Consider the following 1,153,433-nt stretch of genomic DNA (forward strand, 5'->3'; position numbering starts at 1 on the left):
TCTGGCTGGACAGTGAAGCTGTCCTCGCCTTCTTCTGAGGAGCAAGATTTGTTGTTCTTTGATGACATTGATACTAGATGAGCAATCACTACACCTAGGCACGTTATTATTAATTTATCCTTGAACTGTGTAGGGGTTATGAGGTGCACAAAGAAGGGGGTTTTCTAGTTCTTATACATATGTTTGTTTTTTCACAGATAACTTTGAATTGTGAAAACGGTTTTGAATGGTTTTACATGCGACCCATCTTGAGAACTACACCACAGTCCCCTGAGGCACTTGGATTTATCTTTATCACCCTTGGGTGGATTACGGGAGTATATATCTTCTCCTTGTCTGCCTTATTAGCATTAATGGGTATTTATTTGTCTTTCTCTGGTATCTTACAGTGTGGAAAACTCCAATTGTTGCAAGAGACAGTAGCCCTGAGGTTTGTTCTGAGCATACCAAGGGTTTCTCATTGCGGATCCCCTGAACTGCAAGTGACTGTATTACATCAGTCTTGAGGAATGATCGCTATATTTGGAAATAAGAACAGAAACTTGTCAAGCAACGGCCATTGGTAATTGCAAAGGCATATGTAACATGTATTGGTACTATATTGAGTCATAATAACTCTGAGATTTGACATTAAACTGTCGGCTATGTTAAGCTACCCAGGTTTTGCATATACCAGCCTGCTCTTCCCTTGATTAGATCGAGAGTCACTTTTGCTTTTTCTCGTACATCTTGATTGTATGCGCTTTCATATATTACTTAGTTTGTGTCTCTGTGATTATTTATTCTTGTTTTTTGATGTATTATGCCATTCTTGGTTTTTAATATTTATTGATTAAATGAAAGCATTTTTGTATTTTCTTACTTATGGTATTTGCCATTTTTGTTGGTATTTGTACACATTTTGCAAGTAACGAGAATGGGGTATAGCCACCTGCTGGGTGCGCTCTGATTCGCTGGTGTGGCTATGGTGTGCTGCATGACTGGTATGATGAGGTTACACCCTAAATCTCATATGTAGTAACAGTAGAATCAAATACACTTATAACTCGCACTCACCCATAGTGATTGAGTTATTGCCAAAAATTAGTTATGATCAGATAATTCCAACACTTAGAATGTATTAAGATGCAGATTAAATGGTCCTTTATAGCCAGCCAACATGTGTTTCGACACAGAGGGCCTCATTCCAAGTGAGGCGGTAAGGGGTTCTTGGTAAGGGGTTCTTGGCCGTTAACCCCGTACCGCCTCATTACGATGTCCCCTCGCAGGACCCGCTCAGGACGTCTGGTCAGACTGAACGTCCTTTGCGGGTCCCGCGAGGGCACCAGCATGCTAACAGCGGGCCCGTCATTAACGGGCCCGTTGTTAGCATGCTCCCCATTCCCATTGAGCCCTATGGGGGCTCAAATGGGAATGGGGATTGTCCGGGTCCGGGTTCCCTGAATGGGGAAATACCGGGCCCTCCAAAGTCGGAATGGCCCGGTATTTCCCCATTCAGGGACCACGGACCCGGACCCGAGTTTGGAGGCAGCCATGCCCTTTGTAAGGGCATGGCTGCCTCCAAACTCATAATGAGGCCCAGAGTCTTTATCAAGGTTGTTGTAAAGGTGTATTCCAAACAAAAAATGTTTTAACATTGGAAATAATAACAATGTCAGCCATAATGGTCACAATCCCAAAGTTGAGGGAAATTATACATACCGTTAACAGGTTTTGATGCAGGGATAACAGAAATAATGGAGGGGAAAGAGAAAAGTTTCGAACAATAAAGCAAGGTCAGCACGGATACATAATGCTGTGATACAATATTACTAAACAGAATTAGGTAATGTGAATAAAATAGGGGAATCATGATTTTGCCTTGTTGCAATTTAGCTATCTGTTGCTCAATGAGCACCCAAAATGTTGTCATGACTATTGGAGAAAAACTCCCCCCAAAACTGACCATGCAGTGTTGTCCCTTAGGCACAAACTGTCGGAATCCCCAACAGACCTATTAAGTCTGTGTGAATGCCATTGCCGTGAATGCAAAATTGCCACTAGTATGTGTGTGCAAGTTGTGAATCGGCTCAGTTGTGCTATCTTGATAAATACACTGAGAATCGCGCAGTGCAGATTGTGAATAGACTCCATTATAGTAAGTTAATACATTAATAAATACTCTGAAACTCACCTATGATAGGGCGAGAAGTATTATCTGTCATGTAAGAGTTAGAATATATGATTGTATATTATAATACTCTGTCACCAATTGCAAAAATGCAAACCATAAAGATAAGGATTGGCACTCACCTGTGTGCTGTCTATTACAAAGGGGGTGTTTGTCTTGTTTGTGGTGCTTGCATTGTGTAACAAAGATTGTGCCCCAGATCACAGGTATGTGTAGAGTTTCATTGTTGTGTTGAATTAGCTGATTCATATTGAATAATCTCACTGAATAATCTCACTGGTTGTTTTCTGAGTCAGACAGATACAGGTGAATTGAGAATTGTATATAGTTTGAAGTGAGAAATATAATTCAGATACATCGTTTATTTGTTCATTGATTATTAATTGTTTGTTATTATCATTTGTGATCAAACATATGGTCGGAACATTTCCAAACATATGGTAATCAGTACAGAAACAGCCTTGGCTCATAGCACTGTGCAGATATTTTCTGCAAGACTAATGGGTGACACAGGATCTTGGGTTAGGAAAGACAAAATGAAGAAAAGAGTGTAGAAAGCAGGAAAAAACATATGGAAAGTACAGGGTTCGTTAGACTAGTCCTTACAGAAAATGTGCATGACTTCTACTAGTAAAGAAGAGAGACATGCTTTTGATACTTGCAGCTGATCTCTTCGTTCACCTCCTGCTGGTGTCAAATGCCAGAAAGACAGAGATTGTCCTCATCGGGATCACAGCTCCCGCCTTCCCTCTTTCGCTCTGGCCGGCCTCCTTTGGCCCTGCGTCTCCACCTACCAATGAGGCAAAAAACCTGACGGTCATTTCGACTCCACTCTCTCCTTCTCGTCTCACATCACAAACATCTCTAGAAATTCCCACTACCAAATGCACCTTCTCAGAGGTATTCTACCTTTTTTCACCTTCCCCCAGAGGCTCACATCTCCAAAGCCCTGGTCCTCTTTAGGCCAGACTACTGCAACAGCCTCTTTCTCAACCTGCCCTCTTCTACCCTCCGTCCTCTTCAACTCATCCAGACCAGAACCGCAAGACTTTTCCTTGGCCTCAAACCCAGGGACTGCATCTCTGCAGTTCTGAAATCCCTTCACTGGCTCCCTGTGGCTGCAAGGATTAAGTTCAAGACCCTTTGTACACAAGGCTTTCTGGGGCCTGGGCCCACTCTATCTGCAACGCTCCCTCCCTCCCCAAATAGTGCCGTTCTCAAGCCCTCTGCTCGTATTCCTCCAACTCTCTGTGGGTGAGCCGCTTCTCCAAGCAGAGACTTGGGGGGAGATCATTATCCTCTGCAGGTGCCTCCCTCTGGATCAGCCTCCCTGCCTCTCTCCGTCTTGAGCCAGTTCTCCTTAAATTCCAGAAACTCCTCAAGACTTTGCCTTCTCTCTCCCCTCCCTTGCTAACCTCCTCTTCTGCTCTCTCACTCTCTCCCCTCTACTTCTGCTCAGTTTCTCTGACTGGCTGCCTGGTGTACCACAGAACCGCACAGGTCCCAGGTTTTCCTCACCAGTCTCCCGCACTTGCCCCCGGGCCTTGCACTTGCCTCAGCACTACTGCACTTCGGTTATGACCCATGAGAGTGGGATCTCTCTGCATTTAACCCATGTTCTGACGGGACTGGGTGCACTTGTAGAGGAGCAGCTGCATGCCTCTGCAGGAAACCCTGCCCCTGCCTCCTATATGTTGGAGACCTGAGATCTTGCCGTGTTTGACACTAGCAGTTGTGCCGATACTGCAGCGTGTGTTTGAAAGAAGATACCCATGGAGACAACCGTATCAAATGTATCTCCGAAGCGATGAAAAAGAGCAAAGGAAGGCGCTAGTGATGACACAGAAGAAATATACGATGTCCCGAGATACTGGCTGAAGAGAATGTATGGATCCTACAGAAACTAATGGCGTAGTAAAGAACCAAGTGACCTCTTAAATACTATAAAAAGATGATTACACGTGCACAAAGTACTGCAGAGAATCAACCGTTCAATAATTGTGCAGGCTCTGACACGCAAGTAGACTAAGTCATCATAGAAGCTGCCTATACGAATTGAATAGAATACAGGCTAAGTCGCCATTGTATAGAAGCTGGACATCGGTATCATGAATTTAGTAAGCCAGGACTGATGAAGACGAAAGGGAAAACAATGTTGCAGCAAGAATAAGCAGAATCGTGGAGCTGGATGGCGAGGTTGTCTGGCCTGGAGTCAAGACTGAAGCAGCCAAGGTCAGCTATCTATTCTGGAAAGGAGCCAACATGCAAATAATGAATAATCTCTTGTCAAGGTGCAAATAAAGAACACCAAGAGAGCCATGTTTAATTCATTTAAGACATTTAAAACCTGAAAAATTGACCAAATCGTGGTCTACTGTCACTTGAGCCAAAGATGAAAATAGAGTTCGACCTCGGAGTCCCAGAACACGATAGTGAGAGCTCACACTCCCATGTATTCTGAAGACAAGGATACTTTTGCAAGGCCAAGTTCTTCATGGCAGAAGGCAGGGACGATGAGAGATGTTGGGCTAATGGGGTGGGGAGGTAGAGTTATGCTCCACATCCTTGCACCTGGGTCTGGGCTTACGTGCTGCTAAGTGAACCGAATGTTCCAGACATGGCACAAGCATGCCAACCAATTGTAGTGGTCAATATAACAAAGGACCTTATAGTTTGAAAACCAATGAGAAACCGTGTATCTAATGTTTCTGAAGATTACATGTTTTAGATGAAGGCATTATTGTCCACCTGACAGTGGGCAGCCAATCACAATCCCATTTTCTATAGATAATATACTTGGATGTTCCACTTAAGCCAATCCCGATCTCTAGTAGGATTTCTTCATTATTTGCCACGTAGTATGATGTCACCTCTGACGTATTTTGTAATATAAAAGAAATGATTTGTGTGAAGATCGCTGAGAGAAATCGAGCGCACATCCGTTGATGTTCGTTGTAACTCCCTGTTTTAGATAATTGTTATTAAAACAGTACTTTGCCATCTTCCTGAGTTGGTTTGGTTATTTGGACTCAGAGTTATTCTGTGTGATCTGATCCATTAGATGCATGTTCCTAAAAAGCCCTAAACTCACGTGGTAGCAGAGGATGGTTCAAAAGATCCAAACTAGTTCAGCTCACACTTGTCCCTATTGCCCCACCTCGCACTTCCTTTTCTGTTCACCTGAATAATCTCATTGTGCCATGCCTAGTAAGATCATTTATCTAGTCTTCCCTATGTCTTCCCCCATGCATGGTTGCGCTTTGAGATACTTGTGTATAAGCGCATAATAAATAAACAATCAATCGAAACAAACTAGCTGAAAAGAAGATTGATTTGAATGCATATTAAAAAACTATTCAAAATATATCAGGAGAGTTCACAAATATTCCACAAGTCAACGATTAGAGAGAAAAATTAATAAAACAATTGTAGGAGGTTCTGAATAGCAATCAGGAATCATTGCAAAAGGCAAAACAGTTTATTTCAGGCAATGCAAGATTAACTGAAACTCTGCAAGGAAGCCAAACATTGTTAGAAGATGAGTTTTATTGTATTAAAGATGTTCACTTTTAGTGTTCCGGAGAGATGACAAATTAAAGGGTAAACTATATGATCACAGCATCTGCAACAATGCTTTATTAAACAACATTACAACTCTAAAAACCCAACTCAAAGAAAGGCGAGGAATAACTATGCATCTCATCATAAAAGAGGTGAATATGCTAACTGAGTTTGATGTACTACAACAAACTTTTAAAACAAACAGCAAAGAAGCCAGCATGCCCAAGCAAGGGAAACAATCATCCAAGTCAAACACCAATTTACCCCTACAGTTCATACACACACTGGCACAAGGAAATCAGAGTATGGTGTCTACACAAAAAGTAGTGAAAATGATTAAAGAAAATGTGACACTCAATAGACACATTTTAAAATTTAATTAAGGGTTCTACTGACGGAGTTACTCAAAAAGGACAATGGAGCAATCTGTGAAGCAAATACAGTGAATGAAATACAGGCTTCCTTACAACAGGAGTGACAAAATAAATAAGAATGACTGACCCCTAGAGCTAATACATGCAAGTCTAGACAGGCTAGTGCGATTGAATTTTGGGAACAACTATTAAAATGTATTCAACAGATGGTTATTGAAAGTGTTAATAATGCCAGGATAAGACAAGAAACAAAAGAAAACAGGTTTGATTCTGAATTAGTATTTAAACCAAGTTCCGTGAAAGAGGAGAGGTTATCCCATATTCCCAGCACACTATCCATACTTCTTAGACATGTTCTGAATAATATTAGGGGTTTTGGTACACCTGGTAACAGCCAACACATTGGAGGTACCAGCTATACCATTTCCCTTTCCCAAACATACCCAGAGAGAGAAGAAGAGTTTAATTCTCTGTCAGGCATGAAGGAATATCTAGACCTTCGGGTTAAAGGGGACAGCCTTCTTACAGTGTCATGAATAGACATGAAGGGAAATGAGAGTGCTCACACACAGTTACTCAGTGAAGTGGAAACTGATTTGTGGGAACAAGCGCTACAACATCCTATGCAACCAAGATGCCATTAGCCCATATTAATCTTGAGAAATAAGGAATATAATCCAGAAAAGTATTTTAAAAAAAAACCTTACAGCGCATGAGACCATCAAGGAATCTGGAAGTCCTAGTTAGAATTCCCACGGATTCTAGGTCCACAAGCCAGAAGAGCCATGAAGAAAAGAGAAGACCCCATTATCCTGTGCACAGGGAGAGGAATTCATGTAGTAACTTTGACTCTAATGGGGGAAATTGGACCATGTGAGAAGACATAAAGAAAGGAAACCACAATCTCATTTTGTGAATGATCCAATCAAATAGATCAAGGCAATAAGAAGCTTTAGGTTTCCTTATCATAATAATGCAAAGTATTCTGTTTGGGAGCATTTAGAATTGCATAAATAGTTGATGGCATCATTGAAATTGAAAAAGAACCAAAACAATACTGAATATGTATATTTTACTTTTTTAGTTTAGTGTTTTCTAGTTATTGGGCTGGGGGATAAAAATCACTATAGAAGGTCCTCTTAGAAAGCAGCCATTTGAACATTCTTATCAACTCATAGAAACCCCAAGTATCCTGCCAGGCAGCATATAATCTAGTGTGTACATCAAATCAATCTAGTAGGGAATTTGCTCAAGAACGAGAGTGTACATTTGCCTAAATATCTTGACATGTCAACAATGACAGTTAGAATATAAAACTACTTTCATCCATGCCCTTCCAAATATGTAGTGACTCTGTTAGTCTGCACTTTTGATGACTGTAGATCTTTGGAGGGGATCATTAATAAAGCTACAAGAATCGCGTGTGGTACAGAATCCATCAGTTCCAAAACACAAAGAAAATAATTCCAAGCAGACACCCACATCATCCTCTTCTATTTGACAAAGAGATGGGGTTGAGAAGACCTACTCCTCTGTTGTTAAAGATACAAATAGACAGAGAAAACCTTCTGTTGAAAGCCAAAAGACCAGTCCTCCACTTCACATGCAATATATTGATCCATTGAAAATAGAGACTTACATTAATCACTAGTAATTATGCTCTAGGTTTCTCTTGTGCTAGCGGTATTCTCTCCCACCAGAGAGAGATAATCAGAACCCTGGAACTAGTTTGAATGTGAAGCAGAACTAATATTTCTTGCTGGAACGAAACCAACCCCCTACTCCTATTGCTAAAATACAAAGACAACCTTTGTCCTACTTCTTCTAGTTTCCAGTATAATAGAGGTGAGTACCAGGGTAAGTGGAGGCCAAGCAATGCATGCAACAACAGTTAACAGAACTATCAGAAATACACCTCAGAAGAGACAATTATGCTCCAAAAGAGGAATAGGGGTACAAGCAAAGACCATCCCCCAAAAAAGAGGCCAGGGAAAGGATTTCTCATTTGGAGTAACAGATCCAAACTGAATCAATGGTTCAGGGTATGCAATGAGAGGAGGACACTATTACAAATATAAATATATAACAAGAAGAGGAAAAGGGAGGTATGGAAGAAAAGATACCAAGCCTTGAAGGAAGCTTATTTGACACCCTACAAGAAAACCCCTGAGTTTAGCGACCAGTAGTGACATCTCTTTTCCCTTAATTTAAAACAAAATCAAAGAAAGAAGGTGGATGTCACATTGATAATCACATTTGAGAAAGATGAGAAACCACTTTAGACAAAACTGGGATTTTTTCTTTCAAAGATAGACTGCCACCTCTAAGACAACAACAGATCAGAAATAATGTGATTAACCAGAAAGCCCCGATACAAGGGAACCAAAATGAATAACATAAAATGGATTTGCTCAAGAGACTAAAAAATGACGCAGTTCCTTCATCTCATAATTCTAAATACTGCAATCCAAACTGAAGCAGTAACCCAGGGCATTAGGAAAGGGGTGTCCTTGATTTTGAATATATCATTATTCCTTCAGAATCTTTGACCATTCCACCTAAGCTTGATCTTGAGGAAGATGCCCACATGTTGGCTGCTCTAAGTCAAGTTCATGAAACCACAGGCATACGCGAGATAAAAAATGTCCACTAATGTGCTCTTCCTCTGTAAATTGGAAGTGAAAGATAAGAGGTTTTTCACACATATCGAAGTTCCTCGACTATGTGATTTTGATCATGTGTGCAGGAACTCAGATGACCTTGACCTCCTTAGAAGTGCTTGACACTTTTAACCAAGACCAAGGAAGAGGTAAAAATCATTATATTTCTCCAAACCCCAGAATGACACAATTTTGATACAAAGCTAATTCCAACAGATGGAGTTAACAAACTATAAATCAAAATAGGCCGACTCACTCAAACATTCGGTAATAGTCGTGGCTACTCAGGACACACCTTTCCTACTGGGGAACATTTACTTTGAAGGCTTTAACCTATCCATGAACCATATCCTCTGTACCCAAACCCACCACCTGATCAAATTAAAAAGGAGTCCAATTTATGTCAGTGTTAACATTACTTGACACTTGATTGTGCGATATTCAGACTGACTGGAAATTCATTTAAGAAATACTCAGGTCCCTAACAGTACCATAACATCAGGGAAGGAACAAGTGGTTAGTGAAGAGACTTCAACAGAACCATGAAAAATAAATATTCCACCAAATAATTAGTGGTTCTCCACTTTGGCTGTAAATGCATTGAACCTTTATCCACAGTGAAATTCTAGTAAGATTCAGGATCAACCAATGGATAATTCAGGAAACAAAATAAGCAGTTTAACAACCATACAGAGGAATGGGGAGATGGTATGCGATTCTCTCATATTCAAATTAATGGAGCTAAAGATCCAATTTTCTCAAAAGACTCTTTGAGTCAGGAATGAAGTCTTATCAGTGAGAAAATGATAGGCAATTACAAAATCACCTGTCATGATGGGCTGCCTCCCGCGGTGGTCAAGCATTGGCTTACTATACTACCAATATGATCAGAAGCACTACCAACATGGCCGTCACCCACTCTAAATGTAGTAGTCCCTCGTTTGTATCAATGATCTTGGGAACGCTGTGTCACCGTTGAGCGCCCGGCTCCGAAGTATCCAGCTTCCTAAAAAGAATCATAGAGACAGGAGCCCTTGCGTCTCAATGCCACTGTGATTCCCTAGCTCAGCGCTTCCTTTCTCTCTGCTCCGCCCGCTCTCTCCTTGTGTTTGCCTTACCTGCCTTCTCGTTCTCCAGCATGTTTCTCCCATTCGTTCTCTCTTACCTGGATTCCCTGTCATTCTGTTGCTACCATAGGAGCTCTCTCTCCGCTGCTATCTCTGACCTGGATTCCCAGCCATACTGTTGCTATCGTGGAACTCACTCAACGACTCTATCTCACCCGGAATCTACACCACTCAGCTACTGCCGGAGATATTTCACCTGTTATGCCTTGGCAATCGACCAAGTTTTTCCTCTGTAGGTTTTTTTTCCTCTTTTCTAAGGTTCGCTCCGGGTTGCACCTCGCCGGACGGTGTGGTGTCCCGAGAGAATCGCCCTTTTCTGCAGGACTCCTGTTTGCGGCAAAAATATCGACCAGGTCCATCTGGGAAACCATCATCAAAACCACAGGTGAGCCTTAACCCTCACATTACCCTTGATACTGTGAGTTTTAAACACCTAATTACTAATTGGAATCATTTGTACAATCCTGTAACCCTTTAATTCATCCAGAACCATTGAGAATCCAAGTCTAGGAATAGTAAAACCCAATGAACAATTGAGAGTCTGTGCAGACCTATGGACAACAAATAAGAGGGTTCCCATGTCAAGGTGGCCACTCCCTTACATTGATTAGGGATTTGTACAGATCCAAGGTTCTAAAGTACACTCTACTCTTGACTTTACAAATGGAAATTGGACAGTTTTATAAATCTATTAACACCATAATAAGTCAGTGTTTACCTTTTTGTAGCATCAGTATGCATGGGTTTATACGCCCTTTGGATACATAGGAATTTAGTTTCAAGTATCCACAAATATTAGGAGATCCCATTTTGTCACGTATAGTCATTTACATTTGAATTTATATACATAGGGTGATTCTGCAAATTGGAATGACAGCATTAGTGAGGCATGTATTGTCAAATACCTAGTCTCTTTGTTGCTGGTTCCAAGGGTGAGAAGGGTCTCTCCTCCATCTGCTCTGGTGATCCAATGCTCCTATTAGAAGGTGCATGCAATGCAGCGATAAACCCCAGCCTCCTCTCCCGGAGATAGAATGGGAAAAGGTATCTGGACGCCGACTCCCTGTGCCATGGGGCAGCTTCCCTGGATTTTATGTGACTTAGGGACAGTGCAAAGCACTGACTGGGGAAGCCAGATGATAGAATAAACAGGTGAATGGATGGTCACCTCTGCAGAAAGGTTGTGTAGGTGGCAACAGCAACCAAAGGGAATACAGCCCTAGCACTAAGAATGAGGATGTCTGCAAAAATACACAACTGATGGCAAGGCCCAAGAGCAAGGCAGAGAGCTAGACAGACAGAAGGTGAAACACAGACAAGGCAGCCACAGAAAAGGGTCATAGAACAATGGCAGGTATCAGGGAGACAGGCAGAATGGAGCAACCAGGACCTGAGAGCTGACAGAACAGGCCGACCAGGATGCAGGTAGTACCGGACATATGGAGTGCTTTAAGATGTGACAGTCAGTGGGAGCAGTGTGTTTAAATAGATTGGTGATCCGAGAGCCGCGGCAACAGGATTAGATGCTGTTGCCATAACTACACGCAACGCTCTCGAAGCCGCATGTGCGCGGCATCAGGACACTGATCTCCTGTACATGCTCTGTGTTCCCAACATTGCAGTGAGCATGGGAAGCTACCTGAGAGTGCGTTGTGACCGGGTCTGAGCGTGCGTTGACAATCTGCGTTGCTGCTATGTCTGCCAGGTCCCCTCCATTGAAGACGCCAGCGTGGATACAATCGCCATGAAAGTACCCCCGAACTGCAGTGTGCGCATGACATGGATTCAATATATTCCTACATAAGGCCATGCTTAACCTTGATGGAAGAGGGGGGTTGGATTGTGTGGATGATCTATTGATAAAAAGTAAAACTGTCAATGAACACCTGGTGGCGATCCACCACATGCTGAAACAATTAAGGAATGCAGGTTCCAAATTATCGCTCCAGTAACCACAATGGTGAAGAACCAAAGTAAACTTTTTGAGCCATGAAATCATAGCTGTGAGTTTTAACACTCACAAAAGGAAAGAGTCTAGATTTAATGAAGTTGAAGAATCAGACAAATATGTAGATGCCCAGTAAAAAATCTATTGTTGCTGTCAAAGGGAAGCTGTGTTTCACTTTGACAGTTCAAGCCAGCTCAGGGGTGCTACCTCAGCTGCAACAAGTCATCTGATGAGGTGCTCCTGGACTGGCGCTGCTCATCCATGATGGGAAAGGGCTCTGGTGGGTTGGTGACCCCTTGCCCATTATAAATGAGCCACCATTGCAAGGATCAGTCCTCTGATCTCTGATCTTCACCCTCTATAACCCTCTTATCCCACTGGCTGCACTACTGGACACACTCCCAGAAGATAATGGAGCAGCGAGGAGTGATTGAACTGGACAACATGCGGGTAGAACAGGTGGGAGTAGGCACAGAGCTTGTTGGGATACACAAAATATGCAAAATCACCTGACCAAGGAAATTGAACAGGCTGCACCCAGAAGGCTCCAGGGTGCAAGGTAGTGCGAGCAGGTTCTGGTGAGTTCATAAGGGAATATACATGTACACAATTCAGTGCTCAGTGAGGGACCAAAAGTGTGCAAACTGGCAATCTCAACCATTTCATCAAAATCTGCAGAACCATGGGTGAGTTGATCAGGGCCTACGCTTTGATGCTGCCGTGGTTGAGGTGCATGTGCCTCATCATATGGATGTGGTGCAGGTGGCATTTTAAACTTCAGACAAAAGAAGAAGGTGTTTTACCTCAGCAGTCCGACGCACCAGACCATGGATGAAATGATGGCCAAGATGAAAGGTGAAACTGCAAGTATTGGACATCACCTGCCTCATTGACAGAGAGGAGTCAGTAAAAATGTGCAGTTAAAATCATTAGGAAAATCATAGGACCAATATTTTAGGGATTATCTTCCATAAAATGATTGATACTGGTGTTATGCTAATTTCTTGTAAGGTGTCTCACATTATTCCTGTTTTTAAGTCAGGACGTCAGAGCTTACCAGAGAAGTATAGGCTCCTTGCTCTTACCCACGTGTCCAGTAAGATCTTTTGTACAATTGTCCTCCGTGAAATAATGAAACAGCAACCATATCCTTGATAGGGCCCAAACTGGCTTTCGCAAAGGGTGTTCTACCAAGGATAATATCTTTATAGTCAATACTTTCATTGAACAGGCCAAGGGTAAGAATAGGCTGCCTCTTTTCATGTTATTTGTTGATTTCCCATTAGCTTTTGATTCAGTTGAGCACGAGAGGTTGTGGGCGAAACTTGAGCTGCTTGGTATGCCATTTTATCTCCTGTATGTCTGTAAAATGATATATGACGAAAGTAAGGCTAGGATACGTATAGATAATGAGGGTGGTTTGTCTGAGCGTGTTGCTATTGCTAAAGGGGTCAGACAGGGTTGTACATTGGCACCTACACTCTACAATCTATTTAAGGCGAATTTTGGTAGAATATTTAAAGCTAAAATGAATGCCTTCCCTAGAATGGGCTCACATAAAATCGTCTGGATATGCTATGCTGATGACATCGTTATCTTCGATAATACATATAGCGGCATTTGCAATAGCGCTAGTGCTGTATGTGATTATGCTAATGCCAATGGCCTTACTATCCCTCTACTAACCCTCACATTACCCTTGATACTATGAGTTTTAAACACCTAATTAACCAAATACTATCAAGTGTAGCTTGAAGATCACAAATTGAACCATATCAATACATCATGATTGATGGGCCATCCAGTTGCTTTTTCTGAGTTTTATTCCAGTAATTTTACATCAATTAGCAATTAATTTGGATATTATCAACAACAAATTCTGGTCCAGAATTGAGGGAAATTCAATGGATGGATTTCAGCAAAAACAGCATTTTGGTCCACTCATTTGTATTCTTATGCTGCTGATGTCCAAGTAAAAGAAGAAGTTGCTATTTGTGGAAATACACACAAATATAATTTGCCTATGAAGATCAGAATAGGATAAACCTTGATTACTGAAGTGTGTTTATTAACCTAAATAATTCTCTTTAGCAACAACAGGGACTCTCCCTGCTTTCAACTCTATTAGTACATTTCAAAGTGGACATCATTCTGATTTTAGTTGACAATAATGACCCCCAAAGTTTTCTATTGTATCACAATGCCTCCATTGGAATGTCAGTCGATTTTAAATCGTTTTCAATTAATCTAAAAAATCAAATTATTGGTCAGACATCTGAATACTGTACTGTCCATACTTATGGTATCAGACCTAAAACTCTCAATAGTCAACAATGGAAGAATGTCTTGGTGTAAAACCTGTGCCCTTACATTGTAGAGGACATTACTTGTGACACTTTGGAAGATGAAATAGTGTTCCAAGTTACCAGCAACTACCTTAATACTAAGGTATCATCCATCCAAGTAATCACCATAAACAGAGATCTCTCCAACCAACTCGGAGATACTTCAGAAATTGCTACTCCAGAAGTATTCCCAGGCTTCCTTCAGATGGTCTAAGGACAGACCAATCTGGCTTTGGAATCATTTGTACAGTACTTTAACCCTTTAATTCATCCAGTACCATTGATAATCCAAGTCTAGGAATAGTAAAACCCAATGAACAATTGAGAGTCTGTGCAGACCTATGGACAACCAATAAGAGGGTTCCCATGTCAAGGTGGCCACTCTCTTACATTGATCAGGGATTTGTACAGATCCATGGTTCTAAAGTACACTCTACTCTTGACTTGACAAATGCAAATTGGATAGTTTTAGAAATCTATTAACACCATAATAAGTTAGTGTTTACCTTTTTGTAGCATCAGTATGCATGGATTTATACGCCCTTTGGATACATAGGAATTTAGTTTCAAGTATCCACAAATATTAGAAGATCCCATTTTGTCAAGTATAGTCATTTACATTTGAATTTATTTATATAGGGTGATTCTGCCAATTGGAATGACAGCATTAGTGAGGCATCTATTGTCAAAAACATAGTCTCTTTTTTGCTGGTTCCAAGGGTGAGAAGGGTCTCTCCTCCATCTGTTCTGGTGAACCAGTGCTCCTATTAGAAGGTGCATTCAATGCAGCGATAAACCCCAGCCTCCTCTCCCTGAGATAGAATGGGAAAAGATATCTGGAAGCCGACTCCCTGTGCCATGGGACAGCTTCCCTGGATTTTATGTGGCGTAGGGACAGTGCAAAGCACTTACTGGGGAAGCCAGATGATAGAATAAACAGGTGAATGGATGATCACCTCTGCAGAAAGGTTGTGTAGGTGGCAACAGCAACCAAAGGGAATACAGCAGTAGCACTGAGAATGAGGATGTCTGCAAAAATACACAACTGATGGCAAGGCCCAAAAGCAAGGCAGAGAGCTAGACAGACAGAAGGTGAAAAACAGACAAGGCAGCCACAGGAAAGGGTCATAGAACAATGGCAGGTATCAGGGAGACAGGCATAAAGGAGCAACCAGGACCGGAGAGCTGGCAGAACAGGCTGACCAGGATGCAGGTAGTACCGGACATATGGAGTGCTTTAAGATGTGACAGTCAGTGGGAGCAGTGTGTTTAAATAGATTGGTGATCTGAGAGCCGCGGCAATGCGGTTAGACGCTGTTGCCATAACTACACGCAACGCTCTCGAAGCCGCATATGCGCGGCATCCGGACACTGATCTCCTGTACATGCTCTTTGTTCCCAACATTGCAGTGAGCATGGGAAGCTACCTGAGTGTGCGTTGTGACCGGGTCTGAGCGTGTGTTGACAATCGGCATTGCTGCTATGTCTGCCAGGTCCCCTCCATTGAAGACGCCAGCGTGAATACAATCGCCACGAAAGTACCCCCGAGCTGCAGTGTGCGCATGACATGGATTCAATATATTCCTACATAAGGCCATGCCTCACCTTGAAGGAAGAGGGGGCTTGGCCTGTGTGGATGATCTATTGATAAAAAGTAAAACTGTTAATGAACACCTGGTGGCGATCTACCACATGCTGAAACATTTAAGGAATGCAGGTTCCAAATTATCACTCCAGTAACCACAATGGTGAAGAACCAAAGTAAACTTTTTGAGCCATGAAATCAAAGCTGTGAGTTTTAACACTCACAAAAAGAAAGATTCTAGATATAATGAAGTTGAAGAATCAGACAAATATGTAGATGCTCAGTAAAAAATGTATTGTTGCTGTCAAAGGGAAGCTGTGTTTCACTTTGACAGTTCAAGCCAGCTCAGCGGTACTACCTTAGTTGCAACAAGCATCTGAGGAGGTGCTCCTGGACTGGCGCTGCTCATCCATGATGGGAAAGGGCTCTGGTGGGTTAGCGACCCCTTACCCATTATAAATGAGCCTCCATTGCAAGGATCAGTCCTCTGATCTCTGATCTTCACCCTCTATAACCCTCTTATCCCACTGGCTGCACTACTGGACACACTCCCAGAAGATAATGGTGCAGGGAGGAGTGATTGAACTGGACAACATGCGGGTAGAACAGGTGGGAGTAGGCACAGAGCTTGTTGGGATACACAAAATATGCAAAATCACCTCACCAGGGAAATTGAACAGGCTGCACCCAGAAGGCTCCATGGTGCAAGGTAGTGCGAGCAGGTTCTGGTGAGTTCGTAAGGGAGTATACATGTACACAATTCAGTGCTCAGTGAGGGGCCAAAAGTGTGCAAACTGGCAATCTCAACCATTTCATCGAAATCTGCAGAACCATGGGTGACTTGATCAGGGCCTACGCTTTGATGCTGCTGTGGTTGAGGTGCATGTGCCTCATCATATGGATGTGGTGCAGGTGGCATTTTAAACTTCAGAAAAAGAAGAAGGTGGTTTACCTCAGCAGTCCGACGCACCAGACCATGGATGAAATGATGGCCAGGATGAAAGGTGAAACTGCAAGTATTGGACATCACCTGCCTCATTGACAGAGAGGAGTCAGTAAAAATGTTCAGATAAAATCATTAGGAAAATCATAGGACCAATATTTTGGGGATTATTTTCCAGAAACCTATTGATACTGGTGTTCTGCCAATTTCTTGGAAGATGTCTCACATTATTCCTGTTTTTAAGTCGGGACGTCGGACCTTACCAGAGAACTATAGGCTCCTTGCTCTTACCGACGTGTCCAGTAAGATCTTTTGTACAATTGTCCTCCGTGAAATAATGAAACAGCAACCATATGCTTGATAGGGCCCAAACTGGCTTTCGCAAAGAGTGTTCTACCAAGGATAATATCTTTATATTCAATACTTTCATTGAACAGGCCAAGGGTAAGAATAGGCTGCCTCTTTACATGTTATTTGTTGATTTCTCATCAGCTTTTGATTCAGCTGAGCATGAGAGGTTGTGGGCGAAACTAGAGCTGCTTGGTATGCCATTTTATCTCCTGTATGTCTGTAAAATTATATATGACGAAAGTAAGGCTAGGATACGTATAGATAATGAGGGTGCTCTGTCTGAGCCTGTTGCTATTGCTAAAGGAGTCAGACAGGGTTGTACATTGGCACATACACTCTACAATCTATTTAAGGCGGATTGTGGTGGAATATTTAAAGCTAAAATGAATGCCTTCCCTAGAATGGGCTCACATAAAATCGTCTGGATATGCTATGCTGATGACATCGTTATCTTCGATAATACATATAGCGGCATTTGCAAAAGCGCTAGTGCTGTATGTGATTATGCTAATGCCAATGGCCTTACTATGAACCTTAACAAAACTCAGTTCATGGCTGTGGGTCAGAATAGCTGTAAAAAGTCTGGAATTCCTTGCTCATTGGGTGTGATCAGGAAAGTTTATTCCTATAAATATCTGGGTCATGAGCTCTGCGGTGACAGAGGTACTATTAACAAACTGGTACAACAGAAAAAAAGAGCTAAAGTTATAGCCACACTCACAGCAGTTATGTCCTTCTCAAAAAAACAGCAGGATATAGCTTGCTTGGAATTATTAATATATACAAACAAAAGCTTGTGGCCATATTTCTGTATGCTTTGGAGACATCATTTACTGGCTCGTCTGATTGGGCTTACGTTACTGAAGTTATCATATGGCGTAGTTTGCTTGGCCTTAACAACTATACCCCTGTACAGGCGGTCCGCCTGGAAGTGGGGCTTATTTCCCTGGCCACTCAAATTGACCATAACAGGGCCAAACTCTATGTGAAAATTAAATTTGCATATCCTGGAACCCTTCTTTACATTCTTAGGGAAGGTTTAGAGGAGGGTAAAATGGAGGCTGTTAATACATTTAAAGAACTAAATCTGCAACTATTTGAAAAAAATCTGTTGGACACCTAGGGAACATGGTGAAGGTGTGGTGTTAAAATCTCTGAAAGATGTCTTTGAAAAGTGGGACAGGGTGACTAGTCACGATAAGGTCTCTTCCATGAGTTCTTTACATACCTTTGCAATGATGCCCTTTAGTTATAAAGAACCTCAAAGATATCTCTTACTCATGCCATCACAGACCAATCGTAGAATCTTCATGCATATTAGACTTAACCGTCTTAATGTCCTGGGGGTTCGTGGAACGTGGATGGGTCTACCCATTGAAAAAAGAATTTTCAGACTCTGTGCAGTCAATGACAAGGCGGAAACTATAAGACATGTTCTCACCTGTTGCTATTCAATGAGATCTACCTATGATAAATACTTTGCTAAACTTGATTGGGAATATAATGATATTGAAAGTGAAAACTTCTGGTTGCGCTGTCTCTCTGTGAGGAGTAACTATCTGATTTTTGCCATCACTCAGATCTGGAAAGTGGCAAAAGAATGTCTATGTAAATTTGAAGATGAGGTGAAATTGCTTATGGGCCTTGAGAATGTAACCCTGTTTTTGGCACTGATGTGTAAGGTGTCTACCTTCTTTGTTGTCCTACTGTATATATTACTTCATGTTTGGGTTTACTTCTGCTTCTTTCTTTTCATTTTCTTTTCTATTGTATTAACTGTCTCGATGAATTTAATGTATATGTTAATTTTGCTGTTTTGTAATTATGTTTTCACTTTGTGAAAAGTTCTTTTGAACTATAACACAATAAAAAAATATATATATTTTCTACAATGGTTCTTGCTGCAATAGACTCATGCCAAACTCTATGCTCCTGGAAGAGCCATCCCATTGAGTCTGGAGAGGGCAATCCAAACAAACATTTTTCCTTGGCCAATCTGCATCCCGGTCACTTTCAAAGTCACATCAGTCTGCTGTTATACGCTATTGAGCTAAAGAAACTGCTGGAGTGCAGGCACTGATACATTATGGGTATCGCGCATACTATCACAAATTAAGCATTGAAAAGACTGTGCAGCATGTTGCCATTCAGCCCAGACAGAAACTATTTGTACTCCATCCAAAGGTGGGTGGAGCAAAAATTGAAGACTCTGTCAATATTTGGAGAAAGCATATCCTCAACTGTGGTGACTCTTGATATACACCTTCCCGAAACAGGTGCTGTGAAGGTGCTGTGAAGGGGTTAGCTATGAGGTGAGCTCTGAGGGAAAAGGAGGCAACATAGAGCATCACGGCAGGGAAGGGGTGCGTGGATGACTGCAGACGAATGTGCCACGAATCAGGAAGAACAACCTGTGGCTAATGTCCTTAGCGCCGACACTCTCAGTGGGGAAACGTCTTCATCTGCTGCTCACACACACACCGGCTTGCCCCCATTCCTTAACCGCTACCCTCCTTCCTTGGAGCCCAACCCCCCACAGCCCAAATGAGAGGCATGACCAGTTGACTGAGTGGGAGAAAAATTGCTGCAGCAAACTTTATTGCATACATTAAGTCAGGAGTTAACTTACAGGTGTTCCGTTTCGTCGCTACCCTCAGGATTCTGCACTGAGGAATAGCATCCTAACCCCCCCCCTTCCTGTCCTCGTGGACCCGTTGCGGGCCCCATCCCTCCTTATCCGTCCCTTTCTACCCTATGCCCATTTTTATTTTTATTTTATTTTTATTTTCATGTTTGCTTTGGCTCCTTTTTTAGAATGCGTCTCCGTTTTTCTTTTCTTTTCCGTTTCATCATCACTTGTTTGCATTGGCTCCTTTCTTAGGCTGCGTCCACTTATCTTTCCCCCGTCATGCTTCCCTTCTCCCCTGAATTCCCTCTTCTTCCCCACTTCCCCTTTTCCCTTGGTGGTCTCTCTATTCCTTGCCAAATTTTCCAACCCCCTAAGATCTTCCCTTAGCCTGTCATGCCAGGAATTCTCCCCCCCTTCCGTCAAAACCCGGGGCTGCCCTAGCTCCCACCGCCTTAGCTGTCCCATCCTCCTCAGGCCCCTCCTTCCCCTTCGCGCCCTCCTGTTCTAACAAGCCCCATCCAAAGCTACCTTCACCCCGGAGCACAAAGGCCTTCCTTCCCCATCATCCTCGCCTTACCTGTCGCTTAAAAGGGGTCCACCCCAACTCTCCCCCTGCTCCTCCGACCCATAGTACCAGGCGGTTCCCCTCCCCCCAACTTTCCCAACCTACTTGCCGGAGCCCCGTTTACTCTAAATCCTTTCATTCCCCCCCCCCCCATTGTTGTCTTCATTGTTCCTCTCCATTTGTTTCTTTTCTATCGATACACTTCCAATTTTCCCCCACCCACGTTTTGAGTTGGAAGGTCCTCCAAGCCCCCTAACCCTCCCCTTTAACATGGGCCTTCCCTGAGTCTAATACTCCTGGGAACCATTCATAATAAACTGATGGCTGGGGTCCAGGTGCTCACCAAACATGACCTCAATCCTGCCTCAAGGTATATCACAATGCTTTCATTGCATGGTGGGTTCAACAGATATAAGTACCTCCGAATTAGGGAACCCTTCTCCGTTGAGGTTTTTCATGATAGTTTATGAGTAACCTTGCCAGGTCTAGCAAAGTACTAAACATCAGTGATGACAGTCTAATATTCTTCCAAGCAGCCATGGTTCATCTTTAATGACTGTGGTTGGTCCTGTAATGCTTGAAAGAGAATACATTGATATTGCAATGAAGAAAGTGTCCAGAAACAGATAAAAGTGGCAACGGAATCAGGTTGACAGCCTTGCAAGAGACACAGGGTGAAATGAGAAAGGCATGTTAACCTATTATAGAAGATTCATTTAAAATCTGCAAACTTTGATTGATATGCTAAGGGATCTTACCAATGCTGATGTGCATGGTCCCTGAACGGACACTAATAGAGGATCTAGGGTTTTAGAGATGAGTCCACTTTAAAAATAAACATAGATTGTTTTGACTTGGGGTGACATATGGACTGGTGGGGTATGCCAGACCGTGAGGTCTAAGAAAGTCCCCCTTCAAGAAAAGAACCATTATACATAATTCCCAGTAGCGTTTGTCATCTGTCCCCTAACAGTAACCCAATATAGACATTCATCTGTAGAGATGAAAGCCATACCAATGCAGTGGGTTTAAAGAATGCATTGTAATGCATTCTTTTGAGATTAAGAACCACAAACAAGTTCTGACAGTAAAAGGCACAGTGACATTGCCTCTGCCTGAATATAGAAATGAATGCTACAGATTTTGAATAAGAGATCTGGTTGAAGTATTGACACAAGCTCATAGTTTGTCCAGCGTGGCAGACCCATCTACATGGGAGGCATTTGTCAAGCCCAGCACTGGTTTCCTCATGCTTTGGCTTCTTCCACTGGGTCTTCCCTTCCAACTAGTGCCTCATTAACCACCACTGTAGGGTCAGAGATGGTCAGGAAGGCGGTGCTCATTTCATGTTCACCTTAAAGAGGCCTCTCTGGGCTATCTATAAGATGCCAGCAGTTAAAACCAACCCTGCCATCTTTCTATATTTTCCACACCAGAAAGGGGTATGTGAACTCGGTCTGGTCCATCCACAGAAGGTTCCTAGCCTGGTGTCTCATTGTCCAAGATCTTGTCCTTACTTTGCTTCACTGACCAAAATGTAGTATGCCATGTGTGTGTGTGTGTGTGTGTTTTTACAACTTTTGCAAGCTCTCAATATTCAAATATGATCACTTCTCAGACCACCATCAGAGCCATTGCCAACCCTGCTAGTACTGATCTGAGGACTCACTAGATCATCTAATGAGTAAAGACGGTCTCTGCAAATGGTAACAATGAACAGCATTTACTGGGAATTCCTCTTTCATTTGAAAAATTGAAATCTACAATCTCTATCATGAATGGGATTCATTGTGTTAGTGAAGGGTAGGCACATGATGATCCATTCATTGCAATATGTGTTTAGACCTGGACATTTAAAAGCATTGCATACCTATTATTGCTCAATCTTTGTCCATCACAGAAAGAATCTACAGGAGCATATAGCAGGGGTGGGTATTAGTAAGCCTGCTATGTTCAGTATTTGAAAGAGATAAAAGGCCACATCCAAAATAACAAACTAAACAAGAAGGTGTCAAGCAAAGAATGACTGGTCACTCAGCTTCACTAAAGGTCTATACACATCTCAATGATGCAAGTGCAGAAAAAAACACCCTGAAGCTGGGACAATGAGAATGAACTTGAAACTCATACTGAAAAAGATAAACTTAAGATACTGCCTTGCAATACAGAAACTGGAGACACTCAAGACCAAGGTGAAACATTTAGAAAAACACATAGATGTCATCTCGCACCGCATTAGTCATGTCCTGCAGGCTGAAGAGCAGGAAGGTACAAGATAGTGGCATAACCGTCGGGCAGGCACCTCACTTAAATGATAAAGTGGCTGCACCTTTGATGGTTCTCCTGCTTCACTTTCCCTGCACCTGATATTACACTGCTGATGGAAGGTGGAATATGGGCCTACAATATTGTGGCTGACATTCCAATTCTTGCATAGCCACATACAATACTTGCAGAACATGAGCTCTAGGAGAAAGTTGCTTCCCACTTGTCCATCACCAGTCGTTTGCGCAGCATGATTTTCTTTCAGCCATGCACAATTGTGTTTTCTCATGCTACACAGACCTTCCCAGATAATTTCCAGCTGCCTATATGCCAATCACTACCAAATTGGTCAACCCGTAGGTGGGTGCACTTGGTGCTGTGATGAATCGTGCAGAGTCATCACTGATCCCCAGCCTAAGGTCTCTTCCCTTGTGGCCAGGGGAAGGCAGGCACTACCTGATCCTGACCCTCTGGGTGGGATTCTGAGGGTGGATCACGTGGGAGCAGATGACTGCAAGGGGAGAGTGGTGACTACATAAGGAGAGAAGCAATATTCTTCTATTTATGGTGAAGAAGATCCATTAATTCCAGGGTTTTGATGGCTTGTTGTTATTAATCAAAACCATCTGATTCTAGGAACAGAAGAAACACTGTCTAAACAAAAAACCCATTCAGTCTTCAAGTAGATATGGTGAAAGTAAAACATGTGACACATCTGATGTTTATGGTAATTGTAATGTTGGTGCAACTGTTCAAGCACGTGATGTAAAATTCATTAAAACCTATTTGGACTCAAAGTTCCAGAAATCCTCAAGTACTTTGATGAGGAAGAGGGACGGGGAGTTCATGTGGAAGAAATGTGACATTGAAAAAAATGTGGTGTCTAGTCACAAAGCTAATCAGCTGCGTGGTACCTTTGAATGCCCAAGTTACCTGCAGCTGATGAGTCAGAGACAAGGACAGAAACAAGAACGTGAACGTGGATGGACAGAGAAGGCAGGTTGCAGAGTGTGTGGCGCAGGAAGCGTGGTTGGTGGAAGAAGAAATCCCATGAAGGACTGTGGGGAGAGAAGCATGCCAGAAGTCAACTAGCAGTATTTGGGGTGTTCGGAGAGAGGCTCCGGTCAAGAAGAAGCAGAGAGTATGCAGCAGTTCCATGTGTGGAGACGTGGTCCAGAAGCGCAGCTCTGGTCTTGGCAGTGAAGGCTGGAAGAACTGACGCGAAAACCCAGCAGAACTCTTCCACTGAAGGGGAGCCAGCCCCTCGTGAGTATCTCTCAACCGCAGCACGAAGAGCCGGTGAGTCACCCTTATAGTGAAGCGGGCCGCGGGACGTACGAGTATGCTGATAAGCATATGAAAAGTAGTTTTGAGTACCAACATGATAGAACTTAATGGAAAAGGAGAATGAGGAGCAATTGTCCTGACATGATATGCCAGTTGGGGGAAACTTGGCTCCAGCATTGCCTAAGCCAGGAGACATTGCCAAAAGAATGAAAGGGACAACTATGGTATAATTCTCCTGACTTAAAGAGGTCACTTAGGAGACACTTAGAACAAGCATTGCCAAAAGTCAAGAGAGATTGTTAAAAGGAAAAGCCTGAACAAACCCTCAGATATTGGATGACGGTTTGGGGGAAATTGGTGCAAGTAACTGTTAAGGAGAAGTGAATGTGCAGAGAAGCCTTATAAGGATATCAGGTAGGGAAATCTTTTTGTACAAGGATACCTGTCAGGAGAGTAAACCAGGATATAAAAAGTGTACAGTTGATGGGTTTCATGGCAGGAGAATGTACCGGGAAAGTTAATTTGAATTGGTATGTTGAAAAGAGATTTGTTCATCTTAAATTCTTGTTTCCTTTGAACATTTTGTCAACCAGAAACCTTCAAAGACACGCCTTTCACCATATTTGAACCTCTATTCTGAAAAAGGCATTTGTTTTAGCATCCTAAATCATATATGAACGCAATCGCAATTGAGACTCCTAGATAGTGTGAGAGAGGCCTATGTTTCACAAATTGGCATATATGAACACACTCACAATTGAGACTCCTAGATAGTGGGAGAGAGGCCTATGTTTCAAAAAATTAAAGTTCTAAACACAACTAGATTTGAGACTCGTAGATCGTGTGAGAGAGCCCTATGTTTCACAAATTGGCATATATGAACACACTCACATTTGAGACTCCTAGATAGTGGGAGAGAGGCCTATGTTTACGAAATGTCAGATATGAACACAGTCGCAACTGAGACTCCTAGATCGTGAGAGAGGCCTATGTTTACAAAATGGCATATATGAACACACTCCCAATTGAGACTACTAGATAGTGGGAGAGAGGCCCATGTTTACAAAATGGCATATATGAACACACTCGCAATTGAGAATCCTAGATCGTGTGAGAGAGGCGTAGGCTTCACAATACGATTGGTTATTAATATTTAGCTTTCGCAGTGGATTTCCTAGTGCCAGTGATGGGTGTGAGTGTTTGGTGAGATTCTTTCTGGAGGAAGTGTAGTATGGTGAGATGAATAGGTGAATGCCAGGGTGGTTATAGGTACCAGTGTGGATGTTTGGGAATAGGTCCTACCTTATCCGTTGGTGCTAGTTGATGGCAGTCTGTTCCTCGTTTGATGCATCTGGGTGTCTACTTCTTGTTCGTGGGTGGAATTATGCCATTGCAACCACCTCTTTAAATGCAGTTGCAGCCGGGCAGTGTTAGCTGCTGTCAGCGGAAGCGGTAGGAGTTTGGCACTGCTCCCTGGGATTCAGGTGGTAGCCCTGCTGGTCCTTTCTCTTGAGTTCATTGTGGAGGATTGAAGCTATGTGATGGGGCACAGTGGGAGTAGCAGATGAAGTTGGCCAGAATGGAGACAGGCAGCCCATATATGGATTTAAAAACCAGAAGAGGGAATAGTGTTACATGGAAAGACACCTTGCATGAAGGAAATTAACTGTAGTGGGGACCTCGAGGGTTATGGAAGGTGGGTTGAAAAGTTCAGTTGTTGAGAGCAGCAAAGGAACAGTGGATAAGTTCAAAGAAGAGGTTGGTGAAGTCGTCTTGTCCGCTCAGGACTAGAGGGGTGATCAAGATTTTAATGGCATGATAGATAAGATGGGGACTGAATTTGTGGTTTTTCAGGAGGTCAAATGTGGCAGCCGAAGCAGTGATGGTATTAAAGAATTTGAGTTTTTGGTCAAGGTCAAAGATGACACCTCCCAACCCCTGTGATTGTGAGCTTTATGGATTGGGAGGAGGAAATCAGATGGGAAGGATGTAGGACAATTCTGTGATTGGCATCAAAACCACATCAATGCATGGTTTAAGTCCACTAACTTTATGTAGCATGCACAAGGCCAGATTTCTCCTTTCCTCACAGTTATTGCCAAAACCAAATACTAGGTACCTCCAAGCAGAGCAGTGTCCCATATCAAGTTCAACACTTAGATGGTTCTGTGGTGCAGTTCAGTATCTTGGGCAGGTAATTCTTGGGCCATGACATGGAGGCTGATGATATTCGGAGTGGTGGACATTCTTTCCCAGGTACTGACCTGAATGAACCAGAACTATGTTAACCAAATCCTGCCAAATCTGAAGCAGAAATCTCCAAATCATGGATTCTCCATGCCTATCCCAATTCAATGCCATAAAAGAAAATGCCTTTCTCCATCTTTGCCTTGCCTTTCTCAATGAATTGCAACATGCTGCTCATCCTTTCATTATTTAGGCTTTAGGTTTAACAGTAGAATGACTTGGGTTGGATCACATTGCAAAGCAAATTTTGAAAATGCAGAAAAGAGCACGCAGAATTTTAGATTTGCAAGGATTTTGAAACATGATTAGGTCAAGCATATGTTAATGATTTACATGGGCAAATTGCTCCCAGCGGGTTGCTATGGATGTGCGATCTGGGGCTATATCAGTTTGGAATGCCTTCAAAAAGTGGAGAACTGTTTTCTGAAATGGCTATTAATGGTGCCTCCTGTCACTGAAACCTACTCAGCTCGCATTGGAACTGCAACTACAGGTTTGAATGATACTATCATTTTGAGACCAATTCAAGCATGGCAGACTCTATGGACTGGTCAACATGGGACTTTAACAATGTACTTGACAAGTGATAACATTTCCCTGGATGGCTTTCAAGTTGGATGATTTTCGCATATAAAGCTCACTTTGAATACATGATCTATGGATTCCTATTTTGGGAAACCTAATGGTATTGGGAATACCTCTAAAAGGGAGCTTAAAACGAGGCCGTGAGAGAAGATGCCGGCTTTTAAAAACGGAAATGAGATTGTACATTCCGTTAGCACTTGTAGATGGCCCAGCAGCCTATCTTTTGCATGTTCCTGTAAATGAGCACTGATTCTTTCTTACCAGATCTGGACTTAATATTTTACCAGTTAGGGCAATTGCATACAAATGGATTAAAGATCCCATTGAGGATACAAATACATTTTGCTTTTGTGGGGAGATGGAGACCCCGATTCATCTGGTGTTATTTTGCCTTTTTATATATAATAAGGAAAACCCTTCCAATGAGGATTCTTAGAAGCAGCGTCTTGAGGCATCACTTACCAGCAGTGATGTTCCTGCTATCCTCACCAAATGTGTTGGTCAATTTTACCTTGGTGAGTTTTTTTAAAGAAAGCATGGACAAGGAGAGTATTTTTGTGTGGGGTGGGGGTGGGCTGAGTTACATGCATAACTTTATTATTTTATAATGTATATTATTTGTGTGGTCTTATACTGGTTATGATGTAGTTATTAGTTTTATGATTAGATTAGCTGTTGCACGTGACTTCGCTTGTGTGAATTTGGGGATTTGGTACAATTGTTTTTAAAAGACACATGCATTTTTTGTTCAACCTGTACGAAATATAAAATTTACAGGTTGATGTCTTAACGTAATAAGTAATGTTTATTGCCGACATTAGTCGGGGCATATTGGCTACAAACAAAGATAGTTGTTCCATTGATGTGCGTCCAGAATGTTTTCACGATGTAACTACAAACAGACAATGAGACAGACAAAAAAATGAAAATTACTTATTTGGCATCTGCAACTCAAAAAAAATATTTGAGTATTTCTTTGTAAACTACATTAGTGGTTCTCCCTTCAGGTGCTAGGATTACCAGGTGAGCTCACTGTGGAACAGACCATGTAAAAATGCCCATGCGAGAAGCAGTCTTCCCTTAGGTCATTCCCCGCTACCTTTAAAGACTGCCCCTGAGATTTGTTCACGGTCATTGCGAAACAAACCTTTAAGGGGAACTGAAGTCTTTTGAACTCAAACGGATATTCAGCAGGCATAAGAGGTATTTGAGGTATGAACACAGACTCCCTTGGTCAGAACCGGTAAGCACTGTAGCATCAATCGCATTTCTGTGGAGAGCTTTTACTCACAATCTGGTGCCATTACAGAGTTTGGGTGGGTTGAGGTTCCGCAATAATATCACAGGTGCTCCCACTTTGAGAAGAACGGGGTAGTGGACTGCATCATCACTTTGAACCACTGAGTTTGCAGATTTCTAATGCATTTGGAATACTCTGAAAGGATTAATAAGTATCTTATTGATTACAGCAGCCATATTCACCCCCCTTTTCAACCTCCCTTAACTGGATTTTTGGAAAATGGTAAACACATCTTTCTCTATTTTTGAAAATGAATCTAAATGCCAATTTTCACATCTGTAACATCTTCGTTTTTTGAGATATATGTATCCTCAGTAATCCTCATAAAAAAATTAACCACCCCTTTTCACTCCCTTTGGGACGGAATTCCAAAAATCCTTCCTTAGTGGGTGCCTATGTAATGAAAACAATGTACCTTCCAAATTTCATGCTTCTAGATTAAACGGTTTGAGCTGGGCGTATATGAGTCAGTCAGTCTTTTTAACCCCTTATAGGTGGCATTTCTAAAAGCCCTTCCTTAGTGGGAGCGTACATCATGAAAACAATGTACCTTCCAAATGCCATGTTCCTAGGTTAAATGGTTTGAGCTGGGCGTATATGAGTCAGTCAGTCAGGACTTCATCTTTCATATATATATAGATTCAGATGCTTTTGATTGATGTTGTGTATCTTTTATGGATATGATAATCCGAAATGTAAACATGAATTACATTACAACCTGGTGAAGGAAGGTACAGTTAAGCCTTCATTATTGCAAAGCCATCTACACAGTTCTACCATTGAAGTCTACGATAACATTTCAAATAGCCCAAAACCATGCCACATGGCTAATTTTAGGCATGGACAGAATTTACTATATTCCCATGCTTTGAATACTTTGCACTGGTTCCAGACAATAGAAAGAGCAGGCTTCACACCTCTAAACCTTGTACATAAAAAGGTTTATCTGGTGGAGTGCAGAGTGCAAAGAGAGTCCCTTTGGGCCTGGCCATGAGGAAAACCTTTTACATTGTTTGCTGATGTGCCCTATAGTGCATGATCTCACATGGCAACTGCTCAGAAAGCATTTTATAAATAAAGGAATTAGGGAGACTTAACAATGAGCATATTCAGGAAATTTAATGATGTTAATTTTTCATCAGATGTTTGCATGTTTGTAAGAGCAGGTTCTAAAAGGTTAGGTAGACCTTTTAAAAATCTTTTTATTGGTATTTTAAATGAGTTTTTTTTAGGTTGCAACACTGTCATACTGTCTTTGTGGTTTTATGCTATAATATGAATTGTGAATGGCTAACGCTGCATGCAAAATCTGTTCTTCTTCTGAAAAAATAGGCTATAAGTTAAAAGAAAATAATATAAGTATAATAAACATGTAACACAACTCACATTTGCTGGCACTTAGTTCCATAATCCAGAACATAGAGTATACAAACAGATGCAAAATCCAGGCAATTAGTTTAAAGCAAAATAATATATAAATACAAAACACATGTCACAGGAGTAAAATTTATGATTTACTAAATGCATTAAAAGTAACAACAGTGAGGTGGCTACAATCCTGGAACCCAATTGATTTTGAGGTCGCCCAGTTGGCAAGACTAACACCACTTTCAAATCCTGGTCCCCAGTTTATCACATGTGCGCCAGGTAGGCTTTTAACACTGTGGGAACCACTGTTACATAGAGCGCTGGGCGTCTGAATGTCTGTGTGCTTGAAAGGATGCCCCCCTCACATCACACATGTGGCAAGAGCCAGCACATGACTCTTCAGAGCCACCAAAATATGGCCAACACCATTCCTAGAGAGAAGAGAGAAAAAGGTGTCAGAAAGCAGCCTTTGTAGTTGGCATGAACCTCAGTTGCACAGAATAGGATGCACATTGATGTATTGAATTTTTTGTATGATAATTGTGAGACTTAGATCTCAAAGCATTACATATATGTAGTATGTGTAAAATGTGCACATGAATGCTCTATATGAATTACATGCACAACACTGCTTTGCTCACATTGTTAGTATAACTGTGCCTTGATAAAGCCCAGCTAAGGGCGAAACATTTGCACGTGCCTCGAGAGGTAGTATGTTGGCACCTTCTAGAAATAAAATGTTGTAAACAGTTTTCATCTATTTTGGTACAGAGCCAATAAAATATATTTTCAAAAACCTCAGTTTTAAGAATGATTGCTTTAAAATAAAAAGGCTAGGCCCAAGCAGCCTAACACTCCCACGCTAGATCTTGAGGGCTCCAAGCGATTCCATGTAAAGAGTGAAGATCACAAGGGAGAGGATGGTTGCTTATGGGACTCCAGAGGAGATGGGTAGGGTTGGTGATCTGGAGGGATCCATTTGTACAAATTGCTGGTGATCCCCATGCAACAACATAGATTGTCGGTGAGTATCTGGTTGTTTGCAGTGTCAAATGGTGCTGAGAGGTAAGGGAGAACCAGGAGGCAAGGATGGCCATCATCAAGCATTTTAAGGGCATTTTTGATCACCTTGATGTGTTTCTGTGCTGCATCTGGGTCTAAAGCCAGATTGGAAGGTCTGAAGGAGGTTGTTGGCTTTTATGTGTTGGAGGAGTTGTGTAGCTTCTGCTTTCTCAAGGATCTTACCTAGGGAGGGAATATGGGTGATGGGGTGATACTTGCTGAGGTCGTCAGGGTGCAGTGTCAGTTTCTTGTGAAGCGGGAGGATTTGTCCGGTCTTTGGGGTCAAGGGGAAGGTGCATTTAGTTAGGGAGCTGTTGATGACTGTCAGGTAAGGGTGGAGTGCTTCAGCTGGAAGTGTCTTGAGTACAGAGGCAGGGAGGAAGTCGTCCGCATTGGATGAATCCATGGATGTCATTCCTTCTCCCCTCTTCATTTGGCCAGGGGCGGTGCAGCCACAGTCCAATAATCTTCTTGGGGTGTGTGAGAAACTCATGTTGACAATAAGTAAGACCGACACAAGTGATCACAGTTCAAGGGTGTTTATTGAACAATTAATTCTGTATGCAGAGTGGAAAAATGCCTATTTGAAACCTAAATCTAAGATGGGAGCAAGTGTTGACCATCAAATGAAAAATAAGGCAGTCCTAGTGGTGATGGGTCATAATAAGAAGGGCCTATACTAATAAACCTATTGCCAACTTCACAACTAGTACAAACAAGGGTGTGGGATATTTTTCAAGAAAAAGAAAGAAGTGTTCTCTAATAATATGTCAGGATGCGATAGCCTGGATCTCCCTTCCCCACATTTTGACCACAGGGTAAGATGGGAGCTTGGAGCTTAGTACAGTCTTGGGCTTTCCAGCATGAGACGACAGTTCCAATTGCCGTTCTCAGGACAGTCGATAGCCAAGTCTCATTTTCTGTGAAAGTCTCTTGCCTTCGAGGCCTGATGTGGTCAAATAACAAAAACAAAAGTTCCTTTAACAAATGAAGGTTTGTTTCCAATATTTGCCGGGTGATGGGTTCACCCCTGGGTCCCACTCTTCTGGGCACTGACCCTTCTTGACTTCCTATTCACTTTACTCTCAAGTGTTACGGGATTCACTTCCCTTACTTTCTCTCCATGCAGGATTCACTTCCCTTGCTTTCTCTCAATGTGGGATTCAAATCCCTTGCTTTCTCTCAATGTGGGATTCACTTCCCTTGCTTTCAAAGTGCTTATAGATCAAAGTCTTTCAATTTTACATGGATTTTGCTCGACCCTCTGTATGACCACTTTGACCTATTTTGCTGGCCCTCCCTTGGCCTTCTGGTACTTGTAGTTTCTCTTATATGGGGCTCAACCAGAGTCTCTTGAATTAGCATCAACGTGGTACCGGTTTCCCTTTGCAGCTGGTCTCACCTTCCACCTTTTTACTATTCACTCAAACTTCGCTAAACTTGGTTCAAACTTCTCACTTTGATCTTCTTATTCAACATGGCCCGGTTCTTATCGATTCTCCCCTCCCCTCGACTCACCGGCTGTGATGAACCACTTGGCTGTTGCCTCTCTGGAGACAAGACCGGTACTACGGGCTTTGGAGCTTCCCTCACTACTGCTTATCGGCATATGTTTGCCCTGTGTACCGCTGACATCTGTTGCAGGACACATGTGCTATTGTTCGTGGTCCTAGGCTCTCTTCCACAAAGGCTTTGCAGGTCTGGGATGAAAAGGGCAAGGTCAGTTCTCTCCTCGCCACCCTCTCGATTACTGCCGCCTTTCTCCTTCTCATGAACTACCACGTGTTAGCCGTCTCGTCGTGTTGTCTGCCGTGCTCGTTTTGCTCATACTGTGGTATAAGGGTATACTGCGTCCCACCTGTCAGTGTCCCACTCCCACTCCCCAAGGACCCCTCATCCCGGTGATCCTCCCTCACTGGTCCACCCCCAGGAACTGGATCCAGTAGCAATGACAGTGTCCTGGCCACCTGGCAGACAGATCCCTGGGGACTATCTAGTGAGACACCTTCAGGTTTCTCATAGGTGGAACACAGTGGGAGGATCACATGGGGAAGGACATCCATCAAGTGATGAGGGATGACATAGAGGGGAGAACGCAGTATGTAGATACCCATTTTCAAACTCACATACATTACACACCCAACTTGATAACGTAGTGCTTACGTCCTCTGTGTTATGCTGCGGTGTAGACTACACGAATGTCACACCATGTATTGAGTCAAAGAAGAACAAGAGCTACCCATATGAACATCAAAGTAAAACTACTGGAATGAAGAAGAAGCACGGACGAATGATGAATGCTGCACAAGAATTATAAATGCTGCGCAAGCACTAACCGCACGGTCTAGTCAATATGAATAATTGAGAATGCTTAACAATATAAAGATAGAGGAAGGACTTGACATGAGTTCAAGCCCGCCCAGGAGGAACCACAGTCACAAGCGGTGTGCTAGGATGATAAGAAAGCAGGTGGTGCAGGACACCGAGAAGGAAGCGAGGAGGAGAGAAACCGGCCCTAAGGAGAGAGACCGCTCTCTGAGCAAGAAAGCAGACACTCACAGTGTGCCGGAGGATGGAGAGATGCAAGGAAGCAAAGCCGTGTCCCTGAAGCCTCACTTACATCCGCTGGTCCATGAAGGAACCCCAGAGGATGGCGAGCACAGACCAACCCCCACAGCAGACTGCTTGCATCGCAAGAGACCCACAGCCATCTCTGACCAAGAAACAAGGTATGCTGGCTATTGGGTAGATGCAGGGGTCCTGAGAAGTAGAAGCAGAAGTTGCCGGAAGGGGAGAGACCCTGAATACAAGGTCAGGGACCCTTGTGGACAAAGAAGATGTCCAGGAAATTGGGAGACAGAAGAAAAGCAAGGCCCATATGAAGATTGCATTCAAACCAATCTTCCTAGTCACAGTTCCTGACAGGGTAGTGTACGAGGTTATTGGCTGTAAGAATCATAAAACCAAGAGCATTGAAACGAATTCTGAGGAGGGCGAGTTGAGCAATGATACTTGCACCCATATTAATCTTCACAAACACAGTATCTGGCATGTTACTGCACCGGATTGACTGTGAGAATAGAAGAAGAAAGGAGAAGGGACACATACCCTCCTTGAACTGTGTCATTAAAAAAGGGACAAGAAGAGGGAAGAGGAATCAAGGGAAAGCGTAACAAAGCCCCATGACTTTATCACCCACAAAGAGGAAGGAAACCCTCTCTTGGCAACACCAGGAGCTGACAGCCTACATGGCCAAGGTTGTTTTTGGAGTTCTTTTGCACCTTTTGAGAACTTTTGTGTTTTGAGCTACAGTAGAACAGTTGAACTGTTAAGAAAAAGAAGAACACCCCCCTGCACTTTAGTTTGAGTTATTAGTGTGAGGGCTAGAGACAGGGTTTTGATATGCCGGTGGATTTATTTGCTTTTGGACGTCCTGGCTGACCCATTAGAACATTTTGTTCATGAAGTGAAGCATTTCCCCAACCCTTCTTAAATGTAATAAAAGTTTATAACATTCAAAATGTGACCCTTGTGTCGGTCTCTTTCTTCTACACCCTTACAGAATATGATGTGGCCTTGAGAGATGCTAGAATGGCAATAAGGTCTTCCATAGTGAGTGTCTTGAAAGTTGTCTAGGTGGTTGTGGTTTTGCGAGATGGGATGTGTAGTGTGCTGTTAGTTGGAGAGTTGGTGTCTATGGCGGATCATGCTGATCTTATTGATGAAGAAGGAGTTGATGGCAGTGGCCTTCCTGATGGAGTGAACAATTGGTGGATTGGGCAGAGGGTTAATGCAGTGCTTGATGGTTTTGAAAAGGGCTCTACTTTCATTGTTGGCCTTGGCTATGGTGTTTTGTTCATAGTTGTCCTTGATAGTCATGAACAGTCATCTCTGTGTAGCACATAGTTCCTTGAGCAGGGCCAGGTCAGATGAACTGCAGGATTTTTACCAAGACTTCTCTTGTTTTCCGATGGTTAGTTTGTTTAAGTTGTGTTTGTGACTGTACCAGCTTGTGGAAAGTTGAGGCTTGAGGATGCATTGTTTCACTGGGGCATGGCGGTTGATGTTTGTTGTGAAGGTGGTGTTCAGTTCTTGGAGGAGCGAGTCACAGTCCTGGTTAGCTAGAGGTAAATCAGCCCGTATGAAGTGGAGTTTGGTGAGGTCTTCCGTGAGAGGCTCCACTGGGAAGTTCTTGAATGATCGGAAGGCTTGTTTGAAGGGTTTCCATTGGGTGTTCCTGACTGGTGTGGTAAACTAATTTGAAAGGGGATTGCCAGATGGTCTGAACAGTTGAGCTGGATTGGCGAGCTGCGATGGAGGGTGGACAGGGCAGTGATGATGAGATTGAGGATATTACCTTTCCTGTGAGCTGGGTGTTTTGTGTGCTGCATGAGGGTTGGAGTGTTGAGTAGGCAGTGGAGATCTTCTTTCATTGACTTGGTTGCTGTGTTGCCAGGGATGTTGAAGTTGCAAAGGAAGATGTTGGCATGTGGGAGAGACATGGTGGTGAAGTCCTTGAAGTCTTCGATGAAGGAGGTGTTGGACTTGTGTTGTTTGTAGATGAGGTGAAAAGTGACACTGTCTGTTGGCAAGAGCAGGAAGTGGCACGAAAGACTTCGAAAGATCCAATTGTGGCTATGTCCAGTTGGGTGCATGGCCATGATGCCTTGTGAATGATGGTGAGGCCTCCGCCAACTGTGTATTGACTGTCTCGTTGTAGAATTTTGTACCCGATTAGGAGGAGGACATCTATGATGTAGGTGGAGGCGGATATCATCCAGGTCTCAGTAATGACGATGACATCTAGGTCAAGAGTGGGGATGAGGTCGCCAATGCCAGCTGCATGGTTCATTGCTGAGCAGACATTGGCAAGCATCAGTCTTCTTGTAGTTGTGGATGATGGAGTGCTGATGGGTCTATGGTGATGCGAGTGAGATTTCTGTGATGCTCTGAGGAATTCGACTATCCGCACATGGAGTGTGCTCTCGCCTGGGCTTTTTAGACTTTTTGTAATGAAATCAAATGATGGGAGATCAACCTCCAGAAAATGTGTGGGGCTAATCCGCACACATTTTCCTATGCTCGCCACACGACAAACACATAGTCACGTGTACTCTGGGTGGACATAGCCTGCAGGCACAGTTCTCTTGTCATGTTCGGCTGGAATGTGACAGCCACGGTTACGTGACAATGGCTTCTACGTCAAGTATGTGGATGAGGTTGCCAATGCCAGCTGCATAGGTGCATCAAAGCCTCTGAAGAAGGGGGAAGGCAAAACCTTCCTGCTGCCATGGCCAGCCTCATTAACTGGCAAAGGCTCCACGGATCTGCCCTATTCTTTGTCCACCCAGCTGGTGGCAAGGCATACTGATGAGAAGTTAATTGAAGCAGGCCTGCAAGTGGCCTGGTCGCAGGACTGACAAAGGACAGGATAACCAACACCCTTTTTGAAATGCATCTGTGTCAACCTGAAATCAGCTCCCGCCTCTTAGTTTCAAGGGCAGTGAAATGTCATGTCTGGGACAACTGTTTATAATGGTCATCCCCAGAGGGGGAACCCATTCAGGGAGGTACGAGTATGCGGTTTTGCGGCAACCAAAAGTCTGGTCTGACCGGCCCTTCAAGGGAGACCTGCCGCTTTTAGGAACCACAGAGAGCTCAATCAACCAGAGAGACACTTTGATCCACAACAGACAGGAAGATGGGTGGAACTTAGAATTACATGTTTTCACCCCTTTACCTTTCCTGTTGCAAAGCATTCTGGTGCATGACCTCGTGCATAACATAAGATTGTTGATGGGGACCCCAGATTGGTTCCTTAAGGTAGGCTTAGCCTACACCAATCATTGGGTCCCAGTTGGCTTTAAAAGAGGATCGAGCCCCTCTTTTGGCAGATCATCTGAAGACTTTGCAAGGAGTAACAAGAAGAGCTAATTTGGAACCTGGCTGAAGGTACAGTCTAGCTTACAGCTTCCGCCATTGAAGGAAGGCCAGAATTTTCAAAAGGGAAGCATCATCCCTACCCTAAACATCTCCCAGGGAACAGAGGGAGATACTGAACTCAGAGGACCCATCCAGCAGCTCCAGAACTGCTACCCAGCCAGCACAGAGCATGCCCTGCAAGGTTGTGCCAGCAAGCTTCCTAGGTGGGCAGAGCCAAAGAGTCTCTGAACAAAGGACAAGGCCATTTCCTGCAAACACTCTCCTCAGCTTTGGGCCGTCCGCCTTAAAGGGCGACACAAGCCCAGCGAGAAAGCTAGGAGGAGTGCCATGACAAGCATCAACCAGCGTCCATCTGTTAAAGACATTTTTGAGGCAGACAAGCCTGTGAACAGTGACCGGCCACACCACTGACTTTTGTCATGCTGGTGTCACTAAAGCAGTCCAAGACGCCTCGACCAGCGTTCCAGATCCTCCAACCAGCACAGAGACAATGGGCCTCATTACGAGTTTGGAAGTAGCCATGCTGTTTTTAGCGGCATGGCTACCCCCAAACAGGGGTCCGGGTCCCCCAAAAGGGGACTTACCGGGCCATTCTGACCTTGGAAGGCCCGGTAATTCCCTTTCGCGGGACCCGGACACGGTACGTCCCCATTCCCATAGGGCTCAATGGGAATGGGGAGGATGCTAACAACGGGCTCGTTAATGACAGGGCCGTTGTTAGCATCCTGTACTGCTAGTGGGTCCCGCTCTGCACGTCTGGTCTGGCCAGGCGTACAGAGCATGATCCGCTGCAGAACTCGTAATGTGGCGGCCTGGAATGAACGGTGCTGGTCCCTTACCGGCACCGTTCATTCCGTGGCCGCCAGCCTCGTAATGAGGCCCAATGATTCTTGACCCTGAGCCACCATGTAGGCCAGCCTGAAGCTATCCATCCAGCCACGCCTGCCCAACTGATTGCCGCCTGATAGATGCAGCTGTCTCCCGTCTTGAACTCTGTTGTAGGAGCTGCAAGCGTCCAGTAACCGACTCGACCCTGTTGAGCATCAAGAACATCTCACGCATCAGGTACATTGTGGGTCTGTTCCCCTGGTCCTTCTGCGAAGGACCCTAGTGACATTTATGATCCCACAACCCTCCTGTCCGTATCCAGAGTGCATCCCTTTCCTTCGTGAAACTGTCTGTCCTCTATGTTCCTTTACAGGGTGGGTTGCATTGTTTAGTGTGCTAGAACTGTCTGTTGTAATAATAATAAAGTAGATATTTGTATACCCCCTTGACTGTACAGTCCCTTTTATCATTGGGTAATAATGGTATTTTCACTGTGTTGCAACTAACCAACGATCCACGACCTTGCAGAGATAAACCTGCCATTCCTTCCACGTTACCAAAATTGGACAAGGATGTTTATAATTTACTTGTGTTTCCAATCTGTTCAGATCCCTTCTGGTGTAATAGAGGTGTGGGACTGATTACTCGTTTAGAAATCGATTTTCATCCCTGGACCACTGGTGCCCCGGAAGTTGATTCGTCACATTGGTGGCATGCAGTTGGATCAGTTGGAGCCTTGCGCAGAGCTTAGTCACCCAATAATAAAAGTACTTATGTAGGCAACGTTTAGTCACTGCTAGGTATTAAGTAATAGTCAGGGATCTTGGCATGGAGACTGTAAAAGGCATGACCAAGGATGTCCTGCGCACCCTATGTCAAGAGAGGGGACTTCCCCACAGCACGAGGGTTAATAAACCTGAGTTGCTGACCAGCCTCCAAGCTAGGGTTGAAGCAAGGGTGGTTGGGGGGGAAGACCCCAGGTGATGGGCTTGGCCCTGTGTACCCGAACGAACAAGACCTTCCAGAGGGGGGAAATGACAAGGATGACCGCATGAGCAGTGTTTCTCGCCAATTATCCCACCGGGGGGAAAGTGTGGTTTCTCAACAATCAAGAGTGTTAGTGAGGACAGGCGTTAGTGTGACATCCTGCTGGTCCCAGGCCTCAGCACAGTCTCTAAGTGGCTCAGTAATTGTTCCGGTTGCTATTGCGGTAGCAGCTAGAAAGCTCCTGCTCGAGGAGAGGAGACTAGCGCTAGAGCAAAAGAAACAGAGGAATAAGATCACCATAAAGGTGCGCAAAATGGCGCGTGAAGAGAAGAAGGAGGCCAACAGATGCACCTATAGCGAAAGCAGCAGTAGTGGCTCAAACCAGAGTGCCCGGGGTAAGCCCTGGTAACACATCCCCAAAGATGCAGGCTTGTGAAGTGGGGAAGGATATTTTTGACTGGTTTGAAGCGCTCAACATGGCTTTCCAGGTACAGGAAGTAGATGAAGTACTGTGTGGTGCAGCCCTAATGTGTCATTTACCGACACCAGGGACTGATGCAATTCTTCATTTAACTCCTGAGGAAAGGCCTGTTTATGGGTGCTTGAAGGCAGCCCTCCTTAGGAAGTTCTGTAACAGCCCAGAAGAGTATCTCAAGAGCTTCAGAGAGCTCAGAAAGAAAAATGGGCAGGCATTTGAAGCGTTCACACACTTGTTGTTGAATTATCTGCATGGTTGGGTGACTGGTAAAAATGTTGACACATTTAAAGGGATGTACAATTTGATTGTGCGTGATCATGGGCCTCATTACACGGAAGGCGGTGGGCCATGGCGCTATTAGCGCCATGGCTCATGGCGGTAAAATACCGGCACCGCCTTGGCGGAAAGGGGATTTACCGCCCCATTCCAAGGTTGGAGGGGCGGTAAATCCCCCTTCCGCCATTGCCCTTCCCCATTCCCATTTCTGCCCCATAGGGCTCTATGGGAATGGGGAAGGCGCTAATTACAGCACTGCAATTTTGCGGTGCCGTAATTAGCTCTGAGGTCCCTTAGCGGGTTGGTTTTTAACGCCTGCAAAAAGCAGGCGTTAAAGCACCAACCCGCTAAGGGACCTCGTAGTAAGGCAGTAATGGTTAACGGTCACCGTTACCATTAACGGTGGCCGTTAACCATTACCGCCTTCCGTGTAATGAGGCCCCATGTATTGAAAATTTGTGAGGTTGACCTACACCAGCATGTTGTGGACAAGACTATCAAAGACCCTACAGAGTTCGCAAAAGCCGCCAACAGGTTTTGTGAGTACTCAGGTCCAGAAAAAGGCTCAGGTGAACACACCCGACTGGAAGAGAAATCGGCAGACAAAAAAGTAAAGAAGGATGGGAAGGACAAAGGTCCAACCCAATCCTATTCGAAGTCAGGTCCCCAAAAGAACAAAGGGAAATCCCAAAACTCTAGTTCATTCGTACACACTGCAAAAAAGAGTGCAGCACCCCTAACACTGGGACACCTGAGTTCTCACCACCCAAAGGTTGTTTTGTGTGTGAGAAGCTGGGCCATAGGAAAGGGGATCCTACTTGTAAGGGCTTACCCAAGCAAGCCATAGGGAATTTTGGACTCATGGAAGAGGCCATCATTAGTGTGGGCCACTTAGAGGAGGACTTCCCACTAGGACAGGGAGTGGCCAAATGTGGATTGGTTACACTGAGTGGGAACAGTACCAGGTCTCCAGAAGAGATCCCAGTTCCAAATAATACTGAACTCTATTTAGAACATGTGTATATCAATGACACAAAACTCCTGTGGTGCGAGACACCGCAGCTAGCATCACTGCTGTCACCCAGCAGTGGGTACAGCCAGGCCAGTATATTGATGGGCCAGATTGTAGCATCAGTGGGTTTGACAGAAAAAGTAAGTGCCCCTTGGTGAAAGTAGAGTTCAGCTGGTGAGGTGAAACGACCCAATGCCATGTAGCAGTGAAAGTCTCCATCCCTGTCCCACCTCTGTTGGGTAATGATAGTCCTGATCCCGAAACAGTTGCAGCGGATACCCGATCAAGGGCCAAAGAGATTGCCAGATTGAACACTCTCAGAGCCTTAGGGCCTGGAGTGCTTTCAGAGGGCTTTTTGGAAGGACCGGCATGTCCGGTAGCCCCTAGTCCAGTTCCACAGACTGCTGAGTCACCTACTCCTCTGGGAAAGGGGCCAGTAGCCACTGAGGATCCTACTTTGGTAGCAGGGGACTCAGTGACTTCAGAGTTGCCTGGCACAGCACAGGAACCTGAGGAGGAGGACCAGGTTAGCAAAGATCTGAAGGGTCTGCCCAAGCTGGATGACTTCGCATCGGCTGGGGCCCCAGATCAACCTGACTTCTTCACAGCCCAGAAAGAGTGTCCTACTCTGGTGGGTCTGTGGAAGCAGGCAGAGGAGCAGGCTAAGGGCGAGGCACCTGGCTTGTTCAAAGTGTACTGGGAGGATGGACTCCTGTACCGTTTGCCAAATGACTCTGGGATCGAGGGCACCAAGAGGTTGGTGATTCCCCAATGCCACAGAAAGTTCCTTTTGGATTTGGCTCACCAAATTCCTTTAGCGGGTCACTTGGGAGTGACTAAGATATCAGACTGGTTGTCTGCACACTTTTACTGGCCGCAGTTTGGCATAAAGGTTAAGGAATTTTCCCGGTCCTGCCCGACTTATCAAGCTTCTAGCAAGTCAGGTGGTGCCACAAAGGCCCCCTTAATTTCACTACCCTTGGTTGGGTGGCCTTTCGAGAGAATAGGCATGGAGATTGTGGGTCCTTTGGATCCAAACACCAGCTCAGGGAACAGATACATCTTGGTAGTGGTAGACCACGACACAAGATACCCTGTGCCTGTCCCTCTGAGGAGCATCAAAAGATGGAAAGATTGTGGAGTCACCTATAGGTTCTCTACGTACTTCTATCCACAAACAAATGCACTTGTTGAGCGGTTCAACAAGACACTGAAAGGCATGATAGGTGGCTTGGAAGAACACCTGAGCAGAAAATAGGATATTCTCCTGCCATGCCTTCTGTTCGCCTACAGGGAGGTGCCACAGAACGGAGAAGGGTTTAGCCCCTTTGAGCTTCTGTTTGGATACCCGGTACAAAGTCCCCTCAGTTTAGTGAAAAAGGTATAGGAAAGCAAAACCTCATCCCCTACACGTGATGTGGTGCACTATGTACTCGGCCTTTGGTCTGGAATGGCAAAGTACATAGAACAGTCGACAAAGAACCTAAAGGCCAGTCAGGAGCTGATGAAGCACTGGCACGACCAGAAGACCACTGTCACAGTCTATTCTCCAGGCCAGTGGGTGTGGATTATGGAGCCTGACAAACCCAGCACCCTTCAAGACAAGTGGACTGGGCCTTACTGTCTGCTGGAATAAGTCAGTGAGGTGAATTATCTCATTGACATGAAAGGACCTAAACAGATGTGCAGGGTCTTTCACATCATCCGGCTAAAGCCCCATTATAGCCGGGATGACTTGGTCATGGCATTAGTGACAGACGGAGAGACTGAGGAGGAGACTGATCCCCTGCCAGACCTCCTGCACACTGAAGCCACAGATGGGTTGGTTGGCGGTGTCGACCTTGCAACTGACCTGTCGACACAGCCACTGAAAGACTGTTGCATTTACTGGGACAGTTTGCGTGTATGTTATTGCTGACCCCAGGTTGTGCCGATTGGTGCACCCATGATGTAGACACTGGAGACAGTAAGCCGGCGAAGAGTAGGATTCACTGGAAGTCCGATAAGGTCAGGGACACCATCAAGGAGGAATTTTCCAAGATGTTGTCCCTTGGAGTGATAGAGCCATCCAACAGCCCTGGGTAGCCCAGTGGTACTGATCCCTAAAAAGACCAGTGGTGGGAACAATGAAGTTCAATTTTGTGTAGACTACAGTGGGCTCAATTCTGTCATAAGGACGGATGCTCACCCCATTACTCAGGCAGATGAGCTCATTGTCAAACTCGGCGCTGCTAAGTACATGAGTACCTTTGGCCTCACGGTAGGGTATTGGCAGGTCAGCTTGACAGATGAAGCGAAAGGGCGGTCAGCATTCTCAACCCGGGAAGGACAATATCAGTTCACTGTGATGCCCTTTGGATTGAAGAATGCCCCTGCCACTTTTCAGCGGATGGTTAACCAGATTTTGCCAGTTTTGGAAAACATCAGTGTTGCCTATTTAGACAACATTGCTGTCTTCAGCCACACCTGGGAGGATCACTTATCCCACCTGAAACAAGTGCTTCAGGCGCTGCAGAATGTCTTACCTAGGCCAACTGGTTGGTGGAGGTAAGAAACAACCTCTCAAAGAAAAGGTAGAGGCTAAAGAATTGGCACATCCCCACCACACAAACACATGTGAGAGCCTTTCTAGGTCTCACTGGGTACTACCGGTCATTCGTCAGGGGTATGGGACCATTGCCATGCCCCTGAATGATGAAACACTTGTGTATGGGCGCAATATAAATAAAATATCATATCACAACTACCAAGTAGATGCCGAAGAAGGTAACTTGGACCCTGCCTGTCAATCCTCCTTTCAGGATTTAAAGGATGGATTGTGCTGGGCCCCAGTTCTGAAAGTGCCAGACTATGGTCAGGTGTCGCCTGTGCTTTTGGTATTGGAGCAGTGTTAGAGCAACCAGTCACCTACATTAGCAGGCGGTTGACAAAAAGGGAAAGGAACTGGGCTGTCATAGAAAAAGAGGCATACACAGTCGTGTGGGCCATAAAGCAGCTGAAACCCTACATCTTTGGGTCTCACTTTACAATCCAGACATAGCACCAGCCTTTGCGATAGTTAATGGCTATGCAAGGGGAGAACCCTAAGATTTTGCGTTGGGCCATATTCCTACAGGGATTAGATATGGACATTTAGCACAAGCCAGGCTCCCAACATGGAAATGCTGATGGCCTAAACCGGTACTTTCACCTCATCATCAGATGAATCAGACCCTCACTAGGGTGGTGCTTCATATGTTAAGGCTGGGGGGCATGTGAGGAATTCGACCATCTGCACGGGGAGTGTTCGCTCGCATGTTTTTTTTTTAAATTTTGTAATGAAATCGAATGATGGGAGATCAACCTCCGGAAAATGTGTGGGGCTAATCCGCACACATTTTCCTATGCTCGCCGCATGACAAACACATAGACACGTATATTCTGGGTGGACACAGCCTACAGGCGCAGTCCACTTGTCATGATCAGCTGGAATGTGACAGCCACATGCACATCAAGGCATCTCAAGAAGGCGGAAGGCAAAACCTTCCTCCTGCCATGGTCAGGACTGCGAGAGGCTGTAACGCTCACCTGGTATCCACGGGGACGTCACTCAGCCTGTTCTGACCTCTTACGACCTCAAACCCTTCCCTGGAGGCTATTTGACTGGAGACTGGGCCTTGTTTTCTTGGATAGTGTGCTCTACGTCCTGCCTTCAGAGCAGGGGTGCGTTGATTGATGCGGGCTCATTGCTGCCTAGTTACTTCACTGGCAAGAGTCCGACAGGTAAGTATAATGAGTCTTTTGAACAGTTCTCTAACTTCGTTGCTTTCCTTCCTTAGATGATGGCCGGCGTCCGGGGATGGCGGCGTGCTGCTCAGATGAGTAGCACTGAAGGTGAGTGAGAGCACGATGTGCGATGCATCCCTTTCGTATTTGCATTGAACTGAGTTCTTTTTCTGTGTCTTTTAGGTGCTGTGACGTTTTCAGCGTGGATGCCGGTTATGAAGAACAAATGCGGTGGGTAAGCGCGGTATGCGGCGCCTCTAGATGTTTCCATGCTAACCTGGAGTGTCTTTTCCCTCTTGCAGATGGATGAGAAGTTCCGGAGAGAGAGTTCCTCCAGAGTGGCTGGGATTCAGGTAAGCATTTGACGCTCGTACAGTATTTAAAAATAAGTGAAGATTTGCAGAATGCCTACTAATGCCTTTTTTCTGTTGTTTTCCCTTTTCCTTAGGAAGCGGCATGCCGGGATGGGAATGACACCGCCGAAGATGCCCGCAGAACAGAAGGAGCGATGACTGATGGGCAGAAGCGCCGCAAGGTAAGGCTGTTCCTAACGGTATTCTTGTTCTTGCAGGAGCTGAGCGCAGAAGAAAGATGCAGGCCTACTGGAGACCAATCCGAACACGGTGAGTCTCACGCTGCAGGTGCAGAAAACGCAAAGCATGTTTCTCAGCCTGGGTGTGGCTTAAATAGTCTCTGGGTATCCCAGGTGCCTCGGGGCTGAACCACACCCAAAAGACTAGACCGCACATGCAGTTCGGGGAACCGAAATATGTGGGGGCATCCATCTTGTCCCCATCAATGAACTACAAGTCCAATCCCCAATGTTTTCCTATGGGAGTGAGTGAGTCTGGTGCCACAAGCGCCAAGTCTGACTCCAAGTGGGTCTTTGGATGGATGGAGAGGCCCTTGAGGGCCATGTAGGTGATCATGGCCTGGCTCCAGCCTGACATCATGGAGGGCTGGGGACATGAGGGGCAGGAATCATGACAGAGGCCTGGTCGCAGGACTGACAAAGGACATGATACAGAACACCCTTTTTGAAATGCATCTGTGTCAACCTGAAGTCAGCTCCTGCCTCTTAGTTTCAAGGGCAGTGAAATGTCACGTGTGGAACAACTGTTTACATTCGTCATCCCCACAGGGGACCCCATTCAGGAAGGTAGGAGTATGTAGTTTGGCGGTGACCATAAGTCTGTTCTGACCACTGCTTCAAGGAAGGCCTGTAGCTTTAATCAGGAACCGCAGAGAGCTCAATTAACCCGGGAGACACTTTGATCCACAACAGACAGGAAGATGGATGGAACTTAGTAGTACATGTTTTCACCCCTTTACCTTTCCTGTTGCAAAGCACTCTGGTGACTGACCTCACGCATAACAGGAGATTTCTGGTGGGGACCCCAGATTGGTTCCTTAAGGTAGACAAAGCCTACACCAATCACCGGGGCCCATTTGGCATTAAAAGTTAATCGAGCCCCTTTTTGGGAGATCATCTGAAGACTTTGTAAGGAGTAACACATTTGGACCCTGGCTGAAGGTACAGTCTCCCTTACAGCTTCCACCAGTGAAGGAAGGCCAGGTTTTCCAAAAGGGAAGCAAGGTCCCTCCCCTAAACATCTCCCAGGGAACAGAGGGAGATACCCAGATGCTCTAGAACCCATACACAAACAGCACACTGCATGCCCTGCTAGGTTCTGCCAGCAGGATTCCTAGGTGGGAGTCTCTGAACAAAGGACAAGGCTGTTGCCTGCAAACACTCTCCTCAGCTTTGGGCCGTCTGCCTTAAAGGACGGCACAAGCCCAGCGAAGAAGCTAGGAGGAGTGCCACAACAAGCATCAACCAGCATCCATCTATTAAGGACATTTTCAAGGCAATCAAGCCTTCAAACCGCGACCGGCTGCACCACTGACTGTTGTCACGCTACAGTCAATAAAGACATCCGAGACACCTCGACCAGCATTCCAGATCTGCCAACCAGCACAGAGACAATGATTCTTGACACTGAGCCGCTGTGTAGGCCAACCTGCAGCCGTCCATCCAGCCTTGCTTGCCGAACTGCCTGCCGTCTGATACCCGCAGCTGTCTACCATATTGAACTCTGTTGCCGGAACTGCAAACGTCCTGGAACCGACTCAACCATGTTGAGCATCAATAACATCCCAAGCACCAGGTACATTGTGGTTCTTTCCCCCTGGTCCTTCTCCAAAGGCCCCTAGTGATATTGTAGACCCCTTGCTCCCTTGCTGCGTAAACCAAAAAACCTTGAACAGTTATGACTGATTGCTTTACCGACTACCCTCCTGTTAGTATCCAGAGTGCATCCCTTTCCTTCATGAAACTGTCTTTCCTCTGTGTTCCTTTACAGGGTGGGTTGTATTTTGTAGTATGCTAGAACTGTCTGGTGTAATAATAATAAAGTACATATGTTTATTCCACCTTGACTGGACAGTCCCTTTTATAATTGGGTAATAATTGGATTTTAGTTGTGTTGGCACTAACCAACGATCTATGATCTTGTGGAGATAAGCCTGCTGTTCCGTCCACGTTACCAAAATTGGACAAGGATGTTTATAATTCAATTATGTTTCCAATCTGTTCACATCCCTTCTGTTGTACTAGAGGTGGGGGGCTGATTGATGGGTTAGAAACTGATATTCATCCCTGGACCACTGGTGCCGCGGAATTTGATTAATCACATATGTCTCCATGATGTTGCTGGTGAGTCCTATGGTTGGTGGTTGGTGGTGAGTGGTGATGGTAGGGATAGGCTGCTGGGAAAGAGGGGTGAAACACATATTTGAGGGAGTTTGCCTGATGTTAGAGGAGTTGTGTATCTGGTCCTGGGGCATCCAGGTCCAAACAGGAATTTCCCCTTTTTTCATCTGCCCTTCACTTCGGACACCCATGCGAGAGATGCCCTTGATCTAAGAGTTAATAAAGGAAAGCAAGGTGCAGGGTGAATTGGGTGGGTGAGGCTTAGGGCACGTGACCAGCAGCCTCCTCAATGCTATCTGCCTGGAGTCCTTCATTAGATGGCTGGAAGGCATGAAAACAGGTGCTGGGCGAAGCAACTGAGTGGCAGGGACTGGTCACATGACTGGCAGCCTCTTCAATGCTGTCTGCCTGGAGCTGGTCTGGAGTCCTTAAGCAGCTGGTTGGACGCTGCTCCCCTCCCTCTTGCGCTGGCCCTCATCCTACCCATGTGCTATCCCCCTTGCGCTTTACCTCCTCCCCTTGCGCTGTTCCTCCTCCAACCTTGCGCTGTCTCTCCTCCTCCCTTGTGCTATCCCTCCTTCCCCCCTTGTGCTGTACTTCATTCCCCCCTTGGGCTGTTCCTCCTTCCCCACTTGTGTGGTCCCTCCTTCTCTGCTTGTGCTGTCCCTCCTTCCCCCTTGTGCTGTCTATAATGAGCAGTACCAGTCAAGATAGTCAGAAGAATTCATTTATTGTAGGTATACAGTTGACTGCAGTAACATCCTTCTCCATCAGCTCTCATATGTAACATTCCAGCTCTCCTTCAAAAGATACCATTCTACAATGGATTGTCACTAGATGTAGTCTATTGCACATGGCAGGATACTTAACTCCTGGGCATAACATGTTTGATTATATAACACGCCTCCTTTCCTTTACACCTGCAGGTAAGCACCTCACATAGAGTAATGAAAGAAGAACAAAATGAAGTGAATGAAAGACCGCAAAAATATTACAACTAAGAACACACCACTCAAGAAGGATACAGAACATAACAGGCACAGACATAGTCAGCGCCTAAGCAAGCATCCTACATTGAGTGTCATTAATAGAAAACTACATAAGCTACTGAAACCTCACCACTCTCTCCTTGTTCCAGACATCACCTCCTATCACCCTAAAAGCATTGCCATAGTCCCTCTCAACTGTTTCAGAGGCAGAAAGTCTGTGTTCTTGCATCCAAACTTCATATCATACCTCATCTTGGACGCTTGATCACTTTTCACAATCCTCTCATCAATTGGACCAAGGTATGTCACCACCATCTTTGAGCGATTTAGACAACCAGGAGTCAACAAAGTGTTGGGATTTCGACCCCTCACCATCTTAAACAGTGACATCCCAGTAGTAGAACGGGATGTCACTCTGTACTGAAACACTCGCCACAATAACGCATTGCGCCAATCCTGATTATTCATTATAGACATCCTGATTCCATCCAACAGTGCGCGATTGAACCTGTCCACACACCTGTTGCTCTGGGCATGATATAAGGTAGTTCTCTTATGCACAATACCCGCATCTCTCAACCACAACTGAAACTCTCTAGAAACAAACTGTGGACCATTATCACTGAGAATCCTGGAGGGAAAACCCTCTCTCCAAAACACATACTCTAGGTACTTAATAATGCTGTTTGATGTGGCAACCCTCACAACTCCCACCTCCTGCTATTTGAACAAAGATCCATAACCACTATTACATAGGTGTCATGTGATCCAGCTACATTCAGTAGATCAAGCAAATCTATTGCAACATTGTTCCATGGAACTCTAGGAACCTGTGGAGCAACCATGGGAGGAACTCTGGTATCCAAACTGTTGTCACTCTCTTTGCATTCACCACACTCCCTAACACGCACTTCAATGTATTCATCCACCTCTGGCCACTAAGAGTCCATTCGTAGCACAGACTTAGTCCTGGATGTGCCCATGTGACTTTGATGTCCCAACTGGACAACCACATCTCGCATACCTTCCAGCACTAACAACCTCTGACCTCTGAACACCAGATCCCCCTCCACACTCATTTCATCTTATTCTCTTTCATCTTCTACTCTCGCAAGTGCAGGGTGGCCGAGAGGAAATGGTGTGCTTCAGGTACATCCTCTGACAAACTGGCCTGCAGACTGCTGCAAAGGCAATATCGGCTCTCTGTCCTAACCAAGAAGAGAGCTCATGTCCAAGCTTGCGTCTCGGCAGCATCTAACAACTCGGCTGAACTCTTTAGAATCTGCAAGGAACTGGACAATCCTGCCGCAGTCTCAACCTCTCCTGTCCCTTCCCAGGCCCTCTGCACGGCACTGGCTTCTCACTTCATCTCAAAAACTCAGGACATCCTGTCCTCACTCTCCTCCTATCCCCTCCCTCCCCCTTCTCCATGCTCTTCCTCTGGCCTTTCTGCAACCACCTCTCCTCCCTCCTTCTCTGCCTTTCCCCCGTTCTCCACAGACGAGGTCTCTAGACAAGTCTGATCTATGAAAGTCTCATCGAAATAGGTTTACCCCCGTTCCTCTAAAACTATAAAGGACACATTGACTCCCTGGCTCCTGCCCTGGCTGATTTCTGCAATTACTCCTTCGCCACTGGAGTCTTCCCATCCCCCCTGAAGCACTCCCTTGTGCACCCTCTTCTTAAGAAACCCTCTGCCGACCCCTCCTGCCCAGCTAACTATCGCCCAGTCTCCATCACTCCCTTCTTGGGCAAGCTCCTGGAGAAACTGGCCATCTCCCAGCTTAATCTCCACACTGAATCTGTTGGTTGTCTTCATGATCATCAGTCTGGCTTCAGAGCTGACAGAAGCACGGAAACAGCTCTCCTGAACATCCGTGAAGACCTGCTCTCCAACCTTGACTCTAACACCCTCTGTGTCCTCACCCTGCTTGATCTCTCTTCTGCCTTTGACACTGCCAACAATGCCATCCTGCTCAAACGTCTCTGTGATAACCTGGTTATCACTGGTCAGGCTCTAGCGTGGCTTACTTCTTTCCTCTCCGACCAACCCTCCCAGGTCCAATTTGGGTCCTTCCGCTCTGCTATCGTTTTCTCTACCTGTCGTGTCCGCAGGGTCTAACCTCTATCCCTGGCTGTTCAGCCAATACCTGGCACTCCTTGCCCACCAACTTGCCGCTCTCTGCCCCAACTTTCAGTGCTATGCGGATGACACCCAGCTCATTTTCAGGCTACCCTCGGCCTCCCCCTCTCTTTCCCTCATCTCTGACTGTCTGTTTGCTATTCAGGAGTGGTGTGCCACCAATGACCTCTGCCTTAATGCCAGTAAGACTGAGATTCTCCTAATCGACACACCCGTTCCTTCCTTTCCTGTAGCTCTCTGGCCTCTCTTGGTCCTCTTCCTGCTCCCACCTGCATGCTAAAAACCTCTGAGTCATCTTCGACTCCACACTCTCCTTCTCTCCTCACATCTCTGACGTCTCTAATAAGTCACACTACCAGCTGCACCTCCTCAGAGGTATACTTCCTTTCCTCTCCTTCCCCCAGAAGCTTGCTGTCTCCAGAGCACTGGTTCGCTCTAGGCTGGACTAGTGCAACAGCCTCTTTCTAAATCTGCCTACTTCTACGCTCCGCCCTCTGCAACTCATCCAGAACAGGACTGCAAGACTTGTCCTTGGCCTGTACTCCAGAGATCATATCTCTCCAGGACTGAAATCTCTGCTCTGGCTCCCAGTGGCTGCGAGGATTAACTTCAAAACCCTCTGCATCATCCACAAGGCCTTCTGGGGCCTCAATATCTTCAACACTCTCTTCCTAAATATCTTCTTTCTCAAGCTCTTCGCTCATCCGCCTCCAACTCCCTCAGGGTCAGTCGTTTCTCCAAGCAACGAGTTAGTGGTAGATCTCATTCTTCAGCTGGTGCCTCCCTCTGGAACAGCCTCCCTGCCTCCCTTAAACTTGAGGAGAACCATCTCTGGTTCCGGAAGCACCTCAAAACCTTTCTATTTGCTTCTGCTTTTTCTCCTCCTCTCCTCTGTTGACCCCCTGGCTGTAACCGGAACTGCACTGGCTACCTGGACACCCTCTGATCTTGGACCCAGGTCCCTCCACCGCCAGTGTCACACCTGCACTGCCCACCTGGCAACCCCCACAGGTGGGGTCTGTTTCTGTATCTCTACAGTCCCCCTTCCAGCCCTTGACACCTGATGTCTGCACTTACTATGCACGTACCCTTGCACTTGCCACTTGCTGTCCGTTACTTTACTTAATGTTATTATCTATTCCCATGTACTGCACTGTCCCTGTCCCCTTCCCACGTACTTGCGCGATCTGAATGACACCTGGCCTAGTAGGATCGTTGTCCATCCTCCCTTTGTTTCCCCTCCCTTGCCTCGTCGCGCCTTGAAGCACTTGTGTATAGGCGTGTTATAAATGACATGTCATATCATATCATATCATACTCTTCTGTATTTCCTGATCTCATTGCTAATTGCTTGGTCCCCTTCTTTCCATTTACCTCATATTTTCTGCTTGACCTCTTGATAGACTGCATCCTCAGCACAAGCCTTCATCCACTCATCCTCCTCGAGGCACTCCTCAACAGAAATCCTTAATCCCATCATCCTTCCCACCATCAACATCCTCTTCCTCTCCCAACACCAGGTTTCTTGATAAGGAACCAGCTACAACATTCACCTTCCCCAACATATGCTCCACGACAAAATCCAAACTCTACAGTTTGGTGATCAACTTAGCAATTCTTCTCGAAATACCATCCAAACCCTTTTTTTGAAAATAGCAACCAGAGGTTTGTGATCTGTGTGAACAACAAATAGCCTGCCACAAAGATGCATCCTGGAGGCAAAAGCTATGGTGCTCACTCTCCCAGCATCATCCAGTGTGAGGACAGCCCCAGACCAAATTCAAATGCATCTGTGTATACAATGGTCCTCAATTCTTCCCCAAACCCACTCAAAACCGATGCACTAACAATTTCCTTCTTCACCCCAATAAATTACACTTGACATGCCACTGACCACTCAAACTTCACCCCTTTACTGGTCAATCTCTTCAATGGAACCATTTTACTTGACAACGCCTTGATGAATTTGGCACAGTACTCTATAAGCCCCAGAAACGAACTACCTCTGCCTTGTTCCTGGGAGCAAACATTTCAGATATGGCCTTGACTGCATTATACTTAGGCCTTGCTCCCTTGCAGATAAGTTATAGCCCATATAGCCAACCTGTATTTCCCGAATTTGCATTTTTCCAACATTAGAGTCAAACCTGCCTCCCCTAACTTTTGCCAACACCGTCCTCAGCCTGACATCATGTTCCTCTATATCACCTACCCACAACAAAATGTCATCCTGATAGAATTTGACACCCTGAACCGGCATTATACGGCAAAGCCCACGTCATTGAATTTTGTACAATGTATTTTAGAACATTGCATCGAAAATATAGCCAGGGGTTGGGTTGGGGTATTAATTAAGGTGGGAGATAAGGTGGGGCTGTGGGCAGAGACTTATGGGAGGGCAAAAGGGGCACTTGCCCAGGGCCCCCACCTTGGAGGTGGCCCCACAGGGCTGCCTTATCTGAAGAAGTAAGATTTCATTGTTCACTAGTCTTAAATTACACACATCAGGATATTTTATGGGGTGCTGCTGAGGCTCTAATCCCATTCCCTTCCTTTTTTTACAAGTACATTCTGCCTTGATCAATTCATCATGTATTGCTTTCTGCATTCACTGTGGTATACATAGTTTGTGTGGTCCTTACAGCACAACTCTGTAGCATTCTTTCCTTCCTGTGTGAATTATGTTGATCATGTGCAATAGGCAACAGTGAAATGCATATTGATAAATAGAGTGCCACAATGGTTCAGAAGTTAGCTCAGCGTGTGAAGCACCCATTGCCCGTGTTCATATGAAAAATTAGAATATCACATTCCATCAAGGCTGGCTGAGCTTTTCCTATGTCTGAAGTTTATAAACCTGCCGGCATATGTACTTGGTTTTCCAGAACAACATCTGCTATTATCAGCAATGTACCTGCACCAGATAGGGGTTGCTGTAGAAACTAACATATCATCCATATGGTGAAGGTCTAGACATTGGTTTGTTCAGATGGTGTGTTGTAAAACCTAGGCAATCGCTTCCAACGATGGCATAAACTGTTAGTCCAAAAGGTGAATAAGTATCCAAATTCAAGATTATGGAACAACAGCGTTCATGTTTGTATCCTGGATTTGCCAGCAGACGATACTGTGATCCTGGTCAAACATCTAATATATCTTACATTACTGTGCTGTCTTCTGTGAGGTTTGCCTTCTTGCATGCTGCTGGTATCATTTAGCCCATTACTTGATCTTTCTTCTTATTCCTTTGACTCCTCCAGAGTCATCATTAATGTCTACCTAAATGGCACTGTAATGATGCAAGGCCCTCAGGACAATCCTTGTCTCTTTGATAGGGAGTTCCCTCCCCTCATCATCTTCCTCTCATCTCCAGCTGTCCCCTATTGCCCCCCTTCGCTACATTGCCCTTTTCTCCTTCCTCCTCTGCCCCATCTCATGCACCCTCCACACCTCTGCAGGGTGTACCTCTGATTTGTACCCCTCCCCGGAAAGTCTTCAAGGCTGGCAACCTTCTTCATCTTGCCACCCTCAATCCTTGCTCTGCTGACAAACACTCCTATGACATCTGCCACCTCCTTGAAGAACTTGACCTTGATGTCCTTGGTTTTACCGAGACATAGTTCACGGCCTGCTCTGTCACAAGCTTTGACACTCTTCTCCCTGACGGCTACAAGATCCTCTCCGCCCCCAGATCCACCTGGCCCAGAGGGGTTGTAGCCCTGATCTTCCGTGAGTGGATGCCTGCCTCTATCATCCCGACTCAGACTTACTCATATTTTGAATGCCTCGTCTGTGGGCTCTGTCTCTCCCCTAGCCATTCCCTTACTGTTGCTACTCTCTACCGGCCCCCGGGTCAAGTCACCTCTTTTCTCTCTGAGTGGGCAGACTTCTCCTCCGCCCTTCTGGCCTCTACCTCTCAACTCCTCCTCCTTGGTGACCCCAACATCCATCTTGATTCTCCCTGTTCCTCATCTGCTCCATTTTGCGACCTCTGTGATTCCCTCTCCCTCTCTATCCTCCCCTCCGGTCCTACTCACTCTGCTTGCCACACACTTGATGTCTTGATCTCCTCTGGCCTCCCCCTATCTACTCACCTCACCACTCCTCTCTCCTGGAGTGATCACTGCCTCCTCTCATCTTCCCATCTCCTCCCCTCAAGCCAAGCCTACCCCAAGACTGCCACCCACCTTCTCGCACATCCGGCCCATGAAGCTTGTGTCAGTCGAGGCTTTCGCTGTCACCTTCTCACCCCTCCCTTCACTCCAGGCTGACTCACACCCTGACACAGCCCTGTCTCTGCTCTACTCCTGTATCTCTTCTACTCTTGATGCAATTGCCCCTGTCATGAGGATCCGTTTGAAGCCCAAAGTCAAGTGCAATTCTTGGTATGACTCTGACCTAGCTACACTCAAACGTAAGTGCAGAGCGGCCGAGAGGAAATGGAGGGCCTCTTGCTCATCCTCTGACAAACTGGCTTGCCGCCTGCTCCAAAGGCAATACCGACTCTCTAAACGCACAAAGAAGCGAGTCCACATTCAAGCCTTTGTCTCTGCGGCATCTAACAACTCAGCCGAACTCTTTAAAATCTGCAAGGAGCTGGCCAACCCTGCTGCAGTATCCACCCCTCCTCTCGCCTCTCAGGCTCTATGTAACAACCTTGCCTCACACTTTATCTCTAAAACCCAGAACATCTTGTCCCCACTCCCCTCCTCTCCCGCTCCTCTTCCCTCTCCTTCGCTGCTTCTTGACCCACTCTCAGCTAACCCCCCTCCCTCTTTCTCCGCCTTTCCTCTTTTCTCCCCTGATGAGGTCGTTAGACAAGTCCGATCTTTGAAAACCTCATCAAAAAAGGTCCATCCCTGTTCCTCTAGACCATTAAGGACCACATTGATAACCTCGCTCCGGCCCTTGCCGATTTCTGCAACTTCTCCTTTGCCTCGGGTTCTTTCCCCTCCCCTCTGAAGTACTCTTTTGTGCATCCTCTCCTCAAGAAACCCACAGCGGATCCTTCCTGTCCGGCTAACTATCGCCCAATTTCCATTATTCACTTTTTGGGTAAGCTCCTGGAAAACCTTGCCATCTCCCAGTTTAACCTCCATTCTGACTCTGTTGCCTCTCTCCATGACCACCAATCCAGCTTCAGAGCTGCCAGAAGCACAGAAACTGCTCTCCTGAAAATCTGTGAAGACCTGCTCTCCAACCTTAACTCTAACAGTCCCTCTGTCCTCATCCTACTTGATCTCTCCTGTGCTTTCGACACGGTCAATCATACCACCCTGCTCAATCGTCTCCGTGACAACCTGGGTATCACCGATCAGGCTCTGGCCTGGCTGACCTCTTTTCTCTCTGATCGACCCTCCCAGGTACAACTTGGGTCCTTCCTATCTTCTATCTCCCTCTCTACCTGTGGTGTTCCCCAGGGGTCTAACCTCTCGCCGTGGCTATTCAACCAATACCTCACAACTCTCGCCTACTGCATTTCCATTTTCTGCTCAAATTTACAGTGCTATGCTGACGACACCCAACTCATTTTCAGGCTCTCTTCAGCCACCTCCTCTCCCTGCCTCATCTCTGACTGTCTAATCGCCATTCAAAATTGGTGTGCCGGCAATGATCTTCGTTTAAATGCCAACAAGACTGAGATCCTCCTCATTGGTATACCCTCTCCATCCTTTCCCCCTCACTCTCTTGCCGGCCTCCTTTGGCCTCCCTCCTGCCCCTGCCTGCAAAGCTAAGAACCTCAGGTCATCTTTGACTCCACACTTTCCTTCTCCGCACACATCTCTGACGTCTCTAAAAAGTCAAACTTCTTGATACACCTCCTTAGAGGTACTCTTCCTTTCCTTTCCTTCCCTCAGAAGCTCACTGTCTACCAAGCTCTGATTCTCTCTAGGTTGCACTACTGTAACAGCCTTTTTTTAAATCTACCTGCCTCCACTCTCCGTCCTTTACAACTAATCCAGAATAGGACTGCGAGACTTGATCTTGACCTCAAGCCCTGGGATCGTATCTCTCCAGCTCTGAAATCCCTTCATTGGCTCCCAGTGGATGCAAGAATTAAATTCAAAACCCTTTACATTGTCCACAAGGCTTTCTGATGCCTGGTTCCAAAATACCTTCAACTATCCCTCCGTAAATACCTCCCCTCTCGAGCCCTTCGCTCCTCTACCTCTAACTCCCTCAGGGTCAGTCGCTGGGGGTAGATCTCTGTCTTTGGCTGGGGCCTCCCTTTGGAACTGTGTCCCTGTTACCTTGAAACTTGAGGAGAACCATATTTGGTTCCGGAAGCTCCACAAGACCTTCCTCTTTGCCTCTGCCTTTGCCCCTCTTCTCCCCTGTTGATCTGCTTTCTCTCTCGGCACTGTTGGACCTGGTCAACCTCTGTTTTTTGGTCCCAGTTACCTGGTCACCCTGCCACCCTCCTGCACTGCCTCCTGGCCACCCCTCGCACTGGGGCCTGTATCTGTACCCATACAGTCCCCCCCACTCTTCTTCTACACTTATCAGATACACCCTATCTGATTAACTTTGCACTTTGACACTCACAGGCTGCACTACCACTTTTTTTTATTACCTTATTTATTTATTTACTTATTATTGATCTTGTTCTCTCCTATGCTCTGCACTTTCCAATTTCTCCCTCCCTCCCATGCACTTTTCCCTTCCCCATGCACTTGCACGTTCTCAATGTCACTAGGCCTAGTAAGATCATTGTTTTTGTTTTCTCCCCTGTTCTCCTCCCTTTACCTGGTCGCGCTCTGAAACACCTGTGTACGAGCGCGATATAAATAAAATATCATAACATATCATGTAGGCCATTTGGGTGGAAGGGCTAGAAGACAGAGGAGAGTGGACCAGATGTGGCAGGCCTCAGGCAAGCATATTGTAAGGTCTGCTTGTTTGACACAAGAAACTGTTTGGTTTTTGGTAAAAGTGAAAGGTTTTTATGCACGTTTATAAATGAAAATGTCACAAGCCATTGTTTTAGAAGTATTTAAAGCTTTAAAATACAAAAGACAAACCAAGATAAAATGTGTCAAATCACATCGATTGGTATGCTGATACTTATATACTTCCCTTGATGATGGAGAGAATGAAGCTAGAATCATTTCCCATTTTGCACAACACCCTTCTATAATATTTTGTTTAAAAATGGTCATGTTTGGTAATGTTGTTGGTCTTCATATGCTACTTGTTTATCATTCTGATTAGAGCAAGAATGAAGAGGGTAAGGTGATTTAAATGGAGTAAATGTGCTTATTATGCTGCAAGACAGCATATCAACCTATAGGTTTTGAGTTTGACGGGTGCGGGGCGGGAGGCGCGACCAGTATTATTGATCCCTTAATTCCTTTGGTTTGTTGGAGGGGGGCCCCCAAAGATGTCCGTGCCCAGGGCCCCAAAAGTGCTTAAGATGGCCCTTGCTGTGGCCGATATCCCTGCATTCAGTTTAGATGAAATGTGTACAAATTAGAAGAAAAAGACATTCAATGTTGTGGGTTGTGCAGTGATTTCTTTGATGTAACCACATAGATTCCCCTGAGCTACACTCAACAGATTCTGCATGACCTTCTGAAATACACTGGCCACCGAGACCAACCCAACCGGCATCCGAACACACTTCAAAATGCCAACATGCACAATGAAAGCAATAATATCATATGAATCAGGGTGTAAATGAGTTTGTTTATAGGCTGATCTCAGATCAAGAGGAGAATATAACTTGGAGTCTGTAAACTCTTTCATTATTTCATCAATGTTAGGTAGGGGGAACTTCTCTGTTACAATATTCTTATTGACCTACTTCAAGTCAATTCAAAGTCTGACAGCTCCAATACTTTTCCTGACAACAACTACAGGACTAACCCACTCTGATCCATCCGTAGGCTCAATGACACTGTCTTTGACCACCCTTTCCAATTCCTCATCTGCTTCCCTCCTAAGGCACAGGGGAACTGCCTCACTTTCGCCACTGTGGGAACTGCCCCTCGTTTCAATTTTATCTTATGAATGAACTTATTGTGAGAACCTACCTTTGCCTCAAATACACTGGGAATCCACCTAGTGACTTCACAATCCTCCGACACTTGAACCTCAGAAATATTTGGCACTCATTCCGTATGCACTTGATCTGCAGCATTAGGATCTAACTTTATTCCCAATTCTGCCTGACAACTCCATGACAACAAGTTGCCCCCAATATTAGTCACAAACACTCGACTCACCATCTTGTTCCCTCTGAAAATTAGTTCAGCTTTCATTTGACCTATTATCACAATGGTGCTATCTCGATAAGCATTGGCTGTCACTCTTGCCTCTTGAAACATGCAATGTTCTAGCTTGGACTCCCACAACCCTTTACTTATTAAGGTGTAGTCCGCTCCACTGTCAATTAACATTTCAATTCCTATTCCACTGACGCCCATCACAGACCTCTGTTTCTTAATTTCCATCCCACTTACCGCATTCACAACCTGCACAATCTCACGGCCATTACACACAACATTTGAGTCAGCGTCTTCTCAAAACACATTTTCATTAACATTGCCTGAGCGAGCCCCAGTCAATCTGTGACCTCTCCTCCCACATAATCTAAACTCCACAAATACAGCGGCACATTGCTTGTACATCACTAAATGTTGAGTGCTGTCGCATCTGTAATATATGCTGACTGGTCAGTCAACCTACTGATCTGCAATCCCTTGTTTCCAATGGAAACCTCTCCCCCTTCCTTTGTCCTTTATTCCAACTTCTGGATCCTTGTCCTTCTATCTCACTTCAGTAACCTTTTTGCCCACACCTTTTTGTGGAGCCAGCCTTCAATCTGTGCCCTCCATTGGCTTGGCCATGCTTTCCTTCAGTCTTATCCGCCTCCTTGTTCAACTCCTTAATCTACAATGCAGTATGCTCCAGTTTATTGGCTATTTCTATGGCGCGATCCAAGTTTGGATCCTTCTCCTTCCAAAGTTCCTCCCGCACTTTATCATCAGCACATTTTATCATTAGCTGATCCCTGGGGTGTTCCACTTGGCAATGACCAAACTGACACTTGATTGCCAAACCCCTAAGCACCATCATACATTCTTCAATAGTCTCACCCTTCATCTGATCTTTTGTGGCAAATCGATACCTGGTCAAGATTTTGTTCTCTGCTTATCTAGTTTGGTCAAGCCGATCTCAAATGCATTCCTAATGGTACGATCCTCTGGTTGTGTTACCTCAGGTAACCTTTTAAATATTTCCTGGCCCCTTGCCCAAAACAATTATAAAGTAAGGTGTTTTTTCACTCCACCGAATAGTTTGGCCCATGCACAACCAACACACATTTGAGGAAGTCCTCCTTCCAATCCCTACACCTGACAACAGGTTCAGCCGGTTGGGGAAGGAACAGAACAGGGCCTGATATGTTCGCCATACCCCACGCCATGCTCTCTCCAAAGTAAGGCCTGGAATCTCGTGCACACCGACGCGCGACTGTGGCACAAGGATATCCTGGCCTCCACCTACAGGAACAACCAAGACCCTCTCACCACAGGCACAATCTATCAAATACCAGCACTGTGTTCCAAAACTGCCGAAATCAAGGCACCACTGCTACCAATACAGGGATAGCCGGCAATAGACGCCGCCCACAAAGCCCCGCTCTTCTCCAGCTGATCCATCTTAACCCGCAGCATGGATCCTTCCTTCCACTGCCTTCACTCCAGTCTGCGCAGTGGGCTTGCCGCCAGTATAATGAAGTGTACCACAGTATAATGAAGTGTACCAGTCGAGATATTAAGAAGAACTCGTTTATTGTAAGAATACAGTTGACTGCCGTAACATCCTTCTCCATCACCATATGTAACTGCCTTTGCCCGACATTACAGCTCTCCTTCAACAGATACCATTCTACAATGGGTTGTCACGAGATGTGGTCTACTGCACATGCCAGCATACTTAACTACTGGGCATAACATATCTGAACATGTAACACTGTCCCTCCTTCCCCCGTGTGCTGTCCCTCCTTCCCCAATAGTGCTGTCACTCCTTCCCCCTTGCTCTGTCACCCTCAGCCCTTGCACTGTCGCACCTCCCACTTGCACTGTCATTCCTCCCCTCCTGTGTTGTTGCTCCTCCCCCTTGCGAAGTCCTCCACACACCTTGCACTGTCCCTCATCCTCCCTTGTACTGTCCCTCCTCCCTCGTGCTGTCTCTCCTCCGCACTCCTTGCGCTGTAGCTCCTTCCCCTTGCGCTATTGCTCCTTTCCCCCTTGAGCTGTCGCTCCTTCCCCTTTGCGCTGTTGCAACTCCCCCTTCTATTGTTGCTCTTCCACACTAGCGCTGTTGCTCCTCCACCATAGCGCTGTCGATCTTCCCCCTCTGGCACTGTTGCTCCACCCACCTTTTGCCCTGTTACGTCTTCCCGTTTATGCGCTGTCACTCCTTCCTTACAATATTGTGTATACTGTTGCTGGCCTACCTTTCAACTGTTGATTTTTTTTAAATTGTTTCTCGTGTTGCCATTTATTTCTTCTTCCTCCCCCCACAGATCTCCCCCCCCCCCACCAGCCCCCCGCACTGGCCTTCATTCCCTCCCATGCTGTCATGTCTTCCTCTCTGTGCTGTCATTCCTCATTCCTTCCTTCTATGCTAAATGCAAAATGAAATAAGCAACTACAAATGCCAAGACTATTGGCTTTGCCAATGCTTGTTTAGTTTCAGAGGTGCCTGCTTTTTTCCAAGCGGATGTTTCCAGTATATTGTTTCTGGTTCAGCGATACAGGACTGGCTTTATAAGCAGCACTGTTGTCTGTACCACTTTACAGTGTCATGTTTCACATGACGCCACAAATTGTTAGAAATTATAGTCAGGCATACTTTTACTAATAATAGTAATTGCTTATGACAGAATAAATATGCACATGTAATTGCCAAGACTTGTATCTTAGACCATTTTTTGTGCATTAGTCTTATGAGTTATAAAGACGTATGTTTTCTTTTTTGTCTAATGACAACTGTGTAGGTGCATTCTAATGTAAATAATACACAGAAGGGGGAGTTACCCTGAGTTCTACTGGCATGCACATGACAACGTCGTTGATTATTAGTAATGTTGTCAGATGCCCAAGACTTCACTTTCTGTGGTGCATACAACCTTATCCGCTCTCTCTGAAGAGGATGCTATTCCAAACACTACTCTCTGCTGCAATTCCTACCACGGGCCATGACGTGCCTTCGGACCGCCCATGGGGTGGAGTTAAGGTACTAGCAAGCAGGATATGGTTAACACCATGTCAATTCAGCATGTAACGGCTCGTCATAGGGCTGATGCGTCGGATATAGTTCAGCCCGTGAGGACGTGCTCTTAAAGATGCACCGATGCAGTGGGTGAGAAAGTAATTGTGAAACACATGCAGCACACCCTGTGCTCAGCTCACAGCCAGAGATGTCAAGAACTGTGCCTTCTACATGCGGAAATGCATTTCATCAGGTGCCACTGACTCACCTGCTGGGAAGTCCACTGATGATAGTGAAAAGCTAGGGGTGGGGAACCTCTCGGATACACTCTTTGAAAAAAAATGAATTGTGATTTGGTTTAATAAAAATAAAAAATAAACGTTTACACATTTCCTTTTCCTCATATATTACACTTGTTTCTTTCAAAATCTCTTTATCTACGTTTAGTTACAATCTAGTTCCCAGCTTCATCCTTGAGAGGCGCCTAAAATAGATAAACTCTCACTCAATAAGGAATCCTTAAGCAAATGGGGCTACAAGAACATGAAGACGATATTCTGTAGCTCATATGGTAGATGCATGTTTACTTGATGCAGCTCACATGAGCAGGGGTGATGATCAACTGCAGTACTGGTTTAGTGAGTGGTGCACCTGGCCAGCAGCATGTGTGAGGGTTGCCACAGAATTCAGGGCAACGTACAGAACGGGTGATTCTTGAGTGCTTCCAGGGCTATTGTAAACAACTACATGAAAAGCCTCACAGTGCCCCATGTTGAACAGTTAACATTCATTAAAATGAACCATGCTACATAAAGCAAGATGGCAAGACACCTAGCCATAGTCATTACCAATAGCCATAGTCAAAGCACCCGGTCTGGAATTATGACCAGCCACACGTGACTTGCAAGCGGGAGAATTCTTTGAGTTCTCCCTGCTGCCTAAAAGCCACCAATATGGGTTGTATTGGGGTTCTGCCTGCTACCCGAGACCCACGAACATGAGCATTGTATGAGGTCTCCTGGCTACCTGAGACCCACCAGCATGGGAACATTTCAAGCTCTCCCTACTACTTCAGAGCGGCCAAGAGCGAGAGAGTACAGGAGACATTCTTCCCAGGGTCTCCCTGGTGATAATAGGAGAAGGGTAGGACATGAACTAGGGAGAGAGAACAGACAACAGGGTAACAAGGAGGAGTTTCTACAAGGATGCACCATGTGTAAACAGTAGCGTTCTGGGAGATAGGAACAGGGGAGTGCAAGAAGGTAGTGGGAAATTGTGGAAGCCCCTTCCATGTCGAAGGAGATTGAGTTTACAGGCTGAAAAGATTGGTGATGAATTTGATGCCAAGGGATAGGGGGTTCAAGTTGTGGGAGGTACAGAAGGATGTGCAAATGATGAAGAGATTAAGGATGGCTCTCGATCATACGGTATGACGAGGAGAATAGAGCGGAGCTAGAAGAAGCCAGCTACTTCGAGGGGAAAGGAATCTCCATGAATTTGCAGATTCTTCAGAGCTGGTTCTTGCGTGTTTCACCATAGGACTGCTGTCATTCCATCTCCCCTTATTTATTTATTTATTGGGGTATTTTGGGGTTATAGGGACTGAATACAACACAAGGTGTCCAATCTAGGGACACTCCCGTCCCCTGCACACCTTAATGCTGAGAAATCAGCCAATGTTATTAATGCAGATTGATAATTTCCATGTTTCTTTTCCACAACATATTAAACACACACAACTACATTAAAGTACTTAAAACATCTTTGTTCTGTAATGTTCACAGGGAGGCCAAGAATGTTCAACGCGTTTCGGGGATGATTTCCCCTTCTTCAGGAGCACAAGACACTATAAAAAAAGAGCATCAATAAAACCACAGTCATACATGGATGTTACAAGACTCACATGTATCTGATTATATCATATTTAATCGAATTAGTCTCCTGTGAATAATATCACCTTCACCTGTGTCAGCATGCCAGGGGGTGTACAAATTAGGTCAAATGGTATACTGCGAATGAGCCTCAATGTATCTTGAATCCATAGCTCTCAACTCACACGCTTTTGGCGGGTGTCACCCGTCTCGTAAAAGGCTGGCTCACCCGCCAAGCCTCCTGCACGCCCATTCATTCCATTGGGCGTCTCACCCACCAAAAACTAAATCGGGTGATTTCACCCGCCTTTGCAGCACAAATGGTTGAGAGCTATGTGAATCATTGGCAATTCGCCATTACTGTCATTAAGGAACAACAAGGGGTCATAGTATGTGGAATTTCAGGATTGGATTGGTTCACCCAAACTGGTGGGGCGAGAAGTAGTAATTACAGCACCTACCTGGCCTCAAAAACGTCTTCCAATCTGTAGTCAAGTCAGATAGCAAGGTTCTAGGAGTCACAAACAGCAAGGTAAGTTCACGCTCGTATATTCACTTAACTCGCATCAAACTAGTACAATAAAGGGACATTCTCACCTCAACCTTCCAATACCGAAAATATTGTACTCCAGCACTCCACCACTGTCCTTCTTAGACAAGAGGATCCTAAATGTATCAGTGCCTCAGTATGTACCGCAGACAGGGTGTTTCTAGAAAAACGGAGACTGCTGTAATATAGGGTTGTGCGACTCATTGCAGCATCTCTCACACTCTACCGTGTCAGTACAAGCGTAATATTAATATTACTATTAATATTAGCCAACTACCCCGTGTTATTTCACCACTTATTTCCACTATTCCATTCCACCGGGCATTCCACTGTCACCGTTTGCGTTCGGAAACTGCAATCCAGAGGCCAGATTGCCAGGCTAGATAGTCACATGACCGGGGATCACGTGGGGGGGCTGTCACGTGAAACAATGAATCAACTTTACAATGTACTCGATTGCGCTCCTATAGCCAGAGTAGACGCCATCTTTAGAGGGACATGACCTCTCTCTCCTCTGTTATGAGAAGAAGTCATGTATATAGAGACTTGCTATTCCTACAAAGTCTGCTAGCGGAGGGTGCAAAATCACTGAAAGCCGCAAATTAACGTGTCCCTATATCTTCTATCCAGGGGGATAAGGGAAACAAGATATGAACATAAATCACGTCTCACACGTTCTATTCACAGTATATACCGTACATTATGTATTTCAGGGTGGACTCCCTGTCATCAGAAGTCATTGTGGCGGGGGTGAATATCACCCCCCCTTTTTTTGTTCTGTCAAAACCCCAACCTCCAATATATGATCGCAATTTATATACTATTATGTTATGTTATTTGGCATTTATATAGCGCTCTATTTATCATTGGTATGACCTCAAAGCGCTAGTAGGTTAAACGCCCTTGGGGACCGTAGTCCAGGTCAGTTGAGAGAGGAAGGTGTAGTAGGGTACATGGGTGCACCAATTATGTGTACAGCTGATGTGATTGCCTGATGGTAGCTGCATCTAGCATTAGGTGTGGTGGTTATGATATCAGTTGAATGTGTTCAGTGTGGGGGTGGACATCCAGACTGGTTCTGGCTGCGTTAGGCCTGAGGGACGCTTCACTGAGCAGTTTGGCTGGTTTGTCATGGGATATAGCTGTGCTTTATTGAGTGATGAGGTGTCCATAAATGTAATAAATAAATAGTGTTTGTATGTGAGAACATAGGTCGAATTGATCGAGGGGTGTAGCTGCACTCTGTGTGATGGTGTAGAGCAGAGAGTAAGCATAGTGGTATGTGGAGGAAGTGTTTGAGTGGAGTTATGATCTAAGGAGATCGATATTCCGGATTTCCGGCGTGATTCGCTTGTAATGAGTCAATAGGTGTATACAGTGGCGACATTGCTCGGGATCACATTGAGCAATTAGTCATCGGTCACTAGGTTTAGTCGCTTCAGAATGATCATGGTTGGTATTACGGAAAGAGCCACGTCTTTAGAGCTTTGTGGAACATCATATAGTCTTGGGTGTGTTGAATATGAGGGGGAAGCGAGTGCCACATGGTTGGGGCCAAGGTTGAGAAGGCGGACCCTCAAATCCTGACAGAGTTAGTGGCTGGAATTATTAGGAGGGCCATGCTTGATCTTATGGTGAGAGTTGGGAGGTATGGTTTTATCTTCTCTTGTAGGTGTAATGGGCCAGCCTTGTGCACTGCTCAGTGAGTGATGCATAGGGTCTTGAAGGTGGCCCTTCGTCCAACAGGGAGCCAGTGGAGGGTTCGGAGAGCTGGAGAGATATGGTCTCTAGGACCCAGGGCAAGGAGCAGTTCTGCGGCAGCGTTTTTGGCTCTTTGGAGTTTGTGGAGTTGGTATGCCGGGGCTCCTAGGTATAGGGAGTTAGCATAGTCTCGAAAACACAATATACATCACTGCAGCAAGCCTTTTCGGGAAGGAGAGGTAGGAAAAGATGCGTCTGAGAAGTTTGAGGTGGTAGTGATAGCATTTTGACACGTTGTTGATCTGACAGGAGAGGGTTAGGCCTCAGTCCATAGTGCAGCCTAGGTTTTTTACTGTGTCGGAGGGGAGGATAAGGGGGGGTCGTAATCCCCAGATGTTTCCGTGGAGCCAGGCATTGGAAAAATTCAGGAGTCCGGCGTCAACCTGCCGATTTTCTGGCACAGGTACCACCGGACTCGTAATGAAACCCAATGTCTCGAAGGCAGGCTTCCAATACATTCCAAAAATGTTGTTTGCCACAATTTAGGAGGTGAAAGTCGACTATTCATTTATGAAAATGAATTCTGAACCCATTCGTCATGTAGAATTGACCAAGCCTTACTGTATTCCTAATACACGTAGCATAACTGTACATATAAAGTAGATTACATCATCCCATCTAGTCAACGACCCCAAGAGTACTAACGCCCATGATCTAGCCAACACCTTATCCGACTTGGGTCACACCCACATTATTCATGAGCCCACTCATATTAAAGGTAGAACACTGGATTGGCTCACTCACCTCAATTGCTCTATTGAGCTCCTATCCAATGATCCATGCATCTGGTCGGATCATCATAAAATAACCTTTTCTATCAAAGCCAACACACACCATCCGGCTCCCATCATCGCCCCAGCCACAGCATGAGAAATAAGAAAGACATTACACCTGACAAACTCCTACTGATATTACTCCCCATCCTGAACAATATTGACTCAGACGCTGACCCCACAGTTTTAGTGGACATCTACAATCAGGCAATTCTGAAAGCACTGAACACCATCGCCCCCCTAAAATTGCGGAAACCTAAACCACAGCGCCACCTTAATACTTGGTTCTCGCCGCAGCTAAGAGAACTACGCAAAACTAAGAGAACTGCAGAGGCACACTGGAAAAAGTGCCCTTCAGCAACCAATAAGAATGAGCTAACCCTAGCATCCACTAGTTACAAAGAAGCCATCCTTCTTGCTAAAAAAAGACACCTATAACAAAAGGATTACGCAAGTGGAATCCAACACAAAAGAACTTTTCAAGATTCTAAAAGAATTAGAATCCCCTATTGCCCCTATTGACAAATGTGTTACTGACGCACTATTGTGTAGTAACATTCAGAAGGCCTTATTAGATAAAATAGCTTGCCTACAATCTAAAATCAATGCGAAAAAATCCCTGCTACTAGCTGACCCTGACTACAAACAACTACCTAACAAATCACCTACCTTTAAGTCAACTTGTAAGCCATTCAGTTTCTCACCCCTCTCAATTTGGGAAGTAGAAAACATCATTAGGAAACTTAAACCATCAAACTGCCAAGGTGATGCCTGCCCTGCCCCGATCATCAAAGCAGCAGCACACGATCTGGCACCATTCATTACCAACCTCATCAATGCCTCCTTCAAATCCAGAGAAGTGCCTGATAACCTAAAAGACGCGTGGGTCATTCCACTACTCCAAAAAACTACTCTTGACCCAGCCAACCCGTCTAACTACAGGCCGATAACAACCGTACCTTTCTTATTAAAAATACTGGACTGAGCAGCCTATCTACAAATACAGGCCTACCTAGAATCGAACAATCTCCTGGGACTAAGGCAATCCGGCTTCTGACCCAGACACGGCACGGAAACTGCATTAATAGATCTCACTACCCAGACCCAAATCCTAAAAGACAATGGCAAACTTGCACTCCTATTACTGCTTGACCTGTCAGCAGCTTTTGATTTGGTTAACCACCAAACACTTTGTCACCACTTGAAAACTGCAGCACACTTTTCAGACGCAGCCACTGCCTGGATCAGTTCCTTCTTGGCGAACAGAACCATGAGGGTCTTCTCTCCCACTGATTCAGCTGAACCCTCACCAGTACCTTGTGGAGTCCCGCAAGGCTCTTGTGTGTCCCAGACGCTTTATAATGTATTCACAAAGCCCCTCTTTGATATCCTTGACTATCTGGGTGTCACGTATACTAATTATGCGGATGACACACAGATACTCATTCCTATTTCGGGTAACTATGAAACAGACAGCAATACCCTCAATGAAATATACTCAGTAATACAAGCATGGATGGCGCATCATGGACTTTGTCTCAATGATGAAAAAACTGAGCTGATCATCCTTGGCACTCACGCCAAACTAAAAAATCTTAACTCCGCTTTCAAATCTTTCACTATAGATGGTAATCTCATCTCCGTTTCAAACAACACTAAAACCCTTGGTATCTACATTGATGCCACCTTATCCTTTTCCAAACAAACTAATGCAGTAGCATCATCAGCCGCCTACACTTGCAAATTGATCACTGCATGTAGGCCGTTCATCTCCTCACCCAATTGCATTACTCTTGCTAGAGCACTAGTCCTGTCCGAAATAGACTATTGTAATGCCCTTTACTTAGGCACTAGCCACAAAAATGTCAACAAACTGCAAGTAATTCAAAATAATGCCATCAGGGCTGCCCTCAACATCCCTAAAAAGTTGCATATTTCTGAGACTAGGCGCAATATACACTGGCTCCCAGTAGAGGACAGAATATCCCTGAAAACTCTGGCCCTCACACACAAAGCCAGGGCTAACCTTGCACCAGCCTACCTCACCAACCAACTTACACCTCATACATCATCAAGACCACTTAGAGCAGCTTAAGTTAACACTATGTCCATACCGAGATTCAAACTCCATAACTCGGGTGGAGCCAGCTTCCCCGTACAAGCTTCGAAACTATGAAACACACTCCCCGCGCTCCTTAGGTCAGAACCCTCATTTAACCTATTCAAACGCAACACGAAGCGTTGGCTTCACAACATGGACTCTACGACAGCCTAACCTTCCAGATCCCAGAACGACTGACTGCCGATGTTACATTTTGTAATTAATGTATTTATTTCAGACTGTGTATGTATGTATCTGTAATACTAAATATGTACCTATCTGTAACCATAACGTAACCCTTGTTTACTGCACTCAAATGTAACTGTAACCAGATCTAAATTACGCGCCCGTATGCCCCCGGGCCTGGCTGCGCTTTATAAATAAAATAAATACAAATACAAATACATCAATTCAATGTCCCTATACCCCATGGCATGTTGACCTAAAGTTACACACACACACTTATCACACTCATGCTACCTAACTTATACCCAATCACACATGTGCCTAATTCCCAGATGTACAGTATTCTTCCATTATCAAATAGTTAAACCAGCCTGTATGTACATACTACTCCATCATGTATGTACAGATATCGGAACTGAAGGGACTGAAGTAATCCTCTAGAGCAGAGATATTCAAACGTTTTCATACCAAGCACCCCCCACCCCCTGCTCCTCGTGTAAAAATATTGTTTCTGGGCCCCCCACACAGGATGTCCATGGGGGCCAAGGCTCTTTAAAATATAATCAGATTGTCGACTGCTTATATTCTCTATTAAAAGCAGTCAACGTAATCCTTTTTTATATTACAGTTATCTTAATCCCTTTTTAAAGAGTCTCGAGCCCCCCTGGACATCCTTCGGGCCCCCTTAGTGGGGCTAGCCCCCCAGCCCCCAGTTTGACACTACTGCTCTTGAGTATATTAGAATGTATTGCTCTCCAGCTCCCCCCAGCTGACTTCCACCCACCGACTCAGGCAATGTGTCCTTGAATACCAAAACAGGTGATGATGCTGACATCTCTTGTATGTATGCAGAGCGAACCTTTTCCATCCCAGGTATCCAGGGAGCCAACCAAACCAATGACTAATATGGCAGATTCCACTGGCCGTGGTGGGGCCTCTTTGTCACACCACTGTGCTTTATGTCGTCATGTGGAACAACCTGCACATCCATACATTCTGGCAAATGCTTTCCCATACTACTGGACCAGTATACCATGGAGGCAGGGGTGGTGATGGTAAGTGGGTAGAATACCTCAGTTTATGCCACCACCAAATCTGAATTGTCTTACCTCGCCACAATTTCTTATTGCCAAGCTTGCATTCAAATAAGCCATCCTCTGACTGTGCATTAGGCTCAGGCATAGGGAAGGACTCCCACACTTAGGGGATGCATATTGAAGGAAGTGTTTTCAATACGGTTTTGTTTGTCACATTCTATGGTTTGTCTTGCCCCTCCACAGGATGGGATACTCCTGCATCAGCTTGGTCCGCTACCCCGAGATCCATGACCTCCTCTGGCTCCAACTCCTACTCCTGCCCCTCATGCTACTGCCCCCTATCTGTATACTGCTCCTCAGCTACCTCCAGCCTGTGCCACAGCCTCCTGCCCCTGTTCCACTTCCTCATGTTCCTCTTCCTTCTACTTCTATCTCCTCCTGTGGAATTCCTTCCTCATTTTCCAGCCGCTGCCCATCATCTTCTTGTGTTCCATCTCCTCCTACTCTATACCCACATTCTCATGTTTCACCTCCTCATGCTCCATCTGCTGCCCCACATATTCTTTCTCCTATTTCTCCTGCCACACATACAAGTCTTCTCATTCCCGCGCCTGCTGCGGCCCATCTCTGCCTCCTACTATTCTACATCCTGCTGACCCTCTATCTCTGCATCATTTTCCACCTCCTGTTACTGTCTCCTCATGAGCCTCCTTCTGCATCTCCATCCCCTCTTTTTCTTATCCGACATTCACCACCTCCCATATCACGCGAGGCGCCATGGTTGTATGATCATGTTCTGTGCCTCCATCCTTTCTACCTCCCACCTTCCTTTCATGGCAGTTTTCCACCTTCACCCTCCAAGGCTTAGACCCTATGTCTCCAGATGAGGTGTCAGCCTCAACTGCAACAGGCTGTGATGCATGCACCCCAACATCTACCACCTGCCCCAGATCCATGGTAGCAGTTGCAGGGGTGCTGGGGGAATGTTTTCAAAAAAGGTCCTACAATGGGGTTAACATACAGGTTCTCTTTTTTCTTTTTCTAGCGTGGGGTCAGGAAAAGGGAATGAAGCAAAATGAAAACAACCACAAATGGCTCTACAAATGTTATCACAATGGGTTACTTTTTTTCTTTCTTTTTTTGCGGTGGTGTTAGACCCCCTCATGGGGTCTCTTCAGGCCCATTCAATAACCACACAGGAGCCATTGTGTGCTTCCAACCTTCCCTTTATTCCTCCATGTCGTTACTGACTTCCCTCTTCCCTTGCCCCTCCCTTTCCTCCCGCTTCCCGCTCCCTCCCATAGTCTTGAGCTCCCCTCTTAAAGGGGCTCTGTCCTTTTTCCCTTACAACACCTTCCGCTTGCTTAACATGAGACTTCCCGGGTCACATTTGCTCGATGAGCCGTTGGGGTCTCTTTGTGGTTCGATGGGGCCTGCTTGGTTGCTCGTGGGTCTCCTCTGCACTCTCTCGTTGCAGCGTTTCATGAGTCTCCTCTCTCTCTTTTTCCTCCATCTCGATCACCTCCCTTTTCGTTGGTTCGTGCTCTTCAAAGTATAACTCGTGGAGGAGGGAGTCATTTGGCGTCATTTTGCCGTGGTTCCTTGTCGTACTTGTCACTTGTTCTTTGTCCCTTGTCGCTGGGATGGGATCTGCGCTGTTCGTCTGTCCTTTGGCTTTGATTGTCTCTCCAGCATCTTGCTCGGGCACATGGTCCTTCTTGTGAGTTACTTTGAATAACCTATAGTGGAAGCTGATGAGTGCGTGCTGTAGTGCTGTCCGGTTACTGAGACGGCTGTGTCCTCTGGCAGGACTCGGTATCATGCGGATGGTGTCCGGCACTCTGCGTTCTCCTTGGCTTGGGTCACGTTGTGACCGTCCTTTAGGCTGCTGTCTGTGCCGTCCTCCATTGAACGGCATGGTCTTGGGGTCTGTCTAGGGGGCATTCTTCCGCCCTTGTCTGGTACTGTTGCCTTGTACTGACGTTTTCTGTGACTTCCATTCCCGCCCCGTACGATATTTCAAAGGGTACTGGGCGGTTGTGAAGTTCATGGTCCTCTAGCAGGACGGGTGGCGTTTGTGTGCCAAGTGTCGGTCCGTCCCCTTTGTGGTGGGCTATCTCAGGGTAGAGGGGGCGTGCATGCCTGAGACCTCTGGGTGGGCTGGTGTTCATGTCCTTGATGTCTTTCCTGATGTCTAACCGTGCTCTAGGTGTACTCTGGTGTCTTGCCTGGGGTGTGGGTCGGCATGCCGAGCTTGTGGGTGGTCCTGTCTGCACATTCTCTGAAGGTGGCCTTCCTGGCCACAGCGCCAGCATGTTTGTCCAAAGGCTGGGTATGGTTGTCTGTGGGTGTGTTTCCACCCTCGCCCGTGGCATTGCTCTTTGCTCGGGCTTTCTTGCCAGTGTCTTCTCAGTTTCCTCCTTCTCCAGGGTCGAGTGGGCTCAGGGTATTGCCGTTGCTCTTCCGTGAGGGCCGCGATGGAGTCGCGTTCACCTTTCCTGTCAATGGCGGCTGCCTGTGCGTCAACTCTCTCGTATGTTTTTGCCATATTGAGTATTTTCACTAGGGGTAGGGGCTTTATGAGAAGGTGTTTTCTGAACGTTGACGAGGTGCACCCTTCTATGATCCTTAGTCTTATAGCATCTTCATCATTGAAGTTGTCGAAGTTGCAGTCTCCTATCCTCTGCTGGAGAAGTATGACGAACTCTCCAATCGATTCATGTGGGCGCTGCCTGGGTTGGTTGAATGCAAGGCATTCGTAGTCTTTGTTGGATCTTACTATGAGTTTGTCGTTGATTGCATCGAGGAGACGTTGGTACGTGGTTTTGTCTGTAGCTGGGATTGTCTTGATGATGTCCTTTACCCCTTTTCCTACCAAGTTCCTAAATATGCTGAGTTTGTTTGACGGGTCTTTGTTTCCAATTGCACCTAGAAAGTCCTCAAATTCTTTGACCCATTCCTCCCATCTCGTTCCTTGGTCATGGTGCGGGATCAAGGCGAATGGGTTGTGCCTTCTCATGGCGGTGGCATATGACGTGTGTCCCAAGTCTGCTAGGGCTTGCGCACCTGCGTCGGCCTCTGCTTGCACTAGGTCAGTCATGGTGGCCGGTGTTTAGTTTGGATATGGAGTCGCTGTGCACTTGCGTGCGGTCTTTGGCGGCAGATCGCTGTGTTTTGGTCCTTTGGTTTGTATGGGTGGTGTTGCTTTTACTTTCGCTGTCGCCGGTCCTGTCTGGTATGGGTCTTCTCTGCTGCTGATACACATGAGTTTGGGCAGCTTTCCATGTCTGTCTTCTCTTTATGTCCTGTGGTGGTGTTGGCGCGGCTGGGCGCGAGTGCCACTGCGTCCTTGTGCCTCAGTAAGTGAAGTTGGGTGATGGGTGGTCACCTTTAATTTTCCATTAGTGCGTCGCCCTTATTCACTACCGCTACCTCCGCATTACGTTTGCGTTGGTCGGGGCAGCCGGGGTGATAGCAGGGTGCTGGCTCTGGTTGTGGTGGCTGGGCTTTGGGGTCTGCCGCATCCGGAGCCGGCGTGATGGCGCCGCTGTGTATGCTGTAGCTGCTTAGGTGTCACGTGGGCACCGGTTTTAGCTGTCTCCTGAGGCACTGTGGTCACTTGTTTCGTGTGCCAGAATACGTCCGTTCCTTATAGGTAACTTCTACCTGCTGGTTTGGTAGGGTAGGGGTCATCCGTTGTATCTTTATTATTTTAGTTTCAATGTCACTCGTAGGAGACACGGGGTTCCCCTTATTTGTTTTAGCTTTATTACTATTTTCTGAATGTCACTTGTGGGAGACACGGGGTTTCCCTTATCTGCGGCTCGTTTCCATCCCGACTCCCGGCAGAACACCTTACTTGATGGGGGTGTGTCCCTCACGGTCCGTTGACTCCTCTTCTCCTGCTGCCGATGGTGGAACGGAGCGGTCGAACAGCTGGTTGTGCGGCACTGCCGCGGGTGCTGCAGGCGCGGTCTTCTCCTCTTCTTGTGCGGTGGCTCCGCAGCCGCTGGTCCTTCCTTCTGGAGGCACACGGGCCTCCTGTTCACTGTCGGGCGCATGGGCTCGCAGCAGGGTGCAGAGACCCACCTTTGCTGCCGGGCTCGCAGTCCCTCCTCCGTTGCTGGGCTCACGGGCCCGCTATTGGCACTGGGCGCACAGGCCCGCTGTAGGGCGCGCTGGCCCGCCAGTAATTGCTGGGCGCGCTGGCCCACCGTCATTCCTGGGCACACGGGCTCTCTTCCGGGCACACGGGCCCACCGCTCTAGTAGGGCACATGGGCCCGTTGACACTTGGCACGCGGGCCCGCCACAGGGCACACAGGCCCCAGGATGCTGCTGGGCGCAGAGGCCCTCCGCTTCTTCCACTGCTGGGCGTACGGGCCCTACTTCACTTTGGGCACACGGGCCCCAAAAACTGCTGGGCACTCGGCCTCACCTTCACTGTGGGCGCACAGGCCCTCGATCACTGCGGGCACTCGGGCCCCTGGGTGCTGCTGGGTACACGGTCTTCTGCCGGGTCGGGTCCGCCGCACCCTCCTTTTTACTGGGCACCTTCATGCTGCTGGGCTCACCTCTGCCATGGCACTGCTAGGGCTCGTTTCCCTTCGTCGCCAGTTGTTAGACCCCGTCATGGGGTATCTTCAGGCCCATTCAATAACTACACAGGAGCCACTGTGTGCTTTCAACCTTCCCTTTATTCCTCCATGTCGTTACTGACTTCCCTCCTCCATTGCCCCTCCCTTTTCCTCCCGCTTCCCGCTCCCTCCCATAGTCTTGAGCTCCCCTCTTAAAGGGGCTCTGTCCTTTTTCCCTTAAAACAGGTGGTCGGATGAAAAATAAGGGAAGGGAATTAAAATGAACAAAACAGAATTAAGGGTTTCACAAAGTGTTTGTTTTTTCCCTTTTTTTAATCTTTTCGGGTGAAAGGCATAAAGAGAAGGGAAAGGTACTACGAAACACTCAATTACAAATTGGGGTGAGATACAAAACAAGCATAATACAAACTAAAAAGACACTAACAGAGAATGATTTGTGACAAGGACACAAAACAAATGTTCTCCCTGGCTGCAGCACAATGCCTTTCGCTCTGTTAGAGTGTGGATCAGCCGTATTCCTCCCTTTAACAGTCAATCACAACCCACAGATAACCCGGAAGTGAGCTGAGCCTTTTATTGGGCCAACAAACCTCCCCAGAAATGTTGGGGCTGGGATTGACCTGCCAAAGCTCGCTGGGATTTTCGTATGTTTTGAACGGCCCATCAAAGGAGTCCTGATCACCAAACCTTTTCAACGATTTTAAGCATGATTTTGGACTGCTAGAGAATCCTCTGGGAGCTCACAGGACAGCTGAACCCCAAAAGGTGTTGGGTGTGATTACCTTTCCTTCCACAAAACAATAAGCTGCGAAAGAGGCCTCTGCACGTTTTTCAGTTCTGACCCTTCCAAACAATTGATGAGCCACCCCTGCAATATGTGTCTTAGAACAGTCTCTCTGCCTGCCCCTTTCCAAGCTTCTTGACCAATGTCCTGTCAGTCACTCACAAGAGTACGGGATGGGACTGGAGCATATTTCTCTGCATTGCATCCTCCGCTGCCCTCGAGTTCAGGTCCCCCGGACTGATGGTCGTATGGTGATACAGGCAGCATGTGCCAGCCTGGTCACAGTTTGTCATATAATGCCTTACCAACAAGACATCCACCTTGAACAGCTATTTTGGGGGTAATGGCGGAGGAAACACGGCCCTGCTGATGAATGCTACCACCAGCAATCTATGCACAGAGGGCAGAGGTGCTTGGGCAGCATCGGAGGAAGGGGAGACTGAGGGCTGCTTGCACCAGTATGTACAGCAACAAGAAGGCGTGCCCTCCTGCGAGCAACCTGCAGACACTCATTGCCGTCCCCACCACTGGAAGGTGCTGCGGAAGGGGGGTCACTGGAACCTGAAATGTGCATTATGGTACTGGTCTGGCCATGCTTCTAAATCATGTGCTTGTTACGCATTGCTGTGGTTCCCAAGGCAAAACCCTTCCTTTGTATACTTAACTGGCGTCTTACATAGCTTGCATAGCACAATGCCTTTCGCCCCCTTCACGATCTGCACCCTCCAGCAAGCTAAAGTAGTCCCAGGCCCATGAGGTAGGTATTGTGAGGGGTTGCAATGTTCCCAGGCCTAGCTTAAAGTTGACAAGGGACCCTTCTGCCTTCCTCCCCCCTCTGTAAGGGCAGGCCTAGTTGAAGCAGCCTCAGTCTCTTCCTCTCACAAGAACCACTTCTAGCAGGCTAAATCTGTCCACCTTCTGCTCTATTGTCTAGCGCATCATCACCACCTGCACCGTCTCCTCATCTGTCTCCATGCTGTCCCACACCTCTGTCTCCTCCACCTTCTGCTCTATTGTCTAGCTAGCGCATCACCACCATATGCACCGCCTCCTCATCTGTCTCCATGCTGTCCCACACCTCTGTCTCATCCACCTGCTGCTCTATTGTCTAGCGCATCACCACCATCTGCACCGCCTCCTCATCTGTCTCCATGCTGTCCCACACCTCTGTCTCATCCACCTTCTGCTCTATTGTCTAGCGCATCACCACCATCTGCACCGCCTCCTCATCTGTCTACATGCTGTCCCACACCTCTGCCGCACACTAGGCCTGCTGAGTTACCAGAAAATTCTCTCCAACTCCAAGGCCAGAAACGTTTGCAGTATATCTGCACCTGCAATGCTCTCCTCCTACATTAAGACAGCTAAGGCCTCCCCGTTCTCCCCAGACACCTCGCCAGCTACTCCCACCACATTTAGCACAAGACCTTCTTTCTGCCCCCCTTCCCTCTGATGGTTATGATTCCACCATCTCCACCTCCTCCTATGGCAGTGGCAAACCCTCATTTGTTGACCCTGACTCCATTCCCCTCCTTGGGCCATCCTCAATGACTCCCCCACCTCCGAGACCACCCGCTGTGGCCAGCCCCACATCTACAATAGGCACGCACTTCTCCGTCAGCGCATGACAGTGGCAATCAATAACCTCATCCTCTGAGAAGAGAATCTCTTACGCCTTCACCACCTATCCCTCAAAGTGTGGTCCCCAGCCCATCTTCATGATTCCTATGCCCTTCTAAGAAAGGGCTGACACTGGACAAAAACAACAACGTTTTGGTAGGATAGCTCAGCGGCAACGTGCTCGGCTTGGTAGGAAGACGACATGGAGCAACACAGGTTCGATCACCGGGTCTGCGCTTAGAAAACCTCTGGGTATTAAGCACGTTAGAAATAACCTACCATTTAATTTCATGGAGGAAAGTAATCGACCAATACAAACAAATAAATTCACATGAGACTCAGCAACATAATGGAAAGGGTTTTCAGGAATTCAAAGGAAGGTGACAAAAGCACAGGAAGGATTTTCTTCTTCAAAAACAATTGCAAGCCTGTACACACCTGTGAGCATCACACTCAAGTAACACCTATCTGGATACAGTGTTCACAGTGACATACTCCTGGACGAGGGAGGCAGATACGAATTCCACATTTTGCCACATATCAGGAAAAACCTTAAGGAAAAAATGAATATAACACAAGACAAAAAATACGATCCCCCATAAGAACATCGGCACAGTTGGATGTGATTACATCGGCACAGTTGGATGTGATTACTGTCAGGGCGTGCACACAGCCACACACAAACCATGGAAACAAGCGCACCATGATGTCTGATCCCTTGAACACGCCACAAGGAAACTCACACCCCTCTTTGTTGTAACAACATTGAGTCTCCATTGTAGCACCATTCCAAGCTACCTACTGGATGCCCAGATTGTTTCAATCAATAACTCAATACCCAAAGAAAGTTCCTAACTCAATTTGGATGTTAATGTTAAAGGACATTTGTACCGCGCACTATCACCACCGTAGTGGTCCCTTGGCGCTCTGGCGGCTCTGAAAGAGGAGGGGAGGTTGAGTTAGTGGGAGGAAGCAGGAAAAGTGCAAGAGAGCAGTGATGTGCTGTTGGCCGCCTCAGCCCGGTGGGTCCGTTGGCTGGGCCTGGGGTGTTTGCGGCCGGTAGTCGTCGTGTACTGTTGTGAAAGGCTATGTGTGTTTTTGTTTTGTTGTTGCAATGTAGTGAAGTTTGTGCGGTTTGTTGTGCTGTAGGTTTTGGTTGTGTTTGGTTTGTAATTTGAGAGGTGTATGCAGAAAGGGAAATTGTTAGTAGTGTTGGTTAGTTTGCGTCTCTATCCTGAGTTGAAGCGCTCGGCTTGCGTAGTCTCCCCTGTTGCGGCTCTGTCCTGATCTGGGTCTGACTGGCATACAGGTTCCATACTCCTCTAGTTCCCGCGTTTAACATGCTCTCTCATGGCTCCCCTTATCCTCCATTTAGACTCTAGTGGCCAGTGCATCTGCTAATGACAACCTCTCCGGTAGTGGGTCGATTGCCAATGTCTCGATAATTCCACACCAACGTGGTACCTGGCGGTAGTTAAGTTACGGGGCGGGCAAGAGTGTTGGTGGGATTGTCTGGGCTAGTTGACTCAGTTTCCGTGCGTGCCGCCTGTGTTTCTGTCTATCCGATGTCACCCGTCCAGCTGCCGTGGGCTTTACTCTAGGTGGATGTGGAAGCATAAGGCCCAGTTTCTGAAATTGGTAACCTGCTCATTTCCCTGAATCAGGAAATTCATCAAAGTGCGCTCTTTGTTTTATTGAATTAATTTTTTTGTCCGGATCTATTTATGCTGATGATCAAAACAACAATGTCTTCATATATATCTGCAATTCAAAAATAAGTAATAAACTCAGTCACATTTAATGACTTGGTGCGGCTAAATAATACTCTATAATACATATAAAACAGTAATGAGATTAATGAAAATCACAATAATATTTGTAATAATTATGATGCCAAGGAGCAGATTAAGCATTCCAGCATTAATTGCCAATAGGTATCGACTCATTTCATCCAATACATTTTCTGTGACCCCCTTTTGATGAAATCTAGGGGTCCAATTCTTGCATTTTTTTTGGGTGCAAAGAATGACATGCGTAAGCAGATCTCCTTCACTTGCATCCAAAAAGTTTCACTCAGATGTTGATCCCCTTTGGACAAATGAGGTGACATTTCTTCACATTTTGGAGTGCGTCTCAAACTCACAATTGGGATGCACTTGAAAATGTGCAGAAAAGGAACACATTTCTCTCCATCTGTTTGGAACAGGCACAGGGGATGTGCAATGCACGGACTCGACATTTCCGATCCTGTAATGCATTTATTTTAGGCGGCGTAGTGATATGATATGGCATTTATAACGCGCCAATACACAAGTGTTACAAGGCGCAACGAGGCAGGGAAGGGGGAACAGAGGGAGGACAGAGACATCTATTTTACTAGGCTAAGTGAGATTGAGATTGTGCAGGGGAGGGGGAGGGGAAAAGTGCCAGGGGAAAAGGGGGGGGGCACTGCTGTACATGAGATCAAAACAATAACAAGAAGTGCGGCCAGCAGGTGGCAGGTGCAAGGGTAAGTTCAGACAGCAGGTGTCCAAAAGTGTAGGTAGGGGGACTGTAGGGTTACAGATACAGCTCCAAGTGCAAGGGATGCCAGGAGGCAGTGCGGGTGTGCAACTGGGTGGGCAGGGACCTGGGCCCAAAATCAGAGGGTAGCGAGGTAACCAGTGCAGTATCAGTGGTGGTATGAAACACTGCTGTCACCTTTCCATTTGTATCCTCCAAACAGGGATGGACCCTTGACTGTGAAATGCGCTCCCAGCAGCCGCCAGTGTGTTGGGTGCCTGTCATAGGGTAGTCTGGAACAAACTCTGACCTGATGTATGCAAAGGAGCTGGCAAGCGCATCTCTAGCGCAGCTGCACAGCACTCAAGACATGCGCAGGCCGCCGTTGTGAATAAAGTGATCCGGCAGAAGTAAAAATAAAAGTGCCTCCCCAGGCATTTTACTGCGCCTATGGGCCGACACAAATTAATTCAGTACATCCTCTCAGCTTACTAGCACGTTGTGAAACCTTTCTTTGTAGAATCCAATGCATAAAAATAAAAAAACTGTTTAAAAATAGATTTTTGGATACAGTAAATGTACTCAAACAGGGAAAACTATAAGCTGTTGATGAAAGCAAAATACTTGCTAAGTGCCGAGAGCAATGGAAATCTGCAGAGCATTTTATAACTTTGCTTAATTCTGAAGACGGCCTCAAAAAAAGAGGCCGCTCTTATTTATGAACCACTGTTCGAAGCTTTGATAGGAACAGCCTTATAAAATAGATTTGTCAAGGGCTAGTGCTCCCACAGCGCGATGGCGCACATACTGAGCTGCTGGGCACTTTACCAGATGATGGACTCCAAATCATAGGAAAGTTTCACCGGAGCAGTTGCAGTATTCGCCCATTGATTGTTTACATTCAAATCTGACAGTCTGAAAATATCCTTCTCGTTAGTCGGACATGAGACAATGGGCCTCATTCCACGTTGTGCAGTAAAAATCGCAATTTACCGGCATGGCGCTATTAACGTGTCCGCCTTCGCAAGAGGCCGCTAATAGCGTACAATTACGAGTACGCGGACACGAGCATAGCGCCATGCCGATAATGACCCTACCGCCATGCCGCTAAAGACCCCAAAAAGACCCTTAGCGGCACCGATGAAAGCACTGATAGCACTTCCGACCTCCCACAACATGCAAATAGCGGTCACCGCTAATAACGGCCATCGCAATTAGCAGTCACCGTTAAATAGCGGAACCGGAAATACCGTCATCGCACATGAACGGAAAGGAGCATGGCGGCCATCTTTAAAAACACAATCCATTGCCATCCTCTGCCCCCTGCACCTGTTTTGAGTACTTCGCTATTGGAAAGCCACAAGGACACCCTCGCCATGCCTAAGGCTATTAAAAAAACAACCGACCGCCAGCGCAAGGAGAAGTTTACCGCCGAGGAGCTAACAATGCTCACAGAGAACCTTGCAGCGAATGCCGACGTGGTATTTGCGAGCGGCATGCGTCGGGAGACCCTTATCCGCAAGAAGGCAATCTGGGTAGAGGTTGCCCTGAAAGTGAGTGCAGTGGGCACCACCACCCGCATTATCCGGGAGTGCAGAAAGCGGTGGGATGATCTCCGCCTCTGGGTCAGAAGCATCCTGTCTGCGAACCACAACATAGCCACAGCAGGTGGATCTGATTCGCCGATAAAATTAAAGGAGTGGGAAGAGACCTGCGCCAACATGATTGGAGTAGAATCGATTAAGGGAGTTGGGACCATGGAGCATGGTGTTGCAACTACATCAGATGGAGGTGAGTGTACACATGAAAGAATGCACTGTGAATGTTCAGGTCCCCCCAAATGTGTGCCCATAATCACCTCATGGATGTGCAAACATCCATACCTGCATACAACCCTGGCCATGTCAGTGTCAATCCCAAACACACACACATGCACATATCACCAGAGACAAGTGCCACACACAACCATGCATGTATGAGCCACTCAACTGACACATCACCTGCATCCCTACCAATGAAGTCCAAATGCTCACAACAGCATGATTGACGTATTCTGCATGAGGTACATAGAACCGTTACCAATGCCACCCCCCTTTGTCCCCTACAGGCTCACATACAGACAGTGAAGATCCTGGCACTGAAACTCAGGCACCCCCTGCCACGAAAAAACCAAGGCCACAGGACACAGGGGACACCCCCACGACATCAAGGAAGCAAAGGGAGAAGAGTCCCCATGCAGAGTGCCAAACATCGGCGGAGCGCCACTGCTAACATACAACTGTTCACACCAGCAACAACTGCCCCACCTTCTGAAGTGAACCCCCCACCACAGATTCCAGCCACGGAGGGCCCACCCTCTGCTGCAACAAGTTCCACAGGAGAGGCGGCAGCCACAGCGCCGCTCTCAGATGTGGAGGACCCAATGGAGTTCCCCATGGAAATTCACACCCCAACCCCCCCAGGAAGCCCAGAGGCAACTCCACAGGAAACACCAGTGGCCAGTCTGGCGAGGACAACATGGGAGGGTTCAGTAGCCCACTGGTGGCTTCACCAGATGTCCTGATAGCAGAGGAAGGTGCAGCAGCCACACCACCACAACGCCACAGTGCCCTTGACCTGGCCAGCATCAAGCAGCGCCAAGAGGACATAACTGTGCTGGTTGGGCAGCATGTGGAGGAGGCTGCCCATCGCAGGGGGGAGATAACGGAGACTGCCAGGCACTCAAGGGAGGCGATTGAGGCCTGTACCAACAGGCTGTGTGGGGAGATTGGCCAACTCAGGCAGGTCCTCACGCGGATAGTGGACGCGATGGACCGCCAGTTCCCACCACCACCACCCGGACAGACAGCCACATCATCATCCGCTAGTTCATGGCAGACAAGCCCCCTCCGCCGCTCCACGCGCACCACCAGGCGCACGTCAAGCCAGCCTCCTAATGCTAGTGGTGGCAATGGGGAATAGGGACTGCAGGGTGAACCTTCCACGCGTGCATCTGGACAACTACATTGTGCCAGACACATAAGGGACTGTTGTGGGGGGAGAGGGGAAGGGTGTTTCGGTACTGTTGTGGGGGGAGAGGGGAAGGGTGTTTCGGGACTGTTGTGGGGGGAGGGGGGAAGGGTGTTTCGGGACTGTTGTGGGGGAGGGGGATGGGTGTTTCGGGACTGTTGTTGGGGGAGGGTGGAAGGGTGTTTCGGGACTGTTGTGGGGGGAGGGGAGAAGGGTGTTCCAGGACTGTTGTGGGGGGAGGGGGGAAGGGTGGTGGGATGGTTGAGGACATGCACTTATACATCTTTAAATTTCTTAATACACTGGTGATTAATCAAAACACAGGCTTGGACTTCTTCATTGTGTATGTGTGCTTTATTGGTGACAGGGTCCATTGTGCGCTTCAACACAGACACCAGTGCATTTCTACCCATATCCATCGTACAGAGTGAAACCATGTTACTCAGAAAATTTGGTTGATCAGATGCTGTCTCACATCACGTCCCTCTTGGCCATCGCCCCTTGCATGACCTGAATCCCCGTCACCTCCGTCCTCATCACCATCATCATCCTCATCAGGTGGTTGCAGTTGAACTTCAGGGGGCAGTGGCACATTCCGTCTGATACACATATTGTGCAGCATGACACATGCCATGGTGATCTTGGCCACCTTCTCATGGCCGTACAGGGGAGCGCCACCTGACCTGCTTATGCACCTAAACCGTGTCTTATGTGTATATGTGTTCCCTTAACAAATCCCTCCCCATTATAGCTTTTATTATTTGCCATGTAGGATGACATCATAGGTGACGCACATTGAGGTATAATGTCTGTGTATAATAACTGAGAGTGAGTAAGCTGCAACTTGTTATGCTTGCCAGATTTCCCTACTTTGAGCTGACTGTTAGGGAGAATTCTCAAAAATGTGCCAGTTCCCTCTACCTTAGATACCTCCAGCAACTTTGCTGGATTTTGAGGACTTGATTTTTTGCTTTACTTGGAGAGAGTGAGACCCTTGTTGCCACTCTCTCATGTATTTTACTGTGATTTTTAACTCTGTGTTTCTTTTGGTTGTGGAGTCTGACAAACTCCATAGGCATCATCATTTACATTGTGTCACACAGCACCTTCAGTGCAGTGACACAGGGAAGTCTTCCAGATTTCCCCAAGGCTTAAATACCTTCTCTTGGATAAACTACTGTTTCCCAGTGCAGTAAAGTGAAATTGACTTTACTTACCTTTTAACTTTCTAGACACAGCACACACTATCTTACCATGAGGTGCTGGAGTGGTTACTTAGTATCCCCTGTGTCTAGCTACTCATGTAACAATGTTATGTTACCCTTTCCTCACTGAATGGCTGGTGGCAGTGGTTTACTTTTTACTACCATTATGGGATTTCACCGCGAGCTGCATTCCCAGCCACGGTAAAGCACCCATGGGTGCCATTTCTGTCAAAATGGCCCTGGTCTTCTTTTTTCACCATTTCTTTGTGGACAGGTCCTTCTTGAGATTTACTCTGCGCGCCAAACCAGGTTTGGTCCCTTTGTTTGTTTTGTCTTTGGTGGGATTCACATGTGAAGCCTGCCTCTGGCTCCAGGGTGTCTGAGGTGGGCAGGAAGTGAGGGAGGTGCCCGAAACCCCCTGTACTTAGTCTCCTAGGAGACCCAAATACACTCTATAGTGATTGGCCGGCTGACTGTCCGGCAAGCACAGCCACCCTGCTGGCTGACTGACAGCTAGGCTGGAATGAATGGGAGAGAACTGAATAAAGGGTGAGGCTTTTGGCTTGGAAGGCAGAGTCGATCACTGGACGAAGGAACCAAAGAAGATCTTGAAGAGGACACCTGCTGCAACTCCTGGACCCTTGGTTTACCCGGAGAAGCCCTGCTGCTGTGAAGACACGCCAAGTTTGCATTGACAAACAGAGAAACCCTGGAAGGACGACTTCTCCCCTTGGGTTGCTGGGACCAATCAACTCCAAAGTAAGCCACCTAGACATTCTCTTGGAGCTGGTTGCATTTTCACAGAGTTGCTGCTGGAAACCAAAATGCCACGGAGAGGAACACCAGATTGTGTGCATTGCTTTTAAGTTGGCCAAGAGCTCCAGGAAGATCTTCCAGACTCCCACGAAGCAGGACTGACTGAGCCTGAGCCCCCTCAACAGAGTGCGGGACCCCAGAAGCAAGGAAAGCCCATCTATCTCAACAGCCAGGAACTGCATTGTTGCTATTTGTGGTAGACGCGAGGAGCTGAAACACCGAACATCCACTTGTCTGAAGATTTCCAGTTGCAAGCGTTGACCGTCCCATTGCAGTGCAGGAGTCCCCCGACGTCCTCCTTCTTGTCCCCATGACTGAGGCCCAGGAACAGCGAGATCTGCATAGCTGCTCAGGAACAGTCATCTGCTGCAATTTCTCTTCCATTCAAAGGTACTGTAAAAGTCTGAGAGAACTTACCTCTTGGTGTAGAGTTGCTTGCATCTTCTACGATTCACAAGTCTAACGGCTTGTGGCCCTACATTGATTATTCTATTCTTACATTTTTGGATGTGTTAGGCAAGCTATATGCCGCCCAACTACAAAAACAACTAACAAAGTGGACAACAACAAGTGGGCACTTTGACCGCCGGCAGTCAGGCTTCGTGAAAGGGGTAGGTTGCGGCTTAAATCTGATGATCCTTAATATGTTAAAAATGGAAGCAATCAGAACTGACAAGCGAGTCTACTTGGCCTTCATTGACTTGTCGAAAGCATTCGACAGCATTGACAGAGAGCTGCTTTGGACAAAATGAACACCTGGGGCTGCCGTGATAGTCTCCTGATGGCAATAAAAGAATTGCATACTAATACGGAAATCAGAGTGAGACTGGACCAATATGGCACACTATCTGAAACCTTTCGCAGAGTAAAACAAGGCTGCCCATTGGCTTCCATGATATTCAATCTTTTTATATCAGACATCGGCGAGCACTATGTAGCAGCCAAGTTTTTCCCTGCAAAGATAAATGGAAATTAAGTAAATTGGATCCTTTATGCAGACGATCTGGTGTTGTTGGATCTGACACCCATAGGACTTCAGCGCAAATTAAACATATTACAACAATACATGAACCAAAATGGGTTATGCGTTAACACAAGAAAATTGGAAATATTAGTCCTACAAAATCACAACAGACTAGAGATGGGTGCAAGAACAAAACATTCATCTGGAAAATGGGAAATGAAACCATTGATCAAGTAATGCAAATTACATACTTAGGCATGTGCGTTAGTGCCAATATTAACGATTCACCCAAGCATGTCTCCTGAACAAAAAATTTGGCAAATTTTCCATCATACCAGTATGGAATTTTTACAAACAAAAAGCCGTACCTGCGTTAATTCATGGAGCAGAAACTGCGTTTGGCTGCTCTGCTGATCTTTGGGCCTCTCTTGAGCATTTGTTTTGGACAAAAGTCTTGTGGTTACCAAAAGGTGTCCCAACTGCGTCCATAAGGTATGAGATGGGATTTATTTCAATCAACGCTAGAATAATGTGGAACATGCTGAATGAATTTCATGAGATGACCTCTACACAAATTGCACCGCAGTATGCAATCTTGAAAGATCCAGCAAATGATAATAGTGAGAGCGTACTAACAACATGGGCTCAACGAGCGGAAAAAATATTACCTGATATAAGTTCTGACAATTTCACATTGCAAACCAATCCCAACAAAGTGAAAACTACCTTATGGACCCAAGATTGGATTGACACCGGGGATACCCGGCGCAAACAAAGAGGAATGAATATGGTTCCGAATGAGGCAAAAAAGTATAATACGACTCAAGCAAATCTGGAGTAATTTCCTGGGAGATCTCGCAGGCTGATATTCATGAAATTGCGCCTAAATCAAATACCAACTAGAGAAAATCGGAATCATTGGAAGACAAACGACCCAGAACTTCTAACATTTCGTCTATGCGATCGAATGCCCAAGACATTAAAACAGCTGACATTAACATGCCCAGGACTGACACAAGAAAAAAACTTGCACTTGGGGGAGTTCTTTCGAGCAAGATCTGTACTGGATTCTGAGGATTGCTGGCGCATACTCTTCAATGATCAGGATCGGAAAATGACAATTGAATTGACTTTTTTTTTAGAAGAGCTTGTAAATAAGCTGGAAAAAGTGAAAGCATCATTCAAAACTTAAGCATCTGAATTTTCACTTATGTACTATAGCGAGAAATATCAGTGAAGAAGAGGAAAAAGCTTTTCTTTATGTTCCATTATGTACTTGTGATGGTCTGTCTTATTTTTTTTCTTATGTATTTTATCATGTTTAATTGCTTTTCTTTTTGCTCTCTTCAAGTGAATTAATGTCTATGTTCTATTTTTATGTTTATGTACCTTTTGTTTAAAGGTTTGTAACAAACCAATAAAAAAAATGATTATTCTTTCTCTTCAAAGTCTTATAAAACATTGTACAAAGACTTTTCTTACTTATCTGCAAAGCGGTTTTTCAGCACATATAGACTTTTGCCCATTGACTTTGGTTTAGCCTGTTCCACTAAATGACTCTTATTGGGGGATGTGAAAGTATGTGCCTGCTTAAGAATATTTGAGGTCTCTTGTATGTTCCAATAATCTTTTCCTTTTGACTTACTCTTAAATGATTCTAAATGCTAACAGTGATACATTAATGTCAACAGCACCCTAGCTATTGAGGTCACCTGTAGGTGTAGGTCCTGCTGTATGCCATCCCAAATGGGTATTTGCTGATTTAGAAACTAAGAGAGTGTATTGGTATGAAGTATATTTGTGTGGTGTTTTACAGTGCTCCCTTCTGAAGAAGGCTTACATTAACTGACTGGTAAATAAATAAATAATTATTTTATCAAGAAACCCTTTGTGTGTTTGCTTGAATACTTGTCACTGTGAACCTCTGTGTAACTCCCCTACAGCTCACATTGACCCTTATTGAGATAAGCTTGGCTACTTGTCCACACTACCAACCTGTGTAGTACAGACTTATACCAAAGGTTGGGTTGCTATTGCCAGGAGGTCAGGGTTGTTGTAGTGCACCCAAAGGGTACTGCTCTGGGGTACATTTACCCACCCAGCAGAATTCCCCTCCATCACCAATCTGCACTTCAGCAGTTACCAGCAAAATGTCTGCACTGGCTCTGCAGAGCACAATTCCCTTGCATTAAAACTGCGTTTTGCATCTACAAAAATGATGGCTGCACTGTCTTTGCCAAGCACCTATTGGGCAAGATGGAACAGGGAACGCACAGAGAAAGGCTGCCAGTGTGTTCCTTATGTGCACCCAAGAAAATAAATTGAAAAGCAGACATGCTTGTCTGCTGCTAGCTCAAAATTTCCCATTGAAAAAGGAAATATATTAAATTTAAAATGACTGCGCCCGGAAGCTCTTGTCCACCATTTTCAACAGTAGACAGTTTTGTTCAGTGAGACCCAGCTATGTCCATCCATATTCAGGTTGTGCTTCAGGAAGAGGGGGCATTTCTCACTGAATGACATGCTGTGCCAGGCAAGATCTGTGAAATAACAAAGAAACTTCACTCTCAGCCGTACGGACAAACGCTTGACTTTTGCAACAAAATATCATAGCGAAACTCTTTAAAAGAAGCCCTATATCTCTGTTCTTATGTCAGTTTCAGTGGACCTTTGCCTTGAACATATTTCTGTGTATGAGAAATTGACTAGGGCTACAAATAATGTTTAGAATCTAGATGTAAGAGAAAACCACATTGGGAGTGACAGCAAAAGGAAGATTCACCACATGTAAAAATGGTTGTGCTTTTTACAAACAAGGAAATGTCTGTTTGAAACTAAATTGTGGAAGTAAGGCACTGTCTTTGGACAGAATGTGATGGGGTTTTGGTTTAAAACATATGTAGGATATTTAAGTCCCACAGTTTGCTTTCTGGTTCAGAAATAAATAAATACATAAATAAATAAGTGTGCTGAAGCCACAGAACAGGTCTTCCTGGCCTGGCTTCAAAGGACATTTGCTTCCTCAGAACAAGACCTGCCTCCACCCAAGGGGACCAGCATCTGGAAACCATGAATAGACCAAGGGGGAGAATGTAACACGCTTGTCAGACTTTCTGGCATTCTGCAGAAAAGAGACAAACAATCTCCAGGACACTTAAGTGCGACTTTGTGAACAGCACCGCCCCTCAACTTCAACTGGGGAGCCTCAAAGCAAAATCCGGAGCAACCGTGGAAGTTATGCCCTTATTTGGGAGACAATGCTGGCCATTTGAAGCAAAAGCCTGTTTTGAATGAATAAACTCTAAGGGCCTCATTACGAGTTTGGAGGCAGCCATGCCCTTAGTAAGGGCATGGATGCCTCCAAACTCGGGTCTGCATTCCCTGAATGGGGAAATACCGGGCCATTCCAACCTTGGAGGGCCCGGTATTTCCCCATTTCAGGGAATCCGGGCCATCCCCATTCCCATTTGAGCCCTCATAGGGCTCAATGGGAATGGGGAGCATGCTAACAAGGGGCCAATTAATGACGGGCCCGTTGTAAGCATGCTGGCCCCCTCGCGCAACCCACTAAGGACGTCTGGTAAAACCAGAAGTGCAGAGCGGGTCACGCAAGGGGATCTCGTAATAGGGCGGTATTGGGTTAATGGCTCCGGCACCTTTACTGGCGCCGTTAACCCCTTACCGCCCACCTCGTATCAAGGCCCTAAGACTTTATTTCTGCGACCGTACAACGCAGTAATGCGAAAGTTTAAAACATTAAAACAAGATATTGTGGCTTTCCCTAGCATGTATGGGACGCAAACGGTAAAATAATGTCATTCATGGGAAAAGTGTTCATAGGATAACTTCAAAATTTAATGCAAACATGCTCTGTGATAATAGGTACACCTGTATAAAATTGCAGAATTGTAAATGGAATATTTCCCACCGAAAAGCATGAAAGATTATTAGAGGGACGAAACAATGTCGTACAGTCCTGGGAGTTGGACTGTCATGCTCTATATGAAATATATCATTTGTCTATGTGATTTGCAAGAGTGCCACAACTGTTAAAGTTTGCAATTCAGGTCAGAACTGATTGTTGGCAAATGTAACTGTGGGATGGCTATGTACCTCGTAAAAACACACCCCATAAAGCGGAGTTCCCTCCTTCTTTCCAGTCTGCTTCTAGGAATAAGGTAACATACATAGGCTGACCTATCCAGTTGTTAGAGGCATGTCCAGCCTAAGCCTGTCCCAACAATAAATCCTGTGATGTCACCTGCCTTATAAAAGGGGGAAGCTCACAGAGGCAGGACACACTCTTCTGAATTTTCCAGCTCCTGCGTATCCAGACATTCCATATTCATCCTGCCAGACTCCAGATTCCTGATTCCACTGCCAGGTCAAAGCATAGCTGACCCTATCCAGGCAGGACCATTGATCCAGAAAAAGAAACCCCCCTGAAAATCCCAATAACCCAGGGAGAAAGGGGGAGAAGCGGTGGTACCCTTTTTGAGAGTATCCTGTGACCAGACCAGCTTCTTGCCCCACTACCTACATGCCAGCTGTACCCTGCAGTGACCAGACAGGCCCTGCTATTTCCTTCTAGGAGATCCCCGACACTGTGACCAGTGACCAGCTATTGCCTTGGTGTCCAGAATCCCCGTAGGCTGTCCCAAATCCCAAACTCAAGTGCTAATGTGAGTATCAAACCATCCCATAGCAACATATATCATACCCCATTTTGATAACTTGGGCCTCATTATAAGTCAGGCGATAAGGGGATAACGGCGCCGGTAAAGGTGCCAGCGCCGTCAACCCTATACCGCCTGATTACGATGTCCCCTCACAGGACCCGCTCTGCATATCTGGTTTTACCAGACGTGCAGAGCGGGTCCCGCGAGGGGAAGAGGGAGCAAACAACGGACCGCTCGTAATCGGCCCGTTGTTTGCTCCCTCTCCCATTCCCATTCAGCCCTATGGGGGCTGAAATGGGAATGGGGATGGTCCGGGCCCGGGTTCCTGAAGGGAGGAATTACCGAGCCCTCCGAACTCTGAATGGCCCGGTAATTCCCCATTCTGGGAACCCAGAACCGGACCCGATTTTGGCAGCAGCCATGCCGCCAATGCTACCGCCAAAGTCGTAATGATGGCCCTTGTCTTTGTTCCACTCCCTAAATAATCCCATCAATACTCTGATAACTTGTTTCAAACTGTCAAAATTCTGTGTGCATCCTGTCCTTGATTTCCAAGTGTTAGCGCCACTCTTCCACTCATTTCCGTCATTTTTAAGTCCTTAGTAATATTTTGATTAAATAAATTAATACTCCATAAAAAGAGGCACACTGCGTGAAGGGTTAGAACTGAAGCATACTTTTCTATTCACGGGTGGCGTTCCTCTTTTCTAGCCACTAAATCTAGTTTAAGTGAAACTTGTCCTTTCCTTTCCAAACCGATTTTCTCTGTTAACTGCTTTTATTTTTAAAACAGAATTTACTTTCCCCTTGAGAATCTCATATTGTCATTAAGTTAGAGTCACTCTTTCACTTGCATGTTATCCCTGTGATGTGCATCTGTCATCCACCATAAAAACTGCGTTCCAATTCTGTCAATTTCACCCGTTTTTCAAACCATTTTGACATTTAAACCTGTGAAAGAAAAAAGTGAAATTTCTATGCATGTGATTTTGGCTGCACTGTGTTGTCACTTCAAAGTTGATTTTGAACTGTATGCCCTTTGTTGGTACCTTGCCTTGTAGTTGCTAGTGTTCTTACATCTCTGATACTGTTATAACTCATATTTACCTAATTTATTCAAATGCACCTGTAAATTAATTATTTACCAATTCCGAGTGCTATTTATACAATTGCAAAGGTTTTTGAATCCAATTTTGCCTCTCATTTCGTGGGGGAATGTCAGACTTTAATACTGTTTGCTGCCTAGTGTACCTAACTCCTTGTGGTTCCTTTCTATGCTCTCAAAATTAGATTAATAGGGGATTGAGGGAGCATTGCAAGGGGAAATCTTAACTCAGGTGCTAGCTACCCAAACAGTAAAATTGCTCCCATTAATTTGTGCTTTGGGTATGTTATAGTAAAAGGTCAAATTAAGTGTATTCTATCATTTTACAGTGTCATTATCACCCCATTGGAGATTGCTGCCCAATATTAAATGTGTGTGATTTTCTTTGAATTTAAAATAAATAAATATGGCCTGGTTCATGGTCCATTGTGAACTGGGGTATTTGTAAAAGGGGGTGTGAGACGGGTTGGGTGTCAGCTCAATCCGAATTCTAGGAAATAAAGAAAAAGTATTTTAATTGTGCGCTACCTCCGAGGCTAAGGGCAAGAGTCCTGGCCTCGTATGTGACGCCCGATTGGATTCCTTAACAGATTGGAGGCAGGAATTGTGTATTCACCCGTGGCAGCTTAACACAGCAGGCTAACCTTCAATGTAGTGATACTTTGTGTGGCCAGAAAGCTGTGTTACGCTGTAAAAAGCACCTCCCAAAACATAGACCCTAAGTTCCAAACCTGTGTATAAAATTAAAGCAAAATCAACCCCAAACTAGACAAAAACTTACCCTTATATAAATAAATTAATAAAGAAACAACCTTTTCCAAAATGACCACAGTAGAGATAAATATGGCCAGGGAGCACCTTCTGCACAAAGTATTTGTCAGAGGGGAATGGCAGCAGCAAGATGAGGCAGTCTGGCTAGAAGAGATTATGCAACAGGTCACTACCATGGACATGGATACATGGCAGGAGGGTGCCCTATTACATCAAGCTTTAAGCGAGTTGTACATGACTGCAAAAATTAAAGATGCGCAGATTAAAATTGTCAGAATCACAGCCTACATGTATCTCCATATGAGAGTGATGCAGGCAAAACATGAAGAAAACAGAACCCTTCCGCAAAACCAACCGGAACGCTTAACTCAAATCCAGACTGAGCTAAAATTGGCAGAAGAAAAATTGCAAAAGAGCCAAGATTCTGGGGTTGGATTGGAAAATTGCATTAAACAGCTAAAATAGGACTACAACAACAGGATAAATCTGACCAGGGGGCCCAATTATGTGCATTAAAAGTAGAGTGTCAGGAAAAGGCAGAAGCTGAATCAACAAATAAAATATAACAGGGCCTGTTCAGAGCAGATAATCATTTTACAAAAATAGGTTGACAAATTGGAAGAGGAGAGTAATGAATTAATAAGTAGAGAGCTACACCTCCGGACAGACTTTGATCAAGAACGCCAGAAACTAAATACTATCAAGCAACAAACGGATGACCTGGCTGAACAGAGGGGCACCCTAAATCAGGAGAAAGATGCCCTATATCAGGAAGTGTGCAACCTAATAACAGAACTACAGAAAAGAGAGTTAGGACTCCAGAAACTAAATGAACTAAAAGTAGAATACGAAAAGTTATTGGAGCTGCCAGACAAGTAGAAGGTACTCTGGAAGAGAACACCCAAACTAAAAATGCCCAAACTCAAGTGGTGAATCTCGTGCAACAAAAATTGTCTCAGTGTTATAGAAACCATACAGGCAGCACAAAAAGACAATGAGGCCCTCTGTGAGGAGAACAATAGACAACACAAGAAGGTGGCAGCTAAAGAGCAAGTAATAGAAGCCAGTCAGGCCTTGATAGCCAAGCAAAAGGCTCAGATCTTTTCCTACTATCAAGAGGTAGGGGCTGAGAAGGAGAAACTACCCTAGGTTGGAGAAAGAGTATGCCGGATAAATCCAAACTTAAGGGCGTCCCTGTATGGATTAAAAAATATCATTGCTGATGTCTCTGACCAAAAAGGCTTATATGAGGAGAAAGTCAGGGAATTAGACATACAGAAGCACTATCTCCAAAGGGACAATTTGGTTAAAATTGCAGGAAAACAGCATGAAATGAGGCCCCAAAAGAGCATTCTGAAGACCTCCACCCAATCAGGGCAGTGGGGGGGGGGGCAACCCTGGAAGCAGGGAGGAGTCAGAAGAATATTCTCCTGTTTGCCACAGGGTAGAAGAAACTAGGCCCCACCATTCTGCGAGCCCCTCACAAGCTTGCAGAATCAGGGGGTGCTTAGAAGATCATGAGGGGACCTCCAACAGTAGCGGCTCGAAGTCTGAGGGTGAGTGGACTCATGTAACGCGGCAAAAGAAGGCAAATAAACAGAGGAGAGTTATGGTGAAAGACCCCATAAGGCAGATCAAGACCATTAGGAATTTCATAACACTGTACCACAAAAACGCAAAATATTCTGTCTGTAAGCATCTGGAGCTTTATGAACAAATGATGGACACATTTCACCTTACGGATAGCCAGAACTGCATAGATTATGCCAAATGCGTGTTCTCTCCAGAATACTCCAACTTCTTTGCTGGACTGGAAGACCAAAACCATTCAAGATGGTCCACATGCAAGGCGGCCATCTTGAAACACTTTTCCGCCAGGTCCACATACAAGGCGGCCATCTTGAAACACTTTTCCGCCCACAGAAACCCCCAGGAGGTTCGCAAAGCGGCCTACAATTTGCAATGCAGAGAAGATCAGGCCCCGAGAGAATTTGTGAAGGAGCTAAAACGCGCCTTTGCACAAACTACCAGGAGAGTGCACACGGATAGTAGAGAGTTTATAACTATCTATTTTCATGCACACCCAAAATACATAATGACCCAGTTGGCGAGGGATTTTCATGATAAAAGCACTCTGAACTGGGTAATAGAGCAGGCTACCCAGATCTATGAGGTCCAAAAACCTGCAGAAAATAAAAACCAACCAACACCCCTGCTGCTGCTAAGGTGGCGGAGGCGAAGGTTGCCCCCATTTTGGACCTAGAAATGGGGGCTTCTAAAAATGCACCTACCCAAAACCAGCAAAATCAGAGGCAAAGAAGGCCTTCTAATCAATCTGCAACAGGAGGCAGTCAGGGAGGTAACCCCACCAATGGACCCCTAACTCTCCAGATTACATAAGTCACAGATATAAGGGCAGCCAACCTATCTTGGGGTATGCATGGACTCCCCCAGCCCAAGGGGGATCCAACCAGGTAAGTACTGCCCCAGGAAACTCCCCACCTAACTTCCCTCAGGAGGGCAGTATTCCCCCAAATCCAGGGTTAAGTTTCTTTCCCTGGTATCTACCAAACCCCAACCTGCAGGACAACCCTCCTTTCTTCCCCTGCTTTGAGGAGCCCAGACTACCCAATCCGAGAGAGGGGAGGCCAAGGGTGGAGGGTTACCAAAATCCCCAATAGCCAGGGTACTCCGGGAGAAGGGATAGTTACCCTTCCCGTGAACCACCTAGGTATGAACAGAGACCCCCGTACCAGCCGGAACGGGTGTATCAACTGGAGCAAATGGTCCAGAGCCTCACACAGGATCTGAGTCGCATGTTGAGGGCTCAGCAGAACCCTCAGATGAACATGGCGGCTCAGAACCCCCCCAAACCAAGGGTCTGGCACCCCAGAACAATGACGGGGAGAGAACCCAGACAACTCATCGGATCTAGAGGAGGCGGCACGGCAGGAAGGGGGTGTAAAGCCCTAGAGGAAGCTTCCTTCCTTGCCTGTGAAAAGCCCCTGGACACCCCTGAACCGGAACTAAAATCTCCTGCCCCAGAAAATCTGCAACCCAGGGAAAAGAGGGTGGGTAGGAGAATTGAAGACATCAAAAGGGCCCATTTTGTGGAGGAAGTTAGTGTCCTCCAGTTTGAAGGGGAAGAACCCTTAGAGGATTCTGTGAAGAGAATCTTCTCCTTCAGGGGTGGGTGAATTCCTCCCAAAGAAAAATGGGTCCCAAGAGATCTGAATGAAGACTGGGTGGGTGTGGGGACTGAGTCAGATTCACCCATCCCTGAACCCCAACAGTGTCATCCTGAGGAAAGTATATTAATGGAGGGATCCTCCCCACCAGCTGGTTCTAGTGACTGCCTCCAGGTAAGAGTGGGCAGCACAGAGCTATGGGAAAAGGGGGATTCCGAAATCCCATCTATTTCAGAATGCAACATTGTCATTACAGATACCCAGACTCCGCCACAGAAAATTGTCCAAAACTCCACTGTGTTGGAGTCCAAAATAAAGAAATCGACCACCCAACTTGGCCAAAATGCCCATTACCTTTGCCCACTTGAGGAGAAGGAGTGGAGATTTTATGCCCCCGTTCAAGTGCAACAGCAATGCGCATTTTCAGCACTGGTGGACACTGTATCCCAAGCCACTCTTCTGTCAAAAAGGTCCTTTGAGCAGCTAAATTCAGGAGGGGGGGAGAAACACCAGATCCCTCTCACCAATCTTCCTGGACAACTCCAGAACTTCAACGGGAATGGAATTCCTGTCGAGGGGACGGCACATCTGGAAATAAAAATTGGGCGGCATAAGGTGAAAACCCTGGTCATAGTCTTGACTCCAGACGGAACTCCCTAACTATTAGGGAATGATATTCTTCGCAGGTTGTCTCCCCTTATAGATTGTGTGAACAAGGTCCTCTGGACTCAGACTAACCGGCCAATGAAATTAAAACAGGGTGAGTCTCAACCATGTTAGTTTAAATGACACATGCCACATGGTTGAACAAATGTCTGATCATATTGAGTTTCATTTCCAAAATAATCAAACATCTGATGTTACAGTAAGTGCTGTAGGATAACAAACTCGTGATGGGAACTCCTCTCCATTCCTGAAAATCAACCTTCCTTCCAGTTTCAAGTGGCATTCTACACTGGAAGGAAATGGTTTGAAATGTTATGCCAATTCACAATCTGAAAATCCTAATTTTACAGTCAAAAGTGATGAAAAACCAGCTCAAAGTTTAACTGACATTCAGAAAATTAGGGAACAGCTGTTCCTCCCAATTCAGTTAAATGATGGGAAGGAGTCTGTTCTCACCAGAGTGTGTGTGAACAACAGAAAGAGCTTCATCAGCGAAGCCATGTTCAGAAAGCTCCCAAAAGATCCAGTCATTCCCACATTTAAATTGGTTGATAAGTGGGAAATGGGCCTGGAAATTCCCAATTCCAAACATCTCCTGCATAGCAGGTGTAAGCTCAGATTTTTCTATAGGTGATAAAAGCATAGATCATAATTGTTGGGTAATGGGATATTTCACTGCTGCATTCTATTTAGGCAGTGACATTCTCAATCGGTTTGCAATTCGTTTGGAGCTGATAAATTACAAGGCCTGGTCCAGACTAGGGGGCAATCCAATGGGCTTTGATGACTCTGAGAAATCATTTTGGTCAGCCCAATTGCTGCCGTATGCAGTTGAAATTCAAATTGGAGAGGAGGTCACCATCCCAGGATGGACTCGACAATTCCCACTTCAATTAAAAATTAAAAGAGGACAGAAATTACAAACTCCTGACGCATATGTACATCTCAATGCCTGTCTCCAAAAGCAGGGGTTGGGGCTAAACCCAACACCATTAGTCAATGTAGAACACAACAGCATTCCAATATTGCTGGATAACAGCGACCCTAGGAGTATCATTCTGGGAACAGGCACCATTATTGTAATGGCGGTTGATGACCAACATTTTTCCATGGATCTAGGAAATTAACTGATAGGACCAATCCCCAATGACTGCTTTGACAATGACAGTGACCATGACATACCACCAGACATGATCTTCATCCCGCAAAGGAGGAATTTCCTGGTGTACTCTTCCTGCCCTTACGGAGAGGAAGAGGTGACCTGCACATCAGGCAGGATGAGGGGATCTTTCAGGTCCACAATGACTGCCTCTCCTACCTAAAACCCTCTGTCCAGGTCAGTGCTCTAACCAGAGACCTCTCCAGCCAGCTGGAGGAGGCCGCTGAGATAACGAAACCCAAAGTCTTTCCAGACTTCAGGCAAATGGTTGAAGAGCGGGTCAACCTCGCTGATTCCTGTGAAACTGAGGAGCAAAAGCCAAAGTTGAAACAGGTGTTCTTAGATTTTCAAAATCTCTTTGATGTGGACTTGTACGACTGTGGTTGCACCGAGATCCATAGAACAACTATTCGTATGGACCCCTGAATGACTCCTGTGTTTGTGAAGCAATATCGCTTGCCTCTCGCATCTATGGAGTCCCTGACAGAAATCATCAAAAACCTTGAGTCCCGTGGGATAATTCGTCCAGTCCACAGAACCTTTAATAATCCGTTGCTGGGGATTTTAAAACCAAAAGGCCAATGGAGACTTTGCACAGACCTTAGGGAGCTGAACAAACGGGTCCACATGTCCTGATGGCCTCTTCTCTGCATTGACCAAGGGCTGGCCCAGATCCAGGGGTCCAAGGTATACACTGCTATTGACCTGACAAATGGATACTGGACCGTGCCCGTCAGTAGGGAGGACCAATACAAGCTGGCCTTTACCTTCGGGGGGCAGCAGTACACATGGACCCGGACTCCCTTTGGTTACATAAACTCTGGCTACAAATTTCAACATCTTCTTACATATGGCCATGCCCGACTTGGGTGAAAGGGGTAACCTGGCCTATGTGGAGGATGTCTTGATAAAACCCTCAACTGTGGAGGAACACATAGCGGAAATCCGTTATGATCTGACCCAGTTCAGGGTTGCCGGAGCAAAACTGTCCTTCCAGAAGGCACAGTGGTGCAGGGCCCGTGTCAACTTCTTGGGACATGAACTAACTCCTGAGGGTCTCTGTCCGCAGGAGAAGAAAGTGGAAGCATTCCTAAAACTAAAAGACCCCACAACTCTACGTGTGCTAAGAAGCCTCCTTAGATTGACTAATTAGAGTAGGAAGTTCATTGAGGATTACGCCGAGGTCACAAGACCCCTCATCCATCTGTTAAAGGAGGGGGTCAAGTGGGAGTGGGGTCCAGAACAAACTGAGGCAGTAAAGCAACACAAAAGAATCCTCTCGCAAGCGCTTTGCTTAGCTTACCCTGTCAAAAACAAGGAGTTCTTCTTGGAGACAGGGTTCTCGAATACATGCTTGACAGCAATATTATATCAAAAGCATGACAAGGTCAATAAAGTAATCTCCTATGCAAGCAAGACTTTATCCTCTGTGGAGGAAAAATTGAACGATTGTGAGAAGGCACTCCTGGCGACAGTGCAGGCATTGAAAAATTATCGCCAGTTCATCCAGTGGGAACACATCATAGTGGAGACTCCACACCTGCCTTTGCAATACCTCCAAAGCGACAGAATCCGGGTCGGAAATGTGAGTAATTCCAGAATTACTTCCTGCATTCTGTCCATGCAAGACTTTCCTGTGGAGGTCGGATATAGCCAAAACAAGAAGAGTCACCTCGCGCAAGGCATGACTGACTTGCATGATTGTGCCAGAGAAAACTGTCTTGAGGACGAAAGTCTTAAAACCCAGGGCAACATGGAGGCGTCCCTGAATTCCCTTCACAAAGTCTATGAAGAAGACAAGTGCCAGGGGATGCCCACAGTTTATGTGGACGGGTACTCCTACCATGTTGACATCAATGGGGAAAAGGAACTGGTGGTGGCGTTGGGAATGCCTGGGTGAAGGATGCCCCAGAACCCTCCGCTGGGTATAAAATCGGACCCCGCAATAGTCAGGTGGCAGAGTTGATGGCAGTTCATCAGGCCATCCTCACTGCCGTCCAACACCAACTCCACAAATTGGTCATAATCACTGATTCAGATTATGTCCTAGAGGGGTTAGTGGAGCACCTGGTTAATTGGATAACCAGAGGCATGCTTTGTGCTAATAATAAGCCACTCAAACATGGCAAGCTAATACACAATATTGATGATTTGGTCACCTCTAATGGGATGACCATCCATTGGAAGAAGATTAAGGGTCACTCCAGAATAGAGGGGCCAGACAAAACTGGAAATGACCTAGCTGATCAGCTGGCCAAAACCAGAGCCATCCAGGGGGATCTCCTTGAGATCGAGTCCCTGTTGGGGGAAATCCAAGTCACTGCTGTCACTAGGTCCCAGACAAATGTTCACAATGAACTCTCAACTGCCCAATGGAGTAAGGAGACCCCAGATGCTGATTTAATTATGGCACAAAAAGTGGAACCGATTATTGGGAAATTCTATCAACACATTGAGGACCCTGAGAACTTTCCTCTGACGGATACCGATTGCATTGGGAAAGAGGACCTCAGGGTGTTGATGAAGTGCCCCAAAATGTTCGGAATCCAAGACGGTTTGTTGGTAAGGAAATCCATCTCTGGTTGTAACCAGTGGGTGGTACCTACCTCATTCGGTAGCCTGATGCTAAGTCACGCCCATGACGCGGCCACAGCCGGTCATCAGGGGTTTCATGCTACTCTAGAAATCTTGCAGTAGGTTGCATACTGGCCACACATGGGCAGGACCTCAACCAATATTTGAAGGGGTGTCTTGTGTGTGCACAATTTCAGCCAAGTTCACTCACACACTGAGCTCCCCTCCAGAAGAGGGGGATGACACTGCCTTGGTCAGATTTACAAGTAGATTTCATCAGGCCCATGATTCGCTCCTCTAGGGGGAACAAGTACATGTTAACAGTAACATGCTTGTTTACCAAATGGGTGGAATGTCTCCCGGCCCCAAATTGCAAGGCAGAAACAGCAGCTGCCCTGATGATCAACTACATCTTCTCGCGTTTTGGCCTACCCCAAAGGATTGAGTCAGACCGAGGTAGTCACTTCCCAGCAAAGTGATGACAAAGATGTGGGAGATGCTTGGGGTAAAAGGGAAACTTCACATCGCATACCACTTGTCCTCTAGTGGGGGAGTTGAGAGGTACAACAAAACAATTGTGAGCATTCTAAAAACGTTTGTGGCAGATTTTGGGCCAAGTTGGGACATCTGATTACTGCTTGTCCTGATGGCCATCAGATCTACACCGTCTACTGCGACCAAGATGTCTCCATTTTAGTTCATGACTGGACAAAGGATGGTGCTACCTCAGCATCTACTCTATAGAACACAAGAGCAGACACTGATAAACGCCTCCACAACACATGAGTATGTTGAGAATCTAAGAAAACACATTCAACATGCTTTTGCGTACGCTCAGCTGAATCTGGAAAAATCAGCAGTGGGAATGAAGACTCAATATGAATTCAAAACAACCATAAAGGAGCACCAAGTAGGAGACAGGGTCTACTTGTACAATTTTCAAAGGAACCAGAACAAGGAGCGGACATTTCTCCCTAGCTGGTGCGGTCCTTTCGAAATTGTAGATAAAATTTCACCTGTCGCCTAAAGAATCCGCATCCCCAAAGGAGAGTTGGCAGAAGAGAAATGGGTCCATATTAATCAGTTAAAGAGTTGTCACCCCAGACACACTTTGCAGCTGATTGAGGAGCCAAGAGAAAGTCAAATAGAGGAGACATCTGGAGAATGAGAACATGACAAAGAAGAACCAGAAGGGAACAGGTAGGTTCATAGGTATATCTATCTAACAGGGAGTATTTTTGTTCATTGTCAGTGCAAAAGGGTATCACCAAAAACCCTAGTAAAAATATCAATAGTTATCTGTGTCTTGTAAGGAATTATTTGTTGTTACTGTCAGAGTGCTTGAATGACTGTAAGGTATATGTGTCCCACTGCTGTCAACCTTCCGGGAAGACAGTCAGTGGGAAAATGTTGTAACCTGTCTTATTTATTCACTAGGTTAGCACTGACTCTGCTCCTTCATAGACCAAGGAGGACTTCCCCGGGGACCTGGAAAGGAAAGACCGAAGTAAAATCTGTGGGTGTCGCTCCAAACTCCAAGGAAAGACCAAAGAAATATCTGTTGGTGTTGCCCCACACTCCAACGAAAGACAACAGGAGGATCGTGGTGTACCGCTCCCAGATGGAAGAAGGACTCCTCGGGCGAGAATTTGTGGGGTACATTTACCCACCCAGCAGAATTCCCCTCCATCACTAATCTGCGCTTCAGCAGTTACCAGCAAAATGGCTGCGCTGGCTCTGCAGAGCACCGTTCCCTTGCATCAAAACTGCATTTTGCAGCTATAGAAATGAGGGCTGCACTGTATTTGCCAAACACCTATTGGGCAAGATGGAACTGGGAACACAGCAAGAAAGGCTGCCAGTGTGTTCCTTATTTGCACCCAAGAAAAGAATTGAAAACCACACTGCTCTAATGTGAGCTAAAAATTTCCCATTGAAAAGGAAATATTTTACATTTAAAATTACTGCACCCGGATGCTCTTGTCCACCGTTTTCAACAGTACACAGTTTTGTTCAGTGAGACCCAGCTATGTCCATCCATATTCAGGTTGTGTTTCTGGAAGAGGGCGCATTTCTCACTGAATGACAGGCTGCGCCAGGGAAGATCTGTGAAATAACAAAGAAACTTCACTCTCAGCGAAACTGAAAAATGATTGACTTTTGCAACAAAATATCATAGCAAAACTCTTTCAAAGAAGCCCTATATCTCTGTACTTATGTCAGTTGTATCTTTGAGTAGCAGCCTGATGTACCCTGTTTTGAAGGATTGTGGCACTTTCCCTGTCGAGATTGAAAGATTGAGGACATTCCTGTGGTATTCCATGGGAGTTCCTTGTTTGAGGATTGAATTTTATATGTCCGGGGGCAGGGATCCTGTTTTGTTGCTTTGATTTACCAGTTTGACGAAAGTCTCCACTTATATTTCGGGGAAGCTTTGTAGTTTGTTCCAGCTTTCCACATAAGGAGAGGTGGGTGCCGTAGTCTGATCGCATGGTCTGTTTTGAATGGTTTGTTGGATGGTAACGATTTTGTTTTTGAAGTGGTCTGCTAGGTCATTGCACAGTTTCATTGATGGTATTGGCATGTTGTTGCAGTCAGGTGGATTTTGTATTTCATTTATGATTTTGAAGAGTTCTTTTGGAGTATTTGGTGCTTTTAAGATTCGGTTGTCGTAGTATTTCAGTTTTTGAGTTTTGTATTTCCTTTTTGTATGAGCGGATATGTTGTAGAAATTTCAATTTATTTTGTAAGCGGATTCAATTCAACACTACAGCTAAGTCAATGCCTAGTCTGGGATGCTGAGGGAAACCCTTATTGATATATTTTTATGTCCAGTTCGTTTACTCTGGATGACAACCCTTATCTAGCACCCCTCTCTGAGAATCCCCCTGACCCCACTGAGCCAAGAAGTAGGTTTGTTTTGCAAATTAAAAGGTTTATTTGAAAATTAAACAATATATATCTATCACACTTTTATAGTAAATTAATATTTGATAGCACACTTGTGAAGATGATAGTGATCAACAATGCATAATGTTACAGTGGTACACTCTTTTTGATGGCTTAGAAGTGATATAGAGAGGATAAAGTAGCTGAGAATGCTTCGATGGCTTCAAGGACAATGCAATGATGAATGAAAATGCAGTACAGAAAATAAACTTGATATGACTTCAAGAAAAGACAATGTAATCACTTTTCTTTGACAATTCACCCCTCCTCCCCTATGCAAGGTAAAGAGTTGGGAGGAAATCACACAGTTCTCAGGAATGCAATCAAATATAATTCAGTTCCCCCCTAGCAAGCTTAGAGGAAAACAGGTAGGAGTTTTAAACACAGGCAAAATCCTTTTAAATGTGGTGGCAATGAAGTGAAAAATATACTCAAATTGCTTTTAATTCCCTATAGGAGGTTCAGGGTGAGTGAGAGATGCTTAAATTAATTCAGCATCACTTTAGCAATGCTCTATGAATGATTGTCAGGTTGCACACGAATTTCAGCAAGGAGAGCAAGGACAAATATTTTTACACGTGGCTGAAATTAAGCAAAATGTCAAATCGCAGCAAATTTAGCCACGTGTGTTGAGCGCAATTACAGAGGCACTATAAGGAGTAGGAAGTCGGTTCTAGGCTCGTTGGAAAGCTTAGAATCTTAGCTTTAAGATGACAGTTAAAACTTGCTCCGGAGATACGGCCGATTTAGTAAAGGTAGTTTTTCGGATTTGAAATTTTAAAGCTCAGAATGACAGATGACAGTTTTCAGTTTTAAAAATGACAGAATGACACGATTTTAGGAGGCAGTTCTAATAGGCTAAAATAGTTTGGATTAGATTATTTTAAACTAAGAGATTGGTTTTGGCACAGTGCTAGCTGGGTACACACACTAGATTTTGGACAGGAATGCGACTCCGTCACCGATCGGGTCAGGATTGGCTGGACTTCTGCTAGCGGTTCTTCACAGCGATCTGGTCTCTGGGTCTCCGGTTCTGTTATCGGTTCTGCTAGCGGTTCCAGATACAGCGGTCTCAGGTTCTGTGGGTCTGGATCAAGTGGATTCTTAGCAAGCAGCAAACCGCACAGCCCGGCGGTTGAATAGTTTGCAAATGATTTTTGAGGCCTGCTGAAGAGAACTCAGCATGTGGGTTAGCCTCTCTGCTACAAGTTCTGAAGTAAAGTTCTGGATTTGAAGTCTGGAGTCTCCCGGCAAAGCGTCCCGCAAGAAAGTGGAAAGTGAATGTCTCTACCTGGGTTTCAATGTTCCTTTTATGTGTTTTGAAAATGGGTGTGTGCCTGGGCCTAGCTAAGCCTGCCCCTCTCACTTATCATTGGCCAAGCTTTGCTCTCTCCCATGATTGGGGGAACTGGGTTGTGAGTCAGAGTGATGAGGTAGGTTTATGCTCAGAGAATCCTCCGCTTGTAAAATTGCACACAAATCTGTTTCTGATCCAAATACATATTTATCTATGTACCATTTTTCTAATATTATAGGTCCAGTTAACATATTTTCTGTAGCACCAAACCATCCGATCCCTGTCTTTGTACGATGTTGTGTCCACTTATGACAGAATTCTCCCCTTTTCATCCAGATAACGACCTCTAAACCTTTCCAGATTTTACACAAATGTGCACCAGGGATATGGGTTTCAGATGATAAAGTGTCAGATTTTTAACATACATACATTTGGAGTAACAACCTTTTTTCCGCTACTATCCCCAAGAACATACCACAGGGTCCTAACACCTCTTAAAATGTACACAGAAAAATCACAAGAATGATGATGTTATTTATATAATTTTTACAAGTCCACACTCTGAATTATCCATCTTTTTAAAATCATGCTCTGGCCCCAAAGGGGTGTGGTTTTCCAAAGCACATGGTGGAATTTCTGGTTTATCCACTTCCCCCATGCTCAGCTTGCTCTCACAGGCACTGCCCCTCCCAGTTTCTCCCAAGAGGAAGCCATTTTACGACCCCCCCCAATATAACATTTGCCTGAGCCAGGGACAGTGCTTTGTTTAGTTTCCTGTAGTCCCCAGGTGCCACTCCCCTAATTCAATCAGAGAGGTGTCATCTCCTTTTGGCAGGGGCAGCAGGATGCAGCCAGGCCTGGGAACACAGCTGCTGAATTCCCTCTCCTGTCGGGGGTAGTTGCCGGGCAGAATTCACTCTCTTCAAGCCAGGCTTCAGCTAAATGTCACTTTAGTTCCCAGTTTTTCTTCATTCAAATCAAACTCACAATTTTTGCACATGCAGCTAGAATGCTGATTCTAAGTTCAAAACTATGACATTTAACAGTTGCAACTTATGTTACACTCAAAAGTAGATCACCCATTCATTTTAAACATTTTGATTTTAGTGGCTTTCTGTCCATTTAACTTAAGCTGCTGACATCCACAGCTCAGCCAGTTTTGTTATAAACATTGTTTTGGGCTCTTCATCTTTCCAGATTTTGTATGCACACAAGAATACATTCTGCCAAATGTCTGCTGGTGTTCATTGAGATTTTTGAATATCTTGTGATGTTTAAAAAAGGCATTTTGAGCTTGCATTCACGGAAACCAAGGTGATTTTAAAGCGCTTTTTTTAGCCAACCGGCACTGCTGTTTTTCCTTTGGCACACATTTCACTCATGGCACTCCTGGCCCATCCTGCTTGCACTGGTGGGTGGCAGGTCAGGGGACCACTTTGCTGTGCGCAAAACTGCACGGTTCTCTAGGATTCTGGCGCAAATGTGGGCTTTTCCGCCCTCTTGGATTTCCTAAGCCCACAGCACCAAATGTTGCAGCATAATAGTCCAAACGTGGGTCAGGACACCCAACAAACCCCCCTGCCCGACTGCACTTTGATTTCGAATCGAGATAGAGTCGGGTGCAAAGGATGTTTTGATCCACGCGCTGGGATGTCCGCATCATCTTCTTCCAATCCCGCTCAGCATCTTTTCCTCCATCCGGTTGGATCGATCGGTTCTCCTTGCCTGTCCAGATGGGAATATTGGGCGGTACCCCAGGCCCCTCGGATCTTTGCTCCCGGTCTCCGGGTCGTTCTCCTTGGTCAGTCTCCGTGGTTTCATCTCTCCTAGGATGATAAAGCAAAAGCGGCAATACCTATTCGTAGACATTTCTCCACCACTATTAATGGTGTGGCGAACACATACATTTTATACATCCGGTTACATTTTTCAGTCGTGTTTTAAAAACAAGATATAACAGGAAACCAGAATCATGATATTTTAGAGACTATCTGTGGGATATTTTAGGGTTGGAACTGAATTATTCTGGGGCGGCCCCCTCTGGGATTCCAGAGGATTCCTCCAGTTGTTGCAGAGTGTGCCTGGGATGGCAACACTTTAGCTGATTAATATGGACCCACTTGTCTTCCCCTTCCGCCAGACTACCTTTGGGGATGCGGATCTTATACGCTACTGGGGAGACCTTGTCTATCATTTCAAACGGTCCCTTCCATGTAGGCAAAACAAACATTTTCGCTGTTTGGCCTGGTTCCTTTGGAAATTGTATAGATAGACCCAGTCACCCACAGTATATTCCTTCCTGGTGTTCTTCAGGTCGTAGTGGGTTTTCATGCTATCAGCTGATCTTTCTAGATTCCGCTGAGCATAGGCAAAAGCATGCTGAAGGTGTTTCCTTAAATTCTCCACATACTCATGAGTTGTGGAGGCATTTATCAGTGTCTGCTCTTGGGTCCTGTAGAGCAAATGTTGGGGAAGCACCATCTTGCGTCCGGTCATCAACTCAAATGGTGACATTTTAGTTGCAGATGAAGGGGTAGATCTGATGGCCATTAGGACCAGAGGTAATCGGATATCCCAACTTGGCCCAGAATCTACCAAAATCTTTTTTAATATGCTCACAATGGTTTGGTTGTATCTCTCTACTGCTCCAGAAGAAGCTGGCCAGTAAGCAATATGTAGCTTCCTTTTGACCCCCAGTATCTCCCACATCTTTGTCATTACCTCGCTGGTGAAATGGCTACCTCTGTCTGACTCAATCCTTTGAGGTAGACCAAAACGGGAAAAGATGTGGTTAATCATCAGGGCAGCTGCTGTTTCTGCCTTGCAGTTTGGGGCCGGGAGACATTCCACCCACTTGGTAAACAAGCATGTAACGGTCAACATGTACTTGTTTCCTCTAGACGAGCGAATTACAAGGCCTACAAAGTCGATTTGCAAATCTGACCATGGCGGTGTCATCCCCCTTTTTGGAGAGGCGCACGGTTTGTGAGGGATGATGGCTGAAATTGTGCACACACAAGATACCCCTTCAAGTATTGGTCGAGGTCCTGACCCATGTGTGGCCAGTATGCAACCTCTCTTAAGATTTCCAGTGTTGTGTGAAACCCCCTCGCATCATGGACGTGACTTAACATCAGGCTTCGGAATGAGGTAGGGACCACCCACTGATCATCGCCAGCTTGGGATTTCCTTACCAACAAACCGTCTTGGATTTGGAACCTTTTTGGACATTTCATCAACACTCTTAGGTCCTCTTTCCCAATGTAATCGGTATCCGTCAGGGGAAAGTTCTCCGGGTCTTCAATGTGTTGGTAAAACTTACCAATTATTGGATCCCCCTTTTGAGCCGTAATTAAATCAGCATCAGGGGTCTCCTTACTCCATTGTGCAGTTGAAAGATCATTGTGAGCATTTGTCTGGGACCTAGTGATAGCAGTGACCTGGATTTCCCCCAGCAGGGACTCTATTTCTATTAGATCCCCTTGGATGGCCCCGGTTTTGGCCAGCTGATCAGCTAAGTAATTTCCAGTTTTGTCTGGTCCCTCTACTTTGGAATGACCCTTGATCTTTTTCCAGTAGATGGTCATTCCATTCGATGTGACCAGATCATCAATATTTTGGATTAACTTCCCATGTTACATAGCATGCCTCTGGTTTTCCAGTTAATCAGGTGCTCCACGAACCCGTTCCGTACATAATCCGAATCTGTGATTATGACCAGTTCGTGGAGTTTATGTTGGACAGCAGTGAGGATGGCTTGATGCACAACCATCAATTCTGCCACCTGACTACTTCGGGGACCAATTTTGTATCCAGCGGAGGGCTCTGGGGACTCATTCACGCATGCATTCCCTACGCCGGCCACCAGTTAGTTTTCCCCGTTGTTGTCAACATGGTAAGAGCATCCATCCACATAGACAGTGGGCATTCCCTCACACTTGTCTTCTTCAAAGACTTTGTGGGGGGAATTAAGGTATGCCTCCATGTTGTCCTTGATTTTTAGACTTTCGTCCTCGAGACAGTTTTCTCTGGCACAATCATGCAAGTCAGCCAGGACTTCCGCGAGGGGACGCCTCTTGTTTTGGCCATATCTGACCTCCACAGGAAAACCTTGCATTCACAGAATCCAGGAAGCAATTCGGGAATTACTAACATTTCCGGGCCGGATTCTGTCACTTTGGAGATATTGCAGAGGCTGGTGTGGAGTCTCCACTATGATGTGTTCCCCCTGGATGAACGGGCGGTAATTCTTCAATGCCCACACCGTTGCCAGGAGTGCCTTCTCACAATCGTTGAATTTTTCCTCCACAGAGGATAAAGTTTTGCTCGCATAGGAGATTACTTTATTTACCTTGTCATTCTTTTGTTATAATACTGCCGTCAAGCACGTATTAGAGAACACTGTCTCCAGGAAGAACTCCTTGTTTCTGACAGGGTAAGCTAGGCAAGGCGCTTGTGAGAGGCTTCTCTTGAGTTGTCTTACTGCCTCGGATTGGTTTGGACCCCATTCCCACTTGACCCCCCACTTCAAGAGATGAATCAGGGGTCTGGTGATCTCTGCTTAGCCCTCAATGAACTTTATGCTCTAATTAGTCAGTCCAAGGAGGCTCCTTAGTTCCCGCAGAGTTGTGGGATCCTTCAGTTTCTGAAGTGCTTCCACTTTCTTTTCCTGTGGACAGAGACCCTGAGGAGTAATCTCATGCCCCAAGAAATTAACACGGGTTCTACATCACTGTGCTTTCTGAAAGGAAGGTTTTGCTCCGGCGGCCCTCATCTGCGTCAGAACGTAACGGATCTCCGCTATGTGTTCTTCCACAGATTAATTTTTGATGAGGACATCACCTACATAAGCCAGGTTACCCCTCGCACCCAGGTCGGGCATGGCCTTATGTAGGAAAATGTTGAATTCATTGCCGGAGTTGAGGTATCCGAAGGGAGTCCGGGTCCATGTGTACTGCTGTGCCCCAAAGGTAAAAGCCAGTTTGTATTGGTCCTCCCTAGTGACAGGCACGGTCCAGTATCCATTGGTCAGGTCTATTGCAGTGAATACCTGTGACCCCTGGATCTGGGCCAGCCCTTGGTCAATGTAGGGCAGAGGCCATCAGGAAGTATGGACCCATTTGTTGAGCTCCCTAAGGTCGGCACAGAGTCTACACTGGCCGTTTGGCTTCAATATTCCCAGCCACGGATTATTGAAGGTGCTGTGGACTGGACGGATTATTCCCCGGGACTCAAGGTTCTTAATTATTTCAGTAAGGGACTCCATGGATGCGAGAGGCAAGCGATATTGCTTCACAAACACTGGAGTCATTCCAGGGTCCGTGGGAATTGTTGTTGTGTGGATGTTGGTGCGGCCACAGTCATATGAGTCTACCGCAAAGAGATCTTGGAAATCCAAGAAAACTTGTTTCAACTTTTGCTTCTGTTCCAGAGTCACACAGGCATCAGCTAGGTTGACTCTCTCTTCCACCATCTGCCTGAAGCCTGGAAAGACTTCTGGTTTGGCTATCTCAGCGGCCTCCTCCAGCTGGGTGGAGACGTCCCTGGTCAGAGTGCTGATTTGGTCTGGAGGCTTCAGGTGGGAAAGGCAGCCCTCATGGACCTGGAAAATCACCTCATCCCTCCTGAAGTCACAAGTCACATCTTCCTTACCATAAGGGCAAGAAGTGTACACCAGGAAGTTCCCCCCATGCCGGGTAAAAATCCTATCTGGTGTTGTATTGTCATCACTGTCACTGTCAAAACAGTCCTTGGGGATTTGTCCTAACAGTTCATTTCCTAAATCAATGGAGAAATGTTGGTCATCAACCGCCATTCCAATGATGGTGCCTGCGGCTAGAGTAATACTCTGTAAGTCACTGTTATCCACCTCTATTGGAATGGTGTCATGTTCTATGTTGACTAATGGTGTTGGGTTTACCCCTAACCCTTGTTGTTGGAGAGAAGCATTTAGATGAATATACGCATCAGGGTTTTTCAATTTTTGTCCTCTTTTAACTTTCACTTCCAGGGAGAATTGTCGGGTCCTTTCTGGGATGGTGACTTCCTCTTTAATCTGAATTTCAACTGCATAATGTAGCAATTGAGCTGACCTAAATGCTTTTTCTGAATCATCAAAGCCCATGGGATTATCCGCTAATTGGGACCAAGCTTTGAAGTTTATTAGGTCCAAATTAATGGCAAAGCGATTGAGAATGTCACTGCCTAAGTAAAAGGCGGCAGTGACGTCTCGCACGACACAACAATTATGGACTATGCTCTTGTTGCCAATGGAGATTTTGAGCATACACCTGCTTGGCAGGAGATGTTTGGAATTGGGTGCTTCCAGGTCCATTTCCCATTTGTCTTTCAGTTTGAATGTGGGAATGGCTGGATCTTTTGGGAGTTGGCGGAACATGGCTTGGCTGATGAAGCTCTTACCGTTGTTCACACACACTCGGGAGAGAACAGAGTCCTTCCCATCATTTAACTAAACAGGGATGAACAACTGCTCTCCAATTTGCTGAATATCAACCAGGCTCTGAGCTGATTTCACATCTTTCTGGACTATAGGAGTGGGAATGTCTGATTGTGAATTGGTAAAGAATTTCAGAGTGTTTCATTCCAGTGTGGAATACCACCTTAAACTGGAAGGAAGGTTAGTTTTCAGAAATATAGAGGACCCCCCATCACCAGTCTGTTGTCCTACTGCTATTACTGTCAAGTCTGGAATTTGGTTGTTCTGGAAGTGAAATTCTACTTGGTCAGATTTTTGTTCAACCATGTGGCAGGTGCCATTTAAACTAACATGGTTGACACTCTGTTTTAATTTTATTGGTCGGCTAGTCTGGGTCCAGAAGACCTTGTTTACGCAATCTATTAGGGGTGACAACCTTCTCAGGAGGTCATTCCCTAGTAAACAAGGGGTGCCCTCTGGAGTCACTACTATGACCGGGTGTTTCACCTTGTGTCACCCAATTTTGATGTCCAAATCTGCAGTCCCCTCGACAGGAATTTCCTTTCCGTCAAAGTTCTGCAGTTGTCCAGAAAGAGAGGTGAGAGGAATACGGTAATTCTACCCCTTCCTGCATTTAGTTCATCAAAGGCCCTTTTGGACAGAAGGGTAGCTTGGGATCCAGTGTCCACCAGCACCAAAATTGTACCCTTCCCCTGTACTTTTACCGGGGCATAGTATTTTCCCTCCTTCTCCTCAAGGGGGCACAGATAATGCACATTTTTGGACAACTGGTGGGCTAATTGTCTGGTTTTGGACATTGCTAGCGAAAAGATTTGGGCAGAATTCTATGGCGAGCCTGGGGAATCTGAAAGAAAAAGTTGGCAACTGGAAATGGTTTCGGGTTCTGGGTCGCCCCCCCTTTTTGGAGGCAGTCATCAGGATGGGTTTGACCCATGGGATTTTGGTATTGTTGGTTCTGGGATAGAATGATGGGTGGCGACAGCTCAATCCCCACATCTACCCAGTCTGTTGATTCGGTTTTAGGTTCCCCTGGTACCGGTTCTGGGCCGCCCCTGCCTTTTGGGAGGCAGTCACCAGGATGAGTTTGAACCAGGGGTTTTTGGTTTTGTTGGTTCTGGGATAGGATGATGGGCGGCGACAGCTCAATCCTTGGGACCCATTTTTCCTTGGGAGGAGTTCCCCCAGCTCTGAAGGAGAAGATCCTTTCCCCAGGATCCTCTGAGGATCCCTCTCCCTCAAATTGGAAGACCTGTCCCTCCTCCACAAAATGTGTCTGTTTGGGTACTTTGTTTCTCCTACCTCCCGCCTGCTCCTTGGGAGGCAGGCTTTCAGGGGCAGGAGATTTTGTTTCCGGTTCCTGGTTTTCCAGGGGCTGTTTACAAGTAGGGAAGGAAGCGTCCTCCAAGGCTTTACACCCCTCTTCCCCTTGTGCCTCCTCCCTGGGAACCAGTGGGTTATCGGGGTGCTGCCCCCGTCATTGTTCTGGAGCACCAGGTCCAGTGTTTGGGGCATTCTGCAGTGGCATGCTCATCTGAGGGTTCTGTTGAGCCCTCAGTATGTGACCCAGATCCCGTGCCATATTTTGGACCTGGCGCTCAAGTTGGGATACCTGCTCAGGCTGATATGGGGTCCGGTTTTCTCCCCTGGGCTGCTCCCGGGTAGGGTAGCTATCCCTTCTCTGGTAATACCCTGGGTTGGGAAGATTTGGGTACCCCTCCAGCCTCGGCCTCCCCTCTCCCGGATTAAGTTGTCTGGGCTCAGGGAATTGGGGAAAGAAGGATGGATGGTTTTGGGGTTGGAAATTGGGTGGATACCTGGGAAAAAAGTTCTGCCCAGTGTTTGGGGAATTTCTGCCCTCCAGTGGGAAGTTTGGAGGGAAGTTCTCTGGGTTAGGTGCTTGACTGGACCCCCCCCTTGGGCTGGAGGAGTCCACACATAACCCAGGATGGGTTGGTTTCCCTTGTAGCGGGGACTTACATAATCAGGGGAGCGAGGGACCCCATTTTTGGGACTACCTCCTTGACTCCCTGTCTGTGACTGGCCCGAGGGCCTTCTGGTGTTAGAGTTATTCTGCGCAGGCAGGTTTTTAGGCCCCCTCATCTCCAAATCTAAAACGGGGGCAACCTTTACCTCCGCCACCTTGGCAGCAGCAGGGGTGCTGTGGGTTTTGGGGTTTTTCTGCGCATTACTTTCATTTTCTATGGGCTTCTGCACCTCATAGATCCGGGTGGCTTGCTCAATGAACCAGTCTAAAGATCTTTTCTCGTGAAAATCTCTCACGAGCTGGGTCATTATGTACTTGGGAAGAGCATGGAAAATGTGTTGATGAATTCTCTGCTGTCCGTGCACACCCTTCTGGTGGTCTGCGCAAAGGCACGCTTCAATTCTTGCACAAATTCTTGTGGGGCCTGATCCTCCCCACATTGCAAATTGTAGGCTGCCTTGCGAGCCTCTTGGGGATTCCTATGTACAGAAACATGTTTCAAGATGGCCGCACTATATGTGGACCATCTTGAATGGTTTTGGTCCTCCAGCCCCGCAAAGAAACTGGAGTATTCAGGGGAGAATGTCCATTTGACGTACTGGATGCAGCTACTGCTGTCCTTCAAATGGAAAGTCTCCATCATTTGCTCATAGAGCTCCAAGTGTTCCCAAACAGAATACTTGGCGTTCTTATGATATGGCGTGATGACACTCCTGATTGCCTTAATCTGTTTTAAGGGGTCCTTAAGCAAGGCCCTTTTCACCTTATTGGCCTTTTTGGTTCGGGCAACCGTGGTCCATTCATCCTCTGATTCAGAAGCACTGCTCCCAGAGGTGCCCGTCTGATCTTCCAGGATTTACTGGATTCTGCGAGCCTGGGAATAGCTGGCAGAATGTGGGGACCTGGTCTCCTCTGTCCGGTGACGCTCAGAGGAGTCTTCAGATCCCTCCTTGCTACCAGGATTTGATGGGTACCCCCCCATTGACCTAACTGGGCAGAGGTTTTTAGGATACCCTTAGGGGGCCTAATTTCCTGGGGTTCCCCACTAAATTGCAATGTACTTAGGTGCCCATACCCGGGTGCCCGCCCATCCTTTCCTGGGTGGTACTGGCCTATGAGCCCCATACTTTTGGCTGGATAGTAATCTGCCATTCCTGTGGCCCTGTGCTCATGCGCGTCAGGGCACATGGGGATGGCAGAGTCCAGGGACTGAGAGAGATGAAGGCCTCTGGTACTAGGGCTTCTGAGGTTATGCTCAGGTGTTTCCCTTTCCCAGCAAACTTCATCTCTGTCAGCCCCTGCTCCTTGTTGCAATGCAAGAGCCTGCGCTTTCAGTTCCTCAGTTAAGGCCTTACTAGACTCTATCAGTCTCTCCTACATGGCTACCTGTTGCTGGAGCTTATCATTGCGCTGACAGAGAGCCTCATTTTCTCTCTGTGCCTCCTGATTGGTCCTGGAGTACTGGGCCAGTCTCTGCTGCAGGAGGGTTACCTCCTGAGTCTCATCCCTACTGGCCTGCTCCTTTCTTGCCAGAGCCTCCTCCACCCTCCTGGTGTGATCTAGCAAGCCCTGATGCTCTTTTTGGAGGTCACCCAGCCCCTGGAGGGCCAAGTGATTTTCTTCAATTTTTCTTTTTAAATGGCAGACTTCCTGGCCTAAGGTATCCCTTTCCTGACCAAGAGCCTGCATCTGTGATGCCAGGTCGTCCCTCTGCCTTTGAAAGGCACCAGCTTTCTGGCGTTCTTCATCAAACTCTGCCTGGGTATCCAGGTCTTTCAAAATAAATTTATTGCTTTCCTCTTTCTCTCTGTCTAGTTGGATTTGCAGGGTGGCTACCTGCTCTGTGCATGCCCTGTTGAAATTGATCTGTTGCTCCAGCTTTTTCGGGCGCTGCTGTAAAGAGTCCAAACTGTCTTGGTGCTCCTTCTGCAAAGCCAGAATTCTGGTATCCTGGTCTGTCTTTTCCTGGTGCAGTATATCCATGTCCTCTTTTATTTTAATGATATACTGCCTACTATCATTTTCTGACTCCTGGCTCCTCTGCAGCCTCTGCTCAGAAGAGACCAGGTCAGATTGGGCCTTCTCTAATGCCAACAATTGCCTACTTGCCAGATCTTGGCCTTCAGCACATTTGTCCTGCATGGCTCCCATATATAGATACAAATATGCCGCTATCCTAACCATCATGTCGTGTTCATCTTTAGCTTTAGGAGCCATGTATAGTTCGCTCAGGGCCACATGTAAGGGACCCTGAACTCTCCAGATATATAACCCAGTTGCAGTGACCTGTTATGTGATTGCCTGCAACCACGCATCCTGGCCCTGCTCAGTCCATTCACCTTTCACAAATAGCTTATGTAAGAAGTGCTCTCTGGCTATTTTGATGTCTACCAGTGTCGTCATTCCGGAATTTGAGTTCCTTCCTGACTTACAGAAGTTTGTATTTTATTTTGCAAAACAGACCGTTTCCTTAGAGCGTTCCTTTGAGGAGTGCTTTCACAGTGTAAAACAGCGTGGTGATCTAACCGGATATGTATATCCGGTCAGTTGGCACACTGTATTAAGCTGCACAAGTGGTAAATCTAATCCAGAATCCCCGGCTACGAGCCCCCACTACAACACTACAGCTAAGTCAATGCCTAGTCTGGGATGCTGAGGGAAACCCTTATTGATATATTTTTATGTCCAGTTTGTTTACTCTGGATGACAACCCTTATATAACACCCCTCTCTTAGAATCCCCCTGACCCCACTGAGCCAAGAAGTAGGTTTGTTTTGCAAATTAAAAGGTTTATTTGAAAATTAAACAATATATATCTATCATACTTTTATAGTAAATTAATATTTATTTAATAGCACACTTGTGAAGATGATAGTGATCAACAATGGATAATGTTACAGTGGTGCACTCTTTTTGATGGCTTAGAAGTGATAAAGAGAGGATAAAGTAGCTGAGAATGCTTTTATGGCTTCAAGGACAATGCAATGATGAATGAAAATGCAGTACAGAAAATAAACTTGATATGACTTCAACAAAAGACAATGTAATCACTTTTCTTTGACAATTCACCCCCCCCCCTATGCAAGGTAAAGAGATGGGAGGAAAGCACACAGTTCTCAGGAATGCAATCAAATATAATTCAGTTCCCCCCTAGCAAGCTTAGAGGAAAACAGGTAGGAGTTTTAAACACAGGCAAAATCCTTTTAAATGTGGTGGCAATGAAGTGAAAAATATACTCAAATTGCTTTTAATTCCCTATAGGAGGTTCAGGGTGAGTGAGAGATACTTAAATTAATTCAGGATCACTTTAGCAATGCTCTATGTCAGGTTGCACACGAATTTCAGCATGGAAAGCAAGGACAAATATTTTTACATGTGGCTGAAATTAAGCAAAATGTCAAATCGCGGCAAATTTAGTCGCGTGCGTCGAGCGCAATAACGGAGGCACTATAAGGAGTAGGAAGTCTAGGATTGTTGGAAAGCTTAGAATCTTAGCTTTAAGATGACAGTTAAAACTCGCTCCTAGCACAAACGGTTCTGGAGATACGGCCGATTTAGTAAAGGTAGTTTTTCGGATTTGAAATTTTAAAGCTCAGAATAACAGATGACAGTTTTCAGTTTTAAAAATGACAGAATGACACGATTTTAGGAGGCAGTTCTAATAGGCTAAAATAGTTTGGATTAGATTATTTTAAACTAAGAGATTGGTTTTGGCACAGTGCTAGCTGGGTACTCACACTAGATTTTGGACAGGAATGCGACTTCGTCACTGATCGGGTCAGGATTGGCTGGACTTCTGCTAACGGTTCTTCACAGCGATCTGGTCTCTGGGTATCCGGTTCTGTTATCGGTTCTGCTAGCGGTTCCGGATACAGCGGTCTCTGGTTCTGCGGGTCTGGATCAAGTGGATTCTTAGCAAGCAGCAAACCGCACAGCCCGGCGGTTGAATAGTTTGAAATGATTTTTGAGGCCTGGTGAAGAGAACTCAGCTTGTGGGTTAGCCTCTCTGCTACAAGTTCTGAAGTAAAGTTCTGGATTTGAAGTCTGGAGTCTCCCGGCAAAGCGTCCCGCAAGAAAGTGGAAAGTGAATGTCTCTACCTGGGTTTCAATGTTTCTTTTATGTGTTTTGAAAATGGGTGTGTGCCTGGGCCTAGCTAAGCCTGCCCCTCTCACTTATCATTGGCCAAGCTTTCCTCTCTCCCTTGATTGGGGGAACTGGGTTGTGAGTCAGAGTGGTGAGGTAGGTTTATGGTCAGAGGATCCTCCCCTTGTCAAATTGCACACAAATCTATTTCTGATCCAAATACATATTTATCTATGTACCATTTTTCTAATATTATAGGTCCAGTTAACATATTTTCTGTAGCACCAAACCATCCGATCCCTGTCTTTGTATGATGTTGTGTCCATTCATGACAGAATTCTCCCCTTTTCATCCAGATAACGACCTCTAAACCTTTCCAGATTTTACACAAATGTGCACCAGGGATATGGGTTTCAGATGATAAAGTGTCAGATTTTTAACATACATACATTTGGAGTAACAACCTTTTTTCCACTACTATCCCAAAGAACATACCACAGGGTCCTAACACCTCTTAAAATGTGCACAGAAAAATCACAAGAATGATGATGTTATTTATATAATTTTTACAAGTCCTCACTCTGAATTATCCATCTTTTTAAAATCATGCTCTGGCCCCAAAGGGGTGTGGTTTTCCAAAGCACATGGTGGAATTTCTGGTTTATCCACTTCCCCCAAGCTCAGCTTGCTCTCACAGGCACTGCCCCTCCCAGGTTCTCCCAAGAGGAAGCCATTTTACGACCCCCCCAATATAACATTTGCCTGAGCCAGGGACAGGGCTTTGTTTAGTTTCCTGTAGTCCCCAGGTGCCACTCCCCTAATTCAATCAGAGAGGTGTCATCTCCTTTTGGCAGGGGCAGTAGGATGCAGCCAGGCCTGGGAACACAGCTGCTGAATTCCCTCTCCTGTCGGGGGTAGTTGCCAGGCAGAATTCACTCTCTTCAAGCCAGGCTTCAGCTAAATGTCACTTTAGTTCTCAGTTTTTCTTCATTCAAATCAAACTCACAATTTTTGCACATTCAGCTAGAATGCTGATTCTAAGTTCAAAACTATGACATTTAACAGTTACAACCTATGTTACACTCAAAAGTAGGTCACTCATTTATTTTAAACATTTCGATTTTAGTGGCTTTCTGTCCATTTAACTTAAGCTGCTGACATCCACAGCTCAGCCAGTTTTGTTATAAACATTGTTTTGAGCTCGTCATCTTTCCAGATTTTGTATGCACACAAGAATACATTCTGCCAAATGTCTGCTGGTGTTCATTGAGATTTTTGAATATCTTGTGATGTTTAAAATAGGCATTGTGAGCTTGCATTCAGGGAAACAAAGGTGATTTTAAAGCGTTTTTTTTAGCCAACCGGCGCTGCTGTTTTTCCTTTGGCACACATTTCACTCATGGCACTTCTGGCCCATCATGCTTGCACTGGTGGGTGGCAGGTCAGGGGACCACTTTGCTGTGCGCAAAACTGCACGGTTCTCCAGGATTCTGGCGCAAATGTGGGCTTTTCCGCCCTCTTGGATTTCCTAAGCCCACAGCACCAAATGTTGCAGCATAACAGTCCAAACGTGGGTCAGGACACCCAACAATTTCCAGCGTTGTCTTTGATCCTCCATTCTAGTTCTAGTTTTAGGTTTTTTCTTTTCATGGCGCTGAATAGTGGATTGAACCATTTTGCCATTGCTCTTTTATGTGAAGGAGTGAAGGGTTTTCCTTCAGCGATTTTGTCGATCGTTGTTATGATCCAGTTGAGGAGTAGAGCTATTTTTTTGTCCAGATCAGCTTCTTCCATAATTGTTGCTTGTGGTTTGCTGAGTTCCAGAAGTTCAGTTAAGCTGGAGTTTTTGATGGTTCTCCAATTTCTTTTCATGGTGATCAGTGGTTTGTCTTGTTGCTTCTTTATTTGTGTGGTTAGTGTGATTACAAAGGGAATGATGAGGTGGTTGCTCCAGAGTATTTGAATTGGGGGTTCCACGGTAATTAATTTTTTATAGGCGAAGATCGCTTCAAGTGTATGCCCTGCTGAGTGGGTTGCTCCTTTGATTAGTTGTTGGAGATTCATTGCTGCTAATTGGCTGGTTTTTGTGTGGTTGTGATTTCTTCATCAAGCCAGATGTTGAAATCTCCGAGGACGATTAGATGATTATGTTTGATGGCTAGGATAGCGATTGCTTCCGTAAAGGCGTATACGAAGGTTGCATCGTAATTTGGCGATCCGTGTATTAGTATGAATTTCAGGTTTGTTTTTGGGTTTACTGATAGACGTAGGGTTAAGGATTCACATTTATCGCTGTTTAATGGTTCTTCCAATTTGATAGCCAGGTGTTCCTTGTGGATGATTGCCAGTCCCCCACCTCTTTTGGCTTTTCTGTTTGCTTGAACGCTTTTGAAGTTTTCAGGCAGGCAGTTGTTGAGGTTGATCTTGTAATTGTTGTCTAGCCATGTTTCAGTTACAAATAGCATGTCGATACCTCTGTCACACAGGAGGTCTTATATTTTGGTCCCATGTTTGGACATTGACCTTGCGTTAATTAGATTGCAGTGGATCTTTTTGGTGTGGTTTTGTTTATTGGTTGTTCCTTGTTTTGGTTCGTCGTTGTTCAATCGGGGTGCTTCTGTATTGACGTTGATTGGATGAAGATCAGCGAAGGCTGCTTCTTCATTGAAGTGGTCTGCTAAATTGAAAGCTTGGCTGTTCAATCATGGTGCTTCTCTAGTGATGCCGATTGGTTGAAGCTCAGTGAAGGCTTCTTCATCATTGAATCAGTCTATTAGGTAAATGGCTGGGTTGTTGATTACTAGAGCTTTGTCGTCTTGTGTGGTATGTTGTGGTTATCGATAGTGCCCCTCTGTTCTTGTGAAGTATGGGGTGAGGAGTTGGGAATCTTCACACTCTCTTCTTGGGTACTCCTGTCTTTTTTCTGGCTGTTTCTGGGAATTCTTTGCTCATCTCGAGATGCCAGTGTCGCTGAGGTATTGAGACTATGTGGTTGTCGTGAGGTATGTTGTAAGATATAAGGATTTTTCTCTTACGATGTTTGTTCTGATGATAGCAGTGTCTGGCGGGGTGTTTTCTGCATTTGAGGCCAATTCTACTAGGGGCAGTTGGATTTGTGTATTTCTGTCCATTGTTGCATGATCCTGCTCTCTTTCTCGGTGTCCATTTCTGCGTCGCGACATTTTGGTTCTCGTCGTAGAGTTAACAGGGCAAGTGGCCATCTGTAATGTCTTGTGCTGGGATAGTCTTGGTGTTTCCTCTAATTTTGATATGCTTGGGTGCTTTCGGGTGCCGTCTGTCCTTCCATCGGTGGGTTAGCTGTTTTTCCTACAGGTGCACTGTCCGAGGGGTGTTGGGGGAGTACTGGGTATTTGGTGGTCGGGTGGTCTAGGACTCAATTAAGGTAGGTATCGATGGGTTTCTCTGAGGTTTGGGTGACAGGTTGGTGGCACCTAGGTTTCACCAGTGTTATAATAGAGAATGGCACGCAGTACTTAATGCCTCAATAAGGGACCTAAGTGGCGAGAGCGAGGATGTGTTTCAAACGGTCACAGGTAGTAGTTGGAATAGCTAGCTTTGAGGCCCCTTGATAATTGGAGGAAGGTCTAGGTTTCAGAAGGTGGCAGGCAGTAGTAGTATAATACCCAGAGCTGAGGCAACCAGAGAGCGGGAGGAGGCCTAGGTTTCAGGGAGTGGTAGGCAGTAGCAAATACCCAGATCTGCTGCAACCAGACAGCAGGGCGAGGTCTAGGCTTCAGATAGTGGCAGGCAGTATTTGAGTCATCTATGATTAGGTTAATATGATTAAATTCCTAGGGTTTGACGCAGGCCAATATTCAAAGTACTATCACAGTGTGGACCCTTGTAGATGTGAATCAAGTTAATCTCAACAAATTCAGTGGTGTGCGACATAGGCTAGCAATCACAATACTATACAGTGTGGAGCGGGCTAGCAATCACAATACTAACACATTGTGGGCCAGTCTAGCAATAAAAGTGCTAGCACAGTGTGGATCCTTCTAGATGTCAATCAAGTTAATTTCAACAAATTCACTGGTGTGCGACGCAGACTAGCAATCACAATACTATCACAGTGTGGAGCAGGCTAGCAATCACAATACTATAACAGTGTGGGGCAGGCTTGCAGTAACAGTGCTATCACAGTGTAGACCCTTCTAGATGTGAGTGAAGTTTATCTCAACAAATTCACTGGTGTGCGATGCAGGCTAGCAATCACAATACTATCACAGTGTGGAGCAGGCTAGCAAACACAATATGATCACAGTGTGGAGTGGGCTAGCAGTCACAGTGCTAGCACAGTGTGGACCCTTCCAAATGTGAATCAAGTTAATCTCAACAAATTCACTGGTGTGCGACACATGCTAGCACTCACAGTATTTTCACAGTGTGGAACAGGCTAGCAATCACAATACTATAACAATTTGGGGCAGGCTTGCAGTCACAGTGCTATCACAGTGTGGACCCTTCTAGATGTGAGTCAAGTTCATCTCAACAAATGTAACGCTCACCTGGTATCCACGGGGACGTCACTCAGCCTGTTCTGACCTCTTACAACCTCGAACCCTTCCCTGGAGTCTACTCGACTGGAGACTGGGCCTTGTTTTCTTGGAAAATGTGCTCTCCGTCCTGCTTTCAGCGCAGGGGTGCATTGATTGATGTGGGCTCGTTGCTGCCTAGTTACTTCACTGGCAAGAGTCCAACAGGTAAGTATAATGAGTCTTTTGAACAGTTCTCTAACTTCGTTCCTTTCCTTCCTTAGATGATGCCCGGCGTACGGGGTGTTGGGTGTCCTGACCCACGCTTGGACTATTATGCTGCAACATTTGGTGCTGTGGGCTTAGGAAATCCAAGAGGGCGGAAAAGCCCACATTTACGCCAGAATCCTGGAGAACCGTGCAGTTTTGTGCACAGCAAAATGGCCCCCTGACCTGCCACCCACCAGTGCAAAGAAAGATGGTTCTGTTCAAAACCCATTTTTATTAATGTCAAAAATTGCTAAGATCATGGGCCCGGAACCACCAAACAAAAATCCAACTATGGTTGAGTGTTTTACTTTACTCTACTACAGATCCACATCAATGCCATGTCAAGCAAGGATCATATACTATCAAGTAAAATCCTTTCCTTTTGAAATGTATTAATTCAAGACAGCTGTCAAAAATAGGTGCAGTACCAGCATTGGACACAGACCGGCGCTGGCGCTCTATAAATCCTGACAGGAGAGCTGTCTTGCAGAACTGTGCAGTGAACAGAAGGGGGTCTTATGTAATTAAAAGTTCAAAAGACATGCCTTTCCTGAGAACTCTTAACACCCCAGAGACCCACACCAGGAGGCAGGATATCACATGGCCCTGTTAATTGAGAGGGAGGGGTTTCTCCTCCAGCCTGCAGGACCCAACACAATAGTCTCTTTCAATTGAATGGGATATGCTGATTTGGTTGTGGACTGTAAACAGAGCTCTGCCTGGAAGGAGAGACATGTGATCGCTGACTCACCCAGTTCCTAGGGGCGGGCCAGACACTTTTTGTGAATTGAATTGAAGGCAAATATATGTTTTATACAAACACTGATAACTAATTGTAACCAGATGACAGGAATGTCCAATTTGGAGATCCTTAAAATGGAATATGTACCGACAATTTGAGTCTAAACTCAATTCCGTACGATGTTCTGGGACCGAACCCCGCAATTTATTAATGTTGCAGAAACTGGGTTTAAGCTAGAGACGTGGAAATTTACTGGAATATGTGTAGAGAGACAGGGTACCTCTGTGTACATTTGGGTAAAAGTCCAATATTGGGAAACCAACCAAAAAGCGCAAAATGTTGTCATTTCTTAATCCAAGCTCATAGAAACATCAGAGTTGGAACAGAAACTACCTTATGTGATATATGATGTGTATATGTAATGTCAACCACTTGTGTTTCTGGGAAATGTGTTTAGTTATGAAAATGATTTTCTAAGGTAAAAGCAAAGGGGAGTGTTCATTCTGTATGCCATAAAGATGACTCACTCTGACTCACTGCTCCCTTCTCAAATCAGGTCAAAGAGAAATCCTTGACCTATCAAATCGTGAGTGGGTTGGGCAAAGAAAGTTAGCATCCACACCCATTTTCAAAAGACATAAAAAGAGCCACTGGAAGCCAGACAGGGACATTCACTTTCCACTTTCTTGCGGGTCGCTTTGCCGGGAGACTCCAGATTTCAAATCCATCAATCTCCAGAGACCAGAACTTTGAATCCAGACTCTAGAACTTGTAGCAGAGAGGCCTGAATCCACAAGCTGAATCCTTTTTCAGCAGTCCTCAAAATCATTTGCAAATTATTCAAACAGCCGGCCTGAGCTGTCGGATTCTGGCCTAGAACCCTGAGCCAGAAACACCCAGAAAGCAGAGCTGTATCCAGAACCGCAGACCAGACCCAGACCAGATCACTGTGAGCAGAACCAGAGAACTAGTACCAGAAACCACCCAGAAGTCCAGTCCAACCTGTTGACCAGATCCGTGACGAGGCCCATTCCTTCCAAAATTAGGAGTGAGTACCCAGCTAGAACTGTGCAAAACCACTCTCTTAGCTTAAGTTAATCTGATTCAAAACATTTGAACCTGTCCAGAACTGCATCATAGAATCGTGTGTCCCTTCTCCGATCTTAAGCGTGTAAAAGTGTCATTTTGCCATTTTGAATCATAATTTCATTTCTGAAAAACAACCTTCACGAAATCGTCCGTATCTCTTGAACCGTTAGAAGCGAGATTTAACTTTCATTATAAAGCTAAGATTCTAGGCTTTCCAACGAACCCAGAACCGACTTCCTATTCATTATACTTTTTCCGTGATCATGCTCGACGCACTTGGAAAAAGTGCCGCGATTTGCGATTTGGCTCAAATTTCTTCACGTGTCAAAATAGCAGCTTCTTGCTTTCCTTTGCTGAAATTCGAAATTCGTTTGCAACCTGACAATCATTCATAGAGCATTGCTAAAGTGATCCTGAACAAATTTGAAATAGCTATCACCCACCCTGAATCTCTTATAGGGAATTAAAACAATTTTTAGCATATTTTTCCCTTCTTTGCTTACCACCTTTAAAGTACTTTGCCTGTGTTTAAAATCATCCCTGTTTCTCTAAGTTTGCTAGGGGGGAACTGAATTCGTATTGTACATTTGATTGCATTCCTGAGAACTGTGTGCTTTACTTCCATCTCATTATATTGCATAAAGGGGGGGAGTGAATTGCCACAAGGGAAAAAGTGAACATATTAGCTTTTGTTGAACCCATATCAGTTTATTCCTGTGCTGCATTCTTTTCCATCACTGCATTCATTGAAATCATAAAAGTATTCTCAGCTACCTGGTTCTTTCCGTACCAACTCCTTAGTAATAAAATATGTGTGCTAGTATAACATTATCCATTGCTGATCGACATTATACTCATAAGTGTGATATCAAATATTAATTTATTATAAAGTGTGATATATATCTATTGTTTAATTTTTCAAATAAACCTTTTCAATCTGCAAAACAAACCTACTTCTTGGCTCAGTGGGGTCAGGGGGATTCTAAGAGAGGGGCGTTCTACAAGGGTTCATCATCCAGATTATAACTTGTCATAAAAATATATAAATAAGGGCTTCCCTTGAGCAATCCCAGACCAAGCATTGACTTAGTGGGAATGCTTGATTGGTGTCATTAACACAGTGGGGGCTCGTACCCAGGGATTCTGGATTAGATCTATCACTTGTGCAGATTAATACAGTGTGCTAACTGACAGAATATATAAATTCTGTTGGATCACCACACCGTGTTATACTGTAAAAACACCCCTCAAAGGAACGCTCTAAGGAAACGGTCTGTTTTGCAAAATAAAATACAAACTTCTGTAAGTCAGGAAGGAAATCAAGTTCCAGAATGACGACCTTGGTAGATATCAAAATAGCCAGAGAACACCTCTTACATAAGCTATTTGTGAGAGGTGAGTGGGCTCATCAGGACCAGGCAGTCTGGTTGCAGGCAATCGCACCCCAGATCACTGAAACAGGGTCAGATATATGGAGAGATCAGGGTCCCTTACATGTGGCCCTGAGTGAACTATATATGGCCCCTAAGGCCAAGGATGAGCACAACAAGATTGACAGGGTAGCGGCATATTTATATTTACATATGGGAGCCATACCGGACAAATGTGCTGAAGGCCAAGATCAGGCAAATAGGCAACTGATGGCATTAGAGAAGGCCCAATCTGACCTGGTCTCTTCTGAGCAGAGGCTGCAGAGGAGCCAGGAGTCAGAAAATGATAGTAGGCAGTATATTAGTAAAATAAAGGAGCATATGGATATCCTGCAACAGGAAAAGGCTGACCAGGATACCAGATTTCTGGCCTTGCCGAAGGAGTACCAAGAAGGTTTGGACTCCCTACTGCAGAGCCAGAAAAAGCTGGAGCAACAACTAGACTTTAACAGGGCATGCACAGAGCAGGTAGCCACCCTGCAAATCCGACTAGACAGAGAGAAAGAGGAAAGCAATACAATGATTTTGAAAGACCTGGATACCCAGGCAGAGTTTGATCAAGAACGCCGGAAAGCTGGTGCCTTTCAAAGGCAGAGGGACGACCTGGTGGCACAAATGCAGGCTCTTAGTCAGGAAAGGGACACCTTAGGCCAGGAAGTCTGCCACTTAAGAAGGAAAATGGAAGAAAATCACCTGGTCCTCCAGGGACTGAGTGACCTCCAATAAGAGCATCAGAACTTGTTAGAGCACACCAGGAGGGTGGAAGATGCTCTGGCAAGAAAGGGGCAGGCCAGTAGGGATGGGACTCAGGAGGTAACCCTCCTGCAGCAAAGACTGGCCCAGTATTCCAGGACCAACCAGGAGGCACAGAGAGAGGATGAGGCTCTCTGTCAGCACAATGATAGGCTCCAGCAACAGGTAGCCATGCAGGAGAGACTGATAAAGTCTAGTAAGGCCTTAACTGAGGAACTGAAAGCGCAGGCTCTTGCATTGCAACAGGGAGCAGGGGTTGATAGAGATGAAGTTCGCTGGGAAAGGGAAACACCTGAGCATAACCTCAGGAGCTCTAGTACCAGAGGCCTTCATCTCTCCCAGTCCTTGGACTCTGCCACCCCCATGTCCCCTGGCGCACATGAGCACAGGGCCACAGGGAGGGCAGATTACTATCCAGCCAAAAGTATGGTGTTCATAGGCCAGTACCTACCAGGAATGGATGGGCGGGCATCCGGGTATGGGCACCTAAGCACAGTGCAATTTAGTGGGGAACCCCAGGAAAGTAGACCCACTAAGGGCATCCTAAAAACCTCTGCCCAGTTAGGTCAGTGGGGGGGGTACCCATCAAATCCTAGCAGCAAGAAGGGATCTGAAGACTCCTCTGAGTGGCCCAGGACACAGGAGACCAGGTCCCCACATTCTGCCAGCTATTCCCAGGCTCGCAGAATCCGGGAGAGCCTGGAAGACCAGACGGGCACCTTTGGGAGCAGTGCTTCTGAGTCAGAGGAGGAATGGACCAGGGTTACCCGAACCAAAAAGGCCAATAAGGCAAAAAGGGCCTTGCTTAAGGACCCCTTAAAGCAGATCAAGGCAATCAGGAGTGTCATCACGCCTTATCACAAGAATGCCAAGTATTCTGTTTGGGAACACTTGGAGCTCTATGAGCAAATGATGGAGACTTTCCATTTGAAGGACAGCAGTAGCTGCATTCAGTATGTCAAATGGACATTCTCCTTAGAATACTCCAGTTTCTTTGCGGGGATGGAGAACCAAAACCATTCAAGATGGTCCACATATAGGGCGGCCATCTTGAAACATTTTTCTGTTCACCGGAATCCCCAAGAGGCTCGCAAGGCAGCCTACAATTTACAATGTGGGGAGGATCAGGCCCCACAAGAATGTGTGCAAGAATTGAAGCGTGCCTTTGCGCAGACCACCAGAAGGGTGCCCACGGACAGCAGAGAATTCATCAACACATTTTTCCATGCTCTCCCCAAATACATAATGACCCAACTCGTGAGCGATTTTCATGAGAAAAGATCTTTAGACTGGGTCATTGAGCAAGCCACCCGCATCTATGAGGTGAAGAAACCGGTGGAAAATAAGAATCAGCCCAAAAACCCCAAAACCAACAGCACCCCTGCTGCTGCCAAGGTGGCAGAGGTAAAGGTTGCCCCCGTTTTAGATTTGGAGATGGAGGGACCTAAAAACCTGCCTGCACCAAATAATTCACAGCCTAGAAGGCCCTCGGGCCAGTCACAGACAGGGAGTCAAGGAGGTAGTCCCACAAATGGGGTCCCCCGCTCCCCTGACTATGTAAGTCCCCGCTATAAGGGAAACAGTCCAATCCTGGGTTATGTGTGGACTCCTCCGGCCCAAGGGGGGGGATCCAACCAAGCGCCCAACCCAGGGAACTTCCCTCCACACTTCCCCCAGGAGGGCAGAAATTCACCAAAACCTGGGCAGAACTTGTTCCCCAGGTATCCACCCAACCTCCAGCCCCAAAATCATCCATCCTTCTTTCCCCACTTCCCTGAGCCCAGACAACCTAATCCGGGAGAGGGGAGGCCAAGGGTGGAGGGGTACCCAAATCTTCCCAACCCTGGGCACTACCAGAGAAGGGATAGCTACCCTTCCCGGGATCAGCCCAGGGGAGAAAACAGAACCCCGTATCAGCCTGAGCAGGTTTCCCAACTTGAGCGCCAGGTCCAAAATATGGCACGGGATCTGGGTCACATACTGAGGGCTCAACAGAACCCTCAGATGAGCATGCCACCGCAGAATGCCCCAAACTCTGGGCCTGGTGCTCCAGAACAATGACGGGGGCAGCACCCCGATAACCCACCGGTTCCCAGGGAGGAGGCACAAGGGGAAGGGGGGTGTAAAGCCTTGGAGGAAGCTTCCTTCCCAACTTGTAAACAGCCCCTGGAAAACCAGGAACCGGGAACAAAATCTCCTACCCCTGAAGGTCTGCCACCCAAGGAGCAAAGAGGAGGTAGGAGAAACAAAGGACCCAAACAGACCCATTTTGTGGAGGAGGTACAGGTCTTCCAATTTGAGGGAGAGAGATCCTCAGAGGATCCTGGGAAAAGGATCTTCTCCTTCAGAGATGGAGGAACTCCTCCCAAGGAAAAATGGGTCCCAAGGGATTCCAACCCAGACTAGGTAGATGTGGGGATTGAGCTGTCACCGCCCATCATTCTATCCCAGAACCAACAATACCGAAAACCCCTGGTTCAAACACATCCTGGTGACTGCCTCCAAAAAGGGGGGGGCGGCCCGGAACCGGAACCAGGGGAACCCAAAACCGCATCCATAGACTGGGTAGATTTGGGGATTGAGCTGTCGCCGCCCATCATTCTATCCCAGAACCAACAATACCAAAATCCCATGGGTCAAACCCATCCTGATGACTGCCTCCAAAAAGCGGGGGGTGGCCCAGAACCGGAACCAGGGGAACATAAAACCATTTCAAGTTGCCAACTTTTTCTTGCAGATTCCCATGACTCTCCACAGAATTCTGCCCAAATCTCTTCTCTCCCCATTTCCAAAACCAGAAAGTTAGCCCACCAGTTGTCCAAAAATGTGCATTATCTGTGCCCCCTTGAGGAGAGGAGGGAAGATATTATACCCCGGTACAAGTACAGGGGCAGGGTACAATGTTGGCACTGGTGGACACTGGATCCCAAGCTACCCTTCTGTCCAGAAGGGCCTTTGATGAACTAAATGCAGGAAGGGGGGAGAAATACCAGATTCCTCTCACCTCTCTTCCTGGACAACTGCAGAACTTTGAGGGGAAGGAAATTCCCGTCGAGGGGAGTGCAGATTTGGACGTCAAAATTGGGTGACACAAGGTGAAACACCCGGTCATAGTAGTGACTCCAGAGGTCACCCCTTGTTTACTAGGGAATGACCTCCTAAGAAGGTTGTCACCCCTAATAGATTGCGTAAACAAGGTCCTCTGCACCCAGAATAGCCGACCAATAAAATTAAAACAGAGTGTCAACCATGTTAATTTAAACGGCACCTGCCACATGGTTGAACAAAAATCGGACCAAGTAGAATTTCACTTCCAGAACAACCAAATTCCAGACGTGACAGTAATAGCAGTAGGACAACAGACTGGTGATGGGGGGTCCTCTCTATTTCTGAAAATCAACCTTCCTTCCAGTTTAAGGTGGTATTCCACACTGGAAGGAAACACTCTGAAATTCTTTACTAATCCACAATCAGACATTCCCACTCCGATAGTCCAGAAAGATGTGAAATCAGCTCAGAGCCTGGCTGATGTTCAGCAAATTGGAGAGCAGTTGTTCATCCCTGTTCAGTTAAATGATGAGAAGGACTCTGTTCTCGCCCGAGTGTGTGTGAACAACGGTAAGAGCTTCATCAGCGAAGCCATGTTCCGCCAACTCCCAAAAGATCCAGCCATTCCCACATTCAAACTGATAGACAAATGGGAAATGGATCTGGAAACACCCAATTCCAAACATCTCCTGCCAAGCAGGTGTATGCTCAAAATCTCCATTGGCAACAAGAGCATAGTCCATAATTGTTGGATCGTGCGAGACGTCACTGCCGCCTTTTACTTAGGCAGTGATATTCTCAATCGCTTTGCCATTAGTTTGGACCTAATAAACTTCAAAGCTTGGTCCCGATTAGCGGATAATCCCATGGGCTTTGATGATCCAGAAAAAGCCTTTAGGTCAGCTCAATAGCTACCTTATGCAGTTAAAATTCAGATTAAAGAGGAAGTCACCATCCCAGAAAGGACCCGACAATTCTCCCTGGGAGTGAAAGTCAAAAGAGGACAAAAATTGAAAAACCCTGATGCTAATATTCATCTAAATGCTTTCCTGCAACAGCAAGGGTTACCGGTAAACCCAACACCATTAGTCAACATAGAACATGACACCATTCCAATAGAGGTGGATAACAGCGACTTAAAGAGTATTACTCTAGCCGCAGGCACCATTATTGGAATGGCGGTTGATGACCGACATTTCTCCATTGATTTAGGAAATGAACTGTTAGGACCAATCCCCAAGGACTGTTTTGACAGTGACAGTGAAGACAATACAACACCAGACAGGATCTTTACCCGGCATGGGGGGAACTTCCTGGTGTACACTTCCTGCCCTTATGGTAAGGAAGATGTGACTTGTGACTTCAGGAGGGATGAAGTGATTTTCCAGGTCCATGAGGGCTGCCTTTCCCACCTGAAGCCACCAGTCCAAATCAGCACTCTGACCAGGGACTTCTCCACCCAGCTGGAGGAGGCCGCTGAGATAGCAAAACCAGAAGTCTTTCCAGGCTTCAGGCAGATGGTGGAAGAGAGAGTCAACCTAGCTGATGCCTGCGTGACTCTGGAACAGAAGCAAAAGTTGAAACAAGTTTTCTTGGATTTCCAAGGTCTCTTTGCGGTAGACTCATATGACTGTGGTCGCACCGACATCCACACAACAACAATTCCCACGGACCCTGGCATGACTCCAGTGTTTGTGAAGCAATATTGTTTGCCCCTCGCATCCATGGAGTCCCTTACTGAAATAATTAAGAACCTTGAGTCCCGGGGAATAATCCGTCCAGTCCACAGCACCTTCAATAATCCGGTGCTGGGAATATTGAAGCCAAACGGCCAGTGGAGACTCTGCGCCGACCTTAGGGAGCTCAACAAACGGGTCCATACTTCCCGATGGCCTCTGCACTACATTGACCAAGGGCTGGCCCAGATTCAGGGGTCACAGGTATTCACCGCAATAGACCTGACCAATGGGTACTGGACTGTGCCTGTCAGTAGGGAGGACCAATACAAGCTGGCTTTTACCTTTGGGGGTCAGCAGTACACATGGACCCAAACTACCTTTGGATACCTCAACTCCGGCAATGAATTCAACATTTTCCTACATAAGGCCATGCCCGACCTGGGTGCGAGGGGTAACCTGGCTTATGTAGATGATGTCCTCATCAAAAGTTCATCTGTGGAGGAACATATAGAGGAGATATGTTTTGTTCTGACACAGCTGAGGGCCGCCAGAGCCAAACTTTACTTTCAGAAAGCACAGTGGTGTAGAACCCGTGTTAATTTCTTGGGGCATGAGATTACTCCTCAGGGTCTCTGTCCCCAGGAAAAGAAAGTGGAAGCACTTCAGAAACTGAAAGATCCCACAACTCTGCGGGAATTAAGGAGCCTCCTTGGACTGACTAATTACAGCAAAAAGTTCATTGAGTGCTACGCAGAGATCACTAGACCCCTGATTCATCTTTTGAAGGGGGGGGTCAAGTGGGAATGGGGTCCAGAACAATCCGAGGCAGGAAGACAACTCAAAAGAAGCCTCTCACAAGCGCCTTGCCTAGCTTACCCTGTCAGAAACAAGGAGTTCTTCCTGGAGACAGGGTCCTCTAATACGTGCTTAATGGCAGTATTATACTAAAAGCATGACAAGGTCAATAAAGTAATCTCCTATGCGAGCAAAACTTTATCCTATGTGAGGAAAAATTCAACGATTGTGAGAAGGCACTCCTGGTAACGGTGTGGGCATTGAAGAATTACTGCCCATTCATCCAGGGGGAACACATCATAGTGGAGACTCCACACCAGCCTCTGCAATACCTCCAAAGTGACAGAGTCCGGGCCGGAAATGTGAGTAATTCCCAAATTACTTCCTGGATTCTGTCAATGCAAGGCTTTCCTGTGGAGGTCAGATATGGCCAAAACAAGAAGAGTCCCCTTGCGCAAGGTCTGGCTGACTTGCATGATTGTGCCAGAGAAAACTGTCTCGAGGACGAAAGTCTAAAAATCAAGGACAACATGGAGGCATACCTTAATTCCCCACACAAAGTCTTTGAAGAAGACAAGTGTGAGGGAATGCTCACTGTCTATGTGGATGGATGCTCTTACCATGTTGACAACAACGGGGAAAAAGAACTGGTGGCCGGCGTAGGGAATGCATGGGTAAACGAGTCCCCAGAACCCTCTGCTGGGTACAAAATTGGTCCCCGAAGTAGTCAGGTGGCAGAATTGATGGCTGTGTATCAAGCCATCCTCACTGCTGTCCAACATCAACTCCACAAACTGGTCATAATCACAGATTCAGATTATGTACGGAACGGGTTCGTGGAGCACCTGGTTAATTGGAAAACCAGAGGCATGCTATGTGCTAACAACAAACCTTTGAAACATGGGAAGTTGATCCAAAACATTGATGATCTGGTCACCTTGAATGGGATGACCATTTATTGGAAGAAGATCAAGGGTCATTCCAAAGTAGAGGGACCAGACAAAACTGGAAATGACTTAGCTGATCAGCTGGCCAAAACCGAGGCCATCCAAGGGGATATAATAGAAATAGAGTCCCTGTTGGGGGAAATCCAGGTCACTGCTATCACTAGGTCCCAGGCAAATGCTCACAACGATCTTTCAACTGCACAATGGAGTAAGGAGACCCCTGATGCTGATTTAATTACGGCTCAGAAGGGGGATCCAATAATTGGTAAGTTTTACCAACACATTGAGGACCCTGAGAACTTTCCCCTGACGGATACCGACTACGTTGGGAAAGAGGACCTAAGAGTGTTGATGAAATGTCCAAAAATGTTTCGAATCCAAGAAGGTTTGTTGGTAAGGAAATCCCAAGCTGGCCATGATCAGTGGGTGGTCCCTACCTCATTCCGAAGCCTGATGTTAAGTCATGCCCATGATGCGGCCACCACAGGTCATAGGGGGTTTCATACAACACTTGAGATCTTAAGAGAGGTTGCATACTGGCCACACATGGGGCAGGACCTCGACCAATACTTGAAGGGGTGTCTGGTGTGTGCACAGTTTCAGCCATCATCCCTCACACACCGTGCGCCTCTCCAAAAGAGGGGGATGACACTGCCATGGTCAGATTTGCAAATCGACTTCGTAGGCCCTGTGATTCACTCGTCTAGAGGAAACAAGTACATGTTGACGGTCACATGCTTGTTTACCAAGTGGGTGGAATGTCTCCCAGCCCCAAACTGCAAGGCAGAAACAGCAGCTGCCCTGATGATTAACCACATCTTTTCCCTTTTGGTCTACCTCAAAGGATTGAGTCAGACAGAGGTAGCCATTTCACCAGCGAGGTAATGACAAAGATGTGGGAGATACTGGGGGTCAAAAGGAAGCTACATATTGCTTACTGGCCAGCCTCTTCTGGTGCAGTGGAGAGATACAACAGAACCATTGTGAGCATATTAAAAAAGTTTGTGGCAGATTCTGGGCCAAGTTGGGATATCTGATTACCTCTGGTCCTAATGGCCAACAGATCTAGCCCTTCATCTGCAACTAAAATGTCACCATTTGAGCTGATGACTAGACGCAAGATGGTGCTTCCCCAGCATTTGCTCTGCAGGACCCAAGAGCAGACATTGATAAATGCCTCCACAACTCATGAGTATGTGGAGAATTTAAGGAAACACCTTCAACATGCTTTTGCCTATGCTCTGCGGAATCTAGAAAGATCAGCTGATAGCATGAAGACCCATTACGATTTGAAAACTTCCAGGAAAGTATATAATGTGGGAGACCGGGTCTATCTATACAATTTCCAAAGAAACCAGGCCAAACAGCGAACATTTTTGCCTACATGGAAGTGACCTTTTGAAATTATGGAGAAGATCTCCCCAGTAGCTTATAAGATCCGCATCCCCAAAGGTAGTCTGGTGAAAGGGGAAGACAAGTGGGTACATATAAATCAGCTAAAGTGTTGCCATCCCAGGCACACTCTGCAGCAACTGGAGGAATCCTCTGGAATCCCAGAGGGTTCCGCTCCAGAGTAATTCAGTTCCAACCTTAAAATATCCCGCATATAGTCTCTAAAATATCATGATTCTGGTATGAAAATGTTTCCTGTTATATCTTGTTTTTTAAAATAAGACTGCAAAATGTATCCGGATGTATAAAATGTATATGTTCACCAGACCATTAATGGTGGAGAAATGTCTAGGAATGTGTATTGCCGCTTTGCTTTATCATCCTAGGAGAGATGAAACCATGGAGACTAACCAAGGAGAACGACCGAGGGACCGGGAGCAAAGATCCGAGGGGCCTGGGGTACCGCCCAATATCCCATCAGACAGGCGAGGAGAACCGATCGATCCAACCGGATGGAGGAAAAGATGCTGAACTGGGCCATCTGCGGAATTGGAACAAGATGATGCGGACATACCAGTGCGTGGATCAAAACATCCTTTGCACCCGACTCCCCCTCGACTCGAAATTAAAGTCGGGCGGGGGGGCTTGTTGGGTGTCCTGACCCACGTTTGGACTATTATGCTGCAACATTTGGTGCTGTGGGCTTAGGAAATCCAAGAGGGCGGAAAAGCCCACATTTGCGCCAGAATCCTGGAGAACCGTGCAGTTTTGCGCACAGCAAAATGGTCCCCTGACCTGCCACCCACCAGTGCAAAGAAAGATGGTTCTGTTCAAAACCCGTTTTTATTAATGTCAAAAATTGCTAAGATCATGGGCCCGGAACCAGCATACAAAAATCCAACTATGGTTGAGTGTTTTACTTTACTACAGACCCACATCAATGCCATGTCAAGCAAGGATCATATACTATCAAGTAAAATCCTTTCCTTTTGAAATGTATTAATTCAAGACAGCTGTCAAAAATAGGTGCAGTACCGGCATTGGACACAGACCGGCGCTGGCGCTCTATAAATCCTGACAGGAGAGCTGTCTTGCAGAACTGTGCAGTGAACAGAAGGGGGTCTTATGTAATTAAAGTTCAAAAGACATGCCTTTCCTGAGAACTCTTAACACCCCAGAGACCCACACCAGGAGGCAGGATATCACATGGCCCTGTTAATTGAGAGGGAGGAGTTTCTCCTCCAGCCTGCAGGACCCAACACAATAGTCTCTTTCAATTGAATGGGATATGCTGATTTGGTTGTGGACTGTAAACAGAGCTCTGCCTGGAAGGAGAGACATGTGATCCCTGACTCACCCAGTTCCTATGGGCGGGCCAGACACTTTTTGTGAATTGAATTGAAGGCAAATATATGTTTTATAAAATCTCTGATAACTAATTGTAACCAGATGACAGGAATGTCCAATTTGGAGATCCTTAAAATGGAAAATGTACCTACAATTTGAGTCTAAACTCAATTCCGTATGATGTTCTGGGACCGAACCCCGCAATGTATTCATGTTGCAGACACTGGGTTTAAGCTAGAGACATGGAAATTTACTGGAATATGTGTAGAGAGACAGGCTACCTCTGTGTAAATTTGGGTAAAAGTCCAATATTGAAAAACCAACCAAAAAGCGCAAAATGTTGTCATTTCTTAATCCAAGCACTTAGAAACATCAGAGTTGGAACAGAAACTACCTTATGTGATATATGATATGTATATGTAATGTCAACCACTTGTGTATCTGGGAAATGTGTTTAGTTATGAAAATGAGTTTCTAAGGTAAAAGCAGAGGGGAGTGTTCTTTCTGTATGCCATAAAGATGACTCACTCTGACTCACTGCTCCCTTCTCAAATCAGGTCAAAGAGAAATCCTTGACCTATCAAATCGTGAGTGGGTTGGGCAAAGAAAGTTAGCATCCACGCCCATTTTCAAAAGACATAAAAAGAGCCACTGGAAGCCAGACAGGGACCTTCACTTTCCACTTTCTTGCGGGACGCTTTGCCGGGAGACTCCAGACTTCAAATCCATCATAATCATCTCCAGAGACCAGAACTTTGAATCCAGACTCCAGAACTTGTAGTCGAGAGGCCTGAATCCACAAGCTGAATCCTTTTTCAGCAGGCCTCAAAATCATTTGCAAATTATTCAAACAGCCGGGCCGAGCTGTCGGATTCTGGCCTAGAACCCTGAACCAGAAACACAGAGAAAGCAGAGCTGTATCCAGAACCGCAGACTGGACCCAGACCAGATCGCTGTGAGCAGAATCAGAGAACCAGTACCAGAAACCGCCCAGAAGTCCAGTCGAACCTGTTGACCAGATCCGTGACGAGGCCCATTCCTTCCAAAATTAGGAGTGAGTACCCAGCTAGAACTGTGCAAAACCAATCTCTTAGCTTAAGTTAATCTGATTCAAAACATTTGAACCTGTCCAGAACTGCATCATAGAATCGTGTGTCCCTTCTCCGATCTTAAGCCTGTAAAAGTGTCATTTTGCCATTTTGAATCATAATTTCATTTCTGAAAAACTACCTTCACGAAATCGTCCGTATCTGTTGAACCGTTTGTGCTAGAAGCGAGATTTAACTTTCATTATAAAGCCAAGATCCTAGGCTTTCCACCAAACCCAGAACCGACTTCCTATTCATAATACTTTTTCCAAAATCGCGCTCGGTGCACTCGGAAAAATGACACGATTTGCGATTTGGCTCAAATTTCTTCACGTGTCAAAATAGCAGCTTCTTGCTTTCCTTTGCTGAAATTCGTTTGCAACCTGACAATCATTCATAGAACACTGCTAAAGTGATCCTGAACAAATTTGAAGTAGCTATCACCCACCCTGAATCTCTTATATGGAATTCAAATCATTTTTAGCATATTTTTCCCTTCTTTGCATACCACCTTTAAAGTACTTTGCCTGTGTTTAAAATCATCCCTGTTTCTCTAGGTTTGCTAGGGGGGCACTGAATTCGTATTGTACATTTGATTGTATTCCTGAGAACTGTGTGCTTTACTTCCATCTCATTATATTGCATAAAGGGGGGGAGTGAATTGCCACAAGGGGAAAAGTGAACATATTAGCTTTTGTTGAACCCATATCAGTTTATTCCTGTGCTGCATTCTTTTCCATCACTGCATTCATTGAAATCATAAAAGTATTCTCAGCTACCTTGTTCTTTCCGTACCAACTCCTAAGTAATAAAATAAGTGTGCTAGTATAACATTATCCATTGTTGATCGACATTATACTCATAAGTGTGATATCAAATATTAATTTATTATAAAGTGTGATATATATCTATTGTTTAATTTTTCAAATAAACCTTTTCAATTTGCAAAACAAACCTACTTCTTGGCTCAGTGGGGTCAGGGGGATTCTAAGAGAGGGACGTTATTCAAGGGTTCATCATCCAGATTATAACTTGTCATAAAAATATATAAATAAGGGCTTCCCTTGAGCAATCCCAGACCAAGCATTGACTAAGTGGGAATGCTTGATTGGAGTCATTAACAGGGGATGGCAACGTGCTGCTGAGATGAGTAGCGCTGAAGGTGAGTGAGAGCGCGATGCGCGATGTGACCCTTTCGTATTTGTATTGAACTGAGTTCTTTTTCTGTGTCTTTTAGGTGCCGCTACGTTTTCCGCGTGGATTTGGTTATGATGAAGAAATGCAGTGAATGAGCACGGTGTGCAGTGCCTCTAGATGTTTCCACGCTAACTTGGAGTGTCTTTTCCCTCTTTCAGATGGATGAGAAGTTCCGGAGACAGAGTTCCCCCAGAGCGGCTGGGATTCAGGTAAGCATGTGAAGCTCGTACAGTCTTTAAAAATAAGCGAAGATTTGCTGAATGCTTACTAATGCATTTCTTCTCTTCTTTTCCCTTTTCCTTACGAAGCGGCGTGCCGGGATGGGAATGACACTGCTGAAGATGCCCGCAGGACAGAAGAAGCGATGAATGATGGGCAGAAGCGCTGCAAGGTAAGGCTGTTCCTAACGGTGTTCTTGTTCTTGCAGGAGCTGAGCGCAGAAGAAAGGTGCAGGCCTACTGGAGACCAATCCGAACACGGTGAGTGTCACGCTGCAGGTGCAGAAAACACAAAGCATGTTTCTCAGCCTGGGCGTGGCTTAAATAGTCTCTGGGTATCCCAGGTGTCTCTGGGCTGAACCACACCCAAAAGACTAGACTGCACATGCAGTTCTGGGAACCGAAATTTGTGGGGCATCCATCTTGTCCCCATCAATGCACTACAAGTCCAATCCCCAATGTTATCCTATGGCAGTGAGTGAGTCTGGTGCCACAAGCGCCAAGTCTGACTCCAAGTGGGTCTTTGGAGGGATGGAGAGGCCCTTGAGGGCCATGCAGGTGATCGGGGCCTGGCTCCAGCCTGACATCTTGGAGGGCTGGGGACATGAGGGGCAGGAATCATGACAACAAATTCACTGGTGTGCGACGCAGGCTCGCAATTACAACACTATCACAGTGTGGAGCAGGCGAGCAAAGACAATATTATCACAGTGTGGGGCGGGCTAGGAGTCACAGTGCTAGTACAGTGTGGGCCCTTCTAGGTGTGAATCAAGTCAATCTCAACAAATTCTCTGGTGCGCGAGGCAGGCTAGCAATCAGAATATTATCACAGTGTGGAGCAGGCTAGCAATTAAAATACTATTAGAGTGTGGAGCAGGCTAACAATACAATAATCTCACAGTGTGGAGCAGGCTAGCAATTACGATACTATCACAGTGTGGAGCAGGCCAGCAATTACAATGCTATCTCAGTGTGGAGCAGGCAAGCAATCACTATACTAACACAGTGTGGAGCAGGCTAGCCCTCACAGTGCTAGTACAGTCTGGGCCCTTCTAGGTGTGAATCAAGTCAATCTCAACAAATTCTCTGGTGTGCGACGCAGGCTAGCAATCACAATACTAACACAGTGTGGAGTAGACTAGCAGTTACAATACTATCACAGTGTGGGGCGGGCTAGCAATCACAATACTATAACAGTGTGGGGCAGGTTTGCAGTCACAGTGCTATCACAGTTTGGACCCTTCTAGATGTGAGTCAAGTTTATCTCAACAAATTCACTGGTGTGCCATGCAGGCTAGCAATCACAATACTATCACAGTGTGGAGCAGGCTAGTAAACACAATATTATCACAGTGTGGGGTGGGCTAGCAGTCACAGTGCTAGCACAGTATGTACCCTTCTAGATGTGAATAAAGTCTCAACAAATTCACTGGTGTGTGCCGCATGCTAGCACGCACAATATTATCACAGTGTGGAGCAGGCTAGCAATCACAATACTATAACAGTGTGGGGCAGGCTTGCAATCACAGTGCTATCACCGTGTGGACCCTTCTAGATTTGAGTCAAGTTTATCTCAACAAATTTACTGGTGTGCAACTCAGGCTAGCAATTACAATACTATCACAGTGGGAGCAGGCTAGGAAACAATAATAAGACAGTGTGGGGTGGGCTAGCAGTCACAGTGCTAGTACAGTGTGGGCCCTTCTAGATGTGAATCAAGTCAATCTCAACACATTTTCTGGTGTGCGAGGCAGGCTAGCAATCACAATATTCTCACAGTGTGGAGCAGGCTAGCAATTACGATACTATCACAGTGTGGAGCAGGCCAGCACTTACAATGCTATCACAGTGTGGAGTACACTAGCAGTCACAATACTATCACAGTGTGGAACAAGCTAGCAATTAAAATGCTATCTCAGTGTGGAGCAGGCTAGCAATCACAATACTAAGACAGTGTGGAGTAGGCTGGCAGTTACAATATTATCACAGTCTGGAAAAGGCTAGCAATTACAATGCTATCTCAGTGTGGAGCAGGCTAGCCCTCAAAGTGCTAGTACAGTGTGGCCCATTCTAGGTGTGAATCAAGTCACTCTCAACAAATTCTCGGGTGTGAGAGGCAGGCTCGCAATCACAATACTAACACAGTGTGGAGTAGGCTAGCAGTTAAAATACTATCACAGTATGGAACAGGCTAGAAATTGCAATGCTATCTCAGTGTGGAGCAGGTTAGCCCTCACAGTGCTAGTACAGTGTGGGCCCTTCTAGATGTGAGTCAAGTCACACTCAACAAATTCTGTGGTGTGTGACGCAGGAGAGCAATCACAATATTATCATACTGTGGAACAGACCAGCAATTACAATGCTACCGCAGTCTGGAGCAGGCTAGCAATCACAATACTAACACAATGTGGAGCAGGCTAGTAGTTACAATACTATCACAGTGTGGAACAGGCTAGCGATTACAATGCTATCTCAGTGTGGAGCAAGCTAGCCCTCACGGTGCTAGTACAGTGTGGGCCCTTCTAGATGTGAATCAAGTCAATCTCAACAAATTCTCTGGTGTGCGACACAGGCGAGCAATCACAATATTATCATAGTGTGGAGCAGGCTAGAAATCACAATACTAACACAGTGTGGAGCAGGCTAGCAATCACAATACTAACACAGTGTGGGGTAGGCTAGCAGTCACAGTGCTAGCACAGTGTGGAATCTTGTAGATGTGAAGCAAGTTAATCTCAACAAATTCACTGGTGTGCGACGCAGGCTAGCAATCACAATACTAACACAGAGTGGAGCAGGCTAGCAGATATAATACTATCACAGTGTGGAACAAGCTAGCAATTACAATGCTATCTCAGTGTGGAGCAGGCTAGCAATCACAATACTAACACAGTGTGGAGTAGGCTAGCAGTTAAAATACTATCACAGTGTGGAACAGGCTAGCAATCACAATATGTTCACAGTGTGGAGCAGGTTAGTGATCACAGTACTATCACAGTGTAGGTTATTTTGCTAAGTGGTAGGGTTTCCATGGTAGAGTAATTGCTCTATCCTTCACCCTGACCACTCCAACCTTGGTTTTAGCTGCTGGTTGACGGCTGGCCACTGGCTTCCCCTGCTGACACCTCCAGACACAATGTGGAGCCACCTCAGTTGGAGCCGCTCTTTGCCTCCAGGCCATTATCCACAAGGGCTGCACGGGCAGAGGGCTGCCCTAGGAAGGTCGGTTAAGACCAACAAGGCAACCAATCAGGGGACGGAGGAGGACTGGGAGACTGGATGTGGCAGAGGGATCGGAGGAAACGAGGGTGCCTGAACAGGGCTGGGGGCTAGGAAGAGCGGTCAAAGGGGGTTAAACAATGCCAAGGAGGATCCTTTGGAAGATGTATTTACCCAGCTCACCAGAGGTAAAGGTGGTGAATGGGGGGCTCACACGGCCTGTAGGCCGAGGACTACGATGGTTAGGCAACCAATCAGGGGATGGTGCAGGGCTTGGAGGCGGAATGTGGAAAAGGGATCGGAGGAAACGAAGGTGCCTGAATGGGGCTGGGGGTTCAGAAGAGTGGCAAAAGGGGGTTAAAGAAGGCCCAGGAGGGTCCTTTGATGGACGTACTTACCCAGCACACCAGAGCTAAAGGCAGTGAATGGCAGTGAATGGGGGGCTCACTTGGGCTGTAGGCCGAGGACTACGATGGTTAGGCAACCAATCAGGGGATGGGGAGGGCTGGGAGGCGGGATGCAGAAGTGGGATTGGAGGAAACGAGGGTGCCTGAACGGAGTGGGGGCTCGTAAGAACGGCAAAATGGGGTTAAACAAGGCCCAGGAAGGTCCTTTGGTGGATGTACTTACCCAGATCACCAGAGCTAACATTAACATTAATTAAATATATACATATAACTACACATATATATACATTGATATGCAATATATATACTACATAACACAATATGTCACAATTGGGTGACTGCTGCAGTCAGTCACCCTCTTCACAGTACCTTCAGGGTCTCTACTGGTAGGTGGCTGTCAGCCTACTTGGCTTTCAGCCTTGGCTGGGTGGTTGCCTGTCCCTTGATGTCTATGATGCTGCCTGGTCCCCCGGTCTTTTTTCTTCATGGGTCCTAGCCCCACTTCTGTTATTTCATTTGGCTGGCCCTGTCCACCACATGGGGCCACCCGCACTCATCGCGTAGTATGCACTCTTCATTGTTACTGAGCAGGTCCCTCTGTGAGTGGGTGTTCCGCCCGTTGCCTGTTACAAATCTTCTGGGTGGGGCCGTTTGATCAGAGGCCCAGCCGCTCTCTTCATATTCTAATGGGTGGGTGGCGTTGACTGCGGGGCTCATTTACGCTCACTGCCATACCATTGTACTTCTTAAACTCAGCAAGGCGGCCGGGGACTTTCATTCACCCATGCTGCCCAACAGAGCAGCCCAAGACTTGCTCCATATTCCTCTTCACCTGGGCTTGTCGCTGAGGCCAGCCTGGGACTTGTATTCACCACTACACCCTCCTGAGTGGAGAGAACTTTGACGCTCTTCACTTCCTGGGCTGCATCTGACATACGCAGCCTAGGAGGAGTGAACTGCCCTCCACAGATGGACCAGGCTAGGCTATTCATTTTTCGGCCGGGCGGCACCCTTGATGCTTCCTGGACCGGTCCACTCTGGCTGCCAGGTCGGGCAGACACCTGCCCCAGCCTTGGTGTGGCTGACCTGCACCTCCAATCAGCAGCACTCGCTGAGGGGCTCCCCCGCTTGCCACCTCGCGTCATTGTCTTATGTAGGCCATGAGAGCCTGCTCGAGGCAGCGCCCCCTCTCCCTGGGTAAGTCTCCCTCCCTTTCTTCTCTCCTTTCTTCAACTGTTATTTCACAGCTGTCGTTCTTTTTCAAAAACCTACTGGATTAATTTTTTCTCCCCTGCCCAGCCCATTCATGGGCAGGGGAGTTCTGTCCCATTGTTCTTCTCTTCTCTGTTCTCTTCTCTCCACATTCCATCCAGCCCCATGGTGGCTGTATTGTTTAGTCCAAATCACACACATACACATACATACATAAAGAAACAGATTACACATGAAATAAAATGCTTTTATGACCTTGTTTTCTGTGTCTTAATTTCTAGTTGTTCCATTAGGGGACACACATGTAGCCCCTATATGTTATCCAATATTTATACTGCTCCCATCACCACCATAATGGTCTTACAGATCCTGGCCCTGTCCGAATGATGGCATATTGTGATCCTGCCACGATGTCGCCAGGCCTTTGAAGGGAAATTGATGTTTGGGGAGGAGGTGATAGGAAAAGGAAATTAGATGATTGAATGATCATAAGCAGAGAGGAGAAACAATTGGGATGAGTGGGAGGGGATATGGTTGGCGAAGTAGGGAGGCATGTTCCTCAAATGTGATAAGTAATTGGTAAGTATGAGTGTAGGACTAATGAGAGCACAGCTCGATTAACAGTAGAGTTTTATTGTGACAGCATCATCTAGAACCAATGAAGAACGGTACTAGATTTCGTTGGTTGGTGAGTGGTTGCGTGATGGAATTGAGAGGTGCTGAAGCAGGCCCTAGTTGTGTGGAGATTTTCACCAGATTCATTTGTCCGAAATATTCCCTATATCAAGGGAGGGGATTATGCTTGCCAAGACAACTGACAGGAGTGTCAGTGCCAAGAGTTGACGTGTATTGAAGTACACTTAGGAAGAACATGTGGTAAGTGTTAGGGGATGGGAAGAGAAGACATGATGAACTTGTGTTATGATTGAACTTAATAAAGCAATATTCATAACAAAATAGTTCAAGAGACCAGCTATTCGGTATTCAGTGATAATAACGAATTTACAATGACAAATTACTTTTTTAGTGACTAAAAAATAACAAAAAAAATCAAATTCTTGGTTAAAAGTATATATGGGGGAAGGGGTAATGTTGAATGTTCGCCAGTAGCATTCAGATATCTAAATGCGCAGCATTAATGAACCTGGAGGCAATAAGACTCAGAGCCACAATATGTAACTGTTAATGATTTACTAATAAAGCACGAACTGGCGCCCAGCGGGTAGTGCCGCCCACAATCAACATGTGGGTTGTAGCCCACACACATGAGGATAGAAATGGGATGTTACACGTGAGTTGCAGCCCACGACTGTAAAAATAGAAACAGGACATTACATCTCCCCCTTCCTTAACACAAAACTTGAGTCCCTTTAGTTAATTTCCCCTATCCACCTGGAGGGTTTGCGTACCACTCTTCATGATGGGCTGCGAGCAGGGGGAGCGCCACTTGCAGGGCATTCACTGGAACTGTCATCAGCGTCTCTGTCTTCTTCTCTGTACTCAGAGTCCAGGTCAGAGGAGTCCCCTTCATAAGTGAAGTGGATTCTCTCCTGGGTTGTGTCGCCTTTGAAGCTTCGAAAGAATGATGAGTTCTGTGTGATAGTACCTTGGGGGCTTGCAGCAGTTATCAAGGACCCTTGTATGTGTGTCACAGTCATTGGTTGAGGCTTGAAAGCCGGGACGTCTTTGGCATTTTATGATTGTCGTACCAGTACTTGATCCCCTATCTGGATGTTGCATGGTTTTGCCTTTCTTCGTAGGTCAGCATATTCCTTCATCTTGCTTTGCTCTCCGTGTCCTTTGTCCGTGCCATGTCGACATAAGTGTCAACGAGAGTGCCATTTGGGTTGTGTGGCAGTGTGGTTTTTACTACTCTGCCAAACATTAAAGCTGTGGTACAAACTCTGGTTGAGCAGTGTGCCGTGTTTCTGTAGTCTCTTAGAAGAGTGCATATGGCCTGCATGAAAGAACCATTGGTAATGAAGCCGACTTGGAGGGTTTGTTTGTGGTTCCCCATGAATCTCTCCACCATTCCATTGGCCTGTGGCCACAGAGGCGTAATCTTGCGGTGTTGAAATCCAAGATGTTCCGCAAACATGGCAAAGTCATGTCCACTGAAAGGTGGACCGTTATCTGATTTTACTATGGTTGGAATTCCGTAGTCAGCTAATGTCTTGTCTAGGGCCAGTATGACAGCCTGGGCGTTGGTGGAGTGAATAAGATGCACCTCTGGGAATTTGGACATTTCGTCGACAATTGCAAACACATATTTGCTGTAGCCAGTGGGCCAAACATGTTGACCGCCACTTCGTACCATACCTTTGCTGGCATTGATGACATCTTGAGCGGCAGTGGGAAAGTGCGCGGGGCAACCACCTCACATGCGATGCATTTGCCTAGTAGCTGTTATACTTTCTCGTCCATCTGGGGAAACCTATTTTGGTTCTGAGTTGTCATTTCGTCTACACAACTCCCCTATGTCCCGCGTGTGCTAGTGCAAGCATTTGCTCTTGCAGATCTGCCGAGATGACGATTCTGTTTTCTTTCAACAAGGGCCCTTCCGGAGACATGGATAGGGTGTGTCTGATTAGTTTGAATGTGTGAAAGTGTCTTTCTTCCTCTGGTGACATGGGTTGTCCTTGATTGTCCTTAGTATGCCATTGACCTGATCACAGACATTCCTGTATTGAGAGGAATAGGTGATCCTTCCTCAGGGCTTCTGCTAATTGGGCTCTTGTGATTGATTTGGGGAGTGCGTTGGTTATTAAGTAACATATGAATTGGCTCGCTTTGATGGAGGGACGCTCATCGTGAGCTGGAACCGTGTGTCTAGACCAGAAGTCTGCCAGATTGTTGTCTTTTCCTGGGTGCTGTACGATTTTGAAGGAGTATTCTTGCAGGCTGAGTCCCCATCTCGCGATGCGCATTGGCATTTTGGCTGTTGGTTTGCCATAAATTGTGGTGAGGGCCTGGTGGTCGGTGATAATGGTGAATGGGTGTCCATAGAGAAACAAATGCTAGTGCTCACACGCCCATACGACCGCTAGGCTTTCCTTCTCCGGTTGTGAGTATGCGCACTCGATTGCTGAGAGGCTGTGGCTTGCGTATGCTACGATGCACCTCGGGGAGGTAGGAGAGGCTCCAGGCCGTGTTTGTGATAATATTGCCCCTAATACGACGTGGCTGGCGTTCACTGTCAGTTCTGTGTTTAGGTCTGGGTCGTAGCATGCCATGCAGGAGGCTAACGCGATGCGTTTCTTGATTTCCTGGAATGCTTCTTACATTCCTGGGACCAGTAGAATTCTTGATTTTTTCCCATGAGTCATCGAAGGGGTGTGCTCACTGATGCGAAGTCTTGGATGTATCGATTACAGTAGCTCACCATTCCCAGGAGTGATCATATTGTGGACACTGAGGTGGGAATGGGAGCCTCTACCAATGCTTGCACCTTTTCGGGGTCAGGCTGTAGACAACTGCTTGAGAGTATGTGTCCAAACATGTTTTAAGTTGACTTACTGAGTTCGCATTTGTCGGGGTTGAGTGTGAGATGAGCATCCTCCAGGGCCATGCACACTCTCCTTAAGGTGTCGACGTGTATTTCTCACGTGGTGCCAAAGATCAGGATGTCATCACTACAATTCAAACAATTTGGAATATGCTTGATGACCTGGTGAATTTCATCTTGAAATATTTCAGCTGCTGATGATACACCGAAACTAAGCCTTTTGTGCCTGAAAAGTCCTAGGTGTGTAGAAAATGTGGTGATGTATCTGGAGGACGGGTGTAGCTCAAGCTGGTGATATCCTTTATTTAGGTCTAATTGTCATGATGCCTACCTCTAAGGAGCCAGGCCGGGCCCAGCAACCCCAGAGGCAGACATCATTTTCCCCAGGGAAGTCTCAGCGGGCCCAAGTCGGGGCCCTTTGGACTCAGTCCTGGCGCCTTAGGCGCCAGGCTCATAGCGGACCCCAGTCCTGGCGCCTTAGGCGCCAGGCTCATAGAAGAGGATATGTGTTTAAGTGCTTGGGTGCACACTTACCTGATGCAGACCTTGCTGCTTCATCCAGGCCCTCTTGAGGCCTGAATGGGACTACTTTACCTGTAGGACTACTTCACCACCCGGGTGTGGTCGGGGAAGGATACATACCTGATTGGTGGAAGGATACATACCAGGAACTTCTTCCAAGGCTATTTAAACCCCACCCGAACAGCCACACGTGCTTCGCGTTGTTCTGCACCTAGCAGCTGGACGCTCACCGTGTCAGCTCCTGCATCCTGACTTCAGCCACGCCTGCCAGCACCCTGGGACACCTGCAAGGGGAGAAAGGAAGAGAATAGGAGAAGAAAAGCCCTTACCTGCTAAATCTGCATCCCGGAGTCATTTCTCCAACGGCCCTGAAAAGGAAGACATCATTTTAAAGGCATTCCGTTTCGATCGCTGCAGCGCTGCATTTTACTCACCTTGGCAAGGCGCTTCCATCTTCAGCAGCGATCTTCCGGATTCAGCTACGCCCCGGCGCCTAGAGGAAAAAAGACAAGAACAAAGGTGAGAGGGAGAAAAGGAATAAGGAAAGCTCAGTTTCCTTTTAAGTCTTACCTGTTGGATTATTCCCACTGCATTTCGGGTCCTGCCGCTTCCTGGCATCTCCGGACCCCGGCCCCTATGGGGAAAAAAGACAAAGACATTGAATGAGCGAATGCAAAGACATTACCTGAGCGCTCATCCAGAACTGTTTCACTTCGGGTCGGCGCCATATCTCCGGCACTCCGAACCCCGGCCCCTAAGGGGAAAAAGACATAAGCATTAGCGCTTGCTGCAATTAGACAACGAACATTATTATTAAGCTTGAACTTTTGAACAGAACTTTTACAGCGCCTTACCTGAACAGTCAAGCTTACCTGAACTCCCATCAATCCTCAATCCAGTGAAGTAACTGGGTTTCAACGCGCCCCTGCATCAGAAGCAGGATGGAGAGCTCATCCTTCCAAACCCTAAGGTGAGGCTTCACGGGGAATCGTGGAGGAGGTATCGTGGAGGGTTGGAAGGGAGTGGGAGGCTTGAGCATTGTTCCAAAGTTGGTAATACTCCCTTTTCACGCACAGGAGGGTATCCAACGAGCCAGGGAAGCCAGAATAGAGGGGCCCTTCCTGTCCATCTTCAGAGTTCTGCGCCTTCGACGCCGCGCCTCCGTGGGAACCAGGTGAGAGTTACACTAATTTTGAAAATACTTTCACACCATGAAATAGGTGCATCATGTGCGTCATCCGGGGGTGCGAGATGACGTTCCCTTTCTATGGCCACATTGGGGGCTCTCATGTCCACACATATTCGTATGCTAGCATTGTTCTCCTTTTTGGGCATGGCCACGATGGGGGACACCCATGGGGTGGGCCCTGGTGCGGATTCAATTATGTCTTGTTCTAACAGCGACTGGATTTCATTTTCTACATGTCTTTGAATATTGAGGGGAATGCCCCTGTAATGTTAAGTGACCAGTGGTATTTGTGTATTTACGTGTAATTTTATCTGTTTGTCCTTGAGCTTCCCTAGTCCTTTAAACAGTGATGGAAACATTTTCTGTATCATGTCCTTAGGGTTGGTTATGTATGCAGACATGATCTGGTACCATTATGTGTACAAGCCCCTCTGAATGGCTGACCGGAAAATCAGTATGCTGCCTCCTGGTACTTCTCCTTTTATGACGTATATTTTAACTTTCAAACATTTGTCGTTGTATTGGCATGTGGCTGTGAACATGCCTCGGCATTTATGGGGCGTGTTCAACCCATACGGGTAGATTTGCGTCGGCTTCGCTCAATTCTTTCTTGCTTGTTAGGGACTTATAGGTGTCCTCGCTGATCACATTTACCATGGCTCCGGTGCTGATCAGAAATTCACGGCTCAGTCCATTTAGCTGTAGTAGTAATGTTGGGCTGTATTCTGTGGCAATGCTGTTCTCTATGGCATGTACGTATCCTCTCTTTCTCTCTCTGCTGGATGAGGAAGAGTGTGAGTCTTGTCGACGTCGTGGAGATTCCTCCAAGTATCTGACTTTTTGTCTCTGGGCCCTTCGTTGTGAATCCCGCCTGCTCTTGTAACGACTGTAGTGATCTCTTTTTTTCTTCGCGCCATCTGTCTCTGTGCGATGATTCACGTGGGCCACTGTGGGAGCTGGAGTTTCACGCCCCGTGATGGTCATCCTGTCTCCTGGATTCTCTGCTTATTTACACTGATTGAAAGAACCTGATATTTCTGCAGACTGACTGGAAATGATTCTCGCCTCTGCATTTTCGCAATGGTGTCCTATGGCTGGACACGGGCCGACGTGTGGAAACTTGTACCCGCGTATATAGCATTTCTTTTCTTCCGCTGAAGTTTCTGGTGTGCGAATGGGCAACACGGTGGCTGAGGATGCACACTGAGTAATTTTAATGTTGCCAAGTGATTCAGTCTGTAGTGATAAAGCAGAGTCTGCTCTCACCAACTGGAGAATTTCTTCCAGGGTCCTGCTCTTATGCAGCATTTTTTTGCAGTATTCAGGAGACTCACAGCCTGCTATTGCCTGTGACTTGAGTGCTTCTTCTGTGGAATATATGTAGAAGTCACAATATTTGGCTCGTTTTCGTAATCTCATCACAAAATTGTCCATGTTTTCCCCTTTATCTTGGGTGATAGTGTGAAAAATATGTCTCTCGTAATCTACATTCCTCAATGGTGCAAAGTAAGTGTTCAATGAATCAATCCCCCCTTGAAATGTGCCGCTATTATTTTCAGGCACTTTGAACACAATGGGCCTCATTATACGTTGTGCGGTAAAAATCGCAATTTACCGGCATGGCGCTATTAACGTGTCCGCCTTCGCAAGAGGCCGCTAATAGCGTACAATTACGAGTACGCAGACACGACCATAGCGCCATGCCGGTAATGACCCTACCGCCATGCCGCTAAAGACCCCAAAAATACCCTTAGCGGCACCGATGAAAGCGCTGATAGCACTTCCGACCTCCCGCAACATGCAAATAGCGGTCACCGCTAATAACGGCCATCGCAATTAGCGGTCACCATTAAATAGCGGAACCGGAAATAGCGTCATCGCGCAGGAACGGGAAGGAACACGGCGGCCATCTTTAAAAACACAATCCATTGCCATCCTCTGTCCCCTGGACCTGTTTTGAGTACTTCGCTATTGGAAAGCCACAAGGACACCCTCGCCATGCCTAAGGCTATTAAAAAAACAACCGACCGCCAGCGCAAGGAGAAGTTTACCACCGAGGAGCTAACAATGCTCACAGAGACCCTTGCAGTGAATGCCGATGTGGTATTTGCGAGCGACATGCGTCGGGAGACCCTTATCCGCAAGAAGGCAATCTGGGCAGAGGTTGCCCTGAAAGTGAGTGCAGTGGGCACCATCACCCGCACTGTCCGGGTGTGCAGAAAGCGGTGGATTGATCTCCGCCTCCGGGTCAGAATCATCCTGTCTGCGAACCACAACATAGCCACAGCAGGTGGATCTGATTTGCCGATAAAATTAAAGGAGTGGGAAGAGACCTGCGCCAACATGATTGGAGTAGAATCGATTGAGGGAGTTGGGACCATGGAGCATGGTGTTGCAACTACACCAGATGGAGGTGAGTGTACACATGAAAGTATGCACTGTGAATGTTCAGGTCCCCCCAAATGTGTGCCCATAATCACCTCATGGATGCGCAAACATCCATACATGCATACAACCCTGGCCATGTCAGTGTCAAACCCAAACACACACACATGCACACATCACCAGAGACAAGTGCCACACACACCCATGCATGTATGAGCCACTCAACTGACACATCACCTGCATCCCTACCAATGAAGTCCAAATGCTCACAACAGCATGATTGACGTATTCTGCATGAAGTACATAGAACCGTTACCAATGCCACCCCCCTGTTTGTCACCGACAGGCTCACATAGAGACAGTGAAGATCCTGGCGCTGCAACTCAGGCACCCCCTGTCACGAAAAAACCAAGGCCACAGGACACAGGGGACACCCCAACGACATCAAGGGGCAAAGGGAGAAGAGTCCCCATGCAGAGTGCCAAACATCGGCGGAGCGCCACTGCTAACATACAACTGTCCACACCAGCAACAACTGCCCCACCTTCTGAAGTGAACCCCCCACCACAGATTCCAGCCACGGAGGGCCCACCCTCTGCTGCAACAAGTTCCACAGGAGAGGCGGCAGCCACAGCGCCGCTCTCAGATGTGGAGGACCCAATGGAGTTCCCCATGGAAATTCACACCCCAACCCCCCCAGGAAGCCCAGAGGCAACTCCACAGGAAACACCAGTGGCCAGTCTGGCGAGGACAACATGGGAGGGTTCAGTAGCCCACTGGTGGCTTCACCAGATGTCCTGATAGCAGAGGAAGGTGCAGCAGCCACACCACCACAACGCCACAGTGCCCTTGACCTGGCCAGCATCAAGCAGCGCCAAGAGGACATAACTGTGCTGGTTGGACAGCATGTGGAGGAGGCTGCCCATCGCAGGGGGGAGATAACGGAGACTGCCAGGCACTCAAGGGAGGCGATTGAGGCCTGTACCAACAGGCTGTGTGGGGAGATTGGCCAACTCAGGCAGGTCCTCACGCGGATAGCGGACGCGATGGACCGGCAGTTCCCACCACCACCACCCGGAGAGACAGCCACATCATCATCCGCTAGTTCATGGCAGACAAGCCCCCTCCGCCGCTCCACGTGCACCACCAGGCGCACGTCAAGCCAGCCTCCTAATGCTAGTGGTGGCAATGGGGAATAGGGACTGCAGGGTGAACCTTCCACGCGTGCATCTGGACAACTACATTGTGCCAGACACATAAGGGACTGTTGTGGGGGGTGGGGGGAAGGGTGTTTCGGGACTGTTGTGGGGGGAGGAGGGAAGGGTGTTTCGGGACTGTTGTGGGGGGAGGGGGGAAGGGTGTTTCAGGACTGTTGTGGGGGGAGGGGGAAGGGTGTTTCGGGACTGTTGTGGGGGGAGGGTGGAAGGGTGTTTCGGGACTGTTGTGGGGGGAGGGGAGAAGGGTGTTCCAGGACTGTTGTGGGGGGAGGGGGGAAGGGTGGTGGGATGGTTGGGGACATGCACTTATACATATTTTAAATTTCTTAATACACTGGTGATCAATCAAAACACAGGCTTGGACTTCTTCATTGTGTATGTGTACTTTATTGGTGACAGGGTCCATTGTGCGCTTCAACACAGACACCAGTGCATTTCTACCCATATCCATCGTGCAGAGTGAAAACATGTTACTCAGAAAATTTGGTTGATCCGATGCTGTCTCACATCACGTCCCTCTTGGCCATCGCCCCTTGCATGACCTGCATCCCAGTCACCTCAGTCCTCATCACCATCATCATCCTCATCAGGTGGTTGCATTTGAATGTCAGGGGGCAGTGGCACATTCCGTCTGATACACATATTGTGCAGCACGACACATGCCATGGTGATCTTGACCACCTTCTCATGGCCGTACAGGAGAGCGCCACCCGACCTGCTTATGCACCTAAACCGTGTCTTCAAAGGGCCAAATGTCTGCTCAATCACGACACGGGTACGGGTAAGTGCACGATTGTAGTCCTCTTCGTGCCGGTTCTGTGGGTTCCGTACAGGGGTAAGGAGCCACCTCTTCAGGGGATAGCCGGCATCGCCTGTATGGGGGGAAGAATGGGGACCTGTTACTGTTCAACTCTGGAGTGGCATGTACATGTCATACAAATCAACTATGCATACTGATTGTGATCCACGACTACCAGCATGCATGCAGACTATCTGTGTGACTGCAATGTGCAAAGGTGTACTTGACCCTGCAAGTGGACATGCCCGAATCATGCCTCCAACAGCAATTGACATGTCCTGGGTGAGGCCAGGTCTTAGGTGTCCCTGAGCCCAGGCATATTTGGTACCACACTGCTAGTGTATTGCCATTCCGACATTGATGTTGCCATGCTGTGTAGCATCACTTCACTGGTGCTGTAGGTGTATAGCTATGGCTATGGGTGATCTCTTTGCATGCATTCAAGGGCACATTCTGTATTAATGTTGTGCTGCACTGATACTGTATTGCCATCTTGACGCCATGTTGCTGAATTGTTTATTATGTGCTGTGGCATAATGTACAATGTGGATGTGGATGGATGTGTAATATTCGTAGACCTGGATTGTTCTCTATGTTGTGTAGCTTATAATTGCATGCGGGTTCCTCTCAAGTACATTGTGGCCTTCCCTGATGGACATTGGCGTACATCTGTATGTCCATTTGTCCTACAGACGACAGGCTACACCCAGTTGGAGTATGTATCTCTCCCCCCCAATCACACCCAGTTGGAGTATGTATCTCTCCCCCCCAATCACACCCAGTTGGAGTATTTATCTCTCCCCCCCAATCACACCCAGTTGGGGTATGTATTCCTCCCCCCCAAATCACACCCAGTTGGAGTATGCATCTCCCCCCCCAATCACACCCAGTTGGAGTATGTATCTCTCCCCCCCAATCACACTGCTATGTGCTTGCCCTGCTACTCACCAAGTAGCCACGAACGTAGTCCGCTTTGTCGCTCCATGTAGCGTGGTATGGTTGAGTTCCGCAGGACCATGGAATCATGGGTTGATCCGGGAAATCGGGCACAACAATGAGTGATTATCTTGTTAGCGTCAAATACCATTTGGACATTGATGGAGTGGAATTGCTTCCTGTTTCGGTAGACTACTTAATTGTGATGTGGGACCACCAATTCCACATGGGTACAGTCGATGGCCCCAATGCAACTTGGGATGCCTGCCAGTGAATAGAAGCCAACTATGGTGTTTGCGATCTCCTGGGCAGTCCGTGGCATGAATATGTGTTCAGGTGCATGCTTCAAGAGGGCATTGAGTACCTGGTTCAGCGTGCGTGAGAATACTGGTTGTGAGATGCCATGCATCTGCTCCACTGTATGCTGGTAGGTGCCTGTGGCCAGGAAGTGGAGCACAGTCACCACCTTGAGTAGAGAGGGGATGGCAGTTCGGATGTCTACGAGGCTGACAATGTCGTCATGTATCATGTCCACAATGCTGGTGATGGTATCCCGGTCCAGACAGTACAGGGTGTGTATCTGCTCAGGGGTTAGGTTAAATGGATAATGTAATGGTAATGGTCAATAAAGTAATCTCCTATGCGAGCAAAACTTTATCCTCTGTGGAGTAAAAATTCAACGATTGTGAGAAGGCACTCCTGGCAACGCTGTGGGCATTGAAGAATTACCGCCCGTTCATCCAGGGGGAACACATCATAGTGGAGACTCCACACCAGCCTCTGCAGTATCTCCAAAGTGACAGAATCCGGCCCGGAAATGTGAGTAATTCCCGAATTGCTTCCTGGATTCTGTGAATGCAAGGTTTTCCTGTGGAGGTCAGATATGGCCAAAACAAGAGGAGTCCCCTCGCGGAAGGCCTGGCTGACTTGCATGATTGTGCCAGAGAAAACTGTCTCGAGGACGAAAGTCTAAAAATCAAGGACAACATGGAGGCATACCTTAATTCCCCCCACAAAGTCTTTGAAGAAGACAAGTGTGAGGGAATGCCCACTGTCTATGTGGATGGATGCTCTTACCATGTTGACAACAACGGGGAAAACTAACTGGTGGCCGGCGTAGGGAATGCATGCGTGAATGAGTCCCCAGAGCCCTCCGCTGGATACAAAATTGGTCCCCGAAGTAGTCAGGTGGCAGAATTGATGGTTGTGCATCAAGCCATCCTCACTGCTGTCCAACATAAACTCCACGAACTGGTCATAATCACAGATTGGGATTATGTACGGAACGGGTTCGTGGAGCACCTGATTAACTGGAAAACCAGAGGCATGCTATGTGCTAATAACAAACCCCTGAAACATGGGAAGTTAATCCAAAATATTGATGATCTGGTCACATCGAATGGGATGACCATCTACTGGAAAAAGATCAAGGGCCATTCCAAAGTAGAGGGACCAGACAAAACTGGAAATGACTTAGCTGAACAGCTGGCCAAAACCGGGGCCATCCAAGGGGATCTAATAGAAACAGAGTCCCTGTTGGGGGAAATCCAGGTCACTGCTATCACTAGGTCCCAGACAAATGCTCACAATGATCTTTCAACTGCACAATGGAGTAAGGAGACCCCTGATGCTGATTTAATTATGGCTCAAAAGGGGGATCCAATAAATGGTAAGTTTTACCAACACATTGAAGACCCGGAGAACTTTCCCCTGACGGATACCTATTACATTGGGAAAGAGGACCTAAGAGTGTTGATGAAATGTCCAAAAAGGTTCCGAATCCAAGACGGTTTGTTGGTAAGGAAATCCCAAGCTGGCCATGATCAGTGGGTGGTCCCTTCCTCATTCCGAAGCCTGATGTTAAGTCACTTCCATGATGCGAGGGGGTTTCACACAACACTGGAAATCTTAAGAGAGGTTGCATACTGGCCACACATGGGTCAGGACCTCGACCAATACTTGAAGGGGTATCTTGTGTGTGCACAATTTCAGCCATCATCCCTCACACACCGTGCGCCTCTCCAAAAAGGGGGATGACACTGCCAAGGTCAGATTTGCAAATCGACTTTGTAGGCTCTGTAATTCGCTCGTCTAGAGGAAACAAGTACATGTTGACCGTTACATGCTTGTTTACCAAGTGGGTGGAATGTCTCCCGGCCCCAAACTGCAAGGCAGAAACAGCAGCTGCCCTGATGATTAACCACATCTTTTCCCGTTTTGGTCTACCTCAAAGGATTGAGTCAGACAGAGGTAGCCATTTCACCAGCGAGGTAATGACAAAGATGTGGGAGATACTGGGGGTCAAAAGGAAGCTACATATTGCTTACTGGCCAGCTTCTTCTGGAGCAGTAGAGAGATACAACCAACCCATTGCGAGCATATTAAAAAAGTTTGTGGTAGACTCTGGGCCAAGTTGGGATATCCGATTACCTCTGGTCCTAATGGCCATCAGATCTACCCCTTTATCTGCAACTAAAATGTCACCATTTGAGTTGATGACCGGACGCAAGATGGTGCTTCCCCAACATTTGCTCTACAGGACCCAAGAGCAGACACTGATAAATGCCTCCACAACTCATGAGTATGTGGAGAATTTAAGGAAACACCTTCAGCATGCTTTTGCCTATGCTCAGCGGAATCTAGAAAGATCAGCTGATAGCATGAAGACCCATTACGATTTGAAAACTTCCAGGAAAGTATATAATGTGGGAGACCGGGTCTATCTATACAATTTCCAAAGAAACCAGGCCAAACAGCGAACATTTTTGCCTACATGGAAGTGACCTTTTGAAATTATAGAGAAGATCTCCCCAGTAGCCTATAAGATCCGCATCCCCAAAGGTAGTCTGGTGAAAGGGGAAGACAAGTGGGTACATATAAATCAGCTAAAGTGTTGCCATCCCAGGCACACTCTGCAGCAACTGGAGGAATCCTCTGGAATCCCAGAGGGTTCCGCTCCAGATTAATTCAGTTCCAACCTTAAAATATCCCGCATATAGTCTCTAAAATATCATGATTCTGGTATGAAAATGTTTCCTGTTATATCTTGTTTTTTAAAATAAGACTGCAAAATGTATCCGGATGTATAAAATGTATATGTTCACCAGACCATTAATGGTGGAAAAATGTCTAGGAATGTGTATTGCCGCTTTGCTTTATCATCCTAGGAGAGATTAAACCATGGAGACTGACCAAGGAGAACGACCGGGGGACCGGGAGCAAAGATCCGAGGGCCTGGGGTACCGCCCAATATTCCCATCAGGACAGGCGAGGAGAACCGATCGATCCAACCGGATGGAGGAAAAGATGCTGAACTGGGCCATCTGCGGAATTGGAACAAGATGATGCGGACATACCAGTGCGTGGATCAAAACATCCTTTGCACCTGACTCCCCCTCGACTCGAAATCAAAGTCGAGCGGGGGGACTTGTTGGGTGTCCTGACCCACGTTTGGACTATTATGCTGCAACATTTGGTGCTGTGGGCTTAGGAAATCCAAGAGGGCGGAAAAGCCCACATTTGCGCCAGAATCCTGGAGAACCGTGCAGTTTTGCGCACAGCAAAATGGTCCCTTGACCTGCCACCCACCAGTGCAAAGAAAGATGGTTCTGTTCAAAACCTGTTTTTATTAATGTCAAAAATTGCTAAGATCATGGGCCCGGAACCAGCATACAAAAATCCAACTATGGTTGAGTGTTTTACTTTACTACAGATCCACATCAATGCCATGTCAAGCAAGGATCATATACTATCAAGTCAAATCCTTTCCTTTTGAAATGTATTAATTCAAGACAGCTGTCAAAAATAGGTGCGGTACCGGTATTGGACACAGACCGGCGCTGGCGCTCTATAAATCCTGACAGGAGAGCTGTCTTGCAGAACTGTGCAGTGAACAGAAGGGGGTCTTATGTAATTAAAAGTTCAAAAGACATGCCTTTCCTGAGAACTCTTAACACCCCAGAGACCCACACCAGGAGGCAGGATATCACATGGCCCTGTTAATTGAGAGGGAGGAGTTTCTCCTCCAGCCTGCAGGACCCAACACAATAGTCTCTTTCAATTGAATGGGATATGCTGATTTGGTTGTGGACTGTAAACAGAGCTCTGCCTGGAAGGAGAGACATGTGATCCCTGACTCACCCAGTTCCTATGGGCGGGCCAGACACTTTTTGTGAATTGAATTGAAGGCAAATATATGTTTTATAAAAACACTGATAACTAATTGTAACCAGATGACAGGAATGTCCAATTTGGAGATCCTTAAAATGGAAAATGTACCTACAATTTGAGTCTAAACTCAATTCCGTATGATGTTCTGGGACCGAACCCCGCAGTTTATTCATGTTGCAGACACTGGGTTTAAGTTAGAGACATGGAAATTTACTGGAATATGTGTAGAGAGACAGGCTACCTCTGTGTAAATTTGGGTAAAAGTCCAATATTGAGAAACCAACCAAAAAGCGCAAAATGTTGTCATTTCTTAATCCAAGCTCTTAGAAACATCAGAGTTGGAACAGAAACTACCTTATGTGATATATGATATGTATATGTAATGTCAACCACTTGTGTATCTGGGAAATGTGTTTAGTTATGAAAATGAGTTTCTAAGGTAAAAGCAGAGGGGAGTGTTCTTTCTGTATGCCATAAAGATGACTCACTCTGACTCACTGCTCCCTTCTCAAATCAGGTCAAAGAGAAATCCTTGATCTATCAAATCGTGAGTGGGTTGGGCAAAGAAAGTTAGCATCCACACCCATTTTCAAAAGACATAAAAAGAGCCACTGGAAGCCAGACAGGGACATTCACTTTCCACTTTCTTGCGGGACGCTTTGCCGGGAGACTCCAGACTTCAAATCCATCAATCTCCAGAGACCAGAACTTTGAATCCAGACTCCAGAACTTGTAGTCGAGAGGCCTGAATCCACAAGCTGAATCCTTTTTCAGCAGGCCTCAAAATCATTTGCAAATTATTCAAACAGCCGGGCTGAGCTGTCGGATTCTGGCCTAGAACCCTGAACCAGAAACACCCAGAGAGCAGAGCTGTATCCAGAACCGCAGACTGGACCCAGACCAGATCGCTGTGAGCAGAACCAGAGAACCAGTACCAGAAACCGCCCAGAAGTCCAGTCGAACCTGTTGACCAGATCCGTGACGAGGCCCATTCCTTCCAAAATTAGGAGTGAGTACCCAGCTAGAACTGTGCAAAACCAATCTCTTAGCTTAAGTTAATCTGATTCAAAACATTTGAACCTGTCCAGAACTGCATCATAGAATCGGGTGTCCCTTCTCCGATCTTAAGCCTGTAAAAGTGTCATTTTGCCATTTTGAATCATAATTTCATTTCTGAAAAACTACCTTCACAAAATCATCCGTATCTGTTGAACCGTTTGTGCTAGAAGCGAGATTTAACTTTCATTATAAAGCTAAGATCCTAGGCTTTCCACCAAACCCAGAACCGACTTCCTATTCATAATACGTTTTCCATAATCGCGCTCGACGCACTCGGAAAAATGCCACGATTTGCGATTTGGCTCAAATTTCTTCACGTGTCAAAATAGCAGCTTCTTGCTTTCCTTTGCTGAAATTCGTTTGCAACCTGACAATCATTCATAGAACATTGCTAAAGTGATCCTGAACAAATTTGAAGTAGCTATCACCCACCCTGAATCTCTTATAGGGAATTAAAATCATTTTTAGCATATTTTTCCCTTCTTTGCATACCACCTTTAAAGTACTTTGCCTGTGTTTAAAATCATCCCTGTTTCTCTAAGTTTGCTAGGGGGGCACTGAATTCGTATTGTACATTTGATTGTATTCCTGAGAACTGTGTGCTTTACTTCCATCTCATTATATTGCATAAAGGGGGGGAGTGAATTGCCACAAGGGGAAAAGTGAACATATTAGCTTTTGTTGAACCCATATCAGTTTATTCCTGTGCTGCATTCTTTTCCATCACTGCATTCATTGAAATCATAAAAGTATTCTCAGCTACCTTGTTCTTTCCGTACCAACTCCTAAGTAATAAAATAAGTGGCTAGTATAACATTATCCATTGTTGATCGACATTATACTCATAAGTGTGATATCAAATATTAATTTATTATAAAGTGTGATATATATCTATTGTTTAATTTTTCAAATAAACCTTTTCAATTTGCAAAACAAACCTACTTCTTGGCTCAGTGGGGTCAGGGGGATTCTAAGAGAGGGACGTTATTCAAGGGTTCATCATCCAGATTATAACTTGTCATAAAAATATATAAATAAGGGCTTCCCTTGAGCAATCCCAGACCAAGCATTGACTTAGTGAGTCATTAACAGGGGATGGCAACGTGCTGCTGAGATGAGTAGCGCTGAAGGTGAGTAAGAGCGTGATGCGCGATGTGACCCTTTCGTATTTGTATTGAACTGAGTTCTTTTTCTGTGTCTTTTAGGTGCCGCAACGTTTTCCGCGTGGATTTGGTTATGAAGAAGAAATGCAGTGAATAAGCACGGTATGCAGTGCCTCTAGATGTTTCCACGCTAACTTGGAGTGTCTTTTCCCTCTTGCAGATGGATGAGAAGTTCCGGAGACAGAGTTCCCCCAGAGCGGCTGGGATTCAGGTAAGCGTGTGAAGCTCGTACAGTCTTTAAAAATAAGCAGAGATTTTCTGAATGCTTACTAATGCATTTCTTCTCTTCTTTTCCCTTTTCCTTACGAAGCGGCATGCCGGGATGGGAATGACACTGCTGAAGATGCCCGCAGAACAGAAGAAGCGATGAATGATGGGCAGAAGCGCTGCAAGGTAAGGCTGTTCCTAACAGTGTTCTTGTTCTTGCAGGAGCTGAGCGCAGAAGAAAGGTGCAGGCCTACTGGAGACCAATCCGAACACGGTGAGTGTCACGCTGCAGGTGCAGAAAACACAAAGCATGTTTCTCAGCCTGGGCGTGGCTTAAATAGTCTCTGGGTATCCCAGGTGTCTCTGGGCTGAACCACACCCAAAAGACTAGACTGCACATGCAGTTCTGGGAACCGAAATATGTGGGGGCATCCATCTTGTCCCCATCAATGCACTACAAGTCCAATCCCCAATGTTATCGTATGGGAGTGAGTGAGTCTGGTGCCACAAGCGCCAAGTCTGACTCCAAGTGGGTCTTTGGAGGGATGGAGAGGCCCTTGAGGACCATGTAGGTGATCGTGGCCTGGCTCCAGCCTGACATCTTGGAGGGCTGGGGACATGAGGGGCAGGATTCATGACAGCACTCCCCCCCCAAGGCCCCTCTCAAGGTGGCTCTTCTGTCTGGTCCTGGTTTGTTTGGATGGTTTTGATGAAATCGTCTAAGCAAGCGAGGTGCATGGATGTACTCACAAGGCTCCCATGTCCTGTCTTGTGGACCATACCCCTTCCAGTCTACTAAGTAGTATAATTTGGATCTGACGTACTTTGAATCCAGGATGTCCTTGACTTCGAATTCTGGCTCCCCGGCGACTACTACTGGCTGCGGTGGCGTTGCTACCCGGGTCCCAGGTTGAACAGGTTTAAGGAGAGACACGTGGAACACAGGATGAATCTGCATGTTTGACGGCAAAGCTAGTCTGACCGCCACAGGATTTATCACGGAGGTGATGGTGAATGGACCCAGGTATCTTGGACGGAAAGTTCGGGTTCCTTTAATGGACATGTGTTTAGATGCCAGCCAGACTTTGTCTCCCACTTGGTAGTTGGGGGCCTTTGCTCGGTGTTGATCAGCAAACCTCTTTTGGCGATTCTTAGCTTGACGTAGGTGTTCAGCTGCCCTTTTAAAGGTTTGAGAAATGGTCGTGTGCAAGGTTTTGACTGCTGGCATTTCCAGGGTTGTAGGAACGTCCAACTCAGAAGTACGTGGGTGCCTGCCATACATGGTATAAAAGGGTATCTGCCCTGTGCTGGTGTGTAGGGAATTATTGTAAGCATATTCAGCTATCCATAATAGGTCGAACCAGCTTCCTTCAGCTTGGTGTAACATGCAACGCAGATACTGCTTGAGCGTCTGATTTGTCCTCTCAGTTTGACCATCCATTTGGGGATGGTGACTGGTGGATAGCCGGATGTCGATCTGGGCCATAGAGCAGCATTTCCTCCAGAAGTTAGATACGAATTGTACCTCGGTCTGAGACTAAAACTGAAGGAAACCCAGGGAGCCATACGATGCCTTCAAGAAATACCTTTGCCAGAGTGGAAGCATTTGTGTGTGAGCGAGGGGCCACTAGTGGTGGGTACGCCCCTCGCCCTTATGCGATGGTAACTTTGGGTTACATTTGCGTAGATGGGACCACCAAGTAGGACACAGGGCACCCATTTTTTGTACCCCCTTTTCGACTCCATCTTGGTAACCGGGACTCGCTGCGATAGTACAAAATGCCTCTCTCCCTTTTGCCCGCCGCAGTAGCTTGGAGCACATGGCCCCCACCCTCGTTCCCATTCCAACTGGAAAACTCTGCAGCTCCATGCTCACGCTGAAGCCGGAGCTGCTTGCAACAAATAATAAATGTAACACATCCCTTTTCCTCTGAGATCACTGTCCTGCATGTGAACCAGCATGAGCCAAGCACATAGCTCGTCCATCTCCACAAAAGTGTCCTTGCCCTCTTACCCTCGCCAGTTGAAACTTATTGCCATCCTAACCCTGTGTCCTTGAAAGGCATTCCTTTTATGTGCCAGACTGCCAACCATGCTATTAAGCCCACCCAACAGACCCCCAACTAACATTAGACCCCTGCTGCAGTATATTGTGCCCAATACTAACAAGTGCCACAAACCTGAGATTCTTGTGAGACTAACCCTATAGTTCAATGACAGTATTATAGTGGTCAATGCCCATAAACCTGTGACCTGTATAACCCAAATGTTGTAGATGATATAAACTCTTGAGTGATTTGTACTATGAGATTTGTACTATGACATGATACACTACTGAGGGTCTTTTGATCAATTATTATTAAGTGCATGCATTACTCAGAGTGTATTTTCTTAGCCTAGCTTAGATAGTGACCACCGTGCTTCACAGCGACCTGACCTTCACCCATCCGGAGCACACATGTCTGACGTCAATCCTCCCGCCAACCAAGCAACCAACCCGGAGGAAGAGATGATGCCCACACCTAAGACACCACCCCGGCAGGGCCGGTGCTATCGCTAGGCAAGGTTAGGTGCTTGCCTATATGGTGAAAATGTTAGAGAAGCAAAATGCTGCGTTAATACCTTTACACTAATTACTGCCTTGCCTGTAGTGATAGTATTGGCCCTGCCCTGTTGTTACACTGTCTGCAAGCTAGTTGCAGCAGCAGAAGACCAGGTGGTGCTGTGAAAGTTGGGTCTTGGGTTCAGGTAAGGGTCATGAGTAGCATGGGCTTGGCAGAGCTGGCACCTGTGCATTAGCACACCACGAAGCACCACACCTGCCCCCTTGATCGATCGCTGATTTGATGGTATGAGTCAGTGAATGCTGCAGTGAACTGTGCAGCCTGGCTGAGCCCCCCGAGCCTGTTAACTTGAATTGAATTCATATTTTATTTATATTGTGCTCATACACAAGTGTTTCAGAGCGCAACAAGCAAAGGGAAGGGAACAGGGGAGAACAACAACCATCTTACTTGGCCCAGTAACATTGAGAACGCGCAAGTACATGGGAGAGGGGGAGGGGAAAAGTGCAAGGAAGGGGGAGAAGTGGAAAGTGCAGAGCAAAAGGAGAATAGAATAAATAATAATAAATAAATAATAAAACCAACAAAAGTGGTAGTGCAGCCAGTAAGTGGAAAGTGCTGAGTTTAAGGCAGCAGACAGGGTAGGTCAGATAAGTGCAGGCAGAAAAAAAGGGGGGGGCTGTATGGGTACAGATACAGACCTCAGTGCAAGGGGTGGCCCGGAGGCAGTGCGAGAGGGTGGCAGGGTGTGCAGGAACTGGGCCCGAGGACGAAGGGTGGCCAGGTGCACGGTGCCAAGAGAGAAACAGATCAGCAGGGGAGAGGGGGGGCGAAGGCAGAAACAAAGAGGAAGGTCTTGAGGTGCTTCCGGAACCAGAGATGGTTCTCCTCAAGTTTTAGGGTAGCAGGGAGGCTATTCCAGAGGGAGGCCCCAGCCGAAGACAGAGATCTACCCCCAGCTTGTTTCTTTAAAAACGACTGACCCCGAGGGAGTTAGAGGTAGAGGAGCGGAGAGCTCAAGAGGGGAGGTATTTGCGGAGGGATAGCTGAAGGTATTATGGACCCAGGCCCCAGAAAGTCTTGTGGACGATGCAGAGGGTTTTGAATTTAATCCTTGCATCCACTGGGAGCCAATGGAGAGATTTCAGAGCTGGAGAGATACGATCCCAGGGCTTGAGGCCAAGGACAAGTCTTGCAGTCCTGTTCTGGATTAGGTGCAGAGAGAGGAAGAGTACAGGCAGGTAGATTTAGAAAGAGGCTGTTACAATAGTCCAACCTAGAGAGAACCAGAGCTTGGGAAATAGTGAGCTTCTGGGCCAAGGAGAGGAAAGGCAGAGTACCTCCGAGGAGGTGCAGTAGAAGTTTGATTTTTTAGAGACATCAGAGATGTGGGAGGAGAAGGAAAGTGAGGAATCAAAGATGAAGCTGAGGTTCTTAGCCTCGCAGGTGGGGGTAGGAGGAGGGCCAAGGGAGGCCAGCCAGAGAGTGAGGGGAAAGGATGGGGAAGGTGTGCCGCTGAGGAGGATCTCTGTCTTGCTGGCATTCAGACAAAGATCATTGGCAGAACACCAATCTTGAATGGCAGTAAGACAATCAGAGATGAGAGAGGGAGAGGAGGAGGCCGGGGGCAGCCTGAAAATGAGTAAAGTGTTGTTAGCATAGCACTGGCAGTTAGAGCAGAAAATGGCAATGCAGTGGGCGGAGTTGCCAGGTATTGGTTGAAATGCCAGGGCGAGAGGTTAGACTCCTGGGGAACACCACAAGTAGAGACGGAGACAGATGATAGGAAGGACCCCAGTATGACCTAGGAGGGTCGATCAGAGAGGAAAATAGGTCAGCCAGGCTAGAGCCTGATCCGTGATACCAAGGTTATCATGGAGACGGTTGAGCAGGATGGAGTGGTTGACCGTGTCAAAGGCAGAAGCGAGATCGGGTAGGCTGAGGAGAGAGGGAATGTTAGAGTCAAGGTTAGAGAGCAGATCTTCACTGATGTTCAGGAGAGCAGTTTCCATGCCTCTGGCAGCCCTGAAACCAGACTGGTGGTCAGGGAGACAGCCAACAGAATCAGAATGAAGGTTAAGCTGGGAGATGAGCAGCTTTTACAGGAGTTTGTCCAGAAATGGGGTAATGGAAATTGGGCAATAGTTAGCCAGAAAGGAAGGATTAGCTGTGGGTTTCTTGAGAAGAGGATGCAGAAGGGAGTGCTTCAGAGGGGAGGGGAAGAATTGGTCCAGACCATCAGACGTGGTGGCCGCCTGCACACCCTGCACTAGCGGAAAGCCTGCAGCAGCTTTTTGCTGTGCAGTGCACCAGGCCAGTGTCCATACCAGGCCACCCGACCCATCCTGGTGGTGGGGGCCCCTGCTGTGCTGTGCCGTGAGAGAGTAACAGTCCGATACAGGTGAGGACCGGCGTGCCGTGCTGACTGCTGGCAACCAACACCATGGTGCATCATGCGTGCGGTGCCCACCAAACCCTCTCTCTGTCTTAGTTAAATGTTATGCCTGTGCCTGGCTGGCAATAACTCAGGCTTCAGGCTCGAACAGTAACAGCCCCTTAGGGGCAGGGGCGGGGGCGGCCTCAAGTCTGCCGCTGCAGCTTACAGCAATATTATTGAAAATAATGGAATCAGTTTTGTAAGCATTTACTGATAATTTATTATTGTTGCTCACCGCATTAGCATAGAATGCATAATCTTTGTGCCCTGATGCAAGTGGGTACCAGTCCTCGATATGACTCTCCCCCTTGTCCCACCATGACACTTGACCCTGCACTCTCAGTTGCACACTGCATGGTCCTCGCCGCCGCAGGCGGACCCTATTCTTGCATGCAGCATGCCGACTTTCCTGTCACTGCCTGGCTGCCCCCTCTGTGCTCTGCTCCTGTGTTCTAGTCCCAGTCGCCTCCGCTCTTCTGTCACTGTCCCATTTCTCTCCTGTTCTCTACTGTCTGTGCATTTCCTTCTTTACTCACACCCTCCCTTACCCTTAGTACTCACTGCATTCCCCTATTTCGTCTTTCTGTCCAAGTGCCTTTGCGGCTTTGCCCTGTCTCTACCTAACACCCTCTGTCCTTCTGCCGTGCTCCGTGGCCCCATCTTCGTGTCCACACTGTGGTTGGGGTGCAATCTCCCTTTCTATAGTTTATATGCCCTTCTGTCTCCACTCTTCATCCCTGTGTCCTTTAGTCCACCCCTCTGTCCGGCCGCTTCCTTCTGCTGCCACTCACTTGCCCCTATGGTCTAGCCACATACTAGCATCACTCTATCCAGGATGTATGTTTGTCCCTCTGTCTGAGCCCCTCATGTTTCCAAAGCCCCCTTTCTGTTTCTCCTGTTTCCTATTCGTGTCCCCCTGTACAGTTCCCACTGTTTTCTTCCCACATCTCACAGCAATGGCCCCTCCTTGACCCGTTGCCCTCTCACCTATTAATGCGATAATCCACTGCCCGGTAAATCTAGTCTCCGCAGCAATGGTGTCCCCTCTGAGTCCTACTGCTGCCTGGCTACAAGGAAGGAGAGAGGTGGCTTAGCAATAAGCAAATCTTAGGGTTACCACGGTCCACAGCAACCCACAAGATCCTGTGCAGTGGGGATGCTGAGAAGATACCCATGTCTACAACTCGCCCATGCCCCACCATGTAAATAGCCTGGCATGCCAGTTTGCTCTTCTTTTCTAGCCCCAGGATTTCAGTCAACTGATACATTCTGGTAAATTTGGTTACAATGTTTTTAAAGAAAAAAATGCAGTCGGGCCCAGGCCGGCCACAATGGTGATGTAGGTGGTGGGCAGAAGGGGCAGTGGTCCTGCAGTCCTGGACTTCATGCAGGCCATGTGATGAGAGAATTTATTTTTTCTTTTGGAAAGCACCACCTATAATCTGAACTATTGCATCTGAGTGGGGAGCAAGGGCGTATGTGGAGGGACACAAAGGTTGTCCGTGTAGTTTACTTATTGCCCCACACATTGACTACCCAAGGCCATGCTAATCCCTATGGCCATCCCAACCCACTTCCTGCCCAAAACGCATCCACTCCTGGGATGTCTTTGAGCTCGCTTTACTTATGTCTTACTATACAACTTTGCGTTTGTAGTGCCTGCCAATGTTTTATCAAAGCAGCCTTCTGAGAGTTATTCACTTAATTTGAGCTGTACATGCACTACTGATATAATAAAAATATCTTACAGGCCTGCCTACAGCCACTCGATTTATAAGCACTATGCTGTCCTTCACTGAAGCAAAGCCAACAGTTTTGACTTGTGTATAGGTATTAGGCATTTGCCGGGCACTGGAGTTATATGCCCAGGTACTTGCACCATTTGCACTTGCTACCATCAATGGCCAGTAAATACCACCACGGCAGTGCCTGGCAAATGCCTTTCCCATGTCAACAAAAAGGCCCAAACCGTTGGCATTGTCAATGCTTGTTTTTTTTTCTTTTGTTTTGGTGGTGTGGTGCCAAATCTGGCAGGGCACCTGGAGCTGCTGTTTTGAGCTGCCCTACATTTGTTTGTTTTCTTTTTATGCATGCTGGCCTCGAAGTAAGCACCTCCTGCAGGGAAATTCACACCTCGTGAACACAAGGCTATGGAGGGTGTGGTTGGTTGGAGGACAGTTGTTTGAGAAAGGTTAGGATCTGGAGTGGAGTGGGGGGGGGTGCCAATCTGACAGTTTGCCTAGGATGACAAAATTCCTTGCACCGGCCCTGCACCCCGGCTGACCAATCCAGGTCCAACGTAGCATCATATGTAAAAGATGTCAATGTACTATATAAATGTGTTGTAACCTTGATGTGGTCAGAGCGCTCTCAGAGGTTTAGATAAACTTTTCCTTGAACACTCGCAGCCTGCTCTTTTGTGCCTTATTCCCTGTCCAGGGAGTGTCTGTTTTATTCATTTTACACGTGTAAGACAGGGATTGCACAAACACATTTGGGAGCCCCTGAAGAGGAATGAAATGTGCCATTTTTGAAAATAGGTCCACGACCAAAAGAATAGTGTTAAACCCTTGACTGGGTGGTAAGTCAGTAATAAAATCGAGGGACAACGTGTGCCAGGGTGCTGTTGGGATTTCCAATGGTTGTAATAGCCCAGCCGGTTTCTGCTTGGATGACTTGTTTTGAGCACACACTCCACAAGATAGGATGAATTGGATAATGTCTTTACACCACGTGGGGCCACCAATAATTTCGTGTTACCTTGGCTAGGGTTTTAGCGATTCCGGGGTGGCCCTCGATCAAGGAATTATGATAACCGGACATGACTTGTTCTCGTAGTTCTTGGTTTGGTAAGAATAAACGATTCCTGAAGTAGGGAAGCTGATCTTTTATCATGTAATGTTCTCTTTGTGCATTCCACGCTTGTAATTGCTCCGGACTCATCAGGTTTTGGATTTCTTCATGTAATTCTTTCTGAGTTATGGTTGCTGTGATTCCTAGGAGCTTGTCACTCGGGATGATTACTATTGGGTCAGGGGTCTGATACCCTTGCTCTTCCACCCCCATACGGGAAAGGGCATCAGCCGTCCCATTTTTCACCCCTGGTCAAAATGTAATCACACAGTCATATTCAGCAAAAAAAAGAGCCCAACGTAGTTGTCGTGAGGATTGGGCCTTTGCCGTTTTTAGGTACTGGAGGTTCCGGTGGTCAGTTATTACAGTGATTGTGTGTCTGGTGCCCAAAAGGTAGTGCCGCCATGCCTTAAAGGCTGACTTAATGGCCAGGAGTTCTTTGTTTGTGATAGCGTAATTGAGTTCAGGGGGTGTGAATTTACACTACCAGAAGGCAACAGGGTGTAACTGGCCCATTTCGGGGTCTTTTTGTGAGAGGACGGCTCCCATAGCCATGCTTGAGGCGTCCGTTTCCACCCAGTATGGGAGATCAGGGCGAGGGTGGCGTAAGATTGGGGCAGATGTGAATTTTGCTTTGAGTTCCTGGAAAGCTTCCTCGGCTTCTGTTGTCCACTGGAACTTTGTGTTGCTTTTCCTTAGCAATGACGTGATGGGATGCACGATTTGCGAAAATCCTGGGATGAACCGGCAGTAGAAGTTTGCAAAACCCAGCATACTTTGAACACCCTTGAATGAATTTGGGGATGGCCAGTTCAGGATAGCATCTACCTTGTGTACATCCATTCGGATTCCATTTGGGCAGAGAATAAAGCCCAGGAATTCCACCTCAGAGACGTGGAATGAGCACTTTTCGAGCTTGGCGTAGAGCTGGTGTTGACAGAGTTTCTCCAATATGGATCGGATGTGTTTAACGTGGTCCTGCTTTGATGCGGAATATACTAGAATATCGTCGATGTACACTAGAGCACAGACATCAATCAATTCCCGTAGGACATCGTTCATGAAGTATTGAAATGCTGCAGGCGCTTTGCAAAGGCCAAAGGGCACCACTTGATATTCGTACAAGCCGTATTTGGTGTGAAAAGCGGTTTTCCATTCGTCCCCCTGTTTTACGCGAACAAGGTGATATGCCCCATCAGGTCTAGTTTTGTGTAGATTTGGGCATCTTTGACTTGATCAAGCAATTCAGGGATCAGTGGCACGGGGTAGCGTTTTTTACGGTAATCTGGTTCAGTGCGCGATAGTCGATGCACGTTCTCAAGTCCCCCTCCTTTTTCGGTACGAAGAATAGAGGACTGGCTGCTGGAGATTTCGAGGGACGGATGAACCCGTTGGACAGGTATTGGTCAAGATAGGCCTTCAGGTGCCGGTTTTCTGGTTCCGTGAGTGCGTAAATTCGCCCACAAGGGATTTGTGCGACGGGTATCAGGTCGATTTGGCAATCGTATGGTCTATGCGGTGGCAGGGTATTAGCCTGTTGTTTCTGAAAGACATCTTGAAAGTCCTGGTATTCACTTGGTAGGGTGCCGATTGCCACAGTCGCAAGCGTGGAGGTTCTGGTGTCTATTGGTTGTTTCTCTTGGCGATGACATGTGTGGGCGCAAGTCTCGGGAAAGGCCAATTCTTTTGCTTGCCAATCGATTCGAGGATTGTGAGCTACCAACCATGGCATTCCCAAAATCAACCAGAACTGTGGTGCCTTAATGAGTTCAAAAATGATAGCTTCTTGGTGTCCATCCTGGCACAGAAGGGTTAAAGCTGCAGTGCATTGGGATACTGGACCAGAAGCTATTTCCGTGCCGTCGACAGTGGTAACAGTGTCGGTGGTTGATTTAGGGCGTAACGGAAGACCCATCTTTGCCGCAAGATCCTGGTCGATGTAATTCCCAACGGCTCCACTGTCAATGTACGCTCTTACTGCGTGCATCCGAGATGGTTGTTGGTGATTGATCAAGACCACAGAGTGCAAAATGGGATGTCTGTAGTTCACTTTCTTCGCTCGACAAGTGGACCCCTACACTTGCCGGGCTGGGGAGTTTTCCGATTCGTTGATGGTATCTTCTTTGTCTGTGGCCCCTACCATCCTCCTCGGTGGCTTCACAGGGCACTCTTTAAGAAAATGACCTGACCTTCCACAGTACAGACATAACTGCTTCTGTCTCCTTTTATCCCTTTCCGCTTTAGTCAAGGGGGATCTGACCCCCCAGATTTGCATTGGTTCTCCTGAACCTTCCGTTGTGCGGGCAATATTGTCCTTTGAACGCACATACATAGGGTGAGGGTCCGGTCTGGTTCGATCTGCTCTTCAGTTCTGCAACCTGTGATCAAGTTGAACAACAAGGTCAATGAATTCTAAGTAATCTTTTGGGGGGTTTACTACTTGTGGGAGAACATCCTTGAGCTCCCCCCGCAACCCCTGATGAAATAACGTGGTTCTCTTCTCCACTGGCCATTCTGCTTCAACTACGAGTCTATTGAAAGTGGCTAAGTATGTTAATAGGTCTTGATTCCCTTGGCGTAGGGACAGAAGTTTGTTGTCTAATGCCTGCCCATGAGTACGACGGGCGAACAACTTTTCCATCTCCTGCTGAAAGCCCCTGAGGTCTTGCAGCAAAGGATCGTCTTGGACCACAAAGGGTACAGACCAGTCCGCGGCGCTACCACTCAGGTAGGATAGCACAAAAGTGACCAGTGATTGGTCATTCGGAAAGGCCCCTGTTCTACAAAGGAAGTGCAGGCGGCACTGGTTAATGAACGTTGTAAAACTCTTGGTATCCCCCGTAAATCGTTTGGGCGGGGCCAAGGGAACTGCCCCAGGAAGGGTTATCTGAACGGGATTGGCGGATGGTGCTGGCATAGAGGGCACGCTTCCCGGCAATGGTGCATGCACTGCTTGTGACTGGAGAAGTTGCCTGCTTAAATCATCAGTGCGTTCTTTGGCTACTATCAATTCTCTTCTCAGGGTGTTGGTCTCGTGCCTGGCTGCACGTACTTCAGAACGTAGCTGCCCCAACATGTGGGCTAACTGGTCGGTTTCTGACGTTTCCATGATGCCCAGGTGGATTTTGATGTGAGGCTTTGTGTTCTGTAACGCTCACCTGGTATCCACGGGGACGTCACTTAGCCTGTTCTGACCTCTTACAACCTCGAACCCTTCCCTGGAGTCTACTCGACTGGAGACTGGGCCTTGTTTTCTTGGAAAGTGTGCTCTCAGTCCTGCTTTCAGCGCAGGGGCGCATTGATTGATGTGGACTCGTTGATGCCTAGTTACTTCACTGGCAAGAGTCTGACAGGTAAGTATAATGAGTCTTTTGAACAGTTCTCTAACTTTGTTCCTTTCCTTCCTTAGATGATGGCCGGCGTCCGGGGATGGCGACGTGCTGCTGAGATGAGTAGCGCTGAAGGTGAGTGAGAGTGCGATGCGGGATGCGACCCTTTCGTATTTGTATTGAACTGAGTTCTTTTTCTGTGTCTTTTAGGTGCCGCGATGTTTTCAGCGTGGATGCCGGTTATGAAGAAGAAATGCAGTGAGTAAACGCGGTATGCGGCGCCTCTAGATGTTTCCACGCTAACCTGGAGTGTTTTTTCCCTCTTGCAGATGGATGAGAAGTTCCGGAGACAGAGTTCCCCCAGAGCGGCTGGGATTCAGGTAAGCATTTGAAGCTGTACAGTCTTTAAAAATAAGCAAAGATTTGCTGAATGCTTACTAATGCCTTTTTTTCTGTTCTTTTCCCTTTCCTTAGGAAGTGGCGTGCCGGGAAGGAAATGACACCGCCGAAGATGTCCGCAGAACAGAAGAAGCGATGAATGATGGGCAGAAGCGCTGCAAGGTAAGGCTGTTCCTAACAGTGTTCTTGTTCTTGCAGGAGCTGAGTGCAGAAGAAAGATGCAGGCCTACTGGAGACCAATCCGAACACGGTGAGTGTCACGCTGCAGGTGCAGAAAACACAAAGCATGTTTCTCAGCCTGGCCGTGCCTTAAATAGTCTCTGGGTATCCCAGGTGTCTCTGGGCTGAACCACACCCAAAAGACTAGACTGCACATGCAGTTCTGGGAACCGAAATTTGTGGGGCATCCATCTTGTCCACATCAATGCACTACAAGTCCAATCCCCAATGTTATCCTATGGCAGTGAGTGAGTCTGGTGCCACAAGCGCCAAGTCTGACTCCAAGTGGGTCTTTGGAGGGATGGAGAGGCCCTTGAGGGCCATGTAGGTGATCAGGGCCTTGCTCCAGCCTGACATCTTGGAGGGCTGGGGACATGAGGGGCAGGAATCATGACAACAAATTCACTGGTGTGCGACGCAGGCTAGCAATTACAATACTATCACAGTGTGGAGCATGCGAGCAAAGACAATATTATCACAGTGTGGGGCGGGCTAGGAGTCACAGTGCTAGTACAGTGTGGGCCCTTCTAGGTGTGAATCAAGTCAATCTCAACAAATTCTCTGGTGCGCGAGGCAGGCTAGCAATCAGAATATTATCACAGTGTGGAGCAGGCTAGCAATTACGATACTATCACAGTGTGGAGCAGGCCAGCAATTACAATGCTATCTCAGTGTGGAGCAGGCAAGCAATCACTATACTAACACAGTGTGGAGCAGGCTAGCCCTCACAGTGATAGTACAGTCTGGGCCCTTCTAGGTGTGAATCAAGTCAATCTCAACAAATTCTCTGGTGTGCGACGCAGGCTAGCAATCACAATACTAACACAGTGTGGAGTAGACTAGCAGTTACAATACTATCACAGTGTGGGGCGGGCTAGAAATCACAATACTATTACAGTGTGGGGCAGGTTTGCAGTCACAGTGCTATCACAGTTTGGACCCTTCTAGATGTGAGTCAAGTTTATCTCAACAAATTCACTGGTGTGCCATGCAATACTATCACAGTGTGGAGCAGGCTAGTAAACACAATATTATCACAGTGTGGGGTGGGCTAGCAGTCACAGTGCTAGCACAGCATGTGCCCTTCTAGATGTGAATAAAGTCTCAACAAATTCACTGGTGTGTGCCGCATGCTAGCACGCACAATATTATCACAGTGTGGAGCAGGCTAGCAATCACAATACTATAACAGTGTGGGGTAGGCTTGCAATCACAGTGCTATCACCGTGTGGACCCTTCTAGATTTGAGTCAAGTTTATCTCAACAAATTTACTGGTGTGCAACTCAGGCTAGCAATTACAATACTATCAAAGTGTGGAGCAGGCTAGGAAACAATAATAAGACAGTGTGGGGTGGGCTAGCAGTCACAGTGCTAGTACAGTGTGGGCCCTTCTAGATGTGAATCAAGTCAATCTCAACACATTTTCTGGTGTGCGAGGCAGGCTAGCAATCACAATATTGTCACAGTGTGGGGCAGGCTAGCAATAAGGATACTATCACAGTATGGAGCAGGCCAGCACTTACAATGCTATCACAGTGTGGAGTACACTAGCAGTCACAATACTATCACAGTGTGGAACAAGCTAGCAATTAAAATGCTATCTCAGTGTGGAGCAGGCTAGCAATCACAATACTAAGACAGTTTGGAGTAGGCTGGCAGTTACAATATTATCACAGTCTGGAAAAGGCTAGCAATTACAATGCTATCTCAGTGTGGAGCAGGCTAGCCCTCAAAGTGCTAGTACAGTGTGGCCCATTCTAGGTGTGAATCAAGTCACTCTCAACAAATTCTCGGGTGTGAGATGCAGGCTCGCAATCACAATACTAACACAGTGTGGAGTAGGCTAGCAGTTAAAATACTATCACAGTATGGAACAGGCTAGAAATTGCAATGCTATCTCAGTGTGGAGCAGGTTAGCCCTCACAGTGCTAGTACAGTGTGGGCCCTTCTAGATGTGAGTCAAGTCACACTCAACAAATTCTGTGGTGTGTGACGCAGGAGAGCAATCACAATATTATCATACTGTGGAACAGACCAGCAATTACAATGCTACCGCAGTCTGGAGCAGGCTAGCAATCACAATACTAACACAGTGTGGAGCAGGCTAGTAGTTACAATACTATCACAGTGTGGAACAGGCTAGCGATTACAATGCTATCTCAGTGTGGAGCAAGCTAGCCCTCACGGTGCTAGTACAGTGTGGGCCCTTCTAGATGTGAATCAAGTCAATCTCAACAAATTCTCTAGTGTGCGACACAGGCGAGCAATCACAATATTATCATAGTGTGGAGCAGGCTAGAAATCACAATACTAACACAGTGTGGAGCAGGCTAGCAATCACAATACTAACACAGTGTGGGGTAGGCTAGCAGTCACAGTGCTAGCAGAGTGTGGAATCTTGTAGATGTGAAGCAAGTTAATCTCAACAAATTCACTGGTGTGCGACGCAGGCTAGCAATCACAATACTAACACAGAGTGGAGCAGGCTAGCACATATAATACTATCACAGTGTGGAACAAGCTAGCAATTACAATGCTATCTCAGTGTGGAGCAGGCTAGCAATCACAATACTAACACAGTGTGGAGTAGGCTAGCAGTTACAATACTATCACAGTGTGGAACAGGCTAGCAATCACAATATTTTCACAGTGTGGAGCAGGCTAGTGATCACAGTACTATCACAGTGTAGGTTATTTTGCTAAGTGGTAGGGTTTCCATGGTAGAGTAATTGCTCTATCCTTCACCCTGACCACTCCAACCTTGGTTTTAGCTGCTGGTTGACGGCTGGCCACTGGCTTCCCCTGCTGACACCTCCAGACACAATGTGGAGCCACCTCAGTTGGAGCCGCTCTTTGCCTCCAGGCCATTATCCACAAGGGCTGCACGGGCAAAGGGCTGCCCTAGGAAGGTCGGTTAAGACCAACGAGGCAACCAATCAGGGGACGGAGGAGGACTGGGAGACTGGATGTGGCAGAGGGATCGGAGGAAACGAGGGTGCCTGAACAGGGCTGGGGGCTAGGAAGAGCGGTCAAAGGGGGTTAAACAATGCCCAGGAGGATCCTTTGGAAGATGTATTTACCCAGCTCACCAGAGGTAAAGGCGATGAATGGGGGGCTCACACGGCCTGTAGGCCGAGGACTACGATGGTTAGGCAACCAATCAGTGGACGGTGCAGGGCTTGGAGGCGGAATGTGGAAAAGGGATTGGAGGAAACAAGGGTGCCTGAATGGGGCTGGGGGTTCAGAAGAGTGGCAAAAGGGGGTTAAAGAAGGCCCAGGAGGGTCCTTTGATGGACGTACTTACCCAGCTCACCAGAGCTAAAGGCAGTGAATGGCAGTGAATGGGGGGCTCACTTGGGCTGTAGGCCGAGGACTACGATGGTTAGGCAACCAATCAGGGGATGGGGAGGGCTGGGAGGCGGGATGCAGAAGTGGGATTGGAGGAAACGAGGGTGCCTGAACGGAGCTGGGGGCTCGTAAGAACGGCAAAAGGGGGTTAAACAAGGCCCAGGAAGGTCCTTTGGTGGATGTACTTACCCAGATCACCAGAGCTAACATCAACATTAATTAAATATATACATATAACTACACATATATATACATTGATATGCAATATATATACTACATGACACAATATGTCACAATTGGGTGACTGCTGCAGTCAGTCACCCTCTTCACAGTACCTTCAGGGTCTCTACTGGTAGGTGGCTGTCAGCCTACTTGGCTTTCAGCCTTGGCTGGGTGGTTGCCTGTCCCCTGATGTCTATGATGCTGCCTGGTCCCCCGGTCTTCTTTCTTCATGGGTCCTAGCCCCACTTCTGTTATTTCATTTGGCTGGCCCTGTCCACCACATGGGGCCACCCGCACTCATCGCGTAGCATGCACTCTTCATTGTTACTGAGCAGGTCCCTCTGTGAGTGGGTGTTCCGCCCGTTGCCTGTTACAAATCTTCTGGGTGGGGCCGTTTGATCAGAGGCCCACCCGCTCTCTTCATATTCTAATGGGTGGGTGGCGTTGACTGCGGGGCTCATTTACGCTCACTGCCATAAGATTGTACTTCTTAAACTCTGCTAGGCGGCCGGGGACTTTCATTCACCCATGCTGCCGAAACAGAGCAGCCCAAGACTTGCTCCATATTCATCTTCAACTGGGCATGTCGCTGAGACCAGCCTGGGGCTTGTATTCACCACTACACCCTCCTGAGTGGAGAGAACTTTGACGCTCTTCACTTCCTGGGCTGCATCTGACATACGCAGCCTAGGAGGACTGAACTGCCCTTCACAGATGGACCAGGCTAGGCTATTCATTTTTCGGCAGGGCGGCACCCTTGATGCTTCCTGGACCGGTCCGCTCTGGCTGCCAGGTCGGGCAGACACCTGCCCCAGCCTTGGTGTGGCTGACCTGCACCTCCAATCAGCAGCACTCGCTGAGGGGCTCCCCCGCTTGCCACCTCGCGTCATTGTCTTATGTAGGCCATGAGAGCCTGCTCGAGGCAGCGCTCCGTCTCGCTAAGTAAGTCTCCCTCCCTTTCTTCTCTCCTTTCTTCAACTGTTATTTCACAGCTGTCTTTCTTTTTCAAAAACCTACTGGATTAATTTTTTCTCCCCTGCCCAGCCCATTCATGGGCAGGGGAGTTCTGTCCCATTGTTCTTCTCTTCTCTGTTCTCTTCTCTCCACATTCCATCCAGCCCCATGGTGGCTGTATTGTTTAGTCCAAATCACACACATACACATACATACATAAAGAAACAGATTACACATGAAAGAAAATGCTTTTATGACCTTGTTTTCTGTGTCTTAATTTCTAGTTGTTCCATTAGGGGACACACATGTAGCCCCTATATGTTATCCAATATTTATACTGCTCCCATCACCACCATAAAGGTCTTACAGATCCTGGCCCTGTCCGAATGATGGCATATTGTGATCCTGCCACGATGTCGCCAGGCCTTTGAAGGGAAATTGATGTTTGGGGAGGAGGTGATAGGAAAAGGAAATTAGATGATTGAATGATCATAAGCAGAGAGGAGAAACAATTGGGATGAGTGGGAGGGGATATGGTTGGCGAAGTAGGGAGGCATGTTCCTCAAATGCGATAAGTAATTGGTAAGTATGAGTGTAGGACTAATGAGAGCACAGCTCGATTAACAGTAGAGTTTTATTGTGACAGCATTATCTAGAACCAATGAAGAACGGTACTAGATTTCGTTGGTTGGTGAGTGGTTGCGTGATGGAATTGAGAGGTGCTGAAGCAGGCCCTAGTTGTGTGGAGATTTTCACCAGATTCATTTGTCCGAAATATTCCCTATATCAAGGGAGGGGATTATGCTTGCCAATACAACTGACAGGAGTGTCAGTGCCAAGAGTTGACGTGTATTGAAGTACACTTAGGAAGAACATGTGGTAAGTGTTAGGGGATGGGAAGAGAAGACATGATGAACTTGTGTTATGATTGAACTTAATAAAGCAATATTCATAACAAAATAGTTCAAGAGACCAGCTATTCGGTATTCAGTGATAATAACGAATTTACAATGACAAATTACTTTTTTAGTGACTAAAAAATAACAAAAAAAATCAAATTCTTGGTTAAAAGTATATATGGGGGAAGGGGTAATGTTGAATGTTCGCCAGTAGCATTCAGATATCTAAATGCGCAGCATTAATGAACCTGGAGGCAATAAGACTCAGAGCCACAATATGTAACTGTTGATGATTTACTAATAAAGCACGAACTGGCGCCCAGCGGGTAGTGCCGCCCACAATCAACATGTGGGTTGTAGCCCACACACATGAGGATAGAAATGGGATGTTACACGTGAGTTGCAGCCCACGACTGTAAAAATAGAAACAGGACATTACATCTCCCACTTCCTTAACACAAAACTTGAGTCCCTTTAGTTAATTTCCCCTATCCACCTGGAGGGTGTGCGTACCACTCTTCATGATGGGCTGCGAGCAGGGGGAGCGCCACTTGCAGGGCATTCACTGGAACTGTCATCAGAGTCTCTGTCTTCTTCTCTGTACTCAGAGTCCAGGTCAGAGGAGTCCCCTTCATAAGTGAAGTGGATTCTCTTCTGGGTTGTGTCGCCTTTGAAGCTTCGAAAGAATGATGAGTTCTGTGTGATAGTACCTTGGGGGCTTGCAGCAGTTATCAAGGACCCTTGTATGTGTGTCACAGTCATTGGTTGAGGCTTGAAAGCCGGGATGTCTTTGGCATTTTATGATTGTCGTACCAGTACTTGATCCCCTATCTGGATGTTGCATGGTTTTGCCTTTCTTCGTAGGTCAGCATATTCCTTCATCTTTGCTTTGCTCTCCTTGTCCTTTGTCCGTGCCATGTCGACATAAGTGTCGACGAGAGTGCCATTTGGGTTGTGTGGCAGTGTGGTATTTCCTACTCTGCCAAACATTAAAGCTGTGGTACAAACTCTGGTTGAGCAGTGTGCCGTGTTTCTGTAGTCTCTTAGAAGAGTGCATATGGCCTGCATGAAAGAACCATTGGTAATGAAGCCGACTTGGAGGGTTTGTTTGTGGTTCCCCATGAATCTCTCCACCATTCAATTGGCCTGTGGCCACAGAGGCGTAATCTTGCGGTGTTGAAATCCAAGATGTTCCGCAAACATGGCAAAGTCATGTCCACTGAAAGGTGGACCGTTATCTGATTTTACTATGGTTGGAATTCCGTAGTCAGCTAATGTCTTGTCTAGGGCCAGTATGACAGCCCGATGAAATAACGTGGTAACAGTATGACAGCCTGGGCGTTGGTGGAGTGAATAAGATGCACCTCTGGGAATTTGGACATTTCGTCGACAATTGCCAACACATATTTTCTGTTAGCCAGTGGGCCAAACATGTCGACCGCCACTTCGTACCATACCTGTGCTGGCATTGATGACATCTTGAGCGGCAGTGGGAAAGTGCGCGGGGCAACCACCTCACATGCGATGCATTTGCCTAGTAGCTGTTATACTTTCTCGTCCATCTGGGGAAACCTATTTTGGTTCTGAGCTGTCATTTCGTCTACACAACTCCCCTATGTCCCGCGTGTGCTAGTGCAAGCACTTGCTCTTGCAGATCTGCCGAGATGACGATTCTGTTTTCTTTCAACAAGAGCCCTTCCGGAGACATGGATAGGGTGTGTCTGATTAGTTTGAATGTGTGAAAGTGTATTTCTTCCTCTGGTGACATGGGTTGTCCTTGATTGTCCTTAGTATGCCACTGACCTGATCACAGACATTCCTGTATTGAAAGGAATAGGTGATCCTTCCTCAGGGCTTCTGCTAATTGGGCTCTTGTAATTGATTTGGGGAGTGCGTTGGTTATTAAGTAACATATGAATTGGCTCGCTTTGATGGACTGACGCTCATCGTGAGCTGGGACCGTGTGTCTAGACCAGAAGTCTGCCAGATTGTTGTCTTTTCCTGGGTGCTGTACGATTTTGAAGGAGTATTCTTGCAGGCTGAGTCCCCATCTCGCGATGCGCAGTGGCATTTTGGCTGTTGGTTTGCCATAAATTGTGGTGAGGGCCTGGTGGTCGGTGATAATGGTGAATGGGTGTCCATAGAGAAACAAATGGTAGTGCTCACACGCCCATACGACCGCTAGGCTTTCCTTCTCCGGTTGTGAGTATGCGCACTCGATTGCTGAGAGGCTGTGGCTTGCATATGCTACGATGCACCTCAGGGAGGTAGGAGAGGCTCCAGCCCGTGTTTGTGATAATATTGCCCCTAATACGACGTGGCTGGCGTTCACTGTCAGTTCTGTGTTTAGGTCTGGGTCGTAGCATGCCATGCAGGAGGCTAACGCGATGCGTTTCTTGATTTCCTGGAATGCTTCTTCACATTCCTGGGACCAGTAGAATTCTTGATTTTTTCCCATGAGTCATCGAAGGGGTGTGCTCACTGATGCGAAGTCTTGGATGTATTGCATACAGTAGCTCACCATTCCCAGGAATGATCATATTGTGGACACTGAGGTGGGAATGGGAGCCTCTACCAATGCTTGCACCTTTTCGGGGTCAGGCTGTAGACCACTGCTTGAGAGTATGTGTCCAAAAATGTTTTAAGTTGACTTACTGAGTTCGCATTTGTCGGGGTTGAGTGTGAGATGAGCATCCTCCAGGGCCATGCACACTCTCCTTAAGGTGTCGTTGTGTATTTCTCACGTGGTGCCAAAGATCAGGATGTCATCACTACAATTCAAACAATTTGGAATATGCTTGATGACCTGGTGAATTTCATTTTGAAATATTTCAGCTGCTGATGATACACCGAAACTAAGCCTTTTGTACCTGAAAAGTCCTAGGTGTGTAGAAAATGTGGTGATGTATCTGGAGGACGGTGTAGCTCAAGCTGGTGATATCCTTCATTTAGGTCTAATTTTGAAAATACTTTCACACCATGAAATAGGTGCATCATGTGCGTCATCCGGGGGTGCGAGATGACGTTCCCTTTCTATGGCCACATTGGGGGCTCTCATGTCCACACATATTCGTATGCTAGCATTGTTCTCCTTTTTGGGCATGGCCACGATGGGGGACACCCATGGGGTGGGCCCTGGTGCGGATTCAATTATGTCTTGTTCTAACAGCGACTGGATTTCATTTTCTACATGTCTTTGAATATTGAGGGGAATGCCCCTGTAATGTTAAGTGACCAGTGGTATTTGTGTATTTACGTGTAATTTTATCTGTTTGTCCTTGAGCTTCCCTAGTCCTTTAAACAGTGATGGAAACATTTTCCGTATCATGTCCTTAGGGTTGGTTATGTATGCAGACATGATCTGGTACCATTATGTGTACAAGCCCCTCTGAATGGCTGACCGGAAAATCCGTATGCTGCCTCCTGGTACTTCTCCTTTTATGACGTATATTTTAACTTTCAAACATTTGTCGTTGTATTGGCATGTGGCTGTGAACATGCCTCGGCATTTATGGGGCGTGTTCAACCCATACGGGTAGATTTGCGTCGGCTTCGCTCAATTCTTTCTTGCTTGTTAGGGACTTATAGGTGTCCTCGCTGATCACATTTACCATGGCTCCGGTGCTGATCAGAAATTCACGGCTCAGTCCATTTAGCTGTAGTAGTAATGTTGGGCTGTATTCTGTGGCATGTACGTATCCTCTCTTTCTGTCTCTGCTGGATGAGGAAGAGTGTGAGTCTCGTCGACGTTGTGGAGATTCCTCCAAGTATCTGACTTTTTGTCTCTGGGCCCTTCGTTGTGAATCCCGCCTGCTCTTGTAACGACTGGAGTGATCTCTTTTTTTCTTCGCGCCATCTGTCTCTGTGCGATGATTCACGTGGGCCACTGTGGGTACTGGAGTTTCACGCCCCGTGATGGTCATCCTGTCTCCTGGATTCTCTGCTTATTTACACTGATTGAAAGAATCTGATATTTCTGCAGACTGACTGGAAATGATTCTCGCCACTGCAATTTCGCAATGGTGTCCTATGGCTGGACACGGGCCGACGTGTGGAAACTTGTACCCGCGTCTATAGCATTTCTTTTCTTCCGCTGAAGTTTCTGGTGTGCGAATGGGCAACACGGTGGCTGAGGATGCACACAGAGTAATTTTAATGTTGCCAAGTGAGTCAGTCTGTAGTGATAAAGCAGAGTCTGCTCTCACCAACTGGAGAATTTCTTCCAGGGTCCTGCTCTTATGCAGCATTTTTTTGCAGTATTCAGGAGACTCACAGCCTGCTATTGCCTGTGACTTGAGTGCTTCTTCTGTGGAATATATGTAGAAGTCACAATATTTGGCTCGTTTTCGTAATCTCATCACAAAATTGTCTATGTTTTCCCCTTTTTCTTGGGTGATAGTGTGAAAAATATGTCTCTCGTAATCTACATTCCTCAATGGTGCAAAGTGTTCAATTAATCAATCCCCCCTTGAAATGTGCCGCTGTTATTTTCAGGCATTTTGAACACAATGGGCCTCATTACACGTTGTGCGGTAAAAATCGCAATTTACCGGCATGGCGCTATTAACGTGTCCGCCTTCGCAAGAGGCCGCTAATAGCGTACAATTACGAGTACGCAGACATGACCATAGAGCCATGCCGGTAATGACCCTACCGCCATGCCGCTAAAGACCCCAAAAATACCCTTAGCGGCACCGATGAAAGCGCTGATAGCACTTCCGACCTCCCGCAACATGCAAATAGCGGTCACCGCTAATAACGGCCATCGCAATTAGCGGTCACCGTTAAATAGCGGAACCGGAAATAGCGTCATCGCACAGGAACGGGAAGGAACACAGCGGCCATCTTTAAAAACACAATCCATTGCCATCCTCTGTCCCCTGGACCTGTTTTGAGTACTTCGCTATTGGAAAGCCACAAGGACACCCTCGCCATGCCTAAGGCTATTAAAAAAACAACCGACCGCCAGCGCAAGGAGAAGTTTACCACCGAGGAGCTAACAATGCTCACAGAGACCCTTGCAGCGAATGCCGATGTGGTATTTGCGAGCGACATGCGTCGGGAGTCCCTTATCCGCAAGAAGGCAATCTGGGCAGAGGTTGCCCTGAAAGTGAGTGCAGTGGGCACCACCACCCGCACTGTCCGGGTGTGCAGAAAGCGGTGGGATGATCTCCGCCTCCGGGTCAGAAGCATCCTGTCTGCGAACCACAACATAGCCACAGCAGGTGGATCTGATTCGCCGATAAAATTAAAGGAGTGGGAAGAGACCTGCGCCAACATGATTGGAGTAGAATCGATTGAGGGAGTTGGGACCATGGAGCATGGTGTTGCAACTACACCAGATGGAGGTGAGTGTACACATGAAAGTATGCACTGTGAATGTTCAGGTCCCCCCAAATGTGTGCCCATAATCACCTCATGGATGCGCAAACATCCATACATGCATACAACCCTGGCCATGTCAGTGTCAAACCCAAACACACACACATGCACACATCACCAGAGACAAGTGCCACACACACCCATGCATGTATGAGCCACTCAACTGACACATCACCTGCATCCCTACCAATGAAGTCCAAATGCTCACAACAGCATGATTGACGTATTCTGCATGAAGTACATAGAACCGTTACCAATGCCATTCCCCTCTTTGTCACCGACAGGCTCACATAGAGACAGTGAAGATCCTGGCACCCCCTGTCACGAAAAAACCAAGGCCACAGGACACAGGGGACACCCCCACGACATCAAGGGGCAAAGGGAGAAGAGTCCCCATGCAGAGTGCCAAACATCGGCGGAGCGCCACTGCTAACATACAACTGTCCACACCAGCAACAACTGCCCCACCTTCTGAAGTGAACCCTCCACCACAGATTCCAGCCACGGAGGGCCCACCCTCTGCTGCAACAAGTTCCACAGGAGAGGCGGCAGCCACAGCGCCGCTCTCAGATGTGGAGGACTCAATGGAGTTCCCCATGGAAATTCACACCCCAACCTCCCCAGGAAGCCCAGAGGCAACTCCACAGGAAACACCTGTGTCCAGTGTCCATGGCCAGTCTGGTGAGGACAACATGGGAGGGTTCAGTAGCCCACCGGTGGCTTCACCAGAATTCCTGGTAGCAGAGGAAGGCGCAGCAGCCACACCACCACAACGCCACAGTGCCCTTGACCTGGCCAGCATCAAGCAGTGCCAAGAGGACATAACGGTGCTGGTTGGGCAGCATGTGGAGGAGGCTGCCCATCTCAGGGGGGAGATAACAGAGACTGCCAGGCACTCAAGGGAGCTGATTGAGGCCTGTACCAACAGGCTGTGTGGGGAGATTGGCCAACTCAGGCAGGTCCTCACGCGGATAGCGGACGCGATGGACCGGCAGTTCCCACCACCACCACCCGGACAGACAGCCACATCATCATCCGCTAGTGTGCGGCAGACAAGCCCCCTCCGCCGCTCCACGTGCACCACCAGGCGCACGTCAAGCCAGCCTCCTAATGCTAGTGGTGGCAATGGGGAATAGGGACTGCAGGGTGAACCTTCCACGCGTGCATCTGGACAACTACATTGTGCCAGACACATAAGGGACTGTTGTGGGGGGTGGGGGGAAGGGTGTTTCGGGACTGTTGTGGGGGGAGGAGCGAAGGGTGTTTCGGGACTGTTGTGGGGGGACGGGGGAAGGGTGTTTCAGGACTGTTGTGGGGGGAGGGGGGAAGGGTGTTTCGGGACTGTTGTGGGGGAGGGGGGAAGGGTGTTTTGGGACTGTTGTGGGGGAAGGGGGAAGGGTGTTCTGGGACTGTTGTGGGGGGAGGGGGAAGGGTGGTGGGATGGTTGGGGACATGCACTTATACATCTTTAAATTCCTTAATACACTGGTGATCAATCAAAACACAGGCTTGGACTTCTTCATTGTGTATGTGTACTTTATTGGAGACAGGGTCCATTGTGCGCTTCAACACAGACACCAGTGCATTTCTACCCATATCCATCGTGCAGAGTGAAAACATGTTACTCAGAAAATTTGGTTGATCCGATGCTGTCTCACATCACGTCCCTCTTGGCCATCGCCCCTTGCATGACCTGCATCCCCGTCACCTCCGCCCTCATCACCATCATCATCCTCATCAGGTGGTTGCATTTGAATGTCAGGGGGCAGTGGTACATTCCGTCTGATACACATATTGTGCAGCATGACACATGCCATGGTGATCTTGACCACCTTCTCATGGCCGTACAGGAGAGCGCCACCCGACCTGCTTATGCACCTAAACCGTGTCTTCAAAGGGCCAAATTTCTGCTCAATCACGACACGGGTACGGGTATGTGAACGATTGTAGTCCTCTTCGTGCCGGTTCTGTGGGTTCCGTACAGGGGTAAGGAGCCACCTCTTCAGGGGATAGCCGGCATCGCCTGTATGGGGGGAAGAATGGGGACCTGTTACTGTTCAACTCTGGAGTGGCATGTACATGTCATACAAATCAACTATGCATACTGATTGTGATCCACGACTACCAGCATGCATGCAGACTATCTGTGTGACTGCAATGTGCAAAGGTGTACTTGACCCTGCAAGTGGACATGCCCGAATCATGCCTCCAACAGCAATTGACATGTCCTGGGTGAGGCCAGGTCTTAGGTGTCCCTGAGCCCAGGCATATTTGGTACCACACTGCTAGTGTACTGCCATTCCGACATTGATGTTGCCATGCTGTGTAGCAACACTTCACTGGTGCTGTAGGTGTGTGGTTCAATGCTATGGCTATGGGTGATCTCTTTGCATGCATTCAAGGGCACATTTCTGTATTAATGTTGTGCTGCACTGATACTGTATTGCCATCTTGACGCCATGTTGCTGAATTGTTTATTATGTGCTGTGGCATAATGTGCAATGTGGATGTGGATGGATGTGTAATATTCGTAGACCTGGATTGTTCTCTATGTTGTGTGGCTTATAATTGCATGCGGGTTCCTCTCAAGTACATTGTGGCCTTCCCTGATGGACATTGGCGTACATCTGTATGTCCATTTGTCCTACGGACGACAGGCTACACCCAGTTGGAGTATGTATCTCTCCCCCCCAATAACACCCAGTTGGAGTATGTATCTCTCCCCCCCAATCACACCCAGTTGGAGTATTTATCTCTCCCCCCCCAATCACACCCAGTTGGGGTATGTATCCCTCCCCCCCAAATCACACTCAGTTGGAGTATGCATTTCTCCCCCCCCAATCACACCCAGTTGGAGTATGTATCTCTCCCCCCCAATCACATTGCCATGTGCTTGCCCTGCTACTCACCAAGTAGCCACGAACGTAGTCCGGCTTGTCGCTCCATGTAGCGTGGTATGGTTGAGTTCCGCAGGACCATGGAATCATGGGTTGATCCGGGAAATCGGGCACAACAATGAGTGATTATCTTGTTAGCGTCACATACCATTTGGACATTGATGGAGTGGAATTGCTTCCTGTTTCGGTAGACTACTTAATTGTGATGTGGGACCACCAATTCCACATGGGTACAGTCGATGGCCCCCAATACAACTTGGGATGCCTGCCAGTGAATAGAAGCCAACTATGGTGTTTGCGATCTCCTGGGCAGTCCGTGGCATGAATATGTGTTCATGTGCATGCTTCAAGAGGGCATCGAGTACCTGGTTCAGCATGCGTGAGGATACTGGTTGTGAGATGCCATGCATCTGCCCCACTGTATGCTGGTAGGTGCCTGTGGCCAGGAAGTGGAGCACAGTCACCACCTTGAGTAGAGAGGGGATGGCAGTTCGGATGTCTACGAGGCTGACAATGTCGTCATGTATCATGTCCACAATGCTGGTGATGGTATCCCGGTCCAGACAGTACAGGGTTTGTATCTGCTCAGGGGTTAGGTTAAATGGACTGGCTCTGATCCTGGGGATTGGTGGCTGCCTCTGTGGTATGAGTAGGTGCCCTGGTGGTGCTTGCAAGCCTGTCTTGCCCTCCTCCTCTTCCTCCTGCGTATCCTCTGTGCTGCCTGTTGTTGTTGGTGCTGCACTGCAATCATGTCCTCCAGCCCATGTAATATTGCTAGTATTGGAACCATCTTGGTGTGGGAAGGGGTGTTTGAAGGGGTGTGGTGTGCTACTTTTGTGCTGCCACAGTGTCCATTGCCTCCACCTGTGCTGATTGTGTCCACCTGTGGCAGATGGAAACACTGCTCAGTTATATTAACGGGTGGTTCGCGATGCCGGTATTAGCGCCATGGCGGTAAGGGGTTTTGGGGGCTTTACCATGCCGCTATTAGCATGTCCGCTTGGCTTGTGATGGTGTGCTATTAGCGGCATCATGTTATTTACGGGATGGAGGGTCGCACGCACGCGGACTAGCCACTATTAGTGGCACCGTACTTAGCGGTGCCGCTAATAGCGGTGAGCCGGGTCGTAATTGGCATGGGGATTTAACGATACCGGTATTCCCTTACCGGTAACGTTAAATCTCTACCGCACACCGTGTAATGAGGCCCAATGTCTCTCACCACCGGGCCAAGCGAATGCATTAGAAACCTCTTAGGCAGCGTTCCTCTCGGACTCCTGACGCATCAATATATATCTGCAGTTCTTTGAGCCATCGGGCCCATCTGGGTGCCAGGTTGCTAGTGTCAGAAATGTTGAAATGCGACATGGCCTGTACTTGTAGTGAGTTAGTGCCACCCTCTTTTCTGGACGCAAAGGTATGGGGCATAGAGCTGGATTGGGGGCTTTGCAGCGTGCTGTCTGTCTCAGAATTCGACATGGTGGCATGGAACCCTTAATTTCTCACCTTAGCAGGTTGCAGCGATGTGCTGTTGATGTTTACTGGTGGCCCGTCTGATTCCAGGAACCAAAAGGGCCTTCTAGCACGTGTTGTCTCTGGGCTCAGTGCTTGTATCCACACAGGGTAGATGACACCATGCAGTTTTCCGTATGGAACGGGCTTTCTCCTTTCATAAGTAGTGAGGCGTTTAACTGTGCCTCTGTGGTGCTCTGGAGCGGATTCCTCCTTGCCATTGTTTGACTATGCGGGTGTGATGAGGTACTCGTGATGAGGCGGGCATTATATGCGTTGCGCGTATGTTTCCATTGCAACATACAGTTTTGTATTTTCTCTGTGACAGTGCAATCAGCCTTTGTTTGTGCAGGCTTTCACACCTTCCCGGGCTCGTAGAGTGGTGTGATATGTGTCTTCCTGGAGCGTGGGCCTGTAGGGCAGTCTGCGTCGTAATGCAGAAACTCAGGGCAGCTGGAGATCTTTCCTTCACTGTGAGCATCACAGGGGTGCGTTGGATTCAAGGCACATCCTCGTCGCCATTGTTGAATGTTCGTCAGTAGCATGCAGAGATCTAAATGCGCAGCATTAATGAACCTGGGGGCAATAAGACTCAGAGCCACAATATGTAACGGTTAACGATTTACTAATAAAGCGCGAATTGGCGGCCGGTGGGTAGCCTCGCCCACAATTAACACGTGGGTTGTAGCCCACAAACATGAGGATAGAAATATGACATTACACATGTGTCGCAGCCCACGACTGTAACAATAGAAACAAGACATTACAGGTAAGGGGTTAAAAATGGGGGGATGGGGTTGGGGTTGGATAATAATGGTAGGGAAACAGGGCTTGGGGGGACCCCCCCAAATTGAAAAGCAAAAGAACTTCGATATTATTTCGTTATTTTTAATTCACTACTTTTTTTTCGTTATTAGCGAATTTGTTGTAAATACAGGGAACCCAGCTATTCAAGCTATAGTCCGAAGCAGAACCTTTATCAGCTCTTGCAGGAGGAACTCCAACACACACTAGATACACAACAGAATCACCCTCCTGATCAAACAGAAAGCAACTGCAGGCAATACGGAGGCTAACATTATTATTTTGAAAAAGGACCTCCATGATGAGAAGGACCGGAGATTGGAAATGGACTTCAAACTGCGGGAGAGAAATATCAGACTGGTTGGAGTGGAGGAAGACCCTGGAACTGAGAACTTGATTTCAGCAGTTACTAGGATTTTTAATGACTGCTTTGGTTTGATATCTATTAAGGAGGAGGATATTGACCATATTTATAGGATTGGTAAGCAGCCGGGCCCTAGACCCAGGCACATCATGGTGGTCTTTGTTCTGGCAAGAAAGAAGGAAGGTTTGCTGCATGCCGCTAGGTCTAAGGGATCTACCTTCTACAAGGGAAAACCTATTTTTGTGTTCCCGGACTACCCTAAAGAAGTCATTGCTGCTAGGAAGAGCTTTAAGGGTGTTAAAGACTTAGCAAAGTCCCTGAAGGTGAAGTCCTTATTGAATAGACATAATTCCATGACTTTGATGATGCCAGAGGGGGAGAGAATTACTTCTGATCCAAAGGAAGCTCTTTCTTGGCTGGAGTCATTACGGGATAAGACTAGTACAATTGCTGATTGAAGTAGCATTGTATTATTGGCCTTCCCCATCCTTCTTTTTTTTGTTCAGTTATGTTTCCCCCCCCCTTTTTTTTTTTTTTTACATTGGATTTCATATGTGAAAATGGCGCCGGGTCCTAGATTCAGTTACAAGTTTAAAATTTGCCTACGATCGTTACTGGAACGCGGCTCTTTCGATTGATTCCTCTCTGGAGACGGCACTTCTGAAGGAAAGGACCTTCAATTTTCAATACGTGATGTACGGCGTTACGTTACATCACGCGCCGCATCACGTGTCATTATTACGGATGGCGGATTGTAGTAGGGGGCGCTGCATTGGGGAGGAGGAAGAACATGCAGTTCGGTTTTCGGCAGTGCTCCCTCCTTCCGTGGCGGTTGTGATGCAGCTCAGCGCATATAGATCGGGGATTTGGGACCAGCTGATTTCGCCGCTTGGAGGTACGTTCTGAAGCTTCTAAAGACAGGCGTGCTGCAGGGCTGGAAGTTTTGCGGACCTGGAGCGGTTGGTTGTGTGATGGCCTTACGGGCTTTTGATGGGAGTTCATCTGACACTATGCGCTGATTGGATTATGGCTCCCAGACACGTGCACCTTGTTGATAGCAATGTCTGCATCCGGAACCTCGATGTGCATACTGTGTTGTAATTTCGACATCTTGGAGTCAACTTTGCACAGCTGCTGGGGGCTTCATGTGCAGCTGCCTTACTGGATTGATCCCGGAGTCGCCATGGAGTAGTCGTCTTCACTACTCCTCTGCTCGCTTTTAAGTATGAGTGGGGGAGTAGAGATGTGCACGTGACGGAGGCACTGTAAGGGGTTTGGTCTCACGAGATGATGGTAGAATTGAAGGAGACAGTACGAAATGGGAGGAGGTCATTTATATTCACTGTACTTTTGATCTATGTTTACTCTCGTGATGGTTATGCATAACGTGCATATGATGTTACAGCAGGACATGGACAGGGGTGGAGATTTACTGCCATTTGTTTTACTCTATTGCTGTTTTCATGTAATTATTTATTTATTTTATTTTGGGGGAGGCCTCTCTCTAGTGATCTATTGATTGTTGCTGGAGTGGTCTGATGGGTGTTGGGTATACTCATTTTGTTCTAGATATGTTTGCTGTTGCATTCCGTATTACCTCACTAGTTACATCAAAGTTAGGGACGCTTTTGAAGTAATTTGGGTTGTATTACGCTGACATGTTATTTGAAGTCTGCATTAGCTCTTTTTAATTTCGGTATTTTCTGGTTTGGGATGTTTCTAAATGATTGGGAGGGGTACTGGGGGTGGCTTGGGGTTTGTTGGTTCTTGTTGACGTTGGATTTATACTTCCGTAGGTGGGGGTGGGGAAGGGTTTTTGAGTTTTACAAGTACAGAATTTTTGATTTGGTTTTTTGTTGTCTTTTTCTTGCTCTTAGAATGACATCTGAGAGGGGTGACCGATTGTCTGTCTCCTCGTGGAATATAAATGGCCTAAATAATCCACTCAAGAGGCAGACGATTTTAAATTGTTTGAAAGATATGCACAGTGATGTTTATTTTCTTCAAGAGACCCACTTATTGCTGGAGGAAGTTAATGTATTGCGCAAAGGGTGGATTGGGGAACTTTTTACCTCATGCTATTCGTCCAGGAGTAGAGGAGTTGCTATTCTGATTCGGAAGGGCTTGCCAATTAAGGTTTTAAACTCTTGTTCTGATAAGGAGGGCCGGGTGGTTGCACTTTTGGTGGAAGTTCAGGGTGTTCAAACAATTCTTTGCAATGTTTACGCTCCGTCGGTGGATGATGGTTCATTCTTTGGAAAAGTGGCTCAAATTTTACAGGATTTTGCTTGCCGGAATATTATTCTGGGGGGTGATTTTAATTTGGTTATTGATAATATCAAGGACCGTAGTGGATCTAATGTTGTATGCAGGCGGGATCCGACATTCTGTTCTTTCAAGTAACTTGTTTCTGAGTTTGCCTTGGAAGACTGTTGGAGATTGCTTCATGCTGATTTGAGAGAATACACGTTTTACTCTAACTCTCATGGCTCACATTCTCGTATAGATATGTTTCTCACGGCTGGTTCAGCAACCTTGAATCTGGCAAGTTGTGAGATTGGCTGTATTGCCGTCACTGACCATGCACCTGTGTTTATGAGTATGGGTTTGCAGTTCGATACTTCCAGATCTTTTTGTTGGAGAATGAACGCCTCAATTCTTCAGGATGAAAAGATAGTGGAAAAAATCAAGTCTGAGGCTGATCATTTTGTTGTAGAAAATAGGACAGGTGGAATCGCTGTTGGGACAGTCTGGGAGGCATTTAAATGTACAATGCGGGGATTGATTCTGGGTTTGTCCAGTAGCAAGAGGAAATGTAAAGAGAGGGAAAGTTTGGATTTGGAACAAAATATTAAGCAGCTTTCAATGGATTTGATCAATGACTCAATGAATCTGGAGAAAAGGAGAAACCTTAGGGAACTGCAGAGGAAGCTGAATGAGACCTGGAAAGCTAGATCTGAAAAAGATTTGTTTAGATTGAAATGTTCTTATTTTGATTATGGTGAAAAGTGTGATCACTGGCTTGCCTATAGATTAAGACAACAGCAATCAGAACCATCTATCACTTCTATCAATAGAGAGAATGGTCAGGTGACTTGTGATCCGAAATTGATTAATGAGACTTTTAAGGAATATTATATGAAACTCTACCAACGTGAGTTGGGTGTCAATGGATTGAATGGTTCCTTTTTTGATGGATTGGAGATACCTAGAGTGAATGATTTGGAGAATGCAATGCTGAGTGAGGCTTTGACTGTGGATGACTTGAAAACTGCGATTGGGAAGTTGAATTCAGGCAAGTCTCCGGGCCCGGATGGTCTGCCTGCTGAATTTTATAAAATCTTGCCTGATTCAGTGGTAGAACCTATGTGGGATATGTTTGTGGAATCCAGGGTGGGAGGTTTACTTCCTGCTTCTACTAGTCAGGCCATTATATCAGTTTTTCTAAAGAAGGGTAAAGATGGTTGTTTGACTTCAAGTTACCGTCCGATCAGTTTGATTAATACTGATAATAAGATCCTTGCAAAACTGTTGGCCCTTCGCTTGCAGAATCTTCTTGTGAAGTTGGTGCACACTGATCAGTCAGGCTTTGTTCATGGCCGAAGGACATCTAGCAATATTAGGAACTTATTGTTGTTGATGACACATGCACAGGATATGGATGATGAAGTTGCGGTGCTTTCCTTGGATGTGGAGAAAGCGTTTGATCGTGTTGATTGGGACTATCTTTTTTCAGTATTGCGTGCCATGAATTTGGGAGAGGAATTTATTTCTTGGATCGCCTTGCTTTATGCTAGCCCGACTGCCGCTGTCAGAACTAATGGGCAATTGTCAGATACTTTTGTGCTACGGAGGGGTACGAGACAGGGATGTCCTTTATCCCCCCTGATATTTGTTTTGGCCATGGAACCATTGGCAATTGCCTTACGGAGTGAAGCGGGGATACAGGGTCTGAGTTTTCATGGTGCTAACCAAAAGTTGTGGTTTTATGCGGATGACCTACTTTTGTTGTTACGGAATTTAACGGTGTCCCTTCCAGCCTTGCTAGATGTTTTGGATAGATTTCATGCAGTGTCTGGATTTAAGGTTAACTGGTCTAAATCTGAGGTGTTGCCAATTTCAGGATATTGTGACAAGAATTTGATTACTGGGATAGGATTTCAATGGTGTGAAAGGAAACTAAAGTACCTGGGTATATGGCTAACCCCACTGGTGGATGAGATGGTTGTGGTAAACATGAACGAGGTTTGTACTGATTTAAAAATGAACATCTTGAGGTGGTCTTTGCTTCATTTGTCTCTATGGGGCAAGGTGAACGCTATCAAAATGAATGCAGCCCCAAAGATTAATTATGTTCTGGGTATGCTTCCGATGAAAATTGGTCAACACTACTGGAAAAAAATTGATGGTTTGTTACAGTCATTCCTATGGGATAATAAGCCGCCTAGGCTTAAATTGTGGAAACTTCAGTTGCCAGTAGAAAAAGGTGGTCTGGGAGTGCCGAACTTCAGGGCATATCATTTAGCCTTTTCAAGTCATTTTATTGTGCCTTTTTTGGTGGATTTGCCTGATCAATGGGTAATTGCAGAGGCTAGTATGTTGGGTCCACTCCCTCCAAGGGCAATTCTCACAGCGACCAACAAGTCATGTAATAAATCACCTTTGACGGTTTTTCTGAGGGAGACGTGGAGACAAGTGCATGAATTGTTAGGCTTGGTTGCTTCAAGGACCATTCACTCATCCATCTGGTTGAATCCATTGATTACTATCGGGGGCAGGTCTTTATTTTGGCCGGATTGGTTTCTAGGCGGTGTGCTCTGGATTGATGATGTTCTGGTGGATGGAGGGTGGATTGGGGAATGTGAGTTTCGAGCAAAGTTTCACATTGATAATTCCAGAATTGAAGACTTCAGGAAATTGAAAAGATGTATCGGTGATGTGGCGGAGGTAGGAAGTTCGATGGTGAATCTCTATCTTATGGAAAGGGAGTCAGGTGGTTGTTCCATTGCTAGCAGGATATATAATTGTATTGTGTCTGCTTATAAGGAAAATTCTGATTTGAGAGATGAATGGGGAAGGAGGTTGGGGTGTGAGATTTCGTCTGAGATGTGGCTGGATATCTGTGCGAATGTTAAACTTTGTGCAATTGATTTGGTGGAACGGTCGAGACAGATAAAGATCCTCAATAGAGTGTTTTGGAGTCCGGAGCGAATGTTTAAGAGGGGGCTGTTGGACTCGGATGAATGCTGGTGTTGTGGGAATGGACAGGGAAGTCTAGAACATCTGTTGTGGGATTGTGTGCGTGTAAGGGGATTTTGGCACGAGGTTTGTGGTGCCTGTCTGCGTGTTTTGGATTTGGATGTTGAATTGGATTTTATGACAATGATTTTGGGAGGTGGAGAATTGCTGGATGATCTCTCTATGTCACGGAAAAAGTTTTTGCTACGGGGAGCTTGTCTGGGCAAAAAGTTGGTCCTCAGGGGCTGGAAGTCACAGAATGCACCTTCTCTTGATGATTGGGTTGAGGGGATGTCTGCCCTTGCATCCATGGAAAGGGTGGTTTACAAGCGGCAAGGGAAGTTGAGGTTGTACGCGAAGGTGTGGGATGACTTTCTGAGTATTTACTGATTCATTGCAAGTTATGTATATATAATATTCTGTTATTCTGTGTATTCTTGCTGAGTTTTTTTTTTGTTCTGATTGTTTGATTGATTATTTATGTAAACTTTATAAATAAATAATAATAAAAAAAAAAAAAAAAAAAGCAACTGCAGGGCGCTTTGCCATGTCATTACGGCTCATTCCGTGTCCAAATGACAACATTTATTAACAGCTTCCTGTAAGGCAGCACACGTTTACTCAATTAATTCAGTCAACCTCACCAGCAAGAGGAGGGTTAAGAATCACCCTCATAGACAAGATTACTTCAACAATGACATTAACCCCCCACCAGTAACCTGATTATGAATCCCACATGCATTATTGTCATGGTTACCTCAAGGATGTTTTACTTGAGCAGGCCGTCGGCTTCTGCTTCTGTACATGGGGCTTAAGGATACAAAGCCGGCCTTTGGCTCAGCAGTGGTCAGACTTTTGAACCTTCCACAGTGTCATGGAAAGCATGGTCATGTTGAAAGCCATGCCCAAGAAAATACAGACTGCAAAGCCCTTCTACTTAGTTCCCTAGGTCCCCAACATTTGAGAGTGGCTGCATGCATGTCAGAAATCCAAATTTGCCAAGTGTAAACAGGTGAAGGCTCTTGCACGTTTACACACATTTTCAAGTTTAGCAACTTAAGTTTTCAGAACACTGTTGTCCAAAGTATCTCACGCAAAAGGTCATTTTTTAAATTCAGGAACGATATACAAGCCTCATATCAGATCATACAATACGAATAAACAGATTCTGTCTATCCCAGGAAAAAGAAAAGTGTGGGAGGGTTTCGTTTTTAGGCACAGTTAACAAGAGTGAAAAGTTCCAAAGGGAACTTGGCCATGATTTGCAGTGCCAAAGAAAGAAACACTTTGAATTACACTGAACTTGGATAAGAGGCTTGTAATTAAAGCCTGCGTCATCCTCCACCAAAAAAGAGAAGCCGCCAGCGAGGCTCAGGCCTGTCTCAGCAGAAGCACAATTACAGAAACATGCCCGCCTGCAGGAAAAGATTCACAGCGTGTCGAGGGTGGCATAAACAAGACTGTGGCTCGAAATTGCCAAGCAACGTCGAAGGAGAAGAACAATCGGCCCACAGAAATGCAGTCACGAGGATCTTCTCTGATACAAGTCTCTGCAGTTTGGCCACGTTTCCTCCCATCAGCCTCTGCCGCCATCTGTGTTGGGATAATCCACACATGTAGGGCCTGATTCATGGAACGTTTTCCTATGGGTTTGCGCCATTATAAAACACTTCCATGAATCAGGCCTTTAGAGTGTCAGCCGTCTGCCACGGTGTATAAAAGCACACTGCGTGCATCAGCACACTTATGCTAGTTGAAAGATACCTTCTTTCCATGGTAGTATTACATAGACCATAGCTCTAAACTCACACGCTTTTGGCGGGTGTCACCCGCCTTGTAAAGGGCTGACTCACCCGCCAAGCCTCCTGCACGCCCATGTATTCCAATGGGCGTCTCACCCGCCAAAAACTAAATCGGGTGGTTTCACCCGCCTTTGCAACACAAATGGTTGAGAGCTATGCATAGACACGTGTACACTATCTGCAAGATGGCGGGAAACTGTGTTTGGCAAATATGGGAGTAGGCATAGGAGGCTAAGAGTGGGTGGCAGCCACTGGGGACGCTGCTCAGAAGCCCTACATTGAATAGTTGACCCCAAACCGTTATAGATGAAAAGGGAACAGCAAGAATGTGGACAAAAACGAAAGTGTTATAAGCTTGTTTGAGGGCCTCATTCACACGGCCCCCCTCCTGATACCTGCGTGTTTTGGTTGCACAATCAGGACCCGAAATGAACGTGAAGTAGATGAATGCGAACTACATAATTATCCTCTGTAAAATACGAGTGAGGCATTCGCAACAAACCTTTACACACTGATCTTCATGACTAGTCTGTATCCTTGGCAACAATAAGAATAGCATCAAATATAAGTGTTATGTTCAGCCACATTTGTCCAATGTACTTCCCTTGGAATGTGTGCGTAGCCGATTGTCCAGATGTCCCGGTTTTTCTGGGACTGTCCCGGAACTGGGCCCTAAGTCCCCCTGTCCACCCTGTCCTGGTATTGGGAAAAGATGGGTGACCACTGGAACAATCCCAACCTGAATGCAGGGAGGGATTACAATTACACAATCGGCAACAGTCCAATTAACAGTTATAAAACAAATAAACATTATAATTAGTAGGGACGTTTGGACACTAGGCTTTGAGTCAGCTTTGCGCTTCACTTGAATATTTCTGGTGGAATGGGGTAAGTTGGCTGCAAAGTCACAGGGTAGGGGAGGTGTTGCTCACACCTCTTAGTAGGATTTGAACGTGTTTCGACCTGGATACCTTGCGCTTGAAAGAATTACTCTTTAGATTCTTGTTTGCAATGGAATGCGTGCATTTTATATGCGTGATTTGGGTGGTCAGGCGACAAGTGTTTCGACCTCTCAAGGCTAAAACGTGGATACTTGCTGCCTGCTGGCGGTTCTGCGTTGGACGTCAGGTTTCACTGTTTGTTCCCGTGGGTATCACCAGCGTTGGGCAATTGTCTGGCCTGTTGGCCCAGCCTGCTCCTCTCGGTGTCCAGGTAAATGACCTGCTGTACCAACTGAAAAAACACTGCTGGAAAACATTGTGCTTATCGATATTCTCCTGCATGTATGCACCAATGCTTACTTATGTCTATACCTACATGGCCACTATCATGGATGTTTGATAGAGACTCAAGCCAGTGGCCCCAGACTTGAAGGGGAAAATACATCAAACTGAATGAATGAAGGCCGAGATGAAGGTGGTAAGACTGTCTGGAATTGTAGGCGGTGATGGTGTCCACGAGCTTCAGGAAGAAACGATGAACTGGTGCATATGGAGTCAGAAGGATGGTGGAATCTGAGGCAACATAATATGCATAGCCACAGTTTCAAGAGAATACTGAGAGTGCGCTCTTACGTTTTTGATTAAATCCACTGAACCTACAGATGCATTATTTCTAGTCAGGGTGAAGTTATGTGGTAACTACCAACAGAGTTTTGATGAAATCAATAAAAAGTATGTATTAGTTCATCTGCCCAGGTGAGATCATCATCAGATACTATTTAACAATGTCATGCAGTAACTCATCTTTAGTAGTTGTCACATTCAAGTCGGCCACAGTTCTGTGAGGGGGCAGGCCCTGCTTCGCTCGGGCCTATAACTATGGGCCCCGGGGCATTACCTGAGTTGGTAATTCCCCCGCCGCTCAGGGCATATTGCTTAATTAATTCCAACCACTTAGACAAACTGGGAGAATTGTCCATCACAGTGAATGCTCAGAGTGATCATTCGACTATTCATTTTGAATCATGAAGGAAAAAGTTTAGATAATTAGGTTGTCATGCAGTGGTGAATTCAGCTGGTAATATGATTACTTGGTCAGCACTTCATTTTACCATGGTTAATATATAATTAACAAAAATGGTTAAATCAAATGGTTAAGAAAATGATAGCCGAAAGGGTAATAGTACCATTGTTTAATAATGCAGTGTGCTTTTTCATTTGGGTTCGAGAAATATTAATAACATTAAATATTTCCCACCAGGATGACTCGGTAAAAGGGTTAGGATTATATTATGATTTGCACATTGCTAATAAGAGAAAATGGTTAAGGGCAAGTTTAAGAGCATTAATAACTCACCAGTTTAATAACTGCCCATTTTATTATAAAGCCAGGTGCAATTATGCAGGATTATAAAAATTGCTTTTTCTATTATAAAATATTTACAATGACTAGGAAATGGCAGAAGATGATGCCTGTTCTTGCAGTAAAATACAACATAAAGTGTCATCAATAAATGAAAAAGAATAAAGAGTTATATCTTCACAGATAAATCCAGTGTATTCGGCGACAAAGAAAATATATCGCAGACCTTGGGATATAAAAGGCATATCCATGTACAGCAGTACTTGTAATGGAAACCAAAGAAAATGGTTGGAATTATGTAATGTGGAGAACACACTTGAAATAATTACAAGATTAAAGTCTTCAAGTGCCACAGACCCAGATGGGCTTTCAAGAGCAGATCTTAAACCAAAACCTGTACACCTGGTGTTATTCCAGAGTCCGGGTGTGACAGTATTTTGGTACCTGTATTTAAAAACGGTGATTGTTTAAATTGAAGGGAATAACTAGTTCATAGTGCTCACAGATGTTAGAATAAAGATATTACAACTATGTTTTTAAAAGATCTGAACATCTGGGCAGAGTGGGAAAAAGTATTATCACTTCTTCAGGCCAGATTCAGGAAAAAAGTGTCAACTAGTTTTAACATAGTAATATAGATATTTTTGGCAAAGCAAGCTAAATTATAGGACCAGAATTAGTTATATGGCAGTTGTATAGCACATAAATCAGAAATTGACCGTATTGATAGTAATCGTATTTGGAATAAACTGATGATTATAGATATTGATCCCAACCTGTTGCAAAGTAATAAAATGTATAATTACACAAGAGTGAAAGTGTGTTATGGATTTACAAGGCATTTGTACCAACTTGGTTGAGACTAAATTGTCAAATGTGTACAATGCATTGTGGATGATTCATGCGTTCCCTCATTAGCGTGGCACAATTTCTCTTAAATTGCTAGGGGCAACGCAGATGATTTAATCCTATTGGACTATACCTATGTAAGGTTTCAATTATCAGTTATTGCAGGATTAGCTTCTGCCATTTAGAGTAAACTTGAGATAAACATACAGAAAAATAAAATCATGAGTTTGACCCTAAACGTGAGGCAGATAGGCAGTTTAGATGGCGACTCAATAAAGCTTGTTCATGGTTATCTATATTTGAGTACCTAGTTATGCAATCAAAGCAATTCTCCCAATTTCTGTGCTAGGTATATTTTTAGGACAAACCCTATATTAGCTGCTATACATTGTGTTAATATGAAATACAGTGGATCCACTTTGAGGCCAGAAAGAGTTTGTAAAGAGAAAATTGCACGCATGGTACTCTATGGTCTGTAAAATGAACTGGCTCAGTTCCATAAATCACCTGAAAAATTGAGTCACTGTTTTGGAAAACGGTGCTGAATCACCCTCAGTGCTGCGCTATGGCTAGAATTCTGTTAGAATTTGGGATGGTCTCTTTGAGAACAATGGCCAAAATTAGAACGGCATGTCATTTCATAAAGCTAGTGCCCGCTAAAAAAGGTGAGCTCCTTTATTGTTTAAGATAATGGTGATCTTCAAGATATCCTAAGAAAGCTTTTATATATAAAACCTTAAATGAGAGATTTCTAGATGAAATAGGTGCCAAATGGAAAGAATAAAGCTGCAGTCTGGGATTGGAATATTGTTTTTTCTAAATTAGGGAAATTGCATTTAGCGAAATAATATCTTTTATTCCCTCTTACGTGCAATACGGCTATCCCATATACTAATATGTTTCCAGATAGATTCTCAAATAGGATATTTATGTCTTTTTATTTTAATGTGTTCAAGATATTGGAAGTGATTGGAATGAGAAAAAAAGATGTTATCAAAGAGTATTTGTCGTTTTTGTAAAGATCAATGTAATCTAGAAAATGTGAAACAGTGGGTCATTGAATGCTAGCATTAATACAGAGAAAAGATAGTTGTTTATAAACTATACTTATAATATAAATGCAATCTCTTCTGGAAAATATTGGGACCGGTGGAAGACTGATATTTTTATCTGTCACAGTTACTACATTTCTATTGGCAATTGTACATGATTGTACATTGATTGTTCAACTAGATCGATTAATTTTGATATTGTACATGTTATAATCAAGTTTGGATTGGCAATTTGAAAGCATGATATACTGATTGTTTAACTGGATTTTTGAATTTTGAAAGGTATGTTTTTGCATTATTGATTAATTATTATGATCATTATGAGTTTTCTATATGATGTTGCATTTATTGCCGCAGACTTTCTTTTGTAAACCAAATTGGACCCTAAAATAAATAAAAAAATTAAAAGGGATTGTCATTACTTGGCAAGTATTGAGTAATGCTTGATTGACAACCATGTGACTCTAAAGGCATACCAAATGTTTTTGGACATGATTGAAAGGGAAGCTGCAGTAGGAACTCTTGAACTTAGTGAGTTGTCCCCAATAACCATTATGCTGACCCTGCAATAGAACAGCACTGGATCAAAAACTGCTGCAAGTATTAGACATCTAATGGGGTCCTGGAGCCATCAGACAGGTGAAGGGTCTTGCAGTTTTGAGTTAGTTTGGGAGGATGTCTTCCTTAAATCCTTATGCTTATAGATGAAAATGCATAGGGAGTATAGGCTTCCTCGGTTCAAGGGTAACACGAGATAACCCTTTTTGACATTTTTGCTGCATGATCTTCTTTTGTGCCTGTCTAGAGAAAAAATATTATTCTTTTCTTCTTTTTCTTATTTGTTACAAGCAGATGAGTGCACTCGTTTTAGTTTTAGAAGGACTGTATACCTAAACCTAAGGAAAATTGTCATAAAATAATAATTCATGATGTTTACATTTGGAGATAGTAGTCTAAGCCTGGGAAATTGTGCACAGTCAATAAAGATAAGGGAATATGCTACGGTGGCCGGGGTAAATTAAAAGTGATATCCATGAATGTCAATGGCATGGGGAACAATGGAAAGAGAAATATATTGATGAAGGCACTAGATACAAGATATGCCTTAATATGTCTTCTCCAAGGGAGCCACATCTCTAGCGGCTTGATGTCTAACTGCTACCTTATGGTTTCCTTCCTCTCAAAGTGTGGCAATATCGGTAAAGAAGAGAGTGGGCATCTAGTTTGTTTTCAAGTGAAGAAAGTGTTATGCCAGGCAGTTGGAGTTTTGCTTTCCTGAAATCTAAGGATGAATAGTTTATGATAGAGCCCTTTTATTGAACGATTTTCAAAGAGCCACTGATTTTGTGCTGGCAATGGCTTTATTTCCTTAACCTTATGTAATAACTGGAGAATTGAATACCACATAAACAGATCTAAATAGTTATGTTACTTCCAAGGGAATTTCAAAGGCACATGTCTGCATGGCTATGGTTAATTTAGGCTGAAATTGTAAGTGGGACTATAGCTTTCACCTGTAACACCGCAGGGATTTATCGCACACCCTAATTAGTGGTAGGTATGGATGCAGTGAATGATTATCCTGTTATTTAGTCTCTATAAATGTAAACTATCAAAATCAGAGATCTTGCTTTTCTTGCTCTCAGACCATGATAGAGCTTGAGATGGAGTGTAGTGAACAGCTGAGAAGGAATAGGTTATGATTCAACCCAATCCTTTTGGAAGAAGAGCATAATGTAAGCGAGGTGGAGAACAGCAGAGTTTTTATTATTAAACACAGGCCCAGCGCCTTTCGGGGTAGTGTGGCATGCATGCAAGGCAAACATAAGAGGCTGCCTAATCTCACTGTATCCAAGAGGATCTAGGGAGAAGGATCTTAAAAAAGCAATGAATAGTTAAGTTATTAAAGCGGCAGGAAGATATTAATAGTTTAGCAGAAGATAGTGAAGAACTGAAAGCCATCCCGTTGAGGAAATTGATCTTGAACAAACAGACATGCATGCACAAAGCTTATGAAGAGATATCTAAACTAGGCAAGATGCTGGCTTTCCAGGCACAGGAAATCAATCTCCCTCCTGATATGGGGTGTTAGGCATCCTATTACTGGTGGGTAAGACACTAAGAAGAATGAAATAGCAAAGGAGTTGCTGGGGTTTTATGTCAATTTAGACAACGAAACTCTGATACCAGTGGTAAGCAAGATTAAAGGTTTTTCACAACAACAAAAAATACAGAGCTCAAGGATCTTCAACAGGTTGATGGCTAGACTGAAGGACTATAGGGCAATTAAGCAGTTACATGGAAGAAAATCATTAGGGCTGGGCTACCTTGGAGCTGAGATTAATAGAAATACATATTTCAAAGATGCCTACGGCTAGGGATGGTCTATGTGTTTAGGGTGGCTAAACACATGTGTTTAGAGCTGTGCTCTAGGGTGGATGTTCCCAGACTCTGAAAGAAGGGTTTAATCTACATGTAATGTGTTTGTGAAATGGCATGTTGAAAATCAGTGAATGGCTCCACATGCTTTGCTTCGTTATTTTCATATTTTGACATGTTAGGCGCCACATCAGAAATAATAAATGTGCTATCTGCAATGAACAGCAATGGATGGGTTTTTGAAAATGTTCCTACATCACTGCAATCTTATATAATTTCACATTTATTGAGAGAGAGGCTCTTATCAAGTGCTGATATATTTTCAGTACGCACTGCCCTTGCCCATTGCTGATTTATAAAAACTCTGATCCCTGTTTCAATGCAGAAATGTAACATTCTGTTTTCACATATTTGGAATGGCATGCTTTAACAATGTATGATATTTTGAATCTAAGTGATCCAGCCACGGCTGAATTCACTGCGGCCGGAACGTTTGCATGAGAAAGGTCCGAACTACCAAACGTGTGCACCTTTCTCATGCGAACACACGTACATACTCACACCCACACACACAACACACCCAGAACACACCCATAACACACACTCCACCCACACCCTCAGCACACCCCCACCCACACCCCAACATAAACATACCCTACTTACCTTCTTCTTCACACTGGTTTCCTGCGGCGCCAGTTCCCTTTCACTTCCGTTATCGGGAACCGGCGCTGCAGGGTCCTTTTCTTTTCTTTTTTTTTTAACGGGGGCTGCAGGCGTTTCCCCCGCCACCCCTGCTCGCTGTACTGTAAAGTATAGTGAGCGGACACCCCCGCAGCCCCTGTTTTTTTTTTTCTTCTTTTTTTCGCAAGTGTGCTGCAGGGGTGTCTCCTGCAACACCCCGCTCACTATACCACACAGTATAGTAAGCGGGGTGTTAAAGGGGACACCCCCGCAGCCCCCATAGTCTTTTTTGTATACTTACCTATAATGCTACCACCAAAGGTTTGAACTTTTGGCGGTTCGAACCTTTGGTGGTAGAATTTTTCTGACTTTTAGTCCATGCAAACATTTGGATGCGGTCCGTTCGACCGCATCCTGATATTATAACAACTGAATTAATTTTACTTATGTGCTCTGATTTTCACATATTTGGATTGTTATAACTAAATAAATGCTTCTTATTGAATGTATTAGCTTTATGTTACAAACCATAGGAAGATTGCATAACATATTTTAGCCACTTTGTGTGAAGTTCTTGAGCCAAATAAACTCTATGATTCGTTCGATGACCGAGAAGTAAGAACAAGAATAATGATGAACACATAAAAGCACCTTCAACAAAGGATCAATATTTTCAAATTTGACAAAGAATAAATAGACTTGCAGTTATCCTGGGAACTTTTCTTCTTTTCTAGATAGGGTCAAGGAACAACAGGAGAGAAGAATCAGAGCCAGAAGAAAAGAAGCCCATTTCTGCTTTCATGATACCTGTTGTAGACACTATACACACACTACTGTTTTTTTTCCTCTTCATATTCCAGTCTTATCCAGCTCTAATAAGACGATATGCAAATATAGTGACGCTTCTTAGTAATCCAAAGAATAATCGTACCATTTTTATAATAATAGTGGCAAGTATTTTACGGTTTTTGATAAGCGTGTGATCCAAAAGGAGACAACAGATTTGCATATTAAAGTAAATACAAAATTGAGGTTTCAAAATTTCAGAAATTCACTAGCATCCAGAATGTCAATAGGTTTTCATGGAGTAATATTGTGATATCATTTTGCATTATGATTTGTGCTTTCCTCCTTATTATGATAGTGTGAGTGGGCCCTAGTTGATGAACACACCTGCGCTAAACTCTAGTTGATCTGTATTGCTGTTATTCTTGGTGCGAGGTCACAGGTGGTTGAGGTGAAGCCCACACCTCTTGGTATGACAAAAAAGGAAGTCCTGGCTACCTTGCAATGGTGTGTTTTGGAAAAAGTGATTTCCATGCTAATTGTGGTTGGTAAAGCATAGGTTTTATTTCAGTGTGAACTCTTGGTCCTAGTGGTGGTCAGACGACATGTGTTTGGACCTTGTGGGCCTTTATCAAGGTTAGCTTACAAAGTAGTGCATTGGCCCTGGTTGGGGTCCCGTTTTGGTTTTGACAGGTTTCTGTATCGTCTACTCTTGTTGCTCTGATGGGTCTGTGTATTATAGTCCCGGCAGCGAATGCTTGTCCGATGTGTTCCGATCAGGGCACATCGGACAAGCATTCGCTGCCGAGACTGTAATACATGAGGTCGAAACACGTGTTGGCTGACCACCACTAGGACCATGAGCCCACACTGAAATAAAACCTATGCTGTATCAACCATAATTATTGTGGAAATCACTTTTTCCAAAACACACCATTGAAAGGTAGCCAGGACTTCCTTTTTTCTCCTTATTATGATGTTTAGAGAGAGAAATAAAAAAGGACAATACAGATTAGGAGGATGTTCATGAAACAACTACTATTGTCCCCACTAGAGGCACAGGCAGCTTTTTCTATAATATAACGAAACATATATGGTCTCGAATTAAAAGGGATGTTGAGAAAAACCATGAAAATCTAAAAACGCATCTTGACAATTCTGCTCATTTAAAGAATAATCTATGGCATCAGCACATGAAAAAGGTGGGGAGAGAATTTCAGATGAAAACTGTTATGTGTGTTCCCTTATACCTTATACTTTGGTAACATCTAAAATATTCATAGCAACAGAAGTATCAGTGAAAAAGACACATTGCATGACGCACTTTGCCTGACAAGAGGACAATTCCAAGGCAGAACAGCATCCATAGTATGTGTGAATAAAAAGACATGTCAAAGAGAAGACAATTATGCACAAGATATAAAGTCAAGAGAAAACCAAGAGATGAAGCACAGAATAATAAAATATGAACAGCCTGGAATGAATGGAGCAGGAATCAAGACAGAAGAAAATAAGAAGGTCCAATGCGAAGACAAGACTGGGGAGGAAAGACAAGAATTCTGGGTAAGAGGCCAACTATGAATTAAAGGATCATCACTCACTCTTGATGGCTGGGTTGATGGATTTGCTGTGTGTAAAACACTAGCATCAACAGGACAATGGGAAGAAGTTGTGATCAACGCAGAGAATGAATGCAAAGACCAATGGCCTAAGACTACACGATTGTTAACATGGGTCGACAATGAGGGGGATCCTTGCAAATACTACCCCTGAAGAATGCGTCCTTATGTTTCTGAAATAATAGCACAAATAAAGTTGGAGAAAATCTGAAGTGCGGCCAAGTATTGGACATCCGAGGCATGAAGGAGGGAACAGCAGTCCTGATGGACCACTATTGGGCATGTGGATCAAGAGCATATATGAAATTGTCAACAAAATGGAGAGGAGTGTGTACATTGGTACAGATAAGTATACCAGCATTGGTAGTACCACAAAGTGACTTGCAGATAACACATTTTCTGAAGATGGGTGCACCCTTGAGGAAGAGAAGATCGTTCAGCAGAAACCGACAATTATATCTCAGCAAATCAATAGAAGCATATCATGATATTCCAAATTAGCATAAGCTGTTCAGCAGAACAGCAGTGATATTTTCAGTTATCGTCAAGCCAGGAATTCAGACTGCAGTGAATGTCAAGTGGTTGCAGATCACCAGATGGGAGCTGTTGAGCTTCTGGCCCTCCAGAACAGGTATGTCCTGGATTTAATCACAGCTATGGAAGGAGGCATGTGCGCCAAGATCGGGCCTTCTTGCTGTACATACCGACTTGCCCATGATGAAGAAAATGGGACCCTGACAGAAGCAATAACGATGTTGTCAACCTTGCACACGAACCTTGCACACGAAGATAGTGGATGAAGTAAATGAGATTGAGGAGGATGATTGGTTTACATCTCTGTTTTCATGGGTTCCAACCTGGCTGGTGAATGCCTTCAAGCTACTTAGAACAATCTTAGTGTTTGTATTGCTAGGATTTTGTCTTAAAAGGATTATATTGGGACAATGCCAGAAGACTGCCAAGAAATCTATTGAAATTACACTAATGATTGCTAATGAAACTGGAGAACAAATGCAGAATGAAGCCAGTACCTTTGAGAATATTAAGAAAAGTACTCTTGCACCTCAAGGAACAAAGTTCTACTACCCCAAGGATCATAAAGAATATGTAGTACGTTGGATATTCTGTCCACCATTAGGAGATTGCTGCCACATGACCAGGAGTGTAGATGAACATTTAATACATAGTTCAAATCCCAAAGAAGCGACAGCTCAAAGAAAAGATGAATGAGGCTGAAGAAGAGAATTTGGTCAAAGATTCGACCACAGGGGGGAATGTAGAGAAGTAGGTGAATGCTTTCTCACTAGTTCCTGGCCCCTCACCACGGACATATTGGAACAGCAGACAAAGGGCTATGGCTGGGACTCCTTGTGTAATCCCACTACCGACCGCATCGAGTGTATGAGAGACGTTATGCACTCAGACAGCCATATAAAATGTACCCTTGCACTGAAAGCATGGAAGGATGCTGCATGGAAGGATCTAAGCACGCACCTATGGACATCGTGTAGCGTTAAGTGAAATCTGATGAGGGCAGAGTGATGTCATAAAGAAGATAAATGAAGCTATGCTGAAACAATATGAAAATACTTAAGAGTGACGATGTAACTGAAGAACCAAGAGAAATATGTACCTAAAGCTAAAGTAATCATGGATATAAAGAAGAATGAAGTAACATCCTAGTTAATAACTGTAAATACACAATAACGCAAGATAGATGAGACATATAGAAGCTTGCTATAGAGGAATATATAATATATAATGTGGCAAGGATGGCCAAGATAGGAAAATGGACACTGGCTCATTTCAAATTCAACCAAGCTACCTCAGACACAGACCAAGGCTGCAGAATCAGGAGACGTTGGAAATACAGCTCATGTGCAAAACAGTGATGAGTCGAGGTTGGCCTAGGATCAAGTATACTATTTAAAGGAATAATTGCAAGGTACAAGGGGAGTTATATGGATAAACTCTGAATGTGAGACATTCCTCTTAGATTAAGGAAGAAGAAAACATTTGCAACAGCCAAACTATTGAACAATTAAAAGGGTATGAAGTCCATGCAAGGTAGAGTGAGCAAGTCTCTAGAGGCCAAGAAGAGCAACAGCACCCCGCATAATTGAATCAAATAGCAGTAAATAAGATGGTAAAATTGATACATTTCACATGTGACTCAGAAGTCAAAGATAAGGGCTATTCATTAGAACCTCTGATGAAGATAGTGTTGGGCTCATGCAGCCTCAAATGTTCCAGGACAGTGAGCAGGCTACACGGTCATCTACAGATGGAAGACTTTGGCTTATGGCCGACCGATGAAGGATGATGGATTTATTGGGAGAACAGGGACTAATCTAATGCAATTCAAAGGACCCAGGTTTCGTTTCGCATAAGTGCTGCTAAAGAGCAGAAAGTCCAAGGTTGGGATAGTATACCAATCAATCAGTGAGTCTAAGGGGCAACCTAACATACAATGTTGTATAGACCAATCTGCTGCTATTTTATCCACTATAATTAGTACTATATGTATTTAGAGGTAGTTGAACGCGTGTCCTACAGATAAGGGGCAGCCAATTGTATATTAATTCTTATATGTTCTATATGTATATATTTTCCCCTAACCAATCCCTTCCTTCAATAGATTTTATGATTTGCCACATAGAATTACATCATAGATGACGGATATTGGGGTATAAGACATCTGTGTAATCAAGTAAGTATGTGAGTGTGCATGCATCAGTCCGATGCCCATCAGTTCTCCCTGCTTTATTATGAGAGTAAAGTAGTACCCGCTTGCTTGTTGACATAGTACATGCTGGTGGAGTTGTCTGTCTGGATCAGAACTGTCTTGCCCTCGATAAGAGAGAGAAAGGCCTTGAGAGCCAACCATATGGCCTTCAATTCCAGCCAATTGAGGTGGGACTCCTGCTGAGTCCAGACTCCATGGATGCTGTGGTTGTCCAGGGTGGCTTCCCAGCCCTCTAGGGAAGAGTCTGTAGTAACTGTGACCTGAGGGGCTGGCTGCCGGGGGGGCTTGCCCTAGCTCAGGTTGAAGTGTGCTGACCACCGGTGGAGGTCTGAGAGGAGAGAGGGAGGAATGTTGACTGGCTCCTCTTGGGAGCCCTCTCCTAATTCCATGAGGCTGCGAAGTGCAGCTGTAATCTTCGCATCCTGAGCGTTGTATGGGGCACGGCCAAAAGGACCGTGCCATAAGCCCCAGTAGATGTAGCTGTAGATCGCTTGATGGCCACCATCTTGTCCTCCGAGGAATAGACTGTCACAGAACTTGTGTGCCAGATGAGGCCCAAGAAGGTCAGGCTCTGTGTGGGATGCAGCTGAGACTTCTTGAGATTGATAGTGAACCCCAGGTCGTGAAGTGTGTTCATCAGTGTGGAGGCAGCATGCTGACACCTTCCGGAGAGGGGGCCCGGATGAGCCAGTCATCCATGTATGGGTAGACGTGGTGGCCCTGGGCCCTGAGGAGAAATGCCACTGCATTCATCAACCTGGTAATACCCTGGGAGCTGTGTTGGGGCCGAATGGTAGCGCCCTGTATTGGAAATGGAAGCCCATGATCCTGAAGCATAGTAAGGAAAGATGCGGCTGCCAAATCGGGACATGTAGGTACGCGTGCTTCAGATCCAGGAAGCACATCCAGTCTTCCCTGTCCAGTGTTTTAGCAATAAGAGCTGGCATAACCATCTTGATTTTTTGCAGAGGGAGGGACAGATTGCAGGTGGAAAGGTCGAACACAACTCTCAGGCCAGCCTGGTTCTTCTTCTGTATGGTGAAAATCCTGGAATAAAAGCCAAAGCATCGCTGGGAGGTTGGGACTTCTTCCACAGCCTGGCTATCGACGAGCGACCAGATCTCTGCCAGCAGAGTTGCTGTCCCAATCTGTGAGGGAGGAGGGAGGAGAGGAAGATACCGGTAGGCGGTACCCCGTGGAGACTACGGAGAGGATCCAGGGGTCTGAACAATTCTGGTACAAAAATTGCACGTGAAAGGCAATGCTGCCTACCCACCCCACCCCCCCCCCCCGGTTTTTCCATCTGAGGCTGTTGCAGAGGATGGGGATTGGAAAGCCCTTTACCCCCCCCTTTTGTTGTTTCCTCCGATGTTGATTCGGAGAACTTTCAGGTTGTCTGGACCTCTGCCCTTGGAAGCCTCGGAACTCACCAAACGCTCGCCCCTGTCAGAGCATAGCTGCGACTGTGTGAGGACTTTTGGCGTGGCCTTCGTAAGACTAGATAAAGACCTTGCGGTTTGCTAACTGTTCCTCCTTTTGTCTAATTCCTCCTCTGTGGTGGAGTGGAAGAGGTCCCTGCCCTTGAAGGGAAGTTCCAATATGCATTTCCTGGACACCGGGATTAAGCTTAGCAGCTGGGGGCCAGGCCGTCCTTCTCATGTCCGTGGCAATGTGGCTGGCCCAAGAGGCCGGGCTGAGGGCAGCAGGGGCCACCCCTACTCGGCCAGGGCAACTACGTCTGTCTGCATCTGGATCCCCATCTTGGTAGGGGGTCTTAGAGAGAGGCCTTCTGCTAAGACCCCCTCCTCAGGCTGCTTTACCTAGGGCTAAGGAAGTCCCAAATACTCTGCCAAACGTGCAAGGCATTCATGGAAGGTCCTAGCTGAAGATGGCGTGTCAGGGTCCTGCTTCTCATCCATATCCACCAGCCTGCGGGGTCCGGAGCTGGTGGAGGAGTGCTGGGCACCGTGGGTTGCGGAGTGGAGACGGGATCCTGTGGCTGCTGCGGAGGCTGTTGTGGAACTGCCTTTACTGTGGGAGGCAGGAAAGCCAAAATCAGAGGAGCCGGCTGGAGCTGCGACGTCCGCAATGGAGACTGCAGTACCGGAGCCACTGGAGGAATGACTATGGGCGCTGGTGGGGTGACCCGAGGGAGCATGTCCCTGATGGCATCCCAGAGGATGGGCCCCATCTGGGGGGATCTCATCAGCCCTAGGAATTTTTCAAAGACCCTGTCCTAGGAGGCCGCGTAGGTGGTTGGAGATATTGATGGGGTGACCACAGACTGCTGGAGCCAGGGCACACACTGCTTGGGGAGCAGGAGGAATCTGCCCTGCGCTGCCGATGGATAAGTTGTAGGCCATGTACCTGGTTGATGCCAGTCCCACCTTGTGACTTGTACCTCCACCCGCTCTGCCAGAGGGGGTATCAGGTGAGCGGCCATTTTGTTTGGTGCAGTGCCATTTTGTCGAGCTGCATGCCACATCCCAAAGTCGAGGTGCCTGGCTCATCAGACCCAGCCCCGTCCAAGACGGTTGGTGTTGGAACATAAGGCCTATCCCGCACCTCAAGCCAGAAATACCGGTAGTGCTGTGTGAAGGCGCCCCCTCGGACATGATGCCGGTAGTAGGGCGTTGCCCCTCGGGAAAAACTCTGGTAAAAGAACCCTGCAGTTTGCAGCACAGGCACCAGGAGGATCCGGAGACCCCTCGGCCGTGAGGCCAGTAGCTGGACTAGCTTCAGTGCATGTGCAGGTGTTAAGCGTTTCGCCCTTGGCGGATCTGCCGGTTATGCTGCGTTTAGGCGGGAGGATCCACTGACCCCTCAGCCTGCCGGCCGTTAGCCTCGATACTCGTCCTGGTATGAGAACCTGAGCAGTTCCTCCCGCGTGGGCGAGTCCCTGAAAGGGAGTCTCCCTTGCGGGGTGCACTGAAAAAGGGTGGCCCTACCTTTGGCCTGGATCGATGATTGACAAAGTCCTTCAGGCCCTTTGGAGGCAATCTCTGGAAGAGCTCCCTCCACCTGGCTAGTCTGTTCTTCAGAGAACTCGAGGAAAGCCCATTGCTTACGGTACAAGTTTGCCAGCTGTGTTCTGGGCCAAGGCAACATAGGCAGAGGGTGTGGGGGTCTAAAGTTGGAAAGAGCCCGTTGCAGGATGGACACCTGCTGAACCCTGTAGAAGTCGGCATGCACCGGGAGGAGTGTGACGACTGAGGACCGAGTACCTGAATGATAAAAAGTCAAAAAGAAAGAAGAGAAGAAGTATCCGCACTTGGAATTACATGGCTGGAGCCACACCCAGGAGTGCTGGTGAATTTGGCCCGTTCCCGTCGACGCGGAAGAGGGGACTGAGGAGTGGCGCCAGTGGGCGAAGTCAGGCGAGTGCATGCTCCCAGGGCTGCACCCCTGCGCGCCTCTAAATTTAAAGGGGAAGAAGATTTTTCTGGTGAAAAAGGTTCCGTCTCCCATCCCTCGCGAGGGTCACCCAGACAGCATGGAGGAAAGGGGACGGGACGTAAGAGTACATTTGTTAGTTCAGTATATAAAACCCTCCAACATTTATTTTTTAAAAAGGTTTTTTTAAGACCCACCAAGTTAATAGATTTTAATTCCCCCACCCCACTTCTGGAATGTTCCAGGTGTCCGCAGACATTCGTACTATCTGTGAACTATGCAGACTGCAAAAGGTCCTGTGATTTTTATTTTTAGTTCTATTTTAACTGTGAAAGGTGACAAGTAAAGGAACCTTTTTTCATGTCTTTATGGCTTTGATATTTTTGAGGGATTTTGTTTTAGACATAGACGATGATTTGGTCATCTACAAGGTGGTCGACGAGACAGAAGTAAAGGATTTGATTGCTGACAAGGTTGATGTGTTCATCGACGAGCTGGTCGATGGATCATTAATGTCATGATGGTCCTCGTCGTAGAAGAGTACCTGGCCCCTCCATGAGCTATCGACGGGGTTGTGGATGAGGGTGGCGTAGACAGAGGAACTGTAGTTCCCAAAATGTCTGAAATCTTGATTGACACAATGGAAAAAAATGTGCTCAATCCTACAGCCCAAACCGCTGGACGGATTTTCACCAAACTTACATGAGGAGCGGCGGCTTGGTCCCAAAAGTGCGCTTTTTCAGTTTTGGTGTAAATCCTTCAAGTAGTTTTTAAATAATGGGCAAAAGGTAGGTACAAAAAAATGTGTGATATCTGGGTCTGGTCCGCAGACTCATTTCCTGATTCAAAGTCCGCGGGCAGCTATGGACTAATCAAAGGGTTGCCAAAGATGCACGCCGATTGGGTGGTCAAAAACCGGAGATGCGTCATCATTTTTGGAACGGTTGCCATATCGGATCTGCGGACAACAGCCATAGTCCGTGGACAGCGCAGTGAGGATAAAGTCTGAAAAACATATTTGGGCTTATTTTGTGGCCAGAAGAGGGCATGGAAAGAGTTGTGAAGTGGAAAAAAGTTGGTAGGGAGCTGTTCTATAGCTGAATAATAGCGTTACAGATGCTGCTGAGTCCAGGGTCATCTTTACTGTTTGTGGACTACATTGGAAGTGGGGCGGTTCAGGGTGAGTCTTGTTATTTGAAAGTGTAGTTTACGTATTTGTTATATGGTTTCATTCTATTTATGGTGGTTGTGGCCAGTGTAGGTAGAAAGCCTGTACTGTGCGACGGTGACCACGGACCCCGCGGTAATCCGCTGACCCACACGTGCCATTCAAATCTTTTAAGGATGCCTGGCATGGTAAGAGGACATTGGGGGACAAGGCAGTCAAGTTTCTTGTGTCTGGATAAGGAGTTGAAGTGTACAGGAGTACAGGGTAGCAAGTGGTTTCTATGTTGTGTGTAGTGGAGTGGCTATGGCTATGGCTAAGAAGAAGCAGAGAGTGTGGATCGTGGGAGATTCTTGGATCCATTCATTGAAGGTCCATGATATGATATTATATGGCATTTATAACGCGCCTATACACAGGTGTTTCAAGGTGCGACGAGGCAACTGAGGGAGAACGGAGGGAAGACAGACAACGATCCTACTAGGCCAGGTGTCATTTAGATCGCGAATATACTGAATCTCGTGGCATCTCTGCTAATATTGAATTGGAAGAACTGGAGGTTTCATGGAATGCAGATTGTGGGTTAAACTGGGCAGCCTTATTACCCTTCTGTGAGAGTATGGCTCACTTTAAATGTCCAGATATTATTATTGTGCATTTTAGCGGCAACAGTATGCGCTATGTGACTGCAGGATCTTTATAGTTTGCCATGAAGTATATGTTGAGAAGCGTAATGGAACTGTTTCCATCTGCAAAGATAATCTTTTCTGAAATCAATCAAAGACAAATATGGAGAGGTCCGAACTTGTTTTGTCCTCAAATGGAAGAAGCTAGACAGCATGTGAATAAAGTTGTATGTGTTTTTTTATATGCTTTAACTGATTTTAATTCCCCCACTCCACTCCTGGAATTTTCCAGGTGTCCACAGACTTTTCATACTGTCCGTGGACTATGCAGACTGCAAAAGGTCCTCTGATTTTAATTTTTAGTTCTATTTTTTAATTGTGAAAGGTGACTCCTAAAGGTGACATCCCATTTGTGATGTCATCTTTGATGTCCTGGGTATTAGTCTTAGCAGTGCACAGTGGTGGCACGAGTTATGGTTGCTTATCCTACCATAACTGGCGAATTTCAGGGGGTTTTCGGTTTTACTTGTAACCATAACGTCTCTTTAACAATGTTTTTTGTTAGTGAATTTTATTGGTTTTTAGTCGATTGCAGTAAATGGAACATTGCTTTAGCATAGTGCTGGCAGTAAAGGTAATATGTTTGCAGTACTGCACCTTCACCATAACGTCCCCTTGAGAGCGTTTTGTCAGTGATAGCATGAACTTGTGGAAAGGCCAAATTTCCCTGTTTATGTATCCATTTGCAGGTAAGCAACGTGGAGGTTTCCTATGCAGATTGCACCTGGCCGGCATATCTGGAATCACAATGCAGGTATCTGTTTAGAATTGCCGTACTGGCCGCATAGCCGCAAGTGCGGAAGTACTTTCAATTGGTTGTGGGAGCGCACGTCAATCCATTGTACAACTATGTCCATTCCTAGGGCATCCTCTGTGTGCTGGTAAGAACGCCCCTGTCGACAGCCCTACGGATTCATACGGTAGGCTACCGCATTTCAAGTACTCCGCACAACTACGTGGGTTCCTCTGCAAACCTACCAATTTGTCCCTGAGGCCCACTTGAAAACAAGTAACAGCAACCTCCAGTGTATGCTGGGCATGCTAAATGTCACAATAGTTTGATTGATGTGCTGCTTGCCTTTCCATGACCTGTGAAACAGACACACTGTGTCTGCACTGAGCACTGTGCCGGAGAGTGTGAAGGGTTTGCTTGCAGGTCGTACAGTTGGAGATAACATTTAACTGCAGGTGTGACAGTTTGTAGTGAGTCTGCAAAATGGCAAAGCTGTTGCGGCTTTGTCACCAACATAGTAGTGCATGTTTGTAAAAGAAGTACGTAAACAGCACATTCTTCGGAGAGCAAACAATATTACTGTTGCTTAAAACAGTCGTGTAGCTGCATGGGTCGCGCTTAAGAATTACCTTCCGACTGCACACATTGAAGCTGCATTTCTCCTTGTTGTAAGAATTCTTCTATTTCATAAATCAGTCATGTTCGTGCATTCTAGTCCTACGGCTAATGGCGTACCATGATGTGTCCGTACCGGATGCGACGAGAACAGCAATGCAAGCATAAGGGACCAGTGGGCAAGGTACTACCCTGCCAAAAATGCAGTAGGGTAATTTCATGTACAGCGTTCTCCACATAGGCTGCGGCCCACAACAGGGACACTCCTGTACAACACCAAAGCATTACAACACCCTTGTAGACCATATGCTGCGCTAAGGACCCTTACCTGCCAAAGGGCATGGTACTGTGCATGTAATGCTATGCGGTACTCTACAGAGGGAAGTTACTTTGAAGTGCTTGGGGATACTCCGCCGGGTGGCATGTCAATGAGTGCCGTCTATTGAAGTGAGGGCCACCCAACATTTTCCTTTCTCTGCACATCCCCTATGGTATCCCTGTAGGTGCTGGCCCTTCCAGACCGGCCCTTGCCTTTTGTTCCTTTGGTGGCATGTGTTATAAGACCAAAATAAACAGAAATGCACTGGAAAAGGAAAAAAGGTAAGTAAACAAAGCTCCTTTCAGAGTTCAACAATGTAAGTGGCAATCAAGGGAGGCAGGGCACTTTGCATTGTATACCCTCCACAGATTGTGCGCTAAATAAAAGGATTCGGGGTATTGTGGAAAACACTGCAGTGGAATCTGGCACAAATGCTTCGCTGTTAAAAGAGATTGTCGAACGTGTGACAGTGTGTTTTCAAGACCTGAAGTGCGCAACACCTACCACAAACATTCTTCCTATACTTCCAAAAAGGGCAGCAATGCAATTTATGTAGGGCGTACAAAATCGGAAATGCAGTAATGTTAAGAGGAATGCTATTTGTGGGGAAAAATCTTTGTGCTGTGAAACGTCAGATTCCCATTTGTAAAGTACGCATTGGCACAAGTTGTAAAAAGGCACAACAATTCACTTCTTCGCAATGTACCGCACGTTCTCAATTTCCTGACCAAATGAAAAATAACGCGCCAACATGGGTGTCTGCGTAGTGCCATAAAATGTATGCAGGAGATCGCAAACAGACGCATGACCTGGCCAAGAGCCTCCTTCAGCGCAAACGGCACTGAAAATCATGTCACATGTTCTGCAATTTCCCCTCCACAATGAAGAACAATAATATGGTTGTGATCGTGCGTCACCAAAGTGTCACACAAACAAACCAAAATCAATCACTTCATTGTAAATAATCCATATGAGTACAAATCCACATGATACAATCCACAATTACCTGCCACTACACATTGTCTTCCATTCACTGTCAATTGATGTATTTACAACTCCCCCACAAAGCATACGCTGTGGCTCGTGCAACACACAGCCATAAACGCACCCTCTGCATTTCGCTCGATAAATAAACTGTGTACCACAGTCTGTGCGTGCCATCCACACCCAGAAACCTTATTACCAATCCTGTGTCCTCCACAGGCCCAATGCTATGGTCGCCATCTGTAAAAGGGGCGTATGTCAAACGTACAACCCTGCCACTGCTGCGATCTCCGCAGACTTTTTGAGCCGTGCACGCGAGGGAGTGGGGGAATAAATTTCAACCAGGGTAAGGGAACTCGTCAGTAGTGGCGGCTCTGAAAAGAGCCTTTTTTTGTTATTTTTGTTAAAGGTGCTTCCTTAGAAACACAATTTCTTGCGATTTTTATAAGTATTTCTCTGTTTTGTACTTGAGCTCACATGCTTACAGTAAGGTCTTCAGTGCAGCCTGAATATTGGAAAACAAAATATGATTGCCACTGGTCGGCAAAGAAATTCCATTAGCATTGAAATGGTGTACATATCGAGAACCAATGTTGTCATTATCACAGGAGAACATGCCAGCAGCACTCAAGAAGTCACACATGCTTCGGTTGATTAGAACCCTTCCGACCTCTGGCTGGTGACAACAATCATTAGAATAGTCCCATAATATTCGTGGTGGGATACATGAGAAAAGCACCTTGGCAGTGGGAAAAATGCGCTTCACTCCTTTCATCAACTTCTTGAGTTGACGGTACACACGGGAACAAGGCATGGAACCCAAATGGAACACTCCATAATGCATGACCACAGCATACACAGTTGCGAAAGTGCCCAATCCTCGACATTCTCAAATGAGACCACCGAAATTGCGCACATCGGCACAGCAACACAAAGCGTCCACTGCTTCCAAGTCGAAATCACAGTGAAAGCCTTTTTCTACAGCATACTGTAACATATCTTCCACAAACTCATCACCGACTAGCAACACAGTGCGTCTGTCCATCTCTGCCCACCACCCTCACTGCAAAGAGTAATAGAACAAAATTTCAAGCAAGGGAGGGGATTGGATCTTCCAGCGTGGCTTTGAAAATATTTTTTTTGTTTGTTTTTTTTGTTATGTGCTTGGGAGTAATTTTTTGTTCTCTTTATAACCATTTCTGTTTGCCTTTCCTCACATTTTTACCAAATTCTTCTCACCGCTTCTTGCACAGTGTAAAAGAAAACAGCATTGCCATTTGCGCTCTAATAAATGCCATTTCTACAAAACCACTGGATATTTTGCGACCTCATGTTCTCATAGTGGGTGGCGAACATCTCAGCAGTCTGCATACATTCGCACATTCTTCTGTTTACAACACACCTTCTGACCTGTCGCTGTGGACAAATTACACCGGCATATTTCCATACTCCTCTTGGTGTTATTCACGATTAGACGACCTTGGCAGTAGGAAAAATCTGCATCACTGCATTGAGCAACCTCTTCAGGTAACGGATTAAATGGCCACGCGACATGTAACCCAAATGTAGACTTCCATAGTGCACCATGACAAAATCAACATTCGTGACAGAGGCCACATATCTGCAAAGGCGAACCAATCTGCCGAAACTGCACTCATACTGACAGCCCAAGAGAGAGTCCACTCCTTCCAACCCGAAATTACCAGCATCGCCACTTTGCACAAAAGACCTGTGTAAATGGCGCACAAAGGTATCACTGACAATAGGCACTGGGCGTCTCTCCTTCTCTACCAACCTCACGACTCAGTAGCGGCCAACAAAGATACCGCCCCTTCCTATCAACCACACCATGAACACCTGATTGCCTAATTCCCACAGTTTCATTTCCATGCCCACCATGCTCATAATGGCAGAATGTGGCACATGCGCTTTCCCGGCTACAGCGATGGCCACGCCCCAGTAAATGAGACAGAATACTTTTTCCCTTTCCACTGGCATTTTTCCACCACTCCCTCATTAGGTGCTGTGAAAGTTTCACACACGCATGCACCAACCACATACAAAAGCTCTGCATTGCACACTAACATTTCTGTACACCAGTCCGTATTTACCCTTCAACACTCTCAATACACGTTGTGTTTACTTCCAAAGCAACTCCACCAGAACCTTCAGCTAAACCATCCACGATTTCAGCATCCACAAAGATCATGAGCGGCACCCAGCACACCTTTGTCCAAGCACACATCACTCTAGGCCTTGCACAGCACTATAGATCCATGCATGCAACCATGTGTGCAGCTAACATTATCCACAAACTTAACATACGCAGCAGCACTTTTACCCAACTCCCCAACACCATAATACAGCCATCCACCAAAACATATCACTGTTAGCAAATCCACACCACAGCTTCCGCCACCCCTACCCCCCGCCATTCACAAACTATTGTGTCACTGCCAACCTACCCACACAATCTTCACAACATAGGGTGTACTACAGCAAATCTGCACATATCATAGTAATCGAGCACAAATAAGATGCACTTCACCCATACCCTCTTCCATTCTCACATTATACAAACACTTCACCCTGTGGCCCCACTGCACGACTTCTCACTGCACCATCTCCAGCCATAAACCAAATACTGTAGCATATTCCAACTATCACCTCAACCATGGAAAGAACAATGCACGCTTTTTTACTCACTTCTGCTTCTGTTGCATGTTCACAATGTGCTCTACAACCATTCTCCAAAGATCACCACCCTTTAACTGATGCAGAGTCAAAAAGGCATTACTGCTGTGGGTGTGCTCAAGCCCTAGGCTCTTGAGTGCATGGCCTACAGCCCAGGGCCTTCAGCCATGCACCCAATAGTCTAGGCCTTCAACACCCCCCCCCACAACGTAATGCCACCATGCATGTCAGCATGTCACCAACTACCACAATCCACATACACACCACTGCCACCAGCACTCCTACCCAACCTGTGCACCACAACGGAGCCATGCACCGGGAAATGCAACAGTTACCATAATCTACAAACAAAGCACTGGGCCTTATTATAAGGGTGGTGGCCACAGTATGAACGGTGCCGGTAAGACACCGGCACCGTTCATACCGGGTCGCCGCATTATGAGTTCTGCTCGCAGGTTCCTGACAGCCCGCCAGGTTTTACCTTTTTTGAGAATTTTTTGATCAGGGTGATTGCTGGGGGCTAAGGGGACATGTACAAGTAGGACAGTGATAATTAACATTTCTAATAACATGATTTTTAACATAATTTAGAAGTTCTTTGAAAGTTATTGAAAGTTATTTGTAAATTAATCCAATTTTGTAGACGAGATCATAATTTGATTGGGAATTGGGATTGTCTTTTTCATTGTTGGGATTCTCCATAATTAATCTGTGGTGTAGTTTCTTCATGTAAAGTGTGTCCTATAAGAAAAGAAGAATTTATTATGCCAATGAGCTCTGTTTAAATTATATTATTTATTTAAATTGAAAGATGCATTGTTTGTCATCAAAGATTTCATCATCGCTCATTTCTTCTTTGGGAAAGTTTTTTTCTAGCGACTCAAGTATGTTTGCCATTTCTGTCAAAATGAAAAAAATTGGGATATCTGTTTACGAGAAACGTTTATATAATGAATGGTTAAGTTGCCCACCTTATAGAAAGAGTACTTTTTGGGCAGCTTATAAATGTGGTGCTGTACGATTGAATGGTCACCAAACATTGCAGATATTTGCATGCTTATTGGATGTTTGAAAACCTGAGGTGCATCATAATTTCTGAAATGGTCGCCATATTGGATGGGCGGATCACAGTCTTTGTTCGCCGACAGTGTGGTGAGGAAAAGAAGTACATATTTGGGGGTTATTTTGGGGAAAAAAAGGCGCCTGGAAAGGGTGGGGGAGCAATATAAGATCTTTTTATAGGTGATTTGTTCTGTCTGCTGACGCCATTGGGATTTGGGAGGGAGGTCTGGGTGAGTCTTGTTATTTGAAGTTGTATTGTACATATATGGTTTAATACTATTGTGGTGGTTGTGGCCAGTGGCCAAATACTTGTGGGCATGGTCATAGGCTGTGTCCCCAAGAATCTGGTCAATGGACACATACACCATAGTAATATGAGTATAGTTATTATAGGTACTATAGGGGGAGTATATTGTATTTGTAAGATGGTGAAATTATATAATTGAAGTGTATATGGTATTTATGATTGTAGTACAATTGAGGATAGTGCTTTGTGATCTTGCCTCAGCCTTTGACACGGTCAACCATTCTATCCTCATTAAACAGCTCAATGATACCTTCGGCATCACAGTCCGGGCACTGGACTGGCTGACCTCTTTCCTCATTAACCACCCTTGCCAGCTGCAACTGGGCCGTTTATCCTCCACCACCTAACTCTCAACCTGCAGCATCCCCCACGGTTTTATCCTATTGCTATGGCTCTTCAATATCTATCATGTCCCTCTGGCTCACCTGATCTTCTTCTGTTCTCATTTCCAGTGTTATGCCGATGACACACAGCTTTCCTTGAAACTTCCCTCTACTACTTTCTCCTCCCCCCGTTTCATCCCTGATTCTCGGACCTCCATCCAAGCATGGTGTGCAGCTAATGATCTCTGTCTCAATGTCAGTAACAGGGAGATCTGTCTTATTGGGACACCTGCTCCCTGTTTCCCTCCTACCCTCTGGTCGCCCTCCTCGCGCCCTTTACCCTCACCATCCTGTGAGGCCAAAAAACCTTGGGGGTCATCTTCGACTCCTCTCTCTCTCTCCTTCACTGCTCATATCTTGGACCTTTTCAAGAAGGCCCACTTTCAGCTTCACCTCCTTACAGGCTTTCTACCTTTCCTCACCAACCTCCAGAAGCTCAACGTCTCCAGAGCCCTAGTCCTCTCTAGGCTGGACTACTGGCCCTATTGAGGTACTCCAGAATAGGGCTGCAAGACTTATCCTTGGCCTCAAGCCCAGGGATTGTATCTCTGCGGACCAAATATCTCTGCACTGGATTCTGGTGGCCACAAGGATGAAATTCTAGATCATCTGCATCATCCACAAGGCTTTCTGGGGCCTGGGACAACATTTCTCAAACTTTCTCTCCCTAATTACTCCCCTGCTAGAGCACTCCACTCCTCTAACTGCAATTCTCTGCTTGTCAAATGCTTATCCAGAAAGCAGGAGGCAGGTCTCTTCCTTCAGCTGGTGCCTCTCTTTGGAACAGCCTCCCTGCTCCTCTCAGACTTGAGCCAGACTTCCTTAAGTTCCAGACGGAAACTTCTCAAAACTTTGCTTTTCTCTCCCTCTTTCCCTTTCCCCCTTCGCTGCAAACTCAACCCACTGCCACAGAGACTGGTGGCCTGGTCTCTCATGAACCTCACAGGTTCCAGGCCCTATACCTAGTCAAAACCAGTACTCCCCGTCAGCATGGCCCTTGCAGGCCCACCGCCTGGCAGCTGTGTACCCCACCCTTGGGACTCCTCCGCCCCAGCACTTAGCCAGTGGCCTCCCACCTTGGCACCCCTTGGCACTTCCTTCCCAGGCTCCCATCAGCACTTGCCCATCGCTACTCCCCCTTCCATTCATGCACTTCTCTCACTGCACAATGCATATGTGCATCTATAGCAGCACAGCGTACAATTTTAAGGGAAATGCAGATGCAAAGATGTCTAGAACATTGTTAAGTTGCACTTGGTTTGTGGACGTTTACTATGTTGATAGGGTTACATGTAGAGTTTTTGGAAGTGTTTGGTGGATGGATGTGACTGTTCGAAAGCAGGCAATAAGGGAGTGTTACACACATAAAAGTAAAAAGCATAGAAGGGCTTTGTGCACGATGGTGTGAACATGACATCCAGGCCTTTTAATGATGCCTGGCCCGCAGATAGTCATGAAGGTCCATGGATTATGGTCCTTATTGTACTAGAGAAAAGTAATTGTGACAGAAAATTGTTTCTGTCCTTATTTCTTTTTCTCTAGTATACAATTGCCCATTACATCCATTAGCATAGTACAAAATGCTAATGGAAATGTTGGAGAATCTTATTAAGTCTAACTATTTTATGAGAAAATGTAAAGTACATGGAATCTATAAGATTATTTTCTTTAGTTCCATTTTTAAATTTGAAAGTTGGCTCCAAAAGGAACCTTTTTTGTGGTGTGTTTAGATTCAGAGTTTTTTTTTTTTTTGCAGGAGACGCCAGGGAGTAAAGTGGGGGAGGGAAATGAGGGAAGGGGCACCAACCCCAGATACAGAGGGGCACGTGGACAGGGGAAGATGTTGGGCATGCCTTAAATCTATGTGGGCCACTTGTTTTTGTTCACTGACATGTCTAGGTCAGTTATTTTTCTTCAATGACAGTAAGAATTGTATAATTGAAAAGGTGCTTTATTATCTAGACGTTAACCTTGTGCTATGTTATTAAGCTACTTTCTTTAGGATATGCCCTCAGCTCATGGTACACATACATGGAGAAATAAGGATGCCTCAAACACAATTCATTTGTATACATGACAATAAACTCTAACCTTATTGTCATTTTCTAGTGATGTTCTTTCTTTCCTCCTTACTGGAGTTTCCCTGTATGTGCCTCAGATTGCTATTCACTCTGGCTCTTCATATGTATTGTTTGTACTAACACATGTGTGTAGTAAGTCTTGTATCGTTAGCTGTGAATTCCAAGTTTTACATTTGTCAAGATTCTGATAGCCTTGCATCATTATTTTACTGACCAATATTACCAGATTAAAAATACTGTACTTATGTGGTGCATGCTGCATCCGTTTCCTATGTGTATGTATTATTAGGTTGTTTTATTAACAATAACACTCCAATATAACATTTTGTTTAAATGAGTACATTTTTAATAGATTAAGTACTTCATGAGAGCACTCCCGATCATCCCTTATATGTTGCTACCAATATTGTAAACACAACCTCTTGTAGAGACTTTTCATCAGCATTAATTTGATATGTGATGTCAGTGATGTCATCAAAGACATTTGTGATGTCATCTTTGATGTCCTGTGTGTTAGTCTTAGCAGTGAATGGTGGTGGCGTGAGTTAAGGTTGCTTAGTTTACCACAACTTGCAAATTTCTGGGGGGTTTCGATCTTACTTGTAACCATAAGGTCCCTTTAACAAATGTTTTCACTGAACTCATAGGTTTTTATTAGTGCAACTTAACCATAAAGTCCCTTTAACAAAGTTTTTTCACCAAATAATAATATTGATCATTTACACAGTGCACACCACATGCTGAATTGTTCCGAGCTCGGTCATTGCTCATGGCAACATCACGTTTGAGCCATAGTACCTTCCTAACAGAACAGTGAAAACAAATTCACTACTACAAGGTTAGCAGCAAGCGGCTTTTCAGGGCCTTGACTGTGTATGGATTCTGCTAGTCCAATTTTACTCAGTACCCTCCATCAACCTAGGGCATTGAACATGCGCTCTACAACGACTACATAGTTGGAGAGTGGGGTGGTGGAGAAGAAACTCGTTTTAGGCATGGAGGCTGCTAACTAAATAGTAAGAATCTGGTACCTTACAGAGATTAGTTTAGTCTCCTTATATCCCACCATCTCGCATATGCCGGCTTCTGCTCCCACTTTTGCCTGATGGGGACATTGGAAAGGGTCCCTTGGGCTCAAGCCCACTAGTAGTTCTGTTTGGTTGTTGACTGTCCCTTCCCAACAGGACAAGTCAATGGGCCTCATTACGAGTATGGAGGTAGCCATGCCCTTAATAAGGAGCGCAAGCCTCGTAATGAGGCCCAATGGGTGTCATTGCTGGCACATATAGGATACAAACTTGTGTTGTGCAGCTGGCACACAGATCGCTGCTGCGGGTGCATCAACCAACTTTACAAATTATATTAAAATTAACTATTTTGTGTCTTTACCTTCTGGACAATAGGTGAAACATAAGGATTGATAGACAAGAAAGCTAATTGAGAGGGAAAGTGGAGTAAAATAAAAAAAAGTAATGCAATGTAAAGAAACTGGATTTTGCATAGCTCGATTTCTTACATGTCGATGGCTCCTTTGCAGTACAGAAAGGATAGATGCAAGGCTTTGATTTAATTGTGACCACTACCGGTACTGTGGGAAGCCATGCCATATCTTTTTAGCTCATCTTCCCCCATTCTGGAAGAGGACACACTAGACTTGATAAGCAAGGCTCCCAGAGAGCAATGCTAGGGGGGTTAGGATTCATAGACTCATTAAAAGCCTAGTCAGTGGTGTGTCAATCCCCACCGTCCCTCCACCGGCCTGGGAGCATGGTATCTCACAGGGCTCGTGCGAGGGTCACATGTTGGTGACCATGTGACTGGAGTATGATAAAGACAAGCCAGGTCCGGCTCGTCAGTTGCTGTAACTGAACCTTGCCGTCCGTGTGTGATTATTGCAGCGTGATGCTGGCGATGCTGCTGCTGCAGGACCCTCCACATGGACCGTGCCCCTGCAGGGCAACATGGTCTGTGATGGCCCCCACCTCATGTCTGTAGAGCCCCTGCTGGGCAACTCTACCTGGTGCTGCTGCATAGCCCCTGCTGGGCAACCCTGCATACAGGTGCCAGTGACCCTTCTGGGAAAAGCCGGCGCTGTCTTTCGTGTTGTCCTGGGTGCCCCCAGTCCATGGGAGACCTGTGTGCCAACAGGCTGGTAGGGTGCCCCCTGTCAACATTTGTCAGCTGGGTGCCCCCAGTATGTTGGCTGGGTACCCCCAGGCATGGTCCTTTGGTGTCACACTTTGTGATGTCTCTTCTCATCACAACAACTGGATTAAAGTGCGTGCCATAAGGTTCAGCTTCCTTCAGTAAATTCAAAACTTGCCCCCCATCCCCTTCCCACCCCGAGTAATCTCACGCTACAACTTCATTTTCCGAGACAGTTTACAGTTTCTGACTACCACCCAAACCGGACACCCTATAGAAAGACATGTCACTACAGTCTGCAAGAAAACAAAGGAAGCACACCCTGCTTTCTCCTGCTCCCACCTTCAGTCTGCAGACCCATGCACCCTTGCTTCAAGCCTGTGTACATTTGCTCGAGAACTTTCTCTGTGCATTTGGCGCCATCTAAAGGCCGGCTGTATAATGCATCGTCTCTTATATATACAAAGAAAAGCACACTGACTGTGCAGCTATATTCCTCCTATGAAACCAAGCTGCTTTGGTAGAAGGTACCCATCTAGTGCAACAGAACTGCATTACCCCTCTACCTTTTTCATTTTGATTATTATTAAAAATACTGAAAAAGCACAAATCTTGCAAAAGAGTTAGCAGAGCGCTGCCAAGGCAGGCCATAAAACAATATCAAATACGGTGCACAATGCAGGCAACATTCCCAAAGTAAATCCATGATACAATTCATTATCGGTTATTTATAAAAAACTACAAAACACTAAAAAGAGAGTACAAAGTTGAAGAAAACAAAAATGATGTCAATTGGCATCACAGGGAGGCTAGGTCAGGGGCAAGAAGCGACATAGATTCCAATCCTAGTCCCCCGCTTGGAAACTGGCCTCCGATATTAAGTGTGCTATAAAAGATGAATTAATTAATTAAATGGTAATATTGTAAGATCCAGTGAAGAAAGACTTCCCGGCGACTCCAAAACGGGAGAAAGCCTGCAAAGGAGTTTGGATGTTTTTAACTGGAAATTTTAAGAAGAACGTTAAATTTGCTGCTCGCAGGTTGGCTCCTCCTCCCTGAAGTTTTAACTTAGCCCAACAAGGTCATGGCTGTAAGGGAATCGCCTTCTCAGCAGAGCATCACAATCTGTGGAAGAAACTGGAGTTCTGAGTTACTTGACCCTGGCTATCTGCAGCCGTCATTTGTGACCCATGTACTCTGACCGCCAAATGGGCTCGTGGTTGAGCGACATCTTCCCTGCCGGGTTCCGGGTCCTTATCAGGACTGTGACCCCCCACTGCAGAAGTGTGCTTTGTTTGCCTCGGGATGGGTTTTCTTGCTCGATCAGCGCATCTCTCTCGCTGCACACGGACGGCCTCGTGGTGCCTGGCGCTCTCCCCTTCACCCTGGGGAGAAATGTACGATGGCATCTACGGAATAGTGTTGGGTGGTTCGATATTCAAGTAAGAATTGAAACAGTGCCCTTTTTCGCGTAGTCCTTGACTATGGACAATTCGGAAAGTTTTGTTTAGGGTGCGCATCAACAATCGGCCTCCCCGTTTGCCCGTGGCCACACTGGGGTCATTTTCCTGTCTCTGATACCTCGTTCTGCTAGGAATTCTTCTAGCCCAGAACAGACAGTTGTGAGGAATCCATACACAGCGAATATCTTTTGCATTGCGGGCACCAGGTCATGTAGTGTCACGGAAGGTACAAACTCTACCTCTGGGTAGCGGGACTACTGTTCCACCATCACGAGGAAGTGAGAGTCATGATGCGTGGAACGGAAGTCCATGTGTACAGACTTCCAGGGTTCTTCGCTCCTTGGCATGCACTGTATGGCTGGTTCCTTGTGTTTCGGTGTGGTTGCTTGGTTGCACCATAAGCAGGCTCCTATGAACTCCTCGACCTTGTTCGAGGGGAGGGAAAATACTTTCAATCGGAGGCAGTTTTTTGTTTACGCTGCTCCATGATGCCCATCGTGTGCTTGCACAATCACCCTTTTCAATTAGAGCTGTGGGCACCACCATGTGGGCACCCCTCAAAAGGAGGCCGTCCTCTGTGAATGTCAACTCGTGTTTTACTTTCCATAGTTGTTCCAATGTTGACTTTGCTTCACCAGTTTTGCTTCCTAGATTTTCTAAAGCAGTTTTCCACTGTCCCGACACTATGGCTTCTTTCAAAAGTTGGAAACAGATGTCACTCATCAACGCTGCCTTCAGCTCATCCACTTCCATGGGCTTGGAGATTATCCCGGCAGTAACCATCTTCACATACTCCTCGGTCTCTGAGATGCTTTCACTTGCAGCCTCACCTTTCTCACTTGGATACCTGGACAGGTAGTCGGCAGCATTATTCGATTCAGGTCAGTATATCAGATTCACCCCATACTCTTACAGCTCTAGCAACTCTTTTTCAATGCGCGGTGGGGGATTTGATGAACCGCCGGTCATGATGGGGAGCAGTGGTTTGTGATCTGTCACAACTTGGACCTGTTTCGCATATATATATATATATATATATATATATATATATATATATATATATATATATATATATATATATATTAAAGTGGTGGCATCCCCAGAGTACTGCCAGGGCCTCTCTCTCTATCTGAGAATACCTCTGATCTGTTGGAGATGGGGCCCGACTGGCGTATGGAAATGTCCTTGGAATTCCATCCTGGCTGGCCTGGCTGAGTACTGCGCTCAGCCCAAATGGGCTGGCATCGACCACAATTTCTGTGTTCTTGCCAGGGAGTCGAAAAAGGCCAAAGTGCAATCATCGGGTAGGGCTGCGTTGATGTCATCAAATGACTTCTGCTCAAGCAGCTTCCATTTCCACGTTGTGGACTGTTTTGTGAGGTTGCCAGGTCCTTAATGAATCTGCCACAATAAGTGACCATTCCTAGGAAACTTCTCACATCGGAGATGGTTTCTGGTGCTTTGGTTTTCCACATGTCCCTTACTTTGGCTGGGTCTGCCGATAGTCCCCCTTCTTGGAAATTGAATCTGAAAAATTCTATCTTCTTCTTGAGGCATTCACATTTTCCATCGTGGAGTGTTACCCCAGGGACTGTATTCTTTCCAGTATGGCTTCTAAGCATTCCAGATGCTCGCCCCCGGACTTCGTGTAGATCAGGATGTCGTCACTCACGTTCAATGTCCCCTCTAGCCCTGTTAGGGCTCCTTGTATGGTGTTCTGAAAAACTTCAGCCACCATTGAGCTACCTAAATTAAGCCTTTTGTATAAGTACAGGCCGACATGAGTTGTGAACGAGGTGATATACCTACAGTCTTGGTGAAGCACCAGTTGATGATATCCAGATCTGAGATCCAGCTTGGAGAAAAAAAAAGTGGAACCTTCAAAGTCAGCCACAATGTCATCCAGTGTCAGTGTTATGTGATACTCCCGTTTTATTGCTTTGTTTGGGAGCCTTATGTCTACACAAATTCTGACACTGTTGGTTGATTTGGCTTCTGGGCTATCACTATCGGGGACACGCACATTGTCGGTCCCTCCATTCTTTCGATGATGTCCAAATCGATGAGGTTCTGGATTTCTTTTTTGTCTCGGTCTCGTAGGTGCAACGGTACGGGCCAATGTTTTAATGCTACTGGTTGGATCATTTTGTCAATATGGAGAAGCACAGATTCTCCAGCCATGCGCCCGATGCTTGTGAACACGTTTTGGAACCTTTTCACTAGTGTGTCCACGTCTTCCAGGAAGACTCTGTATGCAAATTTTATCAGCTTGAGGGCTTCTGGAGCTGTGCACCCTAACAGCATCTGGTTGCCCACTTTGGATACATAGAATCAGGCTTGCATGGACCTGTCTTTGTGCTGCACCTGGGTTATGAATGCTCCTTCTAGAAGCAATAGGTCTTGCTCCCAAATGTGAATATTCGTACTTTAGTCGCTTGAAATGGCGGTGGGCTGTGGAGTCTCCAGTAATGAGCTTCTGCCTTCACGTTTACCGATGCTCCAGTGTCTAGGAGTACGGGGATGATGGGGTTCATGATGGCCACCAAGCACTTGGGCTGGCGTTTACCATTGCCCCCGACGGTCAGTACTGCCATAATGAAAACACATCCTCGTCATCACCCAGTTGCTATTCCTGCCCAACCTCTACTGAGGTGCTGATCGCATTCGGAGGTGACCTGATTTGTGCTGACCCTATTGGTCGCTCCACCCCCAGAACACTATGGCAGGGGTCGCTGCTCTACATACTCAGCAAAGTGGTTCTGATTCTCACACCTGGTGCACGTGGATCCTTTCGCAGTGCACTCTTTCTCGTGAGGGAGGTCGTAACCACATTGCGGGCATGGGCCTGGGGTGGAATTGGCTCACTGTTTTCTCTGTCACCAGGCGCCACTACCGCCCGGTTTCCTTGGCTGGCGTTTGTCCATTGCACATACCTCGTCTAGCTTGACAGACTTCAATGCAGACTCCATTTTGGAGGCTCTGACGTCAACTATTTCGTGAGAGCGCCCTAGCTCAAGAATTCTGGGTAGCATTATTCCAGGCTCCCAGAGGATTTGTCGACGTATCTTGATGGAGTATCACCCTATGATTATCTGCAGTCTACTTCTTCATTCGACCCCACACAGGACGCTGCAAGCTGTCACAGGTGGCTTTGGTACATATCCATGCTTTCTTCACTCTTTTGCAGAGCTGTCCTCATCACAAACTGTTCATAGTCAGTGTTTACTGTTGGTGCAAATTATTCCGACAAACCCTCACTGCGGCACCATATGAATCGTTCGTGGGACGTAAAGTCTTGAATAGTTTATGGACTGCGGGCCTGCTGAGTATATCAGTGCGCATTTTTTAGCCATGTCATCTCGCTTATCTGTGGAGTTGAAGTACATTTCGAGGGGCTTGTGTAAAAGTACCCACTGTGGGCCTATGCTGGCCGGGGCTCCATCAATGTCAAATTCGCCTAGTGGTGTCAAGGAACCCGGCTGGTGAGATGTTCTCCCATGTGTTGGAGGCGCCGCTGCACCATCATCCTCCCCAGGCATCATTCTCCTTTGTTCCAGTCACCCAGAGTTAGCTAGTGTTCGTGACCTCACACACTGGTGGGCACACAAGCACCCCGAAGGAGCCACAACCCTTTCTTTTTCTTTTTTTGTTGTTGTTGCCCAGTGGTGGCTGATACTGAGGGGCGGCCTCTGGAGATACCCTGTGGGGCAGGTGCATGAGCACCCTCGTGGGAGGACCACACCTAATGGGGACCTTGTGAGGGGGAGATGGCAGTCCTATCACTATTGGTGCAGGCAGCAGCCATAATGAAGTGGTGCAGTGCCCAATTTTCTAAGAAATTGAGGCCGGGTGTCTCTGTGAAGTGTCACATCGTGGCAGACAAAGAAATGGCCTGAGGCCCCTTACCGGCGGGCCGTGCTCAGAAAGGGTGCGCCCACGTGGGTGTTTTGACACTGGGCATCCGCTCACAGTTGGTGTTGATGGCGGGGCCATCCCCAGAACAGGCTTGCAGGCATTTGTTGTGTGTGGGTCACCGCGCACCAACAGCGGGGTCGGGCGCGCATAGGCCTCACTACACGCTGCAGCTGCAAGAATAACACAGACAGCGTGTTGTCTGTGCAGGACCCCGCTCAGTAATGCCTTGCAGCGAGCAGGTCATATTTATTGCTGCACACTGTGGCATGCTACATCACAGCGGGCCATCACATGACAACACTGCATATCAAAGTGCGTATGTCACTCAACTTCTGATAACACCTGGCGATATGACTGTGTGTCATCTGTGTACAGGTGGGTGAAGATTTCTCAGATGGCAACACGCTCTCCAAGTGGCTCTGCGTATACACTGAATATCATGGAAGGAAGAATTGACCCCTGGGCGACTTACAAGACACCATCTGAACAGAGAAGGAAGATCACTACCAGACCAGGACAGATCCCCCAGTGAGGAAAAATTAACCAACTGAGTTGCTATCCATGTGCGCTTTTATTGAGTATTAACATAAATTATTGAGAAGATACAGATAGGTGCATCAACTTTTCACCGAAACTAAATTGTAAAAAACATTGTCTTATAAAGTAAATAATTTTATGTAAAAATACAATTAATGTGTACCAATTGTTGCAAAAAACAGATACCACAAATCAAATTCTCAGTGAATATTCAATAAAAAAGAGCTAAACCCTTTTCGAACGTCGTGTTGGATGTCCGTATCCATAATTACACAGTAGAAATTTCTTCTGTGCTTCGTAGCTGCATTGTACCCTACAGTGCAGCATTTTGGGTTGTTTCCACTTCTGTTTTTTTGCCATGCTCTTGACCCCTGGCTCATGTTTCGACTGCGCTTTCTGGATTCCAATTGAGCTTCTAGTGTTTCTTTTGTTTGACTGTCTGGTAGCTTTGATCTTGGATTTCCTTTTGACCTTCCTTTGGATTGTGATTTTGCTTAGACGAACTTGGTTCTATTTTTGTTCTCTGGGAACTGGGCCTTTTCTTTGGGGAACTTTGGATTCGTGTTTAGCTTAGATTCGGGAACTCAACTCCATTTTTGTTTCTAAAGACAAGAGGATCCCTGGACCTGTCTGTTCTGACTGTTCCCTCTAGGCGTCCTCGTGCCATTCAGGGTTAGCCACCTCTCTAGTTTTCTTCAGTGAGTTTTTTCTTTCTGGACAGTTTTTTGCTATTCTTGGGTTCCTGTCCCCACTTCCCATGCTTTACTCTCCAGTTGATATAATTCAGGTAATACGACTAATACAGGGTTTGGGGGGCTTCCTTGTGTTCCTAGTTACCTGATCACCTTTATCTGTGTCTTGCAGCTCTTGTCTGCTCCAATCTTCCTATTAGGAGGGCTAATGGGTTGCCCCCTAAGGGAGTATTGGGAGGGGGGCTCTTTTCACGACTTGTGCAGAAATTCTGCAATACCTTGACAATAGCACTGTTATGGCAGAATTCCATTTTTAGGGCTTCTGATGACGTGTTTTATGGGATCATTAAAATGTTGCTTTTTCCAGTTTGTTTTCTTAGCTTGTTGACCTTATTATTGTGCTCAGAGGGACATCTGCTGATGTCCTCTGACACTGCAACCCCTTTTTATGCGCTGTCCTATGGTAGGCGGTATGGCTCCGAGGACAGGGGCCCTTTTCAGCACTCCATGCGGAGTAGGCAAGCGCCAGCTGAATTTTACTTTTTGCTTCATCTGGAGTGTTTCGATTTTACCATCGATTTTACCATTTACCATCGGTTGCTCGATGTACCAGTATGGTAGCTGTTTGGGTACTAATGTAATTTTAGGACCTACACTTGGTCATTTGGTTTTGGGACATTTCTTTATTTGTGGGAATTATGAGGAAGGCCTAAGCGCAGCCCTGCATCCTCTGTAATGATTTGGACAGGTTTAGATTGGTCCTCTACACAAAATTCCCCAATACCCAAAATGTATGTGTCGATCTGAGTGTTTGGAAGGTTTGTAAGGCTAGTCTGATTGGCTGGCCAATAAAACCTTTGTGTGTCTGCCCGCTGCGTTATTAGCGGGCTGGCATGGGCCAGCCCATGGGTGATAGTATATGCTCTGGGAGACCCTCTGCATTCATTAAGTCTGCTGATTCAACCTTTAATTGCTAGAGGATTTTGCCACTATTTTGTTGTGCTCTAGGTTCTGATTCCAGGTTGGTTATTTTCTGTGTGGCTCTGTAGAGCAGCACCTGCTGTACTCTGCAGGTCTCTATAAATAAACCTCTTACCTGTGAAATTGCTTCTCCAGTTTCTTCACTGGCGACGAGTCAGTCCGTGTAGGCGGGCGGTGGATGGAGCAGACCTGCGGAGGCCTCGTTATGCAAGCAGGTACGTTTGGGGCCTCATTTTCGTGGTGACACTGCTCAGGGTTTGTCTGTGTGCCCCAGAGCCCCTAGGGCATGGAGGCCCACAGTGCCTCGGCTAAGACTTGGAGCAAGGGGTGAGTCGCCCCAGCAGTGCACCCCATCAGAGGACCCCAGTTTGGAGGCCCAAGCGCCAAGTGCCGCATCAGCGGCCCAAGAGGAAAGGACCTTGTGGCATGTGTGGCAGTCCATTGCTTCCTGTAGTTTCCATGGCAATGGGATGCGCCGTGCTGACTCGCATTGTCCTGTGGGTTGTGACTCAAGTTGTGGCTAAGCCAAGAGCTTCTAGGTGATTCAAGTTGTGGCTGAGCCAAGACACTTCAGGCAGAAAGCTGTTTGAAAGGCAGTAGGAAATTTTAGGCTGTGGGTGTTTAGTTGGAAGTTTTTGGTACTGCTCCGGCTCTAATTATGGATTGCTTTCGCAAATTGAAGATTTTTTAGGCAGTTTGAAATGGTGGCTTCTAGGATCCCACTGACCTCCCCACCACCCTTTTTTGGCAGAACCTGGCACTCCTCCCATCAGGTAGGAAAGATGGAGAAGGAAGTTTGATACCTATCTTGTTGCAATGGGAGGTGACAAGTTTGCGCCAGCCAGGAAGCAGGTGGTTTTACTTCACAATCTTGGTGCTAAAGGGCTCAGCGTCTATGACAGACTTCCAGAGTTGCTGGGAGTGGGGTCTGGACAACTTTGCGATAGCCGTTAGGAAGCCTTAGGAGCATTTTGAGCCTAACAAGAATGTGACATTTGAAAGGCATATGTTTTTCCAAAGTACTCACGAACCTCAGGAACCTGTGGAGTTAAATAGCTGTTTTAGCCACACTTGCGAATTTGGACTTCTGACAAATTCTCTGATCAGAGACCAGCTGGTGCAATGCACTAACAGTAGTAGGGGTCAGGAAAAGCTTCTGTCCAAGGATCTTATTTGAGCAAGCCGTTCAGTTGACGAGGAGCATGGAGCAGGCAGCTCGTTACATGAAGAAAATGAAGAAGGAGAAGCTTTGACATGAGGTTTGTGCCATCAAACACAAATAAGCCAATAAAGCCAAGGAAATTAAATGATTCAAGTGTGGGAGTACAAGACATTTTTGGTCCAGTTTGTTCTGCCCGGTTAAGAATGCAAATTTCATTAAATACAAGAGCAAGCAACACTTTGCCCGTGTTTGCAAGGAGAGGGTAATTAATATGGTGGAGCAGGCGGAAACACGACCAACAGCAGAGGGAAGTGCCCAACATGTCTTCGAGATTTCTGCTGTCACTGGGGGTAAGAAAGGAAAGCTGGATAATTTTACCATTGACGGGAAGGTATTAAGCATGAAGGTGGACATCTCCGGGGATGATTGCATCTGGTGAAACATTCACAGGAGTCCTGGGTGGTCACATTCAGGGCATGAAGTAACATGATGTGCAGCTGTGTGGCTATGGAGAGGTTGAGATCGAGCTGTTGGGCAAATTCCAGGTTTCTATTGAGCACAAGGGCAGAACATGTTCTGGCAAAATGTATGTAGCAAAAAAGAGATCCTCACTGCTTGATTGGGATGAGCGGGCAAGCCCCGGAACCTAACGGTAAGGACCAGTAAAGGTCATTCCTAGGGTCGGCTGAATACTATCACAAGTTTGTGTGCAATTTTATGGTGATATCAATGCCTCTAAGACCATTACTCAGGAAAGGGGTAAAATGTGCACCTCCTGATAGTGTCAGAGAAAGGTTGTTGGATATTGCACATCAGGGCCATTTGGGGGAAAATGGAGCCAAGAGAAGGCCATGTCAGAGTTACTGGTGGCTGATGATGGATAGTTTTGTTAAAAGGAAGGTAAGGGATTGCACTGAGTGTGTGGCTAGTGATTAGAGTAAGGTAGTTTCGGGAAACTCTGCTTATTCATGTTAAGGTTCCAGCTCAGCCCTGGCCAAAAGTTGCTGAGGATGTGATGAGTTTGTTTAAAGGTCTGGGGGGTGGTCTCAAATGTGTTTTTGTTATTGTAGACTATCATTCTTAGTGTGTTGAGTGGAAGGCTGTGAGGGATGCTACTACAGTGGAATTGGTTAGGTTTTTTGAAGGTGTGTTTTTTCGCAAAGGATTTTCTATAGAGTTAGTGACTGATAAGGGGGTTCAGTTTTGTTCAGAGATCATGAAGACATTTTGAAAGCAGTACTTGATTGTACATGTGCGCACTGCTCTCTATCATCCCAGAGCCAATGGGTTGGTTGAGCGCATCAATAGGTTTTTGAAGGGAGGTGTCCATTTGGCTTTGAGGTCAGCTTTGCCATGGCAAGTTGTTTTGAAATACAAAGAGAGGTGTTCCTAACAGTAACTGACTCAATATCTATTTGGCAATTTCTTTGTACAAATTTAATTCAACATATATTGGCATCTCATTCAAGAAATTTGAGATTATTAGGTGTACTATCAGTGCCTTGTTTCAATCAAGCATTTTTTATTTTTTATTTGAGCCTAAGTCTCAATAGTAGTCCATACATTTTCGCAGATTTTAAATAGTTCAACAGGGGCTTGCATACCAACAGATTATCAAGAGTGCTAATACAAGTTTCAATTTGAACTGCATTATATACATAGTTCCAATGGTGAAAAACACAAGCTAACACAAAACATCTAAAAATGTATGTGAAATAAATATTGCGAGTTGTCCCCGGCAAATTGATTTGAGGCAAACAGTGTGGGGATTTTGCACTACTCCACATTCCGTGATAAAGTTGTCTCCGTTTGTCTCACTGAAGGGGAGCGAGCCCTGCACCAAATTAGGTCCAGGTAGGGTGGGAATGGCAATTCCCGTTTTGGTGAACCATGAGAAAATATTGAGAGTGGTGGAGGAAGGGCAAGCGCATTATAGGAGTGTGTTTGATGATTGTTATAGAGTAAAGTCCCGAGACTGGATTGTTGGTGATTTGGTGTTGATCAAAATCCCAGGTTGGGTCTCAAGTGTCTCGAAAGCAAGTTTTTGGGTCCCAAGAGGATCACCGCTGTGAGGAATGGTGTGATTCTGGCGGAAGGTGTGGTCGATAAGCAGTTTAGCACCTTATAGAGGCGTGTCTTGTGTTAGTCCGGTTGGTGTTGGTGTTCAGAAGGAACTTGGTCATGGTGTCAGAGTAAGTGAGAGAGTGAAGAAAGTTCCCACTCGATTTAAAGATTTTGTTTGAGATTTTATTTAAGGAAATGCCTTTAACAGTTGGGTGGGTGTTCTTTATCATCAAATGCTTGTGGCCAGGTTAGTTGCTTGGTTGTGCTTTGCAATTGTTCTTCTCTCTATGTTCTGCTTCAGCAATTCCTTCTTCGCTTTGTTTAATCCGTTTTGTTTTTGTTTTCAGTCATATTTGCTTTGTGTTTGAGGGGGAGATATGTTGTGTTCTATGTTCTGGTTCCAGGCTGGTTTATTTCCAAAATGGGTGTTCTGTGTGGGTCAGTTGGCCGCTCTGTAGTGCGGCACCCGCTGTACTCCGCAGGTCTCTAAAAATAAACCTCTTACCTGCAAATGCCTCCTCCAGTTTCTTCACCGTACTGTTAGGACCAGGCTTGGCCCTACTGGATGAACTCTGGGTCCTTTGTCTTTTGCTCTGGTTTCATCTTTTGGCTGCTGGATTTCCTTCCTGGGCTGTTCCTCATAGTCTCCAGGTCCTCCTCACTGGCTGGACCGGAGCTCCCATGCTTGGCCTGCTTCTGTGCCATTGTTGCATATCTTCTCTGTGTTATCCTGCTGGGCTTTGAGGTATGGAGCCTCGAACATCCAGAAGGGGGATGGTGATGTTCTGCTCGCTGACTCGCTGACTGTACAGTTTTGCCTTTCAAGCCATCTGAACCCACTTGGTTGGGTTCTCCATCTTACAGGTAGCTTCCTCATCATGGCTTCTGCTCCTGGCTGACTGGTCATCCTTCTGAGAAGGTGGAGCATTTCCCTTTTGGGTTGTCTGGCTTTTCACTGGTCAGGGGTGCAAGTCCCAGGGTCTGTAAAAACCCAATAGAGACTCAAGGGGTTAATTTAATTACCCGTGAGAGCAACCCCTCTAAACTCCCTCAACAATTAAATTCCAAAATGCTCTCAGGTCTAATTCATCTAAGTGGTGCAGCACTGCCAACCTGCAACTCTGGCTGATCAACTTCATTATTAAACACATGTGCAAAAAGTATATTAATGCTGTGTTATTATTAAGCACGTACAAAAATGTATATTTTATATTTTTACAGTAAATATCAAATTCACAAAATCACAGAAAAGTGCTGTAAAGTTCATATTTGTTTCTTAGAATCCACAGGAGTCAGCTCCCTACATTTCATAAATGCTTGTTCATTCAGTGGAGTCCTGAAGCTAACAATAACATGGAGAAATTAATAACCTGAGAATGCTATTGCTCACATTCATAATTCACGCACACCCTGTCCTACATGTTTCATTCATGTCAACCACATTAACATTAATTTACAAGGAAATTCGTCAGGCGGAAGCAGACTTCTGTTATTTACTATTTTTTGTAATTGAATGTTTTCACTTTTCTGGCTCTAAACTCTTGCCATTCACATTGTCCGTTGCTAATTATATTTTTGTTTCTGCGGTGTGTCCCTCTACTAGGGGATTCTGCCACTTCTGCTTGGCACTTCTTTTGCAGGTGTTCCTAGAAGCAGTGCGCCTCCTAAAATGACAAAACACATGGTTGTTGAATACATGTTGTTCTCTATATTAATATATCTGAGGGATTAGTGTTTTAGCCTGTGTGTTCACTTACATGCCCTTGATGACATGCAGCGTATGTTTGCTCACAAGCACTCTTACTACTGCTGAAACATAAGGTCACTTGCATTTCGTGCAGTTCCTTAAATGCAGAGACTCGAACGTGTCTGCAGAGACAGAAAGAGTAAAAAAATGTCACTTATCAGGACTAGATTTCAAAACATCGACCTACTTTTGTTTCTTGGTCGATGCCTCGCAGTTTCAAATTACCTTAATGCAGCTGTGTGGGTGTTAACCTGTCGTCCCCTTCTTTTTATTTCGTTGTGTGTGGTGAATTATTGCTTAAATGAAACAGCAGGAACAAAGAAAGAAGAAAAAAGAAAACCTACTTGTCAGTCTTGTTATGTATCACTGGCCGGGAGGGCATGCTGATGGAATGTTGATGCATGCATGATAGACTGCTCAGGAGAATGTTGAGAGAGTGTTGTGTGTGAGTGTTATATGAATGTCAGTTGGAGGCCTGAGCTGGTGATGCGAGGATGGCCGGTGGGTCTGTCCCTATAATGTATACCTGTGTCTACCTGATCCTGTGATGTACATAGTGCAAGTAACTGGATATGTACAAATGTACTTATATATAATAAAGCATCCTGGTCTAACCCACATGGTTTTGTACAGGGGGTAGCCCCCTGCCCCTCAAACTGACTGTATAGGAGATAACTTGTCGGGTTGATCAATGACTATAATACTGCGAAAATCCGAAATGTAGTGCCTTTCAGAAAAGCGCTTTACATGCGATCTATTTTGTGGGGCCAGAATGTATTGCACAGTAGAGAATACGTCAAGTTGTATATGTTTATCATAAATTATCAAACAAACTAGATTCGAAACTGAGCAGGTACCAAGTTTTGAGTAAAAATAGGTTGGTCAGGCATTTCGTAATTTGGTCGACCATTTTTGTTAAGACAAGTCAGACAACGCTAAAATGTACACTTGAGCATACAAAATGGTTGATTTGTGTAAAATCATGATGCGGTCAGTGGATCATTTTTTTATAGAAGTTCATGGAGAGTCCATTGGTGTAGAATGAGCTAGGTGGAACCTGTTTAAGCTAGTTGTGAGTGGCAGCTAGGCAACCAACCAGGGATTGAAAAAAGGGTTGTCTTCAAGCACCAAAGCCAATAAGGATGTTTTATATTGATCATTGCATTACCTCACTTTTTAAAATAGTATATAAGGAGCTTCAATCTGAGGGAATTTAGGAGTTGCAGAGTTTTCTTTGGTGTGCTGTATGCTATGTCCTGGTCTGCTGAAAAGAATAAACTGATGTCTCTTGAAAACCAGCCTGAGTGTCCTGATGTGTTGCAGCATGCCTTTCCTGACCCAGGGGTGCCAAGGCCTATAGTGAGAGGGTAATGGGACCTTCTCTTCAAATGGCGAGCCAAGCCAGCAGTCCTGAGATGATCCTCTCAGTACCATGGAGTGAATCCGGAATACAGGTACATGCTATCATCAGGATTGGGGGGGGGAGAGGGGGAGAGAGAGAGGAAGAGAGAGAGAGAGAGAGAGAGAGAGAGAGAGAGAGAGAGAGAGATGGGGGCAAACTGCAGATGCCCACACATCATAGAGAGGGGGCTCCCAGGCATGATGGCATGTGGGGGGGCGGGGGCCTTGGCACCAGTGGGTTGGAGGGGGCTCTTTTTTTGGAAGTCTTCCAAGAAAAAAATATTTGAGTTGTTTTTTGGAAATCTTCCAGAAAAATTATTTCAAGTTATTTTTTAGGGGTCTTTTGGAAAATTATTTCATTATTTTGGGGGACCCCTCTTAGAAAAGTTATTTATTTATTTTTGAAGTATTATTTTTGGTGAGTATTAAGAAAAACGTTTTTTATTTTTGGGTAAATCAAAGTTTTAAGAGAGTAAATATAGTAGCTTAGAAGAAGTAATGGGAGGTTGGGGTAAATTAACTTGAGAATGATGAGCATTGAGTTATTGAGTAATTGACTTGAGGAGAGGGCAAGCAATTAAGAGATATTGTGAGGCCAGTTTCCTGCGTTATAAAGACGTAACAGAAGGAACCGTTTCTAGAGCCCTATTTACGGGTGATGTAGGCGACGAACTTGGTTGAAGACAAGTTTAAAGAGAACGGTTCACATCCCAATTGGGGTATTTTTAGGGGTAGGATGAGTCTTGAAGAGAAGACTGAGATATATGTGGCCGGCCAGTCTGTCATGTTTGTCAAATTGTATTATGTGTTGTGTATTGTACATTTGTTTATGTTGTGGAATTAAGACAATGGGCCTCATTACGAGTCTGGCGGTAACCCAGGTGGTAAAACCGCCTGGTTACCGCCGGACTCGTATTACCATTCCGCCTCCGTGATTCCCAGAATTATCGGGGCATTACAACCCCGGTTTCCTGGGAATCATGGAGGCAGAATGGTGTTAATCCCCATTCCCATTGAGTCCTATCGGACTCAATGGGAATGGGGATCATGGAAACACCGGCAGCATCTCGTAATGCTGCCGGTGTTTCCTCATCCGCCTGCAGGCGGGCGGTGTTAAACCCGCCATGTCAAACCTGGCAGGAACATCACCTCCCACCTGCAGGAGTCGGGATCAGGCGGTCCGGAAACAACGGTGACGGCGGGTTAACGCAACCATTATTTCCGGACCGCCTGATTTGTAATGAGACCCAATATGTTTATTTAGTTGAGGAAAGATTTGCACCAAGCCAGAAATTAAAGTGATCAATTTTGGAGAAAATAGGATGTAAATATGAGCTATGGATGGGAATACACATGTGTGTGTTGTTTAAATTATGGTAAATGCAATAATAGGCAAGATGCAAGATAATTTGAGCAAAAGTCTGAAAAATGAAGTTACTTTGAATCTATTAGAATTTCGCACATCGCTTGTCAGAAACGAAGAGCAGAAAAAGTATGCTTTGGGAGGAAAAAAATGATTTGTGTTTTCCAAATGCGCAGACACTTTAAACCTCTGGAGCAGGAAGATGTTAGGAGTCAAAGGGTTAATCTCTTGTATTTATGTAGTTAACACATTTAGGAACTTAATTAACTTCAGATGACAAAAGAATGCACTAGTTTACCGCAAAACAAAGTCCAGATAAGACTTGACAAAGATATGAAAAAGATATGAAAAATGGCGACTTGAGCTGTTGACTGCATAGTCTGCAGTGGAGTGGGATGTAATTATGCCAATGCATTGTTTTCTTGTTTAAAAATAAAAAGTACAGATAACAAGACAGCAGCACATGAGAATGTTGGAAACTAAATATATTTTCTGAAAAAGAAGAAAACGAAGTACGTAGCTTGGCAGTTGGCCAAGATAGACCGCGCACTACTGAAAGTGGACAGTGTTTGCTTACAGGATTAGGAGGTAACAGCCGACGCAGTTAGGCAAGGTCATTTATGTTCACAGTAAACAGTCTTTTGAGTAAAATGCAATTCAGGCAGTATGCACGGAAAACATGACAATTAATAATGGTGAAACCAACAGATAGGAGGGAAGCCTTTGTCTGTAAACGGAGCAAGTTAACTCCTTAGTGATCAGTATGTTGAAAGAGTTGATGGCTTTAGACTGAGTTGAAGGAGGATTGAATAATTGAAGTTATTGCCTTTAATGTAAGGCTGTTCACAGCAGTAAAGCCATGTGTGGGTTAGGAAAAGCCACATTGAAACATTGTTTTAGAATTATAGAATCTGTTTTCTTAGCCTAAAGAGATTGACAAAGCCATCCTGATGGAATAGTGATGAATGTTTTTTTAGTATTGGACACAGGTTAAGTGTATTAACTTAGTCACTGATTTTATGTGTGGCAGATAGCTGTGCAAACGAGAAAAGAATGAGGCATTTATTATTTTGAATAAAATGGGTTTTTATTGCACATGACTGGGAGTTGGGAATAGAGAAGAAGTGCAATGCAATGATAGCAGGAAGTGAGAATACATGCAAGTTTATACATTTTCACTAAATACGTTTGGAATACAGTAGACAGGTGTCAAGCGAGGGAGCGATTTTCCCAGTGCTGTACATTATGTCTGTAAAATTTGAGGACATTTGGAGACAAAATCGGAAATAATGTGTCCAAAATCACAGGTCTAGCCGAGATTTAAAATGTACCTTTGATTGCAAATTGCGGTAAAAAGCAGACCAATGTGCTAAGTAGATGATATTTGAACTAGGCACAGTAAATAGTTTTGGGAAATGAAAGAAAGAAATGAGGGAAAATTGTATATTGTTTTAAACATTTTTTGAGATACATGACAAAAATAGAATAAGGTTGTATTTAGCTTAAGGAAGCAGTAAGCATTGCAGAAAGTGCTTGCAAGTCGTGCCGACATGGGCAAGGCATTCATGTAGATGCACTGACATAAGATAGAATGTAAACAAATACACACACACTCATGCACACACACACGCACACACACACATGATGTTATGGAAGTATAGGGGACTAGTATACTACATACAATGCATCCTTGCATACATGCACAACATACAGGAGGCTTTTGTTTTTACAGTTACCATGACAGCTGATGTGGAAAATACGAACAGCATATTTAGAGAAAGATAGGAAGAGCAGAAATGTGCGTGTTTCAAATTATTGAGATGTTTTTGTCAAAAATGAAACACGAGAACGGGAACAGTAATTATGTTTTACTACGGTGATAAGCAAAGACTGTTTGAAGAGATATGAAAGCATTTTGGCATCAAGTGGGAGTACCAGTGAGATCACCAAAGAAGGATGCAGTAGTTATCGCACATTCTGGGCAGCCTTGAGGAAAGTCTGTGAAAGTCAAGGCTGGCTAGTGATGAAGAAATATGGGAGCTATAATGACAAAAAAAGATGCAGGAAGGGGATGATCCTCTTAGTCACATTTAGAATTTTCAGGAGGAATGGAGCTTACCAGGGTGGGTTTCAAAGCATGCAGAATGATAGTCAAGGCATGCAGAAGGGGCAATTCAGGAGACCGCCTGTATGCTGGACATGCAGTATGTCAGGGCACCTTGCACGCATGTATAGAAGCCAAGGATTCGTGCAGAGTGGGCGATTCTCAAGAGGGGGACAGCACACACCCTAGTATATAGCTCACAAGTCAAGGAAGGGTTTGCCCAAGATCAGACATTATATCAGATATGCGCGCTGGGAGCGCCACAGGTACAGCATTTTAGGAAAGGTGCAAACGGATTTACTGCAAAGGGCAAGTGCAGCAAGCCCATATATAGACTCAGCAATATGCAAACATGGAATAAATAGTGACACACAGGGGTGAAGGTGTCATTATGAAAGGAAGAAATGCTTTCACAAAACGCAAGGGTATGCATGCACCTACAGTGGGACAGTGGGAAAACCTCACAGTGTTCAGAATTGTTAGTGGCACTAAGCCTCAAGGAGTGCCGAAAATTAATATGGCAAAGAGAGAACAATGTTTGTTCTAGTGGTTGACAGTAGGTTGACAGTAGGACTGTATGTCCATACAGCAAAGACAGAAAAGTGTTGAATGATTATTAGAACAATTGAGGATTTTGTTGAAAACTATAAACACAGTCTTCTTGCCTAATGATGAATTAGTTGTCTCTGGAGGAGAGTGTGTTACGATGAGTTTTTGTTACATTTGCCACAGGCACCTGTCAATGTTTTAAGAAAGGGATTGGATGATAAAAGCCTAAACATGATGATTTTGTTTAGTGAATTAGGGATAGAGTGTTTCACTTTTTGGAATGCACCATTTGAGTGTGGATGAATTTATGATGGTTTGCAGCGCAGGGCAAGAGGCCTTGCAGGGTGTTTTTTGGTGAGACCAAAGGTTTTGGTGTTATAAAATAAGCATAGTGTTGCACATGCCTATGTGGCCTAGTGGAGGAAAGTAGTAAGAATATTTGATTAATTCAGTCTCAGACCACGGATATTTATGAACAAGGAGGGGGGGCAGAGGACCCCCAAAAAATTAAAAAACAGCATTTAGTATAATTTTAGGAAAACTTCGAGGGAGTACCAAAATGTCAGGTGGACTATGGGCCTTTTTGGCATGGGTCCACAAATATGAATTAGGAGAAGATGAAAATAAATAATTTACTTTAAACAGTATAGGGATAAGGAGCTCAGTTTAAACAATTGACGTCATTCGGATTAAAAAAAGGAAGAAATGAATGAATGAATGAAGAAATGATTGGATGAATGAATGAATGAATGAATGAATGAATGAATGAATGAATGAATGAATGAGCATTAACATAATAGGGAGTATAAAATAAGCACAAAAAATCAAAATTTGGAAAAATAAATAGCACCAATGAAGGTTGATGGCCAAATGTTTTATAAAAAAGTTGTGCATTGCAATAAAAAAGAATTATGGGATAAATAAAGGACCAAAAGGATATGGTTGACCGAAATTGAGTTAACCATACAAGGAAAGTTGTGTATAGAGCCAATTCAAGATAACATACACAGGTAAGTAAAATACCATTATTTAAGCGTATGTAATGATGTTGGTTTATTTTATAGATGAAGATCATGGACCTTTCTTGAACATAGGAGGCATGTCTGCATGGCCTTAAATAGGGGAAGAGACAGTATATCACAACACAGGTGTTAGTGAATAGAGAGAGAAAAAAGAGGTGAGTACTGGTTCACACCACAGGGTCACACTGATGATCATTATTATGAGTAAGACGATCCAGATGAGTAACAGAAAAAGAGGCAGCTAAAGACACTGTTGCAATTATGTAGCCATTGTTTCACAAGATAGGTGCAAATAGGTGTAAATAGAGTAGCATGTAGATGCACTCATGGCCACCTCAGACAACGTAGGACATAGAAGACGTCAAATAAAATGCGGGTAACCTTTTTAATTTTTGATAGTTGATAGGATGCCAACAAGGGTAGATTTGGCAAACGTATAAGAAATGTTTACAATAGGCAAACAATGAGGATTCATGATAAAATGGGAAGGCACATAGTAAAAATCGGTGCCATATTGTAGAGAAACAGGGGAAGGCCAGATTAGTGTAGCGCAGAAAAATGTTTATTGTGTCTCAAACATGATGAAAACAAAGCACAGAAAGAAAATGACCACAGTCCTACGCGATCGAAAGGAAGATGGCGAATGAAAGATGAAGCACATGCAGCAAGGCAGATGAAGCACATGCAGCAAAGCAGACAAAGCACATGCAGCAAAGCAGACAAAGCACATGCTGCAAAGCAGAATGAAGCTTTTACAGCAGAGCAGACAAAGACCGTTCAGCTGTGCTGGAAAAAAAACAATAACAGGTTCAAATGTTGTATAGGTCCAAAGAAAATTATTTACATTCGTATGTGCACCAACGAGTCAGGGAAAGCCTATAAGATAAATGGGCTGAAAAAAGCCAGAAACTAGTTTAGTAAAAAAAAAGATTGTTAGCAGCAAGGAGAAAGAATTTAGGTTAGGAAGACATTTGACCCCCTTGCCAGTCCCCAAATTACATTTGCCTCTATTTCGATTTTCTACATAGAACAGGGATCCCTGCCAGCAATGTCCTCTTCTGCTACGGATGTGCCTAGGAGACAGAAGAAGAAGAAGAAGACGTTTAATTTTGTGATATTTGTTTCTATTGTCTGTCTGTTTATTATTTTTTGTCGCCTTGGTCTGAAAGTGTTGACCTTAGGAAAAGAGCAAGTCCTCTAAAGGGACAAATAATGTTTATCAAAAGAAGCCCATAAGACAAATGAGACAGGCAAATGTATTTATTGCCTAGAAATTAGACATAGGTGAATGTGTTAATTAAATACAAACCAGGTCCCAGCAATCAGACAGCATACAGTAAGAAAAAGGGAAATATGTATGAAAAAAAGGGAGAGGATTAGTAGCTTTGGTATATAAAGAACCAAAATAATGATGACGTTTTTTCTAGGAGGTAGGGATGTTCCAAAGGTGATATAATGGAGTTTGTTTAGAAGGCAGGTGGGGGTGACAGAAACACAAGAGTAGATTTTTTAAGGGGTGGGTAAAAAGAAAAAGTATTAATGATATACATACTTATTCTTCAAAGTAAACTCATTCAGATTTCTATTACAGGTGGACCGGAGAGGAGGTGTATTCATTAAGAGATTGACGGCACGAGAACCTATGAGCAAAAGGTATGGACAAGCGACCCAGCCAAAAACGCCCAATCACAGACATTACCATCAAAACTCCCCCATCCTTGTATCCCGGGTTCAAATCCGAGTGTCCCTTTGTGTAATCGTTCTTTGTTAAAAGTGTAAAACCTTCAGTGACAAAAGAGACAATGGACTCCTAGCCTAAAGCATCAAAAAGGCTAGGGAGACTTGCTGCAAGGCAGCCCAAGAAAGGACAAATTCAAATAGACAAAGACAGTCCCTGGATGCCAAACCAAGATGTATCGGGTGGAAGATAAACTAATGAAAGAAGAACGAACATTAAAAATGTGCATGGGGTAGACAATGAAGAAACTAGGCACCGAATGTCGTTATGGGGTGGGTGTAATACAGAAGTGTGCAGTAAAAATCACACGTGATCGAACTTGTGAAAATGAGCTGGTGGGTTTCCTCAAAAATAGATACCAACTTTTGATTCTCATAGTGGCCGTAAATTATCTAATGTGTAATTAGTATAAAAATAAACTGGGTAATGGAGGTGGGACACAGATAAAAGTAAACAAAGGTATTCTTTAGGGACACATACATGTTTAGACTAGTAGAATATAATGTGTTAGTATTGACGTTGTAGAAATGTGTTAGGATACCTCTCAGATTTAAATAAATTGTTTTACAAGAAAAGGGTGATTAGGACAGAGATGTGTAGGTACACTTAAAAATTGAGGAGTGTGGACATGGGTGTAGTAGTATGTATTGAGTAATTGACTAAATAAAATCAAAAGGAGGGGGAGTGTACAGTGGGTAGGCCCCCCTCAAACTGACTGTACAGGAGATAGACCCCGCCCCCTCAAACCAAATGTAGATAACTTGTTGGGTTGATCAATGACTCTTATCAGAAATGTAGTGCCTTTCAGAAAAGCGCTTTCAACGCGATCTATTTTGTGGGGCCAGAATGTTGTGCACAGTAAAGAATATGTCAAGTACTACATGTTTATCATAAATTATCAAACAAACGACATTTGAAACTGAGCAGGTTCCAAGTTTTGAGTAAACATAGGTTGGTCAGGCATTTCGTAATTTGGTCAGCCATTTTTGTTAAAACCAGGCAGGCAACTCTAAAATGGATGCTTGAGCATACAAAATGGTTGATTTGTGTAAAATCATGATGAGGTCAGTGGATAATCTTTTCATAGAAGTTCATGGAGAGTCCACTGGTGTAGAATGAGCTAGGTGGAACATGTAAGACTAGTTCTGAGTGGCAGCTAAGGCAAACAACCAGGGATTGAAAAGGGAGTTGTTTTCAAGCACCAAAGACAATCAGGATGTTTTAAATTGACCATTGCAGTACCTCACTTTTTAAAATAGTATATAAGGAGCTGCAATCTGAGGGAATTTAGGAGTTGCAGAGTTTTCTTTGGTGTGCTGTATGCTGTGTCCTGGTCTGCTGAAAAGAATGAACTGATGTCTCTTGAAAACCAGTATGAGTGTCCTGATGTGTTTCAGCATTCCTTTCATGATCCAGGGGTGCCAAGGCCTATAGTGAGAGGGTGATGGGACCTTCTCTTCAGTTCCACAGCTGGTTTGTGTACTCAAAATTTGAGCCTACCCCATATCTTAACATCGGTGACAAGGAAAAGTAAAGAACTCACACTAAGAATACATCACTTGCTACAAGAGAGACTACAGCAACTAAATGAAGGAAGGAGAGCTGTGGGACGGGGAAGCAGCTGCAGCTAGACCCACTATTCCCGCAGACGCTGCACAGATCCATCCTTTCCCAGCACTTTGTTTGCACCATGGATTCTCTGGGCGGGAGGCCCTCACCAATGTCATTACACCCCAAACCCCCCCCCCCCCAGCAAGGGAGAGCTTACTACAAGAACAAAGACATAAGTACACCGCTCGCCACTCCAGCAATTCAAACGGCGCTAACATTTGCCCAGCACCAGCATGTTATGACAGTGAACGTGCTATCCAGCACAGGTCGAAGTTTTGTCAAGATATGCCCGCTCCCAGCGCGAGAGATGCCTGTTACTGGTGCGGCATTAAAATGAAAGTACTATCTCAGCCTGCACATGTAAACACAAGACTTGCCTTACCCTGCATACAACGATGTGCTCATTGTGTTTAAGCCCCTGTGTCATGTTTCAGCCTGCTGCCAGAGTGCAAGCACCAAAAAGGAAGGGCTACCCTGATGAATGGTAGAGAACGCCAAAAGGGAGGGGCTACCCTGGTTGTTAGCAGTTACTCGGACTGCATTACCGTGAGCCCCCCATTCGCATACACACACTGACACAGAGACGTGATGTTGCTCGGGTGGGCTCCCCAGTGGCTCTGTGGCCACCGGGAACACCCCGTTTATTTATACAGCGCATGCGACAGAGTGAACGTCACCCCGTTGCGTGTGCGCCCTTTAAGGGCCAGCGCCACACTCCTCCTTTTCCATAACAACAAAACTTGAAAAAGGATGGTCTAAACTACCACACATTTAACAGCACACATTAGAGCACCCACACGTCTCCCATTTATTAGCAGCCACCCTGGATCCCCCGATGGCACTTTGCCCAACGGCCTGGACGGAAATTCCGGCCAGCCTTCCCATCTGAGTCTGTCGCATAGTCTGTAAGGCGGGCAGGTTTCCCACGCCCTGTTCTCAGGGGGTACCTCCTGCCAGCCTCTCTGGTCGGTGTCCCTTCGCTTGGCCCCCCACGGACCAGAGAGTCCACTGTGGGGATTTGACCCCCTCCTTCGTCCGGTGCTTCTTCGAGGTCCATGTCCTCCATGGCCTCCGCCCTCGGCTCACCCAGTCTCTTAAAGAAGCTGGCATTCCTAGTCACTGATGTTGTTCCATCGGATGCGGTCACCATGGACCCCTTGACCGCCACCACGTCCAAACGTGAGAGACAATTTGCCCTGTGGGTGACGATTCCGCACCAGCACTTCGTCTCCAGGAGCAATCCTTGGGGGTCTCAGACCTCTTCTGTTGTTTTCCATTTCAGTCCTTGCCCTTTTCTCCTCTTCCACCTGATCATTGTCAATGACAGCCGGCTCTCGCTCCCCCACTTCAGGTATAATGTCTCTCGGGCAATGCTGGAACAGTGCCTCTGCTGGTGCCACACCCATAGAGGAGTGGGGTGTCGTCCGGTATCCTCGCAGGAACACATACAGCGCCCTTTGTAGGCACTCGCCCTTTCCTTGAGCGATCTTAAACACTTTGTTTAGTGTGCGCATCATGCGCTCTGCCTCCCCGTTGGCCCAAGGCCAGAGTGGAGTGACCTTTCTATGATGGATGCCGTAGTCCTTCATGAGGTCTGCGAAGCTCTCTCCTTGGAAGGGCGCCCCATTGTCAGAGCACAGGACAGTGGGTAGGCCGTGGGTGGCGAAGATCTTCTCCAGTGCTATCACCACCTTGTCGAACGCCACCAACTCCACAAACTCGACCTCGGGATACCGAGACCGCTCGTCCACCACTACTAGGAAGTGAGTGCCCCTGGTTGTGGATCCACAGTCAGCATGAACCACTTCCAATGGCCTGGTCCCTCGGGGCATCGTTTCAATGGATGGTTCACGCTGGGCCGGTGAAGCAGCCTGGCACCACACACAAGACGAGACAAACTCCTCCACCCTCCTTTCCAGCTCCGGGAACCACACCTTTTGGCGGAGACGAGCCTTTGTTTTGGGGGCGCCTTGATGACCCTGGTGCGCCAGGGAAATGATTTGCTGAACCTTGGCCTGGGGGACCACAATCCTGTCTCCTATCAGCAGGAGCCCAGACTCCGAGAATGTCAATTCTTCGCGCACCCACCAGAGTTGCTCCAGCGCTACTTTGGCCTCATTTGTTCTTCAGCCCAAAGCTTCCAACACAGTCTTCCAGGCACCTTGCCCCATGGCTGTCTTCAGTATTTCAAAACACTCATCATTTTTAGACGCCTGCTCCAACTCCTCCACCTGCATCGAGTTTGGGGTTGCCGTTTCAATGACAAGCCGAACATGTTCATCTGCTTCCTCTGCTGACGTGGACACCTGGGAGCCCCCTCTCGGATGTCTGGAGAGATAGTCAGCAGCGTTGTTACTTCCCGGATGATAGATCAGCGAAACTCCATACTCGAGTAGCGCGAGCATCCAGCGCTCTATCCTCACTGGTGGCTTCGATGAGGACTCAGCCATGATGGGCAGTAAAGGCTTGTGGTCCGTAACCACAGTCACTGGTCGCTCCAAGATGTACAGGCAAAAATGTCTGCAGCCCCACAGCACCGCCAGGGCCTCTCGCTCGATTTGTGAATACCGTTGCTCGGTGTCGGAGAGCGCCTTGCTGGCGTATGCTATCGGGCAGATTTCCTGATCACTCCCAACTTGGGTGAGGACCGCCCCCAGACCATAGGGGCTGGCATCCACAATGATCTCAGTCTGTAGGCTCAGATCAAAAAACGCCATGGTGTCCTCGGCAGCCAGAGTGCTTTTGATGTCATTGAAGGCTGCCTGCTCAAGCGGCCCCCACTGCCAGACGGTGTCCTTCTTCGTTAGTGCCCTCAATGGCTCCGGGCGGGATGCCAAGTTCCGGATGAAACGGCCACAATACGTGACCATGCCCAGAAAGCTCCTTACATCAGCTACGTTCTCCGGTGGTCTGGCCTCCTTTATGTCCCTCACCTTGCGGGGGTCAGGGGACACACCGTCCGCCTTGAAAACAAATCCGAAAACTCAATGGTCGTTTTGAGAAACTCGCACTTGTCTCTATGCAGCGTGAGTCCCAGTGATCGAAGGCGTCCAAATGTCTTGGCGAGGCACCCCACATGTTCCGCCTCAGACTTGGCATACACCAGGATGTCGTCGCTGATGTTAAGGACTCCATCCCGGTCTGCCAACGCCCCTCTGATGATGTTCTGGAACACCTCCGCCTCCGATGGGACCGCAAAGCTCAGCCTTTTATATCTGCACAACCCCGATGAGTGGTGAATGTCGTTATATAAGGGGACTCGGGGTGCAGGTCCACCTGATGATACCCTGCTATTAGATCCAGCTTAGAGAAAATCCTCGCCCCTTGCAGTTCCGTTATGATGTCATCAATGGTGGGGGTCAGGTGCCACTCCCTCTTTATGGCCTTGTTGGGGAGGCGCATGTCCACCCATATTCTCACCGCATCTGGTTGTTTGGGCTTGCAGGCGATCACAATGGGGGACACCCACGGGGTCGGGCCCCCCACCTTTTCAATGATGCCCAAACTGACAAGGTTGTCCAACTCCTGGTCCACCAGCTCCCTAAGGTGGAATGGCACCCGCCGATGCTTGAGCGCCACTGGCTGGATCGACTCATCTATGTGTAGCCTTACAGGTTCACCCACCATCTGTCCAATTCCTTCAAACAGGGAAGCGTGCTTGCCCAGCAATACCTGTATGTCGTCCAGGTATACCGAGTATGCAAATGTCACAATTCCAAGGGCCTCGGCCGCCGCACAGCACAGCAGTGTGTTGTTGCTTACCAGTGTGATGTAGAACCAAGCTCGGAGTGATGTGTTTCCGTACTTGACTCCTGCCACAAACACACCGTCCAGGGGGATTGGCTGGTCATACCCAAAAGTGAAGATACGTGCCTTCGGCGTCGCCAGAGCCGGAGGGGTCTGCATCGAGTCATAGTGTTGTCTGGCCATCACATTCACGGATGCCCCAGTGTCTACTAACATTGGTATTGAGTCCCTGTTGACCAGCACGTTGCACCTGGGCTGTCTCTTGGAGTGGTTTCTCAGGACGCCAATGCTGAACACAAAAAACACATTTTCTTCATCCTCCTCCTCCTCGTCACCCTCCTGAGGGGCACTGTCCTCACCCTGGTCCACCTGGGTGACATTCGACGACCTCTGGGGGCGGAAGAAACCAGCCCGGACAGGTCCTCTGGGAACCACCTTCAGAGCTGTGGTCCTACACATCCTGGCATAGTGGTCCGCACCCCCACACCGGCCACACTTCACACCCACGGCTGGGCACTCTGCTGGGTGCGGAAGATCGTATCCGCATTTCATGCAGGAGTTATTCCCTGCTGGCACTCTAGGTCCTTGGCCACTTGCGGGGCGTCTAAGCCCACGGCCTCTGCCAACCGCGCAGATGTCATCCGACTTGCTGGGGCGCACTCCGGCCTCTATTCTGGTTGCTCATAGTTTGGACACCTCATGGCATCTGCCAAGTTCTAGGATGCGGGGAAGGGTGATGCCAGGCTCTCGCAGGATTTGGCGCTGCAGTTTGCCAGACACACACCCTTGTATGAGTTGGTTGCGAATCATGGTGTCTGGGTCATTCCACGCACACGGCACCGCCAGTCTGTGCAACCTCCCATAGAAGACATCAAGGGTCTCATCATCCGTTTGATGCGCCGCCCCCTTGAGGAAACGTTCATAATCTGCATTTGCCATGGGCAGAAAATGGTTGCGGAGCGCATCCTTCGCCGCCGCAAAAGACCCATCCGCAGGTTGCATGGATAAGAATATCTCATGTACCGCAGGGCCTGCAGAGTACAGGAGGGTGGCCAACTTACTGTCATCACTAGTCTCCATTGTGGCCCTGAAGCACATCTCGAGTCTGTCCATCCACATCTTCCACCTCGGTCCCAGACTTGATGGCGTGCCTAAGACATCAAACTCAGGCATTGGTTGTAGGGCCCCAGGTGGCTTCAGCAATGGTCTTGGCGGCAGGATGGGTGGTGGCTGTGGTGCAGGAGCAGCCGGTTGTTGAGGGGCAGCCGCAGCCGCTACAGCTTGGCTCAGGGTGGTAAGCGCAGAGGAACCCCAGGGATGTCCAAAGAATGGGGCCGCAACTTACCACCACACACACCAGTGTTCTTCTGCAGAGAATGGTCCTGAAATGCAGCCACAAACAGCTCACAGATACCAATGTTCCTCAGATGCGGGCCAGGCAACGGCAGTTCCACGATGGGTAGATCAGGTGACCAGGCAGATGTGGAGTATCCAAAAATTGAGCAGGGTGGGCCCCAAGGTGTGCAACCAGCAGGCCTTCCTTGGTGCTTCACCCAAGTACTCGGCGAAAAACAGTGAAAATGTCAATAACTCACTATGAAAATGACATGTGCTGCTTCTAGTGGTTATCTGCCACTGGATCGTACAAAAATTAGGCTTGGATGGCTCACTGGCGCTTCATTTCGAAGCCGTGACCTCCCAGGGCCTATTCAACAAAATGGCCACCGACCGTGTGTCTCATACCCCTCTCCGCGGCATGATTTTGCAAAATACACTCACTTCGGATCATCCGCGCATTATGCAAATATCACTGCCTGTCCCGGGGATGGGTCTGATCGTTCGTCGCCTCTGTTAGCAGTTACTCGGACTGCATTACCGTGAGCCCCCCATTCGCATACACACACTGACACAGAGACGTGATGTTGCTCGTGTGGGCTCCCCGGTGGCTCTGCAGCCACCGGGAATGCCCTGTTTATTTATACAGCGCACGCGACAGAGTGAACGTCACCCTGTCGCGTGCGCGCCCTTAAAGGGCCAGTGCCACACTGGTGAATGGTAGAGCGCTTTTGGGTTTGCTGTCCGTGTAACTTTTTCGGCATTGGAAGTTTCGTCCCTCTCAAGAAGATTCCACAGCTCTGTGTCCCGTCACCATAACTACGCAGCAAATGCTTTCAGATGTTAAGGAAAGGGACTAGCTGTGTGCAGTGCCTGCGTATGAAGCTGGCTGCAGATTGTCAATGCGTACGACATGGACTGCTGGTGCGTGCATCTGCATAGTACAGCAATATGAAGAACGATTTTATGAATTTATCAACGGGATCATAATTTCTGTTTGTAACAGATGATCAGGGATTAGCTTTAAATGCCTGCGGATTTGCAAGGACCCCGGAAGGACTAACGATTTAATTGATTTTGCCAAGTGTTCATTGTCAACTGAACGAAAGAGTTCAGTTTGTAATTGCTGCATTTGCTTTACACCGTTTGAGGTGTGTTGGCCCTGATCATGCCAGCACACCTGTGTCAAAGATTACACGGAGTGTTGCAGTGCCAGCCAATCACGCTATGAATTTCTAAAATGGATTAGGTTTTGTTAAAATGAATAAGAGTTTTAAATGAAAATGTTGATATGCATGAATGCTGATGAAAATGCAGATATATATACAATACAAAATGGGTGAGGGGTCATGAAAAGTTCCATCATGAGCTTATTAATGTTAATGGAAATATTGAACGAATGTTTAGATGCATAGCAAAATGCTACTAAAGGTATCAATGTTTACGCCTCTGCTATGAGGTTGTGAGCAGAGATGGCTAGTAAGAAAATAATCAGCAGGATTTAGGAGTTGTATATTGTGGAAATGACCGGATATGTGACTGAAAAGTTATGTGATCATTTATTTTTGAGTTTTGGTCGTTTGTCATGTCAAGGAGGTGTTTTGTGTCATGGCCCACTAACCTTACATGACATTGTTGTCATTGCTTAACCGTGCACCACATTGTTTTGTTGGTGCTTGGTCTGCTCATGAATTCAAGGTTACAGTGATATATTTTTCAAACAGAATACAAATTCCAAGTGGTAGAAAGTAAGGTTGTTAATAGTGAATCCAAGGAAAAGTATTGGAAAATTGTGTAGTAATTGTGCAAAGAGTTGGCTGTGCACAGGCCAGGAAAGATAAATGAGTAAACTGTGCATGAACTGGGAACAAGTTAAAAGATGCATTAAGTATGAAAAGTTAAAATTATCCATAGGGATGGAAAGTGAAATGTTGTAATAGTGCACCGAGCAGGGAAAAGAAGGATAGAACATTGCACATTGAGTAATAGCTGAAAAGCTGAGATATAGCTATATTGTATAAATGTTGGCCAAGGTTTCTACAATAGTTTCTTTTGTTATATTTGTAGTTGGTTCTTGGTGCTACCAGGAGCACCTCATCTGTAATTTCTGATATATGTTGTGTGATGATGGGTGTGTGTGCTGCAATGTGTATGTTTGTGGGTTACGTGTGCATGCATGTGAGTGTGATTACATTAGATGTATGTGGTGTGGGTGAGGATGGATGATGAACATGTAGAGATTGTTTGCTTCCTAGTGGTCATGTTGGACGTGACATAACACCACCTGTTGTGAGAGGTTTGCTTGCACGTGTTGCTTTGCTGCCTCGTTCCACTATTCCGCTTTGGTATGTTTGAGAGCTGTAGTGCATGTATAGTTAGTGATGCGTCAGTGTTTGACATCTGGTGATGTTTGGTGACGGTTGCTTAGACAGAGGTTTGAAGTATTGAATGAGCGTTTTGATTAGTATCTTGGTGGTTGATATTCTGGTGGGACTATTTTTATTGAGTGATAAGTGGGAGCTGATTGAAATTGTTTGTGTCTGGAATATAAGGGTCGAAGTTGGTGGATTACGTACCCCTTCTGTGTTTGTTGTTCCTGTTGTGGAAAACACCTCCTTCCCTGTGTGTTAGCTTGTGGATCTCGGTGGCAATGTTTTGCTTTGGCTCTGCATCGTTGTTTTGCTTTGCACCTGGGTCCGGTGTCTGGCGAGCTGTGTTCCCCCCCTTTTTGTATCCCACCTTTCGGTTTGTAGTTGGTTTCTGGTGGTTACGGGTATTTGCGCCAGAGTGTGGCAGACTCTGTATTCCTGGAGTGGCAGATCCGGATGCAATGTTGTTGGTTGTGTTGAAAAATGCTTTGCAGCTTCTCAATAAGCCGTCTATTACAGTATCACTGTGTGTGGGTTATAATTTGTCCTTCCATGGCCTCTGTTCTCCGCGTTACCTACTTCCCATGGGTGTACCTATCTGCGTCTGGCATTGCTGCACATGGTGAGAGGGGAACAAAAGGTAAAAAGCGGTATTTCAGGATTCTTTCTGATTTGTCTTTATGTGGCGTGGCAGTTTATTACTTTTTTACAAGATCATCGCCTACTAGGTCAGCACAGCTTACCTTTCAAAGGTGCATTCCTGGCATATGGATTCTTGCTGTCTTCTCTTTGGATTCAGCACAGTTATGCGAGTGCTCTTCTGTTTTAATGACGAACCTGCGTCTTGTTCACATATGCTAGTTCTTTCCTCTAAACTGCAACGTTGAATGCAACTCATCGCAGTGTTTTGGGTGGTGAGTTTGGAAATGTGCTTTTCATGTGTTAATTAAATGTCGCTTCTGTTGCTCCAGTCTCTAAGAGTCAAAGTTCTTTACAGGTGGCTGACAATTTATTATTACAGGTTTTCTAAAGACACTCCGTTCATTCTTTTTTCTACACTTTGTGCAAGGAAATGAGTTCCTGTTCTTTTTGCAATAGTCTTCTTTTGTCCAAATTGATATCATTTCCAGTTTTAGGGCCTCATCACGAGTTGGGCGCTAGTCCCACTGCCAAACCCCTTTAGCGCCGAATCACGGTTTTGGCGGAACGGTAAGTCCCCATTCCCCATTGGGCCCATTTGTGAATTTCCCATTCCCCATTGGGCCCAATGGGGGAATGTTCAGTGCTATTACCGTCGGCAGTAACAGTGCCGAAAAGTGTCAAAATCACAGCGGATTTGCCCCAGCTCAGAGCTGGGAGTAAACCTGCTAAGGCTGTGATTTGGCAGACCCTCAAATGCGGCGGTAATATCATTACCACTGCATTTAAGGGTTACTGCCAAATTCATGATGAGGCCCTTCATCTGGTAGCGTACGGTCCACTTGAGCTCTTCTGCTGTGTTACATATTCTATGAAATGGGACACCAGGGGTGCTGCCTGCACTCTATTTCTCATGCAGCTTTTGGTTATTGTCCCCATTATCTTTAATTTTCATTCAGTTTTGCCTATGTATAACTTTTTGCATGGGCACCAAATGCCATAAATTACCATCTTTGAGTTGCAATTTGTGAAACTTTGCTGAACCCATGGTCTCTGAAGTATAATGTCCACCTCCGTGCGCCTGCGTGTATGGGCTTAGCAAGTACACATCGCCCACGGTGTGTGTCCTTTAATTTGTGTTAACTCCCATGGCTCTGTTAAGGTGGGTTGTTCGTCATGTGTAAGACTAATGTCATTCTGTGTCACCTGGTCCTTGAGGTTTTTGCCCCTTTTGAAAGCTATTAAAGGTTTTTTCAGGGGGCATTCCCCTTTTTCCATAATCTTCCAGTGCCTGGTGATTATCTTTTTGATCTGTTTTGACAAATTACTGTATGTGTTAACACATATTAGTCTCTCCTCATCTTTGATTCTCATGTTTTATTGTACTCCAGAAATGATTCTCGGTTGTTGTAACTGGCTCATTTCATTGCTTTAGCAGTGAGTTCTTTGGGGTAACCCCTTGCATGCAGTCTTCCTCTTAGAAGCTGTGCTTCACTTTTAAAGTCTTAGCGGTTGGTTCTATTCCCTTTTAATCTCAGGAACTGGCTGAGAGATAAATTGTCTCTCAGGTGGCGAGGATGGACGTTTGTATAATGCAACAATGCTTTTTAATCAGTGGGTTTGTGGAAGGGCTTGACGAACAGCTGGTTATTTCCCTCATCTACTTTGATGGTGATGAATAGGAAGTTGATTTCAGTTCTGCTTAGGTTGTGTGTACATTTTCAATATCTATCCTGCATATTTATCCACCCAAAAAATTGCACAGCTTCTTCTTTGCTACCCTTCCATTGCACTAGCACATAGTCTATGTACCTACACCACAGCCAAAGATGGTTTTAAAATGGGTTCTGAAGAGGGGAGGTCGAACTACGCCGCCCCGTCCCGGAAGACACTCCACCAAAAGAAGAACCAAAGACAATATGGCCACTGATCGTAAACGCTCACACCAATCCCAACTGTACCCACGATGAACAAGTACCATGAGAAATACCCTCTCAGCTGACCCTACAACCCAGGAGCAGTGCGAACACTTCCCAGAGTGGATGAAGACGCACAAGACGGAACCAGAGACAGTTATATGGACAGAATTGACTAAAGCGCTGAGAAGCTATGCCTCAAGCCGTTAGAGACACCATGACTACCTAGCAGCATCAAACATGAAGTACACTTGCCACCCACACATTCGGGACACCCACACACCCAAATACACGAAGAACACATGCGTACGAGTTAAAGACTGTGACATACACATACTGTCTGCACATTTATTATTTTACCATTAGCTTGTCGCAGCAATGCACAAAACCGCAAAGAAGCAAGAAGACCACTTTTGAATGCTTGCAGATGCTTACATGCAAATAACCCTATAGAATGGCAGGAGCGCTCGAGGGACCTGACCAAGCCATACCTCACTAACCTATGGATACTATGGGAAAGTACATACATTAGAAACCAGACCATGGTTGGGGAAATCATAGTAGGCCACAACCGTCTCAGAAAACCTGAAGCCAATCAGAATGTTGTGCTAGCAGAACCACTGCGTGTGCAATGAGGCCACTGCCAAGGTTGCAATGTTGCAAAGAACATTCTTTTCCCTGAAACTAAGTAACACCGGCGGCAGAGGTGCATTATTCTACACAAAATGCAGAATAATTCAGAGCTCCAGAGCTCACAAACACAGTCTCTGGATATGTGACCAAGCCAAGCTGATACTTGGCCAAGAGTTGGCAGCTGGGAAGAGCAACCGTCTCACGGACCAGACAATGGTTGCAACAATTTTGTTACACTCGAGCTACAGTCATGCAATGGGAAAGGAGCACTCTCACGGCAATGATGGTCTACAAACGATTATACCGCAGACACATAGGGGGTAATTCACAGAATTCAGCGCACAAGTGGCATACGCGTCTGGCACACAGTGTGCGCGTGCGGCAGTCTGCACCAGTCGCGTGCACCAAAATCCATTTCCGCGCACACCGTATTCATGGATTTTAACATCCATAACCAGCCGGGGCGCAGAGTGGCGCAGCGACTCTGCAGCAGCGCCATTTACGCCCCCAACCCCTCCCCGTGCACCATGAACAGCGCACAAATCCCATACATGGCGCACAGGCCAGTGACCAGCATAAAGCCCCCCAACCACGAAAACGTCTGTAAAACTCCCCATGCACCCCTCCGAATACACGTACCCCGCTGCGCGGGGAGAATCACACGTGATAGGCCCTGTGCGAGCGGGGTACGTGTATTTCAGGGGTGCGCTGGAAGTTTTACATTCGATTGGCCTTGTGCGAGTGGGGTACGTGTATTTTGGGGGTGCGCGGGAAGTTTAACACACGATTGGCCCTGTGCGAGTGGGGTACGTCTATTTTGGGGGTGCGCAGGAAGTCTTACACGCGATTGGCCTTGTGCGAGTGGGGTACGTGTATTTCGGGGGTGCGAGGGAAGTTTTACATGCGATTGGCCCTATGCGAGTGGGGCACGTGTATTTCAGGTGCGCCCAGGAAGTTTTACATGTGATTGGCCTTGTGCGAGCAGGGTACGTGTATTTCGGGGGTGCACGGGAAGTTTTACACACGATTGGCCTTGTGCGAGCAGGGTACGTGTATTTCGGGATTGCGCGGGAAGTCTTACACAAGATTGGCCTTGTGCGAATGCGGTACGCGTATTTTGGGGGTGCGCGGGAAGTTTTACACACGATTGGCCTTGTGCGAGCGGGGTACATGTATTTCGGGGGTGCACGGGAAGTCTTAAACGCAACTGGCCTTGTGCAAGCGGGGTACGTGTATTTTGGGGGTGCGCTGGAAGTTTTACATGCGGTTGGCCCTGTGCGAGCAGGGTACGTGTATTTCCGGAGTGCGTGGGAAGTCTTACACTCAATTGGACTTGTGCGAGCTGGGTACGTGTATTTCGGGGGTTCGCAGGAAGTTTCGCACGAGATTGGCCTTGTGCGAGCAGGGTACGTGTATTTTGGGGGTGCGCAAGAAGTTTTATACGCGATTGGCCCTGTGCGAGCGGGGTACGTGTATTTCGGGGGTGCGCGGGAAGTCTTACACATGATTGGCCTTGTGCGATTGGGGTACGTGTATTTTGGGGGTGCGCAGTAAGTTTTACACGCGATTGGCTTTGTGCGAGTGGGGTACGTGTATTTCGGGGGTGCGCGGGAAGTCTTACATGCGATTGGCCTTGTGCGAGTGGGGTACGTGTATTTCGGGGGTGCGCGGGAAGTTTTATACGCGATTGGCCCTATGCGAGCGGGGCACGTGTATTTCGGGGGTGCGCGGAAAGTCTTACACGCGATTGGTATTGTGCGAGCAGGGTACGTGTATTTCGGGGGTGCGCGGTGTAGTGATACACAAAATTGCAAATTTGCCAATCAGGGCCTTAGATGACAGCATTAGCTGCTGAAAGCCAATAGTTTATTCAAAGTATGTGCCAAAAATGCTGACAGTAGTCTGTTGTAGCACTACCATTACGCAGTAGTGAGCTACAAGCAATATGCAAGCCTAGTTGGAGTTGTAGGTCACATTATTAGATAGACAGGCAGAGCGAAGGCCCCAGTTCTGTAGCTAATAGAAATTATTGGAGTGTTTGGAACATTATGGCACCTATATAGCGCTTAGATAGCCAATCTTAAGCGCTATGAACACTAAGCTATGAGTGCATGCCTTTTAGAGCTTGCTCACATAGGCTTAATTCATCTCGACTTCTCTTAGAATATTCTGCCTTTCTAACTGTAGCCCTGCATGGTTTCGTAAACTAATCTTCTTTTCTCTGGGAAGGCACTGATAAGACATACCTGAGCTTTCGCGCAGATGGGCTCCAAGCAGGGAGGGGCACAGGAAAGGAGTACAGTGGAAATTCACAGAGTTGGGGTTTTCCATGAACAAGCCTATATTTTGCACAGGGAAGGTTCTGGAACTGTGCGTCATGGACTGACAGCACGAGATTATAAAAATGCATGCCCACATGACTCAGGTGGGAGATCGATCTGTGGACTTGGTTCGAGCAAAATCGAGTGTCCTCTGAGCGGGGCTGGTTACAACTAGCTTATGAGGCCAGGGTCTCCCAGTGCTGATTGAAGGGGTGTAAGACTGTGTTTCTCTATGTTTCTCTAAGTTCTATGTTTCTCTATATTTTGCATTTCTCTAAGTTTTGTGTTTTGTAATCTTCTCTAACTTGAATCCCAAGATGTTGCTGAAATTCACTGTTTAGAATAAATGCTAAAACTTTTTGAAGGTGTCATTTGTCACTAGCATGAGTTCACTTCTCTGCACAATAGAACCTGTATTTTGGGCTGAGTTGGGAAATTTTTGCTGTCAAGGGCTGGTCCCAAGGAAGGTTTTCCCAATATCAAGACATTTGGTGGCAGCTTGGGGATTTGTGCAGAGCAGTGCCTTGCTGTGAAATGACAAATAGTGTGAGAGAACACAGTGCAGAGTGATTAGTAGGCTGTCGCATTTCCTTGGTGGTCTCACTGCAGCTCTGAGACACAAAAAGACAGCAACGTTTGTGTCGGCTTGCCGTGGCCGATAGCTTGTGTGGTTAAGACTTTCCCCTTTAGTAAATCAGTCGTGGTGGACTTATTGCTTGGGAACGAAGCCAGGGAGCACAAGGCGATAAACAAGCGGGAAATGGCTATGCTTAAAGCGCTCCGATGAATGGTCAAGAAAGATTTATGTTCAATTAGGAAAGAATTTTTATCATGCGGTTTCCCCAGTTTAAAGTTGTAATTTGAAATGCAAAGTGAAATGGAGTTCTCAACTCTATTCTGTCATGAGGGCAGGAAAAATAGTTGCGAGGATTTGACATGCAAATTGTGAATAGATCTAACCATTGTGATTCAGCCCCAGTGTGCTAGCGAGTGGGGGGCTGTAATGTAAGGAGGCGAAGGTTCGCTTTTTAAATGTATGCTTTTGAAGTGTTGACATTCCTGAAGATAACGTGGGAATGAGCGGAGTTTAGGAGAAAGAGCAACATCTGTGTTGTGAGCCTAAAGGGTTTGTTTTTTGGGCAACTGTAAATTCCATGTGCTGGTGGTGCATTCTGTTTAAGGAAACACACTAAAATGGCTACATTGCATTTTAGCTGTGCCATGCTTACAATGGGTGAGAGTCTCACTTAAAAAAGAAAGTGAGTGAATGGCATTTGGATTTTCGATTTTTGTGTATTGATTTGGAATTGCAGAATCAGTTTGCAATGGTTTGGGGGAAAAGACAATTTATATTTTCTAAATTGCCCCTAAATTGCCCCTGGAGTATTTCTGACTGTTCCCACGCTATGCCATGGATTAAAGTACTGTTGCGTTATAAGTGATGTACGTTTTGGAAATAGTGACCTGTTAACTGTGATACATGGTGAAAAATGTTGTTGAGACATTAACAGCCCACAAGCAATATAGAGTGTGGGTTGCTCTTGCAGAAAGAAATCGTGCAGGGAGCTGCACTACACATGGCATGTTTTAAATGCACTGAAATAATTGGTTTTAATTTGGCAATGGTACAACAGAATGAAAAATCTGTGTGTGATAAGACAGCACAAAGATTTAGTGGGTTGCGGGTTCTTTTGAAAGATCGCACATTGCATTGGAGTGAGTTTGTGAAGCCAAACTACAAGGTTACGAGGAAAAAGAAAAATGTATGCCTTTACATGGGACATTGATCAGTTTAAAACAGGCTAAAAGACGCTTTGCTGATTTGCAAAATTACATGGAGTAGAAACCGATGACAAGGAAAAGTGCCCCTTTTGAAAATAAGAGTCTTGCTGTGCAGAACTTGTGCCTTGAAGATAACTTGCACTGTCTTGGGCAAGGTGCGCAAAAGAAAAAAAAACTGTTGGAGGAAGGCAGGAAAGCAGAATGCCGTGCTCCTGTTCAGTAAAATGGTGTTTATAAAATCTGGCAGATATGGGAGCTTTTCTGAGTTGCTGAAGCAGTGCAGGAAACAGTGAATCTGGATGAACTGTCTGAAAGGAGTGCCTTCCATTGAAGCCGCCACAGTTTAAGAGTTATAGGTAAAGAGATAAGCTTGCTGCGTGTGTGTGGCGCTGTCATGTGCACAGGAAAGATAAACAATGACATGCCTGCATTCCATCCCCTGTGAAAGACACCGTCAGTGTGAGCAAAGACTGAGGAGGGGGGTGCAAAGACAGAATGCTGAAACTGAAGGCAATAATTGCTGTGAGTGAGAAAATGAAAAAGAGCGCAATCTACCTTACACATGCTGATGTACGCATGCTTTCTGACACTGGCATGCAATAACAGAGCTGATCAGAAGTAAAGAATTTGCCCAGTATCAACACGGGAAGGAAAATAAATGCTGCATGCAGAATGGCAGACGGGCGCATCGCATCTGAACATTTGGGGAACCTGTGCATCTGTGAATGGGCTAAGAAAAGACAGCCGCCCATTTCAAGAGACATTGCCGTACAATCTGCATCCCCATGCCCAATGTGATGTGAAGTGAAGTGACATTGCCGTGCAAGCTGCATCCCAGTACTCCATGTGATGTGAACTGAAGTAAAGCGCTGTGCACTGGAGAAGAAACCTCTAGGCGCTTTAAGAAGTGAAAATACACAGCTGGCAAAAATGCAAGCTACATTGCCAGGGCTGGAGTAACTGACAAAGACATTATGGTGTTCCAGATGGAAGCAAAACTGACAAAGGTAGCCGTTTTGCAAGAAACAACATGCAGAGCGGGGCTTTGGAGTATAACATGAACAATGCACATTAGCCATGATCCAGAAGCCTCACGGCTTAGTACAATAATGAATGATTTATGATTCAAACAAAAGGAACTGATTCAGACTATCGCTCTAACAGGGGTAGCCCAAGAAATCAGCAGACACCCTTTGGGAAAATGACAAGTGGAAAACCAGAGGCTTGAAAGACACTAGCTGTATGGAGAAAAATAAACAAAGCTGCTTGTGCAACTGCAGGCGGTATTGGACTGAAGGGCTTTACCTTTGAAAAATGGAGTGATGCCAGCAGGGCAACCTAAATCAAGATCATGAAACACTGGAAGCAAGTTGGCGCCTGGCATTCGTGATCGCTTTGGTGACAAAGAAAAGCATTCATCCATTGAGAAGTGCGACCTGGGTACTTATTATATGGCTTTTGTAAAATCACAGATCCGTCTGAAGTACCATTGACCAACTATGATCGCATTCACAAATGAGTTTGTGACTAGGCAGTTACACCCCGTATGGTTGAGTGTAAATAAGCCCCCAGTAACATGCAGAAGGCTGACAAATAATTGTGGTAGCAATGATAAAGTGTGTAGTTACTGGATGAGACTTCTGAAGGTGGGGGTGGTGTTAAGGGAAGGGGTGGATAACGCTGATATTGTAGTTTTGATGACATCCTAACGTGAATAACAATGACATTGTACTTTTGATGAAATCCTAACATTTCTGTTTGTATTTTGCCTAGGCAAAAAACCAAGACAGTTGCGTGCCATGATTGGGGTAGATGTGTGCAATTTGCGGGTGACACTGATCAGTCAAGCAGACACATTCTCAGAGAAAGCGAGTCACTGCGAGATGATATGTGAACTTTGAACCTGTCCTGCACCGCACTCAATGCTGCTAACATGCATGGCGTATGAGGACATTTGTTCTGCAACCTGCGAGAAGTGTCCAACAGAGTAATAACTTTTGCTGAACTGGCACGGTGCAGACTTGGCTAGTTATCAAACATTTGTTGCTGCACATTCAAATGATTCAGTTGCTGGAAATAACCTGGTTGATATGTTTTGCCTTTCTTGTTTGAAGGACTGTGGACAATGGGTTGTGGACTATGGCATCATGCACCACAAACAGCTGTGTGACACAGCACTTGAATGCTAACACATTGAAAAATGTTTTTTAAATGCATTTTTGAGATGAATCTGAAAAAACAAAATGTTTTGCTCTTCCAACTGAATTGCTTTAACCAGAGATATGTTGCCTTTTCTAAAACTACTACGTTGCACGTAGGCAGGAAAATGATTTATGAATTGTTGGGGCAGCAGGATTATGCAAGCAGGAGCGTAATTTATTTTGAGATAAAATAAGTGCGCACACCAAAGTTAGCTGTGCGTAGGTTAAGGTTCTTAATTTGTAGTAATGCTGCCAAGTGTGTGAGTTCTAATTTGAGATGGTAACCTTTGAAACACTGGATACTTTTACAGCCATCCTTAAGGCGGGTAAATGAAACCATGACTGACTTGATATTTGATTTTATGACACATAGTGTGACAAGGTTTTTTGTTAAACCAACCAGTTTCATGTTTTTGTGGGGACAGCTGTCTCCAGCACACTAATGCAAAAAGTCACCTTTTGATTGTAGACATTTGGAATAATTCTTTGGAAAAGCGCTACAAATGAGTATCCACATGGAATTGCTAGCGTACTGGCCTGGCACATTGTCGGGCATCTTTTGTCACTGACTCATATGACTGGTGCTTATGAAATCCTAGGCCCAAATGTTTCAGTGAATGGATCCAACAATTTGTTTGTTTTATGTTTTTTCTGACCAAGAACTGCAGCCAGTGTTCTCGCCAAGATTTTATGGACTATAACATGACTAAATGCATTTCACACAATGGTGTGATGAAACAGCCACTGCCGGATAGTAGTATGGTGTTTGTAGCTAAAACTAATATTGTATATGGTAGGCATCCCAATTGGAGAAGGGTATTCTCCTAGTCACACAAGGTAGAAACTGTGAACATGTTAGATTTTCCAGTAGTAAGGCAACATTTACATTGTAGGCTGGTAATGCACACCTCTATTATTGCAGTGATACACTTAGACATAGATTTATCACGAGGCAATGTTTCCTTAGTACTACCAAGCTGCTACAAATGGAGTCCATTTCTATGGCCCATCACCAGAGTGCGCGTAGCTAGGGAGCTAGATTCATTAATTGCGGGAGCAGCAGGGAGTAACAGGAGCTTTATATGCTTTTGTCATAGAAACTGTGCGCAATAAGCTAGGCACTATGGGTTCTGATGCCAGCTCTGCTATAAAACCTCTGGCCTAGGTGGGCCCATTGATAAGCCCAACACTGCTACAAGTATTGGCCACTACTGCAGATGGCAAAACTTTAGTTATGAAGACATTTTTTCTGCCATAGGGCAGGTCAACAAGACTGCTAAATACACATGATGCATTTTATGGCAAACATTGTTAAATCAGCAGGTGTTGGCTGTTCGCTCCGAGTGGGGGGCGACCACCCTCAACCCACTGGCACACAGAGCTACAGTTACCAGCAAACATATGGATCAAACCGCTTGCTTTTGATTGCATGAATAACACATGCCATGCATTAATGCAAATTAGTAGAATTGTTTTTATTTAGATAACCTGGTGCCCATGGGTTCACATTGCTCATGAAATTAGCTGGTTTTTGGTTGGGTTGCACATACATGGGGGAAGTGTCTAATCACACAGCCCATAGTCACGTTTGAATGCCCTGGGATCAGGGGGAGGGTAGGCCCTTAGAGTGAAAGGCTGCCAGGTTTAGAATTGGTAACCATACATAAATGCAATAGTGCATTGTAGATTAGACTACACCGGATTGCCTTGACATTCTAACTGCATGCTGCTTTTTAACTGACAATCGGTTATACAATAATTATTTAGGTATTTTTGTGTAGGCCAGGTTTTGGCAAGAGTAAATGTCCATGTTCACTTTGTGTAGATATTTTTGTGTAGGCCAGGTTTTGGCAAGGGTATATGTCACCGTTCACTTTGTGTACATTTTTGTTTAGGTAGTGTTTTTACTAACCTTGCATGCCACGCTGACTAACCGCTAGAAGATAGTTAGCTTAAACCTTTTGCAAAGCCCCAAGGTCTTTATCACTGCACTACATACTATGTTGATGGGTATTAGCCAGCATTTTTCGCACACACTTTGAATAGGGGTGGAGTGTAGTGATACACAAAATTGCAAATTTGCCAATCAGGGCTTTAGATGACAGCATTAGCCGCTGAAAGCCAATAGTTTATTCAAAGTATGTGCCAAAAATGCTGACAGTAGTCTGTTGTAGCACTTCCATTACACAGTAGTGAGCTACAAGGAATATGCAGGCCTAGTAGGAGTGGTAGGTCACATTATGCATTGTAGATAGACAGGCACGGCGAAGGCCCCACTTCTGTAGCTAATAGAAATTATTGGAGTGTATGGAAAATTATGGCACCTATATAGCGCTTAGATAGCCAATCTTAAGCGCTATGAACACCAAGCTATGAGTGCATGCCTTTTAGAGCTTGCAGACATAGGCTTAATTCATCACGACTTCTCTTAGAATATTCTGCCTTTCTAACTGTAGCCCTGCATGGTTTCGTAAACTAATCTTCTTTTCTCTGGGAAGGCACTGATAAGACATTCCTGAGCTTTCGCGCAGATGGGCTCCAAGCAGGGAGGGGCACAGGAAAGGAGCACAGTGGAAATTCACAGAGTTGGGTTTTTCCATGAACAAGCCTATATTTTGCACAGGGAAGGTTCTGGAACTGTGCGTCATGGACTGACAGCACGAGATTATAAAAATGCATGCCCACATGACTCAGGTGGGAGATCGATCCTTGTCCACCAAATTAAATCCAAAGGAAACAAGGTACAAATATTGCAACAAGGGTGCATGAGCCCAACAAATGAAATGAAACCAATATACAAAACCCTAGCTAGTTTACAATTATATACAAAAACGTGGGGCATTGTCCAAGCGTCCCAAAAAAAAAAAATATAAGGAAACCTAACACTATCTAACCATATACAATGGCGGCGGGCAAGTCCTGCGACTCACTCTGTGATGTTGTGGTCCAGGGCATCATCGAACTCCATGTCGATGTCCCGGAGGCGGGCCTCTGCCCTGGCCCCGAGGTCTCGCAGGGATGCACTCATGGCCTGTTCCAACTCCCTGCGAGTTGCCTCGAGGCACTCAGCCCGCCTCAACGCCCGACACATGGAGAACTCCGCCCTGACCATGGTGAGCCGCGCCTCTTCCGCCTGCTGCCGCTCCGCATCTATCCGCTGGCCCAACCGCAGCCACACGGAAGACACTCCCATTCCAGGGTTCTCCTGCCCTCTGGCCGATGCCTGCCCCTCTGATGTTGATGGCCCCGAGCCTTCATCGCTCCCACCTAGAGCCTGCTGCTGCTGCTGTCCATGTGCCCTGTCCGATGATGCCTGCACATCCTCCATCTGCTGGTCTCAGTTGTTGGGGTGTCCACCCCTGCTGGACTGCCGACTCCCGACTGTGGCAGGGATGGGATCTCCACCAAGCTGGCTGTGTTGGTCAGGCCAGGTCCACAGGGGGCCCTGGTGGTATTTGGGCTGGAAGACAGCAGGGAGAACGACTGGCGCATAGTCTCCACAGAGGAGGAGAGGTCCACCAGAGTGCGCGACACATGTAGGAACCCACCGACCATGGCCCCTCCCAACAGTGCCATGTTGCCACGCAGCTCTTCGTGATGGCATGCGTGCTCCCCCCAGGAAGCACGCACGTCATCACGAATGTCACACGTGCGCAACGTGACACCAATCAGGACGGAGCCCATACGGTCATTGGACTCCTCGTCTGCAGGTAGTGGAGAGCCAGATGACATGAGCCTCCCCCCTACCTGCAGACGGGCCTAGGACGGGGCATCCGTCCTGGTGCATGGTGGTGCAGTCACAGGGTCAGGGACAGCGACATGCACAGGCCCCTCCGCGGTGACCTGCGCTGCCTCCTGACCCTGGCCCTGGACTGCACCACTTGCCCAAGTGGTACTACCCCCACCAGGCCCCATGTGTGGCTCAGTAGCGGGCTCCTCCTCCTCTGTGGAGACAACCAACCTGGATGTCTCTGCACCGTCTTCTGCCATTTCAAGCCCCTGTGGGGGCTCACCCGGCCCTTCCGCTACAGCCGTAGTGACAGAACCGGCACCAGTCCCCTCGCTCCCGGATGATGGCAATTCATTGGAGGGTGGCTGGGCCTTGCGTTGCTGCCCGGTGGAGGCATCCCCGCCGCTTAGCTCCACATCACCGTCTCTGCCCTCTACTGTACAATAGTCCTCTAGACAGGAAGCAATAAAACATGAGTGGCACTGTCAAATGTCACTTCCATCCTGACCCTCCACAACACATGGGTCAATGCACGCAACACACATGCAGAAACAGGCACGGCGCATGCAATCAACATCAGCATCCATGTACAAAGCCCTCCATGGACATAAATGTTGCCTTTAAACTCACATGCATCATGGCTCATACTGATCCCATGCACAAACATCAACGGAGGGTTATGCATCATGGCTCGTACACCAGAGACACAGTGGATACAACGGTGACCACACTGCATGACGGACATGTGTCATGCATCCATGGCGTTTCAAAGTCACAAACACGCTTCTCAGACACACAGACATGCACACCATACATGTACATGAGAGCAGAACCCATCCCTCACCCCCCCATCCATGTCCGAGAACAGGGACTGGCATGCATTCATGTGTTCATTCCGCATGCAACTCGCCATGTCTCATTGGAACACATGCATCATCCATGTGGTTCATGCATTACTGGTCTCACATGCATTACCATGATGTCCCGGTGCACACACATCCATGCATGGCCTATGTTACACATACAGGCAAGTACTGACTACCAGCACACTGCAACATGCCCTGTTTCACACAGCAATGCATGGCCACTTACTGCTCATCTCCAGATGGGTCTTCCTCCGAAGGATCTGGGTGTGGAGCGCTGGGTTTATGCGTTCCAGGACCCTCATCTGGATGTTACTCAGGTCGACCCGGCACCGATCTGCATCCTCTGCCTCCACGAGGCACCGGGCCTTCTTGAGAGTCCTAGACCTAAAGTCCTCCCAGCGCTTCCTGACGTGCTTGATGTCGCGGGTTGCCACCCCCTCCGCGTTGATGGCAACCACAACGTCCTCCCAGATCCTTTCCCGTCCTTCCTTGTCGGCGTGCGATGGTGTCAAGAGGGCATCATAATGACCCAGGACATGCTCCACCAGGACACCAACTTCCTTCTCACTGAAGCAGGTGGCCCTCTGCCTCTCTTGCTGGGGGTCGCCAGTGGTCTCTGATGGTGTTTGCCCCTACACGGCGACCCCCGAGGCAGGTGTGGGTGGGCAACTGGGTCCTGGGGCTGAGCTGTGGAGCAATGGTATCCCAGTCGGAAGTCTTCTGTTCCAGCAGGGGTAGACACAGCAACTGGACCCCTGTAGATGGCTGATGTGCAGGCACCAAATAGTAGGACACGTGGGCAGCAGCAGATGGCAGGTGGGAGCGTGCTCAGGGCTCTTGGGGGCAGGAAAATGGCCTTTTGGGCAGGAGCGTCGTCTTCCATGTGTTTTCGTGTGGCCAGCTTGATACAGAGTGATTTGGCACGTGAAAAAAGTGCACGTCAGCGTGTAATTCAAGGAAAGGCCCTTAGCGTGTAAGCGCATCTGTGACATAGCGCGCACAGCGTTTCCCTCAACACGGGTGCATAGTGGATTAGCACGTGAAAAAACCACACATCCATGTTTGAATGCGTGTAATTCGAGGAAAGGGCCTAAGCGCGTAAGTGATGTGACGCACGTGGGCGTTTCCCTCAGCACGGGTTAAAGATGAGCAGGGCCAGCAGTTCGCTGTATGTGCCTTTCGTGGAGACCGACATGTGTGTTGCTACTCCGTGTTGTTTTGCGCGCCATCACAACTTCACAGCGGATCAAGGACATAGCCCTTCTTTTGGTGGGGGTATTGGCTACATGTGTTTTTCATCATCGCGATAGTCTGACGGTGAGTCGCGCATGCTATTTTTCCCACTGCGGGTGCCCCTGTGTATCGCGTACCCGTTTTCGAGGTCATAGTAGCCTGCGTGTCCCACGCATATGCGTTTTTCGTGTTCCTGGGTGACACCACGTACTGCGGGAGGTTAATTCCACACACGTAGGCTGCAGGGGTTGCGTGCACGGTTTTACTGCAGTTTTGGGGTGCCTGAGCGTTGCATGACCCGTCACTTCATCACCGGGGTCATATACAGCCTTGCAGGTACAGGGGTGCTGTTAATATCTTGCATCCCACCCCCTTTACCCCAATTGCCCATGACAATTGTAGTGTACACCTCCCATTTGCACTCCTCCATCTGTGCCGGCACTACTTCATCTGTGCCATGGTTGGGAGGCCACGAAAGGTTAGGGGCGCCTCAGCTGGGCGTACTCCTCATGGCGGGCGTGGTCAGGGAAGGTGCCGGGGTGACCAGGGAGTAGGGGGACTCCAGGGTGTCCAGGGTGGCTGCAGAGGGGGGAAGAGGTAGGGGTGTGCCACTTGGGCACGATGTTGTGCCATGTGTTGGTGCAGTCATGCCACCACCCCCTGTGGTTCCGGGAGATGCAGCTTCGGCATCTGGTACTGGCGTCCATGTGACCCGGCAGTCCGTTTCATCGACTGCCACAGGCACAAGGGTAGTCGTATCTGCAGGTGTAGCTGTTGACACCACCACCCAGGCTCAGGGTCTGCCAGCTCAGGCTGCGCTGGCACTTGAAGAGTCCATGGAAGATTTCCAACAGGGCAGGAGGCAAACCGTAGGTGCACGCTTGGCTGCCCTGACCGAGACACATGTCCATGGGGCAGTAATGTCATCTGCTTCCCGGACCAGCCGGATGTTGGCAAGTGCAGGGGCTGATGCAGCCATCAACACCCCGGTTGTGAGTCTACCAACCAGGACAGTCGCGGTCAATGACCCTGCCACAGCAGATGTTGCTGTGCAGGGTCCATTAGCGGGCACCCAGCTGCCACTGACGCAAATCAGGCCTTTGGTCGTCCCTCCACCTGCCACTCCCTTGGCTCAATCCACTGGTGCCACTAGCCATACTGATCAGGGCGGCATTTGCCAGCCAGGGTCTGCGCCACAATCCAAAAGGAGGAAGGTTGCACCTGCAGCACAGGCTTGGACCCCACACACAGCCACGACCTCCTGCATGTCGAGGAAGAAGCCTTTCTGCAAGCAGGAACTGGACTTCCTTGTGGACTACATGTGGGACTGCAGCCTTGACATTCTAGTGGGGTCTAATTGTCAAACTACGGCTGCCCACCGTGATACCCACTGGAAACAAGTTGCGGAACATGTGAGTGCATTCGGCCATGAGGTGCACATGGCGCAAGAGTGCAAAAAGCGTTGGAATGACATCAAACGCAGCGCTAAGGCTAAGTGTGCCTCAAATTACAACATGACTCTGGTGACTGGCAGTCCAGAGAGTGTTGCTGCGTGTTTGTTGAGGACATGTGTGTTTTACTTGTGTGATGTGTTGTGCATGACTGCCACTACATGTCATGTGTACATGGTTCTGATGTGCAAGTAATGCAATGATTCACTGATGCATGGCTGCTCTGCAGGATAGTGGACATGTGGAGCAGACAGGGACTGTCCGCATCACCACTATTGCACCCTACTCACATGCTGGTCAGCAGGATGCCCCTCCGGTCCATGTTCCAGCTCACTGGCCCTTCTGCATGTAGCCTGGGATGACCTTCCTCTCAGCCCTGGGACTATGTCATAGCATGACTGACGTGCATGTGTCCTCTGCCTGCATGCAGGTACTCCACGTAGGCATGCTCCTTTGCCCCTCCACCCCCCCTCTGCATCCGAATTTCACCTTTGCACTGGTCTGCATCAATTTTGCCATAAAGTACTTGCCTGTTCATGCGTCCTGTGTACATGCTAACTTCCACCGGCCAACCTGCCAGACATATGCTGTGGGGTACATCCTTTGTACTTGATGCAGGGTGTCTCACTTGGACTGTGCAGATGTCAGATGCTCCGCAGGGACATGAGTGCCCATTCATGCTCCATGTGCATTCCATGCATGCCCCTATGTGTCCTTGACTGGATGATCATTGTAGTACGTGACCAGGGTGACCTACATTGCATGGCATTTCATCAGCCTTCCAATGGCCACTGTGGCTCAGTCCTGCGTCCCACACATGTTTAGGGTGTGACAGTCTGTGTGGGTCACAGGCCTCAGCCTGTTTCATGCCCAATAACTCTGTCCAACTGGTGTAGTGTCTTCTTCACACGTGGGTGTACTCTTGAGGTTTCATCATGTGTCCTGCTTACTGTCCCATCATCATCTGCTGTGTTGTTACTTGACACAGATGATGCAATTGATGCTAGTCAACACTGTTTGTCAATACACAGGTCTATGGTCATCCTTTTGATACCATGCAAGGCATCCCTGCATTTAAACTTAAGGGGAGGGGTGGTTTGCTTGTAGCCATGCTACCCATTGCATGCACATTGTACGTGATGCCTGAAGTTGACCTTGCACTGCCTTCACATTTTCTGCTACACATCATGAAGTACTTGTACATGTAGATAGTGAGTAACGTACAAATGCGCTGCACTACATCGACCCACTTCTGAGCATCACAACACCCTTCTACATGCCTAATCACAGAAGCAATGTCAAGTTGACCCAGCATGCATGGCAGGTTCTCTTTTATGTGTGACATGTCTGCTTGATGTGTTTGGTGTCTGTGTGATGTCTATGTGTGTGTGTGTTGTGTGCTTCTAACATGTGTAGTGACCTTTTTTCTCTCTACTTTTCAGATGAGGACACAATGGAGCCAGAGGATGGTGTTGTCATGCCAGGCACAGGGTTGTTATCACTACAGCAACCCAGCACAAGTGGGGGTCGTGGGGTGGTAGTCCACGAAAACCCACATGTGTCTTTGGCTGGCAATGAGTCCAGCCCTGATGACCACTCTGACGTCCATGTCAAGTTGGACTCATGTCCCGAATCATGTCCCCCAGTGACCCCCACTCCCCAGCATTGAGGATCAGGGCCTGACTCATTTCCACCAGCACTCCCATCCACCCAGCATTGACGGGCACCTGCCAGCAGGCCCCGATTCATGTCCTCCAGCACCCTGACCGCCCCAGCATTGAGGGTCAGGGCCTTACTCATGTCCCCATAGCACCCCCACCCCCCCAGCATTGATGGGCACCTGCCAGCAGGCCCCGACTCATGTCCCCCAGCACCCCCATCCACCCAGCATTGACAGGCACCTGCCAGCAGGCCCCGACTCGTCCCCCAGCACCCCCACCTCCCCCAGCATTGAGGGTCAGGGCCTGACTCATGTCCCCCAGCACCCCCATCCCTCCAGCATTGATGGGCACCTGGCAGCAGGCCCCGACTCATGTACCCCAGCACCCCCATCCACCCAGCATTGACAGGCACCTGCCAGCAGGCCCCGACTCATCCCCCAGCACCCCCACCCCGCCCAGCATTGAGGGTCAGGGCCTGATTCATGTCCCCCAGCACCCCCACCCCCCAAGCATTGAGGGTCAGGGCCTGACTCATGTCCCCCAGCACCCCCACCCCCCAGCATTGACGGGCACCTGCCAGCAGGCCCTGACTCATGTCCCCCAGCACCCCCACCCCCCAGCATTGAGGGTCAGGGCCTGACTCATGTCCCCCAGCACCCGCACCCCCCAGCATTGACGGGCACCTGCTAGCAGGCCCTGACTCATGTCCCCCAGCACCCCCACCCCCCAGCATTGAGGGTCAGGGCCTGACTCATGTCCCCCAGCACCCACACACCCCCAGCATTGAGGGTCAGGGCCTGACTCATGTCCCCCAGCACCCCCACCCCCCAGCATTGACGGGCAACTGCCAGCAGGCCCCGACTCTGGTCCCCACTTAACATGTCATAAAGATGCACATTCATGGGCTTAATGTGCACCAAAATCCCACTGCACGCCACCCCAGTCTTTAGACACAATCAAGTTTCCCATCCAACCCACACTGAAAGGCCTATTACTTGTCACTAACCAAAAGTCAAATATGCACATCAACACATGTTCGTCACACACACACACTGGCTGCGAGTGATTGTGTAAACCCACATTGTGACATGCAGCAAACCAAAGACCAAATACTACACATGGAAGTAAGAAATCAAAATGTATTGTGCACAAAAATAATAAAAATGATACAAAGCATGTAAATAATCATAAACAAGAAAAAAAGGCATGTCCAAAACCCAAAAAATAATAATGATGACACAATCCAAATGAATCCAAAATAAAGTTTGTCAAAAATCCTTGTCCACCAAATTAAATCCAAAGGAAACAAGGTACAAATATTGCAACAAGGGCCCATGATCCCAACAAATGAAATGAAACCTGTATACAAAACCCTAGCTAGTTTACAATTATATACAAAAACGTGGGGCATTGTCCAAGCGTCCCAAAAAAAAAAATATAAGGAAACCTAACACTATCTAACTATATACAATGGCAGCGGGCAAGTCCTGCGGTTCCCTCTGTGATGTTGTGGTCCAGGGCATCATCGGACTCCATGTCGATGTCCCGGAGGCAGGCCTCTGCCCTGGCTCCGAGGTCTCGCAGGGATGCACTCATGGCCTGTTCCAACTCCCTGCGAGTTGCCTCGAGGCACTCAGCCCACCTCAAAGCCTGATGCATGGAGAACTCCGCCCTGACCATGGTGAGCCGCGCCTCTTCCACCTGCCGCCGCTACGCATCTATCCGCTGGCCAACCACAGCCACACAGAAGACACTCCCATTCCAGGGTTCTCCTGCCCTCTGGCTGATGCCTGCCTCTCTGATGTTGATGGCCCCGAGCCTTCATCTCTCCCACCTAGAGCCTGCTGCAGCTGCTGTCCATGTGCCCTGTCCGATGATGCCTGCACATCCTCCATCTGCTGGTCTCCAGTTCTTGGGGTGTCCACCCCTGCTGGACTGCCGACTCCCGACTGTGGCAGGGATGGGATCTCCACCAAGCTGGCTGTGTTGGTCAGGCCAGGTCCACAGGGGGCCCTGGTGGAATTTGGGCTGGAAGACGGCAGGGAGAACGACTGGCGCATAGTCTCCACAGAGGAGGAGAGATCCACCAGAGTGCGCGACACAGGTAGGAACCCACCGACCATGGCCCCTCCCAACAGTGCCATGTTGCCACACAGCTCTTCGTGATGGCATGCGTGCTCCCCCCAGGAAGCACACACGTCATCACGAATGTCACGCTTGCGCAACGTGACACCAATCAGGACAGAGACCATACGGTCATGGGACTCCTCGTCCGCAGGTAGTGGAGAGCCAGATGACGTGGGCCTCCCACCTACCTGCAGACGGGCCTAGGACGGGGCATACCTGCTGGTGCATGGTGGTGCTGTCACAGGGTCAGGGACAGCGACATGCACAGGCCCCTCCGCGGTGACCTGTGCTACCTCCTGACCCTGGCCCTTGACTGCACCACTTGCCCCGGTGGTACTACCCCCACCAGGCCCCATGTGTGGCTCAGTAGCGGGCTCCTCCTCCTCTGTGGAGACCACCAACCTGGATGTCTCTGCACCGTCTTCTGCCATTGCAAGCCCCTGTGGGGGCTCACCCGGCCCTTCCGCTACAGCCGTAGTGGCAGATCCGGCACCAGTCCCCTTGCTCCCGGATGATGGCAATTCCTTGGAGGGTGGCTGGGCCTTGTGTTGCTGCCCGGTGGAGGCATCCCCGCCGCTTAGCTCCACAGCACCATCTCCGCCCTCTTCTTCACTCGACGCTGCGTAGAGGGAGACATAGAACACAAGCATCAGGGTACTGTACAATAGTCCTCAAGACAGGAAGCAATAAAACATGAGTGGCACTGTCAAATGTCACTTCCATCCTGTCCCTCCACAACACATGGGTCAATGCACGCAACACACATGCAGAAACAGGCACGGCGCATGCAATCAACATCAGCATCCATGTGCAAAGCCCTCCATGGACATAAATGTTGCCTTTAAACTTACATGCATCATGGCTCATACTGATCCCATGCACAAACATCACCGGAGGGTTATGCATCATGGCTCGTACACCACAGACACAGTGGATACAACGGTGACCACACTGCATGAGTGAATCTACACATCGTCACGGACATGTGTCATACATCCATGGCGTTTCAAAGTCACACACATGCTTCTCAGACACACAGACATGCACACCATACATGTACATGAGAGCAGCAGCCATATCTCACCCTGTCTTGATATTGGGCAAATCTTCCTCGGGACCAGCCCTTGGGAGCAAAAATTATCCAATTCAGCCCAAAATACAGGTTCTATTGTGCCGAGCAGTGAACTCATGCTAGTGACAAATGACACCTTCAAAAAGTTTTAGTATTTATTCTAAACAGTGAATTTCAGCAACATTTTGGGATTCAAGTTAGACAAGATTACAAAGCACAAAACTTAGAGAAATGCAAAATATAGAGAAACATAGAACTTAGTGAAACATAGAGAAACACAGTCTTACGCCCCTTCAATCAGCACTAGGAGACCCTGGCCCTCATAAGCTAGCTGTAACAAGCCCTGCTCAGAGGACAGCGCTACAGGGTGCCGACAGAGCCACAGATTCCGGACACTTGATCTTGCTCGAACCAAGTCCACAGATCGATCTCCCACCTGAGTCATGTGGGCATGCATTTTTATAATCTCGTGCTGTCAGTCCATGACGCACAGTTCCAGAACTTTCCCTGTGCAAAATATAGCCTTGCTCATGGAAAAACCAACTCTGTGAATTTCCACTGTGCTCCTTTTCTGTGCCCCTCCCTACTTGGAGACCATCTGCGCGAAAGCTCAGGAATGTCTTATCATTGCCTTCTCAGAGAAAGAGGATTTGTTTACGAAGCCATGCAGGGCTACCGTTAGAAAGGCAGAATATTCCAAGAGAAGCCGAGATGAATTAACCCCATGTGAGCAAGCTCTAAAAGGCATGCACTCATAGCTTAGTGTTCATAGCGCTTAAGATTGGCTATCTAAGCGCTATATATGTGCCATAATGTTCCAAACACTCCAATAATGTCTATTAGCTACAGAGCTGGGGCCTTCGCCCTGCCTGTCTATCTACAATGCATAATGTGACCTACCACCCCTACTAGGCCTGCATATTCCTTGTAGCTCACTACTGCGTAATGGAAGTGCTACAACAGACTACTGTCAGCATTTTTGGCACATACTTTGAATAAACTATTGGCTTTCAGCGGCTAATGCTGTCATCTAAAGCCCTGATTGGCAAATTTGCAATTTTGTGTATCACTACACACCCCCCATCCATGTCCGAGAACAGGGACTGGCATGCATTCATGTGTACATTCCGCATGCAACTCGCCATGTCTCATTGGAACACATGCATCATCCATGTGGTTCACGCATTACTGGTCTCACATGCATTTCCATGATGTCCCGGCGCACACACATCCATACATGGCCTATGTTACACATTCAGGCAAGTACTGACTACCAGCACACTGCAACATGCCCTGTTTCACACAGCAATGCATGGCCACTTACTGCTCATCTCCAGACGGGTCTTCCTCCGAAGGATCTGGGCGTGGAGCGCTGGGCTTATGCGTTCCAGGACCCTCATCTGGATGTTGCTCAGGTCGACCCGGCACCCCTCTGCATCCTCTGCCTCCACGAGGCACCGGGCCTTCTTGAGAGTCCTGGACCTGAAGTCCTCCCAGCGCTTCCGGACGTGCTTGATGTCACGGGTTGCCACCCCCTCCGCGTTGATGGCAACCACAACGTCCTCCCAGATCCTTTCCCGTCCTTCCTTGTCGGCGTGCAATGGTGTCAAGAGAGCATCATAATGCCCCAGGACATGCTCCACCAGGACACCAACTTCCTTCTCACTGAAGCTGGTGGCCCTCTGCCTCTGTTGCTGGGGGTCGCCAGTGGTCTTGGATGGTGTTTGCCCCTACACGGCGACCCCCGAGGCAGGTGTGGGTGGGCAACTGGGTCCTGGGGCTGGGCTGTGGAATGATGGTATCCCAGTCAGGAGTCTTCTGTTCCAGCAGGGGTGGACACAGCAACTGGACCCCTGCAGATGGCTGATGTACAGGCACCAAATAATAGGGCACGTGGGCAGCAGCAGATGGCAGGTGGGAGTGTGCTCAGGGCTCTTGGGGGCAGGAAAATGGCCTTTTGGGCAGGAGCGTCGTCTTCCGTGTGTTTTCGTGTGGCCAGCTTGATACAGAGTGATTTGGCACGTGAAAAAAGTGCACGTCAGCGTGTAATTCAAGGAAAGGCCCTTAGCGCGTAAGCGCATCTGTGACATAGCGCGCACAGTGTTTCCCTCAACACGGGTGCATAGTGGATTAGCACGTGAAAAAAACCACACATCCTTGTGTGAATGCGTGTTATTCAAGGAAAGGGCCTAAGCGAGTAAGTGATGTGACGCACGCGGGCGTTTCCCTCAGCACGGGTTAAAGGTGAGCGGGGCCAGCAGTTCGCTGTACGTGCCTTTCGTGGAGACCGACGTGTGTGTTGCTACTTTGTGTTGTTTTGCACGCCATCACAACTTCACAGCGGATCAAGGACGTAGCCCTTCTTTTGGTGGGGGTATTGGCTACATGTGTTTTTCATCATCGCGCTAGTCTGACGGTGAGTCGCGCATGCTATTTTTCCCACTCGGGTGCCCCTGTGTATCGCGTACCCGTTTTCGAGGTTATAGTAGCTTGCGTGTCCCACTCATACGTGTTTTTCGTGTTCCTGGGTGCCACCATGTTCTGTGGGAGGTTAATTCCACACAAGTTGACCCAGCATGCATGGCAGGTTCTCTTTTGTGTGTGACATGTCTGCTTGATGTGTTTGGTGTCTGTGTGATGTCTATGTGTGTGTGTGTTGTGTGCTTCTAACATGTGTAGTGACCTTTTTTTCTCTCTACTTTTCAGATGAGGACACAATGAAGCCAGAGGATGGTGTTGTCATGCCAGGCACAGGGTTGTTATCACTACAGCAACCCGGCACAAGTGGGGGTCGTGGGGTGGTAGTCCATGAAAACCCACTTGTGCTACATACCATCTTGTCTTTGGCTGGCAATGAGTCCAGCCCTGATGACCACTCTGACGTCCATGTCGAGATGGATGTGCATCAGGTCCATATGTCAGGAGTGAGTGATTCTGATGTGGACACTACTCTGTCCGCGACACCTGCACTGAGGGGTCAGATAGTGGTGGAACCTCCGCCTGTGGTGGATCAGGATGCAGGGTCACCCTCCACACCAGTCGCTGATGTGCCTGGGACATCACGTCAACGGGGGCATGTAGTCGTGCATCCGCGGGCGGTGCCAACCCAATGTGGACACCCGGTCCTTGGGTCCCGCAGCTGTCAAGCCCAGCAATGCGGTGGCCACGCGCAACTGCGGTCTACTGAGTGGGAGTAAGACATGACTGCCAATTCTGAATGCCAGGGGGCAGCAATGGAGAACATCGCTGTGAGCATGGAGCATGTGGCCCAATCCGTGCTTCCCTTTGCTAGGCAGGTGCTTCTCCAGCAGCGGGCGGCATGGTCCACGGCCCGCTCGCTCAGGCTGGGCATGGCGGCCTCAGACAGGGCACGCCAGGCTGAAATGTTGTCTCTGCAATGGAGGCCCTGAGGGCTGAGTATGAGTCCCTCAGATCCACTCTGGGTGTCCTCTTGATGTCCCAGAGGACGCGGTCAGAGGAGAGGTTTGAGCAGCTTGAGCATACCATCCTAGCTGAGCTACGTGCTTGCTGGGAGGTGCATCAGTTGTCAAGTCAGGCCTTGCAGGAAGAACTCTGTATTACATGTGTTACCTTGCAAGAGGAAGCATGCGTATCATGGGAGGTTCTGCATGCAGACCTACGTGTCATCGCCACACAGAATCAGGCTCACCCGTCCGGCAGACTTGATGCCGATGAGGGGCAAGCTGTGGCTAGGCGTGGTCAGGCTCCTGTGCCACGTCCTCCTTTTCAGGAAGAGCCAGACTCTGATGACAAGGTATCTCCCACATAGGTTGGGCTGTGCAGGCGTTGAGCCCATGGAGTTTTTTTTTCCTCAACATCATCGCATGTGGGTGTTGAGCAGCACCCTGTACCTCCCCCCACCTGGGTGCCTCCCCCCCAGGTCGTATGTGGACATTTTTGATTTTTCTTTTAGTTTAGTTAGTTAACTTTCAAGTCCTTTTGATTTCCCAGAGGACGCGGTCAGAGGAGAAGTTTGGGCAGCTTGAGCGTACCATCTCGGCTGAGCTATGTGCTTGCCGGGAGGTGCATCAGTTGTCCAGCCAGGCCTTGCAGGAAGAACTCCGTGTTACAAGTGTTACCTTGCAAGAGGAAGCACGCGTATCACGGAAGGTTCTGCATGCAGACCTACGTGTCATCGCCGCACAGAACCAGGCTCACCCATCCGGCAGACTTGCTGTTGACGAGGGGCAAGCTGCGGCTAGGTGTGGTCAGGCTCCTGTGCCACGTCCTCTTTTTCAGGAAGAGCCAGACTCTGACGACAAGGTATCTCCCACGTAGGTCGGGCTGTGCAGGCTTTGAGTCCATGGAGGTTTTTTTTTCCTCAACATCATCACATGTGGGTGTTGAGCAGCACACTGTACCTCCCCCCTCCTGGGTACCTCCCCTCTGGGTCGTATGTGGCCATTTTAGATTTTTCTTTTAGTTTAGTTAGTTCACTTTCAATTTGATAGTTAGTTTAATTAGGTAATGTAGGTTTTTCATAGTTAGTCTAATTAGTTAATATAGTTTAAAATTGCTTGTCTATTGTGCTTTCATGTGACGGTGTGGTGCTTTGTGGCTTTTGAAAGCATCCACTGTCTGTTCCAGCTGGTCCCTTCAAGCTTGTCTCGTGTATGTGTTTTCAGCTTGGGGTCCTGACTCACATATGCCACTCCTGCTTCCCTTATCCATGGGCTCGCAAGGATGGTTCGGTGTTACAGCCTATTACACAAGGGTTTTGGACTGTCATATCTGTGGCATGTCTGCTGCTGTACTACTTGTGTTAACACCCCTAGTGGGGATGATATGGGTGATATTGACCACAGTTCTTCCTTTGCTAGATGGGTGGTTTAATGAGTCATGTGTACATTAATTGCTATACATTGTGTAGTATGTTTCTTATCTTTACTGTACAAGTGCTTGATGCAATTCATGCTGTAGACAGTGGCTAACACACTTTGCCTGTGAAAGTCGCACTGATGAGTGATTTCTGATGTACGTCTTTGACATGGTCCAGTCATGACATGCCTGAGGAGACACACACAGGGACATTTCAAGCATTAATCATGTGTTTTCTGCCCTTTCTGCAGGGGGATGAGCCTCCAGACCACCTTTCCCAGCAGACATAGCCCATTGGACTTCTGGAAGATGGCCACGTTCAGTGGTGCAGACATGCGCATGTGTGCGCAGGCCCAGGGATTGCACTCATACATCCTAAAGAAGCTGACATGTTTCAAGCAACTCCAGGCAAGGTGAGCAGCACAAGGGGACCACACCGCAGCCAACCTTCCACCAGGCCAGTTGCACATGCATGCTAAGTAGCACCACTGACGGTGATCTTGGACAGATATTGGTGTTGAAGCACACAGTACAGCTAAGATGCGTTGGTGGACTAATGGCTAGTTGATGAGAAAGTTGTCAGGGGCACATGCAGGGGCAGTGGCACATATCCTCCGGTCCACCATGGTCCAGTGAGGCAGTTGTATTAGCCATGTAGCATTCCAAGACAGGGAAAGAAGCAGCTCACAGGGACAGACAGCGAGGGACAGACTTGTGCGCAGTGCATTTCATTTTCAGGTTGAAATCGCCACATGCACTACCAACTTTATTTGGGTTATGCTGGAACACGACTTGTACTGAAGTCGTACCTTGCTAAATGCGTCTGGCTGCTTACCCAGGGAACATTGGATGTGTGAATCTTGACACATTGGTCTTCCATTTGCCACGCACCCACCGGCGCCTGACTTACTGCATTGACTTTGTATGAACCATCACAGGGGGAATCTTACGTATGGGTACGAAGCACCACATCAGATAGTTTGTTTGTAGAGTATTTTGTTACTTTGGGGCTTGCATGGCGGTGTGTGTGTGTGTTATGGGCATGCACAGATTAGTGACTCTGGCTCTCTTTGCAGCATTGAACTGCTCATGTTACCCGACTTGAGAGTGCGCAGGCAGGAGGCCAGCACTCACCCCAGAGATAAGTTTCTCTTTGACTTCCATTTGAATAATTTGGTACTATGTGCATCATGTACAGGTTTGGTCTGATTGTGTATGTGTTAATGTGATTATTATATTTTTGTACGTTCCCTACTTTCCCTTGTCAATCCTACTCCCCTCTCCTGCCCCTCATTCCGGTTATCCAGTATACCAATGCCTGTCCCGACTGCATATCCCTGACCCTCCTTCCCCACCAGGGTCTCAGAGGCCTGTGTGAGTTTGACCTTGCAGGCACCCAGACCACGGTGGGGGTGGTTGGTTCGTGCCACTCCTGCGCCTGTGCACGGGAGCTGTGACAGTACACATCAGTTTGTGGTGCATCATTGTATATTATGTACCAAACACAGTTCACATCCTGTTGTGACATTGTTTTACTGTGCTACCTTGGTTGTGCCATCATTGTGCTAGTACTTGTGCTTTGTGATGTACTGCTACTTCAAGTCATCTACTGGAGACTCTTCTGGTTTAGTTTGCTGCCTGCAGGCTTTTTGCTTGGCTTGTGTGTTTGCCTGCTTTGAGTTCTCTTTGATTTGGTGTTTTTGCAAGTCAAGGTGGCCTCTGAGGGTGCTGGACACTTTTTACATGCAAGGTGGAAGATGGAGACAAAGGGGAAGGGTGATCCTGTGGCCAGGTAGACTTCAAGGATGAAGGCTACATACCCCAGGCGCAGTTGTTCAGTGGGTCATGGTGATATGTGAGGGGGGGGTATTTTGTTGTTGGACAGTTGCCTTGCCCCACAGTGTGATGGGCACCCTGACATTGTAATTGTGGTATCCTATGTACATGATGTATTCTGCTGATCAATGGCTGTTCATGTGTTGTGTTTACCTTTCAGGTGTGAGGGTATCGTTGTCGTTTGACATGCTGGGGTGTACACATGGGCAATGTTCACATGTGATGAGGACACTGATGGTCACTTGATTGCACATGCATGTATTGAGTGCATGTCCCTACTGACACACACACTCGCACTATGATCCACAACATGTACAACCACCCTTCCATGTCCACATGTGCACTCAGTTTGCCTTCTGGGGCCCACTGTGTCCCTGCAGCACATGATCTATGACCATTTGTGGATCCTGTACATGCGTGATTTGTTTTTTTATTTAGTTTGTCGTTTTCATGTGATGCTCAGGGTGTGTGTCAAACACAGTGCCTTGTCACTATGCTGTGTGCTGAGCAGTGTGTTGCAGGAGATGGACACAGCACACGTATTATGCAGTGTTGATTTTGCCGTGCACAATGTGCATGTAAACAGGCATTCATTGTTATGTTCAAGCTATAACTTTTGGTATGCATTTGGGTATGACTTGCTTTGTGTGGGAGGTTGTTGGTCAGTCATTTCATCTGATTCCATGTCAGGCATCATTGTCTGACGCCACTTTGCATTTTTCACATGTCAATGTGTACATTATTGGTACTGTGTTGGTGTTTTGCTATTGCTTGCCATGTCATGTTGTGGTGGCTTTGGGTGACATACCAGTGATTGTCATGGCCTGTTTTGCAGGTCTGTGTGATACACACCTTGCATGTGTACTTTTTGGTCACACAGGATTGGTTAGGTTTGAGTAGCTAGGGATGCACACAATGTGGCACTTCGATGGTAACATTCTCAGGGTGGTATGGTTGTGACAGTTGACTGTCTCTTTGTCATCATCGATTGTCACCTGGTATGTGCCAGGCCTGTGTGCACTCTGCAAGGGTGGGAGTTTAGGTGAAAAATGTGGCCACAAGCTGGGTCCGGGCTGCCTCGACACATGCCCTATCCCCTCCCATGGGCAACGCCTGTGCCTGTGGTTAGGGATGTGGGGGTACCACCATGTCCACCGGTACGCCCTGCTGTGTTGCAACATTGTGCAGGACACATGCTGCCACAATGATCCTGCACACTACTGGGGGTGCATAGAGTAGCTGCCCGCCAGAGCGGTCAAGGGAGCGGAAGCGTGAGTTGAGCACTCCGAATGTGCGCTCCACTATGGCCCTGGTTGCAATATGGGAAGCGTGGTATCTTACCCGGGGTGGTTTGGTGAGGTTCCAGATTGGTTTCATCATGTGGTTGCTCAGAGGGTAGGCACTGTCCCCTGGAGAGGTGATAATGGTTGTGATTATTGGGGTTTGTGTATTTGTCTGTGTGTGACATGCATGCATTTGCACAGGCATTTGTACTCACCTAGGAGCCATGTGTCGCCATGCTGCCCAGCTTCCAGGGCCCAGCTCAGGGCGGACATTCTGTATATGAAACTGTCATGGGTGGAGCATAGGCAGAGGTCATGATTCCCTTGGCATCGCATACCACCTGCACGTTGATGGAATGCCAGTGCTTGCGGTTTTGGTAGATGTGCTCAGAAGCCCTAGGTGGACGTAGGGCCACATGGGTGCAATCTATGGCACAAAGCACTTTGGGGAAGTGTACCACCCTGTAAAAGTCCTGGACAATGGCCTGCCTTTCTGCGGGTGTTCTGGGCATGTATATGTGCCTGCGGACTGAGGGGCGCACAGTCATGATTGCCAACACCTGGTGTAGGCAGTGTGACTGCGTGGCCTGTGAGACCCCCCCCCCACTATGGCAGTAGACCGCTGAAATGACCCAGTGGCCAAAAAATGCAGGATATTGAGCACCTTCTCCAAGGGGCTCAATGCTTGGGAGCAGAGGGTGGGGGATGTAAGGTCATCTCTGACCAGGTCTAGGATGATATGAGGTGGAAACCTATACCTGCTGTAGACCTGGTCGTCAGGCATCCCAAAAAGACTTGTCCGGGGTGAAAAAATGTGGGCCCTGGCTATTCTCCTCCTCCTGCGGTGTCCCACGATCAGTGCTGCGACAAATGGGGCATTCATCATAGCGGTATATACGTGTTTGTTGTTTGTGCGCGCTTTTATACTGTGCACAGGGATGCTTACGCCTGCCTTCCTGTGGCGGACGTGTTGACGCCTGTGCGCGTCTTTTAGCGTGCGTTTGTTTCCCGTATTCAAATCCATGAATACGAGTTGTTCGCGTGCGTGTGGCCGTTCCGTGTATTTCCCTGCAGTACTTCCCCAGTTACGCCTTCTTTTTCACGCATTGTTCCCCATTCCGTGCATTACGCCCCATGTCCCGCCCTCTTTTTGGTGTGTGCATGGACGTTGTGCGCTGTCCATGTGCGTGTCTCGCACGGCGTTCGGGTTGTTGCAATGACATGTGCGCCCGTGTGCGCCACGCACGGATTTGGCACACAACCAGTGGAAGACACGCGCAGCGCCTTCCTTGAATCGCACGCGTGCGCTTGCTTTCTCACGCTTGCGCCACATTGCACCAGCTTGCGCTGGGATTTTCGGCGCACGTTTGTTCCATGAATCGGCCCCAAAGTTGCACATCGCAGACACATAGGTGCACATAGCACCGTGAACAGGTTCATTCCGAGCTGGGAATAGATTTCATTCCAGGCCTGGAGGCTCTCAGCTCGGCCAATCACAATTCATGACCTTAGGGGTGGGTAGCTGGGGCCACCGATCAATCATTAGGTTTTCACACTGTAACAATTAGTAAGTAATAGTTTTCGGGGAAGGTCCAGCATTGACACCTGACATAGCCAGGTCCAATCCAATAACCTCTATCGGGGCTACTATAGGGGAACTACCACTCGTTAACCAATCCAGAGTGGAGTTAGGTTTCTGGAGAAGGGCCCAGGGTGTGACGTACTTGCAACGTGATATTCCATCAAAACTGGCCTGCAAACCAGAGTTCTTGAAGCTGTGCCTGGATGTACCTCTGAGCATCTGGTCCCTGTTTGTTAGCTGTAATAAACCTCAGTTGAACTTGCTACTTGTCTGGACTTGAGTTCCTTTTTGGGATTGGGAAGGAGTTAGGCCTTCTATGAGTTCGATGTCCGCAAACTCCTAGCAATCCGCCCTGCTTCCCTGGGAATTCTCCCTAACAGTTCGTATTGGTGTAGATCTTGTTAACTGCAAAATATTGCATATAAATATTAGCCACAATAGGGGCCAGCATTGCCTCCATGGCGGTGCCGTGTGTCTGGCGGTAGAACACCCTGTTGAACTGAAAATAGTTCTCAGTCAGGGCGTTTTTGTGATTTTGTGGATTTTATATTTACTGTAAAAAATATAAAATATACAACTTTGTATGTGCTTAATATTTTTGTGGTCAGTGTGCTTAATATTAAAGCAGAATAAATATACTTTTTTGAACGTGTTTAATAATCAAGTTAATCAGAAGGGTTTCAGGTTGGCAGTGCTGCGCCACTTAGACCTGAGAGTATTTTGCAAGTCCCAGGGTACCAGATCCCGAATCTCAGCCTGTAAAAGAACCTGTGTCCTTGCCAGCTTGTTTTGCCCTCCCTGAGCCAAGTCCTCTGAATCTAGTACTGTGAGTTACGGTCCCTGGATCCTGGGTTCTTGGGTTATTTGTTGTTTTTTCCCTTAAGGGCTCCATGGGTCCTGGAGTGGTGTTGCAGGACCCCACCACTGTGGTTTGCCAATGGAGTCCATTTGCCTAAATCCTTCGTTGCTTCCTTCTTTCTCTGGTCATCTGGGACTCACACCTGAGACTGGAGCTCTTCAATGGGGTCTCCACTGGCTTTCCCTGGGGATAGAGGCCTTCTTTTCCACAACTGTGGAGGTGAACAGCAGACTTACCTGCACGTTTTCCATAAGCGTCCATGGGTGGACTTTGTCTTATTTAATCCCATGGGGAGCTTTTCTGCAACTCCTGAACTCATACAAAGTGACTTTTAAAGATTCTTAACTGGACACTGAATATGTTTTTGGATCCCCCTTTTTTGCCATGTGTTTTATAGTAAAGATTAGAATGTTAGCTGCTACAACTGACTTATGATGTATTTTTAAATCCTTAAATTACCCCCGCCCCACCCCCTGTCTATGGAAATGTCTTACGTTCCAGTGTATAACTGCTGGTTATGTTGACTCACTTTATTTTCTAGAGTGTAATGTGATCCATGTAGACCTGGTATTGTTAGCCTAAGCTCATTCTGACTTGTGGTGGCCCTCTTGGCCACATTGTGACTTGTTTACCCCTTCTCTCCCTCTAGGGGCTATATATGGTATATGGTCCAGCTATAAGTCTTTTGCTACGTACTGGAGGATATATGAGAAAGTAAATTGTAAAAGAGAAAGTGGAGCAAAATAAAAAAAAAAGTAATGCAATGTGAAGAAACTAGATTTTGCTAGATTTCTTACACTTTGATGACCTCTTTGCACTACAAAGGGATGGGTGCAAGGCTTTGACTTGATCATGACTACTATCGTTGCTTTGGGCTGCCATGCCATATCTTTTGAGCCCGTTCCCCCATTCCGGATGGGAAACACCAGATGAACATCAGACTTGGTCCTGTCACTAATGTATGATATGCAAGGAGCCTGTATGGATATTGTGGTTGTCCATGTATGGTGATTTGTCGGTCCACAAGGGGTGCTGCGGAGTCAGGCGGCTAGGGGCATGCGACTGACTCTGTCCCAGCAACGCCGACTTTCCAGAGGCATGTCCCTGTCGGACAGTCTCCCAATTTCCATACACGCCTGCAAGATTCTAATCCGATTTACCCACAAGACAAATATTTCCAACATTGCAAGGGAAAAAAGAAGGCTACCGCTTTTGTTGCATTTATTTATTTTTATTCATTGTATCGGACTCAGATTTGCATATGACATTTGATATTTAAAGTAATTAAATTAACTAACCAAACAAAAATAAACGGTAAAATAAAATTCACAGAATATTGTATCTACAACCAACGACAGCAACTCGACAAACGCATTGTTTCTTCCAAAATAGGAAAATAAACCAATGAAAATATACAATTATCATTGTCTAACAAAATACTTGTGTAAACATCAACCTAAAGTGTTCAGTCAATGCATGTAAGCTGGGGTCATCTTTGGCCCATGTTAAGTCACATTGTAACAGGTGCATTTGGAAAGAAAAAAAGACTGTGAGCTTTCCAAATTACATCCTTATGAGACATGGTCAAAATATATTTAATGTGTTGAGATGAAGGGTAGGCAGCTAGTCCTGTACGGACTTATTTGAACAAAATTTGAATACCTACATTTGCAGGTGATTTTTGCTTGTTAAATCACTGGGCCTCATTCTTAGTGTGGCAGAGTGGTAAAAAAGTGGCAGTAATTCTTTTACCAGCACTTTTCCCACTGTACCAAACTCCGATTTTGGTCATGGAGCAAAGGATTTACCTACAGCAAAATGCTGAAGGTAAATCCTCCAGTTTTCCACAGAGGAATTACCGCCGACATAAATTCTGCAGAAATCCCCATAGAGTCCTATGGACTCTTTAAAATTGAGATTTAGACCACCTAGCGCCACTAGTAATCCTGTTGTAAAACCACGGAAACCAAGTGGTAATGGTAATTCCATTTGGCGGTAGTTCAGCAGTAATTCTGCCAAACTACCGCCAAACAAGGAATCAGCCCCACTGCGCTGAAGGATGTTCTTCAATTATGTTTAAAGGACAAATGCATCTCAGGAGAGGGACTATGAGCAACAGTATGACTCTCACTCATGCTATGTTCAGACTCGGGGTACAGTTTGCAGCTGCGCTCTTGCTATGAACACAGTAAAAGTACCTTCTGCTGCAGACAAGAAATATAAATAGCATGTGGTAGTCTTTCTTCTATGTTAACATAAACACAGATTAAACTCTGCTAGCTCTATGTAAAACAGATAATAGAAGATAGTCTTTTTTCCTATGTAACCATAGGATTTTACATTATTTAAAAAAAGAGGGAACTTCAGCAGGGTCTCCCATTCTTAATGGTGGGATTTAGGAGTTCCCCGAGGTGACCCACAAATAATTACAGCCCACTTTTAGAAAATACCTTACTGGACTGTTAAGTACTATTCAAAGTGGCTGTGAATACTATAAACAAAGGCGCAACATGCCTAGGGAGAAACTAACTGCAAGTTATGCATGTCTCTTGTAACTTAAATGACAAACAGCATACAGAAAAAAAGCAGACATGCATGTCTATATCCCGGAAAGTTGTCCATCCCTAGTTATGATTGTTATTTTCCCATTTGAGAGCTTCTGTAGGCAGCACCCGAAGGTAATGTGGGGCTAGTGGTTGTCTGAATTTAGAAAGCAATGAAAAGTAAAGATCTGCATCTATCCTTGTGGGAAGCTTCAGCTGTGTCTTGCCAGGAAATATGTCAGCTATATATGGAAAATCTTTCCTTGACAACAGACGGATTTTATTGGATGTAACTATGCAGAGAATTTGAGAGGAGATGCACTTCCACTTTAGAGCAGGTTATGCCACTTGCATACATGCAGGCTTATTTGCTACAGTTACAAAACCAGTATGCATCCATTTAATAAACTGTTCTGGGGGGTTTGTGGGGGCGGGGGGTGCAACAAATACCTTTAAATGCTTTCACAACGGTCCCGGACATTAAATGACTGCAGTATGAAGTATGCAATAAGAGCTGAGAGAAGGCACTCTGCGTGGATAATTACAAGACCATACATGGTTCACAGCTGCTTAGCTGCCCTTACCTTGACTCCCTTCTGTGAACAACATAAAAGTAACAGGATCCATAGAACTGAATCTAGTAACAAGTTCAGTGGAGCTATTGGAAGGGCAGACCACTTAGTAAGATGTGACCACCACTCTTGGGCCTAGCAGTATTTGTTCACAGATATTAGCTGCCAGGATCATAATCTCTAGAACAGAGACCCTCTCTGGATAAAGCACAGCGAGGATACCTGTCTTTTCCAATATCAATGAATATGCAAAGAACTAGACCCATGCCTCTTGATCCCTCTGGTATATCCTGATAACTGGCATGACAATGGACATTCCTATCGTCAGTTGAATCTCTACATGTCCCATTTCATACCAACACCTGATATTCACCAATCCTGCAATCTGAGTTCTTCCATGGTGAGCGATTCAGCTGAAAGGAGTCCATAGCCTCAAAAGGATTACACAGAACATGAGTCAACACTAGATTAAAGTCACACTAGTGCTTAAAATGATGCTAAAATAAATTAATACTATTTTATGTATATAGCTATTTATTTGAAATAAGTATTTATTTATTTAACCTTGGAAAGATGAAGGGGCTATGTTGACACTGTCAGTATGTAAACCTGAAACATACAGACCATGCCTTTCTTAGTGCTGCCTCAGTGATGCCCTTTGACTTGAGTGCAAGTGCCACATTGCTGTTATGTCGTTCTTCATGGGTAGCACATTTTGCATATCTATCAAAGGAAGGAAATATTGGTGGATCAGACCAATCACATATTGATTTACGAAGAAACAGGACCCACTTTCCCGTTGCATCCACAGGCCACTCACTGAAAGGTCCAACGGACCTGCTCCACACGCAACTACTAACAGGTTACATGGAGGGGTATGAAAGAGTTCTGCTACTATGGTCAGTTCCGTGAGTATGAAAGAGTTCTACTACCAGGGTTATTCCCTGGCTATGAAACATCCATCCCTGTGAGACTGAGCAGAACCAGTTTAACACCCTAGGTTTGGACAGGATCCATGTGTGCTTGGTGCCCACTGATCAGTGGGCACCTGTATCCTGGCATTTGGAGCAGAAGAGAAAACATTTGAAAAGACAAGGCCTTCTGGAAGGGGATTCACAGGTAAATTAGAGGGACGTTTTTAGATTATTAAGTGAAACCTGCCTCACCGTTTGTTCACATCATATCATGCCCAGGATAGCCCATATGAACCACAGATGGTGAGACGGAGGGATCGCCACAGCATGTCACAGGCACTGTGAAAAGAAACATGGACCTCATCCTACATGCGGCCCCAGTGAAGTCATCCCGGTGAGAAGAAATGAACTATTTTCTAAAGACCACCACCATGATTGCCACACATAGGACTCCTGTAGCCGGCAGGAGCTTGCAAATCCGAGCCTTGAACTGGAAGTGCTTGTGTCACTCCAGAAAGAGACAACATCCTCAAATGCAAAGTCAGAATGCACACCATGACGAAACAATCAACCTCAGAAAGGGATTGGGGGGCCTGTGCCAGGGGAAAACCAATGATAGGGAGCAGACCGTTGTGTTTTGGGGGGCAAGAATTTCAGTGTAACATCTTCCACCACAAGCTACCATTGCTTCTCTTTTATTGCCTCCTTTCAGAGGCATTTTCATAGCCACGTGAAGGGCTTCCAGGTTGGAAGACAGGCGGGATAGTGACAGGAAATTAATGAACGCGTGATGAGCCTCAGGCCCAAGAGGATATGTGCTACTACCTCACTTGACACGTACGGGGGTCAGTTACATGATCAGCGAATTCACCATGTAATTTTAAAGGCAGTAGAGGATGGAGTAAAGTGCCACCAGACACCAGTGAAGTTGGCTCTGAGTCTGTGATTACAGCAGAGGGGAATAATCAATCGGGCAAGGAGGTAATGGGGTATGTCAGGTTGAACCGGAATAGAAGAGGTGTGCTGTGGAGGCAATCTGCTTCTGAAACAGCACTAATCCTTAGAGAGTATGCTGAAATCTCCTTAAGATAATCACTCATCACCCTTAGCACTAACACCTGTCGCCTAGTGGAAGGTCCACTTCTAAACTTTGAAGAAAAGCCTGACAGATGTTTATGAGCATGAATCACGTGCACCAAATCGTCATTTCCATCGTGTAAGAGCTGAATGACACATATGCTCCTTTCATTCTGGATTACCGGCACACTCTTGTCGCAATGCACCATACAGCATACATACCGGGTTAGATTGCAAAAGCAACCGATGGATCGAGGGAACTCAGAATTTAAACAAAAGACATTCTTGCCACAGGTACCCAAAGCTTTTGTCTCCCTATCAGGGGGCAGTGATTTAAAAGCTCTCAGAATTAAGATGGTATTGGCAGGCTGCGCCAGTACACAGCAAGCGCACCACCAGGTAAAGCTACACCAGGAGCCCTGGTGAAGAGCAAGGTATCTCTCAGGCCAATTAATTCCTCACAGTGGGAAAACCTGCCTGAAGTGCTCGGGGACATTTATTGAAGGTAGAAATCTTCAAGACGACGGGATTCGTGGAAATGAATAGGAGACCATATTTTGAAGAACACGGTCATGCAATACTTTAAACAAGAATTAAATATGTTTGTGCAGTACACATCCATAGTTGTGCATTCTCAAAAACAAAACAGGTTTAAAGTGTAAAAAAAATTAACAAAAGGGCAAGTACACATTCATGACTCAACCCCACACATTTAGGTAATTCAGCTTTCAAAATATACAGTTGCAAGACTAGGAACTATAACCAGTAGAGCACAAAAGAACAACACATAACTTTACATTAAAAAATATTTTACACGTGGAATGAGTCATGTGCCCACCTTCATGGTAAACCCATTGACCCGACCACATCTCTAATCTGAAACACATTTCTGAAATGTAGGAGACAGAGGAGCTCACAAATACTGCATATCTCATTTTAAACAAATGAATGTACTCAATCGGACCCGGCTGGTGATCCGTTATGCTACATGTTCACAACAGGCCGCGACCCATGTCAACAGGAAACAAAAACAACCTTTGTACAATGGCATCTTTTTGGTTATTTGAAGCTGGCACAGTTTGGTGTCCACTTAAACATGTCTCCCAGTCAGGAAGAAGAGGGGCAGGTCTTCTTTGGAGTTAGCGGTCTGGAACTCGTCCCTCAGCCGGAACTGCCACTCATCTTCCAGTTCCAGTCGAACTACAGTCTGACGGAGAGAATTGCGATCCTGGCAGATCACGCACAATGTTGCACCTGTTGGGAAAAACAGCCGTGTCAATCAGGTTACACAAATGGACGAAGATGTGCGGTCACTTTGATTGGCGAACAGATCGCAATGCAATTTCCTAAAGTGCGCATCTCAAATGATTTTGAAACTCTTAAAACAGTGCCACTATGTTTCAACTGGTACATTCATTTGAAAGTTGTAGACAAAGGGCACAGCATAAACACTTATAAACGTAACATTACACAATGTACACAAAATGCTATTTTCTCTAACAAGATAATGGCACTGTAAAGACCAAAACGGTGGTGATTTGCTCAGTACAAACGTTTCCTTAGCAACATAACAAAAGCACCTCTAAAACAAAACCACATATGTGGCGCCATATTACTGATGTACAGGCAAAAGTGATCTAGCGGGTTTACACATGTGTTGTTCAGGCACCTTAATCATAAAACCAAAAGATGCTATTGGACAATCGAAAATTAAAATTAAAGTAATTGGTTTGTCCGCTGCCCAATTTTAGGGCGAAAGAAAAAAGAGCAGATTCGTAATCTTAAGTCTTCACTATGGAAATGGCAGCACTGTCCCACTGATGCTAGTACAGAACTACCAGGTTCAGTGCAATGGGCAGTGATGAGGCAGAGGGTCCGTTTCTGATGTCCCCCTGCATCAAGTGCTGTACATCAAAGCAGTTGCCGCCATTCCAGCACAGACCATTTGCATGATTGTGACTGGCATACAGATTGGCCCAGCTTCAGGATACACCAGTGGTGTGAGACATCACAAAATACCCCCAAGTACTCAGACACATACTCGAAAAGACAAATGAGAGCCTTAGATGAACTGCGCCCCAAAGCCTGCATCACATACACAGAAGGCCATATAGTCTCGTTGTGGAAGCCCATGGAAATCCCTTGAAAAAGAGAGGTATTTGGTATCATTTTTACTGATTGAAATAAAAGGCTCTTCTTCAAGCTGCTCGGAAAAGGCCCATTCTGGGAGTTCATATTGGTGGGCTTCCACATGTTTTAACGTAATCCTGCCTGTGATATTTTCTTAAAGCGTTTGTGACGAATGTCCTTGCCTAGGTACAGCCCAATTCCACATTTGTACTGCTGTTGGCTTGTAATAATATATTTTAAAAAGGGTAAGAACCCTGTTTTTTTACCCGTTTTTTTAATGAACCCCTGTTGCTTGCGTTGATGGGGCTGCTGTCCACAAACACACACACTCCTTCTGTATTTCCACTTTTTTCCAATTTTGTATTTTATTTAAATTCGTACTTGCAAATTTTGATTTTGTGACCAAAGGCCATTTTGTGTGTTTAAGGGAATTCATGCTGATATTTTGTTTTATCTTCCCGTATATTTACTGAACACCCCCTTCACTTTTTGGACATAACAGCGGTTTTGACATACAATCATGGTATGACCAACATGTTATGTCTTTCTATATGATATTCATGTTTTGTTATCGCGATGGCGTTTTGCAAAGAGATATTAGTGGCAAGAACACATTTAAAAAAAATGCTATTTTGGGCAAGAGAACCATTTTGATGGCATTAATCGTAGCCCAAATAGATAACGCCTAAAGTCTTATACATCATCCAGTCCCTTCCATTAAGATTCACCAAGAAGGTTTTGGGTCGAGTAGATAGAGTTTTCAAGATTTTCTGTGGGGTATTGGCAAAAGACCTAAAATACCAAGGTATCTAATGATTCAAAGTGTTCATCATGGAGGGTTTGGTTATCCAGTTCTAGATAATTACTATAAAGGTTTTTTGACAAACAAATCGGCTATTTATTTTTCTACAAATGAGTTGTGGATTCCACTTTGGGCTCGGATTGAAAAATACAAAATGAGACGTTTCTCCTTAAAAGTATGTATTCTTTCGGTAGGGTACCCAAACAAGTCGTGAATTTACAAACGGTATTATCTTCAAGGATGCTGTCACTTCATTGATTTTGAGTAGTGGACAAGGGTTGTACATGTACGGGGCGGCCTCCATCTGGCAGAATCCAGGCTTACAAATTGATAATAGAATGTTGTGTTGGAGGAGTTGGATCAACAGAGGCATATTGTTGCTAGAAGATATTTGGTGTGATGATGGTGGGGGATGCAATCTTTTGAGTACCTACAAAGGAAGTATGGCCTACAAAAGCGGGAACAAAGAAGGTATAATTTCTTAAGAACATTGTTAATTGAAAGACAAAATATGATGATCACTCCTCTGATACAAAGACCCGAGAGATGTAATTTTATTGTGGCCGCTCCCCATAAAGTGTCAAGTTATTTTAAACTCTTTCCGGTGGAGAGTCGTTCAGTCGATTCCTGGGATAACTTGAGACTTGCATGGTCTAATGAGTTAGGAGTACATTTGTCTTTGAAAGAGTGGGAAAACATATGGAGAGTCCTAATAAAAGCAAAAGTGGACCTGAATTTACGCTACATCCAGCAGAGAATTTTAGGACGACTTTATTGGACTCCAGATAGAATGTACAGATTTGGCCTGAGTGATAGTGATAAGTGTTGAGGTTGTTTGAAGGAAAGGGGCACCATGTTACATATGTTGTGGGATATCACAAAGGTGAATGGCTATTGGAATGATGTTCTAGATAGGGTTGACATGGTGTGGAATATTGTTTTTCCAAGAACGCCTTTGGCTGTACTTTTGAAATCCCCAAATTGTGTTCGACATTTGGATTGTGTGACGTTGTGTTGGGTCACTAAAGTTCTTCTAGTGGCCGCCAGACAAATTCTGCGCATCTGGAAAACAAGATAAAAGCCATGCGTTGAAGAATGGCTAGTATATGTGCAGCTCCTTTCGCGTTTTGAGAAGATCAAATTTGGCAAATTGCATAGAGATGAAGCTTATAATGAACAATGGAGTGTTTTTAATGCATTTTATGTTTAATATTTGGCCGGAGTTTGGTTGTTTTATTTCCTTAAGAGTGGGTGAAGGGGGGAAGGGCTGAGGGGGGGGTAGTGTTGTGTTATGTTTTGTGTCTTGTGTTTGTCTGTGTATTATTGGTATCTTTGACAATATTGTATCAAAGTTCTTTTTAACATTCTAAAAATCCTGTGGATATTCTTCTTCTTGTTTATGCAATCTGTTTTTGATTTTATTATAAGTTTCATGCTGATTACCTATACATTATTTTGTTGCATTGAAATGATTTGTTATCATGAAACCATACTTGAAGTATAACTTTGTTGTTATTTAATTGTTCCTTAAAAGTTAAATAAAGAGGTTAAAAAAATGCTATTTATAGCTAGACAATAAAGATAACATGAGTGAGTTTGACCATAAATGTTAAGCTGCGGAGAAACCGAAAATGAGAAATCTACTTTTTGCCTAGAAAAACTGAAATTCAAATGTACCAATGAAATGAAGTTGAGTAGTAAACATGTAGGCCCTCATTACAAGTTTGCAGGTCCGGAGAAAAATGCCAGTAACAACGGTTACCGGCACCTTTTCTGGACTGGTAAACTACAAGTCTACCGGTAGGGGCAGTGAACTACTGGCAGGCCTGACCAGCAGATTTTTCACAGAAGCACTGGCACCGTTTGTTCCCATTCCCTTGCAGTCCTATTGGACTCCATGGTAATGGGAACATACGGGCTCTCCACCGCCCATAATATCCTCGTATTACCGGGATATCGGGTGGCGGAAACGGTAAGGTGAGTCTGCCTGTAACCTGCCGGTACCACTGGCGGTTATGAGGGCCGTAATATCGCTAGGAAATCAACAGGGCTGAAAGAACGAAGTGGATGGATAGCCACTTGAGCTGTTATAAGTGTCGTGGTCACATATAGTTCCAGAAATTGCGGCCAAACCTCTCTGAAGTTCTTCTAATCCTCCTTGAGGCAGAACAAGACTCCCTGTATTTTGGCTTGGTTACACAGTCCCGCCAGCCAATCCTCGGCTTTCTAGTTGTTCAAAATCTACACCTTTGCAAGACTATTGTTAATACCTCAACTAAGCTGTTGTTGATACTGCGTACAATTCTACATAATTGCGTTTACTCGTGGTCCTGCAGGTTTGTCGAGGGCTCATTACGAGTTGGATGAGTTGGCTGGTGAGGTAACAACATGGTGGCATTGACGTATACTAGCACATTACCGCACCGGCCACCTACGAGTGGCCCGGTAAGGTGGTGGATTGACCTCCAGCTAACAGTTGGAGGTCATTACGCCACCTTACAGGCAAATATCGCTGGTATTACAGTCGCCGGTAATACCGGCACCTGTAATGCTAGCAAAGTCCCCAATGGCGTCCAATGGAACTTCATGAAAGGGGGAGTTACACCATCTACCATCACTCGTAATGAAACGGAAATACCACTGTACCAAGTGGCGGTATCTGTAAATTCGTTTGCCTGCATTGTGATAAATTTACCACTGGAATACAGTCAAACTCATAAGTACCCCCAAAGAAATTTCCATTATATTATTATACTCTGGTGCACTTCAAAGATGCAGTGCCATTGTTATTTATTGCTGTTGGTGGAATGCAAAATGGAGCTGGTAACAAAATAAAGGAGAAATAAAACAGCAATCTTAAAACTGCTGGTGCATATTTTCTTTTGCACTTAAGGCAAGGTTTATTTATGGAGAGGCAAGGAATTTAAGTTGTTAGAGCCTAGACATTCCTATGATGGCCGGCAGCCAGCTTGATCGACATAGGGCTATGTTTGCACAGTAAGTCCCACCTGGATAAGTCAAGTGAACTTGGCCCAAGCGGCCTCAAAAAAAGCGAAATGCCTTACCAACTCACCTTTCAAGAAATGAAACTGTTTCAAAAAGCTGGCCACCACAAAGGAGTCACACAAGTGCAAAACAAGTCCGCTAAAAATCAGACCCGAGCAGTTGATGTTTATCGAATGCGGCCGAGAACTCACGTAGCAAACGGCAATCTGAAAACATAATAAGAGAGACAAAGTGAAACCTTTAACTGATGTCTATTACCATGCACTATCACAATCTTGCATCGACATGGACATTCCTTATGATTTTTTTCATTTTTTTTAAAAAACTCTTTACAGATTTTACACTTTCTCACATAAAGAAAACCAAACCAAACAAAATACATAGAATACAACGTAACACAAGGGATAAAACCCTAACGGAAATAAGAGAATATCCTGCCAACCTATGTAACATTTGTTAAAGTATCCAAAACACAGTTTAACAGCAAAAAACATAAGGCAAGCCATTTCCAAACAGACCCTTCCCAAACGTGGATACAAACAAACATATAAAGCAAGAAAACACACCACATACTTACACCCACTCACACACACACTCACACAACCCAACCAGAACCACCACCAATAACCCAAACACTGCACAATACAAAGCAACCACTACAAACCATACAAATTGGTAAAGGGCACCAAAGTTCCTGATTAAAGTCCTCTTGATCCTGCTTACAGAACAATACTAATGCAAAGTTTGAGAAGACCTGTGAATCATTCGACCAACTCTCCACCAGTGGTTTTTCCTGGTTTTCCACACCTTTGGAACCTGCTTCGCCGCCACCACCAACACTTTGTCTATGCACTGCCCATACTGCCCAAGGGCAATTTTTGCCATTTCCTCACATCCTTCATCAACACCCCAATTAATTGGTTCACATTAAACTCAGCAATTGTCTTTAAATCATTAGATAAACCCCAAAATACTTTACATGAGAATCTGACATTCGTTATGTTTAAAGTCACAGAAGAAAGAGTTCAAGCAAATCATTATTTCACAATCACAAATGTCAATATTTCCACATTGAGTGCCAGCTGCAGTAATAAACAAACACGAAATTATTTGGAAATGGCACCCTGCTTGGGGGGCGGACTGGGAGCGCATAGGTTGTATGTTGGGTATTTGCTCCTAATCCGGATCATTTTCGTATTGGCTCTATAACATGCAGAAACAGTCATCAAGAATGATATTTTGCACTAGGCTGGGACACGTGTAATAGACCTCATCGCTATATAGATGCCTGCACATTTCATGTCTAGTCACCATACACATAGCCTAGAGTCACTTCAGATGAAATACCTGTGCTCCTAAGTTAAGGTAACAATCCACCGATAACACTGGATGGCTATAATTCTTCAGCGACAGAGGGAAGAAGCGATGGCTGTTGCACTGGAGATATTTTTCAAGCAGCAGCTGGGCTGGTGCAGCCAAGAATGTATGTTTGCTGTCCGGGGCACAGATGTATTGAGCAGGTGCGATGGGCACTGGGATTTCGGACATCTGAGGGAAAAAGCAAAGGAACATCAGTCAATTTACACATGTACATAAAGAACAAAGTTATTTCACTGTATCGTAAGTAAAGGTAATTTCATCCAATATTGTTACTGAGCGAATGGAATGGACATTTACAGTTAATTAGAGGCAGTCAGGTAGCTCAGTGAGATAATCACGCATCACTTTGATCGATCCCAGAAATGGATGTCATGTAGCAAACTGGTAAAGAGGGGGGCTTCCGAGGTCCAGGAGATGTAGTTACCAATGGAAATGAGTATCCTGGATAGACACCACAACCCATCATAGTGCTCTGATCGAGGTCTAGAGCTACTGGAAAAGGCCTGCATTACTAGAAAGCTGTTCGCCCTCACAAAAGCCCTCTGCACATATGCTGCCTGCTGCATTTCCCTTCGCTCGCACCCATCTGAGCTTCCACTTTAAAAATAAAAAAGGCTTACATTAATGGAACTGTTAGCACGGTGCAAAGTGACTTTGCACTGGTGCAAAGTGACTGTGCACTGCAAAAATAAACATTGCACCGCTCTGTGAATCAGGGTGTTTGTTGGCAGTGCAAAGTCACTTTGCAAAGTGCTTAAAGAACCATGATTTAGGACCAAACACTAAAAACGTGTACTCGCAGGACCCCACAGGCTGATAGAGGCCGCCATGGACATGGAAGAAGAGCTCTGCACGCAGCCTTGTCCTCCCTTATGCCATGGACATGGAAGAATGACTCTGCACGCAGTCCTCCCTTATGCCATGGACATGGAAGAATGACTCTGCACGCAGCCTTGTCCTCCCTTATGCCATGGACATGGAAGAAGAGCTCTGCAAGCAGCCTTGTCCTCCCTTATGCCATGGACATGGAAGAATGACTCTGCACGCAGCCTTGTCCTCCCTTATGCCATGGACATGGAAGAATGACTCTGCACGCAGCCTTCTCCTCCCTTATGCCATGGACATGGAAGAATGACTGTGCACACAGCCTTGTCCTCCCTTATGCCATGGACATGGAAGAATGACTGTGCACGCAGCCTTGTCCTCCCTTATGCCATGGACATGGAAGAAGAGCTCTGCACGCAGCCTTGTCCTCCCTTATGCCATGGACATGGAAGAATGACTCTGCACGCAGCCTTGTCCTCCCTTATGCCATGGACATGGAAGAAGAGCTCTGCACGCAGCCTTGTCCTCCCTTATCATGGTGGCCATCATATGAATAGTTTTGTAGTTCTGTATGTGAAAACATGGGTGTGCACTCACTGTGGCAAGTTTTTTTTTTCCACACAAGTGAATAGCCTCTAGCACCATGGATGTGAGGCAACAATGCCTAGAATGTGTGCTGTGCCCAGGGCTAGCCATCTACTGACTCAGCGTTATTTAAATTGGGTGACAGGTCATTACCACCCATAAGCGCACTGGCGTAACAGGGGCCCCGCAGCCCCCACAGTGCGGGGGGGCCCGCCAGCATATGTTGTGGGGGGGGGGGGGGGGGGGGTGGTATGCTGGATAAAAAAAAAGAAAAATATTTTTTTTCCAAATTTCTTTTTTTTCTTTTTCAATTTACTCTGCATTCATAAAGAAATGATTTCTGTAACATAAATAATTTCTTTATGAAGGCAGTGACTACAAAAAAAATGTTCTTTTTGAAGTCTGAGGGCTCCGCCCCCCCCCCATGGCATGGCTGAGCCTAGGCTGGAGGCCTCCATGTCATGGGGTGGGGGGAGCCCTAGGACTTAAAAAAGAAATCATTTATTTTTGAAGTCACTCTGCCTTCCCAAAGAAATTACTGCCGTTATGGTTCGGTCCTTAACGGAAATAATTTCTTTATGAAGTCAGAGTGACTTCAAAAAGAAACAGTGGGTCTCATTACGGGTTTGGCGGTAACTGTGCCGGTGCTACCGGCAGGTTGCCGCCGGACCCGTAATGATTTACCGGTGCCCGACTTCCCGGGAACGCAGGGAGATTACAAGCCCGTCAGTCCGGGGAGTCAGGCGCCGGCAAATGATAAGTCCCCATTTCCATTGGACTCTATGGGAATGGGGTCCACAGAAGCACCGGCCGGTGCTTCCATGAAAACTATGCGGGTGGGTGTTGTTCCGCCTGGCAGGTCTGGTCTAACCTGCCGGGCGGGATAGCATCCGCCCGCAGAGCTGTAATATGTCAGTCCGGAAACAACGGTGCCGGTAAACTCTAGTTGTAATGAGGCTCAATTTTTTGGGAAGTATTAGGGCTCCCCTCAATCCCATGACGTGTGTGTGTGTGTGTGTGTGTGTGTGTGTGTGTGTGTATATGGTGAAAGTCTGCACAATTAAATGTATAGGTCGCTGCCTGTGTGAGCATATGGTGAAAGGGTGCACACTTAAATGTATGGGTGGGTGCCTGGTAGTGTGTGCCTCTATGGTGAAAGGGTGCACACTTAAATGTACGGGTGGCTGCATGGGTGTGGCTGTATGGTGAAAGGGTGCACATGTAAATGTATGGATAGCTGCTTGGGTGTCCCTGTATGGTGAAAGAATGCACACTTAAATATATGGATTGCTGGGTGTGCGTGTGTGTATATGGTGAATGGTGTGTGTGCTTGCGTTCAGGGGCTCAACAAATCTGCATTTCGGGGGGCTAACCCTTCAAATGTTGGGAGAGGCGCTAACTTCATGGGCGGTGAGGGAGGGGCAAACCTATTTGTTTGGGGCATCTCATTTCTTTACGCATTTTAATGAGACTCTTCTAGTGCAGCTTCAATGTTACAAGCAGTTAACTCTCTCCTTTAAGTTTGAAAGCACCCACTTATGGACTGCTTTGAGAATGAGTGGTCTCCTGTTCCCTCTCTACCCTTCCAATCACTCCCCTGGCATGCAAGTATTAAACCCACATCACGATTTCAATTGCCTAAAAAATGTGGCATTTGAATGCAGGTGCTAACAGTGAAATGCTTTATGTTAGTAATTGCTGGGCTCTTATTAACAGCAAAACCCAGGTGCCATTTAAGATCTGTGCCCTGTTCTGTCTGGCAACTGCTGTGAAGGTCGACCAGGTTGAGTCATCATAGCCCAACATTTCAGGGGGAAGGGGGAGGGAGTGCTGAATCCCAGTCAACTCAATGGTGTTGCACCAATACTTGCGTTTAATGCCTTGATTACTCATTACTCCTAGCCCTATTCTTACTCGTCGCAGTGTGTATGAGACAGCACTTGTGTAAGAGGCAGGGTGCCTTATACACAAGTACTGGGATGAGGTAGAGGTACATGGAGGTAATGCCTGACTTAACTACCTGTAATCAACATTACTCCTAGTCCCACATTTCCTCATCCCAGTACTTACCTATGAGGCAAAGAGCCTCATCCATAAGCTCTGGGACAAGGAAGAGGGACGTGGAGGTAATTCTGAGCACAGAAGCTGAGTTTAGAGGTTGGGGTAGCGTTGGGAGGGAGAAGGGATGTGTGGGAGGTGCTGGCTTGTGCAACAAATCATAAAGGCTGTCCATGTCCAGGCTAATCAGGCATGATATGTGGTGTTAGTAGCTAGAGAGGCATTTTGGTGTAGCCAGTCTAGTCATTCCTCAGTTTGGTATGACATTTTTTTAACTGGGCATTTCTAATAAAGCAGTCCTGCTAAGTGAATTACCTGGCTAGACTGCCATTTGGGTGCTGCCAGTCTAGCCACTTCTTACTGCAGCTTTGTATATTTTTCTGGGCATCTGTGATCAAATGATATGATATAAGTCATTTATAACGCGCCTGTACACAAGTGTTTCTAGGCGCAACAAGAAAAGGGCGGGAAAATAGAGGGAGGACAAGACAAACAGTCTTACTAGGCCTTGTATCATTCAGATCGTGCAAGTGCAAGAATGAGAAGTGCAAGGGGAAAGCGAGGGGGGGAAGTATAAGGGAGAGGAGAGGGAAAAACAGGGCAGCAATGCTCTAAGTAAGTGCAGCGCGGCTCTGGGTAGTGCAAGGAGAACAAGGGACTGTAGGGTTACAGTTACAGTCCCTAAGTTCGTGGTAGGCCCAGAGGCAGTGCAAGGGTGACTGTCAAGAAAGAGTCTGGACTCAGCGAGACTCTGAGGGTAGCCAAGCAAACAGTCGGTACAGCAGACAGGTAGGTCAGGTAGGCCAGCAGGGGAGGGAGAGAGAGAAAGCAGAAGAGAAGAGGAAAGGTTTGAGCTGCTTCCGTAACTTCAGGTGGTCCGGCTCAAGTTTGAGAGGGGCAGGGAGGCTATTCCAGAGGGAGGTGCCTGCAGAGGAGAGAGATCTACCACCCACTCTCTGCCTGGAAAAGTGTTTAACCCTTAGAGAGTTGTAGGTAACAGAGGAAAGGGCTTAAGAAGGAAGATATTTTGGAAGAGAGCGTTGGATGTAGTGTGGGCCCCAGGCCCAGAAAGCCTGTGGACAATGCAAAGGGTCTTGAACTTGATCCTTGCAGCAACTGGGAGCCAGTGGAGAGATTTCAGGGCTGGAGAGATATGATTCCCTGGGCTTGAGTCCTGTTCTGGATTAGTTGCAGAGGGTGGAGAGTAGAGGAAGTCAGATTGAGAAAGAGGCTTTTGCAGTAGTCCAGCCTAGAGAGAACCAAGGCTCTGGAAACAGTGAGCTTCTGGGGGAAAGTGAGAAAGGGAAGAGCACCTTTGAGGAGGAGCAGCTGGTAGTGGGACTTCCTGGGGACGTCCGAGATGTGAGGAGAGAATGAGAGAGTGGAGTCAAAGATGACACCACGGTTGTTTGCCTCACAGAATGTCGAAGGAAGAGGGCTCAAGTCGGGCGGCCATAGTGAGAGAGGGAAAGCAGGGGCAGGAGTCCAAATGAGAAAGATCTCCATCTTACTGACATTAAAGCAGAGATCATTAGAGGCACACCAATCCTGAATCGCAGATAGACAGTCAGGAATGAGCGAGAGAGGAGAGGAGTCTGAGGGGAGCCTGAAGGAAAGCGGATTGTCATCCGTATAACACTGAAAGTTCGAGGCGAAGGTAGAGATCAGGTGGGCCAAAGGGGCCAAGTAGAGGTTGAAAAACCAGGGTGAGAGGATGGAGCAGAGAGAAAGGGACCAAGTTGGACCTGGGAGGGGCTGTCCAAGAGGAAGAAGGGCAGCCACTCAAGGGCCTGATCCGTGATGCCCATGTTCTCATGGAGTCGATTGATCAAGATTGATCAGGATGGCGTGGTTGACCGTGTCGAAAGCAGAGGAAAGATCAAGGAGGTTGAGGACAGAAGGAATGCTGGAATTAAGGTTAGAGAGCAGATCTTCACAGGTGTTCAGGAGAGCAGTTTCCATGACTCTGGCAGCTCTGAAGCCAGACTGAAGGTCATGCAGCACAACCAACAGATTCCGTGTGGAGAGTAAGCTGGGAGATGGACAGCTTTTCCAACAGTTTGCCCAGGAAAGGGGTGATGGAGATTGGGCGATAGATTGCCAGGTAGGCAGGATCGGCAGACAGCTTCTTGAGGAGTGCATGCATAAGGGAGTGCTTAAGGGGAGAGGGGAACGTGCCTGTGGTGAAAGTGTGATTACAGAAATCGGCCAAGGCTGGAGCGAGGGTGTGTGCATTAAAACACATATTTATATCGTTCTGCTTGTGCAGTGTGCAGCATATACCTTCAGCAGCACATTTGTGGGTATTGCACAAGCGTGACGATTTATGGCGGCCCAGAGTGTGACGTGACCAGTGATTTGTTGCTGAGTTGGGGGGGGGGCCCTCAGCATGGCTCGCAGGGGGGCCCCCACATTTTGTGTTACGCCACTGCCATAAGGCCCACCAATCTTAGCATTATCGCTTAATTCCTCTTGGTAAAGAATAATACCTCATCTGATTTAGGGTGGCGGGAGAGCACAACAGCGTGGCCAATGTAGTTATAACAAGTGATTAGAATGAAGAGTTCAAAACTAAATACGGTTTTAAGCAACTTCAGGGCCAAATTGAATAGGTTTTTCAGTGGGACAAAAAAGGAGCACATTTATGTTTGCACCACTTTTGCTGCTTTCATAATAGGGAATGGAGAAACCAGCTGAGCCATTACACATTGCATCCAGATGTTTAAGAATTGAAGCAAAGTGGTGTGCGATATTTGCATCTTAACACCTTAAGAAATGTGGTAGACAGATTTTCTTTCAAACAAAGTTAAATCTCTACTCTTGAAAATTGGCAAAATAGTATTTGAACTCTATTCCTTGTTTAAACTGCTAACAAATTAAAATAAGTTACTTTCTATTTTTTCTTGTCCTTGTACAAAACGTGTAAAATGGTCCCCAAAAATATTTGGAGCAAACCCTATTTCAATGATATCCTGTCAAAAACGTAGAAAAAATGGGCAAAGCCCAATGCTCCATTTTTGCTCTGGTGCAAACAATGTTATGCAATATAGATTGGCTCAAAATAATGTGTGTTGCATTCTTCATTTAAATTGCTTTAAGGGAATATCAAATATTTCATGTACATTTTGCATGCGCTCATTTTGCACAGCCATTAGCATGCAATGCATGGCTGACAGCAAACCGAGACAAACAAGACACCTACATTTTTTCAGTGCTATAAATAAATACTGATTGCAACCAGATCATTTTGCGTCTGTATTCATGAGTAAAAATCAGGAAAAACGGAAAACAGGGAGCTTTAATTATAATAACGTGTGTTTTTTTATGGCGCTACACTTCGGATTCCTCCTGCTTTCAAGTTCTGTGATAACAGGTATTATCTTGTTCCAATATAAATTATCTTAGAAGAACAAAGTGCTGTGCCAGCCCGCCGCAGGATTCTACATTGTGCATTGCAGGCTGCTTCGAGTGTGAGGCGAACATTTAACACCTAAGCAGTCAACCCGGGCATACGTTAATAAACAATTTGAGTTTAAAGGACACATGCACAGAATCATAGCCCCTTTTGTAATTATATCAGTAGTGACTGAAAACACATGTGCTCGCCATGGCAATAAAAACGTTATTGCTATGAAATATCACAGACATCACACTGCAGAGATCACACGCAAGGAAACATACATGTCAGCAGGCTGATCACATCACGGAATCGGCTTAAAACAGTCAAAAAGAACAGCAAAAAAATCTGAAGAATCAAAACATTAGAAAATCCATTTTCTTTGGCCGGAATTCTTAAAGCAGCTATTAGAAAAGGCTGAATTGCCCATGCTGCCGCTTCATCTGGAATTAATTAAAGATATAAAGTAGCTGGGAGCACCGTCTACACCCAGGTGATCTCAGCAAAGGCAACAATGTCAATGAACAAATCTGCGACTATTTGGAGCAAAAAAGAATGAGGTATATCTTTGGTAGAATTTCTATTTTGTGTGTAATTCTTCCCACTTGGTGAGTACCCCGGCTCTTTTTGCTGGACTGTCAGATTTTTGTCTGACTCTCCTGAGTGAGTGGGAACATTTTTCCTCATTCCCTCATTCTTTTTCTGTGACCCTTGGAACCTTTTTTGGTTATTTTTAAAGGAGTCTGCTTTCCTTCATCTTTTTATGGCATCTGTATTTTACTATTGCAGAACGCGGTATCCTGTCAAAATGTCGAAAACATTTGGTCGAATGACAAAAATGTCAAAAAAATTATGTCTAAAAAACAAAATTCGAATGCTTTATTTTTTTATTGACATGTTTTTTCTGGTTCCGCAAGTAAAAAAAAGGGTTAAAACTGAATTTTCTTTTTAAAAAAAGGGGGGTTGGAGGGGAACTCCCCCCATTTCGAACAAAAAACGACATTCGAAAAAAATAAAATGTCGACATTATTTTTTCGACATTTTGACTTTCCACCAAATGTTATTCGAAATAGTGACTGTAAACCGCAGAACGCAGCACCTACTGTGCAGTGTTGCTGGAGAATCCTTGAGCTTCCTTCTGTGCTTTTATTTTATTTTCCTGTGCTAATGCAAGGTTGCCAGGACAGGGCGATATATCTTTTATCCTACCTATACTTTTCTTTTGTGAGATCAGCGGAGCTCATTACAAGTTGGCTCAGTAATAGCATGCCAGTATTAATGTATACTGGCATATTACAGCATCGGCCAACTACGAGTTTGCCAGTGAGTTGGCAGAATGTATTTATTTATTTATTGGTCATTTGTTAGGCGCTTATACAATTAGCAACAACTGTTTCAAAGTGCCCAATGAGCTAAGAGTTGGAGGTCATAGCTCCATCTTACCAGCAAAAATGGCGAGTATTACCGCCACTGGTAATACCGGCACCCATATTAACGGCAAAATCCCCCATGGAGTCCAAAGGGACTCCATGAAATGGGGAGTTACACCGGCTACTGCCACTTGTAATCCGGTGAACATTCTGGTATTCTGGCGGAATTACTGTCAGAATACCAGCAAACTTCTAATGAGCCAGTATCCCTTTTTGTCACTTCTCCTGTAACTTTCTAGTTACAGTGACAAGTCTATCTGAGAGGCTGGTGTGTTCCAAAACGGTGCCTGTCTTCTTTTTTGTCAACTCACAGTGACTGGTCCTTTCTTGAGCCTTCTTCTGCTGACCCGGGTGGGGGAAGTTCCGCTCATTCCTTTGTCTTCGTTGGGCTCCCATTGGGAAGCCTGCCTGAAGGCGCCAGTGTGTCTGAGAGGACAGGAACCTGGGAGGTCACTGAAACTCCTCAGGCCTTTGTCCTCCAGTGTGTCTGCTTGGATCCAGTTCTGATTGGGTGCCTGGCTGTCCACTTGGGACAGCCACCACCCAAGGTTTGAAGGTAGAATGCATGCTGATTGGTTGGGTTACTGCATAAAAAGGCGAGGGTCTTGATGCTGAAGCCAGAGTTGACCACTGGAACATCCATTCTGAAGAAGAAGAAGAAAGAAGAAGGACGCCTTCAGCCACCTCCAGTGACCGCCAAAGCTGCCTATGAGGGACAATTGCTGCTCCATTCCTTTCTTCTGTGCCACTTGGAAGATCTAAACCAGATGACTTCCTCACTTAGACTAATGGCCCTAACCAGTCTTGAGACCAACAACAGTTTGAGCCATCACACGATGAGCTGTGACCTTCCAAGCCTGCAATATCTGAATACCCTGGAACCTCTGGCACTGCTTCTACAAGACCTGTGTTGAGCCTTCACAACTAAGTGCTGTGAAGATCCTCTGCTGGAATCCCTGTGATTGAGTCTGATTGCATGCTCCCACCAAATGTTCTTCCTCCAGCCGCCAAGGCCAGAAACCCAAACCAGAGCTGCTGTTATCTTACCTCAGGGACCCGCCTGAGACATTGTTGTTCTTCATCAAAGAAGTTACTGTCTTACTCCTGGGTACTTACCTAGGCATCGTTTGTGTTGCTGTTCACTCCTCCTGAGCTTCTTGACTCACGTTGAGGTGGATGACCCAACCGTGTTCTCTAGTGTCTAATGACATCTGTTCTAGAGGCAGAAATTCTTCAGGTGGCCTACCTAGTCGCCCTGAACCCGTTGAATCCAATTGTGTTACTCACTTGCTACATCACCTGTGAATTTGAATACTTTGACAGCATCTGCCTTCCTTTGTTCTGCCTCCCACAGGTCATCAGTGGCCCAGTGGCTCCATCTGCTTTTTGAGACTCTCATGCCCCAGATAGGGTTGGCCTTCTAAAGTTTAGGCCTACACAAAGTTGTTTAAACTTACCAGTATTGCTATTTAGTAAATGTTGGTCGATGAATGATTTGCTAACCTAAAGCTACTCTTGATACTTTCCTGCTTCTCATCTAAAGATGAACGGAGAGAACAGATGGAGTGGAGGGAACGGATGGAGTGTAGGGAACGGATGGAATTGACGGAACGGATGGAGCGGATGGAACAGACAGAGCGGATGGAGCAGGTGGAGTGGATGGAACGGATGGAGTGGATGGAACGAATGGAGTGGGTGGAGTGGATAGAGTGGATGGAACGGATAGAGTGAATGGAACGGAGAGAGTGGATGGAACGGATAGAGTAGATGTAATGGATAGAGAAGATGGAACGGATAGAATAGACGGAACGGATGGACTGGATGGAACGGATGGAGTGGATGGAACGGATGGAATGGATGAAGCGCATAGAACGGATGGAGCGCATGGAACGGATGGAGTGCATGGAACAGAGGGAGTGCATGGAACAGAGGGAGTGCATGGAACGGATGGAGTGGATGGAACGGATTGAGTGGATGGAACGGTTGGAGTGGATGGAACGGATGGATCGGATGGAAAGGATGGAGCAGATGGAACGGATGGAACGGATGGAGTGGATGAAATGGATGGAATCGATGAAACAGATGGAGTGCATGGAACGGATGGAGTGGATGGAAGGGATGGAGTGGATGGAACGGATGGAGCGGATGGAGTGGATGGAACGGATAGAGTAGATGGAACGGATAGAGTAAATGGAACGGATAGAGTGAATGGAACGGATAGAATAGATGGAACGGATAGATTAGATGGAAAGGATAGAGTAGACAGAACGGATAGAATAGAACAAAACTGATAGAGTAGACGGAACGGATGGAGTCGATGGAATGGATGGAACCGGATGGAATGGATGAAGCGCATAGAACGAATGGAGCGCATGGAACAGGTGGAGTGCATGGAACAGAGGGAGTGCATGGAACGGAGGGAGTGCATGAAACGGAGGGAGTGCATGAAACGGATGGAGTGGATGGAACGGACCGAGTGGATGGAACGGACCGGGTGGATGGAACGGACCGGGTGGATGGAACGGACGGAGTGGATGGAGTGGTGGGAACCGATGGATTGTAGGGAACCGATGGAGTGGAAGAAACGGATGGAGTGGAAGAAACGGATGGAATGGACGGAACGGATGGAGTGGATGGAACGGATGGAGTAGATGGAACGGATGGAGTGGATGGAACGAATAGAATAGACGGAACGAATGGAGTGGATGAAACAAATGGAATGGATGGAACGGATGGAGTGGACAGAACCGACGGAACGGATGGACCAGATAGAATGGATGGAGCGGATGAAAATGACAAAGCAAGTAAAACACATGGAACAGTTCAAACGAATAAAAGGCTATTACAGATGGAACACACTAAACAGATGGGAAGGATAAAATAGATGAACAGATTGGATGGAGTAGTTTACCTAGATGATGGATCGAAATGTTTGAATGGATGGAAAGACTAGTAAACTAAATGATGAACCAGACGAAATGTATGAACAGACGAAACTGAGTGAACGGACAGAGTGAATAAAACGGATAGAAAAGATGATACAGATGAGCGCTCAATCTCATGCGCCATACTGCAAACCACCATATCACACTACCACGCTTACTCTCTCCTATACACCACCACTCAATTAGAACACAGCGATACTATGACACATTCGGTATTGCTGTTCTCATACTAACACCCACCACATACTCCACATCATCCTGAATAAACACAGCTAGCTGAGCACACACCGCTAGCCTAAGCGTCTCCTCAGGCCTAATGCAGCCAGAAACCAGTCTGGATATCAACCCGCCAGAATGAACACATATTCCTGACCTCCCAACCACCACACCTATCGCTAAGAAGCAGCTATCATGCAAATGCCACACCAGCTGCACACATATCCGGTGCACCCACGCACCTTATGACTCCCTCTCTCTCTCTCTCTCTCTCTCTACTGACTTGAACTACGGTTCCCGAGGGTGTTCAACCTACCAGTGCCTTGAGATCATACCAATGATACATAAGGCGCTATACAAATGCAAAGTAACAAAGTATAACAAAGTAACATAAAGATCTACTATTGAACTGGGTATTGCTACAGCAAATGTCCTACTATATATATGTGTGAAACGTTCCTTACTTAACTGAATTGAATTTTGAGTTTAACATTGCCTCAGTCTTTATAATAAATAATTATATTTTTATATAACTACTGTGTGTAAGTGTTTTCTTGACTATACGTGTACTCAAAGGTATCTGCACTCAACTACAGCCCTCCTCCCCCTACACTAAGCCTGGCTGCTCAACCATAGCTAACAAACCTTTTGGGTAGTTCAGGACAAACCTAAGAGCTGGAACCCTGTATATCTGAGAGTGAGTCTTCTACAGTCCCACCACAGGTGGACTTTAGTAAAACTCCCTAACAAAAGGGCATATATTTCTGCTCCAGTTTTGCCTCCGAGCCAATGTTTTACCACTACGTAACATGCAACTCTCCAGTCACTCAGCCGTCTACTCCCTTTTGTTTATGAATACCATTCAATCACCACAGGGGAAATTCTAATGTGATGCAGTTTACTTTTATTTTCCCTGCGCTTGGAATCTTCCCTCAAGGTGTGTTCTTCTGTCTCTCCCTTCAATCACTTCAGGGAGGAAAAAGAGACCAGAAGACTGCACCAACAACAAAACGTTGTCGAGATGATACAGCGAAGTGGTCCCTACAAGGAGATTCCAAATGCAACTATCCGTCTTAATGCACCTGATGAGTGAGGCATGTGCATTAGTCCAGAAGAACAGGTTTGCTTTTGTATTCAGCGGAAATACAACCCTGATTGACTTCACAATGGACTGCGAAATCTGCTGCTGATAAGTGTAAGCCTAAATGTCTTCAAACAATAGAATCGAAGATTTTTCAATTTCAGCATATGGCTTGTAGCCCCACACTTCCGACTCATAACGACCAAACACTATAGGCGCTGCTAAATACATTTGCTGAATGGCTGTAATTGACTGCCAACATAGTTCTTCAAATGCTATTCTCACCATGTGCTTCGGTCATAGTCATGGCTTGTTTTGTGTAACTTTATAAAGAAAACATCTCCCAAGTACGTAAAATGTTTCACCTTTACAGGTGTAACCCCATCAAGTCTAAAGGGTCAATTAAAGGGTCAATAAAGATGTCTTTTATTTCAATTATTAAAATGGATTTCCAAAATCAGCCCTAGAGGAGGGTTGGGGGGAGATTTTAGGAGGCTACAGTATTATGGTTAACAGGGAAACACTGAGAGTTTAGCCAAAACCAATCAAGGAAAGGTAGCAGAGCAGTAAGGCTTAGGCTCAGGTAGTTTGTGAGAGTGGCCTAGGGCTACAATGCGTCAGCACAGAATAATTCCAATATTTCTAGTTAGAAAGGTAAGTATAAAAGTATACAATTATTTTTTATTTATTTTTTATTTGATTTAGTTGTACAAAAAATTTTTACAGAATGAAAATTACGCTCTTCTGCAAGGAGATTATGTAGAGAGGAAGGAGAAACAAGGAGAGACCCAAATCGGGAAGAAACCTCAAGACGGTGAAGATGTTGAATTTAGAAGGAAAGTAGAGTAGACTAGAATAGAGAGGGGAGAGGAAAAGAGGGCATGGTGAGTGGATGTAATATTGTGGGAGAAAACGAAAAAAGTCAGTCCAATCATCCTTCCGCTATTCCCCGGGCTCAATCTCAGAAGTTCAAGATTTTCCTGTTGATTTTCCATAACACCCCACCACTTTCCCTCATTTCTTTTCCAAACCCAGTTGGTCGAAAAATCCCACCACGGCGATCACCCAACTGGTTTTTTACCCACTCATTAGGTGCGCCCACCAGTCATCCTCACTATAAACGTGGAGGTCTCTGAAGAAGTGGCCTAGCCAGGTGTATCTGATGTTCTTCAAGCCTCAACACTCAACTAGAAGGTGTCTTCTCAACTCCACCTGGGTAGATGGCTGACAAAATCTGCATTTGTTTGATGTTACATTTCCTCTGATTGCTGAGATTTCATTTGTATTAATTAAATTCAGTCTAATACGGAGGAAGGCTTGTCGTGTTCGTTGGTTTGGGCATTTTACTAAGTACGGAAGCACTTCATTCAGTTTTTTTGGGTTCCATGGGAGGTCTGTGAGCAATTTACATTGATTTGCCAACTCACCGGTCTCTATCCAGTCCATATTCAGAAGTTTTACATTAATCTTCGTGGGATTAGTTAACATCTCTCATCTTCTGTACTGCCAATTTTCTCTAGGAGCAGACGATTCCTCAACCTCCAGTGGAGTAGCATCCCGTTGTTTTCAGTCTCCATTTCTTTTCTGATGATTTTCAAGATGGGTTTTGCTGATGGGTCAATAACTTTTCTAAATTACATCAGTGTAATGTGTTCCACCAGGGCTTTCATTGAACTTAAGCTTAATTCTCTTCTTATCACCACTGTGGGGGTAGAGTTGGCCAGATTTAAAACTTCCTGCCAAAAATGCTCTTTACGTTTTGGCCATAAGTTTGAAGGCAATCCCGGCATTGCTTCTACGCCATAAGTTAATGTCGGCACAACTTTGGCTCTGTAGAAATTTACAATAGGGAGTACTGAAAATCTGCCAAACCTTTGGTTTATCATTTTCGATTGGGTGATCAGGGATTTGAGTTTCACAAACAGATGTTCCTGCATCGGGACTTCTACCCGGCTGTTGTTTAATATAATTCCCAAATATTTAAAGTTTGTTACTTTCTCAAGTTGTATTCCCTCTACGGTCAGCTTGATAATTTTTTTGCATTTTCTCCTTTTTCAAACAATATTACTTTTGTTTTTGATTTATTCAGTTCTAGTTTATTTTTTTCCAAATAAACAAGGATATTGTCCAGTTGTCTCTGAAGACCCACTTGCGTCTGATCTATTAAAATAATGTCATTAGCCTAAATCAGTCTCGAAATGTTCTCATTTCCCAAAGATGGGGGAAAGGATCTGATCGAGTTCTGGGTATTCATAAAGTCTGATGTGTACAAAATATAGAGAGCGGACGCCAGGGGGCATCTTCTCTAGATAGATATCCTGCTCTGTTGAGTCTTACCTTTACTGATGTACCTTGGAGGATTCCATCTTGGATTCACAAAGACCCTTTGTGGCAAAAACAGCCATTTTAAGGCAAGCGTCATGGTTTCCCTGAACAAAGAAAGCCACCTAAACAAAACGTCAGAGATTAGTACTTAAAAAGACCCATTAATACCCCAATGGCTACCATAAAGGTACATTGGGCTACTAATGCGGTAAATCGACTTGCACCCCTGGTGAAGCCAAAACGAAATATTAGCTGCCACCAGCCTACCCCCTACAACCAATCTAGGGTGATAAAACCACCCTAAGGCAGAAATAGGGTGCCTGGGAGGCACCCCTGTGACTGGGCACCTTATGGGTTACTGAATACCATATACCTTAAGTATAGAAAAAAGGAATGCAGTGGCAGGGGGACATTAGCAGAAGTCCCTCTGACCACCAAAGTAAATAAAATAAAAAATAAAGAGGTCAAAAGCGAAAAGAGTAAGGGTTCCCATAAAATTAGACTACAGAGCCACAAACATTGAATTCTGCCCTAATAGTATACATCCTGTATACTAAATGGTGTTAAAAGCTTGAGTGTCCACAAATCAATGTTGGTCTTAAATAGGTCCATGCAGATGGCAACAGGACCTGCACTGTTATGCTTAAAGGAAAGTGGAAAAGGATGCACAAAATGAAAAGAAATTGAATGGGCGACATAGAACATCTTTTGATTGGAATGTGTCTGTAAAAGGTACATAACCCAGAGTTAGGATGGATTTCTAGAATCGGTCTGGTGGACAGATTTTAGGAGGACACCCAGTTATAGTAAACAGTGGAACTCTGAGAGGTGAGACAAAACCCAAACAAGGTAGTAATGGAGAGCAGTCAAGAGAGTGTGAGTGGGGTTAGGGGTCCGCATTGAGTCCACATGGTGAAGCACACAATAATTCAATTAGACAGGAATGTATACTAATACAGTATTTATTTATAGACCTTAAACATGCACTGAAAAATGCAAAAAACAGGTGATAATATTGCACAACACTCAATAATAAACCTATATACAGTCACGATAGGTTCTTAAACTGCACACAATGACTTCAATCAGTAAAAGAGGTAAGTAAAGTGATGCAATAAAGATGGGAGCAAGCCACAAGTGATATTCCCTAACTTCAACAGTCCAATCCCTAAGAAGAATAGGGCCTTATGCCCAAAAGCCACAGGAGCCACAATGCTTTTCCCCAGAATGTATCTGTAGCAGGTAGGTTTAACCACACACCCAGACTTTCTGGCACCTCAGATGTGGAGTGGAGCCAGACAGTCCACCCCCCCCCCCCCGCACCCATCTTCCTGGGCCACACACAGACACATAAAGGCATCACTAGCCTCTGAAGGTTGCAGCTTTCCCGGGCAGGTGCATAACCTTAAATGGGATTTCCTGACATGGAAAGGCAGGAAAAAAGCCATAAGACAATATGGCCAAAGAACAAGCAAAGGTTTTGGTGCTTGGCCATTTTAGGACACTAGCCACGTTTAGTAGCCATGTGCGGTACACGCAAATTTGCACACTAGGATTAACACAATAATTGTAAAAATATATTTTCTGCCACCAGCTTGTCTTTAGGCACATATAAAAGTAATCAAAAATAATCTCAAGTGTAAAAGACTAGGGTGATACAAAAGTATCTGCATTGCAGTGCTGTGTGCAGTGTTCATCATTTTCCCATTAGCAAATGAGCAAAAGGCAGGGAAAGTGATGATGAAGGCTTTACTTCCACTCAAAAACAAAGCAAATGATTGGGGGTCCTTAGAAGCTGCGGGGTGGAATATGCCAAAAGAAAAATCTTTCCTAACACCCAGTACGCATGTTGTTAGGAAAGATTTCTCTTCAGGCAACTTTCCCTACATATTCTATGGACCCCCACATTTTGTGCTTTTGTTTTTGAACTTACCTTCAGCTTCACTCCCCTTGCCTTTTGCTCATTTGTCATGTTAACCTTAGTCTTTCACACTTGGTTACTTTTATATGTGCCTAAAGACAAGCTGGTGGCAGCAGACACATTTTTACAATGGTGCATTATTTTTAGTGTGCACATTTTCCTTTCCCACGTCTGGTTACTAAACGTGGCTAGTGCCCTAAAATGGCAGTGGCATGAGATTTCTCACTTGTCCTTTGGCCATATTGTTGTTTGGCCTTCCTCCTGCATTCTCAGGTCAGGAAATCTCTTATATGGTCATGCATTCGCCTGGAAAGCTTCTGCTTTTGTGAGAGTTTGCTGGCCTGGCATCTATTGACCCAGGATGTGGATGGGACCTCCTGGTCCCACTCCATATCCGTGGTGCCAGGCATTCTGGGGGCAAGAGTGAAACCAACAGTGGTAGCTGATTGGACCACTGCTGGCGGTTTGAATGGTGCGGATCCTTAACAATGGTGAGCTTGGACTTGCTTCCAGCCCGGATTTACAATAAGAATACGACTCCTGCAGCTGTTTCTTTAGATTAGCGTTGGAGGCAAGTATCCTATGTAGAAGAGCAGCTGAGTGAAGATCCGTGGACGTCTCCTGAAGAGGCCTGGCATCCCTTCCTCTGTTTTAGCAGGTGAAGCCCTACTGGACTACCTGATCTGCAAAGGACCTCAACGGTGCTTCAACCCTTGGACAGGTAGGACCAACCAGTCTTGACGCCCTCTTGTTAGGAAAGATTTCTCTTTATAGCACTTTTCCTTACATTTCCATGGACCCCAAACCTTTTGCTTTTATTTTTGTGGCACCAGTACAATTATTCCGGCCATAAAATAAAACTGCATGCCACAATGTGAAACAGTAACAAAAATAAGAAACGTACTAGAGAGTCAGATCTCCTTCAAAGTTTTATGCACTGAAAGTTGAGTAACACAGCAATGAAATATTACTGAAGTTAACAGTGCCTGCCTCATAAACCTGACAATATGTTCAATTTGGGTGCATCTGCTGGTAATGCAGCATTGATTATAAGAGCAAAACAATCAAGTGCAGTTTGATGCAATTAGTATTTCTGAATAGCATTTTAATCAGTTGATTATAGCCCTTTCCACAGACCTAACGATGCACAGCATTAAAACATTCCACCAATTGACACAATGTGTCCTTATCCAGGGCTCTGCAGCAGGCCGGCTGCCATCTGATAGCAGATTAGCACCAGTGCAGATTAGCACTGAAGCCAAAGTGCTCATGATAAGACTACGCCGCTCTTCTGGATGATCATGAACCACTGATCGAAGCTTCGGAGCACTCTAACCAGTCAGAAAATATGTTTACGCATACAAATTAAACACATCAGGAGGAAAACAGATCATTATAATTGTCTGTAAAGGCAGGGGTTACAAAATAAAATTGTCCAAAAACGTTCCCAGAACCATATTAAATAAATATTTAGTTTAGGTAATTTCGAACTTTTTTCACTTGTATGAAATAAGGCAAATAAATCACTGTGACAAATGTGTAACTGTTCTTCGCGGTAATTCGATTTCATTTCCGGTTGAAATGAAATCGAATTACCGCGAAGAACAGTCACCCAATTTACTAGGAGTGCACTAAGAGAAGTGGAAGGCGACACTGCGATTACCCTACAATCCTCTAAACTACAGAGAGGGGTGGCAGCGGATGGGGTAGATCTTTGGTGTGCCATCCATAAGAATCTAATTCAATATAGCTCCAACGAGGGAGACTATTCATGTGCCTGACACCAATTGAAGACACATGTGCATGTGATTTAATTCAGTGACCCGGAGGATTGATTTCCGGCATCAACACTACCCCTGACACGATTTTGGTTAGAGAGATATATCACAGAAGACATCACTCTTCCAGTTATATGGGGAACCCTGACAAGTGGTTCCTAGTTCCTGAAGAAGGTCGGATAAATAGCAGACCCAGTGGGGTCCAAGATCGACCGACACATATGTAGATCCAAGAGAGAGGAATTATAACTACTCTGCGAACATCTAAATGTGCATTAAGATACAGAAAAATAATACTGATACGGGCAGGATTTTTTTATGTTCTTTTGTGATGACTTCGGTTTCACTTTTTCTGTGAAAGAGAACAAACATTGTATATTTTGTGTATGAATGAAAGTATGAAAGAAGTGAATATGATGTCAAAGAATTTATGTTGTGTAAATATGTTCTGACTTAAGAACTTGAAAATTATATGTGAAAATAAAAATATATTTTTCTATTGCAAGAACGGTTTTGTAATTGTGAAAGTATTGTCGCTAGCCTCAAGTATATCTAGGTCCATTATTTAGTCCCTACATATCTTACCTGGAGGACCTATGATATTTACAGGTACCCTTATATTTACCCCTAACACTGAACAGAGACTGCTAACAGGCATGACCACATATAGCCATTTCCAACCCTTGAAAAGGACGAAGACAACCCTTACAATGAAGGCAGCCTTTAGCTATAGAAGCCAGAAAGCACCTTTGTACCTTTGTGGTAAACAAAAAGGTGCACAGTAGTGCACCAGTAAAACATATTAAAAGAAAGATCCGGAGATACCAAGAGATTCTGTCGCATGTTAATCAAGGCTACACACAGTCTCCCAGGCTGGATATATCACTGATCCTATTGCTGTAGCAGAGTGGGGGGAAATGCTACTGTTGTGAATGATAGGGACCCTGTGACAGTACATTAAGCTCATCCAAGAACAACCTTTCTGGTGTGAATCTAGAGGAGTCATAACTAAGCTAAAAGCCTCGAGCAGCTCCGGGGCCTGATGGCCTGGCAAATATTAACTTAATGAAAAATCCCGAATTTTGTGCAACTTTATTATTATTAATGCAGCTATTTGTTAACATAACGGGCACCAGCGCTATGCCTGCATCTTGGTAGAAAGCCATAATCAAACGCGTCTATAAAAAAGGCTCTTGTCTTGACACTGGTAATTATGGATTATTGCCTCTTATGATTGTTCTTTTATAACGCGCTTAATACCGGAGAGCTTGGTGATTAACATAAATAAAACCAAATGTATGTGTATTGGCGCTAGAAATAATACTCTCATGACCATTAACATCCTGATGGGATGTATTGAACAAGTGACCTCTTTTACTTACTTGATGCATAAGGTTTCTAGCAACAGAGGATATTAAGATCTGATTGCGTCAAAACGTTGGAAAGCCAACAATGTGATGAGTGTTTTTTAAGAACTTTGCAAGCAATTCTGCAGGATACCATCTCAAAGGCATAGTCCTGCCCTATAAACAGAGCCTTATGGCCATGGTAATGTGTGGTTTAGAAGCAAGCTATGCTAAACATGATATTTGGCAGCAGTAACTGGAGGCCTCCTTATGGAGGCGTGTATTGGGACTTTCCCAAGTTGTACCGGTGGGAGATAGGCATAACTTCTATGCATACCAACGTTCTCATTAGTGGAGGTCTACTGTATATTACATCCATGACCCACCCAGTATGCCATCTACTGTGCCTGTTGGCTAAACCTACAACTGCACTAGCTGTTATTCAGCAGAGTTGTTTAAGAACACAAATGAGGGATATTTCCGAGACACAGGCTGGGTACATGAATGTAGTAGAGGATATTACGTCCCAAAGAAGGAATTTACAGCTAAAGCTAGGGAATGCGACTGGATCACCCCACATCAGCATACAGTCGAATTAGAAAGCTATACAAGATTTGCGAGACTTGAGCACAAGATCCTCAAACCGACTTGACGATTCCCTTTCCTGCAATACCGAAGATGCTTTATGCTTCTGTGAATGGGCAAACTACCAACTCTGGCAGCGTGTGATGCCTGGAAGGGCGTTGTGTTGGTGAATAGGTATTGTAGGCTGTGTAACTCTTAGGAGGAACTTGAAAGTAACTGCGTGTCTTAACAGCATGCTGTGCATTGCTCCCATGGTGCACTGTCACCTTGGGGAAATACGTTCCCACATTGAGCACCTTAGATCTGAGTCATTCTGACTCTGGTGCCTGGCTGGTACCTGGACATCACTGACATTGGGGATCATTACGACCCTGGCAGTAGGGGGTTAACGGGGCCGGTAGAGCTGTCGGCCCCGTTAAACCCCCTACTGCCTCATTACGAGGTCTCCTAGCGGGACCCGCTAAGGACGCCTGGTGAAACCAGGCGTCCTTAGCGGGTCCCGCAAGCAGACCAGGATAGAAACAACCGGCCCGTCATTAACAGGCCCGTTGTTTGCATCCTCCCCATTCCCATTGAGTCCTCTGGGGGCTCGAATGGGAATGGGGATGTACCAGGTCTGGATTCCCTGAATGGGGAAATACCGGGCCCTCCAAGGACGGAATGGCCTGGTATTTCCCCATTCAGGGAACCGGGGCCCGGTACCCGGTACAGGGGTAGCCATGCCGTAAATAGCGGCATGGCTACCTCCATAGTCGTGATGAGGCCCATTGTCTATCATTAAACTCTGGATGAGGATCGAGAGGAAACTAAAAGCCACTGATAAGTTTGGAAAAAGTATGTGTTGCATTGAAACTGTGCTGATATAATGCTGATTAAGCAGCCCTGCTCCATATACGTTAACAGTGATTTCAAACAATTAGTTTTACAGTGTATTATGCACCTCGCACTTATGCACATTGCACTCTTGTACTAGGATTTTGGCACTCAGCACTATTGCACTTCATCATGAACACTACGGCAAAGATTACATTGGCATGTCTACAATTAGGTGTTATCGTGATTTGGCACCCTTATGGAACGATTGGTCGAGAAATTGGAAATATCGTTGTAAATCAAATTATACCAAAACATCGATTGAACTAGGCATGAAGTGTAATCTGAGCTAAGTATAAGTGTGAAATTTTAATACTAACCTTATAATTTGGTATTAACCTTTTAAACTCAATATCGATTTTGTTTTAGGAAGTCCGTACATTATTGGTGGTGCTTAGTTGCAGTGGAGTGTAATGGAAATGTTTTAAACTATAATAATTAAATTTGATCATATGAGTGTAGAAGGTTTACCTTTAAACTATATCACACTAATAAATAAATACAATAAAAAGAAAGATACACTGCAACTAGCCGGTCATGGACACACTGCAAAAAGAGGGATAAATACACTTAACAGACAAAGGAAGGGGCAATGGTTCTCCTAGGAGTAGTAACCTTAAGTGAGGAAGTGGTGCTACACAAAACAGGTAAAATATGGGGCAGTGTCTCCCTGTGCTCAAAGACATAGGGTCTAGACAGTACTTGCGCAGGAAATTAGTTGCAGTGGCAAGTAGGGAAAAAAGAGCAATTCTGTTGCAAAAGAATAGTCAGGAAAAATAAAACAAGCCAGTAGATATAAAGGCAGTCTCAGAGAATGAGGCAAAAGGAAGCAAAATAAATCTTTCCTAAGAAGACTGATTTCCGCCTCTGTTTTGAATGTGGTTGTCATCAACCCCTCACACACCCCGCATCTACAGACCCTCCAGCTACAATAGGCACTTCGCTAACAACCTAAGCTACTCCGTAGCGGCCATCCTGGTCTCCAACCCCTCCCTCACGCTACTGGGAGGCCTCAGCATATGGTTTGATGCCCCAGACAACCCCATGACAGGACCACTCCTGGACAACCTGGAAGCCCTCAATATGGCTCAGCAGGTCACAGGTAACAGGTGCCAAAAACCAGGACATACTCTTGATGCAAATTTTAGCTCCACCAACCTTATCTCCATGGTCCCCCCATGACCTCTCATACGGACGGACAACGCAGCCAGCCCTTTCTTGCTCCTCTACCCATCCATGTTCCAAGCATGGGTAATACCAGACCATCCACCTGTATCCCGCTATGGAACAAGGTCATAGTAACCCCAGACCTGGCCGACTCCCTGCTCTCCTCCCTCCCTAACATACCAGTCGAAAGAGGACTACCTTCTATCAGTCACTTCGACACATGGCTCTCCAGCGTTCTCCTACCTCTCACCCCCTCACAATCAGTCCCAACAAACAAGGCACCTCGCCTAGATGTGTCACCCCCTCCTCAAATCCCTTACAACACCCAACCATTTTCTAGAACGCAGATGGTGGGCTGACCCATCTCCCCAAAACAGAACAGTCAACGCCCATCAGACCCATGTCTACAAAACCACAATCCGGAAGGCCAAAAAATCCTTTTACAGAAACAGACTCTCTAATGCCTGTAATAGTAGCAAAGAACACTACAATATCATCACAGAATTCATACCCCCCCTTTGCAGTCCCCCCTCACACTTGTACCAATCTCTCTAATGTGCCCCTCTCTGACCATTTCTACAACATAGCACTAGAAAGAACCCACATCATTGGCAGGAAACTATTAGCACTCCCACCCACACCACCTACACCCTGCATTTACCATTCTCTTCCTTCTCTCCCATCTCTAAAACCAAATTCCTTAAACTATTGACCAACAGCCATCTGTCCAGATCCCAGAGAGACCCATGTCCTCCTACCCTCCGCAAAGAAATCTTCACCTCAACCTGTGCAGGCAGCATCGCAAGATCCATCCTTAACTCCTTCCTCACCTCAGGCATCTTTCCAGAAGCATTCAAAACATCACACACCGAAACCCTTCCTTAAAAAACCCTCACTTGACCCCCTCCTTCCTGCCAACTACAGACCGATTTCTAACACCCGTTTCTTAGCTAAACTCAGTGACCGAACGGCCTACTCTCAGCTCTGCACTTTCACAGAAGCCAATCACCTTATCGACCGCCGCCAGTCCGGCTTCAGGCTCCTTCATGGAACTGAATCATCCCTAATCTCCATATGGGATGACCTAAAAAACACAGCAGACACACAAGGCTCTGCCACAATCATACTCCTCAACCTCTCAGCAGCCTTCGACACTATGGACTAGCATCCTCATTGACAGCTTAAATGAGAGCTTAAACATTCACTGATCTTTCTGTGGCTCTTTGTCAGGTTATATTTATGCTAAATTTGTCTCACCTGTGAGGCACCCTAGCATTTGTCGTTGGACTTGTGAATTATTTTTCTATGTTCCTGAGTGAGTGGGAACCTTTTTCCCCACTCACTCCTTCTTTTACTCTTTCCATGGAAACCATTTTTGTGACTCTCCATACTTGGTTTTGGGACTCATGCTTGCCTATAACATTTTAGGTGTCTTCATTTTATTATTGCCGCACACATCACTTTCTTTGTACCTTCTTACAGGCCCCCCCTGTCTCTCCTAAGATATGCCTGGCTGCTCTGCCACCTACCAGTACCTTGAGTGGTACAGGCCTATACTAAGAGTTGGAGTTTCTCTATTGCCCAAGGTAAAGTTTTATACAGTCTTACTTAGGTGGTCGTTCGTTATAAAAACTGTCCTAACATTCTTGATGCATCAGTACCCTCCATTCCTACCTGTAGTGTGTCCCCGACCAGCATTACATATCAGGCCCTCGTGTTGGCGATATTTGACTCCCCCATTACAATCTGCTAACGATTTGATAATACTGAATGATCTGTTTAAGCCCATACTAACCGCTCTCCTTCAAGTGACCTAGAGTTTAATTAGAGTATATTCCGAAACGTGCGTGTTTTGAGGCATCCCTGGCTAAGAGGTCCTGTGCTTTCCTAGCAGGAAATTAACAATACCTGATTAACATCAAGCACTTGTTTCCAGAGAGAACCAGTTTCTTCTGTCACAATCATAAGATCAGCCTTCATCTTTTAGAGTAGGAAAGAAAGAGGAGTGTTCATGAAGATTCTGATATGCTTCTGCTTCTGCACTCAAATGGTCACAGTAGCGCAGAGAAAATTACATACAAATACCCCAACATAAAGATACAAAATAATGCACCGTAGGTAAGACGAAATGAATGTTTCCCAGAATATAAAAGTGAGTGGGATTGTAGAGAATTAGCATATACTTTTATGACAGTTACATATAGCAAGTGCCTTGATTATTACCAGTGTATATGGATGTCACATGTATTTGTAGATTTCACAAATTCAACATGTTAAATTGCTAATATACTGCAAACATTCTCACCCGCCGCCTACTGGACGCCCACCAAAGAACAGGGAATAGGCAATTAAGAAAGACAGAAATACAAATACTTAAATGTGCACCTAGTATTGTTCTGAGAGTGCATAACACACCAATGTCACTTGCCTTTGGCTTGATGTGGAAGGACCTGTGCCCTCCTACTGCGATTTGTTTCTTCATTACACTGAACCGGTTCAATCTGCAGATCAAGAGGCCTGAACTGTGAACGCGCAAATTGAAGTCAACGTCATTGCAGGTAAATCTAAAAATGAGAAGAGAAAGTGTGAGTTCTTAATGACAAGGGCCCACCATAAATTATTCTTTCCCCTCACCCTCTCCTCTTTCCTCGGCCAAACAAACCTTCCATTTGTGTAGGTCCCACAGAGGACATAAGTCAGGAGAATTTGTCAGAAACAGATACCCCCATAGCTGCACAGATCCCCACAGTCCACACTCCTTCCTTGCAAGCACATTCCCATAAAACCAGTGGTCGAAGTGTACAAAAAGAAGTAGTGGAGTTATGTTCCCTGCTGGCCTGCACCCACTCCCCACAAACCCCATCACCTCGTCCCCTCCCACACACAGTACACCCCCCCCCCCAAACACTTGCACCTGCTGTTAAGGGAACGTTCAGTGCAGTGCACTGAAAGTGCAAGTTTCAACTTCTTCCTGAACTTTTATTTTAATACGAAAACATTCCGGAACGGTTTCTTTTTAAAATAAAAGTATAGGAGCTGTAAAGGGTAATTTTAAAAAGTACAGGAGCACCGCTCCCAACCGCTCCCGCTCACTTCGACCACTGCATAAAACAGATTTTTCGAATAGCTTACTTTGCAATATTCACTAGCAATTTAGTGATGACAGTGCAGCTAAAACAATGACAAGGCTAAAGCTTTGCACAATCACAGTAGGGTTCAATCTCAATGCACGCTGTGCAGTGCTGCCAATATGAGATTATGACTGCAAAGGAGCACACGTGTGCAGATCAAAGAAACAAAAAGAAGGCTAATGTGGACTTCCCACTACACACTTTTTGTGTAGTCTGTGAGTTTAAAAATTAGTGTAAATTGCCCGGAGTGGATCACTTATCTTTGTATTTATGTGCAAACAAGTCCCCTCTGAGTAATTTTCACCAATTGGAGTGCAGAGTATAAAAGCAAAGTGTAAAGTAACAGTGGAAGCATCTTTACACCTCTCTTTTTTGCACTCTGCAGTGCAAAATTATTAAATGCCCCTGCCATTTACGCATGACAGGCAGCCTTTACAAGGAATTCCTATGGAATCCGTCTGCTTTTTGTTGATTTAAGAAGCAGGTGGATTCTCTAGGAATTGAATGGTTTTACACCAGCATGAAAGTGTCATGCACGTGTAAAACCTAGTCGCATTTGAAGACAGAGGATGAACGGGAGGCATAACTCTTGTTCCGCCCTTGCCCTCTGCCTCCAAAAACAACGTAAATGCCCCAGAGTATGAAAGGAGGCATTGTTAAGATTAATTTCTAAACTATGGCCTAGTGGACAGAGTTTAGGAAGCCACCCCAGTTATAGGGAACAGGGGAAACTTCTGGGAGTTTAGCCAAACCAATCAAGGTAGCACAGTCCCAAGAACACACTGGGAAAATGAATAGAGCAGGTAATGTTATCACACAATACTACTAATATAAACTGCATGTACAGTCACAGTAAATTAGTGTAAAACATACAATTTACACCCCCACGCCCCGAACCCACGCTCAATACCTGAAAGTAAAGTTAAGTATTAGACAATTACAACAGTCCAGAAGGATAGGAACCCTAACTAGAAATGTCCAGCTCAAAAGTTCACAGTTTTCAAGTAGTTTTAGGAGTTGGGGAGAAACTTAGGGAAATGTTCTGTTGGATGCAAAGATTAGTCCAGAAGACTGTCCAAGGAGTTTATGGTGACTTATGGGAATGGCTGAAGACCCCCAAAGCTCCGGATGAAAACACAGAAACAGTGACGCTTCTGGTTAGGTAGCCCAAAATGGAGTTGTTCAGCCCACGGGTTGGCCCAGAGACACTTCTGAAGACTCCAAACTGCAGGACCACGAGAAGATGGTGTGAATGGTTGGTCCCACCAGTCAAAAGGGTGGAAGCACCAGCAAGAGTCTTCTGAGATCAGTAGCCGGACTGGGATCCACTGGTACAGCAGTAAGAAATGGTCGCCAGTCCTCTTCAGAACAGGTACTCGGGTCATCCTTCATCTGCACAGCTACAAAGGATACTTGGCTCCTCTTCAGATCAGTTGGAATGGTGGCAGGACCAAAACTCGGCCCAACCAAAAGAAGATCTTCCCTACACACAAACCCCAATAGTGGTCCAATCAGGGACCACTGAGGGTGAAACACATGCATACACTCCAGACATCCTGAAACCAGTATGTGGATTAGGATTAGCCAGTCCCAACCCACTTCCTGTGTTTCAACACACATGCCCCGCACTAGCCCACAAAAAGCACTGCTTTCCCGGGCAAATGCATGACCAAAAAAGAACATTCCTGGCCTGGCAGGGCAGGAAGAAGGCTGTTAGGAAAGATTCCTCTTTACTTCACCTTTCATTCCATTTCTATGGACCCCCAAACTTTGTGCTTTTATTTTTAAATATGGCTTGTTCTTTTTACAGTACAGTGAAGCCTTAAGCTTCACTACACTGGCATTTGCGCATCTGTTATGGGGAAACTGACACGTCCTTCAGGCTGTCAGTACTGCGAAACTTTGTTTCACATAGTCTAGTTACTTTGTTACTACTTTTAGTAACTTGTTATCACTTGTGGTAATTTTTTTATCATTGTACAATGCATTTTACAATGCAGTACAATGGGGTAAACTTTTTGTTTTGCCCTAGACTAACACCCAGATGATTTTTGGTTACTCTAGGTGTGCTAAATGGATGAGCTGGTGGCAGCAGTGACGTTTTACAATTTTTTGGTGCATTTCGTTATATCCTTACCATTTCTACCGTGTTTACCACGTTTGGCTACTAACTGTGGCTAGTTGTCAAACATGTCCGTGTCACGAGATTTTTCGCTTGTTCTTTGGCCATCTTGTCTTTTAGCCTTCTTCCTGGCCTGAGAAGCCAGGGAAATCCTTATATGGATTTCCAGTACCTGGGAAAGCAGAGTCATTTGGTGGCTACTGGAGGGATATGTGCATTTGGTGCCAGGAAGTGGGCTGGGACTGGCTGGTCAAAATCCACATACTGGTGCCAGTGGGTCTGGGTGAATGAATGAGTGTTGCTGCCAGTGGTCCAGATTGGACCACTGCTGGTGTGTGTGTGGGGGGCAGATCTGTCATTCGCTAGTGGGAGCTGCTGCTCTTAACTTTCCTTTTGAATAAGAAGAGGGCCATTGCACCCACTCTGGAGAGATCCTGGAAGAAACTGAAGGAGCAAGGACTTCTGTCTAGCTACAAGACTTGCAATGAAACCGTGGACCTGTTGGAAGAAGGCTTGGTAACCAACCTCTGCTACTGCCCTGGTAGAACCCTGTCCTGTGGAAGATCTCCAGCAGTCCTGCGAAGGAGCTGTGACCCTTGGAGTGGAGGGAACATCCACTCTCAATGCCAGCGTGGAGTCCTAGGAAGAAGAGCCTTTGGAAGTGCCCCAAGAACGCCCTGTGGCTGCCCAGCTCTGAGTTTGGGCTACCGTGCTGCAGACATCGCCATTCCGAGTTGAAGCCTGGAACTTGAGGGATCCTCAGCGTGTCCTATAAGACTTACCTCTGAGAATTTTCATGGTCCTGCCATCAAGGGGCCCTGAGATAGAAGGGAAGGTCTGACTGCAGCAAGTGAATCCCTTTGCGTCGCCATGCATCGGTGGCCGTCATTCAAAATTGCTTACTTGCGTCCACTGAGAGTCCTTCCACCAGCATCAGACACCGACCGGAGATCTGGTCGAACCTGCAACCCCTGGGGATCAAGGGCTTAGGCTGATGGTGGGAAAAGCAACCTCGGACCTTCTTCAACAGACCTGCCAAGTCTCATGAACAATCAGAGTACAGGGGGTAAGTTATAGCTCCCTAAACCCCCCTTTAAACGTTTGATAACTTTTATAAAATGTTTCTAACACTTTGGCTTTGTCATTGTTTGTTCACACAAGCACTCAGAAAGTTGTGAATACATGTGTTAGCTATTTTAACTCGTCCCCTGACACTTGGAACTGTTCACTGAACCCCAGAGACCATACCTTCATTTTTTCCAGCTTCACAAACTGTGTGGAAGCTTTGCTGAACATTTGGGCACAGGGCACAGACAACTTAGGGTTGGACTTCTGAAGTTAGGGTTTATTCTCTGTGGCCAAATAGTGCTAATACTAATCTGTACCTTTATTTTCAGGGGTTTGATATGTATTTTGCCCTACACCAGTAACTGTATATGTGTATCTAATTTTTAGTATTGTGTGATATTATTACCTGTTAGTAGTCATTTTTAACTGTATTATTTGGTCATATGTAAAGAAATATGTGTATACCTGTTTGCCTAAGTGTGTTCCTCGACTGCGTTGCTGGGTGTGCTCATTGTAGACCCCTTACAAGCTCACCATCTCTTGGGACCTAGCCTAGACCACTCGCCTTGCTACCTTGAACTGGTTTGGCTACAGCTCCACAGAGTTGTCCCTTTCACAATATAGGCTGGCATTCTATACATCTGTCCACCAAGCCAGAGTATAAACAATCAATCCTCACAAAGGCCATAGAACAAAAGGGCCAAAGAACAAGCAAAGAACCTTGTGGAAAGGCCATGTTAGGACACTAGCCACAGTTAGTAGCCCAACGCGGTAAACACGAGAAGGCTAACTAAAAATACAGTAAAATCTGTAAAAATGTAACTGTTGCCAGTAACCAAAAATCCTTTGAGTGTGAGTCTAGGTTGAGACAATATTATCCCCATTGCACTGCATTGGAAGATGCATTTGGGCAACATGGGCAACATGGAAATGTTACCCAAAACAGATAACATGTAAAAAGAAAAAGGGAAACATAGTTTTCCATTACTAACAGTCTGAAGGACTACTTAGTTTCCCCATAACAAGTGAGCAAAATGCCAGTGGAGTGAAGCTGAAGGCTTCACTTCACTATACAAGACATTGGGGTTCATCCAAAGTTTGCTGATATCCTGGCGGTAAATCCGCCAAACATACCTACCGTTATCAGTGCCTGATATCCCAGTATTACTGAGATATTCCAGGTGCCAGCAATGGCGGTCCTTCTCCATTCCATGGAGTCCCATAAGAATCTATGGAGGGGATTGCCGGAATTACTAGTACCGGTGATACTGGTGCTGCTAATACTGACTGTTTTTTTTTTTAACAGTGGGGGCCTGATTTATCTTCAGCTCTTGGCTGGAGGTACATCAGTAAACGCCCACCGGCAAACTTGTACTCTGCCGGTCTGGAAAAGCGCTAGTATATGGAAATACCAGCACTTTTTTCACGGACTGGCACAGTCAGAATGAGGCCCATTGTGCAAAAGCAGAATGTGTGGGGGTCCATACAATAAGGAGAAACAGTTGCTCCAAGGGAAAACTTTCCAAACAGGCATTAAGACAGGCGTAATACCTTTAAGCCATTCTTTCATGCCTTTCTTTACATTCAGAGGACTTAAAAAAAGAGCTCCAATATCAGTGGGTAGTATTACCAACGAGCACAGCCAAATGTTCAATTATGAAAAGGAGAACCCTTCAAATCCACTTCTGTTATGTTGCCATATTTTATCATTTGCTGTAAAGTGCTGAGTAACTGTACCTCGCTGGATAACTCACAAAATTAACTCTCACAAAGCCAGCTCACAGAGGTGAGGTCTATAATGTTGCTGTGTCTTATGGCTGAATGGTTGGATGGACAGCACTGAATGCAGGTGATTCCCTTGATAATCAATAAAAAACATTTTGCTGCCTAAAGTGTTACCAGATCATCTGTGACATAAATCTGCAACGATAGCTTGAGAGGTTTGCAATCCAGCAGACATGTGTGTGCAGTCCGAAGACAACAGGTTTCTGTGACATTGGGTTCCATTCCATTCCCAGGAAGGGGGTGGTACCTGAGAAAGTTGCACAGCAGCTTTCATTTAAAAAATATGCTGGCCACTTACTCAGACACTCTTCCCATCTGGATTTTCCCTTCTGCATGCTCCTCAATCTAACCATCAGTCTTTTTATCTGAGTAATAACACTGAACTTGTATGAGAGGGGAAGGAGGTGGTGTTATGTATGAAATGGAGTTATGGACTCACAGGGCCTCATTACATGGTATGCTATTAGCGCCATGGTTGCCGGCAGTATTTTACTGTGTCCACTTTGGTGGATGGCGGAATTACCACCCTACTCCAAGGTGAGCAGGGGCGGTAATTCCCCATTCACCAAGGCACTTCCCCATTCCCATTTTTGCCCCCATAGGGCTCAATGGGAATGGGGAAGGAGCTAATTACGGTACCGCAAATTGCGGTACCGTAATTAGCACCAAGGTCCCTTTGCAGGCCCGTTCCTTAACGGCTGGTAAAACCAGCCGTTGAGATCGGGTCCCGCAAAGGAACCTTGTAGTAAGGCGGTAAGGGTTTACCGGTACCGGTGCCCTTAACGGTACCGGTAAACCCTTACCGCATTCCGTGTAATGAGGCCCACAGTGTGGTAGACACTGCAGTGAGTAATGTTAGGACAGTTTTTATGAAATCCAAGTAAGGGCTTCATAAAACCCTACCTCTGAGACAGTACATAAGCTCCACTCTTAGTATATGGCTGTACCACCCTAGAATGTTTTCGTAGCATGGAGAGAGCAGCCAGGCGTATCTTAGGAGGGAGAGATGGCTGTAGCTTGGTACAAAGAAATTGTAGCATACATATGGTCCAAAGAAACACTATATCACAGTGTATTGTAAAAATAAAGGGTTTATTTAAATACAAATAGGCCAAGATAAATCTTGGTTAAGTAAGTACTACAACATCATATAAACACAATCATAAAAACCAACTCAATACCTATGGTATGCAAACTAAGGTATTACCTTATTTAGAGGAGCAAGAAGCAAGTCAAGGTGAGTCAAACCTAAGGGTATACAATCATGATAGTAATGCAGTGACACTCAGTTATGAAATCACATAATAAACCAACCCTGTTACAAGTATACTCCTTGCAACATTACTTTTCAGAACTTAGTTCAGAGCTAGTACATCAATTTGCATACTTTTTGGAGGGGCCTCAAGCTACTCAATGATAAGTGTGAACACTACTATGTTTGAATGCACTAACCAAATAAGGGAAAGCAAAAGCCTATTACACTTTAAGAAGAACACAATGTATGTCAAGTTAAGTAATTGACCTGTTGGCACATAACTATCCACTACCTAATAGCTAGTTATACCAAGTTTACTTTTTAGAAGTGTATATTTAAGCAATATGACCCGAGCGTCGGTAATGCCCCCGCCATAACGGTCATATTGCTAGTAGTACCCCGGCCCGCATTATATGTGTGACCGGGGCACTAAAAGCATTTTTTTCTGTCCCGAAAAGCCGCAGCGTTTCGGGACAGAAAAAGAAAAAAAGAAAAACGACCAAGAAAATCGCCGCCGGGAAAGGGAAAACAGGAATCTGTTTTCTCTTTCCATGGCGGCCTTCGGGAGCGTTGGTGCTGGGAACACAAGTGTTCCCAGCACGTCCGCTACCAAAAAAAAAAAAAGCAGAAGATAAGTGGGGTTGGGAGGGCGGGGAAGGGGAAAAAAAAAATAAAAAACTTACCTTGCCAGCGGATGATGGAAGCCTCCAGCTGTGTGGAGGCGCGGAGTCTCCACACTGCTGGGGGCTGCCATCGTCCCCCACCAGGGATGCAGGAGCAAGAAGGTAAGTGGGGTGGGGTGGGGTAGGGAGGAGGGAGGGAATGTAAAAAAAAAGCGTACCCGAGTCCCCAGCGGGGAGCGGAGGCAACCTCTCAGCCGTGGGGAGGTTCGGAGCGGGGATGGCCCCGCTTCAAGCCTCCTCATTGGCTGAGGGGCTGCCACGCCCCCCCCCCCGGCGAGGACAAGGCAGCTGGAGTCCCGGCCGAGAATCGAATGATTCTCGGCCGGGTAAGGACACGGCGAGAGCCAATCAGAATGCGTGTTGCATTCTGCTTGACTCTCGCCGGGTACTAATTTAGTTTCTAAGTTGAGTAAGAACTTTATTGAAACTATTTTAGAATAGCAGCAACGCAATTCAGGGAAGAGCAAACCAGGGTTACAGGTTTAGAGGAGCAGCAGCTAATCAAGGTGAGTAAGACCTGTATACTTTTAAGCGGGGCTAGCAGCAACTCAAAGACAAGTATTAACTTCCAAACTGATTTAGATCTGTATAAAGCAGACCTGGAAAGCAAAACCCTCTATTACACTTTAAGAATGACAAAATGTCATTCAAGGCAGGTAAACCCAATTGGTAAGCTTTTACACTTATTCATTTAAGCAACGAGAACACAGTACCAATACTTATTATTTTTCAGAAGGGGGAACCACCATTCAAAGCAACCTATGTACTTTTTAGAGGCGCAAAATGCAACTCAAAGTTAAGCATAAACTTAATGACACTTTTTAACGTTTTCTTTCACAGAAATACAGTTACCACACTAACTTCTTTAGCAAGTAAGTACTTTTACACTTTGTTAGGTGAGGACTCACCTTTGTACATACTCTTAAATTTCAAGAGTTGATGTCATGCAAGGCATGTCACTGTGTACATAGTTATGTGCATCTTAGGTCAGCCAACATGGCTATGATCAGAAGAACAGTTGTAGATGTTTGTTAGTGAAGGAGAGAGATTGGATTAAGGTGAAGCTACCACCTTAAGTGCGGAAGGGGTCTTCTGTTTACTCAGAGCCCAAATTAGTGGTGAAAGATTTGGGGTCATCGGTACTAGTGAAAGGAGGAGTGGTGTGGAATAAAGAGAGGTGGCGGTTGTCAAGAATGGTGTGGTATGGAAGGGTGATAGGGGGGCCAATGAAGTGTAGTAAAATGTATCCCATTTCATGTTTTTTCTTTCAACACTGTTTTGTGTCACCACTTGTCGATTTTGTTTTGGAAAGAAGGGAGGTGTTAGGTGAGGACTCACCTTTGTACATATTCTTAATTGTCAAGAGCTGATGTCATGCAAGGTATGTCACTGTGTACATAGTTAGCTATGTGAATTTTAGGCCCCTTACTGTACATAGTTATTGGTTGTTCATGGAACCTTCTGTTCTCCTGACTACTGTATCCAGGCACATTTGTTATGGTTCACGCTGTGGAATAGGAATACGGTTGGGGGGGGGGGAGTTCCAGGAGAGTCAGATGACTGCTGGCTTCCTAGCTGGGGGTTGTCTTGCCTGAGACTTAATAAACCTGTTGCCGAAAAGTTACTCATGTGTGTTCACTGAGCCATCCTCAACACACTTGTTACACTTTCAAGACAGACTCTTATAAAGTCCTTCCATAGTCTATAGCATGAGTTTTCGTGGTCTAGATGCCAAGTGTAGGCAGGTCAGAATAGGGTTCTGTCGCAGGGAAGTCAGAGTTCCAAAGGAGATCTTCTTTAACAAGTAGGCATTAACTTCAGAGTTATTTTAAAGTGTTCAGGGACTTCACAGAAGGCTCCCAAATGTGTTCCAGCATTAGGTCTGGGCAAGTGGTATGGGCAAACTCCCAACCACACAAATCACCCTATCAGCCTCTCGGGATGTACTCCAGACTTAAGGTAAGTATTACCCAATCCTGCACAGTACCTTGGGAGAAAAGAAGAGCTTCTGGGTGGATTCCTTCAGGATGCAGCAGCATAGGAACCGGTCCCTGGATTCTTGGTCTGGAGATGAAAGAACTGGGCACTGGATGGGAACTTGCAGCGGCAGTCATCAGAGGATGCTTCCAGCAAAGGACTCTTCATTCATTGTTGCTGCTCTGTGGATTTGGTGCCTTTTTACAGCTGCCAGATGAAGAACGAATATCGCTGGTCGAATACTCTTCAGTCTTTCACTATGGTGAGGGAACTTCAGGGATGCACCAAAGTTTCAGCGAGGTTCGAACTTTGGAAGATCATGTACTGCACTCAGACTTGAGGTCCCACGGTATTGCAGCCCAGCAGGGTTGCAGCACATTGTGGGATGGCATCAAATGCAGGTCTTTTTGAGACTAGTGGGTCTCACCAGCCTCTTGGCAGGAGTCGCTGTTTTCAGGACCCTCGGGTTGATTGGAGGGAAGGATTGCATCAGGCTCTAGTTACACCGCAGGCTCTCCGGTCGCTGGAAATCGCTACAGATGTTTTTTTCTTCATCTTCCTTTCTGCTCCAGTGGTTGGCTTGTCTGCAGCTTCCAGGATTGGAGTACTTATCAGGAATTACACCACAACTTCTGCAAACTCTCCCTGCAGTATACAGAAATGGGTGGTATGGCTGTTCTACCAGGACAGCCAGCCCCCCATTGGGACTTGGTTCCTTTCAGGCCAGGTGAAAGACAATGGACTACAGAGATTTGGACTCCTCCCTCGCTTTCTGCCTTCTCAGACACTCTGGAGCCGTTGGAGGGAATACAACGGATTCCCGACAAAGACAAAACTTAAAACCGAGATCGTTCCCACATAGAATGGCAGGGGAAGACCTCAGCAACAACAAGCAAAGGTGAAAAGGCAAAAAAAGGAGGATCCCACCATTCTAGCAGAAGGGTGGCCGTTCTGTGCATTACTGAGGTTGATTTAATAGCCTGCGAGTAATAAAACTAAAAAGTCACTAAGGTAAAACCACTGCCACCAGTAATTCAAGTAAACTTGTAATTGTAACAAATATGTTACCAGGTAAGTAAGAAAGGGGATACCTTGTATCCGCACCGCACTCTACATAAGGTGGGGTGTGCTGGCTCACTAAAATCAATTTAACAGAGGTGTGAATCCCACTTTACATCTTGGGTACAGTAGTTCACCCAAGAAATAATAAGAGAATTAAAAGGAAAACACTGCATTTAAAATGCTTTGTGCTACCATAGTACATTGCAGTCAGTCCAAAGTTATAGGAAACTATAACTCCAATCACACACTATGGTGATAAGTAAAAAGGGCATCCATAAAAAGAGTAAAAGACTAGGCAAGAGGGGAAAAAGATTCCCACTCACTTAGGGACAAGGTAAAATAATTTCCAGGTCCAAGCAAAAGGTTCTGCGTTTGACACAGGATCAGGAAGATTTATCATAAAGATGAAAATCTGATCTAATAAGTAATATTTCCTTTCGCCTATGGAAAAAGGAAAGGCCTGCCAAAGGCAACTACACAAAGGACTCAGACCTGATGCAAACAACAGAGTAAAAGCCCAGAAACTAACCAACAAGAAAAGGTGGAAAAAGAAGACAGGGGCCATTTTGTGAATATGGTCACCCTGTAGTGCAGCGCTGCAGCTGAGGTATCAGCCTGCAGATACATGACTCTAAGTAGTAAATGATAAACTACTGCAACCAGACATTCAAGTGAGGTAGTGTAACAAAATGTTACATGAGGAATGGGTTAAAGGAATTACTATTAGGTAAGAATTGGTGCAGTCACACTGTGTGAGACTACATAAGACTTATCTGCTTGCTATTAGGTAAACCATATTTTGGTATAGGTCTAGTTGGTAGTATGACTGAGCAGCCAGGTCTATCTCAAGAGGGGTAATTGTGAGCTGTAGAGCTGTTTAAATGAAATTCGTAAATACAAGTAGTCAAGTAACACACTCAAGGTTTCAGTTATAAATAGTTATGTATTTATTTAACATCAGTTTTAATTCTTTAAAAGGGCAAATGATTGTAACAGTCTGAGTACACTTTGAAATTACTTTTCAGAATCAATAAAGCCAGTGAATAATCTTTGGATATGCTCAATACATTTGTCCGAAACACTGAGGTGACTTCAATTACAAGGATAGTGAAAGTCAGAGGTCCAAAAGCAGTGTAGCCATCTACCTGATATTTACCAATAAAGAGACAACACAGAGTGGATGGTGGTATGCCAGATGCAAGCTAACCCATCTTTATTGGAAGTATGCCCAAAGCTGGGGAGACAACAAGATCAACAGCAAGCTCTCTCTCAAATCCTGCTCTGTTTTGAAGAGAAAACACAGCTTATGATGCACTCTGATGTCAGCATAATCACTGAGCTATGAAAACCTATCTCTACTGCTCATTGGTCCTAATTGCTAAAATACATATAGTATCTATATGTCCCACCCTTCTGATTGGGTAACTCTCTATCTAAGGTTCCACCCATAAAATATCCCATAAAAATGTATGACCTCATCATGCTTGAATATTATTGGTAAGCTCTAAATCACTTCTGCAGTGAATAGGACATATGCTTATCGGTTTGAAGTGGGAGAATGGAACAAAAGGCTCCCACCAATCCCCTCACGCCCCTGGCCTAGAGGATCGCGGCCCAGACACCCGCCACGAGAGGAGTTTGCCAATCTACCAGACGACCAAATACCCTGGTACAGGAACATACGGATGTGCCCACCAGCCTGCCCACCAGCCTGCCCTGCCCATGCCGACACCTGCGGCATGGATGAACTCGACTGAACCATTCAACAGTAAATAAACACATCGTTAGAGATGCCATGACGACCTAGCCAATCATGCACACTGGTCACTCCCACACCAATCCACACGAAGAACATATTCAGTGCTATGACATAGGTGATGGACACGCCCACTGACGCGCATCGTTATTATTTTTCACATAGGTTTTCAAAATGCAGAAACGCAAGACGCACAACAAACTCATCTAAAATGCTTGCTGACGCTTCTCCTAAACCATACATTGCAATGAGAAATATAACGAAGACATGATACTGGGGATAAAGCAACATGACACCGTAACTTAAAGCGCCATGCATCAAACATCCCCACCTATGCACCAGGCCCAAGTAGGCCGCAAGCAAGAGCCTCCATGAACATTGAACGAGCAAGAGTACAATTGCTGACCCTGCAGAGTGAGCCCAGCGAGAACAGACAGTCAAGGGCACAATGTTGCAAACTCGCATGCCACAAGCCGAAGCCAAGGTCACACCTGCAAACTAAGCCAGACACACAGTGGAAAATGCAATATTAAATGTGCAGAATTCTGCCTCAACCACGGTCTCTCCTCACGTGACCAAGCCGAACCTGACAGGGTGCCAGACCCAGGAGGAAGGAGGCGCCTGGATCCCACGTTTTTGAGACACAGGCAGCAACTATGAAGCGACCCAATGGACATCTGCGGCGGTGGGAGTAGTCTGCCCTCCAGCATATGAACAAATCCTTGCATTGTCTGCACATACCCATAGTTATACATTGTTGCAAATGACAGGTGCACCGCAAGCTGGGAACAACGATGGTCCCAGACTGGGGGGCTCGCGAGTGGACCAACCAGAACATGGAGCACTTATCACTGATGCCATTAACATTAGCCAATCCTCAGGGGTCTTCATGTAACAATTTTCATGTATCTAATTGAAGGGACAACCCAAGTATACCACCTGACTGACCCTCAACCACTAACAGGGTTAGTATAGCATACGTATAGAGAACGCTACCACTCGAGGAACCAATCCAGAGTGGCGATAGGTTTTTTGCTAACTTTCCCAGGTGACTCGAGTAGCGCGTCATACCGAGGTAAAAAAAGGCCTGCGAGCCCCACGGAGAGAGAGTCAGGACGGACGCGTACGATCCTTGACCCATCCCTGCCGGTTTTTTAATAAACAGCAGAACCACCTTGCTTCTTGCGTGTGCCTCATACTCATTTCTGGGATACGCGGGAGGAGTTGGGGCCTCCCTGCCCGGGGGTCCGCGGACGGCCAGCAGACCCCGGCAGAATTTCCCCCCCGACAAGTTGGAGGCACTGCTGAGATCTGTTTAAGATCTGCTTTTATTTTATTTTTCCGAGTGCTCCCGTTGCGAGGAGGCCCGGCGGCGCGGCCCCCTCTGCCGCTGCCCCCTTTTGAGGACTACAGGACCATCGCAGAACTGCGGGAAGACCAGACAGCGCAATCCGGATATAGGCCTTCGGGAGCCGGTTGAGAAGTATCCCGCCCGCGGTTGGCGAGTGTCCAGACGTGGTCCAGACGAGGGGAGGTAGCGAGCCGCTTGGAGGGGTGCACGCAGTCGAGCGGCCCCGCATCAAGAGAACTTGGTGAGTATGCCACGCCCAACAAGCAATGTGAAATTGTGAGGGAGGGGGGAGGAATAGAATACAGGAGGCGGGAGGTGTTACACAGGTGCGCGGCGAAGGTTTGATAAATTAGTATTGACGGTGAAGTGAATGGTAGCTGGACAAGTGCGAGAGCAGTCTGCTACGTTACGGAAGAGGAGGGGGCGGAGCACGAAAACATCACGTGCGGCCGCTTGTAGAAACTGATTGGCCTAGGTCGCGACAACGTGTAAGGGTGTGTGTGTGCGGTTTCCTACGATTTGGTGATTCTTGATCAATGAGTAGATGAGGATCCCTATTGATCGAGCAGGAAACTCGATAGATAGATGACGTTTCCCTGTAGGCGGTAGCTAGCTGGTTGCCTAATACGGAAGATAATTGGCTGGTTAAGCCCTCCTGTCGAGGGGCGTATCACACGCGAGGCGACGCAGTGTGCGCAGTCCGATTATATTGTTGATTACCTTGTTCCAGGTGTGACAAGAGGACAGCTGTGGGGTTAACGGGGGTGGATTGCAAGCATATTTTGGCCTTTTAAAAACATGAAAAGAATTTACCAGCAGTTTTGGAAGAGATCGGTGACGTCACCGGTAGGGCTTTCATAGGATATCTCGAACGCGAGGCATTTTTCGGAGAGTGGTGGGGAAGAGAATAATGGTAAGGGAATGGAGAAGGAGATAAATGGTAACGAGTAGATCGGGGCAAGGTGAAAAGGGGGGGCGTGGCAGCGCACGGAGAACGCCGGCCACGACAAGTGAAGAAAGAGGAGGAGGGGTAAAACAAAGTGGGACGGCTGTATAAGAACGTCATACAGGGTACGCAGCCGCAGGGGGCTACGTGCGCCTCGGCCGTAGGGGGCCGTAAAGGTGTTCGGTAAAGGAAGAAAAGAAAGAAAAGAATATATAAATGTAAATGCTATATTTTACTATTTTGTTTTAGCGGACAATCGCAAGTTCCCAAAAATTACGGGACTAGGTAAAGATCTGAAATTGTATAGCATACACTATTAGCAAGATAACCACTACTATATAGAGGGAGGATAACATTTGAAGTGCTACTATGTCACATGGGACAGGATCGGGAGGGTGGGGAAACACCCTCACCACCCCGCTGCAGCATATATGTAAAACACTGTCACCCCATAGGGAGAAACTGATCAAATACAGCATAGAATGGACACAGGGGACGGACAACAAAATGACGACAGCATGGCCGCCTAATGGCAGTTTCGATCCATATACCCAACATTCACTATTAACCCATCTGCATAACACATACAAGGGGAAGAATTTGACACACCACGTGGAGGTGTTTAACTTATGGAGGATGTTCCAGGGGTCCCTACCAGGACCAAACGGAATGTTCACTATGGGGGAAACAACGGAAGCGAAGATTAAGGAGGAAGGAGAGAATGGGGAAAAAGAGAGTGAAGGCACACAGAACACGGGGAACGGATAAGAGGGAGGAGAAAAGAGCAACAACTCAAACGAAAAGGAAATAAAAAAGGAACAGAGCGACGATATGCCCCTAGCGAAGGTAGTGAAAACGGAGCGAGGGGGGTTGTATCCTTTAAGAGAACTAGGAGAAATAGTAAGAGAACAATTAAGGGCGGCTGAGGGGTACTCGAACCCCGCATACAGCCCGCCACCATATACAGCTACAGGTGGCCACACGGGAAGGGAGCGGACTAGTACGACGGGATCAGCTCATAGGAAGACGCCCGCAGGGGAGGGGAGGACTGGCGAAGAGCAGATCGCGAAAATAGGACATGATGAGTGGGTAGCTGCGCAGGTACTATTAAAATTACGAGGTTCATTAACAGGAGAAGAGAAGGAGGTAGTAAGGAAAATGGACGAGTATAATACCAGGAAGAGTGAAATGAAAGGGGGAGAGGGGAAAAGAAAGGAGGAAGAGCTGTTACGACAAAAGGAAGAGATTTTGGAGGAACGATTAGCAGAATTAAGGGATGAGCAGAATACACTGATCAAGCAGCTCGAGAGAGAGGAAAGAGAGAGAGCACGGGAAAGGAAAGAAAGTAAGAATGAGTTGGAAAAAATGAGGGAACGAACTGAGGAGCAAAAGAGAGAAGCCGAAAGGGTAAAGGCAGTAGCAGAAAGGGTATCCAGAGCAGCACTGCGTGACAAGAAAAGAGAGGAAGAAGAGAAAGAAAAAGAAATGGAAATATGGAAGAGGAGATTACTATCAGAAACGACAAGGAAATACGAAGAAGGGAGGATGATAGAGGGTATATTAGAGCGGGAAAGAGCGAGATGGGAAAGGAAGAAAGAAGATGAAAGGATATTGAAAAAGATGAGTAGTGAAGTAATGGAGGAATTGAAAAAGAAAAGAGAGGAAATTGGTAGAGAAATAGCGGAGAAAAATGAAGGGGAAAGAGAAGATAGGAGAGGGGAGAGTGAAGTAAGGCGGTATGTACACAGAGACACAGAAGTAGCAACAACATCAGCACAAAGGGGAGCAATTGGTAAAAAAGAAACGGGAGGAACGGATTTAATAGACTTAAAAACAGTAACGATTAGGGGGGAAAAGACAGATTGGGCGTTGCCATTCCTGAATGACTTTTGTAGTGAGGAAGAAGAAGGAACGGAGAAGGAAGGAAGAAATAGTGAAAGGGAAAGCCTAGATAAATTATACATCACCCGGACAAATAGAGAATCACCATGGGCCTGCAGGAGAAAGGAAGAACTGGAGGGAAGTGAGGGGGAAGAGCAAGGAATGGCGGGAAGGCAGACACGTGCAGCTACACCCACATCATCCCGTCCAACATGCTCCACCACCCCACACTCATTACGTGCAACATGCCCACCTAAACTAGCACCCTTCCCCCACGAACTGACACCCTATGCAGGCAGGCTTAGAGACCTCCCTGGACGCAGGCAGGGAGAACGAATACACACGCCCACATTAAATAAAGGAAATGATGAAAGAAGGGGAAGAGATGGAGGAGAAACAGTTACGAGCAGGGGAAATATGGACGCAATTGACGATGTAGAAGACACCGAAGAAGAGGAGGGCTGCACGGACTCGATTTTGTGGAACCCAGGGGGTCAAACAGGACACAACTTAATGCCACTTCTGGAGAGGGGAGGGGTTAGACCACAATACGTCCCTTGGAAGCATGCAGACAAGGAAAATATAAAGTGCAGGCTCCCATCATTAAGTGGAGGTGCGGGAAAATGGATATATGAACCGCAGGACAGAAACTGGCAGTGGGGGATGTAAAGGGCCTTCTAATATCAATATTGGGGGATGCAGCAGATGACATCTGGAAGAGAGCAGGTTTCCCCGGGGTCACAATAACAAACACATCACACGATGGGGCACCATTTGCAAACTGTAGACATGCATTATGGCAAGCGCTGAGGGTACAGTACCCAGACACATCAGACATAGGAGCAATTACCTCACGCAAGATGCGTGAGAACGAAGATCCTGTTGATTATATCCAGGAAATTCAAGAGAAGTGGCGTATGGAAACTAGAGAACAATGGGACAAAACACCAGCAATATTCTATCATATACTAATACAAGGGCTCCCAGAAGCAGTTCAGAAACAACTGAAGAAGGTAGTGGGGATGGAAGCAAAAGCATGGCCAGAAATACAACTGACGATAGTACATCATTGTAGGACATGGCAAGAAAAGATGAAACAAAAGGAAGAGGATAGAAAAGCGGAAGAGGCTAAATTGGTACAGAAAAAATGTACTAAATACACAATGGAAGGTGCACTAATAACTACACCTGCAACAATGACTCAAAACCCCACACAGGATGTGGATGCACAAGATCCCTCCCAAATACAATCATCACAGATTGTAGCACAACACCTGCCAACACCCCAACCATACATGACTAACATGGGAGGAGGATACTCAACGCCAGGAGCCGGATATTATAATTACAACAGGGGAAGAGGGGGAATGATGAGGGGGAGGGGATACGGTTATAACACACAACAGCAAGGGGGAGGATTCAGAAATTTCTACCCCTCCAGGCAACCAGTATACCAGGACAATTCAGGGAGCTTTCCATGGCAGAACAGGGAACCACCGGTATGTTGGATTTGTGGATTACTAGGGCACATGTCACGCACATGTAGAATGAGACCAGGCACACCATTATGGGGAGAACAGGGACAACAAGGACCTACAAGGGAACAGCAGGACACCCAACAACAGCAGGCACTGCAACCGGGAAATGTGCAGCAACAACTAGTAACACAACAACAGCCACAGGCATATTCACTACCACAACAACAGGTAGCAATAACACAACAACGTCAAGTGCAGCAAGTACAGCAACCTGCCCAAATTCAAGACCATAACGTAACCACTACCAATACACAACTACAGCAAACACAACTGGGAAGGGTGACGGTCCTGGGACACAACCCTTACACAGGAAGTGGTCAATCATTATACCCACAATAGGACAGCCCACAGACGGACTTGGTGTGTCCCATCCTGTCGGTAACACCTAATAGTGCGGAGGAACCACGCATAGAGGTAACGATAGGTGACAAAAATTGCCATTACTTGTTGACACCGGGGCGACCCGGTCTTGCATAAGGGAAGGTAAATTTAAGATGTCAGGTGAAGCCATGAACACCCAAGGATTCTATGGGGCTAGGGGGTTGGTTCCCTTTACTGATAACATTCCCTTATCAATAGGGGATTATGACATGTCCGTCCCGCTTTTATATTCTAGGGCCTCACCAGTAAACATACTGGGGAGAGACATAATGAGCAGGTTGAATAAGACGAACTCCTTTACGGAGGACTGCATAATTTGCTCCACTACAGGAATAAACATGCTCACTGCACGACAAATTATGCAAGCATATTGTGGACAGACAGTGATTAGGGCTGAGCCAATAGATGGCGAACTATTCCAGTACGAAACAGACATGGCATTCGCATGAATGCCAGGAATAGAAGGAAAGATCTGGAGGAGGCCAACAGCCTCTTTGTTTAGACCAGAAACACCAGCCAATGAACCAGAAGGAAAGGTGATTTCAGTGAGCATGGAGAGCATTATAGCAACTGCTGATTATATCGCAGTACATGCCCAAGACAGAGAAGGAAGAGCATGGAGGGCAGTGATAGCCCTAGCTGAGGGATGCAGGCTCACCCAGGTGTCAGACGAGGAGCTCTTTTCAGAAGAAAAGGAAGAAGGTGAAATGGTATTTATGATGAGTGTAGAAATATGGCTAAGAGTGACATACAAACAAGTGGCACAGAAAATTGCAATGGCACTTGAAACACCCACATCCACACCAGTTCCCTTCTTTGAGGAGGATATGGCAAAAGTCCCAACATCATTATGGACTACTAGTCCCTATGACGTGGGGTGCATAAAGAGTATAGGGGGAGTAAGAATAAAGTTGAAAAAAGGTGCAATACTCTCTAGAGTGAAGCAATACCCACTATCAAAAGAGGCAGATGAGGGCATATATGAAACAATAACGGCCCTTATAAATAATGGCATATTGGTACCATCATAATCACCATGTAACACAGCTGTATATCCAGTGCGCAAAGCTAAAGGAGGGTCTTGGCGTTTCATCCAGGACCTCAGGCCCTTGAACAACATAGTGGAAGTAGAATACCCCATAGCAGCAAACCCGGCCACAATATTGTGTGGCATTCCAGCAGAGGCATCACGATTTACAGTGATTGACCTCAAAAATGCCTTTTTCTCAATACCCCTGCACCCAGACTCACAAGATCTAACAAGCTTCACGTACAGAAACACAAAATGGAAACACACCATATTGCCACAAGGGTATTGCGAGTCATCCTCAATTTTCAACACAGTAATACAGATGGACTTGGGAAACATTGAAGTGGAAAGCACAGTGTTGCAGTATGTTGACAATATAATAGTTTGCAGCACAAGCGAAAAACAATGCAGAGAGGACTCATTGAAGATGCTGACAATATTGGATGAAAAGGGTTACAAGGTAGACAAAGAGAAGTTACAGTACTGTCAGGAACAGGTACTATACATTGGCCAGCTCATATCCCAATACGGAAGAAAGATTGCACCACAAAGAGCACAGGCCATATCAAAAACGCTGTTGCCACAAACGGTGAGGGAACTGCAGCAGTTCCTGGGACTGTGCAACTACTGTAGAGCATGGGTATTTGATTACAGCTCATACATAGGACCCCTACTTGAGGCATTAAGAGAAGCTAACAAAGGGGAGAACAAATTGGGGTGGACAATGGAAATGAAAGAGGCCTTTGATGAACTGAAAGATGCAATATCAACTGCTCCGGTACTGGCCACCCCAGATTATGAACGACAATTCTTTATATTTTCACATTGCGACTCAGCAGTAATGAAAGCAGTGTTGGCTCAAAAAACAAGCATGGGTTACAAACCAGTAGCATTTTACAGTGGTCACTTGGATCCTGTAATGTTAGGACATTTCCCTTGCGAACAAGGTCTCGCCGCAGCTGCCTTCGTGGTAGAGAAAGCATCATCAATTACAATGGGGTGCCCAACCACACTATTTGTGGAACATGCACTATTTGCAATATTGAACAAGCCTAAGTCCACACTAACCACACAGAGGGCGTCAGGTTATGAGATCATCTTATCTAGACCAGAATTATCAATCGGTAGATGCAGCACAGTTAATCCTGCAAGGTTTACGCAGACTACCGAAATGTACTCATGTACTAGAAAAGTTGAAGAGGACGCGCTAAATGGAGGAGAGCTCTTGTTCATTGATGGGTCATCAACAATAGACCAAAGTGATGGGATAAGGAGAACTGGGGCAGCAGTGGTAAAAATGACAGAGGAATTGGTGTATGTGGCGGTGAAATGCGTACAATTATCACAACATTACTCTGCTCAAGCAGCAGAATTGGTTGCACTGATCTTGGCGTTGAAGGAAAGCTTTGACAAAAGAGTAACTATATATTCTGACAGCGCATATGTCACGTCTACTGTCCACTCAGGATTGTCCAAATGGAGGAGAAGAGGGTTTAGGAGAGCTGACGGCACCCCAGTGCAACATGCTCTCTTATTAGCTGAATTAATTGAAGTAATAAATGACCCCCAAGAATTAGCTTTGGTCAAATGTACTGCACACACTAATGGAGAAGATCATATCTCAAAAGGAAATGCAGCAGCAGAAGCACATGCGAAGTATGCCGCATATTTTGGTGAGATATGGAACCCCCCAGAGTCAGAGAGAGGGAGAGGGAGGGGGATAGCTAAAGAGATGTTGATAAGAGAAGGGTACACCCATCTCCCAGCCACACAGATAATGGAGTTACAAGCGGCTGCACCAATGGCAGAAAAATAGATATGGGTAAAAAGAGGATGTACAATGTCATCAACTGACGCACTATGGAGCCAGGGTAACACTGGAAAGATAGTAATGCCATTGGCACTATTGAACACCGCCCTGAGCCAACTCCACCACCCAGCCCACACAGGCAAGGAAGTTATTGCGGCACAAATTAGGGAAGATTGGTTCTGTCCCGAGTTAAATTCCCATGTGACAAATTTTATCAGCAATAGTCTCACATGTCAACAGTTTACGGCCGGTCACACGCTGAAAGTGATAAAAGGCACTATACCCTGGCCAGAGGGACCCTTCCTGCACATCCATATTGACTATGTTGATATGATCAACATATGTCAAGGAAATAGGTATATGATTGTAGTAGTATGCCCATTCTCCAGGTGGATTGAGGCAGGACCCTGCTCACATCCAGATGCATTTAGAGCCGCTAAATTTCTAGTGAGGGAGGTTTTCCCCAGGTGGGGAGTGTGCGAGGTACTGCGGTCGGATAACGGCCCGCATTTCGCTAATGAAATGTTCCAGCACATCACATCCTTACTGAACATCAAGCATAAATTTGCATGTGCATATCACCGCAGGCCAACGGTTTATGCGAACGCCTGAATGGCCTACTGAAGGAGGCAATTGCAAAGATACAGCAAACGACAAAGAAGAGTTGGTTGTATTGCCTTCCGCTAGCTCTATTTGAGCTGAGGAATAGACCAGGCTCCGACCACCACCTCATGAGGTGGTGACCGGACGACAAATGCGCCTTCCTCTAACGCCAACATCAAGGGCATTCACAGACTATGAAAACACTGCAACTGTTCTTGGTGATGAAATGTACCAATATCAAGGGCATTCACAGACTATGAAAACACTGCAACTGTTCTTGGTGATGAAATGTACCAATATGTGTCTTCTTTGGTTACTAGTGTAGTGTTTGTGTCTCAACAGCTCGAGCGCACGCGGGGCGGGTCTAAGAGTTATCAACAAGAAGAGGCGGACAAAGAATTGGAAAAGGAAAAACTGTGCAAAATTGCTAAAGGTGACCATGTGCTACTCCGCAATTTCAATTGAAAGTGGAACAGCCCACGCTTCACTGGTCCCCACCTGGTAGAGGAGGTATCTACGAGAGCAGTAAAGTTGCAGGATAAGCGTGCTTGGAATCACCTACACGACGTGAAGATCTGCAAACTCCAGACCCGCCCTAGCGTCACCGACAGGGCCATTGGAAGAACAGCGACAGCGTCACTCACGGAGGAAGAGACTTCTACCACAGCTGACGACCTAAGTGTCTCCATACCCTGCCACCCCCCAGATTCCCCAGAGACAACTACTGAAATAGAAACTGGTAACTCCTATACCGCCCACCCCATGGTCACACGATCAAAGAGTAAAGAGACTTCCGCCAGTTGAGCCCAAACTCTCTGCCCATCGACCCCCTACCCACTACAGTAACCACCCAATTGAAGGACATTGTCTTGCACATATACACATGTAAACACTTGAATGTTCTCTTCTTTCTCGCACATGCAGGTACCGCGTATTATTGTATTGCTAAGAAAACAGATAACTAACAAAGTTCATTGCCCAGGAGTAGATGCTACCCTCAGACGATAACTACCCTGAAGCCCTATCACACCAATTTGTCTATCACATAAAAAGGCCAAAGTACCTAAAAAGAGGAAGGGTATGTGTCTACTACACAGCATTTATCTTGGCCACAGAACAATCAATGCCCCATCTTCACCAACACTTGCCTGCCCTAAGAGACAGATCGCTTAGATTGACGTGGGAACAGCTCTTCGCCTGGGCACTGAACGACTACTTGATAGGGAGAGCTTGAAAACAACTAACACTAATAACAAGCCTATTGAGAATTTTCAGGCGGGCAACTTTAGCGTCGCAAGAATAAGCTGCCGGACTGCAGCGAGGTAAGAGCAAAATGCTGGTGAGACTAGCCTCTGTAATAAAAATGATAGGGATTTTGATGATCACTGGGTTTTTGGCTGCCTCTGTATGGCAGAAAAGTTATGCTATCAATATTTTGGCTGTACCCAAACCTAATGTACCCCCACCCAGGGCTGCAACAGGTGTTACGTCAGGTGGTACTAGCAAACCTCCACATAAGGGAAATAGAGTTAAACTTAGCACATACTCAGATAATAAAGGTATTGATAATTACATAACAGATTCAGCACACGTCTCGAACAACATGTGGTACCAACAGATGACCCAAATATGTAAGCAGACAACAGAAGACAGCTGCTACGTCTGCTCATTGATCCCATACGCCATGAGCGCTTCTCGAACATTTGTTGCCACGGAAATAGATGAAAAGACAGCACGATGTATAATATACCTGGCACTGTTCCAAATGAAAGGGAGATTTCAAGGGATGGTGGTGAAACTGGTGTGGAAAACACGAGACACATATCCATACGAAAACAACTTCCTCAAGACTTATTTGAGTTACCACAAGAGCAGTTTGCATGCTGAAGCATTCAGATACATGACAAGTGGTCCTGAAAAGGGAGAAACAAAGAAAGTAACACTACAATACCTACCATGTGACTGGTACGCCACTGAAGTTCCTGGTAAACAAGGATGTTGGGAAAGACCACTGGTAACAATAACAGGGAAGGTGTACATGGACAAAAAATGGGACATAGGAGTGATTGGCAGCAACATGGTAACAAGAGAAAATATTACAACTATTGATGAACACAATAACAGATGTTGGACGATTTGGGGCAAGTACGTACCCATGCTGACATGGATGGAGAAGGATGAAGACCCAATAAGCATACTGCCGCTGTCTGCACCTAAGGTATGCTACCAACATAGAGGAGAAGTGGACGTGGGATACAACACCAACTGTGCAAGCGTGGTAGAGTTACCTGAGGGGGGAGCAGGAACAGCAGTATTAATGGACCATTACTGGGCCTGCGGAAACAAGGCATCCCACACACTGCCCCCTCTATGGAATGGTATATGCACAATGGTACACGTTAATGTACCATCACTAGTGGTGCCCCAGAAACATGTGAACGTGGCGAACTCCCCTTAAATGGATGAAGGAAACAAGAGGAAGAAGAGATCTGTAAAACCTCAGAAGGGGTCAGAGAACGAAAACAACAACAACAACGATGTCCTGAATAGAAAGAAGAGACAAGGAGAACCTCTGACAGGAAATTACCTATGGGGAAGGTCGGAAACAGCACTCACTTCAATCCCACCAGAACACAGACTATTCAGCAGAGCAGCAATGTTCTTCTCGTCAATAATACATCCGGGACTACAAGCTTACGCAAACGCAAAATGGCTCCAGATAACTCGATGGGAGCTAATGATGACAATTAATTCTACAGTAAATGGATTCAACGCAATAAAAGAGGAGCTGCGAGCAGTGAGGATGGTAGCACCACAGAACAGATATGCATTAGATCTCCTAACAGCAATGGAAGCAGGAGTTTGCGCAAAGATAGGACAATCATGCTGCACATTCATTCCTGCTACGATGCTGACAATGGTACACTGACAGAAGCAGTATCACAACTGGCCCAGATGCACTCCAAAATGATGGAAGAAAGTAAAGGAGTGAAGAAGGATGACAGCTGGTTTTCAATGTTATGGTCATGGATGCCATCTTGGCTGTCGGACGGACTGAAGATTATAGTTGGATGCATAATACTGGCTGGAGCTGCACTGATCATACTAAGATTTTGGAAGGCCCGAAGGCACGCACTACAGACAAAATGATCGAAAAGGTTGGTATGCACCCCTTGATGCCGGCAGATGATGGCGAGCACACGGACACAATAATAAAAGAAACTGAAAAACTGCGCAAACAGATCATCACCAACCACCTGGACCCACCATCTGTGAAGCTCGAAAACCCAAGAAACCCAAGGAGCTACATAGGGAAGTGGGTATACTGCACACCTGGAGGAACCTGTGTATACATGTATTGGTCATTTGAAGACCATGTCAACTACTATGGACACTTGGGAGGAGTAACGAAAATATGGAGAGTAAGAGGAGATAAGGAAAAAGATATGTTTGTGGTCAACAAGTCGACCAGAGGGGGGACTGAAGTGGGAGAATGGAACAAAAGGCTCCCACCAATCCCCTCACGCCCCTGGCCTAGAGGATCGCGGCCCAGACACCCGCCACGAGAGGAGTTTTCCTATCTACCAGACGACCAAATACCCTGGTACAGGAACATACGGATGTGCCCACCCGCCTGCCCACCAGCCTGCCCTGCCCATGCCGACACCTGCGGCATGGATGAACTCGACTGAACCATTCAACAGTAAATAAACACATCGTTAGAGATGCCATGACGACCTAGCCAACGGTCAGCACACCCGTGCAATCATGCACACTGGTCACTCCCACACCAATCCACACGAAGAACATATTCAGTGCTATGACATAGGTGACGGACACGCCCACTGACGCGCATTGTTATTATTTTTCACATAGGTTTTCAAAATGCAGAAACGCAAGACGCACAACAAACTCATCTAAAATGCTTGCTGACGCTTCTCCTAACCCATACATTGCAATGAGAAATATAACGAAGACATGATACTGGGGATAAAGCAACATGACACCGTAACTTAAAGCGCCATGCATCAAACATCCCCACCTATGCACCAGGCAATGTGCAGAATTCTGCCTCAACCACGGTCTCTCCTCACGTGACCAAGCCGAACCTGACAGGTTGCCAGACCCAGGAGGAAGGAGGCGCCTGGATCCCACGTTTTTGAGACACAGGCAGCAACTATGAAGCGACCCAATGGACATCTGCGGCGGTGGGAGTAGTCTGCCCTCCAGCATATGAACAAATCCTTGCATTGTCTGCACATACCCATAGTTATACATTGTTGCAAATGACAGGTGCACCGCGAGCTGGGAACAACGATGGTCCCAGACTGGGGGGCTCGCGAGTGGACCAATCAGAACATGGAGCACTTATCACTGACGCCATTAACATTAGCCAATCCTCAGGGGTCTTCATGTAACAATTTCCATGTATCTAATTGAAGGGACAACCCAAGTATACCACCTGACTGACCCTCAACCACTAACAGCGTTCTCTATACGTATGCTATACTAACCCTACCACTCGAGGAACCAATCCAGAGTGGCGATAGGTTTTTTGCTAACTTTCCCAGGTGACTCAAGTAGCGCGTCATACCGAGGTAAAAAAAGGGCCTGCGAGCCCCACGGAGAGAGAGTCAGGACGGACGCGTACGATCCTTGACCCATCCCTGCCGTTTTTTTAATAAACAGCAGAACCACCTTGCTTCTTTCGTGTGCCTCATACTCATTTCTGGGATACGCGGGAGGAGTTGGGGCCTCCCTGCCCGGGGGTCCGCGGACGGCCAGCAGACCCCGGCAGAATTTCCCCCCGACAGGTTAACAAGTGGTCATACTGTGAATTGGCAGCATGATGACATGTGTATGTAGATTGGAGGAGAGGACAAGTGTATCGCCTTTGTTCTTAATTAAATAAAACAGCCCATCTTATCTCTGCCATGATGTTTCTGGGGTTCAAGGATTTTGTTCTTGCCCAAATTCCAGTTGCCCGGCCCTCCTCTGTCTTGCAAAAGTAAACACGCCATCCTGTTCTTGACAAATTATGAACAATTATTATTATGAGTCATGCTGCTTTCACCAAGAATATTGTGTTGCAGGAATGATTTTTTTTTTTAGCTGCATTTGTGTTTCTCTGTCACGCCTAGACGATTGTTGAGACATTAATCTGTCAGTCACTTAGGAGATTTCCTGAGATGCTCTGTTCGTCCCATGGACTTCAAATAGTCTGCAGTGTTGTCGTAACAGATTCACCTTAATGGTTGAATGATCGGTGCCCTGATACTGGTATCTTGTTCTGTTACGTAAACTTGGTGTCCTCTGCTTTTAACATTCCTTTAAGGTAGTTTCCATCCAGCCACTGCAGCCTCTTCCTGAATTAAAATGTATTAGTTTCAAATAGTGTGCATTGCTGGGGGCCCTCTCTCAAAGCTACAGAGCTTCATTCTCTGCTGTGCTTGCTAAGAACGGCAACTGCTTGTCACTTTTTTATCCTCTGCAGGACCCATTTGCTTTTCTATCTACCGATTTCATGGTGCATGCATGTCACATTATTTCCCTTCCGATGGGTAGCAGCAACTTTATCTACCCACAATTGTCTGCCCTACTTGTGTAGTGAGTCCCTGTCTTGTGGACACACCTTCCTGTCACCTAATCTATTCTATTTTAAAACATAATTATGCAAGCTAATGCCTTATTTGTTCCCTACTTGTATAGCAAAAAAATTATTCTTTGTGCCCGCTGCATTTCCAGGAGAATTTAAAGTGCAGTTTCAAATGTGCCCTTTCTTACCTTATAATTTTGTTTCTTCTGAGGAAGGCAGGGAGGCAGAGCTTGAACATGCTCTCTAGTCAATAACTGCCCCACTATAAAAGTATTTGCATTTTTATATCACACCAATATACTTTGTAGATTCTGAATTGCAGAAAGGAAGGGTTAAGGGAAGTAAACACGTTAGAACAGTTTCTCAGAACATGTGAGGACAACTGAATCCTCCAATGAAGTATAGATAAGCCTTTTCCAGCAGTAACAGTGTTTAACAAGCCACAACCTATGGGGGGTTAAGCAATACCAAAGACAATTGATTTAGAAGAGTGCCTTTAGGGAGCCAGGACAGACAAAGGGGGTCATTCCGAGTTTGGTGGTAACTGCCCTTACCGGCATGGAGCAAATAACGTGTCTGTGTAGTCACGAGCCCGCTAATAGAGGGCTATTACGACTTCGCGGGCACAGGCTTTGCACCATGCCTTTAAGGGCATCACTGCCATGCCCGAAAAAGGCCCTTAGCGCCATCATGTAAATCGCAGATTGCACTACCGGCGTAACCCAATGCGGCATTAGCGGCCACCGTTAATATCGGTCACCGCTATTAGCGGTGACTGCTATTAATGGTGGCCGTAAACAAGCGGAACCGGAAGTAGCGTCATCGCATAGGAACGGGAAGGAGCACGGCAGCCACCTTTAAAAACACAATCCATTGCCATCCTCAGCAGCCAGGACCTGTTGGATACTGCTGTTCGTGAAAACCCATCTTCTAACATACCACAATGCCTAAGGCTGTGAAGAAGGGCACCTCCCGCTAGCGCAAGGAGCGCTTCCATGAAGATGAGCTGACCATGCTAGCTGACACCCTGCAAGAACATGCAGAAGTCGTGTTTGCCCAGAGCATGAAGAGGGAGGCCATAATACGACAGAAGGAGATCTGGGCACTTGTGGCGCAGAAAGTAAGCGCGGTTGGTAAAAACCCCCTGCACTATCAAGGAATGCAGGAAACGGTGGGACGACTTGCGGCTGCGAGTCCGCAACATACTCTCTGCCAACAGGAGCCAGGAAATATCAACTGGCGAAGGAGCAAGCTCCCCCATAAAGCTATCCCGATGGGAGGACATCTGTGCTAAGGCATGGAGGGCATAGAAGGTGTCGGAGACATGGACTGTGGCGCCACAACATCGGCGGATGGAGGTGAGTGTCCTAAGAAAACACTGTAATGCAGAGGCTAATGAAAGTCCACCAATATGTCTGTCCAAAGAGTCAAGCCATGGGCCAACACACACACATACCCAGCAAAGTTTTCGGACGCAGGACAGACACACGCAGTTGCCTGCAGCAAGGCAATGCTGTACCTAACACATACCACACAAAGATGTAAATGGCATAACTCACACTGCATGCAGGCCCCAACAAATATGCATGTCACATACCATACGTCTCCCCAAACATGAGTGACCCCGATGTATGCCCGCATTACCCACACATGTAGCAAGCAACGTGATCATCCAAACTCAAATGCCTATTACCCTCGATTGTGTAGATGATCAATTGAACAAATGTATGCATGATGCCTATCAAACCATCACTCATGCCGTCCCTCTCTTCGACCCCCACAGGCTCAGACCATGACAGCGATGCGCAGGACTCCTCCTCACAGCCAACCACACCACGGAAGAGTTCCCGGGATGAGGCCAACAGGACTTCCACCTCAAAGGGCCAACCCAAGGCTCGCCATGCACCACCACGGAAACCACCTCAAGTTGCCATGGCACTGGTGCTGCAAAGGGCTGTCGAGACGGAAGCGCCAACACCTGTCACACTGCCACAGGACACAGCTGAGGCTGCACACTCAGCTGAGTCCAGTTCGGTCGGGGAGGTGGCAGCCACAGCACCCCTGGCTGAGGAGGAGGCACAGGAAGAGGTGTGGGTGCCCATGGAGAACGATTCCTCCGAACTGCCCCGCACATCCAGTCCACTAGCATCCCCCCCAGGTCACATCTTTGGAGTCTGACCACGGCACCACCCCGGAGCAGTCTGGGGGGGAGTTAAATCAAGGGGCCATGAGTCCCATAGTGGAGCGCATTGAAGCCAAACATGAGATGAGACCCAAGCACTGGCCACCACCACAGGTGGACCAGCGGGGCCACAGCGGCATGAGGAGCTGATTGCCCTTGTGCGTCAGTTTGTGGATGACAATGCCCAATCAAGGCTTGAGTGGTGTGAAAACACTGCCTCCCTGGGCAAGATAATAGCTGAAAACACCGCCTCCCTGGGCAAGATATTTGCAGACAATACTAATAGACTGTAAGGAGGTATCCGCCCTGCGGCATGTCCTCGGCCGCATCACTGATTCTATGGAGGCTGAACGTCCAGCACACCAGATGGAGCAGGCGGCCACACCATCGTCCTCCAGCTCAAACCCAGACCAGCCTACTCCGCAGGTCGTCGCGTGCCCTGCGCCGGCCGGACATGCCACCATCAGGTCCGGGGAGTGCCAAAAAGTAGACTGGCCAGCATGATGAAGGCATTAGACACTTGTTGGAACATGTGTGGGGGAGTTGTGGGGAGAGGGGGAGGTGGGTGAGGGTGTGTGGGGGAGTTGACGGGGGTGAGGGTGTGAGGGAAGAGTTGTGGGGGGGACGGGGGAGGGTGTGTGGGGGAGTTGTGGTGGGAGGCAGAGGGGGTGAGGGTGGTGGAGGGTTAGTGCACTTTCGTTTACATTGTAAATTTCAATACACCCGTTGTGTTAAAAGAAAGACTTGAGTGGACATTCATCATTGCGCATGTGTCATTTATTCATATACAGTGCATAGTGTACATGTAGCCCCACACCCAGTGCCCTCTGTCCAACTATCATGTCACCCTCTGCAGCCATGTGTGTCAGTAATATTGTGCAATCACTGACTGACGCACAGCACGTCCCTCCTGTGCATCGGCAAAGCAATGATGTGCAGCCACTTCTTCTTCATCCCCTTCAACATCACCAGGTGGTTGCAGTTCAATGTCAGGGGGCAGGGACACGTTGCATTGGATATACATGTTGTGCAGCATGACACATGCCATGATGATCTTGGCCACCTTCTCATGCCTGTAGAGGAGTGCCCCACCCGACGGGCTAAGGCAGCAAAACCATGCCTTCAACAGGCTAATGGTCTGCTCAATGACCACACGGGTATGGGTGTGGGCTGGATAGTAGTCCTCCTCGTGCCTGTTCTGTGGGTTATCGGACAGGGGTGAGTAGCCACGTCATCAAGGGATAGCCACTGTCACCTGCATGGGAGGCAAAAAAAAGGTATATGTCAGTCAATTCATGATCGCCAGCTGTACTAGTCACACATTCCGGCAGATTATCGTTGGTCACATGCACATGTCCCTGGTTGTATGCATGCCATTTTTAGGCCCTCAATGTGTCCTGTGCCATGGAATAATGGTGTGGGTTGCATCTTCAAGATGATACACGGTGTGCTCTGCCGTCTTGTAGCTCATGCATTGTGTACGCATACCGCTGTGTCTTTGTCCATTTAGTGATGGGTTGTGTTCTGTAGGATTTTCTGATTGTGAGCGTTGGTAGTAGGCTCTGCAATATTAGGCATTCTGTGCTGATTGTTCCCATGACATGCAGCATTCCTGTGGTTGATCCGGGATATCGGGCACAACATTGTGTGATGATCTTGCTGGCGTTGCATACCATCTGCACTTTGATGGAGTGGTATTGCTTGCGGTTGCGGTACACCAGCTCCTTGTCATGCGGGACCACCAACTCCATGTGGGTGCAGTCAAGGGTACCTATACAATTTGGCATGCCTGCCAGTGCATGGAAGCCAACTTTTGTTTCAAAAATGCTCCTGGGGAGTCCGTGTAAGGGATATGTAGTCTGTTGTGTGCTTGAGGAGGGCATCTAGCACTTGCTTCAGAATGCGAGAAAATAAGGGTGGTGATATGCCATGCATGTGCCCCACTGTGTGCTGGTAGGTGCCTGTGGCAAGGAAGTGGAGCACAGACACTACCTTCAGTAGAGCGGGGATGGCGGTACGTATTTCTATGGGGCTGACTATATCGTTGTGTATCATGTCCACGATGTTGGTGATGGTGTCCCGGTCCAGACGGTACAGGGTGTGGATCTGCTCAGGGGTTAGGTTGAAAGGACTGGCTCTGATGCGAGGGATTGGGGGCTGCCTGCGTGGTTACGCTGGCTGCACTGGTGGGGCATGCTGGGCCTTTCTCACCCTCCTTCTCGTGCTGCGTCTCCTCTGTCGTGCCTGCTGTTGTTGTTGTTGCTGGTGTTGCAATGCAAGCATGTCCTCCAGCTCCATTATTGCTACTACTATTGGAATCATCTTGGTGTGGGAAGGGTTATGGTGTGTGGGTGTGCTACTTATGTACTGGCCCAGACTCCATTGCCTCCACCTGTGCTGATAGTGTACACCTGTGGCAGTTGGGAACACTGAGGTGAAAAAGGAGGTCAGCACAGCAGCAGGGCTTCACCAGGAAAATGAAAGTCCAGGAGTTGCAGCGGGTTCTCTTCACGATTTCTTTTTCAGATGTTTCTTCCAGTGGTCGACTTTGCTTGTAGTCTCAAGAACCTAGCCTTTTAAGCAGGTTTCCCCATTCATGCACAGCCTAGGCTGTCAATCACACAGCAGGGGGCTGTCCTTTCAGAGCAGCCAGCCGGCCAATCAGGGCTAGTTTCATTCAGGGACTCCTAGAGACAAAGGACAGGGGACTTTTGGGGGTTTCCCTCACATCCTGTCCTTCCAGACACACTGGAGCCAAGGGTGGGCTTGAGGGTTGAAGCCTGCCAAAGACAAGACAAACAAAGGGTTCAAACCTGTCTCAATGCATAGAGTAAAAGCCAAGAAAGACCTCACAAACAAAAAATGGCAGGAAAAAAAGTCAGGGGCCATTTTGAGAAAATGGTCACCCATGGGTGCTGTGCTGCAGCTGAGGGTTCAGCCTGTGGTAGAAAAGCACAATGGTAGGAAAAAGTAAACCACTGCCACCAGCCATTTAAAGTAGTGAGGGTAACAAAAATTGTTACATGGGAAAGTAGGATAAGGGGCTACTAAGTAACCCCCCAGCACTCCACATAAGATGGGGAGTGCTGGACCTACAAAGAGAAAAGTTAAGTAAAGTCAATTTCACTTTACTATTCTTGGGAACTGTAGCTCACCTGTAGTTCACCCAAGAAAAGGTGTGTAAACCTTAAGGGGAATCCAAAGGATTTCCCAGTGACACTGCACTGAAGGTGCTGTGTGTCACTATACAAAAAGAAGATGCTTATAGAGTTTGTCAGACTCCGACAACAGTGAAAACACAAAAACCCAAATCTGGCAGAAACACATGAGGGAGGGAGGAAAAGGTCCCACTCACTCAGGAGTTAAAATTATAAAAAGTAATGAATCCAGCAAAAGAGCTGGGGTTCTCTAAGGTTGAAGGGAATTAGCACGCAAATGAAAATGTTCCCTAACAATTACTATGAAATAATCCAGCCCCCCACATAGGGTTGTGTGTGCTGAAAACATAAAGTAAAGGTTAGTAAAACAGGAGCCATGTTACTATTCTTGGGAACAGTAGTTCACCCAAGAAAATGTAGTTAAAAATTAAGAGAAGTCCAACTGACTTCTCAGTGGCACTGCACAAAAGGTGCTGTGTGTCACCATGCAACAGAAGATGCCTATGGAGTTTACCCGACTCCATAAAACAGTAAGGATAATAGAAAATGATAGTCAGGAAAAAAAATTAGTGAGAAAAAGGTTCCACTCACTCAGGAGTAAAAATTGAAAAAAGCCCTGATTCCAGAAAAAGAGCTGGGGGTTTCTAAGGTTCAAGGGAAATGGCACAGAAATTAAATATTTCCCCAACAGTGAGTGTGGAAAATGGTTCCCACTCACTTAGAAGAACAGACTAAAAATCCAGTAGTTTAGCAAAAAGTGCTGGGGGACTCACATGTGAAGGAGATTTCACATAAAAATGAAAATCTTCCTAACAGGCAGAGTTGCATATCAGGATCCAAAGCTTTTCGGACTAATTAGCTTTATCAGGGGAATCTCTGTTTGGATTAAATCTTTCTACATAAAACGTTGTGAGAAATTATCTTGAACATGACTGAATCTGACATCATTACGGATTGAATTGTAACTCATACAAGGTGAATGATGCCTTGTGCAGCATGAGAGTCACACGTAGCTGTGAATCTGTGATCATCATGTTTTAACCTCTAGAACGGAAATGTGTGAAGATCAAAATGTGTAAATTGTTTTTTCCCCCTGGTCCATCTGTTGTCTTTCTTCATCCCACAAAGAAGTGAAGTTAAAACTTGAAATGATTGAAGTCAAAACCTGCCCAATTTATTAATTTACTGATATATGGTTCAGTAATTGATGCCTGTACTGCATTCCTATGAAGTAGCATGAGGATTTCTGCTTGCGGAGTCAATGTAGATTCTTGGAGGGAGAGGGGTTGAAAATGAGATGGTGGAAGAGGAAATCTGAAACCATTGCTCACACCACTGATAATGTCCTCCAGTATTTGATGCCTCGACTTCCAGGCAGGCAGATATTGGGAGACTCTGCCATGGGATAGGAAGCTGTCAAACCTTATGTGTGTGAACTAGATTAATGTTTATGCAGATCCCTTTGGTCCGAAGCCCTGGCCTGAATCCTTTGGATGTTGCATCTCACTCTGCTTTCTGAGAAGAAGCTGTGGCAGGCTTCTAGAGCAATGTAATCATGGCTGACAGAGAATTGACGGTCAATGTATTCATATTTTCACCTGTGAGCTTTTGTCTGTGGAGTGGTGGAAGAGCTGTAAGTTGTTAAAAGGTTGGTCACTCGCCTTATCTTGTGCACCTAAAGACAGGCCTGGCAGCGAAAAGACATAGGAACATGCCTTTAGCACAGTGATATTCAAACCTTCTCATACTGAGTCCCCCTCTGCCCCCTTGAGCAAATATATTGTTTCTGTGTCCCCCAAACACCAGGGGATTTCCCCCCCCCAATGGGCGGGGGCACTGGATGCCCAGAGGGGACATGGGCTAATTTTCAATTTCTATCCTGCTAGGTTAAATAGATTGGATTAGAGAAGGAAGAGGCAGACTAACCCTGGGACAAAACAGTAGAAACCACCACCGAGTGGGCGGATTTGAAGACTGAAAGACCTTGATTGAAGGAGCCTTCAACTTTGAACTAGACACCAGTAAAGGGCCTGAATTGTTTGTGGCAGAAGTATGTCTGGCAGAGGTGGAATGCATGACCTCTCTGAATTTGTAATCTTCTGCCAGGACATCTGATTGCACAAGCGGGAGCTCAGGGGTTTGAATATTTAGGTACTCCATGATGCCTATAACCATCTTGTGAAAGACCTTGCTTGGTGTTGGATCTCTTTCTCGTCACCTCCTGTATCGCCCTCCTCGAGCTGCGGGTTCCCTGCTCCATTAGAGAGATGCAGGCATTCCTTCAACACTTCTAAGACAGACACGAAAAGCAGTCCACATTTCTGGTGGAGGGGGGACACGTTAGTAGTAGTGGAGGCTGAACCTGTGGAGGTACCCCGGAAGCATTTGGCTTAGCTATATTGATGATAGCCTTGAAAAAATGTCTGTATTGCAGGTGCTGGTGTGAAGTGTTGAAACTTCATGAAGAGTGCTTCGTCTGCACCAGCCTGGGAGGATGTAGTAGAAAGAATGTATCCCGGTGGTAGAAGGAGTGAGGTCCTCGAAGAGAATGCAGAAGTCTAGAACAAATGGTACAGCATAGATGTTCAAGTTCCTCTGGAGTGAGAAATGTGTGCATTCCCCAGACAAAGGACAGCTGCACTTGTGGCAAGCATCATCTGCTGAATTCAATGCATTTTATTTGTTGCTACTGTCTCCAGATCTACGTGGTCCGACAGCGGCTGATTTGCCCGCGGCCAGAAAGTTTGCATGAGAAAGGTGCGAACCACCAAAGGTTTGCACCTTTCTCATGCGAACACACGTACATACCCACATCCCCACCCACAACACACCCATGACACCCCCCACCCACACCCTCAGCACACACCAACCCACACCGACACCACCAACATAAACAAACCCCACTTACCTTTTTCTTCACGCTGAGTCCCTGCAGTGCCAGTTCCCTTTCACTTCCGTGATCGGGAAACGGCACTGCAGGGTCCTTTTCTTTTTCTTTTACGGGGGCTGCAGGGGTTTCCCCCACAACCCCTGCTCACTATACTGAACAACCCTGCAGCCCCCGTTTTTTTTCTTTTTATTTTCATGGGTGTGTTGCGGGTGACACCCCCAGAGCCCCTGTTTTTTTTTTTTTTCACGGGTGGGCTGCAGGGGTGTACCCCGCAACACTCTATAGTGAGCGGGGTGTTGCGGGGGACACTCCTGCAGCGCCTGCAGTCTTTTATACTTACCTGCAATGCTACCACCAAAGGTTCGAACTTTTGGTGTTCGAATCTTTGGTGGTAGCATTTTTAGACCTTTCTGTACATGCGACTGTTTAGATACGGTCCAAACGTACAATACCTTGTCTCCAGCAGGCGAGTAAGTTTGAAGTTGCAGTTGCAATTGTTAGTTTAATTCTGCAATCGTTTTTTAAAGTAAGATTGGTGCAGATCCTGGTGTTCCTCGGCCTCAGTCGTGGGGACAAGAGGGAGTACTTCTGGGGACTCCTGCACTGCAATGGGACGGTCACTGCTTGTAACCGGCAATCTTCACACAAGTGTTTCAGCTCCTCGTGTCTACCGCAAATAGCAACACTGCGGTTCCTGGCTGTCAAGATGGACTTTCCTTGCATCAGGTGTCCTGCACTCTGTTGAGGGGACTCAGGCTCGGTCAGTCTGCTTCCTGGGAGTCCGGAGGATCTTCCTGGAGCTCTTGGCCAGCTTAAAAGCAACGCACACATCTGGTGTTCCACTCCCTGGCTATTAGGTTCCAGCAGCAACTGCAGTGGAATTTCAACCAGCTCGTCCAGTGGCCGATTCTGCCTTCCAAGCCAAAAAGCCTCACCTTTTATGCCGGTTTCTCCCATTCATTCCAGCCCAGCTGTCAATCACCCAGCAGGGTGTCTGTCCTTGCTGGACAGCCAACCGGCCAATCACCTAAGAATGCATTCCGGTCTCCTAGGAGACTAAGCACAGGGAGTTTCGGGCACCTCACTTGCTTCCTGCCCCTGCCAGACACTGTGGAGTCAGAGGCAGGCTTCACTCATGAATCCCTCCAAAGACAAAACGAACAAAGGGACCAAACCTGGTTTGGCACGCAGAGTACATCTCAAGAAGGACCTTTCCACAAAGAAATGGCGAAAAAAGAAGACCGGGCCATTTTGACAAAAAATGCCACCCTTGGGTGCTTTACTGCAGCTGCGACTGCAGCCCGCTGTAAATGCACACCACAGTAGTTAAAAGTAAACCACTGCCGCCAGCCATTCATCGAGAAAGGGTAACAAAATTGTTACATGAGAAGCTAGACAAAGGGGATACTAAGTAACCCCTTCAGCACCCTATTGTAAGATAGTGTGTGCTGGGTCTAGAAAGTTACAAGAGTAAGTAAAGTCAATTTCACTTCACTGCTCTTGGAAACAGTTGTTTATCCAAGAGAAGGTATTTAAGCCTTGGGCAATCGAAAAGACTTCACTGGGCCACTGCACTGAAGGTGCTGGTTGACACAATGTAAAAAGATGATGCCTATGGAGTTTGTCAGAGTCCACAACCAAAAGAAGCACAGTGTTCAAAATCACATTAAAATACATCAGATAGTGGGAAGAAGGGTCTCACTCTCTCCAGGTTAGAAATTGAAGTCCTCAAAATCCAGCAAAGTTGCTGGGGGACCCTAAGGTAGAGAGGAATTAGCACATTTCTGAGATTTCTCCCTAACAAAGCCCCTGGGATCCTCACGCTGGATGGTGGCTATTTACTCGGAAACAAAAGGAGAGCTGCACAGTCCAGCCCTCCTCCTGTTTCCCCTCCCGTTTCAGAGTACAGAGCCATTGGCAGTAGGCAGCACGTTGATTCAAGGAGCCCGTGGTTAAGCATTGCACCACATGACTCCTTGAATAAAAAGGCTGCCTGCTGGGTGTGAGCTGGGGCAGACTGGTATCACACCTTTGGTGCGCCCAGCCCCTACTTTACTTTAAAAGGAGGGGATGGGCGCATCAAAGGTAATAATGCTAGTGCGCCCAGCCCCTTAGGTGGGGGGTTCTCGATAGTGGCCACACACCCTAACGAGAACCCCCCCTCAATTTCTAATCCCACTTAAAGCACTGGTAACAATACAAATCGGTTCTCTGTCAAGACCACCATAATGCCACTCTGGGGGTGAGCGCGCACTCGACAAATACACCCGTTATGTTATGCACACACATATATATTATATATATATATATATCTCACAGTCGTATCTTCTACCTTGACATGTATCTCCTCTGCCATTCCCTTGCGCTTACCTGTTCTAGAATGTACCAAGGCGGTGAGCCATCAGCCCCTCCCCCGCCGTGCTCCCCTTTATAGTAATCCCTTCCCTCGGCCCCTTATCCTTGACTGCTTCGAAGCAACACTATTAGAGTAGGTGGTTTATAAATTAAGAATAGATAAACAGACGACAGACTGTGAAGGGTGCAGTTGCGCCCAGATCGAGCAATTGGGAGAATAGACTGATATATGTATTATTCGTTCTCTGGGGTTTGATAATACACCACATGTTGAACTGTTTTTGAGTGTTGTAAAACAACATGTCACATGAACAGTTATGCTTGATAAAATGCAGCTGCACATCTTTAATCCGCCTCGTCACGGTAAAATACGCAAACGATCATGCGCACACGCAGGAAACAGTCAATACAGTGGGTGCTGGTGCAGAGTAATGAGCAAAGTTCATATCAGTGACTATAGAAACCTAATCACCTTTTCCAGAGCTTGCCTAACCTTCTATGCTTTAAACCCGTCAGTCACAGGTCTTTAAAGGCAGTTTTTTGTGTAGTGCACTCGGATTGCCGCTGGACTATACACGCTGACATCGCGAGCGAACCTTGTGACATTTGCTGAGAGAAATCCCTACTGTGCCTGACTCACAGAGAGGCCGCGCGCACAGGACACTCTGTGCTGAGCTATAAAAAAGCGCCGCCCGCCGCCGCTGCCGCACCCACCTGTTCTGGTTGTATTGCACGTTCTGGGTCAGGTCCACGTTCAGAAGGATGAAGTCGTGCAGATGGCAGCGGGAGAAGGGCTCCTGGAAGCTGCTGCTCCGTGCTTTACTTGACCATTTGCGCATCCCAATCATGGCGTAGAGGGTAATGTCTGGGACGGCTTCCATGTGCTGTAAAACGTACTTCAATGGCACGTTTCTTTCTGAGCATGGAGGTTCTCTAGAAAAAACGAAAAAAGAGATTGCATTTGAAGAACTATAACCTCACCCCTTAAAGACCACCGTTTTGCAGTGGGGTCTCTGTAAAGAAGTTAGGCCATTAGAGGCAAAGCGCTTCAACGCCATGACATGACTTGAGCTGCTATACAAATGCAATAACATAACAGGAAAGAGGCCGAATAAACAATCATCTCGCTGAACGTACGGTAGGCGCGTAATGTGCGCTTGCTTCAATTCACAAAAAAATGAATATTTGGGCACCATATGGCCAGGTCTGCAGAAGATATATGTGTGTGTGGGGGGGGGGGGGCGAAAGTGGGGGGCTCGCGGGGATTTCAAAATAGTGTTTGGGGCCCCCTTGCCTACAGCTAGAAAAGCCCACCATCACATGTTAACAACATAAATGCACTGATCTGGTGTAGTTTAAGGTGTCAAAATGCAAAATGGCAGAAGAAACATGGTGATATTTTTTGGGGCACAAGCAGTTCAGTTGGAGTTTTCTAGCTGTAGTAGATATGACACGATATATAGCAGAATGGGAGGAATGAATTCTGTGCAACATAGGCAACAGACGTTGGGAGGCAGCTATGTAGTGCACACATTAAAATGGAGGATACATTTCCTAATGCAAATTGCAATGCGTGAGTTCCCGGTTTTTATCATTAAGGCTAAATAACATGGGGCGCCTTAAACTACATTAATCGCCACCTCACAACAAAATGCTGACAGCAGGGTAAAACATGTCTGTGACTATTGAACGCCTTTTGGAGAGGTGTGTCTGGCCAGCGAATGCACGTTTAAAATGGCACAGACTTTAGTTTATGACCACTGCTGATGCACCCTTAGGGAACGTGTGCACATACACATATGTATTTTGATTACACGAGGAACAAGAGTCGAAGTGAGGAAAGTGAAGCTGATGAGACACTAAACATGTAAGACCTAAGAGAAGTATATAGCACACAACACATTTGTATGAGTCCCTCGAGGCAATCTGATCAGAGTCACATAAACAATGCACCGTGGGTATGCTGATTAGCTCAAATGCAAGCCTTTTGCTCCAGAAAATTGTCCTTATTTTGGGACATGGTGTGGCCTATGTGACTTAGCTGACATAGCTTATTCTACATTCAGATTTCAGGTGGGCCTTTTTTTAAGCCTTCATAAACCCACCATAACTTTGTTGGTGTTAGGCCTATAAATACATATGTATATATTTTCCATTGTGCTAGCACATGGCATAGCTAAAATGGTTTGTTTATGGTTGTTTCAGAAAATACGTTTTCTCAACAGCTCTTAAACAGAAAAAATGCCCTCAGTAAAATTACGAGGAAGCCACGAATGTATGGTAAATGTCCGAATTTTTCATGGACAGTTTCATATTTAAAAAAAAAAAAATCTTTGGTTGTGTTTTGAACAGCTTTTAAAATGGGATTCCTCACATGGGAAAATATTTGTGTCATTCAAAACAAACACAATTACTGGCTACAATGCAGTTTTGTGTATTTTTCCCAATTGGAAACACCAACATTTGGTTGCACTGTTCATTCAGAGTTTACACCATACTTGTTCCTGTATTCTGTGGTATTGACATCTATGGTGTTCCACATCACACAGGAATCATCGGCAACCACGATAAAAGGCCAGATGTCTTGTGGTTTCACTCCTAGATCTGCTTGTCGATTGCGTTCTAGCTCCAGGTTGTGGTAAGAAAGCTCTTTGATCAGAAAATGAGCGGCACCTGAAAGAAAATAAATGGGAAAAACATGCTCAAGACACATTTTCTTGAACCTATAAATTCTAAGAGGTGCACAAATACATATATTGTATACATTTCAGTTGTCACTAGCAACTCCATAATTATGGTCAAATGTCTACATTCCAAGAAAATCCCTTTTTGATTTGTTCAGAACTTGTGACATATTGAACCAATGCTCTAGACCCAGGCCTCCAGATAAGGTGCATACTAGGCCTTTGTACGCATGACAATCTTGTAAATAATAACAGCTTTATTATTTTCCTGTGTACATTTACGCACAAGTTTAGAGCAGTGCAAAGGTCAGGTTACTTGACAGAAATGAGAACGCTTCTTTTGATTTTTATCTACATGGATGTAATTGCAAGCCATGGAGAAAAGCCTGTGAAACTGAATTTATTTCTCTGAAGCCTTTCAAAAAAAGTAACTGCACACTGTGATAAAGGGAATGGTTTCTTTCTATTCAGCTTCTGCTGTGTTGTGTGTAGATGCTCATGGAGGAAACAAAAGCACTGTGCAAATTTATTTTGATAGCATTTTAGGATTGTATAATTAATAAGATGGAAAACTAAGTTGGAATTGATAATTAATCTTTTGTAACAAATGTTGCTTTCTTTTACAGTGAAAGCAAGCCGGTATTGCACAGTTGTATTTTTCTGAGTTCATGTTCTGTGTGCATGATCATGCAGAGCCAGATAATTTTCTTATGATTTAATTTACACTCTAATTATAAAAACAGTTTGTAAAATGATGAGTATGCATAGTCTATTTTACATCCATTCAACCTTGCAGTCAATGGGGTACATTACTATAAGTGGTCAGTGGCAGCAGAGTCTTTGCTCAAGAGTGAGTGATTGTCATTAGACCAATCACAGGTGTTATTATCTCTCAAATCTTCAAGACGACAATTAAAACAACCAAAACCTGGCTCTCCAGGAATCTCAAAACAAACAAATGAAAGTTACATTTGCAATTGAAATAGAAACTCAGCAAAACCTGTCCCTGTGATTATCCAGATAGGTATTTAACTTCATGTAGCGCTTCATACATGGTTAGTCCAACATCTTGGCACTGTGATTATTATACCTCAGTTAATACTCAGTTTACCGACCTCTGAAGGATGTTAGCCAATAGGATAGCTCAGCCAGTTGAGTGTGATCTGTGCGTGATCCGTAGGTTTCAGGTTCAAATCCTGGCACAGCCTTTTATCCTTTCGAGGTCGATAATGGAGTGTTGATTGTGATAAATATGTTCTTTATTTATTTATTTATTTATATTTATATAGCGCGCAAGCAGCCCAGGGGCATTGAGGCGCTGCTACTTGTAATAACTTAGTTACATGGTACATATGATAGCGATTGTTGACACATTATGAATAGTACAAGAAATCATACTATTGTTACAAATATTGCATTTGGTCGTATATTACAACATATATGATAAGTATTCGTGCTGATGTGTTGGTCCTTATGTGAAGAGGGTAGTTTTCAGTGTTTTGCGGAAGGTGGTGAGGGAGTCCTCGCCACGGATAGTGGGAGGTAGGGCATTCCAGTGGGTGGGCGCGAGATAGGGGAAGCTGGATCCACCCGCTTTTACTCTTTTTACTAGTGGCACAGAGAGCATGTTGGTGTACGGGGATCTGGTTGGCCTGGTAGTGGAGACAGGGTGGATCCTTTGAGAAAGGTATGCTGGAGCAGTGAAGTGAATGCACTTGTGGGTCAGTGTCAGGGCTTTGAATACGATCCTTTCCTTTATTGGGAGCCAGTGGGCTAGTTTTCTGGCTTCAGAGGTGTGTTCTCTTTTAGCAATGCCTTGGGCTGCCCGGAGAGCATTGTTCTGTATTACTTGTAGTCTCTCTAAGTTTTTGTTGGAGGTTCCTAGAAAGAGTACATTGCAGTAGTCTAGCCTGGAGCTGGTGATGGCTCTGGCTATGTTGGTGCAGTTCTCTTTGGATAGAAAGGGCCTGATTGCGTTGATAGGTTTGGCATGATATGCAGCTGCGGATGCTATTGCGTTGACTTGTCTATCCATGGATAGGCTCGAGTCCAGGTAGACTCCCAGAGTTTTCACAGAATCGGAGACCGGGATTTTAATGGAGTCAATGGTGAAGTGGCTGAATTGGGCATCTAGGTTTTTTAGCGTGTCGGGGGAACCTACCAGGAGGAGTTCCGTCTTGTCAGAGTTGAGGCATAGTCCGTTGTCAGCCATCCAGGCTTGGATGGTGTTGTAGAGGTTGTTGAGGGTCAGGGAGTCGGTGTCATAGTTACCTGTGAGAATGAGGAGGATCTGGGTGTCGTCGGCGTAGTTGGTGTATGAGATGCCCATAGCGTCGAGGATGAGGAAGAGGGGTCGTGTGAAGATGTTGTACAGGGTGGGGGAGAGACAGGAGCCTTGGGTACACCACAAAGTATAATAGTTGGTGATGCGGCGGCTAGGTCAGAGAATACCTGCATCTATGTACAATGCTTTGTCAAAAGCGCTATATAATTTACCATTTGATCATGAGATTAGGTATAGAATGTAGCATGGAGTCCTTGCCCCACTGCACTGGTTTAGGTAGTAATGGCTCCAGGAAATTAGGACTTTCATTAAACATCAAAAGACAATTCTGCTATCGAACCTCAAGATACACACTACAATTCATGTTTGCTTTACTATGTAATTGACTAGGTTTTGTATTTCCAACATTTAAATGTATACAGGAGAGATCAAATGGCCAGACCTTAGAGAAATAATGAAAGGTGTATTCTGTCACAATGCAAAAAGCTGCCGCATGGTAATGATTTCCATACAGTTTTTCAGACACTGGCTGGATGTCACATACATTTTACTCTCTTGCAAATGAGAAAAGTCCTTTTTACTCTCTTGAAATCACATTTACTCTGATAGTTTAAAAGTAGGGAGTAAAATCTTATCTGGAACAGACTAGACCCTTAACAAAAACAAATGACCGGATTGGTTGGTCAAGTTGAACTTGTTGAGGATTGATAGAAAGTATAAACAGAGCAGCAGAGGAAGATAAGGCAACATCCCATTGTAGATTTTGCATTTGGAATTGAAAGAAGCCAATTCCTAGTCTTCATGCCCCAAAATAAGATGGAGGTTTCAGGGAAATGCACTAGGAGAAAGCTATGTTGCCTCATTGCTATATAACCTCTGATGCAGAGAAGAGATAGAACTCTGGCCTTTTAGCTCTTGAAAAAGGATGGGTGTGGGAAAGTTGCTTCAGAGCCTCGCTGCATTTTCAAACTTTGTTCCATGTGTGGTGCATTTTACAAATTAGCAGGCAACACACAATGAAGATTTTACCAAGGCACAAAGAAGAGACATTGCACTGACCTTAAAATATATCAATTCCTTGGAAATGGGCCCTTCCTCCTATGCATTGGTCTATTCTGAGAAACACTAACCCAGAATTGCCCTGAAAAACATTTACTGTTCACTGAGCAAACTTGCAATTACTTTCATTTTTGTCAGGAGAAATCCTAACATAGCAGGATGGCGTTTCTAGGCAGAGAACAATGAGTGCCTGTGGCACGTTTTGGTTGGTTCAATTGGGCCAGGGCATACCTTGTGATCCGAGCTACATGTCACTAGGTAAGGGTTAGAAGAGTTAAGAGACAGAAGCAGGTGAAATGATAAGTGTGACATGTGGCTTCAGTGCAAATCTTGTTGGACCAAAGTGTCTAGTAAGGAGATGCTCAATAGAGTGAGTCTCCTTTAGAACCAACCTCATTATTGTGTGGTGTACGTTCCATCAAAAAAGAGCAATGCGCAGGAACCCAAGAGATGTCCTACATTCCTAAAGGAGATGACATCAGCCCCGAAGTTATATGTCCAATGAAGCGCTGATCTGCCAGGATGCATTTCTGAAGACAGCAGACTTCTTCCATGCCGGGGGCAATCGAGTAGGTCCTCACTGCCAGAGAAGGACTAAAGGAGTGTGACATGCCTGTGTTCTATCCGCTGAGAGTAACATGCATACAAGCCACACTGAAGATACATCCAGAATACACAGCAGGATATGAGACGTGCAGTATATAAAGCGTACACTCAACCTCAACATATAATGAATGTTTTTCATAAAGGTATATCACGCTTAAGTTCATCTTTCTGTTCACACCTTGTTACTCCGCTCCACATTACTTTAATCTATTATATCATAAATATTTATGATTGATATAGATATCTGCCCACACATGAATGATTTTCTTCTTTGGAACTCTTGCATATTTCTTCACGTAGATGGTTGCATGGTGAGAGGGTGTAAGGTTCCACAAGAGGCAGCAAAAAGGGGCTGTAAGACATCTGACCTTAAGGATTCCAGACTGATAAACAAGGCGTGTAATAAATTGCAAAAGATTTGGGAGCAGGAGACCTCCCGATACCCTTTGATGGCTGGACATGTTTTGCTTTCTTTGTGGAAGTAAATGGAATTTTCGCAACCAGGGAAGTGTGAGTAGTCAATCAGGTGGCAGGAACAGCGGGCGAGAATACACATTCTTCGCCTGTTCCAGCCACCCAAGGACCTCCCACGGGTGGTGGCATTTTTTACATTTTGCCCATGTGGGGTGGCAAAAGGGAACCTCTCCCTGTTGCCTCCCCACCCTCGCCAAAACAATCCAAAAAATCTTCCCCACAGCTCCTTCCCTCCCCACTTAGCTTTGTGCTCGGGTCCCGACATTCCTCCCGCTCCTGGTCTCCATAAACATGGAAAAGGGACTTTTCCCTATGGCGGCAGCCATCTTAGATATTTTTTTTACCCTCTGGAGATTGGCGTCGATTGCGCACCAATCTACGGAGGAAAAAAAATAAACAATTCGCACCCGGTTAAACCCGGGTTTGTGAATGGTTTTCACCTCCGCTGTGGATTCATTAGGGCCTACTTGGGCTCGGGGTTGTTAAAGGCCATGTCCGCCCCCCACAGCTGGCTGAAAGCCATGATGAAAGAGGAGTGATACCCATGGGTCTTTTGAGTGACTGGATAACACACATGTATAGGCATGCATACGTCTCTCACCTGCACATGAGCTAGTGTATCATGAGGTGCATGTGGACATATTTTCGCAGAAGTAGTAGTAATGACTCCATCTTTGGAGGAGAAAAAAAACAAATCTACAATGCAGGCAAACATAGCAAAATTACATATTGTCTCATCTGTCATACTCCAAGTGATCAATGTATGGATGGCAGGCTCCCCTATGCGTGTCGGGCCCAGGGACTGCAGATAACCCGGAGCTCTTGCCATGGACATCTAAAAAGACTGACATCTCGTTTTGACTTTCGTCATGTAAGGTCGAACCAGAGGTGCTTATGGACCAAGAATGCTTTTACTTTAGGTGTATGGATGTCCACCATGTCAAAGTCTACTCAGGGGTATTGCACTTCACTTGTGGTGAGGCAGGTGGAGAGCCTGTCAGAATTGTATTAATCAATGTGTACTGAATTACCAGCATGGTGAACTCGTTCTTGGTTAAATGTCAGGTAATTCAGTCAGAAAATGAACAAAACACATTGTATAAATTAAGATGAAAAATCAATTGAAATTCCAGTTCCTTACCTACTCCAGCACTGTTGAACATACTTGGAAGGACCAGCATTATGTGGTTTGGCCAGTATTTTTTATATATTGCCATTTCATACTCTTTGACAACTAAAACGTGCAAGTGGCCAGCTCCGTCCATCGCATGATACAGGTTGAAGAGTCCATGCTCATGCCGACCAGTTGTAGGGGTAAAAATAGGGCTCCTTACATAATCCACATTCTGCTGGGAAAGTAAGAAGAAGGCATTGTTTATACGTTCCAGGTTACCCAAAACAAATCTACAACAAAGCAGACCCAAGAAAAGTTAGAATGTGAAACACAACACCCCGTTCAGAATCTTACCTTTATATTTTAAACAAATCTTTTTTTAGTTCAATTTCACATAGCAGTGTTACAAATGATATGATAGGCTATTTATAACACGCTTAATACCCAGAGTTTTCTAAGCAGGGACGCAGGGATCGAACCTGTGTTGCTCTGCGTCGTCTTGCTTCCAAGGCGAGCACGTTGCCCCTGAGCTATTCTCCCGAGACTTTTAATGAAAGACGTCCATTAAATCCCAGATGCGCCATAGGAACAAGTGCTCATGCTGCTTAGCCGACCAACGTCAGATCGATGTGGTCATCCAGGTCCTATGCCTTGCGTGCCTGATGCAGAGTTGGTTGGATTGGGAATCACTTGCAGTTCACCTAGTTCCCGGGGAAACCCCAACACACCACAGAGGCCATAAAACACAATCAGACTTAATTGCATCGACAAATGAGGTCCTCTAGCTAAAATGATGCCTCTCCTTCGTTCAATCATGCCTGCCACCCTGCATCTCAAATAAAACTCAACCAAAAATATTCTCACTGACATCAACCCACACCCTATGTGTAAATCGGGCTCTCGGAACTGGCAGTATTGGTCTCCCCCACAAACACCCCTTGCCAAATCACCTGTCCTTCAAAAGACAAATTACCAAGAAGACACACACAGCTTGGTGACTGAAAAAACCATAACTACCCTTAACCAACTTCCAAGTGACAATCCAGGCTACCTTACCATCTCAACGGATCATGGGCAACTCCTTACAGACCAGCCTGCCGGAAACCACTTTGTCCCCTGTGAAGTTAGTATTCTACACTTTCGCATTACTGATTTAAGGCAAACAAAAGAAGAACCACAGCATAGAATCCTCATCAGAATTCACAGGCTTCCCTGGTAAGCACACAGTAAGTTCAAAACAAGCTGTATTGCTCAAATGTTAATAGCTTTATGTAGAAACAGATCACCCAATACTCACAATTCTGAAAAAATAAAAGAATTCAAACTTCAGACCCTGCAACAGCTCAGTCCATCCGGCCTACAATTCGAAAAGGGGCTCAAAACCCACCCTTGAGAGAGTATCTTCTGCACCAGTAATGAAGTGATGGACATCTGGCTTCAACGGACACAGTATGTTGTAGTTCAACAAGAGAAGCACCATCTTTAACGAACCCTTCACCACTATGGGCTGACATCCGTCATCACTCACCTATTCCTCCACACAGGTGGAGATATCCTGCTGCACTATACACCAAGCATACTCTTCCCTAGTTTTCACTTAAATACATATTTATAAACATAAAAATAAAATAATTACACATTACTTTATAATGTTTTCAATTCCAGGCATCGATTATCTAAAACTCTCATGACAATCAAATTCAGAAATGTGTTCACAACCGAGCTTTTGCTCAGGACTCAAATTTCTACAGCCCCAAAACATCCACCACACAGACCCATTCCATGGTGACTCCCCATGGTATCCCCTTGAGTCTCATGCGGGACATTCGGCCAATAATCGATAGCCGGCCTTTTCCTTCAAGTCGCCACCTATCCCATAGCAGAGCTTCTTCCAGGTACCCACTTGCTCATTTCCCGAATCCATTTGTCAAATTATTTTTTTCTGTTCCAAAATATCTGGTGTTGGACACCCAGCCACTTAGTATTAAGATCAATGCTATAACTTAACCCATTTGCTTTATTAAAATCAATACTAAAGTACACATTTTAGGGTTAAGTAGATGGGGTGTCTGGGCTTTCTATGCAACTCCTGAACCACCTCTCAAAAAGATTGTCCAGCAATGCAAGGCATTGACTACCAGACTGCAACAGGAAAGGTGTGGCGGAGCACACACCATGCCAAACGTTAATTGTATTGTTTGGGCTATGGGGTGGTTTGAGGCCTGTGGCGGCTGGAAAAGGTCAGAGTGAGTGGGATAGGGAGAGAAGGATGGTAAGAAGTGGGCTTCACAGACAGTTTTGGGCGGGGTGGGGGCGAGGGGACAGGTAGGACAAAATGTGGATAGGGTGGGGGCACATGGTATGATGCACCCAGGAGGTAAAACCCCCATGGTGGAAAAAGCAATTCATTTCCAACCCTCCTAATGCATGTCTGTAAAATGTGCATGAAATCTGCACTTTTGTTCCCACACATGTTTCAACTCGAAGAACGCTCTGGGCAAACCCAATGTGCACACTTTAGAGTGAAGTAGCTTGTGTCTGGTATTGTAAATTGATCAGGCTTACAATGTGTATTAGACACGACTTATTTAACATGCTAGATCTTTCACAAACAGAGCCAGCTGCCTCAATTCCTAGGCATTGTTCCCATTTCACTTTAGTGTTCATGTAATCACGAGAACCCAGTGATGCCTAGGGATGCAAAGGACGGATATTTACTGGTGACATGTTTTCCTTCCCCAAACAAAGGCCACTGTTAAAATGGATTTTTAAAATCAGCCACTGCGGAGAGGATTTGACGAGGCAGCCATATTTTTGGTTAACACCGAAGACACTGAGAGGTTAGAGAAAACCCAATCAAGGTAGGTGGCTGAGCAGTCACGGCTCAGTCTCAGGAAACGTGTCAGAGTGGTCTAGGACTACAGAGAGTCTACACAGGGCAACACCAATAATTCAAGTTAGACAATAAGTATATGAAAATATAAATACTTATTAGGCCTTAATAAAAACAATGAGCATAAAAATCATAGGTAAGTATTGTACTCAAAAAAATATATATCACATATATATACATTCACCTTTGGAGATAATAACAGATACCAGTAGTCAACGCGTAAGTAGTTAAATGCAGGAAAACAGATTAGAGATAATAATTACAACCCAGTTGCCGCGGCATTATGAAGTCTACCACTAAGATGTATGGGGCCTTTTGCCCAAAATTCACAAGCTCCATTATGGTTTCTCCAGGGAAGGTATTTCAAAACTGATGCAGTGGGCTATGGTAGTGATTGAAAAGTTATTTAAAGTAAGTTCAGTATTTACTTCAAAAAGTTATTTAAAGTAAGTTCAGTATTTACTTCAAAAAGGGTAAGGACCCCACTCTATACTGTTCTAAAGGAAAGCCTTAAGACAGGATTCTTGACCCAGGTTCGACAGCCAAAGGCCAGGCTATAGGGAGTTTATGGAAAAGGGCTCTCCACACAATGTTACCCTATGCGAGACGGGCTGGGGATGTAGAAACAGTTATGTTAACTTACTCCCCTGACTCCTATTCTACCGGGTGAGACTGCGGGGCTTCCGGAATTCGCCGGGACTCCAACCCTTTCTCCTTGGTTTAGATGAAGGGAATCCACGGGTTGCGGTTGCAGAGGTAACTTTTCGTATCAGGATCTGGTTGCGGTTCTCACCAGACGGTTCTAGGCAACTTCTTGAAGATCAAGAAAAGATGCAGACCTCAGCAGTGCAGACTCTTCAGGACACGTCACAGGAGTGCAGAAGGATGGTTCCAGCAGAGGTCACCATGGTATGGCGGCGGCAGATGAACTTCCAGCAATCAACACAGAAGCTGCCCCAGCTGTGCTTCCCTTGTCGTGAGAAGGCTGCAATTGCGGGAACAGGTGACTTATGGCATAAGCTGAAGATCCTCAGAGATCCCAAGGCTTGGCTCAGAACAGCGATGGCTGCAGCACTGTAGCCAAAAGGGAGTGGGCAGTCCACTATGTGGCACAGGACACTTCTGAAAGCTTCCAAGGCATGGATCCATGAGCAGGTGTCAAGACTGCTGTTCCTACCAGTCCAAGGGTCGAAGCCCCTATGAGGGTCTTCTGAGATCAGCAGTGTTACAAATTAAAGACTTCCATTAAATCCAAGATGCACAGTAGGAACAGGTGCTCATGCTGCTTAGTCGACCGACGTCAGATCGATGTGGTCATCCAGGTCCTATGCCTTGTGTGCCTCATGCAGAGTTGGCGGATTGGGAATCACTTGCAGTTCACCTAGTACCCCAGGAAATCACAACACACCACAGAGTCCGTGTTAGGCAAGATTGTATGCAGTACCCTTAGGGTGCACTATAACAACCCTGACCAACTGGCAATAGAAACCCAACCTTTGGTATAAGTCTGCACTACACAGGTTGGTAGCATTTGGAGCAGCCAGGCTTATCTCAAGAGGGGTCAATATGAGCTGTAGGGGAGTTACACAGAGATTCACAGTGACAAGTATTCAAATAAACTCTTACAGACCAGGTTTCTTGATAAAACAATTATTAATTAGAATAAGCCTTCTGTTACGCTCACCTGGTAGTCAGTTGGTCGTTGGTGCCCTTCTCGATGGCTCCCTGGTGTGGTTCTCAGTGTCGATGGGATTGTGCCTGGAAATGAAGACTATATTAGGACTGGACGACCAAGATAAGTTTTCCCCCACCTCCCTTGTGTTTTCAGCCCCTCCGGGTTCTCTTCTCACCTGGCTGTCGGAATTGGTGAGCTCTCCGTCCTGCTCTCTGGGAAGGGTCGCGTGGTCTTTTGTGGGCGTCCAGTTACTTCACTGACTGCGGCCCTTGTAGTGTCTTTCAGGTAGGTCTTATTGCGATTGATGGCGTTGTTATTCTTGCATGCTTTTTCTCTGTTCTAAAATGTCTCTTTTTATCTCCCTTAGGTGCGCGGAGTGTCCGCTTGGAGAACTGGGTAGGCTGGTTCTCACCGGTAGATGATGGCGCACAATAGCACTATGATGCGGTAAGGTGGCGCTTTGCGCAGCGCAGCGATGTCTTGTCCTCACTGACCTGTGCTTTCCTCTTTTTTGTAGGTCGCTGTGTGCTCCCAGCGCATATGAAGTTCCGGAGCTATGCCTGTCGAAAATCAGCCAGCCAGGTAAGTCTCTAAGGGCTTTGTGGTTGTAATGTCCCTTTTACCTACTTTAATAATGTCTTTCTCCTTTTTATCAGGTCCTTCGATCCGGGCGGCAAACTCTTCAAACGGAGCTGCCCTGGAGCTGCGAGCAGTGAAGAATGGAGATTACATGTAAGATTCTGCTGCTAATGATGTTCTTTGTTTTCTGCAGGTCTGGAATTCGTCAGGCTTGTGAGAAATCTGGACACAGTGAGCGGCATGTTGCTAGTAGCAAAGTAACGCAAAGCGTGTTGTCTTGTTCGGGTGTGGTTTAAATAGCCACTGCAAAGTAGTCCAGGTAAAGTAGTCCCTAGGCCACCACACCCAAAACACTAGACCGCATAGCTTGGTTCTAGGAATCAAGCTATGTGGATGCCTCCACGTTGGCTGAAAGCCCTAAAAAGTAGTTCCACAAGCCGATGTCTATCTCTGTTTATGAGCCTGGCACCAAAGGCGCCAGGACTGACCCCAAGAGGGCCTGAGAAGTGGATGCCAGGCCTTATAAGCGATCCGAGTCCTGATTCCACCTGGCCAATGGGCTTGCCAGTGGGTATCAGGGCTGAGGGTCATGAAACCTTCTTCAGACGGGAGCAATATAAAACACCACACAAATATACTTAAAGAATACACACTTAGCTATCTAAATCAGCAAATACCCATTTGGGATGACACACAGGCACTACATACACCCTCAATAGCTAAGGTGCTGTTGACATTAATACATCACTGTTGCATTTAGGATATTCTTAGGAGTAGTGTTAAAGAGAAGAGAGTTCAGAATGAAACAAGTATTCACACAGATATTCTCAAGCAGGTAAGTACTTTCAATGTAAACCCCCAATGCAAAGTCAGTTAATCCTTTCCTGGAAGGAAGGCAAAACACATATTCAGCAGAGAGAAGAGTCATTCAGGGAGCCTAGGCCAGCCAATGTTAAGTTAGCAAAAGTCAATGTGAACTGAAGCACTTCTTGCAGGTAAGTAGAAAGTCTTTTCCAATGTTTAAAAAGTCTTGGTAGAATAGAAGAAAATCAAAGTAGGGCCAAAAGCTGATGAGGCTTGTGAAGTAAAGAAGCTACAAGCAATTCTACCCAAGCAACCAAGCAAGTCTCCAACGAGGACAAGTGGCTACACAACAAGAGGTAAGTTCTCTTAGACTGTACAGTACCTTTAGGTTGAAGAAAAAGTGCAGCAGATGACTACTGTTCCTGTAATGCTCTGCAGATCTCACTGTTCCTGGGCCACAGTCTTGGGGACAAGAGGGAGGACTTCTGGGGACTCCCGCACTGCAATGGGACGGTCATCGCTCGCAACCGGCAAACTTCAAGCAAGTGGCTGTCCAGTGTTTCAGCTCCTCGCGTCTACCGCAAATAGCAACACCGCAGTTCCTGGCTGTTGAGATGGGCTTTCCTTGCTTCTGGGATCCCGCACTCTGTTGAGGGGGGGTCAGGCTTGGTCAGTCCTGCTTCCTGGGAATCCAGAGGATCTTCCTGGATTTCTTGGCCAGCTTAAAAACAACTCAAACAAACTGGTGTTCCTCTCCCTGGCTATCCAGTTCCAGCAGCGACTGCATTGGATACTCGACCAGAATCGAGAGGATGTCCAGGTGGCTTACTTTGGAGTTGATTGGTCCCACCAACTCAAAGGGAAAAGTCGTCCTTGCAGGAGCTTCTCTGTCAATACGAATTTGGAGTTTTAGCACAGCAGCAGGACTTCACCGGGCAAACCAACGGTCCAGGATTTGCAGCAGGCGTCCTCTTCAAGTTCTTCTTCGGATTCCTTCGTCCAGTGGTCGACTCTGCCTTCCAAGCCAAAAAGCCTCACCTTTTATGCAGCTTGCTCCCTTTCATTCCAGCCCAGCTGTCAGTCACCCAATAGGATGGCTGTCCTTGCTGGACAGTCAGCCGGCCAATCACCACAGAGTGCATTTGGGTCCTAGAAGACTAAGCACAGGGAGTTTCGGGCATCTCCCTCACTTCCTGCCCCCACCAGACACCCTGGAGCCAGAGGCGGGTTTCACTCGTGAAGCTCGCCAAAGACAAAACGAACAAAGGGACCAAACCTGGTTTGGCGCACAGAGTAAATCTCAACAAGGACCTTTCCACAAAGAAATGGCGAACAAAGAAGACCGGGGCCATTTTGCCAAAAAAGGCACCCAGGGGTGCTTCACCATGGCTGCGAATGCAGCCCGCAGTAAAATCCCATAATGGTAGTAAAAAGTAAACCACTGCCACCAGCCATTCAGTGAGGAAAGGGTAACATAGAATGGTTACATGAGAAGCTAGACAAAGGGGATACTAGGTAACCCCTCCAGCACCCTATTGTAAGATATTGTGTGCTGGGTCTAGAAAGTTACAAATGTAAGTAAAGTCAATTTCACTTTACTACTCTTGGAAACAGTAGTTTATTCAAGAGAAGGTATTTAAACATTAAGAGGAATCTGAAAGACTTCTCTGTGACACTGCACTGAAGGTGCTGTGTGTCACCATACAAAAGATGATGCCTATGGAGTTTGTCCCACTCCAAAACCAAAAGAAGCACAGAGTCCAAATCAGATCAAAATACATGAGAGAGTGAGAAAAAGGTCTCACCCACTCCAGGATAAACAATCAAAGTCCTAAAGTCCAGCAAAAAAGCTGAGGGTCTCTGAGGTAGAAGGGAAATGACACAGAAAGGGGAATTCTCCCTAACACCAACCCCACTAACAAACTCATTCTTCGGCATACACCTCTCAAACTCTAAACTAAACACAACCATACCTCTTCAGCACAGCAAATAAGCTGGTCAAGTGGCACAGCGAGTAAAGCGCTCGCTTTGGGGCCAAACTCAGCCTTTCACCCTTCCAAGGTCGATAAATGAGCACCACACACCGTGGGTAATAATAAGCAGCGCTCAGATACCTGAGGGTTCGTAGCGCTATATAAGTGCCAAATTATTATTAAACCGTATGCACTTCACTACACCGCAACAACGACCACACATAGCATCGCACAACAGCACATGACGGCTACCGACCGAAAATTCACACCTATGCTCAGCAAACGGTGTAAACCGAACTGAAGCTGCCAACAGCACATCACAGCTCTCTTGCTCTTTTCTCCCGTCCAGTCCTACTAACATACCCCCCACCCCACCATACCCTCCTACTGATCCGCTAGAGCGCCAAATGACAACGCAGGTAGTGATAGTGCACTGTATAAAAATCTTTGACATGTCATAACATTCCCAGTATGTGCTAATATTCTTACAGACTGAGGAAGGGGTAATTGTCACTTCAGATAATGACCCATCGAACTTGTTATTATCCCACAATAATAACCACCCTCATTCTATGAGGCTATATTATAAAAGTGTTCATGTGCCCCCTCATCCTAATATGTACATCTTACACACAATCATTTTTAATTCAACAGTTATTTACGCAATTCGTCAGACAATTTCCTTATCTGAAGACTGTGTACATTGTGTGATATATCAGATAACAGCTTTTACGGTTATACAATGAAATAGGGTTGCCCTTAGCATCTATTAGAATGACAAAAGACACACTAATATCTTTAGTATTATTTACTAAAATAGTGGATTTTTATTTAAAGCTTTCTAAGCCGATACTGAAATCAAGAAGAACACAGATCAATCTTGGAAAGGCACAATATGAAGAATGTTTCACAAAGAATGACAACTTGGCCTGGCTGAAGTGCACAGTTTCACGTACCTTGTCTGTGACGAGTGGTAATCGCATGCTTTCCAGCTGGCCGCCAGGTTGATTGAAGACAAAATGGTGTTCCTTTGACTTGGGTATTATAAAATGGAGTTGGATTTCTTCACCGAGCATCGAATAGGAAAATGCAAAAGCATGCAGAGTGGACTCATAAAGCTGGAAATTAAATGCAAGTGGTTCTTAAAGCATAATACTCTTTTCCCATCAGTAACAAGTCAGCACCTTCATGCATTTTGACCTCTGCTGATAAGCGTGCAGACAATGGCTGTATCGATCACTGTGAACAATGTACAGTATAATATGATCAGTATATCATCACAAACCTCCTTCCTTGGTCATCTGGCTCTCCTCGCCGGACTTGCCCCAAATCCTGATGACGTCTTTCTCTCTTGTCAGGCCTTCGAATAATTTAACCGGTTGAAATTTGGATTTTGTTCTCAACGCTCCCTTCCCACATACTAGTAAACCTTCTGTTTATCGCCTAAATCTTCACTCGACTGATGCACTGTACCATCTAATGTCCAATCGTCACCCAAAACCTATAACTTAAGATGCATTGATTTTCCTAATTTGCAGCCTTTCTGACTTTGCTCTGCACTCTGGCAGGCATGTTGATCCTCCATCCGAACCTAACCCAACAGAATACCTTACTAGCATAAAGTACTGGCAAGATGTCTGGAAAAGTGATGGGGTAGGCCATCTCTTTGCTAGACATCTTGAAAAAAAGGTGCCGTGAGGGTGGGCTTGGCGACCTGCTGTAAGAATGTAAAATGGCTCCCGCACCAGGGCTGTGTTCGTTTCCTGCATGCATGGTCTGCTGACCAATCAGCATGCCAGCTCAGGAAAGGGGAAGTGGTCACCCCTGCACAGTGCAATCTTTATGAAGGAGATGCATTAGAAGCATTCTTCAGCAGAACCTATACTAAGACATGAACACTGGTATTTTGATTCACTGACTTCTTCACTAGACATGGATCTGACAGCCACTTATATTCTTGCCCTTCTTATGCAATTAACATTGTGCACAATATATTCATCTCAGTAACACTGAATGCCCTTTATAATGTCATGTGGCATACTGCATGTTTCAGTGTCTTTACAACAGTGATAAGAGTAACGTTGTCTGAGCATTAGTGAGAAGTACATTTATTTAGGTATTACTTTTTGGGTTTTAAAAATAGAGGATTCCCCTCACCTGATTTTTAGCTTATTCTTGGCCACTTACTGTTAGGAAAGTTTCCTCTTGCACCTTTCCTTCCATTTCTATGGAGCCACAAACGTTTTGCTTTTATTTTTGTATCTGACCTGCTCTTTTTACAGTGCAGTGAAACCTTACGCTTCACTACACTGTCTTTTGCTCATCTGTTATGGAGAAACTGGCATGTCCTTCCAGCTGTCAGTACTGGGAAACATTGTTTCCCTTAGTCTAGTTACCTTTAGTAACTTTTTACCACTTCTGGTAGTTTTTATCATTGTACAATGCATCTTACAATGCAGTACAATGGGGTACACCTTTTGTTTTACCCCAGACTAACACTAAGAGGTTTTTTGGTTACTCTAGGTGTGCTAAAATGGACAAGCTGTTAGCAGCAGTGACTTTTTACCATTTTATGTGGATTTCGTTTTAGCCTTACCGCGTTTTGCTACTAACTGTGGCTAGTGGTCAAACATGGCGATGTCACAAGGTTTTTCGCTTGGCCTTTGGCCATCTTGTCTTTTAGCCTTCTTCCTGGCCTGAGAGGCCAGGAAAATCCTTATATGGACTTCCCGTATCCGGGAAAGCAGAGGATTTGTCCTGCGAGGGAGCTGATACCCTTGGAGTGGAGGGAACATCCATTCTCAACATCAGCTGGGAGTCGTACGAAGAGGAGCCTTTGGAAGTGCCCCAGGACTGCCCTGTGGCTGACCAGCTCAGAGTTTGGGCTACCCTGCTGCAGACGTCGCTGTTCCGAGTTGAAGGCTGGAACTTGGGGGATTCTTAGCTTGTGCAACAGGACTTACCACTGAATAATGTTCGTTGTCCTAGCATCAAGGTGACCCGAGATAGGAGGTAAAGTCTGACCGCAGAAAATGAATCCCTTTGCGTTGCCGTGCATTGGTGGCCGTCGTCCGAAACTGCTTACCTTAGTCCAGCCCTGTCCTGAGAGGGGCTCTGCATCAAGTTCTTTTACATGCCTTCAATGGAAGATCTTTCACCAGAAATAGTCCACAATCAGAGAACTGCTTGAACCTGCAAACCCTGGGATTCAAGGGCTGTGGCTGACGGCATGAAGAGCGACCTTGGACCCTGTTCAACCGACCTGCCAAGTCCTGTGAAGAATCAGAGTACGGGGGTGAGTTGTAGTGATACTTACCTGCAGCCCTAACTCTTTTAAAAGTTTTGATCACTTTTAGAAACTGCTGCATTACTTTGGCTTTGCCATTGCTTGTTCACGCAAGCACTCCGAAAGTTGGGAATACATTTATTAGTTAGATTAACTTGTCCCCTAACCATTGGAACTGTTCACTGGACCCCAGAGACCCTACCTTCATTTTTTCCAGCTTCACAAAACTGTATGGAACTTTGCTGAACCTTTGCGGACAAGGCCCCATACATCTTGGGCATGGACCTCTGAAGTTCGGATTTATTCTCTGTGGACCTGTAGTGCTAATACTGATCTGTACCTTCATTTTCAGGGGTTTGAAATATAATAAGTTACTTACTTGTAACTCCGGTTTTCCAGCATTGGTATCTTTCATAGATTCACATGCTGTGAATATCCCCTGCCTTCAGGCTGGGAATCCTCGGTAACAGAGAGCAGTTTAAACTTAAACTGAAACTTTAAGTCACTTTTTTGCTCTATCATAGTCATTTTGGGTCATACTGCTCACAGCCAATAGGAACACCTCACTTAACTCCTCCCCTGTCGGCCAGCTTCAGATTTGGCAGCGCATGTGATTGGCAGTAAGAGCCAAAAGACGAGCCATACGGGGTAAGTGGGAGTGTCGCATGTGAATCTATAAAACATACCAATGCTGGAGAACAGAGTTACAGGTAAGTAACTTGTTCCTTCTCCAGTATTGGATCTTTCATAGATTCACATGCTGTGAATAAATTACAAAGCAGTATCACAACAATACTCATGGGCGGAGGCAAGCTCCCAGCATAACTTACCACTGGAGACTTACCCACCTAACTCAAAAAGGTACTGCTGAACCGACTTGGACGACTCTACACTCTTCTGCAGAATCTCTGTCGACACACTAGAACCTTGTGAACGTATGCACCGATCTCCAGGTGGCTGCACGACAGATGTCAGGCAAGGGAATTCCGGAGAGGTAAGTAGTGGTTGCTGGTAGAGTGAGCTTGGGGTCTGCCGGGAAGCGGCCTGCTGGCTTGCTGATGGCAGAATGAGATGCAGGCAGCAATCCATCTTGCGATAGAGGACTTTCAGAGAGCCTTCCCTGGGCCAGAAGGTCCAAATGAAACAAACAGTTGATCTGTTGTATGGAATGTATTTGAGGGCACGCACCACATCCAGCGTGTCTAGTGTTCGCTCCGCTGGAAATGTTGGTGTACCAAAGAATACAGGCAAAACCACCTGCTGATTTAGATAGAAAGCAGATTGTACCTTTGGCAGAAAGGACGGTTTAGTACGTAGAACAGCTTTGCCCTTGTGAAACGTCAAATAGGGCGGTTTTGCAGAAAACGCCTGTATTTCACCCGCTCGCCTGGCCAAAGTTATGGCCACCAAGAACGCTGTTTTCCAGGAAAGATGTTTAATAGATGCTTGGTGCATGGGCTCAAAAGGCGGCTTCATAAATCTTGCGAGTAGCACATTGAGCTCCCATGATGGCGCTGGACAGGTGCAAAAGACCGGAACAGCGCAAGCAAAAACACCTTACCAGCCGGTAAGACCACAGGGATGGCAACCCAGCAGCGCAGTTCTACCTGGAGATCCCAGCAAGGTGCACCTTAATGGGAGAATGCATTAAACCAGATTGATCCAGGGACAACAGATAGGGCAACAGATCCTCCGGCCAGATGGTCTGAGGTCGCAACTGCTGGTTTCTGCACCATGCTTGAAAACGCTTCCACTTACTCTTGTAGCATTTTAAGGTGGACGGAGCTCCAGCCCTGGCCAGGATCGCCTGGCAATCTCTCGGAAGGGACAGAGCCCCGAACTCTAAGGACACAGGAGACAGACTGTCAGATTGAGAGAGGCCGGGTTGTGGTGCAGTACTGCTTCCAGATTCCTGGACAGGAGCAACTGGTGTGGGTGCAGCTTCATCTATGTTGCTGACAAGAGGGCAAGAGGTTGGAGTACCAAAACTGTCTCGGCCACGCAGGAGACACTAATATCAATTTGCACAGATACAGTCTAAAGGTGTGTACAACTGGAGGCACCTTCCTCCTCTGACCAAATGCCTCTGGTGTGTTGGTCTTGACAGTGGATGTCCCCAGCCCTCCAGTGAAGCATCTGTCATGACGTTGGCATGATGGTCTGGCAACCTGTAGGGGGCGCCCTGCACCAGATGTCCCCTCACTGACTACCAGCGAAGGCTCCACTTGAAAACCTGTGTCAGAGCAATGCAGTCGTCCCAGGACCCTGAGGCTTTTATCCAGCAGGCATCCAGGAATGTCTGCACCAGTCTCATGTGTAACCGGCAGTTGGTGATCAACGGGATGCATGATGACAAGATCCCCAACAGGGATTTGTAATTGCGGACTGTACTTACCTGGGCGCCGTTGAGACAGCGCACCTTGTCTAGAATAACTGCCACCCTTTCGTCCAAGGGTCTGGCGGTGCAGGTTTGGGTGTCGCATCTTGCTCCAAGATAGAGGGCCTGTTGCGATGGAACCAGGCACGACTTTGGGAAGTTGATGGAGAAACACATTTTTTGTAGACACTGGATGGTGCTGGCAGTGTTGGTTTCTGCCAGCGGATAGGAGGGGGCTCTTACCAACTAGTCGTCTAGATATGGCTAGACGTGAATGCCCCTCTGCTGCAAGTGAGCCACCACTGGCGCAAGGCATTTGGTAAATACCTGCGGAGCAGACCACAGGCTGAAAGGAAGGGCCTTGAACTGATAATGTACTCCTGCCACCACAAAGCATAGGTAGCGCCGGTGTGAGAGGCGAATATGGATGTGAAAGTAAGCGTCCTCGAGGTCGAGGGACACCAATAAATATCCTTGTTGCAGCTGGGACAACACCTAATGTAGTGTGACCATGCAGAATGTTTGTGCCTTGAGGAATGTTTTGAGCACCCTCTGATCTTTTATGGGCCTCCAACCCCCTGACTTGCTGTGCAGTGACTTTTTCCTTACCATGAAGTAGCGGGCATAGACTCCTGTGCCCAGCTCATCATTGGGAACCTTCTCCAGTGCACACTTTTGCTGCAGAGTTCGTACTTCTTGAAGCAAGAGGTGTTGCAACTTCTCTGGTTTGTGCGCGAGAGGAATGTCCAGTAGATAGTCCCCAAACTCCAGCGAGTGGCCCTGCTGGAGGAGGGATAGCACCCATTCGTCGGTCATGATGTGTGTCCATTCTTTGACGAACCTTGACAGTCGTCCTCCCACCAGGGTGCTGAAGTGGGAAGACCTGGCCTTGGACTGTTCATGCCTGTTTGCCAGACTGGCCCCTAGATTGGGAGGAGCCACAGCGCCGTTGTGAACCCCTCTAGGACTGGGATCTTTTACTGTACTGGTCCCCTGATGATTATGGGGTCTGGTAAGCAGAGGAAGACTGGTCCGTGGTGCGGTTATCCCACAAAGTCCTGCCATAGCGCCCTTTTCCTGAACAAAAGGACTGGTGCCTTTGCTGTAGTGTGCCCAAGGAGCGAGCAGTTACTATATCCGTTTTTATGGATTGTAAGGCCTCATCCACCTTCTTCCCAAAAAGGGCAGATTAGTCAAAGGGCATATCCAAGTCCCTGGACTGGACATGGGTCGAAAATCTGTGGCCTTGAGCCAACCCTGCCTGCGTAGGACCGCTCCATTACCAAGCTATCGAAAACCAGTAACAGCAATGTCCACAGAGACCATAATGTCATGGTCTGATGCCAACTCGCCTTCATGGAAGATGTCCAAGGCCTCTTGCTTCTTGTCATCCAGCAGGAATTCCAGCAAGCGACCCAACTTGTACCACAGTTCGCGATCGTAACGTGCTAGTATGACCATTGCATTAGCCACCCTGATAGTCGTGGCTGCAGTGGCAATTATCTTCTTACTGAAGGCGTCAAGGTGTTTGCCTTCCTTGTCTGGGGGTACAGAGCTGGACGACACTGGGTTAGCTGACCTCTTTCTGGCAGCCGCAGAGACAACAGAGTCTGGTGTATGTTGAGTGTAGAGGCAGGTGGCAGCGCTCTCTAGGGCTCTGTACTTTTTGTCAAACCGGTCTTCCGCAGTCGGGGGATGTGCTAAGATGATCAGGCCATCCTCCCAGATGTCTTCTAACAGCGGGATAGACATGACAGATTTTTTGTGCTGCTCTCTGTGATGGTACAGCACACTCTCCTTTAGCTGCTCCACCGGCCCAAGGCCGACTATAGTGGCCGTCCTGGACAAGAGCGTGTGGAAGGCCCCTACTTCTTCAGGGGGTGAGTCCCTGAGTGGATTGTCATCTGGTTCCCCCATCAGCAGTGATGAAATAATCAAATTCATCAGTGTGGGTTGAGTGTGTGGGGACCACGTCATCAGGGTCTGTGTCTGTCCCAGTATCCGACAGCCTCTGCGACACTGAAAGGTGCTTACCCCTTCTGGGGGGACATGTGATGTCATCCATTTCCTTGGGAAGCCCGGGGACATCTGTGCAGGGTAGGCTCCACAACCGGGGCTGGTGCGGGCAGCTATTGTTGCAAGTTTGCCACCAGAGTGGTTAAAGTAGATAACATGTCCAGTGATATGTCTCTTTTTGTGGAGGCAGTGATGGCTCTGGTAGAGTGAGGGCTTGAGCTGAAAGCAGAGGGGGTAACGGTGTTAGCCTGATCAGGCTTGCCTCACCCAGCATTAAACTTCTGGAAGGCAATGTCCTGTTTGCTGGCGAAGACGGCTGTGACATGATGACCTCCTCCTCTGCTTCCTCCACCTCTGATTGGGAGAGACTCTGCTCTGACACAATACCACCCGGCAGCAAGGACACCCCAAGGTTAGACAGTGATGCCCGTGGACGGGTCATCAATGCAGACACTGTGCTGGTGTGGGTGTCAGTGACGCCAGTGACAATGGCAGCAATGGTATGGAAGTAACCACTTTTGGCTGTCGACAGGGTCGTTGATGATGTCATTGACGAAGGTATCACAGCCACGGACATAGATGCTGTCGACGAGATCCTCATGGCCATTGACATTTTCCTTGATTACGCAGTAGTCGTGGTTGTGGCTGTGGCTGATGACGGTTTTGTTGATGACGAGGTAGTCGTGGTCATAGGCGATGGCGGCTTTGTTGATGGTTGTGGCGAGGTAGTCATGGCTGTCGACGTCTTTGTTGACAGGGTGCCAATGGACGGTGTTGATGGCCTTGGGGTAGACAACCTGGAGGGAGGCTCGGTCATCGACGATAGTGGCCGTCTTTCACAAGAGCGTGTGGAAGGCCCCTACTTCTTCAGGGGGTGAGTCCCTGAGTGGAATGTCATCTGGTTCCCCCATCAGCAGTGATGAATTCATCAAATTCATCAGTGTGGGTTGAGTGTGTGGGGACCACATCATCAGGGTCTGTGTCTGTCCCAGTATCCGACAGCCTCTGCGACACTGAAAGGTGCTTACCCCTTCTGGGGGGACATGTGATGTCATCCATTTCCTTGGGAAGCCCGGGACATCTGTGCAGGATAGGCTCCACAACAGGGGCTGGTGCGGGCAGCTATTGTTGCAAGTTTGCCACCAGAGTGGTTAAAGTAGATAACATGTCCAGTGACATGTCTCTTTTTGTGGAGGCAGTGATGGCTCTGGTAGAGTGAGGGCTTGAGCTGAATGCAGAGGGGGTAACGGTGGTAGCCTGATCAGGCTTGCCTCACCCAGCATTAAACTTCTGGGAGGCAATGTCCTGTTTGCTGGCGAAGACGGCTGTGACATGATGACCTCCTCCTCTGCTTCCTCCACCTCTGATTGGGAGAGACTCTGCTCTGACACAATACCACCCGGCAGCAGAGCCACCCCAAGGTTAGACAGTGAATTCCGTGGACGGGCCATCAATGCAGACACTGTGCTGGTGTGGGTGTCAGTGACGCCAGTGACAATGGCAGCAATGGTATGGAAGTAACCACTTTTGGCTGTCGACAGGGTCGTCGATGGTGTCATTGACAAAGGTATCACAGCCACAGACATAGATGCTGTCGACGGGATCCTCATGGCCATTAACATTTTCCTTGATTACGCAGTAGTCGTAGTTGTGGCTGATGACGGTTTTGTTGATGACGAGGTAGTCGTGGTCATAGGCGATGGCGGCTTTGTTGATGGTTGTGGCGAGGTAATCATGGCTGTCGACGTCTTCGTTGACAGGGTCCCAATGGACGGCGTTGATGGCCTTGGGGTAGACAACCTGGAGGGAGGCTCGGTCATCGACGATGACAGCCTCATCGCCGATTTCGAAGACGAGACAGTTTTCAACATTGAAGGCGAAGAGTGGCCACCAGATTTCGACATGGACTTACAAGACATCGCCTCCCTGGGGCGATGGAAAGGGCCTTGGCTCTCTTCCTCTGCCGATACCCCTTGAGCATTGACCTTTAGTGAAGACCGGACCTTGTGCAATGATCGGGGCTCATCGTAGGCGGTGTCTTTGTGTCTCCTCTTGCTGATGGCCTGGAATTCACGCGACCTAGACCTCTTACTAGAAGTGGTTCAATGGGCCGTCCTGCCCCACCCTAACAAGGCATGACTCTGTACTGAAGAGGAGTCAGAAGCCCCGCTGGCATCCACTCCGCCATGAGGTAGGCCCAACTGTGCAGATGAAATTTTTTCGAAGATTACCGGTGGTGGGAACGGTCTACGGAGCTAGCACTGTCGCTGCCAACGCCGGTTATTGAGTAGATGTCGAAAAATATATATTTTTCGTGGAAAAGATGTTCAAATATAAGATTATTAGTAAAAATGTTGAAGAAACGATTTTTGAGGACTCCCTATACTAACCTGCGGTAAAACATCTGTAGATGGCTGGCAGGGGAGGAGTTAAGGGAGGTGTTCCTATTAGATGTGAGCAGTATGACCCAAAATGACTATGATAGAGCACAAAAGTGACTGAAAGTTTCAGTTTAAGTTTAAAATGCTCTATGCTACCGAGGATTCCCTGCCTGGCGGCGGGGAATATTCACAGCATGTAAACCTATGAAAGATCCAATGCTGGAGAAGTATTTTGCCCTACCCTAGTGATTGTGTGTATGTATCTTTTTCGTGTTGTGTGATTTTATTACCTGTTTGTAGTCATTTTGTACTGTGTTATTTGGCCATAAGTAAAGACGTATTTTTATGCCTGTTTGTCGAAGTGTGTTCCCTAACTGCTTCACTGTGTGTGCTCACTGTGGACCCCTTACAAGCAGACACCTCTTGAGATTTAACTTAGACCACTCGCCATGCTACCTTGGACTGGTTTGGCTACAGCTCCCAGATTTATCCCTGTCATAATACTAGGCTGACCTTCTATACATCTGTCCACCATGCCAGAGTATAGAAAATCAGTCCTAACAAATTGGTGTACAGCGGTGTGCTGACCCTCTCCACTTAACATTTAGGTGTTTTGTGGGTGAGGATCAGTATTGGGTACCTCAGTGTTGGACACTGGTGGAGTGTATGGATAACTCTTACACAGTACACTGTGATATTTGATTGCCTTGAAGTTGACAGTCACCTACTAGATTTGATAATATTGAAACAATTACTTTCAATTCTTTGTTCTTCAAAAGTGGATCACTTAAAGAAGTTATGTAGTGACAGAGGCCTGACAGTCTCTGGCTCTAAGGCTGAACTAATTGTAAACATTCTTGATTTGGAGAAGAGTAAGGGAGTACCTCCCCTAACTAATGGTACTGATAGCAGAGATGGGGCTGGACCCAGCAACAGTAATGGAGTTGATACCACTGCAGTGACTAATGTTGAGGATGAGGAGGAAGAGGGTGATCCCCTGTGCTATATTTTGTCACAACCTCAGAGGCTGAGGCAATTATTGACTTAAAAAGGGAGAAGCTCAGGCTCAAGGAGAAAAGGCTTGAGTTTAACTTGGCTAGGCTAGACTTTGAAAGAATTGAGAGGCAGAAGGTCATAGATCACAGGTGGTGCTTGTCAAGCTTAAGGCTTCACCAGGTACTTCCAGGGGATCTGGAGATGGTTCTGGGTCCTCTTCAAATCCAATATTCCCAAAATATCTGCTCAATGTGTATGAGGAGAAGAATTATATAATCGATTGGCTTGTAACGTTTGAGTATGCATGTGAAGTGATGCGAAAGGATTGCATGGTTGCTCAGTAGACAGCCACATTCTAGCTGCAGTGCCATTATGGAAATGTCAAAGGCTGAGAGGAAAGATTTTGCAAAACTCAAGAAAACTCTCATCTTAAAGTTTGGGAAGTCTCCTGAGATTTAGAGAGTACAGAAAAAAAGAATCTATGACTTATGTTAGTTTTGTTACAGATTCCTTGAAAAACATGTGCGGCTGGGTAGAGGGATATCAGGTACCCACCTTTGAGGGCATGATTCATTCGGCCATGCTTGAGCATATTTATGCTTCTTGTTCCCCAGAACTTAAGCAGCATGTGGCTGATTCTAAGGAGTTAAATCCTAAGAGGTTGGCCATTGCTGCTGACTTGTGGGTCTCACATAGAGTGTCCGATAAAGAAATGCCTACTTCAGGTAAGGAGAAGGGAAAGAAGCAGAAAGAGAAAGAGGGTGAGGGTACAGATAAACCTTTGTTCAAGAAGATCCACAAACATTTTCATAAGGGGAATTCACACGATTCAGGTCAGGGCAGTGGGACTAGTCCTCCCAAGCATGAGAGTGGCTTCACTAAGCCTCCATATATGTCAAGACCCAGTGGGATTTGTTACACATGTGGAGCAAGTGACAACAAGAAGGTGGACACCCAGGTGTAAGGGTAAGACCTTGGGGCTCCACTCTGCAAGTATGGCCTTCTCTCAGTATAAGGAAGAAGAGATTGCAGAGGTGTCCTTCCCTTTGGATTCTTTCCCCACAGGTGAAGAATCTGAAGTTCGACAAGATTCCTTGGAAACTAGTAGTGCTGGAGCTTCTGCTCCCATCCCAGCCCTGTCTGTTAGGAAAGATTCCTCTTTACTGCACCTTTCCTCCGATTTCTATGGACCTCCGAACATTTGGTTTTTATTTTTGTATCTGACCTGTTCTTTTTACAGTGCAGTGAAGCCTTAAACTTCACTACACTGGCTTTTGCTCATCTGTTATGGGGAAACCCACATGTCCTTCAGGCTGTCAGTACTGGTCAACATTGTTTCCCTTAGTCTTGTTACTTTGTTAGAACTTTTAGTAACTTGTTATCACTTGTGGTAACTTTTCATCATTGTACAATGTATCTTACAATGCAGTACAATGGTGTGCACTGTTTGTTTTGCCCTAGACTAACACTCAGAGAATTGTTGGTTACTCTAGGTGTGCTAAATGGACAAACTGGTGGCAGCAGTTCTTTTAACAATTTTTTTGGTGCATTTCATATAGCCTTACTGCGTTTACCGTGTTTGCCTACTAACTGTGACTAGTGGTCAAACATGGCCATGCCACAAGGTTTTTCGCTTGTCCTTTGGCCATCTTGTCTTTTAGCCTTCTTCCTGGCCTGTGAGGCCAGGAATATCCTTATATGGACTTCCAGTGCTTGTGAAAGCAGAGGCTTTTGGCAGGCTTCTGGAGGGCTCAGTGTGCTTGCTGCCAGGAAGTGTGCTGGGACTGTCTGGTCCCAATCAAAAACTGGTGCCAGTGTGTCCGAGTAGTATGCATGAGTTTTGCGCCAGTGGACATGATTGGACCACTGCTAGGGTGTGTGTTTGTGGGGCAGATCTGTCATTGGCTAGTGGGAGCCGCTGCTTTAACCTGGCTTTTAGGATAAGAGGACCCCTGCACCCACTTGAGAGAGATCCTGGAGCAAACTGAAGGAGCCAAGACTCCTGTTCAGATACAAGACTTGCAAGGAGACCGTGGACCCATCGGAGGAAGGTCATGATCAACTTCTGCTGCTGCCCTGGCAGAGCCCTGTCCTGTGGAAGATCTCTGTCAGTCCTACGAAGAAGCTGTGACCCTTGGAGTGAAGGGAGCATCCATTCTCAACGTCAGCTCAGAGTCCTACGAAGAAGAGCCTATGGAAGTGTCCTAGGACCGCCCTGTGGCTGACCAGCTCTGAGTTTTGGCTACCATACTGCAGATGTCGCTTTTCCAAGGTGAGACCTGGAACTTGGGGGAGCCTCAGCATGTGCAACAAGACTTACTTCTACAATGTCTTGTGTTCCAAGCATGAAGGGGACCCGAAATAGGAGGGAAAGTCTGACCACAGCAAGTGAATCCCTTTGCGTCGCCGTGCATCAGTGGTCCTCGTCTGAAACTGCTAACCTGCGTCCATTCCTGTCCTGAGAGGGGCTCTGCATCAAGTTTCTTTGCATTTCTTTACTCGAAGACCTTGCACCAATAATAGTCCAATACCGGAGAGCTATTTGAAACCGGCAACCCCTGGGAATCAAGGGCTGAGGCTGAAAAATTGACTTTGGACCTTCTTAAATCGACCTGCCAAGTCCTGTGAAGAATAGGATTATGGAGTTGGAAGGGGGGTGTTATAGCGATACTTACCTGCTCCCCTAACTCCCTTTTAAATGTTTGGTAACTTTTAGAAACTTTTAAATTGCTCTGGCTTTGCTATTGCTTTTTGACACAAGCACTCTGAAAGTTGTGAACTCGTTTGTTAGCTAGTTCAACTAGTCCCCTGAAACTTGAAACTGTTCACTGGACCCCAGAGACCCTATCTTAATGTTTTTCTGCTTCACAAAACTATATGGAACTTTGCTGAACTTTTGGGCACAAGACCCCTACATCTTAGGGATGGAGTTCTGAAGGTAGGATGTATTCTCTGTGAACCTGAAGTGCTAATACTAATCTGTACCTTCCTTTTCGGGGGTTTGATATGTATTTTGCCCTACCCTAGTGATTGTGTATGTATCATATATTTTGTGTTGTGTGATATTTTTACCTGTTTGTAGTAATATTGCACTGTGTTATTTGGCCATAGCAAGTATTTTTATAGCTGTTTGTCTGAGTGTGTTCCTTGACTGCTTTACTGTTTATGCTCATTGTGGACCCCTTACAAGCTCACTACCTCTTGAGACTTAGCGTAGACCACTCACCTTGCTACCTTGAACTGGTTTGGCTACAGCTCCCAGAGTTGTCCCTGTCACAATACTAAGTTGGCCTTCTATACATCTGTCCAACAGGCCAGAGTATAAACAACCAGTCCTAACACTTACTATTTTTCAACGTATGCGTTTTCAGAGTATGAACAAAAATGATATCTTAAAATGATGCCTTCACCCTGATGCTAAGACATTCTGATGCTTTAGCATTAACTTAAGGACATGTTACCATATCATATATTCTGCCTGACTCATGTGTCACAGCAACAGCACATCACACAATTATGGGGTTAACACAAATGCCACCTTTAGCGAGTGTCTAGAAGACATGAACAGAATGTTTTGTCCCCCTAATACAAATGATAAAGTGAGCCATCACAGCTAAAGCGGACCCCACCCTCATATTCCTTTTTTTAAAGGGGGGAGGTCTCAGTTCCTGGAGAAAACTGTAAAACGCTCTATGAAAATGCAGTGATGCAGTCACTGCACCTGCCTCCAACTTAACGTAGGAAAAGGCAAGGCTCCAAGTCGTGGATTACCTCAAACCACCAGGCAATACAGTAAAGACAAAATGCATACAATAAATAAATGCAGCTTACCTGGTACTTGGGGTTAAAGCCCATGTACTGGTAGCACTGCTCACAATGGTGGTACGTATTATAGGCTGCATATTTTGATAACCTCATTCTGGTTGTTTGTCGTCTCATGTACATGTCATCCTGTCTTCTGTTCACCAGTTTATCTGTGAACACACTGTCAAGTTAATGTACACCTTGGAAAATGCAATGTTACGGTTCTCCTAAACTCTGTGGTTAAACGAAGAAGCCAATCCCAAACAGAAATGATAATAGTTTACATAATAACTGTGCAAGGAAAGCTAGTAAATTAATCAGCTATCAGCTTTCTAGAACATTCTAATTACCTTTTTCAGAGAGTAGCATCTAATTTTACCAGCATCTAGGATCAGAGTTTTCTCCGAAGTATGTATCACACCCTGATAAATCATGATGGCTCCTCCACGCCCTCGAGCAATTTCTTCCACATTATCTTCTAATGATTTTGGCCAGTGCCTCTTGTCCACGATTTCTCAAATCCAATATACTCTCCCCATACCCCTATGCCTCCCTCCACTTACTTTTTGCTCACCCTCCTAGCCCTACCAATCCACACCTTTGTTAATTCTTCTCCCACTGAATAGGCATCCATCATAAGGACAACCAAACCCTCGAATGGCACTCCTTATCTGATCCTATTTCTCCACCTCTTCAATTTCTCGCTTTCTCTTTCGATGCACCCAGCATCCAGGCTGCTTCAAGGTAGCTCCTGTCTTGCAGGTCCTCAAAATGCCTTCATGGCACGCCAAAACTCCTGATAACTAATGGCCTGTATCTCTCCAAACTCACTATTCTAAAATCCTGGAGGGGTAGGTGGAGATCCTCTTCAGTCTGGTTTATGCAGCCATAACTCTATTGAAACTCTACTGGTACTGTCTTTACCCATGTCTCCAACCTTCTGACCTCTTCTCACCATAGTAAACTGGCCTCTATCCTAATCCTTAAGAACGTGTCTGTTGCATTTGACATTTTGGACCACCTTCCTCTTTGACTGGCTTGCCTCCTATGTTTTTAATTGGTCCTTCCCCCATCTCATGGAACGAAGCTACCTCTGATCTGACCTCTCTTTCAGTTGGTGTTCATGAAGGCCCCAACCTTGGACATCTATTCTATACCCTTTGCACCTCATTCCTCAGAGAACTCATCCCCTCCGTGGGGTTCTCCTATCACCTTTTTGCAGACAATGTTCACATCTTCTTTTCCTTCCCTTCTCTCAATCCTGATCTTTCTGAATGCATATCTGATTTCCTCTCAGCAATCCACGACTAAGTGGCATTTCACTTTCTTATGAGTAACTCCTCAAAGACCAAAGTTGTCTACCTCCTGGCCTCTGTCACCCTCCTCTCATTCTCTCATTTACCTAATTCCCCTCTGAACTGCAACTCCGCTCCTCTAAACCACTTAAGCTTTGGGTTCTTTTGACAGCCATCTCAATTTTCACCACTTCATCACCATTTCCCTAACTGCTGCAAGAAAATGGCCTTGACAACATCAAGAAAAGCAGTCCTTTCTTAGCTTTCCATGCCACCAAACCCCCATACTACTTCGCTAAATGCACCTTTAAAATCGCCCCTACTCTTACCCCACTTCCCAACACCATGCATGCTGATTCACTCTCAATGAAATATTAGTCCCTTTCCAAATTCCTGGTGCTTGTCTTCAAATCCATGTATGAGTTCCCCCTCACTCTATATCTGGCTGAAGGTATCTCTGGCTTCTCTCATCTCCACCATTTATGCTCTGACAACCTCCTTAATCCCACCCTTCCCCAGCCATCCTGTGCACCATCAGACTTTGACTGCATCTCCCGCCTTGCCCCATATCACTGGAACTCACTGACTCCCCACATCAAAACCACAGGTACCACCCTCTCCTTTAAATCTGCCCTATAGTGCCACCTCTTGAGCCCAGAAGGATCAACCTGAATTTCCCTTAAGATCATTCTCTCTCCTTGATTACACTATCCTGTATATATGACCATTCCGGCATGTTCATTACTGTCCCCAAGTACTTATAGTACTGTTGTAAGTGTATCTGGTCCAAACATTTGCTTCCCTCAATAAGTAAATATGATCTATTCAATAAATACCTTGTTCTTAAGTGTGTTCTTAGGTTCTGGCTTTTTTGGTGACCCTTATGCCACTCCATTGATGAATTCTTTACCATAGGGGTGCATCCCCGGCAGTCCAGGGGAGCCACCAATACTCAGCGGCCACAAGATGGGCACAAGTACAATACATGTCTCAGTGTGGTGGCAATCTCAAGAGTCCCTCACCACTTTTGCAAGGCTCACACTACACAGTACAACTAGTTGCTGCTCTCAAGGTTCACTGTATTTAACAACATCTCTATATGTAATAAATTAATTGTCTTTTCATTTCCCTTTTCTTCATCTTCTTTCTATTTAGTTTGGGCTATTAGCTGGCGCTTGCGCTATCTAGTAGCCAAAGCTACTGCATTAGAGTAAAGATAGGGAGAAATAGCATATGAGAAGGGACGCACAGCTTGCAGGTGTTGTTTGGGTGTTTGCCCACCCATTGACTGCCCGTGGCCATTCTAATCCCCATGGCCATTCCCACCCAGTTCCTGCTCCTACCCACACAAACCACCTGACTCATGGGAACTCTTTGGGCTCACTTTAATCAAAGCTTGGCCATCAATCTTTGCACTTGAAGTGCCTGCCAGTGTGTGTTCAAAGCAGTCTTCTGAGAGTTAAGGCCTTATGTGGAGCTTTAAACACACTACTGGTGTAATAAAAATGTATTAACCAGGTTTGCCTTCAGCCACTCCAGTTATAAGCACTATATGTGACCTTCACTGAAGTCCTGTTAAAAACAAACATTGGCAAAGCCAACAGTTTTGGCTTGTGTATAAATATTAGGCATTTGCCCAGCACTGCGATTATCAATGTCCAGTTAATACTACTACGGCAGTGCCTGGCAAGTGCCTTTCCTATGCCTATGCAAAAGCCCAAACTGTTGCCTTTGCCAATGCTTGTTTAGTTATATTTTTCTTTGTTTTGTATCGGACTCACTTAACACTCTATTTACCATGCGATATTTGTTCTCATCTATTTTTAATGCCTACCATGTTTGTATGCGTGTGCTTTGCTCCTTGCTAATAATTGAATGCCCTCACTTGTGCTACTTCATTGTCTCATTTCTAAAAAAAGGCTATGTTTTAAATCTTGGTTAGTAGCACATTGTTTCCTGCTATACACGTTTGATGGTTTTTTATCTATGTACACTAGCAAGTTCCTCCAATGTGCACCGCTACAGGATAGGAGCTCTTGAAGCACAGGCACTGCAATAGGAAAAGTGTGTTATTTATTTTGTGTGCACTCTTTTTTGTAACTTTCAAAAGCTTCGAGGTGTAGGTAGATGTGCTCTTCTGGTTACCCAAAGGCACATAGAGGTAACATCACTTGCTTTCGGTCACATGTGGAGTGTCTGTCGAATTGAGATTAAAAGGCACATCGTTAGGGAACCAAAAGCTGGTGTCAACTACTACACCCACCGGGTGCTTTCCAAAGCAGCTGGCTGTAGGGTGAGCAGCTTGCTAAGTGTACTAACCCACTAATGAATCAAGTCACTGTTCCCTACTAATCTTTGTAAATGTAATCACTGGCTCCCACAACATCCCTGATTCCCACTTACAGGTGAATGTTGCAGGTGATGCCTAAAAATACAGGTCTTTTTCCCATTAGAAGTCTATGAATCAGCAGGTCTACAGTGAAATGTTAAGCCATAGCTTACCGCCACCCTTGCTGTCCAGGAGGCTTGAGCAGATCAGGCTTGCGTCTTCATACTTCGGGTCATGGATAGTGTAGTCGAAGGGCATCTTCTTAAAGGCCTCCCAGTCAGGCCAGACGTCCCCAGGCTGGTGATAACATGCATCGGATTCATCTTTGAGGTCTACAATGTTAGTAAAATTCCATACAATATGTAGACAGCATTTAGTGTATGCATAGCTATTGTCCAAACTGTTCTGAAAATAAAGTGCAGTTACAGCCTTACAAAGCATGCAGGTTGCACAGAAGCTCAGCGCTCGCCTCCATGGAGTGAGTGCAGGTCCTGTTTTTCAGAGGTGAAAATAATTAGCAGACAGTGAGGGCCAGCTATTTAGTTGCATTCTGTAGCATATACATGGAAAATAAAGTCAACACAATGATTGCATCCATCTAATCTATGATGTTTCGCTTCCCTAGGACCATACAAATCTGGCGGCAGTGTCTAATGGAATGGCATTTGGAGTGGGTGGAATGGGGGCTTCTTTCCACTTGGTGCAGTTTAACTGCGTAATAGGAGACCAACATGCCTGCTCTGCTTACCCACTCACCGGGCGACACCCTGGTGAAACATGTTTGCGATGGAATGTCCCATACTTGGTTGCACCCTGTTCCAGGGCAGCCTGAAATATAGTTTGCTTGGTTAAACAAGAGTGGACAGAATGTTTCACCTGCTCACACTGCTGAGAACACTACAGCTGGCCAGGCTGGCTGGACCATTCTAGTTGACCTGACTGGCCACAAGTCCAGTGATTATCCAGGACACGTGAAAGAGTTAAATGCTGGGTGTGTGGGTCATCAATTCTCTTTTCCTTTAGATGGGTGGAGTGGAATGGATGGGAACTCTCCGTCTTATACCTAAGAGCTGAGCGCTTTCTCCACCCCTAACCGTCATATTACAGACATGCATCCTTTTCCCTATCAAATTCTGATCGCCATTACACCCTTTTGCAGAAAAGAATTACACGTAAACAGGTGTCCATTCTAAAAAAAAACAAATAAACTGCAGTAAGTATTAGTGTATTTCCCACATGGCAAGTTAAAATGAATGCCATAAAGATGTGTGACTTTTTGTGTTGAACCTATGTTCATGTGCATGGTAACTACCACTGCAAGCAATTCTATAAAACGATGACTTGCACAATTACAAAATCCACAAACTAAAAGAGGAAGAGAAAGACAGGAATCACAAGCACACACAACATGGGTGTCTAGAAGTGTTCTCTTTCTTTTAGCACTGACAATTTAAGCATGGTGATCTGTGCTCGCAGGTACACTCCCAACTGGTATTCACCAGGGCCACATTAAGTGTCTGGAGAAGTTGACCAAGGGTAAGTCTGCTAAACTGGCTTACTGTTACAACCACTTGCTTATGCATCAAGCCCACTGTGTTAGGAGTGGCAGGAGGGAGGTCTTATAACTGATGATGGAGTCCCGTTGGACTTGATTAGCTTTTTTTCTTTTTTTTAAGTGACCGTGTTTCAACAGCAGGAGAATCTTCAATTTCTCACAAAGAAAATACCTCCAGCCAAGAGTTGTATGTTTTTCTTCAAATGTACCTCAAAAGTTGTAACATGGCAGTGAATTCCCAATAGCAGCAAATACATCATCACAATCACACGCAATAGCTGTAATGAGGCCCTATTGTATTATATTTTTCTGGGAATAGCAACAAGCACATCAAAAAAGAAGGGTTACGAGCCGTTTGCAGTAGAAAATAAGTCAGACCACAGAATCAGGGCACATGCAGAGGCTAAGTCAAATGTCTACAGGGGACTGGTAACTTTTAAACCTGAGGGCTTCGAGGTTAAAGCACAGAATAATGGCTTAATCTAAAGGTAGTCCCATTTGACCTTCTCAGCCAAAGATAAATGTCTCTAAAAAAATGTTCGGCAACGTTTATGCTCAAAAGGTGGCGAACAATCAAAACAATGAACTGACAAACTCTGTGGAACTGCCGGCATGATAATCCCCCCCACCCCCTATATGGTATTTCTCACAAAACGCTAGAATGTTGTTCCAGATTCATATCTTTTCATTATTGCTCTTTTATTTGTCAAATTGTTTCTGTTTATAACTAATGTTTTTGGGGTCTTTTTTTAATTTGTATTTTTTAAAAAGGGGTGGCCAATCCAACGTTACACAGAGTTTTTTCTTCATCACAACTTCCTTACTCCCTTTTACTATTTGCTCTTTTTTTGTTGTATAGTTTTGGTTGCTTTCACGTGTCCCGATTAGTGTCTTTTCAACTTTATGGGCGAATATGTGCCTTGTTGTCTAAGCAGAGTGTAGAACCTGGTCGCTCATTAGGTGAAATATAAGAGGACGGTGAAGGGTTACAAAAGTGCCAAGGAACGAAGGGGGAAGAAATGAATGAGCATCCACAGGTCCTGCTAACATCTTATTTAACATCAATTTGCATTTAGAGGGTTCTTTATCACAAGAATGCACCTATTTCTGCATCCAAGTGCCATGGAACAGAAGGTTACAGGAACTTACTGATATTGATCTCCTCCTCGTCGTAAACATCCACCTCTGTCAATCGAACCAGCATTCTGGACAGGATACTGAGGAACTGCAGGTAGGCGCCAGTCTTTCCTATCTGAAAGGACAGGAATCATAATCTCAATGCAATATGGGACCTCTGGGTTTTTTGCAGGGAATTTCATAAAAGCTGGCAATGACTTAAAGCTTCAGTCATCTTGACAAGCACTACCCAGACAGTTGTACGCAGGTAGGTATTTCCCTAGATCTCCTGAATACCGGCTAACAGAAAGGACAGGTCTCGAAGTAGCCTTGGCTTGTATCTGCACTTAGACGATTTCTCTTCCAGAATTTCTTGCATACTATGAAGTCCCCAATCCTCTGTTTCTCTTGGTTAGTGCTGGTCCTTATTATGTACACCCCCAACCCCTTTTCACCTTGTGAAATAACCAAACTGAGACCATTACATAAACAAAATAAACCCATAGGTCTCTGGATTCTGTCTGCTGTAAGGAGACTAATCCCGGGTGATGGTTGCCTTCTGTTTCATTCCTGTTCCAGGAGACTGTTAGGCAAAGTTTGTATGCAGCACCCTCTGGGAACACTACAAACAACTCTGACTACAGGTATAGGAAACCCAACCTTTGGTATAAGCTTGTACTACACAGTTTTGGTAGCGTGTTGAGCAGCCAGGCTTATCTCAAGAGGGGTCAATGTGAGCTGTAGGGGAGTTAAACAGAGATTCACAGTGGCAAGTAGTCAAATAAACTCTTACACTCAAGGTTTCTTGAATAAACAATTATTAATTTATTTATCAGTAAATTAGAATAAGCCTTCCTCAGAAGCGAGCAATATAACACTAACACACAAATACACTTCAATACTGTACACTCTTAGTTTCTAAATCAGTAAAGACCCTTTTGGGATGGCTCACAGACACAACCTGCACCCTCAGGTGACTTCAATCGCATTGGTGCTGGGGACATTAATATCTTACTGTTTGCATTTAGGGTACTGTTATAGGTTGGTAAAAGGAACAGAGTATTAGAACAAGAGACCACAAATATTCTTAAGCAGGCAAATACTTTTGAATCCCCACAGCAGAGTCATTCAGTATAACAGGGTAGGCCAAAGTCAATGGGCAAAAGTTTTATATAGGATGAAACACTTCTGGTAGGTAAGTAGAAAAGTCTTTGCACAATGTTTTCGAAGTCTTTGAAGAAAAGAATAATCAAATGTAGGGCCACAAGCCATTAGACTTGTGAGTGGTAGAAGATGCAAGCAACTCTACAGCAAGAGATAAGTTCTCTCAGACTTAGTACAGTACCTTTGAATTGAAGAAAAAGTGCAGTAGATGACTTTTGTTCCTGTGTAGCTATGCAGATCACAATTTTCCTGGGCCTCAGTCACGGGGACAAGAGGGAGGACTTATGGGGACTCCTGCACTGCAATGGGACAACCACTGCTCACAACCGGCAATCTTCAAATCAGTGGCTGTTCAGTGTTTCAGCTCCTCGCGTCTACCGCAAATAGCAACACAGCGGTTCCTGGCTGTCGAGGTGGGCTTTCCTTGCTTCTGGGGCCCCGCAATCTGTTGAGGGGGCTCAGGCTCGGTCGGTCCTGCTTCCTGGGAGTCCGGAGGATCTTCCTGGAGCTCTAGGCCAGCTTAAAAGCAACACACACAATCTGGTGTTCCTCTCCCTGGCTATACGGTTTCCAGCATCAACTCTGTGGAAATTCAACCAGCTCCAAGAAGGATGTCCAGGTGACTTACTTTGGAGTTGATTGGTCCCACCAACTCAAGGGGAGAAGTCGTCCTTGCAGGGGCTTCTCTGTCGATACGAATTTGGAGTTTCAGCACAGCAGCAGGGCTTCACCGGGCAAACCAACGGTCCAGGAGTTGCAGCAGGCGTCCTCTTCAAGTTCTTCTTCAGTTCCTTCGTCCAGTGGTTGACTCTGCCTTCCAAGCCAAAAGTCTCGCCTTTTATTCAGTTCTCTCCCATTAATTCCAGCCCAGCTGTCAGTCACCCAGTAGGGTGGCTGTCCTTGGTCAGCCGGCCAATCACTACAGAGTGCATTTGGGTCTCCTAGGAGACTAAGCACAGGGAGTTTCGGGTACCTGCCTCACTTCCTGCCTACCCCAGACATCCTGGAGCCAGAAGCGAGCTTCACTTGTGATTCTTGCCAAAGGCAAAGCGAACAATGGGACCAAACCTGGTTTGGCGCGCAGAGTAAATCTCAAGAAGGACCTTTCCACAAAGAAATGGCTAAAAAGAAGACTGGGGTCATTTTGTAAAAAAATGCACCCTTGGATGCTTTACTGCAGCTGCGAACGCAGCCCGCGGTAAATGCACACCACGGTAGTTAAAACTAAACCACTGCCACCAGCTATTCAGTGAGGAAAGGATAACATAAAAATGTTACATGAGAAGCTAGACAAAGGGGATACTAGGTAACCCCTCCAGCACCCGGTGGTAAGATAGTGTGTGCTGGGTCTAGAAAGTTAAAATTGTAAGTAAAATCAATTTCACTTCACTGCACTGGGAAACAGTACTTTATCCCAGAGAAGGTATTTAAACCTTTGGGAAATCTGAAAGACTTTCCAGTGCCACTGCACTGGAGGTTCTGTGTGACACAATGTAAAAGATGATGCCTATGGAGTTTGTCAGGCTCCATAACCAAAAGAAACACAAAGCTCATAAATTACGTTAAAATACATGAGAGAGTGGGAAAAAAGGGACTCACTCTCTCCAGGTTAAAAAATCAAGTCCTCAAAATCCAGCACAGTTGCTGGGGGTCTCTAAGGTGGAGGGAATTAGCACATTTCTGAGAATTCTCCCTAACAGAGATTACTGGGTAAATTGTGTTTCTCTGTTATTTGCATACAATTTATTAAAGGCGGACGCTTCACTGCCTATCTTGCACACAAATAGGTGAAGGAAAATATGAACACATTAAAATTGTATTAAAAATGAGAAATGTAGAAACTTGCACCGTTCTAGAGAATGAACAAATGCCACAAATACAAGGATGGCGAAAAAGATGGAAACCACTGATCTGGTGCTTATTATGTGCCTGCACGATTACACTCTTTGGGCATCATTCCGAGTGCGGCGGTAAGGGGTTAACGGCGCCGGTAAGGATGCCGGTGCCGTTAACCCCTTACCGCCGCATTCCGAGGTCCTTTCGCGGGAGCAGCTAAAGGACCAGGGAGCTAATAATGGGCCTGTTATTATGGGGACTCGAATGGGAATGGAGATGGCTTCCCTGAATGGGGAAATACCGGGTCCTCCAAGGTTGGAATGACCTGGTAAATCCCCATTCAGGGAACCCGGACCCGGAATGCGGTAAGGGGGTAGCCATGGTGCTAATAGCACCATGGCTACCTCCAAACTCAGAATGAGGCCCTTTGTCTTTCTGCTCTTCACTTTTCACAGTCTATATCACATTAGTACTTCCACTGAGGTAGAAGCCACTATGGTTCCCCCCATTACAGGAACCGCCTCTGATTTGCTTACTACCACTAAAAGGAAAACTCTCATGGTTACCCAGGACTGTTTTGGATTTGCTTCCGTATTACACAACCATTATAGTTGGGAGACTTAAGAGAAATGCAGAGGAAGATAATGTGGGGATAAATACCTATTTAGACAATGCAGCACACTTGGGTAATAACATGTGGTACCAACACATGAAAACGGTGGGATCGAGAACGTCTCAAGAAAGTTGCTACGTCTGCGCTCTCATACCCTATGCCATGAATACAGTGCAAACTTTCATTTCCAGAGAGATTCCAGAACATGATGCCAGGTGTCTCATTCATCTTGCAGCATGTATGACTAGAGGACAATTCCAAGGAAGTTGAGCAAATTTGCGATGGAGATCAAAATGGTTGTTTCCATTTCAGCATGATTATATCAAGACTTCTCAAATGGGAGAGCAAGATGCTTGTGTATCCTGCAGAAAGAAAGGAAGAAGTAGTTATAAAGGACATGAAGAGAATGGAATGCCCTGACATAACAGAGATAGCTGGATCGCCTGGATGTTGGGAATTAACTCAAGTCTTAGGCCCTCATTACAACACCGGCACTAAAGCATGGCGCTATTAACATGTTGTAACGGGTCCGCCATGGTTCAATGGGGAATTACCACCCCATTCCAAGGTTGGCAGGGCGGTAATTCCCCATTGAACCATGGCCCTTCCCCATTCCCATTTTCGCCCCATAGGGCTCTATGGGAATGGGGAAGGCGCTAAGTACGGTACCGCAAATTGCGGTACCGTACTTAGCACCAAGGTCCCTTTGGGGGTCCCTACTTTAACAGCTGGTCTAGACCAGCCGTTCAGGTCGGGTCCCGCAAAGGGACCTCGTAGTCAGGCGCTAAGTGTTTAACGGCGCCGCAGCCTTGTACGCCACCGTTAAACACTTAGCGCCAGGGTCGTAATGAGGCCCTTAGTCTATGGACAAGTGAAATCCAAGAAGGGATGGGAAGGAGGGCTGATGTCCTGTGCAGCTCATCTACTGAAATCAGAATATGTGCAAGAGGTAAAGAGAGTAAACAATGGATGTTTGAAGTCATGGGCTAAGCATGCCAAACTACTGACATGGGTAGAAGATGAATCAGGTTCAGTGGCTGTGATTCCACTGGCAAATGTGACATTATGCTTCCGAAGAGAAGGAAGAAAGCGTGTGGGAGATAACATTGGCTGTAAAACTCCAGTTGATGTTTCCAGAATGGGAGCAGGAACAGCTGTTCTGATGGATCAATATTGGGCTTGTGGGCCTAGGGCCTACATGAAGCTGCCCAAGGATTGGAGAGGAACGTGTTCATTGGTGCTTATCCATGTTCCAGCATTAGTGGTTCCTCGGAGTGACCTGAACATTGGAGAATTTCCAAAAGTAGATGCCCATTTGAGAAAGACAAGAGCGCTTGAGTTTCTCAATCGAACCAGAAGAGAGAATTACTTCTCAGCTAAATCAATAGAAGCATTCAATGACATTCTGTATAACATAGATTGTTCAGTCAAATTGCTTCGATCTTCACAACTTTCTTCATGCCTGGGATCCAGATGATGGCTAATGCCAAATTGTTGCAAATTACCAATGGGAGCTTCTGCAGATAATCAATACTACCATAAAAGGATTGAATGCTATCAAGGAAGAGCTGTGAGCCATAACATTGATGACTCCCCAGAACAGATATGTCCTTGACATGATCATAGCGATGGAAGGAGAAGTTTGCGCCAAAATTGGGCCATCATGTTGCACGTTCAAACCTTCTCATGATGACGAGAATGGGATTTTGACAGAGGCAATAACATTGTTGACAACCCTGCATAATAAGATGAAAGACGAGACAGAGGACATTACAGATGACAGTTGGTTTGCATCCATATTCTAATGGATTCCGCAGTGGATGGCAAACATCTTCACATTTCTTCGAGCACTATTGCTCATGGTGATGTTTGGATTCTGTGTACTCAAGATAATAATTGCCCAATGTAACAGGATAGCAAAGAAGGCGGTAGGAATGAAGATCATGATCGATGTCGAATCAGGGTTTGGACCTAAAAATGGACTGATGAAGATATCAAGAAATACATAAAGGCTAGCAATGTAGCACCTGAAGGAATGAAGTTTCTGTATCTGAAGAATCATAAAAAGTATGTGGGACGATGGGTCTACTGAAATCCGAATGGACAGTGCAGCTATATGACCTGGAGTGTGGATGAATGTGTTAAATCAGCCGGCACCCTGAAGGGGGTGATGAAGATTTGGACTCCAAAGAAACACTTTTACAAAAGGAAATATCAAGATGTGGAGACCGTTGTTGAAGAAGTGGTCGATGAATTGACCAGAGGGGGGAGTGTAGAGGAGCAGCTGAATGGCTCTGCAGGAAGACCCACCCCCTGACCTTCTATATGTTGGAAACCTGAGATTGTGCCATGCTTGACACCTGATTGTGTGTCAATTCCGCAGCGAGTGTTCAAGAGAAGATATTTTCTGAGAAAGCCTTACCAAATGTATCCCCGAAGAGATGACAATCTGAGGGAGGTACTCCCTGAAGGAACATGAGAAAAGGCAAAAGAGGAGCTGGTGACGTCACAAGAAACGAGCGTGATGCACTAAGAAGACTGACTGAAGAAGATGCATGGACCTTATAGAAACTGATGACGAAGTTAAGAATCGAGTAAACTTTCATATGCGAAAAGAAAACTGCATGTGTGTGATGCACTGCAGAAAATGTAAGCTGTTCAATAACTGTACAGATGCAGCAATGCAAGTAGACTAAGTGATCACAGAAGCTGGCTATACGTATTGAATAGACCGCAGGTGAAGCCGCCATTGTATAGAAGCTGGACATCGGTGTCATGAATTTAGTAAACTCGGACCCATGAAGAGGAAAAAGCTGAGAACTGTGTTGCAGCAAGAATTAGCTGAGATTGTGGATATGAGTGGCCAGGCTGTCTGGCCTGGTGCTGAAGGCAGCCGAGACTGGTTATCTAGTCTCTAGAACGAGAGAAGCTGAATCATCCATTGTTAAGGTGCAAAGAAAGAACTCCAAGCATGCCAAGTTTTATTCATTTAACACATTTAAATGCTACAAATTGGTCCAAATGGTGGTCTCCTGTCACGTGAGCTAAGGATGAAAACAGAGTGGAGCATTGAGTTCCAGGACTACGAAAGTGCATGCTCATACTCCCTTATATTCCCAGAGACAAGAATACTCTGCAAGGCCAAGTTCAAAGACAACCTTCATGGCAGAAGGCGTGAGTGATGAGACGGCCGGCTAATTGGGTTAGGGAGGTAAATTCAAGTCCACCTCCTGGCACCTGGGTCTGAGCTCACATGCTGCTAAGTGAACCGAATGTTCCAGACATGGAACAAGCGTGCCAACCGACTGTAGAGGGCTGTATAATGAAGGGCCTTATAGTTTGAGAGCTAATATTATATTGTGTACTTACTGGTGTAGAAGATGACACATTTTAGAGGTAGGCATAAGTTGTCCACCTGACAGTAAATATCCAATCACAACCTTACCCCTTATACCATCACGTGCAGACAGAGGTTCCGGTAAAGGTGGCGGGGTGGCCTTTATAATCAAATCCCATTTGAACGTCAGAGAATTCTCCAACATAGGCCTACCATCAGCGGAACTCCTTTCAGTGAAACTTCCGCTCTCCAACACCCGCACCATCTTATTTCACCTCATCTATCAACCACCAGGTGCTATCTCCTCCTTTGAAGAAGATATCACCCACCTCCTTACACAAAATACCAAACTGGGCTCACAAATCATTCTCCTGGGAGACCTTAATTTAGGTCTTCATGACGCTACCGATTCTAATGCTGCCACACTAGACAACGCCATTACACAACTAGGATTCAAACAGCGCATCAACAAACCTACCCACTCCAAAGGTAGAACGCTGGATTGGCTGGCTGACTTTAACTGCTCCACAACTATTCTTAACAACGCCCCGTGTGCGTGGTCTGTCCACCATTGCATCACCTTCTCTAACAGGACAGACAGACACAGTACCACCCAGTCCGCCCTCGCCCCTCCAACTCTCTCAAGGAACAAATAGAACTTAACACTAGACAACCTTCTACCAGTGCTACAACCGATTACGGATCTTCCTCACAACTCCAACATGGACCCCGCGTCCTTGGTTGACTTGTACAACAACACCATTGAACACGCTCTAAATCAATTTGCACCTTTGAAACTCAGAAAGGCTAAACAGGCTGCCCATGTAAACAAATGGTATACTGCCGAACTAAAAGCTTTGCATAACATCAAAAGAATAATCAAAGACAATTGAAGAAAATCTCCATCTACCTGTCATGATTCCTGCCCTCATGTCCCCAGCCCTCCAAGATGTCAGGCTGGAGCCAGGCCACGATCACCTACATGGCCCTCAAGGGCCTCTCCATCCCTCCAAAGACGCACTTGGAGTCAGACTTGGCGCTTGCGGCACCAGACTAACTCACTCCCATAGGATAACATTGGGGATTGGACTTGTAGTGCTTTGATTGGGACAAGATGGATGCCCCCACATATTTCGGTTCCCAGAACTGCATGTGCAGTCTAGTCTTTTGGGTGTGGTTCAGGAGACACCTGGGATACCCAGAGACTATTTAAGCCATGCCCAGGCTGAGAAACATGCTTTGTGTTTTCTGCACCTGCAGCGTGACACTCACCGTGTTCGGATCGGACTCCAGTAGGCCTGCATCTTTCTTCTGCGCTCAGCTCCTGCCAGAACAAGAACACCGTTAGGAACAGCCTTACCTTGCTGCGCTTCTGCACATCATTCATCGCTTCTTCTGTTCTGCGGGCATCTTCGGCTGTGTCATTCCCATCCCGGCACGCCGCTTCCTAAGGAAAAGGGAAAAGAACAGAAAAAAGGCATTAGTAAGCATTCAGCAAATCTTTGCTTATTTTTTAAAGACTGTACGAGCTTCAAACGCTTACCTGAATCCCAGCCGCTCTGGGGGAACTCTGTCTCCGGAACTTCTCATCCATCTGCAAGAAGGAAAAGACACTCCAGGTTAGCGTGGAAACATCTAGAGGCGCCGCATAACGTGTTTACTCAACGCATTTCTTCTTCATAACCGGCATCCATGCTGGAAACGTTGCGGCACCTAAAAGTCACAGAAAAAGAACTCAGTTCAATACAAATACGAAAGGGTCGCATCGCGCATTGCGCTCTCACTCACCTTCAGCGCTACTCATCTCAGCAGCACGCCGCCATCCCCGGACGCCGGCCATCATCTAAGTAAGGAAAGGAACGAAGTTAGAGAACTGTTCAAAAGACTCATTATACTTACCTGTCGGAGTCTTGTCAGTGAAGTAACTAGGCAGCAACGAGCCCGCATCAATCAACGCACCCCTGCGCTGAAAGCAGGACGGAGAGCCCACTTTCCAAGAAAACAAGGTGAGCTGTGGATCAAAGAGAAGGGTTGGACCCCAGAAAGAAGGGGTTCAAGCACACATAGACAATAGGGAGTTAAACTCTACCAATCCTGTGTTTCAGGCCCACTTTCCAGTCGAGTAGACTCCAGGGAAGGGTTTGAGGTCGTAAGAGGTCAGAACAGGCTGAGTGACGTCCCCATGGATACCAGGTGAGCGTTACACTACCCCCAACAAGGCAGGCTTCGCCTCGGCAGCGGCCACTTACAAATCTGCAATCACCAATACTAAAAGAGAGATCTACAATACCAGGATTCAGAACAGTATATCTGGTACCAAAGAGCTCTTTTCCATCCTAAGAGAACTAGAGTCTCCAGCACCTCCCACAGAGGATTGCACCAAAGACAAAGCATGATGTGCAAACATCCAGAAAGCTTTATCGGATAAATTAGTCTTATTACAAAACAAAATAAGAGTCAAAGAAAAATAGTCTTGACCTCAATACCCACCCACCAAACTTACTTTCTTCACAACAGCCCCCATGTCCATCCTTCCATTCTCCCCAGTATCCAGCGAGGAAGTGACTCAAATTATTTCAGGCCTCAAACCATCAAACTGCCAGGGCGACACCTGCCCTGCTTCGGTCATTAAGGAAGGTGCAAAAGAATTAGCACCTTTTATCTCGACTCTGATTAACTCATCCTTCAAAAACTGCATAGTCCTAATAACCTCAAAGAGGCTTGGGTCATGCCCCTCCTCAAAAAACCCAACCTAGATCCAAATATACCCACAAACTTCAGACCCATAACCACAGTCCCTTTCCTGCTAAAGATAATAGATAGAGTAGCATATCTCCAAATTGAAAAACATTGGGAAGATAACAACCTTCTCGGCCTGCGTCAATCTGGCTTTAGACACAGACACGGAACGGAAACAACCCTTCTGGATCTAAAGATCCAGATGGACAAAGCTTAAGGCAATGGCAAACTGGCCCTCATGCTCCTGCTGGACCTCTCAGCAGCGTTTGACCTTGTGGACCAGCAAATCCTGACTGAACATCTCCCTTCGGCAGCAGCATTCTCACCAAATGGCACCAGTTGGATCCACTCCTTCCTAACTAATTCGAACAACTAGAGTATTTGCGCCCACTGCAGCCGCCGACCCTGTACCCATCCACTGCGGAGTCCCCCAAGGCTCCTGTGTTTCTCCGACACTTTATAATATATTTACTAAGCTCCTCTTTGATCGTCTTGACAACCTGGGTGTCACCTATACAAACTACGCAGATGACACTCGATCACCCTCACTGGTTGCTATGAGAGAGACTCCGGAAAAATGAATGAAATCTACTGCGAAATACAGACCTGGATGGCTACACACAGCCTCTGCTTAAATGACGACAAGACGGAGCTCGTGATCGTCAGCACCCAAGCCCACATTAATAAACTCGACCCCAGATACAATTCCTTTAACATCGATGGTAACAACATCATAGTTGCCAAAGAAGTTAAAACCCTCTGTGTTTACCTAGATTCGATCCTCTCACTTAAAAAACAGGTAAATTCTACAGTTTCAACCACTGCATACACCAATAAACTTGTCAATGCCTGCAAACCTTTTCTATACTCTAATAGTTGCCTCACTCTAGTCAGGGTTTTGATCTTGTTCAAAGTGGACTACTGTGACACCCTATTCCTAGGCTCCTCCAAGCACAAGCTGAATAGATTACAAGTTCTTCAGAACAACGTCCTGCGCTGCACTTTGAACATACCACGTTCTAACCATATCTCATCCACCAGACACGACTTTCAGTGGCTACCAGTGTGTGACAGAATTAAACTTTGCACACTCGTCATTACACATAAATGCTTGGCCAACACAGCACTACAATATCCGTCAGTCAAATTCTCAAGGTTCCAATCCACTAAGCCCACCAGATCTACCTACATGCACTGCCTCAATATACCCAAGTTTAAACTGAAAACGGCAGGGGAGTCGAGTTTCCCAGTGCTTGCTGCCAAATGCTGGAACTCCCTCCCAACAGCTATTAGAGCCGAACCCTCTTTCTGGGCCTTCAGATCTAAAGTAAATGTTTGGCTCTTCGCCTAAATACCTTGATCACTTTGTTTCTAGATCTGTAACTTGTCTGTTTCATTCCTGCTTTGTCGATTACTGCCATTTTTGCCATCTTCACCCTGTCCACATGTAACCTGGTCCTAAGAACTATTGTTATTTACTGTATCAGTAACTGTTTTAATATACTGCTTCTGTAACTGTAACAATTTTGTATATGCTCATGCGCCCAGATACCTCAGTGTTAGGTGTGCTCTATAAATAATAAACTAAATTAAACTACAGAAAGTATACTTAGATGTTCCCCTTGACTGTATCACAACCCTTCATAGGTTTTTCTTATGTGTCCCGTTGAATGGCATCACTTATGACGAATCTTTAGTATATAACTGTGTTTTTATATGAAATACACTGAGAGAACCGAGCAAACGTCTGTTGATGTCTGTTGTAACTCCCAGTTTTAGATAATTGATATTAAAACAGTAAACTTTGCCATCTTCCTGAGTTGGTTCGATTATTTGGTGTTAAGAGTTTTTCTGCATTCCATCCACTGAATGCGTGTTACCCAAAGGGCTCTAAGCTCAGCAGACCATGCTACCAGGTATCCTGAAACCATACCTATGAGAACTGTTACTGCTCAGGCAGTGGCTACGGCCCTCCTTGGTATTTTTACCAGGGTAGGTTGTCCTGAGGAAGTCATCCCTGACAGGGGATCAAATGTTATGTCCCACTACATGCAAACCGTGTGGAAAAACTGTGGAGAGACTTACAAGTTCACAACAGCCTAACATCCCCAAACCCATGGGTTGGTGGAGAGGTTTAACAGAACTATGCAGAGCATTATAGGTGCTTTAGGGGAACCCCTTAGAAGAAAGTGGAACCTACTACTGCCATGCCTTCTCTTTGCTTATAGAGAAGTCCCTCAAGCAGGGGTTGGATTCAGCCCCTTTGAACTTCTTTATGGTAATCCAGTCAGAGGCCCTTTGGCCCTTATCAAGGAAGGGTTGGAGAGTGATCCTTCCCTGCAGCCAGTGAGAGTCCAGCATGGTGGAGTTTACTCCAGACCAGCTTGCTTTGTTTATGGTATCTACAAGGCAGAAGGCCTTACAGGACAAATTGATTAGACCCTTGAAGATTGTGGGTAAACATAGAGAGGTCAGTTATTTAGCGGACTTGAGCAATCCCAAGGAGGCCCTTAGGGTCTATCACACTAACCGTCTGAAGGCTTATGTTTCCAGACAAGAACTAGGAGCTTTGCTTCTAGCCTCTGATCAAGAGCAGCAGGAGAGGGAGCCTCTCCCTTATCTCCTCAGGGGACAACCCTGAGATGAGACAGTTGAAGGAGTATAACTCTCTTCAGATTTGACTCTGCAACAACAAGAGGAGTGCAAGGCTCTGTTGAATCAGTTTGCCTCCTTGTTCTCACTGACACCAGGCTTGACTCCTTGGGGCCAGCAGGATATTCTCACTTGTGACAGTCTCCCTGTCAAAAGCAGCGGTTACAGAATGTCAGATCATGTAAGATCCCACATAAAGGAAGAGGTCAAGAAGATGCTTGATCTTGGGGTTATTGAGCCATCTACAAGTCCATGGGCTTGCCCAGTTGTACTAGTACCAAACGCAGGAACCAAAGATTTGAGATTTGGTGTGGATTATAAAGCTCTTAATGCAGTCACTATGACTGATGCCCATCCTTAACCCAGGACAGATGAGCTGGTGGACAAACTTGGTGGGGGTCTCTAAGGTGAAGGTAATTAGCACATTTTTGAGAATTCTCCCCAACAAGGTCAGGTGGAATGAGGACTACACTAAGGCTTTTGAAGGACTGAAGAAAGCCCTTTGTCAAGCTCCAGTCTTGAGAGCTCCTGACTACAACCAATACTTCATTGTACAAACAGATGCTTCGGATAGGTGCAGTTTTGAGTGAAATGGATGAGAAAGGCAGGGAACAACCTATCTGCTTCATCAGTAGGAAACTGAAGGACTGTGAGACAAGGTGGGCAACTATTGAACGTGAGTGTTTTGCCATTGTGTGGTGTTTGAAGAAGTTTAGGCCATACTTGTATGGTTCTACTTTCATTATTCAGACAGACCACCAGCCCATGATATGGTTAATGTTAAGGTGGTCAATCAGCCTCCAAGGGTTTCATTTCACCATAGAACACAGGTCAGTGTGTAATCACCAAAATGCTGATGTTCTCTCAAGAAAGTATGAACAACTGGATTAGGAGATTCACCCAGGAGTGAATCAAATCCTCCTGTCCCTTAGTCTGGGGGGGGGGAGTGTTAGGGAGAACTCTCATGTCTGTGCTAATTCCCTTCAACCTTAGAGACCCCCAGCTTTTTTGCTGGACTTTAGGACTTTTTTATTTTTACCCTGGAGTGAGTGAGCCTTTTTTCTCACTCTCTCATGTGTTTTGACCTGATTTGGATTATGTGTTTCCTTTGTTTTAGGAGTCTGACAAATTCCATACGCATCTACTTTTTGAATGTTGACACACAGCACCTTCACTGCAGTGTCACAGAGAAATCCTTTAGATTTCTCATAAAGTTTAAATACCTTTTCTTGTGTGAACGACTGTTCCCAAGAATACTAAAGTGGAATTGACTACTTACCTTTTCTCTTTGTATTGTAAGAGGATTCAATTCAACACTACAGCTAAATCAATGCCTACAGCTAAGACAATGCCTAGTTTGGGATACTGAATGGAAACCCTTATTGATATATCTTTATGTCCAGTTCATGAGTTCTGGATGACTACCCCTATATAACACCCCTCTCTTAGAATCCCCCTGACCCCACTGAGCCAAGAAGTAGTTCTGTTTTGCAAGTTTAAAAGGTTTATTTGAGAAATAAAACAAAATATAGATACCACGCTTTTTATTAATAATAATGTTAATCAACAATGGGTAATCTGACACTAGCACACTTCTTTATAATCAATGAGGAGTTAGTATAGGATGGATCAAGTAGCAAAAATACTTTTATGATTTCAAGGGAAAAGCAATGAGGAATAAAATGCAGTACATAAATACTTGAGATGATTTTAGCAAAAGATAAGATAATCACTTTTTCTCTGGCAATTCACCCCCCTCCCCTATGCAATGTAAGAAATGGAAGGAGATGGAAAGAGGAGCACACAGTTCTCAGGAATGCAATCAAAGACAATACGAAATTCAGTTCCCCCCCAGCAAGCTTAGAGGAAACAGGTAGGAGTTTGAAACACAGGCCCAAAATGCTTTTTAAATGTGATGGCAATGGATGGGAAAATGTGCCAACTGATTTTAATTCCCTCTAGAGATGTGGGGTGAGTGGGAGATGCGTGTTGGTATTAGTTTAGGCTCACTTTAGCAATGGTCTATGAGTTATTACCAGGTTGCAAACGGATTTTAACGAAAGAAAGAATGGAGCTGCTATCTTGACAAGTGGAGAAATTGAGCCAAAATTGCAAATCGCAAAAATTTCGTTCCTAGCCCAAACGGTTCCAGAGATACGGACGATTAAATAAAGGTAGATTGACAAGTGACAGCTATGCAGCTGCAGAATTGACAGGTGACAGTTGTGCAGCTTTACAAATGACAGATGACACGATTTCTAGGAGGATGTTCTACTTAGGTTAAAATAGTTTGGATTAGATTATTTTAACTAAGAGATTGGTTCTGCACAGTTCTGCTAGGTACTCACAATATAAATCTGAAATAGGCCTCGCCACGGATCTGGTCAGGTTTTGGACTGGACTCCGGTTCTGGTCTCGGCACTTCACAGTGATCTGGGTCAGCTCTCTGGTTCTGCTCACAGCAGTCTGGGTCACTCTGGATCTCTGGTCTGGTCTGTCCGGATACAGCGGTCTCTGCACGGCTCCTGGATCTCTGCACTGGTCCTGGCAAAAGTTCTTGGCAAGGGATTCAAGCAGCTCGCCCGGCTGTGGAATATTTTGCAAATGATTCTAAGGTTGCTGAGGCCTGCTGAGAAGAGTTCTCAGTTTGTGGGTTTAGGCCCTTGCTTTAAGTTCTGAAGTAAAGTTCTGGTCTGTGGAGATTGATGGATTTGAAGTCTGGATCTCTGGATGTGAAGTCGTCGGTCAGCATGCTCCGCAGCAAATGGAATTGAATCTCTCTACTTGTCCCAGCAGTCTCTTTTTATGTGTTTTGAAAATGGGTGTGTGCCTGGGCCTAGCTAAGCCTGCTCCTCTCTACTTGTCATTGGCCCAATTCTCCCCTCTCCCAGGATTGGGGGAAGGAAATGTGAGTCAGAGTGATGAAGTCTGTTTATGGGTCATAGGATCCTCCCCTGGTCAGTTTGCCCACAAATCTATATTTGATTCAAATACATCCTTCCCAGATATACAATTTGTTGAAATTACATGTGCAGATTATATATTCCTTATGGTCCATGCTTGTCCGCCTCTGATCTTCCGGCGGGCTTGCATTCAAAAATGACAACATTTTGCGCTTTTTAACTGGTTTTGCAATATCGGACATTTACCCAAATTTACACACATGTGCGCAAGGAGTATGGACATTAATTGATGAAGTGTCAGATTTTTAACATGCAGACATTTGGAGTGAGGCCCTATTTTCCGCTAGCAACCCCCCAGAATACACCACAGGGTCCTAACGCCTCTCAAAATGTTCACAGAAAAATCACAAAAATAATGATATTACTTATATAATTCTGACAAGTCCGCACTATGAGTTATCTATCTTTTTAAAATTATGCCCTGGTCAAAAAGGGGTGTGGCTTCCCACATCACAGGGTGGAATAACTGGCTTATCCACTTCCCCCAAGGTCAGCTGCTAGCAGAGGCACTGCCCCTCCCAGTTTCCCCTAAGAGGAAGCCACTTTACGGCCCCCCAATTTCACATTTGCCTGAGTCCAGGACAGGCCTTTGTTCAACTCCCTGTAGTCCCCAGCTGCTCCACCCCTAATCTAATCAGAGAGGTGACAAATCCTTTTGGCAAGGGGAGTGGCTGAGCAGGTTTCAACTCCTGTCGGGGGTAGTTGTCAGGCAGGTTTCATTAAGCCAGGTTTCAGCTAAATGTCATTTTTTGTTCCCAGTTTAAATCACGTACAATTTTTACATATACATTAAATAATGACTTCCTTCAAGTCATTTCAGAATATAGTTTTACATTGTATCCACCTCTTAGCAAGTCTTTCCTTGGTCTGGTTTTGTTTCATTTGTTCAGTTTTACACAAAAGTCTGGTGGTTTTAAAACGCCGGCTTTCTGATAGTGGTGAGTACTGGTAATGCAACCATTTTTGGGATTAAGAAAATGCATTCCTCACAGTTCTGAGTTGCTTTTTTGGCAATCAGCATTGCCATTCCCAATGGTTTCAGGCTACTGTGTGTGTAGCCCAATGGTGGTTTTAGGCAGTGCCCTCCTGTGCTCACAACATAGGCAAAAATGGGTGGCAGCATATTCTTCATGTTTTCCCTGTGCACTCTCTGGGGAGTTCTGGCCATCATGATGTTTTCCATGCCAGTACTGCACAGTTTTATTGTAGGGCTTTGATGCATGGGTAAAAACATCCCACAGTAGTTCCAGCACACCCCATGTTATGTGGTGTGCTCGGGGGGTTACTTAGTAGCCCCTTATCCTACTCATGTGAAATTTGTTATATTACCCTCACTACTTTAAATGGCTTGTAGCAGTGGTTTAATTTTCCTACCATTGTGCTTTTCTACCACAGGTTGAAGTATAGCACCCATTGGTGATCATTTTGTCAAAATGGTCCCGGTCTTCTTTTTTCGCAATTTTCTGTTTGGGAGGTATTTCTTGGGTTTTTCTCTGCGCGCCAAGCAAGGTTTGAGCCCTTTGTTTGTTTTGCCTTTGGCGGGCTTCAGTATTGAAACCCGCCTCTGGGTCCAGTGTGTCTGGAAGGACAGGAAGTGAGGGAGGTTCCCGAAACTCCCCTGTCCTTTTTCTCTAGAAATATCTGAATGCACCCAGCCGTGATTGGCTGGCTGATATTTCAGGACAGCCCTCCTGCTATTTGAGTGACAGCTAGGCTATGCATGCATGGGAGAAACCTGCTTAAAAGGCAGGGGTTTTGGGACTGATGATAGAGTCGACCACTGGGAAGAACAGCCCGACGCAGAAACCGTGTACAAAGCTTGCTGCATCCTCTTGGACATTTGAATGCCCAGTGAAGCCCTACTGCTGTGCTGAAACTCCTTTTACTGATCGACAAGAGAAGCTTCGGAAAGGACGAATTCTTAACTTAGGTTAGTGGGACCAACTAACCCGGAGACAAACTCACTAGGCCATCTTCCCCGACTGGCTGTACTTCTTTCTGCTGCAGGAACCGAGTGCCAGGGGTCAAGAAATCCGTAGTGGAGTGCAATATCTACAATCTGGACAGAAGCTCCAGGAGTCTCCCCAGGACCCTTCAGAAGCAGGACAACCAGAGCTCGAGTTCCCTCACCAGAGTGCAGGACTCAAGGAGCGAAGGATGCCCAACCAGTGTCCAAGATCCGCAGTGGTGCTGTTTACCGAGCGCTGAAACCGCAAAGTGCTGCTGATCTGAAAAGAGCCTGTAGCTGCCGCCGACCTCTGAATTGCTGCTGCAGGAGTCCTCCAGACGTCCCCTCTCTTGTCCCCACGACTGAGGCCCAGGAACCCAGGATCTGCATCACTGCAACCAGACAGAAGCCAGCTGGACCACTCTTCTTCTAACCAAAGGTACTGTTCCGACTTGGGGTACTTACCTCAGTGTCTTTATTTAGCTTTGCTCTTCTCAGTTGAGAGTTGCAGTAGCTACTTTGCTAGAGTTGATTTCAGCTCTACCCTTCCCACGTGTAACAGCTTGTGACCCTACAGTGATTTTTCTTCAACAAATTATAACTTTGTGCAATACTTTGTTATCTAAAAAGTACCTCAGCTCCATAGACTGTGCTCCAATTGACTTTGGCTGTCCTGTCTCCCTGCAGACTCTTCTAATCCCTTTGACTTTGACATTCACTGTCCCTCACAGGTGATAACGTGGTTTGAAACTATTAAAGGTTTTAAAGGTTTTTGTCTATACTTTATTGGATGATTTAAGTGCTTACATGCTCTAAGAACCTGTTTAACCTGTTTCCCTCCCTTATCCTTTCCTTTCTACAAACCTCAGAATCTACAAATGTACTAGTGATATATAAATGGCATTACTGTTCTAGTTAGTGAAGTCACTTCGGGGTGTAGTAAGTGTGTAAAAAACATCTCTAAAGAGTATCTACCAGCTTTGTGTTGATTCCGGAAAAATATAAAAGTATATTTGATTATTTTTAAAGAATGCTTATCTAAAAACGGCTATTAAATAAATAAATAAATAAATAAATATTTACAACTAAAACGTTGAGTGTGTTACTTGGTTACTTGTATTTGGGAATTTCATTGCTACAGCTCTACAGCTACATTTACCCCTCTTGAGATAAGCCTGGCTGCTCAATCACACTACCAACTTGTGTAGTACAGCCCAATACCAAAAGGTGGGTTACCTAATACCAAGAGGACAAGTGTTGTGTAGTCTCCGACAGGGTTACTACATCAATTCTTGCCTAACAGGCAATATTCCCAAAACACATTACTACATATGTATTATTGATCATGCACAAGTCTAGACAGTCTGTTTATATATAAATCTCTCAATTGAATACATGAAGTTAGTATATGTTACATAGCTAGCATATTCTTAGGTTGTGTGGAATATGAGGCTGTGGGCCCATGGAAGTCAAAGTTGGTAAAAGGTCCAATCGAACCAGTAGTATAAATCTTCTAATGACCAATGAGAGGCATTTGATTAAATAACACTGGGGTTTCATGAAGTTGTATTGACAAATCGTATAACCTGGATATCTCCTTAATGTTGCCACATGGGAGAAATTCTGTCCTCAGTGCCATAATTCCAGTTTTCAATCTAGATCCATCTTCAAGAGTCCTGTCTGGATTCCAATCAATCTGTTTGAACAGATCTCGTGTGGACTTTTCCCAAAAAGAGTGGTCGTTTCCACTGGTGGAGTTCTTAAACACCTTACCAAACAGTTTAGAAGAGGGCACTTGGGATCTTTAACATTCTTTAAATACAATGGCCCCTTCTCTACTAATGAGAAGTTTGAATCAAAGGAGAACATTTGAGAAAAAAGACAATCAGGTCAAGGACAATGTTCTCTTGACGTCATTTTGTTAGAATAGTGGTTGGGTCAGTTAGGATTCGTTTTTCGACAGTGGACTTCTTTTTCATTGTATGACTTCCTGACAACAGACGAGCACCTTAGTTATTTACATAGGAAGGGAACACAAACATAGCAATAGGGAAGCAACAAGTTACTTTACCTATAACTGTTGTTCTCCAGCATGGGTCTGGCATGGATTCACAAGCTCATGAATATTCCCTGTCGTCAGGCTGGGAATCCTCGGTAAAAGAAAAATCAGTTTCGGATTCATAAACCCCTCCTCAGGAAGACATCTTAAGATTTGCTAGCATGTAAAGTGGCAGTAGGACCAAGATAAGAGCTGCAGACGGGTAGGCGGGACCCATGCTGGAGAACAACAGTTACAGGTAAGTAGCTTGTTCCTTCTCCAGCATGGGGTCTGGCATGAATTCACATGCTCATGAATAAAGAATACATAGCAGTGCACACATGCACAACCACGGGAGATGGCAAGGCTGGACATAAGCATCTCTTACCTTCTCACCAGGCTCACTTTCAAGTGAACAGGTTTGTGCAGCACTGCTTGGCCGACTCTGGACTCCTCCCTTGAATCCATGTCGACGCAGTAGAATTTCGTTAAGGTGTGCGTCGACCTCCACATAGCAGCCCTGCAGATGTCCAGCAGGGGCACACCAGACAGGAATGCCGTTGTAGCAGCGATCACCGTGGTGGAATGGGCTCTCGGATGGCTAGGCATCGGTCGGTTTGTCAACCGGTGACAGTAGGTGATACAGCCGGAGACCCACCTGGAAATTGAAACCTTGGAAAGGGCCTTCCCATAGTTCACAGGACCAAAGTTCACAAAGAGCCGAGACGTTTTCTGGAAACTCTTCGTGCGGGCCACATAAAACTTCAGCGCTCTAGCCACATCCAGGGAGTGCAAAGTCCTTTCAGCCGGCGACAAAGGCGTCTGAAAAAACACAGGCAACACCAAGGGCTTGTTTAGATGAAAGTCCGATGGCACGTTGGGCATGAAGGAGGTGTGCATCCGCAGAACCACCATCGTCTTGTGGGAAGTCAAGTAAGGTGGTTTACAGGAAAGGGCCTGGATCTCACCCACCCATCGTGCAGAGGTGATGGCCACGAGAAAAGCGGTTTTCCATGACATAAACTTGAGTGGAACAGAATGCATAAGCTCGAACGGGGGTCCCATGAGCCTAGTAATAACCACATTGAGCTCCCACACCAGGGCCAGAGCCTTCACTGGCGGGAACGAACAGAATAGTCCCTTGACGAATTCCTTGACCAATCGGTGCGACCACAAGGAGGCTTGTCCTGAGGATCTGGAGCAGGAGATAGCCCCAGATGAACCTTGATGGAGGCGTGAGCGTACCTGATGGGCCTTGACCTTCAGAGGGTCGATCTTCTGGGAACAGCACCAAATAGCAAATCTCTTCCACTTAAGCCTGTAGCATTTCAAAGTAGACCATGCTCTAGCCTTGGCGAGAACTTCCTTGCAGTCCGCCGGGAGATCGTAGCCAACGAATTCTAGCGCTGCAGGAGCCAGGCCTTCAGGTTCAGAGACCCTGGATCATGGGGAAGAATGGCGCCTCCTTCCCTGGCGTGAAGATCCGCTACCACTGGCAGCAGGACTGGTGGGGACACTGACATGCTGAGAAGGTCTGGGTACCAGATCTGCCTCGGCCACGCTGGTACGACGAGGATCATCCGGCACCATCTGAGTTGACTGATGACTCGAAGTAACAACGGCAAAGGAGGGAACGCATACAGAAAGAGGCCTTCCCAAGGGAATGAGAATTCGTCCCCCATGCTCCCCTGCTGGGAAAACCTGCTGGCAAACCTCTGCCCCATTTGCGGAACAGGTTCTCCACTAGGTCCTGCCAAAGTTCCCACTCGTGGCAAGAGCGAAGCTCCCTACTCAGAGAGTAGGCAACTGTGTTCTTTACTCCTGCCAGATGAAATGGGATGAGGAGCATCCCCTGGGCAACGGCCCAGTGCCATAAATCCTGCGCCGCTTTGGAGAGCGCTGGGGACCTGTGCCCCCCCTGTTTCCTGATGTAAAACATTGTGGTCTGTGAAGACCCGCATCACCTTTCCCTTGAGAGACGGCAGGAACGATTTCAGGGCCCAAAACACGGCCCGCAGCTCCAGAACGTCGATGTGCGATGTCTTCTCCTCCAGCAGCCACGGGCCGCTGGCGTGAAGACTTCCGGTGTGGGATCCCCATCCTGCCAGGGAAGCGTCCATCGTGACCGTCTCCTGGTGTGCTGGGGACTGGAAATCTGCGCCTCCGGTCAGATGCAAGGGCACGTCCCACCACCTTATCGTCCAACTGAACCCCTCATCGAGCACAATCCTGTCCTGGAAGCTTCCAGACACCTGAATCCAACAGGCGTCGAGGAACTCCTGCAGTGGGCGCATCCGCAACCTGCAGAGTCGGATGAGATAAATGCATGACGAGCAGAGACTTGATGGCCTTCAGAGCTAGCAGCTGTTGCACCTTGCCCAGTATGGCCGCTACTCTCTCCTCGGACGGTGATGCCAGGCATGACACTGTGTTGAGTCGAGATCTCAGGAATAGCACGTCCTGCGGTGGAGTCAAACAGGACATTGCATAATTCACTGAGAACCCCAGATCCGTCAATAGGCGGACGGTCCTCGCCTTGTGTTCGACGGCGATGTCTCTTGAACTAGCCCAGATGAGCCAGTCGTCCAAGTACGGGTAGACATGAATACCTTGTAGCCGTAGATGGGCCACCACCAGGGCCAGGCACTTGGTGAAGACTCTGGGCACCAACTTCAGGCTGAAGGGAAGTGCCTTGAATTGGTAATGCTTCCCCTGAATGACGAAGCGCAGAAACGTGCAGTGTCCTTTGTGAATGGGGATGTGGAAATACGCATCCTCCAGATCCAACGACGACAGAAAGTCTTCCTCTTGTAGCTGTTCGAGCACGTGTTGAAAGTCTTCCTCTTGTAGCTGTTCGAGCACGTGTTGAAGAGTGACCATGCAGAACTTCTGGGACTTTATGTATTTGTTTAGTCATCGTAGGTCGAGAATGGGCCTCCAGCCCCTGGTCTTCTTTCGCAAGAGGAAGTACCTTGAATACAGTCCAGAGCCCCGGAGTCGCTTTGGAACTAGCTCTGTCTCCCCTTTCTTTAGCATGGCCCAAACCTCCAACAGCAGCTGAGGGATATGGTTTTCCTGTCGGGCACCAGTGGTATTTGGGGACACTTCCCTTGGAACTCTAAAGTGTGTCTGTGGGCGAGAGCGTCCAGCACCCAACGGTCGGTGGAGATGGTCTTCCAGATGCTGACGAAGTTCGCTAGCCAGCCTACCACCAGGGTGCACAGGTGGGGGCCCGATGTCCCGGCCAGTTCATTCTTGCTTGGAGGTCGACTGGCTGCCTTAGGGTCCCTGGCAACAAAAGCGTTCTCCTCCGAAGGCCTTGGAGCAGCCCCTGTTGGTTTCCTGGGCCGAGGAGGGTTGGCGGTAAGAAGAGGAGCCCCCGACGTAACCCTTCGAAGATCGGGAGACTTGCCTCCTGAGGACTGAGAGGATGGCTGTCGCTGCTGTAGCGTGCCCAGGGCAAGTGCCATCTCCGTGTCCGCCTTGATGGCTTGTAGAGACTCATCCACAACCTTTCCGAAAAGATTGTCTCTGTCAACGGGCATGTCCAAAACCCTTGTCTGGACCTCCTGTCAAAAGCTGGTGGCCTTGAGCCAACCACAGCGGCGAAGGCAAATGCCATTGCCCATCTGGCAGAAACCTGCGTCCGTGATGTCCATGGCCACTGTGATGGCATGGTGCAACGCCAACTCGCCCTCTTGAAGAATCTCCAACGTCTCTGACCTCTTATCGTCGGGGAGGAAGTCCAGCAGAGGTGCAAGCTTGAACCACAGCTCCCGGTCGTAGCGCGCTACGATAGCGAGGGCGTTGGTGGCCTTGATGGTCGTTGCTGCAGAGGAGATAACCCATCTTCCTATTGCATACAATTTATTCCCCCTTCACTGTCCGGAGGGGTGGATGCTGCCAAATGCATAAAGCCTGATGACTGCAGAAATCATCAAATCTGGCGACAGTTGGGCCTGAAAGCAAATAGGCACGGAGTCCGGCACCCTGTACTTCTTCTCTAAGCAGTCCCTCTTCGCTGGGGCCGTAGAAGAGTTCTTCATAAGTACCAGTCCTTCATTCCAAATGTCAGCCAAGAACAGGACTGAAAGGATGGTCTTCCTATTTGCCTCGCAGCGCTGGTATAAGAAGCCCTCCTTCTTCTCCTCTGGTACGGGCTGGAAGAACTCTGATGCTCTGGAGATCATCACATGGAACAAACCTATCTCGTCTGGCGGAGAGGATCTGGGCGGGGGTGACGGGAGGTCCCCCGTCCCGCCGTCGTCGTCCATGCCCGTTGTCGTTGCTGTGTCCGACTCCGTTTTACCTGTGGGTGGCAGCGGAGAAGGAGGCGACAGGTGGCAAGGGGGCAGCAGGTGCCTCTTCCTCTTCTTGGATGGAGGTTCCCAAATCGTCAGCAGAGCGGTCGGCACCTTTAGGTGGTAACTGCAGTGGTTGAAGTGAGCGGGAGCGGTGCTCCTCTACTTTTTTAAATTACCTTTTACAGCTCCTATACTTTTATTTTAAAAAGAAACCGTTCCGGAATGGTTTCGTTTTAAAATAAAAAGTTTAGGAAGAAGTTGAAACTTGCACTTTCAGTGCACTGCACTGAATGTTCCTTTAAACAGCAGGTGCAAGTGTTTGGTGGTGCGTAGTGTGTCTGGGAGGGGACGTGGTGATGGTGTTTGTGGGGAGTGGGTGCAGGCTAGCAAGGAACATAGTTCCACTACTTCTTTTCATGCACTTCGACCACTGGATGGCTGTGGTGTAGGTACCGGCAGCTAGGGCGTAGGCGTAGGGCCAGTGCCCTAGTCGTCCTGAGGTCCTCCGTCTCTCTCCTCGACGATATCAGCATCATCACCATCGTCGCCCTCGTCGTAAGGCGTGACTCTGATGTTTCTCTCATCACCACCCTCCTCCTGGATGGTCTGGAGATAGATGAGTTCCTTCATCTCAGAGGAGATATTCGTGCCATGGAGGACTTCAACACCCCCCACTTCTTCGCGTCCAGAGGGGACGTTCTCAAGGAGATGACCGGCATCTTCTTCTCCGGGGTCTTCTCAATGGGCTGGAATGAAGACTCCCTCCTGGCAAGGAGTGACACTCTTGCCTTCGGAAGGGCACCCTGCAAGTCCGCCCCTGTGACCTTCGAAAAGGGACGCCACCACCACCTCGATGGAAGGAGCCGCCTTCGTCTGGTGCACCTGGGCTTTCACGGTCAGGCCAGGCCCCTTGTCCTGCTTGGCCTTCATGGTCGCCCCAGACACCTTGTCCTGCTTGGCCTTCTGCTTAGGGGCTGGCTCGGAAGCCAGGTCCCCTTTGGCCTTCTCCGCCGAGGGTAGGCCAGACGCCGTACCCTGTTTGGTCTTCTCCTTGGTCCTCCCCTGGGCCACATTGCCCAGGTGATCCGACTTCCTCTTGGATGAAGATCCGGAGCGTTGACTGGAGACCGATGCGCTGGGGATGACAAACGCACCCTGGCCGACGAGGAGCCCGCCGCAACGGCACTCCCGACGGTAGCGGACTCCCGGTGCTTGGGCTTTTGTTGGTCCCCCACGGGAGGGGCGCCCTCAAAGGACTTAGAAGCCTGCTCAGCTTTTCCGGATCCGGGAGAGGCATGCTCCTGGGAACCACCCGGTGCAGAGGCCTTGGCCTGCAGCCACTCCTCTAGCCGTTTACGCCGATCCTTCCACATGCGTTTCGAGAGTTCACTGCAAAACGCACAATCTTCCTCCTTATGCGTTGGGTACAGGCAGTACAGGCACTGGGAATGTTTATCGTCCATGTAAACATTCTGCAAACCACAGTCAGAGCACAGCTTGAACAGGGAAGGGGAATCCTTCTTCTCGTCTGACATGATCCACGCGGTGTAGGCCTGAAGAATCTTCTGGAAGAATCCACGAAGAAACTCAACGAAATCCTCCGTTGAGGGGCACTGAAGAAATCCAAAAAATTATTGATGGAACGCAAGGCTAGATTGACTGAAAAATAGAGCAAAACTCTTCCAAAAAGTGAAAAATGCAGTAAAAGCTTGTGAGCTAAGCACAAGAACTCCCAGAACTTGAACGTGCAGAAAAATCTGAAGATGGCTGCCTGAGGGAGGGGCTTAGGTAGAGGGCAGTCATTGGCTGGGGGCAGTATGACCCAGAGCTCAGTGATTGGTTGTTAGGAGAAAGACAGTTCAGAAATTAAACTGAAATTGATTTTTCTTTTACAGAGGATTCCCAGCCTGACAACGGGAAATATTCATGAGCATGTGAATCCTTGCCAGACCCCATGCTGGAGAATATTAGGCCTTTTTCTTATCATTTAATAAACAAGTGGAACTGTCAATAAAGTGTCGGCAACCTTCTTCTGACTGACCCAGCAAATAACACATATTTTCCTGCAGCCAAACCCAATGGCATTAGAAACTGAAGTTATGTTTTGAGATGCATGATTTCGCACAGCATTGACCTCTACACTGTTGGGTAGGCTTGTGTAGTGTTGCATTTGATCAGCCAAAAGCCAAAAAATCCTGGTAGCAACATAATACAAAGCGTTACAATCTAAACACAAGTGCAAACAGAAATGAGTGTTACAAACAAAAGTTGTTTGAATTAAATACCTGTGAAGGACCACTCAGGAGAAGCCTCCTAGGGTGGAAGGTGTCCATTCGACCATCCCCTATGTTGTTGTAGTCCATGTGGCTTTGTTTGGGAAGCGTCCACTGGCGGTAGTAAAGTGACTGCTCTGTGCAGGTCATCATTTTGCTCAGCAGAGGGCGGAATGAACTCGCCCACATCACAGCGGGATGCGGTAAAAAGGAAGAGGATTTGGGCAGCCCAGTGCTGTCCGTGGAAATAACAATGTCATACACTAGTTTCGGCAGGAAAACCACAGGTGGCTGCTTGGTGGCTTTGGTCATGGAACACTGTGACGTCTGCAGGACAAAGGCCCTGTGTGCTGGCGTCGACGATGAAGAAGAAGGCGACGATGAGGAAGATGAGGAAGTAATGGAAGCAGAAGAGGGTTTTGAGTTTTGTTTTTGGCTGTTGCCATTGTCCGCCTGCTCCCCTGTAACTGAAGGCTGTTTGTTGGCATTCAAAATGACATTTTGTTCTGCTCTGAGTCTTTCGCACGATTTTATAGTGTCTTCGGTGCTGCTAATTACGGCTTGGTGAGGAGATTTTGCTGTTTCTTCTGTTGTTACTGAAATAGACAATTCCCCGCAGAATGCCAAACCTAGACCAAATAAACAGATATATGTTGGTTAACACCTGGCAAACACCTTCATTCTCTCTGTTCAGTATTGAACATTCGGAAAAACCTTGCACCAAAAACATTTTGATGTCTCGTTTATACTGCATCTACCAAGTCTTTTTTAAAAAAAAGATACTGCAGGTGAGGGATGGCCCAGGTTAAGTTCATGCATAAAGTCACAACCTTATGAATCTGCATGAAACAGAAGATTTGGGAGTCGAATTGTCACCCCTAAATGTTGCAACAGATCCCTTTCAGTAACTGAAATTAGACACGCAAAAACCTGCATGTTTCAAGACAGACTTAAACTTTCACTTCAAGGCGGCCTTTACCAAACTCTGCCCCTAAACATGCGTTTATGCATTGATGGACAGAGATGTTAGAGGAGGGGAAGGTTTGAACCACAGGCACGTAAGGCAACTGTTACTCCCTGCACTTTCTGGAGCTGTGAACACAAAAATCAGCTGACACCCAGTTAGCATGCCCCTAACAAGACCAGGGGCCCCAGAACCGGTGCATAATTGCCATGTACTTGACTATGGGCAGCAAATGATTTGCAGGGATCTATAATTTGCATATGTACTGACATCCGCACAGAATTAGTCCGTTATATTCGATGGGGTTCTGGAAAATAACATTAAAAGAAGTTTCCAGGAGCAAAACAAGCAACAATTCCCAATATATGAGTGGTCACTATTATTATATATGGTTTAGGCTTTTTTTGGAGTAGCCGGCAGTGTGAAATGAATCACTGGTAGGACCTTTTCATTTTGGCAGATGAGGCGTAGTGAGATAAAATGATTGGCCCGGGAGCACACGCCTTCGTGAAGTGGAGAAGCCAGGGATCTAAGACCAGTCTGCAACTCCAGGACATCTGAGTTTGAAATATAAAGCAACAAAAATTGTGATCATGTTTTACTAACTGTGAAGTACACTGTTGGTTTTGCAGCAGTTTTTTTTGATGGTGTGTACATATTTGCTCATATTGTCCAAATTAGCAGGTGAGGATTAATTTCATTGTCTGAACAAATGAATCTCCCTTTCAATGTGTTTTTTTATTATAAATAAACAGAAGGGGTGCTATGCACCCAACGAAGGACCTAATACCCCCGGTTTGGCTTTCGGGCCTAAAGAGAAAAGTGTCTATAGTGTTGCATGGTGTGATCGAAGAAGAGCCTATTTACCGGGCAGGTCAACTGTTGAAATGGTCACAGTATTGGTGCAGGACCAGGGAAAACAACCTCTCCAATCTTCAGGCCAGCAACCTCTTGTTAGAAACAATTTTGTTTTGTACCTTACCCTACATAGATTCCTACGGGACACCCAGTATTTTTGCTTATTTTTTAACCCTGTCCTGATTTTTGGAGGCCAGTAAACCTTCTGCTTTATACTAAGACTGTCAGTACTGAGAGACTTTGACACTCTTTCAGAATTCTTGTATTTTTGCAATTGCACACGTGGATTATTTACCACCAAATTCACACCTGTGGGGTAACACTGTGACCTACCTTCTTTTTGCCCCAAATAATGTATTGCCTAGTGGTTTTGTCCAATGTATTTCTATGAGGAACATTTACCCACCTGAAACTCTTCTAAAGTGACTTTGGGGGTATGTACCTTCCCCTGGACATTTTTCCTGCAACCAGTTTGGGCCTGGCGTGATTTAGGCCAAAAGACACATTTACATTTTTTAAGTCATGTCTTCACTTCTGCAAATGTGAATGCCTGATTGCAATGTAACTTTTACAAGTGGCCTGGTGCAATCCAACTAAATGTGCCTTATCTTTTGGTGGTATTTGCCTGTCTTTTAGAAATGCCCCCTGCCCCTTTAGACCCTGCAGCGACTGAAAGATGTATGGTCAGAAATAGTATGTCCTATAATTCTAGAATTACCTCTGCCATTTTTAGTGTTGGCAATTGGAATCCTGTTTCAGTATGGTAACTGTAGGTTCTTTTGTCAGGTTCCTGGGCTCTTCCCAACCCCTATCTCTATATGTATGAGTTTATCACTTGCTTCCATGTGCTCTCTCTCTGACTTTGATGGTCTGGGCCTTGCTACAATCTGCTGAGAAAATGATATGATATGAAGTTCACATAGGTCATTGAGACCTGTCTCTGGCTCTCAAAAAAGCCTGGACTTCTCTCCCTCTTTCATGCTTTCTCACCCTCTCCCGGTCTGTCTCTTATCAATTGTGCTTTCTCTTTCCCTCTGTCTCTATCTCTGCCTGTCTTTCTGCCTGTCTGTCTTTCACTCTCTCTCTATCTCTGTCTCTGTCCCACTCTCTCCATCTCTCTTTATGTCTCTGTCACTGTCTCTCTCTCTCTCTCTCTCTCTCTCTCAGTTATAGTGAACAGGGGAAATCTGAGAGGCTAGCCAAAACCCAATGTTTGTTACTGTCTTAAGTTTGTTGTTAAACGGCACGCAATTATTATATATATGTGCATAAAATGTACTGACGGAAAAGAAGCGATTGATGTATGTATAACTGTTCATATACAAATGACAATAAAAACATTTTAAAATAAATGGGGAAACTGATCAGTCTATAAAACTATCAGTACTGAGTAAATTCTGACTTTGGCAGCAATGCAGTGATAATTCTGCTCAATTACTGCCAAAATGTGTTAATGTGGGTTTACCACAAGCGGTGGTAGGGCTCAGTTAGTCCCCGTTTTTGGAGTCCATAGGACCCCATGAGGTTTTGGTAATTCTGCCGATTTTGGAATTAAAGTGTAGGGTTTACCTCCAGGTGACACCAAGATGTAGGAATCTCAGGTGGGGGTTCCTCTGACTCACCCGATTGGTGGCTGCATTACTACTTCTAGAAACTTGGAAGCACATCATTACCTATTTGTATCCCAATAACTGGACTTAACTATTGTCTTTGTCTTATGCTGACCTAGGGGAGAACTGTTCATATTGACTCAAATCTCTCCTAAACTGCTTGCTCTAAGTCAGTATTGGTCATTTTGTTAGTGAGACTTACAATTTGAAGCACTTTATAATTGTTGAATACATATCAATATTTATTTTTCAGTAAAGACCACGTGGACAATCTTCTACTTGGTCTCCCGTGTGAGTGACCACCCAAGAGTGAATCCTACCTGCTCAGTCACGTCTATGCGTGTGAGGTTGGTCTAACTTGGTGGAAACCCTGCAGGTCCACTACAGGTTGGTCTCTCCATCCCCGACACCAGTGGCGCCTAACAGGAAGGACTGTCATTCTGCATGACCATGGATCAAGGTGACATGGAGTGGAACACGGCACAGGACATCAGCAGGAAGGAAGCGACATTTCACAAAGACATGCTCGATAGAAAAGGAAACGTGTATCTTTACTTGACGCTTTTGAAGACAGTGATGACGATCCTGAATCCTGCGAACGTGACCGCCCTCGCGTAACAGGACTGCGCTTGTCTGAAGTTGAACCTATTGAGAACAACACATTAATGGGTATTTATTTCTCCCCTTGTTACATATGAAAACAATAGCTGGCTGGCACACTATTGCTGGCTGAGCTAGCATCTTCTCTCGGGATAAGCTGCTGATGATGTCATATTATGAGGTTCGGGTCTCTTAACAATGTATACACAGGCAGGAAATGAACGCAACCATGTGAACTAGGAAGAATGTGGTGGCTGGGAAGGTGCATCGAAATAAAGGCATCCGTGACAAATGTAATATTTACAAATAAATAATTATTAAAGATTCAAAAACCACACCCACAACAAACACAATAAGCTGCAGAAACATAACATGAAAATAAAGAAAATGCACCTTCAGTGAAAGATAGCTAACCTACCATGACATTTGATACTCGATCCACAGTAGTTCCAGCTTATGAAAAGTGTGAGGGTTTGGGTGTGGGACATGGGACATGGGAAAGAGCACAGTGGATAAAGGAGGGAGAGAACAATGAAGGGCAGGGAAGATGCATAAGCACCCTAACATGAGAGTATCCAGCATTGCAAGAGTGGGGGAGGAGGGGCGAGCCATGAACAAAGTCCTGCTACTCCCCCCCCCCCAAAATCACCTTGGAAAAGGATTGCTAAACTGACACACAATCGTTCCTGTCCCCCATATGATGACTTGACTCTGTACCCTCTCCCTGCAGCATTCAGTCAAGAGTGGGATATGGTTGTGTGCACCTGCTCGACATCTGGCTCTGCCCATTATTGGGCCTGCAGTGCAGTCCATAGCCTGGAGTGGAACACAGAGCGTGCTCCTGCAGTGCCCCATTGTACTGTACTGGACTGGATGCTCAGAACAAGCACAGTAAGAAAGGAATGGACTGGCTGCCTCAGGCCCAGCTGAAGAAGTAGGGGGCCCATTTCAACATGATGGTTGGGGAACCCCTGCCTAGAGCAAAACCAGTCTGAGGCACCCAGGGGGTGTATACTTAACAATGGTGCCAAAGATAAGGTTAATAGCTGGCAATTATCATGAGACGGCCAGCCAGCAGGGAGCTTAAACACTAGGGAGTCATCACAAGTTGGGTGGAGCGGTAAGAATGTGCCGGTAACACTATTAGCGCCGCATCTTTGAGCTGGAGGTAAATCTGGCCACTTTCCACCCATTTTCAGGACTATTACCGTGGCGCTATTAGCGGCACAGTAACAGCGCCCAAAATACCCCATTGGCTCCAATGGACCGAATGGGGACTTACCGCCCCACTGCAACTCAGGATCCAGCTCCAATTCCTATCTCTGTGCCTCTCTCTCTCAGTTAAAGTGAACAGGGGAACTCTGAGAGGCTAGCCAAAACCCAATCAAAATAGGGTCAGGGGTCCTAAAGGGCCTCATCATATGTTGGGCAGAGGAGTAAAAATGTGGCAGCAATGCGATTACCGCCAAATTACCACTCCCCCCAATCCCGAGTTTGGGTGGAAAGTTGGAGATTTAACTCCAGCTTTGAGCTGGAGCTATATCTGGAAGTAAATCTGGCCACTTTCTGCCCTTTTAATGCATTATTACTGCAGCGCTATTAGCGCCATGGTAACAGAACCCAAAATGCCCCATTTGGTCCAATGATCCAATGGGAATTGGGGCTTACCGCACCCACCGCAACTCGGGATCCGGCGCTAATAATGCTGGACCGAGTTGTGGTAACACTACTTGCGTTGGGCAGTTTCCCCATGGTTCTACTGCCGGAATACCGCCCTACTTGTGATGACTCCCTAAATACCCACTCAACAGCTCTAAACCCTTCTTTTTCAGCAATAGGCTGATGTGGAGGAACCAGTGCTAGAAGGCAATGAGGTGCTAACACTTCTGTATAGCCCGTGGGAAGAGAAAACACAGCTTGTAATGAGATTGCTGCAAAGGGCACACTTGAAGGAAAATAGAGAAATGGATATATTGCTGTGGTACAAGACTGTTGACCAGAAAATGGGAGAAGTTGCTGGGGGGCCCCCTGAGGCCCCTTTCATTTGAAAAGGTTGAAAGGCCCTGACGCCATCCATGGGCTGTCCCCAAATGCAGTCTAGCCAAGTAATAATAGAAATCATACTTGGCTTTAAACCAAGCATGCTATGCGTTATTACTTGGCTAAACTGGCATTTGGGGGCAGTCAGTCTAGCCCTTTCTTACTACGGCATGACTTTTTCATGGCCATGGTTTATCATAGATACCCAGAAAAAAAACGTCACCAGACAGTGCTCCTGTGTGTCCCTCCAGCTCCGGCCCTGAGTGCATTCACTAGTCCAACATCAGAAAGAAGTCAGAGAGTCAGAAATGATCTGACTTCTTTCTGAACTCAGACTAGGGAGTGCGCTCAGGACTGGAGCTGGAGGGGCACACAGGAACACTGTCTGGTGTTCAGTGCATTAAGTGGGATTAGAAATAGAGGGGGGCTATCCTTAGGGTGTGTGGTTTAAGTAGTGGTACTTAGGCCACGCCCCCTAAGGAGAGCCCCCCTCGCCTAAAGTTGGGAGGCCCCGTCTAGCCCCGGCCCACTTAAAGCCCTGCTGGTGTCCGTGCCCCGCATTGTTCCAGGCTGTAGCTGCTGCAGTGGCTTAGAGCAGAGTGGGACACATACACCTGTTTGTCTTGTGGTGTGCTCCTGCTCAGCACAGTCCTCGTCTTGGCAGTGGGACACCTCCCGTTCGGCACCCTCATTGCCAATGAGGGTAGCGAACGGGAGGTGGCCCGCTGCCAGGTCATTTGGGTTGTTGGCTGGGCACAATGATTCATTGTCCTCCTGGCAGCGGGGCACCTTTCCCGTTCAGCACCCTGATGAGAGTGCTGAACGAGAAAGATGTCCCACTGCCATGTGCCCAGCCGCCAGCCCAAATGTGCCAGTCCGGGTAATGAAAGAGCCGCTGGTGGGCAGGCTGCTCCAACTGCCCGTCCCACCCCCACACTCTCTACGTCACTGCATCATAAGCACACTGGGTCCACTATGTGAGGAAGTGACTGTCAATAACTACTGCAGTGCCCACTGAAGTCAATGTCAGCGTGCACATGAGGTCGGGCAAAACATGGTGGAACGCGGACAACAAGATTCGCAAATAGAGCATGAGAGCAGCAGTGGGCCTGAAAAAATAAGCACAGCCACCCATTTTAACATTTAGTTTCACTGGGAAAAAACTGAAACTACGCCAAGTAGGGGGAGGCATAGAGGGAAGCTTACTAAGTTCTCTGAAAAGATCACAGAAAACCGATGGAGGAGAGAAAGGTGGGGGCACGAACGGGGTTATTACAAATGATAGGAACACTTGAACCTAAAAGGTGATAGAAGCCCTGAGAAGCACTTTAACCTAAGAGGTCCCTGAAACTCCATGAAGCACTTGGATTTAAGATGTACTGGGAACCCTACACAGCACTTGAACCTAAGGCCTGCTATGGATCTAGAGGTGCACTTGAGCCTAAAAGATGCTGAGAACCCTAAGAAAGCACTTGAACCAAAGAAGCACTTAGGACCCCGAGAAGCACTTATCCCTTAAACATGTTGAGGAACTGGAGAAGATTTTGAACCTGACAGGTGCTGAGCCCCCTGAGAAGCAGATGAAACCAAGAGGTGCTAAAACAGTGAGAAGAAATTGACTCTGCGTGTTGCTACAGACCATGAGCCGTGCTTGAGCCTGATAGGTTTTGAGAACTCTGGGGAGCCCTTGAATCTAGGATGTGATGCGAGCCATGAGAAGAACGTGAAACTGAAAGTAGCTAACAGTCGTAGGAAAACATTGAATTGCTAGAAACCTTGAATGTCAAATGTCTAACAACAAAGCTCAAGTCAGGATATGTGGCATCTGATGGCAATATTATCAAAGGTTCGGGACCAAGGTAATATTCATGTTGTGCTTTATTTCAAGATGGGTCTGTACAGCAGCAGTCCCACCCTTTCCAGCTTCCGGACCCTGCAATTCCTTCGTTTTCTCTCCTTTTAAATCCATACATTCTTTTCCACCACACTCCACACTCCAATCAGAACCTTCCCGCATTACAACTGCACTGGACAGCCTAAGCGTCTGCACTTTTAACTGGAATATCTAATTATGTACACATCTCCGATCTAATTATGTAACACGTCTCATTTCCTTTACAGAAAACACAATTACCTACTATTTATATGTAACAAATGTATAAAAGACACAGTTACTGGGAGCGCCACAGGAAGGACTAATTGAGGTTGAAAAGGGAGCCAAAAATTGTGATGCAAGAATAGGCTACTTTCTCTAAAGAAAGGGTGAAGAAAGAGAACCCACAATCATTGTGTCGTCAATTTTGAAGAAAGGAAAAAGTAAATGAAATGACGGAATATTGTTAAGCAAACCAACCAACTTTAGAACAGCAAGGGAATCAAATAAAGGAAAAGTCAGACGAGGGGAGGAATGGAGGGATTCACAGTTCTCCTCTAAGATTAAGACATCGGAAAGACAGTGAGAAAATGTTGAATAAGTGAACTAAGAGGTGGAAAATACTTATGTGCAACTTGAATACAGGTATTACAATGTGAATTACTGGCCTCTTTGCGGTGTGTTGACACTACTCCATCACAACAGTCATATGATTACTCATGCTAGCATCCCTGATTTACAAAAGAGTCTATCCTGTAACCAAAGGTGTTTGCTGTCCACTTTCCTCAGCAGTAGGTTAGGGACACCTAAACAATACAGGTATATATATACTTGCGGTAGCACTTTTAAATGAAGACGGCGGCAGTTTTAAATGGTGGCAAAGTGAGTTTAACCAATATTTCACTAATCCCTGACTGGGCGTTTGCAATGAAGGACCAACCGCAGCAAAGCACTATCCCAGTGGGTGACTCCCTGCTTGGCAGAAAGGGCCTAGGATCAGACTGCTTATCCAACACAGGCAATTCCAAGCCTGTGCGATTCCCCTTGGATGGGGGAATGAAGAAAAGGATTACATCCAGTGACAGCCCACATCTGGCCCTGCTAGGATCAAAACCATATCTGCGGCTCCCTTCTGCTTTACGTTGTTGGATATCGGTAGGCAACAACGGTATGACTGCCTTTGTCTACCTACCAAGGGACAGTCCTTGCTCTCTCGTATTCTCCAACTTACCACCATGCTCCTGCATAGCGCCCTTCAAATCCTAAGCCTTCAATTGGGGACTCCATGCACTTTCCAGCATAGTGCACTCATTGTTTCTCTCTCCTCCATCTTTCAACATCAAACAGATCCTCCTCACCTTTCCACGACGACATTCTGGTCATTCCACCTACAACCACCCCCTCTCGTATTCCTCAAAGAGCCTCACCTCATCCCTCCACCTCATCCTGCTCCTCCACAAAAATCACTCCAAGCTCTGGAATACTGATCACTTCACCAACCACTGCCCCACCTTGATATAATGGCTGTCCCTGAAACATCAAACCTCTATATGACACTGGCATTCTTGCAGGCTTTTACATTCTCTCTCACTCTCTCCCTATCAAAAATGTTTTGGTGCCCCTTCTGGCGTTCACCCTCCTACTCTTGAGTATCACTATCCAACTTCTCACTCCAACCCCTCTAACTATCATCATTATCTACCAGGTCCATGGTGCCCTCATCGGCATTTTACAAGATCTTCACCTCTTCCTGGAATCTCTCCATTTGTTCATCCAATCAATGATTGCCCCTCCCTCAACTCTGCTTTTTCTCCACATTATGGGATAACTATGTTGCCAACTTGGGGGCGTGGCTTGGCGGCCATGCGAGAGTGAGCAGACTCCGAGGAGCTCCCGCCAGATCCGACCAGAGATCCTGAGAAAGGCGTATATCAGTAAATAAAAAGACAAACAAACGCGAGGAAAAGGCGTCGGAAGACCCAAGGCACACACGGGAGAAGACCCGAGGAAAAACGGAGACCAGAAGAGTGAAAACGAGAAGGGAAAGAAGCGCGCGGCACCACCGACAAAATGGCGGACGCGCAGCGCTGAAAAAAGGACCCGCGTCCCAAAGCACGAAGAAGGCCGAAGAGCAGGAGCAGAACCGGGCGAGACAGCTGATCGACGTCCAGCGCAGGCAAGACCGAAACACCACCGGAGTGGCAGAAACCCGAGACGCCGACTGCAGGGATAGCCGCGTACCACCGACCCGGAGAAGGTGAAGACGGCACGGCTCGAGAACGGGGAGAGGCCCGCGGACCGGAACTGGAGAACAGCTTTTCCCAGCCGAAGCGGGACGAGCAGCGGCAGCAGGATCCCGGCGGTACAACGGAAGAACCTGAGCGGTGAGGCAGCGGAGGCGAGGGGCGATCCACAGACTGAGCCCCGGAAGAGCGAAGGTGAGAGTTAACGGCGGAGAGCCAACAGAGCGACGTGGGACCCCGAGAGACGAGGCGGCGGAGACCGGGAGCCGACCCGAGGACCGGACCGAGAGAGCCCCCCCTTGACGCAGAAGCGGCGGAGGCCCAGCTGAACAATCGGAGAACCGGAAAACAAGGCAGAACGGATTGAAAGCGGCCCACAGACCGAACCGAGGCAGATTCCCTCACGTTGAAACGGAGGTGAGCAACAGCGGAGCAACGAGGGTCCCCACAACGAGAGGGAACGGAGAGCGAGGGCCGGACCATAGAAGAGCTTCCCCCGACCGACGCAGAAGAGAGCAACAACGACAAATTGGATTGCTGAAGAGGAGTCCTCACCTGCCAGTCCGGAGCGGAACCGAGGGAGACAGCAGATCAACACCCAGCTTAAGCAGGATCGGAACATCACCCGACCGGCAGCGGGAGGAGGCACCGACGGCAGCAACGGGGAAGAAAGCCCGAGACAGCACCACGGAAACGGCGCGACATCAAACGAGGAAGGGGGAAGGCTTCGAGACCCACGGTCAGGAAGCAGCCCACAAATCGGACCGAAGAAGAGCCCTTCCCTGCCGCAGAGGTGACTAGCAGATCCGGAGAGGAGAGGCAGCGACGAGACACAGGAACCGGGCCCAGGAACAAGAAACATACCGCAGGGCGGGTCAGGGAAGCCGAGACCCAGCTCTAAACACCTAAAGAGAGAGGGAAGAGAACACCGAAGAAAGACACGGCAAACGGACAGAAAGGGTAAAGCCTCAGAGAGATATCGCTTAATAACAAGGTAACACACACAGGAAGAGTGGAAGCGAGTGGGGGAACTGAAAAGGGACCCACTGCAGCGCAAACGGAGCCAAACTGAACAGGGCCCAACTACAGGCCAAGAGCAGTGGGCATTAATATGCCAGACAAGTCTAAAAGCGGCAGAGGGAGACAAACAGTCATGGAGACATTCACCCGGAAGAACGACGACCAGCAGCCAGGGGCCGAGGAGAAAGACATGCCGGAGTCATATGCCACGCAGGGAGAGATCAGGCAAGTGGAAAGCAGTATACTGGAAGCCATAGGGGCGTTAAAGACGTCGATAGAAGGAAAGCTAGATGCAGTGATGGTAGATGTGGGACTTCTTAGACAAGACACGAGAAATCTGGCGGAAAGGATGACAACAGTGGAACAACAAGCACAGAGTAACTCAGTGGAAGTGTCCGCCTCGCGAACACAAATGTCGGAAGCACTGGAAAGAATTAATATACTAGAACGCAGAGTGGAAGACGCAGAAGGTAGGGCCCGACGCAATAACGTACGAATAGTGGGGCTGCCAGAAGGAGAGGAAGGAAGGGACCCCACGGACTACATAGAGAACCTCCTGATCCAAGAAGTAGGGGCAGGGACCCTATCCCAGGGCTTCGTAGTAGAAAGGGCACACCGAGCGCTGACTAGAAGACCGCGCCCAGGAGCACCACCAAGACCAATGATAGCAAAAATTATGAACTTTAAGGATAGGGAGAAAATCCTGACTTTCTCGAGAGAAGGAGGGAACATCACAAGGAACGGGGCCAGGATAACAATATATCCAGACTATACGGTACTGGTGCAAAAGCAGAGGGCCCAGTTCTGGCAGACTAAAGAGCGCCTCCGAGCAGCAGGGGTGAAATTCATGCTGCTGTATCCAGCCAAACTAAAAATACTCCATGACGGAAAAACACAGATCTTCGAGACAACGACCGATGCCCAGGAGTGGATGGACCAGCGTGGGATTCCGCAGTCGGCAGAGAGGAACGAGCGAAACAGAAACCACCCCCAGCAAAACAGAGATTAGAACCGAGCACGACAAGCATACTCAACGCTACAGGAGCAAGAACAAGACGGTAGAAATGCCCTACCGGGAAGTAACAAAAAAGAGCAACCGACAACCATCAAGTTGAAAAGCCCATAGTAAAGAGACTTACAATGGGAGCACGAGACTTGGAGAAGGGGAACCGCCAAGACCCACAGAGAAGCCCCAGCAAAAACAATGTTTATAGTGTCAGTTTCAAGACACTACGCCGCGACAGGGAAGGCCGAGGAGGAGAAAGCGGCACCTGGAAAGCGACGGAGCCCGAGCAGAGGAGGGGAGGCTGGGCGTTTGTTGACGTTATCTAGGTTAACAGTTATAACAGTTGGGAAGTTAAGGCAAAGCCCACAAAGAGAGGAGGAGAGCAGAATAAGAAATAACAGTTGTCACACACAAAGAATCAGCAAGGAAAACAAATCCAGGGGACAGCACCCACAAACAAAAAGCTGGCGGGAGGCACGAGGCAAAAAACTCAACTGCCAGAAGAAGGGACACAGATCCCCAGCAGGAACGCATCGTGAGAATGAGACACCGAGCGAGCCCATGGGAATGAGCAGGCCGCAAGCGCTAGTCCCCACAAAGACCAAGATGTCCTAAGAATTGTCACGTGGAATGTCAGGGGGATGAACGCATACGTCAAGAGGCTAAGGATCTATACCTGGCTAAACAAAACAAGGACTCACATTGCACTGTTGCAGGAAACGCACCTGACGGCGGAAAAACAGGCCAAAATAAAGGAAAAATGGGGAGGCCAGATGTATAGTGCGACGTATTCCAACTACGCCAGAGGAGTCATAACCTGGGTCGCCCCGGGCGTCCCATTCCAGCTCATCAACCAGGAGAAAGACACGGAAGGGAGAATCCTGGTAGTCCATGGGATGCTAGAAAACCGGGAGATATGCCTCGTGAACACCTATGCCCCTAATCACGACGCTACAGCCTTCTTCAGAATGCTCCCGCCCCGGCTGGCCCCGTACAGGAATGCAACGATGATTTGGGCAGGTGACCATAATTGCACTCTGGATCCCCGGCTGGACAGGTCGGACGATAAGCACAAGAGAGCGGCGCCGCCAGCGAGAGCACTACAACAGATACTAGACCAGCTCGGACTCGAAGACGTCTGGAGGAAGGTACATGGGGAAGAGAGAGGATACACGCATTACAGTGCCCCACATAGAACATTCACACGGATTGACTACCTGTTCACGGGCAGGGAAACACTGGGAGAATTCACTGAGGCATACATACACGCGCGAACCCTATCTGACCACGCCCCCCAGACGATCACATGGGCGCACACACACAGGAGAGCCCCTATACCAACATGGAGATTGAGGGCAGAGGCATTACTGGACACGGGCTTCCAGGAATACATCCAAAGCGTGATAGAAGACTATTTTGAACATAATGAGGGTAGTGTGGAGAGCACAGGAACGGTCTGGGAAGCCTTTAAAGTGGTAGTCAGAGGAGAGGCGATGGGGAAAATGGGAGGTCTCCGACGAGAAACCCTAGCACAACTAGATAAGATAGAAAGGAAAATCGAGAAGGCAGAGAGACAAGCGGGGGAAGAGGGGGCGGAACAAGGAAACCTCACCACCCTGCGACAACAGTGCGTGGAGACCTGGGAAAGATTGGGACGACTAGATTACGGGAAATACATACAGAAACTACATGCTGAAGGGGATAAGCCTAGCAGACTCCTAGCCTGGCTAACCAAGCAGGAGACTAAGCGGGAGCCAATTAACGAAATTCAGAACAGGGAAGGAGAGGTGATAAGGTCCCAAGAGGGAATAAACAAGGTGTTCTCGCAGTTCTACGAGGACTTATACTCCAGGGTCCAGGAGGCAGAGGAGGGGGACCTGAGGGAAGCCCTCGCGGAAATCAAACTCCCACAATTGACGGAGGAGCAGGCCCAAATATTAGATGCCCCCCTCACCGTAGAGGAACTAACGGAGGTTATTGCCCAGCTCCCGACAGGGAAATCTCCGGGGCCAGATGGGCTCCCGGGGGAATTTTACAAGCAATACAAAAATGATATAGCCCCGAGACTACTAGAAACATTAGAAGAAGCATACGAGAGGGGAAGACTCCCGAGCAGTATGTCGGAATCCATAATAGTCCCGATCCTTAAACCGGGCAAGCCCCCCCTCGAGTGCGGTTCCTATAGACCGATTTCCCTAATAAACCAGGACTCCAAGATCCTGACGGCGGCACTAGCCAACCGCCTGAAAAGAGTGCTACCCACCCTGATCCATACGGATCAGACAGGGTACGTGCCAGAAAGGAACACGTCCTGGAACCTGCGTAGACTCCACTACGTTATAGAAAAGACAAACCAAGAAGGTGGGGAGTGTGCTGTAGCCTCACTGGATGCAATTAAAGCATTCGATTCGGTGGGATGGGACTGGCTCCTGAGAACGCTCACCCACTATGGGATAGGCCAAGGGTTCACAAGATGGATAGAACTACTTTACAAAGACCCGAGAGCGAGAGTCAAGACGGGTAGACAAATCTCTAGGGAATGGGGCATAGAGCGAGGCACAAAGCAGGGATGCCCCCTGTCCCCAATGTTATATATCCTGGCCCTGGAGCCGTTCGCAGTATTCCTAAGAACGGATTATAAAGACACAGGCATAGAGATAGACGGGGAAACACACCAGATATCCATATACGCAGACGATATACTCCTTTACATACAGAACCCACGCACCCACCTGCAAGACCTACTGGAGGCGCTGCGCGCATTCGGTAGGTTATCTGGAATAGTGGTCAACAGGGAAAAATCCGTGCTGTTTCCCCTGGCAGACCTACGAGCAGTGCCGTCAGATCAATTACCACCTCTGGGCATCACGTGGGCCCCGAACACCTTCAAATACCTGGGAGTGGAGATCTATCACGACACCATGGAAACACACGCAGGTAACACACAAATAGCTTTAGACAAAATTGAAAAGGCTATGAAATTTTGGCAGACGCTGCCGTTGGGCATGATAGGCCGGGCGGCACTACTAAAAATGACAGTCCTACCCCGACTCCTATATTACTTCACGAACATCCCATACAACATACCAAAGCCCTTTTTCAAGCGCCTACACACCATAGCGAGAACCTTCCTATGGGGAGGGGGACGAAACAGGGTGGCACTAAGCACACTACAAAGAAGCTATGAGTGGGGAGGCATCAAACTCCCAGATTTTGAGCATTACTATTTGGCAGCACAACTCCAATTTGTGGTGCGATGGCTGGGCGAGGAGACCTCAATAGACGCAATAATTATGGGGCCAGCACTCCGGAAGTATCACCTGAGATAATTACTATGGGTCAATGCCGCCCAAGCAAAAGAACTGCCCAAAATAGCCCAACTAGGCCGAATATTATGGAAAAGAGCCTGGAAGACACAGGGCATACGAGACCCCTGCTCAAGACACATCCCACTGGCGGGGCTGGTGGACACCCGAGTGGCCAGCCTGACCACGTACAGGGCACAATGGGAAGACAAGGGTGTGGCCCAAATTGGGGACCTGTGGCGTGACGGACAGTGGGTTGAATTCCAGACCCTGATGGATGAACAAGATGTACACAGGGGCCAATTCATCCTACACAATAGCCTAGTCCAGACAATAAAGAAGAGGTGGAGCACTATGCCAGAACCCGAGGACACCGAAGGAGAACTAGAGGCATGGTACGATATATCCGAAGGAGGCCATACGGTGTCCAGACTCTATGAGCGAATACTGGGACACACCAACAAAAAGACACTAACGGCACGGACGAAATGGGAAGAGGAACTGCAACAACCCTTCGAAGACGAGGAATGGAACAAAGTCCTCATGTACACAAAAAAGGTGTCCAGAAACGCCAGGTTCAGACAACTGCAGATATACATAGTACATAGAGCATATCTAACCCCCAAGAGAATGTCAAAGATAGGAGAAAGACAATCCCGGAGCTGTCCGCGGTGCGGAGACGAACAGGCCGACATGGTGCACATGTTCTGGTTGTGCCCGCAAATAGCAGACTTCTGGAACACGGTGAGAGAAAAAGCGTCGACAGCAGACATACAGATGCCAGCAAGAACACCAGCAGCATACCTATTGGGCCTGTTCCCAAGAGGGCACCGGCAGATGACGCACGTGGCAAAAATGAAAGATTTAATGACGATACTAGCGAAACGCCGCATAGCGATGGCATGGAACAAGAGTGAAGGCCCTTCGAAGGAAGGATGGTGGGCCGACCTACAAAAATGGGCAATAGCGGAGACGGCAGTCTGGATGAGAGCCACACAAAGGGGAGAGAGCAACAGCGGAGCCAGATTACAAGCATGGAACTCCCTGGTGCAAGACCTGCTTGGCAGCAGAAGCGATGACGATACGACTGACATTAGCGATCCAGGGGACACAGGAAACGACGAAATTGAACCGCCCACGTCAGGAGGCACTACATAACTCACAACGGAGAGAACTAAGGAGAAGGAAGAGAAGAGGTCGTGACCTGCGCAGACTCTGAACAGTGCAACTCCAACTGGGAAAGACCAACAACTACACGTAAAGACAAGACCAAGGGAAATTTCCAAGGAAAGGAGAAAAGCCACTGGGAGACTGGCCCCTCCGCCACGAACTTGACAACGACCGGCGCCGGCCCGAAGCGGCAAAGGACCATGAACATACTGCGGCTGCCTTTGGGGAGAGGGAGGGGGGGAGGGAGGGGGAAAAGACAATGGGAGGGGGACTTTTGTTTTTGGTTCTGTTTGTTCTCTCCCATCCCTTTTATGTTGTAAAACCAATAAAAAGAAGTTAAAAAAAAAAAAAAACTATGTTGCCAACTACATCACCCACATAATGACTCAGATAAAGGCAACGCATTATGCTGCATGATCTCCTATCTTCCCTCTTTCTCTTTGCCACTCCCCACGCTTTCCCTTGCCCACTATCAGACTTTCCATGAAACACACCAGCTTAGCTGGCATCCGAACTTCAGCCTCTTGACTTTTGATGTGCTCCTGCTAATCACTCTGGAGCACAAAGAGTCAAGGAGATGGTACTCCTGACATGCTGCTAACTCACTTCACCCTTTCTCTTCCCCCATATCTTCCCAGCCTGTTTAAGGATGGCTACTATCACACCCACCTTAAAGAAACATATTGTTGATACCACAACCCTGTCAAGTGTTGACCTTTTCCCTTTCTTTCACTATATTCAAATGTTCTCAGACATCTAGTCTTCACACATATCACTGTCCATCTAGCCACCAATGGACTCATGTGCTGCCACCACTTGGGGTTTCACAGAACACCCTCCAGTGAGACAACAGCCCCGTGCCTCTACAGTCACTCCTTTAATAAGCGAGTTAGACAAGGGGGAGCCTTTCCACTCAATAAGAAACTTTGAGGCCACCAGAACTTCTAGCAAGAAGCTTGCACAAGAATATCTGGTCTCTTATCTAATTATTTCCCAGGGAATTGGTGTCCACATTTCTTTAATAGTATGATTCTATGTTTTATCAGAAATCTTAAATCCACCCTGCATGTTTTGTTTGGAAAGTATGTCACGGTCCATAATAGTAGAGATTCACTTTTTGAAAAAGGAACATCTTGGATTATGACAGTAGTGCATTTTCAGTGCCTCCTTGAGACCTGGTAAATTCAGGTTTGTTATCTGGCCTTGGCTATCGCTCTACATTTTGCCAGACTCTTCTTTTGCTACTGTTTGTCACATTTTGATGCAGACAAAAATGTGTGATTCCTAAAACGTTCCTTCATTCTTAAAACTGCCCCATGTCACATTTCAATAGCCTTTTCTCTTTTTCTTCTTCGAGTATATGGATTGGTGGCTTGACTCCAGTAATATTTAGTATTTTCCAATGTTTACATCTGCTGAGTGAGTTATTATCTCTATTCTAGATTTCTATTGTGTTGTTTGCGCCTGTTACTCAGCAGGTCTCCGGGGGTAGGACTAATCCTGCTGACTGCTGCAGTACCCTCCAAAGCTCTGTTGTTCAAAATGTCTCTTGTCAATCTTAACCTGGCTTTTTCCATATTGGAAAAGAGAATTGACAGTGGGGTTCTTTTTCCATTTGAAGCAGATTTGATGTCCCTGGACCTATTAGGATGAGTTCTTTAGTGTGACATGCCTGGTTTGTCAGTCTCATCACTACTTTCAAGTAGAGTGCCAACGCCCAGTGTTAGTATTATCCAAAGTAACGTCAACCATATGAGGCGCCGCCAGGCTTTCCCTTTGTCTAATTTTTAGGAAATGGTGGAGCTCTGTCTGAATAAAAGGCCTTTCACAAAAGGAATCAATGATGGTACCAGGCGTGCGCTGTCCTAAAAGGAACTATAATACCAACCAATAATCATAGGAACAGCTGTACTAATGATACATTTCACATCATAACCATGATGGCTCCTGCTAAGAAGCAGAGCAGGCGTAGGGGGGACACAGGTACACAGGCTGTGAGGGTAAAGACAGAAATAAAAACAAGAAATTGGCAGAATTTCTGAAAATCAAATGAAAACAGCACGGGTGACCTGGGAGAAGTACTTTGGCAATGTTGACCACTGGAGGGTCTACTTTGCTGGAGTTTGCCAAATCCTTTACAAACATTGGTAACCTAAGAAACAGCTAATTAAGTATTGGCTAAATGTACGCGTTAGTCCCTTGCAAGATCCCCTAAACCAAAATTGCCTCTAATTATTTTTCCATTTGCAGCAAGTAAATGCTTGCGTACACACGTTTCTAGGCTTTGCGCAGAAGTCAGGGATGGGAGTTCCTATCTGAGCGTTGAAGTGGAATAGGGAAGGATTAGGAGGGATGTACCATGTAGACTTTTTTTTAATGTGGTAACATTACATGTATATATTTCTAACTACATCGGATAAAAGTAATAGGGCTTGCAAGCAGTTCACAAGGGAAGGTCATGAAATAATTAAATTAATACAAGGTCTATTATTTGTTTTTGCCTTCAGAATCATTGTTGGTTGTTCACTTTCCGGCAGTACATTTTCTGTGGCATAGGAATAGTCATGACCATCATGCAGGCCTTGCAAATTATTAAAAACCGCACTAGACCTGAAGGGCGAGTTCCTTAGTTAACATTCTCGACCTAGGAGAAATGTACTAAACCCACGATGACCGGCAACTAAATATTTACGCAGGCTTTCTGTAAAGTAGTGTGTGACACCATAAGTGTTAGGGAGAATTCTCAAAAATGTGCTAATTGCCTTCACCTTAGAGACCCCCTGCAAATTTGCTGGATTTTGAGGACTTGATTTTTTTTAACTGGAAAGAGTGTGAACCTTTTTTGCCCACTCTTTCATGTATTTTGATGTATGTTTTACTCTTGTGTTCTTTGATTATGGAGTTTTAAGATAACTCCATAGGCATCTTTTCATGTGTGTTACACAGCACCCTCAGTGCAGTGACACAGAGATGTCTTTTTAGACTTCCCAAAGGTTTAAATACCTTCTCTGGGATAAACTACTGTTTCCCAGAGAATGTAAAGTGAAATTGACTTTACTAGTCTTTCCAAATTCCTAGACCCAGCACACACCCTCTTACAATGGAGTGCTGGAGGGGTTCCATAGTATCCCCTGTGTCTAAAAACTCATGTAGCAGTCGAATGCTACCCTTTCCTATTAAAAAGGCTAATGGCAGTGGTTTTACATGAACGACCATGATTATTCCCGACCGCGAACACCAGCAGCTAAAAATCACGGGAGCCATGTTTTTCAAGATGGTGCCTTAAGCCCCTTTGTTTAAACAGGTCCCGGTCTTTTTTCGCCGTTTCTTTTTGGGAAGTTCCTTCTACTGTTTGTCTCTGCACGCCAAACCAGGCTTGGTCCCTTTGTTCCTACGCCTTTGGCGGGCTACAGGACTGAAGTCTGCCCTTGGCGTCTGAGTGTCTGGGGTGGGCAGGAAGTGAGGGAGGTGTCCGAAACTCCCTGTGCTTAGTCTCCTAGGAGACCCAAATGCACTCTGGCGTGATTGGCTGGCTGACTGTCCGGCAAGGACAGCCACCCTGCTGGGTGAGTGACAGCTAGGCTGGAATGAAAGGGGGAAACTGTTTAAAAGGCGAGTCTCGTGGACTGGAAGGCAGAGTCAACCACTGGAACGAAAGAACCGAAGACGAGCTGGAAGAGGACGGCTGCTGCAACTCCTGGACTGTTGGTTTGCCAGGTGAAGCCCTGCTGCAGGTCCGAATTGCCAAGTTCACCTCGACAGAGAAGCCCCTTCAAGGACGACTTCTTCCTTTGAGTTGGTGTGACCAATCAACTCATAAGACACATCGATACCATTCTCAAGGCTGGTTAGGTTTAACCAGGGAGAGGGACACCAGTTTGTGTTCTTGAATCTACAGCTACTGGAACTGAAGTGACTCCATTTTGTTTGCTTTCTTCAACGATCCCGTGCAGTGCAGGAGTCCCCCGACGTCCTCCCTCTTGTCCCCACGACTGAGGCTCAGGAACAGTGAGATCTGCAGGAACTGCCAGGAACCACGACTTCAGCAACATTTGTTTTCTTCATACAAAGGTACTGTGCCAACCCGATTGAGAGAACGCCACTCTCGCGGGGAAAGTTTGTGACACTTTCCCAACTTGCAGGCCTAATCAGCTTGTGACCCCACAAATGATTCTATTTCGCCTAAACTACACCATTGAAGGGGCAATGTTGACAGGTGTAAATGGATCGAATTCACAGCAAACACTGAATATGCCGCAGGTGAATAATCAAAGGCAGTTCGTTCAAAACAATAGTGGATTTACTCCACGGGGAAGAGGATTCAGAGTACGAGGTTGGCAAGGTAATCAAGGGAATTGGCAAAATAATCAGGGAAGCTTTCAGAATAACCAGGGTGGGTTTCGGAATATGCAGGATGGGCAGGTTCGGAGACCACCGCCTATATGTCGGACGTGTGGAATGACAGGGCACTTTGCTCGCATGTGTAGAAGTCAAGGCTTAGTGCAAAATGGCCAGTTTCTGAGAGAGGGGATGTCAAATCCGCCTGCATATTCGCAGCAGAATTGAGATGGATATGCGCAGAATCAAACGATGCAGCAGCAAGCTCCGAGAGTGGAGCAAGGCTTGCAACCACAGCAGGTAGCAGTTAATCCGCCACAAGGAAAGATGCAGCAGTCACTTATGCAGCTTCAGCAAAACACAAGCACAGGATAGTTAATGACTCCTAGAGTAGGGGGTGTCACTGTCGATGGAGGGAATCCTTTTACCGGTAATGGAATGAGTCTGTACCCGCAATAGGACAACTCACTGGGAGACCTGAGGTGTTCAATACTATCTGTGACGCCGAATCTTCACGAGGAACCGAGGGTAGACGTCAGTATAGGGGGCAAAAGTTATTCGTTTTTAGTAGACACGGGTGCAACACGCTCATGTATACAAAAGGGAACATTTTCAATGTCTGGCAATGCCATGAATACTCAGGGATTCACAGGAGCTACAAGCAGAGTTCCTTTAACTAAAGAATTACCAGTCTCTATGGGAGAATGTGACATGAAGGTGCCATTGCTATATTTGAGGCAAACACCTGTTAATATATTGGGATGAGATTTAATGACACAGTTGAATATGACCATTTCATTTACGGATGGAGGCATAGTATGTTCAACGGCAGGAATGCATTATATAAACGTATGTGAAATTATTATGGCTTTTTCAGGACAGATAGCTGCAAGAGCCATGCTGTTAGAACCAGAGGTTTTTCATTATGGAATACGCATTCTGTTGTCATGGCTACCAGGCCTAGTAGGCAGAGCAATGAGAACATCTGATGAATTTCTGTTTAGACCATGAATACCTATGCTTGAAGAGGAGGGACAAGTCTTTCCCTTAAAGCTACAAGCAGCCATAGTGCAAGGAGAAATGGTTTTTCTTGATGGAGATGATGATGAAGGCAGACAATGGTGTGCAGTAATCGCCATTGGGGAGGGTTACAGATTGACTGACGTCACTGATGAAGATCTGTTTGGAAAGCATCAATCTGATGACGAAGTAATATATAACACAGACATCACTTATTGGGTGAGAGCAAAAGTACCAGTTTCATTATGGACCACCGGCCCCTATGACGTAGGCCTACTTAAGGGGGTTGGAGAAGTGAAGATTAAATTGAAACTAGAAGCAATTTTACCTCGAGCAAGACAGTATCCCATGTCTCGAGAGGCAGATGAAGGTATTTTTAAGACTATTTCCGCCATGATGGATCAGGGCATCTTAGATCTTAGTGACGTCAGAGTCACCATGTAATACTGCGGTGTACCCTATCAAAAAATCTAAGGGGGGGCTGTGGTGTTTTACTCAAGATCTTAGGCCGATAAACCTGATTGTAGAGGCTGAGTTCCCTCTAGTTCCTAACCCATCTACAATCTTATGTAATATACCTGTTGAAGCACGATATTTCACTGTGATTGATTTGAAAAATACGTTTTTCTCAATCATGTTGCAATACGTAGATGACATTTTAGTTTGCAGCACCTCACAGGGAGAGTGCAGACGCGATTCTGTTCAGCTGATGATTATACTTGCAGAAAAGGATAGAAAGTTGACAAAGAAAAGTTCCAATATTGTCAACAAGAAGTGCTATACATAGGCCAATTGATTTTGCACGAAGGAAAGAAGGTTACCCCTGAAAGAGCTGAGGTTATTTTGAAAACGGCAAAGCCACACACGATAAAACACATGCAGAGTTTTTTGGGAATATGTAATTACGCCAGGGCATGGGTCTTTCACTACAGCTCATATATAAGACCTTTGTTGCAGGCCTTAAAGAAAGCCCAGGCAATGCAGGAAAAAGACTGAGGAAATGGAAGAAGGGTTTGACGAATTGAAAAAAGCTATTTGCACGGCTCCAGTTTTAGGGATTCCTAATTATACAGAAGAATTTGTTTGGTTCTCACATACAGATGGCACTGTTAGGAAAGCAGTACTCATGCAGAGAACCACGTTGGGGTACAAGCCCCTTGCATATTACAGTGGAATCTTAGACCCAGTAATGAGAGGTCATTTTCTGTTCGAACAAAGTTTAGCAGCCGCCGCATTCGCCATAGAGAAAGCCGCAAGCATGGTGATGGGATATTCCATGACGTTATTAGTTGAGCACGCATTATTTGCTATTTTAGAGAAACCAAAGGGCACATTGACATCTCAAAGGGCTTCTGCCTATGAGGTAGTCATATCGAATCCAGCGATAAAAATCGTCTGATGTAAAATAGTGAATCCTGCCATGTTTATAGCTGAGCCAATGACAGAAGGAGACCCTGAATACGATTGCGCAAACTATGAAGTGTTCTATGATGAAATCCCTAGAATAAAAGAGAACGCACTAGCAGGAGGAGAGATTGTTTTCATTGACGGTTCTTCAAGGATCGAACAAAATGATGGACAGAGATATACAGGTGCGCTGTGATAAAGCACACGGGTAACAGGGAATTTCGGGTGCTTAAACGTACTCGATTGCCGTCTAATTATCAGAACAGGCTGCAGAATTACTGGTGTTGATACCCGCGCTCGAGGATCACGCAGACCAGGAAGTAACAGATTACAGTGACTCCGCCTATGTTACGTTGACGGTGCACGCAGGGTTAGCACGTTGGAAAAGAAGGGGTTACCTCCGAGCGAGCGGCATGCCATACAGCACGCCGTCTTATTGGACAGGCTTATTAAAGCACTACAACTCCCATTAAGCATTGCAGTCATCAAGTGCGCAGCTCAAACTAAAAGGGCAGATTTTATCTCACGTGGAAATCAAGCAGCAGACGGAGAGGCCAAGCGCGTAGCAAATATAAAGAAATTAGGAATGTTGAAACTCCTAATGTAAATGAAAAAATGGTTGTTATGATGATTGTATCTGAAAGTTATAATAACCTGTCAAAAATGCAATTGGTGGTGGTCCAAGAGGAGGCCCCTCAAGAGGAAAAGAATTTGTGGACACGAAGAGGGTGTTCTTTAAACCTCTCTGAAGCATTGTGGCAACAAGACAGCACTGGTAAACCGGTGATGCCTGTAGCCTTATTAAGGGTGGCGCTGGAACAGCTACACCACCCTGCGCACACAAGGGAGAATCTCTCTGCAACTATTGATGAGGATTGGGTTGTATCAAATCTATTAGAGCATGTTGCATTTTTCATGACAAATTGTATAGTTTGTCAAAAATTCACAGCTCGGCAGACACTGCGCACAGTTAGAGGAGTTATTCCGAGACCTAACGGCCCTTTCCAGCATTTGCATATTGACTATGTCAATATGATAGAAGTATGTAATGGATATAGATACGTGATCGTAGTAGTGTGTCCCTTTTCAAGGTGGATTGAAGCAGGTCCCTGTACACACCCAGATTCCACCCGTGCAGCAGCATTCTTAGTGCGGGAAGTATTTTCTAGATGGGGAGTGTGTGAGGTAATAAGGTCAGATAATGGCCCACATTTAGTGAATCAAACATTTGAACAGATCAGCTTGTTGCTTGGTATAAAGCACAAGTTTTCTTGGGCTTATCATCCATAAGGAAATGGGCTCTGTGAGAGGCTCAACGGCCCGCTCAAGGAAAGAATAGCCAAATTGAAGCTTACCTTGAAGAAAGGCTGGTTGCATTGCCTACCATGCTTTAAAGAACCAACCGGGATCTGACCACCATCTCACGCCCCACCAGATAGTGATGGGAGAAGAATGAGGACACCTCCATCCAGAGATAGAAGTGATGCTCAGCCAACTGCAGATTTGCTAGGAATGGAATTGCGTGACTATTTGAACTGGATGACTTCAAGTATCTCTGTCACTTCAGGGCAGTTGCAGAGACAAGGGTGAAGGACAGTACAGAACACAGAAGGAGATGCTTCAACAAGTGAATCTCAAGAATTACGTGTTCTCAAACTTTTCCCCAGAGATGCAGGAAAAAGTCGGACGAACCCCGTTTCAACGGTCCGTTCATCGTGGAAGACATCACGTCGTCTGCTGTCAAAGTGCAGGGCAGGCGTGCTTGGACTTTCTTAGGTGATGTAAAGATCTTTGTTCGAGAAACCCGTCTGCCCACACCCCTACAGGAAGCAAGTACAAGCATCGGGGAAGAATCACAGCACGTGCAGACAAGGTCTATGACGAGGAAGAAGGACGCAGAAGCTGTTGAATAAAATAAAGAACATTTTATTGGACTGTGGCTTGGTTTGGGACACTCTTTTAGCCATCTCTGAAAGGGTTAAGGGAAGCTGATGTGAACACTCTGTGCTGTCATTTCAGAGTGAAAGAAAACTTGTTTGTTCTTAAAGCTACAGGATGTTGTCAAACTTTGGACTGAGGCATGCTTAAGCCGTGATAAGAAGAGAATTATGCCAGATTCTGATCGTGGTTACAGCAATTGGAAAAGGGTGCAGTACCCAGATTCATTTAACACTGAGTTTCTGTTTGGATTTACCTATGGTGTTACCCAGTGATGATCTTTCTCGGCTGGTTCTTACTTATTTCGAGTTGGTGTTGCGCTCTTTCCCTTCGCTGGTTGGGAGAACTAATCGCCTTCCTGCTTTCTTACAAGATCCTAAAAATGGGCGAGTTATAAGAACATTGCTTATAGTTATCACTGAACACATTTTGTAACTGCCTGAGTACAGCGAGGAGAGTATAAATGCCCCTATCAACTGATGCAGCTCATAGACTAGTCAGTGTGCTGTTCTTTAGTATGATTGAGGAATACCCACATCTTGTTGGAAGGCACACTGATGTGCTCACTTTTCTAAGGGATCCTAGAAACACTGCACATTTGAATGTGATCTTGGAAAGCATTATAATCCAAGTGAGCATCTATTCCGAGCGAAATCACATATCGGTGTGAAACTTCCCTTCGAGGGTCAGATCGAGAGGTTGCTGATAAAGACTCTTGTTCATGCTGAAAGAACTTCGACATGTCGTCTGGGTTGAAGCAGATTCGAGGCATCGACTGGAAGTTGATCTATGTCGTTGAGCTCATTTAGACTTACTGAGGTTGTTTTTTCAGACTGGAGAGGCATTTACATTTCGGCTGGTGAAAAACTGGTTCCAGAAATACAGTAAAACAATTTGCTTTGATCATCCAATAAACAGATAGCTGATTGAGGACGAATTGCTGAGTCAACACAGCAGCTTCCAGAGGCAGTTCACAAAGCTGATGTATTAAAGTTTGAGTTTTTCCTTCCTTAGGCAATAAAGATGGCCAGCATAAATAGAAGCATAATCATGCCTAACACAGAGGCATGTGTTTGGCATGATTATGGACGGTGTCCACGAAGTAGATGTTGTAAAGTAACTTACTTGTGTGTCATTTACACTTGCATTGTGTTCATAATCGTACAGCTTTCACTGACTGTACGTACAGCCTTCTACATTGGTGCAAATGAGCTAAGACTCCTGTGCATGCTCCTGAGCAGAAGGAAAATGTAAATGTGGCAACTACTAGGAAGCCCAGACCCTATGTAGTCATTCCTGTCCCAAGAGAAAATGACAAATTGCCAAGCCTGAGATAAGTGCCATTACTAATCATTCATATACAAAGGGCATCGTAGAAATTATTTTTGGACACCAGAGACAGTCTTGGCAAGACAGACAAGACATGGGTTGTTAGAGGGTGGGCCTACACCAGTTATGCATGCAAATACACCTGGTCCTGTATTAAATAACCCACACAGAATCCCCAAAAGACAGTCAAACATGGAGATTCTGCAAGACATTTTTATGCCTAAAAGGTATGTTGAGAGGATGAACCTTACTGAAACTTCTTCTACACAGGGATCACTGATGAATGTTCCTGTAACAAGGCCAGATGGAAGAGGCTATGCCGGTACACTTCATGATATGATTATGGAAGCTCACATGAAAAGAATGAGGCCTAAAAGAAGCACCCAGGAAGATAATTATGAATTGAATGATTACCTGGAGAGCACGGCACACTTGGGAAATAACATATGGTATCAACATATGAAGGAAGTTGGGAAAAGAACTTCAGAGGAGGAATGCTTTGTATGTGCACTCCTGCCATACAGCATGGGGGAGTCAAACATCTTCATAGCTATTGAAATATTGTCCTAACTGTACACTGCATAGTGCATTTAGCATTCTGTAGTACTAGAGGCCAATTCATAGGTCGAACAGCCTCTCTCAAATGGGCAACTGAATGGACAGATCCAGATGAAGATGACTATATTCAAGACATAAAGACAAGGAACAAAGCCCAGACTAGGAATCTTTTGATCAGATATGAGAAGCCTGGAGTAAAAGGAACTGGAATCAGATGAGAAGTGAATAAAAGACTGTAGGTTCCGGAAAAGTCTGCAGAAGACATTTGGAGATGGAAGAACAGAGGCCAGATGTAGATTTGGGGAACTTTCCAATCACCAGATGGCTGGAAAGAAGGTGTATTGATCTGCAGAGACTGGGTAATAATGGGTCACTACCAGCCCACGATTGAACATGCACAAATGTTGTGTAAACCTTTATGGCTGAAACTTGCAAGGCTACTGACATGGGTCGAAGACAGAGTTGGACCCTTGCAGATAGTGCCTTTAGAGAGTGCAAAGCTGTGTTTCAGAAATAATGGGAGAGAACCAGAATTGTGGTCGAATATTTGAAGCACCAAGAATTAACATTGGGACAGCAGTAATTAGGGATCACTATTGGGCTTGTGGATCCAAGACATACATGAAGCTACCCAAAGACTGGAGAGGGATATGCTAATTGGTGAATGTCCATGTTCAAGCATTAGTGATTCCAAAGAGTGCTCTGAGCCTCGACCGTTTTGCAAAAGCAGATGCTCACCTGAGGAAGAAGAGATATGTGGAGCTGATAAAGAGGATGAAGAGAGAGAACTATTTCTCAGACAAATCAATAGAAGCTTTTGACTCTATCCCGTATGAGCACTGACTATTTAGCCAGCCGTCTTTAGTGTTCATGTTGATCTTCATGCCGAAAATCCAGGTTGGAGCAAACACCAAGTGGTTACAGATAACTCATAGTGTTGGTATTGCTTGGATTCTGTGTGATCAAGATAATAATCTCACAGTGCAAGAAGACAGCAAAGAAAGCCATAGGGATGAAGATCATGATCGATGTTGAGCCAGGATGGAAATCCAGAGACCTGACAGATGAAGAAATCAGAGACTTTGTGAAGGCTAGCATTCATGCACCTGAGAGAACGAAGTTCCTCTATCCAAAGACCCATTAGAAGTATGTGGGAAGATGGATCTATTGTGGTTATAGGTCAAAGGCTCGAAAAAAAGGGTTGAATGACAAAAGGGTCGAGTCAATTCGACTGAAAAAAAGGATCAAATGATTTTTTTCTTTTTTTTGGGGGGTCCCCCGCCCCAAATGTCCGTTTTTGGGGTAAAAAAAACCCTTTTAATGCTGCACTAGAGCAAAAAAATATATATATATTTTAAAAATGTTTTCGATCCTTTGGTTTTCGGTCGAATGCACTCGACCCTTTTGCATTCGACCCTTTTGCTTTCGAGTCTTCAACTGGACACCATCTATTGCAGTCCAAGTGGACAATGCATGCTCATGACATGGAGTAAGGTAAGATATGGGTCCCTAAAAAGCTCTTTTTCAGAAGAGGATGCCTGGATGTACAGGATGATGAGAAAGTGGTCGATGAATTGCCCAGATGGGGGAGTGCAGAGGAGGAGTCAAGTACCCGAGCTCCAACTGCCCCACCCATAATACCTGTCTATTGTAACCCAGAGTATGAGACATATACGGAGTAGTTGAACAAAGAGCAGAGTATGGACTCTGTGCAGTACCAGTGAAAGTACCAATACCTAGGAAGATCTGGGAGGCAAGGTACCCATTGAAAAAAACGTACCTGCACACAAGAAAATATGATGGCCATTTGAATGAGATGTGGCAGCAAAAGTGGCAACAGACACTCGATTCATTGGTTGAATGACGGAGAAGGAGACTGGTTGTGCTTGTAATCAAGGGTCCTATAGTTTGTGTACACAATGGGACGTTGTTCATTTAGTGAGGTTCATGGTGGCCATTTTAAGGGGAGGGCTTCGTTGCCTCACCTGATGTTAAGTACCCTATCACTTTCCTTCACTGTTCTATACTGATATGGATCTTATACTTAGATACTCACGTAGAGCCTATCACTTCCCTCAGTAGGTTTTTGTAGTTTTCCACATAGGATGACGTTGGTAATGACTCAGGTCAATAAGTCACTGATGATGATTTTACCTAATATAACCTCAGTTTTTTGTAAGATTTGTTGAGTAAGAGGTTCGAGCGAGTACTGATGTGCGCTGCACTCCCTGTTTTAGATAGTTGATATTAAAACAGATTTCCTTTTGCCAAACTACCTGAGTCGTCTCGATTATTGATGATTGAATAAAATCTGCATCCCCATCCATCTCAAGGGTAATTGCTACTCATTGAAGGGGCTGGGATATCCAGGTCAGGTGCCTTTATAGCAGCTGGGAAAACAGCTTGCGGTAAAGGTGCACCAAATTAGGAAAAAGGTTCATTGCTATGAGCCATTAAAGGTAAGCTTGTCCCTGTAACATAAATGTTACAGTTCAAAGGAGAAAGGGGATACATTGTATCTGCCCAGCACTCCACATAAGGTGGGGTGTGCTGGTTTCACCTAACAAAATGTAAAAGGGATCCAAAGATCCGTTCTACCTTTGGGAACTGTAGTTCTCACAAGGTTAGCCAGAGAAAGTTAAAGGGGAGCCCCAAGGGAAACACTGCAACAATAAAAAGGTATATACCAAAAGTTGTCAAAGAGGATAAAATTAAAAAGACACTATGCAGAGTTTTAAAAATGACACCCATAAAAAGAGGAAAAGATTCTGTGATTGTGGAAAAAGGTTCCCACTCACTGAGGTATAGGGAAACATAATCCACCAGTAAAAGCAAAATGTTCGGGGGTTGACACAGGTCAGGACGATTTATCATTGCTATGAAAATCTTACCTAACAGAGAGGAAGGAGGTCAACCAGTCCAGAGCTAGGTCCTTGATGCCGAGGGTATCACAGAGCCTATTTATAACAGTGGCATGATTGACCATATCAAAGGCAGAAGAAAGATCAAGAAGGATGAGAACGGAAGGAGAGTAGGAATCAAGATTTGAGAGCAAGACTTCACGGGTGTTCAGGAGTGCCGTTTCCGTGCCTCTGGCAGCTCTGAAGCCAGACTGGTGGCCGTGGAGACAACCAACAGATTCAGTGTGTTGGATCAGCTAGGAGATGAGCAGCTTCTCCAAGGGTTTTCCCAGGAAGGGGGTAATGGACGGTGGTAGTTAGCCAGGCAGGAGGGGTCAGCAGAAGGCTTTTTGGGGAGAGGGTGCTGATAGGCAAAGTTTGCATGCAGTACCCTCTGGGACCACTACACACAACTATGACTACAGGTGTAAGCAAAACCAACCTTTGGTATAAGTCTGTACGACACAGTTTTTGGTAGCGAGCTGAGCAGCCAGGCTTATCTCAAGAGGGAATGTGAGCTGTAAGGATGTTTCCCAGAGGTCTACAATCACCACAAGTATTGAAATAGACTCTTATAAGCAAGGTTTCCTGGTAAAACACTTATTAATTTATTACACTGTCAGTTAGAAAACATTAAAAAGGAGGCAATCATTATCACAAAAAAATATACTGCAATACTTCACATTATCTGGTTCTGAGGCATTTAAACTACTTTGAAGGAGGAGCAAAATGGCATTCACAGCATTTGAAGTAGGAGCAAAAAGGCATAAGTTAATAAAACGAATAGTAGAATTATTCTTCAACAGTGCAAATAGTTTGAGTTCACCAGAGCAGTTGTTCCAATGCACTAGGTAGGCCAAAGTCAATGGGCTAGAATCTTGTATAGTAGAAACGGTTCTGGTAGTTAAACGGAAAAGACTTTGCCATGGTTCGCTGGAGTAGTTCATAGAAGAAAGTTTCATAAGTCAGGTCACAAGCTGACTAGGCCTGCAAGTTGCCAAAGTTCCACGCACTTTCGCAGTGAGAGGTAAGTTCTCTCGGACGGGCACTAATGCTTTCACAGTACCTTATTTTGAAGAAAAAGATGCAGCTGAGGACTTCTGTTCCTGGTAATTCCTGAAGATCTTGCTGTTCCTGAGCCTCAGTCATGGGGACAAGATGGAGGACGTTGGGGGACACCTGCACTGCACGGGGACTTGTCACAAAGCTGGCAAACTGTCAAATCTTCCAATTCCGGTAGCTGTCGTCAAGCACACAAACTGGTGTCCTTCTCCCTGGCTATTCGGTTTCCTGCAGCACTCTGAGGAAAATAAAACCAGCTCCGAGAATGGTATCCAGGTGGCTTACGAGTTCATTGGTCCCACCAACTCAAAAGGAAGAAGTCGTCCTTGAAGGGCTTCTCTGTCGAGATGAACTTGGCGATTCGGACCTGCAGCAGGGCTTCACCGGACAAACCAACGGTCCAGGAGTTGCAGCAGCCGTCCTCTTCCAGCTCGTCTTCGGTTCTTTCGTTCCAGTGATCGACTCTGCCTTCCAACCCAAGAGACTCGCCTTTTAAACAGTTTTCTCCCATTCATTCGAGCCTAGCTGCCACTCACCCAGCACAGTGGCTGTCCTTGCCGGACAGTCAGCCAGCCAATCATGCCAGAGTGAACTTGGGTCTCCTAGGAGACTAGGCACAGGGAGTTTCGGGCACCTCCATCACTTCCTGCCCAACCCAGACACTCATGCGCCAGAGGCGGTCTTCAGTCCTGAAGCATGCCAAAGGCGTAGGAACAAAGGGACCAAACCCAGTTTGGCGCGCATAGACAAACTCTAGAAGGACCTTTCCAAAAAGAAATGGTGAAAAAAGAAGACCGGGACCCGTTTAAACAAAGGAGGCTCAGATGCCATCTTGAAAAACGTGGCTCCCGCGATTTTATGCTACCGGTGTTCACGGTCGGGAGAAATCATGGTAGTTTGTTGTAAAACCACTGCCACCAGCCATTTTGAGAGGAAAGGGTAGCATTGGACTGCTACATGAGTTTCTAGACATAGGGGATACAAGGTAACCCCTCCAGCACTCTATTGTAAGATAGGGGGTGCTGGGTCTAGGAATTTAAAAAGACTAGTAAAGTCAATTTAACTTCACTTTCTCTGGGAAACAGTAGTTTATCCCAGAGAAGGTATCTTAACCTTGGGACAGCCTAAAAGGCCTCCCTGTGTCAGTGCACTGAGGGTGCTGTGTAACACACATGAAAATATGATGCCTATGGAGTTGTCTAAAACTCCATAATCAAAGAAGACAAGAGTAAAACACACATCAAAATACATGAGAGTGTGAAAAAAGGCTCACACTCTCTCCAGGTAAAAAAAGTCAAGTTCTGAAAATCCAGCAAAGTTGCTGTGGGTCTCTAAGGTGAAGGGAATTAGCACATTTATGAGAATTATCCCTAACAGGTGCACAAGGGAGTGCTTGAGGGGTGCGAAAAGGAGCCAGTGGCAAAGTAGTGATTGCAGAAATCAGCCATGACTGTAGCAAGGGATGCAATGCTATCCTTGATAGTTCTGCAGGAGCAGGGGAGCACCTGTTTGGAGGAGACTTTCATAGAGACGACTTGTGTAGAGATCTCATCGGGAGGTATCGGCGAGAAATAAGTGAGTTGGAGGGAAGGGGATGGGGGGCAAAGGATGCCTGAGAGCGGGTGAGGAAGAAGGGAGGGGTGCAGAAGAGAATGAGGGCAGAATGGTCTAGGTTTTGGTTATGAAGTGGGAGGACAGTGCAGTGCAGAAGGGCTGGGATGGCAGAGGAGAGGTGGAAACTGCAAAAGGATTGATGAGTTCTTAGCAGATTTTGAACAGTTCAGCCGTGTTGTTAGTGGCCCCGCAGATGCAGGCTTTGGTATAGGCTTTCTTCTTCGAGAGGATGGAGAGTCTTTAAAGCCTTTGAAGCAGGCGGCAGGCCAGTCTGTCAGAGGATGTGCTCGAGGCCTGCCACTTCTGCTCAGCAACTCTGCGCTTGGGTTTCAGAGGCTAGGTCGGAATCATACCAGGTGTTGCGTTTGGAGGCAGGCTTCATGTGGATCCTCATGACAGGGGAAAGGATGTACAGAGTGTTGGAGATGGAGAGGTGAAGGCTATCATGGGCTGTGTCGGTGTGAGAATCAGTTGCCAGAGTGGGAGAGGGAATGAATGTGGCAGCAAAACCGGCAACAGACACTCGATTCATTGGTTGAATGACGGAGAAGGAGACTGGTTGTGCGGGCAGAGGCTGAGATGGGGGACCCAAGAGATCAAGGTAAGTGGACAGGAGGGCTTGGTCAGACTAGGAGAGGGGTGTAGTGTGAGGGTTGGAGATGGGGATGTCTGCTGAGAGGAGAGCATTCAAGGTGTTTCTGGCTGAGTGCATCAGACCAGAGGGAAGAATCATTCAGGAAACAGAGTCACAGAGGCTGCGGAAGAGTTCAGAGGCCGCATCAGGAGAATCAAGGTGAATACTGAAGTCTCAGAGGAAGGAAGCTTGGAGGTGGAGGTGAGGTTGGTCCATTCTGAAAAGAAGATGGATACCAGACAGGGGTCCTGTAGATGGTGGCAAGAGTCAGCGAGAGGACAGGAGAGACACCAAGCCCGCAGACAAGGCATTCGAAGGAAGAATAGGGAATGATAGTAGCAGTGAACCATTCAGCAGGGAAGATCAGGGCCACTCAGACCACCAAACCGGTTAGGCCTGGGCTTAGAGAGGATATGGGCTTCCAAAGTATTGATTGATTTCAAACACCCTAACCACCTTTTGCATTTTCAGAACATATACCCACATTTCACCACAATATGCGAGAAGGCGTCACAGTGGTGCTGTAAGAGAAGGACTGCCTCTAACCATTGCCATGCCAACAAGAGTCTCATCTTTTCAGAGGTTCATTCTCTTTCCAGCCTCGGTTCACAATATAGCCCCAGTTTAGCTCAGTATCATAATAACGCTTTCTTGGGGGATAGAAGTACACGCTTAATCAAGTTGTAAGGACCTGAGAAATTCTAACACTGCAAGAAACTAACAGCCACACACATTGCTTCATGGCCTTGTCTCATTCCAGCAATCTACTTCTCCAATGCTCCTGCTTCCACTCTTCCTGCATATTCCAAATGATGTCCTCACGATTACAACGGATCCTTGTACCACACCCAGTGCGCACATATCTGAGTATAAGAGATTCTGCACTTGTGAAGAGTTGAACAAACATATTAAAGGTACTTTACGTGGCTCCTGCAACAAAAAGCAATAGCACTGTCTAGGGTGCTTATAAAAAGGCATGGTTCGTGAATCTAGGTCCTGAACTGACTGGAGTACGTGAGATGAATGTTAAGAAGGACACAGAGATGGGAATTACAGCCCAGCTTCATACAACATGACAGTGCTTGAAATGAGCAGTCATGTCAGCGGGGGAGATGAGAACCACCGCCAGAGGAACCTGAAAGAGATGCCTGCATCTCTGCATCATCATGAGTGTTCAAGCGACATCTCCGGCACCGCCTCCCCTGTGACCTTCTCAAGACTTTACCTTACTTCACATGCAAGAATAATGATAGCACAAAAGGCGGCAGTACTTTAGCAGCGTTAATACTTTCGTTCCCGTCTTGAGAAGTTCCTGCAATTTGCTCTTTCAAAACATATTTTCTTGCCTCTGCACAGCTTAATGTAAGTATTACTTCGGTTCAAATAGTGAGACACTGAGGAAACACTCACATGTTTACGTTATTTAACTAAACAATACATCTTAATAAGGCCATGAAACTGTATTATGCAGAGTATGTCATTTAAATATAAATAAGACATGCACTTTGAAGCCATTTGGCGCTATGTAGCGCCAGACAAAACATCCACATAAACATATATATTAAAAAAGGGCACGTTGCATTTGTATTATTCAATTTATCAACACAAACATTTTTGGATCCATTCATTGATCAACAGGGAGCATCGTGTACTGAAATGTAGACACGCGCACTTACCCTCAGTGACTAATTCTTCGTCCTCGTTGTCAGTGCTGCTCAGTTTCTCTGGATCACTCTCCAGCACATCGCTTGCAGCCCCCCTATCACTCGGTACGCTGGAGCTAACAAAGTAGGATGCCAAGCCAAGCTCTTGTTCCAAGGTTGTCCTCACTAAAGGGGATGAATTCACCAAACGGAGGTCACAGTACCTTAAAGAGCTGCAAAAGAGCAAATAACCAGTAAGGAAAGAGCATAGTCCCCAACTTTAGCAAACGTGTTAGGGAGAATTCTCAGAAATGTGCTAATTCCTTCCACCTTAGAGACCCCCAGCAACTTTGCTGGATTTTCAGTGCTTGATTTTTTTTTACCTCGAGAGAGCGAGACCCTTTTTCCTACTCTCTCATGTAATTTATTGTGATTTTAGGTTGTGACTCCAATAAGGAATTAGCTCCTCTATTTACGGGTAAGTCCAAGTTCAGTGCCTCAATTACCAAATTTGGACTATTAGAACTGGGCTCCATACCTCTGTCTGTGCTGCGTACTTTCTTTAAGGCAGGCAAGTATAGTAAAAAATAGCCCTACCTTGAGTAGAATTTCACCCAGCTCGTTGGGTAATCAGAAAATATGCTGTAACTCTGGTTGCAGCTGACTGCCGACTGCACTTATCTGCGCTTACACTACGCTTGTGCTCTGTGCAGCGTGCTAGTACTTGTAGTCAGGTCAGGTAGGCGGAACAAACACACGACTGCGAGATGGCAGGATAGCAAGAGGAACAACATTCAACCACAAAAGAAAATATCAGTTTGGCCTCAATTGCCGACTGTACTTGTCCGCACTTACACTGCATGCCGTGCAAGTGCTTGTTGTTAAGTCAGGTAGGCAGAGAAAACACTGGACTGTGAGATGGCAGGACGTCATAAGGAACAACGTTAACCAGAGAGGAAAATAGCAGTTATTATCCATATTCAACTAGCAGCAGATAAGGTATTTTTTCTCCAATAAAGCCAGCTCTTTTGTTGCATGTTTTTAAAAGCTTGCTTTGGACGTTAGCAGATGCTTGGGGGAATGTCCCAGCCTTAAGTTTAGGGCTTGGGGTTATCGGACCAGATCAACAGGCAATGCTTACATTTGTTTTTGTTTCACACACACACACACGTATATGAAAAATATACTTTATATCTTGTTAAAAAGTGAAGTGCTTGGAGCAGGCGGTAGAGGGGCATCACTTATGGGCTCAACCCTGGGTACCCCGACAAGGTCGGGCACAGAGCCTCTACGTTAACCATTTAACACGGTCCTCTCTGGATTCTTGGGACAGTGTGTGCAAATTGAAGGGACCCATTACCTTCCCCTCCCCATTTCACGCTGGGGAAAGTGGGTGAGGGATTTATTTGATGGTTGGATGGGGGAGCAAGAAAGGTGCGAGGCCTATTCTTAAACGGTAAGATCCGGTGATTTGAAGACTGTAAGGTGTCTCTGGGATTAGAGGAAGCAGACCGATTTAGATACTCACAGGCCAGGCATTGGGTTCTGCAGCCATCCAATTTGAAACCAGCAGCCAGACAGCTGTCGTCATTAAAAGTGGTGTTTCAAGCGTCGGCAGACTCCAAAGGGCTCATCTCTAGCCTCTATAAATCAATCAATACTTTATCCACTCCCAATCGCAGATCCTATTGTGATGAACGGGAACGAGAAATGGGCCTCCCATTGACTTTGGATGATTGGGAAAGATTTATAGTGGGGAAATGTCTATGTTATTTAGTTATTTATTTATTTATTTTAGCATTTTTAAAGCGCCCACACAGCCCGCAGGCATCAAGGCACAGTTATAGGAATGTTTTTTTTGCGTAATAGTTTTTTTATCGTTGTCTTAGTTGCGTATTTATAACGCGCTTAAATACTGGTATTACCCAAATTGTTCGTTTACAATTGTTCGAATGAACAATTGACTGAATTTAAAGGGTCACAATTGACCTTTTCACAATTGACCGAAGCGGGTCGCAGTACAGTGACTTGAAAGTACTATTTAGCGACCACCACCCATTTGGATGTGAATAGTGTTCCATCAGCAAAATAAATAAATTAATTTGACATTTTTTCACGGATACCATTGGCATAAAAGAGTGGATTTTAAACTCTACCTATTATGGCTTCCCAGGCCAGCAGAGAGGCAGCAAGGAAAGAACAGGCAACTTCACTGTTCAATGAAACTTTACCAACAGTCAAACAAAAGGATTTACCTAAAATAAATAAAACAAAGGACAATAATGAAATAACTTTGCTGAAAGACCTAGAAAAGTTGCAGAAAAAAGAGATCTCCAAATGGTGGGAAGAGCACTCTTTACAAAATTATCTAGATGTGGGGAGAATACCACGTGGGTTACGTATCCTCACCATACCATCATTTGAGGAACAAGATCCGGTAATGTTGCAGGAATGGGGCGATGCAACTAATCATTGTTCCAAAACATTTTTACAGTTGTTGGTCAAATATGCAGGCAACGATCGAGAGAGAATTTTGCAACAGATTGCAGATTTGGAAGGAAAATTGAAAACAGTTAAAGAAACAGAAGAAGGAAAAAAGCTTCATACAAGCATTGAGACAGGACTACAGTCCTATGAGGAAGAAATAAAATTAAGGAAGCAACAGAAATTCCTAAGGGATAAAGGTGATTATGAGCAAGGTCGAGTCTATACCTTTGCACATAGATTTGATCAAATTCGACAGAAGGCAAAGGAAGTACTAGTGGCCCCTTTGGCTGAAAATACTAATCCTCAAGAATCCGCAGCCTCTACTTCGGAGTCAGACGTGACTGAAGGCGAAGAAGATCAGCCAATCATACGCCGGAATTTTTTTGAGGAAATGAGACTGTTGTGCCAAGATGGACGAACAAAAAACAAAAAAGCCAGAGTGGGGGCCGCAAACACCAAGGGTCGAGGACAAGGTGGAAGAAAAAAACGAGGAGGGGGCAGAGGGGCAACAAATTTAGACAACTCACCGCCATCAAGATCGCTGCGCTCTGGAAAATGACTAGTCAAGTCAGAGATGCCACTAAAAACAACAGATTATCAACCTATCTGATCATGTTCTTACCACAGAAGAGGAACACATTTTGAAACTGGGGCTGAATTTCTGTCCACTTGCCGGTTTTAATTATGTGGAAACTAGGATAGATTTGGACAGATTTATTCGCAAACTACGACTCAAGAGGTTTTTTGACACTTTTATGTATAAGAAGAAACCAAAAGACATTTTGGAGGGAAAGACAGAAATCACAATTGCGGAAATGGATACCCTGATAATTCTAGATGATCTAGAACAGGAGAGTCATGCGGAAAACAGCGAGTTTGATACTAATTTACAAAGACTGGGGATTTGCACAGACTGGCCATCTACTAGTAAGCTCCGATGCAAATCAAAATTTAATCCGTTAAATGCTCAGAATAGCCACATCAAAGCTTTTGCGAATGTAGTCATAGATGAATTAAAAGAAGAGAGAAGAAAAACTCATAGACAACCCAAAAGCAACCTGTCGAAAAAACAAAAGAAAGTATTAACTGAGATTGCTAAGCTAGATAAATATATCATAAAAGCAGCTGATAAGGGTTGTAATATAGTTAACATGAATAAACGAGACTACATCACTGAAGCTTATAAACAATTGAATGATCTGAAATGCTATGAACGACAAAGAATTAATCCCATTAAGCAATTGGAAAATGATGTATGGACTTTCGTAACCAGATGGCAAAAGGCAGATATTCTTGAGGAAGAAATGGCGAAATTCTTATTTTCCAAGAACTCTATAATTCCGACCATCTACTTCCTCCCTAAGATTCATAAGAACCCTCTCAAACCACCTGGCTGACCCATTGTGACATTGTGTGGATCACTCTTGGAGAATATGTCACAATTTATAGACGAGGTTCTTTGTACTTTTGTTACCACACTACCGTCATATATTAGGGACACAACGGATTTCTTGTTGAAAATCGACGAAATTCCCTGGGAACCGACCTATTTGTTGGCAACCATGGATGTCGTGTCTCTTTATACGTCTATAAAACATCAAGACGGGATTTCTGCTTGCCAATACTTCCTCAACACAAGATCATTAAATCATCTACAGCACTCTAAGATGATTTTAGAAATGATCGACATATGCTTGAAGAATAATGTTTTCATTTTCAACAATGAGATTTTCCGCCAAACGCAAGGGACTGCGATGGGCACGACCTTCGCACCATCATATGCGAACTTAATGATGGGATACTGGGAAAAAACTACAGTATGGGCTGAAATCAACGAAAAATATAGCGAAAAAATTGTGTTGTGGCTTCGCTACATCGACAATTTGTTTGTAATTTGGGACGGCTCCGCAGAGCTGTGGTGTGAATTTCTGAAAGTACTTAACATCAACAATGTAAATCTCAAATTTACGGAACAACACAACCGCACATCTATTATATTTCTGGACGTGGAAGTGAAAATTGAGGAGCAAAAAATTGAGCCCTGCCTTTACAGAAAAATCACAGGTGCAAACGTCCCACTACACTCGCACAGTGCCCATCCCAAGACTCTTCTATGGAGTATTCCGTATGGAGAATTTATCCGTATCAGATGGAATTGTAGCAAAATTCAGGACTTTGATCTAGCCAGCAGGGTAACGGCTCATAACTTCCTACAGCAACAGTACCCAAAAAAAGTTATTGAAAGGGCATATCTAAAGGTCCGAGAAATGAACAGACATACAATGTTAACAACATCAAAGAAGGACCTAGCAAAAGAAGAGGAACAAAACACCACCAGACTAATTTTAACATTTGGAAGCCATGCCAGTATCATCAAGCGGATAGTTAATAAGTACTGGAATGTACTAAAAGCTGATAAAGATATAGGCTATCCTGATATCACCTATCGCAAAAGTGCCTCCATCAAAGACCGGTTGGTGAAAAGCTATACGGCTGTGCTGGCTTCTTTAAGTGTACTCGATGCAAGATTTGCAAATATGCAAAGAATTGCAAAAGTTATGAACATCCTATATTGAAACATCCGGTTTTCATTAACAACAGAATCACATGTGAATCGGAACTGGTGGTGTACGCTTTGATGTGCTCATGTCTAAAATGGTACGTGGGAAGCACAAAATGCAAGTTGAAAGTATGTATCTTGCAACATGTGAGAGCCATTGTTAACAAGGACTGTTCTTACCCCATGGCCAAACATTTTTCAGAAATACATAATGCTGACCCGGCTTATCTTACGTTCTTCGGCATACATAAGGTTATTTCTGGTCCCAGAGGCATAGACAATGAGAAAATACTCCCTCAAGAAGAGACTAAATATATTTTAGACTTTGAGAGTAAGACGCCTCTGGGCCAAAACATTGATGAGGAGCTTTACACCTTCCTGGGGACATTACATTGAATAGGATATGAGACTCCAAGTAGCCCACATATATGTGTATAACCTTATATAGTAACTTTATATGTTTGATTTATTGGTGTGTTTCTATTTGTTCCTTTTTTACTTATCACTTTTAATCTTGTATTTTCCTTGGGGTGACTTGAAATTTGATCTAAATCCTGAACTGGTCGTGGAAAGTTATAAACGTGGCTTTTCTTTTTATGACTCATTGATTGCAGTATAGTATTAGAATGAGGGAACTTCGACATATCTGTCAGACTATTTATTGTCTTTTGATTATGAACATAGGCTCGATTAGGGATTGTGACATTCCTTATTTAGAGTTTGCATTAGGTATCTTAGAACACCTTCTTTTCTTTAACCTACCGTGCAACATCACTATGTTGAAGACATGGTTAATACACAATTGATAACATATAAAGAAATTTACCATAGTAAAAGTACTATTAGAGACAGATAACCACTATGTGATATTGCTAGATATTTTTGTGTTTAGCGTTATATTATACAAGAGATAAACTTTTTTAACATATTGAAGTATTTTAGAAAATGTCAAAAAATATGCACTGTGCATTTTATAATATGACATTATTTCTCTTTTCACTGTGAAAGTATTTTTATCACAGGAACGCATTTTTTTGCACACAAGCACTATGCACTTTACACTCTTTTAACAATTACTATGTAACGCGAAACCGTTATCATGTACATACATCCAAATTATGTGGGTGTCAAGTATTTATAAGAACTACCTCGCTTCAGGAATAGTCTTTACAAGATTATATAAGAGCATGTTATCATTGTCCAGGTACTCTTACAGAGAAGAGAAGATTGTACACATTTCGCTGCCTTTTTTCACATACTTGCAAATTCGATAACATTACGTTTTGAAAATGTTGATATGGATGTCTAAGAATTATAATTTTGTTTCCCAATCAACTGTGTTACTATACATATCTGCGTATCCCAAAACATAATACTGCAACGCCATGATTTGTATGCATACCACTAGGGTTTTAAAGTCATGCTTTATTTGAAAAACATAGCTTTGCATTGTCAGCTACACGAACCAACAGCCCAAACCAATATGGCTAACTACTGTTAGCTTTGGCTTAGAAGTCACCTTCTTTTTGTCATTCACTGAGGTGGGTGTGTTTTTTATAAAAATTAACTCCCTGCAGGTGATGAGTGACTGTGAACAAGCCACTAGGGTGTGGTGAAACGCGTCAGGCTGCCGTCAGGCTTGAATATTCCTTTTTTTAAACACTGCAAAATGAAATAAAGGTTGTTTTACACATTACAACCGAAGTCGCAGTGTTTGCTACTGGCTTTCCGTGTATTTTTATATTAATGGAACACTTGTTGTGGAGTGCTGCTCGTTTGGACAGTTTTTTGTGGAGTTTTCTGTGGATGCCGTTCACATTTCAAATATATATATATATATATATATATATATGTATATATATATATATATATATATCGGTTTGGTTATATATATATATATATATATATATATATATATATATATATATATATATATATATATGTGTTGGGTGTTTGGCATTGGGTGGGAGGTTGTGGGGGGTTTCCCCCCACATATATGGTACAATTGGCCTTCACAATTCGGTCAATTGTGAAAAGGTCAATTGTCATTCGAACAGTTGTAAAACGAACAATTCGTATACAACATAAATATCCAGAGGTTTCTAAAATGAATGCCCCCATCTGGCTGAAAACCAATCTAAGATACTTGCTAGATGGTATAAAACCCCCAGCGGCTTCATTATTGTCATCCTAACAACTCTAAAATGTGTTAGAGGGGGTGTGATGGGGAGAGTACTCTGCTGCATGTTCTGTGGGGGGGTGCCCTGCGATACAGGATTTCTGGTTGGAGTTGTGGTCTCAGCTAAAGGATATATTAAAGGTGGATGTACCAGAGGATCCCTAACTGTGCGTCCTGGGCCGTAATGAGTCCCTGATACCATCTCACACTTGTCACGAAATTAAGCTTATGGCCCATCTCTTAATAGCTGCCAATCAGTCCATTCTTCAGCTATGGAGGAGAGGAGAGCCGCACCTCCTACAACGCACCTATGGCTTGACAAAGCTTGGACCATATTGTGCATGGCAAAACGTACGTCTAACCTTAGGGACGCTCAGTTATCTTTCATGGCTGCTTGGACGCCTTTGATGAATCACAAGCAAGATGACTTTAACTCTCTATCATGCCTGAGGCGAGTGAAGGCCTTGAACCTAGAAAAATACCCTAAATTGTATGTTCGATTCATCAACTCCGTATGTCACTTGCATCACTCTGTTTAATTTGACTGTTAACTGGAGTACTCCTGAGGGGAAGGAGTAGAGGAGCAAGGGAAGCAGACATTTTTGCAATGTTGCTATCATTATGTCTTGTTAATCCGGTGGCTAGCCGGACATTGTTAAGAATGTCATAAAAACCAATAAAATATTACCTTTAAAAAAAAGAAAGTGAAGTGTTGATGAAGGTAACCGGTCCATAATCTGGGTCCACAAAGTCTCAAAGGACACAGTTAGCTCATTAAACTGCCTATTAGGGTACACCACAAAGAGAAAGTTCAAAAGTGATTGAGGGTACCACAATGTACAGGTTGTACCCTGGGGGTAATGGAGGATTTCAGCTGTTTCAACCAGGATTCACTCTTTTATAGAAAATAATGAGAGGGAAAGTCTTCAAATTGGGTAACCGGGATGGAAGGCCAGATTTGGTTGTGTTCCCAATAGGAAATATAGGACCCAATGTTAAACAGAGCTGCCACTTAGCCTAGATTACCCCCACAGGAAGTGAGAGGCAGAGCTAACCGATCAACAGTGGCCTAAGCCAGTTTAAACCAATATGGATGCTGCTATGTTGGTTCACGAAGAGACCACATGCTCAGAACTGCCATTATAAAGCCACCTCATGGTTGCCCTAAATAAAGGGAGCCGGGAGCAGGATTTAAAAAATGCAATGGTGCCCCAATGGCTGCCAAAAAAGTATATTGAGCTACCGATACGGCAAAAGAGCTTCAGCCACTGGTGAAACCAAGACTGAAACACAGCTCCCACCAACTTGTTCCCTAAAACCAATGTAGGGTGATGTAATCACCTTAGGGCAAAAACAGGGTGCCTGAGAGGAGCCCCTGTGACCGGGTGAATAAGTGGTGATCCCATACCATATATCTCAAGTAAGGTTAAAAGGTTACAATGGCAGGGGGCCTTCAGCAGAAGAAGAAACAGAATTCGGTGATCCAGAAAAATGTATGGCAAAAAGCTTATCTTAACTCATGCCCTCCCAAGACTATACCTATGGGGTAAATCACTTGCCTATTAGTTAAAGCCCAGTAAAGGAAGAGTAACTTTTGGGAGTCCCTGACTATCTTTGTTGTGGGCCAGTATTTGCAGGCTAAAGGTTCTACATCTACCCTTTGGAGTTGTGTTTCTCTTGTGAGAGGTAGTGGTTCCCAAAGACCCTCAGAGGACTTTTGATCCTCTGAATTTGGGATAGGGTTTACTGCAGAACCATCACAGAAGGGTCTAATGGCCCAGTGGAACTTCTGTACAGGCTTGCTCAGCCTTTTGGGAATACCCCTGTGCCTCCCATGTAGGAGCAGGTGGAATAAAGGTCTTAACCACTAAAGACTTAGGGGATGAACTAGTTCATCGTCTTCTTTTGGACCTGTGGAATTTACTAAACTTAGGGAAGACCTCCCAAGTAAGTTGAAGCGTGGTAGGTGTGGAATTTAACTTCACAACTCTTGGGATGAGAGTGGTGCTTTAAAAGATACATTTCTCTTCCAAGTCATTCCCAAGCAAATCTTTGCTAGGGACATTTTCTTAGATACTAATAGGGAGAATTAACTTCCTATTAGCTATCTGAAGGGAAATGTTTACAGTAGGGAAAGTCTTTAGTGGGCCACTAGATACCTTAGTGGCCTGCAGTGAACTATTCGCTAGGACCTCTGGCCCAAGTAAAGTAACATCAACAACAGTCTAACTAGCTACAGTGTCCCCAGTTCTAGTGGTGTGTTGGTCCCCCTTTATAATGGCATGGACATAATGCTGAGTAATGGGAGGAATCACAACCTGGCACTTACTGCCAACCCCCACTTTAAGAGAACCTGAAAACCTCTCTGGGATGTGCGCTCAAGTGCATATCTTCCAGTTGTAAAAATGTACGTCCCTGGGACGTGGCGTACCTGAATTTCCAGGAGATGTTTGTTGAGGAGATGCCAGGCTGTCGGTTGGTTGGTAGTCCGAAGAAAGATGACGCCAAAAATCAGCCCAACTCCAGCCCTAATGGCACAGGGCTGAAGGGGAACCAACTCCTGACGCCACAAATGAGGCACTTATCTGGATCTTAATGTGGCGCCAGAACAGTGCAAGCACTGACGGGGAAGGCCGTTCCAACGGTGGTACTGGGCTGGTAGATGTCAGGTCCAGCAGTAGGAACCAGGAAGAAGGACGAGGATGCAGGCAACTTGCTAGACAGGGCCCCAAGCCAATGGCAAACAGCAGACAGGATCAGGCAGAGGAATTGGAGGGGGACCCCAAGGCAGGGCCACTAGGAGGTAGGAGCAGACAGGGAGCAGGACCCAAGGCAAGGAGGGGGCACAAGGAGCAGAACAGGACCTGGGAAGGAAGGAATCGGGAGCGGGGCAGAACCAGGGAAGGAGCAACAGGAGCAGGGAACAACCCCTAACAAGACAGGAGGGGAAGGCAGGACAGGGGCCCTACCCAACAGGGCAGGGGAAAAGCAGAGTACTGAGCTGGTCAGGACTCACACAGAGCGATGCGGCGGGTCGGGAACCAAACCGCGTTGAGACGCGACTAGTTCCCGACCCGACCGCATAATAAGGAAGTCCCCGCCAGAACGAGGCCAGACACGCAACGCCTCCTCGCGCGCGCCCACAGTGCGAAAGCGAGGTTTGCAATGCAAGCTCGGCGCTGCCGCCTGACTGCGCATGCGCAGAGTTCCGGAGTCGGCGAGATGCGCCCGCGCGAGGCGGTGCCCCATGCAGCCGTGAACCCCCCCAGCGGTAACGGGGGTATAATCTCCAGGGTCATCCAAGACCAGGGGGGGCCCTCAAGGTCTGCCTGCAGGTAGGTGGCGGTGTCCTAACACTATGCCCCCTTCCAGAAAGACCAGGAGCCCCAGGCTTCCAGGGATGGCGAAGAAAGAATTTGCGAACCAGACGGGGGGGCATGCACATCACTCTGGGGTTCCCAGGTCCGATCAGAGGCAGGATAGCCCTTCCAATCCACCAAAAACTGGAGCACTCCCCGTCGGACACGCGAATCACAAATCTCCTGAACCTTTTCCCTCCACATCAATAGTGGAGGGACGAGATCCAGAACGACCATAGGGATCAGGTAGGTAAAGCTTCAGCAAAGAAACATGGAAAACGGGATGGACCCGCCAGGAAGATGGCAACTGTAACTGAAATGCCACAGACGAGATCTGCTTAAAAATCCTGAAAAGCCCAAAGTAGCGGGGAGCAAGTTAAGTGGGCAAGTTATATACCGGTAAGTTTTTGGAGGAAAGCCATACCTGATCCCCCACCTGGAAAGCGGGTTCAAGGCTCCGCCGCCTTTCTGCCTGATCCTTCATGCGTTTGCGAGCCTCAGCAAGGACATTCGTAGCCAAGGCATGGAATTCCTGGATCTTGGTCACAAGCAAATCAGCTGAAGGCACGGCACTGGGCTGGACCGGACAAAGTGGCAAAAGCTTGGGATGTAATCCGAAAGTACATTGATAGGGACTAATTCCGGTAGCTGAATGTACCGCGTTGTTGTAAGCCACCTCAGCTAGATCTAGATGAGCTGACCAATTGGTTTGGGTGGCGTTGGCGTAACAGCGCAGGTACTGCTTCAACGTTTGCTTTGTACGCTCAGTCTGGCCATTAGTCTGTGGGTGGTATCCAGAACAAAGGGCCCGCCGTACATCAAGGTGGCGGCATAGTTGACTCCAGAAAGATGAAATGTACTGTGATCCACGATCGGTAAGGATTTTCTCAGGAAGCCCATGCAAACGGTAGAGTTCGTGAAAAAATGCTTGTGCCATCTGAACCGCAGTAGGGATCCTGGAAAAAGGGATGAAATGGGCGATCTTGGTGAAACAGTCAATGACAACCATGATACAAGTGTTGTTTTCAGACAGAGGGAGATCTACAATGAAGTCAGTAGCAATGTCATGCCAAGGATAGGGTGGCGTTTCTATGGGTTTCAGAAGTCCCAAAGGTCTCCTTCATGGTGTCTCTGCCTGAGCGCAAACAGGACAGCTCTCCACATAATGCTTGGTCTGGCTAGCCCACCCTGGCCACCAGAATTGTCTTGCTATCAGTTCTTGGGTGGATCGAATGCCTCGATGTCCTCTGATCTTGGAATCATGGAATCCCCGTAAGATAGCAGACTGTAGTGGAGCAGTGGGAATATACAATCTGTTATCGTAGTAAAGCATCCCATCCTTTTCTCTGATAAGAGGTAGTTCCATCAATGTTATCCGTTCAGGGCTGGCCAAGGTGTCTCGAGCAACAGAACGCAGAAAAGATGAGACGTACAACAGATAATGCTTTGAGGCGAGAAGAGACTGGTCTAGATGGTCTTGTTCAATGTCGTCTTCGAGAGAGCGGGAAAGTGCATCCGCTTTCAGATTCTGAGAGCTGGGAATGTAAGTAATGGTGAAATCGTAATGCGAAAAGAAGAAGGCCTATCTTGCCTGGCGGGAGGTCCGACACTGCAAGGAACGGAGATACTGCAGGTTGCGGTGATCAGTACGAGCATCTACTGGATACTTTCCACCCAATAAATGGTGTCGCCATTCTTCAAATGCTGTCTTTATGGCCAGGAGCTCCTTCTCGACGACTGCATAGTTGCACTCGCTGGAATTCAACTTGCGGGAGTAGTACGCCACGGGGAATTCCATCCCTGACCCTTGGTCCCTTTGTAGTAGCACAGATCCTACGGCAAAGTTGGACGCGTCAGCCTCCACAATTAATGGTTTTTGTTCATCTGGGTGATGCAAGATAGGAGAAGTGCTGAAAGCTTCCTTAAGTCTCCTGAATGCCGCTGTGGCCTCAGACTCCCATACGAATGGCACCTTGCTGCTTGTTAAACGTGTCAAGGGGGCGGACAACTGGGAAAAGCGAGGAATGAATCGTCGATAAAAATTAACGAATCCCAAGAAACGTTGCAAGGACTTCACGTCGTGAGGCAGACTCCACTCAAGAATAGCTTGTGCTTTAGCGGGATCCATCTGAATGCCGGAACAGCTGATTACATAACCGAGAAACTCAATACTGTCCTGATGAAAAAGGCATTTCTCGGCCTTGGCATAAAGATGGTTTGAGGACAGTCGACTGAGAACTTCTGTCACATGGGAGACATGGTCCTTCAGACAAGAAGAAAACACCAAAATGTCATTGAGGTAAACCCAGACAGAGATTCCGATCAAGTCCGAGAATATCCCATCCATGAACCGCTGGAAGATGGCTGGGGCATTACACAGGCCAAATGGCATTACCCGATATTTGTAATGCCCTTATGGTGTTTTAAAAGCTGTTTTCCATTCGTCTCCAGGTTTAACCCGTACCAAATGATAGGCCCCACGGAGATCCAACTTGGAGAAGATACGTGTTGTACGCAGAGATTCTATGATGTCTCGGATCAAGGGAAGGGGGTACCTGTCCTTCCGTGTGATGTCGTTCAGCTGTCTGTAGTCCACACATGGATGCAAAGAACCTTCTTTCTTTTTAACAAAAAACAGCGGGAATCCTGCTGGGGACTTGGAAGGAGTTATGTGTCCCTTGCGCAGACATTCCTCCAGGTATTCATGAAGTGTCACTCTCTCGTTGGGAGTCAAAGAATACACCTTTCCGTGCGGGATGACCATGTCAGGTAACAACTCGATGGAACAATCACAAGACCTATGGGGAGGTAATGGTATGTCCCTGGGTTCTGAAAACACATCTTGAAACGCAGCATATTCCGACGGAACTGATTCCAGCAAGCAGACCCTGGGTGTTCTATCTCTTTCAATGCTCATTGTAGCTGTCAAGGGCTTTGGAACAGCCCTGGCTATATAGCAATTTCGAACACAATGAGGGGAATTGAAAGTCAGGGTTCGTGTTCCCCAATCAATCTTGGGGTTATGCTGCAATAACCAGGGTAGCCCAAGGACGATGGGATACGCAGGGGACTTGATCACATCCAGAGATACGATTTCCTGATGTCCATCGATTTGGAGCTGCAAAGGCCCAGAGTGTTGTCGAATGGGTCCAGAAGCCAACGGAGTTCCGTCGATTACTTCCACCAATGAGAGGTGTTCATTGGTAAGAAGAGGTATGCTGTTCCTGACAGCAAAATCAAGATCCAAATAATTTCCAGAGGCCGAACGTATCCACTGACTTGTTCTGCCAAGATACTTCAAGTTTCAATACCATCAAGACCACGGGCTGCATGGGTTGTAGGATTGCCTCAGAACCAGGAAGGACAGTTTCAGATGAAAGGCCCGTCGTAACCTTCCCAATACACGACAGGCCCTTCAGTTTTCCGACTTTCTCAAGGGTCGCAGGGGACAGGTCCCTAAAAAGTGACCTGCAGCTCCACAATACAAACACAATCGTAGATCCCTCGGCGCTTCTTCTCAGCTTCAGTCACTGGCCCTCTTACTGCACCCAACTGCATAGGTTCTGGACCGGTTTCAGTGGTACCTGCTACTCCTATGGGTATCGGCGGAGGTCTTGGGAAGGTTCTTTCATACCGTCGTCTTTCACCCTTACTTTCCGCCAATCGATGGTCAATCCGAAGCACCTGGTCTTGGAGGGCCTGTAAGGTGTCAGGTTCCAGTATATGTAGTAGCTCATCCTTATAGTCTTCTCTCAGTCCTCGCCGGAACAGTGTCTTCTGGGTTATAATGAATCAGTGGCTATCTGGCGAAAAGGGCTAATATAGGAAATGATGTTGCTTGAGCCTTGTCTTAAATCCACCAACTGGTTCTGTGCTGTGGCCGCTAGGTTAGGAGACTGGAAAACCTCCAAGAAGGCCTTCTCGAATGCACCAAAATCACTAAGAATGGCACTGTTAGCCGCAACCAAAGGTGTTACCCATGCCAGGGCGTTTCCGGTCAGGTTTCCCAGGATGTAACCAATCTTAGCCTTGTCTTGACTAAATTGTGAGGATCGATACATGAAATGGATTTTACAGTGATTGCAGAATTCAGCCACGCGTCTGGGATCACCATCAAACCTCAGTGGTACCGGCTCCGTGAACGACCATCTGTCGCAGGTTCACGTTCTCTTGGCGTAGAGCAGTCATCTCCAATCTCAAGGCCCTCATTTCTTCTCGGAGTTCCTGAGCGTCGTCCATCTCGGATTCGGAACAAGTGGTAAGGCGTCTCAATATGTCAAAATGTACATCCCTGGGACATGGCGTACCTGAATTTCCAGGAGATGTTCGTTGAGGAGATGCCAGGCTGTCGGTTGGTTGGTAGTCTGAAGAAAGATGACGCCAAAAGTCAGCCCCACTCCCACCCTAATGGCACAGGGCTGAAGGGGAACCAACTCCTGACGCCACAAATGAGGCACTTCCCTTGATCTTAAAGTGGCGCCAGAACAGTGCAAGCACTGACAGGGAAGGCCATTGCAATGGTGGTACTGGGCTGGTAGATGTCAGGTCCAGCAGTAGGAACCAGGAAGAAGGACGAGGATGCAGGCAACTTGCTAGACAGGGCCCCAAGCCAAGGGCAAACAGCAGACAGGATCAGGCAGAGGAACTGGAGGGGGATCCTAAGGCAGGGCCACTAGGAGGTAGGAGCAGAAAGGGAACAGGACCCAAGGCAAGGAGGGGGCACAAGGAGCAGAACAGGACCTGGGAAGGAAGGAATCGGGAGCGGGGCAGAACCAGGGCAGGAGCAACAGGAGCAGGGAACAACCCCTAACAAGACAGGAGGGGAAGGCAGGACAGGGGCCCTACCCAACAGGGCAGGGGAAAAGCAGAGTACTGAGCTGGTCAGGACTCACACAGAGCGATGCGGCGGGTCGGGAACCAAACCGCGTTGAGACGCGACTAGTTCCCGACCCGACCGCATAATAAGGAAATCCCCGCCAGAACGAGGCCAGACACGCAACGCCTCCTCGCACCCGCCCACGGCGCGAAAGCGAGGCTTGCAACGCAAGCTCTGCGCCGCCACCTGACTGCGCATGCGCAGAGTTCCAGAGTCAGCGAGATGCGCCCGCGCGAGGCGGTGCCCCATGCAGCCGTGAACCCCCCCAGCAGTAACGGGGGTATAATCTCCAGGGTCGTCCAAGACCAGGGGAACACCTCAAGGACTGCCTGCAGGTAGGTGGCGGTGTCCTAACACCAGTGCCCAGAGGCCATTCTTAAGGCACTCACTGCAGCGATCTTTTTAAGAGAGCTAGTATAACCTCTGGGTTGGTCCGTTTTTCCACAGTTCCACCAGTGCCATGGTTTCTGGAAATCATGTTAGTGGTGCCATCCTTCTTTTTGGACCCACCCACAAGAGGTCTACTCACCTTTCATTTGTGGACCTATAAGTAGGCTGAATTTTGGCTTGTCTTACCTGTAACATTGTCATTGTGGCAGACTCTATTAGAGACCTATAAGTCAACCATCTTGGCCTGTTCCATTGGACCAATGACCTTGGAATCAGCTAACAGCTGACACAAATCTGGGCAGCAAACATTCATGATGTGCACAACCATAACTAAATTGATCACGCTCTCAAAGGAACACACCTTGTAGCCGTTCACCCATCCATGTATATGTTTCAGAGAGTCATTAACTTATGACACCCACTGAACATCATCCTTCTTCTTGTGCTCCCTAAAACTCCTCAGATACTGAGTGGGAGTATTACAAAATCTCAATACAAGAGCAGCTTTCACACTTGCATGCATCACCCTCTCTTTTACACTTAACTCCAAATTTGCATCATATGCACTCTGAGGCACAAGAGAAAGAAGGATTGCAATCTTCTTGTCTTCAGACACATGCTTCACTCCACAGGCAAACTCAAAAATATCCTGCCATTTAAAAACATCCACTCCTTTCCCATACATACTCACTGGGTTCTTGGGGATCTTAGGCTGACGCAGAGACCCAGAACCACAATCGGACCCTAATCTAGTACTATTAGATTTAATTGTTTCCATGTCCGATTTCCTAAATTCAAGCTCATAAGCTCGGATGTTATCCTGCTCAAAACGTTCTGCTTCTTTTTCCTAGACAGACATTTCTTTCTCTACTCTGATGAGTCCGCATGATACATTTTAGGGCCAGCAGCTGTGCTCCGTTTACAGTTGGGTCTTTTTCAGCTGCAACTCAAGTGCTATAACTAAAGTCCTTCTATCTCTAGCCTCATTAACAGGGACAGATAGAGCAGAAAGAGGAGGAGGGGAAACTTCTCCTGCCTCAGCAGCAGGATTTTCAGACTGCGACCGTTAGGCAAGATTGTATGCAGTACCCTTTGGGTGCACTGCAATAACCCTGACCTCCTGGCAATAGTGACCCAACCTTTGGTATAAGTCTGAACTACAAAGGTTGGTATGTGGCTGAGCAGCCAGGCTTATCTCCAGAGGGGATGTGAGCAGTAATGTTGTGACAGAGAGTTTCATAGTAACAGTTATTCAAATAAACTCTTGTCCTCTCTAGCTTGGATTATTGTAATGTGCTATACTTGGGTGTGAGCAAGTATATTGTTAATAAAATCCAAATCCTCCAAAATAACGGGCTCAGAACAGCACTTGGCATACCAAGGAGCGAGCATAGCTCGGATCTGAGGAGACAGAACAAGTGGCTTACCACTAAGGACAAAGTCATGCTGAAAACTGTTTCATTAACGCATAAATGTCTAAACCAAGCGGCCCCTCTCTATCTATCTGAGAGAATTACCAAAAAATCCACTGCACGCCCTACAAGGACAGTCATCTAATTCTGTCTGGTTGTCCTGAGATTTTAAAAAAAAAAAAACAGGCGGAAGCAGCTTTCCAGTCGCGGCAGCGCAAGCTAGGAATGCCCTCCCTCCAACCCCCCCGAGAGCTGACCAACAATTTCACAGCTTTAGGCGCGACATGATAAACTGGCTTGTAACTAATGACCATTAATACCCTTGTCCTTAGCCGGATGATATAACTCCTGGAACATTAGCCACTGCCTTGACCGCCAATGTATGCTGAATGCCTTATGTATTTCCTGCCGTACTTGTAACTCATGTATATATCTTCCTCATGTTAAGTACATTAATTGTAAATATCTGTATCGTATTGTAAATAATGTTGTCAATATTGTAACCCATGCTGAAAGTATACTTGTGATTCCTTGTAAATGCGCCCAGATACCCTTGGGTTTGGTGTGCCATATAAATCAATAAAACAAACAAACTCAAGGTTTCTTGATTAAACAATTATTAATTTATTTCACAGTCAGTTGCATAAGCCTTCTTCAGAAGGGAGCAAAACATGTAACAATTAAAATTCACTTCAGAACACACTCTTAGTGTCTCTAAATCAGATGATACCCATTGGGGATGGCACACAGACACTTCCTACACCCTCAGGTGACTTACATAGCTAGGGCACTGTGGACATTGATTTATCACTGGTACATTTCGAGCAATACATAGTTTGGTGCAAATGTTAGATAGGGGAATAAAACAAAGGTTAACAAATAATTCCTAAACTGGTAAGTACTTTTGAAACCTTCCAGTGTTCAGTAAATTAACCCTTTCCTGGGAAAAGATAAAGCACAGAGTCAAAGGTAAAGAAGAATCACTCAGGGAGCCAGGACATTCAATGTTAATTGCACAATGTCTAGGGCAGCTCAAGATCGTCTTTACAGGTAGGTAAAAAGTCTTGCACAATGTTTTTAGGAATGTTTGTTGAAAAAAGAACACTTGAAGGGTCACAAGCTGGGTGGCTTGTGAGGGGCCAAGCTATAGCAACTCTGCAAGGTAACCAAGACAGGTCTCAACTGAGAACAAACAAGGCTACACAACAAGAGGTAAGTGCTCTTAGACTTTATAGTACCTCTGGTAATAAGAAATGGTTCCAGCTGGCTTCTGTTGCTCTACAGCTCTGCAGATCCTGTTGTCCCTGAGCTTCAGTAGTGGGGACAAGAGGGAGGACGTCTAGAGAGTCCTGCTCTGCAATGGGAAGGTCAGCGGCAGCAATGGGCAAACTTTGATTCGACGGTCCTTTCGTGTTTCAGCTCCTCGCGCCTGACAGCAAATAGCAACACTGCGGTTCTCGGATACCACTCTGGACTTTCCTTGCATCTGTGGTCCAGCACTCTGTTGAGGTGGCTCAGACTTGGTCAGTCCTGCTTCAAGGAAGTCCGGAGGATCTTCCTGGCGTGCAGGTCTGACTCAAAAGCAACGCACACAATCTGGTGTTCCTCTCCCTGGCACTTCGGTTCCAGCAGCAGCAGCAGTGGAAGAATAGCCAGCTCCGAGAGGATGTCCAGGCGGGCATACTTTGGAGTTGATTGGTCCCACCAACTCAAGGGGAGAAGTCCTGCTTGCAGGGCTTCTCTAGTCAAGGCAGATTTGGAGCTTCAGTCCAGCAGCAGGGCAAACCAACGGTCCAGGAGTTGCAGCAGGCATCTCTTCCGAGTTCTTCTTAGGATTTCTTCGTCCATTGGTCGACTCTGTCTCCCAAGCCAAAAAGCCTCGCCTTTTATGCAGTTTTCTCCCATTCATTGCAGCTAGATGTCATTCACACAGCAGGGTGGCTGTCCTTGCCGGACAGCCAGCTGGCCAATCACCTTTGGGAGCATTCCTGTCACCAAGGGGATTAAGCACAGAGAATTTCGGGCACCTCCCTCACTGCCTGCCCCCTGCCAGACATACTGGAGCCAAAGGTGGGCTTCACTTGTGAATCCTGCCAAAGACAAAACGAACAAAGGGACAAAACCTGGTTTGTCGTGAAGAATAAAGCTCAAGAACGACCTTTCCAACAAAAAAAAACGACCGGGCCATTTTGACCAAATGGGCACCCATGGGTGCTTTACTGCGGCTGCGAACGCAGCCTGCGGTAAAAACACAGAATGGTAGTTAAAAGTAAACCACTGCCACCAGTCATTAATTGTAGAAAGGGTAACATGAAAATGATACATGAGAAACTAGACAAAGGGGATACTAAGTAACCCCTCCAGCACCCTAGGGTAAGATAGTGTGTGCTGGGTCTAGAAAGTTATAAAATGTAAGTAAAGTCAATTTCACTTTACTGCTCTTGGAAACAGTAGTTTCACCAAGAGAAGGTATTTAAATCTAAGAGACTTCCCTGTGCCACTGCACTGAAGGTGCTGTGTGTCACAATGTAAAGATGATACCTATGGAGTTTGACTCCAAAGTCAAAAGAAACACAGAGTCCAAATCACAATAGAAATACATGAGAGGGTGAGAAAAAGGGCACAGTTTCTCCAGGTTAGAAATTAAAAGTCCCAAACTCCAGCAAAAGAGCTGGGAGTCTCTAAGGTAGAAGGGAATTAGCACATTTCTGAGAATTCTCCCTGACAGCGACTCTTGAATAATTATGATATCTGTTTGGGTACCTATAGCTGTGATACCTATGACAGTACAAGCAACATTCATCTTGTCAGAGTGCAGGTGGACGCCCTCACGATGCAGCAGCTACAGGACCCGGTCACAGATTTCTTGGCCTTCAGATGAAAGAAAGGACACTGGAAGGGATTTTCCAGCAGCAGTCGAGTGGAAAGTCTCCCAGAAAAGGATTCCTTATTGTTTCTCGTGACTCTCTTATTTTGGAGCCCTTTTCAGGGTATCAGATGAAGAACGGTTGTCATTTGATGGATTCGCTTTCTCGGTCAAGTGCTCTGGTGATGGGAATTCAAGAAGTGGAATCTTGCCTCTGGAGGTCTGGAAGGAGTCCACCAATGTTTCAGGAAGGTTCGCTCTTCAGAAGACCGTACACTGCACTCAGACTCGAGGTCCCAGGGTATTGGCATTTTCCAGCCCAGGAAGGTCATAGCTCATCGTGGGATGGCTCAAAATGAAGGGCGTCTCAAGACTAATTGGTCACACCAGTCCAAGAGAAGGTGGAGCCCTCTTCGGAGCTCCTCTGTTCCATAGAAGAAAGGGTGAGCACAGCAGCGGTCACTGAGAAGGCCTCCCCGGTCGCTAGAAGTAGCTACAGGCATCTACTGCTCTTCTTCCTCATCAGATTCAGTTCCAGAGGTCGACTTGTCTTCAGGCTCGGGATCCAATATTACTAAGCTGATTAACACTTCTAGACCATTTCTATCCCCAAATAGGTTGCCTCACCATTGCCAGAGTTATTTTTATATTTTTGCATTCATAGCAGTGTACCAAACCCTCAGGCATCAGGGCCCTAGTTACAGTAAGTTCGAAATTACAATCATCAAAGTGCAGTCCCATACAAACATTACACTGTGCAGGTGGGTCCTGAGTGAAAAGTCTAGCAAAGTCATGCCTCATGTTATGGGGGGATAAATTAGACATACAGATAAGATTAAGTCAAATTTGGGTAAACGCATAGTCTAGTAAAGCCAAAAAGCCAAGCCTCATGGTACGGGGGCTACATTAGGCATACAGATACAAGCAAGTCAAAGTTGGGTAAATGCATATTTTCGCAAAGCCAAGCCTCGTGGTACGGGGACTACATCAAGCATACAGATACAAGCAAGTCTAAGTTGGGAAAATGTATAGTCTAGCAAAGCCAAGTCTCGTGGCACGGGGGCTACATTAGGCATACAGATACAAGCCAGTCAAAGTTAGGTAAATGCATAGTCTAGCAAAGACAAGCCTTAACGGATTGAGGGGCTATATCACTCAGCAAATATGCATGTAAGGCAATCAGAGGTTGCAGGTGCTAAGCAGTTGGTATGGTGAGTAGTTAAAAACACTTGGGTGGTAAGGGAAGTCCACGCCCTGTGATGGAAAGGTGCAAGAAATACAAAAAAGCTACATAGCACACGGACGTCCAAATGAGTTTGTAAGTAAAAATGAAACACAGTACAGGATGTACGTGGCAGGAAGGGAGTAGCCTCCTTACCTTGATTCCGATGAGAAAGCAGCCAATATTAAGGGAGAGGGTAGTGGCTCTGTCGCATCGTCCGTGCATGTCGAAGTAAGAGGACAGGATGAAAGGTACATCAGCTCATACCTTGTATCTGGGCCGCTGACAGGCCTGGACAGGCACAGACAGACCTCAGCCTTACCCGACGACCTTCCCCGGTGGAATACACCGGCTTCACCTGCTGGCTGTGGCGAGGCCTGGGAGGTAGCTGGGATCAGGCCAATCTGAGGAGTCGATGGAGGACACTCCTCCCAGGAACCCAAAGCACTTCAGATGGAAGATGACTGTAGCAGCCATCTTAGAAGGGCATCAGGCTCCGGACAAAGGAATGGGAGAACGCTCCTTGCAGCAAGGTTCTGCCCCTCGATTCTGCGGTGATATGGAGGAGGAGGGGCTATCATTGCATGTAGGCTAGATTATTGCAACGCTCTCTTTGCTGGCACCTTCTTACACAACTTCTGCAAGTTGCGCTAGATCCAGAACAATGCCATCCTAGCTGCCCTTAATATTCCAAAACAAGAGCACATCTCAACAGCAAGAAGAGATACCCACTGGCTGCCGATCAGTGAATGGATTATCTTATAAACTTTATCCATTACACATAGATGCCTCTCAAACTCAGCTCCACCCTACTTGTCAGTGAGCTAGGCGTATGCACATCGGCTCATCCAACCGCAATTCAAACGAGCTAAAGGCGGCGGTACTAGTTTCCCCACTGTGGCAGCAAGCCAATGGAACTCTCTTCCACCCAGCCTGAGAGTGGAACTATCATTATAATGGGCCTTCAGAAAAGCCTTAAAAACATGGCAGTTCAATTAAGGCCACCTGGAGCCAGCTATCGTATGGTCCCCTTCTTGACTTCCCACTGTGTACAACTGGTTTTTAACAGCACATTGATGCCACAAGGTTTTTGCACGCTTTATAATTATAAAAAATAAATACATACATTTATCCAGGAACCCAGCCAATAAGCACTCATGCTACATTCAAACTTTGGGGGTGGCTGTCCTTTTAGGACAGTCAGCCTCCCAGATGGGAATGATTCCAGGCGGGCATGCCAGAAGACAAAGCACTGCAGAGTTTATGACTCCTCCCTCGTTTCCTGTCTTCACAGACACTTTGGAGCCTCAGCAAACTTCACAAAGGATTCCCGCCAAAGACAAATGTCAAACCAGGACCTCCCCCAACCAGCACAGCAGATGAAGGACTAAGAAGGGACAACCACACAAGAAAGGGTGAAAAAAGAATACAGTCATAATGTTGGGTCAATGGTGACCCTTCTGTGCATTATCAAGGCTGTGAACACAGCCTCTGGGTAGAAATTGCACAAAAGTCGATAGAACACATCCACTGCCACCAGCCATTCCGGCATACTAGTCACTGTAACAGAAATGTTACAGGAGTAGTGAGAAAGTGGATATAGTTTATCTCCTCAGCACTCCACATAAGGTGGTGTGTACTGATCTCAAAAAAGGAAAGGTAAGGAGGATAAAAAGTATCACTCTACCCTTGGGAACATTAGTTCTCACAAGGGAAATAAGAAAAAATGAAAAGTGAAGCCCAAGGGGCTCCCCAGCAAAACTGCACAGAAAGTCCTGGCTCCTGGAAAAGTAAGTTACAGATGCCTATAAGTTGGAGGAAAGTATGACTGAAAATAAAGTATGGAGAGACATAAATATGACTTCGATAGTTAGAGTAAAAGAAGGGGTGATCAGTGAAAAAGGTTTCCACTCACTCAGAAAAATAGACAAAAGATCCACACAAGTCCAGCAAACAGTGCTGGGGGTTTTACAGGTGAAGATCATTTGGCATAAAATGAACAATCTTACCTAACAAACCTGTTTTTACTTTTGGAGGCCAGTGAAGTATTTTTAACTTCACTGGCCTTGCTAAGCTTTTCTGTTTTGGAGGCACTGATCAATCTCTATGGCTATCTGCGCAGGCAAACTCTGTTCTCCATAGTAACATTATCTGTTTCTTTTCCCCTGCACACAATACTTCTGGGTAGTGTGGTAGGAACACTGTGTGCCCCTTTAAGCTTTGTTGTTGGTAACATTTCTGTTACAAATGTTAGGAAAGATTTTCTTTTTGCTGCTTCCCTCATATAGACCTCTATGGGACACATGTTTGTTAGGAGAATTTTCATTTCTGTGCCAATTCCCTTTAACCTTAGAGACCCCTAGCTCTTTTGCTGGACTCAGGTCTTTTTCATGTTTACTCCTGAGTGAGTGGAACCTTTTCCCCCCACTCCTTCATGTGTTTTTCTGACTAGGATTTTTTTTTGGTTTCTTACCGTTTTATGGAGTCTGGTAAAGTCCATAGGCATCCGCTTTTCGCATTGTAGCAAACATCACCTTTTGTGCAGTGCCACAAACTCCATTCTATTGGGTAAACTACTGTCTCCAAGAATAGTAAGATGGATTTGTCTTACTTAACTTTTCTTTTGTGGGTACAGCACACACCACCCTATGTGGAGTGCTCGGGGGATACATAGACACTCCTTATCCCACTTCTCATCTAACATTTTGTTACACTAACTTGAATGGCTGGTGGCAGTGGTTTGTTTTTTACTACCTTTGTGCCATGTATCTGCAGGCCGATTTCTCAACCGCAGTACAGCACCCAAGGGAGACCATTTTCACAACATGGCTTCTGTCTTTTTTTGCCATTTCTTTTCAGTTAGTGCTTTCTCGGCTTATACTCTCTTGTTTGAATCAGGTTTGAGTCCTTTGTGCATTTTGCCTACAGCGGGCTTCGGCCCTGAGGCCCACCCAGGCTCCAGTGTGTCTGGAAAGGCAGGAAGTGAGGGAGGGCCCTGAAACTTCCCTCTCCTTTGTCTCTAGGTGTGCCTGAGTGAAACCAGTTCTGAATGGCCAGCTGGCTGTCCCCGAGGACAGCCACCCAGCTCAGTGATTTGACAGCCCTAGGGCTGTGAATGAATGGGAACTTAGAAGTTAAAAGTTGAGGTTTTGGGATTAGAAGCAGAATCGGTCACTGGAGTACAACAGCAAATGAAGAAGATGTGAAAAGATGCCAGCCGCACCCTCCCGTATCGCACAGTGTCCGGTGAAGCCCTGCAACTGTGCTGACCCAATTTTCGATTCAACTGGGAAGACACGCACAGGACGACTTACTCCCTGGGCTGGTGGGACCATGTAGCCTTAAGACAAGCTTCATTTTGGTGCCACCCCATATTTGCTGTAACTTTCCAAAGCTGCAGAATCCCAATGCCCGGGGGCCCCTGACAATCATCGAGTGCATTGTCTTCGGAAGTGAGAATCCGGCGAAAGCTTTGTGGGCATCCACAGGACCCTACAAAAACAGGAAATCTTCATCCAGATTCCCCTCACCAGAGTCCAGTACCGAGGGATCAAGTAACTTCCACCCAGAGCTGTTTGTTCTTCTTTGGTACAGAGAAAAAGGTGCCAAAACCACTAAAGGTCAGTGAATCCAGGAGACTCAATTTCTGCAGAGTCCGCCTCTCGAGTGCTGCCGCAGTAGCCCATGAGACGTCCTCCCTTTCGTCACCACGAACAAGGACCAGGAACAAGGGTCTGCTACACTGCAACAGGAAGACATCCAGCTGGAACCAATTCTTCAATTCTCAGGTACTGTGGGGCTCGGGCTACATCTATCTTTTGCCATTTGTGGTGCTTCCTAGCTTAGGGAGTACTATTTTATGACCCCAACTCACCTGCACTGGCCTCCCAGTGTGTGCTTCATCGAGGTGGCTCCTCTTGAGCTTCTGTGATTTGCTACCTAACTACTGACTATTTAAAAACATTATTCTAAGAAGAGTGCATTAGAACTTTGAACTGGCCCATTGACTTTGGCTGTCCTGAATCCCTAAAGGCCTGCTACTGAACTTAACGGCTTCGGCAGTGTGTGTTGCCTTACATGCTTTCATTGTTGAATTTATTATTGCTGGGATAAAAGACTGCCTACATCCCTCTGGGAGAATCTAACTGTTTTACTACTTACAAAGTATGTTCTGATCTGACTTCAACTTTTCCCTCCTTGAAACTCAATATTGTAATGGTGATCACAGGTAAGTGCTAACACTGACCTCAAATGATGTCAATCGGTGTGCTGGTATATGTTTAGAATAAGAAAAATGTACTCGCCTACTTTTATATTAATGTTACTTTTAGTTGCTGCTTTTTGAAGATTGTCCAATAATCCTTGTGTATACATAAATGACAATGCATTACTTACCGTAAAAGCATTTCTGATGGTTGTATCTGCTTAGATTCACATGCTGTGCATAGGTCCAACATCCAGAGTATTGCATTTTGTTTTTCGCAGTCGAAAAGGGGACGTCGACAAGGCGTGTCTGTAACACTATCCCTATAGTGACGTGCGTTGTACCCACAATCCCTCACACGTCGAGGTCCCTCTGTTTGTATTTTTCTGCCCTGAGGGAGCCTTCTAGACGTGAGTGAGTACAGAAAAGAGAGAAATATAGTAGAGGATGTCTATGTTCCTTCCATCCGAGCGGGGAGGAAGGGCGGGCGCATGTGAATCTAAGCAGATACAACCATCAGAAATGCTTTTACGGTAAGTAATGCATTGTCTTCTGATGTTTGTTAATCTGCTTAGAATCACATGCTGTGCATAGACTAGCGAGCAGTACCCGGAGTTGGCGGTGGGTTATGAGAAGGAACAGTAGAGAAAAGATGTTTTAACACTGCCTGTCCCACCTGGGAGTCAGATCTAGAGTGTGCATCTAGACAGTAGTGTTTTGTAAAGGTGTGCACAGAACTCCAGGTAGCCGCTTTGCAGATGGACTCAAGGGGAACATTTGCAATGAATGCTATGGAAGCCCCAGTGCCTCGAGTGGAATGTGCTCTTGGCTTGAAGGGTAGTTCTAACAGAGAGTGATGCATTGTACAATCCATCTAGATATAGTGGACTTAGAGACTGCATCTCCTTCTCTTCCTGCTGCCACCGAGACAAAGAACTGATTAGTCTTTCTCAGTGATCTGGTTCTTTCCATGTAGAACATGACAGCTCTGCGTACATCTAGTGTATGCAGACTTTTTTCTCCCAAGCTGGAAGGGTTTTGAAAGAACGTTGGTAGTTCTATAGATTGGTTTACATGAAATTTTGAGATGAATTTTGGTGCAAACCTTGGGTGTGTGCGAAGAACCACCTTATCCTTGTGAACTGATACGAAGGGGTCTAGTACAGAAAGAGCCACACTTTAAGTTGGGAAGTGGTGTATGCAGAAAGTGCCGCTAGGTGGACTTTAATGGAATTAAACACTAGACCTGAATCCAGTAAATGGGTCAAGTACAGAATAATGTTAGTGGCAGAGCAGTCAACCGGGTTGATGTTCTTACTTCTACACCAGATGACAAATCTTTTCCACTTGCTAGAATAGCAGTGGCGAGTATTAGGTTTTCTGGCTTCCCTGAGGATGTCCATACATCTCTGAGGGAGATGTAAATGTCCAAATTCTATGATCTCAGGAGCCAGGCTGCTAAATTCATGGTCTGAGGGCATGGATGCAGTGTCCTGCCCTTGTCTTGTGACAGCATGTTGTACGGGCAGGGAAGTTTCATTGGGGGAGATAGGGACATCTGCATCAAGTGAGCGAACCATGGCTGCCGGGCCCACATTGGGGCTACTAGTATCATGGTAACCTGCTCTTGGTGCATCTTGTGCACCACTTTGTTGAGGAGGGGAGTCGGGGGAAAGGCGTAAACAAATTTCCCTGACCATTGAATCAACAGACCGTTCCCCTTGGACTGGTTCTGGGGGTACCTGGAGGCGTAACTTTGGCATTGTGAGTTCTCCAGGGTTGCGAATAGGTCTATTTCCGGGAAACCCCATTGCGTGAAGACGTCTAAGACGATGTTTTCGTGTAATTGCCATTCGTACTCTTTGGGTAGGGGGAAGTCTCTGCTGAGTTTGTCTGCTAGCAGATTGAGTTCCCCTGGTACATGTTGTGATAGTAGGAACATGTTGTGTTTGAGAGCCCACTTCCATATATTCTGGGACAGCTTGGACAGTCCTGGAGAGTGAGTGCCCCCTTGCTTGTTGAGATAGTGCATGGCTGTGGTGCTGTCTGTGAGGACCATCACTGTCTTTCCTTGTAAGAGTTCCTGAAAGGCTTTCAGTGCTTTGAACACTGCTAATAGTTCCAGCAGGTTTATATGCTTGGATGCTAAGCTCGGAGTCCACACTCCGTGAGCAGTCTGATGGGATAGGTGAGCCCCCCATCCTGTAAGGGATGCGTCTGTGGTTAGAGTGGCTTCCACTGCAGGTGTGGCGAAAGTTTTCCCTAATAACAGGTTTTCCTTTGTCCACCACCGTAGCGAGAGAACCAAGGCCTGCGAGACTACCACCAGATCGTCCCATTGTCCGCTGGCCTGACACCACTGGCTGTAGAGCCACTCTTGCATAGGGCGCATGCGCAGGCGCGCGTGAGGTACCAAATAAATACATGACGCCATCATCCCTAGCAAGCGCATTGCTTTGCGTACCGTCACCTCTCGACCTGCCACATATTGGGGGATCTGAAACAGCATGTTTTGGACCCTCTCGTTGGAGGGGAAGATGAGGCCGTCCTTTGTTCGAATTAGAACCCCTAGGAATTGTTTGATTTGGCTGGGGTCTAAGCTGGACTTCTTTTCGTTGATGGAGAAGCCCAGTCGGGACAAAACGTCTACGGTCCTTTGGGTATTGGAGAAGCATGTTTCGTAAGAATCCCCTGTTATGAGCCAGTCGTCGAGGTACGGGTAAACCGGGATGGATAATCTGCGCAGGTGGGCCACTGCCACTGCCAGTACTTTCATAAATACCCTTGGTGCAGATGCTATCCCGAAGGGTAGTACTCTGAACTGATAGTGTTTGTTCTCTATCTTGAACCTGAGGTATTTTCTGTGCGCTGGCAACATTAAAATATGAAAGTATGCATCTTTCATGTCTAGTGTTGTCATGTAATCCCCCTGTGATAACAGTGGGATTACTTCCTGCAAGGTCACCATACGAAACTTTTGGGGTTTGACAAAGTTGTTCGCTGGGCGCAGATCTAATACAGGGCGCATGGTTAAGTCCTTTTTGGGTACAAGGAAGTACACTGAATAAATACCTTCTGTTACCTGAGATAGGGGGACAGCCTCTATAGCTTCTTTTTTAAGTAGCTCTTCTACTTCTTGAAGAAGAATAGTGAGGTGTTCCGGTGTCATGCGTCGGTTCCGTGGGGGTCTGTATTTCGGGGAACCGTTGAATTCGATGCAGTATCCGTGGGCTATGGTGGATAATACCCAGCGGTCTGACGTTATTCCCTCCCATGCTGAAAGGAACGATGTTAGCCGGCCCCCGACCGGTGATGCATGGGAGGGGACCCGAATCTTTGGGTCATTTGTTGGTATTGGGCGTGGGGCCTTTTGGACTGGAGCCGCGCCCTCTTCCTTTGCCACGACGTTGGCCTCTTTGACTGAACTGGGTGCTTTGGTTAGAGGGCCAGTTGGTAGCAGAGTAAAATTGTTGTTGGCTTTGCTGCTGGCGTTGGCCACGAAAGGAGCGTCTATTGCCATAGCTGCGTCTGTTAGGTGGCCTAGAAATTTGGTCAAGAGTCTTGATGGTATCGAACTCCTTCTTCGCATGTTCTAGGGCCTCATCAACTGCTTTCCCAAACAGATGTGTTTGCTCTATGGGCTTATTTATTAGGGAAGCCTGGGTTTCTGGCTTAAATCCCGAATTGCGCAACCAGACATGGCGTTTGAGAAGTATTCCCTGAACCAGGGAGCGGCCAGCTGTCTCTGCGGCATCTAAGGAGTTCTTTACGATGCCCTGGTTTACAAGAGTTCCCTCTGATATAGTAGCCAACAGGCGTGAGCGCAGGGGTTCTGGTGCGTCCTCTGCTTCGCTGCGCAGCTTGCTCCACTGTGCATCTGCGTAGCTAGCTAGTAGGGAATTGTTATTCGCGATCCTGGTTGAGAAGGCGGCGGATGTCGTGATTCTCTTCCCCAGTGCATAGAGCTTCTTGCCCTCTTTGTCAGGTGGTGCCTCACTAGTAGATAGTGGTACCCCCGCTCTCTTTCTTGTGTTAGTCACTACCAGAGAGTCCGGGATAGAATGTCCCCTGATGTACAAAGGGTCAGAAGACGAAGGGCTGAAGAGCTTTTCTATCCGAGGGTTGACCCCTCTGACTAATGCCGGATTGGAAAGGGAAGGAGTTATTCTTCTCTTTATAGAAGCCAGGAGCGGAATGGACTGGCTGACCGGGGCTTTTTCTTTAATAACCTTTTCTACAAAGTCTATGTCCGGAAGGGTCTCCCCTGTGTCTATTTCAAAATGCGCTGCTGCCTTGCGCAATAGTGCATTAAGTGAAGGCTGGTCATCTATGGGGGAGGTGTTCCCAATAGGTGAGTCCTTAGAGGAGAAGGATGAAAGACATCAGGGTCTGAGTGCACTGATGGGGATTGCCAAGGCTGCACTGATGGGGAGTGCCAGGGCTGTGAGGTAGCTGTATCTTCTTCAAAAGCTCCTGCGCTAGTGTAAGGGTCTTCCTCAAACCTCTCCTCCTCAAGTTCTTCCTCTCCACCTAAACACTCCTCATCTTCCTGGAGGTATTGCTCCTCTTCAGTGAGGTCATATGCATCTGTAGAAGGGGTAAATAGCCTAGGAATCTTGACCCTAGGGTCATCCTGGGTCCATTCTCTTGGTCTTTTGGGTGTGGGTGGGTTTTGGCTACCCAAAAACCTCTCCATCTTTTCCATACAAGAATGGAGTCTTTCCAGGGTCTCATGGGGAACCCCTGAATAGTCTAGAGGGGGGAAATCAGTGTTTTCGGCTTCAAAACGCTTCGAACGCTCCCACAACGTCGACGAAAGGTTTCCGTCGCCCTCAGAAAAGCCCTCCGGTAGTTCAGAAGTGCCTTTAGATGGACGGGGCAGTTCCTGGCTACTCTTGTGCTTTTTCGGCGTTTCTATATCCTTGGGTGCGGTATTCGACGTCTGTTTCGTCGTCCGCTTACGTTTGTCCTCGGAAACAATTCTCGCCAGACTCTCGACGACGAGTTCGTCAGTCGAGGGTTCTGGAGTCGGCGTTGCCTGCGTTGCGCATTGTTTTTCAACGGCCGCTCTATGGAGCGTTACGTCGGATGTTTTTGGGGTAGCGCCCATCTTAGATAAAAGCCCAATCGCTGGTCGCGGCTGCGTTTGCGGGTGGGGCTTGAGACCCTTGCGGTCTGAGGTCGACGCCGGAGTGCCCTGCGTCCCCTTCGGCGCTGGTGGATCCTTCGTCCTGGACGAAGAAGAGCCGTGGGTTGTGTGCTTAGGCCTATGGGGTCTGTGTGCGTCCTTGTCGCCGGGGTGTTCATCCCCATAAGCAGGGCGTGAGCCGAGCCCGTCGGGGCCGGGGACGGACGTCGAGGAGCGCGAGCGCTCCTTCTGGGGGTTAATGACTTCCGTAACGGACGTCGAGTTATCACCCTCCTCGTCACTTTCTGTAACAGCGGCGGCGGGTGAGGAAACTGACTTCGACATCGCGTAGTCCGCCCACCTCTTAACTTTCCGTTCTTTAAGAGTTCTTGGTTTCAAGAGCTTACAGGCCGCGCATCTGTCCTCTTTATGATCGAGGGGCAAGCAACGATTACAGAGCTTGTGTTTGTCCTTCCAAGTGTATTTGCCCCTACAGCGTGGGCAAAACTTAAAAGGTGTCTGCTCCGTAGCTGAGGCAATAAAAACTGGTGATAACAACCCCAAGGGAAAGATAGGGGAGAAAGAAAGACATTCTCGACGAGAAGGTAAAAGTTCGAAACCCCCACTCTCCCTACTGTATGTTGGCCGGCGAGGCCTGGCCACGTGTTCGGCAGCGCCGAAGGATCTCCTCCGTCTCTTCTCCTCCGTCGAAAACTTGCTCGGCGGAGAAACAGCTTCACAGCTAACGTCGAGGGGAGGGATCTTTAACAATAAGTATATATTAAGGACCGAGGTCCGTAGTAATTGTTTAGCAATGTCTCTCTAGGAGCTCTGCGTAAGGCGACCATAAACTGGGCGGAAAAAAACAATCTGAGGGACCTTGACGCGTGAGGGATTGTGGGTACAACGCACGTCACTATAGGGATAGTGTTACAGACACGCCTTGTCGACGTCCCCTTTTCGACTACGAAAAACAAAATGCAATACTCCGCAGTGACCACTGGATGTCGGACCTATGCACAGCATGTGATTCTAAGCAGATTAACAAACATCAGAAACATATTTATACTGTAACTTTAAGTGTGTAAGTGTTTACTTGGATACCTGTATTTGCTAATTGAATTGTACAGCTGTACAGTTCATATTACCCCTCTTCAGATAATCCTGGATGCTCTGTCACTCTACCAACTTGTGTAGTACAGGCCTATATTACCTAATACCAAGTAATAAGTCTTGTAAAGTCCCACACCAGTTGGACTCTACACATTTTTACCTAACAACTTTCTTTATGCTCTGCTTGGACCCCTGACCTGACTTTTTGGAGGTAAGTAAAGCCTTTCGCGTTACGCCCCTTGTCTTTTTGCTCATTCTAATGGGGAAACTGATCAGTCCAGGAGACAATCAGTACTCAGAGTCTAAGCATCTCTTAGTGAATTTCTTGTATTGTTAGAATTGCACACATCACGCTAAAGTGAAATGCAGTAGGATACTTTGAATCCTCATAACCTTTTCTGCAGTGGCTTTTGGTTACATTTACAATGTGCCCAGGGTAAACTGGTGGTAGCAGATGTTTTTCTACCATGCTTTTATCTTTTTCTCATGCACTTTTGCATTTACTGCAAAGGGCTACTAAAGCTCGCTAGCACCTAAGATGGTTGTGCTTCTTGGTTTTGGCACATGCCATGACCATATGATAAAGGAAAATGGGCCAACTAGACTAGAGATGACAGCTGACTATTGTTCATATCATAATAGTTTTCTGTTTATTATACAAATGCATATGTCATACAAAAATATATACAATGTTTATTTTCATTAGTCGGCTCCACAGACCAACCACAATACATCCTTTCCCAAACAGTTCATTCACAACTCATTCATACAGTCATCATGTTTACAAAGAAATAGAAAAAAGAAAAAAGTGATGTTCTGTTTAGATCACAATAATAGGTCAGACAGTTGTAAATTAAACACTCAATTGTTTTACAATGGGCCCCTCTGTTGGTATTCAGGGGGTTTAGAAAACCATTGTCAACATGTTTCGGTTGAGTTCTCTTAACGAGGATGAGACAGTCCCCTCGTGTCGTGACTTAATATTCAACCTTCTTCAGGACAGGAGAGCAAACGCCAATTCTGCGTTGCCTCTTGGTGAAAAACCAAAGGTGGGGGGTGTATGTGGCAAGAGAGCCTTTGATCTCCTCTGAATCTTTCAGGGGCTGGCGAACTGGTGGGGTGGAATAAATCCCGTCGTGAATGCTCCCAGCAGTGGCGCTTCACGTGATGGAGGCCTGTTATTTTAAAGGAAGAAAATAGTGTTTTCTCTTGTGGCCCAGTTAGATAACAAGGCAAGTCAATTCATGCGGGCAACCGCGAATTTAAAAACGCTTATATCAACCTTGTAATTCATCACGGTTGTAACTCGCTGGAAAAGAAATGCCAGTGGAGGAATTTCGCACAATTTACGGCCGTGGACTGAAATAGCCTGGTCTGGGCCGAGGGCTGCCTTATTTTGGCCGCAGGTAAAAGCCCAGGGCCCTGCTGCTTGGAAAGGCGAACAGTGACTGCTTGCGTTCCTTTCGTCTCCTAGAGTTGAGACCAGACAGTCCCAGCCCCCAAATTCAGGCTCACAAACAAACCTCCTTGTGGCCTGGGAAAGTAGCTGCTTTCCCTGGGATTAGGATTTCATATACAGTTCCACACAGTTTTGTGAGATGGGAAACAGTTAGTGGAGGGCTTCTGGGGTCCAATGAAGAGTTCCAAAGTGTAGAGGACAAGTTATTGTAGCTAATAAAAGTACCCCCCACTTTCGTAGTGCTTGTGCGAGCAAGCAATGGCAAAGCCAAACTGTTATAACAGTTTCTAAAAGTTACCAAACGTTTAAAAGGGAGTTAGAGGTTTGGTAGTTCTGTTACAACTCATCCCCATACTCTGATTCTTCTTAGGACTAGGCATGTCTTCGGAAGAGGGTCCAAGGTCGCTTTTCCTGCCTTCAGCTACAATCCTTGATGCCCAGGTTTTGCAATTTTGAGCACTTCTCCGGTCAGCGACAAATGCTTCTGCAAGGTCTTCAGGATGGAGAATGCAGAAGAAATTGATGCAGGGCCCCTCTCAGCACAGGACTGGATGCAGGAAAGCTGATTTGGATGTCAGTCACTGACGCACAGCGATGCAGGAGGACACACTTGTCACTCTCTGACTTCACCTTATATCTCGGGTTTCCTTGTTGCTCGAACCACACAATTTGGCAGATGTGATTCTTGTAGCCTAAACTGTTGATCCCACAAGTTCCAGGCCTCAACACCGAACAGCAACATCTGCAGCAAGGTAGCCCAAACTCTGAGCTGGGCAGTCACTGGGTGATCTAGGGGCACTTCCGAGGGCTCTTCTTCACAGGACTCTGAGCTGACGCTAAGAAGGGACTTTCCCTCCACTCCAAGGTCGAAGCACCTTTGCAGGACTTCTGAAGAATACCTACGAGACAGGGCTCTTCCAGGATAGCAGCAAAATGTGGTCGCCAGCCCTTCTTCCAATGGGTCCACGGTCTCCTTACACATCGTGAAGCTAGACAGGATACTTGGCTCCTTAAGGTTTCTTCCAGAATCTCTCTGGAACATTTGCAGGGGTCTTCTTCTTATCAAAAAGCCAGGTAAGAGCTGAAATTCCCACTAGGCAATCAAGGTTTCTGGCCCACACACACACCCCAGCACAGTGGTTCAATCAGGACCACTTGTGGCACAGCTCATACATACCATTCAGACAAACTGAAAGGAGTTTGTGGTTTGGGACCAGACAGTCCCAACCCACTTCCTGGCAGCAATCACAAATGACCCTGCAGTTGCCTGCGAAAATCCTCTGCTTTCCTAGTCACTGGAAGTCCATATAAGGATTGTCCTGTCTTCACAAGCCAAGAAGAAGGGTTAGGGAAAAGACGGCCATTGGACAAACGAAAAACCTTGCGGCACAGCCATGTTTGAACACTAGCCACAGTAGATATCCATACACGGTAAGGCTAAATCAAAATACATCAGAAAATAACACAAAGTAACTACTGCCACTAGCTTGTCCCTTAGGCACACCTAAAGTAACCAGAAATCCTCTTAGTGTTAGTCTCGGGCAAAACAAAAAGTATACCTCATTATACTGCATTGTACAATGATAAAAAAGTGACCACAAGTGGTAACAATGTAACAAGACAAAGGGAAACAATGTTTCCCAGTACTGACAGCCTGAAGGACATGTCAGTTTCGCCATGAGAAATTAGCAAAAGCCAGTGTAATGAAGCTGAAGACTCCACTGTAGTGTAGAAGTACAGGCCAGATAATAAAATAACAAGCAAAAAGGTTAGGGGTCCACGAAAATAGAGGGAGGGAAGGGTGCTGTAAAGAGACATCTTTCATAACAAGCAGTCTGACAGGGATTGGACGGAAAAACGCATAGAGCAGGTTGAAGTCCCACTTGATTGTCAAAGTGTCTCTCAAGCTCCCTGCCGTGGAAATTCTCTGAAGCAGAACCAGCTGCACTTCCTGTTCACACTGGAAGCAAAGTCCACATTAGGGGTCCCCCAATGGTAGAACACATTCTCCTTAACTTCCTGATAGAGTTCCCACTCGTGGGAGGCCGAAGTTTATCTGCTCAAGGCATCAGCAATCACATTTTCACTGATGGCCAGATGAGTTGCCGTCAGTGACACACTATTCTCCAAAGGCCAGAACCGTAGTCACATTGATTCACTGCACAGAGGCAAGGCAACATCACCACCCTGTTTGTTGCGGTAGTGCCTGGCAACTGTGTTGTCTTTCGGGACCAAAACTGTCTTGCCCCTTATCAAAGGGAGGAAAGTGACCTGAGCCAGCCTGATCGCTCTCCACCCCAGCAAACTGATATGTTTGTCACCTTCCAACAGAGACTACAGGTCGCTCCCCGTCAGGTGTAGTAGGTGAGCACCTCAGCCTTTCAGGAACGTGTCTGTGACTAGGGTCAATTGGGGCCAGAGTTGCGGAAACATTGCCTTTATGGAGGTTACATCTCTGGGGCCACCATTTCAGGTCTCTGGACACTTTTGCCAACACCAGAAAAAGATCTGAAGTGTGTCCACAAAGCTGACCACTGACTACTGAGAAGCCACTGTAGTGACCACATGCATTGGCTGGCTTCTGGCACTATGAGAATGCAGGAGGTCATTTGTTAAGATGGATTTCTAGAATCTGGGCTGGTGGACTGATTTTAGAAGGCCATCCTAGTTATAGTGAACAGGTTAACCACCACCCAATCAAGGTAAACTGGAGAGCAATCAAGGCAATTGTCAGGAGAGCGTAAGTGGGGTCAAGGGCCCTCAACGAGTCCACACAGTATATAATACACAATAATGCAATTTATAAAGGTATGTATAAAAATACAATATTTTATTCTAGGCTTTCTACACACACTGAAAAAAGAAACTAGTAGGTGATATTATCGCACAATACTCAATATTAAACATGAAAACATTCACCATAGCTTCATAAATGCATTCAAATGAAGTATTCAACATAGGAGGTAACTAAAAGAATGCAGTATATTATGGAACCAGTTCACAAGTTATTTCCGTAACGTAAGCAGTCCAATCCCTAAGACGTATGGGGCTTTGTGATCAAAAGTCTCAGGAGCCACAATGCTTATTTATTGTAATTGTAATTGTTTAATATTTGTAGTGCACACCGGACCCGGGGGTATCAGAGCGCAAAAAGGCAGAAAGAATATTGTCAGCTTGGTTACATTGCTGTACATTCGTTTACATAGAGAAGGTACAGTGGATGCAATGCAGTAAAATAAATGGGCGAACTTAATATACAATAGGTCTATTCATACAGGTATGATCAAAACAGGACATATATAAAGAATGATCTATAAACAATAGGTTTTTTAATACAGGGAAGATTTAACAGGACATATATATAGAATTATGTAGAAGTATGTAAAATATGTACAGGGTTGGCAGTGTTAGGTGAGGATGTGTAAAAGTGCGGGAGTTGGCTGGGTGAAGAGGGGATGAGGAGGGAGTTAGTTGTCATTTTCCTTGATCCATTGGATGTATTTACGCCTAAAATGTGGGTAGGGTTGTGGAGCTCTTACGGATGAAGGGAGTGAGTCCCAATGTTGTGCAGCTTGTACTTGAAAGCTGGTCACTCCGGTTTTAGAGCGTTTGTATCTAGGCACTGTGAGGGTGTTGGAATTGGCTGATCTAGTGTGCTGATTAGGGATGTGTCTGGTGATTCTATCTATGAGGTAACGCGGTGCGGCGTTATTGATGCATTTGTGGGTGAGAGATGCAACTTTTAAAGCAATTTTGTCTTTGGTTAAGAACCAATTGTGAGCTCTTCTTAAATTGGATATGTGCTCTTTTTTGGGGAGGCTCAGTGCCGCTCTGAGCGCGTTATTTTGTAAGATTTGGATTTTGTCTATGATATATTTATTGGCTCCAAGGTAAAGGGCGTTGCAATAATCCAATTTTGTTAAGATAAGGGCTCTGGCAAGAGTGGTCCCACTTTTAGGGGAGAGGAAAGGTTTGGCTACTCTAATTAATTTACACGTATAGGCGGTAGAGGAGGCCAAGGAGCTTACCTGTTTTTTTAAGGAAAGGGTGGCATCTAGGTAGAAGCCTAGCGTTTTTACTTCCTTCGTTACCTCGATGATGTTTCCATCAATTAGGAAGCAGGAGTAGATATGGCCTAGCTTGTTGATGTTGTGGGTAGTACCAAGGATGATGAGCTCCGTCTTGTCATCATTCAGGCATAGTCCATGTGAGCCCATCCATGCCTGAATGATGAGGTACACCCTGTTCACCAAGGCCAAATCCTTGTTGTAATCTCCCGTCAGCGGTATGAGGATCTGGGTATCATCTGCATAGTTTGTGTAGGTGATACCCAGGCCATCAAGATTATCAAAAAGGGGCTTTGTGAAGATGTTGTACAGGGTGGGGGAGACGCATGACCCCTGAGGCACACCGCAGGTGATAGGGGTAGGGTCGGCCGCTGCAGATGTGGAGAAGACTTGCATCATTCTGTCATTGAGGAAAGATTGTATCCAGCTAATGGCTTCCTGTGAGAAGTGGGCTGCGGTGTTTAGGTGTTTGCAGAGGATGGAGTGGTCCACTAAGTCAAATGCTGCAGATAAGTCGAGGAGGAGTAGTAGGGCTGTTATATCGTTGTCTCTAAGGGTGTCAATTTGTGCCTTGAGGTCAATCAGGGCTGTCTCTGATCCATGTTGGGGCCTAAAACCAGATTGGCGGGCTCCTACGAGATGGTTTTGTTCCAGGTAGTGCTGAATTTGGAGGTAAGCCACCTTGTCTAGGATTTTAAGAAGGAAGGGGACGGTAGTGATGGGTCTGTAATTTGAGGGTATGGAGCGGTCTAGTGTTTGTTTTTTGGGTAATGGGAGAACCCAGGACTCTTTGAGGTTTTTAGGGATGACGTTATTGGAGAAGGATGAGTTAATTAGTTTGGTAATGAAGGGAGAGAGGTCTCTGGCTGCATCTTTAATAATTTGCACGGGGCAGGGATCGCCCTGGCAGTTCGAGGGTTTCAGGGAGAGAATAACCTTTTTGACCTCGAGGGTCGAAAAGGTTATTAGTTATAAGAATATTATATCATTATTATTTAAAAGGTTTATTTATTTATTTATGTATTTTATTTATTTATTGTAGAGTTGTAAGGCGCTTATACGGCTTCTCAACACAAATCTTTGTAGGTAAGTTATAGTTTACTTGTGTTGGTGAGGAAATAAAATACTCTTCAACAAATTTACTATGGTAAGTAAATAGTCTTTAGTATTTCAGGAGTTACTTTGGCCAAAAGGTGAAGGAATGCAGGTTAGGAGACCAAGGGACTTGTTCCCAATGTTTCTTCGCTCATCCGCCTCCAACTCCCTCAGGGTCAGTCGCTCCTCCAAGCAACAAGTTGGTGGTAGATCTCTTTCTTCGGCTGGGGCCTCCCTCTGGAACAGCCTCCCTGCCTCCCTGAAACTTGAGGAGAACCATCTCCGGTTCTGAAGCACCTCAAAACCTTCCTCTTTGCTTCTGCTTTCTTTCCTCCTCTCCCCTGCTGAATTACTGGCTGTAACTGTACTGGTTACCTGGCCACCCTATGATCTCGGGGCAGTTAAACACCTGCACTGCCTCCCTGGCAACCCCCGCACTTGGGGACTGTTTTCTGTATCCCTACAGTCCCCCACCAGGACTTGACACCTGATGTCTGAACTTACCCCTGCACTTGCCACCAGCTGGCCCTACTTCTCCTATTGTTTTATTTATTCTATTTCCCCATGTACTGCACAGTCGACACCCCCCCCACTCCGCACTTCTCCTCTTCCCCCTTCCCCTGCACTTGCGTGATCTGAATGACACTTGGCCTAGTAGATTCACTGTATCTGTGTTCCCCCTCGCCTTGCTGTGTCGCGCCTTGAAACACTTGTGTATAGGCGCATTATAAATGTCATATCATATCATATCATATTCTATGGAAGACAGAGTGGGAACAGATGCACTGCGTTTACTTACCTCCCGGACTGCAATTTTCCCAGATGACTTGATGGATCATCTGGGGGTCGCAGGTTGTCAGATTTCCTGTTGTTGTTTCCAGTGAAAGGTACCCAGGTGCTGCAGGTGCAAAGATTCTTCCGGTCAGGTACAACAGCAAGATACAACCCCTGGTGATAAAGATATGCAAGATTCACTGATGCAGGCCTGTTCAGGACTTTTCATGGGATGGGGTACGGCTGATTCCAGTGACAGTCTCTGACGACAGGCGTCCTTCCAGTCACGGTCACAGAAGCGCCTTTAGGACAGGATCCCTTAATGCTTGGATGCGGAAATTCAGAAGGGAGGCAACTTGTACTACACACTGCCAAAGTTCCTGGTGCAACCACGTAACGGCAACAGTTCTGGCGAGGTAGCCCATGACAGAGCTGGTCAGTTCTTAGAGTGGTCCAGGGACACTTCCGAAGGCTCAGGATGGCTGGATCCTTGGGAGGGCATCAAGAATAGTTGGTCCCATTAATCCAAGGGCTGAATCACCACTGCTCAGGGTCTTCGGAGATCAAGTAGTCCAACAGGCTTCACTGGGCCAGATGTAGAATGGGAGGCCCAGCCTCTTCAGGAGTCTTATTTGGATCTTCAGTCAGCTGTTTGTCTACGAGAGATTCTAGGCATGAAGAAGGCCAAACCATAATATTGCCAAAGAAGAAGCAAAAATCTCGAGGCACAGCCATTTTACTGCTCTAGCAACTTTTAGTAGCCATAAGCGGTAAATGCAAATGTGATAATCTAAAGGGCAGATCAGGTTCCACATAACAAAGTAGCAAAAGGCGAGTGAAGTGAACTTGGAGCCTTTACTTCCCTTCAAAAAGTCAGAAATGGCTAGAAAACAAAGAAAACAGATTGGGGGCCCATAGGAACTATGGAGGAAAAGTTTCCACAAGAGAAATCTTTCCTAACAGACCATCATCCAGAATGTCTCTTCATACTGCACCTTGCATCGAGAGGAAGCCGATAATCCTAATGTATCGCCCACCTTGGATATCAGATGCGGAAAAGCTGCCTGAGGCTTACCCGGACTAGGAGCAGGGAGCATGTCCAGTTCTGGTGAGGTTTCCATATCACCTGCATCCTGTAGATCAGTAGAGAGATACACCAAGTCACCTTCTTCTTCATAGAATTCCTCTGGGAAGACGTAAACTTCTCTGGCGATTCGAATCCTAAAGGAGCGGGATTACCCTCCTCTTCATTAACGTCTTCCATCCAATACATGAATGTACCCCTAGGGAACAAAGCATACTCCTGAGAAACTCCAGCGTCAACAGCGTCACTCTGTGTTAGGGAGAATTCTAATTTCTGTGTTAATTCCCTTCAACCGTAGAGACCCCCAGCTCTTTTTCTGGATTTTAGGACTTTTTATTTCTATCCTGGAGTGAGTAAGACCTTTTTCTCACTTTCTCATGTATTTTTGATCTGACTTGGACTTGTTACTTTTGGTTTTGGAGTCTGACAAACTCCATAGGCATCACTTTGTGTATTGTGACACACAGCACCTTCAGTGCAGTGTCACAGGGAAGTCCTTTGGATTTCTCTTAAGGTTTAAATACCTTCTCTTGTGTAAACTACTGCTCCCAAGAGTAGTAAAGAGTAGTAAAGTGAAATTGACTTTACTTACCTGTTTTTCCTATGTAGGTCCAGTACAGCCCATCTTATGTGGCAGTACAGGGGGTTACTTAGTAGCCCCTTTTCCTACTTACTCATGTAACATTTTTTGTTACCCTCAAATTTAATGGCTGGTGGCAGGGGTTTAATTTTCCTACCATTGTACATTTTTACCGCAGGCTGAATCCTCAGCTGAAGTATTACACCCATGGGTGCCCATTGTGTCAAAATGGCCCGGTCTTCTTTATTTGCCATTTCTTGCTTGTGAGGTCTTTCTTGGGTTTTACTCTGCGCGCCAAACCAGGTTTGGTCCATTTGTTCATTTTGTCTTTCGCGGGATTTAGTGCTGAAACCCGCCTCTGGCTCCAATGTGTCTGGCAGGGCAGGAAGCGGGGAGGGGCCTGAAACTACCTGTCCTTAGTATCCATGGTAACCTGAATGCACCCAAAGGTGCTTGGATGGCTGGCTGTCCTTGGCAGACAGTCACCCTGCTTTGTGAGTGACAGCTATGCTGCAAATGAATGACAAGGTTTCACAGACAGAAGGCAGAGTCGACTACTGGATGAATAATCAGAAGAAAAAAATTGGCAGAGAAGCTTGCAGCACCCTCCTGGACAGTTGGTTTGACCGGTGAAGCCCTGCTGCAGTGCTAAAGCTCTGAATTTCGTATCGACTAGAGAAGCCTGGAACGGACGACTTCTTCCCTTGTGTTGGTGGGACCAACTGACCCCAAGACGAACTTGACTGGAACCCCTCTCCCTGCTGGCTGTACTTCTTTGCTGCCCCTGGAACCGAGTACCAGCGGACAGGTACACCAGGAACAAGTGCATCGTTTTTAAGCTGGACCGAGCTTGAGGAAGTTCCTAAGGACCCTCTCGAAGCAGGATGACCCAAGCCTGAGCCACCTCAACAGAGTATTGGACCCCAGAAGCAAGGGGGGCCCATAATGTGTCCAAGAACCCTGGTGGTGCTATTGACCGGTAGCTGAGTCTGCGAAGTCCCGCTGATTTGGAAACAGCCCATTGCTGCTGCCGACCTTCAAACTGCAGTGCAGGAGTCCTCCAGACATCATCCCTCTTGTCTCCACGACTGAGGCCCAGGAACCCACGAACTGCAGGACTGCAAACTGAACAGAAACCAGCTGGATCCTCTTCTTCCAACCTAAGGTATTGTCTTCACTAAAGGGGTGCTTAACTTTTTTGGTCTGTAGTTTGTCTGTTTCATTGGAGGCTTGAAGTAGCTGCTTTTTCTGCAGAGTGGCTTGCGACTTTGCCTTCACAAGCTTTAAAGCTTGTGGCCCAACAGTGATTATTTTCCGCAAACTCTCTATATAACATTGTGCAAGACTTTTGTGCTATCTGAAGATGTGCCTCAGCTCCCCTAGACTTTGTTCAATTGACATTGGCTGTCCCTGCAGACTCTTCTAACCCATTGACTGTGTGTTTAACTGTCCCTCATAGGTGGTACATAAATTACTGGTATTGCTGGGAAAGGGTTAACCTATACTTCATTGGGGGATTGTAAAGTACTTACCTGTTCAGAGAACTTGCTAACCCGTTTTCCTTCCCTAACCTTTTCCTTTTCCACAACCTCAGGCTTGCATTAAGTGTAACAAGTGATATATCAATGTACACAGTGTCCTAGCAATTGAAGTCACCTCAGGGTGTAGGAAATGTGAGTGTAAAATCCCAAAAGTGTATCTACTTACTTAACTTAAATCTGAGGAAGTGTATTTGAAGTGCATTTTATTGTTGCCTATTGCCCTTTCTAAAGAAGGCTTATTTTAAAACTGACTGTTAAATAAATCAATAATTATTTTACTGGAAAACCTTCAGTATACGCCTTATTTGGATACTTGTAACTGTGAATCTCTATGTTGCATCTCTACAGCTCACATGTACCCCTCTTGAGATAAGTCTGCCTACTCAGTCACTCTACCAACTTGTGTAGTACAGACCTATACCAATAGTTGGGTTATCTATTGCCAAGAGGACAAGGCTGGTGTAGTCTCCCACAGGGTTACTAAATACAATCTTGCCTGACACTTGGCCCATATGGCGTCACAGAGTAAAGCGCTAATGCCGGCGGACCAACATCTGAAGATGGAGCATTGCAACATCGAGACAGGTTCTTATCCGTCTTCCACGTGGCCGAGCGACAGGGCGTATGGTCACGTGATTGTGCGGTGTCTCTGCCAATTTGTTCAAGCATGGTGGACTCAGATGGTGCAGGCGAGGCGAGGGTGGAGAGGTCAGAAGTGAGGCCATAGCCATTGGTGCCAGAGAAAAAGCTGCCATGGACTTGGCAAAGATGTGGAGTATCTTAAGCTTGACGGCCTCTCATTTCTCTACAGTAGAGGACTGGCTGGGGAGTGTTACCGGAGGTGCCTGATCTTCAGAGGAGTCTCTGGAACGGTGGCTCCTATTCCTCAAAGATGAAGAAGAATGGTGTCTCAAAGATCCGCCGGGTGAACGAGACCCCTTGCAATGCTTCTTTTTCTTTTTGTGCCTGCCAACTGGGAACCGTTCTGCGGTGTGACGTTCAGCACCAGGCAACCTCGGACACATCCGTTTTTCAACTTTCTCCTTGTGGAGGAAGATTAACAGTATTGCCTCCCGTTTACAAAGAGGCTTGGGGTGCATTGTTTGACACAATCCACAATCCTGCATGATGTGTCCCTCACAGAGGGAATAAAGACAGATTCTGTGGGGATCAAGAAAGACATCTGACGTCCGCAGTCAACACAGGGTTTAAAAAGCAAGGACTTAGACAGATTCAGCATAATGTTGAAAAACTAGAAGCAGGAAAATGTGAAATTTAGGTGTTGTTCCTCAAGCGAGCAGAGTACATGGAAAAAAGGAAGGTCCCGGGCACACCGCCTCACTATATACTGGCCCTGATTTTATGTCCGGCACAAATCACTTAGGGGCATTGGACGGCTATGCCGTGGAGCCATGCTGCACCCCTGGCAGTGAATATGTTTCTGAAGAGAAGCTGTGCTGGGAGATGGATATCAAAGATGAGGAATCTGTGGGCGGAAGCAATCCTTTAGCTGTCAGTGATCCAGAGAAATAACAGAAAAAGCAAAAAGTTCAAGAGCCCTTAAAAGTGGCCCTACAATCCTCAAAAACTGGAATTCTGTCTTAGACTACAATCCTATGAGCCCGGTGTACAAGCAAACTTTACATGGTCTCTAGCTTTCATTGCCCTAGAATGTATATGAGGTAAAGATCAATAACTTTCAATAGAATTAAGAAGTCTCAAAGTGTCCCTATTAACAGCAAATACACATAAAGTCCCTAACCAGTGGCAAATAAATACAAATGCCCAATTACTAAGGTATCAATCAAAACGAGTAGATCGATCAATCAACCAGACTGTGTCTGTACACTATGGTACCTTCGATCAAGAAGGATCAGTAATGCCAATATATTGTCTACTCCCTCTTAAGCTCCAGATACACTCTGCGCTTGTGAGAACTTTGGTTTTCCAAAAAAGCAAAAACAACATGTCAACCCCAGGCATATAGAAAATACATTCCTTTGATGCACCATTGTCTTAGTCCGCACAATTGCTATTATTTGCTTGCTGAGTTTTGAAAATAAGGAATAGTAAAAATCTGAACATAAAATTAGGTGTTTTTTTAAGAATGCTGCTTAAGGGGGACCTTAATTGTGGATGTGGTGGTGTATTGGAGAATTCACAACAAATTGCTGTGCAAAGTGATCAGTTACACAGATCGGAAGGCATTAAGGGAGAAAGAGGGCATTAACAGAGAATACAAAGTGCATTTTACCGTGGCAGTGACTCTCCTTGGGGATCCAGACCAGTGAAGATCAGTATACAGGGGAGGCCTTCCAGCTCCAGGTAGGTCTGCGGCTGCCATTCTGAATCATCAATCTTCTGCCAAACCTGCCACAGAATAAAAGAGAAATCTGCTTTACAGAGCCCACTGTGTGACCAAAAGGAGAGCTAACTGTGCTCTAATATAAGCTTGGTCTATGTATTACCCAGTGATTCTACATGTGTTATGAAGGACTGCACAGACTCAGGTAAGGTTGACTTAATCTTCTTTAATAAGTATCTTCGAACAAGCCCCTGCTCCAGGTTGTTCACTGCTCTTCTCTCCTTCAGCTGTCCAACCACCTGTTAGGTAAGAATTGGTGCAGTCCAACTGTTGAGGACTACACAAGACTTATCTGCTTGGTATTAGGAAACCAACCTTTTAATATAAGCCTGTACTACACAAGTTGGTAGTGTGACTGAGCAGCCAGGCTTATCTTAAGAGCGGTGATGTGAGCTTGAGAGCTGTACAATTGAAATCAGTAAGTACAAGTAGCCAAGTAACATTTACACACTTAAAGTTATATATAAATATGTATTTATAAAATACACAAGGTTTAAATAAGCATAAAAAGTTGTATCTACTAGTAACATTCAATCAAACTTTGCAATCAGTTTGTAAAGGACAATAACAGATGGTAAATACTTTATGCGAACACATTTTCCAGCACACGGGTGTGACTTCAGTTAAGATCAGTATTGCACTTATTCTCAGTTACCAATTCAGTTATTGAGTTGTAAAGGAGGGAAAGGTTAGAATCAGATTTAGAACATACTTTCCACAGTGCAAAACAATTACAATCTCCCAAAGGGAGGCAGATGAACTTTTATCCCAGCAATAATAGTGTCCACACTTATAACCTATGAGGGAACAAGTACTGTCAAAGCCAGTAGGGTTAGAAAGATGCCTTTAAGCAGCCAGCACAGTCAGGGGTAATGGACAAAGTCAATAGTTCTGATGCACTTCTTCTTAGATACAGTATTGACAAAGTTAGTAAATTCCACAGAAATCACATTAACTCAAGTGAGCTACTTTGCAGAGAGCACAAGATGTTCAGGCCAGTGCAGGAGAGTTGCTATCAACTCTAAAGTTGGCTGGCTGGCTGTCCATTTAGGACAGCCAGCCAGCCAATCAGGACTGGTTTCACTCAGGCACACCTAGAGACAGGGGACAGGGACATTTCAGGAGCCTCCCTTCCTGCCTTTCCAGACACACTGGAGCCTGGGCGGGCTTCAAGCTGAAGCCCGCCAAAGGCAAAACACACAAAGCTCTCAAACCTGCATCAACTAACAGAGTAAAAGCCCAGAAGAAAGTATGAAACTGAAAATAGTAAAAAAGAAGACAGGCGGCATTTTGAAAAAATCTCCACCCCTCGGTGCTGTACTGCAGCTGAGGGTTCAGCATGCAGTAAAAATGCACACTGGTAGTAATTGCACTTCACCATAAATTCGTCCCTTATGTGCTTGTCAAATGTGTCTCCAAAATTGCACATCCCTGCAAGCTCTCTGATGACCGTCACATATTTTTCAACAGATTCTCCAGGTATTTGTTCCCACATAGCAAAGCTATAGCATTCCAGGATAGTGCTAACTTTGGGAATAGAGTGCTTCTCTAGTTTTTGTAACCCATATTCTAACCAACTAGCACTATCACTTGCACCCTCTCCATCATCTATGTCAAATGTTCTTTGACCCTCATATCGAAAACAGTGCATAAGTAATGACACCTTTCTTTCCATTCCATTCTTTCCATTCCCACATTCCCTCCACAGGTAGCTAGTAAATAGTGCAGAAGACCTTTTTTCCACGTCCCCCATTTTATTTTGGGGGTCCATGAATCCTGTGCCATGAACGCGGTGGGTGCTGGGACATTCTGCATTTTGATGGTGTCCCTGGGATTTGTTCTGAGACCTTATAATTGTTGAGCTTCTTCAAAACAAATGCTCCACGCAAACTTAGATCAGTTTCCACAGAGAGTAGTGGGATAAGTAATAATATACCTCTTTTGCCTCTAATCAGTGGGACAATTGATCTTCACTACTCCAGTCCTACGTTATGTCTCTATGCCGTAGAATGCTTCACTCTGCTTTCGAAAAGGACGCAATCTGCGTGCTGCACCGCTGGTGCCTTGCTCTGGGCAGACAGTCTTCACGAGCCCTGTGCCTGTCGCTCTGAGCCTGAGATGCCTGTACCATTTCCCTCCATTCCCAGCCTCCTTACCGGGACAGATGCCACAAACTCTCCAGTCCTCTCGGTCCTTCACTAGTGAGGAGCACAGAGAGGCCCCTTTCCTTGTCAGCCCTCCAGCTGACCAAGACTTTGTGGCAACCGCACAGCACTGGCTGCACATGCATTAGAGAGGCCCTTGATCACACGACACAGCTCTGAGGTCAGGGGACACTCCACTGTAAGTAGATTCCTCAATGTCAGAATAAGAGGTGCAGAATCTTCCTACGTTCTCTCCACAGTGTTGTCTGCTGGGACTGTTCTTCCAGGACCATCTGATAGCCAATATGTTATGAAGGACTGCACAGTCTCAGGTACCGTTGAGTTAATCTTCTTTAATAAGTATCTTCTAGAAAGACCCTGCTCTAGGTTGTTCACTGCTCTTCTCTCCTCTAGGTTGTTCACTGCTCTTCTCTCCTTCAACCGGCCAACCAGCATACTCTGGAACTCTCACCTCAAGTTCTCCCTAAACATTCTTGTTACCATGGACCAGGTCTGAAATACAAGAGCATAACACACAGGAGAAACAACCATATATCTTTCAATTCAGGATAGTCCAAACACAGGACTCACCATGACTAAAAACTGCAAAAGGTCACTTCAAACACATTTTCAGATTCAGCAACAGGGTATATGGAACAACCTTTAAAAAACAAACCGTACTGTCTACAGGTGCAGTATTAGAATGTTTACTTTTATCTATGTCTTTCTGCCCACCTACAAAATCAAGACAATGAGGTTCCACTGTCTCATATTGATGACTCGGATCCCTCTTTTTCCCAACACAGCTCATTATGCAGGGTGTCCACTCCCAAACTCCTATCTTTTCCCCTTACACTGACAACCACCCAGGACTCCCTAACACCCTTCCCTGAAGCCTCCTCTCCGTAACTCGTTTCCTTTCCGTGATGTCAAGAATTTAATTTGTGGTCGCATACATCCCGAAAATGCAATCCATTAACATCTCTTCGTTAAAAGCAAAGCATCCCATTTACTCTAGCAGCTGCAGAAAATAATACGCGTCTCAGACAGGAGGTCCATTTCTGTCTCATCAGTTATCCTTCTCTGTTAAAAGGGCTCTATATTCCTGAGAGACAGAAAATAAATGTACTTATACATCCTTGAAATTACATTTTGAAGCTGACGTTAAATATTGGGAAAATGGAAGCCCACTGTATCTTTTGTGCCACATACAGAAAACTACTAGTAGCTCCCAAAGGTCCAATGAAAAGTAAAATAGGATTGTGCACTGCTTTGGATGTCACACAAAACTCTGAACAAACTCCTGCAGTGAGACTTTTTGCTGGCCACTGTTATGGAGAATTCTCAGGAATGTGCTCATTCCCTCTACCTTAGAGACCCCCAGCAACTTTGCTGGATTTTGAGGACTTGATTTTTTTTTAAACCTGGAGAGAGTGAGATCCTTTTTCCCACTCTCTTGTGTATTTTTAGGTGATTTTGAACTCTGTGTTTCTTTTGGTTATGGATTCTGACAAACTCCATAGGCATCATAGACACACTGTGGATAATAATAAGCAGTGCTCAGATACCTGAGGGTTCGTAGCGCTATATAAATGCTAAATTAATATTATTATTATTATCATCTTTTACATTGTGTCACACAGCACTTTCAGTGCAGTCACACAGGGAAGTATTCCAGATTTCCACACGGTTTTAATACCTTCTCTTGGATAAACTACTGTTTCCTAGAGCAGTAAAGTGACATTGACTTTACTTACACTTGTAACTTTCTAGACCCAGCACACACTATCTTACCATAGGGTGCTGGAGGGGTTACTTAGTATCTATCCCCTTTGTATAGATTCTCATGTAACATTTTTATGTTACCCTTTCCTCGATGAATGGCTGTTGGCAGTGGTTTTCTTTTTACTAACATTTTGGGATTTTACCACGGGCCACGTTCGCAGCCACGGTAAAGCACCCATGGGTGCCATTTTTGTCTAAATGACCCTGGTTTTCTTTTTTTGCCATTTCTTTGTGGAATGGTCCTTCTTGAGATTTACTCTGCATGCCAAACCAGGTTTGGTCCCATTATTCATTTTGCCTTTGGTGGGTTTCACGTGCGAAGCCCGCCTCTGGCTCCAGTGTGTCTGGCGGGGGCAGGAAGCAAGGGAGGTGCCCGAAACGCCCTGTGCTTAGTCTCCTAGGAGACAGGAATGCACTCTTAGGTGTTTGGCCGGCTGGCTGTCATAAAAGGCGAGGCTTTTTGGCTTTGAAGACAGTGTCGGCCACTGCACGAAGGAATCCGAAGAAGAACTTGAAGAGGACGCGTGCTGCAGCTCCTGAACCGTTGGTGTGCCCGGTGAAGCCTTGCTGCTGTGCTGAAACTCCAGATTCGTATCAACAGAGAAGCCCCTGCAAGGAAGACTTCTCCCTTTGAGTTGGTGGGACCAATCAACTCCAAAGTAAGCCACCTGGACATCCTCTCGAAGCTGGTTGAGTTTCCACTGCAGTCGCTGCTGGAACTGGATAGCCAGGGAGAGAACACCAGTTTGTGTGTGTTGCTTTTAAGCTGGCCAGGAGCTCCAGGAAGATCCTCTGGTCTCCCAGGAAGCAGGACTGACTGAGCCTGAGCCCCCTCAACAGAGTGCGGGAGCCCAGATGCAAGGAAAGCCCATCTCCACAGCCAAGAACCGCGGTGTTGCTATTTGCGGTAGACGCAAGGAGCTGCTACACCGAAGTGCCACTTGTTTGAAGATTGCCGGTTGCAAGCGGTGACCATCCCATTGCAGTGCAGGAGTCCACAGAAGCCCTCCCTCTTGTCCCCACGACTGAGAACCAGGAACAGCCAGATCTGCAGAGCTGCACAGGAACAGAAGTCATCTGCTGCACTTTTTCTTCAACCTAAAGGTACTGTAAAGTCTAACAACAACTTACCTCTTGTTGTGTAGCCACTTGTCCTCGTTGGAGACTTGCTTGGTTGCATCTGTAGAGTTTATTTCAGCTTCTTTAGCTCACATGCTTAATCAGTTTGTGGCACTACTTTGATTTCTACTATTCTACCAAGACTTTTAAAACATTGTGAAAGACTTTCTACTTACCTGCAAGAAGTGCTTCAGTTCACCTTGACTTTTGCTAACTTAAACATTGGCTCCCTGAATGACTCTTCTCTCCTCTGTTTGAGCGTTTTTGCCTTCCAACAAGGAAAGGGTTAACTGACTTTGCATTGGGGGGTTATTGAAAGTACTTACCTGCTTAAGAATCATTGTGTGAATACTTGTTTTATTCTGATCCCTCTTTCCCTTGACACTCTAAGAAAGTCTGAAAGCAAACAGTGATATATTAATGTCCACTGCACCCTAGCAATTGATGTCATCTGAGGGTGTAGGTAGTGTATGTGAGCCATCCCAAAAGGGTATCTGCTGATTTAGAAAACTAAGAGTGTGTATTATTATTTTTTTAGGGATATTTGTGTGTTGCTTAAAATTGTTCCCTTCTAAAGAAGGCTTGCTATAACTGACTGATAAATAAATTATTAATTGTTTAATCAAGAAACCTTGTGTGTAAGAGTTTATTTGAATACTTGTCACTGTGAATCTCTGTGTAACTCCCCTACAGCTCATAGTGACCCCTCTTGCGATAAGCCTGGCTACTCGACCACACTACCAACCTGTGTAGTACAGACTTATACCAAAGGTTGGGTTCCTATTGCCAGGAGGTCAGGGTTGTTGTAGTGCACCCAAAGGGTACTGCATACAATCTTGCCTAACCGACACGCAGAGAAGTCCCTGGTCCAACGTACCAAAGGCAAGTAAGTCATCTTTACAAGTTAAACCTTTCATGACCTTGAAGGCCTGCAAAGGTGAATGGGAGTAGAGGATACCTCTTCCCCAGTTAAGAGATGAAACCACTCAGTGATTGTGCAGGATTCTGTGGGGCACTGGGAGCGTGTGTGGAAAAAGGTGTGGAACAAATCGTTGTTTTCTTGGTGCAAAATCCTCTTTGTTGTGTTAGGAAAGATTTCTCTTTTGGCAACTTTCCTTCCATAGTTTCTAAGGACCACCTATCATTTTGCTTTGTTTTTTAACCTGTTCTGACTTTGAGGTGAAGCAAAGCCTTCAGCTTCACTTCCCCTGCATTTTTACGCATTTGTTATGGGGAAACTGATCAGTCCTTCAGACTATCCGTACTGGTAAACTATGATTCCCTTTTTATCTTTTATATTGTGTAACTTTTTAACACTGCAAACATCATCTTATAATGCAGTACAAATGGGATACTTTTGTATCTTGGTTACTTACATATGTGCTGTGACGATTCACTATATGTCGTCAGTTCTCCCTGAGGGGGTGCCCTTTTCCATGAGGCCAGGGAGGTGAGACCGTTTCCCGAAAGTCCCTCTGGGGGTGGTATAATGCGGGACAGACTCATGGGGGGGACACCTCCTAGGGTGAAGGATGACCATCTAGGGTATAGCTCTTATGAGATCATCATATCCCCAAGTGGGAGCTGGTTCCATTCAGGCACACAGGCAGACAAAGGGCAGGGGAGTGAAAAACTCCTCCCACACTTCCTGCCTGCCCAGTCACACTGGAGCCTATGCAGGGACATCCAAGGGTTCCTGCAAAAGGAAAAAACACAGAAACAGGCCTCCCCCTCCCAGGGCGGAAGAAGAAGGTCTGACAAAGAACAACCACTCTGAAATTGGCAAAAAAATAAAGGAGCCACCAAGTTAGTACTTGGGTGACCCTATTGTGCAGAACCGGGGCTATGGACATGTGGTAGAAAATACATACAATAGTTGGTAGAACAAGTCCACTGTCACCAGCCATAACTAGGAGATTGCCTATGTGACATAAAAGTCACAGGAGCAGAGAGAAGGGGGATACTAAGTATCCCCTTGGCACTCCACATAAGGTGGTGTGGGCCAGTCATTCAGACTATAAGGTTTTAGGAGATAGTAAGGACTGTAGTTACTCTAGGATATAGAAAAGAATCTCAAAGGGGGACACAAAGGGTCCCCAGCAGCACTGCCCATGAAGAGCTTTGTGCAGGAATAGTAAAATACATATGCCTTAAAAGAGATATGGAGCAAAGTAGACTCCATAGAACAGTAAAACACATAGGAAAGAGTTCCAAAAAGACAAAGCCTGTAAGAATGAATGATTTAATGGAAAAAGGCTCCACTCATTCGGGGTTAAAGGAAAAGGGCCAGGTCTCACTAGGAGAGGGGATGAAGCATACACATTATAAATCTCCCCAACAGGTTCCATCTATGTGCCTCGCACAATAGGGCTAAATGCAAAATATGGCTGACTAACACAAATGGGCAAAAAGCAAGGTATGGCTACCTTACACAAATTAGGCTCCATCAGCAAACAAAGGCAACACCACTGAATGCACTTCTTGAAACTCCAGACCCAGTGTACCTTCACTCAACCAGACAATCATGAAAGCTAATAATCAAGAGGCTCACACGTCCATCTTGATGCAGTCCTTCTGACAGAAAAGTACTTTCAACTGTTCACTCACTCTCTTTTTTTCAAGGCTAGATCCTAGGACCCCAACTCTTCTCTCCTTACTGTAATCCCGGTAGACTCCATTATCTCCTCCTTTGGGTGCTCCCACTACCTGTATGTGGATGATTCCCAGATTTTTCTGTCTTTTTCTTCTTTTATACCCTCTCTTCAGTCTACTCTGTCTTCTTGCCATCATGCTATTGAAGCCAGGGTTCCAGGAATGCCCCTCCTCACCCCAAGAACATGACAGGACATACAGCCAGGAATGCTCGAAGTCACCAATTTTATTTCGGATGAATCCCTAGTGCGCCGTTTGCTGACACGTACATGGAAAGGTATCCCATCAATCAACCATACAGACCCAATCCAGTGCATATTCTGACAGGTATAGGGGAGACCATGGAGATCGGGATTACCCTAATGGACAGTCTCAACTAAAAGCCAAGATGCCACAATGTTGACGTCATTAGTGACACCACTACGTAGCAACATTAGTCAATAAGCACACTCGCAGCCCTGCATCACATTACACAAACACACATCTGCTTACACAAAGAACATGCTCACACAGATCTATAGTTAGGGGACGGATACATATACATACTGACAAAGCTTTTATTATTTTTCTCATTAGCCAAATGCAGTAACGCAAGGCAACTAGAGATCCTGAGCAAGCTTGCAGATGCTTATGTGAAATAATCCTATGGAACTACAGGTGTATATATGGAGCCTGGTAGGACCATGTGTGACTAACGTATAGATTACTTAGTATAACATGAGCATGTAGAAATCATATTATAAGTCTAAGGAAAATTACAGAAGGCCTCAAGCCACAGAGCATGAGATGAGAAGAGCTGATTCAGGCTACACAGAGAGCAAGGCAGGCGGACAGCCAAGGTCAGAGATACACAGTCACATTCCAAACTTTAGACGACAAGGGACCAGCTGCAGAGAAATTGAATAAATCCTCATAAATGCAAGCTCAAAGTATCGATTTTGTGGTCTACAAGAACATGATGCAGTCGAGCCAGGCAGTGGGCATTCACCCATGGTGGGAAAGCAAAGCCGATCCCAACAAACCAGACGAGGAAGGCAACAAGTGTTGCAATGTAGGAGTGCACCCTCATAGGCAAAGGTGGTACACTACCAGTTACAATACAGACACATAATCGTTCCACATTACCTTGAAGAGGTGCACAAAGGGCCGAGAACCAAATCGAGTCCCAGGCATGGGGAGATCAGTTCTAGCCAATCAGAGAATAGAAAATCAGGGATAGGTGACATGGGGCAAGAACCAATGGTAAGCACATTACTCTGCAACAATGTAATACGATAGTTTCTTGGGGACGGGACAGGCCAGCCACCTGACATGCAAGGACCAGTAGAATAACCTCTATAGGGTACTTCCATCGGTATTACCACTCTCAATACCCATTCATTTGTAGTGATAGGTTTTTCAGGCAAAGACCCAGGGATGACGTGATTTGTTCACAAAAAGAGAACGCACACCATGGAATACTGAGATGTACTGGAGAATCTTGATTGTCTTGTATGATCATTGTTGGTTTTTTGTAATAAAATGCACTTCTAACTTGCCATTGGCTGAGTCCTCCGTTTATTCTGGGGAAGGGTGTTGGGCCCTTGGGAGTCAGACGGACCCCCAGACGACCTCCGGTATACCTGGGAGAATTAACCCAACACTATCCAATCTTGGATGTCTGCCCACTATATTCACTTAAACCCCTCGCAGATGGAGGTACTCCATTAGGCTGTTTCAATTATTCCCCCTCCTCTTCCTCTTGATATTGCTTTCCGTTCGTCTTTCATTTCACCCTCCAATCTGTGACTCTTACCTGTCTTTTTCTGCTAATTTTTTGACTATTGGTTGATCTTGACGCTTTCAACTTTACAATAACCAGACGGCTGCTCAGATTCTTATCACTCAAGCCACCAAGACCCTTATTTCCCCTCTCATTTTCTCTCGTCTATTCTACTGATCCACCCTCCTCATCAATCTCCCCACCTACCGACTTGCTCCCCTCAACTCTATTTAGAATTCTTCTATCCACCTTCTTTCGTGAATACCTCTTTGTGAGTCTATCTCCCCGACTCTTCTGTTTCTTTGCTGGCTTTCTCGACTTACGGCTAAAGTTTAACTTTCTCTGTATTGTCTTTTAGTCTGTCCATGATCTGGCCCTTCCTTTGTTTACCTCTTCTATTCTCCTCCCCTCTCTCTCGATTCCCAGTCTCAATTTGTACCGTCTGTTCCTTGTTTTCTCTTTTTATATCCTGTCTCGAGGATTATCTTTCTCTCTTCCTAATTGATTTGCCATTGATTCATTTTACACACTTTTGTACCGTGCTTTGTTTGTAAAGCGCTTTGGCATAAAGCGCTATAGAAACACAATAAAATACAAATACAAATTGGCCTGCCTGATGTCATTCAGCACTCCTTGAAATCCTAAATGAATTAATATAGGTGTGCATTAATTTGCTACAAAATATAACCAAGACAAGTACCTTGAGTTGTTCAACAAAGTGTTTTCCTATTGATAATCCAGAGTCAGGATTTCCTAAAATGATTTCGAATTGGCTTTCCAGAGCAAGCTTTTCTCTCACGTGGCGGAGGCGTTCATAGGCCAGCGTAGCTAGAGGGACACATGGAACCCGCAGCAGAACCATGATGCCGTGGCCGCTGCTGCACTGCCTGGGGGAGTGCAGGAGGTTCTGAATGATTTCCAGCGTTTCCACAGACGTGTAATTCTTCATCTGTGAGAGCCCGCACACCACCATTAACGCTGCAGAATAGTGCTGTATCAGTACAAACGTCCTTATCACGGCACTGTGGAATTTGGGAAACCTGCAAGAAAACAAAAAGAAAACGTTTGAAAATTCTCTTATGTGAGTTACATTAATTTACACGAATCTAAGAATACGTATGGTTCAGATCTGTTCTTAAAAGTTCCAAAGTCCTGTATGAGGGTTTTGAACTTAGACTCAATAGTGTTTTGTGAAGTACTTAATCATAATAAACATAACTCAAATCACAGCGCTGTTCGTAAAAATAAGACAAGATATTGTTGTTCATGATGTACATTTACACTTCAAAACTGACCCTACTGTTCACTTTTCAAAGCATGAAGAAGTTAATTCTAAAGTGTTGGAAGGCTACCACTATCAAAAACAAATGTAGTGCTAGAAAAGCAAACAACTGTTATGCTTGAAACTGGCCAAATTCAACTGTGGGGGCCATTTTGGAATGGTTTTGCTCACAGTTCTATGCAATAGTGACTACCAAGAAATCAAAATAAAGCCATTTACTCGCAAATACAGTAAGCACAGGCTTTGGCCTGTTTTTTAAATTAGAGCAGTTATTGTTTAAATATATATATATATATATGTATGTATATAAACAAAAATGCAAAACAATACATAAAAGTAAAAACAGTAGTTTTGCAAATGTAGATCTTCAAAAGAAGTGAAGGAACAAGTTACTGACCTGTAACTATTGTTCTCCAGCATTAGTCTGGCATGGATTGACATGCTCATGAATATTCCCTGTCTTCAGGCCGTGAATCCTCGGTAAAAGAAAAAACAGTTTCACTTTCACTTACAAACTGTCTTTCTCCTCTAAACCAATCACTGCACTCTGGGTCATACTGCCCCCACCAGTGATGGCCCTCTGCCTAAGCCCCTCCTCTGGCAGCCATCTTCAGATTTGGTAGCATGTTAAGTGGCAGTATGACCAAGAAGAGCCGCAGAGGGGCAGGAGGGAGGGTTTGCATGTGAATCCATGCCAGGCCCATGCTGGAGAACAATAGTTAGAGGTAAGTAACTTGTTCCTTCTCCAGCATGGGGTCTGGCATGGATTCACATGCTCATGAATAAAGAATACAAAGCAGTACAACAATACACAAACACAGGAGGTGGCAAGGCTCAACATAAGCAAATACTCTTACCCCACCTTCAAGCGAACAGGTTGCATAGCACTGCTTGGCCGACCCTGGTCTCCTCTCTGGAATCCCTGTCGACACAGTAGAATCTTCTGAAGGTGTGCATGGACCTCCACGTAGCAGCCCTGCAGATGTCCAGCAGGGGCACACCAGACAGGAACGCGGTTGTCACAGTGATTGCTCTGTTGAAATGGGCTCTCGGGCAGCCAGGCAGCGGTCGGTTCGCCAACCGATGACAGTGTGTGTTACGGAGAAATGTGCCAATTCCCTCTACCTTAGAGACCCCCAGCAACTTTGCTGGATTTTGAGGACTTGATTTTCTTAACCTGGAGAGAGTGACGCCCTTTTACTCACTCTCTCATTTATTTTAATGTGATTTCTGAACTCTGTTTCTTTTGGTTGTGGAGTCTGACAAACTCCATAGGCATTATCTTTTACATTGTGGCACACAGCACCTTTAGTGCAGTGACACAGGGAAGTCTCTTAGACTTCCCAAAGGTTTAAATACCTTCTCTGGGATAAACTACTGTTTCCCAGAGCATTAAAGTGAAATTGACTTTATTTACATTTGTAACTTTCTAGACCCAGCACACACTATCTTACAATAGGGTGGTGGAGGGGTTACTTACTATCCCCTTTGTCTAACTTCTCATGTAACAATTTTACTAGAAGACCCAAATGCACTCTGTGATGATTGGCCGGCTGACTGTCCGGCAAGGACAGCCACCCTGCTGGGTGACTGACAGCTAGACTGGAATGAAAGGGAGAGAACTGTATAAAAGGCGAGTCTTTTGGCTTTCTTACCATAGGGTGCTGGAGGGGTTACTTAGTATCTATCCCCTTTGTCTAGATTCTCATGTAACGTTTTTATGTCACCCTTTCCTTGATGAATGGCTGTTGGCAGTGGTTTACTTTTTACTAACATTTTGGGATTTTACCACGGGCCACGTTCGCAGCCACGGTAAAGCACCCATAGGTGCCATTTTTGTCAAAATGACCCTGGTTTTCTTTTTTCGCCATTTCTTTGTGGAATGGTCCTTCTTGAGATTTACTCTGCACGCCAAACCAGGTTTGGTCCCATTATTCATTTTGCCTTTGGCAGGTTTCACGAGTGAAGCCCGCCTCTGGCTCCAGTGTGTCTGGAGGGGGCAGGAAGCAAGGAAGGTGCCCGAAACGTCCTGTGCTTAGTCTCCTAGGAGACAGGAATGCACTCTTAGGTCTTTGGCCGGCTGGCTGTCATAAAAGGCGAGGCTTTTTGGCTTTGAAGAGAGAGTCGACCACTGGACGAAGGAACCGTAGAAGAACTTGAAGAGGACACCTGCTGCAACTCCTGGACTGTTGGTTTGCCCGGTGAAGCCCTGCTGCAGTGCTGAAACGCCAAGTTTGCATCGACAGAGAAGCCCCTGCAAGGACGACTTCTCCCCTTGAGTTGGTGGGACCAATCCTCCAAAGTAAACCACCTTGACATCCATCTCGGAGCTGGTTGAATTTCCACAAAGTTGCTGCTGGAAACCGTATAGCCAGGGAGAGGAACACATGCTTGTGTGCATTGCTTCTAAGCTGGCCTAGAGCTCCAGGAAGATCCTCTGGACTCCCAGGAAGTAGGACTGACCGACCCTGAGCCCCCTCAACAGAGTGCGGGACCCCAGAAGCAAGGAAAGTCCATCTCGACTGTTGCTATTTGCGGTAGACGCAAGGAGCTGAAACACTGAATAGCCACAGAAAGTGAAGTTTCCGGTTGCACGTTTTTACCATCCCAGTGTAGTCCAGGAGTCCCCCAACGTCCTCCCTCTTGTCCCCACGACTGAGGCCCAGGAACAGTGAGATCTGCAGAGCTGCACAGGAACAGGAGTCATCTGCTGCATCTTTCATACATTTTAAAGGTACTGTACAAAGTCTGAGAGAATTTACCTCTTACTGTAGAGTTGCTTCCATCTTCTACTACTCACAAGTCTAATCAGCTTGTGAACCTACATTTGATTCTTCCCTTCTTCAAAGACTTCTAAAACATTGTGCAAAGACTTTCTACTTACCTACAAAGAAGTGCTTCAGCTTACAAAAAATGTTGTCTATTGACTATTGCTTAGCCTCTTCCACTGAATGACTCTTATTGGGGGATCTGAAAGTATTTGCCTGCTTAAGACAATTTGTGGTCTCTTGTTTGTTCGGAATAATCTTTTCCTTTGACTTATTACTATATGATTCTAAATACAACAATGATATATTAATGTCCCCAGCACCCTAGCAATTGCAGTCACCTGAGGGTGTAGGTAATAATAATAATAATAATAATAATAATAATAATAATAATAATAATAATAATCGTATTATAGGTAGTGTCTGTGGGCCATCCCAAAAGGGTGTCTACTGATTTAGAGATATTAAGAGTATGTATTTCATGAAGTGTATTTGAGTGTTACTGTTATATTGCTCCCTTCTGAAGAAGGCTTATTCTAACGTACTGATAAATAAAATAATAATTGTGCATTCAAGAAATCTTGAGGGTAAGAGTTTATTTGAATACTTGTAACTGTAAATCTCTCTGTAACTCCACTACAGCTCACATTGACCCCTCTTGAGATAAGCCTGGCTGCTCAACACGCTACCAAAACTGTGTAGTACAGGCTTATACCAAAGGTTGGGTTTCCTATACCTGTAGTCAGAGTTGTTTGTAGTGTTCCCAGAGGGTACTGCATGCAAACTTTGCCTAACACACTCCATTCATCCAGGACCCACCCGAAGGGTGTATCTACAACATACAGTCATTGGGAAGGCTCCAGCCAGTCTGGCCTGGACTTCCCCGCAATACCATATATGGAACTTCCACCCAACAGCCAGTCAGGGGAAGGGACAGAGTCAGGGCTTCCCAGGACTTTTGGGAAAACATGGTTACTGGTAATAGAAAGCAAGAGGCCATAGGGGCCAACTTTTCTCCTATCAGGAATCCACTGACACCTATGGCAGGCCCTGGGTATCCCAAAATGGAGGATACCCAGAGCACCTGTCAAATTCAGCATGGCGCTGCCACCAGCCCATACCCTGCTCTGCGGGCCACACACAGGTGCCCAAAAACATACACTACGGGTACAGGGTTGTACCCCCACCCATGGGTGCCAAAAGGGTATTGCAAGGGTCTGTTCACCACAACCTAAAAAAGAGGAAGAGCTGCACTGCCAGGAATGCCACATGGAAACCTGTGCATAAGATAACACAGAACACACATGATAACAGGAGTACAGGACAAGGACATGGAGGCCCTTCCTGCCAATGCATTTCCAGCATCACATTCGCCCTCCCTGCCCCCAGACTGAGGTTAGGGTGGTCTCCCATGAGATTGATACCCTCATCCAGACAGTCAACATACCCTCTGGAAAGGCCATCCGCATTATCATGACTCTTCCCTAGCCTATACTCAATGATGAAGTCTAGCCCATGCAGGCTAATGGACCACCTGCGCAGTTTCGGGTTTTCACCCTTCATCTGCATAAGCCATTTTAAGGGCTTATGGTCTGTTTGGACCTTGAAGGTAGACGATGTAAGGTAGGTCCTAATACGCATAAGGCTCCAAACTATGCTAAAACATTCCTTTTCAACAGTAGCCCACCTAAGTTCTCTACCCTTGAGTTGCCTACTGATGAATATGATAGGCGGCTGTTCCCTCCCTCTGTCATTTAACTGGGACAAGACAGCTCCAATTCTGGTGTCGCAGGCATCAGTCTGAACGATAAAGGGTTTGCTGTAGTCAGGCTCACACAACACAGGTGCCCTACACAGACTGTCCTTCAAACCAACAAAGGCCCACTGACAGTCTTCCATCCAGTTAACCTTTCCCTGTTGTTTGGGCGAAGTCAGAGCTGTCAGAGGGGCAGCTATGGTTCCATAGTCCCCCATGAATTTACGGTAATACCCAGTGAGGCCCAAAAAGGCTGTCACCTTGGTTTGAGTAGTGGGAGTCTCCCAGTCATGTACATCCTGTACTTTACTGAGGAGAGGTTGGATTCGACCCTTCTTACCTCATAACCAAGATAAGTGAGTTTCCCCTGAGCTATCTAGCACTTGGTGGCCTTGACAGTGAGGTTAGCCCTTTTCAAGGCCTGCAAAAACCTTATCCAAATGAGTCGAATGCTCTTCCCAGGTGGAACCGTAGACAGCAATGTCGTCTATGTAGGCCACACAAAATGCCTCCAGCCCACCAAGCGCATGGTTGACTAATCTTTGGAAGGTGGCAGGTGCATTCTTCAATCCAAAAGGCATGACTCTAAACTGGTAGAGCCCCTCAGGTGCAGTCTTTTCATTGGCATGGTCCATCAGAGCTATATAGCCTGAGGTAAGGTCAAAGATGCTCACAAATTTGGCAGCACCTATGGTGTCCAAAAGCTCATCAGCCCTGGGCAATGGGTGCGCGTCAGTTTTGGTGACGGCATTGACCCCTATGTAGTCTACACAGAACCACCAATCCTTGGTACCTGCCTGGGAACTTGCCTTGGGGAAAAGGACCACTGGACTGGACCAGGGACTGGTTGAGGGTTTAATAACACCCAGATCCAACATCTTGGCGACCTGAGCCTGGATTTAGTTCTTCACAGTGTCTGGCATCCGATAGCACCTGCTTTGACAAGTACACTGTCACCAGTGTCAATTTCGTACCTGCACCATGGGGTGAGGCCTGGTGTTAGTGAAAACAGAGGTGCATACTGCGGAGCAAAGCCTTGCAGGCCCTCTGCTGCTCTGGTGTCAGGTCTGGAGAGAGATGCACTCCCTCCACTGAGTCATCCTGAGGGTTGCTATGCAGCAAATCAGGAAGGGGCTCACTCTCTTCCTCCTCTTGCTCTGAAGCTACAGAAGGCACAAGACTTCCTGTCGCCTATGGAAAGTCTTGAGCCAGTTGACCTGGAATACCTGAGGGGCTACCCCAGGGACTCCCATGTCAACCAGATAATTGACTTCGCCCATCTTGGAGATTATCCTGAAGGGTCCAGTCCACTTATCTGCCAAAGCTCGAGGCTTGGTAGGCTCCATCACAAAGATTTCCTGTCCTGGAGTCCAATCCACTTGTGATGCTTTAAGGTCATGCCAGTATTTGTTCAATTCCTGGCTTGCCTTAAGGTTCGCTGTCGCCTGGCCCATCATCTGCGCCATCCTCCATCTGAGCCTAACACAGAGCCTCCCACTGGCTTGGCAGGACCTGAAGGGGTGGCTTACAAACCTTCTCTGATCAAGGCAAGCGTCCCCCTCACGGGATGTCTAAAGAGCAACTCAAAGGGGCTGAAACCAACATCCTCTTGAGGTACCGCTCTGTAAGCGAACAGCAGGCATGACAGAAGGAGATCCCATTTCCTCCTTAGGGGCTCTTCCAAAGCACCCAGCATACCCTTGAGAGTTTTATTAAATCTCTCAACCAGACCATTGGTCTGGGGGATGGTACGAGGTGGAGAACTTGTAGGTTACTCTGCACTCTTTCCACATTGCTTGCATGTAACTCAACATGAAGTTGGATCCTCTGTCAGAGACCACCTCTTTAGGGAATCCAACTCTGGTGAAAATGCCCAGGAGAGCCCTGGCAACCACATTGGCTGTAATGGTCCGAAGGGGTATAGCCTCAGGCTACCTGGTGGCATAATCAACCAGTACCAGAATGAATCAATGTCCACCTGATGTGGGAGGGTGAAGGGGGCCGACAATGTCGATGCCAACCCTCTCAAATGGTGTACCAATGTTAGGCAGAATTGCATCCAGTACCCCCTGGGACCACTACACACAATTAGGACTACAGGTGTTAGCCAAACCAACCTTTGGTATAAGTCTGTACCACACAGTTTTTGGTAGCGAGCTGAGCAGCCAGGCTCATCTCAAGAGTGAATGTGAGCAGTACAAGTAATTACACAGAGGACGTTCAATCACAGTGGTTCAAGTAGACACCTATACTCAAGGTCTCTTGGTAAAAACATGTATCAATGTATTACACAATCATTTAGAAAAGAGCCCTGGGCTTAGAACTGACAGCAGACATTCTGGTGGGTGGGGGAGTTGTAGGTGGTGTGTTGGATGGTTGGGGCCAATGGGATGTGTTGCACGTATTTTAACCATTTATTTCAGCACTTTAGGAGATTACATAAATTAGTTGAACTCAAAATCCTGGTTTATGGTTGTCTTTAGGGACACTTGAATTGAATTTCACCTGTGAGGGTCGCCTTATTTCTTGAACCAAAGGCTTTTTCCAGGTTTTGTCTTTCGGAGGCACTAAAGTACTATGATTATTATATTACTTTCTTTACTTGGGGTTAGAAACCCTTCTAAATCACATAAAACAAATAGAAAAAGAAAAACTGTTCAAAACAGCAATTAACGTGAATCACTAGTCATAACACTCGTTTGTAGAACGGTACAGTAATTTATAAATCTAGTTAGCCATACAACCTTAAACATTCATCATTTTTTTCATTTAATTATTTGCATTAAATTTGAAGTAACCATTTTTTTAGCAAAGCTAGAACTTTACCGTAAACAAAAACAAGTCAAATTTACATTCTTCGCAGAGTTCTGGAAAAAAATAAGAAAATGCATAAAACAGATGTGTAAAACAAGTGTCCCTGTACCAGAGAATTCAGAGAGCTCACAAAACCTTTGCATGTCCAATCTCTGGCAGAAATTTGATTACTGCAATTATGTACTTAATTTTGTGACCTGTTATTAAGGACTTCCACCAGCCGTCGGTATCGGAAAGGTCAAAGTCCGAGAAAAGCAATCTTAAATGTTTGGAGCGTTTGGCTGCCAAAGCTGGATAAGAGGTTACTATATGGGTCAAGGATTCAGTTTTTGTCACGTTATTGCAGTACCGACAATTTTAACCGTTGATTGGCCCCGAGTTGCACAGATCTCGTTGGTCGGATGTAAGTTGAAACGAGTTCTCAAAAATAGGTTTCTGACCTTTTTGTCTGGGAATTGTATTAAGTATTCAAGCTGTGAATTTAGTTTCCAACTTTCTAAAGGCAGGTGAGCCACAGAGTGATAAGAACTTGCCATCTCTTGCGTTGAGATCCAATCACACTCCTGCAATTTTCTTTTAACCCGTAATGGATTAGTCATTAATTGCTCCATGGAGCTGCCGATCACCTCCAAAAGGTTTATGCCATCCAGTCAAGGAAGGGTTACCATTAGACCACAGCTCTCTATGAATCATCTCCAACATCACGGGTCATACAGGAGTTATGCATTTTGCATACAAGGCAAGCTTATTCCAATTAACCATACACTTCAGGTAGTTTAGGCCAAGTTATCTCAGAATGATAGCAATCAGTGTTGATAAAGGGACCCCTACCACTCGCTAAACATTCATTATAAATTAAGAAACCATTAAAGATAAAACAGTCAAAGAGTACATTGTGATCGGCTCCTCTTTCCACTTCGTCAAGAAGCTAGTTACTGCGAAGATCACTGGGACCGGCTGGAACCCAAGAATGCACAGATGGACACAACAGAGAAAAAGATCTGTTATGAGACGAAAAGAAAAAGCAGACATGATTCAGAGATGCCAACACTGAGAATGATCACTACGGTCACCAGAAATGATAGCAGTTCATAGTCTTCTCCCCTGGACAGCTGCAGGGGAGGGATGAACAGTCTGACTATATGCCCCGAGACTCCAACTTGAAGATTTTGTGATTATTGATCCGGAGTGAGGAAAAGGCCCTAAAAGATCAAAAAAAAGATAAAAGATAGTGTCCCATTGCGCCCACAGAATTATCGCTAAACTCGGTTACCGTTATCACCACATGATCCCACAGATTTATTGCGGCATTACAAGTGGTGGTAGGGCTGTGTTAAACCCCATTTTCAGAATCCATAGAACTGCATTCGGATTTTGGTGGAATTAACACTGGCAGTAATTCCACCGATTTTGTCCATTTTTGGTGGTAAGGTGGATGATTTACCTCCAGCCTTTTGTTGGAGGTCATTACTCCACCTTACCACCAAACTTTTAGTACGTGGTGCAGTAATGCGGGGGTAATATGGTTGTAAAGCGGCTGTAATGTGGTGGTAATGAAGCAGTAATGGAATTTCTGCGGCATTACCACCCTTTTTACGTGCATTGCCGTACTCGAGGCCCATGGTATACTTGTCTGTGGACTGAAAGGTTATAATTGCAGCATCCAATGCCCCAGGCCTGCTGTGTAGAGCAGTTCATCTTCCCAAGCGAACAGCAGGAGGTAGATGTTCGACAGTGGACCCAGTCATTGCAGAGGTGTGGAACTCCAGGGAAAGACCTAGGGAATAGTAGATGCTTGTCTTCTTCGACTTATGCCAGGAAGCCAAAATGAAGAGGCAGAACTTAAAACATTCTGTCAAGAGGCTCCTGCTGAGAATCGGAGCCGCAACTCTATGCTATACCTAGCTAGACTTCCAACTAAAGGCAGCCCAGATGTTTCTGGATGGCCTTAAAAAAGGTGAGGGCAGTTGTCGGACGACTACTGCTGTGGGTTCTACTGTTGATACCACTTGTGATGTTTGTTGGCATTGGTGTTTGATGTTCGAACATGATACGATATGGTAACCAAGCAAGATGGGCTTGCGGACTGGGGATGTTGGAGAATTGGTGCAATCAAGTAGGACGTTGAACAGTGTTTGCCTATACTTGACCTTCTAAGCTACTTATTCCCTCTTCCTTCTCACGGGGTGGGGCTGTGCGAAGGCAGAGGAGTTGCAAAGTAAATGTTTCGAGAGGTCTACACATAGTTTAAAAGATAAGAATGATGTTCAGCGATCTAGAAGCATGAGTGATGGGAGGAGTCTGTTCACAGCAGTATTGATGTACAATATCGCATTGAGGCCTGACGTGCTTTTTCAGAACTTTACAAAGAATATGAAAAAGGGATGACAGAAGTGAAACATTTCAATCCAATAGTCAACATTTGCATGCAAAAATATTAAAAATGAAGGGCATACCGTTTTCCTAATGTCATGATCATCGCTTCAAAAGAACTATCGTAGCGTAGCATTGGAAGGCTGTGCCCTGACAGTGTTGACTCAATAAACTCAGATAATCCAAAATACTTTTTGGATTCCTGATACAAGTCCACTCCCTAGAATAAACAGCAGAGTATAAATAAATAGAAGTATTGACTGAAATCATTAGCACGTTTCTACGAGTAAATGTAACACTAAGCACTGACCGCTGCACAGAGCGTTCATTAACAAACACACACTCAGGAATATTTGGTCTCAAGTAGTAGGAGAATTATATCAGCAGGTGTGGTGCGGATTCCCAGTACATATTGGTATAAGTCACGGCATACCTTATCGAACACATTGAATAATTCAGCAGAATTTCATATTTTACATTAAGACGTGAGCTATTGCAACCCAAGGGTGCACGGACAATCTCACCGCGGAGGTAAGTACTTGAGCCCAACATGAACAAAGAAATCCTTTTTTGCAAATATCCTTTTGTCCACTTTGCAGGTGTGTTGAAGTTCGGTCAACAATGGATTGGGGTTCTCACTAATATTCTTTCAGAACGAATGTCCCCTACAAGTTTGTTAGTTTGTGATTATGCAAAAAAAAAAGCCTAGCCCAATCAGCAGGGGCATGGTTTCATCTGGATAGCCCCATGTCCCATACCCCACGCGACCTCTTGTTCCATTTGAGAATAGTTCACGCTTTGCAGGCACCTGTCTGTTTTTTTTATTGTGCCTGCATTTCCCTCCCTATCTAGGCTTAACCCACAGCCAGTTCTTGCCTCACTTCCTCACATTGCCTTTAAGCAAAGATCTAAGTGAGCAGAAACTGTTAGATGGATGTTCAGAACCGGCCTGAGGGGGTTCTGAGATGCCGTTCTGTTTTGGTGAGCAGGGAAAGGCCACCTAGGGTCTCGCCAAACTCAATCCATGTAAGCAATCAAGCAGTACGGATTAGCCTAGAGGAGATAAGGGAGGTGTTGTGGTGCAGTGAGACAAACGCAGAGCACTCAAATTATTATGCAGCAATTATGCAAATGCGCCATTTATGGTAGCATGGCAAAATACGGAGAAAAAAAGCCTGCATGCTTATTAACTGTGCATTTGCGGTAGATGCAAATGTATAACTCCCATTATATTGCGCAAGGGGATCAGGAGGGTTGTGCGGTATAACAGGTTCAGGGATGCGGGGGTGTCCCCTGCACGTGGGATTGTGTCATTCTATAATGACAGACATATATATGTGATCACTGTGCGCCTGCATTCTTGCATTCAGATCCCATAGATCCCTATGTACTGGGCCTGAACCCGCTCTAAGCAATGAAAGGTCACAGGTAAGTAGTGCGGCTAAGCAATGCTGTAGGCATGCATACATTCACGGTTGCTGATTTCACCAGAGATCATCCATACTTTAATTTTAAGACAGTTTATAAGTGATTCAAATATGAAACATGGAAAACTGTGCGTAGTAAAAACACTGTAAGGGCAATGCAAAGTTTGCCCTGCCTTATACTGCTGATTAGGGGGAGGTTTGTACTGTTTCTATGTTTTAATACAATTTTATGTTGATTATGTTTTAAATCTAATGTGCGTGATTGTATTTGTATTTTTGTAGCACCTTGAAACTGGAGTGATCATGACCTCTTGAAAACTGAAACAACTATCCCTCTATTAAACATAAATAAGTGTCTAAAAAAATGAAACCTGTGGCTGTGACCTGGGGATTAAACCGACTGCGAATCAAACCGGACGAAATACCAATAGTAGCAAAACAGTACGAATCCTATGTAAGGTCTAACCCCTCAGCAGTCGAATATCGCTGGCTGCTAAAAGCGTCTGAGGTGGAGAGGAAATCAAATAGCATGAGGGAAGTGACCAGGAAGCATGCCTACGATAAAAACTTAGTTATCAAGAGGCAAAAGCTTAGATCAGACATTCGAGCACTTCAAAAGAACCCCAATGATGCCAAAAGGGAAACAATTAGGCAATTAAAACAGACTTATAAAAACTGGATTAGGTCTACAAAAGCAATTAGAGCGCAAGCCGATGCTGAAAATATGCTAGCAGCGATATCGACGAGCAATGGGCAAAATCTGTGGGAGATAATTAATAAAGGTGATGATGTCCAAGTTGCACATACAACAAACCAAGTTTCAGAAACCACCTGGACCGAGCATTATACAGAGCTGTTCAGAAGGAAGACTCTGCCATGCTAATGACATGAAACCTACTCTGGACCCCTGGAAGATAAACTTTGATCGTCTTGATATTGACTTGATGATCCAGAAATTAAGCACATCAAGAGCAGCCGTCCCGGACGTCATCTCTAATATGGAACTGAAATCAAATAAAGAAAAATTGGGTGAAATGATTTACTTGCTTTTAAAACAAGTTATGACGACAAAATCAATTCCCCTCTCGTGGAAAGAGGGGATAATTATCCCCATGTATAAGAAAGGCGATCGAGGGGACCCCAGAAATTACCACCCCATTGCCTTACTGGATTCAATAGGCAAACTCTTTGCCACCCTAATGCTAAGAGACCTGACAAGATTGGCAACTACAACAGGCATACTAGATCCAAGACAAACTGCCTTTCTGCCACGAGTGGGAACTGAATTAAACATCTTTTTACTGAACCTATTGAAGAAACAGGCAATTAACAAAAACTCCAAATTTTTTCTTGGTTTTATGGACCTTGAACAAGCTTTTGACTCTGTTAGCCGTGAGCGCCTATGGATGAAGTTGAAAAAATGGGGCTGCCCTGATTGCTTAATAGAAGCAATAAGAGCCCTATATTCGGACACCAAAATGCAAGTCCGACTGTCTAAAAATGGCCATCTATCCAATAAGATATGTACCTACGAAGGTACAATGCAAGGCTGTGCACTGGCACCCATATTGTTTGTTCTATATATTCTAGACATGGATGAAAATCAAAACGAAGTGCAAGCCTTCCTGCCGAAAGTAAACATAAGTCCCATATCATGGGTTCTGTACGCAGACGACCTGGTGTTTATTGACCAGACGCCCATTGTTCTGCAAAGACATCTAGATGCCTTCCAATGTTTCCTTGAAGAGAATCAAATGAAGGCGAATATTGGGAAATCCAAAATCCTGACCCTCAAAAAGGCTGGTGGTAGAAAAAAAAATAAAGATCTGAATAGGTGGTTCCTGAATAATCAACAACTAGAAGTAGTTGATTCAGTAGTTGATTCAATCACATACTTAGGAGTTAGAATAAAAAAGAATTCTAATGGCCATTATCAGCTTATTCAAGGTAGAGCAATCCATAATCGATATGGCAGGTACTCACTAATGCCCACCATAACGTTCTACAAACAAAAGGTGGTGGCAGTCCTTACATATGGTGCAGAGGCCTTAATCAACCTAGACCAGAGGTTTTGGGATACATGTGAAGGCTATTATTGGAGGAGAATCCTGCGACTCCCAAACTCCCTGCCTGGTTATACGATCCGATTTGAACTACGACTCCAATCTATGCAGTCGATAGTGGTGTGGAAAACCATTTCCCTGTATAGGAAGTGCATAACAGAATCTCCAATAGCTCCTTTTGCCATCCTGAACAGAGTTTATATAAACTCGGATACCTACTATTCAGTATGGAAAAGATCCTGTCAAGTTTTCTTGGAAGGAATAAATGTAGATGAACAGATGTTAAAGATCACACTGTGTACAGTAAAGAAAAAACTACAAGACCAGGACCGGCAAGATACATCAGACCTAAGAAGTGGATTTAAGATGTGTATTAACATCTGTTGGGAAATCAAGAAACTAAATCTCCCCTTAAGCTACCAAAAACAGTTTCCATCAGCCTATTATAGGCACTTGCTGATAAGAAGCCGACTAAATATCCTGGATATGGGGTAAAATTAGTTCATGAGGAAACAGATTGCTCAAAAAAACTCAGGCTGCCGGTTTTGTGACTCATTTGGAAACACAGAGACACTAAAACACCTCATGATATCCTGCTTAGGTCTTAGAGAACTTCGCCAAACATTCCTAGGTGACTACTATTAACAATACCCCCATCTGAATGATGAGATGTGGTGGGAAGGAATTCTATCTGGAGAAAAATTTGGCATAACAATCGAAAATGATGGACAAAATAATTGACAATCTAGGTAGCGATGGTTTAATGAGACTGCTGTAAAAAAATCAACAAGGAATTGAAGGAAAGGGACAGATTGACACAATTGATATTAATTGGCTGAACTGCAATGCCCAGTATGTTTAAGGTTTATATTCTATTAACCAATAAAACAAAACAAAAAAAACTGGTTTTCACTGGTAAGAAGTTGCACTTAATAAATGTTTCTGTTTCTATTTTAAAATAAGGCACATAACAGTTAAGAAGTTGTTCCCTGCTACGGCGATTAAGCATAATGACCTTAAGAGTAATAAGTCCTAAGAAGATACCTTTTGCAAGGCAACTGTGGTCTATATAGTGAAGAAACAAGTATTGGCAAAGCCAACAGGTGAGAAAAATATTCCAGTGATGAGGAAATACAAATAAGTTCAAAATTAGGGGTCCTATCCTAATTCCACCATGCTAGGGGAAACCAGGGGGCTCCTTGGCCATAACTCCACCAATCACGACAGGCCAGGGATAGGTAGTTTGAGGGATTTGCGCCAGTGCAACCCTTTGGCAGAAGGGGTTAGAAACCGGCATGCATGGTCAACTCCCTTATTCCAATTTCATTAGGACCCGCCCTTAGATTTCCTAAATTCACTGGGCCGCCTTAATTCAATCACTAGTTCTATTGCAGGGGGTCCAGAGACTGCGGGGGCAGTGGTCATTTTCAGTTTCAGGTTTGGGTCTGGTGGGGTAGCGATTGCATGCTCCAACAAGATGGTTCCAAATGCTTTGCAGCTGGACGACCCAGGCACCCTAAAATGCAGACCATCTCATGTCCCACCTCGGCAGGAGACCCCCAGGATATGATGGAAGTGGGCAGTGTTAGTGAGTTTTACAAAAGTCCACCAAAAGGTAGGACTTTAGAAGACTTGCATTTGGGACACAGGGCTCCAAATCTTAGTATAGGCCTGAACCACACAGGTTTTGTTGGTAGCAATGGCTGAGCAGCCAGACTTATCTTAGGAGGGGAAAAAGGCTGTAGGTAGCACAAGGAACTTAGAGTATACACATAGGCAAAAGAAACACTGACACACTAAACGTTATATGAAAATAATGTTTTATTTTATATATACACTAAGGAAAGTAACTATTCAGCAAGGTAAGTACTATAACACACAATAAGTAAATTTAGAAAAACTAATGCATTATTCACAGTAAGTAAATCCCTTCTGTAACACGTTTAGATTGGCAGTATGCAATTGAAACATAAGTAAAACCTTTGTAATAACTTTCAGAATATCTGTTTCAGGTACAAATGGATGAAACAGAACCAACATAAAGCAGGTAAATACTTGTAATTATTTTCACAGAGGCCTAACGTTTCAGAAGTCTATCCCTATCTAATTGTGATTGTCTCAGAGTCGGATTGGAGGGCAAAACAGGTAGGCACTGTTAGAACAGATTTTCTGAAGTTCTACCCAATTTCATCAAAAGCATTCAACTGAGGCAGTACAAGACTACACTCTTAGTATAAGGCTGTACCACCTGAGTTTGTTGGTAGCGTAGACAGAGCAGCAAGGCTTTTCTTAGGAGGGAGAGAGGGCTGTAGAATCAGTACAAATGAAATTGTTATACAAATAGTCCAAAGAAAGAAACACTGAAACACTAAGCATGTACAAATAAAGGATTTATTTAAATACAAGTAGGCCCAGATAAATCTAGGGGTAAATAAGTACTATCACACATTATACGTAATCACAATTATAGAAACACAACACTATGCTTGAAGGTACACAGACCAAAGCATAAACTTTATTTGGAACACCTAACAGTAGTTCTAGGGAAGTCAAACCATTTCATACACATTCAGTACAGGTCACACCTATTCTTGGGGAGTAAAAACCAATGGTTACTTTCAGATTACATTCAGTAATGCAAGGGCGGTAGACCCTACCAGTTGTACAGTGACTCTCAGTAACAAATCACATAATCAGTCAACTGAACAGTATATGTTTTGTGAATAGTGGGACACTTATTCCAGGTACAGTAAAAACCTATAACTACTTTTGTGATAAATACACAGTTATACTAGGTGAGTAAAAACTAAGGATGTAATATTCAATTACAGGTGCTTTTGAGATCAGTGAAACACAGATTGAGATAAGCAGCAACTCTTGTAAATTATTTTTGGATGACACACAGCTAACTCAATTAAACCCCATATACATTTTAAACCTCAAAATGAAGTCCAGGTTAGATCTTTCCCAGCTATACAAGTACGTTATGTATGACTTATGATGGACAGTTAGAACCAAAGACTCTTTTTTTGTCTGTCTACAACAGCCCAGGAAAAGCAAAAACCCAATGTTACACTTTACTGCTTTGGGGGCAATTCCTAGGGCTGACCAGAACCTTAGTGTTCATGTCACACACACTGTGTGGTGTATGTCCTTTAGAATAAAAGCCCCTTCAATCAAACCTGTAGTGGCTGAACCACTTGAAAACCCAGTTACAGTGGAAGTGGTTCCACAAATATGGATAGACCTGAAAACTCACTTACAGTGGAGGTGATCCAGATGGACGTGATAAGCGTAGGTGTTTTTAAAAAACCTAAGAGGACAATGAGTTTCCTTGACCCCAAAGTAGGAATTACATTTTCTCCTTTAGATCAGAGTGCCCAGAAGGAAAATTCCAGGCATGAAAAACTGAACACCAAAAAGAGTTATAAGAAACAAAATAATAGTTTGCTTACTAGGCCGTCTAATAAAAAGCCTGTGAACCCAACTAGAGATGGATAGGTGTTCTGACAAGGCTAGGGTCTCTGTTTCAAGAGACAACTCTACATCTGTGGAATCCTCTACAGAGAATCCTATTGGAAGTCCTAAAATTAGCAGGGAAATCTCAAAACAAAGGCACATCTAAAACTAGAATATTAGGGAAATGGGAGCCTGAACCATGTACCACCACTTCAGTTCCAATTCTACAGTCTTTGACCCACACTGCTTCCGAGGAAGGGGTGGCTAGACAAGGTGGAAACCTATCTAGGCCTTTGAGGACTGGTAACCCTCAAAGCTGGTGGAAATCCAAAAAAGATAAGTTAAAGGCTAGACACCGTGACACTGTGGGATCTTCTGCTGAAGGCTCCCTTGTAAACCCTAGTGTTAGAAGGGAAACCCCTAACCAAGGTAAATCAAGATCTAAGAGGAAGTGGAAGCATGTACAATGCTTTGCCACAACCCCTCCAAATAGGATACCTTAGATCCAACCTGCTCCTGTGAGAGGTGGTGAGGAATCATGGAGACCCCTCTAGGTCTAAGGGATTTCTTTATAGTAACCCCTTTAAAAAAAGCCTATTTTAGGTTCAGAGGTTTTCACAACTTCTGAGGGACTGTTAAATCAGATCCCCTATACATTAGACAAGGCAAAGTGCCCAACAGTACTTGTATGTCATATAGTTTGCAAATGATAACTAATATGAAAAATGTATCAGAGCAAGAGTTACAAAAAGATTGCTGGTGGACTTAACAAACAAATTAACCGACTTGAAACATGAGATCCATCCTGGTGAGGATTAGATCCTCCTGTTCCTTAGTCTGGGAGGGACGAGTGTTAGGTAAGTTTTCATAGAAATGGTAAATCTTCCTGACCTGGGTCAACCCCAGAACCTTTTACTTTACTAGTGGGATATTTTTCCTTAATACCTCTATGAGTGGGAACCTTTTTCCACACTTAGAGAATCTTTTAATCGTTTTATGGATGTCAGTTTTTAGACTCTCCATAGTGTCTTTTCAAAGTTATCCTCTTTAACAACTTTTTGCCATTAAGTGCCTGTTGTTGCTGGGTTGTCCTAGGGGGTCCCCTTTTAAACTTTCTCTTGTTAACCTCGAGAGAACTACAGTTCCCAAGGGTAGAAAGGATCTTTGGATCCCTTTTACATTTTGTTAGGTGAAACCAGTACACCCAACCTTATGTGGAGTGCTGGGCAGATACAATGTATCCCCTTTCACACTAAAACTGTAACAATTCTGTTACAGGGACAAGCTTTCCTTAAATGGCTGGTGGCAGTGATACCTTGTATTAATTTGGTGCACCCTTACCGTGAGCTGGGTTCACAGCTACAGTAAAGGCACCTAAGGGTGCTAATTTTACCAAAATGGCCCCTGTCTTCTTTCTCGCCATTTCAGTGATTCTTCTCCTTTCTTGTTCCTTCCCCTGACATCCAAGGCAGGACATTTCTTTGTGTGATTTGTAACTTCGGCGGGAGTCCCATGAACTGGCCGCCCAGGCTCCAGTTTGTCAGTGAAGGCAGGAAGCGAGGGAGGAGTCCAAAACTCTGCAGCCCTTTGTCTTCATCCTTGCCTGAATGGAGACAAATCCCAGTGGGGGGAAGGCTGTTCTGATTGGACAGACAGACCGCCCCTTCTTGCAAAATGCAGGGAGAGAACACAGAAGTTGTGTTTTAATTCCTGTTAAATACTGCGAATCTGGAAGCTGAAGACAAGACGCCCACTGGAACTGAAACCGAAGAGGATGATGAAGGAAAAGCAGCTGAAATGATTTCCAGTGACCGGAGAGCCTGCTGTGTAACCGGAGCCTGCTGTAGCCTTTCCTTCCAATCGAACTGTGGACTCCGAAAACGATGACCCTGACCCAGAGCCTGGTGAGACCCACTGTACTCAAGAAGACCTGCATTTTGAGCCATCCCACGCGTTGCTGCGACCTTTCAGGGCTGCAATACCCCAATACCCTGGAACTTTGAGCGATTGTGCGGTGCACGGTCTTCCGAATTCCGAATCTCACTGAAACTACTTGGGCATCCTGGCGTATCTCCAGAGACACAAATCGAGTCTGAAAAGTCCCCTCAACAGAGTGCTGGACCTTTGTAACAATGAGAATTCAACTGTGATTTTCTGTCTTCGTCTGTGCTCCTGTAAAAGGCGCCAAACCCACATAGCCGCATTCAGCCGTGAGGAAAACCTTGCCTAGAGTCATCTCCATTAATCCCTGATGCAAAGTCCCTTCTAAGGTCCTGTTTTCAGTCACCACAACAAGGAATCCACTGACTGGGTTTTTGGCTGCAGATCCTGAAGTCCTCCTGCTGCAAAATCTTCTTCAATGCTGAGATACTGTGTTCGCTTGGGTATGTACTTACCTTAAGTCTCTTAGGATTTTTCTGTGGCTGTGGGGTGTTTTCTGTAATGGGGAGGCCTCTCATCCAGTGCACCCAGTCCCACTGCTAGAATCCTGCTTGGGTGCCTTCTGCGAAGCCCCTGGACGCTCTTCTAACTCTAGAAGTAAAGTACTCACCTGTTTGCCCAGTCTTCCTAAGGAACTCTGACTTTTGCTACTTAAAACCCCAAGACCACAGTGCGAGCAGCATTAGCAATGACAGCATTATCTTTCAGAGACTGAACAGAGGAATACGGGCAGATCGGAGAACATACTTGTGCTACATTAATAGGCCAAGATTTCCCTCCCCCTCTTGAATGTAAGGGCTTGAAAAACCTAGTGGTCATTGCCCTATTAGCTTTCATTACATTTGACCTAATTTGAAAACATATGGAACTGTTTTACAACAATTTAACATGTCATATAATGCAGAAAATATAGATGTCCACCTCTCTCTCACTTTACAAGTAACCTTGCACAGTTAGCTCTATCATCTTGATTGGAAGGTGTCAGACTAACAGTCATGTAACACAGCCTGCAGTATCCCGAGGTATGCTACAGAGGGGACCCCTGCAATAAAGAATAACGGAGCTGAGTTCCACAGCTATTCTTCGTTTACAAAAGTGACTGGGATGTGGATGTAGCCATATGTCAAGATGGATTTACAAAATCGGCCATGGGGCTGGATTTTGGAAGGCAACCTTATTATGGTGAACATGAAAGACCTTGAGGTCTAGCCAAACCCAAACAAGGTAGCTAGAAGAGCAGCAAGGCTTAGACTCAGGAGGTGTAGGAGTGGTTTAGGGCTACATTGCGACACACACAGAGCATTCCAATAACTCCAGCAAGACAAGGAACTACAAACATATACAATGATTTATTAGGCCTTTAAAACGCTCACTAAGCAATGAAATGGCTAAGAATTGTCACACCACTTTTACAAAAGATATATGTACATTCACTCTTGTGATATCCAAGGAGTACCCTAACACTTTAAGCTAAAGACAGTTAGGCAATAATGTAGCAGAGTCATTAGCCATACTGCAATAACTGTATGTGGTAAAGTCAGTGCGAAATTAGAAGAGCATTTGTTTGGAAACCAGTGAAATGCAGATAAGTCCGATTCAGAAAACACAGTAGAACGCTTAAGAGCAAGACTGGAATAGTTTCCTAATGCTTAGTAAGTTCAGCCTGAGATGTAATGGGGCCTAGACCACTACAGTAATTAGTTCCAAAATATATAATTTTACAAGTAGGTTTACTATTGGATTGGACAATGTCAGTGGTTGTGATTCAGAGTACCAAAAAAGTTAAGGAAAGTTCAGGTTAGTAGCTCTCTCAATCCCACTACACTGCGGAAGGCCCTGGAGGGGATCCTTGACTAAACCACCACTTATCTAAGTTGGGAAAGACAAAGAGATAGGGACAGGACTTTACACCCACATAACTCTTTGGAGGAGGGCAAAGTCAAACCAGTATGTTACTTGCCCCCTTACTCTGGTTTTTCCAGAGCCCACTTCAGGGGTTCCAGATTCTGTTGGGCACACATTTCTCTGTGCTTGGTCTGATCCAGGCCATCTGGTGCCCTGGTCTCTGATTATATGCAGATTCATCCATTTCCATTCATTCAAGTGGAAACAGGGTTTAGCCAAGTAACTGCCACAAGACGTCTAACAGACGAGCGCCTTCTAGGCAACCGATTGTGACAAATGTAAATGTTTGCCACCAAAATAGGGAGTCTGAGCCAAACTATGCAAGCTTACCCAAACAGTGGCAGGATGCCTTTGGGACATCCTTCCCATGAGAGGCAAAAGATCTATCACGGGGGACGTTACAGGGTCACTGTTCCGATGAGGCCTTGCGTTAGTGCTGCTGCCAAAGGATATCTAACAAAGGACCGGAGCACTTTTTGTAAAAAAACATCAAACTGAAAAATGTGTCGTCCTTCTCTTTTCACGTGAGGTACCGCAGGCGGCCGTAACCCTGCCCTCCTTAGCTCCGGCCCGCGCATCGCCCTTCAGTCCTTTTCTATCACCAGGTCTGAGACCATTTAAGCAATAATAGAGGTTACTTATTAGAGGGGACGGCGGGTGGGTGTATGGAGGAAAGGGGACTATGGACTAAGAGTAAGGTAGTCACTATGGTGAGTAACTTTATTATACTCCTACGTCCCGTCCCCTTTCCTCCATACTTTGGGAGATTACCAAGCACTCCTTACAGCATAATGGGTGGATGGAACTCCTTTACTGAAAGAGGTTTTTAAGAACAGCTTGCCCGAACTGAGCATCATCCCTGGAGTTCAGGTTTAAGCAGTAATGCTTCACAAAAGCTGATGGGGAAGCCCACGTGGCTGTCTTGGCAATATTTTCCCAGGGAACATATTTTTGGATGGCAATGGCAGCAGCCTTGCCCCACACAAGATGGGCATGAATTCCCTTTGGAGGTTGAAAGCCCTGAACGGAATATGCTTCAGAGATACAGGAAGCAATCCATCGGGAAATAGTTGCTTTCGAAGCCGGATTTCCTTTTGGGTCTTCAAACGTCACCAAGATCTGGGAAGAGCTCCGGAGATTAGATGTTCTGTCCAAATAAAACTTAAGAGCTCGCCTTACACCAAAATTATGCAGAACCCTCTTGGCATCTGAAGCCGGTTCTGGGAAGAAAACTGGTAAGGAAATCGACAAGTTCAGATGAAAATCAGATACCACCTTTGGGAGGAAAGAGGGATTGGTCCGGAGGGCAACCTTATCCTTGTGAAAGGTGAGGAATAGATGTTCTACCGACAAGGCCTGAAGCTCACTTACACACCTTGCCGAAGTTACCGCAATCAGAAAGGCCATTTTCAATTAAAGGAATTTCAAGTCTGCCGTAGCCATGGGTTCGAAGGGTTTATGACATAAAGCAGTAAGGACCATATTCAGATCCCACTTAGGATGCGGGCTGCACACAGGTGGATACAGATGCAACAGACCTGCAAAGTGCCTTTTAATGACAGGGTTTGTCAAAGATAAAGAGCAAGAGTCCGTGGACAGGTAGGCGGCAATAGCCCACAAATAAGTCCTACAAGACAAAACATGCATGCCTGAAACTGCCAAATGAGAAATGTACAACAGCAGCGTGTCGATAGCAGCTTCTCTGTGGTCCAGCTTTTTTGCAAAACACCAGTGACAGAAACTGAGCCATTTGCTCCTATACTGAGACCTGGTTGAAGGTTTTCTAGCTGCTGGGATAATATGCATATTATCCGCAGACAAAGTGAGACTCTCTAAAGCAGTGGTCTTCAAACTTTTTTGGCCTGGGCCCCCCTTGCAAGGTTTGGGCAGGCCGGGCCCCCCCAAAAGTGCCAGATGGGCAGTATGGGCAGTATGTAGAAATCGCTATGAACTTTTGTGTGCCGTCACCACACCCTACTCCCAGTACAGACCCTGGGCTCTCCCCACCCTACTCCCACCACTATCCCAATGCTGCCGCCCATCCTGCTCCCACCACAGTCCCATAACACAAGCATAGACACATCCATACACATTTAAATAAAAAATAAATTGCCATAAACATACCTTCTGCAGGGGCCTGCACGTGGTTGCTAAAATGCCCGCTCCAGGTTGCTCTGCCCGTATGTGCGAGGAGGCGCAGGAGCATCCCCTGGCAAATACACACATGCAGTGCCCCAGCCAGCATTTCCAATGAGCAATGCAAGGCTGGTGAAGCAAAACACCCCTAGCGTTGCATGGCTCAGTGATCATGTGCGGCTGGGGAAATGAACTGTCAAAGGCAAACAGTGTTTCCCTTTGAGAGTTCAGCCAGCCCTGGAGCACTCCCTTAGCTGGAAAAAGCAGCTGAGGGAGTGCTCAGTGTTTCACTGGGCTGGCTCCTCGGCTCCTCCATAATGGGTGAGGTGGCCAGTGGGTGGACACCCCCTCACCCATTATGGATGAGCCGGCAGGCTTGGACTGGCCTATAGGGCAATAGGGCGATGAACGTACCAAAAACGCAAAATGCGAGTGTAGGCCAGTCAAAATAGGCCACTTTTTTGGCCAATGTGGGCCAGTTTGAGGAGTTACTCCACTATGCAGCTAGTAGTTTTGACCATTGTTGCTGAATAAATATTCTTTAGCTATCACAATTTGTTTACATTTGAGCAAAAAAACAACCCCTCGGGTACTATTCAAACAGTCTGTGACTAAAGGACTGAATATCCAGTTGCAACTGCTGGCCATTTTTTTATTGGTGCCTAAAACCGTTTTATGGTCCAGTCAGACCATGTGAGATGCCCCTTCCCATTTCCTCCAATCTAAAAAAAAAAAAAAAATGTTTTTTGGGGGTTTTTTTGCATTTCATGCTGGGCTCTGGCGCCCCCACAGTTTGAAGACCTCTGCTCTAGAGATTTGAACTCAGGCACCAGGCCGCTAAGCTGAATGTTTGTGGGGAGGAGTGCCACATCTGCTGATCGCTCTGATGAAGCAGGTCGGGAATCAGCGGAAGACTGATCAGTGAGCAGACTAGCAGATGCTTAAGAAAACCAGAATCTGGCTGGCCACCACGGGGCTATGAACAGCAGAGTGCAATTCGACGTGCTCCTGAGCTTGCATAGCGCCCGGTGAATCAGAGGAAGAGGCAGGAAGGCGTATGCCCTGATGTTGTGCCACAGAATCTCGAGAGCATCCTCCAGGGAAGAGGCTCCGAGCCCGTTCCTGGAAGCATAAAGAGGACGTTTCCTGTTCAATGACGTCGCAAAGAGGTCCACTTTTGGAGTGCCCCAATGGCGAAAAGGTTCGGAGAGGATCTTCGTGGTCAGCTCCCACTCGTAGCTGACAACCGCTCACCGGCTGAGAGAATCTGCCGTTATGTTGAGCTGGACCGGAATGTGTACCGCCAACAGCCAAACACTGTGTGCTGAATGGCCCATTCCCAAATCTGAATGGCTAGATCTACAAGGGGAGGTGACCTGGTACCCCATGCTTGTTGACGCAAAACATGGATACCGCATTGTCCGTGTGGATGCGGACCACCTTGTTCACAATCCCTGGCTTGAAAGCTTTTAGCGCCAGGAAAATCGCCAGGAGTTCCAGATAATTTATGTAAAATTGTCTGTCCTGCGGAGACCACAGGTCGAAAATCTGAAGATGATTCATCGTCATGCCCCACCCGATAAGGGAGGAGCCCGTCGTAATGGTCACCTGAGGGAAGGGCTCCTGAAAAGGCGCACCCACCGACAGAATGCTGGAAGAAGACCACCAAAGGATATCTGTCATCATGTAGGGTGGAACTGGGATCATTTTGGTGTCCGGCTCCACCGCCTGGAGCCAGGAGCTCCGAAGAGCCAATTGCGTAAGTCGCATCTTGAGACGCGGCAGGGGAAGAGCAAGCATGCACGAGGCCATGAGGCCCAGGAGCCTCTGGAACCACCAGGCGGACATGCTTTTCTGACTGAATGAAGACTTGGCATGTGGTTAACAGATCAACCACCCTGTCCACCGTCAAATACACCCTGCAGTCGATCGTGTGCCAATGGAAACCCAGGAATATCTGAGAGATCGTCATGGAGGATTTCCGCCAGTTCACCGACAGCCCAAGACTGAACAGGAGCTGAAGGAGAGACTGAAGATTGCTCGAGGCTTTCACCAGACAGGGACTGCGCAGAAGCCAGTCCTCCAAATATGGATACACATGAATACCCTGTAGCCTTAGAAAAGCCGCAATGACTGACATCATCTTTGTGAAGACACGCAGCTCAGAGCTGAGACCAAAAGGGAGCACTCGAAACTGACAGTGCTCCTCTTCCAGGGAGAACCGCAGATATTTCCGATGCGGGTTCCAGATCAGGATATGCATATATGCATCCTGAAGGTCCATAACACTGAGCCAGTCGCCCTTCTGAAGAGAGGACTTTATTTGGCAGGGCATGATCATCTTGAATTTCTCTTGGGGAAGAGAAAGGTTGAACTGGGAAAGGTCTTGAATGGTGTGCAGGCCAGCCTGGTTGGGTTTTGGCACCGTAAACAAGCAAGAGTAGAAGCCCTCCCCTCATTCCACTAGGGGAACGGGTTCTATTGCCCTGAGATCTATAAACTTCCGGACCTCGGCTCTGAGGAAGGGTGCCCCCGACTGCTGAAAGGGAGGATTGAACGATGGGGTAGGCGGTAGGAGCAAGCGGAAGCCCGCCCGAGCGATGGACAAAACTCACTGGTCATTGGTGATGGTTTGCCACGCCTCCAGAGGAGACGAGATTCCTACCGGAGTCTCATGCGAGCCCCAAAAATTATTATTTTGCAGACTTTTCGGCACAGAGACTACCTGCCCCTGAAGAAGAGGCTGACGACCGAGAGAAAAACTGGTCACGTGGCTGCTTCCGGCGGGAGTTACGTGTTAGGGAGAATTCTCTCTTTAGGCTGAATTTCCCCCCCCCAGCAACTTTGCTGGATTTCTGGAGTTTGTTTTTTTCCTCCTGCCAAGAGTGAGACTCTTTTTTTCCCACTCTTGGACATGTTTATGGTGTTCCTTTGACTGTTAATGTGTTTTATGGGCTATGGGGTCCTTTACTCCATAGGGTCTCATGTGTTTTTATTATGTGTGTTACACAGCACCCTCCGTGCAGTAACACAGGGGTGTCATAGTGACCCCCCACCATAGACTCCATACCCTGGGACTGACTACTGTCTCCCAGGGCATGTAAAGTCACCATTGGCTTTACTAGTCCCAAATTATTAACAGAAGCCAGTACAAACCATCATATTGTGGACCTACTGGTCTGGGCAATTCGATTGCCCCGGGGTCTGTTAGTCGAGGGGGCACGTCTCCGTCCCCCCTGATCGAGTTTTGGCTGGTGGCAGTGGAAACTACTTTTTATATTCGACCGCAAATATTTTCCTATGGGATTTTCCCATTGTTCGAGGCTACCAACTTTAATTATTTAATTCTCATAGCCTCGAATATACTGCCGGTTTATTTATTTAATATTATTCGCCGGTTGGTATTTTTTGGCAGGACTCAATTCTAAAATGGCGTCTGTGTTCTCTTCTGTGACTCCAACCCAAGTCGAGCCCTTTGTTCCACATTTTGGCGGGCTTCTCCACAGAAGCCTCCAAAAGTGGTGCCACTCTGTCTGGGTACCACAGGGGGTATGGGAGGGGGTTTAGGCACCCTGGACAGAGTTACCTTGGTAACTCAAGTCGCACTCTTGTGTGATTGGCCCAAGTGGTGAGCCGGCCGGCTCACCACTTACCATGTTTGATTGACAGCTAGGCTGAGTGAATGGGGGTATGCTGCATAAAAACAGGGCTTTGGGGACTGGAACTTCAGAAGTCGCCACAGGACCTGAGAATCCGACGAGGGAGAAGCTGAGCCGACCAACCACAATGACACCACCGGTGGAGCCCTGCGGAACCGACTCACCACTTCCCGACGACAGAGAAGATCTCCCGGCTGGAGAGGCTTCTTCCCCTGACTGGTGGGCACAACCAGTTTTACCTTCCTTCTTCGCACCCCAGACCGGTTTGTGGTCGAAACTGCCCGTGCCAAGCACCCCGGCGGCCGGATAGCCACTCACCACTGAACCGCGAATCAACGGACCGCTCCTTGTACCTGAGAAACTCTGCGGCTGGTTTCTTCCCTGGCAGTTCAACGGACTCCTGTCTTCCTCCCCGACGAGATCCTCTCTTCCCCCGGACGAAGCACCGACTTGCATCCGCTGCCAGGAACAACTGCCCCCGCTGGAGTGTTCTCACCACTTTAAGGTACCGTGTCCGCCAGGCCTCCCTTTCTAAAGATTGCTACAAGGTAATAATAACTCCTTAACCTTCTGGACTGGGCTGGCCGCCTTGACCCTCTAACTGGTCCCTTTCATTGGTCCAACTCCTTTTTGAACCATTACAAGACTTTTGTGCACTGCAACCGTGTGACTTTGGACACATTTTGTTTGATCCTCTGAAAGTGGATCCGGCCTATTGAACTCTAACTTCACGGTTTTACTTTGCCTTCCTCTCTGTTATGTTCTTGTAAAAGTGTTTGGATCTGTTTCAACTTGTTCTCTGCTTTTCTCTCCCTTTTTAAAAACGAACTATTAGAGTGCCATCTACGTTAAGCGCTCACCGCTGTCTGAAAATAAGTGGGGCTTTACTTAAGACTTGTCTAATATTCTTTTAAGGGAGTGTATATCTTTTAGGGTATATCTTTTGAATTGCTTACTATTGGTGCCTGTGTGTTTTTCGAGATGTGGTTTTAAATAAATAATTATATCTCTTTTACACCAAGCCCTGGTCAGTGTTTACTTGTTTTATTGGGTTCTCTTGACCTATTGTGAATACTCTGTATACTGCCTAACTCTTCTTGAGGGAAGTCTGACTGCTCAGCCACAGCTACCAAGTGAATCTGTGTGGTACAGACTGCTGCCAAGTGGGTTTACTGCCAAACACCTGTAGTCTTAAATCTTTTGCAGTGGTCCCAGAGGGAACTGCACAGGTTTCTGCCTAACATTACTCGGCGGAGGATCAGTCCTGTGTGACCTGCGATCTTGGAGCCCTCTAAAGCCTGAAGAGGATCGAGATAGGGACCGGGATCTTTGACCTTTGACTGGGGCCTTCAGGAGCAGTGACAGAGACTGGGCAGTTTGCATGCTCGCCTTAGTCTTGGTGAGCTCGTCATCCGTTGAAGAATGAAACAACTCTTTGCCATGAAAAGGCAGGTCCAGAACTTTATCTTGGACCTCCTTTGAACACTTTGTTGCATGAAGCCAAGCCTGACGAGAGGTGTCAACCCCCAGCATGAGGCCACGAGCTGAGGTGTCAACATGATGCGCAGCAGCCTCCAGCATATCTTGCGCCAACACTAGCATCTGACAAGCCGCCTCTAAAGTCTTCTAACCTGTCGACAGGAAGTCAGCCAAATCTCTCCACAGTTTCATATTCTCTGCCGCCAGGATGAGCTCTGCATTGGCCTGACGCAATTGCAGCGCTGAATTCGCAAAAATCTTCTTGCTCAAGTAATCGAGCAATTTGTCCTCCTTCGACAGAACTTTAGCCACAGCTACGGAAGTCGCAGAGGCCGGCTTAGATTGCAGAGTGGCGGCCGCTACCACCGTCGAGGACGGGAGCGGGCATGACCCCAAGGCTACTTCCTCAGAGGTGTGAAGCCTGTAACGGGCTCCAATTCTTTTATTTATGTGCAGTCCAGTGTGGGGTTTATCCCAGACCTTGCGGGCCTCGGCCAGGAAGTCCCTCTGAAAGAAAAAGCTGGTGCGCTCCTGTGGAGGCCAGGTTAGCGCCCCCGAAAGCACCCCTTCCTGTGGAGCGGGTGGCTCTGGCACTGGTAGGTCAAGGAGTGACATGTCCAGTACCCGGTCATGAAATGCCCGTACAGAGTAGGGCTGGTCCTTACTGTACTGATCTGCCAAAGGGTCGTCTAGAGCATCCGGATCCCCCGACTGCGACGCGACAGGCGTCAGATTGATATCACGCTCTGCTGAAGACTTGTCCTCCGGTGACAAGGGAGGAAGAGGCGGACGAGCCGGAGGAGGGCCGGGCGGCAGAGAAGGTGCTACAGCCGGGGCGACAGACACCATGACAGAAACTGTCGGGGCAGGCAACAGAGTCTGAGGGCAGATTTCCATAAAGAGGCCCTTAAAGTACTCCCTCGTGTGATCAAAGTTCATTAGACTATGAAATTTCCCAAAAAAAGCGTCCTCGGACATGCCGGTAACAAAGGAGTTAGGGTCGATGACCTCTCCCTGTGCCCCCTCAACAGAACCGGTGCCTGCGCGAGCATGGGAAGGTTGAGGAAGCCACTTCACAGACAAGACCTTTACAGGCCTCTCAGTTTTGTTCGTTAAGAGTAACCTCTGAACAGAGTCCAGTCTTACTAGCTCCCTCGAGAGGGGCCTCGAACCGTGGTTCGGTACAGAAAGCCTCAACAGAGGCCTCAGGGCGCACCCCGGTGTCTGTGTGGGAAGCTCCAGACAAGGAGACCTTGGAGCGAACTCCGGTACCCAACGCCTCAGCACAACTATGCTGGCTATTAGCACCTGATCAGTGAACCTTCGGATTGTGATCCGGTATAGGCAGGCCCCTCGCGGAAACCCTCAGAGAAAACCCTGGTACACCTATAAGGCCTGCGAGGCACCTCATGGATTACCCCGGTAGCAGAGCTTTTGAAGCCCCTCCCGAACCTGGAGGACCCTGGGAAGGAGTCCCCCGGCTGGGGTGCCCTGAATTCCGTCAATGAAGAGTTGGAAATGCGATGGAGGAACCTTCTGGAATATTTCCTCCCACCTACGAAGACGACGTTGAAGTGCCCGGAACGAAATGAAGTTGCAGAAGAAAGACGAGTCCCAACGCTAATCCGTTCCCAGACACTCCAAGCAGAGAGAATGGGGATCCGCCCTAGCGAAGCGACGCTCGCAAGAAGAACAAGTGGCAAATCCCAGACACTCTGGCACAGATGGAGGACTATGCGACTGCTGACGGGAGCAGGAGAGAAGGACAACGGGAAAGAAAAAGGTCTTCCCGGTGATGCTAGTGCGTCCAGCCCCGACCGTGTGGAGAACAGGACTGAAGGGCGATGCGCGGGGTGGAGCTAAGGAGGGCGGGGTTACGGCAGCGTGCGGTACCCCACATAAAAAGAGAACGACACATTTTTCAATTTGATGCTTTTTTACAAAAAGTGCTCTGGTCCCATCCCACAGGACGGAATGTCCCAAAGGTATGGAGGAATGGGGACGGGACGTAGGAGTACAGCCAATTGCTGCCCATCCACCCACTCACGGCCGTCAGGCAACTCCTAAACTGAGATGCAAGGTCTCTTTCTAGTCTCTAGTTTCTAAGATGCAGCAGGATACAACCAACGTTGGAGACCCTGTTAAAGGAATCGCTAAAGGGACGCAAGCAGCAACTTTAATCAGAGGTAAGAGGCGGTTGCTCTAAACACTTTTACATGCACTCGCATGCTCTGGGGCAACTTCTTGGATTCAGGTAAGCAATACTTTTCTTCCCACAGTACCTTTGGTTAGAAGAAACGTTTGTGGTTGGATTCTCCTCGATGTGGCAGTGCTGTACCAGACCTCCGGATTCCTTGGTCTGATGATGAAAGGCAGGACAATGGACGAGATCTCTCAGCAGCAGTCTCAAGGGAGGACCTCGGGCACAGATTTCATCAACTTCTCTAGTCACTCTGCGGTTTTGGCACCTTTTCTACAGCACACAGAAAGGATGCGATTCGCCCGGTCAATCTTCTTTGTTTCCTGAAGTCCTGCACTCTGTTGAGGGGACTTGGATTAGTCGAATTGTGTCTCGAGAGGTTCACCAGGAGCTGAGCATAGGATTGGATGGATTCAGCCTTTCCACAGTGATACACTTCAAATGGGTAGGAAGTCTCCTGGTATTGGGGTTCCGTAGTTCTGGAGAAGCACAGCACCTCAGGAGATGGCTCAGATTAAAGTTTGTGTAGGGACTGGTTGTTCCCACCAGTCAAAGGGAAGGAGTTGTCCTCTTCGGAGTTCCTCTGTCACTCAGGCAACAGGGCAAGGACAGCAGGGGCCACTTCACTGAGTTTCAAAGGGTCTGAAGGGATCTCTGGTTGTCTTCTTCCTGGGTTACTTCAGTTTCCAGTGGTCGACTTGCCTTCAAATCAGGAACCTCACCTTTTATTCAGTTTCAGCACACACTCCTCTGCAATCTCTCAGCAGTTTACAGAAAGGGGTGGTTGGCTGACCTATCAAGACATCCAGACCCCCTGTGGGAGCTGTTTCCATTCAGGCACTCAGGCAGACAAAGAGTAGGGGAATCAAAAACTACTCCCCACTTCCTGCCTGCCCAGACACAATGAAGCCTAGGAGGGGACACCTAAGGGTTCCTGCCAAAGGCAAAACACACACACAGACCACTCCCTCCCAGAATGGTAGAAGAAGGGCTATCAAAAAACGACCACGCTAGAAACGGCGAAAGAGGAAAGGTGCCGCCAAGTTAGTACTTGGGTGACCCTATTGCGCATAACAGGGACTAGGGACATATGCTGCAGGGATGTTATTTGGGGGTCACCAGCGGTTGCACCTGTGACCCCTGAGGTCTCTCTTGCTACCCCTGTGGTCTCCCTTGTATATATATATATATATCTTAAATTAAAGCTCCTGGGCTGTGGCCAGTGCTATGTGGCTCTTTGTTTCTTGAGTGGTTGGCTTTTTTGTTCAGCCCTCTTAAAAAAAAAAACAGGGGGTTCCACAAGTGTAACAATTAACACTTTGAGCAGTGACCCTAAATAAGAAAGAATAGGAATAACAAATAATTTGTCTTTCTGGAGTTCTATACAATAATTTCTAGACTCATTAAAGGTTTATTTCAGGCACACTTTAGGGGGTGAGTCACTGATTTAGTCTGTTGTTAAATACCTCAAATTTACAATGCAGACAAGAACTTCAAAAAAGCATTTAGAGTACTATAACCATTCATTTCGGACCATATATTTTGCTTTTCGCAAATTGCAGTTATATTTTTATTCTGCCGTTGCCTGTTACGACCATCACAAAACATTCCATCTCGTTGTCCTCGGTCACTTGACAAAATCCTTGTGCCTAAAAGTGTGTGTACAGTGTAAAAATGTTTTGACCATAGCACACAAAGTGGCCCTTGTTTTCATTGTGCCATAATTAATGCTTAGTTTTAGTGTGTCTATCTTTCATATCTCCATGGCATGCTGTTCAGGGTGTTTGAATGCATGTGTGATGTAACGAGTGCCCAGAGTACGGGATGCCGTGTAAGTGTGCTGTTTTCCCTGCACTACTCTACATTTTCTTATACACAGTTGTGAACCCTCCCAATGGTATTTATTTTGCCATCCTGTGAAACCTGAAAAAAAGATCCACGCCGGCTTGATATGTGGCCAACTTTGCCCCTGATCTGCAGATGAACTGGCCTGTTGTTAAATCTCAGTTACCAGTTTATTGGTATCCACAACAGAGTGTAATTTGCTTTCTGGCTTTGAGAACATTCAGACATGTAATTGTTCATTTTACTATACAGCAGGTAGGATAGCTGTAGCTGGTAAGGTAGCTCAATGGGTTGAGCGCTCGCTGCTGCGGTGTGTGTGTGTGAGCTGCAGGTTCGAATCCCAGCAAGGACAACTCAGCCTTTCATCCTTCTGATGTTGATAAAAGAGTACCAATAGTGATATTGTATGTATATTTGTTCTAAAGCACTTCAGCGTAAGTGCTATATAATAATACATCATTATCATTTGGCCTTGGATGTCTGCTTGCATTCAGAGTAATTTGGTAATATGGCCCCATACACATTTATATTAACAATATTAACGATACATTTGGTGATCCATTCTTGTATTAAATGTATATTACAGTGATATCCTAACCATACTTTTCATAGTGTTTTTAGGAACAATGCTATGTGATGCCACTTCCTGTTTTGTCAAGGGGTGAAAAGTTATGGTCCATCACTTCCTGTGATGTCAATTTGTGGTGGGGTCAAATGACACCACTTCCTGTGATGTCATCAGAGGTCAAGAGACATGTGATGTCACTTTGCGACCCCTGGAATTTTGGTGAAATTACGTCCCTGATAGCCTGTGGTAGAAAATTACACAACGGAACACGTCCACTACCAACATCCATACCTAGAGGGTTGTCAATGTCACTATAAAGTCACAGGAGCAGAGAGAAGGGGGATACTAAGTATCCCCTTAGCACTCCACTTAAGGTGGTGTGTGCCAATCTCTCAGAATATAAAGTTTTAGGAGAGATACAAAGTATATATCTATCCTTAAGAACTGTAGTAATTGTATATAGAAAAGAATCTCAAAGGACAACCCAAGCATAAGGAACTGTGTGCTGCAAAATTAAAATACAGATGCATTAAAAGAGATATGGAGGAAAGTAGACTGCATAGCACAGTAAAACACAGAGTTCCAAAATACAGAGCCCATAAGAATGAATGAGTGGAAGAAGGCTCCACTCATTTAGGTTTGAAAGAAAAAGGTCCAGAAGTCCAGCAAAAAGTGGTAGGAGAGAGGATGAAGCATAAAAATGATAAATCTACCTAACAGCTGGCTGCAGGGAAAGGTGCTGGGGGCACAGGAAAGGGGGAAGGAATATGTATCACAAGCGAATGTGAGCATGGGTGATGAACCCACATTAAGGCCTATTGTTGCGGAAAGATATCCGGATAAGAGGATTCTCTGAGTCCAGGATCGTTTGCCAATCATCAGGTATGAAAATCACCAATGATTCAGTCACCAATGACTCCGGGAATGCACATAATACACATAGATCCCTTAAATTTCTCAGAGTTAAGAAAGCAATTGAAACGGTACATGCTCCTGGTGGAGCCCCCCGCACCCGCAGAAAGTGTGTTAATCCACGAAAAAGTAACACGAGTAAAACTTCAAGTTAAGCACTGACAGGCAAATATTTGATCTAACTCCAAAAGACAAAGTCAGCAGTATCTCCACCTCCAGAGCGTGATCAAGGGACACGATGTGACAGTACAAAGAGGTGGTAGTGAGTTCTCCAGAGAGGCGGAGGGGAATCAGCAGGCAAAACACACACTGTGTGAGGCTGGGTCCAAAGTGACGGGGAACTCTGTGGAAAGTCCCGTCTTACCAGTGGCTGAACACTTCTGCAGGGCTGTGGAGGTATATAAGCCCTGCGGTTGGTCACATCATGATCCCAAATGACCGTCAGCTGCCTCAGATAATTGAAGGCATTTGTGCCTAGGTAGTTATGAATTTCCGGGAGAACCACCAAAGTTTACCTGAGTATATAGCTAGATTCATTACCCCTAAGGTGCTTTTTTTTAGGTTGTGGTGCATTGGGTGAAGTCTGGCATAAGCCCCTAAATAATGTTTTCAGTGAGAGGCCGAAAAGCACCTAAGGATCCCAACCCAGGGCCCCTTCATATCATGGTGATGGTCCTGCCCAGTGAGCAGAGGCCCCCTGGTCTTATGCTGATGACACCTGGCGTTTAAGCCAATCACAGATGTGTAACAGAATTGTAAATCTGATTTTCCATAAAACATTGACAATATTTAAATATAATTCAGGAATCCTCAGATGACAGACTATCTTTGTTTATCACAACCAATTCTCCCTTGCAGAAATGGCATGGCTGCTGAAGACCTCACTAGAGGATTTCACTCTGCAACAGAAGAGACAAGCACAAAGCATTGAATGAGTCATGACGCTCATGCTGCAGCAGCCAAACCAAAGGCAAAGAGAAACCTGCGGGCACGTTTGCTCTTTGAAAAACATTGGTGCGATCTTAATTTAAATAACCCCTGCAAACATTTGGAAGGAATGTAAACATGCGACTCTTACATGGCTGTAGGAAGGAGGCCAATGGATTTCGTTATACGGGCTCACGTGGGTGTACTGAGTCTGCAGCGCATAGGGGAAGGACGTCACATGGAGCGACACGATGTTCGGCGCTTCTTTCACTTCCCTGCAGTTCAGAAGTCTGTCCACCAGTCCCACAGAAAAGTCAGCATGAGGGTAGGGGCTGTTAATAGCGCTGTGAAAAGAAACACAAGAAGACACCGCAATGTATATAGAAAAAGAATGAGCATTTATAATATCAGCAATTTGCAACAAGCAAACAAAGTGCAGCTATGATGAATAATAAGGCTCTAAACCCCCCTGTCAAAATCAAAGTGACGTGTTCCATAGAACCCGCGCAATTTTAGGCAAATGGAACTAGGTTAACATGGGCCAGTTACTATGACACCCATGCACGTTGGTATTGCAGAAGGTGCAGAGCAGCAGGAAGACACACAATATCTTGACATCCCCAGAGGTTCTACCCGGCTCCTCTGTACCATCAGATGTGCCATGGAACCAATTCGGAAACAATTAAGAGATTCTGCTCCTACATGGTGACGTTGCATCAAAATAAAAATAAAAACATGTTATATGTGTTAGGTAAGAATTAGTGCAGTCCAACTGGTGAGGACTACAATGTAATTTCGCCGACCCACTTTTTTCCAATGGGTGTTTTGCCAAAAAAGTTCATGAAATGTTTTTTTACATTGTTTTTGGGGGGTTCACCTCCAAAGCCCGCCTTCATTTAATTTATTTTTTTATTTCCATTCCCCCCAACCCTTTATTTACTCTAACCCACCTTTTAATATAGGTCTGTACTACACAAGTTGGTATTGTGACTGAGCAGCCAGGCTTATCTTAAGAGGGTTAATGTGAGCAGTAGAGCTGTAGCATTGAAATAAGTAAGTAAAAGTAGCCAAGTAACACTTACACACTTACATTTATATATAAATATTAATTTATAATATACACAAGGTTTAAATAAGCATTCTTTAAAAAGCGTTATCTACTAATAACATTCAATCAAAGTGCACACGACAATGGTCACAGGACCCCTGGCATTGTGCTTCTGCAGCTCTGGTGAGGCACAGCAAGTCGGGGGCTGCGCCAAATGGAAGCTTGTCTTGAGGCAAGTTGGTCCCACCAGCCCAAAGAAGGAAGTTGTCCCGTACGGGTCTTCCTAGCCGATATGAAAAAGGGGTCAGCACAGCTGCAGGGCTTCACTAGGCACTCTGCGGTCCAGGAGGGTGCTGCTGGTATCACATCTTCTTCTTCGGATGTCCCTCTCCAGTGGTCGACTCTGCCTGTAGTCCCAAAAACCTTGCTTTTAATGCGATTTCCCATTCATTCACAGCCTATGCTGTCAATCATACAGCAGGGTGGCTCTCCTTTCAGGACAGCCAGCCGGGCAATCAGGACTGGTTTCACTCAGGCACACCTAGAGAAAAATGACAGGGACGTTTCGGGACCCTCCCTCACTTCCTGCCTTTCCAGACACACTGGCGCCTGGGCGGGCTTCAGGGCTGAAGCCCGCCAAAGATAAAACGCACAAAATACTCAAACCTGCATCAATGATCAGAGTAAAAGCCCAGAAGAAACAAACAAACAGAAAATGGCGAAAAAAGAAGACAGGCGCCATTTTGGAAAAATTGACTCCCATGGGTGCTGTTCTGCAGCTGAGGGTCCAGCCTGCAGTAAAGATGCACACTGGTAGTAAAAATTAAACCACTGCCATCAGCCATTTAAAGTAGGTTAGTGTAACTACAAATGTGACATGAGAAGTGGGATAGGAATTACTAACTAACCTCCCAGCACTCCACATATGGTGGTGTGTACTGGCCCCACAAAGAGAAAAGTAAGACAGGGATCATCTTACTGTTCTTGGGAACAGTAGTTCACCCAAGAAAATGTATTTAAACATTCAGAGAAGTCCAAGGGACTTCTTAGTGGCACTGCACCTAAGGTGCTGTGTGTCACTATACAAAATGGAGATGCCTATGGAATTTGTCAGACTCCATAAAACAGTACAACACAAACATCCTAGTCAGCAAAAACGCAAATGCAAGAGTGAGAAAAAGGTCCCACTCACTCAGGTGGAAAATGTCACAAGCTCTAAGTTCAGCAAAAGAGCTGGAGGTCTCTAAGGTTGAAGGGAATTAGCACAGAAATGAAAATTCTCCTTAACATATGTCCTGGTTGATAATCTTGCAGTCAAGTCCCTAAAAGGAAGTCAATTCAACAAAGCTTTATTTTGGCATAAAGCCCAGAAAGCATGTAGTAATACGCAACAAACATTCAAGCAGCAAACTAAATGAGTAAATAATAGCACAAAGTAAGAGTTGTTACAGCAGTCTTAAAAATGCCCAATATCGTCTTAACTCAGTAAATTCAGAATTACAAACAACTTTACCTAATTCTACTCGCACATTTAATTCAAGTCACTAAAACAGATCAAGTGGTCAATCGGCGAGCACCATGGAGTGTAGAAGGAGGAATGAGATCCCCACCCATGATGCCAAGACAAACTGACCCCCGTCAATTCTGTACAGAATACAGAACGAGGTGGATAAGTGCCTCCACCTTAAAAACAGGCACTTGCTTATAGGTCTCACAAATTACACAACTCAATAGTACTAATTTAGTCAGGTATGACTTAAGGCTGAGTGTCTTCTGCTTGAATTAGATCATATCATCGGGAAGTTATGCAGTGCATAAATTAGCCTACTGAGAGCTAGCATGTCCCAACAGACTGTATTGACTTGAGTCATAACATGAAAAGTACAGAATAAGTCCCAGTAACTATACTGGGTCTGTGTAACAAAAGCAAAATGTATTAAAGTAGGCAACTGTGCAGTCTGTATTGGGACAGCTTGCTATTTAATAACACTTTCATATTTTACTTTCATGCCTGTTACTTGAAATTAATTATATTACAAATCAAGTTAAAAAAGGATAAAGATTCACTATGTGCTAGCTTCACTTTGTAGCACCGGTCATGATCATAAAAGCCGGTCTCAAAAAGACCTGGGTAACTTTCAGCGTATTTCCAATGCTGCCCATACTGAAAGCCACATGTTCCTTTTGCAAAGATGGCAGTCTAGCCAACACCTTCATTCTGGCCTGGCGGTTAGCATCACACACAGCAAAGCACTCCCTATCACCTAGACCTATCTTCATAAACATAAGGTATTAAGTTCAAAATGCAGAACAGTATGAACCCATATAGGTTTTTTTCCAGAGCATACTCTGGTGATGTAAACTGAGAAGTGTCACAGATGGCCCACGAAACGATTCTATGTGATTCCATCTACCACAGTTGTCTCCTAGATTGACTCTTCAATGTTGACTTTTTTCTTTTTTTAAATGGGGGGTTACCCATCATTCCTCTCCTCCCTGCCCCTGTCCCCCCACAGACACACACGCGAAAAGGACAGGACAGCATTCAAGACAAGCCATTTTAGCAAAGATGGCTCGATGCCATTTTGAAAAAAGATGGCTCCCGCGGTTAGCTTTACTGGAGCTGCGAACAGCCTCAGTAGATGCAAACCATGGTAGTTCATTATGAAACCACTGCCACCAGCCATTGAAGGTAAACTTGTCACTGTAAGAGATTTGTTACAGTTTTAATGTGAAAGGGGATACACTGTATCTCCCCAGCACTCCACATAAGGTGGGGTCTGCTGGCTTCACAGAATAAAATGTAAAAAGGGATCCAAAGATGCTTTCTACCCTTGGGAACTGTAGTTCACTCAAGGTTAGCACAAGACGGTTAAAAGGGGAGCCCCTAGGACAACCCAGCAACAACAGGCACTTATTGCCAAAAAGTTGTTAAAGATCATAACTTTACAAATACACTATGGAGAGTCTTTAAAATTACACCCATAAAAAGAGTTAAAGATTATGTGAGTGTGGAAAAAGGTTCCCCCTCACTGGGTTATTATGGAAAAATATCCCACTAATAAAGTAAAATGTTCTGGGGTTGCCCCAGGTCAGGAAGATTTACCAGTTCTGTGCAAATCTTACCTAACAACGCCGTCACTGAGAACTGGTCTAGGATCACCAGCTAATTCCATAAATGCAAGAGAAAAATAACGACTTGATAATTGTCACTGCCAGTCTTGGAGATGTTTGAACGAGTAGTCATAGAGCAAAGGCACCTCTGCAAAATCGAGCTTAACTATTGACATATTCAGAGCCTCCCTTCAACACACATTCCAACATCAAAACACTTGACACATGTCGTTATTTGGATAATTAGATGGTGATTAGGAATGAAAAAGGGAAGGGCCTCACCTCCCGAGATCCCAGTGTGCATGGTCGTGGATAAGCAGGAAGAGAGTATGGGGGTTCTGCATGGACCTGTGCAGAAAAGCTTTGAATTTAGTTTGGGCGTTGGCGTCTAACTTCATTACGTACTGCCCCACCTGATGCTTTGTTAGCTGCTCTTTCTCCAGACCAAGCTCCAAAAGCAAACCTGGGAAATGAAAATCGGAAAATACTTTGTGAGTCTCAGGACTGATTTAAACATCAGGAAACAGCTAAGCACGACACAAAACATCACACCAATCTGAACTCACGTACCCGAATGGACAAGATGAAACAGTGTTTGCTGGTACGTCACTTCAGACGGTGGGACACAAATTAGAAAGTCCACTTTTTCAAAGGAACCCAAATCGAGGTTCTGGGTGCTGGAGTCTGCAATGGAGCAGATGTGAGACAGCAGTTTCTGAGCCATTGCTATCTGGGATGGTCGGATGTGATGCCATTCAACATTATAACCTGCAAGGCAAAACACGCACCTGTTTAAACGGCATTTCTTTCAAGTTGTTAATGTTTGTGTGGAAGGTTACATCTAACCAATGGAGCTGTAGGTTTGTAACTATTTCAGTAAAAGAAAGAAAAGGAAGATAGAAAAAAGCAGTTAACTATCACAGTAAGCCTTCTGGCGGTAATATGGTCGGGCCTCTGGTACCCTCATGGAAGCAAAGCTTCTTTTTAGACATTTTATATGACCATAGGAATGGTCAGGTTGCAAAAGTCATCCACTGTATCAATAGGGGCTTGCAGCCAGACATGAATGGGTTACAGAAGAAGGGGGGCAAATGTGGAGGAAGCTGGGAGGGAGATGAATGCTATAGTCTGGTCCTGCTGAGATGAGGACCCCACAGTGGCTTTCAAAGGGCACCTTATGAGCAGGCCTTTCATTATCAGCAGTATGAGGCCCGTCATTATACTGTCATTTGGGGCACTGGATGAGCAGTAATTGGCTCAAGCGGAATGGCGACAAGACTGAGGTGTTGGCAGTCGGCCCCCCTTCTAGTATGGCTTTTGGACTCCTTCTTTTTGCCCCCCCCCCTTGGCACGTTTCCTATTCTGGTGGCGGCTGTGAGTGACTTAGGGGTCAAAGTCTCAGCCTCTCTTTAAGATGAAAACCAGATTAATGCTGTTTGTTAGAAGGGGTACTTGCAGTTGAAGATCTTGCCTAAAGTTCTCCCCCTTCATGGCAGTTGAGTTTAGAGCCCCGGTGGGGCTTCTCTTGTTCTATGTTCACTGGATTACCTGCTTACCTGATTCAGCACTTGCAAGTCCTACAGAATTAAGCAGGAATTGCCACAGGGGCCTCTAGGCATGCCCATATCATGCCTAATTTGCGCTGCCTTCATTGGCTCCCGGTGGCCAAACGTGTTCCATTTCAATCGTTGTGTTTGGCATACCGCCCTTTGCATGGCACTGGGCAGAGGGTCTTCAGGCAAAGATTTGCCCTTATATTCTGACCCGCTCTCTCTGCTCTGCCAGTGCCTGCCTGATTGTTGTTCCCCGGGATAAATACTCTCGTATTGGGGGTAGAGCTTTTTTGATCGCAGCAGCTGTGCTATTATCCTCTGTCACTGCGTTCTGTGGATAATTACTTGTCTTTTAGACACTCTCTTAAAACACATTGGTTTTAACCCTTGCTCATATGTCCCCTCTTTTTGGGGCCTCTTTTTCTTTTCCTTTTTTCTTTCTCTCTCATTGCAGCCTAGAGCCAAGATGCCTCTGGGCCGATGTTGCGCTAAATGCATTTCTATAACCTTTGGCAGCAATTTTCTGCACATTTATTTGTCCACTGATTCGTTTTACAGCCAGGGTGTGATTCTAACTGCCAACAAGCTGGCACAAGACAATCCATCTGCTCATACAACCATATGAATAATCTAGACATCATTACACAGACTATGACACTGTAATTCCAGAGAACCCTCTGCTGTCGATGAAAAAGAACATGTTAGTGGGTGACAAGGTCGGCGAGATAAAGAAGGCGGCTTAAAGGGGAGAATCATAGATGGCATGTTCGATAATGTGAGTTTGTGGACCAAGTGTACTGACCACTTTTGGTGTCCCCTACCTACGGGTTTCCGTCTACTACAGTGGTTATTCCATGGCATTATAGAGAGAAAAGGTCAAGTACGATGTTCTGCATTTCATTCAACAGACATCATGATGAGCATAATGAAGCAGGCAAACAATTCTGGAGTCCATTTACAAGCCCCGCCTGCTCTGCTGATGAGCACATTGTATTGATGTGTACTGCACTAAGTGCTCCTTTGTTACATATCGCCCCATGCCTGCTACTATTTACCCTATGCCAGCAGCAGGGAGCCTTTGCAGAACTTAGTTCCCATTTTTAGGACTGTGACCTCAGTTACCTTTGGATGGCTGCCTCATGAGCCATGGTCTTGACTGGAACCTGAAGAAGCTCAGTCAATGTTTCCTTTCCCTGCCCGTGCTCCCAAGCAGCGTTGGTCTGAAAAGTGTGCCCATCATCACCACATTTGTGATAGGGTCACTATCCACGTGGTTACTGCTCTCTTTTAACAAAGCAGGTGAATGGCAGCTCATTGGTCATAGGTAAATATGCAAAGCACTGGATATTTTGGGATACTAGCCTGTGCATTGCCAAAACATGTGTGAAAGGGGAGAGTGTGCCAGGTATGTTGTGGCATAAAATATATATCATTGAGAAAATGTGTTTTCATCAAAGAGATATTCTCTGTCTACAATTTAATTGGATGAATTTGTTGTTAATCTTTGCCATCATAGAATGGGACCAAACTTGTTCAACTCATTTGTGAAGTGGCATCGCATCCTGGGCTGGATTGTCCTCTGCTAACTAGACGTGTGGGGTCATGCACATAGTTGGTGCCCTTCCGCAATGGCACAGGTGAGCTATTAAAAAATGGAACAAGATGCTACCGAGAGAAATGACACCCCCAGTGGTCAGGAAGTATGAGCCTGGGCATCTCCATCCATCACGTTTTCTAAGTGACGCTCCATAATTGGAAGCGGTTGCCCTGGCATGGGCCCCTTATTTCCTGTGCCTGTAGATTCAAGCTTATCGTCTCTGAGTGCGGCTCAACATTGAGCAAACATGTCTAGGGTTTGTTGTGTTCCTGTACAGTGAGAAGCTGGCCTGGCGGTTCCCTTTGGGGCGGAGTCAAGACGCATTTGCGTGCAGTAAACCACTTCTGTAATGGCAGTCACACTATTAAAAACAATGGGTTGGAATGCTACCCGGAGGAAAAGCTATTAGCAGGTGTTTGCTCAAGCATGCCCCCGCCTCACCTTTAAGGTGCCCAATAAAATCTAAATCAAGCATGAAAAAAATTATGTTGATTAAGCAGCTTGCCCATTATGTCCAATGAAAACCCTCAACATATGTACATATATGTTCTGCAGCTGTGTCATACTCACTTGTGCAGGATGCAGACCCATTTGCCTCCATTGTTGCTGATGTTGATTTATTCAGTGATGTGCTGAGTGATGAAGAAATGTGGCCTTGGTTTTCTTGATAATATTTATCCAGCAGGACATCAATATCACCCTCTGTGAAGATACAAATAAATATCCATTTTACATTTTCACTGTGATAAAACTGCATGGCCAGCTCAGTGAGGAACCGAGGGGAGCATGTGGCAAGTCCAGCTGATACACAATAGACACAAAGCAACAATTGCCATAAATTAACATGATATCCGTAGGAGTCCAATTGAACCATGAACGTATATTGCTAACTTCCATTATTTTTTAGCAAGACTTCCGTTAGAAGGTCCAAAAATGGCTGCAGTACAACATACAATAGAAAACGTGCCAAATATAGTGATCAAGTGAATAGAAACAAAACATTCTTTGTGGGTACAATCCATTAAGTCTTTTGTTTTGTAGTATTGCTGCACCTCTGTATATTTACACTTCCTCTCCAGATCTCCCTTTTCACTCACTGGGTTAGCAACCATGTGGTCTGATAGAGTCTGTCTGTTGTCACATGGCAGAAGAAACACACAACTAATGGTACTGGAATGAAGTAAAAAGGCTTTACTAAGAAAAAGTGAAAAATAAGACAATTGCATGGAAATTGTTTCGCTATGGGTGTAACATAAACGTTCTTGGGACACATAGTCCATGAAAGCAGGATCATGTATGAAGGACAGCAAAAAAGTCATATAGGAAGTTCCAGGCAGGAATCTCTCTTGCTTAGTGATTTCTGGAGTTCAGGCCGAACCACGTCTCTCTCGATTTTAGGCCATTGACAAGTGTCCCAAAAGTCCTCTCCTTTTTGGGGCTCTCTCTATCTCCATTACTTACTTCCATCGTGCAGGGTAAAGAGGCTCTTCCCTTCTGTTATTCATCCCCTCTCCAAGGGATCAAAGTCACTCTCTCTTGCTACATTCTCTGTAGCACACTCCTCTTCTGGGCTAACGGCCTCTACCCCCCAGCAACCCCCCCCCACTTCCCTGGAGCACACCCCTCCTCTGGGATTTGAGGGGCCTCTTCTATTACACATACCCTCCTCTGGGAATCAAAGTCACTCTATTTCTTACTACTTCCCACCCCCCTTCTCTTGGGTCAGGGGTCTCTTTCTTCTGAGGTTCAGGGGGATCTTCTCTCCCTCACTGGAGCACACCCCTCTTCTAGGTTTCAAGGGGTTCTTCTCCCCTCACTATAGCACACCTCTCTTTTGAGGTTAAAGGGGCTCTTCTCACTCTCACTGGGGTACACCCCACTTCTGGGTACAAGGAGTTCCCCTTCTCTGGAGCTTCCCAGTTTTCTCAAGAACTCCTATCCTCAGCTCCCAGATCAGAGACACTGTCTGTGGATCCTAGATTCAGTTTTAAAGCCCTCGCCATCCTCCCATTAGCTAAGGCACATTTTCAAATTAATTGGATAATTGACTTCCTCTTCGAGGCCAGTGTAGGGAAGTCTTTAAAAGGCTTGCTGTCATTTTGGATTTCTTTTAGTTTGTTTCCTATGCAGGAGCCGGTGTGTGTGCCTGCAGCTCTGCTCTCGCTCCTGGCTGTGCCTGTGAACAGACGTTTATTCTCTGCTTTTCTGATGTTTCTGGGCCTTTATGATATCTTCATGATGCAATTTTTTGACTTATTAGAGCTGAACGACGTAGCATTCACTAATTAGGCGGATGAAACGAAATGTGTCATCCCGCTTACAGGGTCCCATTTTGAAGATGATTGCAACATAAATAAGGTATATGACCTTATCCAAACATGGATGCTACAGAATGGCCTGGCCTTAAACAAGGAAAAAAACAGAACTCATGGTGGTGGGCACACAGAAGAAGATTACTAAACTAGATCCAAGTTATGAATCCTTCTCTAATGCAGACTGTAAAATCGATGTTAAGAGGAAAGTCAAAACACTGGGCGTAGTTTTGGATCAAAATCTCAATATGAAGGCACAGGTCAGCAGTGTGGTCGACTCGTAGACCTATTAGATAAAACTGCTGGCCCACCTACGGCCTCTTATATCTAAAGAAAATTCACAGACAATTGCAAGAGTTATTGTAGGTGCTAAGATTTATTACTGTAGCTGCCTATTGATAGGTATGTCTAAAGTGGAGTGTAACCACCTCCAGGTTATTTATAATAGCGCTATGAGGGTGGTTAAAGGACTTAAGTGGAGAGAGCATGTATCCGAGGCCAGACAGAGCCTGCATTGGCTTACGGTAACAGCAAGAGTTCAGTTCGGGCTACTACTGGTAACCCATAAATGTCGGGTAGGACCTATGCCTGTTTATTTGAAAGCCCTCCTTGTGGAGAAAAGTAATCTGAGATCTCTTAGATCCAATAACATGAACCAGCGGAAGATACCCCCAGCAAGTTTAGTAAAGTGTCTAAAGATGCCTTAAAAAAAAGCAGCCCCCAGAGCCTGGAACTCCCTTCCACCTGACTTAACAGAAATCACATCAACAGAAATGTTTAAGAAAAAACTAAAAACACTGTTATTCAGTTAGTTTGTCGTTCTCTGACACTCCAATAATGCTGCTAAGTCCCTACAAGTGCCTTCCTGTCTTTGTCCTAGGTGTGTGTCTGTTGCTCTGTGCACCCTTAAGCCAAGGTTTAAATGTAAAGTAAAGTAAAGTAAAAGGACATCACAAGGTATTAAGATGGATTTCTAGAAACTGGCTTGGTGGAGAGACTTTAGGAGGCCACCCTAGTTATAGTAAACAGAGCAACTCTAAGAGGTTAGCCAAACCAAATCAAGGTAAGTGTGGAGAGTGGTCAAGGCTTAGTCTCAGGGGAGTGTGAGTGGGGTTAGGCGTCTAGAATGAGTCCACACAGCGAAGCACACCATAATTCAATTTAGACAGGTAAGTAAAAAAATACTATATTATTAAAGGCCCAAAACACACACTAAGAAATGAGTAGTACTATCACATAATACTCAATTGTCAAATATATATACAGTCACCTTTAGGTTCTTAGGAATGCAATCAATAACGTATTCAACACAAAGAAGGTAGTAGGGTTTCAGTACAATGAAACCAGTTCAGAAGAATCATACCCTAACTTTATGAGTCCAATCGCTATGATGTATGGAGCCTTGTGCCCAAAACGTTACAAAACTTCTTTTAGGAGAGGGGACTGATGTACGAAGAGTTCTTGTGGTGGTGAAATGTTCTAGAAGATATTGAACAATAGTATGATCAGTAAAATTATATTGCTATCTTTTAGATACAGGCTTTTAGATCCTACTATCAAAAAGTAATGTAATGAATGACCAAAGTTTATTCTTTTTTTGTTGTTGATTTTTTTAACAAATTCATTTATTGAAATGTTCAAGTTAATACAGTCATCAACAATGTAAGAACAGAAAAGTAAACTAAGTAATATCAATATCAAAACATAGTAACATAGAACCATTATCCATATGCAAAGAAGGGAAGAGGTAGAGGAGAGTTTATTGTAAGGTTTATTTTGAGGAGAACAAGGGGATGTGAATGCTTGCAATTACTTACCCCCCTGACTCCAATTTTCCCAGGTCACTAAATGGGTCAGCTAAGGGTCATTTGAGATAGGTTTTCCTACCATTTGTTCCGGCGCAGGAGGTGTACGTGTTGCGGGTCTGGGGATTTCTCTGGTCGGCTGCTGGTGCAGAATACCACCCCTGATATAGAAGGCAAGCAGGATTCACTAATATAGGGCTCTTCTGGACACCATACAGCGACTTCCACTGACGGTCATCACACAGCGACACTGGCAGGCGCCTCTCCAGTCACGGTCAAAGAAGACCTTCCAGAGCAGGATCCCTTGAAGCTGGGATGCTGAAACTTTGCAGGACGATGACTTGTGGCACGAGCTGACGACCACTGAAGTTCTGGTGACGAATACAGAACTGCGATGATTCTACCGAGGTAGCCCACTGAAGAGCTGGTCAGTCCACCGGGTGGTCATGCGACACTTCCAAAGGCTCAGGATGACTAGATCTTTGTGAATGCCTTAAGACTGGTTGGTGCCACCAGTCCAAGGGTTGAAGCACCACTTAGGGCCTTCGCAGGTCAGGCAGTACAGCAGGGCTTCACACGGCCAATCACAGGAAAGGATACTGGGCCTCATCAGGAGTCATCCACAGATCTCAGTCATCTGCTTGTCTACACAGGACACTTGCTCCAACGCTGATCTGAACAACTGGCTGTACTCTTCTTATCCCAATACTTAGCTGGAAGCCAATCCAAGCCCACCAATGGTAAGGATCTGCAGCACTCAAACAGCCAGCAGTGGTCTAATCAGGGGCCGCTGTGGGTTTCACTCATGCCCAACTCCTAGACACTTTGGCACCCCAGATGTGGAGTGAGACCAGACAGTCCCTCCCACATCCTGTGTCCACACACACCTATCCAGCAGTAGCCAGAGAAATCAGCAGTTTTCCCAGGTGAATGTGTGAACATAATAGGGATTTCCTGACCCGAGAAGGCAGGAAGAAGGCCAAGAAACAATATGACCAAAGAACAAGCGACAAATGTCAGGGCACGGCCATTTTAGGGCACTAGCCATGCTTAGTAGCCAGACACAGTAAACGTGTATGTGCAAACTAAAAGTATTGCAAAAATAGTAAAAATGTAACTGCTGCACCTAGCTTGTCTTTAGGCACATATAAAAATAACCCAAAAAAACTAATGTAAAAGACTAGGGTGATACAACAATATCCCAACTGCATTGTAAGATGCTGTGTGCACTGTTAAAAAGTTACCAAAAAGGCAAAAAGACAAAAAGGAAACAGTTTCCCAGTACTAATATTCTGAAGGACTGATCAGTTTCCGCATAACAAAATTAGCAAAAGGCCAGGGAAATGAAGCAGAAGGGTTTGCTTCCTTGTAGAAAGTCTGGGCAGGTTCAAAAACAAAAGCAAAAAGTTTGGGAATCCATAGAATATGGAGGGAAAGTTGCTAAAAGATAAATCTTTCCTGACGCAAGGGACAAGAAGGAAACGTCCAAAAAGTCTGAATTTCGGCTGTTCGAAAATTCAAACAAATCGACAATTTGGTGGCAGGGGTTGCGGGGGTGTCCCCCACACCCTTGTTTACTATATTGTGAGTGGGGCTTGCGGGGGTGTCCCCCGCAGCCGGTCCCGTAAAAAGTTTTAAAAAAAGGAAGTTACCCTGCGGCGCCGGTTTCCGATCTCGGAAGTGAACGGTAACAGGCATCACAGAGACACAGCGAGTTGGCGGCACACAGCGAAGTGTGCCACTGCAAGGTAAGTAGGGGGCCTGGTGTGGGGGCAAGGGCAAAGGCTGAAATGTTCAGGGGAGAGAAGACTGAAAGTTATTCTCCCTAAATCTATCCAACCCCGATCCAACAAGAAAACCGATATACGTTCTCATATTTGCAAAATAATTTTTCCTTTGGGGAGCCGGATGGACATATTTTCCCATGCATGTTGGGATGACAAACCTTTGTTAATTGTGGGCGCGGGCTGGATCCGTTGGTCCAAAAATTGGCAGTTCTGCCTTTTGTTAATTTCTGCTGCCACTTCACCTCCGGTAAGCCTTACTACCCCTTCTGCCAAAACTGCTCCTTACCCCAGCATCAAGCTTGGCCACATTACTGGCACTAACACCCTTCTAACCTTCTCTCTCCCCCACTTTTTCTCTCCCCCTCCTCTCCCTTGGTACAATGTCTCTCCTCGTTGAACTCATAACTCATGCTGCTAATAATCTCAATACTTGTGTCTTCAAATGATGAATGTCATGCTGAATGTATGTCTTACTACCACAACTCACCGTCACCACGTACAATGCAATTAATGTACTATTGATCTTACCTGTTATGATGACTATATTGACTTGCTGCACAAAAACATGTCATCTTTGACTAAACCAAAATCTTAACATTGAACAACTGTCCCACAAATTTCCCTAACAATGTCACTGTGCCGTCTACCACTCTCTCACATGTCACATCACTCACTTCACTAATCACAGCCTTGAGAAAGACTTTGGTTGAAACACGCGTCGGCTGTTTGTACTCACCAATTCTGGCCAAACTGGCCTGTTTGTGTATTTTTTTAACACGCCTGGCACAAATTGCCATATTGACTCTGTTGGTTGGTTACACCAATAATAATAAAAAAAAACACATGCTCTAAAAACTAAAAGACTGGACTATGACTAGACATTAACAAAAGGCAGAAACGTCCATGGGTCCAGCTTCAATCGTGTTGGCCCCAACTACACCTTTGGGAATTTTCTCTGTTCCTGGCGTATAATAGACTAATATCTAGATACATATAGGTTTTGCCCTGATTCCATAAGGACAAGCACCTTTTCTATATGTTTGCGCTTGCACTAGAGAAAAGCGCCCATTAGACATGTTTCTGCTTTACTACAGTCTATCACCATACCTCACTGCACTTAACCTTTGTAAATTAATTTTATGTTTTCTTTTGCATTTAATTGTTTGTCTTTTCTATTTGCATTTATACTCATCAGTCTACAACTAATGTGATGTTTTGATGGAATATAAATATATGTGAACGATCTACACTTCTGTAAACTTTTCGCTGCAGAAGGCCTTTAGGGCTTTTGTTCCTAGAAAATGTTACTTGATTGTTCTTGAAAGCATCCAGTTTTCATACCTTGAGTAAACCTTGGTGAATAAATTTGTTGTAATAAACTTACACCATGTACACATTTTGTGTCTACATGTACGAATGAATGTGCATGCAGCCCCTTTCCCTCTTGGGATCCTTTAGACTTTGACACGAGTTCAGAATAGTGGTGACCTTTGCAAGCACCAACTAATCCCCTTGTGTTTTGAATAATGGCATACAGCATTAAAAGTATGCTTTAACTATCGTCAGGCGGTTATCCCTGTATGTGATATATTGTTACCTCAGCCTTAGGTTCCGCCAGTTGGGCTGTCCCTCCAGTTAATATACTGTTCTTTTTACAGTGCAGCGAAGCCCTAAGCTTCACTACACTGTCTTTTGCTCATCTGCTATGGGATAACTGACATGCCCTTTAAGCTGTCAGTACTGGGAAATATTGTTTCCCTTAGTCTTGTTTCTTTAGTCTTACGACTTTGTTACTACTTTTTATCATTGTACAATGCATCTTGCAATGCATCTGACAATGTAGTACAATGGGGTTCACTTTTTGTTTTGCCCCAGACTAACACTGAAAGAATTTTTGATTACTCTAGGTGTGCTAAATAGACAAGCTGGTGGCAGCAGTGACTTGTTACAATTTTTTGTTGCTTTTCATTTTAGACTTACCGCATGTACCATGTTTTGGCTATTAACTGTGGCTAGTGTCTACACATGGTTGTGCCACATGTTTTTTTGCTTGTCCTTTAGCCATCTCGTTTATTAGCCTTCCTCCTGGCATGTAAGGCCAGGAAAATCCTTATATGACTTCCAGTGCCTGGGAAAGCAGAGGCTTTTGGCGGGCTACTGGAGGGCTGTGTGTGTTTGCTGGCAGGATGTGGGCTGGGACTGTCTGGTCCCAATCCACAAACTGGTTTCAGTGTGTCTGAGCAGTATGCATGAGTGTTCCCACACCAGTGGTCCTGATTGGATTGGTGGGGGGGTGGCTACTCCTGCTATTGGCTAGTGGGAGTTTCAGCTCTTAACTGGATTTTTAGGATAAGAAGAAGGCTCCTGCACCCATTCTTCAGAGAGATGCTGGAGTAACCTGAAGGAGCAAGGGCTCCTTTCCAGCTGTGAGACCTGTGAAGAGACCGGAGACCCGACTGAAGGAAGCCTGGTGACCAACGTCTGCTGCTGTCCTGGTGGAGCTCTGTCTTGCTTGTGATCTTCAGCAGTCCTGCAAGGGAGCTGCGACCCTTGGAGTGGAAGGAACATCCATTCCTGATGTCTGCTCGGTACCCTGCGAAGAAGAGCCTTCTGAAGTGTCCCAAAACCGTCCTGTGGCTGACAAGCTCAGAGTTTGGGCTACTGTGCTGCTTACGTTCGGAGTTGCGACCTGTAACTTGAGGGATCCTCAGCTAAATACATTTACTCTGCATACACATATAAGATAGTGACTTTTGGGAAGGGGAATAGTTGGTTGCTGTTATACTAGCAAGGCTTAAGGTTCTAGAGGCAGCTTATTCGCACAGCAAGTCTTTAAAGTTCCAAAATGCGACGCTAGCAAAAGGCAGTTCAGAGAGGGCTTAAACTCTTGAGAAGCAGCAGAATACAAAATGTTCCTATGGATACTTTAGAGTCTCTAGTCTTTAAGATGTAGTGAGATTAAACCAACACTGGAAACCCTGCTAAGAACTCACCAAAGGGACACAAGCAGCAGCTTGAGTCTGAGGTAAGAGGGGATACCCTGAACAAGGTACGCAATACCTTTTTCTCCACAGTACCTTGGGTTTGAAGAAAAGATTGTGGCTGGATACTTCTCGATGTGGCAGTGCTGGACCCGACCACCGGATTCCTTTTTTGTCTGATGACAAAAGGCAGGACAATGGATGGGATCTCTCAGCAGCAGTCTCAAGGGAGAACCTCTGGCATGGCTTTCAGCAAATTCTCTAGTAACTCAGCGGTTTTGGCGTCTTTTCTGCAGCACCAACAAAGGACATGATTCGCCTGGACAATCTTCTTCGGTTTCTGAAGTCCTGCACTCTGTTGAGGGGGACTTAAACGGTCGGATTGTGTCTCTGGAGGTTCACCTGGAGCCCAACAAAGACTTGGAACGATTTCGCTTTACACAGCAATGCACTTGTATTGGGCCGGAGGTCTCCTGGTATTGGGGTTCTGCAGCTCTGGAGAGGCACAGCACCCCGGAAGATGGCTCTGGTTAAAGTTCTTCTTGGGACAGGTTGCAGAGGGTCCGGATGATGTGATAGAATTTGCAAAGCCCTTTGGTAATTCATGTTGCAGCATGCAGGTCACATCTCGGGGATGCCAGGGTGGTCACCAGAAGGCCTTTCCAGAAGTGCATTGCCACCATCCAGGTGGGAGAGAACCACGGCATGGACAGCATAACCGAAGATGTTTGCTGGATGAAGGATTTGATTTTCTGCAGGAGGGAAAGTTGGTACCAAGCTGTTTGTGTATTCCCTCAAGACATAGAAAAGCTGTACCGCACAGACATGAAACATACAGTTGCATGAGGCCACACATTATGCAGTGTGTTATGTGCAGCATTTGTGCAGCACCCAACAAGTGCTCAGATATACCTTTCTTGCACCATGCATAGTACCTCATCCACTGTGCATAACCCACTGTGTTTCACAAAACCGCAGGAATAAAATCCTCTGCTTGATGACCACTGACCCACCATCCCTAAATGTATATGTAGACAAATGCCTGATAGACCGACCTTCTTACACTATTAGTATCTGGTTTGAATGCCCCCAAAGGGTCCACTCCTTGCCTCTGTCGCCAGAATTGTACAGGTGCCAGTACCAAGCATGGATCCTCTTTGCACAGCCTGCTTCCTATCTCAATGCTTCCTCAGCCTGTGCATACTCCTCAAACATGGAACCTTCTTTAACGCTTTCCACATTCCACTCAGCTCACTAGCTCGGACCAAGAGACTGACAGACATTTGTGTGTTTACGACTTCCTGGAATAATCATTTTAAAAAATATGCCTTCAACATGTTTAATCTTCATAAACAAATGTTTCCCACTGTCCCATGCCTATAGTCTGACCAATCATCTACAAAGAACCTCTTATTATTAGTTGCATTTTATTTTAAATATAATATGTAGATTTCACATATTAATTCATAAATCTTTTTTTTTACATTTTTGAGAAATACTTAATACAAATTGTTGTCAAAATTGTATGGCACATCATTTTAATTGAAAGACAAAAAATATTGTAATAAGCACTTGCACTCACTATACCCTTCAAGAAGTATTAGTGAAAGCACTGGGGCAGGGCAACACCCCAGCCTTTATTTATTGCACACATATGTGTTGCTGTTGTGACTGTGAGGTTGGAGACACTTTTTTTAATAACTAACAACCTTTCAAATCTATAATGAATATAGCTGTTTTTTTCCAATGCATTGGTGTTGTACAAAAATGTTTAGTATGCCCGCTTCATGGCATCTAGCAGCCAGGTCCAGGAGCCAAGAATCCCTAAGCAACTAAAGTGTTAAGAATGGAAGGGTTGGGTGGGGACTGCAATGCCAGCTTTAACAAAAAACGACGCTGTTTCAGACCTCAACCACTAGATGCCAGGCGTATGGACAGCATGTACATCTATAACGGATTCACACCATAAAATAAGTCTAAAACAAAATATATTGCTTGAAAATGTCACCAGTTGAACACAGCATTACGCCAAACATGGATATGTTGTAATCATATCATGTAATCTGAACAATTTGACTCACAGGTGTCTGCCTGATTGTTAGCGAGAAGCGGCCCCTCACCTGGGCACAAGGTGCTAAAAAACGCTCCCAGGCTTTCCACTCTGCCAGACATAAGCTCGAAGTTGACCTCTTTCAAGTACTCTGCCGGAGTCAACATACTTTCTGCCAGAACTCTTGCTTGGTGCTTCCCTAAAATGAGAGAAAAGGGACAAAGACAATGCAACAATGTAATGTAAAATGATAGCTACATAAACAAGTCATGGTGAAAACACCAGAAAACAGTGTATTTGTTCAAGTCATTATGTGTTGTTCACAAGATTTTTTATACTATCAGTCTTCAGTTTATTCTTGGCAAAATCCACCACTGTGCGTCCTACAAAGCACTATGCTCCTTGACTGCTCTATTACTCTAGGTTCCTGCCTTCCATAGGAAGGTTAGAGAGGACCTGCTTTTTCAATGATGGGGCCACAGCTGTGGAACTCTCTCCTTCTGTCTGTAATTGAACACCCCCTGTAAATACACCCCCTCATCCTAATTTACAAACATTGACATACATTAGCATCAGCCCCTTATCAGTGCCAGCTCTACGGGTAATGCACATTAAAAGCATTTGTCCAGCAGATATGTGCACAGTGTGCACCATGCACAGGCCTTTATTCACAAACAGGACCTATGCATTCTGGGAGAAAGTATTGCGCCATATCAACAGCTAGAAAGCTACGCGCTAGCTCCAGACATCTGTGTTCTGCTTGCAGGGCACAATGTCCAATTGTAGCAAGGCCGACTGAGCCCTTCATCCTTCCTAGGTTGATAAATTGCCTAACGTAAAGTTGGATAATACTAACACCCATTATTCAAGCACTTATAAGTTGGAGGAAACCAGAATAAATCGCTATATATGTAATGCTATCATTGGCATTGGTGAAGTTAAGAATGGACAATGAGAATGTAGAACCAGAAACCCTAGATATCCCTGTGAGTGGTGTGGATTGTCTAAGGGGACCTTGTGTAGCCCTTTACTTACTGCGTCTAAGATCTGACATCATTCAACTATCCTACAATGGCAATTCCTTCTTAAGTCCAGAACAGGTTGGTCCTAAAGAGGCAAAGAATTGCACAGGTAGCCACTCTTCAACAATGCTTGCCCAAATGCAAACAGAATCAAATAAATGGACATAGCAACGGTCAAAAGAAAGGGAAATGGTCACGGGAAAGGTTCAGTGGAAATGGTCTGTATGAAACTTGACCAGAGTTGGCAAAACATTCTCAGACTGTGTGTGCATTTGCCAACTTTCTCGACTGTGGTATAAAGAGGAGAATAAACATGTCAGAGTTAGTATATACAAATCGATGAACAGCAATAAGCACTAGTGATAAGAAACATTGACATCATGGGTGAAGGTGGGATCTCTCAAGAACAATGATCAAATATAGACTCCAAACCAGTCCTGCAAGCCTTGCAAGAAGCACAGGGTGATAACAGAGGGAGATGCCAGGACTGGCACTTCACTTGGACAGCAAAACGTGAAACAGACACGTGCACCTATGTGATGACAAGACAATATGTGCTATCTCTTTCAAGGAAGACATCTTCTGAGATCGATTTTTTTTGTACATTTTGTACATTTTTCTTTACATGAAGTGCCTCGTGAGGGCATTTTCCCCATCCGGGCAACGGCAGCAGTGTTTTTTTCGTTCATTTGTGCTCGCCGCCATTGGCCTCCTCGAGGACACCACAACTCCAAGATGGCCACTTGCAACACCTCTTCGGTGCTCACCACCCCCTCCAGACCAGGCCACGTGTGATTGGTCCCTTCTCACCATTTACTGGCCAATCATCGTCGGCAGGCGAATCGACGGCTCACCCACGAAGGCCACACACTAAGGCTTCCTGTCTGGAGCCTGTGTCTCCACTCCATCCAGATCCCGTGCGGCATCGGGCACAGGGCCCCCACTGCAGGAGCAGTGTTGCCAGCACCCCCAGGTGAGACTTGGGAGGGCCCCCTTGCTGCACTGACCGCCGCACTACGTCCGCACACCTCCGGCACAATCAGATGTGAAATATGCTTTGTGCGCCATTTTTCTACGTGAAGTGCCTCGTGAGGGCATTTTCCCCATCTGCGCAACAGCAGCAGTGTTTTTTTTGGTTCATTTGTGCTCGCCGCCATTGGCCTCCTCGAGGACACCACAACTCCAAGATGGCCACTTGCAACACCTCTTCGGTGCTCACCACCCCCTCCAGACCAGGCCACGTGTGATTGGTCCCTTCTCACCATTTACTGGCCAATCATCACCGGCAGGCGAATCGACGGCCCACCCACAAAGGCCACACACTAAGGCTTCCTGTCTGGAGCCTGTCGTGAGCCGGAGGAGCCTGGGGCCAGAAACGCTGTCCGACTCTAGCCATACTGCTAGACCTTTTGGGGTAAGTGCCTCTATGCACCTTGCCTCTCAGTCTACATTTTGACATTTATGTGGAACTCCGCAAAGACTATCCTTATGCTTCCTAGTCATACTTAGACATCCGCTACAGGTGTGATCTGCAACACTGCCCCCCTCCCTGAACGCCACTCAATCAGCAATGTTGCTCAGACGTTCTATTCTCTTGTATGTTGTGTAATCCCACCTTACAACGCCCTGTTCAACCGACAGTCCATATCTGCTAATCGAATATTATTATCGGCTCTCTATCTTTGCCTCGTCCATCTAGTCAAGGTGTATGTTACTCTTGTCTGTGCATTTAAGCTCTCTGTGCTCAGTCAAATCTAGATGTTGCCCTGCCTGTGCTCTCAGTCATTTGTGTTCAGTCAAATCTAGATGTTGTCCTGCCTGTGCATTTTAGCTCTCTATGTTCAGTCTAATCTAGATGTTGCCCTGCCTGTGCTCTCAGCCATTTGTGTTCAGTCAAATCTAGATGTTGCCCTGCCTGTGCTCACAGCCATTTATGTTCAGTCAAATCTAGATGTTGCCCTGCCCGTGCATTTTAGCTCTCTGTGTTCAGTCAAATCTAGATGCTGCCCTGTCTGTGCCTCTCAGCCACGGGGGATACCTCTGCCCCATCTAATGAGACCCAATTTCGTCCCTTGCGAACAACTACATAGGTATCCCACCCAAGTAGTTAGCACCACCATCATGCACCTCAGTGTAATCCTTCTACTGCACCACGTTCTAGCCCCACACGCTGCCCATGTCACTCAATTACCTACGGCAACCACACCTGCCCTTGGGGTTAAACCTGATCTGCCACTTAATAATCTGGCCTGCAACAAAATCCAAGCCTGCCTGAACCTATACCATTTAGCTCTACCAACTATGACCCCTATAACAAACCTTATGAGTCCTGCAACATCCACCGCAGGCGCCCACCTCCCCAGCAACCACTTTAACCAATACTTTAATGACCCAGCTCTCTGGTTGGAACACTTTGCCATGAAACCCACCCCCAATCAACCTTGCCCCCTCATTCTTAGAAACCAGAGACTTGGCTCCAGATTCCGCCTATGACATTCCCGCACCAATGCCACTAAGCAAATCCCACAGATTACTAAGCAAATCCCACATACTCCACCCTGCTCACCTTCATCCACCGCTATATGCAAAACCATTACCACAGGGGTTAAACTGCCTGTGTTCAAGGGCGCTCTGATCAATGCTAGATCTCTCACAGCACACGCTCTAGACATAGCCGACCTCATCACCACTGCTGACCTTGATTTCATTGCCATATCTGAAACTTGGCTACATGCCGCATCTGGACCCGCTCTATCCCTGGCTTTACCGCCTGACTACGGCATCACACGTTGTGACCGCGCCTCTGCCCAATCCAGAGGCGGTGGCGTGGCCTTCATCCATAAAAACTCCTTTGACCTAAGAGTGGTCTCCAATTCCAAACTCGAATCAGCTGAACTGCTGTCAATCAAACTACTACTAACGGCCAACCAAACGGCTACCCTTCACCTTATCTATAGGCCCCCTGGCCCGGCACCCACCTTTGTCAGTGAAATTTCTACTCTCCTCCTCGACAAAACGAAAAACAATACACAAACCATCATCCTAGGTGACCTCAATCTAGGTCGTGGTGACTCAAAAGATCCCATGGCAACTGACTTGGAGAATGCTCTAACAGACCTTGGCCTCACCTTGTACATTCAAGAACCGACCCACATCAAAGGCAGGACTATTGATTGGCTAGCTGGTTCCAATTGCAATATGCAGGTCCTCAAGAATACCCCATGCTTATGGTCTGACCATCATATCATAACTTTCAATATCGAAGCTATCCCACGAGCCCCGACACCGATAGCCCCAGCACTCCCCACTCGTAGTAAAAAAAACATAACCAAGGAACAACTCCTCCCTCTGTTACTCCCTGCCCTCAACGCGGCTACCAACGCATGCTCTGACCCCACCGCCTTAGCAGACACTTATAACCAAACCATGCTCACGGCCATAGACACCATAGCACCCATCAAACTTAGGAAGGCCAAACCACGAGCACATCTTAACTCCTGGTTCACTCCACAATTAAGAATCCTCTGCAAAGTTAAACGCTGTGCGGAAAACCGCTGGAAAAGCTACCCGTCTGATGAGCATAAAGATGGCTTCCTTCTTGCCTCCCTTACCTACAAAGACGCCATCATCACTGCTAAAAAAGAGTCGCTCAACAATCGTATCTTGTAAGCTGACTCAAACTCCAAGGAACTCTTTAGAATTCTAAAAGAGCTCGAAACTCCAGTCTCCCCCCCAGACACATGCACGAAAGATAGTAAATGGTGTGCTAACATTCAAGCAGCCTTACTAAACAAAATCTCCACGCTTCAATCCAAAATTAAAGACAAGCAGGACAGCCTGAAGTCGGACAACCGCTCACTCTCCCTTGCCAGGTCCACCCCTTTAGACACTACCAACACCAAACCTTTCGCCTTCTCACCGCTCACCGTTACTGAGGTTGAAAATATCATCCGCAGAATTAAACCATCCAACTGCCAAGGTGACCCCTGCCCAGCTCCCATTAAGGACTCTGCCCATGATCTAGCCCCCTTCATTACGGCCTTCATCAACTCCTCCTTTAAAACAGGTATTGTCCCTGACAACCTCAAGGACGCGTGGGTAATCCCGTTACTCAAAAAACCTTCCCTAGACCCAAGCATACCTACGAACTTCCGACCTATCACTACTGTACCGTTTCTGCTCAAAATTCTGGACCACGCAGCTTACCTTCAGATCCAAGACTACTTGGAATCTAACAATCTGCTTGGTCTATGACAATCCGGTTTCCGGCCCAGACACGGGACCGAAACTGCTCTAATAGACCTAAAAACCCAGATTGAAGTATTGAAGGACAAGGGCAAACTAGCAATGCTATTGCTCCTTGACCTCTCCGCCGCATTTGATTTGGTCAACCACCAGATCCTTTGCAGGCACCTCCACTCTGCTGCAAACTTCTCATCTTCCGCTGCGGCAAGGATCAAATCCTTCCTGAGCAACAGATCCATGAGGGTCTTTACACCATCCGCAGCCGCGGACCCCTCCCCTATTCACTGCGGCGTACCTCAGGGTTCCTGCGTGTCACCTACACTTTATAATATTTTTACGAAACCACTTTTTGATGTGCTTGACTGTCTGGGTGTCACCTACACTAACTGTGCGGATGACACCCAGATACTCATCCCCATCTCAGTTGATTATCTAGCTGACACCAAGGCCCTCAATGACATCTACCTGGTCATCCAAGCCTGGATGGCCCAACTCCCGCTATGTCTAAATGACGATAAAACGGAGCTCCTTATCTTGGGTACCCCACAACGCCTGAGCAAACTTGAGCCATCTTATCAGTCTTTCACCATAGACGGTAATGTCATCCGAGTCTCGAAAGACACCAAAACGCTAGGCTTTTACCTTGACGCCACCCTATCCTTATCGAGACAAATAAATGCTGTCAGGTCTGCTTCTGCTTACACGTGCAAACTTATTGCAGCCTGCAGACCATTTCTCACTACTCCCAACAGTGTCACACTACTAGAACCCTCATTATGGCAAAAATAGATTACTGCAGTGCTCTTTACTTAGGTACCAGCCAAGAGAACCTGAATAAACTCCAAACTACCCAGAATAATGCCATTCGAGCGGCCTTGAACATCCCCCGCAACCACCACATCTCAGAATCCAGAACCAACCTAAAGTGGTTACCTGTCAAGCAGAGAATTTCCTTGAAAACACTTGCCCTTACACACAAATGCCTGGCTAACAAAGCCCCGATCTACCTCTGCAGTCGGCTATCCCGCCACTCTACCTCCCGACCACTTAGAACTGCCCAGACTCATTGTCTATCGATCCCCAGGTTTAAACTGCAAAAAGCGGGGGGCACCAGCTTCCCGGTCTTAGCCTCCAAACTATGGAATACCCTTCCCGCTACTATCAGAGCTCAAGACTCCTTCAACACCTTCAAGACCAAAACCAAATCATGGCTCTTTGACCAGCTCTAAGACATGCTCTGCGTCTCTGCCTGACATTCTTTGACCTGCCTCCTCTGATTTTACCCTCTGTTAATCCAGTGGCTCTGTAACTTATGTAATATATGTAATTAGAAAGACGGTTAATATGCTGTTACTGTAAATTTGCTAGTGTAATTTTCTGTGTAATATTTTTGTATGTACATTACTGCAACCTTGTACAAAGTGCGCCCTGATGCCTCCGGGCCTGTTGGTTTTGCGTGTTATAAATAAACAAATACAAATACAAATACATCTTTCCTTTAGAAAGGAAACTAGATGCTGATTTGGGCATACACTAGAAATACATAATGAAGTATACAGGAATGGCTGGCCACAGAAAGCAATAGTATATATGTTTTAGTTTCATGATAGGTGCCTGCGTCGCACCTTAGACGGGGGAGGAACGTCCACTGGGTAGCTAGCAAGGACGCTGACGATTATTCCTCCATCTCTAACTGAGATGCGGTGCATAGAAGAATTGTCAGTTTATACGTCTTAACCGACTCCTGATTCCCTGTTGTACCAGAGGTTTGACCTTGTGCTCAGTTTGAGTATCACTGTTTCAAAGTACTCTCCAGCTGGTGTTTGATATTTCTAGTTGATTATCTGTGATCATTCCTTTAAGCACTAATCTCAGCCAATTTACAGTGCGAAAACGCCCCGTGTGTGGAACACCTTACGGGCTGAAGCTATGGAGCACCACTAACTTGAAAACAACGATGCAACACAATACTCATAGTGCAGAGGTGTTGCTCAAGATGATTTTTCAAACACTTGTTTTGGCCTAGTCGATGCTAAACAAAACCCACTACAACTATTACTAATAATGTTGATAACAACGACAATTCTATTTAGAAATAATGTTCATTATTTGTCACACGATAAGCAGCTTGTATGAAAGCTAGCAGTAAAAAGTATGCAGTAGCCCAAAAAATACATCTTTTGCAAAATAGTGTGGTGCTTTTTCTTTTTTTCTTTTTTTGAAAAAACTGCTATTTCTATCACTTTTACACATTTCTGTGCCCACTTTCTAAGAAAATATTCTTTTGCAAAAAAATCGAGTCATTAAATGTTTAGAGGAAGATCGACTCATGTCCCTATAAGGACTCGCAGTACACAAGCTTTCTAACAGAACCTGATTGCAGATTGCTTGCTTCGTTGTTGGAACTTACTCCAGCTTCCCCTCTTACTATGTTCTGGATACCCAGGACAGGGGGCACAGTACCCCCTCGGTGCTGTAACACTACTAAGGTGGTGATGGGGGGCACAGTATACAAGCATTATGAGGCCTTCACTGAATCCAGCATTAATAACATGGACTAGAGATGAAGCTTTGGCTCGTGGCAATCATTTGGAATATCTGTTAATTGGTGAGGATCAGAGTAAGTGGTGATCTGAGAACACAATCCACAGCTGCTTGCACATTGCGGAGAGTAATGCCTGACTGAGAGCTTGAATCACCTAAAAGAATGGGGTTTTCAGATTTCCAGTGCACGTGTCCGATTGTTGCATGGCAGTGTGCCTTTTACTGAAGCTTCAAAAGTATGCCTCTGCCAGGACTAGTGCATTGAATTGCACAACACTTTTCAAAGTATTGGTTACTACGTGATGGTGTTATTGATATGGCGTACATGCTACTGCACTGTGTATTTAATGCCTACTACTGGTCTGTTGAACTAAATCGCTCACTGCTTGCGCACCAAGACAATACTTCATCATTCACTGTTGCCACTGATTGCCAAAGGTAATTCCCTGGTACCTAGTGGGTGGAGGCTGTAAGCATCACAACTCTCTAAGAGTCAACCATCTGACTGTCATTGGGCCTCATTACAACTCTGGCGGTAGCCGTGCTCTTATTAAGGGCACGGCTGCCGCTGGATTCGCATTTTTACTAGCTTTGGCGGACCAGGTAATTGCCCATTTGCGGGTGCCGGTATCAAGGGCGTCCCGATCCCCATTTTGCCCCATAGGGCTGAATGGGGATGGGGACGTCGGCTGCACCGGCACATTCAGAGTTGTGCTGGTGCATCCGACGTGATCTGCTTGCGGGTGCCGTTACACGTGCCAGGAAAAATCTGGCGGGTGAAACGGCACCCGCGAGCAGAGCACGTAGTATGGCGGTCCGGGAACTACGGTACCGGCATGCTTACTGGTACCGTAGTTCCCGGACGCCAGGGTCGCAATGAGGACCATTGTTTCAATGAAAGACTCTGGCGTCTGATACCATGCACTGCAACCTTCCAGGATCATGTATGTTCGTAAAAGACAAAGACCTAATTAGAAACTCGGAAGATGCATGCTGGCCCTCAACAGTGTCCAAGTGCTCTTTGACAGGTCTGCATATAGTAGACCGCATAAAGAGTGGTATTCCATGATTTTGCCGACATACACTTTTGTTGAATTTATTTTGTAGCATGTTTACCACTTTTTTCCCCCACAAAAATACAGATGGTGAATTAGGGTAATGTATTTAGAAAGAGAAGTGGACGGAGGAGATGTGGAGGCTCTCCGCCTGCATTTTGCAGTTTAAAAAAGTGGTAAAGATTTGCAACAGAAATATGGTAAATGTGTATTTCGGCAGCAAAATTCGGGAAAACCTCAGATGCTGAAGGGCAATATGCAGGAGTCATAGACGTGTATACAAACCCATAAATTACAGGTAAGTAGACGCTTCAGTGACAGAGATGCACTCAAAATAGACAGAGAGAGAGAGAGAGAGAGAGAGAGAGAGAGAGAGAGAGATGTGTGTTCATAAGCAAATAGTGGTCTTTGTGTCTTGTTCATGTATGGCTATGGACTTTATAAAGGACCAATTGGCAACGTAAATGCTCTTAAAATGTTACAAGTCACCCTGGCTTTGCCAAAGATCCCAACTTATTCTTCTTGACTTTGGCATTTGAGGGTTTACAATTTACTATGTGCAAATCTTCAATCGAGCAGCATAACCTCATTACATGTTAGTATTTATCAAGTAAGAGAAAAGATTTTGACTAGTTGCTAAATTGCAGATCTTAAAATCACAAAAATGTGTTCCACTGGGTAAAACTCTCTCTCTCTTTACCTCGCATTGTACATATATTTCCACTCGATCTCCATCTTTTAATTGGTCTCAACCAAACCATACTCTTCTGTGTAGGTGGTCCTGCTGCTACTTCTCCCCTGATCTAAGTTCACATTTTAGCAAATAGCTGAACTAAATCCTTTACTCCTCTCACTCCTGTGCTTACCATCGGATGAAGTCTATGAGTCTTCGAAAACTAATGCATTGTTCCATCATAATATTTCCAGTTATTTTAATTAAAGGTTTCAAAATCTGCATTTTGATTGATTTTACAACTTGACTAACCCTGTGCAAGGCTTTTGTTTGCACTGACAAATCTCTGAAAATGGGGAAAAAAACATTCAGTGGTATGTGGAATGTTTGCGTTCGCCTTACCTGTCACTGCAATGCAGGATTCCAGACTGCGGGTCCGGGTTGCGCATATCATCACCACATAATTGGTCTGTCCCAGTTTCCCTTCAACGAGCAGCTTAAACATTTCTGAAAGTCCCTCCGCCAGGGAGTAGCTGCATTCAATGATCTTCACGCTTTCGTTGCAAGAGCTGGCAGCTAGCCCGGCCAGCCAGGGCAGCTGTGCTGTGGTCACCAGTGACAAGTAGCTGGGCATTTGAGGGAACCCATGTGGCCCGTTCGGCGGATACTGCCGGATGTCAGCGAGGTGGGATTCCCTCCACGAGCGCATGAATATCTGCTCCAGATCTTCTATCAGCGGGATCTGATCGGAGGCTGGCATAAACAAGAAACAAATCATTATTTCTTCAAACCCATGAAGAACATCATGTCTGAACATACAATGGACCGATTGTCTCTGAGCAACACCCATGTGCGCGTGAATAACAAAGACACACCGACAGGGCAACTGCAGCCTTAACATGTCACGCATTTTCAGTCACAACCTTTACTCCAGATGCGTGAGAAACACGTTTCCAGTTCCTGGGGTGCATCCTGGCCAGCTTCACACAAGATGAGCAAATTCGAAATAACTCACCCCAGCCACACTTTTATCATACGTCTGTTAGTTATTTAGACATGTTTACCACTCTGCAGCCATGTCTTAATTGAGAAAGTTATGATGCACTGCTCATGCAAATGTATGTGATTGGAAGAAACAAAGAGCAAGTATCCACACTCCCTACAATAAGCATTGAATGCACACATGGGCAAATACAGAGTGAGAATAGTCAGAAATAACTTAACTGCCTTTTTCAAACGGAACAATTGGAGCAAGCAGAAAAAAATTGAAGTAAATGCACAGTTTTTCCCACACTCTTGCCCAGATACAGTCCCAGATGTAATGAGAAGTGTTATTTTCTGCTGTCGGGAGTGAAGGAGAAACTGTGCTCTTCCGTTTGTTGAATCTTCAGACCAGCTTTATAGTGATCTCTGTTAAGGGTGGATTTCATGATTTAAATTGCCTAAAAATTTGCTGCTCCCCTCGGTATGTCCAGTTATGCGTAATTTAAGCGCAGGTAGTTTACGCGTGAATAGTGCACAAACAAGCATGCGCAGAAAGTTGACGTCAGTTTCCCCCTGGGAATCGCCTGACTGCGTACAAGAGAAATCATGATTTCTGATTTTTTTTGTAGTATTGAATGATGAGAAAACATTAGGGGCAGGACATGGAACGGAAAGTCAAATCCTGCTACTGTGGACTGAGGCATCGTCACGGAGCTGCCTGTGTGGGCACAGGGCGCACTGCACCTCAGATTTGTCCCTACTGAAAACTCAACGTAAAATCCAGTACTGGGTACCGGTACCCTTGTTTAAAGGTGATATTTTAAGGCCCCAATCCACTTTAGAGTTTGTAGTGATGCAAACTAACAGGGTGAAGACGGGAGAGTGCTCCACTGCACAGCTTTACATCTTTCCAACCCTGAAGGTCTTACTTGTCACTTGCATACACACCGTAGGGATCTTTAACAGGAAATGTGTCTTCATAACCCTCTGACTGGGCGTCCACTTTATTCCACGACCTTCTTTGCTACCGCGTATTCTTGTCCACCTAAGGACCTCGTAATAAGTTTGGTGGATTTCTGAATGCAAATATTATATGCAGTAAATACCCTTACCCCAGGTGGCGCTTCCAATTACAAGCGATCTGCTGTCTTGCCGCCATTTCTGGAAATATGATTGCTTGATTGATTGATATTTTATTTCTATCGCGCTCATACACAAGTGTTTCAGAGCGCGACCAGGCAGAGAAAGGGAACAGGGGAGAACAAAAACAACGATCTTACTAGGCCCTGTGACATTGAGAACGCGCAAGTGCAGGGTAGAGGGAGAAGGGGGAGAAGTGCATGGAAGGGGGAACAAAAGGAGAGCGCAGAGCGAGAAGGAAAAAAAACAAAAATAATAATAAAATAATAAATAAAAAGGCAACAAACAATGGGAGTGCAGCCAGCAAGTGGCAAGTGCTGGGTTTATGGCAGCAGGCCGGGTAGGTCTGAAAGTGCAGGAAGAAAAGGGGAGGGTTGTATGGGTACAGATACAGACCCCAGTGCCGGGGGTGGCCCGGAGGCAGGGCGTGAGGGTGGCAAGATAAGCAGGTACCTGGGCCCAGAGGACAGAGGGTGGCCAGGTGCATGGTGCCAAAGGAGAGTAGAATCAACAGGGGAGAGGAGAGGAGAAGGCAGAAGCAAAGAGGAAGGTTTTGAGGTGCTTCCGGAACCGGAGATGGTTCTCCTCAAGTTTTAGAGTGGCAGGGAGGCTGTTCCAGAGGGAGGCCCCGGCCGAAGACAGAGATCTGCCCCCAGCTCGTTTCTTTGAGAAACGACTGACCCTGAGGGAGTTAGAGGTAGAGGAGCGGAGTGCTCGAGATGGGAGGTATTTGCGGAGCGATAGCTGAAGGTATGTTGGACCCAGGCTCCAGAAAGCCTTGTGGACAATGCAGAGGGTTTTGAATTTAATCCTTGCATCCACAGGGAGCCAATGGAGAGATTTCAGAGCTGGAGAGATACGATCCCAGGGCTTGAGGCCAAGGACAAGTCTCGCAGTCCTGTTCTGGATAAGTTGTAAAGGGCGGAGAGTAGAGGCAGGTAGATTAAGAAAGAGGCTGTTGCAATAGTCCATCTTAGAGAGAACCAGAGCTTGGGAGACAGTGGGCTTCTGGGGGAATGAAAGGAAAGGAAGAATACCTCTGAGGAGGTGCAGTAGGAGGTTTGACTTTTTTGATGCATCAGCGATGTGGGCAGAGAAGGAGAGTGTGGAATCCAAGGTGACACCAAGGTTCTTGGCCTCGCAGGTGGGGATAGGAGGAGGGCCAATATGCATGCAATATTTTCCTCATTTATTGTTCAACATTTTCCACGGTCATTTGGAGGATGGAAACTCTGTGTGTACATGGTAGCGCTTCATTCCGCTGCTGTACACGTTTTGGGGAATACACACAAATGTAAATTCAAACTCTGTTGTGAATTTCATGGTAAAGGTGGAGAGATTGGCATAAGAGATGCCTGCCCTTTTGCCCCTTGTATTGCCCAGCATACAAAAACTTGTTTTGCAGACTTGAAGGGAAGCACTTTCACTTACTCCATTTTAAAATGTTAATTTCCACACTTTAGGGTGCAGGAAGAAATGGGAGTTTTGACCTCTGAATATGGCAGTGATCACCGCATGTGGTAGGCATTCCAATGGAATACAGCCGGCAGTCATTCTGGCAGGCCTATTAACTGGTGGACAGTAAAAACAGGCAGTATTGCCAAATACTGCTTTGCTATTACCATTAGCTCCATACTCAGGATTAGGGACATAATCCCATACCCTGGACTAAGGGTTGGGAGATTCCATCTAACACAGGCTGATGTTTTCAGGTTCGAACAACGTGCAATTTCTAATGCAAAATAAATCTGTTACCATGTGGATATCTTCAACAACGAAGTAGACTCACTGAGAGAAGAACAAGCACAAAATGCAAACATGATCTCTGCATGTGCTTTACAAAATGTGCAAGTCCTCAATTCACAAAGTTAAATTGGGCATTGTGAGATGAACAGCTGGTCTGAACATCCGTATGCAGCTATCCCCCCTCTCAAAATCAATGTGAGTGAGAAATACTTTGCAACCTAATTAATTGCTGAGCTCTGCGCCATCTTCTGAAGGAGTGGAGACCACGTGTGGACAGCATGCCTCTGTCTCATTGGAGTAACTGGCTGAATCGTGAAGATGGGTCATGGAGGGCTAATGCTTAGGACAAGCCCTGATACATATTTGGGATAGCTAGGAAAGACAGGTCAGGAGTGACCATTTTCTGTAGAGCACCTTTAAATCGATCGATTTGACATGGTCTCATTAAATGTTATCTGTGACAGTGCATGCTTTGTGCATTATTTTTAAATAGTTATTAAGCACAAACCTTGGTTCAAAAATCAGCAAAGTAAGGCACTTCCATGTACTAATTAATGGCAACTGTGTAACACACTGTCAAAATAGTCACGGTTAGAACATACAGTATGACTTGGCAAACCCTCCACTCACTCTGACTTCTCGGGAGGATGCCCGTCCAGTGGAACAAAGGAAACGGGGGCGAAGGTTTTGGCAGGTTTGGAAATGCTCTCACTTCCATCGGCCTAACACAGAAAGCAGCAATGTCATCTCCAACCAAAAACAGGTTTACAGGTTTAGGCAGGAAGGGATGCCCTGCAGGGCCTACGGAAGTATTTTAGTGGGAAAAAGACAAAACATGAAGACCTGGATGACTCCCCGCAACCCCCATGACGTGTCCTGTTCATGATCCAAAAAAGGTTGTATAGGTGGGACGGTCATTGATCTCAGGGGTCAGGGATTGATGAAGCAGGCTGGGCACAGTAGGTCGCACCTTTTCCCCCACGGATCCGAGCTCGGTCTTCAGTTTCACACTGGACTGCGCAGACTCGAGATGTGTCTGCAAAGGCGTGAGGCGAGGAGATGGTCCCATTCTTCAGGGGGCGCAGCTACTCCCGTCAAGCGCTCGCCTCCACAGCTCTGCATCACATCCCAGAGTTCTAGGGGGCATGCACAAAATGCACACGTTTCACTGTACTTTGGCATTAACACGTCACTGTGTCAGTCCCGGTTTTTCCCGGAGGTGGGGGGGGGGGGAGGAGGTGGTTACTGTCTCCAATCACCCCGTGAGGTCTCTTGCTCGCAGGAAAGTCCCGATTGCTTTTACCCTGCAGGGATCCTCCTGTGTGTCACTGCAAGATGACTATTCCACTAGTAACAAGCCTGACAGGGAGTCCACTGCCACTTTGTTCAGCATCACAAGGGCCAGTCACTGCCTCCAGTCAAGTGCATTATATACCGTCTTGCATATTCGTTTCACAAAGAACATAAGACACCTAATATTGTCCCTAACCCCATAAATGATTTAACATTTACTTTGCGTCCACCATATTATACACCAGCCACGCAATGTCAAAGCACACTTTATTCTTTTAATAAGCCCATGTGCAGACCCGCATGTTCTTTGCAGTTCTTTCATTATAAGGGGATGCCTTCAGGTAGCTCTCTACTGCCGCGTTGTGGCCACTATCGATTCATTTTTTAATTTTTTTTTATTTTATCGGACATTTGTATGACGCTGATACACAAGTGTTTCCAGGCACCACAAAGCAAAAAAAAGGGCAGGGGGTACATAGGAAAATAAAACAACAGTAACAGTCGTACTATCCCTTGTGACGTTCTTACCGTGCAAGTACAGAGACAAGAAAGTGCAGAGGGGATGGAAGTAGGGGGAAGGGCTGGAAAGGGGGTAAGGAGAGCCAGCCCCCTCCCAAAGCCCTCCCCTAAGGGTCCTTGGACTGCCCTGCCTGGCCCTGTCTGGGCATTTTCTGCTCTCAATTGCTGTTGCCTCTGCCTTATGTTGCCTCTGCAATTGCATCTTCTAACTGCCTACTCTGTCCTGCTTAAGCTGCACCCACGATCCCGTAAGCATAGCACCACCTCCTCATTACAGCCTGTATAATTTGTTCCAACTTCTACCTGTGCATGTCTAGTTAAAATGCTGGTTTTTTTTTTCACTCCCAAGATGGCCGCCGGCAGGAGAAGTCACGTTTGAATTGCGCTCTCACCGGGCCGCCGACAAAATGCACATCTCGTTTAGCGTTGGGCGCAGAGGCCACCTAACCTTTACCTGCGAGACCCGTATTCGGGGGAAAAAAAGCACCCGAGAGATGCGACTGCCCCTCCCCACCGAGAGAAACCCCGCCAAGAACACGGAGACTGAGGGCGTTGTTGGGAGTGCAGGAGTATGACACACTGAGGCCTGGGGGCGACCACAAGCACCCATCATGCACCTCTGAATGAAAAAACACTATAGTTCCTGAAGCTGCGGGCCCTCGCTTACCAGTTGGAAGCAGCATCCCCGGGTCCAGGCAGGGCAGGGGCGTTTGACGTCTCGCTCCCTCCGGCAGGGAGCACTGAGGCCCGGGTGCGGACCGCCGGGGAAGAGCGGGTGGCAACACGGCCACAACCAGACCCCCACGGGGACACACATCAGGGGGACGCAGCCGCTGACTGGAAGCCCCCCCCGGTGGCACCAGCGGCCACGATGCGAGGGGGTGGCGCCAGCCATAGGACCTGTGTGAAGTATCCTCGGCAGCGGAGGTGAGGTGAACCGGAGACAGAGGTGAGTGCGCCGGCACTAGCACTCCTCCTCTCCCCATCGCGAGCGGGCCAGGAAGGGCTCGAACAGTTTGTCAAGCACTGCTCCTTCAACAGAACCGCAGCACACCCCCTAACTCTTCCACCACTATTTGACAACAGGGGGGTAAATTGCAAGGGGGGCTGCTGCATCAAGTGAGGGGGAACAAGTCCCCAATTGAACAGGGGCCAGCTGACATCTTCGGGGAAGTATCAGGGGACCCAGCACTGGTTCTCCACGCCGAGGCAGCCATAAACCAAACGCCCTTTGTCCCCGCTCTCAGGAGCACAAAAGCAGAGCAGGGGGAAGCTCTACTTTTATCCGAAGCCAACATAAGTGCTCCACAACAAGCACAGGCGAGACAACCAGAGACTAAGGGCCTCATTACACGGATGGCGGTAAGGATTTACCGGTACCGGTAAAATACCGGTACCGGTAAATCCTTACTGCCTTACTACGAGGTCCCTTTGCGGGTTGGGGGATTTAACGCCTGCTTTTTGCAGGCGTTAAAAACCAACCCGCAAAGGGACCCATGGAGCTAATTACGGTACCGCAATTTGCGGTACCGTAATTAGCGCCTTCCCCATTCCCATTGAGCCCTATGGGCCAAAAATGGGAATGGGGAAGGGCAATGGTGGAAGGGGGAATTACCGCCCCGCCAACCTTGGAATGGGGCGGTAATTCCCCTTTCCGCCAAGGCGGTGCCGGTATTTTACCGGCATGAACCATGGCGCTAAAAGCGCCATGGTTCTCCACCATCCGTGTAATGAGGCCCTTAAGTAGGGCCTCATCCACGAGCAAGAGAAAATGTCAAGGGCTAAAGGGAAACGTGGCGTATCCCAAACCGCATCGCAACCCCCCAGACAGGATTCGAACCTGTTACAAATGTGGTCGTCAGATGCATCATTGATCCCAAAGGACCGGCGAGGCGAAGAACCTGCACCAAACACTGCCCCTGCTAGCCAGAGCTCCCTTCCACCGACAAAGGACAAAATGCGGGCCTGGTTTGTGGAGCTTCAGGACAAGTTTATGTCCACGGTGCAGGAACAATTTACCTCTATGAGGAGTGACATGAAGCAGGCAGTCCAAGAGTTAAAAATAGATGTGGCCAAGCTGGAGGAAAGGACAGACACTCTAGAAAGAATCGTGCAAAATGTGGAAGAGGAGGCGAAACAGAGCAGTGAAACACAGGAACACATGGTCCGGTTAACCCATAACCTGGAAATTCAATGCAAGGATCTCGAAAACCGCTCCCGCAGATCTAATATTCGCATTAAATCTATGCCTGAATCAGTGACGGACAAAGACCTTAAGAGTGCGGTGCAAGAAGTCTTTAGGGACATAATTGAGGAGCAAGAAACTGAGAGAATAGGGTTTGATAGAGTCCATAGGGTGAGTCTGAAAAGAACAGGTGCCCCAGGAGAGAGGCCAAGGGACGTGCTTGTTGCCCTATCATCATATCCGCAGAAGGAGCAGATTCTAAGGAAGGCGAGGCAACTAGACCACATTAGGATGAATGGGGTGGAAATCCAATTATATCAAGACCTGACCTCAGCAACACTTTTAAAAAGAAAGGAGATGGCCCCACTGGTGAAGGAGTTGGTGGCGAAAGAAATTAGAAACAAGTGGACTTTCCGTTTGGCCTTCTATTCGAGTGGGAAGGTAAACAGAGAAGAGTGACCACCTGTGAGGAAGGACTCCATACAATGGGCCTGCAAGCGGAGGACGTCGCAAGAGGAGACCGGACAAGGGGGGACTCACACAAGAGGCCGAGGGGATGTGAGGGGATATGGCACAAGAAGAGACAAAATGGCGGGGGAAAAGCAGGACACCCAGCGGGAGAGAAATAGAAATCTTTAAGTTAAAAACAGTAAGAGGAAAAATTCACCTAACTCCAACTCCAAGTACACAACCTTGTACAAAATAGTAAGACGACGCGAGGAGATCCCACTACTTTGGAGACGGTTGAAATCTGAAGGGGAGCCGCGGGTGCGGGCCTCTTATACTGTGACGGCCTACGGAGCATGCCTAGGCGGGCCCTAAAAGGACGTAGATAGGACACAAAAGTGTCGGAAGTTTTCCTATAGGAAAAGGCTATATAAGTGTACCGAGGGGTCCCAGTCTGGCGACGGGGAATATTCTAAGCATGTGAATCCATGAAAGATCCAATGCTGGAGAAGGTCGGTTTCAAGAACGGTGAAGGCGGGAGAAGATAGATTCAAGGGAACCACGGAATACCATTAACTCGGCGGGCCGGCAGAGGTTCCGGTGCGGACACTATCTGCGGCTGAGGGAGATGTGGGGTTTAGGATTACCTGCAAACTTAGTCCTGAGTCATGAGAGGGCAAGGAGCGATAGGCGCAACGCCCTAGCAACCTTAGGTGCCTGGGCCCTCCTCGGGATCAAAGTTGAGTTTTGGTTAATAGTTGGGGGTGAGTTGAACAGTTTGGGGGGAAAGGGGGTGGGGGAGACTCCGAAAGAGGGATGGGATCACAAATAGCGGAAAAGAAGGCAATAGTAACAGACTAGACGAGATGGGGAATTTCAGAATCTTCTCACTAAATGTAAGGTGGCTGAATTCGCCAGTGAAGAGGAAAACACTGGAGGCACTGGCTAGAAGGGAGAAGGCAGACTTTCTGCTCCTCCAGGAGACTCATATTAAGGCACTAGATAAAAAGAAGATACTTCTGAGAGGGTACACGATCTGGGTGCAGGCAAATGCAGGGGATAAAAGAGCTGGAGTGATGATTGCAGTAAGGGGGGGGTTTGGGGGAAATCCTCATTGATACGCAGGTGGACAGGGAAGGGAGGTTCGCATTTGCAAACCTCACAATAGATGGATCCTGGCTTACCCTAGTGGCTATATATTCGCCAAACACAGGACAAGACAGATTTCTGAGAGACACCCTAGGGAAACTAGAGGGATTTGCGAAGGGTGAGATAATACTGGGAGACCTAAACTTAGCCTGGCATCCCAAGCTGGATAGGAGTGCGGGGGGAAGCCATGGTCAGGGAGCCCCGTCCAAACAACTTAAACAAAAGATGGAAGAACTGGCGCTACATGATGCCTGGAGGGAAAAGAAGGATCAGGCCAGCGGGTTCACGTATTACTCGCACGTGCATAACACGATGTCGAGGATTGACTACTTCTGGGTGTCGGTGGGATTGCTGGGGAAGGTCCAAGGTATAGATTTGGGCGCTATCACTATATCAGATCACGCTCCGCTAAGCCTGGATATCCAGATCCCAGGTAGAGGAAGGTGTCTCTGGAGATGGAGACTACCTCCAGACATTCTTGGGGAACGCGTGTTGGGAGGGACAGTGGGGGACAAAATTAAAATATATTTCGACCTAAATGACAATGGAGAAGTACATCTGGGGTCTGTCTGGGAAGCATTCAAGGCAGTAATCCGCGGGCACATAATAGCCCTAAAAGCCACCAAGGACAAGCAGAGCTACGAATGGGAAAGAACACTGGAAAAGAAAATAGCGGACATTCATGGGGAGATGGTAGTTAATCCCACAAGAAGCCTCAAGAAGGCGTTGAAGCACGTGCAGGGACAACTAGACATGCTCTGAAACAAAAAAGCAGAGAGATCCCTACTCCACCTAAAGCAACGATTCTATACTAAGGCCAACAAGGCAGACAAATACCTAGCGAGACAACTCAGAGGGAAACAAAACACATTGGCAATTTTGAAGGTTAAGGATGCTCATGGAGAGATTCAAACAAGCAATAGGGGCATAGGGGAGGCCTTCAAAGCCTTCTACAAGGATCTCTACGCGACAGAGCACCCGAACGAAGAAGAACAAGACAGGTTTCTACACTCTTTCCCCATCCCAACAATAACAGAGGAGGACAAAAAGTTGCTGGACTCCAGGATTACAGAAGAAGAGGTCCATAGTGCAATAAAGGGGCTCCCGAACAATAAGGCACCAGGTCCAGATGGCTTTACGGCCCCCTTCTACAAAAAGTACGCGGACTCCCTTGTCCCAGTACTAACAAGGCTGATCAATTCATTCAAGGACAGTGGAAACATAACCCCATCCATGAACTAGGCGAAGGTCCTAGTGTTCCATAAAACAGGCAAAGATCCCGTTCTCCTCGGCTCGTACCGCCCCATTGCCCTGATTAATTTAGACGCAAAAATATAAACCAAAGTACCTGCCGCCAGGCTGTCACCCCTCCTCCCCTCCCTAATCAACACTCATCAATCAGGCTTTATCCCTGGCAGACAAACACACGATAACCTAAGCAGAATAATCCACCTGGTAGAAAAGATAGGCTTCACTCACACACCAGTGGTACTGCTCTCCCTAGACGCCGAAAAGGCTTTTGACCGGGTAGAATGGTCCTTCCTATTCAGAACGTTGAAAAGCATCGGATTTGGAGACCACTTTATTAATCTGGTAAAAGGGGACTATAACTGCCCATCGATAAGAATAGCAATAAACGGGGATGTAACGGACAGGGTCGAGATATCAAGAGGCACGAAACAGGGTTGTCCCCTTTCCCCTCTTCTTTGTGCTATTTTCTTAGAGCCTCTCCTAATTAAAATCAGGGAAGCGGTAGGGGTCAAGGGGATAGAGATGGCGGGCAGACAACATAAAATTATTGCATACGCGGACGACATGCTGTTGGCTTTGGAGGACCCAGAGAATTCCCTAGTACAAACCCTAAAAGAATTGGAAGAATTTGGGGGGATTTCAGGTCTAAAAATAAACAGGAAAAAGTCAGAAATTATGCTCTTAGCGGGAGACAAAGGGGCTCTGGGCAAAGTGGCGGGTATGCTAGATCTAAAAATAGCAGAAGAGGGTATCAAGTACCTGGGGGTGACACTTACGTGTAAGGTGGACCTGACATACAAGAGCAATTATCCTCACCTGCTGGAAAGTGTAAAGAAGGATCTAGACAGATGGTCCCCACTTCGGGTCTCATGGTGGGGTAGAATCCAATCAGTAAAAATGAACATTCTTCCCCGGGTGCTTTATTTTTTCCATGCCCTCCCTGTGACAGTGTCAAACTCCTTCTTTAAATCACTGTCCAAGGCTATTTCGATGTATGTGTGGAACAGGAAACCCCCTAGGGTTGCCAGGGCCATCCTGACGGCTCCGACCAGGGCAGGGGGCCTATCACTCCTGCACTTTAAGAAATATTATCAAGCTGCACAACTCTGGGCCCTGAGGGAATGGCTGGGGGAGGACCAACGTACCTCTTGGGTAATGCAAGACAGGGCGGTAGCTAGTACCCCCCTGGAGGACCTAACAACACAGACATCCGAATGTTAGCATTAGTGAGGTCATGAAAACCACCATTAATGCATGGGACGATCAAACCAGGAAGGGAATCATGACCACTCCTTTGGCCCCCTTTACACCCATATGTCGAAACCCACTGTTCCCACCGGGATGCGCCTCCGGAGGATTTGAAAAATGGGAAGATTCAGGATGCAGGAAAATCGGAGAAATGATACAGGATAAAGAATTAAAGTCATTTGCAGAATGCAAAAAAATTTGGAATCTGACAGACGGGTATAAATATGAGCAAATAAATCACTAGATCACCACCCCGGAAATATTTCAGGCAGCGGCACGGGATCTAACACCTTTTGAAAAATATTTAATAACCAATCCCGGCGACAGAAAACTGGTGTCAACACTATACCACTTCATTAATACACCAGAAGAAGAAATCAAATGGACATACATGAAAATATGGGAGGGCACGCTGGGGGAAGACATTTCTAGACAGCAGTGGGAGGAACTGTGGGTTGGTATCCCAAAACTCACCCGGGCGGTCCAGACCAGGGAAATGTGGCTCAAATTCATCACGCAATGGCATTATACTCCAGAGAGGGTCAAATCAATGTATCCGGAAATGTCGGATCGCTGCTGGAGAGGGTGCCCGGAAAAGGGCACTTGGAGGCATTTCTGGTGGGACTGTCAGGGTGTAAAGGGCTTCTGGAGGGAAGTGCAAACGGAAATGGCAAAAATGTTCCCAGATGCAGCCCAAATGGGGGAGCGGGTGTGGCTGTGCGGATTTATGGACCTACAGGCCAAAAGACTCCACAAAGCACATTGGAGAAGTTTCATGGGCCTAGTTACTGCGTTACTGCAGCCTGGGCTACAATTGCCCAAAATTGGAAAAACAAGACCAGCCATTAGTATTTACCTGGATACAAAAAGTCTGGCCTCAAATGATAATGGAAAAGATAACATATCACCTCCAGGTTCTGAAGAACTCCTTCCCGAAGGAGTGGGGGGCAGTGCTGGATTACTTGAAGTCAGACTATATAGAACAATGGTGCCCGCACAATATTAAAATCTCAGACATTTTCGGCGGATATACTTCCCCTGAAAGTATAACCGCAAGTGAACCTACTCTTCCGAGGGGTGGAGGGGGGGGGGGTTGATTGGGAAATTAATGATTTGATGTTATGTTTAAGAAAACAATAAAAATATGTTATAAACCAAAATGCTGTTTTTCTAAATGTGCCTGTTCTCATGTCCCTTGAACCTGTACAGTATATGTTTGTCTGCATTTAAGTGCTCTGCTTTCAGAATCGAATCTAGGTGTGCCTTTGGGACCTGCACAGTATATGTTTGTACTGCATATTAGTGCTCTGCTTTCTAAATCGAATCTAGGTGTGCCTGTGGGACCTGCACAGTATATCTTTGTACTGCATTTCAGTGCTATGCTTTCGAAATCGAATCTAGGTGTGCTTTTGGGGCCTGGAAAGTATATGTTTGTACTGCATTTTAGTGCTCTGCTCTTCTGTATTGTTTAATAACCTCTACAACCCTGTATAGCTGGGCTCTTGTTGTTTTATTGTGCTGGTCTCCTCTGCTCCTGTTGGCCTCTAGGCTGCCTGGTGAGTTCTGCCAAGCATTTCAAAACTCTGTCCCTCTCTCTCCCCTGTGTACATCTCTGATCCTATCCCCCGCCTCGTCCCTATGGCACTCTCCATCCCTCCTATCTATTCTAACTGCTTCTCCAACACCTTTCCTCCCTCTCCCACGAAGTCTGGAAGGAAGAAACTTAAGAAGGCTCTCCTGATCTCCAACCCTGGTCTTCCCATAGCCGACACCTACATCAATGCTTCCTCCGGACAGACTGTTACTGACACTCTCTTTGCCGTTCTTTCTCCTGACCTATGGACTCCACTTATGGTCTCTGTCCTCTCCCCTTTCTCTTCCTCACTCATTAATGGTGGTACCAGATGGGAAGTGCTCTTGGCACGCTTCCCATCATCCAGGTGCATCATCAAGGTCCATCGAAATGGCACTATCGTGGCCCAGGGTTCTCAGCCCAACCTCCTCCTTCTTGACAGGCATCTACCATCTCTTTTCAACTTCTCCTCCCTCCCCCCTACCGTCTTCCATCCCCTCCTTTCCACCCTCCGGTTGGGGTACCCCACACATCTACCCCCTCAGAAAACATTTAAAGGGGGCAACCAGCTTCACATAGCTACACTCAACTCTCGCTCCACTGTCAAGCACTCTAATGACATCTGTCTCCTCCTTGAAGACATTGACCATGACCTCCTTGCTCTCACTGAGACGTGGTTCAAGGACAGCTCTGTCACTGTTTTTGACACTCTTCTCCCGAATACTACAAGATCCTGTCCAATTGCAGACCCACATGGTCTGGGTGGCTGAGTGGGTTCCGGCCAACGTCATTCACCACTCAATCCCACTCCTACTTTGAATGCCTCGTCTGTAGGCTGTCCGTCTCTCCTACCCTCTCCCTCACTGTCACCACTATCTACACCCCTTGCCCCCGGACCTACCACCCTCTTTCTCTCTTCCTCTCTCGTGTCCCCCCCAAAACTTCTTTCCCTTGGGGACTTCAACATCTGTCTCGACTCCCCGGATTTGACCACTGTACTCTTTTGTGAACTCCGTGACTCTCTTTTCCTCACAATTCTTCCCTCTGGCCCAACCCACTCTGCCGGACACACCTTTGATGCTCTCATCTCAACAGACATCCCTCTCTCCGACCCTCTAACAACTCTGATCTCCTGGTCTGACCAATGCCTCCTCCCCGCCAACCTTGAGCTCCCTGGCCCCCTGACAATGCCTCTGCCCGCACTGCCAATCTCCTTCTCCGTCATTCGACCAATGAAGCATGTGTCAGTCGCTGCATTTGCCACCATCTTCATCCCTCCTCCCTCCCCTACGTTTGACTCTCCTACTGACTCTGCACTAGCTAACCTCCATCTCTCCATCTCCAACACTCTGGATATCCTTGCCCCTGTCATGAGGATCTGCATGGAGCCTGCCTCGAAATGCAACTCTTGGTATGACTCCGACTTGGCAGACTTGAAACGCAAGTGCAAAGCTACTAAGTGGAAGTGGCAGGCCTCAAGTACATCCTCTGACAAGCTGGCCTGCCACCTGCACCAAAGGCAATATCGTCTCACCATCCAATCCAAGAAGAGGGCTCATGTCGAAGCCTGCATCACTGGGGCCACCAACAACACTGCTGAGCTTTTCAAAATCTGGAACTTACCATTCCTACTGCAGTCTACTCCTCTCCTCCGCTTTCTCAGGCCCACTGCATTGCACTGGCCACCCACCTCTCTTTCAAAACTCAGGACATCTTGTCCTCATTGTCATCGATTCTCCTCCACGACCCCCTCCCTTCTATTGCCTCCTTTTCCCCCTCTATCCCTCCCATACTGTCCTCCTTCTCTCCCATTGCACTGGACAAGATCTCTAGAGTAGTCCGCTCTATGAAAGTCTCCTCCAAACAGGTGCTCCCCTGCTCTTCTAGAACTATGAAGGGCAACATCTCCTCCCTCGCTCCTTCCCTGGCTGACCTCTGTAATCACTCCTTTGCCACTGGCTTTCTCACAACCCCTCAAGCACTCTCTTGTGCACCCTCTCCTAAAAAAGCCATCTGCAGACCCTTCATGCCCTATCTCTATCGCCCCTTTCTTGGGCAAACTCATGGAGAAACTGGTAATCCCCCAACTGCCCCACCACACTAAATTAGCTGGCTGCCTCCACAACCACCAGTCTGGCTTCAGAGCATCCAGAGGCACGGAAACTGCTCTCCTGAACACTGTGAAGACCTACTCTCAAACCTAGTCGCAACTCTCCCTCTGTTCTGATCCTCCTTGATCTTTCTTCTGCCTTTGACACAGTCAATCATGCCATCCTCATAAATTGTCTCTGTGATACCCTTGGCATCATGGACCGGGCACTGGCATGGCTGACCTCCTCCCTTTCAAATGGACCCTCCCAAGTGCAACTGGCCCATTTCCTATATTCAACCTCATTCTCTACCGGTGACGTCCCTCAGGGCTCTATCCTATCGCCATGGCTTTTCAATATCTACTTAGCCCCTCTGGCCCCTTTGATCTCCACCTTCTCTCCTCACTTCCAATGCTATGCTGATGACACACTGCTCTCCTTTGGCTTCCATCCTCTACCTCCTCTCCTTCCTCTCTCATACCTGACTGCCATTCAGGCGTGGTGCTTTGCTCGTGATCTCTGGCTTAATGCCAGTAAGACAGAGATCCTTCTCATTGGGGCACCTGCTCCCTCTTTCCCCCACCCTCTGGCCACCCTGCTTGGGCACCTGCCCTCACCTTCCTGTGAGGCTAAAAACCATGGGGTCATCTTTGACTCCTCTCTCTCCTTCTCCTTCTCCCTGCACATTACAGACCTTGCCAATAAGTTCAACTTTCAGCTTCACCTCCTCAGAGGCATTCTCCCTTTCCTCACCTTCCCCCAGAAGCTGAATGTCTCCAGAGCTCTGGTCCTCTCTAGACTGGACTACTGCAACAGCCTCCTCCTCAATCTGCCTCTTTCCTCCCATTGCCCTCTGCAACTAATCCAGAATAGGGCTGCAAGAATTATCCTTGGACTCAAGCCCAGGGACTGCATCTCTCCAGCCCTAAAATCTCCCCACTCGCTCCCGATGAACGCAAGGATCTAATTCAAGACCCTTTGCATCATCCACAGGGCTGTCTGGGGAATGGGACTCTCTACATCCAGCTTTCTCTCCTTAAATACCCCCCTGCTAGAGTCCTTCGGTCCTCTAGCTCCAACTCTCTGCAGGTCAGATGTTTCTCCAAGGAGAGAGTGAGAGCTAGATCCCTCTCCTCGGCAGGAGCCTCCCTCTGGAATGGCCTCCCTGCCCCTGCACACTTGAGCTGGATCTTAAGTTACAGAAGCTTCTCAAGACTGTCCTTTTCTTCTCCTCCTTCACTCTCTCCCTACCTTGCTAATATCCCTCTGCCGCTGAGACTGTTGCCTGGTCTCTTAGGAGCCTTCGGGGGCCAGGGCCACCCTTGATCAGTCTCCCCCAGCATCCCTAACCAGCACTTGGCTACGGGCACCCTTTCATGGATTAGCCTTAATCTGTTCCACTATGTCCACTGCACTTTGTTTTCCCACTCCCACTTATCATCTGGCCAGGTTTTGAGTCGTTTCCTGAATTTTAGGTGGTCCTTTCTATTTCGTATTTCTTTTGGGAGGGTGTTCCAGATTTTTGAGAGAAAGACGATCCCTCAGGTGTTTTCCTTGTGCATGGTTTTGGTTCCAGGCGGATGTCAACCTTTACCCGTCAGACTTACCTGATTTTGGTGTCGCTTGCCAGACCTTAAATCTATGATTTGCCAGTAACATGGATGGAATACGCGGACGATGTGATCTTGGCTAATTTAACGCCTTTAGGTTTGCAGAGATTAATAGACACTACTACAGACCCTGCTGTGAAAAACAAGCTTGTCATCAATGTAAAAAAGTCAGGGATTATCCACTTTGATAGGCGTAGCGTTGAACCGTATCGCTTTGGATCTTTTATTAACAGCTGCAAACGGAGCCCTGTAAAAACTGTGAAAGATCTGGGAGTTCATATTTGTGCTACAGCAAATGAAAAGGTAATAGTGGACCAATTTAAGGCTGAAGCTGAGCAAATTGCCTATCAGGCGAGGAAAATCCACACTTTTTTGGCAGATTTACTATTCATCCACTAATTGAATTTTATAAGTTATAAGTTGTCCCGGCTCTACTGCATGGTATGGAAGTGGAGCATCAGTTGAGAGACTTTAATTGGGACTATCTTGAGGGCCAAATCTGGAAGAAGGTGCTTATTTTTCCTTTAGGAATCCCCATAGCCTTAGATTTGAACGATGCCTGAGCAAGCTTAGCTGTGGTACAAAAGGAACACTTTATCATTGTTTTACAAACTATTACTACCTACTCCATAGTCTTTTTTATGAGAATTTAAATGTGATAATGTTGGGCAATAAAACCCCAGGCTTGACAGATTTTAGATTTTATGCTGAAGGCTTACTGAAAAACATACACTGCACTAATAATGACTTGAGTACCAGTCTTCCATTGATTAAGAGAATACTAACTGAACATGATTGGATCTGTACTATGGAGAAAATGAGACCTTAAAAGCTTTATCAAAGTTTCTCTATTTTAGATAAGCCACTTGGACAGCTGCCTGCTTATCTATCTAAGTTCCCTATTAGGTATTGGAGAGATCTGTTTCTCAGATTCAGACTGAATATTATTCCAACTCAAGAAATTCAGTCCATTGGCAACAAGCCGGCTGTGATACCAAGAAACTGGAATTTCTGCAATATGATGGGCGGAGTACAGACCTTAGAACATCTTTTATTAAATGCCATGCATTGCAGAAGCTAAGAAAGTAAAGTTTTGAGCGCTGCGTGTATGACGGGCACTGGTTAAGCTCAGAGCACTTTTGGCAAAGAGCAGCAAGTCACCAGGAGACAGCCCTAACAATTGAGGTGCTAACATTTTTAGCTAAAATTGGTAAACTAGCAAAAGCGGCAAATTGTGCATGTTACTTTAAAAAGGTGTCAGCGACATTCATGGTTAATGTTTTAATATGATTTTTAAAATGTACATGGTATTGAGTATAATGAATTGTATAGTTAATGAATGGTGTTTTTGTATTTTTGTATGCATGTGAAAGGTTGTTAAGGCAATCAAAGGACATTATTAATTAAAAATGAATAACAAAATAAACCTTCACTTCGGACGCCAGGGTGTAATGTGGTTTGGCTGCACACCTTACAATATATACGTTTGTAAATCTTCACTACACATTCCAGGAGGCAATGCTTTTTTTCTTTCCACCTCACAGTGTGCAACAGCTATTTACATACAACTATTGCAATCTTCAATGCTCGTTGATACCAGCTCGGGGACCTTCCCTACTGCTTACAGTTTGCACAAGGATACGACTTTGTGCTTTACAATATTCAAAGTGATGGATCCCTTTCTTGCTGATATTCAGTGTAGCTCCCAGAATGCAGCCCACTTCGGATTCTCTCCACACGAGGTGCAATGGTTGCTGCTATGCACTTGGAAAACTTCCACTCTGGTTTCAGGACACAGAAGCAGCTTGGCTTGATTCTTTACAATATTCAAGGTTTGGTGATGGGGTGTGAGGCCCATGACAGCACATTCCACGGTGCAACTCACTTTTGTTTCCCTCCTTACAATGTTCAATAATTGTGGGCATGCACTTGTGAACCTCCACTAGAGGCTCCTCAAGAAAGGTGCATGGCACTCTGGACATTTCCTGCAGTGATGTGCAAGGCGTGATCACACTCACTTGTCAATAATACCCATTCCCCTTTACAGTTTCTCCCTCACTACCAAAGCTTAGGATCTCAGTGTTGGCGAACTGTCGCTGAGCCCCACAATACGCTTGAGTGTTGTCATCGAATGGCTCTGTGCATATCCTTCCCAGAGGTTGAGATTAAATGTTTTTTGCGGTCTTTCAGCAGGTTTTATTCATCAGCATCTCTCCTACGCTCCAGCAGGTAGTCCTTGCCAGTCGTCAGCCTGGCTACTCGACTCTGGCAGGGCACTCTTTCTTTCTTAGGCAAGCTGCTTTCAACATCCTTTTGTTTCCTCAAGAAATGTCTGCACTGATGTTTCAGTTTGTGGCCTGTTGCTGTAGAGCCGCAAAGCTGCCCAGGGGATGATGGATATGGTAGACAGACTTCAGACATGTCTGTTTAATGTACAGCAACTGAATTACTTCAGGAAACCTAGCCGCCAAACTTTGTACATTTGGAAAGTCAAAATTCCCCAGTAGCAACACTGGCCTCCTGTTCTTCCGGTAGCGACAACGAGATGCTGCCGGTAAGCAGGGCACCGACTGACCCACTAGAGAATGTGCACAACTGGAGGAAGGACCATGTCTTGTAGGCGGGGCACGATGCAGTTGCACTCTTCGCAGACAATACTGATTTGATATCAGGCGGATACAGTTTTCCAATTGCCTAAGCTCAATTAGGAAAGTAGAATTGTTCATCTCGACAAATCTTGTAAAATTGTTTGGCATGGCTTCTTTGTTGTGAAATCAATGCCAGCCAATTTCTAAAGTTAACAAAATGTGGTGTGGTTGGGCAGAAATATGTAAAAGAAACCCTGGGTTTCGATGACTGTCACTAAGGTAGTTTTCTTGACTGAAAAACAAGACAAAGATGTTGTCCATACGGATGTCACATGTTCCCCAGTTGTGGCACTTTCTGAGGTGTACATACAACTAAAGACTCTCGATTACCCACCACACATGGGATTCAGTATGACATTTCTTTTTTCAAAAGGGTCAGGCGGATATCCTAACATAAAATCAGGATGAGGCTCTAAGGAAAGCTACACCGGTTCCCCAACAATTTTCCAGTGAAAAACGTGCAATGGAAAGATCAGCAGAGCCTGTATCACAAAGAAAAGAAACCCTTTTTGGAAGATGATATTCAACTAGAAAAAGAACTCTTACCCAACTGGACCAAGTAATAGACTGTGAGCAAGAGTTGCATTTCCTCCGAAATTGGCAATACCGCCGAGCCACCATAATGTTCATAGGCTTTCGGTATACACTGCGAGTTGCAGTAGCAGGTGTGCAAAAGGGGGCTCACGATCACGTCATTTAGGTTCCCACAAAGGTAAGGGAAGTTTCCGTGGCCTGCAAGGGGAACAAAAAATCATGGCATAGCCAAAGTCATTTCTTTTCATAATTATTGGCATGATGAATTGCACACGTTTCCAGGATGCACATCTTAAGCTATAAGTGGGTGTTCACAAATCAGAAAACACAGAAATGTATTGATTGTCAGGGTGCGATTTCCTTTGGCAGAGTTACGTATGCTGGACACGTCAAGGGTACAGATGCCCTTCTCTGAGGAAGAGCAACAAGAATGTGCCAATATAAGAAAAAAGCAACAGAAAAAAACATGCTAGCATGTATATGACACTTGTATACATATGTTCATGTCTTGGTGTCACCATAACAATATTTGTATGCATTACTGGGTGACATTTGAGAACATGAGCACAAATACATAGGAAAGCAATGTAACCTGCGCCTTCCTTGACCTGTCAGCGGCCTTTGACATGGTCATCGTCCAGTTGAGCCAATGGGCGTCCTTACAGAAAAGATGACATACACATACATTTCATTGTGTGATTTGATATTTTTCCCCTGGAGTCCGTTGCTTTGCTCCCTTTGCCCAGATGTTGTGGATTATATAAACACAATGTGCTGCTCTTCCTTCCATTTTGTTTTCAGACTTGAAAAATGTAAGTCCTTTACTCGAAGATTAGTGAGGGTGGAAGCACTTAGACTACCATAAATTAGAATGGCTTCCAAGTTTTTCAGAATTACATTTGATCTCTTCCTCTTATAAAATCGTTTTTAATTTTTTTTGTGATCTGTCTATGCTTGTTACGTTCTCATTGAGACATCCAGAAAAGGTTTTCCACTCAAGAACTTGAAAACCTTAGCTCTACTTAACTGGGCTATTTAATCCTAAAGAATCCTGTGAAGTTATTGTGGAGAATATCTGTAAGTCTCTAATGGGGAAGTGTAATAACATGGTACAGACTAGAGCACTGTCATGCGATAGTGATGACTAGGCCTATTTAAAAAATCTGAGCGGGTCTATGTGATAATGTCACCTGGAAAAAGTTGCCAGGGAGGGGACTTGTTTCCTGCACCCCCCAAAAGCCTTCCACATACTCTAGGGCAGGTATAATTTACTATTACATACTCCAGTCGTAAAATATTTGGGGAAAGTGCTTGATTGTCTTGGGAGTGCAAATGTGGGGAAATGTTGCCCCCTTAAGGCCATTTCCCAGGCGACTGTATCACTGGATACCATCTGAGCTACTTTGAGCCCATCTAGATGGTGCGCCATGCCACATGATCGGAATCTGATTTAACCTTCTGACTTAAGGAAGGCTTTATACCACTAAGAAGGATTTCATATTCTTAATATGTTCTCTGTGATAAATCCTTGTCCATGGCAAGACGCTCATAAATAATTGACAATGCATTCAAGTATAATTAAGTTTTTAATCTAATGTACACCGGCGGCATAGCTTTCTCCTCATTTCCGTGTGTACAGTGTTAAACAATGTCATGTTTGTGCAGATACTACAAGGCTCTCACAAACTGGTTCTGCGGACTCTTCATGGGAAGTTGCTATTTAGGTTTGCAGTGCCTGAATGTTCCATACATTCAGAAATCCGCACAATTCATCCAAAGCATTCCACTCAAATGCAAGGCCAAGGTATCTGGTGCCTCAGAACCCTCAAAACCAATGGCCTGAATCATTCAGCCCCTGGAGAATACCTTAGAAGTGACGTGTAATTCACAAACGTGTTCATTCAATGATATATTCCTAGATGCGAGTAAAACTCTGGCACCGAAGCAGTCAAATGTGAATTTCATGCAGGCTGCTTGCTCTCTCAGGGCTTTAAGTGGTCTGGGGCTAGCCAGGGCTCAGCAGAGGCATTCTCCAAATATTGCCCTTGAGCCAGGGCTCTACAGGGCTCGCCTAACTGACTTGACCGACCAGATTTCTTTCACTGTAGCAATGTAAATAAAAAGAATAGTGGCAATAAGGCTCTTCGCCAGGAGATGCCACTACCCGCAATGTTTAAAATCACAATGTCAGTTAAAGACACATGGAGTTCGTTTGTTTTCAAACATGTAAGGGAAATTATGAGAGTATGCACTGCTTGATTTTTGCAACACATTGTATTGAAAGTATTGTCATTACAATGATTTTAATTAGTCGAGAAGAATCAATAATCTGTCAAAAGAACTGCAGGGCTGCATGCCACGCTGATATATTTTGATTTCAAATGTTATTTTAAATTTGTATATATTCATTTGACCAATAATTGTACAGCACATGAATTATACGCAATACATTGTTAAAGGCCTATCATTGCTCGCATGAAAGGGTCTGTCTGGTCCCTCCTTTATTTACATAGGCCCCACCTCTTTTAAAGCTGTACTAGCTACTTGGGATTTGGAGCTGAGCCAGACCCCCTGCCCAAATATTGCACTGCAATGTGTTAGAGCCCCCCATCCCCTCGATTTCCAATCCCACTTAAAGCACTGTGCTCTCACTCTGTTTCCATTAGGCGCCAGCCTCTGAAAGATCCAGAGAGACCCTCGCCTCACCTACCATTCCTACGCACCCAACTCACTGACGAATCTCCATGGCTGTGAAGATAGTCACCTGGTTAACCTTTGACCTTGCCGTGGACCGTAGCAAGCAAGGTCAGGACCCAAGAACGCTCCTGGATACTTTCTGAAACCAAATGCTCTATGCTTAAGACTGAACACAACCTTCACGAGAAACAGCCAGCACGGCTTTCCTTCGCCAAACAACCCCAGTTGGGATCATTAGCAGATGCAAGGCAAACATTGCAGTGCTTATTCCAGTCACTTCTAGAATCGGGACGACAGACCGACTACACCTCATCACAAGCGTGCACAACCAACCCAATGCACAAACATTTACAGAACCTGCCCGTTGCCGTGAAACGATCGCCGTAGTGGACAGTGATGATGGCGAATCCCCTTCCCACTTCCGGGTGCACTATCACACATCACACAAGCAGCAGTGCCTCTGATCTGCTGATTCCTGGAATTAATCTGAAGGCAGAGACAGAAATCTGAGGATACTGCGGAATCACGGCATTTTATGGAGAACTGGTTAACATCACACTAGGCTAAAAACTACACAGAGCTGCGTCTGCTTGTCGCATGTATACGATTGTTTGGCACACTTTCGGACATGATTCCTGATCTAACCACTAGATGGGAGCAAAGCACGTGCATCTAGAACTGATCCAAACAGACTGACCTATATTTTAGTAGATCTGGGCAAAGACACGAAAGGCAGACATGATGTTATGTTATGTTAGATTGACTTATACCGCGCACCATTACCATTTCCATAGTCTCCAGGTGCTCATGATGTCTGATGTTTGCATTTTAGAGTTCATGATACAGGCAACGTTAATAGTTCCATGTGACTTTTTTAAACATATCATTTGCATTTGGACTTTTGTAAGGTCATTGTATTTCTCCTTTTGTCCTTAGCAGGCGGGAGGGCTCGAGGGAGGGGGTGATGAAAATACCTTCTCTCTGCTTTGCACACTTCCTTGCCACCATTCCCTAATGTTTATTTTTTTTAGTTTTGGCTATTAAGTGGCAGTGCCAACTTTAAGCCAAAATGATTACATTAGAGTACAGCTCGGGAGAAATGGCATATGAGGAGGGACACAGAGCTTGAAGCTGTTTTGTTAGTTGCCCATCCACTGACTGCCCAGGACCACGCTAATCTTTGAGCCTCTTTAATCAAGCCTTACAATCAAACTGTGCTCTTGAAGTGCATGCTGATGTTTTTTCAAAGCAGTCTTCCAAGAGTTAATGACTTAATTAGAGTTGTAAACCTGCTACAGGTGTAATAAAAACGTCTAAACCAGGACTGCCTTCAGTCAGTGATTTATAACCACTATGTGTGTCCTTTACTGAACGCCTGTTAAAAACAAGCATTGGCAAGGCCAACAGTTTTGGCTAGTGTATAAGTATTAGGCATTTGTCCAGAACTCGCACCATTAAGCACCTGCTACCATCGTTTGCCAGTTAATACCTCTACGGCTGTGCCTGGCAAATGCCTTTCCCATGACCACACACAAGCCCAAGCTGTTGGCATTTCCACTGCTTGTTTTACTTTGTACCCATTTCGCGTTTGGTTAGTATTTTCTTGACTAGACGTAACTTAGAGGGATGTCATCGGGGAAAGCCTTATTCAGGCAAACTTACCTTTGAAAATGACAGGCTTGCTCGTGCATTGCTGAAGTAGGTTGTCAGGCACCACAACAGGCTCCCCGGAGGCAATCATTGGGGAGGGTAGAGATGCGGCAAGAGCCGGATGTTGGGCATAAGGCGCTCCTGTGCCCTCAATGGCAAGGGATGAATGCGGTGCGTACGGGGCGCCAGTACTCTCTGGAAGCAAGAGACAACATTACTCGTAGACAAACACACGGCAAAGTATGGAAAATGTGACCCCTGGTGGACTATAATGAATAATGGCCCTCAAGAAGACCAGCCCACCCGTACCCTCGCTCTCGATGCCTTTAGCATTGTGCCACACTTAGTTCTACTCCTGGTTCCAAACACCTGGGAATGCAGAGTCTCCTCTTCACCTGGCCTGTCCTGTGCTGAGTTCTGCTCTGCACACCCTCAAGCGCCCCCTGCAGACTGGGAGGCACTGTTTCACACATTCTGAGTGTGACTTTGTTGGGTCACACTACACGAAGGAGTCCGTCCTTAACACAAACCCCCACCCTTGTATGACAGTTTTGATGAGTCCATTGGCGGCCTGATTTACAAAGCGTTTTCCCCCATTGAAAAAAGCGTTTGTAAATCAGGCCCTGCGTATGTATTTCTTGAAATCAACCGAGAGAGAGGACCCAACTACAAAAAGGCATCTATCAGCTTGTTGCAGCGCTTTTTGTTACCTTTGAAGGCTGGGTTCACAAGTCTTGTTTCAATAATTTAGCACACGCTTTTTATGGCCTGGGAATTACAGACTTTAGTGCCAGGTGTTGTGGTTTGTTCGGTGTCCAGTCAAAGGATCTAAAATAAAGGATCGAATGTCCTTTTGTTCGAATCCAAAAGAATCGAAAAAAAAGGGGGTCTCATGTTTTTTTAAATTTATTTATTTATATATGTTTTAAGTGTAGAATGCATAAAAAGGTTTTTATAAAAAAGAAAACGGGGGTGGAGGGCCCCTCCCCCCCATTAAAAAAAAATCGACCCTCTTTTTCCGTCCTTTTGGAGTTGGAAAAAAGGCATTCGAGCCCCGTGAACTTTCGGGAGTATTACAATCGGTTAAAGGTCTGCTGAGAGTAGCAGCGACAGCAGCACCGACACGCCCTGAGAGAAAGCAATGCCAAGACACCGTGGTCCCTGTTAGTGCTTATGTGCCCAGGGCCACATATTCATAGTCAGGAACTTGAATGCTAGGCGTATTGACAGGCGTTTGCGCTCTGGAGGCACTTTCTCAATAGTTAAAGTTCTTCTGCCACGCCTAGATGGAGAAGAGAGGCCATTCCTGGCAAGTTCTGCTATGGATAGGGAAGAGAGGCCTGGCAACCATTCCTGGCAAGTTCTGCTATGAATGGAGAAGAGAGGCCTGGCAACCATTCCTGGCAAGTTCTGCCATGGATGGAGAAGAGAGGCCTGGCAACCATCCCTGGCAAGTTCTGCTATGGATGGGGAAGAGAGGCCTGCTATGGATGGAGAAGAGAGGCCTGGCAACCATTCCTGGCAAGTTCTGCTATGGATGGGAAAGAGAGGCCTGGCAACCATTCCTGGCAAGTTCTGCTATGGATGGGGAAGAGAGGCCTGCTATGGATGGAGAAGAGAGGCCTGGCAACCATTCCGGGCAAGTTCTGCCATGGATGGAGAAGAGTGGCCGGGCAACCATTCCTGGCAAGTTCTGCCATGGATGGAGAAGGGAGGCCGGGCAACCATTCCTGGCAAGTTCTGCTATGGATGGGGAAGAGAGGCCTGGCTACCATTCCTGGCAAGTTCTGCTATGGATGGAGAAGAGAGGCCTGGCAGCCATTCCTGGCAAGTTCTGCTATGGATGGAGAAGAGAGGCCTGGCAACCAATCCTGGCAAGTTCTGCTATGGATGGAGAAGAGAGGCCTGGCAACCATTCCGGGCAAGTTCTGCTATGGATGGAGAAGAGAGGCCTGGCAACCATTCCTGGCAAGTTCTGCCATGGATGGAGAAGAGAGGCCTGGCAACCATCCCTGGCAAGTTCTGCCATGGATGGAGAAGAGAGGCCTGGCAACCATTCCTGGCACGTTCTGCTATGGATGGAGAAGAGAGGCCTGGCAACCATTCCGGGCAAGTTCTGCCATGGATGGAGAAGAGAGGCCGGGCAACCATCCCTGGCAAGTTCTGCCATGGATGGAGAAGAGAGGCCGGGCAACCATTCCTGGCAAGTTCTGCCATGGATGGAGAAGAGAGGCCGGGCAACCATTCCTGGCAAGTTCTGCCATGGATGGAGAAGAGAGGCCGGGCAACCATTCCTGGCAAGTTCTGCCATGGATGGAGAAGAGAGGCCTGGCAACCATTCCTGGCAAGTTCTGCCATGGATGGAGAAGGGAGGCCTGTTAAGCATTCCTTGCAAGCTCTGCCATGGATGGAGAAGGGAGGCCTGTTAAGCATTCCTTGCAAGCTCTGCCATGGATGGAGAAGGGAGGCCTGTTAAGCATTCCTTGCAAGCTCTGCCAAGGATGGAGAAGGGAGGCCTGGCAACCATTCCTGGCAAGTTCTGCTATGGATGGAGAAGAGAGGCCTGGAAACCATTCCTGGCAAGTTCTGCTATGGATGGAGAAGAGAGGCCTGGCAACCATTCCTGGCAAGTGCTGCTATGGATGGAGAAGAGAGGCCTGGCAACCATTCCTGGCAAGCTCTGCTATGGATGGAGAAGAGAGGCCTGGCAACCATTCCTGGCAAGTTCTGCTATGGATGGAGAAGAGAGGCCTGGCAACCATTCCTGGCAGGTTCTGCTATGGATGGAGAAGAGAGGCCTGGCAACCATTCCTGGCAAGTTCTGCTATGGATGGAGAAGAGAGGCCTGACAACCATTCCTTGCAAGCTCTGCTATGGATGGAGAAGGGAGGCCTGTTAAGCATTCCTCGTAAGCTCTGCTATGGATGGAGAAGAGAGGCCTGGCAACCATTCCTTGCAAGCTCTGTTATGGTTTAGAGAAGAGAGGCCTGGCAACCATTCCTTGCAAGCTCTGCTATGGATGGAGAAGAGAGGCCTGGCAACCATTCCTTGCAACCTCAGCTATGGTTGGAGAAGAGAGGCATGACAGCCATTGCTTGTATGCTCTGCTATGGATGGAAAAGGGAGGCCTGGCAACCATTCCTCGCAAGCGCTGCTATGGATGGAGAAGAGAGGCCTGGCAACCTGCTATGGATGGAGAAGAGAGGCATGGCAACCATTCCTTGCAAGCTCTGTTATGGTTTGGAGAAGAGAGGCCTGGTAGCCATTCCTCGTAACCTCTGCTATGGATGGAGAAGAGAGGCATGGCAACCATTCCTTGCAAGCTCTGTTATGGTTTGGAGAAGAGAGGCCTGGCAACCATTCCTTGCAAGCTCTGTTATGGTTTAGAGAAGAGAGGTATGGCAACCATTCCTTGCAACCTCTGCTAAGGATGGAGAAGAGAGGCCTGGCAGCCATTCCTCGTAAGCTCTCCTATGGATGGAGAAGAGAGGCCTGGCAACCATTCCTTGCAAACTCTGCTATGGATGGAGAAGAGAGGCCTGGCAACCATTCCTTGCAAGCTCTGTTATGGTTTGGAGAAGAGAGGCCTGGCCACCATTCCTTGCAAACTCTGCTATGGATGGAGAAGGGAGGCCTGTTAAGCATTCCTTGCAAGCTCTGCTATGGATGGAGAAGAGAGGCATGGCAGCCATTCCTTGCAAGCTCTGCTATGGATGGAGAAGAGAGGCCTGGCAACCATTCCTTGCAACCTCTGCTATGGATGGAGAAGAGAGGCATGGCCACCATTGCTTGCAAGCTCTGCTATGGTTTGGATAGCTGCATCTACAGGAACTCCTGCTCCGCTTACTGTATAAGAGGCCCAACAAGTCTAAGCCTTAGCAAAGCGCTTTCAAAGAGCGAAACACCTGTCAGCACCACTTGCTTATGGTGTGCACCCATAGCTATGGGTACATGAGCACCCGTAGGGAGACGCTGATTTAGTGTGAATACTCTCTCCACACCTCTAGCCTCACAGGGTACCGGCTAGCACCGATACATACCTGGAAAGCTACACCTGCTGACGGAGGAAGTGCGGCCAAGGCTCCTCAGCACCTCCTGCCACTGCGCATTATCATTGGTGTTTCAAGGGTTATAGAAAATCTGTCTCGGGGATCATGTTTTTCTGGCAATCCTTCCCGGGCAAACAGACAGGATGTGAAGTCAGCAGTGAATCCCGAACACCCATTCACCCATCGGCCAGATCCGGCCACGACTACCAGGAGCTCCCAGCCTGGAGTCTCAGGAAATCCCTTACCTTAAATGGCAGTACACTCGGGTCAGTCTATACGGCGTAAACACAGCCTTGTTGTGTACTGGACCTCTAAAACTATTGAGCCATTTTAAGGGAGCATGCAGAAAATTAGATTTGTTTCCCGAAAACGTCACAAAAAAGCACAAAGCTGCCAACAGCAAGTGAGTGAGACAACAAGCCGAGCAGATAGAGATGAATAGGGGTTGAGACAAAAGAAAGCCTTTGGGAAACCTAATCTGGCCATCAAAGGGCACCCAGAGAGCACAAAAGATGTACACCACCAGTGAGGCCCGGGACGTAGCAAAAGAAGGCAATGAACGAGTAAAATGTCAGGGTCCTCACACCATGGTGCCATTTCGAATATTCGATCTAACAGGCATGAAGACGGTGAAAGGGACACCAAAGATTACACTCGCTAGATGGGAGGGAGGGTTCCATTTGTAGTGTTCCTTTTAACTGGGTGTTGGTACCTTAATGTTGCCACAAGACTGGCTTTTGACAATCTCTACATCACGGTGTTAGGCCTGAGGTCAGGAAGCAGAGGGTCACTGATGAACCAAAGTTCTGCAGTCCTCATGTTGCCCAAAGTCCATTGAGTACAGCTCGGCCCAGAGAGCCATCATTGCCCCTGCCCCGGATGAGGTCCCCCCTTGTCCAACATGGGAGGCCTTTTGGCCATACCAATGTTTGACTACGTGCTGACTTGCCATCAGGTTATCCTTTGCTTTGCCCATGAATGGTGCCATCCTCCTTCCGATGCCTGTCTCTCTTTTTGAGGTACCTCCCAGTAAGCAAAGAGTTGGCATAGCAGGGGGGGATCTCACTTCCTCCTCGTGTGCTGCTCTAAACCGTATGGTCTTGTGGAACCTTCCCATTAGGTCACGGAGTTGGGGGAGGAAGGTAGTGGAGAACATGTACTTTACACCCCACCTCACCCCACACACACGCAAACCGCATGGCTTTAATGAAAGTCAACATGAAATCGGATACCTGTAGAAATAACTTACTTAAGCACTCTGACCAGAGTCAAGATCCAGAGGAGGCCTTTAGCCGCGGCTTTGGCAGTGACAGTCCTAGCTGGCTTTGCCTCTGTGTACCTAATTGCATGGTAGACGAACACTAAAATGAACCAGTTCCCTGAGAATATGAAGGGGACAATTTCAACCCGTACAAGTCTGCACCTTAGGACGTAGACAAAGGGGACCCTTCAACTTGTCACCAGCCTCGCCAGACACCGGCAAATGGAGCAAGAGGTGCAGTGACCCTAGGTAGGTAGATAATACATTTGTAGAGCGCAGTGCTCACCTCGAAGGAGGCATTGAGGTGCTGCCACCTCAGAAATCCACTGTCCTCCAGGCTGGTTAACATTTAGTTTGCAAACAACCAGGTCTTCAGGCGACATCTGAATTCTAAGTGGTTCGAAATTGACAGCAGCTGAAGTGGGAGGCCATTCCATAGATTAGGTGCCAAACAGCTAAAGTATTGGTCGCTCCAGTGCTGGTATTTGAACTTAGCCGTTTTCAGCAAATTGGCAGAAGCAAATTGTAATCGTCTGCCAGGACTGTACCGCACCAATCGATTACAAATAAAGGCCAGATCCTTGTGATAAAACGCTTTATGTACCTGATACACAGAGTCTTGGAATCTATCCTTATCGCCATAGGTAACCACTGCTCGTCTTTAGGGACAGAGCAGAAGTTCAAATGAAAGAAGTCTGGCTACGACATTCTGAATCAATTGCAACCTGATCCCTAACTTTGGCCAGTAGTAATGAAGCAACAGCCTCTCTACCTCTTCTCCACTCTCAAGTGACAGGCCAAGGGAGCCTCGCGAGACAGCTGCAGCAGCTGAGTGATCTTGGGGCACCACCAGCCTTCCATGGGCTGCAGCTGCAGGAGCATTCACCTGGGCACGCCACCCTCCTGGGTCTGAGACCAGGTGATCATAACTCCTTCTAGCTCTCATTCAGTTTCAGACAAGGAGGACCAGGACTCTTACCAGAAAGGCCTTTGTGAGGACATTCCCCTGGACACTGACAAGTATGGAGTCACTTTTGTGTTAATCTGGATAGTGATGTAGGCTTCAGGAAATCTTTGAGGGCCGCACTATCTAGTCGATGGACAAAGACGAGACTGTAGATATATTCTCAAGACTGAGCAGTATCATTCATGCTACCTCCGGAGTCTCTCAGTTCCACGGATAAGAACACTTTTCAAGTAACTGTGTGTTTGCAGATGTTTCTCCTAACACGTCTGCATGGTGTTTGAAGACCCTAGGGAGACTAAAGCTAAAGATGAGGAGTTATCTGTGAGCTCCTCCGTAGCCTGGGAGGGTTGCCTGGCAACCTGCTCCCCAAGGCTTTGGTCATGCAATGGGGGTACCCCCTTGTGTCCCTCCTGTGTGCAGAATCCCAGTCAATACACCATTTGGAACTGTAGTAGGCTTAATTACACAATTTTACAATGTCCGGGGTTTAATGAATGTTGGTGTCCCATTCCAAGTCGCTTACCCCCTCCATCTGCACCTTTTGGTTCAGCCAATGTGACAACCAGCAATCTGCAACTCCTGCAAGAAGTGTGGGGTCCATAACATTTGTAATCAGTGTTGTGCTGACCTCTTTCTGTGGAACAAGCATCCAACATTTGCGCTAACAAAGCTTGTAAAGCCTATCATAGGAGTACACCCTGAGACCAGCTAATCACCCATTCACGCCCAGATCTCCCAACTAACATGCTCTTTCTTTCTGGAGTCTCTGCACCTTCCCAGAGTCCGAGCCTGAGTCCTCCCAAACACTCATCAGAACTTCTGTCATGTGACTATCGCCAAACCTGGTCTCCTTCATTCCGCCGCAGAATCGAATCCCATCCATTCTGAGGCAGAAAAGTGAGCTACAGACAGCCCTGCCCTCATAATTCAATTTCTGCACCTCACATGCAAACTCAGAGGAGAAAAGCCAAGTTAAAATACGGCCTTATGGAAGTCTTACGGAAGGTAAGGTTATAAAAAAACTATGATTAAAACCTTTCTGCATGACATGTTTGTATTCTGTTATCCAATTTCCTATGCAGTATGCAGGGGAATATTTCATTCCATTTAGCCATTGGAATACAACCCCCAGCTTGCACGATATGTGGAGGCCAGGTTAATATCTGGTAACTTGTTTTAAAAAGATCCTTCCAAGGAAATAATTAAGGTTTCGGTAGGGGTTTCAAGTACTCGGTTGGCACAATCATAGTTTGCAGAACACTTACCAGGCTTGTTTCTGTTATTTGAGTTGAGGAGATTGTTTGTTTCTGTGGTTGTTGGAGATTCTGGAGACCACCCTTTGTGGCGCTTTTTTGGTGGACCAGAATTTGTTAAGTTACCTGACAAAAACAGAAACATTGAAAAAATGCTCAAAGGAGAAGACATACAAAAAGGTATCCAGTGATGTTACCGAGAAAAAAATACAGAATTAACTTTTACCGAAGAAATACTGAAAAATAAATATAGATGGGGGGAGGATAAGGGGTTAAATTGGGTTGGGTTAGAAATGTAGCGAAACGTGGGGTTTGGGAGAGGAACCCCCTATTTCAAAAGAAAATGGATATTTCTTTTTTTTCGGAAAGCGTTGATTCAGTAAAAATAACTTCAGTGACATCACATGGAACCATACAAAAAGCACAATCTTTACTGTTGCGATTGAGAGACCCAAACGTGAATTATAATGGATTAAAAACTTCCCTCTCATCGGAAGACACGCAATGGTGGGCAATGGGCATCTCGTGGGTGAGAAGGAAGTGTACAATGCAGTAGAGGACTTACACCACAATAGCACTGGATCATGCACGTTCCACAATCACCAAATGCAAAATAATAAGAATTTCGTTTTTCTCAGATTTTAATCTTTTATTCAATGCTCTTTTTTTTCTTTCCCTTTCAACGTGTGCACTTTATTTTATTCAATTTTCTTGAGATAAACCTTCCACAAAAGTAACACAATAACAAAAGGGTTCCCTCAAAACAGGCCATACAAGGTAAAAGGTATACTTGTCAACGCTTCTACATTATTAGCAAGCATTATATCATAAAACGTTATCAAGTTCAATAGAAGCACATACACAAACTGCCTATATCAACACTTACAATATTTGTTGCACCTTGTTTACAGATCAAAGATAGCAGAGAAGAGCAATAGTTTATTGTGCAATCTCTATAATCACTCACCGACCCGAGGCCCCTGTTACCAACTTCACTTTTAACTGGTCTAATCTCCCTTTGATGACCCACGAGGGTAATTCATGGCAAGGTAGAACATAACAAAAATTATATTCTGGATTATCAAATATGCCACAATAGGTATTCAATGATTTCTTGGAATGATCTTTTACCTAGTTCTATTTTGGGGACAGATCAAAGGACGTTCTTTTGACAATATTGAGTGGGCTCTCTTGATTGACTGTCTTTAATTGTGACCCACACTATGCTCAGAATTACTGCCAGAGATCCACCCTGATCCCTAATTAGGGTGAAAGCAGGTGTGTAGTTGTCTGCAGTCTTGAGAACTGTCTGTCTTGGGTTGATTAAGGCATGTATAAAGTAGCACTGCCCTATAAGACAAAGGCAATTATCTGGAGCAACATGCTTGCATTTGAGCTAATCTGCATATCCACAATGCCTTGCTGGTGTGGCTCTAAATTGCAGGTGAATTTCCAGTGACTTAATAGGTGGGATTGTGGCATGTAGGGAATATAATTTTAATATGGGGAGGTCTGCGGGGAGGGGAGAGGGGAGGGGGGTCTCCCCCTGCATATATATTTGGTGTAAAGTTTTTTTTTTTAAGTGTCAGGATTTTCGGCTGTCGCAATAATCACATAGATCCTTATGACTTGGCTCTAATGGAATATTCCAGTTCACATTTCAGGTGAAAGGGTTTTATTCAAGCCTTTTTTAAACCCACCATAACTTGGTTGGTGGTTGTTATACATGTGTATATGCTGCACTATATTTAAGGTGAGTATCGAGATACATGGGAAACCCGAAAAATGTATTGCTAATACATTTTGGCTCGCATGACAGATTTGGCTGAAATATTTCAAAAAAAGCATTTGTCATGGGCCCTCCAGACTGATTATCCTTTCCTCACAATTTTCCTTTACTAAATTGACAGGACTATTTTTTATAAAGGTGGTCATACTTTTCATGACTGCCTATTCATTGTTTTTCTGTGGCAGCAATGGTTTTTTTAGCAGATGGCACAATAACATTCTCAGCTTGTCCATTGATCGGAAGTAAAGAAATATGCCCCACTGACCTCGACCCAACATTTTACTGAGCCTTTTGACGCTGTCAAGCTGTGAGAACATTTCTGGACTGTAGCGTGAGTTATCTAGTAACTGGAGCTGGGCCATCTAGTTGCACGCAACCACGAAATAAACTAACAACTTGAAGATTTGCTTAACCTCAAGAAATTCACAGACTATGGTAAACCTGGCATTCTGGAAAGTACCTAAAGCAGTAGGTCGTGTTGGCGCTGACGGGTTGCTCTTCTTTGGTTGCTGATGTTTCAGGGGCTCTTTGGCATTCAATAAAGCTGCATTCAGTGGTAATGTTGTACCATAGTCAAGCGATAAACCTAGAAAAATATAAAACATCAGGTAATGTGTAATTGGGAGTATTATTTGTATTCTGTCTAACAAGAGTTGGGAAGACGATAGAGAAGAATCTAGTATGGGCCCTTTCAATCATCAAGTAATTATTTTGTGATCCATGCTCAGAGCTATTAAAGCAATGAATTAGTGGATGCAATTGTTACCTGTCAGTTGTGTTCCATTTTGATATGCAGTATGCGCAGGATCACAGGTCTTGGACAAAATAGAAACTGGCCCCTCCGAAGGTTGGATTGGTGCGATGGCACTGGTGTTGCCTGATTGTGGTCGGCCTCTTATCTCTAGGGAAAGAAAAGTCTTTTTTACTGTGTTTGGAAGAATGATGAACTCCACATCCTGTACATATCAAATCAAAGGCTAAGAATGTCTGAGCAAGCTCTGTCCACGGCTTCCCACAGGACATCCACAGCAACGCGCCCCCTCCACACAGCGCACTTCGCACACAATGTGGGGCATGGAGAGGAGAATTAGAAACATGAGGCACAGAGAGAGAAGCATGGATAGGAGCAGAAGAATTGTAGATCACAGAGAGGCGGAGGAGAAAAGGCTGGATGCCAGGGCAGAGCACACAGAAAGACAGGTGGAGGAGAGGGATGCAGAGTGGGACAGAGGGAATAGGGCGGGAAGGGGGTTGAACACACAAAAGCACACTTGGTTTGCTGACGGAATGATGTTTGCCTGATTTGTCCCTTTCTCGTCCTTGCAAAATCAGAAGTTGCATTTTAAAAGATAAATTAAACAAAACTCCTATCAATTCCTTATTTTGCTAAACGTGATCAGAGTTAAATCTGGGAATATAAAAGTACTGGGAATGCAAGGGGGGACACTTTGAAAACAGGGACAAAGATGCTAATATCTCAATATCTACGTTCCATAGATATATATTTATATCAAATACAAAGTGATATGTGATTTCCTTAAGGCCCAGTCCATTTTGCAGTGAAAAACGAAATCCAAATATGAAAGCAATTTGGCTGTCACTTTAAAGTGGGATTGCCTTTGTAAAGCTAAGTATTATTTGCAAATAAGTAGTGATTTCATTCAGTGTAATACTATTACCTCGAGTGATATTGTGCATTTAATGCAGCTGGGGAGACCCATAGTTTTAGATCAGATGTGTGTATGTGCATCAAAGGTTATGATGAAAGAATTGATTCTATTCATTAAGATCTGTGCGAAGTTCAAATCATCTGCATTGCCCAGTGTTTTAATGCATAAGCAAAGTTAAGTGTAAGGTGGGAGGCAAGAGGGTTGTCAAATAAGTATATGTTACTGAAGAAGAGTACATCTCCAGCCCAGTAGTCTAAAAAGACTGAACGCATTAAAAGCATGCACTTTAAACCTATGCATGCATTTAGATTGAAAGGAATATATTAATGTTAACGGAAGGCCACACACATATGACCAGACTGCAAGCCGTCTTTTCAGATTCAGAGAACGTCACATAAACCCACTACAGTGAAAGCTATACCCACGACTTTTAGAGAACAAAATATGAATGTGGCTTCAGAACAGAATATATAGATTCCTGAGAGCATTGCCTGTGAATTCAAACTTACAAGAGCCATTGCAAACAAGTTACCTTTTGCATGTCCACGGTCCAACACATAGTTTCATGCTAGCCGGTCATTGTATATTTGTCAAGTGGCCTCTACATTGCCAATACATTCATCATCTCACGCATGCATAGGGCTGTTGGTGGAGTATAAAAATATCTTAATTGATATTATTTTCTTTAACTTTCTCCAGTACCATACCTATCTTGATGCTGGAGAAAATCAAATGTTTAAGCATTTTTGCATTATGTAAGATATTCTAGTGAGAAACTAGGGATGTTTACCAAATACTCAATGCTAAACAGAAAGGTTTAGAATGCCTAGTGTCCCTTAAAATACAACATATTTATAGGAAGATTGTTATAATTGAAAGTGAATAGCTTTATGGATTTATAGTAGCAAGATTCGAATAGGCAGCTACAATTTTGTATGTATTGATCATTGTTTTCGATCGTGTATATTGTAGTGAACTCCAATTGCTTATATTCTTAACAAATACATTTCGATTTTTGACTACCTCACTGAATGTTCTTGGGCTCTGAAGCACGGGGTGGGATTGTATAGATGGGAGCATGAGATCGGCATGTCACATCTGCATGAGGAACTACTAAAATAGATCAAAAATACTCAGTAACCTACATACATACAGAGTTAGATAACACAAATAATGGGATACCCCCCATTTTAGTATCAAGAGAGTAGGTAAGTAGGTAACAAATGCAAAGCATAAGAAATACTGTTTAACCAAAATTTAACTAGCTAGATGGTGGGGATAACTAACCGTATACATACCTTAAAATGAGCTCACCAAACTATATGCATGCAGACAATCACTATTTAACACAACATTAATTCTTGCATTCACAGAAGAACAAATTACTCACCTCTCTGCAATGTTCTTTCTGATGATGTTCTTCCCACGGATACGTCATCTATAATATCCCTATCCCAGCGCAACCATTCTCCAGAAACATTTCCGCCACCAGGGGGCACAGCGTGGCTCTGTGTCAGCTCTCTCTAGCCTCTATGCGCCTCTTGTCGGATATGACCTTTGGGCCAGTATATATAGCAGCGTTGCTCCCCAGGACCTCAGTTCTGCCCTTTTTCACTAGCACAGGGACCACAGAAGCGATGGCGTACTAGCTTCCCGCAAGAGGGGCAGGTAGGGATGGTAATAAGAAATCTGTGGGAGGAACATCCATTAGAAAGAACATTACAGAAAGGTAAATAATTTGTTCTTCTAATGGATTCTTTCCTTCTATGATAGACTCCCAAAGCAGTACGTAAACCTGAAGGAGCGAGGAGGCAAGAACACCTAAACCAGAAAAATCTGGAGGACTGCCATACCAAAACGGGCATTCTAATCCGAAAACGAATCCAAGCAATAATGCTTAGCAAACATGTGCAAAGATGCCTAGTTTGCTGCTTGGCAAATGTCCAGGACTGGAACTACCCTCTGCAGGGCAAAGGTGGCAGCCAATCCCCTAGTAGAATGAGCTCTGAGACCCTCTGGCACATCCTTCCCAGCCGGATCGTAAAATTCTGAGATGCATGCAGAGAATGATCAACCTGGGCAGCGTCTGCTTGGTGATAGCCCTGCCAGCACGAGCACCAGCATAACCAACAAAAAGCTTGTCATCTTTCCTAGCCTCCCGAGTATGAGAGACGCAGAACTTAGGGCCCATACTCGGTTTAGCCAATGGAATTGTTCCTTTGCCTTGCAAGGGTGAGGCAGAGGAGAAAACACAGGAAGATTGATCTTCTGAGAGAGATGGAAATCCGAGAACACCTTCGGCAGAAAGGAAGGCCTCACTCTCAAAGTCACCTTCTCTTTGAAAGAAAACAAATAGGGGGGTAAAACAGACAAGGCTTGGAGCTCACTCACCTGTCTCGCGGAAGTGATGGCAAGCAGGAAAATCACCTTAAGGGTGAGCAATCTAATAGGACATGAACAAAGGTGCTGAAACAGAGTGCACATGAGAAACGTTAAAACTAAATTAAAATCCCATGCTGGAATCACAAACTGGCGGGGAGGATACTGATTACACAACCCCACGAAAGAACTGCATAACAGTGGGGATTGCGAAAAACGACCCCTGTTCTGGGGACCTTTTCAACAATGAAATAGTAGCGAGGTAACCCTTCACAATGCCAATCTGCAGGCCTGCCTGGGCCAAAAATAGTAGAAAATCCAATCACAGGGAACAGAGCATAGAATAAAGGATCCAGATCCCTGTCCCGGCACCAAGTCGAAAATGTACACCACCCATAGGCATAAATGAATTTTGTAGCGGGCCTCCGAGCTGAAAGGAGCACATCGAAGACATTGTCCGACAAATTCCCCACCTTGTATCTCAGCCTATCAGTAGCCAAACATAAGGGTTAAGGCTGCTGATGTTCGGATGGAGGACCTGCCACTCCAATTGAAAGCTCACTCTCCTTGAAAGGCACAAGGGCAGATGGACATGTCGAACAACTCCGGATACCACATTTTCCTGGCCCAGTCGGAATCAATCAGGATCATTGTGGTTGCGAACAGGGGCAATCTCCTGAGAACCAACGAATGACAGTGATTGTCGGGAACGCATAAAGGAGGTCAAACTTCCACTCGACCGTCAGTGCATCCCCCAAAGTCCCTGACAAAGGAATTCCCTGGAGAAGAACATCTCACAATTATTGTTGGCCCTGGAAGCAAAGTGGTCCACATAAGGATTTGCCCAAAAGGAGAAGATCTCCTCTGGAATTCCTGACAGAGCTCAGACTCGTGGGAGGCTGAAGTCTGTTTGCTCAATACATCCGCTGTGACATTCTCTTGTCCAGCCAGGTGAGCTGCCGTCAGAAAGACACTGTTCTCCAGAACCACAGTCTCATTGCTTCTCTGCACAGAGGCATGGACCCCATGCCACATTCTTTGTTGAGGTAGTGCACGGTCACTGTGTTGTCCGTCCGAATCAACCCCAACTTTCACAGAGGGGAGAAAGCAACCAGGTCCAGCCTGATCACCCTCAACTCCAGCAGGTTGATGTTTTCCCCGAGACCCTGCGGGACACCAAAGTCTGCTAACTGTCAAGTCTGACAGGGGAGCTCCCCCGCCAGTTAAAGATGCAGCCATGGCCACAGTCACCCGGGGCCAAGGTTAATGAAACAACGCGCCTCCCAGCAAGTTGTCACACACGGCCCACCATGCAAGATATTGGGCCACCTTGTTCTAGAGCTGCAGAAGTTGGCCCTGGAACTGCAACCACTGGCAACAGAGAAGCTACTGAAGCGATCTCATGGGCAGCCTGGTCTCTGGTACCACAAGGATGCAAGATGCTATGAGGCCCAGAAGGCGCAGGAAAGCTGAGGCACGGCTTGTTCCTGAGATTGGGGCACATTGACCATCGGCAATATGTTCGCCACTCGATTCTTGGGCAGGAAAGCCCTGCTCAGGCGAGTGTCCAAGACTACCCAGATGAATCAGAGAAACTAGGACGGTAGAACTTGAGACTTTTTCACATTCAGGGAAAACCTCAAACTGTGCAATAGAGTGCATGTGGTGAGTAGATGCTCGGACACTAGCTCTGGGGAGTGAGCTCGGACAAGCCAGTTGTCCAGGTAGGGAAAAACATAGATGCTTTTTCTCCTGAGGTGAGCCGGCTACCACTGCCAGCAGCTTGGTCAAAGCCCTGGGCGCTGATGAAAGACCAAATGGCAGGACATTGAACTGGTAATGCTGTTGGCCCAATACGAACCTCAGATACTTCCTGTGCTTTAGATGAATTGGCACATGAAAGTAGGCGTCCTGAAGACCCAGGGAAACCAACCACTCCTACAGATCGAGGGTTTCCAGGATCTGGGCTAGAGTTACTATCTTGCACTTTTCCTTACATAAGAACAAGTTCATCAGGCACAGATCCAGAGTGAGGCGCAAACCTCAGTCCTTCTTCGGCACCAGAAAACAGGTGGAGTACCACCCCCTTTCTAATTCTGAGCGTGGAACCAGTTTGATCATGCTCTTTTCCAGAAGCTGACAGCCCCCTACAGGAGGATGGGGTCCAGAGACAAGGGGGCAGCCAGGGCACCATGGTTCGGTGTGTCACTAGAGAAACAGGTGGTAATAAACATGTCAGATGACCTGCAAGGCCCAAGCGTCGGTCGTTGTCTGACCATTCTGTACTGAACAAGGAAAGCCTCCCCCACCGGAGACGCATGGTAAAACATGTCACTGAGGTTTGGTGCCTTGGCGCATGGCATGGACAGAGGCAGCTACCATGCCATCCCTCTGGGCACCTCTTCGCCTACCTCTTGAGACGCATCTACCTCTTCCCGGGGCAGATGGACCAAAGCCTCTCTGGGAAAAGGAGTTGAAGGGGTGAAAACCCCTGCCCTTGGACGACGGTTGTACGGAGGGCTCTTGCATGGCAAGCTGCAAGGACTTAACCATCGCCTTTGATAACTAAACCTTCTGGAGGGCGTTGTTAGCCCTTGCACCAAAAAGGTTGCTGCTGTCTAATGGCATATCCAAACAATCTAGTGTGGACATTGGCTCCAAATTCTGATGTCCTTAGCCAGGAGTGGCGCCTGACCACCATGGTGGTGGTCATGGCCCTACCCACACAGACTTCTGTGTCAAGCCCGATTGCAGCATTTGGCGTGCCGCCTCCCTGCCAGAGAACAGGGTCTGGAATCCGTCCCTCATTTCCCCTTCAGGGATGTGTTCAGAGATGTGTTTGGCTGCATTGGCCATCGTTGTTCAAAGATCGAAGGAAAAAGTTGCCAAGGCACATGAGACATTCACGGCCCGCAGTGCCAGACTGCTTGACTGGAACACTTTCTTGTCCCATGCGTTTAACCTCTTACTCTTCCAGTCCGGTGTGAGGTACAGGAAGTTAGATGTTTTTAGACTAGCCATAGTGGTCTGGACAATCTCTCAGGAGAAGCATGGAAGGGAAGAAAGGAAAGAAAGGCCGGGTCTGATAGGGTGGCACAGTGTTTCTTCGCCATGTCTCTGTCCACAGCAAGAACAGAGGCAGGCTTCTCCCATGCCTTCAGCACAGGCACTTCCACCGCCACAGTGAAGGACAAGAGCGGTTGGGCGCCTAGTCCAGAATGTCACACAGCTCATATTGCACTCTGGGCCTGGATGAAGTGGTCATCCCAACGTAGAGGCCAACTTTGCCAAGAAGCGCTGTAAAGCGGTTTGGAGCTTTCCCGGGGTGGGAGGTGGCAAGAAATCCATCTTTGGGGAGGTGTTCAGGGCCCTGGCTGCTTGCAGGTCCTCTGCCAGTAGCAGTGCATTCTCACCTTCCCTGTAAAATTCCTCCGGGAAATCCCTCACTTTGCTAGAGCCCAGAGGTTCCAGCCTAAAGAGGATCTGGTCACCCTCATGGTCATTGATGTCATACATCTCAGACATAAAAGCATCCATAGGGAGTGGGGTATATTCCTATGGACTGCATGATCATGGCACTTTTGGGCAAGGCCAGAGCCTGTATTCGTGAGGGGTGGTCACAACTGATGCAGTGGCCCCCTGCAGCGCCATAGCCGAAGCCAGCAGCACAGTTTCCTGCGCCACAGGTGCCAAGGCCAGAGCCGTGGACACCTGGGTGAAGATGTATAGCATCTGCAGGTGGAAGCTCTGCCATTCCTCTGTAGTGCAGGATTTGGTTGGAAAGGTACCTCAAGGATGAGGAGCCCATGAATGATTCTCACTCTTCTTATAACTTTGCCATTCACTGGGACGAGGATGAGGAGTCCCTGAATAATTCACACTCTTCTTATAACTTTGCCATTCACTGGGACAAGTATGAGGAGTCCCCGAATTATTCTCACTTGAGCATGATTACTCTAATTGTTAGATTTGGATTTCCAGCATTCCTTGATAAGATTGCCCATTAACTTTCACGCCCCGTTTCCCAGGTTTCCACTCTCCCCTTTACCTTGGGTGTAATGGGGCTCCGTCAAAGGGTCGGTGTTCTTCCCTGCTTCGGCTCTGTTGTTCGTCAGGATGGCTTTTCTGCCTTTTTCCGTTCTCTCCAGTGACACTCTTCGGTATCTGTGTGTGATATCGGCAATGTCATGATTCTTCAGACTCTGCCCTTTCCTGCCACCACCTCTAATGCTCTGTTCCCTCCTGGGATTCTCTTCGGCTTGGAAAACCTGTCGCAGTCCCTTCTCAGTATGCTGCACTCTAGGTAGGTCAAGGCACCCTCCCTAAGTTACCGGCTTTCTTCTGCAAGCCAGTTTGAAACTCCCAGGTCTCTCTTTCTGGTTCACTTGGTACTCCCACTTTTATCACGCCACGCTGGGGCTTCCCCAGCTTCTCAGAATAGTCCTTCCTTTGTGTAGGAGATAGGTTTCTTTGTCTCCATGATTGACAGGCATTCTTCATCACTCCTATGTTCTTACTCTTCACATTACCAGATTGATACTATTCTTCCGTAATTACATTACAATAGCATATGTAAGAGGATTCGTGTTGTCTGTCAACTAATAGGATTCTATTGAGTGTTTGAGGATAATGAAAAGGGAGTTCCTCGTTGGAAAGGGAGTCCTTATCCCCAGGAGGGCAGTCTCTCCCTGTGAGGTCCCGCTTACTGCCACCTCCAGGGGGAATATTGCTTAGCGGGATCACCACCCTAGCCTCACAGGAAGAGGCTCCTCCCTTGGGAAAAGTGACTGAATCCCTCGATTCATCACAGGACCCACTCAGAGACCTGGACCTCTTCTGATCCCTCTTCTTCCCCTTCTTCTCCTTTTCTTTGTGCGGAGCCGCACGATCTTCGGAGTGTCAATCTCTGCCTTGTGATCTCGACCTCAATCGCTGAGCCTCACCCTTCTTCACTGCCCTTTCCCATAAGGCCTTGTGGTGCATGGACTGGCAAGACCAGCAGTCCTGGGTGTCGTGGTCCTCGCTCAAGCAGTGTAGGCAGATCCAGTGTGGATCAAAGACTGACATCTGTCAGCTGCAATCTACACACAAGACCTCAGACGGATTAGGCATGGCGATGTTAGAAAAATTCTTTAAGCTCAATAAGCATGTTCCTGATTAACGAACAGAGTGGAAAGAAAAAAGGAACTGAGGTCATGAGGTGCAGCGCTGCTATATATACTCGATTGCCATACAGCGCTAGTATATATAGCTCCTCCCGGCATGCCCATGGTATGGGTGCATAGAGGCGTCACGCGGAGCCGACGCAGAGCCACGCTGCCCCCCTGGTGGCTGAAACGTTTCCAGAGAACAGCTGTGCTGCGATAGGGATATCATAGATGAAGAATCTGTGGGAGGAAAGAATCCACTAGAAATACAGATACTATCAGCTCACTTGTGGCCTGTTTACAAATTTGGCTGCAATGATAAAACATCTGGTAATTACCCTTACCAGATTTTTTATCGCACTGTCAAACTACAAGTTTTGTTACCAAGACTATTGTTTATCACCTGCTTTTTGTGGGCAAAAAGCCATCTCGAAACAAAATCATTACTGCATGTGCATGCACTAATTACGACATATGGTAAATACTTGACCCCTTGGTTGATTTTGAAAAATGAGCTAAAATATGGTCATGAATTACAGAGCGATAACTGGAAAGATTTCCCCAAGAATTGATAAAGTATTTAATATAACATTAACATTAACTGCTACAACCGTTTCTAGAACTTGACAGAGCAGTTTAGAACTAGAGATCTCAACAAACGTAACCTTTTGTAGTACAACTTGTATACATGGCTGTAGTAGAAATTACATTATGTATTACTGTACTTCCCAAAATAGTTAACTCAGATCTACTCTGTTTTATTTACATACAATTAATGAATATATTTAATAAGAAAGCTTAACCGGCTTTTAAATTAAGAAAATGTTTCAAACCTAGAAAGATTCAATTACATAATCACAAACAAATAACAGCGAGAAAATCAAAAACTCTGATCACCACCCTAATAGTCATCTTTACTATCGCTCTAGCCTACTTCTACGCCTTCCTCTCTACTCCAGTGCCCCCTCAACAAGATGTTCCCACTCTACATCCTGTCATTTCTTCTTCTCTTATCTATCTATCGATCCAGACTTCAATTATTCCATTTCAAATATGACTCATTCAATCAATCTCAAGTTTCAGAAAAAGTAAAGATAACTTCAAGCTTATAATGGTAATGGCATTGTTACCTAACCCAATGGTTCTGATTTTACTGCCCCGCGTAAAGATGAAAGCCTGTTTAAGCTTTACTGAGACCCGAACTTGTGTGTCAGCCACTCAGCTGTCATACCAAGCTTGATAGATGCTTCAAAACTCATTTTACCCAAATTCTCAAAAAACTGTACAACTCGTACGTTGAAGAAGTTAGATTTTATGTATGCATATTACACTTTCACTATTCTGCTATGATACAACATTCTAATATGTTATTATGGGTATAAAGCCAGAAGTGGCACGCTGTACCACCCAGTAATGGCCTGCCAGCCTAAGCTCATGGTACCAACCAAAGCATGGGCTGGCTCAGCATGGCCGGCTGTTAACAGGCGATATAGGCCGTCAACTCAGGGTTTCTCACCATTTGCACCCCAGGGTACCATCCTATTGTACCACCTATTTGCATCCCAGGCCAAGATATTCGAGTGTAAAAAAATACGACAAATAGGATGGCGGCCATGCAATTGATGGCAGAGGTTACATTCAGAGCCCCGCCTCCATTTCTGTGGCAGTTCGCAGAGCCGGAAAGGAGCAGGATGCAGGAGCATGTGGTGCCTGTGAGGCAATCTTTAGGAAGTTAACTGATTTTTGAGAGAGTTTGGTGGATGGGTAGGAGTGGGAAGAGCATGGTTCAAGTAGAGAGCTGAGCGGGGAGAAGGCATGTGCAGCCAATAGCTTGTTCGAAATGAAGGCTTATACTGGCTGGTGAAGCCCACGATCCAAGCAACCTGTTCAGTTGCTCGCACTCGCCTGCGTGCTAACTGGTGGTGCTCCCCAGATTCCAGTGCTTGTATCAGTTGGGCTGTTAACTGAATAAAACAAGGCACTACATTCAGTGAAATCAAAAGGCTGCAGCACCAGGGAGACCATGCCTTACAATGGAGAGCCACAATCATGGCTTTCCCCCTATCCCCCTCCCACTATCGGGGGTAAAATTTGTGCTATGGAGGGAGTTGTTTCCAGTCACCTGCAAGAGAAACTAAATGTGAAAAATACAAGTACCAGAATCCTTAGAGACACTAAAGTCAATTAACTTGCTACACCTGAAAAGGAAATGAAGACACGCCTGAAAAGGAAAAGAAACACAGCCTCCCTGAAGATTGATGGAGTCATGAAAACGTGCGTTTGGAGGAGAAGTCAATGCAGGAAAACTTGACGGGTAACAGAGTGCGTGGCCTGTCACTATTTCTCTACATTCAGTCAAGCTTGATTCTAACATATGCTCAAGTGATACTTGCTCTCTCACCTGCAACTTTCCAGTAGATCATAGATCCTTTCACAAGCATCCCTTGCACGTTCCTGACCAGATAATACTTTAAATGCTTCTGCTTCTTGGGCTGTGTTGTCAGTTTCAGGTTGATATGATTGGAAAACTCTGTGAAATAGCGAAAACCCTTTTCTCCACAACCAACGCAATTGCCAGAGAAACCTGAGGAAATAAAATACAGAAACAAAGTCATTGACAATTAGTATGAGAAGCAATTTGGGAACAGGAGAAGGTCATTGTACTAAAGAATGAATTCCAGTGGAATTGATACAGTTGTCATCATATCTCCTTATCATAACCAAACAGAGCCATACCAGTCCGAAACAGCTACACAATTGATACATAAAGGATACAAAGAAAGCGTGAAAATCCCCTGTGCTTCACTTGGCATAATGATTCGGGTAGACCCTGGATTATATCCTTGTGCCGGTTGATATGATCCGGGGGGATGGGTTGTTTGCTGTCTGCCCCACAAGTTTAAGTGACCACCCTATGCTTAAGTACACTATTCTGCTATTCAGGATTGCGGTACGAACCTTGGACAACTTAAACGTGGTGCTCAGGCTAAGAGATCATAAACTGATATGGCGCCCCAGCATAGCTCGAGCTTTTAATGGTTTGATACTATCTCAGTAGTATCAGTACTCAGTAATAGTAAGCAATTGTGTACCCCTATCGGTTTTCAGCCTACCATTGACCATCTTCTGCAAGGGCAAATAACCGAAAAGGGTTTGATAGATGGGGTTGGTGGTCGCTCTCATAGACATACATTTGATTGCTTTGTTCAAGTATGAGATCTGCGTGTGAATTTAAAGTTGCTACAAAAACTTTAGCCACAGCTGGTTTTGGCTATGCACAAGCTGAAAACAAATTTTAAAAACTGGCTATGGGGACGTAAATCATTCATGATTATTAGAGACGCAGAAAATATGCTTGAATGTGTCTCCGGTAGAGATACCAACTCCTTTTGACACCTGATTAAATCGGGGCATACTGAGCCTTCTCTCCAGATTCAGCCTTTGAGTGAAGATACATAAATACATCATTTTACAAATTTGTATGTAAAGGAGAAGGTGCATGATATAGTCGTACACGACCGGCCCAGATGGGTGGAGGCAGTCCATCTGGATATAAAGCAAATGTCTACCCTAATAAGTCGTAGTAAGAAATCCAATGCTATGGGTGCAGATGGGCTATCTAACCTGACCCTTAAAACAGGTGTGAATTTGTGGTACAAGGTCTTGTTGTATCCATTTGGAAACATTTTAATAACTCAAGTAATACCGACTTCCTGGAAGGCGGCAGTGTTGATCCTCATTTTTAATGGGAGGACAGATTTTTGCCAGCTAATTACAGACCGATTTCACTTTTGGATGTACTGCTCTTGGAATTGGAATCTTGGGCAGTTAATTATGGCTGCCTGGATTTATATCAGACCGGGTTCAAGAAAGGTGTGGGGACGGCCTGGAATAGTTTCACTGTTACACTGTCAGATAAGCGTACAAAAGCATACAAGAACATAGGGAGGATCGACCTTCCTGGTGTTCCTTGATATATCTAAAGCTTTCGACTGTGTTAAACGGGCAAAACTGTGGAAGAAAATGCTGTTATACTGTGACTCCCCCGCACTTGTTAATATATTAATAGCATTACAACAAGATACTAGAATCAAGATCAGGTTAAATAGACAGGGGGGCTGTACGAAGTGGATTAGTACCAATTGTGGACTTCGACAGGGCTATGTATTTGCTCCATTCCTTTTTAGCCTTTATATGTGTGATATGGGCCTCTGCTGAGAGATGGTGCGGACATATCCCCCATGTATTGACCAAATTAAGGTACATTAATTAAACTACGCAGATGACATGATCATCTGTGACCTGGCACCAATAGACCTGCAGAGGTTACTGTAATGTTTAAATGTATATTTGCTGAACCTGGATCTCCATTTGAACATTGTAAAATCTAAAGTTTTATATTTGCTGAACAAAGTAGAAAAATCCAAAAGGACACCTTTTATTTGGAAGGTAAGAGGGCCAGATTTTAGAAGTGGTTGAGCGTTTTAAGTATTTGGGGAACTATATTTATACAAAAAGTGGCAAACTGGCAATGCATACAACTATTAGAACATCGTTTTTAGCAGCTGCCGTTCAGTTACGGCAATAAGATTTTAAATTTGGTTGATATTCTGTTTTACCTGTATTCAAGTTTTATAAGCAAAAATAATTCCCACAAATAATATTTGGGGCAGAAACGCAAGATATAGCTTGGTCCAAATTGGAAGCTGCGGTTTGAAGGAAAGCCCTCTCTTTGCCTAATTCAGTCCCTACGGCCAGACTCAGACACGAAACGGGCATGATTTCTCTACAAGCGCAGCTTGATTGGAGAGTTCTACAGGTCTACGAGCACATTTTCTCCCCTCCAAAGGCTTCCTTATATATTGCATTGTATGAAGCAATGTTAAAGGAAACACGTTCTATCTTGATGATTTAGAAGGAGAATTGTGACGAAATTCTTAGGAAGATACATTCCTCACTTGATGAACTGAGTTCCAATCCAAGAAAAAGAAAACAAAATTGTTCAGAAGGGACTGGATTACAAACAGGGAGGTTTTTATTAACATATAGCTGATTTGATTACCATTTTAATTGATTAATTAAAGGCCGTAATTTTTTCGCACCTTACTTGATGAAGCACTTATCACGTGAGTTTAGGAACTTTGATCTTAGAATAAAATTGAATTCATATCCAACAAATGATGTCTTAGGAGTTAGACTTAAAATTCATTCCAAAAGATAGAAGACGTTGTCACTTCTGTGCTGTGAATATTGAGACACTAAAACATCTGTGTATTAAATGTCCTGGTTTAACCGCAGTTCGTTATGAAAAATGTTAAATATTTGGGAATAACATGGATGGGCCTCTCCCTACTTGTCTGTGGATACGTATTATGAATACTAATGAGATATCATTATTAATTGCTGTATTGGATTTTCTTAACGTGATTTTCGGAGTGTAATTGTTAAAATTGAAAACTGTACTGTGATGAATTGTATTCTGAAGTTGATTCTATAATAATGTGATTTTATGAATAATTGTATAATGATGATCTCTTTACTCGAGTTTTAGATGTTTTTTTATATGTGTGAAAAGTTCTGTTTAGAAACTATATCGCTCAATAAAAAAAACTAAAGGCAGCGCTGATGCATGGCACGCCGCTTGCCCTCTCCCCTTTTGCATACTGTATCTTATTTAATTAACAACTGAATTGCAAGATGGCAGCCAGGTGGCTCGCACCTTTCCAGAGTTCCAACCAAATGTTCATAAGTGAATTTTCATTGACAGCCCCCTAACCACTCAGCCCAACCTCATCCCAAACTCACCGCCTTTTAGGCCTCTCTCTCTGCATGTCTTGGTTTATTCCTGGGTGACATGTTCTCACATTTCCTGAATCCTCTAGTTTACATCATCTGGCTATGCTGCCAGGAACCCTACATGTATAACAACCTAGATCTTGAGAGCTTTCATTTGCTCGTCTTCCCGGGAGCACTTTGTATTTTTGCACTTTTCCAGACTGTGTGCCAACTTTTTTTCCAACATGGTTTTTCGCACTTGTGCATCAGATCCGCTGCTTTGCATTTGGAAGTGGATCTCTGCAGGATGCCACCTTGGACACACAAACCTGAAGGGGTTGTTCAACCGCGCAGGGGTGTTTCTTTTGTAGCTCATTTTCCCACTAATGAATCATTGAGCCTTGCATGTAACATTACAGGTTGGCATGGATGTCAATCGGCTAAAGTAAGAGAAGGGACAGGTTGAGAGCCAATGAGGGGGCATGATAAATGTAGGGGGTAAGATGCTAGAGGCTTGTAGGGGTTAATTGCCCCTGCACTAGGGCATGGTCTTGGATGACACAGTGGGAGATTAGCCATGTCAGGAGCCAGGAGCTGAGCAGGCAACAAGGATGTCAAGGGAAGAGCACTTCGTATACATTTAATAAGAAAGAATGATTGCTCTTAAATTTAAAAGAAAGATCAGATCTAGAAAGATTAAATTACATAATCGCAAACAAAAAAGAGTGAACAAAACTTCCAACTCCCACCACGACCCTAATACTCAGTCATCTTTACTATTCCTCTATACTTCTGTGCCCACCAAATAAGATGTTTCTCTTTACTACTTGTACTCTCTACATTCTTACTTTTGTTCTACTCATATTTAAATATATGCAGTCTACCCCTCCTACACCTACCATACTCTACCACCTTCTACTCCCCTAGTCACACCCTTCACTCCAGCATCCTACTTTACCTCTCTCTACCCCGCCAACCATGTACTACCTCACGCCTTTGCCCTCTTTACAAATCTTATCAGAAACTCTATCTCCTCCTGCTCGTGTGGGCGGGTCCCCACCCTGCACATGATCGCACCCCTCTTATCTCCTCTTCCTTGCTCTCCATAATGCACATGCCAAATGGCTTTGAATGACGAACTAACGGAATGAATTGTAAATAACGTATGTTGCCTGCATGTGCTATCCCTGGTGAATGTTCCCCTGATTACTCCCCACCCCCACCAACATCATTTAATGCACCCTGACAAGGGAATTACCCCATTGCTTGGTGATATTCTCATGTACAGAATGCCTGTTCAAAGTGTTAACATTTAAATCAATAACTACAAAATATAATACAAAAAAAGGCAACATAGAGAAAGATCAAGCGTGGTTGGGCCAAAGAATAACATGATTAAGTCTATGCATATTTGAAAATAACTCAAGCTATTAGACAAAAGACTGAGTCACAGCAGCTGTCAGAGAGAATTCGTACAAATGTGCTAATTCCCTCCACCTTAGAGACCCCCAGCAACTTTGCTGGATTTTGAGGACGTGTTTTTTTTTTTAAACCTGGAGAGAGTGTGACCCTTTTTCCCACTCTCTCGTGTATTTTAATGTGATCTGCCATACACTGTGTTTCTTTTGGTTATGGAGTCTGACAAACTCCATTGGCATCATCTTTTACATTGTGTCACACAGCACCTACAGTGCAGTGGCACAGGGAAGTCTTTCAGATTTCCCAAGGTTTAAATACCTTATCTGTTTCCCAGAGCAGTAAAGTGAAATTGACTTTACTTAGCATTTTACTTGCTAGACCCAGCGCACCCTATCTTACAATAGAGTGCTGGAGGGGTTACTTGGTATCCCCTGTGTCTAAATGCTCATGTAACATTTTTATGTTACCCTTTCCTCACTGAACAGCTGGTCGCAGTGATTTTGTTTTGAATTACCATGGTTTTCATTTACTGCGGCTGTTCACAGCTCCGATAACGCTAAAACGGGGGAGCCATCTTTGTCAAAATGGCGCAGAGCCATCCTTGACAAAATGGTCCCCAGTCTTCTTTTTTCGCCATGTCTACGTGGAAAGGTCCTTCTAGAGATTTTCTCTGCGCGCCAAACCAGGTTTGGTCTCTTTGTTCATTCACATTTGGCGGGCTTCAGGAGTAAAACCCGCATCTGGCTCCAGAGTGTCTGGGGTAGGCAGGAAGTGAGGGAGGTGCCTGAAACGCCCTGTGCTTAGTCTCAAAGGAGACCCAAATGCACTCTGTGGTGATTGGCTGGCTGACTGTCCAGCAAGGACAGCCACCCTGCTTAGTGAGTGACAGCTAGGCTGGAATGAATGTGAGAGAACTGAATAAAAGGCGGGTCTTTTGGCTTGGAAGGCAGAGTCGACCACTGGACGAAGGAACCGAAGAAGAGCTTGAAGAGGACGTCTGCTGCAACTCCTGGACCGTTGGTTAGCCCAGTGAAGCCCTGCTGCTGTGCTGAAACACCAAGTTCACATCGACAGAGAAGCCCCTGCAAGGATGACTTCTCCCCTTGAGTTGGTGGGACCAATCAACTCCAAAGTAAGCCGCCTGGACATCCTACTCGGAGCTGGTTGAATTTCCAGAGTTGCTGCTGGAACCCATATAGCCAGGGAGAGGAACACCAGTTTGTGTATGTTGCTTTTAAGTTGGCCAAGAGCTCCAGGTGTTGCTATTTGTGGTAGACACGAGGAACCGAAACACCGAACAGCCACTGAAAGTGAAATTTTCCAGTTGCAAGTTTGACCGTGCCAGTGCAGAAGTCCCCCGACGTCCTCCCTCTTGTCCCCACGACTGAGGCCCAGGAACAGTGGGATCTGCAGAGCTGCACAGGAACAGGAGTCATCTGCTGCATCTTTTCCTTCATTTCAAAGGTACTGTACAAAGTCTAAGAGAACTTACCTCTTGCTGTAGTGTTGCTTCCATCTTCTAATACTGACAAGTCTAAAAGCTTGTGGCCCTACAGTGATTCATCTTTTTCTTCAACGACTTCTAAAACATTGTGCAAAGACTTTTCTACTTACCTGCAAAGAAGTGCTTCGAGCTCATATAGACTTCTGCCTATTGACTTTGGCTTAGCCTGTTTCAATGAATGACTCTTATTGGGGGACCTGAAAGTATTTGCCTGCTTAAGAAATATTTGTGGTATCTTGTTTGCTCTAATAATCTTTTCCTTTTACATGCTCTTAACTAATTCTGAATGCCAACAGTAATACATTAATGTCAACAGCACCCTAGCTATTGAAGTCCCCTGTGGGTGTAGGTCTCTGCTGTATGCCATCCCAAATGGGTATTTAATGAGTCTTAAATTAAGAGAGTGTATAGTTTTTAAGTATATTTGTGTGGTGTTTTACAGTGCTCCCTTCTGAAGAAGGTTTACATTAACTGACTGGTAAATAAATTAATAATTGTTTTATCAAGAAACCCTGTGTGTGTTTGCTTGAATACTTGCCACTGTGAATCTCTGTGTAACTCCCCTACAGCTCACATTGACCCTTCTTGAGATAAGCCTGGCTACTCGTCCACACTACCAGCCTGTGTAGTACAGACTTATTACCAAAGGTTGGGTTGCAATTGCCAGGAGGTCAGGGTAGTGCACCCTAAGGGTACTGCATACAATCTTGCTTAGCAGACGCCTATCAAGAAGGAGGAGGTTTGAGTCCAAGATGGTGGCAGGTGGAGGAGCATGTGTGTGAACGTCTCTCTCCCCATCGGGCCGCAACAGCAGCTGGCAATAAAGCAATGTGGCGAAGGACTAAAGTGATTCCCCTCCACAACAATCTGCACATTAAACCGAAGGATTGGTATGGATAAGCGTGATCGTGCAAAGAGATAAACAGCTCTAACGATCGAGAGTAACAAGCAGGCCCTGCCATAAAGAACCGCATACCAAGATGCAGTGCCCCGAGGGAGGGAAAGAGGACACAACCCTGGACTGGGGCAAGGTGAGGGAAGACCTTTACCGTATAGCATGGAGAGACAACAAAGAGGACAAAGCCACACAGCCTGGAGGAAAGAAGAAAGGGATTGTGGAACACGCAAAGGGGACAAGGTCATGAAACAAAAGCCCTGGGGAAACCAGGAAGGGTTCGAAGTAACGGAAGAGAGGCCTCCCTCAAAGATCTGGAGGGTGCCAGTCAATATATCACAATAACTAGTGCCTCCTAGAAACGGAAAGAAGGAGGTGAGCAGAACTTTAAGAGGGGGAAGCCGCAGGGGGAAACCTCAGCACCAGTGCAGATGTGGACACGAGATCACGCAACAGAGGAACATTGGGTGGAACCCCAGCTGAGCCCATATGTCCAAAACAAAGGGGAACGTGGTGTCAGCAACGCAACAGACCCCAAAAGCAAGACAAGCAACAGGCATTAAACAGTTGTGGAGCTCGGAGAAGACATTGCACTCCGGAAGTGGGGGGACAAGTCCGAGCCCACTCCAACCAAAGAAAAAGGAACAATGATGCTATGTAAAGAGGACATGCAAAGCTGGTTTAAAGAATTCCAGGACCAATTTATGGCCTCCTTTCAAACCCAATTCGAGACTCTGAAAGGAGAAATGAAGCAGTCGCTACAGGAGCTAAGAATTGGTGTAGCTAAGCTGGAAGAAAGAACAGACACACTGGAGAAGGTCGTGCAAAACATAGAGGAGGACACGCAAAAGAACAACGAAACCTTGGAGCACCTCTCACGCATATCACTAAATCTTGAGAGCCAGTGCGAGGACCTGGAAAACCTCTCACAGAGATTGAACATCCAGATAAAAAACCTTGCAGAAACAGTGGAAGACACAGATCTGAAAGGTACAGCCCATCAGCTCTTTGCAGAAATTCTGACACCTGGCACGGAAGACCTAGTCCAGGTAGACCGAGTGCATCGAGTGGGCCCACGTAGAACAGGAGAACTGTGCTCACGCCCAAGAGACGTATTTGTAGCAATAACATCATAAGGGCAGAAAGAACCGATCGAGTGGAAAGCGAGGATGGCGGGGCAGGTACGAATAAATGGAGAGGAAGATCAGCGATATCATGACCTTGCGCGATCCATGCTTCAAAAAAGGAGGCGGATGGGCCCAGTGGTGACATTCTTGGCGATGAAGCAAATAAGGTGTAAATGGACGTTTCCCTTTGGTCTATTCTTTTCATGGGAAGGATGATAGAAGCGGATTACGACCCATGAAGAGGGGGGAACAGATTCTAAATCTACAAGAAGACTGTTAGGAGAGCAGAGAGGAACAATGGAGAAGAGACAGAGTATGCCGAAAACCACGGGACTGGAAAATAGTGACAAATAAGGGCAAATGAGGAAACAAAACGTGAAAGAGAGACGAAGAGCCGAGATTGGGAACAACTGATGTAAGGTGGAAAAGAGCAGGCGGGAAAGCAGACATATGATACAACCTGGTGAAGGGGGTAAGACTATAACACATTATCATAGGTTTACGGCCCAAGGGGCAGGGAAAGGCGGGCGCAGCTTGGAATCCTTAGTGGGGTTTAGTAATCCCCATGTTGACTTCTCTGGGATGTCATGAGGGCCAGGCGAGGCAGACACATCGTCCGAGCAGTCATAGGAACATGGACCCTCCTCAGGGGAAGGGTGGGCTTCCAAGTTGGGGGTTCCTGTTGACAGTTGGAGATTGACGGGAGGGGAAAGGGAGTTGAGGGAAGGGGAGGCAGCAGTGGAAATACATGGGGAAAGAAATTGAGAGTTAGGGGGAGAGGGAGACCTGGGTCCTTAAGGTGCTAATATATAATGTAAGGGGGCTCAATACCGCCATGAAGAGGAAAAAAGTGGAAAACTTCCCGCGTGGGGAAAATATAGTCATTCTTATGTATCAAGAGACACATATATGGAAACAAGACGAATGGAAACCCCCGAATTAGAGGGTTTGCTCAAATATATACGGCAAACGTAGGGGAGAAGAGGGCAGGAGTGTTGATAGCACAAGTGAAGGACACCATGTTGGACAAAGAGGGGAGGTACTTGTTTCTGAATGCAGCCATAAGTGGCCAAACAGTCACGTTGGCCTCGGTATACACCCAAAATATGGGACAGGATGGGTTCCTGAAGGGAGTCCTATTGAAGATAGAGAGCTTTGCCAAAGGGGATATCATATTAGAGGGGGAACTCAACATGGTGTGGGTTCCCACAGGGGATAGGAGTTGGAGTACAGCACATGGAGCGCAAGCCCCATCTAAGGCACTACAGCGGAAGATGGCTACACTTGCCCTGCACGATGTCTGGAGGGTATTAAGAGGACAGGAGCAGAAATGTATCTACTATTTGCATGTACACTCCTCCTTGTCTCGGATAGATTACATCTGGATTTTCAGAGGGTTGCTGGGGAAAGTAAGAGACGTAGAGCTAGGATCTATCTCTCTATCAGATCATGCCCTGTTGTCGATGAGCATCTCAGTTGGAAATATGGAAGGAGGGCTACAGGAAATGGTATGGGACGAATTCAAGGCGGTAACGAGGGGCACTTGATGGCGCTTAAGCCAGGGACAGGCAAACAGACCACAGTGGGAAGAGGAACTAGAGGGGAAGCTAAGAGACATACAGGGGGAAATATCAAAAACCCAAACAATAAACTAAGAAGGGCACTGAGACACGTCCAGGGTCAATTAGAGATGCTCAAAACAAGGCGGGCCGAGGAGGCGCTATTGTATCTGAAGCAATGGCACTATGTGAAAGCCAACAAAACAGATAGGGATCTGGCTCGACAGCTAGAGGAAAAGAGGGGTCCTCTGACAATTGTAAAACTTCAAAATAGCCAAAGGCCGGACAAGACAACAAATGAAGACATGGGGGACATTTTTAGGGAATATTACCAGATGCTATACACATCAGCTAACCCATCGAAAGACAAGCAAGAAGAATATCTAGCGAAACTCTTGCTCCCGCAGATATCAGAAGAAGAAAGGGAATGTCTAGACTAAGATATAAGGGAGAAAGAGGTAAAGAAGGTCATTGAAGAATTATCAAAAAATAAGGCCCCGGGCCCGGATGGATACCCAGAGAGCTGTTATAAAAGATTTTGGGATACCCTGGCCCCCACTCTCACAAAACTGTTTAATACATTGAAGATAAAGGGTGTCAAAATGCCATCAATGAATGTAACGAAACTGGTGGTGTTTCATAAGCAGGGTAAGGACCCAATGCTACCAGCTTCATATCGTCCAATAGCGCTAGTAAACTTGGATGCAAATTTATATATAAAGATATTGGCAGATAGGCTAAAACACTTGCTGCCGAAATTAATAGGGCAGGTCCAATCAGGTTTTATACCATCCAGGCAAATGTTCGACAATACTCGCAGAATTTGCCACCTAATCCAGAAGATGGGAATAACCCAAAATCCTGCAATACTAGTAGCGTTGGACGCTGAAAAAAGCATTCGACAGGGTCGAATGGTCCCTGTTGTTCCACATATTGAAACCCATGGGATTCTGCACGAGATTCCTTCAAATGGTGCAAGCTAATTATAACTCACCAACAATTCGCATAGTCCTCAATGGAGTAGTCTCAGGAAAAGTAACATTGGGCGGGGCACTAAACAAGGCTGGCCACTATCCCTGTTGTTATATGCTATCTACCTGGAACCCCTATTGACCACGATTAGGGAGATGCATCAGCTGATGGGAATAGAAATGGCGGGAGAGGCGCATAAGGCAATAGCATTTGCAGACGATATGGTGGTGGCTTTGTCAGACCCAGAAACTTTGTTGCCGGTGCTAATGAAAGAACTGGAACCATTTGGGGCGATATCACAGTTAAAAATAAATAGACAGAAATTGGAAATACTAAACCTATCAGTAGACCCCAAAGCGATGGACAGGCTGGGAACGAGAATGCAACAAAAAAATGCGGAAAAAGGTATATCATATCTAGACGTAACCCTCACAAAAAAGATAGGGCAAATGTACGGGGCAAAAATTAGAGACGATCTTATGAGATGGAATCCCCTTACAATAACATGGTGGGGGAGAATGACAACAGTAAAGGTGGTGGTGCTACTGAAAAATGTATACTACTTTCAGGCACTACTCATCAGAATCCCCAAAACGTTCTTAAATCCCTCAATAAGGCCATATCGTCGTATATCTGCAAAAAAGGATCCCTAGGGTGGTGATATCCACATTAATGGCTCCAAACACTGGAGGGGGCCTAGCTTTCCATCATGTTTATAGAAAGTATGGGACGGTCCAGCTGCGGGTCAAAGGGAATGGTTAGCTGAAGGGCATCATAAAATATGGACATGACAGGACAGGGCGGTAGCGGGTTCTTCCCTCTCCGAACTCATGTGGCTGAATAAACGAAAGAGACAAACTAATGTTAGGATTAGTGAGATAATTGTGGTAGGAGTGGAAGTTTGAAGTTTGGAAATTTAACACAGGATGTGCTAACGGTGAATGTTTGGGAACCCAGAATTTCAGACCGGGATGGAAAAAGGGGCATTCAGCAAGTGGGAAAGGGTAGGTTGCCAAAAGATACAGGATATGTACCAGGGACAGAGGAATGTGTCAAGGATATAGGCCTGACAGAGTGACCGGTTTAAATATAACCAATTGAAACACAGCTATCAAAGAGGCAACTACAAGACAGCTGACATCTTTTGAAAAATATATAACGTCTCACACGGGTTCAAAATGTTTGGTGTCAAATCTCTATAGGTACTTGAACGACCAAGAGGAGCTAGTTAAATGCAACTAAATTAGGAAATGGGGAAAACTCTAGGGAGACCATTCCAAGAAGACAGTGGGAGTACCTGTGGGGAGCAATCCCAAAACTAACTCGCTCCATTCAGGTAAGGGAAATGTGGATTAGAGTGCTTCTAGAATGGCACTAAACGCCAGAAAGGATCCATGTACTGTCCCCCCAAGCATCAGATCAATGTTGGAGGGGATACAAGGTGGTGGGGGACTGGATACACATTTGGTGGATCTGCCCAATATTGCAGCCATTCTGGGTGGGGGTAAAGAACCAAATGCACGTGATGTACCAGGGAGTGGAGCAGATGGGAGATAAGATCTGGATATGAGGCATGTGGGACCTGGGGTCGAAAATACTCACAAATATGCAGAAATGGGGATTCATGATCCACGAGTGCCACCATTAAAGGGAGAGGAAGAGAAAGGGGAGAGCACAGAGACCATAAGGTGGGGTCCAACGGCCCGAAGAAAGAATGACAAAGAGGATGTCGGTGAAAGTCTGCCTGCAAGAAAGGTTGACATAGGTGTCAGCGATCGGCAGGCTGTGGTTCAAAACCAGGAGATTCTTCTTGAACTTTTCTTTCGATACTTCCTCAGAGGGATAGGGTAGGCGATAGAATAGCAATTAGAGAAGGGACGGGAGATTGAGAGCACCACTGAGGGAAAGTGCAGAGAGGACAGGGGGATGGGGGGGGGAAACTGCAGAGCATGACACAAACTACAACCCCACAGCAATGCAACAATCAAGAGTCAGGTGAACAGGAAGGTTAATAAAGGCCTGGTTGCAGCATATAGCACGAAACCAAGAGCGAGTTATATGGACAGAGGGGAAAAACCTAGCAGAGGAAAAAGCCCAATTTTTAAACAGCAGCAAATGCAAGAACACGCAGATTCCACTTTCCTAGAGAAGGGGAAAGGGCCTCATTTTCAAACAGAGCCACAAATGCAAGAACACACAGATTCAACGTATCTGGGCGGCTTTCCTTGTCGACCCCCTTCATTTTAAGCACAGCTGCCATCAGGCGAGATACGGCCGGCTGGGCTTGTGTCTCTGAAAGCCGTAAGCCCGATGGCCGGCCCTTCCCCTGCTATTGGGGTATCATTGCAAGTCTCAGAAGGCGGCCCAGGCGCAGGCTGCCCTCGGGAGACACCTGCCCTTTGGGCTCGAAGGTCTGGGAACTCCACAGAGGTGATGCTCTCAGACGGTCTGCTGCACACAGGGTAAGATGTCTCGTAGTCTCCCGGGCCTAGTCAATCATTGCAGTCTCTGCTGCTGGTCCAGGTGGCAGGGCAACCAGACGCACTGCAAAGCCCCAGAGGCAGAGGACAGTGGCACCAAATGCCCTTTGACCCTGCAGATTTCAAAACATGAAAAGCAGTAGTGCGACTGATTCAGGGGGGATTAAAACTTTAGTGGAGTGGGAACGGGGCATCAAAGGAGGCGGGGGAGCGGGTAGGAGTTTTCTATATTATAACATTTTGTTAGATATAGGAGTGTTTTTTTTTTTTGGCTAGCCTGCTTCTCACAAATATAATTGCGAACGAAAATGTCTAATGGGATTTATTTGTACTCTGTGTTTTTGTTGATAATAAATACACGTGCCCCTCCAAGTCACGGGGGGAGAGCAAGCACATGTGTTGCGTGTGTTTAATCCATGGTTGAAGCTACAAAGGGAACAGGGCCCTGTAGGGAAAGGGACACTCTGCTCTTCAACCAAATGAACTACTTCAGGGGTGTGTGCGAGAACCAGAATCCGCAGGCATTGCAGGTGACCCCAGGGGGTTCCCTTTGAATAATGGTGGGGCGTGTTGCAGGCACTAGATCACTAAAGCATATTTTTATCTTCCACAGGGTCGAGCTGGTCCCAAATACAACACACAGCATAGTAACTATGGTACTCTTAGCACTTCAGTCCCTCAAGTCATGCACATGGGAATGCCCGATTTAAAGGTCAGTATTGGAGAAAGGGTATATGCACCACCCGCTCCCTAGGCTGTGCCCCACACGCTCACTCACTCTGCGTTCAGCACAACTACTCCTTTCCACCTCTTCTAACAATCACCAGTCGCTCGCTAGGCCCACACAATCACTCTGCATTCAGCAGAACTAGTCCTTTTCTCCTCATGTAACAATCACCACCCGCTCCCTTGGACTGTGCCCCATGCACTCACTCTGCATTCAGCACATTTAGTCCCTTTCTCCTCATGTAACAATCACCACCCCATCTCTAGGCCCATGCCCTAGACACTCACTCTGCATGCAGCACAACTACTCCTTTCCTCCTCTTCTAACAATCACCAGTCGCTCGCTAGGCCCACACAATCACTCTGCATTCAGCAGAACTAGTCCTTTCCTCCTCTTGTAACTATCACCAGTCGCTCGCTAGGCCCACACAATCACTCTGCATTCAGCATAACTAGTCCTTTTCTCCTCATGTAACAATCACCACCCGCTCCCTAGGACCGTGCTCCATGCACTCACTCTGCATTCAAAACATTAGTCCCTTTCTCTTCATGTAACAATCACCACCCCATCTCTAGGCAGGTGCCCCACACACACTGCATGGAGCACAACTACTCCTTTCCTCCTCTTCTAACAATCACCAGTCGGTCACTAGGCCCACACAATCACTCTGCAATCAGCATAACTAGTTCTTTTCTCCTCATGTAACAATAACCACCCGCTCCCTTGGACTGTGCCCCATGCACTCACTCTGCATTCAGCACATTTAGTCCCTTTCTCCTCATGTAACAATCACCACTCCATCTCTAGGCCCATGCCCTAGACACTCACTCTGCATGCAGCACAACTACTCCTTTCCTCCTCTTCTAACAATCACCAGTCGCTCACTAGGCCCACACAATCACTTTGCAATCAGCATAACTAGTCCTTTTCTTCTCATGTAACAATCACCACCCCCTCCCTTGGACTGTGCCCCATGCACTCACTCTGCATTCAGCACATTTAGTCCCTTTCTTCTCATGTAACAATCACCACCCCATCTCTAGGCCCATGCCCTAGACACTCACTCTGCATGCAGCACAACTACTCCTTTCCTCCTCTTCTAACAATCACCAGTCGCTCGCTAGGCCCACACAATCACTCTGCATTCAGCAGAACTAGTCCTTTCCTCCTCTTGTAACTATCACCAGTCGCTCGCTAGGCCCACACAATCACTCTGCATTCAGCATAACTAGTCCTTTTCTCCTCATGTAACAATCACCACCCGCTCCCTAGGACCGTGCTCCATGCACTCACTCTGCATTCAAAACATTAGTCCCTTTCTCTTCATGTAACAATCACCACCCCATCTCTAGGCAGGTGCCCCACACACTCTGCATGGAGCACAACTACTCCTTTCCTCCTCTTCTAACAATCACCAGTCGGTCACTAGGCCCACACAATCACTCTGCAATCAGCATAACTAGTTCTTTTCTCCTCATGTAACAATCACCACCCGCTCCCTTGGACTGTGCCCCATGCACTCACTCTGCATTCAGCACATTTAGTCCCTTTCTCCTCATGTAACAATCACCACCCCATCTCTAGGCCCATGCCCTAGACACTCACTCTGCATGCAGCACAACTACTCCTTTCCTCCTCTTCTAACAATCACCAGTCGCTCACTAGGCCCACACAATCACTCTGCAATCAGCATAACTAGTCCTTTTCTCCTCATGTAACAATCACCACCCGCTCCCTTGGACTGTGCCCCATGCACTCACTCTGCATTCAGCACATTTAGTCCCTTTCTCCTCATGTAACAATCACCACCCCATCTCTAGGCCCATGCCCTAGACACTCACTCTGCATGCAGCACAACTACTCCTTTCCTCCTCTTCTAACAATCACCAGTCGCTCGCTAGGCCCACACAATCACTCTGCATTCAGCAGAACTACTCCTTTCCTCCTCTTCTAACAATCACGAGTCGCTCGCTAGGCCCACACAATCACTCTGCATTCAGCACAACTACTCCTTTCCTCCTCTTCTAACAATCACCAGTCGCTCGCTAGGACCACACAATCACTCTGCATTCAGCAGAACTACTCCTTTTCTCCTCATGTAACAATCTCTAGGCCCATGCCCTAGACACTCACTCTGCACGCAGCACAATTAGTCCTGTTCTCCTCATGTCATGTTTTTAAGGGAGGAATAGATGTGATCGAGGGCATGACATATGACCAAAGCTGCCAAACCAATATAGCACCATAGCTGCTATGATGAGTGATGTACTCAGACATCGGAGCCATTTCACTATTATGCATGCTAAGAATTCCACATATCAGAGAAGGAGGCAACATGGACGAGCACAAGCCTCTGCCAGGCCACAGCCACCATCATGGCTATAGCAGTATAAGCATACGCTCCAAAAGGTGGCAGGGACTGCTGAATTGAATGGCATTTGAGTCTCGGGATACACTCCAGCATGCCATGACGTTTTTGCTTCCTCTTTGACATGCTTTGGGCCAACAACGATGGCAAACCATATTCTGCATGTCCAAGCCGCATTTGTGCAGCCAAAATGTAATCTGAGTACTCTCGAAAAATCTAAATAAAGGAATGTGCTTTAAGCAAAGGATTCAGAAAGAAACGTCCTGCTTTAAATGGAAGTCTGACAGAACCTTCAGGGAGGAGGAAGCAGGCGTCCTGAACACTACTCTTACAGACCATGTAATACAGAGTTTGATCTGGCATGAAGGTCTCCAGCTCATTCTGTGATCTGGTGTAGCTGCCACGAAGAAGGAAACCTCCAATGTCACTCGACAATTGATCAAAATGCTGCAAGCCGTTGCATTCCACCCAGCAATACAATTCCAAACAGGGCGTCGGCCCCAACTGCAGACAGATGCCATGTCATGTATTGTGACAGACATGTATACAGCAGGCATTAACACTTTAGTGGTCGCCAGCACCGACACTGGTCCAAGTGGGAAGTATTTATTCTGCGCATGAACAAAGCGCTACCTTAATGTTCACAAACGTTCCAACAATGGCCCATTCCTTTCCAAAGATGCTAGTGCAATCTCGTTTGTTTCTTTACTTTCTGCGTCTTCTAATCTTGGCCTTCCATTCATAAATCAGGATGATTATAAATCCCAGGATGAAAAGAAAACATGCATTAGCAATGCCAACAGATTGGGCTTTTGTGTATGCATGGGAAAGGCACGTGCCAGGCACTGTTGTAGTTGTATTAACTGGCAATAATGGTACCAAGTGCAAAATGGTGCGAGTACCTGCGCATCTAATCGCAGGTCCTGGCAAATGCCTAATACTTATACACACGCCAGAACTGTTGGCTTTGCCATTCTTGTTTTTAACAGGACTTCAGTGAAGGACGCGCATAGTGCTTATACATTGAATGGCTTAAGGCAGACCTGGTTAAGGCATTTTTGCTACACCAGTAGCACAACAATTCTTTAAAAAAACACTGGCAGGCACTTCCAGTGCAACATTTGATAGTAAGGCTCAATTTAAGCAAGCTCCAGGAGTTCCCATGAGGAGGTGTTTTGTGCGGGAAGGGGCAGGAACTGGGTGGAAATGGCCATAGGGAGTCAAAAGGTGGGCACATAACTAAACAACACCTACTAACTGTGTGTCCATCCTCGTATGCCATTTCTCCCTATCTGTACTCTAATACAATTATTTCAGTTTATAGGTGGCGCTAGCGGTGGCGCAAGAGCCACCCAATAGCCCCAGCTAAAAAGTGTTTAGACTAGCATCTACTGAATGGAATAGAGCATGTTGGCATGTACGTGTTCTTTCTTATAACATCTTCCTTCCACGGATTTCTCACTTTTTTTAAAGCGGCAGGTGCACGCTGGATGTGGACATCTCTAAACAGCCAACAGGTGGGCTAGGTGCAGCTCCATGACCCTCTTCATCACCCTCTTGAGGTGATAGGGTACCCTCTTGTACTGGAAGGGTCACGCGGCCTTGGAAGGGTCACGCGGCCATGTGACCATGAGCCCAACCGGGGATAGAATGTCCAAAATTCTGGATTGTTAGCTCTTGTATTGGAAGGGTCACGCGGCCATGTGACCATGAGCCCAACCAGGGATAGAATGTCCAAAATTCTGGATTGTTAGCTCTTGTATTGGAAGGGTCACGCGGCCATGTGACCATGAGCCCAACCGGGGATAGAATGTCCAAAATTCTGGATTGTTAGCTCTTGTATTGGAAGGGTCACGCGGCCATGTGACCATGAGCCCAACCGGAGATAGAATATCCAAAATTCTGGATTGTTAGCTCTTGTCGAGCCTCGAGACCCATTTCCCCCAAATGCAATGGCTATATCCAATGGGAGAATGCAGATCACCACTGATTGTTTTTTCAGGATACTGATTCTGATGCTGCGGTTGTCTCAATATTAAAATTAGGCCAGTGTTAGCATATGGGAACCTTTCAGTCACTTTCCAATGTATTTCATCAGTTGCCAGGCTTCTGTTAATCAGAGGAAAGTTGCTTTCGGTCCTTGGGATTTCAGTGGGAATGTGGAGTGTGCCCAGGCTGTGGAGAAAGCTGGAGGGCCACTGAAGAAGTTCGAAGAAGGGACAAGAAGAATATGTTGCTACTGGGGATTGTTTGGACAGATTAGGTTCCGAAGGAACAATGGTTCGGGTGGTGGGACGGCACAGTTGTTTTCCAGCAATGGCAGAGGACAAGCAAATGTACCTTGCCCAGGTACCATTATTATTTGGAGTACAATGGAAGATAGCCACAGGCACGGCCACTCACGCAAACGCATCTGCTATCATATACTATCTGAAGACACATCGCACAACACCTCTGCCATTAGAAGGCAGCTGCATCCCACGACAAACATGTGGTCTAGCTGGACACATAATCAGTCTCCTGCACTTGCATACTCTCCCGACAACCTCACAGCACCCATCAACAAGCCAGCTCAACATGGGGCGCTAGAAGGACTTGGCCACCCCTACCTACCTTTGTATAGGCCAAAATGCACACACGCATTCTAAACTCCTCTGATGAATCTCCCATACATTGGACTTCGGTCCCCCGATGGCATTCACCTACAGCGTTCTGACGCCATATCAATGGGACAAGGTGTTATACAAATGACAAATGACATTACATTAGTAAAAATCAAGTGTTTCACAGTTGTAATTCTGATGTAGCTCTTGTGTCTCAGTGTCCTCATCTCAGTGTTGCAGTGTCTGCACGTGGGTCTCACACTGCAGCCTCTTGGAGGTTACAACAGGTGACTCGGTTAGTCCCATGAATCAAGGGAAAAAGGCAGTGATGTGTGGTCAGTTTCTGGGCCTGAGGTTCTAGTATCCAGAGGCATTGTAGAGATTCTCCATCAGAGCAGGTCTTGGATGGGCTGCCAATCTAGAAGGCATTCCACACAGTCCTTTGTCAGTCAATGCATCCTCCTAGTGCTTCAGAGACTCATCCCAGCATCAAGCACGTTGATGGTGTAGACACTCTCTCTTTATAGGAGTTTTGGAGCAGAGTTGCAAACACAGTCTCAAATCCTAAGGATGTATCTATTCAAACATTTTGGCAGCTACCCCAACACTGGGAGGCCCCATATTCACAATCGGTGGATATGATCAAAGTCTTTGGGATGGGGTGCATATTCCCAGAAAAGCCCAAGACAAACCTTTGCACTGGTCTCATCCGAGAAGAATCATAGCGGACTCAGAAACAGTGCTCCTATGAGGCTGCATCCCTGTCATCCATTTGGACGATACAAGGCTGGCTTCCTTGCCTTCCTCACAGCAATCAGGGAATGCGAATGAAGCCCCACCATGTTGCCATTTGTAGCCCCCACACATGGGCAAAACAGGTATTACTGTAGTACAGAGTACTGGAGTTTAACAGGGTGCACTGTAGTGTCACTGCCGGGCTGCTAACTACCTGCTCCCACACCATCATTCGGCACTCTGCAACAAACCAGCAGTGTACTGATAGCCAGTTGTGGAAGAATACTCACGCAGGACAAAACTGGGACCTTGGTGTTTTCTAAAACCATGAGGCAAAGCGACTCTCAGGTGCGCACCAACAACATCTGTGCCGCTAATGAGGCTTCAGATCCGAAAAGTCGAGTGATCGGTCAGGGAAAACACACACAATCAAATCACAGAGGTCTAGTGTCAGAGTTGCAGTTCAGGACTTTCAAACTCACAGCTGCCATGAAGGAAGGAAGCATAACATAGATTGTGAGATTGTGAGATTGTGAGTAAACATAGTATTCCAAAATGTTGATGGGTAGGCGGGGGTGGGGGGCTGGTGAGGAAACTATGAAAGAAAGATACAAACCCCAAATCAGGTGATCTCTTGAAACCAATATACAGGCTAAATAGCCCTTCACATTGTCTCTATCAAGACTACCGTTGGCACAAAAACAGGCAATACCCGTAGCAGGACACTGCTTGACATATGTCTGAGACCCTCCCTGGAGGAGGGAAAATCTTCCCAATCCGAGATTCCAGGACCACATCAGTGACTGGATCCTGTTCAAAGGACACACATTCAAGCAAGAACACACAGAAATGGAGAAGCAAAGCATCTTCTTGAGACACCGGGCACCGTTTCCATTGGCTTTGCATTGATCAGCCTAACATTTATAAAACAACATGAATGCTCTTTCTCGTCAAGTGAACCGATGCCCCCAGGAGCCAGGGCATGCATGAAAACCCGAGCGGACAATAACATGTAGAAGAGCAGTGAAATAAAGTGGTAATGCACTCTTCCACAGAATAGTACAAAACATGCAGTTGTTAACAACAACCAGTCCCCTCCCTCTCGAGCAAAGAGAATCTCAGCCAAGGTCGCCATCTACATTTTATTCTTTCAAAATAATTCGGTCAGTAGGCAAAGGTCTAATATAGGCCTGGCAGCTACCAACCTAGTTAGAGCCAAAAAACAATCTGAAATATTAAACCTTTCTAAGCTCCAGAACTAGAACCAGCTTGAGACACTACGCAACTTCCAGGAATATAATGTTGTGCAGTGGAGATGGGAGAGAAGAGGAGAGGTATTTGAGGGTGTTCTGAACAGTAGGCAGTGTCCAGACACAACTATCTTTAGAACCCACTGGAATTAGGTAATCTACTCCTACTGTGGCAGGAACTACTGAATACTAGTCCCTCTCCCACACAGATGACTGATGCAGAAAGTCAACCTCATTAAAAGGGTTTTGTTCCTGGACAGGACCAAACTCACGTATGCCTTCACATAGGACTACCAGCAGCCATAACCGCTGCCCCTACCAACGCAAAAGCACTGCTGCTCTTGAGGCAACTGCTTCTACTTATCACAAGGGGAGTGTTGCCTCAGAAAAGAGAGCAATTTGTAGGTAGAATTTCTGTAGAGCTGGACTGAAAAAGCCCTGAGAATTTCTCCAATGAGGCATCAGCAGTAGAAGTGATCAGGAGCTCCCCCCACCTGCTGAAAATCTAGATGCACGCATCTAGGAAGGGTGCCTAATGGTTATACTAGTTGTCCATTGCCCTACCTAAGGAAAATGAAGTGTCAAGGCCAGACTGAAGAAAGTGTGTCCTTGCCATCAGACACCACCTCCAAGAGGGGGTTCCTCAGATTTGTGTTAGATGGATTCACTGGCTACATTTCACAGGAAATCAAGAGTGCTGTGTCAAGGTGCAAGAGGCACTGCCCACACACAAAGCATATGCCTCCGGAACTAAACATTAACTTCTAGCAACAGTCCAGCCTCGTGAGTTCCTTGTCTCAAGGCACATTATGAACTGCATCAGGAGCAGACCTCACACTGATGGCATGCACCAATAGAATCTCAGGAGTGGGATCTGTTGGTAAGAATGCAAGGTCCCCAGTAGCAAGCCCATGTTTCCTTTCAGACTTCGGAATTTGAATATATACAACCCTGTAATTGGGGTATCCACTTATCCCAGAAGCACATGCCCCAAAACCAGAAGAATTGTGTCTGCGGCCTCTCTGTCTCTTCTTCCCCTGCTTCTCTCTCCTGGCCTCTCAGCCTCTGCCCCCCACTTGCCTCTCTGTGTCTCCATGTCCCTCTCTGCTTGTCTGTCCCCCGTGTGTCTCTGTGTCTGTCTCCCCCTGTGTCTGTGCCTCCCCTCTCTCTTTTCTCCCTCACCATCTCTACCGGCCCCCTACTCAAACCCTTCCCTTTCTCTGTTGGTGCCCCCACCCCTTGCATCCAAGGGTATTCCCCAGGCCCCGGGTTCCATGTCAGTGGGTGTGCCTAGCTAGTCCACTGTGTCTAATATATCCTGCTGGCAATGGGTTTACTCCTCTTCATGTAATCAATCTGTTCCTGATTTCTACAAACAATGTTGGTGTCTTCATTGTGTTCCCATTTTTCCATGTAACCTGCCTGTTATTACCAGAGGGGGGACCCAGTCCGTCTGCATACACAACGCACCCCCACCGGGTCTGTTTACTCCCTGGTCCAAACAAAACTGTGGCTCTGACTGGGGTCTCCAACACAGCCTCCCCCATTTTGGCCTGCCTCCCACTTCCACAATAGTCTTACAGACATTTGTCCTTGGCTTCACCTGGACAATAACTTGGAGGTGTGCAATTATCACATGATAACGACCCCTTCAAAGCTTATATGGTTTACAGCAAGACTGTCCAAACATCAGACAACACTGCAATACACTCAGAATGATATGAATGAGGAGATGTTTCAGCCCTTGGGTTGGGTAGGAAAAGACAGGTGTAAGGAGGTATTCCTTCATGACCAATACTATCCTATGTACAATCAGAGGTGGACTGGGACCCAAAGGAGGCCCTGGAAATAATGTTCAAAATGGCCCCAAAGTACACATTTTCAGCAAGACCAACCCTTTGCCTATGAGAAAATGCGGAAATACCACACAAAAGAGGCCCAGGATGCAGAGGCCTACCGGGAAATCTCCCTATAGGGCAGTCCACCCCTGTGTACAACCATCAAGCAATGTATTGCCTCATTTTATTTTATTCAAGATATTTAAAATACCCCAGACCTTGATCCAAAGAGCAGTAGAGTAGGTCACATGACACATTTAGCATAGCAGGAGGATCTTGAGCATAAGGCGCTCTACAAATAACAGTATGGGATCAAGTTCATTCCAGATTACAGAAACAAGGTTGGATGAAGGGGCCCTTTTTATTGTGATATTGGTTACCAAAGCAACATTACACAAAAAAAGAAACACATATCAAAAAGATAAAACAACAGATTAAGAAATGTAAACAATCCTCAATATATAAGAACAGAAACACATAATAGAAATTGAGACAGAGATAGAATAAGCAATACATTAACTGCCCACATAAGAGAAGTCATATTCAGTTGGAACATTTTGTTTGACACATCTTGCTCTACTCTCCCGAAAGTATGGAGAAGCAGTAACCCAATGTTTCAGGGTTTCCTGGTCAACCGTACTATCGCAGAACCTACAATAGATATTATCAAATTGAGCCTGTTGGCCTTTCCAATGAAGAATGCGTTCTTTCAAATGAAATTGGTTGAGGCGAAAGCCTAGGTAAACATCACAGACTTTTTTGCAAGGGAGCCTGGGTATGCATTCTATTTTATGGATGGACTTGGCACATTCAGTATGCGTGGAGTATGAATAAATTGCATCCACACTTTACACCCAATCTAGTTTGCATAATTTTGCCTTTACTTAACCTGGTCGTTGAACTAATTCCTCTTCCGTGCCACTAATACGCATAAGGATGTCCTGCATTCTTTTAACAAAAGAATTAACAGAAAAGACTGTAGATTCTTTAGTAATACAGAGCAAATCCATGTAAAAGCTAATAGTCGGCCGGTGGAGAATCTTAGAATAGGTATCCAACAATCGCCAGATATAGCGGCCTTGAGCGAGATAAGCCAGAATGTGCGCCTAATAATGCAGTTTGGAATAGCAGTAGAAAGACCCATCACCTGTTGCCACAGTTTACCTTGCACAACATTTAAGTAGTTACCCATGCCCAGTAGGCAAAAATCAAGTCCATACAAAAGCACGGGTTCTGCCTTAGACAAGTAGAAGCGCTGAATCGTCAAAACAGAAAATGGGCACACCTTTCTTTAGAGGCATTTCATTTGGGAGGTCAAAGAGGAAAGCTTGCTCTGTAGGCCTTCTTTCCATATAACACCTGAGGACCAATTGCTCAAATTGAACCCCAAATATCTAAGGCTGTCCACATGTTCGAGTCTCTCCCTAGCCAGACTCCAAGAACCGTGTTTCACAACTTTCTGTACCTTGGAAAAGAGGTCAATTTTAGATTTACAACCATTGGGGGATAGATCATTGGAGATACAATATTGGGCAAATATGTTGATCTTGAGTTGGAAGCCCCTGGGTGTTCTATCAAAGAGCATAAAATAACGTGCAAAGACTTGCCAATCCAATCTGTGACTGCCTAGTCTTGCCAATGTCATGATCTTACCCTTCCACAAATCCTCCACATCTCTTACATACAGATTGAAGAGGACAGGGGCCACAGTAAAGACCTGCTTCAAACCCACCCAAGTCCTAATTCAAGAAGACAAAGAAACCTCCCGCGTGAGGCACACCGTCCAAGCGGTGTTAGTATGAAGCAATGCCAAAAGCTGAACCAACTTTTTAGGTACATTCCAGCTTACAAGTTTGTTCCACAATCGTGATCTCACCACACAATCAAAGGCACTGTATAAATCCAAGGAGGCCATATAGACATCCCCCACATCCTTAGTGTGCACATTAGAAAGGAGATGCGCAAGAATAGTGGAATTTAATGGAGTGCCCATGTTTTTCCTGAACCCAACCTGGAAATTCGATAACAGACACAGTTGCGCAATGTGGTGATCGAGGTCCCTCAAGAAAAGAATTGAAAAGACCTTACAGGTGGCATCAATGACTGCAATAGGTTTATAATTGCCCGGGTCAGCACGGTCACACTTCTTGAACAGTGGTATAATAATCGACTGAACCCAGGAAGGAGGGATTAGATGGTACATAAATACTGTATCAAAGAGCGGTTTTAGAAGGGTTGCCCATAGGGAAGGAGAGCTTTTGAGAAAAAGGTGGGATGCCATCAGGGCCAGGTGCCCTTGATGGTTTGAGCCTTTCTATTGCCTAAATGATGTCAGACATTCCCCATTGGCACTCCCCCCAGCTCCATCGGTCCCAAATGATATTCAGTACAGGAAACCATATCCCCTAGAAGCGAATATTTAGCCTCAAAGAATGCAACCCAAGTGGATTCAGGGATAACAGAATCCATAGCAGACACATGCCCCCCACAGGCAGAATTAAGGTTGGCTCAAAAACTAGCTTTCTTGCCCACACACAAGCTGTCCAACATGCAGATTATCTTGTTCAAATGATTCAAAAGTCAGATATTTGACCTGATTTGTATGAGTCTGCACAACTTTCTTCCTAGCTAGATGGTACTCCACAGCATTAAGGTTGAGTCTCTTGAGCCCACGGATGGCTTGCCGTTTGGTCCTCTTTAAAGCCATAATCCTATGATCAAAGGTATGGTGCTTTCTCCCAACAATGGAAATCCCCTGGGTAAGCCCCAAATCTTCCAAACCTTCAATAACAATACAGTGGATGAAATTAACCTGCTCGATAGGAGGCCCACATAAGAAAGCCCCTTTACTCATTTCAGCAAACCTCTTGGCAACGTTTTTGGTAAACTTGGAAACTGTCTTGTAGTTCCATTTAACTGTTCGTCTGCCAGATACACTCTAACATTGTTTAAGGAAAATGGAGTGGCCAACCAAAATGTAAGCAACAAATGATCCCCCACCACAGAATACATACGGCCCAAAGAACCACATCTCACTCCCAGGTCGGTAGTAATGTAGCCATAGGAAATCCTTGATCTAGAGTTCCCCATATGCCAACTACAAGCCAATTCCCCAGTAGACAAATCCTCCAGTTGAAACATACCCCGTTCGGTCAAGAACGAATCCCATCATACACCTCTCTTGACATGCATTGCCTGCAGATGAGCACTGATGTAAGTAATTCAACAGCGCACCCTCAGCACAATTGGAATTAAAGTCCTCAGCTATGATAATATAGGCCCCATTCCCCTTGGCATACCAGTCCTCGAATAATAACCTCATAGTTAGGATTATGTTCAACTGAGACACCCTTACAGGGTTCCAATACAGGTTCACCACAAGGTATGCCCCTGATCTCCGCTGTCTGTAATCTTGACAGCAAGCAGCCATTCTGATTTTAAAAAAAACTCCGACAGTAGTCTTAGGTTGAGGTCAATGGCCACTAGCAACCCTCCCCTCGGACATCCCAAACCTGGACAAACAGCAGGTCTAGTGAAAGTCTGATAACCCTCTGAATCAAAATGTAGGGTAGACAGTTTCCTGCAACAGTATAATTTTGGGCCCATCTAGAAGCTGAATTTTAGGCCAAAACTTATGAAGATTAATCGATCCACACACATTCCAAGATATCAAACAGACTCTGATGTTGCTAGTAGTGCCCCAGACCTTGTCGAATTAAATCAAATGTTTTGAGGGCCAGACCCACCCAAGACCAATCGTTGGCTGTCTGCAAGAATTTGGAGAGAAGACCCTCTGGTTCCACACCCCCATTTGACCCTGTTAAGACCCGGGCCCCCGGCAAGAGTCCTACACCCATCCCTGATGGAATATACTCCAGAAAAGACTTAACCTCATCACCCGCATTTAGAGCATGTAAATCATAGCAAAGTGACAATAAGTTAGCCCTCTGCTCCCATACCATATTAGACACAATGGGTGAATGAAAACAGCTCACCATAAATTGTTAACCAAGGGCAAAATAATCCAATCAATATCTTCCGTGATGATAGATCTTAACTGAGGGATCTCTCTAAAAATGTCCAAGATACGTAATCTATTCAGGGACGTCATTCCGTCAAATGTCTTCCCCACAGCCCATCCCACCAGTGTACCACAGATTTCATCCCTCTTCTGGCCCCCTCTTTAGACCCACCATTCTCCACTCCTACCCCGACTGCTGTAGTTGTAGAGTGATCACCTACTAAATAGCCTCCAACAGTCTCACCCAAGCCCCCACTAGGCAGCTTCGGAATAGCAACAACATTACCCCCCTTCCGGTTGGAGATATTCCCTTAATCTGTGATTTTAGTTTGTTTTGTTGCAAGTGGGTCAAATCACCACCCATCATCTCAATATTGGTTGTCACCTCTCTCAAGCCTTCAGTAATGGCTGGGACCGGTGAATTTGCCTCCACACAGTCAATGGAAACTACTTCAGTGTCCAGATTATCAGCAACAATACCCTTTTCTTTGTTCAAATCGTTAGTTCCATTCATAGCAGACACGCATATAATACCCCTTAGATTGGTGTTATGCCCCTTTACCTTGATGTTGGGCTTATTTTGAGATTTTTTGGCCTGCACCTTTCCTTTGCCAATACTTTAAATTCCTCCGGAATTTGCCTTTTTCTTCGCCCTCCCCAAAACCTCTGTGACCACAGTAGACTGCCCAAACCCTCCACCAACCCCTTGATGTTGGTCAGCCAACCCATTCGTCTCAAGACAAGTCATAGCCTCAAGGCATGCCATGGTCTCCACTAGACAGAAAGGGCTATCAGGTGCATTAAGCTGTTTGGGATATACAGCACCCGCATGGCCATCTGCCATAACCATCGACTGAGCGCAAGGCGTAGCTGTTATTTCCCTGTCAGCCATAATGACCATAGGTTTAGCTGTCAATAGTTCAAAGAGAATAGAAATCATTTCATCCATTTTAGCCAATCTTTTTTCATTAGCACTCACGATGTTTGTAATTCCACCCTGCTCCTCGAGCCTAGTCGATGACCCCTGGCTAAAACCCTCCAGATACACAAGCCGGGAGATCAAAGCATTGAAGGCCGATTGTTGGCCTGTAAGCACCCCATCAGTCAGATCATGTTTGTCAGCCAACAATTGTAGGGCCAGGTTTAAACTAATAATCAGATTAGATAGTAACATTGGTGAATACTCATTGGGCGGCTGCTGCCAAAGACCACCTCAGCCGACAACAGGGGTAGGCTCGGCGGGAGGGGAACTACTCCCGTCACCCGCACAGTCCGATTTTCCAAGAAACCCATATTAGGGGGCTCAAAGTCAGGATGGTGATTAAACGCCACATGCCCACTCCATCGGCAGGACAGTAACCCCATTTACAGTATAGGTAGTCTGGAGGCAGACTGCGGCTACAGCAGACTTTTCTCTGCTCCCAGGGTCAGCAGGAGACACTCCCTCCTTGCATAGCAGTAATCTCTGTGCCCGTCAGTCTCACAGGCCATTACTGTAACACAGGGCCATCAACCCGTACGTTGATGCCTTTGCCTCTGGGGGCAGTTCACCCGCCCTCCTTTAGACTTGGAGAGATCTTGGAGCCTCTTTGGATGTGCCAAGGTCTCATGCATGAGTCCATCTCCAAGTCAGTAATCTCACCAAGTAAAGCCTTGCAGACCTGCTGCAACATGGAAGGAGTCATTCAGAAATCCCTTCGTTTTACAGTCATTCAGTACAGTACCATGCTTAGAAGCCGACTGACCACTCCAATTTCCCAACCCCTCTTGTTTGAAATCACCAACCCCAAACATAAAGATCTCAAAACGGGGAGATTCATGGAAAGAAAAACCCTCAGCCTCAGGATTGGTGGAATGCTTCCCATTAGAATTCCATAATAATCTTTGGGGGGTTGAACCATAAAACCCAGACAATTTTTCCCAGGGCTAAGACGGGTGGTGCCGAACAGCATTTCATCATGTCTTTAGCAGCCTCGTTGCCTCCTTTGCCAATTTCACCATCAGTATATGGAAAGCTACCCATTGGGGCAGTGTAGGCATTACTCTTGTCAGGCTCATCTGCAGCAGCCCTCTGCATGGCGTCCATTACGGTAGTGTCATTGGATACTGCCTCACACTCAAACCTGCACCACTCCTTAGTGTCGGCATGGTCAGTAGGAGATAGAGCCAAATTCAAGAAAATGTGCCCAAGTCAATATACAGACCACACTTGTTCACAGCTGGAACCAAAAGTACCAAGTGAACACCCACAATCACTATTAAGGTATCGCTGTGCTGCAGATGTAGAAACCGTCACTCTCAAGAGCTCAATGGCTAAAATAAGCCTGCAGTCACCCTCAGATGTAGCAGTACAAATCCTTTGCATGCACCGCACGCAATGTCTCACTCACGAGAGCTCAAAGGCAAAGGTAGGCGCGCAGTCACTCTCGCACACTCTGGAGGTATTGTAGACCTACCCAATAATCAATAGTTGCAGGTAGATTTATGTAGGGAGGCACGCTAGCAAGCTGGCTCAAAATGCTAGATCACAAAATCCAACTGAATCCAACTGAATCCAGCTGGTGTGTATGCAAATGTCAAAAACATCAAAGGGGGGGTGATGTCAAACTTCGAGCAGCATAAGCCTGAGGCAGTCAGAGCAGTGAAGGAAGATGGGAGAAGGGAGAAATATTACCCCGCACAACAAAGTACCTTCTTGATTTGTCCTTGATACAGCATTCACTTCACTCCCTGTGTGGACTGCGCAGACTGCTCAACTCACAACCAACTCTGTGGCCGCTCCGCAGTAGAATGGAGTTCAAATGGAAAACTCCTCCTTTCCTCAGCCGTGGAAACAGAAAACAGACTGCGTAGACTGCTCAACTCGCACCCAACTCTACGGCCGATCCGCGGTAGATTGGGGTATAAATGGAAAACTCCTCCTTTTCTCAGCCGTGGAAACAGAAAACAGACTGCACAGAGTGCTCAAGTCACACCCAACTTAGATCTGACATTACACAAATAAAATCTTGAGGCACAGGGGCATAAAGTAATTCACCAAGACAATAGGTTAGACTCAGGATTAGAGCCAGGATCTCCAGATTCCCCAGAATATGTCAGCTCCTCCCTTATCATGAAACACAAAACCGTAAATGACAATACATTGTTCTTTTGTGTACCCAATAAGCCGTGCAGAGGGTGAAATAGCACAGAAATAGGCATCTAATTGTTCACAAAATTAGCTTCCAATTACCGCCATAATAGGCACAGACTATCGGAAAAGATGGGTAGATGATATTCAATGGAAATGGTATTTAAAAATTATATAAACCATACATTTCTCCCAAAAGTAGCAGCATACCACCCTGGAAAAAGCTTCTGATGGTAAACAAAAATGTGCCATGAAAGCAGACACTGACAGAGCTCCAATAAAGAACCATACTGCATCCAATATAAACCTCAGGTTTCTGTCTCACCCATACTTCTTGACTAATAACAGGAAAGGAGGAGAGGGTATTCTCATGACCTGGCCCATCCACCTGCACAAAGCCCCTGTCAAGTGCTGGGCTAATGGACACAAGGACCGTCCTGCCCTCCCCTGGCCCAGACCCAGCTGTATTTGCCTGCATGAAACTCTACCTGGGAACTGGAGGGAGCCCGTCATTGAGCTGCATGGCAGCCATGTTACACTCAGGCAAGCTGCTGATTAACGATGCTGATTAACTGATTAGACGAAAGCCCTTAAACGACTCATCCACTGCCTCCCAGCCGTACCATAAACAAAAACCCCCAGCAGACACATTTAGATAAAAAGTTTGTGAGAGGAGACCATGACAACAGCTCCAGCACCCAAGGAGGAGAATAGACACCCAACCCACACTAATCAATCCATCAGCATTAGAACTCCTACAGAGCTCGCTAAAATAGAACGACGAGGAGCAATTCGAACACTTACAGAGCGCGTTAGAACAGCACAGGGAGCGCCTCACACAAACCTAAAACCCTGCGAGGCGTAACCCCTCTGCCCCCACTGATGAGATTGGGAGGATTGGCGAGCGCCACACTCGGACAGAGTTCTGAATGTTAGCATGTTAAACTTCATATAACCCACTAACAAAAAACTCAGCATTTCTACAGACTTATCTCACTCAAAAATCTCACACAACCATCTCTCGCACAACAACCCACAAGCACTTCACAACACCGCAACAACACATAAGCTGCACCAACAGCACTCGAGGACTGACATCGATCCAATACTTGCACCAAAGCTCAGCACCCGGTGTATACCAAGTTGAAGCTGCCAACAGAACACCACTCCTCTCACTATCCTACTCCCGCTTCACCTACTAACCCATCCCACCTTCTCGTTTGCAGATCCGCCAGAGCGCCTGGGGAGCAACTCCGTTGGTGACGGTGCGCAGTACAAATACCTTTAACATTGAACATGTCAGTCATATTGCCAGTGAGCATGGCAGCCATGTTAAGATCAGGCAAGCTGCTGATTAACAATGTCAGTTATATGGCCAGTGAATCACACCATAGAAATCATCATGCCCTTCTGAAAGTAGCCAGCCTGAACTCCCGATTTGATCCCAGACCCTGATATATTGCCCTAGGCAAAGAACCAGTGTGTTGCTAAAGTAAGCCTGCCCTTGGGCTGTATGGTAGCCACTTTAAGATCAGGAAGCCTGCTGGATGGTGGTCCCAGTCATGTGACATGCATAAACGTAGAGCTGCTACACATCCTCAAGTAAGTGCAGCAGGGGACAAGGGCATCTCCTATTTTACCCTCTTTAGCCATTTAAGGGCGCGTTGGTTGAATAGCGAGGTGGGATAGTCTTCCAGATGGACTTATAATTATAATTGTCTTTTTATAGCACCCTTAATACGGATACCAGTTTCTAAGCACAAGACCAGGATTCGAACCTGTGTTACTATGCATTGTCTTCTTCCAAGACAGCGTTGCCCCTGAGATATTCTCCTGGCCCAATATACTGCTATAGCCAGTAGTCCTTTTGCAAAGATCATGCTACATGGCGTACTACACAGACAAGCATTTATAAAAAAAAGTAGCAAACGGTTCTCTATTAATCCTACTGTATTATTGGGAATAAATCTTTTATGTCATGAACTGCAATGTCACCAGATAGCCGAGGTCGTTAATCCCAGTCTCCTAGAGCTCCAACCACAATATTTTTTAGGCTCCCTACAGACAACGTAAATAACTTGCATTTATTTTTAATGGATATTCAAATGCCTTTTTCTGGATAGCCTGTAAAAAGGGAGTGGATTTTGCTCTTGAGGACCAGACTTGGGGACTTTTTCTATGAAAATAGGCTTCTTAATGTTCTTTTTTTTTTTAAAGGCCTTTGCTTTAGCCCTTTCCACACTTGCTGTTCTCAATATTGTGCAGCATTGTAGCACTGTGTGCTTGGTCTAAGCTTTTCTGGCATCAGTCTACAAGTTATAACAAGCATTGGCAATGCCAGCAGTTTGGGCTTTTGTGTAGACATGGGATAGTCTCCTGTCAGGCACTGCCAGAATGGTATTAAGTAGCCATTGACGAACGCAGGGGCAAAATAGTGTGAGTACCTGGGCATCTAATAGCAGTGCTTGGCACATGCAGACTACTTATACACAAGCCAAAACTGTTCCCTTTGCCAATGCTTGTTTTTAACAGGACTTCAGTGAAAGACACGCATAGTGCTTATAAATCAGACATTTTAACTACACAGGTAGCACTTTTACGGCTCCAATTAAGACATTATCTTTCAGAAGATTGCTTAGAAAAAACACTGGCAGGCACTTTGTGTGGAAAGTTTGATGGTAAGGCTTGATTAAAGCAAGCTGAAAGAGTTCCCATGAGCAGTTGTTCTGGGCAGGTAGGGGCAGGAACGGGGCAGGAACGGGGTGGGAATGGCCATAGGGATTAGCATGACCATGGGCAGTCAATGGGCAGGCAAATAACAAGCTACATAACAAGCGACACCAACAAGCTTTGTGTATCTTCTCATTTGCTGTTTCTCCCTATCTGTACTTTAATGAAATCGTTTTGGTTTATAGGTGGTGCTAGCGGCACCTCATAGCCAAAACTGAAAATGGCTACACCCCAGATACCCAAAGATTGCAGGCTCATGTGGAGGGTGGTGCTGTAAAAACTGTATGGTGTAACAAATGATTGATTATAAGAGGGAAGCCAAGGGGTTTAGGCTTTACATATCTGTGCAATTAATGTTTCGCTGTGGTTGTCTGCATCCCGAAGAACTGTCTGTCTTGGGTTGATAATTCTAAATCTAAAATAGTGCTACCCAATAAAACAATGACAATTGTCCAGTGGAAAACATACTTTTGAGCTAATCGGTACACCCACAATGCATTACTCAATGGTTTTGAACTTCCAGGGATGGCTACTGGGTGGTACTGTGGCATGTGTTGCTTGTTGGGTTAAATGACCTAGTCTACTCTCAAACAGGAAGTCATTTCTGTTGTGAAACATTATGGGGCCGATTTTCAAGGTTACACACAAAAATTGCAATTGATGCAATGCACATTTTTGCATATGCTTAGTGTACAATATTCTATCTATTCAAGTACACCTGGCTTGCGCATAAGGTTTACATGTCATAAAGGGAATCCACATTTGTGTAGTATTCATGTATGTTAACATAACAGGTGTATTTGTGGAGCACTTGTTCAAACCAAAAGGGTATGTTGGCACTATGTGTATTGCTGCCCAACTCAATGCTACTCATTATGTCGACCTAAGAAGGATGAAGAGCTGAGTGAACTTGAACCTGTGATCATGAAGTCAAACATAGATCCCTGTAGTGGATGCATTAGTTCACTGATCCACAGGCCCAGCTCACTGATGATGCATGGCCTATTTCCTTAACCTTCCATCTGCACCCTTCATCTATTCCATGCAATACACATATATAAGGTGCACATAGTTAGATATACAGGTAAAGTGTATCTCACAGGGTTTCTTCCACCTGGATATCCATCAACAAAGGGAAGACACAGACAAATGCAACTACTATTTTGCCCACTGTAGCCCCTGCTAAAATTGCACCCCCCATACAATACGCCCAGCAGGTCCTACTGTGCTGGAACTGATCAAAACAGTCAATGGGCCTCATTACGACCCAGGCGTTAAGGGTTAACGTCGTTGTTAACCCTTAACGCCTATTCTGATTTTAACGGCTGCTCTTAGCAGCCGTTAAAATCCATGGCGCTAACCTGCCATGATGCTAATTACGCCACAGTAATTTACGGTGGCGTAATTAGCGCCTTCCCCACACCCATTATGCCCTATGGGGCAAAAATGGGAATGGGGAAGGGAAAATGGGAAATGGGGATTTACCGCCCCACTCACCTTGGAATGGGGCGGTAAAGTTGGCGCAATTAGCGCCTGGGTCGTAATGACCCCCAATAACTTCAATAAGTTCCTCTCCCCCAGTGTACGCCCACAGGCACACCTCATACACAAAGGTCTTTTGATGGGCTAGACATCTTTCGAAAGAGAACAATAATCAGATTCTCTATCAATGAGGTAAACTTGGTAAAACAACACGTTCTACTACCCTCAGAGTTAGCCCCATACTACAGCCAAGCCAACAGCTTCAACACCATCAAAAACACAGAAGATTAAGTATTCATCCTAATTAAAAAAAAAACAGACACCTTGCAAGGGCTCCTATAATCCCTGTCCCACCAACATTGCTGAAGCCCAGATGGACATTTCAACATGATCCCTGCCACCACCCTCACCAACAGCCCCCTCAAATCGGGCAAAGGGCTTCAGCTGTAAGACACTCCTTAATCACCCCCCTCCTAAAAGAACATCACTAGACCAAGGGGACATAAGCAACTAACACCCAAACTCTGTGCTTCCCTGGAGCTCGATAATCCTGGAATAATGTCAGTAAATCAGAAGCAAACAACATGCTGGGCTCATGTCAATCAACCTTCCACCACAAGCATGGAACCGAAGCAGCCTTGGTCTCAGTAAATGACAACCTACTTGATCTAGCAGACTGGGGTTCTCTTAGCATGCTTGTTGTCAGGAAAGATGTCTCTTTTGGCAACTCACCCTCCATAGTTTCTACAGACCCCCCATCTTTTTCCTTTATTTTTTAACCTGATCTGACTTTTTGAAGGTAAGTAAAGCCTTCGGCTTCACTTCCCCTGCTTTTGCAGATTTTTTTATGGAGAAACTGATCAGTCCTTCAGACTAGCAGTACTGGGAAACTATGTTTCACATTTTATTTAACTGTTTAACATTGCACCAGCATATTACAATGCAGTGCAATTGGCATACCTTTGCAACACCCTAGTATTTTACACTTCAGATTTCTGGTTACTTTATATGTGACTAAAGACAGGCTGGTGGCAGCAGCTGACATGCATTACTTACATAATAACATCTGTTTAAATTGACATGCTGTGCATATAGTCCGACATCTAGTGGTAATCGCGGAGTATTGCATCTTGTCTTTCGAGAATCGAAAGGGGACGTCGACATGGGTGTGCTTGTAACACTATCCCTAACGTAACGTGTAGTGCACCCAAAGTCCCACACGCGTCGAGGTCGCTCTGGTTGTGTTTTGTCTGGCGTGAGGGAGCCTTATGACTATCGCGAGTGAGTACAGATAAGGAGAAAGAGTAGAAAGATGCCTATGTTCCTTCTACTCCGAGCGGGGAGGAAGGGTGGGCGCAAGTGAATCTAAGCAGCTACAATCATCAGAAATGCTATTACAGTAAGTAATGCATGTCTTCTGATGCTTGTGAATCTGCTTAGAATCACATGCTCTGCATAAAATAGCGAGCAGTACCCAGAGTTGGTGGTGGGATGTGAGAAGGATCAGTAGCAAAGTGATGTCTTAGTACCGCTTGTCCCACCTGAGAATCAGACCTAGAGTGAGTGTTAGGCAAGATTGTATGCAGTACCCTTAGGGTGCACTACAAAAACCTTGACCTCCTGGCAATAGCAACCCAACATTTGGTATAAGTCTGTACTACACAGGTTAGTAGTGTGGACGAGTAGTCAGGCTTATTTCAGGGGGGGTCAATGTGAGCTGTAGGGGAGTTACACAGATGTTCACAGTGACAAGAATTCAAGCAAACACTTACACACAGGGTTTCTTGATAAAAAAAAATATTAATTTATTTACCAGTCAGTTAATATAAACCTTCTTCAGAAGGGAGCACTGTAAAACACCACAAAAATATACTTCAAAACTATACACTCTCTTAAGTTCAGAATCAGTAAATACCCATTTGGGATGGCATACAGCAGAGACCTACACCCACAGGTGACTTCAATAGTTAGGGTGCTGTTTACATTAATGTATTACTGTTGCCATTCAGAATTAGTTAAGAGCAGGTCAAAGGAAAAGGTTATTAGAGCAAACAAGTTACCACAAATATTTCTTAACCAGGAAAATACTTTCAGGTCCCCCAATAAGAGTCATTAAGTGAAACAGATTAAGCCAAAGTCAATAGGCAGAAGTCTATATGAGCTGAAGCACTTCATTGCAGGTAAGTAGAAAAGTATTTGCACAATGTTTTAGAAATCTTTGAAGAAAAGGATGAATCAATGTAGGGCCACATGCTGTTAGACTTGTGAGGAGTAGAAGATGTAAGCAACACTACAGCAAGAGGTAAGTTATCTTAGACTTTGTACAGTACCTTTAAAGTGAAGAAAAGATGCAGAAGTTGACTCCTGTTCCTGTGCAGCTCTGCAGATCTCACTGTTCCTGGGCCTCAGTCGTGAGGACAAGAGGGAGGACGTTGGGGGACTCCTGCACTACACTGGGACGGTCAAAACTTGCAACCAGCAAACTTCACTTTCAGTGGCTGTTCAATGTTTCAGCTCCTCGCGTCTACCGCAAATAGCAACACTGCAGTTCCTGACTTTCCTTGTTTCTGGGGTCCCGCACTCTGTTGAGGGGGCTCAGGCTCGGTCAGTTCTGCTTCCTGGGAGTCCGCAGGATTTTCCTGGAGCTCTTGGCCAACTTAAAAGCAACTCACACAAACTGGTGTTCCTCTCCCTAGCTCTACGGTTTTCAGCAGCAACTCTGTAGAAATTCAACCAGCTCTGAGAAGGATGGCCAGGTGACTTACTTTGGAGTTGATTGGTCCCACCAACTCAAGGGGAGAAGTTGTCTTTGCAGGGGCTTCTCTGTCGATGCAAACTTGGCATTTCAGCACAGCAGCAGGGCTTCATTGGCAAACCAACGGTCCAGGAGTTGCAGCACGCGTCCTCTTCAAATTCTTCTTTGGTTCCTTCGTCCAGTGGTCGACTCTGCCTTCCAAGCCAAAAGACTTGCCTTTTATTCAGTTCTCTCCCTTTCATTCCACCGTAGCTGTCAGTCACCCAGCAGGGTGGCTGTCCTTGCCGCACAGTCAGCCGGCAAATCATCACATAGTGTATTTGGGTCTCCAAGGAGACTAACCACAGGAAGTTTCGGGCACCTCCCTCACTTCCTGCCTACCCCAGACACCTGGAGCCAGAGGCAGGCTTCACTCGTGAATCCAGCCAAAGACAAAATGAACAAAGGGACCACCTGGTTTGGAGCGCAGAGTAAATCTCAAGAAGGACCTTTCCACAAAGAAATTGCGAAAAAAGAAGACCAGGGCAATTTTGACAAAATGGCACCCTTGGGTGCTTTACTGCAGCTGCCAACGCAGCCTGCGATAAATGCTCACCACGGTAGTTAAAACAAAACCACTGCCACCAGCATTCAGTGAGGAAAGGGTAACATAATATTGTTACATGAGAAGCTAGACAAAAGGGGATACTAGGTAACCCCTCCAGCACCCTATTGTAAGATAGTGTGTGCTGGGTCTAGAAAGTTACAAATGTAAGTAAAGTCAATTTCACTTTACTGCTCTGGGAAACAGTTGTTTATCCCACAGAAGGCATTCAAACCTTGGGAAACCTGAAAGACTTCGCTGTGCCACTGCACTGAAGGTGCTGTGTGACACAATGTAAAAGATGATGCCTACGGAGTTTGTCAGGCTCCATAAACAAAAAGAAACACAAAGCTCAGAAATCACATTAAAATACATGAGAGAGTGGGAAAAAGGGTCTCACTCTCTCCAGGTTAAAAAAATCAAGTCCTCAAAATTCAGCAAACTTGCTGGGGGTCTCTAAGGTAGAGGGAATTGGCACATTTCTGAGAATTCTCCCTAACATTGAGTAGCTAGACAGTAGTGTTTTGTAAAAGTGTGCACAGAACTCCAGGTTGCCGCTTTGCAAATGGACTCGAGAGGAACATTTGCAATGAATGCTATGGAAGCCGCAGTGCCCCGGTTAGAGTGTGCTCTAGGCTTAAAGGGCAGATCTCTCTTGGCAAGAGTGTAGCAGAGTGTGATGCAATTTACAATCCACTTTGAGATGGCTGATTTAGCGACAGGGACCCCTTCTCTACCAGCCGCCAATGAAATGAAAAACTGGTTTGTTTTCCTTAGTGGTTTAGTCTTTTACAGATAATATATGACTGCCCTGCGCACATCAAGTGTGTGTGTAGGCTTTTTTCTGCCACGTTAGTGGGGTTCTGGAAGAATATGGGTAGTTCTACTGATTGGTTCACATGGAAATTTGAAATTAATTTAGGCGCAAACCGTGGGTGAGTGCGCAGAACCACCTTGTCTTTGTGAATTGTGACAAATGGGCCTTGAACTGAAAGGGCCTGTAGTTCACTATCTCCTCTTATTGAAGTGACTGCCACTAGGAAGGCGGTCTTGTAAGTGAGTGCTTTAAGGTTATCCTTATGCATAGGTTCAAAGGGAGATCCCATTAGTCTAGTTAATACCACATTTAGGTCCCATCCACCCCTTCCATAAAAGCCTTGATTATTGGGATCTTCCACCACGACACGTTTTTCTGGGACGTAGTCTAAGCTGAAAGTGCAGCTAGGTGGACCTTCAGGGAATTAAAAACTAGACCTGAGTCAAGTAGATGAGCCAGGTATAAGGCAATATGTGTTGGAGAGCACTCTATGGGATTGATGCTCTTGGAATTGCACCAGACAAGTGTTTCCATTTATTGGAGTAGAAATGTCTGGTGTTAGGCTTTCTTGCTTCTCTAAGTATGTCCATGCATCTCTGACAAAGTTGGAGGTGTCCAAACTCTATGACTTCAGGAGCCAGGCCACTAAGTTGACAGTTTGCGGGCATGGATGTAGATTCTCCCCCATATCTTGTGATAGCATGTTGTAGGGGAAGGTAGCTTCATCAGAGGAGAGATTGACATCACCATCGGATGGGAGAACCAGGGCTGGCAGGCCCACATTGGGGCCACCAGAATCATTGTGACTGGTTCCTGGTGCATCTTGTGCACTATCCTGTTGAGTAGGGGTGTCTGGGGAAAAGCATAGCCAAATTTCCCTGACCATGTTATCCAGAGACCGTTCCCCTTGGTGCAGTTCTTACCTGGAGGCGTAATCTAGGCATTGTGCGTTCTCCAGAGTTGTGAACAAGTCGATCTCTTGGAAACCCCATTCTGCGAAGATGTTGGAGACGATGTCTTTGTGTAATCACCATTTGTACTCTGTGGGTAATGGGAAGTCTCTGCTGAGCACATCTGCCAGAAGATTGAGTTCTCCAGGAACGTGCTGCGACAGGAGGAACATCTTGTGTTTGAGAGCCCACTTTCATATGTTCTGGAACAGTTTGGATAGCCCTGGAGAGTGCGTGCCCCCTGTTTGTTCAGGTAATACATGGCTGTGGTGCTGTCCATGAGGACTAGTACTGTCTTCCCCTGTAGTTGTGTTTGAAAAGCCTTCAGGGCTTTGAACACTGCTAACAATTCCAACAGGTGTATGTGGTTTGATGCTACTGCTGGGGACCAAACGCTGTGCGCCGTGTGATGAAGCAGGTGAGCCCCCCACCCCGTGAGAGATGCGTCTGTGTTGAAGGTTGGGTGGTGAAGGTTTTCCCCTGTAAGAGGTTTTCCTTCAACCACCACTGCAGAGAGAAACAAGAGCTGCCGAGACAACCATTGTCCGCTGGCCTGACACCATTGGCTGTTGAGCCACTCTTACATGGGGCACATGCGCAAACGTGCATGAGGGACTAAGTAAATGCAGGAGGCCGTCATCCCTAACAATCACATGGCTTTGCGTACAGTCAACTTGTGATTGGCTACATAATGAGGGATCTGGAACAGCATGTTTTGAACCCTCTTATTGGAGGGAAAGATGAGGCCATCTTCTGTCCGAATTAGAGCCTACAGAAATTGTTTGACTTGACTGGGGTATAGGCTGGACTTTTTCTCGTTGATTGAGAATCCCAGACTGAAGAGTAGATCTACCATCTTCTGGGTATTTGATAGGCATGTTCCGTACGAGTCCCCTGCTATTAGCCAGTCGTTGAGGTAAGGATAGACTGGAATGGACTGCCTGCACAGATGAGCCGCTACTACCGCCAGCACCTTTGTAAATACCCTTGGGGCTGAAGCAATGCCGAAGGGAAAGACCTTGAACTGATAGTGTTTGTCCTCTCTCATGCACCTTAGGTACTTTCTGTGCACTGGCAGCATTGAAATATGAAAGTATGCATCTTTCATGATCAATGTTGCCATGTACTCTCCCTGTGTTAGTAGAGGGATTACTTCTTGCAATGTTGTCATTCTGAACTTTTGTGGCTTGACGAATTTGTTCGCTGGGTGCAAGTGTAGCACAGGGCGCATGGCGAGATCCTTTTTGGGTACAAGGAAGTACACTGAATAAATACCCTTGTTTACCTGTAGAATGAGGACGACTTCTATCGTGCCCTTTTTTTGCAGGATCTCCACCTCTTGCAGCAGGATCTTGAGGTGTTCTGGCAATAAGCGTCTGGACGTTGGTGGTCGGTATCAGGGTGGTCAGGTGAACTCGATACAGTAACCGTTGATGGCGGTCTTGAGCACCCACTGGTCTGGGGTGTTTCCCTCTTATGCATGAAAGAAAAATGTTATTTGTCCCCCGACCGGGGAGGCATGGGAGGGGACAGGACTGCCGAGTCATTCTTGGGTGGAGGCTGGGGAGCCTCTTGGGGTGGAGTTTGTACCCCTTCCTTTGCCACAGCGCTGCCTTCTCTGTTGATATTGGCCCGTGGCAGTTGCCCGAAGGTGTATTCCCTGTTCCATATTGATTGTGGGGTGAACATGGGAGGATTGTCCCTGAAAGGAGCGGCGAGAACTACCCCCTCGCTGCTGATAGGGTCTTTGCGTAATCTGGTTTAGAGACTTCAAGGGTTCGTGTTCCTTTTTAGCTGTTTCCAGGGCCTCATCTAATGCCTTCCCAAACTGGTTAGTCTCTTCAACTGGCTTGATAATAAGGGATAAGAAGACAAAGCTACATGGCAGGTACCAGAGGTATAGAACATAAATACTCAAAGTAGTTCGAAAGGGAGGGACCAGTCGAGGTTAAAAAAAGTAAATATAAAATTTGAAAATTTGATATTTACCTTTTTTAACCTTGACTGGTCCCTCCCTTTCGAACTACTTTGAGTATTTATGTTCTATACCTCTGGTACCTGCCATGTAGCTTTGTCTTCTTATACATTGAGTATTATCCTCCCGGATACAGACAGAGTATACACTGCTAACTCCGTTTAAGTCAGTAGTATACCGGGTTTCCTCTTCTTGTAAGTTGTTAATAAGGGATGCCTGGGTCTCAGGCTTAAATCCCGAATTCTTGAGCCATGCATGCCTTTTAAGCAGGGTGCCTTGGGCCAGTATTCGTCCCGCTGTTTCTGCAGCATCCCTGGTATTTTTAAAGATGTTCTGATTGACCTGCCTCCCTTCCGAAGCAACCGCCAGAAGACGTGATTGCGCCGGCTATGGGACTTTTTGCAGGCCCTGCTGGAGCAAATTCCACTAGACATCACTATAACTAGCCAGCAATGGTGTGTTGTTAGCTATCCCAGTAGAGTAAGCTGCTGATGTTGTAATGCGCTTTACAAAGGCATATAACTTCTTGCAATCCTTGTCTGGAGGTGCCTCAGCCGTAGACAAGGGTACTCCGGCTCTCTTCCTTGTAGTTGTGACTACTAGGGAATCGGGAGTGGCATGTCCCTGGATATATAGCGGGTCAGTTGGAGAGGGGTGAAAAATCTTCTCGATTCGTGGATTTCCAGCTCTTGTTTGGGATGGAGTTAACAAAGAGGAAGCAATGCACCTTTTGATAGAATTCAACAGAGGTATCGCTTGACTTGAGGGTGGTTTTTCTTTTCAAATATCTTCTACAAAGTCGGTGTCTTGTACCGCCTCTTGAGTGGCAATTTGAAAGTGTTCAGCTGCCTTTTCAAGAATAGCATTGAATGCCATCTGGTCATCAATAGGTGAGACTCGTCTTTGAGGAGGTGAGGAGGGAGGATCTATACACAGGGTGTCTGGATCCGGGGTAGTGGACGGTGACAGCCATGGTGCCTCGCCTACCGGTTGTTCATCACCCTAGTCTGGAGACTGGTCTTTCATCTCGTCAAAGGGATTCTCTCCCTGATCATAGGGGTCCTGATGGATTTCCCCTGGTTCAGTTAGGTCAACACCTCCTCATGAGGGAACTGACTGGACGTTCTTTGAACTTTAGACACAGTAGGGTAAGAGTCTTCCTCTCTTGGTCTCATTGGGGTGATAAATCTTTCAAAAATCTACACACTTGGAAAGCTTTTTCATGTATTGCTCAAACCTATCTCTGGTCCATAGATATGAACCAGAGGGGTCTGGAGGGGGAAAGGACTCTTCTTGAGAACTTGGGTCTCTAGGCGGTCAATATTTGTCAGCCAGTGGACTGGGGTCTCTAGGCGGTTGAGATTTGTCTGCCAGTGTCTTAGATAGAGTCTGGGACCCATTTGAATGTACTTCTCGACCTTCTCGACGTGTCTTTCGACATGTCCTTTGGTTTATTTTCCACTGAGATGATGTTTGCGAGACTCACGCAGATCACTGGCGTATCTGGGAGTGATTTCTACGAGCCTAACAGCTTTGTTGTGGTTTTGTGTCTGTTGTGGAAACCTTTGGCGCTGTTGCGCTCTTATGGGGTGTCTCGGCGCTCTTATGATGTTTGGTGCTGATGCCCTTTTGACTTGGATGCCCGTACGCATGCCGTATGGACGATTGCCAGGAGGGCGGCCGATCATGGGGATCAGTAGGTTCCGTCAAAAATTTTGACATTCCTGTTGGTGTCTGTGGCCTTCCCGATGAGTCCATTGAGGAGGCTCGGGGGGTTGTGTGTTTTTTTTTAACGTGGTGTGTGTGTGTCCTGGTCGCCGGGGTGTTGTCTCCCCATAGCAGAACCGGTGGCCTGTCTGCCGGGGACGGACATTTCGGAACCTGCCTGTTCTGCAGAGAGGTCAATGGCCTCTGCATCGGAGCCATGGCTGTCGCTTAAATCCTCGTCACTCAAGGCACCTGCTCTGGCGGGGGAGCTACTCTCGGCCTGCTGCATGGTGTAGGCTGCCCACCGCTTCATCTGCCGTTTTTTATCGTGTTTGGACATAAAAGTTGGCAGGACTTGCAGGACAGCTCATTGTGATCTCGAGGTAGACACTTATTACACCTCCGGTGTGTGTCTTTTCATGGTTATTTTCCATTGCAAGAAGGGCAAATTTAAAAGCAGTCCTGTCCATAGCTCAGGTTAAATGCGACAGCGAAACCAGAAGGGAAAAGAGAGGGGAAAATTAAATGCATTCTACAAAAGAAACAGAACCCCGAGCCCCACTCTCCCTACTGGATAGGCCTGGTCGGAGAGCCGAGGCCACGCCGTCGACAGCGTCCACCGAAGCACCAGCCGCCGAAATCTGCAGTCGTCTTCGGCATTGGTTCAGGAGTAGTCGTCGATTAAGAATTGACGAATATTAAATGACCAACGGTTGTGGACAATGAAATAGAAACTTAGCAATTTACAAGCCACGCATAAGGTGACCAGCTAGCTGGGCAGAAAAAAAACAATCTGAGGGAACTTGACACGTGAAGGATTTTGGGTATCCTGCACGTCACATTAGGGATAATGTTACAAGCACGCCCATGTCGATGTCCCCTTTCGATTCTCGAAAGACAAGATGCAATACTCCGCGATTACCACTAGATGTCGGACTATATGCACAGCATGTAATTCTAAGCAGATTCACAAGCATCAGAAATATTTTTACTATTTTTGCATTATTTCTGGTGTGCACATTCGCTTTTCATTGCCTTGCCTGCTCTTCATTGCTACTTTGATTGGGTTCTTACTAACCTCTCAGAGTTCCCTGTTCGCTATAACTGGGGTAGCCTCCTAAAATCTTTCCTGCAGACCAGATTCTAGAAATCCATCTTAACACGTATCACACTCAATCTCACCTCCTCCTTTAAGTCTGTGGAACTTAATACCCTTAACCATCAGCCACAATACGAAGCCAGAATATCTACTCTGGCCTTCAAGTGCTTCAAGGTTTCCTGTCTGACTGCAAACAGAGAATCAGTTTAGGAGACTTGTCCTCATATCTAGCTCCTGTGGACTGTGGATCCCCGGAGGATCTCCGCTTTCGCGCTACTTTGAAAATCAGCATTAAACCCCTGATGGTTCTACGCCGTGCCTACATTCTACAATTCAGCTCATGTGCAGAAGACACACACATTTGCCTGCATGTCACAGGCCACGAAAACAGGAGGATTCTAAAATGAAATCCTAGAACATGGCCCCCTACCTTCTAAATAAATGGCCCCCCTGTGCTCACTCGCACCCTCTTTGCTAAAATCCGGCCTATCAAACACAAGGTGCGAAACCTATTAGTCACATGGGATGCGGTACACAGAATGAATTCACAGGGCTGCGTGGTGTTCAAGGCAATCTTTTTTCCACATCCCTAGAGAGGCCACTAGTCTTTTACAGGCTCCTAGCGCTACCTGCAACTGTTAAGCTTCTGATTCCCCGCCCCAAAATATTGTTTCACAACGCATCGGACCCACTATTTCCTATACCACCTGAAGCGCTGTGCACACATTATGTGCTCATATGTAATACATGTAATGCCTTCATGCACCTTAAATGAGCATTAATTTCTGTCAATCACACGTTTTCCCATAACATGTACTTTATGGAGCTAATTTTCTTCAAATGAGTAATTTGGCAGCGGGGAGCCTTTAAGTATTGGCATACAGCTAGGCAACTCCCCATGCCACATTTTGGTCATTTGCACGGTGGAGTGCAAAAGTACAGTGCAACGGTGGCACACGTGTGGATGCTGCCTTCTGCACTGCACTTTTGTACTCCGCTGAGCAAAGTGAGTAAAAGCACTTTTAATTGTGTGTGCCGCATGCCACGCATGCATGTCAAGCAGCTTTTAATTTTCATTGTGACCACTTGCTGAGGATGGACACGGACACAGAGATAAACTTAGTGAGTTTATTAGGGGGGACCGCGACAGCGGTCACAGGGATGTTGTCTTCCCAGCAGTCGTCTGTCTCACACGCGAGTTCTCGAGTTGCCATGAAGGGGGCTCTAGAACTCGTATACATAACATTTCCCCCCCATAGGACAATGAAAAAAAGGAAGGGAAGGAGTGAGGCAAACAAGGATGAACTTTAAGGGGGAAAGGAGGGGGAAATGATGATATAACTAATGATAATCAATTTTAAAAAGGTAAATATAGTCTGTAAATTTTAATAGAAAATATAGTCTTTGTATCAACAGGGAACTCTTCTTCTCACTCTAGAAGATGATCTTTCTCCTCCATTCCCATTAGATGTTGTGGCCATGTTGTCACTGAGTCTTGGAATAAAAATGTCGTCACTTGCACTATCTACATTATTCCTTCCCTGGGTGGTAAGGGCATTTGATTTATCCCCTTGTAGAGATGCAGTTCCTACTCTTTCTCTTGAAGCAGGGACAATGTCATCACATCACCATTTTGTGCCATCCTTGAGTTGGACACTTTTCCATACCACATCCCATTTTTGCTGTTTTTCACAGTATTTTGATAAACCCTTCAATACTCTTTGTGGGTTTTTTACTTGCACCCAATCTCCTACTTTATACAATACATTACGGACACCTTTTACTTTGTCGTAAGGCTCCTTGTACTCATGTTGTTTCCTTGCACTTTCTTCAGTATGTTTTCTTTGTCTATGTTTTTGACATGTTTCTTCTCTGTCCAAAATGGATTTAGTGTATGGCACCATGCTCTACCTCTCATCATTACAAATAGTTCGAAACTTGTAGAGGAATGTATTGTCATCCTATATGCGTTGAGTGTTTCTTTCAATGTATCTTTCCATGGTAAAACATTCACCACTGCCAGCTGTATTGCATTTTTATTACTCCATTCATCCGTTCCCCTCGACCATTCTCCATGGGGTGGTAGAGTGATGTGCACCTGTGATTTATGCACTTGTTTTTTAGAAACTCTTGCATTTGATCCGACACAAATGGAACACTGTTGTCAGTAACTATTTCGTCTGCATCTCCTTCTCTGTTCACTACTTCTTCTAAAAATCATAACTTTTCTGGTGTTGATGTACTCTTCTGTTTCACCCCATTCCACCAATTTCAAAGTGTAATCCACTGGGCAAATAATGGAAATCTTGTAATCTCCTAGTGTTACAAATGGGCCAGTGATATCCAATACCAGTTTGCACAATACTTTATCAGGTATTTTTATTGGAATTAAAGGTGTCTTATGTAGTCTTTTCGACTTGTCGCTATTTGCACAAGGTTGACATATTTTCATGAGTTCCTCAATTTCACTCATCATGTTCTGCCACCAATATCTTTCTTTTAAGCGTCTTTTGGTGAGGTTCTTACCCAAGTATCCTTTGTGTGCTAATTGAAGGACTTTTGTGGGGGAATCAGAGGCTCACCTCTGAGTATGCATCCTTGATCCACACATATTTCACTGTTCACTTGACATTTTTGTTCTTTCTCTTTCCATCCTTCTTTAACCATGCATTCTAGCCATAATATCTCTCCATCTCCTTTTTTCGCCTCTTCCCATTCATCTTTAGAAATGGCTGGTTGAATATTTGCTATGGCGCATTCTTCTCTATCATCTACTCCTTTCTCGCTCTCTGTATCATCCCACGGTAATCTTGACAAACAGTCTGCCACAACATTCTCATGTCCCTGCACGTATGTTACTTTGATGTTATATTGCATTATATCTACTAACCATCTGTTGATTCTTGGTGAAACTGGAAGTGATTTGGACGAGGATATGATATGAACCAATGGTTTATCAGTTTTGATCGTCACTGGTAGACCTCACAGCAATGTCTTAAAATGTCGAAGTTCCCAATGTATTCTTAGGGCCTCTCTCTAAATCGTGGAATAGTTCCGTTCTGCTTTATTTAGAACACACGAGGCAAATGCTATAGTTACATCATTTCCTTCTTGTATTTGTTTGAGTACACATCCTAGACCAATGCCACTGGCATCCACTGTTAATATGTTGGTAACTGTTGGGGAAAACATCTTCAACGTGGGTGCTCTGTTCACCTTCTCTTTTATTTCCATGAATTCCTTCTGGCATTGTTCGGACCACTCAAATAACACGTTTTTCTTGATAAGTGTTCTCATATTTTCTGTCTTGTCTGAAAAGTTGGGAACAAACTTTGAATAGTATTCAGCCATCCCTAAAAATGAGCATAGTTGCTCCTTATTCATTGGTGGTGGTATCTTTGATACAGTCTCAACTAATTTTCCTTTGGGCTGTATTCCATCTCTCGTTATGACGTGCCAGGTATGTCACTCCTGTTACTTTAATTTTACAGTTTTCTAATTTGAGTTTGAGTCCTCTCTCTATAATAGTGTGTAGTACTGCCAGCAGTTTTGCATTGTGTTCTTCCTCAGTCATTGATGCGATCAATATTTCGTCTTGGAAGTAGTATACTCCTTCTAGACTCCCGAACAGCTGCTGCATCAGCCTTTGAAAACCGGCAGCATTCTTCTAAATCTAAATGCTCCCAATGGTGTTACAAGTGAGGTGAGGTGTTTTGATCCTTCCTCAAGTACAATCTGATGGTACGCCGATGCTAAATCGAGGGTTGTAAATATTTTAGCAGGCCTCATCATCAGTAACCTCTCGTTAATGTTAGGAAGGTGGTGCCTATCAATCCATATGCTGGAGTTGAGGTCTCTCATGTCTACGCACATTCTGATGCTGTTGTCTGCTTTTCTGACAATGACAATTGGAGCCAGCCACTATTTATTTGCTCACTGCACAATCTTTTAAGTTTTCATGTAGCACATCTTTTGTTCCTACTGAAATATTGAGTACTCTGTGTACGATCGGCTTGGCATCCCTTTTCAATATTATTCGATGTTTGAACCCATTTAGTTCTCCAATGGTGTTGGTGAATACTTCTGGAAACATTTCTAATAGTTTGTCTTGTGAGAGGTTGATGTGCTCATTGACGCTCAAAATGGGTTGAGCTTCTCCTGGATGTATTTTCATTTGCAAAGTGGATTGTTCATCCCACCCTACAATAGAGGGTTCACTCTTAGCTACATATAACTTACAATATGTGTATCTATCTCTAAATTTCAGATGAACCCACTTGTAGCCGACAATGCAGATCAGACTTTTGCTATCACCAACAGCTCTGATATTTGCGTCTCTTAATTCTTTCAAATCTCGCCCTAGAGTTCCAGTATACAGGTCACAATCTATCATGGTGTAAGGGCAACTGGTGTCAATAACCATTTGTGATGCATGGACATTTACTGTTAACTGCTACCATGGCCCTTTTTTGGTGCTATTGTTGACTGCTAGGGAGATTGTCAACATCTCTCTCTCTTGCACTATGGTAAGGAGACTAACCTGTCTTCCTATTTCTTCTAACGTTTTGACAGTGTTCCTCTTTGCGTTTCTTCCTCTTGAGTTTCTGCAGACTCTCCCATAATGCCCTATCAAGCTGCATTTGAAACATTCTACTGTGGTGGTGGGACATTCTTTTACTCCTTCAGCGTGTCTGAAGTGGCCACAGTGGTAACATCTAGAATTTGGTTGGTTATTCACTCGATTGGGATTTTCAAACCAGTTTTCTTTCATTCTTAGTGCGTGTGGACCCTTTTTTATCATTGCTATTTGAGCATTCTCACTTCCTTGGTGGTCTGTTACCGACTGTACTTTTTCTGTGGAGACAAACTGTTCCTTCTGTTGGATCGATTTGATGCACTTATTTCCCAGGTCTATTGTTCTAGCAATCTCTATTGCTTGTTCTAAAGTGAGATCTTTTGCTTGCCACAGGCATTTTTGAGTGTGTGAATCTGCCGTGTGTAGCACTAGCTGGCCTCTTATGTACTCATCTGCTACACCAGAGAATTTGCAGGTTGCTATTAATCCTCTGAAGGCTGCTATATAGTTGTCAACTGACTCTCCTCCGATTTGTTTTCTTGTGAAGAAATAATGACGTCTGAGGACAACATTGATGTTGTTACTAAAGTGTCACTCCAATTTCGCCATTACTGAGTCATATTTTGTGGGTGCTGCTGAGGCAGCGTCACCACCCACCCCCTTCCTGTGGTGCTATATCTGGTAACGTGCAGAGAATTCGTAAACCTTCACTGCCCAGGCAGTTTAGGAGTGACGCTTCCTTGAGGTCATCATTAAATGTTGCACCCCCAATGGCTTGTAGGTATACTTGAAATGAATCTGTCCATTGTTCCCAAGGGATTAGGCGTTCTCCAGAAGTGGCCAGAAAGAAGCAAGGGGTGTCATTCTCTGCATGGTGTGTAGTGTGTTGCCGTAGTTTTGTTGTTCAGTGACATGTATGTTTTTTTTGTATTCTCTTTCCTCTATAGTGCATGTACTTTGTTAATTTCTCACAGCTGTTGTTGCTCCGCTTTTTTTTTTTAAGTACTCTAAATGTTCACTTCTCGCACTGTAACCCTTTCCGGGGTTGTTATTCCTATCTGTTTCCTGATAGTCCTTAAAATGTTCCTTGCTGGGCTGTGTGTTACTAGGCTGGAACTTTTCCATGAATTGTTGTATCTTATCTGTTCTTTCCTCCTTTTTCACATGCATTTGCATGTTCCCTAGGCAACCTTGCTTGTTGTGACTCTCTGTACGGTGTGCGAGCATGCGCAGTAGTTGGGGCTCTGGTGTGGCATGTTATGCGGTGTGGGCGCGTGTGCAGAAGTTGGGGCTCCGGTATGCCCTTATCAAAATATGGCAGGGGGAAGCGGCACAGCATTTGTTCTGGAGGTGGGTGTGGCGGCGTGCTGGCAGCGATGGTGCTATCTTCTACCTTCTCTTTCCGCTCATTATCCGCTCTCCCTCTCTTGCCATTGGAACTTAACGAGTCTCTCAACAACAGTATCCCTGCCGCGATCCCACGTATCCCATCCTCGTCGCCAATTTGTTGAAGGTGGACACAGAGATGAACTTAGTGAGTTTATTAGGGGGGACCGCAGCAGTGGTCACAGGGATGATGTCTCCCCAGCAGTCACCAACCACCTCTGTCTCACACGTGAGTTCTAGAGCTGCCACGCATGGGGCTCTAGAACTTGTATACATAACACCACTGCTTACCATACGCGCATGGTAAGCAGTGTTCAGAATTACAAATACATGCTATCTGACATGCAAGCATGTTGTGCAGCATTTAATTGTAATCGTAAATGCTGCCTGCCATGCAAACGTGACAGGCAGCGTTTACAATAGATCCCCATGGGGTCTGCCTGTTTTATGCTGGTGCAGACAGCATAGGGATCTCCAGCATTTGCGCATGCATGAAAATCCATTCCCGCAGAAATTCTGGAGGATGTGTATGGTGGAGAGGAAGGAAGGCTGCAGAAATGCTAGTTGAGTTTCACCCCTTCTCTCTACCATACAGATGCATGAAAATGTGGTGTGGTGCTTTTACGCCTTCCATTCACGTTATGCTACATACGAACATGAGCTCCAATGACTTTTTCACGTGCAACAACATTTTACGCCAAAAAGCTTGGTGAATCAGCCTCTATATTGAATCGTATTGTGTGCTTAAGACTAATAGAATAAATCGTTTCCCAGTTTGGAATGTTTATGTAATTTAGGGCCCAGGGTAACTATTGCTAGTCTACACTGCATTGTCTTCATAATCTTATAAACGGCAATGGCCCTCATTACGACCCTTGCGGAAATCAACCGACCGGACCGCCATAGCGTAAATAGCGTTTCCGCCATTGCACGATGGAGCAAAGTGCGGCTCATTCCGACCCATCGGGCACGAGCACCACGCAATGGCGGAAGTGCAAAGTCCGCGATGGCGGAAATGACCCCAAAACGGCCCACACCGCCGCCGTACGGCGCCCTAGGTGCAATACCGCCACCCATCACAGCGGACACCGCAGTGAGCGCCAACCGGAAAGTACGGTGACCGTAAATATACGGAAACGGAAGTAAAAGCATGGTCCCGGAACGGGAAACATCACGCCGTACACCTATAAAACCACAAAATCCACACAACCATAAAAAATACTACCCTGAGACACATCCCAACCCGTCATCCACCCTAGTGAAACCAAGAAAAATGGGAAAAGTAGCGAAGAAAGCGTGCGACCGCAAGCGGCAGGTCCACTTCTCCCGTGAGGAACTCACGGTGCTCACGGAGACCCTCCAGGAGAATGCTGCCGTCGTCTTCTCCACGCAAATGACCAGGACGGCACTTGCGAACAAGAAGGCCATATGGGCCCTGGTGGCACAGCGTGTAAGTGCGGTGGGGACCGCACCCCGCAACCCACAGCAATGCAGAAAGCGATGGGACGACCTGCGGATACGCGTCCGTAGCATACTTTCTGCCAACCGCAACATTGCCACAGCTACCGGGGGAGGATCGGAATCACCCATCAAGTTGACCCCCTGGGAAGAAATCTGTGCCTCCACCATTGGAATGGAGAGCATAGAGGGAGTCGGAGGGATGGAGAAAGGAGTGCAGACATCCGAAGATTCAGGTAGGTGTCCCAAATAAAACAATGCCAAAACCACAATGTCCAATCATGTGAAGTACCACGTGCCCACATAGTGCAACAGGAACACATGTCCAGGAGAACGTCCACATACATAGGCCTGATAGCACACTTTAAAACTCACATCAAATACATAAATAATTAAAAATCCTAAAAACACCCTCTACACGTGCAGCAGGCACACCCTAACTGCAGGCTGCCAAACAACTGCACCCTCACTCCACACACAAATGAAACCACCTCCAAGGCCCAGACCCAAATCACCCTCAGGTACCACCCCAATGCATGTGATACATTGCCATTCCAATTCCCACAGACCCATTAATAACGCTCGCCCTCCTTTACTCCACCACAGGGTCCGATCCAAACGACGAGCTCCAGGACACCCCTACCAGCACACCTGCAAAGAGGGCCAAGACCAACGGCCAAAGACCCTCCACCTCAGCTGCACGGATCAAGACACGGCAGCAGCACAAATCAAGTGACAGCACACCACAGGAGGGAACTCCAACAGGCACCCCAGCAGCCAGCATGCCCACAACACCACCACCACAGGTCCCCCCAATGGATGCCACAGTAGGCACTGCTTCTGGTGGCAGCAGCACCATAGGTGATACTGCATTAATGGCAGCATGCTCCGACACAGAAAACGGGGATGTCGAAGTTAGATCCATCCATGACCTGTCTCAATCCCCCTGTCTGTTCCATCCCGTACACCATGAGGATACCACGCAGGGGCACCCACAAGACGACGACTGGCCATCCCCCACAAGCCCTGTGGCAAGGCAACATGAGGTGATCAGCCCCTCTGTGACACCACCGCAAATGGCCATGGCCCAGCAGAGGCAACAGTCCCTCGACCAGTTAATCGTGCAACAGCAGCAACTGGCCACGCTCCTCAAGGACCATGCCGATGAATGTGGGGGCACTAAGGCAGACATAGAAACATCAACTGAGACACTGAGGGCAGAAATGGAGAGAAGTACAGAGACACTAAGGGCACAAATGGAGAGTAGCACCGAGAGCCTGAGAGTACAAATGGAGAGTAGCACCGAGAGCCTGAGAGTACAAATGGAGAGAAGCACCGAGAGCCTGAGGGGGGAACTGCATGCGACGTCCAAAGACGTATGTGCCGAACTTGCCGCAGTGCGCCGTGTGCTCACTGAGCTCTCACAAACCCTTAGGGACATGCATGGACGTGAGCAGGCAGAGACATCATCCGTTGCAAGTTCCATCCAGGGCAGCCCCCAACGTAGATCTGGGAGGAACCTGCGCTCCACAGGCAGGGGTGCCCCTGATACCCGCAGAGGGGGCTTGCAATAGCGACAGCCCACTGACAATGAGCATCTTTGGACACTGGTGTTCGGGGGGGAGGTAGGAGGGTGGAGGGGGTGTGTTGGGCTCACTTGGGTGGCGGGTCGATAGGGTGTTTAACATGATATCACATATGCCATAAACAATGCACGATCATGCAATGAGATGTGTGGACATTGATCTTTGTGTACGAGGCCATTATAGGCGTACAGTCCATATTGTGCATGTCCCAGACACACACAGTGCCACGAGTCCCGTGTCCATGTATCAGCCACCAGGCGTGAGTGCTAGAAGCATGCATCTATGAGATGCTGACGAATGTCACGGCCCTCCTGTGCCTCGCAGACTCCTTGAGGTGCTGCCACATCCCCACCCTCATCATGACCATCATCAGGTGCTTGCAGTTCTGCGTCAGGGGGCATGGGCACATTTCTACGTACGCACATGTTGTGGAGCATGACACATGCCATGACCATCTTTGCAACCTTCACATGGCGGTACAGGAGTGCCCCGCCAGACCTGCTGAGGCAGCGGAAACGAGTCTTCAGTAGGCCGAATGCCTGTTCTATGACTACACGGGTACGTGAGTGGGCATGGTTGTAGTCCTCCTCATGCTGGTCCCGTGGGTTCCGGACTGGTGTGAGGAGCCATCTCTTCAGTGGATACCCGGCATCACCTGTATGTGGACAAGAAAGGAATATTGAGGAATGCCATTGCTACGTACGCACCCCCCCCCTTCCTGCCAGGTCATTGCCGCATCACATACCCCACATCATCATGCATGAAATGAGACTCACCGAGTAGCCAGGATCTGTTCCCTGCGTGTCGCTCCATGTAGCGTGGTATAGTAGAGTTCCTCAAGACCATAGAATCATGGGTTGATCCAGGGAATCTGGCACAACAATGTGTAATGATCCTGTTGGAGTCACACACCATTTGTACATTCAGGGAATGAAATTGTTTTCGGTTGCGGTACTGGGCCTCCATGGCATGTGGGACGACCAATTCCACATGGGTGCAGTCGATGGCACCAATGCAACCCGGTATGCCGGCAAGTGCATGGAATCCCACTTTTGTGTTCGTAATTTCCTGCTCCGAGCGTGGTAGAGAGATGTAGTCGTCTGCGTGCTTCAGGAGGGCATCGAGCACTTGCAATAGTGTCCGTGAGAACAGTGGCTGTGATATGCCATGCAACTGTCCGACTGTGTGCTGGTAGGTGCCTGTGGCCAGGAAGTGGAGTACAGACACCACCTTCAGTAGGGGTGGGATGGCGGTTGGGCTATCTATCATGCTGACAAGGTCAGCCTGTGTCATGTCCACAATGGCGGTTATGGTGTCCCGGTCCAAACGGTAGAGGGTGTGGATCTGCTCATCAGTGAGGTTGAACGGATGTGCTCGGAGGCGTGGGATTGCGGGCTGCCTGCGTGCTGGTAGTGGCTGTGCTGGCGGCCCTTGCTGGCCCTGCCTTGCCCTCCTCCTCCTCCTGCGTCTCCGCCGTGCGGCCGGTAGTAGTTGGTGTTCGTCTTCTTCTTGAAGTTGGAGTACTTGCAGTGCTATCAGGTCCCCCAGGGCCAACATGGCTAGTCCTGCCGGTAGCATTTCGGAGTGGGTGTGGTTGTGGGAGGAGACTGGGTGTGCAATTTATGTGTTTTCAGGCTGTATGGCCTCCACCTGTGGTGATTCATTCCACCTGTGCAAGCTGCACTCCCCTTTGGGCGAGCACGTCCCGCACACAACGCTGCAATTCGACGAATGGCATCTTGCTATTGCAATCATGTATTTGTACCCGATGGCAGTGTAACATTGGTTGATATGTTCATTCGGCTATGGTCCCATTGTTTCACATACAATCTTTGTAGTCGCGAACAGACTTGTGAAGGGTCAGTGGAACGTAGTACTCGAGTAACGGTGGACCCTCATGCAACACTGTACCGAGCTTCACCGACGGGCGGGGCGTTCCATTTGTGAGTGAAGGCAGTTGCCATTTTCACACACAGCCGCACTAGATGGATTAATTTGTGGTTTCAAGCGGCCACAGATGCCTTTTCGACGTGATGTTGCAAATGAGGAATTCGAAGGGCGGCGCTTTCGGTTTTCAGCTAGCGGCGAGGAGATGCCCACAGGTCTGACTGCAAATATAACGTTCTATTGTTCAATGTCCTTGGGACAGGGGCCATGGCGAGGATGCAATGATTGATATGAATAGTATGGGATGCGCAATAGCGACGTGGGCGATGAGGCTGGACGTTCCCAAATACATGTTACTTCACAACACTGGAATAACGGGCTGGGGCACGGTGGATTTTGCAGGCTGCATAACGCACAGACTCAATGGAAATTTCACATGTTATGTGAGTATGGAAACAGGCGTTTTCATTACGGGATGAGGGAATGATGTATGGATGCATGGACAGATGATTTGATACAGAGTTTGCCATGTACAGGGCTTCTTGGAATCTATCCGCCTCCCCTGCGCTATGTGATGCAGGGCTGCCATAGTGGGGCCATCGTCTATCTGGCCTTGTTGAGCCCTCCCTGTCTCGACGCGCCTTCAGACACTTGTGTCTATGCACGTTACCAATCCCATCAGATGGATTCTGTTTTAACAGACGCATGCACAGGTACACTCGTTTGTGATAGTGTTTTCACCTCGATATAGATAGTTATGATTCGCAAGTGGTTTTTGGGTGGTGATGATCCTTTGGAGTGGGCTAGCATGCATATGGCTGTGGATTTGGTGTGATCATTGAAGTGAGTAATTCAAATGTAGTTCTGATGGCCATACTATTCTTTTTCATTTCATTTGGTTGACAGGTATCTCCTCCCCTTTTGCCACTGCCATCTGTATGCCACTCCTGCAGATGGATTTTACTCCCGACACCTGCTGCTTCGTGTTAATCAGTGGAGCAGCATTACGATCTTATGGGACGATCGCCAATGGGCCACATGCCCTTACGCAGTACTAGTGGCTAGGAGCAACATTTCGGCCTTTCAACTGGACTAGTGCCTCCCTATTGGGACGGCCCTGCGGTTCTAGGCGCTTCCATGTTGCCTTTTCGTACGGGAATGTAGCCCCTGTGTACCATGAAGGAACAGGGCGTCACACAAGAAGTAGCTGGTCATTTATTGCGGATGCAGCCCACGATAATGAAATATATTTTGGAGTTCATGGCCTAATGGCTGTATGGGCTTGGTGAATTTGTTGTGCATTAAATTTCTATTCTGATATGAACCGTGTAGCGTTCTTCTTTGCGAGTGATGTGGCATATTCCTATTTGGGGAGCGATGTATTGTGAGGAGATCTGCATTGGGTTCCAGCTTCGGAGTATAGTTGCGTGGTACTGTGCTGGGCGCGTTTGCCTACGGAGCCCAGTGAGGTCAGGGATAAGGGCTGCCATTATGACTGTTTTGATGATGTCATGCTCAGGGGCGGGGAATTAGCTTTTGTGTAACAGATGCCGGTCAGCCAGTTGGATTGGTGGAATGATGTGATTATCGGAATATTGCTGGTCACAGGTGCCTGTGTTTGCGTGCGTTTCTTGGTGGGAGACTGAGGTCATGTCCATTTGTATAGCTTCTGTATTCGTGCCATCTGTGCCCTGCAGCTCCCATTGGGCACTCTTGAGATTCATTTGTTCGTTGGCAGGCATGGATGACTAGTACATTTCACTGGTTGCATTGTGTGACTTCATTGCACCTACGGGGGGTTGTACAATGTGGCCAGGGAGCGGTGTACAAGCACTCAGTAGGGCCGTTTACGGTTGGTTCGCGATGCCGTACTTCTCACCATGGCGGAATGGTACTTTCCGCCGTGCTTGATGGCGTTAGGTGCATGTCCGCTAGGGTCGGAATTCGCGTACCGTTGTCGCCATGGTGGTAATTACGGTTTGGCATGGCGCGCGCGCGCGTGCTTGGTGCAGTTAGCGTTGGCGTTCACTACGGTGTCGCTAATGGCATCGTACTTTGCGGTGACGGGTCATGATCGCACCGAGCGCTATTCGATGGCGGTATTGCATTTCCGCCATCGTTTTTCGATTTCCGCCAGGGTCGTAATGAGGCCCTTAGTCTGCTGTCACAAAAGGTGATTTCCATAGAGAACATACAATCGAATATCATCAACTAGCGCACGAGGAAAGCCTCAAATATGTCTGCGTTTTTGTCGGATCTGTGTGAATTGGCCGAATTCTCATCGAATTCTGTTGGATTACATTTTTTTCACTACATATTTTACCGCAAAATGTGGGGAGAGGACCCCCGCACCTTTCTTTAGCACCCATCCCCCTTTCCATGTACCTAACTCCAACCCACCCAACCCCTTAACCATTTATCGATTAAAAAAAATGCAATAAAAACATGTGGTGGGTTTGCATTCGCCCAAAACATATACATCTCCTTTTAAACACATTTGACTGAGTTGATACGTGATTGAAGTTGGCAAGCACATAAAGCCATATTTTAATGAGCATTTGTATTCAAGAATGGAAAGTTTATGCTCCTGTAAAACGAGGCGATTAAAAGATTCGAGCTCCTGCGAAGGGAACGTGGGGCCGAACAGGCACCCGCCGCTGGGACCGTGTAACCCGGCCTCGCTGCTTCATCCAAGCTTTGCAGTCCGTGGCTGCTCAATGGGCCGATTCATCTGGCAAGCCGGCCTGGTTTCTATGGGTACCAGGACCTTCCACTAAGGACATGGGGATGCAGGTGGACGCGAAGGAGCAGCGGTGCTATCACATCACATGCGCCAGCCTGCGGGTTGCTAAAGGTCACAGTGACTCCATCAGGTCAAAGCAACCTGGCAGTCTGAAGAAGCCCGAGTTTCAACTGGGCATCCGACAGCTCTCTGCTTAGTATCCACGAAACATCAACAACAGAAGGGGGTGGGGGGAGAGAACCTCTGCAGAGGCCGGAGACAGCACAGAGACTGAAAAACAAGCCTTTACTGGTTTGTTGACAGGCTAATTTGACCCATTCTTATGCACTGCGCTTGTGATCACATAAAATGCTAACACCCCTCTGCAAATTCCTCACTTCGCGAAATGAGCCTTAAAGTGCACAGCATGTGAAAGCACAGTCTGCCAGGCAAACACACATCAGAGTTGGATAGCTCTAGTTCAGTGGTATTCGAACTGTTTCATACCGGACCCCTCCCCCCTTGAGTACAAAAATTGTTTCTGGGCCCCTCCACCTAGGGGTTGCCTCCCCCTAAATGGCCCAAAGGATGTCCTCGTGGAGACCCAGGCTCTTTAAAATATAAGCAGATTTGCATATTTCATATTAAAAGCAGACACGTTAATCCTGTTTTTAATATTAATAACAGTCATCGTAATCAGTTTAATTATTTAGTTCATTGTTTTTTTATAAAGTGCCTAATACCATACCTGAGTTTGGTTTCTAACCGCGGATGCAGGATTCGAACCTCTGTTGCCCTGCGTTGTCTTGCTTCCAAGATCAGCGTGTTGCCCCTGTGCTACCCCTTTCTTAAGAGGTTGGGGCCCCTCTGTACCTCCTTTAGGCCAGCTTAGGCGTGTCAGCCCGAGTTTGAAGACCACTGATCTAGTTGCTCTCCTTGGGAACAGGTTGGTGAAGACCACTGATCTAGTTGCTCTCCTTGGGAACAGGTTGGATACCCTGGTGGATCTATTCAGCACTTCATGGTCCGCAGGTCGACAAACTAAGTACCAGGAAGGAACAAGTTACTTACCTGTAACTGTTGTTCTCCAGCATGGGTCTGGCATGGATTCACATGCTCATGAATATTCCCCGTCGTCAGGCTGGGAATCCTCGGTAAAGAAAAAACCAGTATCAGTTTCGTTTCTGATCTGTCTTTCGTAGTAACAACCAATCACTGGTCTCTGCGTCATACTAACCACAGCCAATGACTGCCCTCTACCTAAGCACCGCCTCTGGCAGCCATCTTCAGATTTGGAAGCACGTGAAGCGGCAGTATGACCAAGTGAAGAGCCGCAGAGGGGTAGGCGGGAGGGTTCGCATGTGAATCCATGCCAGACCCATGCTGGAGAACAACAGTTACAGGTAAGTAACTTGTTCCTTCTCCAGCATGGGGTCTGGCATGGATTCACATGCTCATGAATAAAGAATACATAGCAGTACACACATGCACAACCACGGGAGGTGGCAAAGGCTCAACATTAAGCATTACATCAAACTCAACATTAAGCATCTTACCTCCTCACCAGGCTCACCTCAGGCGAACAGGTTGCGCAGCACTGCTTGGCCGACCCTGGACTCCTCCCTGGAATCCCGATCGACGCAGTAGAATTTCGTGAAGGTGTGCGTCGACCTCCACGTAGCAGCCCTGCATATGTCCAGCAGGGGCACACCAGAAAGGAACGCCGTGGTAGCTGCGATCGCTCTGGTGGAATGGGCTCTCGGACGGCCAGGCAGCGGTCGGTTTGCCAACCGCTGACAGTACATGATACAGCCGGAGAGCCATCTGGAAATGGAAGCCTTCGAGAGAGCCTTCCCCTGATTGACAGGTCCAAAGTTCACAAAGAGTTGTGACGTCTTCCGAAAACACTTCGTGCGGTCCACGTAGAACTTCAGCGCTCTAGCCACATCCAGCGAGTGCAAAGTCCTCTCAGCCGGCGACGAAGGCGACGGGAAGAACACAGGCAACACCAAGGGTTCGTTGAGATGGAAGTCCGACGGTACCTTGGGCATGAAGGAGGGGTGCGTCCTGAGCACTACCCTCGTGTCTTGAAAAGTCAAGTACGGGGCCTTGCAGGAAAGGGCCTGGATCTCACCCACCCGTCGTGCGGAGGTGATGGCCACAAGAAACGCTGCTTTCCACGACAGAAACTTCAACGGGGCCGAGTGCAGAGGCTCGAACGGAGGTCTCATGAGCTTGGTCAGCACCACGTTGAGCTCCCACGCCGGGGCCGGAGCCTTCACCGGCGGGAACGATCTGAACAGTCCCTTCATGAACTCTTTCACCAGACGATGAGACCACAAGGTCGTCCGGCCCGTGGTTCTGGTGTATCGGGAGATCGCAGCAAGATGAATCTTGATGGACGCGTGTGCCAGTCCAGCTTTGGCCAGCGTCAGCAGGTACGGCAGTACCTGGGGAGCCGTAATCCGTAGAGGGTTAATCTTCTGTGCATGGCACCAGACAGAGAACCTCTTCCATTTGTGTCCGTAGCATTTAAGAGTCGAGGACGCCCTGGCCTTTGCAAGAACCTCTCTGCAGTCGGCCGGTATGTCGTATCCTCCAAACTCTAGCGCTGCAGGAGCCAGGCCTGCAAGTTCAGCGATTTCGGGTCGTGGTGGAGGATGGCGCCTCCTTCCCTGGAGAGTAGATCCGCGTCCACCGGCAGCTTGATTGGCGGGGACGCTGACAAGTCCAGAAGGTCCGGGAACCATATCTGCCTCGGCCACGCAGGTGCGACGAGGATCATCCTGCACCGTGACCTCTTGAGCTGGTTGACGAGCCGGATTAGCAGTGGCAAAGGAGGGAACGCGTAGAGGAACAGGCCCTCCCAGGGGAATGAGAAAGCATCGCCCATGCTCCTCGCCTGGGGAAACCTGCTGGCGAACCTCCGGCACTTGGAGTTCGTCGCCGTCGCGAACAGGTCGATCTGGGGTGTGCCCCACCGTCGGAAGAGGCGATCCACTAGATCCTGCCGTAGTTCCCACTCGTGGCACGAGCGCAGCTCCCTGCTGAGTGAGTCGGCGATGGTGTTTTTTATCCCTGCCAGATGAAACGGCACCAGAAACATCCTTTGGGCGACGGCCCAATGCCACAGGTCCTGCGCCTCCTTGGACAGTGCTGGGGACCTGGTTCCGCCCTGTTTCCTGATGTAAAACATGGTGGTGGTGTTGTCGGTGAAGATCCTCACCACCTTGCCCTTGAGGGACGGAAGGAAGGACCTGAGGGCCCAGAACACTGCACGGAGCTCCAGGACGTTGATATGGAGGGACTTCTCCGTCGGGAGCCAAAGGCCTCTCGCGTGCAGATTTTCGGTGTGCGCTCCCCACCCTTCCAGGGAGGCATCCGTGGTCACTGTCTCCTGGTGGTCTGGGGTCTGGAAGTCCATGCCCGCCGTCAGATGCGCGCGGGTGCCCCACCACCGGACCGCTCGGCGGAAACTCTCGTCGAGTGTGATCCTCTCCTCGAAGTCGCCCGTCGTTTGGATCCAGCGCGCGTCCAGGAACTCCTGCAACGGGCGCATCCGGAGCCTGCACATGGGAATGAGGTAGATGCAAGAAGACATCATTCCGAGGAGGGACTTGATGGACCTCACCTTGGCCGCGTCGGAAACCAACATCCGCTGTACCTTGCCCAGGATGGACCTGGTCCTTTCCTCCGACGGGGAGGCCAGAAGGGACACTGTGTCGAGCTTCGCTCCCAGAAACAGTGCGTTTTGCGCGGGTACCAGGTGGGACTTGGCATAGTTCACGGAGAATCCCAGGTCCGTGAGAAGTTGGACGGTCCTTGCCGTGTGCTCCACGGCGAGCTCCCTCGTCTTGGCTCGGATGAGCCAGTCGTCCAGGTAGGGGTAGACGTGGATCCCCTCGCGGCGCAGCTGCGCCGCCACCGGTGCAAGGCACTTGGTGAATACCCTGGGTGCCGACCGAAGTCCGAAGGGGAGGGCTTTGAACTGGTAGTGACGCCCTTGGACCACAAACCTGAGGAATTTTCGGTGCCCCTTTAGGATGGGAATATGGAAGTAGGCATCCTCCAAATCCAACGACGACAGGAAGTCTCCTTCCTCCAGCTGACCCAGGACGTGCTGGAGGGTGACCATCCGGAACTTCTGCGCCTTGATGAACTTGTTCAGACGTCGCAGGTCTAGGATGGGGCGCCATCCTCCCGTCTTCTTCTTCACGAGGAAGTATCTCGAGTAAACTCCGGAGCCCCGAAGCCTCTTTGGGACGAGTTCGATGGCGCCCTTCCTGAGCATCGCCTTTACCTCCAGGAGAAGCTGAGGGACGTGAAGCTCTTTCCTGGCCACGGGGGAAACGCGCGGGCACCTTCTTTGAAACTCGAGCGCGTGGCCCCGGGCTAAGGCGTCCAGCACCCAACGGTCGGTGGAGATGGACTCCCACACGCTGACGAAGCTCGCCAGCCGGCCTCCCACCGGGGTGCTTCGGTGGGGGCCCGACCCCACGGCCGGTTCAATCCTGTTTCGACGAGGCTTTGCCGCCTTGACCTCCTTGGCGACGACGGCGGGGCCCGCCAGACTTGCCTCGTCCTCTGTAGGCCTCCTGAGACGACGAGCGGGCCGCTTGACGGTAGGCGGAGAAACCGCCGCCGGAACCTTTGGAGGCGCCCTTGCCTCCGCTGCTCCGAAAGGGCGTCCGTCGTTGCTGCAGAACCCCAAGGGCCCGGGCCGTCTCAGTGTCCGCTTTAATGGCCTGAAGGGAATCGTCCACTGTTTTCCCAAACAGGTTGTTCCCATCGAACGGCATGTCCAGGACTCTGGTCTGTACGTCTTGACGGAAGTCCGTAGCCTTGAGCCATCCACGCCGCCTAAGGCACACGCCGTTGCCCAACTGGCGAAACCCAGTGTCGGCGATGTCCGTCGCAATAGTGATGGCGTGGTCCGACGCCACCTCACCTTCCTGTAGGATCTCCAGGGCATCCGCCCTCTTGTCGTCCGGTAGGAAGTCCAGCAGGGGAGCCAGTTTGTACCATAGCTCCCTGTCGTAGCGGGCCACGATAGCCAAGGCGTTGGCCGCTTTAATCGTCGTCGCTGCAGACGAGATGACCCTGCGTCCCATAGCGTCCAATTTCTTTCCCTCGCCGTCCGGTGGGGAAGTCGATGTGGAGGCCGCACCCCCCCCCGCTTTCTTCCTGGCCGCCGCGGAGACGACGGAGTCCGGGGTAGGCTGCGCCCGGAGGCACAGGGGGGCAGCGTCCGGGACCCGGTACTTCTTCTCGTACCGGTCTCTTCTAGCTGGCGTCGTGGAAGGGTTCTTGAGGAGGGCGAGGCCCTCATCCCAAATGTCGTCCAGTAGAGGCACCGCGAGGACCGTCTTCCTCTTGGCCTCGCGCCGTTGATAAAGGAATCCTTCCTTTTTCTTCTCCTCAGGGCAGAGTTGGAAAAGCTCGGCTGCCCTGGCGATCATGGAGTGGAACGATCCAATCTCGTCGGGCGGAGAAGCCCTGGTGGGAGGTGACGACGGTAGATCCTCGTCGTATACCTCGTCGTCCGTACCCGTCGCTGCCGTGTCAGTCCCCGTATCATCCCCTCGGGTGGACGGGGAGGAGGGCTGGACGGGGCGCGACGGCTGAAAAGGAGGTGGAGGGTGAATCCTTCTTTTCTTGGGCGGGGGAACACCAGAAGGTCCCGGTTCGGGATCCCCCGACGGGAGAGGTTCCTCCGTCGGCAACGGTAGTCTCGTCCTTATCTCTGAGCATAAGGACTGTATAGCCAACAAAATGGCCGCCGAGTTGTCTTGCGGCGCTGGCCGAGGGGAATCCGACGGGCGATCAGGGGCCCCGTCGGCACCCTCGACGATGTCATCGTCACCTGCGTCGGGATCCATCCCGACGGGCCGGTCTTCTTCCACGCCAAGGCCGTGGCTTAAGACCTCGATCAGCTCTTCCTCCGAGGTTGAAGCCGAATCTACGACGACGCCCTGCCCCCCCTTTTTCTTCCCCGCCGGGGATTTCACGGGGGTCCTATCGATGGGCACAAAAGAGGACTCCCTCCGAGGTGGCAGGGAGACTCTGAGCCCCGAGGTCGCCACCACTGGTGTAGCCTCCACAGGCTGAGCCAGGGCCGCCGCGACAGTATCGATAGAGGGCTTGGCCGGATGGATTAAGGCCTTCACCACCTTAGGTGCACTCACCGCCTTATCCTTGAGGGGGGGGACACTGCCTCGCTCCCCCTCCGATGGGGCCTTCGAGCTCGACCGGGGCCTCTCCAGGAGCTTCGCCGGGTGCTCGCCCTTCCTCTTACCCGACCCAGAGCGTTGGCTTGTGGCTGAAGGTGCCGGGGAGGATGCGCCCTGCCTGGCGCCCGTAGAGCCCGACTGTTCGGCGCTCCCGCTGCCAGCGGACTCGCGGTGCTTGGCCTTGTGTTGGACCCCCGTCGCCGGGGCGTCCTCAAAGGTCTTAGAAGACCGCTCGGATTTCTTCCTCTTCTTCTCGCCTGACGGGCTCTTCCCTTCCAGCCAGTTGGCGAGACGTTGATGGCGGTCCTTCATGGTCCGCTCCGACATATTGCCGCAAAACGCACAGTCCTTCTCCACGTGCGTCTTGTCCTCATGTAAGCAGTAGAGACAAAAGGAGTGTTCGTCCTCCTTAAAGACGTTCTGCAGCTGGCATCCAGGGCAGATCCTGAACAGCTTTCCGGGCGTCGAGCTTCCCTTCTCCTGGGCCATGTCCGGGCCTGAGAAGCTTCTGGAGTCCTCCAAAAGCGTAGCTCGACGAAATCTTCACCCTTGAGGGGCGCAGACGAATCCGACACGGGTCCCCGTTGATCGGATGGAGAGTCGGTGGAGCTTGAGGCTCTTTTGACCGAAAAAACGAAGTTTTTGAGAAAAAGCGTGAAAAAATAGCACTAACGCTCGAGAGCAATAGCACGAGGATCCCAACACATGAACGTGCGGTAAAAATCTGAAGATGGCTGCCAGAGGCGGTGCTTAGGTAGAGGGCAGTCATTGGCTGTGGTCAGTATGACGCAGAGACCAGTGATTGGTTGTTACTACGAAAGACAGATTAGAAACGAAACTGATACTGGTTTTTTCTTTACAGAGGATTCCCAGCCTGACGACGGGGAATATTCATGAGCATGTGAATCCATGCCAGACCCCATGCTGGAGAATGGGTAATAATAGAAGCACTGATTACATGGAGCGCTTGAAACCTGGTATGAAACGCTGTATAAATCATCATCTCGTTAGGGACGGGGCCCTTTGTTTTGTGATCTCGTCTTGCTCGTCAACAAAGTTGCATTTGGGCCACCATTCACCTGTGCATGTTACTGGCAACATTTTGGGTTTTGGGTGGATCACCGATGCCATCAATTCAGTGCTTTTGCCAGAGTCTCTCTCCATAATTTACTCAACTCCGAGGGACTCCGGAGTAAAGCACAAGTAAGCCGCTAGCCCCCAGAATAATAACCGCACACAGGCTCACTTAGTGAATAACTCTTATTATAAAGTGAATTACCAAGCACATCGCAATGTATTATAAATCAACTTAACCAATCAATACATAACTTCATACATATTCTAAAGTTTTAGTCAGATGATCTCACCACCCAGATCCATCCGTATTTAACCTTTTATCAGCAGTCGTCTTGTTGTAGAAGGACAGAAACATGTAGGACCTTTGGGCAAAGCTATATCAGGGTACCAGAAGACATTGGCGTTTCTAACTGTTGTGGGCGTTCTCTATAGGTAGCCCGGTATAGGTCGAACGTATTGCATGGGCTTTTTGGTCTGTGGGGTCTAGTTAGGAACTCATGGTGAAGGGCCTTTTCTATGATGTGACGTGCTTTTCTTAAAACTGTAGATTATGCATGAAGTTCCATAACATCTCCACCCAAAAACCTCTACACTAAAAATATCTACAGCTACGTTCTGGACACGGGCCCTATGCCTACAAATCAGGACAGCGACATGAAAGCAACGCACTCATTCCACTATGAATCATGTGCCCACAAACGCACCAGCCTGAGTCAAAATTGCTAAATTAAATCAACGCTATAAAAAAACAGGGTTTGTTCTTGGCACGGTATCCACATGATGAAGATATGTTGCTAATAAATGCATGCCGACATCGATGCTGTGGATATTTTTGGCATTGCTATTTTTGCTTGCCGTACTTCGGTTGACTCAATTATGCCCCGGGACTGTTACCAAGCTGTTTAAAACAGGCAAAGCATGAGCAAGGACTCTACTATCTCCAAAACACTAAAGGCATTACAAAGCAGTCCTTGGTGTATGTAAGGCAATTTTCTGTTCTGGCAATTATTAAATAATATTGCTAAATTATTTGTTGAAACATATTTACAGATCTATTCATTCATACATATCATCAACCTAATCACAAATATACTAAAAAAACAACAACAAAAAAACAAAGGCTTAGACCAAAAGTGATATAGTGCTGTTATTAAGGAAATCTGTCAGCCATTATGACAACATTGCCACAATGTTTCAGTTTTAAGGTACTTACACTGTATTCACATTTCCCTACATATTTATTGTACAGTTCATCTAAATTAGGGGTCTGCAACCTGTGGCTCTCTAGATGTTTTGGACAACAACTTCCATGATCTTGCACCACTGACAATGCTGGTTAAGGCTGATTGGAGTTGTAGTCTAAAACATCTGGAGGGCAAAGGTTGCAGACCCCCTGATCTAAAGCAATACATCGTTTCATCAAATGCTTCAGTGTCTCACACTCATACATTTTCTGCAAAAACAACATGTAAAATGTATCTATCTCAGAGCTAAATCTTGAGCCAGTACTTTTGTGCTTAAAGCAATTTCATTTTGTTTCCAGTCTGATATTTTAGCTTTTCACATTTCTATTTTCATCAATTCAGTAATACATATAGGCCAATCAATCTCCCATTACAATTTACTAATACATTCTTTAATATTCTTTCATAGACCAATCAATATCCTATTACAGTTTACTAATACATTTCTCAACATTCTTTACATATAGATTCAAAGTATGACATGATTTCTCCTTTCTACAGTGTAGTAAATTAATCAATAATGTATTATCACACATTTTATTATTTTTTAAATATTGCACAGTAAATCTAATCCGGGCTAGAGTACCCAAGGAGATGAGTGCTAAATCAGTTCTAATATATGATAACAGTGTACAATGAGGGAAGTGTAATATAGATCGCCACAAAGCACCTTCTAATCTATATGGTCAATTTGATGGATTAAACATTCTGCACTCATTCCCATATAATATGATAGGTGTTATCTTTTGTTTATAAAATGTTACCATAGGGTTTAAAGAATAAAACCCATACGTTTTTGTCCATACTCTTAATAATGGCCATCAAGGATTAACTGTCTGGTTTATAGATGTATTAATGTCATTTACATTGCTTTGACTGTAAATCGTACACCTAAATATCAAACTCTCTAACTTCCACAACCCTAGCTCACTTCACAGTCCAATAAAAGGTGTTACTTCTCCTTTTAGTAGTAAAGCACATCATTTTCGATATTTTTGACTAATTTCAAGTGAGTTTAAAACTAAATATGAACATTTGAGCACGTCTTACTTTGGTGTGATCCATAAAAATGAAGTAGTCAGCATTCCCTAGCCAACTGAATTTGTAATGTTCCCCAATTTAGGGCCTGATTAATGGAAGTGTTTTATAATGATGCAATCCCATAGGAAAACGTTCCCTGAATCAGACCCTTAGGCGAGGAGCAGTTCGCCTCATTTCGTTCATCTGACAAACCACTCCTTGCTTCAGCCGCTGGGTAGGATTAACTCCATTAGTAAGAATCCCTCTACTACCCAATCTTCCCTGTACAGTAATTTTTACTTTTGGCAATTAGGAAGTGCTAAAGCACCACCTATAAGCCAAAACTATTGAATTGGAAAGGATTGAGAATGGATATGAGGATGACACAAAGCTTGTAGGTGTTGTTTGGCTACTAACCCTGCCATTGACTGCCAGAGGGCATGCTAATTCCTATGGGGATCGCCCTCTCTTCCTGCCTCACCCCACCCAAAACACATCCTCCAGGGATCTTTTTGAAATAGCTTCAGTCTTCTGAGAGTTAATGGCTTAATCGGAGCTGTAACTGTGCCACTGGTGAAATTATTAAAAATGTCTTAACCATGTGTGCCTTCAGACAACTGATTTATTTGCAGAATGTGTGTCCTTCACTGACGTCCTGTTAAAAACAAGCATTAGCAAAGACAACAGTGTTAGCTTGTATATAGGCACTTGATAAGCATTTACCGGACAATGTTATTATATGCCCAGGTACTTGCACATTTTGCCGCTGCTACCATTAATGGCCAGTTAGGAGACCATTATGGCAGTGCCTGACAAACACCTATCTCAAGCCTACACAAAAGTCAAAACTATTGACGTTGCTAAAGCTTGTTTCATATAGTTTTGTAATGAGATTCAGTAAGCCTGAGTCAATTCTGTTACATGTCTATCTATATTCCCAACTGTGGTGGTCAAATGGCGCAAATGGTACACTCTTAGCAGAAGTGCTGTAATCAAAACACTGTTAAAGCTGATACATACCAGAGCTGATATGTACCCAATATTGGATCTTACTTTCCTAAACATTGCCCTTGTCACGAGTCATTGGCAAGAGACAATTGACTCTTCACAAATAAAACATGGTGTGCTGTATACATGCATAGAACTGATGGGACGAGAGGCTTTTTATGCCTGGATAGCAGCTATCAACTTGAAATGTATACCCCATGCTTTTATTTCCTGTTATGTTATTTGGTATTTGTATAGTGCCTATTGCCATTGTTATGGCTTCGAAGCTCTGCAGTGGATGAACGCCATTTGGAAGACCATAGTCTGTGCAAACATGTATGTAAAAGGAGCAATACAATGTATGTGAACAGTAATTGAGGGCTCTGCTATACTTTACATGCACACGCATGCACAATTCAGTCACATGCAAATTACTTGCACAGTTGTCAGATAAGACACAGTTATATCCAGCGCATGTCCTCTTGTCTGTACCATCTCAATTATTGCAGTAAGAAGGGTATTATATTGGATTCAAACGTGCTGTTGGTAATACCTAGTGACATATAGAGAAAAATACCGACCTCGTTGTCCGTGCCTCCACCAGTCCCCAGGAGACCCGGTTCTCGAGAGAAAAACCACTCGCTACCCTTGACCCGGACAGCTGAGACCCCTGAATGCCTATTTCCCTGCCTTGAGGAGTCCCGAGTGCCTGATCCACAGAAAGTGGGAATTCCAACAAAGTATTATGTTCCCCTTTGGGCCCTGCAATACCTCTGGCAACACCACAAGCCTAACACTAAGCAGTACGAACAAAGACAAAAACAATCAACTTGCAAACCAGATTGAACAAGGTACTTTTTAATGTGGGTAAATTCAAAAGCCGCATAGAGCCAAATCAGTACAATACCTGCATGGCTAAGTTCAAGAGCACAGAAAAACCAAATCAGCACAGTTCGTGTTCTGCTAAATTCTAAAGCAGTATAGGTTGAACCAGTTAAGTTTTAGTGTGGGAAAATTCAAAAGCAGCATAGAACCAAATCAGTCCTGTTCCCACGTGGCTAAATTCAAGAGCAGCAGAAAAACCAAATCAGTACAGTCCTTGTGCAGCTAAATTTAAAGAGAAAAACAAATCACTACAATTCTTGTGTGGCTAAGTTCTAAAACAACTAAATACCAATGCAGTACATTTCCTGTGTGGTCAAGTTCAACAGCAGCAGAGACCGAACAGCTCAGCCTCAGCATGGCCAAATCTAAAAGCAGTGAAAACCCAAATCAGTACAGTTCTTTTTTGGCTAGATTTAAAAGTAGCAGAAAACCAAATCAGTACAGTTCTTGAGCTGCTAAATTCTAAAGCAGTATAGATTGAACCAGTTCCGTTTTTATGTGGGCATACTTAAAAGCAGAGTGGGACCAAATCAGTACAGTTCTTGTTTGGCTAACTTTAAAAGTAGAACAAAACCAAGTTCAGAGCAGCTTAGACCGAACCAGCTCACCCTAGGCGTGGCTAAATCTAAAAGCAGCGAAGAACCAAATCAGTCCTGTTCCTGTGTAGCTATATTTAAAATCAGCAGGAGACCAACTCAGTAAAGTTCTTGTGTGGCTAAACCCAAAAGCAGCAGAAAAACAAAATCAGTTTGAGTGTATAGTGATGTCCCTTACCTTCTTACTGTAGTTCTCTGGGTTGGGGAGGGGGTGGCAGGGCACCAGACGAACAGGCCAACATGAATCGCCCTTATCCGCTGCCAGAGAAAGGCTGCCCTGGGAGGGCCAGATAAGAGGGCTCTTGTGGGTCACTTAACCCCCAACAGGGGAGGGCGGGTTTGTGGAGGATCGAGGGGGTGCAGTTGGGGATTTATTGGAGGTGCTGGGGTTGTGGTGGAAGGGGTGTGTGTTTAGGGCTTTTGTTTGGGACAAGTTGGAGGGCTGGGGTCGCAGTGGAAGAGGGTGGCTTTGGGGCTTATTTTTGAGTTAAGATGGAGGGGTTGGGATCGCGGTGGAATGGGGGTGAGTTTGGGGTCTTTTGTTGGGTTCATTCTATATGGGATACATTACTCACCGTAATCGTATTTCTGATGCTTGTATCTGCTTAGATTCACATGCTGTGCATAGGCCGACATCTAGTGGAAGCTGCGGAGTATTACAGTTTGTTTTTTAAACTCGAAAATGGGCGTCGACACAGGCGTGCCAGTAATACTATCCCTAGTGTGACGTCCACTGTACCCAAGATCCCTCACGCGTCTAGGATCCTCAGATTGTATTTTTTCTGACATGAGGAAGCATGAGGAGTAGCGTGAGTACAGATAATCCAAGCAGATAGACAGAAAGGTAAGACTACAAGCAATCATGCGCCTTCTCTCGGAGGGGAGGAAGGGTGGGTCGCATGTGAATCTAAGCAGATACAAGCATCAGAAATACGATTACGGTGAGTAATGTATCCCTTCTGAGGCTTGTGGAATCTGCTTAGATCACATGCTGTGCATAGATTAGCGAGCAGTACCAGAAGAAGGAGGTGGGATGTGAGAAGAGTCATGAGCAAACAGGTGTCTCAGAACCGCTTGTCCCACTTGTGTATCTGTCTTGGAATGAGTGTCAATGCAGTAATGCTGAGTAAAAGTGTGAATAGAGCTCCAAGTAGCTGCTTTGCAAATGGTGTCGAGGGGAACATTTGCAATGAAAGCCAGAGTGGCCCCAATGCCTCTAGTAGAGTGGGCTCTTGGCGTAAAAGGCAGAGTTTTTTCAGAAAGAGAGTAACACAGCTGTATACAGTTGATAATCCACTTCGAGATAGCGCCTTTAGAGATGCGATCTCCCTCTCTGCCTGTAGCTACAGAGACAAACAGTTGATCTGTTTTCCTTAGCGGTCTGGTTTTGTTTACATAGTAGAGGACCGCCCTACGCACATCTAGGGTGTGTAGTTTCACCTCAGCCGAGCTTTGCGGGTTCTGGAAGAAAGCCGGAAGCTCGATGGACTGGTTTACATGGAATTTAGATATAAATTTAGGTGAGAACCTAGGGTGTGTGCGTAAAACCAGTTTGTCTTTGTGGATAGTAAAGAAAGGATCCTGCACTGACAGAGCCTGAATTTCACTGACCCTTCTTATAGAGGTAATGGCTACTAAGAAGGCAGTTTTATAAGTCAGGTGTTTGAGACTACTTTTATGCATGGGTTCGAAAGGGGGGCCCATGAGCTTAGCTAGCACCACATTAAGGTCCCATCCTGGCGGTGGGTTAGAAATAGGAGGGTGAAGTCTCTTTACTCCTTCCATGAAGGCTTTAACTACTGGTACTTTCCACCACGACACCTTGTTATGGGATGTGGTGTAAGCCGAGAGGGCAGCCAGGTGTACTTTCAGAGAGTTAAAAACCAATCCTGCATCCAGCAGGTGGAGCATGTATGTCACAATGTTGGAAGGAGTGCAATCAACCGGGTTGATTTGTTTATTCTGGCACCAAATAACAAATCTCTTCCACTTGTCAAAGTAACAGTGCCTTGTGTTTGGTTTCCTGGATTCTTTTAGGATGTCCATACACCTTTGTGGTTAATTGAGATGTCCAAACTCTATGACCTCAGGAGCCATGCTGCTAGGTTCATTGAATTGGGTTGTTGGTGCACTGTTTGACCTTGTTGCTGGGACAGTAGGTTGTACCAGGCTGGGAGTTTGATGGGCTCGCACACCGCCATCCTGCGTAGGTGTGGAAACCATGGTTGTCTTGCCCACATGGGAGCAACTAGGATGAGCGTCATCGATTCCTTGTTCATCTTGTACACTACCTTCCTGATGAGAGGAGTTGGTGGAAAAGCGTACGCAAACATCCCTGACCAGTTTATCCACAGGGCGTTCCCTTGGGAGTCTGGCTGGGGGAACCTGGATGCAAATCCTGGGCATTGTTTGTTTTCGCTTGTGGCGAATAAGTCTATAGTGGGGAAACCCCACTGAGAGAAGAGATCTTCTACGATCTCTCTGTGGAGGACCCATTCGTGTTCTTCTGGGAGGGAGTCTCTGCTTAGAGCATCCGCTAGGGAATTGAGCTCCCCTGGAACATGTTGCGATGACAGGAAGATGTTCCGTCTGAGTGCCCATATCCAGATTTTCTGGGCAAGCTTGGACAGATTTGGCGAACGAGTCCCTCCTTGCTTGTTCAGATAGAACATGGCTGTCGTGCTGTCCGTCCGGATCTGCACCGACAAGTTTATTAGATGGGGCTCGAACGCCCGAAGCGCTCTGAATACTGCCAGAACGCCCTAGCAGGTTGATGTGGTTCTTGGCTACTGAGTGAGACCAGAGACCCTGAGCTGTGTGGTGGAGATGGTGAGCTCCCCACCCAGTCAGGCATGCATCTGTAGTCACAACTGCCTGTACTTCAGGATTGTAAAAGGGTTTTCCCCTTGCGAGATTCTCTCTTGTCCACCAGTGTAGGCTCTGTACAAGTGTTGGCGAAACGACCACTAGATCGTCCCACTGACCACTTGCCTGAGACCACTGTTTCGCCAACCATTCCTGCATAGGACGCATGCGCAGTCGCGCGTGGGGGACCAGGTAAATGCATGAGGCCATCATGCCCAGTAACCGCATTGCTTTGCGTACCGTTATTTGTTGACCGGTGTGATAATGTGGAATTTGCAGTAGTATATTCCGAATTCTCTCTTCCGAAGGGAAGGTCAACCCTTTCTGAGTATCTAGGATTGCTCCTAGGAACTGTTTTGAGGTGCTTGGCACTAGGCTTGACTTCTTCTCGTTGATTGAGAAGCCTAATTCGTGGAGGAGGTCGATAGTCCTTTGAATGTTTGTCCTGCAAATTCCTGGGGTTTCCCCCGTTATGAGCCAGTCGTCCAGATAAGGGTACACTGGGATTGCCTCCCTGCGTAGGTGTGCAGCTGCCACCGCCAGTACCTTGGTGAATACCCTGGGTGCTGAAGCTATCCCGAAGGGCAGTACCTTGAATTGGTAGTGGCGACTGTCCACCTTGAAGCGCAAGTACTTTCTGTGCGCCGGGAGCATGGAAATATGAAAATAAGCATCTTTCATATCCACGGTTGCCATGTAATCCCCCTTTTTTATGAGGGGGATTACCTCTTGTAGCGTGGTCATACGGAATTTTTGGGGCTTGACATACTTGTTGGCAGGCCGTAAGTCCAGTACTGGGCGCATTGTCAAATCTTTCTTTGGCACAAGGAAGTAAGTTGAATAGATACCCTTGTTTACCTGGTGTCCTGGGACGAGTTCTATCACGTCCTTTTCTAGCAGAATGGCAATTTCTTCGAGAAGGATCTTCTGATGTTCTAAGGAGTGTACTCTTTGTCGTGGAGGATGGTTCCGGGGACGCTGCAGTAATTCTATACAATATCCTGTGGACACTGTTGACAGCACCCATCTGTCTGAGGTGATCCCTTCCCAAGCCTGGGTGAAGTTGGAAATGCGTCCCCCTACTGGGGTTGCGTGAGAAGGGACCCTGAACTGAGCGTCACTGCTTTGGTGGAGGCGTGCCACCTCCTTTGTTGGGGCTGCCTCTGCCTCTTCCACGCCCTCTCTTGTTACCCCTGCCGTAACTTTGGGTAGACTGCTGGCTGTTGTTCCACTGTGTACCCTGTACCTGGGCATAGTTGCCTCTTTGTGAATTTTGGCCGCGTGGGCGACGAAAATTACTATTCCCCCTCTGGTTAGGGGGTTTGTTGGTTAGTTGGCCAAGGGATTTCAGTGTCTCGTATTCGTCCTTGGCGTTTTTAAGTGCGTCTTCGACCGCTTTCCCAAACAATAGATCGGGTTCCACCGGCTTGTCTATTAATGAAGCCTGAGTTTCTGTTTTGAACCCCGACTGCCGTAACCACGCATGTCTTTTGATAACAGTAACTTCTGCTATCAATCTTCCTGCGTTGTCCGCGGCGTCGAAAGTTGCTTTTAATATGCAACCAGACACGGCTCTCCCTTCTGCCGAGATCCGAGCCAATTGGCCTTTTAAGGGTTCAGGAGCAGAGGCTATGAGCGCCGCGACCTCTTCCCATTGATGGCAGTTGTAGCTGGCCAACAGGGTGGTGGAGTTAGCAATCCTTGCTTGGTAGGCGGACGTTGAGGCTACCTTCCTGCCAAACCCGTAAAATTTCTTGCTCTCCTTGTCGGGAGGAGCTTCTGATGAAGATAAGGGTGTTCCAGCCCTCTTCCGAGTGTTGGTAACAACTAGGGAGTCTGGTTTAAGATGTCCTCTTATATAGAGAGGGTCAGACTGGGCTGCCCGGAAAAGCTTTTCGACCCTGGGGTTGACTGCTCTGGTGAGGTTTGGGTTCACCAGGGATGGATCTATTCTTCGTTGGATGGATTTAAGGATAGGGATGGTCTGAGCGACCGGCCTCCTCTCTCCCACCAACTCTTCTGCGAAGTCCCTTTCCTCCTGTACACCGTGGGTGTCGATGTGAAAATGTTCTGCCGCGCGAGCGAGAACCTCATTAAGGAGGGGCTAGTTATCGACTGGCGAGTCGGTAACTGGGGCTTCGTTCTCTACCGGGGAATCTACTCTGTAAATTTCCTGCTCATCTTCTCCCTCCTCCTGATCCTCATCATCCGCATAGTATTCCGTCCCGGCTTGTTCCTCCATAATTTCAAACTCCTGGTCCCCCTCAGGGAATGGAGTAGAGTAAGGCTGCACCTCGAAGGGTTCAGGACTTTCGAACCGAGCCTTTTTACTTAGGGCCTTTTTACTTAGGGAGATAGGATCAGTGGAATCTGAGGGTGTGGCCCCGTGAGGGTCATACGAGAGGAAATGCTCTGGATTCTTGTCGTAGAAATCAGCCAAGGAAGACATCCTTGACATGACCCTGTCTATGTCTTCACTGGACCATTCTTTGGAACAGGGTATGACTTTAGTAGGCAATTTAGGGGACTTATCAAGGGTACCCTTGCTGGATGTTGATCTCTCAGTAGACTTGTATTTATCTGTTTGCTTAGGGGGGAAGGATGGTCGTACAGGAGTGGAAGAATGTGCTTTCCGCTGTTTCCCCCCCTCCCCGTGCGTGGAAAAATGTTTTCCCTGTCCCTTGGAGGCCCCGGAGACTTTCGACGCCTGGCGTCGAGGATCGGGAGAGGTATCTGTGTTTTTCGAGCGTGGGGCCTCGCTGGTGTTAACTACGGGCTCCGTCTCTTGGAGCGCGGCCTGGGGGTGGAAGTCGTCTTCGTCCTCCGACGATCGAACTTCCGTTAGTCTAGGGAGCGAGGCACTTTTGGCAAGAGTGGATGATTGCCTTGCGTCATGAGGCGATCTCGATCGAGAGCGCCCAGAGGACACCGAGTCGGACCGTTCTATCTGTGCCTCTTTCCGAGAAGTCGACGTCGTCGAGGTTTGGTTGGACTTAGTGTGCTTAGTGTGTGTAGGGTGTGTAGCGCTTGCGTCGCCGGGGGTCTTCCCCATAGCCGCCTTGCCGGACGACCTTCCGAGGTCGGGGACCTGCGCTCGGCTGTCTTTCGACGCCGTCATGCCCTCGCCGTCCGAAAGTACGGCGTCGCTGCCATCGCTGAAGGCGCCCTCCGCTGCCATGGCCGCCTGCCTGGCGTGGTGGGCCCAACGCTTAGTCGAACGGTCCTTAAGTGTCTTAGGTTTAAACCTACTACACGCTCTGCAGTTCGCTTCAGGGTGGTCCCTCGGCAAGCAGAGATTGCACGAGGCGTGCCTGTCGACCCAAGGGTATTTGCGGTTGCACTTGGGGCAGAATTGGAAAGGGGTACCCTCCATACGCACCTAAAGGCAGCGGGCTGGTAAGTGTATGAAATATATAAGATAAAGTGTACTTATATACCAAGAGTGAAGAGTATGTACCTCCCCCCACTCTCCCTACTTGCAGGGCCGAGGCCAGCGGCCTACTAGGCCCGGGCCGAGGCCAGCGGCCTTCCGAGGCCCAGATCCGTCGTGCGGCAGCCGACGGTCGATGTCTTCTCCAGCCGTCGTCGAGTGTCGAGGGTCGACGTTGGGGTGGGGAAGGATGTCAATAAAGAATTATAATTTTCAATTATTAGCAAAAGAATGGCTAAGGCCAGGGGACTCCGCAAGATGCTTCCGACCAGTATGGCGGAAAAAAACAATCTGAGGATCCTAGACGCGTGAGGGATCTTGGGTACAGTGGACGTCACACTAGGGATAGTATTACTGGCACGCCCTGTGTCGATGCCCATTTTCGAATTTCGAAAAACAAACTGTAATACTCCGCAGCTTCCACTAGATGTCGGCCTATGCACAGCATGTGATCTAAGCAGATTCCACAAGCCTCAGAAATAATGATTATTCAGAATGTGCCAAGATGTGAAATCTCACTAAAGGTGGCGTAGGGAGGTTATAAACTAATGCCATCTGTAGCCTGTATCTGAAATACTCACACCCATCTCAAGAAGCCCAGTTATTGGGCAATATACTACAGCTAGTGGAACAAGTAAAACACACGTCACAAATACCATAAGATCAACTTTGTGAACACATAGCTGTGAAAACGTGCATTCTGAAAGTGTAGCTTTGGCAAAACTAGCATATGAAAGATACGGTGGAGTGTCCAGGAATCGGCCACGCTTTAATCACAATTGTTTAACCATCTAAGGTAAAATCTATTAACTGAACTAAAAAAAGTTGCACATAAGGGATGTAGCGGGGTGTCCCGGTGTAAACCACACAAATAAGGTCTAACAACATGATATATTCTTTAGCACGGATACAGATTAATTACCCCCACTGCACATATTGACTTTTAAAATCATAATGATTGGCTATTGGAACTTGCTGCTGCATCTCTAAGTAGAAAGCAATGTTTCCCTCAGTTGCAATCAGCCATTGAGGATGAAACACACACCTCCACTGCCATTGTCTCAGATGTGAGCACTGAAATAAGGAGAAAGCAAAAGCATAATAAGGCGTATTGGTTTAAGCTTACCCAAAAGAGCATTGTGTCCATTGTCGTCTGGTAGAAATCGTTTGTCCACTGCACACACCAAAAGGTGATCGTGCAGGTTTGGTGACTTAGCTCCAACCAGTAAAAACCCTGGCGGAACATCAATTGGTTCATTGGCTATAGACGCCAAGCGCAAATCCTTTCCAGCCTGACAAAAGCCTGAAAAGAGAATACAGGGCAGTATTTGTTAGGCACGCCATGTAGTCCCTGTCATCCAGCATGCTTTTGCAAACATGGTAACAACACTAACAGCCTATATTTGCCTCTCTTGTAAAAGAAGCGCAGCGACTCATACGTGGTTTGACCAGAGGCCATTATCAGCCAACGCTTTTGCAAATGGAACGACAACCAATCAATCGTGCATTCCAAATCAAAAACAATTAATCGAGAAAACATTGCAAACGAAAAAAAAATTATGAACATTTTAAAAGCTGTTCAATGAACACCACGCTTACTTTCAGTAGAAATACCCTGGTTTGCAGCACTCAGCAGTGTACAGAGTCATCACTGTCTTCACTATAAAAGTTACTTCACAACCATTGTAAAACATACATTACTCGCCGTAATCGTATTTCTGATGAATGTATCTGCTTAGATTCACATGCTGTGCATATAGTCCGACGTCTAGTGGTAATCGCAGAGTACTGCACCTTTTTTTTGAAGATCAAAAAGGGACGTTGAGATGGGCGTGACAGTAACACTATCCCAAACGTGACGTGTAGTGTACCCAAAATCCCTCACGCGTCGAGGTCCCACTGGCTGTTTTTCTTCTGCCGCAAGGGAGCCTTGCAGAATGAGTGAGTGAGTACAGAAGAAAGAAGGTGTAAGATGTCTATGTTCCTTCTACTCCAAGAGGCGAGGAAGGGCGGGGCGCATGTAAATCTAAGCAGATACAATCATCAGAAATACGATTACGGTGATTCATGTATGTCTTCTGATGCTTGTGAATCTGCTTAGAATCACATGTTATGCATAGACTAGCAAGGAGTACCCGGAGATGGTGGTGGGATGTGTGCGGGAACAGTAGCAAAGAGATGTCTTAGCACCACTTGTCCCACCTGAGAATCAAACTTAGAGTGTGTGTCTAAGCAGTAGTGTTGATTGAAAGTGTGAACAGAACTCCAGATTGCTGCTTTGCAAATGGAATCTAGAGGAACATTTGCAATTAATGCTATGGTAGCCCCTGTGCCTCGAGTAGAGTGGGCTCTAGGTGTAAAGGGTAGATCTCTCTTGGCAGGAGTGTAACACAATGTGATGCAATTTATAATCCCCTTGGAAAAAGCTGATTTAGAGACAGGGTTGCCCTCTCTACCAGCTGCCACAGAGACAAATAATTGGTTCATCATTCTCAGTGGCTTTGTCTTCTCAAGGTAGTCAATTACTGCCCTCCTCACATCCAGTGTGTGGAGGCTTCTTTCTGCCAGGTTAGGGGGGTTTTGGAAGAAAGTGGGAAGTTCGATTGATTGATTCACATGGAACTTTGAGATGAATTTAGGCGCAAAACATGGGTGTTTGCGCAAAACCACCTTGTCTTTGTGAATAGTCACAAAGGGATCTTGAACTGAAAGGGCCTGCAGTTCACAAACCCTTCTTATTGAAGTCATGACCACTAGGAAGGCAGTCTCTTAGGTGAGGGCCTTAAGGCTAGCCTTGGGCATGAACTCAAATGGAGGCCCCATTATTCTGGTAAGGACAACATTAAAGTCCCATCCAGGAGTTGGGTTAGAAATAGGGGGATGAAGCCTCTTTACCTCTTCCATGAAGGCCTTAATGACAGGAATCTTCCACCATGAAACCTTGCTCGGGATGTGGTTTACGCAGAGAAAGAGGCAATGTGGACCTTTAGTAAATTGAAAACAAGTCCTGTGTATAATAGGTGTGTTAGATAAAGGACAACATCTTTAGGGGAGCAGTCAATGAGATTGACGTTCTTGGTATTGCACTAGATAACAAAGCGCTTCCACTTGCTGGAGTAGCAGTGTCTGGTGTTGGTTTTTCGTGCTTCCCTGAGTATGTTCATGCATCTCTGAGGGAGTTGAAGGTGCCCAAACTCTATGATTTCAGAAGCCAAGCTGCCAAGTTGAGTGTTTGGGGACATGGATGCAGTATCTCCAAGGTCCCAAGACAGCATGTTGTACGGACATGGCTGCTTGCTGGGACGGGAGACTGACATTGCCATGAGACGGGAGAACTAAGCCTGTCGGGCCCACATTGGGGCCACCAGGATCATTGTGACTTGTTCCTGATGCATCATGTGCACAATCCTGTTGAGAACGGGAATCGGGGGGAAAAGCGTAGGCAAATCTCCCAGACCATGTTATCCAGAGACTGTTCCCTTTGGAGCGATTTTGTGGGTACCTGGAGGCGAAATCAGGGCATTGGCCATTCTCCAGAGTTGTGAACAAGTCGACCTCTGGAAAGCCCCATTCTGCGAAGACGTTGAGTAGAATGTGCTTGTATAACAGCCACTCATACTCTACGGGTAAGGGGAAGTCTCTGCTGAGCAAGTCTGACAGAAGACTGAGTTCCCCTGGAACATGTTGTGAGAGCAAGAAACATGTCGTGTTTGAGTGCCCTCTTCTAGAGGTTCTGGGACAGTCTGAATAGCCCTAGAGAGTGAGTGCCCCCTGTTTGTTCAGGTAGTACATGTCCGTGGTACTGTCTGTGAGGACCAGAACTGTATTCCCCTGAAGGTGTACCTGGAAGGCTTTCAGGACTTTGAACACTGCAAGCAGTTCCAACAGGTTGATGTGATTGGACGCTACTGATGGGGACCACACGCTGTGCACAGTCTGTTGAAGGAAATGAGCCCTCCACCCGACTGAGATGCGTCTGTGGTGCGAGTGGCCTCTACCGCAGGGCTGGTAAAGGTTTTCCCCTACAGAAGGTTTTCCCTTGACCGCCACTGCAGAGACTGAATGAGGGCTGTCAAGACAACCACTAGATGGTCCCACTGGCTGCTGGTCTGACACCATTGGCTCGAGAGCCACTCCTGCACGGCGCACATACACAGACGAGCGTAAGGGACTAGGAAGACGCAGGAAGCCATCATTCCCAGCAGCCACATGGCCTTGCGAATGGGTACCCGGTGAATGGCTACATATTGAGGGATCTGGAACAGCATGTTTGTGAACCTCTTGTTGGAGGGGAAGATGAGCCTGTCTTCTGTCAGAATCAGGGCCCCCAGAAATGGTTTGACGTGGCTAGGGACTAGACATGATTTCTTCTAGTTGATAGAGAATCCTAGGTTGAATCGGAGGTCTACTGTCTTCTGGGCATTCTCCAGGCATGTTCGTTACGAGTCCCCAGTCGTCGAGGTATGGATATACGGGGATGTTTGCCTGCGCAGGTGAGCTGCTGCTACCACTAGTACCTTTGTAAACACCCTTAGGGCTGAGGCAATGCCAAAGGGGAGAACCTTCAACTGATAGTGTGTGTCCTCTATCATGGACTTGAGGTACTTTATTTGCGCTGGCTGAATTGAAATATGAAAGTATGCATCTTTCATGTCCAATGTGGCCATGTAATCCCACTGCCACAGCTGCGGGATTACTTCCTGAAGACTTATCATCCTGAACTGTTGTGGTCTGACATACTTGTTCGCAGGGCGCAGATCTAAAATAGGGTACATGATTAGATCCTTTTTTGGGTACAAGGAAGTACACTGAATAAATACCCTCATTTATAAGAGGGATGACTTCGATGGTGCCCTTTTCCAGAAGGATTTGAATTTCTTTCAACAGGATGTGCAGATGATCGATTGACAGGCGTCTGCTTCTGGGTGGATGGTAGCGGGGTGGTCGGAGGAACTCGATGCAGTACCCGTGGGTGACGGTCTTGAGTACCCACTGATCTGGCTTGATCCCCTCCACTGTGTAGGCAAATGATGTTAGATGTCCCCCGACTGGGGAAGTGTGGGAAGGGACCCGTACTGATGAGTTACTTGGAGGCAGATGCCAGGGAGCCTCTGGAAGCAGAGTTTCTGCTCCTGCCCATACCCCGACAAAAGCCTCATTGATATGATTGGAAGTTGCCTGAAGAGCCCTGTCCGGAAGCCCAGTTGGAACCTCCCAAACCATATTGTACATGTGGAGAGCGGGAAAAGGACTGCCCATGAAAGGACCGGTGGGTGTTGGAGCTGCCGCGTTTGACAAAGGGTTTAGCCGAGATCTGACTGAGCAGCTTGAGGGTCTTGTGCTCTTTTTTTAACTGTCTCCAGGGCTTCGTCAACCGCTTTCCTGAAGAGGTTGGCCTCCTCCATTGGCTTGTTGATTAAGGAAGCCTGAGTCTCTGGCTTGAATCCTGAGTTTTTCAACCAGGAGATGCATTTGAGCAAGGTTCCATGGGCAAGATATGCCCACTGTTTCGACAGAGTACAGAGTGTTGAGGATTTTCTGGGTGACCTGTCTCCCTTCTGCGACCACCGCCAACAGGCGGGTGCAAGTAGGTTCCTTGACATCCTGAAGGCCATCCTGAACAAGGCACCATTGAAGTCACTATAGCTCACGAGGAGTGTGGTGTTGTTGGCAATCCTGGTGGAAACGCCAGAGGTGGTAACACGCTTGCCAAGGACATACAATTTGTTTGCAGTCCTTGTCAGGAGGAGATTTCGATGAGGACAGCAGTACTCCTACCCTCTTGCGAGTAGTGGTGACAACCAAGGAGTCCAGGGTAGCGTGGCCCCTAATGTAGAGTGGGTCCGAAGGAGTCAGGCAAAATATTTTTTCTACATGGGGGTTCATTGTGTGAGAGATGGTGTGAGTAAAGGAGGGGGCAGATGCTTCCTGATGGCGTTCAGCAAGGGGATGGCTTGGCTGACTGGTGCCTTTTCCTTAAAAATATCTTCCACGAAGTCCAAATCAGGGGCAGTTTCGTGTATGATAATCTTGAAGAGGTCAGCATCCATCTTCAGGAGGGTATTGAATATCATCTGGTCATCTTAAGCCATGAGTCTCTAGATAGAGAGGCAGTAGGCGCACCCAGAAAGATGTCAGTGTCATGTGGCGGGGTGTGCCACGTGCCCACGTCATCCGCAGGGTTCCAGTCTGGGTCTTGGTAGGTGAGATCCTGGCCAACCTGGCCATTGTATGGGACATAAGGAACATCCTGGCTAGGATCATCTGGGTCATCCCCAAATACATCGACTGGGGGGGTTCTGATGGGATTCCTCCAAGGAGGGAATTGAGCACTAGGAGAGTGGAGTCTCTGGGACTTAGAAGGGATGGGGCACGGGTCCACATCCCTATGTCTTTTCAAAATGTCCTCAAATTGGCCTGAGAAGTCAATGAACTCGGCCATCTTGTTCATACAGGCCTCAAACCTATCCCTGGTCCAGTCAGAAGAGGCTGAAGGTCAGGAGGGGAAAAGGACTGTGCAGGAGGAGGTGAGCCATGATGTAGGGTCCTAGAAAGAGGAGGAGAGGCTGTAGAATAGCCCTCAGGTGAAAAGGGGACCTTCCTTGGGTCCCACACTTGCAAATCAGCCTTCAAAAGCTTCTCCTGAAGCTTTGGGAGCGTTTTCGCCAAATAGATATATTTTGCCTCTTTCGGCACTGCCGTGGTCGTCAGTGGCGCTGTATCTTTCAGCGCTACTGCACCTTTTGATGGTAATGCGTTGGAAGTGGAAGGTTTTGAGGGAGCACCCGCTACAGAAGGCAGGTGCGCAGTGGACGCCGAAACCGCAAGGTTTGAAAGTCACAGTCAAAGACTTCAACAGGCCTGCGGGCGTTGAAACTTTCCACGACGGATCCACCGGGGATAGTTTGGGGATTGTGTGCTTAGAAGCATGTGATACGTGAGAGTCCCTGTCGCTGGGGTGTGACTTCTCCATTGCACTGCCTGTCGGGGCCAGGGATGGACACGTGGGAGCGAAAAGGCTCCACAGTAAGGTCAACGGCCTCCGCATCTGAGCTGTAGCTGCCGATGGATTCCTCATCTGAGGAGGTGGGGGAGTGACTCTCGGGCTGCATGACGTAGGCCCGCCACCGTTTCGTACACCTGTCTTTCAGAGTCTTAGGCCGAAAGAGCTTATAGGCTATACACGAGTGCTCGTTGTGGTCACGAGGAAGACACCTATTGCATCGGTGGTGGGTGTCCTTCCAGAGAAATTTGCTGTTGCAAGACGGCCAAACCTTAAAGGGAGTCCTCTCAAGAGGAAAGCGGCAGCCATATCAAGAGAAAAGGAAGAACGAACAGGGCCACAGTCTCCCTACGGTAAAGGCCGGGCCAGAGGGCCAAGGTCACATGCTCAACAGTTGCTGAGCAGCCCGGGATGGACGTCAGCAGATAGGACGAAGCGTCAACAGCTGTCGAGAAGTCGTCGAGGGCAATCGAACCGCCATCAAGCAGTGGAAATATCGACAATGGAAAAGCAATATGGGATACATTACTCAGTGTAATCGTATTTCTGATGCTTGTATCTGCTTAGATTCACATACTATGCATAGGCCGACATCTAGTGGTAGCTGCAGAGTATTACAGTTTTTGTTTTCGAAACTCGAAAGGGGACGTCAACAGGGGGTGCAAGTAATACTATCCCTAGTGTGATGTCTACTGTGCCCATGACCCTTCACGCATCGAGGTCCTTCAGATTGTTTTGTTTCTGACATGAGGTAGCATGAAGTGTAGAACGAGTACAGGTGTGTAAAGCAGATGATTGCAGATCAAGCCAGAGAAAACATCTATGCACCTTCTACTCCACAGGGGAACAAGGTTGGGTGCATGTGAATCTAAGCAGATGCAAGCATCAGAAATATGATTACGGTCCCACCAACTCAAGGGGAGAAGTCGTCCTTGCAGGGGCTTCTCTGTCGAAGCGAACTTGCCATTTCGGCACTGCAGCAGGGCTTCACCGGGCAAACCAACGGTCCAGGAGTTTCAGAAGGCGTCCTCTTCAAGTTCTTCTTCGGTTCCTTCGTCCAGTGGTCGACTCTGCCTTCCAAGCCAAAATACTCGCCTTTTATACAGTTCTCTCCCTTTCATTCCAGCCTAGCCGTCACTCACCCAGCAGGGTGGCTGTACTTGCCGGACAGTCAGCCAGCCAATCATCACAGAGTGCATTTGGGTCTCCCAGGAGACTAAGCACAGGGAGTTTCGGGCACCTCTCTCACTTCCTGCCTACACCAGACACCCTGGAGCCAGAGGCTGGCTTCACTCGTGAAACCCGCCAAAGGCAAAACAAACAAAGGGACCAAACCTGGTTTGACGTAAATCTCAAGAAGGACCTTTCCACAAAGAAATGGCAAAAAAAGAAGACTGGGCCATTTTGACAAAAATGGCACCCTTGGGTGCTTTACTGCAGCTGCAAATGCAGCCCACAGTAAATGCACACAACAGTAGTAATAACTAACCCACTGCCGCCAGCCATTCAGTGAGGAAAGAGTAACATAAAAATGTTACTTGAGAAGCTAGACAAAGGGGATACTAGGTAACCCCTCCAGCAACCTATTGTAAGATAGTGTGAGCTGGGTCTAGAATAGTTACAAATGTAAGTAAAGTCAATTTTACTTTACTGCTCTGGGAAACAGTAGTTTATCCCAGAGAAGGTATTTCAACCTTGGGACATCTAAGAGACTTCCCTGTGTCACTACACTAAAGGTGCTGTGTGACACAATGTAAATGATTATGCCTATGGAGTTTGTCAGACTCCACAACCAAAAAAAACACAGTGTACAAAAATCACATTAAAATACATGACAGAGTGGGAAAAAGGGTCTCACTCTCTACAGGTAAAAAAAAAATCAAGTCCTCAAAATCCAGCAAAGTTGCTGGGTCTCTAAGGTAGAGGGAATTGGCACATTTCTGAGAATTCGCCCTAACACAGCCCCTAAGATTTGTTTGGTCTTGCTTGGAACGAGACTTGATTTCTTCTTGTTGATTGAGAATCCCAATTGGAACAGGAGATTGATTGTTCCCTGGGTGTTCTGCTTGTATATTTGGGGGGATTCCCGTTGTCAGCCAGTCGTCCAGAGAAGGGTACACTGGGATTGATTCCTGTTAGGGAGAATTCTCAGAAATGTGCTAATTCCCTCTACCTTAGAAACCCCCAGCAACTTTGCTGGATTTTGAGGACTTGATTTTTTTAACCTGGAGAGAGTGAGACCCTTTTTCCCACTCTCTCATGTATTTTATGTGATTTTTGTACACTGTGTTTTTTTTGGTTGTGGAGTCTGACAATGTGATTTGATACACTGTGGGCCTCATTACGAGAAGCGCTGTAAAAACGGGGTCATTACCGGCATGGAGGAACTAGCGGATCCGTGCCCGTATGCCGCCGCTAATAGCAGGTGATTACGAGTGCGCGAGCACGTGCGAACCCCCATGCCGGTAATGGCCATACCGCCATGGCGCTAAAGGCCCTCCAACTGCCCGATAGCGCCATCACGGGACCCGCCGATACCGTCTCCGCCTAGAAGGCACCCCTTAATACCAACCCGGTAATAACATCATGCTAATACCAGGCTCGTAATACCGAAACCGGAAGTAACGTCATTGCGTCGGAACGGGAAATGCGCCAGCGGCCATCTTTAAAAACACAATCCATTGCAATCCTCACAAACCCCCACTGCTACAGAGGAGAGACCAGGGCCTATCTGTTGAAAATGTCCAAGGCTACCAGAAAAACAAACCCCCTCCTGCGCAAAAAGCGTTTTTCAGACAAAGAACTGAACATGCTGGCGGACACCCTAGCTGCCCATGCTGAGGAGATCAACCAGCACAACCTGAAAAGGGAGGTGCAGCAATGTAAAAAGGAGATCTGGGAGGAGGTAGCCCGCAAGGTCTCAGCAGTCAGCACCACCCCACGGACAGTCAAGGACTGTAAAAAAAGGTGGGATGACCTCCGCCTCAGGGTACGGAACATACTGGCCAGCAATAGGAGGGAGGCAATGGCCACAGGCGGGGTCCCCACTCACCCACAAAACTTATGCGCTGGGAGGAGACGTGCAGCACCTTTATACAGATGGAGTGCATCGAGGGATTTGGGGAGATGGAGACGGGTGCCGCAACATCTGCAGATGGAGGTGAGTGACCCTGCAGATCCCAGTAGGGGAAACCATGACGTAGCACAAGTGATGTGGAAGAGAGTCTAGGTAAGGCAATGCATGTCCCAACACACACATCAACATATCCTTGTCCGGATGGAGGCCCAAACCCTGCCACACTGAAATGCATGCTGAGTGCCAATCCCATTACCAACACACAGCCAACCCACACGGACCGTGCCCATGTAATACATCGCACAAAGCCCAATACAACGGCATGCCACCTGCCATGCAGCATCCCTGCACTGAGACGTCAGGGGATATGCCAAAATGCCCCCTTCATACTACCCTGTGTGACACACCTGTAAGATATGAATGCATGACAAATGAAATTCTCCACAGCACCATATAATGCATCTTGCATGTAACACCATCACTGATGCCCTGCACCTCTTCTACCCCCCCAAGCACCGATGGAGAGGATGCCAGTGAGGAAACAGCACCAAGGGCATCCACGTCCCAGCACAAGACTACTCCCACAGGAAAGACCACCTCTGGGGCAGCCTCGCAGGCCACACCGAAGCCCAGGGCGAGTGCCCAGGCCATGGCCGCACATGAGGGCCCCACATCAACGCCTGACACCGGGACCACAAATTTGGCAATACCAGAGGAAGGCGAGGCCAGTGGCACAATGTCGGCAGCAACAAGTTCGGTGGGCGAGGCAGCAGCCACTGCCCCACTGAGCGACATTGAAACTGCAGTGGAGGAGTATGTGGGCGAGGATGGACTAACCCATGTGGCATGTCCACACTCACCAAGCCCCGTGTCCACCACTCAACCCCACACTCAGCCCTCACCCACCAGCAGCAGTGCAGATCCTTTACTACATGATTCGGACCTCAGCGCCCTCCCCGAGGACAGCACTGCCAATGCAGGCCCGGTGGCAGCACCCTCAACCACTGCTGCTCCCACCACCAACCTTGAGGCACGGCTAGCAAGGGTGGAGGCTAGACAGGATTCAATGTTGGACCTTCTCCGACAATATGTTGCGGATGGGGAGGACACGGGGCGTGAGATAGCGCAGGCCATAGCGGCGAACACAGCCGCCGTCAATGCCTCTGCGTTGATCATGCAAGATAGTCTGGGGGCCATCACGCAGGTCCTCACCTCTATCCTGCTGCACATGCAGCAGCCACAACCCGCACCAGCCGTGCAAATCACCACGGCTTCCACCCCATCAACCACACCCCCATCCTCCACACCCGCTTCCTCTGCACCCGCTTCCTCTGCACCCTCCAGCCCTGTGCGTCCAATAAGACGGAGTGCGGGGCACTCAGAAATGCTGCCCCCGGACAACAAGAACTCAAGGAAATAGTGTGGGAGAACAATGGGAGTGGGTCAGATGGTGTCGGTGGTGTATGGGTATATTAGGAGGATTTCATTGGGGGGGTTTGGGAGTTCATTGGGGGTTTTGGGAGTTCATTATGGGTTTTGGGAGTTCATTGGGGGGTATGGAGAGTCCATTGGGGGTATGGGGTGTTTTGGTTTTGTGGGGGAGAGGGTAGCACATTTCTGTAGTTGATATTAATACACCCATTGTGTGAAAAATCATTCAATGCCTGGACATTTTTCATTTCATGTGTATCCATTTCATTCATGACGGCGCACAGTGCCCAACTCCCCACATTCCCTGTGTACATGTCCACAGGGACCCAGTGTACAATGTGCCACTGACACATATCAATCGACGTCCCTGTGGGTCAGAAGTATTCGCCAATCAGTGATTGGCATACTGCACGGCCATCTTGTGCATCACGTACTGGCAGGGGTGCTGCTTCTCCTCCATCTTCATCCTCATCATCCTCACCCGGTGAATGCATGTCATTGTCAGGTGGCAGTGGTACATTTCTCCGGAGACACATGTTGTGCAGCATGACACAGGCCATGGTGATCTTTGCCAACTTCTCATGCCTATAAAGGAGTGCTCCACCAGACCTGCTTAGGCAGCTGAACCGCGCCTTCAACAGGCCAAAGGTCTGCTCAATCACAACACGGGTACGTGTATGAACCCGACTGTACTCCTCTTCATGGCTGTTCTGCGGGTTCCGCACAGGGGTAAGTAGCCACGGCTTCAAGGGATATCCTCCATCACCTGCAAGCGAATACAGGTGCACAGCCATGGCCGCAGCTATTTGCTGTCGACATGCACATGTCCCTTTGCGCATGCACAAATATTATTTAGATGCATTCTATACTGCAATATGGTGTGGTAGTCTGGATGGTGTTGTACAGATGATGCAGGGTGAATTCTTGCATGCTGATGTGGATGTACTGTGGTTGCAGGACGATGTTTTGCCTCACATTTTTGCTGTGTATTTACACTGTGCATGGTCACACTAGCCACATTGGCACAGTTGCAATCATGTTTAGTCATGCATTGCTTGACATACCCAGGGTGGCCAGGCTGTGCATCTTACATGTTGTCATTGATATACGGTATTGGTCCAATGTGTGCCAGTGATGTGTAATGTTCGGGTTGGGAGGTTCAGGTCAGGAGTGCTTAGCTCTGCGTGCATTCTCCACCACCCGGCCATTCCCACCCAGGTGGAGTATGCAACCCCCGCATTCCCACCCAGGTGGAGTATACACCCCCCCAATTCCCACCCAGGTGGAGTATGCATCCCCCCTCATTCCCACCCAGGTGGTGTATGCATCCCCCTCCCATTCCCACTCAGGTGGAGCATGCATCCCCCCCATTCCCACCCAGGTGGTGTATGCATCCCCCATTCCCACCCAGGTGGAGTATGCACCCCTCCCATTCCCACCTAGGGGGTGTATGCTTCCCCCCCATTCCCACCCAGGTGGAGTATGCATTCCCACCCAGGTGGTGTATGCATCCCCCCCCCCATTCCCACCCAGGTGGAGTATGCATTCCCACCCAGGTGGTGTATGCATCCCCCCCATTCCCACCCAGGTGGAGTATGCAGCCCCCCATTCCCACCCAGGGGGTGTAGGCATCCCCCTCATTCCAACCCAGGTGGAGTATGCATCCCAACACATCACAACCCCGATGCACTGCCATGGGCCAGTCAGGCAACTCACCAAGCAGCCAGGCACGCCATCCAGCATGTCGCTCCATGTGACGAGATAGCGTGGAGTTATGCAGCAGCATGGCATCATGTGTCGATCCGGGATATCGGGCGCAGCAATGTGTTATGATCTTGCTGGAGTCACATACCATCTGCACATTGATGGAGTGGTATTGCTTGCAATTGCGGTACACTGCCTCTACAGCATGGGGGACTACCAATTCTACATGGGTGCAGTCGAGGGCACCAACACAATTGGGCATGCCTGCCAGTGCATGGAAGCCTACTTTGGTGTCGGCTATCTCCTGGGCAGTCCGTGGTAGGGATATGTGGGTGCTAGCGTGCTTCAGGAGGGCATCCAGCACTTGGGTCAGCCTGCGTGAAAATAGTGGTTGTGAAATGCCATGCAGCTGGCCCACTGTGTGCTGGTAGGTGCCTGTGGCCAGGAAGTGGAGCACAGACACCACCTTTAGTAGGGGGGATGGCAGTGCGTATTTCTATGAGGCTGACAATGTCGTTGTGTATAATGTCCACTATGGTGGTGATGGTGTCCCGGTCCAACCGGTACAGGGTGTGGATCTGCTCAGGGGTTAGATTGAATGGACTGGGTCTGATGCGAGGGATTGGTGGCTGCCTACGAGGTACTACTGGCTGCACTGGTGGTAATTGCTGTCCCTGTCTCAGCCTCCTTCTCCTCCTGCGTCTCCTCTGTGCTGCCTGTTGCCGTGGCTGTAGTTGTTGTTGTTTTTGCTGTTGTTGCTGTAGTTGTAGCAGTATAGGCATGTCCTCCAGCCCCATGATTGCAACAGCTAGTGGTATCATTTTGGTGTAGGAAGGGGTGTGGTGTGTGGGTGTACTCCTTTTATACTGGGACAGGCTCCATTGACTCCACCTGTGGTGATTGTGTGCACCTGTGGCAGTTGCCTTGATTGCAGATTGCTGTTTACGGGTGGTCCGCGATGCCTGTATGGCCGCCATCATGCAGGCCCTAATTACCACCTTCGGGATGCCGGTAATTGCATGCCCGCGTGAGTTGTGATGTCCTCCTATTACCGGCATCCCGGTATTTATTCCACGAAGGGGCGCGTGTACGCGCGCAAGCCGGTATGAAGGGGCACGGTACGGGCGGTGGTGTAGTGGCAGGTTGTCAGGTCGTAATGCCCCGGACCCGTTAACGATGCCGGTATTACCCTTCAGCCTTCCTTTTTTCATTACCTCCATTCTCGTAATGAGGCCCAGTGTCTCGTTTTGGTTATGGAGTTTGACCAACTCCATAGGCATCATCTTTTACAATTGTGTCACAAAGCACCTTCAGTGCAGTGACACAGGGAAGTCTTTCAGATTTCCCAAGGTTTAAATACCTTCTCTGGGATCAACTACTGTTTCACAGAACAGTGGAGTGAAATTGACTTCAATTAGCCCTGTACAATTCTAGACCCAGCACACCCTATCTTACAATAGAGTGCTGGAGGGGTTACTTAGTATCCCCTATGTCTAGTAACTCATGTAACAGTCAAATGTTACCCTTTCCTCTCAGAATGGCTGGTGGCCATGGTTTTACAATGAACTACCATGATTTACCCCGACGTCGAACTGTTCGCAGCTCCGGTAATGTTAAATCACAGGAGACATGTTTTTCAAGATGGCGCCTGAGCCTCCTTTGTTAAAACGGTTGCTGGTCTTCTTTTTTCGCCATTTCTTTGTAGAAAGGTCCTTCGAGTTTTTCTGTATGCGCCAAACCAGGTTTGGTCTCTTTGTTCATTCGCCTTTGGCGGGCTTCAGGAGTGAAACCCGCCTCTGGCTCCAGAGTGTCTGGGGTATGTAGGAAGTGAGGGAGGTGCCTGAAACCTCCTGTGCATAGTCTCCTCGGAGACCCAAATGCACTCTGTGGTGATTGGCTGGCTGACTGTCCGGGAAGGACAGCCACCCTGCTGGGTGAGTGGCAGCTAGGCTGGAATGAAGGGGAGAGAACTGAATAAAAGTCGAGTTTCTTGGTTTGGAAGGCAGAGTCGACCACTGGACAAAGGAACCAAAGAAGAGCTTGAAGAGGACGGCTGCTGCAACTCCTGGACCGTTGGTTTGTCCGGTGAAGCCCTGCTGCAGGTCCGAATCGCCAAGTTCGTATCGACAGAGAAGCCCTGCAAGGACGACTTCTCCCATTGAGTTGGTGGAACCAATCAACTCCTAAGTAAGCCACCTGGACACCCATCTCTGAGCTGGTTGCATTTCCACAGAAATGCAACCAGCTCAGAGATGGGTACCGCAGAGTAACCGTAGAGTCAGGGAGAGGGACACCAGATTGTGTGCAATTGGCCGAAAGCTTTTGGAAGATCCTCCGGACTCCCACGAAGCAGGACTGACCAAGCCTGACCCCTCTCAGTGGAGTGCGGGACCTCAGATGTGAGGAATGTCCACCTTGACAGCCAGGAACCGCACTTATTGCTATTTGCAGTAACGCAAGGAGCTGAAACGCGAAACAGCCACTGAAAGTAAAGATTGCTGGTTGCCAGCTTCGACGGTGCCAATACAGTGCAGGAATACCCCCGACGTCCTCCCTCTTGTCCCCATGACTGAGGCCCAGGAACAGTGAGATCTGCAGAGCCGTACAGGAACAGAAGTCTTCAGCTGCATCTTTTGTTTCTTTACTAAGGTACTGTAAAACTAGCCTAAGAGAACTTACCTCTTACTGTGGAAGTGCTTCGGCAACTCACAAGTCTAAACAGCTTGTGGCCCGACATTTGATTCTTCTTGTTCTCAAACACTCCTAATAACTTGTGCAAAGACTTTTCCATTTACTTACCTGAAGTGCTGCATCCTATACAAAGACTTTGGCCTATTAACTTTGGCTTAGCCTATTGAATTGAATGACTCTTCTAAGAGCTATCTAAAAGTATTTGCCATGCTTGTGACTATTTGTATTTCTTGTGTTCTAATAACCTTTGCCTTTTACTTACCTTTTAAAGAGTATTCTGTATACCAAAAATAAGGTATTAATGTCCCCAGCACCCTTGTTACTGAAGTCACCTGTGGGTGTAGATTGAGTCTGTGGGCCATCCCAAAAGGGCCTTGTCTGATCCAGAAACTCAGAGTGTACTGTATTGAAGTATATTTGTGTGTTACTATTATATTGCTCCCTTCTGAAGAAGGCTTTATAACTGACTGATAAATAAATTATTAATTGTTTATGCAAGAAACCTTGAGTGTAAGAGTTTATTTGCACACCTGTAACTGTGAATCTTTGTGTAACTCCACTACTGCTCACATTTCCCCTCTTGAGATAAGCATGGCTGCTTAACACGCTACCAAAACGGTGTAGTACAAGCTTATACCAAAGGTTGGGTTGCCTATACCTGTAGTCATAGTTGTTTGTAGTGTACCAGAGGTGCATTCAAACTCTGCCTAACAATTCCCTGCATAGATGCGCTGCCACTACTGCTAGTACCTTGGTGAATACCCTTGGAACGGAGGCTATGACGAAGGGTAGCACCTTGAATTACTAGTGCTGGTTTGCTATTTTGAAAACGCAAGAACCTTCTATGCGCTGGGAACATTGTAATATGAAAGTATGCATCTTTCATATCCAAGGTTGCCATGTAGTCCCCTACTTTAGCAGTGGGATTACCTCCTGTAGCGATGTCATGCAGAATTTGTGTGGCTTCACATAGGTGTTTGCAGGACGCAGGTCTAGGACAGGGCGCATTGTTAAGTCTTTTTTTGGCACAAGGAAGTACATTGAATAAATACCCTTGTTTACCTGTTTGCCAGGACGATTTCTATGGCATTCTTTAGAAGCAGCATCTTCACCTTTTCTAACAGGATACGCTGTTCTTCCTGTGAAGAGTCCCTTTGTCTTGGCGGGTGGTTGGTTGGCATTTGGATCAGTTCTATGCAGTATCCACCTGCCACAGTAGGAAATACCCACTTGTCCGAAGTTATCCCCTCTCATGCGTGGGTAAAGTGTGAAATACTAACTCCTACTGGAGTGGCATGGGAGGGAACCTATAGCGGGTGGTCATTGCTTAGGTGGGGTTGAGCCCCCTGTTGAGGAGGAGGATCTGCCCCTACTTCGAGACCTTCTTTGGCCTCTTTGAAAACCCTGTTGTGAGGATTGTCCCTGTGACGGACCCCAGGACGAACCTTGGCCACCTCGATTGTAATTTGAGGCCCGTTGGGAGTTTTGTCCTCGGAAATGGCGAAAGTTAGAGCTTCCTCTTTGCCCAAAGGGTTTGTTGGTAAGCTGCCCTAGGGATTTGAGGGTGTCATATTCCTCTTTCACGCTTTTGAGAGCATCCTCCACTGCTTTGCCAAACAAATCGTTGGGGTCAATAGGCATGTTTAGGAGGGTTGCCCGAGTTTCTAGTTTGAAGCCTGATTGGCAAAGCCATGCGTGGCGTTTAATCAGTGTGCCTTCTGCCACGATTCTCCCTGCATTGTCCGCTGCGTCCATGTTGTTTTTGAGGATGCAGTTGGCTACTTGTTTCCCCTCTGCGATGGTGAGTGAGAGCTGTGTTTTGAGTGGCTCTGAGACTGAGTCTATCTGTTGAGCATTTTTATACCACTTGTGACAATTATAACTGGCCAATAATGTAGTGTTATTATCAATCCTTGTTTGGTAGGCTGATGAGAAAGCTACCTTCCTGCCCAGGGTGTAGATGTTCTTACTCTCCTTGTCAGGAAGGGCTTCGACAGAGGCTAGAGGGGTTCCTGCCCTCTTTCCTGTAGTAACTACTAAAGAGTCTGGCGTTGACTGCCCCTGATGAATAAGGGGTCCGAGGGGGCTGGTCTGAACATCTTCTCGATGCGTGGGTTGACTCTCCGTGTTAAGTTGGGTGTAAGCAGAGAGGGTTGGATGCATCTCTGTACCGATTGTAACAGGGAGATACATTTGGTTGCTGATCTTTTATCCCCAAGGATGTCCTCCACAAAGCCTTTGTCGACTTGGGCTTCTTGTATGTCTATTTTGAAGTGCTCTGCTGGTTTTAAGACGAGGTCATTATATCGTAACTGGTTTTCCCGGACAGTCAGCCACTGGTAGGTCGGAGTGATCTGGGGACTGGATGACATACGTCCACATCGTCGTTGTCATACTATTGGTCCAAGTCCACCGTGTCCTCCTCATCCTCTGGGTCTGTCTATGTGCCAGGGTCTTGTGAGCCTTGCATGGTATGGTAATAAGTATCTTGCCTTAGGTCCTGATGCAAGGTGGTAGCCTGCATGGTGTCTAGGTGACTCTTTTGGCGGCGGGCTGAGTGACTGCTGCCCCGCTCTGTGGGTTTCCCTGAAGAGTTTGGAGGACCTCGGAGTGGTCAAAGAAATTAATAAAAGAGGACATCCTCCTCAAAACTTTATCACGGTCTACTGTGAGGAGCTTGGTACTACAGAGGGAGTAGGAGATGTAAATGGGGCTCTGGAACAGGGGTTCTCTTATGGTGAATAGCCCCTGAAAGAGTGCCCTCTGGGGTAGTGGAATCCCTGCTTCTAGTAGTTTGGTATTTTTCTTTCTGGGACGTGGAAGATTTGTGGTCTTTCGATGTTCGCCCGTTAACAGTGTGTCGGGAACGTGTTTTTTTTATTAACACGCTCATTTTCAATCTTTTTGTGCCTTTTTTGCAGGCTGTCAACATGTCTTTCGACGCCCGGTTGTCAGCGCCTGAGGTCTTTGTAGGTTTATACACAGTGTCGGAAACAGACTATACCGTCTTTTTCGGGGGCCTGTCATGTGTTGATCGCAACCGCGATGGCCCAAAGGACAGGGAAAGTTAGGACCTCCCCTTTGGCGACGCGTGTGGCCTATCGATAAGTGGTGTGGTCGACCTTCGGCCGTGGGAGATGTGCTTAGTGTGATGAGACTTGGTAGTTCTTGAGCTGCCGGGTGTCCTTCCCGTAGCAGAACTGCCGGCCTGCCTGGTGGGGTCAGGGGCTCGCATGTGGGAATCCGATGGATCGCGATCGCCTTCATCGTCACTTAAGACGTCGATGCTACCGTTGCTGGAGGCTCCCTCGACATCCATGGTGGCCTCAGCCTGCATGGCGTGGTGGGCCCAACGTTTGATATTGGGTCCTTTAGGGTTTTAGGCCTGAACAGTTTGCAAGACGTGCACTGTCCCTCTGCGTGATCCCTGGGGAGACAAGGATTGCACACCCGGTGAAAGTCTTTCCAGGCAAATTTCCTATTGCAGGAAGGGCAACATTTAAAAGGTATGTTTTCCATGATGTATGTGGGTGGCAGCCTGGCGAAATAGGTGGGAGGAAAGGGGAATATACATTCTCATAATGAGACTAGAACATGAACCGCCCCCGTTAGGTACGAATTGGTGCAGTCACACTTGGTGAGACTACACAAGACTTATCTGCTTGGTGTCAGGTAACCCACCTTTGGTAGGTATAGGTCTGTGCTACACACGTTGGTAGTGTCACTGAGCAGCCAGGCCTATGTCAAGAGAGGTAAATGCGAGCTGTAGAGCCGTACACATGAAAACCGTAAATACAAGTAGCCAACTAACACTTACACTCAAGGGGCCACATTACGACCCTGGCGCTAATGGGTTAACGGCGCCGTAAAAGGCTGCAGCGCCGTTAACCCATTAGCGCCTGATTACGAGGTCCCTTTGCGGGACCTGACCTTAACGGCTGGTCTACACCAGTCGTTAAAGTAGGGACCCGCAAAGGGACCTTGGTGCTAAGTACGGTACCGCAATTTCCGGTACCGTACTTAGCGCCTTCCCCATTCCCATTGAGCCCTGTGGGGCAAAAATGGGAATGGGGAAGGGCCATGGAGGAAGGGGGAATTACCGCCCCGCCAACCTTGTAATGGGGTGGTAATTCCCCCTTTCTCCATGGCGGAGTCGGTAAGTTATCGGCATGGACCATGGTGCTATTATCACCATCGTTTTCCGCCTGGGTCGTAATGAGGCCCATGGTTTCAGTTATAAATAGTTATTTATTTATTTAACATCAGTTTTTAAATAAGCATTCTTTTAAAAAGGCAAAGGATTGTAACAATATGAAAACACGTTGAAGTTCATTTTCAGAATCAATAAAGTCAGTTAATAATCTTTGGATATGCTTAATTCATTACTCCTACACCCTGAGGCGACTTCAATCACAAGGATAGTATTTGCATTTATATATCACACCAATATACTTTGTAGATTCTGGGTTGCAGAAAGGAAAGGTTAAGGGAAGTAAAAAGGTTAGAACAGTTTCTCAGAACATTTGAGGACAACTGAATCCTCTAATGAAGTCTAGATAATCCTTTCCCAGCAGTTACAGTGTTTAACAGGCCACAACCTATGGGGGGATAAGCAATACCAAAGTCAATGGATTTAGAAGAGTGCCTTTAGGGAGCCATTACAGCAATAGTCTTTTGGACACAGTCCATAATTCTGATGCACTTCTTGGTTAAAGGTCTTGCACAAAGTTAAAGAGTTCAGGAAAATCACTTGTAGGGACACAAGCTGTTAAGCCTGTGCAAAGGGAGTTAGAATCAACTCAGAAAGTAAGCAGATGCAAGTCTCAAGTGAGACAGCATGACTTAAGGCAAGAAGATAAGTACCCCAAATCCTGAAAAAGTACCTTTGGTTAGAAGAAATGGGTCCAGCTGGATTCCGTCTTGCTACAACCAAGCAGACCCTGGTTCCTGGTCCTCACTCGTAGGGACAAGAGAAAGGACATCTGGAGGGCTCCTGCTGCAGTACTCGGGAAGGTCATCAGCAGCTACGGGTTTTCTACGGTTCAACGGCACTTCGCGGTTTCAGCACTTTGCAAACAGCACTGATGCAGAACGATGGACACCGGTTGGACTTTGCTTGCTCCCTCGGTCCTGCACTCTGATGAGGGGAATCTGGATTGAGATTTACTGCTTCTGGAGTGTCCTTAGGAGGCTCATGGAGCTTTTGGCCAGATTAGTTCTGTGGCAGATGTTGCACTCGACTATGGACACTCAACCCCTGACATAAGGCCTCTGCAGCAATGGAGAGGCACAGCAAGTCGGAGTTTGCGCCAAAGTTGGCTTGTAGATTGTTATTTGCTTTTGTAGGAATTCTGCTCCCTGTCCGTTGATTGCCCTGTGTGTTATGCACATTGCTTTGAACTTGATACAATGTTTGATTGAAAGCCAATGTAGCATTTTTGGCGCTTGAGTGATATGGTCTCTTCCGGATAGTTTGAGGAAGATTCTAGCTGCTGCATTTTGTATGCGTTGTAATTTCTTCAGGAGGTGTTCTGGCATCCCGAGGTAGAGGCTGTTTGCGTAGTCGATTCTGGACATGATGATGTCGACGATTGTCAATGTTTTGTGGGTGAAGGAGAGGAAAGGTAGGATTCTTCTTGTAAGTAAAGGAGGAAGAAGCATTTCTTAATTATCGTGTTTATTTGTGGTTCTACAGTTAGAGAGTTGTCCAGGTTTTTAACTAGCTTACATTGTGTGGGTGTGGTTCCCAATTCCGTTGGCCAGGTAATGTAGGTGTTGCTCTCTTGGTTTTGGATATAATCATGATTTCTGTCTTTCCTGGGTTGATTTTTAAGTTGTTGGCGTTCATCCAGTCATAGATTTCTTTTAGACATTCTACTAGGGTTGAGTGATAGGCTTGTGTATCTTCGATTTTGTAGATGATTTGAGTGTCGTCTGCATAGTTGTAGCATCTAATGTTGTATTTTTTTTAAATCCTGATTAATGGAGTCTGGTAGATGTTGAAGTATAGTGGTGATAGTGAGGATCCTTGTGGTACTCCACAGTTGTTAACTCGTGAAGTAGATTTGAAGCGTTTTATCCATACAGTTTCTGTTACGTTTGCTAGGAATGATTTAAACCAGAGTAGTGCCATGTCCGTTATACCTATATCTTCTAATCTTTTGATTAGGGTGTCATGGCTTACTGTGTCGAGAGCTGCAGAGAGTTCAAGCAGAATCAGGGGCGAGGTTGTGTTGGAGTCTGCATTTGTTTTTAGGTCATCCCAGATGGATAGTAGTGCCAATTCTGTTCCTCTTGCGGGTCTGAAGCTGACTTGTGCTTGGTCTAGCAACCAGTATCTTTCTATGTGTTCTTGGCTTAGTTTGTATACGTATGTTTCTAGGAGTTTTGCCGGGTAGGGAATGTTTGAAATCGGTCTGTAGTTGGAGAGGTCTTCCACGTCGCCACTTGTGTTTTTAGAAGTGGTTTAATATATGCTGATTTGAAGGATCGTGGTACAGTCCCTGTTGCGAGCGCCAGATTCAGGAGATTTCTGTAATATTCTGGTGGTGTTCCTTGTGCGAGGATTGATTTGTAGATCTCAGGAGGGCAGGGATCCATGGGCGATCCTGCTTTCTTTCTATGTTTTACCAGCTTGACAAATGTATCTACTGATATTTCTGGTAAGTTTTGGAGTTTGTGCTCTGGCTCCTCATCAGGTCCGGTTGACTGAGTGTTAGGGTTGGGTGCCCTGTTTTGTATGATTTGTCAGATTTCGTTGATTTGGTTTTTTAAATGGTTTGCCAAGTTGTTGCATAGGTTGTGAGGATATTGGAGTATTGGAGTGTTGTCGCAACCTGGTGGGTTTCTCATTTCATTTATGATGCTGAACATTTCTTTTTGTGTGTTGGTGGCTTTGGTGATTCTGTCATCATAATGCCTTTTCTTTTCCTTTTGAATTTCCTTCTTATACAATCGGATTTGTCTCTGGAACTGGGTTTTCTTACCTTGTTCATATTTTTTCCTCCATTCTAGTTCCAGCCTCTTGATCTTTTTCATGGTGCTTAGTAGTGGAGTGAACCATTTTGCCATTGCTCTTTTTCTTGAGGGGGTAAATGGTTTTTCCGGGGAGATGTTTTCGATTGTATCAGCAATGCATTTATGGAGTAGGTGCACTTTCCCGTCTAGGTCTGCCTTCTCCAGTTCTGCCGTTGAAGATTTAGTCAGCTCCAGTTGTTCTATTAGGTTGCTTGCGTTGACGGTTTTCCAGTTACTTTTGTGGTGGTTGGGAGCTTTTGGGGCTGGATGGTGATTTTGGTTAGTAGTGTGATCACGAATGGAATGATGAGATGGTCGCTCCAAAGTATTTGTATCAGTGGTGATATGTTTTTTCTTGGCGAAGATTGTGTCAAGGGTGTGTCCTGCCGAGTGTGTTGCCCCTTTGACCAGCTGTTGTAGTTTCATGGTTGTTAGCTGCCCGATTAGTGAGTTTTGAGAATTGCCGTGTTTTTCTTCAAGCCAGATGTTGAAGTCCACCAGGATTATCAGATGCTTGTGTTGAATGGCTATGTTGGTGATGGCTCCTATGAAGTTGTCAACGAAGGTTGCGTTGTATTTCAGTGGTCTATAAACCAGTATGAATTTAATGTTTGTTTTTGGATTCGCTGATAGGTGTATGACCATGGATTCGCAGTTCACAATGTTTAGAGTTTTGTCTGTTTTTATTTGCAGGTATTCATTGAATGCTATTTGCAAGGCCTCCTCCTTTTTTATGTTTAACTGAAGGCATTTGAAGTTGGTGGGGAGGCAGCCTTGGAGTGTGATTTTGTAGTTCTCGTCCAGCCATGTTTCTGTGATTAATAGGATGTCGATACGGTTGTCGCAGAGAAAGTCGAAGATCTCTGTTGAGTGTTTTGACATGGATCTTGCGTTTATTAAGTTTCAGTGGATTTTTAAGGTATGGTTCGGTTTGTGCTTTACTATCGGTGTTGTCTTTTGACTGGTGTTTTGGTTTCCTTCCAAGTCGATCTCCAGTTGGGGTGTTGGTACAGTTGTCTGTGTGTCGTCGAATAGCTCTTCTAGGTTAAGCCTTGGGTTTTTGCTTTCATCAGGTTCCTCTTCTAAATGTTGTGGCTGTTTAGGGGAGGGTCCTCTTGTTTTGGTGATGTAAGGGGTTAGGGCGTCGATCATGTTCTTCTTGCCTCTAGCTTTGTCCATTCTTCTTCTGCGTGGTTGCGTTTGGTTGTCGTCGTTCTTGATTTGTACATTGGGTCGGTTCATTCTGGTGAGTGGTTATTGGCAAGGTATGGTGTTAGGTATACAGATTTTTCTCTTCTATCAGCGCTAGTTCTGTTATCGTTCTTGTCAGTGGGAGTGTGTTCTGTAGTTGTGAGTGTTTGGTGATGTTCAGTTGGGATTGTTCTTTCTGCTCTTTGTCTTTCCTTTTGTCCAATTTGTTTTTGTGGCATTTTGAGTTATTTGGCGGTCCGCTGTGGGAATGGTGTTGGGGTTGTTTCTCCCTTTTGTTTTTCTATTGTTAGTTTGGGTTGTTGTGGTTGCGTTCTTGGTAACGTGTTTGGTTTGTATTTCCTTTGGGTTTCCTTGGGGTTGAGGGTGCAGTTACAGGGGCGGTAGCCCTCGTGCAGTACTTTGTTGGCTGGCACGTTTTGTTATGATTGCATGGTTGCACGCATTTTTCTGTTTTTTTTTTTCGGTTTGTTGTTGCAGAGTCAGTCTTTCGTGCTTTGGTCCGGCTGTCTTGTGGTGTTGGACTGGGTGTGGGGGATTGTCCGATACAAGCTTGGGCTCTGTCTGGTGGGGGAGGTCTAGTCAGGGTTATATCGCTAGGTTAATTCAGTTGCTGTCTCGAGTTTGGGGTTGTCTGGTTGGAGAGGTCTAGTAGTATGTTATATCCCTAGGGTAATTCAGTTGCTGTCCCAATGTGGTCATTCCTGGGTGATACTTAAAGCAGCAAACAAATCTCCGGGGTGTGCTGCAGGCTGTTGTTCACAGCACCATCTCATAATGTCAGGGCCAATAATCACAGTACTATCTTGGTGTGGCAGGGCTAATACTTACAGTGGTATCCCAAAGTGGCACTTTCTAGATGTGATTTAAAGGCCTTCTTAACAATTCTCAAATGGTGTGACGTAGGCCAATATTGACAGTGCTATCACAGTGTGGTGCAGGCTAATAATCATGGTACTATCCAAGTGTGGAACAGGGTGATAGTCACTGTGCTATCCTCACGTACTAATCTCCAAGGGTTTGACACAGTCTAATAATCACAGTACTATCCTAGAGATTCACAGGCTAATAATCACAGTACTATCCTAGAAAGGCACAAGCTAATAATCACAGTACTATTCTATTATGGTGCTTTCTAGATGTGATTCAAGTCAACATGTACTTATCTCCAAGGGTGTGGCTCAGTCTAATAAGCACAGTACTATCCTAGAGAGACACAGGCTAATACACACAGTACTATCCTAGAGAGACATAGGCTAAGAATCATAATACTATCTTGGAAAGGCACAAGCTAATAATCACAGTACTATGCTAGAAAGGCATACGCTAATAATCTCAATACTATCCCAGTGTATGTAGGTTTGTTATGTGTCAGGGCTTCCAGAGTAGAGTGATTGCTCTACTCCCCACCCAAGCCACTCCTACCTTGTTCGTTGCTGCTGGTTGACGGCTGGCCGCTGGCTTCCCCTGCTGACACCTGCAGACACAACCTGGAGCCGCTACAGTTGGAGCCGCCGTTTGCCTCAGTGCCCTTTGCCGCAGGGGCTGCATGGGCAGAGGGCTGTCCTGGGGAGGCTGGTAAAAAGGACCTATACGGCCAATCAGGGGCCGGTCAGGGAGGCAGGAGGAGGGATTGGAAGGAAACCAGTGATGCCGGGGACAAGCACAGTTTGTGGGCCGGGGCAGGGCCTTCCCAAGTGGGCAACAGAAACAAACAAAGGCCCTGGAGGTTCTTTTTTTCAAAATATGACTCACCTGCAGCTCCGGTGTAAAAGTAAGCGAGCTGGGTGCTATGCAGTCATTATACCGTGCAGGGCCGGGAGAGATGGCCAATCAGGGGCCAGGGACGGGCTCGGAGGTGGGAGAAGGGACGGGAAAGAAAACAGTGATGTCAGGGACAAGCACGGTGTATGGCCTGGGGCAGCGGCTTCCCAAGCGAGCAACAGAAACAAACAAAGGCCCAGGAGGCTCTTTTTTACAAAATATAACTCAACTTCAGCTCCGGTGTAAAAGGAAGCGAGCTGGGTGCTACGATGTGATTACACTGTGCAGGGCCGGGAGAGATGGCTAATCGGGGGTCAGGGCGGGCTGGGAGGTGGGAGGAGGGATGGGAAGGAAAACAGTGATGCCGGGGACAAGCACGGTGTGTGAGCCGGGGCAGCGGCTTCCCAAGCGGGCAACAGAAAAAAACAAAGCCATAGGAGGTCTTGTTTTTCAAAATATTACTTACCTGCAGCTCTGGTGTAAAAGGAAGCGAGCTGTGTGCTACGAGGTGATTACACTGTGCAGGGAGGGAGAGTAGGCCAATCAGGGCCTGGGGGCAGGCTGGGAGGCGGGAGGAGGGATGGGAAGGAAACAGTGATGCCGGGGACAAGCGCGGTGTGTGGGCCGGGGCAGGGGCTTCCCAAGCGGGCAACAGAAACAAACAAAGGCCCAGGAGGCTCTTTTCTTCAAAATATAACTCACCTGCAGCTCCGGTGTAAAAGGAAGCGAGCTGGGTGCTACACAGTGATTACACCGTGCAGGGCCGGGAGAGATAGCCAATCAGGGGTCGGGGCGGGAGGCGGGAGGAGGGATGGGAAGGAGAACAGTGATGCCGGGGACAAGCGCAGTGTGTGGGCTGGGGCGGGGGCTTCCTAAGCGGGCAACAGAAATAAACAAAGGCCCAGGAGGGTGTTTTGTTCAAAATATAACTCACCTGCAGCTCCGGTGTAAAAGGAAACGAGCTGGGTGCTACGCCGTGCAGGGCAGGGAGAGATGGCCAATCAGGTGTCGGGCGGAATGGGAGGTGGGAGGAGGGATTGGAAGGAAAACAGTGATGCCGGGGACAAGCGCAGTGTGTGGACCAGGGCAGGAGCTTCCCAAGTGAGCAACAGAAACAAACAAAGGCCCGGGCCCTACAGCTCCGGTGTAAAAGGAGTGATGGACAGAATGGGAGTTGGCCAGTTGGGAGACCTTGGGTTGCAGGGTTGTCGTCCTGCAGATCACGTGAGAAATTAGTGGGGGGAGGCAGGTTGGGGAGAGAACAGGGGTTGTGTGGATGTCCCCTGTATTGGAGGAGAGCGAGGTGGGGAAGTGTGCAAAAGAAATGTTTGCCTGCAGTGCTGAAGCCAAACCTGGGAATCCAGGCTTAGGCAACACAGGCGTGCAGGAAATCAGCCTAAATCACAGCTGAAAAGGATGATCACTTTGAAACTACTAAAGTGGTGATTCAAATCAGTACAAACATATTACCATTACATAACATATGCACCCTGAGACTGCTAAAGCACACATATTCAGTGCACTATGCTTCCCCATTTTTTCTTTCTTCCCTCAGGGGCCCCTCCTCTGGAACGGTGGTACTTGAGTGTGAACAGGGGTTTGTTTGTTTGTTTGTTTTATTTATTTGTATAGCGCTCCAAACCCAGAAGTAGAAGGGCGCTTAAAGAAGACGGTTACAAAGTGTGATATAGACAATTTCAATATACAGCAATTTACAGAGTATACAAACATAGTTAAGCAGTGGGAGGTGTACGCACATATCTGGGGGGGTACTACAAATTCAAAATACAACAGTTTACAGACATAGTTAAAGCAGAAGGAGGTGTATCCACATATCTGTGGTTTGTTTGTTTGTTTGTTTATTTATTTGTATAGTGCTCTTGACCCAGGGGTATATGTGCGCTTTGAACGTCAAGTTACAGACAACAGTAGGGAACAATAGTACAACAGTAATGAGGCATATGTAAAGGTTGACAAGCAGGCAGTTAGTGCATAGATGATAATAGGCAAACATAATAAGAAACATTTGTACATTAGGTATGCATACATACATGGTTGGTTATTTATTGATTAACCAAGTGATGACCTTAGTTCTGAAGGGTTGGAAGGTGGGTATGGATTTGATATCCAGTGGAATGGTGTTCCAAAGTTGTGAGGCCAGAGCTGGGAAGATGGATCCACCAGCTCTTTTGAGGGAGTATTTGGTCACCGTCAGTTGTAATGTGTTAGAGGATCTAGTGGTTCTGGTGTTCTGTCTTAATGTAAATTTGTTAGTGAGATAGGGCGGGGCTAGGTGGTTAAGAGCTTTGTATGTGAGGCATAAGGTTTTTAGGTCTATTTTTTGTTGGATGGAGAGCCAATTGCATGTTATTCTAGTAGCGGAGATATGTTCTCTTCTGGGAATATTTAGGGCGGCACGGAGTGCGTTATTTTGTAAGATTTGCAATTTGTTGATTACTGTTTTGTTGGCACCTACATAGAGGCTATTACAGTAGTCCAATTTGGATTGAATGAGTGCTCTGGCTAAAGTGAGGCAGTTGTTGGGGGAGATCAATGGTCTACAGGCCCTGATTAATTTACCAGTGTAGGCAGTGGCCGAGGCAGTCATATTAATTTGTTTGGCTAGGTTGGTATTCGTGTCTAAATAGAAACCGAGGGTTTTTACACTCTTGGCGATGGGTATGGTGTTACCGTCAATGGTAAAGCTGGTGTAGCTGGGACAGAGTTTCCAGATGGTATTGGGTGAGCCGACAAGAAGCAGTTCGGTCTTATAATCATTCAGGCAGAGGCCATGTGTGGCCATCCATGCCTGAATGATGGAGAAGACTTCATTGATCCATTTGGCGTCCACGTTGTAATTACCGGATAGAGTGAGGAGTATCTGGGTGTCATCTGCGTAGTTCGTGTAGGTGACACCCAGATTGTCCAGCTTGTCGAATAGGGGCTTTGTAAATATATTGTACAAAGTAGGTGAGACACAGGATCCTTGTGGGACACCGCAGGTAATGGGAATAGGGTCGGCCGCTGCTAAGGGTGAGAAGACCCGCATGGTCCTATTGTCCAGGAAGGATTGGATCCATGTGACCGCAGAGTGGGAGAAGTGTGCTGCCGATGACAAATGGTTGCACAGGATTTTGTGGTCGACCAGGTCAAAGGCAGCGGAGAGGTGGAGGAGAAGAAGGATGGCAGCCTTACCTTTATCTTTGAGTTCGTCTATCTGGCACTTGAGATCAACAAGGGCCGTTTCTGTTCCGTGTTGTGGTCGAAAGCCAGATTGGCGAGTTCCTAGTAAATGGTTTGTCTCAAGGTAATCCTGGATTTGTAAATAGGCCACTCTATCAAGAATTTTTAGTAAGAATGGGACGGTGGTAATGGGTCTATAATTCGTGGGTATGTCAGGGTCGAGAGTGTTTTTTTTTAGTAGTGGTAGGACCCAGGATTGTTTCAGATTACTGGAGACCAAGTTATTGGAGAAAGACAGGTTTATTAATTTAGTAATGAAGGGGGAGAGATCCCTGGCTGCATCTTTTATGATCTGTGCGGGGCAACTGTCCCCCTTGCAGTTCGAGGGTTTCGAAGATGCTATAATTTTCTGTACCTCCGGTATGGATACCTTTTTGAAGGTAAAGCCTGAGCTAGTGGCGCTAGGTGGAAGAGGGGTGGGACTGGAGGTAGGACCAGGGGTGAGTTGTTGTCGTTTGTTGTCAATTTTGGTTTGGAGCCCTGAAATTTTGTTAGCAAGAGCATTCTGGATCCCTGTGCACCAAGGTTTATCCTTAGTGCAGGAGTCAGTGGGAGGAGTGGGGTTTTCTAATTCCTTTAGGATGTTAAAGAGCTCCTTTGTGCTGGAGCTTGCCTGGGAGATCCTAGTGTTGAGAGATTCTTTCTTAGCACGTGTAATCTCATTTTTGTAGAGAGTGGAGATATTGGTGAGATTAGTTCTGTTATTTACTGAAGGCACTGATTTCCATAGTGCTTCGAGTTTACTTTTTTGTTGACAGAGAGTTTTGAGCTCCGGGGTGTACCATGTATTCAGGTGCGCTTTAGGTTTCCCTTTGCGCATTTTCAGTGGGGCAATGATGTCGATGGCTTTGGCCATGGAATCGTTATAGACGTTGACCAATTGGTTCAAGTCAGTTGTAGCTGGAAGTGCGTTCAGAGTAGGGATCACCAAGGGTATTAAGGCTTCCGCTGTGATGTTGCTCTTTTTCCTAGTTGAACAGGCAGGTGCAATAATAGGCTTTTTATGCACTAAGTTGCTGGTATTAATGTCAAATGGGAGGAAGTAGTGATCGGTCCAAATGAGCTGTATGGGATCTTTCACGGTAATGTTGCAGTTAAGGGCGGTTATCCAGTCAAGGATTCTGCCCTTCGAGTGGGTGGGTTTGGCGCAGAATTGTTTTAGGCCATGCTCCCCTAATGCCGTGGCCAGGGCAATGGCTAGGGTGTCGAGAGGGTCATTAAACCCAAGATTGAAGTCTCCAAGTATAATCATTTGTGCTGATGGTTTGGAACTTTCGGCAACTAGTGAGGTGATGTCTTCCTCAAATGCGCCAGGTGGGCCCGGGGGTCTGTAAATTAAATGCAGCGTGATAGTGCTTTTAGGTGAAGTTTGTAATTTGACTGTGAGATGCTCACATGATTTAAGTGGAGGAGAGGGGGCTAGTCTAATATCAAGCGAGGACTTAAAAATAATGGCTACACCACCTCCTCGAGCGTTAGGTCTATCTGCTCTGAGGATGGTGTAGTTGTCAGGTATGGCTAGGGTGAGAGATGGTCCTGCAGCATCATGCAGCCAGGTTTCGGTTACAGCAAGGAAGTCCAAGTTGTTGGTTAGAATAATGTCTGCGACTTCTATGGAGTGGGCGACTAATGATCTAACATTTAGAAGAGCTCCTTTAGGAATAGGAAGGGTAGAGTTGATAGGTGTTACAGTATGATTGTTGGTCTTATTGGGTGGTTTGGCTGGGCATTTGCTAGATCTGTGGTGGGTTCTGGCACCAAGTCTAATGTTCCGATCGGTAGGGATGAAGGTAGTGGTTCGAGAGACAGTTGGGTTAGCAGTTATGGAGGTGCTGTAGTCGAGGGTGGGGCATGATGCTCTTGTGTCGGTGGGGTTCCACTTGGAGACGGCTGAGTGCATAATAGCTGGGACATCAGAAGGGTGTGCATGGCTAAGGGTAGGATAGGTGGATTGTGATACCGGGAGGAAGGCCGGTGTGGTAGGCAGGAATGGTGTGGGGCAAGTGATGGGGTGATGTCTTGGGCAGGCAGGTCTGACTAGACCATTGTTGTAGGCTATGTAACTATTGCCAGTGCAAAGTATGTTGCTTTGCATGACACAAAAGGGGAACATGATCGCGGTAAGGCAAAGTAGCATGCTAGGGCTGGGGTGACGTGCAGAGGAATGGCGAATAGGGGGCATTGGTGACATAAGGTAGGCACAATACAATTCAAGTGTGGACAGGAAGCGACCATAGGGCGCAACACAAGATCAAATGTGGTCTGGAGGCGACCATAGGGCACAACATAAAATCAAATGTGGTCTGGAGGCGACCATAGGGCGCAACACAGAATCAAATGTGGTCTGGAGGCGACCATAGGGCACAACATAAAATCAAATGTGGTCTGGAGGCAACCATAGGGCACAACATAAAATCAAATGTGGTCTGGAGGCGACCATAGGGCACAACACAAAATCAAATGTGGTCTGGAGGCGACCATAGGGCACAACATAAAATCAAATGTGGTCAGGAGGCGACCATAGGGCACAACATAAAATCAAATGTGGTCTGGAGGCGACCATAGGGCACACCATAAAATCAATGTGGTCTGGAGGCGACCATAGGGCACTGCACAATGCAAATGTGGTCTGGAGGCGACCATAGGGCACTACACAAAGCGAATGTGGTCAGGAGGCGACCATAGGGCACTACACAATGCAAATGTGGTCTGGAGGCGACCATAAGGCGCAAAATCAAATGTGGTCTGGAGGCGACCATAGGGCACAACATAAGATCAATGTGGTCTGGAGGCGACCATAGGGCACTACACAATGCAAATGTGGTCTGGAGGCGACCATAGGGCACAACACGAAGCAAATGTGGTCTGGAGTCGACCATAGGGCACTACACAATGCAGATGTGGTCTGGAGGCGACCATAGGGCACAATGCACCTCACATGCACTAATATCACACATTGACTGTAGTACATCAAAGCACCTAGGTACGAGATCACAAAGGGGGCACACATGTACTGAGAAAGGGTGCATTAGGGCGCCTAGGTTCGAAATTACCTCTGAAGTTACAGTACAGGGCCGACATGTATTGAACTCACACATTGAGTAGGGTGCATCAGGGCACCGGGTCCGAGTTCATGTGTAGAAGCTGCCAATGGGTTGGGAGAGTAGTGTGTCTTTAGGTTAGGGGCAGGATGATGATGCACAACAAATGTCAGAGGAGATAACGTTCCAGTGTGATATGTGAAGGGCAGTTGGGTTATGGGCTCGGCGGACGTAGATGTTGCAGGCGCAAAGTTACCTTAACAGGTGATTGTGGAGGTCCAGGGGGTTTGGCAGACGGCAGAGTCGGCAGTGAACAGGCTGAGAACAGGCACGAGCCTTGTCCTCGAGGGCCTTGGATGGAGAGGGCCGGCTTCACCTGCCGGCGACCAATGGCAGGAGTTGTAGTTGCAGTGGCAAATCAGGGAGGGCCAAGACTGCTGCTGTGTGCCTGGTCAGGCACCGATCGGAACTACTCTAAAATGCGGCGGCCATCTTAGAAGGGGGTACCTCGTGTACCACAGTACTGGAATCAGGGCAAAAACGTGCTCTTAACGATGCAGGGCGGGTGCAGGGCTGCTTAGGCTCTTAGTGGGGCATCTAGGAATGCTTGTATGCATTCGTGCAGCGATTTGGGAAATTCGAAATTAGGTGGCATTAAAAATAGCGCAATCAGTCCGCGCTTACCAGATTTCCACAGCTGATCTGGGATGGCTTCCTGGGCAGGCCTGCTGCTCCTGCAGTGTCGGGGCCTCGTGAGATGAGCTCCAGCTCATAAGGAAGGATTCACCAACTGCGCTACTCTTTGTTTAGGAGCCAACCGATAACATGTTTCCTGAAGATCTGGAAGGACTCAATAGTTTTAATGTTGAGTGGTAAGGTGTTCCAGAGTTGTGAAGCTGGCCCCTCCAGCTCTTTTTAAGGAGAATCTAGGCACTGTCAAGCATAAGGTGTTGGAGAATCTAGTGGTTCTGGTGGCGGGTTTCATGGTGAATTTATTAGTGAGATATGGTGGGGCTAGGTGGTTTAATGCCTTGTACGTGAGGCAAATGGTTTTCAAATCAATTTTTGTCGTATGGAGAGCCATTTGCACGATTTCCTAGCAGTGGAGATGTGCTCTCGCCTGCGGATGTTAAGTGCTGCACGTAGTGCGTTGTTTTGAAGTACCTGTAATTTGTTAATTATAGATTGGTTAGCACCTAGGTACAGGCTATTGCAATAGTCCAGTTTGGACTGTATGAGGGCTCTAGCAAGAGTGAGGCAGCTATTAGATGATAGGAAGGGTCTTCTGGCCCTGGTTTGTTTGGAAAGGTTAGAGTTGGCATCAAGGTAAAAGCTGAGAGTTTTCACGCTTTTGGCAATAGGGATGGTGTGACCGTCGATAATGATGTTGTTGTAATTAGGATTAAGTTTAGATAGGTTACTGGGAGAGCCGACAAGGAGGAGCTCCGTCTTCTCATCATTCAGGCAAAGGCCATTAGAGGCCATCCATGCCTGAATGATGGAGAATATTTCATTAAACCGGGTGACGTCTGCATGGTAGTTGCCTGTGATGGTGAGGAGTATCTGGGTGTCATCTGCATAATTCGTGTTGGTGACACCCAGACGGTCCAGTTGGTCAAAGAGTGGCTTTGTAAATATGTTATACAAAGTGGGGGAGACACAGGAGCCTTGTGGGACCCCGCATGAGATGGGGATGGGGTCTGCTGCAGCTATTGTAGAGAAAACCCGCATGATTCTGTTTGCCAGAAAGGATTGTATCCATGTGACGCCAGAGGAGAAGAAGTGAGCTGCGGTGGCTAGGTGGCTACAGAGGATTTTGTGGTCGACCAGGTCAAAGGCCGCTGAGAGGTCTAAAAGGAGTAGGATCGCAGCATTGCCTTTGTCTTTGATTTCATCAATCTGACTTTTGAGATCAGCAAGGGCCGTTTCTGTTCCATGTTGAGGTCTGAAGCCAGATTGACGTATTCCTAGCAGTTGGTTGGATTCCAGATATTCCTGAATTTGGAGGTAGGCGACTTTGTCCAGGATTTTTAATAGGAATGGGACTGTGGTGATGGGTCTGTAGTTTGTGGGTATGGCTGGGTCTAGTGATTGTTTTTTCAAGAGTGGGAGAAACCATGATTGTTTTAGGTTGCTGGGGACTGAGTTGTTGATGAATGAGAGGTTAATAAGTTTAGTGATGAAGGGGGAGAGATCTCTAGCTTCGTCTTTTATGATCTGGGCAGAAAAGCTGTCCCCTTTGCAGTTTGAGGGTTTTAAGGAGGTGATGATTTTATGAACTTCTACCGTAGTTACTTGCTTGAATGTGAAGCCCGATTTGGTATTGACGGGCGTTGGTGAGACATGGTTGGTAAACTTGTTGTTGGAGAGTTGTTGGCGTTTGTCCTCAATTTTAGTCCTGTGATTTTGTTGTTAAGGGCGTTTTGGATGCTGGTGCACCAAGGTTTGTCTTTCAAGCAGGTGTCTGTAGGTGGATTGGGATTTTCTAGTTCTTTTAGAATTTTAAATAATTCTTTAGTGGAGGACCCTGCCTGATCAATCCTGACGTTGTATGCATCTTTTTGGTGCAAATTATCTCACTTTTATATAAAGAAGATATATTCGTAAAATTTGATTTATTTTCCGCAGAGGGATTGGTTTTCCATGTAAGTTGTGCCTTAGCTTTTTTTTTCTGAGTAACTTGAGTTCGGGGGTGTACCACGAGTTCAGATGAGCTATTGGTTTATCTTTGCGCAATTTCAGAGGGGCAATGGTATCCATCGCCTTGGCCATGGAGTCATTGAAGGTGTCAATCAGTAGGTTTAGATCAGCATTGGCTGGAAGTGCGTTGAGGGTGGGTAGGACCAGAGGTAGTAGGGCCTCAGCAGTAATGTTGCGTTTGTTTCTGGTAGGACAGGCTGGTGCCATGGGGCACTTTTTGGGTACTGCATGATTAATGTTAACCTCAAGAAGGATGAGGTAGTGATCCGTCCATGCCAGAGGTTGGGGGTCCTTACAGATTGTGTTGCAGTTGTAGGTCGCTACCCAATCGATAATTCTGCCTTTCTGGTGGGTGGGGAGGACATTGAGTTGTGCAAAGCCATGTTCTGTTACGGCATTAGCTAAGGATGCAGCAGGTGCGTCATTAGGGTCATGGTAACCAAGGTTAAGGTCTCCGAGGATAATAATTTGTGCTGATGGCTTGGAGTTTTCAGCAATGAGAGATGTAATGTCTTCTTCAAAGACCCCATGGGGGACTGGGGGTCTATATATGAGGTGAAACGTGATCGTGCTTGTGGGGGAGGTTTGCAACTTGACTGTAAGTAGCTCGCAGGATTTGAGTGACACTGAGGAGGCTGATCTGAAGTATAAGGAAGATTTAGAGATGATCGCTACGCCTCCTCCCCTGGCGTTGGGTCTATCAGCTCTGAGGATGGAGTATTTGTCAGGGATGGCTAGTGATAAGTATGGTCCGGACGCCTCATGAAGCCAGGTTTCTGTTAAGGCTAGGAAGTCAAGATCATTGGTTAGAATGATGTTGGCAATTTCAGTAGGGTGGGCAGCAAGGGATCTGACATTAAGGGCCTCATTACACGGACGGCGGTGGACCAAGGTGCTTTTAGCACCTTGGGCCATGCCGGTAAAATACCGGCACCGCCTTGGAGGAAAGGGGAATTACCGCCCTATTCCAAGGTTGGTGGAGCGGTAATTCCCCCTTCCCCCATTGCCCTTCCCCATTTCCATTTTTGCCCCATAGGGCATAATGGGAATGGGGAAGGTGCTAATTACGGCACCGCAAATTGCGGTACCGTAATTAGCTCCCTGGTCCCTTTGCGGGTTGGTTTTTAATGCCTGCAAAAGGCAGGCGTTAAAGTCTCCAACCCGCAAAGGGACCTCGTAGTAAGGCGGTAAGGGTTAACGGTCACCGGTACCATTAACGGTGACCGTTAACCCTTACCGCCGTCCGTGTAATGAGGCCCTAAGTAAGGCTCCTTTTAGTGGGAGTAGTTTGGGCTTGTTGGGTGCCTTGTGCTTCTTGTTAGTTTTGGTGTTGGATTTGGCAGTAGGCCTGCTAGTTGTAATGGGGACAACTACCTTTTTTTAAATATTTGAAAGGAACTTGGGCTTGGTCACCCTGAGTTACCTGGGGGCAACCAGACATGGACTCCCTGCTCACTGTGCTCAGAGAGACACAGCTTCACCTCACTGATGAGGCCCAACAAGGATGAAACACGTGTATGGGGTTGCTGGTGGTACTCTTGTTCAGAGAGGAATTGCCATAGCTTTTCGGTGCTGGACTGCCCATGTGGGCGGGACAAAGACTAATATGCAAATGGATATTTCCCATCTGTGAAAGGTACAGTGAACAAAAAGCGTGTGCTGCAAACTCTCATCTCAGAACAGGTTATCATGCCATGTTCTTTCTGGAGAGGAGCGCCTGCTACCTTTTTAAAAATAGTTGTAATGGGGAGCCTAGTGCCTAGTCTATTGTTGCGGGCTGTGAGGTTAGGAGTGATAGAGGGGATCGGTCCAGGAGGCTTCACAGTTCACAGGGTTCACAGTTCTAATGCTTTATTTGGCCAAATGGAATTTTCTACATGAGGTGCATAGAGTAGATGGCATAACATGCTGAAATCACTGCACATGTTCATGTGTCAAGTAAACAATTGCCTGATTCCAAGATCCCCATGGAAGGAAGTGCAAACCTCAGAATACACACAGGTAATTGCTTGATCCCATTTATGGATCCACCCAGATTATGAAAAATTGCATCTGTTAGGAAAGATTTACATTATGTTTGCTACTTTCCCTCCATATCCATCAATGCCCCCTTCCTCCCAACATTTCGCTGTTGTTTTGTACCTGCCCTGACTTGTGGAGACAAGTGGAGTGTTTTTAGTTCACTCCCCTTGCTAAACTCTGGTGGCATTGATCAGTACCTATGGCTATCAGTGCAGGAGAACTCTTGTTTACTATTGTGGGATTCTCCATTTACTTCACACTAGACCCATCACCTTGCTGTGTCAAACACGGGCTGGTGGCAGAGCATATTTTTTTTTCTACCGTGTTTCTTTTTATTCTTTTGTGCACTTTTGCATTTGACTGCTTACTGCCTTTTAGAGTACCATATACTCTAAAATGGCCCTGCCACGAGATTTACACCTGTCCTTTGGCCATCTTAGGCCGGGAGGATAGCTCAGGGGCAACACATGTGTCTTGGAAGCAAGACAACGCATAGGAACACAGGTTCAAGTACAGGGTTCGTGCTTAGAAACCTCTCCGATATTAAGCGCGTTATAAAAGAACAATTATAATTATAATCTTGTATTTTGGCCTTCTTTCTTCCCTCTCAGAGCAGAATTTGCCATAATTGAAAGCCCTTTCCTAGGCACAGGAGCAGTGTGTTTTTGTGGATGGATGTGGGATATGAGGCTGTCTGGTCTGTGTTCCCATCAATGCCAAAGTGTGTCTATTGCTGGGCAGACGTGGTAGTCCGAGGCTGTCCATGATTGGACAGCCCCTGCCAGTTTAAACTGTGGAGTTCCTAAACATTGGTAGACTCGCGACACCTCTAGCTGGAATCCTAGATAAGAGGAGGAGTTTTGCAGCCATTCAATAGGTCATCATTGCAGCCAAGACCCCTACGAAGAGGAGCATCCTGCTGCAGACGCAGATCTCGTTGGCGCAGACATCCAGAATTGTCTTCAACAACTATCCCGGTGACGCCTTGCTCCTTTTCTGATCTCCAGAAGGCCTTCATCTGTACATCGACCCGTGGATAAGTAGGGAACAACCAGTCTCAACCCCTGCTCAAGGACTCTGCCCTCAGAAGCATTCAGAAGTGTCCCGGAACCATTCTGTGGACTGGCCCGCTTCCTTGTGGGCTACCTCGCTGCATTGGTTATCGTCTTGAGTTCAGACTTGGGACTCTGCAGACCCTCTAATTGTGAAAAAAGAGGCTTCCCCCTGCAGTTGCATCTTTCCATCATGAAAAGGGACCTTGCAGTACAAGTTTCTTTATTTCAACACAAGGGTCGACTTCTTCGAAATGGCCATTACTGATCCCCACCTGAATCGTGCCCTGTGGGTTGCCTGCAGTCCTTGATAATGTGGTGGTCTTTTCTACATTGTGCCAGTGTCGTCCAGCTGTCCAGTGCCAGGAACTGACTCGCTAAAGCATGGAACCGCTGACTAGCCAGACCAAAATCTGACACTAAAAGTATAATCTGTAATCGCAACAACCAGACCTCCTTCAATGAAACAGGAAACTGAGCACAGGGGCCCAGCAATTTCAGGAGTTGCTAAAGTAATGCCTGAGTGAATTGGAGTGCAGGAGGTGAGTAAGCATACCTGTTTGTATCCCCTTGCCTACATAGGGTTCAACGGGTGTGAAGTCCTTGCCTTACCTCTCTACTGCCTGACCATCATCAGTGGAGTTCTGGTCAAGTATCCTCCTCTGGGCTTCCCTCAAGGTGGTTGGATTGGGAAAGAGTCTCCCAAGAACTTTACTTTCACTGTTCTTCAACTTTGAGACACTTACAACTCCATGTTCACTTTGCCAACACTTGTTCAGACTCCTTTAAAGACTTGTAGCCTTCTAAAAAGAACTGTACTGGGACCTGACACTCTAACGGCACTTGGCCCCACCTTTTCTAGCCAGGGAAAGACTTTTAAATTGTGATGCCTTATTTTATAAGGCTGTATATGGTGTACCTAATTCCTTTCTTCAGCTGGTAATATTGTTCTAAATGTCAAGTGTTAGTGCTCTTTAGCCATAGCCCCCCCAAAAGTGGATGTGTACATAAAAGTAGTGTTTGTTTAGTGCAATACTTACATGAGGTTTTTAATTGCTAAGAGTTTGTCCAAGGCGTAAATAAATAATTGTATTTGTATACATTCTGCCATCATTGTATTATTAAGCGGTGTATGTGGTGTGCTTAACTGAAGCCTTCATCACTCTCCTATGTCCAAGCCTTACTGCTCAGTCACACTACCTTGATAGAGTGTGGCTAGATATTAGTGTATGTACCTGTTCACTAAAATAGGGTGGGCTCTCCGAATCTGTCCACATGGCTGATTCTGAAACTCCATCTTAACAACATGCAAGTACATATCAGTTTTTGTTTATATTGGCTTCACTGTATACAGTGCTGTTTCAGTGTTGAAGTATTAGGAAGAATTACCAGCACTTTGCCTGGCTAGTTCACTTTCACAGAGGGTTGTCAGGTGGACTAACAAACTTACATGTTGAAGGCTGATCTACAAGAGGGATGGATCGAATGCAGGTTGACCTCTCATACTGATATCCAGCACTTTGATCTGGTTGTTGGGGTATGTCTTTTGAAGATTATGGATCAGGTTAGCACCTAATCTATGATGTATTCTCCTGATTTAACTTTACAAGTTTTAGTTTTATTTATTATTTGCCTAACAAGCAAACAATAGATAAAAGAAAAACTTGCTAGTGTTGCTATTTACATGTCAATGATAGGTAGCAGTGATAAAGGCAACATTTATATATTTTCGCATTCAGCAAACATGGCTGAGTGATAAAGCACAGATTCTCCATGGCTAATCTTCATTACAGTGAACCCTACTCTGCTCCCTCCCTGATTTTGCGATCCCTCCATCCCTCTAGTATGGGCTGATCTTTGACTAGGCTGGTTATTCCTCTAGTATTCTAAGCCTAATGTGCAGGTAAAGGGCTGGGTACATTTATACCCAGGACAGAGGCAGGAGTAACATCGTTTATGAGGGGAATCGGTTATGCCTGTCCCACCCTCCTAGTGTGCGAAGCATAAGGACTTTGCTCAGTGCAATGAATATTAGAGGTAAGCCTGCACATCTTTATCAGTGACCAAGTCAGTCATTTATTTATAGGTTGCCCACTGCCATAAATTAAATAATCATTTATATGCTTTCCCTTTATTAGAAAGTGACTTGCCCCTTCCTATTTGTTCCTCTTTTATAGCTTTATAGTCTTCCTGCTCTTACGACTGCTGTACTAACAATAGATCAGCCATGGGTCACAATGTGGTGAAGGAATATGCACTTCTGTGGACACCTTTCTAGCAGGTACAAGAAACAAACTGAGGTTGCATGAAGTTTGGTTAATGGGAAACAGCAAGATAAGTGTAAACATTATTATAGTCAGCATCCCTGTTCTTAAGAAATACTCTAAATTGTTCTTCTACCGAAATCTCTATGAGCTCAATCATAGTTCTTAATAATATGATTGGCATCTGTTAGGGAGAATTCTCAGAAATGTGCCAATTCCCTCTACCTTAGAGACCCCCAGCAACTAACCTGGAGAGAGTGAGACCCTTTTCCTCACTCTCTCATGTATTTTAATGTGATGTTTGTACTCTGTGTTTCTTTTGGTTATTTGTTTTTGTTTTGTTTTATTCGCATTTATATAGCGCACAACAGTCCGAGGACATTGTGGCACTTGCTACAGTACAAAGCTTAGTTACAAGGGTCATGAATCATACATATGTTACATAATGAACAGTTTGAGCAGGGATAGCAATATATATACAGGTTTATAATATAGTTATATTACATTTGTGTTTATATTACAATATACAAGACAGGGGTAGGGTAGGAAGTCGCGTTACTCGTTGAGGAGAGTGGTATTGAGGTTGTTGCGGAAGACGGAGATGGAAGTTTCAGCTCTAAGGGTGGCAGGGAGTGAGTTACACAGTTTTGGTGCAATGTATGAGAAGCCTAGACCTCCAGCTGTGGGTCTCTTGATGTGTGGTATGTGTAGCTGGTTGGTGCACTGAGCTCTGGTGGGGCGAGTGGAAGTGGTTCTTGATATAGCTTCGGCTAAGTAGGTGGGAGCAGTGTTAATGCATCTGTGTGTGATGGTAAGGATTTTCAAAGTAATGTGGTCTTTGACCTGAAGCCACCGTGCTTCAAGTCTGGCATGAGATATATGGTCTCTTCTAGGGATGCTCAATGTGGCTCTTAGGGCATTGTTTTGAGTGGTTTGCAGTCTATGAATGTTCTTGGCAGAGGTGCCAGCTAAGAGAGCTTTGCAATAATTGAGTTTGGCGCCTATAGTTGCTCTAGCTATTTCCAAGCGGTTGGGCGCGGATAAGTAGGGTTTGATGGCGTTGATGAGTTTGGTGCTGAGCGCTGATGCAGAGGCTATGGCGCTGGTTTGTCTGTTCATTGATAGATTTGCATCAATGTGAACACCTAGTGTTTTGACGGAAGATGATACTGGGATGGTCGAGTTGTCTATGTTGAAGTTGGCGTACTGGGGGTTAAGCTTCGTTATTGTGTTTTTCTGGCCGAGGATGAGAATTTCAGTCTTCTCCCCGTTTAGGCACAGGCCATGGAGTGCCATCCATGCTTGGATCATAGCATAGATATTGTGGAGGGCCTTGGCGTCTTGGTGATAGAGTCTAGAAAGGGGTATAAGTACTTGAGTATCGTCTGCATAGTTGGTATATGCAACACCCATGGAGTCAAGTAGGTCGAAGAGGGCTTTTGTGAAGAGGTTATAGAGGGTTGGGGCTGTACACGAACCTTGGGTGACACAGCAGTTTATAGTGGTAGGGTCTGCGTTTGCAGTGTCGGAGTAGACCTTCATGGCTCTACCTTCGAGGAAGGATGTGATCCAGGATGCTGCTTGTTTAGAGAAATGGGCTGCATGAGTGAGGTGGGTGGTGAGTGTTTGGTGATCTACCAGGTCGAAAGCTGCTGATAGATCGAGAGGGAGGAGCAGGGCAGGTTTGCCTTTGTCCATGATATGTGAAATTTGGTTTTTAAGGTCTAGTAAGGCTGATTCTGTTCCGTGCCCGATACGGAAGCCAGATTGCCTTTTACCTAGTATGGAGTTAGCTTCTATGTATGACTGGATCTGGTTGTGGGCTGCTTTGTCCAGGATTTTCAGGAGGAATGGGACAGTCGTTATCGGTCTGTAGTTGTTGGGTTGCGCTGGGTCAAGTTTGGCCTTTTTTAGTAGAGGCCACACCCATGCTTCCTTAAGACTGTTTGGGACAATTCCTGTTTGGAATGATGCGTTAATGAAAGCAGTAATAAGGGGTGCTAGGTCGTTGGCACATTCCTTGATGATTTTGGGAGGGCAGATGTCTGCTTTGCAGAGAGATGTTTTGAGGTTTTTGATGAGATGAAGGACCTCAGATTCAGTGATGTCTCTGAATGCGAATTGGGCGTGGCTGAAAATAATACCCTTTTCAGGTGGGGGCTGTTCGTTTTTGGGTTTGGGAGGGCTTTGCAGTGGTTTTGAATTTTATTTTGGAGGAGTTTTATTTTGTTAAGCATGGCGGACTGAATGCTCGCGACCAAGCTTTGTCTTTAGTTATTTCTTCTGCGGTAGCTGGGGGTGTGACGAGTTTGTTAAAGATCTCAAATAATTATTTTGCTTGGGAGTTGGCCCTTGAGATCCTCTCGTTGAATGAGTTGGATTTTGCTACTAAAATGGCTTTTTTATATTGTAGGGCTATTTGTTTGAAGAGGGTCTTATTTAGGTCAGTGGGATCTGCTTGCCAGATTTTTAGTGACTAGCTCAGAGGGTTTGGATTTCATCCGAGAATCAAGAGTTGCAGTGAAATTATTTTTTTTCTTTCTTGCTTTCCAATGGGGCTATAACGTTTATGGCATTGGTGAGAGTATCATTAAAGATAGCTGATAGTATATTTGGGTCTTGAGAGAAAGGTGGTGCTAGGCTGGGGTTTTTGAGGTAGGGTCGCAGATTGTCTGCATTGAGTTTTTTGGAACTTCTTGTTATGGCAGGTGGAGTGTGGGTAGTAGTCTTTGGGGTTGGGTTGGTGGGGATAATGAATTCTATGCAAGTGTGGTCCGTCCATGGGAGAGCGGTGTTTGAGATAATGATGGATGCACAGTTGTGATCCATGACCCAGTCAAGGGTGCAGCCTTTCGAGTGAGAAGGGGTGATGACTCTTTGGGAGAATCCTAAGTCTGCGAGTTCTTTGGCTAAGAATGTGGCAGATTTGTCCTTGGGATCATTATATCCTAAATTGAGGTCTCCTAATAGGAGGATTTTGGAGGATTTTATTATGTTGTTGCTGAGCCTGTGGGAGAGGTGCTCTTGGAGGTCTGCTGAGAGACCGGGAGGTCTATATAGGATGTGGATATTGATTAGGTTGTTGGGAGAGAGCGTAAGCTTGGCTGATAGGATGTCAGCATTTCCAGCCCATGTGCTATGTTCTGCTAGTCTCAAGGATAGTGAGTCTTTGTGGATGAGGGCGACTCCCCCTCCAATCTTATCAAGTCTATCTTGCCTAAGGATGGTGTATCCTGGGGGTAGGGCTAGTGCGATGGCTGGGCAAGAGGCATCATTGATCCAAGTGTCGGTGATGCATAGGAGATCCAGATTGGATGTGGAGAGTAGGTCATTTATCTCTAAGGCATGTGCAGGTAAGGAGCGTATGTTCAGTAGTGCACATTTGAGAGGTGGGTATTGTGTACCTTTGGCCTTTTTGTTTGTGCTGGTATGGGGTGAGGTGTGCATGTTGTGGTGAGTGGTAGAGAGGGACTTGTTGCAAGGAGGTGTTGAAGTAAGTTGGGGTGATGGGGAGAGAGGGGCGGTGCGATTGCTTATTTTAGTGTGGGGTGGTGGTGCGGTGCGGGTGCCTAGTCTGGTGTTTCTTGATGTGATGGGTGTGGGTGAGCAGGGTAAGTATCTGGGAAGCGATCGGTTTCTGATATGGTGGAGTCTGACAGCTAGGTTAGGTGGCTGAGACTGTGTGTTGTTATAGTCTGGTGTTGTGGCGAGTGAATTAAGTGCCGGATGCTGGGTGTGGTGTGCTGGATGTAAGTTGGGAGGTATAAGGGCCATTATAGTAAGGACTAAAAGAAGGACTGTTGGGTTGGCTGGGTGGCGTCAGGCAGAGAGAGTGTGGGAGTGTGAGTCAATGTTGTGAGTGGAGGGTGAACTCCTCGGCAACATTGTAGTGGAGGGTAGCTGTGTGGGGGTGTGCATCTGGTGTGCGACAGGAGATGGCAACGAGGTTGGGCAGTAGTGTTGGGCAGTGGCAAGACACAGGTAAGTAGCACTTCAGCAAAATAAATTACAGTGCCTAGATTCGAATATCCAACAATGGCAGGCAATGGCTAGGTGATGACAGGACACAGGTAAGTAGCAGTTCAGCAAAAAAATGACAGTGCCTAGATTCGATTATCCAACAATGGCAGGCAATGGCTAGGTGATGGCAGGACACAGGTAAGTAGCAGTTCAGCAAAACAAATTACAGTGCCTAGATTCGAATATCCAACAATGGCAGGCAATGGCTAGGTGATGGCAGGAAACAGGTAAGTAGCAGTTCAGCCAAAAAAATTACAGTGCCTAAATTCGATTATCCAACAATGGCAGGCAATGGCTAGGTGATGGCAGGACACAGGTAAGTAGCAGTTCAGCAAAAAAATGACAGTGCCTAGATTCGATTACCCAACAATGGCAGGCAATGGCTAGGTGATGGCGGGACACAGGTAAGTAGCAGTTCAGCAAAGTAAATTACAGTGCATAGATTCGATTATCCAACAATGGCAGACAAGAGGATAAATGTGATGGCCTGGTGCGTGGTTGAATGTAACACAATGCGTTTACAGTAATAAGAGGCAGCGAGCAGTTTCAAGAGATATGCATGAAAAGTTAATTAGCTCTGAATGTGAGCTGCAGGGCACCCACGGTGGGCAGACTGCGGCTTCAGTAGTGGCTAGGGTATAATAGGCTGCTGGGCTGTTTCAGCGCGGTGTGCTATATCTAGGCATAAGCATACATTGTAATGACATAGGTGCAGTTTCAGATGGATAAAAACATTAAGTGCAGATATGCAATGCAGACAGGAAGCAGCATTGGAATAGGCCTGAGAAAGGGTAAGGGGCAGTTACCATGTACCAGCATGCAATGTTAAAAGGGCACAGTTGCTCTTTTAAAAGCATATACACTCAGCTGAGGTGTCAAGAGGGTAGTATAGTCTACCAATGGAATGGTGTTGTGCTTTAAATAGCACAGGCGGCAGTTCTGGATAACGGAATATTTAGGCACGTCTCATTGAGGTGAAGCAACAGTGGGGGTACAGACGAATCGAGTCATGAGTGGCATACCAGTCTCACCTTGCAGCGGTTGGTAGAGGCAGCAGTTATTCTCGGGTAGAGATGAGTATGCAGTAGGGTGCATGAAGGCAGAGCTCAAAGAGACCTGGTGCAGCCCGCAGCACGGCACGCTCGGTCAGCTCTGTCAGCGGCCTTTTTCCTTAGCCTTCCTCCGAAGGCCGGCTCTCGCCTGCCGGCGAGTGTGGTTTGGCTATGAAGCACGCCAATCTGGTCAGACCAGTGACTGCTGCTTCCTGTGAGTGAAGGTCGTCAGGTCTCGGGCGGCCTTCTTGGAGGGCGGACAGCCATGTGGAAACAAAGGCAAAAACGCCTTGGTGCGGTCAGAAGGGCCAAAAAACCTCGTTTCTGGCCGAAAATGGACGGATGCAGAGTGTTTCACTGAAATTAGAGAAAAAGTAAAGAGAAAAGCGGCGGGATGCCGCACGGTCGTCTGGGGGCAAGGGCAGCTGGATAAAATGCCCAGGGGCTAGATTTACACCTAGCAGTGTGATGGAGTCGCTCCTGCAACTCGTGTGGTCGTGTGGCCTCAGCTAAGAGCTCCTTCTCTGCTGAGGACGGTCTGGGGTTTATGGAGCCTGACAAACTCCATAGGCATCATCTTTTACATTGTGTCACACAGCACCTTTAGTGCAGTGACACAGGGAAGTCTCTTAGATTTCCCAAGGTTTAACTAACTTCTCTGGGATAAACTACTGTTTCCCAGAGCAGTAAAGTGAAATTGACTTTACTTACATTTGTAACTTTCTAGACCCAGCACACACTATCTTACAATAGGGTGCTGGAGGGGTTACCTAGTTTGTCTAACTTCTCAAGTAACATTTTTATGTTACCCTTTCCTCACTGAATGGCTGGTGGCAGTGGTTTCATTTTTACTACCGTGGTGTGCATTTACCGCGGGCTGCGTTCGCAGCTGCAGTAAAGCACCGCAAGGGTGCCATTTTTGTCAAAATGGCCCAGTCTTCTTTTTTCGCCATTTCTTTGTGGAAAGGTCCTTCTTGAGATTTACTCTGTGCGCCAAACGAGGTTTGGTCCCTATGTTCGTTTTGCCTTTGGCAGGATTCACGAGTGAAGCCCGCCTCTGACTCCAGGGTGTCTGGGGTAGGCAGGAAGTGAGGGAGGTGCCCAAAACTCCCTGTGCTTAGTCTCCTAGGAGACCCAAATGCATTTGGTGATGATTGGCTAGCTGACAGTCCGGCAAGGACAGCCACCCTGCTGGGTGAGTGACAGCTAGGCTGGAATGAAAGGGAGAGAACTGTATAAAAGGCGGTCTTTTGGCTTGGAAGGCAGAGTCGACCACTGGACGAAGGAACCGAAGAAGAACTTGAAGAGGACGCCTGCTGCAACTCCTGGACCGTTGGTTTGCCCGGTGAAGCCCTGATACAGTGCCGAAAGGCCAAGTTCGCATCGACAGAGAAGCCCCTGCAAGGACGACTTCTCCCCTTGAGTTGGTGGGACCAATCAACTCCAAAGTAAGCCACCTGGACATCCATCTCTGAGGTGGTTGAATTTCCACAGAGTTGCTGCTGGAAATCGTAAAGCCAGGGAGAGGAACACCTGCTTGTGTGCATTGCTTTTAAGATGGCCAAGAGCTCCAGGAAGATCCTCCGGACTCCCAGGAAGCAGGACAGACCGAGCCTGAGCCCCAGCAACAGAGTGCGGGACCCCAGAAGCAAGGAAAGTCCATCTCGAAAGCCAGGAACCACGGTGTTGCTATTTGCGGTAGACGCGAGGAGCTGAAACACTGAACAGCCACAAAAAGTGAAGGTTGTCGGTTGCATGTTTTGACCGTCGCAGTGCAGTGCATGAGTCCCACAAAGTCCTCCCTCTTGTCCCCACGACTGAGGCCCAGGAACAGTGAGATCTGCAGAGCTGCACAGGAACAGAAGTCATCTACTGCATCTTTTCTTCACTTTAAAGGTACTGTACAAAGTCTAAGAGAACTTACCTCTTGCTGTAGAGTTGCTTGCATCATCTACCAATCACAAGTCTAACAGCTTGTGGCCCTACATTGATTCACCTTTTTCTTCAAAGACCTCTGAAACATTGTGCAAAGACCTTTCTACTTACCTTCAAAGAAGTGATTCAGCCTACCTAGACTCTTGCCTATTGACTTTGGCTTAGCCTGTTTCAGTGAATGACTCTTATTGGGGGACCTGAAAGTATTTTCCTGCTTAAGTAATATTTGTGAGAACTTCTTTGCTTTAATAATCTTTTCCTTTTTACTTGCTCTTAACTAATTCTGAATGCCAACAGTAATACATTAATGTCAACAGCACCCTAGCAATTGAAGTCACCTGTGGGTGTGGGTCTCTGCTGTATGCCATCCCAAATGGGTATTTACTGATTCTGAACTAAGAGATTGTGTAATTCTGAAGTATATTTATGTGGTGTTTTACAGTGCTCCCTTCTGAAGAAGGCTTACATTAACTGACTGGTAAATAAATCAATAATTGCTTTATCAAGAAACCCGGTGTGTAAGTGTTTGCTTGGATACTTGTCACTGTGAACCTCTGTGTAACCCCCCTACAGCTCACTTTGACCCCTCTTGAGATAAGCCTGCCTACTTGTCCACACTACCAACCTGTGTAGTACAGACTTATAACAAAGGTTGGGTTACTACTGCCAGGTCAGGGGTGTTGTAGTGTACTCTATGGGTACTGCATACAATCTTGACTAACAGCAACTGAAAAGCAACGCAGCAGCACAATTCCTTAATATCCCATTTATGGGTTGGCTCAAAGGGCAGACTCATTAGTTTTGTGAGCACTATAGGTGTAATTACTGCTGGTAAATTCGCTACATTCCCTTTAAAAAAAAAGTGGATGTTCCCCCAGATTCTAAAAAATGATGTCCCCCATTTCCCTCCTAGGATGTCTTTCTGTATAAAGAAGAAAGCCCCATCCCATTTATGTTCTATAATCCAGACACTATATGGTGATAAGCGCAGCTGCAACGTGCTCGTCTTGGAAACAAGACAACACGAAGCAACACAGGTTCGATCTCCGGATCCGCGCTTAGAAACCTCTGGGTATTAAACGCGTTATAAATATGCAACTAAGTCATATTCCTGTAACAGTGCCTCAATGCCTCCGGGCTGTGTGAGTGTTTTAAAAATGCACAAAAAAAAAAAACAACAATAATAATAAAGCGGCTGTAAGATATGGCTTAGGAGGTGAGATCTCGGATGTATTTGATGTTTTAAAGTGGGTTAGACAAGGCTGCGTCTTGGCCGCCCTTTTATTTAGTATTTATGTGGAGATCATTGACTCCTTGAAGAATGAAGGTCTAGATTGTCTGCAAAATGGGGTTGGACAGATACCCGGCATTGTTTTATGCTGACGACGCGGTACTCTTAACATCCTCCTAAGGTTTAAAACATAATGTGGTCATTTTTGTAAAAAAATGCAATGAGCTTAGACTCTCCTTAAATATTGGGAAAGCGAATGTGATGGTTTTTAGACCTCGTCTTTCAAAATTCTGCAAGATGTGCTTTAATGTGAATGGAAATCTTCTGGAACAAGTAGCCTATTTTGATTATCTAGGCATGAGATTTAATGAAAATGGTTCCAGGGCTATGCAAAGGGAAAAGACCTGGGTAACTATAGTGGCGCGCATAGAAACATTTTTGAAAGACACAGCAAAGGTGCCATTTCACCCGTTCTAGAAGACAAGCTATCCCAGCCTCATTGTATGGAGCAGAATTGTGGGGATATACAGATTCTACATGCTTGGAAATAGTTGAAAATAAACACTTAAAAGGTCTTCTCGAGGTCCCTGTAAGCACCCCCAATGCCTTGCTTCATCTTGAATTAGAAGTGTGTCCCAATATTGCCTGGGACCAGGCAATATTATATCTTTTTTTTTATTGGCTTCGTTTAAGGAGTACAGAGGGGCTGCCACGAAACACTGTCTGAGCTTCCCGGGAGGGAAAAGCATTCTCTGGTTTGTTCACATAAAAATAATCTTGTTTGATCTGGATGAGGAGGCGGCTTGGAATTATCCTGCGAGTTCAGATAGGACAGTAATGATTGAGATGGCCAGGGTGTTGAAGTTAGGCCCCGGTATCTGAGAATCAAATCCAATTTTGGATTTCAGCAATACTTGGATGGCATTAACCCCCTGTACCCTCCCTCGGTCTCTGCATTTCAGCTTTAGATTAGGTATCTTGCATGTTGCAAGTTTTACAAAGTCCTGGATAGGGAATGGGTCTAATCCATGTCTCCTATGTGGTTTGGGTGAGGAGACAATGGCCCATTTCTTATTACTGTGTGATGCATTGAAATACATCAAAATGTGGCTCTTGAAACCGCGATTTAGGCAGACAGAAACCTGTACACTACGGGACACTCTGGAGGTTTGTAAAAATACCACAGACCATGCTGTGGTTGCCAGTGTAGACAAATTCATCCACAGGGCTTGGCTGTGTAGAAGGAAATGTTGTGCTCCCGTTCATGCCTGAATTGTTTTGGTAAGGACGTCAGGGCTGCAAGTACACTCTCCATGTGTTAATGTATGGGTTTTGTTTTGCAGGATTCTGGAAAGTAGAAAGAGTTTTTAATTGTTGAATGAAATCGTTCTGACAATATATTGTAATGACCATAGCCTGGAAGGATTACTGCTCTTACTATACGAGTATCTAATGTACTGTATTTTTAAAATATATGTGATGTTTTTATTAATTATAGAAAGTAATGTGTTTTATTATGATTTTGCACGCTTTTATAGCCTTGAGTCGAAATAAAGCAATTCTGATTCTTTCTGTATAATGTCAATATTGCAAAATGCACCTTATTAGTAAGATAGGATAAAAGTAAAATCTGTCAGTTATTTCCTTTATTTCACAGTGTGTTGGTGGTATACCCTTTTGCGAACAAGATGAAGCAAATTGTTTCCATCTGCTCATGTAGATGGCCTCCTCTGTTGGTCTTTTGCCTTCCTTGTGGACGCACATGTTTTGGTGGCCAGCCAATTTCTAAGCCCTCGGGAGCCATGCTTCTAAATTTGTTTTGTTCAGGTTGACATGACCCATTGTTACCTTCTGTCTGATTATTAGATACGGGTATGTGTCTAATTCCTTGAATAGAAACATTGGCATGACAAGTGAAACCCATGCCTGAACCACCGACATTGGCATAATTCATATCAAAGTGATATGGGGTCTATGATGATAAAGATTACCACTCAGCGAGGAATATGGGCTGAGCCTCATCTAAGCAGCTTTCATGGAATATGACCTATAACTACTGTTATTTTTCTGTGCTTTCGGGGCAATGATGAAACCTGCTCCAACTCCATTTCCATTCTCATCCAGTCCTCCATTGCAGTTTCATAGCCACGGCTCTTACCGTTTACAGTGCAGTGTAATTGCGCCTCCACGTGTTAGCTTTCCCCAGACCCTTAACCCCATCCCTAAACTGGTCTCCCATGGTGTCTGAACATGGTCCACTCCTTCTATGAATCCCAGGCTATTTGTATTTTATTTAACTAAAGGAAGAAAATGGGCCTCGACCCCCAGCTACACCTTCCTTTATGTTCCTAGTCGCCATACTTTACTTGTGTTTACCATTTGCCCACACACCATAGCAACAGGTTTGTATTCCATACACAGAGATGGGTCAAACATTTTGACCTGTGGCCATGTTGCTCACTGTGCACACATGTCAGCAGGTGGCTCTCAGCTTGTTAAGAGTCTTATGGCCTGATCTCACTCAATGCCTTCACTCCAGGTTGCGGGAGACAATGGGTCGGAATTGCCTGCAACTTGGTTGATAAGGCTAAAATAGGGCTAGCTTTGTATTGGCAAATGTTAAATACCTATGATTGTGCAGTGCATTCCCTTGAGACCCCTTGCTTAAAGTGTTTGAAGGTGAACTATTCAATTTGAGATTTTCAAATATTGCTAGTTCCTTTTCCTGAAATAGCCTGTCTACCACCAATGAGTGTCCTCGACTAAGTGTATCTCTGAAGAATGTTCCTCTGCCTGGCTAATGCCTTGCTGCCAGAATATACTTCTGCATATAGCCCAGTCCCAAATTCAAGGTGCTAATGCCAATAGCATTGGCAACCTCACAACCCAGTGGTCATGATTTAATACATCACAACATGTTGCCCGTCCTGATGCAAACCATCTCCTTCGTCGCCATGCCCTGGAATGACATGAGTGCCAGGTTATCTGTCGTGAAGTGTGGTGCCCTTATTTTGCAACTGCCTTTCTGTCACACTCCACTTCCGCTGTGCAGGCAGATTCTCTCTGGAATTATCCCATATCGTAAGGAATGCCGCTATTATAACCTTTCCCTCAGGTGTTGTGAAATGATCTACTCCATATTGATTTCTCCCCTTCGCTTTCAAAACCATGAGAACTTCCCAAATTCACTGGGTATGTATCAATTTTCTGAATACGCATGCCAGAAGGGGTCTCATGTTCAGTCTCTAATTGGGTGCCAAAGGTACGCACTATATCATTATACCCCTCGGTCACATCTGGATACCCGTGGTGGGGGCACAATACACAACTTTCTGGACAAGTTGCTGCTCTGTTAGACCACTGACATGAGACAAGTAACAAACCTAGCAGTATGTTCCTCCGCCCGTGTTGTTATGCATCCTTTCTGACTCCTCCCCTCTACTACTTTCCTATCAGCATGTTGAACTGGCTGGCATCAGGGCAATTCGACAGTCAGTCATGATCACCTTACGAGTGCAAGCTGACCTTCCGACTGTTCTCCTTAAAGACTAGACAAAGCACATAAAAAAGATAAGGGTGTGTGTAGGCCAGGTGCGAGGAAGAGAGAGTGAGCGAGGAAGGGAGCAGGCATATATTTCTGTCTGCTTTCTCCTGCCTCCAAAGTTTGCATGCTTCCCCAGGCTCTCAATGGAAACTCCTTAAAGGAAAAATCTGCGGCACCCCCTTTAGGCCAGGGATGGTGCACTCAGATGTGTGGGGCGCTTAGAGGAATCCACACTCCGCCTTTTATCTTTCCTGTGCCTCAGCTGATCTACCTTCCTGTAAAAAACAAAACAAAGGGTTTCAGCATCCTTTTGACACCGACGTTATGGAGCAAGCTTAATGCCAGCAGAGGGGGAGAGAAGTGGGCAGGGAATTCATTATGGACATGTGGCTATGTGAAAGGGATCTAAGACATTTTGGAGACACTAGGGTATACTTTGTGGAGAAATGACAAGGAATTCTGCTCTCTGCCCTGATAGTTTGACAAACCCCCAATAAACGCTGTTCATTGTCCTGATGGGCAGAATGTCCCAGCATGCCTATTAATCAAACCACCTCAACAAGTTAGAGTGAGGTTTGAGCCTGCCAGCCAACATAACAAGGAAGGTGGTCCGAGCAGCTGGGGTCTTCAAGCAGCCCTTTCTCTGGACCAAAGGTGTGTGCCTTGCATAACCCTCAGCATTTCACTCATGGTAATAATGGCATGTGTCTACATAAGTCCCTCTCCACTCATCTGCCAATTCCCATAACCTCGTTGCACACAGGGTACAATGTAGCTATTTAAGAAAGAGAGAGTCAGAGAGCGAGAGAAAGAGAGCGCGAAAAAGAGTGAGCAAGAAAGAGAGATGACAGATAGACAGTCAGACAGACATACAACCAGGCAGGCAGGGTCTGACTATGGGAAAAGTGAACAGAGGTAAATGGGAACTGTCTGTATAGCCAGTGGTAGGTGTGCATCATATACTTGGTAGAGCCACCATATGTAAGGCACAGAAATAAGAATATTATGAAACTCAAGAATGGGAATTGGCATGAAATGAATGCAGAGCAAAATAAGATAAATAATGCAGAAAACTCTGTAAGTGACATTTGAGACTTCCAAAAGGTAGCCCCTCACTATCACCTGCTGTTGGGTCCCCAGAATGCAATTTTCATTTTTCGCAAAACGGAGTGTAAAATTAAAGAGGAAATACGGGCAAAACTACCTTTACTCTTTAATTTTAGACTCTGTTTTGTAAAAGATGTAAATGTGTCCTTCAAATTACGCGTTTCTGGTGGCAATGGATCCCTGTGGAATCAATCTACTTTTAGCAGTTAGTGTTAAATGGAGGCACCTGTATGAAAGTCTCATGGCAACGTAGCATGAACTGCACTTTGAAGACGTAAGCGGAAAGCATGGTGGTAATGACAATTCCCCTTTGTGCCCCTTCTCCACCTGAAAAGGAATTGAAATTGGCTGAATAGTAAAGAAAGCAAAAATGCATTTGCCTTGCTTTTAGGGCTTTGGCTTATCATCACTAGGCCCATTATTAAATAACTCACAAAATGATAACTGAAGCACATTCCAATCTGAACCAGGTGCTAGAAATACTGTGTGGGGAGATGCTTAAAGTACTGGTTAGGTGGGTGTAGGTCTGCACGGTAAGGAGCAAAATATTTGGAGACGCTATTTCTAGTTTTGACATTTTTTAAAAGATGAAAGTGGTCAAATTGTAAAATGACTAAATCCCTGTCTTTGGCAAGGAAAATATAATTGAGTTCTATGACTGACATGAAATTTAGTGTATGTAAATGTTAAAATGATATCTCAACATTGTACTTATAAATGGTGAATATGTACAGTGCCTAGTGGGCAGACTTGCAACAACGGGAACACTGTACAGCAAACAAACAACTTTTGAATCTCAGACAAATGCAGAGCACTCATTGATATCATAGCCGTCATTGCTTCTGGTCAAAACTCACCATCCATGGTGCAGCAGCCTTCGGGTGGGGGCTTCATTTGATAAGAGAGGGGGGGGCTGTTGGATCCGGAGCCATCATCATCCTCTTCTTCTTCCTCGTCATTTTCGATTCTGCCACCTGCTGCAAAAAAAAATAACAATATTTTAGGGGTTTTGAAGCGACGGGAAAGCAACATAAAGCACAATACTGATCCCTATGAAGAAATACATTTACCTAAACTACTTTAAATAGAAAAGGCGGTACAGGAGGTAAGTTGAAGTCATATAATGACTAAGTGAGTCCGCTGCAAACAGACGCAATGCTCATTCTGACCGAAGCAGAAAGATCAAGATGGTTAAAGTACCACTAGGTGCTTGTTTATATGCTGTGATTCTTTGACAAAGTATTAGTCGGGGTGCAGCTGGTTAAAGATTTGACGAAAACAAGCCCTTAGCTTTCAATCATTCAACCGCTAGCAGTCCCTATGGTCAGTGGCAGTACTTTCCATTACCACCACCAGCAATCCAGGAAATCCACCAGACTAGTGGTAATACATGTGGATTCTCTGCAATGCAGCTTGTAGTATCTCAGTGAATCTACATGCATTACTATTTTTAAAGTGGTTCCATCTTATCTTGAGGATGGAAATGGAATATGTACAGTAGCAGAGCATACAGCTAATTGTCTTTAATGCATAAAAGGGTCACACCCTTTTATGTATTACATGGTAAAGATAATAAGATCAATGTCAGAAATGCCGCCTTTTAATGTCCCACTGTAAAACGGGGTTCCCTTGCATTGCAGTAGAGCACTTGTGTTCCCCTTCTGTACATAAAAAATCTTTTTAAAACATCCGGGGGAATTTTTACAAATGTTACCACCACCTCTGATTTTTAGTTAAAAAGATCGAGGTTTTGCAAGACAGCATCCCCCCTTATAATCGACGGCATTTAATTTAGATGGTACTCCTTAATGCTGTAGCTAGTAAACATCCTCATACCTGTGATGTGTTGGCATGCCGGATTTGTGTAATTCTGGCGATTTTGCTATTACCACAGCGCCTGTAATGAGAGTCCAAGAACGTCAAATGCTAAAACTAGCAGCTGCAGATATCTGAAACATTCTGTAAGGCTGAAGCACACATACTTAGTGAGTGTTCATATTTATCATTGAGTAGCTTCAGGCCCCTCCAGAAAGTATATGAGTTGATTTACTAGCTCTGATCTGAGTTCTAAAAGTAATGTTGCAAGGATTAGACTTGTAACAGGGTTGGTTTATTATGTGATTTCATAACTGGGTGTCACTGCATGACTGACAGGTTCAACTATCCTTGAGATACTGATTGTATTCTAAAAGTATATCTAACCTAGTCTTATTTTCCAATAACAGTATATTACTATCCTGAATGTATAACTTTAGGTTTGACTCACCTTGACTTGCTTCTTGCTCCTCTAAATAAGGTTATACCTTAGTTTGTGTACCATAGGTATTGAATTGGTTTTGTATGATTGTGTTTATATGATGTTATAGTACTTACTTACAAAAGAATGATCTTGGTCTACTCGTATTTAAATAAACCTTTATTTTTACAATACATAGAGCCTCATCACGAGTTGGGCGTTAACACCGGCGCTAATAGCCCTACCGTCAAATCCCCCGGCGCTATTAGCGCCGGATCACGGGTTTGGCGGAACGGTTATTGCCCATTCCCCATTGGGTCAATTCAGGAATTCCTCATTCCCCATTGGGCCCAATGGGGAAAATTTGCGCTATTACTGCCGGCGGATTTCCCGCCGGCGGTAAATGCGCCGGAAATCGGCAAATTTGCTACATATTTCCCCCCAGCTCAGAGCTGGGGAGAAATCCGCCAAGGTCATAATCTGGCTGACCCTTAAATACGGCGGTAATAGCGCAACTGCCGCATTTAAGGGTTACCGCCAAACTCAAGATGAGGCCCATAGTGTATCTTTGGACCATATGTATCATACAAGTTCTTTGTACCAAGCTACAGCCCTTTCCCTCCTAAGATAAGCCTGGCTGCTCTGTCCATGCTACCAACATCTCAGGTGGTATAGCCTTATACTAAGAGTGGAGTTTATGTACTGTTGCAGATGTATGGTTTTATGAAGCCCTTAATTGTACTGTACAAAAACTGTCCTAACACGAGGCACCAAGGATGCTTAAAAATGGAACTCAAACCTGGGCAGCAGAAGCAGGTACAGCTTGTGGTTTCGGGGAGTAACTATGGAGGGCAGGTAGTGGATTCCTGCGTTTAGCAAATTGTGATGTCAGACATTATGACTTCCCGCCTGTATAATTCTATTGGACCCTTCTGTAGAATCTTCTATGCAAATTAAGTATGCACTATGTCCACAATAAAGGTTCCCTTATCACTCCCTCCTCCCGCCTGGTCTTCTTTTTTCATCGGCAGGTTCACTGAGTCCTTCCACCTGTTCACATCTTCCGGAGTCTCGAAGAAGACAGCTCAGTCTTTGTATAGGACCTTCAGTTTCGCTGGGTACAGCAACATGTATTTGAAATTCGGTGCCTGTAGTCATCTTTTGACTGTCACGTAGTTCATCCGCTGTTTTTGAACCAGGAAGGTATAATCCGGATATGCTGTGACGGTTGCTGATGCTCTTTTGATCGTACCTCCTTTGCGAAAGTGTTCTAGGATCTTCTGTCAATCTTTGTAGTTCAGGATCTTGGCAATGATTGGCCGTGGTGGGGCTCCGGGCGCAAGCTTCCTTGTCAGGGCCCTGTGCGCCCTCTCCACTGTAAATCCTTTGGTGAGTGTTCCTGCTCCTATTTCTTGGAGAAGCATATTTTCGATGAAGTCTGTCAGATTTGGACCTTCTTCTCCTTCTGGCAGCCCGACTATGCTCACATTATTTCTCCGGGCCCGTCTTTCTGCCTCCTCTGCTCTGCTTTCGAGATTTTTAACTTGCTGCTGTAGTATGGAGACCTCCTGGGAGTTTTCTTTGTAGATGCTCGTGGTAGCTTGCACCTCTTTCTCCAAAGCGCCTGTGCTTTCTGTTAGTGCCCTGACATCCTGCCTCAGAAGGTTCACGTCAATGCTGATCGCATCGATTTTAAATTCAAGTGGCGTCTCCAGATCGGCTATGGCTTCTAGTATCTGGTGGTCGCTTCTTCCCAGAGCCTCCTCCCCTTATGTCCCCTGTGCTGTTGTCATCGCGCTGCTTGATGTTTGTGCGGGTTTGGTGAAAGTGTCAATGGTGGACTGTCTCCCTTTGTTCTTGTTTGGCTTGGATGCCATTGTCACGCCAGCTTTTCTTGCGGCACCTTTGTCTGTCTCGTCCGCTGTGGTGCTGATCTTAACCTGTTATTGTGTCGGTATTGGTTGGCTCTTCCTACGTTGTTCTACACAGTCTGGAATTTACGCCTGTCCTGTGAAGGCCATTTTTCTTGTCGAATCCCTTGTGTCTTGTGGGTAGTCGCCCAGTCCTCATGGTACTTGAGGTCTCCCTTCCTGCTTTCTTCTTTCCGCCCTCTCGGTACTTCCTCTACATCAGCAAGCGCTAATATAGGTGTGTCTTGGTGCCTGGTGACAGTGCCTCTGTTTTGCCCATCCACCTGTCTGCACTTCTTCGCCTCCTCCCTCGGATCGACCCAGCAGTTCTGATGTGGATCTTGCCTGGATTCCACAATGTCCTGGGAAGCACCACCAATACGTGTCTGCTGATTCACCCAGTTACAACCTCCTCTCAGCATTTTTATAGGTATGTTCATATACCCCCTTTAGTTCAGGGTCGACCTAATTCGAGGGAGCTTGTCCTCAGTTCGTTGCGCTTATCTTCCACTTCCGCCACGGGACATGCCTCCCCACCCAAGAATCACTTTGCTGTCTAGGCTTCCAACCCTGGCCCTCCACTTCCCTTTGTGCTCACCTTTGAATTGGGTACTGCAGGTCTTCTTCTGGTGCAAGAGGCTCCCTGGTTGTATACTGAATTCACTATGTGGCTCCTCATTCAGGGCACTGTGCTTCCGCTGCATGTTATACAAACACCGTAGCCACCTCCGCTTTCTCACAAATCAGGGTATACGGCATCTGCTCTGTGCCAGCCCCGACTCTCTGACAGTGTCAGTTTCCCTCTGCGTAATCCTTCCAAATCCGTTCGTCTAATGGCCTGCCTCCTCTTCTGCAGGTTGTACAAGGCTGAGGCTGGAGAACAGCCCGTGCAGGTTATTTGTGGTTCTTGGGCTTTTGTATTTTGTATTTTATTTTTCTCCCCCTCCCAAGGTCGGCCGCATTGAAATCAACACACCGCAGCCGCAGTTTCGGCGGTCACTGCTCCTCATTGATTCAGCTCGTGCAATCAACTGCTCGTCTGTTTAGATCCTATCATCACGTGCGTGTACAGTTCGGTATATGAGCTTCCTTTAGAGGCCACTGACGCATGGTGTTTCTCCACTCCGAGTGACCATTCCCATCTACAGTACTCGCCCACAACACTGCAGTCCATGTGTGCCTCCAGGGAGAGTGTTACTCTTTTGTATTCTGCTTAATTGCACAGATACGTGTAACAGAGAATGAAGCCCGGGCTCCGCTCGTGCTGGCTTCAATTTCGTAGACAATGTATCGCCTTGAGCATTCCGCTTTCCCTTGCGGCAGCATGCGGTCTTGTTATTGTATAATCCTCATTCACGGCTCCTACAGCTCGCCAGCCGCCACAATGTTACTATCTTCCCCGGGATGTCTTTGGGTTCCGGCGACTATTGGTTTGCAACGAATGTATCTGCTGCACCCTTTGGTACAATGTAACGTCAAGGCTTCTTCGATCTCTCTGTAATGCCACTTCTTGTTGGACCCAGCCGCTCACGTCGTCACAAGCTCCAGCCGAGATCACGCCGTTGCAGACCTGCGGTTCCCATCTCCTTCTTTCGTTCTTATCCCTCAGGCTGTGCCCCACTCTCTGCGGGGGTTCTCGTGCTGGTCTTCACCATACAGCCCCGCGAATCTGCCACTCACCACCATATGATCATGCCTCTGTTGTCAGCCAAAAGCAGATCCTCTCCTTTTCGTGACACGGTTCACTCGCCCTTTTCATATCACACGCTACGGTCCGTCTGATGTTACAAGCAAGCCGTCATCTTGTTTGTATTTCAAGTGAGGCACTGCACCCCTTCTCCAGCTCGTATCTCCTGGGCTGTTCTGTCACTCACTGCGAGTTTGTGCGCACATTGTTCCTCTTTCTCTCGCACACCTGCATGTCCAATATGATATTCAGGCAATTCTCGTGGACACAGCTTTTGACCAGGATCTTTAAGGATCGGGAAGAGCACCCAGGAATCACGTCCTATCACATGGCTCTTTAGCCACGCCTTCTAGGCTGGTAAAGCTAAACCTGCACATACTCGCCTTGTCTGTGGCAAACCTACCCCAATACCGAGCTCAAGCCTCTTCCTCCTCCCAACTCTACACAATGCCTACATACTTAATGACACCACGTATGCCTTTTTCCACCCAGCACCCCTTACCTGCACAAATACCTTCTCGCCTAGCGCTGAGGAATTCAATGCCACCCTACGCTGCAAGCCCATCCCACAAGTGACTCCTACACCTGTATACCACCTCTCAGTTCCCTATATGAACAGTAAAAGGAAGCCTGCTAATTGGTGCCATGCCGACATGTCAGTACTGCCATGTGCCGCCCCGGTAACGCGCTGCTGCTCTGTTCGCCTTGTCTGTGCATAACATATCTCTCTACCGTAGCCAACCCTTTTCCTCCTTCCACTCTGCCTAACGTACACAATCCCACCAACTTCATGTGTGCCTACTGCACACGAAGTACCCTGTGCCTGTACAAACACTGTACGGCACAGTACCGAGGAATACAACACCACTTCAGTAGGCAGGAGCTTAGGCCCAGCCCGTCCTGATGTTCTGGCCCACCTACGGTCGTGCCCGAGGCCGTAGCCAACCCCCTCCCTCCCATATCCCAACCAACAAACACTGGCTACTACACTTGTGCCAACCGTGGTACACCCACCTGCTAGCTACTCACCACACCTTACCACCCAATATATGTGACACACACTGGTGCCACATTGTACAAAAAAACCTCTCTGCCACACCTCCCCACCCCCCCGTCCGGAACCAGACTCAGCCCTAAGTGCACCTGAACTAGACTGGTCTCCTAGCATCACAGTCACACCTAGGTCTGTCGTGTGCCCACTACCGGAATGCCTTGACAACCTGACAGCTCATACTTGCCCTCCGGCTACGCTAGAATACCTTCCCCCCTTCAACTGGAACACGGAACGCAAATCTTAGGCTTCGCACCACTCCCCATAACTCGACTGGCTCCTACATTAGACAAAGCCATGCTTGCCGAAGCTACCAGCACAAAGGCAACACCCCTTAGATGTATCCCGTTCAATGCTAGATCGCTAGTGACCCATGTTCCTGACATCCTGGACCTCATTCACTTGAACAAACCCAACATCCTAGCCATTACAGAAACATGGTTGACCCCAACAGTTGAACCCTGTGTTTTCCATTCGGTCCCTAGAGGTTATGGCATCCTACGCTGGAATGGAACAAGCAGAAAGAGTGGAGAAGTAGCTTTCATCTCCAAGGATTGTCTCCCACTCCGCCAAGTCAGCACCACCCAGCTCTCAAACTGCAAATCCATCTCTGTTAAACTATCAACTGCTCGCCCAACGCGATTATCAACTTTCACCTTATCTGCCACCCTTGTGGAAATGGCAATTTCTATGTCCACTTTTATTTGCAATGTAGTACATGACTTTAAATTTCCCCACTGTATTCAATGTATTGCACAACTTCATTTTTCAAAGTATTGGGTGGCTTTTATTTTTCCAAAATGTATTTTCCTCTGTGTCCGTTGCACTGTGTGGGTGGGGAGTTGTGGACCCAAGCCATGATCGCTCCATAGATCCAGTTCTATCTGTTGCTCAGCTGCAGCCTGGAACCCCTCTCAACTCTTCCTCCCACTCGCCCGACCCTACAATCAATCTCCCCTTTATCTTGGCATGAAGCCTCTTTGAACCCTGCAAAACCAGTTCAACTTGTTGTGTCCATCATGGGTGGGACGCTCTGAAAAGCAACTTGCCCCCACAATGTAATTATCCTGAGTCACCAAGCTAGCCACTGTTCTGGGAACCCCTTCCATTCCCTAGTCCAATAAGTAACATCCCCTTTGGCCCCAACTGCCCTGCACTGTATAATTATGTCTCCCCATTCCCTACAATTAACATCCCCTCTCAGCTCAAACTGCCAACTCCCCTGGCCTGGGAATCACACAGAATACCTGAAAGTGTGTGTCCCACTCTGCATCTCATCTCCCCTGGAAACGACCCTGGCAACACTTGCCTGGGTGAGAAGCCGGCCCTACAGTGGGCATGAACAACAGCCTTATATAAGCCTGTGGAGAGAGGACTGGGGGCTCCCTTTTTCCTTGGCTGCTGGTTGCGTAGGGTGTGCTGAAGTGGATTGAGGAGGAGGCTGCAGAGGCCCTTCTGGCAGGTACCCTTACCCCTGTCTGGCCTTATCCTTCTCCCCTGGTTCCCTTCCTCCCCAACCCGGCTCTATTTTTCCACCAGTGGGTCTCCTGGCCACTCTGTCTCTTCTTCCCCTGCTTCTCAATCCTGGCATCTCAGCCTCTGTCCCCCTGTACCTCTGTATCTCCGTGCCCCCTGTGCCTCGGTCCCCCTGTGCCCCTGTTCCCCCTGTGCCCCCTGTGCCTCTGTCCCCCTGTTCCTGTCCCCCTGTGTGTCTGTCCCCCTGTGTGCCTCTCTCCCTGTGTGTCTGTGCCTCCCTGCGCTGGCCTCGCTCTCTAAATTTCCCTTCACCATCGCACCAGCCCCCCTTTCTCCAACCCTTCTCTTTCTCCCTTGGTGTCCCTTCCCCCGCTTGCATCGAAGGGTACTCCCCAGGCCCCGGATTTCATGTCAGTGGGTGTGCCTAGCTAGTCCAGTGTGTCAACTGTATCCTGTTGGCAATGAGTTTACTCCTCTTCCTGCAAAACAATCTGTTCCTGGTTTCTACAAAGAGACGTTGGTGCCTTCATTGTGTTCCCACTTTCAGTGTAGTCTGCCTGTTATTACCAGAGGGGGGCCCAGTCAGTCTGCATACACAACGCATCCTCACCTGGGCTGTTGACTCCCTGGTCCAACACTGTGGCCCTGTCTGGGCTCTCCCTTACAGCCTCCCTCATTTTGGCCTGCCTCCCACTTCCACACCCTCCTGGCCCAATCCTTACTGTTGAAGACAACCTCCCCAACTTATATCCACAAACCTCAAGCCCACCAACTAGCTCATTACACTGGGGGACTTTAACCTCGGCTTTAACGACCTGTCCGACACAGAAGCCACAGCCCTGATCAAAACCACTTTTGCCCTAGGCGGCACCGAACGCATCCTCAACCCCACGCATGCCCAAGGTTGTATTCTCGACTGGCTGTTAGATCACGGGTGTAACATATATGTCCATTCAAATGTCCACTGCCCATGGTCAGACCACCATATAATCACCTACACCATCCGTAGCCTGAGTAAACAGCCAGAAGCATGCACAAACACTGGCCCTTCTACCACCCCTACTCTTGCTAGTAGTAACTGCAACCGCACCAGTGCTCAGATCTTCCCGTTGCTCAGCCGCCCTATGCCGACAATCCAGGACACTGTACCAAAATGAGCAGATGCTAACAAATGCAAGTCACTAGCCACACTCTATTTATACCATGCACCCTTTATATGCACAACATTTACATAGCTTGATGGTCTTCAAAGGGAGTTAAGATTACACAAGGGGCGTAAAGTTAAAAAGATATGTAATGCTGATGTTGAGAAGTAAATATTCAGTGGTATTAACATGAATACAAATCATTTCCCAAAGTTCGAACATCTCAATTGTCATGAATTGATAATCGAAATACAATTCATAATTCACCTTATCTAACTCTTGGTCTTGTGCTGTAACTGCTGTACAATTATGAGTTTGCATCATAACTGAGGGTGAGTTAAGACTGATTTGCTGCTCAATATCTTTTTCAGTGGCAGCCTAATGTCGAAATTACATATCACAGGAGTCATAATGACATTGCAGTAATGGCAGTTACATTGGCAAACATTTTTCTTTTCTTGGTCACTCTTGTAATGTTAACTCTGATCTTTTCGACACTTTCGTAAATGTAAACCAAAGAAGGATGAAAAGCAGGAAAAGGTTGCTTTTGATACGTCCAGTTGAGCGGGTTACAGGGGACTACAACCTAAATGTCTCCTTCCTGCTTGCAATTTTGGCTTTAGTGCATTCCTTGTATACAGAGCAAACATCTACTATCTACCGCCATTATGTCACACTGGTAAGAGATTTGCAGGATTCTTTCCCCTACATTAACTAGCGAGAGAAAATGGAAGACATTATTCAGGATTTCCCCAATAAATAAATGTCACCTTTAAAGGAAGGCAATGGACTGGTTTCCAGCCCACCTCATCAACGTGTGTATCGTTGGGTGCCACACTGGCACTGACTTCATTAGTGCAAGTCTCTGATTCCTACATCTTGGAGGCCTTTGCACCACTTTATTTATATACGTTATGCTTTTCTAAGATCCCCAACAGTTGACTGGTAGCTTCTAAGCATGGCAGTGTGGGGGTGAAGTGAAAACAGTGAGGAGTGAAATGCAACAACCCACAGAGGGGGAATCATGACCAACATGTTATCAGAAGTGCAAAAGTGGTGTTTTGAACTTTAAATGGCCCAGTTCAAGGAGACAGCATGGTGGGTGGGAGTTCTGGATGAAGGCATCTTGATATTGAAGATATCTTCCCTCATAATATCTGTACTTCAGCTGATCGGCAACCAGCAGGTCTCAGGAAGCAGACTGTAGGCATCTGGTCAGATTCCCAAGGTCCTTCTTACTCCCAACTAGAGCCAGACACAGATAACATTTGCAAATTGACTATTTCTCCCATCCCTTTTGGTGCTATGTCCAGTCAATTTCAGATTTAAAGCACCCACCCTGCTACCTTTAAACACATCCTCATTTATCACTTTTTGGAAATACAATCCTGGAGATAAGCAAAAGGGCTAACCAGATAGCCATTACTAACTTACATTACCCAGACAAAATATTTCAAATGATCATCACTGCCCAATAGCACACGCATGCCAAAGATGTACAACTTCTCAAATCTTTTTTTCGATTGTCACATTTTTCCCCCGAGGAAGGTATCAATTTAAGAACACCTAAAATACTCAGAAGAAATCTGTAATATTATATAAAATAGATCCTTTGTATTGTGGCTTCCCAATTTGAAATGTCAGGAAATAATGAAAGTGCCAGTGGACAAAAAGGGAAAGTAAAGATGAATGGAGGGGTTTGATAGAATTAGCATATTGATATTGTAACATGCACAGAACATACCTTGGAGAAGCAGTGAACATAATTGTAATTTATAGTCATTACCAACTTACAAAATCATTTTATTCATTATGGTCACAGGTTTACTGTTAATACTACGTAATTAAGAAATCCTACAAGATGTTTTTTAATTTGTCCCCACTGCATCTAACCCTAGATGAAATTTGTTGCATTTTGGACAGATGATACATTTCTTCCATGGTGATGCCATTTGCTGATTTCCAAGCCTGCAGCAATAAGATTTTGGCCACTCTAATTCACATTGAAATCCACAATCTTTGCTATCAGCTGGTGTCCTTAAGACAATGTAGGTAATTGAAACGCATTAGTTTGTAATCCTGTTCTTAGCATTGATCTGTCATTTCTCAACAAGTCGGCCTCTTAATAGGATATGCGTCTCTTTAGCCCCAACGGATTGAGATGTCTAGCATTTGCACAGTTTCTGTAGTACTGCTTGGCTTATCCTCCCAGGAATCCTCTATTGCAGTAAAAGAAATCTAGCCCCACTATTTGAACTCTTGCAAATGCAGTTCACCACGTCCTACTGTTTAGGGTGATGTATTGGACGGGATCCTCTAATGTTGATGATCTGGAGTTTCCAGTGATCACAGGACTAAGTCAGACCCAAGTGAAGTCCAGGAACAGCTTTTGATTGTAGCCATTGATTTCTGCCACATGGTACTAATTCTGCTTGGCTGATTGGCTGCATTTCATTTGATGGACCATGAGATGCTAGAAAAATCATTCTCATCCTGTAGGATACACCGAACTGAAGTTCATGGAAAAAATTGATGTCTCAACTTTGAATCTTTGAAAGAAATGGTTATGAGAACAGATGTAGATATGATAAGCCAGATAATTTAGATGTTTGTAACTTCGGAGTTGACAGCAGTTTACCCACCACTTTGTGTTACAAACTATACTTGATATGTTTAGTAAGATGCTCTGCATTGGTTTGGGTTTTGGTGTATAAGAACCTACCTTTTGTTAGCTCATATATTGACTTTTCGTGATCTGTGTGTGCTTTTTATGTATTTATTTATGCATTTATTTCAGAGCACAAGACCCTAAGGCATATAGGCACTAGTTACAGAAACTGCATAGTACATTTAGAAAAGTGCAAGAAACACGTATGGGTTACAGACACAGTTGGTGTGAATATGCAGACTGGCAAAGCCTCACCTCGTGATACGGGGGCTACATCAGACGAGCAGACAAGCAAATTAGACAAAATAGATGTGTTTGTGCAGACTGACAAAGCCTCACCTCATGATACGGGGGCTACATCAGACATGCAGACAAGCAAATGAGAATAAATAGATGTGTTTGTACAGACTGGCAAAGCTTCACCTCATGGTATGGGGGCTACATCAGACGTGCAGACAAGCATGGAATGTGCTAGGCTTTAGCTTTGGATTGCCTGCAATCCTATTATCATGTGACAGATTGGGTTAATTGGTGGATTCGAAAATATGGCTCTGTGCGCTAATGATCACCCTCTGAATTATAGTGCAACTTGAGTATAGTGATTGAGTATGTGCTGGCAGCAAACGCTCAGGTCCCACCAACCTATCCACCCAGGTTGGCACAAATAAATGCAGGATTGAGGGGTAAGGAGTGGCAATGCGCTCAGCACCAAAATTCAAATGGTTAAAGTCACTCAGGTGTGAAAGTAAATGATGTTTTTAATAAGGTTGTGAACAGCCAACACGTGTTTCGACACGCTGGTCGCTTTCAAGGCAGAAACTTGGATATCAATTTGATCTAAGAGGTCCTGAAAACAATCTATCCCTATAATATGACCTATTGCGGGATTGATCCCGAGAATTCGACTGTCGCTCGATTTATAGAGATATATATTGCTTCATGCCAATGTGGCCTGCTTTGGAATCGGAAGCTACAACACCAATACCCACCATGTGCGGTTTTATTTACCTACGCTAGATTGTTTTTGTTTTTTGGTGCTGAGCGCATTGCCATCCCTTACCCCTCAATCCTGCTATTATCATGTGATTCTGTATTCGATTTGGAACTTTGCTTCATGATACACTGTTTTCTCACACCTGAGGGGTCAATATTCCCCGCTCATATTTAACACATTTGTGACCCTGTAGGATGAGCCCATTAGACTACATCAGCGGTCTGAAACATTCGGCTCACCTGCATTTTATCTCTGTAATAATTTGTGTCATTATTACCCAACTAAATGGCACTCAGTGGATGGGCCTAAAAGGTTTGGTGGTCTCTTTCAACCCTGCTAAGAATACATATAGGTTCTCACTGCTGGAATTTCAGCGAGGTGTGAGGTAAACATTCAATGTCCCTCCTGCATTCTCTGAAAACCTCAGGCTGCAATCAAGGGCCATGGTTGTAGCAAGGTGAGTAGGGCACCCTACCTCCAAGAAGAAACCAAGAAACAAGGACTGCCGACAACAGCACTAACAAAATGGGATGATACTCTACTTATCCCTCTTATCCCTGCCTTTTCGCTCTGACTGCCTGTTTGTTTGTTAGTGTTTTTTGTGTGTCCCCTCAGGGCCATGGGCATGTGGCACAGTATACAAGTAATACATAATAATAATAATCACCTGGGTCCAAAAGTTCACGCGGCTACATGGCACTGGCATGCAAGCATATGCTCAGCTCTCACAGACACATTGCACCTCAACATGCATGTACACGGGGGGCGCTGTTGAGCAGCCAGCAAGATGGCTGCTTAGTACTGGAGCTCCGTGGCCCGTCTTTTGCAAATCCGCCTGAATCAGCGGTTCTACTGCTATCCTGAAGTTGGAACCCCCACCATTGTGCTGCCCAGCGCCCCGGCTTCAGCTGAACCTGTTTTGGGGCGAAACCGGAGCTTGATGGCCGCTCCGCCACCGACTGGGGCCTCCTGGGCCGCGTGATCCCTCCACAGCCCATCCCCCCTGTGCCTCGCGGGAGATCGCTCCTTGGCGCTGCTTGTCTGCCCGACGCTTTCATCCGCCTGCGGGATGGGCGTCCGTTCGGGGCTCTGAGGTTCCCTCTTCCCCGCCTCCCGCCTACCTTCGCTGGTGCGCGCGGGCGGGTGGCGCTGCCCTTCGCGCCCCGCTCTCCCCGTGAGGAGCGCGACTAGACCTGGGACCGGCTGGCGCGGTGTCCCTCGCCGGCCCGCTCTCGCTGTTGGGCGGCCGCGGAGGCGGGCGGACCCACTCTGCATCATTGCGGGGGCTGCTGGAGCGGCCCCCCGCGGCGCCGGTCACCCGACGTTCCTTCCTGGAGGACTCCGCTGCTGACATCGCTGGCCCTGCGGGGCGCCTTTGCTGGGTGGCGGTGCCGGGCCTCCCTGTGGCCGAGCTCCTGCGGCTGACTGGGGCCCGCTCCGCCCCTCGCCTGGAGGCCCGCTTTCACCCGGACTACCATCTACACTTCGGTCCACATTATTCCAAGGTGAGGGGACTGGGGGTGCGGATCGCTGCACAGCACGCCCACTTTTGACTGCCTCATCCTCGGGCTGCGCTCATCCCATTCCACGGGAGGCAGTGGCCCGCACTCGGACTGGGATCCCCTGGGACCTCTCATCTGCCGCTAACGCGACTCTGGGCGCTCCACACTCTCACCTCCCCTGGCTGTGCATACAATCGCTGCGCCCTGGGTATGCCAGACGCCCCTGCCTGCGCTGCCTTCCACTACTGGCCTCTGAAAACGCCCATTGGACTGCCTCATCCTCGGGCTGCGCTCATCCCGCTCCACGCGGGACAGTGCCCCCCACCCATATCAGGATCCTCTGGGACCACTCCTCTGTCACTGGTGCGACTCCGGGCGCTCCACCGCCCTCACCTTCCCAGGCAGTGCAGACAATCGCAGCGCCCTTGCCTGCGCTGCCCTCCACTGCTGGCCTCCTCAAACACCCATTAGACTGTCTCATCCTTGGGCTGCGCTCACCCCACTCCACGAGAGACAGGGGCCCCCACACACACCAGGATTACCCGAGACCACTCATCTAACGCTGGTGCGACTCTGGGCGTTCCACCATTCATATTTGCCCAGGCTGTGCGGCTATTCGCTCCGCCCCGACGACACCAGACGCCCCGGACTGTGCTGGCTCCTCTTGCCTGAGGCCCTCCTGGCTATTCTGCTGTGTGAACACCTTGCTTGCCCTCTGGGCGGGTCCGGCACTCCACAACACACCTGCGGCGAGCGCACCTCGCTCCCGCCCTCCTGGCTATCGCTGACCCTTTGCCGTTTGAAGGCCGGCGCCCCTCTACAAGCCCTCTGGGCCCCATTGCTGACTATCTGCGTCACACACCCTGCGGATCACAGCGGGCCCCCCCAATATGTCCGGCAAGGCACGTGGGGCCAACAAGGCTGGAGCAATGGACAAATACGCCAAAGCCCTAGCTAAACAAGACCAGGCAGAGGCCGCCCCTCTCCACGATGACTCTGATGTTCCCTCCTGCCCCCCTCAGCCTAACCTTACATCTCTTATGGAGACCATGGCCAAAAACTTTGCGTCATTCCATGAGAAACTGGATGATATCAACGCCAACGTAGCCTCCCTACGCACCAAACTAGATCAACACGGTACCAGACTGGGAGAGGCCGAGACCAGAATTGGGGCCGCTGAGGACGAGGTTCATGCGCTCCAGAGTACGGTCTCCGACTTGGTGCGGGATATGAAGCAGGTCAAGGCAAAGTGCGACGATTTGGAATCTAGATCCCGTAGAAATAACATCCGCATTGTGGGGGTTCCCGAGGCAGCCCTCAAGGGCAAAATGGAGGTCGCAGTTGAGGCCTTATTGAGGGACCTCCTGGGGGATCCCCAACTCTCCCCCTTCTTCGCTATCGAGCGCGCCCACCGCTCATTGGCCTCACGCCCCAGGCCAGGCGACTTCCCCAGACCAATTATAGCCAGGGTCCTCAGTTACAGAGACAGGGACCACATTCTGCGGCTGGCCCGAGAAAAAGGGGAACTGAGGTTTGAGTCCCAGGTCATCCGCATCTTTCCAGACTTCTCCGTCAATGTTCAACTGGAACGCAAGCAATTCAATGGGGTTAAAAAACTGCTGAGGGAGAGGGGAATTGAATATGCCATGTTATTTCCCGCCAGGCTGAAGCTCACCCACCGCAATAAACTCTACTTCTTCACAGTCCCCGAGGAGGCGGTGAAATTTATTGAGTCCCATATCCTTATCCCTGACCCTGTGGGTGACCCCACGGATAGGGACTGAGCCCGCCTACCATATACCTGTTACTGTATTCACGGTAGCACTACTACCACGCTCTATATCTGTAATATGCTTGTAATTCCATGTATCTGCATTTTTTTTGTTCACTATCCTAATTCCGTAACTCACTGTGGAAACTTAATAGGGAATGCGGGTCACAGCTGTACGGAACACGGTTATTGCACTTATACCTAGACTCCCTATCCCTACAGCCCTGGCTCACTGCTTTTTCCCACGCTGTCTCCTCCTAGAATTCAACTGTATTACCGCTGTATGCCACTATATGGACTTCACCGTCCAACTATTTTCATCGGGCTCACGGCAGCAGCTTCCCCCGCTGCGATTGCAACGCCGAGTTTGGCCTGTTTAGTTCACTGCCTGTTCCCCTGTTTGGTTTGGGGATCGATCCAGCCCCGTTGGGCGCGGCGCAACAGCCATGTAACTGTGGGTGGGTTCCTGGCCACTGCAATGTTGGGGACTGCAGTGAGGGAGGGGGGTGGTGTTGTTGGGAGTGGGTATATTAACAAAAAAGGTAAGATAGTGGCAGCTTTAGGCAGGATTCATTCGGTCACTGAACTTGTGGCCGGCATTTGCATGACAGTGTTTGACACGCACTACTCGGATCCCCCTTAAACTCCTGGTAGATGGCCCTTAGGCTAATGTCTTGGAATATCAGAGGGCTCAGCAACTACACGAAGGCACGAAGGGTCATTGCCTACGTCCAGAGGCACGGGGTCAAGATCCTTTTTTTACAGGAAACTCATGCTCTCGCACAACTATCGTCCTCTCTCGCCCCGTCTTGGGGCCCTAACAAATATTACACTGCGTTCTCCTCACAATCCAGAGGCGTACTCACCTTGATACACAAATCCCTGGAGTTTTCCCTTCGCACCAGCCACATCGACACCCAAGGTAGATATGTGATACTACACTGTTACCTCGCTAACACGGAGTGCCTACTGGTCAACACATATGCCCCTTGCATCGATGCACCCGAATTTTTCGATCACATCCTCGACATCCTCCTCAGTTACGTTGGGGTTCCCATCATATGGGGGGGAGACATGAACTTGATCCTGGACCCTGACCTGGACAGATCCGGTGTTGCACCCAGAACACCGTCTAGGTCTGCACGCCGCCTCCATACACACATGCTCAATGCTGGACTGGTGGACGCCTGGCGGGCGCTCCACCCTACATCGAAAGAGTTCACATTCTACTCCTCCGTCCATGATAGTCACTCCAGGATTGACCTTTTCCTCCTCTCTGAGGGGCTCATGGGCAAAACACTCGGCTCACAGATTCTCCCTCGCACACTCTCCGATCACTCCCCGATCACGTTAGACATCTCCATGCAACCAGCTCCCCCTCCGCACTCTAACTGGAGGTTCAAACCTGACTCATTACGCGACATAGTCTTTAAGGCCGACATCCTTGCAGACATCACCTTGTTTTTTGACAGCAACAAACGCCATGACACGACCGACGGGGTGAGATGGGAGGCCTTTAAAGCTTTCATCAGGGGCATGTGTATCTCCAGAGAGGCCGGGGTCCTGAAGGACATCAGAAACTCTCTGCGCCGTTCTGAGTCCAAGCTTGGGGAACTGGAGCGCGAATATGCAGCCTCTCCCTCTCCGTCTACACTGGCACAAATTAGAACGGAACTTGACTCGTTCGAGGACCTCGCCCACAGCGAGATAAAATACCTCTCCCGCCCCACTATAGCTCGGAAGTACGGCGAAGGAGAGAGACCGGGCCGCACCCTTGCCCGCCTCGCCAGGGCCGAGAGTGGCAGGACTCGGATTAACTGTGTCATCGATAACGAGGGTGAACGACACTGGGCGGACCAGCCCATTCTCGAGACCTTCGCAGGGTTCTATGCCAATCTCTATGCCCACCAACCAGAGCACAGCCCGCGAGAGTTAGACGACCTTCTGGACCGCATCCCAATGTCCCTGATCTCCCTGGCCACTAAAGAACAGCTAGACGCTCCCTTTACCCTCGAAGAGATCACTGCTGTCATCTCGGCCCTCCCGAAAGGGAAAGCCCCAGGCCCAGATGGCCTGACAGCCGAGTTCTACCAGGAACACGCAGCCCTCTTGGCCCCACGTCTTCATGAGGTTTGGGAGGAGTCGCTGCGTCTATCCACCCTCCCCCGGTCCCTGCGCGAGGCTGTCATCACCGTCCTTCCTAAGCCGGGCAAGCCCCCGGATGAGTGCGGCTCTTACAGACCTCTATCCCTTATTAATACCGACACCAACATCTTTGCCAAAATCATTGCTAACAGGTTCCTCCCTGTCATGAAATACTTGATCCACCCTGACCAGAGCGGATTTGTTCCCGCCCGCTCCACCGCTCTAAATATCCGCCGACTATTTAATGTCATCTCTAGAATCGACCCCCAAGCGAACGCGGTGGCTGTGACATTGGACGCCCAAAAAGCGTTTGACATGGTCTCGTGGCAATATATGTGGGCGGTTCTGGGGAAGATGGGGATTGGCCCTTATATGATGTCCTGCATCAAATTACTATACACTGACCCATCGGCCAGAGTCCTGGTGAATTCGCGTCTGTCGGCTCCCATCCGCCTCCATCGAGGGACGCGACAGGGGTGCCCCTTCTCCCCCTTGCTATTCGCCATGGCCATCGAGCCCATGGCGGACAGTGTCCGAAATAACCACGCTCGCAAAGGGATCCGCCTGCGGGATACTCCCGAAATCATATCATTGTACGCCGACGACGTGCTCCTGTATATCAGGGACCCCTCAGTGCACCTCGACTCGATTATGCGGGAAATCATTAAAATCGGTACATTCTCGGGCTTCACCATAAATTATTCCAAATCTGAAATCTTTCCCCTCACTCCTACAACCTCCCAACCAGTGTGCGAATTCCCTCTCAAATGGGCTCCCGAGGGTATTAAATATTTAGGGGTTCAGGTGTCTCTCTCAAAATCCTCATTGTTGTCCAGTAACTACAGGGCTGCCGCACAGTACGCTCACACCAAGATGGAAAGATGGCGCAACCTCCCCCTCTCACTATCAGGGAGACTGTCCCTAATAAAGATGATTATCGTCCCTAAACTTCTGTACGTATTCGCCAATGTCCCTCTTTGGCCCGGGAGGCAATACTTCGCGGCCCTGCACTCTGAGTTCGCCCGTTTCCTTTGGCACTCGGGGGCGGTGCGCAGGAAGTGGCAGCACATGACCCTCCCTTATGAGAGGGGTGGCTTCTGTGCACCTGACCTCACCCGGTACTGGACGGCAGCCCAGGCCCAGCATGCTACATATTGGTACCACCACCAGGACCCCCCCCCCGCATGTCAAACTTGAAATATTAGCGACCGAGGAAGTGAATATCATGTCCCTGATCCTATTTCATTCATATCGAACACAAGCTCCGGCTGACCCGGTGGCCTCCACGATTAAGGCGTGGCGGCAGATCCTGCAACCTGACTCTCGCTCCCCTCCGTACTACAAATGGCTTCCCCTCTGGTCGTTCCCCGGCCTTACCCCCACACAAGATAAACTCCTCATACGCCACTGGTTGGACCTGGGATATAGATCACTCTCCGACCTGTTCCCTGACGGGAGATTTATCACCCCAGACACATGGAGGCCTGGACACTCTAGATCCCCACTCGAGCTTTTACAATACTTCCGCATTAGAGCGGCGGTCCAGGACATGTGGCCCTCATACCCGAACGAACCCCCTGAGTCCCCCGAGGTCTGCTACATAGCCAACTCTGCTGGGGCCAAGAGTATTGTATCCTCCCTGTATAAGATGCTGACGGCACAGGCGAGCGAGCCCCCCCACACTGCTCGAGATGCGTGGAGCCGCGACCTGGGACGGGACATCTCGGATGATGTGTGGTCCAAGATGTGCATACATACTCGCAAGGTCTCCCTCAATTCTAGAATCAGATGCATCCAATACAAACTGCTCAACCGCCTTTATTACACCCCCTATGCAATTGGGAAATTCGCCCGTGATCAATCCCACCTGTGCCAAAGATGCAGATCCAATGAGGCGGACCATGCCCACATGTTCTGGTCTTGTGCGGTATTGGCCCCGTTCTGGGGCGCTGTGACTGAAACCCTCTCTGAAATTGTCGGATTCCCCGTAGACCCAGAACCCATGTCTCTTCTCTTTGGGCTCTGGCAGGGGCCTGAGGCGAAACGTGTAGCTAAGTTTCTGAATGTGGCGGCGAGTGTGGCCAAGAGATGCATCCTCCAATGCTGGAAACGCAGGTCCCCCCCCTCCCTGGAGATGTGGCTGAAGGCCCTCACCTGGACACAATCCACCGAAGAAGACTACATCAACATGCTACCTAGCAAGGCTCGCCCTAAACACATATGGACAGAATTCTGTAGTTATCTGAATAGTAGGGTGGACTTGGAACTACGGTCATCCCCTCCTTCTCCTAATCCGGGGGCGGATCCCGCCAATTGATACACCCCTCTATTGTATTGAACCTATGCTGAGCTTGTCTCTGACCCTCTGTAGTACTTATCCCTTTATTATACATGTTACAATATGAAATGTGTGTCACTGTCTTAACATGCTCTATACTGCCTGCTACTTCTTGCCAATAAAGAAAAGTTTAAAAAAAAACATGCATGTACACCCTGCAGCAGTCTTTATCAAATGCAATACTGCCCACACTGTCTTGTATGTTTATCAGCAGCTGTGACTGCATGGGTCCACACAAGTGCTCCTAAAAGCAAATGCACCCAAAACAAAGCTCCACTGGTTCCCATGATTCCTCTCAATCCTCTTCACCAAAGAGGAGACCAAAACAAGGCAGGAGCATAAAACATAGGTCTCCTTCCTCGGAAAGACTTAAAAGCACCATCTGTGAAACACCCCAGGGGAGCTTTTTGATGTCAAATCTAAATCTAGAAGAGGAATAGGCAAAACTAGTCATCCAGGCTCCCCCAACTTCCTCCTCTTCCTCCACCATTCCTGTCACCTCTTCTGAAGAAGAAACCCAGAAGGGTCCAAGTGGGAAATACCTGGATAGGAACAAGTGGAACAAAGTCCTTCTGCATGTGTCATAGGGAATGGTGTACGCAAGACAGGGGCTACTGGGCCCCAGCACTAAAACAGCTAAAAGACAACAGAAGGAGGTGGTCAAAAAGAGGTTTCCCCCTCATTCGTTAGCACCAAATCTTTTGGGGCCAAATATCAGGTGCATATTGAACGAACAGGAAATGATTGCCCTTACCAAGTTCATGGAAAAGATCTACCCTCTGGCTCCAAGTGTCCCACCATAGTGCGGGTACACTCTCTGCTGTCTAGCCCGCTAGATGACCTTCTATGGGGAGCAGCAATGCGTGACGCCCATAGGCACAAAAGTGGATGCAGCACGGAAAAAGAACACCTATTGCTAAGCACCATCACTTACACAACATGCAAAACACAGTACAGCTCAGCAGCAATGTGCTCGTCTTGGAAGCAAGATGACACGGAGCAACACAAGTTCGATCCCCGGGTCCGCGCTTAGAAACCTCTGGGTATTAAGCGCGTTATAAATAACCTATCACATCATATAATAACATGCCTCTTTAACAGAAACTATGCACCAGCAGGTAGAACTCGAATCACATCTGGCCTTTGATAGGGTCTGCTCAGCTGCTCTGACTTTGGGAACATCTGTAGCGGCCAGAAGACACAGAAGGGTTTGTTTAGCCAATGCTTTCGAGATCCATTCAGCCAGATCTGCTTACAAGGTTCAAAGCTATTCGTGGATGAGCTGAAAGACAATATGCAGAAAGAGTTTAAAGAGGAAGGGGAAAAAAGCGGGCCCCCTTCACATGAAATGCAGGGTGCAGTCCACGAGGTCCGGACCCCCAGAATAGCTTCTTCCAACAGGAGCAGGCTTGGGAAGAGGACGAAGTTCAACTACTGACAGTTTACACACTACTATACTTGATATGTTTCGTAAGATCCTCTGCTTTGATGTGGGTTTCGGTATATTAGCACTGGCCTTTGTTCAGTCATATATTGGCTTTTCTTCATCTGTGCTTTTAAGGAATGTGCTAGGCTTTAGCGTTTGGATTGCTTGCGGTCCTGTTGTCATGGGATTCTGTATTCAATTTGAACTTTTCTTTATGATACGCTGTCTGTTTTCTCCTTACGGTTACCAGTCAATTGGTCGAAAACATTTGGTCGACAGGACAACTGGTCGACACCATTTGGTCGAATTTTTTTTTTTTTTTTTTTTTACCCCTTTTTTGTTTTTTTTTTGGGGGGTCCCCCCCCAACCCCCTTTTTTTCTTTTTTTTTTTTTTCCCCACACGAAAACCCACAAAACACATATAAAAAAAAAAAAAAAATTCGACCATTTGGCATTCGACCAAATGGTGTCGACCAAATTGCAGTCGACCAGTTTGCTGTCGACCAATTGACTGGACACCCGCCTTACTCTTGTGTAAACCTTTGTTTGATAGTTATTTGAATTGTACGAAATACTTAATAAATATGTTATTAGAAAAAAGAAGTGATTTGTTATCTCCAGCCAAGTAGAAATACACAATGATTGCTCCTAAGATATGTATGTGATCTGTGGCATACCACAGGGGTCAGCATTCCCCCTCTCCTCCAAAGAATTGTTCAACCACAAAGCCAGAGAGGTCCTGACTGGGTCAGAACTTCTAAGGAGACCAGGTAGAGGGCATGTTAAGATTGGGTACCACATTGAGTTCTCATCTCTTCTATCTGATGCCAGCACTCAATCAACTTCATGGCCCAAGAATCCAGCAAGACATCATGGAACTGCAAAGGAAATGCACAATTGCTCAAAGCCCGACACAAAGGTGGCATTCGTTGTTACTCCATAGTTTCCCTGGTTTCCAAAGCTACTGGATGCATTAGGCTAGTGATTAACTTAAAAAACATTAACACGTTCATCAAATTCAAAATGGAGATTCTGTAGAGGAACATCTCACTAATCTCAAAGGGAGGCTGGCTAGCAGTCCTCGACTATGCGGATGCCTTCCTGAACATACCCCTGAGGTGCCCAGACTACCAGTGCATATACTTTAACATCATGGATCAGCACCTCCTGGTTAGTGCCTGACGCTTCAGTCTCAGACCTGCAGCAAGAGCTATTGCCAGGCCCCTGGGCTCATTGGTGGGTATGCTCCGCAGGGAGGGTTTTACCATGTTTCCTTACCTCGATGATTGGCTAATCCACAGGATGTTCACCCAAGCTACAGAACAAAAGTGTGTCAAATGCATGCAGCATATTAAAGAAGTAAAGTTGTCTCCTAAACATAGACACATTCCATCTGGTTACATCACAGGATCTGAGGTTCAACAGTGTTCATTTTTCAAATGGCCATAGGTTGAGTGCATCTGCCGACGTGCAGGGGCAGCAACAGCAAGAAAATAGTTGTGGATTTATTGCCTGGAGGCCGCATGTGTTTGTCACACCACTGGTCCAACTACATCTGTGACCTCTGCTGAAAGACCTCGACAGAGAGCACAGCACTTCGCAGATGGGCTTACTTTGTACCTGGCAGTAAGGCATCTCATTCAATGGTAGATAAAGCCAGTAGACTGATCCACCTGCCTCAGTCATAATCCCAATGGATACCAGTGCTCTGGGACGGGCTACATTATTTAAGGTCATGTCCACGCAAGGGCTATGGACAGCCCAAGAAGCCCTGAAGTCTTCGAAATGGAAAGCTATGCAAGTAATGTTCATGGAACTGAATTCTTTGCTCTGTGGATCAGAAAGCTACAAGTGCAAACAAGGACGGATAAAACCTGGATCAGAAAGCTACAAGTGCAAACAAGGACGGATAAAACCTGGATCAGAAAGCTACAAGTGCAAACAAGGACGGATAAAACCTGGATCAGAAAGCTGCAAGTGCAAACAAGGACGGATAAAACCTGGATCAGAAAGCTACAAGTGCAAACAAGGACGGATAAAACCTGGATCAGAAAGCTGCAAGTGCAAACAAGGACGGATAAAACCTGGATCAGAAAGCTACAAGTGCAAACAAGGACGGATAAAACCTGGATCAGAAAGCTGCAAGTGCAAACAAGGACGGATAAAACCTGGATCAGAAAGCTACAAGTGCAAACAAGGACGGATAAAACCTGGATCAGAAAGCTACAAGTGCAAACAAGGACGGATAAAACCTGGATCAGAAAGCTACAAGTGCAAACAAGGACGGATAAAACCTGGATCAGAAAGCTACAAGTGCAAACAAGGACGGATAAAACCTGGATCAGAAAGCTACAAGTGCAAACAAGGACGGATAAAACCTGGATCAGAAAGCTACAAGTGCAAACAAGGACGGATAAAACCTGGATCAGAAAGCTACAAGTGCAAACAAGGACGGATAAAACCTGGATCAGAAAGCTACAAGTGCAAACAAGGACGGATAAAAGCACGGGCATGGCTTACTTCAAACGGCAATGGATTAAGAGATTGAGACAACTGGAACATGTTTAGTTCCTTTAGTATCTGAGTAGACAAGCTTCTGTACTCTTTACCAGTGATACACATCCGAGGGATGGTAAACATTCTAGTAGACATCCTCAGCTTTGTCTTGCTCCTTCACTTGGAGATGGAGCTTCACCAAGAGATCTTCCAGGACCTGACAAGGGCCTTTGGCACAGCAGTTAGGATCACAATCCCAGAGGGCTGCCTCCTTAGCTGCTCCCATGTTGGAGGCGGCATTCGCGCTGGACTAAGAGCTGTACCGGGGTAATGGTGTTGCAGGTTCCCCGCAAGAGAGAACAGAGGTTACTGGCTGAGATCGCCTCGATCTCCCAGTCAACGCCCACGAACTTTGCTTCTAGACTCCAGATTCGTGAGTCGTATGCGTCACAAGCATGAGGACATCATCAGGACAGAACCCGAAATGAAGTGGCAGTTCAAAAGACTGGATCATCAAATTGGCTGTGTCTTTGCAAACTCGCAAGTGGATTTATTTGCAGACAGAGCCTCATGCCTGATCACTGTATCAGGAACCTGTTTCGTTTCAACCTTGTTTCCCAGTGCAAGCTCCTGTTATTGAGAATGTTGTATAGACCCTTGATTCCTTTACAGGAGTGCACCACTCATCCCTAGCCCCTCAGGAGAGTACTGGATAGGGACCTCCTCCTTACCTGCCTGGTCATCAAAGATGCCTCATTTGAAGGGGCACTCTTCTGGCCTTTCCTTGCCTACCGGAGGGATACTGCTTCCCGGAGAAATCCTCAATTACTTCTGGCAAGGACATGATTCACCAATGGTGTATGATCAAAAGAAACGTGGATTGGTACAGACACCTGTTGTTCTCTCTATGTCTTCCTGCAGCTCCAGTGTCACTATGCCTCCTTCACACCTGCTCTATGCCACGTCCTTCTGTGTGCCTCCACCCTAAGGGTGTTCTAGACAACTTTTACTCAAAAGGGATAAAACCTCCTCTCCCTTTTTTGCACCAGGTTCCCTCACCCAGGGAACCTGGCTAAGGAGGCCCCGATGGTGACATGTTCAGAGGCATTCCTTTTTTCTTTCTCTCCAATTCCTCTGATCCTACAGGTATCCTGGAAATCAGGAACAGTCATGCCCAAGTCTTACCGGAGACATGGTCTTAGGTCAGGAGGTGCCCCCTCCGGGTCCGGTTAATTGTTGCTTTACCCCTATTCCTACCAGGATTCCTCCCTCCGATCCTGGGAGCAGGAGGCCCCCAGTTGAGCAAAGGCTATCAATGGGAGATATGGCTCTGCAGAGGGAGTGACATCAAAGGTATGGACTCTCAAGGGATGTCAACCTTACCATCCAGAGCTCCAGAACACAATCCACCCTAACGTCCTACTTGGGGCACTGGGGCTTGTTTGTATCTTGGTTGCACAGGAGCAAGATTTTCTCCTTGGAGTGCAGTATCCTTGCCATTCCCCAATTCCTTATGGGGCTTTTCCAATTGTGTTTGACCCCTCCTCCCAGCTCCATTTCTCGACATCAAACCAGTGATAAGGAAGACAAGGAGACAAGGACGATCCCATAATCGCCAGGCTTCTCAAAATGTTATCGTCCAACTGTAAGACCCCTTATATCCCTGTGGGACCTTGTGTAAGTACTCAAAGCTCCCCAGGGGCCCAGCTGTTGAGCCCTTACTTCATGCAGATGCCACAATGAAATAGGTTTTCCTTGTAGCCATCACTTCAATAAAAAGAAACTGGGAATTGGGGGCCGTCCTGTGTTCTCCTCCTTTCATCGTCATAAACCCAATGACATTACCATGTACTGCAATCTCTTGTTTTGGCTCAAGGCCATCTGCTCTTTCTTTATGTCCCTGGACATCGTCCTTCATTACCCACAATGGTGGGGAACCCTCTCCCTGGTGGTGTCCAGACTTGTTCCACAAGAAACTTTTTTGCGACTTCCTTGGTGGAGGCCCAAGCAGTTTCTACACAAGGCATTTACAGGCAAGCAACTTAGGCAACCCTGTCTACCTCTATGCACCATTATCTGCTTCACCTACTGGGTCATGTTGGTCACCATTTTGCTAATGACATCCTACAGGCCGTCCTGACTTGGAGAATGTGTGATTCAGGGTACTAAAGGCTCACTCTTGTCTGTGCGTTATTGGTTGTACAGTCCAAACTACTGCGATTGGCACAATTCAAGAAATTAAGTATTGGACTGAGGAAGTGGAACATGGGGGTGTTGCCTTTAGTTATTACAGAGGAAGTAAAAAACTAAAAAGTCATTCTGGAAGGGATTCCTGGTTGGAAGGTGGATCACCTTCAAGAAGTTTCATATTGTGGATCATAAGAGCCGGACTAGACGCAACGAAGAATACTGATAAGTAATCGAGGCATTCATCTTGAGAGAGAGAGAGAGAGAGAGAGAGAGAAGAGAGCGAGAGAGAGAGAGATGTGGATTGGGGAAGAAAGGCTTTTTGAGAGGCAGTTAGAGGGAGCAGGATACAGGCATAGCTGGCCGCCAAGCCAGAATTCCCACCAAGATCAGGAAAAGAGAAGAAGCTTGTAGTGACACAAGAGCAAGCCAAAGGAACCAGTGCTCCGTCGTAAAAAGCAATCCAGTGCATTGCTTCAAACCTAAAGTAATGGGAAAGCAAAGATGCATAGACAAGGCTACTTTGGCAACTGAGATAAAGTAACCCATGTCCAGTGAGATTCATTCACAAACCACAACAAATTGAAGAAAGAGAAAGCAGTAATACCAAAGCAAATCAACAGAACTTAAGATATACTTTTGCTAAATAAAGCATGACATTTGATGCTAAAGATTCAGGAGAGAATGCAGACAGGATGGGAACAACATTGAAAATGAAAATGTAAAATGGTGACACAAGTGATTCCCTGAGTAGTGTATATGGTAAGGAGTATCTTGGTTAGCTCCCAAATAAACTCTTGAGACGATGTGGAAGCAGAGTACTCAATTTAGGAGTGATGTGGAGCGGACAAAGTGGTACTGCCTATTCCAGCGTGCCACCGCAGCTTTTTGACGAGTGCTACCTATTTTTGAGATGTTTTGTCCTGTGTATTCTTCAGTGGTTGCTGCATATTCTAGAGTGCAGCTGACCATTTTGGAGCATGTTCTTCCTGTGCGTTTTGGTGTGCTGCTATCGATTTTGAAGTGGTTGCTGCCTATTGTGAAGTAACGGTGAAAATGTTGGTGTGGTGGTACATATTGTGGAGTGATCCTGAAGACGGATGCAGATTTCTTAGTGGTGGCACAGATTCTGCAGCGCGGCTGTACATTCTGTAGTAGTGCTGCAGGAGTATTTTAGAGAGATGCTGCAGATGTTGGTGTGGGTGTGTGTGTGCTCTGAAGGTGTGCTGCAGATGTTTGCGATGTAGTGCATATTTTGTACTGGCTGTGCAGACAATGGTGTGAAATTTCAGATTTGTGGAGTTGTGCTGCCAAATCTTTAGTAGTGATGCACATTTTCAAATAGTTTTGCAGATGTTGTAGCTGAACTGCAGATGTGAGAGATTCTTAAGAGCTGTAGGTAAAGCTACAGATGTTGCAATGGTACACCATGTATTATAAAGTACCTATGAATTTGGGGGTGGGTGGTGATTGCAGTTGTAATTATGATGTGAGTGTTGCTGCATTGCTGCATATTTGTGGTTGCTGCACCATATTTTGGTGTTGAAGTGGAAGATGTTAAGTGCGGTGCCTTTTGGACACGTCCTGCATATATTTCCTTCTGGTGCTGCAGATTTCGGGTTGGTTGGGTAGGTTTAGGAGAGGTGGTTGCGTATTGTGGCTAGTACCTGCAAGAAAGCAAGACGATTAACAGCATGTTTGCCTACACCTCCCTACTCAGGTATTTGGGCAGAGCATGGTGGGCACAAGGCGTTCAGACCACCCAATTGATGTCAGTACCCCTTTTCCGGAGCCCTGCGGGCACTCATACCTTCCAGAGAAGACAGCTGCTGTTCTGCTTCCAGGTAGAGCTGGGAGAAGATTGGCCTGGGCACCAGGTTGTTGGACCTGAGAGAGGCTTCAATGGAGTTGTGCAGGACCTCTTCAAAGCGCGTCGTCTTCAGCTGCCCAGCATACGAATTTCCCATCTGTTCATAAGCAGAAAAAAAATATCAAATGATATGTCAGCTTCCAATCAGGGAAACGTTTATGAATGTCAGGCTGACACTGAGCCTGGAAGCCGGCTTTGAAAGAGGCGTCTCTTAGTGCGTCTAATAAATGACCTACACACAAGTAAGTGTGAGGGGGCGGCAGTACTTCGGCGGCCTAGGTCTGCAGCGGGCGGTAAGTTATAGCCTGAGCGCAGACATGCAACTCGGGCCAAACAGCCAGGCACATCCATCAGTTTAGGGAACAAGCAACACGTTTCCCTAAGAACAATATATATTGAGGGTCACTGTAAAAACATCCGGCATTGCACTGGAGGGGACCGTGAATAATTTGCACTTAAGTGCAAAAGGTCCCCTCTGTACAATTATCTACATTCCCTGATCCGAGTGGAAATGTAAAGAGTAAAACCCATGTCCATTCAATTTTACTCGCTACTTCCACTCCAATTAACGATTTACAATGGACTCCTATGGAACCAGCCTGCTTTCACCAGGGTGCAAAATCAGGCGGATTTCATGGGAATCCATGGAAGTACCATCGGCACCAAATTCGCCTGCTGGAACTAAGTAATGCTATTGGATTTGCAAGGCGAATCAGAAAATCTAGCGGACATAGCAAGGGTCCGATTCTGATGTTGGTGCAGTGCGCATGCTAAAGAGCAGGAATCATTGCGCCAAATCTGTAGTGCAGGACAGTGCACCGCCTTCATTGCGCCTGTTTCTGGCGACAACAGGCGCAATGGAAAAATATCGGCAGCACTTTCTTTAAATAACGACATATTCGTTATTTAACGAAAGTGCTGCTAAGAACACAGCGGCCCGTACCACAATCAAAAGAAATATAAAAATAAAATAATATGCACATTTCTTACAAAAATGCGAAGCATACACATATTCATTAAAAAACACGTAACTGTATAGGTGTATGTACATGACTGAAGCTTCATTTATCACTGTACGCATGCATAGAAAGGTGCATTAAATGTGCTTTGCATCCCCAATTAAACCTGGGGAATATTACAATAATAATTACACACCCACCAATCCCACCCCACAACCATTAATCTTCGCCAACACACCTGCACTCAGCGACCGGCTTCCTGTGGCACTCCTCCACAATACATGCACCGAAATGGTACCGTATATGTGCGCCACATTAATGCGCATTAAAAAGTGGAGGAGTGCCACCAGAATACCCGTCTTAAATGGCAGGTAACTATTGTGGCGGTTGCTAGGCTGGTTTCCCACCCATCCTAGCAACCGCCACATATATTCCGAATGTGGCGCATTAACTTCGGAAGAATCCGCCAGCTTCAGAATAGGTCATTAGTGCTTTCTGCGATAATTTCGGTACTTAACATCCACGTCAGAATCAGGCCCCAAGTGTGCTGCGCCTGGCGAATCCACTAAAATCCACGGGATTCGTAAAACTGGTTGTAACTATAAACGCCACCTTTACTGCCAATTATTATATCTGTGGAGGTTTGGAAAACTACCCACAAGCCATAAAGCCTCTTTCAAACTACGGGCGTTTTCAATAGTGGAAAATCTGTTAAACAAGAACTAAATATTTTATCTTCGCCATAAGTCTGATCAAAGACCTGCTTGCCAGTATCTGAGGACCCAGCCAAGTGGATTGGGAAGGAACATCAAGGAGAGCTCTTGGTATGTTACAATAGTGTGTGTTCTGACATAGCGTTCTATATGGGATTCAGAGCTTCTAGTCTCTGTACTATCAGCTACTAGCATATTCAATCGAATGGACTTCCAAAGGGTACGGGCTTCTCGGGCCTGCCAAGAGATTCCGGCTGCACAGAAAACTACTCTGCAAGCAAGGAATTTGGAAAGCTTTTCCTGGCTTTCATTAAGTGTTGCAGATACAGCTGGAATTCCCTTTGCTGGCTGAAGCAGGAGGCATTGTTACTTCAAAACTGAGTACAGAGCAGTTGTGATATCATTGTCTTATTACTGGTCAGTTGTGATGTCACAACTAACCAGTAACAAGAAATGTATTTCCAAGTTTGTGTACGGATCTTGCAGGCTGCTGTGTGTTATCGTAAAATAACAAAGGATATTTGTCTTGTAGAGAAGAGAGTAGTCAGCCTGGACTTGGGAACATGTGGGGCCATACTGCAGAAACGTTGCACCGATTCCAGGGAATATTTGCATGATATTAGCAGTGATGAAAACATCACCCTTTGCAAAAGATGCATGCTTTCAATGCACTGGTGCGCGTCCTTATTAGCACTGGGGCACACTTTGCCATGGTGCAAAATGCAGTGACAGCATTCGTTTCTTTCACTAGGGAAATGATCGCATACGTGCTAATACCATGGAAAATTGCCCTTGTATCGGGTGAAGATTCTGTAATATGGCCCATGGCACCTCCCATGAGATGTGCTTCTTCTCGTTAAGGGTTCCCTGACATCACAATTAGAAGAGCATGATATAAGCCAGTTACGATGTCACACGAGGAAGACTGCAATATAACTGAGCAGTTCTGATGTCACAAGTAGCAGACAATCAGGATGATTGTTTCTATTCATTAGAAGCATTTTAAGGGTCACTGGAATTCTATAGAGGAAGAAGCTGGAACAATAAGGGTAGGCCAAAGTAATTAGATGAGTTTTAAGGAGACCATAAAGTTAGTTCCAGTTTCGGGAGTGAGTGCATGTTTCTTGTACTTGTAGAGTGCACAACTACCATGAGTGACTTCCTCCCACTCACCTAGCCGGAGCAAATTGCGCTGTGGTTATAGCGCCAGCATGCCCATAGAGTCCTACGGACTTTTGAAAAAATGGGGACTTACATCCATACCGCAGCTCGGATCCAGCGCTAATAGTGTCTGCCCGAGATGCGGCAAATGTTATTTAGAGCCCTACTGTGACTTTGAGACCTTGGGTTTCCGAGGACTCACTACTGGGTCTTCCAATCCCCATTTCTGCAACCTCTCCTTGTCACAGTTTAATATCTGGAAAGTGTGATTTTAACATAGTAAATTACTTTTTGGTAATTTATTTCATCAGAATTACTTCAAATTGTGTTTCTTTTTTTTAATTGGGGGGTCCCCTCAAACCCTCTCCCTCCCCACTGCCACCCTTATCCCCCATTCCCCTTAATCGTTAAAAACATCTGTACATTTACTTCCCCACAAAGTAATTCTCATGAAGTAAATTACCTGTAAGTAATTTACTTTGTTGAAACCACGTTATACGCCAGAAATATATTATCTTGCCTGCGTCCCCTCTATGACCTGATTTTCTTCTGGAGGCTCTGTGTGTCGGTTTCTGACCCTCATGTTGTCAGACATGTTACACCAGGGCATCCAGTCTATGGTTGGGTGTGACTCCATCAGTCCACGCTGGACTCAAGACATTCTCCCACCATGGACTCTTCTGCTATACCAATTTGTCTTGCATATTGTTTTCACTGGCGTTGCTGTTTCATTTCTTTTCTTGTTGGCACCAAAATATTGTTCTCTGCAACTTCCATCCAGCGATGAGAAGCATCTCTGGAGGAATATGTGTGCTCTATGAAAAATAACAAACATACTTGTTGCAGAGAGCTTTGCTCATATAGCAGAACATTCAGCCTTTGCTCCATCTGAGTTACATAAACGTTGGTGATATAAACACCTATTGAGCTACAAAACAATGGGCCTGCGCCAGAAATCTCTAGTTATGTGAACTAACATACCATCTTTTTCATGCAGGTCATGAGCTCGATTCCCTCCAAAGGAGGGTTGTGAAAAATGGGAAGCCACCTCCAGTAAAGAGCACAGTGCATTTGTTGGACGACAGTGGGACCAAAAAGCTCATATATCGGTTTCTTCAGCCGGACGACACTGTAATCCTGGACAGATCATCTTATCTCACTCTATAGCACTGTGCAGTCTTTGGTGAAAAGGTGTGCCTTCTGATATTTTGTGATATTATTTAGCTCATTGCCTGCTCTTTATTTCCCTGTAGGTCATTTGAGTACCATGGACCTTAAACAGAAGTGAAATGATAGAAGGTCTCGACCTCTGGCACACTTTTTTTCAGGACTCATTATATGACACAAAAAAAGGTTTTGCATTTTTGTATCATTTAAAATATTCTTCTTCACATCATGAGCAACAATCTGCAATTCTGTGTCAAACAATTACTATAAGCAGGCAACATTATCGCAGTTTCTTTTGTTTGGGTTTATTTAAATCTTTGAAAATACAGTAGTAAAATGAGTTAAGATGTTTTCAGGCTCACATCAATTAGTATTCTTGTACTTGTCCAATTATGATAGAGTTAATAAAGCTACAATCTCTCCCCCTTTTGGATAATATATATCTATAAAGATATATAATGTGCTTTATGTACTTTCCAAGTCAGGTCCACAACACTGCATTATTTTAATTCATAAAAGTCAAACATTCACAAATAATTTCAGCTTGCTGTACAATAAGAACTAGGAAACAAAGAGATTCAGTGCAAAATTACAGACTAGGTTCAAATCCTAGATTTACTCGTGATCCCGGGCAATTTTTTTAATCTCATAGTACCTAGCCTTTCAATATTGTCAACCCCTAAATAATGTAATATTGTCCGCTTCTAAGAGTATTTTATTTCTCAAAGTGTGCTCTTCGCAAAGGCCTCAGTCATAATGTAACTTGCTGTATATTTTCTCCATATGTAATAGTAACGACCATTGACATATTGCACACCAGAAAGCCATTTGTTTTTATGCTCACCATGGCAACACAATTTCAGAACCATGCCCCTCTGCTAATCTCACTCGGTTACAGCTACATTCACCTTTTTGGGTATTTATAATCAATATCGTCCTTCAATGCTACGGTATGTGTCCCTTCCTCGTTGTTTACAGTATTTGTCCTGTATCTGTGCTTCATCAGTTGTACATTCTGTGTGACTGCTTATCTGTGTTCAATGTCTATAATGGAGTTTGTGCACCTTTTTAGTTTTAACTCATAGGAGGCCAACTATACGCTAAAACTATTGCATTAGAGTACAGCAAGGGAGAAATGGCATATGAGGAGGAACACAATGCTTGTGGGTTCTGTTTGGTTACTTTAACTCCCATTAACTGCCCATGACCATGCTAATCCCCATGGCCATTCCCAGCCACGTCCTGCCCCTTACCACCCAAAACACATCCTCCTGGGATCTCTTTGAGCTAGCGTTATCAAGCCTTATCATCCAGCTTTGTGCTCGAAGGGCCTGACAGTGTTTTATCAAAGCGGTGTTCTGAGAGGGAATTACTTAATTGGAGCTTTAAACACACTACTAGAGTAATATAAATGTCTTAACCAGGTCTGCCTTCAGCCACTCGATTTATAAGGACTATGTGTGTCCTTCACGGATGTCCTGTTATAAACAAGCATTGGCAAAGCCAACAGTTTTTGCTTGTGTATAAGTCTTAGGCATTTGCCACTGCTTTTAGATGCCCTGCTACTCGCACCATGTTGCACTTGCTACCGTTGACTGGCAATTAATACCACTACGACAGAGCCTGGCAAATGTATTTGCCATGCCTATGATATATAATAGGTTATTTATAACACGCTTAATATCCAGAGTTTTCTAAGCGCTGACCCAGGGATCGAACCTGTGGTGCTCCGTGTCTTGCTTCCAAGGCACGCACGTTGCCCCTGAGCTATCCTCCCAAGACAATACACAAAAGCCAAACTTGTTGGCAATGCGTGCTTATGTGGCTGCTGATCTGTGTCCTGGATCTATAATATCATCCATATACTTTGCTTGTGTCCTACTGTTGAGACGTGTCTATGCTAGAGCGCAAGTGCCCTCATTGTGCACTGCTAATATTGCCCTTGAAATGGCACTAGTTTATTACTCGGATGCCAGTGTGCATGGTTGAAGGGTAGGAGGGGACTTAAAAGCTGCTTCAGTGATTATTTAATATTAATTGTAGTGCGTTGGTTATGGTTGCAACCAAGTACGGAGGGCAAGCGACCAGAGATTCAGAGTGCGTCAATTCTTTGTTTTGAGGTTAAAATATAAGTCTTGCCAGCCCAAGTGCAAAGTCAAATCCTGCCTCGATGTTTCAGGACCAATCACTTCATAGCTATGAAAGACATCCACCCATCCAGTGGGGCGCTAGAGGGGGGGGTCGGGTGATTACCCGGCCGTGGATCGCTCTCTAACCTTCTTCAGGAGCACAGGTATAGCTCACCCCTGAAAGGGCTTGAAGCAGTTATATTCAGAGAAGGGCTCCATTCATAATAGACTGTTACCAATCCCTCAACGCCATCACCCGTCCCGCATGCAGGACAGCGACCCCAGAAGCCATAACACGCCACCGCGCCCTAAAGATACACCCACCACCATGATTCCTGATGTAACATTTGCCAAACCACCAGGCACACCCCAATGGGATTTCCACCTGCTCCATGAGGACTGTAATAGCGCCCTGAAGTGTTTACAAGGCCACATGTTACTGTTTAGCAAAATAAGCGCTAAACAAACCTATTAAATACAATGGCCTGCCTTTTCGTTAGAGCACAGACGACCCGGTGCATTTTGTGTGTGCTGCTGCAGGAGTAAGTGTATCAGCCTGTGATACATGTACATGGGCCCTCCAGAGGTGGAAGGCCTAGGGGCATAAAATGGGAGGTGGGATTGTAGTGGGACTGGACATGGGCAGCACCTACCAGGTACTTGCCCGTTACCATGCATGCAAACAGGGTAGGCCACCAGGCCACAGCAACAAAAGGGACCCAGACTCCTGGGCGCCCAAACTGCGAGAAGGTGACAGGAGCAGGTGACAACCACCAGTCAAACAGGTAGTCCCTGCCCCTGACACTCAAATCAAAGGATCCCCTCCCATCCGGACGGATGTGTAGACAATGGGTCTTTGATCCATCAAAGGGGGGGCTACCTTGCACTCAGGCCAGTTTTTGGCTATATCTGAGGAGGGACACAGGCCAGTGCAGGCAGCAGCAGCAGGGAACGAATACCCCTATAAGAATTTGAGCGTTGACTGAGCCACAAAGGGAAAGCAGGCGTGATCCCTCCAACGCAGCAGGACTACAAATTTACGACAAAAAATGTTGAGGGATTGCAAACCCTTGAGAAGAGGAATAACGCATGGACCATAGTAAGCAGGAACAGCACTAATGACACGAGGGCACGCCTGAGCAGGATGACTCAAAGCAAACACTTGTCCCTGGCAACCACAGCTGGGGGAGACAAGCGGCCACTGCAGGAGGAATAACTCCTGTTTCCCTAGGGTGATAACACATGGTTTCGCCGAAGAATCACCACCGCTTGTCAACACTCGACAAAACAACAAGCTAACCCGTGCTGCAGCCCTGGCAGGGTAGGAAAAACATTTTCCTAGCAAAAGGAACCAGGTGGCTGCAACAGACACTCCCCAGCATAGACCAGGGGTAAACCCTGGTAGTCCTAACCACACATAGGACATCAGGAGCTAAGTTTACAAGCAGCCTTAAAAACTAAGCAGGAGTACATAAGGACTAGCACCTCCAGAAATAAGTCTTCAGCCAAATCGACAAGCAATTGTCAGGGGCAGGAACAAGGATGGCCGACGCTCTCACCTTAAAAGAAAAATTGCTGTTGGAATGGGCCAAGGAAGCAGAAGGTGTGAATGGCATGGATTTGAAGCGGGCGAAGCGACAGAAGGAGAGGCCGATGAGGAAGATGACCCAGCTGAACATGAACCGCAGGCTAAGAAGAAAAAGCGCCTTGATGTCCGCAGCATACCAGCCACAGCAGATGTCCACCCCGGCAGCAAAAGAAAAGCAAAAACAGGTACTGTGCAAAATGGCTTGGTGTCTATGTTAGAACAATTTTTAAAATGGCACAAAGAAGGGGGCGCTGGGAAAAAGAAGAAAAGGCACCGGGATGAATCTAGCACCTCTAACAGCTCTAGCAGCAAAGGTCAAAGCTCTGACACAGGGTCGGGTTCTGAGAGCGAGGATGACCAAAGTCACCTCAGGGCATGGGTCAGGCTCAGCAGCAGTAAGGAGAACCCCGGGGTCAAGACTACCAAATATGGCAGGTGCACAGCAGGAAAGAATGTGAATAGGAGTGTGAAAAAGACTATTGGATGACATATCAAGCGCAAAATTAAGAAACAAATTTGGGGAAAACGTTTTATAGAAATCTTCGCCCTGTTGGAATATGAAGTTATAGGCCTTGACATTGTGAAGAAAGACAGAAAAGAGTAAGAGAAAGAAAGAGCAAGGAGACTAAGATTAGAAAATAATATACAAAATTGGGAAGCAGCATTTCAAATTCTTGCCACAATAATTTTAGAGAAATTCCCAGAAGAGGGTACAGCGCTGATTGCTTGCCATCAAAGGATTCTAGAAATCCACAATACATTTGGGGGGGAATCCTTGCTGTATTATGATAGGGAATTCGGAAAAGAGGTGCAAATATTCCCTGACCTAGGCTGGGAGGAAGAAGATCCCAAACTGTATATGTTTTATGTCCTAAAAGAGAACTCTGCTCACAATAATAAAGAGGATGAGTCACAGGGTCAAAGAAAGGGGGTGGGGGTTACAGGCAGTGCAACTCGTGCAGATACCAGAGAGGCAGCTCACCCCATCATAAAACTAAACATCCCTTTTGTAAGCCTGCCCCAGGTGGGGGAGAGAACCAGGCAACAAAACCAGGGGCATACAAGCCCTCGCAACTCGGGTGGGTCAAGCGGTAAGTAACACCACGCCATACTGCTGGAATTATGAAAAATGATCTTGCAGTTGGGGAGAAAAGTGCAGGTTCAGACACGAATGTAGCACATGTGGTGGAGAACACAGCAGTGGCAAATGCACTAAAACCCCCGACGCTAGGCCAGGACCCAAAATCACAAAGGGGAAAAATGCTCACTAGCTTTAAAATGGGGGTCTCACCATTGAATGTAGATAAGCTAATAATAATGTTACAAGATTATCCTGATGTAGCAGAAAAATCTTTTTTAGGGCAAGGCTTTAAGGAAGGATTTAGAATCCCATTTCATGGACATGGATCCCAGCATATCCCCAATAATTTGAAATCTGTCTCTTTCTTACCTACAATAATCAGGGGAAAAATATAAAAAGAGTTAGGCTTGGCCAGGATAGAAGGACCATTTAATAATCCCCCCTTCACAGAATTGGTATGCTCCCCACTTGGACTAGTGCCCAAGAAAGAGAAGGGGGAGTTTAGAATGATCCACCCCTTGTCCTACCCCCCAGGGAGCTCCTTTAACAATAGCATACCCGCCACAGAAGCAACAGTTTCCTACAGCAGCTTTCAAGATGCTGTTGATTTAGTGAGGTTATCAGGGCGGAATGCACTCATGGCCAAAGCGGACATTCAGTCAGCATTCAGGCTGTTGCCGGTCAGAGTGCTTACCAATGGCTCTGCTTTCATTTTGATAAAATAAAATGTTATTTTGACAAATGCCTCCCCATGGGCTGCGCCATTGCCTGTGCATACTTCGAGCAATTGAGTTCCTTTTTTCAATGGAACCTACAATAGGCAATGCCAGGCGTTAGAGTAGTTCACTATTTGGATGATATTTGCTTTACAGGACCAGAAGGGTCTACATTGTGTAGCGCCGCTATTAAGAAATGTTGTGATATCATGACCGTATTAAGGGTTCCATTAGCAGGAGACAAAACAGTAGGCCCAACACAGACCGTCTCATTCTTAGGGTTTGAAATTGACTCCACTAAGGGGGAATGCCGTATACCCAAAGAGAAAGTAGATTACTAGGGGCAATCAAAAAAATTGCAGGTAAAAACAAAGCAACCCTTAAAGAAATACAGTAATTAGCGGCGAAGTTCAATTTTGAAACTATAATTATGCCACAAGGCCGGTTGTTCCACAGGAGCCTTGAAATGAGAATGAGAGGGGCAACCAAACAGCATCACCACATAAGGCTGGGCAAAGCAATACAAAAAGACTTAGCTGTATGAGAAACATTCCTTAACAACTTCAATGGAAAAGTTATATGGTGCAAGCCTGTAAATGACCCTGCCAAAAGGGCCTTGTTCACTGACGCTGCAGGGGGCAAAGGGTTTGTTATATGTCTGGGCAATAAATGGTGCGCAGGCCATTGGCTCCCCCAGCTGGCGAGAACTAGGTTGAACCAAAAACATTACCTTGCTGGAAATATTTCCCATATGGATAGCACTTCACATATGGGGGGACATGCTAATTAATACAGAGCTGGTCACGTGGTCCGACAACATGGCAGTGGTGCATGTGCTAAACAAAGGTGCTACTTCTTGCACATTGATGCTAAAGGCATTAAGAGAAATAAAACAGCCTAAAATACAACATTGTTACCATTGCGCTGCACATTGCTGGCAAGGAAAATAAGGCTGCTGACGCACTGTCCCGTTTTCAGTTCCATACTTTCAGGGCACTAAATCCTCAAGCATAGGGAAACATGACAGCTGTACCAGAAGAAGTGTTGGCAATCTTGGGATGAAACAAAGCCGGCCACAACATCCCAGTAAGAAAGAACCCCATGGAAAAACCCTTCTCACGACCGCTCCCAAGTAAAAGGCGCAGCGGGAAACAAATCACGACATCACAAACCAACAAGTGAGGCCAGGGGGATTTTGGGGGACCTGGCAAAGAATTCCCTGCCCCAGAAAATGGCAAAGTTGTACAGTAAATGCCTCAAAGAATTTGAAAACAAACAAAATCACCAACATGAAAGAAATTCAAGAAAACCACGTCAATGATTTCATGGAATGGGCCTTCAGACAGAATAAAAAGAAGGCACGGGCATCCTCCCGTTTGGCAGCAGTGGCTTATTACACCAGACTGGCGGGGGGCGGGGGGACTGGCCAAACACGCAGCGCATTGACAAGATATGCGTTGAAAGGTTGGTCCAAACTTGAAGGGGGAAAAAGAGATACTAGGCGCCCTCTTAACTTTGCTAAATTAAAAACCCTAATAGACAGCTTGCAGAAGGTATGCAACAATTCATATGAAACAGCTGTATTTAGGGCAGCCTTTACACTTAATTACTTTAGGGCTTTTAGAATTAGGGAAATTGCATCCAAAAATACAAGTTCAGAGGAGGGGTTGGATGTATCTGACATCAACCTTGGCAATAAAACTTAACAGATCTAAGACTGACCAGATGAGTAAAGGAAGAATTATCAATCTCTGCTGTATAGAAGAGGCAGAGTACTGCCCCATTTGCAACACCAGGTCCTTCCTTGGGAAACGGTCAGGGTTGGGTGGCCAACTCTTAACACATAAAAATGGTTCCGCCCTTAGCAGATTCCAGTTAAGGTCTGTGCTTAAAAAAACCATAATGGCAGTGGGATGGGACCCAGCAGAATTTGGGTCTCACTCCCTCAGGATCGGCGCAGCAACATCTGCATGGATGGTGGGGTGGGGTTTACAGGAGAAAGCAATTAAAGGGATTGGGGGTTGGAAATGTGGGGTATACAAAAAATATATTAGGAAAGACCTAATCTAAACAGTTACGAGACCCCACCGGCGCACCCCCGCCGCCCCCTCTTCTCACCTTTTCCACACAGAGGAACCCGCATTAAAAACTGCATGGATTGTGGGCCATTCATTCATCACAAGGGCCAGCAGATGGCTTGAGGACACCCAGGAAGGACTGCATTTTCAGAACACAATCACTTATTGGTGGGGCAAGCCCGGCATGCTCTGGGGTGACCTGCATGACAAGCTTGCCAGCCTTCTGGGAACCCGCGCTTCACCCCGACTTCCTGATCATCCACCTTGGGGGCAATGACTTGGCCCAGTTAGGAAGAAAGCCGCTACTGACAGAAATGTGCGCCTCACTCAGAACCATTGCACATTGTTGGAAACAAATGGCGCTCCTGTTGTCTGAAATCATCCCGCTCCCACACATAGGCAATGTGCTGAGTCCAATAAAGCAATAGAAATATCAAGGCGTAAATTAAACAAAACATTGTGTCATTTTTGCACATTCTCAGGACTCAAGTTCATAAAACACGGGATCACAGTGCATAATAAAGCCCTATTCTGTAGTAATGGGTCCACCTCTCCATAGAAGGTATGGACTCTTTACAAGGGACATTTTTTGGACATTGGCAGAGAGGGGCTGTTCATAGTGTTCCTATTTTGGGGGACCTGAGGTACTGCTGTCTGCACCCCCTCAGGGTGGTGGCAGGGATCAGCCACGAGTTGGCCCTACGTGGGAGTAGGGGCCCCGCTCACCTGATCTCTTGTTTCCCAAAATATATTTGTGTTGTTTTCTTATTATGTTTTTTGTTGGTTTGGTTTTCTTTGCACCATAGCTCATGATACAATAAAGCTTGTGGCCAAGGTTTTTCCACCTTACCTTCTTGTCTGGCTTCCTGATTAGGGTATTGTCATTACTGTAACCTGTCACGCATCGCGTACTCCCTCCCCCCCTAAAACACTTCCAGGCTTGGCTCATTGCAGATGTGGCTGTGCGGACGGAGATGCGAGAGTTAAATGCTTTAGGGGCTGACGGCCCTGAACTGAAACGTGGGCTGCTCCAATGCCTGAAAATGTGTCCAGACCCCGGGAATTGCCTCGTGCCTGTTCTCCTGTGCCTGGTCTGCAGCAGGCCTGGAGAGCGCCTGCCGCCCTGGCCTCAGATGCAGCGATAGTGACTGTAACTACGCCCGCAGAGGCTCCCCCAGGCGGCTCAGCTGCTATTATGCAAATCCCAATCGATCACTGCTAAATCACGCAACAGCTCTGCTCACCGAGGCCCGACAGTGAGGCGCTGTATTAGAGTAAGCGCGCGCATCGGTTCATTAAAGCGGCGTTCGCCCTGTGAAGTGAAAACAAGAGAGAGGCACTTCGACACCTGCACGGCTCAACAGCGCTGTGTTGCTTTTCTACTAAGTGGAAATGTCGATTGTCTGAAGTTCTGCACGTTTTACTGCTGTCGCCTGCGCCTCATTCTCGGTTAACTGCTTTATGACGGCACGAATCGCATCCTGTCTGCAGCGCTTCCGGAGAGCACCCCGTCTACCCTAATCCCCTCCATACCACCACCACCCCCCCCCCCCCCCCCGCCCCTCTACCCATAAACCCACGTTGCCAGCCACAGCCCCGCTGCAGCCATGCTGACCAGAACTGGGACAACGCCAGAAAAGAACAGCTCTGTTAAAACTAGTACTCAAGTATTCATCCCCGGGCGGCAAGGACCAGTTTCAAATGGTTTCCACTGGCTCCAATGGACTATGCCTGCTCCGCATGAACTACATATTAATGTCCAAATACCCACGTGCACACAGCCGGGCCCAGCGACAGTCTCTGCAGCTGGCCCACTGGGAAGAACACGGGTCAGTGGAGACAGGTCCATTTTATAGAAAGGTCAGTACTGGGGGTACACTTAAAAAAGCAGATCCTGACACCACAGTCAGAGACACGGGGTGGGGGGGCGCTTACCTTGCTCGCCGGTGTACACAGGGTTGATCACGTGTACCGTATAACACCGCTGCAATAAGCACACTGTCGGCCTGGTGCAACACATTAGGGGGTGGAAGGGGGGGCGGTGGGGTGTAACCGTTGCTCTGACACTACCCATGCCATCAGTCGGAAGGCTTCTTGCCTACGCAGGCCACCACATACACCTTATAAATCACCCCGCCCGGATGCATATGCCACGAGGTTCACCGAAGGCCCCACACTGCTTGATATATACCCATTAACCCGCAAGCAGATGCTCGCGCCAGAAGCCCGCCCTCCCAATACAGCTCAAAGCAAGACTGGCACTATGAGAGTGAACACTTCTACAGAACATACCTCGCTCTTGTCCATCCCATTTTTTTTTTCATTTAGTCTCTCTCCCTCCCTCTTCCCGCTCCCTCCTCTAGCACCCCCCCCCCCCCCCCACCATGCTCCCTTCCTCACTACCAGTTATATAACAGTCACAAGTGCATTTGATTGTATCGAACTTGTTTGCATCACCTCTTCTAAAAGCCAATACAATAGCTCTTAAACACGGAAAGCGCCCTGCCCGAAAGCAGAGGGGGTGGGGCTGTCTGGCAACAGAAAGGAGTGCACGCAGTTCCAAATGAGAGTTGAGCCTCATGGTACTACTCTGTTACCTCATGTTCTCCCTCGGCGCTTTTCAGCTGCTGCAGAAACACATACGAACATTCACAACGCATAGATTTGCAGGCATGAGGGGAGTGACTCTCAGCTATCACACAAACTTGGACTAAGGTGGGCGTCAGCAAGCGCCACAATGACAGCACGGATTAAGAATCGCAGAGCGCCCATTACCATAACAACCCGGGCAGGTAGACTGTCTTTGGGAAGGGCTTATAGGTAACCAGGTGCCCAGACACCACCTACCCCCTAAGACATCCTTACCTCAGCGGCCATCATTGCCAGATGGTTCAGTAAATGGCAGAGGTGTGCTTTATCCGTCTTCTGTAACATAACATTTGGTTTGCTAGCAGCTACAGACCACTATGGCAGACTGCAAGTGTCTGACGAATCAGTGTGTCTCTGGTCACACTGTCTGTCCACTTCACTCCAGCGTCCTCATTGGCATCGCCCCGTGCAGATTCTTTTCCATTTATCTTCCGTGTTCCCTGTGGCAGGCCACGTTTGCAGTATCTTATAGGTCTTGTGAAATGGTCTCTTTTCAATAGGTGGGCGTAATTGGGGATACCCGCATCACGGAAAGGAATGCGGGATTGGGATAACAATCCACCTCCTCTGCCAGTCTGGAGCTTTGCAGAGACACAAACTCCCCGCATCACCATGGCAATGTCAGCATCGAGAAAATGGTTCCCCCTTTTGTGAATTTGTTTTTTGTTTTCCTTACTAGGGTCTAATTCCCGCCAACTACGTGGCTTGACTCAGTCATGTGTTCCGCCTGGCTGAAATAGCCAACCAGCGCACGGAATTGGGCAAACATTTCAAATGCCTCAAGCTGTTTTTTTGCTTGCCAAGATATCCTCGGCATTCCGAATGGCAGTCCACTTTTCCAAGACTCATGAGCACCTTCTAGGACTCCAAGGTGGGCGAAATTTGAGGTTTCCACACCACGGAAAGGAATGGGGGATTGAGAATATATATATATATATATATATATATATATATATATATATATATATATATATATATATATATATTGACTTCCCCACCAAGTAGTTCTATTGAAGTAAAGTACCACAACGTATTTTACTTCGGTAACACAACAGCACACCCTTGCTTCCAGCATGTTTGCTGGCTTGGGGGCTGTACAGCGCTAGGTGTGTCAATGCCCAGAGACAGTTCAAGAAAAATGCAGTAGACAAAGTTAGCATAGGGATCACAAGCACTTCAGTTCTGAAATCTCACCCCTCCCCCCCAAAATCAAGCATTGTACTAAGAAAACGAGTTGGCAGAAGCACAGTGAGAGTTTGATTAGCACCTCTAATGGTTGGAGCGGACCAGATGGTATCCTTGAAGTTCAGTGCCCTCTATACCCTGAGTGAAGGCATGTATGTTAAGGACATTGCCGGCCAATGAGGAGTTCACTGATTGGGGCAGTTAAGAGAAGTATCGCGTGCTCTATGATACACATGAGTATATGTTCATCATGAGAAATGTTGCCAGATAATTGAGTCACACTGCAGTTCAGTGGTGGCATTGGAAAACTAGGGGTTCCAGGGGCTGGGTGCAGCTCTCCTACCAGGGGCAGCCACATGGCTACAAAGGGAGAGCCAGCTTTTGGGTTAGTGAGGTTATGAAGGAATCAGGGAGAAGAACAAGTTTCTTACCAAACTGGTAACGTCCTTTCGATGGGATGGTCCTCCGACGTCTTCCTTATCTTTGATATAATCCATTCCAGCTTGCTGGCCTCGGAAATTTTTTCTCAGTAGAGGGCGCTGTGCGTCAACGTCCCTCGAGACGGTGTCCCTTGACAGCCTCCGTATCAGCGCCAACGTCACCCTGGGTATAAGTAGACTCACGCAGCGTCTGTTACTCAGTTCCGTTTTGGAGTTTAGTTTTGCTTTGCATGAATTGGTTAGTAACCTTGAAGGAGCATAAGCTGCAACTACAAGGAAAGTTTTACTGCGGGGATGGATGGGAGGGGCGATAAGGAATACTTCGGAGGAACATCCCATCGAAAGAACATTACCAGTTTGGTAAGTAACTTGTTCTTCGAAGGGATTGTGTCCGCCGACGTATTCCTTATCTTTGATAGACTCCCATAGCAGTAGTATAAAGAGGAGGCGGGAGCAAAAATGAAATGTTTCCCTTTAAAGATGAACAGAATGCAACACAGCTTTTTCAAATTTTGTCTCCTGGCTAGAGGAGGAATCAAGACTGTAAAATTTGGTAAAAGTGTGTGCAGACGACCATGTGGCAGCCGCACATATGTCCTTAATCCGAACCCCTCTTTGGAGACCCGAAGAGGCTGCGATACCCCTGGTTGAATGAGCCCTAAGATGTTGAGGGGGCTCTTCCCCCGCCAATTTATAGCATTCTATAATGGTTAAAATAATCCATCTTGAAATGGTTTGTTTTGTAATTGACAGCCCTAATTTGTGCCCTGCATATCCAACAAACAATTGGTCTGCTTGTCTGATTCTTGCCAGTCTGTTAATGTAAAAGCTTAAGGCACGCCTTGGATCCAGCCTGTGTAATCTCTCTTCCTCTTTCCCTGAATGGGGAGGAGGATAGAACAAGGGTAAAGTTATTTTCTGAGTAATGTGGAATTCAGAGACCACCTTTGGAAGAAGATTAGGCTTCACTTGTAAAACAACCTTGTCTTTATGAACAATTGTATGAGAAGGTTTGCAAGATAGAGCTTGTAATTCGCTCACTCTTCTGGCGGAAGTTAGAGCCACTAGAAAGACTGTTTTAAGAGTGAGAAATCTTAATGAACAGGAATGAAGTGGTTCAAAAGGAGTACCCATCAGAAATTTTAAGACTAGATTTAGGTCCCACAATGGACCTTGAAAAGGCTTTGGCGGATAAACATTAGTTAATCCTTTCAGAAATTGGATTACCAAGGGTAATTTGAAATATGAAGGCTCCTCAGCAGTACGCTTAAAGATTGACAGCGCTACGAGATAGCCCTTGATCGTACCAACTTGAAGACCTGAATTTGCTAAGTAAAGCAAGAAAGATAACACCATCGGTGTACTACATGAAAAGGGTTCAATATTCTTTTCTCTACACCAGCTGCAAAATTTGTTCCAACGGCAGCAGTATAAAGTCTTTGTTGCTGGCCTTCTGACTGAAAGCAACACCTCCATGACATCCGGGAGATCCCAATCCTTGTATCTCAACCTTTCAGAAACCAGGCATGAAGGTTGAGGGTTCTGATATCCGGATGGAGAACCTGACCTCCCTTCTGCGAGAGAAGATCCTCTCTTTGCGGAAGACGAATTGGAGAACAGATAGACATGTCTAGAAGATCCGGGTACCACGTTCTCCTGTCCCAATCTGGGGCAATTAGGATCATGGGTTTCCGGAATCTTCTGAACCTCCTGATCATTTGAGGAATGACAGGGACTGGAGGAAACGCGTATAGAAGTGGATAATCCCAGTCCACTACGAACATGTTCCGTAGAGCTCCTCTTGGGGGAAATTGCCTTGAGCAATACTAATCGCACTTCCTGTTGATGCTGGTGGCGAACAGATCCACTTGAGGGGTTCCCCAAAAGGCAAAGATCTCTTGAAGGACTTCCTGAGCTAGTTCCCACTCGTGAGAGACTGTGCTCTGCCTCTCAGAGCATCCGCCGTCAAGTTCTTCTCTCCGGCTAGGTGAACTGCCGATAGAGAGATTCCTTCTTGAATTGCCCAAAACCAAAGCTGCATTGCCTCGCTGCACAGTGGCAGTGACCCTACGCCTCCTCTTTTGTTGAGGTAGTGCATGGCCACTGTGTTGTCCGTCATTATCAGGGCATTCTTTCCCTGTACTGATGGCAGAAAAGCTTTCAGCGCTAGTCTGATCGCTCTCAGCTCCAATAGGTTGATATGTAGTCTGGACTCCGATGGAGACCAACGACCGCTGATGGTCAAGTTGTTGGCATGGTCTCCCCACCCTGTGAGTGAAGCATCCATGACTACTGTTACCTCTGGCCATGGTTGCCAAAACTGCTCTCCTTTTAAGATGTTCTCCCAACAGGCCCACCAATGAACGTCTCGAGCTACTCTGTCCAGGACTTGTAGGAGATCTGACATTTTTTGTGAGAATTGTGACCATTGTGTCTTTAGTGCCCACTCGAGGGATCTCGTTCTCAGGCGAGCCTCTGCCACTAGGAAGATGCAGGATGCCATGAGACCGAGCAACCTCAAAAAGTCGAAGGCTGGTAGACGTTGGGCATTTTGAAACCTGGTGACCATCTGTAGAATATCTTGAGCCCTCACCTCTGGTGGCGAGGCTTTTCCCAGGGATGTGTCCAGGACTGCTCCAATGAACTGGAGCCTCTGTGATGGTATAATCTGTGACTTCTTTAAATTGAGGGAGAAGCCCAGCTTGTGAAGGAAGTGGCAAACATAATCTAGATAGATCTGAGCTTTTTCCGGGGATACTGCTCTGATCAACCAGTCGTCCAGGTAGGGGTGGACGGGAATCCCTTCCCTCCTTAGACTTGCAGTCACAACCGACATTAGCTTGGTAATGACCCTCGGGCGGAGGGCAGCCCAAATGGCAGAACTCGAAATTGATAATGAGAGTTGCCAATTGTGATCCTCAGGTTTTCCTGTGTTTGAGACGGATTGGCACATGGAAATAAGCATCGTGAAGGTCTAGAGATACTAACCAGTCCTGAAGCTGGAGAGCCTGAAGGATCTGAGAAAGCGTTACCATCTTGAACTTGTCTTTCCTGAGGAATTTGTTCAATTCTCGCAAGTACAAGATGGGTCTCAGTACTCCGTCTTTCTTCGGTATTAGAAAGTAGGGGGAATACCAACCCTTGTTCCTCTCCGCTACAGGTACCGGTTCTATGGCACCTTTCTCTAGCAGGTCTGAAATCTCCTGCATAAGGAGCAGATCTGGAAGCTTCAAAGAGTTGTTCCCTGGTGGATGACTCTGAGGAAAGTGTAGGAAAGGCAGGCAGTAACCTTGGCAACTGTCTCCAATGCCCAAGCATCTGATGTAATAGCCTGCCATTCTGCCAGATGTTGAGTTAACCTGCCCCCTACTGGTGTCTTGTGAGGGGAGACCTCAGAGGGGTTTAGAAGCGGCTGACGCAGATGCTGAGGGTAAAGTAGCACCTGCTGATGCAGATTTTGTACCTTTACCCCGTCCACCACGGGAGAATCGTCTCTGGCCCCTTTGAGCTGGCTGTCCTCTGCCTTTTCCGAATGCGGAGTAAAAACAAAAGAACTTACCCCTCCAGGATGTACCTGAGTGTCGATTTGGAGTTTGCCGGATTGCAGCCCCAAGGGATTTCGCGGCTGCTTTGGATGTTTGCAATTTCTCCAGGCTGTCATCAGCCTTCTTTCCAAATAGAGAAGTGCCGTCAAAGGGCATATTTAGAAGTCTGGCTTGCACATCTGGAGCAAACCCAGACTTCTGCAAACACGCAAACCTGCGGATTGTGGTACTTGCCGCCATGGCCCTGCTGATACTGTCAGCTGAGTCAATGTCTGTTTGAAGGGACTCACACATTGCATCCTTTCCATCCCTAATGATGTTTAAGAATGCTTCCCATTCTTCTCCTTCTGGGAGACAGTCAGCCGCAGATGAAGCACACTCCCAAAGTGTGTGGCTGAATCTTGCTAGCGTGCAAGTGGCGTTGATAGATTTCAGCGCCATACTACATGCCGAAAAGACTTATTTTCACATGGCGTCAAATCTTTTATCATCTCTGTCTTGTGGAATGGTAGGGTATTCTGACTTACTGTTTGATGAAGTTGCTGCCTGCACAACTAAACTCTCCAGAGTTGGATGCTTGCTTAGATATTCAGGATCTGAAGCTGATACTCTGTATTTAGCAGAGAGTTTTATTATTAACTGCAGGGATAACTTCAGGAGTTTCCCAATTTGCAGATATTTTTCTTTGCAGAGCAGCATGAAAAGGAACAACGGGTTCTTCCTGGGGTCCTTTATCTAATATATTAGTACAGTCATCTTGCAACAGTAAGTGTAGTCCACCCCATAAACTCAATTATTCTAGCCATAAGGGCCCTGTAAGGTATCTCAGCATGTTCTCCAGGGTCCGGTTTAGCAAACTCTACTTCTGGAGAGGTATCTATACCACTTACCTCATGCAAGGACTCCTGAAGATCTTTTAACCTATTTTCTTCAGAGATTAATTCCTCTGGAATGGGTATCGTAGTCCTTTGTAAAGTAATCAGACCTAGGATATGGTGTAAAACCCATTTCTAGAGAAGAAGGAGCCAAATTTGTTATTACTGCCTGAAAAACCATTGTGGTTGTTGACGTGGACGTCATAGGCTTCGACAATCCTGAAAAGGGTGTCGAAAACATTGAAAAAGACCTCAATGAACTCGAGAGGACCGGAATCCTACTCAGCGCTGTCGAGATTGTCGATGGCACTCTCGACGTCATGGTCGGGGCTTTAGACATCTTTATTGCCTGTGACGTAGTGGCAGTTCGAGGCTTGTCCTTTATCAAGGTTGAAGACGGCGTCGATGAAACCAATTTATGCGTCGAAGTTTCCTTCGACAGCAGCGTCGATGATGCAGATTTGTGAGTCGAAGGAATCTTCGAGGACGGCGTCGACGACGTGGTTTTATTGCCTTTGCTCGAGGGTTCATGGCACTCTCGAGTATTTTTACTCGCCGGGTTCAACGACTCGCTGCATTTTGATTTTTTGGGTCTTTCACCCAGGGTATCACCCTTAGACGTCTCCGAGGGGGTCGAGGCCGCTTTCTCGAAGATGCTAAACATTTTTTTGCGGAATTCCTCCCACTTAGCCAGAGAGCTGTGTTTTGTGGGGCAGGTGACCCTTTCTGGGGAACTAGAGGAGGAGTAAGCGGGAAATCTACGACACCTCTTTTTGGAGTATCTTGATCTCGAAGAATGATGGGAACCGCTATGAGATCTCAAACGGGAGTGTTTCTTCTGACGACGAGGAGACAAATGCCTCGAGTCAACCGAAGAAACTTTTGAAGGGGTAGAAATTTTAAAAGCCTTACCTCTTTCTATCTTCCCCTTATGCTCCTTCAAGGCTTTCGCCGTCATGGACATACAGTCCTCACACTCTGAACAGTGATGCTCCGATCCCAGGCACCACAAACAGATCCTGTGAGGATCCGTTAAAGACATTTTCTTTCCAGTCGTGACATTTCTTGAAACCGGACGGTGGAGTCGATGGTTCGGATGAAGATGCCATTGTGTAGAACCAAATATCTTCGAAGAATAAGAAGGTTTTTATATGAAGAAAACAAACCGAGCGTTACGTTTCCGAGACACACGAAGCACAGAAAAACAGAACTCAGCAACAGACACTGCATGAGTCTACTTATACCCAGGGTGACGTCGGCGCCGATAAGGAGGCTGTCAAGGGACACCGTCTCGAGGGACGTCGATGCGCAGCGCCCTCTACTGAGAAAAAATGTCTGAGGCCAGCAAGCTGGAATGGATTATATCAAAGATAAGGAATACGTCGGAGGACACAATCCCTTCGAAGGGAAGATATACATGTTCACTTGGAATCCGTATTTCAGAAACTTGCACTGACTTTTGAATACAGGCAAACATTGCCCCAGTACAAGGGCCATTTCCAATTCTACTGCATTGCACATTTCTGTAACACAGGCCCATGTGGCCGACAAGTGCAGTAACTACATGCCCATTACTTTTCATGAGGTCACCTTTCCTTCTGGCTATAGCAGGCAGAGCAATTCCAGAAAGAGTAGACTGGAAGTGTTTACTAGCAAGTGACTTTGCATGTGCTATGCTAGAAGAAGAATTTCCCAAAAATAATATACTTTTATAATATTACGCACTATATTCAAATCTTCTAGCTTGTAAGCATTTACACTCAATTTATCATCCTCAGAATGATGAAGGACAGCAGACCGTCTGCTGGAACTCGAACCTGGAACTGAAGGATGCATAAGGTGTCCGTGGCAAGTACTTATCTTAGTGAGCTACACTTTATTATTTACTTTCGCTGTGGAATGCCCTATCAGGGTGGCCATGAGTGCTCTCCACCAATGGGAACTTGGGGCAGCTGGTAAATGCGCCATTTGCAATATAAATCACAATAGCATAACATAACACCTGCCCGGAGGATAGGCAGCATGACACCTTCGCCTTGCATTAATGGCTCATTTACTCCATCCAGCGGTGGCCCATTTCCTGAGTGAAGGTGTGGCATGCACAATGTTGCCCCTTTCTCACAGTTCCTGCCAGCCCTATAGATAAAAGGTGTATCGGCCACTTTTACTCCCTAAAAATAGGCAAATGCTCCCAAAAAACAAAACTAGGGAGTAAAAATACTCCCAACCAAAAATGGGAACCAGACACACAAGACCTTGTGCCCCTGCTTCGAACAAAACAGCTCCATGGATACATTTGGACCGATAGGGCATAGAGTACCACAGGAATAAACTGCTGTTATTACTGTCTCATTGGGAGAAGTAAAGATGCATCTTTTTTTTATAAATAGGTGCAATTAAATAATTAGAAAAACATTTCCTTTTCCAGTTAAAACAAAGTTTCACTTGCTTATAAAATACTGTCTTTGGGAAATGGATTTACATCGTTACTCCCCAAAAAATAGTTTTACTCCCAACTTTAAAAAATAGGGAGTAAAATACTCCCACTTCAAAATCATATCTGGAGCACTGGTTCCTGCATACTGTACAACCATCCCTACAGTGTTCAAAATGCTGTCCGTGCATTGCGGCTGCACACGCATCAGCCACACCTTAACAGAATGCATATATGGGCCATACGAGTTTCTCAATGAGTAAACCACCATTCCTTGTCATAGGCGGGTGCGTTCTTGCTGGTGACTCAACAGCAGCACTCGATGGACATGTGAAAAGTCCTTTTCCCGTATAAGGCAACCGCCATGTTGTACCTTTTTTGCATTCACATTTATGTTACTTTTTACGATAATCACTACAGTATACACATACACAGGCAGGCAGGTAGAACTAAGCACAGGTCCAGTAATAATATCAATTCCAAAAACCTTGCCCAAATGTCCTCTTACAGATTCAGTTTCTTCCGTTTGCTCAAGATCACCCTCTCCATCAAAGACATTTTACATAAGTCAGCAATCCAAGCAGACCTGCATGGAGCGATGGCACTTTTCCACTCTCTTAGGATAATTTTCTTTGCTCGGGTCGTCCAAGAGGGAATCCGCCCCCAAAATCACACTTTGAAAGTCAAAATCAAGATCTGTTTGTAAAGTTATATTCATAGGTCCTAGTGACCTCCATCCAAAATGATCTCACCTTTGAACCTTCTCAGATCATGTGCTTGTAGGATCCCGCCATGTGGCCACAACCCCAACAAGAATCAGAGGCAATGAACCCACATGCAAGCATCGTCGCCGGAGTCCAGTATACAGATTCAGGATACTGTCATCGCAATGTGTAATATCTATGCCCCATGTGGGCGAGAAGGTTTCTTTCTTAGATCCCTCGCCCAGTTTCTTCATAGGGTTGGGCAGATCAATATAATTCTAGGCGGTGACTTTAATGAAACAATGGGCCCCTATGTGGATCGAAGTGGTGGCTCTGCAGCCTCTGTGGTTGGAAATCATGTATCTCTACATGAATTGGTTGATGAGTACCATTTTGTAAATGTGTGGAGATTAGCTAATCCTATTGTTAGGGGTTACACTTATCACTTGGGATGTCACAATGTATTCTCCCAAATTGATATGCTATTGATTGCAGGACAATGTCCACAAAATGCCCTGAATGCGATGTTGATACTACACCATGTCGTACCTGATCGGTTAAGAGTGGTCGAGACACACATCATTGGTTAATATTTTAAAGGAATACTGGCCAGCATTGAGAAAGAAGGGGAAACTTGAGATTGCTTTGGCATGTAGTTGCTAGTTAAACATGTGCTATCTGGTCTGCTTGCATCATCTCAATGATGAGTTTTAACAAGTAGCTACTGGCAGCATTCTTTGACAACCCAGTCCGTAATGGAAAAGCAACCAGAGGGAGAGGATGAAAATGTATTTAGATTAAGCTCAGAATAAGGACAGAAGGCACCCAAAATAAGGAAGATTGGAAAAACTCTTTCCAGTGACTCATGAAAGCACATTTTAAGAACCGGAAAGTTCATTGATCAAGGCAACATCAATATGGTGGAACACCTCACAGCACATGATACATCTTCATTTACTGGAAAAGGAACAATTCAAACTAGGGGCAACACATTTATAGACCTATACAAAGAGTTTTAATGCATCTAAGTAAAGACAACAACTGACTAACACTTAAAACACCCAAGGAGACAACATTAAGAAAACAAATAAAGTATGAATCACACTATCAGCAAGTACATGTGCATTAATTCACATTGGACACATGAAAAACAAATCAACAGTGTCTTCTTCATTCATATGAAGTAGACCACAGTAGTGACACCCTGAACTGAAAATAATGAATATGCATGATGCTAAACCTCTACACTACAAACACACAGCAAACATGCATACCTATTTTATGGATTCAGAGAGTTAATTGCCAGGAACATCAACATGACATAGTTGGTGATCATACTTAATAAAGATCAACTTAAGTTCGGATCAGGCTGTCATTCATGGTCAGCTTTAATAATAGTGGATTGTGGGATACATCTAGCACCCAGCAGTACTCCCCTACTTCACCAAACCACATCTCAGCAGTACCAGCAGAATGGCTGTGCTGGCTCCTTTGAGCACCACTGCCTCGCATCAAAACTGCATTTTGCAGCTACAAAAATGATGGCTGCGCCATCTTTGCCAAGCACATATGGGGCCCAGAGGGAACATGGAACACCCCAGGAAAGTCTGCCAGTGTTTTCCTTATGTGTACCCAAGAAAAGAATTGAAAAGCAGTGCTGCTCTGCTGCTAGCTCAAAATTTCCCATTGAAAAAGGAAATATTTTGCATTTAAAATGATGGTGCCCTGATGCCTTTTCCCCACTGTTTCAGCAGTACACAGTTGGTTCCAGTGAGACTCAGCTATGCCCAGCCATATTCAGGTTGTGCTCCGGCAAAAGAAAGCATTTCTCACTGAATAATAGGCTGTGTCAGGCATGATATGTGAAATCACAAAGAACTTTAATCCCAGCGGTATGGAAAAAGGCTCTACTTTGCAACAAAATATCAGAGCTGAACTTTTCACAAGAAGCCCTATTTCTCTGTGCTTATGTTAGTGTTAGTGGACCTTTGCATTTAACAGTTTTCTGTGTATGAGAAATTGACTAAGGCTGCAAAGAATGTTTAGAATCTAGATGGAAGAGAAAACCGCATTGGAAGTTACATCAAAAGGAAAATTCACCACGTGTAAAAAGGGTTGCTTTTTACAAACAAGAAAAATGTCTCTGCCTTTCTGACATTACACTCAAAGTGATTTGCTCCAAAGGAAGTGGAGGGGACAAGAAAGGGAGAGACAGAGAAAAAAGATGGTGGAAGTCTTCCTCGACTGTACGGAGCCCTCCTGAGTACTCTAGACCCGTCCCCTTCCTTCCTCACTAGGGTCAAAGGACTTTAGAAATGCAGCACCTATGTCTGAGGCTACGACCATGGGTGTACTCCTTTGATGCCTGGCGAGGGCATTGCCTCCCCTCACAAAGTGATCAAAGAAGAGGCCTGGCCATTCAGACTCTATCCTGTCATTTGGCAGGCCCAGCCTGTCTGGCCTAAATATGCATGACCTTCTATAGTTTGAGCTGGCTCACAGGAGCTGACACACGTGTGATATCAAATTGAATGCAGCTGCAATGATCATAAGTAGTGTCATGCACCATGACTTAACCCAGGCATAGCTTTATTTTAGAGTTTACCTTGCCACCATCATGGGCTACTTATGATCATCATAGATTTAGTACAGGCGTGCATATCTTAAATGCAGGACCGGAGTTACAGAGACTTGGCTGTCACTGCAGCTGTCAAGCTGGCAGCTTCTACCTCTGAACCTGCTTTGTGCCACTGGTAGGGCAGGCGCTGAAAATCAGGATACTGATGCAGCAGGACACAGATACACACTATGCTTCTGGTATGGGACTTATTAAAATGGAATCTGATCAGCAAATTGCCCTTTCAGAGATGGAATTAGCTACATAATTTTATTATTTAATTAACATTTAAAAAAAGTCAGGGCTTCCACACCCTTGCCAGATGGCAATTCATCACATGTGCAAAGCCATACTAACCAGTATGTTAAAAGAGAACATGTGGGATCTGGGCTTTAGGCAGCTCATAAAGAACTCACACTGGCACAGGCAGGAATATGCAGGATATGTTTCGCTCTTTACACAGTCACAATCACTCAGCTATTGCTTAGACTATGTAAATGGGATTAATCTAGATTGTAGGTGTTTTTTATACATATTAAACAATTTACAATTTCAAACAGAGAGAGACAAAGGGGGTCATTCCAAGTTTGGTGATATCCCGCCAGTAATTCTGGCGGATACCACCAAACGGTATTACCATTTTCGCAGCCTGATATCTCAGTATTACCGGGATATTATGAGCAGTGGAAATACCAGTAATTCCCCATTCCAATAAAATTATAGAAAAGGATGGAATAAAGGATGGACTGTCATTAACAAACAATGGACTAGGAAGAACCCATACCTGAAGATCAGGCTAATTTGCAGAGGGTTTGGAACCCACATGAGGACAATATAAGAAGAAGTTCACAAAGATGTTATAAGGAATTATTCAAACAGCAAAACTGATAAGGGTGGTGACCCTGTTGGAATGTGTCTATGAAGGAAGGTGTATGGTGTAAATACGCCAGGTGGATTGAGTGAAGACCTGATCCGCTCCCAGTAAAATTACATATACGCCTTTACGAAGACCCCTGTGAAGAGGCTGAAACACGTGTTGGCGAGATCAGTAAAAGAATATATGTAAACACTAAATTTGTCTATTAGTATGCTTTTATAATACCATGGTATGGTAATAGGGTTTGGCGCAACTGTTCTGGAGTCTTATATAACTAGGAAAGGACAATAGTTTCAAGCCAAATCAACAAGTTTCAAAATATAATCTAGCAACAAATTATTCAATACATAACACTTTCTCCCTGGATGTTAAGATAACAATTTTTTGCAGCCAGTCGTCATGCGTGGGCTTCCCATTACTCTTCCATTTCCGCAAGACCTACTTTTTTGCCACCAGCAAGGCTTTACATGTCCATGTTCTAATACCAAATTATAGTTTTAGAGTCATTGGCATATGCTCCAATATGCAGAATAATAGTGTTTGTGGTAGTGTATATTGAGTGACCTTCTCTATTCGACTAAGAACTTCATCCCAATTTTGGTTGATTTTGTCACAGTTCCAAAGCACATGTGTATTTGTACCAACCTGCTAGTACAACAAATATCAGATTGCAGAAGTCTACATGTTTTCATTCGCCATGGTGATCAATATAAGCAATGAATAATTTTCTGCTGAGTGAACCGTAGATCCATATCCAGTTTGAACGTTCTCATATTCTTACATATTTTCATCCACTTACAATTTGAGATTCTCTGAACGGCACATGAAAGCTAAAATCACAAAGCAATTCTGCAGTTCCACATTCCCTTTCCCAGTACTGCTTGCTTCCATTCCTCCCATTAATTGCCAGACAAGAGCAATGGATGTAATGTTTTCCCAGGAGCACAAGCCTGTATGATAATGGATCCCTCCAAGCCCAGGATAGACTGCTTTTCTGATTGTGTTCTTCCCCTTGGCCGAAACAGAAACGTTCCATACATACTGTTTGACAAACATAACGAGGCAAATTTGATTGAATCCCACAACCTCATCTGATTCTTTTCTGTCTTCCCCATGGAAAACGAGACATCACAGAATATGGTTTGACCATGAACACAAGGCTGTGTTGTAATTAATCCTTCCATCTCACAGTGCCAAATGCTTTTCTTTCCTCCTCACGGAACAGAAGCTATGGCAATCCTTGCCAAAGATCACAATGATGCACTCTTAAGAGCATCTCTATCTCTCAGCACTATCTTATTTTGCTTTCCTCATCATGGAACACAAGAGCTATGTGTCTATGCCATTTTCCTGGCAATGCAATACGGCACTGCGATGAATACCTCAATCTCTAAGTGCTGTTTGGTCCCCGTTCCTCACAATAAATGCAATGAGATGGAACTGTGAATTTGTTTAGCCTGCATCACATCTAGAGAGGAATGTGATAACCACCCTGTGCCACATTGAGATGGAACAGTGAATATTGGCCTGCACCACATCTAGAGGGGACTGTGATTATTAGCCTATGCCACATTAAGATAGATCTGTGAATATTGGCCTACTCACCATCTAGAGAGGATTGCGAATGTTACCTTGAGTCACATCCAGAGAGGACTGTAATTATTAGCTGGTGCCACATTAAGATAGAACTGTGAATTCTTTTTTAACCTGCATCCCATCTAGAGAGGACTGTGATTACCACCTTGTGCCACATTAAGATAGAACGGCGAACATTAGCCTGCGCCACATCTAGAGAGGACTGTTAATAATAGCCTACATCGCATCTAGAGAGGAGTGTGAATATTAGCCTCCTTGCCAAACTAAAACGGTGAATATTAGTCCGGGTCACATCTAGAGGGGATTGTGATTATTATACTTGCGTCACATATAGAGAGGATTGTGAATATTTGCCTGTTTGCCACCGAGAGAGGATCGCAATTTATTAACCTGTGTAACATTAAAGTACAACTGTGAACATTAGCCTGCCTCACATCCAAAGAAGATTGTGAATAATAAACTGCTTTGCAACTAGAGAGGACTGTGAACATTAGTCAGCGCCATATCTAGAGAGGACTGTGAATATTAACCTGCCTCCCACGTAGAGCGGTCTCTGGATTGTGAATCCTCTCTGCCTCACATTCATATTGGATTACAAATATTAGCCGATGTAACATTTAGAGATGATTGTGATTACAAACCTGGGAATCCTCCCAGACTCACATACGAAGAAGATTGTGAATATCAATTAACGTAACTTCTAGAGAGGATTGAGATTACAAATGTGTACCGCAACTAAGAAAGAATTGTGAACACCAGCCTGCCCCACATATAGAGAGGACTGTGATAATAACCTACTTCCCACTAAGAAAGGATTCTGACATTTTCTGAACATTAGCCTGCGTCACATCTAGAGAAGACTGCGAACATTCACCTGCCGCGCCCCTGGAGAGGACACTAAATATCAACCTGCATCACTTCCAGAGAAAATTATACATTTTGCTCAAATAAACAGCTAGAGAATTTGCCCTAGCTATATGTCCCTTCAGACTAGATCATCTCCTCAGCCACTAAATAAGCTCATATTATTTAATTCTCCTCAGCCATATATAGAACCAGATACACGGTCTCCAGCTAGCCACACCACTAGACAACCCACCAGCTTCTACCAGACAAACCGGCCTAACGACAGACTAACCCCGCAAGACAGGCGGACTAAGCACGAAAACCTGACTGTGTGCGACGACAGCACCACACCCATAATCATATACACAAGGAAGTAAAGAATTTAACGAAACAAACCAGGAAAAGCACCTGCAATCATGCACTCATAAAAAAATAATAATTTGAAAACACAAAAAATGACAATACCAAGCCACCTGGGAAAAGCACTGAATATGGGCTACGGCCCATGCAACTTCAAAGAAAACTCAAAGGAAACATAAACTGACTAATTGCAAGGAAAATATGGTTTGAAGAAAAACACACCAACTCACAAAGTTACCTAATCCGGCAACTAGCAACCATGAAACGACAACAACTGGTCAAAAGAGCAACACACACAGCAGGACTCACATTTGACGCAATTTTCGCCAACACAAATCTTATCACCACTGCACCATCGATACAGATAGTCTGGAGCTACCATCTCATCATGCCATTTGTGATCACGCTACCAACTAAAGCAACCAACCAGCCCATCAAATTCCCAACCATCACAAAAGAAAATGGAAAGTCATAAAATATAGCAACCTAATAGAACAACTTCAGCTCATAAAACCACTGCAACCAAACTGGACAAGGCAGATCTAAACGCAAAAACATAGCTACTACATAAATGGATCGCTGATACAATAGACAGCATCTCCCCAGAAAAAATGTTCACCCCATCAATAAAAAGAGCAATGGCAAAATGGTTCACCCCACTACTAAATTAATGAAAAATAACAAGAAGAAGCTGGAACTAGAATGGAGGAAAGAATATGACCAATGTAAGAAAACTCAGTTCCAGAGGCAAATCCGATCATACAAGAAGGAAATTCAAAAGGCAAAGAAAAGGCCCTAAAACGACAGAATCACCAAAGCCACCAACACTCAAAAAGGAATGTTCAACATCATAAACTAAATGAGGAACCCACCAGGCTGCGACAACACTCTGATACCTTCACAGAAACTATGCAACAACCTAACAGACCATTTCAAAAATAAAATCAACAACATCCGGCAAATCATACAAAACAGATCGATCAATCCTAACACACAACCAACCAGATCAAACGAGGAGCCAGAGCACAAACTCCATTCGTCAGCTGGTAAAAGATAGCAAGAAAGCAGGCTCGCCCATTGATCCCCGCACCCCAGACATCTGCAAATCAATCCTCACACAAGGAACGCCATTAGAATACTATGGAAATCTCTTGTACCTGTCGCTCGCAACAAGAAATGTACCACAAGCCTTCAAATCAGTGTATATTCAACCACTCCTTAAGAACACAAGTGGTGACGTGGTAGACCTCTCCAACTACAGACCTATTTCAAACATCCCCTAGAAATCTGCGTATACAAACAAACTCAAGATTACGTAGAAAAACACCAGCTTTCTGGACCAAGCACAAGCCGGCTTCAGACCCGGGAGAGGAACAGAATCGGCACTCCTATCCATCTGGGATGACCTAAAAACAAACGCTGACTCCAACACAACCTCCGCCCTGATTCTACTTGACCTCTCTGCAGCATTCGACACAGTAATGCTATTACAACCTCATCAAGAGATCAAATCAGCTCCACGAGTGAACGACTGCGGAGTACCACAAGGATCCTCACTATCACCGCTGCACTTCAACATCTACCAGACTCCGCTAATCAAGCGCTTCAAAAAATACAATCTTACATGCTACAACTACGCAGACGACACTCAAATCATCTACAAAATCAAAGATGCACAAGAAGAAAACACAACTCTAGGAGAATGTTTCAAAGAAATCTACGACTGGATGCACACCAACAACCTAAAAATCAACACAGGAACATCTAGAGGCCGACAGAATTGGGAACGGCGCCCACACCATCCAAAGTAGTCAAAAACCTGTGAGAACTAACATTAGAACGTAATTAAGAACTGTTTCTTCCTCCTTCACTCAACATAAAGAATCCTACCATTCCTCTCCTTCACCCACAAAACACTGACATTCGTCGCCCTCCTCATGTCAAGAATCGACTACGCCAACAGACTCTAACTCGGTATGCCGGAATACCTGCTGAAGAAACTGCAACGCATCCAAAACACAGCGGCCAGACTTCTGCTCAAACTATCTAGAAGAGACTACATCATGCCAGCATAAAAAATGCTACCCTGGCTTCCAACCAAACAACGTATCACATTCAAAACAATGTACATGATATGATATGATATGGCATTTGTAACGCGCCTATACACAAGTGTTTCAAGGCGCGACGAGGCAAGGAGGGGGGGAACAAGGGGAGACAGACAACGATCCTACCAGGCCAGGTGTCATACAGATCGCGCAAGTGCATGGGTAGGGTGGACGGGAAAAGTGCAAGGGGGAAAGGGAGAGGGGAAAGTGCAGTACAGGGTTAGTAATGAACAAGATAAATAATAAGGGCCAGCTGGTGGCAAGTGCAAGATAAGGGCAGACAAGTGCTGGGAAGGGGGGCTGTAGGGATACAGAGACAGTCCCGCAGTGCATGGGTTGCCAGGAAGGCAGTGCAGGGGAGAGTGGCTGGGCCAAGGACCGAGATTGGTGAGTGGCCCAGTTGCAGATTCAGTACAGTTTCAGTTATTTAGCAGGGGAGAGGGAGAGAGAAAGCAGAAGCAAAGAGGAAGGTTTTGAGGTGCTTCCGGAACACACAGAGCACAGAGAACACACATAACACACAGAGCAATCAGGGGCCAGGGAGCAGAATTCCTACAAAAGAAAATAACCATCTACAAGCCGACGAGACTCCTTAGATCAAGCAACGAAATCCGCCTGGAACCAAAACCATACGCAAAGGAAAAAACGTGGGGGCTCCTCTTTCTCCCACCTGGCAGCAAAAACTTGTAACAACCACCCGAAAGAAATAAGAAACACAAAAAAGACCACCTTTAATTCAGAAAACTGCTCAAAATCTGGCTCTTCCAAGACCTCGGAACCAGATGGAGACAATTGAAACAATAAAACTAAAAATACAAAGAGAGCCAATTAACAATAAACCCATGACAGGACAGATAACACAGAGAACCAACAGAGAAGGGGACCACCCGCAAGAACTAAAGAGACAATGCAAAGCTGAACCAACCACAAGCGACAATCCAGTCAGGACCAGACAATACCAAACAAGGCTGACACAGACAACAGGCACAACTAGCAACCTAACCCACTACCCAGCATTCCCCCTGCCAGACATAACAACATAACCCCATGTGTAAACCACCAACCCAACGCAACTTTGCATCCACACTATTCAACAATTACCTCACGCTTACAAGATAGCCATCTTCAAAACCAACCTCACCATACAAGCAAATCCGCTAGCCAAAACGAGACCACTAGTGCTACACTAAGAAACCTGCACCTAAGCTAGTAAGTAGAAGATAGAATCCACTAGACTAACATACATGAAAACCAGGCAGAATTTCTGGAGAAGGAATTACATCTGAAACGACCGGTACACACAACCAAAATCCACTGAGACATAGGTATGGTGACTGCTTTGCATTAAATCTGGACATGGTGGTGACAAATGAACTGAATCGCGTAGCATCCACATACAGCAACGGGAATGGGCATAGGTCACAACTAGATAGATCCGTGGGAACAAGTTTGCATCACACACAGACTGGGATGGGAGGGCTGGCCTGAGTAACAACAAAGATAGAATTGTACAGAATGACTAGCAAGACATACGGACAGAGAGGTGAGGGACAGCCTTGTGTCATGCTGAAACAAGATCAATGTAAGGAAGACATTTATCTAAACCTTGAAAGACCCACAAAATCAGTGTGCGTCTTTTCAGACAACAATGCTAATAACCAACCCTACTAAAACCTCACCCCTGTGCATACACCTCTCAAACTCTAACTAAACACAACCATACCTCTAAAATCACAGCAAACCGCACATTCTTCACTACACTGCAACAACAAACAAACCACACACAGCCTTACACAACAGCACATAACGGATACCGACCAGATACCACACCAAAAAGCTCAGCAAACGGTGTTAACCGAACTGAACTACCAACAGCACATCACAGCTCCCTTGCTCTTTCTCCAAACTTTGTCCTACTAACGTACCCCAACTGACCCCCTTTTTTCCAGATCCCCCAGAGAACCACTCCGGTGGTGATAGCGTGCAGTATAAATATCCTTTAACATTAACATTAACATTTGAGGGAGTGATTTCTTATGCCTTGCTACTACATTGCATTTTAACTTTTTGTACATCTGGTTTATATAAACCATTACGATAAATTATTATTCATATTTTTGGGAGGCTTTCTAAATTGAGACTGCATTAAATTGCAGTTTAACTGAGCTGATACCATGTTCAATGTCGACCATGTATTATGGAATTTCATAACTCAAGATCAAAATTAATTTCTAACGTGTTCATAAAGAAATCATTGAAGGAAGTGGTTGGTTTCCCAGTCACACTCGTGCACTGATATTTTTTTTTTGTACTTAATTTTTATTAGCATTTCATATATAACAACAATGGAACGGTCAACAGGTCCAAACTCCCCCTACCCCCACCTCCCTCCTCCCCTAATGCTCGACCCAAAAAAAAGCCCTCCCCCCATGATGTCCCGAAACGATCCAGGAGACCAAGCCAAGACTGAGACCCAAGCATCCAACCGATAAGATACAACTTCGTAAGGCCAGATCACTCAATACAACTTAAATGTCCGAATCCTCTTGCGGGGCTATAATTCCCAGTAATGACATAGCTTTTGGGCACCAGGCCCTGCGCGCTCCTTCCTTTAAGTAGACAATTAGATCAGACCAGTCTGTCCCAAATCTCATACCTTCTCCTTGTAGGGAGTAACTAAGCCATTCCATTGCCAACAGCGACCACATTTTGGCTACCCATTCATGCTCTTGCGGTGGATCCTTAGACTTCCATTGGCGTGCCAACACCAATGCCGCCAACATCATCATAATGACATACACCTTTCGGTGGGACTTGATGGGAATCTCCCCCAACACTCCCCCCAGGCAAACCATATCCAGCCCTCTATTCCTGCCTCCAACCTTCCCCAGAGTACGAACCACTGCCTGCCTTATTTGGCCCCAAAACAGGTCTAACTTCGGGCAATCCCACCATATACGAGCCCACGTTCCAATCCCCCCGCACCGCCTCCAGCAGTCCCGAGATGAAGAAGGGGAGATCCTATGCAATCTGACCGGGTGAGATGCCACTGGACCAAAAGCTTAAGCCAGATCTCGCGGATCTGGATCAATCTAGTTAGCTTCGGGATTTGGGACCAGAGATGTTGCCATTCCTGCTCTTCAATTATGGCCCCCGTGTCCTCCTGCCATTTCTTCATTTAGGACCTAGGGGGGAGAGTTTCACCTTGTTTAATATGCCTATAGATGGATCCCATTAATCCCCTGTCCCGTGAGTGCGAGTCTAAATATTTCTCGAACGGCATCAGGGATCGGTATCCCGCCTGGTGCATCTCAGGATGAGAGAGCCAATACCGCAGTTGCAAATACCCATATCTATGGCGTTCGTTCAAACCAAAATTCTTCTTACACCTTTCAAAGTCCTTAACTGACCCCTCATGGTACATATCTCGTAGCATTTGACAGCCCCCTTGGAACCATGCATCAAAACTCCTGTTCTTACACCCTGGGGTGAATTGCGGATTTTCAAATATAGGAGTGTACGGGGAAGGAAACGTGGTAAAATGAGAGCCTATCACTGCAGAGTCCCAGGCCTTGCCCACAACAGAGGTGATTTCACTAGCATACATTTGAAGGGTTCTATCCGCCCTCGGCTTCCAAAGCATTCCCTCCAGGTGCCCTGCCACCACTGCTCTATCCATCTGCCTCCACAGCTTGTTCCGATCATCTCTCTGCCAGTCTCTGAGAATTCTAATCTGGGCTGCTAGAAAGTACGTCCTGAAGTCCGGGACACCTAACTGCCCCCTTGAGCAGAGAGCCCTCATAAGAGATGCAGCCAACCTTTGTTGTTTCCCCTTCCATATAAACCGGCTTGTAACCCTGTGCAGCGCTCTGAAAAAACTACTTGGAACCGCGATTGGGAGGGCCGCGAAATAGTAAAGCACCAAAGGTAGTACCGCCATTTTTAGAACATTAATGCGGCCCAGCCAGGATATACTCAGGGGACCCCAGTCAACCAATTTCGATTTAATTTTCCCAAGCAGGGGGAGATAGGATAGTTAGCCCTAAAATGTTCTCCCACCGTTCTCGTAAGGAGCACCCCCAAATATTTGATATGTTTATCTGCCCAGCTAAACTCATAGGTGGTTTTAATATGCCTCTCTGTCGAAGGCGACAGTCCAAGACTCAAAATTTCGGACTTACTGGAATTTATCTTTAGCCCCGCCAATCGCCCAAAAAGGTCTAGCTCATCACAGAGAGCCCGGAGAGACTCCCTTGGGTCCATTAATGAGAAGAGCAGATCGTCTGCAAAGGCGGCCAACTTATATTCCTGTCCACCAAACGTTATGCCGTGTATATGTACAGCATCCCTAACTGGTGTCAAAAAGGGCTCCAACTGGAGGGCATAGAGCAGAGGGGAGAGAGGGCAGCCCTGTTTAGTACCCCGAGAAACCGTCACAGGTCCTGAGATTCGACCATTAATCGCCAATCTAAGGGTCGGGTTTTGATAGCTAGCCATCACCTGGCCTACGAAGCCTGGACCAAACCCCATCCTGATCAGCGTAGCTCGGAGGAAGCTCCACTCCACGCGATCAAACGCCTTTTCGGCGTCAACAGCTAGGAGAAGAGCCAGAACCCCCTTCTTGTGAGCTTTTTCCATCAGGTGAGCCAGTCTCCTCACATTATCCGCCGTTTGGCGACCCCTTATAAAACCTGCCTGGTCGGCCCTGACTATAGATGGCAAGATGTTGTCCAGTCTGGCTGCCAAGACCTTTGTGTACAGCTTAGCATCAACATTTATTAATGCAATTGGCCGATATGCCCCACAGCGCTCTGGGTTTTTGCCCTTCTTGTGAATAAGAACCACCTTTGCTTCCTCCATAGTCCGTGGCAAAACCCCCGTTGACCCTATATGGTTGAATAGCCTAGTAAAATGGGGGATTGAAGTTTCTTTGTGTAGCTTATAAAATTCAGCAAGGAAACCATCCGGACAGGGGGCTTTACCAGCAGACAAAGAAGATAGCGCTTTCCTAACCTCATCAGTGGTAAATTCCCCCTCCAACTGTTCCCTCTGTTCTCTCGTTATGGAGTTAACCTGAACTCTCTCTAAGTATCTCACCTGCGCACTAGCATCTGGTTCACTAGAGGAGTACAGGTCTGAGTAGAATTTACAAAACTCTCTCTCAATATCACTTTTGGAGGTGTACGTCTGATCCCCCTCTCCTTTGATTCGTGCAATCGTTTTCTCACTGTCTTCCCTCTGGAGCATCTTGGCTAACAGGCGATCGGATTTATTCACCTTAACATAGTATTTCTGTCGCAAACGGAGGAGAGACTTCTCAGCTTCCCTAAACTGTATAAGATTCAACTGAGCCCTGAGTGTACGGACATCTCTTTCTATAGTTCTTGTTTGTTTCTCGGCCATCTTGGCCATTGCTTCCTTGAGCCTATTTCCCAGCTGCTCCTCTTCGAGACGCAGTTCCCGTTCCCTCCTTGCTTTAATCCCTATTATCTTACCCTGTATCGTAGCTTTAAGAGCGTCCCACCATATTTGCGGCGTGGTGTCTCCCCAGCTATTCCGAACAACAAACTCTTCAAGCTCTAGTTCCACCTCCTTAACCAGGGTAGGTTCCTTAAAGAGGGACGTGGGATACCTCCACTTCCACAACCCCGGGCGCCCAAGTGGTCTAGCGAGCACCGGAATGACAGGGGCGTGGTCAGAGACCGCAATAGGACCTAATGTGATGTCCTGCAAATTCCCTAAGAGGGAACTTGACAGCCAGGCGTAATCTATACGCGAGTGTGTTCTGTGCGCATACAAATAAAAAGTGTATCCCGGATCATCCCTCCGAACTTCCCTCCAAGCATCAACTAGTCCCAGATCTCTCATTTTAGCCTTTAGGTTCCCCGAGGGTCCCCCCTGCGAGTCCCACAGCAGTCTACTCCTATCCCTGCGAGGGTCCCAAGCCATATTAAAGTCCCCCGTGAGGATGATCCGGCCCTGCGTAAATTTGCTCAGCTTATTGAGAGTTTGCACCATGAATGGGTCCTGTCCCATATTGGGTGCATATATTGTTGCAATAGTGTAAGTCTCGCCCCTACCCTCCAGTATTATCGCCAAATACCTGCCCTGAGAGTCCCGCTGAGAGGCCTTGATCGTCATGTCCACCCCATCTCTCACAGCAATAACCACCCCTCCCTTCTTGGCGGCTTGAGTGGCTTGTAGAAGCCGTTAGTAACCCCATAGCCTAATCCTGTGGGAATCTTGGGTTGCAATGTGGGTTTCCTGCAGCGTGACAACCTCGGGTTTCTCCCTCCGCACATACCTCTCAACTTTCACCCTTTTGTATGGGGAGTTCAACCCATTAACATTCATGGACATGAGTTTAAGCTGACCCCATCCTGGGGGCCCCTCCAACTTGGAGAAGCGTCCTCGCTCCTTCATCGCCTGAGCCTCAGAAGTACACTGGATTCGGGTCCCCATAGTAGAAGGTAAAGCCTTGCTCGGCGCCTGGGGCTTCCTGGGTCGATAGCACCTCCCCTCCCCCCCTCCCAAAACACCCCCTGGGTAAGCTCAACTGGCACTTTGTCACCCTTGCATCAGAACCACGAGAGCTGAGCTCAAACATACTCCCAGTCTGAAACAACGCAGGACTAACCCATCCCATTCCAAGACAATAACCCCATCCCTCCCCGCCCGCACTCCCCAATGCAGCTAACAGCCATGAGGACGATGTCTATTCCTCCTTTCGCAAGGGCCCTCCCCGGCCTTGCCTTGTTACTCTTCAATCGTGGGTGAAATGGCAGGCTCCCCATCGCCAGAGAGCCCTCGCTGTGCAGAACCCCCCCCCCAAGTGTGGAGGGGTTCTCTGAGACACGTCGATCCCGTGGGGGGAGCCGTCTCGCCGGGCGCCTGGAGCGTACTTTAATCCATTCCCAGGATTTAAGTGCTTTACGGGGAGCCTCTGTCTCAGGGGGCCCCTGTGATTGTCGATCCTCTATACCTAGTAGCTCCAGGCCCTGTTCACAGGACGTGATGTTATGCTGCTTGCCCTGCCACGTGAATTGCAGACCAACCGGATGAGTCCATCGATATCGAACTTGCTGTGCCCTTAGGTGTTTCAGGACTGGACTCATTCGCCTCCTTTTAGCTAGAGTCACCTGCGCCAAGTCTTGATACAGAAAAATCTCAGAACCCTTGCAAGTGATGCTGCTCGCCTTTCTGGCCTTGCGCATAATCGTCTCCTTAGTCACATAACTATGGAAGGCCACCAAAACGTTCCTTGGCCTCACGCCAGGTTCGGACCAGGGGAGGCCCCACTCTGTGAATTCTATCGAACTGCAGGTCCAGGCCTGACTCTCCCTGCAGCAAGTCCGTGAAGATGTTCGTAAGAGTTTGCGTGAGGTCCTGGGCCTGGATAGTTTCCGGAAGAGCCTTGACCCGAATATTGAACCGCCTGGAGCAATTTTCCAGCTCCTCAGCCTGCAGCTCTAGATTCTGAGTTGCCACAGCTAGAGTCTCTAGCAAATTCCCTGCCCGACGAACATCATCTGTCAGTTCTTGGATGGCCTTTTCAGTAATGTCGACCCTTTCTTCCACCTTGTTTATGTCGCGTTTGATTTCCCTGAGTCCTTCCGTTAAATCTTCTCGCAGGGAGTCCGTCTGCCTTTGGCCTGCCGCAGTAAATTTGTCGACCATCTCACCCAGAAACTGCTTTAGGATTGCATGTGTGACTAAAGCATCCTGGGAGGGCTGGGTGGAGAACTGTTGCGCCCCGCCTGCGCCTCCTCTAGCAAGTCCCCCTCCCTTTCAGGCGCCCGGGACCAAAGCCCAGCAAGGGTCGCCTCCTGGGATTTTATCAAGCACTTCACTGCCGAGGAGGGGTCCTTAGCCTTGTTTCTGGACATTGTGGAGAGCCCGTCGTAGCGCCTCAGATATCTTCAGCAGACCACTGCATTAATTAGAGTTGGAACCCTTCCAAAGCTTCAGGGGTCCGCCGGCGCCCGAGGACAGGGAGGGGAGCAGATCACCCAACCAATACTGCCAGGCAAAACGTGAGGAGGGTCTTCAGCCACGGGTGTAGCGGCCCACCCCCTCCACTATACAGCTCAGCGACTGCACCCCTATGCAGGTAAACTTCAGATCCTACGTGGTCCAGACTCAAGGGGTGGGTCAGCAAAGAATGTCAACCCCCCTCGGGTAAAACGTTGGGCTCCCCAGACAAACAGGAGAAAGAAGAAAAAAAAACGAAAAAAAAAACGGTCTCTTTAATAGTCAGGGACACCTCGATCTGAAGGGCGTCCCTGACTACAGGCTCCAGGACAGACCTCTGCCCGTGTACTGCTTTGGGGGCCTGGATAGACTGCTGTTCCCCCCCACCGCTCGGTGCCTCTTTCCGTCCCGGGCTCTGTTTCAGAATCTCCCCTCCGCCCGTGCTCCTTACTTGTAGCCGGGCCGTCCAACAAAGCAAAGGAGGCCTCCCCTCTGAAGCCCACCGCGAGCCCGCAGGGCGCTCCACCTGGCTGGAGGCCGCGCTCCTCTTCGGCCCGCCTCCCGTGTAGTCGCCGGGGCCGCGCAGGCCAATCACCGCAGTCAGCCCAGCGGGCACCGGACACCTCCTCCTCCACTCTAAAGAGATGTCGGCGCCCCCCGCAATCCTCCCCCGGCGGGTCTCTCCACCAGCACACCACCGGCGGGCTATTCCGGACAGGGGCCTACCCGCAGGAGCCAACAGGTGGGGACCGGAGGAGCCGCACACCAGACTGCAGTGCCGGACCGCCAGCCCGGGGAAACAATCATCCACGTCGGGAACGCCCGCACTACACTGCTCCACACGGAGAGGAGACCGCAACCATCAGCCGGGGAGGGCAGAAAGAGAAGTCCGCTTCAAGCGGCACCGTCAGGAGCCGATCCGATAGGGGAGCTCAGGCGACACAGTGTTTACCAGCCGGCGGCCATCTTGGAAAAACCGCCTGATGTGCACTGATATTTTGTATTGTAATATGATACGGTACCATTAAGAATAGGTAGCTCTTATCGTTTCCATCACTATTTTTGGCAATGTACATTTAATTAGTCTCAGCGTGAGAGAAAGACAGGGTGTTTTTTGGTGGAATTCATTCCAACCGCAAAGAAGGAGGGGGTCAGGTATGCAGAATGTAGCTTTGAGTGGTGCATAGGTTTAGAATGATTTTTGTTTGGTTTTAATTTCATTTTGACACAGATTTCATATGGGAGAAGAACAGTTTGGTGTTGTTATAACACCGGTGGAGGTTTAATTATGTTTGGTGTAGCACATCACTGGTTTAGATGGTGGAGGCTTTTGTTTGACACTGTGGTGTACTTGGATTTCGGCACTTGGATCACGAAGTGGTGGACAAATAAGTCTGTAATTGGTGCTAGGGTGATCAATATGACTAATCTATTTTGGAAACAAAGAAAGATGTATATCATGGTTGGAGGATGTTTGTGATATGGGGTGCTAGATATCCCGTTTGTTTTATATTTACAGTTTAGATCCTGAAGGGGAATGTGTCCCCGAAACGCATAGAGCAACTGGCTTGACCTCTGAACAATAAATACGTTTTTACCATTGATCTTCTGGAGTATCCGTTGTGTTAAGGGAAAATCATAAACAAATGTATAAATGTAATCGCTGAAGATTAGAAATCTGATTGTTCAGCCAGCCATACGACCGGCAGGGGACTGGAGTGTCCATGGATGGGATTCCTTTTTCTCATGTTTCTCAACGACTGCGTGTCAGGGCTGTGATAAGTCCCTGCACAGAAGTGTTTCAATACTGTTTTACAATTGTGATCCTAATATACATGAATTTAGGTGTGCACTGTTAGGTATTTATTTTTAGGTCCTCTATTTATACAGGGCGAAAAATGTCAAATGGCAAGTTACTAGTCAGCCATAAAAAGTCACTTGCCACCTCAATTGTGCACATGCACACAGGAACCGGTTTCTTCCTCGCCAAGGGTCAATCCTCACTAACCAACAGCTACCTGCGAATGCACTTTTTAAGCCCTGTAAATAGATACCATCCATACGAACATACAAAAGAACTATGCTGCAAGTGAGTATATCGTCCAAAAGTGCTGATGCAGAAAGGCATTGAGACGTGACTGCAAGGTTCCAGAGAGATGAAAAGAATTACACCATGTGATCGAATTGCAATACATGGTCCACGCCAAGGAAGATGCATTAAGCCTGGAGTAGAACCAGGGGTGGACTGGCCTATAGGGAACTCTGGAGATTTCCCGGTGGGCCTCTGCACCCTGGGCCTCTTTTCTGTGGTATTTCCACTTTTTTTCGTAGGAAAAGCATTGGGCTTGCTGAAAATGTGTCATATGGGGCCACTTTGAACTTTATTTCCAGGGCCTCTTTTGGTCCCCAGTAATTATTTCCAGGGCCTCTTTTAGTTCCCAGTCCAGCCCTGAGTAGAACATGTATTTCCACAGAAAAAGAGGCTAAAATGTTACTTAAGTATGACCAGAAAACTAGGCAACCAAAATCCCTTCGGCATAAAGGTCTCAATACCTAAAATTACAAATAATTCACAAAAATAGGCGATCAAGTAATTGGCTTCTTCTGGGTACAGGCAGAGACACTGCCACGAAGCAAGTAAGGGGTGTCAGTGCACTCCCGCGCAATGTAGCGCGTTACCTTAATGTGCTTTTTCCATGCAGTGACTCAGTGGACTTCAATCCAAGTGCGTCTATAAATCACGTCCTGCCCCGTGCTCGGTGGAATGAAAAGCAGAATGCGCAGTCAGGTCGCCATGACACCAGCGCTCTCCTGGCCCAGGGGAACAGAAGACATTTTGAAAGCCATCTATTCTGTCGCCACAACAACCACCAGATCTACTACAATATGGCGCGAGCAGGCTATTCATGCGTGCATTTGCCTTGCTGCCCCTCTGGACGATAAACGCTATAATTTGATGCCTTATTAAGACTGGAGTGCGCCGCGGCTGGGTCACTCTGCCCTTGGTCAGGCCCTACCTATGTGTCAGCCCAACACGCAATCGCATTCATATTCCTCGCTGCGAACATGCCCCTTCAACACTTCAAAGACCCGTCTCTGCGCACAGAAGAAGCCATGCCACACCTTGATGAAAAAGGCATCTGGGCTGGCAAGAAAAGTAAGCAGGGTTTACAGCGCCGGCAAAATATATTTCTTAAAGAAAATGCAGCAGAGGTGCCCTGGTGCCCTGTACATATGAAGCAGAGTGTTGTTTATCTCTACACCGGAGGCAGAACTCCCAAAATGCCCTGCAATGTTATTCAACATTTAAAGTTTGCTATTTCTTTGCAAGACCTCTGCAAAGAATAGAGCCAACGACACACTGATATGTACTAACATAACCAATTGCGAAGGAACGTCGCAGGTGCTGATAGTGGTTAAGGCACTGCAAGTCCTAATGATTCCAGATGTTTTGACCTATCTCTCCCATCAGCCCCAGCCAGTCTAGTTAATAGTAAGTGGTCATGGGAGTGGTAGGCCAACACCGCTGGAGAGTCACAGGCTGAAATCAGTGCTAGCTCTCTGAAGGTCTTGTGAGCGCCACCTGTACTGTCCTGGGGATAGCACTTATTCCCCAAAATACAATCTGCCGATGCCAGAGGAAGACTTGCAGCAGTGGCAGGCCTAGGCCATGGACAGAACTTTCTAGGATGATGCAGTGCAACAGGATGGACATCTGTGGAGTACAACTTCATGAAAAGGGGGTGCAACCTGGAAGAAAAGTTATTTCATGATACTTTGAGGGGGAGGGGTTTAGGGTGTTGGGTTTTGCTTTTGTTGTTGGTTTTTTGTCTGTCTTTCTCGCCTTTTCACGATTAGTTTTGTCTAATTGCATTGCTTATGTGACTTATGGATATGTTTCTTTTCTGTATTAAGACCTACAATTGCAAATACATATAAAACACATTAAAAAAATACAAAAATTAAAATAAAGCATAATTAAACGTACATTTTATCACATTATTCAAATACATCTATAATAACAAAACGGGCTTTTATAAAAAAAGCACATCTGCAAGTTATCAGTGTTTAATAACCAAAACAAGCAAACTGTTGGACCAAATGAATAACATGGAAGATTGGCACATTCATGAATGAAATATAGATGAGCAATTGGGATGTCGAGCTCACAGGTTAAACACTTGCCTCTGAGATGGTGCCAGCCTGCACTTTGTAAATTCGAATCCCTTATCCCTTCCCGTTTGGGAGGTCGATACATTGAATATAAAGACATTGGGTGACTATAACGGCAATTGTTACACCACTTATAAGCATAGGTAGTCCTGCAAGACGTATTGTACAAAAACCTGATATCAGTATGCTTATGAGAGTATATCTTAATACCAGAAGGCCTTCATCTCTCCAGAAAGAAATAGGAATGAGTGCCATTGCTATGTACAGACATTATATGTAATCTCAATTGACACCTACCCACATAGTAATGGTCAAATGATCAATAAGCAATGAGACAGATAAATGAGAAGAATAAAGAAAGCACCGTGAGGGCTCAAGTATTCTTCCTTTTTATTTTTTTTATCTTTATTGTTTGTGGAAACAGCCACATTAGAGTCTCATTGTAATTAGTTCTCCAGACAAAAAGGCACTTTATCAGAGAACATATATACATTAGGTATTCACAAAAAGGGGGCATGCAGTTGAAGTCCCAGCCACACCAGTAGCAGGCACTGTAGTTCTCCTTCTGGACCCTATGCTCCACTATGCAGCTACAAACAAAGGGCTCGTGGATAGCAGCAAGAAAAAGCCATTTTATTGGTGCAAATTCCAGACAAACTAACAGTGCCTGTTTGGTGACATTTCTATAATCAAACTAAATACTTTTGCGCCAATATCTAGAATAATTTACACATGTCCAAAATATATGGAAGAAGGTACCATTTTTCCATGTCGGATTATTGCAAGAGAAGAGAGTGATGCAACAATCTCCCTCCTTGGTTTAGCAATAAGCAGCACTCCCTTCAGTACTGGTTCAAAGTAGGCATTGTTTATATGAGCTGGATCTCCTTCTACAAGATTCAAATTCTAGGGCTCACCTTATTTGAAGGTATGTTGACGAAACCATTCACAACCATCTATAACCGCCTAGAGGAGAACGCATGACGCTCAGGAACCTTATAACAATTAAAAGACATCACATCAAAGCACCGTCAAAACCATAAGAGAACGCAATCCCTGTCACCCGGAATATCTAAACCTCAACACAGAACATCTTCATGCATCAACCACTACAGCCAAACACCTCTCACCATAACGCAACCAACAGCAAGACCAATATTTGACAGTGTTAGGGAGAATTCTCTTCTATGGCTAATTTCCCTTACCTAGAGTCCCCCAGCAGCTTTGCTGGATTTGAGGGGTTTATTTTTTTCTCCTGCTAAGAGTGAGGCCCTCTTTTCCCACTCTTAGACAGATTGCTAGTGTGTGTTTTATGCTATCTTGTGTGCTTATGGTCTATGGGGTTTTTCTCACCTCATAGGAATTATCTTTTTCATGTGTGGTACACAGCACCCTCTGTGCCGTACCACAGGGGTGTCGTAGCGACCCCCAAACATAGGCTCCATACCCTGGGACTGACTACTGTCTCCCAGGGCATGTAAAGTCCCCATTGACTTTACTAGTCCAATCTGATGAACAAAACCAGTACAACCCATCTTACTATGGAGGTATTGGGAAGGGTTAATAGTTTTTCCCTAGTGTTCATTTTCGAGGGGGTACCGTACAGTCCCTCTCTCAAAAGTTTCTGGCTGGTGGCAGTGGTTACTACTGAAAATATTCGACCGCAAATATTTTCCTATGGGATTTTCCCATTGTTCGAGGCTACCAATTTTACTGACAGCCTCTAACATACCACCGGTTTATTTTTATATTAACTTTACTCCAGTAGGTTTTTATTGCCAGAACTTTGATTTAATTTCTTTCTCGTGTCTTTCTCTGTAGTCCTAACGCAGGTCGGGGATCCTTTGTTCGTCCTTTTGGCGAGCTTCGGCACAGAAGCCCTCCTTTCGGCGCCACTGAGTCTGGGGTAGACAGGATGTGTGGGAGGGGGAATAGGCACCCTGGACAGGGTTGCCTACGCAACCGAAGTCGCACTCTGCCCTGATAGGCTGGGGTTCTCACGCTAGAAGAGCCACCCCACTGTGTGAGTGACAGCTAGGCTGTATGAATGGGGGTCTTGCTGCATAAAAGCAGGGTCCTGAGGACTGGAGGACAAGACGTCGCCACTGGAACTAAGAAGCCGAAGAGGAGAGAAGCCGAAGACCTCTGCAACGACTGAACCACCGGTGAAGCCGTGCTGCAGATCCTCACCACTTTTCTCCAACGACTCGAGAAGATCTTCGCCTGCAAGAGTCTTCTTCCCTTGAGCTGATGGGGCCAACCAGTTCGCCAATCGCCTTCCAGGACCAGCCTTGGTCGAATCGCCAGTGCCCTGCACTCAGAGACCGGATAGCCAGGCACCCGTCCACCACGACCGCGATTTAAAGGAGCGCACCTTTTATTTCGTTGGGCAGCACCGCGGCTGGTTTTATCCCTGGGCAGTGCAGTAACTTGAACCTTCCTCCACGACAAGAGCCTCTCTTCCTCTGCTGGATCTCCCGAACTGCAGGAACTGCCAGGAACAACCGCCACCACAGGAGTCTCTTCTACTTTTAAGGTATATTGTTCCACCAGGCCTCCCTTTTCATTGGGTACTGCTAAAGGTGTTTTAAATCCTTTACCTACCTACTGGGTTGGCTGCCCCTATCATCTAACATTGTCTTTCACCTTCTGCAACCACCTTTTTGAATTGTTTAACACAGACTTGACTGCAGCTACAAGAACATTTTACTCCTGGGTCCTTTGCCCCGTACCACTGACTCTGGCACAGGCCTACTGGCTCTGGCTAAATCTGTTACAACTGCCTTCTCTAAATTGCTTCTCACCTAGAAATGTGTTGGTGCAAATAACTCTTCTAACCACCTTTTTCTTCCCTCTTTTTAAACTTGTGAAGTGTCATTTTGCTCGGTTTTCACCTCAGTATTATACATGCTAAAGTACTGCCTTGCCTAACTGGTTCACAATCTTCTTGGGAAGTGTTGCTGGTGTGTTTAAGAGTATATTTCTGTATAACTTGGCCTTTCCCGCCCTTTTGAGAAATTGATAGAGTACCATTTCTGCTTGGTTTTCACTGTGCCGTTTTGCTCAGTTTTCACTCTTCCTCAAACTTGGCTACGATTTAAATAGGGATTTGTGTATACTTTTCTCGACTGATTTAACTTGCTTTTATAATAGTGATGTGTGTGTGAACATCAGAGTGTGTAAAATTTTATATATATATTCTTTTAGATACAGAGCTTTGGTCATTGTTTCCTTGTTCCATAGTATGGTAGACCTAATGTGTAAACCCTGAATACTGCTCATCTCCCTCTTGAGATAAGTCTGACTGCTTAGCCACAGCTACCAACTAAATCTTTGTGGTGCAGACTTATACCAAAGGGGATTTATTGCATATACCTGTAGTCTTAATCTTCTGTAGTGCTCCCAAGGGAACTGCACAGGATTCTGCCTAACAGCACTACAGAAAACATAAGAACATTTCCCACCTTTTGACTAAACTTCAGTTTCTCTCCGCCTACCTCACCAAACACAAACGCAAACCAGCCACTCTAACAAAGCTTTTATAAAACACCCTCTCCCCAGACTTCAATCATCACAAACGTACACCTCTAACTATAACTTACATACTCAGCCCCAAAACATGCCCACAATATAGCGCAATGTCACCCCTCTGGACATAAAGCCTTTGATGCCTCCTACACCTCACACCTAAAAAGCTCACAAGCATGGAGAGTACTGCAATCTAACCTTTCCCTCTCCTCCCAACTAACCAAAACCACCCACTCTCTTCCAGAACAAACAGAGCCCCTGGAGACCATGCAAATGGCAGCGGTGCATAGTGCAAATCCTAATGACAGAACATAACATTACCATATCTCTCATTCTGCTATACCAACCTCCACACCACATACATTCTGAGTTTTCTTCTCAGTAAGATCATCAATGCCATCGTCCTATAAAAATGAGAAGTATCCAATGTTGAATCCACCAAAAACAGCTTTGGTATACTCAAGAACTCTAGAAAGGTCTTTTGAATTGCAGAAAGCACAACGTAGTTCGTAGAAAACTGTGACATCAAAAGAAACATTTTTGCTTACAAGAAAATAGTACAAAACAGCTATTACACAGGCCCAAAAAACTCTTATCAAACTATAATGAGTCTACAAGTAATTCTTCCAAACAGATTTTATCTACTTTAAGGCTCCTAGAAAATAAAATTCTGCCTTCACCTTCTATGCCTATTACACAAGACAGACTGTGCTCTTTCCAAGAAGCCCTGAATACGAAAGTAGTTAAAATGTGCAAGTCTATTGAACCGCTCCAGTGAAACTATTCTTCAGATGCAATGGTACGACTGTCAGTATTGAATCTCAATTGCCATCAGAATTAGTCTTTAATTTCCACCTTCTATAAGAAGATGGCTTTAGGTCTGTTATTAAAATTATTAAGTCAACAGACCCTGCAGAAAATTCCTGTCTCACTTCAATTGCCATGGGATGCATAAATGCATTTTTGTGGCTTTGTTAATAGCACTTTTTCACAGGGATCCATTTCTGTTTAAAACCTCATCTGAAAAATGTTGACGCAGACCCTAATACCTTTAAAAACTGCCGGCCAATAGCAAATGTGCCTTTCTTGATAAGGTTACTTGAGAAAGTGCCTTTAAACCTTTCTAGACGACCATCAACTCTTGGACAACAGGCAATCTACGTTTCCACCAAAAAGAGGTAGTGAGTTAGACTTGTTGGATGTCTGTGACAACTTAGTATGGAACTCAGATGAACATCCCGACACCCTGATGGCAATGCTGGAGGTATCGGCAGCATTTGATCCTGGGAACTACCAAATCGTCTTGGATTTTTAATCCTGTGTGGCCACCGTATCCACTGCGGCACTGTCATGACAGAGTATCTTACTCCATTTAAATGACATCTCCAGGACGGAGAAATCTAAGTTTCCTTATGGGGCACCTCAGGTTTCACCACTGTCCCCAGTTTACTTTAACGTATACGTTAAAAATGTATTAAAATGTTTTGATTCAACTGGTGGCAAGTTTCCAATTCTACACGGACATACCAGAGTTATAGTTTAAACTGTCACGCGATCATCATTTGCATAATACTTGTCTTAATGACATTATGCTCTCCATCAAGCATTGGATTAACTCCCTATGGCTTCGCCTCAACGTTAATAAAGGCTAAAAACACAACTTAATTAAACTTGAGGGTGTTCAACCGCAGTTCACTATACATAATGTCATAATTGCAATCTTGCCAAAAATAAAGACTTGTGATATCTGTTTTGAATATGGTCTAGATATGACTGCTCACGTTAACTATATAATCAGCTTTTCTTTCTATTAGTTGCACTTTTTTCCGGGAATTCAAAACTTCTAGCACCCATTTTGGTTACACGGTTTCAGCTACAGAGGGGGCAAGTCGTGATTATTTTAATGCTTGTTTGGTATTTGAAAATAACTTCTACATCGACGTCAGTCTACACAAAACCAAATGCCCCTCTTTTGCTCCTGTGACTCAATTTCTTCAGAGGCTAGCTACATTAGTTGCCAGTACAGGTAAGAATTTAGTTTAAAGTTCCTGTGCTTGTTCACAAATGCCAATATCAACAGAGCTCCTGACGATTTGAAAGTCTTAATTTCTTAACTGCTTAATGCTCCAACCATCCGTTGTGGACTTCCAAGTGTCACTTCTGGAGTTTAATTTTACCTCATTGGGAGGCTGTTTGTTAAGTCTTAGTTTTAATGTTTAAGGTGGTTTGTATGTCAATGCCTAATGTGGTTTGTATGCTCATGTTTATTTATTTATTTATTTGCATTTATAAAGCGCACAGAACTGCCCTGGGGCATCGTGGCGCTGTTACAGCAGACTTAGTCATGAACACAAGCATAGGAATGTGTTTACAGATGTAAACCGAGTTACCGAGTACATTTCACATTGGTAATAAACATTGAGCTTAGAGGTTATGCTATGCTGTGGTTACAATGCAAGCATGAGAGTGCATGTGGAAGACTTTAGCGGAATAGGAGGGTTTTGAGGTTTTTACGGAAGGTATGGTATGATTTTTCGTTCCTTAGTGAGGTAGGTAAGGAGTTCCAGTTTTTAGGTGCGAGGTGTTGGAAGCTGGTTCCTCCCGCCCTGGATCTTTGAAACGTGGGGACATCAATCATGTTGGTGCGGTGAGCTCTGGTGGGTCTGATGGAGGCTTTCGGTGTGATTCTTTCTGCGAGATAGGGTGGGGCATCCAGGGATAGGCATCTATGTGTGATGGTCATGGCTTTGAAAAGTATGCGTTCCTTCACGGGTAGCCAGTGGGCATCTTTCCTTGCTTGCGAGATGTGTTCTCTTTTTGGAATGGACAGTGCTGCCCGGAGCGCATTGTTTTGCGTGATTTGGAGTTTTTTTAGGTTGTGGGCGGAGGTGCCTAGGAACAGGGCATTACAGTAGTCTAGTTTTGTACCTATAGTGGCTCTGGCGATGGACAGGCAATTTTTGGCGGAGAGAAAAGGCTTGACAGCATTTATCATCTTGGTGGTAAGTGCCGAGGAAGAGGCTATGGCGTTGACCTGGCGAGACATAGATAGTGAGGCATCTAGGTGAACGCCTAAGGTTTTAACAGTCTTGGAGACTGAGATGGTGGAGTTGTCGATGTTGAAGGATTTGTATTGGGGGGGGAGTTTGTTGAGAATTTCATTGGTCCCTACTATGAGGATTTCGGTTTTGTCCCCGTTTAGGCAGAGGCCGTTGGCCGCCATCCAGGTTTGGATGGCTGTGTAGATTTTGGTTAATGCTGTCGCATCTTCTTCGTAGGTCCCAGTTAGAGGGAGTAGTACCTGCGTATCGTCTGCGTAGTTGGTATACGCTATGTTACGACAGTCGAGGTCATTGAAGAGAGGAAGGGTGAATATATTGTAGAGAGTGGGGGCGGTGCAGGAGCCTTGTGGGACGCCGCAGTGGATGGTGGTAGGGGTTGCCGAGGCAGTGTCTGAGAAGACTTTCATGAGTCTGCCATTTAGGAATGAGGCCACCCATGCAATGGCTTCCGGGGAGAAGTGTGCTTCATTTTTTAGGTGCATGCCTAGGATATCGTGGTTGACAAGGTCAAAGGCGGCAGATAGATCCAGTAAGAGAAGGAGTGCCGGTTTGCCTTTATCCATAGTGTCAGCAAGCTGTATTTTCAGATCAAGTAGGGCTGACTCAGTTCCGTGACCTGGTCGGAAGCCTGACTGTCTTTTTCCTAGGATATGGTTGGTTTCGAGATAATCCTGGATTTGTGTGTAGGCCATTTTATCCAGTATCTTGAGCAGGAAAGGCACAGTGGTGATGGGCCTGTAGTTGGTAGCTACTTCAGGGTCGAGGGTGGTTTTTTTTAGAAGCGGGCGCACCCAGGCTTCTTTTAGACTGTCAGGGACAGTGTTGGTTTTGAAAGAGGCATTAATGAATGATTTAAGGAAAGGGGCGAGTGTTTCAGTGCAGTCTTTGATCAGGCTGGCGGGGCAGGGGTCTCCTTTACAATTGGATGGTTTGATCTTGTTCATTATCTCAATAACTTCGTGTTCTGTGACTTCCCTGAATTTGAACGGGGTAGTGGGGGCTTTGGTGGATGTGGTTCCCGAACTAGGGGTGGGCATGTGGCTCGTGGTGGTGGGAGATTTGAGGTGCAGTGATAGGTTTTTGTGGTGCTCCTTAATTTTTGTTTGTAGGAGTTCAATTTTATTTAACAAGGCAGATTGTATGGAGTTGCACCAGATTTGGTCTTTAACAATGTCTTGTGATTTGGTGGCCGGTGTGGTGAGTTCGTTGAAAATGGCGAAGAGTTCTTTGGATTCGGAGCTTGCATTAGCAATTCTATCATTATAAGAGACTGATTTAGCTGTGATTATGGCTTTTTTGTATTGGGCAGTGATTTTTTTGTAGGAGGATAGGGTGGCTGGGGAAGGCGATTTCTGCCAGGAGTTTAGAGCTTTTCTTTTCTGTGAGCGGAGTTCTTTGAGTTCAGTGGAGAACCAGGTATTTGAGTGTTTGATAGTTTTGGCTTTTTTGGTCTGCAAGGGGGCAATGGCGTCAATGGCGGTGCTTATGGTGCTCTTGTAGATATCTGCTAATTCTGACGGGTCAGATGACTTGAGGTCTGTGGAGAGGATGTGAAGGTGGGGTGTAATTTTATCTTTAGTGAGATTTTTTACACATCTTGCCAGTGCTGGGGGGATGGGGTTAGGTTTGTTTGTGTTAGATACAGCGGGAATAAAGAAGTGAATGAGGTGGTGATCTGACCAAGGAGTCGGGGTGATGGAGCTAATGTCGACGTGACAGTTGTGGTCAGCTATCCAGTCCAGGATACGGCCTTTGTTGTGTGTGGGTGAGGTTATTTTTTGGTCGAAGCCTAGTTCTTTTAAGGCTAGTGCAAGAGATTTAGCAGGCTTGTCCTTTTTATCGTTATACCCCAGGTTAAGGTCACCTAGAAGGATGCTTTTGGAGGTGAGTTTTAGGTTTTCTGTTAGGCGGTGTACAAGGTTCTCATGGAACTCTGTTAGGGGGCCGGGCGGGCGGTAGACTAGGTTGAAGGTGATGGTGGAGTTAGGGGAGAGGGCAATTTTTATAGCTAGAGAGTCTATGTTGTCACCTAGATTGGAGGTGATTTGTCTGGCCTCGAGGTGATCTTTCAGGATGAATGCTACCCCACCACCTACTGAGGAGAGGCGGTCTTGCCGGATAATGGCGTACCCCTGTGGGATAGTAAGGTTGAGGGCTGGCCCTGCAGCGCTGTGCAGCCATGTCTCGGTGATGGCTAAGATGTCGAGGTCCAAGCTAATTAGGAGTTCGTGAATTTCAATGGCATGGGCAGGGATGGATCTGGCGTTTATGAGGGCACACTGTAGGTTGTGTGTGTGTTGGGCCGAGGTAGGGGTGGTGTTGAGTGGTGTCGCCGGGATGGGGTGCGGCATGGTGGGTTTAGGTAAGGGTGTTTTGACTGTAAGGGATGGCGTGTTAGGCGTGTTAAGAGTGGTGGGAGGTGCTTGGTGGGTGAGTCTGGGGTATCTAGAACGGAGACCTAGGAGTTGGTTCCTGGTGTGGATGGGTCTGGTGTAGGAAGTTATGCTGGGTGGAGGATGACGTGCTGTGGGGATGCTTTCAGTGAAGAATGATGGTAGGAAGTAGGTGGGAGGAATGTTGGAGAGGAATGCCAGTGGGGCAGCTGGTGAGCTGGTGGATTGTTGAGGCATGGCGAGGGTATCGTTCAACATGGCACAACTAGAAACAGAATGCAATGTGGGCAGCAAAATCAGGGCACAGTATGCGACCATAAGGCACAACACAATAGTGTGGTCTAGATACGACCATAAGGCACAACACAATAGTGTGGTCTAGATATGACCATAAGGCACAACACAGTAGTGTGGTCACTATGCGACCATAAGGCACAACACAGTAGTGTGGTCTAGATACGACCATAAGGCACAACACAGTAGTGTGGTCTAGATACGACCATAAGGCACAACACAATAGTGTGGTCTAGATATGACCATAAGGCACAACACAGTAGTGTGGTCACTATGCGACCATAAGGCACAACACAGTAGTGTGGTCTAGATACGACCATAAGGCACAACACAGTAGTGTGGTCTAGATACGACCATAAGGCACAACACAGTAGTGTGGTCACTATGCGACCATAAGGCACAACACAGTAGTGTGGTCTAGATACGACCATAAGGCACAACACAGTAGTGTGGTCTAGATACGACCATAAGGCACAACACAGTAGTGTGGTCTAGATACGACCATAAGGCACAACACAATAGTGTGGTCTAGATACGACCATAAGGCACAACACAGTAGTGTGGTCTAGATACGACCATAAGGCACAACACAATAGTGTGGTCTAGATACGACCATAAGGCACAACACAATAGTGTGGTCTAGATACGACCATAAGGCACAACACAGTAGTGTGGTCTAGATACGACCATAAGGCACAACACAGTAGTGTGGTCACTATGCGACCATAAGGCACAACACAGTAGTGTGGTCTAGATACGACCATAAGGCACAACACAGTAGTGTGGTCTAGATACGACCATAAGGCACAACACAGTAGTGTGGTCTAGATACGACCATAAGGCACAACACAGTAGTGTGGTCACTATGCGACCATAAGGCACAACACAGTAGTGTGGTCTAGATATGACCATCGGGCACAACACAGAGACTACACAGTATTACAGTGGTCGCTGGGCGACCGTGGTAACGGTGCTATTGTCAGATGGCAGCATATTGCAGAGCAAGGCAAGAGCATGGTTGGTTGGCTATGGATTGTGCATTAAGTATTTTGTTGCAGTTCAGAAGCACAACGGTGCATGTGGGACCTTGGGCGTAGCAATGTTAGGAGGTGCTAGGTCAGGGCTCTAGCTCGAGGGTCGGGAGTGGATAGTGGAGGAGGGGGGCAGTATGCTTACCCTGTAGGTGGACGGCAAGGGGTCCTGGCTCTAAGCTCGACTATGCACTCCACCTGGAGCAGCACGGGCAGAGTTTGTGGCCCCTGGCTCCTGATGCTCCAAACAGGCCCTCAACAGGCCCTCAACAGGCCCTCAACAGGCCTTAGAGTGGCCTTAGAGTGGCCTTTGCGCTGGCCGCCGGCGTGATCCGCCTGCCGGCGGTTACAGCTGATTTTAGCGAGGCTCAGCCTCGGTTTCAGGCCGCGCTGCGCCCGGCATGCGTGGGTCAGGCGGCGTGTGGGGACAGGGTCAGGCAGGCCCTGCCGTGCTCCTCGTCGTCTCGTGGTTTCGCCGCTGGGCTGGGGTGCTGGGGGGGCTCCTGCCCTCGCCCCACGGTGTGGAAGAGTGAGTGAGGGGGTAAGCAGGCCTCAACAGGCCTTAGAGTGGCCTTTGCGCTGGCCGCCGGCGTGATCCGCCTGCCGGCGGTTACAGCTGATTTTAGCGAGGCTCAGCCTCGGTTTCAGGCCGCGCTGCGCCCGGCATTCTATGTTGTTGATAGAATGTTTGTATGGAATGTAACCAGTGGACCGTGCTGTTACGCTCTAAAGTTTTCAGTTGGGACCTGGGGCTGAAGGAACAAGGGGACCGGTGGATGCCCTCCCTACCAATGTACATAAACTCTTATGTAACTGACTTAACGTTTTGTGTCAGCATATTAAAGACCCTTGAATTTCACCCACGACTCGGTGGACCTGTTTTGCCCATAACCTAAAATACAACACTGGCGACGAGGATTTGTCGAAGGCCTGGGTCAACGTTGACGTTGTTATCGCTGTACTACAAAGTAAACTTCAGTGAAGAGAAAGTCTCAAGTACGGGGTGAGCAGTACATTTAATGGAAAGAGATTTATGTTGGTGGTTTCACATAAGGTTCTTTATTTTGAAAACTCAAATAGCCCTTTGTGATAACACGTGTTTCGACACTGGTTAGATCCCGCCTCTCAGTGTCTGGTTCTACGTCTATCGTCTGTACGTAGAACCAGACACTGAGAGGCGGGATCTAACCCCATGACACTCAATGAGTACAGACATTATGATAACCAAGTAAACAGCAGAAACACGATTCGCCCTGATTTGAAAAAGACACAGCAGTGTCGAAACACGTGTTATCACAAAGGGCTATTTCAGTTTTCAAAATAAAGAACCTTATGTGAAACCACCAACACAGACAAGTTTTTTTTTTAATGGAAACACAATGTAACCACTGCACCTATTAACCCACTGTGGCGCAGTAACAGGTGTTAGACGAGGAACTCAGTATCATTTAGGTTTTTCAACGGAGTAGAGGAACTCAATGTCTCCGTAGACTCTCACACCAATGCGACACCCTGATCCAAACAGGAACAGTCACAAATAAATCTGGTCGCAGGGGCCCATAAGTTGATATCCACTCAAACGTTCCTCAATATTAAAATACTCATAATGAGACCCACAGTTCTCTCTTGTGGCCCCCACTACGTGGAGCATGTAGTCTACTATTCTATTATACTGTAATGCAGGCATTCAAGAAAAAGTATCTATTGTAAATCAATCCCCCCACCGCGCTATAAAAAGCTAAACTAAGGTACATTTAACTGCTTACATGGAGGAAATGAAGATGTTCTCAGAATGCCTCAACACATCTGCCAACCTAAATATGGCTTGCTAGGTCACTGAGGCTGAGCATTTTTTCTCTCTGGAAACCCCAAGCAGAATGGTGGTGGTTCTAAGGCAGTCTGGCCAGCAAATGGCAAGAGGGCTTCAGAAAGAATGTCAACAACCAGCCCTGCCGCATCCTCCCAAAACAAACTCGGCCTCTGTTATGGCTGCACACACTGGGAATGGTCCCTTTAGTCCTTTCAAAACTATTGCTTTAGCGCCGAAAGAGAGAGAAATAAGAAAACAGATCGTGGTGACCTTGAAGCATGTACGACCACATCATTATTTTTGCTGACAATGAAGCATCAAAGCCGAGTAAAACTCTGGCCTGCTGCTCCCCCGCGCGCGCAGGGTTCTTTCAGCAGAATGTGCTATTAATCACGGGCTTATCACAGGCCTAGCCCAGTGCGGCTTGCTCACAATGGGGGCAGACGTGGAATAGTCGCCATTGTTTATTCTTCGCGGTATCTCTTCATCTCCCTCACTCAGCCAGCAACCAAGGGCAGACACTTAATTTTATTTTAATGTCAGTCAAAGGGTCTCCTTCCCAAAGAATTTCGCGCCCTACCCTTCACTCCTTTCCGTTCCAGAAAGGTGCTTTGGGGCTCGGGCTCCCAGAGGTGCCTTGCATTTTACAGATGTGGAGAGCAGGGGCCATGTACACATCGTGTGGCCAGTGGGCTATGGTGTACCCCAGCACAGGGGGTCTGCAACCTCTGGCTCGCCACGTGGTGTGGACTATGATCTCCCAATGATCCATCTCAATTGAAGGGCACACCAAACCATCTACAGAGCCAAAGAATGCAGACTAATGCCCTAATTAATGCATCTTTTATAACGTGCTGGAGATGGATACCAGAGACCAGTCTCTGAGCATAGGACCGGGATGCGAAAATGCGTTGCTCTGCATTGTCTTGCTTCCAAGACAAACGCATTGCCCCTGAGCTATCCTCCCAGCCCCAATGCCACATGTTAGTGTGAGGAAGGTCCTTGAGCCACACTGCTTTCATCAAACCTCTGAGGTAAATGTGGTTCTCCAGTTCTTTTGCACTACGACTTCCATGATTCCTCGCCGCTGACTATCCTGGATAGGGCTGGCGGGAGTTGTAGTTCAAAACATCTGGAGTTCCAAAGGTTGGTTGCAGACCCCTGCTCTGTGAGAAGGCTGGTCTACCTAAATTACTGTAGGCTCATTGGGTGGGGTCTAAATAAAGAGAGACACAGACTGTGAGACGCAGCCATGACCCTGGAAAGCATGGTCACTCACCAGTTAGCGAGCTCCAAAGAACTACATAGTCCACTCCCAGGGAGACAGGCTTACATCAGCGCTGACGGATACTTCTTTGCATTGGTTTGGAGGAGCTGCTACATGTAGGTCATTGTGACCTGCATGCTCGCTCTTGCCTGGTATATAAATCTCCAACTGGATTGTCTTGTTTGAAGTGTAACATAAAACAAGTATGCCTATTTTCTCTTGGCAAAGAATCAATTGGATGAAAATAAAATTGCATTAAAATTGTACTTTTAAAAATATGGAAAATCGGAGATTTCTTGCTTTTATGATCTTACTTCCCAAAAAACTCAAACCCATCAGTCACACAAACACCAGAAAATCAAAGCCAGCACCTCCAACACATTCCACTCTGCAAACTCACAGGCACACAAAAGGAAACATTTACCCATGGGACACCCTACCTCAAATCAAACCGATTCCCCACACATAACCCTGCCCCTCCATCTCCACTGCTACCACTTGTCTATCCTAAACCTTCTATACTATTATCCCGAAAACAATGTTTAACTTCTATTTCACCCCTCTCCCTTTCAACTTTGGAACCCTGTAAGGTGCTCCGAGACCCACTGGGAATGGAAAAAGCTGAACAAAAATTACAATTATATATATATATATATACATATATATATCTATCTATCTACCCACAGTTCACAATGAAAAGTCACCTTAATATCAAACAACTGTTTTCTAATCAAGAGCCAAAAGGGGTCATGTTTCTGCAGCCACCCAATAAGAAATTAATAACAGAGGGCAAATATTCTAAGCTCATCAAGATACACAAAACTAACCTTTAAAACATCACTGATGCCTGAGACATACCATTACAGGGAAACCAGGCTTGACACTTGTTTACTATCTGGAACGCAGATGTATCAACAACCATTCAATTACCAATTCACATGCTCCCTTACAAAAATGGTTTTTCATCCAATTTCTCCAAAAATATTTTCTGTAAGTTACAGCCTGCGGCCCCATTATTTTAACGACACATCTTGGGAAGGAAATCCCTTCTGAATCCTCTATAGTTGTTTCAGACTGGCACAGTTTAACTTCTTGATTGCACTGATTAGGGAGTAAACATTTACTGCCGTGCACTTTAAAAATCCACCTGACGCCTATATATAGATTGCATTTCATTTTCATAGAGCCAGTGGTGCGGCCCACGACAGGTGCATTGGCATCCCAGCGGTCTCTCTTTCAGCTTGAGCTTGACACCCCGTAACTGCAACATATCAGGCTCTATCAGGTCCCCTCAGTTTTATGACAGTGCTCAGGACTACTTCTGGATTCAGTATCTCTGATGTCATAGGACTTCTCAGAAGATTAATATCACGTAACACGTATCAGGCATATTTCGTTTAGTATATACATATTTTTATAATGGGCATATTTTACTGGGGGAATTATATCTGCTGTGCAACGGGATGTGACACTTAACCTCCCTGGATAACATCAGGTTCATTTGTTGATATTTCTGTACCAGCTAACATTTTCTGCAGTAGTATTTTTATAATGGTTATATGTTCTGAAGCAACTCTTATTTTTATGGCAGGCATATGCTGAATAAGCGTTTTTCTTTTTTTAGGAAGACATATTTTTCGATTTAGGGGTGTAATTTGGCACAAAGTATGCAGAACAGCTTTTCGGTTGTAGGTCAGATTGTATACAAGAATAGAATATGGTCCCATCACTTCATTTGTGTGCTAACTTGTTTTTAGATTAGCCTTTTTACTTCTACTTTTGAGTGTTTAGTTAAGGGGAGAGAATTGATGGGATTACATTGTCCCGGGAGTCTTTCTAATGTGATTATAGACGTGAATAATACCACATCTGTGGGGTCAACTATGGCGAGGGAGTAGAGTTAACTGTGGCACCAACTTTGCAGATAACACACTGGAGTGGTTTGAAAATAAAATAGTAGCCTACCAAATCACGATAACACTTCAAGAAATGGCTCCTCTCCAAAACATAGTTCCACTCACACTCCACCTAACCTGAGAGGGGCCACCTGCTCCCTTCGTTTCCTCCCCTGGTTACTTACAGAGTACTTGCTGCCAAATTGCCCAACTCCCCCCCCCCTGTTAGCCCTCCTCTCCCTTGTTTATCTTCTCCTGCACTGTGTTCTTCCCCTTATGACTTAAAGCACTCAGTTGTTTCCCGAAGCAAGGTATGCGCTCAATAATCACAATAATAATAGTAATAACACAGCTTCATTTGTGCCAACTTTATAAATAATAGAAATTTGGACTTTAAAACGGGACCTTCCGAGAAGCCTTAACAATGTGCGTAGTAGTTATCGATTGTCCCCACACAAAAATACTATTTGCAGAAAGAATAAAGCACATGTTCTTGGATTTCTGATAGATATTTGCTATTCGCATTTGAGTTTAGTCTTTGAAATAAAGCACACATTTCCAAACTGCTCTCCACCACTGAATTTATGTTTGTCGTATGTTTCTGTTTATTTGGAATAGATCCCACTGCAAACTGAAGGGCCTCTTGTCGCTAGTGCAGTAGCAGATCATTTGTCGTCTGGTTACAGATGACCATGAGGCAGCACGTAGTAAACGAGCAAAGTCGATATGGTGCAGTTTTATGAAGCAAGGCCTTGCTACGATGGTGGCAAGAAGGTGGACTTCACATTGGGTGAGCGTTGCACTGATGCCATTATGTAGGAGCAAGGGACCCATTTAAATACTTGCAAGGTATTCTAAGCGTATACCCCAGGAAACCATAGTGACAAACTATTGATTAGCCTCATACAGGGTGAGAAATGTCAAGTTGCAAGCTACTAGCCAGACACAAAAAGTCACTTGCCACCTCAATTATACACATGCACACAGCACCCAATTTCTTACTCGCCAGAAGTGAATAATCACTAGCCCGCGGCTAGGGGCGAGTGCACATTTTGCACCCTGAACTCATATATAATAAACTCAAAGAAAATACACGGGGCCTCATTACGAGTCTGCCGGTCCGGATTTAACATTGCCGGTATAACCATGCCATCACCGTTTACCAGATCGGCAAATTCCAACCTTCGATCCCGGAAATACCACCAGAAACCGCCACAGCGGAGTAAACACACCTGAAAACTGCATCAGCAGAAAAACCCCTGAGTTACCAGCAATACGTAACACCATGCGCATTACAAGTAGCACAGGCATGGAAACTCTGCCACAAAATGGCATAAACACGGTGCACATGGTGGCGGTATCAACGTCACCGTGGACATGGCGTTAAACAGTGCCTGGTGAGCTGAATCAGGCCACAAGTGCACCAAATGAGCCCAGCTGGACCCAGCAAGCCACTGGGAGCCTATAAAAGGGCCCCACCCACACCCAGGCAAACTCCAAACACAACTATGCAGGCAGCTGCTGTAGCAGCATTGGGACTGGGGCTATTGAACCTACAGGCAGCACTGCACATGGTGGCAGTAATGGTGCAGAGGTGGAGGAGGCGGAGGCAGAGAAGGCGCAGGCAGCAGTTAGCAAACCCTGCACCCAGGCCAAACCCAATTGTGTAGCCGCCACGAATCCGCAGGCAGCCTGCAATACCCCACATCAGGTCCTCACACTGGAACCTGACCTCAGGACAGATTCACACATTATACCGGCTGAACCGTCTAACAATCATGTACATCACCACCATGATTGAGGATGATATCAGCAGCCGCATTGGCATCTCAACCGCAACCCCCTCCCCCTTCTGACGGTGGTGTCGGTACTGCATTTTCTAGGCACTGGAACGTATCAGCACACTGTTGGTGAGTTGCACAGGCTCTCACAACCCTGTTTTTCAAGAATACTGGGCCAGGTCCTGGATGCCCTGCTGCGCCATGTGCCGGAACACATCGCCCTACCCCATACCCTTGCCCAGGTCATTGCCACCAGGTTGGCCTTCCATGCCATTGACGCCATGCCAAATTGCATTGGTGCAGTAGACTGCACCCACATAGAGCTGACAGTACCACGTGCAATGGAGATGGTGTACCGCAATAGAAAACAATACCACTCACTGAATGTACAGATGGTATGTGACGCTGGACAAGTGATAACACATTTCTGCGCACGGTTCCCGGGGTCAACACATGACTCAATGGTCCTGCGGAATTCGACATTGCCACGGTACTTGGAACGCTATGCTGGACAAACCACATGGCTATTGGGTGAGTACAACTGCCAATGCACGGGCCCTGTGAAAGGGGGAGTGTCAGTCACACAATGGCCAGTCACACAATGACCTGTGTGACTGGCCTGCTACAACTGCAAATGCATCACCCCATGGTCCATGTAATGGACAGTCACCACAACCCACACATCACAAAGCTACACATGACAGGTCGCCACAGTGTGCCCGTACACACCCTGCCAAAGGAGATGCACAACCAAGACTAGTACAAGCTTATACAATTTGAGCCACTTGATACAGCCACCCACACTATGCACCACTGACCCCCCAATGCACCTGATGTGCGCACATGAGACATTCTGCATCTACCACATCACATTGACTGACTCCTCCATGTGTGTACACCACTGCAAAATGCTATATTCACCAACCACTACTGGCCGCAAGGGCAACTCCATATGCACAGCAAGTTGTTTGGCAATGACCAAACGCCAATGTGGAAAACAATGAACCAGGAATGGTAATCACCCACTGGTCAGACCACTGCTTGGCCCATATGGATGATTGACTAATGACACATTATGGCACTGCATCTGATGAAGATATGTATACCACAAACACTTTTTGTTAAGTTGTATGTGATAATAATCGGCCAATCTCTACTTCCCCCTGGGTTCCAGTAGTGAGGGGTTTTTCAATTCTCTGTGCTTTATGCACCATTTTTTGCCTCTTGATTAACGTCCCTTCTTGAGAATTGGTTCCCCGTAAACAAAACATTTTGGGACTTTGCCCCTTATATGCATTTTATTTACCACAAACTCTGACATGCCCCCTCCATTTACATCCCATGAAGGTGATGCAGTATATGCATTCACGCCGTGGCTGATGATGTCCGTACGGAAGCCAAGGAACAGGCATGAGGAGGCGTACAACAAGGCACACATCCGCACACGTGGCATGATCGAGAGGACATTTGGCCTACTGAATGCCATGTTCCGCTGCTTGTGCAGATCTGGCGGATCACTGATGTACAACCCAGTAAAGACGCGCAAAATAGTGCTTTTGTGTGCCATGCTGCACAATCTGTGCATGCGCAGGAACATTTTGCTGCCCTCAGACACAGAGGATGATGATGGAGTTGATGATGAGGATGGGGATGGGGACGGGGATGGGATGGCTCCACTCCCTCGCAGGGGGGCACAAGATGGTCAACATGCATGGGATACACTCATTCGCATTTACTTTTGAGAGACTGCACATAAACAGCATTGCATGTATATGAAGATGCAGGTTAATAAATAGATTGATTGCAAATGAAATTACAGATGTCCACTCGTGAAAGAGTTTTCAAAGGTGATTTAATTTAAACAAAGCCGGAAAGAAGATGTATTGGATATGAAAGCTGTACACCCGTGCCCACCCACCACTCAAACGTACCCACCCCCAACCAGGCCCCAAAACACTAACCCCATAATGCACCTCCCCCACCACCCAAACATACCCCTCCTAACCAGGCCTCAAAACACTAACCCCATAATGCACCTCCCCCACCACCCAAACGTACCCACCCCCATACACCCATTGTGTCCCAGAATGTCTTGTGGACAGCCATTCCCTCATGGCACTATTTCCGGGGGCGCTTATGCGCATGAGCGTCCTTGCCGGAGGGTCCAGTCAGCCGACTAGATTGCCTCTGTGGGCTGCCAGTGGTGGTTCTTGATGGGGTGGTGCTGGTGGACGGCACTGGTGGGTGACTGTTGGCACACATCCAAGAAACGCCTGCTGGGCAACCAACATGGACTCTGCAATGGTGGATGTCACACTTTTGCCTTCCCAGACATGGCGTGCCAAGGTGACAATGGTGGTGGTGAAATGTCCAATGGCCCTGGAGAGCCGACGCACCAATGTGGCATTGCTCTCACGCTGCAGCCTTGCTTCCTCCCGCTGCTGCATCGCCTCCTCCCGCTGCAGCCTAGCCTCCTCCCGCTGCATCCTAGCCTCCTCCAGCTGCCTTTCCACAAGCTGTGTTAGGATGGCCTGCTGTTCCTCCATCCGCTGCATGCGGGCACTTAGCTCTGCCATGGAGGGTGTTGCTGACCTCATGGGGCTGTGCATTGAGGCGGGGCTCAACTGTAGGTTGTGGAGGGATGACAGGTCATCCATGTTCATCCATGTTGTCCCCCTCCCCCTGTCCTCCAACTTCAGCCTGCATGGCTGGGGCACTGTCGTCACTGGATGCACCCTCCTCCGCAGTGCAGATGGTCTGCATGATGGATTCGGTGGCCATGGCGGGAGTGTGCGGAACTTGTGTGGGGGCAAGCTGTATGGGGATGGTGGTGTCGGTATTACGCTCACCTGATATCCCCAGGGGCACCTGGAAGGCTCTGAGATCTGGAACCCTGGATGCGTAGTTGCCCAGTGCTTAATAAGGAATCTGCAGGTCGCGATGTTTGACCAGCAGCTGTGGTAGCAGTTCACCGGAAGTCTTTAAGCTAGTACTCACAGGTGAGTGATGTTTCTTCTTCTCTCAGTTCCACAGATTGCAACCCGGATGAGATGCTGAATGCTGGATGGTGTATTCTCAGATAAAACAGAATAATCTTGTTCTTGTTCTTGCAGGACTACAGGAAGATGCTGCAGACCAGGAGCTGGACACAGTTGCAGAATAACGCGAAGCGTGTTCTGCAGTCAGGGTGTGGTTTATATAACCCAGGTAAAGCAGTACCAGGGAAAGTAGTTCCAGACCTGCCACACCCAGAACACTAGACTGCATGGCTTGGTTCTTGAGAACTAGGCTGTGTGGTTGCTTCCATGTTGGATTTAAAGACCCATGTAGTCAATTGAAAATAAGCCTGGTAAGTATCTCCTTACAGTACATGAACCTGGTGCCAGATGCGCCAGGACTGGCTCCAGGAGCCTTTTTGCAGAAGTCTTGAGGCCCTCGGAGTAGATGTGGGGGCTTGCTTGTGGCACAGCTTGTGGTCCTTGACAGTGGTCATGACAGTCGGCTGGTGCATCCGTGCCAGCTGCATCTGGTGCCTGTGTTCCTGAGCAGCTTGCCACGTCCTCCAGGGCAGGAGTGCTGTGTTGGCTACGTGCAGGTGGACGTTGCCTTGACTGTTGGGCATTGTCGCTGTCACTTAACACAGCTGTGGGGATACAGAGGGCCTGCTGTTAGTTGTGTGGTGCTACTTGATGGGTCCATCACATGCATCACAATGAACGATCTATGACCACTTGCATTTACATACATATGACTGTTGATGCACTCAGGTGTATGTGTCTCTGCTTGTACTCAGTCACACACTGTGTGCATGTCCAGGGGCCATGTATTAGGGGCTGTTGCTTCTCATCTGGGTTATTGGTGGGCCCATTGGGTCACTCCTGCCCTGGCTGGGGGGGTGGGGTTATCAGTGGGTCCATTGAGTCACTCCTGCCCTGGCTGGGGGGTGGGGTTATCAGTGGGTCCATTGGGTCACTCCTGCCCTGGCTGGGGGGATGGGGTTATCAGTGGGTCCATTGGGTCACTCCTGCCCTGGCTGGGGGGAGGAGGGGTTATCAGTGGGTCCATTGGGTCACTCCTGCCCTGGCTGGGGGGGAGGGTTATCAATGGGTCCATTGGGTCACGCCTGGGGTCCATTCACACTCATAGCTTTGTACTCTGTGCACTTACTGGCATCTACAGGTGGGTTCACTCCTGCCTCTGCGTCGCCAATGCTGTTTATGCCCTCAAGGTGGAGGACACTGCTGCAGCGCTCCTCCCACGACTGCAGTTTCAGTGGGGATGCATGGCCTCCACCAGTGCCAGTGCTGTCCTGGCGGTGTGCACCAATGAGGTTGTGCACTCGGAGCCTGAGGTCATCCCACCTCTTGTGGCAGTCCTTTACGGTGCGTGTTGTCACCCCTACTGCTGTGCAATTGTGTGCTGCTTCAGCCCACACCTCCTTACGGCGTTGCTGGGTGGCGCGCCGCTGGTCTGCGCTGAAAAGCATTTCTGCATGCTGCACTATATGCTCCACAAGCACTGCCAGCTCTGCCTCACTGAAGCGCTGCTTGTACTGTCTTTGTGCTGGAATCCTGGATGCCATAGTGGTTGATGGTTTTTGCTGCTCAGGAAGGTGATCTGGCCTGTGGTGTCTGAGGATGGCAGTGGATTGTGGTTTAAATAATGGCCGCCTCTCTGTTTCCGGTTTTCGCGGTCATGTTATTTCCGCTTCCGGTGATTCCCTGTCCGTGACGGCGGGGGCGGCCACAGGTTTTGCACTGCTTTTTGTGGCGGAATGTCCGTTTGCGTGGGCGTTTACGTGACAACGGTGACACCGTTTTCACGTTGGTGTGGTGCGCGCGACCGATCAGCTGTAATCAGCCATTCATTCCGCAACCTTGCGGTCACGGAAACTGTATTACCGTCATCACGGAATCACTGCATTCCGGACCGGTGGACTCGTAATGAGGCTCACTGTCACAATTCCAGCCTATAATGAAGGAAAGTTGAATATTTTAATAGTATTTAATCTTTTCTTGCATATTTAAACATGCAATTCCGGCAAACATCTACGTAAATGCAAAATACACATACTATAGTGTTAAAGGATGCAAATAAAGATTGTCATGAACCCCAACATTTGCCAGTGTGATATGATTTTGCATTGGAATCCGATACGTGTATTTATAAAATTAGGATAAAAGAGTAAGCCCGATTTACATCCTAACTACATGAAATGGATCTTTTTAAAATGTTTTCCATATGTGTCGCGCATCACTGACACGGCATCATGAGTTCTACCTTAATTATTTCCTTCCTTTTACTTTTCGATTTCTTCTGCTTGGTATGAATAGCGGGTGGGTGCTGAGCGGCTTGCACTCGGCATTTATTTTCAGATTAAGGAACAATTTAACAATCATGTGGGATTTTTAACAATGGCGCGAATGTGAAGGAAATATATCGTCCCTTCTCTGATTGTGTACGATTACCTCTGTTTATTAACTAGCAGCGTCCCCCATGTCTTACTCTCTTATCTTGCCCTGCACTTCTCGGACTTCCTTAGCCCTTTCTCTTATATGGTGTACAGAGCCCAAGAACTGGCCAGTATTTGTCCCCCCCATTCCCTTATCTGTGTATCAGTCCTTTACTCTTTGGGCGCCATGTAGCATTACATAGCAATGCAGCTGGTGCCTTACAGATCAACAATACATACATAAATAAATATATAAATGTTACATTTTTCACTTATATGCAGGGAGAAACAATGCTCCTTTGATCACAAAAGAACGTACAATAGATAAGAAATCAGATTTGACAGGAAGCAGTGAGCTTCTTACAATGGGGTGAGTTTGACTGACATTCTGACCCAGGTTTTGGAGGAGAGTAAGTAGAACAGTGACTGGGGCCAATACATGGGTGGACTTACACAGATTACGGACAATCAACATTAGACATTTTTAAGGGCAGGTATGTTAAGAATATGACCATGATAGATGAAGTACTAGAGTGGAGGCAGAGAAAGTGAAGGAGAGAGGCAGGTTAGGGAAAAAGGTCAGCTAGAAGGCAGATGAGAGGTAGGTTCAGAGGGTAACTCCGAGGCAGACTGCAGGTGACCCACGGGTACGGTCCCCCGTGACCTCGGGTTGTCCCCTTGAATGTCACTCTTCACCAGTACGTTTTTTGAAGTTGGTCCTCCTTTATAATGAAAGCAAAGAGGATTCCATTGTCTGACAGTCTGTCGTGGCTCCCCAAGATCACTTGCCTAATATTGCTTATCACATGTTTCTGGCCTCTCTTGAAGAAACGCTTAGCTCATCCTCGGGTTTTGGGTGTTTGACTAAGAGCCACAGCGCTCCAGCTTCCTTTTAGTAGCCAACCTGCTGCTCCTCTCAGCAATGGTGCTCAAGCTGTCGGCCTAGCCACCCCATGGGGGCTCGAAGGATGGCCGGGGAGGCGCGAGGCTCTTTGAAAAAGGATATGGGTGACTGCTTTTAATAGAAGATATAAGCATTTTACAGAAAACATAAGCAGTTATAGGTTATGGGGGCCCGGCAACAATATTTTTACTCCTGGGGACTAAGTATTAAAAAAATTGTATATCACTGCTCTATATTGCCTTGAAAGGGTGATGGTCACAGAGCCACTCCTGAACGAACCATATCACACAGGTACAAGTTGTGTTGCACAGCAATCTTTGTGCACAATCCTTTAACATCGTGCACTATGTAGTTTATGCATTTATGCAAATGTTGGTATCTATTGTAAATGTACATGTGCGATAAATAACGACACACAGTTAAAATGCTTAGTTCAGCCCCTGCTACCATTTATCCCTACCAATTCATCCAGCAACAGTTTAAATGTGATGCAGTGAGTATCTGTTACAAACACACCTTGGGGGTTGACTAAATTATTCATATAGCACAGAGAAGGTTGGATGACGATGATACACAAGCACAGCGGTAGCTCAACACAGCAAGGGCAGCTTTAAATCTTCATATAGCTGCCGACCTTAATTCCATATGGCCTTTTAGAATGACTGGCTAATCCATAGGGAGCTGCAGCACTTTCTTCTTTCATTCCTGCCTACCCCGTCTCTCGGGACATCCCAGGGGATGCAGCTCTTTCTATGGTGCAAAGCACTGCACACAATGCGCCAGATAGGCCGATGAAAAGAGCGACGCGCCAAACAAGGCAGTGCACCGGCGGCGGCGGCGGCACTGTGGGAAAGCGGCGAGTCGCCGGCGCCCTGCCTGTCAGGGTCAGGGGTGCTCTGACGGTGACACTGCGCTCTGGGGGGGAGGTCAGCCAAGGGGAGCAGCTGGTCAACCCCCCTCCAGACTATCCTGAGTAGCCGAGCAGAAATGCAGAGGCTAAGAACGCACACACACAACGCTCTCAGTTGCCTGTAGCACTTGGGCGAGAGTTTGCCATGGTTCGAGGCTGCAAAGGGAAGCCAGGCAGTAATAGCCAGGGAGCCAGAGTGATGGGGTAGAAGGGAAATATAGGGAGCTGCGTAGGGGGTAAAGAAGAGAGACGCCCTAGCTGTCCTACACAGACAGGGTTCTGGACACCGTCCCAGAGACTGGAGACGAATTGCTGTAGAACAAATTCACTGGAAGCACATGCAGGGCGCCCCGGCCATCACACAGGTGTTACCAGGGAACAGCAAGGTTAGCAACTGCACAAAGCAACCCATCCTTAAAAAAGGTTTCTAGATTCAGATAAGAACTATACTTCCAGGCCACGTGCCGATACAAAGTGAGAGGTCACAAAAGCACATATAATGCCCCTAATCCATTGCATAGTCCTCGACCTCCTAGGTGGCATTAACAAATATGAATTCCATGACTTCGGGTGTGACATGAATTCACCATCGAGGACTACAATACCTAGGATCATTTTTTACATCATGTGTGCTCTAAAAGAGACAGTCATTTTTTATATCTACGCCAATTGTGCCAAAACCTGAAATTCACACAACTGTGTCCAGTGCAGGACATCTCTTACGCACATCCCCAGTATGGCTTATGAGTTAGTATATAACAAGCAATACACAGTCCTCAATTTTCTTTTTTGCCCTAAATATTGACTCTCAAATTTGAGAACAAATGATATTTTTTGTTAAGAGTTTTTTTTAATACAGAGCTAGTCACAGCCATAGTGGTCTATCAGACAGGCTTGTCCAAGGGGCAGTGTTCTGTACCCCCACCAGGCTTATCCAGAACTTGGTCTGTGAGAGAAGAGGAAAAGGCACCAGAGAGGAAAAGGCCAAAGAAAGGCAAAGGCGCATGATAGATGTACACAGATGAGAACGTTAACGAGGGGGTAGGTGGAAGAATTATTGATCGTTTGCACCCCTGTCGAGCCAGTGTAGAACAAAGACTAGCGTTCATCCGAACACAAGTGTCCTGCAAACGAGTGCATGACTGTGTGGGCAGTTTCTAACACTTACTGGTAAGTATAGAAACGAGTCGGCGAGTGGTTGCATAGTGGGCTGGAGATATTAACCCAGGGTAGCCTTGCTGTGTGGAGGCTTGGTTATCCATCCGGTGTTACTGTAACCTGACAGACCCAGAGAGAGAAATCTGGGCTTGCCAGCCAACTTTCTGAAGTGGCAGAGCCCAGAGCGGCCTGAGTGCAGGGAAAATGAAGCTGACACACAGAAGAAGAGAAATAAAGTGTGTTGCTCATCCGAGAGCCATACTTGCACGGGCACAGAACTAATGCAGTAGTAGAGAACAGTGTAACATGCTGATAATATAGAGTGACAGATTATCTGACGGTGCATTGGCTGCACAGCTCAGGGTTTCTTTACAGGGGACTGGGGGTGTTTACTAGCCACCAGATAAGGCCGTGGCACGCGTGTTGCTTGTATGGCGTTGTATGCCACAAAAAGGACCACTCGCAGCAATGAGGGTGAGGAGCACAGAGGGAATAGTTTAGTCTGCAGACCCACAATGGGAGCATCAGTGCACCTAAATGACTGCACTGAAGGGTCCATCTCCCTTAAGCAGCCAGTTATATAGTAGGGATAAGTGGGTGGCCCTGAACACACTTCCATGTTAGGTTGGAATGCAGTAGGTATGGTCCATCCTTAGAATGCAGCCCTGGGGCTGTTCCATGAGCATTTTGATTAGAAAACAAGGGCAGGTAAATGGAAAATGTTCAGCAAAGCTGCGCACAGAAGAACTAAACTATCCCCATTTAAAAGCACGTATTTCCTATCTCTATAGATCAGCTGAGGGGCAGAGGAGCCCTGTCGGCGTTAGATGGATTTCTGTGTTACAGGTTGAGGGTGACATTGCAGCGATTGTTTCCTTCTTTTCCGAGGCCGCCCGCAGTGGCTGAGCTGCTTAGTAAGGTGCTGGGGGTGACATTGGACGGCGGGTGCTCTCCGGTTTGTACGGATTGGCTCTGAAGGCAAGGCTAGTTAGGGGGAGGTCATCAAAGGAGCTGTGGGAGAGGTCGCTGGGAAGGGAAATGCCGGCAGATACATGGGGTACTGCTGTGAGATGACCAGGAAGGGAGCTGTTAACTCGAATTTCAAGCTGATCCACTTTAAGTTTCTGCACCAGTCTTACTACTCTCCGGCCCAGTTAAAAGATTATTTCCCCCATAGGTCAGGGGCTTGTCTCCGATGTGGACAAGAGATGGCAGGGTTTCTCCATGTGGCCTGGGAATGTGGGGAGTTGGCGCATTTCTGGCGGCAGGTTTTTGCGGTAATTGGGGATATTGCGGGGCAACAGCTAGTGCCAGATCCTGTGATGGCCTTATTAGGGTACACGGAGCAGATACCCAAAGAGACTAGGAAACTGGTAAATCTTCTCTTAATTCTGGCAAAACGCTGTGTGGCAATGGGGTGGGGAAGTAGTCGCAGTCCGAATGATGCCCAGTGGTCAAAAGATGAATTATACTGCAATGACATGGAAACAAGGTGGGAGGTGCTGAGGGGGAAATGTCGGGGTGAGAGTCGGATGTGGGATGCATACACGATATACCTCCTTGGCCAATCGGGGGTGGGGGGGATCATCGTGGATCTCCGGGCGGGCTGGGATCCTTTGTCCAGCCGGGCCCTGGGGGGCGGTCCCCTCCATCATCTTAGAACTGTATTCAGGGATTGGGCATTCTGCACTATGAGGCGTCATCGGCCTGGAAACTGGACTGGGAGGACCACTGGAAGAGCACCGTCTATGTTGCCTGGATTACCTCCTGATTTTCTTGTATTGCCCTTATGTGTGTGCTGGGGGGGGGGTAGGGAAGGGTTGATTGTCTGGCTGACTGTTTGTGTTGTTCAGCGAAATGCCAATAAAGAAATTTGCAAAAAAAAATAAAAGCACGTATTTCCTAGGCGGGCAAATGTGTGCAGTGCCCATCTAATAGAGGATAGTTTACGCACACCAAGGAGTAAAAACAACTATCAAAGTGATTCCATAGACCGTAATGTGACATTATTCTAATACAAACTATGTTGTCTTGTGTGAAAATAAACTGATGAACCTAAAGTGAACGAAGAAGGAGAAAATAGAAAAAAACTATTAGAAAAGGTGTTCCACCTTTTACAGTCTGATATCAACTAATGTAAAATGTATTTGCTCCCCAGAATGTGTATGGGCCAGAAAAACACAATGAAATGTTCTTGAATAGTCATATTGATTTGTTGACATATTCCACATTTAAGCTCTGGTGGAGAAAACCCACCACATCCACATTCATTAGGTGTAACCTGGAGTTATGTTAGAATCCTTTTTGGCAGCTCGGGTTCCAGACATAAATAGAGAGCTTGTGAAACAATTGGTAGCTATTTGTGGCTATTCTTACACTCTAGGATTGTAGTACAACGCTCAACATGTTTTCTCATGGTAGAAAATCACTATTTGACGTTTGCGGAGGGAGTGGGTGAGGAAAATCTGGCTTCACCATCACTCTGTAGGGAGTTGCTCTCTGAGCAGCCACTGGGCCCTTCCACCAAACCTGTGGGGGTTCATGTGTGCTGTGGAGACTGGACACCTCTTTGGTGGTTACCCCGATCCAGTAGGAATAATCAGACCATAATACCCCGTTCCAATCTCTGACCAGAGTTGCAGTTGCCTAGTTAGCTTGGCAGATGGCAGGAGGGTTGCTCCGCAAGGGTAAAAAAAAGCTCTGTTTACACAACAACCTGCTCTTTGCACATCACTGAACCATTCCAACACAATTTCAGGGGTGAGAGTAGAAGAGGAAATGTAAAATACAGAGAGGAGGAGGGAGCCAAAATACACATGCCAAACACAGGTGCCCACTTTTGCCAAATAGGTTGATCGCTGGGAGTGCCTTGGTTTTATTGCACTGAATGACTGAGAAGTGAATGACTTCTTTGTGGCAGAATTGCTATTCGGACAGTAAATGGGCAACAGAGTCATCAGGCCAAGTGGAGAAAATGGGATTGAAACACAAGTGAATTTGCTCCAAACTGAACTCACACAGAAGAGAAATGGTTGTCTGCTCCGCTGGAATACTTGGAAATAAAGGATTTCATTAACGCCTGCCAAACACAAATTCATTTGCTTCAGAATTGACCACAAAATAGGCACACTGTCAGCAGGTTGGAAAGGGGTGTTTGAGCACTAGATATACTTGAAATACTTCGGAAACACTTTGAAAACATATGTGAAATACAATAAACAGACCCTCCAGGTAATTGTGGTATGAAATGGAAAATTTTGCAGCACAAACCTTTATTTATTGCAACATTATTGATTGACTGGAGGGCGCATGATTGGCACATTGCAGGAAAGAGACCGCGTGCAAGGCTAAAAGAGCCAGGGTGTCATTATTTGAACCTTTTGTATCAATTAAATAGGAAGAGACCCAGAGGTCACTGGCATGGAAGAACAGTTTTTGTTTTGGCTACATTTTTTGGTTTAATGTGCATGCTTATTTAATAATATTAACGGTATTGATCATTATAAGTTGCAATGCTGAAAATATTCCCGTTCTAAATTCCCCAATCCGCCAAACACCCACACACCTATCTCACCAACACACCTCCCACGTCTCACCAATTCCCCATCACAACTTGTATTTCCGAACCTCTGACTCAGTCATACACACTCGCATGCTCTTGTCACACTGCCAAGGCACCATTTGCACTCTCCAGTCCCTGCCAAACTCCAAACCATACTCCCAACTCCCACCTTACACTCCCCAATTCCTGCCGCAGTATACAGTCCTTCACTCTTTTGTGCTACTTCTGCATCTTCCATCTTTTCTCCCATTCTATCGCACTCTTCCCTCATCCTTTCTCCCAATCTGCAGCTCATTGCCTATTTCCAGCCAACCCCTCTCTGTTTTTGGCCCTCTGACCACGCTGATCCCAGGCTCCCTCTACTTTCTGTACCTCTGCTCGTTCTATGATTGCAGGCCCACCACCCCACTGCTTCCTCTCTGCTCTCTTGCCCACTGCTTCCCCCTCTGACCCACTGCTTTCCCTCTGCGTTCCTGCCTACCACCCCACAACTCACCCATCATTTTCCTTTCCCTTCTTTCCCTCTCATATTGTGACAATCTTTTAATTTCTGAAAACTGTAAATTTTAGCCCAGATCCTCAATAAATGGGGCATTTAAAAATAGAGCAGAGGGTATGCTATTTTTAGGTAACCCATTTTTGGAAATGAGCAGGTCACCTTATTCTCAAAAGTGACCTGCACTTTTCAACAGGGCTGAGCTGTAGTGCAAATGATGTACCTTGAATACGTTTGTGTTGGAAGTGCTCTCCCGACAATGTTCTACAGGCTGCCGGCACATTTCACTGTGAATGGCCCTTAGGGCCTGCCATTGTAAAATGCAACCCAAAATAAACACATTTCTATCCCATTTGAGGAACAGAAATGTAAGTGAGAGCAGCTGTCACACTTAAAAGTATTGCAGTAGTTAGTAAAGACCCTTTCACCACTTTGATCCGATTTCAAAGTGGGCAAATAGGGTTGCCTACAATTTCTGCACATTTAAAAGCGGATCTTGTCAATTTGAGATGCACTTTTAAATATGCATAAATGCTCTCGGATTTGCGCAAAGGGGCGAAAAAGGCCATCTTAATGGGCGCATATAAAATGCGCCCAGTCAGATTTCCTTTTTTGGATTGGGACGCTCTTTTTTGCGCAAGTGATGAGATGTGTTTGCGCATTTGATTACTTGAGTCAAAAAACCGTTTTGAGAAACTGGGCCCTTGAGTTTTTATTTTTTTAATGGTTGTGTTTGCAAACACTTTAATTTTCGCAGGTTTAATTTTTGCAAAAAAGGCCGTTTTTAAACAGCATCGCAAAATCAGGGTTCTGAATAAAACCTGTACAAACATGCATGCATTTGCTCTAAAACAGATTTCTAGACTAGACACTTAAAGAGCCCCGATTCATGGGATTTTTTGCACGGCTCAAAGTGACTTTGTACTGCCGACACAAACCCGGATTCATGGAACTGTGCAAAGTGTATTTCTGCAGTGCAAAGTCTGTGCAAAGTCATTTTGTACTGCAAAAGTTACTATGCACCGACTTTGCACTGCAAACATACACTTTGCACAGTTCCATGAATCAGGGTTTGTGTCGGCAGTGCAAAGTCACTTTTCAGCAGTGCAAAGTCACTTTGAACGGTGCAAATAATTCCATGAATTGGGCCCTTTGCCAGCAGCGTGAGAAATGCACAATAGATGTGCTTGAAAAATGTTCACAATCCCTTTAGAAAACACAGGCAGGTTTCCATCAATTCTGTGGAAACTAACATTAATTTGCACCAAATGGACTCACACAGTAGCCATTTTTCCAGCAGCAGGAGAAACTTATTTTTATTTCAGTTAAAAGATTTCCAAATAACGTTTTTCCCTTAGTTTCCAACAGGAGCAAAGAGGAACCTATGCATAACCAAAATTCGAATGCAAGCATTTCTTAAACATATTTGTTTTAATCAAAGGTCCCAATTCATGGAATAATTTGCATGGAAAAAGGGTACTTGCGTGCCAAACTGCGTGCAAATCCGCATTCATTGATTCATGAAATCGATTACGGAGTACTTTTCCTGGACTTGCGTATAGTTTGCGCAGGCTCGGCATGTCTATGCGAGCCATGGCGGGCCTTGCACGAGACTCCACGCAGAGTGGGCGTGGCTTGCACAGAGGACTGGGAAGGGGGCAGAACACCAGAAATGGGAAGAACTTGCTGAAAACTGTGCGTTCCGAGGGACAGCCTGCAGTTAGCCACTCGCACACCCACAATTGCGTGGCACAATACGTATTCAAGGATTCAACGGCGCAACCTCTCAGCCGGGAAATGTCCACGCAAGTCCTTCATACACTCCGCCACCCGAAGGCAGGCGTAAGTACACTTGCGCATAGGAACGGCAGCACGGAGGTGGGTTTTCATGTCGGATTCTGGGGTGCATGTACGCGACCGGGGTTCCAATCCAACTTAGAGGTGCGAATATGCAGTGTAGCAGAGTGGAGGCATGGTTTACAGGGGTTCGCACGCAAATTTCCTGAGTAATGACCAAGTTACGATTTTTCGCATTTTGTTGGGGTGCCAGATACAGTTACAGTGGACCCTGCTCTGGGACCCCAAGATGCAGGCCTGCTTGCAGGGGACCCTGTGCACTGCTTGAAGGGTGGAGCGCGCAAAGGTAGCTGTTCTGGCTGTTTATGCTTTGCGTGTGGGCTTGTCAGTGGTGTTCTGGCCGTGACTTGCGATTACTATTACTTTGCGCCGTAAATTCTTTGAATACGCGAGGTGCGCATTTTTCATTCTGCGCGCAGGTTCACGCAGTGTCCTTTTCAGCGCACGAACCCTGCAGGATTTCCGAGCACATTTCCATTAATCGGGCCCAAAGTCTTTACAACATGTATTTTTGGGATCCAGATTGATGTGTGCATCAATGCCAAAAAGTAAGCAACTGCACTTAGTGCCACTTTTGCTGCTTATGTAATACAGAATGGAGCAAACAGGTTTTGCCCCAATATGTCCCACCGTACAAAAAGGTTTTGGCAGTGTGGCAAGAATCAAGCATCCTAATATTTTTATTAGATTTGCTGCATGCCACAAAAAGGATATTTTATCTCAAAGTGCAATCTTTCACATTGCAAAAGTGATTCAACTTTTTTTGTTGCTGCTCTTTTTGAAAAAAGAGAAAAAAATGAAATATCAGTTTGTGCACTCAGTTTCTTTGCCTTTGTTCAAATTTGTATGTAATACAGCCCTGTCGAAATTTGGTGCAAGCCCTATTCATTCCACAGTAGTCTCCATCACCCTGGTAGAAAAATTGGCAAAAACCATTTCACTTAATTTCAAACATTTTTACGTAATATGTATGGGAGCAACATTTTGACATAACATCTCATATTACACAAGCATGAACACTGGTATATTTTCTACAGTTTATGCAATGGTGCAAAGATCAGGTGATCTGGCCGCCTGATGTGAGGAGACAATGGGCCAGATTCTCAAAACTTTTTTTGGTGCAAGCGATGAGGTGAGCTAGTGAAGCTCATCACTTGTGCCAAAAAAGGAGCAGCACTATTCATAAAAGGCATCTGAATGTGACATGTTTTACCTTTTGTGCATTTGCACAAATTCGGGTACACCTTTGTGCACATAAAAGTGCATCCAAATTCATAAACGGGATGTGCTTTTAAATGCACACGAATTAGGTACATTCCCCGCAAACAATGACTGGGTTATTTCTGACCATGTCATCCTTTTTTCTTGAAGTGTAAAGCCGCGGTTCAAACCGCGCCTGCCACACTGCCATTTCCATCACCCATTAAGAGATGGGAATTTTTTTCTTTCTTTGTGTCTCTGTGAAATGCGGTCTGAGCAACAGGGAGCCAGTCATCCATTAGTGTCCAGAGCATGCTGCCAACACTAAGATAGGCTAGAGTCTAGCCAGTGCACCTTTAAACTTTTTACACCTTTACCCTTACACTACTGTCCAGCCTCTCCCTGAAATGTGACAATAAGGTGATCTGTGTATTTCTACAATGAGCAAAAATGAAAAACATGCATCCTTTGCGCTTTTTTAATTTGCGCTCAATTTTGAGGTTCTGGCCCAATGTCTTAAATATATTTACATAATATTCTAATGGTTACATGAATAGTATGACAATGGCCTTCAACTAAGTGTCCATTTAAGCACCAGTTGAGAGCAGTGGTCACTGTAAAGGGCAGGTGACTTGAGAGAATCCAGAATGCATGCTTTGATTCTTATCTACATGGATAAAGCTGCAGACCATGAAGGAGACAGTTCAGACATTTTTCTCTGAACTTTGCCACCGTGTCAGGACACACAGTGAGATGAGAAATTGTTTCTTTCTGTTCAACTGCTGCTGTGTTTTGTGTATGGAGAGGGGCATTTTGCATACATATTTATTTTCCTATCATTTTAGGATCATTGCAGTAATCAGATGGAAAACGTACTAACAATTGAGAACAAATTATGTTTTTCAGGGAATGCTTGCTTGCATTGCACACAATTATTTTTCGGTGTTCCTGTGTTGTGTGCATTTATCATAAAGTTGCACCCATGTGGTGTGTTCAATACATTAATGTGTAAGAGAATGTTTTCCACAAATGTGTAGCAAAGACGTCTGGCTTCAAACAAATTATTGCAACGGTTTTTGTTATGTGTTATATTCATTTGTAAGTTAAGTAATGTTCTGGTTGCTTGTTGCATACTATTCATACTCTTGCTGAGGCAAAATATTTTTACTCTTAAACTTTTATTTTGTTAAACAAGTGTGTAAAATGATCCCCAACTTAAAACCTTATCTGCCAAACACGGATTAGTATTCAACATTTAGTTTAAACGTTAACTTGGAGTCAATGTGGTAAACAGTACTTTAAATGGTTAGCGGCAGCAGGGCCCTTGTTCAAGGGTGAGTGATTGACAACAATGAAATGGCTGCATTTAAATTTAAATAGACACTCAGCAAAACCTCTCCCTGAAGTGGCAATCAAAATAGCTTTTTACATTTCTGTGTAACACTTCATGCAGGATTCCTCCAACTTCTAAGCACTGTCTGCGCTATTGTATCACAGCACTAGCATACCATAATGCACTACAAGTTGCAGTAAATGAGGGTTTTCATTAATCACTAGCAGACAATTCTGCTATCAGACCTCAAAACACATAATACAAGTCATGTTTGCTTTACTGGGTAAGTGGCTAGGTTTGTTTGGTGATAAGAATGTAAATATATCCAGAAGAGATCAAATGAGAAGACCTTTGTAGAGGAAGATTTAAAGGCATGTTGATTGACATCCTCCTATAATAGTAACATTCCATTTTGCAACATACTTTAGGAAGTGGCCCAGCTGTAGTGTCTGGGAAATGGTACACAAATAATTTGTTGTTCTAAGGTTGAATTCCTTCCAATTACGGTTTATGAAAGTCCTATTATGTGGAGTTTTTCTGGTTCCGGAAGCAGAGTTAGCCTTCGCATTTGAACCTGTCGTTATCAGTACTATATTAGTTCTATCTGTGAGGAACCTGCACTGCAGAGACAATAAACTGGTCCTGCTCTATGTGGGTGGTGTTCCACTCCTGTTTGCTATTCCTTTTCTATTTTAGGAGAACTTGGACCACTTACTTCCTGCTAGGCAAGTTCTTTGTGAGGGAAATTTGAACGGCTAAGGCCTAAGCAGTACCTGTTATATGCGAGTGTAGCTTGCATTTCTGATGGTCTTTATTCATCTTTTCAGTGTGTGGGTGCTTGCACTGCTCCATTCCATGCAGTTTCTTCTCTATGCGGGAGGAACCTCTACTGCTGTGACTAGCTTTTCTGTAGTAATCTTGTACTGTTGAGACCCATGACATTCCTGTTACATATGAGGAAAGAATGAAAGAAGGCTATAGCAAGTTCCATGGCATACATTTTCTAAAGTAGACGGGGCATGTGCACCTGTTCTATAGGCCCATTCCTTATCTGTTCTCTGTGTAGGCATCTTCTACCCTTGTGTAACTTGCATGGATACATTCCACCTGTTCTACATATTATTGACATATTGACAGCTGCATTGTTTTTGTGATGGAAGCTTGATGGGCTCCTCCTCAAGATGACCAGACAAGATGTTCTGTTTGAGCAAAGCACTAAAAGGATTATGTCTTTGTACCTATTCTTTGCATGCAGGGGAAGCTCACAATGTTAGTGCTCATCTCCTCCACTTGGAGAGGGTGTTTGTTCGACAGCAGACTGTGATGTATCTGTTAATATGAGAGAAACCTGCTTTTAAACAGCTGCTTCATAATGATTTCCATACAGTTTTAACTTTTTGGATGCATTGGTTGGATTTTCACTTACTTTTTACTCTTTTGTGGAGGACAAAACACATTTTTACTCCTTTGAAATCGCATTTACTCTCAAAGTTTAAAAAGAGAGTAAATACTCCTACCTCAAAATCTTGTCTAGAGCACTGATGACAATATTTCAAAAAGACAAATAACAAAATCCACCATTTGCACTTTCTATTTAAAAGCAAATATAAAAAGCACCACCAGGATTGGAACAGTCAACAATTTACTTCAAGAATTGTCTTTTCCCAAACGCAAAACCATTTTTCAGGGTAAAATTTCCTCCACAGAAAATAGACAGAATTAAAGTCATATTTGCTGTATATCAGGCTTACCAGCATGAATGCACAATTACATTAGTGTTATAGAAAATGCACAGTCATTGGAACTGAACATGGCACTTTTTTTGCCACTTTTTTCCCTATTCATACCATTAACCGGTAGGCGTGTTTTTTAATGCAGTGATATTACCAACTTGGGGTCTCCTCTTAGTGTAGCCCTATTAACAAACAGAGGTGTCCTGGTATCGTAAAACTAGAAAGAGTAAACAGACTATGCTATTCAGCACACTGTATCCTGTATTTCCAGCAAGCGTGTGTGTCAGTGTCAAGGACTAGGTCCTGCTTGCTTTGTTTACCTTATGTTCCAGAGAGTGGTCTTCGTGGTCCTTCTGATACGGCCATTGAAAGAATGGCACTGTAATGTTTTGCAAACAGAGGATTCCAAGAGGTTGGTAACTCGGGATCCCCTTGGAACTCCTCCCAATGCCATGATCCTGTTTCCTGACTAACGTGGCACCAGGACAGTGTAGACAACACTGACAGGGGAGCCGATGTAGATACACTGTTCTTCCCAGCAGGTGATGGCTGAAGGCAAAACTGGTAGATGCAAAGCGATGCAGGCAGGCAGCTGGTCAAAGGGCAGGTGGAGTATTGAAGCAGGAGGCAGGTTAGAGGAGTCCTTGTAGAGAGATTAACTGGCACTAGCGAAAGAAATGATGGTAGAAAGGCAGGGACCAGCAAGGACAGGGAGCTAGGACAAAAGAAATAGGAATGACAATGGCAGGCAGACCAACAAGGAGAAACAAAAGTAACCAGACGATCACTTGTGGGAAAAAGAGCTGGAATGAACCACTGAGAGACAGGGCTACGGAGGGAGAGTTGAGACACACCAGAACAACCTAAGCTGTGACTAAATAGGCACTGGCGTGCCGTAGGTGGAACGTGCTGCCATGACAAGAGCCCCTGGCCTATGGCGTGTGCACAGTGCCTGGAGTGCGGGCCCTCCACCTCGCCGCGGCTGCACGAACATGGCCCGCAACGCTGTGGGACTGTGAGCCCCTGCTTCGAGCTGAAGCACAAACAGCAAACCGCCAGCAGGGATATAAACGTCATTCTGAGGCAGGTAAGTGACCCACCATGCAGCATACAGCGAGCATGACAGTCAGATTCAGTACTCCACAGGCACACAATAAAAGTGTGAAATGTACCAATTTCCATTTTGTAAAGTATCTCTTTTTTATATAAATGACACTGTATAGATTTCCTGCACAATGTCACCAGAGATGTCATCAACGATGGCATGGGTAATATCTCATGTGATGACATGCAAGATTAAAATGCATAAAACCTTAACTTAGCTATAACTGCTGCCTTTCACTGCAAAATGGCCAATTCTGTATCCTCTACAAATAAATAAACTAAACTGTATCACTTTCGCTGTAGTTTTCAAGATAAGCTAAATAAAGTTAGGAATATCTACCAGAGAGAGAAATGACATACTTTCCCAATATAGTTTACGTGCTTCTTACTGCAAGCTTATCAAGATGTGGAAAGAGTGGACAAACAAGACAACAGGATTATTTTAGCAACACACGGAGGTTGGTAGCAAGGATGACTTAGTGGCCAACCAGAACGTCACCAGGAGGAGGGTGAAATTGCCCCGGTGCAGATGGGGAGGGAGTCAAAATGTTACTTTGTCTCAGACAGTAAAACTCCTTGTGGCATCCCTGGCAGGATATATAGTACAGCTATTACCAAAGCCAGAGTAAGCCTAGGCAAAGCTATGTGGTCGAGGCCTGAGCTCTACCAATAGGTTCTGGGTTGGTAGTTCAGAGGTGAATTTAGCAGGCAAGATTCCTACATCATATCACCCACCCACCCACAAGGGCCTCTTTGCTGAGGATACCATGCACACGGGGTGTTGTAGAGTAGAATCGCTGACCATCTATAACAAACGCTTGAAGCAATAACCTACGGCAGTAGGTGCTATACAAATGCAAGATAACATAACATGTGTAGCTCATACATACACTGCTAGGTCGAATGGTCTGCAGCAGGGGAGGAAATGCGCTGGAACAACACGGAGCTGAGCTCTTGCAAGGTTTGTCTTGCAGAAGCGCTGTCGGAGCTCTGCTCCATGCCAAGGCCCACCGATCTGCTCCCTAGAGACTGATTAGGTCACCAAATCCCTTTTTTGCATATAAGACAAATATCCTTTTTAAAGAACATTGTGGTTTTTACTTGTCTTACACCCCTTATTCATTGTGCTATATTTGCTTATTCTCTGTTCTTTCCTCTGGGGTGTGTTTTGTGCAGCGTTTTTTTATTTAGTTATTTTGCAAATTACTGACTTGTAGGTTGTGCATATATATCGGAAGCAGATGCCTAACCCACTGAACTATTATAGGGTCTTGACCTATCAAAGTATCAACCTGTAACCAACACCCACCACTACTAGTCAGTGTTCACCGATCTTATCACCAGAGCAACTATCAAAATGCACCTATGTCAGTAAATGTAACCAGTAGAAACCATCAACTGTTGAAATGGAACTGCCACCAGGGAAGGGAATGTGAAATCTAAAAAGAAAAATGATGTGTCTTAGGGGTGGAAGGATAGCTCAGGGACAACGTAGCGCAACATAGGTTCGAACCCGATCCCGCGCTTAGGAACCACTCGCTGGTATTATTCGCGTTTTAAAAGTAAAAACGAAAGTCCTTCATTCCGACGGACCTATGTCAGTGCAGCAGAGCTCGCAAACGCGCACTGCTGCGATTCCATTCTCTGTCCAGCTGGTATCCAATATCCAGGGACACAAAGGTGTCCACCAACAGAGAAAGACAGCTCCCGCTCCAGTGGGCGCATTTGGGAGGGGTCCTGACACTTGTGACCAGGCTTCCAGTGGGATCTTTTGTGCCGGAGAGCAGAGGTCAGGGGATAGAGAGGCCTTGTGCTGTGAAAGGATGAGCAGCAGAAAGGCGGGATTCCCGGCGGCCCCCGAGGGATCCTTTGTGGCTTGTTGACCAGTGGTGGAGGAAGATGCTCGCGCACATCAAAGGGAGGCCGCGGCCGTGTCATCTACCCCCGGCGCTCCCGCCGCCCCCCTGCACCCCGCGCGCCACGTGATGATGGGCCACGTGATGATGGGCCTCTACGCCCGCTTCACCTGCAGCAGAGCGTCAGACGGTGACGAAAGATGGCCAATCGGCGCTCCAATCTCCCGCCACGGGGAAAGCGTCTGTGAACGTGTGGCGACACTTTAACTGGAGCGAAGGAGCCATTTGATCTTTTTATGACTTTTTACAGCAGGGGGGTGTCAGGGAAATGGCTACTTGGCTACGTTTCATTGCCGAGTAAAGCTCGGCTTAAGAAAGAGTTTCACCTTTCCACGAAAAAATGGCCTGGCCTACTATTATATAGACACCCCTCTCATGCTCTCGTATGCCTGTGGAGATGTCGCGGAGACCGCAAGGGCATCACAAAGACCGAAAACACGGGTCCAACACTTTCTTTTACAGGCTTACCATTTCTTTCTTTGCTGCTAAGCTACGTCGCCCTCACCCCCCAAAAAACATATTGCCCATAAAGTAGAGCTTATTAAAAAAACAGCACAGGATCTTGCTCAGATAATGCATACCTTTGTCAGGCAAACTCATTTTTAGCTGGACTGGGGTTCTCAATGATGTGGTCTATCCAACGAGATCGCCAAGAATGCCAAAGAACTTTGCACTGCCTTTCACACGGCATCACAGCTTACCTGTGAAAACTGTCAAGTCATCAGGTCCAAAGCACTCCCATGCATTTAGTGACATTTCTGTGCTGTGAAAACATGGTCTGGATCAACACTTCCCAATATACATTGTGTTACCTGCCTTGTGTATAAATATGGAAGTATAGATTATAAAAGGGAAAACGCCTATCCTACCCATGGAGAAGAACTCGGCAACAGAAGGGCATTCTACTCCATGGTTTGGGTAAGGAGCACTGGTGCTGACCCTAGCCAGAAAACCCAGTAGCCGTTCCACCCAATGAGAGAGGTAGATAGTGCTGGACTTGTCCATTGGCATTGACAGAATCCTCAAGGCACTCTGTCTGAAATGTCAATACACCCCACTTCTTGACCCCACCCCGGGGCTCATAAGAAATATGAGGAATTATGTGCTTTCTGTTTTGGTAGCAGGAGCAGAATCCACAAGAATTACGCACATTGGTTGTTTCTTACACCTGGACTTTTCTAAATGGGGCCTAACGAGATGGAAATGGTAAAATTGGTCGCATCAGAATTTAGCTTATTTTCCAAACCGATATCCACTCTGGTTAGGCATTGATCCCCGGAATGCAGTTTATATCTTATGCATCAGCTCTTGTACTTCAGAGGCGCTTTCAGCCCTAAAGAGATGCCTGAACCCCAAGAGGCGCTATTAATCCTAAATTAAAATAAGAGGGATTAAATACTATGCAGAAAACTTTTTGGAAGATGTGGCATCTAGTGACTGTCTGTTTAAATGCTGGGTAACCTAGCAAGGAAGCAAAACCTAAAAGGACCTGATCCCCTTTGTTGGCAACTCAGGAACGAGGAACTAGTGTGGGAAGATGTCATAGTCGTATGGTAAGAGTCAGAGCATAGTAGCATAACATAACACGGCATACAGAAGGACAGACATCTAGCATTCCACACAGTCTGAGGAAGAAAGCCTGCATAGATAGTGTAAGGTATATTTTTAGACTATAGCTACATACCACTATGGTAGCCTTCTCCTAAGTAAAGCACCACCCTGCCTCACTACGAACTAAAATAAAGTTTACCATGACACAGAACCAACTAAATAATAACCTTTCTGACATCCAGGTACCTGGCTTTTTCATTTTTACCGTACTAGTTTGACAACTCCATTCCATGACCTTCTTTTAAACATTTGGGGTATTTGTGCACTAATTAATACATATTTCATTTAAAATCACCTTCCCTATTCTACAACCTAGTCCATTAATTAAAAAAAATGTCTATTAAAAACCTTACTAACGCCAATGTTGTGTTCCATACATGAGCTTTTCCCATAGAGCCTGAGATATGACAGCTCAAATAGATGATACAAACAGGCCTAAAAATGTTATCCTAAGTGACATTAAAGCCTCTGGACACAACTCACCAGGGAGCGATCGTACTCCTTAGAAGTTGAATACTTTAATGAAACGAGAAAGCGTGAACCCATAGTGACATTCAATGATTACACAAATAAAAGGTAACTAAATTAAGCGTTTTGGTGTTTGCTTGTTTGAATAGTATCACCCATCACCACCCAGGGAATGAGTTCCTAAATTCAGGATTGTCCAGGCTATTGTTTGTAGATTTATTGCTAATATAGGGATTTCCCCCAGGAAGGAAACATTGCATAAATTGTATCCTGGGGGACAGTAAACCACTAGTATGGAATAATAGGCCTATAAAGAAGTGGGTGGCAACACATTTGACTGAGGCATACATTTCATCATAGAGCTCTGTGCATGCACATCAGAGCTCTTCAGAAAGACCCACCAACTGCCTGTGTGCTCTGTTTTTTTCATAAAACATGTTAGATTAAATGGAGCCATGATTTGAAACCCGGGGATCGACATGTAAATCCATTTTTCTTTCCTAAATAGTCTGGGTGTCAAGTGGGTGTTCTTGTGGTGATCAGTGTTTATCACATCAACTTTTAAAAATTGGTTCCTTATTAAATTGTAGCTTTTGCTTCACTTTTCTGCTGAGTAGTAGTCAACTGTCATTCATCTCTGTTAGGGTGGGTTTCATGAGTGTAACTGATGGACGCCACGAATGGGGGTGTGTGAAAGTGGGAGGTTGACACTCATCCTAGACATAGACACAAATTGAATTGGGTGGATTTCTGTATTGCTGTTAATGTATGGTGATCTTGTAAAGCACCCTTCTGCCATTTTATGGTTGCCTCGCCGCACAGGACCTTGTAAGAAAAGAAAGAGGGAGGGAGGTAGTGGGACAGAGGGAGAGGCAGATGTGGAACCTTTGGTGTTGATGACTGCAGGTCAGAAGTGTGTGAGTCCTAAGTGCCAGTCTGATTCTGACCCTTGGGAACATGTTTATCCAAAGAGGTGAGCTCAAGGTTTGATGCATTGAAGGGCTCCGGGCCTAGGATATCGGCTGGTATGTTATGTTATGTTATTTGGCATTTATATAGCGCTCTATCTATCATTGGTATGACCTCAAAGCGTATGGAAGGGTGTTATAGAAAAAAAGAGGTCCACTTCATCATAAATCGCTGGAAAAGTCACCCATCGGATGAGCATAAAGACAGCTTTATCCTTGCCTCCCTCTTCTACAAAGACGCTATTATCACTGCAAAAAAAGAGTCGCTAAACAACCGTATCTTGCAAGCAGACTCTAATACAAAAGAGCTCTTTAATATTCTTAAAGAACTTGAATCGCCAGCCACCCCTCCTGATACTTGTACCAAAGTCAGTAAATAGTGCGCCAACATCCAGTCGGCCTTACTAAATAAAATATCCACGTTACAATCTGAAATTAAAGACAAACAAAACAGCCTGAATCAAGACAATCGTCCTCCAATCCCGCTAAGGCACGCTCCCCTAACTCCCCATAATACTAAACCTTTTACCTTCGCGCCCCTGACTATTGCTGAAGTGGAAGACATCATTAAGAGAATGAAACCGTCTAACTGTCAAGGTGACCCCTGTCCTGCTCCTATCATTAAGGATTCTACCCACGATTTGGCCCCCTTCATCACGGCCTTCATTAACGCATCCTTTAGTACAGACACTGTCCCGGACAACCTTAAGGACGCTTGGGTGATCCCACTGCTAAAAAAACCATCCTTTTACCCAAGTATTCCCACCAATTTGAGACCCATAACCACGGTCCCCTTCTTGCTGAAGATTTTAGATCGCGCAGCATACCTGCAGATCCAAGACTACTTGGAATCTAATAACCTCTTAGGTTTGAGGCAATCTGGATTCCGCCCGAGACACGGGACTGAAACAGCCTTGATAGACCTAAAAACCCAAATTGAGCACCTGAGAGATAATGGGAAACTAGCCATATTACTCCTATTAGACCTCTCGGCAGCCTTTGATCTGGTCAATCATCAAATCCTCTGCCAACACCTCCTTTCTGCTGCCCACTTCTCTGACTCAGCCACAACTTGGATTAAATCCTTTCTGAGTAACAGATCTATGAGGGTCTTTTCTCCTTCGGCAGCCGCTAACCCCACGCCATTTCATTGCGGTGTCCCTCAAGGGTCCTGCGTGTCGCCCACACTCTACAATGTATTCACGAAACCCCTCTTTGATGTACTTGACTATCTGGGTGTGTCCTACACCAACTACGCTGACACACCCAGATACTCATTCCCATCACTGGTGATTACATGGCTGACACGAAGGCCTTGCACGATGTCTACTTGGTCATCCAGGCCTGGATGGCCCAACATGAATTATGTCTTAACGATGACAAGACGGAGCTCCTCATCTTAGGCTCTTCGCAACATCTCAACAAATTAGACCCCTCCTACCAATCATTTATCATAGACGGTAACACCATTAAGGTCTCCAAAGACACAAAAACTTTAGGATTCTATCTTGACGCCACCCTGTCACTGACACGACAAACTAATGCAGTTAGATCATCTGCTGCCTACACCTGCAAACTGATTGCAGCCTCTAGACCTTTTCTAACCACCCCCAACAGCATTACCTTAGCAAGAACGCTCATCATGCCTAAAATTGATTATTGCAGTGCCCTTTACCTAGGAACTAGTCAAGGGAACTTGAACAAACTACAAATCACCCAGAACAACGCCATTAGGGCTGCGCTAAACATCCCTAGAAACCACCATATCTCAGAAGCTAGAACTAATTTACACTGGTTACCTGTCAAGCAGAGAATTTCACTAAAAACACTGGCCCTGACCTACAATTGCCTGGCAAACAAGGCTCCCCCTTATTTGTGCAGCAGACTCTCCCGCCACTCATCCACTCGGCCTCAAAGAATAGCCCAGACCCACTGCCTATCGGTTCCAAGGTTTAAACTTCAAAAAGCGGGGGGCCTGAGCTTCCCTGTCCTTGCGTCCAAGCTTTGGAACACCCCCCCGGTTACCATCAGATCTGAGGTCTCATTCAATACCTTCAAATTGAAATCGAAATCTTGGCTCCTTGCTCCGAACTAAGACTTCCTATTACGGCCCTACCTCGTAGTCGCCTGCCTTACCTTGATTTCGCTGTATATACCTTGCATGTATCCTGTCTGTAAATATTGGATGTCATTGTCTGTTGCTACGATCCTATCTAACCGCTCTATGCAACTATTGTATGTAAACATTGATGTCATTGTCGGTTGTAACGATCCTATGTAACTTCTCTTGCAACTTTTGTATGTAAACATTTCCAAATTTGCGCCCTGATGCCCCCGGGCCTGATGGTGCGCGTTACAAATAAATAAATACAAATACAAATAGCTCCATTAATGTTGTGGTAACTGAAATTACTGGGTTGCTGTGCAGGAGGATTTTGCGTGTACATAGTATACGGTTGAAGGTGGTTTTAGAGGGCAGTTGGTTAGTCAGGGGATAGACAAATGAGGGGTACCTGCAGAGGGGCGAAGAGCATTCTGTGGTGACAGGGAGCAAAAACATTGGCACCACCTCAGGGAATGACTGGGGTGGTATGATTATTATTATTGTGGAGGTATTCAGACTGTCAGAGGGCCTTTGATGGCTTGAAAGAAAGTCTGTGTAGGGCACCCGTATTGTGTGCACCTGATTACAGCAAGCCCTTTATCGTTCAAACGGACACCTGCGACACCGAAATTGGAGCTGTCTTGTCCCAGTTAGATGACAAAGGAAGAGAACATCCGATCATATTCATCAGTAAACAACTTAAGGGTAGAGAACCTAGGTGGGCTACGGTTGAAAAGGAATGTTTTAATATAGCTTGGAGCCTTAGGCGTTTTAGACCCTACCTTACCAGCTCTACCTTCAAGGTCCAAACAGAGCATAAGCCCCTGAAGTGGCTTATGCAGATGAAGGGTGAGCACCCGAAACTGCTTAGGTGGTCCATTAGCCTGCAAGGGCTAGACTTCACCATAGAGCATAGACCAGGAAGGAGTCAAGATAATGCAGATGGCCTTTCTAGAAGATATGCTGACCGTCTGGATAAGGGTGTCTATTTCGTGGCAGATTAGGCACCCTAACCTCAGTCTGGGGGGCGGGGAGAGGGCGACTGTGATGCTAGAAATGCATTGGAGGGACAAGGCCTCCCTGTCCTTGTCCTGTAGTCATTTTTCATTTGTGTTCTGTATTGGTTTCTGCCCAGGAGTCCATATGGGACTCCTGGCAGTGCAGCTCTTACTGTTTTTGGTTTGGTGTACAGACCCATGGGATACCTTTATGGCACCCATGGGTGGGGGTGCAACCTTGTGCCCCTAGTGTATGTTTTTGGGCACCTGTGTGTGGCCCACAGAGCAGGTATGGGCTGGTGGCAGCTCCATGCTGAATTTGACAGGTGCTCTGAGTATCCTCTATTTTGGGATATCCAGGCCCTACCATTGGAATCAGTTGATTCCTGATAGGAAACACGATGGCTCCTGTGGCCTCTTGGTTTCTATTGCCTGTTACCTTGTTTTCCCAAAGTCCTGGGAAGCCCTGACTCTGTCCCTTCCCCCTGACTGGCTGTTGGGTGGAAGTTTCATATATGGTGTTGTTGTGAAGTCCAGGCCAGACTGGCTGGAGCATTCCCAGTGACTGTATGTTGTGGGTACACCCTGTGGATGGGACCTGGGTGAATGGAGTGTGTGACCAATATGCAAATCTTGTTGTGGATGTCTGGTTTCTGGTGTATGACACAATGACTGAGAAAGCCTTGCCCGCAACGGGTATGAATGCAGTGTGTAGTGTTGAATGGCTGGGTACTTGACCCAATACACATTCTTTGTTGTTAGTGTCTGAGAGGGAGGAGTATGGCCTGTACCCACTGTATGCCTGATTGGCTGGCTGACTGCATGAATGTCCTTCTGTATGATTGGCTGCTGAGTGTGACCCAGCAGTGTGGATGAGAGACAGAATAGTATATCTGGGGACCTCTCACCACTGGAAAGTGTTCAGAAGCTGAGTTGACACATGAAGAGTAACTGGAACTGCTTATCCTTGACGCCCAGCTGGAAGAAGAATAACTGCTGCTGCAGTTGTTTCGACACAATTCAGAAGCTGTTGAGTTCATCAAGGACTGATCCGAGAGAGGACCTGGTTAGTCGCCCTCTTCCCGTGCTCCGAGGGACCATCGAGCACCGCTAACCTTCACTGAAGTTCCCTGGAAGTCAGACCCTCGAAAGGCTGCCGACCGGAGACGGGGACCGCCGAGGAGAACAAAGTAAAGCACTCGGACATTGACGCCGTCAAAGTCCATTGCCGTCGACCAAGGTTTGGAGTATCGCCGTAACCGCTGGAGGCCTGTCGAAGCCGGGTTGCCCAGAAGAGGGGACCGCTTGACGCTGTGCCGCCGATGACCAGAGCCGAACGCTCCTTTGCCTAAGACTTTTGATTCACGGACGTGCTCGGCCACACTGCCGCCCGCCTTATCCCACCGGAGAAGGCCATCGCCAAAGACTTCAACGACTCGACGCCATTGTCGGGCCACAGTTCTTCAGAAACTCTTTGCGGTCCTGAACTATCAAGCACTGAGGTGCCCCGCACACCTCATCCTCGCAGGACGTCGCCGACGAGCACCGCCTGGATCAACGCCGTGGTCTTGGCACCATCAAACATTTCATCGGCGCAGTTGACGTCAAGTTCACCTTCTTCAACGCCTCTTGACGATCCGTGGCTCCTGCTTTAAAGGGAGTCACTCAAGAAGGATCCATCAACGTCTCATCGAAGAACTCTGCTCTATCAGGTACATTGGGGGGGTAGAAACCTTATAGAAGGAAATAAGACTTATAGAACAATATATGGACTGGGCTTGTGATATATCTTTAATTTACAGGTTGCCCAGTTGGGGGGATCTCCACACAGAATTGTGCCTAGTTGGTAGGGTCAATATTCTGCTCATTGTTCTAACCAACTGCTTTCCTCCTATATCTATTGTTGGTTACTTTTATTCCTTGATCTGTGTGACATTTGACCAGAGTATAGTTGATGCACTTTAATGAGATCTGATAATAATGTGCTACCACTTTAGAACTGTATATATTTGCCATTGTGGATTTTCTGAGCACAAAGTGAGTTTTTGTGATAGTGTACATAACATTGAATATTAATTATATAAAGACTGTGTTTTAACTAATACAGTGTGTGGACATTCCTTTGTGGGGGCTTGGGGACTACACTGTACTTAAGAACCATAAAGCAGAAGGCAGAGAAAGACAAAGTGAGATCCAGCACTATATCCTAATAAAATTGCAGATGACTAGGCTGCAGGTGAGAGTGGGGTGTGGAAAGCCTGCCAGAAAATCCACGGTATGTAAAATTGTAAACAAAGAGAGTTTTGCTTCCACTCTGCGCACTGTCAACAAACAAGAAAAATGCAATTTGTGCAAATGTGTAATTGGTTGCAGGACAGCCTGACACGTGTTTCGAACCGTAAGGCTCTTCTTCTGAGGCTTTTGTATCGTTTTCAGCTATATCATTGCATGAAAGAAAAATTGAATGTGTCCACTTTTGAGACTTAATGCCTGGGCTTCACTATATATGTTGAGCAATGGGCATTGTTAGCCCGCGATTGGGCAGAAGAAGTCTTTAGATTGAGAGCTGCGTTTTCACGCGGATAGAACTAAGAACCAGAATGCATCACCTCCTGAGAAGCTAGGCCTTGATTGCTCGGCCAGCGCTACCCTATAGAGAATCTTGGCTGGGGTCCTCTGTGCCTCTCCTCTGCCATATAAAGAGCTGGAGTACAGACACCCCCTCCAGTCTTTACAGTCAGTTCCCCAATTGTCTTTGTCGATGAGTCGCATATGAGTTCATGGTATGTCCATGTAACTTTAGTGGCACATGCCATAGGCTCAGAAAGGTGTGTGTAGGTGTACAATTGGTTATGGTTTCACTGCTGGTCTCATTCTAGTTTTAGTTGATGAGGCTTCTCTACTGGTCCTATGCTAGTGTTAGTTGAACAGACAGGTATTTAGCTGTTTTCTAAAGGCCAGGCGGTTTTCTACTGCGCCGAGGTGCTTGAGGAAGAGTGTGAAGAAATTACTACTGCTCTGCAGGAGTACATGGAGGAGTAGTGGCTAAATCGCTTACTCAGCCCCACACTAATACTGAACTAGCAGTGATCCAATCATAAGGGTGAAACCCGTAGATATATATATCTCCTTTGACTCTTTCAGTAACATTCGGTAACGTTGGCTAAAGGCAAGCTATATCTTGAAAAGGGGTGTGAGCTGATAACAGTACCAACCCAAACATCTTACGTGCAATGGATTCAAAATAAAAGAATGTCCAATCAAGGAACTAGAGATATAGCAACTTTAATAAAAGTTTCTATGTCCCTTTTAATTTGCAATGCAGTACATGACTTTTAATTGCCCCACTATATTCAATGTATTGTGCAACTTCATTTTCCAAAGTATTGTGTGACTTATTTTTCCCCAAGCCATGATCCCTCCAAGAACCAGTTCTAACTGTTGCTCAGCTGCAGCCTGGAACCCCTTTCAACTCAATCTCCCACTGGCCCCACCCTATAATTTCTACCTCCCCTTTGTCTTGGCATTAAGCCTCTCTGAACCCTGCAAAACAAGTTCTACGTGTTGTGTCCATCATGGGGGGAAGAGGGGGTGGGCTCTGGCAGGACACTTGTGCTACACTGTGGACATACCTGAGAATGAGTTCCCAACTGCCCCTGTCATTTCAACTCTCCTGACCTTGGAATCACACACAATGCCTGAAAATGTGTGTCCAGCCCTGCATCCCATCGCCCATAGAAACCAAACAAAACCTGTCCCTGAACAACCAAACAAACCAGTTAGTTGCCTGGTCTCCCCTTCCCTGGAGACCACAGACAAAAACGTATATCCCTAGCAACCACATGTGTCCCTGGGTGGGAGCAACAGCCGTATATAAGACCTCTGGAGAGAGAACAGCTCTTCATTTTTGGCTGCTGGTGTGTGCTGACCATGGGGGTTGAGGGCAGAGAGGCCTCCTATCTAAGGTACCCTTGTTCCCAGTCCACCCATCATTTTCTCCATCTTCCCCAAACTGTTTGAATCCTCCTCTATGCCCTGCTTACCCCCTGGTCTGTGTCTGTGTCTCCCTGTGTCTGTGTCTCTCTCTGTGCCCCTCTGTGCTTGCTTCTCTCTCGCTCTCTCTCCTTTTCCCCCTCACCATCTCTACCAGCCTCCTTCTCCAACTCCCTCTCCAATCCTTCCCTTTCTCCCTTGGTGTCCCTCCCCTCCTTGCATTCACGGTACTCTACAGGTACCATGCCAGTGGGTGTGCCTAGCTAGTTCAGTGTGTCTAATTTATCCTGCTCGCAATGAGTTTACTCCTCTTTCTGTAATAAATCGGTTCCTGGTTTCTATAAAGGCTTTGGTGCCTTCATTGTGTTCCCACTCTTCAGTGCAGCCTACCTGTTATTGCCAGAGAGGGGACCAAGTCCGTCTGCATACACAACACACCCGACAGGGTCTGTTGACTCCCTGGTCCAAAACGGTGGCCCTGTCTGGCATCTCCCTCAGGCCTCCCCCATTTTGGCCTGCCTCCCACTTTCACAAGAGAAATACAAAAAATCAAGTCTTTTGGAAAGAACGGGCACCTGAGTTGATATCCAGGCATGTTCAGGCAAGAAAACATTAGCAACAAAGTAAATGGTCATGAGAATGTTCAAAAAAGGAAAATAGGGGGCTTAAAAATCACTATGGTCCCTTAAGGGGGAACATGACCTCTTCAAAATACCTTTAGTTCTTGTCTTGGGGACTTGACAGCATCAAGCTTGGCTTATATGCCCTTTTACTTCAAGTGAACCATTGTCAAGACATGCAGTCCGACTGGAGAGTCAGCATAATCGAGTTGGCTCAATGTGCGGGTTCCCATTCGGTCTAGTAAGCGTTCAAGATGTGAGTCGATGGCTTCCAACAGTATGAGGCGGCAGTTGAAACGGCAGCAAAACTATGCTTCTGCTGGGTAGAATTAGTGTTCAAAATGGACGAGCCGATGGCTCTAGCAGGTCACATCGGTGTGCAAATCTGTTGCCTCCATGAAGAAATGCTGCGGGTTGATCGATGCAGTCCATTGCAATGGATCAAGCTGGCGTCTGCAGGTCTCAAAAGGCAGGTAAGCAGTTTGAAGATGTGCAGACTGCCAAAAGCAGCAGCAGAGGTCCGATAGTGGCTCGAAGCACATTGATCACAGTCAAACCGGCTCGAAAGTGTTTCAAGGAAATGAAACAGAGGTCAAGCTGCTTCTGGAGATCTGAGTTGCTGCTCAAACCAGGCTCTCCAGGGCTAAGGTGAGTACTCAGTTCCACACATCCAGTCCAGGAAGTTGTCTGCCACCTACAGGTGGGTTCTTCACCTCCGGTGCGCAGGATCCTGTTTCCAGTGCACTGGCATCACAGAGTCCTTAGTTCAACAACAGTGTCATGCTCACAGTTCCTTGATTATAGGGTAGAGCTCTCCTCTCGAGAAAAGTCTGTCTTCACCTCTATGGATGAGAACTTTGCAAGAGGCGTATGCCCACAATGTTCGAGGTGAATCTTTCTTCTTTCAAATGTGAGATATATTTATGGGCCCTGAAAATATTCCCCCTGCCCAATCAAAAGTGCCACGCCAAGATACCTGTACGTTCTATTTAGCCCTGTCTGTGACTCATGTAGAACCAGTGAATCGCTGCCCCTTTAGCAATGTATCACGCTCACCTGGTCTCCATGGGGACATAGCACGTGGCTGCACGAATGATGTCTGCACTGGCGTGGTACTGCACAGTTGATGATGCTGCTGCGACTTCTCCCTTGTTATCACCCTCACGAGGCGTTTGTTTGCAAGATCGGAATAAGATATTAGCTACTGAGTGGGGTTGAATTGGACCCACCACCTCCACCTCCTGATGCCCTTCTCCTCTTGATCTCACCTTAGAATTTGGTAAGGTAGACTCTTCGTCCTGCAATCTAGCAGGGGCGCGATTAATACAGTCTTTGCTTGGATCGAGTTACTTCACTGATCCGATGAGTGGTTGTCGAGTCTTGGAGAGCTGGGTCAAACAGGTAAGTCTCTATGCCAATAGCTGCTTGGTATAGGTGTTTAAAGTCTTTATTTTGCCTCAACCCCTTTTTATCTGTGTCTTTGTCTTTTCTTTCAGGCGCAGCCTCGAATGGATTTCAAATGGAGATTCAAATAGTTTTAAGATGCTGAGAAGATTTCCTTCAGGTGAGTTGAAGCGCAAGAGTGAGGTGCTGCAAGTCTAAAATACTGTTTTTCCCTTCCATGCGTGACTAACCTGTTGTTTCTTCTCCTTTTGCAGAAGCGGCACGGCGCCGGAATGAAGAATGGAAGAACCGCTCCAAAGATGCTCCAGAAGAATGCTGAACCCAAGTGCGTCTTGCGGCCTGAACGAATACCTTCCCTTCAGCTGATGCGTAGGTCCGGGAGCAGCTGAAGAAGCAACCGATGGAAGGATGCTGCGGGTAAGGCTTTGCTGTTGTACTGACTTGTTTTCTCTTGTCTTTCTCCTTCTAGGTACTGATGGATGAAGTTCTGAACGGGCGTGGCTGTAGAAGTTCGTGGACAGGACAGACACGGTGAGCGTTACGCTGCAGGAGTGCAGAATAATGCGAAGCGTGTTCTGCCTGCAGGACGTGGCTTAAATAGCCTTACAAGTAGTTCCAGGTAAAGTAGCCCCTTTACCACACCCTGTTCATCAAGTAAAATAGTCCCTCAACCACTCCCTGGGAAAGCTGAAAGTCTCAGCCTCACTAGACTGGGCAAGTAGTTCCACGTGCTTCATCCCATCTTATGAGCCTGGCGCCAACGGCGGCAGGACTGAGTCCAAGAGGCTCTGGGACACTCCCTTGGGGCTTGATAAGTCCTTATGGGAGTCGATGACTGGGGGGGTACCATCGGATCCTGGGTTTTTTTAGTGCGAACCATGACACAATATTAAGCAGAAGAACCAGGCCGGTGTATAGAATGAATATATGTTTTATTATTTTTTTATGGAAAAGGTTATATTTGCACTACTTCAACCGACATGTCACATTCTCTGTGGCACCAAAACAAAGATTCAATACAAAAAATGCACCTTTTGCGGATAAACAGTAACAAAAGATCTGAGATTACACCACAGGTGCGTTTTTGCTTTTCAGTCCCCAGTAAATAGAATACAGGTCAAATGAACATTTCAACACGTTCATCCCACACAAAAATCCCTGAATGCCAAAATGATAGCAGCTCCTTAAACCATAACAACATAATGTAACTACACCATAGACTTTGCATGATGTTCACTTCTTACAAAGTTTAATTTAAATAAAATGCCCCAATACTATTGGCAAAAATGAATTTTGACATGTGCAGCGCTCTTTATTTTAATCTCCCTGCACACTTTGCATAGCTCACAATGTTATAGCACAACAAACCTTTAAAACAAACACTTTCATATAATTCTGTAGTAAACCTTTTTCATCCCCATTCTACAATGCAAAATCTCCCTTCTCTCATGGAACACTTTCCCACTTTCAGTAGAAAATGCACATTTCAAATCAGGGACTTTGGGCCTCATTAGTTAGGTGGTAAGTGGTAAAATTGGTGGTAACTAGGTTACCGCCAATTATACCACTAGGCTAAATTATGAGTTTGTGTTTTGAGTGGAGGAGTGGAGGAGTTACCTGCATCAAAACCCTGGAGAAAAATCTTCCCAACTCAATGCCGAAAGATAGGCAGAATTGGCAGTATTACCACAGCAGTAATTCCGCAAAAAAAGATACATTGGTCCAATGGACCCAAAATAAATGGGGAATTAAACCACCACCACCACTTGTAATCAGGCGGAAATTCCGTCTGAACAAGTGGCGGTGACAGTAATTCCTCAGGGCTATTTTTTGGAGGATTTACCTCTGATATTCCACCTAACTCGTAATGAGGCTCTTTATTCTGTTCCTTTGCGAAAACAATCTTTGTCCCTGCACACACACCCAGTTATTCAGTTAATCATTTGGTACCCCTACATGCAGGTTTCAGGGGAATCGTAAAGCAGTAGGGAATTTCGTTTTTTATGCACGCTTCCTTTTCAGCAGTTTTGGGGTTGGGAAAAAGAATGGGAATACCTAATTACTTTATAGGTCATAGTATTGTATTCAAAATGGAAGCATTGTTGTTAATTTCTAACTTCAACAAAATTACTCTATGAAATTGGGCTATATGGGAATTAATGGCATTATTGTTTAATAAAATTGCTAAGGGTCTACTGCCAGCCCCCCACTGACAAATTACAGGAAATCTATGAACTCAAGCAGATCCCCACAAGATTAGGTTTGGATGGACAAGGTAATTTAAATAGTAATCTCTAGGTTTGTGCAAAGGAAAGGGCAGCCACGTCATCTTTCAGGTAAAGGACAGGAACCTGGTCAAAAATGCAACTTCAGTCATGGATATTCTCCAGTCTCCCTTCTATTCTGACTGCCTTGGTCAAATATCCCCAGCCTCTGGCCCTTTCCATGGTTAGTAGTTCCACCCAGATGATTTCAATCAACCCTTCTCCTTCATTTCCCAGGCAGTTCTTCTTAAGTTCCCTTGTGCGTTTCCTTATGAATCTTTTACCAACTGCCAAAAATGTCTAAATTATCATATGCCAACTTATCGGCCATCAATTTTTATTGGACAATTATTTCCTATATCCTTCTCGAAAGGGGTGGCCTCTTTTCTGTGATTGGCCTCTTCAGTTTATCAAGGCCAAATTGGGAGAGGATTAGTCCACCCACTTGCATTTATTTGTTACACCTTTCAATTTTTGCACTTATAGTTCACTACATTGCAGCTATTGTGAATTTATAGTTAAGCATAATAATATTTAGATGTCTAAAATGGCTGCCCCATGCCGGTTCTAATGAAACGTGCATCACTGTGTGATTAATTCAAAAATTAAAACAGTAGTCAACATAACATTGTCTATATAGACATCTAATTTATTAAGCCATCAACTCCCAGATTATCCCCTTTTTGAAATTTTTCGGGAGATCTAAAAACCCAATTTAGGTTGTTTCTCATGTTCCTAAGGTCGACTTGTTATGAGACTTAAATCAACAGGTAGGCCCGTTCATCGGCTTTTTAATAATACTTGAACCATTACTGAGCGACTTATGGTTCCTGAGAAAATGAACAAAGTATGATTCTTAATACAACTCTATGGCAAACTCTAACCATATATGCATATTCTAACTTAGATGTGTAAAGGCACCATAAAGCAAGACACAGACAATAGATCAAGTTCAAAATTAAACACTTAATTAACTTAAATGTCAGGATGGAAAAAGCCTAACTTGCCCTGTGCTAAGGTGGGATTTTCCTACCTAAATAAAACTAAGGAAAGTCTGAGTCAAAGAGTTCAACTTAAAAGTCTGTTTGTGTCTGTGTCCAGAACCTATAACTGCCCTCACAACTAAATCTTTATAATGTTTAGGGATGTCGGCAACCAAAAGAAACACTGGTCAACACAAAATTATGAGCTTCTTCCAGCTCGCAGCTTCCTTTCAGCTCCCTTCCCCAAGTGAAAACAGTTCCACAAAAAGTCTCAAAAACCACCTTTCTTATGTTCAAAGTAATACAGTTTTAAACAATCCTCGGGGTTCCCTTCCCCAAGTTCCAAGTAACACAGTTCAAACACAAAAGAACCCTGAGGCTCCGTCCTCAAGCCAACAATGGTAGTTCCTCAAGTCTCAGGGTTCCCTGCACCAAGACTTTAATTTCATCATCACAAGTGTCACTATCTTCTTATGTTTCTTTGTTACACTTGCACCACTTTTCCATAATCTGTTTTCATGTGGGTATCTTGGATGTATAGGGTTTAACCTCAGGGTTTCAATTAATTCTGCTTTGTTTTGCTTTCAATGTATATTCATGCCTTATGAAGCTTTTACTCAATTCAGTATTCAATACAGCTTTTTTTGCACAAATTTAAAGTTCAATTCAATTCATTCTTCAGTGTACCTTTGTTTAACTTAATTTTAAAAAGTTCCATTCAATTTGGATTTCAACATGCAGTGGTTCTGCTTAAGTTCAAAGTTCTGTTCACTTTGGAATTCAACATGCAGCAGTCTTGCTTAATTGTAAAGTTTTTATTCAATTTGGTATTCAATGGGCATTGGCTTGGCTTACGATTCAATTTCCATTCAGCCCAATGTTCAAGATTCATTTGTTTTACTTTAAGTGAAATGCCCAGCATTCAGAGACTTTCGAAAAACGTTCTTCTTAAGGCACGCAACCACTCCGATACAAAGTATTCCTTGCGCATCATCAATCAACAATGGAAAATGATTTAAACCAGGAACTTTCAGAAATGCCCTCTCTCTGAAACACATGAACACTCTGATACAAAGTATTCTTTGACAACGCAAAGGTTCATGCATTTGCCCACGGGGTTTCTCATCTGACAGAAACTCACTGGTCGCTTTTATAGCTTTCCCAGAAGCACACACCGAGTATCCTGACTTCTGCTTCTGCTGTCAAGAGTCCAACTCCTGCCCGTCAGACACTCCTGGTGTCGACTCCTTGAAACAGGGGGATGAGCACTTTTGATACAAGGGAAAGGGACAGCGTCTCCACACGGCTCCTTTCTTGTTCCTCAGTCCACTCCACGGAGCCCCAGCTCCCACGCCACGCTTACAGGGACCATCTCTCTCTGTAGTCCTCAACGCTGGGTGTGTGGTACATGGCGGACAGCCCACAGCAGTTTCCTCCAGTGGCTCGCCTCTCCTCAAACAAGGTTCCCTGCTGATCGCACAGGCCTCCCAGCTGCTTCTCTTTGTGTTGTGTTCTCCTAATTGTATACACCCGAAACCCTTTAACAGGTTGCAGGTGTTCTTTCTCAATTAGGCTTGCCTGACCATGATTAAGGGGACATGCCTGACCTTCACAACACTTGGCAGGCATATTCTTCGTCCCAGTACTAAAGTGGTAAAATGGTATGGTGTTCATTCCTCTACGATGCCTCTTCCTCATCTCAGTACTGTCAAATGTCACATGAGGGAAAATAAGGGGAGCAGACTTATAATAACCCATAAAGGTTGGGGGAAAGTTAGGTTGGTCATCAATAGGGAAAGGGGGATACCATGTCTCGCCTGGGTGCATGCTGCTCCCAATCCCCAAGGACTCTCCACCCACATGATCCTCCCTTGCTTCTCCACACACACGTCGGGATCCAAGAGCGATTGCCTTTCCCTGGCCACCCGAGAAGAGAATCCAGAGGGTTTAGCAGTGAGGATACCCTCAGGTTTCTCAGAGATGGCACATTAGGTTTTATTTCTTCAAGCTGAACAATTGTGTTCTGGCCATCTGTTTTCTTTGTGTACTCTGCCGACCATAAAGGCCATCAAAATTCTTGCACAGTGAAATGCTGGGCTTAATGGATGCTGAAGCACTCTTATCTCTCTGGCAGATTGGTCTGTAGAATCATCTGACAGTCTTGATTGCAGGCCATTCCCCCAGTTAGCCCAGAGAAAGACCACACCATTGCTTGAATTTTGGGGATTTTTCAAAGTTCAACCAAAAGAGACTTTCAGATAACGGAGAAAGGCAGAGTGCGCCGTTTAGATCTGTTGATGGAAGTGAACACAAACGGATGTTTTCAAGTGTTGATATTCCTTTTAAACATGAAGCCTTTGAATATCTCACATCATGGCATCAAAGTCCATTTTACATTATGAAACATATTTCACATGACTCTGGCAATGAAGATTCATTTTCCCATGCGTTCATTCTTCTTAAGCTGCAAATGCACTCCTTTCCATGTTAACTGTTTATGTGTTTTAAGAGTTACCTTTTATTCTTTACTCTCTGCGTCAGAAAGGTTAAAATTAAAACATGGCATCGCCTATAATGAAAAGTAGGCCTCTGGTTTCGAGCTTTGAAAATTGCATGCAAGTGATTTTCAATGCACACAGCATTTTGATGTGTGGCAGTTGCAAGTGAATTGTTGCATTTTGTCTGTCAGACAACAATGTGCCTTTGAATTCCCTTCTGCGGCCTAGTTTCATTTTTCATATGTTCCTTGCTTCAACTGCAGAAGTACATGCATTTGAATTTACTAGGCACATTGGCAGTGTTTAAATGTGTTATGCTAGCTTTTCAGTTTGCCAGTGTGCCTTACCATGACAAGAAGATATTTCTGCATCTTGTGGGCCTAACATGGCCTTTCAGTTCATTTGATCGTGGGTTTGCCATTAAACCCCACACAAATACAAAGATAAATTAGCGAAGAAGGGGCTTTTCCATATTTACAAAGGTCAGATGTCACAGGGTATTTGTCCACAGCAAGCCTGCTGTAACAGGTCCAATCCAGGCTGCTGCAACAGGTGTCCTTTACCTTCTGAACTCACACCCAGAATGTCTTGTCTGTGGGAAATGGGGAGGAGAGGAAGTTGCAGAGCACTAGCAGAAAACAAGCTGGTGCAACCCCAACCAGCCTACCTCTCTCTACCTCTGCTCCTTCTCATGTCTGCTGATTTCAAAGGGAGTCCAGTCATCAGCCCCCTGGTGTGAGTGTGACTATGTTATGTTAGCTCAGCGTTTAAAGCGCTGATTCTCAGGAGACCTCCTTGGGAGGATTCTTGTGCCCTGGGAGGAAGGTGTTGCTGAAGGTGTTGTTGCCCAACATGGCAGTTGTGGAGACATGCTGGTTAACTGGATGATGCACATCTCTCTGTCATAGCTGAACCTTGCTCACCAAGGTGACACTTGTATGATATCAAATTGTTGCTTTATAATTGTGTAACCCTAGTAGTCACTGTGCCAAAACCAGCCAATTCCAAAGTCCTACAACAGTGTGGTGAAGATAGGAGGCATCCAAGGCAGAGGGAGGGCACTAGGAGAGTACCCTAGCCATCCCCAGGGAACAGCGGGGGTGACTGCTGTTTGGACCAAGGTCTGGCCCTCTGCCAGCTGCACTGGAACCAGGCTCTTCACTGGAGGTGAGGGGTCCCCTGTAAGTGCCAGCCAAGTTCCTTAAAGTGTGAGTGGAGAACAAAAGTACGTATCTTATCCGGGAGGCCCTTGTTTTGGACTCCAAGCAAGCAGAAAGCCCAAGAGCAGCTGGAATCCTGTTTGCACAGCTTTGAACCGCATTCAAACTGCATTTGATGCCTTTCGAACCGACAGGACCTGTAGTGCTGCTTTTATCTCTCTTGCATCTTCAAACTGCTCGCCTCCATCTTTTAACCTGCTTGATGCCTCTTTGCAGCAGTAGCGCTCCTCGCCACCTTTGCCCGAACACCAGCTCACCGGTGCGGAAGCCTTGAACACTGCATCACACTAACAAGACCTTGCCTCGACCCGACTTGAACATCATCTCGAACAGACTCGACCGCCAATCCGAACTTTTTGAATCCTTCAAATCGCACACCATCAAATGCTGACTCGAACCACACAGATCCCTGTTTTTAGAGATTGTCATTGCTGCAATTCCTTGTCTGATCACTCCTGCTCAAGTACCCAAAGAGCCATTCTAAATCAGTTCTGTATTTTCTGTGCTCTCTTACAGTAGTGGGTTTTTGTTTGTATTTCTAAAGTATATTTTCATTGATCCATGAATGGACATTCTTTTATTTTGGCGTCTTTGCAATATTGCTGTTTGGGTTGCTACTGTGATCACTTCACACCCCTCTTAAGGGTATAGCCTGCCCTCGGTCCACATTGTCACAAAAGGTGAAGGAGTAATATGAGTTTACTGTGTTTGTTTCCCCTTTAAGATTGGGATCACTGCTGGTTTAGTAATAGTGTTGGATCAAGTGGACAGTTTAGCCACTACTTATACCTGTACACTTGCACAGTAATAGTCATTTCATCACATCTACACTGGTAGCTACTGACTCGTACACGAAGGGCAACAGTTAAGTAGCACGTTCAAGGTATTGGTAAAATCTGGTTACACCTTGAGGAAATGATGTAGAGACAGAAGAAAAACACTTGAAATTATGCAGATTCTAATGGAAGATGTGGAGAATTGTGAACAATAAATGATGCTATCTTGCAGTTTGGTCACTGTGTTAACATCAACCATGCACTGAAATGTAATGATTATGTAACCTCATACACTAGTCTCAGATATCATTACATTCACAGGCCGAAGTATTAATGTGAAGAGCTCATCTAAAAATGAGATCCGATTTGAAAGCTATTGTGCGCCTAAATTCCCTGACCTTTTGGTTCCTTGCAAGAAAAATACGAAAGATATTAAAAATACTTTCAATCATATATCTGCTTCTACTCGGTAACTGGAAGCTGAGAAAAAATCCAATATATTATTTCATACAAAAGCAGCAGAATATCTGTTGTCGTCGTCGCTGCAAATAAATCCCATCATACTAGCTTCCGAGCTCGTCTGCAATTCAACGTGCCCCACTTCAACTCTCTGAGGTTCTCAGGCCATTTCTACCTTGTTTCCATCTTCATCTTAATAGTGCATGGCAAGACATATTTCAAGTGTACACATTAGCAAGGAAGATTATGGCTAAACACCCAGTTAGCACAAAGCAGACCTTCTCCTCCTCTCTCTCATTTGCAGGTATCTAATGACAGACTCTGTGTAGTCAGTACCCATGACTTCCAGAAAAAGGTTAAGATGCTTGTGTCCAGGCTCTACCACAGAATAAACCAGCTTTGCAATGGAAGGGCGAGATAGAGGTAAAGTTCCTTCACGCAAAAAGCAAGGACATAGTGCCCCCAAAACAAGACAAAGGGTTAGAAAACCTGATTTAACATGTGAGTGGGGCACCCACTCCCCCCAAAGGGGCACCTACTGTTTTCCTAATTGGGAAGACATGGAAAGACAGATCATTCCAGGTGCAGGAAAGAGTACACATCACTGGTGACATCAGAGTCTATTTGCTGGGGCTATAAAACTGCATGCTCAGATGACCTGATCAGTTCTTTTTCACTTTAAAAGCTGAATTCTAGTGGTAGTTGCCGTTGACAGCCCTAGTTTGGCACAATGCACACAAAGGCCAGAGTGGTGGGGAAGGGTCACATAGATATGAATTACTTTTGGAAGGTAATGGGTATCTCTACGCTGTCAGGTAGACTGAGAAGGAGGGTCTGCCCAGAGGGGACTTTTCAAACTATGGGATTTCCAAGTGAAGATATCTCCTGCAGTCTAAATTTTGGTCGGTATCTGAGCTTTTTGGTCCATAGCAACTTTGACTGATGCCTTGCAATGCCGGCTGTGCCACACACAGGGCATTAAAAGAAGATGTTGCAGAAAACTGGTAGCCAATGTACAATGTCATTAGCCACATAGACAGGTAACCAATGTACAATGTTATGGGCCATGTAGATGTGGTCCTTAAGAACAAGTTGGTGTAGAAGTCAGGTCGCTGTGTTCTATGCGCGCTGGAGAAGTATTCTGGGGCACTCTAGTACAGCCAGTTTGTACAGTCGAGACAGCTGAAGACTATTGCCATGGTGACCAGCACATACTGCAGGAAGGCCGGCAAAGAGAAAATGAACCTGAGTGCTTCCAGGTAGACCAAGGATTCAACCACCAAGCTGATTTGTGCAAAGTGCAAAGGACTGCAACATAGAATGATTTAAGCACGAGAGAAAATGGCAACCAAAATCCCATGGGTGGGGGTGTTGCAAAATGCTTGTGGAGAATTAGGATAAACACTACTGGAAAGTAGGTTACCCCGCAGTTTATGAAGGATGAAATTATACAGAGTAATTAAATGAATGACGCTTACAGGTACAGTGAAATCTCAAATTACTTCTGGTTGGCGATACAGTTTCGGGAGCAGTGTTACATTACCTCGCAGAGAAAGTTAAAAACGAGCAATATATTTTCTCACTGAAATCTACTGTCATGGTAAATTTATTGCACAGATTACACCTGGCCAACATTTCAGACACCTGTTCTGACAGTGTGTTATCAGAAAGCAAACAATAATAAAATCCCTTGACAAGATTGTTGGCAAAAAGAGAGAAACGTAATCATTCAAATATGTTGGACAATAGATCTCTGTGAATTACAGCAACTAAGGCTGCAGTTTAAGCATTTCAGCTAGAAAATCCAGATCATTTGTGAATGGCTAAGAAGGGAAACTGCTGCTCTAGCGCCAGACTCGCGAGGCAATCCTCCCGCTGCGTGCAGTCATACTAAGTACATGTGGATTGTCAGCATTAATGATATGGGAGATGAGTGGGTGCCAAGGACATACCTTGCCCTATACTGCAAGTAAGGTCCACCGGATGTAGGAGAAAAGACGCCATTGAAACAGACTGGGTTGTGCCAGGCTGCAGCAGGTTACTGAAAAGCTCCCACCCTGTCCAACCAAACACATAAGTCCAAAATCCTTGCTTAAGAGTGAGCTTTAAAGTTAGACTGCCAACTGTGTAGAAATCACTGGAAAGCACAAAGCAAAACAACAAAATAAAAATAAACCTTGTTTTGTTTCCCTTTTTGCATGTGAACAGAATTGCATTATCACTGAAGATAGCACATGGCTAAATGATGGCATAAACTGATATGAAGCTTGCCTGTGAATGGCGCAATTACTAGAAGAACTACAATTATTTCAAGCAGCGTGTTAACACGTTTAAGGCCACAAGGCCAACCCAAGTGCAACTACATGGCACCAGTATCTGACTGGACAGGAAGGTAACTGCATGGTCGGTTGTGGTATCACTCCCATGGAGAGGGACCAAACGTCAGAAATGATAGCTCCACTTTTATGACAGTTACCTTCTTCACCCAGCAGTTCAATATCACACTGGGGTCACACACTGCTCTAATTATTACTTTCTCCCACGACAGAGACTATTTGACCTGACCTGAAACAATGGCCGTTGTGTTTGCCACTCTATGCAATATCACGTTACCCTCACTGCTGCAGTCTGCCTTGATAGGCACTCATGATCTCTCACTTCCACAATGGTTCCTCTCTCATGTGCACCGGCTCTCTACCCTAGCTGCCACCCTCTGCCACCCTCTGTCCAAAGATAGGCACATATGGCTTTTCTATATCCTTATGTGCACGCTCTATCACAACTGTCGCACTCTGAGGCCTGGAGGCCATATCCTGCCCCAACGTTCACTTCTTCCCATGAGGTTCATTCTGTTTGAAAAGTACTCTACTGGGGGTGGAGGTTGGGGGGTATTGCTCGAGTCTCCCTCTACTTTAAGGATCATTCTGCATAGTATTCACCCTAAGAATAATGATCACAGCTCTCTAACATTAATAGCTAGTATTGTCCCTTGGCTCACCCTGAAACTGAGCACTGAGAAAGATCACCCATCACCCTGCAACAAAGTAGACAGTCACTCACACATTCACTTCCCAATATAACTGAGAGCGAAGACTGGGTCCTGGCAAGGTAAGAACAGTTGTAAACAGGTCTGTGACAATGTATGGAACTGCCTTCCAGACGGAACTTAAAAACAACTTTGTGATAATGACTAGGGTGGAAAGAAGGGCACATTCAAACAGGTCCACATTTAGGAGCACATGTGTTCACATTAAAGGGTGGTCAGAGAAGTAAGTTTGAAAAAGCAGAGTCGGAGCAGCAGGGCAGCCAGGTGGGCAAAGATACATTTATTTAGTAACCACACAAATGCTATTATAGAAAAGTCAATAAAAGGCCAAAGGACAGGATACTGTGACGCATCCCTAGATGTCGTCACTTCTCGCCTAGGGGAGCCCCTCCCATGAGGCCAGGAGGGTGAGGCCGCTACTCGATAGTCCCCCTGGGGTTGCTACCCAGCAGGTGGATCTCATGGAGAGGGAAGCCCCCTATGGGATTAGTTACAAACCAGTGAGAACATGGTATCCCCATAGCCCACCTAATCCTTACACACCTTCCTCCCCCCCTCCCATCAACACATTCCCTAGTGTTCCTATATGTTTTTGCCATATCAGCAATATAGGAAATGCTGGGAAAAGGAATAGTGGAGACTCCTTAAGGAAGTTCTGAGACGAGGGAGAGGCCAGTTGACTCCCTGGAAGACCTCATAATCAGTACTGGGAGAAAGAAGAGGTGTCGAAGCACAGATGGCACTTACGAGAACGTGAATGAATAGACTAGTTTATCTCGAATCCTGATTGGGCAGAGCCATTCAAAACTGAAGAGGGAAACCAGGAAGAGGAGAGAAACCACAAGACGGGAAGCTGACAGGAGCAGAGACCAGAGGAAGTCACTGCTGGGGACGCTGCCCTGTAGGCAGAGCTGTCCCTATTCGGTCCTCTGTGGAGAGACCAACCAGAGCCTTGGATAAACAGGTGCCCAGCAGCAAGAAGAAGCTGGAACGAGCAGTCGACAGGAGGAGACATGTAGCCCACGAGGATCCAAATGGTGGGGAGCTGCCACAGCACAGCAGAAAGCAACAGGGGCCACGAGAGGATCGAAAGGACACAAGAGAGCCTGCGACCGACCAAAGAACACTGGCAAGCCACTTTCAGGTACCTGGTTTGTCGGAACAGTTGGTGGGCCTCAAGAAGGACTGACAAGTGTCAGAACACGGGACAGGGAACTGCACCCTTTTATGAAGAATGACCTGAGTTAGCTTCATTGTCACAGATCTGGCAGGATAGTGAACCAGGTCTGCAACACCAAAAGGGGAGAATCCCACGGGTCTGGGACCCTCACTGTTTCATGAAGATCAACACAAGTCAATGTCACAGTACCTGGCAGGATAGTGAACCAGGACAACTGCATAAAGACAAGAGGAATACACAGATCTGGGGCACGCACCCATAAAAGTGAGAGCTCATGTAAACTGTGAACTTTTAGACATCCAGGATGTCTGTGACATCACCTTTCTCAAAGATAGCCTCAGGTCTGCCCCAGCCCAGATACTCTGTGACTTCACCCAAAACCAACCTATAGGATGGGTCACCATGTCCAGCAGAGTATGGAGTGGCAAAATCTGTTTCTAGCGAGATGTCCAAGCCACTAGCATCTCTAAGAGTGTCCACAAGGTTTTGGATTCTGGATTCCTCTGAGATTAATTCTTCAGATACATCAAGGGTGCCGAACTCCAAAACAAAAGCCACACCTCCCTCTTCCTCCTCTACCTCAAAAATCAAAAAATCAACCCCATGGCTCTGAAGAGGTCTGGCCTTGGTAAAAAAGACTTCAAAGACTTTGAGGGCGTTGAAGGCGCAGAGGATTTGTAAAAGGCTTCCGATGGCTTTTAAGGGCAACACTGGCATCGACTGACCTGGTACCCACTCCTTCAAAGGAGTCGAGGAGGAAGGTTTTGGCTTCCCTCTATGAGGAGACTAAGCCTCCTCGGACGGAAATTGAGGAAACTTGCTTCCTGGCTCTTAGGCACGCGAGTAGTGGTCTCTGAAGATGCCCTGCCGGCATTACTAGACACAGTGGTGTCCAAAGCCTACTTGCATACCTCCGAAGGGGGCGTTGGAGCTGCCTTCTTAAACACCTCCAGCATCTGGAGATGAAAATTCTCCTAGTCAGCTCAAGATGCCGACTTCCCGGTAAAGCTTACCCGTTTTCTGTCAGGTGACGAGTCTGTCAAAGACGATTGCGAATGATGGCGACGCTCCTTCGTTTTTTATACAAGTGACAAAATCTAGATCTCGAACACTTATGTTTGGAGCGCTTCTTCACTGGGGAAATCTCCCTGGATTTGTCTGATGACCTCCTTTTGGAAGGGGTTGATGAAGGAGATTTAGAAAGGGGCCTACCTACAGTGAGCTTCCCCTTCCTCTACCTCAAGGCCTTCACAGTCATTGACTGACAGGAACCGCAGTCACTGACTCTATGGTCAACTCCCAAACACCAAAGGCAGATCCGATGTGGGTCCATAATGGATATTTTAGCTCCACGATTGGAACACCTCTTAAAACCAGTTTTCAGTGAAGACCTCATTGAAAACCTTTGAGATACTGGAAAACACAGTGAAAAATCGATGCGGCGATGAACCGTCCGAAGCGTGCTGAGCATGCGGAAAAACGGAACAGAGGCAAAGGATGCTGCACAAGCTACTTATTCCAGCGTCGTCGTCACAGTCGAGTACAGGACAGAGGACGTTGAGGGTCATGAGTTGACAATGCAAGATGCCCGCTACTATGGAAAAATGTTTCCAAAACTGCAAACAGACTTGCAAATATATCAAAGATGAGGAATACATTGGAGGACACAATCAATTTGGACAAATACCTTTTGGGAGGAATGCAATACACTAGATGGAAAAAACAAAGAGACAACGAATTAAGCCTTAAAAGTGGGAAAACATTGGAATAGCACTTCCGGGGACCTATTTGAAAGCATACCAAGGGAGCAACTGAACACAGAAACATTAGCAGCCATGGGCAAGCTACAGACATTAGAAAATGTCACAAAAAGACCAAAAGAAACGACTGGACAAAGACATAACACACACAAACCCAACACTAGTGTGACAGGGTTGGGTCATGACCCTGTCAGGGGATGGGACAGGGAGGGCAGCCTGCCAGGGTGTATACCAAGGCTGATCCTACCACAGAGGTCGGATGAAAAAGTTGAGGGACCACAGTCCTGTCCCCCTGAGTGTGCATAGCATATGACTGCTAGTACTGCTGCCCCTTCCACAATGCATGTCAGCCTCTTTTCTGCCAAGAGTTCTCTTTGGCTTTTTCAGAACAGCAACTCTGAGAACGCACCTGGGCACAACCAAGAAACCCTGTACCGGAATTAGAAGAATGGCATTAAGAACAGAAATGGAATGGACTGGGATTGTTTCTTCGAAACCGATAGGAGACACCCAACAGGTAACAGAAAACTGAGGGGCTGCAGGGGAGCAGGAGCAACACAGAAATCCTCCTCAAATCGAATTGGAAGCAAAACTCACCAGCATATGGAATAAACCACAAGGAAAATGAGCAGCACATTGCTTCTACCCTGAAAATTGAGACTTAAAGGGGTTGGAACTGATAGCCTTTTAAAACCTTCCACTGATAGCTTAGCCAAAAATGGCCATGGGAAGCATGTGACCAGGGAAAACAATGGGAGTCAGGAGGGATGTTGGAAGTGGAAAGGTTGGGCAATGAAAGCCCAGTCAGTTCAGAGGAGATTGAAAGATGTTCGAATGAGATTAGGTAAAGAGGTGATGGATTAATAGACCAGACGGAGGACCCATGATGGAGTGCTGAAGGGACTGTGGCATTGTTCTGAGAGAGTGCAGGTATGGTATTATGTGTAGCAGAGAGTAGTTTCCAGTTGATTATAGTCTAGCGAGGGTATGTGAAAGGAGAGTGAAAGATAGCGAGAGAGGGGGAGAAAAAGGCATAGGAGGGAATTAGATAGAGAGTGGGTGGTAGGGGGGTGTGGAGAGAGTGCAAGGCAGAAGTGGGAGTAGTGTGAGGAGGGAGTGAAGCAGGCGGGGGGTTGTTACAAGAAATAGGAGTGGAGAGTGAGGTAAGATTATGGCACAGTGGATTTACAGTAGAGAGAGTGAGAGGGAAGAAGAGAAGGAGAGTGGGGAATGCAGAGTGAGAGAAGAGAAGAGAAGAGAAGAGAAGAGAAGAGAAGAGAAGAGAAGAGAAGAGAAGAGAAGAGAAGAGAAGAGAAGAGAAGAGAAGAGAAGAGATTGGGAGAGGGGCAAAGTGTAGGTAGTCCAAGGATGGTGGAAGTGAGGGGAGAGAAGAAGGAGTGGGGAGCAGATAGAAAGAGAGGGAGAAGGGAGAGAAGTCAGAGGAGAAGGAAGGGGGTATAGCTAGATAGGGGGGAGATGAGGAAGATCAGGGAGGGAGGAGAGTGGAGACAGAGAGAGAGAAAGAGTCAGAGAGAGAGAGTGAGATGGGGAGAGACTGGAAGAGAAACGCTTGTGATATCGAGCAGTCTAACAGACCAGAAGTATCCCTTAGAAAGTTCCAGAGGGAGATAGACCCAACAGGCCACAGCCTTTAGGTTTCCCTGTTAAGATTAGAAAGACTTAGATAAATAGGGGTCACCTTGCTTTAGAGGACTCTGGGGAGATCCTGGGGGCTGAAGACACCTAGGCTAGGGTGGAGGGAATGTACAGGAATGTCGAGAGCTGTAGAGACCCCTTATCTTCCCAGACCAGTTGGTTAAAACGTTTGTAAACAAACTTAAATCTTCTATCTTTGTCTGTGGATTATTGAGGTGCTCTGACACATCATCTCCAAAAGCTGAAATCTGAACAATGCAGCAGAATACACTCCCATGTTGTGTCAGTCGAGCACAGCAAAACTAGAAAAGGCCCTACAAAATGTATTAGTGGGCCCATCACCACAGAATGCACTGAAAGCATGATCAACCAATTGAACAGAATATGGCAACCACAGTGACCAAAATAACTACCGGGGTATCTGTGTGCAGGAGCACAGTAGGGAAACACTTTCTGGAACATCCATAACAAAACAAAAGAGACACTCCTCTTGGCAAAAGAGAATTTACACAGGAGATGAGTAGGATTTCTTCCTAAACAGAGGAAAACAGATCATATATGCACCATAAATGTACTGATGGATATGTGTACAGAAATCTAAAAGGAAAAATATTTGCCTGTTTACAGACTTGCAATAACTATTGACAACATTCTTGCATCCCAGGTTATCACTTTTGAGCCCTTGAGTGGGATACAACAAACTCCTAAAAGCCAAGCATAAAATGCAAATTCTCTTGGGTAAAAAGAGTGAGACTGCAGAAAAAGAAGTGGACTACCTAGTAATATGTAAACAAGCCCTAAGGGGTGGTGCAGAATAATGTGAATATGAATAAACTGGAGGAAATAAAAAATATAGATGCTGCGGTAGAGATATATACATTCCTAAAGGACATAAATGCAGTCCAGAAATTACAGAACTACACACCACAACAAGGATGAAGCTGAGGCATATCAGTCGGCTGTTGTTTCCTGAGATGGCAGAGAATGCAAAAGACTCGAGAAGCAAGGAAAAGTGGCACAGGAATGTTAAAGCTGGAGACCATTCTGGGGGTATGCATCAAGGATGCACGTGAAACGGGCAAACCGAGGGGAAACAACAGTCCCAACATACCGTCAAATGTTATGTCATTCATAGAAAGCGCAAGGATTGACACAGCAAGAGCAACAATAAGCAGAAGCGGCTATTGGCCTGGCTCAAAGAGCCAAAGCTCTTTATAAACACAGGGACATGAAGCAAAAGCACATCTGGTAATGTTCTATGATCGCCAGAACACTTCTAATACGCCATGTAGTTTACAGTCCCCGTGTTGTGTGATGGAATTGGTCGTGTTTTACAGCACGCCCAACCACAAAGTCCCATAAAAATAGACACATGGAAGAGAAACAGTCCGATGGGATGAGCGCTTTCCGAAAGTAGCCATGCCCCTCCCCCAGCAAGCACCGTCCTAACCCCAGGAGTTAGACAGGCAGGAGGCCCTGGGGTGCAAGGCCCGGCAGATAAGAAAGACATAACCAATTGGTTGCCGGGGAAACTAATTAGACAGGAATTTGAAGAAGCCGGTGGTTGAAGCCGTCAAACTTGGAAAAACAAAGTAATTCAATGCCATTAAACCAACATTCGCAGCAAATGACTTGCTATTTGTCCTTACCCACTAGCAGCACACTTACTTCCCTTGCAAACACGTTATGTATGTTCGTGTGTCCTCTTGTGCAGGATCCTTATGTTGTACACAAAACACTGCACATAGGAACAGTTGGGCTCTCTTGAACTTCTCTACGCTGCACTGAATAATACGTGTCCGAGGAAATGTCCACATGCATGCGAAATGCCCCTCTACGAGAGTTATTTCTTTATTATCCATTTCCAGTCAGTCAGTCTCTGGGTGAGTTCTGCATATTCTGCGCTGCCCGCGCAGTGAATCGCCGTAGAAGTATTATTCACAAATACGGCAAAATGTATAGACAGAACATTATGAGTAAAAGAGACCAACAAGGAACGAGAGTAGACCGGAAGTGAAAAGGTAAACATCGAAACGCCACCGGCGTCGCCTCAGATATCAACACTAACTGGAAAGGCAGAGCTGGACACACGCACACACACACACACCGAGATACAATCCCTGGGAGACTAGTCTCTGCCAAAAGCATGGCAGGGGGTACCAATCCGAAAATAAAAAGATTTCCCTCCAAAAAAGGGAGGAAAGAAATATGTAACATGAGTTTAGCACAGCTGGATAACAACTGTAAGTGGCAGGAGAGCCTTTATATGTGTATGACAGGCGCTGTGCATCTCTATACTTACAGATAACATGACACTTTACAAACGAAACATTTAAAAAACGTTTTCCTCTGCAACCTTTACCCTCGACAATGAACGTTCACCAAATTGTGCAAGCAACTGATCTAGCCAGATCTGAACACCTGTGACAAAGATTCAGCAACGCTTCCGTGGACAACATGGATGCTGAGAAAGGCTGTTTTTTCCAGTGGGTTTCCATCGAGCCGTAAAACCATGCTTTTCGAATGCATATGTCGAATTGTCCACCCTTACCTTCAACTGATGCAGGCCGGAAAATATTCAAACCGAGATTTCATTATAGTGTCAAGAAATCAACCCACTCTACTAAAGATACTTAACGTTCTCCCATTGAATTAGATTTTAGTTACTATTGCTCCTGGTAGAAGTAGGGGAGTGATTTACTGAAAAATTAGCCTCTGCTAACAATCTGAGCAGTTGTATGGATATTTACCACTCAACTACCCTGCACACTACAACATAACTAATTGTATCCTTTCTTAAGGGCTGTTAACATGAGATGGTTTTCTGACATTGTGCCGTTAACAACTTTAACTTACCTCAATTATTTAACAGTAGCCTATGCCGAGCTAACAAACTAGCTCTCTAATCGCATACTATTATCCATTCTCAACATTATTTTAACTTACTGCACCTGGGTGTAATAACTTCTTAACCAACAGGTTTTCTTAAATCGTACTGTTGACGTGTTTAGCCTATTATTATAGCATTAGGACTAGCATGCTCAGATCTAAAGATCTCATATGCCATTCTTAGGTAATCCTGCACAAAGGCTAGAATTAATTGCAGCACCAATTAAAATTGCCCAATGTTTTCTGGCCAGCATGGCCATGATTCTGCACCACCGGATATGCTGATATTTTTTTTATATTTTTGAAATTTTATTTGTATATGGTTTCAAAATAAAACCTTTACAAAATGCATGCAAAAAGGTTAAAAATTCATACACAAAAGTTAAAAAACAACAAAACAATATTTCATCATACTTTTTAGATCAAAATCTAGTTACTAAAACACATTATTGATTAAATTTCAAATGAATCCAAAACAGTGCAATTGCACCATTTACGTTACACGTATACATTAAAATGCGGAGAAGAGAGTTGTACTTAATATTGTCAAATGCAAACATAATAAAGAACATTTCTCCCCATCTATCAGACTATACAGCCACATTTCTAGAGTGGGATTAAACCAGAGCGCATTCAAATTTTAAAAACCGAACGACAGCCAATTGCAGGGAGATTTTGTTCTCAAATAACATGCGTTTCCATAGCAAATCTGAATCTACATTAGAAATATCTTTAACAAATCGCTCAAAATAATGAACTCTATATTGCGTTAAGGCAGGATATTCAATCAAAAGATGTCTCAATGTCTCAATGACATCTGTGTCCTTGCAATATCTGCAAAAAGTTGTTGTTCCTAGAGTCTTAGCTCTAACTAAATTAATTTCTCCAGTTAATAACACACTAAAACGAAATCGCGTAAATAAATTCCTCCAATTTCTCTGCGGGAAGGAGATTAAGTAAGGTTCAGGTAATCCCATACACTTATAATAAGACACCATGTGACCATACAACTTATGTTGAGTTAATTTCTGCATGGTACTTGCCCAATCACAATTTTGGAGCAGTAACTTAACTTTTTTTGGGTTGAATAGCAGAGTACTCACCGATGCCCCCGCACTGTTCAATAAATTCTTACAAATTTCCACTAATTTTATCATAAATACTGATTTAGAAGTGCCCTGAATAAGCATACTGGACATATCACCATACAAATTGTTTCCATTGTAACTTAAAAGATTTCGAAATAACAAACATTTCCATTCAACAATACTTTGTAATGATTGTAAGCCCAATTCATAACGTAAAGCCACTAAAGGGATACATTTCGGAAGACAGAATGCCATTTTCCATAGGATATTAGCTTCCAATTTGTTTGGGTTGATTTTGCCATTTATAAAAGGTAATTCCATACCATATGTAATTTTAGGAATGGTTTTTAGTTTATAGTATTGCAGAAACGAAAGGCAGGAAAAAGCCCCAAATTTGCGATCAGCTATACGCATTTGGATGATATTTGCTTTAGTTTTCATCATGTAATGATTTTGAATTAAAGTGCCTTTAGACAAGTCACTGACAAAAAGGCCTAAATACATCATGGTATGTTTCATTCCAAGCGTCGTCTTATCTATAAACCAATTCCTTTGAAATGGTTTATGATGTTGGGTAAATCGCAGAACATTCGACTTTAAAGCATTAACTACTAAGCCATTCAGAGTCATATAAGCAACCAAAGCTGTTAGTAAACGTTGGAGCCCCAAAGGAGTTCTATCAAATAATAGAAAGCCATCTGCGTAGGAGCACCAACACATTTTTTTACATTCAAGAGAGGGTTGAACAAACGATGCTTTCTGCAATAATGGACCTATATCCGAGATGTACAAATTATACAAGGTGGATGCAAAAATGCAACCCTGCCTTAGTTCATGCTGATATATTTCTAACTGTTTGATGATTATGAGACACACACCATAACTCCAGGGATTGTCAGCTTGGAGGATAGTTGGCGGAACAGTTTTAGAAGCTATGGAATGGAGAGGTCATCGTCATGAGCAACATGTGTGCAGAATAGAGATCAACCAGGGAAAAAATCAATTCGCAAACTCTGGAAAATATGTCATTCTTGCCAATCAATGGATGGATTAAAGGATTCCAACAAGTACAGCCACAGAGTGAAAAAAATCACACCTCGAGTGAGTTAAATAAAAACAAAAAAAACATGTGAAGCACCTCAGCTAGCACACATTGCAATACTTGGTCTTCTGCTGCCTAGACAGAAACAGAGGGGGAAAGCAGCTTTTGCCCACCAAACATATCTGTAGCATGTAGAGATTACAACTGTCCATTGTGCACTGCAGGCAAGTGAATTATATGTGGGTCAAACAGACATATTTGGCAAGTAAGAGAAGAGAGTTTGGTCAAGTTGAAGAGAGGGTCCCAGGAATGTCCCTCCTCACCCCCATGAGCATGAAAGGACAGAGGGCCAGGAATGCTCGAAGTCACCCATCATATTTCGGACGAATCCCAGGTGCATCACTAGCTGACACATACACAGAAAGGTACCCCCTCAGTCAGCCATTCAGACCTAATCCAGTGCATATCTTTACAGGTAAAGGGGACACAACAGAGATCATGGATGGGAATACTCTAATGGACAGTCTCGATTAAGCATCAAGAAGCCATGATGCTGACATCATTAGTGACACCACGACATAGCAACATTAGTCATGTAGCACACTCGCAGCCCTGCACCGCATTACACAAACACACATTTGCATACGGGAAGAACATCCTTACACATTTCTATAGCTAGGGGACAGATACACATAAATTTATATTGTCAAAGCTTTTATTATTTGTTGACTAGCCAAATGCAGTACAGGAGTATATATGGAGCCCAGTAGGATCATGTGTGACTAATGTATAGGTTACCTAGCATGAGCATTTAGAAATCATATTATTAGTCGAAGGAAAATTACAGAAGGCCTCAAGCCACAGAACACAAGACAAGAGGGGCTGATTTAGGCTTCACGGAGCGCAAAGCACGCTCACAGCTAAGGTCAGAGATACACAGTCACATTCCAAACACTAGACGACAAGGGACCAGCTGCAGAAAAAGGGAATAAATCCTCATAAATGCAGGCTCTAGAGCTCGATTTTGTGGTCTACAAACACGTGATGCAGCAGAGCCAGACAATGGGCATTCACCCGTGGTGGGAAAGCAGAGCCGATCCCAACAAACCAGACGAGGAATGAAACAAGTGTTGCAAACATGGGTACGCACTCTCATAGGCAAAGGTGGTATACATACACATAATCATTTCACATTACCTTGAAGAGGTGCATAGAGAGTTGAGAACCAAATCGAGTCCCAGGCCTGGGGAGATCATCTCCAGCCAATCACGACATAGAAAATCAGGGATGGATGGCAAGAACCAATGCTAAGCCCACTACTCTGCAACAATGTAATAGACAGTTTCTTGGGGACGGGACAGGCTAGCCACCTGACATAGAAGGACCAGTAGAATAACCTCTATAGGGTACATCCATAAGGGATACCACATTCGATACCCAATACGCTCCGGGGATAGGTTTTTAGGTACAGGCCCAGGTGATGACGCAATGTCGCAACAAAACCTGGGAGCATGCATTGTAAAGTTAAGAAGTACTGGAGAATCTTGATTGTCTTGTATGATCCCTGTTGTTTTTTTTGTAATAAACCGCAGTTCTTACTTTTCATTGGCTGAGTCCTCTGTTTATTCAAGGGAAGGGTGTTGGGCCCTCGAGATTTGGCCGGACCCTAGATGACCTCTGGCATACTAGGGAACCATCCCAACAAAGTACAGAAGGCCAGAGCACAATCCAGATCTGCTTGTACCAAAGCTGCAAATGAACACTTCCCTAAATCTCCATTTTATGTCATGGCCTTTCTTTATTATTTGTTGTAGCGCTGCAAACTGGTGCATTGTGTATTACGAAGTATTCCCATATGTGTGTACAAGAAAGCTGAAGCATATGGCGAGATATATCTACCTGAGATCACAACATTAAGGGAAAGTCAGGAAACCAGGATTCATATCAGTTGTAGTATTTCACCAAAATCATAGCAGTTGTGAAAGTGACATCAAAGAACCCTCCTCAATGAAATCACAAGAAGGGGCATCAAATGACCCTCAACCCTGATGACGGATCATTGTATCTACTGGAAACCTGAGACTGCAGCATGCCAATAAACAGGGATTTCATTGTTGGGTATTGGTGTTCATTATTTGCAATCTATCAAAAGCTAGAGGACTTTTACAGATCATTTGTCAGATTAGGTCAGAAAAGGGTGCTGTGAAGAGGCAGAAAATTGTTGCAAACAACATCAGATGAGTAACAATTGTTATAGCAAATGTATGCGCAAGATTATAAGCCAGACAATCTGTTTCCAAAATTTTATGTAACCATTAGTCCATACTCTTCCTCACCAGTCTTGTTGGTTTAATAGTCACTGTTGACCCTGGGAAAATCAATGAACACAAGTATAAACACTTTTTGTCAAGTGGGAGTGCCCGGTTTGAAAACCTTTCTGCTATGTCGTAGCTGCCCCTTTCCTCGCCCTTCAAACCTGTTTATATGTAATGCACCATGTAATAATGCGGTTCTGTTTATTTATAAGCACAGCCCACATTTATCAGATAAGGAAACTGGCGTAGAGACATGTGACCAAGATCAAATCATTTTGGTGAAAGAAGGATTGGAATCCATATCTTCCAGGGGCACCGGCTGCAGTTTAGCATGTAGACAACATCTCTCCTGTCTTGGGCATTTTTTTGTTCAATAAAGCACATCAATTTAGATGTATTTCTAAGCATTCCCACATTTAGCAGATAAGCAAACAGAAATGACAGGGAGATGCAGTGATTTCCACAAGATAACACAATTAAGGTTAAATCAGGGAGCGTGGATTCTGATTTTGATATTCTGGTTGCAGAGTTGACAATTTATCATTAGATTTCTACTTTTACTCAATTCGACTTCCTTTGTCACTCTTGCCTGCCTGTCCTTTTCTCCTCTCTTCCCTTCCCCTGTGTCTGTTCTCTGTAGGAAAGTTTAGAGGGTGGTTGGACTTGTGCCTATGGCACTACTGATGGAATGTGCTGCTCTGTCTGTGCGGATTAGGGGCAGCATGGTGTGTGGGGTATGACATTAAAAGGTAGATGGGGCACGAGACATACCTGTGTGTATTAGGGTGGGGATACACCTGGGGTGGGAGGTGGCTGGATAGTGTTGGTATGCCTATGCAAGGCCAATTGGGGGATTGAGTGGGTGACTACCTCTGGTAGAGTAGGCAGGAGTGGGAGAACCTCTCTTGGGGTGGCTGGGTGGATAGTGAGGTGAGATGTGCATATGCTAGTATTGTTGGTGGTTGGGTATGTGCCTGTAAAGGGTAGTTGATTCAGAATGTGTAGGCATGTTTGTGGAATAATGGGGATGGTGGTGGGTCTGACAATGTCTTTGGGGTTGTTTAGGTGGATGGCAGGTAAAGGTTCACACACAAGGTCATGGGTGGGAGGTGGGAGATATGCCTGTGAGGGGAGAGTGGGTCTTTATCTGAGGAGCTAGGGGGGTGTTGGATAGATCATCGGTACAATGTGTGATTTGTAATGATTGATAATCCTACATGAAACCATAAAAGCTAATCCAGTTTGATGATATTTTAATAAAATAGCACAGGAAAATAATACTGTTAATCCCCTGTCAATTGACCTTCAGAGAAACTCTCCTACTACTCTTCAGTTTTCTGGAACCCTGTTTGATGGTCATTATTGCTAATACATCTTGAGGTCAATATTGCTAATGCCCCTTCCCACGCCCCAGCTGTCATGGATGGAGATCTCTTGCCTGCTGGTAAATATTGCAAATTCTACTAGATGACCCTTATTTCTAATCCTGTCTGATGCTCATTAATACTTATCCTGTACAGGGTCATTACTGATCTGTACAGCACAGTGATATCAGTCGTATTGCACTTGAGGAAATTGAGCTTAAAATGCAAAATCTGGGTCTTAATTAAAAAGCAATATTAGTGGACTATACCCCTAAAACTAAATTTTAATGGTTATGCTGGCTTAATTAGTGGCCTCATCCTTTGTCTACATATTGGTATGTGGACATTGTTTTGCTTGGGGAAGATAGTACAGTGCTTATGAGAAGATCTTTCTTTTTTCAAATAATATAGCCTCATTTTTCCTGGTGTTGAGTTTTGAGTGGCGGTTTTTACCCATTGCTGTATAAGCAGGACATTAAATATCGAGAAAATAGAACATAAATGACCGGTCTGGTGAGTAACAAATAACATTAAATATGAAAAACCACAAAAATTTAATAAATTAGAACATGGATAAAAAAAGTATTAAATCAACAAACGTATAAGTCAACAGTGAAGATAGCAAGCACTCTTGTTAATACTTCATTACATAGGAATACAACAACATGAAGCCTATAAAGGGCTTGTGTTCAAGTATTGAGTAAGAAAAATGCACAGTGATTAATCGCTGTATGCAAATGTCAATAGATTTACAAGCATTGCCAGTTTAATGACTCTGTTAATATAAAGAGACATACAGCCTCGACATGTTTTAGTTCGTAGATGTCACATATACGGAACTTTGGCTTCGGCTTCATATATTGAGTTATTGGAGCTGTTTATCTTCAGATGCAAGAATTGCCCAAAAGGGAGATTATCCCTCAGATGCTTAACATGATGACTGGAATAATCCAGTAATGAGTTCTTGTCGTAGGTTTATGAAAAGGTTTGACCTTGAGTACTCCCTGTTGGTGGAAAATAGTGAGGTCTAGGAAATTAGTAGTGAGATTATCGCTAGTCAGCGTGAACTGTAGATGTCGGTTCAGACTGTTGAGCAATACAAAAAAATATTTTGCAGTATCCAGAGACCCCAGCAGATGACCAAAATATCAGCGATATAGCGCGTCCATTTGGTGATATGGTGTTTGTATGGATTAGTCTCGCTGTATATGTGAGTTTTCTCGAAGATTTCCACATATAGGTTTGCCAAGCTTGGGGCCATGATGGCCCCCAAGGCTGTACCCTCCACCTGTTGATAGAATCTGCCATTGAATTCAAAGTAGTTCTTAGTCAGGGCCATGTTGACCCACCAAATGAGGAAAGAGGTGGGTACTGGATCATGATCTTCTCTAGTAAGTAAGATTTCTAGAGTTGTATGCCCCCACAAGCACCTTTTCAAGGTAATTTTTGTCCTTGTATTTTGGTTCTATGTTCATTATTGAACTTGTTGAGACTCAACTAGCACTGTTAGCTGACACAGGCTCCTTTTCTTTTAATCCCGACAGGTCTTGTCTTTTGTCCACACTCAAGCTGTTTGCTTTATAGGAATTCGATGTGAACCTCTTTCTCCTGAAGAAAGTTCTGTATATGTGACACCTACAAACTGAAACATGTCGAGACTTTATGTCTCTGTATATTAACAGAGTCACTAAACTGGCAATGCTTGTGAATCTATTGACATTTGCATGCAGCGATTAATCACTGTGCATTTTTCTTACTCAATACTTGAACACAAACCCTTTATAGGCTTCTTGTTGTTGTATTCCTATGTTATGAAGTATTAGCAAGAGTGCTTGCTATCTTTATTGTTGACTTATGCGTTTGTTGAGGCCAGAGATTGATGTTACTGCTTGATAGAGCTAGCTGAAAAAAGATCCCAGGAGGCTATGTTTTGGTGGGGAATGGCAGTCAGTGGATGGGAATAGCCAAAAGTATTAGCATTGCCATGGGAGGGTAAATAATCAAACAACAACCTCAAGCTGTTTGTCCCTCCCAACATGCAATCTCTGTCCTAACTGTACTCCAATGCAATAGTTTGGGCTTATATGTGGCTGTTCAGTGCCACCTAATAACCAAAGCTAAAAAACATTTTTTTTTAAAAATGCACCGATGGTCTTCACGTCCTCTCACCTCTCAGGCACATGCACCCAAGAAGTCACAGTATATGGTGACTGCAATACCCAGCAGTCTTCGGATGTGCCTTCTGTCCTTTCATGTTTCATCAAGGAGTTAATCCAGGACATTACTGCATTCATCGCATTAGGAGGGCCATCATAGAAGACATTCCTGCAATGAAGGGAAGAGCAGCCTCTTGTGTGGAAATGTATTTGCCTACATTTGTGCCATGGATCTGCGCTTCAGGAGGGAGCATCGAACTGTTAATCTGAGGCTGGGCAGTGGTTATATGTATAATTGTATGAATATTACGGAATATGGCTATTTTCAAGTTATCTGTGGAATGTATCTGTGTCAGTGGAGGAGATAGTGTCAAAGGTTAGAATAAGGGTTGGCGTAAACAAGTATTGACACACACACATTTGGCAAGTGTTGGGTATTTCTATTAAGGTGGGGGAAGGTGATGAAGAATAGGGTTACATAGTCGGAAATGGGAGCAAGGAAGTAGTCATTTGTAAAGTTGGGGTTGGCCTTGTTGCTAATTGGTGTGAATATGTGGGTAGACCCTACCTCACAAAAAAACAAAATATTCTGTGCAACATGGCAGTGTAGCAATTCATTTCTGTTATTAGATATTCGAGTGAAAATGTGTATCCACAACTTTTGAGAGCTACTCAGCCCCTAAAATGGAAGTGAGTTAAGCAAATAGCGGAGCTTGCATAATCACTGCAGCACAAGTGCGCCAGTCTAGTTTAGTACGTCTAGTGTGTTGCCATGACTACGCATCCTTATAGTTCATAGAAAGCATGTAGTAGGAATCTAATAGCTGACTGCCCTGGGAGCACCCAACTTAATTCTTACTCACTGGTGTAAGTTGATAGTTACATTAAAAAAGAGGCACCATCTGCATATGTCTATAACCAAGTAGGTGGCCCCAAATGTGAAGAAACTAGCCGCCCCCCATTTATCAGAGTTTGACTAGCCCAGGAACCTGGTACCTGTTCCCCCTATCTGCAGCCCCACAAAGACTGCATGGGCTGTACACTTCTACTCTGCTACCAACTCACAAAACGACCAAAAAGCAAAAGATGAAGCAAGGGGTAATCCTTCGAGCCATCACCAGATTCTCAGATCCTAGTGAACCGAACACCCGAAACAAAAGTGCCTAGACCGTGAAATGTGAATCTGCTTCATCTCATCCTACTTGTACCCTCGGAGTCAATACCTACGTATGAATAGAAACGCAGTATGCCAGGACTGAAACAAAGATGGAATGATTGGGGGCTTAGAACAGCTTCTGGATATCAGGCCTCACTTACTATGCATGAGCTACCGCCGGCAAATGAAGAGCTGCGGAATGAAGAGTTCGTACATATTGATTTGTGACAAATATTTACCTTCCACCAACTATAAATTTGCGCTCATTATATATGATCTACTATGCTTGAAATGTCTTCTGGCTATATCCCAACACATATAGCCACAGAGATCTATCATATTGGCCCCAGTTAGTGCCAGGTGTCAAAAGTCGGCCATCGTAGCTGTTGGTATCAAACTCTTCTGGGCTACAAGCAGAAGGTAAATAACTCTCAGCTCCTAGCTATTCAGTCTCTCAGTACGCATACATGTTTGCACTTAGTTCAATGCCAACATGTTTCAACTCCTACATATTTGTGTCGTCTTCAGGACTATCACATGGTGTCTGGGTCATCTGCAGGACCATCCTATGGTGTCTGTGTTGAATTATCTCTCTGTGTTCCTGTTGGTGTGGATTACTTATTTATTTATTTTTAATTCATACTCTGTGGATGTAGAACAAATGCATTATTCATTATGCACCCAATGCAAGCAGCTGAACTCTGCTCACTGTACTTTACTTATACCTGGATGGCTGTGAACCCTAGGTAATTGCTTTAGGAAGGGCTGAGGGAATCACGTGATGATGAAAGATCGTTCACTATGTGTCGCAGCATCATCTTGTCCAACTCGGCAGGGGTGGAAAATGTACTTTAACTTGTGTCACATTGATGGGTTTATGTTTCTATGTTTTGTGGTTTTCTTTCTTGTGGTTTTTTTTACAGCACTGGTGGCTCTTGACTGCATTCTGGCAATTCTATGCAAGGTGCCATTTGACAAATGAGCTGAAAATGGGATCCATGCTCTAGCTCTGCATCTCAGGGCACTTAAGGGTTAATATTCTGGACTGCCATTTCCCCTCATACAACACCTCATTAATAACAGATAATGAAATGATGAGACGTGATCCGTCCCCTGTAGCTGAAAAGTAACACATTCAAATTAGAGAGACGCAAGGAGTCCAATTCTAAATCTTTTCTATGCATAAATGATGGGATGTGATGTCGTGCCCTCTTCAGTTGTGCATAAAAATGTTGTTCAATATTCATAACGCACATCTTAATGTGCACAGATGCCCTTCCCTCCCTATGTAAAGCTACGGAAGGCATGGGGTGTTTCTATACATTTGATAGAGTACCCTAAATTCACAAATGGGATGCACTTTGAAATACGGGCATTGAAATAAAAAAGATTCTCCTGTATCTTTCTGGAACAGGTTCAGGGGGGTACACAATGAATGGGAGGGTCATTCCCAACACTTCCTTGCATATTTCTAAAGTGGACCAGCTGCTGCCCTGATTGCGTGTCTATCTCTCAAAGATGGATACATGTGTTGCTGTTTTGCAAGGGCCAACACTGTGAAGTGTACTTCCAGCATGCAAGCAGGTCCTGGAAACCAATCAAGTATTAATTAGACATCCCACTCCTAACACTCGTCTACTCAAGGGGCGGGGCAGTGTATCATGTGTACTGCTGCACAGCCTCCTGGAATTCTGCATGTAACCTGTGTGGATAAGGTTTGCTCTGCATCGCTCAGAGTCATGCAAGCAAAAAGTAAACGCAGCCTCTGCGCTTTTTTTGGCCTTTCTAGTTTTTCGAGAATCAAGCCCAGGTCTTCCTACTGAACTTGAATGTCCTCCCTTAAAGTCTCACATTTCCCCTGTCACTAATCATGGTTTAACCACATCGACACTGGCTGCATTCCGACAGTTGGGCACATTTCTCCCAGCGCCGCTTCCCTAGATAGATGGGGTTCCAGGTGATAAAAGTTATGCTTCAATAGACGCACACAACCTAGTTCTTTCTGGCTCTTTGGAAAAAGCTAATAGGCGTACGTCATAAAAAAGAGACAAGTATTTGCATCAGGCATGCGCCCGTCTGCTTTCCACTATATTGCAGTACCTGAGGCCTGCTTCATCTGTCCATCCATCATGTAACACGTGTTCCTTGATGCATCCCATCCACGCAGCATATCAAACGTCCATATCACTTTTTCCACAAGGTTTCCAAATATTGTTATGCCAGTTGTCAGAGCCGGAATAATGTGTAAGAGGTGGTTCTCAAAACAATGAATAAAAACACATAATGAAGCCAGGTGTGGGTCAATTTGTGTTTCATTCATTCCTAAATATGACCCCATACCTAGAAATAACGAATCCTTCATGACAAGCTTAATACCGGTGAACTGTGTCTGAGGGAGCGGGCGGGATTCGGAGCCGTGTGTCCTTACTTCCAAGTCAAATGGGTTGCCCCTAGGAACGCTCGTCAAAAAACAAATCAACTGGTGGTATTACATTTCCATCACTGCTCCCCGCCCTATCCAAGAGAAGTGTTGGCATTCCATGAAAACGCAACCAGAAGGCCTGATGTCACTGCCAACTGACGCTGCTGCACCGTGTGGCACGCTCCTCCCTCCAGCCCTTGTGGGCCCTAGAATGGATACGTTACACAGGACATGGACAAACACCAACTAGAGAACAGATTCAAAAACAGAGTAAGCAGATCCGACGAGCATGCACAATGCAGAAAGACACCTCATGATTAAGGGCCGGATTCATGGCATTTTTGCACGGTTCAGAGTGACTTTGCACTGCCCACACAAGCCCTGATTCATGGACCTGTGCAAAGTGTATTTTTGCAGTGCAAAGTCAGGGCAGTCATTTTGTACTGCAAAAATAACGTTGTACTGACTCTTCACTCCAAAAATACACTTTGCACAGTTCCATAAATCAGGGGTTGTGTCTACAATGCAAAGTCACTTTTCAGCAGTGCAAAACAATACCACAAATGGGCCCTAAATGTGCATCTGCCTTTCTTTGAAATAACCAATTAAGTGAATCCTTGTGGTCAGTGTGCAGCCAGTGCTGCAAATGGAAAACATTTATTGGGGGAACCACCACGTCTTAGGAGAGGCGGGTCTTTGAGAGAGGGGGCGGGGCCAAAGGGCGTGACCCCCGGCTAGATTGGCAACACAGTATCTCTGTATACAACCCAATCCTGGCGATTTGCATTAAAGCAAAGTGCATTATGGGAACAACACAATGTCCACAATTTTAAATGTTAAAAATGTCTTAGTGATTCGGTAAGAAAACATTTTAAGCAAATAATGGACTCCTCTGTTTTGATTGTTCACAATGTTCACCCTAATATAGAGATGTCTGTAAACTCTCCTGCAGCAGGACATATCATACCAGTTACAACAGCTGCAAAACTATGCGAGGCTTGGGAAGTTTCTAAGATTGTGTTTTAAACTCATGTTGTGGACGATTTTAACCAGCAAAACTGCTTTCAGAAAAAAAGCGGTCTACTCCATGAGACACACAGTAAGAATGAGCAGTTTATCATTGTTGTACGGCGTAGCCGCCTGCGCAACAATGATAAACTGCTTTCAAGAAAGACTCGCCAAAAACGCCGAGTCTTCTGAAAGTGGTCAGAGGCACAGCATGCGACAGTCGTGCCTGGACCCCCGAGCACAGAACGGGGCTCCATGTTTTTGCCGAAGCGGCGCTCCGTATCGTTCCGGCTCATTTCCTGCACTGTGTGCAGCAACTGCTTATTCTGATATTATTTAAAAAAAAACGTCAGGTTCTTCCCGTTATACGCGAAGCATCGACTAGCAAAAAACATGCCAGACTGACTAATGTGCTGCCATCTAGAGCCCCACAGACCACAGAAGTGCAGCTGCTGACAGGTTCTCTCTCTCCTGTGCTGATCTGGCATCTCGTGCTGGTGGTCGCGCGCGCTCGCCCACCGCCTGCCTCGTACCTACATGTAAGCGGGCAACAGGAACTGCCACGTGACACCCGCCTCTTCCTAATGGATGAGGGCATCAGCAACTCACTCGTGCAGTGCTTTCGGGGCTGGCCGGCCTGGGCTTCAATGACAAAATGGCCTTGGTTGTGACCAAATGCTTTTATATTGTATTTCTATCAAAAAATGAATTATTTGAAATTTTTTTAAAAATATCACATTTTGGGAATCGGGCACTGGCAAAAAAACACTTCTGTTAACACATGATGCCTGTCCTGCAGAGCGCATCGCGACAGCGCCTAAAGTCGGCTCGTCATCATCAAAAGAAGAGTTTTCCTCTCAAAAGACCGATTAGGAATGGCGGGCTTGCTGTATTTGTGTACGCATTTATTAATTGCGTTAAATGGTTTAACATATAAGCCTTAACGCAAAATTCCAATTCATCGCACGTGTTACATGATCACAGAAAAATACATAGCACCAATCCATATCTAAAATACATGATATATTTTATTTATATCGCGCTCATTCACAGGTGTTTCAGTGCACGGCCAGGCAAAGGGAAGGAGAACAGGGGAGAAAACAAAAACAAGGATCTTACTAGGCCCAGTGACATTGAGAACGCGCAAGTGCACAGGAAGGGGAAGGGGGGAAAATGCATGGGAGGGGGGAGAAAGTGAAAAGTGCACAGCATAGGAGCGAAACAAGATAAATAATAAGTTAGAATAAATAAGGTGATCAAGAACAGTGGAAGTGCAGCCTGTGAGTGGCAAAGTGCAAGTTTAGTCAGATAGGGTGTATCTGGTAAGTGCAGAAAAAGAATGGGGGTGGGGAATGTATGAGTACTAATACAGGCTCCAGTGCAAGGGATGGCCAAGAGGCAGTGCAGAAGGATGGCAGGTTGAGCAGGTACCTGGGCCCGAAAAAAGGGGGTGGCCAGGTGCGACAGTGCCGAGAGAGGAAACAGATCAACAGGGGAGAATATGGGCAAATGCAGAGGCGAAGAGGAAGGTCTTGAGGAGCTTCTGGAACCTTAGATGGTTCTCCTCAAGTTTCAAGGTGGCAGGGAGGCTGTTCCAAAGGGAGGCCCCAGCCGAAGACAGAGATCTGTCCCTCACTCCTTTATTTGAGAAACAACTGACGCTGAGGGAGTTAGAGGTAGAGGATCGAAGGGCTCGAGAGGGAAGGTATTTACGGAGGGATAGTTGAAGGTATTTTGGACCCAGGCCCCAGAAAGCCTTGTAGACAATGCAAAGGGTTTTAAATGTAATCCTTGCATCCACTGGGAGCCAATGAAGGGATTTCAGAGCTGGAGAGATAAGATCCCTGGGCTTGAGGCCAAGAACAAGTCTCGCAGTCCTGTTCTGGATTAGTTGTAAAGGGCGGAGAGTGGAGGCAGGTAGATCTAGAAAGAGGCTGTTACAGTAGTCCAACCTAGAGAGAATCAGAGCTTGGGAGACAGTGAGCTTCTAAGGGAAGGAGAGGAAAGGAAGAGTGCCTCTAAGGAGATGTAGTAAGAAGTTAGACTTTTTAGAGACGTCAGAGATGTGTGCGGAGAAGGAAAGTGTGGAGTCAAAGATGACCCCGAGGTTCTTAGCTTCGCAGGTAGGGGCAGGAGGAGAGCCAAGGTAGGCCGGCCAGAGAGTGAGGGGAAAGGATGGAGAGGGTGTGCCAATGAGGAGGATCTCAGTTTTGTTGGCATTTAGACAAAGATCATTGGCAGCACACCAATTTTGAATGGCGATTAGACAGTCAGATAGATATGAGGGAAGGAGAGGAGGTAGCCGAGGGAAGCCTGAAAATTGGTTGGGTATCGTCAGCGTAACACTGAAAATTTGAGCAGAAAATGGAAATGAAGTAGGCTAGAGTTGCCAAGTTTTTGTTGAAAAGCCAGGGCGAGAGGTTATCTAATGAGTCAATAAATCTATGTGTTTTAAAAATCTATGCAATATTAGGAAAACTGTAATAGGACAATAATGTAAAAACATTTACCATAAAGAATGCCAAGGAAGCGCCGTAAATCAAAAATAAAGTGCTTGAAACAGTGCAGACGAAGAGTGTGCAAAAATGGGCAAACCAGCCACAATTGCTTAATAGATTCCGCATCTCTTTGACAGAACCTGAATTGTGGGACACTTGGCCCCCTATTTTTCCATTAGAAGCATATAGCTTTCTCCTAAGGTGTCCAGTCCGGACGCTGTATGGAGGGGAGCTGTGGAACGCAGCCACCATGGATGCAAAACTCCGGACAGGTTTCCCGGATGACCGATACACATGCACATCATCTCCACTGAAATGCATCCCTCGCGATGTTTTTCTGGTGTATATTCATTGCGGATCTCCAGAAAACCGGCCTGGATTTCACTATTTGATGGCATTACTAGTGTAACCCTAATGCATGTGATCCATGCTATGGTTAGTCTGCATCTCGCACAAGGCTGGCAGCGCTAAGAGCCTAACAAATGGCTAAGAAAACCACACACACGATCCAAGCTATGACATTGCATTAGATGAATACTCTCGTGTATCCGAAATTGGTACCAAAAACATATTTGATAGCTTAGGGATAGAACAGGACGTCAGGGCCTTGGAACTGTAGAAAGTGACATACCGCGTGTGCTTAGAAAACAGATGCCTTAAGCACATTACCAAATTACCTGACTCAGAGTATGCATGCATGTAGAAAAAGACAGTGTAAAGCGTGTGCTAAGAAAACAGATGCCTTAAACCCACTGCAAAATTACCTGAATCAGAGCTCGCATGCATGTAGAAAAAGACAGGATAAGCGTGTGCTATGAAAACAGATGCCTTAAGCCCACTGTAAAATTACATGAATCAGAGCCTGCATGCATGTAGAAAAAGACAGGATAAGCGTGTGCTATGAAAACAGATGCCTTAAGCCCACTGTAAAATTACATGAATCAGAGCCCGCATGCATGTAGAAAAAGACAGGATAAGCGTGTGCTATGAAAACAGATGCCTTAAGCCCACTGTAAAATTACATGAATCAGAGCATGCATGCATGTAGAAAAAGACAGGGTACAACGTGTACTAAGAAAACAGATGCCTTAAGCCCACTGTAAAATTACCTGACTCAGAGTATGCATGCATGTAGAAAAAGACAGGATAAGCGTGTGCTATGAAAACAGATGCCTTAAGCCCACTGTAAAATTACATGAATCAGAGCCTGCATGCATGTAGAAAAAGACAGGGTACAACGTGTACTAAGAAAACAGATACCTTAAGCCCACTGCAAAATTACATGAATCAGAGCCTGCATGCATGTAGAAAAAGACAGGATAAGCGTGTGCTATGAAAACAGATGCCTTAAGCCCACTGTAAAATTACATGAATCAGAGCCTGCATGCATGTAGAAAAAGACAGGATAAGCGTGTGCTATGAAAACAGATGCCTTAAACCCACTGTAAAATTACATGAATCAGAGCCCGCATGCATGTAGAAAAAGACAGGATAAGCGTGTGCTATGAAAACAGATGCCTTAAGCCCACTCTAAAATTACATGAATCAGAGACTGCATGCATGTAGAAAAAGACAGGATAAGCGTGTGCTATGAAAACAGATGCCTTAAGCCCACTGTAAAATTACATGAATCAGAGCATGCATGCATGTAGAAAAAGACAGGGTACAACGTGTACTAAGAAAACAGATGCCTTAAGCCCACTGTAAAATTACCTGACTCAGAGTATGCATGCATGTAGAAAAAGACAGGATAAGCGTGTGCTATGAAAACAGATGCCTTAAGCCCACTGTAAAATTACATGAATCAGAGCCTGCATGCATGTAGAAAAAGACAGGGTACAACGTGTACTAAGAAAACAGATACCTTAAGCCCACTGCAAAATTACATGAATCAGAGCCTGCATGCATGTAGAAAAAGACAGGATAAGCGTGTGCTATGAAAACAGATGCCTTAAGCCCACTGTAAAATTACATGAATCAGAGCCTGCATGCATGTAGAAAAAGACAGGATAAGCGTGTGCTATGAAAACAGATGCCTTAAACCCACTGTAAAATTACATGAATCAGAGCCCGCATGCATGTAGAAAAAGACAGGATAAGCGTGTGCTATGAAAACAGATGCCTTAAGCCCACTCTAAAATTACATGAATCAGAGACTGCATGCATGTAGAAAAAGACAGGATAAGCGTGTGCTATGAAAACAGATGCCTTAAGCCCACTGTAAAATTACATGAATCAGAGCATGCATGCATGTAGAAAAAGACAGGGTACAACGTGTACTAAGAAAACAGATGCCTTAAGCCCACTGCAAAATTACATGAATCAGAGACTGCATGCATGTAGAAAAAGACAGGATAAGCGTGTGCTATGAAAACAGATGCCTTAAACCCATTGTAAAATTACCTGACTCAGAGTATGCATGCATGTAGAAAAAGACAGGATAAGCGTGTGCTAAGAAAACAGATGCCTTAAACCCACTGCAAAATTACATGAATCAGAGCCTGCATGCATGTAGAAAAAGACAGGATAAGCGTGTGCTATGAAAACAGATGCCTTAAGCCTACTGTAATATTACATGAATCAGAGCATGCATGCATGTAGAAAAAGACAGGGTACAACGTATGCTAAGAAAACAGATGCCTTAAGCCCACTGTAATATTACATGAATCAGAGCATGCATGCATGTAGAAAAAGACAGGGTACAACGTATGCTAAGAAAACAGATGCCTTAAGCCCACTGTAATATTACATGAATCAGAGCATGCATGCATGTAGGAAAGGACAGGGTACATACAACGTGTGCTAAGAAAACAGATGCCTTAAGCCCACTGCGAAATTACCGGAATCGGAGCCTGCATGCATGTAGAAAAAAAGACATGGTACCATGTGTGCTAAGAAAGCAGATGCCTCAAGCCCATTGCAAAATTCCCTTATCCAGAGCCTGCATGCATGTAGAAAAAGACAGGGTAAAGCGTGTGCTAAGAAAGCAGATGCCTCAAGCCCATTGCAAAATTCCCTGAATCAGAGCCTGCAGTCAGACTGTCACTATGGAAAATTGGCAGTCATTGCAGCGGACTAAATAGCAAGCAATGTTTCTGTGTCACCTCACCTGTCAGGAATATTGTAAAGTATGAACGACATGTGATGCCCAAGCATGCCGCCAACTGGGAGCAGGCAGCAAGGAGTCCTACCGAAAACCTCTTGTCCAATGGCTCCATGCGCTTTGACAATGATCTCAGAAGTCGTCTAGGACACAAACCTAAATCGAATAACCAAAGGCTAGTAGCATTCTCTGGAATAGTCCGTGTCTGGTTGCAATCTTGATCTACGACACAGCCAATCATGGTTTGCAACAGGGGGACAGCGGGTGACACATGCAGAAAGATTTTAATGGTTTCAAAGTAGACACCGATCATTCATTGGCCATTTTCTAACCACACATTCTTATCTGACAAACATGACGCTCAAGTCTCTTAGAAAACGCTCTATGTCAAGTCAGGGTACGAGAGGACCACAACTCAAGTCCTTCACTAATGGCCAGGCATATGACAACTACAATATCTGCGAATGATATATCAGGAATACTCCTATGATTAGTGACAAGGTGGCCCGGCGACACCTGTGAATGCCCACTCAGGCCTGCTGCCCTCATCATGCAGGATGCCACAGGTACAGCGGGCTTCAACAGACACCCACAGTGCTGCTCCTGCTGCAGATTCTTACTCAAGACCTCTATAGCCCTGTGTGTACATTACCATGGCATCTTTTGCTGTAAAATTGCAACAACAAAAAATGATTCTGGAAATAATGTCGTGTGGCACAGAGTCATTATGCCCATAGACTGATACGGGCACCGAGTTGTTGATGTACCACTTCTGTGCAAACACTGGATCCGGCCCGCCATGCCCTCAGAAACATTCTATGTGGCCCAGCTAGCGGTCACAGGACCCTGGATGCGGTTCATTCCCGTGGACATCGCGCTCTGTCAAGAGAGCTCCCAGTCCTCCAGCTAACGCATTGCACATGGGGACTGGAGCCAGGAGTTATTGCCCAGTTCCCTCAGATGCTACTCGGGTGCTCTACGCCATATCAAAAACACACGCAGTCAAAGACAGCGTTTCTTTTGCCCTGAAGGGAGCTTATTTAACACTGCACAACTGCACAACACGGTCCTCCAATTGTTTCATGTCCCACTAGCATAAAATAAGCGGGTTAAAATATTGACCAGTTATTAACACAGCTACAGGCGTTTGGTGTCCACATATAGGAAACGGTCTACTTCCCAGTGAACTCCTGTGCTGTAATGGTTCTGCGTTTATGCGAGATTTAAGAAAACAGTTCGTAACTTTTACTAGCAGGTTTCGGACATAACTTACATACCTTGCCTGCGCCTTTTCTTGGTTGGAAGGCTGTGTAAAATGTTAGTTATCATGTATTCTCAAGTAATTTGCACTCACAATATTCTAATGATGCAGAGACAGCGCAAGTAGAGCTCAAAGGGGTGATAAGGTCGGTGTTGGTATTAAGTTCGCACAGACATCACTGTATGCAGTGCCCGGTTCCCCTTCTGACAGACTGGCAAGAAAACCCCCCAAAACAAGTTCTGCCTGCTTCAAAATAATTCCCAAAATACCATTCAGAAGCAACAGTTGCGTCCGAGCACTGGGAAGAGAGGAGAGGCTGCACAAATACCCTGACCTCTGACCCCCCCCCCTGCCCCCTCCTCCCACCAAACTAACACAAGGGAGACATCACATTCATTCGGACAGGAAGGGAACAATGCTGACCCTTCACACCAAGGGAATCTTCCCAGAGCCGTGCATTGTGCGCGCGAGGGGCTCGGCTCATTTCCTCAAGGGAAAAAGAACACAAGGACGGGGATAAAGCAAGTGAGGGGGCTGCAACGCGAGCCCACTTTCAGGCGCCCACTTCATATTGCACGCTGCAGTCAACAACTTGCCATCTTTACCAGCCGAGTCCCGAAGAGTTTCAGCCATGCGCACAAGTCAGTGCCAATGACAATTCTAGACTTATCTGCACGGGAGCTTTGAAGCATATACACGTGTTGGCGGGTTCACCATCGAGACGTGAACATGTTCTAGATACTTTTAAAATAGTTTTTTGTGTGTGTACCCGCACGCATGTTCTAATGTACGCACCAAAGCAGGCAAACCAAACGCATAAATAGTCTTCTGCCCTTTACTGCACATGTACGTCAGCAATGACTAGAATTGAGAACTATTCACTTGTTTTGAGGGTTTTGGACAGTTTTGCAACGGCCTAGGAATGCTTTCCGCAGGGAGCCAGGCATGCGTTTGGACATAGGGATATACACGCGCAGAACCGTGCTCCAGCTTCTCCGTCCTGAAAACGAGCGGAAGAGGCGCGAGAAAAGGAGATGCCTGCACTCACCTCGGGTGTGTGTGTGTGTGGCTCGCCCCTCTGCTGGGAGCCCGGAGCCTGCCGCCCGGCGATGCCTCTGCTGCGCGGTGTGTGCTGTGCCTGCCTGAGCCCGGTGAAGCATTCACCGCGGCAGTGCGGCCACTCCCCCCGGCCCGCCCCCGACACTGCCCCTTGCCTTCTTATGAATGAAGAGCGCTGACACGCTCGGGGTTTACAGCTCCATCATCCGGGAGGTGGGACAACAGAGCACAACACCACGCAGCGTGACGGCAGGACAGGAAACGTGACACCGGGGACCAGCGGCCTAGCCCCGGAGGTGGCAGTCCGTCCAAGGGCCAGGACACCTTGTCAGGAGGGAACTGCCCCACACGACGGCGCGCGTGACAGCACCCAGGGCAGGAAATGTGACACCGGGGACTAGCGCCCTACCCCAAGCCAGCGAGACAAGTAGCTATATAAGTGGTGGGGACCTGCCCTACAGTGTCAGGAAAGGACATCAAGATGAAAACTGCACAGCCAAGATGACTCTTTCCGTGATTCTCCACCCCTGCCCGCTGAACAGCCACCAATCCATCCCTTTTAAAAAAAAAATGTATTTAACAATTAAATTCATTTGTCTATAAAAAGGCTCATTATTGGAACACGATTTGCTGCGGAATGTGGCCTTTCTAAGCCTTTTTCGAAAAAGAAAATAATATTTCTCAACTTTTTCCCTCTACAAAAATGAGCACATTTACATTTAGGAAAGTGATTTCTGCGAGACAGTGTTAAAGCATAATTAGTGCGATTGTTATAAACCTCAAAACTAGAACACAGAGATACTATGACACCATTTGGTATAACTGTTCTCATACCAACATTCCGCCGCTTACTCCACATCATTCTATGTAATCACTGCTGGTTACAAACCCCCCAGCCAGGCGTTTTCCTCAGGCCTAACGCAGCCACATCCGTTCCGGATAAATCCTGCCAGAACGAACACATACTCCTGATCTCTAAACCACCACACCTACCGCTAAGAAGCAGCTATTACACGAGTACCGCACGAGCTGCACACATACCAGGTGCTCACACGCACCTTTTGACTCTCCCTACTCTCTCTACTGATCTGAACTTCGGTTCCCAAGGGCTTTCAACCTAAAAGCGCCTTCAGACATACCAATGGTATATAAGGCGCTATATAAGTGCAAAATAACATAACATAACATAAGGGCCTGTAGCAGCAGTACTCCCGGACTCCCCCACAGAGGGCTGAGAGACACTTGTTACTCGTCCGGGCTCTGCGCGTGGACTGACGTGCAAACACGCCAACGCCTCGTTTATTGGTGCAGCCTAGCCACACTCCTTCTTTTTCATGACAACAACAAAGAGTAACATGCAACCCTAGAACATAGTAAACCAACTTTCCTTAACATAATTAGCAAATGTCTAGACCTAAACCTTTCCGCGGTTGTCGCGGTTTATTACGCTGTCACACTGAAATCGGAGTTCATTTCCCCCCACCCCCAAACAACAAATCACTATTATTTTGATTCAGGTTTAGTTTGGTAAGGCCTCCACCCTTCTCGCACCGACCCCCAACAAATACCCGGTGCCACAATGGACTAGGAACCAGGCTGGTCTGTAGTAAGAATACAGATTTATAAATGTATTTAAACCAAATTTGACAAACAGACTATCATCAGCCACCAATGCTATGGCAATACCGAACAAAAATGATGTCCGTAATTGCACCAACACAGCGATAATACTGAGAAATGCAGTCACAATTTCCCACAGCTTTCTTTTCAAATCACCCACCAATACAGAAAAAGAATAATTCAAAACGCACAGTGATTGCTGATTTGGTTATAATACTTTTTCTCCCAGCAACCCCCACACTCCAAACATCAATTAGACTTGACCCCTCTGAATTGAAGGCCAGTGGCAAAGAGTGGGAACACAATGGGAAAATCGTTTTGAGTTCTGATAGAAATGCACTCTTTGGAAAAGGGATTCAAGGGGAAACATCATTTTTCACTTATTACCACAGATGCAATATGAGGGAAAGAAAAACTCTGGGAAAATTCGTTTTGCCACACCTGACAAGAACAGGCAGGGCTTTGTGGTTTGAATCAGAGCACAATGGGAACAAAGGGGCAATTTTGTTTTTTCCACCACACATTTATTTGATTTATTTGCATTTTTAAAGTGCTCACACAGCCTGGGAGCATCGAGGCGCTATTACAGGAATGTGTCTTAGTTGTGTATTTATAACATGCTTAATACCCAGAGGTTTCTAAGGGCTGACCCGGGGATCAAACCTGTGTTGCTTCGTGTTGTCTTGTTTCCAAGGCAAGCACGTTGCTGCTGAGCTATCATCCCGGGACAACATGCAAAGGAAATACAAGGCTTCATGCTTCTAATTTAAAATGAAGGGGATCAATGGGGATTTAATTTTGCACCCTGCACACTCATTTGGAAACAGGGTTTTGGGATCAATTCTTTTGGATTCAGGACCCCCCATTCTGTACCGAAGTCAGGGGTTTTCTTACAAATAGTTAATCAAATCTTTATGTCTATACCGGCTCAACACACTGGGAGGAGCTTATTAATTTCGAATGTTAACAAAACACATCCCGTGATTTCTATAGGGGAATTCATTGATTGACTTTAATTAAATATGTTAAGGATCTACACAGAGAAACAGGGTATTTTGCTATAGGGAAATAACTAGAACAATACTTGAGAAAAATACAGGGCTACACAATCTATGGCTTTGGGATAGTTTTACGTACAGGAGAGTCCTTGTAATGGGCATCAGGCAACAGCAGGGCAGCTCTGGGACAGCAAGGGTGTCAGTCAAGGATAGTCCCCTCTGGCTCCTCCAAGGGGTCCCTGTGAGCTTCTATGTCTCCTTGTCCCTGTTTCCAATGCAAGACTTGGGGCCTCTCTGCTTGGGTGTTTCTCACAAGAGTTCAGCAGCAGGTTACCTCCTGGGATAAAATAGAAAAGCCCAGTTCTGATTCATACTGGTTTACTTATAGGGCAAATGACATCACAAACTTGTCATGATTCCCGCAGAAGGAATTGGTTGGTTTTCTCTACCCACCTCCCACCTGTGTGCTAATAGGATAAGGAGATGAGGGGTGTGAGTTAGGACAGCTGAGGAAGGAGAAAGCTTTGTCATCCCAAACTGATTTTGGCATGTTTAAAGGGGAAGTTCGCTCAAAAATTGTATTGTCCCGATCGTTCAGACATGTCTTTTTAAACATACTGTAATCAATCTTAATGTGGCAAAATTGTCTTTTCACAAAAAAGACAGAGACCAAGTATCTTGCGTCCTCAACAAAATTTATTTTCCAAAAATAAAAAAAATGTTTTTCTAATACCCTCTACACGTGTTTCACAGTCTTAACTTTCCAGACAGATCTTCAGGAGGGAATAACTAAATAATCATTCTGAAACATATATCATGTTTAGATAGTCCATCTAAATCTATTCTTTTCATGTTTTGTAACAATACAATTGTATATCTAGAATTGAAAAAGAAAAAATGTTTTATGCTCAGATTTTTTTTCCCAATATGTTTACAAACACTGCTGTTGTAGGTAATTACCACTAAATTTTTTTAGAATGGTTTGGCATTTCATGTTAATAGCACGAAAAAACTTTGTTAACAAAAAACACTCACTTGCAATTATCTGTCACTCAGTACCGCTAATGCTGTCTAATAGTTGCTTTTGGCAACGTTGTTCCTTTTCGCGCTGTCCCAATTTGCGATTTTAAAGTGTGGAGCTGGGGGAAGAGGGATACCAGAATTGTCAGATACATTTTAGCCTTTGCCTAAATCTTTGCGCAATTTTCGCTGAATCCAGAAAGTATTACTATTCGCTGAATGTTGCCCATTATTTTGGTTACCTTTGATCCTTTTTCTTTTCGATTTTTGCTCGTTTTCTGTGTTCGATCCAACTCTTGGCCTGATAACCTATATACTTTCCCGTTTTGCTTCCTGTTTTATAGTGTAATCAATCTTAAACATTTTTCCTATGCATCTTACCTTAGTTTTCCTCACTTTTACACATGCGAAAACAACGGGTTTGGCGCGGCCATCTTGTGCTAATCTCATTCATTGATGCATCGCACTAAGTTCAAGTGCCCTTGCGGCACTAAATCATATCACCCGCCCATGAAGCCGACATAAATAGTCCAAACAATATGCTCCACCTATTTTCATGACATTCGTGGCCACACGTGCCCTGTCATCACCCATGCCATAACGTTACTTAACGCAGAACCAGATGATAAACACAGATATTCTCTGACAGAGCGTAACTTTTCTTTCTTGTCCCAAATAGGAGAGCAAAACATTATTTTAAGAAAACATTGATAGTCTGCAATGTAACAAGTGCTTTTATTTATCAATGAACGCTCACAAGAGAATATTAAGTCCACGAGATCAATTATATATTTTTTTGCCATACAAGTTAGAGCTAGCGAACATTGCATGCTTCGAATGTTGTTTATAACCTGCTCATGGTACGCCGATTGCGATCAATGATCAATCAATCCCTGTACTCCAATTCTTGTGTGTACTTATGTTACACCAGCAAAACTTTCCAATGATGCACATGGTGTTACATCGTGAGAAGATATGGATTCTTTGCACTTTGAAGCACAACACTTTCACTTCGGCATGTTGTTACATCGTGAACGCTGACAGGTTTCTCCTTATTGCTGGTAGAGCCAAAGGACAGATTGGTCCCTGTCAGTCGTCCCACATAACGGTTATACAATAAGCACCATTTATGGTTATCCGTCAATGTTGATTGAAGAATCCTACCCACGGTAGCTGGAAACTATGGCATATGCAGAACAGTACAATATATCTGTGTAGATAACAGAATAAAATAATGTATTTTAGTTGCTGTTCTGTAATCGAATATAAGAGTTTACCATATAATTCAGAAACCGGATGAAACCTAATCATAAACACAAACCACACTGAATCAACACACACATGACAACATGGGGGAGTATTTGAGATCACGACGTGCATGAAACGTTAACGCTGTGAAGTAGGTATAGCTCCAAATGGGATGGAGAACCAGATGCATCCGCTTAACATAGCGGGCCCCACCAGAAAATAAGGACAGAGATTCTTTTTATGTTGAACCACAGACCGATGGCATATAATGGAACTGGTAAGATTAGTGATCGAAAAGAGAACCAAGTGCCCCTGCACAGTGATGCAATGGTGACAGCACACTAGGATATTCCTTGGGACAAAGCAGTTTAGATATCATTAGCCTGCATAGAGGTTGTGGGTCTTCGATGAATAATTGTCACAATATGCTCCAGCTAACAACCCATAACAAGTCCAGTAACAATACGTCCCAAAAAATCAAACCTCTATTCACTCCTCGTTGAACTATACACAAATAACAATCATTGCTAGACTGATAAACAAACCGTGAGTTATGCACTCATTTTTTATAGTGCACTGTATAAATATCATTCAACATAAGATAACATACTATGTCAATACTTTTGATCAAATAGCACATTCGCACGTCACTGAATTAGTCATTATGCATACAGCACACATTCCGTTTTTAATCGCACAAATAATATGTATAGTTGAGCTTAGATAATGTCAGGAAGTTCCATTCTCTCATCACGCTGAGTAACCGCTCAGAACAACAGTTTGCAGAAATCGAAACTACATTTTCTTATGTCCACTTTCAATATAGTAAATGTTACAATTTTTTGTGTGGATTCGACACATTGTGTCTTTTGAATAATTGCTGACTTTTGCTCAAGGCCAAATAACAATAGCAGCCTGTTTTCATTGATTAAAGCCAGAGACGGGTAGGTTTCGATTTTGTGAAATAATGCCACAACAAAAACAAGATGGACAAGACGCTGCTTCCCACAAGTGGTTCATAAAACCAAGGAAGGTTACAAACAGCTATGTAAATTATGTTTCGCAACAGGAACATAGGAACAATCCAATCCAATCCAGAACGGTATGTGTTGCTGCTCCGGGGATATATCGTCTTTGAAAATCAATCAAAACCCCACCTCTCCCTGGTCCAGCACTGTTTCATGGCACAAAGCACAGAATGTGTGGGTCAGTGTGACTGTATTTCTTCCTCCCTTCCCCCTGGCACTAGCCCACAAGCCTCCCAGGTGCATTCCATAGTGATGTAGTAGTACGATTAGCATATTATCATACTTTTCACAATGTAACTGATGAGAGACCTGACCTTCACTCCATGGACAGATGAGACCAGCTGACACACGTGGGAATAAACAGACAGCTAAGAAACAAACCAATTGTAGCCTGGCATCCCGTATGGAGCAGGATCATGTATACTGTCTTACCAATCAACTTTGCGGGTTCAGGCCATGTATGTGTTGTCATTACTGACTCAGGGGCCTCTCTAAAGGCACCAACATTCATTCTGGCATCCCAACGTTCTCGAGCAGCTGAGTCCTTTGCTGATATTTTTTGTATTCATTCCTATTAGACCTTGTTTTCCTTGCAAGCTATCTCTTGGCTTCTTTCCCTATAGGGTTGTATTCATTCTGGTTTAAGCATAACAGGGGGCAGCCTTCAATTGCACAGAGCTTACTATAATTCATTCATGGCTGTTCATACTCCATTGCACACCTGAGCCATCCCTCTCTACCTTCATGTGAAACAGGTGACAATGCGTGCCATTACTAAATAAGTTACATTCATGCTTCAACTAGGTCTTGTGCAAATCGGCCGTGCTAGTGCATAGGGTAAAGAAGGAGGACCTATCGGTGTACAAGTGCTGGAGGAGGGTGTTAAGATGCATTTCTAAACTCTTACCTGATGTTCCAAAGTTTAGGAGGCCACCCTCGGTTTAGTGAAACAGGAGAACTGTCTGGACAAGCCAGACCAATCTAGGTAGCTTGGCAGGCAGTCAAGACTAAGTTTCCGGAGGGGTGATAGTGATCGGAAACCCACAATGAGCACACAGCAACAAATTACAAATTACTCTTAGACAAGTGTATATGAAAGATATATATACATTTATTGTCAACAGGACCAATGGATACAAGTAAACTTTAGTTATGCGAAAACAGTTACCACACACAATACTCTACTATACAGCATGTGTACAATACGCTTCATAATATGGAAAAATGAGGAAAATACAGCCACAACCCGTAAAGCAAAGGGTTACTTAACACGCTAAGAGCATTAGACCATTTCTCGGAGTCGTCCCCTAACTTTCTAGTCCAGCCCTGAGAAGTGGGTAACCTTGTGCTCAACATTGCAGTAGTGCGTGGAAGCGCATGATCGCTCCGGTGCAGCAAAAATCAGCTCTGCTTGGGAAAGCTGTAGTAAGTCAGTAAGGGGCCTGAGGCAATGAAGAATTGGTTCCCACTATTTGAATAGGGTGTGCCCTTGGCAGCAGATCAGTTTTCAAAAAGTGAGAATAGCTCGGGAGCGCAGGCTAACCCAGCCAACATCAAATACCTTTATGCGATGTCCGTGTGTAAAAGGTATCGGTTGTGCCAGTCCGAAACCGTCAAGTGATGCATGGGCTGATTCGATGTAGACAACTGGAGCCATACGATAGATTTTATGTCTGCGATGACATGCGTTTTACCCCTTTCAATTACTGTTTCATCAAATGTATTGTCAACGGGACGAACCTCCACCTGGTACATGTATAAAACATATACCTTATTGTAACGACATATTGCGTCTACTACAGGGATGCTCCTAGGACAGTTTTTCTGAAGTCAAAATAAGGGCTTAGTTAAAACATTCAACTGAGGCAGTCCAATACTCAAATTTTTGTATAATGCTGTACCACCTGAGTTCAGGGTAGCGTAGAGAGAGCAGCTAGGATTGTCTTAGGAAGGAGAGAGGGCTGTAGAATATGTACAAATTAAATTGTAAATCAAACGGCCCAAAGAAAAACAGAAACACTAAGTATTGCAAAAATAAATGGTTTTTTTAAATACGAGTAGGACCGGATACATTTTGGGGGAAATAAGTACTATCACATTATATACAACCACATTTATAAAAACACAACACTATGCTTGAAGGTACACAGACCAAAGCATATAAGCTTATCTGGAACACCTAACAGGAGTTCTTGGGAAGTCAAAACCAATAGTTACTTTTAGATTACTTTCAGTAATACCAGGGTAGTAGACACTATCAGTTGTACTGTGAAGCTCAGCAAGAAAGCACATAATCTAATGAACTGGACAACATTTTATTCTGATCTAGTGATATTCATATACTAAGCACAGTATAAACCTATAACTCTGATTCAGAATAACACCGTAATTCTCGGGGAGTTGGACCGTGTGATGTAATATTCAATTACAGTTGCTTTTCAGTTCACAGACTAAGGGAAGCTATAACTCTAACTTATTTTAAGATAACACAGTTACAATCAAGGTAAGTAAATCCGATACTATAAGCAATTGAAAGGTAAGTGTAACCTAAGATTATTTGGATAGCAAAACCCAGTGTTACACTGTATGAATGACCCAAACTTACTCTATGTAGGTAAAACCTAATGCAGACTTTTCTGGACAGAATAACAGTAAGTCAGGGGAAGCAAAACCCTGTTGGGTGACACTTATACAATTATCCTTACAGGAATAATAAAGTGAAACCAACAGCATTACTTTTGTGGAAGAGGAACAACTAATTAACAGGTGAGCAAAATAACCTTATACACTTTCCAGAATGGCAGAACATTTCTAAGGTAAGTAAACTAACCTTTTTTTATACTTTACAGAAAGGTGAGAACATAATTTCTTAAAATGTGAAGACAGTTTTGTATCTTCTAGACAGATGATAAATAATATAAATGAAGGAAAGGTAAAAGATACACATTAATGCATCATAAACCCGATCATATCAACGTAAATGCATACTTTGGAATACATTATCTAGCATTGAAATTGCAACTCTGATAGCATTCGATTGTTTCTGTACAGTGTCCAAACATTGGGGAACATATCTAAAATTGTATTGTGCGCAGATTTTGAAGACAGTTACAAAACATTTAAATCTGAAAGTTAACCTTTCAGCAACTTTCCATTTTGGAGGACAATGCTCATTTGCAATGTTTTGTGGCATTGTATGTGTCCTGGGAACAAAATCAGGATCCATTCTTATTTTGAGCTATATATGGGCAATAGGTTTTGCAAACATTGGTATTCTCATTTGCCCCCTCTTGGCTTCGCCAATGGTTTATTTTTAACTTGCCTTGTTATAGTTATCTTTTGGCTTTGGTAATAGTTGTTTGAATTGGGTTCGGTATTCAAAAACATGTTTCCTTTTGAATTTCACTCTGCTTGTATTACTTCTAAGGTTAAGCCTCTCAGACTTGGCAAGTGTGTGGCTACGGAGTGCTCCAGAGACACATTCTCTTAGTGAACCCGGGTTTGTCATGCGCATCCGTTCATCTCACTGCCTACAGGTCCTCTGCTGCTGCTTTCCTTCTTGGCTTCCCGTGACCCATGCCATTCAATAGAGGAGCTCTCCTTGCTCCCTCGGCTCACCGGTGCACACCTGTCACCAGAGCCTGACTGACATTGGGTAAAGCTTTCAAATGTTGCGCTTTCTGCTGCGTGACCTCTGCAGCTCCAGTCCTCAGGGGGAAAGCTTTAAATTCCAACTCTTCCCGCTTCGCTACCCCTGCATTCAAACTCTCGGACAGCTGAGACCTTCTCAGTACCGACATCCACTCGATACACAATGGTGGTCCCAACTTCTCTGCTCTCCTCTATCTTCTGCTGCCATGTGGAGGTGTTACAACTACTCCACATTCTGCTACTGCTCTTACGGCTCTTCTCTATGGCCTGTACCTGAGGGGGCCTTTTATGCCTCCCAGTCTTCCTCAGGTGTAGGTCCTTACCACAAATAGGCTTCTCTTTGCAGTCCTGTGCCTCTGCAGCCCTCTTCCTTGTCCCAGTACTTTGGGAATTGTGGGACTTGGAGTCCACAATATAAAAATCTGCTTTTCTAATGGGAATATTAATACCATGTCTATTTCTTTCCTTAATTCTATTCCCCAAAGGGATATCATAAGGATTCAATGAAGGATTCGGATTTACAGATGAATGAGGGTTTTCTAGGTCTAACCTGGTAATAATTAAAGACTCACCTTTACTATTCATCTGGGAGTCATGGGAACTTTCATCTCTATGTAGGTCTATGATTTTAAAAGGGGTTTAATTCCTCCCAATGCATACGTGGTTATGATTGTTTTCACCCACTGTGAAGGCATCATGAAGCAGACACAGACACCGCATATAAAGTTTGGGCTATAAACTTTTATTTAAAAGAAAGAAGGTTGGGAAAAGGCCTAACAAGCCCTATGTTAAGGTGGGAATTTCCTACCTAAATGAAGCTAAGGGTAGTCTGTTTCAGGAAGTCCAAATCAAAGGTCTATCTGTGTCCAAAACCTATACTTGCCCTCACATCTATTTGTATACAATGTGTTTTATGTCAGCCTCAAAATGATAAGTGTTCAAATAAAAGATCAGAGCTTCATGCCATGTCGGCAGGAACCCGCCAGGTTGCCGCCAACCTCGTAGCACCATTTCTGCTGCTTGATATCACGGTGCCACCGGTATATTACAAGTCCCGGCGGCCTAGGATGTCAGGCGGCGGGAACGGTAAGTCCCCATTGGAATGGGACACGGAAGCACCAGCACTGTTGCTAATGGTGCCTGTTCTTCTGTGAAAACCATGCCTGTTGGAGCCGGTCCCCAAGGCAGGTTAGACCTGCCGGGAACACCGGCCCCTGCAGGCCTTCTTGTAGTCTGGGAGTCCGGAATGGATGCCAGTACGTTGCTACTGATACCCTTATTTCCGGACTGCCAGACTTGTAATGAGGCCGTTGGTCTTCAAAGGATTTCCCTTCCCCAAGGTTCAAATAGTTCACAATGCAAAATGGGGTTCCCTTCCCCACGCTTTCAAGACTTTCAACACCACACACTTCCTTGGGAAGCTTCCCAGCTCTTCTGGCCATGTTACCTTTCACCAGTTTCATAGAGTTCAATTCCTTAATTTCAAATCACACAAGTTTTCCTTTAGAATCAATTGCGCTTGCGCATTCTGTAACGCTCACCTGACTCCCACGGGGGCGCTGGCCTGGTTCGCGCTGCTGTGACCTCGTCTAAGGTGATGCGCAGGGTTCGGAAGACGGACTGGACCGGGCCCCAGATCTGGCTTGTCTGACTCGCAGAAGTATCCTTCTGTAGGTGAGAGTAGGGGGTTAACTGTCTGCGGGGTAATGCAATCGGCCTCCCACTTACCCCTCTCACCCTCCTCAAAACCCTTCTGTGCTTCCCCGTAGCATCTCACCTTAGGGTCTGGAAGGACGAGCTCTCCATCCTGCTTCTGATGCAGGGGCGCGTTGGTATCCAGTTACGTCACTGGATTTTCGGATGGGTGAGAACCAAACTTGCTTGGCTTCCAGGTAAGTTTTTCTATAAGTGGTTCCCCTTGTGTCCATGCATTAATGTTCTAATGCTAATGTCTTTTTCCCCATAGGGGCCGGGGTACGGAATGCCGGGGAACAGGCACCGACCCGAGGTGAGCGGTGAAATCCTTGTGGAAATCAGGTAAGTCTTTAATGAGTGTTTTGGTAATGTCTTTTCATTCACTCATTAACGCTGATGTCTTTTTCCCCTTAGGGGCCGGGGTCCGAAAATGCCTAGATGCGGCGCGGACCCGAAATGAAAAGGGAATGACCCAACAGGTAAGTCTTGACATGGAGTTTTAGCTTCCCTTTTCCCTTCTTTCTCTCACCTTTGTTCTTGTCTTTTTCTCCCTAGGCGCGGGGGCGCGACTGCGAATCCGGATGGTCGCTGCTGAACATGGAGGCGCCCTGTAAAGGTGAGTAGAATGCGGCACTGCAGCGATCGATGCGATGTGCTTTTAAAAATAAATGTCTTCCTTTTCAGGATTGTCGGCGAAATGTCTCTGGGATGCAGATTTAGCAGGTGAGGCCTTTTCCTTCTGTTCGCTTGTTCCCTTCCTTTGCAGGTGATTCAGGATGCTGGCAGGTGTGGCAGAAGTCAAGATGCAGGAGCAGACACGGTGAGCGTCCAGCTGCTAGATGCAGAACAATGCAAAGCACGTGTGGCTGATCGGGTGTGGTTTAAATAGCCTTGGAAGAAGTTCCTAGAATGTGTCCTTCCTCCAATCAGGTATGTATCCTTCCCCGACCACGCCCGGGTGGTAAATGAGTCCAACAGGTAAAGTAGTTCCTTTCAGGCCTCAAGGAGGCCGGGGTTCTGCAGCATGGTCTGCATCAGGTAAGTGCACCCAAACACTTTCATAATAGGCCTGGCGCCTATGGCGCCAGGACTGACGTTTTCTATGAGCCTGGCGCCATAGGCGCCAGGACGCTGTCCAAAGGGCCCCTATAAGGGGTTGCTGGGACCTTCCCCGGGGACTTGATGTCCGCTTTCTGGGACGCAGGGCCTGAGCCGGCTCCCCGGGAGCGGGCATCGTGACAGCACTCCCCCCCAAGGCCCCTCCCAAGGTTGTTCCCTCCGGGGGTTTTGGTTTGTTTGGGAAGAGTCGGTGGAATTTCCTGACTAATCGAGGTGCATGCACATGGTCACTGGGTTCCCCAACCTCTCCTGAGGTCCGTACTCCTTCCAATCAATTAGGTAGAAAAGCTTTGACCTAAACATTTTTGAATCTAAAATGTTCTTCACTTCGAATTCGGGTTCCCCATCTATTTGAATAGGTTCTGGAGGTTTGAGTAGTCGGGTTCCGGGTACCACTGGTTTCAGAAGTGACACATGAAAAACAGGGTGAATTCGCATATTAGCTGGTAAATCAAGTTTAACCGCTACTGGGTTAATTATTGCCGTAATAGAATAAGGTCCCAGATATTTTGGGTTAAAAGTTCGAGGCCCTTTGAGCGGTAAATGTCTGGTAGCTAACCACACTTGATCCCCAATCTGATACGGAGGTGCTTCACTCCGATGTAGGTCAGCATTCTCCTTGTATTTTCTCTTGGCTTGTGGTAAATGCGTGGTTGCCTCTTTGAAGGCTCGGGTAATGGTAGAATGCAGATATTCTACTGCGGGCACTCCGAGGTTCTGAGGTGAGTCGAGGTTTGAGGTTCGAGGGTGATGTCCAAACAAGGTATAAAAAGGACTATGGCCAGTTCCAGAGTGTACCGAATTATTATATGCGTATTCGGCTATCCAAAGAATGTCTTTCCAGTTGCTTTCAGATTGCTGTAACAAACACCGTAAGTACTGCTCAAGGGTCTGATTTGTCCTCTCGGTCTGACCATCGGTCTGAGTGTGGTGACTGGTCGATAATCTTACGTCGATTTGTGCCATTTAACAACATTTGCGCCAGAAGTGGGAAATGAATTGGCTTCCCCGGTCAGAGATTAGTATAGATGGGAATCCATGTAGCCGAACAATATTTTTGAGGAATTCTTTGGCGAGGACAGAAGCTGAAGGTAAACCTTTCAAAGGAATGAAGTGGGCCATTTTGGAAAACAAATCCACAATTACCAGAATGGTATTGTATCCCGAACAAGGAGGCAAGTCTGTAATAAAATCCATTGATAGGGTGTGCCAGGGTGCTGGCGGTATGTCTAGAGGTTGAAGGAGACCGGCTGGTCTTTTCTTTTGACCTTTATTTTGGGCGCAAACACCACAGGACATCACAAAAGATTTAACATCTTTTCGCCAAGAGGGCCACCAGAATTGTCGTTTCACCTTTTCCATTTTCTTGGCAATACCGGGGTGTCCCTCTATTAATGTATCATGATAACCTGAAATAACTAGTTCATGTAAATCCTTGTGCGGCAGGAATAAGCGTCCTTGGTAATAAGGTAAACCATTATCTATGGTAAAGTCTGATCCCTTTTGTATCCAATCCTGTAGGACTGTAGGGTCCAGGAGTTGTTTCACTCTGACTTGAATGTCTTCAAGCGTCTGTAACAAAGTCATGCCTAGAATTCTCTGTTCGGGAATTATTGGTACTGGTTCTGAGTTTGTATCAGATTCTCCCATTCCAATTCGGGATAAGGCGTCTGCTTTGCCGTTCTTGCAGCCAGGTCGATAGGTAATCACGAAATCAAATTCAGAGAAAAACAAAGCCCATCGGAGCTGCCGTGATGACTGAGCCTTGGCGGTTTTCAAATACTGTAAATTCCGGTGATCAGTGATCACCGTGATGGTATGTCGAGCGCCAAGCAGGTAATGCCGCCAGGCTTTAAAAGCGGACTTTATGGCTAACAGTTCTTTGTCAGTGATTGCGTAATTAATCTCTGGTGCCGAGAATTTTCTGGACCAAAATGCTACGGGATGCAGTTGGTTGGTTTCAGGATCTCTTTGAGACAGAACTGCTCCCATGGCTAGGCTGGATGTGTCAGTTTCGACGACATATGGGAGATCTGGACGTGGGTGTTTCAATATAGGTGCAGAGGTAAACTTAGCTTTTAAATCCTGGAAGGCCTGCTCGGCTTCTTCAGACCATTCAAAACGTTTATTTTTCCTCAAGAGTGCAGTAATGGGTTGTACTATGCGTGAAAATTCCGGGATAAACCTGCGATAGAAATTGGCAAAGCCGAGCATGCTTTGAACCCCTTTTACAGAGCTAGGTGATGGCCATTTGAGGATGGCATCCACTTTTCGTGAGTCCATTCGGACTCCTTTGGGTGTCAGGATGAAACCGAGAAACTCAACTTCTGTGGTATGGAAAACACATTTCTCCAGTTTAGCAAATAGTTTGTGTTGGCGCAGTTTTTCCAGAACTGCCCTAACGTGTTTTCTGTGATCAGATTCCGAAGAGGAGTACACTAGAATGTCATCGATATAGACGACAACACAAACATCGATGAGTTCCCGAAGGACATCATTCATGAAGAATTGGAAGGCAGCAGGCGCATTGCACAACCCGAAAGGCATTACCTGGTATTCGAATAATCCATATTTTGTACGGAAGGCTGTTTTCCATTCGTCGCCTTCTTTTACTCGCACCAGATGATATGCCCCCCGGAGATCTAACCTGGTGTATATGCAAGCGTCCTTCACCTGGTCAAGGAGTTCAGGAATCAGAGGCAGAGGATAACGTTTTTTAACCGTTATCTGGTTCAATGCGCGGTAATCGATACAAGTTCTAAGGTCGCCTTCTTTTTTAGGCACGAAGAACAAAGCCGAGGATGCCGGGGACTTTGACGGGCGAATAAAACCATTGGCGAGGTATTGATCCAAATATTGTCTCAAATGCAGGTTCTCAGGTTCGGTAAGGGCATAAATCCTGCTACAAGGGGGTTGTGCACCGGACACCAGATCGATTTGGCAATCGTACAATCGGTGAGGAGGTAACGTGTTGGCCTGTACCTTTTGGAAGACGTCCTGAAAGTCCTGGTATTCCGGAGGTAATTGCATGGAGGCAGAGGTTACAGATGCTAGATTAATCTTCAGGTTTTCTGGGAAGCAGGTTTGTGCACAATCCGGGAAGGTTATTCTCTTAGCTCGCCAATCAATTCGAGGATTATGTGTCTCTAACCAAGGAATTCCAAGAATAACCTGAAACTATGGAGCCTTGATTACATCAAACACAACTGCCTCCCGATGGCCGTCAGGACCAATAAGAGTCACCTCAGTAGTGGAATGTGTTACCGGTCCAGAGGCAATTTCAGTTCCATCGACTGTGGTGATGACATCTTTGCTGGTTTTAGGACAGAGAGGGAGGTTAATCCTAGAGACCAATTCACGATCCACATAGTTTCCAATAGCCCCACTATCGATGTATGCCTTTATTGCATGCAACCGCTTAGGCTTTTCTGGATCTACGAGAACCATTGGCACAATGAAATGCGAGGTCTGAGAGTTAGTTTTCAAGCTCGGCAAGCGGACCCCTACGCTTGTCGGGCTGAGTCGTTTCCCGAAACAGAGTCTTCATGGTTTTTATCAGCGGCTCCTACTGCTTTTCGGGGCGGTTTTGCCGGGCAATCTCGTAGAAAGTGTCCAGAGTTCCCACAATAAAGACATAATTTTAACTGCCGCCTCCTTTCACGTTCCTTTTGAGTTAAGGGTTCTTTAACTCCTCCAATTTGCATAGGCTCAGAGACATCAACTCCCTTGGGGTTAGCGTGGGTCTTGACCAACACCCGGGTCTCAAACCTGGACCGATCTGTTTTTCTGTTTTGAAGTCTGTGATCCAATTGGACCACTAAGTCTATATATTCTGTGCATTCTTGGGGCGGATTTACAACTTGGGCCAAGACATCTTTAAGTTCTCCGCGTAGACCTCGATAAAATAACGTGACTCTTTTATCCTCTGGCCATCCCGTTTCCACAATTAGTCTATTAAAGGTTGCAATATAGGATAGGAGGTCCTGATTGCCCTGCCGCAGGGATAGAAGTTCGTCATCCAGAGCCTGCCCCTGAGAGTGTCGAGCAAATAACCTTTCCATGCTTGCTTGAAATCCTTGAAAATCACGGAGAATCGGGTCATCTTGAGTAACCAGTGGAACTGACCAATCGGCAGCGCAGCCGCTGAGATATGACAATACAAAGGCTACTTTGGTCTGATCATTAGGGAAGGCCCCAGGTCTGCATAGGAAGTGCAAACGACACTGATTCATGAATACGGCGAATCGTTTGGGGTCCCCAGCAAAGCGTTCAGGTGGGGCCAGCGGCATGTTTCCAGGTAGATTAATCTGCACAGGGTTACTGGGAACCACAGGAGCGGGGTTCCCTCCGGAACAGGGTAGAGGAGTTTGTCCAGCTTGACCTTGCAAAAGCTGTCTGGCCAGGTCATCAGTTCTTTCCTTTGATATTATTAATTCCCTCTTGAGGGCATTAGTCTCTTGACGAGCGGCATGTACTTCGGCCCGTAATTCCCCCAGTAATTGGGCCAACTGATCAGTCTCAGAAGTTTCCATAGCGCCTGGGTGGGAATTTGTAGGAAGGCTTCGCGTTCTGTAACGCTCACCTGACTCCCACAGGGGCGCTGGCCTGGTTCGCGCTGCTGTGACCTCGTCTAAGGTGATGCGCAGGGTTCGGAAGACGGACTGGACCGGGCCCCAGATCTGGCTTGTCTGACTCGCAGAAGTATCCTTCTGTAGGTGAGAATAGGGGGTTAACTGTCTGCGGGGTAATGCAATCGGCCTCCCACTTACCTCTCTCACCCTCCTCAAAACCCTTCTGTGCTTCCCAATAGCGTCTCACCTTAGGGTCTGGAAGGACGAGCTCTCCATCCTGCTTCTGATGCAGGGGCGCGTTGGTATCCAGTTACGTCAATGGATTTTCGGATGGGTGAGAACCAAACTTGCTTGGCTTCCAGGTAAGTTTTTCTATAAGTGGTTCCCCTTGTGTCCATGCATTAATTTTCTAATGCTAATGTCTTTTTCCCCATAGGGGCCGGGGTACGGAATGCCGGGGAACAGGCACCGACCCGAGGTGAGCGGTGAAATCCTTGTGGAAATCAGGTAAGTCTTTAATGAGTGTTTTGGTAATGTCTTTTCATTCACTCATTAACGCTGATGTCTTTTTCCCCTTAGGGGCCGGGGTCCAAAAATGCCTGGATGCGGCGCGGACCCGAAATGAAAAGGGAATGACCCAACAGGTAAGTCTTGACATGGAGTTTTACCTTCCCTTTTCCCTTCTTTCTCTCACCTTTGTTCTTGTCTTTTTCTCTCTAGGCGCGGGGGCGCGACTGCGAATCCGGATGGTCGCTGCTGAACATGGGGGTGCCCTGTAAAGGTGAGTAGAATGCGGCGCTGCAGCGATCGATGCGATGTGCTTTTAAAAATAAATGTCTTCCTTTTCAGGATTGTCGGCGAAATGTCTCTGGGATGCAGATTTAGCAGGTGAGGCCTTTTCCTTCTTCTGTTCTCTTGTTCCCTTCCTTTGCAGGTGATTCAGGATGCTGGCAGGTGTGGCAGAAGTCAAGATGCAGGAGCAGACACGGTGAGCGTCTAGCTGCTAGATGCAGAACAACGCGAAGCACGTGTGGCTGATCGGGTGTGGTTTAAATAGCCTTGGAAGAAGTTTCTAGAATGTGTCCTTCCTCCAATCAGGTATGTATCCTTCCCCGACCACGCCCGGGTGGTAAATGAGTCCCACAGGTGAAGTAGTTCCTTTCAGGCCTCAAGGAGGCCGGGGTTCTGCAGCATGGTCTGCATCAGGTAAGTGCACCCAAACACTTTCATAATGAGCCTGGCGCCTATGGCGCCAGGAATGACATTTTCTATGAGCCTGGCGCCATAGGCGCCAGGACGCTGTCCAAAGGGCCCCTATAAGGGGTTGCTGGGACCTTCCCCGGGGACTTGATGTCCGCTTTCTGGGACGCAGGGCCTGAGCCGGCTCCCCGGGAGCGGGCATCGTGACACATTCTCAATGTCACTGGGCCTAGTAAAATCGCTGTTTTGTTCTCCCCTGTTCCCCGCCCTTGCCTTGTCACGCTCTGAAACACTTTTGTACGAGCGCGATAGAAATAAAATATCAATCATTCAATCAATAAGAAGTTTCTTTGTGGTGCTTTAAGTGGATTTTCCATATGTGGGTGTACTTGGTCTTGGCACATTTGCTGGACCACACGGTCCACCCATTACAGGTCATGCAACCGACACACCTTATTTGCTAATTCTTCAGTTACACGTTGCCACTGTGTCATTTCTACAGTGGTGCTTGGCTTATTTTCATTTTACATCCTCATGATGCTTTACCGTTGCTTGTTTTGCCACCATTCACTTGTTGCACTTTCACATACTCTCGTGGCTCTTGCCAATGCTTATTCTCTCAAAGTTCACAGTTCCTTTATGGCTCTTGCCAATACTTGTTCTCTCAAGCTGCACAATTCCTTAATGGTTCTGGTCAATCTGTGTTCTCTCAGGCTGCACAGTTTCTTTTATATCCTTATGGCTCTTGCCAATGCGTGTTCTCTCAAGCTACATAGTTCCTTTATATTGTGTGATTCCACAAAACTACTTTCACTCATAGCGGTATTCAACTGTACTTGCTTTAATTCAGTTGAGTATTTACAATTCTTGCTTTCATTTAAATCGGTCTTCAAAATGCTTGCTTTTGTAGAGAAGGAGCCAAGTACCCCCAGCCGAGTGTTGTATAACTATATATGTGGTGAAAACGCAAATGAAGAAATGTGAAAAGAAAAACACAAGACTTGAGAGTTAATTATTTATTTGTTTAAGTTGAATTGATGGTGTTTAGTGAATAAATATATTGAAATAATAACGTGACGTAAAGGGTTTGGAGCTGTGACGATTGGTGCATATTGTATTATTTTTCTGAAACATATTTTTGAAAAAGTGCAAAGTGTAAAGGTGAGTATTGACAGTCAAGTGTGACGTGTCAAAATGGAGGATATTATTCTGCTTGTACATCTATGTAAACAGTTACCAAAGCACGCACCAAAGCTTAGACAGTATAATGCGGAGTGGGTTAAGGGCACGGCAGACAAGATGTTCATGCCATGGCTGGAAGGTGGATCACTATCAAAAGCAGTTTTGCAACACATGACAACATATATTCACGTAGCATACACAGGAAACAAGTTAGATAAAAGGCTAGCGAGCTTAGAGCTCTGAAAATGTACCAGGAGGAAAGAGAAGAGCCACCTCCCGAGGATTGGATACTTAACATATGCAAAGAGGGGGTTGAGGTGCCTTGCGCTCCCCCGCCGCGCCTGAAATAAAAGACAATAGTATAAAAGATGACAGAGTGTACCCATTAAGAGAACTTAAGGCAGCGACAGGGTCCAGTAATCCGACATATGAGTTGCCTGCGCACAGCAGCGACGAAGTTGCAGAGAAAATTACAGAAAGAGCGGTGATCTCTAAAGTCCCAAGGGACAAAGAGAGAAGGGACAAGGAGAGAAGTGATCGACCGAGTACATCCTTAGATATAGGAAGGGAAATAAAGAGATAGAAGGGAGAAAAAGATATGGCTGATGAGGTAGCGCTCCTACAGAACGAATGGATGGGTGGTCAGATTTTTGTTCAAACTTGATGTAAAGAGCATTGAGGAAGGAAGGCAAAAGGAAGATCGAGACAAATGAGACAAAAAAGATAGAGACAGAGAGGAACAATTGAAAGAAGATGGGGCGAAAAGGAAGGATAGACAAAGACGAGACCAGTTGTATCAAGATGAACAAATGAAAAAGCAGGATAGGGCAGAAGAAGAGAAAATATGACAAGAGACAGGGCAATCGAAGAACGAGAAAGGCTATAAAGACAGAGGAAGAACAAAAATGAAGGGATAACATGATACAAAGTCATAGAGACGAAGAAATATGAAGGGCAAATGAGAGAAGAGAAATTAAAAGAAAGGAAGAAAGGGTAAAAGAAGAAGCAAGGAAAATAAGAGAGCTTGATGATGAAATAGAACGCAAGAGAAGGCAGAGAGCACGTAACATTGAGCGTGTACAAAAATAATTCATTGAATCCTAATCCAGTAGTAGCATGGGTGGACAGAGAAGAATTCTTCCCAGCATATGAACCGATGGCAGGTCCATCTAGATTAAATCTAGAGGATGAGTTTGACCCTAGAAGGATTGGGGACACAATCGATAAAGTCTATCATGATATGAGAACTAGGAAAGAATGGTAAAAACGATCGACTTGAGAGTACACAAGACTCCCTCTCTGTCGTATAACTGTGTACTCTCAAGCCTAAACAGTTGTCTTTAGACAGACTGGCTCTGACTACAGATGAAGAGGAGGGAAGCCATACAAGTTGGGGACAGGCAATATCAGACGAAGACAGAGAAATCGTCCGTGGGGAGGCGGGAGATAACGCATGTGGTCGCTAAGGATGTTATTCGATGGACAAAGAAGTGAAATGGTCAGATCTAGATCTACTCAAATGGTGGGCGTCAGAATCTCTAGCATGACTAGATCGACCTAGAGGGTGATCCCATAGTGAGAGGGGGGACTCGCCACCTTATGTAAGCAGGTTAAGATCGCTACCAGGAAGAAGGCGGTGTGGAACCATTGTCCCTGCTTTGGACAGGCAGACAATGGGGGATGAATGTGAGTTTGGGATACGCAGTTTCCTTTGTTAGAAAAAGGAGGAGCCAGACCACAATATATACAATGGCCACAGATGAATAAGGACAATTTAAGGTGCAAACCTCTAAGTGTAACTTCCGGTGCTGGGAAATGGATACATGATTTAGATAAAATGACAGGAGGAAACACATTAGCTACAGGAGCCCAAGGGCTTGATTCATGGAAGTGTTTTATAATGGCGCAATCCCATTGGAAAATGTTCCATGAATCAGGCCCTAAAGGTTTTCTAGCCACTATTCTTGGGGAGAGAGCAGATGATGTTTGGTCAAGAGCAGGATACTCGAGTATCACTATGCAGCACACGGCTCATGATGGGGCACCATTTAATAACTGTAGAGCGGCAGTTTGGAAAGCGCTTATAGTCCTATATCCGGATACATCAGATATGGGAGCTATAATGGCAAGGGAGATGCAGGAAGGGGAGGATCCTCTTGTATACATTCAAAATTTCCAAGAGCAGTGGTCTTTGGAAATGAGCGAACCTTGGGGGAAATCTATACCTCTGTTTTATCATATACTATGCCAAGGGCTGCCAGACCCAGTACAAAAGTAGCTCAAGAAGTTAGTAGTTATGGAAACGAAACCATGGTCGGAGGTACAGCTGACCATTGCACACTATTGCAGATTATTGCAGGAGAAGAATCAAAAGAAAGATGATGCTAGGAAAGGTGAATAAATGAGTGCAGAATAAACTGTCAAAATACGCCATAGAAGCGGTGATGTTGGTTAGTTAGGAAAGATCATTTTCACAGCAAGCAGCAGGCATGCCACTGGTGAATAACCAAAGGCATTTCGAGCAAGGTCATAATGGATTCATACCACAGGGAAGGGGAGGCTTCCAAGGCAGAGGCTTCCAGAATAATCAGGGAAATTTCCAGAATAATCAAAGTGGATTTCAAAACATACAGAACGATAATCAATGCATGCAGGGAGAGCAAATGACAGGACACATTGCACGCATTTGTGTGGAAGCCAAGGGCTCGTGCAAAACTGGCAATTCTCAAGAGGGGGGACCACATACCCGACTGCATACACTCAACAAAGTGGAGAGGGGTTCGCCCAAAAGCAGACAGTGCAGCAAACACAAGCGCCAAGAATGCAGCAAGGTTTACAAACACATCAGACAACAATGAATCCGCCGCAAGGACAGTCACAGCATTCACCCATGCAGATACGGCAGGGCCCAAACACAGGACAGTTAATGACTCCTAGGATAGGGGGTGTCACTGTCGAGGGAGGAAATACTTTCACAGGTACGGGAATAAGCATGTACCCACAATAGGACAGCTCATTGGGAGACTTGATTTGTTCGATTCTATCAGTGACTCCCAATCCTCAAGAGGAACCGAGGGTTGACATCACTATAGGGGGCAAATCTTTTTCTTTTTAAGTAGACAGACACAGGCCAACACGCTCATGCATATGAGAGGGGAAATTTACATTGTCTGGGAATGCCATGAATGCTCAAGTTTTCACAGGAGCTACAAGTAGAGTTTGTTTTAGTGAAGAATTGCCAGTTTCCATAGGGGAATGTGATATGTCTGTACCATTATTATATTCGAGACAGACACCTTGTAAAGACCGGAGGGGGGTCTGCACTTCCGCTCTCCATATGGTAGAGGGGAGGCACAGAGACCCCTGCCAAGATTCTCTATTATTGGTATCGTGGTCGAGCAATCAAGGCCTAGCTTCTCAGAAGGTGATGCGAGCTGGTTCTTAAGTACAGTGTAGTCCCCAAGCACCCACGAAGGAATGTCCACACACTGTATCGGTTAAAACACAGTCTTTATATAATTAATATTTAAGGTCATATACACAATCACGATAACTCACTTTGTACTCCGAAAATCAACAATGGTAAATATGTACAATTCTTTTTTTTTTCCAACACAATTTATTACGTTTGCAAATTAAACAATAAGAGCCGTACATAAAGTATACAATGTCTCACATGAAAACATCTTAACATAAGTTATCTAACAGTTTAACCATCTAAAACCATCAAATTCATCAAAAACAGCATCATCCTGCGAAACACAATATTTATACTGACAATTATACACAAAACATCACAATAGACAACACAAATGGGAGAGAAAAAAAAAGAAAAAAAAAAAGAAACCCCTCCCCTCCATCTAATTCCCTTATCCCTCAAATTACACCCCACTAGAACAGTTCCACTGTCACATCAACCATAGAGAGTCAAAAAAGGTCCCCATACCTCAACGTATTCCTCTTTTTTATCTTCACTTTTCAAAATCTTATCATATTGCGATAAAACATGCAATTCAGTCAACCACTCATCAACATTAGGCTTTATTCTCTTCTTCCAAATTCTGAGAATTATCTTAATTGCTACCATCATGGCTTTATCAATCCAATTAGTATGGTTCCTAGCATGCACACATCTATCAACATGAGATAGTAAAATTATGTTTGCTGTGGATCTCTGTAAGGTTACTCCACAAATTAAATCAGTCCTGTCAATGACCTCCTTCCAAAACAATTGTACCCTCAGGCACTCCCACATCAAATGTAAAAGATTGCCTCTACCAATACCACAACACCAGCATAAATCATCCGATTGAAGCCCCAATTTAAACATCTTAACTGGAGTCCAATAAAGCCGACCAATAACTTTCTGCCGAATCAGACGTAAACCCATGTCTGCCCCCAAGCTCAAATTCACCTTCAGGATATTATTCCAATCCATATCAGCAATGACCCTACCAATATCATGTGACCAGCTTTCCTTCAATCTATTCCATGCTGATAGAAAATTCTCGTCAATAGGCATAAAGTGCATATAAGTACTCACACAAAATTCCTGACCTTCCAGTAATTTGCTAATTTCTGGTTTCCTCCCGACTGAACCACCAGCCATACCTATCCTCAAATCAATCATTGAAGCTAGAATCAAGTATCTATTCAATTCTCTTCGATGCAAACCAAATCTACACTGCAGAGCTTCAAATCCCAACAATCGGTCTCCATCCATCACATCTCCCAGCTTCAGAATACCCTTATTAATCCAACCAATCCAATTCAGACATTTATTATCTACCTGGAAAGCTTCATTAAACCATAGAGAGGCATCTGGGCTGAAGCCATAACCCTGTCCGTTTTCGCTAAACCACGACCCAATCATCCGTCTAGTTGCCACTACTGGAATCAATTTCAACTGTTTGCACAGCAATTTACCCATAGTATAAATATTCCCTAAATCATATGGTGGACATATACCTCTCTCCATACTCAGCCAAATCGGTTCCTTTTCATTCCTGTCCCTAAAATAATATGTACTCTTTTTAAGTAAAAAACCTCTATAATACTTCATCAAGGCAGGATATCCAAATCCCCCTTTATCCACACTTTGCAACAGTATATATTTTGGAGCACAAGGTCTCTTTCCGGGGCCCCATAAAAAGGATTGAAAGATTTTATCAACCTTTATCAAATGTTTTTTAAATAACAATAAAGGAACAGATTGAATAACATATAAGAGCTTAGGTAAGAGAACCATTTTGATCGCATTCATTTTTGCCCACAAAGATAACGTCAATCCCTCCCATCTCTTAATTATTAATGACATGTTCATGGTAACCTGGTCAATATTATGCAGCAACAATTCACTCAAATCCCCAATAATATGGATTCCTAAATACGTGACCCCACCCGGTGACCACTTACAATTCCATGAGTGCAAGATGTCACTATCACATGTCCTGGACATTGGAAAAATCTCTGTTTTATCCCAATTAACTTTATGACCCGATAGTTCACCTACTTCCTTAAACATATCCTTACCTATGTCCCCACATGCCTCTGGATTCGATAACAAAAGCAGCATATCATCTGCATATGTCAAAATTTTTACTTCCACCCTTCCAACCATAATTCCCTTTATAAGTTCACATTGTCTAATGTATGCTGCAAGAGGCTCAAGTGCCAAATCAAATAAAAAAGGTGATAATGGGCAACCTTGTTGTGTGCCTTTCATCAGTGGAAATGAGCTTGAGATAACCCCATTTACCAATACTCGAGCCTTAACTTCATGATGTATACTTTCTAACATCGTCATGAAAACCGGCCCAAATACCATCTTTTTCAAAGTGTACTCCATAAATTTCCAGTTAACCCTATCGAAGGCTTTTTCAGCATCAAAGAAACCAATTACCTTATTCGAGTCCTTACCATAATGTTCACCAATCACAATCAACACAGTTCTAATATTGTCATACCCATACCGTCCTGGGATAAAACCTACCTGAGATTCATCAATCAGGTCACTCACACTCAACTTTAGGCTATTCGCCCGAATTTTTGTAAAAACTTTCAAATCTACATTTAGTAATGAAATGGGTCTGAATTTCCACAATTCCTATGGTCTTTATTCGGCTTCGGAAGCACTATGATCAATGCCTCCTTCATTGAATCACACAGTCGATCAGAAGCTATAAATTCATTGTAAAGTTCACATAAACTTGGCGCCAATTGAGTATCATATTTTTTATAAAATTCTGAAACTATCCCATCTGGCCCCGGCGATTTCCTGTCTTTCATTTGAGATATAGCAGTACAGACTTCAGTAACCTCAATAGCAGAGTCAAGTAAGGCTTGTTTTTCTAAAGCTAATTTTGAAATAGAAATCTTTTCAAAAAACACATCTAGACTGCTTGTATCAGGGTTAAGATCTTCCCTATACAGTGTCTCTTAAAATTGCCTAAAATAATCACAAATCTCTCCATTCCTGTTCGAAGTATCACCCTCTTCTGTCCGAATAGAAGAAACACATGTATCAGATATCATCCCTCTAAGTCTATTAGCCAATAACCTGCCATTTCTGTCCCCGAACTCCCAAAACCGCTGTTTAGAATAAAACATACCTTTACTTGCCAGGTTCTGTACTTGAGTTTCCAGCTCCGCCTCTAACTTTTTCAGTTTCACCTTATGCCGACCCAGAGAATCAGTAGCACATACCCTTTGCATTTCATTAACCTTCACTTCCAAATTTCTAATCTCTTCCTGATTTTTCTTTTTCGCATGAGCCGTTCTACTTATCATTTCTCCCCTTAAAACCGCCTTAAAACAATCCCAGACAGATCTGATACCGGCTGAATCAATATTCACGTCAAAATAACGAGTAATAAACTCATCCAATCCCACCGTAACCAAATTATCCTTTAGTGTATTGGCTTGCATTCTCCACCTTCTAGTTTTAGCGTTCACATTGTTCAATAACAACTGCATTTCCAATAGAGCATGATCAGAGATAGCCCTTTCCAGAATATTTGAGGACACTACTTGATCACTAAGTGTACTGCTAATAAAAAAAGAATCAATTCTGGAGTACGAATCATGCACAGGTGAATAAAAACGAAAAAATCTTTTCATCATGATGAAGTTCCCTCCATATATCAATTAAACCATATTTAAATACAAATGTCCACAAATCCTCACTAACCTTTTCACTGTAGTATCTGCATTCTGATTTCTGATCAATCTTACTATCCATCACTATGTTAAAGTCACCTCCCAAAATAATTGACTCACCCTCCATACCATTTTAGTAATTTTTGTGGAAAACGTGGCCCTTTTGTTTGTGGGTGCGCACCACTAAAGTAACAGGAACTACTTATAATTTTAGAGTGATCGAGACGGCTGCAGCCGTGTGGTTAAACTGGTGACTTTCCACTATCACCTGTATGAAAGTAAAGCTTGAAAACAATGCTAACCTCACAGACTGCGCTCAACATACATATACCTCATCTGTGTGGCATTAGTTTAATAGAGTTTGAAGTTTTAGAAATAAGTAAATATGAGAGACACCTGGTAAGTGTTTAGAGAGTAAGATTCCTGTATTCCAATTCAACATAAAGTCAAAAGTATTGTTTGCATACAAAGACAAGGCTGAAGAACCACGTTTTGGTAATCAATAAAACATACATAGGGTGAACTTGGTCTCACTTGACATATGTGCTGGATATGTATTCCAAAAGAAAAGATTGGTTTTTCGCCTCGTCATAAATCATACATAAGATAGACTTGGTCTCACTTAACATATGTGCTAGATATGCATTCAAAAAGAAAGACATTTGTTTTTGCCTCGCCAACACTTGTTTCAACCTATCTAGGTCGTCATCAGGGCGTAAAGTTAATGATGGTTGATACTGGTTGCTACAATTGACATATTCAATCGGCAATCTTTGTTGTCAGAGAGAGTCTGGGGAGGGGACAAAAACAGGGGGGGAGGAACGGGGAAAACACAGGAAGAGACCATGTAATGGGGAAACACAAAGAGAGAAAGGAAAAGGTTAGTGACTGGATAGGTAAATTCAATCATATAAGTTAGCATTTTCAAAAGTAACTATATTTTTTACAATAGGAATAACTTTTAATATACACCTGTGAGGCTTATATATGACAAGGCACCGACATTTGGCAATTTTCCAAAGTTTAAATATTGACTATGCTCCCATTAACAGAGAACATTTTAGTTTGTATCGGTCAAAACACCATACATACAAGTTGCCGTGATTAAAGGTAAAAGTGTAGAGGGCCATGTTTATCATGAGCTAATCTCAGGGAAAAGCAATGATATTATGTTACCTTCGGTGTAGTTATGCCTAACGTCTTTAGATCTTGTGCTTTCTTTTGGCGTCAATATGTAAGTCACATTGGTAGTCCAGAATTCGTTATTGACTGGAAATCAATTTCCTACAGGGACAGGAGAAGTTGGTGTGAGCCTGAGATTTCCAGGGTCCTCACTAGATTTCAAAATATGAAATATAGATACTACTGCGAGTTTGGCTCTTTAATATAAGGTGTACTTGAAATGTTACCTGAGTGGTCAGTAATTTTGTTGCACGTAATTGTAAATGTCCAACTTGGTTTCCCGTTATATATTCATGCCGTATTGTGAAACAATAACAAGCATGAGTATGTGTGAGTTGTGGGCATTCTGTTTATTTTAACAGTTATGTGGAATTATAAGTGTAAAAGTGCCTGGTAAAGTTATTTGGTCGGGACTTACCGGCCGGAGTACGGTCTTCCGAGTGTTCTCTTGCACTGTCGGGCGAGACTGAAGCATCGGCAAACTCTTGCCGTTGCTATAGTGACATGACGAATTCTTCCAGTCACGTGTTGCATCATGTGACCCGGAAGTGAGTGGAAGTCGCAGTCAGCTTTGTAAAGAGTACGTACAAATTTGATTGTCAGAGGGCCAGTTTCAAAAAAGTTGGTCAAATGTATGGTTAAATTGATAGCAGTGCTGCCATTATCCGCAATGTAAATTCTCGAGAATCTAGGAGGTAGTCTTGTCATGTGTTCAGTCACCTGACCACAGTTGCTAAGCAACTGTGGTTAAACAGGAAGGGTTCACCAATATTCTAATTTTTCTTATACGGCCTTGTTGTATGTGTTTGACTTAGATACAAGGTAAATAGAACTAGTAATTATTTGTTTGTGAAATTAAGCTTATGTTGTCATTCGGCATATTTTGAGAAAAAAGGAGTGCTTAGATAAGGGTCAGAGTCAAAATGCGGTAAAATGGAAATTCAAGAGGAAGCACCACAGGAGGAGAAAAACCTGTGGACGCGGAGGGGGTGTTCTTCAACTCCTTCTGAATCATTGTGGCGACAGGAGAGCACTGGCAAACTGGTGATGCCTGTAGCCTTATTAGGGGGTGTTGGAACAGATGCACTACCCTGCACATGTCACTAGAAAAAGTCTTGCAGCGACCATTGCAGAGGAATGGCTTGTTCTGAATTTGTTAGAACATGTTGCATTTTAAGTAGTGTACTGCATTGTATATGAAAAGTTTACTGCTGCACACGCACTGCGTACAGTTAGAGGAGTCATCCCAAGATCTAATGGTTCTTTCCAGCATTTACACATAAACTATGTCGATATGCTGCAGGTCTGTAATGGATACAGATATATGATAGTGATAGTATGTCCCTTTTCAAGGTGGATTGAAGCTGGTCCATGTACACATCCAGATTCCACCTGTGCAGCGAACCTTTTAGTACGAGAAGTGTTTCCTAGATAGGGAATATGTGAAATATTAAGATCAGATAATGGCCCTCATTTTGTTAATGAAGTCTCTGAACAGATAAGCTTGTTGCTCAGTATAAAGCGCAAGTTGTCATCGGCTTATCACCTGCAAGTGAATGGAGTCTGTGAGAGACTCAACGGCTTGCTTAAAGAAAGAATAGCCAAATTGAGGCTTACCCTGAGGAAAGGATGTTTGCATTGCCTACCATTGGCATTTTATGCGTTGAGGAATCAACCAGGTTCCGACCACCATCTTATGCCCCATGAAATAGTGACAGGGAGGCGGATAAGGACACCCCTCACACCTCCACCTAGAACTAGAAGTGATGCCCAGATGACAGCATAATTGTTAGGAAAGGAGTTACGTGCCTTCTTAACATGTATGTCTACAAGTATCTCTCATTTCAGATCAGCTCATGGGAAGGGGTGTGGGGCTCAGAACACAGATGGAGACCATACAGCAAGCGAATTTGAAAAACTACGTCTTCCCAAACTTTTCCCCGGTGATCAGATCTTGATTAGGAAATTCACACGTAAATGGCATGAGCCGCGCTTTAACGGCCCATTTGTTGTGGAGGACGTAACGCCGTCAGCAGTGAAAGTGCTAGGAAGACGTGCGTGGATATTTCTCAGAGACGTGAAGATCTACTCTGGAGAACCTCCTTCACCCTCACCCCAATCTGAAGCAAGCATCGGGGAAGAACATCAGCAAATGCAGACGAGATCCATGACGAGGAAGAAGGACGTGGAGACTGTCAAATAAACAGATATAGAATACTTTGGACTGTGGCTTGTTTCGGGCCACTCTTTTAAGCTGCTAAAGAAGGAGTGAAATAAGGCTATTTGTTCTTGAGCCACAGGAGCTTGCTAAACATTGGACCGAGACACATTTAAGTCTCGATCGAGAAGGAAAGATGCTAGATCAGGAGTTCCTTTTTGACGACTGGAAATGGGAACAGTTCCAATTCCTTTTCACAGGATCATTATTACAGTTTTTCTGTTCATATTTTGTGCATATTCTGTGCTTGTGGGGAGAACTACTAACTTTCATCTGTTCCTGCAAGATCCTAAGAATGGCCCAATCGTGAGAAGATTGCTTGCAGCTTTAATAGAGCAGATTCTCCAGCATCCCGAGTACAGTGGGGAAAACACAAATGTCCCTATCTGATGAGAATGCTCATAGACTAGTAGGGTTGGTTTTCCATTATTTGATTGAGGAATGCCCATATCTTGTTGGAAGACAAACTTATGTTTGCACTTTCTTGAGAGATCCTAGGAATACAGAGGCACTTAATGAATTGATAGTTGATATAATTGAACAGGTCAATCGATATTCTGAGAGAACATTAAGAACATCCTGAATGAGACCTTTGGAGGAAGAGACCCAGAGCCTACTATCTGTAGTCTTCTACTTCTTGCTGGAAACGCATCCACATTTTGTTTGGAGAAAAGACGACTCTTTTCTGTACATCAGGAACTCTGTTAATCGTCCTGTAATCAGCCAGCTGTTTGAAGAGCTTGTTGAGAAGATCAAGATATTGCCAGAGTATTGCATGATATTACCCAAATAGATTTTGATTTTTCATTCCTTAAAAAAGAAGGGGGTATATCGACAGCAATAACAATGTTGCTAATAATGAGAGGTCATCACCACGAGCCAGAAGCTACTGCTGTATGGAGTGGGCCTATCTATAGAAGGCAACCACGACCGTATGTGATTGGCCCCACTCCAGTAGCCTGTGTAAAAGTTCTTGGGTCTATGACAAATGTCACTAGACATCTTTCCTTAGAAAAAGGTGTTATAGAGATTGTCCTTGAGCACCAGAAAAAGGCTTGTAAAGAAAGGCAAAGGAAAAGATCCTCTAGGCCCAAACCTGCACAAGTAGCACATGTAAAAGCACCTAGCTTACTGACAAATGTTCCTATGATTGGTCCCATAAGAAGGAATTATGCTGACATACTTCATGAAAGGAGTATAGAAGCTCATAAGAAAAGAAAGAGACCTAAGAAAAGGGCTAGGGAGGATGATCATGAGTTGAATGATTACCTGGATATTACAGCACACTTGGGGAATAACATATGGTATCAGCATATGAAAGAAGTAGGAAGAAGGACCTCGAAGGAGGAATGCTTTGTATGTGCACTCCTGCCTTATAGCATGGGGAAGTCTAAGATCTTCATAGCTATTGAAATAGATGTCCTGACATCACATTGTCTATCACACATTGCGTTCTGCCATACAAGAGGTCAGTTCATGGACCGAATAGCCTATCTCAAATGGGCAACTGAATGGACAGATCCTGAAGAAGATGATTATGTCCAACACGCAAAGACGAGATTAAAAGCTCAAACCAGGAATCATGTGATCAGATATGAAAAACCACGAGTAAAAGGAGCTGGAATCAGACGGGAAGTAAACAGAAGACGGGAGAGTCCAGGGAAATTTGCAGAAGAAATGTGTAAATGGAAGATCAGAGACCAAATGCAGATCTGGGGATCAGTGTTTTCACCAGACGGTTGGGGAAGAAGGTGTAGTGATCTGCAGAGACTGGATAATAATGGGTCACTACCAGCCAACTATTGAAAACGTGCAAATGCTGTGTAAGCCTTTATGGTTGAAACTTGCTAAACTACTGACATGGGTCGAAGACAAAGGAGGACCTTTGCAGATAATGCATTTGGAAAGTGCAAAGCTGTGCTTCGGAAACAATTGCACAAGAAATGTCAGAGAAATCCAGAACTGTAGGTGAATCTTTGAGGCACAAGGGATGAACACTGGGACAGCAGTGGTCATGGATTACTACTGGGTATACAGATTTAGAGCTTACATGAAGGTATCCAAGGACTGGGGAGGACAATGTTCTTTAGTAAATGTTCACGTTACAGCGTTGGTGCTTCCTAAAAGTGACTTGAACATTGTTAGCTTTCCTAAAGCAGATGCTCATTTTAGGAAGAAGAGATCTGTGGAGCTGATAAGTAGAATAATGAGAGAGAACTATTTCTCAGCCAAGTACACAGAAGCCTTTGATTCCATTCCATATGAACACAGAGTGTTCAGCCAGACTTCATCGTTATTCACATTGATCTTCATGCCAAGGATCCAGACTGCAGCAAATACTAAATGGCTGCAGATCACCAGATGGGAGTTGTTGCAGACAATCAACACTACCATAAAGGGATTCAATGCAATCAGGGAAGAGCTGAGAGCCATACGACTGATGACTCTTCAGAACAGATACGTCCTACACATGATCACAACTATGGATGGAGGTGTTTGTGCAAAAATTGGAGAATCATGTTGCACATTTATACCTTCTCATGATGACGAGAATGGCACCCTGACAGAGGCCATAGAGATGCTGACGAAGCTGCACGTCCAAATAGTGGACGAAGTGGAAGACATTGCTGATGATAGCTGGTTTGGGTCGCTCTTTTCTTGGGTTCCACAATGGATGGCAGACATGTTCAAGTTCCTTGGAGCCCTGATAGTGATGGTATTGCTTGGATTATGTATGGTTAGGATAATACTCTCACAATGCAAGAAGACTGCAAAGAAAGCCATAGGGATGAAGATCATGATTGATGTTGAATCTGGATGGAAAACCAAAGAGCTAACAGATGAAGGCCAGCATCCATGCACCTGAGGGAACAAAATTCCTGTATCCGAAGAACCATAAGAAGTATCTGGGAAAATGGATGTATTGCAGTCCAAGTGGCCAGTGCATGCTCATGACTTGGAACACGGATGAGCATGTGAAATCAGCTGGATGCCTGAAAGGAGTCATAAAGATTTGGGTCCCAATGAAGCATTTCTTCAGACAAGGATGTCTAGATGTGAAGGATGATGGGAGAGTGATCGATGAATCTCCCAGAGGGGGGAGTGTAGAGAAGGCGACAAGTACCCCCACCTCAAGCATCACGCCCATAATGCCTATATGTTGGTAACCAGAGTGTGAAACACGTGCAGTACCAGTGAAAATACTGATACCAAGGAGAATCCTGGAAGCAAGGTTCCCATTAAGGAAGCCATACCTGCATACAAGACAGTATGATGGCCATTTCAATGAAATCCCAGAAGAAGCATGAAAAGAGAGCAAAAGAGCAGATTGGTGACATCATGCGAAGTAAAACTGATGCACCTAGAAGAGATGCAGAGACACAAGGTGACGATGGTCTATAAGGCATAAAGTAAGTATCATATTTCCTGATTGGAGCTCCTCACCGTAGCAGCTGGGCCTACGGAGCCGCCCTGCATGCACTTTTGGTACACAGCATCGGCAGACCCTGGTGAGTACTTTGAGCTCTGGACCCCTTTGGGCCTCCATTCTTGCCCATTCCACCTGATTAGAGGTCCCCCCATGCCCGTGTGCGACCCCTCTCCAGCCCGCTTCCATTTCCTCATCCTGGCTCCACCCACCCCCAGGCCAGCCTCCGTTCCTAATTGGAGCTCCTCACCGTAGCAGCTGGGCCTACTGAGCAGCCCTGCACGCGCTTTAGGCACACAGCATCGGCAGGCCCTGGTAAGTAATTTGAGCTCCGGACCCCTTTGGGCCTCCATTCTTGCCCATTCCACCTGATTAGAGGTCCCCCCATGCCTGTGTGCGACCCCTCTCCAGCCCGCTTCCATTTCCTCATTCCTGCTCCACCCGCCCCCAGGCCTGCCTCCGTTCCTGATTGGAGCTCCTCACCGTAGCAGCTGGGCCTACCTAGCCGCCCTGCGCGCGCTTTGGGCACACAGCATCGGCAGACCCTGGTGAGTACTTTGAGATCTGGACCCCTTTGGTCCTCCATTCTTGCCCATTCCACATGATTAGAGGTCCCCCGGGCCCGTATGCGACCCCTCTCCAGCCCGCTTCCATTTCCTCATCCCTGCTCCACACGACCTCAGGCCCGCCTCCGTTCCTGTTTGGAGATCCTCATCGTAGCAACTGGGCCTACCGAGCCACCCTGCACGCACTTTGGACACACAGCATCAGCAGACCCTGGTGAGTACTTTGAGCTCCGGACCCCTTTGGGCCTACATTCTTGCCCATTCCACCTGATTAGAGGTCCCCTATGCCCGTGTGTGCCCCCTCTCCAGCCCGCTTCCATTTCCTCATCCCTGCTCCACCCACCCCCAGGCCCGCCTCCGTTCCTGATTGGAGCTCCTCATCGTAGCAACTGGGCCTATCGAGCCACCATGCACGCGCTTTGGGCACACAGCATCGGCAGACCCAGGTGAGTACTTTGAGCTCTGGACAACTTTGGGTCTCCATTCTTGCCCATTCCACCTGATTAGAGGTCCCCCTATGCCCGTGTGCATCCCCTCTCCAGCCCGCTTCCATTTCCTCATCCCTGCTCCACCCACCCCCAGGCCCGCCTCCGTTCCTGATTGGAGCTCCTCATCGTAGCAGCTGGGCCTACCGAGCCGCCCTGCACGCACTTTGGGCACACAGCATCGGCAGACCCTGGTGAGTACTTTGAGCTCCGGACCCCTTTGGGCCTCCATTCTTGCCCATTCCACATGATTAGAGGTCCCCCCAGGCCCGTGTGCGACCCCTCTCCAGCCCGCTTCCATTTCCTCATCCCTGCTCCACCCGCCCAAGGCCCGCCTCCGTTCCTGATTGGAGATCCTCATCGTAGCAACTGGGCCTACCGAGCCACCCTGCACGCGCTTTGGGCACACAGCATCGGCAGACCTAGGTGAGTACTTTGAGCTCTGGACCCCTTTGGGCTTACATTCTTGCCCATTCCACCTGATTAGAGGTCCCCCCATGCCTGTGTGCATCCCCTCTCCAGCCCGCTTCCATTTCCTCATCCCTGCTCCACCCACCCCCAGGCCCGCCTCTGTTCCTGATTGGAGCTCCTCATCGTAGCAGCTGGGCCTACCGAGCCGCCCTGCACGCACTTTGGGCACACAGCATCGGCAGACCTAGGTGAGTACTTTGAGCTCTGGACACCTTTGGGCCTCCATTCTTGCCCATTTCACCTGATTAGAGGTCCCCCCATGCCCGTGTGCATCCCCTCTCCAGCCCGCTTCCATTTCCTCATCCCTGCTCCACCCACCCCCAAGCCTGCCTCCGTTCCTGATTGGAGCGCCTCATCGTAGCAGCTGGGCCTACCGAGCCACCCTGCACGCGCTTTGGGCACACAGCATTGGCAGACCCTGGTGAGTACTTTGAGCTCCGGACCTCTTTGGGCGTCCATTCTTGCCCATTCCACTTGATTAGAGGTTGCCCCAGGCCCGTGTGCGACCCCTCTCCAGCCCGCTTCCATTTCCTCATCCTTGCTCCACCCGCCCCCAGGCCCGCCTCCGTTCCTGATTGGAGCTCCTTACCGTAGCAGCTGGGCCTAACGAGCCGCCCTGCACGCACTTTGGGCACACAGCATCGGCAGACCCTGGTGAGTACTTTGAGCTCCGGACCCCTTTGGGCCTCCATTCTTGCCCATTCCACATGATTAGGGGTCCCCCCAGGCCCGTGTGCGATCCCTCTACAGCCCGCTTCCAGTTCCTCATCCCTGTCCCACCGCCCCCAGGCCCGCCTCCGTTCCTGATTGGAGCTCCTCACCGTAGCAGCTGGGCCTACCTGAGCCACCCTGCACGCACTTTGGGCACACAGCATCAGCAGACCCTGGTGAGTACTTGGAGCTCCTGACTCCTTTGAGCCTACATTCTTGCCCATTCCACCTGATTAGAGGTCCCCCCATGCCCGTGTGTGCCCCCTCTCCAGCCCGCTTCCATTTCCTCATCCCTGCTCCACCCGCCCCCAGGCCCTCCTCCGTTCCTGATTGGAGATCCTCATTGTAGCAGCTGGGCTTACCGAGCCACCCTGTACATGCTTTGGGCACACGGCATTGGCAGACCCAGGTGAGTACTTTTAGCTCCGGACCCCTTTGGGCCTCCATTCTTTCCCATTCCACCTGATTAGAGGTCCCCCCAGGCCCGTGTGCGACCCCTCTCTAGCCCGCTTCCATTTCCTCATCCTTGCTCCACCCACCCCTCAGGCCCGCCTCCGTTCCTGATTGGAGCTCCTTACCATAGCAGCTGGGCCTAACGAGCCACCCTGCACGCACTTTGGGCACACAGCATCGGCAGACCCTGGTGAGTACTTTGAGCTCCAGACCCCTTTGGGCCTCCATTCTTGCCCATTCCACATGATTAGAGGTCCCCCCAGGCCCGTGTGCGATCCCTCTCTAGCCCGCTTCCATTTCCTCATCCCTGCTCCACCCGCCCCCAGGCCCGTCTCCCTTCCTGATTGGAGCTCCTCACCGTAGCAGCTGGGCCTACCTGAGCCACCCTGCACGCACTTTGGACACACAGTATCGGCAGACCCTGGTGAGTACTTGGAGCTCCGGACACCTTTGGGCCTACATTCTTGCCCATTCCACCTTATTAGAGGTCCCCCCATGCCCGTGTGTACCCCCTTCCAGCCCGCTTCCATTCCTCATCACTGCTCCACCCGCCCCCAGACCCACCTCAGTTCCTGATTGGAGATCCTCATCGTAGCAGCTGGGCTTACCGAGCCGCCCTGTACGTGCTTCGGGCACACGGCATTGGCAGACCCTGGTGAGTACTTTGAGCTCCGGACCCCTTTTGGCCTCCATTCTTGCCCATTCCACCTAACAAGAAGTCCCTCCACGCCCGTGTGAGGCCCCTCTCCAGCCCGCTTCCATTTCCTCATCCCTGCTGCACCCGCCCCCAGGCCCGCCTCAGTTCCTGATTGGAGCTCCTCACCGTAGCAGCTGGACCTACTGGGCCACCCTGCACACACTTTGGGCACACAGCATCGGCAGACCCTGGTGAGTACTTTGAGCTCCAGACCCCTTTGGGCCTCCATTCTTGCCCATTCCACATGATTAGAGGTCCCCCCAGGCCCGTGTGTGATCCCTCTCCAGCCCGCTTCCATTTCCTCATGCATGCTACACCCGCCCCCAGGCCCGCCTCCGTTCCTGATTGGAGCTCCTCACCGTAGCAGCTTGGCCTACCTGAGCCACCCTGCACACACTTTGGGCACACAGCATCGGCAGACCCTGGTGAGTACTTTGAGCTCCGGACTCCTTTGGGCCTACATACTTGCCCATTCCACCTAACTAGAAGTCCCTCCACGCCCGTGTGCGGCCCCTCTCCAGCCCGCTTCCATTTCCTCATCACTGCTCCACACGCCCTCAGGCCCGCCTCCGTTCCTGTTTGGAGCTCCTCATCGTAGCAACTGGGCCTACCAAGTCACCCTGCACGCACTTTGGGCACACAGCATCGGCAGACCCTGGTGAGTACTTTGAACTCCGGACCCCTTTGGGCCTCCATTCTTGCCCATTCCACATGATTAGAGGTCCCCCCAGGCCCGTGTGCGATCCCTCTCCAGCCCGCTTCCATTTCCTCATCCCTGCTTCACCTGCCCCCAGGCCCGCCTCCGTTCCTGATTGGAGCTCCTCACCGTAGCAGCTGGGCCTACCTGAGCCACCCTGCACGCACTTTAAACACACAGCATCGGCAGACCCTGGTGAGTACTTTGAGCTCCGGACCCCTTTGGGTCTACATTCTTGCCCATTTCACCTGATTAGAAGTCCCCTATGCCCGTGTGTGCCCCCTCTCCAGCCCGCTTCCATTTCCTCATCACTGCTCCACCCACCCCCAGGCCCGCCTCCGTTCCTGATTGGAGCTCCTCATCGTAGCAACTGGGCCTACCGAGCCACCCTGCACGTGCTTTGGGCACACAGCATCGGCAGACCCAGGTGAGTACTTTGAGCTCTGGACAATTTGGGCCTCCATTCTTGCCCATTCCACCTGATTAGAGGTACCCCCATGCCGTGTGTGCCCCCTCTCAAGCCCGCTTCCATTTCCTCATCCCTGCTCCACTCGCCCCCAGGCCCGCCTCTGTTCCTGATTGGAGCTCCTCACCGTAGCAGCTGGGACTACCGAGCCGCCCTGCACGCGCTTTGGGCACACAGCATCGGCAGACCCTGGTGAGTACTTTGAGCTCCGGACCCCTTTGGGCCTCCATTCTTGCCCATTCCACATGATTAGAGGTCCCCCCAGGCCCGTGTGCGACCCCTCTCCAGCCCGCTTCCATTTCCTCATCCCTGCTCCACCCGCCCCAGGCCCGCCTCTGTTCCTGATTGGAGCTCCTCATCGTAGCAACTGGGCCTACCGAGCCACCCTGCACGCGCTTTTGGCACACAGCATCGGCAGACCTAGGTGAGTACTTTGAGCTCTGGACCCCTTTGGGCCTCCATTCTTGCCCATTTCACCTGATTAGAGGTCCCCCCATGCCCGTGTGCATCCCCTCTCCAGCCCGCTTCCATTTCCTCATCCCTGCTCCACCCACCCCCAAGCCTGCCTCCGTTCCTGATTGGAGCGCCTCATCGTAGCAGCTGGGCCTACCGAGCCACCCTGCACGCGCTTTGGGCACACAGCATTGGCAGACCCTGGTGAGTACTTTGAGCTCCGGACCTCTTTGGGCCTCCATTATTGCCCATTCCACCTGATTAGAGGTTGCCCCAGGCCCGTGTGCGACCCCTCTCCAGCCCGCTTCCATTTCCTCATCCTTGCTCCACCCGCCCCCAGGCCCGCCTCCGTTCCTGATTGGAGCTCCTTACCGTAGCAGCTGGGCCTAACGAGCCACCCTGCACGCACTTTGGGCACACAGCATCGGCAGACCCTGGTGAGTACTTTGAGCTCCGGACCCCTTTGGGCCTCCATTCTTGCCCATTCCACCTGATTAGAGGTCCCCCCATGCCCGTGTGTGCTCCCTCTCCAGCCCGCTTCCATTTCCTCATCCCTGCTCCACCCGCCCCCAGGCCCGACTCCGTTCCTGATTGGAGCTCCTCACCGTAGCAGCTGGGCCTACCCGAGCCACCCTGCACACACTTTGGGCACACAGCATCGGCAGACCCTGCTGAGAACTTGGAGCTCCGGACCCCTTTGGGCCTACATTCTTGCCCATTCCACCTGATTAGAGGTCCCCCCATGCCCGTGTGTGCCTCCTCTCCAGCCCGCTTCCATTCCTCATCACTGCTCCACCCGCCCCCAGACCCACCTCCGTTCCTGATTGGAGATCCTCATCGTAGCAGCTGGGCTTACCGAGCCGCCCTGTACGTGCTTCGGACACACGGCATTGGCAGACCCTGGTGAGTACTTTGAGCTGCGGACCCCTTTTGGCCTCCATTCTTGCCCATTCCACCTAACAAGAAGTCCCTCCACGCCAGTGTGAGGCCCCTCTCCAGCCCGCTTCCATTTCCTCATCCCTGCTCCACCCGCCCCCAGGCCCGCCTCAGTTCCTGATTGGAGCTCCTCACCGTAGCAGCTGGACCTACCGGGCCACCCTGCACACGCTTTGGGCACACAGCATCGGCAAACCCTGGTGAGTACTTTGAGCTCCGGACCCCTTTGGGCCTCCATTCTTTCCCATTCCACATGATTAGAGGTCCCCCCAGGCCCGTGTGTGATCCCTCTCCACCCCGCTTCCATTTCCTCATGCATGCTACACCCGCCCCCAGGCCCGTCTCCGTTCCTGATTGGAGCTTCTCACCGTAGCAGCTGGGCCTACCTGAGCCACCCTGCACACACTTTGGGCACACAGCATCGGCACCCTGGTGAGTACTTTGAACTCCGGACCCCTTTAGGCCTCCATTCTTGCCCATTCCACATGCTTAGATGTCCCCCCAGGCCCGTGTGCGATCCCTCTCCAGCCCGCTTCCATTTCCTCATCCCTGCTCCACCCGCCCCCAGGCCCGCCTCCGTTCCTGATTGGAGCTCCTCATCGTAGCAACTGGGCCTACCGAGCCACCCTGCACGTGCTTTTTGCACACAGCATTGGCAGACCCAGGTGAGTACTTTGAGCTCTGGACAACTTTGGGCCTCCATTCTTGCCCATTCCACCTGATTAGAGGTCCCCCCATGCCCGTGTGTGCCCCCTCTCAAGCCCGCTTCCATTTCCTCATCCCTGCTCCACTCGCCCCCAGGCCCGCCTCTGTTCCTGATTGGAGCTCCTCACCGTAGCAGCTGGGACTACCGAGCCGCCCTGCACGCGCTTTGGGCACACAGCATCGGCAGACCGTGGTGAGTACTTTGAGCTCCGGACCCTTTTGGGCCTACATTCTTGCCCATTCCACCTGATTGGAGGTCCCCCCATGCCCGTGTGTGCCCCCTCTCAAGCCCGCTTCCATTTCCTCATCCCTGCTCCACTCGCCCCCAGGCCCGCCTCTGTTCCTGATTGGAGCTCCTCACCGTAGCAGCTGGGACTACCGAGCCGCCCTGCACGCGCTTTGGGCACACAGCATTGGCAGACCCTGGTGAGTACTTTGAGCTGCGGACCCCTTTGGGCCTCCATTCTTGCACATTCCACATGATTAGAGGTCCCCCCAGGCCCATGTGCGACCCCTCTCCAGCCCGCTTCCATTTCCTCATCCCTGCTCCACCCGCCCCAGGCCCGCCTCCGTTCCTGATTGGAGCTCCTCATCGTAGCAACTGGGCCTACCGAGCCACCCTGCACGCGTTTTGGGCACACAGCATCGGCAGACCTAGGTGAGTACTTTGAGCTCTGGACCCCTTTGGGCCTCAATTCTTGCCCATTTCACCTGATTAGAGGTCCCCCCATGCCCGTGTGCATCCCCTCTCCAGCCCGCTTCCATTTCCTCATCCCTGCTCCACCCACCCCCAAGCCTGCCTCCGTTCCTGATTGGAGCGCCTCATCGTAGCAGCTGGGCCTAACGAGCCGTCCTGCATGCACTTTGGGCACACAGCATCAGCAGACCCTGGTGAGTACTTTGAGCTCCAGACCCCTTTGGGCCTCCATTCTTGCCCATTCCACCTGATTAGAGGTCCCCCCCAGGCCTGTGTGCGATCCCTCTCCGGCCCGCTTCCATTTCCTCATCCCTGCTCCACCCGCCCCCAGGCCCGCCTCCCTTCCTGATTGGAGCTCCTCACCGTAGCAGCTGGGCCTACCGAGCCGCCCTGCACGTGCTTTGGGCACACAGCATTGGCAGACCCTGGTGAGTACTTTGAGCTCCGGACCCCTTGGGGCCTCCATTCTTGCCCATTCCACCTGATTAGAGGTCCCCCCAGGCCCGTGTGCGACCCCTCTCCAGCCCGCTTCCATTTCCTCATCCTTGCTCCACCCACTCCTCAGGCCCGCCTCCGTTCCTGATTGGAGCTCCTCATCGTAGCAACTGGGCCTACCGAGCCACCCTGCACGCGTTTTGGGCACACAGCATCGGCAGACCTAGGTGAGTGCTTTGAGCTCTGGACCCCTTTGGGCCTCCATTCTTGCCCATTTCACCTGATTAGAGGTCCCCCCATGCCCGTGTGCATCCCCTCTCCAGCCCGCTTCCATTTCCTCATCCCTGCTCCACCCACCCCCAAGCCTGCCTCTGTTCCTGATTGGAGCACCTCATCGTAGCAGCTGGGCCTAACGAGCCGTCCTGCATGCACTTTGGGCACACAGCATCAGCAGACCCTGGTGAGTACTTTGAGCTCCAGACCCCTTTGGGCCTCCATTCTTGCCCATTCCACCTGATTAGAGGTCCCCCCCAGGCCTGTGTGCGATCCCTCTCCGGCCCGCTTCCATTTCCTCATCCCTGCTCCACCCGCCCCCAGGCCCGCCTCCCTTCCTGATTGGAGCTCCTCACCGTAGCAGCTGGGCCTACCGAGCCGCCCTGCACGTGCTTTGGGCACACAGCATTGGCAGACCCTGGTGAGTACTTTGAGCTCCGGACCCCTTTGGGCCTCCATTCTTGCCCATTCCACCTGATTAGAGGTCCCCCCAGGCCCGTGTGCGACCCCTCTCCAGCCCGCTTCCATTTCCTCATCCTTGCTCCACCCACCCCTCAGGCCCGCCTCCGTTCCTGATTGGAGCTCCTTACCATAGCAGCTGGGCCTAACGAGCAACCCTGCACGCACTTTGGGCACACACCATCGGCAGACCCTGGTGATTACTTTGAGCTCCGGACCCTTTTGGGCCTACATTCTTGCCCATTCCACATGATTAGAGGTCCCCCCAGGCCCGTGTGCGATCCCTCTCCAGCCCGCTTCCATTTCCTCATCCCTGCTCCACCCGCCCCCAGGGTCGCCTCCATTCCTGATTGGAGATCCTGATCGTAGCAGCTGGGCTTACCGAGCCGCCCTGTACGTGCTTTGGGCACACTTCATCGGCAGACCCTGGTGAGCACTTTGAGCTCCGGACCCCTTTTGGCCTCCCTTCTTGCCCATTCCACCTGATTAGAGGTCCCCCCAGGCCCGTGTGCGACCCCTCACCAGCTTGCTTCCATTTCCTCATCCATGCTCCATCTGCCCCCAAGCCCGCCACCGTTCCTGATTGGAGCTCCTCACCCTAGCAGCTGGGCCTACGGAGCCGCCGTGCACGCGCTTTCGGAACACAGCATCGGCAGACCCAGGTGAGTACTTTGAGCTCTGGACCCCTTTGGGCCTCCATTCTTGCCCATTCCACCTGATTAGAGGACCCCCCCAGGCCCGTGTGCGACCCCTCACCAGCCTGCTTCCATTTCCTCATCCCTGCTCCACGCGCCCCCCAGGCCCGCCTCCGCTCCTGATTGGAGCTCCTCACCATAGCAGCTGGGCCTACCGAGCCGCCCTGCATGCACTTTGGGCACACAGCATCGGCAGACCCAGGTGAGTACTTGGAGCTCCGGACCCCTTTGGGCCTACATTCTTGCTCATTCCACCTGATTAGAGGTCCCCCCATGCCCGTGTGTGCCCCCTCTCCAGCCCGCTTCCATTCCTCATCACTGCTCCACCCACCCCCAGGCCCAACTCCGTTCCTGATTGGAGATCCTCATTGTAGCAGCTGGGCTTACCGAGCCGCCCTGTTCGTGCTTTGGGCACACGGCATTGGCAGACCTTGGTGAGTACTTTTAGCTTCGGACCCCTTTGGGCCTCCATTCTTGCCCATTCCACCTGATTAGAGGTCCCCCCAGGCCCGTGTGCGACCCCTCTCTAGCCCGCTTCCATTTCCTCATCCTTGCTCAACCCACCCCCAGACCCCCCTCCATTCCTGATTGGAGCTCCTTACCGTAGCAGCTGGGCCTAACGAGCCGTCCTGCATGCACTTTGGGCACACAGCATCAGCAGACTCTGGTGAGTACTTTGAGCTCCGGACCCCTTTGGGCCTCCATTCTTGCCCATTCCACATGATTAGAGGTCCCCCCCAGGCCTGTGTGCGATCCCTCTCCAGCCCGCTTCCATTTCCTCATCCCTGCTCCACCCCCCCCCAGTCCCGCCTCCATTGCTGATTGGAGCTCCTCACCGTAGCAGCTGGGCCTACCGAGCCGCCCTGCACGTGCTTTGGGCACACAGCATTGGCAGACCCTGGTGAGTACTTTGAGCTCCGGACCCCTTTGGGCCTCCATTCTTTCCCATTCCACCTGATTAGAGGTCCCCCCAGGCCCGTGTGCGACCCCTCTCCAGCCCGCTTCCATTTCCTCATCCTTACTCCACCCACCCCTCAGGCCCGCCTCCGTTCCTGATTGGAGCTCCTTACCATAGCAGCTGGGCCTAACGAGCCACCCTGCACACACTTTGGGCACACAGCATCGGCAGACCCTGGTGAGTACTTTGAGCTCCGGACCCCTTTGGGCCTCCATTCTTGCCCATTCCACATGATTAGAGGTCCCCCCAGGCCCGTGTGCGATCCCTCTCCAGCCCGCTTCCATTTCCTCATCCCTGCTCCACCCGCCCCCAGGCCCGCCTCCGTTCCTGATTGGAGCTCCTCACCGTAGCAGCTGGGCCTACCCGAGCCACCCTGCACACACTTTGGGCACACAGCATCGGCAGACCCTGGTGAGTACTTGGAGCTCCGGACCCCTTTGGGCCTACATTCTTGCCCATTCCACCTGATTAGAGGTCCCCCCATGCCCGTGTGTGCCCCCTCTCCAGCCCGCTTCCATTCCTCATCACTGCTCCACCTGCCCCCAGACCCACCTCCGTTCCTGATTGGAGATCCTCATCGTAGCAGCTGAGCTTACCGAGCCGCCCTGTACGTGCTTCGGGCACACGGCATTGGCAGACCCTGGTGAGTACTTTGAGCTCCGGACCCCTTTTGGCCTCCATTCTTGCCCATTCCACCTAACAAGAAGTCCCTCCACGCCCGTGTGAGGCCCCTCTCCAGCCCGCTTCCATTTCCTCATCCTTGCTCCACCCGCCCCCAGGTCCGCCTCAGTTCCTGATTGGAGCTCCTCACCGTAGCAGCTGGACCTACCGGGCCACCCTGCACACGCTTTGGGCACACAGCATCGGCAGATCCTGGTGAGTACTTTGAGCTCCGGACCCCTTTGGGCCTCCATTCTTTCCCATTCCACATGATTAGAGGTCCCCCCAGGCCTGTGTGTGATCCCTCTCCAGCCCGCTTCCATTTCCTCATGCCTGCTACACCCGCCCCCAGGCCCGCCTCCGTTCCTGATTGGAGCTCCTCACCGTAGCAGCTGGGCCTACCTGAGCCACCCTGCACACACTTTGGGCACACAGTATCGGCAGACCCTGGTGAGTACTTTGAGCTCCGGACCCCTTTGGGCCTACATTCTTGCCCATTCCACCTAACTAGAAGTCCCTCCACGCCCGTGTGCGGCCCCTCTCCAGCCTGCTTCCATTTCCTCATCACTGCTCCACCCGCCCCAGGCCCGCCTCCGTTCGTGATTGGAGATCCTCATCGTAGCAGCTGGGCTTACCAGCCGCCCTGTACGCGCTTTGGGCACACGGCATTGGCAGACCCTGGTGAGTACTTTGAGCTCCGGACCCCTTTGGGCCTCCACTCTTGCCCATTCCACCTAACTAGAAGTCCCCCCAGGCCTGTGTGTGATCCCTCTCCAGCCCGTTTCCATTTCCTCATCCCTGCTCCACCCACCCACAGGCCCGCCTCCGTTCCTGATTGGAGCTCCTCACCGTAGCAGCTGGACCTACCGAGCCACCCTGCATGCGCTTTGGGCACACAGCATCGGCAGACCCTGGTGAGTACTTTGAGCTCCGGACCCCTTTGGGCCTACATTCTTGCCCATTCCACATGATTAGAGGTCCCCCCATACCCGCGTGCGCCCTTCTCCAGCCCGCTTCCATTTCCTCATCCCTGCTCCACCCGCCCCCAGGGCCGCCTCCATTCCTGATTGGAGATCCTGATCGTAGCAGCTGGGCTTACCGAGCCACCCTGTACGTGCTTTGGGCACACTTCATCGGCAGACCCTGGTGAGTACTTTGAGCTCCGGACCCCTTTTGGCCTCCCTTCTTGCCCATTCCATCTGATTAGAGGTCCCCCCAGGCCCGTGTGCGACCCCTCACCAGCTTGCTTCCATTTCCTCATCCATGCTCCATCTGCCCCCAAGCCCGCCACCGTTCCTGATTGGAGCTCCTCACCCTAGCAGCTGGGCCTACCGAGCCGCCCTGCATGCACTTTGGGCACACAGCATCGGCAGACCCAGGTGAGTACTTTGATCTCCGGACCCCTTTGGGCCTCCATTCCTGCCCATCCAACCTGATTAGAGGCCCCCCCAGGCCTGTGTGCGACCCCTCTCCAGCCCGCTTCCATTTCCTCCTCCCTGCTCCACCGACCCCCAGGCCCGCCCTCCGTTCCCGTCTTACTTCCTCTTGTGCTCCCCCCTCCCACCTCCCATTCTCTCCTCCGCCTCCCGGTCCTCCCACTGTCCGTGATTGGCTGCCCACCAAAGCCATATGGAACTTCTCCAGGGCAGCCCTCTGCCCGGGCAGCCCCTGCGGCTAAGGGCCCCTAGGCAAAGGGCGGCTCCTACAGAGGCGGCTCCAGAAAGTGTCTGCAGGTGTCCGCAGGTGAAGCCAGTGGAGCCAGCAGCGGTCAAACACCAACAAAACTGTAAGAGTGGCGAGGGTGGGGTGTAGAGCAATTACTCTACTCCAGAAAGCCCCTGCCACTCTACCTTACCTTCCCCTAAAGTAAACTGCCAAAGACCTACACAGATTGTCAGCATGTGCCATACTTAGACGGATTTCTCAATGATAGCATGCGCCACACTTAGACAGAATTGTGAAGATAGCATGCGCCACACTTAGACAGAATTGTCAATGGTAGCATATACCACACTTAGATGGTGCAATGTTACGGATGGTGCAGATGTCACAGATGGTGCGAAAGTTATAGATGGTGCGGAAGTTACTTAAGTTCCCAACATCATTCAGTGTGCCTAATAGCGCCACTGTGTTAAAGTTGAATTTAGAAAATGTGCCTAATAGCGTCACTGTGTTAAAGTTGAATTTAGAAGGTATTCCCAACATCAATGAGTATGACCTAATAGCGTCACTGTGCTAAAGTTGAATTTAGAAGGTATTCTCAACATCATTGAGTGTTAAGTTTCAACTTAGAAAGTGTGCCTAATAGCGTCTCTGTGGTATAGTTGAATTTATAAAGTATGCCTAATAGCGTCTCTGTGGTATAGTTGAATTTATAAAGTGTGCCTAATAGCATCTCTGTGGGATAGTTGAATTTATAAAGTGTGCCTAATAGCGTCACTATGGTATAGTTGAATCTAGAAAGTGTGCCTAATAGCGTCACTGTGTCAAAGTTTCAACTTAAAAAGTGTGCCTAATACCGTCACTGTAGTATAGTTGAATGTAGAAAGTGTGCCTAATATCATCACTGTCCTAAAGTTCAGTGGATGGAGTGGATATATCTCTCTATATCTCTGTATCTCCTATTTCTGCTATGTATATGCTATGTACCTGTATGCCCACGTTATCTGTATCAAATGTTTACCCCATCCATCCTGTTGCTTTATATACGTATGCCGCTATGTATGCCCCCTGTCCTACTCTTGTGCTTGGTCGCAGGCGCTTTACTGATAACCACCATATCACACTACTACGCTTACTCTCTCCTATACACCATCATTCAACTAGAACACAGCTATGCTATGACACATTCGGCCTAGCTGTTCTCATACTAACATGACCCCACAAACACCTCATCTTCCTAATAAAACACAGCTAGCTGAGCACATGACGGCTCACTTAGGCGTCTCCACAGGCCTAACTCAGCCAGAACTCAGACTGGGTGTCCACCCTCCAGACTGAACACATCCAACTGATCTCCTCAGCACCACATCTACTGCTAAGAAGCGACTATCATGCAACAACCACACTAGCTGCACACATATCCGGTGCGCCCAAGCACCATACAACACTCTCTCTCTCTACTGACTTGAACTGCGGTTCCCGAGGGCGTTCAACCTACCAGCGCTTTGAGGCCATACCAATGATACATAAGGCGCTATATAAATGCCAAGTAACCTAACATAACATCACATAAGCAACATCTCGGGCTCGAGATGAAGAAACATATGCTACAGAAACGATGAAGATATCAAGTTATTTTATACGTGTACAGATGCAAAGAAACGCAAGCAGACGAGGTATTCTTGAAGCTAGCTATGTAGTGAATAGATTGCAAAAAGCGCCAATGTATACATAAATAGGAGTAATTAAAGAATGGATGTTTCCACAACTTCTTATAGCAGAGCTGTACCAGAGAAGGAAGGCCGTTTCCAGTGTGTCACAGTTGAAAAAACAATTGAATTACAGAAGTGAATCTCAGAAAGGCGAGGCTGGATCAGCCCCAAGAAGCCAAGGTCTTATCGGACTGGGATGAGCAGACATTAGTTACAATCGTGAGAAAGAATGAAACTCCTGTTCAGAAGGCATGGACGAAAACAAGGACGACATCAGAGGTCTATTAAAAAATAGTATTTTAAATGCACCAGAGCTCAAATTTGTAGTCTTCAGTCACATGGATGGATGGAACTGGACAAACATGACGAACCACACCTACGCAGAGGGGCAGAGCGTGCCTCTACTCTCCTGAATTCTCCAGAGCAAGGAACATTTCCAAGGCCAAGTTCAAAGGCTGATAGATGATATGCTAATTGGTGAGAAGCTATGGTTATGACCAGCTCACCAGCACCTGGAAGTCCAGCCTGCGTGCTGCTAACCTGCGTTGAAAAGTACTGACGGGTGTACGAGTGCCAACCAATTGTAGGGGGGCGCAAAGTTAAGAGCCCTATAGTTTGTACAACCAATGGGACGTCATGTATTTACTGGCATTCATAGTGACTTGTTTGAAGGGTGGGCTTAGTAATCCCACCTAATATTGAAGAGCCTATCACTTTCTAGACCAGTATGGAACGTATACCTAGATGTTCCCCTTAAGCCTATCACAATTGCCACTAGGTTTTTGTAATTTTGCCACGTAGGATGATGTCAGCAAATACGTAGGTTAACGTCATCAATGACGAGTTTTTGCTATATAAAAAAGTTTTATATAAAATGCATTGAGAGACCATGCTATGAGTATCTTCTGCATCCCCATTCATCTCGAAGTATTGCTACCTCGTCTTAAAGGGATGGGTCGGCTGTCCCGGTTCACCTTCATTTAGATAGGTATTCAAAATGCTTTCTTACAAGTCTTACATGGTTGCTTGCCATCCCAGTGTCCCCCTTCCTATGCTGACTCACTGGCTGGTGCGTACAGTGTTCCAGCAAGGATTCCGGCTGCCCGAGCTCTGTCTCTCTCGTGCAGCAACTCGCTATTCCTCCGCAGCGGCTTTCTGTGGATTCACTCCCACCTTTGATGCGTCTCTCGCAGATTTGGCTTCACTCGCCAATTTCGCCTGGTCACGTCAGTTCCTTCTCCGTATTCCGCCACAGGCCTCCAGATTCCTTTAGCCTCGCTTCCCGCTGCATACACTCTGCATCGCTTTGAGTTCCTCGAGCACTCCGTCTGCCACACCGTCTTCCTGGAGAGGTCTGCTCTCATCCAGCAGTCTGTAAACCTGCTTCCGCAGCTGACTGCCGGCCTGTTTCCACAGTGGACTCCATTCTCACTGTAGTTGTTGCTTTTAAACTTCCCGCCAAGTTTATTGGTCCAAAAAGGACTAGACCGCTCATTGCTGACTTGGAAGTTCTGCATTGTTCTTGCTTGCTTCCTCCTCGTGCGAGTGCATAACTTGTGTCTGTGTGTGTGAGAGCCAATAAAGAAAGGATGTATGGCTCTTCCACATCCCAGTACTTGACTGGTGTTTACTGGGAGATGATTTACTGGACAAATAGGGAAGGGACTGGTAATAGCCTACAAAGGTCTGGGGAGGTCGGACTCATTATAAAATGGAAATGGGGGATACCGTGTCTCATATAAGGGTGACTCACCCTCACTCCCCAAGTCTCCTCCACCCAGGTGACCCTCCCTTACATATCGACCCCCAGGGGAAGGATCCGATAGCGACAGCCTTTACTTGGCCACATGGGAGTGAGGACACCCTCAGATTGCTCACACCGCAGTGAGATAGTCACCTTGGGAAGCTAACAACTCTCGCTGACAGCAATCCATTACTATTTCAGTATCACAGGTATTTCTTTTCTAGAGGAAAACAAATACTGCATCTCACCCAACAGAGTCCTCCCGTTCCCCCGGGGCCTATCTTCTCCCAGGTGATCCTCCGAGCTAATACCACCCCCATGGATACGATCAGGAAGTGTCTGCCTTCCCCTGGCCACCTGGGAAGAGACTTTAGGCAGGGTCACTGTGAGGACTCTGCAGAATTCATCACATCTGGCTCATAATATTCTCTTTCTCTTACCTTATTCTCTTCTTGTATAGAATACCAGGGTCATTTTCCCTTTTCCAAGGGTATTGCTATGCACTGTTCTTTTGACTCTCACCATTTTTAATATTTCTTTCTCTTATATCAGAACAATTTAAGTTCAACAAGCTACACGAGCTTGCCAGATATCATGGCCTTGAAAATGACCTTGAAGGTCGAAACATGTGTCGTCATATCACAATAAAGAAACTCTTTTGAAACAGAACATATGATTCCATGAGCTTATCTAAAAGAGGATTCACTTTCAATAATATACTAGAAAATTTCTTGAGGGTTCAGCACGTACATGGTTGGTCTCAAAACCCAATTGCCTATCAACCGACGGAGATAGTGGGCCACTTCTCTATGAGACCACCTCCAGATGCAGCAGCATATACAATATTCTCACTACCAAGCGCGGTGGTCCCGCCATTCTATTTGCTCCCAATTTCCAATACTAGTCAGTACAGTGCAAGCTTGAAACTAGCGGGCTTCACGGCTCAAGCCTACTCCGCCTCCTGCAGGTGTTAGACAGCTTGGGCAGTCCACTGTCTGCATATGCATTCCTCTCTCTCTGGTGCTCGTCGAGTACTCTCTATGGAACATGGGAAAATTGGACTCTTGGTCCTGCTTGATCTCTCCACAGCTTTTGATCTGCTGGATCATAAATGTCTGCTTACCAGTCTCTCAGATATCATAGTTATACAATTGAAGCTGTAAACTGGGCAAAGTCCTTCTTATCTAACAGAAAATCTGCTGTATGTTGGGAAAGTGCTTCTGCAAGACTCTAAACCTCTGCGGGGTTCCGCCGGCAGCTTGTATTTCCTCCATATTATTCAACCTTTATGTCAGACCTCTCTGCAGTGTATTGGAAGAGAAGGGTTTCTTTTTCACAAATTACGCAGATGACAACCAGCTGATTCTGGAACAGCAGTGATCATTATCTAAACACCTGAAACCTTAATGCCACCTATGACACTATTGAACGCTAGATGACCAACAACTGGCCCTGCCTCAATGGAACATAAACTGAGCTACTCCTGTTCGGAAACTGCAGAAAGAGCCACATTTGGAGAGGAATACGTTAATTTCAATCTTTCAATTTTAAGGATTGTTCTATCCAAGTTGTTGGTAAAGTCAAGACTCTGGCAGAATTCCTTAATTCGTCTCTAGATGCAGAGACTCACACGAGTTACATCTCAAGGAATTGCCACCATTTCAATAGACTTTAAAGGAACATCAAACCCTACATCTCAGAGGGTAATTGTGCCTCAATTGCCCGAGCAATTATTCTATCCCACCTGGACTATTGCAATGCTTTGCTGTTGTGGGCCAGCAAAAGGTGCACACTAAAACTTCACATTCTTCAAAATTATGCTGTTCGGATCATCAAAGGCCTCCAAGGCGTGAACATATTTAATCTGGCAGAAAATCCCCACACTGGCTCTCCATTATCGACCAGAACCAGTTTGAGACGGCATCCATAGTGCATAAATGCCTCTTTGGCAAGGCACCTGCCTACCTAAAGTCCCGGATTGCACTATTACAACCCGGAACCTCTTAACGCTCCACCAACCAGGGACCTGTCAATGCTCGTAAATTCAAAAGAGCAAAGTGTCTTGGGAGAGCTTTCCCCACATTGGCAGCACAGATATGGAACTCACTGCTTCACTCCACAAAAAGGAGAACACTTTTTGAACCTCCCTGAAGACTATCCTTTTCAGATATTGGGCCTCATTACGACCCAGGCGGTAAATAATGGACATTACCGGCATGGCGCAACTAACGTGTCCATGCTGGCCAGAAACCGTTAAAAGCGGTACATTACGACCTATCAAGCACGAGCATTGCGCCATGCCGGTAATGTAATCTGCGCCATGCCGGTAACGTCCCAAAAACGGCACCTACCGGCATCGTATGCCGTGCAAGGTGCACTACCGCCACCCTACCCACCGATATTAGCGATCACCGCAAATAGCGGTGACCGCTATTAGCGGTGACCGTAAAGAAGCGGATCCGGAAGTTGCACCATCGCACCGGAACGGGAAAGAGCACGGCGGCCATCTTTAAAAACACAATCCATTGCTATCCTCCACAACCAGTGCACATCTGACCCCGAGACCCGCCACAAACCTTCACCCACATCCACCCACCGTCAGAATGCTGAAAGTTGTTAAAAAAGTTGCGATCGGCTGCGGCAGGATCGCTTCACTAGGGAAGAGCTCACCATGTTGGCGGAAACCCTACAGGAAAACGCGGACGTTGTATTCTCAACAGAAATGACCAGACCGGCAATAGCATGGAAGAAGGCCATATGGGACCTAGTCGCACAGCGGGTCAGTGCAGTTGGAACAACACCCCGCACCACAAGACAGTGCCGGAAAAGGTGGGATGACCTCCGGCTCCGCGTAAGGAGTATACTGTCTACCAACAGAAACCTGGGCATGGCAACTGGTGGAGGAGAGACACACCAATAAAATTGCAGCCGTGGGAGGAGATATGTGCCACAACCATTGGCATTGAGAGCATCGAGGGGGTCAGAGAAATGGAGAGAGGAGCCCCGACATCAGTTGATGCAGGTAGGTGCCTCAAATCAAGCCATGCAATGTTGCCTAATAGGGTTAACGCGACACATCAGCAGAAGACTGTCTACAGGCATCATTGACCTACACCCTGTACACATGCAGTATGCACACTCTCACTGTAGGCACCCACATTCCTGCATGCTTCTCTCACCCAAAAGGGAGACAACCTGTATGTCACTGCCTCCAATGTGCAACATCTAGTTATCAAAATGATGGCAGTCATCACAATGCCTGCTCAATGTCGGCAGACCCATCAATAACACTTTCCCTCCTTTGCTCCACCACAGGCTCCCATTCAGACCTTGGCGAGGAAGACACTGGCACCACACCTGCCAAGAAGGCCAGGCCCGAAGTGACACCACACCAACCCTCCACCTCTGCTGGACAAAACAAACCCCCACAGCAGCCAAAATCGACGGCCACAACACAGGCCAGGGTACCGATAAGCACCAAGGCAAGCAGCACGGTACCACCAGCAACAGACATCCAACAACTAGTGGCCACTGAAGGGACTGTGTCTGCAGGAAGCAGCACGATTGGGGAGACTGCTGCCATTGCAGCTTGCTCGGATAGTGATGTGGGGAATGATGATGATGTCATAGAATGTACCCCACTGCCCACCCCCTCGTTCCCCCTACCTGTCCCCATGTAGCCTGCATGATGATGGCACACAGGGGCAATCCCCTGATGACTCCTGGCCAGCAACTCCATGCCCAGTGGAAGGTGTGGAGGAGGGGAGCAGCCCAATGAACACGCCACTGGCATTATCCAATGCCCAAAAAAACCAAGAGTCGCTGGACCAAATCTTAACACGCCAACACCAACTGTCCTCACTCCTGACTCAGCATGTGGCCGAATGTGGAGGTGCAAGGGCGGAAATGCTAAAATGTGCCGAGACTGTGAAGGCAGCCATACAATCCTCCACCAAGGATATCTGTGCCGAAGTTGCCGCGGTGCGGCACGTGCTCTCGGAGCTTGTACAGACAATGAGGGACATGCGTCCTAGTGAGCAGCCGAGTACCTCCTCTGCTGCCAGTTCTGCCCCAAGCAGCCCCGTCCGGAGGTCGGCCAGGAACCAGCGGAGTACAGGCAGGGGTGCCCCGGGGGCCGGCAGAGGGGGCTGCCAATAGAGGCCGCCCAGTGGAACAATCCCACATTAGGCACTTCACCACAGGCATCCACGCACTTTTGCGGGGAGTTGAGGGGGGAGTGGGTGTGTTGGGGAGTTGAGGGGGAGGGGGGTAGTGGGTGTGTTGGGGAGTTGAGGGGGGAGAGGGGAGTGGGTGTGTTGGGGAGTTGAGGGGGGAGGGGGAAGTGGGTGTGTTGGGGAGTTGATGGGGGAAGGGGGAGTGGGTGTGTTAATTGAATTCACATTTACAATACAATTTTTGCTTGACCACAAATCACATGTGTGGACATTGCTCATTGCGTATGTGTGCTTTATTGGTGAACAGTCCACAGTGTGCATATCCCAGACACACACAGTGCCCCAATTGCCATCTCCATGTGACACCCCCATCCGTGTGTGCTAGAAACATTGGTTGATCAGAGTCCGACGCATGTCACGTCCCTCCTGTGCATCGCTGCCTCCCTGAGGTGCTGCCCCATCCCCACCCTCCTCATCCTCATCGTCAGGTGGTTGCAGTTCAGCGTCAGGGGGCAGGGGCACATTCCGTCTGATGCATATATTGTGTAGCATGACACATGCCATGACAATCTTTGCCACCTTCTCATGGCGGTACAGGAGTACCCCACCAGACCTGCTGAGGCAGCGAAACCGTGCCTTCAATAGGCCAAATGTCTGCTCAATCACCACACGGGTTCGTGTATGTGCACGATTGAAGTCCTCCTCGTGCCGGTTCTGTGGGTTCCGGACTGGGGTAAGTAGCCACCTCTTCAGGGGATAGCCTGCATCACCTGTATGTGGGCAACAATGTATGTGTCAGTCATGACATCAAATCTCAAATCATGACGTGCCACCATGGCATGCATTCATCTCTTACTTTGTACCACATTTACATGCACAAATGGAGTCACACTATGTGACCGGTACATGTGTATTCCTCTCATGGACTGTTTTGCATGCCATCAACCAGTGTATGCAGGGGGTTCCAGTGCCTTGTGAGTGCCCATCCACTGTGTTAGTCCATGGCGTTTGTTTTGTTGACCTGGCAGGTGTCCAGTGATATCAATGCTCTCATCATGGCAACATTGCTGTCAGCCTCATGATGACCCCACTGAGCACTACTAATGTGGCTAGGCAATTCTTTTGGGCCTCGGTGTCTGTGTAGTGGTGTATTGATGTTTTTGTCCGTCATGTGCCTCCTTTGTGCGCAGTTATGGGGACTGGCCTTTCAGTTGATGGTGTTTGGTGCCGTGTATTGGCTGAAGTCATTGCATGTAGGTGCATTTCGTTGAGGTCGATGTGGTCCGATTCGGTACAGTGCACTTGCAGATGGTTGTGTCATGGTTGGGACACACCTTCATTCACATGGTAGGGCTGCTTACATCGGGCATTATGTGTTCAGGTGTCAGTTGACGTTTGGGCTGCTTTAGGGTATGAGCTGGCTCCATTGCCTCTGGTACTCGCAGCCAGGTAAGGTATGCATCACTCCCCCCCCCCTTTCAGCCAGGTAAAGTATGCATCTCTCCCCTTTCAGCCAGGTAAAGTATGCATTGATACGTCAATCACCTACCCACTTCACATTTCCATGGTCATGACATGAGACTCACCGAGTAGCCAGGATCTTGGCCCTGCATGTCGCTCCATGTAGCGTGGTATTGTGGAGTTACGCAGGACCATTGAATCATGGGTTGATCCGGGGAATCGGGCACAACAATGTGTGATGATCCTGTTGGAGTCACATACCATTTGCACGTTGATTGAGTGGAATAGTTTAAGGTTGCGGTACGCTACCTCAATGTCATGTGGGACCACCAATTCCACATGGGTCCAATCGATGGCACCAATGCAACCAGGTATGCCGGCTAGTGCATGGAAACCCACTTCGGTGTTAGCAATCTCCTGGGCAGACTGTGGTAAGGAAATGTGGTCGTCTGTGTGCTTGAGGAGGGCATCGAGCACTTGGATCAGCGTACGTGAGAATAATGGTTGTGAAATGCCATGCAAGTGCCCCACTGTGTGCTGGTAGGTGCCTGTGGCCAGGAAGTGGAGCACGGACACTACCTTCAGTAGGGGGGGGATGGCGGTGGGTGTTTCTATCATGCTGACGATGTCGTTGTGTATCATGTCCACGATGGTGGTGATGGTGTCCCGGTCCAAACGGTACAGGGTGTGGATCTGCTCAGCGCTGAGGTTGAATGGACTGGCTCGGATGCGTGGGATTGGGGGCTGCCTGCGTGGTGGCACTGGCTGTGCTGGTGGGGCTTGCTGGCCCTGCCTTGCCCTCCTTCACCTCCTGCGTCTCCTCTGTGCTGCCTGTAGTTGTTGTTGTTGTTGTAGTTGTAGCACTTGCATTGCAATCAGGTCCTCCAGCCCCAACATTGCTAGTCGTATTGGAATCATTGTGGAGTGTGACTGGGTGTGGGAAGGGGTGGGGTGTGCTCTTTCTGTACTTGGTGAGTCTGTATTGCCTCCACCTGTGCTGATTGTGTGCACCTGTGGCAGCTGGGAACACTGCACATGGCCATTTACGGTTGGTTCGCGATGGCAGACTTAGCGCCATGGCAGTAAGGTACTTTACGGCCTTCGCGACGGCGTTGACAGCATGTCTGCTTGATTCGTGATTTCACCACCTTTGCGCCATGCCGGTACTTACGGCATGGGAGGTCGCGTGCGTGCGAGCTTGGTGATGTTAGCGGCAGCGTTAACTACGATGCCGCTAATTGCACTTTATCGGGTCATGATCGGACCTAGCGGTAAGCGATGCCGGTAATCATTTGCCGGCATCGTTTTTCACTTACCGCCAGGGTCGTAATGAGGCCCATTGTGTTAAACAGAGTCCAAGGTGATATCTATTACCAGTACATGTTATGTGTCTGAGTCCTGTCTTTTATGTTCATCCTGCGTGTTCATGTGTGCCCAGATGCCTGCGAGTTTCCGGCACAATACAACTAAATAAATAATAAATAAATTCAACAAACTCGTCCTAGTGGATTGGATACTTCCTTTCAAAAAAGGGACATGTTCTCTTTCTGGGTGATAATTACATCTATTAAGTTTTACTTCCTCCCAGTCTTGCTGTTTAAAGGTCTCTGGTATTTTAGAGCATCCCATGTAGGCCACAGTGTGCACAGCATTAGGGAGTTCTTCACAGTCCTTGTCCCACTAGCTTTGACCCCTACGGGGTGTCTTGCGAAGTGGGATCACCTCCCTGGCCTCACGGGGGGGACCCCTTTGGGAGAAAGGATGAATTGCCTCGATTCGTCACATACCCTTGCCCTTATTTCTGTAGCTTTCCCTTCTTCACTGATGGGAAAGTGGCTCAAAGAATTAACATTCCACATTTCTTGGCCCTTTTAATGTTCCACTGTAAAACAGAAAGGGTGTAAGTCCAAGAACCATTTCATTACTCTGGTATTCGTATCTTTTCTTAGACTCATTCAGATCAGAGGAGAGTGATCGTTAATTAATCTAAACCTTCTGCCGGTTAGAGAATACCATAATTGGGTGGCAGCCCATTTTATGGACAAGGATTCCAATTCCACAGTAGAATAGGATTTCTCCCTGTGGGAACGTTTCTGTCTTGTGTACAATATGGGATGTTCAACTCCCTCATATTCTTGAGAAAGTATGGCTCCTAACCCAAGATGCATGTGTTGGTAGCAGAAACTCTTTATTAAAGTCCAGCATCTTAAGGATGGGTTTGCTGCAAAGGATGCTTTTCAGGCCGTTAAAACGTTCATCATCTTCCTTACTCCAGAGTAGCTTCTGGGGTTGCACGTTTTTCAAATCATCTGTTACGTTGGTGGTGATACTTGAGTAGTTAGGGATAAATCTCCTTTAGTAGTATGTCAACCCCAAGAAGGCGCAGTGTTTTCACTTGGTCTTGGGTGTAGGAGTTTTATGACTGCTTTTAACTTTTCAGTTTGTGGTTGAATTAGGCAGTTTATGATGAAAAACACTAGATATTTTGCTTGCGAACTGGGCAAGGTGACATTTTCATGGATTGGCTCTGAGGCCGGCTTTTCTCAGGGCCCGGGTGATCTCATACAGATGGTGAAAATGTTCATACCAGCTATCAGTATGAACCACAATATCATCCAGGTAAGCTCCACAAAAGACTGGATAAGCTTTTAATTTTCTGTCCATCAACCGCTGAAAGGTAGCTGGGCCCCATGAATGCCAAAAAGTAAGACCTTAAATTGAGACAGGCCCTATGGTTTTGAAAAGGCTGTTTTTTCTCAGTCAGCTAAATTCAGGGGATCTGCCAATATCCACTGGGAAACCATTTTATTTTCTGAAGTGGGTAACAGAAGTAAGATCGACTGACCAACTAAAAAGGTAAGGGGGACAATACATCTATTATGGATAGCCTGTTGTTGTCCTTGGGCATGTCCCAGATGTTTTTTTAAATAATGTCTCGCACTGCCATCATATGAGATTTTAATTTTTGTGTTGTTTGAGAAATTGGCAAAAGGGCCTCTTCTCTTTCCTCCCAGGTTTCTTTCAGCATATCTAAGACATCTCAGGGTTCTCTTTCATACAAAAGCTAGAATGGAGAATATCCCGGGGAGGTTTTCCTGACGGCAAAGAGGGCCCAGGACCATCACATCCCAGTTCTTTTCGTCGGTCTCTACCAATTTACGCAATATTCTTTTTAATGTTTGGTTGAAGCATTCCACGAGACTGGTGGTCTGAGGATGATACACTAATGTCCTTAAGGTTTTCATATTCAATATCTCTTTTACCTCTTGCATCAAGTGGAACATAAAGGTGGTGCCCTGATCCATAAGGATTTCTTAGATACTCTACTCTGGAAAGGAAAGGCAATAGATGTTTTAATATTTGTTGCCTAGTATTGTTAAGCATGGGAATGGCTTCACGATATCGAGTGGCATAGTCAAGGATGATGAGGATGAAGCAATTCCCAGGTTTTGAGGTTTCTATTGGTCCCATTATATCCATGGCTATCTTTGAAAATGCTAGTTTGATTATGGGAAAAGGTTGCAAAGGGGCGGGTGGCACAGGAGTGTTGGCCATCTTCTGACAGATCTCACAAGTTCATATAAGATTCTTGAATTCAGCAAAGGTACCTGGCCAGTAGAACCAGGGTATTATTTGGTTATGAGTCTTCTCTACTCCTTGGTGAGTTGCTGTTAGATGGAGTGTGCTAATTCTAACACAGTTCGCCTATTACTTCGTGGTTCAACCAGTTGTGTTTGGTGTACCCCCTCAGGTGTCACATCGCTGCAACCCTTTTTTTTAAAGAAAAAGATGGTACTCGCCCACAATATGCCCAGCTTATTAGGTGGTTACCTTATTAAAGGCTTCTGTGAGTATGGGCTCATTCCTCTGAGTGAAGGCTCAATTGGGTAAGGGGGAACCTCCTCTCGTTCTTTGTGAGTTTTCTCTATTCCAGCCTCCATTTTTGCATCTACTTGCATTAGAAACCCCCCAGACCCTCACGTGCAAGCCTCGATTCCCTCCCCGCTTCCTGGTTCCTCGTAGTCCCGCCCACCCTCCCCATGATTGGCCCACTGTCCGTGCCTGTGTACCCATAGCGTTCAGCAGCTCAACCCTCTCCCCATTTGCCTGAGCCACCTCTGGTAAGTGCTTTTGCCCCTCTGCTGCCCTTCGAGCCTCCATTTCTGCAGCTACCTGCGTTAGAAACCCAGTTAGAAAAGGTATAGTTGAATTTAGAAACTGTGAATAATCTCGCCCTGTGGTATAGTTGAATTTAGAAACTGTGAATAATCTCACCCTATGGTATAGTTGAATTTAGAAACTGTGAATAATCTCACCCTGTGGTATAGTTGAATTTGAAAAATGTGAATAATCTCACCATGTGGTTTAGTTGAATTTGAAAACTGTGAATAATCTCACCCCGTGGTATAGTTGTACTTAGAAACTGGGAATAATCTCACCCTGAGGTATAGTTGTAGTTAGAAAATGTGAATAATCTCACCCTGTGGTATAGTTGAATTTAGAAACTGTGAATAATCTCACCCTGTGGTATAGTTGTACTTGGATACTGTAAACAATCGCACCCTGTGGTATAGTTGTACCTAGAAACTGTAAATAATCTCACCCTGTGGTATAGTTGAACTAAAGGAACTGGGATTAATCTCACCCTATGGCATAGTTGAATTTAGAAACTGTGAACAATGTCACCCTGTGGTTTAGTTGAATTTAGAAAGTGTGAATAATCTCACCCTGTGGTATAGTTGTACCTAGAAACTGTGAATAATCTCACCCTGTGGTATAGTTGTACCTAGAAACTGTGAATAATCTCACCCTGTGGTATAGTTGTACTTAGAAACTGGGAATAATCTCACCCTGTGGTATAGTTGAATTTAGAAAGTGTGAATAATCTCACCCTGTGGTATAGTTGTACTTAGAAACTGGGAATAATCTCACCCTGTGGTATAGTTGAATTTAGCAAGTGTGAATAATCTCACCCTGTGGTATAGTTGTACTTGGAAACTGTAAACAATCTCACCCTGTGGTATAGTTGTACTTGGAAGGTGTGGATAATCTCACCCTGTGGTATAGTTGTTCTTAGAAAATATGAATAATCTCACCCTGTGGTATAGTTGTACTTAGAAACTGTGAATAATCTCACCCTGTGGTATAGTTGTATTTAGAAAGTGTGAATAATCTCACCCTGTGGTGTGGTTGAATTTAGAAACTGTGAATATTCCCACCCTGTGATATAGTTGTACTATGAAAGTGTGAATAATCTCACTCTGTGGTATAGTTGAATTTAGAAACTGAATACCCTCACCCTGTGGTATAGTTGTACTTGGAAACTGTAAGCAATCTCACAGTGTGGTATAGTTGTACTTAGAAAGTGTGAATAATCTCACCCTGTGGTATAGTTTAATTTAGAAGCTGTGAATATTCCCACCCTGTGTTATAGTTGAACTAAACGAACTGGGATTAATCTCACCCTGTGCTATAGTTGAATTTAGAAACTGTGAATAATGTCACCCTTTGAGATAGTTGAATTTGGAAACTGTGAATAATCTCACCCGGTGGTATAGTTCAATTTAGAAACTGTGAATAATCTCACCCTGAGGTATAGTTGAATTTAGAAAGTGTGAATAATCTCACCCTGTCGTATAGTTGTATTTAGAAACTGTGAATAATCTCACCCTGAGGTATAGATGTACTTAGAAAGTGTGAATAATCTCACCCTGTGATATAGTTGTACTAAGAAAGTGTGAATAATCTCACTCTGTGGTATAGTTGAATTTAGAAACTGAATACCCTCACCCTGTGGTATAGTTGTACTTGGAAACTGTAAACAATCTCACCCTGTGGTATAGTTGTACTTAGAAAGTGTGAATAATCTCACCCTGTGGTATAGTTTAATTTAGAAGCTGTGAATATTCCCACCCTGTGTTATAGTTGAACTAAACGAACTGGGATTAATCTCACCCTGTGCTATAGTTGCATTTAGAAACTGTGAATAATATCACCCTGTGAGATAGTTGAATTTAGAAACTGTGAATAATCTCACCCGGTGGTATAGTTGAATTTAGAAACTGTGAATAATCTCACCCTGTGGTATAGTTGTACTTAGAAACTGTGAATGATCTCACCCTGTGGTATAGCTGTACTTAGAAACTAGGAATAATCTCACCCTGTGGTATAGTTGTACTTAGAAAGTGTTAATAATCTCACCCTGTGGTATAGTTGAATTTAGAAAGTGTGAATAATCTCATTCTGTGGTATAGTTGTACTTGGAAACTGTGAATAATCTCACCCTGTGGTATAGTTGTATTTAGAAAGTGTGAATAATCTCACCCTGTGGTGTGGTTGAATTTAGAAACTGTGAATATTCCCACCCTGTGATATAGTTGTACTATGAAAGTGTGAATAATCTCACTCTGTGGTATAGTTGAATTTAGAAACTGAATACCCTCACCCTCTGGTATAGTTGTACTTGGAAACTGTAAACAATCTCACCCTGTGGTATAGTTGTACTTAGAAAGTGTGAATAATCTCACCCTGTGGTATAGTTTAATTTAGAAGCTGTGAATATTCCCACCCTGTGTTATAGTTGAATTTAACGAACTGGGATATAGTTGAATTTAGAAACTGTGAATAATATCACCCTTTGAGATAGTTGAATTTGGAAACTGTGAATAATCTCACCCGGTGGTATAGTTCAATTTAGAAACTGTGAATAATCTCACCTGAGGTATAGTTGAATTTAGAAAGTGTGGATAATCTCACCCTGTCGTATAGTTGTATTTAGAAACTGTGAATAATCTCACCCTGAGGTATAGATGTACTTAGAAAGTGTGAATAATCTCACCCTGTGATATAGTTGTACTAAGAAAGTGTGAATAATCTCACTCTGTGGTATAGTTGAATTTAGAAACTGAATACCCTCACCCTGTGGTATAGTTGTACTTGGAAACTGTAAACAATCTCACCCTGTGGTATAGTTGTACTTAGAAAGTGTGAATAATCTCACCCTGTGGTATAGTTTAATTTAGAAGCTGTGAATATTCCCACCCTGTGTTATAGTTGAACTAAACGAACTGGGATTAATCTCACCCTGTGCTATAGTTGAATTTAGAAACTGTGAATAATATCACCCTGTGAGATAGTTGAATTTAGAAACTGTGAATAATCTCACCCGGTGGTATAGTTGAATTTAGAAACTGTGAATAATCTCACCCTGTGGTATAGTTGTACTTAGAAACTGCGAATGATCTCACCCTGTGGTATAGCTGTACTTAGAAACTAGGAATAATCTCACCCTGTGGTATAGTTGTACTTAGAAAGTGTTAATAATCTCACCCTGTGGTATAGTTGAATTTAGAAAGTGTGAATAATCTCATTCTGTGGTATAGTTGTACTTGGAAACTGTAAACAATCACCATGTGGTATAGTTGTACTCGGAAGGTGTGGATAATCTCACCCTGTGGTATAGTTGTACTTAGAAACTGTGAAAAATCTCACCCTGTGGTATAGTTGAATTTAGAAACTGTCATGACCTTTGCCCCTGGCCCTCACTGGCAAGTCAGCCTTCCAGTTAGGGCCAGGTCAAAGGCCTTTAAACCTCATCCAAGACTGTCTTGGAGTCAGTCCTGGCGCCTTTGGCGCCAAACTCATAACCATCATGAAGACCAAGATTAGAATTGGACTATTTAACTTGGGGGGGTTCAGCCAACATGGAGGCACACACATAGCTCAGTTACAAGGAACTGAGCTATGCGGTCTAGGCTTTTGGGTGTGGCAGGCCTGGGACTACTTTACCTGGACTACTTTGGGTGTGGCAGGCCTGGGACTATTTTACCTGGACTACTTTACCTGAGACTATTTAAACCACATCCAAACAGCAGAACATGCTTTGCGTTATTCTGCTGTGGGCAGCGTAACGCTCACCGTGTCCAGTTCTTTGATGCCAGCTTACCTGAAACCAAGGACCTGCAGAGAGAGAAAGAACACTACGAAATTGCCCTGGAACAGTATCCAGTCTTCAATCCATCGCTGACTTCAGTTCCACTCACTTGAAGGTACGAACTCCATCATCCGGCACCGCATGCATCCTGGAATACCATAACCTCGAAAGAGGAGAAAGAAAGACAGCATTAGTAAGTGTTTACTCGCGGTTCCTCCCGAATGAAAAAAGCCACACAATTCTTACCTGGGTAGTCATCTCCTGGTCAGTATCATTGCTGGAACATTACGGCGCTCGCCGAGGAACATCGCAAGCTGCAAGGAGAGAAAAGACACAGGTTAGCAATATAAAAGGAAAAACAGCGACGCGCATCGTGCATTACTCACGGGACAGCATTGAGCCCACTGCGTTTTCGCCTACCAGCCCATCCTCATCTTCAAACTGCATGACAACACCAAAATACCTTTCCATACCTAAAAGGAAAGAAGCAAGACATTATTATTTGAACTAAGAGGAACATAAGAACTGCATATAAAGACTGTAAAGCAGCAAACCTACGGAGTCGCAGCAGGCCTGGATTACCACAGGGGGGCTTGCACCAGTGAAGTAACTTGGTCGCTGCTCGCCCCCACATCTACGTGCCCCTGCCATGAGGAGCAGGACGGAGAATCCACCTTTTACAATATTAAGGTGAGGAGAAGGCCCAAGGTGGAGGAAGGAGTTGAGGCCAAGGGAGGTGGGAAAACATAAAGACAAGCTGGTATTGAATCCAGCTCTCCTATATTGCAGACCCATCTTTAATCATAGGCATTACCAAGGGACCGGGAGAGGGTTCGAGAGGGCAAATCATCCAACCAGGGCTGGGTGGCATCCCCATGGATACCATGTGAGCGTAACAGAAACTGTGAATATTCCCACCATGTGGTATAGTTGAACTAAAGGAACTGGGATTAATCTCACCCTGTGGTATACTTGAATTTAGAAAGTGTGAATAATATCACCCTGGGGTATAGTTGTATTTAGAAACTGTAAATAATCTCACCCTGAAGTATAGTTGTACTAAGAAAGTGTGAATAATCTCACCCTGTGCTATAGTTGATTTTAGAAACTGCGAATAATCTCACCCTGTGGTATAGTTGTACTTGAAAACTTTAAACAATCTCACCCTGTGGTATAGTTGTACTTGGAAGGTGTGGAAAATCTCACCCTGTGGTATAGTTGTACTTAGAAACTGTGAATAATCTCACCCTGTGGTATAGTTGTACTTAGAAACTAGGAATAATCTCACCCTGTGGTATAGTTGTACTTAGAAAGTGTTAATAATCTCACCCGGTGGTATAGTTGAATTTAGAAAGTGTGAATAATATCACCCTGGGGTATAGTTGTACTTAGAAACTGTAAATAATCTCACCCTGAGGTATAGTTGTACTTAGAAAGTGTGAATAATCTCACCCTGTGATATAGTTGTACTAAGAAAGTGTGAATAATCTCACCCTGTGCTATAGTTGATTTTAGAAACTGTGAATAATCTCACCCTGTGGTATAGTTGTATTTGGAAACTGTAAACAATCTCACCCTGTGGTATAGTTGTACTTGGAAGGTGTGGATAATCTCACCCTGTAGTATAGTTGTACTTAGAAACTGTGAATAATCTCACCCTGTGGTATAGTTGTACTTAGAAACTGTGAATAATCTCCCCCTGTGGTATAGTTGAATTTAGAAACTGTGAATATTCCCACCCTGTGGTATAGTTGAACTAAAGGAACTGGGATTAATCTCATCCTGTGGTATAGTTGAATTTAGAAAGTGCGAATAACACCCCTCTGTGAGATAGTTGAATTTAGAAACTGTGAATAATCTCACCCTGTGGTGTAGTTGAAGTTAGAAACGGTGAATAATCTCACCCGGTGGTATAGTTGAATTTAGAAACTGTGAATAACCTCACCCTGTGGTATACTTGAATTTAGAAAGTGTGAATAATATCACCCTGTGAGATAGTTGAATTTAGAAACTGTGAATAATCTCACCCTGTGGTATAGTTGAATTTAGAAAGTGTGAATAATATCACCCTGGGGTATAGTTGTACTTAGAAACTGTGAATAATCTCACACTGAGGTATAGTTGCATTTAGAAAGTGTGAATAATCTCACTCTGTGGTATAGTTGTACTAAGAAAGTGTGAATAATCCCACCCTGTGGTATAGTTGAATTTAGAAACTGTGAATAATCTCACCCTGTGGAATAGTTGTACTTGGAAACTGTAAACAATCTATCTCGTCCTGTGGTATAGTTGTACTTGGAATGTGTGGATAATCTCACCCTGTGGTATAGTTGGAGTTAGAAACTGTGAATATTCCCACCCTGTGGTATAGTTGGAGTTAGAAACTGTGAATATTCCCACCTTGTGGTATAGTTGAATGTAGAAACTGCGAATAATCTCACCCTGTGGTATAGTTGAACTAAAGGAACTGGGATTAATCTCACTCTGTGGTATAGTTGAACTAAAGGAACTGTGAATAATCTCACCCGGTGGTATAGGTGAATTTAGAAACTGTGAATAATCTCACCCTGTGGTCTAGTTGTATTTAGAAAGTGTGAATAATCTCACCCTGTGGTATAGTTGAATTTATAAACTGTGAATATTCTCACCCTGTGGTTTAGTTGAATTTAGAAATTGTGAATAATCTCACCCTGTGGTATAGTTGAATTTAGAAACTGTGAATAATCTGACCCTGTGGTATAGTTGAATTTAGAAACTGTGAATAATCTCACCCTGTGGAATAGTTGTACTTGGACACTGTAAACAATCTATCTCGTCCTGTGGTATAGTTGTACTTGGAATGTGTGGATAATCTCACCCTGTGGTATAGTTGGAGTTAGAAACTGTGAATATTCCCACCCTGTGGTATAGTTGGAGTTAGAAACTGTGAATATTCCCACCTTGTGGTATAGTTGAATGTAGAAACTGCGAATAATCTCACCCTGTGGTATAGTTGTACTTGGAAGGTGTGAATAATCTCACCCTGTGGTATAGCTGTACTAAGAAAGTGTGAATAATCCCACCCTGCGGTATAATTGTACTTAGAATCTGTAAATAATCTCACCCTAAGGTATAGTTGTACTTAGAAAGTGTGAATAATCTCACCCTGTGATATAGTTGTACTAAAAAAGTGTGAATAATCTCACCCTGTGGTATAGTTGAATTTAGAAACTATAACTAATCTCACCATGTGGTATAGTTGTACTTGGAAACTGTAAACATTCTCACCCTGTGGTATAGTTGTACTTGGAAGGTGTGGATAATCTCACCCTGTGGTATAGTTGTATTTAGAAACTAAGAATAATCTCACCCTGTGGTATAGTTGAATTTAGAAACTGTGAATAATCTCACCCTGTGGTATAGTTGTATTTAGAAACTAGGAATAATATCACCCTGTGAGATAGTTGAATTTAGAAACTGGGAATAATCTCACCCTGTGGTATAGTTGTATTTAGAAAGTATGAATAATCTCACCCTGTGGTATAGTTGAATTTATAAACTGTGAATATTCCCACTCTGTGGTTTGGTTGAATTTAGAAAATGTGAATAATCTCACCCTGTGGTATAGTTGAATTTAGAAACTGTGAATAATCTCACCCTGTGGTAAAGTTGTACTTAGAAACTGTGAATAATCTCAACCTCTGTGGTATAGTTGTACTTAGAAACTAGGAATAATCTCACCCTGTGGTATAGTTGTACTTAGAAAGTGTGAATAATCTCACCCTGTGGTATAGTTGAATTTAGAAACTGTGAATAATCTCACCCTTTGGTATAGTTGTACTTAGAAAGTGTGAATAATCTCACCCTGTGGTATAGTTGAATTTAGAAAGTGTGAATAATCTTACCCTGTGGTATAGTCGTACTTGGAAACTGTAAACAATCACCCTGTGGTATAGTTGTACTTGGAAGGTGTGGATAATCGCACCATGTGGTATAGTTGAATTTAGAAACTGTGAATAATCTCACCCTGTGGTATAGTTGTACTTGGAAACTGTAAACAATCACCCTGTGGCATAGTTGTACTTGGAAGGTGTGGATAATCTCACCCTGTGGTATAGTTGTACTTAGAAACTGTGAATAATCTCACCCTGTGGTATAGTTGAATTTAGAAACTGGCATGACCCTTGCCCCTGGCCCTCACTGACAAGTCAGCCTTCCAGTTAGGGCCAGGTCAAAGGCCTTAAAACCGCATCCAAGACTCTCTTGGAGTCAGTCCTGGCGCCATTGGTGCCAGGCTCATAACCATCATGAAGACCAACATTAGAATGGGACTATTTACCTTGGACTATTTAACTTGGGGGGTTCAGCCAACATGGAGGCACACACATAGTTCAGTTACAAGGACCTGAGCTATGCGGTCTAGGCTTTTGGATGTGAGAGGCCTGGGACTACTTTACCTGGACTACTTTGGGTGTGGCAGGCCTGGGACTATTTTACCTGGACTACTTTACCTGAGACTCTTTAAACCACACCCAAACAGCAGAACATACTTTGCGTTATTCTTCTGTGGACAGCGTAACGCTCACCGTGTCCAGTTCTTTGATGCCAGTTTACCTGAAACCAAGGACCTGCACAGAGAGAAAGAACACTATGAAATGTACCTGGAACAGTCCCCGGTCTTCAATCCATCGCTGACTTCAGTTCCACTCACCTGAAGGTACAAACTCCATCATCCGGGACCGCATGCATCCTGGAATACCATAACCTGGAAAGAGGAGAAAGAAAGACAGCATTAGTAAGCGTTTACTCAAGTTTCCTCCCGAATGAAGAAAGCCACACAATTCTTACCTGGGTAGTCATCTCCTGGTCCGTATCATTGCTGGAACATTACGGTGCTCGGCGAGGAACATTGCAACCTGCAAGGAGAGAAAAGACACAGGTTAGCAATATAAAAGGCGAAACAGCGCCGCGCATCGTGCATTACTCACCAGACAGCATCGCGCACACCGCGTTTTCGCCTACCGGCCCATGCTCATCTTCAAACTGCATGACAACACCAAAATACCTTTCCATACCTAAAAGGAAAGAAGCAAGACATTATTATTTGAACTAAGAGGAACATAAGAACTGCATATAAAGACTGTGAAGCAGCAAACCTACGGAGTCGCAGCAGGCCTGGATTCCCACAGGGGGGCTTGCACCAGTGAAGTAACTTGGTCGCTGCTCGCCCCCACATCTACGCGCCCCTGCCACGAGGAGCAGGACGGAGAATCCACCTTTTACAATATTAAGGTGAGGAGAAGGCCCAAGGGGGAGGAAGGAGTTGAGGCCAAGGGAGGTAGGAAAGCATAAAGACAATCTGGTATTGAATCCAGCTCTCCTATATTGCAGACCCATCTTTAACCAGAGGCATTACCAAGGGACCGGAAGAGGTTTCGAGAGGGCAAATCATCCAACCAGGGTTGGCTGTGTAAGAGGATTCAATTCAACACTACAGCTAAGTCAATGCCTAGTCTGGGATACTGAATGGAAACCCTTATTGATATATCTTTACGTCCAGTTCATGCGTTCTGGATGACTACCCCTATATAACACCTCTCTCTTGGAATCCCCCTGACCCCACTGAGCCAAGAAGTAGTTCTGTTTTGCAAGTTTAAAAGGTTTATTTGATAATTTAAAAAATAGATATATATATCACACTTTATAATAAATTAATAATTGAATATCACACTTAATCTGAGCAGTAATCAATAATGGATAGTCCGGCACTAGCACACTTCTTTATAATCAATGATGAGTGGTTATAGGATGGATAAGATAGCAAAAATACCTGTATGGTTTCAATGGATGCAAGGTGGAATGAAATTGCAGTACAGAAATACTCAATATGATTTCAACAAAACAATGTAATCACTTTTCTCTGGCAATCCACTCCCCCCTTTATGCAATGCAAGGAAATGGAAGGAAAGCACACAGTTCTCAGAAATGCAATCAAATGTAATTCAGTTCACCCCAGTAAGCTTAGACTACAGAAGTTTGAAACACAGGCCCAAAATGCTTTTATATGTGCTGGCAATGAAGTGAAAAATATGCTAAAATGCTTTTAATTCCCTCTGGAGGTTCAGGGTGAGTGGTATCTAGTTAATATTAGTCCAGGTTCACTCTAGCAATGATTCAGGGATGGTTCTTAAGAGGCAAACAAATTTTTAGCAAGGAAAGCAAGGAAGCTGCTGTTTTCACACGTGGCTGGATTTTTAACCAAATCGCGGTAAAATTTACGAGTGCGTGATTACGGCAAAAGTATGAGGAGTAGGAAGTAGGCTTGGTGAAAAGGTGAGATTCTAAGCTTTCAGAGGAAAGTTAAACCAAGTTCCTAGCCCAAACGGTTCCAGAGATACGAACGATTAAATAAAGGTAGTTTTTCGGATTTTACATTTTAAAAGTTCCAAGCGACAGGTTACAGCTTGCAGATAGAATATGACAGGTGACAGCTTTGCAAATGACAGGTGACAGTTAGGAGGCAGTTCTGGTTAGATTAAAATAGATTGAATTATATTATTTTAACTAAGAGATTGGTTCTGCACAGTTCTGCTAGGTACTCACAATATATTTAGAAATAGGCCTCGCCACGGATCTGGTCAGGTTTTGGACTGGACTCCGGTCTGGTCTCGGCACTTCACAGTGATCTGGGTCAGCTCTCTGGTTCTGCTAACAGCGGTCTCCGGTTCAGCTGGTCTCTCTCTGGATACAACACTGCTCTCTGGCAAATGGCAAGAGTTCTTGCAAAGAATTCAAACAGCTCGCCTGGCTGTGAATAGTGGCAATGATTTGAGGCCTGCTAAAGAGGGATTTAGCTTGTAGTTGACCTCTCTGCTACAAATTCTGAAGTAAAGTCTTGGTCTCTGAAGGTGGATAGATTGAAGTCTCTATGTTGGCTCTCTGGAGGTTAATGGAGGTAAGGTATGGATTTTCCCGGCAGAGCGTCCCGCAGCAGATGGAATAGCATGTCCCTATCTGTCCTGACTGTCTGCTTTTATGTGTTTTGAAAGTGGGTGGAGAGGCTAGCTTTCTAGGCCCTACCCCTCTCCACTTGTCATTGGCCACTTCCTCCTCTTCCCCTTGATTGGGGGAATGAAATGAAGTGTCATCATGATGAGGTCTGTTTATGATACAGAGAACCCACCCCCGTCAACTTTACACACAATCTATATCTGATCCTAATAGACATATTTCATAGATAGACAGTTGTTTGGCATTGCATACACGCATCATGCATTTACTGATGGTAGCCCCTGTTCCAATTCTGTCGTTTCTAGGAGCTTGGCTAAAAAAATGGCAACATATTTCACTTTTTGGTCAGGTTACCAATATTGGATTTGTCCCCGCATTTACACAAATGTTCGCAAAGCATGTGGGCATTAGGTGGTAGAGTGTCAGATTTTTAACATACATACATTTAGAGTAATATCCTCTTTTCCGCTAAAAACCCCCCTGAACATACCACCGGGTCCTAACACTTCTTCAAATGTGCACAGAAAAATCACAAGAATAATGATATCACTTATAAAATTTTCACAAGTCCGCTCTATGAATGATCCATCTTTTTAGATTTATGTTCTGGCCCCAAAGGGGTGTGGTTTCCCCCAGCACAAGGTTGAATTTCTGGTTTTTCCAGTTCTGCCAAGCCAGCTTGCTCTCACAGGCAGTGCTCCTCCCCTTTCCTTCCAGGAGGAAGCCACTTTTACAATCCCCCCCCAATAAAACATTTGCCTGAGTCAGGACATGGCTTTGTTCAATTTCCTGCAGAGCCCAGGTAATTCAATCAGAGAAGTGTCATATCCCTTTTGGTGGGAACAGCAAAAGGCAGCTAGGCCTGGGAACACAGCTGTTGTGCAAGTCTCAACTCCTGTCGGGGGTAGCTGGTGGGCAGAATTCAGTTTCATTAAGCCAGGTTTCAGATAAAATGTCACTTTTTGTTCCGCAGTTTAAGTCAAGACAATTTTTACATATGCAGCTAGAATGCTGATTCTAAGTTCAAAACTATGACATTTCAACAGTGACAAACTATGTGACACTCAAAAGTAGGTCACTCAGTGAATTTAAACATTTTCGATTTTTGGTAGTTTTAAATCCAGTTTCAGTTAGGCTGCTGCAGACCTGCAGAGCTCAGCCAGTCTTGTTATGAACATTCAAGTCACTTCAGAATATAACTTTACATTGTATCCAACTCTCAGTAAGTCTTTCTTTGGCCTGCTTTGGGTTCATTTATTCAGTTTTACACAAATGTCTGGTGTTGTTTTAAAACGCTGGCTTTCTGATAGTGGTGAGTATTGGTAATGCAACCATTTTTGGGATTTAAGAAATTAATTCCGCACAGTTCTAGATTGCTTTTGGCAATCAGCATTGCCATTCCCAATAGTTTCAGGCTACTGTGTGGGTAGTCCAATGGTTGTTTTAGGCAGTGCCCTTCTGTGCCCATAACATCGGCAAAAATGGGTGGCAGCCTATTCTTCATGCATTTCCCTGGGCATTTTCTGGGAAGCTCTGGCCATCATGTTTTCAATGCCAGTACTGCACAGTTTTTGTGGTAGGGCTCGGATGCATGGGTAAAAACATCCCACAAGCCCCCCTCTTGCGATGGCCATTCTGTTTCACTGATGGAGCTCGCAAGATCTGGGATGTTTCCCTCATCTTCTTCCGGTAGATGGCACAGTTCTGCATCTTTTCCTCCATCCGGTACTGATCGATCGGTTCTCCTCGCCGGTCCTGATGGGAAGATTGGGCGGTACCCCGGGCCCCTTGCGTCTCTGCTCCCGGTCTCCGGATCGTCCTCCCTGGCCAGTCTCAAAGTTTTCTTTCTCCTAGGATGACAAAGGAAGAGCGGCAATACCTATTCATAGACATTTTTCCCCCACCATTGATATAGTGGGGTGGCATATAAATTTATAGTCAAAACATATGAACATGCACATTTCTTTTTGCATTCAAAAACGAAAACACCCACATTGAGAAACTCAGAATTTGATAGGCGATATATAGGATATTTTAAGTTAGAACTGAATTAATCAGAGACAGTACCCTCTAGGATTACCGAGGACTCCTCCAGTTGCTGCAAAGTGTGCCTGAGATGGCAACACTTCAACTCGTTTATATGGACCCACTTGTCTTCCCTATCTGCCAAACCGCCTTTGGGGATGCGGATCTTGTAGGCCACAGGGGAGACCTTGTCTATAATCTCATAGGGTCCCTTCCATGTAGGCAAACATTTTCGCTGCTTGGCCTGGTTCCTTTGGAAATTGTATAGATAGACCCGGTCCCCCACATGGTATTCCATCCTGGAAGTTTTCAGGTCATAGTGGGTCTTCATACTCTCAGCTGATCTTTCTAGATTCCGTTGAGCATAGGCAAAAGCATGCTGAAGGTGTTTCCTTAAATTCTCCACATACTCATGAGTTGTGGAGGCCTTTATCAACGTTTGCTCTTGGGTTCTGTAGAGCAAATGCTGAGGAAGCACCATCTTGCGTCCAGTCATCAACTCAAATGGTGACATTTTGGTTGCAGATGAAGGGGTAAATCTGATGGCCATTAGGACCAGAGGTAATTGGATATCCCAACTTGGCCCAGAATCTGCCACAAACTTTTTTAAGATGCTCACAATGGTTCGGTTATATCTCTCTACTGCCCCAGAAGAAGCTGGCCGGTAAGCAATATGCAACTTCCTTTTGACCCCCAGTATCTCCCACATCTTTGTCATCACTTCACTGGTGAAGTGGCTACCTCTGTCTGACTCAATCCTTTGAGGTAGACCAAAACGGGAAAATATGTGGTTAATCATCAAGGCAGCTGCCGTTTCTGCCTTGCAGTTTGGGGCTGGGAGACATTCCACCCACTTGGGAAACAAGCATGTCACAGTCAACATGTACTTATTCCCCCTAGCAGAGCGAATCACGGGGCCTACAAAGTCGATTTGCAAATCTGACCATGGCAGTGTCATCCCCCTCTTTTGGAGGGGTGCACGGTGCGTGAGGGATGATGGCTGAAATTGTGCACACACAAGACACCCCTTCAAGTATTGGTCAAGGTCCTGCCCCATGTGTGGCCAGTATGCAACCTCTCTTAAGATTTCCAGTGTTGTGTGAAACCCCCTATGACCGGCGGTGGACGCATCATGGGCGTGACTTAACATCAGGCTTCGGAATGAGGTAGGAACCACCCACTGATCGTGGCCAGCTTTGGATTTCCTTACCAGCAAACCGTCTTGGATTCGGAACATTTTTGGACATTTCATCAACACTCTTAGGTCCTCTTTCCCAATGTAATCGGTATCCGTCAGGGGAAAGTTCTCAGGGTCCTCAAGGTGTTGGTAAAACTTATCAATAATTGGATCCCCCTTCTGAGCTGTAATCAAATCAGCATCAGGGGTCTCCTTACTCCATTGTGCAATTGAAAGATCATTGTGAGCATTTGTCTGGGACCTAGTGATAGCAGTGACCTGGATTTCCCCCAACAGGGACTCAATCTCAATTAGATCCCCTTGGATGGCCCCGGTTTTGGCCAGCTGATCAGCTAAGTCATTTCCAGTTTTGTCTGGTCCCTCTACTTTGGAATTACCCTTGATCTTTTTCCAATAGATGGTCATCTCATTCGAGGTGACCAGATCGTCAATGTTTTGGATCAACTTCCCATGTTTCAAGGGTTTGTTGTTAGCACATAACATGCCTCTGGTTTTCCAATTAACCAGGTGCTCCACGAACCCGTTCCGTACATAATCAGAATCTGTGATTATGACCAGTTCGTGGAGTTGATGTTGGCAGCAGTGAGGATGGCTTGATGCACAGCCAACAATTCTGCCACCTGACTACTTCGGGGACCAATTTTGTACCCAGCGGAGGGTTCTGGAAACTTCTTCACCCATGCATTCCCTACACCAGCCACCAGTTCTTTCTCCCCGTCGTTGCCAACATGGTAAGAGCATCCATCCACATAGACAGTGGGCATTCCCTCACACTTGTCTTCTTCAAAGACTTTGTGTGGGGAATTAAGGTATACCTCCGTGTTGTCTTTGATCTTTAGACTTTCGTCCTCGAGACAGTTTTCTCTGGCACAATCATGCAAGTCAGCCAGACCTTGCGCGAGGGGACTCTTCTTGTTTTGGCCATATCTGACCTCCACAGGAAAGCCTTGCATTGACAGAATCCAGGAAGTAATTCGGGAAATACTCACATTTCCGGCCCGGATTCTGTCACTTTGGAGATATTGCAGAGGCTGGTGTGGAGTCTCCACTATGATGTGTTCCCCCTGGATAAACGGGCGGTAATTCTTCAATGCCCACACCGTTGCCAGGAGTGCCTTCTCACAATCGTTGAATTTTTCCTCCACAGAGGATAAAGTTTTGCTCGCATAGGAGATTACTTTATTGACCTTGTCATGCTTTTGGTATAATACCGCCGTCAAGCACGTATTAGAGAACTCCGTCTCCAGGAAGAACTCCTTGTTTCTGACAGGGTAAGCTAGGCAAGGCACTTGTGAGAGGCTTCTCTTGAGTTGTTTTACCGCCTCGGCTTGTTCTGGACCCCATTCCCACTTGACCCCCCCCCTTCAGGAGATGAATCAGGGGTCTGGTGATCTCTGCGTAGCCCTCAATGAACTTTCTGCTGTAATTAGTCAGTCCAAGGAGGCTCCTTAGTTCCCGCAGAGTTGTGGGGTCTTTCAGTTTCTGAAGTGCTTCCACTTTCTTTTCCTGGGGACAGAGACCCTGAGGAGTAATCTCATGCCCCAAGAAATGAACACGGGTTCTACACCACTGTGCTTTCTGAAAAGAAAGTTTTGCTCCGGCGGCCCTCAACTGCGTCAGAACATAACGGATCTCCGCTATGTGTTCCTCCACAGATGAACTTTTGATGAGGACATCATCTACATAAGCCAGATTACCCCTTGCACCCAGGTCGGGCATGGCCTTGTGTAGGAAAATGTTGAATTCATTGCCGGAGTTGAGGTATCCGAAGGGAGTCCGGGTCCATGTGTACTGCTGGCCCCCAAAGGTAAAAGCCAGCTTGTATTGGTCCTCCCTACTGACAGGCACAGTCCAGTATCCATTGGTCAGGTCTATTGCAGTGAATACCTGTGACCCCTGGATCTGGGCCAGCCCTTGGTCAATGTAGGGCAGAGGCCATCGGGAAGTATGGACCCGTTTGTTGAGCTCCCTGAGGTCGGCACAGAGTCTCCACTGGCCGTTTGGCTTCAATATTCCCAGCACCGGATTATTGAAGGTGCTGTGAACTGGACGGATTATTCCCCGGGACTCAAGGTTCTTAATTATTTCAGTAAGGGTCTCCATGGATGCTAGAGGCAAACGATATTGCTTCACAAACACTGGAGTCATGCCAGGGTCTGTGGGGATTGTTGTTGTGTGGATGTCGGTGCGGCCACAGTCATATGAGTCTACCGCAAAGAGATCTTGGAAATCCAAGAAAACTTGTTTCAAATTTTGCTTTTGTTCCAGAGTCACACAGGCATCAGCTAGGTTGACTCTCTCTTCCACCATCTGCCTGAAGCCTGGAAAGACTTCTGGTTTGGCTATCTCAGCGGCCTCCTCCAGCTGGGTGGAGAAGTCCCTGGTCAGAGTGCTGATTTGGACTGGAGGCTTCAGGTGGGAAAGGCAGCCCTCATGGACCTGGAAAATCGCCTCATCCCTCCTGAAGTCACAAGTCACATCTTCCTTACCATAAGGGCAAGAAGTGTACACCAGGAAGTTCCCCCCATGCCGGGTAAAAATCCTGTCTGGTGTTGTATTGTCATCACTGTCACTGTCAAAGCAGTCCTTGGGGATTGGCCCTAACAGTTCATTACCTAAATCGATGGAAAAATGTCGGTCATCAACCGCCATTCCAATAATGGTGCCTGCGGCTAGAGTAATACTCTTTAAGTCGCTGTTATCCACCTCTATTAGAATGGTGTCATGTTCTATGTTGACTAATGGAGTTGGGTTTACCCCCAACCCTTGCTGTTGGAGAGAAGCGTTTAGATGTATGTAAGCATCAGGGTTTTTCAAATGTTGTCCTCTTTTAGCTTTCACTTCCAGGGAGAATTGTCGGGTCCTTTCTGGGATGGTGACTTCCTCTTTGATCTGAATTTCAACTGCATAAGGTAGCAATTGAGCTGACCTAAATGCTTTTTCTGGATCATCAAAGCCCATGGGATTATCCGCTAATCGGGACCAAGCTTTGAAGTTTATAAGGTCCAAACTAATGGCAAAGCGATTGAGAATGTCACTGCCTAAGTAAAAAGCGGCAGTGACGTCTCGCACGACCCAACAATTGTGGACTATGCTCTTGTTGCCAATGGAGAGTTTGAGCATACACCTGCTTGGCAGGAGATGTTTGGAATTAGGTGCTTCCAGGTCCATTTCCCATTTGTCTATCAGTTTGAGTGTGGGAATGGCTGGATCTTTTGGGAGTTGGCGGAACATGGCTTCGCTGATGGAGCTCTTACCGTTGTTCACACACACTCGAGCGAGAACAGAGTCCTTCCCATCATTTAACTGGACAGGGATGAACAACTGCTCTCCAATTTGCTGAATATCAGCCAGGCTCTGAGCTGATTTCACATCTTTCTGGACTATAGGAGTGGGAGTTTCTGATTGTGGATTAGTAAAGAATTTCAGGGTGTTTCCTTCCAGTGTGGAATACCACTTTAAACTGGAAGGAAGGATGATTTTCAGAAATAGAGAGGACCCCCCATCACCAGTCTGTTGTCCTACTGCTATTACTGTCACATCTGGAATTTGGTTGTTCTGGAAGTGAAATTCTTCTTGGTCAGATTTTTGTTCAACCATGTGGCAGGTGCCGTTTAAACTAACATGGTTGACACTCTGTTTTAATTTTATTGGTCGGCTAGTCTGGGTCCAGAGGACCTTGTTTACACAATCTATTAGGGGTGACAACCTTCTCAGGAGGTCATTCCCTAGTAAACAACGGGTGCCCTCTGGAGTCACTACTATGACCGGGTGTTTCACCTTGTGTCGCCCAATTTTAATGTCCAAATCTGCCGTCCCCTCGACGGGAATTTCCTTCCCGTCAAAGTTCTGGAGTTGTCCAGGAAGTGAGGTGAGAGGAATTTGGTAATTCCCTCCCCTTCCTGCATTCAGTTCATCAAAGGCCCTTCTGGACAGAAGGGTAGCTTGAGATCCCGTGTCCACCAGCGCTGAAATCGTACCCTGCCCCTGTACTTGTACCGGGGCATAATATCTTCCCTCCTTCTCCTCAAGGGGGCACAGATAATGCACATTTCAGGACAACTGGTGGGCTAACTTTCTGGTTTTGGACATTGCAAGAGAAGAAATTTGGGCAGAATTCTGTGGAGAGCCTTGGGAATCTGAAAGAAAAAGTTGGCAACTGGAGATCAGAGCCATTGTGGGTGCCCCTGGTTCCGGTTCTGGGCCGCCCCCCCCCTTTTTGGAGGCAGTCATCAGGATGGGTTTGAACCAGGGGATTTTGGTATTGTGGGTTCTGGGATGAGATGACGGGCGGCGGTAGCTCAGTCTCCATATCTCCCCAGTCTGAATTGGCATCCCTTGGGACCCATTTTTCCTTGGGAGGAGTTCCCCCATCTCTGAAGGAGAAGGTCCTTTCCCCAGGATCCTCTGAGGATCCCTCTCCCTCAAATTGGAAGACCTGTACCTCCTCCACAAAGTGGGTCTGTTTGGGTCCTTTGTTTCTCCTACCCCCCCTCCGCTCCTTGGGAGGCAGGCTTTCAGGGGCAGGAGATTTTGTTTCCGGCTCCTTGTTTTCCAGGGGCTGTTTACAAGTTGGGAAGGAAGCTTCCTCCAAGGCTTTACACCCCCCTTCCCCATGTGCCTCCTCCCTAGGAACCGGTGTGTTATCGGGGTGCTGCCCCCGTCATTGTTCTGGAGTACCAGGTCCAGAGTTTGGGGCATTCTGCGATGGCACGCTCATCGGAGGGTTCTGTTGAGCCCTCAGTATGTGACCCAGATCCCGTGCCATATTTTGGACCTGGCGCTCTAACTGGGAAACCCGCTCAGACTGATACGGGGCTCTATTTTCTCCCCTGGGCTGATCCCGGGAAGGGTAGCTATCCCTTCTCTGGTAGTACCCCGGGTTGGGAAGATTTTGGTACCCCTCCACCCTTGGCCTCCCCTCTCCCGGATTAGGTTGTCTGGGCTCAGGGAATTGGGGAAAGAAGGATGGATGATTTTGGGGCTGGAAATCGGGTGGATACCTGGAGAAAAAGTTCTGCCCAGGATTTGGAGAATTTCTGCCCTCCTGGGGGAAGTTAGGAGGGAAGTTCCCTGGGTCAGGTGCTTGGCTGGATCCCCCCCCTTGGGCTGGAGGAGTCCACACATAACCCAGGATTGGTATGTTTCCCTTGTAACGGGGACTTACATAGTCAGGAGAGCGAGGGACCCCATTTGTGGGACTACCTCTTTCACTCCCTGTCTGTGACTGGCCCGAGGACCTTCTGGGCCTAGCATTATTAGGTGCAGGTAGGTTTTTAGGCCCCCCCATCTCCAAATCCAAAACGGGGGTGACCTTTACCTCTGCCACCTTGGCAGCAGCAGGGGTGCTGTTGGTTTTGGGGTTTTTCGGCGCGTTATTTTTATTTTCGATAGGCTTCTGTACCTCATAGATCCGGGTAGCCTGTTCAATGACCCAGTCTAAAGATCTTTTCTCATGAAAATCTCTCACGAGCTGGGTCATTATATATTTGGGCAAGGCATGGAAAAATGTATTGACAAATTCTCTGCTGTCTGTGCGCACCCTTCTGGTGGTCTGCGCAAAGGCACGTTTCAGTTATTGCACGAATTCTTGTGGGGCCTGATCCTCCCCACATTGCAAATTGTAGGCTGCCTTGCGAGCCTCTTGAGGATTTCTGTGAACAGAAAAATGTTTCAAGATGGCCGCCTTATAGGTGGACCATCTTAAATGATTTTGGTCCTCCAGCCCCGCAAAGAAACTGGAGTATTCTGGGGAGAATGTCCATTTGACGTACTGGATGCAGCTACTGCTGTCCTTCAAATGGAAAGTCTCCATCATTTGCTCGTAAAGCTCCAAGTGTTCCCAAACAGAATACTTGGCGTTCTTGTGATAAGGCGTGATGACACTCCTTATTGCCTTTATTTGCTTCAATGGGTCCTTAAGCAAGGCCCTTTTTGCCTTATTGGCCTTTTTGGTTCGGGTAACCCTGGTCCATTCATCCTCCGACTCAGAAGCGCTGCTCCCAGAGGTTCCTGTCTGATCTTCCAGGTTTTCCCGGATTCTGCGAGCCTGGGAATGGCTGGCAGAATGTGGGGACCTGGTCTCCTGCATCCTGCGCCGTTCAGAGGAGTCTTCAGATTCCTCCTTGCTGCCAGGATTTGATGGGTACCCCCCCACCCACTGACCTAACTGGGCAGAGGTTTTCAGGATGCCCTTAATGGGCCTACTCTCCTGGGGTTCCCCACTAAATTGCACTGTGCTTGGGTGCCCATACCCGGATGCCCGCCCATCCATTCCTGGGAGGTACTGGCCTATTAGCCCCATGCTTCTGGCTGGATAGTAATCTGCCATCCCTGTGGCCCGGTGCTCATGTGCGCCAGGGGACAGGGGTGTGGCAGAATCCAGGGACTGAGAGAGATAAAGGCCTCTGGTACTAGGGCTCCTGAGGTTATGCTCAGGAGTTTCCCTTTCCCAGTGCACCTGGTCTCTATCCACCCCTGCTACCTGTTGCAATGCAAGAGCCTGCGCCTTCAGTTCCTCAGTTAAGGTCTTACTAGACTCTATCAGTCTCTCCTGCATCGCTACCTGTTATTGGAGCCTATCGTTGTGTTGGCAGAGAGCCTCATTCTCTCTCTGCGTTTCCTGATTGGTCCTGGAGCACTGGGCCAGTCTTTGCTGCAGGAGGGTTACCTCCTGAGCTGTGTCCCTATTGGCCTGCTCCTGTCTTGCCAGAGCCTCCTCCACCCTCCTGGTGTGCTCTAGCAAGTCCTGGTGTTCTTTTTGGAGGTCACCCAGTCCCTGGTGGGCCAGGTGATTTTCTTCGATTTCTCTTCTTAAGTGGCAGACTTCCTGGCCTAAGGTGTCCCTTTCCTGACCAAGAGCTTGAATTTGTGACGCCAGGTCGTCCCTTTGCCTTTGGAAGGCACCAGCTTTCTGGCGCTCCTGATCAAACTCTGCCTGGGTATCCAGGTCTTTCAGGATCAGTTTATTGCTCTCCTCTTTCTCTCTGTCTAGTTGGATTGCAGGGTGGCTACCTGCTCTGTGCATGCCCTGTTGAAATTGATCTGTTGCTCCAGCTTTTTCTGGCTCTGCAGTAGGGAGTCCAAACTGTCTTGGCGTTCCTTCTGCAAAGCCAGAATTCTGGTATCCTGGTCTGTCTTTTCCTGTTGCAGTATATCCATGTCCTCTTTTATTTTAATGATATACTGCCTACTATCATTTTCGGACTCCTGGCTCCCCTGCAGCCTCTGCTTAGAAGAGACCAGGTCAGATTGGACCTTCTGTAGTGCCAGCAGTTGCCTACTCGCCAGATCTTGGCCTTCAGCACATTTGTCCTGCATGGCTCCAATATGTAAATATAAATATGCCGCTACCCTGGCAATCTTATGGTGCTCATCCTTGGCCTTCGGGGCCATGTATAGTTCGCTCAGGGCCACATGTAGGGGACCCTGATCTCCCCATGTATCTGACCCTGTTTCAGTGACCTGTTGTGCGATTGCCTGCAACCAGACCGTTTGGTCCTGATGAGTCCACTCACCTCTCACAAATAGCTTATGTAAGAAGTGTTCTCTGGCTATTTTCATATCTACCAAGGTCGTCATTCTAGAGATTGGTCTCTGTCCTGACTTACAGAAGTTTGTATTTTATTTTTGCAAAACAGACATTTTCCTTAGAGCGTTCCTTTGAGGAGTGCTTTACAGCGTAACACAGCGTGGTGATCCGACCGGATATGTGTATCTGGTCAGCTGGCACGCTGTATTAATCTGCACAAGTGATAGATCTAATCAAACGTCCGGCTCGAGCCCCCAATTTGTAAGAGGATTCAATTCAACACTACAGCTAAGTCAATGCCTAGTCTGGGATACTGAATGGAAACCCTTATTGATATATCTTTACGTCCAGTTCATGCGTTCTGGATGACTACCCCTATATAACACCCCTCTCTTGGAATCCCCCTGACCCCACTGAGCCAAGAAGTAGTTCTGTTTTGCAAGTTTAAAAGGTTTATTTGATAATTTAAACAATAGATATATATATCACACTTTATAATAAATTAATAATTGAATATCACACTTAATCTGAGCAGTAATCAATAATGGATAGTCCGGCACTAGCACACTTCTTTATAATCAATGATGAGTGGTTATAGGATGGATAAGATAGCAACAATACCTTTATGGTTTCAAATGGATGCAAGGTGGAATGAAATTGCAGTACAGAAATACTCAATATGATTTCAACAAAACCATGTAATCACTTTTCTCTGGCAATCCACTCCCCCCTTTATGCAATGCAAAGAAATGGAAGGAAAGCACACAGTTCTCAGAAATGCAATCAAATGTAATTCAGTTCACCCCAGCAAGCTTAGACTACAGAAGTTTGAAACACAGGCCCAAAATGCTTTTATATGTGCTGGCAATGAAGTGAAACATATGCTAAAATGCTTTTAATTCCCTCTGGAGGTTCAGGGTGAGTGGTATCTAGTTAATATTAGTCCAGGCTCACTCTAGCAATGATTCAGGGATGGTTCTTAAGAGGCAAACGAATTTTTAGCAAGGAAAGCAAGGAAGCTGCTGTTTTCACACGTGGCTGGATTTTTAACCAAATCGCAAATCGTGGTAAAATTTGCGAGTGCGAGAATCGTGATTACGGCAAAAGTATGAGGAGTAGGAAGTAGGTTCTAGGCTTGTCGAAAAGGTGAGATTCGAAGCTTTCAGGGGAAAGTTAAACCAAGTTCCTAGCCCAAACGGTTCCAGAGATACGAACGATTAAATAAAGGTAGCTTTTCGGATTTTAAATTTTAAAAGTTCCAAGCGACAGGTTACAGCTTGCAGATAGAAAATGACAGGTGTCAGCTTTGCAAATGACAGGTGACAGTTAGGAGGCAGTTCTGGTTAGATTAAAATAGATTGAATTATATTATTTTAACTAAGAGATTGGTTCTGCACAGTTCTGCTAGGTACTCACAATATATTTAGAAATAGGCCTCGCCACGGATCTGGTCAGGTTTTGGACTGGACTCCGGTCTGGTCTCGGCACTTCACAGTGATCTGGGTCAGCTCTCTGGTTCTGCTAACAGCGGTCTCCGGTTCAGCTGGTCTCTCTCTGGATACAACACTGCTCTCTGGCAAATGGCAAGAGTTCTTGCAAAGAATTCAAACAGCTCGCCTGGCTGTGAATAGTGGCAATGATTTGAGGCCTGCTAAAGAGGGATTTAGCTTGTAGTTGACCTCTCTGCTACAAATTCTGAAGTAAAGTCTTGGTCTCTGAAGGTGGATAGATTGAAGTCTCTATGTTGGCTCTCTGGAGGTTGATGGAGGTAAAGTATGGATTTTCCCGGCAGAGCGTCCCGCAGCAGATGGAATAGCATGTCCCTATCTGTCCTGACTGTCTGCTTTTATGTGTTTTGAAAGTGGGTGGAGAGGCTAGCTTTCTAGGCCCTACCCCTCTCCACTTGTCATTGGCCACTTCCTCCTCTTCCCCTTGATTGGGGGAATGAAATGAAGTGTCATCATGATGAGGTCTGTTTATGATACAGAGAACCCACCACTGTCAACTTTACACACAATCTATATCTGATCCTAATAGACATATTTCATAGATAGACAGTTGTTTGGCATTGCATACACGCATCATGCATTTACTGATGGTAGCCCCTGTTCCAATTCTGTCGTTTCTAGGAGCTTGGCTTCAAAAATGGCAACATATTTCACTTTTTGGTCGGGTTACCAATATTGGATTTGTCCCCGCATTTACACAAATGTTCGCAAAGCATATGGGCATTAGGTGGTGGAGTGTCAGATTTTTAACATACATACATTTAGAGTAATATCCTCTTTTCCGCTAAAAACCCCCCTGAACATACCACCGGGTCCTAACACGTCTTCAAATGTGCACAGAAAAATCACAAGAATAATGATATCACTTATAACATTTTCACAAGTCCGCTCTATGAATGATCCATCTTTTTAGATTTATGTTCTGGCCCAAAAAGGGGTGTGGTTTCCCCCAGCACAAGGTTGAATTTCTGTTTTTTCCAGTTCTGCCAAGCCAGCTTGCTCTCACAGGCAGTGCTCCTCCCCTTTCCTTCCAGGAGGAAGCCACTTTTACGATCCCCCCCAATAAAACATTTGCCTGAGTCAGGACAGGGCTTTGTTCAATTTCCTGCAGAGCCCAGGTAATTCAATCAGAGAAGTGTCATATCCCTTTTGGTGCGAACAGCAAAAGGCAGCTAGTCCTGGGAACACAGCTGTTGTGCAAGTCTCAACTCCTGTCAGGGGTAGCTGGTGGGCAGAATTCAGTTTCATTAAGCCAGGTTTCAGATAAAATGTCACTTTTTGTTCCCCAGTTTAAGTCAAGACAATTTTTACATATGCAGCTAGAATGCTGATTCTAAGTTCAAAACTATGACATATCAACAGTGACAAACTATGTGACACTCAAAAGTAGGTCACTCAGTTAATTTAAACATTTTCGATTTTTGGTAGTTTTAAATCCAGTTTCAGTTAGGCTGCTGCAGACCTGCAGAGCTCAGCCAGTCTTGTTATGAACATTCAAGTCACTTCAGAATATAACTTTACATTGTATCCACCTCTCAGTAAGTCTTTCTTTGGCCTGCTTTGGGTTCATTTATTCAGTTTTACACAAATGTCTGGTGTTGTTTTAAAACGCCGGCTTTCTGATAGTGGTGAGTACTGGTAATGCAACCATTTTTGGTATTTAAGAAATTAATTCCCCACAGTTCTAGGTTGCTTTTGGCAATCAGCATTGCCATTCCCAATGGTTTCAGGCGACTGTGTGGGTAGTCCAATGGTGGTTTTAGGCAGTGCCCTTCTGTGCCCATAACATCGGCAAAAATGGGTGGCAGCCTATTCTTCATGCATTTCCCTGGGCATTTCTGGGAAGCTCTGGCCATCATGATGTTTTCAATGCCAGTACTGCACAGTTTTTGTGGTAGGGCTCGGATGCATGGGTAAAAACATCCCACAGCTGGCATCCCCGTGGATACCAGGTGAGCGTAACAGAAACTGTGAATATTCCCACCATGTGGTATAGTTGAACTAAAGGAGCTGGGATTAATCTCACCCTGGGGTATACTTGAATTTAGAAAGTGTGAATAACACCCCCCTGTGAGATAGTTGAATTTAGAAACTGTGAATAATCTCACCCTGTGGTGTAGTTGAACTTAGAAAGTGTGAATACTATCACCCTGGGGTATAGTTGTACTTAGAAACTGTAAATAATCTCACCCTGAGGTATAGTTGTACTTAGAAAGTGTGAATAATCTCACCCTGTGATATAGTTGTACTAAGAAAGTGTGAATAATCTCACCCTGTGGTATAGTTGACTTTAGAAACTGTGAATAATCTCGCCCTGTGGTATAGATGTACTTGAAAATTTGAAACAATCTCACCCTGTGGTATAGTTGTACTTGGAAGGTGTGGATATTCTCACCCTGTGGTATAGTTGTTCTTAGAAACTAGGAATAATCTCACCCTGTGGTATAGTTGTATTTGTTTTTTTAAATATTTTTATTTGGTTTATTCAAACCTTTAAAAAAATAATACAATACAATCTCCCAGTCACTCCTTCCAAGTCTTAGTTTCCTTCATCAATCTGAATCATCGTCATTTTAATTTCACACATACAACCCATGTTCCTACTCCATAACAGTTTTCTTAATTACGTAAGCCCAGTTTCTCATTCTCAATGTCTAAATTACTTTTCAGCAATCGAAGGAAATTTACTAGAGCAAATAGAACTACTCTGTTGTTCCCCTCAAACAGTGCCTTCCACCAATCATCTGAATTCATGAATTGATGCTCATTGATCAATTTCCCAAAATGTCTTTCTCTTTGTTGTTCAAAAGCAAAACAACCCATGACTTTATGTTTGATGGATTCATTACTCTTTTTACAAAATCTGCACACTGGATCAATGTTAGCATACTTCGGCCATGTAGCCAAACGTTCTTTTGTTAGAAACAAATTCATTCTGAAACGCATGTACAGAGCTCTTGAGTATTGATCTGGTAAGCAGGTTAGATATGTGTTTCGCTGACCATAAGCTTTTGCTTCTCCCTGTACCTCGCACATTAGAATTGAATTTGCTCTTGAGTCACAGGTCGATATCCAATCAGTTCTCCAGATTTTCGTTTTAGCCATGTCTGGATTCGCTATTAGCAGTGAGAGGCTGATGCCATACTCCTCTAGTAGAGCCTGACAGAGGACATTCCAGTCGAACAATGTAGTAGTGACTCTGTCTTTGTCAGACTTATGTAATAGTTCAAATTGCGGCACCGGAGTTTTAACCATCGTTTTTCTATATATACTTAGTAAGTTCCATGTAACTCTTGCTTTAATTGATGTGAGCCCGAGCTCATACCGTATACATGTTGTTGATGTACCCTTTGGAAGCTGCAAGACACGGGACCAAAAAATGTTTTCTAGGGAATTCCACAAGACCTCTGCACAACCAAATGCATTTTCTCCGCCATATATTAGTGCAGGTACCGCTTTTTGCTCAAAAAATAAAATGACAGGTTTTAACGAAAATTTGCCAAATTTCTTATTGATTAGTTGCGCTTGACACGCCAGCTGCCGACACTTGCTTTTTGCAACAGTAGACCACGGCTCATCTCTTCTACTGGCGCTAAATTTCATGCCGAAGTAGGTCGAGCTTTTTACGATTTGTAGGTCCTCATTTGCAATTCGCCAGCAAAATTTTCCTTTTTTGCCTTTATTTCCCTGTAACTTTTCAAAAATCAGAATTTCACTTTTTTCTTTGTTGATTTTGAGGCCGTTTTCTGTTGTGTAATGCTCAAGACAATTGAGTTTTCGCTGGAGCCCAATCGGCGTCAAGTCCACCAAAATGAGGTCATCAGCATAGACCAAGTATTCTATTGAGGTTCCATAAAGTTTTGGAGGAAAGGTAGCTACACCATTGAACGCTTGCTTTATATCTGAGATAAAGAGATTGAAAATAATTGCTGCCAATGGGCAGCCTTGCTTCACGCCCTTACATGTAGCAATATCAGCAGACAACGTGCCTTTCTCATCCAAACGAATCTTAATAGAAGTGTCCGTGTGCAACTCGCGGATTGCATCCACTATACTCGAGGGACAGCTCCACCTCGTGAGTTTTTCCCACAAAAGCTCCCTATTTATGCTGTCAAATGCCTGTGACAAATCTATCAGTGCCGTGTAGATCTTTGTGTTTGACTTCAGTGCATCCATTTTTAGCAGATTTAGCAGTAACAAGTTCAACCCACATCCTACTCCTTTTACAAAACCTGCTTGTCTGGGATCTACGTGGTTTGCAGCTGTGGCCCATTTTAGGAGTTTTTGTTGTAGGAGGCTGGTATAGATCTTCCCCAAAACGTCAAGTAGCGCTATAGGTCTATAATTAGTTCGGTCCCCTTTTTTAAAAATAGGTACTACCACCGCGCTTTTCCATGACTTTGGGGTCGAGCAGTTCTTAATGACCCTTTCAAACAGCGTTACACAAAAGTCTGTCCATAATTCTGGATTTTTCTGGAGTGTGAAGTTGGTTAAGCCATCTGGCCCGGGCGCTCTAGAATCGTGCACGTTTTTAATTACATTAAGTATATCAAGACGCTCAAACACCAAATCCCATTTCTTTAGCGCCGTGTATACCCAAACTGTGGAAGATGGATCTTTAGCCTATAGATTTGAGTAGAATTCGGCCCACTTTTCTTCCGAGACTGCATTAGCTTGTCATTCATGTTGAGGAGCCATGCTGTTGTTTATCAATCTCCAGTACTCAGCCGATTTTTTACCAGACATTTTCTGTAACATAAGTTCGGAGTCATTTTGCATCAGAATTGCGGCATGTGATTTATGCCAGTTCCGATATCTTTGTTTAATCATTCGTTTAAACTCCTTCCTGGTTATACTGCTTATATTTTTTAAGGCCCTTAGTTCTTGTCGCATGGCTCTTTTTCGTTGCATGACAGCCATATCAAATTTGTGTTTTGCTCGAAACCCCTTGTGATCTGTGTTATATTTTCGTTCTTCGTAGTCGCACAGGAGGTCTCGATATTCAAGTGCTTTTGAGCCATATTGGAAATTGTGTGTAATGGCAGTAACTTCTGTATCCAACAAATTTAGATGAATCCTATTGGAACCAGTAGTCACCGCAAAGCGCCAACCTTCCTTAGTACACGGAATAGAAAGTTCAAATATGAATTGAACCATATCGTGGTCACTATGCTTCATTCTGACAACTTCCATTTTTTTTGTCCGTTTGTGGATGTTTTCAGAAACGAATATATAGTCGAGTACTGAGGCCTGATCAAATCTTCTCCATGTAGGACATGCAGGAATGTCCCCAACAGTATGGCCGTTGAACATTGTTAGACCACGAAGCTCCATTTCTAGGCACCACTGAGCTGCTACTCCTTCATGTTTATGCGCCTTCTCATCCGTTAGCTCAGTTCTGTCTCTGTTTTGGGTGCAAACAATGTTTAGATCCCCACACACAATTAGGTCCAGTGGCAGCTCCTTTGTTAAGAGATCATCGATCAATGCTGTAATTTGATCAATAAAAAGTGAGTCATCCTTGGCCAGGTGATTCCAATATACATTAATGATATACAGGCAAGGTGCCTTACATCCATTTTGGTGGGTAGTGATAGTGACAACCTGGATAAAAGAAGATGGATTGAAAGAATTCAAAATCCGAAGGCCTGACGCTTTTTTTATAGCCACAAGCAGGCCAGCCATCGGTCTGCCTTTTGCCTCTTTATGGCTGGATTAAATGCCACTTCAAAGCCTTCCAACAACAGAGTTTGCGAAAGCCAAGTTTCTTGTAAGCATAATATGTCCAATCCACAGGCCCACGGTAATTCAAAGAGGTGCAAAAAACCATGGGTATTCCATTAAACCATGGTGCTCTCTGGTTCCTGGCATTACTTCTCCGGTTGATTATTTATGGTTGCAGCCAACCATGTCCAGTCATCATCTCTGTTGCCTGAAGATTCTTGAGTCTTTGTGTCAACCCCTGTGCGCAAAGGGTTTGTCATTCCATTCATCATTATTCTTATCGGATCCTTTATGTGGGATACCTCGGTAGAGATTAAAGCACGATGCAGCCCCAAAGGCGACTCGCCAGTTTTGATTTCGCCCTGATTTGTTTCTATTTCTTCAATCGGAGGATAACTTATGGCAGCAACTGTTGGCAGGTCTGTCTTCTCTTCAAACGAGCCAAACTGTCAGCCTTCTTTGATTTTTGCTATGTCAAACCCCAGCGATATTAATACGGGGCCGGCATCCAACAGGGCTTCCACTATGAGTTTAGACTGTAAATGTAAAATCACAGCATCATTTTTCTTCTCATCGAAGAATTCAACGATTTTTAGATCCGCGGATTCAATTGCTCTTAGACTTGGAATTAAATGGCACAGCCATAACACATTATGTCGATTTAGAATTAGTTCATCAGATGTTTCAATTCGTTCCAAGAGGAGTCGGTGTAGCCCTTGTGTTGAATGGGCTTGTAACTTCCTCCCTTTGTTGTTGACTTTGGAGTATGCACGTTTTTGTAACTCTGACTCACTGTTTGCATCTTTAGGTCAGTTCCTGTGTTATGGCATGAAGTTTGTCTATTTCTATGTAGTATCGGATGACCATTATTCACAGAGAGGATCTCTCTGTTTTGATCTTGCGCGTTGACAGTATCAAGCAACACCTCCTGGTCAACTTGTGGATTTGACAACCAGCCTTTGATTTGCGACTTGGCAGCAATTAATCTTCGTTTGGCCTCTAGTGTCGTAAATATAGGTTCCAAACGATCCTTCGCATTTTGTAGCGAGGGTAACGGTTGGATTAGTTGGCACTTTCTGGATGGAAAAGTCGAGGACGTCGCTGTAGTTTGATCCTGTGTTACAGCCTGTGTCGCCGTGTCACATACTTTTATGTCTGCCTGGACCGTCGGCACAATAAGTCCTTCTAGAGCAGTTACAGGTTGCATCATAATAGGTGCTTCAGAAAAACACATAGGGTGGAGCACGGTAGGCTCCTTCTCTACAAGTTCTTCATCATTATATGTTGAAAGGTTTATTAGAAGTTCAGTGCCATCGCTGCTGCTGCTTATCGATTCTTCTAAAATGATTGGGCCAGCTGGTACTACATGTACACCTTCCTTTATTCCAGCGTTTTCGGCCCCATGTAAGCGTCCGTTAACCGTTACATTGACTGTTTTAAGATGACGCAGGAATTTTCTTGAGTCAGCATTGCGTTTAGCTTTCCTTTGCGGCTGATTTTTACTTTTTTTAATCAAGCCGTTCCTTGGCTGTACACTACTTGCAGTGGTCTTTTGGGTATCCAATGGGCCTTTAAAGATGTTATATAGTTCGGGCGTCGCAACAGCCACTCCCTTGAGGGGCGTAGCTGGCGTTTGAGTGCTTGTTGCTTCCCTATTAGCTGGTATTGTTGAGGTCGATGGCACTTGTGGATTTAAAAGAGCCAAATTCGAGGCCACTTGGGACTCCTTAATAAAGTTGGCGAAAGCACTACTGACCTTGTTTAGTTCTTTTAGAGGAACGTTCACAGGTTGGCAGTCAACTGCAAGTGTGCTATTCGCAGCAACCACAGGCAGTGATACACCGCCAGGATTCTTCAGTGTTTGTAATGAGAATACCTCATTGCCAACAGGGCTCTGACGGTTTAGTGCAGTTTTCATTTGTAAGGGTGAGCTTAAAGTAGCATATTGTGCTGGGCTGCTAGGGTGCTTTTGAATGTTCTGTGTAACATTGGCACAATCTTGTTCAGTGAACCGTTCCACATTTGCTGGTTTCGCTATTTTAGGTAACAGGCCGTTTGCTGGACAAGGGGTCACATCCATTTGTTGGTCGTGCTTCTTTTTCTGTTGTTGAAAAATCCCCAGTGCCTCTTTTGCAACTTCAGCCAACAGTCTTTTGTCCAAATTTGCATTTTTGGCATGGTCAACAAGGGTTTCTATGGCCCAATCGGTCTTTCGATGAATTTCATGAAGCACTTCTTTACAGTGGAAGTTTTTGTTTTCCATGCTAAGCAACTCATTGTTTATTGTAGCAACCACTGATGAAAGCTCTTTTACATTCTCATTAAGATTTTCATACATTTTGATGAATGGAGCGATTGATAATGTCATGGATGAGATTATGGTTGCTTGTAAGTCTTTGGCATGGTAAGCAGTGTCCCGCTCTTCTAACACATTACTGGTAGCTCGTGGATGTACCCTATCACGATTCACAGGTCTTCTAATCTTCGGGTAGGGGTGTTCCATTATTGATGAATCAGTGGAATCTTCATCTGTTGAAGAAACAGTAGCGGCTAAGGGTTTGGTGGGTTCTAGCCGTATTGTGTTAGTGGTTGAAAACGGTGACGAAAGTGTCAGTGGAATAGTTGACATTTTCAGTTTTTTATTCTGTGAACAACTGACGCTAGGCGACATGCTCCCAATTAGCCTCCTACGTTTCAATAAGGAGCTTGCCTCTTGTGTTTGAGTTATAGGCTGTGGTAACGTTGGTGCTTCATCAACACACAGAGCAATATTTTCACACTCCGACATGGACGCTCCACAATTCGCTAAATGTTTTGAGGCTCTTTCCTCATTAAGGCGTGTGAGAGCATTTAAAAGTTTGTTAACTACCTCCAAAGAGTTCCTTCTTTCCGATCCAGGTTTCAGGTCATTAAAGAGGGCAGGGCAATCTTGGATAGGTGACTCATTATTTTGGTCTTGGCCAGCCACCCTTCCCACCCATGGTGGTGTCACACTCTTCATTAACACATCATCATCCCCACTTGACTCTGAGCCATTTTTACCCATGAATACCTCATCGCTGGCATCATCTGCCATGTGGTTGGTATTGCCAATGAAGGCTGCTGTATCTACAGCACTGTAGAACCTAGACCGTGGGGACGTTGGATTTCCAGTGGAGTTGGGCGATTGATTAGTAGACAAATTCAGGTATGAAGTCACTCCATCCATGGATATCTGATGCTCGGCCTTGCCACCAGCAAGCACACTGTGTTCACATGGCAGTTCACATGGCAGTTTGTCAACATCGTTCATCAGGTCAACTGATGTTGTCACTGTATTTACTTCAACAGGGGATCTTGTCTGCTCCACAAGCCTTACATGGGGCCCTCCGCTCACCACTTCCACGGCGGTAGGCCCCGCTACCCCGGCAGCACAATATCCGGGGTCGAATCCTTCTTCAATTACATCCTCAACAAGGGTAGCCCCACCACTGCCGCTCATATCATTTATTAAATGCCGCTCCTCAGACAATCGAATTTCCTGTTCCTGTACGACCACTGATAACTCGGTAGAGGGCAGTGTCAGAGGGCAAATCTCCCAATCCATGACTCGAGCAGGGCAATTAGGTGGTTTCAGTATCGCACTGTGCAAATTACCACTTCTTTGTTCCCTTGGAAATGAACCTCTAGATAGTGTAGGCGGTGGCACTATAGTGTTTTGTGGTAGTACGTCAGCTGGGTGGATAACAGTGCTTATTGACTCAGCAAGTCGCTCCGTATGTAACCCTGCCGCACTAGCAGCCTTCTGCTGTTCATTTATATGCTGCGCCGGCTCCATGGTCGGCATAGATTCTAGTTTGCGCTGGGCGCGAGTTTCTCGCATTGTGCGAACCCGCTTAAGATTCACTGTGATGTTCCTTAGAAGTGAATGTTAGCCGTTACAAGAATAATTTCTAGATTGTCAGTAGAGAATTAGACCACATCCACGACAAAGTTTTGTTATTGTCACATTAGGAAGGACTGCCGTATGGCGTGCACCCTTGGTTGTTGGTTTTTTTGAAGTGGATATCAGCTACTGATGATACCTCCTGTATTACAACATGTTCCTGTCTCTCCTTTTTGTTTTTTTGCAGTTCTACTTGACTGAGAACTTGCCCTACAGGTCCATACACATTTCCCAGGATGTACATTCGGGAACAAGTGGCCAGTTTCAAGGTTGAGATATTGGTAAATTTGATAATTTAATTATTTAACCATGTTTTCTCCCATTATTTAGTAAGGAGGTGTTTTTCTGGACAGTGTTCTATGGGGGCGGGGAGGGGGTTATCCTGTTCGTCAATCACAGATCAGTATGTTTTAATCATTATGCCCTCTGTTTTCTTGATTTGATTTAGTTTTGCAAGTCGATACACAATGTATCCTCGGTGTTGTTTTGATTATGTATTTACTGTTTATTATTTGTTTTTTCCCTCTTTATTGTTTGGTTCTTTTAGGTAAAATTATGGATTCAGTTTGCATAATTCTATATTCCTGTATGTATTATTGCCTTATTGCTACATTAAAACCTTCAAGTGGCAAATATTCCAACGGGAGTGTGCCGTCCTGAAGAAGATGGGCATCAACCGTGAAACAGCTTAGATGCTCAGCACCATCGAAACTACTTCCTGTGTATATGTCAGACCTAGTGCATATAGTAGGTCATGACAGTACAGTAGTCGACGTATGGCACCCCTTTTTCTAATTAGGAACTACTATTGCCTTGTCCATATATTTTTGTGGTTTTCTCTACATTGTTAAATGCCGCCATAGCCTCTGACCACCAGCCGGGTGACCCTCTTCAGCCGACTTGAGGTTCAGACAGCTTGGCAACATGAAGTTAATACTGACTGAATTTTCAGTCTGGTTTTATATTGGCACTTTGTTTCACTATGCACTTTATTCTACAACAATATGCTGCTATTTAGAGATGAGCTCGTAACAAAATTTAAAATTTAATATGTATGTTTTAAACAAATGAAATTTAAATAAAATATTCATGTTTTTCAATTATTGTTTGGTTTATATGGCCTGATCTGTGATTCCGAATTTCGGGGGCCCCCTCTCTCCCCAACCCATTGCCGGTCACCACTTTAACTTGAATTTTGTTTCCGCTGACACACTCTCTGTTCACTACGCATCCACGACAAAGTCACACACACCAGCCTCCGCTTTCACTTACCAGCGTTTATATAGAAATGTGTAACCGTATTGTCCGGGTCCAGGAAGAGCGTGGAGCGTTGCAGCTTCTCAGCGCAAACAGCGGGAAACGCGAGTCGTGTCAGCCCTTTTCTCCTCTCAGGGTACCAATAGCCACACAAAGATGATAGAGCTTGCTGGCATCCGGCAGCCGCACACGCCGAACAGCCTAACAGCACCAGCCCTTCTGCCACCAGGGCTTACGCCGCGAGGGTGGTTGGGCCGGAAATTAATACCCGGCTGTGGTCACGTGATCAGCCACGTGTACGGGATAAGCCCCGCCTCCTCCAGGAAGCAGGGAGCAGCAAGAGCTCCTGCTCGCAGTGCTGATGGCCTCAGAAAACGAAGGCTTTTCTTTGCAATACGTTCGCTGCACAGAGCACACCTTCAGCGTCCACAAATACACGCCACTCGGGCGGTTGGGCCGGCAATTAATACCCGGCTGTGGTCACGTGATCAGCCACGTGTACGGGATAAGCCCCGCCACCTCCAGGAAGCAGGGAGCAGCAAGAGCTCCTGCTCGCAGTGCTGCTGGCCTCAGAAAACAAAGGCTTTTCTTTGCAATACGTTTGCTGCACAGAGCACACCTTCAGCGTCCACAAATACACGCCACTCGGGCGGTTGGGCCGGCAATTAATACCCGGCTGTGGTCACGTGATCAGCCACGTGTACGGGATAAGCCCCGCCTCCTCCAGGAAGCAGGGAGCAGCAAGAGCTCCTGCTCGCAGTGCTGCTGGCCTCAGAAAACGAAGGCTTTACTTTGCAATACGTTCGCTGCACAGAGCACACCTTCAGCGTCCACAAATACATGCCACTCGGGCGGTTGGGCCGGCAATTAATACCCGGCTGTGGACACGTGATCAGCCGCGTGTACTGGATAAGCCCCGCCTCCTCCAGGAAGCAGGGAGCAGCAAGAGCTTCTGCTTGCAGTGCTGCTGGCCTCAGAAAACGAAGGCTTTTCTTTGCAATACGTTTGCTGCACAGAGCACACCTTCAGCGTCCACAAATAGACGCCACTTGGGCGTTTGGGCTGGCAATTAATACCCGGCTGTGGTCACGTGATCAGCCACGTGTACGGGATAAGCCCTGCCTCCTCCAGGAAGCAGGGAGCAGCAAGAGCTCCTGCTCGCAGTGCTGCTGGCCTCAGAAAACAAAGGATTTTCTTTGCAATACGTTCGCTGCACAGAGCACACCTTCAGCATCCACAAATACACGCCACTCGGGCGGTTGGGCCGTCAATTAATACCCGGCTGTGGTCACGTGATCAGCCACGTGTACGGGATAAGCCCCGCCTCCTCCAGGAAGCAGGGAGCAGCAAGAGCTCCTGCTCGCAGTGCTGCTGGCCTCAGAAAACGAAGGCTTTTCTTTGCAATACGTTCGCTGCACAGAGCACACCTTCAGCGTCCACAAATAAACGCCACTCGGGCGGTTCGGCCGTCAATTAATACCCGGCTGTGGTCACGTGATCAGCCACGTGTACGGGATAAGCCCGCCTCCTCCAGGAAGCAGGGAGCAGCAAGAGCTCCTGCTCGCAGTGCTGCTGGCCTCAGAAAACAAAGGCTTTTCTTTGCAATATGTTCGCTGCACAGAGCACACCTTCAGCGTCCACAAATAGTTGTATTTAGAAAGTGTGAATAATCTCACCTAGTGGTATAGTTGAATTTCGAAAGTGTGAATAATATCACCCTGTGGTATAGTTGCATTTAGAAAGTTTGAATAATCTCACCCTGTGGTATAGTTGAATTCATAAACTGTGAATATTCCCACCCTGTGGTATAGTTGTACTTAGAAACTGTGAATAATCTCACCCTGTGGTATAGTTGAATTTAGAAACTGTGAATATTCCCACCCTGTGGTATAGTTGAACTAAAGGAACTGGGATTAATCTCACCCTGTGGTATAGTTGAATTTAGAAAGTGTAAATAACACCCCCCTGTGAGATAGTTGAATTTAGAAACTGTGAATAATCTCAGCCTGTGGTATAGTTGAATTTAGAAACTGTGAATAATCTCACCCTGTGGTATACTTGAATTTAGAAAGTGTGAATGATATCACCCTGTGAGATAGTTGAATTTAGAAACTGTGAATAATCTCACCCTGTGGTATAGTTGAATTTAGAAAGTGTGAATAATATCACCCTGGGGTATAGTTGTACTTAGAAACTGTGAATAATCTCAACCTGAGGTATAGTTGTACTTAGAAAATGTGAATAATCTCACCCTGTGGTATAGTTGTACTAAGAAACTGTGAATAATCTCACCCTGTGGTATAGTTGTACTTAGAAAGTGTGAATAATCTCACCCTGTGGTATAGTTGTACTTAGAAAGTGTGAATAATCTCACCCTGTGGTATAGTTGAATTTATAAACTGTGAATATTCCCATCGTGTGGTTTAGTTGAATTTAGAAACTGTGAATAATCTCACCCTGTGGTATAGTTGAATTTAGACAATGTGAATAATCTCACCCTGTGGTATAGTTGAATTTAGAAACTGTGAATAATCTCACTCTGTAGTATAGTTGTACTTGGAAACTGTAAACAATCTCACCCTGTGATATAGTTGTACTTGGAAGGTGTGCATAATCTCACCCTGTGGTATAGTTGTACTTAGAAACTGTGAATAATCTCACCCTGTGGTATAGTTGTACTTAGAAACTGTGAATAATCTCACCCTGTGGTATAGTTGAACTAAAGGAACTGGGATTAATCTCACCCTGTGGTATAGTTGAATTTAGAAAGTGTGAATAACATCACCCTGCGATATAGTTGAATTTAGAAACTGTGAATAATCTCACCCGGTGGTATAGTTGAATTAAGAAACTGTGAACAATATCACCCGGTGGTATAATTGAATTTCGAAAGTGTGAATAATCTCACCCTGTGGTATAGTTGAATTCATAAACTGTGAATATTCCCACCCTGTGGTATAGTTGTACTTAGAAACTGTGAATAATCTCACCCTGTGGTATAGTTGAATTTAGAAACTGAATATTCCCACCCTGTGGTATAGTTGAACTAAAGGAACTGGGATTAATCTCACCCTGTGGTATAGTTGAATTTAGAAAGTGTAAATAACACCCCCCTGTGAGATAGTTGAATTTAGAAAGTGTGAATAATCTCAGCCTGTGGTATAGTTGAAGTTAGAAACTGTGAATAATCTCACCCGGTGGTATAGTTGAATTTAGAAACTGTGAATAATCTCACCCTGTGGTATACTTGAATTTAGAAAGTGTGAATGATATCACCCTGTGAGATAGTTGAATTTAGAAACTGTGAATAATCTCACCCTGTGGTATAGTTGAATTTAGAAAGTGTGAATAATATCACCCTGGGGTATAGTTGAATTCATAAACTGTGAATATTCCCACCCTGTGGTATAGTTGTACTTAGAAACTGTGAATAATCTCACCCTGTGGTATAGTTGAATTTAGAAACTGTGAATATTCCCACCCTGTGGTATAGTTGAACTAAAGGAACTGGGATTAATCTCACCCTGTGGTATAGTTGAATTTAGAAAGTGTAAATAACACCCCCCTGTGAGATAGTTGAATTTAGAAACTGTGAATAATCTCAGCCTGTGGTATAGTTGAATTTAGAAACTGTGAATAATCTCACCCTGTGGTATACTTGAATTTAGAAAGTGTGAATGATATCACCCTGTGAGATAGTTGAATTTAGAAACTGTGAATAATCTCACCCTGTGGTATAGTTGAATTTAGAAAGTGTGAATAATATCACCCTGGGGTATAGTTGTACTTAGAAACTGTGAATAATCTCAACCTGAGGCATAGTTGTACTTAGAAAATGTGAATAATCTCACCCTGTGGTATAGTTGTATTTAGAAACTGTGAATAATCTCACCCTGTGGTATAGTTGTACTTAGAAAGTGTGAATAATCTCACCCTGTGGTATAGTTGAATTTATAAACTGTGAATATTCCCATTGTGTGGTTTAGTTGAATTTAGAAACTGTGAATAATCTCACCCTGTGGTATAGTTGAATTTAGACAATGTGAATAATCTCACCCTGTGGTATAGTTGAATTTAGAAACTGTGAATAATCTCACTCTGTAGTATAGTTGTACTTGGAAACTGTAAACAATCTCACCCTGTGATATAGTTGTACTTGGAAGGTGTGCATAATCTCACCCTGTGGTATAGTTGTACTTAGAAACTGTGAATAATCTCACCCTGTGGTATAGTTGTACTTAGAAAGTGTGAATAATCTCACCCTGTGGTATAGTTGAACTAAAGGAACTGGGATTAATCTCACCCTGTGGTATAGTTGAATTTAGAAAGTGTGAATAACATCACCCTGCGATATAGTTGAATTTAGAAACTGTGAATAATCTCACCCGGTGGTATAGTTGAATTAAGAAACTGTGAACAATATCACCCGGTGGTTTAATTGAATTTAGAAAGTGTGAATAATCTCACCCTGTGGTATAGTTGAATTCATAAACTGTGAATATTCCCACCCTGTGGTATAGTTGTACTTAGAAACTGTGAATAATCTCACCCTGTGGTATAGTTGAATTTAGAAACTGAATATTCCCACCCTGTGGTATAGTTGAACTAAAGGAACTGGGATTAATCTCACCCTGTGGTATAGTTGAATTTAGAAAGTGTAAATAACACCCCCCTGTGAGATAGTTGAATTTAGAAACTGTGAATAATCTCAGCCTGTGGTATAGTTGAAGTTAGAAACTGTGAATAATCTCACCCGGTGGTATAGTTGAATTTAGAAACTGTGAATAATCTCACCCTGTGGTATACTTGAATTTAGAAAGTGTGAATGATATCACCCTGTGAGATAGTTGAATTTAGAAACTGTGAATAATCTCACCCTGTGGTATAGTTGAATTTAGAAAGTGTGAATAATATCACTCTGGGGTATAGTTGTACTTAGAAACTGTGAATAATCTCAACCTGTGGTATAGTTGTACTAATAAACTGTGAATAATCTCACCCTGTGGTATAGTTGAATTTAGAAACTGGGAATAATCTCACCCTGTGGTATAGTTGTACTTAGAAAGTGTGAATAATCTCACCCTGTGGTATAGTTGAATTTATAAACTGTGAATATTCCATCATGTGGTTTAGTTGAATTTAGAAACTGTGAATAATCTCACCCTGTGGTATAGTTGAATTTAGACAATGTGAATAATCTCACCCTGTGGTATAGTTGAATTTAGAAACTGTGAATAATCTCACTCTGTAGTATAGTTGTACTTGGAAACTGTAAACAATCTCACCCTGTGATATAGTTGTACTTGGAAGGTGTGCATAATCTCACCCTGTGGTATAGTTGTACTTAGAAACTGTGAATAATCTCACCCTGTGGTATAGTTGTACTTAGAAAGTGTGAATAATCTCACCCTGTGGTATAGTTGAACTAAAGGAACTGGGATTAATCTCACCCTGTGGTATAGTTGAATTTAGAAAGTGTGAATAACATCACCCTGCGATATAGTTGAATTTAGAAACTGTGAATAAGCTCACCCGGTGGTATAGTTGAATAAAGAAACTGTGAACAATATCACCCGGTGGTATAATTGAATTTAGAAAGTGTGAATAATCTCACTCTGTGGTATAACTGAATTTAGAAAGTGTGAATAATCTCACCCTGTGGTTTAGTTGAATTTAGAAAGTGTGAATAACATCACCCTGTGGTATAGTTGAATTTAGAAAGTGTGAACAATATGACCCTGTGGTTTAATTCAATTTAGAAAGGATGAATAATCTCGGTGGTCCAGCTGTAGTACAGTTTGTCATAGAAAGTGTGAACAATTAACATCCAGTGGTATAGTTGAAGTAGGAAGGTGTGAACGAAATCATCCAACGCCAACTATAACTCAGTTCAAACTCATCCAAACCATGAGTCCACCCAACCCACCAAGGTCCGCCGAAAATGACCCGCACGTGCCTGTCTCCCTTCCCGCCCGCCCTACCTCCCATCCCCCCTTCCATAAACCATCCCGCCCTCCACCACATCCTCCGCCCATCCCCTATCCAAACACCAAACCAGGGCAGCATGATGGCGAGCCAACCATCCTAAGACCCCTGCTCCTCCCATCCCCTCCACCCACCCGCCTATTCTCATCATACCCGCTCCCCCCGCTCCTCCGACTAACGGCCTGCCCTGCCCAGCCTCCCAAGCACACACAGCCCTGCAACCATCCACCCCCCATTCCCCTCATCAACTCCTACCATCACCCCCCTCTGACCCCACTCCTTCCCCTCCCAAAAAATTGCATGCCTCGCCCTGGCAAGAACAGTAGCCACTTCCCTTCCCCCCTGTGACACCCCTACCCTCTCTCACACACCAACCGCAACAAAAACACTGAAGAGAAAACGTACCTGGTCTCCCTCAATCTCTCAGTACTCCTCGCCATTCCTGTCTCTACCCACCACCTCAATCTCCCAATCTCGATCATCACCACCCTCCCCCTAGCCTCACCCTGCCTGAAACCCCTCTCCCTTGAATTCTCACCAACCACAACTGAAACTCCTAACCCCCCACACCCCACCTTCAAATCCCCTGGCCCAAATCCAACCAACCCGTCACACCAGTCCAACCCCTCCCCCCAAACCCACCAACTCAACTGCCCGCCTACTCTTCCCATCAACCACCAACCACCCCCCTCTCTCTCACCCCAGTTTCTACTCTCTCCCCTCCGACCCCCCACCTCTGCCACTCCCTCATCATCCTCCTGTACTAAAGTAAATTGCATCCTTTTTAATGTCCGATCAGTAGCAAAAAACAGACACAGCATCTTTGACCTCCTCGCCTCTGACAAACCGGACCTGGTCTTTATCATGGAAATCTGGTTCTCTGACGACTTCGCCCCTATCGCCAATGAAGCCTTCCCCCCAGACTACTCCCTCATCCCACTGACCCGACCCTCTAGAGGAGGAGAAATAGCAAACACCTTCAAGTCACACTTCTCCGCCTCAATCATCGACAACCAGCCAACCATTCCTTCCTGCGAATCACTCCTCGTAAAACCCTACCCCCTTCATTCTCCCACAGCTTCCTAATCATCTACAGACCCCTGGCTACGATAGACAATTCTCAAACAACCTCTGCGACTCTATTGCCACCCTCCAACTAAGCCATCCCACCTTCACCCTTCTAGGAGATTTCAATATATGGCTTGACATCCCCACCAACCCCATGACCCACTCTCTGGTCGACTGCCTAGACGCGATTAACCTCCATACCCACATAAACGGGCCAACTCACTATAAAGGACACACCCTTGATGCCGTCTTCAGCTCCCACGACCTGATACATCTAATTCCCCCCACCCTTATCATCTGGTCCGATCACTTCATTGTCTCTTTCGCCATTCGGTCACCCAACCCGCTCCCCTTACCCGAACCGGAACCTCCGAACCTACGCAAATGCTGGAAGAAACTAAAAATCCTTCCCAACCTAGCTGATGCACTCCTTCAGTCTCCTCCCCCTACCCACCCTCCCAATGAACACCTAACCTCCAACGCCTTTGACTCATGGCTCAACACCTTATTAATCCCACTCACCCCCTCTTGCAAACCATCAGCTCGCCATGGCCTTTTTCCTAGATGGTTCACACCAGAACTGAAGACCACTAAAAAACTATATAAATCCCTAGAACGCAAATGGCGGAAAGACAAAACTGCCCTGAGAAGATCCACCGTGGCCCGGCACCATTGCCACTACAAGGCCGAAATCCGGAAAGCTAAAAAAGCCCATTACAACTCCTGAATCCTAAACTGTAAAAACCACAACGAAGAACTCCACAAAATCATCTCCGAATTCACCAAACCATCATGTACCACCACCCTTGCGACACCTTCACAATCACTCTGCGACTCACTCTCTCTCCACTTCTGCACCACAGCTCTCAAAAGAACAAACTCTCTAACCAACAAACTAGCCCTCTTACACCCACCACTCAATCCACCCACCGTACCTGCCATCCCACCGCTTGCGACCGCTACCCAACCGACTTTCGACTCCTTCACTCCAATATCAACAGACCAATTTCTCAAACTTCTCTCTGCCCGCAAACCATCCGGCTCCCCGCCTCTGCCCTGCCACAACCCTTAAAGAAATTTTCACATCCACCTGCGCAGGAGAACACGCAAGAACCATCATAAACGACTCCCTCTCCTCTGGAATTTTTCCAGACGCGTTCAAAACTGTTCATGTCAAGCTTCTTCTAAAAAAACCTTCCCTTGACCCTCACAAGCCCAAAAACTACCGCCCCATCTCCAACACCAGGTCCCTTGCCAAACTCATTGACTGAACCACCTACTCCCAAATAAATGCCTTTGTCGAAGCCAACAATCTCCTTGACATCTCAGTCAGGTTTCAGAGCCCGACACGGAACCGAAACCACCTTAACCTCAATCTGAGATGACCTTGAAAACACTGCAGATTCTGCGGGATGCACCGCATTAATCCTTCTAGACCTATCCGCCGCCTTCGACACAATCAACCACTCATTCCTCCTCGACCGCCTCCACTCCCTGGGAATCTGTGGAAACGCTCTCAAATGGATAGCATCCTTCCTCAACAATAGGAACCAAATAACCCTACTCTCCGTCTATGCTTCCCACGCCTGACCAGTCAACACGGAGTTCCACAAGGAGCATGTCTATCAGCCCTCCTGTTTAACCTCTATATGTCCACACTCCCACGAATAATCCGCTCACACAATAAACTGTGCTACAACTATGCCGATGACACACAACTAATCCTAAAACTCCTGAATTCAAAACCCAATTGCCAACCCGACCTCGCTGCCTGCCTCCTCGACATAGATGATTGGATGACCACAAACCACCTCTTGCTAAACCCCTCCAAAACTGAAATCATGGTATGTGGCAACACCGAACTTCCGTACCCGCTACCCTGGCCATCTGTCATGGGCAACTCCCCGACACCCTCAAACTCAGTAAAAAACCTTGGATGCACCCTAGACTCAGACCTAACCCTCTCGCTCCAAGTCAACAACGTCTCTCACTACCGCCTTAAAACTCTTAGGCGCATTTTTCCATACCTCTCCTTTCCCAACAGACTCTCCGCGGTCCAATCAATTGTTATATCAAGACTGGACTATGCTAACCCCCTCTACCTCAGAGTCCATGCGTACCACCTGACTAAACTACAAAGAGCACAAAACGCTGCAGCCAAACTTCTACTAGCACTTGGCCCAAGGGATCACATCTCCCCAGACCTCAAAACTCTGCACTGGCTTCCGGTTGCCTGAAAGGTTACCTTCAAAACCTTATGCATTTCTCAACAAGCAATGCACAAAACCGGACCTCAATATCTTCAAGACAAACTAAAACCCTACCATCCTCCACGCACTCTAAGATCAAGCTCTGCCGTCCTACTAGTCATACCAAAAACCAACTCAGTCAGGTTAAGGGGATCATCATTCTCAGCCCTGGTCCCCACTCTGTGGAACGCACTTCCACCCCACATCCGACTCACTGAGCACCTCATGTCTTTTCGCAAATTACTGAAAACATGGCTCTTCCCCTAAAATCGACTCTTAACTCAAACTGGATAACAGCAATCAATGACCTTAGTCCAAGGTTGTTATATCATAAATAACAATCCAGCATCGAGATCCAAGCGAGAAATCGAAAACTAAAAACTGCTAATGTAAATTAAAACGGATAAACTGAATAGAACGAGTGAAGTGGATAAAAGGAGTAAAGTGGATGAAAGCAGTGAAGTAGATGAAATAAATGAAGTGGATGAAATAAATGAAGTGGACGAGAGGAATGAAGTGGACGAGAGGAATGAAGTAGATGCAGTGGGTAAAATGGATGCTGCGGATGAAACAGATGAAATGGATGCAGCGGATGAAATGGATATAGCGGACGAATCAGATGCAGAAGTGGTTGGAAAAGATGAAGCAGATGGAACGGATAAAGTGGACGGAACAGATAAAGTGGATGGAACGGATAAAGTGGAAAGAACCGATGAAGTGGACGGAACGGATAAAGTGGTCGGAATGAATGAAGTCGATTGAACAGATGAAGTTGATGGAACGGATGGATCAAATGATGTGGATGATAAAATGAAGAGGACGGATCGGATGGAATGGCTAGATCGGACAGAATGGATCGATCATTTGGAATGCATAGAGCTGATAGAACACGTGGAGTGGATGGGCGGGTACAGTGTTTGGAACGGATAATGTGGATGGAACGGATAAAGTGGATGGAACGGACAGAATGGATGGAACGGATAGAGTCGATGGAACGGATAGAGTCGATGGAACGGATGATGTGGACGGATCAAATGGAGAGGACGGATCAGATGGAATGGCTAGATCGGTCGGAGTGGATCGATCAAATGGAACGCATAGAGCAAATAGAACACATGGAGTGGATGGAATGGATACAGTGGATGGAACGGATAGAGTAGATGGAACGGATAGAGTAGATGAAACGGATAGAGTAGATGAAACAGATAGAGTGAATGGAACGGATAGAGTGGATGGAACGGATAGAGTGGATGGAACAGATAGAGTGGATGGAACAAACAGGGAGTAGATGGAAGGGAGTGTGTCAATGGAACGGTCAGGGTGGATGGAACGGATGGAGTACATGGATCTGATGGAGTGCTTGGTACAGATAAAACGCATGTAAGGCTGGAGTGGATGGAAAGGATGGAGTACATGATACAGATGGAGTGCACGGAATAGATGGAGTGCATGGAATAGTTGGAGTGCATGGAATGGTTGGAGTGTTTGGAATGGTTGGAGTGCATGGAATGGTTGGAGTGCATGGAATGCATGGAGTAGACACAACGGATGGTGTGGATTCAACGGATGGAGTAGATGCAATGGATCGAGTGGTGAAACGGATCGAGTGGTGAAACGGATCGAGTGATGGAATGGATAGAGGGAATCGAACGGACAGAGTAGTGGGAATGAATGGAACTGACAGAACGATTACAACGGATGGAACAGATGAAGTGGATGGAACAGATGGAGTGTATGGAACAGATGGAGTGTATGGAACAGATGGAGTATATGGAACAGATGAAGTGCATGGAACAGAAGGAGTGCATGAAACAGATTGAGTGCATGAAACGGATAAAGTGCAAGGAACAGATAAAGTGCATGAAACCAATAAAGTGCATAGAACGGATAGAGTGGATGGAATGGATTGAGGGCATGGAATGATAGGATCAAACGGAGTGGATAGAACGGATGGAGCGGATAGAACGGATGGAGTAGATATTACGTATAGAACTGATAGAGTGCATAAAATGGAGTGAGAACATGGAACGGATGGAATGCATGAAACTGATAAAGTGCATGGAAATGTACATAAAACCGATGGAGTGCATGTGACGGATGAAGTGCATGTGATGGATGGAATGCATGGGACGGATGGAGTAGATGGAACGGATGGAGTTGACGGAATGGATGGCGTAGATGGACTGAATGGAGTGGATGGAACAGATGGAGTGGATGGAAAGGATGGAGTGGAAGTATCGAATCGAAATGGCGGAACGGATGGAGTGGATAGAACAGATGGAGTGGGCAGAACGGATAGAGTGGGCAGAACCGGATGGAGATGGCCGAACAGTGTAGATGAACGATCGAATGATAGAATGAATGGAATGACTAGTAAACCAAATAAAGAACCAGGCGAAATGTGTGAACAGACAAAGCCGATTGAACAGACAGAATGAATAAAACGGATAGAATAAATGGTTCAGATGTGCGCTCGATCTTAAGCACCTTCCTGAAAACCACCATAACACATTACTATGCTTACTCTCTCCTATACACCACCACTCAACTAGAACAAAGCGATACTATGACACATTCGGTATAGCTGTTCTCATACTAACACCGCCACATACTCCCCATCATCCTAATTAACCACAGCTGGCTCAGCACACCCGCTAGCCTAGACATCTCCTCAGGCCTAACGTAGCCAGGAATCAGTCTGGGTATCACCCTGCCAAAATGAACACATACCCCTGATCTCCCAACTACCACACCTACCGCTAAGAAGCAGCTATAATAGGAGCGCCACACTAGCTGCACACATATCCGGTGCTCCCACGGACCTTATGACTCTCTCCCTCTCTCTACTGACTTGAACTACGGTTCCTGAAGGCGTTCAACCTACCAGCACCTTGAGATCATACCAATGATACATAAGGCGCTATGTAAATGCAAATTAACATAACATAACATTATGGGGAGGTCTGCTTCCCCGAAACCTTTGGAATCTTGGTCTGTCTCATTTTGCATGGCTACCCATTGGGGAAATGGGAACACAGCTTTCTCTAGAACATGTTGGCTACCTTTTGATACCAGCGTAGAGATCTCAGGAACCATGGAAATAGAAGCACCGTATTCCAATAAACAAGTAATGGAGGGTATAACATGTATTATGTCAAAGCTTTTACAGGAAAATGAGGCCCAAAATAAAGTAGAAGTGTAAGGCCTTCCTGGCAGGCAGAGGGGGTGCCAATCAGAGATTCTGTCATGTGTTGGAGATTTCTGCCTCTTGCTTGCTGCATGTATCAAAGGATGCCTGCAAGATTACACATTTTTTTAGCTGCCATGGTCAAGTAGGATGCCATTCAAAAGTGCAAAGAAATCTGTTTGTACCCAAATTTTGAGGCCAGATGTCATATTTGAAAACAACAATGTAGATTAAATATTTTTCTTTCAGTCACTGTGTGACAATTCAAAAGGACATGGATGAGAACCAAACAAGAGCTGTGTTTCATCTTTTAGAGTGCTTTTTTTCCCCCAAGGCATACAGCAGGCTACAGAATGTATTGAAATCATCAGAATCCATGTTGTAAGGCCTGAAAAACCTAGAGTATGTTGCGACTATGAGAACCCAGCCTGACTCCCCAGAATAGACAGCCTCACAACTTTGTAGTTTAAAAGGCCTGGATGTCTTAACATGTTCTCATGGGTAAAACGGAACCCTCATTTAAAGTTTAATTTCTGTTTTCCCATTCATGCTGGAAGAGGAGCTCTAAACTAGTCAAAATGGGGCCATGAAACCTCCCAAGCTTCATTTCTCAGACTTAACACATAAAATGCCTAACCGAGCCTAGGAATGCATATGAAGAAGCACACACAAAGGACTTGACAACCTGTTTGGGCTAGTTCTTAAGATTATATCTATAATGGCCATGCCAGATATCAGTAATGGATTTGGCATCCCCATCTACAAATAGCTTTTGTCAAAAGTCCAGGCATGCCATAAATGAACTTCATTAACCCTGGTCAAGAGAAAGGTTATTTAACTCAAGGTGCCCTGAAACACATTAATAGCGTGCAAAAGGGAATATATAGATGATGCACCACCACTGCCACCTGTACGAAAACATCAGCAACTCCACACTAGAAAATTGGATTCATTTACATGAGGGAAACCTGAAATCAAATGTATAATCACTAAATTGATTGCTGTGTCGCAATGCAAGGTCCGATTGACATGAAACTCTGACAGTAGATAGAAGAAATATTTATGAAAATATGTAATAAAATATATAACCTGTCACATTTTGAATAGGCCAAAATTGGTATAAATGCCTAACTGTATCACATTTCATGGTAGCACGATCATTTAAAGTATCTAAATATGCACACCAACTTGTAGAATCGGAAAATATTATGTTTTATCAATCTCGCATGTTTTAATCAGAAATTAGAGTCCAAAAAACAAAATAGGCTTTTCTACTATAGGAGCAGTGCAGGAGTTCCACAATTCTCAGGGAGAGCAGATTGATTGTGGGAAGCAGCCTGTGTGTTTCTCACGTTGCTGCAGCTTGACAATCAGTTAGATGATCAGTGACTGTGCAACACTGTGAGTCTGTTGCTCTTGTGTTTCGTTTGCCGACCGTAGCACAGTGCAGCACAACTGTAGAAACCTCGGGAGTAAGAGATAATTAATGTGCCATGTTGTAACACGTTGTATCGAGTTGAACACTCAGCCTAAGGAAGATGGAGCAGGGCTTCTTCCTCCCCAATTACCTCTCAACTCCGGGTTAGTGGAAGAGACTGAAAGTGACTTAGAGATAAGTGCAGTTTTACTGTTTTACCAACTGTTCATGGCATATTAAGCCTCCCTGTTCTATGGCTTATGCCCCTCTATAACTATATAATTAATTAACTACCTTGTGCATCCAAGTGCACAGTAAGTGGAGTTTTGCAATTTGATTATTTGAGTGTAACAAAGTTACTCACCATAGTGACTATCTTACTCTTAGTCCATAGTCCCCTTTTCTCCATACTTTTGGGACATTCCGTCCAGTGGGACGAGACCGGAGCACTTTTGTAAAAAAGCATCAAATTGAAAAATGTGTCCTTTCTCTCTTTATGCAGGGAACCGCACGCAGCCGTAACCCGACCTCCTTAGCTCCACCCTGCGCATCGCCCTTCAGTCCTTTTCTATCGCCAGGTCTGAGGGTTCCATGTAATAATGTCTGCACAAAAATATCGGCATGCAAAAATATTGCCGCAAAATGGTCATTTTTTGTGGCGACATTATTGCATGGAACATGCGGGGGACACCCCTGCAACCCCCAATTTTTTTTTAATTTTTTTTTTTTTTATTTATTTATTTATTTTTTTTATGTGGCGATATTAATACCTGATACCGGTCTGAGACCTTTAAGCAATAATAGAGGATACTTATTAGAGGGGACGGCGGGTGAATGGAGGAAAGGGGACTATGGATTAGGAGTAATATAGTCACTACGGTGAGTAACTTTGTTATACTCCTACGTCCCATCCCCTTTCCTCATTACTTTTGGGAGATTGCCAAGCACTGCTCACAGGAAAAATGGGTGGATGGAATTCCCTTACTGAAAGAGGTTCTTAAGAACAGGCTGGCCGAATTGAGCATCGGCTCTGGAGCTCAGGTCTAAGCAGTAATGCTTACAAAAAGCTGATGGGGAAACCCACATAGCTGCTCTGGCAATGGTTTCCCAGGGAACATATTTCTGGAAGGCAACGGCAGCCGCCTTGCCCCGCACAAGATGGGCATGAATTCCTTTTGGAGGCTGAAGGCCCTGAACAGTATACGCCTCTGATATACAGGAAGCAATCCATCGGAAGATAGTTGCTTTCGAGATCGGCTTTCCTTTCGGATCTCCAAAGGTCACAAAAATCTGGGAAGAGTTCCTAAATTTAGATGTTCTGTCCAAATAAAACTTATGTTTATACGAACAATATGGGTGACCCTTTGTGCAAGTGTGGGTCAGGGATAAATATACAGTTGAGGCAAAACCAAACGAGGTGCCCACGCTGGAGGCAGTCCTAATTTCTGTCAGTTATTTTAGTTATATCTCCAAAATTGGTGTAGAAGGAGTGTGCTTCTATAAAAAAAGTCACATAAAAGAAACCAAAGATAAGTTTTTAGAGTACGCTGGTAAATTTAATATGCAAAACACACTTAGTATTCAAATCACTTTTTACAAAAAATAAAGATATTGAAGAAAAGGAAACATACAACAAAACATTCATAATATGTACATGGATACACAAAAAAGAGAAGTATATTAATCACAAGCATAAAATTCAATAGCTTAATTAGAAAGCGATCCCGGTAGGAAACAAATTGTTCCTACAAAGTGGGAAAGTACCAGGGTGTGTAAAAAAATTACCCTGATATATAAAGAGAGACATGGATCAATCAACTACATTATTGTTGTCATCTGCCAACGTGTAGGATAGATCATACATTTGTTCCTAAAGTAACTAAGGAACAAAACACATAAATAACACGTTTCGGCGTGCCAGATGGGCAACAGTAGTTGGAGCCTTCCTCAGGGCAGAGTTGATGTTGAAGGATTGGGTTCTCCCTGAAGGGGGCAGAAAAGAATGGGACATAATTTGTTCAAAAGGTACTCAAGTGGACTTATTCTAAGGTCTAACATAGTTTATTGCTGCTGGTCTAAATCATAGATGCACGGATCACTCACCCTGTAAATAAAACTTAAGAGCTCGTCTGACATCCAAAGTGTGCAATACCCTCTCGGCATCTGAGGCCAGGTCTGGAAAGAAGACGGGTAAAGAAATAGACTGGTTCAGATGAAAATCAGATACCACCTTTGGAAGGAATGATGGATTAGTCCAGCGGACAACCTTATCCTTATGAAAGGTGAGGAATGGATGTTCTACAGACAAGGCCTGAAGCTTGCTTTTACATGCCCTGCCGAAGTCACCACAATCAGAAAAGCCATTTTCCAAGAAAGGAACTTCAAGTCCACCGTAGCCATGGGCTCAAAAGGTTTATGACATAAGGCAGAGAGGACCACATTCAATTCCCACTTAGGATGCGGGTTGTGCACAGGTGGTTAAAGATGCAAAAGACCTGCAAAGTGTCTTTTAATGACAGGGTTTGTCAGTGAAAAAGAGCAAGTGTCCGTGGATAGGTGAGACATGTATGCCTGAAGTTGCCAGATGAGAAACGAAAGACAGGACCGTGTCGATGGTAGCATCTCTGGGGTTCAGCTGCTTAGCTAAACACCAGTGACAGAACCGGAGCCACTTGCTCCTATTCTGATACCTTGTCAAAGCTTTTCTAGCCGCCTGGATAATATGCATATTATCCGCGGACAAGTTGAAACTTTCTAAGGATTTGAACTCAGGCACCAGGCCACCAAGCTGAATGATTGTGGGTAATTTATGTGAAATTGTCTGTCCTATGGCGCCCATAGGTCGAAAACCTGAAGATGATCCAATGTTGTGCCACACCCAATAAGGGAGGAGTCCGTCGTAACGGTCGTTTGAGGGGAGAGCTCCTGAAAAGGAGCGTCCACTGACAGATTGCTGGAAGATGACCAGCATAGGAGATCTGTCATCATGCAGGGTGGAACAGAATCATTTTGGTGTCTGGGTCCGCTGCCTGAAGCCAGGAGCTCCGAAGAGCCATCTGCATGACTCGCATCTTAAGAAGAGCAAGGGGAAGAGTAAGCATGCACGAGGCCATGAGGCCTAGAAGCCTCTGGAACCACTAGGCCGACATGCTCTCTGACTGAATGAAAACCTGACACGTGGTCAACAGATCCGCCATCCTGTTCACAGTCAGGTACACTCTGCAGTCGATCGTGTTCCAATGGAAACCCAGGAATATCAGGTCCTGAGAGATCATCATGGAGGATTTCTGCCAGTTGACCGACAGCCCAAGGGAGAACAGGAGCTGGAGGAAAGACTGAAGGTTGCTTGAGGCTTTCACTGGACAAGGACTGCGCAGAAGCCAGTCCTCCAAATATGGATACACATGAATACCCTGTAGCCGCAGAAAAGCCGCGATGACCGGCATCATCTTTGTGAAGACACGTGGCGCTGAGCTGAGACCAAAATGGAGTACATGGAATTGGAAGTGCTCCTCTCCCAGGTAGAACTGCAGATATTTCCGATGCAGGCTCCAGATCAGGATATGCATATACGCGTCCTGAAGGTCCACAAAGCTAAGCCAGTCGCCCTTCTGAAGAGAGAACTTTATTTGGCAGGTCGTGATCATCTTGAATTTCTCTTGGGGAAGAGAAAGGTTGAACTGGGAAAGATCTAGGATGGGGTGCAGGCCAGCCTGGTTGGGTTTGGGCACCGTGAACAGACGAGAGTAAAAACCCTCCCCTCGTTCCACAAGGGGAACGGGTTCCACCGCCTTGAGATCTAGAAGCTTCTGGACCTCTGAGGGAGGGCATTGCGACTGCTGAAAGGAAGTATTGAAGGGTGGGATAGGGGGGAGGGGCAAGCAGAAGCCCACCCGAGCGATGGACAGAACCCACCGGGCTTCGGTGATGGTTTGCCACGCCTCCAGATGAGACGAGATTCAACCTCCCACCGGAGTCTCGTGCGAGTGCCAAAAAATAACATTTTGCAGACTTTTCGGCAGAGAGACTACCTGTCGTTGAAAAGGAGGCTGAAGACCGAGAGAAAAATCGACCCTGTTTCTGTCTCCAATGGGAGCTACCTGACGGAGGATCAGCTCTTCGTGACCTGTGGCCCTGGAACCCTTTGAAGCCTGAGGAGGACTGAGACTGGGTTCCAGATCTCTGATCTTTGACTGGGGGCTTCATAAGCACCGACAGAGACTTGGCAGTTTGCGTGCTCGCCTTAGTCTTTGTAAGCTCGTCATCCGTTGAAGAATGAAACAACTCTTTGCCGTCAAAAGGCAGGTCAAGAGCAAAAACTTTGTTGCATGAAGCCAAGGTTGACAAGAGGTGTCCACCCCCAACATGAGGCCTCGAGCTGAGGTATCGACATGGTGCGCAGCATATCCTGTGCCAATACCCTGACAAACTGCCTTTAAAGTCTTCCAGCCTGTCCCCAGGAATGAACTCCTGGAAGTCCACCAAATCCCTCCACAGTTTCATATTCGCCGCCGCCAAAATGAGCTCTGCGTTAGCCTGACGCAATTGCAGCGCCGAGTTGGAAAAAACCTTCTTGACCAAGGAATCAAGCAACTTGTCTTCCTTGGCCAGAACTTGAGCCATGGCAGCAGAGGTCGCAGAGGCTGGCTTGGATTGCAGAGTGGTGGCCGCTACCACTGTTGAGAAAGGGAACAGACATGAGGCCAAGGCTACTTCCTCGGAGGTGTGAAAACTGTAACAGGCGTCAATTCTCTTATTGATATGTAGTCCAGTGTGGGGTTTATCCCAGACTTTGCGGGCCTCGGCCAGAACGTCCTTCTGAAGGAACAGGCAGGTGCGCTCCTCCTGAGACAAGGTGGGTGCCCCCGAAAGCATCCCTTCTTGCGGAGCGGGTGCCTCAGGTACTGGTATGTCAAGGAGTGACATCATGCCCAGGACCTGGTCATGGAATGCTCTGACAGAGCGGGGCTGGTCCTCACTATCCTGATCTGCCTGAGGGTCGTCCAGTACGTCAGGATCCGCTGGTTGCGATGCGACCAGCGTCAAATTGATGTCTCACTCTGCTGGAGTCTTGTCAACCGGAGACAAAGGAGGCAGAGGCGGAAGAGGTGTAGGCGGGCCGGGAGGTAGAGGTGGTACCGCTGCCGAGGCGACAGGTGCCGTGAGTGAAGCTGCCGGGCCAGGATGCGGCACAGAGGGCAGATCTCCCTAAAAAGACCTTTAAAGTACTCCCTCATGGGATCAGTGTTCATAAGACTCTGAAATTTCCCAAAAAAGGCATCCTCTGCCAAAACATGAGGTACTGTAATGAGCAGAGGCCATTCACGGAGGGCATACCCCCACAAACGTAGTGAGGAAGGCTGCCATGAAAGCCCGCCACCAACCAGGTCTACATAGACCAATGGGGCAGAAGTAGGAGGAAGCGAGACCGTATGCAGTAGTGGCGCGCCAGTTATAAGAAGGGCAGAACAGATTCAAACTGTCCCATGGACAAGGTTGTCCACCAAAAAGAAAGTTCCCAGCACTGCCGTAGATAGTGTGGGTGTGAGGGAAGAATCCAAAATGGCCACCGTAGACCACGCGGGAAGGCCCGCTATTTTGTGAGCATCTGAGGAGAACTGCGTCACATGTGTGGATGAGGCAGGTAACTCCACAGACTGGTCAGGGGACTTGATTGAAACTTTAGCCTTGACACAAGGATCCTCTGCAGACCCAGTACTATGGGGCCTGGGAAGTTTACTGGACATCCTGTCATGACCCTTTGAATTAGCCTGCAAGAGAGGAACCTCGGCCAAGCCGGTAACAGAGGAGAAATGGTCAGCGACCTCTCACTGTGCCCCCTCAACAGAACCGGTATCACCGGGAGCACGGGAATGTTGAGGAATCCACCCCACAGACAAGACCTTAATGGGTCTCTCAGTTCTGTCAGTACACACCTTAGACTCAATGAGAGGAAACTTGGAACGAGTCCGGTCTGTATAGCTCCCCCGAGAGAGGTCTCGAACCGTGGTTCAGTACAGAAAGCCTCAACGGAGGCCTCAGTGCGCACCCCAGTGTCTGTATGGGAAGCTCCAGACAAGGAGACCTTGGAGCGAACTCCGGTACCCAAAACCTCAGCACGACTGGGCTGGCTATTAGCACCTGGTTGGTGAACCTCAGATCGTGATCCGGTGTCGGCAGCCCCTCACGGGAACCCTCGGAGAAGACCCTGGTACGCCGACAAAGACAAAGCTGAAGTGCCCGGAACGAAAGGGAGTCGCAGTAGAAACACGTGTCCCAGCGGTGATCCGGTCCCAGACACTCCAAAAAGAAAGAATGGGGATCCGCCATAGCGAAGCGCAGTTCGCAAGAGGAACATGAGACAAATCCCAAAACATCCGGCATAGACGGAGGACTACGTGACCGCAGAACCGGAGCAGGAGAAGAACAACGGGAAATAAGAAAAATGTCTTCCCGGTGATGCAAGTGCGTCCAGCCCCAACCGCGTGGAGAAAAGGACTGAAGGGCGATGCATGGGGCAGAGTTAAGGAGGACGGGGTTACGGCTGCGTGCGGTACCCCACGTAAAAAGAGAAGAAGGACACATTTTTCCATATGATGCTTTTTTACAAAAGTGCTCCGGTCCCGTCCCACTGGACGGAATGTCCCAAAAGTATGGAGGAAAGGGGAAGGGACGTAGGAGTAAATAGGTTACATCCAGGTATGCTAGCAAATCGTAGGAATTTGTTGTATAGTGCTTGTGTATACTGCTAGGAATGGTTGTAGAAGCCTGGTGATGTAAGAGAGGATGTTTGGTGTGACAGAGAGAATGTTATGGTGTGAGTGAGGGAATGCTTGTAGTAAAGGTTGTAGACTCAGGCAGTTGAGAGTCCCTGCCTGGGCGATGGAAGCCAGTGGTTCTTACTAGGCATCTTAATGTAACCTAATGTAACTGGAATAAAGTAACTTGCTGGAACCTACCATTTGTGCCTGAGGATCCGACGTTATTTAAAAAATATCCACCGCGAAGTTCAGCTCGCATTAGGCAACCTGCCCCCGGAAGAATGATGGTCGTAAGACATCATCGGCCTTCAAAAAAATCTAATACTGCAAATGGTGCCAATCTAAAGGCGCGAACTGGTAAGGACAAACGAAATATTACAGAATTTCTAAAACCGCAATTTAATAATCCTCCTTCTGCTAAAGGAGATGAACCTATTATTATTATGAATGGGGAAACTGCTGTGATGCCTCAAGCAGAATCTTACTTTCTTCCCTCTATTGATAACAACTCCCTCCTTGATATGCGTCTAAGTCTTCAAGGGGAGACATTGGGCTTTTCTGCACCTGGCTCTCCTGGTCGATCCATCTGCCAATATAATCAGCTTCGACATTTCTAAATCGCCGGACAGTACAAATAGTGTAAAGTGCTTATGCTCCCTCACATGTTTCTGATAACTCTTAATTCAGCAACCACTGAATCGACACAATGGGAAATAACGCACTCAGAGCTGCTTACCATCGTGAAGGTTTTATTTTCGTTGTGCACTATTATTTATAAGGAACACATGTGCATTAAAGATGGTGTGATGTGATTATTGCTGGCTATATAGAAGCGGATTGTTCAAATGAACATCTAGGAAATTATGAAGTGACAGATGTTACCCCCACTGAGGGCTTAGAGCGCGATCCCCATAATGCCGATCGTGCTGCGGCTGATGGGGATGATTTCATCAGGGCTGCCTCCTCCCCATATCGCCTCTACTAGTTCCAATGTCCATCCATGTTCTCATACATGCCAAACATAGCAAACGGCAACGTGTTGGAAGACCGAATACGAGGAAACAAAATAAGCTTTCAAAATGACCGCCACAAACGTGCAAGCCTGGCTATTACTACTCCCTCTGACATTATCTGTGGCTGTGTGAGCACTTCAAATTGCTTTGAATTACTAGCTGCTTAACACCCAGTGCTATTGCTTCTAAACGCCAGTCTGGCTCACTGGACTCCTGGATTCCACAACCCGAAAAGTTGCCACCCTGGTCGACCACTAATGCCAATCTTAAGCCTTTAAATGATCAACTGTGTAACGCTCAAAGAAAAATGCATCAACGCTCGACTCTAGTTGCTTACTCCCTCGCTCTCTTGCTGAATCCCTATGTGTACAGACGCTAGAGGAAAAAGGGCAGCAGTCTTCAGACCTGTCTTTGGTTAGCAACGTGTCGTGCAACCTTGTTAAGTTTATTGACGTTTTTGCGACTACATCTAGCCCTTTTCTTAATCGGAATAATATTTTGTAACTTCATAGTGTGCTGCAGTTGCACTCCATAACTACGAAAGACCTGCTTGTGGAACTTTTGAAGTCTACAAGCAATGTCAACTGGTCTTTGGTTAAATTCATATCCCCCGCCATTGTTGATCTTTTAATGTCTTTTTCTCAGGACTTTCTGCATATGGATTATGAGTTAATAAGATGTCCAGATAATAACACGCCAGCGGATGCTACATTTATTAAGGGAAAGAATGAATCTAGGAATTCTAATAATACAGCTAAGAAAGTAGAAACTAGTATACAAAAAATACGTTATGCTCTCATTGTGTAGTCTAATGCTAATTCGTCTTGTCATAAGGAAGGGGATTTTGACACTGTGGCTTGACCCACTACTATTTCTCCAAAAATGTTTGTGGCTATTACATGGAATGCTGGAGGTTTGAACTATTTTATGACAAAACCGCAGGGTCAACTAACTTGCTCGCATCTGACCCCTTTTCTTTACAGGAAACGTGGCTAATCCAGCCTTTTAATCCTGATGGTTTCTGTATTGTACAGAGATTGGCGAAACAGAGATTGTGCAGTAGACCCTCTGGTGGCCTTATTTTGTATTTATTTTATTTATTGAGCATTTGTACCTATACAGCAGAAAGTGTTTCCAGGCACCACAAGACTAAGGGGGAAGGGAACAGAGGAAGATGAAAACAATAAACGTTCATACTGGGCCTTGTGAAATTCGGACCGTGCAAGTGCAGCAACAGGAAGTGCAGGGGGGTGGAGGGGAAGGTAAGAGGCAGGGGGAAGCAGGAGAGAAGGGGCTCCTGAGCGCTGGGTAAGTGCTAGGGAGGGCTGGGGGCAAGTGCTAAGTGAGGCCTGGAGGACAAGTGCTGTGGGGGATGGGGTGAGGGTCAGGTAGTGCGAGGAGAAGGGGTTGAACCCGACTCAGTAGTAAGATCAGGGCATGGTGCCCAAAGGAAAGTGCAGGGTGCTGAGGCAGACTGGTTGATGGGTGCCCTGGCCCCTGTATGACTCAGGAGGGACCAGGCAGCCAGTCGTATCAGAGGGGGGAGGGGTGAGAGGGGTTTAGCAAGGAAGGGGGAGAGGTAAGGAGGAGAAGAAGAGGAAGGTCTTGAGAAGCTTCAGGAAATTTAAGGAGATCCAGTTCAAGTCTGAAGGGTGTGGGGAGGCCGTTCCAGAGGGAGGCTCTCTGCTTAGAAAAACGGCGACCCTGCAGAGAGTTAGAGCAGGAGGACCGAAGGACTCTAGCAGGACTGTATTTAGTGAGAGAAAGTTGAATATAGCGTGGTCCCAGGCCCCCCAGAAGCCTTATGAATGATGCAGAGGGTCTTCAATTTGATCCTTGCATTCACCAGGAGCCAGTGGAGAGCTTTTAGGACTTGAGAGATCCTGTCCCTGGGCTTGAGGGCAAGGATGAGTCTTACAGTCCTGTTCTGGATTAGTTGAAGAGGGCGAAGGGAGGAAAGAGGCAGATTAAGGAAGAGGCTGTTGCAGTAGTCGAGCCTAGAGAGAACAAGAGGTCTTGCTCTAGCTTGCACAAACACATTGCACAACCACTCTCGTACATCCCCCTATCTACTCTGGCAGGCATAAGTAATGCATACCCACTGTCACTTGGCGGGAGGTATGTCTCTCTTTCTACACAGGTCTACCGACTGGGGAAGGTGAGGAAAGGGAGAATACCTCTGAGGAGTTGAAGCTGAAAGTGAGCCTTCTTGACAAGGTCAGCAATGTGAGGTGAGAAGGAAAGAGAGAAGTTGAAGATGACCTCCAGCTTTTTTGATGAACAAGAGGGTGAGGGGAGGGCCTCAAGCAGGGGGGGCAGAGGGCAGGGTGGTGAGGAATGGGGGGAGTACCAATTAGAAGAATCTTGGTCTTACTGGCATTAAAACAGAGATCATTAGCAGAACACCATGCCTGAATACCGGCAGACAATCAGGAATGGCAGAGGAAGGAGAGGAGGTGGTAGACGAGGGAAGCTTAAAGGAGAGCTGAGTGTCATCAGCATAACACTGGAAGTGAAGAGAGAAGATGGAGATCAGGTGGGTGAGAAGAGCAAGGTAAATGTTAAAAAGCCACAGCGATATGATAGAACCCTGAGGAAGGCTGCATTTTGAGAGTGAAGTAGAGGAGAGAAAAGTGCCAATTTGAACCTGGAAGGGCCGATTTGAAAGGAAAGAGGTTGCCAAGCCAGCGCCAAGTCTGTGATGCCCAGAGTATCACAGAGTCAGTTAAAGAGGGTGGCATGATTGACCATGTTGAAGGCAGAGGATAGATCAACGGGAATGAGAACAGAGGGAGAGTTGGAGTCGAGGTTTGAGAGCAAATCTTCACAGGTGTTCAGGAGAGCAGTTTCTGTGCCTTTGGCTGCTCTGAAGCCAGACTGGTGGTCATAAAGGCAGCCAACAGATTGAAGGAGCCGGTGGCAAAAGAGTGATTGCAGAACTCAGCCAGTGAGGGTGTGAGGGCTGCAATATTGTCCTTGATAGTTCTATAGGAGCAAGGAAGCACCTGTTTGTAGGAGACTTTCTTGGTCTTGGTGACCTCATCCGGTGCTATGGGAGAGAACGAGAAGAGTAGGAGGGGTGCAGAGAGATGGGCCAAGGGAGGCCTGGGTGCAGGTGGAGGAGGGAGGAAAGTAGAAGAGAGTGAGTTTATTTATTTACTATTTTTTTTCTTCTTTTTTTAGTTGTAATACAACTTTTTAAAATCATGCACACATATACAAATATAGAACTAATTACACAACATAACTTCTCAACCATTACAACACACAACGTCGACAACCATTTACATTTACTTCATAAAGATAGCAGCAAAATAAAACAAATACAATTTTCCTTCGCTTTCTATGCGGGCTGTAATTCCAGTTTCCTTAAATACCTTATTGTGGCCAAGTTCAAGGATAACTTCTGTGCACTAAATATTATTGACCAAATATCATTCTGTGATAATATCCGAAAGTCACAAAGATGTTTATGGAAGTACTCAGCTCTTAAGGTCTTCAAACTTTTGCATTCGCCTAGTAAATGTTTGAGTGTTTCTCTCTGTTCTGTTTTATTACAAAATCTACAGAAGGCATCAATTGGGATACGGGATCGTGAGGCTATCAAAGACCTGGTTGGCCACAGATCCAATCTGAGTCTCATTGAGCCTCATTACGACCCAGGCGGTAAGTTACCGCCTGGGTCGTACCTTTACCACCATGGCGTAAACTACGTTTACGCCATGGTGGTTGGCGGACTTACCGCCCCATTCCGAGGTGAGTGGGGCGGTAAGTCCCCATTAACCCATTTACCCTTCCCCATTCCCATTCTTGCCCCATAGGGCATAATGGGAGTGGGGAAGGCGTTAATTACGCCACCGTAAATTACGGTGGCGTAATTAACAACAAGGTCCCTTAGCGCCATGGATTTTAACACCTGCTAAAAGCAGGTGTTAAAACCTCCATGGCGCTAAGGGACCTCGGAATCAGGCGGTAAGGGTCGGCGCTGTTTACGCCGCCGTAAACCCCTTACCGCCTGGGTCCTAATGAGGCCCATTGTATCTCCATTTTTAACAGCAACATTTCCAGTGTTAAATACCTTGTACTTCATGCACGCCTCTCTGGTGTTAATCCAGTCATAATCACACCATTACAGTTTTGCTTTTTCTGGGTTGAATATGAATAATTCTAGATTTATATCGACTAATTTCGTTATCTCTCAGCAAGTATTGTGCCACGTAGCCAAAGATTTATTATCTTTCAACCCGGAATCAATAGCTGTCAGGAGTGATGTCTGGTAACACTCTTTAACTTTGCATTTTGCATATAGCATCAGGGCATTCCAATTTACTATTGCCCGTCGTGATAGGAGTCCTAATTCAAATCTCACGTCCTGTATTGGGAAAAATCTCAGAATTGGCAATAAGGTTTTCCAAAAATAGCCCTCAAGGAGATTCCAATCGGGCTGGGACTCTGGGAGCTTAGTATGTACTTCGCAAGTTACCACGGGTACCACCTTACCTTTGTAAATGTGATCACTGCTACTTAAGAATTTTTTCCATACTTAGCTTGTAGCAATTTTGCTTGTGAGGCCAAAGCTTGTATTTTATGCCTTAAGTCATTGTGGTAAGGGATTTCATTTTCTTTTTTCTGTCGTTAACTATTTGTTCTAGGTACTTGTACTCATGAGTTATCGCCATGTTACACCCAGTAACCGTCTAGTTGAAAGCATGTCTTGATTTTGTATTCTTACATTGCCATTTCATGATGTTTGATTTGCTTACATTAATTGCTAACCTGTTCGCTTCTGCATATTTGGTTAAATGATGGAGTTGCCTTTGCAGGCCTATAGGGGTGCGATCAATGATAACAAGATCATCTGCATAAAACAGATGTCTAAGCGGATGTATACCCAATTTAGGGGGAAAGGTATGGCAATTATGGAACATGACATTCATGCCATTTAATGTTTTTATTACTTTTAATAAACCACACACATGTGTTATTACAAGTTAGTGCAACATTACCATTCAACCCCCTTCAAGTCCCATAAACCTAACAACCCCCCGCCCCCCAAAGACTGCTTATAGATTGTTCCGTACTCTATTGTAGACCATAACACACTCGCTCCGTTCTTGTCTTGTACTGACTAACCCACATTTTCGTCCCCCTTTGACTAAAGAATGTCACTGTGAGGGCTATCCATTGCATCGAACGGGCTGGTATTCGTTGTGGTGTACTGAGGGCCAGATAGCTATCTGATACTTTGTTCCTTTGAAAACAGTTCAGTTACTTTGAATAAAGATCTGTGTATCTTTGTAAACCTGCGTTTGGTGTATTTCCATTTGTGGTACTCAGCCTCGATATTTCCTTTTGCTTTTACAGCATCAAATCCACTCCGGGTTCTTGCTTCTGCTCACCCAACGCCTTCTCCCACACCCCCGTTTCCGTGGTTGACCATTTCTGCAGATCTTTCCACCATCTATTAACATTAGGTGCCTTGTCTGCTTTTCATATCATAGCTATGCTATGCTTTGCCAGTACGTATATGAGATCTTTCATCTTCCCCATCGCCTTCTGTTTGGTACTCCTCTTAAACAGCCCTAGTATGTATGCTTCTGGGATTGAATACCAGGATTACACCCACATGGGCCACCTTATTTGCAATGTTCTTCCAAAATTCCTGTATAGTGTTACATTCCCACAACATATGTGTCATACCCGCATTTTCCCTATTGCATTTGGGGCCCGTCTGTCTGCTTGCACCTTTGAATTTGGCAATTGCTTCTGGCATGAGAGATGCCCTCTGAGTAATGTACAATTGGAGCAACTGCAGTCTAGCATTCCTGGGGACTTGTGATGAGAGACTACTTTACTCCATTCTTCTTCTTCAAAGGTTCTCCCCAATTCTCTCTCCCATCCCGCTTTGCATTTCAAGTCTTCTCTCGAATTATACTCGATCAGGACCTCATACAGTCTGGAAATGGCATGTCCCCCCTCAGAAATATGTATTATAGTTTCAATATCCTCATTCTCTATTTTGTCATTCAGAGCAGCTGCCCACCTCCCCTTTATTGTGCGCAGCATTGCACCAGGCAGTAGGAATTGACCTTCATGTACCCCTGTGGTTGCTTGCAGTTCAGGGAAATCTAACAGCTTACCTCCCGCCCGCAGATCCCCTATTGTCACAACACCACAAGACTCCCAGTGTGCCCACACTCCGGCTCGTAGGCTCCTTTTATCTGACATTACTGCTGCTAGTGGTTTCTGTGGCTATATTGTGTCCCTGATCCCCATAGTCTTACAGGTCCTTTGCCATATTTGAATACCAAATGTCACTAGTAGTGGGTACAGCCGTACCTCCTGTGGGACCACCCACACTAGATCTCCCAATTGCAGCTGTTTTATTGCGTGCTGTAGGAGTGCGGTGTCCACCGTGGGGTTGTGTGCCATCCAATTTAAAACATACTGTAGCTGGCACGGTAGGTAATACAATTCAAAATTGGGTATCCTTAGTCCTCCCTGTGCATAGGGTCTTTGCGGCATGTTAAGAGCCACTCAATGCCTTCCACCCTACCACAAAAAGCTCCTGCATTCTTTATCTTGTCCTATAAAGAAACTCCTTGGTATGTTACATGGAATATTTCCAAAGCAATGCATTAGCCTACGTTACACCTCAATTTTTAGTAGGGCTGCTCTACCAGCTATCGACAGGGGCAACTTACCCCAGAATTGCATAGACCTGGTCAATCCTTCCTTTGCAGTTACAGTGTTGTGTATGTGTTCCTGTTTGGGGTTGTGATATATATTTAGTCCAAGATATCTAAAAGAGGTCCTACTCCACAGCAGGGGTAGAACCGGTAGCTCTGCGTCACTCTTTGTCGCTAATTGTGCCAACTGCAATAAGCAGGATTTATTCTTATTTATATCTATCCCAGTTAGTGTACTGAAATTGTCCAATACTTCCAAAACATACAATAGGTTCTCTTCTGGGTTATGTAAGTATATCAACATATCGACCCTCGCCATCGTTTTAGTATATATTAGTCTCACCCATTTCATGTAGTGTGGCCCGAATCCCATTCTAGTCATTGTAGCATAGAGCCAATCCCAGTGAACTGAATGAAATGCTTTAGTTGCATCTAACGAAGCCACTGTACAGTATTAATGTCTGTCTCTAGTACTGTCTATGACATGATGAAGCCTTCTTAGGTTCCAGGATACATTTCTCCCAGGCACATTCCCAGTTTGATCAGGGTGTATGATCTTATTTATCACTTTTCACAGTCTATCCACCAGCACTGCCGTAAGAATCTTACTATCTTGGTTCAATAAAGACAGCGGTCTGTAAGAACCGCAGTCTGTTGCACTTCTATTTGGTTATAGTAGTGGGATTATTAAGGCCTCTCTTATGCTTTCTGGGAGGATCCCTATGTCATATGCCTCATTATATAGGAACGGTGCCAGGATGCTACAGTATTCTTTATAGTATTCTCCTGGTAGGCTGTCCGTTCCTGGGGTTTTACTGGAGGGAAAAGCTCTTATCGTCGCCAGCACTTCTTCTGCAGTTATAGGCTCTTCTAGCATGCCCTTCTGTTGATCCTCTAGGTATGGCAGATGTATTAGATCTAGCGCATCCTGCAGCGCTTCGTCTCTGTCTACATGTGAATCTTTATATATCTCACTGTAATACTCCTGGAATGCTGAGTTGACCCCTACCTGTGTATGCTCTACTTCATCTTCTGTCGTTTGTATGGAGTATATTGAGACTTTTTTATCATTGCCTCTGCACAACCAAGCTAACGTTTTCCCTGGTTTATCTCCCTGGGCATGAGTTCTTTCAAGGAATTTAGCGTAACTGAATTTACCCAGCCTGTCCCATTGAGTAAGGCAAGTCTGCCGCAGTTTGATCTCCTCTTCTAAGGGACCTTCCCTACTACTATTCCTTCTCTCAAGCACTGCAACATTCAATTCAGTTTCCTCTATCTCTGAAGTTATAGCTTTACTGATACCCCCACATTGGCTATCATTTCTCCCCTGATCACTACCTTGTATATTTCCCATACGGTACCCACTTGTTTAACACTCCCTTTGTTGACGTCCATGAATTCCTTCGTTCGTTTCCTAATGTGATCTTTGAAAGCTGCATCTTGCAGAACCTCACTCATGAGTCTCCAACTGGGTATAGGCGATCTCGAAGCAGCTATCGTCCATTTGAGTAGAAGTGGACCATGGTCCGAGAGGACTCTGGGTAAATATTCTGCCTCTACAAATTCTGTGATATGTTCCCCGATATGAACCAAAAGTCTAATCCGGTATACATTTTATGTGGGGCAGAATAGTTGGAGGAGTCCCTAACGCTTTTTTTGAAGTTGAGATAAAAGAGAGTTTAGGACTTTTGCAGGTTACCGGTCTCTTAAACCTACGGTCGGATCTATCTATTGTAGGATTAAAGGTACAATTAAAATCACTGCCCCATATCATGACTCCGTTCCTGTAGGGTCCTAACTTCGTATATAGCGATTTAAATAAAACTGTGGAGTTGTGATTGGGCGCATAGGTGTTGCACTTCTCTGTTTTCAAGCATACCATGCACAATACCATCCTCCCCTTGTCTTCAGTTTTAGTATGCAGAACTTTAAAGGGGATTGATGGAGCTACCCATGTGAGAACCCCTCTGGCGTATACCGAGTAATCAGACCCAACAACAACCCCCCCACCCATTTTTCACCAGTTTCTTCTGTTTATGATCATTCAGATGGGTCTCTTGGAACAGTGGGATTCCCACTTTATGCCTCCTTTGGTACATGATAACCCTCTGTCTTTTACCATAGTTGTTTAGCCCCCGAATGTTCCAAGTCATTACCGTGATGTCCCCAACCATTGCATAACTGTCCTCACAAGTTCTGTAGGAACTGCCGCCCTGATCGGGGCACTGTCTTTTTGTGAGTGTGGTCTACATATTTCTGTATCAGGCTTCCCTCCCCTCCCATTACTGAACTCCCCTCATCTCCAAACATATAATTTAACTTCCCACAACAGAACCTGTCCAGCGATGTGATGCATGCTTAGACTATTCCCGCTTCCACTCCTCGAACTCCGAGCCAAGTGACGAGGCTCCTGGTGCCCAACGGGTGGGTACACTGCAGTACCCTAAGAAAAAGTGTGTGGGGTAGTAGGAGGACTTGCCTGGTTGTGTCCTTCCTACAAGTCTTCCGTGTCTGATCCGAGTTACTCCTGCACTTTAACAGTCACATGGACTGCAGAATTACTGCACTCACTCTGCACCGGGCTGCGTACCACCGCAATCCTTCCCAGTAGCTCCCTTAAGCTTACTCGTCCGTGCCTGTAAGTGTCTGTCGACCGCTTTAGGTCCTTCATGCTCGTACTCCTATCCTGCCATTAGTCATAATTTGCTGGAATCTGTGCACTGTCCATCCAGTCTTGCGCTTCAGACGGCGTTTCGAAAAACAAGGCTTTTCCATTGTGGCGGATCTTTAGTTTAGCGGCGTAAATTAACATGTATTTAAGACCAGCCTTTTTGAGTATTTTGTAGAGATAAATTGTGCCTGTCTCGTCTATATCTGGAAGGTATAGGGCCTCATCACGACTTTGGCGGTAACCCTTAAATCCGGCGATAGCGCTATTACCGCTGGATTTAAGGGTCTGCGAAATCAGGACTTCGGTGGATTTCGCCCCAGCTCTTAGCTGATGGGAAATCCGCCGAAAATTTGCACTCATACCGCCGGCGGGAAATCCGCCGGCGGTATTAGCACGAAATTTCCCCATTGAGCCCAATGGGGAATGGGGCATTCCCGAATGGGCTCAATGGGGAATGGGGATTAACATTACTGCCGAACTCGTGATCCGGCGCTATTAGCGCCGTGGAGTTCGGCAGTAGGGCTAATACCGCCACCGGTAATACCGCCGGCATTACCGCCCAAGTCGTTTATGAGGCCCACAGTCTGGGAAAGTCGCCAGCCCGGCAGAAGCCCTCTGTAGGTTACCCCCATTCCTGGAGAAGGCCAGGATCCTCGCCCTGTCCTTATAGTTGAGGACTTCAGCGATGATAGGTCTATGTGGAGCTCCTGGTGGTGGTCTTCTTACTAGGATGCGATGTGCACGCTCCATGGTGAACCCCTGTGTTAGGTTCCCAGGGCCTAATTCTGCAGCAAGAGATTTTCTATGTAATTGGTGGGGTCCGACCCCTCCATTCCCTCCGGTGGGCCCACGATCCTGAAGTTATTGTGTTGCGCTCTTCCTTTGGCATCTTCTGCTCTTTCCACCACCAGTTTAACTTTTTGCTGTAGTATATCTACTATTTCGGATATTTGCTTCCTCTCTGTGGTGTTTTCCTGCACCTTTACTTCTAATTTGCTTGTCCGTTCTGCCAAACCACGAACGGCTTGTCTCAATAGGCCGACGTCGACCCTGACTTCATCTATTTTGGATTCTAATGTGGCCTGCAGTGCAGCAATGGCCTTTAAGATCTGCTGGTTTCCATAGTCCACAGTCTCTTCAGAGCTCATGGTCTGACCCGCTTCTCCGTTTTTGTTTCTGTCCTCCACCGGGCTCTCCTGGCTCTTTGCAAAAGCCTCCAAAGTGGTCTGCTTGCCTTTGGCTTTGTTATTTTTAGCTGGCATCGATTACGTTGTCTCCTATCACCAGCCCATACTTGTGCAGTGTACTCTATGAAACTTTGGCGCTACAGTCACTGTTTCGAATGCGCACTGGGATTCAGCATCAGGAGGTTCAGTGTCTTGATACAAACTCTGAGTCACCTTCTACTTACGCCTGTATTAGCCTCGTAGAAGGGGAATATTCCCTGGAGATTGGCCTGCGCAGTGCCACTATTTCATATATTCATCAGGCAGCTGTCTCCTAACCAGCGCTCTCCCGGGCACAGCTGGTTTCAGGACTAGACTTTGATTCCTCTGTCTTGCATCTTTAGTTTTATTGCCGTGGGCCCCTCTTTGTTAGTCTGGGTATTTGTACTCAATGTGTACCGGTGCTGTAGGGCCAGTGCCGTGTGGAGGTGCGTGCCCCCTGTTCCTGGTCTGATTGCTTGCAAGGTGGATGGTGTTGTTCTTGGCCATCTACCTTGAAACAGGAGGGGCACTATGTGCAGTGCCTCAATCCCTCTTTGGTCTGCTCAAGCCTGCACCAGTTTCTTATTTCTACCCCCTCGTTCCCTCTTAACTATGGCGCACTGCTAGGGGGGTGTGAAATATCCTCCGGCTCGCCCGTTCCAGCGGGCCTGTGGTGCAGTGTGTTCTGTGCAATCGGGGTATTATCTGCGTGCTTAAGGTTGGCTTCTCCTCCTCCATCCCGCTCCTTACCGCAATTGCAGTACGTCATTCCTCGGCCGCTATGTCAGGAACACCTTATGATATCTGCTGCTCTCCGGGTTAAGGGTCCACTGTCCCCGCCGCAGACTCTGCAAGCCGTGCTACTCCACTTCTGTGATGGATTTCCTCACAGACCCGTATCCGCTGCTCTGCTCCCGCCCGAACAAGTCTTGTCGTGGGGGCGAGCCCAGCCCTAGGGTGCCCGCTAACGACCAGGGCCCAGCTACCACAGCACGCCCGCTCCACTCAGGGCAGCTCTGCTCCCCGGGCTCTCTTACACCCACTCTCATCAGGGAACACTGGACTCCATTGTCACAGTCTTACAGTTGGGTGGATGTCCTGCGTTTCATTAGGCAGTCCTCCCTGACTCTTGATATTTGGTCCGCAATGCAGCTTCGGTAGTGTTTGCAGCTGCTGTCCTCACGCCACGGCACTGTGCAGGCTGCTCTGCCAGCTCATCCTAATTACAGCGTCATTTTTACCGGGCCAGGTTCGGCTAACGACATCTGTGCGCAGCTTCTCTGGCCAGCAGGGCTTTCTCAATCTCAATAAGCAGCCCGCACCGACTGTTGTGGATCTAAGTATTCTATCTTTTTGTTATAGAGATAGCCTGGCAACTTATAAGCTAATCATAGCGCCGACACCCTCAGTGGGGTGGCACGGTGGTAGCCCTTGTTGCTCCCAATGCTCCCCACCCCCCAGCTCTCATTCCTCATTCCGACTCTCACTCCTGCCCAGCCACCCTCCTCCCAAAACAGCCCAACCCCCATCGCTCCAATGATAAGCAGAGACCAGTTGGATGAGTGGGAGAAAAATTGCCACAGCAAACTTTATTACACATAAAGTCAGGAGTTAGCTTACAGGTGTTCCGTTTACACTCGGGATTCTGCGCTGAGAGCAAGCAACTATTCCCCCCCGCCCCTTCGAGTCCTTGGGGGACACGACGGGGGCGCCCAGTCCCTGCCTCAACAGTCCCTCTCTACCCTTTAGCCATTTCTTTATTTTGCAATTTTTCTTTTCATTTTCTTTCCCCAACGCTATTTAAGTGCAATTTTATTCCGTGCTTTACTTTCTTTCCATTCTCCATTTCCACTTAGGCTCCTTCTAAAGGATGCGTTCCGGTCTCCTTTTCCCCTTTTGCTCCCTTTCCCCTGGATTCCCTCTTCCCGTTTCCCTGGGTTGGCTTATTAATCATTGTTCATTTTCTCTCCCCAAACAGGTCTTCCTCCAGCCCATCCTGCCAGGGAGCCCCTCTCCCCCCTTCCGCCAAGACCCCTATCTGCCCTAGCTCTCCCCGCCTTAGTTGTCCCATCCCCTCCAGCCCCCGTCGCGCCCTCCTGTTCTCTAGAGCCCCATCCATCGAGCGCTACCTATCCCCCAGAGCCAAGCATCCTTCTTATCCCCATCCTCTTCCCCTGCCTTTCGCTAAAGAGGGGTCCTCCCCAACTATCCCCCCTGCTCCTCCTGGCCCCTACCCCCCTGCGCGCCAAGGCCCCCCCTCCCCCAAGTTTCTTTTTGATCTCCTTAAGCTGCCAATCACGAAGGGCCCCCTTCTCTTGAACCCCCCCCTTATCATCCCCCAATCTCCCAGGGGCCCCCCTTCCCCTCAGTTACCAATGTACTTGCCGGGGCCCCGTTTACAGTGCTAACTTTCAATTCCCCCCCCCCCCTTGCTGACTTCATTGTTGCTTTCCAATTTTCAGTTTCCAACAATGCACTTCCCATTTCCCCCACCCACTTTTGGAGTTGAAAAGGTCTTCCAAGCCCCCTAACTCCTCTTCCCACTGTGCCTCGATGAGGCAGTCGGCACTAAGGGGGGCCCCCGCCGAGGGGCCCTCCTTCGTAGGGCGCGGGAGCCTGTCATAGCGCCGACACCCTCAGTGGGGTGGCACAGTGGTAGCCCTTGTTGCTCCAAATGCCCCCCCCAGCTCTCATTCCTCATTCCGACTCTCACTCCTGCCCAGCCACCCTCCTCCCAAAGCAGCCATGGGGCCAACCCCCATCACCCCAATGATAGGCAGAGACCAGTTGGATGAGTGGGAGAAAAATTGCCACAGCAAACTTTATTACACATAAAGTCAGGAGTTAGCTTACAGGTGTTCCGTTTACACTCAGGATTCTGCGCTGAAAGCAAGCAACTATTCCCCCCCCCGCCCCTCCGGGTCCTTGGGGGACCCGACGCGGGCGCCCAGTCCCTTCCTCAGCAGTCCCTCTCTACCCTTTGGCCATTTCTTTATTTTGCAATTTTTCTTTTCATTTTCTTTCCCCAACGCTATTTAAGTGCAATTTTATTCCGTGCTTTACTTTCTTTCCATTCTCCATTTCCACTTAGGCTCCTTCTAAAGGATGCGTTCCGGTCTCCTTTTCCCCTTTTGCTCCCTTTCCCCTGGATTCCCTCTTCCCGTTTCCCTGGGTTGGCTTATTAATCATTGTTCATTTTCTCTCCCCAAACAGGTCTTCCTCCAGCCCATCCTGCCAGGGAGCCCCTCTCCCCCCTTCCGCCAAGACCCCTATCTGCCCTAGCTCTCCCCGCCTTAGTTGTCCCATCCCCTCCAGCCCCCGTCGCGCCCTCCTGTTCTCTAGAGCCCCATCCATCGAGCGCTACCTATCCCCCAGAGCCAAGCATCCTTCTTATCCCCATCCTCTTCCCCTGCCTTTCGCTAAAGAGGGGTCCTCCCCAACTATCCCCCCTGCTCCTCCTGGCCCCTACCCCCCTGCGCGCCAAGGCCCCCCCCTCCCCCAAGTTTCTTTTTGATCTCCTTAAGCTGCCAATCACGAAGGGCCCCCTTCTCTTGAACCCCCCCCTTATCATCCCCCAATCTCCCAGGGGCCCCCCTTCCCCTCAGTTACCAATGTACTTGCCGGGGCCCCGTTTACAGTGCTAACTTTCAATTCCCCCCCCCCCCCTTGCTGACTTCATTGTTGCTTTCCAATTTTCAGTTTCCAACAATGCACTTCCCATTTCCCCCACCCACTTTTGGAGTTGAAAAGGTCTTCCAAGCCCCCTAACCCTCCCCATTAACGTGGGCCTCCCCTGAGTCTAATACTCCTGGGCGCCGTTCTTAATAAACTGATGGCTGTGCAGTTCCCCTTGTGGTATCCGCCAGTACTTTCTAACGGGAACACCAGGTAACATCCGCTGGGCTTGTCTGCAAGAGAAAACATCACACATCAGTACAACATTGTAAAGGGGCGGTCGGGAGGGCAACGTTGGCGAGGAGCCGACAAAGAGAGACCCTGCAACCCTTGTCCAGGTATATTTATAGCGCGAATGGGCGCGCGGGTGATGACGTCACCCACCCCCTCCACCCCCCCTCATGGGTGGAGTAATGCTTGGCTCACGCCCCCCCTCCCCTCCCGACTCCTCTTCCCACTGTGCCTCGATGAGGCAGTCGGCACTAAGGGGGGCCCCCGCCGAGGGGCCCTCCTTCGTAGGGCGCGGGAGCCTGTCGTAGCGCCGACACCCTCAGTGGGGTGGCACAGTGGTAGCCCTTGTTGCTCCAAATGCCCCCCCCCCAGCTCTCATTCCTCATTCCGACTCTCACTCCTGCCCAGCCACCCTCCTCCCAAAGCAGCCATGGGGCCAACCCCCATCACCCCAATGATAGGGAGAGACCAGTTGGATGAGTGGGAGAAAAATTGCCACAGCAAACTTTATTACACATAAAGTCAGGAGTTAGCTTACAGGTGTTCCGTTTACACTCAGGATTCTGCGCTGAAAGCAAGCAACTATTCCCCCCCCCGCCCCTCCGGGTCCTTGGGGGACCCGACGCGGGCGCCCAGTCCCTTCCTCAGCAGTCCCTCTCTACCCTTTGGCCATTTCTTTATTTTGCAATTTTTCTTTTCATTTTCTTTCCCCAACGCTATTTAAGTGCAATTTTATTCCGTGCTTTACTTTCTTTCCATTCTCTATTTCCGCTTATGCTCCTTCTAAAGAATGCGTTCCAGTCTCCTTTTCCCCTTTTGCTCCCTTTCCCCTGGATTCCTTCTTCCCGTTTCCCTGGGTTGGCTTATTAATCATTGTTAATTTTCTCTCCCCAAACAGGTGTTCCTCCAGCCCATCCTGCCAGGGAGCCCCTCTCCCCCTTCCGCCAAGACCCCTATCTGCCCTAGCTCTCCCCGCCTTAGTTGTCCCATCCCCTCCAGCCCCTGTCGCGCCCTCCTGTTCTCTAGAGCCCCATCCATCGAGCGCTACCTATCCCCCAGAGCCCAGCATCCTTCTTATCCCCATCCTCTTCCCCTGCCTTTCGCTAAAGAGGGGTCCGCCCCAACTATCCCCCCTGCTCCTCCTGGCCCCTACCGCCCGCGCACCAAGCCCCCCCCCAAGTTTCTTTTTGATCTCCTTAAGCTGCCAATCACGAAGGGCCCCCTTCTCTTGAACCCCCCTCCCCTTATCATCCCCCAATCTCCCAGGGGCCCCCCTTCCCCTCAGTTACCAACGTACTTGCCGGGGACCCGTTTACAGTGCTTTCAATTCCGCCCCCCCTTGCTGACTTCATTGTTGCTTTCCACTTTTCAGTTTCCAACGATGCACTTCCCATTTCCCCCACCCACTTTTGGAGTTGGAAAGGTCTTCCAAGCCCCCTAACCCTCCCCATTAATGTGGGCCTCCCCTGAGTCTAATACACCTGGGCGCCGTTCTTAATAAACTGATGGCTGTGCAGTTCCCCTTGTGGTATCCGCCAGTACTTTCTAACGGGAACACCAGGTAACATCCGCTGGGCTTGTCTGCAAGAGACCAGTCGCTGCGACCGGTGTCACCGCCATGACTCACAGCGGGCCACCGGCTGCAGTGAGTTCCCCCTCATGCACCTGGTCGCCTTAGCACAGAAATCCCCAGTTATACTCCCAACCCGTTCCTTATACCTCATTCATTCCGTCCGCAACAGACATGCAGGCCCTCCAGCTAGAACCGGTGGCGTGATGAATGGTGCTGCGGCCTTCCCTGCTGGTGCTCCTCCTGACTGTTTGCTGCTTGCTCCAGGCTCCATTGCAGGAGGGCCAACTGACCTGGCAGCGGCGTGCCGAATGAGGTCTTCCCTTGACCGTTCCGTTCCGTATCCTTACCGGAGGCCCCCCCCACCAAGATTAGGGGGGAGCGTTTCAGGCCCCCTAAAGGCCTTCCTTCGTTTGACAAAGCCCAAATAGACACCCTCCCTTGCCGCCACCCCCCACCCGCTGGCCTCCCCCAGCAGTTCATCTGCAGCCCATCCCTTGCAGGGCATCCTTTAAGTTGTACACCATCACCCTTACCCCCACTTCTGATAAGTGAACCTTGTCCTCCCCAAAGCAACCCGGAGTTTCAAACTGATCAAGGCATGCTTGACCCATCCAAAGCCCCTGCTGATCAGGAATTTCCCCAGTTTTACATTCAGTTTTCGCCTGGATTCCTCGATGCCTCCCAGGGAAGGTGCCCCCCTCCAAGTCTGCCTGGGTATGATCTCTGACCACGCCAATGTCGTGCCCCGGAAACTGTTCCCAATTTGTGTGAGTCCGGCCCTCATCCCCGCCAATAACCCCCTTCTCCCCCTGGCCACCAGGTCGTTTCCTCCCAAGTGGATCACTGTTATGTCCGGGCGGCCGTAGCGCCATCTGCAATCCTCCAGCACCCCCCACAAATCGTCCCATCTCATCCCTCCTTTGGATACCCAGTACATTTGGGTCCGCACGAAACCCATAAGCATATCATTGTATTCCTTCTCCACGCCCCTTGCTGCCCGCGCCACGAATGAGTGGCCGATGACCCACACCGACTTGCGATCTGTGGAGAGATAATGTTGTGGGTTGGTGAATTGTCGCGTCCTTGCGCCGCCCCTGGCTTCCCTAGCCCGCCCCCCTTCCTCCCTTGGTGCTGCCAATCCTACAAACCTTCCGGCCTTATGTAGAGTTTGTACTTGTCCGATTGCCACCTCCCAATCCTCTTTATGCTCACCTCTCCCAGTCCTTCCTGGAATGCTGTTGTAGCCGCCCCTATTCGGAAAGAGTGAGGCGTGTAGTGCCCGTTGATGCCACTAAAGCCCGCGAGAGCCGAATCCATTACCTTCCTGAATTAGAATTGTGTGAGGGAGGAGCCCTCCTCGTGTATGAGCAAGTACCTCGGGCCCCCTTTTCTGGCCCCCAAGAATGCACCCATGGGGCCTCATTCCGAGGCTGGAGGTAAGGGTTAACGGTCACCGTTAATGGCAACGGTGACCGTTAACACTTACCACCATATTCCGAGTTCCCTTTTGCGGGTTGGCATTTAACGCCTGCTTTTAGCAGGCGTTAAAAATCCAACCCGCAAAGGGACCTTGGAGTAAATTACGGCACCGTAATTTACGGTGCCGTAATTTACTCCTTCCCCATTCCCATTGAGCCCTATGGGGGCAGGAATGGGGATGGGGAACCGGGATGGTGAATGGGGATTACCGGTCCCTCCAACCTTGGAATGGACCGGTAATTACTCCATTCACCATGCCGGATATCCATGGAGTAAATAGCTCCATGGTAGCTTACCATGGTGCTCTTTACTCCATGGATAGCTCCAGCCTCGGAATGAGGCCCATGGTCATGACAGGGCAGTGTTCCTCTACCCCCAAACACCCCAGCACCAGGTTTCTTCCAGCGCCCTGCTGATCAGTTTTGGAGCTCCTTATCTTCACCCTCAGTTCTCCCTCCGAGATGCTTATATCACTCCTCCGCAATGCCTTGAATTCCCGATCGTGCTTGGAGCGGGCGATCCATTCACTGGGTCGCTGCCTTTATGGTCCAATGCTTGCAATCAAATGCTTCCTAAGCTGTTCCGTTCCTGTGGCACGCACCTGGGCAGGCAGTGCTGGGGCCACATGGCACAATATCCGTGTTTCTGCCTTTGAGGCTCTCAGTAGAGCGCCCTATACCTCGCAACCGCGTTCCTTCTGGGAATTGCGCGCTCTATGTATGGTGCACTGTGGCACCTGCACACGGTGAGCCTTCGTGTCCGGTCCCCGGACTCTGATCCAAACGTGAGCGACGGCATGCCCTAACCCGCCCCCCGGTGTTAGCGCACGGATCACCCCCCTTCTCCCCTAAAAACGGTGCCCACCACCCCAAAGCATTCCCCAACTGTCACGCTCCACCCATGCCGTGCCCCGGAATTCGGGACCCCCAGCCATCCTATTTTGTTACCAACCCCATCTAGGACTGGGATGCATCTGTGTAACAGATCCAACATTCCATTACAAACACATTTTGGCCGGACAAAAGGGCAGAACAGTGTATACCCACAAGGAGGTCCGTGATGAACCCGTCCGCCCCAAGCACAAGCCAAATGTATAAATTATTATATTGAAACCCATCCCTATTGCACACCGCGGTTTAAACCCATCGTGGTTCAGAATGCTAACCTCTTCCTGTGATGGCCAGATGCAATGAATGATTAAACCCCAGTGTGGCAATCCAATCCTTCCAGACTCCTTTTGCGCCTTGAAACACTTGTGTATATGCGCGTTCTAAAGTGCGGTGTTCACTAGCAACCATTGCTTCCTCCTGCCGCAGCTGGCACCTGCGAACCCCATAGCAGCCTCACCTGTATTTAATCCCATGCCTGTTTCCCAACCCAAACGCCGCTACTATTTTTTGGCTACTAGCTGTTTGCCTAATACCTTTCCTTTCAACTGCTCATTTTAAACTGACCCACTCCACCTTTCCATGCTAAGTGCAACTGTCATGCTGCGTTTAAGACTAAGTGCCTGTTAAGTACATTATATCAGAGATGCCAGCGAAAGGTATTACCAGATGAACACAACGCCTTCGCTGCCCACACCGCGGGATGCAAATACCCTCCTTTACCCACTAAACCTTACGACATTTGGTAAACTTAGCCCTGCACCCCATATAAACCGCACAACCCGATGTCTGAAATCCCCCCCCCCTTATGCAACAAAACATTTGCAACGCGACCATCCCACCATAGATTGAAAGCAAATTAACCCTACTGGTCGGCGCTGGGGCCACTGCCTCCATGCCCCTTGAGTATCCCAAACTCCCCCCCACAACTTCCAGAAGCGCACCAACGGACCCCGGCGCTCAAACATCCTGTCCTTTGCCTTGTAGCCCCAAGGCGGGCCATGTCGCTGCTGTACTACCATCGCACGTGATGCAAAAACGCCTTCCCCCACCCCATGAAGGGTGCCGTATTTCACTTTGTGCACCCCCCATATGCACAAGTCCGTCAACAGCAAAATTCGACCCTTCCCCTTAGCGTGCGCCAAAACATAACCCCCGCCCGCACTGAATTAACTTCTGAAAACACACCCAGTGCCATGAGCACTAGAAATACGACATAAATGATGACGCACCCTGTGCTATGCCACTCCTCCAGTTCCACATTTTTACGGTTAACCTTTCGATGGCAACCCGCCTTCCCCATCCCACGGAGCAATAACGCAATGACTTCGGGTAGTCCCCACCCCGCCTATGTTAATACTATCCGCAAAACACCCCACACCCCTAGAGCGCGCCAACTGTTAACCCCCCCACGTATCAAAACAAACGATGCCCCGCCATAAACATTTCCCAAAGCAGCTCGCTCTGCCCACAGGCCCTGCAAGGTCACGAGAGGGGGCCACCACCTCGACCCAGCGCTACACATTCCTTCTTAACGGGTGGCTAAAACGCCTTCGCAATACCCCGAAGCAGTCAAGCAATTCCCTTTCTTTACCCATATAACTATGCATACATTGCTACTCATTGCCCAACTACCCCTTCGCCTTGCCCCAACTCCTTGACCCCCCCTCCTTTAGCCCTGCTGTGGAGCGCACCATTCTTGACTCCGCGCAACAACAACACGGTGTGCCCACTTTCGGCATGAAGCGACCCACGAACCGCACCCCAGCGGCCACATGTGCGCCCGTAAACAAATAGCATACTCCAAACAATGACCCCCAAACCAAGCCTTCCCAAGCAGCGCATTATGAGCACTGGACATGCAACATCCCGAGGTAGCAACCCTAATGCCCCAGCGTGGTCACAAACTTCCAAAAGCCCCAAACCAATGACATTCCCGAATCCAAAAACGAGACCCTCGTACATAAAATTTAATTTTCGAAGAATGCCAAAACGCCTTCCCCACCCCCGAGCTAGTAAGGCAGTCCCTTTCCATAACCATTAACAAGTACATTGATGTCCCCCTTGGCCCCTTTACCCCGGTCCACGGCCCCAATGCGAGCGAAGGTTCGTGCCAGCGACCATTACCATTCGCCCCCGCCGCAAACCCCCTTTGTGTCCGCGAAAGCACGCCAAAATGACCCTCTTGAAAAGCCCCCCCGAGCGTGTTGAGCTCCACTTGCCGACCTGGCGTTCCAAACCTCCCATTGCATAGCCCTTGCCCCGGTCAGACACAAACCAAAATACCCCGGTGCCCATACCGTCCCGCCATTAGCCTTGTCACCCCATGGTGCCCCTTACATGCTGCTGTTTACATATAAAAGAAATGCAAAAAACACCTTCCCCAACCTACGAAGGGGTAACGCATTTTAACTCGAGTAGCCCATATGCACATGTTAGTCACCCATCAAGAAACCCACCCCTTCGCCCTGGAGCGCGCCAAATGTTTACACCCGCCCGCATTTGACATAACACTTTCATGACGTCAACCCTTGTGCCCTCACTAGCCTCCGTTCCCACCTCTTACAGTTTAACTTCCCATCAATTGCAACGCGCCTCCCCGACCCACTAAGCAATTAACTTTGTGTAACCCACACAAATGCCCATATTGGTTGATCCCCAACGTAACAAAACCAACGATGCCACCAACAAACAAGGCATTTCCCACGCTTAACCATTCAATTAACGACGAGCAGGAAAGCAGCTACCTTCCTGCCACACTAAACCGGCACACATCCAATAATGCCAACACCCCCTTTCCCCCCTGAGCGATCCAAATGTTAACACCCCCCTCCCCCGCCTGCTTGCTTAACTACTCTCCTGAAACCAAAATTTTACGCGTCGAACACGCACCCAACCCTCCTTTGTCGACCTTCACAACCCTAATGACCCTCCTGTATACACGATCCAGCTGCCCGCCTCCCCACCTCGCACCCACGTGGCCTTCCTAGCCCGAAACTCCCCCACCAAACGGCCGCCACGACTCGGCACAACAATCGCCCATGCTACAGTGTCGGAATGGTGACGCCCCTGTCTAGCTGCCTCTCCCAGCGCTCCCGCCCTTGGCCCGTAAAAACATGCAACCCCTTCGTCGCTCAAAGCAACCAAGTAAAGTGTCCCCCATGAATTGACCCCACCCCGCTGCAATGGCGCCTCTTGTCCTAATCCCCCTGAACTCCCGCCCTCATGAAGCCCTCCGCATCCAGCCATCCCCCAACTGCAAAAAACCCCACCCGCCCAATTATTTACCTTCCCACTTCCTCCTGGAACTGGACACCCCTTCACTGGAACCACCGGAACGACACAACCAGGACTGCTTCCTTCCGCGTCTAGGCACAAACACAGCTTTTTTTTTTTTTCTTTTGTAAAAATATCTTTATTAAGTGCGTCAAGATGATACAAGGGTAATAAATTCAATTCAATAAGAAGACTTTTGTGGCAATTACATTCCCCCCTCAAAGCAGAAGGGGTAGTTTCAATATTGCTTTGGGCATTTGGGTGGGTACATATATATTTTCTGTTCAGAGTCTGTGGTTTACAAAGTGTTCGTGTTTTGCCTGAGTAGGCTAAGAGTTCCCTTTTTTTATTTTATTTTTTGGATGATTGCCTGGGCTGGGGGTTTTACTCAGATCCCCCATCTTCCAGGCTGCCCTTGATTTCGTAGTCTCTTAGCAGGCCGTGGACCATCCTGCGGCAGGCTTCGGTTGTCAGCAGCTCATCATTGAGGACCAGGCGTTTCCTTGCTAGAGGAGAATGTCCTTCAGGCAGCAGAGGATCCTCCAGCAGTTCTGGATTGCCTCTACTGTGTGGGTCTGTGCAAAGAGTCCATACAGCACAGACTGGTGTATAATGTCTTGGGGCGGGATGTGAGCACTCAACTCAGTGTTCAGGGCCCTGCGCAGTTTCCTTGCAAAGGGGCATGCCCAGAAGAGGTGGTACGCTGTTTCCTCTGCCGGGCACCCCCTTGGGCAGCTCCTGTGTGGGCAGAGGCCCCGCCTGTTCATGAATGCTCGCACAGATAGTGCCCCCTTCACCGTCAGCCAGGCGATGTCCTTGTGAATATTCAGGAGTTTGTATGATGCCACATTTTCCCACACCTGGGTAACTGTGGCCGCTGGCAGGTCCTCAATGGGGTCTGTGGTGTCTTGGGACCTGATCAGGTTGTGGATTGTCCTTGGGTTCCACAATGCAGGCACCACCCCCTGAAGGCCAAAATCTGCGATGAACTTTTCCATCTCCCTGTAGTACCAAGGGAGCGTCCAGTTGTACGGGGCCGTGTTTTCCCACTTGTCCCAGCCTAGCCTCCTCCATGTTGGTGTGAGGAAGAAGCGGAAAAGGAGGTAGGCTGAGTGGGTCTTGTTGGCGTTGCCCAGGGAAATCCTGACACAGGTGCAGGCGAAGCAGGCCTGCAGTCTTGTAGGGAGGTCCGGGATTCCTTTCCCTCCTTTGCGCGGTTCCTTGTACATGGATGATCTCTTAACTCTGTCCATCTTTGAGCCCCAGACAAAGTGGAAGACCATGGTGTTGATGGACCGCGCCTCACTGGCTCGGAGGGGCCACGCTTGGGCCACATACTGCAGGACAGGCAGTGCATCATTTCTCAGCACCAGAGCCTTCCCTTCCATGCTCAGTTTGCGGAGACTCCAGAGACCCAGTTTCTGTTTGACCTTGGCCAGGCGTTCCTTCCAGCTTTTCAGCGCTGCTCCCTCCTTCCCATACCAGACCCCAAGGATCTTGATGAAATCCTTCTAGATTGGGAAGGGAAGGGGCTCCTGGTTGCTATCCCAGTGTCCAAACAGCATAGTTTGGGATTTTACTGCATTTATCTTTGCGACCGATGCCTGGCCAAAGTCTTCGCAGGTCCTCAGAAGCTCTGACACCGATTGACTGTCTGCACAGAAGAGGGTGACGTCATCCATGTAGAGAGAACACTTCACCTCTCTTCTCGCGTCTCCTGGTGCCGGGATCCCTCTGATGTCTGGGTTATTCCGGATGTACTCCGCCAAGAGCTCTATAATGCAAACTAACAGAGGGGGCGAGAGAGGACAGCCCTGCCTAACCCCAGACTTTACTGAAAAGGGGTCTATTTTCCAACCATTCACCATGACTGAACTGAATATGTCTTTATACATTACTCTAACATAACTGCAGAAGAATTCCCCCAGCCCAAACCCTCTGAGGACCCTGTCCATGAATTCATGGGAGACGCGGTCGAAGGCCTTCTCCTGGTCAAGGCACACCAGCGCTGCCCGAACCTTGCGGTCCGTGACATACTGGATTGTGTCCCTGATCAGGGCGAGGCTGTCAGCGACCCTACGTCCAGGGACCCCACAGGTCTGGTCGGGGTGGACAATCTCACCGATAGCACCCCTGAGTCTAGTCTCCATTGTCTTTGCCAGAATCTTGTAGTCCACGTTTAGGAGAGAGATGGGCCTCCAGTTCTTGAGGTCACACTTCTCTCCCTTCTGTTTGTACAAAAGCGTGATGATACTTTCTCTCATAGACTGAGGCATGCTACCACCTGTGACCATCTCTTTGTACACCTCGAGTAGGTCTGGTCCTACTATGTCCCACATAGTGACGTAAAATTTGGCTGGGAGACCGTCACTTCCCGGTGTTTTGCCTGTCTTGAAAGATTTGGTCGCAAGGTGCAGCTCCTGCAGTGTGAGGGGAGCATTCAGTGCGGCTTGCGCTGCTGGGGAGACCGTTCTTGGGATGCCCGACAGAAACTTTTCTGGCTGGTGTCCCACTGACCTCTTCTCCGCATAGAGGTCCCCATAAAAGTCGGTCGCCACCTTCATTATGCCATCCCTTGAGTTACTGAGTTTTCCCTCCTTGTCGCGCAGTTCAACCAGAGGGGTGTGCGCAGCGTAGACTTTCCTGAAGAAGAAGGAGTTGCATTTCTCCCCCTTTTCCAGGTTCTCCACTTTGGACCGGAAGATGATGCCCCTGGACTCATCCCGAAAGTGCTGGCTCAGCCCTTTCTTGACTTCCTCCAGGGGAACCCTTACGTCCCATCCCTTGAGTTGGGGGTCGTACAGCTCCTGCAGCTCTCGCTGCAGTTTTTTACACTCCCTCTTCCTCCCCTGAGCTTTCCTCCTCCCTGCATTCTTAAAAAAGTCTTGGACCTTTCCCATGACCCATTCCCACCACTCCCCTGTCGACTGGAAGCCATCCTTCATTTCCTGCCATGACCTGTACATCTCCCTTAGGTCGGCCTCCAGTCTCTCTTCTCTCAGCAGGGAGCTGTTCAACTTCCAGGCTCCCGGTCCTGCTAGGAACTTGCCCGTCAGTTCACCCTGGAAGTGGATAGCTCGATGGTCAGAGAAGTGGACAGGTATCATAGTACTCTGTCCCCCCCTCACTGTTTGGGAGGTGAAGACAAAGTCTATCCTAGAGTGCAGAGAGCCATCTGGGGAGCTCCAGGAGAAGTACCTGCCGTTAGGCCCCATTGACCCTATTACATCTTTCAAGGATTCCTCGTGCACCATCTCCACCAGGAGCTTTGCTGCGGCATCCATCCACCCAGAACCCGCCCTCAGACCTATGCGTCCTCCCTCTTCCAAGATACAGTTAAAATCCCCACCCATCAATATTGTTCTGGTGGTGACCAGCAGTGGCCTCAGGCGCTGGAGAATTTCCATCCGCTCATCTACATCCGAGGGGGCGTACACAGCTATGAGACTCACCGGCTCCCCCGCCCACGAGCCATCAACGACAAGAGCTCTGCCGCATTCAAGCTCGGTGACGGAGTCGGCCGTGAAACGCTTCCCTCTGACTAAGATGGCTACACCTGTAGCCCTAGTGCTGTTCCCCCCCGACCAATATGAGGGGCCTAGAGTCCACTGGTCCTCCAGGTGTCTGTAGGACTGGGAATAAGGGATGGCACATTCCGATAGAAAATAAACATCGCTATTCTGGCTAGCCAAAAAACTCAGGGTGCTAGCGCATCTGCTCTTGTCCTTAACGCTTCTCACATTTATGGAAAATAATGAAATAGCCATAATAATGTTTAAAGGTTTAGCTTAAACTAATAAAATTCAGTTCATGGCATATTGGTTTTACTCACAGGGCAGGGCTACATACCAGGCTAGGCACGAACACAGCTGCAAGCAACGTTGGCGAGGAGCCGACAAAGAGAGACCCCGTGACCCTTGTCCAGGTATATTTATAGCGCGAATGGGCGGAGTAATGCTTGGCTCACGCCCCCCCCTCCCGACTCCTCTTCCCACCGTGCCTCGATGAGGCAGTCGGCACTAAGGGGTTGTCGGATCTGCAGACGCTTGTCTCAGGCACGTCTGCTTCACATGGCGGTTAGCCATGCCCCCCATGACATTCATAACTTTGAGGTAAAAATTTAAAAGCGTGGCGGGAAAATATGCAGCCTTGCTTTAGACCATGATTTGTTGGAATTGGCTGTGATAGGAGACCTTGTTGTGTTAGTTCGATCTGAACCGACGTATCCGAGTAATACTGTTATAATGTTTGTAAGTTATAACTCGGACACCCTGCTTCTAACAGCTTTTCCCAACGTTTTTTTACGGAATATCAAATCAAACATGACTCCAAAGTCTATAAACGCTAGATAAATAGGATAGTTGGCAGTTTGCGCTTGTTTTTTCAGGGCAGATAAGTTCATGAGATTCATTCATTCAGTCTCGGAAGGATAGCTCAACGGCAACATGCTCCCCTTGGAAGCTAGATGACGCAAAGCTCCACAGGTTCGATCCCCGGTCCCTGGGTATTAAGTGTGCTATGAATAATCTATCATATCATTGATGTACCAGGAACAACCCCAGGTTGATGTGGATCAGTTAGCTTAGCAGACTCAAACCATTTATTTAAGTCTTTCAGAATGTTTTTTGCGTAAAGCTTTCCTGGAATGTCCATAGGTGCCGATGGACAGTAGTTCACAGGTAACCAACCTCCTGTTGCCTTTCTTGTATACAGGTACAATAATCGAGCGTTTCCGTGAACATGGGATCCTGCCTTTTATTTTGATCCTGTTAAACACTATGTATAGAATATTGGTCCATTCATTGGGATAGGTATTTAATGCTGCATTAGACAGCCCATCCGGACCAGGGCCTCTCGATGTGCTCAGTTTTGAATGAGCATTTTTATGTCCAGATGATCAAATTTTGGGAGACTCTGTTCATTCTTCAAGGACACGATGATGGGTATATAATCAGTGTCTGAATAGGTGGACATATAGTATGATTTCCATTCCTCTTCAAATACCAAATTCAACATCACATGTCGTAATATTATTTGAAGCGTCATTCAACAATCTCCAAATTGATCTACTGAATTTTGTCACTAAAGCTGCTAACATACTTTCATTATTAGCCTGGTTCTTCATGGCTTTATGTTGTAGAACAAAGTTCCTGTACCTCGTACGTAAGTTTGCAGAAATGTTTCCAGGATCTTTACACGACTTTAATTTTAACTGTCTAAGATTCTTTTGCAACTTTTGTTTTGCCTTTGATAGGGTCTGGTCGAAAGTATGTTTGTGTTTATGTTGAATGTGCATCCCCTTTCTTTGAATTACAGAGAATAGCATCAGTTCATGGGTATAGTCGGGAGGTATTCTATCCCTGATTTGTTTGCATCATTAATAAGCTTTTCTAATAGGCAATTTAGCATAGCCAGAGGCCATCTGATTCTATTTTGTCCCTGAGTAAGGGAAACCTGATGTCTGTAGTACTGTCCAGGTGCAGCAGAAACTCTTGCTAGATCAAGTTTTAATATATTGTGATCACTAAGGCGAGTACAAGTAACTTTAAAGTTTTGCACACAAGGCAATGCCGATTCTGAAATGAACACATAATCCAATATGGCAGTGGAAGTACCCCTTTGCCATGTTGGTCTTAGAGGATCGTCAGCTTTGAAGCTACCATTCAACAAGGATAGATTCCAATCTTTCATCATACTTTCCCACCGTTTGGTTTTGGGAACTACTTTATCACCCTTTTGCACAAAACATGATATATTTAAATCTCTGGCAATGAGGACTGTATAGCGTTCTGAATCGCTTGCGATCAAATCCAGTAGATGGATTACATGCCTAAAGAATACATCATCATCCTGTTCACGAGGAGAGGAATTAGCTGACGGGCCCATTAGTCAGCACTCACCCTCTAGAACTTGTAAGACAAGATAGATGCACCATGTGAGGACAGGGGGTGCAGGATTCACTTACTCTGACACAACTCAATAACGAGGACTCAGTAGTTTGGCAAAGGGAAGTCCGTTTAATGATACATACATCAAACAGGGAAACAAATGGGAATCAGCTGTAGTGCGATCACCGGTCTCACTCCGACTTCCTCGAACTTCAATTGAACAGAGATTTTTATAGGCAATGTTCGTCATCGTTGACGTCTAACTTTACAAAACTCGACATGCAATATAATTGGTTAGGAAAGGTAACTTAAGTATAGGTGTTATATCTTTATATGATAATAGGGCATACGGATTGGATAACTCTTATCGGGTGGGTGTCTACGCCCATCCCTCTACATCACGCGTGACAGACGTCACTACAACTGCGACGTCATATTGGTTACAATATCTATAGGACTTAAGATAACTTGGTCCATTGTGATTGGGCAGGTTACAACCCAAGATATAAATTTCCACTTTTAATTAGCAGCATGCAGAATGGACACCCCTGTGCCTGGTGTCCCAAGTTTCACCCTGCCTCCCTTCCATCAATCAGTGTTTTATCGATGTGTCAATTAGTTGGTTGTGGATGACCTCGAAACTGTAGTCTCTTATCGGGAAAAGTTATGGCATCCTCGGGTCCTGGATGACATCAGGCGATGGTACTTCTTCGCGCCTCGCTGGTCACGTGTTAGTTCACCATGAATCTGCTTCAGTTTCCAGCTTTTAGTGCATTTAATTCTGTGGCCTAGCCACCTGCATGGGCCCCCATTATCTTGACCTTCATGAGGCAGGCTTGTATGCTCGCAAGTCCTCTTGCTCTCTGAAGTTGGAGTCTTGTGAGCTGATGCTCTCCTCCCCTTCTCTCGTTGACCTCCATTTCCTAGGCATGAGCCGCTCTTTGTTGAGTTTCGATTCCGCTCCTTTTCTTGCCTTTGGCTGGGTTTCGAAACTTGGCCTGTCAGGCCTCTGGCCGCCTGGGTACCTTTCTGCTTTAACAAAATGGAGTTGCACTTGTATAATGTGCCTTATTGAGGTAGATATATGGTTGGCACTTGCCACTCTATCTTCTACTAAGCATTGCAAGTGTATCAATTTCTTAGCATCTTGCGTTTCAAGCCTATTTACACACGTTTAACAGGACGGTTGCTTCCATCTTGTCTCGTAACACTGTTTCCTCACGTTGTAACATAATCTCCTCTCTGTGCCTATTTCATTCAATTTCGTAGTTACTCGCACTGGCTGCTTTTGTTCCTTCACGGATCGGTTCAGACCCTTGTGTCATTTCCACAGGTCTTCCATTAAGGCTTTTGGGGTCTCTTCGTGGACCGTGTGTAGGTACTCCTCATTTCGTATCAGTGGCTGGTATGGCTGTCTGATAGGGTACCGTGCTGCCCAGGGTTGTCTGGTTATGGGTGCTTCAACCGGTATGGATCTTCTGATGTATACTGGGCAGAGTCCCACTGCAGCTCTTTGTCGGTTCATTTGCTCTTCATACGTCACATACCTTGGTGAGCTTGCTCCTGGTACCTCGAAATGAGGGGAAGGGGTGCAGGCCATGTATGGGACCTCCTCTACACTACCCCCTCTGGTCGGTTCATCGACCACTTCTGCAATCTCCTTTGCTTTCATTTCATTTGCTTCTTCAGTGTCATGCTCATCGTCCTCTGCGTTGGTACATGATGGTGTGAATGTGTGAGCCTTTGGAGTCCATATTTTTATCACTCCCTTCAAACTCCCTGCTGTCTTCACATGTTCGTCTTTGTTCCATGTCATTAGCTGACATTGTCCATTTGGGCTGCAGTAGATCCATTTTCCTTCATACCTTCTTCGTTTCTTAGGGTATGTGAACTTTGTTCTCTCTGGCGCAAATTTTCTGGCTTTCAGAAAGTCACTTATTTCTTCATCAGTCAGGTCTCTGGGCTTCCATCCTGGTTCGACATCAATCATTATTTTCATCCCTATGGCTTTCTTTGCAGTTTTTTTGGCACTGTGTAATGATTTTCTTGATAACACAGAATCCTAGCAATATCATTGCTAGTAGAGCTCCCAGAAACTTGAATATATCTGCCATCCATTGTGGGACACATGTGAATAGGTCTCCAAACAAGCTGTCATCGCCTACTTCGTCACTTTCCTCGATCATCTGGTTTTTCAGGCTTGTCAGCATGCTTATGGCCTCTGTTAGGGTTCCGTTTTCTTCATCGTGTGATGGTACGAATGTGCAACATGATTCTCCAATTTTTGCACAAACACCTCCATCCATTGCTGTGATCATGTCAAGCAAATATCTGTTTTGGAGGGTCATCTGTCTGATTGCTCTCAGCTCTTCTTTGATCGCGTTGAATCCTTTTATGGTGGTATTAATGGTCTGCAATAACTCCCATCTGGTTATCTGTAACCATTTAGCATTCACTCCAACTTGGATGTGGGGCAGGAGTAGTGTTGTGAATACTGTTGAGGTGAGGCTGAACAGCCTATGTTCGTACGGGATTGCATGGAATGCCTCTTCTGATTTGGGAGAAAAGTAATTTTCACTCTTCGTCCTGGATATCAGTTCCACTGATCTTCTTCTTCTTAGATGAGCATCTGCTTTCGGGAAACTGTCCAACATCAGGTGATTCTTCCTAGTTCACTAGTGCAGGAACGTGGACGTTCACTAATGTGCATATGCCTCTCCAGTTTTTCGGCAGCCTTATGTATGCCTTGGATCCACACGCCCAGTAATGGTCCATAATAACTACGGTTCCTTGTGTCATTCCTGGAGCTTCAAAGATTCATCCGCAGTTTTGATTCTCTCCCATCTTCCTTGTGCCATTGTTTCTGAAGCATAGTTTCGGGCCCTCCAGTGGCACTATCTGTAGGGGTCCCTCACTATCTTCAACCCATGTTAGTAACTTTACTAGCTTTAGCCACAGAGGTTTTCATAACCTCTGTGAATTCTCTATTGCTTCCTTGCAGGCTCCAAGGATCATCCACGCTCGGCAGATTACTACTCGTCTTCCCATCCATCTGGGGAGACCACTGACCCCAGATCTGCATTTGGCCTCTGTTCTTCCAGATTTGAGCCTCCTCTGCAGTTTTTCCTTGAACTTTCAGTCTTGGGTTTATTTCCCATCTTATCCCTGATCCTTTGACGCCAGGGTTCTCGTACCTGCTTACATGATTTCTGGTGTGCGCTCAGTTTCTTGTTTTAATGTCCTGGACGTAGCCATCTTCATCTGGGTAATCCTTTTCGTTGGCCCATATCAACGAGGCGTCTCTTCCCATAAATTGTCCTCTGGTGTTGCACATTGCTACATGTGACATGCAGTGTGCTGTAGGGACATCAATTTCTACAGCCACAAAGATCTTGGATTTTCCCATGCTGTATGGTAGGAGTGCACAGACGAAGCATTCTCCTTCTGACTCTCTTCGTCCCACTTCCTTCATGTGCTGGTACCATATGTTGTTTCCGAGATCGGCTGTGCTGTCCAGGTAAACATTAAGCTCATTGTTATCTTCATGAGGGCTTCTCTTGATTCTCAGCGTTCTTCTGTAGTTTGCTATGACTACGTCTCTGAATGCATCTGTGCTGCATTTCCACTTCGGGTATCTTAATGGAGCAGGCTGCCTCAAATGCATCACTGTGGTAGGGGGAGGATTTGTGCTTCCTTTCCTTCCCTTTTGCAGTCTGCCATAAACTTCCCGTAACCACCATTGGTTCATCAACCTCCCAACTTGTGGCTGTGCTGTAGGCCTGCGGATTGTTCCTTGCGTTGGAGCAGGTGTGCTTGCAGTTATAGTTTCTATAGTTCTGTTTTTCAGCTCCTCGTGTAGTTTCTTTGCTTGGACTATGAATGGGAACAAATACTCTATTAGCATGTGGGTCTTTTCTGTGAGTTCTTTTGTGGCCACTTCTGTTCTTTTGAGGGATCTTGCTATTCCCTCCTTCTTTAGCATTTCACTTGGCTTTTCTTGGTTATCTCCACTATTCTCTGGAATTGAAAGTTCGGCAGGCAGTCTCTTCTTTTCTGCTGCCTTTGTTGGAGGACTTGTAGCCATTGACACTTGCCCTTGTTTGTGTATATTCTGTGTGTGGGTGCGTGCTGTGGCCAGTGCTACATTATCATTCATTCCGTGCTGACCCTGTCTCCAGCTTTTTCTCTCATTCATCACCTCATGCGTATATGTATCACTGCTAATTACATTTAATTTTAAATCATTTGCTTCATCGTTAGCTTTTCTTGGAACTGGAATTACTATATAGGGTCTGGGTGCTTTTGTGGGATTCGTATGTACATTATCTGGTAGGTGCACTGACATTGGGACACTTCATGCACCAATGAAAAATGCAGTTCTTATAGTCTGTTACGCTCACCTGGTATCCACAGGGACGCCACCGAGCCAGGTTACTCGCCGGTATGCTTCTCAGCTTTGCCCTGATGTGGTCTGCGGGGAAGGTTCTGCCTTGTGGTAGAATTAGGCGTGCTCTCCATCCTGCCTTCTTTGCAGGGGCGCGTTGTCTTTCATGGGCGAGTGCGGTCCAGTTACTTCACTGACGCCGGCCCGTTTGATATTGTTCAGGTAGGTCTTATTGCTGTTCTTTAGTTTTGTTGCTATCCTGCATGCCTTTCTTTGTTTAAAATGTCTCTTTTTTCTCCCATAGGTATGCAGAGCTTCAGCGCGGCAAACTGGCTTGGTTGAGCCCTACTGGTAAATGATGGCGCATTAAGAGCGCTATGATGCGGTAAGTAAGCGCTATGCGCAGCGCTGCAAAGTCTTGCCTTTGCTAACCTGTGTTTTCCTTCCTTGTAGGTTGTGGTGTTCTTCAGCGCAAGTAGAATGTCCGGAGTGGTGCCAGCCGAGAGGCGACCAGCCAGGTAAGCCTTTTGAGCAGTTCGTAATTTGTAAATGTCTCTACTGCTTTCTTTAATGTTGCCTCTATCTTCCTCTTTCAGGTCGTTCTGTCCGGGAGGCGTGCAGATTCGAGGAAGCTGTTCTCAGTAGCTGCAAGTGTTTAAAGATGAAGACTGCAGGTAAGATGCTGCTGCTAATGATGTTCCTTTTGTCTCCTTGCAGGTTCTGCTTCTCCGAGGTTCGAGGGAATAGCTGGACACGGTGAGCGTCACGTTGCAAGCTGCAAGGTAACGCGAAGCGTGTTGTCTTGCTCGGGTGTGGTTTAAATAGCCCCAACAAAATAGTCCAGGTAAAGTAGTCCCTAGGCTACCACACCCAAAACACTAGACCGCATAGCTTGGTTCTTAAGAACCAAGCTATGTGGATGCCTCCATGTTGGCTGACAATACAATAAAGTAGTTCTCAAGCACATTGTTTTTCATGGTGTATGAGCCTGGCGCCATAGGTGCCAGGACTGGCCCCATGAGGGCTTTTGAAGAGGATGCCAGGCTCTAGAGGCCCGAGTCCTGACTCCCCCTGGCCAATGGGTTTGCCAGAGGGGGTTTTGGGCGAGGGTCGTGACAGTCAAGGAAAAAAACACAACGATAATTACTATGCATATACACATTATAGTCTTATACGATAGCTGGCAGCATTTCCTTCCAGGGAAGCAGGGGCGTCCCTCTGTTTGGGGTAAAACTAAGTTACTGTTCTGGGCCCCCATGTCGATCAAGTCCATAGTCAATAGTTTATTTCTTTTCTTATTCTGATCTTGTCGCTCCAAGGTTCAGTAACTACTAAAGTGATGAGTGCTATTCAAAGGTCCCTTCTCACGGGTGAAGACAGTATTCTCTGGATATGCAGTACAGTACTGTTTGCTAAACTATGGAGAAAGGTTAGACTACCGGGTTTAGCACATCACATTCATTCTGCATTTCTTTAATAAACGCCGTCCCTGGGCACTTCTCCAATTTGCCTTGAGGACATGCAGGAATCTGTTCACTGTGAAAGGCTGAAAAGATGGAAATGCCATAAATCATACAAAAATAGAATGTCGTAAAAATAAAAACAAAAATAAAAATAAAAGTGAACATATGAAAAAATAGACAAAAATAAGAAAAATGAAGAAAAAGGAAAATAAGATGGTGAAGTTCTTGGGTCTGCTCCTTTCTCTCGGTCCCTCAGCGACAAGTTCTATTTTGGATTTGGATTTCCTCCTAAGGCTCTCCTCAGCAGTGGATGTCCATAATTGCTTCTTAGTTGCGCTGCAATAGCCCTCAGGAGCCTGATCAGTTGTGCGTTTTTTGCTGGATTACTGAGGAATGCGGGTATGTCAACATGGCTGGGTCTACCCACTAGTTCTGGAAAGGTTTCAATGAGGTGGAAGAAAACACAGTATGCATATTGTCTGTCTTCTGGTGTTAATGACATTTGCTCTGATTTTCTAGCCTCTAGATCACAGGCCTTTTTGTTTCAGCGTTAACAGTTTTTGTCTCCTCGGTCTGTCCCTCGGCTAAAAGTCTCACTGGAATCTCTTTAGGAATTCTCGCTGGAAGTTGGACAGCTCCACTTGGAGCATTATGCCTTGGAGGAGTGTGCCCATGTGTGGGGCGTTGGCCGGATCTCTAAGAAAGGTGATGATGTCAACATCTGCAGGCCTCCCCACCATTTCCGGATAGTCTGTGACTAATCTAAACAGGACATTGTGCGCCAGCCGGGTGTCCTCGGGTGATAGGGACATTTGCCCTGTTTGGTTGTGTCCTGATCACAAGCTTTTCTTTTGATTCGCACAGTTTTTACACTTTCCTGCTGCGTGGATTGCAACCACGTAATTCAATTTGTACCATACTTGGTTGAGAAATTCATTGTTTCTTGGATCTCTGATAAAGGTTAGGGTATCTGTGGTTCTCCCGATATAAGTCATGGGCATTCCTCTATGATGCAGTAAAATAGGGTATATGCAAGTTCATCAATAATCACTTGAGGTGGGAGCATTTGTGTCCTCTTCGCTGTGCTCGGGCAGTTTGATGAAGGCTTCCATTATGACAGTCAGCAGTTGCCAGATTACCTTCTTGTTTGCAGGATCTCGAATGAAGTCTGTGACGCTGGCTTCTCTCCCTATGAGTGACGGGTATGATAACACCACGAGTTGAAAGTAGGTTAGCACATCCCATTTCAGATTTCTGCTGGAATGTACCATGAATTCTGTGATCAAAGTCTCGATACTGGTTGCTTCAGCACTCTCAGTCAAGATTTTGGTTACAGTCTATCAGGGTCTTGATTCTTGTATCACTGTGAAGATGTGAGGGTGGATGGTGGGGGAAAGCGGGACGCACGGCCAAAGGAGCCCGCTGTGCCGCGGGCGTGTGCAGTGCCGAACGCGGGCGCCGGGAAGGCGTCCCTGTTAAAGGGAGAGCCTTGTCGGCGTCCCGCGACGGTGCCGGCGTTGCGGCCGCAGCGCCGCGGGTGCTCACAGCCGCAGCCCCGCGTGTGCCCACGAGGACCGGGTTCACTGGCGCTGCGGCTGGGAGACCCGCGAGCGCAGCATACCTCGGCGACCTCCGGCGGCGGCGAGACTCGGGAACTGTAGAGCCCGACTCGTGCCGACCGCTCGGCGTCGGAGGTGCGCCAGACAGCTGGGCAAGGACCCATCAGGGGCAACCCACCAGAACCCCCTCCTTACCTCATGTGGGGCAGACCCAGAACAGTGGCTTGGGGCCTCAAGCAGGACGGGCCTCCGGGAGACATGTCTCGAGGGAGACACATTGTTGGGGGGGCGGGGCCAATGGAGGGGGTGTGGCTGACAGCAGGGAGGGGAAGCTAGAACCAGGCAGCCAGTATAAAGGAGGAGGTGGGGAGGAGGCAGCACTATTCATAGAGGGTGGGTGCCTAGGGTCCCCACCAATCAGACAGGGGGGAAGGGAAGTTGTCCCCGATTGTCCCTTTTTCCCTCCAAACCCCAGGTAGAAAAGGGACTGGCCTAATGGCGTTTTGGTTGCTTTTGCAGGGAGAAGGAGAGGAGAGTGAGAGCAACTGGTGGGCCTATCCGGATCCGTGAGAGTAGGAGACACTCAAAGAGAAGAGGAACTCCTGTTGCCTTTTTACTCACAGTGAAGTAACTGTGGGGTCAAACCTGGAGTTCAACTACCTTGGTTAAGACACTGTGTAATAAAGGTCTACAAAACTCCACTTCGCCTACTGTCCTGATTTCTACAAGTGGCGTAGTCGGCAGGGTAAGGAGAACGCGATGGAGAAAATAATACAGTCACTGTCAGAAGGGCAACAACAGTTACAACAGCTCTTCCAACTTCAGGCCCAGCAGGCGGCCGCTGATCGCTAAGCCTTTCAACAGGCCATACAACTGCAAGGAACCCTGCAGTCCACTTCTCAAGACCAACACCAAGAGACGATAAAACACCTGACGGATGCTGTTACCGACACCCGAAACCAGCCCATGGTCCCTTCCGCAGTGTTGCGAAAATTCAAGGAAGGTGAAGACCCGGCTTTCTTTTTCACCACATTTGAGAGAATCGCCCGAAACGCTCAGTGGCCGGTGGACCGCTGGGGCCAGTATGTTGCTCCCCTTTTGTCTGGCATCATGCAAGGTGCCTACCAGGCCGTTAACCCAAACGGAACTACGCCTTACGCTGAAATCAAAAAGGCAGTATTGGACCGGTTGGGACTTGATGAAGAGGCCTACAGAATGAGGCTGCGCGACACTAAACTCAAACCGGGGGAGAACCCCCGACAACTCTTCTACCGAGTTAAGGACCTCACCGAGAAATGGTTACAAGTACCGGGAACAGGCCTCCAAGATGTCTTAGATAAAGTCACCCTCGAGCAGTTCATTGAGGCCCTACCCCCTCCGATGCAAAGATGGGTCCGACAACATCACAGACCCACCTTATCTGAGGCGGTGAACATCGCGTCGGCCTACCAAAAGGCAGGGGGAACTGGTAAACCTTCAGAGTCAGATCTCCCATTCGCAATCCAATGCCACCATTGGAACCCCTCCCAACCAAGAGCCTGCGAGGAGGGTTTCCCAAGTGGAGAGCAACGGAAGGACGCCCGTCTGGATCCGAGGAGAAGAGGAGCGGTCCCGACCCGCGATCCGCCCAGTTGTCCACGGGATACCGACAACCGCAATGTTATGACTGTGGCGAGTGGGGCCATATCGCCCGGTTTTGTCCCCGGAAGAGAGGCACCGAGCCGATGGAGATCGGATTCATGAGGACCGAGCAAGGACCAAGATGCCAAGGTCTCTACGAGATGGACGTCCGGGTAGACGGGAACCAAGCCAGGGCCCTACTCGACAGTGGAAGTCGACAGACGGCGGTACTACCAACCGTAAGTGATTCTCCTTACCTCGCCAATGTTAGTATCCCGATCCGGTGTATACATGGGGATGTAAGGACCTACCCCATGAAATCCACAACAGTAGAGGTGGGCCCTAACATTGCAGAGATGAGAGCTGCCGTCCTCCCCTCCTTACCCGCCCCAGTGGTGATTGGGACCGATCTACCCCACTTCCACCAGACTATCAAAGCCCTAGACCAGGGATGGTGGGAAGAAGCACCCTTTGCCAGGGAGCCCATCCCCCCGAACACCCAGGGACGAGAGAGACCCACTAGGAAAAGAAGGGAAGCTCGCCTTGCTCAGTGCGCATCCATGTATGCCACCCAACGGATAGCCTGGAACCTGGAGGACCATGAGGATTCCATCCGGGGAGAAACCCTGATGGACCATACCTTAACATTGGCCCGCGAAAGGGCCATCACGAATGGGGACCCAGACCTGGCCAAGGGAGCCGGTTTTATATCTAGACAAGGCCTACTCTATCGGGTCTACCAAGAAGAGGGAGGTGCACGGAGGGAACAACTACTCCTACCCAAAACACACAGGGGCATTGTCCTCCAGTTGGCACATAATCACCCTTGTGGCGGTCACATGGCCTCCCTAAAGACACAGCAAAACATTCTAAAACGCTTCTATTGGCCGGGGGTCTATGGGGAGGTGGCGAAATTCTGTAAGGAATGCAAAGTCTGCCAGTTGACAAGTGGGGAAAAGCCAGCCAAAGCGCCTCTGCAGCGGATGCCCTTGATCACCATACCCTTTCAAAGGATAGGTATAGATCTGGTAGGCCCGCTCGAGCCAGTCAGTCGTGGATATCGATACCTGCTGGTCGTGGTGGACTATGCCACCCGGTACCCCGAGGCCTTCCCCCTAAAGGGGACGTCGGCTAACCAAATATGTGACCAGCTCATCCCCTACTTCGCACGGGTAGGCCTACCCACCGAAATCCTCACCGATCAGGGTACCAACTTCATGTCAGCTGTCATGAGACAAGTCTGTGAAAGACTACAGATCAGATGTCTACGTACCTCAGTCTACCACCCCCAAACGGATGGGTTGGTGGAAAGGTACAACCAAACAGTAAAGAAAATGATGAAGAGGGTAACAGGCCCAGAGGGGAAGGACTGGGATAGAGTCATACCCCTGATCCTTATGGTATTAAGGGACACCCCCAGTCCTCGACAGGATTCTCCCCATTCGAGCTACTGTTCGGAAGACAGCCCAGAACGATCCTAGACCTGGTTAAGGAGGATTGGGAAAATATTAAGGAAACATCCCTCACCAAGTACGCTGAGGACCTTAAGAACCATCTATCTACTTTAAGGGGACTAGCGGAAACCCATCTAAACATAGCCCAAGACCGACAGGAGAAGACATACAACAAGGGCTGTCGCCTAAGAAAGCTAGAACCAGGGGATAAGGTACTGGTGTTACTACCCACCAGTACGAACAAAATGTTGGCTCGGTGGAGAGGCCCTTATGTGGTGAAGGACGTGGTAGGACCAGTAAATTACCGGATATACCAACCTGACCGAAGTCCATCATATAAGGTTTACCATATAAACCTACTAAAGAAATGGGCCGAGCCTGCCCCGGTCGATATTCTGGCCACCCAGGATACGGGGTCGTTACACGCGACCGGCCAATTGGATGCGGTGCAGTGGGGTGAAACACTCACTGAACACATGAAGAACGAGATCCTGGAGACGCTCAAACCACACCGCAACACCTTCTCCCAATTACCTGGAAGGACCGACCTAATGGAGCATTGTATCGAAACCCTAAACGGACAGATAGTCCGGCTGAGACCCTACAGGATCCCAGAGGCCCTAAGGTTGATCATTAAGAAAGAGATCGAAGAAATGATTAGGTTGGATATCATTGAACCCTCAACCAGTGCGTGGTGTTCTCCAATCGTGCTCGTACCCAAGTCAGACGGGGCTGTACGATTTTGTATGGACTTTAGGCAACTCAACCTGATATCCCAATACGAAGCCTATCCCATGGCCAGGATGGATGAACTGCTGGAAAGGCTGGGTGCTGCCCGTTATCTCAGTACCTTGGACCTCACCAAGGGATACTGGCAGATACCACTACGGGAATCTGACAAAGAAAAAACTGCATTTTCTACACCCCAGGGGCTCTTTCAATATAAAGTGCTACCATTCGGGTTGCATGGGGCTCCAGCCACCTTTCAGAGGCTGATGGACGTCCTCCTACAGCCCCACGACCAATACGCTGCAGCCTACCTGGACGACATTGTGATATACAGCGCATCATGGAATGACCATCTAACCCATCTACGCAAGGTGGTCGGCACCCTGACCCAGGCCGGACTCCACATCAACCCAGTGAAATCGGTACTAGGGACCCAGGAAACCAAGTACCTCGGACATGTAGTCGGTGGCGGCGTGATTCGGCCACAGGTGTCCAAAATCGAGGCTATTCAGGGGATCCCAGTACCAACTAACAGAAAACAAATTAGGGCCTTCTTGGGGTTTATAGGGTACTATAGGCGCTTTATTCCCGGTTTTTCTTCCCTGGTTGCGCCGCTGACCGAGGCATTGAAAATCAGGGGTTCCCCAGACCTGTCAACCAATCACGCCGCCATATTGGCCGTTGAGGGGCTGAAGCACAGTATATCATCCCACCCGGTGTTGGTATGCCCAGACTTCCGGAAGCATTTTTTTCTGCAGACGGATGCCTCTGGCATGGGGTTGGGGGCGGTCCTGACGCAGGAGGTAGACGGGTTCCTGCGACCGATCTGTTTTGTCAGTCGGAAGCTCCTTCCGCATGAGTTGGCGTATTCCACTATCGAAAAGGAATGTCTCGCCATTAAATGGGCGGTGGATTCATTGCGATACTACCTACTGGGGAGGAAGTTTACGTTGTATACCGACCATGCACCCCTGCAGTGGTTGGCGAGACACAAGGACTCCAACCAACGTGTTCTACGGTGGTTCCTGTCCCTCCAACCCTTCGACTTCGTTACCTTGCATTGACCTGCCAGCTTTCAGCTGGTGGCGGATTACTTGTCCAGGAGTTCGATCCGGCCCGACCGGCCTGGATCTGTGGTGGGGGTATGTGAAGATGTGAGGGTGGATGGTGGGGGAAAGCGGGACGCACGGCCAAAGGAGCCCGCTGTGCCGCGGGCGTGTGCGGCGCCAAACGCGGGCGCCGGGAAGGCGTCCCTGTTAAAGGGAGAGCCTTGTCAGCGTCCCGCGACGGTGCCGGCGTTGCGGCCGCAGCACCGCGGGTGCTCACAGCCGCAGCACCGCGTGTGCCCACGAGGACCGGGTTCACTGGCGCTGCGGCTGGGAGACCCGCGAGCGCAGCATACCTCGGCGACCTCCGGCGGCGAGCGGCGGCGAGGCTCGGGAACTGGAGAGCCCGACTCGTGCCGACCGCTCGGCGTCGGAGGTGCGCCAGACAGCTGGGCAAGGACCCATCAGGGGCAACCCACCAGAACCCCTTCCTTACCTCATGTGGGGCAGACCCAGAACGGTGGCTTGGGGCCTCAAGCAGGACGGGCCTCCGGGAGACATGTCTCGAGGGAGACACATTGTTGGGGGGGCGGGGCCAATGGAGGGGGTGTGGTTGACAGCAGGGAGGGGAAGCTAGAACCAGGCAGCCAGTATAAAGGAGGAGGTGGGGAGGAGGCACCACTATTCATAGAGGGTGGGTGCCTAGGGCCCCACCAATCAGACAGGGGGGAAGGGAAGTTGTCCCCGATTGGCCCTTTTTCCCTCCAAACCCCAGGTATAAAAGGGACTGGCCTAATGGCGTTTTGGTTGCTTTTTGCAGGGAGAAGGAGAGGAGAGTGAGAGCAACTGGTGGGCCTATCCGGGTCCGTGAGAGTAGGAGACACTCAAAGAGAAGAGGAACTCCTGGTTCCTTTTTACTCACAGTGAAGTAACTGTGGGGTCAAACCTGGAGTTCAACTACCTTGGTTAAGACACTGTGTAATAAAGGTCTACAAAACTCCACTTCGCCTACTGTCCTAATTTCTACAATCACTTTGGGCATGTTGTGCTTTCAACAGTTCATTTTATCAATGTTGTTGTGGCTTTGGATGTGCTTCCCTTTACCCTGCAACTGGGATGTACAGAGTGTCCGTTATGTCCTTATCCCCCTTTGCTTGGGGAACCTGTCCAGTTTTATGCCACACTTGCATTCAGGTTCTTTGTCTTGGTTTTCTGCTCATGCGTCCTTCTTCCTCGCCATGGATCTTGTCTGCACGTGCTGAGGTTCTTCCCTGTTGTCTGTTGCTTCTTTGCAGTTGGATGCAGCAGGAGGGCTCTCTCCTATGTAGGGTTTAATGTTATTTAGGAAGATCTATGCCCTTCTGCCCCGGAGCTTGACGGCGGAGGGGGTGCAGTCTTCCACAATGAAAGGGCCATCAAATCTTGGCTCGTCCCACCTTTTCCTGGTAAAGTTTCTTACAAGGACGCTGTCAGCAGGGAAGACGAGGGGCGCACAAAGGCTGTGAGCTGCGCCTGCATCAGCACTATCTGTTGTGGTTTGTGCTGTGTTTTCCCCTTTCCGCCGTCGCTGCAGCTGGCCTGAAATGACAAAGGTGCTGGATGTCAAACAGTCAAGATAGGCTTTCATCTCTGCTCCCAGAACCTCCATAGTTGGCTGGGCATCACATCTAGCTCTATCTCTGGGGGTAAGAGGGGTCCTCATCCTTCTGCCTGTAACTATCTCATGCAGCGTGAGGTGATGGTCGCAGCCTGGTTGGTTCCGAAGAGCATACAATGCCAGTGGTAGGCAGTGCAGCCATCCCTTTTTTAATGTGAGCTTCAACTTGGCTATCCTCTCTTTAAGCAAGCCGTTCACATATCCCATTCCCCTCTGGATGATACACTGACGAGAACTCGTGCTTTATACCAAGCAATGAACTAATCTGTTCGAACACTGAATTTACAAAGTGGGCCCCATTATCTGATCTCATTACCTCGCACACCCCCCATCTAGGGCACACGTCCCTCACCAGGAACTTAGCAGCACAGGCAGCGTCGGGATGTGTACAGGGGCCTGCTTCTATTCATCTAGAGATGGGACACACCACCACAATTAAATGCCTGTACCCGTTGCACACTTGAATCATGTCGACGTAGTCGATATGTACATGCTGGAATGGTCCATTTGGTCTGGGAATGATTCCTCTCACTGCTTTTAATGTGTGCCCAGCGATGAATTGCTGGCAGATAACGCAGTTCACCATAAAGAATGCAACATGCTCTGCTAAATTTGGCGTGAACCAGTCTTCTGCGAGCGTTGCAGCAAGATTGTTTGTCATGTGGATGGGGTAGTGCAGTTGTTCTAATCCTACCTTCAGGACGGCGACAGGCATTACTGGTTTACCAGTGCTGTCTTGCCTCCACAGCCCGTCAGAGGGGTTTAAAGAAGACCCTCGACACTTCCATAAATTCTTCTCCTCTTGTGGTGCCTCCCCTTGGAGCTCCATTAGCTGGGTCTGCCCCATATTGCTATAGGCCTCCGGTGTGGCTCGCGCTACCATCCTTCGTTCATGGGTACGTGCCACCTCCACGTCCATGATTGTTTCAGTTTTGGATGCCATGCGCTTGGCTTCCGTGTCCGCTTCATGATTTCCACGTGACATGAAATCTGTCCCCTTGGTATGAGCGGTGTATTTCACGACCGCTATGCCCACTGGGAGCTGTAGTGCTTTTATCAGCCTGTCCAATAAGGCTGCATGTTGCACTGGTGTGCCATCTGCTCGGAGGTAGCCCCTCCTTTTCCAGCGTGCTAAGCCTGCTTGCACTGTGGATGTCACATAGGCGGAGTCACTGTACACCGTCACTTCCTGGTCTGCATGATTCTCAATGGCAAGTATCAATGCCAACAGCTCTGCAGCTTTTGCCGAATAATGAGATGGTATTCGTGCACTAACGAGTACTCAAAACTCCCCATTCGCTAGGTGTTTTATCATGGCAACGCCTGTATACCTTTGTCCGTCTTCTTGGTCGATTCTCGAAGACCCGTCAATAAAGACGATCACCCCACCCACCAGGGCATTCTCTTTTACCCTGGGGATCTCCTCATAGAATTCCTCATAGTTCGCACAGTCGTGTATAGGTTCTCCATCTGTGACTGGTTCAGCTATGAATGTAGCAGGGTTCACAGTTGTACATCGCACTATTTTGATCGATGGGTTGGAGATAATCACCTCATAGGCGGATGCTCTTTGAGATGTCAGTGTACCCTTTGGCTTCTCTAGTATGGCGAACACTCAGTCCTCAACATACAATGTCATGGAACATCACATCACAATGGACGATGCCTTTTCAATAGCGAATGCGGCAGCAGCTAGGTTTTGTTCGCATGGGAAGTGGCCCTTCATGACTGGGTCCAGATTCCCGCTGTAATATGCTAGGGGCTTGTACCCCAGCGAGGTTCGCTGTGCGAGCACTGCCGTCATAAAACTGCCATCGGTATGTGAGAACAAGTGGAATTCCTCTGCGTAAGTAGGAATCCCGAGAACTGGGGCCTTACAAATTGCCCCTTTGAGTTTTGTAAACCCTTTCTCCATTGCTTCATTCCACTCGATATCTTCCCCTGTTGTCTGGGCCTTTTTTAGGACCTGAAGCAAGGGCTTGGTGTAAGAGCTGTAGTCAAAGACCTACGCTCTGACATAATTGCACAGGCCTAAAAAGCTTTGCATCTGTTTTATTGTGCGCGGCTTGGCCGTGTTCATGATAGCTTCAGCCCTATCTGGGGTTACCGTTTTCCCTTCATGAGAGATCATTTGGCCTATGTATAACACTTCTGGCTGACAGTACTGCAACTTCTCCTTATCAACCTTGTATCCCTTCTCAGCCAGTATAGTCAATAGCTGCATAGAGTCATGCCTGCATTGCTCTTCAGTGGTGCTGCAGATCAGAATGTCATCTACATACTGCAAAACAACGCTGTCCACCGCAATATTGCTTAGGTCCATCTGCAGGACTCTATTGAAAATGGATGGAGACTCACAGCACCCCTGTGGCAACCTCGTACTTTTCAGGCGCATTTGTCTGAAAGTAAATGACGTCAGGTCTTGAGAGTCACGGTGCAATGGGATTGAGAAGAATGCATTTTTCAAATCGATCACCGTGAATTATTTTGCCTCAGTGGGTATGTTGCACAGAATTGTGGATGGATTAGGGACTAGAGGGAATTCGGCTTCAACTATATCGTTTAATGCTCGTAAATCTTGGATTAAATGCGAAGACCCTCCTTTTGATTTTTTGACAGGGTAAATCACTGTGTTGCAAGGTGATTCTGATGTCACTAGGATACCCTGCTCCATCATGGCGGAGATTGTCTTCGCTATTCCTTCATCTGCCTCTCTGGACATGGGATATTGTCGCGCTCGTGGTAAAATTGCTCCTGGTTTCAGTTTGATTTTCACTTCACCTGCCCCTTTCAGGAGACCTACATCATAGGGCCCTGTAGTCCATACTGCGGCAGACACTTCGGCCATGTCAAAGTATTCTGGGCGTACCAGTGCCAGGATCATTCTCTGTGGCACCTCTCGTTTGATCATTTTGACCCAAAATTTGAGACTCACCTCCACCCTTGTCTTTTCTAGGTCAGAGTGTTCTTCGAACAGATCGTCATCGGTGACGTCAGTCACTCGATACCCTTCTTCAATGGCAATAATCGCACACCATTGTCTGCCTTCCTCGTCATATCCTTCAACCAAGATCACTTTTCCTCGCACTGCGGCAGATTGTATTACCAAGGGAAATACTTGTCCCTCCTCTTCGTGCATGGGTATTCTTGGCCTGAATAGAAACTCATCAGGTGTCCTCATAGATTTATCTGCAAGGCCTGGCAGTCCCGCCATAAGCACCCTCACGCCATATGCGAAGACTTCTGGTTCTAACGGTATAGCTCTCATAGCTATACGTCCTGAGTATGCTCTGATCATTTTGCACACGTTTGAATAATGCATTCCTGGAGTGGAGCATACTATACCATCCTCGGTAAACGAGATGGTCATGTTTAGTTTAGTCATCAGGTCCCGACCCAGAATATTTACTGGGGTCTGGCGCGAATATAAAAGAGGTACATTCATTTCGCGCTCTCCCACTGAGACTTGGAGTGCATTAATAAAGGGAACTCTACTATGAGTTCCAGTGAAACTCTAGGTATCTATGGCCTCGCCAGAAAAGGAAAATGTGCCTTCTCGTATGCACGAACGCGTTGCACCTGTGTCAACTAGGAAGGAATATTCTTTACCCCCTATGGTGACATTCACCCTAGGTTCCCAATTAGGGTCTGGTGTCACTGATAGGATAGAACACATATCCCGTGACCTGTCCTATTTTATATACAGGTTCGGTCCACTGTACACTTGTGGGTTTCCCCCATTTCCAGGGTTAATTCCCCCTCTGGGATTATTGCCCTGAGCCATCTGTGGCGGTGCCTGCTGGGGTTGTCCTTGTGGCATATTCCCCATGTTCGGTGGTTGAACCACTTGCTTTGCACCTTGCTGCAAGCCTGGCGCCTGCTGCTGCACTGTGTAATTTTGGGCACCGCCCTGTTGCGGGATGGCAGGTTGATTCGCCATGCCTGCCCCCATCCCTTGGTTATTTTGCCACATGACACTTCTGCACATGCGCGCCACATGTCCAGTCATTCCACACAGCCAACACTGGCGGTGGTCATGCCATCTGTCCATCTGGCATAGTTAGATTGCCCATCTGTGTGTTCTGGAAGCCACCTTGAACATTCTGAAACCCTCCTTGGTTACCTCGAAACCCTCCCTGATTACTCTGCCATCCTCTATTTCCAAACCCTCTTCCCCTCGGGTAAAATCCCGTGCTACCTTGATTATTCTGCGAGGTGTTAGTCGCTTGCTGTATGCTTGGTACGGCCGGGCTGGTGAGCATTGCTCCCTCGAGAGCATACTTTCGAGAGCTTCCTTTGCACCAGCTTTGCCTCCTCCCCCTTACGCGTTGCCTCCTTTTTCCGATTCTTTTCCTGTAGAAATCAACAATAGTGCGCAATTGTCAATTGTACTTCGGCCCATGGTTTAGCTTCTATTCCCACCAATTTCTAGAGCTGTTTTTGCACCGGTTCTGGTAACCCTTGGCACAGTATATGATAGAATACAGGGATGGATTTCATCCAAGATTCATGCGTTTCGAGCACCCACGCCTCTTGAAAATTCTGGATATAAAGTAACGGATCCTCTGACTCTTTCATTTTTCGAGTCATTATAGCTCCCATATCAGACGTGTCTGTATATAGCGTATGCAGCGCTTTCCACACTGCTGCTCTACAGTTATTAAATGGCGCTCCATCATGGCAGGTGTCAGTTAGGGTTACCCTAGGGTAGCCTGCCCGTTTCCATACATCATTGGCTCTTTCACAAGTATGGCAATTAGGAGGCCCTTTATGTCTCCTATAGCTAAGGTGACACCCCCCATCATTTTCTCTAACTCATGTATCCACTTTCCGGCTCCCGATGTCAACATTGGAAGTTTATTTTTAAGGTTCTCTCGGTCCATGTGTGGCCATGGAACATATTGTGGTCTTGCTCCCCCCTTTTCTAGCAACGGGAATTGGAAAGCACAGTCCACCTTCTCTTTCCCCATAATTCTCCGGTCTACTGCCAGGGTTATGTTCCCACCTTGCCGTCCGCCTGCCAATTCCCTTAACCTGTCTGCATAGGCAGGCGCCGACACCCCCCCTCTGACCGTGGGGTGTTTCTTCATGTCGGCCGGATTGTCCAGCGGACTTCGCTGTCCCACTTGTGGACCCGCTAGCATCTGACCATCGTACCTCTCGGTCCCTTGGGAGCTGTTTTTTGCGCCGTCTCCCTTCATCATATGCCACTTCCTCCGTTTCCCCACCGGAGTCACACCCTGAATACTCCCAGTTTACGCAACTTCTTGCATCTTCTTCGTTCTGCCCAATCTCTAGCCTGTCTAGGGACAGTCCCCGGCTCCCACTACTTCGGGTGACATCCTCAGTGTCATATAGCTGAGTGCTCTCTAAGCGCTCATCATCCCTACCCCGTTGGGAAATTAGTTCCAGCCCCATCTCATCATAAATGTTATCAATCGTTTCCCCAATGCTTCTGGTGTCGAAGTCATCTTCAATATATGTCCCGCTTGTACCTGGTACCGCATCGCTTCCAGGAAAGAATTCCTCTATGTCTTCCCATTACACAACCGGGTTGGGTTTTTTAACTTCCCGTTGCAAATATTCTAGATCTCGTGCCCTCTGTCTGCACTTACGTTCTGCTCTCCTCATCTATTTCTTTTCACTTCTTCGCTTCTTCTCTAGCCTTATCTACTTCCCTCATCCATTCATTTCTACGTTCTTTTGCCCCTCTACATTCCTCGTCTTCCCGCTTCTTTACTTTCCTTTCTTGCACTCTCCTTTCTTCCTCTAACTTTAGCATGTTCTGCCTGTACCTTTCGTAGGCTGCGTATTGTGTGCGACTGAGCGGTATTCCTTGCTCTTCGCGATATAGTTGTTCTCGCCTCAACCTATCCTTCTTTCTTACCCTCTCGTCTCTCTTGTCCCTTTCTTTCTCTTTTTCCTTTCTCTGCACCTCATCGGACCGTTCACTCGGCCTTACGTCATCACTTCCTTTTCCATATAATTTCAATAGTATCTGTCCTCCCATCCATTCGTCTTTTGGGAATGTTAACTCATCGTCCCCTTTCCGCTTTTTTCCCTCTCTCTCTTTCTCGAGAGATGTTCTATTCTGTATCTGATCCTTTCCTTCATCGCTGCGTCTCTCCTTGTCCTTCGGGACTACGGAGGCAAGATTACTTTCCTGCTCCTTTTCTCTGATGTCGTCACTACTGTATGTAGGCGACTCATATGCCGGGTTGCTGTACCCCGTGGCTGCCTTAAGTTCTCTTAGCGGGTAAAGACCCTCTGACTTACTCCCTTCGATCACTGTCTCAGGCGGGGCAGGTGGTGCGGTAGGCGTCTCACCCCCCTCTGTACATACATTTAATATCCAATCTGCGGGTGGTTCTTCCTCTTTCGTCTGCTCGAACATTTTCCAAAGTTCGAGGATGGCAAGGCGTTTCTCTAGCTTTTTGTCAGTATATGTGGCATGTAGGAAGGTGGTCATGTGCTGTAAAACAGCCTTAGAGAGTGACCCGTTCTGGGGCCACGGCATAAACATCTTATTTGCGGTTAACCCACTCCTGGCTATATTTCTTCAGCTTTGTTGCATGCTTGGGCAGTTGCTTGCATAAATGCGCAAGCGGGGTAACTTCCTCCATTCTTAATTCCGTCACCAACAATAATTATACAGCTCTTTCAATCTTTCAATAGTATGAGCGAGCACCAAATACGCAAGCTCCAATCCAATCTTTTCTCGCCAAAATTTTATACCAACAATTTACTCAAAACTCATCAATTCAGTGGCGATTCCCTCTCAGTTACAGAATCGCGTAAATCCAAAATGCATTTTAAACAATCACCAATACAATTATTTTACATTCGACATACAACAGAATATATATGACAGACGTTTCACAGACTAGACAGACACCAGCTGGTCAGACATATACATGACTTCCAATTAATACCCTGTCATGGGTTTTGAACGAACCCCCTTTATGACGTCTTTAAACGTCATCGTAGCCTAAATTGTCCCCCCACTGTGGGCTCTGGGTTCACGTTCCTTCTGACCACTCTTTAAAGCGCAGGAACAAGGCGAATCTTTATGTTTTTGCTCAGGTGCCCCCCTGGTATTCCTTACGTTTTTACTTCAGGTGCCCCCCTGATATTCTTTTACGTTTTTACTTCAGGTGCCCCCCTGATATTCTTTACGTTTTTACTTCAGGTGCCCCTCTGATATTCTTTACGTTTTTTTATTTCAGGTGCCCCCCTGATATTCCTTATGTTTTATTTCTTATGCTCGAGTCATTTCCCCCTATATATATACACAGTCTTTTCTACTTCTAACTATGTTATTGTTTCTCCACCACCCTCTGTTACCTTTCCCTTACTGGCTCTAATGCCTACACAACATTTGCCAAAGTAACAAGTTTTATTGCTTTACTCAACGATCGCATCATTTCCTCTCTGGAACTTCGGAATCACCGCCCCTTCCTATTCCTGCTTTTAAGGTTTTCGTCCGATCCGCTGCCTGTGGGAATGAGAAGGGTTATGCTTGGAAAGGCGGGTTCCTTCAGACCCACTGCAGATTTTTTAAAATTTTTACTCTATCATTGTCCACGGGAAGCTTCTCAGTCTACTCAGCCGGAATGGCGAAAGGACTCGTGATCTTACCGAAGGCTCAGAGTTACTTCGTGCCTTCGGTCTAAGGGTGTCTTACACTATATCAATCGATAATCTATAATCGGTGGCCGGAACCATCCTCTGCTACCAAGTGTTCACGAGGAGAGGAATTTGCTGACGGGCCCATTGGTCAGCACTCACCCTCTAGAACTTGTAAGACAAGATAGCTGCACCATGTGAGGACAGGGGGTGCAGGATTCAATTACTCTGACACAACTCAATAACGAGGACTCAGTAGTTTGGCAAAGGGAAGTCTGTTTAATGATACATACATCAAACAGGGAAACAAATGGGAATCAGCTGTAGTGCAATCACCGGTCTCGCTCCGACTTCCTCGAACTTCAATTGAACAGAGATTTTTATAGGCAATGTTCGTTATCATTGATGTCTAACTTTACAAAACTCGACATGCAATATAATTGGTTAGGAAAGGTAACTTAAGTATAGGTGTTATATCTGTATATGATAATAGGGCATACGGATTGGATAACTCTTATCGGGTGGGCGTCTACGCCCATCCCTCTACATCACGCGTGATAGACGTCACTACAACTGCGACGTCCTATTGGTTACAATATCTATAGGACTTAAGATAACTTGGTCCATTGTGATTGGGCAGGTTACATCCCTAGACATAAATTTCCACTTTTAATTAGCAGCATGCAGAATGGACACCCCTGTACCTGGTGTCCCAGGTTTCACCCTGCCTCCCTTCCATCAATCAGTGTTTTAGGGTGACGTGTCAGTTAGTTGGCTATGTATGGCCTCAAAACTGTAGTCTCTTATCGGGAAAAGTTATGGCATCCTCGGGTCCTGGATGACATCAGGCGATGGTACTTCTTCGCGCCTGGCTGGTCACGTGTTAGTTCACCATGAATCTGCTTCAGTTTCCAGCTTTTAGTGCATTTAATTCTGTGTCGGCCTAGCCACCTGCATGGGCCCCCCCTTATCTTGACCTTCATGAGGCAGGCTGGCATGCTCTGAAGTTGGAGTCTTGTGAGCTGACGCTCTCCTCCCCTTCTCTGGTTGACCTTGATTTCCTAGGCATGAGCCGCTCTTTGTTGAGTTTCGATTCCGCTCCTTTTCTTGCCTTTGGCTGGGTTTCGAAACTTGGCCTGTCAGGCCTCTGGCCCCCTGGGTACCTTTCTGCTTTTACAAAATGGAGTCGCACTTGTATAATGTGCCTTATTGAGGTAGATATATGGTTGGCGCTTGCCACTCTATCTTCTACTAAGCATTGCAAGCAGTATCGATTTCTTAGCATCTTGCGTTTCACGCCTATTTACACACGTTTAACAGGATGGTTTCTTCCATCTTGTCTCGTAACACTGTTTCCTCACGTTGTAACATTATCTCCTCTCTGTGCCTATTCCATTCAATTTCGTAGTTACTCGCACTGGCGTGTTATCTTCGATAGCTGCTTTTGTTCCTTCACGGATCTGTTCAGGCCCTTGTGTCATTTCCACTGGTCTTCCATTAAGGCTTTTGGGGTCTCTTCGTGGATCGTGTGTAGGTACTCCTCATTTCGTATCAACGGCTGGTATGGCTGTCTGATAGGGTACCGTGCTCCCCAGGGTTGTTTTGTTATGGGTGTTTCAACCGGTATGGATCTTCTGATGTATACTGGGCAGAGTCCCAGTGCAGCTCTTTGTAGGTTCATTTGCTCTTCATACGTCACATACCTTGGCGAGCGCGCTCCTGGTACCTCGAAATGAGGGGAAGGGGTGCAGGCCATGTCTGGGACCTCCTCTACAATCCAACAATACAGGATTCAAATATATGTTCAGTATTGCTAATCGATTGACTATCTCATTACCCGAAACACATGTAATTCTGCCAATTGTAGACAAGGGTGGGAAGAGGCCCACGGGGTAAGATTAGCTTTTAGCTCCTTTTTAGAGGCCATCAGCAACCTAACCATGGGGCGCCCTCTAGCTTGTTTAAATACAGGTATCCACGCAATCTGATAGCTGGACCAAGTTAGATAATCACATAGCCAGGGTTCCTGCAGTATTATTATGTCTTAAAGCGACAAGTGATGTGCGTCATTAACGTCCAAAAGATGGGCAAACCCTCTCGTGTTCCAAACAGTGATCAAATAAGAGGGCGAGCCAGGATTTACCTGGCTCTAATTACTCAGTTCTCCTTTTTTGGCTCTCAGCGTGTGTCAAAGCCACGGCCAAGAGACTTGTTGGTCTTCTTGTTGACGTTTTATAACTTGATGGGGGTTCATGATCTCAGTTACTCATCCCATTCTTTCTGAGCAAGTGGTTTGAGTCCTCTCCCTCAAAACTCACTATTCTGTAAGGTGCGCTTTTTTTACATGCGCCAGCTGGGAAATTATCTAGGGCTTTGGACGACTGAATTGTATTTGATATTGATAATCTTACACCCTTAGTCTCTAACACAGACCTTTCATTCCAAATACATTCCCTAACAATTTGTCCGGGCACTCTTAGATTTGCAGTGTCTAATTTTCATGTTTTTGTAAATTGAATAGATTTGATGTCACTAGATTTCACCTTTTTCAACATCTTAATTTGCTTAAAAAATGTCAAGATTGTGGTTCTGTTAGGGCAAGGATCTCCTCTTTTTGTGTCTTTCATTTGAAATGTGATATATTCTTGTTCCTCAATTTCGTGCTTTTTATCTGCAGTAGAGGACTTTGGTTTTCGCTTTAAGATCTCATCAGCAGATTTCGGACTCTTTGCTAGAAAAGACGATTCAGCACCTGTGCTCACTTGGAGGCGTGATGCTATAACTTAGTCTAGGTCTTTGGCTATGTCATGTTTTAATATAATCAGGGCTACAAGGCCACACTTAACGCTATTCACAGGCATCATTCTTTTTTGTTCCATGGTCAAAAAACCTCCTAGATCCTCCCGCCAGTACACTACTTGTCCACCGTCGCCAGTATTATTACTCAATACAGCAGGCCTTAACTCTCCCCCCAATGTTGGGTAGAGTGGATATGGAATAAATTGAATAATCCAAACAATCGATCAAGGCAGGGGATACATCAGGGTTATCAGTAACATTACTTGAAGGTAATTTCTGACCCGATTCACAAAGATCTTTTTTGGTTGTTTTACTAGGCTTATTTTTGATCTCTTTTGCTTTAGATGGCGTGGTAAGTGCATTAATAAATGTTTTAGAGTGACTTTTGGGTATTTTCCCAATCGGAAGCTGTTTTTTTGATTTTTTCTTTTGTTTACTCTTATTAGGTATTTTAATCTCATTAATTAAACAGGATTTATTCTTCTTTTTCCTGCGCTGGGTTGAAAAACCTCAAAAAGATTGTCCATTGAGGCAACCACTTGCTCCGCATCCAGATATTGTGTATTTGGAGGTATTACAGTCAATAACAGTATCCATGTTAATGCACACAGGCACAGAGGCATGGCTTGTGTCGCCCACTCCAATGAGCTCCTGCTGAGATGGTATGGGTAATTGAACTGGACCATCAGCCAAGGTCAAATGGTGTTAAGGGATGCAGGATTTCAGATCCGCCACAGATACAATTAATGAATCTAGTTTCTCCTCTAAATGCAAATAGTTAGAAGCACTAACTACTGATTCAAGCTTGTTATCAATTTTTGCTAGTAACACCTGATGATTTTTAGTTTTTTTCAGTAATGACTCATATAGCATGATCAGTGTACAGACACTGTTTTTCAAAGCATTTAATATAGGGCCATTGTTTAGAGATTGTGGTTGAACCAACCCAAAGGATGGTCGAGGAGTGGGCTTCGCAAACGGGTTACATGAGATATATTTACTGAGGAACCAGGGGAGTCAGGAAACAAAATAGGGGAGTGTGAAAGATGTAGGCTAGTAGCCCTCAGACATTCACAAGGTTGAGTCTCTGGTATAATTCCCTCCACCATAAAATAGATATCATGATCGTTAGCTACCATGTCCCTTCCAATTACTGGCAGTATATTACACAGCATATAATTTCCAAGCTGGGGTGATGGATCATGATGGTTCAGTCTTTTCATAAATACGTTTACAGGTGGCACCAGCACGGGGAGAATTAGAATCTCTAATCATAGTAATCATGTTAACATCATCATTTTGATCAGTGCTACTCAGCAGGGCCTCTGTTCTTTTTACAAGTGGTGCTTTAACAATTTGCGAGTACAGCATAGGCACATTCGAGTCATTCCCTTTGTGTACATGGACCAGGTGGCGGGACGGTGTATTAGATTGAACATAAGGCTCGCCATTAACAACTCTCTCCGCTGTTAAGCCTTCCATGACCACAAGTTTGGATAGTTGCGCAATCATCTGCATCTGAAATAGACACGGGGACAACACTGGAGCATTCACAATCCTGGCTCTGGGCATTCAGTGTAACCGTGTCTCCATTACAATGGGGTTTCCGGCACAAAGTCACAGGAGCATAATAAGATTGTATGTCAGTGAATAGAACACCACTCCTCTCACTATCCTACTCCCACTTCACCTTACTAACCCACCCCACCCCACCTTATTTACAGATCCGCCAGAGTGCCTGGGGACCAATTCCGTTGGTGACGGTGCGCGGTACAAATACCTTTAACATTTAACATTCAACATTTAACTTGTTCAAAAGCCCACAGTAGGTCTTTGATCACTATATAATAGTGAAATCAGTTGTTAGTTACCGCAATGAAACAGGACAGTCAATCCAAACAATCCACAGCGTGCAATGAATGGAAATCAGGATATAGGCTTCTTAAACACAACAACGCCCGCAGAGTCCCTACAGCCGAACATCACTCCTGATGCACTCACACAATGAGTTTTTGATGAGAAGTGGGAGGCCAAAGCTATGCAGAGGGCCTGGGAAGGAAGAGGAGAAGTAAGATTGGCAAGTTCCTTACAGATTTTGAAATGTTCAGCCGTGTTATTGGTGGCCCCAGAGATACAGGCTTGGATATGGGCCCACTTCTTGGACCGGATGGAACGTCTGTAATGCCTTTGGAGAAGACAATGAGTCATTTTGTCAGAGGATGTGGCGAAGCTAGCCACTTCCCTTCCGCAATTCAGCACTTGCTTTTCAGCAAGGCTAGGTCGGAATCATAGCAACTGTTGCACATAGAGGCAGGCTTCATGCGGTACCTCATGGCAGGGGCAAGGATATCAAGGGTGTTGTAGATGGAGAGGTGAAGGTTAGCAAGGACTGCCTCAGAGTGAGAATCAATAGCTGGGGCGGAGGGGGGAATAACGGAGGCAGTGAAGGCGGCTACTGACACTCGCTTCGTGAGTCGGATGACAGAGAAGGAGGCTGCCGGTGTGGGCAGAGGTTTAGCCGGGGATTCCAGGAGCTCGAGATGAGAGGAGAGAATGATAAGACCAAGAGAGAGGTGTACAGAAAGGGTTAGAGAAAGAGAGAGGTCAGCAGAGATGAGCACATCCAGAGTGTGCCCGGCTAAGTGGGGCCAGAGAGAAGATTAGTGAGGAAGATAGAGTCAAGAAGTTGTGGAAGGGTAAGGCCATGACAGAGGAGTCAAGATGGATATTGAAGTCTCCAAGGAGAAGATTAGAGGTAGAAGTCAGGAGAGAAGATATGAGGATATGAGGAAGAGGGAGACCAGCCCAGGGGTCCTGTAGATAGTAGCAAGAGTGATAGAAAAGGTAGGAGAGATGCAAAGCTTGCAGATAAGACATTCAAAGGAGGAGTGGGATTGGATTGGTATGATACAGGCAGGGATCCATTCAGGAAAGACAAGGGCCACTCCGCCTCTTGGTCGATTGATCCTGGACTTGGAGAGGATCTTGTAGCCCTCAGGAAGAAGAGTATTGGATGCAGTGACAGAGTTGGCAATGAACCACGTCTCAGTGAGTGCAAGAACATTGAGGTCAAAGTACCCAAGGAGGTGACAGATGTCAGAGGAGTGCTTGACAGCGTACCGAGAATTAAGGGTAGCAACGTGAAGCTGATGGCTAATTTTTCTGAGGAGGGATACAGGCATGTGGTACCACCACTGGGGGGGGGGGGCAGGCAGGAGGGGAGGGAGAAGGAAGAGTGACAGGAGAAGGAAGGAAGTGAATGAGAGATGGTAGACACCTGTCAAGAATGAGAAGATTAGGCTGAGAGCCCTGGGCAATGATATTACCATTCAATTAGACATTGATGATGCACCTGGATGATGGGAAGTGTGCCAAGAGTACTTCCCATCTGGTCCCACCATTAATGGGTGAGGAAGAGAAAGGTGAGAGGACAGACACCACATGGGGCGTCCTTAGGTCTGGAGAGGGAACGACAAAGAGAATGTCAGTAATAGTCTGCTGGGAGAGGGTATTGAGATAGGTGTCGGCAATGGGCAGACCTGGATTAGAGACCAGATGACCCTTCTTAAACCTCTTCCTGCCAGGCTCCGAAAGAGAGGGTAGCAGTTAGAAAACGTAAGGGAGATGGAGAGCACCATAGAGATGGTTGGCTGAAGATGCCTAGTGGAGGGAGCGAGAGGAGAGGTACAATTGGAGCAAGAAATGAGTTGTGCTTTAATGTGTTTCTCCCCAATATAACAAAAGATTCTGCATTGGCTCCTGTTTTAAGTACTGGTTATGAGTTTCCCTTTAGCTTCATATTAATTATTAATGTCTATCACCCTCCAAACACATGGGGGGTCATTATAACCCGGGCGCAAAGGGATACCGGGCACCGGTAATGACACTGGTGGCGGTAATCCCTTTGTGCCCTATTCCGAGGTCCCTTTGCGGGTCCTTCCCTTAATGCCTGGTTTTAGCAGGCGTTAAGGACGGGACCCGCAAAGGGATACCGTGGTCAATAACGGTACTGAAATTTGCGGTACCGTTATTGCCGCCTTCCCCCTTCCCATTGAGCCCTATGGGGGCTCAAATGGGAATGGGAAATGGCATTTCAAATGGGGACTTACCTGTCCCACAAAAGGCGGAATGGACCGGTAAGTCCCCATACCGCTATGTCCGGTGGCGGTACCGGTATTGGTGCTAGTCATGGCGCTTATAGCACCATGACTAGCACCAACCTCGGAATGAGGGCCATGGTATTTTGAATTATGTTGAGCTGATCTTAACAGAATGGGTATGTGCTTATTCACCTTAACATTTTCTTATTTTTGGAGATTTTAATTTTCAACAGCATACCTCTGTATGGTATGAGCCTAAAACAAATCTAGTTACTGACTCTTCCTTGTAGTTACTCTTGAGGCTGACTCCTTTGATGATTGTTCTTCTATTTCTACTCCCAGTTGGCGATCTTTTGTGGAAAGCTTTGGGCTATTGCAACCACTTTTGAGTGATCATCCATTGATAGGGACTTATTATACCTGGACAAATCTTTAGAACTTCTCACTAACCAGGTATAATCTATGATGCAATAATTGTTGCCAAAAAAAGGGAACTCAAAGCTGAACTGAGAACTGTTAAAAAACAGGTATCTTGCCCTAGGGAAGCTCATAATCTTGCTGTGAAAATACAAACGAGATATACAAATTGGCTCAAGATTCTTAAGGGCTCTATTACCAATGTACGCTGGCAAAATATATCTAATGTGCTCCCTTTGCAGGACACTCGTAAATTTGGGGCAATTTAAAATCAAAATGTGATTGGCCACATGGACAAACAGGAGGTTAACCCTATCTTTGAGTCCACTTGGCGGAATTATGTACAACACCTATATTTCAAAGATGGCTGTCCCATAGAAGAGAAGTCTGGCACATTGGAGGTTGAGGATGCTTTAATCATTATAAATAAGTTGAAACCATCTAGGGCACCTGGATCTGATAGGATTGCCAATGATGTCATTAGGAAAGCCCCATTTTATTGGCTGACATAATTTATAGAATTTTTGTCCAGGTCATGGCTACTGGGTCTGTTCCGGGGAGCTGAAAAAAGTAAATTATTGTCCCAATTTCTAAGAAGGGACTATAAGAATCTCCTTTGAATTATCACCTTCTGGAAATGGTTGATATGTTCTCAATTTCCTTTTCTTATTTCTTATTGGACAGGGTGAATGCCTGGATTACACAGTGAAAGATTATCAAGAATCAACAAACGGACTTCCGAAAAGGCATTAGTACTATGACTAATCTTTGGTGTTTGCTTTTTAATTCGATCAACATTGCGTACTAAGGACAGGTCATTATATTTGCTTTGTGGATTATGCTGGAGCATTCAACACTGTTAATCGACAAAAATTGTGCACAAACCTGAGAATTGGGGACTGGATTCATCTGTTTATACTTAATTGAGACTCTCTATTCTGACACTACATCACTTTTAAGGCTAAATCAAGAGAGACAACTTGCCACTCCGATTACCACGAATTATGGACTAAAACAGGGATGCGTTTTAGTGCCCATCCTTTATAATCTTTACATCTCTGATATAAATGCTATTAACTGGGATTGAGCCAATAACATTAATACATTGTCAATTAAGTCCACCTTTCTGAATTATGTACTACCAGGTCTTCCTATTGATAAGCCTTATAACTATATTATATGGACACAAAAGTCAGACGTTTTATTATGAGACTTCGGGCCTCATTACGACCCAGGCGGTAAGTTACCGCCTGGGTCGTATCTTTACCACCATGGCGTAAACTACGTTTACGCCATGGTGGTTGGCGGACTTACCGCCCCATTCCGAGGTTGGCGGGGCGGTAAGTCCCCAATCCCCATTTACCCTTCCCCATTCCCATTTTTGCCCCATAGGGCATAATGGGAGTGGGGAAGGCGTTAATTACGCCACCTTAAATTACGGTGGCGTAATTAACAACAAGGTCCCTTAGCGCCATGGATTTTAACACCTGCTAAAAGCAGGTGTTAAATCCTCCATGGCGCTAAGGGACCTCGGAATCAGGCGGTAAGGGTCGGCGCTGTTTACGCCGCCGTAAACCCCTTACCGCCTGGGTCCTAATGAGGCCCTTCATCTTAATTAACTCCCGACCAATGTATGTTTGGATGCGTTATCCAAAATGCCTTATCGTTTAAGAATGTGTTGTATGTGTGCATTAGACATCGCGGCATCACACCACCGGTTAACTTCTTTTATTATTTCAACTAATAAGTTTAAGAAAGATTATGGCAAATTGGTTAGTAATTTGGAGAGTGTCAAAGCGATACATTTTGGTCCTTTTATACTCAGCGCATGTCTTGCTTATTACTACTACAGCGTTTTACATTTGGACAGAATTGGAAAAAAATATAATTTATAGATTTATATATCGTGACTATGTAATGCCCTGTAATATTTATTATTGCTGTAATTATTTCATTGTTATGCTGTATGGTGTAAAAGGTTATTTGTAACCAATCACCTTAAATATTTTCTTTTTTTTAAAACAATAGGAGCATAAACATATATATTGCATTCACGTAGGACATAAAATGATTAAGAAGGGAGGAGGTGATTATGGACTATGGGGAGATTAATTGGAAATGGGGAGCTGATACCAGTGGAAGGAGTGACCCGATAGCCCACATAAGAAAGACCAGTCTGTGTTTAAAGGTTGATTGTCTACCTGAAAGAGAAGGGTTGCCGAAGAAAGGTTTTCAGGCTAACTGGGTCCTCTGCTGGCTCTTCAAAATCAGAAGTTACATCTTAAAAGGTAAATTAAAAACCCCAATTGTTCTAAAAAAAAAAGATCAATCCCAAACTGTCCATAAAGATTGACCAAGGTAAAACCTGGGAGGACAAAGATAACCAAACTTCAAGGAATACAATTGTTACAGGCTGTCATAAACTGGAAATGTCTTTTGTTACTGTGATGCTCGAAATGTTGTTTGGAGGGACAGGGCCTCCTAGTCCCACCACTTCTCTGTGTGTGTATTCTCTAACTTTTCTGTCACTAAGGTCCAGCCTGGACCTCCGGCAGTGCAGCTCTTCATTTTATCTTTTTGCGAACAACACCCATGGGATACCCTTATGGCACCCCATGGGTGGGGCTACACCCTTGTACCCATTATGTATGTTTTCGGGCACCTGTGTGTTGCCCACAGAGCAGGGTATGGGCTGGTGGCAGCTATATTTTGATTTGAAAATGGCTGTGAGTATCCTCCATTTTGGGATACACAGGCCCTGCCATAACAATCAGTGGATTCCTGACAGAAGGCAAGATGGCCCCTGTGGCCCCTTTACCTTGTTTCTCAAAGTCCTCTCAAGACCTGACTCTGTCCCGTCCTCCTGAATGTCTGTTGGGTGGAAACACCATATATGTCTCTTTTGTTACCTTTCCCCATGACTGGCTGTTGGGTGGAAATACCATACATGACACTAGGGCTGCCTCCTGTCAGACTGACTGAAGCCTTTCCAGGTGTTGTGTGTTATGGGATGAGTACACCCTAGCGGTGGGACCTGTGTGAATGGAGCTGGGAGTCAACTCACATTCTCTTGTGGGTGTCTGGTTTCTGTGTGTGTGACACACTGAATGAGACAGCCCTGACTGAAACTGACATGAATGCGGTGTAGTGTGCTGAAAGGCTGGGTACTTGCCCCAAACCACATTCCTTTGTTATGATAGGTTATTTATAACGCGCTTAATACCCAGAGGTTTCTAAGCGCGGACCCGGGGAGCGAACCTGTGCTGCTCCATGTCGTCTTGCTTCCAAGGCGAGCACATTGCCGCTGAGCTATCCTCCCGAGTCAATGGCTGCCTGCCTGCATGAATGCCCTACTGTGTGATTGGCTGACTGAGCCTGGCTCAGCCAGAGTGAATGAGGGACAGATGTGTATATCTGTGACCTCTCACTTACCAATTTGATCAGTAGCTGAAGTCGAAGCTTTGAAAGAAGAAGCTGTACCTTGAAGCACAGCTGGAAGAGAAGTCTGCTGCTGCATTCCTTCAACAATCAGAAAGCTGTTGTGTCTCCCAAGGACTGATCCAGATAGCACCTGCAAAGGAGACCTCTTCCCAAGCTACGAGGGACCATCGTGCAAAGCTGCTACTCTTCATAGAAGTATCCTGGAAGTCAGTCCTGTGTGCCTGCCGCCCAGAGAAGGGCTCTTGGTAGTCCAGAAGAGGAGTGCCAGACATCTCGTTCCAGAGGAGTCCATTGGTGTCGGCAAGGGTCCGGAACTACGTTTCGTGACCGCTGGAAGCCGTTTCTGTCTACCGCCCAGAAGAGGGGCTACCCTGGCATAGTGCTGCTGGACACCCAGAGCTGCAAAAGTTCTGAATTGCCTAAGAACAGTCGAAAGGACATCCTTGCAGTCACCACTGACCACTTTTTTCCCACCAGAGTGAGCCCGGAGTTGGTGGGTACAGTGGAAAGTCTGCTGGTGGGGTTTTCACCACCAGAAGCTAACGAAGACTTCTTGAGGGTCCAGACTCGATGAGGGCAGAGGTCCATTCGAGTGGTCGAGTGCAATCACCAGAAGCCATCCAGTGGTCCATGCTGCGGCAGCACACCAAAGAACCAAAAGTGGTAAAACTGCAGTATTCCGAAACCCGACACCAAAAGTGACCATGCACCCGTCACTGCCCAAAGTCATCGAGGGTCCCTAGGGGTCTTATCTTCATTCACCAAGCCTTTAAGGAGTCCACAGCAAGTTTCACCTTCCCAGCACTTTTTCAGTCAGAGAAGTTGTCGGCCAAAGTACAGAACCGCAAAAAGCCCAACTGCTTCCTTTCCAAAAGACTTTGGTTCCTTTTTATTCTTGGACTCAGCATCCCAGTGGTTCCTTCTTTCAAAAGGGGTCCATCCTTGGAGGGAATCATTGAGTAAAGCCGAGAAAGGTTCTAGCCTCAGGAGTGATCCATGGGTCCCAGAGTCATCTTGGATCCTGTTCTCCTGCGGCCTCTCAGGTACTTTGGAGTGGTAGAACCTTTGGAAGAAAGCACAAAGTTATTGAACAATATTGGACTGGGCTGTTAAAGAGTTGGCCAGCTGGGGGGATTCTCACTGAGAATTATTTATCTAAGCTAAAGAAAGTATTCTGCCACTGTTCACAACTAATCTGCCTTTGTTCCTTATTATATGCTGTTACACCTAATTTATGAATCCACCTGCCTATTTAAAACTGTCTGCAGGTAGTGTATCTATTACTGGATTTAAGTCTTGTGTGGTACCACATAGAGTGTATATATTTACCATTCTTTAACCCCTTAAGTGCCAAGGCGAGATATCTCGTCCTTGAAAGTGCATGTGCAGTGCCAAGGACTAGATAGCTTGTCCTTTTTGGCACCTTGTTTTGAGCGATCCCTGCAAAGCACGGATCACCCAAAACTGTAATCCAACCCCTGGGCTATGTGAGGGGGAGGTCCCCCCTCACTGCCCGGGGGCTGGATTACCTTCAGTTTCACGTCAGTGTGCGTAAAGCACGTCGGCGTGAAACTGAAAGTAATATCACTGCAGCAGCCATTTTCGGATGCTCCAGTGATGAAAGAAGGTGAGTGCCCTTCTTTGTCAGCCTCGATCTCCGGCTGTATTTCAAGCTGGAGATCGAGGCGGGCATCGTTGGAAAGGGGAGATTCTCCCCTTTCCAACGATACCCATTGTGTGGCATTTCTGCTCACGGATCGGGCGCAGCGCTGGAGACCCCTAGGGGAAGATGATCACTGCCCCCAGGGGTGAAAAAGAAAAAAAAAAGGCAAGGGAAGGGGGGCGGTGGGAGGGGGTTTGGGGCCCTGGGGCCCACTAGGCCACCAGGGATATAGGAAAAAGTGGTGTCCTTGGAAAGGGGAGGTTCTCCCCTTTCCAAGGACACCACGTATATGACGCATTGCTGGTCACGGATCAGCGCAGAGCGCTCGATCCGTGACCAGCAACCCACTGGACCACCATGGAACGTTTGTGACGTGGGGGGGGCTGCTTCAAGTAAGCAGCCCTCTCCCCCCCTGCCCCCCAAAGCATGGGGGCACATATGTGCACAACCATGGGGGCAGATGGCTAATCATCTGCCCCCAGGGAAGGGGGCAAAAAGAAAATAAATAAATAGAACGGGGATGGGGGTGGGGGTAGGGGGCCTGGGATTTTTTTGCCCCCATGAAATGGTGGTGGCCCTCCCACACCAAGTGGAAAGGGGTGGCCACCCCTTGTAGCCCTCCCTGGGGGCAGATTTATGGCCCCAGGCAGGAGTACATGAGGTGGCCCCCCATCCAATTGGGGGATTGGGGGGAGGGCTACCAGGAATTAGTGTACAGGCCCCCCAAAGGATGGGGCCTGCAGGTTAGGCCCCCCCGGGGGCCGATGGCTTATCATCTGCCCCCAGGGAAGGGGGCAAAACAAAAAAAAAACAAAAAAAATGAAAATAAGAAAAGGGAATTTTGGGTGGGATGGGGGGCCACTAGCCACAAGGGATATAGTTTACAGAAATGGGGGGTGGCCCTCTCCCCCTCACCCCATGGAGAAATGGGGGCACCCCTTGTAACCCTCCCTGGAGGCAGATATGCTCCTAGGAAGGGGCATCTGACTCCAGGGAGGGCTGCATGAGATGCCCCCTCTTATCAGCCCCCAGGGAGGGCTGAATGAGATCCCCCCCTGCATTTGGTGTGGGGGGTAGGGGGTCACCCCCCAGTACATTAGAAAATTACCTGGCGGTTTAGGGTGCCCCTCAGCCCGCCCTAAAGTGTAGTGTACCTTTTCCATTATTTTTTGTTTACAAAACTTGCCTTGGCGCAGAGGGGCACATTGGTGTGCCAATCTTGCGCAGGGGTGCACAAACCTTACTGCCCCACCCACTGGGGGGCCTGTCCCACCATTTATAGGGGCCTTCAAAGAAAAACAAAGAAAAAAATGGAAAATGGTGGAACGCATTTTAGGGGGGGCTGTGGGGCACCCCAAAAGGACGGGGAATTTTCTAATGGGACGGGGTAGTGACCCCGTCTCCCCCACCCGCAATGGAGTGTTCCCACAGGTGTCCCGATGAAAAAGGTACCTCACATGTGTGGGTGCACCTACCGGGTGCGCAAAAGGAAAAGGGTAACCCCAAGTATTTCGGCAAATCCCAATTTGTTCATGTGGGCAACCTACAGATTTGGGCCTAGGGTATCAAAGCCAGCAAGGAAAACAGGGAACCCCATGCATTTCCCAAAAGAGGACACCCGTGGGAATGCACAGAGGTCTGACTTGCGTGAAGCGGCCCAGAATTTATTACCCAGAACCCCAGACAAAGTGAACATTGTGTTTTTTCTCCACCAAATATCACACTTTGTCAGGGATTGTGGCTAATAAAAACTGGGGCAATTTGCAAGTTTTCACCTTTCTAATGGTCTTACCAATATACTGCCAATTGCATGGGCACGTAATCATGTAAATGGCATAATCTGAATTGCAGTTTGAAAACTGGTTTTGTTGCCATGGCTTCGGTAGACCATGGATTCGATTTTATGCAAAATGTCTTCCACTGTTTCTAAAGTTTTCTGCTGTGGAATATTCGTATACAAAGATACAATATCATATTCAGAACAAAACTCTGATTTGTTCTGAATATATAGGAAGTCATATCTAAAAGACACTAAAGAGGTAATAAAAAATATGAGAATTTGCCATATGATGTGAATACGTCTTTTCTGTTGGAGCTTGATATTGATTTATCCTATGGTGCATTGAGTTGGCCTTAACTAGGAATTATTTTGAATTCCAAGGAGTGTTTTTTCAGCAAATAGAAGGGTCCGCTATGGGGGCCACAATGGCCCAGAGTGTAGCAAATTTATACGACGAGGGGTTTCAGAAAGAATACATTTATACAACTAATCCTTTTACTCAACAACTACACTCCTGGGCATGCTACAGCAATGATGTTTTTGTAGTCTGGACAGGGACATTTGACCAAGCTAATGAGTTTTTAGTGTTGCTAAATCAGCTCAACCGGCATCTAAAATTCACCATCCATATTCAGAAATATTCCATAGATTTTTTGGATTTGACCATTTTTATGAGGCAGGCCGCCTTTTAGTGAAACCTTTTCATAAACCTATGGAAAGGAATTCACTTTTGCATAACAGAGTCATCATGTAAAGCATCTGAGGGATAATCTGCCCTACGATCAATTTTTACGACTCAAAAGGAATAGCAGTCAGCAAGCTTCCTTTGAGAATGAAGCATCTAAACTGACCAAGAAATTAAAACAGAGAGGATACCCGAAAAAACGTATTAAGAAATCTATAAAGAGAGCATCGAATAACAACCGGGATGCACTCCTAGAAGTTAAACAAAAAAAACACTTGAAGAACGGTTGGTTTGTGTTCATACATTCACAAACCTGAGCTTGAAGATAAGCCACATTGTCCGGAAACACTGGGGAGTGTTTTCTGATACTAACCCTGAGATACCGATGCCACTGTTTGCCTATAAGAAGTCAGCGACTATTGGTAACCGGGTGAGCAGTAGTAAGCTCAGAGAAAAGGGCTCAAAAACCACGAGCCTGACACAATCCTGGGGTTTAAAACCACTGATTAGTCATTACCCATGTGGCCAGTGTGTTATTTGTAAGCAGACTAAGAAGTCAAAAGAGGTAGACATTGGTCTAACGAAGCCATGGCAACAAAACCAGTTTTCAAACTGCAATTCAGATTATGCCATCTACATGATTTAGGGGCCGATTCATGGAACAAACGTGCGCCGAAAATCCCGGCGCAAGGAGGCGCAAGTGTGAGAAAGCAAGCGCATGCGCACGCGTGCGATTCAAGGAAGGCGCTGTGCTACTTTCCCACTGGTGGTGCGCCAAATCCGTGCATGGCGCACGCTGGCGCACACGTCTCCAAACAGCGTGCGCTAAGCGCACAGCGAAAGCGCACATAGCGCAGCACGCACAACGAAAGTAGGCGGAACAGGGGGCGTAACACGCGGAATGGGGAATAACGCGTGAAAAAGAAGGCGTAGCGGGGGAAGTACTGCTGGGAAGTACACGGAACGCCCACACGCACGCGAACCACACATATTCATGGAATCGAATAGGGCAAACCCGCGCAAGGGGCAAAGACACGCACAGGCCTAAACACATCCGCCACACGAAGGCAGGCGGTAGCATCCCTGCGCATTACAAAAGTGTGCACAAATAAAAAGCACACATATACTGAGTGGGGTACGTGTATTCCTGGGGTTCGTGTGAAGTTTCACACGCGATAGGCCCTGTGCGAGTAGGGTACGTGTATTTCAGGGGTGGCGGGAAGATTTACACGCGATTGGCCTGGGTATGTGTATTTCAGGGGTGCGCGGGAAGTTTTACACGCGATTTCAGCAGGGTATGTGTATTTCAGGGGTGCGCGGGAAGTTTTATATGCAATTTCAGCAGGGTACATGTATTTCAGGGGTGCGCGGGAAGTTTCACACGCGATTTCAGCAGGGTACTTGTATTTCAGGGGTGCGCGGGAAGTTTTACACGCAAAAGGGCCCTGTGTGAGTGGGGTACGTGTATTCCTGGGGTTCGCGGGAAGTTTTACACGCGAAAGGGCAACGCCCGTGCACGATACGTCACAGACGCGCTTACGCGCTAAGGGCCTTTGGTCCAATGAAATCGCGTATGTGTGCTGACGCGCTTACGCGCTAAAGGGCCTTTCCTCGAATTACACGCTGACGTGCAATTTTTTCACGTGCCAAATCACTCCGTATCAAGCTGGACACGCAAAAACACATGGAAGACCACGCTCCTGCCCTGAAGGCCATTTTCCTGCCCCCCATAGCCCCGAGCATGCTCCCACCTGCCATCTGCTGCTGCCTGACTGCCTGCTGCCCACGTGCCCTGCTATTTGGTGCCTGCACATCAGCCATCTGCAGGGGTCCAGTTGCTGTGTCCACCCCTGCTGGAACAGAAGACTCCCGACTGGGATACCATCGCTCCACAGCCCAGCCCCAGGACCCAGTTGCCCACCCACGCCTGCCTCGGGGGTCGCCATGTCGGGGCAAACACCATCTGAGACCACTGGCGACCCCCAGCCAGAGGGGCAGAGGGCCACCAGCTTCAGTCAGAAGGAAGTTGGTGTCCTGGTGGAGCATGTCCTGGGGCATTATGATGCCCTCTTCGGAACATCACGCGCCAACAAGGAAGGACGGGATAGGATCTGGGACGACTTTGTGGTTGCCATCAACGCGGAGGGGGTGGCAACTCGCAACATCAAGCAAGTCAAGAAGCGCTGGGAGGACTTGAGGTCCAGGACCCTCATAAAGGCCCGGTGCCTCGTGGAGGGGGGCTGGGGCAGCATGAGTACCATCCAGATGAGGGTCCTGGAACACGTAGGCCCAGCGCTCCACGCCCAGATCCTTCAGAGGCAGACCCGTCTGGAGTTAAGCGGTAAGTGGCCAAGCATTGCTGTGTGAGACAGGGCATGTTGCAGGGTGCTGGTTGTCTGATACATGCCTGTATGTGTGACATAGGCCATGTACGTATGTGTGTGTGCAGGGACATCATGGTCATGCATCTGAGACCAGTAATGTGTGAATCACATGGTAGGTGCATGTGTTACAATGCAACATGCGGAGCAGCATGCGGAATGCACACATTAATGCATGCCTGTCTCTGTTATTGGACATGGATGGGGTGTGAGAGATGGGTGCTGCAGCCATGGACATGTGTGGTGTCCATGTCTGTGTGTCTGACTTGCGTGTCTGTGACTTGTAAATGCCATGGATGCATGACACATGTCTGTGACAATGTTCAGATTCACTGATGCAGCCTACTCATCCTTGTATCCACTGTGTCTGGGGTGTACGAGGCCAGATGGATGAAACTACGGTGAAGCTTGTGCATGCGATAGGCATGACCCATGATGCATGTGAATTTCAAACCAGCATTGTATGTTTCAGGAGTCCCTTGGACATGTATGCTAATGTTCATAGCATGCGCCATGCCTGTTACTGTATGCGTTTTGCCTGCACTGACCCAGGTGTTGTGGAGGGGCATGATGGTAGTGATGTTTGACAGTGCCACTCATCTGCTATTGCTTCCTGTTTAGGGGACCATTGTACAGTACCCTGATGCTTGTGTTCTATGTCTCCCTCTACACAGTGGCAAGTGATGAAGAGGGCGGAGACGGCGCTGTGGAGCAAAGCGGCAGGGATGCCCCCACCGGCCGACGACGCAAGGCCCAGTCACCCTCCCAGAAATTACCATTGTCCGGGAGTGAGGGGACTGGTGCTGCGTCTGCCACTACGGCTGCAGCGGAAGGGGCTTGCAACGGCAGAAGACGGTGTGGAGCCATCCAGGTTGGTGGTTTCCACAGAGGAGGAGGAGGCCGCTACTGAGCCACACATGGGGCCTGGTGGGGGTGGTACCACTGGTGCAAGTGGTGCAGTCCAGGGGCAGGGGCAGGAGGCAGCACAGGTCACCGTGAAGGGCCTGTGCATGTCACTGTCCCTGATACTGTGACTGCACCACCATGCACCAGCAGGGATGCCCCATCCCAGGCCCGTCCGCAGGTAGGGGGGATGTCCATGTCGTCTGACACTCCTCTACCTGATGACAAGGGGACCCCTGGCCATATGGAGAAGGTCCTGATTGGTGTTGCGTTGCACATGCGTGACATTTGTGATGACGTGCGTGCTTCCTGGGGGAGCATGCACGTCATCACGAAGAGCAACGTGCCAACGTGGCCCAGTTGGGAGTGTCCATGGTCGGGGGTTTTGTACATGTGTCGGCCACTCTGGCGGCCCTCTCCTCCTCTGTGGAGACTATGCGCCAGTCGTTCTCCATGCCGCCTTCCGGCCCAGATGCCACCAGGGCCCCCTGTGGACCTGCCCTGACCAACGCAGCCAGCTCGGTGGGGATCCCATCCCTGCCACAGTCGGGAGTCGGAGGTCCAACAGGGGTGGACACCACAGCAACTGGACCCCAGCAGATGGAGGATGTGCCGGCATCATCGGGCAGGGCACGTGCACGACGGCGTCGGTGGATTCCATCAGCCTGGATGCCGTTGTGCTGGCAGAGGCAGTTGCGTCGGAGGCAGCAGCAGGCTCAACGTGGGAGGCATCATGGCTCGGGGCCATCTACATCAGAGGGGCAGGCATCGGCCGGAGGGCAGGAGGACCCTGGAATGGGAGTGTCTTTCGTGTGGCAGCGGTTGGGCCAGCAGATAGGTGCGGAGCGGCGGCGGGCGGAGGAGGCATGGCTCACAATGGTCAGGGCGGAGAACTCCATGCGCAGGGCGCTAAGGCGGGCTGAGTGCCTCGAGGGAATTTGCAGGGAGTTGGAGGTGGACATGGCGTTATCCCTGCGAGACCTTGGGGCCAGAGAACAGGCCCGCCTCCAAGACATTGAACAGGAGTTCGATGATGCCCTGGCCCATGACATCAACAAGTGAGCCGTTGGACTTGCCCGCCGCCATTGTATATAGTTCATTAGTGTTAAGTTTAATTCCTTTTTTCTTTCATTTGGGGCGCATGGACTATGCCCCACATTTTTGTATATAGTTATTAATTGGGTAGGTTTCATTATAGGTTTCATTTATGTCTTTCGGCTCATGAACCCTGGATTTGCTATTTGTACATAGTTTTACAGTGAATTTTTCTCCTTCATCTTTTTTTTCTTCACCATGGAGCAATGGATATTATGTTGGACAGTGACTTTGGACACATTTTCATTTGGATTAATTTGGATTCTCATTTTATTTATTTATCATTTTTTGGGACATGCTGCATTTTGATTATTATTGGCATTATTGTGTGTTTTAATTTCATTCCCTTCATTTTGACTTGAATACATTTTTGTTTCTTACTTCAATGTGTGGTCTTCTCTCATTGGTTTCATGCATGTCACAATGTGGGTTTTCTCAGTCATGTGTTGCCATTGTGTGGGTCTGACAGACTTGTACTCATGTGCATACTGCTTATTTGTGATCTATCATGTAATGGGGATTTCAATTTGGAGTGGATGTAAAGCTTGGTTGGGTGTTTGGACTGGGGTGGCGTGGGGTGGGATTTGGGTGGCCATAAGAGCCAGGGATCTAGATTGTGATGACGTGTTGGCTGGGGGACATGTGTCGGGGCCTGCTGGCAGGTGCCCCTCACTGGTGGGGGTGGGGGTGCTGGGGGACATGTGTCGGGGCCTGCTGGCAGGTGCCTGTCAATGATGGGGGTGTGGGGGGGCTGGGGGACATGTGTCGGGGCCTGCTGGCAGGTGCCTGTCAATGATGGGGGTGTGGGGGGGCTGGGGGACATGTGTCAGGGCCTGCTGGCAGGTGCCTGTGAATGCTGGGGGGGTGTGGGGGTGCAGGGGGACATGAGTGGGGGCCTGCTGGCAGGTGCCCCTCACTGCTGGGGGGTGGGGGTGCTGGGGGACATGTGTTTGGGCCTGCTGGCAGGTGCCTGTCAATGATGGGGGGATGGGGGTGCTGGGGGACATGTGTCGGGGCCTGCTGGAAGGTGCCTGTCAATGATGGGGGTGCAGGGGGACATGAGTGGGGGCCTGCTGGCAGGTGCCCCTCACTGCTGGGGGGATGGGGGTGCTGGGGGACATGACCAGGGGTGCAGGGTAGTTCCCTGTGGTGTGGGCTGCCTGCAGGGGCCGTGGAGGGGGTAGAGGGGACACCTGGAGTGGATGTAAAGCTTGGTTGGGTGTTTGGACTGGGGTGGCACCCACACTGCCAATTCACATGTAGGACTCCCCGCGCACCCCCGAAATATGCGTTCCCCGCTCTGACAGCAAAATCGCGTGTAAAACTTCCCGCGCACCTCTGAAATACACGTACCCAGGCCAATCGCGTGTAAAACTTCCTGCGCACCCCTGAAATACACGTACCCTGCTGAAATTGCATGTAAAAGTTGCCGCGCACCCCTGAAATACACGTACCCTGCTGAAATCGCATGTGAAACTTCCCGCGCACCCCCGAAATACACATACACCACTCGCACAGGGCCTATCGCGTGTGAAACTTCCCGCGCACCCCCGAAATACACGTACTCTTCTGAAATCGCGTGTGAAACTTCCCGCGCACCCCCGAAATACACGTACCCCGCTCGCACAGGGCCAATCGCGTGTGAAACTTCCCGCACCCCCCCGAAATACACGTACCTTGCTGAAATTGCGTGTGAAACTTCACGCAAACCCCAGTAATACACGTACCCCGCTTGCCGTGCTGGTACTGGTTTAGCGCAGCCCTTTGCGCTGGATTGGGGATTTTGATGGCTTTTCCCTGCGCGAGGGGCGTTCTTGGGGGCATAACTGGCGCTGCTGCAGGGTCGCTACACCACTGTGCGCCACGGCTGGTTTTGGTAGCTAAAATCCATGAATACGCTGTGTGCGGAAATGGATTTTAGCGCATGCGGCTGGCGCAGAGATTCGCACGCGCACACTGTGCGCCAGCCGCGTGCGCCACTTGTGCGCTAAATTCTATGAATTACCCCCTAAGTGTGTGATGCTGGAAATGCATTGGAGGGACAAGGCCTCCGTATCCTTGTCCTTTACTGCTTTTTATTGTGTGTTCTGTCGTGTTTTCCGCACCGGAGTTCATGTGGGACTCCTGGCGGTGTAGCTCTCTCTTTTTGGCTAGGTGAACAGACCCTTGGGATACCCTTATGGCATCCATGGGTGGGGGTACAACCCTGTGCCCCTAGTGTATGTTTTTGGGCACCTGTGTGTGGCCCACAGAGCAGGGTACGGGCTGGTGGCAGCTCTGTGCTGAATTGACTGGTGCCCTGAGCCTCCTCCATTTTGGGATGCCCAGGCCCTGTCATTGGAATCGGTAGATTCCTGATGGAGACAAGATGGCCCCCATGGCCACTTGCCTTCCATCGCCTGTTACCTTGATCTTCCCGAAGTCCCGGGAAGCCCCGATTCTGTCCCTTCCACCTTACTGGCTGTTGGGTGGAAGTTACATTTATGGTAGTGTGGGGAAGTGCCAACCAGACTGGCTGGAGCCTTCCTAAGGACCGTATGTTGTGGGTACGCCTGTGGGTGGGACCTGGGTGAATGAAGTGTGTGACGAATATGCACTTCTTGTTGTGGATGTCTAGTTTCTGGTGTTTGACACAATGGGCCTCATTCTGAGTATGGAGGTAATCATGGCGCTATTTGCGCCATGACTACCTCCAATACCGGTACCGAGTCTGCCCTGGTTCAATGGGGACTTACCGGTCTATTCCGACCTTTGCGGGACCGGTAAGTCCCCATTGAAAAAGCCATTCCCCATTCTCATTTGAGCCCCCATAGGGTTCAATGGGAAGGCGCTAATAACGATACCGCAAATTGCGTTACCGTTATTAGCTCTAAAGTCCCTTAACGGGTCCCGTCCATAACGCCTGGTAAAACCAAGCGTTAAGGAAGGGACCCGCTAAGGGAACGTGGAATAGGGCGCAAAGGGATTACCGGCACCAGTGTCTTTACCGGTGCCCAGTATCCCTTTGCACCCAACTCGTAATGAGGCCCAATGACTGAGACAGCCCTGCCCGGAACTGGTATGAATGCAGTGTGGAGTGTTCAATGGCTATGTACTTGTCCCAATACACATAACTTGTTGTGAGTGTCGGGAGAGAAGTGAATGGCCTGAATGCACTATGCACCTGATTGGCTGCCTGCCTGCATGAATGCCCTTCGCAGTGATTGAATGCTTGAGTATGACCCAGCGGAATGAATGGGAGATCAACAGTATATCTTGCCACCTCTCACTGCTAGGAATGGTGTTCAGAAGCTGAAGAGAAACTGGAGTTGAAACTGAAGCTTAACCTTGAAGTCCTGCTGGAAGAGAAGTCTTGATGCTGCTCTACTTCATCAATCTGAAAGCTGCTGTGTCTCCAATGACTGATCCAGAGAGGATCTCATAAGGCTCCCTCTTCCCGAGCTACGAGGGACCATCGTGCACCAGCTGATCTTTGCCAAAGCTCCCTGGTAGACAGACCTACGACAGGCTGCCGACCGGAGATGGGGACCGCCGCGGAATCACAAGGAGAAGCGGCCGAACACTCTTGTCAATCATCGTCGACGATCGCTGTCGCCGACCAGGGCCGCCGTGCTCCCTTTGCCTAAGTAACATTTGATCCAAGGGCGCTCTTGCCTGAACCGTCGACCGCTTTGTCCCGCCGAAGAAAGTCGAGGCCGCCGACACGCAAGGACCATCCGCCGGTGGGTTTCCCGCCACCTGACGACCGTAGAGATGCCAGACGACTCGACGCCCTTGCTGGGCCACAGTACTTCACAGTCTCTTTGCGGTCCTGAACTATCGTCATCGAGGTGCCCCGCACGCCTCTTCCTTGCAGGGTGCCAAAGATCTGTCATCGCCGAGCACCACTAGGGATGAAGCTGCCGCCTCGCCGTTGTCGTTCACCCATTTTTCCTCGTGGGATCTCGACGATCCGTGGCTCCTGCCTTAAAGGGAGCCGCTCAAGAAGGATCCGTCGACGACCCGACGACAAACTCTGCTATTCCAGGTACATTGGGGTTGTAGAACTATTTAGAAGGAAATAAAACTCTTTTGTACAATATATGCACTGGGTTTGTACGATATATCTTCATTTACAGGTTGCCCAGGTGGGGGGATCTCCACACAGAATTGTGCCTAGTTGGTAGGGGTCAATATTCTGCCAATTGTTCTAAGCAACTGCTTTCCTCCTATATCTATTGTTGGTTACTTTTATTCCTTCATCTGTGTGACATTTGACCAGAGTATAGTTGATGCACTTTAATGAGATCTGATAAAAATTGTGGTACCACTTTAGAACTGTATATATTTGCCAATGTAAATTTTATGAGCACAAAGTGAGTTATTGTGATAGTGTACATAACCTTGAATATTAATTATATAAAGACTGTGTTTTAACTAATACAGTGTGTGCACATTCCTTTGTGAGGGCTTGGGGACTACACTGTACTTAAGAACCAGCCTGCATCACCTCCTGAGAAGCTAGGCCTTGATTGCTCGTCCATTGCTACCTTAGAGAGAATCTTGGCTGGGGTCCTCTGTGCTTCTCCTCTGCCATTTAGAGAACAGGAGTACAGACACCCCCCTCCAGTCTTTACAACGTGCCCATGCAATTTGCGGTATATTGGTAAGACCATTAGAAAGGTGAAAACTCGTATCATAGAACATAGAAATTGCTTGAAGAATCTGGTCCTTTTAGCACCGATGGTGAAACATTTTATTGACAAACAACATAATCACGAGGCGATCAAACGGTACAAAGGGTAAATCAACATATTAAAAGCAGGATTTTGTTGGAAAAAGAGCAAAGGCTCATTTGTTTGACACAAAGTGACACCAGGGGCCTCAATGAGGCGATCGAATGGCATAGAATGTAAGTATTAGGCCCGACGACTGATAGAAATTTTATAAAAAACGTCACGTAAGTCAGGGTTTTCTAATGCTGACACTTGGTTGCCCTAATTCAAGACAGCGCTAAATGTGCACAGTATGGCTGTCACAAATGTCGGTGATGTCCTCTTCGTCGGACGAAAAGGCAGATTCTCCCCCTTCCCCCAAGTCCTCACCTTCTACTTTCTTCTTGGGTTTCCCTTCCTTGCTTCTTGAAGGCTTCTCTTTTTTTTTTGTGCAGGTAAGGACGCCCTCGATAGGATGCCACTGTGCCTCTAAAATAGGGGCACGGGGGTTATCCCACCGGGAGCGCCACTCAGGGGAAAAAAGCCAGGAGGCACAAAAAACCCCTAGAAGATGTCCTTCTTGTAGGATAAGCGAAGATGGCAGAGTGCGCTGGAGGATGATAGGTAATGGGAGAGCAATCCAGTGGGCAGGCACGGGTCTGGTAGACAGCAGGGCAATTAAGTTCCAGGGAGAGGCACAGGCAGTCCGGTAAGCAGGCAAGGGTCTGGAAGGCAGCAGATCAATCCGATTCAAGGGCGAGACGCAGGCAGTCCGGGAAGCAGGCAAGGGTCTGGAAGGCAGCAGATCAATCAGGTACGAGGGCAAGACACAGGAAGAGGAGAGAGAGGGAAAAGGCATACGAACAGGGAAGAAAGAGGAGAGCTCAAGGCTAAGAGGCACAGAGCAAGGGCAGAAGAAAAAGGGGAAAAAGCATGGGTACACAAGACGAAAAAATAGACGGCGGAGTAAACACCAGTAGCGGGAGCGGCAGCAACACAGGAGAGAACCCGGAAACGATGCAACGCGTACGTGACCCGGAAGCGGAGTAATTTATACTTCCGGTTACGTTCGCGTGCAACGACTAGCACGGTGCGGTGAATGGCAGTGAGGGGAAAACACTATGGCGGACAAAAACGCCAGCGATTCCACGCCCGCCAACCCTGCCGCGGCATGACAATATGCCCCCTCCTAAGGGACCCCCCCAGGTTTGCCAGGGTGATAGTGATAGAACCTGCAGACTAAAAGCGGGGCATGGACATGAGAGGCTGGTTCCCAAGAGTTTTCCGACCAGTGATATCCCTTCCATCGCACCAGGTATTCCAGTCTTCCCCGGCGGTACCGGGAATCACAAATTTGAGCCACTTCAAATTCCTCCTGGGTCGAAGTAGCGGGCAAGGGGGCTTTTATCTTTTTACGGGACCAGATGTCTTCATGGAAAGGTTTCAGTTGTGAAGCATGAAACACAGGGTGAACCCTATGAAGACTTTTGGGTAGTTTTAAACTAAAAGCCACCGGGTTGATAGCTTGTGTGATCTCGTAAGGTCCCAGAAATCTAGGAGAAAGTTTGGAAGGGTGTGCCCATCGAGGTAAGTATCTTGTGGACAACATGACCTTAGAACCTACCCCCCAATCAGGGACTGGCTTGCGATGTTTGTCAGCCTGAACCTTGTACCTCATTTGTGCTTCGCTAAGGTTTTGTTTAGCCTGAAGGTGAACGTCTCGCAATATGGCGAGAGCAGAATCAACTGTTGGTAAGCCGGTGGTGATGCCAGAGACGGGCAGTATGGACCGTGGATGGTAACCATAGTTACAGAAAAAAGGGGTGAGACCGAGAGTAGAGTGAAAGGAATTATTATAAGAGAACTCAGCCAAGGGAAGTAGAGAGACCCAATTGTCCTGTTGGAGATTCACATAGCATCGTAGGTATTGTTCTAAGGTGGCATTTAGGCGTTCAGTCTGCCCGTTGGACTGGGGATGAAACCCAGATGTTAAGGCTCTCTCAATGCCTAGACGGTTGCATAGATTCTTCCAAAATCGAGAGGTGTATTGGGTACCTCGGTCAGAGATGATTTTCTTGGGAACTCTGTGGATGCAGAAGATGTCCTTGATAAAGGTCTCGGCCATATCTGCCGCTGTTGGAACCCCTGGTAACGGAGAGAAGTGAAGAAATCGATTGCCACCATTATACACGTGAACCCTTGGAAAGGAGGTAAATCTACGATGAAATACGTGGAAACGACTTCCCAAGGACCATCGGGAATAGAATTTGGTTCCAAAAGTCCTAACGGTCTGAGACGGGAACCCTTGCGTGAAGGCACGTAGTGCAGGATTGTACATAACAGTCCATATCTCGTTTCATTTCTGGCCAATAGAAGTGTCTCTGCAGATAGTCCAAAGTGCCCTTGGTGCCTCTATGACCTGCCAATTTGGAGTCGTGACACCAGTTTAATGCCAATTTCCGGAACTCAGGGGTAGGCAGATACAACTTGCCTTCCACAAAATAGAGCCCTTCCTTGATGTCGTAGAAGATGTCTTGAGGATGGTTCTCGGATTTGAAACTGCCTTCAGAAGCCTCTTTCACCTGCTTTAGAAAGGTGGACAGAACACCTATTCGTCTAGGTAATGGAAACATCAGATCGTGTGATTTGTCTGGTCCGGACATGTAGTCTCCTCTACGAGATAGTGAGTCCACAACAAGATTTCGTTGCCCCGGGATGTAGGTGACATTGAAATCAAACTGGGCAAAGAAATTGGCCCAGCATGCTTGACGCGTGTTGTAGCACTCAAATTGACGTAGAACCTGTAGGTTCTTGTGATCGGTTCTTATGGAGAATGGATGTTTGCCTACCTGTAGAAGATGGCGCCACTCCAGACAGGCTGACTTCATGGCCAACAGCTCACGCTCTATAACTGAGTAGTTCTTTTGGCTGGTATTGAGGGTTTTGGAAAAATATGAGACAGGATGTTCCACTCCTTGATATTCTTGTAAAAGCACTGCCCCAATGGCCGATGAAGAAGCATCCGTTTCGACAATGAAGGGTCGATCTTGATCTGGCTGTTGAAGGATGGGAGCGGTACAGAAAGCTTCCTTAAGATTGCGAAAACTGTCTTCAGCTTCGTTGGACCAGGAAAACGGATTGGAAGACTTCTTGAGTAAGGTGGTAATGGGTGTCATCCGGTGGGAGAAATTGGAAATGAACTTCCGATAAAAGTTCGCCAGTCCCAGGAATCTTTGAACATCTTTGACGGATTTAGGAGAGGGCCATTCTAGGATGGCGGACACCTTGCGGGGATCCATGGCTATACCCCGACTGGATAGTATGAATCCCAGGTATGGGATGGATGTAGCGGAAAACACACATTTGTCCAATTTGACTGAGAGGTGGTTGTCTCTAAATCTCTGGAAAACTTCTTTTACATGGACTTTGTGTTCCTCCGGAGTTCTTGAGTACACCAATATGTCGTCAAGATAGACTATTGTGGTCTGACATAGCAGGTCTGAAAAAAGCCAGTCCATAAATCGCTGAAATACAGACGGGGCATTCACAAGCCCAAAGGGCATCACCTGGTATTCGTATAACCCATAGGGGGTCCTGAAAGCTGTCTTCCATTCATCCCCTTTTGAATCCGGAGAAGGTGGTAGGCGTTCCGAAGATCCAATTTCGTAAATATCTTGGCGCCATGAACAGCTTGAATGATTTCAGTGATAAGCGGCATTGGGTATCTGTCCTTAATGGTCACCTTATTTAGACCCCTGTAGTCAATACAGGGTCTCAGCTCTTGTGAGTCCTTCTTAGGGATGAAAAACAGGGAAGCCCCAGCCGGGGATTTCGAAGGTTTTATGAGCCCATTGGCCAGATTGTTATCCAGGTATTCCCGGAGGACGTGTTTCTCCCTGAGAGATAAAGGGAACATCCTACAAAAAGGTACAAGTGCACCTGGAACGAGATCCAGGCAGCAGTATTCTGGTGGTGAGGAGGAAGGTCGCTAGGTGTCTTTTCTGTCACCACTTCGGCGTATTCCTGAAGATGAAGAGGTAGACAATGGATGAGTCTGGAATCGAAAACACTGGTGGTCTGAACTGTCTCGAAACTTGGTCCTGGCAAACATTCTGCCTTACAAAAAGCGGACTGAAAACGGAGTACATTCTTTGCCCAATCAATGTGAGGGTTGTGTTTTCTGAGCCAGCCTATCCTGAGTATGATAGGGAAGTGGGCTGCTCGAATGATATCAAATGAAATTCTTTCTGAATGTTGCTGAATGCTCAGTTTCAGTTCTTCGGTGGTGTGGGTAATCATACCGGAACTCAAAGGCTCTCCATCTACTCCTTCGACCTTCTGATCCTCCTGTTTAGTCAGACGACGGATACCCTTCTGTTCTGCCCACAGGGTATCGATGAAGTTGCCGGCTGCACCGCAGTCGAGTAGGGCCTGGGTTAAGATATCGGTCTTGCCCAGAGTAAGAGTAACTGTGAGAACCATCAACCTGGAGTCCTCCGGTATACCTGAAGATGACAACGATAGGGTTGCGTAAGGACTTGGAATGGCCCCTCGGGAGTACGTCCTGACACTCACCGAGGGCGCTCGTTTCCCGAACGCCTCGGAGGGACATCGGGACAGTCCCGAAGCAGGTGGTTAGAGGCTCCGCAGTACATGCACATATTGCCATCCCGTCGTCTCTTACGTTCCTCTGGGGTGAGCGGTGCGCGAGCAGTTCCGATTTGCATCGGTTCTTCTTTGCCTTGACGAGAAGGTGGTTGAGAGGAAGGTGACAGAGCCTCTAGGGGAGGGAGACTGTAGAGTTTGGTCTTTCTTCGTTCTGACCGCTGTTCCGAGAGTCGAAAATCAATCCGAAGAGTGGCCGTTATGAGATCCGAAAATGATGTTGGATGGTCAATACGTGCCAACTCATCCTTGAGATCCTCTCTCAATCCTCGACGGAAAATGGCATATTGAGCCTGTTCCTGCCAGCCCGCTTCTGCAGCTATTTGTTTGAAGGTAGTAATGTAGGTGAGTAGGTCTGTAGCTCTCTAGGACTCATTTTCCGAGATGGGCTGGAGGCTGTAGATGGCGAGAGGAAATAACTAAGGAGACTGAATCCCTAAAATTGCCCAGGTAAGAATGGAAGGGCATACTTAACATAGTGGCGTGTTTTGAATAATTAGGTAGGTCTTCCAAACATTGGATGAAGAATATTGAATCTAAGTAAAGAGAACCTTAGAAATGTATGCACTTATTAAAATTGACCTATTAGAAAGCTTATTACTAGCCTTGTTTTAGCACCCATAAGGAAGGACTATAACTATAGAAGTAATCACTTAAGGGGCACCCATTTTTTAATACTGTGTGTTGTCCCTGGGCCGCTGTAGCGACATAAATCTTTTGGACAAGCCTCCCCAGAAAGGGTTCTAAGAAGATTGGTGACCCCGACCTGCACAGGCACACACTGCTCCTCTGAAATGGGCACTTACCCATAGGTAAGATCTTGAGCCTTGGAAGTGTGATCTAAGTGGATGATGACCCATAGTAATTTTAAGAACAACAATGAAAGATGCATCCTTATAAGATAAGAGTACCTTAACCAAGAAAAAATAATGACAAATTTTGGAATAGATAGAATAACCAGTTCCTGGTAGTTTTGTGGGCTCTAAACCTTGCTAAATTGTAGTAAAATAGCAGGAGAATTCTGGCATGAGTAAAATGGCAATTCTAACTAGTACCCCCGTCTGTAATTGACTTACAGGTTCTGGTGAAGAAAAACAGTAACTAGCCCATAATTGGACACATAACCCGATGGAGGTCTGTTCGCACTAGTGTTCCCAGGTAAAAAGAACGAGGGTCCATTTGGACAACTAGCTAGTGTCCCGAACATACAAGCAAAATTGCAGATGATGGTTTTTTTTTCTTGTTTCTATCAACAGTCACGTCTCCAAACAAGTGAATGTGTCTTCATTGAAAGAAGCTTTTGTAGGTTTTAAAAAAAAAAAACTCCTTTGTGATGACTACTCCTGAAGAAAGTCCCAGAGTTTTCAAGAGGACTGAAACATGTCGAGTGTGTACCGTGGAGTTGTAACCAAGTGTACTATTTAAATTGAAAATGTATATTTCATTGATAAAAATGAAAAGACAGATCTATCCTCTCATGATTTTTGTCGCAAACAATTGATGCATGTTTACTTTTTATGTTTGGTCATTAGCACATTCAAATATGCTTGTTTTAGAGTTGTTTTATGTAATTTACTGTATTGTAGTTTCTACCTCATGAGATTTTTATCTTGTACTGAATCTTAATAAAATTATTTTGTATTGATGATTTATCACTTTTTTGTAAATGTGATTTGTAGCGATGTTCTAAGTGACTGTTGAAGAAACTCTTTCTCTACCTTTTTCTTACTGATTAGTCTCACCTTCCTGAAATTAGGGTAGATGACCATTTTTGTAAAAATTGGTTCTTTGGGCTCTGCCAAACCCTTGTTTGAGTAGCTGATATGTGTCTCCATAACATAACAGCAATACCTGTATTCATAGGTAGCAAATGTAATTTATTTCTTCATTGAACCCCCTGGTGTCAGGGAGTCCGATCGATATTTCCAATATGTTTCTTGTTGATCCAAACGTCTTCTTAGGTCTTCATGTGCATTGTGTTGTTTCACCACCTCTACTACTTGAATTCGTATCTGGCTGATGTTGTGTTTTTTGTTGCTCCGATGTTTTACAACAGCCGAGTTCATGTTGTTGGTGCGAAAGCACGATCTATGTTCATTCCAACGAAGCTTGCCTTGTCATTTAGACTGGCCTACATAAGTAGCTCCAACAGGGACACTTTAAAGCATAAATTATGTTCGGTGTGTCACATGTTGCGTAGCTGTTGATTTTTTATCTTTTCCCCTGTCCGTGGGTGGTTAATTGTATCTCCCTTGGTTATGAAAGCACAATTACTAGAATGTAAACAAGGAAAGGTACCTTTTCTGGATGTTATCGATGATTTGGTTGATGGTCTGGTTTTGACAAGCCTGTCTCTTAAATTTGCACTTCTCTTGTTAGCAAATATGGGATCGTCCTTGAATAGGTGTTCCACTCTTGAGTCACTGGTTAACTTGCAGCAATTTCTGTTAATCGCAGATTTAATGCGGCTACTTTGAATAGAATAGCAGGACACAAATACGATCGGTGGTGTTGCTTCACTGGGTCTTGTTCTATGTGTAGGTGCTATCATTCATTCTTTCACGGCTAATATTTCTTCAGTTTTGTAGCCTTGTGCTTCAAACTTATTGCCCATGTTCTCATCACAAAACACCATGTACGTCCACAAGATTAATGACTGAAAGTATTACTGCCTTTGGTTATTTTAGATTTATGCTGCTCTGAGATCCATATGCCAAGTTCACACCACATGGCAACTCTCTCAGGTACTGATGTGTTTTAAAGCATGTTACCACTAATTATAGACTAATTATCGTATTAAGGGCAGAACCACAGGGTATTAACAATCTGTTGTCCAGTTATTTCTGATTTCTCCTGCTTCTACACTACTGCAACTTGTTGACAAATGGTATGTGAGATTCCCTTTGTTTTGTTGTTACTAATTTGTCTTTTCACTGGTTTTTAACTGTTTTTCTTTACTGTTTTTAAATGATTTTCATCACTATGGTGCTTTCAATGTATTTGACACATATTGGGTAAATGCTATTGGATCCATATGTTAACCTTATACAGTGCCCTAAGCCCTGAAGACGGACGTAGTCCTAAAATGCATTGGCAATCAAGCACAATAGCACTGAATTGTTGGGGAGACTTCAAGCCTCTGAATACAATGTTGGAATTTGGCTAAATCATTATAATCTTCTTGTCTGTTGATTTAGACCATTACTTTGAAAACCAGTCCTAATCAAACAATCAAGTTGCAACTCCAGAGGAGAGCTTAACGTGAGCACACCTGGAATCAGATGAATTTCTAGCTTTTTCTTTTCTCATCCCCTCGTACCATGACTGCTATTTGCTTTCGGAGAAGCGCCTCAAGAAGGTGTTGTTTTCAGGCCATTTGAGCTCTTCTGTGGACATCCGGTGAAGGGGCTCCTTGCCTTAGTATGAGAAGGTTTGGAAGCCACCCCTCCAGGTCCTGCCAAACAAGTGGGGGACTATGTGCTAGGCCACAGAAGGAGGATGGCACAGATGATGGGTCAAGGAACAGTAACTCTTAAGGCAAGCCACGAATTAAACAAGTACTGGCATGACCTTAATGCCTCACAAGTAGATTGGACTCCTGGTCAGGAGATCCTTGTGATGGAGTCTACCAGGCCTCGAGCTTTGGCAGATAAGTGCACTGGACCCTTCAGGATAATCTCCCAGATGGGTGAAGTCAACTATCTGGTTGACATGGGTGTTCCTGGGGCAGCCCCTCAAGTCTTCCATGTCAACAGGCTCAAACCTTTTCACAGGAGAGAAGTCGCCTCATGCCTCTTGCTAGCTTCAGAGCAAGAAGAGGATGAGAGTGAGCCCCTTCCTGATTTTCTGTATAGCAACCCTCAGGATGGCTCATTGGAGGGGGTGCAGCTCTCTCCAGATCTGACACCAGAGAAGCAGAGTGCCTACAGGGCTTTGCTCGAGCAGTATGCCCCTCTGTTCTCACTGACACCAGGGGCCTCATTACACGGAAGGCGGTGAACCATGGCGCTATTAGCGCCATGGTTCATGCCGGTAAAATACCGGCACCGACTTGGTGGAAAGGGGAATTACCGCCCTATTCCAAGGTTGGCAGGGCGGTAATTCCCCCTTCCACCATTGCCCTTCCCCATTCCCATTTTTGCCCCATAGGGCATAATGGGAATGGGGAAGGTGCTAATTACGGCACCACAAAATTGCGGTACCGTAATTAGCTCCCTGGTCCCTTTGCGGGTTAGTTTTAACGTCTGCAAAAAGCAGGCGTTAAATTCCCCAACCCGCAAAGGGACCTCGTAGTACGGCGGTAAGGGTTAACGGTCACCGTTGCCATTAACGGTGACCGTTAACCCTTACCGCCGTCCGTGTAATGAGGCCCCAGGCCTCACCCCATGATGTAGGCCTGACAGTGTATCTGTCAAAAACAGATGCTACAGGATGTCAGACACTGTAAAGAACCATATCCAGGCAGGGGTCACAAACATATTGGACATGGGTGTCATTGAACCCTCAACCAGCTCCTGGACCAGCCCAGTGGTCCTTGTCCCCAAAGGAAGTTCCCAGGCAGGTACCAAGGTTTTCAGGTTCTGTGTGGACTACAGAGGAGTCAATGCAGTCACCAAGACTGATGCACACCCATTGCCCAGGGCCGAGGAGCTTGTGGACAAGATAGGTGCTGTCAAGTTTGTGAGAACCTTTGACCTCACATTAGGCTATTTGCAAAGAGCTGTGACTGTGCAGGCCAAGGAGAAAACTGCTTTCACCTGAGGGACTCTACCAGTTTAGCATCATGCCTTGTGGGTTGAAGAATGCCCCTGCCACCTTCCAATGGTTAGCCAACCATGCTCTCAGAGGGCAGGAGGCCTTCTGTGTGGCCTACCTGGACGACATTGCTGTCTACAGTTCCACCTCGGAATAGCATTTGACACACTTGGCTAAGGTGTTGCAGGCCATGAAAAAAGCCAACCTCACTATCAAGGCAACCAAGTGCCAGATAGCACAGGGGAAGGTTGCAACCTTGGTCGTGAAGTAGGAGGGGGTCAAATCCAACCTCTCCCTAGTAAAGAACAAGCTATACAGGACTGGGAGACTTCATCTACTCAAACTCAGTTTAAAGGTTTTTTGGGCCTCACTGGGTACTACCGAAACTTCATGGCAGACTATGGCACCATAGCTGCACCTATGACAGCCATGACATCACCCAAGCAGCCTATGAAGGTTCATTGGAGTGATGACTGTCAAAGGGCCCATAATGATTTGAAGGAAAGTCTGTGCAGGGCACCTGTCTCATGTGCCCCTGACTACAGCAAACTCTTTATTGTGCAAACTGACGGCTGTGACACCGGAATTGGAGTTGTCTTGTCTCAGACAAGCTGGAACCATGTCAGATTTTCACATAACTCCTCATTAATATTCACAAGATAAAATTGCATACAATGATTTTAAATATATTTCTTCTCATCAACATCATTGAGGGATATCCTGAATACCCATTAGGTTTCCAGCCCTCGAGGCCTGAAGTTGGACAACCACAGCCTGGGGTGATACCATGCATTGATGCAGCCGGGTAAAGCCATAGTTATAGACCAGAAGTTTGCGCAACAAAATGCATGCTGAGAGAATTAATTGCATTTATTAAGAATTGTGCAACCCTCAACATTCCGTTATCTTTCAATGCACAGTAAGATTAATGTGTAAGGAGATTAATAGGAGGATTTTTAACATTGTACATGTTGCAGGGAAATAATATTTCTTCAGCCTGAAAATACATGCAGGCTGAAAACCACACAAATAGACTGAATAGTTGCACATGCAACAGCCTGAAAACAGCATATTGTAAGGTTGCAGATGGAGGAGACCGACACACAGGTGGCATGCTTGCTGGCATAGGGCCTCATTACGACCCAGGCGGTAAGTTACCGCCTGGGCCGTGACTTTACCACCATGGCGTAAACTATGTTTACGCCATGGTGGTTGGCGGACTTACCGCCCCATTCCGACCTTGGCGGGGCGGTAAGTCCCCAATCCCCATTTACCCTTCCCCATTCCCATTTTTGCCCCATAGGGCATAATGGGAGTGGGGAAGGCGTTAATTACGTCACCGTAAATTACGGTGGCGTAATTAACTCCATGGTCCCTTAGCGCCATGGATTTTAACACCTGCTAAAAGCAGGTGTTAAATCCGCCATGGCGCTAAGGGACCTCGTACTCAGGCGGTAAGGGTCGGCACTGTTTACGCCGGCGTAAACCCCTTACCGCCTGAGTCGTAATGAGGCCCATAGACTGTTATTTTCTCAAAATGAAGAGAAAACATATCTCCCCTAACTCTAACTGCCTCAACTAAGGAACTAAGGAATCTGTCAGAATGTCCAAGTAAATGAAAAAGCGTTAACCGCTGTGTGTCAAAATGCCTACTTCTATCTCTTACACTAGTCACTAAACTAAATAGGTACTGGATCTTCTTGGTCCAGCAGAAGGGCTGTGTTTCTTCTGGACAATTAGATTATAGATCCAACTTTGCGGCGTGAATTGCGCTTGAGCGAATGACTCCTTTCTCCAGATCTCAGTTCCTTTCCAGGATACAACACAAAGTTCCAGCTTGAGGTACTGTAAAGTTCTCAGTTCAAACTCAAAGGTTTCAACCCACACATCATTCTTTATTGCCCATAGTTTTATTCACTATTAGGTTCCTGAAAAATGCCTCCCTTCTTCTGGTATCTTATTCTCACTATGTTCACAGTGCCAGGGGAATGACTCCATTCCCTGGGCCTTCCTTGGTACAGCTTCACGGTACACAACACTCAGGTATATGGCTTCCTTCCCCAGATCTCTCTTGGTTTGTAGTTTCACCTTAGTAGGGGGGATATCTCCCTTCCCCAGGCCCTTCTCAGGCTCTTCTCAGGCTCTTTTCCACAATTCACAAAGGGTAGGGGAATGACTCCCTTCCCCAGGCCCTTGTCAGTCTCTTTTCAAAAGTTCACGAAGGTTGGGGAAATTACTCCTTTCCCAGGGTCATTTTTAGGCTCTTTACCAAAGTTCACAATGCCAGGGGGATTGACTCCCTTCCCCTTGTTTCCTTTCACCTTGTTTTACTGGTTTATAGATGTGGGTCCCAGACCTGTAGGATTCTGCTGCTTTCATTTGGCAAACCTGGCTAACTTTATTGCCAGGCACTGCGCCAAAGAAGAGGATTTGTGATGCTCTTCTCATTTGGGTGTGGGTCGCTGACCCGTACTTCACTTTCCTATTGCTCTGCCAGTCCTGGCTCACAGCTCTGCCAGGTACTGTGCAGAAGAAGAGGATTTGTGATGCTTTTCTCAAATGGGTGCGGGTTCCAATCCCGTCCTCTTTCTGACTGCTCTGGTCGGCCTGGATCACCCCTCTGCCAGGTACTGTGCCAAAGAAGAGGATATGTGATGCTCTTCTCAATTGAGTATGGGTCCCAGACACAACTTTTATATCTCTTTAACACTTCCAAAGCCCCACCAAGCAACCCTGGTAACTGTGAGGGTCTTGCCTATGCTCTCAGTTTAGTGTGTGGCTTTGTCGAATCTCCGGTCGGTTTTCCGTAGGCTTTGTTTGCCTTTCTGCATGCTGCAGCGTCTCCGCAGCTCTCTACTCCTTGCCGGAAGCGTGTCTGCCTCTGACCAGGACGTTTCACGTTCTTCGTCATCTGGTGGTTGGCACCTGTAGCCTTCCAGGCCATTCGACCTCCGCAAACGGTAAGTGAGTTTCCCAGCAGGTCGGTAAGCATCACAGACGTCTTCGTGTCCCTCTGCAGTCTGGCTCTCATGATCCTGGCTCCTCCAGGGATGACTTCTCTCTGTGTTCCTACAGGGAGGGTTGAACACTCTTTTGAGTTCCTCTTACTTTTTATGCTCATACAGTGTCCACATTGACTGGAATGCTTACTTTGGTTCTGCGGGGCATTCCTCATTGCTCCGCACTTCTTCTTCGTCCCAGTATTGACATGGTCAATCTCTACTGGGTTAGTTGTATTCCTCCTCGTCCCAATCTTCCAATGTACTTCAGGTGGGTAGTCCCTACTCTTCCTCGTCTCAGTATTTCTCAAGAGGTTTGTGTTATCTACCCTACACAAATACATAGAAGTATGGGGAATCAGTGCGCCCTGGATGAGGGAAGTTATGGTGCCGTGTGAACATACAGCTTTCTCACTGTATAATCATCCCTAGTCCCATAGGGGGGATTCCTCCCTATGAGATCCACCTGCTGAGTACCACTCCCATGGGAACTATCGGGTAGCAGCCTCACCTCCCTGGCCTCCTGGGAAGAAGCTCCCCCCACTGGCGTAACAGGGGCCCACAGCCCCTGTGGTGTGGGGGCCCCATGCTGCCCATGCCCAGCAGGGGGGCACAATGGCAGTGGGAGGGCTTACAGGGGGCCCACACATTTTGTGTTACGCAACTGGCTTCCCCTCAGAGAGAAGTGAGCTGCATACATTGGCAAATTCACAGTTATGCACACACAAGAACAGACTGCTAGTAACACACTCATGTTTAGTAAAAGCCACACTTACATGTTTAGAGAAAGCTGCACCCATTTATTTTGAGAACACAGTATAGATGAGGGATCAGAACAGGGCAAATAAATCACTGAGCACATTTTCGAATTTAAGACATCAGGAGTCAAAGTAGGCTTGCACTTAGCCTACGCATAGTCAGTACCTCACACCTATACAAGGAAGTAAACCTATTGTAAATGTATTTAAAAAATCAATGATTCAAATAACTTCCTCCAATACCATGCTTGTCTTGATACTAGAGAAAATCAAATGTTTGAAACACATTTGCATCATGTTGAAAAGTTATCAATGATAAACTTGTAGCCAATATAGAAAAGAAATGCTAAAAATGTCTAGTGTTTTTTAGAATCCAATATCTTTCTAGGAAGACTGTTCAGATTAATAGTGAATGCTTGTATGAACTGTGAACTGATAATAATAAGACTCATATAGGCAGGTAATTTGGTTTCATTTTGTAGATTATTGGATTTATTATGTATATATTGTGTTGATCTCCACAGTGAAAAGCTGGAGGAAAGTTACATTATTCTTTTTAAAACATTTGGATTTTTGTCTTTTCCTTGCCCAGAAATGTAGGGTGGGATTGTATAAAGTGGGATGTTAGATTAGCATGTTAGGGATAAACAAAATAAACTGCCAACAAGGTATGATACACAATCGTTAATTTGACCAAACTGTGTAAAAACATGCAACTTCCAATGTCGAGAAGAAATTGGTGGAAAGAAAAATGAGAGGGGGGGAATAAGACTCAGCGAGGGAGTTATAAAGAAGCAAAGAAGAGACTAGATGTCATTAACAGGAACCAGGTTTGGATGTCTGGTTAACACATACTGCAACATCCACTTATTTTGAAAAGGCACTTCATAAATGATGTAATTTACTAAATAATTTCTAGCAAAAACAAGTGTACGTAAAAATAATTTCTTCAAAACCATGAAAAGACAAGCTACAACAAGGAACAATAGAGAAAGATCACTTATAGTTCAACTCTTGCTTAATGGTAAGGCGTGAATGTTCATTTCTCCTGTCTCCTGGAGGATTCAGTCAAAAATGTCCCTTTTATTTATAGAGGACTGTCAGAGGTGGAGAAACCTTGGGTCTGCCGACGTGACATTAGATAGTAATGGAACAATAAGTGTTCTGGGATCACGAAATTATGGACAAAGAGGAAGTCCCAGCATGGGTCACATTTAGGCGGCGTTCATCAATACAAAGCCGCCTTCCTCAGGGCGTGAATTAAAGGACCCTGCAGATACACATATAGGTGTAGTAGTGTGGCTCGGCACATGCTGGTCTGTTATAACGAAACAATCATCAAAAATGTTTAGGCCTCTTGTAAAAGACACTAGGGGTTAATTTACCCTAGGTATCAAAAACTCCAAATCCCTCAGTCAAAGTATGGTTGGGGAAAGGGAGGTGAAGCGTTGTTGTTTAAAGCAACCCTCTGTGCTACAATGTTGAGAGCCCAGCTATGCTCGGCTCTGGAATAGGATAAGGAACAAACAGCATGGGAAATGCCGTAAGTTGTGGGTAAAGGCCAAGGAGGGAATCCTCTACTATTGGTTAGGGACAAGGAGCGTGATTGTGGTCTTCCTCGATAATGCAGGGTTAAGATGGCTTACCTAAGGAGACGCAGGCGAACCAAGTCGCGAGTCAGGTCGTCATCTGATGGTCACCTACGGGACGCTGCAGAATGAAGGCTTCCATCCTAATGGATCTGCGCAGACAATGGAATAAGTGTGAAATGCTGATGCACAGGGATAGAGCTGGAAATATATAACACCCATATATTGTGAAACATGGGAAGAAGGATTGGAGGAGCAGTATACCACCATTAAGTGGACACTGTGTGGTACTCGAGTGCTCATGAGACACAGTGTTGGTTTAAATATGCAAGAACACAAATGTCCTAATATTTGACACAATTTGGTCAAATGAACGATCAATTGTGTATAATGCCTTGTTGGCAGGAGTTTTTTTGTTTATCTTAAGTTTCTTTTGCCCTACCTGCCACCAATTGTTTAGGGTTCCTAATTGGTTGTGTATAGATTAGCATGTTATGCCAGAGTGAGCCTAGAAATCAAAAGATTTAGAAATATGTACTTAAACTGTGCTCATACACACCAGATACACTTCTGAAACTAGAGGTTTAATACCAGAAATGAGGGCATTACCTTCACTATATTGTACAGCATTAAATTGATCCCTTGACAATTTATAAGGATTTTAATGAATCAAGGTGGGCTTATTTGTACCTTGTATGCGAAACCAACAGATATATGCTCTTGCAATAGGACACTTTCTACCCATGGCTGCAAAAGGTGGGCTTGTGTACTGGCAGTTCATATGCAGTGCAACTGCAGCCCACCATCATGATATTTTATCGCTGTTGCATATCTGAAAAGAGAGACTGATAAACAGGGGGTATCCTAAAAGACTCATGAATAGATCCTTTAAAAGGGGCTTTATTTATCCCAAGACAATGCCTATTGACCAGAAGAAAAAGTGAACACTAAGGGTGCAGAAGGAGGAGACTGACATACAGGTGGCATGGTGATTGCTATAGACTTCTATTAGCCCAGAAGAATAAAGAGAAATCCTAACTTTTCTTAACTTTAAGAGTGGTTTCTCTACCTCACCTAAAACACTAAGGGTTCTGTCAGAATGTTCATGTAAATCAATAGTCCACCATCCTACATCAAAAGTCTATTTCTGTCCCTTACACCTAAAACTAAACTAAAGATAAAGTCGACCTTCTTGGTCCAGAAGAAAGACTCCCTTCTTCTGGATTGGGGATACAAGATCACTTCCAGGCTTTGCCTTCTTCCTAGGGGAATGACTACCCTTCAACACATCAAAATTGTCCTCCAACACAAAAGACAGAATTCCAGCCCTTCTCTTTGGAAGGCACCCTGCTTATCTTTTAACACTTAGTATCAGAAAGTCTTTTCAGCTTTGGTTACCAGAAGATTTATTCCCTTCTCCTGGTATCTTGACTTTACAGTTCAACACAACCAGGGGGAATGACTCAGTTCCCTTGGCCTTGGTTACCAGAAGAATGAATCCCTCCTCCCTCTTGACTTCAGAGTTCAACACCACCAGTGGGAATAACTCCCTTCCCTGGCCCCTCTTTCACTTTGGTTTTACAATTCAACACTTTCATTCTTTCATTTTGAGGGTCCCAGACCCTGGCTTCCCCAGCCCTAAACTTGGGCAGACTTGGTTCACTGCCAAGTACTGCCAAGAGGAAGATGGCTTCTATTTCTCTTTTCTTGTAGCCGTCGGTCCTAGACCCGCATTTCTATACTGCTGTGCTCTGGTAGACTTGGTTTACTCGCCTGCCATGTACTGCCATGAAGAAGATAACTTGTATTTCTCTTCTTTTGTGGGGGCGGGTCCCAAACCTGTATCTCTCTACTGCTTTTAGTTGTAAGACCTGATTCATTCACCTGCCAGGAGGTACTGTCAATAGGTACAGGACTTGGATTTCTCTTCCTTTATGGGTGCAGGTTCCAGACCTGTATTTCTATCTTCACATGCTTGGTGTTCTTTATCTCTCTTTCTTTCTATTTGGCATACTTAATGTTTGTCTTTACCCCAGGAGTTCCCTGTGGGTCTTGACTTTATGTGTCTGGCTTCTGAGTCTTCCCGGACTCTTTTGAGCCCCCACCAACCGTCCCGGCAACACAAGTACTGTGTTCCTGTCGGTCTCAGGCCTTTCCTTCTGTGATCTCTCTCTTTCCGTGGCTTCCATCGCCTTCTGGTATACTGCGGCGCATCCATACCCTTTGGTCCCTCACAGACTGCGCATCTGTGCTCAACCGTATGTTCCGGCTTCTTCGCAGACCTGGTTCTCTGCTTCGCCAGCTTCTGGGTCGGCTTTTCAACATCGGACCATTTAGGGACATCTCCTCCTTTTCACCAGTGTCCCGGTCAGCCTCTTCTGTATTCCATGCCGAACTGCTTCCCAGCTCGTGGCTCCTCCAAGGATGGCTTGACAACATGGTAATTCTTCCTTGAGTTTTTATCGTAAGCGGGCACAAAAGACTACACTGTTCATTCAAGTTCTCATCATTGCTCTTCCTTGTTCCGCACCTCCGCCACGTCAAAGTGCTTGTTAAGTAGGTCTCCCTTAGGTAGTCCCTGCTCTTCCTCGTTTCAGTAGTCATTACGTTTTCAGACTTACAGAAATACATGGAAGTATAGGATATGGAGCTGGGTTTTATGGGATAGGAAGGTACACAGGATATGGTTGGAAGGTTGGCATAACACGTTCTCCCGAGATGTTTCTCCTCATGACAACCTCCTGCTGTGCACCTCCCCAGGGGGACTATTGGGTAGCGGCCTCACCACCCTGGCCTCATGGGAAAGCACGCCCCCTCTGGGAGAAGTGATGACATGCAACAATTTGTCACAACACACACAACTAGTATGTGTTACTACATTCAACAGTATAAAATATATGTTTTATATTTAAATGAAAACTAATGAGTGTGACACAGCTGGTCCCACACCCCCACTCATACAGCCTCACCCCATAATTCTAGGAAAGGAACAAGCTGTACTTAAATGTATTTAAAATAATTAAACTTAAATCCAAGCCAAGGTGGTATTCAAAAAGTTATTTACTCAAACATTTAGTCAGCAAAACACAATTTTCCCTGTCTGCATGAATCTTACTAGTTTACGCACAAGAACTCTTTACCATCATCAATTCTATGTTAATCTCTATAGAATACTAGGCATTGTAAACACACTTCTCTCTCTTGTCAATAAATGTCTCTCACAAAACATAACTTTGTAAAAGCTTTTCAGCGTCACATTTTAAAGGCATCAAAATACAATCTTCATTTTCCCAAGGAACACCCACCATTTACAGAATCAGAGGAGTGTTGTTACATTCACAGTGTCTCAACTAAATGGGGTAATGTATGTGCAGCTTTCAATCTATTTCTATGAATGTGTCTTCAGATCTACAGATTTTGGGCTGCAGAGGTAATATACTCCAGTAAGAGGTACAATAGTAAAAGCACTCTTGGCCTTCCACCTCACACACAGATCTACATAGAACTACCTGTGCATTTCATGGTTACGGGATTGCACAGGTTTCACATTTTGAACGATTTTCTGCCAATAGAATGAATTCTCTGAGCTACTTTATGTTGCGCAAGTATTTAACTAATGACTAGGCTCCCAACAGTGAACATTTTAAATGATATTCCATCAGGCAATAATGTTTCATAACAACATTATGTCACACATCATTCCCTATGCCAATGGGAACTCAAGGATTCTCTTTTAAATGGTACTTAATTTTACAAAAATAATCTGCATTTAAGTTGCACAAAATGCTGTCAGTTTTAAACTGTGTTTCTCAATACAAAAATGCATTGGGCTACATGGAAATTAAATCCAAGTTACATTCACTTTCAAATAGAAAACACAGTGCCATTTTATCTTACTGTGCCCCAGTGTCCCTGTTAAAACTAGTTTTTGGATTTACCATACACCACGCTATCTGGAGTTATATCAAGGTTTCCTTCCGTACATTTTAAATGTGGCTTCTTATTTTGGAAAATCGCTTCGATCCCTTCAGGCTGGAGTTACTCCATTAGCAGGGTCTGTTTCAGTTGCCTTTCTGGAAATCGGTCTCCAATATGGCCCGCCCATCTTTTTCTAAAAGGCTTCTTTCTGCAGCCTGCATGAAAACCAATCCTCCAGTTTGTATGTTCTGCCACTTCCAGCCAGAGTTCAGTAATCTCCAGAAATCTCTCCTGATCCTCTCATTGACCCCGTCTATCCGTGTGTAAGGAGTCATATAATATCCAACTTCTCCCCTAATCGTGTGACTAAGTGGTGGGGGCCTTCACTCCTTGTATTATGACAGGCAGGATCCACCCCTAATTTTATGACTGGACAGTTGGGAGGGAAAAATCACCCCATGCCTTTTAGATAGGCATTTTGTTTTTGGAATATAAGTTTTGATGTGAATGTTAAGTTTTGTTATGTTCTTTGATATTTGTATAGCACCTACTGCCATTATTATAGCTTTGAAACGCTGTGGGGGTGGAAAGCCCTTCAAAGGAAGACCGTAGTCTGTGCAAACATGAACATACAATATTATATATTGCATGTGTATAGTAATTAGAGTTTGTGACTATTCAATCACTAGCAGAAATGACTAGTCTAAAAGATTATAAAAAAACATGCAGCACATTGTGTTCAGGCACAGTGATGATTGCTATGTTAGTGACTATGTGACAACTGGACTGAATTTTTCGTGGGTCTAAGCTGTATTCTACGTATTGCAGAGGAAGAATGGGCATTATAAATGGTCTATAACTACAAGGCAACTGTCTACAGTCGAGGGTTTTACTATACTTTACTTGAAGAACACATGCACACTGAACATGCAAGTAACAAGAACAGTTTTCAGATATGTCAAAGATACATTCAAGTATATGTCAATAGATGGTAGATACATACACAACAGAACATCCAAATACAAATATTGTATAATTCAAAGCATTTTCAATTTATTAGAAATAGATAAAACACAATTAAACACAATGGGATAAAAAAAACTTTAAAATAAAGTACTTTTGACACTATGACCTTCTAATGTGATAGCAGGAGTTCAACACTGATACAAATATGACATCAGCAAACTTCAGAGTCAGGTCTTACTAAACTGTTTAGCTGAAGTTTGATCAGTAAAGATCTAAATATATCTCTAGTACAAACAATTACTAGGTCTTGCCCTCGACATGTTTCAGTTCGCTATTTCCATTTGGAACTTTCTTCAGGAGGATCGTTTTTGAGTCACTTGGACTTTACGGTTGATCTTATTGATCTATCCGATGGCACCACCAGGTGCGCATATACAATAGGATTGCTGTTGGTAAAGAATAAAACAAGGATTAAGCTAAGTAATGCTTGATATCCTAGCAGCAAAAACAATCTGCAGCCAGCGGGGTTAAAGAAAACAATCATTACCTCACCTGGGAGTGGTAGTGGTCTACACAAAGAAACTGGGCTCATCAAGAATCCTTTAGTTTGGCTCACATCCCCAAATGGACGGAGTAGTCTGTAAAATACATATTATTTGTATAGGATTACATGTTCCAATGGGTATCTATACATACCCTGATCTCTTTAATTCTACACTAATGGACTATATCATATTCTAATTAAGAAGGGGCCAAGGCTTACATCCTTGTACACCTGCTGTAGTTCAATTGGGGATTTACGTGAAGAGAAGTCAGTATAGGTTGTTACGGTTAATGATGAATTTCAGAAACTAACAGCAAAGACGTATTTATCAGTTAAATAAAAAACAGACCTTTTTGCCAGTATAGACTAATCTGTCAAGTCGGAATGAATTCTGCTTCGACTATCCAGCCTTTAAACTATATCCAAAACGCTTACCTGTCCCAGACTGAGAAGGTAGCTGACAGTTCTTCGGACGAGTTTTGCCGCGAGATAGGAAACACAATCAACCTCACACGGGACCATTCTCCATCTTGGCCATTGGCTAGAAAAGTAGTTACAAAAGAACCACTTATTCATCAAAATAAATTCAGACTTCTATACATCCGTCAGATTGTATGCTCACCATGTTTGATTAACTACTCTAACATTATTGTTTTTCAATAAGTGGCTTGGCTAGCTATCTATTTTCTAATCGCTCTCAACAATGTTCATCATTATAAACTGATTTTACCCTTTGCGTCTTTACAAAGGGGTGTCTCTCATACACCTACAGACCAGAGTTTGCTCCGTATCGCGATTTGAATTCCCGGCCACGAGAAAATAACTTGCGGGCGTAATCCCAGTCTTAGTTTAAATAGCTCTATTGCTAGTTCATAGGGCCCTCGAGAACGCCGGTACTAACCGGAAGCCACTGAATTTATTTTAGAAAAATGCTGAAAAAACTGACGGCGGCCATGTTCAGAGAGGGCTAAGTATCGGCCCATCTCTTAGACCCTCATTTATTTTAGTTACTCTCATTCTTAATGTTGAACTCTTCAATATAACAAACTGTATGGATGGCCCTCTGGTGGCCACTACACCTAATGGCTCTCAAACTTTCAGATCATTATTCAGAAACTCGTTCACAGTACCCTTTGTTGTGATCCATCAGGACAGTGAACGTGTATCTCCATGCACGAGACTCGGGGGACTCTCATTCCACCCGGATGTTGGACTTAAGGGCACGTTCTCTTAAATTCAAGTTGGGATCAATCATACCTCCTACTTTTCCGGTGGTTTGGGTTACGATTGATCTAAACTCATATTTAACCATTTCGGTTCTCAAGTGTAGTTATTTTAGCTTGTACCACTCTATAGCCTCATTAAGTCCTCTAAGGCCACTTCTGGTTTTAAAAAATAGCTCGTGTTCCTTCTGGAGTAGTTTCTTATTCCTGGTAGTTTGATTATCACCTTTTACTACCATGAGTACAGTCCACTTAAAGTCCTCAAATCCGTGATTTTTCTCTAGGAAATGCTTGACCATTGGTGCTGGTAAAGTCATATTTTTAAGACAACTTTTATGTTCAGTTATTTGAATTTTGATTTTGCGATTGGTCTTCTCTATATATGTCATCCGCCGTTTTGGCAGAGGACGAGATTGGCGGATTCTTGCTCATTGGAACTGGCGAAACCGACATAGAGGGTTTTAGTCCCTCTTTTGTTTCCTTACGCACAGCTCCGTGCAGTATTTAATCTCCGCCCACAGGAGATGCGTTGCGTTGCAACCCTCGATTCAGGACGCTTCCTGTTCCCGGGTCCCTCTCGCTTCCTGTTTCTGGCTTCCTTCGGTTCTGCCAGTGACTAGCTATTTCGCTTCGGCGATACTTTGCACTGTTGTGCTTTCCTCCCCCCTCTGCTCCTCCTCTCTCTACGGCTCTCTGCCGTGCCTGACTTACTTTTCTCTCGTGTTCGGTTCCGGTTTCACGGAGCCTCTCTTTCTCTCTCTCTCTCTCTCTCTCTCTCTCTCTCGCTATCTCTCGCTCGCTCGCTCTCTCTTTTCTCTCACCCTCTGGGTCTATTCCTTTTTCCCGGTCTCCGTAGTGCCCTTACCTTCTCCCGGCACTCCTGGACCTGGTGCATTCACCGCCTCCTTCTCCTTCCCTCACTGTAAGGACGGCTGCTTCTCCGGCGGAGTCTTCTACTCCTTTGCACTCGTCCAGAATCTCCATCTACTGGACTGCAATTTACCTTCTGGGACATCGCTCCTTACTTCCTCTGGTTGGAACTTCCTCCACCTCCTCCAGTCAGCACCATTGGGGATTTGACTTCTAAAGAAGTGCCTGTCTTTCATCAAGGGTTTTTCCCTCCGGGGTTTTTTCCCTTTCCGGCTTGATTCCGGAAGGGGAGCCACAGGACAGCTGTTCCTTAGCTGTCGCTGTGGCTTCTCTCCGTGACAAGCGAGTGCATCCCAAAAAGAAAAGAGACTACCTCACCCGGCGACGCCTCCAGGAAACCTCGCCACAGTTTGCAACGCCCACAAGTTCAAAAATGTCAGCAGAGGAACAAGTACAGGAATTGTGGAAGGCCTTTCAGGCCATGTCCCAGGAACTGCAAGGAGTTAAGACTGAAAATGCTCTACTCAAACAGATGGTGTCGGCCAGGGAACCGGCCCCTCCCCCCGAATTACCTCCCATGGCTTTGTCCTCGGGGAAGTTTGATGGCTCTCCTAAGAAGGTGAGAGAATTCTTAGAGGCCTGTATGGTCTATTTCACCTTCCGGCCTCGTACTTTCATTACCGATCAAGCCAAGGTGGGTTTCCTAATTTCTAACAAGACTGGCAATGCATTGTCCTGGGCGACTCCATTAGTAACCAGTGGGAACCCCATCCTCCAGGATTTTGCCGGGTTTCAAACCCTACTTAAGCAAACTTTCGAGCGGCCAGAATTATCCTTTACAGCCTGTGAGGAATTATTGGACGCCAAGCAGGGCTCTTTAGATGTTCTGTCCTACATCTCTTCATTTAAGATCTTAGCAGCCGGAGCAGGATGGCCAGAGACTGCCCAATATGCTATCTTTAGGAGAGGTTTGAGGGAGGAAATTAAGGATGAGCTGGCCAGATCCCCACGCTCACCCACTTTCTCAGATCTGCTTGCTGCTGCCCTTCACATCGAGTTTCGTCTGCAAGAAAGAAGATCAGAACGCAGAAAGCAAAAAGGTTTCCTTCCTGACCCCTCTACGCACACTTCTCCCAGTCATCCTGCTGCTCCCTCTTCGGATGAACCGATGCAGAGCGGGGCTACCAGGGCTCCCCTGTCAGCCGCTGATAGACGCCGAAGACGTGAGAAAGGACTTTGTGCCTACTGTGGCTCAGACCAACATCTTCTGAAAGAATGCACTGCGTTGCCAGGCAAGAGTTTGGGAAACGCTTCCCCCCGGCGCCAGTAGGGACCAGCGACCGGGGGTCTCCAGATTTTCATCATCGTCCCTATGTCTCCCTCTCTGTTTCCTCCTCCGAATCCAAGGAAGACTCTAGACTCATGGTAATACCGGTTCACCTTGACATAGAGGGCAGACCAGTACAGACTTTAGCTTTATTGGACTGTGGAGCAGCCGGGAACTTTATAGACACCCTATGGGCCGACAAAGTGGGTCTTCGCAGGGTGGCCCGGAAGGAAGGACAGAAAGTGGAAGGTGTGGATGGCTCACCATTGTCCTCTGGCCTCATCACACATACCGCAGAGGGTCTCTCTCTTACTATTAACCATCACACGGAGGTTTTGTATTTTGACATCATCAGAGCTGCTCATTTTCCCATCAATCTAGGCATTTCTTGGCTTCGCAGACACAATCCGTTGATAAACTGGACGGAGAATCTTCTGAGCTTCATTTCCCCATACTGTACCTCCAACTGTTTTCCACTGGAAAGTAGGGGTGATCTACAGCCGATAAAGATATGCACGGAAAACCACATTGGTATCCATGTCCTACGCAGTTTCTGTTTAGGGTTTTCAGAAGTCTTCCAAGAATGCCCCCATGCCAGTCTGCCACCTCATCGGCCAGAAGACTGTTCTATCGATTTGGAACCCAACGCCCTGGTTCCGTTTGGTAGGATTTTTTCACTCACTCAGACGGAGAAACAGGTCCTGCGGCAGTACTTAGACGTAAATTTGAAGAATGGACTCATACGACCTTCTAAATCACCAGCAGGTGCCCCCCTGTTTTTCATAAAGAAAAGAGACACCACGGAGCTCCGTCCCTGTATTGATTACCGGGGTCTCAATAAGGTCACTATTCGGGATAGGTATCCCATGCCTCTCATTTCGGACATTATTGAGGCTGTACAAGGTGCCAAAGTTTTCACTAAACTCGATCTTCGGAATGCTTATCATCTGCTCCGCATCACCAAGAGAGACGAGTGGAAGACAGCCTTTTGCACCCCTTTTGGCCTATATGAATACCAGGTAATGCCGTTTGGGCTAGTCAACGCACCAGCTGCATTTCAGAGGTTCATGGACCGATTGTTTTCCGATTTGCTATCTCTTTCAGTCATCATCTACCTGGATGACATTCTGGTGTTTTCTCCCAACATGGAGGTTCATATCGAACAGGTCAGACAAGTGTTAGATCGTCTACAAAGGAACAAATTGAAGGTCAAGGCGGAAAAATGCAGATTTGCAGTTCCCACAGTGCACTACATGGGGTATATTCTTTCGGAAGAGGGGATTGCTATGGATCAGGACAAGATCCGGGCAATTCTAGATTGGCCAACCCCCACCTTGGTTCGAGAGGTCCAAAGGTTCCTAGGTCTTTCTAATTACTACCGAAGGTTTATCCCCAATTTCTCGGAAGTCGTGTACCCCATAACGCGACTACTCAAGAAAGAAGCTCTCCCCTTTTCCTGGTCTACCGCGGCAGAAAGGAGTTTTAGTCATCTCAAAGGTCTTTTTTGTTCCGGTCCCATTCTACAGCATCCCAATCAATCCTTACCGTTTATCTTGGAAACAGATGCTTCAGCCATTGCCATAGGGGCAGTTCTGCTACAGAAAGTGCAGGAAGTGGAACACCCGGTGGCATACCTATCCAAGACGCTTTCTCCCAGCCAACTAAACTACTCTGTTCCGGAAAAAGTATTGCTCGCCATGAGATTGGCATGCAAGGAATGGCAACACCTCCTCATGGGGGCCAGACACAAATTATTAATCCGCACTGACCACAAGAACCTGAAGGCATTACAAGAGATGGAATGTGCTAACTCCCGACAGGCAAGATGGGCCTATCTTTTTTCTCAGTATGACTTCCAGATCACCTATTTTCCGGGAACTCATAATCAGCTAGCGGACGCATTGTCTCGCAAGGACTCCCACAACGAATGAGCATTGATCAAAGCTGAGCCGATGTTCCACCGTAATCAGATCTTGGTGATGATAGGTTCTTTTCTCCAAGACGTGAAGACCGCTACCATGAATCACCTGCCCCAGCTCTCCCGAGATTCTGACTTTCAAGTCAAAGATGGCTGGTTATTCTATAAAAAAAGGTTGTTCATCCCAGAAGGACCACTACGCAAGAAGATCTTGAATTGGGGTCATGATTCTCGCATAGCAGGACATCGAGGGGTAGAGACCACCCTAGAAATCCTTTCACGGTCCTTCCTTTGGCCAGGTATGAGAAAGGAAATACTGCAGTATGTCAGTTCGTGTCCGGTTTGTGCCAGATCTAAATATGCCTCAGGCAAGCCCTTAGGTCTCCTCACACAAGCGGAACTTCCGACTCGACCGTGGGGGCTCATCTCCACGGACTTTATAGTGGACCTCCCAGTTTCCGAGGCGTGTACCTGTATAATGGTGACAGTGGACACTCTCTCCAAATTGGCGCATTTTCACCCCTTCCGGGAGTTCCCACAGCCACTAAGATGGCAGAGACCTTTGCACGAGAGGTCTTCAGACTTCACGGCCTGCCTGACAAGATAATCTCTGATCGAGGTGTTATAGACTGCGTCACGAGGAGGTTGCGTACCTGTTCGTCCGGTAAAGGACCTTGAGGATGAAGCCAGGCTGTCAGGAGTCCTGCGGTGATGAGGTTGATGACGCGGGAAGCCAGTCCAGCTCCCGCCCGAGTGGAACCGGGTTGGAGATGAACCAGCTCCCAACGCCACGGGTGCGCTCTCCCCTGATTAGCGTGGCATCAGGACAGTGCAAGCACTGACAGGGGGAGCCTTCCGGATGATGATGCTGAGTCCCAAGGAAGACTGGATCCGGAAGATGAAAGTCCCAGGGATCAGGAAAAAGTGGAAGTTGGTTGGAGTCTGGATCCGGCAGAAGAAGGTAGTGGGGTTGCCCACAAGGAAGACACCAAGGCCGAGGGAGGCAGTGCGGGCAGGCAGACAAGGTGCAAGAGCAAGGGCCAGCTAGGAGACACAGAAGGGAACCACCCAACTCAGAAGAAAGGATAAGGGAGCCCCAACCACAGGACAAGGAGAAGGGAAGACAGGACAACACAACTACGGGTTGTACCAGGAGGGTACCAGGAACAAGAAGAACGGGAATCAGGTAATCAGGTAAGGATGGCACAAGGAACCGGCGAGGAAACACGATCCAATTCAAACATCGTTGAGACGCGGTTTGAATGAATGGCCAGGCTCCTTAAATAGGGCTACCAACACCTAGGAGGCTTGGAACGCAAGCCATGCTGTCTCCCATGCGTTGGTCAGCTTGGAAAGAGGCGTGGACCGCAAGGTCCTCCAAACCCAGTGCCCCGTGCAGTGCGCATGCACGGAGAACGTGAAACGGCTGCCCGCGCATGCACAGACCAACATGCCCAGGGAACCCGGAAGCGCCCGAAGACCAGGGCAACCTAGGAGCCCCCAAGCGAAAGCGCGGGTACATCCTCCAGGATGGGGCGCGCCGCTTCAGGTAAGTGGACCCCAATGCGGGCAGTGTGACACTATTCCCCCTCCCAGAAAGACCCGGGGCCCCAGGCTTCCAGGGACAACTAAGGAAAAAGTCACGGACAAGACGTGGCGCATGCACATGACAGCGCGGCTCCCAAGTGCGATCACAAGCAGGGTAGCCCTTCCAACCAACAAGGAATTGGAGCACGCCCCGACGAATCTGTGAGTCACATATTTCCTGTACTTCAAATTCAGGGACCCCCCGTACTTGAATGGAGGATGGCCGAGGACTGGAACGCCCAAAGACATCCTTCACAAAGGGTTTCAAAAGGGAGACATGAAACACCGGATGCACTCGCCAAGATTGGGGTAACACCAGTCGAAAAGCAACTGAGGACAAACGTTTAGAAATCTTGAAAGGCCCATAGAATCGGGGTGCCAATTTGGTGGGCAGATTTCGTACTGGCAGGTTCTTAGAGGACAACCAAACCAAATCGCCCACCCGGAAATCCGGCTCCGTGGACCGACCCTTATCTGCCTGCCTTTTCATGCGCTCCCGTGCCTCAACCAGGATACCTCGGGCCAGGTTGTGCTGCTTCTGGATGTCGAAGACCAATTGATCCGCAGATGGAACAGCGCTGGGCAGTACTGGACTAAAAGGAACCAACTTGGGATGTAGCCCGGTAGAGCAAAAGAAAGGACTGACACCAGTAGCAGTATGCGTTGCGTTGTTATAGGACACCTCAGCCAAATCAAGATTCTTCACCCAGTTGGATTGAGTTGCATTGGCATAACAGCGTAGGTACTGCTCAAGAGTTTGGTTTGTTCGCTCCGTCTGTCCATTTGTGTGCGGGTGATAACCAGAACTCAAAGCTCTGCGGATACCAAGATGATTGCACAATTGATGCCAAAATGAGGAGAGAAACTGCGAGCCACGATCTGAGATGATCTTCTCCGGTAATCCATGCAGTCGGTAGATGTTGTGTAGAAATGCCAGAGCCATCTGAGAGGAGGTAGGTATTCTTAAAAAAGGTATAAAGTGTGCATACTTCGTGAAACAATCCACTACCACCATAATGCAAGTGTAGCCCTCAGAAGGCGGGAGCTCGACAATAAAGTCAGTGGCGATGGTGTGCCATGGGTAGGGCGGTGTTTCAGTAGGCTGAAGTAGTCCCAAAGGTTTCCTCCTTGGCGTCTTGGTCTGAGCGCAGATTGGACAACCCTCCACATACCTCTTGACCTCCTTGGCCCAACCCGGCCACCAGAATTGTCTGGAAACCAGTTCCTGAGTGGCCTTGATGCCACGATGACCACCGACTTGTGAATCGTGAAACCCCTGAAGGATGTCTAACCGAAGTGAACACGTCGGTATGTACAGACGTTTCAAAAAGAACAGAAGACCGTTGCGTTCAGTGATTTGTGGTCGCTTCAGTATGTCGGCTCGATCTGGATCAGCCAGTGTTTCCTGTACTATTCTCTGCAGATGAGGAGAAATCGTCAAAAGAAAATGCTTAGGAGAAATCAATGGAGTGTTCAAACTGCAATCCTTCTCTTCCTTCTCCAGAGAGCGCGATAAGGCATCAGCCTTCAGGTTCTGAGAGCTGGGGATGTAGGAAATGTTGAAATCGTAGTGAGAAAATAAAAAAGCCCACCTGGCCTGGCGAGCGGTGCGACACTGCAAGGATCGTAAAAACTGCAGGTTGCGATGATCAGTGCAGACCTCTACAGAAAAACAACCACCCAGCAAATGGTGCCTCCACTCCTCAAACGCAGTCTTGATGGCCAAGAGCTCCTTCTCTATTACTGCGTGGTTCTGTTCACTCGGAGCGAGCTTTCTTGAGAAATAGGCCACCGGGTGTTCTTCGTTACATATAGGATGCTTCTGTAAGAGAACAGCGCCAACAGCGAAATTGGAAGCATCAGCCTCAATGATGTAGGGCATCTCATCGTTGGGATGACGTAAAACAGGAGCTGTACTGAATGCCGTCTTCAAACTGTTAAAGGATTCTGACGCCTCTGAATCCCAAAGGAACGGAATCTTGACGCTGGTCAAACGTGTCAACGGGGCCGTGACACGAGAAAACTGAGGAATGAAGCGCCGATAAAAATTGGCGAATCCCAAGAATCTTTGAAGGGACTTCAAGTCGTGAGGTTGTTTCCAATCTCGGATTGCTTGTACCTTATCAGAATCCATGTGGATTCCAGCCTTGCTGATCACATACCCCAGAAACTCCATCTTGTTCCGATGAAATGAACATTTTTCAGCTTTGGTGAACAACTGATTCTGTGACAGACGTAGAAGGACCTCACGTACATGGGAGACATGTTCCTCCAGATTGTCTGAGAAGACCAGGATATCATCCAGATAAACCCAGACCGAGATGCCAATTAAGTCACTGAAGATGTGATCCATAAACCGCTGGAAGACGGCCGGGGCATTACACAACCTGGAGGGCATTACCCTGTATTCGTAATGCCCAAATGGAGTCTTAAAGACCGTCTTCCACTCGTCGCCCTCCTTGATTCTGACCAGATGGTAGGCTCCGGGAAGGTCTAGTTTGGTGAATACTCTGGTTGACCGTAATGACTCCATGATGTTCCGAATCAAAGGTAATGGGTACCTGTCCTTAAGGGTGATGTCATTCAGTTGACGATAATCGATGCATGGCCGTAGGGTACCCTCCTTCTTCTTCACAAAAAACAGCGGGAATCCCGCTGGGGATTTGGAAGGTACGATGTATCCTTTTTCGACACAGTCGTCCAAGTTGTTCCGGAGTACCAGTCTTTCGGTCTGAGTCAAGGAATAAACCTTCCCATGAGGGATCACCGCACCCGGGATCAGGTCAATGGAACAATCAAAAGTTCTGTGAGGTGGAAGAGGTATGTCTCCAGGCTCAGAAAACACGGTCCTCAGGTCAGCATATGCATGTGCAATCTGGGACAAGGAACACAAACCAGACGGGTTCTTACCAGAGGTAAGAGGGGTTGAGGTTGGTGACTTCAATGACGTGCCGGAACCACAACATTCCTGAAGGCAAAGAGCAGAGGTAAACACTAGAATACGGGACTCCCAATTGATCGAGGGATTGTGTCGCTGAAGCCAAGGTAATCCCAACACCACTTGATAAGTAGGCGACTTGATGACATCAAGAGCAATTCTCTCCTCATGAGTCTCGATTCGCAATAGCATGCCAACTGTATGCAAGCGTATGGGTCCAGACGATAAAGGTGTACCATCAATGACCTCCACAGGTATCGCATTTCTTCTGGTAAGCAATGGCATGCCGCTTTTGATGGCGAATTCCTCATCAATATAGTTACCGGAAGCCCCACAGTCCAACAAACCATGGACATCAATTGTCTTCTCCTGCCACTTCAGACTGATTTTCAAAATCATCAAGACGGCTGGCTGCATAGGTGGAAACGCCGTACTGGCACAAGAAAGGTCTTGTAGCAAAGAAGGACCTGTCGTAGCCTTTCCAGTAGACAACAGGTCTCCTAGTTTCCCCCTTTCTTGATAGGATGCAAAGGACAAGTACCCAGATAGTGACCTGCAGCTCCACAATATAGACACAATCTCAGACTTCTCCTGCGCTTCTTCTCTTCTTCTGATAGGGGACCTCTTACTGCACCCAATTGCATAGGCTCAGTAGAGGAATCCGAAGGTACTGGCAGTCCATTTGGTAGGGTAGAAGGCCTGGGGTACACCTTCTCAAACCGAAGTCTCTCACCCTTTCTCTCGGCCAATCTCTGGTCTATCCTCAAAACTTGCTCAATAAGTTTCTGAAGATCTTCGGGTTCAGGAATGTGCAACAACTCATCCTTGTATTCCTCTCTTAATCCCCGGCGAAACAAGGTCTTCTGTGTTATCTCTAGCCATAGGGAATCAGTCGCCAGTTGGCGGAAACGGCCGATATAAGTTATTATATCGGAATTTGCCTGTTGAATATCCATCAATTGGTTCTGTGCTGTGGAGGCCAGATTAGGAGACTGGAAAACTTCCAAGAACGCTTTTTCAAAGGCCAAGAAATCGCTAAGAATGGGGCTATTAGTAACAACCAGGGGTGTAGCCCAAGCAAGAGCGTTCCCAGACAAATTGCCCAAAATATAGCCGATCTTGGCTTTATCGTTATTGAAATGAGTTGATTGGTAGAGGAAATGTATCCGACAATGATTGCAGAATTCACCCACACGTCTGGGATCTCCATCGAACTTGATGGGTGCAGTGTGAGCCATGGTGTTTTCAGACTGTGGAGTTGCCCCAATGTTCTGTGTCACCATTTGACGTAAAGACACATTCTCCTGACGGAGTGCAGTCATCTCAGCACGAAGAGCTTGTACTTCGTTACGAATACCTGGGTCCTCTTCCATCTCAGAGTCCGAAGTATCCGAAGGCAGGCGTCTCAATCTGTTATAGACTGCGTCACGAGGAGGTTGCGTACCTGTTTGTCCGGTAAAGGACCTTGAGGATGAAGCCAGGCTGTCAGGAGTCCTGCGTTGATGAGGTTGATGACGCGGGAAGCCAGTCCAGCTCCCGCCCGAGTGGAACCTGGTTGGAGATGAACCAGCTCCCAACGCCACGGGTGCGCTCTCCCCTGATTAGCGTGGCGTCAGGACAGTGCAAGCACTGACAGGGGGAGCCTTCCGGATGATGATGCTGAGTCCCAAGGAAGACTGGATCCGGAAGATGGAAGTCCCAGGGATCAGGACACAGTGGAAGTTGGTTGGAGTCTGGATCCGGCAGAAGAAGGTAGTGGGGTTGCCCACAAGGAAGACACCAAGGCCGAGGGAGGCAGAGCGGGCAGGCAGACAAGGTGCAAGTGCAAGGGCCAGCTAGGAGACACAGAAGGGAACCACCCAACTCAGAAGAAAGGATAAGGGAGCCCCAACCACAGGACAAGGAGAAGGGAAGACAGGACAACACAACTACGGGTTGTACCAGGAGGGTACCAGGAACAAGAAGAACGGGAATCAGGTAATCAGGTAAGGATGGCACAAGGAACCGGCGAGGAAACACGATCCAATTCAAACCGCTTTGAGACGTGGTTTGAATGAATGGCCGGGCTCCTTAAATAGGGCTACCAACACATAGGAGGCTTGGAACGCAAGCCATGCTGTCTCCCATGCGTTGGTCAGCTTGGAAAGAGGCGTGGACCGCAAGGTCCTCCAAACCGAGTGCCCCGTGCAGTGCGCATGCGCGGAGAACGTGAAATGGCCACCCGCGCATGCGCAGACCAACATGCCCAGGGAACCCGGAAGCGCCCGAAGACCAGGGCAGCGTAGGAGCCCCCAAGCGAAAGCGCGGGTACATCCTCCAGGATGGGGCGCGCCGCTTCAGGTAAGTGGACCCCAATGCGGGCAGCGTGACACGAGGCAGTCAGTTTATCTCAAAATTCTGGACTGCGTTGTGTGCACGATTAGGAATAGAGAGAGCACTTTCCTCGGGATTTCATCCACAAACCAACGGCCAAACTGAAAGACTCAACGCCACTCTGGAGCAGTACCTTAGGTGCTTCATCACCCAACACCAGGACAATTGGGTCTCTCTACTTCCCACAGCGGAATACTCTTACAATAATGCCAAACATTCTGCTACCGGAATGTCTCCTTTTTTTTGCACCTATGGGGTTCACCCCCGATTTATCATTCCTGATGTTCCACGATTCTCTAATTCCCCAGCTGCGGAGGAGGTTATTCGAAACATCCAAGAGGCTCAGAGTTCGGCCATATTAAAATTGGAAAACAGCAGGAAACAGAATAAGAAGAAAGCAGACCGACATCGCAAGGAGTGCCTTAAATGGTCACCAGGGGACAAGGTGTGGCTATCAACCAAATTCTTGCCCAAGTGGGTGAGGCCTTCTAAACTGTCTCCTAGGTTTCTGGGTCCTTTCTCTATTCTCTCGAAGATCAACCCTGTGGCCTACCGTCTACAGCTTCCCCCTTCTCTCAAACGCATTCATCCTGTTTTTCACTCTTCCCTTCTTAAACCTCATGTCCCAGATTCTTACCGAAGATCGCAGTCTCGGCAAACTCTGGTTCCCTATCCTGGACCAGATGAGTATGAGGTCTCAGCCATCAGGGACTCCAGGATCTCTCGAGGCAGGCTGGAATATCTTTTATCCTGGAAGGGGTGCCCAGAGTCGGAGGACTCATGGGAACCGGCTTCTCAGATAAATGCTCCTCAGCTGCTCGCCAGGTTTCATCGCTTACACCCCGGGGTGGTTGCGATCTAGGAGGGGGCATACTGTCATCCGCCGTTATGGCAGAGGACGAGATTGGCGGATTCTTGCTCATTGGAACTGGCGAAACCGACATAGAGGGTTTTAGTCCCTCTTTTGTTTCCTTATGCACACAACTCTGTGCAGTATTTAATCTCCGCCCACAGGAGATGCGTTGCGTTGCAACCCTCGATTCAGGGCGCTTCCTGTTCCCGGGTCCCTCTCGCTTCCTGTTTCTGGCTTCCTTCGGTTCCGCCAGTGACTAGCTATTTCGCTTCGGCGATACTTTGCACGGTTGTGCTTTCCTCCCCCCTCTGCTCCTCCTCTCTCTACGGCTCTCTGCCGTGCCTGACTTACTTTTCTCTCGTGTTCGGTTCCGGTTTCACAGAGCCTCTCTTTCTCTCTCTCTCTCTCTCTCTCTCTCTCTCTATCTCTCGCTCGCTCACTCTCTCTTTTCTCTCACCCTCTGGGTCTATTCCTTTTTCCCGGGTCTCCGTAGTGCCCTTACCTTCTCCCGGCACTCCTGGACCTGGTGCATTCACCGCCTCCTTCTCCTTCCCTCACTGTAAGGACGGCTGCTTCTCCGGCGGAGTCTTCTACTCCTTTGCACTCGTCCAGAATCTCCATCTACTGGACTGCAATTTACCTTCTGGGACATCGCTCCTTACTTCCTCCGGTTGGAACTTCCTCCACCTCCTCCAGTCAGCACCATTGGGGATTTGACTTCTAAAGAAGAGCCTGTCTTTCATCAAGGGTTTTTCCCTCTGGGGTTTTTTCCCTTTCCGGCTTGATTCCGGAAGGGGAGCCACAGGACAGCTGTTCCTTAGCTGTCGCTGTGGCTTCTCTCCGTGACAAGCGAGTGCATCCCAAAAAGAAAAGAGATTACTTCACCCGGCGACGCCTCCAGGAAACCTCGGCACAATATATTGAAACCACATGGACATGTAATCATGTACACCACGTGGTCTGTATTACAGTTGGATAAATCTTTTTGCATCCATACTTTTTTGAGATCCAAATTGATCTCTTTACTTCTTACTGTTAGTTTACACACTACACAGTGTCCACAAGAGTGGTGCCCTACCACCGGTGCTAGACCCCATTGACTGGTAATACTAGTCATGGATAGTGTTCTGTTTTTGAGCTTGCTCTTACTAACACAGTTGCCTATGGATGTAGACAAAAAGCGGTGTATTAGAATTGGCGTTCGTAGTTTTAAGGATCTTCCAATGTTTATATATTATATTACGAATCGCCAGGCTATGGTTTGTAAACATGTTAACACACACTATTCTTTCGTCTAGTGTTTTCTTTGTTTTATCTTCCAACAACGCGGCCCTGTTATTATTAAAAGCCTGTTTCACTGCTTTTTAAATAAATTGTGTAGGGTACCATCTATCTTTAAATTTTTTCTTAAGATTTTGTGCTTCTTCCGCATAAAACCTATTGCTTGTGCTATTCCGTTTCAATAAAGAGGTCTGGGAAACCCTCTACCTGTACGCAAACAGTTCATTGACCTGTTCTTGGGTGGATGGCCCCCGGGAGAGTCTCAACCACGCTTTAGCTCACTATGCTTTCCACAGAGGAGAAATTTCCATACATATATCAGTCTTTGTCCCACCCATATGAAGTCCAGCACCGAAATGGTAGGCAATTCTCCTCTGAACAAGAGTACCAACAGCAACCCCAGACACGTGTTTCGGCCTAGTCGGGAGCTGTGCCTCTCTAAGCACAGTGGGCAAGGGGTCCACGTCTGGATTACCCTGGTAACTTAGGGTGAGAACCCAAAGTACCCAATATTTGCATAAAGCGGTCTGGGAAACCCTCTACCGGTACGAACACGGCCCATTGCCCTGTTCTTGGGTAGGGGGCCCCCGGGAGAGTCTCAACCATGCTTTAGCTCACTATGCTTTCCACAGAGGAGAAATGTCCAAACACATATCAGTCTTTGTCCCACCCATAGGTAGTCCAGCACTGAAATGGTAGGCAATTCGCCTCTGGACAAGAGTCAAAGGCAGTGCTGCTATGCTGCCAGCTCAGAATTTCCCAGGGAAAAAGAAAGTGTTCTGCATTTAAAAATGACTGCGCACGATGCCCTGTCCATCCTTTCAACTGTACACAATTTGGTTCCAGTTTGACCCAGCTATGTTTATCCCCATTCAGGTTGTGCTCCAGCAAAAAGGGGCATTCCTCATTGAATGACGGGCTGTGTCAGGCAAGATCTGTAAAATAGCAAAGAACTGCACTACAAGCCGTACGCAAAACGCTTTACTTTTTGCAACAAAATATCACTGACAAGCCCTTCACAAGAAGCCCTCTCTCTCTGTGCTTATGTCAGTTTCATTGGACCCTTGCCTTGGACAGACTCCTATGTGGTAGAAATGACTAGGGCCATGGAAAATGCTCAAAACACAGATGCGAGAGAAATCCGCATTTTGTAAAGTGACATTCAAGGAAAATTAACCATGTGTAAAATGGTGCTTTTAACAAACAAGACAATGGGCCTCATTATGACTTTGGAGGTAGACATGGCGCTATTAGCGCCATGGCTGCCTGCAAAATCGTGTCTGGGTCCGGTCTGGTGGAGTGGGGACTTACTGGGATTTCCGCCCTTGGCGTACCGGTAAGTCCTGATTCCAAATGCCATTCCCCATTCCCATTTGAGCCCCCATAGGGCTCAATGGGAATGGGGAAGGAACTAATTACGGGCCTGCTAAAAGCAGGCCCGTAATTAGCGCCCCGGCCCCCTAACGGGGCCCATAAAGGACGTGTGGTCCAACCACACGTCCCTTGCGGTTCCCGCTAAGGGACCTCGGAATTGGGCAGTAAGGGATTACCGGCACCAGTCTCCTTACCGGTGCCTGGTATCCCTGACCGCCCACCTCAGAATGAGGCCCAATGTCAGTTTGAAAGTGAAAATGTTGAATTAAGACCCTGTCCTTGCATAGAAATGCGATGGGGGTTTGTTCTAAAACATATATAGGATATTTAATTCCAACAGACTTGCTTTCTGGTTTAGGAAAAAAAAAATAATAAATTGCTTTGAGGCCAGCAAGAAATAGGTTTGACAGGCCCTGGCTTCAAAGGGCCCTGCCTTTCCTGGGACATGAATCCCCCCCACTAACTATGAATGGATCAAGGGGAGAATGTAACACCCTCGTCAGACGGAGCGGCCCTGCTCCAGCCGGGGACAAAGGATTTCCAGGACACATAGTTGGGAATTCCTGTCGACACCTCTCCTCAGCTGCAACTGCCAGGATCAAAGAAATCGTCATGACAACCTCTGTGCCAGTGGGCCACAGAAAGACATTTGGCTTGGAGGGCTGGAAGACTGCTCCTCGTTGGGGGTAAAGCCAGCCCACTTGATTCTAAAGACATTTCTTCTTAAAACTGTTATTTCTGTAACCTGAAAACTTAATAATGTGAAATTTTGACAGTATGAATGTAAATTTTACGCTTTTAAAACAAGACGATGTAGACCTTTCTGACAGGTTGTGGACGCAAATGCCGGAAAAATGACATTTCTGGGAAAAGTACAAAGGACCCGGTTATGAAAGTTGGATGTAAATATGACCCACATTAATCTGCTTCAGTGCACTTAATTATAGATTTTTAGGGGAGACGGTTCCCACTAAAATTGCGAAAGATTATCAGAAGGGCTAAATGACACCGTACAAACTTGGGAGTTGGTATGCCATGCTCTGTGTGAAATATGCCATTTGCCTATGTGATTTGCAAAAGCGCCACAATTGTAAAAATGTGCAATTTATGTCATAACTGATTTTTTGGCAAAATTAACTGTGGGAGGGCCATATGCACTGTAACCCCACACCATAAAACTGATGTCATGTCCCTAAAGTCCAACTGGCTGACAGGAAGGCGGTGACAGCCATCCCTGACCAATCCAGTTGTTAGATGCATGTCCAGCCACAGCCTGCCCCCATAGTATAATCCTGTGATGTCATCCGCCTTATATAAGGTGGAGTCTCAGAGAGGCTAGGGAACTGACTGGATAACTAACTGACTGACTGACTCCTGATTTCCAGCTTCAACATCCCGAGATTCCGACACTTCATACTCACCCTGCAAGATTCCAGATTCCACTGCTAAGAAAGGGATAGCTGATCTAGACCCTCCTATCCAGGCAGAACCACCCTGAATAACTAAACCCCACCACAATCCCACTAATTCAGGGAGAAAAGTGGCTGAATTCTCATTGGGATTATCCAGTGCTACCTGCTGCCCCGCTACCTGCTTGCCCAGCTGATCCATCTCACTGTCCAGTGACCAGACCAGGCCCAGCTGTTCCCTTCTAGGAGAGCCGGCCACGGTGTACAGTGACCAGACCTTACCTCGCTATCCAGAAACCCGGTCCGCTGCCCAAGCTACCCCATTCAAGTGCTGCACTGTGTGTTCCTTCCAAAGTTGGTTTTCTGAATAGTATGCCTGTTGCTAGTACATTGCCTTGTAGTTTACCAGTGTTCTGACTTCTCTGATCCAGTCAGACTCCTTGCTACCTTATTCATCAACCACACATGTAAAATAAATATTTACTAAATCCGAGTGCTATTTTGTGCAATTGTAAAGGTTTTTTAATGCCTCCCATTTTGTGGGGGAAGGTCGGATTTTAATTCTATTTGCTGCCTAGAATTACCCACTCGGTGCTACTCCTTTCTATCCACCCAAAATTCAATTAACTGGGGTTTGAGGGGGCATTGCAGGGAGACATTAACTGGGTACTATCTACCCGAAAAGTAAAATTGTTCCCATTCATTTGTGCTTTGTGTATGTTACTAAGTGTATTCTATCATTTTACAGTGTTATTGTCACCCCATTGGTGATTGCTGCCCGATATTAAATTTGTGTGATATCAGTTGGATTTTCAAAATAAAAAAATATTGCATTACCACCTACCGGTCTGGTTCATGGTCCATTGTGGCCCGGGGTATTTGTAAAAGGGGGAGTGAGACTGGTTGGGCCCCACCACAACCTGAATTCTTAGAAAATAAAGTAAAAGTGTTTTAATTGTGCGCTGCAGCCTAGGCCAGTATCAAGAGTCCTGGTCTGGTGTGTGACGCCCCATTAGAATCCTTAACAGGTGTTTAATGTGGTATGATTTGTAGTGCATCAATGAATTTTTATCAGTGTGCTTATGGAAGGTCTTGGCAAGGATTTTTCCTTTGTCATGGTGTAAGATCAAATTTAAGAAATTAATGGAGTCTTGCACGATTGTCATAGTGAATTGGAGGTGTCGATTGAGACTGTTTAACCATGAAAGGAACTCTTTTGCTTTTTCTAGTAAACCTTTCCAGATGACATGCACGTCGTCAATGTAGCGTGACCAAGCCCTGATTTGGGGGTCAAATGGATTATGCGCATAGATTAATTGTTTTTCAAAGACCTCAACATACAAATTTGCAAGGCTGGGGGCCATAGTGGCCTCCATCGCCGTCCCTTCAACTTGTTAATAACACCCACCTGAAAATTCAAAGACATTTCTTGTAAGTGCCAGTTTAATGCACCACATGATAAATGAGGTAGGTACCGGGTCTTGGTCAGTATGGGTCAACAGGATTTCTTCCACCTCTGCCAAAGTATCCTGTTGAGGGATATTTGTTTACAGGGACACTATGTCAAGTCCCAGTAAGTATTGAGTGTCTCTATCGTATTCCATGTTTTCAAATTTATTAATGACATCCTTGGTATCTTCTAGGTACAATCTCATGGTCTTCACATATCCCTTTAAGTAGTGGTCTGCAAAGATGGATATCGGCTCTAATACTGAGTTGATTCCAGCAACTATCGGTCGACCAGTGGGCTTTATCAAGGTCTTGTGAATCTTAGGTAGACAATAAAAACTTGGGATGGACGCCGCTTTATTAATTAGGAAGTCACTTTCCTGTCGGCTAATCCAGCCCCTTTCTTTTGCTTTGGTCACCTTTTGTTTTATAAACTGTAATAGGTCTTTGGTCGGTTCTTGTGCCAGTTTCTTGTAGTATACCTCATTTTGCAGCTGTCTATTGTATTCCTCAAATAGTCGCTCCTATTTAAAACAACTATGCCTCCACCCTTGTCTGCTTTTTTGATGATAATTTGTTAATTATTGGAAAGGTTTTTTTTTTTCAGATTTACTCAGGTTTTGGAAAACACCAGCGTTGGTTTGTTCTAATCTCTCGACTTCAACCAGAACCCGTTTTTCACAAACAAGGGACTCTGGAGAGAAGGAATGGGCCAGTGGATAGAAAGTTGTTACTGCCCGGAAGCCAGTGTAGTTTTTCACAAAATGCGTACTTCTCTCATTGGTTGGCTGCGCAAAAGAATCTTTGACGTGGATTTTCCGCATGAGTTTATAAAAATCTGTGCGGAACTCAAACGGGTCATGTTGCTTGGTAATTACAAACCCTAATCCTTTATTGAGGACTTTATTGAAGATAAATTCAACACATGTTCTCTTGTCTGTGCTAGTTTAATAAATAAAGATCAAATATAAAAAAATCTACACATTAGGATGGATGATTCAAGATATGACTTAGATGCACATTTTTGGAGATATGAACTTTTCATATTTTGTAATACTTTTTATTATTACAAGCTAAGTGTATTTTATGTATCCAGAAATCTTTCACACATGGGCTGCGCCACTATCGAAATAAACTTTCTTCAGCTGAAGAAAGTTTATTTCTATAGTGGTGCAGCCTATGTGTGAACGTTTTCTGGATACTTTGACTACAACAGAGATGGGGAAACCTCTGTACCTTCACGGGCATGCAACACAGTTCTAACATTGGGCACAGGGCACTCTAAGTTGATATTTCAAGACCCCATCCGATAAACACTATAAGTGTATTTTATATCTGCTAAATAAACTATTATGTATCCACAAAATCACACATTCTATTTCACTATGAAAATATTGATTTTTAATGCATTATATGTTTTAAATTATTTTGCAAAATATACAACTTATTGCTCTTTTTGACCTAAAATGCATCCGGGTAAATGTCACCTTTGATCAACAGATGGCATAGTGTTGCAGACATACTACTGCTATAGGAAAGCCCAAAATATAATTTTCTCTTGGGATCAAAAAGTCTCAAGACCTGGGCCTGAAAACTAGTTTGAACAAGATGTTGCTCGACATGTGATTCTCATTTGGGATAAGTCTTTGACTCTTGATATGTATTCTTGTGAGACATTCCTGAAGTGGAGACCTTAATCTGCCCCAAGCAGAGTACAATTTGCAGATACAGGCATACACCATTTTCAAATTAAATAGAATTTAGTGTTATACAAAGTTATGTTGTTCTTTCCTTCTTTCTCTTGAGTTGTTCAAAAAATTGTGTTCTAGGTATCAGGCTAAGTTCTTTTGTTGGTAATCACATTTCAAATGTTTGGGCCTCAGCATTTCCGCATGTGGCAAATTTCCGATTTACACAGGAATAGTTTGCTGCATATGCTTGGAATCGACAACATAAAGGCCATATAAATAGTTATAGTTTGTGGAATTCTCTTTTTGACCAATGCCTATCGCGCTCCATTGAAACACTTTTTGTTCTCAGTTTATTTTAGGAAAATGTTCTACGGCTCCATATTTTCTTACAACAGTTACAGTAGCAATTATAAAAGAACTACTAAAACATTGGCCCGTTATTATACCTTCAATGGCCAACGATGAAAATCCTCTCTTTGTTTTAAAAAGAGGGAATAACCCTAATGTCCAAGTGGTGCATTCAAAGCTGAAAAGGAGGAGCCAACATAGAAATATCATCACAGCCTTTTGGGGACTTCTGGTAACTAGAGGCCGACATCCCTGTTGAAAGTGTAATGCTTTTGCCTTCACCAAAAAAGAGTAATACTGTCAAACATGATGGCAACAGGCAGAGAGTGACCCCTTCAGTAGTTGAACAACTGCAATACAAAACAGGCAATATTTTGTATAAGATTCCATGCATTCAGGCGTGCATGACAAAAACACACACCCATTAGAAAGCAGACAAACAAACATCAATTGCAGCTCTGGTGGCACTCTGAAATGGCAACTCGAGCTGCACATTTTGAAAACCATTCCGAAAATGGCATAGAATGGTGGATTTTGGAAATGGTACTGGATAAGGGCAGTAAACTGTTGTGAAAATAAATGGATATTTTTACTGAACTCACATTTAATAGATTAAACGTAAATGAAAGAATGCTGGTTACCTATCTACTAAGTGAATCATGAGCCTCTTCAATCATAAATATATATCAATTTGATATTTATTTGCAATTTTGTTTGGTTGTGCAGTAATAAGATCCTTCACCTTCTGTTGCAGTTTGATTGCCTCACATTAGTCCAGAATTCATTTGTATTGACCTAGCTTTAGCAGTAGTTTGGTTCATAATTATTTCTATAATAAAGCAAAGGATTTGAATGAAAGTGTGACATTATATTCTACACCTTTGATTATTCCTTTAAAGCATGCTTTGCACTATAAACAGTCACGCCTTGACATTCTTATTTATATCATAGGGACCAGTGCTCTGACCGCTGATTCATTTTCATTATCATAATCATAAATGGTTTCTGAAAACGGAGGTTATTCGACTGTGAATGCAACATCACTTTATAAATGTTGTGTTATAAGTAGGCGGGGATTTCAGTTGTGTTATGGACCCAAAACTAGACAAAACACTCCCCCCAACAACTACCGATCAGAAAAACAGACAAGCTCTGGGTCGATTCTTCAGAGAATTAGGAGTAATTGAAACTTGGCGATTGTTCAACAGAGACAGGAGAGAGTACACCCACTACTCAGCCGTCCACCTCGGATACTCCAGGACATACATGATCTTAGTATCCACAACATTAGTCCTGCAAATAACAGAAGTAGAAATAGGAGTGGAATATCACTCAGACCACGCGCCAGTGTTGGTGGGTGTCGATTTTGGGGTGGAAGGGAGCAGAGCAAAACCTCCCTGGAGATTAAACGAAATCCTCCTGAAGGACATAGCGCTAAGGGCCCATACGGAGACCACTATCAACAACTACTTCAAAGAAAACGACAACGGGGAAACGGCATGGGGGTAATATGGGACGCTGGTAACACAGTGATCAGGGGTGAATTCATGTCACAAGCAGCAGCATATTACCGTGAAAGAACATTGGTGACAAACCAACTAGAAAAAGAGGTGAAAGCCGCAGAAGCCCAACACAAAGCCCACGGCTCAAGGAAATCCCTAAGAGTGCTTCGGAAAATCAGAGCTCAAATGGAGAATCACACGGCGGACCGGATCGCCCAGTCACTGCTACAAACAAAACAATCCTATTATATCCATGGGGGCAAGGCGAATCGTTTTCTGGCAGCGAAATTGAGAAAGCAAAAATCCCGGAACTACATAGTACAACTAAATGATGTCCATGGAAAACCCCACACAGCAGAGCTTGACAAAAAAGAAATAATGAAGTGATTTCATGAGGAACTCTTAAATAGGGAGAAGCTTGACCCAGAATGGCAACTCACCTACATCAATACTCTCCCGCTGCCCCAGATTGCTGAGAAAGACAGAACTAACCTTGGGAATCCAATTACGGCACAAGAGATCAGTGATGCCATCTCAGCACTACCAGCAAATAAGACTCCAGGTCCAGACGGCCTTGGCAACGGCTATTAAAAGACATTCTGCACACAATTACTTGGCCCGTTGAGAAAATGATACAATACAATTGCAGAAGAGGGGAAGGTCACGCTTGATATGGGGAGGTCTACAACTATACTGCCCCTGAGACCAGGTAAAGATCCCCACAACTGTGTGAGCTATCGTCCCATAGCGTTGCTGAACACTGACACAAAAATCTATACGAAAATCCTAGCAACCCGTCTAATGAAAATCCTGCCGAGCATAATACACGATGACCAAGCAGGCTTCATCACTGACCGGCACACACAAGATAACGTCAGAAGGGCAGTAGACATCATAGATGCAGGGCGACGAACATGACAGTCGTTTGCAGTGGCAGCTCTGGATGCCACCCGTGCCTTTTACAGCATGGACTGGTGCTATCTGAAACTGATCTTGGAGCGCTTCGACTGTGGCCCAGAATTTACCAAGATGGTGCTCTCCAATTACCAACACCCATTGACAAGTTTTAGGATCAATGGAAAGAGTACAGAGTCTGTGAAGATCAGAAGGGCAACGCGACAGGGCTGTCCTCTCTCCCCTCTGATTTTCGCGATGGCGATGGAGCCATGTGCAATGCAGTTCCGACAGGATGCTACCATCAGAGGAGTTACAATTGGTCAGGAAACCCACAAAATAGCGCTGTACGCGGATGACATTATGCTTTTCATCGGAGACCCAGAAAATATGATGCCCAGAGCGATGGCTCACCTGGAGGAATTGGAGAGAACATTGTCGATGGGCTGGGTAGAGGAAAAACTGGAATACTTAGGGATCCACCTTATCAGAGAACCACACAAGCTATATCAGGCAAACATAATCCCGCTGTGGAAACAGCTACAGGAAGACATGCTCAGATGGGAATCTCAGGAGCTGTCATGGTTTGCCCGCATCACAGCTGTCGAAATGACCATTCTCCCTCGTCTCCTTTATGTAATAAGTTCACTACCGGTGCCCATATCGCCAGCCAAGGTCCGAGAGTTGCAAAACGCGATATTCAAATTTATATGGCACAGTAAGAAACCCGGGATCCAGAAACAAATCCTAATGCTCTCCCCCTTCCTGGGCGGCCTGGGAGTGCCAGAAATGGACAGATACATTTTGGCGGCACAACTAACACCAATGCTGAGGTGGGCAAAACCAGAGAACCATAAAGGATGGTGTAGAATGGAACAAACAGCCGCATTAACCCCCCTAATAACCCTGTTGAGCATGAGAAAAGAAAATCGAGAGAGTGGAAGTGCGCTATTAGAAATGACAAAACGGTCACTGCAAAGCTGGGATAAAGCCCCGAAAAAAGAAACACATTCCGAGCGGAATGGGCCCATATACGCCGCTGATGCACAACCCAGATTTCACACCGGGTCTTCAATGAATGTATTGGGCGGGTTGGTCAGGGGCTGAGACTATGGGCCTCATTACACGGTAGGCGGTAAGGGATAACGGTCACCGGTAATGGTACCGGTGACCGTTAACCCTTACCGCCTTACTACGAGGTCCCTTTGCGGGTTGGCACTTTAACGCCTGCTTTTAGCAGGCGTTAAAAAACGAACCCGCAAAGGGACCTCAGAGCTAATTACGGTACCGCAATTAGCGGTACCGTAATTAGCTCCTTCCCCATTCCCATTATGCCCTATGGGGGCAAAAATGGGAATGGGGAAGAGCCTTGGTGAATGGGGAATTACCGGCCCCGCTCACCTTGGAGTAGGGCGGTAATTCCCCCATCCACCAAGGCGGACCCGGTATGGTACCGGCGGCAACCATGGCGCTAATAGCGCCATGGTTACCGCCTACCGTGTAATGAGGCCCTATGTACCTGAAAGATATGTACAAAAACGGCTCTCCATTACTCTTCACAGACTGTCAGCAGAAATTCAATATAGCAGAAAATGAGCGCAATAGATATGCACAAATAAGACACTGGATAACAAACCAAACGGTGAAGAGAGTGGGCATGAGAATGCCATCAGGCCTAGAACTGTCGCTGCAGGAAGGCAACACAGCGAAGGGGGTCACTAGACTCTGCCGACTGCTCTCCAACAACCAGCCGACCGACAATCTCACATACAAAATGAACTGGGAAAGAGACATGCAAGAGCCACTAGCAGAGGAGGAATGGAACCAAATATGGGCACATGCACACAGCACCTCCAGATGCTCCACGATAAAGGAATCTACTTACAAACTATGCCTCAGATGGTATATGTCCCTAAACCGCATTCATAAAATCACAAAGTCATATTCACCAAACTGCTGGAGGAACTGCGGTGAGAAGGGAGACCTATTCCATATGTGGTGGACATGCCCGAAAGCCGTCGCCTATTGGAAGGAAATACTAAGCCACATAAAGGACATTTCAGGGGTCGAACTGCCGAGATCTCCAAAAACAATTCTCTTAGGAGTCCCTATAGAAGGTAAATATGCAATGTCAGGAATGACAGCCAAGCTCATTACTCACCTATTATCAGCAGCAAGAATGACCCTTGCACAAAACTGGAAAAACAAAGAAGGTCCAGTCTCAGCATGGTGGTGGATCAAGATCTGGGGAGTAATGGCTATGGAGAAGATATGCACTATCAGTACCGGAAAATATCTAAGATTCTTAACTACTTGGAACCCATTCCATGAACATGTGCGGGACAGAGAAGCTCATTTCTTCAAACCCTGCCTACTCCGGAAACACGCATGTCATCTGAATTCTTCCAGACATAAAGACGTCGAGACCCTAACATCAGGAAAAGATCCTCAATAGTCTGAACTCTAAAGTGTAAAATAGTGATTAAAGTTGGGGGGGGGAGGGATTCATAGGGGACGGGGGGATGGAGGAAATGAGGGAGCGGGGGAGTAGGGGTGGAGAAATTGAAAACTAAAAATCCTTGAAGGCAACGCAAACTCCTACGAACTGTAAGATATGAACACAAGTAAAACGCAGAAACTAAATAATTATTGATGGCAAATGTTATGTTGAAATTACCTTTATGCCTGCGACCCAAAAATAAACTTGGTTTAAAAGAAAATGTTGTGTTATAATTGTCGGGGAAATGGAAATTGGATGAATGTAAAGCGAGAGGTGCCAGAATGGTACCTTGCTTCTTTTAAGTCCTCATATACCAGGAAAAGATGCACCTGTAAAATGCAGGTAGTTGCCATCTCACCTGAAAGAATGCACCTGATATATGATGCAGATTTCACCACAAACTGAAAATTCCTTTGAACTACATAGGTGAAAATGTACTCAAGGCCCAATGACTGGGTTTTAACCAACTTTAAATTGTCAGCAAGGAGGATGAAAGCCCCTTTGCTAAATTGAACTTTCTACTTTCATCTGGAAAATGGTTCCTTACTACACAAGTGCGAGAAAGGATAAAGACCAGTGCCGGTTTCTAAATATTGTGCTAGAAATGTGACCAAACATAAGAGAAAACCCAGCAACTATTCCTACATTACCTAGAAAATATTGTTAAGTTTTCAACAGAGTTTTAATGCATTGCCCTGTAATTTCATAAATCAAAATGTTGGTATATGTTTTCAAATGAAGTTTCAAAGTGCACAATCGTTTAATTAAACAAAATGTTGCCAGGCTATCTCAAATGAAGCAGGCGAGCATACTTGCAATTAATCCAGAATATGTGAAATATTTTTTTAAAAAGTGAATACAAATAGAACCCTATTGTAAATACACTCAATATTATAGTTATACATGAGATTTAAACACAGTGAATACATTATTGTTTTAGATTAGAAAAAAAACCTTTCCAGCCTTGAGTAAAGAAGTGTTCCCTTGGCGACCGCTAATTTTGGCTGTAAAACAAGGTAAACTGAATGTGCACTTCGAAGTGATTGTACTAGGTTGTCAGCATGAGTTTATCCCAAAACTGTGTGGCTGCTACACGGATGCAATTTAAGTAAAAAAAAGAAGTTTGGAAAAGTTACTCAAATGCGCCAACCTTATTCAAAGAATATGTTCAAGGTGAGTCAATTCAATTTTGTTTTTATTTTGCACAGTAGATTAAAGAACATTCAAACAAAAATTGTTCCAATTTTCTGTTTGCTTCACATCATTTCAATCCTTGATACAACTTGATATTAGGTGTTAGCTTCACACCTATAGTTTAGTAGCTTCTTCAAGAAAAATTATTTTTGTTAATCTGATTATCTGTGCCTAACTATATCTCTCTCAACACGTGTTTCCCCATTGTTGCTAACAATGGTTCATCAGGAGAGGAGGTGTATTTGCCAAAAAAAAGAAAACACCAACATTTCATTTAGAATAATGCTAAATTACACATATTAAATTTTGCTGTTAATTTTTATATACCTAAAATGCATTTTTGTATGTAATGACTCACCATTCTTGTGATTTTAGCATATGTCCAGCTAATTATGACAGGCTCAAAATAGATGAACAAATAAACTTGATGGTTATTTTATTTTTTCAGGGTTTGCCTTTTTATCCCAATTTTCGGATAGAGTTCTGTGTTAGAACTGGAGGGAGGAAGGTGAAAAGAAACAACAAGAAAGTTTTTCTTGTTAGTGTGCTTGGAGAAAGGGTCACAGTTTAAATACTAATTTTCTGACACTACTTAGTTCTACAGAAATAATACTCTTACCTTGTTTCTTGTTTTGCGATCCTATTTATGCCGCGATCGTGCCTAAATAATAGGAATCAGCCAGGGTAAGTCATCCTTTTACTCGGATGCTTATCATGGCAAAGGATCACAAAACAAGAAACAAGGTAAGAGTATTATTTCTGTAGAACTAAGTAGTGTCAGAAAATTAGTATTTAAACTGTGACCCTTTCTCCAAGCACACTAACAAGCAAAACTTTCTTGTTGTTTCTTTTCACCTTCCTCCCTCCAGTTATAACACAGAACTCTATCCAAAAATTGGGATAAAAAGGCAAACCCTGAAAAAATAAAATAACCATCAAGTTTATTTGTTCATCTATTTTGAGCCTGTCATAATTAGCTGGATATATGCTAAAATCCCAAGAATGGTGAGTCATTACATAAAAAAATGCATTTTTAGGTATATAAAAATTAACAGCAAAACTTAATATGTGTAATTTAGCATTATTCTAAATGATTTTTTTTTTCTTTTTTTTTTAGCAAATGCACTTCCTCTTCTGATGAACCATTGTTAGCAACAATGGGGAAACACGTGTTGACAGAGATATAGTTAGGCACAGAAAATCAGATTGACAAAAAGAATTTTTCTTGAAGAAGCTACTAAACTATATGTGTGGAGCTAACACCTAATATCAAGTTGTATCAAGGATTGAAATGATGTGAAGCAAACAGAAAATTGGAACAATTTTTGTTTGAATTTTCTTTAATCTATTGTGCAAAATAAAAACAAAATTGAATTGACTCACCTTGAACATATTCATTGAATAAGGTTGGCGCATTTGAGTAACTTTTCCAAACTTCTTTTTTTTACATTATTGTTTTAATTTGCATAGCTGGATTGGGTTTCTAATGTGGCTTTGTCAATGTTGATTTTCCAGCGAACGTGGTACGACTTGCAGGCTGAGCCACTTGTATAGAAACAATAGGGACAGGAATACACATACTTCCCTTGTCCCTGTAATGGGATCCAAACTCTTGGCTCAACCTGTGTGGAGGAACCTGTGGACAGCAGCAGTACGTAAGTGGTGGAAAAACACAATTTTAACACCAAAAGCTTCAATTGCCATGGGCACTATGCTGCGGTTTAGTTTACCACAAGTCTTGCAGGATATGTGACCTCTTGTGAGACTTGGGACATCTCAGCGGTCATCTTGCCCTAAAATTTGTGCCCATTCTTTGTGACTGATTCAACTAACCATCTAATTTTCAGGCAAACAACCTAAGAGGCAATTTTGTCTCATAACACTAATAGGTTATTCATTTAGATGAATCCGCATGGCCAAAGACCACCTAATAATCTCCTTCCAACACTAGAAAATCTATCTGACCTACTCTACAAACGTTTGGAGTGCAGGTAGCCCTAAAGCCCCAGTGAGTAAAGGAAGTCAACTCACACCTTCCTAAGAGTGACATTACTCTCCAAGAATCGTGAGTGCAGGAACTCATGAGCCTAACAAGACGTTGGACCCATTAGATACAGGTAAGGGTAATCATTTGGGTCATTAAACATGATTTTGGCTATAACTCCACAACCATATGACCTAGAATCAAAAAGAAATTATGTTTTGCAACCGCGTGATGCTCCCCTATACAATGAGGCTATAGACAATATATGTAGATTCATTAATAATTGATCAAATCTGAACTAATAATGACATTCATATTTCATTGCATTCATTCATGCAATATGTCCCTGCATTTGTGTGGCCATGTGAACCCAGAAATTCATATGTCATAAATATGCTTTGTGAAAAATGATTTGGAGCTAAAAACTGTCCAAACTGTTCAGACTGCACCCTGTGACATTTTCAGAAGTTTGATCAACATATTTAAATTAAGGGGTGTTTTCCCTGGAAGTACTTGCCTGATGAGCAAACCAATGGAAATATTTGACCAATCAGAATGTGTGTTGTCACAATGACATAACATGGCAATATTGCCTATTGTATAAGTAAAAACAAAAGGGGTATGAGAAGAACAGCTAGGATTTTGAAAGCTGAAAAAAGAGGAATCATTGTTCCAAATGGATGAGTGCAGATCTTGAATAATATCTGGTGATGAAAGGGGCTTTATCTATGAGAAAACCTGAAGCAAATGTTACCTGAGGCAGAACTTGTTTCCCAGAGGAGGGAGAAAGAGACCAGAAGGGGCATCGTGGATTGGGAGCTGTGAAGGCATCATGAAGTACAACACAGATAAGAGATATCAAGCTGAACAAAAGAATATTTATTAACTAAAATGTCAGGATGGTTGAAGGTCTAATGTTGCTACCTAACTAAAACTAAGGAAAGTCTGAGTAAAAGAGATCAACTTAAAAGTCTCTCTGTGTCCAAAACCTATCCTTGCCCTCACAACTACAATAAACCAATTGTCATGGCACATGCCCCAGACATCGGGAGCAGACCAGTCCACACCAGTTACTAGCACCCATGGGGACCTTCAAAGCCCCAACAGGTTGCTCCAAGACTTCCTGGAGTCAGTCATGTAAGACAGGTTACAGGGGAAATGGAGACACATTCAGCCCAGCCAGAAGGAACCGAGCCAGTCTAATTCCAGGCATGGCTGGAGGGACTACTTTACCTCGGACTACTTGTGCAGAGTGTGGCTGGAGGGACGACTTAACTTGGGATTACTTGTGCAAGGCTATATAAACCACACCCTAAGGACAGAACATGCTTCGCATTATTCTGCACTCCTGCAGCGTAACGCTTACCGTGTCTGCTAGCTCCAGTCAACCCGGTCTTCAGCCACGCCAGCCTTGGGAACCACGAACCATCACCTGTGGAAAGAAAGGAAAGAGAGAGAGAGAACAAGAACACGAACAGCGGTTAAGTCCTTACCAGAAGCTCCATATGAAAGGCATAATCTTCAGTCACTCCGGAACCTGCCGAACAGTAAAGAAAAACATCAGGTTAGCCGCGCAGGGGAAAGGAGTCATATTAAAGACATTTCAACATCGCGTTCGTGCTAATACTCACCGGAGGCTGCACTCTCCTGCAAACCATCGAGGCGTCTCCACGCAATCGCCGCTCCGGAGCCACCGCACCTGCCAAACAGTAAAGAAACCCCAGGTTAGTCGCGCAGGGGAAAAGAACCTTATTTAAGACATTTCAACATCGCTTTAGCACTAATACTCACCTCCAGGAATTCCGTTCAGGATCGCAGAGAGGAGACACTCTTTCACCTGGCACACAGAAACCACACCTGCAAGGAAACAAGCACATTAGTGAGGACTTTGGCAGCAAGAACCTTTAAGCAAACTATACCAAGAATCTATTGGCATAGAGACTTACCTACAAAGTCAGAGTTGTCCAAGACTCTGCTGCAGCCCGTAGGATCAGTGATGCAACTAGATCCAGAGGAGAGGCTGAAACAGCATCATGCCGCTGCATTCAGTCGCAGAACGGAGAGTCTGCCATTAATAAACTTAAGGTGAGACATAGTAGAGGGGAGTACCAGGAGGTCACAGAGGTGGGGGTTGATCCCGCCCCTCGCGGCTGGTTATCATCTCGTTTCAACATTCTAGGCAAACCCCTACTTGTGACAGAAATGTAAAAACAGAGAAGACACGCGCAGCCATCCACCGTTCAGCTTTGTCTGCCGCTGGTGCAGACATTCACTGCTCAGCTTCGTTTGGTGCCTCCGTGGAGACCAGGTGAGCGTAACACCAATGTGTAGGAATGTAATAATCAAAAGAAACTTTGTTCAACAAAACGTTTGAGCTTCTTCTAGCTTGCAGCTTTTCTTTCAGCTCCCTTCCCCAAGTATAAAAACAGTTCCACAAAAAGCTTCTAAATATGTCCTTTGTTTCAAATTCAAGATTACAAAGTCTGGAAACAACCATCGGCCTTCCCTTCAAAACCATCAAAGTTCAAAGCACAAAAGAAAGAGTTATGAGTTTCAGGATTGCCTTTTCCAGGATGTGTTTTTCACTATAGGTCACAACTAAAAAAAAAGGGCAAAGCAAGTCTCAGGGTTCCCTTCCCCAAGGCTTGTAGTCCATCACAGTTCAAAACACACAAAAGAAAAGGGGCATTACCATTCTTCTTTATCCACTCTTTGTCCCATGCAAAGAAAAAACTTATCTAGGCTCCAAACAACCCAAAACAACGCTTCCAGAGCAGCCCTCAGCATACCAAAAAGAGAACACATCACCAAGAAGAGCACAATACACGAATGAACTAGCAATACCACGCATCAACAGAACCAAAGCAGGAGGCATAGGCTTCCCCTTCCTCGCACCTAAACTCTGGAATTCCCTACCTACTGACCTCAGAGCTGATGCATCTCTCTTCCCCTTCTGAAAAAAGCTCAAAACTGCCCTATTCAACTAACCCCGTTTTTCATGTGCTCCTGCTACTCTTGCATAACTTTAAAAAAGTATATCTCGTCCAATGTAACCATACGGACATTAACTGTATGTAACTAAGTATAAGCAACACTGTAACTAGCGCCACGATGCCTTCGGTCTGCTGTGCGCTCAACAAATGCGAATAAATAAATAAATGCAAGTTTACTCCCTTTCTTCAGATCATCGAGCCCCTCCCTTGGAATCTGTTTGACTGAGGATTGGGCCTGAAATACAGGAATGGCAGATTTAACTCTACTGTCTCTGGTTGCTTGGCTTCCACCTCCCTTGAGGACCAAACCTTCCCCTTTGTCCTCTCCTCACCTTGTTTTCTTGTTTTATGTGCTCTCCGTCCTGCTCCTCGGTGCAGGGGTGTGTTGTTGATGTGGGTGCGGCGCAACCTAGTTACTTCACTGGTCCGGGCCCTTTGAGTCCGGACTTGCTGTAACTCCAGTCCGACAAGGTAGGTTTATAGGTTTTGATGAATTGTTCCTTTCTTTTCTCTTGCCCCTACTCATGTCTCCTCTTCTCCTTTTAGGTGCTGGACGAGGTCGTTGATGGTGTCGTGCTGCTTGGGGCCGAGCGCAAAGCAGTGAGTGAAAGCGCGAGGCGCGCCGCTGTTCGCCTTTTTCTTGTGCTGACCTATGTCTCTCTTTTCCCTTGCAGGCTGCTGTAATGTCCCAGAATGGCTGCTGGCTGATAGGGTACGTAGCTGTGAGTTAAGCGTAATGCGCGGCGCCTTCTTGTCCTTGCAT

At 46.3% G+C, this 1,153,433-nt stretch overlaps 1 protein-coding gene across 2 annotated transcripts; it reads right to left on the minus strand.

Annotated features, from left to right (window-relative positions):
- Positions 1-285,144: 285,144 nt before the first annotated feature.
- GREB1 (growth regulating estrogen receptor binding 1) lies at positions 285,145-913,123 on the minus strand. Of its 2 annotated transcripts, none has more exons than XM_069605957.1 (33): positions 913,026-913,123; positions 778,950-779,106; positions 750,965-751,084; positions 698,128-698,304; positions 620,953-621,135; positions 610,122-610,256; positions 609,816-609,941; positions 607,579-607,692; positions 600,049-600,231; positions 595,702-595,887; positions 575,675-576,025; positions 565,804-565,932; positions 555,369-555,500; positions 552,219-552,416; positions 551,931-552,111; positions 547,638-547,830; positions 523,049-523,185; positions 512,673-513,012; positions 502,400-502,515; positions 457,783-457,982; positions 426,605-426,694; positions 422,630-423,246; positions 396,784-396,886; positions 394,253-394,411; positions 390,483-390,625; positions 376,552-376,713; positions 367,699-367,903; positions 361,949-362,123; positions 360,165-360,383; positions 321,319-321,454; positions 296,326-296,526; positions 295,046-295,184; positions 285,145-290,294 (listed from the first exon to the last, which is right to left on the minus strand). In XM_069605957.1, the coding sequence occupies exons 2-33, from the start codon at positions 779,104-779,106 to the stop codon at positions 290,131-290,133; spliced, it is 5,871 nt and encodes a 1,956-aa protein (XP_069462058.1). In that variant the 5' UTR covers positions 913,026-913,123; the 3' UTR covers positions 285,145-290,130. The 2 variants fall into 2 exon arrangements, with proteins under 2 accessions (XP_069462058.1, XP_069462057.1); XM_069605956.1 differs by lacking the exon at positions 913,026-913,123 and adding an exon at positions 793,467-793,841.
- Between the last annotated feature and the right edge of the window lie 240,310 nt (positions 913,124-1,153,433).

Source organism: Ambystoma mexicanum, chromosome 4p (genome assembly GCF_040938575.1).
Source record: "Ambystoma mexicanum isolate Mex_15411 chromosome 4p, UKY_AmexF1_1, whole genome shotgun sequence".
In the NCBI taxonomy this organism is placed as follows: Eukaryota; Metazoa; Chordata; class Amphibia; order Caudata; family Ambystomatidae; genus Ambystoma; species Ambystoma mexicanum.

Bases quoted from the DNA above. Each gene is read 5' to 3' on its own strand.
- GREB1 (XM_069605956.1), bottom strand. From the start codon at position 793,535: ATGTTACAGAAGACGGATAAAGCACACCTCTGCCATTTACTGAACCAT. The intron at 779,107-793,466 runs GTAAGGATGTCT...GCTTATGAACAG, and splicing joins TGGCAATGATGGCCGCTGAG to ATGGGAAATTCGTATGCTGG. The intron at 751,085-778,949 runs GTATGAGTGCCC...TTTTTTTTGCAG, and splicing joins GCAGCTGTCTTCTCTGGAAG to CAGGTGGCAGAATCGAAAAT.